The sequence below is a fragment of the Argiope bruennichi genome, chromosome 7 (genome assembly GCF_947563725.1).
Source record: "Argiope bruennichi chromosome 7, qqArgBrue1.1, whole genome shotgun sequence".
Classification (NCBI taxonomy): domain Eukaryota; kingdom Metazoa; phylum Arthropoda; class Arachnida; order Araneae; family Araneidae; genus Argiope; species Argiope bruennichi.
The window spans coordinates 34,875,650-35,886,901 of record NC_079157.1 but is presented as its reverse complement, the minus strand read 5'-3'; the positions used below and the strand labels follow the sequence as shown (position 1 = coordinate 35,886,901).

The window sequence follows — 1,011,252 nt, the reverse complement described above, 5'->3', positions numbered from 1 at the left end:
AACTAAATCAATAAAAACATTAAATTACAAGTTAACAGCACTTTTTAAGAAGCAAAATGAATTGACCTACATATTCACATTCAGAAAAAAATGAAATATTTTGCAATTATATAAACAATTGAAAAAATTTAATATCTGTTTCATAATTTGAATAAACTATCCTATCATTAAATAAGTAAGATTTTGGAATTTGTTTTGAGTCAACTTGTTATAGAAAATGAACTCAATCTTTGAATACATTTCAAAGAAATGTATTATTTTTTTTTTCTGTTCTTAAAATATATATTATAACATCATTTGGTTTATAATCTTCTCTTTTCTGCTTCATATAATAGCAATATTTTTATTCACTAATAACAATTTGTCTACATCAAATTAATTAGAATCTCTTCTTTTTTTTTTCTCATCATATTCCAACGTAAAGGGAATTATCAATTCTAAGATTGTCTTTGAAAAAGTCTCAATATTTATAGAAATTCTGCATAAAATACAGAATTTTACACCGAAGAAGTTGTTATGCACAAAAGAGTAATTTTTTCATTTGGAAATATATATTCCATTAACATTACAGCAAAATATTACCAATGAAAAAATTCATACATCTCACAGGTAAAAAAAAATGTAAATATTGTATCTAATGTGTTAATTTTTTTGTCTCAACTTTCATATTTTTTTTCCTCATAAATATGGAAATAAAGAGTGGTAATTTTTCACAAAATATCACATTATAATAGTAAAAAAAGAATTCTAATCACATAAGACTGTAATTAAAAAGTACATAATAGAACATTTAACAAACAATCCTCAAATGAATAAGAAAAGGAGGGCAGGGAATATATTTCATAGTAACAAAAAGAAAAAAAAGAAAAGAAAAGAAAATGGTATAAATCCAATTTCTCTTATCCATATTGATAAGCCAAATAGATAAAGCACATATACTTTTTGAGCAATAATTACAATTATTATTATGAATAATATCTCTTACAATATATTATTCAGTAATAAAAGAGATGACAAAGAATAAATACTACATTTTACTTAACGGCCATTTAGAAAGGTATATAATAATAAAAGAATAAAAGTTTTTCATGTAAAAGGATTATAACCTCACTAAAAACTGAAAATAACATAATTTTCATAATATTTTACAAATTTCACCCAATAGGTTCTGATTTAGGCCAATCAGATCCAAGGGTTGAAAAAATTTAGTGCAGAAAATCGGACCTTTTAGGGAAAATTTCCAATTTTGCAATAGCCGTTCTCAGGGTTATTTACACCCTGAAACAAGCATTTTTATTTAGTCTTAGTTTTCATCATAGAAAAAAAATGTAAGCACCTAAGATTGGTTCATGTTCCTGTATAAGATTGCAGAGAAGAGATAGGTATCAAAGTTTATTGCAGTTTGAGTTATAAATGTGAAAGTTATAAGTAGGAAAAATATCAGTTGAAATATAAAAACAGATTTAGAATCATTAATGAAAAAGTTTTGATGGAAAATAATTTGATCAATTAGTGTACCTTGGACATAAACTTGCATCCAATCAATATCAGACAATTATTTACAAAAAAAAAAAAAAAAAAAACCTTGAAAATATATAGATTTATCAGTTTTTTTTCTTTACTTAACAGAATTTCTATTTACTATATCTTCTTTTGGAACAATGTTTTTTATAAAGTAAATATATATTAATATAATAAATTCATTAAAAAATTTTGTCAGGATTTTTTAAATTTTATTTTTTAAAGAAAATTGGGTGCATACACATTTAAATAAAATAACGAAAGAATAACAGCTTATAGCAAGAAAAATCAGAAACATTGAATTACTAACAATAAATTTAAGAATTAAAATATAACAAGTCAGAGAAAACTTTGTTTCAAAGTCTACTTATAAGAAGAAAAAATAATACTTGCATTATATTTCCAACCAATTCTTGACACAAAATAACTGAATGGGAATAGAACAACAATGACTGCAACACCAGCTAAAGTTGATACCCCAATATACTGCCACATTACATAGATAATGAGAGCAATTTTAAATGGTACTATCAGCAAGGCCGCAAACTGCATAGTAAACCATTGTATTCTCTTCACATCCACAGTCAATAAACTCATCAAAGTACCACTGTTGTAATCTTTCCTTGCAGAATTTGCCATGGTTAAATTCTGAAAGCAGAAAAGGGAGTGATTAACAAAACGTTTTTCCTTCCCCTTCCTAAAGTGCATCATCTTTAAACTATTAACAGTGAAAAAAGAATTTTTAGAAGAATAAATGCATACACATAATTTTCTTTTTCATTTAATAATCTAGAATAAGAACTAATTTCATTAAAAAAAATCTAACTTATTTTAATTTTGAAACAGTTACAGGAAATTTGAACAGATGAAAATGGAAACATCACAGAAGTAAAATGTTCTAAGATTCATTTGTCTATCTCTATTTTATTTCTAATATTCATTCTTAGTTATATAGCACACAAAATGCATATAATGCAGGTGTGGAGAAAAAAGGTTACTAAAAAAATTTAAAGCATTGTTGTAAAGGATGCCTATAAAAAAAAATATGGAAACAAAATGGCATCATATGAAAGCCACCCCCCTCCCCCTTTTTTTTACAATTATAATTTGGTCATAAAAATATTTTTGTGCAATAATATACAACAAAGTTGTTGACAAAAAAAGTTAAAAATAATGTTTATGATTGAGTGCTTACCAATTATCAGGTAACTATCAGCTATATTCAAATAATTTTAAATCAATAAGGCTGGAAAATTTTGCACAATTTTTAATCATGCGTGTCACAATTTACAAACAGTAGGCCAGCCTATAAAAATTATCATGCTAAAATAACAATAATGTGTAGATAACATTAAAAAGAATTCTAACTTTATCACAAGTCCTGACAAAACCTCTTCAGAAGGTGGCAGAGAATCAGATTTATTGATTCTTTAATGAAGATGTTGCATTCTAATGAAGGACATGAGTTAGTATACAAATACAGCTACAAGAAACAGGCATCTAGACACATTGATAAGATGAAAAATAGGCATTCTGCTTCACATATTAGACAATTATTGCTTTTATACAGACATCTTATAATAGTTTTCTATTTGTTTGTATAGGAAGGAGGAACGGACACATCTAATTTTCAAAATTCAATTCTGCTTATCATGTAACAGTCACTATTTAGTGCCTGTAGTTAACTTTGATTTTTAGATTTTTTAAAATCAAACTTTACATTATCATATGCAGACAGAAATGTTTATTTTTAACTTTCAATAAATAAATCAGTCCAATAGACAAACATGTCAAAAATATGATGCATGTGTTAAAACATAAATTATAAAACAAAGAATTAAAATAAAAACTACTTTCAGCCACCTTATAGTATAAGTGTATCAAAATTTGTAGTTATGAAACATTTAAAAGTAGCAGATACACTAAGGGAAGAAATCACAATTGATTCACATGTTTACCAAAGAAAAAATTGGATGCAGTAAATAATAATCCAAATGAAATGAAAAACCAGAAACTTTATATTAAAAATCTGCATTTGCATTATACAGCATATGCTGAGTTCTTTATCTTAGTATTACTTCAGATATGCAAGTTTTGTACAGTGATTACTACGAAATGTGAAGACGTATAACTCCCATCTTGGGCTTTGGAGAGGCTACTAATAGGGATATATACATATCTTTTGAATCTTGATGGCTGGATGTTGTCAAAATGTTATATGGCCCCTTTGCACATCTGATTTAAAAAGAATTCATTTCTTTTGATAAAATATGCAAAGAGTATAATGCATAGATTGCCTGTTGCCTTGGAAAGATTTCATGGTAAAATTTGATGGAAGAATTACTACTGTACTATAAACTCAAAGAGTGACTATCCATACATACAACTAATGTCTTAATTATGTCAAAGACATATCCAATTTAATAGTGAGAGTCTTAAATATCTCTAATAAAAACTTTAAATGTATCCATCTACTAAATTATATTTAAAAACATTCTTCAATATTTACTATCTTTTGTTATTTTTGCATTTGCTCCATTTTTAACAATTTCTGATGATATATCCAGACACAAGTTTCTAAATGATTACAATTTCTTTTGATTATATTTAAGTCTGCTAAATGTTTGGATTTGGAAATGTTTTAACATTTTTAATGCATTACCCCCCATATTTTATATTTATGAACTTCTGCTTTATATTGACTTAAAATAAATAGCAATTTTGAGCATTTCTAATAAACACAGTCATTTTTGTCCTCTGAAAATTATAAGTAATTATTATATAGCAGAAAATATTTTTTCATTAGAAATCCAGTTTTATTTTATTGGACATTTGTAGGTTTTCTGTGATATTAATGCTGTGAAAATATTTCTTGTGTATTTTGTAAGCTTTCAGGAAGTCACACAAATATAAAAAATAATACAAGAACAAAATCGGAATTTTAATCTGCTTTGTACAGCTTTTAAACTATGTATATCATCTAAAAAGCCATCACCCCATTAATTTGAGCAAATCAGAAATAATTTTATGACATTATATAAACTATAAATATTAGTAAAACCTAATCAGTGCTTAGTCAAAAACTGCTAAGCATACAAAATTTACTCACTTTTCTAAAAATGGCACCCATTAAAGCAGATTGGAACTGAATACCTGAAATAGACATCAAATGGACTGAAGTGTTCGATAATATTTTCCCAACAAAATCAATGAAGAAAATCAAAAAGGCAAAGAAGAATCCTCTCCAAGAATAGAAGTCATCAGTTGCAAAATCAATAATTCGGCTGGAAAGAATAAAATAATTTTTTTTTTCTGCCTAATAATTATTTCTCTATGTACTTAAATTTCTTGAATATTCAAGAAATATTACAAATATACTAATTGGAATAATAATATAAGTCAAGTTATAAAGAAAGCATATTTTAAGTCAGTTGTCTGCATTCACCCCATACCAACCAATGGAACAGTTACATTTCCTTATTTAAAGAAAACATATGCTTTGTCTATACCATAATTAACTATACTTCTTGAGAGATATAATTAAAGATATTTGACTTATTTATTTATTAATTTTTTTACGTTTTTTCTGTGAAAGTCAGTTATTAGTGAAAAGAAAAAAAAAAAAAAAAAAAGATTGAGAGAAATTTAATGCATAACAAAAGATTTAAAAGGTTTATAATATAAAAATGTTTACTCTAAGAGAAGAGGTGGTATAAGTAGCATTATGACAGAGAAAACGTCTATAAGTACTACCCCTACAATCCATGGCCAAAATGCTTTAAACAGGGCCCAAAAAAGACTAATATCTGGATGCTTTTCAGGTAACCTGAAAAATAAAACAGAAAATGAAAATGAAAAAGTCTCTAGAAACATTTTAATACACATTTTAACATTATTTTAAACATAAAAATTAATATGTATATGTATAGATTGTTACAGGAACATGGATATGTATAGAGTGTTACGGAAAACAAAAATTAACACCAAGTTATATGAGAACTTAGCAAGTTATAGCAAGATAACATAGCAAGTTATATGAGAAATAAAAATGGAAATAGCTCCATCTGGAAGACAAGACAATATCATTCGCTTTGTTAGTGGCATCTAATTAAGAAAAGTAGATTTGAAATAATGCTTATTTCTTTTGAAGACTTATTATGAAAATGATAATTACATGATCAAGAGGAATGCTTTTTTATTTCATTTCTATATGTTAAAATGAAGTAATATTATTGTTATATAAAAAATTTCTTGTATTTTCACATTTGAATTTACTTTTTGTTAAACTCTAATGCTTAATTTGCAGAGGAATTTTGATTGGTTGAAATTTCCAATTCTAAAATTTAAATATAAAAATATTCATTTAGCAATATGTTATAGTGACTAATTGTAAGAGAGCTACTCAATATTTACAGAATTTACAACTGGTTGCTGAAAATGAGGTTATTCTGAAAGTGGGAATATTATGCAACTTTACAATTGGGTATTCTTGTATTTATGTAAATTTATATTTGTGTAAGTTTTACTACTATAAAAGAGGTGTAGATTTGTTATGCTTTTGTTTTAATGTGTTTAGACAAGATAAATTGAGTTTATTTTATTTTAAATATTTAAAAAATCATTAGTTATTTTTAATATTTTGAGCATCTTGTTTCTTATCACCATAAATATTGTACTTCATTAAATACAAGCAAACAGAAAATCTAAATAATATTGCCAGCATTAAAACAATTTTAATGTTCCAAATAAAGATTCAATACCTTTTATTCATGCAAACACAATGTGAATCAACAACTTAAAGAAAATAAATAAAATTGTGAGGAAATATGACGAAAGGGAGTGTACACCACATAGTAGAATAAACATTCTCCATGTGGCCAAATATGGGCTATTTCATGATGAGGCATGTATGTGCATGCTATTTCTAAATACTTATATACATAGCCAATTTGCAATTTAATATTATATTTGCTGCTCTGATACTTTTTTCAAAAAAAAAAAAAAAAAAAAAAACTTTTCAATATAGCATTTAATGAATGTATGAAAATTATTTTTTTGTTCATTAAGATTTTCACATTCTGAACAAATTTTTATGTCCTCATTCAAAATTACTTTGGGATCTTGAATTAAAAGAGTCCATGTTCTTATCAAAACAAGAAATAGTAAGTTTTAATAAATAAAATAGTAAATTAAAAGTCATTTAATATACTTTTAGGCAGCATTTTTTCAAATAAAAGACATGCTCTAAATATCAACTGAATTTTTATAATAAAGATAAAAAAAATCAATAAGAATAAATAAAATATTCAAACTATATACTCCAAAGAATATCTGTTTAAAAAAATCAAATTAACTATCAATTTCGAAATTGCAAAATTAAGTAATGAAATATAATGTGATATGTTTCAAGCTTATTATAAGTCAATTATCAATCAACTGATCTATCAGACAATACATTTATATAAAAGGTATTTGTGTATTAACCATAAAACAGTGATTAATTGCCAAAAAAAATCTCCACAGATATCATGTTAATTTATTGATTTTGTTCATCAGTGATGTGCTTAATACATAAATATTGAATAATATTTTTCAACAATTATAAAGGGTCTTATATGAAAATCAGATTAATACTTTTTGCCCAAAAATTCTGATAAAACACCTCACATCTAATTAGCAAAATTCATGAAAAACAAGAGGAAGAAAAAAAAAAGTAATTTCTTTCTCATTCTGTATTTCTGTAGGAAAAAATGTATACTCACATATAATACTTCCAATGTTTTTCAAAGCTTGCATATACTGTTTTAGCTGTTAAATAAGTACTTGAAAAAAAGAAATCTTCAACTACCAGAAGTTTTTTCCTGCCTTTGTGTATAAATCTGAAAGAATAATAAAATTTTAACTTTAAGCATTGAAAAAAAAAAAAACTATTCATGATTTTAATTCACAAAATGGATGAGATATGCATGACAAATCAGTCATATTTATATAAAATAGCCAACAATATAAACTCAAAGAAGAGAAAAATTTCAATTAATATGATAACTTCCTCAAATTTAACATTCATTTAAGTATTTTTTGCTTAAGAGAACATAACTATACTTAGTACTTAAAGCATCTCCTGTCCCCTTATTTAAAAAAGAGTTTTTTTTTTACAATGAAGGGTGGGTTTTTTTTTTTTTCATTTGTTTATCTACTCATAAAAAAATGGATTTCAATATTTAAAAAATGCATTTTTGGAATTAAATATATACATGTGCACATCTTTTTTCCCCTTACTTAAAAAGGGTTTCACAGTTCAATTTTTTTAATGAATTATTTATGACAAAATACTCATAAAAAATTATAATTTTCAAAAAATTCATTTTGGGGGTTAAATTTGCATATATGTGTGTCCACATACTTACAAATATGAGTAAAAACTCTATGGATTAGACAGAAGAAATCCATCAATGTTTGTTTATATACAGATGAACATATTATTCCAACTGAACTAATTAAATGAATTAAAACTAGTGAATCCTACACCAAAACAATAGGCATACATTAAATTGTGTACCAAATCATTAAATAGGAAGTTATTTTGTAAAAAAAAAAAAAAGAAAAAAAAACTAATTTTTTTCTTTATAAAAATTTAATGTAAAAAGGATAACATCTTCAAAAATCATTTTAATTTGTAAAGCACCATTTACAACAAAAGAAAATAATCTATATTTTTCAAATACTATTAAACTTACATTATAAACTAATATATTATAGATTCATTTATTTATCTATGTGTTACAAATAACATTAAGTTAAAAGAAGGATTTTTTAATTATTTCATTTATCTCTACACTCTGATTATATTATTTATTCAGCAATTATAATACTATACAGTGTATAATATTATATATGTACTATAGAATAACATGATAAAAATTTAAAAAATTGTAAAAATTAATAGTAAGGAAATAGTGTAATGAGTCGTCAATAATGGAAAAATAATTAAAAATGTTCTAAAGAAAAATATTAAAATTATGAAATCAAAAAACAACTGCCACAAACTGACATTTTAAAAAGTCATACTGAATACTTTCAAGGAATATTTTTACTATAATAAAACAAGAGCATTTTTGATTGCATAGAGTCAGAATGTTTTTTTAATCATATATTATCATATATATGACATTCTATTGTAAGAAAATCAAAGAAAACAGAATAAAGAATACTTTCAATTATTTTCTAATATTTTAAAAATAATCATAATAATAGATAACAAATGAATTGCACTTATTTGAGCAAATGAAACTCGGATTCATGAAAAACTCTAAAATTTTGGATGCAATTTTCTATTCAATTAAATATTTACCTTTTGAGTAATATTAAATTAAAACAAACATGTAACGAATACATTTAATTATACTTACTTCATAAACCATAAGAATGTAATATATGATAGGAATGATATTTCATCCATAATATTAGCTTCCTAAAGGGGGAAAAAAAAAGAATTTATTTAAAATTGAAAAAATTTTAAGAAATGGTAGAATAATGCTAATATACATAAACATATGTTAAAGCAGTTTATTAAAAAAAAAAAAAAAACCCTACATTTGTCATAACAGAAATGAAAAGTTGGCAGAAATAAGTTTCAATTCAATTTAGTTTAATTTTGTTATATTAATGGTCCATTATGAAGCAACACTAAATTATATTGGAATGGATCTTATAATTTTGAACTGCATTTAGATGATGATGATGATGGCACCATAAGCATAAGGATGACAAAGAAACTAACATTTTCAATCAATATCAAAGCAAGTTGGCATTTTGATACAAATTTTAAAACATATATTTTTTATTTAGACAATTATTACTTCAAAAAAAATTGTAGTAGCAGGATCCTTGATATTATAAAAAGTGCAACTTAGCAAAATCTACTGGCAGTCTCGAAGTGAAAAGGGTAAAGTACTTTAGGATGGTATAGTTAAAAATGGGCATGGATTCTACTTCAACTTATAGCTGTATCTTAAGATGGTATTTTGAATAAAATAATCAAGGTTATAAATTTCAAAAATATTCTAAACAAATCACAAATCTTATAGTAATTTGTAAAATAAATGAAAAAAATGTACAATTACCTGAAGTGCAGAGAAGCTTCTTCTGTCTGAAAAAATTGACAGAATTAATTGAATAAAAATTATAGGATAAAACAGCATATCCAAAATAAAAATGATTCCAGAAGCATCTTCTGTTTTCTGCAACATCAAGGAAAATAAATATGAATATATTAAAAAACAGATACACATTAAAGATTATTACAAGAAAAAATTGCTTTGTACAATAATTTTTCATCATTAAAAAAAGAAAGAAAAATGTTTTTTCTTCAAAAAAAAAAAAAAAAAAATCCACAGTAAACAACAATGCCTAAAAATACTATTATTATTCTTTAATTAATTGGGCTAAAGGAAGACATAATTGATTTTTACATATATTAGAAACATATAATTATAAATAGTTGAGTATCACAGGAAAGTGCTTTTCACAAGTGTAAAATTTTTTCTTTTTACAAAGCTTCTTTTCCAAAGATTAGTTAACATGTATATTCAGAATATTCTTCCATAAATTTGAATAGATGGATAATTGTACTGTGAAAGTTGTAATTACTATAAACAAACAAAGCATTTCATTAGTTTAATAAGGGAAAATGGTTCATTGGTTTAATAAAGAAAATTTTACAATATTTTATTATGGAATTAAAAAGAAATTATAGAGTAAAGCTTTATAATTGTTTTCAAATATAATATTCTATTAAAATAAATTACTTACAAGAATGAAATATGTCAAAAATACTGATCTGTATAAAATTATGCAACATAGTGAAAAGATTAACCAAAATGTAGATAATGTTATTGAAGTGGTAACTCCATCTGATCGATGTTTCAGCATACTCAATGTAATCAGAAACTGAAATAAAATAAATTTTTAATGCAAACTTTAAAAATATATATTTTTAATGCAAACTTAAAAAATATATATTTTTAATGGAAGAGTTTGAATTCAATTATATATATGTATACACTGTGAATGAAAATATTATTATGAAAGAATACTTACAAATATGGCAACTTTAGAACACGATGACATTAATGAAGAATAAGGCACATATTGACTGCAATAAATATCATGAATGACAGTACCACACCAAATGCAGCTCATAATAAGCAAACAAAATGACAGAATCTGAAAGGAAAAAAAAAAAAAAAAGCATCAAAATCATATTTAACAAAAAATACAATATATATATAAATTAAAAATCTGTTCTATACAACTATGCTTACGCAGAATTTAAAATTGTCAGAAAAATTAATACACCTTTTTTTTTTTCAAATATAAAGGATTTATGTTTAATTTAATAAATATTATTTCTAATTTAACACAAATTCACAAAAAATAATAGTTACAACAACAGAAATAAAAACCTTTATTGTCCTTTTAACAAGCTTTTATTTTTTTTTTTTCTTATAACCCAATCAAACAAATCTGAAAAATTTGAAATGATTTTGATTACAATTGGATTTTATTTCCTAAATATTCTTAGCAACCACAATAGCTTTGAAAGAACCATAAAATTCCAGAAATTAATTCTTCAGGAAGTAAAGAAAATAGCCATTTGTTTTATCTTTATAATCAAATCTAAGATGCAGAAAAAGATGTGTTGTGTACATGAGCTATGCATCAAATCTGTCTTTACTCATATGCTTACTATCAGACTGCCATAAAAGATTAAAAGATAGGAATAATGAAATTGGAAATAAAAGAATAATGTATAATTTCCTTTAAATCCACAGTAAGTACTGCTATTTCAAACAATATCTGGATCATAACTTATTAGGAATATCACCAATGAGCAGGTTTATTTATGAAGATATATTGAAGAAGAAATGTGCTATTAGTAATTAAAAAAGTTGTACTTCATTAAAGGAACTAATAGTTAAGAGAGGTGCAAAAGATATTTGATTTAGTTATATTGGTTTACATGTCAACTTCTATTCAAATTTTATTTCAGGAAATAGCATGACATAATTCGGAACATAAAATAGAAAGAACTTGGATTTCAATTATTTTTATTACTTATTTATTACATGGCAGTATTATGCCTTATGCAATGAATAATTTTTAATATGACAATACAATACAAAAGATTTAAAATTCCTATTTTAAATAAGCAATTCATTTTATATATATCTCAAAGTTAGTTAATAATTTGTATCAGCAACAAAATACTCAATGTTCTTAATATTTTATATTATTTTCATAAATCAACCAGTCAACAAATATTTCAAAATACAGTTCTTCCTATCAACACTAAGTTATGAAATGCAACAGTACATCAAGCAAAGTTAGGATTTTTTTTTTTTTTTCTTGGCTTAGTTATTTTTTATATTACCCAAGTGAAGGCAAAAGAAAAGATATTTCCAAAGAGAAAGAAATACTTTAATATCAGACAGTACTTTACTGACATGATATTTAATAATAAAAATTATTATTAAATAAAATTAATAAAATAAAATAAAATTATTATTAATAATGTTTCCTTGAGTTATGGATCAGTTTTCTTGACAGAATTACTTTAAAGGAATGAATTCGTGAAACGATATTTTTCATCATATAATTATTTTTTGTTGGATTTCATATAAATAGATGAAACTAGTGAGGAATAAATATAATTTATTATCATTTAGTATATGCTTAATGAATTTTTAGTTTCAGAATGATTCTTGATACTTTAATTAATTAATTAGATTCAAAAATAAAATTGTATAACATTCATTTATTTATTCTTAATATTCATAATGTAATTTATCAATATAATGAATCACAAATTATTAATTTTATATAAATCAAAATAATAAGCCTAAATCTATAAAATAAAGTTCTGCAATATCTTACTATTTTTGATATATTTAACCAAGTCCATGGCAGTGGATTTGGAATGACAAGCCTTGGAAATACCAATAAATTAATAAAAAGAATTAAACTATACAATAAACAAGGTAATGAGACAAGAACAAGATCTTCAAAACATGTTGAAAATTCTGGAACCTGATTATACCAAGACTGGTTCAAATCCTACAAATAGAAAGAAAAAAAAATTAATAAATTTCAATAAAATGAAATTAAACTATACAAGACTGTAAAGATGTCATTAAAATCCTTTCCAAACAAAATTAGTTTCTTTTTCCTTTCATAGAAAATTATTCTTACATAATACTTTTCACATTGGCAGAAAATAGTATTAAGAATTCTAATACTTCATCATTTAAATCTGTAAGAACTTAAAAGGGCCCAACTTCTATTGAAAATTCAAGTTGCTGCATTATCTACAGTCCTAAACTAGTGAACATTTTTGCATACTTATTTAAAAAATTTTATTATTATAATATTTTTAAAGTTAACATCCTTATTTTTAAACTAAATAATCATCATATTTTTCACTTTTATTTGATTTTAAAATAAACAAAATAAATAAGCTTACAGTGTTAGTTTATTTAGAAGGCATAAAAAATACTATTAAAGAGAGAAAAATCTAAGATTTGATAATAAAAAAAATCTTAAAAAGGTTAAAGATGCAAAATCTAATTTAACAATTCTAAGCTATATTAATTTATCTTTCAAGGCATACAGTACATTTTCTTCACAATGAAATTTTATTCATTTTATTATAGTCTTTTCAAGAATTTTTTTTTTTAATATCGAATATTTATTTATATAAATTCTCTGGTGTAATCTTTAACTTATATTAAAATTTAGAGTATATGATGGATAAATCAATTAGTACAAAATTCGGAAATTTGCCAATGATCTGTCGTACTTCACTTTTGCCCAATCAGAGAAATTTAAGAATTTTTTTAAATCCTATTTAAGGAAAACACTTTTGATTTGATTTGAAATTATCAGTCAAATACTGATATTTCACAATATAACATTCATGCACATTTATATAGAGCAAAGACATTCCAGCAAATAAAAGAAAACCTTTTTTTTTATATTCACATTGTAATAAAATTCCAAGCCACTTAGATGTTTTTAAAAATATTTTTATTTATAAAATGCATCCTTCTAAATTAACTTAATTCTACGCACATGGAAGCGCAAGATCATGCATGAAAAATTTATAATTCAAATGATAGAAAATATAAAACAACATACCAAAAACTTATCTCTACAAAAATTTCGGTCCATTAAATTCCCCAAGAAGAATTTTTTATTAATGCTTTATTTCCGGGTGCATAAGAATCGCCTTGGTTCAAAAGCCGGTTCACTCGGACTAACAAAAACAAAACATCATAACATCGGCATGGATAAAATAAAAACCTCTTCCACGCGCCACGCATGCGCTGAGGTTTAATGCAACGAGAGTCAAGATGACGTACTCGGAAATTTGCCAATGAATGTTCGCACTTCATCTTTGCACAATTTGAGCAAAATTTTTGAAACAATAGATCTGATTCAGCATGAGACACTTGAGAATACAGATAACCACGTGTGAACATTCGCGTTTTTAAAAAGAAGTTTGGGATCAGAATACGTTGGGATAAGTTCAACAACTATAAAGGGGAAAAAACAAACAAACAAAAAAGAAGAAGCGTGGTCGAAACGTTGCGCAATAACCTTGTTCATTGAACTCCCACGAATTTGATTTATAGAATTTTAAAATCGATTTGTGTGAAACAATAACTATATGAACAATTCTTTTTATGATTTCATTGTCATTTTTATAATGAAGGACTAAGAAAGGAAATGAGTAATTAAATAAAAAAATATTAAGCTTTCTTTATATTAATTTTTCTTAGAAACTGAGCATTTACTAATGGAATAGAATTTTTGAAGATTCGTTCGGTGACTTTGTGTTATAAATGCTACAGAATTTTTCGGTAAGTTTTTTTTTTTTTTTTGTAAAATCGTAAATAACATCTATCTTATGGCTCGTTTAAAGTTATAAGCGAAATCTAATTGAATTGCAAACGCGGGATCGAACACAAGAAAAATGCGAGGGAGTCCAAAGCCCTGATCACTGCTCCGTCGCTGATATGCTTTTGTGTCTATAGCCACATATCAATATTCAGTTATAATTTTGTGTGCGTGTAAAATCGCTTTTTTTCAGAAAAGACATTTATATAGATAAACTTAAAAAGCAAAACCTTACCTGAATATAAAATTTGATCCAAATCGAGCCATTTCTGAGATACACGAAATAAATTTATATATATATATATATATATATATATATATATATATATATATATATATATATATATATATATATATATATATATATATATATATATACATACAAGAATTGCTCATTTAAAGTTAAAAGATTATTAAAAAAACCAATTAAATAAAGCAATTAATAAAAGTTCTGTTCATTCAGTGGCGGATGTCCAACTAGGAAGCTGGATTGAGGAGTGTCATAGAATAATTGGTTATTAAATGTTATTATGCCAATTATTCGGAAAAGACGATTAAAAAAGTTAATTCAAATTCCATGAATTATGAAATAATTCTCACCTTTGGCGGACAGCAGATTTATCTTGTTAATCGATTATTTTAATTTCAATAAATTCTTTGTATATATATGTACATTTATGTGTGGGCGCGCGAGAGAGAGAGTGAGAAAGAGAGTAATGATATTTTAAAAATCAAATTTAATTCTTTATTAATTTTCAAATTTTTATCTTAAATTAGCCCATGCCAACTTCATTCCAAAATGGTTCCATATTTCTCGATTCAATTGCCACTTTTTATTTAATTATTTTTAACACGTGTTCTGGAAAACTGACGATTTCAGCATCTTCACACGCTCTGAGTGAAGAGATAAAAATCTTAACCACTTAACTGTTTTGCCCGAGTGCCATACGTGCATCGATTTATCGAATTTTGACATTTGTAAGCAAAAATATAAACTATTAATAACGATTATAATTCAATATTAAAATGACTTCGGATGCATAGATAAGTCATGTATTCAATGGATTTCCATTTGAATCAAAATAAGAAAATATTTCCAAAATAGAAGGTGCCATCTTATTAGATAGTAAAGAAAATAAAACAGTTACGTGGTTAATGCTTCCAACATTGTTTTAAGGATAACTGATTCCCTTTCTTAAGACTCTCTCTATCTCTCTCTCTATATATATATAGCTTTCGGAGTGGAGTCGACATCTACTCCCAAGACGACCTATATCATGCAAAAATTTAACGTCTGATGAGTGTTCTATTCTAAATTGTATACTATCCTATAAAGTAGTGTAATTCCATTTCCGATTTCCTAATGTAAATTGTACAATTGATAATTCAAAAAATCTTTTATCATTAGCTTTCAACAATGGAAGAAAATCCTAGCTGTTAAATATATATATATATTTCCGAATTTTGTTTGTTTGTAACTCCATTAATTCCACACTCATTAAGAAATTCAAACAAAATTTAGCATATGTATGTTCCTGAGCACCGGATGGATTAAATGCGGTTTTAAAATGATTCTACTCTTATTTAAAAAAAATAAAATTAGAATTAAAAAATTTAATATTTTTTTTTCATTTTAGTGATGAAATCACCGCACAAGATAGTCTACAGTCCCCCCATATAAAAATTAAAAAAAAAATTATAAGGACACCAATTTTATTACTGTACTACTTTTCTCTGATTTGTAATCAATTTTTCAAAGTTAATTGAAGCATAATTTTTAATAATTCCATTTTTTGTCGAAATACTAAATTTATTTATTATTTAATCATGTATATTATTCTTGTATTTTTGCCTATGTTAAAAATCAGTTTTACTTGAAAAAAAAAAAAGAATTCTTAACAGAATCGCAATTCTACCAGAATTTGCCTTTTCTTTTTAAATAATCGTTTGCATTCTGATAGGAAAAAAATCAAATACTTTCTTGTTGAGAACTGAAATGTAAAAAAGAAAAAGGATTCGCTTAAGCGACAAAAGAATTAAATATTTTTTTTACAGTATGAAACAGTAATATTAAATTGTTCCATACAGATTTATTAGTACTTCCCCACAGAGTAGATATAATTGATAAGTTATGATTAAAAATATAACCGCACATGGAAATTGCTATGCTCTTGTCATGGCAATTCATTCATTTCTAATATAATTACGATTTCCGGTTAAGCAATAAAAGCGTCAGGATTGCTAAAATTCTTTTTGTATTTTCCTTTTAATTATTCAATGAGGGAAAGTGGAGCGATAATACTTGTAATTAAAATTTATTTTTCTTACGCGTTGACACACACTCAATTAGATGAAAGATGAATGAGGCAATTAAAAAAAAGAAGAATGTTATGTCTTCGACTTTCTTTAATACTTACAAATCAGAATATAATTTATGACATGTGGGAAGAAATATTTTTTTTTCTAGCTGATGTGCAAATAAATATTATCATTACGGTGTTCATAACAATATGCCAAACGATTTTATCTACTCATCTAATGTCGTTGAAGTATTTACATTAGACAACTTTAATGTTTCCTGAATGCTATTTTGGAAACAATAAATAATAAAAAACGATTTCCACGTCATTCATTGAAAAAATATTATTAATTTTTCCCTTCAAAGAGATATATTACGGAGATTCTCATTCGGAGCTTATCCCTGGTACGTATAGAACGTGCGAAGAGAGAATTTTGGTCTTATGTACATGCTAGTTTCTAGACACCTTTGACGATCAGATGGATTGCCGGAAACATTGGCTGTATGTAATTTCAATTAAATGTCTTAGACATAACTTCCTGTTCATGCCAGCTTCAATAAAGTATCTTTAGCACCAAACTATTAGACATAAAAGCGGCGTTATTTTAATAATATTACATATGTTCTGTTCATTGTGTATTCTCCAAACTTTCAAAACGGATGCCAGTCCTCTGACATCATAGTGATATTAAAACTTAACTTAAAAATTTAATTGTCCGTTTCATCTATTATTTCTTCTAACTACCGCAGTGTTATAAGTTACATGTTTTTTCTCGTAACCCCCCCCCCACACACATACACATACACCTTTTTTTTTTAGCTTTTAACGATGGAAGAAAATTACACATTAAATATTTGATTAAAAAGTGAAGAAAACGGTTTGAATTTCTTAGTAGCAACATATTATTGCTGAAAATTTGGCCAAGAAAAAAAATTATCAAAATTCTAAAAAAATTTGTATGATTATTTAATTGATGCCGTTACATAGGATTAAAACTTAAAATCATCAAAATTCTAGAAAAACTTATATGACTATTTAATTGATGCCGCTACAAAGGATTAAAAACTTCTTTTTTTTTTTTTTGAAACTTTGTAAATATTATTTTTGAGCAATAACATTTTCAAAAATTATCTCAAAATCTCAGAAAATCAAATAAAAAAATCAGCCTAATATTTAATTGATTTAAATGCTAATTGCAATTAAAAAATATTGTTCATTGGTGTACATTCTCACCTTCCAAAATATATATGTGCCAAATTTGGTAGCGGTAGTTGAAAACGATATGTCTGTACACACACACACACACGGTCGCACAAGCATATTCACTTTATTATTAATAGAGATATATACAATCGTTTGGTTTAATACAGTTTTTTAACAGTAATTATTTTCTTAGACATTAAATTATCGTCTGATACTATCAAATTTTCTTTAACTACAAAATCGATTTGTAAAGAAACAATGAATAGCTTGTTGTGTTTTGAGGTTTTCGAAGATAAAGATGCTAGCTATTGTTTATGAAAGTATGCACTAGATAATATCTTGGAAAATAAAGATACTAATTATTTGTCATTAAAGTAGTTTTAAGAATTATATCATTTTGTACTTATTATTAAAAATCACATCTAATTTGTAAAATATTATTAATTATAAGGAAAAATACATAAAAATACAATATGTAGAAAAAGAGAACGTTAATGTCTATGGCACAGAAATCGTTCTTATTATTAATTGTTGATAGGCAATAGTCAAATGTAAACAAATTTCATAAATCTATATTATCTGTTGCATAAACCAATAAAAATGCTCTTCAACTTCTTATTTGCATTGATTTCAAAACTTCGCTTAGCTAATTAATGGAGTTACAAAATATTAGAAATGTGCATGTATCCAAACTCTAGAGTGGGAACTCAAATTTTTGTATGCATATATCAAACCTTAAAACTAAAAATATTTTTTATCCGGATACTTTAGAGTAGTAATCAGTTAGAAGATTAAGGTTTAATCCTTTTTTTTTTTGCACTGAATATTTTTTTTAAAAAAAAGCACTATACGGCATAGAAGTACATGTGCTTTACTTTTTTTTTTATGTATAGAACAAATAGATTCAGATGAATTCATGGATCTATATGGCTGGTAATTTAATAAAGATATTTAGTAAAATATTTTTATATTTGTGACAGGTTTCGCATATGATGGGAATTGGAAATAGACGACAATTTATGACATATATAGGATCTTAAACTTTCATATAAAATAAAAAAAATTACGAAATACGACTAGTAGTAGCAGGAACAGGAAGAATGTTTTTTTATATATATAATTAATTAATTGTTTTAAATTTACTGATAACTTTAAAAATATTAAAGTTGGTAAATCTTTTTCCATTTTTAGTTGTAAATTAAATTTATGTCATATAATCCTAATTCAGACAAGACAGGGAATAGTAATCAATATCTCTCCGGAACTGTCCCAGCGAATCCGTGGCATCTGGTCTCATTTTTGTTTATGGTACAATATCATCTTTCTCTTCCTTAACACGTGATTAGTTGATGCATGTGAAGAAACCAGTCTGTGTAGGCTGTCTTTTTTTATTATTTATTTTAGCAATGCAAGTGTTATGGGCCTCTTAAATCTTTTTCTGATGGACTAGGAGGGAAAAGAAGACCAAAGTCGTTCCTCTCTCGCATAGCTCCCGAGGTCAAAGAAATAATAACTAAATACTCTAATTTTTTCTTTTTTTCTTTTTCCAAAAAGTTTTTTTTTTTAATTTATAGACTCTTAAGCAGCGAATTCAGCATTTCGAGGCTATTCGGGAAAAAATAATAAAATCAGAGCGCCCTGTTCATTTGAAGTTTGCAACATGCTGAAAATGATACTGCCTATGTTTTATGCAACCAAGCATGCTTTTTTAAGAATCTATACAATCAGTAGGAATAGTCTTCCAAAAACTTTCTCGCATATTCTCTAATAAAGGTGAATTTGTGTTTTTGATGCATTTTTCGAAATTGATTGAAACCTAAATTTGACACAGAACCACAATTGTAATTACAAAATCACATATCGAATTTGATATCCTTAAATCATTGAATTTTTGAGCTATCGCTTTTATATACTTGTGAAAGAGCGGATCGACAAACGTTGACTATGCTGAAAAGTCGATTTTTCCCCCCGAAATTATGGATTTTTTTTTTATTTAATATTCTTAATGTTTGAATTAGGTGTTTTAAAAAACGTTAGAATTTTATTTCTAAATCTATTTTTTTGCGAAGTTGTACTGATTTTTATTTTTTCATTTACATACTTTTTAATGCTATTTTACATCTAAAAACGCTATTTTCTCGAATTCTAAACTTTGGTAGAATTCTCTTACGAAAACTTTCAGAAATTAAAATCTAATGCGTAATTTTGATCCAAATTTGGTTTTACAATTTCTCAATATATTTCTGTAATTCCTGAACGAGAGAATAAGTAATCTATTCGTTTAAAAATATTTTGTTGTTGTATTAGTTATTGTGCTAGTTGCTTTAGTGCTGCACAAAGTTAAAAAAAAAAAAAATGAAAATTTCGGCTTATTTATCTGTCGAACCCCAGTATTCAAAAACTGGACAGAAATACAACTTATTTTTTAGTTGAGGAACTAGATAACATATTTCTTAAGCTACCAGAAAATTGTTAAGCAAATAAATTGATAAACTTTTAAACTAGAAGATTTTTGCTTTATACCTCTTCTTAGCCAAATAAATAAATAAATAAAAATAAAAAATAAAATAAAAAGTGCTTTTTTTTCTATTAATTTTTTTTGTCTCTTAATTGATACATTTTGGTTTCATAAATGTTTTTCAAATTATTTAAATGCAAATATTGAAAAATATAACAACTTTCGAATGTTTTTCCACAAATACATCCCGAACACACTCACAAACCTTAATTCCTTGTTGGCTTTAGCTCAACATTTGATAGGTGTCAACACAATATAGATGTTAAATTTGCAGACCCAATTTTATCTATCTCGTTCTCTTTATTTTGTAATTATCGTGCTAACTTATATTCGAACAGTCGGGGAGATAAATTTTCTCTGAATCGATTTAGCTCAAAGTTTAATAGAAATCTACAAATTTGATGTAAAGACCATATATCAATTCATATGTCTAGTTCAAAGTGCTTTTGATTTATCTTCGTCACACTCAGACATTTTTTCAAAATTGTGTTTTCCTAATTCAAAGAGATCTAAAACATGGAGATTCGTCAAAATCTCGAGTTCCAGTTTTTAAGAAGCTGTTACAATACTTACTTTTCTCATGCTTTATATACGAAGAAGTAAAAGTTTAAGAAGATTCGAACATGTATAACCTGAATTCTTGTAATGTGATAATAATCGTATTAAAACAATAATATCAAATGATAAATTTTTTAAAAACTTTTTTTTGTGTTCTTATAACAAGCGATCGAAAATGACGATGTTTATGTATTTTGCAATGAATCATGTTTTTAAAGAATGAATGGAAGTGTTAAGAAAGATTGGAACATTCATAACCTGAGCATGATAATAATCGTATTAAAACAATAATATCCAATTATAAAGTTTTCAAATTTTTTTTTTGTTCTTTTATAACATGCAATCGAAAATGACAATGTTTATGTGTTTTGCAATGAAGCATTTTTTGTAAGAACGAATAGGAGAGTTAAGACAGATTGGAACATGTATAACCTGAATCCTTGTAGTGTGATAATAATCGTATTGAAACAATAATATGAAATCATAAATTTTTTTTAAAAAATTTTTTTGTGCTCTTATAACATGCGATCGAAAATGACGATGTTTATGTGTTTTGCAATGAAGCATTTTTTGTAGGAATGAATAGGAAAGTTAAGAAAGATTAGAACATACCTAACTTGAATCCTTGTAGTGTAATAATAATCGTATTAAAGCAATATTAAATCGTAGAATTTTTTAAAACTTTTTTGTGCTCTTATAACATGCGATCGAAAATGACGATGTTTATACGTTTTGCAATGAAGCATTTTTTTTTTTTTTTTTTTGTAAGAATGAATAGGATAACCAAGAAAGATTGGAACATGTATAAGTTGAATCCGTAACGTGATAACAATTGTAGTAATAAAATAATAATAAAGCCAAAGCATTCTTTTAATTTTCTTGTATACTAGAGTATGCGGTGGAAATCGACAACACCTATGTGCCCTGCATTCGTACATTCCTTATTAGAATTAAAAGAAAAATTAAAGAAGGTTTGAAGTCATAGTAGCCTGATAAAAATTGCAGAAAAACAACAATAACAAAAATATATTGATTTTTAATCTTTCATTTATGCTTACAGCTTCAATTAAAATGACAATGCCTGTGTGTTATGCAATGATGCAGTTTTTTTATAAGAATGAATTGAAGAAAATTCATATAAACTGAATCCTCGTAAAGTTATAAAAAAAAAGTAAAAATAATGAAATTCGAACGTACTTTTAAATCTCTTATGGTCAAAATGATAGTGGCTATGTATTAAGTAATCATGTATTCTTTATTAAAATCAATAGAAAAATTAAAGAAGATTTGAACATATATTACCTGAATCTTCATATTGTGATAACATTCGTAGAGGGGAAAAAATCAGAATATTCTTTTAATATGTGACATGCAATAGTAAATGGCAGTGCCAATGTGTTATGTAATCAAGTATTCTTTATTAAAATCAATAGAAAAAGTAAGGAAGATTCGAACTCGTATAACTGAAAAATCACGATAACAATTTAGGTTTAGTGTTAATTGGTTTCATATTATTTTTAATTATAGCAACAATAGCATACATATGATAGCATCGTAACAGTTATATGTATAAAGGCAGCAGATGAAGCGATGAAAAATATTACTGTAAAATATTAAAAAATGTAGTAAAATGTATTAAAATTAAAGGAAAAAATTATATAGACATAGAATTGGTATAACTGAAATGATAATTGTTTGAATTTCAAAAGGGTGACAAAAGTGGATTTTGTTCAGAAATGTGCTCCAAAATTATTTAAGAAAAAAAACCCGTTAAAATTTCGATTCATTTTTAATTTAAAATTTCAGAAGACTCATGATTAATAAGCACCATTACCAAGAACACTTTTGGCATTATATCTATCTGTCAGTCAGTCTGCCTGTCTGTCTGTGAACAGATAACTTGAGAACGCTTTGAGTTGGGTGGCTGAAGTTTGATATATGGAATTACTATCAAATTTTGAACAAAATCCTTTCAAAGGAAGTGTGCGTCTGTTTGTTCGAGTACATATGAACTTGATAACTATAAAATGCAATAAGATAGTTAAATAAAATTCGATACTTTTCCGTTAGCAGGGCGCAAACGAAAAATCGCCAAATAATGTAGAATTCCGCCAAATTTCCTAAGGCCAAATAATGTTTTGTCATTCGCTTCGCTTGGTGACTTGGCTCGCGTTTGGTTCACAATTAGCGACATTTGAGCCTGGCTAACGGAAAAGTACCAATATACAGGCTAGAGAAAATTTGGTGGAGAATACAACAGATGGTTGAATTATTATTTTTGCATGTATGTATGAAAGCACTGATCAACATATGTCTAATACGATATGTACGCATGTATATGAAAGCACTGATCAACATATGTCTAATACGATATGTACGCATGTATATGAAAGCACTGATCAACATATGTCTAATACGATATGTACGCATGTATATGAAAGCACTGATCAACATATGTCTAATACGATATGTACGCATGTATATGAAAGCACTGATCAACATATGTCTAATACGATATGTACGCATGTATATGAAAGCACTGATCAACATATGTCTAATACGATATGTACGCATGTATATGAAAGCACTGATCTGTGATGGATTTGGGTAACAAATTGTATAAGGATCTACGTGATATAAATTAAATCTGTACATCATTTTGTATTTATCTATCGTTTAAATTTTTGTAATTATTGTGTTCAATTGTTCTCAAACAGACTGCCTTCCTCTAAATGGATTTTACCCAAAATTTGACAGAAATCCACAAATTTGGTGCAAAGAACAAGCCCAAAATTCATCCCCCAATGCGCATGTGAATTATATTGTTTACAGACAGGCAAAATTCAGAAAAAAAAAGCTTTTTGGGACTTGGGGGATGTCTGAAAGGTGGAGATTCGTCAAAATACTGTTCGTTCGAATATTTTGAAGATAACAGTACTGTCATATTCGTGAAAGTAATAAAATGTTGAATTTATTTCAATAATGTTTTGAAATTGATTATACATAAAAAAAAATGCTGAACGGCTTTTTGAATATTTTGTAAATCTTCAAAAAACTACTTTAAAAACAATTCTTTTAGCATAAACAAAGATTAAAGCAATAGAATAGATTCTATTAGAATGTTTAATTTTTAGACTTAATTAAAAAACAAGCTTGTTAGGTAAATTTTGCTATTTAATTCTGATTACCGAACCATACAATTAATGAAACTTTAAGAAACGAAGAAGTAAAAAAGATCAAAATTTTATTCGGCTTAATAAGCAGTTTCTGTCTTTTTTACAAACCACGAAAAATAAGTCGAAATAATATGAAATTTCAAAACGACAATTAGAAGGATTTTCAGTTTTAAATCTTTCTTATATTTTATTTTCATGATCAGGGGATTTAGTTCTTTAATTAAGATTGTTTCAATAAAGAACCAAAAAATCTATCAATTTATTATTTCTTACGAAAAATATTATTCTAAACAGAAGTTTTCTGATGCTTTTCATTCTTTAAAAAAAATATGGTTCTTTTTTTTTCCTATTCTTCTATTCTTCTACGACGACGAATTCATTAGCGTTGTGGTTTGAAATGAATATTTTTAGTGAATTTCTCTCTAAATTGAAAAAATTCTTCAACAAATAATGATAGATTGCTTGTTATCTCCCATGTAAGCAAAAAGAAAGAAGGATTTTCATTTAAAGTTGAAATTTTTTTTCCAACATAATTAAATATTTTTTTACTTTAGAAGAAATTTATTTGAAAGATAAATGTCAATTGAACTTTATTGCATTATAAAATCATAACCTGATATTAACAAAATATAAGAAATAAGATTTACATTTCCCATGACGGAACAAGCAATTTATAAATACCACCAATAACGTAGTTTATAGTGTAGTTTATCTTTGCTGCGTAGTTCGTTTTTTTTAGAAAGAAAGAGGTAGACAAGGTAGTGAACCCACCCTATTCAATGCCATAAAACAGGCAGCAGGGCGGTTTTAGATGAACAATGGAAGGAAAATGTATATTTTTATGATAAAAAGTATCTGGAATACTGCCACAAAGCAAAACGTATTAAGTTAGTAATTAATATTTATTAAATCTAATTCTAATTAGTCTTTTCGGCCTTTTTTCAACATTTTTCGAATTCTCAATTTTTGTTTTAAATTATTTTTTATTAAACTCCTTTTTTGAAATGCATCAATAAATTGAAAACAGTTATCAACAAAGAGGCAGTTTCAATCATGGAAGAAAGAAATAGTCACCCTGGGCCGCATCTAGGGATTGCAATACCGGACCAAAATTTCAATACCGGTATTCGGTATTTTTCAGATCTTAATACCGGGATACCGGTTTTTATACCGGTATTAGAAATTTTAGAGAAATAAAGAAAACACAGGTGTTTCTTTGTTTTATTTGACATTTTTATTAGAGAGTGTGAATGTTACAAAACATAATTTGTAACATAAATTATAACAGTATATAAAGAGTCGCAAAAAACTAAAGGAACATCTTATTTATTTAAATCATAAAAAAAGTGTAAATATCACTATTCAGTCTGTGGTACTATTAAAATTTTTTGAAATTCGATAATAAAAAACATAATGCATCAATTGTACTATCATTAAGCCTGAAAAGTAATTTTGTGCAAAAATGACCAGCTGTCAAAAACGCTCTTTCGGCATCTACTCTAGTTGGTGGTACTGTTAGGAATGAGCGATATACTTATCCAAGTATTTACGTATATATCCCTCATCTTCAACTAAATCGATTTCTCGTCGGATGGTTTTTGATATAGCTGATTTCTGTATTGTAGTTTGGTTCTTTGAAATTTTTTTTTTATCTATCGCTAATTCTAATTTTTGTTCAAGAGACAATTCATTTTCACTATCGACATTAGTGTCATCATAATCTTCGATAAGTGAACCGTATTCTTCTGAATGTATATAGGTTTGTGGGTAAAAACATTTAAGAAAATTTACTATAAACTTAATCAGATTTGAATTGATTATTTTCTTTTCTTCTTTTTCATTTGCATTTTTAAAATCATTATAATTAAGTAAATACCATAAGACATTTCCTACTTCGGTATGCCTTTCTTCTGTGTGATTTTTCAATGTAATATATAATTCTCAGATAGTGATGTGTGCTGTTCTTTCAGTGACTGCAACGTGAAATTTATTGTTGCCTTAGCTGTTAATAAATTAGAATCTCTCTGACATAATGCCTCAACAGTCAGTTTTATTGGAAGTAGAGCTGATGCAGTTCTGGATATTAAGTCGAATTCACTATCTGAAAAATTAATTTACGAGTTGAAATCGATTATTGCTTTTTTAATTGGATTTCTCAGTTTCAAAAATCGTCCCATCATTACGAGTAAACTGTTTCAACGTCTTTTAGAGTCTAATATTAACAGATATTCTGTTTTATTTTCAGTTAGTATATATCTTAGTAATATGTCATTTTTTATAGGGAAACGTTTAAATATCTTAACAATTTTTCGAACTTTATAAACTATAGGAAGCAATTCGTAATTGGTTAATATTTCATCCTCATTAGAAATATCTTCTTCAGCAATTAGATTGTCATTATTTTCATTGTCAATATCACTCACTCTCACTCTTACTCTCTTCAAAGTAGGAATCCGAAGTTTCTATATCCACAGTAATTGGATTCTTCTGTTCTTTATTTTTTGATATCTATTACTCCTAATTGAATTCCATCAGCATAACACAATTGCTGATTTGCATCAATCAACTTTCTAACTTTTTTCGTAACTGTTGCTCCATCAGTCGTTATGGATACAATTTCTTTCAGGGATAATCCATGTTTCGCTAATTTAGATTTAAGCAATTAATTAAGCCATTAATTTCGTCCGTTAGGGAGATATAAAAGCAAAAACGTATACTATTTTTCTATGTTGGCGATCCCTGAACATTTAGTGGAGACAATTTAAAGAATTTCTAGTAAATACTGAAAAACCGGTATTTAAACTTGTGAATACCGGTATTACAATTGCGTTTATTAGAGAGTATGCGAGAAAGTTTTGAGTAGACCGTTTCCCCAGGTTTCACTCAGTAACTGATGTATAAATCTTTCATTTTGAGTGATGGCTTATTCGGAGAATATTTGCAGATGTGGAATGTACCGGGTGGTTATAATTAAACTTCCCCTATAAACAGCATTCTACAACTCAAACGGATGAATGGATTACAGCAGCGGTTCTCAACCTTTCAGTATTTGTGGCCCAGTTTTCAATCATAATTTTCATCTCGCCCCCAGTTTACAATAAAATGTTTACAACAATAATGTATATTGAGTATTTTGGATTCTGTTTTTAAATTATTTTTAACTAACTGCCAAAACAAAAGTAAAAAGGGAGCCAACATTGGCGAGAAACAATATCTTGCATTTTGGACAAGCGGGCGGTGAACAGATGAAGCGAATGAAAGCGGTGAAAATTTAAATATTATATTTGAAATGAAAGCTAAACAGGGAGATAACTTAAAAGAATATGAAAGTAGGAAAATTCGTAAATGAAAGTTAACCTAGACGGGGTGAGCTAAATTTAGAAATTGGGGATACATTTTTTCGAATAATAAAAGAAATAAAACAGAAGCATGACAAAACAAAAGTGAAAAAAATAAGCAATATTTGTGGAAGGGAATCCACACGCCCGATGCCGTCTCGAGCATACGCGGAGTAAATGTTTTCTCATAGGAAGAAGGAAAATGTTCGATAACGCAAGTTTCAATTCCAGCCAGTCTCATTCGAGTCGACCCTTTTATCGCTATCGAATCTATCGTGAATGTGTATGTTATATATGTCTTCGTGTTAATTACAATTCACCATATTAAATATTCACGGCAGCAGATTTATACAGACTGATGAATAAATTTTTAAGCGGAAGTAAGCAAGCATTAGACGATAGTCAAGCATTAACAAGTACACATACGAGCGTGGTTCCGAAAACAAAATCAAGGAAATATTCTCAAGAATACTTAAATTTTGGGTTTACCAGTACTGAAGTAAATAAAGAAGAAAGGCCCCTGTGTATCTTTTGCTCAAAAATGTTAGCCGCAAATAGCATGAAACCTAATAAACGTAAACAACATTTGGAAACGCTTCATAGTGAGTACGTCAACAAACCCAGAGAATTCTTCGAATTAAAATTAAAATCATATAAAAAGCAAAAATCATTTTTTAAAGAAACTTTGTCTGTGAATAAAAAAGCTTTAATTGCATCTTACAAAGTTCATATAAAATAGTCAGATGTAAAAAACCTCACACCATTTGTGAAGAGCTTATTTTGCCGGCAGCAATTGAGATTGTAGAAACTATGGAGATTATTTTTCAAAACAATTGCAGTCCATACCTCTTTCAAATGATACTGTTGCTCATCGAATTGGTGATATAGCTGAAGATATACAGTGTCAGCTTTTCTCGAAGTTGCGTCACAAATTGTTTTCAATACAGCTTGACGAAGCAACATATAGTAATAAAGATGATCATTTAATTCCTATGTTCGAATTTGTGATAATATGTCAGTAGTAGAAGAACTACTTTTCGGCAATCCAATAGAACTCAAAACATCAGCACTCGCATTATTTGCTATTTTAAATGATTTTATGAACGAGGCAAACATAGAATGGAAAAAATTGCGTCGGAATATGCACCGATGGTGCTCGTTCATTGTAGGGAAGATTCCAAGGCATAGAAGCACTTGTAAAACAAAAATCGCCTCAGTGCACACATTGCATGATCCACAGAGAATCATTGGCTTCGAAAGAAATGAGTCCCGGTCTGAATATTGTATTAACTACGGTTGTAACCGTAGTAAATTATATAAATATGAGACCACTGAGATCAAGAATCTTTTCCGCCCTTTGTAAAGACATGGGTTCAGTACAGTCAACGTTTCTATTTTATTGCGAAGCAAGATGGTCATCACGTGGGAAATTTTTGCAACGTGTTTATGAATTTATTAAAAGACGAAATTGCCTTTTTCCTAGAAGAAGAAAACAGACAGGAGGCCGAGAAATTTCGCGAGAGTTTATTTGTGATGAAATTGAGGTACTTGGTTGACATATTTGAGAAATTAAATAACATGAATCTTCAACTTTAAGGAGCAAATACACATATGTTGGATACGAGTGATAAAGTTAATGCTTTTTGTAGAAAATTGGAATTGTGGAGCAGAAATTTAAAGCAAAAAACCTAGCAATGTTTGCAAATGTGGATGATTGTACTAAAACTTATAAGGCTGAAGAAGAACATGTAAAAGTTGTTTTGTAACCATTGAAAATCATTTAGCCTTGCTGGCAAAGAATTTTAAGAAGCATTTTCATGCTGACGACAAACTAATAGCAAGTTACGAGTGGATTAGGGATTCATTTCATAAGACTTCGGAAGGACTCTCAATTGATGAGGAAGAAAAATTCATAGACTTCACGACAAGTGGCGAAACTAGAAGACAATTTAGTAATAAATCAATATTTGAATTTTGGGCAGGAGTAGAGGATGGTTATAATTGTACTAAAAACAAGGGTATTTCGCATTCTATTACCATTTTCACCATCCTACCTTTGAGAAACTGGATTTTCTGCTGTGTCTTCTTTGAAGACAAAATATAGAAACAGAACTGAGAGTGGCTATTTCTAATATTAAGCCTTCCTTCGAAAAACTTTGTTCTGAAAGACAGGCCCAAGGAAGTCACTAATAATTATTAAATTTGTTTTTAATTTAGTATGTTTTGATTAAGTTATGATTTAGTAAGTTGTTTTACTTTAATAATTTATTAAATATGTCGAAATGTATTTGGTTTTCTATGTGTATGTGTGCTTTCCTTTTAGTCAGATAATCAATTTTTTTAAATAATATTTTCTCTTGGATATTCTCGTGCCCCCTTTCTAGTGTGCTCGCGCCCCCAAGGGGGGCGCGCCCCACAGGTTGAGAATCACTGGATTACAGCGAAATTCGGTATACAGACTATACACGAGATGCGCTGACGGAATTTCAAAAAAAAAAAAAAAAAGTTTGAAAATGCCCACCAGAGGGCGCCTTTTCCAGAAAAACATTACATTTAACACAAAGAACCCCAAAACGGAACACAGAAACACTATTAACAATGCAGAACAAGAATTATGAGTAATAAAATGTAAAACGGGGGAAAGCTCTCAATTCTAGGAAAAAAAATGTCGAGATTTGCATGCTTGCGAAGAAGAGGAAGCTTTATACAAAACATGTTAGGAAAAGAAATGTTTGCAATCATTGTCATGTTTTGTGTCGATGTTTCGGACTGTAATGATGACGGTATCTTGTTCTGACGGTGTTGCAAAATTGAGTGACTTAAAGAACTCCATAACGCTTCATGTGCGAAGCATCACAACTGATCAGTTACGATCTGCTGTTGAACGCACTGTCAATCGATTTGAAATTTAGCAAAGTGAACGAGGCTGATCACATGGTGCACCTTTCCCTACATCACCTTGGACATGATTAACAATTGATTCTCTTGTGCAATTTCGTCCTAATCTGTTCTTGCAAATTGAACATTTTTTTCTCAAACAGCGTACTGTTATTTTTTCCTTACCTTTATTTATTTTGGTTCGATGACAAAGTGATCAGAAACTAGTCAATAAATATGAATATTGTTTCTGAATTCCGTTTTGGTCGTTAAAACTAATGTTTTTCCAGAAAAGACGCTCCCTGGTGGACATTGGAACTAAAATTTTTTTTCGAAATTCCATGAGCGCATCTCGTGTATAGCCTATGTACCAAATTTTGCTGCAATCTGTTCAACAGTTTACGTTGTAGGATGCTATTTATAGGGGAAGTTTAATTATAACCACCCTGTATATATGAGAAATAAAAACACAAGACACTTCAGCTACATTCACTTTATTTTATACAAGTACATTGATATTCTGTATTGATAATTTTTGAACAATTTTTTTCCACATCTGTCGGACAAATTTTGATGCAGCATTTGTCACCACTTTGGAATGTCAACTCGCTCACATTACTGATAAACACAAGCTACTTCAGATTGAAAGTATGAATATGCACTTATTTTCCGAACTGCATATCTTGCAGGGATGACCGACAGTAAAATGTATAAAGTAATTTCGTCTTTAAAAGAAATGATGTAAAAGAAAGAATAAAGGATTTTCTCTGAAACTGAAAGCATCTTCATTTGAAAACAACTTCTGTAAAAGTTAGTAAAGTAACTGATGTGGTTTTTTTTAATGAAAATCCTATAGCAAAAATTTATTGGCATTCGGTTTAATTTTTAATGTATTTCCGATACATTTTTTTCACAATTTTAAAAAAGTAAGATTTTTTTATGACAGTGGTGTGTTTAAAAAAAGCTCCGGTTAAAAAATTAAAAAAAAAAGCTACAATTCTTTGGTTTCAAGAACAAAATTGCTTCTGAAATCTTGGCTGCATTCTAATGTAAATAAATCACCGGCAGACGATTTTTTTATGATAAGTTATATTAAACAAGAAATTTGTTCAAATTGTATCCAGCTAATAATTCTGTTTATTTTTATTTTATTTACTTACCTATAGCAAAAATTTATTGGCATTCGGTTTAATTTTTAATGTATTTCCGATACATTTTTTTCAAAATTTTAAAGAAGTGTGATTTTTTTCTGACAGTGGTGCGTTTAAAAAAAGCTCCGGTTAAAAAATTTGAAAAAAAAAAGCTACAATTCTTTGGTTTCAAGAACCAAATTGCTTCTGAAATCTTTGCTGCATTCGAATGTAGATAAATCACCGGCAGACGATTTTTTATGATAAGTTATATTAAACAAGAAATTTTTTCAAATTGTATCCAGCTAATAATTCTGTTTATTTTTATTTTTATTTACTTCAGGGAGTAAAATTATTATTTTTTAAAAATAACTTATTCCGTTTATAACATAAAAAATGAATATTTGTTAAAACAAATCATTATCTTTTTCATTTAATGGATTAAATATGTAATTTTATCGTATGTCGTGTCAAATTTATGTTCTATAAAATTTGAACATATGCAATAGATTCCATTTTAATAATAAGCCAAAGTAAATTTCAAAATTAAAGAGCATTATGAGTGCTTGTTCAATTGAAAGTTATAGGACATAAATTTTCTGTTAATTCCTATTATTTTGAAAGTATTTACATTTCTCAGTAATATTTTATATTGAATTATATATTTATTAAATAAAAAGAATAGTGTCCTAATTTTAAATTAAATAAATATGCAATAAAACATTCGGAAAAAGAACAATGAACAATCTTAATACCAGATTAAGAATTCTAAATATGGTATTCGGAACTAAAATAAAACAATAATATAAGGAACATTTAACTTATTAAATGATTATAAAAATATGATGACATTGATTTTTCTTGAAAGATTATTACCACGTAATCATTATTTTACTAACTGATACAGAAGTTTTACATATTTTTGTCTGTTGTGTTTTCTGAAGCTACGAGTCACATAGTCTTACATAGCCTACAGTATAAAATACAAGCTCGGATATAGGTTTGATATTCATATATACATAAGCGAATTTTGTTCACTTTAAGATGCAAAAAGCACTTCAAAGTTAAGAATACCATTCTTTCGTCTTTAAAAACAATCGAGACTTTACTTTGAAGCATCGTAAATACTGGGACTAAAAGTTACATGATTTCTATATAGAAATGATTGCACGTATTTGTTAAAATATTATGAAAATTCTATTCTATGTTAACTGTTTAGGTCACTGTAGATTCATTCGCGTTTAATGATCAGTCAAAATTTTGTGCTGAAAATAAATAACCATTTGAACTGAGAAATTAATTAAAAGAAGTTGTTTACGATAAATTCAAATTATAAAAATATTAGAAGAATATTCGACATAAAATACAAGAAAAACAAGTGATAAGAGGAATTTATAAATAGGAAATAGATATTAAATACTGAAAATACTGATTTTTTTAATTTAAAAAAGTATATGAAATAAAGTCAGACCAATCAGTTTCTTTCCATATCTCAGAATTTTTTTTTTTATTTAAAAAAATATATACGAAACGTGAATGGAGTTAATTGTTTTTGAATGGTAGAAATTTTTAGAAAAATAATTAACAGAACAGATTCTAATTTTTTACTTTTTTCAATATCTTAATATTCTAAACTTACGAAAAATATTCTGATGTATATTTTAATAAATAGATAACTTTTTCGTGATTTATACAACCTTCTTTAAGTATGTGATAATTTTGTAGAATACATTTATGCGAAACATAACTATTTGACTTTTCTCCTTTGATATTATCGTATAAAGCAACGAAATTTTCATTGTTCTGTTTATCCAATAATTACAATAAAACTCACTCACATTATATAAAAATCACAGTATGGAGAAAATAATAAAATTTAGAATGCACCAAAAGAAAGGAAAGAAGGATTTTTATCCCTAAAATTCCAAAGCAAGGCAATCGTGACGATTTTGATTCAAATTTTTGATAATCGCTGAAATTCTTTTATTCTTAATCATACTTTACTATTTCATTGAACTGTGTATTTCCTAAAAATTTTGAGTCCCGACGATGAAAAGAAAAGTAAATCATAAGAAATCAGTAAATCCAGTAAAAAATTTTCTACTTAATTTGCAATGTTAGAGAATTTGATAATATTCCTCAAGAATCTAAAAAATTTGGTCTCTGTCTTTCTATTTATCTTCACCTCATTCTTGTTATTGAATAAAAAGAAAGAAAAATTTAAAATTCAAGGTAGTTCCTGATGTTACAGGAAAAGGAAATCGGTATAGTAAGACTTTCATATTACCAAATAGGTTATATATTTGCTTATCATTTCCGTTAAAAAAATTCTTAAAAATCCTGCAAATCCTTGTACAATTTTTTGTTATGAATTATAACAGGAATGTATGGATAGCTATTATCTAAAAACTCTATCTTCTAAAATCTACATAATACAGCGTCGAAAATCCAGACTGGTATTTGAACCTTTTCGCGAATCTTGTGGTATTTCGAAATTCGCAGAAGTTTTGATATTTACCACCCAAGAATTTTGACAAAAAACAAAACAAAAAATAAACAGATACGAATTTACTTCAAGTAATTTACAACTGAAAACATTGTTAGCTTATAATTCTTTCATAATAGCAATTTCAATAAAAGAATTAATCTGTGCATCTAGCAAAAAAAAAAAAAAAAAAAAAGCATTAATGAAAATCTAACAATATGCGCTACCATTTAATTTCGATAAAAAGATTTCATCACATTAAAACTAATGTAAGGGGAAAATACTAAGCTTTTAATTGAAAAATGGTTTTATATGAATTGACGATGCTAGGGTTTCAATAAATAGGATTAAGAATTAGATAAGAAAAAAAAAGTGTTCTATCAACAATTATTCTTTTTTAGAATATTGAAAATTCGTTTTACTGAAAATGGAATTATAAATTTAACTGGATGTATTCCAATGAGTCAAAAGTTTTATTCGTTCTTATTTACTCAAGAACTGAAATGTTGGACAGTTATAAAAGAAAACTTTGATAAATAATAATAAAAAAAGCACATAATTGTTCTCTATAAGTTTTGAACATAAAGGTTTTATATAAATAATAAAACAATGAAACGCAGTGTAACGGAAATAAAAAGGATAAAACCAAATTTTTACATTGAAACCTATTCAGAGAATATATACTTTTACTTTAATTCACTTTTTTATTATTCAAGTTGCGTATGAGGGTAAAAAAATGAGTAATTCTGGATCAAATTCTCAGTTTTGGAGTATCATTTTCTGAAAGAAGGTAATTTATTTATTCTCTCTTTCCTCCGTGATCTTTATATCAGAAGTATTACAGTTTGGGATACGCCAAAATAAGGCTGATATTTTTCAAAAAGCACCATTTTTCTGATTATTGCAGACGACCATTTAATTCATTTTACGTGTCCTTGTCATATTTCGGGGTGCTCATTTGCTTTAGTGTTTCCTCGAAAAGATATCAAGAAAACTGTATATTTATATAAAATGTTGCCAAGTTTTAACTATCATTACCATTTGTAAGGATGACAAAATCATAAAATTTTAAATATGCAAGGTTAACACATTTGAAATATTGCTTCTGAACCATGGGACCTTAATATTGACTAAGGAAAAATTTTTTTCTTGGAGTTCCATACATCATTCATTTCTGTAAGTTCATTTTTAAGTGAAATTTTGTATAATTCATTTTTTTCGTCTGGAAATCCTAATTACTGAGCATTTTGTGACAGTGTTTGGAAAAATTTCGCCGAAACATCTTTGGTTCCAAAACAGGCTCAATTTTTAAGATCGTATGCAAGACCTTGCGTCTGACATGCAATTAGGCATTTGCGATCAAATATTTGCAATTTCTTTTACCTCGTGGTTATGGTATCTGGATTTTCGATGCTGATCTATACTAGTATTCAAGTTCAGAACTAACACTAACGCTCTAGTATACAAAGATAACATATATGAAATAGCTTCCCAGTATTTATTCCAGTCCATAGCAAGATTTCGTCCTGACACTTCAGAATGGCGAACGGAAGATTAGGTGTAATAAAATAGAGATTAGCTGAAGGGGAAGGGGTGAGATGATATGACAGATAATAGTTCCAAGCAGATGAACATTGAGAGATGGCAAGCACGCGAGAGAACCATAATTTATTTTTGTCTTGGATTAGACAGCGTTTCGGTTATTTCACGAATAAACCAAATTCGACACAACGTGCACAGTGTCGACGTAGAGCACAAGTTATCGCACATATAGCACAATAGTTATTTCGCAAAGAAAGTTCATTCTGATCGCCCGCGCTACACGGTTACGGTTACAGAAAAAAAAAAAAAATTCTCGTGCCATCGCGTTCGAGCTTCAGAAGTGAGTTGGACTCGAGATGCATGTTTACCACCTGGCTTGAAAAGCAGCTGGTCTCGCTCTTCGAAATTATTTCTTTTATGAATTAATTATCTCCAGAATACACTTTTTGTTGAAAAACAATAGCAGTGAAATTATTTAGAATAATACTCCTATTGTTGATTTATGTTTCATACAACGATTTAATGGCAGTAAAAAGTGGAATATTTATTTGTGCATCCAAAATTAATTTCAAATCTGTCAAAAGTAAATCGAATTCGGCGACACAAGATATTCATAAATCATATTCACAAAGGTACAGTTACAGTTAACAAATGTCGCGTGTTATGAAAACTTCTCTGAATTTATGAACTGAGCGACATTTTTTCGAAATCAAAATCCGTATTTAACATACATGTTCCAATTTATTTTCTTCTAAAATGAAAACTAACTTCACTGTCTATTTATTTTATTTTAATAAATAGATTTTTAATAATTTACTAGCACAATGGATAGCAGAGAACTGACAAATGAATGCTGCGTATTCGGTTTGACTAAAGAATAATGAATTTTCTCCTTGCATTTTCCCATTTAATTTTGTATAATTGAATGAAAGCTTTTACTCAAGAAAGAATTTAAAACGGAACAAAGAACAATCAAATTTATGCCATGAGATATGTTTTGACAAAATTATTATATTTCTTTCTTGATGAATTTTACAGCCTTTCTCTCTTATCCAACGAAACACTTATAGAGCGGCTTACCGAACTTTCTGATGAATTATTCTAAATTATTATTTTATATATTTAAACTTATAATGTGGAAATAAAGTATTTACTTTCCTTATTGAATCACACTTTTTCTATACCTCAACTCATGATAGAGAATTAAATAATTTATTTTTCTAACTGAATTTTCTGATTGAATAATTCTTTTTATATACTTCAACTCATAATGGCGAAATAAATTATTCATTTTACAAATTGAATTTCCCTACTCGATTTTTTTTTCTGTCATGAAACTGAATTTCAATTCTGTGAACAGCCAGCATTACACCATAGATTATATTTAAATGAAAGAGTTATTATTTTTTCGGATTCTAAATTAATTATATTTTTGTGATGCATTAGACATTCTTTTTTAAATAGAGGAATGCAAATTGAGTCCAACTTGAGTGATCTGCGAATAATATCATCTCGCTTGCTTACAGTGGTACATTTCCCAGCAAGTCGAATCAAGCGAAATACATTTATATAAATACGAACATATGCAGATACAAAAACTTCACTTCTCACAAGACAAATATATATATGTATGCTATATATGTATGTATGTATATATGTATTTATGTATATATATAAATATATAATTTCCAACAGCAGCCAGTTGCTCATACATATAATGAATAGCAGCCTGAAGAGTTTGTTCTGTCTCGTCAAGGACAGAGTCTGTTTGAACATATATATATATATTATTTTGCTGCTGTTTGTGGAATCATCATCAAACAAAAGAACAGATCAAGGAACAGTAAAGTCATCTGTGTTCCGAACAAAGAAGCTGGATTCTTCTAGCGTAAGAAATGAAATAAAATTCCAGGGAGGTTCTTTGGTACAAGGAGATAAGAGTTGACCCATTTGCCTGTTGAAATAAAATTCAAGAAAGTTATTTGATGAGATTTATAGACTATTAGATAGCAGAATACTTTAGAAATTTACTGTGATACTTGAAGAGTACATATGAATATGCGTTTGACAAATTGAAGAGACAAATTGACTTATGGAGGACAAGCCATTAACTACCAGATAGTGGGCAAAAATACTGATATGGATTTAGAGTAAAATTTCATTTGTTAAAACGACAGATATTGTTTTTTCATTTGTTTTTTCAAAACAAATGTTTAAATATAAGAGATTAAGATATTATGTGTATCATTGAGGAATGAAATTGACCAGCCTTTTAATATATTTTCATATAATTAGATTTAATATATATTGATTTATAATTAAGATTTTTTTTCAGCTTTGGCTTAGTATCACAAGATAAGGGTGAAGCCCATTTTAAGAATATAATATTAAATTATATATATAAAAAAAGAAATATTGTATCCTGCCAGTTTTTGACATTAGTTGAATTCAGTAAGTGACAGAAATAGAATGGACATTTTAAACTAAAAACACATCATGCATCATCTGCAATGAAGCCAAATTTCAACTTAATTTTCTACTTTAATCGGTTCTTTGAGTTTTGTTTTCAATATCATAACCAAGCGTAGTAGTTCTTCTAGAAACCCTATGCATAATAATATTGAGCATGTCAGCGATTTTGATTTTTAATTTAGGTGAATTGTAATTGCCGATATGCAAGGGCACATTAAAGTAGATTTCAATTAAAATTTTAACTGAGTTCAAGAAAAAAAAATTCTGGAACAACAATATTAAAATGTATTTTTCATTTACAGCTGCGTCAGAAAAATTTGATGATTTTTATTAGTTTTGAGTTATTAAGTTTCGTTTAAAGGTATCCAAAAGAATACTTTAAATAGAAAGAATCACATATGAATAATTATAAAAGCCTTTCACCTTCAGCATGTGATTATTTCAAATTTTCCTTTTTCAATTTCTCTATGAGAATTGCAATCGCACAATGATAATAGATACCTGGGGGGGGGGGTTGGATAGTATATATATCTATAATTATTTCCATAATTATAAACAATGACCATATATACCATTTCCTTCTTTTTCAGATTTCTTTTCCATATATACCATTTCTTCTTTTTCAGATCGCGTTGTGAACTATTTTTTTCGTAGATTCTTCATTAAAATGATTGATCAATAATGAAAAATTCGTTATTTAGATTATTTATTAGTTAAACGAGAGGATTTAGTAACACTTAATATAACGCAAATGACAAATTATTGAATATCATTTGGGCAACTGCGGCAACCAACGATGCAGCTAATAATTTGCAAAAGGCTTTTTGGTCATTCGAAAGCCAGCAATACAACTGACATTAAATCTCATTAACCGGAAAAAGACCAATTACCATTTGGGCAACTGAGAGCCAACAATGGTCAAATCTCATTCATTTGCAAAAGACATTTAGGGCGATTGAAAGCCAGCAATACAACTGACATTAAATCTCATTAACCGGCAAAAAAAAAAAAAATTATCATTTGGCAACCAAGAACCAACAATGATCAAATCTCATTGATTTGCAAAAAAACAAACAAACACACACACACACACACACAAAACCTTTTCGGAAAGCCATCAATACAACTGACATTAAATCTCATTAACCGGAAAAAGACCAATTACCATTTGGGCAACTGAGAGCCAACAATGTTCAAATCTCATTCATTTGCAAAAGACATTTAGGGCGATTGAAAGCCAGCAATACAACTGACATTAAATCTCATTAACCGGCAAAAAAAAAAAAAACCAATTATCATTTGGGCAATCGAGAGCCAACAATGATCAAATCTCATTGATTTGCAAAAAACAAACAAACACACACACACAAAAAAAACCCCTTTCGGAAAGCCATCAATACAACTGACATTAAATCTCATTAACCGGAAAAAGACCAATTACCATTAGGGCAACTGAGAGCCAACAATGGTCAAATCTCATTCATTTGCAAAAGACATTTAGGGCGATTGAAAGTCAGCAATACAACTCACATTTAATATCATTCACTGGAAAAACACTAAATATTATTTTGACAACTGAGGGCCAACAGTGTAGCCGATTTCAGAGATGCTTTTTTACTATTTTTTATGCAAACTTTCAAAAGTATAATTATCTTCGAACGTTTTTCAAAATTTTCATTTCGAACGTCGTCACATATTTTAAAATCATCACCAAATCTTTGCTATTAATTCTTCCGGTTGGAAGAAGAACTCTGCTAACTTGATATCGATATAAATCATTAATTTTTAGGGGGGATTGCACTGATCAATTTCTATGAATGATTTCGAATGAAAGTTGAGTTGTATAAAAATTGTGTCCATTCTTATCTTCCCGTACGAAAGAACAGGGTTGGAGGGGCAGAAGAAAGGTTATTCGTCCTTGTCCTCCCTCAGCAGGTAGGTGGTCCAGTAGAGGAGGTTGAAGAAGGCGAAGGCGAGGGGGAAGCAGATCCTGGAGACGACATCGATCCTCTTGGAGCGAGTGGGGAACCTGCTGAACCACCATTTGCCGCACAGGTAATATCCACGATGCTTCTCTTCCTCCGGCATGTGGACCTCGCAGTCTCGGAATTTGGTGGTCATCGAGTTCAGATCGCCGGGCACCAAGGGCTTCTGCAAAACACAAAGTCACAATGAGCATTAGAAATGTCATTGCTTAATAGAGAACAGATGCATGACTATCAATTGACGGAAGACAGTGGTGTAGCAATGAAGGATGAGAGATGGGCATAATTGTCCCACTCTCGTGAATTTCTAAGTAGGTGCCATGAAAATAGCAGTGCATTTATGCCATTTTTTTTGGTGGTTATCAAGTTCAAATCTCCAGTCACCACAGGCTTCTACAAGAAACATAGGCATGTCAAACAATGAGCATTAGAAATGTTATTGCAAAATAGAAAACAGATGCACGTCTGTCAACTAACTGAGGGCAGTGATGTAGCAACTAAGGATTGCAGGGCATAATTGCCCCTAGTGAATGTCACAGAGGGTGCCATGAAAATAACAGTGAATATATGCTATTTTTTAAAAGTCACGTTATTGTTAAATAGAAAACAGATGCATGACTATCAACTGATTGAGGGCAATTTTGTAGCAACGAAGGATAGGAGAAGGACATATTTGCCCCCCCCCCTGTATGTCTTAGAGGGCACCATGAAAATAACAGTGGATTTTTGTCATCTTTTAAAAGTCAAACATGTGCAAAGACATTGATGAAATTGGAAGGGTGGGGTATAAAAATTGAGTTAACATCTAATTACCTTCTCAACGCCACTGAGTGAGGGTTGCGTATATATATATATATATATATATATATATTGATAGTAAAGATAAAAATTATAATAATAAAGGCAACCAAAATCAGTTAATTTGATGCATACGTATTTTTATTATAATAATCAGCATACATTTCATTGTCTGTTAAAATTAAATTATTTCTGAATCCTTTGATTTATATCCTAAAATAAATCTTGCATTAGCAGAAGGCTTCAATTACGCACAATTTCTTTCAGAATGTCAGTGATGAAATACAGTTTTAATGAATATCAAATTATGCTTTAAATTGATTTCATATTATGTTGCATAAAAATTTATTCATTTGGTTCAAAAACAGCATGATTTTAAATTATAACCTTTCAATTTATAAAAGATATTTTAAGAAAACAAGTTCTTTAATATTTTATCGTATGTTTAAAAAGAATTGAAATAAAGGTCATTTTAAGGGATTGAAATGACATTGTGATTGAAATTTTTCAATAACTTTTCTTATCTAAGTATATATCCTTAAGTATATATACTTATGGAGAGTTGAATTATAGGGTTAAAATATTCTTACGATCTTGTAAATCACTTACTTTTCTCCCTTAAGTATCACAAAATCTCTGTTGGGTTTTAGTATTCTTCCCATTTTAATTCATTGTTAGTTGGATTTTGCTAAACTAGATGGCGACCTGAAATTCTGCATTTACCGCTCAATGTCTTTTCTCCTGTTCCACACTAGATGGCAGCAATGGCTGTTCTTATTCTGATTTTACTACAAAGCTTCGAATGCTGTATCCATGCGATTGCTTATTGTCGTTAGCAAATATTAATTTGAATTTCTGAGATATTTTTCAAACATAGACAAATAGAGATATTATATGTTTAGATAATCCCAATTGTGTTTAATTTCAAAATTAAAAACTGGATGTTAAGATTTCAATATATCAATAATACGTAAAATGGACAATTTAAAAAAAGAAAAAAAAAAGATTTTATAGGCGGTTTGTAAAAATGTGAATTGATATGCAGATTTATAATAATTTAATTTTGACAAATATATCTCGAGATACAGTTTAATAACGTTATGTGCATAAAATGTACATTGTATGTTTCCGTAAATGACAGTTTTGCCAGAAATGAGAATGGATAAATTATGACATTTTTATTTTGATATAAAATAAGCATTACATTTGCATTTAAACATGAAACAAAAAATAACAGATATATTGCTTTTTTTCAATTATGAATTAAACCATAAAGAAAACCGTGGGGGTGGTCTCTCATAACGTTCTCGTATATTTTCTAATAAAGATGTTGTGGCGGTTTGAATTGAGTGAGGATAGAATTTGGGACCTTGTGGTTCGCAGCCCAGTAACATGACCACAATATAAAAGCAACAGCTCGTGTAGCGTAGCTGTTAACTAGCTTATAAGCTTTCGCTACAATGTTATATCTGAATGCTTTGTGTGGCATTAGCGTTCAGTAATTACAAAATAATAATCTTTGGCATGAATTTAACATTTCTGCTGAATCTTTCGCGTGATCTTTGGCGTGTATTTTGGCGATTAAACCCTAGCCCACCGTTAATATTATCAGAAAATCAAATTTGGATTTCAGATGAGTTTTTCCTTACCGTTTCAAACAACAATTTCTCCAAAAATGTGTTTTTTGAGTTCAGAGAGATCTCAAACCTAGAGATTCGTCAAAAATATCGAGTTCAAATTTTTTGACATTTGCTATACTTTCATTATATTTCGTATACAAGAAAGTGAAAGATTATAATAATGCAAGACATGTAATGAAGAACCTGCTTACCTCATTATCAATTTCTGGTGGGCTGGGGAATGATCCTGGCCTGTATTGATATCTGGATTTGTAGAGTGCTTTCACATGGGTTGCAGCGGGAGTTGGCTATAAAAATATGAATAATAATCAGGAGCAAGCAATATTCTTGACATTTTTTTACGACAAATTGTTTTTATAAAATATAATTAGGGTACGGGTATTCATTTGCGAAAAAAATCCAAAATACATAGTTTCTAATTTAAGATTAAATCTTTTGCATCTGCCCATCATCTAATCGGTAATAAAAAAATAACAAGTTTTAAATATGCAAATGATAGTCAAATTTTTTCTGCTTTTTTGTCTAACAAGAATAGTAAATAATACCACTTTTTAAAGACTGATGATGACTATGATTTTTTTAAATCGGGTCCATCATTTTTGCTCAGCCTGTATTATAAGAACAATTTCGATTTAATTTTTAAGCAAATATCATAACAGTTTAATAATTTTCGGCATAAGATAGTGCAGAAATTGTTATTGAAAGTATCCCTTTCCATAATTAAACTAATCTCCATTATTCTTTAATGAATCGAGTGAGAAAGTAGAATTATTATTTATTATGAAACTGCATAAAAAATAAAGTAATTAATGGAAGACACTCTGCTTTAAATCGAATTTTTTTTATCATTAATTTATAAACCATGAGACAACCTAGATATAGAAATATGATCCTTTCTCAATTCATTTTTCTTTGATAGCTTTTTTAAAAGTGTTTTTTTTTCTTTTCTTTCTTTTTTTTAGGTAGAAAGTTGACAGGATCATTTATTACATTTTTTTTGTAGTGAAGCATTGAATAAACTGCTGAAATAAGATTATTTACAATAGCTAATATGGTCAGGACAGATTATTTTATACTTAAAATATAATTAAGAATTATGTGGAAATGCTATAATGCATTGTTTAGACCGTGACTTAAAAAAATTGTCTGATTAATGGTTATTATACTATTTAATTAATCAATTTTTATGTACATTGCTTTATAGAAGAATAGATATCTTCATAGTTTCTTATCTTGAACAGATATGAGAATACTCTATGTAGCATCCAAGAAGTGTCAAGAAAATTGCCCAAGAAAACACAAAATGTTTCTTGCTGGACAGTTTAACAAATTAATTGAATTTTAGACATCTGCTTTTGCCAGTATTGTCACCAAAATTCATTAGCGGTTAAACAAAAGAACATGCTTTGTGCTTATAACATAATGTAGTAAAAATTCCAGAGTAGAATTAAGAGGAGGAAAACACACTACAAAAATAATCAAATTCATATTTTTCTCCATTATATCTATTTTTGAAACAACTAATTGATTCTAATTTTGTTTAATTTAAAGAAAAATAAGTTATTGCTGTTTTAATTTTGCATTGACTAATATTTTGTACTTGTTAAGATTCTATTTGCAAACAATCTAACTCTTCTGTTGCCTTGATTGTGATAAATTGATTGTTTTAAATTCGGTAAAGAAGATTTTATTTGCTTTAAATCATTTATTGGGTTTAATTGTACACAAATTGTTGCTTATTGTACAAAATTGTTGTTTGCTTTCTTTGTTTTTTATTCTTCTAAAACAAGTAACATTTTACATTCATCTTTTTTTAATTCTGAACGCTCTGGGATGTTTTTTAGCAAATTGCCGTATTTAACTGCTATATGTTATATTGTCACGGATGTTAATATATCATGAAGTCCTTATCTCCATTTGAGTCCTTATTAATTTAGCAATTTCCAGATTTTAAGAGAATAACTAGGAAATATTATCTTATTTCATAAAATATATTTTATAATGAGTTAAATATGAAAATTTAAATATATTTATCTTTATTTTATATTATTCTTCAGTTTCATTTTTAAACCTTAAATTTTGAAATTAGCATGCAGCTATCATATTGTTCACGACATTTAAACTCTAACAGTTGTGGTTATAGTGACAAAATCTGAAAATTTTCAAATGGCACAACCAACTTTTCTATTGAAAACAAGATTGTGTTTTCAATAGACACACACAATAAATATTGTTGGTATACGATATCTGTTGTACGAAAATTACCAGCGCTAAAAAGATTAATAAGAAAAGAGAGAAAAAAATTGTGATATGTCTAATAGTGATGTGAAGTTCAGCAGATTCCTTTAAGCATGTCACCTGCTTTGGTTCTAGGTATCATCTGCCTATATGCAAAATGTCATCGTGGTTGAAGTAGATCAAGCAGAAAATTTGTGAAGCACTATAAAATGGTTTTCTTTTCTATAGTTTCGCTGCTATTATTGGTTGTTTTCTCTTTCCTTCTTATTTTATCTAGCTTTGGTAATTTTCGTTTTATAGGTACCGTTCCAATACTGTTTATTGCTTTTTACTATGCAAAACACATTCTTATAAAAGAAAGTTGGTTTTTGACATTTGAAAATTTTATCACCATAACTGTAACTGTTAGAGCTTAACTACTGTTTTGCGTATGATTCTGGAGCTCATACCTCAAAATATTTTGAACCAAAATTTTATTCCATTCCTGCAAACGGTATTACAGTTACGCTCTCAAGTATGTCGGAGCAATTTTTTTATAATCGCCTTTATATAGTTCAAGAAAACATTGCACATTCTAATAACATTTCTGAAGCAAAACGGCAAACTAGGTTATATCAACGTAATAATTTGTATCAGATTCATGTAGTATTACGGGTTCGTAAATGAATGAAATAGATGAGATTATAAATCGATACTAAGTCCCAGATACTCTTAGTCTGTATCAGTTTTCTGTATCTGATACTTTCAAGTATCAAATACAAAATGTCTGTCTGATGTAGTATCCTTGATGATGTATCCTATGATATATGACTGATATAGTATCCTATAATGTTGTATAGTATAAACTTAAGTACTATCTGCTACTGTGCTGCTTTAAAAGGATTGTTCAATCTTACTATTCCGAAAGCGGTCTGGGCATCCTCGATTCTTTCTGTCTCGACTGCTGCCGCCTTCTCGAGATCCCACTTGGCTTGGGTCTGCTTGGCCTGCTTCTTGTGATCTTCGTTCCTCGAGGCGTAGTTCACCAGAGCGAACTCCAGCAATGCCCCGAAGACGAAGGTCAGGCATACCCCAGTCCATATATCTATGGCCTGAAAAGAAGAAGAGCAACTTTCAGTTTCGTGGTCACCTTTGAATTCATCAGAGCGCAACGGAGAGAATGCGAAAGGATGTCTCACTTTAGTGTAAGAGACTGGTGGCAGAGAAGCATTGATTCCAGAAATCTGGGTGGCCATGGTCAGAAGAGTGGTGACTCCAAGTGACACTCGAGCTGGGATAGCATTCGGGTCCAACCAAAAAGAAACCCAACTCACGATAACCAGCATGCAGCAGGGGATGTAGATTTGGATCAGGTAGTAGCTGAATTCTCGCTTGAACTGAAGGTCCACCTTCAAGCAGCTATATTCACCTAAATTAAGGAAGAAAAATGCATTTACAGGATGTTTCAAAAATTATGTTCACTATGTTACTACATGATAGAATCCATCTAGACAAGTACATATCAATGCATAATGTATGATAGAAACTTAAATTGTGATGCCTAGAGGGTTCTTTCCAGCAATTTATTCCATGTTATCTTATGAACATGATGACCAGATAAATTTTTGATTTTATTTACTATGGTGTGTACAATGAGTGACTGGGAATTGCTGTTTTCTAAGGGACTGAATGCTTTCTGCGAGTGTATGATTCTTCTATATGAGTGAAAGATATGCTGAAAGGAAGTAGGTCCATTTATTGTTTGACTATTAAGAATATTAGATAAGAAATGAGCCACTTCCTTTCTCATGTACTTGCACTTATGCTTGGCATTTAAGCTCATATGCAAGCAAGGGTCATATTTGTATACTTTTTAAGTCTGACGTCGAGAATGAAATGCCTTATTGCTGATGCAGATATTAGTTTAGAAAAAAAAACCGTACCTATTTTGATGCTGTCGGCAACACTTATATTGGTCTTAAAATATGTTTAATCATACTCAAAACTGTGATGTGAATGAAAACAATTTCACTGCGCAAGATATTTATAATATCATGAGAAACATTTAAAGAATAAGTTAAGCAAATAGAAGCAAACCATTTGAAGAATGGGACATGGTATTTCAAAAGCAAATTTAGTTTTTCATCTGTGAATTAAGGAAAGGAAAGGATATACCAAATAGGACGTATAAGTTTAATGGAAAACCGGAGTCCCGTGATTGAGGGGTCATAATGTGATTAACTCCAACTAAACCAAGATTTATAACAAAGATGTGGATGAAAACCTAGTACAGGAAATCGGTATGCTACAGGATTTGATTTAGAATAAAAGGGATGTAAATAACACACAAGATATACTGCAATGCATGTTAAATAATAATTGTAATGTGTAATTTCTTAACGTATTAACTGTTTTAAAATGTTTCTTTACGTTGTCAGTTACTACAAAGAACGCTGAGCTCTCTTTCAGGCAAATTAAAAATTAACAAAGAATTGTCTTCGGGCAAGAAAAAAATTGTAAAATAAATTGTAATTATTCTGAAGTAATTAACAACAAAAAACAAAATCACACATTAAATAAATATGCAATATTATTATATGTTCGTGCTCGTAATTTTTTTTTTTTTTTTTTACTTTACAAAAAACTTTAGGTCTCCATTTGTTTTGTTTTTTTGCATCCATGCCTCTTTAAAGAGAAGGCTCACTCTTCCGACCACGGAAGACCCTTGCCTTATGATGTACGTCCCGTCTTAGATAGGAAGTATCGGACTTTCAACGTTTTCTGAACTCACTAGGGCGAGGAGAACCAACCACCATTCGGGAAGTTTCTCAACCTCATTCCCCCAATGGGGGATATAACTTTCTAGTTTATAAGCTTCAAAGAATACACTCTAAAGTAAATTTTGTAGTGATTCTAAGATTAAAAGCTTGTTATCGTCAGATTTTTGTAAAAAAATAACTAAGGATTTAAGAACTAATCAAGAACTGATTAATTTATTTTGAATTCATTTTAATGGTATACACATTTTTCATTTACAAGTAACATCTCCTGGAAAGAGTGAAATTCGCGAATTAGAATTTAGTTGTATTGAAGGAATAGATATCTGTCCGCTGGTCTATGTTTTGGAGCTGATAAATATTTCATCCTTATCGCAGGCTGTAAGGAAATAGTTAGGATCTGCGCGAGTCATTAGCACCCATCTAATGGTTAAGATCAGTATCATAATAAGCACGGTAGACGACTTAATCTTTTGGCTAAAGAGAGATTGAGTGAGATAAAGAGTTCTTCCTCTAATATAACTAGGCAGTCACTATGGGGAACATTAAATGTAGCGAAAGTGTCTTTGCTTTGTATAGTAAACCGAACGAAGGAGCTTTACTTTGTATAGTAAACCACTGTATCAAGGTATAGAGTGTTTTTCAGACGATTAATATATCGTTTTGTAAACAATTGTAAACACGAGTTTGTTATTCTTCCTCATATACGAAGAATACAAAGAAAAAGTAATGGAATTGTTGAAAAAAATATTATTCGAGATTTCACTCCATATTTCAGACCACCCTGTGATCGAATATTTCGAATTATACCCGTCTGCTTTGAGATAAATGAATGGAATTTGGTATGTAGCCTTTACATCAATTTTTCAGATATTTTTACTTTTTGAAAGAAAATCAGTCAGAAAAAATTGGACTGCCTGTCCTAGCTCCAGTGAACTCAATAATTTTAAAATACAAAGAGCTATACCAGTTAAATTTGGCACACAGTTTTGGCATTTAATGTATGGATGAGTACCGGATTTTGGACAAAACATTATAAAGGTTGAACCGCCTCGGCTTTCTTCTCTACACTGCGAACAAAAACGTTCATAAACGATTCGGATTTTTTTTTTTGCTTCTTCTTATTCATTTCAGTTCCTCTATATCTATTGACAAACGATGCAAATAGAAGTTCAATATATGACTCGATTTAATTAGAAAAAGTTTTTCAAACAATTATTGCATTTTGGAGGATTATATCAAAAACCAGCTGAAATATTCATTCCAAAACTTTTTTGTATACTTTCTAATAAAGATATTATCCCCCCCCCGTCATAAATTGTGCACCTTGATCAGAGCCGGGATTTCCATGAATGCTCAAATTCTTATTTTCATACATGAGTTTTGTGTGCTTCGTTCGAAATACAGGGAAAAAAAAAACGATGCCAACGGCGAGTAATTGTTTCAAGCCTAAGATCGATCTTAAATCTCGTTTAATACTCAAATAGTAGAAAATCGAATATGTATTTCGGACACATTTTTTCTCCGTCCGACTAAAACAAAAATTTGCTGTAAAACTACGATTTTAAACATATCATATACCATGATCGGGGGGAATGAACCCAGAGACCATGATTGGTGAAGAATTGAAGAAATTTTCTCGAAGTCTTGTCATGAGAACCATTGTAATAGGTAATCTTCCAAAAGGAATCTACTTAAAAAATATACTTATCAAAATTTAAGACTTAAAAAGTTTTGAAACAAATTGAAGCCTATAGTACAGGGTGGTTATAATTAAAGTTCCACTTTGAAATGGTCATAAAAGGAGAACTACAGAACCAAATATTATCAAATTTTGTAACAGTTTAAAGGAGTCGTAAGAATTTCTTTTCCGCCAAAGAAGTTCAAAAACTCACCACCAGGGGTGAAAATGGTGTTGTATGCAATATTGTTAAGCAAAATAGGACATGAAGACATCGGTTTAAAATGTGTTTAATCGTTTCTGAAACGTGTTGCAAAGCATGTTTAATGTGTGTTATCTCAAAAGCACTGTTTCTGGTGATAATCTAAGCAACTTGGCGGAACTGAAAGAAGCGATACACCGACATGTGCGTAACTTTCCTCCTGATTTGCTAAGAGTTACTGTTAAGAATGCAGTAATGCAATTTAACTTTCTTTCAGAAAATGGTGGATGTCACATTGAACATTGGAAAGAATGAGGGCGCAGAAAATTCTATATATAAGACAAACATTTTCAGCTTTTTGATATTTAAAACAAACAAATATTTACCCGTGTTTGTTCTGCTAGTGCAATAGTCCGTGAGAAAAGCTTCTAAAGTAAATCGAGGAAGATACAGTTTCTTGACAAGTTGAACAGGTTCTTCTTTTTTCCAAAGAAACACAAGATCCTCAGTTGTATACCCATCTGCAATTAAAAAAATAATTAAATGCCAAAATTCTATAATTAAACTTAAGAAATATGTGAAAATAAAAATTATCGATACTTTCATAAAATGTAGATTTACAGCAATTTTTGAAGTTTATTAAAATGTTCAAAATATCTGTAATAGTAATGTTTTCACTATTTAATTCATTTATTTTACCATGTGCATATACAGAATAAATATGTTAATGCTAAAAGTATGGAATTTTTTATTATTAACCGTTTGAAAAATGTATAAATAAATGATTTTATAAAATATTTGCTGGAAATTGATAATATCGAAAAGTTAATAAGCAAATAAATTCTTCAAATTAAAAAATATGATTCAAACTTGTTCTAAAATAATTTAAATAATGAAGAAAAAATTTATATAAATAAAAAATATAATGTATATATAAATTTATATAAAATTACATAGATGGTTAGAATTAAAGAAATCTGTTTCAAATTGTTCTGAAAGAATTTGAAAAGATTTAAAAAATGTATTTGGTAATTAGAGTAAAAAAAAAAAATCTGATTTGCACTTGTTCAGAAATAGTTTAATAAAGTTTCAAAATTACGAAAAACTTAGAAAATTAAAAAATATATATATTTAAAAAGTAAGAGTGAAAATTCTTTTAAATTAATTTCCAAAAAAACTTATTTTTTCATTATAATGCTAATATAAATAAAATCACACGAATGAAAGAATTTATAAAAGAATAAAGTTGACTTGGCTTTCATTAGAATAATAAACTGTTTTTTATTATTAATAGTTACTAAAATACATTTTGAAAAATCTTAAAATTAAAGAAAAAATTATTCATAAATAAAATGAGCATAACTTTAAAACTAATATTTCGAGATTTTAAAGCATTGTAAAAAATTTTTTTAAGCAAGGTTGTACTCTGAAGCTTTTGAAGAAAAAAGGTAAAATTTCGATTCATTTTAATGAATGAAAAAAATCTTATAAAATTTTTAAAACTACTATTCTAGTGTTTACTTAATATAGAAGAAGTGTGCCTGTGACGCATTTTGAACAATCTCTGCATTATGTATCATGCAATTTATTGGAAATATGTTGACCAAAAAATGTATCACGTTGAATAAATAAATAAATAAAAAGAAATACGAGGGAAAAATACTTTTTTTAGTTTTAGAATTCTTTACATTTTTTATTTTATATGTATGAGTAAAATTGACAGTTAGGCGTTTTATGATAATTATTCCCATTATTTAGCTTTTCTATATCATTTATAATAAGTCCAGCAACTAAAAAAACTGTTAACGATTTCTTGTTTTTTCCCCCCACATATTTTTATAAGCCAAAAAAGAAAAAAAGAAAAAATCCATTATGTCTAATGCTTGTTTTGTAAAAAAAATATTATTTTTGTATACATAAGTTTTGGTGCGTAGAAATGCATTTTAACTTAAAAACTGTATCATTCTGAAGGTATAAAAGCGGGGAAAAAATAATTACTAAAATACACCTTTTTTAAATCTTAGAACTTTTTACATTTCTTATCTTATATGCATATATTAAATTGTCATTTAAGTGTTTTATGATAATTATTCACATTATTTATATCATTTACAAAAAGAAAAACGCAAACGATTTTTTGTGGTTATTTTTCTAAATGCAATCGATTCCTTGGTTATTTTTTTATTGATTTTCAGAAGTTAAAAAAAGGAGAAAAGAATATTTAAAATTCCCATCATGTTTAATTTTCTTTTTGTAAAGGAATTTTTTTTCATTCATATTTTTTTTTAATAAAATTTATAATTCTTGAAATTGCTTAAAATTTTACTTTTCGCCGAAATAAAATTTTTATTACATCAATTGAGATATTAAGAGTTTTTACTCCATTTATTTCATTATTTAAAATCAATAATAAGTTTTATTTGGGGTTATGATTTGGCGAGCAATTAGATAATTTCAGCATCAAAAATCTCGAATTTATTAAAATTTCTCAGAAAATTCTTTAAAACATCCTGGATTTACAATACATATTAGGCTAAAGAATGTCTGATTACATTTTAAAAATTCTTATTTGTTTTTTTTCAATACATCTTGAGAGAAAATAAAAATATTTTGCTTTCTTCATCAAAAAATAATATATGATGAACAATATTGCTAGTTTGCGAGAATTTCTATGTATGATTTTGAAGCTATAATCAAATTTCATGAAATATTCTAGCTTTAATTGTTTATACAGTGTCTCACAAAAGTGATGGGACACGTGTGCTTTACAAAAGGAAACTAATAAAATAAATTAAAAAAACATGTACAAATTTTTTGTGGGTGTGTTTTATACTTAAATTTAGTAACAATTATTACATAACATACATTTTGTCAAAATATTAAAATATTAATTTAATAAAAATACAATTGTTTAGAACGGAGCAAAAAATAGCTCACATAAGTGATGGGACACCATTAGATATGCAACAAAAATCATCTGAAATAAGCAATAAAAATATTTTTGGTGGTTATATTTTTACTCAAAAGCAATTGGCAATAATTTATAAAATCGTCTGCAGTATTTCTCTCCAGTTTGTTTTGGAATTTTTGTGTTTTTTAGCTCTGTGCAGCCATGAATGCTAAACGAAAAGAAACTTCACCTGAAATTCGAAAATTAGTTATTAATTTGCATATTGAACGTGGAAAATCTATTAGAAAAACTGCTGAAACAGTTAACTTGAGTCATTCAACAGTTTTCAATATCATTAAACGATATAAAAAGAATCGTATTATTCAGGATAAAAGAAGACCTGGCCGACCATCAAAGCTATCCAATGGAATAAAGAGAATTATCGTTCGAAATATTAAAAAAAAAATCCAAGAAAGAGTGCTCCTAAAGTTGCTGCTGATTTACAAGCATTATATGGAATAATTGTTAATCCTGAGACTATTATAAGGGCAATTCAATCTGCTGGATATCACGGTAGAGTAGCCAGGAAAAAATTCTTCGTAACTGAAAAGAATAGAAAACTCAGACTGGCTTTCGCAAAATCCATCATAAATAAGAATTCTGATTACTGGAATAAAGTTATATTTGCTGATGAGAGTAAATTTAATATATTTGGTTCTGACGTTAGAATCTTGGTGTGGAGAAAACCCAGGGAAGAATTTCGCAAACAGAACTTGGTGCCAACAGTAAAACATGGTGGAGGAGGAGTTATGGTATGGGGGTGTATGTCGTCTACTGGAGTTGGTAATCTTGTTTTTATTGAGAGTATAATGGATCAGTACAAGTATAATGACATTTTAAAGCAAAATTTGAAATCTTCAACACGAAAATTGAACCTTCATAACGATTTTAAATTCTACAAGGACAATGACCCCAAGCACACTGCTTTGAACGTTAGACTCTGGCTGCTGTATAACTGTCATGAAATAATAAAAACACCACCACAATCTCCAGACTTAAATCCCATAGTGAATATTTGGCAAGAGTTGGAATCAAGAATTCGCAAACACACCATTTCTTCAAAACAACAATTAAAATCGGTGCTTCAAGAAGAATGGGGTAAAATCACTCCAGAAATCACAAAAAAAAAAAAAAAATAGTCGAATCTATCCCAAGAAGATTAAATCATGTTTTAAAAGTAAAAGGAAATCCAACAAAATATTAAAACCTTTTAAAAAGTAAAATTTTTGGATAAATATTTGATGGAAAAGTAAGTGTCCCATCATTTATGTGAGCCATTTTTTGCTCCGTTCTAAGCAATTGTATTTTTATTAAATTAATATTTTAATATTTTGACAAAATGTATGTTATGTAATAATAGTTACTAACTTTAAGTATAAAACACAACCAAAATTTTTTTGTACATGTTTATTTATTTATTTTATTACAGTTTCCTTTTGTAAAGCACAAGTGTCCCATCACTTTTGTGAGACACTGTATAGTAATCCAAAACAATTCCAAAAAGAGAAAATTGATTGCATTTTCATAATATGTGAAACTTTTGTAAACAAAGCTTACTAAAGAAAATCAAAGTTGATACCTCCGGTAAAGGCTCGACTACCATCACAAAACATTAAACAATGGCTTATGAAACACTGTATTAAATGAGCATCAACCTGTTGGAGAATGCTTCAAATATTTTTGTTCCCAAAGCTGTTGAAGGGCAAATTAAAAGAGAGAATATAGGATCTGACATTCGATATGTTTTATTTGTTGTAAGTAAAGCTGTAAGTAAAGATTTAAATTCCTTTTTTTGAATTCCAATACGGAGTATTTTACTCAAAACATAGAAGCCTTTTATAAGGAACTGAGAAACAGATTCCACCAAAATGTAAAAGTATTGGAAAGGCACTGCCAAACAGCATTGGATGTTACCATGACTGCAGACTACTGCCGAATCTTTTAACAGGATATTATTGATGTTGATATTGAAACATGGAAACGCACTTAAAGTAATATGAAAAGAAAGAGAAAGAGAGAGAGATTTCACATCTTAGGCTGACCAGTTAAAATTATGTTTTAATGTGTATTAATTTTTGTATTTTCTAATTGTTCAGAAGAATAAAATGGCTTCTTTTTTCGTCTACATTATTTTATTTATTTAACATTGAAGTTTGTCAATGACGGAGGATTTAAAGTATAAAAAAATGTATAGATGTCTATAAAAAGTGCATACAGCAGAGAAAAACCTTTTTTGACAGACCTAAGTAATTAATTTACATCACGATGAGGGCAGATGACTGAAATGTATTTCAAGCTAGAGACTGTTCTTTCATGTTTTCCTTTAAGAATTTTTTCACATCGCTAATCGTTTTACTTTCTAAAATTCTAAAATGATGCTTCTTTGCTCAATTCTTTCTTTTTGCAATGCAATTCTTTCTGAATGTAATTCTATCAATTATTGGCTTCTGTCTACATAGTAGAATAGTCATTCGGTATTAAATTTAATACCAAATGGCTATACATATATAAAAAATACTTTCAGAAAAATTTAGGTTTAGAAAATTTTTTCTAAAGTTTCGAATTCTGTCAATTTTTATACATTTGTAATTAATTTGATTAGTTTCATGTTTGTAAAAAAAAAAAAAAAAACTGAAATTGAATTTTCATTAATTTTTGAGATGCTGAAGTTATTAGATTCACGCGAACAATACAAAACACCGCAATAATTTTCAGAAATTAATTATTATATAGTTCATAGATAAATTTTATGAAATTTTAAATCCATGCAACTGGCGCCATCTAGAAGAAGAGATTTTAAGTAAAAGTTTAAAAATTAAACTGTTTGTTGTAAAATTTTCAAATATTTCCAAGAATAAATAATAAATAATATTTAAATCATAAATAGTATTTTTGAAGTTTCTTATAAGTAGAGTTAAAATTTTTTTTGCATACTATTAGGAATGCTTAAGAAAAGAATTTTAGAAATGCAGTAATCAATCTTTGAGAAAAATTTTATCTAAAACAGAAAGGAAACTAGGATCTACTTTATTAGATTGGAATACGATTAAATATAACGACGAAAGATTTATCTGCCGTCACCAGGAAAAAAAAACAAAACAAAAAAAAACAGATAAAAAATGAAATAGTTGAGACTTACAGCTGACCATCGTAATAGAGCACGTTTGCTTGTCCAGGGGATAATACTTTAAATCCATAGGGCATGACAAAACAAGAGAAATCCTGCAAGAAAAAGGAATCGTATAAATAACATACAAAAATCCTGACGCTTTTATTTTCTTTCAGAGCGATAAAACTTATTTATGGCTTATGATGCAACAAAGCCTTTCTAAAATCTTCGGTATACTCCAGAAATACAACGGCTTTTTGTTTTGACTTATGGGTAAGTGCGAGATTTATATAAGACTATAATTTTATCAATCGGCAATTGTATAAAAAATAAAAAGAATCCACTCGGCAAGCTGAAATGCAAAGGTAGGTTCCTTTACATCTAAGAAAATATCTGGCAACATAAATCGTTGATATTAGAAACATTCAAAATGAGGGCCCCAACTTCTAAGATAGTGCAGTTATCGAAAAATTTTAATTACAAAAGTTGTTATTCCTAATGAAGTGCTAATTTGGCTAATTGGATTTATTTTCCTATCTTCAATATTAAGGAAGTTATAGGAAAATGAAAATTTCAACTCTTTACCATTTAAGCCCCCTTTTGAGCTAGATGGACCATTTAAGAATTTATCCGAGATTTTTACATTTCTAGCAACATATTCCAAGCCAGTTAAAATCCAAACAAAATTATTCTAATTGTCCTGTTTACAAAATAACATGGACAAAGCGTTATACTCATATTATGTATTTGAACTTATGAACCAAGAGTAGATTTAGGTTTTAGGGACCATGATCGACGAAGAATTGAAAATTTTTTTCCACAGTCTTGTCATGAGAACCATTGCAATAGGTCGTCTTTCTATAAGAATCTACCCTAAAAGTGAAACATGGTTTGCAGTATTAATTGTATATACTTAACAGTGGTATCCTAGACACTAATTTATTCAAAGTAGCATGAAATTAATATAAAATATAACCATTATAACCATAATATTTGCAGTTTGAATGGAATATTATGAAATATCCTATGGAATAAATTCACATTGCTACACAGAAACATGACATAAGGAACTTAGAAGGTTAACTAACTTCTAAATAGGATGGCTTATACTGTATTGTGACGGAAACCGTTTTTAATTTTTAGTACATCTTTCGCTTATTACAATATTTCTAGAATATTGAAATATTGTAATAAGCGAAATATTAAAATTCAGGTTTGAACAATCTAGAAATTTAACAACTCACTGAATTTTAAGAATACATTTTTTGGGTTTTTTTCCACTGTCTCTTTGTGTTCCTGATATCTGAAAAACGTTTTAAAATATATGGATGAAATTTTGTATGTGGTATTTGCCCCCAATTGTAGATTTCTATCAAATTTGGTATAAAATCCCTTAAATTTGAGTCTATTCCTCTAGCTGTTCGAATACAGGTGAACTATATGATAACGATAAAGCATAGAAATCTAAATAGATAAAAGTTGGTGCACAGATTTAATATCAACGATTTAGTTAAAATTTGAAACAGAATTAGTATTTGAACTTTATCCGTCATGTGGTTGATCGTCTGTCGGTCTGCGCAACTTCACGAATGTAAGCGTGATGTTTCAAAAATGCAACGTGTTAAACAAATGAAATTTGGTTTGTTGTTACTAAATTTTACAATACAATTTTCTGACAAATTTTGATTTTAATCTGTTGAAAAAAGTCATTCAAAATGCATATTCGGTTTTATTGATCGTTATAATACCAAGTACAAAATTCTCATATGTGGGAATTAGGAAATAAAAATCTGAGGACTTTCGACTTTCTGAAAAATCTGAGGACTTTCATAGCTCTGCCCAAGGTCTTGAATTAAATGGTGTCCAAGGTCAAACACTAAAACTGCCCAAGGTCAATTTTTTACGGTAATTTTACTTTTTCTTTGTATAAGAAAATGATATGATTTACTTAAAAGTCACCCTAAAATGTCGATTAAAATTTATGAAAAATACATGATGTTTGTTTTACAACTAAAGAATATAAACAATAATTTGAACACGGATGTTTTGCCGTGCCGCTCACTTGAAATGTTCATGCTGTCAGTAGTTATTGACCGATAAGTGCAAGAAGATGACAGCTTATTCCCAGAGTTTTGAAACTCCCGGCTAGTCCACGTAAAACATTCTAAGAATAAAGCACTTAAGTGTCATAAAACATGATTAATTACTTTTTAGTGAAAATGTTTTGAAACTGCAATTCTTGAAGAAAGTGAAGCACTTATTTGCATATTTGGGTATTAAATAAGGTGCCGAGTATTAAACATCAAAGTTGTTTCTGGGGGAATTAGTGAGTGAAAAGCACTTTTTTCTTCTTCCAAGGGGGATTAAACGAAACTTTTACTTAAAGAAGAGTTTCCACTTTAAAGCAAGAAACAAAACTTTTTCCAAAAAGGCTGAAATGTTGTATTTTAAAATACCTTTTTTTTTTTACAGATGCAGAGAAAGATTACTTAGCTGAGGTTTGCTAGTTTCATTACTTTTAAAAGGCAATCAGTAAGAAAAAAAAATGTTAATTGGATCGAATGTTCTGTATTAAATGGAAGAAAAACTCAAAATTTAAAATTAAAAAAATCTTTTACAAGAATATATTGAAATATTAAAAGTTATGGTTTGAAAAGAATAATAAGTAATATGTTAGTTTATATCGTAAAATTCCTTGTTGTTGCATTAATAATTTTGTGTAATAAAAATTTTTTGTTTATGGATATAAACAGAAAAATACAGATATAAATAGAATATAGATTATTTAGAATTTATATAATAATGATTAATTAGAATTTATATTATTTATATATTATTATTATTAGAATATATAACTAAAAATTATTACCTATTCAAACTAAAACCAAAAAAGGAAAAGGAAAAAAACTTCATAGTATTTAGAGAGCGCAACTGCAGCTACTTCTAAAACACAGATTAATTGATAAAAAAGTATTAAAATCAAGTTAATAGGAAAATCAAAAAACCCAAATAAAAATTAAACCAAATATATATATAAAAAAGAATTCGGCCTGAAGACTTTTTCAAGGGTCACCCTCAGGCAGGGATTCAAAGAAAGGGATTTTTTTTGTGAAGGAAATGCAGACATTAGTCTAATAATGATTCCTCGTGACCCAAAAATCCCCTGAAATTATCCCCAAGAGATATACCATTTTAACAGAAAGGAAAATACAAAACAACAAATTAGAAGAAAATAACCACTACTAAGTAAAAATACAATAACAAAAATAACAATAAAAACAAAAATAGCACTAAAGGAAAAACGAAAAGGCAAGTAAATACCATCAGCTGTCAAGGAAATTTTAAGCTCTCGAATGTGATTCTCGCTTTTTAAAAACACTAACGGTAAAAAAGCTAACGGTAAATTAGGTAAAAAATTGTAGGCTCCCAGCGCCATCTATTGAGTGATCTAATATGCAAGGAAAGTTCTATTTTTATTTAAGCCAAAGGATTAATCCCAAACCATACCTTGTTTAATTAAAAAATTGACATTACAGTAATTTCTAGGAAATTCATTTTTAATTAAATTTTTAATGAGGTTGTTTGATGCTTCAATATAGGAATTTTTATTATTTCAAACCCTTTTAATCCCGTTAACTTGTGAGAAAATTAGATTTTTGAAAATTTTAAAGTTTAGATTGGAATGGTAGTTACATAGTTTTGTTATTTTAAAGCTGAATTCATCCCTTTTATCGTATATACCAACTATTGTTTTATCATTAGTAATTTCGATTTTTAAATCCAGAAAGGTAGCCTCAAGTTGATTTTTATTTGTTTCTGTTAGAATTAAATCTTTTGGATAGCAATTAGTCACAATATTAGTATTGTCGAAATTAATCAAAAGTAGGTCATCAATATATCTCCACCCGTTTATTAAATTAGATTTAATTATTTTTTTCTCATAGTAATGTAGGAAAATATTAGCTAAAGCACTTGAGAAAGCTGTTCCCATTGGAATGCCCTTGACTTGTTTATAAAAATTAATACCATTAAAAATGTAATTTTCAGTAATATTAAAATTACATAACTCAAGCCAGTTATTTTTAATAATGATATTTTCATTTAAATATTCGTCATATATAAAATTGCAGACCTTTATTAATTTTTCATGAGGTAGATTAGTGTATAAATTTTCGAAATCAAAAGTATTAAGCTTATTAATGTTGTTATCTTTAAGAAAATCCAGTACTTCTTGGTTACTAGAAATAATAAAGCTGTCTTCATTTTTTATTTTGTCCAGGATAATTTTTAAGTATTTAAAGAAATGTTTACCCGTATAGTAATTATAACTGCCAGTGCTACAGGTCACAAATCTGAATTTTAATGGATTTTTATGAAATTTAACTGTTGGGAATAAATTGGAATTGCGAGAGCAAGTCTTAGTTTTGGTTTTTTTTTTGCGAAAGCAAGCATTCTTTTATCTAATTCCTTTTTCCCGGTGTTCTTTAACATATAAGTTCGATGGTTCGAACCCGGTGTTCTTCGATAAGCCCGGTGTTCTTTAACATAAAAGTTGCATTAGAGTTATATTCATTAATTAAAAGTTCTTTATAATAATATTTACAAATTAAACAGAAATTATTTGCTGATTTATATATTACTGTAATAACAAATTTTTCTTTTAAATTTTTTATTTCGTTTTTCAATGTTTTACTAAAATAAATCCCACGTTCTTTAGATCTGTCAAAATACGGATTATAAAATGAAATCTCCTGAAAGCGTTTGTATGTTTGAAAGAGAAAAACTCGAGAAATACTTAACTGATATTAAAGATATTTGTACCATTTTGTAGGGCATTAATTGGGGAAGGTTTTAGTATATTAGTTGTAGTAGGCAAATAAAAAAAGGATTTTTATAATTGCAATTTTGATTATTTTCCTATTACGATTCACGCATGCGTAAAACAGCAGTATCTGTTCTTTGTACTTAGCCGCGCATGTGCGAAAACCTCAAACTGTGTCTGCGCGAACAGCAAGAGCTGTGGTAGGCATATGAGAAACACTTCTTTGTTTACATCTGATTTTAAACAGCGATTTAAATTAACTGATATTAGCAATATTTGTAACATTTTGTAGGGCATTTATTGGAGAATGTTTTAGTATATTGATGTAATATCAAAAAAAAAAAAAAAAAAAAACTCTAATATTTCTAAATGTGAGCTATAAAAATTGTTTTGTAGTTATTTTTGATAATTTCTGAATATATTTTTATGTTCGTTTGATGTTGCGTGTGATGCCCATGTCATATCGGGCGGAAGCTAGACTTAAGTTTAAAGCTAATTTTCCCTCTTGTATGTTATGTCACTTGCAAAGCTGTGCCGATATTGCTAGTATTATAGAAGGTGTATCATCAACAATTGGGTTTATTTACTTACGAGTTTCCAACCACGACGAATTAAAATATTAAAAACATTTATCGTGTTTACTTCTGTTGCAGAAACTTTTGAAAAGCATTTTCATTAGCAGGTAGCTTGCAGTTTCTGCTGCGATCCGGACAATAAAGTCATTTGACGGAACAGAAACTTTAGAAATGAAAAGTTTTTAATTGAATTTACTTCCCGTTTCGGCACAAAAGGCATTATTTTACCGTCATTTTAAAATAATGATATTTCATTCGATGGTAAAACACGTGTCTCTTTGTATGCTGTAAAGTGCACACAAATATGTTTACTCGCTTTAAAATCCAATGCATAAACAATTAAAAATAGGGAGTGAAGTTTTGTAACTGAAATTAATTTTACTAAAGTCGCATTTTGTTCAACAAACTCAAATGTTTAAATTGTTTGTTGACATTGTTCAAAGAAACCTTTGAAATTGATTGATGAAAACTGCGCAAAGCATGTCATTTGGAATTTGCCCGCATTCTCTTTTAATAGATACTTCTTTCATTAATCGAAAGCATTTGATTCTATCAGCTTTATTATTTATTAAATACAAATATACAGTCACACGTGTAGCATTTAATGTAATAAAACATATAAGAACATTTTGTATTAACCTTTCAAAATTATTTAATTGATATAAAGTGCATCTGAATTTATAGCTTAGAAGAGTAATTCAAGTAAACAACTTTTATAAATTACGGAAATATAAAACATGAATTAATATAACGGCGCATTTTACAATGATCTATTTGATCGATATGAAGGTATTTATCTAAATATTTTATGTACTTATTTCAGACAAATTCATTAATAATTTGGTTGATCAATATTTTCTGAAACATCATATTCTATCTATAAAATATTTGAATCGTCCTAGATTTTCCTAATAAACATTATTGATTCTTCATATTTTTAATGAAATCCCGGCTGCTGTGTTGTTAGAATAGCTAATCATAATTTTTCTTTGAATATATTTGAAATTTTAATGAGATAAATTTTATTCAGTATTAAAATCTGTCCGGGTAATTTTTTTGAAGTAATGCTGCTTTGTGGAACAGAATCGGACCTGATTTATAGCCCAACTAACCGTTAGATAAAAAGTCCTTGCTTTTAAACATTTCCATGATTTCTCGATTCTCCTAAAGATGGCGCCATAAAAAACCCCACATAAGCAGAATAACAAAAACATGCGATGTTGTTACTTATAGCACTTGCCATAGACAAGCCCGCTGACACACGATTTAACCCTTTATTTACTGACGGTACTTAAAAGTACCATTTAAATCTGGTTTATATCTTCGTAATATGACAATTTTTGATGATGGTATTCTAAAGAATACGGAGAATGTAACCGAAATAGCAAGAAGTTAATATAATCTAAAAGTGGGAATTAAAAATATTTAATTAATAATTAAATTAATTAAGATATTTCTATTTATTAAAATATTTTTCTTGGGTTCCCTGGGTTTATTCTGCAAGAAAACTTAACTGCTGGTGCAAAAATGAAGTTGAAAAATTGATGGCAACATAATTCAGTAAATAAAGGCTTAAGCCGGGTTTGTGCAGTAGCTTCTGAGGGTAAAGGCCCCTGAGCACCCGAGGGCAGAAGTCCGACTTTAAACTCATATGAAGATGACACTCACACACTTGCTTGCACAACCCCTTTCTACAGGGGGCTGTTTCACACACCTCACAGAAGGGAAGCAGAGTAAAGAACAACCATGCCCGACCCAGGACTTGAACCAGGGACACCCCTGGTTCACTACCCCTAGGCCAGGACGCCGGCACGCAAAAAAAGTTTAAATCAAAATGCATTTTCCGTCGGCGAGAAAAAAATTATTGGATAATTCATTTGTTATTTATCTTTTAAGAGCTGTGAACTATTATCTTTTGCTGGCATCCTTACATAGGGGTAGCGCATCTTCCCTGTGATCTGGGCGTCCTGGGTTCGAATGCCGGTTCGGGCATGGTTTTTCTTCAACTGTGCTCTATCTGTGAGGTGTGTGAAAGCCCCCCCCCCTGTAAAAAAAAGGGCTCTGCAAGCAATTGTGTGAGTTTCATCTTCATATGAGCTAGAAGTCAGACTTCTGCCCCCGGGTGCTCAGGGGCCTTTATTCTCAGAAGCTACTGCACCCCCTTTCCGTGGTAACGCAGACAAGACATCATCACCATCAACTATTATCTTTTTTTGGAAAATACGCGACTATCAATTTTTTTTTTATAAATCTTTTCAAACATTTCTTTTGTATCAGCAGACAAAACTAAGTAATCTTTCGTAGGGGTGGGGGGACTCAGTGCTTGTAAAAAATATTTTTAGAGTATATTTAGAACAGAATATTTACTGTTTTCTAAATTTACAAAACAGTATATTTAGAGTGAACATCTAAATATGCTGTTGATCTGAATAAAGCAATAAAATAAAATCATATCTTATTCAACGGCTGTAAGTAAATTTCAAAATTAAATTAAAATTGCTATGACAAACCTCAACATTTTTATGAATATTTTCGCTTTTGTTCGAAATAAAAGAGGAACACATCTATAAAAGAACCCAATTTCTATAGATAACTCCTGGGAATTCAGAGATCAATTTTCAAATGGCACGTAAAAACAGTCTGCAATCTATAACAATAGGGTTTGAAGTGTTTTACACTGATTCTCTATGAAAAAGCAATGCATCGCGATGTTTCAACATGTAACTTTTCTTTTTATTTTGCTTTTACAATCTTATATTTTACTCCTCATACAGATATATATTGCCGCTATTGTAGAGAAGAAAATTCTGTAAAGCTACAAAATACCTCGTAGAAAAGGGTAAAAAAAAGGAATGTGATAAAAAAAGATCCTTTATGACTTTCAAAAGTTGTTTTGCTTGGTTTAGAATTCATTTGAGAAATAGGAGTACAGGATTTATATCTCTTCTATTTTTATTGGTTTCTCCTCAAAAGGAGATTTGAAATTGAAAAAAAGTATTCTTTTCAATAGTTTTTATTCTGTGTTTGTACAGAGTTGGCGAAAACTCTCTTTTCTTGTTTAAATGATCACAAAAAGCATTGTATACGAAATAATAAGTTGAAACTCAGAGAATAAGTGTTACCCAACATGCCCTTAAGCGAAGAAATTAATTATAGTTCTCAGTGTTTTCGTACAAACAAGCGGGGTCTCAGATTAGTGGTAGAAGCATTGTCTTGAACATTTAAAAAATGTGAACACTCTGAATTAAAGGTATCTTATTTTCAAAATTTTTTCATGATTTTTCATTCTGAGAAAAGACATTACACATTTTTGACTGCTCCATTTTCTTAAGAATACTGGAAACTTTTGGCTGAAATAACTGTAGCTTGAATTGTTTTCAAAATTTCTATAGAAATAATAAGTTGAAACTCAGTGTATAAACGGTATTCAATATAGACTTAAGCAAAGAGAATAAATTACTATTTTCATTGTTTCTATTCAAATAAGCGATATTTCAGATACTAAGTAGAGGCATTTCTCTAAAATTTTGAATACTTGAGCATTTTAAGTGAATTATTGTATCCTGAATTATTTTCAAAATTTTTTCATGATTTTTCATTTGACAAGAGATATTTCAGATTTTTGACTGCGGTTCAGTTTTTTTCATACTTCATGATAATTTCAGATTTTTGAATACTTGAACATTATCATTGAAATAATTGTTAACTTGAATTGTTTTCAAAATTTGCATAGAAATAATATGTTGAAACTCGGAGTATAATATTACTCAAAATGACCTTAAGTGAAGAGAATAAATTATGATTCTTATTGTTTTCACACAAACAAGAGGTGTCTCAGATTCAAGTTAGAAGCATTGTCTCTAAAATTAAAAAAATTTGAACACTTTGAATTAAAAGGATCTTGAATTATTTCCGAAATTTTTTCATTCTGACATTCCATTTTCTTAAGAATACTTGAACATTCCCGCTGAAATAACTGTAACTTGAATAGTTTTCAAAATTTGTATAGAACTAATATGTTGAAACTCAGAATATAAACGTTATTTAACGTGGCCTTAAACGAAGAGAATAAATCACGAATCTAATTGTTTTCGTACAAACAAGCTGTATCTAAGATTCAAGGTAGAAGCATTGTCTCTAAAATTTTGAAAATTTGAACTCAATGAATTAAAGTATTTTGAATTATTTTCATGATTTTTCATTTTGACAAGAGTTATTTCAGATATTTGACTGCTCCATTTTCCTGAGAATACTTGAATATTCTCATTGAAATAATTTTTAACTTGAATTGTTTTCGAAATTTGTATAGAAATAATATGTTGAAATTCTTAGTATAAATATTATTCAATTTTTCCTTATGCGATGAGATTGAGAATTATTGTTTTCATTGTTTCCATACAAATAAGCGATATTTCAGATATTGGGTAGAGGCATTTTCTTTAAAATTTAGAATATTTGAACATTTTAGGTGAATTATTGTATCTTGAGTTATTTTCAAAAATTTTTCATTTTGACAAGCGATATTTCAGATGTTTGACTGCTCCATTTTCCTGAGAATACTTGAACATTCTCATTGAAATAATTGTTAACTTGAATTGTTTTCGAAATTTGTATAGAAATAATATGTTGAAATTCGTAGTATAAATATTATTCAATATGAGATTGAGAATTATTGTTTTCATTGTTTCGATACAAATAAGCAATATTTCAGATATTGGGTAGAGACATTTTCTTTAAAATTTTGAATATTTGAATATTTTAGGTGAATTATTGTATCCCGAATTATTTTCAAAAATTTTTCATTCTGACAAGAGATATTTCAGATTTCTGACGGAGCCTTTTTCCTGAATACTTGAACATTGAACTCAGAGTATAAATTTATAAAATTAAATTTCCTGAATTAAATTTTCCTAAAATTAAATTTTCCGGAATATTTGAATACTTGAACTCAGTGTATAAATATTATTCAATATGACCTCAAGCGATGAGAATATTTACTATTTTCATTGTTACCATAGAAACAAGCGATGTTTCAAATACTGGGTAGAGGCATTTTCTCTAAAATTTTGAAAGCTTGAACACTCTAGGTGAATTACTTTCAAAATTTTGTCACTCTTTTCTTACAAATAAGTTGTATCTCAGATCTAGACTACACCAATTTCCTGAAAAGCGTGAAGGCTTGAACTATTCTGGTGAATTAATTGTACCGGAAATTAGATTCAAAATTTTCTTACTTTTTCCTAACGAATAAGTAATATGAATATAATAGGTAACGAATAAGTCTTAGATACTTCTGATTGTACTATTTTCTGAGAATTTTGATAGCTTAGACAGTCTAAGTGAATTAAATATATCTGGAACTACTTAAAAATATTCTCAAGGTTTTCATTGTAACTTGAGGTACCTCAGCTGCTTGAGTGCGCGAATTTCCTGAAGAAAGTTTTAATAGTTGAACATTCTAGACGAAATAACTGTAATGCATCTTTCATGCATTAATTTAAGAGAAATCATATTGTATAAAGATGTTGCCATCATATGTTGTAGCCGAAGTGAGTATTAATTTTGGCTCATATTCTGAACTTTATAATCTTAGCAATATTCGAGAATTTTCGAAATCATTTCTTTCAAGCTCTGCTTTAAGAGAATTGGCCTTTATAAAGATGTTGCCATCATATGTAATTGCCGAAGTGAGTATTACTTTTGGCTCATATTCTAAAACATATAATCTTAGAAATACTCGAGAATTTTTGAGATCATTTTTTATATTTTGCTTTAGCCGTTTTGATACGACATTTGTACGATTAAATTTTAAATATCACGTAAAAATAGTTCTTTCTACGATAATCCTGGTAAAAGTATGAATTGTTTACCAAATTAGGGAATGGAATCTATTCTTCAGGACGTTATATTCTGTGGGGGTAACTTCATAAGCCAGATAACAACCTTCGGAAAGGAGTGTACACTTTTGTTTAGTGGTCTTGTTACTCGGCTATGAACCCCAACATTGTGAATTCGAACTTCAACATGCACGTTTGTGACCATGGTTTTGAACAAACGCATTCTTTGTTAAGCTGACACGGCGCCATCTACACGCAACAGCAACCACTCACACAAGCTCGCCATAACGCTTGGCGCAATAATAACGCTCGTCTCCCGCCATAAAGCTTGGCGCGATAATCACGTTCGTCACTCGCCATAACTGGAGCGATGAACTCCACCGATTGATTGATGGGGGAGTATTGTGGTGGTAACATCATAAGCCAGATAACAGCCTCCGGAAAGGAGTGTACAGTTTTGTCTAGTAGTCTTGTTACTCGGCAATGCACCCTAACATTGCGAGTTCGAACTTCAAACTTGCACAATTCCATTAGACAGAAGGAGTTAAGAGAAATGGGTCTGTATAAACATCTAAGCATCATATGTAGTTGTCGAAGTGCGAATTACTTTTGACTCATATTCTTAACCTTACAATCTTAGTAGTATTCGGGAATTTTAGAGAACATTTCTTTCAAGCTTTTTTTTAAAAAGGATATATCACCATGTATAAAGATGTTTGTTAGGTAAATAGACATTTAGCAGACGATTCCTTTTCAGACTTTTTATAACTGCTACTATTTTTATTTCAGTTAAAATGTTATTAAATTGTAAAAGCAAACGATTTTTCTTTGATAAACATACTTTATTAATATTGTTTCGTTTATATTTTGTATAATAGATGATGATCAATTGTAAACCATTTGGAATCTGGTAATGGTTTGCAATATATGCTGTTAAGTTGAAAGAATAAAGAAGCCGATGGAATTCAAAAATGCTTGGTGTATTATTTTAGTTTTTAAGAATATAAGATGCTCTGCAAACTATAGTTTGAACCTTAAGAAAACGGGTAGTTTTCTAGAAAGCATGCAAAAATGTTAGAAGAACATATATTACTTTTGGTTTCTATTCATAACCTTGCAATTTTAATGGTTTCAAGAATTTTTACATTCTTGTATGTGTAATATAGAAAAAGTATAGCAATCGTCAAAAACTCCGAACTCGAGATATTTACATATCTTCATGTTTTAGACTTACGTGAATTCATAAGACACGTTTTTAGAAAATGTTCGTCTGTCTGTCTGTCTAGTAATCGTTAAAAACTCCGAACTCGAGATATTAACATATCTTCATGTTTTAGACCTACATGAATTCATAAGACACATTTTTAGAAAATGTTAGTCTGTCTGTCCGTCCGTCTGTTAGAATATAAGTTAAAACGATAACTACAAAACCAAGAGAGCAAGACAGACGAAACTCAGTGCACAAATCAAACATCAATATTGCAGAGATTTTTCAAATTTTTAACCAAATCGAACAAAAAAATATCTTTCGAAATCTACTTTCTCTCTACTTTCAAAACTATATAAACACGATAATTCAAAAACATAATGGTTCAAATATACCAAATTCGGTACGAAATTTTGTTACTACAAGTGCAGTTTCGTGTCAAAGCTTTATCTCAGTCGGTTGAGAAAAGCGTATCTAAAATACGAATTCTATATTGTTGTTGTTTCTTATGGTACTTGCCATGGGCAAGCCTGCTGATACGAAGACAGCGATTTAAGCCGATGGGGGAGCGTCTCTTGTTCTTTTAGTAGCGCCAACTGGGGCCAAGAGTACGACTTTACTACTCACGCATCACTCATTCGCTTGCTCAACCCCTTTTTATAGGAGAGCACATTCCCACATAGAGCAACGGAAGAACAACCATGGCCAAACCGGGACTGGAACCCAGGACGCCCAGACCCCGGGAAAGACGCGCTACCGCTATGCCAGGACGCCGGCAATCGACATTGTAATACTATCTATGCTTACAAGAGATTAATCGCCAAAACACTCGCCAAGGATGACAAGATAAATTCAGCAAAAATTCTAAATGGATGCCAAAAGTTAATATTTCGCAACTATTGTATCCCAATGCAATGTAAAGCGGTCTCTGGCATGATAAGTTTTTTAAAGAGTATGCGAGAAAGTTTTGGGAGACCACTCCCGCTGATTTAGATCATATTTTCCACGTCTTCCTTTACGAATAATTGTAGCGTATATAGATGTTGGCGCCCTTTGACGTCGTGTAATATTCATTTAGTCGCATACGTCCTGAAATAGAAGTAGAAGATGGAAGTGTTTTCTCACCTGATGCTGTAGAGGACATCCCCGTTCGGGTGGATTCTGAGGAGAACATTGGGCATAATGATGTTGTGAAAATGACCTTCCTTTTCGTTCGAGAAAAACAGATCTGGCTTCCATATCTTGTCCGGATCCGTTAATGTCAGGTAACGGACCTGGCCATTTTGGTCGTCGTACTGCATTCGCTCGTCACGCCACTGCTCGCGGAGGGTCATCTGCACACTGTACTCCTGCGAAGACACACAGACACCAATGAATTAAAATGAGCACTCTTTTTCACGTCCGTGTCACCAATGAAGCGGTAAGGGACGCGCTAGGATAGAATCTGGAACCTTCGTGTTAGCAGTCCAGTAACGATACAATTTTGCCAAAACAGCTGTTCGGACAGAAGCGCTGTTACTGGCTTATATGCAATTCACCACATACATAGTATAAGATATAATAATTGTCAAAGAATTCCAACTCAAGATTTTGACGGATCTTTACGTTTTTAAACCTCCCTGCGTTTGAAAAACAATTTTCTGGAAAATGTCCGTCAGTCTGTGGAGAAGATAACTCAAAAACTCTTTGAGGTAGACGGTTGAAATATAGTAGACAGGTCTTTACATCAAATTTGTAGATTTTTATTAAATCTTGTGTACAATCTGTTCAGAGTAAGTACGTCTGTCCTGTCGCTTAACACTAAAATTTTAACTTAAAAATCCAGTTTTTTCATAGTAGGTCATTAATATATGTTTAAACTTATTTCAGTGAGAAAAACCATATTTCACTAATTATTAATTAATTAATTAATTAATATTTAATGAGCTAATCAGCCTATTTTTTGAAACATGATATCTTAAGTTCTAATTTGTACAGACACACAATTCTACTTGGAAATGATGCCTAATATTAGTCTTCATGTTGTCTGCCTCAATCAAGTTATAAAAATTTATAGTTTTTTTTAAACATTTTTTTCATCAACGATGAACAGAAAAAGCGAGATTTTTTCTGTCATTTTAACTTTTAAATAGCTATTAAAAATTTATTTCTATAAATATAACTTTTATTGAGGCACAAAACATCCACTACATCATGCAGATTATGTTGATATATAAATAATTGTATTTGGTTCATTTCTTGTTGAGTTATGATTGTTTGAATGAAGCAACATAGTGGAAAAATATCATTCTTCATAAAATGAGTTTTAAAAGTCCGCAACAAGAGTTTTTAATGAAAGCACCTTATGAAAAATAATTATAACTCGAGAAATATTTCGAATATTGACAACATCTTGGTTTCGTTTGGAAGCTAAAGGATCAGAGAACATTATTAAGCAATAAAAAAATATTTGATATTTTGAACGATTTTCGAAGTTTCAAGTGTTTACATACATCTTAACACGATGATTACAAACGAATATAGTTTGATGGATAAAATGCGGTACACAGAATTAACATCTATAGAATATTTACATTAATGTTCACCACCTATCCCATTTCGAGCGAAATCCAACTATGGGTTGACTGTCTGTCGATCTGTACTTTCAAAAACAAGTAAACGCGATCATTCGAAAACGAAATGATTTGAATATATCAAATTTAATATGGGATGTTGTGACTACAAGCACAGTTTTGTGTACATTTTTTTTTATTTCAGTCGGTTGAGAAAAACGTGTCTAAAAAACAAATTCAGTTTTTGGATGCTATTAACGCATGCCAGGAATTAACCGCCAAATGACTCGCCAAGGTTGGCATGACAGATTCAGTAAAAATGCATTTTTGCCATAACATAATATTTCGAAACAATTGTGTATCAGTGGTTTGTAAGGTGTTGTTGTTTCTTATAGCACTTGCCATGGACAAGCTCGCTGCTACGAAAACGGCGATTTTAAGCCGGTGGGGGAAGCATCTCTTTTATTTGTATTTTTTTTTTTTTTTTAGTAGCGCCGACTAGGTCCAAGAGCATGACTTTGCTACTCACGCATCACTCATTCCCTTGCACAACCCCTTTTTACAGGAGGGCACATTCACACATCTCACACATGGAACAACGGAAGCACAACCATGCCCAAACCAAGATTCGAACCCAAGATGCCCAGATCACGGGGAAGACGCACTACCCCTATGCCAGGACGCCGGCTTGTAAGGTGTTTTCTGGCATGACAAGATTATTAGAACGTATTGAGAAAATTTATAGGGGACCATTCCAGCTGGTTTTAAGGAAAATTTTAAACATGCAAGCAGAATGTAGAAAACATGACATATTGAGAAGGGCAGAATTGGTTGTTAAAAAGAAATCGGATTTCCATTCTTGATTTTTCTGATCATACATTAGAATTAATTGGCTATTGTTTCTTTCGTTATATGGCTTAGTTACATATGTCTTTACATTCTATTTTTTTATATCTTTGACGTAATTTATTGTATTTTAATAAAAAATAGTTACATTTTCAAAAAAAAAAAAATCTTCAGTTTCTTCTATTTCAATAAAATGAAGTAACTCCTAAAGAGAGAGGTTAGACAATAATGGTGAATGCTGCTGCTTGGTCCCTTATGTCAGCAATCTCAGTTCGTCACCTCCTCCGGTAGCAATGGCTATTAATACCCTGGATGCTTAGGAATGGTGGGGTGACAACCCTAAATTTTAGATCCAACTGATGAAAGGGATGTGGTCTAACAGGTATATTCATTTTTCTTCTCTATGATACGAAACCGAACACAATTTTTTTAGAGTATAAGAAAACAACGGAGAGATTCCTTCTTTTATTTTGTATTTTTTTTTTTTTGTTAAAAAAGAGCTAAAATTTTATCTATAAATTATGAATGAATACAGAAGAATGTTAATACTTCTTTCCTCTAAATAACAAATTTTGAAACATCAGATATATTGGCAAAAATTAATTAAAAAATTAGATTCATTGATGAAATAGTTGATTTTAAATATTCATTCAATATGCATGCAAGCGATCCACTTAGAAACGAGAGTTACTAAGTCGTCAATGTTTGAGTTACTAAGTCGTCAATGTTTGAGTTACTAAGTCGTCAATGTTTGAGTTACTAAGTCGCTAAAATCTCTTCCTGTGTTGCATTATTCAATTTCCGAGTGCCTAAACTATCAGAGATCACTTTAATCGCAAATATGTGAGCTTGCATATTAGTTTAACAATAATGTGATGCTTGAAATAATTGATTTCATATTCGAAGGGCACTTTAAACGATGAATGAAGGACAACATGACAGATATCTTAATGCATTTCCCTAGCTTGCATTAGAAATTTGTATAGATAATAGCTAACTTTGTAAAACAAACAACAGCCAGCATATTCTACAGTTTATTTGGACTTTGTACTGAAATTGCTCAATAAAGATTATTCATAAATTTAAAAAAAGAATACTGAAACCTGTCCACAAAAGTTTGATGCCCTTTCTCAAAATACCTTCTCTATATTTTTTGGAATCCATTTATTCCATCTTTATATCAATTTTCAAAAACACATTGGACGCCATTTTGTAATAGATCCTTCAGGATCTTCTCCATATTTTTCACCACTGCCTCTGATGATGGAAAACATTTAGTCCGGAGCTGTTTTTTTCAAGTTTGTGAAAAAATTATCGCATGGGGCTAAATCAGGGCTATAAGGAGGATGGGAAATATACATGACTTTGTGTTTTGAAAGATAATTATGAGTAATATCTGTACCCACCGGCCATAAACACGTCATTCTGTGAGAAATGTGTGGTATTTTCAGTCTTTGTGATAGGTCTTTTAATGCGATTTGACCATTTTCCTCACATTCACAGCGGCTGTGCTAATGTTTACTTTTCTTAAAGCAGTTTGTAGAGCGCTGGGCCTACCTCTTTTTTAAAATCGATTACATCTTCTCTTGAATCATTTTAAGCATATTCTAATTGTGTTATAGGAAAGGACAGCGCCCACACAAACTTCCTATAAAATCATATAAGTGTCAGCTGAAGACTGTTAAAGGTGAGAATAAAATTCTAATGTATTTGTTACGTGTTCACATCCATTTTTCTCATAGATGAAAGTGAAATAACACATACTTGGTCACCTGCTAAGATATAAGTACCTCGATAGCACGAGTGTATTGCATTATATTAAACAATATTTGCCTTTTTAAATAATGTTATTGAATAATGAATAATATAATATAATATCATAAATAGTGTACAATATTGTGCAATATACTGTACTACTTGCATATTGAAATCATAGTCACAAAGTATGAGCCATCTATTCTGTATTACCAAGATCGCAGTCACACAGCACACATATACAAGGTAAGCAAAATTAAAACACCCCTACTCTGAGTTCTCTATATAGCGAATTACTTACTGTAAAGGTTCCACAATTGTTGAACATACTATTCAAGACATGAAAATAACAGATTATCCGAAAAAAAATTAGTTCTAGAAACACCGATAGATGGCGCTTCAGCATACATATACAAGGTGATCAAAATTAAAACACCCCTACTCTGAGTTCTCTATATAGCGAATTATTTGCTGTAAAGGCTCCAAAATTGTTGAACATACTATTTAAGACATGGAAATAACAGATTATCCGAAAAAAAATTAGTTATAGAAACGTCGATAGATGGCGCTCAGCATACATATACAAGGTGATCAAAATTAAAATACCCCTACTCTCAGTTCTCTATATAGTGAATTATTTACTGTAAAGGCTCCAAAATTGTTGAACATATTATTCAAGACATGGAAAAATAGATTATCCGAAAAGAAAATTAGTTCTAGAAACACCGATAGATGGCGCTCAGCATACATATGCAAGGTGATCAAAATTAAAACACACCTATTCTGAGTTCTCTATATAGCGAATTACTTATTGTAAAGGCTCCAAAATTGTTGAACATACTATTCAAGACATGGAAAAATAGATTATCCGAAAAGAAAATTAGTTCTAGAAACACCGATAGATGGCGCTCAGCATACATATGCAAGGTGATCAAAATTAAAACACACCTATTCTGAGTTCTCTATATAGCGAATTACTTATTGTAAATGCTCCAAAATTGTTGAACATACTATTCAAGACATGGAAAAATAGATTATCCGAAAAGAAAATTAGTTCTAGAAACACCGATAGATGGCGCTCAGCATACATATGCAAGGTGATCAAAATTAAAACACACCTATTCTGAGTTCTCTATATAGCGAATTACTTATTGTAAAGGCTCAAAATTGTTTAACATACTATTCAAGACATGGAAATATAGATTATCCGAAAAAAAATAGTTCTAGAAACACCGATAGATGGCGCTCAGCACACATATGCAAGGTGATCAAAATTAAAACACCCCTACTCTGAGTTCTCTATATAGCGAATTACTTACTGTAAAGGCTCAAAAATGTTGAACATACTATTCAAGACATGAAAATAACAGATTATCCGAAAAAATATTAGTTCTAGAAACACCGATAGATGGCGCTCAGCATACATATACAAGGTGATCAAAATTAAAACACCCCTACTCTGAGTTCTCTATATAGCGAATTACTTACTGTAAAGGCTCAAAATTGTTTAACATACTATTCAAGACATGGAAAAATAGATTATCCGAAAAAAAATAGTTCTAGAAACACCGATAGATGGCGCTCAGCACACATATACAAGGTGATCAAAATTAAAACGCCCCTACTTTGAGTTCTCTATATAGCGAATTACTTACTGTAAAGGCTCAAAATTGTTGAACATACTATTCAAGACACGAAAATAACAGATTATCCGAAAAGAAAGTTAGTTCTAGAAACACCGATAGATGGCGCTCAGCACACATATACAAGGTGATCAAAATTAAAACACCCCTACTCTGAGTTCTCTATATAGCGAATAATTTGCTGTAAAGCCTCCAAAATTGTTGAACATACTATTTAAGACATGGAAATAACAGAATATCAGAAAAAAATTAGTTCTAGAAACGTCGATAGATGGCGCTCAGAACACATATACAAGGTGATCAAAATTAAAACACCCCTACTCTGAGTTCTCTATATAGCGAATTACTTACTGGAAAGGCTCCAAAATTGTTGAACATACTATTCAAGACATGGAAAAATAGATTATCCGAAAAAAAAGTTCTAGAAGCACCGATAGATGGCGCTGTACGACAAAAATATGCTAAAAAGATATAAATAATAAAAAAAAATGCACACTCATGCAATATGGAACTTTTCCTTTTTAATTTTTATTGGTGATATGAGAAAAAGAAGATAAAAAGTGAAGAAACTGAAATTGTCATTATAGCTGCAAGTTCGCACTGTAAGCACAAAACTCTGCATAAATTCTTGGTTTGCTATTACTGTTTTAAGCATAAAAAGGGATAAAGCTGGGAAAATGCAATTCTTATCAGCGATAGTCTCGTGCTTTGCTTGTGAAGTTGTTTTATGAAAACAAAGAAAATGCTGCAGCTGTACTTTGAGAGTTTTATTGACTTGAGAATTTAGCAGGTACCAAAACATGCTCGAAAATTTTGTGGTATCCCAAATGCAGCAGCGCCAATGTCTTGATACAATTATTTTTATGCAATATGAAGCGCCTCCACACATTTGTACAGCAGTTTCTTCGACAACATTTCACTAATGATAGTTGTGCGTTTCCGGCAACCTAACCATCTTGTACTACTCATCTTAATCCTTGTGATTTTTGGCGTTGGGGATACTTAAAAAATCCTGTTTATCGAGGACTTCTGGCAACCTTGGCAGATTTGAAAGACCGTATCACTCTGTATGTGAGAAGCATCTCAATCAAAAAATTACGATCCACGATTGAGCAATCTGTCCACAGAATGCAGATTTTACATTTGGAAGAAGGGAACCATATTGATTATTTTTCCCCGCACCGATAAGATGTTTGTGACTGAATGCTTGATATGTTCGAATAAAATGTGTTACAAATCAGTATTTTGAGTCTTTTTAGCATATTTTCGGTTGTATAGCGCCATCTATCGGCGTTTTTGGAACTAATTTTTTTTCGCGTTATCTGTCTCCCCATGTCTTGAATACTATGTTCAAGAAGTGTGGAGCCTTTACACTGAGTAACTCGCTGTATAGAGAGCTCAGAGTGCGGGTGTTTTAATTTTAATCACCTTGTTCTTTTTATACTATGAAACAAAGCATAATAAGTGCCATTATTCGGAATTATATGAGTAGTCCTAGGGGTGGTAAGAACCCTATAGAAGATTTAAGATTTGATACAGAATTTTAAAAAAATGCATGCTTTTTTATACTATGAAACAATTTATAACGTATGCTATCATGTGGGAATATATGGATAAGTCGAGGGAAGAGAAGAACTCTTTAAAAGATACAAGATTTGATACCAAAATTTTTAAGAAATCCAAAATACAAACTTCTCTATATTATGAAGCAAAATGTAATACGAGCCATTATGTGGAAGTATATATGGAAGCCGAGGGCAGAAAAACTCTGTTCTCTCTCCAAAGAATCTATTTTGATAAAGTTGGAAGACATCATGTGATGTAAATATTTGATCAAAGATCTTGAATGCATATTTATCATTTATCTATACTCATAAAGCCACGTTGTTGTAATTTTTTTTAATAGAGCAATATGCATACAAGCGACTTGTGTCTAATGACAAGAAATGAAGAAATAAAATTAATGTTTCCTCAATGTGCTGGTGACATATATTAAGAGCTAGATTTTTGTATGCTATACATTTAATATATTGCTTGGGAATCTAATCTGCAGCTTCGTTTAAATTTATGTTTTATTCAGTACCTTAAACCTCTCTCACCTAATCAGGAACTAATTTTCGCTACGAGAGTGTAATTCATTTTCTAAATGACTAACTTAGGGCCGGCATAGCCTGGTTGGTAGGGCGTTGGATTGCGAGTTCGAATCCCGCCGGCTGAAGATTCTCCGTGTGTGTGGTGATTGGCACATGTGTAAATTTGCCATGGTCACAAAGTCCTCCATGTTGAAAGTAATACCACTGGGGGTACTGGTTCAGGGGTGATCGTTCTCTGATTCATGTGTATTTTATGCATAATACATAAATAATATTAGGAGTTTTGTTTCTTTGCAAAGGTACTTTCTCTTTTTATAATGTTTCCGAACTCACAAATCAGAATTAATCATTAAAAATCAAATTGATATAAATAGTGATTCATTAGTAGAAAAAAAAAATGCAGAGCCAAATAAATACGTTAAAAATGCTGAAAGAAATATTATAAATAATTTACAATTTAGCCCATGAATAGATTATATAATGAATCAGCATTAAAATAAAATAGTAAAAATTTCGAATCTAGATCTTTGCTGTTTATTTATGCTTATCTTTATTCTCACAGTGATAAAAAAGTCTATTTAATAAATCTATAGAACAGTCTATTATTAAGTGATTAAATAGTCTATTTAAGCAGTCTATAAAACAGTCTATTACTAAGTGATAAAATAGTCTATTTAGGCAGTCTTTAAAACAGTCAGTGATAAACACTAAGTGATAAAACAGTCTATTTAAGTAGTCTATAAAACAGCCTATTATTAAGTGATAAAACAGTCTATTTAAACAGTCTATAATTAAGTGATAAAACAGTTTATTATAAGTGATAAAACAGTCTATTTAAACAGTCTATAATTAAGTGATAAAACAGTTTATTATTAAGTGATAAAACAGTTTATTATTAAGTGATAAAACAGTTTATTATTAAGTGATAAAACAGTCTGTTTAAGCAATCTATAAAACAGTCTATTATTAAATGATAAAACAGTGTATTTTATCAAGTAATAACTCTATCTCTGTTGCTAGGCGCCAAAAACTATATTGGTTTTTAACTTTTGATAATGCCGTAGACTGAAAACGTGGATATAATTTTAATTCCGTCCAGCGTTACAGACGGCGGTAGATAATTATAAATACTAATTTAATAAAAGTTATTTTTCAAAGAATTTCCTTTTGATATCATAAAACTTCTTCCGAAAAGAAATGTGTAAATTTTGTCTCTAAAAGATAAATTGCAACGTTTAAAATTTGCTAGCCCCTAATACAATCAAGTTAGTTGAATCCAAAAATTTAGATTCAGACAATTATCAAAACAATATTACATGAAAACTAGAAAAATTTGTCTTGTTATGAAATAAGAATATTGATGCAGTTAAAATAAAACCAAACCACGTCCTGAGAAAAACATAAACGGAAAAATGATGTCAAAAAAATGTATGATAATAAATATTTTACACTCCTAAATATTGAATTTCATTACATAAAACAGCAAAAAATGCTTTCAAAAAGACAAATAAAATTATTCATAAATTTTCATCAAGGGATCATTTGTTTTTTATCATTTTGTTTAAATTAAAGAAAAAAATGTAATGGAAATTTTTACCTATTACCTGTTTAATAAATATTTTTGCATAAAAAAAATTCTAAAAGACTATATACATAAGAAATAAATAAGAAAATAAGCCTTCAGCGATGGCTTATAGATAAAATAACAGGAGAAAAAGTAATTAAAAAAAGATGGAAAAATACTAAAAATAAACTCTTTTTCCAAATATTTTTTTGCGTAATGTAAAACATAAAACTATAAAGAATGATGGCATCAAAAGAGCAATTTTCTTGAATATTTTATTTTTCTGTTTTCATTATTTCACTTACAAAGTTTTGCTGTAACCTGAAGCTACGAGTTTTTAAGCATTATTAAAAATTTCCATTTTTTTCTTGTCGTCATATTTTTGAAGTTTTAGACTATTTTTTTATGCTTTTTAAAACATTGCAGTTATTAATTTTTTTCTTACGCAATGCCGTTAATTATATTTAAAAGTATAGTATTGACTATTCTAGAAATATTATATCTAAACATATCTTTTTATTATTATGCTAATTTTTGATGCTTTTATTTAGTGTATTGTATTTTTCTAATACATTGATTTTTTTTTTAAATCTGTGTTAAAAATTCTTTTTTCCTGAAGTTATTTACAGATGAACAATTTTTATGTGCAGAAAGTATTTGTATGATGTGATTAGTAAGAAAAGTATTACTTTTTTTTAAAAAAATATTTTTTTGGTTTAAATTTTACAATAATATGCAAATAATAAATTTAAAAAAAATTAAATTTTAGTTATGCAATTTAATAAAATATTTTTCTACAGAGGATATTTAAAAAATAATATGAATATATTAATATGCTTTTTATTTTGCAATTAGCAAGATTTCATACCTTTCTTCCTTGTTTGAATGTCTTAAAATTGCACAATTATTGGATGATAGTCTTTAAGCTCAAACATTACAACTTCTTTTAGGTATAAGGTTTTTAAATTCAAATAATTTAACTGAAATCCTAAATATTGAATTTTTTATGTTGAAATGTCATTAATCAAGTGCCAAAGAGCTATTAAGAACTGTGTTAAAAGCAATGCGATCATTAATTATTTTTATTTATTATAGACAAACAACTATTTTCCTTAAAGGCAATTTACAGCAAATTATTAATCAGTATTTTAATATATAAATAAATAAAATCTTTCCCTAAGCAAGTTAGAAGAAAAAAAAGCATTTAGATTCCCTAACATTCAATATTTTTGAATTCTTTTGAATTCTTAGACAAAAACAATGAAACATTGCATATTGAAGTGACCGTAAGCAAGGATTCCATTGATGTCACAAAATTTAGCATTTATTGAAAGTCAGCCATCTCGCTAACTCTCCGACCCGCCACGAAGGCACACGGATTTAAACCATAAAAAACTGAATGACCGAACCACCGCAACAGCAACATTGGCGGGAACTGTTTTTGAGTCCTAAGGGCCATCACCGGCCACGGTACAACCCTCCCCGAAGGAAGTACGTCCCGTCATCGATGGGAGGAGTCAGATCCCCCACCTATTAGTGTACCCTCCAGGGTGGGGAGATCCAACTACCATGCCGGAAGCATCTCATCCTCATTCCGAGGTGCCCCCCGGGGGGTAGCATTTATTGAAAAATAAATATTCAACATGATCTGTATTGAAATATTTAAATAAATAAATAATTACAATGAAACACAACTAATACAATTAAAGTGCGTGCAGTTTCTGAAATTTTCTAAAACGGACTATTTTTACATAATGCTACCAATAACTGTGCTGACAATATTTATCTTCAGTTAATTAGCTTTTTTATCTCCTCGTATACGTCTCCTCCTGAAAAAGCATAGTATTCATCAAAAAATTCGAAATCTTCTTGATGAATCACCATCCTTAAGTTCAAAAAACACATTTTTGGAAAATGTTCGACTGTCTGTGACAAAGATAACCCAAAAAAGATTTGAGTTTGATGGTTGAAATTTGTTATACGGCCTTCACAAAAATTTACAGAATTCTGTAAAATTTTGTGCAAAATCTATTCAGAGGAAGTATATATGCCTGACTGTTCGAATATAATTTAATACCAAAACTACCAAATGAAGAGAGCTAGATAGATAAAATTCGGTAGCCAGATTTAACATCTATAGTGTAGAGACTTGTCAAATTTTGAGCCAAATCCTACAACGGGTTGACTGTTTGTCTGTCTGTATTTTCAGAAACATGCAAACGCGATAATTCAAAAATGCAATGACTTAAATATATCAAATCTTGCATGGGATTTTGTGTCTAAAAGTGCAGTTTTGTGTCAAATTTTTTTCCCAATCTATTGAAAAGAAAGCGATTAAAGCACAAATCCGATTTTTGGCTACTATTAACGCATGCCAAGTATTTATCGCCAAAACACTGGCCAAGGATACCACGCTAAATTCAGCAAAAATACTAAATTGATGCTAATTTGCTAAAAATACTAAATTTGATATACGGTCTTATTTGCAAATTTCTAACAAATTTTGAGTAACATCTGTTCAGAGGAAGTCTGTCTATCTGACTGTTCGAATATAACTACAAAACCGAGAGAACTAAATGAAAGAAATTCAGCATATAAACTACATATCAATATTGCAGAGATCTGTCAAATTTTGAGTCAATCCAACAAAGAGTTGATCATCGGTTGATCTTAACTTCCAAAAATATGATAATTCTTTAACATAAATATACCAAATTTGGTGCGAAATTTGGTTACTATAAGTTTAGTTTCGTGTCAAAGCTTTGTTTCAGTCGGTTAAGAAACACAAATTCGATATGTGAATACTATCAACGCATATCAGTGATTAATCGCCAAAATATTCGCCAAGAATGACACGACAGATACAAAAAAAAGATTAAATTCTCGCCTAAAGTTAGTATTTCATAACTTCTGTACACTAATACCATGCAAGTAGGGATTGCAATACCGGTATACCGGGATACCGAATACCGGTATTTTGAGCCATTTGTACAATTTTGTAATACCGGTATTCAGAAGTTTAAATACCGGTTTTTCGGTATTTACTAGACATTTTTAAAATTGTCTCCACTATGTGTTCAGGGATCGCCAACATAGCAAAATAGTATACGTTTTTGTTTTTATGTCTCCCTAACGGGCGAAATGAATTAGCTAATTAATGGCTTAATTAATTGTTTAAATCCAAATTAGCGAAACATGGATTATCCATGAAAGAAAATATTGTATCCTTAACGAGTGATGGAGCAACAATTATGAAAATAGTTGGAAAGTTTATTGGTGCAAATCAGCAGTTGTGCTATGCACATGGAATTCAATTAGGAATAATAGATGTATTATACCAAAAAAATAAAGAACAGAAGAATCCAAATACTGTGGATATAGAAACTTCGGATTCCAACTTTGAAAACAGTAAGAGTGAGAGTGATATTGACAATGAAGATAATGACAATGTAATTGTTGAAGAGGATATTGCTAATGAGGATGAAATATTAACCTATCAAGAATTGCTTCCTATAATGTATAAAGTTCGAAAAATTGTTAAGATATTTAAACGTTCCCCTATAAAAAGGATATATTACTAAAATATATACTAACTGAAAATAGAAGAAAATATATGTTAATATTAGATTCTAAAACACGTTGGAACAGTCCTAATGATGGAACGATTTTTGAAACAGAGAAATCCAATCCAAAAAGCAATAATTGACTTATACCTGTAAATTAATTTTTCAGATAGTGAATTCGGCTTAATATCCAGAACTATATCAGCTCTACTTCCAATAAAACTGACTATTGAGGCATTATCTCGGAGAGATTCTAATTTATTAACAGCTAATGCAACAATAAATTTCATGTTGCAGTCACTGAAAGAACAGCACACATCACTATCTAAAGAATTATATATTACATTGAAAAATCACACAGAAGAAAGGCATACCGAAATAGAAAATATCTTATGGTATTTACATAATTATAATGATTTTAAAAATGAAAATGAAAAAGAAGAAAAGAAAATAACCAATTCAAATCTGATTAAGTTTAGAGTAAATTTTCTTAAAAAGTTTTATCCACAAACCTATCCACATTCAGAAGAATTCGGTTCAATTATCGAAGATTATGATGTCACTACTGCCGATAGTGAAAAGGAATTGTCTCTTGAACAAAATTTAGAATTAGCGATAAATAAAAAAATTTCAACGAACCAAAATACAATACAGAAATCAAAAATATCCAAAACCATCCGACGAGAAATCGATTTATTTGAAGATGAGGGATTTAGAGGTAAATACTTGGAAAACACATTGCTATATGTACCACCAACTAGCGTAGATGCTGAAAGAGCGTTTCCGACAGCTGGTACTTTTTACACAAAATTACTTTTCAGGCTTAATGACAGTACAATTGATGCATTATGTTTTTTAAGATCACATTTCAAAAATTTGTAATAGTACCGCAGACTGAATAGTGATATTTACACTTTTTTTTGTGATTTAAATAAATAAGATGTTTCTTTACTTTTTTGTGATTATATACTGTTATAATTTATAAGTTACAAATTATTTTTGGGGATATTTACACTCTCTACCAAAACTGGCAAATAAAACAAAGAAACGCCTGTGTTTTCATTCTTTTTCTAAAATTTCTAATACCGGTATTAAAACCGGTATCCCGGTATTAAGATTTAAAAAATACCGAATATCGGTATTGAAATTTTGGTCCGGTATTGCAATCCCTACATGCAAGGTATTTTCTGGCATGATAAGTGTATTAGAGTGTATGCGAGAAAGTTGTAGTGAGTTTACTCAGCTGGTTCAAGTTACCGAACTTACTGTTTAGTAACTTCCATACTGTTCAAATTAATTTCATACTGATCAGAGTCCAGTATGTTCTAACTGTTCAAAACGTTGATCATCTGTCGGTTTGTATTTTCTCATGAATTTAAACGTAATAACACAAAAGCAGAATGACCTAAATAAATAAAATTTGGTATGTTTTCTTTCGACCCAACTTAGTTCTATATGAAATTTCAGTTTAATCGGAAGAAAGAAATCCTTCCAAAATACATATCCAATTTTGACGAGAATCAAGCGAAATATCGAGATTAGTAACGATTTTTCGCCAAAGTTATGCATTTAATAAACAAGAATAGATTCTTTTTCACAATATTACAATACATATAAATCTTGCGTCTGAAAATTTTATTTATCTTTGTGTTCACAGACCTGGCCAAGGACCATCATTTTATTTGCATTGTGGGTGGGGTGGGGTGATAACAAATTTATAAGAAAGTTTGCAAGAAAGATTAAGGGAGATCACTTCCTTTGGTTTCTTTCCGGTATACAAAGTGAACAGAGACAAATTATTGTAATCTCTGTATTAATTTTGATATTTTGATTGAGATAAATATTTTAAATTCCCCTAAGTCCAAAAAGCACATTTTTGTTATTATATCTGTCTGCCTATGAGCACGATACCGCATAAATACTTTGTTCCAGAATGATGAAATCTGACATGTTCTCCTTACATCAAAATTTTAATATTCAGTCATTTTTTTTGACACACTGAGGAGATGTTTTCCTGTTTGTCTGTCCGTGTTCATGTAAACATGATAACTACAAAAATGTGAAGAACAATATAGATAAATGTGAATGAACAAATTTATCATTTTGTGTGTAGGTTCGTATCAAATTACGAACCAAATCCGTCAAACTTCGTATACAAGAAAGTAAAGGGGCTGTTCAAATGAAAAGGTACGAAACGACACTGTGGGTATAAATGAAGACTTTATTCAAAGTATACACCATAGACCTGAGCACAACGATCCCATTGATTAACGAGCCGAAGTATTCCTTGTTCCCAGAATTCCTGTGACCGTGACGAGACCCAGTCCTTCACAGCGTCCTTGAGTACGCTGACCGAATTGAAGCGCTACCCTTTCAGATGTTTTTTCAGGGGGCCACACTCATGAAAATCGCAGGGTGACATATCCGAGCTGTAGGGCGGATGGTGGAGCTGCTCCCACTTGAAATTTGTCAGTTTTGCCCGTGGGACCCTAGAGATGTGTGGGCTCGTGTTATTATGGAGCAGAACTACACCCTCCGTGAGTAGAATGGTCTTTTGTTTTTGATGGACCTGCGTAGTCTTCGGAGTGTCTCACAGTACAAATCGGAGTTAATAGTTCTGAAAAAATATCTGAAAGGGAAGCGCTTTAACTGTGAGACACTCTGAAGACTACGCGGGTCCGTCAAGGACAAAAGACCGGGGCTACTCATAGAGGGTGTAGTTCTGCTCCATAATAACACGCGTTCACACGTCTCCAAGGTCTCACACGTGAAACTGGCAAAGTTCAAGTGGGAACAGCTCGACCATCCGCCCTACAACCCGGACATGTTGCCTTGCGATTTTCATGTGTGTGGCCGCCTGAAAAAACATCTGAAAGGGAAGCGCTTCAACTCGGACGGCGAACTCAAGGACGTTGTGAAGGACTGTGTCTCGTCACGGCAACAGGAATTCTGGGAACAAGGAATCCTTCGGCTCGTTAATCAATGGGATCGTTGTGCTCAGACCTATGGTGTATACTTTGAATAAAGTCTTCATTTATACCCACAGTGTCGTTTCGTACCTTTTGACTTGAATACCCCTTGTAAAAAGTGACGAGTATGTTAACATCTACTTGTATACAAAATATAATGAATTAATGAAATTAACTTTTTGGTTTATTGCAATTATTATAGATGTTAATACTACAAAATTGTGATAATTGATGTGGGATGTAATAATTATTTCCATGATTTTTTTTCTTCCTTCATTACACATATGATGTCATTATTACAACAAACGTTATAATGAATGAGAAAAAATGTGAATGAAAAAAAAATCATTATCAGCCATATAGTTGAGAAATAAGATGCTCATTATAAATGTGTAGTTACTTCAAACATTTTTGTCATTTATTTCCTTATATCAGTTTTAACACATCTTAAAGTACTCGTAAGTTTTAGTACATTTTATTATCTATTAGAATACAAGAATTTAAGTTATGGATAGGTATAGACTTATGTATTCGAATTTAATCAAGATAAGTTGAAATTTGACGGAAAAAAAAAGATGGGACTAAGTAGATATAATGTAAGGAAAACCAGCTAGTGTGGTCTTCCCAAAACATTCTCGCATACTTTCTAATAAACTTGTCATTCCGGAGAACGCCTTATATGGCAATGGCGTTCAGTAGTTTCGAAATGTTGACTTTCGGCATGAATTTAGCATTTTCAAGCCAAAAACGAAATATTAAGTTTAGCAAACTGAATCTAATGTGTCATTCGTGGCGAGTTATTTGGCGATTAATCTTTGGCATGCGGTCGAATTTTTGCTTTACGTGTTTTTCATAACCGAATGAAAAAAAAAAAAAAATTGACACAAAACTGCAATATAATCTCAAAATCCCAAACCAAATGTGATATATTTAAGTCATTGTGTTTTTGAATTATCACCTTTACTCGTTTCTGAAAGTACAATGAACCCGTTGTTGTATTTGGCTCAAAATTTAGCAGGTGTCTAAACTATAGATATGGAATCTGTGAACCGGACTTTATCTATCTAATTCTTGCCGTTTTGTAATTATTTTGCTAAAATATTCGAACACCCGGACAGACTTCCACTGAACAAATTTGATGGAAATCTGCAAATTTGATCTAAGAAATAATAGATACCAAATTTCATCCGTCTAGCTCAAAACGTTTTTGAGTTATCCTTGTCATAAAGAGACAGACATATATTTTTCAAAAATGTGTTTTTCGAACTTATAAAGGTGTAAAACGTGGAGAATCGTTAAAATCATGAATTCGAATTTTCTGAGGATTAATATATTTTTTATAAACTACAAAATACGAAAGAATAAAAAAAACAAATAAAAGTAACACTTATAAAGAACAAATGAAAATTTTTAATTAATATTTGTTACAAATTTTGAAATCATAGTTTTTTGCAAGCCTACAATTTTCTTGAAGAAATTTTTCTCAATTAAATGATCTTTTATTCATATATCACGATATAAATTTACGAGTTATATAAACGAGAAGATTAGGTAATTATAAGTATGGCATGTGAAAACTAATCAGAGTGAGGATGCTATGAGTTCACACAAGTAAGAAAAACAAGATATGATTCCACGACCAAAAAATTAACCCCTTAAACATCATGTCCGAAAGTCATATAGGAGTTGAATAATTGGCTTTTAGTTTTATAAGCTGATATCCAATCATTTAAAGATGCTATAATTCGATGCAAAAATAGCACACAATCCATAAAAACCTCAAGTATTTTATGGTTTCTTAAATATATTAGTTAAACTGAATTTTATCATAGAATAAGATGCCATTTAATTAGATTATGAAAAGAAAAAAAAAACAGTTAAGAGGTTGAAGAATATAAGGATTTCGAAATATTATGAAAATGAAGAGAATTACAATTTTTAAGATAAGAAAAGATAAAATTTTAAGAAGATAAAAGGAAACCAACTAATGACAAACAAATTGTTGAAAACACATTCGCAAAATGAAAAAAATAAAAGTTATAATATTGATTTATCGTTTTAAATAATTTGAGATTTCCCAATTTGTATTTTATGGTTTCAACAAAAAAATTCTAGAAAGTTTTGAATGGAACTTTCTGGTTTCCTATTTTATGAAAATTTAATTTAATACTAAATTTTGCGAAATATAACCTAATAAAGAAATCCGTTTTCCGTTGTGAAATGTCAGACTTCAGGAAAATTCTTAAACAACTAGGACTTCAATGTTTCAAAAAATTAGTTTAATTGCCGATGTAATTAAAAACTATTTAGTACTAATTAAAACATGCATTAATTAAGAAAAAGATAAACTATACGAAATGAAAAAAAAAAATCTTCCAGCATTATTTTAATGAGTATTTCGCAAGGAGAAATATTTTATTTTAAGATAAATATTTTAAGAATTAAATAAATACTTAATCAAAAGAATTCAGCGTATTAAATTGGAGTAATTAAATAGTTTTTAAGAATAAATCTATTTAAAGTAGCAAGAAAAACCAAAGCTATAATGAAAATTGAAATATTGAGAACTTAGAAATTTTACGACTCAAAATACTTATATATATATATTTAATAATATAAATGATAATCCTTTCAAAAATGTTTACGTAGATTTATTTCGAAATGCTACATTCAGAATTCAACAAAATTCATCTTTATTTAATTAGAAATCTTAGTTAGCATTTAATTTAATTATTAGGAGCAAAGAAAAGGATGAACTGAATTTTTTAACAGATATTCTTTGATTCTATGAAAACAAATGTACTATGAAATGGCACAAAAATAACTGAAATTATATTATACAATTCTTTGTTTACTAATTAGGTACTACAGGAATATTTCTATGTGATTAAGTTATGATAAATTTAATTAACTGAGAAATTAGCGAAGGTTTTTAATTAATTAATTAATTTTATTATTAGCGAGAGTTAAACCAAAAAGTTTCTCTCATACGCTGTATTAAACGTGTTAACCTTCTTCCACCGCATAAAATTGTAGGCAATGAGCTAGGCGTGAATGCCACAGGTGCACAAATTTTTATTTTCAGCTCGACATATGAAAATTGGCTATTTCTTAATATGGTAAATAAAACTGTTATTTGTGCATTAATTTCATAGCACTGGCGGATAATAGTTATGAAATATCGAACTTAAGGTGAAATCTATTTGTTTTAATGAATCTGTCTAGCGCTCTTTGACGATAAATGGCAGGCATACAGTTAGTTTACAAGAAGCATAAAATCGGATACATAATTTGGATAACTTTATTTCCTATAGATTTAAACCAAATTGGGAAAAGGACACCAATAGTATTCACAAGATGCCAAATTTCATTCATTCTTTTGCAGTAATAAGTTGTGATATTTACATTCATGCGAAACTATTGATAGGCGGATGGTCAATTCTTTGATAGATTTGTTTCAAAATTTGATGTTTAAACAACAAACCAATGTTCTTATACCTGTTACTTTATTACTCTCTCATATATGTAGTTATATAATTTCTCGTATAATAGTCAAGCAATTCGTACAATAGTCAAGAAAATCGGACTCGAGATTTTGACGAATCACCACGTTTTAGACCTCATTGAGACTAAAAATTACATTTTTTGGAAAATATCCATTGCTCTGTCTGTGGCAAAGATAACTCAAAAACACTTTGAGATAGACAGATGAATTTGGTACACGATCTTCAAACCGAAACTTCAATTGGTAATGGCCGATTTCTATTAAATTTTGTGCCAAATGCGGTGAGAGGAAATCTGTCTGTCCGGCTGTTCAACTACAAGTTAACACTATAAGTACAAAATGAAGAGAGCTAGATAGATAAAATTTGGTACAGCTTTAACATCTACAGTACTTATACTACATAGCCCATGACATCAATGCTCCAACCCAACCTAAAACCAACCATTCCTGCTCTAACCCAGCCAAGTCAGCTCCTCACCAGTCTAACCGAATTCAGCTCACCTACTCCAATGCAACCCACTGCAGCTTAAAAATCTTTAACCCAGCCAACTACAACTCTGCCAACATCAGTATCACATCATCAGCCCAATCACCATTACCTCCACATCATTAGCTTAGCCATCTGCAACTCTCACTCTCCATGTCCACCCAACTGTTTAAATAATCGTTAAGATTATAGTCGCAGGGGCATGGAGAGGTGTTAAGTGTTAAGTACTTATACTACAGATACTTATGAAAGTTTGAGCTAAATCCAACATGAGGATAACCATCTATTGGTCCGTACTTTTAGAAGCGTACAAATGGATAAATTTAAAACGCTTTGTCATAAATATTTGAATTTCAGCTTGTGAATTTAGGCCTACAAATGTAATTTTCTGTCAGATTTTTTGTTTCAGTGGGTTGGGAAAAAATTACTTATAAAGCACAAATTCGATTTTCAGTTACTGTTAACCACTTGCCAAGAATTAATCACCAAAAAATACGCCAAGGAATGGCACGATTCAGTAAAAATGCTAAATTCAGCCAAAGGTAGATAATTCATAACTATTACGCCAATGCCATGTAGGGAATTCTCTGGGTTAACACCTTTATTAGAGAATTGGGGAGAAAATTTTGGGGATACCATTTCTGCTGGTTAAATAATTGCGCTTGCATGGATACAAAAGTACAGACAGTCAGATACTGAACACGTTTTGGGATTTGGTTCCAAATTCGATATCTGTCTGCATTTTAGATGCAAAAGCAGCGCACTAAATTTTTTCTATCTAGCTCTTTATTGTTTGTAATTATTATTATCACTTGTATTCGACAGTCAGACAGACTGATTTCCACTGAAGAGATCTGAAAAGTGGAGATTGGACAAAATCTGGAATTGGTATTTTTTGATAATTAGAATATTTTTTCATTGCGTACTTCTTATAAAAAAAAGTGATAAGGTTGTTGGAAATAAATTATAAATTAAAACAATATGCTTAAATTTCTTCACCAGTAGAATGATATAAATTATCACAGACATTGCTGGAATTTTGAAATGAATTTTTATATTTTAATTTTTTAATTGAAATCTTTTTAGTTTAGAAGAGTTTTATGTGAGTCTTTGATGATGAGTTTAAGATGACTCTTTTATGTGATTTTCTCAGGTTTTTGGTATATCTGTAATGTTAATTAGTTCGATATTACGCAAAATAAATACCATCTTAACTCTATCGCTGGAATATGATATTGCTCTTCGTGAGAAATATTCATATTTCTACCACAATATCTTCCTTTTGTGTCCTTGTATTTGTATTTAGGTATTTTGTGAGTTTGTATTTATGTATATATGCAAGGTGATTTGATCCTGAGACAAAAATTGAGAGAGGGTAAAGCTTATTTAAACATACATTTATAATTGGGAGTGACGCTTTCAGATTAGAACACAGAACCAACGTCTGGGGGGGAGGGGTCCCCTTAAAATTTTCTAATTCATTTTTAATAAAGATGTTATGCTCCTATCTTACACAAAATTGCAGAATTCGGGTGCAACAAGTGCTCAGAATTTTATTTTTATTGTGTCGCTCAAACATATCCTCAAACAAAGGTTGCTGCAAATTAATGCAAAAAGCGATTATTTTCTCACGAAATGCAGGTACCTTTCATGGTGGATCTTCACAGTTGAACACACCCTCCTTTCCCTTCCGTTGAAACAGTACACTATCAGAACAACGAAATTTGATAACAATGTACATCATAACTGTGTTACTTGGTGCCGTATTATCAAACTCCTCTTGGAAGTGTTCTAACACCTTTTTCAAACTCAGCCTACCTTCACGATTGCTTCCGTATGAGCAGAAACAATGATCAACTATAAATATTTTTTTTTCTCTGTCGAGAGACCCATTTCCAACAACTGCACAACACAAAATTCTTTGCATTACTGCAAACACGTGCAGCTGGAGCCATGCCTCGTCGATTAACGCAGCCACGTGTTCGAGATGCGCGAGTTTCAGTATTATATATTTTGACGCATACTGTAAATCGTTTTTGGAATAATCATCTTTAAAAAATAAAGGAATTTTGGATTTCATGTATTGGGAAGGGGTAAATGAAAATAATGATATCATGAAGCATTTAATATGTGAAGACAGATAATGAAAGTGTTGAAATTAATATCAAAATTGCTTTTTTTTGCTGAAAAGAATTCTTACCATTTTCACGTCATCTATTTTGCTAATGCTTCTGATAAACATATTGACTCGCACCACTGCTGGACCATCTAAAAAAGAAGAGAAAAAATATTAATGCAGGCACCTTTATTTACCATAAGGTGTTTTATTACCTTATTCACCAATAAAATGTTGCTGTTACATTAATTATGAAATACAGGAATATAAATTATTTTATTTATAATACTCAATTAAACAGTAAAATTTGCAGAAAAATTTTTTGAAACATTAAAATTTTTTTAAGTATGCTTTTATGTTTCTGCCGCAATTTTCAATTTTCAAAACAAACATGTTTTAAGGAAGTGAACAAGAATCTTTCTAATGACTAATTTAAGTTTTAAACATAAAGTTATAAAATGATTCGAAGCGAATTGTTAAGAAGTATTTTAGAGGATATATATATATATATATATATATATATATATATATATATATATATATATATATATATATATATATATATATATATATATATATATATAATAAATTAATATATTATATATATTTATATACATATATATATTAATTTTCACACCATGTTTATTAGTTTATTAGACTAATAAATATGGTGTGAAAATTAATTATTGTTGAAATGTAAAATTAAAATTATTGTACCAATTACATACTGTGCCTTTAGAATCGGGAAGGGTTCTAACGTCTCCAACTGAAGGGTTGCGAAGTGGCTCTACTGGATGATGATGGCACATGCAACGGATGACCACATTGATTGCATGGAGACAGTGCAGTTGATTGGTGGCAGAGTGGTTTACTGACTATTCTGTTCTATTAGCTAGCTAACTTACTGTGCCCTTAAAATCGAGCAGGGTTCTGACGTCTCCAAAAGACTGCTCTATTAGCTTTAGGTTTCAGTTTCTTGTTTTTACTGTCTTGCATACGAAATTTGCAAAGTGGAAATATTGTTGTAGTTGTTGTTTCTGATGGTACTTACCACGAACAAGCCCGCTGAATTTTTAAGTCAGCGATTGAAGCCGAAAGAGTACGTCTATTGTTTTTAGTAGCGCCAACTAGGGTCAAGAGTACGATTTTGCTACTCACGCATCGCATTCGCTTGCACAGCCCCTTTTTACAGGGGAGCACATTCATATATCTCACATATAGAACGGATGAAAAATAACCATTCCCAAACCGGGACTCAAACCTAGGACGCCCAGATCACGTGGAAGACGCGCTACCCCTATGCCAGGACGCCGGCTGGAAATATTGTAATCTTTATATTACTCGAAATCGAAATTTTGATGAATCTATGTTTCAGAACTTCTCTGAATCTGGAAAATACATTTTTGGAATTGTGCCTTGTCCCCCTGTGAATATAAAAAAAAAATCCTTTTTGGACTAAGCCAATGAAATTTGATTAATGACTTTGCACCAAAATTCACAGATTTATATGAAATTTTGAGAAATATCTTCTCAAAGAAATTCTGCTTCTTCGATTGTACGAATATAAAGGAACATGAAAAGTATAAAACGTAAAGAGTTTGGGTATTATTTGAAACATATGTTTGGGCCGCTGTGACTTGGTAGCAATGTCTCGGCTTCGCGTTCGAGACCTGATTCCATCAAAGAGCCGTCGTGTAAGTGGACCTGGTGCGCGTAAAATCCATCGGGGCCAAGCGTCTTTACACTGGTGTGGTGTGGAAGTTTGGAGAGGGGGAGTCAGCTGAGGCGTCTTTCTCGTCATCTGAGCGCGGTTCAAAATTACGAATTCTTTTCTAAAATAGCTCTAATGCTGCTTTAAAACGAGACGTTAATAAAACTTGAAACACATATCTAGAATTTAAAATTTTGATTCTTACCAAATGTTGTTCTAATCCATTATAAGAGTTGCCCGTTTGTCGGTTTGTACTTCCGAATCCATCTAAATGCGATAATTCAAAAACGCAGCGATTTTAATACATAATATTTAAGCATATCATTTATTTCATATATTCTGCCTTGTGCAATTAAATAGAATTTCATATCAATGAATTATTACAAAATTCTAACTTTCTTTTAACACTTATTGCGACTGCCAACGAATTGCCGGATAATTTAAAAAGAAAATGGTAGAGATCATTTCATGCTTGATAATTAATGGAATAATATATACTCTTGAAAAATATCGAATGAGGGGTTATTAAAATAAAATCCCACTTGAAACATAAAAGGATAAGCCATTATACACTTCTTACGTGCAAATTAAAACTATCCAAATATTACGAAAATTTGAAAATAGCTCTAATCCCTCCCCCTTCAAAAGTGAAATAATAATGTTAAAATTACTCATTTTTCTAAAAGATGAAATTCACTTCAAACTAAAATTAAAGGAAAAGGGAAAAAATATTCATAAAATAATCTAAATTCGACAGTGTGAAAAAGTGCCTGCAATCTATTTTGAGCAGCAGTTGAAATTTACACGTCGCTATACTGGGGGAGAGATAGGCTCTTCTTCTTCAATGAATCTTCTCTCTCAATCCGTTGCCATAGAAACCGTGAGACCTGTTGCTTAGCAACGTGTCTCGAATCACGGGAAGAAACTTGAACCACTCGAACGCATGAGTGAACTAGATGAGAGCGGGGGGACATGATAGCAGACTAGAAAGGGGTGCTCCTGGAGGGAGAGTGTGGGAGAGGGGGGGTATTCGCAAGGGTCGAAGCAAACGATAATTAAGGCAAGACTAAAGAATTAAAACACCTCCACGTCGGCAGTGTAATTACATTTGTACGTTTGTTTTCTCAAATCAAGTCGGTTTTGGATGGTACTGTTTACTTTGTTTTCTTAAAGACCTTCATCTGAAAGGAATAATTTAGTTCTGTTTGGATAACTTTTCTGCCTGGTAATGATCGAACCGGAAGTAAAAAAAATAATAAAAAAAAACACTATTTAACCACGAACAAAACACAGTATTGTTAACCTGAGAAAGATAAGAAGAAAAAAAAAACACACAGAGAAAACGAACCAGAGTTTCTATATTTAACGTATACTTTTTATAGAAAGAATTGAATTATGTTTGACAGAATAAAATCGGAAATTGACAAGTCCGTTGTTTTGCTAATTGAGAATATTATGAGTTGCATCTACTGACGAAGTGTATTATTTTATTGTAATAAATTAACAATTCCAAATGTAAAGTTATGCAATTAATCATTTTAGAGAGAAATGATACTGTTTTAGCGTCATTAAACGCATTTTTGTAAATTTCTATTTTGAAATTTACATTTATACTTATATACATATATATATAAATAAATTCATATATATATATAAAAAGATGAACGTTGATTTGTATATCCTTTATATTACTCCATAATTCTTATCCGATCTTAAATAAATTTAGCACATTTTCTCTTTAAGACAAAAGAAAGGTCACGTTCAAATTTTTAAAGTTCCAGAGTCGGTTAAAATTTAAATTAAATAAAAATTAAACAGATTGTGAGGTTTTCAGTTATATTTTTCCAAATTATCCCAATAAAAACACTTCTTAAAGTACCTTAACACTGAAAAAACATCTTTTAATAATGCCAATTTCAATTCCTAATAGTTGTTTTTCTTTAAATATATTCATAAAATTTCATCTCATACAAATCTATGATAATGTTTTAGGCAGATTCTTATAGGAAGCTTATATATATATATATATATATATATATATATATATATATATATATATATATATATATATATATATATATATATATATATATATCATATATATATATTCATATATATATATATATATATATATATCATATATATATATATATATATATATATATATATATATATATATATATATATATATATATATATATACACAAAAGTATTAAAATCAAGTTAATAGGAAAATAAAAAAAAAACCAAATAAAAATTAAATTAAAAAAAAAATATAAAAAAGAATCCGGCCTGAAGACTTTTTCAAGGGTCACCCTCAGGCAGGGTTTCAAAAAAAAAAAGTCTTCAGGCCGGATTCATTTTTATATATTTTTTGGTTTAATTGTTATTTGGTTTTTTTTTTTTTTGATTTTCCTATTAACTTGATTTTAATACTTTTGTATCAATTCATCTGTGTTTTAGAAGTAGCTGCAGTTGCGCTCTCTAAATACTATGAAGTTCTTTTTTTGGTTTTAGTTTGAATAGGTAATAATTTTTAGTTGCGATTTCGAAACTGTTTTGTTTTGTTTTCAAACTATTTCTTACTTTAGATTGGTTACTTATATATATATATATATATATATATATATATATATATATATATATATTATAATTATATTATATATATTAATACTTACATATATATATATATATATATTTCGAAATTATATTTCTAAAATGTTCCCTTATTTCCTGATCCAATTCAATCTTTTTTTATTTAATTAATACTATAGAAGCTCTATAAAAATGCTTAAATCAGCTGTTCCGAAGCTCCGAGTGAAGAGATAAAAAATTGTTCAGCTAAGCGTATTCTTTTTAAAAGATACCTTGATTTCCCTATCCTAAATCGACACGTGTACAGAAATCCCTATCATAGTATATAATCATAGGGATAAATTTGTCTATTCCAATTATATTGATACAGGTTAACTAGAGAAATTTTGTTTGGATTTTAACTGGTTTTAAATATTGTTATTGTTAGAAATGTAAAAATCTTGAACGAGTTTATAAATAGCCCGTCTAGCTTAAAGGAGGAGGAAATGGTGTGGTGTGGGGGTTAAAATTTTCATTTCGCTTTAACGTTTTTAACATTGAAGACAGAAAAATAAATCCATTTATTCAAATTAGCCCCTCATTAAGACGAACAAGATTTGTGCTTTAAGTTTTTAGATAGCTGCAATATCTTAGAAGTTAGGAGTTGGTAAAGGATTTTCAAGCCCTAATATTGACTGTTTTTAACATCAACAATTTATTTTGCCAGATAGTAACTTAGATCTAAAGGAAATCTATCTTTACCTTCTAGCTTGCCGAGAGGATTTTTTTTATTATTGTTATGATGATAATCCAGCTAATTTCATTGTTTCATTAAACCAACTTTAAAATTTACATGAGAAATTTCTTCCTTTAAATATTAGCTTAGAAACAACATTTTCATTTCTGTTTTTATACCACAGTGCATATATCTTTTTATTTGCGCGCAGTTATTTGAAGCAGATTGGTTATCTTAAATTCATACATTTCTGTCCAATCAAATAAGAAAGTGAAATTTAAATAAATTTTTCATATATTAATATTTGAACAGTCAGGAAAAACAGGAAACTGAGAGAATAAATAGGTCTGTAAAGATTGTATAGCAATGACAAAAATTAATGCTTTGTTACAAGAATTACTCTAATTGTAATAATATTATATATATGAATTTAGAAGAGAGGTTTATCAGAAGATTATATAAACATGCTATTCCGAGAATTATTAAGAAAAATTTATAGAAGATTCGTAGTTCCAATCTTGAATATAGTAAAATGATAATATTTTATGATTCAATCATCCTTGCTCATTATATTTTTTTTTAAAAAAAAATTACTCTTAGTTAAAGAAGCAATAACATATATGCAAAAATATACAAATAATAATGTTGCATTGACGGTGTGTATAAACACAATTGACGGCGTCCTGGCATAGGGGTAGCGCGTCTTCCCCGTGATCTGGGCGTCCCGGGTTCGAGTCCCGGTTTGGACATGGTTGTTCTTTTGTTGTTCTATCTGTGAGATGTGGGAATGTGCCCCCCTGTGAAAAGGGGTTGTGCAAGCGAATGAGTGATGCGTGAGTGGCAAAGTCGTACTCTTGGCCCTAGTTGGCGCTGCTATAAAAAATAAGAGACGTTCCCCTCAGGCTTAAATCGCTGTCTTCGTAACAGCGGGCTTGTCAGTGGCAAGTGCCATAAGAAACAAACAACAACAACAACATAAACACAATTAATAAAACAATAAAAAGTATTATCGTAAAATGAAATATACAAAAATTTTAAAACTTAGTGGAAATTAAGTTTGGAATAATTAGAATTGAAATCTTTGAAAAGTTTATTTTTCTGATTTTTAAAGTGATTAAAAAGGCATTTAACACTTGGCTACATTATATATACATTTAAATATATTTTCAATCAAAAATTAAATAAAAACTTTGAGAACCCAACGATCAATTGCTATTAAGAAGTCACAATACAACCAATTCAAAAGCTAAAAGTCAGATGGTTTGTCAAAAAGAGCGCCAACACCACATATTCGTCTTTATCTTAATATATATAAATTACGTGTCACGTTGTTTGTCCGCGATGGACTCCTAAACTACTTAACCGATTTTAATCAAATTTGCACTCAGTGTGCGGTTTGATCTAACTTAAAAGATAGGATAGCCCTTTTTTTGAATTTTTAATTAGAATTTTAATTATTAATTAAAAACTAACTTTCCCGCCAAAAAAATCTTCATTTTCCCCACCGCCAAATGAGTACGGCTTCATTTTTTTTCCCAACAGTCATGAGGCTAGGCTTAAGATTTTTTGGCTGATTATTTGAAACGATTCTATTTATTTTTTTAATGTTTGATGCATTTAAAATGAAACATTGTTAATGAATCGATCTTTCAGATTCATTCTTAAATACTTTTGAATTTAAATAAAACAGAATAAAGGAAATTAAAAATTTGTAATCTGCATAGCGTTATCCCAACTGGCGTAGAAAAACTCACGCATTTGCGTCAACGTAATTGGCGTTGAAAATTCACGCATGCGCAGTGTGTTCTGATTTTTGACATGACAACCATTATCAACGGATGATTTAAATTATTTTTAGGTTAGTTGCATGTTTTTGTAATTAAATTGTATTTATATTAGTTAGATATTTTTTGTATACGCTTATAGTTTTAAGAACATCGTTTTTATAGTTTTTTTTAACCTGTTTTCGACCGATTATTTTAAACGATTCGTTTTATTTTCTTAGAGTTTGATGCATTTAAAATTAAACATTGTTAATGAATCTTTCTGGTCATAATGAATCTGAGAATATTTTGTTGGCAAATTCTTGAAATATTACATAAATTAGGAAAGATATTCTTTAGTGCCCATAAAGTTTAAACGCTCAGTGACTGTTTTCAGTAATCATATTACAAAAAAATACTTTGTTTCAGTAAAAAATATTATTATATTAATTGCAGATTCATCCTTTCCACTTTAATTTATAGTATTAATTCTACGGGAACTAACAGAAAATTAGAGAGATACATAATACGTTATGACTGAAGGCGTTTATAATATTATGAGAGAATCATGTGACTATCAAAATTTGAAGTCTTAAAATATTTTAATGAAGAAGCTATTAAAGTAGGAATTGCATAAAATATTTAATTATTAAAATTTTAACGAACATTAAGATTGGCGAACCGGCTGGTCGCCAAAGGCGGCTAGTATATATATATATATATAGCAATATCCAACAAGGGGTTGACTGTTTGTTGGTCTGTATTTTAAGAAATATGTAAATTCTATAACTAAAAAACGCAATGATTTAAATATATCAAATTTAATTTGGGAATTTAGGACTACAAGACCAGATATGTGTCAAATTTTTGTTAAAATCGATTTGTAAAAACACGTCTGAAAAACAAATCCATTTTCAGAAAGTATTAACCGCATGTCAGGGATTAATCGCCAAGAAAATTGCTAAATTTGGCACGATAGATTCAATAAAAATATTAAATTCCCGCCAAAGGTTAATATTTTGTAACTATTATACGCCACTGTCACACAAGGCGTTCTCTGGAAAAACGCCATTATTTAAAAGTATGCGAGAAAATAAATTCTTCCTAGTTGTTTTTGATGTTCGCTTTGAATCATGAACATTGTAACTGAAGCCTCTTCTCAACTGCATATTTTCGTTAAATAAAGAAATTTTTAGAACAATTTGAAATTCTGAATTATATGAAATTGAAGAATTAGACAACAATGAAATTCTGAATCAAATCTATATATCAGCAATGCGATATATAGATGTCTTAACATGAATATAAAACTTCACCAAAATGTGACTTATTTTGAAGATATTTGAAATAAATTGTTGTTTTTAATGTTCTATGAAAAAACTATACGCACCTTTAATTTTTAGTTGATTTATGAGTCAAAAGAATGTTTATCTATTTGTTGGTAAAATATTAAATATTTTTTATTATGAGGGTAACATATTGTGGCAATGATTAAATATGATTGTTAAAAGACTGAATTTAAAAGAAACAACAGCAAGTAGAGATGATATGCCGGCGTCCTGGCATAGGGGTAGCGCCTCTTCCCCGTGATCTGGGCGTCCCGGTTTCGAGTCCCGGTTTGGGCATGGTTGTTCTTCTGTTGTTCTATCTGTGAGATGTGTGAATGTGCTCTCCTGTAAAAAGGGGTTGTGCAAGCGAATGAGTGATGCGTGAGTGGCAAAGTCGTACTCTTGGCCCTAGTTGGCGCTGCTATAAAAAATAAGAGACGTCCCCCTCAGGCTTAAATCGCTGTCTTCGTAACAGTGGGCTTGTCAGTGGCAAGTGCCATAAGAAAACAAACAACAACAAACAACAGAGATGATATCGTACAAAAACAGTATAATATTAAAGTAAATAATGGTAGTGACATATATAAAATAATATAAAAGTTAGTAATAAAATGTTAAATATCTTAATAATATGTAATTTTCTGTGGCAATGATTAAACGTGATTTTGAAAAGATTGAAATTAATAGAAATAGTAGCAATTAGAGCTGATATCTTTCAAAAATAGTAAATTATTAAAAGCAAATAATGGTAGTAACATATATAAAATAATGTAAATATTAATAGTAAAATGTTTAATATCTTTATAATATGCGGATAATTTATTGTGGCAATGATTAAACATGTTTTTGAAAAGATTGAAATTAAAAGAAACAACAACAAGTAGAGCTGATAGCATTCAAAAATGTTTTTTTTTAATTTTAAATGAGGAAACAAAAAAAAAAAAAAAAGGCCAGAAACAAAGAAATAAAATATGAGTAAGAGCCAAAAATTTCCTTTCCATTCCATTAAAAAAAATTATATTCATTCAATCGAACAAGCACAATAAGTTTGACCAGATGTTGTATATAACATTATTATGTGAAAGGTTATTTGGTTGTCAATGTGTTAAAGGCTTATGTAATAAAGAAATGCAATCATTTCCTTGTTACATAAGACCATGTTATAAAAGAATATTTGAAAATTTAGAATATTTCCCACAGTGCTAGCTACCGTAGCATGCATTACTTAATAATATTCTTGGTGCTGACAATAGGTAATATGACATTCTTCTGGTACATTTCTTCCTACAATCTTTTTCCAAAATTATTATCAGTACATTTCTTGCAACACTCGAACTTCCGAAATGTCACAAATCTTCACAAAAAGTATAGTTCTGCAAAGGCAGGCAACAAGACAAAATTGAGAAAAAATTTGATATTGTTGAAAACTATATTCTAGAACTTCCTATATCTGACCTTTTGAAAAATGTTGTAAGAAAAAGTTCGATTTTGTCTTCAAAACCCAAAAATCAAATAAGTGGCAACAGATAGAACAGACGATATCTCATGTTATCTTCTGCTTATTTTCTGTTGAGATATATCAGATATCTGTTACTGTCACATGATATTAATGTACATTTTTTATATATATTATCATTTTCATAAATAATCCCTAAAATTATTAGCGGGAATCTTCAATTTCTTTAATTGAAAAATTATATACAATTCCTTTACTACTTTAACACACCGAATTATTGATCTTGTGATCAAAATATCTCCAAAATATAGAACAAATGAATAGTTAATGTACAATAAAAAAATTAATTCAAAAGAAAAAATTATTTTCGTTTGAAAATGTCATTTTTATTAGAAAAAAATGTTGTATATTGTTTGCGCAGATTGTTTTTAATATTGACGATATATTTTTTTCAAGCAATTTTTTCTATTTCTGAGATGTCATAATAAAACAGCAAAATTACATTGGATGTTGTAATTATTTTTACTCGTTCGCTTAATACAACATTGTCCCGAATCTATAATATTTTTTGGCAATATTTTTACTTATGCTGAAAAGGGAGATTACCTATATTTTTAGTGAATACTGCATGGTTGCAAAGTCAATGCAAGATTTTAGGTCAATAAGTTCCAATATTAGCGACAAACGTGGCACCCATTTGGCGGTTTTTGCAACAAAAATGAGGATTCTAGAAACTACAAGAATTATATACAGGGTGTTTTAGATATCCATGCAAAACTTAGAAGGAAGGTAAAAAAACTTAATAGGAATCGAGTCACATAAGAAAGGAGAATACCAAATGAGTAGATGCAACTGTAAGGAAGTTTTTTAAGTCAGAGCAAGTGGTAAACCATTGTGGCTGACGATTAAGTAGGTGTTCACGTATTGTTTCACTAAAACCGAATTAACTGATATTCACTTCTTCAAAATTTTCGCCATTACATGAAGCATAGGTATTAATCGTGCATGAATGGACGGAATTTCGAACACATCCTGTGACGTTTCTATTGCCCTATTTTTTGGGTAATAAGCGCTTAATGCTGCTAATATAATTATGTTTTATTACTTTGTCTTGCAAAAAGTATACAAACAGAAAGTATCGTAATCCTCCAAAAATTCAATGGGGATGTTTGGAAACTCGGATAATAGGATGAAAACTCAATATTTCGATGAATATGAATTTCAAATTTTTCTGTGTTCGAAATTACATTATTCTAATTAGGTCCGTCTGTAAGCAATAACTCAACAACGTTTTGAGATTCACGAATGAATGTTGATATGTGATTGCCAAATTTTGAAAAATGCGTAGATTTCTATCGCATTTGATATAAAATCCATTTACAAGAAGTTATCCACTCAAATACAAGTGTACACGATAGTTACAAAACGTTCAGAGCTAGAAAAATAAAATTCGATACACGGGTTTAACATCTAATTTGAAGAAAGGTACTAAAAATTCATTAAGATATTAACTGTCTGCCTATTTTTAATTTTGCGTGAATGTAAACGCGATAAATCAAATACATTATAACTTAAATAAATTAATTGTGGTATGCAATCTTTTCGCAGAAATTGTAATTTTATGTAAAGCGTTGGTTTCAATAGGTCGGTAAAAAGTTGTTCTAAATACATATTCTTATTGAAAATGTTTTTGTGTTAACCACATCACAGAGATTGTTCGGAAAAAATATCTTAAAAACATTGCACAATAGATCGGCAAAAATGCCAAAAAATTTTTTGTGTTAATCACATGACAGAGATTGTTCGTAAAAGAAATCGCAAAACATTGCGCGACAGATCGGCAAAAATGATTCAGCTTAAAGATCAATATTTAATAAATATATTCCTCTAGTACCATATAAGGAATTCACTGCTGTGTCCATGCTCTGAAATTTTACATGGGAGAGAATGCCAACTTTATTAAAAAATATACAACAAAATTTGGGGGCTATTCCCCCCCCCCCCCCCCGGTTTCTTCCCTAGGGAAGTCCAATTTTGCTGAGTATCATAATTTCGCACTTTGTTTACTCTGTGTTCGAGAAAATAACAACAGTTTTTTTTTTCATTTTTTCTGAAAAAAACCATTTCTTTTAACAGTTCATTTTTCTTCTTTTGTCCATTATTAAAAATGTTATGCATCCATCGAAACAGCATCAGGTTATGGCCAAATAAACTGAATTGTTATACGTAGGTAAGAGTTTAGAATTCTTCGTACAAAGTATTGTTTTTAATATATTAATGAAATTTATATTGAAATAAACGAGAAAGCTTTAAAATGTCTTACAAGATTAAATATTTGCCTTTAAATTTCATCAGAATATTTAAAACTGAATTCTAAAGAAGATTCTGCAACTGAAGCGCTGTTCTTAAAGAATCCCATAGGATAATTTTGTTTAAAATTCGATTTACCACGAAAGTTTAGAGCCGAACGACGAGGAGAACAATGACATGCACGGGGTTCTAGCAAATTACTGAACGGCCTGCTCTATTTATGAGTCTTGGGAACGGTTGTTGAGTTTAATTAAATGTTCAAACATTCCCCCCAAAGAATGCTACAGAGCATTTCGTTCCATCAGTTGTTGTATATGCCGTCGGTGGCTTTATGAGTTCGGCTCTCGGCATACGTTTAAGAAGACATTAAAGTAACAATAAGTTCTCTTTTCCAGACAGAAGCCTGAAAGAGCCTTTTCGACTTCTAAAATCTCACTGGTGAGGTCATCGACTGATTAATATGTTGTGGCGGGATGTATGTCGTCTAAATCAGTTCATTTTCGGTAAAATGGATAATAAGGCCAGAAATTACTACGATTTTAGCTTGAAGCAGTTTCTACAGTTATGAATTATTCAGTTTACTAACGATTTTAATATGCTGGGTAGTTTAGAAGAAAAGGAAAAAAATAAAAATAGCTAATGTCTCCAAGAATGAAGAAAGGAGGAAGCCATTTTGTTTGACCCGGAAGAAGATTATGCTCGATTAAAGGTCGAAACATTCTAAATGGTGAATTCGCCGATTGTTAATAAGTTGGGATAAATATCGGCTCATTTTCTACAAAATGGATAATAAGTGAAATGAATCATGATAAATTTGGAATGAAGGAATTTCTTATTAGTAACAAATTATTCAATTTGCTTGTGTTATATTTTAATGCTGTTAACATACTGGACGATTGAGGATAAAAATTTAAAAAAATCATTAATGATTTAAGCAACGAAGATAGAAAGATGCCGTAAATTCTGAAAGAACTGAGGAAAAAAGATTTTCTTTTTGCCACTGAAGCAAAATTTATTTATCATATAATTTATTTATGCATAATATACAAACTATATGGAATAATGTTAACGATTTGCTGGGAAGCATTTTCAGACTTTCACTGAATGGTAGCAGAGAATGAAAGTTTAAGTTTCTGCTCCTATTCGGATAGCAAATTTCTCTTATTACTAATTTTCAGTCATAAAGTTTGATTCATGTCTTCTTCAATTCTTGTCATATATCTTCACCTAACTTTCTTTGAATCTTTTCATCCATTTTTATCAAGTCAAAATCTTCCAAAAAATCTTCATCAAATCGTCTTCAAACTTTATCAAAAAACTTCATCAAGTCAAGGCCTTTCAAATATCGTCATAAAGTTTTCTTCAAGCCTTATCAGACATTTCATCAAGACAAAATCCTCCAAAAAGGACATCAAATCTTATGAAATAAGGCACATTTTGTTGAAATTAGAAATATTTACTAGATCTAAATGACCTAATGGTATAGTCTCCGTTCCGTAGTTGGAGAGCTCCAGGCTCTATGTCCGATTCTATTAAAGACTACTAAAATATAATGTGGGTCTGGTAAAAGTTAATTCTGATTGCGCTGAACGAACTCCCTTTCGCTGGTATGACCAGGATATTTAAAGAAGGGGTGGGAGCAGCTTAAGTATCATATTCACCATCTAACCGTTGTAAATGACAGGAAACAGTTCATAGCTATTTTTGTTCAAAAAATATCACAATAAGTGTTGCAAGAATCACAGAAGGTATTCAAAGATTTTCTCATTGAGAGTGATGCAATCATATCTATGTCACCAAAGCTTCCATGTAGCTTCCCAGGTATCAAACATTTACCGATAGTAGCATCACTGATGGAGATTTTATCTGAATCTACAAGTATTTCACAATCAATGACCTTCAAGATATTGTAAGTAAGAATTCAAGTGGAAAAAAAATCAGTTGCTTTACAAGAGGGTGTGATCCAAAAAGTTTTGTACCGGGATTACTTAATAAGGCAAAGCTGCATCGATATTGTGCAGAATATTTATTCAGCACTGTGAAAGCATGCTCATGGACTCTGGTGTATATCAGTGATCATTTTGAGACTTGGTGGAAATATTTCTAAATACAATCTCACAACGAAGCGTCCATTTTGGTTTGACCATGCACGAATCTAGGCATTCGTTAGACGATTCATATTGTTACGGAATTCCTCCAGTAAATTCCTGTAAAAAAGAACCTGTAAATAAAGAGTTTGCTTGTAGTGGGTGTATAGAAACTCACAGTCAACAGGCCTCAGTAACAAACGACAAGAAGTCACTGATATGAAGACAAATTCACAGCCGAGACACACACAATCAGTACATAGCAAAAAGCAGTACGCAACAGCACAACATAACACAACAATGATAAATTGCTCGAAACATTAAAAGAGAGAGTTAATCAGAGTTGAAAGCTAAACACTTCTCCAGCGTGGTTGCACGGTCTTTTATAGTTCCTGAGACACGGCAGCGAATGTTCTAGAACTCTATCGCCAAAATTCTAGAAGATTCCAGTATTATCTGGTTTGTCGCCAAGTCCTGGGATTACTGATTCGGCATCCGACCAGTATCCAACACAGCCTATCGTAAAATGGTCTTTCCAATGGTTGAAGCAACTATGCTGGGAAGCAGCATCACCGATTTGTAACAATATCCACTTCGCTCATTGGACATAGAACCTGAACAACAAATAGAACAACGTTCTCAACAAATAGAACCTGAACGTGATGACCTTGGAAAGACGAATAAATGGACAAACCTGTCCATTTATGACTATGCTTTCCTATGTGTTTATGCTAGTTATGGAGGTTCTCTACCTACCTCTGTAGCTTTCATAAATGCTCACTGTTCTACAGAACGTATTACAAAATGGAATTTTATGGCAGAAAGTTTTGGGCAAGACACATTAGCTGGATATAATGAAATTCCTTTTAATAACATTGTCCCCATGATAATCTCTTTAAAAGAAATGTATGATTTTTCAATAAATATATAAACTATGATACATTTAAAAGTATTTCGTTTCCAATTTAATTATTTTATATATTTTGTCAAAAAACTGTAATTAAATTTTTTGTCGGTTTGATATGATATTTTTACGATACATATTACATTTTAGTAAGACTAGATGCATAATAGTTTTAACCCGTAGCTGGAGGCATGAATTTCCTCACGCGGCCAGAGACATGAAGTCAAAATGACTTCTTTGTTACGTTTCTTTTTTATCTTTTGAAAGCAGAATTTAATTTATTTTGGAAACAAAATATATTCTGTGAATCATGTAGTTACAAAAATATTTAAAAAAATATTAACATTAAAAATGTTAAATGTTATAATATTAAATGTTGTAAATATGTTATAAGAAAAATATAAACAATCTTTTAATGAATATTTACTTCGTTTAGATATTATGGAGCCACACTAATATTAATAATTAATGGAATTTAGCAAAAAAATGATTTATACAATATTTTATAATATTATTTTAAGGATATTTCTTTATTCTTTTTGCATTATTCAAATTAAAAGCAGTTTCAGAGACATGGAACCAACGACTCCATAAATAAGAACAAAAAAACTTTGGAAAAGAATAACTCTGTAATATGCAAGTGTTCATACTTAGACTTTTGCCAACAAACTGCTAAAAGAACAATTTAAAGGTACCGAAGAGATTATTGTATTCAAGGACAAAATACCACGTGATAATCAGAGCCAATGAATAACGCGGAGTCATTTTGACTCGCCGTCTCCGGTTACGAGCTAAGCCTATTTTCAAAACCAAAAAAGAGTCATATTAATTCATTTCAATACCTTATTCCTATCTAAAATAGCTCTAATCTTGATATTTAATTAAAGTCAAAAGCTTTTATTGATTTGTGAAAATTAAAATACAGATTTCCCAATTTAACGAAATAAAACATAATTATTTTTCTACATGCTTTTATAAATTGCAAATATTAGTAAGTTTTTAAGGAATTAGAAATCAGTTTTTAATTATAAAATGTTTTTGATATTGAAAATTCAATTAGATATCACAAAAGAAGTGAGAAAATAAGGTACAGCAAAAGAGTCTTTGGAAAAATACATGCTTACATCTGAGTTTGTAAAAAATATGAAAAATAGAGCATAAGAGAATATAATTATAACTAATCTTTAGAAAATTTAATGTATTTTTTTGATTCGCAAAGAGTTTTTTGAAAAATATTTGGTTTTGTTATTTAGGGAGTAGGAATGCTAAAAGAAGCATTCATATTTGGAGATGAAATGTTTTTCTTTGGAAATAATTTTATTCATATTAAATTTTGCTAATTTTAAATTTTACAGAACCGAATATGCAAAAATCTGTTTTCGGTTATTATTTTGTTATTGGTTTCGAAAATGCTTTAGTTTCTTATTAGTTTCTGTCTTCTTTCTAGTTCTTGTTCTTATCATAGCACTCTGTAATAATTTTATTAAATTTATTTCGTTGACAATACGTAATTTTTTGGTTGTTTAACAGAAATGCATATTATTTATTAATCTTATTTATTTGTATAAAAATATTAATAACTCATTTGTTTTAGAAGATAAAAAAGTATAAATCATTTCATCATTACTTATGGTCAACTGTGAATTAAGAATATATTTGATATTAATATATAGAACAAAGAATGAAAATGAAAATAAAATATTCGATCATACAAAATGCCTCCTTAATTTAAGCTTATTTTTAGTTTGTTTTTAAATAACTACTTTTAAATTTTCGGAAATATCTTTATAATCCTACTTTTTTTCATTTTTTTTCTAATAATGTTCTGAATTAATAAGAGGATTTAATTAGAACTTATGAGCCGAATCAGGTTTTATATATGAAAATAAATTAATGAATAGACTAAAATTATATTTAAGATGTTTATCGAACTTTTTTGTTCATTTCAATTCTTTATTATCTATTCGTATAAAAACATTAAGTCACAGAATTTTTTTAATTATTTCTAATGTATTTGCTTACTGTATACACAATTAATTATTGAGTGTAATCTGATTAATCATTAATTTCTAAAAGGCGAATATTTAATCAGTTAATTTAGCGTTAAAATAATATAAGAATCAAAAAGAAAATTTTTGCCAGGCTTAATTACCGAATTCATTGAAAATAAAGATGCTTTTTATTCGCGCACTCAAGTTACTACTTAGATTTAATCCAAATTAATTTAATTAAAATTTATTTATTAAGAAATATATATCGTTAAGACCAGACAATGGTAATATATCTCAATAAATCAATTTAATTAAAATTAATGCATCCAAAATATATTTGTCTTAAATTAAATTAGATTAATATGACTAAAAAAAGTGAATTTCTTTAAAAATGAATTATTTAGAAATATGAATAACGAACATTAAATAATGGTTAAAATAGTTAAATATGAGAATTTAATTAAAATTAAATTATTTAAAAATATTCTTCGCTAAAACAGAATATGAGTGATGTTATTGAATATGTGAATTTCATGTAAAATAATTTATTAACAAAATTTAAGTAATGGTAATATGGCTGAATACTTGAATTTAATTAAAATTCTCTAAGAGATGTATCACTAAATAGATATATAGCCAAACACCTTGTATTTTCTCGAACCTTCAACTTTGTCGCCAAATCTTTCGCCATGTCACCAAATGATAACGGTATTTATCGCCGAGACCAGTTGGCATTGAGATAGCTTCTATTCAGTGTCCATTAAGAAATCCGTAAATCTCTCTGCCTTACAGCGAGACTAACAGCGCAGAGAAACAATATTACAGATTTGTAACCATAACGTCACTTAACAAGCAGCTCCACTTATCTGAATTTGTAGTGGAATATAGTTTCTCGCTACTGATATGGGATATGGCGATTTTTTTTTTCTTCATATCTGATATGAACATGAAACCTTACATTATGCACCTATGTAAAAAAATTTCACCATCTTTGTCAGTAGTTGCGAGAAAGTAAATTTTTTCTTCTACTTGCAAAATTTGAGATAGATGATGTTTCTTGTTAAGAAAAAGACATGATGAAATTTTCCTTATTCAAGAAAATGGAAATTATAATTATTTCTTTTTTTCTTCTTCTTGGCGTAATATATTTTTTGAAATATTTGAAAAATTAGTGTCACACTTTCCACATTATGAGTATTATAAAAGATAAGATGCAAATGGACTGTGGTAGGAGATGACGTTGAAAAATCGGAAAACTATGGAATAATTTTCAACTACAGAGTAATAGGGAATTATGGATTAATTTTTAAAGTTAAATATTCTTAATTTTGAATGCTTTCTCTTATAAAAACATCTTAATTTTTGGGGACATTACATATCTTAAGGTCAATCGATGAGTGATAAGAATTATCATTAAATGATATTTAAAAAATTAAATTTTGATAAGTTTTTATACGTAAAAAATGACAGTTTAAAATCTGATGCATAATTTTTAATTATTTGCAATATTATGATGTCTCATTTTTTCCAGTTTTTAAATTTCGGAATAAGCAATTAAAAATGTTTCTATATTTGTTTAAATGCTTCAGAATGTTGAAAATTTTTAATATTTATTGTGATTATCAGTGAAAATAATAACACTAAAGGAATGGATAAAAAAATATCTGATTTATTTCTTTAAGAATGATGTCTTATCTCCGAAGTTTTAAACAAATCATTTCATAAAATTTCAAACTAGGAAGTTGTTTGCTTTTTTCCACTTCTTATCTTTTTCCTTTTAAAACAAATTCAAATTTTCAAAACACTTTTGGTTTATAAATAAATTAATTTTGCTCTGTACGATTTTTCTATTTTTTATACAAATATAGGTATATAATCAAAAATATAGGTATTTTATAATATTTTTTTTTTAAAAATTCGTCTCGAACGTGTTCACATACTTTAAACAGAGTTATTTGAAACTTGTATTCAAAGTATTCCATAAGGTAGTAAAAAATGAAGAGGGCATTTTTTTGCTCGTTTTTTGTTGCATTTTTTTCACTTTCTTATTAGAAAATAACATCAAAAACTGTTTGATATTTGGATTAGTTTAGTTTAGTTATATTAACATTCCACTTTAAAGCAACCTAGGGCTATTTTGGGATGGACCTCATAATTTTGAATCACAATCAGATGACGAGGAAGACACCTGAGCTGGCAACTCTTCCAAACTTCCACATCGCATCAGCGGGAGGAAGTTTGCCTCGACGGATTTAGCGTGCACCAGACCCGCTTACCCGACGGTTCTTCAATGGAACTCCTATATCCCCCCCTCCGGTTCCGAAGCCAAGACCGACCTTACCACCAGACCTTTGATATTTTGAAATCCATGGAATTAGTCTCCGTTAGACCTTTTGATAACAGAATCAATAATCAGGAATTGTCATTGAAATCTTTACCTAAATACACGAAATAGAATGATTAATATATTAATTTAACATAAATCAAAATTTTGTGTACATTACTACAGAAAGGTGACACCCAACTGAAAAATGTATCATTTCAAATTCCTAGTAATATTCTGTATATTATTACAAAAAGGTGATACCCAAATGAAAAATTTATAATTTCAAATTCCTAGTAATAAATTTGGCTCATTCTTTGAAGAATGCTTAAATCGTATTTGAATCCTCCTGAAATATCAAACAATGTGGGTTGCAGTGAAAAGTTCATCAAACTCAGTGCTGGATAACGATGAATACGCAAAACATAGACGAATTGTACATAAAAAAGACTTGCAACAATCTATAATAATGGATCGTTATTAAACAGTCGCAAAAGCATAAAGCACTCAAAGAAAATTCTTTGGTGAACAACTCTCTAAAAAGAAAATTCACTCTACTAGTGCATCTCTCGATTCGACTGCCTCGACTACGCATCTTATAGCTTCCATGACAGATCATCGAATGTTCTAGAACAAAATTTAGAACTCGAATCCTAATTGAGCTATCACTAAAATACTTAAATATTCATAGTCATTTATTTTTATCACAAAAGTCGCCTAATAGTTAAATGATCGCTTTTGTCGCCAATGAAGGGAGTTATTGAACTACCATCCATTCAGAACTGTCCGAAAATAAGGCATCTCTTCAATTTTTAGAATTATTATATAAATTTCTGTGAACTATATCTACCAAATAGCTATTCTTTTGAACAAATCAAAAGTAACAAAGTTGTTTTTAATTCATTTAATAATTTCGAAACATTGCAATTTTCTGTAAGGCTTTAAACAGGCTTTAAGGAGACTTTAAACATTCTCTATGAATATCTGGTTACCATAGCTTTTTGCATCTGCTGATTTTCTACACGACTTTATAATCATCGAATTGTTTCATACAAATAAGACATTTTGCTTCAAAATATCTTTTAGTAGTATCTACTCATTAAATTCCTAGTAATAAATTTGTTTAATACCATAATACCATAATAATTCTATTGCTTAGAAAAATGGAAAAATCACATACCAATTACTTCATTTAATTTTGTAACATTATTACAGCTTAGCATATAAATAGCAATTTATTTTATCATTATTATTGATGCTTCAACTATAAACAGCTTTTGCTGGATTCATTTGCAAGCGCTGCATATAAATATCGATTAAAAGTGAGCTGTAATTTCATAAAGTAAAAATATAAAATTGTAAAGTCTCGGCGAGTTTAATATCTGAAATAAAATATAGCATATGTTCGCCATTAAAGTCAGTCACTATAAATTTTATTTTGTTCGAAGAATTTATAAACACAGATTATGAAGGGAAATTTAATACCTATTTAGAATGAAACTTATTCGATGTTACAAATAAAATAATAAATTACAAAATTGAAAGTATTCTATTAGAATAAGTTGAAGCATTAATAAAAAAAATATGGAAATGCAAACGATTTGTATATATATTCTTGAAAATAAACATATAAATTTAGAAATATAGCACATTCTTCATAACTTGTTTTGATATTAGCATATTATAAAAGTTGAAAGATTTTTTATATTAAAGATGAATGTATGAGTTTTTTTAATTATTTCCAAATACAGTTTTATTTTTATGAAATAAGTGCTTGTAAGATTTCTAAATTTTACGAAATTATCTTGATTTTATCCTATGAGGGAATTAAAAAAATCAGCAGAAAATCGAAAATAAAATAAAATATGACTACAAGCTAGCTTTTTTAAAAGCATTTAAATGCATAACATTCTCAAAATACAGACATATACCAAAATATAAAAGCATAAGTAAATGACCACATCTTACAAACACAAGACTGACTGAATTATCTACAGTTTGTTTATTCCCCAAAAGATGGCGCTGTTCTGCCTCAGTATGCATACTTATTGAAAGAACATTTTTGTTTCAAAACTAGTTGACTTATCATGCGTTGATTGAAATGAAGCTATTATCAGGTTCTTTTACAAATGAAACTTTAATTACTTGCACAGAGTTTTTATTAAAACCTTGTTAATACTTTTAGCGTTATCTGTTTATAGTTTTAGAAAAATTTGAAGTAATAATTACATCACAGATATTAATACAGAAAGTTAAAAGTTTTACAAATCCAACCAACTGTTGAAAGCTTCATAGTGTAACGGCTTATATTAGTCAGTAAAGATATATTTAATAATAGTACTAGGAGGAAGACCAGTGGGCTCACAAACTAATGCTTTATATATATATATATAATAAATATAAAATATCGCAGTACACAAAAATTTTCAACATCGTTCAATCATATGCTTCCAATAACGAAAAGACTTATTATATTAAAATGAAAGAATATTTTTAACACAAAATTTTACTAATCCCCAAATTACAGAATTTTAAAAACCACTGGAAACTAATTTTTCAATAAGTCATAAATAAATTTTAAAGAATTATTTGAATTTATTTAAAATTATTAGCGGCAACGTAATATACATGTAATAGAAAGAAAATCGTTTGCAATTATGAATTGTAATTTGATTAGAACATTAAAATCAAGATCTGAATCAATTTTAAGTAACAGAAAGCATCAAAACGATTTTCCAAGAAAATATTTTGTGTAAATTAACTGAATTTGGTCTAAAGCAACCAAATTTGATACATATAGAACTTTAGAAGTGAAAATAAATATATCGATGTGATGTTTAAATAATCAAAATTAAAATGTTCATTTATTAAAATTATGCGATATTTTGGCGTTTTCCTGCGATAACTTCTGAAATTATTATTATATAAAATAATTTTGACCGCATTTTAATATATAAAAATACCTTCTTATAAATTAGTTTATATGTTGTGTTTTTTTGCGATATTTGAAAGTATTTTTTACGTAATTTTAACAATATAATTTTTATTGTAATGAAATTAAATCGTTTTCCTTATTTCATCAAACATTTAATAGCATGATTATACCATCAAATATTTAATTGCGTTTTCTTCTTTTTGCTGGAAGCTCAAGAAATATCTCTTCCATTATTTGCTCATTTTATTAGTGGAATAAGAAAATGAACATACAACACTGCAGAAAATGACGTGATACTACGAAATATATTACCTGAGCATTTATTTTCCCCCTCTGGTGTTATGATATCAGGGGTTTGAATCCGTAAGGAGGGTTCATTTACTCAATAAATAGAATAAGTGTAAGGTTATTAAAATGATTCCGATATAATGGTTATCACAAATATGGTTATCACATTATTAATGTCTTTTCAATGGAATCATGGATATCAATGTTATATCTAAGAGATTTTACAGAATTAAACACAAGCAATATTCACCTAGAAATAATTGGGTAACAAAGACGGCTCTTGAATTTTTTTTCTATTGTATAAAAGTAAATAAAAGATGAATTTAATATCTGTTAAGTTCATATAAGAAATGAGAAGGTGAAGTCGCAATATTAGGAAAGAAAGTGCAATTAAAAGACAGATTATGCAAACATTTGTGTATTGTTGCTTACCCCCCGTTGATTGAATTCCAGTTCAAACCAAGTAAGAGATCCGGAAAGAGGGGTGCAGTCGCTTCTGAGGAGAAGGACTACAGAACACCCGAGGACAGAAGTCTAACTTTAGCTCATATAAAGATGACACACACACTCGCTTGCACAACCTCTTTTTACAAGGGAGCTCTTTCACACACCTCACGGATAGAACACAGGGTAGAGAACAACCATTCCCAAATCAGGACTGAAACCCGGGACACCCAGATCACGGGGAAGACACGCTACCCCTAGGTTAGAAGGCCGGTACGTTTGCGTTTGTAATGATATTATGGCACGACGGGAATTATTGGCATGGTTCGTGCATACATTATATAAAATAGGTGCAAAACTACAAAAATAACTGCTTTGATGTTTAAAAATACTTTCCTGTGTGAATGACGGGAATTAATGCATGTAAAACAGAATTAATTGTAATTTAATGCAGCCAATATGTATAACTAACCACCTGGTCGCCAAAGACGGCTTGTGATCTGTAAAAATGATACCAATAATCTTTAAAAAGGACACTAAAGTCTCTGTTATCCAAACAAAGACTACAAAGCAGAACGATGAAAAGCAAAATGGAGACAGTTAGAATATTTTCGCTTTAAATTAAATCAGCAAACACAAATACTCACTTTGTTCTAAAATCTAACAGAACTGCTTTTCAATGTCTATTTATTATACATTTGATATTCTCCAGGTTTAAAAGATCAAAACAACCCATTTCTCTTTCAAATTCCAAAAGGATTAAAACTAAAACTATTCATTCTTTTCAAAGAATCGGGACGAAAGCTTTCAGAGGAAACAAATAACTTAGGTCCCCCCCCTCCATCCCATCCTCTAAAAATAGGAGAGCCCTATCCTCTAATTTCAACCCATCGTATTTTCTTTACGATTCTTTAATTGAAAGAGATGGGCAATTAATCGTTAATACGGAGCGCAATTAAAAAGGTAATTAAGGAAAGGGTTTCACTTTCTAGAAACACGATCTAACAGTTTATGTGGCGTTTCGAGACCGAAATTTCGCAGCGGTTAATAAAACCTAAGAAAAACTTGCCGCTGCTGTTGCATATGGGATTCCGATCGAGTTTAATGAGATTTAGTAGTATATTCGGATAACCAGGGTTTAAGGAAGAACTTTCATGAAAATAGGAAACAATGGGAAGTAGAGTTTTCGGTAAAGAGGCTTTTAGTGTACAAAAGGAAATTAGTTTCCGGTTGAAATAGTTTCGCTTTCAATGAATACTCAATTTGATTACCGGATTTGAAAAGTCTGGGATTAATATCACGGTTTCGATCATAACATGTATTTTTTTGGGGGGGAGATCATTTCATTAGAGTTAGTTTAATATCAAATAGGTTAAATAAAAATTGGAATTAAAAATGATGATTAGAGCGAAATTGGTGTTTATTATTTAAAAATTCATTATTTTTGTGGTATTTGAACTTTTTGCATCTCTGGCACTCCCTTTAAAATTTAAGATATCATATCTTATTTTGTTGTTGTTTCTTATGGCACTTGCCATGAACAAGCCCGCTGTTACGAAGACAGCGATTTAAGCCGGTGGGGGAGCGTCTCTTGTTTTTTTTTTCAGTAGTGCCAACTAGGGCCAAGAGTACGACTTTGCTACTCACGCATCATTCATTCGCTTGCACAACCCCTTTTTATAGGGGGGCACATTCACACATCTCACAGATAGAACAACGGAAAAACAAGCAAGCCCAAACCGGGACTGGAAGCCAGGACGCCCAGATCACGCTACCCCTATGCCAGGACGCCGGCATATCTTTTTTTTACATACTGCTATTGAATTTTAGTTTCGAATCAGTACGAGAGGCGTCATTTGTTGGTTAATACGGTGAAAATCAATTACTAGATGATTAGAATTTTAATACCTCAAAAAATAAATCACAATATATTGTAAAAACTAGAATGTGTAAAATAGTAATAATAATAAAGTTTTTTTTAAACATTCATTTGACTAGAATTAGTTTAATATGTAAAATGGCAAATCAAAAATGCAATTAAAATGAAGATTAGAACGAAATAAGGTATTTATTATTAAAGAATGTGATATTTGTGTTTTAATAAAACTTTTTTTTAAATTTAAGACATTTTATTTTATTTTACAAGATTCTAATAAGATTCATACATGAATGAAAAATAAAATTTTCGCAATGCAATTTAATGATTTTTTGAAAATGATTCAAAATTTTGTACTGCCGTGTGTAATAAAATATTTAATATTTGTTATTAGTTATAAATTAATCTCTTAATTCGTTTTGGTTTTAATTTTATATCCTCGTAGCTTACAGACGATATTATATGATGTCAAACAATTTCCTCAATTATGTATTATACTGTTGAACATTGAACAATGTAATATTATACACTATTGTGCAAAGGTTGGGCAGCTTAAGTTCAAGAGGCGTCATGTGAGGGTAAACATGAGAAAATTTAATTACATGATTATCGATTTTTAAATAATAAATTACAAAATATTATAAAGATTAAAAATTTCAAAATAATAAAAGTAAAAATAGTTTTTAAAAGTTCTCTTTTTTTTTTCTGTACTAAAATGTATCGACATCAGTTAGGGAAGCCTGGTGTTGTTATTATGTTTGCAGTTACTAAAAAGAAAATTAAAAATTAAAAAAAAAAAAACTTCATTATGGTAAGTAAATATTTTGTCCCTACAATTTTGATTTTTTTTACTTTTATTACTGTTGTATTTAATGGAAGGAAAATTAAATTACGAAATATTAAGAATTATGAATTATTATAAAGATTAAAAAGTTCTAAGCAATAAAGTAGAAAAAAAAGTTTTTGAAATGTCTCTTTTTATTTCTGTATTAAAATATATCGACAGCAATTCGAGAAGCCTAGTGTTGATATTACGTGTTTTACAGTTGCTAAAAAGAAATAAAAAAATAAAAAAATAAACTTCTTTATGGTAAGTAAATATTTTGTCACCAGTATCTTGATTTTGTGCATTTATTACTGTTGTATGTAATCTAGCGATGCTGTTTATAAACTATCAATCTTTATCTACATCTAAGAAATATTTTAAAATTCATTTTTTAATATTATTCTGCAGTATTTTATTTACTGATTTTATCCACACATAGACATTGCGATGATATTCAACACTTTTCAACAATCCATAAATAGTATAAAATGAAGTCTCCTGAAAGCGTCTATATGTTTGAAAGAGAAAAACTCGAGTAATACTTAACTGATACTGGAGATATTTGTACCATTTTGTAAAGCATTTATTGGGGGAAGGTTTTAGTATATTGAAATTATATCAAAATAAGTTTTATAACTGCGATTTTAACTATTTTCCTATTTACGATTCGCGCATGCTTAAAACAGCAGTATCTGTGATTTAAATACTGCGAAAATAGCAAGAGCTGTGGTATGCATATGCGATACATTTCTTTGCTTATGCCTGATTTTAAAGCGAGTTCGCAAATTGTACAGACTAAGTCTATGGCAAAGGATACCGACGGGCTATGATTGGTTTAAGCCTTGGCATCTTTTTGGCAATGTTTTGCCAAAAAGATGCTATACCGAAATATATTTTTATAAAAATAAATAAAATTTGTGAATTTATCCCCCCCCCCTATTTTTTACGGTTTACATGTAATATTAATCAGGAACACATAAACAGCAGAAAAGATCAAATCCTGAAACCTAAATTCAGGAAATATAAAAATTACAATTTATTAAAAATATTTTTTGCATGTGTTTCTTCTTAATATTATTTTGATATAACTAAAAAAATTAGCTACGAAATCACATATTCCGTTAAAGCTTACATATTTATACGTTTTGTGCATTAAGTAATCATCTCCCCATATGTAGTTGATGGGAAAGTAACAAACGTTCAGCAATAAATTTCAATGACTGCAGAAATTATCTAATAAAGGCACGAAAATCATAGAAAAATAAGAATTATTTAATTGTTGCATCATATGTTGAGTAATTACTTTCATTTAGTTTTTATACTTCTGTGCATAAACAACATTAGTTACTTGTATTATTGGTATTATTAGTAATATTTATTATTATTAATAATAATTAGTATTAGTAGTATTACTAGTAATATTTAGAGAAAACAATTATATTAATAAAAATTAGATCGTGTTGACATTCACTCGTATCTTCCATAAAACTACTGAAAGGTACAAGGTTTGAGCCAAATAGGCGAAAACTACACTATTATGAGTGCAAAACATTGTCAAAAAGATGCCAAGGCTTAAACCAATCAGAGCACGTCGGTATCCTTTGCCATAGACTTAGTCTGTACAATTTGCGAACTCGCCATATTAAACAGCAATGAAAATTCATTATGCCCAAAAATATTAACGTTTCTCACTGCTGGAATTGATTTAAGCGAAGAATGTTTTTCTCTTGGGCAACTTTATGTGGCACTTTATAGAGTTACATCCAAACAGAATCTTTTTGTCTTGGCACCAGCAGGAAAAACATCTAATATAGTTTACAAAGAAATATTATGAAGCAGCTGAATTTTATTTTAATATCAGATTATACAGAATTGATAAACAGGCGTGGAACAATGGACACAATGACTTATTTGTATATTTTTAAATTTTAAAATAGATTTTTTATTGTATATTTTTAGTGAATTGTTTTGTTTGTGAACATATCACATTTTTACCCTTTTAACAGTCTAAATATTTCTATAAAAATTGTTTTGTAGTTATTTCTGATGATTTCTAAATATATTTTTATGCTTATTTGATGTTGTGTGACATGCCCATGTCATATCGGGTGGAGGCTAGACTTAACTTTAAAGCTAATTTTCCCTCTTTGATGTTATGCCACGGGCAATGCTGTGCGGGTACTTCTAGTTTGAAATAAAATAAAGATAAATGAATCAAAATCTACCGTCTAATCAATGATATCTTGGGCTAGAAGTTCGAATTTCCAAATAATTTTTTACTTCATAAATCAAGGTGAAATTTCCAAATTTTTACGCATTTAATTATAAAAAACATATTTGTAAACCAAAATCTGAAACCTATCACTTACTCAGACATTGAGCCATTTTGGGAAACCTGTCAAAATAAAGAGTGCATATTCATTAAAATTAATTTATTTGCCGACGATGCAAAATAAAAGAATCCTTTTTTTTTTTCTTCTTTTTCCTGAAAACGACCCAAAGACAGTTTTGACGAAAAAGAATTTATCTTATTTGAAGTTACTACTTCCGGTTTAATTAGCCCGGAAGTGATATTTAAATAGGATTACCTTCATTTCTAATTATTGAAGAGTAAAATCGGGGAAAGTTTCAAATACTTGAGAAACTATCATTTCATGTAAAGAGATTAAAATTGCACGAATATTCTGAAAATAACTCAGAGAGAGACTGTTAAATGTCAAACTTTAAAAATGAATCAAGTATAAAAATTTTACCACAACGTCATGTTTATTTTTCTTTATGGGATAAGTTTATTTCGTTGTCAATGCTGCTACAGATTTTGAAGCGAAGTCTTCAAAAATTTGGGAAAAAGAATTGATTTTCTAAATCTTAAAGATAAAGAATGAAGGAATATATTGCATTTCAAAAATTTGAAATTAGAATTTAAAGTGTGGTTAATTATAGAAAAATCGCTATTAACTATAAAAAAGAGGTTGCATTTAATTATAATGTCTTTAAATAAAATTTTAAAGCAAATTCTTGTTTCACAGTTTCGTAATCTTTCTTCTAAATAAACAGATTTTTATTTGTGTTTTTTTTATAAATGAAAGAAAATTTTATTTTTTATTTATTATGGAGTGGTATGAAGTGAATTAATTTTCAAAGTAAATATTTCATCATCAATAGTATTTAGCTTGATTTGTTCGAAAATTAAAATGAATTTGAACTTTCTGAATTGGAATTTTAATTCTTAGAATTTCTCATTTACTTGATAAAATATCTAGATTGGAGCAATATCTGCAAATTGCCGTGTGTGAATATCGTTCATTGAAAAAACAAAACAAAACAAAAACAAAAGAAAGAAACTAAACTATTGAAATGAATCTATAGAAAGACGACCTTTCTCTCTCTCTCTCTCACACACACACACACATGAACTAATAACAACCTAATGAAGCTAGCGTCAAGGATTTCGAATATTTTATATCCTCCATGTTTGTCACCAAATTCGTTAAAGTCATTGCCAAATCGCTAAATAATCGTTTGTCGCCAAGGTCGGAGATAAATACACACTCACATACACACACTGAACAACTGATGTATTCAAATAAAATTGAAACAAGATAGACAAATCAAGTTTAATGTTACAATTTTTTGAATGAGAATTTCAAAGCTGTTTTTCGATTTATAAATTATTATCCAAGTTATTAGGTAAGAATGTTCATTGCTATCTCAAAAAAAAAAAAAAAAAAAAAAAAAAAATTGAAAACATTTTTCCTAAGACTTTTTTTTTAATGATTTTTGTAATATATCTTTTTATCTTGACACCAGAAGGTAAGATTAAAAATGCTGTAAAAAGCATTAATTTCTTATCTGTTTGTATAGTTTTGTGAAAGTTTGAGGTACGAATTCGCAACGTTAAGGTTCATAGCCGAGTAACAAAACCACTAGACAAAAGTGTACATTCCTTTCCGACGGTTGTTATCTGGCTTATGAAGTTACCACCACAGTTTCAAAGCAAGATGAGTTAACATCACGTTCACAAGTATTAGTAAGAAAGTAATAATTTTGATCCCCACTCTGATAACAGCACTGGCATTGCAGTTTTAACATTGCGATATAAACCTAACTTCGAATATAATGATTTTTGGAATCGAACTATTATGTCTGAATAAACAAAAAAAAATAATACAAAACTAATTCAAATATTATTTATATTAAAATGGCAAGAGAACATGTGATCTCTGTCAAAAACAATTTAATATCTTAAGTGAATTTTTAGGGAAATTTGAATATGTATTAGGCAACTTCTTATCTCATATTTAAGTATTTCTAATAAATCACAGACAGCAAACAGCTACTTATCTTGCAAATGTCATCTTCTCGCCAACTCGTAATATATGTAAAGCCAAAGAATCCTTCTCGATATTGGTCCATTTTTATTTTTATTTTGTTTTATTTTTCCTGTGACAAAAACTCATGACTTCTAGATATTTTGGAGGAAAATTTATAAACTCTTCCCACTTGGTGTATGGTGAAATAGTCCAGCTTGGCTCAGTAACAAATAACGAATATTTGTTTTATATGAAAACACGAATACGCAATAGCAAAACACAATCAAATCGTATATAATAATAGCAGTCGTAATAAACAGCCGAAACACAAGAAGGAAATCACTATTCAACAATCGCTTACAGAACAAAGTATTCAGAAAGAACTCAATTACTCTCTATAGTTCTGACTACTCATTGAGTTCAACTCATCTAATCTCGACCTGACAACTCACTAAGCTCAGCTTAACTACTTTTTTGAGTCTCTACTATTCTTCGAGCTGACCCTTCTTTGTGAGCTTATGTGACAGGACATGAATTATTCTTGAACAAACAGTGGAACTCGACACCTAATAATACAATCATCAATATTTTCAAATATTTTATATCATTCATGTGGATCTTACATACAAGTGTAAAATGCAATAACTAAATATAAGTCCAAAAAAGTTTGGAAAAATTCAGAAACTATCTGAACACAGGAAATAAAAATTGGCAATGATATTTTTAATTTATTGTTTAATTAAATATAGTTTTTTTTATACTAAATATTGCTTTCTATATTTTTTTACCATTATTACGGAAAAAAATTAATTTATTAACTTCTACTATTATTGCGAGACAAAAACCGTATAAACTCGCACCATAGTTTATAAAATTGTGCAACAGACTGAGCGACTTGAGAAAATGAATAGTGTAATGAATTTCACACTTATATAGCTTTTGGATAATAGTATTAACATAAAACATGATTTCTTAAACGGATTTTCTCGAAAAATTTCTCTTATAATAGATTTGTGGTGACGCTTTATAAGCCAGATAACAGCTACGAGATATGAGTAATTACTTTTGTCTTGTGACCATGTTACGCGGCTACGAACCATAAGGTTACGAGTTCGATCCTCGTTATCGCCAATCGCTACATTAGTGACCCGATGACAAAAAATACGCAACCTTCATAAAACTGTTGTGGTGCCCTCTACCAGAAATAAATAAAAATAAAAAAAGCTAATAAAAATCAGCCAATAAATAAATGAAGTTGATAAATAATCAGCCAATAAATAAATGAAGTTGATAAATAATCAGCCAATAAATAAATGAAGTTGATAAATAATTAGCCAATAAAAGAATGGATAAGGCGCAACAGCCAATAGCACTACTAATAACAACAACAACAAAAACATGGCAAAATATTGTTCGTCTCACCTCCGATTCACTGAAGGGGGAGTAATGTGATGACACTTTATAACCCAGATTACAGCTACGAGACATGAGTAATTGCTTTTGTCTTTTGGTCATGTTACGCGGCTACGAACCATAAGGTTACGAGTTCGATCCTCGCTGTCTCCAATAGCAACAGATCTTATATATAGATCTCCAATTATAGAGCTGTGAATGTAGAACGAATCTCATCTGGCAGTTTTTTTGTTTTCTGGATTATCATATTTGTATGCGCAAGGACAGACAGACATTTTACACCCATGTTCTTTCTCAAATATTTAGATTACATAAACACCTTATTTTCCATTATCTTTCTGTTCACCTCTGCATCCCCAGAACGCAAAATGAGGTTAGGGTAGTGAAGAGAAGGAGGGAGCATATTTTTGGCAATTTGTAAAAGTGAGTGCCACGCGCCGATTGCTTTCCTGCTACATAATAGGATAAAGGCAACTGAGGAATACATTTTGAAGCCTTCTTTCCCACCAGGTAGATCGAAAATTGAAGCAGATTTACAACTTTGGTTTGTTGTTGTTTCTTATGGCACTTGCCATGAACAAGCCCGTTGTTACGAAAACAGCGATTTAAGCTGGTGGGGGAGCGTCACTTGTTTTTATAGTAGCGCCAATTAGGGGCAAGAGGACGACTTTGCTACTCACGCATCATTCATTCGCTTACACAACCCCTTTTTACAGGAGGGCACATTCACACATCTCACAGATAGAAGAACAACCAAGCCCAAATCGGGACTCGAACCCAGGACGCCCAGATTACGGGGAAGACGCGCTACCCTTATGCCGGTACAATTTTGGTTTAAAAGATAGTAAACCAAATTTCTTTAATCCTTCCCTGTATATTTATGAAATCTGATACATAATTTATTTTTCATGAATATATATATTTTCTAGAATTGAAGACAATTTTTTTTTGAAATTTTAAAACAAAAATTTTAAATAGATTTTAGAGTACACAGACAGGTTATTTAAATAGAAGATGTTCTGACTTGGAAATTTTTCAAAAAATTCTACTTATTATTAATTATTGCTATTAATTAATCTACTTATTATTATTAAATTAAGCAGTTATACAAAAAAATCAAAGTATAATTTTTTCAAAAATTCTACTTTGATTTTTTTTATATATATTTTTCAGTTGCGCTTTCCATGCCGAAAATACTTTTCATTTAAAAAAATTATGCATTAAAGAGTTAATCTAAGTTGTTACTCATTTGAGTTAATTCTTTTATATTCATACAAATATTCAGACAAGAAAATTATTCCCTCTTCGACAAATTTAATCCAAAATATAAGTCTAATTTTTCATAGTAACTCTTTATACTAAATTTCACTTTTACAGCTCTTGTCTTTGTAGTTTTAGCATATTTCATACATTTGGGCAGATAGACATATTTCATTCCACAGATTTGGTGCAATATTTCGAGAGGAATTTGCATACTTGGTGTTAAAACTTCAGACCAAATTTCATCGTTCTAGATCTATGCACTTTTTAAAATTATCAAGTACATAGGGACACGTACAATTTGTAAAATGTGTTTTTTGGACTCTGAGAGGAATATGAAGACTTGCCAATATTTTCAGGCAGTATTTTTTGATCACTACACTGTTCCCTTATTGCATTCGTTATATAAGAGAAAGTAAGAAATATATTTTCGGATACAAAAATACTTGAACCTCAAAATAAAAAATCGCCAAAATTTTGAGAACAATTTTTTGGGTTATTGCAATATTCTTGCCACTGACCACTCTGCAAAACAGAAAGTAAAAATGGAATCCAGCGCAAGAAATCTTTCCTTTCAAAGCTCACTCTGAAATCAAGGAAAAAAAATCCCACCAAAATTTTGAGAAAGTAAAAATGGAATGCAGCGCGAGAAATCTTCCCTTTCAAAGATCACTCTCAAATCAAGGGGAAAAAAATCCTAAAAAATCCCACCAAAATTTTGAGAACAGATTTTTTTGTCTATTACAATATGTTTGCCACTGACCACTATGTAAAAGAAAAAAGCAAAAATGGAATCCTGAACAAGAAATCTTCCTTTTCAGAGCTTACTCTTAAATGAAAGAAAAAAAATCTCAAAAAATCCCACCAAAATTTTGAGAACAGATTTTTTTGGCTACTACAATATGTTTGCCACTGACCACTATGTAAAAGAAAAAAAGCGAAAATGGAATCCTGAACAAGAAAGCTTCTTTTTCAAAGCTTACTCTCAAATCAAAGAAAAAAAATCTCAAAAAATCCTACCAAAATTTTGAGAATAGATTTTTTTGGCTACTACAATATGTTTGCCACTGACCACTATGTAAAAGAAAAAAGCAAAAATGGAATCCTGAACAAGAAATCTTCCTTTTCAAAGCTTACTCTTAAATCAAAGAAAAAAAATCTCAAAAAATCCCTCCAAAATTTTGAGAACAGATTTTTTTGGCTACTACAATATGTTTGCCACTGGCCACTTTGCAAAAGACAAAGTAAAAATGGAATGCAGCGCTAGAAATCTTCCTCGTTCAAAGCTCACTCTCAAATCAAGAACAGTTTTAATAAAAGCCCTTCGTTTACTCTCTCATTTTCGTGATTGAATTTTTAATATCATCTTTGCCATTAAAAATTAATGTCTAGAGAGAAAAAAAAAGACCCGAAATTGCTTTCAGTTTTAGTGAAAGAAAGCGACAGCATCTTACTAGACATGCTGCATTTCATGAATGCGAAGTCTGCCCACTGAAGTAATTAACGCTAAGTATCTCTGGGGCAGCTTTTTCTTTTTTTTTATTTCAACTAATGATAAAAAAAATGCCCGTGTCTTGAGCATGAATCTGGGGATTAATATAATTATTTCAGGGAAGTACTTAGCTGTCATTCCGGACTTCCTTTTCCCAAGATTTTTATCATGAAAGTACTTTTTTTTATAGAAGATAAACACTTCAAGACGTCATAGAGATATTCATAAAATATGAAGGAGATATCTTATTAAAATTTAATTTCTCATCCAAAACGCTGCAACTAGAATTATTTTGTTGACATTCCTTCTTTGCGATGTGTTTGCCTAGTTTTCGGAAGGAGTAGGAGGGGGGGGGGGATTTGTCACGGAGATGACTGTGCTGCCATACGAAAAGAGGGTTATTTTGGTGAATTTTTTTTAATAAAGCAAATGGTACTGAGCTTACCAAGAATTTAGGAAGCAGCTTTCAAGATATTTATTTTAGGGATACATTTTTTTTTCGCTTTTTACCATTTACTTTCAATTGGAGTAGCTCTTCTTTGAACTTGATATATGTTCTACGCTTTATCTATATCCATACAGGATAAAATTTTCAAGCAATATGAGATCTGATTTTTAAGAGATATTAACTTAATAATATTAATTGTGTGATGCACTTTAAATGAATTGGAACACTTTTTGGCTCAAAACACTAAACATAGTAAATCGCCGAATCTACATTTAAAACATTAGGCATGGAATTGCTACTTGTGTTATTTGTGTTGCCAAGAAAGAAGTTTTAAAAATGTTGATCAGATAAATTAATTAAAAATGAATTCACGTTTAAGCATATTTCATCAATAATTGAAGATGGAGATGAAGATAAATTCGATGATGAAAAAGTAGAAGAACAGAAAAAAAAATTAAGAATTCGACAATACTATCTTTTAGAGACAAAAATTAGAAAGGTTGCATTCAGTAAATTTAAATTGATACATCTATAAATAGATAAATATACAGGGTGTTTATAAAGTCCTGGACCCATTTTGATGTTTAATAACTCGTAAAATAATAAAGATATAAACACACTTATGACATTTATTGATGGAATAACTCATATATTTTCCTTTTCAGGTTTGAATATTTTTACTTCTGTAAATATCGTCTGCACGTGTGGTTATTTTCAGATAATTTCATTTTCCAGTCTAAATATCTATACTTTTCTAAATATTGTCTGCTTATTAATTGCATTTTTCTCTCTTTTGTTTTTGGCAACTATTGCAATGTTATGTTTACTTTTGATGTGTTTGTTCTATGTAGTACTTTTGTATGTGATGTTTTATTCGAGTGGATATTAAGGAGAATGCGTACACCACAAGAGAAAGCACAGATTTTTATGGTGGTTCATAGAAATGAAATCGACAGTGCAAGCACAGAGAAATTTCAGAAGAATTTACCACAAAGATCCTGCCTCCAGAAACAGCATCTTGCGGTGGAAAAAGAATTTTCTAGAAATTGGAAGTATCGAAGATAAGAAACGTTCCAGACGTCCTTGCACAAGTGATTTTGATGTTGAGCGTGTCAGAGAGACATTTTTACACAATCCTAGAATATCTGTGAGATCAGCGGCAACAGAATTGGATATCCCAATTTCGACGGTGTACAAGGTTATTAAGAAAAAATTAAGACTGCATGCATACAAAGTTCAAATTGTTCAAGTTTTGGAACCGAACGATAGGCCTAGGAGGATGGCCTTTGCAACATATATGCTAAGGAGGATAGAAGATGCTGCTGATTTTCTGAAGAGCATAATGTTCTCCGATGAAGCATCCTTTCATGTTTCTGGCATTGTTAATCGCCATAAAGTGCGCAAATGGCTCTGTGGATGCCGACATGCTTGTCGCTACCTGGCGTGAAATTGACTATCGACTTGATATTCTCCGTGCGACGAAGGGGGCACACGTGGAAGTTCATTGACAAGGGTCATGAAACTTTTTGAGTCTATTTAACCATTTATGTTATTAATTGTAATCTATCTTTATTATTTTATGAGTTATTAAACATCAAAATGGGTCCGGGACTTTATAAACACCCTGTATATCATGCTAATGGCATAATAATTTAATATAAAATAGCTAAAACGCTATAAATGTTAAAATGCAAGAATGTCAGTAAAATGAATGCAAGAATGTCAGTAAAATGAATGCAAAAATTTCAATGAAATAAAATAGATAATTAAGACTATCAGATAGAAAGTTACCAAATTTGTAATTACTTCATGGATAGTTAAGTTTTTACTACTTTTAAGAGAGAATATTTTAAATTTTAACAATATTTCAAATTTAAAAAATGGAATGAAATGTTTAAATTTTTTCTCAATTATATCGAAACAAATTATTGCTCAAAAATGATTTTTCATTGAAAATGTGACTTCGTCGCGCTTTTTTATATGATAATAATAAAAAGAAATAAAAAAAAATGTATATTTCATAATTAATATCACAAATAAAAATCCGAATTATATATTAATAAGTGTTCGAAGCGTTTTGTGTATGTTTAACACTTTCATTTAGCTATCATGTAATGATTTGACAATGCCAGTCCTTTTTTTTTCCAGCTAACTTTTATCCATAAAAGGATAGTAGTTGAAACACTTCTTGGATAACTTTTATTCATAAACGGATAGTAGTTGAAACATTTCTTGGATAACTCTTATCCATAAACGGATAGGAGTTGAAACACTTCTTGGATAACTTTTATCCATAAGCGGATTGTAATTGAAATACAAAATATTTCTTTTGATTATTAAGGTATCCGTACACACTAGAAGATTTTTTAAAAAAAATTTTAACTTTAAAAATCCAGTTTCTTCACAGTAGTTCATTATATATGTTTAAACTCATTTCAGTGAGAAAAAACCATATTACACTAATTATTAATTAATTAAATATATTTAATGAGAGCTAATTAGCATATTTGATATCTTAATGATATGATATGACATGATATCTTAAATTCTAATTTGTACAGACACACAATTCTAGTTGGAAATTATGCTTAATATTAGACTTTATGTTGTCTGCCACAATTGCGAGTTCGAACCTCGCCGCCGAAGACTCCCCGTGTTTGTAGTGGCTGACGCACATATAAATCTGTCGTGGTCACAAAGTCCTCCAAGCTGAGAGTAATACCAATGGGGGTACTGGATTAGGGGGTGATCGTTCTCTGATTCAGGTCTAAATTAGGATCGGTGAATGAGATGTATGAATGAAGTCCGCCCCGTAAAAAGGGTTGTGACGTGTGTGTAGCTAAGTCGTACTCTTGGCCCTCGATGACGCTACTGAAAAACAAGAGACATACCCTTGGCTTAAAAACACTGACTTCTAAAGTCAGGGGCTTATCTTTGACAAGTCCATTAGAAAATACAACATAGCCTTCCAATACAATATATTTTAAAAGTATTTGCTCTGTGCTACATCGATATATTTTTGATCATATATTTTGTGATTGTCCTTTGTTGTATGTATTAAACTTCTAATAAATGCTTTCTATTATATGAACTAGTCGCTTCATTAATCATTATATTTAAAAGCGACCGTGCTATCATCATAGAAAAAGAAGATGAGCAGTTTCCTGTATAATTGATTCTTGTCATACAGATGAATAAAGAAACGATGTTGGGTTGGTTCTTTCCTATGAATAACAGAACGTGCCTCCATACTGGAAAGGTTGTTCTCTGGCTAATGATAGCCCTAAGAGCTCAATCATAGCTTCCGTCTTTGCTGTCGCAGCGTTCGAATCATTTAAATCTTTCGGAATCCTTAAGGCGGAGAGGAGTAACACCTTTGGTTTTGGTTATGCCCCCCCCATGAGATGCTACAACCCTCTTTTTTGTGACTTTCTCTCTTGTGACTTTCGTGGTGCTTTTCTCGTAAAAAAAAGTGAAAAAAAAGAAAGATTTCTTAAAATGTATCGTAATTTCAGAAAATTTTGTTTATGCCATGTTAACCGCTTAGGAATTATGATTAAACCATTTCAGCTTTTGACCATCGCAAGATTAAAATTCTTATACTTTCCTAACTTTATCTTCAGTACAAGGAAACTGAAATCTATGAACATTTCCATAAATATTTTCTGATTTTTTTTTTCCAAACGGTCAACTATCGATCAAGAAATCAATATAAAAAAAATGAGCCTCATCACCTAGTTGAAAGAAGAAACGTTCTTTAAATTTAAAAAAAAAATTTCACTTGATTACCCAAGATGGCTTAATTTTTTAAAGATTACTCTCAGTTTCATAGAAAACCTCTCTTTCTATTTCGCATAAGCTTATCTGAAATCAACTAGAAACAACCAAAATGTCTGGCCAAATCTTTCCGAAATCGCGCATACCTAGAACATACTCAATTCACAAAGGCAATCTAAATCGAAATCACATCCATAATCCTTTTCGAGAACTGCTTATAAAACATCCCCAAAAATACTTAATTAAGTCGAGTTTTAGCCGCCTCGACATATTTCCGAATATTTTGGAGGGGGGTCCACCATGATGACGACCCTGGGGCGTTACGAAAACGGAGCTCCGGCCGCACTTAATTACATCTCTTGAGCCGTAACTACGTTCAATTACAAAACCCAAGGAGCAGCCCCAGGAGGTTTTGCATAGGCGGTGATAGGAAAATGTATTACAGGAAGACTTGATGAACGAGTAGGGGAAGGGGTGCAATTTTAAGTTTTTAAAACGTCAAGTGGTTTTGATGAGTTTATGTTGCTTAGGTTTTGTTATTTCGTTCGGTAAGGGTAGTATTTTTATTTTGTTTCTTCTGGACGTAGATTGCGGAATGTTTTGGAAGTCATCGATTTTGGGTTCGGCTTTTGAACCGAGTCACTTGTTAATTATTTCTTTGCTTCGGCGGTTTACAGTTAGAGATGGTTAGTGATTGCTGTGCCCCAAAGGCTCATTCTAGTGGTCGGCAGCGAAATTAATTTCCGAGAGCAAGCGATTTATTCACTAGCTGTGGACGCAATTTAATGCCTCGGCTTATGCACGCAGGTGAGGTTGTTTCAACCGAATCCGAATAGTTGAATATTAGAGGATGGTTATTGGTGGCAATAACCAAAGGTAAATTCACTGATTTTCTGGCCTTTCTTAGGCAAGATTTCTTTTTTTAAGACATTCTTTGCATCAGAAATAGACATTATAATGGGCGCATAATTCATACTAAAACTGTATTCCATTTCATTATAAATTCCAGTAATCCATCAAATATACGACCAGAGGAATGGCCGGATTAAAGAAATTTTAACATCAGTAGTTGTTTATTTACACACACGCACTCTCCCTTTCACACAAACACATTTTTACGACAAAACATATGTTTACTATACAAATTGCTAAGCCTGGCATAGAAATAGCGCGTCTTCCCTGTGATCTGGGCGTCCCGGGTTCGAGTCTCGGTTCGGGCCTGGTTGTTTCTCTTCTATGTTCTGTCTGTGAGGTGTGTGAATGTGCCTCCCTGTAAAAAAGGAGTTGTGCAAGCGTATGTGATGCATGAAGTAGCTAAGTCGTACCTTTGGCCCTAGTCGGCGCTACCGAAGTAAACAAGAGACGCTCATTCGGCTTAAGTGTCAGCGGGCTTGTAAAGTGCCATAAGGATTTGGCGAATTCTTTCAAAAATTCGGATCAGGAAACAGTCGCCTATTAATGTCATATTAAGGTCCACAAAATTTCATATGAAATAAAAACTGGTAAAATCGTTAAGATGATTATGGCTGCTAGTTTTGCCAACTATTTTAAATAAATAGACAATAAATTTTTCAAAATTTTATTATTTACATTGCGGTAACAATCCACATGCAGTGATTTGACTTAAAGATTTTCAATCTTCTGTTTGAAAATGTTGAACTGTAAGAGGAACTGGACTGGTAGTTCCAGATTATTTGGAATCTGCTATGTGATACTTATTTTAAAAAATTGCAATAGTTGAATATTTTTCCTAATATATTTATAAATTTGGGCTGAATATTATGAATTTTTTTCGAGTATATATGCATCTAATTTACCAAACTGAAAGTATAGACCAATCTCTTCATTTGTGAAGCTCTTATGATCAGTCAGTAAGATGTTAAATAAACACTTTTATAATTGCATTGAAGGCCGGGATAGCTAAGTTAATAGGGAGTGGAATTCGCATTCCTTGGATTACGAGCTGAAACCCCGTCGGCCGAAGACTCTAAATGTGTGTGGTAGCTGGCGCACGTATAAATCTGTCGTGGTCACAATGTCCTCCATGTCGGGAGTAATATCAATGGGGGTGCTGGTTCAGAGGTGATCGTGCTCTGATTCAGGTCTAAATTACAATTTGTAAATGAGTGAATAAAATGCATGAATGAAGTCCGCCCCGTAAAAAGGTTTGTGACGTGTGAGTAGCTTAGTCGTACTCTTGGCCCTAGAAGGCGCTACTAGAAAAACAAGAGACACTCAGCCGGCTTAAATCGTTGATAGATAACTTTCAGCGGGCTTGTAAAATGCCATAAGTCACAACAACATAATTTCATTTTTTTTTCTTTTGCCTATATCCAAGTTTTAGGTTAAACTGAAAAAGTATAGAATTGTTAACAAGAATGTTTAGTCTAAACTTATTTAAAAACGCATTTGAAGTTTAATGTCCTCAAGATTGATTATCTTCAAATTTTAAATTCATGATGTGCTTTTAAGATGGAATGCATTTAAATTTGAAATCTCTAGCTTACATTTGAGGTAGACAATTGTGTTGAAAGTCTATTTTTTTTTTTTTTCAAAAACGATCAAGTTTTTCTGAATCATTATTCTTAATTTTTTACCAGTCTTATTCATGAAACTTTTAGAATTTTGTTTCCAAGTTCAGTTTTTTTAAAAATTGGGCTGATTTGATATTAAATTATATAGATTTTAACACTATTTGAGATCTCAATTTTTAAAGAATTTTCAGGTGAAAAAAAAGTTAGACACAGAATTTTCTTGTGGAAAATATTATAAATTAAAATCAAATGCATATATATTTTTTTCATGTTTGGTATTTTAGTTTCTCAATAGGCTCTGCAGTTTCTGAACTAGAGAATAAGTAATCTTTTCATTTAGAAATATTCTATAATTGGTTTAATACTTTACAATGTGAGGAAAATTTTATGTTATTCCTCTACAGAATTCAATGTTTAAAGAGTGGATAGAAATACAACTTATTTTTTTAGTTTAGAATTAGATTATTAGGTTAGGTTTAGGAATTGGGATACTAAATTTTATAATCTATATGAAAACAAATTGTTTGGTGAGCTTCTAAACTTGAAGCGTTTGAATTTTACATGTTTTAATTATTCACCTTTCTTATTTTTCAATTTTTAAAAGACTTTTGAATTTAACTGATATATTTTGGTTTCATAAATATTTTCCCATCTTTTTTATGCAAAAATTCGAAAAAAAAAAAAAAAATTACTGTTTTACAGCAATTTTCGGTAAATTCATCAAAACATAAACATATACATAAGTTTTGTTTTTTGAATTTAGATTTCAGAGTTTAAGAACTAAAAGTATATTTTTTTAATTAACAGTATACACTTATTAGATGACACTTTCAAATGATGCATTTCAAATTGTTCTTGTCCTTTTTTAACTTATTCCCTTTATTTTATATGTGTTTAGTGGTCAATTTCGACATGGTCTCTATGTAATTTGAAGTGAGAATTTTCTTTATAATAAATAAAGAAATCAATTGCAAAATTCAGCAAAGTATCAACTGGATTAATAATTCCTTTAAATGCAAACAAAATAGACAAAAATTTGTACACAGGTTCAGCATCTAAAACATAAAGATTTGAAACAGATTTTGGACGAAATCCGTCAAGTGGTTGACCGTCTGTCCGTCTGTGCTCTCACATGCATGTAAACGCAATTACTCATAAACGCGATGACTTAAATCAATGAAATACGGTGCATTCATTGATTACAGGTGTCACATTTAGGTGTTAATCAACCGTCAAATATTGTCAAAGATATTTCTGCTCATGATCGATCAAAGATATTTCTGCTCATGATCGATCAAAGATATTTCTGCTCATGATCGATCAATGATATTTCTGCTCATGATCGATCAAAGATATTTCTGCTCATGATCGATCAATGATATTTCTGCTCAGGATCGATCAAAGATATTTCTGCTCATGATCGATCAATGATATTTCTGCTCATGATCGATCAAAGATATTTCTGCTCATGATCGATCAATGATATTTCTACAGTAAAACTGTCAGATTCACGCCAAAAATCTATATTTCAAAACTAACATTCATCAAAGCCATGCACGATATTTTCGACTTTAAACAAGGTCCCCAGTTTTATATGGAGGAATAGGGATAAGAGCGTTTTTGGAAAGTTGATGAGAAAGTTTAAGAAAGATCACTCTTCCTGGTTTATAAAATACTTAAGTTAGATATACCGAAACCATACAAAATCAACCATAATGCTCCCTGTTTGGGCAAATTATTGTCGGATTGATTCAACTAATTCTCATTAGAAGGATCGAGGTGTTCATGTAGTTGCTTTGGACTTATCACAGATTATCAAGCTTTATTATACTAGGAAAATGAGAAGTCACATCACTGACTCTCTGACACGCCCGAAGGCACATGGATAAATAATACTGAATGACAGTGCCACCGCAACAGTTACACTGGCGGGAACTGTGGTCGAGTCCTAAGGGCCGTCACCGACTACGGCACAGCCCTTCCCTAAGGAAGTACGTCCCATCATCGATGGGAGGAGTCAGACCGCCACCTTTTGGTGTACCCTCCAGGGTGGCAAGATCCAAACACCATGCCGGAAGCATTTCATTCTCATTTCCAGGTCCCCCCCCCCCCCGCGGAGGGATTAGAGAAAAGGAAAGTCAACCATCTAACTCTCCGACCCGCCACGGAGGCACAAGGATTTAAACCATAAAAACTGAATTACCGGACCGTCGCAACAGCAACATTGGCGGGAACTGTGGTTGAGTCCTAAGGGACGTCACCGGTCACGGTATAACCCTCCCCGAAGGAAGTACGTCCCGTCATCGATGAGAGGAGTCAGATCCCCCACCTATTAGTGTACCCTCCAGGGTGGCGAGATCCAATCATCATGCCGGAAGCATCTCATCTTCATTTCGTAGTGCCCCCCCCGGGGGTTCTAGGGAAAGGAAAAAGTCAAAAAGTAAGGGACTTTCGCAACTTTTCATTCCAGGGTTTGGTAGCATTGGTAGTATCCAGTGCTGAATTGGAGCAGTAGGCCACGCACACATCAATGGAACGTGTCTCTCTTATTTCCGCGCTAGTCACAAGAGTGTTGCAGATCGTTAAATATTGCAGCTCTACTATCGATCTGCACCAAGGCGGAAATGAGAGCAGTAATCCGCTTTTCGTTTGCAGAAAATGTTAGACTTGCAAAAATGATTGGTCGAATGCAAGCGCAGAATGGTGACAGCTGTTTATCGCGAAGCAAAATCTACGAATGGATAGAACGCTTCAAACAGGGAAGGACTTCTTTACGACGACGAAAGATCAAGCAGGCTATCGACATCAACCACTGAGGACAATTTAAAAGTCATTGAGGATATGAGGATGGAAAAGAGACGAATCAAAAACTGCGATGAGGTGACAAATTTGGTCTTGGTCTATCCCAAAACGACCCGCCTACTCGAAAGGGTGTAAGACCTTGAGGGGCTCCGGAGAGAAAACCATTATTTATTTATTTAAAGGCTTACAGTCATTGCCAGAATATTTACGGTAAATAAGGGTGCACATTATATATCCATTTGACTAAATAAAATATTTAAATTAAATAGTTAGCAAACGGATTCTGGGTTCTAGAGACTAAGTTTAAAGTTGTCAACCTGCAGCAAGATAAAACAAACAGTAAAGGAGATGGGATTCGAAGTGCTGGAATACCCATACAGTCCAAACATGGCTCCAAGCGATTTTCATATGTTTGGACCACTGAAGAAAGCGCTAAGGGGAAGAAGATTTGCAACCGATGAAGAAGTCATTGATACGGTGCAAAATTGGTTACAGATACAACCGAAAATTTTTTTTCTCCACGGAACCAAAAAAACTTGTGAAATGTTTGGTAAAGAGGCGTTGAAGCCCAGGGTGTATAATAAATAATGATTGTTTCAATTTTCTATTATTAGAATAAGTACACCTTGTCTCAAATGTGTCTTTACATTTTGACTCTTCCTTTTAGAATTCCATATTTCAATAATTCTTAATAAAAAAAGACGTATTAGAGATTGTGCCATTCAAAGCGTTATGAAAGGCCTAGGCTTAAGATTTTTAAGAATTAAGTTAGTTAAAACATATATGAATGGCGTATATTTAATTAATAAATTGAGATATACGAATAATTGGATTAATTTACAATGTAAGACCAAAGGCAAAAGTTGTAAAATAGCAGTATATTCAGCAATTTTAACTTAACACAGATAATATTTGTCACCATCATAATGGTGTCATTTCAGAAAAATAAATACAAATTATTTCTGTTTTAGATGCACCTACAATACCTTTTCTTTACTAAATGCTTCGTATTTTTAACAGATTTAATAACAGCATGCTAATTAGAGAAAATGTCCGCGCTTCCCATAATCCAATCCCATCTGCCACCTCGATAGATAAAATGCTGTCATTTGCAAATGCGAAATGAAAATAACTTTCATCCCTCTGGCAGCGGATAAAAATGGCGCTCAGTCGGCAACAAACTGGCGAAAAGCAGCGACTCAAGAGACTAAGCTCGCCAAAGTTCTCGAAAAAGATTTCCCTCCGTGTCATCTGGCCTGGCTGCCACCTAATGGAATTCAATGAGGCATTCGCTCCTTTGTATCCGCACCTGCTATCGTTCCCAGGGACCGGCCTTCTGTGCCAAATTATCTGCCTCGCTACCCCCTTGACCTGTCCGCATTCTTTTCATATCAAAGGATTAGAGGAGAGCCCCTAATCTTCCAGGGCAGGAACTCTGCCTCTGACTTATTGGCTCGCAGGAATGAATGTTTTTTAATAACTGAGTGGGATGGAAATCTTTTGTGTGTCCATAAGCAGCCAATCTTGGCGATTTTTTAATGTGGATGGCGAAAAAAAATTATTTTCTGTGGTTTTTGAATTAATATTCTTAAATATATTTGAAGGTTTAACAATTTTTTATTAACTTATTTGTAGAACAAGCACTAATCTCTACTAATAACAAAAGAGAAAGCGTGTATTGTTTCTCTACACAGTAGGCAATTAGATCAAAAGCTACCAAAATGTGGAAGTAAAAATATTCACCTCAGAATGATTTTTTTTCAAATTTATTACAAATTAGGCAAATTAATTAAAAGTTGAGGGTTTAATTGACCCCGAAATTATAGCATCATAAAAATGATTTTTATATCGTTATAAAATACCAAAAAAAAAAAACCTTTTTACTTATTGTAACTTAATGAGTCATATAAATTTTTTTTGAATTTTGAAATAAAAGAAATTACTTAATTTTGATCAATAGATATTACTTTTCTATTTTGAAATTCAGTCCGTTTTTATTATTTCGTAGAATTTCGTAGAATATTTAATCGTGTGATTTTCTCCCATTATTAAATGTTGAAATATCTTGAAGAGTTAGTTAGAATAAAGTTCAGTTAGAAAGAAGAGTTAAGTTAGAATAAATTTCTACTTTTTAAAAGTTGCTTTCTATACTTTTAACGGGAATATCCATTTTTTTCACTTATTTTGTTCACGAAAAATCTCATGTATGATTACACATTATACAAGGTGTTCATTAATTATTGTCGGGGTTTCCGCACCTCATAACTTTCGAATAAAAAATATTACGCAAAAACCGATTACGTATTCGTAAATTACAACTCAAAGAATTTTATTAATGATATTAAAGTGTAAAGCTTGCACAATTTTCACTTTGTAGGCATTCAGCTGAAGGCGATTATGTATTCGTAAATTCTCTGAACAAATTTTGACTCGAATTGAGGATGATGAAAATTACCTTCGGAAATGGTTCTTCAGTGACGAATCCACTTTTCATGTGTCAGAAAAAGTGAATAAACATAACTGTAGAATATGGGGCTCGGAGAACCCGCACGATTATCAAAAGTCAAAATTTGTTCATTAGAAAATTTAATTTGAGTGTAAATGAAATGCGTTCTCGTAGACCGCACCTCCCCATTTAAGTCCTAAAATTTCCCCTCCCCAGTTAAGGGTCAATCTTTTAAATAATTCTATTCAAAAATAAAATAATAAAAGAATGGGGGTAACAAAAGATTCATGTCTTTGACGTTATATTGCAGATGCTTAAATAAACGATTTTTTCTCTGATGTCCTGCAACTGACAGCTCTCTGTCACTGCTTCTGAAATTATTTATTCGCTGCTGCAGGAATTTGCGGGAGTAACAAGTGACATTTTTTTTATGTCAGCTGGACTAACAAGTGACAATTTTTTATGTAAGCTTCTACTTTAATTATTTTTTTAAATTCTGGGATTAATAATCTTTTCAATTTAATTTCCTTCAAACTTAATTTCTTTTTTTTCTCTTTCGCTTACCTGAAAGTAAGTCAATATTTGTGAAATACCTTTCTTTCAAAATCGAATGAATTAAAATAAATAGTAATGAAACGTATCAAGAAATAAAACGACGACAATGTGTCATTCTGTGAGCATATATATGTTTGTGTACAATGACAAAACAAACAATAATTACGTGTAATCCAATTAGATAACTGATGGCTTATTAAGACTGACTGTGTTTTCGTCAATAATTTTTCTTTATCTTTTATGATGATTTAAATGAATGTATGACAACTTAATATTTAAATATAATAGGATTATTATGATGTCGATTGAAGTCATACTTTTGTAAAAGAATAATTAAAAAATTTAGGTTATTACATTTCGTTTTAATTTGCTTAAGTAGGCAATTGATATGGAGATGAAAGTTAATTCTTTCAAGTAATAATAACTTTAATCTCACTTTTTTCCATGAAAATTTTAATCATTTGTCCCTTTTATACATTACGCTTTATGTAAAAGTTAGACGTTTTGGTTGTTGATGTGAATTAAGGCACTTTACAAGCCCAATTACAGTTATCTATTAGCGATTTAAGCCGAGTGCGAGTCTCTTGTTTTTTCAGTAGCGCCATCTAGGGTCAAGAGTACGACTTAGCTACTTCATGCGTCCCATTCACTTGCACAACCGCTTTTTACGGTGGGGGGGGGACATTCACACACCTCACAGATAGAATACAGATAAAGAACTACCATGCTTGAACCAGGACGACCGGATCACGGGGAAGATGCGCTAACCCTATGTTAAGACGCGGGCGGACATTATTAGTAATAACTTTCAGTATCTTTTAATTAATATTACATTCAAAAACTAACCGAGAGAACTTTGAGGATTGATTTTGTTATTTTAATAATGGTTTGTGATAATTTTCGAATCGAATTTTCAAATTTTTGATGATAATAGATAATAAGTAATGTTTATATCAAGGGAATAATTAACACCATCAAATAGATTACGTAAATTTTGTTGTAAATGCGTGTGATTTGCTTTATGAAACCAGATCGCGGACATAAGTAATATTCCTCTGTGATCAGAAAAGTATCTGGAATACTTCATTTAAAATACATCATTATCAGATACTGTCTGAAACTATTTATTTAATTATTTTTACAGTTTTAATAAACATCTGGCAACAAACATGAAAATAAATTTATTTCTAGTTAGATAAGAATTTTTATTCTTTGTAATGTTGTAGTGGAGAACAAAATAAACGTTATATTTTGTTTTTGCAATTACATATTTACTCACTTTATATGTAAGTATTTGAAATATACAAAAATTTTTTAGTGACAGTTGTTTATAAAAATAAACAGCAAGCAGTATTTGAATGGTATAAAAAATGTAAAGTCAGTAAAGAATCTGTCTTAGATGATGTGCGACCATCCACTTAGATTAATGCCCAAGAAATCAATAAGCGCAGAAAAATAGTCTTTGAACGTCGTTTGACAAAAAGTGACATCATTAAATAAGTTCCTATACTATCTGATTTCAGTCAAGCAGTTTTAAAAGATCATATAGGATTGTGACGAGTTACCTCTCGATCTGTCCCAAGAACTGTGAATTTTTTTAATATAAATATGCTCGTGACCCTTTCCCAGAACTATATTTTTTCTAAAACGCATTATTACTGGTGATCAAGTTTAGGTATATGCTTTTGATATAGAAATAGCTCAACAAACGAGTAAAGGGTGCTTCAAAAGTGAATTTAGACTGAAGAGTTCACATCAAAATATCTCTAAATATATATATATATATATATATATATATATATATATATATATATATATATATATATATATAGTAACCAATCTAAAGTAAGAAAAAGTTTGAAAACGAAACTAAAATGAATGTTAAAGAACACCGGGAAAAAGGAATTAGATAAAAGAATGCTAGCTTTCGCAAAAAAAACCAAAACTAAGACTTGCTCTCTTAACTATCCTTATTTATTCCCAACAGTTAAATTTCATAAAAATCCATTAAAATTCAGATTCGTAACCTGTAGCACTGGTAGTTATAATTACTATACGGGTAAACATTTCTTTAAATACTTAAAAATTATCCTGGACAAAATAAAAAATGAAGACAACTTTATTATTTCTAGTAACAAAGAAGTATTGGATTTTCTTAAAGATAACAACATTAATAAACTTAATACTTTTGATTTCGAAAATTTATACACTAATCTACCTCATGAAAAATTAATAAAGGTCTGCACTTTTATATATGACGAATATTTAAATGAAAATATCATTCCTAAAAATAACTGGCTTGAGTTATGTAATTTTAATATTGCTGAAAATTACGTGTTTAATGGTATTAATTTTTATAAACAAGTCAAGGGCATTCCAATGGGGACAGCTTTCTCAAGTGCTTTAGCTAATATTTTCCTGCATTACTATGAGAAAAAAATAATTAAATATAATTTAATAAACGGGTGGAGATATATTGATGACCTACTTTTGATTAACTTCGACAATACTAATATTATTACTAATTGCTATCCAAAAGATTTAATTCTAAAAGATACAAATATAAATCAACTTGAGGCTACCTTTCTAGATTTAAAAATCGAAATTGCTAATGATAAAACAATAGTTGGTATATACGATAAAAGGGATGATTTCAACTTTAAAATAACAAAACTATGTAACTACCATTCCAATCTAAACTCTAAAATTTTCAAAAATCTTATTTTCTCACAAGTTAACAGGATCAAAAGGGTTTGCAATAATAAAAATTCTTATATTGAAGCATCAAATATCCTCCTTAAAAATTTAATTAAAAATGATTTTCCTAGAAATTACTGTAATGTCAATTTTTTAATTAAACAAGGTATGGTTTGGGATTAATCTTTTGGCTTAAATAAAAATAGAAATTTACTTGCATATTGGATCGCTCAATAGATGGCGCTGGGTGCCTACCTCTGTTTACATAATTTACCGTTAACTTTCAAAAACAGGAAATCACAATCGATTGTTTAAAGTTTCGTTCACTGTTGGATGGTGTGTCTTGGCCTTTTCGTTTTTAATTTTAATTTTAATTGTAATGCTGTTTTTGTTTTTATTGTTATTGTTTTTATTGTATTTTTACATTATGGTTTTTTTCTAATTTGTTATTTTATATTTCCTTTCTGTTAAAATGGTATATCTCTTGAGCATAATTTCGGGGGATTTTCGGGTCACGAGGAATCATTATTAGACTTAATGTCTGTATGTCCTCACAGTAAAAATCCCTTTATTTGAATCCCTGCCTGAGGGTGACCCTTGAAAAAGTCTTCAGGCCGGATTCTTTTTTAATATTTTTTAATAATTTTTTTGGTTTAATTTTTATTTGGTTTTTGTTTTTCCTATTAACTTGATTCTAATACTTTTGTATATATATATATATATATATATATATATATATATATATATATATATATATATATTCGATTTTTCCATTTGCAGGGTTGCCACGTGGAGACTAATTAGACAACTTTGCGAGACGGCGAGATTGCGACTTGGCGAGATTTTTCGCGATATCTGCGACATTTCATTAGAACTGCGACATTCCATTCCATCGAAAGTTCGAGAATTGAGCTCTAGCACTGATATTTCAGAAGTTGCGGGATTTTTATGGAAATCAGTGGAATAATGCTTACGTCATATCCCGCAAAGGCAAGGTATAAACAGGACATGGCATTGGGGAAGTGGAGAGAGACGAGTTCACTGAGAGCATTTTCGCTTGTGATTTGTTCGTCTGAGACTTTTTGAAATCTGTTATTTTGCTATCAGTTACTGTTGAATTACGCTGTACTCAAGTGCACAATTGTAATATTTGGTTCGTGTAAAGTCCTGCATTTTCTGCAATAAATATTTTATACTTTTAAAGGACTCTTTCTTCATAAACTAACAAATCCAAAACCACCATATATATATATATATATATATATATATATATATATATATATATATATATATATATATATATATATATATATATATATATATATATATATATATATATATATATATATATATATATATATATATATATATATATATATATATATATATATGTTACGAATCTGTGATGCGGCTTCCCAGCATAATTGGTTCCATAGGAGGTCCCAGAGCTTGGCAAAAAACTTGGCGCCCATTTGGAGAATTTGGCGCCAAAATTGATTATACCTGAAACATCGAGAATTTTCCCGATCCGTCCAGTAGGAAACGAGTTACGCCTCGAACGTTCCTGATTGGTTGAGAGGCTTCTAGCCCCGCCTCCTGATGCCTATAAAAGGAAGCAGTCCTGCCGCTGTCGAGTAGTTGTGAACCAGTGGTGAATTGAGTAGCGACAGAGAAGATTGGTCGTGGACCAGTGGAGTCGTCGTAGTCGGGATCGACGATAAAGAACTGGCCTTTCAGAGAAAAGCGGAGCAGCGACGGAGTGAAGCTAATGCTGAACTAAGCTGTGCGCTACTGTCTACAGTAGAGACTTGTTGTATGCTGCACGTCTCGGCTGAAGGTAATCGTCTTTTGTGCTGTATATAGTTGTCGTCTTTGTTCTGTCCTGTGTGTCTTCGTGTAAATAAACGTGGTTGTTTTATTTTCTACTGCCGCCTGCTGATTGAGCGTTCTCCACACCATATAACTCCCACTATCCAAACGAACCCGGAAATTCCGTAATAATATATATATATATATATATATATATATATATATATATATATATATATATATATATATATATGAGATGATGTATGTTAACAAAAAGAGTTGCATGACGTTGTACTCGAAATTCTAATCAATGTTACATATAGCCGAGTTAGGATCCAAACATCCTGTTGTCAAAGACATAGGTTCCTTATCCAGCTAACTGTATATTAACCATGATGCGTATATGTATTACAGTGAAGGGGAGAGTTCTATTAATGATATGAAAATTGGATAGAATTGCATGCTATCGTTGGAATGCCAGATATCCATTTAATATATGGAACTACGTAGATACATTTGTCAATTTAATCGAAAAGCTAAGCTAAAGCTTTCATTAAATTTTTCTTCGAAGTAAAATGTAATTAAGAGGGGTTTTAAATTGCATGTCAGAATTTTATGGTATTGATGCCATGAGCTTTTTAATTTCCTAATTTAGAATATAGTATCTACTTCCTTTTACAAAAGCCAGTGTTTAACTTTCGAAGAATTTTTTATAACTTAAAATACAGATTAAGTTGTTTTAATAAGAATCATATACTTATTCTTCACATTTTAGATTGCTGCTAGCTTAAAAACAATAGGTTGATTAAAATATTTAAATAAATGATTATTAAAAGTTCCTTGATTGAGTCTTTTTATCTATTTGCCGCAGCTCTGGTGTCATTCTAGTCTATTTAAACAATCTAGAATGAAAGTGTTTCACTAAATCCTTAATTCCACTAATCACTAAAACCTTAAATGATTCTTATAATTAAAGTAAACACTTCTTTCAGGACAGGGAGGATGATACAAAATAAAGGATTTATATTGTTTGAATTTCTTTAAGACTAAGAAATAATGGGCTACATTATTCTCTTGTAAATGTATGAGGAATTGTTTTTATGTAGAAAATCCAGCTAAAAGAATTCTTTGTTGAAATAAATCTATTGTTACAAAAAAAAAATTTTATTTTTTCCCCTTTAAAAAAATGAATGAAATTAGTACAAACTAAATCATTATTTATCTATTCATAAAATATTTTTTTCTTAATATGGCATTATTTGAATAAGTGTAGCTTACAAGTTATTGTATAAATATCAATGGTTAAAATTATAGATATACAGAATCTATAGTAAATTTAATATCTCTTTATGATGATTTTTTTAATAGATATATGAAATTAGTATAAATTGTTTGCAAATCTTAATTTCAAGTAATGTGTTAATTCTTTGAAGACAAAAATTGGTATTTTTAAAAATATATTTTGGAGAAAGGATACATAATATTTTGAAATATAAAAAAATATGAGGAGAAAAATTATATTTTAAAACGCATTTAAGCATCAATTATTTTATAAGCAAATTATTCTACCAGTGAATTATTTAAAATTAAATCATCAATTTTATCTACTAAAAATATGATATTCCTGTTAACTAGTTTGAAAAAGGCATCTTCAAACTTTTCCACAAATGACATATGTTTTATTTTCCCGTTCAAATACCATCCTTTACGAGCTAAAAATAAATCTTAGTATTTTCCCTGATATAGAAACAACATAAAATAAGGTTTAAAAATAGTTTAATTGCATGTAATAACAGGAAAAAGTTTCAACTTTTCAGACGAGTTTTCCTAAGTTAAAGCCTGTCATTCCTCTAATCGCAAACGATGCTTTTCCTTAAGAACAGAATTACAGGGCTTCGCTTTTGCTCTCGGGTTTTAACCCGAACGTACCCTGTCTCTGAAAGAACACAAACAGGCAGAGCAAACAAGCGAACTGAAACACTATCGTCACAAACAAATAGAGCTTCCAAAATAAATGTACAGCGAGTACTCGATACTGGACACGAACACCAAGGTTCGGACAATAAAAACAAATAATTCTCACAAATAAAAAAGTAATAACAGCCTCTGAGAAACATCGTCTCCCCCCTTCTTTCTTGGAAAATAGAGGGTGGGGATACTATAAGACAGTCACGTATTTATTTTGCGTTGATTTCAAAAGGATCCCTTTTCGGAAAGAGCACATGTGAAAGGATGATGGAAGGGTGGTGGCGTAAGAAAGTGAATGAAGATTCTGAGGCGCCTGGGGGTGTTTCTTCTGTGTAGACAATCAATGCGAACTCGGTAATGCCCGACGTTGCTCCGGGAACCGATCACAATCCCCCAATTCATCATGATCACCGGGGAATATCGACATATTCCCCAAAGATCTGCAGAGACCCTTACCGGGGAAATTTTTCCCATGGACATTCGATGACCCTTACAGAAGTGCCAAGAGTTCATCAACATTTGGGGGAATGCATCAGGAAATAAAAAGGAACAGATATTCCAAATGATACTTTTCCAAGCAAAAACGTGATAGAAAATCTCTGTATTAATTCATTTCTTACAACGAACAGATAATTAGGACAGGTACACGGAAATAGGAAATTAGCTTTTAATATTAACCCTTATTGCTTTTATCAGAGATAAATGGATCAAGCAGTAACACATTTCGCAGAAGAAATCATTAAAATATCATTTATATTTTCAATTTATAAGCTGATACTGATTTCCAGTAAATGATTATTCCTTTCTTGTATCTCTTGCAAGACTTTGCTTTCAGTATAATGCAGCCTTGCTTTCAGTGTAGTAATCCTTGCTGTCTTTCCTTGCTCTTCCAAGTAATACATTATTTTATATCATATTATAAAATCAAAAAAATATTGCAATATGAAAAATATTAGTTATTTTCACCAATATTTGGCATCAATATTGTACAGTATAATTCAATATTGCACAAAGAATTGTATTCAATATTGAAATAATAATATCAAAATTATAATTCCCAAATAATATTGTACAATATAGTTATACAATATTCACTAATTTCAATATTGTACAAAGTAATTCCCAATGCTGAATGTAAAGCCTCTTTTTTCAGATCTTCTGTAAGTCAGCTCTCAAATATAAATATTGCCAAAATTAATTTTAACAGCCCATCAGAATATGAAAAGTACCTCGACAAATGTTAGAGTTTTTTTTCTTGTCTTACTCATTAAACATAATTTTTTAACTTTATCACTTACTATATGAATAGAATTATATTTCTCGATTAAAGAATGCAGTCTTATCCATAGTAGTAACAAAGTCCTTGAGAAGTGAACCAAGATTACACTAATTGCATGTTTGGTTCTAAAATAGTACAATTCTACAATTAGAACTATCCTTTAAATTAATGATATTTTTCACAATTTCGAGTTAATAATGTACTTTGAGGTCAAAGAGGTAACAATTCCATTTTTAATTAAATTTTACTATTTAAAAAAATCATGGATGCTTTATTCAAAAGATAGAAAATAGACGGTTATGGCGGAGGTTGCAATTGCAACAACTGAAGCCTACTGCAAGTCTTTCAAATGGTAAGCGCCTTCTCTTATTCATAGTAAAATGAATGAAGTGAAGGTCAGTGGTCTGCCTTGCACACGATTTTATGCAAAAGCTTAAATTTTTTTTCTTTACAAAATACGCATCATGAAAAATGTGAAATAGCAAGATCGTTTCGCAGTCTTGATTTTTCCTTGCCTATTCCGGTGAGAAGGCAAAAGGATGAGAACTAACCGCTTCATATTTATGGGCAAACGAGGCTGAGATGGTCCTGTGTACACAAAGATTTGCCACATTTGGGATTGCATCATCAAAAGGTAGAGATAAGCTAGCCGCTACATCTCAATAACATGACATAGTGTGGAATTACGACGAATTTCATTTTTAGTCCCTAATTCAATGAAAAAGTCACAGAGAGTAGATTTTCTGTCTCATTTAGACAATACCAATGATTCATGGAAGACCTTGTTGTCCAGAAATTAAGGCAAATAGATTGTTTGATCACAGCAATGCTTATGCAAGACAGAACAGCTGTTTATAAAGGAAGACATATTGTTGTTGTTTCTTAGGGCACTTGCCACGGACAAGCCCGCTGTTCAAAGGCAGCCGAGTTAAGCCAAAGGGGGAGCGCTTCTTTTTTTTTATCGTAGAGCCATCTTGGGCCAAGAGTACGACTTGACTACTCACGCATCACTCATTCGCTTGCACAACCCCTTTTTATAGGAGGGCACATTCACACATGTCACAGATAGAACAGGAAGAACCATGCCCAAACCGAACGCGGGACTCCCTGACCACGGGGAAGATACGCTACCCCTATGTCAGGACGCCGACAGGGAGACATATAATGAAGGCGATCAGAGTTTACTTCCAAAAGAAAGGCCACTTCACGTATTTTACCACTAACTAGATAGGCAAGGTCATCACATCTGATTTGTAATCTTTGTGATTTCTGGTTCTCAAAGATCCTTTTTATTTACTGTGTAAATAATGTAGCAGAGATGAAAGTCATCATCGGCCATCACGTCTCCCTCATTCCTAGTTATATGTCGCACTCAGCCGTTTATAAACTGGTTGTACACTACTGGCATATTGTAGACCAACAAGATATGCATATATAAAAGTGTATAAATAAATAAAATCTTCTGCTATCCTTTATATTTTGAATTTCTGGTTTATTCTGTTACTGTGCCATCTTGTGATGAAATTTAATACTAAATACGTATTTTTCCAATGCAGTATAATTTTAGTCTCCTAAATCATTTGCCATTTTACTGCACTAAAATTTTATATTAAAATCACTACAAATGTTCTTCTGGATCTTTTCCAAAGACATCTGATTGACCTAAAGGCTTACAAAGTTTTCATTAATAATTTGTGAGAGAAAAATGGAAAACTTTCACCTTCTTTTCTATGGCACATCTAAACTTTACTTTCTTATTAATCTTTTTGACTGACATATTTTCTATTGTCTTATCTCAAAATACATCAATTTATTTTTCTTACTCTTCTAAAGCAGAATTAGGATCCAAAGAGCATATTTATGAGCAGAAATCCATCAGAACACCAAACTTTTCTTTAGAATCGAAATTGAAACTCATGCCTTTGGCGAAATGTCGAATGAATGTTTAAACAATATTTATAACTTTTAAACAGTTTTCTTTTCTTTGAATTTTGTAACAATATTCATTCTTTGGGGGGAGGGAGATACACCAATTTTTATATTTGCTTAGTTTTCGCTTTGCTGCTATTTATTTCTAATTCTATCTAAGTGCATTTCTTTTATTTCCATCCCAATTCTAATTCTATGTAAGTGCATTTTTTATTTCTATCCCAATTCTAATTCTATCTAAGCATCTTCTTCTAATTCTCTATTCTATCTAAGTGCTGTTTTCTAAAATTCTAAATCTTGATAATGTTTTCTTACAAAAAGCTTTCTAAATTGAAATATAACGCATAATTTTTGTTCAAATTTGGTAAAAAGAAATTTTCAAAATGTTGTGTAATTCCTAAAGTGCAAAAATAATTAAATAAAAAATAACATTAAAAAATTAAAATGAAATCTTCGATCGCAAATTTCAATCTATCATGTGAGAACATTTATTATTTTTTAAATCATTATTTGTCTTAATTAATTTGTCATTAACCAGTTTAAACCGGTTTGAAACAATCACGAGACTTCTCTATCGGTCTCTCTCTCCCCCCCTCTCTCTATATATATAATGATAATTTTTTTAACTTTCATTTTCAATTTTTCTAGCTGGCAAACAAAGGTTTGCTGCTCGACCGATTTTGAGATGAAATAACAGTTATGATGTCATAGTTCTACGTCAACCTTTTAAAAACGCATCCGCTGTGAAAGAAACATACGTAATAATAAAGCAATACTGGTAAAAGCAGGTCAACCTTTTAAAAACGCATCTGCTTTCAAAGAAGAATACATAATAATAATGCAATGCTGGTAAAAGCAGGTAAAAAAAATTATATGCGATTAAAAGATGAGGATGAAAATTGCCATTTATGCTTTATTCATTGCCTACGCGATTTCGAGCTCCGAAAACCCTCTAACCAAAACAACATCATGTTCTCACATGATAAAAAAATAAAAATAAATTTAAAAAAATGTGTTTATTAAAAAATATTTTATATTTATTTTAAAGCTTTGTAATGCTGAAGAAGCTAAACATTTCATATTATTTATCAATTGAGTTTCAGTATTTTAATAGTGGATAGAAATTCTGATTATTTCTTTATTCAATTACGAAGTAATAGATATTTTTTCTTGTTAGCGAGATTTTGAATAAATCATTCAATAAACTTCTAATTTAGAAAATATTTTTACTTATACCTCTTGTCTATCGAAGCAAAATATTTTACATATTTTATAAGCATATTTGGATGTTATCTGATGTAGTTTTTTTGTTTCATATCCGTTTTTCAATAGGTTTTATCCAAAAATTCAAAAATGCGGATGCATTTTAATATTTTTTCTAAAACATTTATTTTAATCATAGTCGTATACCTCTATAATATTTAATTTCTTTTATAATAATTTTATTGGAATTTAAATAGGTTTCGAAATACAAGTTTATATTCACAGACAAAGAATAATATCAATAAAATAAAGATTAAGAAAATTTTATTATGTGAGGATATCTATCTGCAGGAATGAAACAAAGAGAATTACATATTGATGAGAATTTCTCTCTCGTAATTTAATATTCTGTTTGAATGTATTTGGTATGAGCCGAAATAAGACATAATTTTCGGAAATTAATCAACTCCTTCGAGTCTTCCATCTGAACAGAAAATTAAGTATGTTTAATCTTGTTAAATCCCGAAGATTTAGTTAAAGCGCCTCAAGGTGTACAAAGTGAATTATGATGAAACGTAATCCAAAATTCATTGAAAAGTCCAAACCAATGAATTAAAGGTCTTACTGATAACTAATGAAATGTGGATTATTTGATTACAGTTTCATCTATTTCGAAATGAATTCATAGGAAAATTCCAAAGTTTGTTGAAGAAATTCAGTCTTTCAAAGATTAAATTAACCACATGTAAAGTAGGTTCTAATAAGTGTTAATGTAATTTAGATTATTGCTTACAAGGCAATGCAAATCTAAAAGAATGATTCATATGGAATTAAGACAAGACATCAAATTAACTCGAGTGTTTAGCCAGAATTTTCCCTCTCACTCTTTGATCTAGGTGTTCTAGCCTTCATGTCCCCCCCTCCCCCAAAAAAAATCTGCTATTGCAAATTTCAAGTTATTATGTGAGAACATTATTTTTTTATGTCACCTGATATCAGTACAACAGAAAATCATCATGTTCTCCTCATATGTCTCATATTATGCAATCATCAATATTTTGCATATCAATGTTATTTGACCACCTCATAATCGCTCGAGTTCTAAAATTTTTTACTCGGGGCTAGAATCACAAGCCTATTAGATTACGTATGCGTCGATATTTAGAAAACGATGCTCTCTTTCCATCTCAAAATCATTCAAGCTCCAAAATATTTTTTTGCCGATCAGAAAAATTTTAAATTAAATAAATAAATAAATAACTTTTGATACCTTCTCTCGGTGTTTCGCGTTCATTTCCATTTTCTTCTCCGTGCTTCTTCGCTCTGTAATTTCTTAACATCCTGCTCTTTATTGGCCAGGCAAGAGAATCGGGTACGTGTCGGACATTCATGCCAAGTTGTAACTTTTTGTTGGCGATAAGTCGCCAAATAGGAACACTTCTTTATCATTCTATATTAACGCTAGAAGCGAAAAATGGATGCCTTAAAAGCGATAAATCGTCAATTTTCTGCCAGTGCCTTTTAAGGCTTCAAAACCTAAACAACATCATGTTCTCACATGATTAAAAAAACACTTTAAAGCTTGGAGAAAACAGAGAATGCGTTCATTCCTCAATTGTTTTACAATTACAATTACAAAATTACAATTTAAGTAACAAAATCTCACACCAAATATCAGTTATATAAGTCATTACGTTTTTGAGTTGTCGCGTTTGTATGTATTTCAAATATACATACCGATAGGCGGACAACCTTTTGACGGATTAAATAGAAAATTTGTTTTACAGACAGACAAATATAATTCCTAAAATATGTTTAAGTGACTGAGGGTAGTCTAAATCTTAAAGATTCGTCAAAATCTCGAGTTCAAAGTTCTGGCAAACACAGTGCTATCGTTTTATATATTTCGCATTCTAGAAAATTCAAAAAAAGTTATCGGAAAGTTTGAAGGAAATAAAATCTGAAAATTATTGGTAAGACTAAATAATGAGTTAGTCGAAAATACATAATATTAATATTATTTTTTAATGATAAGGCGTGTGCTTTTCATACATAATTTAAAGGTCCTTTTAGATATAAACATCCTAGAATCCCTGATAACCGAAAGAACCAGTCTGAGATATGTTCAGAAAATGGGACACTACTTCGTGTGGTAATTGATGCATTTATCAATGCTGAAGATTCCTGGACGCATGATCGCATCGTTAATCAGATCCGTAAGACAACATGTTCTACAAGATCGCCAGCTGCAGCTTTCATCGGTTTAATTAAACATCCATAACTCAAAACGTCTCGTCTCATTCAGTTGTTCAGGTAAAATGAGTACTGCTTGGGTTTCCAATCGATCAAAATATTTTATTCGAATTAAATGAATCAATGTATATTGAAATGGATTTAAAAATTATTTCTTTTACTTATGAAGTATATAAAGAAGAAGTATTGCAACTTCAAAAAGCTTAGGTATTAAAGTTTTGACCAATCTGATTGTATCAGACAATCCAGAGTTTGCTCAGTTTAGTTTCCGATATATTAATGGTAGCCATTTTATTAGGCTTAGTTAGCCATTTAAAAGCAACTCTAGAGCTGTTTTGGAACACAGCTCGAAATTTGAAATCTGATCAGATGACAAGGACGTGATCTGAGTTGGTATTCCTCGGTCCAAGTTTTCGCACTACACCAATGAAAGGGCATTAGACTCACGACATCTGGTGTAATATGCAGCAAGTATGTATGCATGATCTCAAGTCGAATCAGGTTTCGAATCTAGATCGTTAATTGATAATTCCTAAATTTCTCAGAATAAATAGAACTGGTTTTTATATTATAGGTATTTTCCGAGGGGGTCGAGAACAGTTTAGGTATCGTCGTCGTCATCGTCATATGACCACGAGTCAAAATTACTAGGTTTATTCTAAAATGAAAAAAAAAATGGGACTTTAATCTAATTGAATTTAAATTAGTATATCAAGATCAAACTTTAAAAAGTATTTAAGACAAGTTTTAATCGACGCGGTTATGCTAACTATGGTTATTGCTAAATATATATTAAAGAGTAAAAAATGTGGAAAATTTTGACATAGATTTAATAATATTATTTAATAAAGTAAGCATATTCAATTATAAATATACTCAGTGTTGGATCTTTATCGATGGTAAAATACAAATGTCGTATCTTTTTTTTCATCAAAGTGTTATTTATATTAGAATATTTAATAAAATAATACTTAATATAATAATATTTAAATCAGAAATTTTTTTGAGTTAAACTACTGATTCTAATTTTCAATGGCCCAAATCTTTACCAAAATGCTAATAAATCAGTAAACATTACGAGATTCAGTCACATAATCGTCTGACGTCAATCAGATTTTTCTTTTTCTAAGCATTTGATCGTTCAAAGACTTCCTGCAGTATCTGTCTTCGGTGTTCTTTATTTCTCCGTTCATATTTTAATTTCAGATTAGAACCTAAATGTTCGAATTGGCCTCCATTCCATTTCTTCCATCTCCTTATTAAGCTTCTTGATAAATAAAAGAACGATCACTTTTAACTCCACATGAAACTTGATCCAAACATGCTGTGACTCAGATTCTACATACATATTTGGTATAATAAATACCTTTATTAATTCTGAAAACTTTAAGCCTCATCAACACATGCTCACGTCATTTTATATTTCTTCATAGATACAAAATGTTTCCTAAAATTCATTGAATGAAATCAATTCTCTGCGGCAGAGCTGGCATATCTTCCTCTTCTTCTAACATTAAGCCAACATTTTTTCATTTTCATGACGCTAATATCCTCAACATTTGGACCAAATGATTTTCTAAGTTAATATGATATTTTTCAAAAACATCAAGGGAAAAAAAATAAAAGCTCTGTAAAATAATAAAGACGTGGATCGTACAAATTTGATTGTAAAATAAGAGGACAGATTTTTTTTGATAGTTACAATGGATTCTATAAAAAAGAAAAAAGAAAAATTAAAATAAGTTGTTTTCTAAAAAAGTGTGTGCGAGGATTTTTTTTTCCTTATTTTTTTTGATTCCCTGAAGATTTATGCATTTTTTTATATCAATAATCACTTTTTTCATTTACATGGTATTAATATTCTCAACATTTACACAAAATGATTTTCTCTGTCAATATGCTATTTTCAAAAGCATCGAGGGAAAATAATATAAAAGCTTTAAAATAATAATAAAAACGTGACTCGAGCAAATATGATTACAAAATATCAGGGTAGATTTTTTTTTCAAGTTACAATGGACTTTACAACAAAGAAACAGTAGAAATTAAAATAAATTGACGATCAAAAAGTATGTGTAATAATTTTTTAAAAAAATTCTGCATTTCCCTGAAGACTTCTGCATTTCCTGAAGCATTTGCTGACAGTATTTGTCATATCAGTGGATAAGGGTTCTGTTTCCTTCTTCGAAAAACATTGCCGTCGATAAGATGGTACGAGTCTTAATGTTCCATATTATCCCCTCATTTTGCCAGAATTATTTTGGACACCAACCAATTCTTGCATTCAGAGAAAAGGTGAAAATCATTCGGTTGTGATTCGAATTCTCCATGAGGGACGGGGGGGGGGAGAGAAGATAGTGTTCAAGGATTTCAGCTCTGAAGAAACATAGGACGATGGAATTCTGTACAACAAACTAGCCTACAGGGATGCAGATGCCCGAATTTGAAGAGTGATTGTTTAGACATACGTGCATCCATTTTTTTCCATAAAACTGTGAAAGAGTTTCCTGACTAAATTTAAAGGAAGGCTAAAAGTAATTTCGCATCCTAGGTGGTAGCATTCCTCGAAGAGTGAATAGGAAATCTTCTCCATCGATATGACAGATTCCTGAATCTTTATGGATATTAAATTCGAAAAGTAAATGTGCCTGTACACAATTTTTTGTCATCAATTCTTTTTATTTTCTTAAAAGTAATTTCGCATCCTTGGTGGTAGCATTCCTCGAAGAGGGAATAGGAAATCTTCTTCATCGGTATGATAGATGCCTGAATCTTTATGGATATTAAATTCGAAAAGTAAATGTGCCTGTACACAGTTTTTTGTCATCAATTCTTTTTATTTTCTGAATTTATTGTTTTTTATGGTTTATTGGAGCTTGCAAAAGCAATTCGGCTCTCATGTTGTTGTTTCTGATGGCACTTGTCATAGACCAGCCCGCTGACTAAGTTAGTAAATTTAAGCCGAAATTTTTATGTCCCTTGTTTTTTCAGAAGCGCCATCTAGGGTCAAGAGTACGATTTAGCTACTCACGCGTCACAACCCTTTGTACGGGGCGGACTTCATTTATGCAATTCATTCATTCAACCACAGATCGTAATTTAGACCTGAACCAGAGAACGATCACCTCCGATCCAGTGCCAACAGTGGTATTACTCTCGACATGGAAGACTTTGTGACCACGACAGATTTATACGTGCGCCAGCCATCACCACACTAAGAGAGTCTTCGGCTGGCGAGTTCGAACTCACCACCCAAGGAATGCGAATTTAACGCCCTACCAACCAGGTTATCCGGCCAGGCCCTGAAGTATTATTCGTTACTGAAAATTGATTTATAAACAGATGATGACTGCAGAATTCATGATGCAGATTAATAAGCTAATGCAGAAATCAAGATATAGATAAATATTAATTAATTTCTGTCGAAATATAGACTAATTTTAACACCGAATAAACACTGGAAAATCAAAAAGATTGGTCCAACCCCACCACGAAAATAAAATAAATGTTTGCTAATTCATAGGATCTCTGTAAATAATGAAATGATAATTGTTATCTTTCAAAAGTCTCCCGTTACAAGCAGGTCAGGATCAAAGCCCTAATAAGGAGGTGCATTTCGTCATCGACGATGAGTCTGTTAACAAGGCAGATCACTATTGACATAAATTTTAGAGGAAGCGAGAACTTTTTGACTTTCAGATAAATTTTCAAAAACACATTCTAGAAGTTTCCTGTGTGGGAGAAGGTTTTTTTTTCTTTCCGTGCGTTTTGAATAATAATCCTTTCGGTATGGTTTTAATATTTAAGAGAGATTGTTTATCTGTCAATGAATTTTATCTTTCTTCACTTTCACTACAAATAACAAGATTTTAAGAATAAATTCTGCTCATTTTGTTTCAAACTAGAGCTCAATTTAAATGCAAATTATTGACATGCGAGATCATTGATGTTTTAGAATTGGGAATTGGTCAAATATAAAGACCATGTTCACCGACTATAAGAACAGCGGTCATCAAAAATATTAAATATAAAAAAAAACTTTAAATTCCAAGACTCTTGATTTAGATTCTAAATTAAAATATTTTATTTTAATTTCATCAATAAAAATAAGTTTGTCGAAATATTATAGTATAAAGATCAACTACTTTTTCAAAATATTTAGGATAAGGCAATTCAAACGGGCATTTAATGAGACCAACTTTGGTTTAAAAATCCAACCAACCAACATTTTTATTGCAAAATAAAAATGGTAATAAGTCTGACATGATAACTTGAAATTTGTGACAACAGGTGTCATTTTTTTTCTTTTAAATTGATCAATAAAAATTTTTTTTACCTTACATCATTTTTAAAGGCAGTGTTACTAAATTATATCGGAACCATTTAAAACGAATTACACAAATATATCGGTTATTTAAACGTACGCGCTTACAAACTCTTTGCTTTTTAAAAATTATTGAATTGGGGAGAACAGATATGATAAAATTCGTATTAGAACTATTAGAGATATGAGCTATACTATCAAAAAACTGACATGAAATTATTCTTTGAATTTAAATTTATCATTTTTCATTTATATAAATGAGGTTTTGATCGTAAAAGCATTCTTCCATCTTGTCGCTAGAATCGCAAGAATTTATAATCCCAACAATAATATGAGTTATGATAACATATAATGTAAACTCAGTTCATTCTGTAGGGATAAGGCACTGAGGTAAACATGACTTAATGGCAAAATTTACATTAATGTTGGAATTTCACTAACGTTTAGGGAAACCACCATTTTTCGCGATTTATTCTAATTGTAAGGAACGACGCTCGAGCAAATGGGCCCCTCGTGCCGCTGAGGTTGACGTTAGAACATCTTTTATTTTAGATGGATAGATTTCTTAAGAGAATATGAAGAATTCTGCGTTATATATAATGGGATGGTCGACTTACTTGTAGCATTGTTCATGCCCAGTGGCCGGATTCGGCTGTCGTACCGTCCGGGACCAATTATGCTGTCCAAAATTCTCTTTTCCAAGGCTCGGAAGTTTGGCTTCTCCCTAGAGACAAAGATAATAACGAATGTGAGTATTTTTAGTAGTTTACTAATAAGAAAATTTATTTTAATTTCGTATTCGTATATAAGTTATAATAATGTCTTTTCAAGTACTTTTAAATGAAAATCGCACCGTCATCGTGAAATAAATGTTGAATTAATTGCACCAATGTAGTTGTCAAAAATTAAAAGAAATGTTGGATAAAGTATACATGGATATTTTGTAAGCTCCAGTACATATTGCTGACAACCATATCAGTTAACACTTTGTAGGTTTAATTACATTTTGTTGTTACTAATGACACTTTACAAGCCCGCTGACGAACTGTTAGTGATGTAAGCCGAGTGTTCAGTAGCTTGTGAGGATAAAGGCCTTTGGGCATCCGTGGTCAGAAATATGACTTTTAGCTCACATGAAGATGACACACACATTCGCTTGCACGCCCCCTCTTTACAGGGGGGGGGAGGCTCTTTCATACACCTCACTTTTCATCCACAGGGCAGAGAACAACCATGCCCGAACCAGGGCTCAAACCCGGGACGCCCAGATCACAGGGAAAGAAGCGCTGCCCCATTGCCAGGACGTTATTTCTATTTATTTCCTGTAAAAAGGCCTGGAATAAAGGATATTCAGTGCCCTGAGCAGAAATACTTAAATACTAACTATTCTGTTAAGCAGTGTTTCAAAGGATATTCAATTAATTGCTAATTCTATTTTCCTTAGATTCTACTCCAAACATAACACTTAATGATTCATAAACAAACACCATATTTTCAGTTTAACGAAGGTAATTGGCAACTTCAAATTATCAGTACTAATTAATACCACGCCATCAAACACCAATAATTTCGTTGAATGGGCAATTACTTTTTAATGCCGCCGCCGAAATACCCTTCTAGAAGTGCGTGATTATCTAAATCAGCATTCCATCTCCCACTGCAACCATTACCATCAACAACTCGAAATTCATAACGAGCATTCGGGATCGAATTACCGCATCCGCGCGTCTTGGTGATTGACAAGCCCACGTCTCGGAGGCATGCATTATAAATGTTAATCGCCCTCTTATGGGCATAACGATCTGTGGTCTGGAAGTCAATCATTAACCGAGACGGAATACCTGGCCCTTGCGCACTCAGAGGGAAACGAGTGAGGTGGTCATTAAGCCAGCGGCCACGTCAATGCATGACTAGTCTTTTAGAGCTTGGAGTTGACTGGTGGTCAGTCGGATTGAAGACTAGAATGCCCTTGGTGTCAAGGAGAAATGAGTTATAAAGACAGGATGTGAAAAACAGGGGGTATTTCTAGGGAGATTGGATTGTCTTGTTCGATAATGCAAACGGTGGAGGAGTTTGATAGTACCTAACCCATACATCAGGGAATTTTACGTAAAATTTAATGGGACTAAAAATTTACAAAGCATATTGTTATAAATGTTATAGTTTAATAGATTATGGCCCAAACTAATTCTTTCTTGACACAATGATTTTGGGAATGAAGAAACAGACGATTGTTTTACTTCTTTATAGGTAAATGTTAGATAACATCTTTCATTATGTTAAAACTTTAATATAAACACATTCTTGCATTTACTTATAAGAACTAGTGGGGCAGGCGTCCTGGCATAGGGACAGTGCGTTTTCCCCATGATCCGGGCGTCCCGGGTTCGAGTCCCGGTTTGGGCATGGTTGTTCTTCCGTTGTTCATTCTGTGAGATATGTAAATATTTTTCTGTAAAAAGGAGTTGTGCAAGCGAATGACTGATGCGTGAGTAGCAAAGTCGTACTCTTAGCATTACTAAAAAAATCAAGAGACGCCCCCTTCCGGCTTAAAATCGCTGTATTCGTAACAGCACGCTTGCACGTGGAAAATGCCAGAAGAAACAACAACAACAGAACCAGTGTGCATGGTCTCACCAAAACTTTCTCGCATACTCTCTAATAAACATGTCATGCAACTATAATACCTTACATGGCATTGGCAAACAATTGGCATGAAATATGAATTGTTGGCGTGAATTTAGCATTTTTACTGAATATATCATGTGATCCTTTACGAGTTATTTGGCGATTAAACTCTGGCATGTGTTAATAGTATACAAAAATCGAATTTGTGTTTTAGACACATTTTTATCAACCTATTGAAACAAACATTTGACACAAAACTGCACTTGCAGTCCCAAAATCCCATACAAAATTTAGCATTTTTACTGAATCTATGGTGTGATCCTTGGCGAGTTATTTGGCGATTAAACTCTGGCATGAGTTAATAATATACAAAAATCGAATTTGTGTTTTAGACACATTTTTATCAACCTATTGAAACAAAAATTTGACACAGAACTGCACTTGTAGTCCCAAAATCCCATACAAAATTTGAAATATTTAAGTCATTGCGTTTTTGAATTATCTTGTTAACTGTCTGAAAGTATAGAGCGACAATACTTAGCCCTTTGATGGATTTGCCTCAAACTTTGACAGGTATCTACACTATAGATGTTAAATCGGTTTACCGAATTTTTCTATCTAGCTCTCTTTATATTATAATTATCATGTTAACTTATATTCAAACAGCTAGACAGACTGGTGTCCTCTGAAGAGATTTCATTCAAAATTTGATAGAAATATGGAAATTTCGTCTAAAGGACGTATACCGAATTTTAAAGTCAAGCTTGAAGCATTTCTTTGTCACAGACAGGCAAACGAACATTTTCCAAAAATGTGTATTTCGAATCCAGGGAGATTATAAACCTTGGAGATTCGTCAAAATCTCGAGTTCGAATTTTTTGAGGATTACTCAATTTTCTCTTTACTATGCATACGACCTCCGGGGGGCACCTCGGAATGAGAATGAGATGCTTCCGGTAAGGTGGTTGGATCTCGCCACCCTGGAGGGTACACTAATAGGTGGGGATCTGACTCCTCTCATCGATGACGAGACGTACTCCCTTCGGGGTGGGTTGTACCGTGGCCGGTGATGGTCCTTAGGATTCAACCACAGTTCCCGCCAATGTTGCTGTTGCGGCGGTCCGGTCATTCAATTTTTATGGTTTAAATCCGTGTGCCTTCGTGGCGCGTCGGAGTGTTAGATAGCTGACTTACTATGCATACGAATAAATAAAAATTTAAAGTATCTGTTACGAATGTTGCGATTAATTGAGAAAAGCGAGTGATACTATGAAGGGTTGATTAAAGACCAAAAAAGATTAGCTCTATCGGGTTACTGTCTATTTGACCCTATCAGCATAGCTTGTGATGTGGAGAGTTAAATGGTGATTATACAATGGTGTATCATTCCATCATAAAAATAATGATACAAAACAGGAACTAACAAAATATTATTTAAATACTGAACTTATACAAAATATAAAAGAAATCGGCAATAAAAATACAAAACCCCACAACAATCTGAAAAAAAAAGAAGAAAAAGGAAGAAAAAACAAAAACAAATTCCAGAGTTGTAATTACCAGTTCTTGCAACAATATCATACTAATATACAGATATATTAAATTAGAAGAAAAAAAAAACATCTTAAAATAAAATGCGTTAAAACATGTATGACTAAATATAGTTGAAGCTCTATGATGTCTCATGATGCAGTATATCTATCGTCTCATACTCAGAAGTAAATAATGGATAGATGGCCGTTAATATGTCTGTCTATGACATATTAAGTAACATCCGAGATATATATTGCATTAAATACCTCATATATCTGAGCTAATATGAAATTCCACTTAATGAAAAGAAAGTAGATTTTAGGTCACGTGAGAATACGATGAAATACATAATAGATAAGAACGGCAATTGTATTAAAGGGTACCATTATGAAGAGAAAGGTGAACAATATTTAAAAGATATTAGCTTAAATTGATAACTAAAAATATAATTATTCAAGAGATATATCATCCTAATCCTGTGCTTATTTTATCTGAATAGAAAATGACAAGAATATTAAGTTATAAAAAAGCCGGCGTCCTGGCATAGGGGTAGCGCGTCTTCCTCATGATCTGGGCGTCCCGGGTTCGAGTCCCGGTTTGAGCATGGATGTTCTACCGTTGCTCTATCTATGAGATGTGTGAATGTGCCCTCCTGTAAAAAGGAGTTGGGCAAGCGAATGAGTGATGCGTGAGTAGCAAAGCCGTACTCTTGGCCCTAGTTGGCGTTGCTATAAAAACAAGAGACGCTCCCCCTCCGGTTTAAATTGCTGTCTTCGTAACAGCGGGCGTGTCCGTGGCAAGTGTCATAAGAAACAACAACAAGTAGTTGTAAAAGAGTTTTCTCCCCCATTAATAAATTTATATATTTTTGTAAAACTAGTTCGAATTTTGAAAAAGTGGTAATATGTTTAGACTTAAAATATAGTCATATCTTATACTCTTAATTAAGAAAAGACATAAACACAAAACAGTTTTATAGGAAAGGACTCATTTAGTCAATTTCTATCTCATACAAAAGTTTATTGAAATGAATGATGGCATTTTTTCATCATCTCTGTTCTTACAACATCTTTATTAACTTAAAATACCTACCAACATTGTTCTAATATCTTCTCTGTATTGCCTGGTATAAAGAATAAGAAACAATATCTTGGATTGTACTATCTCTTGTGCTAATAGGAAAATAATACCGTACCGCTAACTATACTGTATAACCTTTTTTGTTAAGAGGGAAATGTCAAAAACAATAATTAATACTATATTGTCTATGCTTAAAATTTCTATAGAGTCTCCCAGTTCTAATTCTGATTAATAAGGATATTTAAATATGTTTATTTTATCGTCTACCTCTCTATTTTTGCTGCCATTTTCGAGAGTTTTACCGAAATAAAGCCTTGCCACAGATCTGCTTTCAACAACTAACTTGATTTTATCAATTTTATCTACCGATAAATTTTGCCAGTTTGCTTACCAATCAAAATGGTTTATTTTTCACTGTTCTAGTATATTTAAAAATACTTCCATTACGTGTGTTAACACTTTAAAGGGCCATTTTTTTCTAGTCAAAATATATTAAAATACTTTTAAGCTTGTAATTAGAATAAAAAAATGGATTCATTTAGATTATTAGATAAATTTAATTTGATTCATTAATTAATTTGGTTAATTAATGATTAAGTAACTAATCAAGACACATCATTTTGTGTAAAATAAAGAACTGAAGCATCTAAGTTTCTGACTCAATAAAAAAATTTGTCAGAACTTATGCCATCCTACATAATTTCATACAAAGATTGATAAATTTAGTGGGAAGCATACTTCCCACGGCCCTAAAAAGTGTTAAGACGTAGCTGATAAAAGTTGTTTACAATGCTGAATTAATACCATCAAAATGGAGCGGCAGTAGCTTATCTGTTAATATGGCTAGTTCTTTATTATTTTAGAAAGAAAAATCTTTTTTTGTAAACCAACAACAGCCCCCAAAATTGGGGATCCCTTCAATTTTACCTACTAATAAATTTTTCCACTTTGCCTGCCTAGCTTACCAATCAAAATACTTTAGGGAATCGGGATGCGCGAGGATAGAACCTAAGACCTTATGGTTTCCAGTAATATAACCAGGATACAAAAGCAATTGCTCATGCAGCGTAGTTGTTAACTGGCTTAAATGCTATTCACTACAGACTCTCCCTCCAGTGAATCGGAGGTGAGGCGAACGATATAGCTGTTGAGTTCTGATGTATTAGCTGTTGATTCTAATGCGTCTGTACCCATTTGAGTAGCGCCAAGCGTTATGGCGAGCGTGTTTGGGTTGCTGCGCCAAGTAAGTCTCACGAATTTGGTTGCGGGTAGATGGCGCCACAACAGCTGTACGAAGGTTGAAGGTTCATCGTCCAAGGTCACCAATTTAGGGGATTGGTATGAGCGAGGATAGAACCTGGGACCTTGTGGTTCGCAGTCCAATAACATGACCAGGATACAAAAGCAATTTCTCGTGCAGCGTAGCTGTTAACTGAATTATAAGCTATTCACCACAATGCTTTATTTTCACAATTCTGGTATATTTAAAAGTACTTCCATTAGGTGTATTAAGTTGTAGCTAATAAAAGTTGGTTTACAATGCTAAATTAATACTGTTAATATGCAGGAGAGCAGCTTATCTGTTAAGATGGCTAGTTCTTTATTATTCTAGAAAGAAAAATCTATTTCTGCAAACTACAACCCCAACAATTGGACCGATTTTTTCAGTTTTATACACTAATAAATTTTGTCTGCCTAGCTTAACAATTAGAATGCTTTATTTTCACAGTTCTGATATACGTAAAAATATTTTCATTATTAGTGTTAAGAGACAGCTAATTAAAGTTGGTTTACATTGCTGAATTGATACTATTAATATGGAAAGATAGATATTTCTTTATTATTCTAGAAAGAAAATCTGTTTTTTTCTAAATCAACTAAAATTGCGGCTAAAATCCTTGTACGTCTCAATATTGATCTTTTAGAAAATGTGACTGTTAAAATAGAAATATTTTCTCCCGGAAATTCTCTGCGTAGTCAAAGAAACCGTCGTTTATTTGAAAAGTATTTATGTTAAATATCAAAGAGATGTCAAAGATTTCGAATTTCCTGGAAATTTAGATCGAGGCAATGTGTTCAAAAGTAAATATTCTAGTTTATTTGAATTGGATATTGATATTAGAATTGGAGAATGATATATTGTATCAAACTAGCGTGAATTCTTTTGATGATTAAGTATTTATATTTTTGAGATTAAATTAGAAAATATTTGACTACTTGATGGGAAACTTTATGGAGCTTGATTAATAAATATTATTAATTATCTTTAAAATTCATTTCATTCTTTTCCAGATCTGATTCAATTATAGGCGTCTCCAGATAATTCCATTATAAGAAAATCAAATCTTTGAGGATTGACTTAATATTTTTAATTATTAATTTTAATTAATTTGTAATTTTAAATTAAATGTTTCAAATTCTAAAATAAACAGAGTTTTTTATATGTGAGAATGATTATATAGTTGCAATAATTATGGATATTAATGGAACTTGTTTTTGTAAATGGCAATTGATTTCTCGTGAGAAGAACAGCAGGTTTATAAATTATTATTAACATTAGAAAAAAATTAGATGAACGGATAATTCTTGATATAAAAATTATATAACTAAAGGGTGCCCCCATATTAACGCAAGATTTGAATTTGCCTTTATTCATACAGTAAAGTGTTGGAAGCCCTATTAAAAAACCATTTGACAGCTGATAGTTTTGAGTTAGTAAAAACGGAGCTTTACACGATGGAACAATGTGTTTTCATTGTTGAACAGTATTTCAAAAATAAAGAAAGTCTAATAGCTACAACTCGAAAATTTGGGAACTGGCCGCCTAGATCTTGTGATTTAACACCATTGGATTTCTTTTTAAGGTATCCGACTACGTTAAAAATACTGGTTTTCGACAACATTGACGAGTTCTTCTTTTATTATTATTTCTTGTAGATCAGGCTTTACTCTTTCCAAAATAGTATTTTCTAGGAAAAGTAAGATCTGACCTATCATCCAGGATAATTTTAAACAATTTTTTAGCTAAAATGTTTCTTTAACTTCAATTTTCACAAACTTTAATTTTTATAAAAATTCTCCACCGTTAACATGATATCTCAAAAACTAATAGAAGTATTTACACAAAAATTTCAGCGTGCGTTTTAAATACTGTGGGCAATGAAATGAACCAAAAGTTTTATTGTTGGTGAAATACTTTTTTATTTATAGATGTTTTTAGAAAAAATAAGTTGTAAATTTATGGAAAAAATGTATATATACGTACATTTTTACCCATAATTTCTTTGCATCTCAGTTTGTTTCTTAGATTTTGGTTCATTTCATTCATCATTATATTCTATAACTTGTGTACAAACAAAAATAGGATTGCTGCATTACAATTTTGTGTAGAGTGTTAACCGTTTAGGTTAAATTTCATTAAAATTTACTACAATTTTTCCTATTTCTCAAAATATATTATATTTCCAAATTTTTTTGTATATATAGTGTTTATAATTGACAATACATCTAAAAACCATAAATAGTTATTTAAAAAAATCCAATTTTTCAAAAATATTGCTTCGAACATAGTCGACTACCTTAAAGTACGGTTATTTTTTGGCTCTTTTTTTTATGGTTTGGTTCAAAGGTATATACCAATAAACTCACAATCACTCGTACATTGAAAAAGGAATTTCAACGCTTTAATAACGAAATTCAGCAACACTTATGCAAAATGGTAATTGGAAATTTCGCCAAGAGGGTGTCAACAAAGCCGTAAAGGCAATTTTTCCTATGTGTTATTCCATACATAACCCTATCCTGTGTACTTTACGATTCAATAAGAATATAACAATTTAAAGAAAGAAAAAATTGTGTGTGTTTTATTATTTAATTCAAATCTTGTGTTAACAAGTTGCTCTATCTTGTGACGCTCTATATTTACTAACCTTAAACTATCAGCTGCCCAATGGCTTTTTAAAAAAAAGGGTTGTCATCCTTTTAATGTATGAATGATGGCAAATTTAAATCTTGCGTTAATTTTGGAATAGCCTTTTCATATGACATGATTTATTTAAAAAGAAAACTCTTGAAAAACACTTATATTTTTGAATTTTTGCATAAAACCGATATGAAATAAAAATATATGATTTTAAAATTGACAACTGCTTTGAAAATTGGAAGAGGTGTGAGGTGTTTTTAGTCAAAAAGGGGAATAAAATAAAAATTAGAATTAATAATTTAGAGGCTTATCAAAAGATTGGTTCAAAAACTCTCCGATTCCAAAAAAATTATATTATCTAGTCTCTTGAATAAGAAGCAATGGATATTTTTATACAGTCTTTAACTACTGGTGTTTGACAAATAAAGTGAAATTTTCAGTTTTTTCCGGTTTATAAAACATTAAAAATAAAAAAATATTTTTATAAGAACAGATTGCTTATCGTGTTGTTCAGGAACTACCGAACACATTGAGAAATAAATATACGAAATTTGAACAAAATTATGCATTTTAGTTTTGTTCATGAGATTTTTTTAAAGATATTTCTATCTAAATTTAGAATTCGAGAAAATAGCATTTGCAGATGCAAATATAGCATAAAAATGTACGTTATAAAATATAAATATTTTTGTCATTTCTCAAAGATTTAACGTAGAAAAAAATTCAAACGACTTTATAAAGAAATCCAATGAAAGTTTAAGAGCTTTGAATACAAGAATTTTTGATATCGTTTATCATATTTACCTCACGTATTCATTCATTATCAAAAGTAATCATCAGACTGGATTTGTGTATTTCATAAACCTTATTGATAAAGGAAAAGCTGCTAAAAATACTGAAAGGAAAATTATAGAAAATGACACAATGCGTATAGTGGGGTATGAGCTTTTTAATCTGGAGTTAATTTATTCTTTTCCAGTTAAAATTATTCAGTTTTAATAAAATTAATCAGATATAAAAATTAAAAATATTTCATTTTTAAAATCTTTTGATCCGTTGTAAATTGATAAATCAAAATTTTTCATTCATCATTCATTATCAATCGGGATAAATGATAAACTTTTGAAAGTAAAATAGTTTGTATAGCGGTGTATGAGTCTTTTTTGTTCATAGCTTTCCAATTGAAATTATTAATTATTAGGGAAAGAATCAAATATAAAAATTTATAAGAATATTTCACATTTCAAATCCTTTTATCGATTGCAGATAGATTAATCAACCTGTTTCCTTTCATCATTCATATATATTTAGATCATAATAGCATTTGATAAGTTATCGGAATAAATGATAAACTTTTGAAAGTAATACAATATATATAGCGGAGTATGAGTCTTTTTTTTGGAATTCTATAGCTTTCCAATTGAAATTAATAATTATTTGTGAAAAAATCAAATATAAAAATTTATAAGAATATTTCACATTTCAAATCCTTTTATCGATTACAGATAGATTAATCAACCTGTTTCCTTTCATTATTCTTATATATTTAGATCATAATAGCATTTGATAAGCTATCGGAAAAAATGATAAACTTTTGAAAGTAATACAATATATATAGCGGGGTATGAGTCTTTTTTTTTGGAATTCTATAGCTTTCCAATTGAAATTATTAATTATTAGGGAAAGAATCAAATATAAAAATTTATAAGAGTATTTCACATTTCAAATCCTTTTATCAATTGCAGATAGATTAATCAACCTGTTTCCTTTCATCATTCATATGTATTTAGATCATAATAGCATTTGAAAAGTTATCGGAATAAATGATAAACTTTTGAAAGTAATACAATATATATAGCGGAGTATGAGTCTTTTTTTTTTGGAATTCTATAGCTTTCCAATTGAAATTATTAATTATTTGGGAAAAAATCAAATATAAAAATTTATAAGAATATTTCACATTTCAAATCCTTTTATCAATTGCAGATAGATTAATCAACCTGTTTCCTTTCATCATTCATATGTATTTAGATCATAATAGCATTTGAAAAGTTATCGGAATAAATGATAAACTTTTGAAAGTAATACAATATATATAGCGGAGTATGAGTCTTTTTTTTTTGGAATTCTATAGCTTTCCAATTGAAATTATTAATTATTTGGGAAAAAATCAAATATAAAAATTTATAAGAATATTTCACATTTCAAATCCTTTTATCAATTGCAGATAGATTAATCAACCTGTTTCCTTTCATCATTCATATGTATTTAGATCATAATAGCATTTGAAAAGTTATCGGAATAAATGATAAACTTTTGAAAGTAATACAATATATATAGCGGAGTATGAGTCTTTTTTTTGGAATTCTATAGCTTTCCAATTGAAATTATTAATTATTTGGGAAAAAATCAAATATAAAAATTTAAAAGAATATTTCACATTTCAAATCCTATTATCAATTGCAGATAGATTAATCAACCTGTTTCCTTTCATCATTCATATGTATTAAGATCATAATAGCATTTGAAAAGTTATCGGAATAAATGATAAACTTTTGAATGTAATACAATATATATAGCGGAGTATGAGTCTTTTTTTTTGGAATTCTATAGCTTTCCAATTGAAATTAATAATTATTTGTGAAAAAATCAAATATAAAAATTTATAAGAATATTTCACATTTCAAATCCTTTTATCGATTACAGATAGATTAATCAACCTGTTTCCTTTCATTATTCATATATATTTAGATCATAATAGCATTTGATATGCTATCGGAATAAATGATAAACTTTTGAAAGTAATACAATATATATAGCGGAGTATGAGTTTTTTTTTTTGAATTCTATAGCTTTCCAATTGAAATTATTAATTATTAGGGAAAGAATCAAATATAAAAATTTATAAGAATATTTCACATTTCAAATCCTTTTATCAAGTGCAGATAGATTAATCAACCTGTTTCCTTTCATCATTCATATGTATTTAGATCATAATAGCATTTGAAAAGTTATCGGAATAAATGATAAACTTTTGAAAGTAATACAATATATATAGCGGAGTATGAGTCTTTTTTTTTTGGAATTCTATAGCTTTCCAATTGAAATTATTAATTATTTGGGAAAAAATCAAATATAAAAATTTATAAGAATATTTCACATTTCAAATCCTTTTATCAAGTGCAGATAGATTAATCAACCTGTTTCCTTTCATCATTCATATGTATTTAGATCATAAAAGCATTTAAAAAGTTATCGGAATAAATGATAAACTTTTGAAAGTAATACAATATATATAGCGGAGTATGAGTCTTTTTTTTTGGAATTCTATAGCTTTCCAATTGAAATTATTAATTATTTGGGAAAAAATCAAATATAAAAATTTATAAGAATATTTCACATTTCAAATCCTTTTATCAATTGCAGATAGATTAATCAACCTGTTTCCTTTCATCATTCATATGTATTTAGATCATAATAGCATTTGAAAAGTTATCGGAATAAATGATAAACTTTTGAAAGTAATACAATATATATAGCAGAGTATGAGTCTTTTTTATTTGGAATTCTATAGCTTTCCAATTGAAATTATTAATTATTTGGGAAAAAATCAAATATAAAAATTTATAAGAATATTTGACATTTCAAATCCTTTTATCAATTGCAGATAGATTAATCAACCCGTTTCCTTTCATCATTCATATGTATTTAGATCATAATAGCATTTGAAAAGTTATCGGAATAAATGATAAACTTTTGAAAGTAATACAATATATGTAGCGGAGTATGAGTCTTTTTTTTGGAATTCTATAGCTTTCCAATTGAAATTATTAATTATTTGGGAAAAAATCAAATATAAAAATTTATAAGAATATTTCACATTTCAAATCCTTTTATCAATTGCAGATAGATTAATCAACCTGTTTCCTTTCATCATTCATATGTATTTAGATCATAATAGCATTTGAAAAGTTATCGGAATAAATGATAAACTTTTGAAAGTAATACAATATATATAGCGGAGTATGAGTCTTTTTTTTTTGGAATTCTATAGCTTTCTAATTGAAATTATTAATTATTTGGGAAAAAATCAAATATAAAAATTTATAAGAATATTTCACATTTCAAATCCTTTTATCAATTGCAGATAGATTAATCAACCTGTTTCCTTTCATCATTCATATGTATTTAGATCATAATAGCATTTGAAAAGTTATCGGAATAAATGATAAACTTTTGAAAGTTATACAATATATATAGAGGAGTATGAGTCTTTTTTTTTTTGGAATTCTATAGCTTTCCAATTGAAATTATTAATTATTTGGGAAAAAATCAAATATAAAAATTTATAAGAATATTTCACATTTCAAATCCTTTTATCAATTGCAGATAGATTAATCAACCTGTTTCCTTTCATCATTCACATGTATATAGATCATAATAGCATTTGAAAATTATCGGAATAAATGATAAACTTTTGAAAGTAATACAATATATATAGCGGAGTATGAGTCTTTTTTTTTGGAATTCTATAGCTTTCCAATTGAAATTATTAATTATTTGGGAAAAAATCAAATATAAAAATTTAAAAGAATATTTCACATTTCAAATCCTTTTATCAATTGCAGATAGATTAATCAACCTGTTTCCTTTCATCATTCATATGTATTTAGATCATAATAGCATTTGAAAAGTTATCGGAATAAATGATAAACTTTTGAAAGTAATACAATATATATAGCGGAGTATGAGTCTTTTTTTTGGAATTCTATAGCTTTCTAATTGAAATTATTAATTATTTGGGAAAAAATCAAATATAAAAATTTAAAAGAATATTTCACATTTCAAATCCTTTTATCAATTGCAGATAGATTAATCAACCTGTTTCCTTTCATCATTCATATGTATTTAGATCATAATAGCATTTGAAAAGTTATCGGAATAAATGATAAACTTTTGAAAGTAATACAATATATATAGCGGAGTATGAGTCTTTTTTTTTTTGGATTTCTATAGCTTTCCAATTGAAATTATTAATTTTTTGGGAAAAAATCAAATATAAAAATTTATAAGAATATTTCACATTTCAAATCCTTTTATCAATTGCAGATTGATTAATCAACCTGTTTCCTTTCATCATTCATATGTATTTAGATCATAATAGCATTTGAAAAGTTATCGGAATAAATGATAAACTTTTGAAAGTAATACAATATATATAGCGGAGTATGAGTCTTTTTTTTTTTGGATTTCTATAGCTTTCCAATTAAAATTATTAATTTTTTGGGAAAAAATCAAATATAAAAATTTATAAGAATATTTCACATTTCAAATCCTTTTATCAATTGCAGATAGATTAATCAACCTGTTTCCTTTCATCATTCATATGTATTTAGATCATAATAGCATTTGAAAAGTTATCGGAATAAATGATAAACTTTTGAAAGTAATACAATATATATAGCGGAGTATGAGTCTTTTTTTTTTTGGATTTCTATAGCTTTCCAATTGAAATTATTAATTTTTTGGGAAAAAATCAAATATAAAAATTTAAAAGAATATTTCACATTTCAAATCCTTTTATCAATTGCAGATAGATTAATCAACCTGTTTCCTTTCATCATTCATATGTATTTAGATCATAATAGCATTTGAAAAGTTATCGGAATAAATGATAAACTTTTGAAAGTAATACAATATATATAGCGGAGTATGAGTCTTTTTGTTTTGGAATTCTATAGCTTTCCAATTGAAATTATTAATTATTTGGGAAAAAATCAAATATAAAAATTTATAAGAATATTTCACATTTCAAATCCTTTTATCAATTGCAGATAGATTAATCAACCTGTTTCCTTTCATCATTCATATGTATTTAGATCATAATAGCATTTGAAAAGTTATCGGAATAAATGATAAACTTTTGAAAGTAATACAATATATATAGCGGAGTATAAGTCTATTTTTTTTTTGAAATTCTATAGCTTTCCAATTGAAATTATTAATTATTTGGGAAAAAATCAAATATAAAAATTTAAAAGAATATTTCACATTTCAAATCCTTTTATCAATTGCAGATAGATTAATCAACCTGTTTCCTTTCATCATTCATATGTATTTAGATCATAATAGCATTTGAAAAGTTATCGGAATAAATGATAAACTTTTGAAAGTAATACAATATATATAGCGGAGTATGAGTCTTTTTTTTGGAATTCTATAGCTTTCCAATTGAAATTATTAATTATTTGGGAAAAAATCAAATATAAAAATTTATAAGAATATTTCACATTTCAAATCCTTTTATCAATTGCAGATAGATTAATCAACCTGTTTCCTTTCATCATTCATATGTATTTAGATCATTATAGCATTTGAAAAGTTATCGGAATAAATGATAAACTTTTGAAAGTAATACAATATATATAGCGGATTATGAGTGTTTTTTTTTGGAATTCTATAGCTTTCCAATTGAAATTATTAATTATTTGGGAAAAAATCAAATATAAAAATTTAAAAGAATATTTCCCATTTCAAATCCTTTTATCAATTGCAGATAGATTAATCAACCTGTTTCCTTTCATCATTCATATGTATTTAGATCATAATAGCATTTGAAAAGTTATCGGAATAAATGATAAACTTTTGAAAGTAATACAATATATATAGCGGAGTATGAGTCTTTTTTTTGGAATTCTATAGCTTTCCAATTGAAATTATTAATTATTTGGGAAAAAATCAAATATAAAAATTTAAAAGAATATTTCACATTTCAAATCCTTTTATCAATTGCAGATAGATTAATCAACCTGTTTCCTTTCATCATTCATATGTATTTAGATCATAATAGCATTTGAAAAGTTATCGGAATAAATGATAAACTTTTGAAAGTAATACAATATATATAGCGGAGTATGAGTCTTTTTTTTTTGGAATTCTATAGCTTTCCAATTGAAATTATTAATTATTTGGGAAAAAATCAAATATAAAAATTTATAAGAATATTTCACATTTCAAATCCTTTTATCAATTGCAGATAGATTAATCAACCTGTTTCCTTTCATCATTCATATGTATTTAGATCATAATAGCATTTGAAAAGTTATCGGAATAAATGATAAACCTTTGAAAGTAATACAATATATAGCGGAGTATGAATCTTTTTTTTTTTTTGGAATTCTATAGCTTTCCAATTGAAATTATTAATTATTTGGGAAAAAATCAAATATAAAAATTTATAAGAATATTTCACATTTCAAATCCTTTTATCAATTGCAGATAGATTAATCAACCTGTTTCCTTTCATCATTCATATGTATTTAGATCATAATAGCATTTGAAAAGTTATCGGAATAAATGATAAACTTTTGAAAGTAATACAATATATATAGCAGAGTATGAGTCTTTTTTTTTTTGGAATTCTATAGCTTTCCAATTGAAATTATTAATTATTTGGGAAAAAATCAAATATAAAAATTTATAAGAATATTTCACATTTCAAATCCTTTTATCAATTGCAGATAGATTAATCAACCTGTTTCCTTTCATCATTCATATGTATTTAGATCATAATAGCATTTGAAAAGTTATCGGAACAAATGATAAACTTTTGAAAGTAATACAATATATATAGCGGAGTATGAGTCTTTTTTTTTTGGAATTCTATAGCTTTCCAATTGAAATTATTAATTATTTGGGAAAAAATCAAATATAAAAATTTATAAGAATATTTCACATTTCAAATCCTTTTATCAATTGCAGATAGATTAATCAACCTGTTTCCTTTCATCATTCATATGTATTTAGATCATAATAGCATTTGAAAAGTTATCGGAATAAATGATAAACTTTTGAAAGTAATACAATATATATAGCAGAGTATGAGTCTTTTTTTTTGGAATTCTATAGCTTTCCAATTGAAATTATTAATTATTTGGGAAAAAATCAAATATAAAAATTTATAAGAATATTTCACATTTCAAATCCTTTTATCAATTGCAGATAGATTAATCAACCTGTTTCCTTTCATCATTCATATGTATTTAGATCATAATAGCATTTGAAAAGTTATCGGAACAAATGATAAACTTTTGAAAGTAATACAATATATATAGCAGAGTATGAGTCTTTTTTTTTTGGAATTCTATAGCTTTCCAATTGAAATTATTAATTATTTGGGAAAAAATCAAATATAAAAATTTATAAGAATATTTGACATTTCAAATCCTTTTATCAATTGCAGATAGATTAATCAACCTGTTTCCTTTCATCATTCATATGTATTTAGATCATAATAGCATTTGAAAAGTTATCGGAATAAATGATAAACTTTTGAAAGTAATACAATATATATAGCAGAGTATGAGTCTTTTTTTTTGGAATTCTATAGCTTTCCAATTGAAATTATTAATTATTTGGGAAAAAATCAAATATAAAAATTTATAAGAATATTTCACATTTCAAATCCTTTTATCAATTGCAGATAGATTAATCAACCTGTTTCCTTTCATCATTCATATGTATTTAGATCATAATAGCATTTGAAAAGTTATCGGAATAAATGATAAACTTTTGAAAGTAATACAATATATATAGCGGAGTATGAGTCTTTTTTTTTTGGAATTCTATAGCTTTCCAATTGAAATTATTAATTATTTGGGAAAAAATCAAATATAAAAATTTATAAGAATATTTCACATTTCAAATCCTTTTATCAATTGCAGATAGATTAATCAACCTGTTTCCTTTCATCATTCATATGTATTTAGATCATAATAGCATTTGAAAAGTTATCGGAATAAATGATAAACTTTTGAAAGTAATACAATATATATAGCGGAGTATGAGTCTTTTTTTTTGGAATTCTATAGCTTTCCAATTGAAATTATTAATTATTTGGGAAAAAATCAAATATAAAAATTTATAAGAATATTTCACATTTCAAATCCTTTTATCAATTGCAGATAGATTAATCAACCTGTTTCCTTTCATCATTCATATGTATTTAGATCATAATAGCATTTGAAAAGTTATCGGAATAAATGATAAACTTTTGAAAGTAATACAATATATATAGCGGAGTATGAGTCTTTTTTTTGGAATTCTATAGCTTTCCAATTGAAATTATTAATTATTTGGGAAAAAATCAAATATAAAAATTTATAAGAATATTTCACATTTCAAATCCTTTTATCAATTGCAGATAGATTAATCAACCTGTTTCCTTTCATCATTCATATGTATTTAGATCATAATAGCATTTGAAAAGTTATCGGAATAAATGATAAACTTTTGAAAGTAATACAATATATATATAGCGGAGTATGAGTCTTTTTTTTTGGAATTCTATAGCTTTCCAATTGAAATTATTAATTATTTGGGAAAAAATCAAATATAAAAATTTAAAAGAATATTTCACATTTCAAATCCTATTATCAATTGCAGATAGATTAATCAACCTGTTTCCTTTCATCATTCATATGTATTAAGATCATAATAGCATTTGAAAAGTTATCGGAATAAATGATAAACTTTTGAAAGTAATACAATATATATAGCGGAGTATGAGTCTTTTTTTTTGGAATTCTATAGCTTTCCAATTGAAATTAATAATTATTTGTGAAAAAATCAAATATAAAAATTTATAAGAATATTTCACATTTCAAATCCTTTTATCGATTACAGATAGATTAATCAACCTGTTTCCTTTCATTATTCATATATATTTAGATCATAATAGCATTTGATATGCTATCGGAATAAATGATAAACTTTTGAAAGTAATACAATATATATAGCGGAGTATGAGTCTTTTTTTTTGAATTCTATAGCTTTCCAATTGAAATTATTAATTATTAGGGAAAGAATCAAATATAAAAATTTATAAGAATATTTCACATTTCAAATCCTTTTATCAAGTGCAGATAGATTAATCAACCTGTTTCCTTTCATCATTCATATGTATTTAGATCATAATAGCATTTGAAAAGTTATCGGAATAAATGATAAACTTTTGAAAGTAATACAATATATATAGCGGAGTATGAGTCTTTTTTTTTGGAATTCTATAGCTTTCCAATTGAAATTATTAATTATTTGGGAAAAAATCAAATATAAAAATTTATAAGAATATTTCACATTTCAAATCCTTTTATCAAGTGCAGATAGATTAATCAACCTGTTTCCTTTCATCATTCATATGTATTTAGATCATAATAGCATTTGAAAAGTTATCGGAATAAATGATAAACTTTTGAAAGTAATACAATATATATAGCGGAGTATGAGTCTTTTTTTTTGGAATTCTATAGCTTTCCAATTGAAATTATTAATTATTTGGGAAAAAATCAAATATAAAAATTTATAAGAATATTTCACATTTCAAATCCTTTTATCAATTGCAGATAGATTAATCAACCTGTTTCCTTTCATCATTCATATGTATTTAGATCATAATAGCATTTGAAAAGTTATCGGAATAAATGATAAACTTTTGAAAGTAATACAATATATATAGCAGAGTATGAGTCTTTTTTATTTGGAATTCTATAGCTTTCCAATTGAAATTATTAATTATTTGGGAAAAAATCAAATATAAAAATTTATAAGAATATTTGACATTTCAAATCCTTTTATCAATTGCAGATAGATTAATCAACCTGTTTCCTTTCATCATTCATATGTATTTAGATCATAATAGCATTTGAAAAGTTATCGGAATAAATGATAAACTTTTGAAAGTAATACAATATATATAGCGGAGTATGAGCCTTTTTTTTTGGAATTCTATAGCTTTCCAATTGAAATTATTAATTATTTGGGAAAAAATCAAATATAAAAATTTAAAAGAATATTTCACATTTCAAATCCTTTTATCAATTGCAGATAGATTAATCAACCTGTTTCCTTTCATCATTCATATGTATTTAGATCATAATAGCATTTGAAAAGTTATCGGAATAAATGATAAACTTTTGAAAGTAATACAATATATGTAGCGGAGTATGAGTCTTTTTTTTTGGAATTCTATAGCTTTCCAATTGAAATTATTAATTATTTGGGAAAAAATCAAATATAAAAATTTATAAGAATATTTCACATTTCAAATCCTTTTATCAATTGCAGATAGATTAATCAACCTGTTTCCTTTCATCATTCATATGTATTTAGATCATAATAGCATTTGAAAAGTTATCGGAATAAATGATAAACTTTTGAAAGTAATACAATATATATAGCGGAGTATGAGTCTTTTTTTTTTGGAATTCTATAGCTTTCTAATTGAAATTATTAATTATTTGGGAAAAAATCAAATATAAAAATTTATAAGAATATTTCACATTTCAAATCCTTTTATCAATTGCAGATAGATTAATCAACCTGTTTCCTTTCATCATTCATATGTATTTAGATCATAATAGCATTTGAAAAGTTATCGGAATAAATGATAAACTTTTGAAAGTTATACAATATATATAGCGGAGTATGAGTCTTTTTTTTTGGAATTCTATAGCTTTCCAATTGAAATTATTAATTATTTGGGAAAAAATCAAATATAAAAATTTATAAGAATATTTCACATTTCAAATCCTTTTATCAATTGCAGATAGATTAATCAACCTGTTTCCTTTCATCATTCACATGTATATAGATCATAATAGCATTTGAAAATTATCGGAATAAATGATAAACTTTTGAAAGTAATACAATATATATAGCGGAGTATGAGTCTTTTTTTTTGGAATTCTATAGCTTTCCAATTGAAATTATTAATTATTTGGGAAAAAATCAAATATAAAAATTTAAAAGAATATTTCACATTTCAAATCCTTTTATCAATTGCAGATAGATTAATCAACCTGTTTCCTTTCATCATTCATATGTATTTAGATCATAATAGCATTTGAAAAGTTATCGGAATAAATGATAAACTTTTGAAAGTAATACAATATATATAGCGGAGTATGAGTCTTTTTTTTTGGAATTCTATAGCTTTCTAATTGAAATTATTAATTATTTGGGAAAAAATCAAATATAAAAATTTAAAAGAATATTTCACATTTCAAATCCTTTTATCAATTGCAGATAGATTAATCAACCTGTTTCCTTTCATCATTCATATGTATTTAGATCATAATAGCATTTGAAAAGTTATCGGAATAAATGATAAACTTTTGAAAGTAATACAATATATATAGCGGAGTATGAGTCTTTTTTTTTTTTTGGATTTCTATAGCTTTCCAATTGAAATTATTAATTTTTTGGGAAAAAATCAAATATAAAAATTTATAAGAATATTTCACATTTCAAATCCTTTTATCAATTGCAGATTGATTAATCAACCTGTTTCCTTTCATCATTCATATGTATTTAGATCATAATAGCATTTGAAAAGTTATCGGAATAAATGATAAACTTTTGAAAGTAATACAATATATATAGCGGGGTATGAGTCTTTTTTTTTTTGGATTTCTATAGCTTTCCAATTAAAATTATTAATTTTTTGGGAAAAAATCAAATATAAAAATTTATAAGAATATTTCACATTTCAAATCCTTTTATCAATTGCAGATAGATTAATCAACCTGTTTAATTTCATCATTCATATGTATTTAGATCATAATAGCATTTGAAAAGTTATCGGAATAAATGATAAACTTTTGAAAGTAATACAATATATATAGCGGAGTATGAGTCTTTTTTTTTTTGGATTTCTATAGCTTTCCAATTGAAATTATTAATTTTTTGGGAAAAAATCAAATATAAAAATTTAAAAGAATATTTCACATTTCAAATCCTTTTATCAATTGCAGATAGATTAATCAACCTGTTTCCTTTCATCATTCATATGTATTTAGATCATAATAGCATTTGAAAAGTTATCGGAATAAATGATAAACTTTTGAAAGTAATACAATATATATAGCGGAGTATGAGTCTTTTTGTTTTGGAATTCTATAGCTTTCCAATTGAAATTATTAATTATTTGGGAAAAAATCAAATATAAAAATTTATAAGAATATTTCACATTTCAAATCCTTTTATCAATTGCAGATAGATTAATCAACCTGTTTCCTTTCATCATTCATATGTATTTAGATCATAATAGCATTTGAAAAGTTATCGGAATAAATGATAAACTTTTGAAAGTAATACAATATATATAGCGGAGTATAAGTCTATTTTTTTTTTGAAATTCTATAGCTTTCCAATTGAAATTATTAATTATTTGGGAAAAAATCAAATATAAAAATTTAAAAGAATATTTCACATTTCAAATCCTTTTATCAATTGCAGATAGATTAATCAACCTGTTTCCTTTCATCATTCATATGTATTTAGATCATAATAGCATTTGAAAAGTTATCGGAATAAATGATAAACTTTTGAAAGTAATACAATATATATAGCGGAGTATGAGTCTTTTTTTTGGAATTCTATAGCTTTCCAATTGAAATTATTAATTATTTGGGAAAAAATCAAATATAAAAATTTATAAGAATATTTCACATTTCAAATCCTTTTATCAATTGCAGATAGATTAATCAACCTGTTTCCTTTCATCATTCATATGTATTTAGATCATTATAGCATTTGAAAAGTTATCGGAATAAATGATAAACTTTTGAAAGTAATACAATATATATAGCGGATTATGAGTGTTTTTTTTTGGAATTCTATAGCTTTCCAATTGAAATTATTAATTATTTGGGAAAAAATCAAATATAAAAATTTAAAAGAATATTTCCCATTTCAAATCCTTTTATCAATTGCAGATAGATTAATCAACCTGTTTCCTTTCATCATTCATATGTATTTAGATCATAATAGCATTTGAAAAGTTATCGGAATAAATGATAAACTTTTGAAAGTAATACAATATATATAGCGGAGTATGAGTCTTTTTTTTGGAATTCTATAGCTTTCCAATTGAAATTATTAATTATTTGGGAAAAAATCAAATATAAAAATTTAAAAGAATATTTCACATTTCAAATCCTTTTATCAATTGCAGATAGATTAATCAACCTGTTTCCTTTCATCATTCATATGTATTTAGATCATAATAGCATTTGAAAAGTTATCGGAATAAATGATAAACTTTTGAAAGTAATACAATATATATAGCGGAGTATGAGTCTTTTTTTTTTTGGAATTCTATAGCTTTCCAATTGAAATTATTAATTATTTGGGAAAAAATCAAATATAAAAATTTATAAGAATATTTCACATTTCAAATCCTTTTATCATTTGCAGATAGATTAATCAACCTGTTTCCTTTCATCATTCATATGTATTTAGATCATAATAGCATTTGAAAAGTTATCGGAATAAATGATAAACCTTTGAAAGTAATACAATATATAGCGGAGTATGAATCTTTTTTTTTTTTTGGAATTCTATAGCTTTCCAATTGAAATTATTAATTATTTGGGAAAAAATCAAATATAAAAATTTATAAGAATATTTCACATTTCAAATCCTTTTATCAATTGCAGATAGATTAATCAACCTGTTTCCTTTCATCATTCATATGTATTTAGATCATAATAGCATTTGAAAAGTTATCGGAATAAATGATAAACTTTTGAAAGTAATACAATATATATAGCAGAGTATGAGTCTTTTTTTTTTGGAATTCTATAGCTTTCCAATTGAAATTATTAATTATTTGGGAAAAAATCAAATATAAAAATTTATAAGAATATTTCACATTTCAAATCCTTTTATCAATTGCAGATAGATTAATCAACCTGTTTCCTTTCATCATTCATATGTATTTAGATCATAATAGCATTTGAAAAGTTATCGGAACAAATGATAAACTTTTGAAAGTAATACAATATATATAGCGGAGTATGAGTCTTTTTTTTTTGGAATTCTATAGCTTTCCAATTGAAATTATTAATTATTTGGGAAAAAATCAAATATAAAAATTTATAAGAATATTTCACATTTCAAATCCTTTTATCAATTGCAGATAGATTAATCAACCTGTTTCCTTTCATCATTCATATGTATTTAGATCATAATAGCATTTGAAAAGTTATCGGAATAAATGATAAACTTTTGAAAGTAATACAATATATATAGCAGAGTATGAGTCTTTTTTTTTGGAATTCTATAGCTTTCCAATTGAAATTATTAATTATTTGGGAAAAAATCAAATATAAAAATTTATAAGAATATTTCACATTTCAAATCCTTTTATCAATTGCAGATAGATTAATCAACCTGTTTCCTTTCATCATTCATATGTATTTAGATCATAATAGCATTTGAAAAGTTATCGGAACAAATGATAAACTTTTGAAAGTAATACAATATATATAGCAGAGTATGAGTCTTTTTTTTTTGGAATTCTATAGCTTTCCAATTGAAATTATTAATTATTTGGGAAAAAATCAAATATAAAAATTTATAAGAATATTTCACATTTCAAATCCTTTTATCAATTGCAGATAGATTAATCAACCTGTTTCCTTTCATCATTCATATGTATTTAGATCATAATAGCATTTGAAAAGTTATCGGAATAAATGATAAACTTTTGAAAGTAATACAATATATATAGCAGAGTATGAGTCTTTTTTTTTGGAATTCTATAGCTTTCCAATTGAAATTATTAATTATTTGGGAAAAAATCAAATATAAAAATTTATAAGAATATTTCACATTTCAAATCCTTTTATCAATTGCAGATAGATTAATCAACCTGTTTCCTTTCATCATTCATATGTATTTAGATCATAATAGCATTTGAAAAGTTATCGGAACAAATGATAAACTTTTGAAAGTAATACAATATATATAGCGGAGTATGAGTCTTTTTTTTTTGGAATTCTATAGCTTTCCAATTGAAATTATTAATTATTTGGGAAAAAATCAAATATAAAAATTTATAAGAATATTTCACATTTAAAATCCTTTTATCAATTGCAGATAGATTAATCAACCTGTTTCCTTTCATCATTCATATGTATTTAGATCATAATAGCATTTGAAAAGTTATCGGAATAAATGATAAACTTTTGAAAGTAATACAATATATATAGCAGAGTATGAGTCTTTTTTTTTGGAATTCTATAGCTTTCCAATTGAAATTATTAATTATTTGGGAAAAAATCAAATATAAAAATTTATAAGAATATTTCACATTTCAAATCCTTTTATCAATTGCAGATAGATTAATCAACCTGTTTCCTTTCATCATTCATATGTATTTAGATCATAATAGCATTTGAAAAGTTATCGGAACAAATGATAAACTTTTGAAAGTAATACAATATATATAGCGGAGTATGAGTCTTTTTTTTTGGAATTCTATAGCTTTCCAATTGAAATTATTAATTATTTGGGAAAAAATCAAATATAAAAATTTATTAGAATATTTCACATTTAAAATCCTTTTATCAGTTGCAGGCAGATTAATCAAATTTTTTTCATTCAACATTATTTTGTATTCAGATCATAATGATATTTGACATATTGTCAGATAATTGATAAAGTCTGCAGATAATGGAAAATAAATTTCTTGAATCGTATCAAATGACATCCTAGCGTCGTAAAGCATTAAAAAATATTCAAAATTTCTAGATTCATGGCAGATTCCGGAAGAGATTATTATTTTGGAATTCCACATTTGTGAAATTTAAGTTATATAAAAAAGCGAGGACATTTAGGATGCCTTTAATTCTATCGATTATAGACAGAATTTCGTAGACAAAATACAAGTTATCTGAGCTGTTGTGCTTTTAAATTATCGTTTTTACTTATACACGATTATACAGGCCAAGACATGATTATCCCTTTCACAGAGTCCAACATTTATTATATAACCAAGTTTTAATAATACAAATTCGTTCCGGATTTCATCCAGTTATTACTTTTTTGAGTTATCATGTGCTCGGACAGATGAACTTCGAAATTTAATAATAAAACGATATATAAATAAATTTCTTCAAAAATACAATTTTCTGACTGCAGGAGATCTAAAACGTAGAAATTTGTAAAAATTGCACAGTCGATTGTTTTGACAGGATTTTTACTTTTTTATACAGAGAAAGTATAATAATTATCAAAAAATTCGAACTCGAGACTTTGATGAGTCTCCATCTTTTAGATCTTCCTGAGTTCGAAGAACATGTTTTTGGAAAATGGGCATCTGTCTACATATGACAAAAATAACTCAAAACTTTGTTATACGGTTTTCACACCCAATTTGCAGATTTCTATAAAATTTTGAGAAAAATCTGTTCAGAGGATGTCTATATATCCGGCTGTTCGAATAAGTTTTTATAATAATTACAAAACGAAAAGAGCTATACAGATAAAAATAATTTCACATATTTACCGCCTATAATACAAACGCCTATCAAGGTTTGAGCCAAATCCAACTACAATTGATTGTCTGTCTGTACTTTCAGAAACGTGTAAATGCGATAAATAAAATTTAAAAAAAACGCCATGACTTAAATATATAAAATTTATTAATGAATTTGTTTCTATAAGTGTAGTTTTTTGTCAAATTTTTATTTCAATGGTTGAGAAAAACCGCCTAAAACAGAAATTCGATTTTTTTGGATTTATTAAGGCATATAAGGGATTAATCGCCAAAACACTCCCCAAGGATGACACGATAGATTCACTAAAAATGCTAATTTCAAGCCAAAAGTTAATACTTCACAACTACTATACGTCAGTGTTATATAAGGCGTACTCTGACATGACAAATAGAGAGTATGCGTGACAGTTTTGAAGAGACCACTCCCTCTGTCTGTCAGTACATTTCTTTCTTTATTTTATACTAGCCGCTTTTGGCGACCAGCCGGTTCGCCAATCTTAATTTCCGTTAAAACTTTAATAATTAAACATTTTATGCAGTTCCCACTTTAATAACTTCTTCATCAAAATATTTTAAAACTTCAAATTTTGATAGTCATATAATTCACTCATAATATCATTAAGGCATTCATTCATAACGTAATATGTATATCTCTAATTTTCTGTTAGCTCCGGTAGAATTTATGCTTTAAATTAAAGTGGGAAGGATTAATCTGCAATTAATATAGTAATATTTTTTACTGACACAAAGCATTTTTTTTATAATATGATTACTGATAAAAGAGTCACTGAGCGTTTAAACGTTATGATCACTAAAGAATACCTTTCTTAATTTACGTAATATCTCAAGAATTTGACAACAAAATTTTCTCAGATTCATCATGAGCAGATTGATTAATTAACAATGCTTAATTTTAAATGCATCAAACACTAAGAAAATAAACAGAATCGTTTAAAATAATCGGCCGAAAAATGTTAAGCCTAGCCTCATTAGTGAGGGGGAATAAAACTGAAGCCTTACTGATTTGGCGGTGGAGAAAATGAAAAGAATTTTTGGCGGGAAAGCTAGTTTTTAAATAATAATTAAAATTCTAATTAAAAATTCAAAAAAGGGACCCCAGGTGCGCATTCCCGACCTCGAAGGTATACATGTACCAAATTTGGTAGCTGTAGGTGAAATGGTCTTGCCTGTAGAGCGCCAACACACACACACACATTGAGCTTTATATAAGTATAGATTTCATACCACATGAAAAAAAAATCTGATATTTACTTTAACTAAGAACAGAACCTAACTTTCCATAAGGCATGAAAAATTCTATATCTTACAAAGTAAGAATAAGAGATCTGCCCTCAACAAAACACACCTTGCACCGAGAAATCGAAAACTTTCAAAATAACTGCCACCCCCCTCTGAGGAAGATTGACAGGACGCTTTATAACATTATGTTCCCAATATGCCCGATATAAGGAATTCCGATGCATAAAGAGGACGGAATTTAACAAAAATCGAAAGATGTAACAGACGGCGACCGATGGATGAAAAAAAGAATCGCAAAGAAAGGAATAAAAAGGGCTATAAAAACGATATCTTTGAGGCTCTTCTCAAAGGCCTTCCTCAACTATGCATTACGATAGAAATATCGAATAAGGAACTACTCGAGAAAACAGCAGTTTATCATACACCGCACTCACAAAAGAAAGAAGAGAAAGATGAGAAATTCATGCAAAATTGCTCCCTCTTAGCGAATCTATAACTCGTCTGCGGGGTGGTTCTGCGGGGGGTGCTTGCTAGGTCTTCCTCTTTCTAATATTTCTCGGCAGATGAGAAGGAAATAATCAATAGCAGTCTTCGTAAGCATATGAGTAGCCATTTCAGCATAATTGAAGGCCATAGCTTTTAGATCGCAGATAATTCATAATTCATCAAGCAAAACACTCATTTTTCATAAAGATGCTTTTAACGAAGCTTTTGTCGAGGTCTTTAGGATATGAAACTATGTAAATAAATAAGTTGGATGAGTTATTATTTACTTCCATTTTATGTTTTTAAGTGATTGAGAGTTGTTGTTTTGGTTGCAGTTAATGGCGGGAATTTTCCAGTAGGCAAAGATTAAATTGAAATGTTTGGAAATGAGTTTCCTTTTTATTTCATTTTATTTTAGTTTATTGAATACGAAATACGCAAAGATAAATTAATAAATCGTCGAAACATTACACTCAAGACTTTGATTAATCTTCATATTCTAGATCTTCTTAATCTGAAAAACACATATTTTAAACTAGGCTTGTCTGTCTGTAAAAATAATAACTCGAAAACGTTTTGAACTAGATGTATGAAATTTGGTATATTGTCTCTTCTACAAATGTGTAGATATCTATCAAATGATATTTAGATATTTTCAAAAATTTCAAATGGTACTCAAATTTCTATGTATTAGTTTATTTAAGAAATTCTTTCACAATCTTTGCTATGAAAATAAAGACGACGTTTAAATGTGTATGAAAAGAATTGCTGGATCGGTCTATTTTCTTCAAAGAAGAAGATTCTGTTTTCGATATAAGAATAGTGCCTTAAAACCACTGCAAATAGTTTAAAAATTTAATTTCAATTAAGTTCTTTAAAATTATAATAAAGCTTCTCTATAACACTTACAGTGGCTCAAAAAATTGAGAGTACACCTTACTTTTACTTGATAAATCTGACTTTTAATATAAATAACACATTACCGGGAAGTGCAAACCTGTTTTTATTTTTACACACAACAAATGATTTAATTTAGAGTAAAAATAAAGAAAAATCAACGAAAAATTTCTAAATTGAAAATTTTCAGAAGAATTTTAAATAAACAAACGCAGAATTTTGCCTCAAAAAATTGAGAATACACCTGTGAAATTATTGCAATATCACGCATAGAAACAAAGTGTCACTATTAAATTGCATGTCTTTTGGCTCTTAAAATGGCCTCTAAACGTCATGGTACCGATTCGACCCATTTTTGGCGGTATTTGAATATATTTTACCCATTCTTCTTGCACCACTGGTTTTAAATGGGTTTTGTTTCTAATTTTGTATTTTTGAACCACTTTTCCGAGTATGGCCCACGAATATTCAATGACATTGATGTCGGGGTACTATGGTGGTATGTGTAACTGCTATTTAAAAGGAAAAAGGCACCATATTTTGAAGTTACGTGTATTCTGTTTGTAGTCGTTGTCCTACTAGAAAATGAAATTTCTGTCTAAACCCAAATTTTTAGCACTTTTCTTTAGATTGCTGCGAAGTATATCCAAGTAAACCATATTTATAATGCCATCTATAAAAATTATATTTCCTACCACGGATGAAGCAATGTAACCTCAAATCATGACGGAGTCACCAAATTTTTTGGATCCAAAGTAGTATTAGGCTTTCTCCATAGAGTAAGATGGTTGTCACTGCCAAAAATGTTGAGTTTTCTTTCATTACTAAATATAGATTTCTTCCAAAGGCTATTGGTCTTCAACTGATGAGTTTTTGTAAACTTTAAATGCTTTTTCTGCATTTGCAAGCTGATGAACGGTTTCTCTCTAACAATTCGACTTTTATATCCAGCTTGTCTAATGGCATTTCGCACAGTTTCAGTACTTACATTTCTGCCTATGATTTGAAAATATTCTGCAACAAGTTGGATGAACCATATGGTCGCAGCAATCTAAAGGAAATTGTTAAAATTTTAGGTTTAGATTCCATTTTCCAGCTGGACAACGACCCCAAACAGAATGCTCGTAACGTCAAAATATGTTGTCTTTTTCATTTGAAATAGCAGTTACACACACCACCACAGTACCCCGACATTAATGTCATTGAATATTCGTGGGCCATACTCGAAAAAGTGGTTCAAAAATATAAAATTAGAAACAAAACCCATTTAAAATAAGTGGTGCAAGAAGAATGGGTAAAATATATTAAGATGCCGCCAAAAATTGGTCGAATCGGTACCATGACGTTTAGAGGCCATTATAAGAGCCAAAAGACATGCAATTTAATAGTTGCACTTTGTTCCTATGCGTGATATTACAAAAATTTCATTAGTGTATTCTCAATTTTTTTGAGGCAAAATTCTGTGTATATTTATTTAAAATGCTTCTGAAGCTTTTCAATTTAGAAATTTTTCGTTGATTTTTCTTTATTTTTACTCTAAATTAAACTATTTGTTATGTGTAAAAATAAAAACCTGTTTGAACTTCCCCGTAATGTGTTATTTACATTGAAAGTCGCATTTATCAAGTAAAAGTAAGGTGTACTCTCAATTTTTTGAGCCACTGTATGTGCATTATTCGATAATAAAACATATTCAACAGTTTTCGTTATGTATTATATAGATCTTTACACGACTTATCGTTTAATTTACAAAATCTTCACTCATCCTATCTTACATGAATTTTTAAAGTGTTCCTAATGTAAATTGATCAATTCATCTAGGTTTTAAAGTTGTTGCCAAACTAAATTTTAGAATAAAGAGATGGCTATTTTAGAAAGAACATTTCCGTAACTCTTCTCATTATCCAGACAGGTAAATAAAAGTACAGAATTATATGTCTTATTATGTAGTATAGAACGTCAGAAATATCTGCATGCATAAAAAATAATCCTAAAAAATAAGTAAATGAAATCCTCATAAAAAAATATTTCATTGAATTAAGGCGCTTAATCTCGCTTTTCCTCGACAAACTAAGCAATCTCTGAAATTCAAGGAATATATTCTTAAAATTGAAGCATTCACTGTTTAAACTCTATGAAGCGAAACGAGATAAATAATTAAATTTGACTTATTTGCTTAAAATATATGACTATAATTATGAGTATGAAATCTTCCTGAAGAAAAATTAGCTTTGTTTCACATATTACACCTATATTATTCGAAAATGCCGTATAGCATATATCTAATATTTATTTATGCAATCTCGTTTAATTAGCAGAAACCTCGTTCGAATTATTCATGCAAAATAATATTTGATATGCTGAATATTAAATGATTTTAAGACCATTTATGCCAATGTAAATAGCTTTGGATATGACAATCAGATTATAAAATTTCTGAATATATCCCGTATGAGTGAAATAATAGTTCCACAGAGAGGAATTGTTAGATGGTTAGTAATCTATATCTATACTTATAATAAAGCTCAATGTGTGTGTGTGTGTGTGTGTGTGTTGGCGCTCTACAGGCCAGGTCATTTGACATACAGCTACCAAATTTGGTACATGTATACCTTAGAGGTCGGGAATGTGCACCTGGGGTCCCTTTTTTTGAAATTTTAATTAGAATTTTAATTATTAATTAAAAACTAACTTTCCCGCCAAAAAAATCTTCCATTTTCCCCACCGCCAACTTTTCCGCCAAAATAATCTTCCATTTTCCCCAACGCCAAATGATTTAGGCTTTAGTTCTTTTTTTCTCCCAACAGTAATGAGGCTAGGGTTAAGATTTTTCGGCGGATTATTTCAAACGATTCTGTTTATTTTCTTAATGTTTTATGCATTTAAAATTAAACATTGTTAATTAATCCATGTTTCAGATTCATTCTGAAGTACTTTTGAATTAAAATAACACAGAATAAAGGAAATTAAAAATGTCTAATCTGCATAGCGTTACCCCAACTGGCGTAGAAAAATTCACGCATTTGCGTTACCGTAAAAGGCGAAGGAAATTCACGCATGCGCACTGTGTTCTGATTGTTGGCATGGCAACCATTAACAACGGACGATTTAAATTACTTTTAGGTTAGTTGTATGCTTTTGTAAGTAAATTGTATTTATGTTAGTTATAAATTTTTTTGTATATGCTTATAGTTTTAAGTACATCGTTTTTTAAGTAGTTTTTTTTAACCTGTTTTCAATGATTTAAATTATTTTTAGGCTAATTGCATGCTTTTGTAATTAAATTGTATTTATGTTAGTTATATATTTTTTGATATATGCTTATAGTTTTAAGTACATCGTTTTTTAAGTAGTTTTTTTAAACCTGTTTTCGACCGATTATTTTAAACGATTCATTTTATTTTCTTAGTGTTTGATGCATTTAAAATGAAACATTGTTAATGAATCGATCCGTTCATGATGAATCTGAGAAAATTTTGTTGACAAATTCTTGAGATATTATATAAATTAAAAAAGATATTCTTTAGTGCCCATAAAGTTTAAACGCTCAGTGACTCTATTATCAGTAATCATATTATTAAAAAAAATGCTTTTTTTCAGTAAAAAATATTATTATATTAATTGCAGATTAATCCTTTACACTTTAATTTAAAGCATAAATTCTACGAGGGGTAACAGAAAATTAGACAGATACATATCACGTTATGACTGAAGGCCTTTGTAATATTATGAGTGAATTATATGACTATCAAAATTTGAAGTTTTAAAATATTTTGCTGAAGAATCTATTAAAGTTGGAATTGCATAAAATATTTAATTATTAAAATTTTAACGAACATTAAGATTGGCGAACCGGCTGGTCACCAAAGGCGGCTAGTCTATACTTATAATAAAGCTCAATGTGTGTGTGTGTGTGTGTGTGTTGGCGCTCTACAGGCCAGGTCATTTGACATACAGCTATCAAATTTGGTACATGTATACCTTAGAGGTCGGGAATGTGCACCTGGGGTCCCTTTTTTTGAAATTTTAATTAGAATTTTAATTATTAATTAAAAACTAACTTTCCCGCCAAAAAAATCTTCCATTTTCCCCACCGCCAACTTTTCCGCCAAAAAAATCTTCCATTATCCCCAGCGCCAAACGAGAAAGGCTTCAGTTATTTTTTCTCCCAACAGTAATGAGGCTAGGGTTAGTATTTTTCGGCGGATTATTTCAAACGATTCTGTTTATTTTCTTAATGTTTGATGCATTTAAAATTAAACATTGTTAATTAATCGATCCTTCAGATTCATTCTGAAGAACTTTTGAATAAAAATAAAACAGAATAAAGGAAATTAAAAATTTCTAATCCGCATACCGTTACCCCAACTGGCGTAGAAAAAAAATCACGTATTTGCGTTACGTAACTGGCGTTAAAAATTCACGCATGCGCTTTGTGTTCTGAATTCCGCATTGTGTTGACGAATTATTATCAACCGATGCGGACTGGATTTAAATTTTTTTTAGGTTCGTTGCATGTTTTTGTAATTAAAATGTATTTATGTTAGTTATATATTTTTTGTATATGCTTATAGTTTTAAGTGCATCGTTTTTTAAGTAGTTTTTAAAACCTGTTTTAAACCGTCTATTTTAAACGATTCGTTTCAGTGTTTGATGCATTTAAAAGTAAACATTGTTAATGAATCGATCTGCTCATGATGAATCTAAGAAAATTTTGTTGACAAATTCTTGAGATAATACGTAAATTGAAAAGGATATTCTTTAGTGCCCATAAAGTTTAAACGCTGAGTGACTCTATTTTCATTAATCAGATTATAAAAAAATTCTTTGTTTCAATAAAAAATATTATTATATTAATTGCAGATTAATTCTTTCCACTTAAATTTAAAACATAAATTCTACGGGTGTTAACAGAAAATTAGAGAGATACATATTACGTTATGACTGAAGGCCTTTATAATATTATGAGTGAATTATATGACTATCAAAATTTGAAGTTTTAAAAATTTTTGATGAAGAAGCTATTAAAGTAGGAATTGCATAAAATATTTAAATATAAAAATTTTAATGAGCATTAAGATTTTGCGAACCGGTTGGTCGACAAATTCTTGAGATATTACATAAATTAAGAAAGATATTTTTTAGTTCCCATAAGGTTTAAATGCTCAGTGACTCTGTTTTCGTTAATCATGTTATTAAAAAAATTAACATTTATTGACGAACACGAACACACTGATATTCACCGTTACTCTGATTAGATATTATAAAATCTGAATAGATAAACATAAACGTGTAAACAGCTGTGCGCCGGTTTCTATGGCAACACAGCTGGAAAGGGAAAAGAAGTTTCCGAAGAAAATTCACGCATGCGCATTGTTCTGATTGTTGTCATGACAACCACTTTCAACAGACGATTTAAATTATTTTTAGGTGAGTTACATGCTTTTGTACGTAAATTGTATTTATGTTAGTTATATATTTTTTGTATGTGCTTATAGTTTTAAGTACATCGTTTTTTAAGTAGTTTTTTTTAAACCTGTTTTCAATGATTTAAATTATTTTTAGGTTAGTTGCATGCTTTTGTAATTAAATTGTATTTATGTTAGTTATATATTTTTTTGTATATGCTTATAGTTTTAAGTACATCGTTTTTTAAGTAGTTTTTTTAAACCTGTTTTAGACCGATTATTTTAAACGATTCATTTTATTTTCTTAGTGTTTGATGCATTTAAAAGTAAACATTGTTCATTAATCGATCTGTTCATGATGAATCTGCGAAAATTTTGTTGACAAATTCTTGAGATATTACATAAATTAAGAAAGATATTCTTTAGTGCCCATAAAGTTTAAACGCTCAGTGACTCTATTATCAGTAATCATATTATTAAAAAAAATGCTTTGTTTCAGTAAAAAATATTATTATATTAATTGCAGATGAATCATTTAAACTTTAATTTAAAGCATAAATTCTACAGAGGGGTAACAGAAAATTAGAGAGATACATATCAAGTTATGACTGAAGGCCTTTATAATATTATGAGTGAATTATATGACTATCAAAATTTGAAGTTTTAAAATATTTTGCTGAAGAATCTATTAAAGTTGGAATTGCATAAAATATTTAATTATTAAAATTTTAACGAACATTAAGATTGGCGAACCGGCTGGTCGCCAAAGGCGGCTATTTATTAAATAATAATGCATTGAATAAATCTTTACGAATGAAAATATTTTTTTGAGATAATTGATTCTAAGAATAAAATAAATTTAAGTAATGAAATGGTATTTTTTTTATCTTTGTATATTGTATTTTTAGTACACTATAAAATATTATTTTATACTAAACTAATTTAATAAGTATCTGAGGATATAAATAAATCCTCGGAATCCACGAAAGAATTTGATTTTTAATGTTCATAATAAGAATAACAATTTACTCATAGGTAAAATAAGAAAAAATTATGAAACTGAAATAAAAAATATATTTTACTGAATAATACAGAGTTCCAAACGATTTTTTTCAATGCGTTGAAATTGATTTATTTTTGACTGAAACGTTGCCAGTTAGAAAATACAAACTCTCATTCAGATTATAAATAAGAAATAAAAATAAAGTGCGACAATAAATAAATGATTGTGTTTCTTAGGTTACAATTAGTTAATAATTAATAACTAAAAACGTTTAAGTATATTCGTAATATTTTTTTTTAAAAAATAGGAAAGTGGAGTAATATAATATATTTTAATAAAAAATACAGAGTTACAAACGATTTTTTGATATGCATTGAAATTGATTTATTTTTGACTGAAACGTTGCCAGCTAAAAAATAGAAACTCTCCTTGGGATTATAAATAAGAAAAAAAAATAATAATAAAGTGCGACAATAAATAAATGTTTGATTTTCTTAGGTTACAATTAGTTAATAATTAACAACTAAAAACATTTCAGGATATTTATAACTTTTTTTTATTGAAAATTATTTATTGCATGACTTATAATGAATAGAATAAGACAGGCAAGCATCACTGCATATATCATTCTATCATTTATCTGATTCACAATTATTTGAACTCTATTATGAAGTATTTTTCTTTTGCTAAACTGCAATGAATTTAAAAATGAAAATAATATGATGCACTTTTATGAGTATCATGTGTTTCTGAACTGACCGTACTTACACTTTAACACACTCAAACATGAACTTTTATTTTTTTATCTTTGTCATTTTGCCTTGAACGATATTAATTTAAATTCAATTACATTTATTCAGTTAACTTATTACATTTATTTTGTTATTTATTACTATGATTTTAATTAGAGCATAGATAAAAATTCGAACACTATAGGTGGAGTAATAAGTTTTAATAGACTGAATATGGCATAAGTTGCATCTAAGCCTTTTAGTCAAAACTTCATTCGACAATCTTATGGTAGTAATCTGAATTATGAATAAAGATAATGGTATGATTAATTAAAATGGAAAAAATTTTTTTTCATTAAATCATGCCAAATGTTCATGATATTTTATTCTTTATTTGAAAAACATGAATAAATAAAAAAAAATATTAAAAAAAATTAATAATCCAGCCACATGATTTCGTTTTCAGAATTTCCTTTATTATATTTTGATGAATGTATAATGATTTTTAATTCTTTTTTTTAAAGCCACAAATGAATAGAATAGATAATTTTTTATATATTTCTATCAACTAATTAATGATTTTTCGTTCATCATTTCAAATACTTGTTTTATGAAAGGAAGAATACAGTGGATTTTTTTAAACAAATGTATGTCATATGATTAATGATTTTTCCTCCTTTATTTTGGAATCATATATAATTTTTCATATATAATATATCAGCTATTCCATTTCTCATAATTTCTGGTAATACTTATTCCGAATAAAATATTTTACCATTTTCTCGTAAATAAAAGTTTCATAAAAATACCCAAAATGAACACATCAATCATTACTTTAAGAACAATAATATCAACAAGTGAACAAAATATTTTAATCTCATATTCTTAATTTAAAATTGGAGATTAATTTATATAAAATATAATTAATTTCTACAAATATGACATTTCTATAATTAGTGACTAAATGTTTCAAAAAATTACATTAAATTTGTAAATGAAAATACCGATATTTGCAAAGTCGATGATTGTCGCTTCTATTCTTTAAATATTTAAAGTAAAGATTTCAAACTAAATTAAGGAATCTAACAATGTAAAATAGTTTACACTAGTATCAGATAAGTACCAAATATCAATATTTGTTTGAAACCGATACAAAATGCTCGCCTTTTAATCAATTCCATTTAAAATGAAAAAAAAAGATCTTTCTTTAAATAAACTCTTTGTGATTAAGTAAAGATTGAATCGCTGGCTGAACATCTATCTGCAAACGATCGAAATTGCTTGCATTTTGAGTAATTCTGTTTCTTTACTTAAAACTCTGAATTTTCTGAATGGTACAATTTTTTCTCAGAAGTTTTAACAATGAAATGCAGCTGAAATCGGTATTAAAATCGGAATTTGTGCAACTTATGTATTTTATTATGTATTATCTTTTGATGAATTTTACTGAATTGGACAAATTAGATTAGACAAGATTAGGGCAAACTTATAAAAATTGGTACACTTAGATATAAGACAATGGGTTCAAGAAATTCACTGATATTAGAAGAAAACCTATCTTTTTGTATTTCCAGATCTACTTTTGATGTTAAGATTATATAGCCATATTTCTTCCTCTTAAATTATTGTGCTTCTTATTTATTGTGTTCACAGAAAAATATAATTCTATAAATTTAATTTTTCGGACCTAATAATTTGTGGTAAGTCGAGATTTTTAACAATTTTGGGATGTATTTTTTGATGATGATAGTCTTTTTTTATTTCTGTACTTTATATACGAAAAATAAAAACAGGCCCCAAACTGAACACTTTTATATCTTTAACTTTAATATCTTTTAAAATGCTTTAATTTGAATAATTTTTTGCAAATTATTTAATTTCTTAGTTCTGCTTATATATCTTATTTTAAGGATAATGAAAATTGCTTTGAAAAAATCTAAAATCTGTTTCCCTTTTGGGATTATTCCAATTTTTTTTCAATATTGATAAACCTTGTAAGAATTATTACATTACATTTAATAATAAAAGAATAAGGAAATGAATAAGTAAATAAATTAATAAGGAAATTTTACATAAACAGAAAGTGTCCCTTAAAAATATATATATACAAAAGTATTGCATCTTGTTATAACACAAAATATTTACTTGCAACTATAGATATGATAATAATATTAATATAAACACTTTACACAGGAAATTTGAAGTAAAATATTAAATTTTAAATGCGCGACTTACCATATTCCCTTTATAAACTTAGTATTCTTTTGTACAATGTTAAGCTAGTTTTGATAAGCGTTGGACGGTTTCTTAATAACGTCTTTTGTTATTGAAACTAATATGCTAGTTTTGGATTTTCCATTATACACATCCTCATACTGTCTTTTCTAAAATATATGAAGAAGAATTTCTTTCTGCTCCAACTGACAAAAACAACCCACGAGAGAAAAGTAATTTCATCAACAAACTGGTTGCAAAATCATTGTCATTCCGAATACATTTAGAAAAGAGTAAACATTTATCTTAAATTCTAGTCTGCCTACTGCGCTTTTCAAAGGAATTTTTCTCCTCTAAATATATGTGCATTATAAATGCTTACGAAGTAAATTTGTAAATTTTATTTCAGAAATTCTAAAAACTTATTTTCATATTAATAATTCTCTTCAAAATGTAATTTTGAAGAAAATAAGAAACAACACCATGAAATATAATTTTTTTCATTGAAGAATTAGTTTTAAATTCGCGGCAATAGATTAATTGCTTTACAAATTCAGGGAAATAGCTGAAAAAGTATAATAAAACCTATTGAAATCAGTAAAATTTTAATACTATTAGTACAGTGGACATAAATAATTTGCTTTAGAATATAGTTATTGGAGTTGATGTCTTTTAAAATCATTGCACAAAATAACGGAAACAAATCTATGAAGTATCAAAACTCTGGAAATAAAAGCTGCTAGCGAAATTTCGAGGCAGTAATTTCTTTGATATGAGTACCGATATCTTCTTACCGAACAGCTATGATGGTGAACCACTAAGTACCAGAAATGGCCAAGAGTGAAATTGGTGAAGAAAGATAATTGGATATGAGCTCTTATGTTTACATCTGTGGTCTGTAGATTGTGGAAGGCATATCTAAGAACAGAATTAGTTTCAAGAATGCACAAATGTGGAAGCTTTACAAGTTCAAGTGCCAGTGGCCATTGTTTGCAGATAACTGCAAGTAATGATAAAATCCTTACAACAACCAACCCAAACTCTTCTCTTGTGGTAGTATTCGAAAAAGTTAGCAACGTCAATTGCCCGTAGAAGGCTTCATGAAGCTGGGGTGTCGCTTGGTGTCCAGAAGGTGTCCAACAGCAACTATATATATTTTTTCTAATGAATTTAAACTTTGATTGCAAGGTGGTGCAAGAAAACTGTTGGTTTAATGGAAGCAGGGATCTCTCTGTTATCACTATAATATCCATGAAAAAGAATTATTGGTATGTCCGGTGCAAATGGGGGGAGGAATCTTTGAGGATGACTGCACAGACATTTACGGCGTCTCAAGAGGTGCATGTGCATTCTTGATCTAATTGTCCGTTCATGCATAAGTGCCATGAGTGATTCCTTATATACATGAGGTGACTATTGTAGAAATGAATAAACATTCAAGTTCTACGGAATAAACAAGTTGATGATACTCTTCAAAAGTATTGCTTTTCTATAAACCCAAGGTGAAGTGCAGCAATATCTTTCAGCAGTTCAGAATGTTTGAATTCCTTTGCAAAATTTCGGGTTTTGCAATAAATTAATTAAGGAATCCTTTTGAGCTTAGAACATCTCTGCCATGCCTTCAAGTAACAACTAGCTATATTAAATTTGACCACACATTTAATTAAGGCATGATGTTCCTTTGAGAGCATTCATTTGGAATGCATTTAAGATAGAAAATAAAGATTAATGTTTCACCGAAATTTATATCATTTGACCAAATAAGAACGCAAAAGGGAGGAAAAAGATGTTATGTTTGTTAGTATGTATTTATTTTGAATATATTTAAGACAGAAAATAAAATAAAAGTCAATGATTCCGTGAAGTTAAAAGTAATTTTATTTAATTACATAACAATACCGAAGAAAAGTAAAAATGAAATATAAGTAAATATGTATAATAAGTAAGAGCTTAGATTCAGTTGTTTATTTTGCTTAATTAATCTTTAATTTTTCTTATTTTAACTTACATTTAACTAGTTTTAGTTAATTAGTAGTATTTCAAATAATGCTGTATTTTTTTTCTATGCCCTCTATTTTCATACATATTCGTGAATGCATTTTGTTTATGTAAATTTTTTGACATGTATGCTGTAGTTTTTGTATGATTCATATTTTTATTGCATTACATATGATATGTATGTTGCATGTTTTATAACTTGTTATAGAATAAGCATGTTGTGCATTTATATGCTTTTTGATGTTTTATGATATATATATATATATATATATATATATATATATATATATATATATATATATATTTGTTATGTGTTTTTTGACATGCATATTGAATATTTTAAGACGTATATGTAACTTTTTTATATATTTTCTGACATGTATATTTATATCTTGTATGTTTCATGGCAAGGATATTTATATTTAATAATTTAATATATCTTGTAAATCTATATTCGCTTTTATGCAATATATGTTCTTTCGGATAAGTAGATGGAATAGACAGAAATCAAAAATTATAAATACGTCATTTAAGAATATCTATAACAAATATTTATTCGGACTTTTGCAGTTCGTGATAAAAAAAAATCGCCCTAAATAACAAAATATTTTTAATGGATCATTTCATTTCGAAGGATTCTTGTAGTTTGAAAGTAAATTTCTATTCGTTTGAAAGTCTATAGATACAGATAAAATGATTTTTGAACTTATTTCTAAGGGATATGTTCGCATGACACATTTTTTCGAATACATATTTTTGATACTGATATATTTATTTCAAAACTTTCACCAAATTATGTATTACCTATTGTAAATGAAATAGTGAATTTTTAATTCATAATACCTCTCATAATTGTACCTTTTAAAATTATATCACTTTTACAAAAATCAAACTCTCAATTACAAAAATCAAATCAGTTTTTTTTAAGAAAATCTTGACATGTCCATCAAACAAATGAATCCCACAAATGAAGGCTTTATTTTTCTTTACATGAATCTTTGTTTAAATAATGATTGGTTTATACCCACTAAAGAATCGGAAAACGTATTTGATCTGCAAACGACTGCGAAAGAACAAACAGAAACGTTAAAAATGATAAGTGCTGCACACAATACCATTTATTTCAGTGTCAAAATAATTTGAAATTGTAGTTATTTTGCAAATGTTATAACGTTTCGAATAGTGTATTGGAACTATTGATTAAATAAACTCAGGCCATATGTGAAGCTAAATAAACAATTTTCTTTCTTTCTTTTGTACTTCGATGCTCAACCGTGACAGAGAACAAATATTCATAAACAGTGGTAGTGAAAACATAGCACTTTGATGTTTATCTTCCGTGGCGAAGCTGACGATTGAGAATATTAAATATCTTCTACAAATTTATTGTAATTAAGAATATTATTTATTAAGCTGTATTAAGCTATTATTTATTAAGTTCATTAATTTATCAATATATATATATATACATAACCACGAGCTTGCTTTAATTAAGAGAAGAGTTTATGTTTAAATGCCTCTCAAACACTTCTAAAAATTTGAAACATTCGAATACCTATTAGAATGTTTTATATTCGAATACCTTTTCGAAATTTTCATGATATATTTCATTATATTTAGAACTTATTAACATCATTTTTAACGAAATTTATGATTTAGGTTTCCCTCATGACGTTTGAGGTTAAAAAGTAAAATAATATAGTATGATTGACAATAATGAATTATTTTAATTAGCATATTATTTATAATATGTTGTCTGAAAAAAATTCCACTCAAATATGTGAAATTCCGAACTATATTTATATTCATAAATAACGAGAATTAATAAGATATAATTTATTTTTGTGAGTTCTTTGTGTATTAATAGAAAAAAATGGAAGAAGATGAAAAAAGTATTAGGAAAAAGAAGATGGTAGTAGTTTAGAATAAAATGCTTCTTCATGATTCGCTGATAAAATTTCTTTTTCTAATCTTTAATTGACAATTTCGCTTTTAAAACAAATAAGGTTACGTGTTTACTAAAAATTAATATTAATACTTCTGATTATCTAGTAAATATTAAATTTACTTTTTAAAGTTGAAATAAATTTATACGGATTTCTTACAGTTAAATTTGGTATCTCTGATTAGATTTGCAATAAAATAGAGGAATTATTTTTTTTGTGCAATTTTCGTAATTCAGAGAATTTGTGAAATCTAAAAAAAATTATTCCATCGAATATTATCGTCTGAAACTTTTGCTCTTGAACTGTTTAACATTTTATGTATTAAAAATTTTTAATTCTGATCTTTATGCCGTTCCAAAAATTAATTATAGCACTCCTAATTATAAAATAAATAATGAATTCAGATTCTAAAGTTGAAATAAACTTAAATAGATTTCTAAGAAGCAAAATCCTGATTAGATTCGCTATTCAAAATAGAAATTATTTTTTGTTCAATTTTCGTAATTCAGAGGAATTTTGAATATTAAAAAAATTTATACCATGGAAAATTATCGTCTGCAATTTTTGTTCGTGAGCTATTTATAAGTATTAAAATTTTTAATTCGACTATTTAAATTATATTTTATAGACAATTTTGCTTTTAAAACAAATAAGATCATACCTTTCTAAAAATTAATATTAATACTCCAGATTACCTAATAAATATCAAATTCAGTTTTTAAAGTCAAAATAAATTTAAGGCAGATTTCTTTGCAGAAAAATATGGTATTCCTGATTAGATTTTCAACTAAAAAAATAATTTCTTTTTTGTACAATTTTTTTAATTTAGAGAAATTGTGAATATTTAATATTTTATTATATGGAAAATTATTATCTGAAATTTTTGCTAGTGCAGAGTTAATATCTTTTAGAAAACAGAATCACTTACCCGAGTTTAAAATATGGTGAAAGAAAAAAAGCAATATGCATAGAAAGCAAACATATCACATCATTAATGTATAGTATTCTTACAAAAATAAGTGCATTGTTTATTTTCATCGATATTTTCAGCTCATAATTATCAAAAACTTGTAATATTTTTTTATACAATTTCTCATAAAATAAAAGGAGAAAAAAAAACATTGCTAAAAAGGAAAAATAAAGTGAAAGGGAAACCATAGGCAGTATAATTTATGCAAAAAGACTTTGCATATTTATCTATTAAATTTAAGATTGCCATTAAAGTGTGTAAATATAATCTTTTGCGAAATATATAAATTTCATGAATTATTTATAAACAGTTATCTCAGAAATTATTTTATGTACTCTTTAATTTTAAAAGATAAATATTAAACGTTCTTTAGAATAAAAGTTAAGCATTTAAGAAATTTTTATTCAGATGATGAAAAAATTACATGTTATGTTCTTTATTATATTATCAATTTTATATAAAAAAATGAATTACAGATGAATTTTAAAATGTTTGAAAAACCTACATCCATGAAAAAGCATGAATTATTAAGTGATGAAAGATTTATAAACTGCATTTTTTTTTATTTCTTGAAAGAAATGTAATTTGTGAAATATTGCTTTGCATTTAAAATAAAGTTTCAATTTTTTTAATGATAATCAGTACTTTGAATTAAAAAAAATTCTTTAAAAACGTGTGCTTCTTAATTGAAATTTATATGGAGAAGTAAAGAAATTATTGCAATGCCTGGTATATTAAAAATATATAAAAACTATGATCTCTTTCTCACAGAATAAATTAATATTTGATGCGAATAAAAAATAGCCCAATTTTTGTGAAATGTTTAAACATCAAGTTTAAATTTCTATCCTTAAGAGGTTAATATATAAATGAAGACGATGCTTAGCAGGCGGAGTTAACACACGTGCTTTAAGTATTCAATTAAGCACGCTTAATAGCTGTTAGTAGCGTTGTGAAATATTGTGGGGATTTTCTGATGTTTCGGATGTTCGTTGGTATTTGATAAATGAGGCGTTTTGGGTGTTTCATTAATGAAAGAGTAAAGCCTTACCGATTTCTCTTTGGATCATGAATACTGTTTGATAAGAACTGCAGTAAATTATTTGTTATAACTGAATCAGTTTAAGCAATGAAATTAATTCTATTTAGAAAGTTTCTTTTCTTTTGAAGCGGAAATTGATTGAAAATTTATTGAAAACTGCAAAAATACCGGAATTTTTGAATAGTTACTACAAAACAAATTTTTAGTAGCTATATAATCAAACATCCCAAATTTAGATAACTTACTGCAATTTAAATGATGCATTGGATATGCAGATATGAAAACACTATTTCTAATTCAAACTATTTTCTCTAACATTTTTGGAAATAAATTTTTGTTATATATAGTAAATTATTGCTGTTTATGTAAAGAATATGTCTAATATTTATAATAAAACATTTCATAAATGAACTTTACATTGTTGGACTTATAATTCATTAGTTACAAAATTAAAATTAAAATAATTAAAAAAATTAACGGAAGTCTTTATTATTAAACATTTTTGTTCGCTCATATTCATTATTATAAGCAAGATTCTCTAATAATTAAAAATAATTTTAAGTATCAACGGAATTTTTTTTAAAATCTTCAAAATTTCCTATCGCAATTGATTTTTTGTTTTTTTTTCGTATAGAGTACTAATCAGTCAGTTTGGATGTTATCATTTCCCTTGAATTTATTATTTCTCACTTTATAAACCACTATGAAATAATAAATTTTGCATTTTTACTAACACGCAGTACTGAAATATTTATTTGCTAAAACAATTCCGATAACCTATTTTTCTGAGAAATAGATGCAAATTCTTTACTTAATACTAAAGTTATTGAAAGTCCTTCTTTCTATAAACATTCTCTTGATTTTATTGCGAAAAGTCTTCCAAAATTCAATTTACTTTCATTCCTTTCTTCTATCCATACATTACTTATATAGACTTAGACATTTATTCCTAATAAAAATGGCGAACTTATATTAACAATAATCGAACAATATCTTCACGTTAAGTGTTCCTTCCTCGAAGAAAATTCAATTTAAATATTTACTTATATTAAATTTTAATTTAAAAAAATAACTTTGGAAATGTTATTTTCATGTGTCATATCAAAATAGGAGAGCAGAAATATTTATTTAAAATAATTTGGCATAAATTCCTTGAGATAACAGGAAAAGGAATCTTGAAAATTCTTCATAAATATTTGAACAATATCAAAAAGAATGTAAATAATGATTTCCATTATTCGCGAACGAAACACAAAAGTAAAATAAAATTCTTGATGAAATTCTTGAATGAGACTGAATTCGAAATTACAATGGAATGTAGTTTTAATTCTTAAGATGACACATTCAGTTAAATTTTTTTTCGGTAAAAAATTATGGCAAAACTGTTCGTTGACAAACTTTTACGAATTTTAAATAGTTGAGATTGATATCATATTATTATTATAAAATATTGCAAATTCTTGAGATTCCGTTTTTGTACTTATCTGTAGATGTATAATTTTAAATTCATACGGAAAAATTCGCATGATGGATTAGCATTGAAAAATCCATCTGGCTTAATAACGGATAAAGATTGTTATTTTACATGAAAACAAGAGATAAAGGAAACAAAACACAACAGAAGTGTACATGAAACAGCAATTGTAGTAAACGGTAATACACAAACTGCATATCGCTCTTAAGTAACCATAATAGTACAAAAAAGAGAAAACTCTCTTATCAACACTCAAGAGAGAGATTTTGCTAAGGCATTTTTTTCCCACTTGGTTATTGATTGACTTTTGTCCGCCTCTGCTTTCATATTTTACATAACAGGGTAACGAATGTTCTAGAAGGATATTGTACTTTCGTTTATTGTCGACATATCGCCAAAATTTCAGTTTTTCCAGGAAGTTTCATTTTTCCCATCGCAAATCACTAAGAATGGATAGACATGGCCCTGGCATCAATTAGTGCCATTTGTAACATCTTTTTCTTTACCATGAAATAACTGCTCTGGGCAACAATATTACATAGCTTAAAAATATATAGGATAATCTTAAAAATAGAGTTCTCAGTTCTTAGTTTAGAGATCATTTGCAGTAATGGGAAGAATAGGAACACCATATCGTATACAAAATATTTAAACTATGAGAATTCGATTTACAAAGAAGACAATTTTGTATTTTTGGCATCTGATTCAAAAGTGGTACTGTAGGTAGATTTCATAAAGCAAAATAAACAAAAAGTAATATTTTTTTTGAAAAATAATTAGCTAAAATGTAATAAGCATTTAAACATAAATCTTGTTTGGTTGTTTCTTTATATTTTTAAAATTTAAATGAAATTTTTACAGTTTTGCATTGCATTTGTTGATTAACTTTCACGTTCGAAACCTCTACAATTTCATGTCTTTCATTCAAAGTTTAATTTATACAATTAACTGAATTATTTATAAAGACTTAGCACTTCAGAAATTTATATAATTTAATCAATTTATTTAATCATATAATACTGTTTACAAGAAAGACTGGCAGACCCCGGTAACACAGCCTGTAGCACAATATTGTATAATATTGTGCGATTTTATATGATATTAAACAATATTCCACAATATTAAACAATAATGTGATTATTGATTAATATCATACAATATTTTACAATATTTGTGTGCTACTAGGGGACTGGTGATGCATTAAGTATAAGCATAGCATAATTAAGGATAACATATTGAAAATATTTCATCTAATTTTATACATTAAAAGAGCAAAACTGTAAATGGAGATTTCTGAATTGTATAACAGCAAGTGAAATACAGTAAGTTTCCGAATGACCATCATGGGGCCGCAGTTTCTTAGTGTTTAGGTCTTAGGTTTGAGACCAAAAGAACCAGAGTGTAAGTGGGCCAAGTGTATGCTAAATCCGTCGGGGCCAAACGTCTTCCCACTGTTGTGGCGTGGAATTATGGAGAGGGGGTGCCAGCTCAGCTGTCATCCTCGTTATCTGACTGCGGCTTAAAATTGCGTGGTCCGTCCCAAAATAGTTCTAATCCTGTTTTAAAACCGGACTTTAATACAACTAATCCAAATGACCAAAAATGAAATAGATGTTTAAACTTGCAAAAGTGATTTTCTCAAAACTTTCTCACATATTCGTTAATAAAGGTGCTACCTCCCCTACTCCTATATGAAACTGTGAATTTAGGACTGAACTGATTTTTATTTTTAGAGTTCGCAGATGAAAGTTGTATGCTTCCTAATACAGAGAAAAAGACCGAATTTTCGTTTTAAACATTTTTTTAAAAAATCGATTATGAGTAAAATTTGACAGAGAAATATAATTTTAGTAACAATATATTAGGACCCAATTTCTTTGATCCAAAACATTCCAGTTTTATGGTAATTCATTTGTAACCATGCGGAAGTACAAATTGACTGATGGTCAACTAGTTCAGAATTTGATAAATGCTAATAAAATTTGCATTTATCAAATTTTGATAAATTTCATATTATATTTTAAATGCTAAATTTTCGTACAAAATTTCATTTATCTAGCTTTTAATGATTTACACTTATCATGTTCATTTGCACTCGAACAAGTAGCTAGACAGACTTTGAATAAATTTGGTTGAAAAACTGAAATTTGGCGAAAAGACCACTTATTAAATTTAATCTAATTGGTTTAAAGCAATTTTGAATTACTCTGCTCATAGACAAACAGAAATATAGACTTAATTCTGAAAATTTGTTTTTCTGATTCAAGAAAGTCTGAAATTTGAAAATTCGATAAATTTTCGAGTTTTAATGATTATAAAACTTTCTCTAGGTATGTGTCAAATACAAGTAATTAAAATTCTATGCTGCAATGTTCATTAAAATTTCATCAATAAAGTAAAATATCCAGTTATTCTTTTGCTTATTAATTTTTAAAGTAATCTATAAATATACTATTGCTCTTACTGGCAAAAATAAAAAGTATTTTTTAAAGACGAATTTCCAATGGAATAAATAGAATTACACTAATTGTTGTGGCATTTGTTCGATATATTCTTGACAGTTAAACTTTAAAAATACATTCCCCAGTTTCCATTCAATGTTAGATATTCATTTTAAGTAATTATCGGAATTAAGTGATTAAAGATGATTAAGTTGGAAATCGAATTATTATTTTATTTAGCTACATTCATCCAAGAAAGAGGAATTAATTGCAACACTGTTAATTTATTGAAAACATGTATGAAAAAATAAATAAGCTTCAGAAACATAGTTGGTCTGAGTAAATCTTTAAATAAAGAAAAAAAAACTGTTCTTTAAATGTATCTAAAATTCGAAAAAAAAAGTAGCGGGAAAAATCGAGTGTAGTCAGGAAGTAATTATGTTCGATTGTTACTTATCAAAGGCTTTGAAAATGCTTAATATGTTTATTTCCTCATTTTAGAGCGTTGCCAAAACGCTCTGATAATACTTTCTGCCATAATTACTTTACTATTAAGCTCTTCCTGGAATTCAGGGACTTAATCTATAAACTACATTATTTTCAATTTGAATCTGCTAATTGAATTATGCTATAGGCAAATGGCGAATATTATTTTTTAAAAAGATGCTTACATAATAATCGCATTGAATGATATTCTGAAATCCTATAATGGATTTTGATTAAATTAGCAGATAATGGAACTTATGAAAATAGAGGGCCATTTCATTGTCTCAATTCATTACGAAATTGTGTGACTTGTATTTTCCCTAAAAGCATTTTAGAAACTGTACTAAATCATTTTATTCTTTTTTTGAGTACTTTGGAACATTCATTTAGCCAGCAAATTGTTAGGTTTCCTTAAAATGAAAATTTCCTTTTATGAACTCTAATTCAATAGATCACTTAATTTATTTATTCTATTCTACAGTCAGATTAATTTATTAATTTAAATAAATAATTAATTTTTAATGGACTGCGATATAGAAAGGTTTGAAGTTTATTTTAATATGAGTTCTTTTCAATTTATTTATCTTTAAAAATTTATAATTGACATTTAAAGAAACGAATTTTAAAGCAGTAAAAAAATAGCATGGTGAAATTGTGTCAATCGTATAATTTAAGATATTAGCTTTCTAATTCGTACCTTCAATATTTAAAAGCAATTAAAACAAACGATTTTCTAAAATTTTAAATTCACATCAGCATAATGTGTGAACCCAAATTTGACTTTTATGCACTTGAATTTTTTTTCTGTTATCTTCTTGTACAAGGTGTCTCCGCACCGTAGAACTAAAAAGAAAGAATCTAGTATGATTTCAGTATGATGTATGATAATCTGTATGATTTCTAAGCACCTAGAAAGATCTAGATGTCAAGAAATCATACAGAAATGTATCAGGAATGTTTGCCATGCATGGTAGATGGCGCTGCACGTGCCTGGGATTCTTGAGAGTTTCCTAAGAAAATTTTCATATCAGCGTTTCATGATAAGAATCAGTTATCAAAATCAATGACCTCAAAACTGTCCACTATGAGTAGAGCGCGATCATAGACCTATGTCAGTAAACCTTTTCTAAACTTTAGCGATTCAAGTTTCTTGGGCTTTATTGCTCTCCGTAGTTCTAGTGAATTAAATATAACTTTCCAACACCTCTGCAATGTACACCCACAAAAATATTTTCTTTACGATATGCATTTTGATGAGGTCACTAATGATTTTATATTAATTTTTCTCTAATTAATAGTTTTACACACTAAGTGCTCAAATATATTCAAAGTATTAACATCGAATTTCTTAGGCAAACATGAACGAAATTTATTGTTTTGAAATGACTGAAAAATACAGTTCTGAACTAAAATTTCAGATCATGCCAAATTTTTCACTTTGACCGCAAAGTGTTTTGAGTTGTCTTTGTCACAAACATACAGCAGAACATTTTCCAGAAATGTGGTTTTCGAGCTCAGAGAGATCTAAACCTGGAGATTCGTCAAAATCTTGAGTTCGAATTTTTTGCTGATTATTATTATACTTTCTTTATATTACGTGCACGAAAAAGTAACAACTCTTCATTATGTTTAAAGCCTTTCTCCTTTTCTCCAGTTGGACATGCAGACTGCCGTATTATCCATATTAGACAAAAGTTCTCATTCAGTGTAGAATTTGATGCTAGTAGAATACGCTTGTATTTAATTTGTACTTACAAGCTGTTCACCGTTTAACAAGTTGTTCACCGTATGAATCGCCTGTGATTCACTCCTCCTATCTAATTAAATATTCTTTTTTCCATTGCCATTAATAGACAGCAAAGAAATGAGCATTTTATTAGTTCAGATCATAGATATAGATTATGGCAACAGATGTGTTAAAGATATTTAAAAATTGGCCATGATAAGAGATAATATTTAATATGCTTAAATAGTAATAATAGAAGATATATAAAATTGTTCTACATTGATTCCATTGGAAAATTTAATCCAATTGTCACTCTAAATTTCGATATAATTTTCTTCAAACTTTAAAGCGTTGCTAATTGTCCTAACAAACTTTTACAGTGTGAATTCTAAACAGTTAAACTTCATATAATTATGTTCATTCACTTAAATAAGAGGACAATAAAATCAAGAAATATCTCCAAACCTTTCAGAAACCCTATTAACCTTTTCATCATTCCAGGCAAGGCAGTAGTTAGCGAAAACTGGAGAATTCTGTCAATAACCTCCCAGACTAAATGGAGTTTTAATAATTCCATTAAATTTGCCAGCGGAAATCACTACCAGGAAATTCGATTAAGAGCAGTTGTTAGCGGAATATCCTTTTGAAACCTTAAATTTACTGAATAGGCGGCTGGGCTTTAATTTTGCCCTCTGAATGCTATTAAGTACGAATTCCTGAATGAATACTTCAAGTGGATATTCTCTTATCCCCGGAATTTATTAAGATTCGTAATATATATACGAAGAAAATGCACTGAGGCTTCAAGAAAACAACAACTTCAGAGTTTCGTTAACTTTTTAAACCGATTAGTAATAGTTCATATAAAATAATTCTTAAATTGACTTATCTTTGTATTCCAAAATGTTGTCACAATATTAACATTAATGCATTCAAGTTCAATTTTATTATTTTATAATATTACTAAAGAGACGCATTTATGAAGATAAAAGAATAACATAAACGAATGATTTATAGTGATTAATATATTGTTACGAATCTGTGATGCGGCTTCCCAGCATAGTTGGTTCCATAGGAGGTCCCGGAGCTTGGCGACAAACTTAGCGACCATTTGGCGACCTTGGCGCCAAAATAGATTATACGCGAAACATTGAGGATTTTCCCGATCCGTCCAGTAGGAACCGAGTTATGCCTCGAACGTTCCTGATTGGTTAAGAGGTTTCTAGCCCCGCCCCCCGTGAGACCTATAAAAGGAGGCGGCCAGGCTGCCAGGGTCGTCACAGTCGGAATCGACGGTAAAGAACTGGCCTTCCAGAGATTAGCAGAGCAGCGACGGAGTCAAGCTAGTTCTGAACTAAGCTGTGCGCTACTGTCTGCAGTAGAGTGTCTTGCTGTATGCTGTTGTATGCTGCACGTCTCGGCTGAAGATAATCGTCTCTTGTGCTGTATATGGTTGTCGTCTTTGTGCTGTCCTGTGTGTCTTCGTGTAAATAAACGTCGTCGTTTTATTTTCTACTGCCGCCTGCTGATTCAGCGTTCTTCACACCATATAACTTCCACTATCCAAACGAACCCCGGAAATTTCGTAACAATATTGTTTTTGCATTAAACGAAGCCTGGAATCTACTGAAATCATAAGTAAGAATCATTGGCATATGATAATGTATCATATTTATACGCCATTATCATATATCTGATTTTCATACATTCAAAACATATTGAAAATAACACGTTTGGTTTTTCCTGGTCCGATCCTGTAAAATTTCCGATGGAATTGATTCTTTTTGTTCAAGTTTTTTGAATCTATTTTATAATGTTTCTCTCCGCTACTTGTTTGTGACATTAAATTCCTGGCATTTTTTCTGAAAATTGCTGCAACTATCATACTTATCCTTGGAATTTCTTAAGATTCGTAATACATATACGAAGAAAATGCCCTGATGCTTCAGAAAAACAGCGAATACTACCGAGTTCCATTAACTTTTTTAACCAATTAGTGATAGTTTATATAGAATAATTCTTAATCTTTGTATCTCAAAATGTTGCCACAGTTTTAACATTAATTTATTTAAGTTTAATTTCTTCAATTTACTATATAACAATACAGACCCATTTAAAAAATAATATAACCGATTGATTTATAATAATAAATATGATATCTTGCTTTTTATACCTTCATAGCATATCGAAAAAACAGATTTGATTTTGATAGGTCTGTTACAGTTAAATCCTGTATAGGATTGATTCTTGAAATTTTGATCTGACATTTTATTATTCCTTTACATGATTTTAAATTCCTTTATAAAGTTTTAAACTTCTTTACATGGATTTGCAAATCTATTTTGCAACTGTTTCATCCACTACATGTTTGTGACTAAAAGTTCTAGCATTTCTCCCCCCCCCCTGAAAAATACCTGAACTTTTATACCAGCTTCCATCTGAAGAGTATTACGTAAAAATCTAAGTTCTTCATGTTTAACCCTTTCGCCGTCCTATCCTGTCCACGAAAATTTCTGTTTTTCCTTTGTTTTTCGCTGCATTTGAGCAAACAAAAATAAAAACTCAAAAAAGTAAACATTTACAAAACGTTTAAAAGTTTTAAAATGTAGGAGAACGCTTGATGCGCGTTATGAATGACGAAGAGCTTAAAGTACATTTCTTTCGAATGAAAATCTGAAGAAAAGAAAGATTCTACCTTCTCTGAAATTTACACCATTTCTTTTATAAGGCTTGTATATATAGAAATGGAAGATGTTGGAACAGAACACAAACGGAGAAGGCTTTCTAACAGGATATCACAAGCGTTGGTGAAAGATCAGTCGACGCTAGATATGGAACTAATTTTTGAGTTAAAATACTTTGAGTTGTAAAGATATTCGTTATGAAATAGCGATGATTTACTTAACTTGAACTAAACTTCAATCTTCTACAATAAAAGAATTATTGATAAACTACCTTTCCAGTTTTCAAACCAATCCTATAACCCTTTAACTACCTGTTTTAAGCTAGATGCACCTACGTACTTCTACAACACTATATCTCTGGTTCAATTAATTGTTGAAAATATTGCGCTTATAAGATAATACTTAATCGGCTTAAAATTGCTGACTTCGTCAGCGGGCTTGTCTATGACTTGTGCCATAAGCAATAACAACAGCAACAAGCTAATACGAGTAGAATGCTATATATACATTATATGCACAACTATATATTTGCACGCTTGCTTTTCTTGGAATTTTGCTTATAGAGCATATAATTTAACCCTTTCATTATAAAGCCAGTCTAACTGATCTGTGCAAGTTCTACATTAGTGTATTGGTTTTGGATTGGTCTATAATGCAAACGAGTTCCAGACCTTCACAAAAGATATCCTTGTGGGAGAAAGATATTGTTACGAATCTGTGATGCGGCTTCCCAGCATAGTTGGTTACATAGGAGGTCCCAGAGCTTGGTCACAAACTTGGCGACCATTTGGCGACTTGGCGACGAATTTGGCGATTTTGGCGCCAAAATGGATTATACCCGAAACATCGATAATTTTCCCGATCCGTCCAGTAGGAACCGAGTTACGCCTCGAACATTCCTGATTGGTTGAGAGGTTTCTAGCCCCGCCTCCTGAGACCTATAAAAGGAAGAAGCCGCAGCTGTCTGGGAGTGGTGGTGTATTGAGTAGTCGAAGAGTAGTCGGAAGCGACAGAGAAGATTGGTCGTGGACCAGTGGAGTCGAAGAGTAGTCGGGATCGACGGTAAAGAACTGGTCTTCCAGAGCTAAGCGGAGCAGCGGCGGAGTGAAGCTAGTGCTGAACTAAGCTGTGCGCTACTGTCTGCAGTAGAGACTGTTGTATGCTGCTGTTTATGCTGTTTTGTATGCTGTTGTCTGCACGTCTCGGCTGAAGATAATTGTGTGCTGTATATAGTTGTCGTCTTTGTGCTGTCCTGTGTGTCTTCGTGTAAATAAACGTCGTTGTTTCATTTTCTACTGCTGACTGAGTGTTCTCCACACCATATAACTCCCACTATCAAAACGAACCAGGAAATTTCGTAACAATATTCATGATTCCTTATAACTTCATACTGGATTCCTCATAGCGTCATATACGATGCTTCAGCTTTTCATGCTGAAAGTGATGAATTACCGAATTACCATGAATTACCATGCTGAAAATAGACGAGTCCATTTCACCGAATCATTAGTTTACAGATTTCTGTATTTACTGAGCTCAGGTTTCAGAATCAGTTCTGTTCTTCAGGAATCAGAAGGTTAATAAGTAAAAACTGGATTTCATGCTTTTTTTTATAGAGATCGAAAATTAATCATTTGCTAAACGTTAAGAACTTAAACATTGTGATTTATTACATTCAAAAAGCTTCTAAAAATTAATCTAACGAAATTAGTTTAATTTATATCTAAAAAATAATAGTCACCCTCTCAGTAAAATATATCATTCTGAATAAATCATAGCTAATTTAAAATGGCACCGTGCTCAAAAATGGCTCCCAGACGAACGGTAATCTATAGTTAACTGTTACAAATTTTCAGACGTATGTAATGATTAGTCTTAGAGCTATGTTTATGATCGCTTCACTTCTGTAACGTCTTGCATTTATAAAAGCAGAGCTCCAATATTTCTGCAAGAAAGGAATTGATGGTGTGTGAAATGAATTTTTCATGTTCTTGAAGAACCGGTTTATCTGCTTACGTAAATGTATTGAAAACAAGACACAGAATCATCTGCTATCGCTCGTTTTAATCATTTCTGAAGGATGGGAAAATACTCGACTATTTCATCTAAGATTTCGTCATCTTAGAAGGGATGAAAGATATCAAATTTTCTGTTTGCCTGCATGTTCTCAACTAACTTTTGTTCTTTCAATTATTACTCCTTCGAATAGGGATTTCTTGCCCCCCTTTCCCAAGTGTCATATGTCAAAATCAGAGTCCCAATGGTAAATGACATTCGCCATTTTTGCCCTGAATATTTAATTTGAAATGACAGATTCTGTTCAAATCTCTTAAGAAGAAACATCAGGACTTTGAGAAGTCAAATCTTCATGGGGTGTGTTAGAGAGCATAAGGGATTTTTTTTAATGAAGATACAGTTTTAAGATTATTGTTGTTACTTATAGCCCTTTACAAGCCCGCTGACGAACTAGCAGCGATTTAAACCGAGTGTGCACTAGCTTCTGAGAGTAAAGACTCCCGAGCACCCGAGGGCAGAAGTCTGACTTCTAGCTCATATGAAGATGATATACACATTCGCTTGCACAACCCCTTTATACAACGGGGGGGGGCTCTTTCACACACATCACAGATATAACAACCATGCCCGAATCAGGACTTGAACTGGAGACTCCCAGATCACTGGGAAGACGCGCTACCCCTACGCCGGGTCGCCGGTAGATTAAAATTCGTTACTTGAAATTCCTCTCTTTATTTAGTTTTTGATGTTGATTTTAAAATAATTTGCTTGCTTAAAGCTCAGCACATAATCTACGATTAATTTTATCTGAAAAAAATTAATCGTAGATAATGTGCTGATCTACGATTAATTTTATCTTTTCTGCTTCAAATAAAACTAACCAAATGAAAAATATTTGCAAATATATATATAAAAAAATACAGTGTTCAGAAATGGCCAACAGAAGCTATTTGTCATCTGATGCTAACTTTTATGGTATTTTCATAAACATATGAGGATTCACCTTAAAGTCATGTTCATGATCTATCTCTTCAATTTGTCAACATTTTCATAAAAGCAGGGTTTTAATATTTTGCAATAGAGGAATTGATGATGTGTGGTATGCATTTTCATGTTCTTGATAAGCTTTTTTATTTGTTCCAGTAAGGACATTGGCAACAATAAGCAGAATCGCATGATATAATGAGTTTTCAGTAATTTTGAAAGATGAGAGAGTGTTCGACTGTTTTTCCTCAGGATTTCTTCATTTTCGAAAGGATGAAAGATATTCGTTTCAATGCCTACTTGTGATCAACTGTTTTTTTTTTTTTTTTGTTTTTTTTTCATTGATTATTTTATTGGAGAAGACCCTTTACTTTCTTTTCTATCATGTATCAAAATCTGAACTGATAGGTCAAATGTCATTCGCCATTTTTGTCGAGGATATCTTATTTGAACCGACTGCTCCTGTTTAGAGATTAGAAGAAAAAAGAAACTGGATACTTTAGAAAATAAAATGTAAAAAGCATACGATTTAAAATTATGAGAAAATGATATATTTTCGAATTTGAATAGGATTAAGATGAAATTTCATTCTGAATCATTTTTGTTGCAATTATTTACTGGTTTAATGTTCCGAACATATAATCTATGATAAATGATATGTGAAAAGACCTCAATAACCATTTGGCATCGAATAATATTAATCAGTTTCTCAGTATAAGGAAATATTTGCAATAATAATAATAATACTTTATTCACAAATGGACACCAGAAAGCAATTAGTTACATACTGCAAATTTTTTATCAAATTTTCAGAAGAATAAAATCTTAATAGTACACATATATTGAGCAATATTGTATGATATCAAACTATATTCACAATATGGTATAATATTGTTAAATATTGAATAATCTATAATATCGCACCTGAGAATAATCATATTTATGATCTCTTCAATTCGGTAACATGTTGCGAATAATCATATTTATGATCTCTTCAATTCGGTAACATATTGCGAATAATCATATTTATGATCTCTTCAATTCGGTAACATATTGCGAATAACCATATTTAATAATCATATTTATGATCTCTTCAATTCGGTAACATATTGCGAATAATCATATTTATGATCTCTTCAATTCGGTAACATATTGCGAATAATCATATTTATGATCTCTTCAATTCGGTAACATATTGCGAATAATCATATTTAATAATCATATTTATGATCTCTTCAGTTCGGTAACATATTGCGAATAATCATATTTATGATCTCTTCAATTCGGTAACATATTGCGAATAATCATATTTATGATCTCTTCAATTCGGTAACATATTGTCAATAATTATATTTAATAATCATATTTATGGTATCTTCAATTCGGTAACATATTGCGAATAATCATATTTATGATCTCTTCAATTCGGTAACATATTGCGAATAATCATATTTAATAATCATGTTCATGATCTCTTCAATTCAGGAACATATTGCGTTCATAAAAGCTGGGTTCTAACATTTTTCGAGAAAGCAATTGATGAAGGAATCAGTGAAATTATATTTTCATATTCTAAAAGAGCAATTTTATTGCTCAAGTAAGTACGCTTTTTTTGTTACTTATGACACTTGTCATAGACAAGCCCGCTGATGAATTCAGCTATTTAAGCCGGGTTTGTGCAGTAACTTCTGAGGGTAAAGACCCCTGAGCACCCGAGGGCAGAAGTCTGACTTCTAGCTCATATAAAGACGACCTTCACACAATCGCTTGCACAATCCCTTTTTACAGGGGGCTCTTTTACTCACTTCACAAATAAAACGCGGGGGAGGAACAACGAACCGGGACTCGAATCCCGGAAGTCCAGATCACGAGGAAGGCGCGTTATCCCCAGCCCAGGACGCCTGTTCGAGTAAGTATATTTAAAATTAAAACATGTTGAATCTAATATCGCGAGTTTTCATCAATTATAGAAAATGAGAAAACGTTCGAATGTTTCTTTCAGAACATCTACATCTTTGAAGAGTAGAAGGATTTTCATTTCAATGTCTACTTGTGATAAAAATTTACTTTCTTCTTGATTATTTTCTACAAATTAAAGAGTGTCTTGATCCCTTCCCCGCCGGTTACATTTCAAAATCTGGGCAACATTGTCAAATCCCATTCATATTTGTGTCGAAAAATTCATATTTCAACTAATTTGTCCATGTTTCGATCCCAATGAGAAAAGTTTATTCGGTTTTTGAATATAAAATTCTGATGGCATCAGTTTAGAATATGGGAAAAAGGGTGGATAAACAGCAGGGTGAACAATTCCTACGTAAATACAATGCAATAAGTGTAATAAAATATCTCAATCATCGTCTTGAATTGAAAGTGGCGAAAGGGTGCATTAGATACTAAAGAGTATTGTCACCCCCCCTCCCCCAGTGATTCAATGGATTAAAGCATGGCACGTTTGCTAGAGAGGATTCGAAACTTTTTATCATACTGATGGATCTTTTCTTTTTTAACTGTTTAATTTGCGTTTAGATAGAAAGATCCTTCCTTTTTTAATCTTAGGTTTAAGTTTAATTAGATAGATTTTTTTTTAACTTTTAGAATTGGGTTCAGTTATACGGATGCTTCCCTCTTTGACACTTAGATTTAGATTTTGTTAAATCAGATAGGAGCTAAGCAATCATTTAAACTTTTACAAGTATTCAAATGTAAATTTGACTCCCGCATTTAATTTAAAACATTTTAAAATAAATAGTCTTTACTCTTAGATAACGATTTTTTTTTTCTTTTGGGGATATTTTCAAATGTCTGAAAACACATACCACATATATTTGATATTCTTATGACAGCTCTCTTTGGAACACAGTAAAGCTTCCTCCAAAAAAGAGATACTATGATTCTAGTCAAACTATATTAGAATGCCATTATCTTTACTTACAAAAATTTTTTTAAATTAAATAGAGTTCTGGTATCTAGTCGTAATAACAGACTCATATTAAAAGTAATTATTCTTTTACAAGAAGATAGCAAAAAAATTAAAAGATTGCATCAACATTAATCATTAAGAATCCTTATCTGTGAATAATCTACTAATAATAAGAAATGAAGAAATAATTAGTTAGAAATGAATTAATTAGAATTCATTTTAAACCTGATTAGTTAGAAATAAATTAATTAGAAATTAATTCATTTTTAGGAATGATTAATTAGAAGTGAATTAATTAGAAATTAATTCATTTTAAGGAATGATTAATAAGAAATGAATTAATTAGAAATTAATTCATTTTAAGGAATGATTAATTAGAAATTAATTAATTAGAAATTAATTCATTTTAAAGAATAATTAGTTAGAAATGAATTAATTAGAAATTTATTCATTTTAAGGAATAATTAGATATGAATTAATTAGAAATGAATTCATTTTAAGGAATAATGAATTAGTATGTTAATTAATGAATAATTAGAAATGTTAATTCTTTATATCTGAATGACGAGTGGTTAATTATTTATATTATTAAAAGATCAAGAGTTTGAATGTCTTTGGAATTTCATATGATTGAATTTTCTCGATCGGATAAACAACCAGAAGGAAGTGTCTCCCTGAAATTTTATTGTAGTCTTCTTAATAAAAAATTAATGAAGAGTAGTACATAAAAATTGTAGACTTAAATGCTCACGAATGCCAGGAATTTTCCTATTTTTATTTTTAAAGTCCCATGCAATAGCGGTCCGTGCTTCATAGTATAATAAAAACAAACCAGTATTCATTTTTGATATTTCTTTTTTGACTTATTAGTGCCAAAATTTAGCACATAACTACAATTTTAATTATAAATCAGATACCAAATTACATTTATCTATGTCATTGCGTTTTCGTGTTATGTCATTTATATATAAGTGAATGTACAAACTACCAGATAATCAACCCGTTAAGGATTTTGTTCAAAATTTTATTGACTCTTTGCTTTAGGTGTTAAAATTGCATGCATAGGTATGTTTTAGATGTTAAAATTGTAAAATTTCATCGATAAAGCTCTAAAAGCTTTGTCATCGTGTTTACATGTACTCTGGCAGAAGGTTTTTAGTTTAAGTAAAGTTTTAAGTTTACAATTTGTGATTGAATTTACTTAAAAATTTGACAGAAATAAGTAACTTTGTTGTAAATACCATATACCAGATTTTTTCCGTTTAGCTAAAGGCATTTTTTTATCGTGTTCACATGAATGTAGACGGACACACACAATTCCGAAAATATATTTTAAATTCAGAGTGATTTGAAATATATAGAATTATAGACATCTCTCAAAATCATAAGTTTGGAACTTTTGAAGATTATAATACTTCTTCTTTACATGCTTCCATATAAGAATATAGAAACAGAATTTGTCTGACTCACAACATTATTTGTAGATATGAATATATTTTTATATTTTTTATGATAATCGAGAGAAAAAAAATGAAATTAAAATATTCAATGGCATTTTTTATAAAGAATTTCTTCATTTAACTGAAGGATGAAATCTCAGAATGTGAAGAAAACCCAGAATTCGGATTTACGAGTAAACTATTCATTTCTTTCTTTTACGTAATAGAAACAATAATAAACAGACTCTTTTAACCAGAATAATAATAGGAGAAGTTTTTTCATAGAAAAGGGAGAAAAGAAACTAATGTTCTGTTCCTGGAATGACAGAAATAAACTATCAAAACAAAAGTATCTGAGAAATTTAAAAATTAGAGCGGAAAAATATATTTTTAGAAAATTGTGACTGTACAAAATATTAATTGAAATACACGTATTTTCACTTATAATGAAAAATAGCATTCAATTTCAAAAATACAATATGGAAATCGATTTTTTCGAACATTTTATTTTTAATAAAATTGCGAGCGTTAAACCAGTTGACGATTTTCAAGGTAAACAATTTTGTTGCAGAAACTGGAATTGATGAAAAAAATTTATTATTGAAACAATTTAATATTCGTCTTAACAGTGCAATCAAAAGCAATATTTATGCTTTTAATACAAAATATAACAATCATAAATTTTAAAATGTCAGAGATATACTATAGCGACAATTTCCTTTATGACTGTCTCACTTCTTAATTTTATCTGGCCTATTTCAAAGGTAAATTTAAAATTTTTGTTTTAGATTTGAAGGAATTAAATATTAAAGAAAAATGTTCATTAAAAACTTTAGCTGTAAGCAAAAAAATGAAAATAAAAATAATAAAATGCCATAATTCAAACAAAAAATGTAAAATTTATTTTTAACTAAAACGATCGTAAAGTTCTCATCAAAAAGTTATTTAATATAATCTCTATGAGTATGAGTGTAGTTCAAGTAATTAAATTAACTAAGAATATATTTAATGATTATTTAAAGCTGATTAAAATTAAGGAAAGACTTATACAGAAATAAGGTTTTCATCAATGGAAGTTGAAATCCCTGTGCTTACAAATTGAGTAAGACTAGTTTATATTTTACTGTGCTCGCAGAATTTATTGAGTAAAGACCTTTATACTTCGATTTATTTAAACGTTTGCATTTAGCGCTTTTTTTAAAATTTCGAATAAAAAATATAGCTAAATTCTTAAAAAAGCTTTAGTCAACATGTATTATCCAAGTAATAAAAGCGTGATAAATTAATAATAAATTAATTTAATTAGGTATTTTTAATTAAAAATGAATTTTGCATACATGATAAAGAGTGAAAAGGTTATCCTCTTAAGAGATTCCCAAAATGTTTTAACCATTTTCAACTTAAAGCTCTGTTATATTAAATATTTCGATTACAGAATCAATTTTATTTATTTTGAAAATGTCTTAAAATATTTTCCGAAAGTATAATTTGTAAAATTAAAAGAGCAGATATTTTTAAAATTTAATAAAACTTATTTAATGCGAACAAGAGAATCATTCTTCTTAATAAATTCTGAAAATACGAAAAATTTAAACTGCTTAATTTTCAATTAAGGTATATTAAAATTATTTTCGTAGGTATATTGTGTTACACTATAAACTTCGAATATTCGAAAAAAATTCAATTTCTTTTGAAAATATCCTCCAAAAGTATCTCCGAAAAGATAATCTATAAAATTAAAGATGCAGACACCATGGGAATTTAATTAGGTATTTTTAATTAAAAATGAATTTTGCATACATGATAAAGAGTGAAAAGGTTACCCTCTTTTTTTTTATAAAACTACTTTGAAAAAAAAGTTTTATTCAATTAATTAGAAGATTAGTTCTGTATATTTGCACTTTTCAATAACAATGAAATTCTTTTCTTTAGAAATTTATATATATTTTTTGCAAAATTTTACGTAATTTATGAAATTAATAAACATATCTTCTAAAATATATTTGATATATTTTAATGGAATTCATTCTTTATTAAAAGTAATGAATATTTTTTAAAGAATAGCAAAAAAAACCCATTAAAATCGGTCTATTAGTCTACAGATTTCGATTTAATTAAAAACATTGTATTTTGAAAAAAAAAATATATATAGTAATATTCATTTACTTGATAGCTGAGAATTTATGTTAAGAAATGTGAACTGAAAAGCAAAGGATATAACAAGCTTAAAATAAACTAAATAATATAATAATAAGCAATAAGTAAGCTAAAGAATATAATAATAAGAATAAATAATTTAAAGAATATAATAATAAGCAACAAATAAGTTATGGAATACAATAATAAGATGTAAATAAGCAAAATATAATAATAAGCTATTAATAAGCTTAAGAATGTTATAATAAGCCATAAATAAGCTATGGAATATAATAATAAGATATAAATAAGCTAAATGTAATAATAATCTATAAATAAGCTAAATGTAATAATAATCTATAAATAAGCTAAATGTAATAGTAAATTATAAATAAGCTAAGGAATATAATAATAAGCCATAAATATGCTAAAGAATGTAATAATAAGCTGTAAATAATGTAAAAAATACGATAATAAGCCGTAAATAGGCAAATGATTATAATAATAAGCTATAAATAAACTAAGAAATATAATAATAAGCTATAAGTATATAATATAATAATAATAAGTAAAGTATATAATAATAAGGCAAAAGCCTAAGAATGATATAAAAATAATATAAAAACAAATTTTGTTCTTGATGAAAGAAAAAAAAAAAAACTGAAACAAACGTAATTTGACGATAAATTATGAACAATTTTAATAAACATTAGGGTGTCCCATAAGTTTCTTTCTTATTTGTAATATGAAATGAATACACAATATTTACTGCTTAAGACATTATTTATTTTGTTGTATAAAAACACCTTTGGCTCTATTACTTTCTTCCATCTCTCAGGAAGCCTCATTATGCCTTCTTTCCGAAATTGTTGCATTTTGGACAAGAAATAAACCTCTAGATGCGCTTTTATTTTGCTGATGGATTTAAAGCGCTTATCGCGAAGAGAATTTTTTAAGGACAGAAAGAAGTAATAATCAGATGGAGCGAGATCTGGAGAGTATGCAAGATATGGTAAAACATCCTAATCAAACTGTAAGATCTCTTAAGACTAATGCAATATGTGGTCTCGCGTTGTTATGATGAAAAACAACGCCTCATCAGCTCATTAATTCTGGACTTTTTTTTTTTGTTGTTGCTATGGCGGCTTTTTTTATCCAGTTGATGACAGTATTTCGTAGAATTTATTGTTTCACCTTGAGGAAGGAGCTCGTAGAAAATTATGCCTTTCCAATCACACCAAATAGATAAAAGAACTGTTTTGTGGCGTAGTCCCGGCTTTGTGAGAGTTTAGAACTTTGGTACGACTGAAACCGATGCATAGACGGCTAATAGATAAGCCTGCATGTTTGCACAAGCAGAGCCAGATAAAGCCATTCATAGCGCTATGAGAAAAAAAGTTTTGGACACCCTAATATAATATGTAATGTGAACATATAAAAGGCAAAATAGCAATAAAGGGACAGACATAAAATTTGCATGCCAAGATTATATATCAAAATTCATTTATTTAGTTTATTGTTTTCCTGAATTTATTGAATTCACATATTGAATTCAATAACTGAATTGCAGCACTCTAGTAATAATAATATGAGAGACAAAAATGATATCGCACCTACTTATCATCTGCTATAAAGAGACTTGATTGTTATTGAATTATAGAATTTCAAAACAAAAATATTATTAAACGTTTTATAGGTATTTATTTAAACAAGGTTACAGATACACTTCTTCACTCTGAACATACTTTTAGATATAAGACGGTTTTATTTCTAAAAAAAGAAATTTTAAATTAAGACGATGAATGTGAAGAATTTAAGTTATTAAAATAATGAAATAAAATTATAAATATTTGTGCGCATGTTGTGATTTTATTTTAGTAACAAAACTGCGCATAGAATAGGCTCTGTAATACACTATTAATTTTTAAAAAAATAATTATTAAGATTATGCTTCAAGATTTTTCGTTTGTTTTTCATTCACTGATTCACAGAAATATAAAATTTTATTGTGCAAAATCTTGAAATTTTTTCATGATATGCAGTTTCAAATAAGTTAATTAGCATTTTGCGAAAGTCATTGATTATTCTGCGAATTTTATATTATGTCATTGGAAGGATAGAAACGTAAGATAGTTATTACCCCATGTGTATTCATAAGTCCTTATACTCCTCGTTAACTTGAGAACGGCGACAACAATTGCCACAAACTTGGTGTCTAGTAAAGAAAAGTAGCCATCCACCATTTGATGCGATTGATTACATTGTTACTAAATTAGCATCCTATCACCAAAATGGCAAAAACACACACACACACACACACACACACACACACACACACACACACACACACACACACACACACACACACACACACACACACACACACACACACACACACACACACACACTCTGTGTACACTAATATTAAGAACAGAATGCTTGAAATGATGTTTGTCTGTTCGCATTTTCCGAATTGGTGATATTACAAGATACAAGTTAAATATAATGATTACAAGTTAGATATACAGTTACAAGTAAGATATAAAGAATTTTATATTTGCCTCCCAGTTTAACAAGATTTTTTTTTTTTTTGTCTTTTTGACATGACTTGTGACATCATAATTTTGAAAATTGCAGCTAAACAAATGTGGGTTTTACATATTTTGTTATAAATATTATTGCACTCGAGATATATATTCTACTAATTCAAGAGGGAGATTATTTCCTAGTGGTAATTTATCGGCTTGGAAGTCGGATTCTTTAGAGTTCTTTTTCATTATATTAAATGGCATATCGAAATATTTTATTTTTATTTGTAATAATCACATATAAATAATATTTTTCTTTAATTTTTTTTTGAACATTGAATTGAAATATATTTTTACTTTTTACACTTCCATAAAAAAATTGTTATTAAAATAAGTCTAAGTTATGCTTATGAGAATTTTCTTCAGAAAGATAATTAATTTAAATGAAACAAGCATTCCTTTGAATAGTTTAGTCAATCATGATTAATAGGTAATAAAATTAATCTGTTTTGCCCCATATTTAATAATTTTCGCACAAGCATAATAATTATAGAAATTCTAAATATTAATTTTAACTATATAAAAAATATTACCAATAAATAACAGACACATATGGTAATAAAAAGCAGTAAAAGTATTGTATGAAATTATAAAATTTAAAAAATGACAACAGAGTATCCTTTTAAAGAAATAAATGCAAAAAAATGCATGCAAAAAAATCTGAGAAAGTATAACAAATTGACTTTCAAAAGTGGTAGCCATCGAGAAAGCAAAAAAATATGCCAAACATTCTCTTATTAAAATTAGATTATGTTACTCCAGTATCAAATTACCAGATGTGGAAATAATGCCGAACTTAGAAACAGTTCATATTTAAATTAAATTAGTTTCCACTCAATTTTGAAGAGCTTTTTTTTTGCACGTAAACGTAATTAGATTCTTTTCTCATATGAGGAATCTACGAAAGCGGAAGGAAATGCTATTTTCCGTTTGTTATGGCTAATTTAGTTAAATTACTCGAGACATCATATATTTCCTTTGTTTCTTTCGCACTGTATGATCTGCGAATTCTCAAAGACGGAAAGTGACATGGGAACGCTGTGGAATGTTTATCATAATTTCATAATTCTGGTTTTTGACAGCGAATATTCGCCTTTCGGTGATATTTGGAACAAAAAAGTGAAAAATTCCACGAATGTGTGAGTATTTTTTATAACATTTTTACTAGATAATTTTTTTTTCATTTATTTTAGAAATGGAATTAACGAAGTGAAAAGTATCAAATCTTAATCTGGGACACTTAAAACATTTTTTTTTTTTGTAATATACAGTGATAATAGGCTTGGAACAATATTTTTGAGACACACTTATTGTTAATTTTAGAAATACTGTTATGGAAATGATGGATACCATGTTCTTATTTCGGACTTAATAATTTTTTTATGGGCTGCGACAGAAAATGAGCTAAAAGAAAATGCTAAAAGAATCATTTATCTTCAAATTAATACAATTATCTTTTGAAGAATTACACTTTCAAACATTGAAAAAAAATATATCATGTTCGTAAATGTTATCAATCCTACTGAAGAAATTAATTTCCCCAAATTTGAAAATCCATTTAATAATTACAATTAAAGTATAATTATTTTTTCGTTCTAACCCTTTTATTCCTAAGGCAATGTGCCGGCGTCCTGACCTAGGGATAGCGCGCCTTCCCTGGGATTTGGGCGTCCCGGGTTCTTGTCCTGGATCTGGGATGGTTGTTCTTTACCCTGTATTCTACCTGTGAGGTGTGTGAAAGCCCCCGCTCCCCCCCTGTAAAAAGGGTTTGAGCAAGCAAGTATCATCTTCATGTGAGCTAGAAGTCAGACTTCTGCTCTCGGATGCTCAGAGGCCTTTATCCTCAGAAGCTACTGTAGAAACTCGGCTTAAATCGCTGACTTAAATCACCAATGTGCTGGTCTTTGACACGTGCCATAAGTAACAACAGATAAGATTCCCCGTACTTTATAATTCTGGAACCACCAGAGCTTTTCTTTAAAAGTTGAGGGGGATTCTCTATCCCCCACACAAAAAACCGCAATTACGACTTTTTGAGAATTCTTTCAACTTTCGCTTTTGAAAATTAAGAGTCGCCTTTTGAGAATTCACAGAAATACTCATCTTCTAAAGAGAATTCACAGAAAACTTCATCATCACCCCCCCCTCTCCCCCTAACTCATCTTTCCTCCAATTAAGCTCATATTGTCTAATATGCATCTCGACTTCCCAATCAATCACATTTAACGAAGGGAGAAGAAATTTCGAGCCGTCTTATCTATCCACCGTAATTTTGTTGAAGGGGCAATTAGAGCTCTTCAGTTTTCGTAGAATTAACCTTTTGCACTCGTATGGACGGCGCGTGACGTGGACGACCAATCAAGACAGCGTATCATATTGACGATTTATTTATTCATTTTTCAATTTTGGTTGTTAAAAATTTCTATATAATGGTAAAAAAACATAGATTGACTTTTCGGAGAAATTCAACTTAAAATAATTATATGCATATATTTATTCTTTGGAGCAATAAACAAGCTCTTTTAACCCTCTGCCTGCGTAATTCTTTAAAATTACTATTTAGATGCAATGTTTGCAAATAAGTGCAAATAATTTTCAAAGAAAGTGAACTGATACTATATGTTACACGATATGATATAATAAAAATCTGTAATCATCTGCAAAAACCGTGGGGTGGAACTGAAAATGGCGTGATTGCCAGCCTTCAGAAATCGCGGGATAAGCAGCTGGAGGGTTAACAAGTGAATAAATATGCATCGATATATTTTACTAGAATGCAAAGGATTAAATACATTTAATTGCACAATGAAATCATGCATTATATTTTATATTTTGTATCACTTCGTCTCATTTTTTTTTCTTCGTATATGATAAAAAATATGTAGCCTTGGTTTCCAGATTTTTTTGAACTAACATTTCGAACAAGATTAATTAATCTCACTTTATTATATTTTTTTGTTTTCGATTATGATAGGTTGTTATTGTGGTTGACTAGATATTAGACTATAATAAGTTATTAGCTATTTATTCTCTTTGCAAGTTTCCTATTCAGAATGAGGTAATTGACGAAAAATATATTAATTGAAATATGAAAGCAAAATTTATAATTGACACATTCTATTTTCTTATTTAGAGAGGTAATTGACGAAAGATGTATTAATCGAAATATGAAAGCAAAATTTATAATTGACACATTCTATTTTCTTATTAGAGAGAGGTAATTCACGAAAAATGTATTAATCGAAATATCAGAGCAAAATTTATAATTGACACGTTCTATTTTCTTATTAGAAAGAGGTAATTCACAAAAAATGTATTAATCGAAATATCAAAGCAAAATTTATAATTGACACATTATATTTTCTTATTATAGAGAGGTAATTCACGAAAAATGTATTAATCGAAATATCAAAGCAAAATTTATAATTGACACATTCTATTTTCTTATTAGAGAGAGGTAATTCACGAAAAATGTATTAATCGAAATATCAAAGCATAATTTATAATTGACACATTCTATTTTCTTATTAGAGAGAGGTATTTCACGAAAAATGTATTAATCGAAATATCAGAGCAAAATTTATAATTGACACGTTCTATTTTCTTATTAGAAAGAGGTAATTCACAAAAAATGTATTAATCGAAATATCAGAGCAAAATTTATAATTGACACGTTCTATTTTCTTATTAGAGAGGGGTAATTCACGAAAAATGTATTAATTGAAATATCAAAGTAAAATTTATAATTGACTCATTCTATTTTATTATTAGAGAGAGGTAATTCCTGACAAATATGTGCATCGAAAAGTGAAAGGAAAATTTATAAATGATATATTTTATTTTCTTGTTAGAGAGATATCATTCATGACAAATATGTGCATCGATATGTTAAAACAAAATTTAGAATTGACACATTCTACTTTCTTGTTATAGAGGGGCAATTCCAGGCAAATATGTGCATCGAAATGTGAAAGAAAAATTTATAATTGACACATTTTTTGTTGTTAGAAAAAGGTAATTAACGACAAATATGTGCATTGAAGTGTCAAATCAAAGTTTATAATTGATATATTATTCTATTTTATTGTTAAAGAGAAGTACTTCACGACAAATAGGCGCATCGAAGTGTCAAATCAGTGTTTGTATCCTATTTTCTTTTTAGAGAGAGGTAATTCACGACAAATATGTGCATCAAAATGCCAAAGCAAAATTTATGAGTGACATATTCTGTTTTCTTGTTTGAGAGAGGTAATTCACAACAAATATATGCATTGAAGTGTCAAATCAAAATGTATAATTGACACATTCTTCTTTTTTTTATTTTGAAAGAGGTAATTCACAACAAATAGGTGCATCTAAATATCAAATCAAAATGTATAATTGATACATTCTGTTTTCTTGTTAGAGAGAGGTAATTCACGACAAATATGTGCATTGAATACAAATAAAACTTTATAATTGATACATTCTTCTTTTTTTTATTTTGAAAGAGGTAATTCATGATAAATATGCGCCTCAAGATATCGAAGCCAAATTTATAATTGATTTAATATAGTATATGAATACTTTGCATACGAGGAAATATAAAGTGCTAAATATGCAGAATAAAGGTTTTCCACTCAGAGTGAAGAATTAGCCATGCTGTAGAATTACTCTGAAGAATGATTCAAGATGATATCACTGAAGTCTTTTGAAACACACAAAGATGCATTTCTATTAAGGAGATTGAAGCGTCTTACAGTTTTAAAACAATTGAATAAACATACTTTAATAGTTTCATCATTCGAGGCTCGAGGCCAAGTAATTCAACCGTGATAATTAATTCAAAATAATTAATCTCTTCTGACAACGTTAAATAATTAAATTAAGATATCATTCATTCTCATCGGAATCAATTACCGGTGCAAGTGAATCCACTTCTACAGTTCGGAAATTTAAATAGGCAATACTTCGAATTCCACTGGACAATAAATTATTCTATTTAACCATCTAGTTGATAAATGCATATCTTTAAGGAGATATTAATATACTTCTCATGACCGAAAATATTTGAATGCTTGAAAGTTTAATATGCTGTAAAAGTGCTTAAAGATATAACTATTTATAACCCGTGACAGCTAATTAAATTTTCATGCACATTTTGAAAATGTTTATTGAAATTTAAATTGCACCAGACTCATTTGAGCGCAAAAATGCAACGGAATATTGAGTGAGTGAGACCGTTTTACTCTTGGTTTATAGCATTGATTTATTATTTAACTTTGACTAACAACTTCTTAATTTTTTAAATTTTTTGAATTTTTAATAAAGAAATACCATCTCCGTGGTATATAAGATTAAGGTGTATGAAACTTCGAAAATCGTTCAAAATATCGAATTTTTTTTTATTGCTTAATAATGTTCTCTGACCCTTTAGCTTTCAAATGATACCAAGATGATGTCAATATTAGAAATATTTCTCGAGTTATAATTATTTTTCTTGAGGTGCTTTCATTAAAAACTCTTGTTACGGTGTTTTTAAAACTCATTTTATGAAGAATGATATTTTTCCACTATGTTGCTTCATTCAAACAATCATAACTCAATAAGAAATGAACCAAATACAATTATTTATATATCAAAATAATCTGTTGAAATAGCGGATGTTTTGTGCCTCAATCAAAGTTATATTTCTAGAAATAAATTTTGATAGCTATTTAGAAATTAAAATGACAGAAAAAATCTCTCTTTTTCTATTCATCGTTGATGAAAAAATTGTTTAAAAAAACTATATTTTTATAACTTGTTTGAGGCAGAAAACATGAAGACTAATATTAGGCATCATTTCCAACTAGAATTGTGTGTCTGTACAAATTAGAATTTAAGATATCATGTTTCAAAAAATAGGCTAATTAGCTCATTAGATATTAATTAATTAATAATTAGTGTAATATGGTTTTTTCTCACTGAAATGAGTTTAAACGTATATTAATGACCTACTGTAAAAAAATTAGATTTTTAAAATTAAAAAAAAATCTTCTACTGTGTACGTACACTTTAATGGAGCAGCCCCGTATTATATCTAAATATACTTGCATAGTTTTATGAATTATGTTTTCTTTTGTGGTTATTTTATTTGAAGACACTATGTGGGGTACTTTGTAATTTTTTTCATAATTTTTTTTAATGTTCACGAATTTAGGGTGACAGACGAAACTTAGTTCTATAAATCAATTAATATTCGATAATCGATTTTTAGTTTTTATATTAATGATAATCGATTTGTAATTGCTATTTCAATAAGATTTTTGATCCACTCGTGTGTTACTAATTAATTTTAACTTCTAACATTATCTGATTTTATTTGTACAGTCAGAGAATAATTAGCATGATAAATAAATCATTGAGAAATGATGATATTTTTCTCCTGCAAGAAGTTTCTAAATGGAAAAGAAACACAATATTTTTTAATCATAACATTTTTGTAGAAATAAAATAGTAAACCTGCGAAAATGGCCTCTTTAAAACTTTCAGACTTACTCTCTAATACACTTTTCATGCCAGATAACGACTTACATGGAACTGATGTGAAATAGTACACTGATGTACAATTTGATTGTGGGCGTGTCTTCAATGGCAACAAATTACTTTCAATGAGTAACACAAGGAATAGTGATTTCACCATTTTTCTTTTCATTTACACACTCTTCAAAGCCATTTAACATCCTTAGATATCCTTAATCCCTTCCGACACCCCCCTCCCCCTTTTCGGAGAATGTTGCCACCATTGATTTGAAATGGACCTTAATGATCTTTTGAAACTCCTCATTACTCTGGAAATTCTTCGAATTTTTCTTCTATTGGAAGAAGATGAAGTAAAAACAAATATAAAATATTTCACGCACGTGTCATACCGGAAATACAGGCACGTGTCGTACCCGTGGAACACATTTCCGACCTCCCCCTTCCTTTTCGGAGAAGGTTACCACCAATGATTTGAATTGGACCTTAATGATCCTTTGAAACTCCTCGTTACTCTGGAAATTCTTCGAATTTTTCTTCTGTGTGAAGGATATGAAGTAGAAATATCTAAACATTCACCTTACAGAGTCGCATCTTGACATACATGTTGCTTGCCTGGTATTCCAGAAACCACTGTTTCGTACCTGAAATACAGGCACGTGTCGTACCCGTGGACCACATTTCCGACCCCCCCCCTTTTCGGAGAATGTTATCACCATTGATTTGAAAGGGACCTTAATTATTCTTTGAAGCTCCTCGTTACTCTGGAAATTCTTCGAATTTTTCTTCTATGGGAAGGATATGAAGTGGAAATATTCTATACATTCACCTTACAGAATTGCATCTTGACATGTATGCTGCTTGCATTTTACCTGGTATTCCAGAAGCCACTATTTCGTTTCTTTTAAACAATTTATTAAGTTTCTGATTTACTCATTATGTTGCGATAATCTTGTACCCGTGTTCACCTTTACGGAGAATCCAGCTTCGAGTTAAATGATTTCATTTCATTCTTAATTGCAAAAAATATCTAAAATTTACATTATATCTAAGCGCAGATACTCCAAAAATGTTCCAAATTTAATATAATTTTGCAATGAATTTGATTGTCGTCGTGTCTTTAATGGCAACAAATTATTTTTAATGAATAACAGTAATATAAGGAATAGTGATTTCATCACTTTTCTTTTCATTTGCATAAACTTCAAAGCTAATTTACATCCTTTAATACCATTTTCTCAAATACTTTTCTTTGACAGAATTTTCTTACGAAGAATCTTATAAATTATAATTTAGCTCGCAGTTTTTGTTCAAATTTTGCATAATGATTTTTTAATATGTTTTGCAATTTCTGAAGAAGAGAATAAATAATTTATTCATTTAGAAATATTTTATAAATTGTTTCATTGTTTCTCAATGTGAAAAAATTGAAAATTTCTTGTTATTTATCAGTCCCCAATTTTATCCCAATTTTTATCCCAATTTTATTCCCAATTTTTATCCCAATTTTATCCCAATTTTTATTATTCCCAATTTTTAAAGAATGGATGAAAATGCAGCTGATTTTTTAATTTCAAAAACTAGATAATATTCTTAAGCCACCTGCAAATTTTTAATGAAATCATTTGATAAATGTCTAATCGAAGACCTCTTTTTAGCTAAAAAGAAAAAAAAAAGACTCTTAAAAGCTTTAAACCTCTTTTTAGCCAAAAAATGCACTTATTCTACCTTTTTTTATAAAATCTTTTGCTACTTAATTGGCATAATTTGGTTTCATAAATGTTTTGATGATGATGTCGTGTCTGCGCTAACAAGGGAAAGGGGGTGCAGTAGTTTCTGAGGGTAAAGACCCCTCAGCACCCGAGGGCGGAAGTCTGACTTCTAGCTCATATAAAGATGATAAACACACATTCGCTTGCACAACCCCTTTTGACAGGGAGGCACATTCACACACCTCACAGATAGAACACAGATGAAGAACAACCATGCCCATACCGGGATTCGAACCCATGACGCCCACATCAGGGGAAAGATTCGCTACCCCTATGCCAGGACGCCGGGCATAAATGTTTTTAATCCTTTTTATGCAAATATTCAAAAATATAACTATTTTCCAACATTTTTCGAAAAAACGGAGTCATATAACTGGATTTCATTTCAAACTTGATAAAAATTTACAATCTTTGTGTTTACATACCAAATTTCATCCGCGTTGCACATAGCATTTTTGAGAAATTGTAATCACAGACAGATAAACTTGATTCCGAAAATGTATTTCTCGTTTTCAGGGTGGCCTGGAATATCGAGATTTGTCATAATCTCATTTGGAATTTTTGACGACTACAATACTCTTTTTATATATCTCGCGATAAAGTCAAAATATGAATAATCATGGGTATTAAAGTCTTGCCATGTTTCCAAAAATTTAATATAATAAAAGGAAGGAAGTGAAGGATGGATAGCACCTTCAACTGAGAATATTCCAGAAAGTTTTTTGAAGATAACTCACTCTAGTTACTTTGCTGTTTCATGTTATTAAGAGCTTTTCTTCTTAACCCTAGATATGAAATTACCTTTTTTTTTTCTGATGATTTCGAGTCTACAAGATTGTTGGAAAGATAATGAAAAAATAAAATGCTTAGGATGACGCAGAAAACAGACAGAGTGGTGTTATCTTTAATTATGCATTAATAAATACCGTGGCAAAATGGAACAAGTCAGTGATTTATTAGTGGCAATACGTTTACTCTAAAGTGTTAGAAATAAAATAGAACAATAAGATGCCAGCAGATACTTTTTATTTTTGGAGTCCGAAATTCTCTAATCTATTGGATCGTAGTTTATTTTTCGAAAAATGATCCTACTCACATGTTACATCATAGGCTTTGAAAATCTTTTGTGGCTACCTATATATCATGTATTTTGAATCAAGTAATGTAACATTAAAGAAATTACGATGATTAAGGTGTATATACACACTCTTTGAAAATCGTTCAAAATATCGAATATTTTTTTATTGCTTAATAATGTTCTCTGGCCTTTTAGCTTTCAAACGATACCAAGATGATGTCAATATTCGAAATATTTCTCTAGTTATAATTATTTTTCTTGAGGTGCTTTCATTAAAAACTCTAGTTACGGTGTTTTTAAAACTCATTTTATGAAGAATGATATTTTTGTTGCTTCATTCAAACAATCATAACTCAAAAAGAAATTAACCAAATACAATTATTTATATATCAAAATAATCTGTATCAAATAGCGGATGTTTTGTGCCTTAATAAAAATTATAGTTATAGAAATAAATTTTTAATCGCAATTTAAATGTTAAAATTACAGGAAAAATCTCTCTTTTTCTATTCATTGTTGATAAAAAAAATTGTCAAAAAAACTATATGTTTTTATAACTTGATTGAGGCAGACAACATGAAGACTAATATTAGGCATCATTTCCAACTAAAATTGTGTGTCTGTACGAATTAGAATTTAAGATATCATGTTTCGAAAAATAGGCTAATTAGCTCATTAAATAATATTTAATTAATTAATAATTATGGTTTTTTATGCTTATGGTAGTATGGGTTTTTCTGACTGAAATGAGTTTAAACATATATTAATGACCTACTGAGAAAAAACTGGATTTTTAAAGTCTAAATTTAAAAAAAAAAAATCTTCTAGTGTGTACGTACACCTTAATTTTTTTTATATAATTTTTACTTTTTAATCATTTTTAGTAAAATAATCTTGAACTCTAACAATTAAATAAATTTTCTATTTTCTGCAAACAAAACTAACCAATATATGAATCGTTGAATTTCGTTGCTAAACCTAACAATCAGCGAGCATCTTTGATTGATAGGTATTTTTTAAGAAGATTTTGAAATAGTCTAAAATCGTATAAAATGATGTTATTCTAAGTTTCGCCAGTCGATTAATTTTAATCAGATGACATTTATATGTATTATTTAAAATGTTAGTGCGCGAAGAATATTTTAATCGATATTACTAATAGTGACAAAGGATTGTTAAAAATATAGACATCGTTATTTTTTCAGAAGTACATTTATCTACAGAAACAAATCGAAATATAATTATTCACCTTATCGAACGTATTTTTTCGGATGGAAATATAACTTCACCTGTAATGGTTCATAAATTAGCTACACGATCCTGATTATATTGGACAATCTGAATAAACAACAGGGCACAATATAGATTGGCTATTTTTAACCGACATTATTAGTCCTTTATTTTACTCATCTCAATAACAAAGACTGCAGCATATAAATGAAGCTTATTTCTTCGACACAAACAAAAGAATGTCATAAATTAAAATTTCCCTTATTATCTATCATTATTAAACTCATTTTTTAAAAAAAATATATCAGGTTACTCTTGCTCTAATAATTGATTACGGATAAAAAAGTAATTACCTCTTCCCCAATTAATTGAAAAAAAAATCCGCTCAATCACAGCGAATCGAGATTGGTTTAATGAGTGGTTAAATATGGCGGCATCCGAAAAGACTCCCCATTTTACACCAAGATGACTTTTCAACAGCTTCCAAAATTTAAGTCAAGAGAAAGAGTCGTTTTCCTTCAGGCTATTTCCTGGACAAATTTACTAAAGAGTGCTCCTGGCATCTTAATGCTTGACGTTATGTTTATCTAAATACTTATCGATCCGTCCGCGTTTCTTATTTTATTTGAATTAAAGAATTGCGCAATCCCTGAAAATCAAACATGGCGATATAGGCAAGAAAAAATCTGGAAAGAATCGTTTGGTAAATAGTTTGTGATCTGGAAATGTAAAATCTTTTTTCAATTAAATATTTCACGAAGCATCAGAAACCCAATTTGTTTTAATCGAAATACATAACATTGTGTAATGTTTTTTCTTCACTTTAATAAAATTTTCAGTTATCTTTTATTTTTTTATTAAAAAATAGTTTTAAAAAATCATTTTTTTTTATCACTGATTTCTGTCTGAAAATATCTTGTACTATTTCTCTGATTATTTGGTAAAATGAAATGTCTTTACAATTTTTTTAATTATATTTTTCTTTACCTTTATTTTTTTTTAATCTTAGAAGAAGAATTAAAATTGTTTTTTTTATGTAAACACGTTGAATATTATCATCTTTAGATAACATTAATTGTTTCCGATAATTAAATACTTTAACGACAGTATTAACTACATATAAATTCAAAAGTATAGAATAGAAATTCTTTTAAAAATAATATTTGGTCGGAGAGACACAAATTCTAATTCCTATTTTTTGTCTATGTCTTTGATCGTATTTCTTTGATACTGGGAGACTTTTAAATGCCCTTTTTGTTGATTATTATTGTTATAGTCTATTTTATGGCTTTTTTTAATATTCGATAAACAAAATTCAGAATTAAATCTTCCCAATTTAGTTAGCTAAAATAAAAAAAGAAAATATAACGCACAAAAATATTTAATGATTCACATAGAGTTTTATTTCAAAGTTTTATTAAGGAACTTGCAGTTATAAAGAGCGTGCTTTTAAATTCTATTTTAAAATAATTATGAATATTACGCATTTGACACTGAAAAATTAAAATTAGTATTATCATATGTTGATAGTAATAAAATTAATTTTTACGTAGGATATCAAGAAAACATACTACACAATGGCCATGTATTTACTTTGACACTTTTTTGTATGAATCATGCACAATTCTAAGAAGTATAATTTTCATAATTGGAAAATTTAAGATATAGTGCACTTTATATTCAAATATTCTATGTTACCAAATACAATGAAAAAATGTAAAATCATAGCTGATATATGTCGAATTTGCCGTTCCATTATAATTTTGCAGAACCAGCTGGAACGTTCTGCTTAAAATTTTCTCATATAAGCTCTCATATTTGCTATAGTTAAGAGTTAATTAAGTTTTAAGTTGGTGCTTTGATGAAGAATCAAAAGTTGGAGTTCATATTTTATCACTGATATACAAGGAAGCTCAGTATATGTATCTTCTCTGAAATAACCCATTAAACAATTTTTTAAGTTTTGGCATATATTTATCCTGACAAGTTTTCAGTTCGACTTCCAAACAATGTAATTTCATGAATCATAACCCTAGAATTACTAATGAGGATACTAATTATCTTTCCCATGTTTCTATTGATTATGTTTCTAATAAAGTTTCTTTATTTGGAACAAAAATTTGAATTGCAGAATCTGCAGACTGATGGCGATATGAGTGCTTCTGAGGACTTTCTGGAGAACAGCCTCAAGAAAACTCGAATAGAATGAGGGATGAAATAAGACAATGAATCATGCACAATTCTAAGAAGTATAGTTTCCATAATTGGAAAATGTAAGATATAGTGCACCTTATATTTAAATATTCTATGTTACCAAATACAATGAAAAAATATAAAATCATAACTGATATATGTCAAATTTGCCGTTCCAATATAATTTTGCAGAACCAGCTGGAACGTTCTGCTTAAAATTTTCTCATATAAGCTCTCATATTTGCTATAGTTAAGAGTTAATTAAGTTTTAAGTTGGTGCTTTGATGAAGAATCAAAAGTTGGAGTTCATATTTTATCACTGATATAAAAGGACGCTCAGTATATGTATCTTCTCTGAAATAACCCATTAAACAATTTTTTAAGTTTTGGCATATATTTATCCTGACAAGTTTTCAGTTCGACATCCAAACAATGTAATTTCATGAGTCATAACCCTAGAATTACTAATGAGGATACTAATTATCTTTCCCATGTTTCTATTGATTATGTTTCTAATAAATTTTCTTTATTTGGAACAAAAATTTGAATTGCAGAATCTGCAGACTGATGGCGATATGAGTGCTTCTGAGGACTTTCTGGAGAACAGCCTCAAGAAAACTCGAATAGAATGAGGGATGAAATAAGACAATGAATCATGCACAATTCTAAGAAGTTTAGTTTCCTTAATTGGAAAATGTAAGATATAGTGCACCTTATATTTAAATATTCTATGTTACCAAATACAATGAAAAAATATAAAATCATAACTGATATATGTCAAATTTGCCGTTCCAATATAATTTTGCAGAACCAGCTGGAACGTTCTGCTTAAAATTTTCTCATATAAGCTCTCATATTTGCTATAGTTAAGAGTTAATTAAGTTTTAAGTTGGTGCTTTGGTGAAGAATCAAAACTTGGAGTTCATATTTTATCACTGATATACAAGGACGCTCAGTATATGTATCTTCTCTGAAATAACCCATTAAACAATTTTTTAAGTTTTGGCATATATTTATCCTGACAAGTTTTCAGTTCGACTTCCAAACAATGTAATTTCATGAATCATAACCCTAGAATTACTAATGAGGATACTAATTATCTTTCCCATGTTTCTATTGATTATGTTTCTAATAAAGTTTCTTTATTTGGAACTAAAATTTGAATTGCAGAATCTGCAGACTGATGGCGATATGAGTGCTTCTGAGGACTTTCTGGAGAACAGCCTCAAGAAACCTCGAATAGAATGAGGGATGAAATAAGACAATTAGAAGATTGGAATCAGATAATGATTGAGAAACTCGAATAAAAAACTCTGAATTAGAATTTTCAAATGTTTGTCCACTACCTTTATATTCTACTGAACTTCAAAGAAAAACATACATTGTGTCTAGAAAATGCCAAAGCTTTTAAAGCTATTATTTTTTCCTACATGAAAGCTATTATTTTTTCCGGTTTCTTATCTTTTTCATACGAAAAATTAATAATCACTGTTCATTCAAACTGACTGGAGTATGAATTAATATTTAGCATTTTATGTTTTTATTACTTTTTAGTATACGTAATATAGAGAGACTATAGTAATTGTTAAAAAATTCGAACTCGAGATTTTGACGAATCTACACGTTTTAGACATATCTGAATTCGAAATAAATATTTTTGGAAAATGTCTGGCTATCTGTGTGTGATAAAGATAACTTAAAAAATCACTGAGCTAGATGACTGAAATTTGGCATATGGTTTTTACACCAAATGTGCACGTCTTTATCAAATGTTGAATAAAATCTGTTTAGAGGAAGTTTGCCGAAACAGAAGAAAGGTAAACTCAGAGAGGTATATGGATAAGAGTTGTTACAGATTTAACATCTATAATGTACACACTTGTCAAATGTTGAACCAAATCCAATAAAAGGTTTATTGTCTGTCGGTCTAGAATGTAAATGCAATAATTCAAAATTGCAGTCACTTAAATATATCAAATTTGGTATGGAATTTTGGTGACTACAATTGTAGTTTTGTGCCAAAGGCTTTTTTTTCCCAATCAGTTGAGAAAAAATGCATCTGAAACACTAATTCGATTGGATACTAATAACCATATACCAAAGTTTAATCGATAAACGAATTGTTGAAGATGTCACGATAGATCCGGTAAAAAATGTAAAATCCAAGCCAAATATGAATATTTCGTTGCTATCGTACACAAATTAAATGGAAGGTGTTTCCTTAGATTATAACTTTATTATAGAATACACGAGAAAGTTTTCGGGAGAATTCTCCAGATGGTTCATACTCATTTGGTGGTTCATACTAGATTTTTTTCCCGATTTTTGAAATTGATATCCTTCAATTGTGCGTTGTGCACCCGTTCTTATATAGATTTTATAACTTATATCAACCTTTATATTGTAAGCTGGCTTATTATTAACAAGCGATTAATTTATTGAATTAAAGCAGTTTCTGTCATGTTGATTTCAATTTTCATTTTCTCGAATTCGAAGTATGCAAAGAAAAATTACAATACATTCCCGATTGTCCGACTTCCGTACTATCCAGCCTAGATTTCGACCAACGCCAAATGAATGTACTGATATACTCTCAAGTTAGGTTCACAGATCCGTGTCTAATATAGCAGCTGAAATATTGAACGATATTTGGCAAGAATCAGAATGTTGCCTAGACATCCAGGAGCTACCAAGGATTACGATGAAATTTACTAGAGTAACTGGTTTGATTGAAAATTTTATAAACGTTTTTAAAATATATCAAAACAACCATGAATCAAATTGTAATAGTTTTTTTTACAATAACCTTTTTAATCAGGAAAGGATTTTGCGATCATCCCGTTTATTAATATCAATTACCCAGTAAAAGATTATGCTTGTTCATTCCGAGAAAGAATGTCGAATATGCGAAAGAATTGACACTTTATAATTCAATAAACATAGAGATAGAATTCATCGGGACTTTCATAATTCTTAATTGATTCGAAAAATTAAAAAAAAATAAAAGTGCCCTTCAGAACTCTAAAGCAACACCACTGAATTTAAAAACTGTCAATTTATTCCAAAACATTGAAACGCGGACCTGACTTCAAACGGTTTTTCACGGGACATGAGTGGGAAAACAGCAGCTGCAAAATTTCTTTTTCTGAAAATACAGCTGCAGCCAGACACAAGATTTTTAATTATTTTGAAAATCACTATTATTTCCGAATTTTTTTTTTAAATTTTCGCTATTCACAATGTTTTTGCAGGAAAATTTTCTTCAGATTTTTTATAGCAGACAGTTTTCGGGGAAAAAATTAACTAAAGGATTGGGAAACTAACTTGTTAATAAAAAAGCATTAAATATTAAGTTATGAATTCAGTTAATTTAGATTATATTCCAAAGAAACTATAAAGATTCAGTTTAGATTATATTCTTAAGAAATAATTAAAATTCACTTTAGATTATATTCCTAAGAAAGAATAAAAATTCACTTTAGATTATATTCCTAAGAAAGAATAAAAAATCACTTTAATTTGAATTGTATTCCTAAGAAAGAATAAAGATTAATTTTAATTTAGTCTATATTCATAAAAAAGAAAAAAAGATTCACTTTAATTTAGATTATATTCCAAAATTAGAATAAAGATTCACTTTAATTGAGATTATATTCCTAAGAAAGAATAAAGGGTCACTTTAATTTAAATTATAAACTTAAAAAAGAATACAAATTCACTTTAATTTACATTATATTCCTAAGAAAGAATACCAATTCACTTTAATTTAGAATATATTCCTAGCAAAGAATAAAGATTCACTTTAATTAAGATTATATTCCTAAAAAGAATAAAAATTCACTCTAATATATATTACATTCCAAAAAAGAATAAAAATTCACTCTAATATATATTATATTCCAAAAAAGAATAAAAATTCATTTTTAATTAAATTATATTACAAAAAAAAAGAATTAGAGCAATTTAAATTATATTCCTAAGAAAGAATAAAGTGTCACTTTAATTTAAATTATAAACTTAAGAAAGAATACAAATTCACTTTAATTTACATTATATTCCTAAGAAAGAATACCAATTCACTTTAATTTGGAATATATTCCTAGCAAAGAATAAAGATTCACTTTAATTAAGATTATATTCCTAAAAAGAATAAAAATTCACTCTAATATATATTACATTCCAAAAAAGAATAAAAATTCACTCTAATATATATTATATTCCAAAAAAGAATAAAAATTCATTTTTAATTAAATTATATTACAAAAGAAAAAAGAATTAGAGCAATTTAAATTATATTCCTAAGAAAGAATAAAGTGTCACTTTAATTTTAATTATAAACTTAAGAAAGAATACAAATTCACTTTAATTTACATTATATTCCTAAGAAAGAATACCAATTCACTTTAATTTAGAATATATTCCTAGCAAAGAATAAAGATTCACTTTAATTAAGATTATATTCCTAAAAAGAATAAAAATTCACTCTAATATATATTACATTCCAAAAAAGAATAAAAATTCACTCTAATATATATTATATTCCAAAAAAGAATAAAAATTCATTTTTAATTAAATTATATTACAAAAGAAAAAAGAATTAGAGCAATTTAAATTATATTCCTAAGAAAGAATAAAGTGTCACTTTAATTTTAATTATAAACTTAAGAAAGAATACAAATTCACTTTAATTTACATTATATTCCTAAGAAAGAATACCAATTCACTTTAATTTAGAATATATTCCTAGCAAAGAATAAAGATTCACTTTAATTAAGATTATATTCCTAAAAAGAATAAAAATTCACTCTAATATATATTACATTCCAAAAAAGAATAAAAATTCACTCTAATATATATTATATTCCAAAAAAGAATAAAAATTCATTTTTAATTAAATTATATTACAAAAGAAAAAAGAATTAGAGCAATTTAAATTATATTCCTAAGAAAAAATAAAGATTCACTTTAATTTTTCTCACAATCTTTTTAAACCTTTAAAATATTTAACATGAAACGCAATTTAGCCAGTTGCACTGAAACGAAAGTTTAGTATTCTTGTATTTTAATATTAGTATTTAGTATTCTTTTCTTTACAATAATCTTTCTCTGAGCATTCTACTTTTTACAAGTGCTCTTCTAAGTTACACGAGAACAACTGTCGTCTAGAAAGCCACAATAAACAGAATTCCTAACAGAATTCCATTTGAACTTAGTAACTTGATTCCTTCAGGCTCCTGAATTAGGCTAGAGAAAACTTTAAAGAGAGAATCATATATGGTAATGCTACTTTAAGCCTATTCCGGTGTTCTCAAAAGACCATCATGCCATTAAAGGAAGAGAAATGTCGAAATCCTTTTCCTTTGAAGAGTAAACAGAGAAAGTACCACAAGATGGAGTTTAAAAGTAAAACGAGCTCCAGATGCACTTTCTGGTTCATGCGGACTTCAATGTCATTAAAAGTTGCTAGCAGAAGAGAGTTTCTGCGCGGATTTCTCAACGGAATTCTGGAAGTGTTTGAAGTGTTACTCTGTTGAGTAAAGTACACAGAGTTTATTGGAGAAGAAATTGTCATTTTTAAAAAGGCAGCATTATGCCTGAGAAAGCTTCTGTTTCGTTATCTGTTTCGATAATTTATTACCCATTACGAGAACTAATAAAATGAAATTAAAAGAAAAATAGCACCTGCTTTGTTACATTGTGCATTCCTTTCCGTTTAATATCCATTCCATAAACTGATCACACTAAATTAGAAATATAGTAACTTTTTGTTAAAGATTTGTAAGGATTAGGAGAAAAGTAGGAAGTTAGAATTATGTCTCGTATAAGTTATTTCATATTTTCATATTACTATGATAATTAATTTTATAAGAATTATAGCCGATATATATATATATATATATATATATAAATTAAGGTTTGAAAATTACTTTACAACCCCTAATTTCTGAGATATTGCATATATTTAAATTACAAAAGTCGTTCGTCTTGATGAGACGCTAATTTTGCTAGGAGGATTTATTTCTCTATCTTCAATGTTAAGAAGGTTATAGCGAAATGAAAATTTCCATACCTACCATTTCCACTCCCTTTAAACTACATAAGTCAATACGAACTTTTCCGAATTTTTTACATTTCTAACAACATATTTCACGCCAGTTAAATTCCGAGCAAAATTACACTAGTTACCCTGTATCACGAGTTGCCCATTTATCACAAGAGAGAATGGGCAAAATTTATATAGGAAATTTTCTTCTCTTTTCATGAGAATCAATGCAATAGGTAGTCTTCGTATAGATAATCTACCTAACTAATCTAACTAAAATTCTTAATTAATCCACTTAAAAGTTACCTCTTTTATTGTATTAACATCTTCGTTCCTATTACTTTTTGCCTTGAGGTGAAAGTCTGTAGCTATTTGTAAATGAAAAATATTTTGAAATACATTGAAATATAGCTATTTGCCCTCAGTTCGATTTTTTTGAATTGGTATTGCAGATGTTTTGAAAGCATTCTACACTTTTATTTTATGTTTATTTGGCGTTGTTACATTTAAAACTACACCTCACCTCTTGTTGATTTCAAAGTAAGTCTATATCATTATCGCACATGATAATATCATTATGATCTAACGAATACTAATCGAATTTTGGCCTAAAAATTGTCATCTTTATTCAGATAATATACATACGAATACCACCTTTAGAAATGGAGGAAAGATAATGAATGGGCCAAGAAATAACACATCATAATGCTATCTTTCTACAACAGATGAAATACCCTTCTGAAGATAAATCTACAAATTGGACTATAATCTATAATCTGCTTAGAGATCGATCCAGCCTTGAGAGGATTTTCGAGCAATATCCAAACAAACATTAATCTCCAATTACGAGAGTACACACAGATATGTCAAATATTCGACATAGAATGGTTATTATTAGAAATGATAGGCGAGAATTCCATTTATATTAAGATGAATAAACACACATTAATGACGCTTTTAGGGCATCTATATTGACTTAATTGGAAATATTTTTTTAAAATATAATATTGAATTTATGTTTACTTACCAATTGTTTTAATATGCTATATAATTTTTACTTTCTTCATTAATTTACTTTTAGTGTGGACCTTTAATTATGAAAACTTCAGTAATCTATATTCGTGGTCCTTGATTAATAAAGAGCTCCCAATTATCACAAATGTCTTGTATAATTGGGAGCTTTTTATTAATCAAGGACCACGAATATAGATTACTGAAGTTTTCAGTGCATCCATATGTATATGGCTAGTTGTATTATTAAATATAATATTGATTTTATGCTTAAGTACTAATAGTTTTAAAATTGTATATATTTTTAACTGTTTTCATTCATTTACTTTTAATGTGGGATTTTAACTGCGTTCCCAATTATCATAAGTTTCTTGCAATAATTGGAAAAGTTTTATTAATCAAGAGCAATAAATATAAATAACTGAAGTTTTATGTGCATCCTTGCTTAAAAAGTTGGAAATGCTTTTAAATAAAATATTGATTTTATGTAAAACGTTAATCGTTTTAAAATGGTATATATATATATAATTGTCTTGATGAACTTACTTGCACTGTGAGCCTTTAATTACGTTCCCAATTATCCCAAGATATTTGTGATAATTGGGAACTTAATATTAATAAAGAGCAATGAATATATATACTGAAGTTTTCAGGGCATCCATATTGACATGGTGAGACGTATTTTTAAATATAATACTGATTTTATGTTTAAGTGTAAATCCTTTAAAAATAGTATACATATTTAACTGTCTTAATTTGTTTACTTGTACTGTGGGCTTTTAATAACGTTCCCAATTATCATAAGACACTTGTGATAATTGGGAACTTGCTATTAATCAAGAGTAATAAGTAATAATACTAGTTGAGATACTGATGACAGTTTCTGGAGCATTAGTAGTCTTAAGTTATACAATTTTTGAATAAAAGTTTAATTCATATAGGAATATAGTCATTTGAGAAATTGGCATCTAATGGAGTAACTTCTCCTTTTCTCAAGTATTAAAAAAATAATTCTAGAATGAATACATATATTTCATAGCAGAAAAATAAAAATATTTCACAATAAAATATGGCTTCAAATATGCAAACGACTTTTTAAAAATGCGATTTTTCTGCAGTTACTTTCAGAGGAACAGTTGCAAACACATTAATGTTTTTCATATCTTCATGTAAAAAAGTTATTAACTTTATACATTCATTATATTTATTTTTTTCAACAAAATATACTGCGATTTCACATAATGTCTGAATTTTTCTCATCAGTCTATCGATTTTCCACATAACATTTTCTAGAGATTTATCAGCTTATTGTGCAATTTTGATTTAAAATAATACTTTCAATTGATGCAAAAAGATGGATCTAGTAAAAGTTATTTGTCATTGTTAAATTAATGTTAATAAAATAATTTAGGAAAAGGTGGTCGCCGTTGTAGGCTATTTTTGAAAACTTCTATTAGTTTCTTTGCCATAAAAGTATATTATTACCATTGTTTGTTGTTCAGTAACAATCCCTCCCCCCCCAAAAAAAAATATCCCACCGCCTTGTGGGAGTGATCTTCTTAAAATTTTCTTACATATTTTCCAATTAATATATAAACCCAGAGAACGCCTTGCATGGTATTGGTGTACAATAATTGCGAAATATTAATGCCCCAATTTAGCATTCTTACTGAATATATCATGTCATTCGTGGCGAGTTCTTTGGCGATTAAGTCCTGGCAAGTGGTTAATAGCATACAAAAAACGAATTTCTGTTTTAGATGCGTTTTTCCCGATCGTTTGAAACAAAAATTTATTACAAGGTTATTTAGCAGTTTTACTGAATATAAATTACGATTCCTGGCGAGTGTTTTCGCGATAATCCCTGGCATGTTGTTAGTAGTTTATTTAAATTATTAAACTACTAACTACGGAAATTTAGTTTGTGTCTTAGACACATTTTTCCCAACAGATTGAAGTAAAAATTTGACACAATTATAGACACAAAATTTCGCACCGAAGTTAATATATCTATATCATTGTGTTTTTGAATTATAGCGTTTATATGTTCCTGAAAGTATAGACAAACAAGATAGTCAACCGCTTATTGGATTTCGCTCAAAATTTGACATTTGCCTACATTATAGATGTCAAATCTGCCTATTGAAATTTATTTGTTTCCCTCTTTTACTTTTAATTATCCTGTTAAATTATATCTGAACAGCTGGATAGACAACTTTTCTAAGGGTTTTGCTGATATTTGATAGAAATCTACAAATTTGTTATAAAGATAGTATAACAAATTCCACCGCTCTTGAGTTGCCTTGGTCATAGATAAACATCCCCCCCCCCCCAAAAAAAAAAATTATTATAACTCCGGAAGATTTGAAAGGTGAAGATATGTCGAAATCTTCAGTTCGAATTTTGTAACGATTGTATTACTTGCACTATATATTGTATGAAGGAAAGTAAAAAATCACTTCTTTCCGAGCGGTTGTCCTATCTTTATGGTTGCCGAAAAGAAAATCCGTACAGAGAAACTATTTTTATAAAATCGGATAAATGCCTCTTTAGTATTCTTATATTGAATGAATACTTGAAATCAGAGAAGTAACTCCATGTTTTGAATGAAAAATACTAATCACAATTTAACAATGCATGTGTCATTAAAATGCAATACTATTTACTAATAGCACTTGTGATAGCAATTATAAAGCTTCTTAAATAGAAAATTCATGGCTTCCCAAACAATTATGCCATTTTTATGATTGCTGCAAAAAACTTTATATAGAGAAACTCTTTTCATAAAATGCGATAAATGCGTCTTCAATATTTTTATAATGAATGGGTATTTGAAATTAAACAATCACTCCATATTTTGAAGTCAAACACTATTCAAAATTTTAATTACAGAAGTGTCATTAAAACACAATACTATGTATTAACAACGCTTATAATAAAAAATTATAAAAAAATTTTTGCTTAAAAAATCACGACTTCTCAAATAGTTATGCCATTTTTATAATTGCTGCAAAAAAAAAAAAAAAACAGAAAGAAACTCTTTTTATAGAATGCGATAAATGCGTCTTCAATATTCTTATATTGAATGGGTATTTGAAATTAAACAATCACTCCATATTTTGAAGTCAAACACTACTCAAAATTTTAATTACAGAAGTGTCATTAAAATACAATACTATGTATTAACAACGCTTATAATAAAAATTATAAAAAATTTTTTGCTTAAAAAATCACGACTTCTCAAATAGTTATGCCATTTTTATAATTGCTGCAAAAAAAAAAAAAAAAAAAAACAGAAAGAAACTTTTTTTATAGAATGCGATAAATGCGTCTTCAATATTCTTATATTGAATGGGTATTTGAAATTAAACAATCACTCCATATTTTGATGTCAAACACTATTCAAAATTTTAATTACAGAAGTGTCTTTAAAATATGATACTATTAATTAACAACACTTATAATAAATGTTATAACATTTTTTTTTCCTAAAAATATTCACGGCTTTCCAAAACGTTACGCCATTTTTATAGTTGATGCAAAATAACTCTTTATATAGAAACTCATTTCATAGAATTCATAGAATGTGATAAGTCAGTATTCTTATATTAAAAGGGTATTTTAAACCAGACGTCTAAGAATTTCATATTTTAAATAAAAATAGTGTTCCAAAATTTTAACAGTTATCATACCATTAAAACACAACATCCACCTTTCTTACTGTTTAATTCCTAATTTTGCATTAAAAAATTCACGGCCTTCCAAATGGTTGTCCTATTTTTATGAGTTTTGCAAAGAAACTCTATATAAGAGAACTCGTTTTCAAAGCATCTGATAAACGTCTCTTCAATATTCCCACATTGAATATATATTTGAAACCAGACAAGTGTGAGCATTTCATATTTTGAATGACAAATACCATTCAAGAAATTGATTTTCACCGTTTCGCATTTTACCTAAATCGATACACTATCTTTCTGCTTTGCAAATTTATATAGAGACACCCAGTATTGGATTCTTCATGATATCAGCTAAGGAACATCCTCACCACAGAGGCGGCAGCACGAAAATGGAGTTTAATGGAAAAAAAAAAATGACCCGGTAAAATTCGCCGTCGGAGTTTGAGTGAAGCCAAAATAGCGGAAATTCTTTGAAAAGCAACATGTCTGGCTTCCTTTTTTAGTGCAGGAGAGGGAACTTATCAAAAGGAACGTGGCCCTTTTCAAAGCGCGGCTCAGCGCTGTTGCTGATCCTGGTCACAGCTGGTTGAATGGATCAGGGGGCGTATACAAATTGAAATCGTGTCAATCGTAATGGAATAAGCGTTTTAGAGTGTTACCCTCATGAAATAGTTTCTATAAATCAGAATGGTTCACAAATAAGTGCCCAATTCAAAGTTTTTTTTAATCTTTTTTTTATATAAATTGGAAATAATTGGCGTAAAATTTATCAGAGATTTGTCTAATTCTCGAGGAGTACATCTTGTAAGACTGGGTATGTTTATGCATGCTATATGTTTCTATGCTATACATTTATGTATGCTATGTGTTTGTATGCTATATGTTTCTATGCTATACATTTATGTATGCTATGTGTTTGTATGCTATATGTTTCTATGCTATACATTTATGTATGCTATGTGTTTGTATGCTATACATTTATGTATGCTGTGTGTTTGTTTGCTATATGTTTCAATGCTATATATTTATGTATGCTATATGTTTCTATGCTATACATTTATGTATGCTATGTGTTTGTATGCTATTCATTTATGTATGCTGTGTGTTTGTATGCTATATGTTTCTATGCTATACATTTATGTACGCTATGTGTTTGTATGCTATATGTTTCTATGCTATACATTTATGTATGCTATATGTTTGTTATGTATATTTACATCAAATTTGTAAACTTAAAATCAAATTTTAAGTGAAATATATTCAAAAGGAGTTTAGGTATATAAACGCAATAACTGCCAAACGGTAAAAGTAAGATAAATAATATTTGGTAATTAAGTTTTAGCATCTAAAGTATAGATCAGCATAAATGTTGAACAAAATCCGTCAAAGCATTGATAGTCTGTCAATCGTTATATTCGAATGCATATAAACACTGCAACGCAAAAATACAAGTATTTGATAAACGAAAGTTGATATGTGATTTTATTACTTAAAGTAACAAAATCACGTATTATATTTAACGGAAGATTATTGTAGTTTTGCATTACGTGTTATTTTAAAGCGTAGAAAACATAACTTTCAAATTCTTTATACAACTTTTAACTCTATGTGCTGCAATTAACAAAATGTTTATGTGTAGCATTCTGAAAATGAAAATATGAAGATTATCGGCATTCTCGGTTTTATTCAGAGTTCAAAATTTCATGGAAGGCGGTAGGGGTTAACACTTTTATTCAAGGGTATGCGAAAAAGCTTCGGAGAGATTACTTCCGTTGGTTAGAAATGTTGGAACCATTTATAATTTCTCGTGTTTACAATAGATTATTCAACAATAATAATAATCTTAAACCATTGTTTAAGATTATTATTATTTTTGAATACCTATGTATTTATAATCTCACAAACTAACTAAGCGGCTCAAAGTTAAGAGGTCCGTCCCAAAATAATTCAAATATTGCTTTAAAATGGTATGTTAATGTTAATGTGAGTGAACCAAACTCTACTTGATCGCCTTGAAGATACAGGCACGTGTCATTCCGGTGAGACGCATTTCCGACCCCCTCCTTTTCGGAGAAGGTTACCACCATTGATTTGAAATGGACCTTAATGGTCCTATGAAGTTTCTCATTAGTCTGGAAATTCTTCGAATTTTTCTTCTGTGGGAAGAAAATGAAGTAGAAAAAAATATAAAATATTTCAGGCGCGTGTCGTACCGGAAATACAGACAAGTGTCATACCGGTAATACAGGCACGTGTCAAACCAGTAGAACACAATTCCCCCCCCCCCCCCTTCTTTTCGGAGAATGTTACTGCCATTGATTTGAAATGGATCTTAATGATCCTTTGAAGCTACTCATTAGGCTGGAAATTCTTCGAATTTTTCTTCTGTGGGAAGAAAATGAAGTAGAAAAAAATATAAAATATTTCAGGCGCGTGTCGTACCGGAAATACAGACAAGTGTCATACCGGTAATACAGGCACGTGTCAAACCAGTAGAACACAATTCCCCCCCCCCCCTTCTTTTCGGAGAATGTTACTGCCATTGATTTGAAATGGATCTTAATGATCCTTTGAAGCTACTCATTAGGCTGGAAATTCTTCGAATTTTTCTTCTGTTGGAAGTATATGAAGTAGAAACAGCTGTAAAATATTTCAGGCACGTGTCTTACCGGAAATACAGGCATGTGTCGTACCCGTGGAGCACATTTCCGGTCTCCCTCTTTTCGGAGAATGTTATCACCATTGATTTGAAATGGACTTTAATGATCTTTGAAACTCCTCATTAGTCTGGAAATTCTTCGAATTTTTCTTCTGTTGGAAGAAGATGAAGTAAAAACAACTATAAAACATTTCGGACACGTGTCATTCCAGTTATACAGGCACGTGTCATACACGTGGAACACATTTCCGACCCCCTTCCCTTTTCGGAGAATGCTACGACCATTGATTTGAAATGGGCCTTAATGATCCTTTGAAGCTAATTGTTACTCTAGAAATTCTTCAAATTTTTCTTCTGTTGGAAGAATATGAAGTAGAAACAAATATAAAATATTTAAGGCACGTGTCATACCGGAAATACAGGCACGTGTCGTACCCGTGGAGCACAGTTCCGACCCTCCCCCCCTTTCGGAGAATCTTATCACTATTGATTTGAAATGGACCTAAATGATCCTTTAAAGCTACTCATTAGTCTGGTAATTCTTCTAATTTTACTTCTGTGGGTAGGATATGAAGTAGAAAATCGCATCTTGACATGCCTTGTTGCTTGCATATTATCTAGTATTCCAGAAATCACTATTGCGTTTCTTTTGAACGATTTATTAAGTTTCTGATTTCCCTATTCTGTTACGATAATCTTGTAACCGTGTCCCCCTTTACGGAGAATCCGGCTTCGAATCAAATGATTTCATTTTATTCTTAATTACAAAAAATATCTAAAATTTACATTATTTCTAAGTGCAGAAAATTGAAAACTGTTCCATATTTGATATAATTTTTCAATGAATTTGATTGTCGTTATATCTTTAATGGCAACAAACTATTTTCAATGAATAACAGTAATATAAGGAATTATGATTTCACGTCATCACACTATCCGTGTAAATTAAATGCACTTAGAAATACAGACATAATTTTTGAAACAAAAGAATATTTTCCCTATTAGCCTCTGTTCCACCCTTAATAATGCGTATTTTGTTCATTGCACTAAAAGCTTTACTTTTCTCTTCACAAATTTGCTGAATCAAATGGCTTTAATGCACTTTTCTATTAATGTCGCTGCATTCAATACAGAAAGCCATTAGTCTCCATTAGATTAGAGATGCTACTTAAACTGTCACTTTCCCAAAACCACACCTTAATACGATTTCTTTCTTTTGCATTTCAGGAAGAAGAAATCAGAAGAGTTTACAATTATGATATCTCAATCAGTTTTTATATTTAAAAAGTAGTTTTATTTATTAAAATGATACATTTTTACGATACATTTTTCAACTTTTAAAATTGGGTTGGCAAGCTAATTTAAGTTTTTGACAAAATCATTTATTTTTTTTCAATCGTTAGCACCAAAATGTTGTTTGACATTGACCAATTAAAAAAAGAGGCTTATAAAGTGTTTTTTAAAAATTTATTAATGGTTTTATATTTACGATTTTTGCTACCGTGAATCAAAAACTTTAAGAGATGCAGTTTATAAATTATAATAATGAAAGAGTAAAAGCCTTTTCTGGATCCATGACCCATAAGAAAATCAAATATGAAGGAAAAAGGTGATTTATTACCAAGAATTACGTAAAAATATGGTAATATTTTTTGTAATAAACATGAAGGTTAAGGCATTTATAATATCGGTGGACCAGATTTCTAACCCCCTTTCGAAGAGTGTTGTCATCACTGATGCGAGATGGGTCAAATATGGAAAATGCCTGAATCTTTGCAGAGATTAAATCGAATAACACTTGTATTTCATTTATGATTCTTTTATATAGCACATAAAAAAATATTTCTTATGCATTATTATTCTTAACGAATCTAAACAGTATTTGTCTATTTTTAAACTTTTACATTCTTCAGTTTATTGTTTTCTTCGTTTTTTTTTTCTTTTATCAACTAGGTAATTCAAAACTTCGTTGAGATTTGAAAATGTAATAATTTACGGAATAATATAGGCAGAGAGGTAAAAATTGACATATATGTTTGAAATGATATGGAGTTTTATTGTAAAAAAATGTGAAAAACTGGCAGAAGCGTAAGATTGTTTATCTAACGTGTTGTGGACCAACGAAGCCCATTAAACACTCTGAAGGTCTGTCAATATCCACAACCGAAGAATCTGGGCTACCAAAAATCCTAGAACTATCGTGGGAACTTCATTTCATGACGTTGATTGTGAGATTACCTAATTCGAATTTCTACCGCGGATGTCCGACCTCATCAAGGAAGCTAAAAGACACTATACGACGACAATTTCTCACCACACCTACATATTTTCTGCGCAGTGCTGCTCACGAAATTGTTCCTCGACTACAGATATTATTGGAGAAAGACGGTCGATATGTTGAGCATTTAGACCTGTCGATATGTTGAGCACATAGCCTTTGATAAAATCATTTGTTATGCTGATTATTGCTTTTGTTATCATATGAAGAGCTATTTATTGGCCTTTTTTTATGCTTTTTCAATTTTTTGTTTCAATAAAAATCTAAGTTATTTCAATCATATGTGTTATTTCTTACCTTTCTACCTACATTACTCCTTAAATTATTGAATTTTCAAATGTTAATGGACTTTTGGATCACAAGGTATTTAGTAGATGTGTCTGATTGTAAGCAACACAGATATAATCCTAATCCATCCTCTTTCCTACTTTAAGGTAAAATTTAATGAAGTAAGAAACTTGAATTTTATAAACAATTGTTTGCCATGTTTGGAAACATTCTAAAATCGCCATGTCACGCTTTTTCTAAGTACTTATTCTTGAATTAGTTATTTAAAGTATTATTCTTTTTTCTATTCCTATTCTTTTTTCACTCATGGAAGGATATAAAAGATTATTGATATTCCTGTCATATCAATAACAGGAATTTTCACATTGTATAAGTTTTGAATGTTATTACTGTCAGGAAAATGTCCTTTTAAGTATGAACATTTTTTAAGAGAAAAATCGCCAAAATTGCGGTTTACATTATTATATATATATATATATATATATAAAGTACGAGTTGTTATTTGAGTTTCACAAAGTTTGGCTTTATTGTTATGAAAAATCATCAGTTGGGAGTGTGGTAAATTTAATACAACGCGCTGGGTAATAGAAGAACGGAACTTTATTCCACGAGAAACACAGATCAAATACACGAAAGTATCAAAAACATAGTGAAGCACAAGAACGGGTTAAAATGTAACCAAAAGGCATTAGATATTTAAACAGCACCAATTGCAAAATGTAACAAAACAGGCAGAGAACAAATACCTAATTCCAAACTACACAGCTCACAGCTAGAGCACACAATTCCAGAGATAGATTCAATTTGAATGACGCGCATCTGCTTCTCGGTTTTAAACAGTTTACTGACAAGGCACTTACTTTTCAGAAAAAATTTAGATCTCAGTTCTTAAAAGAAATAGTCACAGCAATTCTTGTATATTCTAAAACCTTTAATTTTTACTTTATTTTTTCGACCATGGATGATTGACCTGGCGTCCATTTAGATGTTAAAGTATCTGTAAATCTCTTTTCCTTACTATAAGACTGATTTTGTAGAGAACAGATACAGTATAATATTACAGATACGTAACAATATCAGTAACGAAAAAGCATCAGTCGGCGTGATGAAGAAGAATTAGTGCTATTCTTAAATTCTTGTTTTAGTACATTGTTTTGCTTTTACGCAAGATGCTTCAAAGAACATTGGAAAATCAATTGCTCTTCATCCTAAACAATTTATTTGGTTTATAGTAACATATATTTGGTTAGGCAATGTCAATGCGGGTAAAAAAAATAAACCACTTAGAGTTGTTCATTTCCTAAAGCAAATAAATTTCCCTATGATATATTGAAACTAAGAATGTTGACCACATTTTAAGTCACTGGATGAATTACCGGTCGCTGTTCTTCCAAAAAAGAAAAAAAAAAAAAAAAAAAATGAAATCTACTATCGCAAATTTCAAGCTATCATGTGAGAACATGATTGTTTTTTTTAATTAATTTAAATCATTATTTGTCTTAATTAATTTAAGTCATTAACCAGTTTAAACCGGTTTGAAACAATCACGATTCTTCTCTAACGGTCTGATAACTTTTTTAAACTTTCATTTTCAATTATTCTAGCTGGCAAACAAAGTTTTCAAAACTCGACCGATTTTGGGATGAAATAACAGCTATGACGTCATAGTTCTACGTCAACCTTTTAAAAATGCATCTGCTGTCAAAAAAGCATGCGTAATGATAAAGCAATACTGGTAAAAGCAGTGCAACCTTTTAAAAACGCATGTGCTTTTAAAGAAGCATACATAATAATAATTATGCAATACTAGTAAAAGCAGGTAAAAAAAAATAGATGCGATTAAAAGATGATGATGAAAATTGTCATTTATGCTTTATTCATTGCCTACGTGATTTCGAGCTTCAATATTCATTGCCTACGCAATTTCGAGCTTCAAAATCCCCTAACAAAAACAACGTAATTTTCTCACATGATAAAAAAAACTCACGAACAATTTATCTGAAGTTTAGAGATGTCATATTACTTTATTAACTCTTACTTCTTTGCTTCAAAGTTCAAATCATACTGGAACTTGGAATCATTATGTCAAGTCTCTAGCTCAAATTTCTTCTAAGCTTTTACATGGAATCAACATTATATATATATATTGTCATTCATCGCTCTTCTTCAAATTGAACATAAACACATAATCTGAAATTTCTAAGTTTAATAGTTTTCAAGTTCTTATATTTCATTACTAAATTTAGTTCTACCCCCTCAATCAAGACTATTATATGACTACTGCTAATAATTTGGAACGAAGGATTGTAATATAATCTGTCAAGTTTGTATCTCAAACGGGTTTGGAATTGCTCTATCGACGCCCGGCTTAACCTCTTTTGTGGGGGTGTAATCCTTCAGATCTATATTTAATCCGTCTGAGTATTCAGGAATACCAGCGCCAAATTTGGGTTCGGAATTTTCAGGTTTACGGTGCCTGAAAATATGTGAAATAATTTAAGCTGATAAAAATAGAGTTAAAAGTAGCTAAATTTGGTAATAAATGCTTATAAATCAGCTGTAAAGAACATTAAAAGCTTCCGACAATAGAGATATAAAAATAAGTAAAATATACTTCAAATTTATTGCATCTGATGAAACAAAATCTTTAAAAAATCGCTTTCTGCTAGATATTTGATAAATTTAAATATATTTCAGTTTGAAGAAAAAATCAAGGAATCAAATTAATTCTAATGCATATTTGTTTCTTCAATAGATCAAATATCATATTTTTCTCTCATCTGTATATAATTCACTGCGTTTGAGAATTTCATGTTTGCTAAGGATTTTTGATCTAATAAATTACTTATGATTAAATTTTTAACATATCACATGGTTTAAAACATATAATCACACAAGTCTTATAATTAACCTTTCATGCTTTGCTCATGCTCAGTTATTGAAACATCAATATCAGTTGGCTTATGTTTCGAGCAATACAATTTGGATTCAATAATTTATTGAAATTTGGATTGAATAACAATGTTTGAATGTAAATTTTTCTTTTAAAATAAGCTATTCAAAATTTCAACTCCACTGCTGACTGCTTTAATAATAATAATTTTTAAAAATGGAAAAATGGACTTGAATAAGTTTTTGCTGATAATTGGTTTATTCAGTCGTTAATTTGAATGCATTACATAAAAACACTTATGATTATTTATTTAAAACTAGCTGCTTTCAGGACAATAAAGTAGTTTATTGTTGCAAATAAGGCAAGGGAAAAAAATATATATATATTTAAAAAAAATTCCCAAAATTCAGAAAAAAATTTGCTTGATTGCTAAATTGTTATCAATAGAAAGAAAACGTTTTACATTTTTAAAGGGTCTAAAAATTTTTTTGTAATAACTTTTTGTAGTTCCGGATTATTGCTTAAAAATGTAAAAATACAATTTTTTGATTAATTAAAAATCTGGTTAAAATTTCAAAAAAGAATTGCTGAGCGTTGCACATTTCCATGCTAACACACAGACACACGCACACGCACACATGGACTCAAACACACGTACGCGCACATGTACATACACACGCACGCACGCACACACACACACGAATGTAGATTTTGTTAGTATCTTTAGGTCAATTGTTTTAACCTGTAGAAACCCAACGTGCAGATGTAAGTAGACATATTCATTATAGGGAAAATTAATTATTAATAGAGAAAAATTATTGTTATTAATAGAGAAATTATTAATAGAGAATTATTAACAAAAAAATTATTAATAGAGAAATATATTATTAATATTATTAATTATAGTATTATTATTAATAGAGATTATTTATTATTAATAGAGAAAATTATTCTTAATAGAAACATTATTAATAGAGAATTATTTTATTAATAGAGAAAATTATTATTAATAGAAACATTATTAATAGAGAATTATTTTATTAATAGAGAAAATTATTATTAATAGAAACATTATTAATAGAGAATTATTTTATTAATAGAGAAATTATTATTAATAGAAACATTATTAATAGAGAATTATTTTATTAATAGAGAAAATTATTATTAATAGAAACATTATTAATAGAGAAATATTTTATTAATAGAAACATTATTAATAGAGAAATATTTTATTAATAGAGAAATTATTATTAATAGATTATTAATAGAGAAAATATTTATTATTATTATTAATAGAGAAAAATATTTGAAATTGATCTTTTAAATGCTTAATTAACATATTGAAAGTTGAAATGCAATTTTTAAAATACTTCAGAGCGTTTTCACTTAAATATATAATCACACATAAAAAAAAAAAAGAAAGTATTTAGAATTATCATAAGTGTATGAAATGTTATTGCAATACTCTCTCCTTCCCCTTTAAAAAAATCTTTGCTTCACGCCCGCTTCGGAATGCAACGAGTGGTTAAGAGAAGCACTACAATAAAAGATAATATATCATTATTCTTCTGGTATCTAACGGCTGGAATAACAGTCTCTTTCTTTTTACTGAGGACTTCCCCCTTCCAGCCCCCATCAAAGCGACACAATGGATTGGAAGCCTGGAGGTGAAAGATGGATCGCCTTAAAAGTATTGAGCTTCCAAAATAGAAACGACATAAAAGAAACCCCTCAGGTATTTTCCAGATAATCGAAAATTTTATAACACATGCGAAAGGCAACCTTTTGTGAAAGATATTGCAGTCCACTTTGCCGAACGATACATAAATTCGTAATAGGCCCTATTTCTGAAGACGCCGCCTACAATGCTTTTCTTTATGATGGAAGTAACTCGCTAAACGGGATGTCGATGCATCTTGCAGTTTATAACAAATAAACAAAATGTCTTTTGTTTCAAACATTTCTTCTCCACCCCCCACCCTCCACTTTTTTTTTAAGAGGCACATCCGAATGGGAAAAACGGCATCAGACAGGATAGTCATGTTCTGAAAGAGTGAAAGAGAAAAGAGGGGTGGGGGGTTAGAAACAATAGAGTGGGAGTATTTATTCGAACTGACTGGTTTCCACGGTAACGGCACGTGCACGTTTCGAACAATGGATAACGCGTCTAGAGCGGGCAGTCTTTCTTTTCTCCTGGATTTCATTTTTCATCGAGAATATTCGAGGTGCCGCCACAAGCCAGGTTTGGGTACGACAGATGAATTCATAATCATTTTCAAAAGTAAGTTTATTTTCGGTGTTTCCTGCAAGGGTTAGGGGTCGCTAAGGATATAAATCAGTCTTCTTCAAGCAGCGTTGGCTAGTAAATTGTAAACTGTTTTGAATATATTGACATCGCGTATTCTCTAAATCATTCTTGAAACTACAGGGCTGATTCCTGATGAATTCTCGTCATAATAACTTTGGCGAAATGAAAGTTGATTGATTTGTTGGCACGATATCCCTCCTAATAATTACTCGAGGGATATTGGGCATATGATGGCAACAAAAGGCAATGGGCATGATTTTTCCTGGGAATAATTAGTATCTATCAGCTTTTCTTTAACAATTTTGAATAAGTCCAGATTGATTGATTTGTTATTTCAATATTCTTTTTAAAAATTTCTCAAGAATTGCTGGGTATATTCTGAGTCATAATCAAGATGTAACTAAAGATAAATTTTGTCTTCCTCTTTCCTGGAACTAATTAGTTACTTTAAACTCTCTTTTTTTTTTACAGCTTTACTTAAGTCCAATTTTGTTGATTTGTTTTCACATATCCTTCTTAATAACAATTTTCCCTATAACTGATTAGAGTCTTTCAACTTTGCTTTAGCAATTTTGAGTATGTCCAGATTGATTAATTTGTTATTTCATATTCTTTTTAAGAATTTTTCGATGACGTTTCGGCATATTTTGAGTCATTTTCAAAAATTAACAAACTTTGTCTTAATCTTTCCTGGAATTAATCAGTTGCTTTGACTTGTTTTGACACCTTTATTTAAGTCCAATTTGGTTGATTTGTTGTCACCATATCCAACTTAATAATTATTTGAGGATTGTTGAATATATTTTATACCATGGTTAAATAGCAACAAAAAGCAAAGGGCACAATTTATTCTGGATATAATGAGTATTTTTCAACTTTGGTTCAACAACTTTGAATAAGTCCAGATTGATTGATTTGTTATTTCCATATTCTTTTTCAAAATTTCCCGAATACTGTTGGGTACATTTTGAGTCATAATTTGGAAGTAACAAAGGACACACTTCGTCTTAATCTTTCTTGGAATTAATCATTTCCCTTGAACTTTGTTTTACCACTTTTACTTAACTCCAATTTGGTTGATTTGTTTTGATCATATCCTTCTTAATAATAATTTTCCCTCTAACTGATTAATGTCTTTCAACTTTGCTTTAACAACTTTGAATAAGTCCAGATTGATTGATTTGTTATTTCAATATTTTTTTCAAAATTTCACGAGGACTGTCGAGTATATTTTGAATCATAATCAGAAAGAAACAAAACATAAACTTTCTCTTAATTTTTACTGAACTAATCAGTTGATTTGAACTTTGTTTTGATACCTTTACTTAACTCCAATTTGGTTGATATTATGTCACCATATTCTTCTTAATAATTACTCGATGGCTGTTGGGTACATTTTACACCATGGACGCAAAAGGCACAATTTTTCGTAGAACTAATTAGTGCCTTTCAGTTTTGCTTTAACAACTTTGAATAAGTCCATATTGATTGATTTGTTATTTCAATATTCTTTTTAAGATTTTCTCGAGGACTTTTGGGCATATTTTGTGTTATAATCAGGAAGGAAGCAAAAACATTTTCCTAAGAACTAATTTGACACTTTGCAAGTGGAATCATGCCGCAACAAAATAAATTTCAGATTGATTTAATTGTTAGCTGAATGTTTTACATTAAATTTATTGATGGACTGTTAGATATTTTTTGAGCCATAGTTTGGTAGCAAGAAAGGTGAAATGTTGATCCAGAATTTTCTGATTCCATTGGAATTCCGCTACAATTCCGTTTGAATATAAATACGTTATGCATGATCGAAAAAATCATGCTTTGTAATCTTTCTTATTTGTATATAGGTTTGGATACAGCAAAGGAGCATCTGACTGCACAACATCTCAACATTCGGTATAGTTACAGGTAAAATAGGTCTTTCACAGTTATAAATAATAATATTCTCCACTTGTTAGCTATATGATAAAGGATCTCGTTTCCCATTGGCACAAAATATCCAATAATATATTCGAGATATCTTCACGATATGTATACTGTACGGTATTCAAAATATGAACATTATGGGTATCAAATATTTTGTTCTATTGCAGTGCGAATATTTCCTTAGTACCCCAGCAGTAGTATGGGGTCAGTGGTCAGTTTATATAAAGACCAATTGATCAAAGACAAAGATAGGGCGCTTCCGTAATAGATAAGCGAGTAGGAAAGAGAATCATTATGTCATTGAAAGGTTTCATTCTTTAGAAATTAAAACTGTGAACCGAATTTCTTTTATTTATTCTTTTATTTTTCGAATTTATTCTTTTATTTTCCATTTAGATTATTGCATTTATATTTATAAAAAGTACCGGTCGTCAGACGAACCATCTCTCTGATAAATTTGGTTCAAAATTCCATGTGGATCTAAGCTAAATCCGTGCACCAAATTTTATCTATAGTTCTTTGATTTATATAGTTGTCATATTCACTTGTACTTGTAAGACAGACAGATTTTCTGTCAATGGAATTTGCCCAAAATTTAATAGAAGCCTTCATATTTAGTGGAAAGACCATAAACTGTATTTTATCCATCGAAATGAAAGAGTTTTTGATTTATCATGTTCATAGACAAAACAGACAGAAACCTACTTCCAAAAATGTATTTTTTGGATTCAATGGGGCATGAAATGTGGAGATACGTGAAAATCTGGACTTCACATTTTTGACGAATATAATAGCTTCTCTTGTTTTATATACTTCGTTATACAAAACAATTTATTTTACAATTTATTTATTTAACAATTTATTTATTTCTGTATACTTCGTTACACAAAACAGTAAAAATTAATATTAATATTAATTTGATTTGAACTAAAAATATTCCAACAAATAATAAATTTTAAAAATGACAATACATTTACGTTATTTTAAAATGTTAATAATTTTTTCAAAAAAAATAACATTGCTTTAAATCTCAAAAGACTTAGTTATACTGCAGCTTATTATAGACTTAACTATACTATATATCCAGCATATAACTACACTGCAGATAAATTATATTTTCAAATGATTTTGCTATTTATTTATCTTTAAAACATAAAGTAATGGATGACATTTCTCAAGGTTAATTATGTTTCTTAGTTATTAAAAAGAATTTTTTCAGATAATGAAAAGGCTTAAGCAATACATATTTGAAACAAAAGCTATGTTTTTCTCCTCATTAAATAATCGTTCTTTTGGGAGCTAATTAGAATAATTAGAAATTGTGGAATAAACAAATATTTAGTTTACAAAGGATTAACTAATGGAAAATAAAATCTTCAAATGTTTCAAAAGAAAAAGAATGAAATAACTCTTCAGAGAATCAGATTAAAACAATTAATTAGAATTTCTAAACTTATTTTTAAGCTCCCTAGAGATATTCCAGAGATTTTCAACTGCATTAAAAAGAAATACGGTAAAAGAAGTTTTCTTTTTAAATTTTAAAATAATTTTAACTGTTATTTTTATGTTAAAGAATAAAAATCTTTTAAAAATTCCTCGCAAATGAATCTTTGAGCATTTTATCTGCAAAGAAAATTCAGGCAATTAAATATGAAAAAGGATTTATTTTTATTTTTACAGAATCTTGTAAACATTCAAATATGCATCTTCTTCTTTGTTTCAAGTTTTATTATCTTAAATAGGGTCGTTGTTTATTAATTTTAAACTATATTGTAATTCTAATTAATTGCAAATTAGATACATATTTATATTTTATTTTCTTAAACAAACATAATTAGACAATTTAAACTAAAATTTTTAGGGTTAAAAAAAGTTTTTTTTAACTGGAACGATAACAAGGATTTTGTTTACAAAATTGAGTATAAATTGACACAACGAATACAGGAAAATTTTAATTTTATGCGTTGTATGCAAAATTTTAATTTTATGCATTTGGAAGCAGATAAATTTCAGGTAAATAAAAAAGAATATATAATATAAATTCTACCTATTTATTTTAAGGGGGTCCGGGGCACATTTTGAAAAAATTTTTATTAATTAATTTAAAATTTTGAAATTTTTTGTACTGATCAACCATCTTATTAATAAGCAAAATCACAACACAAAAGTTTTCAAAATTCTTTTTTAAACTTAAAATTTAAATTTTTTTTAAAAAAAGTGACGTTGTTTTAAATCGATATAACTCAAAATATTTTTGATCAATTTTCAAAATTTTTTCATTAAATCAAACACAAATATATATTCTTTCATTTTGATTCAGCAATTTAAAAAATATTAATTTAAAAAAAAAAATTTAAAAAATTTGAATGAAAATTTTGAAAAAATCTTGTGTCCTTTTTTTTAAAAATTCATATCTTGAAAAGTAAAAAACTTTTTTTAATTTGCTGAATCAAAATTAAGGCAAACAGTTTGAAAAGTATGTGTTTCAAATTTCAGACCTCTATCTTTATATGATCTGGACTTATATCAATTTGATCACAACAAATAATGAAAAAACGCAACATGGTTAAAAATGCGTTTAAAGTTTAAAAATAAAATTTATAGGAATTAAAACTATTTAAATACATTTAAAAGCTTCCAGATGCATAAGATACGCCTCCCTTCCTCACAAGTGTTTATTTTAATTTAATTTTGCATTTATAATTAAGAAAACCAACTTTAGAGCAGAAAATTAAAAAGCACGTTGTCTCATGAAATGTAAACACAGAGGTTCTAATAAACACCGAATCTCTTCGTTTCACTTCATTATTGAAGGAGTTGAGTTGCATACAAACTAAATCTAGGATTTAAAATAAATTCTTTAAAAATTTATTTAAAAAAAATCAAAAATTAAGCTAAAACAGTGCCGGGAAATGTATGTTTACATTTAAAGAGATGAAGTTGCCATGGCAACGCCTTTTTGACAGTTGGAATTTCAAAGCAGTGGTCAACAAAAATTATGATATCTCTCGTTCTAATTAAGACAGAAACGTGATTTAAATGTTATTTTAAGCAGAAAAGCATGCAGAATTTTTTCAGCTAAAAAAAAATTCGAAAATTTGACGATTTTTGTGTCCCAGACCCCCTTAAAATTCTTTATGGAAAGAAATGGATGAAGGGGGGATATCTTGGATCATTTTAATCGTATGCTGATGCAGGTTAATTATCAATTGAAAAAATCAACAATAAACACACTTTTGCACATTCACTGCTCATTATACTCTCTTTATCTCAAAAATTTTTGAAATTTTAATTGGATTAGAAGTTTACGTAAGAACAGAAAATCAATTTATTAATGTGAATTTATTTCAAATTTTTATTATCAGTTACTGCACAATGCACTGGAGGGATAAAGATTTAATTTCCTGATTCTTCCATATTCTAACTTTCAAACACTGTAATTGTAATTTTTTTTTTTTTGAGTCCTCGTATAAATTGCTCTAATATTAAACCAAACACTTCCGCATAAGTTTCTATAAACGGACAAAAATGACTTGATTAAGTATTTAATGAAACAATGAAAACGATTTAAATTTTTGGGACAAAAATGTTGTTGTCTACTATTTTTAAAAATAAGTCAAAAGAATATTGCTGATCAGTTTTCAACATTAAGGCAATTTTCTCAACAAGGAAGTTGATATCTTTAAAAAGACCATTTCTTATTCTTTCAAATGCTTTAAAATCAGTTTTTTTCAATAGATTTAAGGAAAATGTCAAATTTTCGATTAATTATTAATTAATTAAATTTCTAATTACAATTTCAAACATTTCCTAGGTGCACATTTCCAAGAACTCAGTGTTTCTGCGTTAAATTCGTTACTTCTGGATCCAACAGTCTGGCGCACGCACGCACGCACGCACACACACACACACACACACACACACGCACGCACATTTGTCTTTATTATTAAAAGGTATTATTTCTGAGTCAGTGACATGATATACTTATTTCGAATTCATGAAATAAAACATGTACTACAAATTAATTAAATGCCTGATTTTTATCTTCATAAAATTTCAGAAAAGTTCTGTCGATTTCTAATAATTTTAGATGTATTATAATAGTCCTTATAACATTTTTATTTCTGGCAGGCTGAGATAAATATGAAATATATGACACTTACCCTGGTCTCTGTGCCCCAAGGACAGCGATCACAGAGACAAGGACGAATAGCCTGGCAATCAATCGGTGAGTCATGATTCAGTGTTGGATAGATCATTCAAAATCTGCAAAGAAAGCGCATAACATTAATCGCAATTTATAATTTAAAAAAAACTATAATTGTCATATATATAAAAATATATATCTGATGTTCTATTTAATATGTTTAATTTACTTTATCACAGAAGTATTTTTAAGTGTCAAAAAGGGATGATTTGTTTGAAATTACATATGACTTTGCATTGAATTTCATGTTTTTGTTTCTCAGACATCTTTGTAACTGCCGACAATTTTGAATCTGTATACGAATTGAACAAATTTTCCGTTTAGTTTGTTCCTGTTGGCGATAGCGAGGACCGAACTAGCAATCTTTGGGTTCGTAGCCGAGTAACAGGATCATTAGACAAAACTAAAAATTCATGTCTTGTAGCTGCTATCTGGCTTATAAAGCTTCACCACATTGTCTCTTGCATTTTGTAGTTAATTGATTGTCAATAAGAAATTAATATAGAAGTATCCGAAATGCAAATTTGTATTTTGGATGTTTTTGTTCGATTGATTGAAACAAAAATTTGACATAAAACTACAATGTAACAGTAATTTTGTAGTTAATAAATTCCTAACATGAAGTTAATGCAGAAATATCCACAAAACAAATTTGCATTTTGGATGCTTTTTTTGCCCGACTGATTGAAGCCAACACTTAACTAAAATATAGTATTTGCATTTTGTAGCTAATTAATTCCTAACATGAAATTAAACAGAAGTATCCGAAAAGCCAATTTGCATTTTGGATGTTTTTTGCCCGACTGATTGAAACCAAAATTTGATTTATATCTACAATTGTAATCACATAATCATATACCAAATTTCATTTTTGAAACACTCGTTGCTTTATTGAGCTCTTAAGTTTACATGTATGCGAAAATAGTCACCGATTGATATTGAACCTTTTGGCGTAATTTCTTCAAAATTTGATGAAAATCTACATTTTAGAAATTAAACCTTGTGAATTAATTTTTATCAAATGAATTCTTAATGTTTTGTACATTTCATGTTCACCTGTATTCGAGTAATCGAATTAACATCCCATGAATGAAATTCTTTTAAAATTCAATATAAATCTAGCTATATGGTTAAAATTGATTAGCCAAATTTCATTCGTCCAGCACATGCATACATGCACACTGTTATATTCATATACAAACATAATACTAGAAAGTGTTTTAAGAACTCCTTTAAGTTTGAAATGTAAAAAATCATCCAAATCTCAAATTCGATTTTTTTTTTTCAATTACAAAATTTTTCTTTGTGCACATCACATGCGAAAAAGTAATATTCATTGCAATATGCTGACACTTTTTTTATACTAATTTTTTTCTTAAATGTGGTTAACAAACATGCATATACGATAAAGCTGCGATGTTTTGAAAAAAATATAAAATTGAAAATGAAATTTAATTAATTTATTTATTGATTGAGAAAGAACGAGACGGATGAAAAATAAGATTATCTTTAATAAATAAATTGAAAACAGACGAAAAATATTTAACTTATAGAAATATTAAAACATAAATATTTTGTCTTATTTTACGAAAATAAAATAGAAGATTCTAGAAAGAAATGTATTTTTTTAAATTTTATTTAATTACATTGATTTTTCCTTTTAAGATAAAAAAAATCTAAAATTATATATAAAAAATTAATTAGAATATTTATTATTATATTATTTAAATAAAAACTAATTTTATTATTCGACAAAAAATAAAAATTTTTTAGACACGTCTTTTTATACAATAATTGCATTTTAATTTAGAACGAAGAAGAATTTATCCTAAGTGTTGTTTATTTGGGGTGCTGCATTCAGCTGTTATGCTTTTCAAATATTTCAATATTTGCATTTCATTAATAACATATGATAAACAGTCCTGTTATTCAAACATTTATAAATATTGAACATTCAAAAACAAATTTAAATTTGTGATAACTTTTATTATTTTTACAAAAGTTTGTTTTTTTATTTCTTCCTTAATTTTCATTACTTTATCATTTATGAAACATAAAAAAAAAAAAGGAAGCAAATTTGTCAGAAAATACGAGGTCGAGATTTTGATGAATTTTCATGTTTCAGATTACGGTTTTCACACAGGTCTCATTTAACTCTTTAAAGGGCCCTTTTTTTCTAGTCATATTATGTTAAAATATTTTTAGGCTTGAAATTAGAATAAGAAAAGGGGTTCATTTAGCTTATTAGATAAATTTAATTTGATTCATTAATTAATTTGGTTAATTAATAATTAAGTATCAAATCAAGACACATCATTTTGTGTGAGATAAAGAACTAAATCAGCTAAGTTTCTGTTTTTCGAAAAAAAATTTGTCAGAACTTATGCCAACCTACATAAATTCCTACAAAGATTGATAAATTTGGTGGGAAGCATACTTCCCACGGCCTTAGAAAAGGTTAATTTAAGAGTTTTAATAATTCTTATATTTTACTCACATTTATTTCTTTAATTTACACTGCATTATTAAGATAATTAATATAATGCATAGAATATGAGCTAGTTTTTGATTAAAAAAAACTAAATAAGTATAATTTTATTATTCAGCTTTCAACTCGGTTAATTAAGGTTAAATTTTCAATCTGAAGCTAAAGGAAGATTGGTCCATTTAATATTGCATTATTGGGAATCAATGCATTTCTTTAAAGCCTATAAGAAATTTCTTGCAACGGCATTAAGAATTTCTCTCTATGTGAGTATAGTAAATGCGCTGTATAACTCTTGTGACAACCAAGTGTACTCACAAGTTAGATAGCATAATTGGTAACATTTATAATTCGGAGGACTATGTACAATTTTTGCTTTAACTAAATTATTTTACTTTTTCTCTGGCTTTTGATTATATAAATGTTTTACAGAAGAAAAGGAAATTGCAGAATTGTATTTATTTTGATTTTATAAAAAGCATTTTCCGGAGAGAATATGATTAAAATGTATATTTATAATTAATAATTAAAATATAATTAAATTGATATAATAGTTAATAAAAATTTGTAATTTAATCGATTAGTTAAACTTCAGAATGATTACAACTCTCTCAGGTTGGATTTGAAAAGCAAATCTTAGAATATTTTTCCTTAGATTGTAGGCAAAAATAATTTTGTTAAGATGATTAGTAAAACGTTGGCACTTAATCATTCATTAATCCATTAACAGTTTCTAATCAACTTTTTCAACATTTTAAGAATTTTTTGACGATGATTTCAGATATTGCGAATTTGTAATTCTGATTCAATTTGTAGTAAATCTTTTGGTCAGAAAGATAGTTTTGCAAATATAGAATGTTTGTTGAATGGATGTCGTATACGTTATCCCCCGGTATTGGCAAGAAACACTTGATGACGAATTTGGCAGCTTCAGAAACAGAAAAACGAAGAATTCAGAATATTCTAGAATCTTAGTTATAGCTTTATTAAGACTCGGCTTCCAGTATTTGTTTTAGAACATTTGATATCCTTATATCAAATGGATATCCTTATATCCATTTGATATCCACACACACACACACACACACACACACACACACACACACACACACACACACACACACACACACACACACACACACACACACACACACACACACACACTTCATTTTACAAGTATAAATTCAGGAATTTTACTTGCACATGATGTTCATTAAGATTTCATATCCTTCCCTTATTTCTGTATAAAAGATTTGTTTCAAGATTTTGGTCTTCAGAATTAGATTTAGGGTTAAAAATACATTTTCCCTTTTTAGAATTAAATTTGGCGCCTTTTCTTAAGCCTTTTTTACACGCTTATTATTTCAAAATTTTTGTTTTCAATATACTTACCAAAGCAATTTTAGCATGATATTATGAAGAACGTTAAAATAGAAATTTCGTACGATTTCGTTTGAAAACAATGAAAAAAAAATTAATCTGAACAAAAAAGCCTTTCAAGCTATTCGATAATATATTGTTTGAGTTCCACACCCATTTTGATACATTCTTCCCTTTTTAATGATAGTATTAAAAGTTTTCTCTAAAAAAATTAGAAATTACTTTCTTGCTTTTAGTTTTCATTTTATTCTTTACATATTTTCAGAATGATATTATAAAAAAATATTTAGAAAAAAATCTTAGTTGTAAGAATGATCAACAGTTTAAATGTAGAACCGATTTTTTAAACAATGATGATATCACAAAATATTTGTCAGAATTATGTTGTTTGATCTGTCTTATGATATATTTTACCTTTTTAATGCAAATATTAAAGATTGTTCTATAAAAACAAAATTTTTGTAATTACTCTCTAGCTTTTAGTTTTTAATGTATTCATTACACGACTTTAACATGGTGCTATAAAAAAATTCCGATGTAAAAATTTAATCCTCTATGACAATAACGATTAGCAGTTTAAATATTGAGCAAATATTTTGGAATAAAGAAAAAGAAATTGAAGCAATTCAAAATTTATTGATTGATCAACAAATGCTTCTTCGCACAAAATTTTAACCTATGAAAAAAGGGAATTTTAATCATAGTAAAAATTGGAATCTGTTGAGTTCTCCGAATAATTAAATTTATTTACTTTGACTATTTACTATTTATTTGTTCATATATATTAACAAAATACATTTTGAAATAAATAAATTTGCAGAAAAATGTTTTCAAATATATATATTTTCATCAGTTTTACAATAACGCTTTTCTTGTGAAACTTAAACACTCTTATTGTTTCTCATTTTTATCGAAATAAAAAAAGGAAAACTAGGAATATAAATTGATGAAAAATCTGATAATCTTTATTCTATTTGTGTTCATAAATTATTAATTTATGAAAATTAAATTATCGTTTGCATTTAAGTAAAATTAAATCTGTAGAGCAAAAAAAGACTGACTGCGTGTTGAATTTTCCTCGCACTTTTTCTTTTTCTCTTCTCCAGTACTTCAGGATTTCAAGGTAAAATTGATTTTGAGAATTAGAAAGAACTTATGCTTTTACAATGAGAAATAAAATAAGAGTAAGTGAAACACAAAACTGTTACGATTATTACCAAGAATTGATAGCTTGAAAATTGTTCGACTTTTGCTTTTTAATTTAAATGTAATCATGATACAATATTTGTGAATTTTTATCGAATATTTGATGAATTTCATAAAATTGAAAACTGTTTATCGATACCCACTTGAACATGACTACACCAAACAGAAAGAGCGATCTAAGATATATAAACTAATTAAAAAATACAGGACTATCTAAAAACAATTGCTCCAATTACAGTTACCTATAATTTGCCTATAAATAAGTACAGGAAAATTCAGCGGTATTTTATCTCCGAAATTTTCTGCAATATTCTTTTATAATTGTACAAGGGAGTTTCACCTCCTGTTCGTTTTCGCTCACCACCCTCAATGTTGTCTGACACTACACGCGATATTCGTCATATGAACATGTGACTAACAGGTGTTACAGAAAGCAATTAATTATTATGTATACAAATTTAAGTATCATTTTATACTCCTGTCAATTTTTTCTCAATCTTAAATATGGTTCATGCAATAATAACTTTTTATAATCCTTTCGGGATGGGAGGCCTCTATCCTAGAAGCAGGCACAGGACGGAGCGCACGTGAAAGGAATCATCCCACAGGACGGGGGTTTGGCATAGCCAAGCCTAACTTTGAAAAAAAAAATCACAAAATATAAAATTTAAGTCCCAATGCCGCCATTTTTTCTACCTTTTTAGATTATTCGTTAATTCATAATATGAGCACATTTTTCGTCTGACAAATTACGTTTTTTTTACCATAATAAACCGAAACCAGGGCTTTCCGTAATGAAAAGAAAAATGCGCGAAATGTATCTAAAAGCTACGCAAAATATAATAGAACTGACGGTAAAACCTGAAATGACTACAATAACACAGTAATAGCAAAAAAAAAAAAAAGCGAATGATTTATCAAGTGTTAAATACCCAACTCTGTTTATTTATATTACTCTTAATCGTCTGAACTTATAAAAAAATTACCAATTGCAGAAATAGGAGAAAAAAAACTAGTTTCTCCAAAATATTAAAATAATTTTTTTAAAAAATTTTTTTTGCAATGTTACAGTATTTAGTAGTTGCACGCCCATTCCTAAGAAAAAGGCTTTAGGCGAAAGATTCCAAAACAGATATTTTAACAAAGACTTTTGTACAACTTCTGGCAACAGAAATAGAAACCTGGGCTTTTGTTTCGCCTCATCTTTTCTCCAGTATTTCCTCCTTTATATAACTAAGAAGAATTTACAACTGGTTGATCCTGACTCCAGTTTCGCTTCGCCTCTTCCACTGAATCACAACATTGTCACCTCTTGCACAAGAGCCAAGAACAACATAAAAAAGGGTCCGAAAACCTCCGACTTTGATCGTCACCATTATTTATTCACGAGAAGCCAGAACAGCAGTAAAAAGCTTTGATAGACCTCGTAAAAAAGGAGAAAAAAGAAGCAACTTCAAAGCGATTTTGGTCTGAATCAATTGCCCGCTGTCTCTAAAGCTGTTTTTCTATTTCGAATTCTTTTTTTATTTTATTCTTTTAGTCGTTTTCCTACACGCTTTCTCTTTTTCCCATGCTTGATGTATTTTCTTTTTATTCCGTTTTTTTTTACTTATTTTGTTGGAGTGGCAAAAATTCTATGGCCTATAAATATTGTTCCCTGAAATTCCTTTGCTGCTAGTGTTACTTTAAAAGTATCTAACGCTAAGTGTATTTCGGTACTGGATTTTTATAAAAGGAGAGTTTTGTATTTGGATAATAAAAACACTTTACTTGCTGTAAAGATAAATCTATTGGAATTTTTTGAAATATATGTGGGACAATATATCCAAAATCCAAATTAGAAATCTTGTGCCGTTCCTGCAAGTCAACGAAAAATTCATCTCCCCAGATTCAAGCCCTGAATAAATTTTTGTCTCGTATCTCAGTCAAGCCCATTACCAAGAAATATTACCTTAGTAAACTTAATTTTTTTTCTTCTTAATGAATATTTCCACGTATATTCTTTCAATGGGCAAGGAATCCCAGAGATTCTGAGTTCGGGGATGTGGTGGATAGCTTATAAGCCAGTTAACAACTAGGCTGCACGAGCAATTGCTTTAGTATCGTGGTCATGTTACTTGAATTGCGAACCACAAGGTCCCAGGCTCTGTCCTCGCTCATTCCAATTCGCCCCATTGGTGACCTCGGACGATGAACCTTCAACCTTCGTACAGCTGTTGTGGCGCCATCTCCCGAAAGCAAACCAAAGTCGCATGATTCACTTGACGAAGCAACACAAAAGTCGTCAGACTCACTTGACGCAGCAACAGCATTAGCAACCACTCACCCACACACGCTCGCCATAACGCTTGGCGCTACTCAAATGGGTACAGGCGCATTAGAATCAACAGCTAATACATCACCACTCAACAGCCATATCGTTCGACTCACTGGAGGGAGAGTCTGTGATGAATAGCTGATAAGCCAGTTAACAACTACGCTGCACGAGCAATTGCTTTTGTATCGTGGTCCTGTTACTGGACTGCGAACCACAAGGTCCTTCCTCGCTCATACCAATTCGCTACAGGGATATACTGTGGCGAAAGAAAGAAACATATGTGGCAAGTTCTTTCCACCAGCCTATATGTTAACTTGTCATAATCAGTGCCGCAGGTATAAATTGCAAGCTGGACAAATCTTTAACTCTACAAATATTCACATGTGTAAATTGTTTGTATTTCTTGTGATACATTAATATCTATTCCATTCTAGTACAGTGTCCTTTTAAGTATCTGTTCATTGCCAGTACCCGATGTTTTAGTGTGCCTGCCTTTTATCACTGTACTGGAAAGGAGTTGTGGCGAATTGTGATGTGCGAGGATAGAACCTGGGACCTTGTGGTTCGCAGCCCAGTAACATGACTACGATACAAAAGCAATTGCTCGGGTAGCGTAACTGTTAACTGGCTTATAAGCTATTCACTACAACAAAATAACTAATTTCTAACGATATGTATGTAGTTCACAAAAGTATGAAAGCAAGTATTCTGCATCGTTAAAAGATAATGCTATAAAGACGCAGGTTGGGTAGACAACGAATAGGGCTATAATATCTCGTAACCTCCTGATCGTTTACATTAACTTCGTTGTAGTGCTCAAAGAGGTCAGTTTTCATTTCTTCTTCCTCCGATGGCGAGGTAACGCAATATTTGCGCAGTGTAGACAGTGGATTAGACTATCCTGTGCAGAAACTGAAACTTCCTAATCGCTTCTATTAATGTTGTAGGACACATAAAAATCATTTTTCCTTTCTTCTTCCTCCGACGGTGAAGTAATACAATACTTGCACTGGATAGACAGTAGATGAATCTATCATGCGCGGAAATTGCAACCTCCTGATCGCTTGCATTAGCACTGTAGGATATGAAGAGGCATGTTTTCATTTCTTCTTTCGCTGATGATGAGGTAATGCAATACTTGCACTGGATAGACAGTAGATGAATCTATCATGCGCGGAAATTGCAACCTCCTGATCGCTTGCATTAGCGCTGCAGGATATGAAGAGGCAAGGTTTCATTTCTTCTTTCGCTGATGGTGAGGTAATGCAATACTTGCACTGGATAGACAGTGAATGAGACTATCATGTGCGGAAATTGCAACCTCCTGATCGCTGGCATTAATGCTGTAAGATATGAAGAGGCAAGTTTTTATTTCTTCTTTCGCTTCTTTCGCTAATACAATAGTTGCGCAGCCATTTTCCTGAACCTTGAATATTGCTAAGCAATGCAAGAGAAGTTACGATAAACCATTCAGAACAGGATGGATGAGATATTCAATGGTAATGTGGTGCTCGTCTACATTAACGCTCACCCCTAATATAACATTGGAAATTCTACAAAAACATTCAGAACATTCTCTGCCGGCGTCCTGGCATGGGGGTAGCTCGTCTTCCCCGTGATCTGGGCGTTTGGGCATGTTTGTTCTATGTGTGAATGAGCCCTACTGTAAAACGGGTTGTACAAGCGAATGGGTGATGCGTCGGTGGCAAAGTCGTACTCTTGGCCCTAGTTGGCGCTACTATAAAGAAAAGAAATGCTCCCCCACAGGCTTAAAATCACTGCCTTCGTAACAGCGGGCTTGTCCATGGCAAGTGCCATAAGAAACAACAACAACAGAACATTCTCTGGTAGCTTACTTGACCATCTACCTTATAGACCATTTTGTTCCTGGCGAATTCTATCTTACATTTGCAGAAATTTTTGTCTTCTGATCGCTTTCCTACAGAAGAAGGTCTGTAGACGACTGTGACAAGCGTTTTTCGTTTCCAGGACGCAGGATACTAAACTACAAAAATACACCACACTATATGATAGTTTTACAATTTCGGTAGTTATAATGTTGAGGGTAGCTGAAATATTGCTGTATCTTGTACAATAAATCTTTCTGGGTAATTATGTTTTGTTTATTGCTGCAGGCCGTGGGAAATTTAACTTCTGGGTGATTCTTGGGAAAAAAAGATATCTTCATTTCTCATGCACGGTAATGGTAAATGGATGATTTCATCGATATGATTCATACAGTATCACCATTTCTTAAGAGAATGGAAACACTCTTTGTATTATTTCCCAAGAAAAATTCCTCTCATCTTGCAAATCATAGTATTCATTCAGTTATAAAAATAAAACTATATTCTTGTTTCTTGTAACTCATCTACATATGTTATAAGGAATATTTAAACTTGATAAGAAATGAAACTTTACTTGTTTAAGAATCTAATAGTAAATAAGAGATTTTGCATCAAAACATATCGAAAGCAATAAACTATATCTCAGACCAAACTAATTTATCATCCAACGGACTGTAGATATGAAAAATAAAAAAATAAAAAAGAATATTTAGAAAGTTTATTCCAAAAAAAGTGCATACAACATTTCTTTTTTAGAAACTTGAGCAAAACAAAAGCAATTTCGAATCTTACTTTCTCGTATTCAACGAAATGCTGTTTTACATTGCTCTCAGTTTGTGCAAACAAAACTCATCCTGCGGCAGGGAATTATTGAAATATTTCTTTTCATCGTCTATTCAAGTAATATGAATTATTCATGTGCATTTGGAACATATGATGGTGAAGAATCTGGTTGTATCGGGAAACTAGAAAATTTAGAACGTTTTATTGAGCTCTGGTAAATCAGGATGCATATTTAAAGACAATTGGGGGGATTCCATGGCATTTCATTTCTTGACGTCTCACTCGGAATTTTTTTATATTTTTTTCTGCTTGGAATTGCGTCCTTTTAATGCCAAAAGATTTTTTTTATATTGAGAACACACAGAAATGAATTATGAATGCGTCAACAAAAGAAAAATGGTTTTATTGGCTTTGTTCGTCAATATTCCAAGCCTGAAAGTAATATATGCAAATAAAGTTATTCGGGATACATAAAATCCATGAAATTTGAGTTTAAATTAACTAAAAAAAATATTATTTTAAAATAAATTGTTTGAAATAGGATTTATACAAATACTTCATCTAAATATTACATCGGATTTACAGATAAAGAATAATTTTATAGTTTGATTCAATTGAAAAGCTTAGGAAAGTTACTTTTTGACTTTTACGATTATCTAGTTATTAAAACTGAATTACTAATTACTCATACTATTTATTCCCTATAAATATTATTAGAAGCCGTTTTGAACAAAAGAAATAAAATATCATTAAAATGTATTTATTTTTGTCTATGCTCTTCAAATATTTATTTTATCGAAAAATACGTTTTATAATGCCATTTTAGTTGAATATAAAATTATATTTTGGTGATAAAATAACAAGAAGAAATTTTCATATTTTTTTTGTCTATTTTTATGTAGTTCAAAATCCACTGTCTCTTAAAGGAATTTCTTTTGTATTGATATCATAATAGATATATAATCTAGTTATGGATTGAAGATGAAAGAGCAAAGAGTTTGGTTGTCATGACTGATACTAATTGACTTTTATTTACACCAAAGTTTGACGATTGAAGAGCAAAGAGTTTGTTGTCATGAGTGATATTAAATGACTTGCATTTACATCAAAGTTTGACGATTGAAGAGCAAAGAGTTTGGTTGTCATGACTGATACTAATTGACTTGTATTTACACCAAAGTTTGACGATTGAAGAGCAAAGAGTTTGTTGTCATGAGTGATATTAAATGACTGGTATTTACATTGAAGTTTGACGATTGAAGAGCAAAGAGTTTGTTGTCATGACTGATATTAAATGACTTGCATTTACATCAAAGTTTGACGATTGAAGAGCAAAGAGTTTGGTTGTCATGACTGATACTAATTGACTTGTATTTACACCAAAGTTTGACGATTGAAGAGCAAAGAGTTTGTTGTCATGAGTGATATTAAATGACTGGTATTTACATTGAAGTTTGACGATTGAAGAGCAAAGAGTTTGTTGTCATGAGTGATATTAAATGACTGGTATTTACATTGAAGTTTGACGATTGAAGAGCAAAGAGTTTGTTGTCATGAGTGATATTAAATGACTTGTATTTACATTGAAGTTTGACGATTGAAGAGCAAAGAGTTTATTTGTCATGACTGATACTAATTGTCTTGCATCTACACCAAATTTAGGCATGTCGCCAGATAAACCGAAATTGTCAATTGGATGAAGGTTCTCTTGAACAATACAAATTAATTTTCTTTTATATAAATAAATATACTAAGACACTAAACATCCATGAAAATAATCTTCAATGGAACAAAAATGAATATAAATGATTATGAGTTTAATTTGTCAAATAAAATTGTTGCTTTTAAGAAATATTTAAAAATTCTAATATTGAATTAAAGATCCACTTTCTGAAGAGAATATAAATATTTCTTACTTACTAAATAAATCGACACCAACAAAATGAAATGAAATAAATTTACAACACTGCACATCTTTAATTAAGATGAAAATACATTTTTTTTTAAATTTTCGAGACTTAAAACGATTTATATTATACTCTGAAATTTTTATTTTTCAAAAGAATCCTACCATTATCTCATTGTTTTAACCAGGAAGAAGCATTGCGAATCAGTGAAATCCGAATTGCTCGAGATAAAGAAAAAATAGAACAAAACATTTTAATTGCTCAGGAAATCTGGAAACTGGTTTTTATTTCCTGATCAATTCAATAATTTATTTTATGCATTTAATTTATTTAAATGAATGAAGTCGTTTTAATTTAAAATTTGGAAAATGAATTACTGAATGTTTATTTTCACTTAAGAAATTAAATCTTTTGTAGTTGAACATTAAATTTCTGAGTGAAATATTTATTAACGGATTGCCAGATTGTCCCATTGAAAACTTTTCTTAATTTTGCAAACCTTATTGAAGAAAATTATTTATAAATTTCAAAATATAAGAAGCATGTGTAACTTTCAACTCTGCCACAAAAAATTGCAGTTTTTTTTTGAAATTTCATAAGGGAATAAGTAAAGATTTTTCAGATATTTCATATCTTAATGTAGCCATTCAATTATTTACAACATAACAAAAGCGATTAACATAAATAGGGAATGTACAAAATAAATAAAAAAAATCTTTTAAGAATATAGCTTTATATTTTATATCTTTAATATTGGTCTATTTTTGGAAAATAATAATAAAAAAAATTCGAGTCCAAGAAATAGACTCAATATTCCAAGATATTACAATGTGAAAAGATTTGGGAATTGATTCCCTGCCTTTATAATTTCTTTGAAAATTTATCCTTGTATACAGCAAAGTTATAGACTTCTAGCCGCCGTTGGAGACCAGTTTGTTCGCCCATATTATTTACATTTTAGGCTGTTATATATCGAAATAATTTTTTTTTTAAATTCAACTAGTCATTTAATAAAACTGAGAAACATGAATTCAATTTAATTAGTTTGATGCTATTTAAATAAAGCCTTTTAAATTGAGTACATATTACGAAATAAAAACGAATGGTTAAAATCCTACTAAGAGATAATGATTGGCAAAAGCACGCGATTGAATGCTTTGATGAATGAGTTTGAATTCTATTATAATATTTAAAAAACATCGTTAAACATCATGTATCAAATCGAATTAAAATATATTACTAAAATTTCGGAGGAAATTTGTAGAAATTAAATTGATATCATTAGAAAGATAATTTTTGAATCTTAAGACAGTAAAAGGAACAATTTTTGGAAGATAATTGTTTTTGGAAGAAAATAATTTCAAACGGAACATCAATTTCTGTAAGCAAAATCAAAGTGATTACCTATCTGTTTATTTTTTGCACCTTTCTTTTATATTGTTACGAATTTGTGATGCGCCTTTCCAGTATAGTTGGTTCCATGGGAGGTCCCAGAGCTTGGCGACAAACTTGGCAACCGTTTGGTGACTTGGCGACGAATTTGGCTGCTTTGGCTCCAAAATAGATTATACCCGAAACATCGAGAATTTTCCCGATCTGTCCAGTAGGAACGGAGATATGCCTGATTGGTTGAGAGGCTTCTAGCCCCACCTCCTGAGACCTATAAAAGGAGCAGCCTGTAGCTGCCGGAGTCGAGTGGTGACCCAGTAATGGTAGAGTAGTCGGGATCGACGGGGAAGAACGAGTCTTCCAGAGAGAGAGTAGTGGTGAATTCAGTGGTGAACGGACGTTGAATTGAGTCGTGTACCAGTGGAGTCGGAAGCGACGGTGAAGAACTCGCCTTCCAGGGACTAGCGGAGCAGCGACGGAGTAGAGCTGCTGTGTATACTGTTGTATGTTGCACGTCTCGGCTGAAGATAATCGCCTTCTGTGCTGTATATAGTTGTTGTCTTTGTGCTGTCCTGTGTGTCTTCGTGTAAATAAACATCGTTGTTTCATTTTCTACTGCCGCCTGCTGATTGGGTGTTCTCCACACCATATAACTCCCACTATCCAAACGAACACCGGGAAATTCCGTAACAATATCTTCTTTCCTCTGATTGAATAGAATTTTTGGTGATACGGCGAACTTCTCCAGAACATTTCTAATAATATTTTTAAGCTCCGTTCAAAGTATCAAATTCAATGCAGCTTTATAATATTTAATGAAGCAATCTGAAATTTGTATGATAGTTTGTTTAAATTTGAGAATTATAATTCAATAATGAGTAATAAGAGCAATTTCTGTGCTGCGCGTGTTAGCGTTTAATATAAACAGATATTTAATATCGATAGATATATCATGCATGTATAAAAATAGTAAATAAATAAATAAAAAGCGCTGTTTTAAAATATATTCAAAAATTTGTCTGAGAATGCACTAAGTAATTAGTTAGTAAAAGATTAGAAAAACATTATAAAAAGCTAAATTAACGATGATGAAGAGATTTAATTTTAATTTTAACGTGCTTTTGTACGATAATAAGGATTTGAAGTTATTAAAAATAAATATAATGATTGAGTTTTTAAAATTAAATATTTAATAATCTTTGCTCAGTGAATAAATACAACCCAAAGTAATTTCATGCAATATGGGACAGCTTCAGGTTCAACACTATTTCTATATGTCATTTTAAAAGAAATTTTGCAATATTTACTCAATTTAGTAATGATGTCCTCTCTATGAACATTATTATACGAAAATTTTCAGAAAAAAGACAATTTTTAAATTTTAATTACCAAATTTTTTTCATAGATTATTTATTTCCAGATACGTAGACGCTTATGTTTTCAAAAAATAATTGCTAATGCCTTAAGCAAGTATTTAAAATAATTATAGAGTTGTATTTAATTCACCAAAGTAATCATAAAAAGCTATTTGCTTAAGAAATAATGTGTGAATTTTTAATAATTTATGTTTCTTTAAGTCTCAAAAATCTTTGAAAAACATGTTACCTAAAAGAATCAACACAAAATTGGGAGAGTTATAACTAGGATATAAAATACGACGATTGAGAAAAATATTTAGCTCGCTGATTGATCTTGCCATCTTCTGATTTTTACCAATTATGAACTATATATAAAATAAACCTTTTATTTTCTTTTTTTGAAATCGGCAAAACTCCAACCATGGCTCCGACAAAAAAAAAAAATCAATACTTTTCCAAAACAAATTAAACCAATTTTCCAACCAAAATAATACAAAAATGAGTTATTTTCGGAAAAGATACTTGTTAAAATAATTCCATTACACCATTTCTTTTTGTTTGCGTCCTTTCCAAAATTAGAAATTCCAGCCAACCCAAAATGTGTCATCCTTTGCAGAAATCTAAACATGTCACAATTCTTCCCACGCCACCTTGGGCGGTCGAATTGGAATTCATGGAAAACGGTAGTGGCCCGTTAAATGAAGACGCTACATCGCATATCTTGTTGGAGAATCCTGTTATAGTTTCCACTTGAAGAGCAGGCAATCTCATAAACAAGCTCTAAAAATTGGTCCAACCCCGCTGGACATCCGAGATGGACTTTACCGCGTAGGTTTCAATAAATCATATCTGCAGAATCTGCGCTTCACTGATTCCAGTAATAGAGACTGGAGGAGTTTCGATGTTGCCACTAGATTCGGAGAAAAACGAAGCAAATAAACAAAAAATGAAACTCGATTGGTGGCAGTTTTATAAATCAGGAGTTTCCTCTTCAATTTTCCTTCCGGGTATGTTTAAACCAAATGCATCCGAGGAGAAGTTATTTGGACTCTAAATTATAATCACGGAATGTTTGCAATTGAAGTATAAAAATGGCACGCAAATCCTCGGGCATTCGTTTTCCATCCATAACCAAAATGAATGTTTTACATGAAAAGAAACATTCATTCTTCTAACATTATGTTTACTTTCACAAAAAGTAAGAATAAAAGTTTGAAATGTTGTTTGTTTAAGTTATGTTGCATAAATATTTAGAATTTGTTTTGCATGTATGAAATGGATGCTATATTTACAATAAGGAATATCTTATTTGTAGTTATTATTTTTATTTGATAGATTTTTATTACAATTGGTTTATTATAAAATCGTCTGCTTTTGCTTTACTTTCAATGTTGCGTGAAACAATTTATTTATTAGTAATTTTTATATTCAGCGTTACTTGGGATGAAATTGTTTATGCATTCTTATTAATAATATATAATTATTGAATTAATTTATTCAAAAATTTGACTGCGATCTTGTTGAATTTTAAGCAAAATTTGAAGTACTTACAATATTATTCATCGTGAAATTTAAATTTATATAATGCGAATAAGCTAAACGGAAGGAAGTAAAAAAGTATTTTACATTTAGACCCACTAGAGCCATAATCAGAAAATTCTTTTTTTTCAAATGTATAAAATAGTTTGAAAGTAAAGGATTACTTTATATAAAATATTACAATATAAAATATTCACATGATTCTCTTATCGTCTGCAACTTTATCCTTTACTTAAAATATTTTTTATATAAACTATTGCATTATACAAAAAAAAATATCCTCTTTAACTATCTTTTTATTTAAAAAGGGGAAAATGTATTGCTTCTTTTGCATATTCTTGAAAAGCCAGAAACTGCTTCAAACGATTTTTTCCAAATTATCAGATATTTTTTTTTTGTTATCAATAATAATTAAAGAATGATCCAAAATAGAGTAAAGAGAACATTATAAAAAGGAACTTAAATATATGCCTACAAATTGGAACATGAATTCTTCTATTTTTAAAAGTAAATTTTATAATCAATCAATATTTAAAAGCGAATAGTAAATCTTTAAATTAATTTTTAAATGACATAAATCTTAATTCAATTAATCGTCTTCAATTAGCAAGTTGAAGAAACATTGTTTTGGACCGTTAAGCCAAAATTAATCATATTTAAGTATCTGTCGTTTCCATATTTTGGCTATTTTAAATTCAAATTATTAATCTTGAGTTCCACCATATTGTATGTTTTTGCTGTATTTTAGGAATAGAAAGAAGATAATTTTTGATTAATGAAAAGTAGTTATTTTATTAATTATCATGAAATTCTTACTAAATCTTTCTTTATGTTTCACAGTACTTAAGATTAAAATCTGAAGGAAAATCTATATTAGAATTTAGTGTAGATGTATAATGAAATGAATAATAAACATTTCCGTTTTCTGCATATTTGCTTATAATAGAGATGTACTTTGTGTGTGTGCCTATTGGAGCTTTTCAAGCAACCTGGACCTACCAAACTTCCTTCATATGTACTTTAGAGGATGGAAGTGTGGGTGTCGGAGAAATGTTTCCAAAATTTTTAATTAATTAAAAAGATGAAATTTCATTGTTTTTTCACGATAACATTTGAAACTATAAGAGCAGAAAAATTATTTTTATAGCTTCTCAAAATTTAAACCATTATATTTTTCCCCATGCCATTTTTTTGCAACATATTTTTTTATTATATTTAGTATATTTTAAAAATATATGCATTAAGCATATATTACATTGTTAAAATGAAATTGAAATCATTTTCAATGTAATAATTATTTATCTTGGCCTTTTTTCCGTTATTAATGATCAGTATATGAAGATGCGTACTATTTTTTCTTGTTTAATAGTTTTCAATATAAAATATAATTTTAAAATATTTTTTTTTTTGAAATTCTACTGCATTTTGCAATAAAGGTTTGATTTCAGAATCAAAAAATGAGGAAACAATTTTTTAGAAGGCTTCCATTTTTAAATAATGCCTCTCTTTCCAGTAATATAATTGAATGTATACAGATACTGACAAAAAAAATTAGAAAACGTTTAACTGAAACCAAACATTTAAAAAAATATGAGTAGAGTACAGAAAATAGTATCTATAAGCATTGATGTCATATGTACACTTGAATATATGTTTTAAAAATCTTTACAATATATCAAAAAATTATTCACTTAACATTTCTCTGATTCGTCGTAAAATTCAATTTTTTGTTGCACTTTCAAAAGGATTGAAATGAGATAAATAATAATATTTTATTTTGTTTGAATCAATAAATATATTATTGAAAAATGTATATAGTTCTAAGTTTTATACAGCTCTTTGGTCATAAAAAATGAAATATTCTTACTACAACAACTTTTAAATAAAAAAAGTTTCTAATTCATTCGATCATACACTGACAGAGTTATGAAGCTTTAACTATCACTATTTAAAGAGATGATGAACAATTTCATAATGTTAAACTATTTGATCTGGGGAAACTCCAGGCTTCTTTGAGATGGTTTAGATGGTGGTTTGGTGGTGAAATGGTTTAAAAGTAGTGCAATTTTATAACACAGTAATATTGAAATTTTCATAATTCACTCAGTTTTATTTGCAATAAAGGGGACCTTTTTTATTTAAAATGTTAATACCTCAAGAATATTTCACAAAATATGACTCATAGGAGCATGGATCTGTATATCAAATCATTATTTATCAGAACATTTATTAACTTAAATTCCTAAATCTTAATTATTTATTTAATTTAGATGTAAGATTATTTATTTAAGATCACATTTTTTATTAAAAGTGTATGCCGATTACTCACGATTCATAAATTGAGCCTTGATTAATTTTAAAATATTTTGTATATTAAATCATGATCACTTTAGAAAAACACAGAATTATTGAATCATCAATTGACGATATTTTAAAAGTCACAGAAACCTCTTTGTTACATTTATTTTTGAAGAAAATATCGAGTTTCATATTTAGTTTATTTCGTGCAAGGACACATTTCTCTAAATTTATTTTGTAGGAATAATTAACTTAATCCTTTAATTTCAGTTTTTGTGAGCGTGGTGGCAACATGTTGATAATAGCATTTTTTTATACAAATATAACGTGCTCGTGCAGATTAAATTTTATCATTATTTTTTGGAAAATATACTTTAAATATTTTTTTTTGAATTGCAAGTAGAAACTTATTTATATATTATAAAAGCTGTATCAAAAAAAAAGAAAGTTTTGAATATTAAAAATTTATTTTTTTACGTAAAAAAAAACAACATTTTTGTATTGGAATACTAAATACAGAAGTAATAGGTAATATGTATTTCGGAAGTATGATATGCATCAAATTTGAAATCGAATTAAACAAGGAGTTGATCATTTGTGAGTTTCAATTTCCACAAAATTTTTATAGTTGTTCCTGATGGCACATGCCAGGACTACAATTGCGGTTCTAGATCGAAACCTGTTGTTAATTGATCTAATATAATGTGTCCATAATTCAAATTTTATTTTATTGCCCTTACATATTAAACCATCTCAGCAATTAATCGTCATATTTGGAACTCTAATAGGCTTTTCGTAACCATTGCTTCTCAATGAAGTGAGGTTACTATTACACAAGTGCGAGAACATTTTGGTGAGACAATAACTCCCTCTGGTTTAATTTACTCTATTCTTTTGATGCAATTATAAATAAACATAATATTTGATGGAAATAGGTTTAATTTAAGGTATCATTAATTTATAATTTGTTTATAGTTTTATTTTAAGACCCTATTTATTTAGTTTTCCAAATCTGTGTTTATTTTAATTCTACGATAAATAGAAACCGACATATGTGATTTTTTTTATAAACCACTGTAGTGAAAATAAAACCGGAAGTTGAAAGTTTTCCAACATTTTATCAAATATACGCCTGTCTGAGTTATACTTTGTTTTGTAATATGTTCTATCAGTAAACCACGCGTATTAGAATGCGTTTTGAGTTATTTTTTTTCGCTGAAATGATTGGCAATTACATCTGCTTTTGAATAATATTTATGTTTACAAAGCATTTTTAGTACGAGATGCCTTTGTAGCTAAAAATCCCTAAATCCCCCTCATTCAAACAAACAAACAAATAGTATGAGACAAATGAAAACTATAAGTTAATTTTTCGAAAAACTTGGATTTTGTGAAAATTTTCATACGGAAAACATGATATCTTATAACCTTCTTAATATAATACCTTGAAATTTTGCATATATGTTACCTTAAGTGTTCCAAAGGCAATAAACTAGAGATATAATTTTGAACTGAGAAGTTTTTGATTTAGAGCTGCCTAATATCATTTTCAACAACGAATTTTGGGAAATTTTCAATACAGAAATATTCAATTACCTATAACAGTTTTGAAAATGCGTTAGATTTTTTTAGATTCTAATTCATTCCCTTCTCCATAGCTGTAAGTATATTATGTATAAAAATAATCGGAATATGCGCAATAGAATTTTTTTGTACAGTGTTTTGTATTTGTTGACATTTTCCCTATTTTTTACGCAAATTGACACATTTAACAGAATCTCAATTGGTACAGAATTTCCTGATCAATATTTTTCGTTATTTGCAATCAGACTGATCCAGGAAATGAATTGAAATAACTATTTAGAGGGATTTTTCAAAAGTTTGTCTCCGCAGGTAGACAGATACCTTAAAGTACGTTGAAATGAATGAAAACAATAGTATATAACATGAAATTATTGGGGCCGCGGTGGCCTGGAGTTAAGGTCTCGGCGTCGGAATCGGAGGGTTTCAGGTTGGAGACACGATTTCACCAAAGGACCGTCGCTTAAGCGGGTCTGGTGCACGTTAAACGTCCTCCCGCTGGTGTGGCCTGGTGTGGAGAGGGGGGTAACAGCTCAGGTGTCGTCCTCATCATCTGACCGTGGTTCAAAATGACGAGGTCCGTCCCAAAATAGCCCTAGTGTTGCTTTGAAACGGGACGTTAATATAACTAAACTTAACTAATGAAATTATTATTTCAATCATGCTTTGTAGGAAATTTACACATACATCAGTGTTTATCTTTGTCAATCTCATAGTGAACTTCTCGATTGGCAGAGATGGGGCTGGATATTTTAGATCAAACAGAACCAATTATTATTTTTTTTCTATTTGAGCTTCATTCCGAATCATAAATTTTCATAGAAAATGCAAGTAAATGAAATTGGGTTCGTCGCAAAATTCTTTCAATTTGACATGAGGGATAGCACAGTGGTTTGCTTGAAGTGAAATAAAAATGAGATTTTTAGAATTGGCGCCCTCCTCACGTTTCCCGCCGCAATCTTCAAATAAAAAGCATTCCATCCCTTAGCTTTTTCTTTTGATTCATCTGGTGCATAAAGTTGGGTGGTAAAAAATGAAACACCCATACATCTTGGGCGCGTAGGAAAACATACGAAATATGTGTTTGCGCACAGCTGCTGCCAAAGAGGAGTGTCTTAAAATTCTGCATACAATTTGACGAGGAAAGATGAAGAAGAAAGGAAAAAGTGGAAACAAAAATTTTAAAATTTTCTTAAACATGACATTTCAGATATCATGATATTTTTTATTATATTTTGGTGCTTAATATGTTGTGCAATTGAAACTTCAAGAGTAGTAGGAACAAAACTGATAGCTGATGACGACCAATATTTGTACCATTTCAGTTATAAAACATTCGCTTTTTTGTAAGTAACACCTAAAACAATCAATGATATATAACATATTTTTCTTAAATATTATGCTCTCACGATCTTTGCGTTTGTGAGTATAACGGTGATCCAGATCTTACTTTTTTTTTTTTTTTATTACCCCTTTAAAGGGCCATTTTTTTCTAATCATATTATATTAAAATATTTTTAGGCTTGAAATTAGAATAAGATAAGGGATTTATTTAGCTTATTAGATAAAGTTAATTTGATTCATTAATTAATTTGGTTAATTAATAATTAAGTAACTAATCAAGACACATCATTTTATCTGAGATAAAGAACTGAAGCATTTAAGTTTCTGACTTACTAAAAAAGTTTGTCAGAACTTATGTCATCCTACATTATTTCATACAAAGATTGATAAATTTGGTGAGAAGCATACACTTTCCACGGCCCTAGAAAGGGTTAAACCAGTGAAGTGGTCACCCTTAAACTTTCTCGCATACTCCCTAATAAACCTGTCATGCCAGAGAACACTTTACAAGACATTTGCGAGATATTTTGGCATGAATTTAGCATTTTTATGGTCATCATTGGCGAGGAGTTTGGTTATTAATCCCCACATGCATTTAAGAATATACGAAAATTGAATTTGCGTTATAAGCGTGGTTTTTCACAATCAAACAAAAAATTGACACGAAACAACCTTTGTAGTCACAATATCCTATACTACATTTGACATATTTAAGTCACTGAGTTTTTAAATTATAGTGTGTCTAGTTTCTGAAAATACAGACCGAAAGAGGGGCAGAACCGTAGTTGGTATTGGCTCGACATTTAACAGTTGTCTTCATTATAGATGTTAAATCTTTTATCGAATTTTATATGCTTAGATTTCTTCGTTTTGTCATTATCGTGTTAAATTATATTCGAACAACCGGACAGACAGACTTCCTGCAAATAGATTTTACTCACAATTTGATAGAAATCTGCACATTTGATATAAAGACCGTTTACCAAATTTCATACGCCTAGCTCAAAGCGTTTGTGAGTTATCTTTGTCACAGAGAAAACCTCGAGTTCGAATTTTTTGATGCTTACTATACTTTCTCTATACTATTTATACGAGAAAATAAATTTTTTTTCGCAAATCCAGCATAAAAACTTATCCATCTGATGCGAAAATATTGCTTGATATAAATTATCCATGGTACGAAAAATAAAGATTATGAGAATTCTCTATTAACGGAGACGTGATATTATTGCTGGCTAAAAATGAATTCAAATACATTCATCTGCAAAACTTTCATTTTGGACATTTCCAGTGAATACCTAAGTGCTTCTTCCTTATGTTTATTTTCTCCATATATAAGAAATTTACCCACCTGGAGCCGAAATAGTGGTCGAATTGAATGATCATTTTTAAGAATAATTAAAAATATGGGACTTTTTGAAAAATGAGGATATGGTACAGTAGACTCCCGATTATCCACGCCTGGCGCACTAAGTTTACTTTATTTATTTATTTTTGCTTCCAAACAAAGAGAAAATGCTTCCAAAGCAAGAAGCAAACACAAATGACTGATTTCTTCAAAAAGGTGTAGTTTTACAGTTATGCTTTTGTAATTACATAATACATTATAGTATTAAAACAGTACATATGTATTAATCTTTCTGTGTATCCTTGACGCCTCTCGTAAGTACAAATCACTTTTCTGTTTTCATTAACAAAATGCATTTTAGGTTAGTTTTGAGTGATATACTAAAATATTAAGCGTTAGTTAAACATTTCCTGCTGTTTATTTTACGTTTTATTGTACATAAAACGATTTTTCAGAATTGGAATGACTGTTTTCTCTTTTGCTATACCCGTTTTTAGCTTTTTTCGGATTATCCGCGATTTTTGTTATCCGCGGCGGCCGCGGCCACCCAATTCCGCGGATAATCGGGAGTGTACCGTATCATCAGTAGCTAAAAATGACTATAAATGTCTTCATTAACCTCTGAAACATATATTATAGACATTTTCAATCCACTTTCTTAGATAAATTCTGCTTTCTTTACTTTTCCTAATCTTGTTGCCCTCTTTTTTTTATCGTTCTTTTTTGCCAAGATTTGCGTAAGAAATTTATCCACTTGATGCCAAGTTATTACTCAAAATAAATGATTCGTAGCAGTAACAATAAAGATTATAAAACTTCTACAAGAATGAAGAAATGACATTTTAATTTGAATTCTAGTGATATAACTTATTATATATTTATCAACAATGAAGCAGTCTCCTAAAATGTGTCATATTTCGAAGTAGATAATTTAATAAAAAACTAATGTTAATGCAATAAAATTTAATGATAGATACACACAGAAAAGTCAAAAAGGCAAAAAAGGGAATAGGTCTATAAAACAGCAGTATTCATAATTTAAATGGAGGTAAAATATGGTATTATTTTTCATATAGTTAACATCATTATTAAAAAGCAAAAATTATTATTAAACATGCTTATTAAGAACAAATTATGCTTTCTTTTATTAACAAACTACTGATAATATTGCTTTACTATGAACACAGCATGCTTTCTTGGCTTCAAGTTATTGTTAATTTTGCTCATAAATGACACACTGCGAATATTTAATCTAACTAATAAAAATTAACAACTACATAATTTGCATTACAAAAAGGGATAGCTAATTAGATTTCTGATAATCATTAACAAATTACGACAGACAAGTGTTTTTATCGCCATTATAATTTTTTGCTGGTATTTAATTTAGCCAGAACTGATTGGTAACGTATAATTTTTCTAAGTGTTAATTTTTATATTTTTTTATAACATTTTGCGGGAAAGGGAATAAATATTTAATTTTATCACCGAATCGCAGAAACTATTTTTTTTTTTTTTTTTTTTTTTTTTGCAAATGCCCCAGAGATCATTTTATTACCTTTTTCCAGATCGTTAATTGGCTTAGTACTAAATTCCTTCCACCAATAAAATCTCTTTGTCGTTCGTGAGTTTTTAGATGATGTTTGGAGAACGATCAATAGAACAAACCGAAAGGAAAATAAAAAGCTTCAATGATTACACGCATAGCAGCCAAGAACTCCTCAACTCTATTTGATACGATGTGGATTGTTATGTCTCCCGTCTGTTGCGTCTTTCTGTAGATTTGCACAGCTGTGAAATCTCAAAAGCTCTGTAAAAATAATTAATCATTGCAAGCGCAACTGCCGAAATTGCTTTATTTGATTATCTGAGAAGGAAATCAGTCTTTTAATTTCTTCAGGATCGAAAATTCTTGAATACAGTCTTAGAAAGCGGTAATGTATTTTTTATGAATTGGGATTGGAAACGAAGTTAATTCGATAAATAGGGAATAAAAAGCTCAAACTGAAATTAGACAGCGCGTATATTTCAAGACAGGTAATTTCGGCGATTTTTATTTTGTATGAGACAACTGTTGAAGCAGTTTTTTAGTCTGCCCTGGGATTAAACTTTTTAATTATATACTTAAAGCAATGCCGATAATCTAGAAAAATGCAATTACTATTTATATCAGTTAGTTAATTGGAAAGTGAATTGAAAGATTAAAAATTTGCGCAATACTCTGTCCCAAGAAAAGAATATGTTGGTACGAACTGAAATGTTTTTAACGCATTTTTTCCTGGTGAATACAGGCATGTATTAGATGTCCGATCTAATGGAGGTACAACAACCAATATAAAGTATCTGTCTACGTTTAAAAAGCAGTTTTTGACTAAAAATCACATTTTTTTGTAGTTTTATTTTAAAAATCATTTGCTTGGGTTTTCAAATTTGTTTTTGTTTTAATTCTACGATAAATAGAAACCGTGATATGTGATGTTCTATAAACTACTGCAGCTGGAAACGAAATCCGAAGTAGTAGTATGTTTTTCAACATTTTATCAATTGCATGCTTCCATGAATTATAATTGATTTTATAATATTTCTATCAGCAAACCACGCGTGTTAGAATGCGTTTTGTTTTTATATCGAAAGGATTGGCAATTACATCCGCTTTTGAATATAGTTTATGTTTACAAAGCATTATTAGTTCAAGACAAATGAAAATTTTATATCATTTTTTGAAAAACTTGGATTTTGTAAAACGTTTCACTAGGAATATAAGTTTGAACTGAGTAGTTTTCTTTCAGAGCTGCCTAATGTAATTTTAAACAATGAATTTTGTGAAATTTTCAATACAAAAATACACGATTAGCTATAATATTTTTTGAAAATGCATACATTTTTTAGATTCTTTTCATTACCTTCACCGTAGCTGTAAGTATGTTGTGTATAAAAATAATTATAATATGTTCAAAGGAATTCTTTTGCAAATTGTTTTACTTTTTGTTGAAATTTTTTTAAGCAAATTGACCTATTTTACAGAAACTCAACGGACACAGAATTTCCTGATCATCATTTTTCATTATTTGTAATCACACTGATCCAGAATATGAACTAAAATAGATCATTAGACGGATTTTTCAAAAATTTCTCTCCGAAGGTAGACAGATACCTCAAAAATTGTTAAAAATAAGCATATATTTCCATTTAGAAAATATGGTTAAATCACGCACAGAATACCATGCTATACTGTTTGAATCATTAAATGCATATCTGGAAATAAGTATTGCAAAGTTAAAAATTTTATAATGCCACTCAGCTTATTAATCATCTTGAAACATTTTTGTTGCAATCAAATTAAAAAAAAGAAAAAGAAAGAAAAAACACGCTTTTAACAAAAAAAAAGTGACAAAATTTTGATGGGTTCAATTTAATTATTTTAGGCGTTTTAGAGCATTTCAAAGAAAGATTTTAGTTTAGGATACATTGTATTAAAAAAATTCCGTCAAAAATTGGAATTTTCGTGATTTTATTGAGAATTAATTTCAGTGCTTACACATGAATTGCTTACGTTACCAAGTTGATTTTGAAATCAGATTGCAGGAAATTTATAATAATTAATTGCTTAAATTTGTGACTTAAAATATTTATGTAAAATCAACCTTTTAATAAACACTAAATATAATATTTTTAAAAAGAAAACCAGAAAAAAAAACTGATAATATTACAAAAAAAAATATTCATCTCGGCAAGATGGAAGGCAAATGTAGATAGATTTCTTCATATCTAAGTTACTATCTGGCAACATAAATCATTGATGTTAGAAATAGTCAAAATAATGGCTCATTGGATTTATTTTTCTATCTTCAATATTAAGAAAGTTATAGTGAAAAGAAAACTCCCCCATCCCCCCCCCATTGAGCTAGATATCCCATGTTCGAGATTTTTACATTTCTAACAACATATTCCAAGCCAGTTAAAAATCCAAACAAAAGTACTCGAGTTATCCTGTGACCAAAGACAGTGAAAACACTTTGAATTTTTAACTTCATTTTATTACATCCCGGGTAGCATGATTTGTTTAGATCAGCTATTTTTATCTCTTCATTCGGAGCGTGGGAACCTCTGACTAAAGCATTTTCACACAGCTTTTGTTGCATTAATGAAATAGAAAAAGTGGAATGAGATCAGGAAATAAGAGAATTTATGTATATATATATATATATATATATATATATATATATATATATATATATATATATATATATATATATATGTAAGAATATAATTCTTAAAAGCAAAAGGCAGGTTCGAACACATTGAAGAGACTTTCGATTTCTTGACGTCGTTTTATTTTATCCAGGAGAAGCACGTATTATGTACAAGCAGGAGAGACGAACACACAACACAGAACAACGACATAGAGCGAAAAGAGAAAAATGAAGGCCAACTGAACATTTTATCCTTGATCTTATATAACATGAGATTTCCGCCACGTATCGATTCAATACACGTGTTAACCTTGACAAGGGCAACGAAGAGATCATTTTCACTTGGCACATGGAACTGATGACGCATCATTTTTACAAAGCTTCAGTTGAATTAATTAAAAAGAAAAAGTGGAATGGGATCAGGAAACAAGACAACACTTTAATATGATTCCGAGATGGGCCGAATTAGGCAAAAATTTAGGAAATTCATTTGGATTAAATTGGATATTAAAATATCATTACATATATTTATGTATATATTGATTTTGAATATATTGAATTTTCTCGAAGTCTTGTCGTGAGAAACATTGCAATAAGTAGTTTTTCTATAAAAATATGTTAAAAAATGGATAAACTCTCTTGAAAGTCGAGAATGTGGAATCTTGAGGGCAGGACAAACCTCAACAATTTATAAAAGAATTAAAAAAGCCCATCTTTTGAATATTAAAATACACCATTTTACAATACAAATTATAATTTTATAAAAATCGCATTATAATTTAAAACAATAGAGAGTCCATATTTAATCAGATTAACCCACTAAGATAATAGTTAAAAATTTAAAACTTGTAATTTATTTTTCTGAAATGTGACGCTATAATGAACGAAGAAAAATAAAATTTTACATATACGTAATTAAATAAACATCAGCAACAGTTGATGGTGAATGCTTTGTCCAACCACTTTAAATAAACGAATTTTGACATAAACTATTCGCTTTAGGCGTCTTTTGAAGAATCTTGATTAACTTAATTTAAACACTGTCTCGAAGAGATTTTAATTTCGATGTTCAAACCTCCATTGAATAAATAAATTCGTTAGGGAAACGTTCGTCAAACAAAAGTGACAAATTTTTCTCGAGAGTACTTGAAGCATTTTCATTGACAAAGTGGGTATTCGCCATTTTTCCCAAGAATGGACAATTAAAATCTAAGAACCGCAAAGAACATTTCAATTAATTCACACATATTCGATTAAGGATTGTTTCTTGTTGTAAATTCAGACTGATTTCAAAAAGCTAGAATAATGTAAGATAAAATAATGAAAATGAATCTATTAATTTGATTTGGTAAAAAAAAAAAATAATAATAATAGCTACAATTTGGTTTAACCGAAAGGCATTTGACATTATCAATTGAAATTATATATTAGGATATACTAATAAATGATATTTATTGCATAGGTTTCAAAATAGTATCATCTGTATGGTAAGGTGAACAGATCTATTTTTTTCTAATAAATATCTTCTTAAATTAAAATGATATTTTTTAATCATAAGATTTAGTTAATACATAATGTAATGAATTTGTAATATTACTTCCCATCGCAATAAGTTTCCTAGCCAATAGGGAAGCACTTTTACAGATAGCTATTATGGATGCTGAACGGATGCCGGATCAATGACCATAGAACCGTGGCGATTATTTGACGAATGGCGATTAAATAGAAGATTCCCGAATCTGCAGTAATTTTGGCAAAATGCTCAATAAGATTCGTGTAATGTCAATCTTTCTAGAGCCTTCTTTGCTTTGTTATGAAAACTTTACAAGCCGGAAGACAGAGATTATTTGCTAGTTGTGCTCTGTTGTTTATTTAAGTATTTGCTTTTCTACTTTTCTTCGACTACGTTTTGTTGGCTGTTTGTTCGGGTATCAGCGTAAAATAAATGCATTTATTTGCAATTAAATTTACTGGAATATTTGATCTTATACAAACTAAACCGGACCCATTAGTTTGTGGATTTCTGGATTTTTGGACTAGTAATTTTTCGAAAAAAAAAATACATATTAATAAATTAAGTTCGAATATATTATTAAGGATCCACCTACGTTAAAAATCTATTTTAGATTTGAAATAACATTTTTTAATGTTTTATCTGAAATCCTTTCCTTTTAACGTTTCTATAGTATACCTGCAATAATAAAAATGGAACTAAAAACAGTTTAATAGAAAATAACAGTTTGAAATGAAATTTAAAACAATATTATAAATAGTTTTTTTTTTTCATTATTTTTACTTTAGATTTCAAATATTATTGTCATTTTTTTACTTTTATTTCTTTTATTATATACTAGATACTATTTTGGAATATCTTCAGTACGATTTATTTTGGTTTTCGATGAATTTCTTGGAAATTTAAATAATTCGAAAACCCTAAATGACATTGATTTTCCAGCGATGCTGTAATTTCGGACAATAAAAGCATGGAAAGCATCAAAATTGTACTTAACACATATATTATTTAATAAAAGTATCTCCAAGTTAGTTAGCATGCATTTTTAAGTTGAAAACTAAAAAAAAATATTAAAATCTGCTGACAACAGCTTGTTATTGCAGATCACAATATGTAATAATCATTCTACATTATACACTTACGCTCCTTAGAATAGAGATGAAGACAAAGCAAAATATTTTTTAAATTCTGTATCTACTTATCTATATATTGCGTTCTAGAAATGATTGAATAATCTACCAAACTGAAGAAAAATTTTCTAAAATTCAGTATCTACTTATCTATAAATTGCGTTCTAAAAATGATTGAATAATCTACCAAACTGAAGAAAATTTTTCTAAAATTCAGTATCTACTTATCTATATATTGCGTTCTACAAAATGATTGAATAATCTACCAAACTGAAGAAAAATTTTCTAAAATTCAGTATCTACTTATCTATATATTGCGTTCTACAAAATGATTGAATAATCTACCAAACTGAAGAAAAATTTTCTAAAATTCAGTATCTACTTATCTATAAATTGCGTTCTAAAAAATGATTGAATAATCTACCAAACTGAAGAAAAATTTTCTAAAATTCAGTATCTACTTATCTATATATTGCGTTCTACAAAATGATTGAATAATCTACCAAACTGAAGAAAAATTTTCTAAAATTCAGTATCTACTTATCTATATATTGCGTTCTACAAAATGATTGAATAATCTACCAAACTGAAGAAAAATTTTCTAAAATTCAGTATCTACTTATCTATAAATTGCGTTTTAAAAAATGATTGAATAATATACCAAACTGAAGAAAAATTTTCTTTCATCTCATTGAAACATAAATATAAAAATTTTGAACCTATTTTTCTCGGTGGTTTTTCCAAAAATACTCATTTTTCATACTCGCTCAATAAATACTATTTATGATATCTGTCTGAAATTTAACATTAAATTAATTTATAATACTGCGTAGAGAAGGAACTGAAATATAAGTGAAATTATGAAATATTATCAATTAAATTTTGAGAGAAGATGGAACAAAAAATACTTTTATACAATTTTGCACTAAAATTATTGTAGTTTGTAAGAATTCTATGTTATTTCTAATTTTACAGCAGTCCCAAGCCAATACATTAAGATTTATCATTCCGGTTATTTGGGTTTTAATTGAAATAATTTGAAAAAAAAAATTGTTTAAATGTGGAAGAAAAAAAAAAAAAAAAAAACGAAAATGTTTTCTCAAGCATTTAGAGAAAATATTAAACCTAATTACCTCTTATTTTTTTCAGTCTTTGCATAAATGTCATATGAAGATTAAAAATTATTGCTTTAAATATCATTTTTTATATAAAATGGGGGTTTTCCGAATATTGCCGAATGCCTCAAATGCAGTTTGTTGATTTAGTACCTAGAAAAAATTTAATACACAAAGCACCATTTAAACAACATAGAAAATATTGAATTATGAACAGAACAGTAGCTATTGTGCTTATTTGATATGTAAGTCAAAAATTTAACTTTTTATTCTTTATGTATAAAAAATAAACGTAATATTTTGAAATCGAATATTTTTTTTCTTAAAAATAACGCTCAGTGTTCAACATTAATAAATAACTGATGAGTCAAGATTACTAAATAAAGTATTCCTCTACCTGTTGATGAATCCTAATTGCTCAATAAGTAGCCAAACATTTAACTAAGTGTATAACGAAGGGTTAAGTCATTGTCAATTATCTCCAGAGTAATTTTTGCTCTAATAGAGCCACAGCTTTAAACCTTTTACTAAAACTGTTCTTTCTGAACACGAGTGATCTCATCCTAGGAATGTTTTCGTTTTTTAACTCAAAGAAATGAGTTAATTCTCGTTTAAAAGAAGAATCACAAATGTTGAAGCTATTCGAGCATATTAAAATCGGACAATGTCTTTAACAATGTCTTTAAAACTGCAATAATAAAAGTAGATATAAAATCTTAATATCTTATCAATATTGTATCTTAAAAATTGACTTATTCTCACGCCTAAACGTCATTTGGCTTCTGCTTAACATGTTGCAGATGAAAGTTAGCTTTATTAAAAATATCCTACAATCATATAAATAAAAAATATTTTTTTTTTCGATTTTAGTCAAAAGTATAAAGGTTTAGGAAAAGGCTATTTTTATTTGAATAAGAGATCAGGAGATTCTTCTCGAAAACTCCATATTTTATCAAGAGAATATAAAATAAAATGTAAGATTATATAAAACAATAGCACTACGCATTTGAAATATAAAAATAGAATGAAACATGAATGTATGTTATGGACAATATTATCCAGTATACGAATTACAGAAATATAGGAAAAATACTACATTATTTTTGAAATCCAAAAATATGCAAAAATAAACCATCGCATTATAGTAGTATGAATGAATCTGCATTTCTCTGTCAAATTAATGTCATGTTTAGAAAAAGAGATTTAAACAGATTCTCAGTGGAAGTCATATCAATCACATTTGACCTTGACAATAAACTTGGCTAAGATTTTTTCGATTCTGGTGAGAAAAATAAGGTTTCCGTAAAATGCTATCTTTATTTAAATAAGAAATCAGGAGATTCTTCAGGAAAATTCCTTATCCTGTCGGAAGAATATAAAATATATCGTCGATCGCACAAGAATTTATTCTCTCTTTAAATGCTTTATCTGCGTATTCTAGAAGCTACTGCGATTTGCTGCTGATGAAGATGTGTTCGTGTTACCACGGAAAGGAGGTGCAGTAACTTTTAAGGGTAACACCATGAGCACCCGAGGGCAGAAGTCTGACTTCTAGCTCATAACACTCACACACTCGCTTGCACAACCCCATTTTATAGGAAGGGGGGAGGCTCTTTCACAGATCTCATGTATAGAATACAGGGTAAAGAACAACCGTGCCCAAACCAGGACGTTCGGATCACAGAGAAGGCACTGTACCCCTAGGCCAGGAAGCTGGTATTGCAATTCTCTCCCTGTTATATTGCGAGTGCTGTTTTCTGCATACGCCCACCTTCTTGTCTCCTTTCGTGCTTCTTGTGTTCTAGAATTTCCGTGGAATAAAGCGGTACTTTTCACTATTTAGCATATCCAACGATTTTCATCAGGCATTCACCTGACCATTTTCGTAAAAGTACATTATTGTCCAGTGAGAATCCAACCTTTCCAGATTCTGACTTACAGAGACCACATGATAAATTAAAAAGGAGTAAAAATATTCATACGATCATTTGTTTCTTTTACAAACAGATCAAATATATATTGATTTCTGTGATATTTCTAATGAATTTAAATTAATTTACAATCGAAATGAAAATATGCTTTATTCAATTTGATATAAGATCATTATTGAATTTTATATATTCATTAGCTGCTAAATTATGGGTTTAATATATACATTTAAAACATCAGCAATATTAGTTAAAAGTATTGTTCTAACTTCATGTTAATCTGTTTCTTTGTAATACGATGTAAAGATGAAGAAAACGAAAATTTGAATCTATATTATTTAATATTGCAGTTTGCTAATGTTCTAAATTTAATTTATCTCTTTTGTCATCAATTGGTTTGCTTCCAGCAATCGTTGAATTTTGTTCAAAATGTTTTTATATTATTTAATTTAAAACATATTTGATTTGAAAAATATATTAAAATAAGAAAAAAAAAATTGGTGTCATTATTAAGTAATATTTTTTTCGCTTTTGGAATTTAAAATTTCTGTTAAAATGTGTTTCATGCTATAATACATTTCTTGAAGTAATTCAGGAAAGAGCTATTAAAATATCCTTTATTGTAGTGTATCAAAATTTAAATAAAACTTTTAAAAGTCTTACGCATTTAAAGCTTTCTACTAGAAGTTACTCAGCGCGAAACTTTGTGTCCAATTGGAAAATTTCTGTTAGCAACGAAATTTTCCCACCTATAATTTAAAGAAGTATTTTAAAATATTGCACCTAATTGATAGACATTAGTAAAAACAAAATAAAATAATTGCTCAATATATAAATTAAAAAGGAAAAGAAAGATTAAAGACATTGAACCAACTTAAACAAACATACATTTATGCAAAGACAAGATCAAAATCAAACACAAATTAGGAAATGTGCTGTAGTCACCTAATTGCTGATGCAGCAATCCAATACTAAATTAAGTGCACAAAACAGCAATCAGACACAGACACTCAACACTTAATCATGGCCTAACCAACGCGTCCTGGTGCAATAACTAATCTTCGCCAATCATTCACCCTCAGTTGCAGGCTGGCCGACTTTTCGCAGGGAAGTACCACTTTGCCTGATTCATCCCTTACGCAATCTGATGGCGAAGGCACTTACTTAAGTCCATCGGGAATTAATTAGGTGTAATCGTAAAAGATCATTTATTAGGTTGGTGGTTGACATTATTTATTGCGCCAGGGATAAAATGTTTGTAAACTCTCAATTGCAATTTAAAACCTCAACGGAATTTTGCGAGCCCCGCTGCAGGCAGTTAGGCTTCTCAATATTAGGCAATGAATGTCGCTCATTAATAAGAAATATCTCCGATGGAGGTCGCGACTTGTAATAATTGTTGAGACTGTATTTAATAAATGCGTGCTTGTGGCAAAGGTCTAATTTGTTTGTTCCTTTGTGAGATTTCAGATTCGAAACTGCGCGTGAATTTATTCGCTTGGTTTATCGTAATAAGGAGGTATGGGCCATTAAAATTAATGATCACTCGGTGTTTGATATTACACCGGGAAACCATTTTCAAAGCTTTGAAGCGATTAATAATGTTGTTGTGAAAAATATTCCGTGCGTTTGATGATTCGGAGAAGGGATAATTTTATGTAATGTAAGAGACCAATTAAAATTAAAAGGCGGTAAAATGATCGAAATTAACGTTTCTAAACTGCATTTCAAACATTATTGATTATATTTCACACATTTATTGCGACAAGTACTTGAGATGGTATTTAAAATAAATTTAAATGTATGGTAAACAGGACATGGTTAAATTTAATAATAAATGATTACCAATCTATGTTATCTTTCAATAAATTATATGAATGGGGATTTTTAATTTTCTTAACTATATCATTATAAGATTAAACTTATAAACAGTTTTTAAAATATTATTAAAAACATTTAACTTTGAAGAAGACACATTTCACTATTTCTTCCATAACAATTTAAAATCAGCGGTTGTTGTCTTCACAAAACTTTCTCGCATATTCTCTAATAAACCTGTCATGCCATAGAACGTCTTACATGGCACTTACCTACAATATTATAAAACATTAATTTTTGCCTTGAATTTAGCATTTTTATTGAATCCGCTGCGTCACCCTTGGCGAATTATTTAGCGATTAATCCCTGATATGCCGGTATGCCGGTATCTGGCGTGCCGGTAGTAGTATCGGAAAATCGAATTTGTGTTTTAGCCATGCTTTTCTCAACTGACTGAAACAAAATTTTGACACAGAACTGCAGCTGCCGTCACAAAAGTCTATGCTAAATTTAGTATATGTAAAAACTGGTATCCACAGAGTAGTCTGCTTCATTACATTGGGAAAAGAATTGTTTATCTGCTATATTAGGTACAAAAATATCAAGTACAGTTGAGTATCATTATCAATCTGTACCTGATACAGTGAAAGATATCGACTTAAGCCTAGTTAGAAATAATGCTTTTAGATTTTAAATTGTGTAAAAATGATTTTCTTGATTTCTTAAGATTAAATTTTATATAGAATCTTTTTAAGTCAGAGAAGTAAAAGCCCACTTCCTCCAGAGGACCCAAGGAGAAAATTTTTCATCTAGGAACTAATTTATTTAAATTCTACATAAAAAATTATTTTGACTGTCTTTGTTTTAAATTAGGATGAACTACTGTAATTATTAGCAACAAAAAATATAGGAAAGATTTTTAAAAAATTGAATAATAATAAAAAATAATCAATAAACCAAAAAAAAATGTTGGAGCCAGGCCTATCTGTTCAAGTTCTTATAAATGCAAGGTTATTCAATGCTGCGTTTATTTTTTTTACAATAATGAGAAACGATGTACAGGCAAATACTATAAAAAAAAACCATAGAGAACGCATACATAAAATACCAAGCAAAAATTTATCTACATTTAACTTTAAATTTCGAGTTTAGAGATGTTTTGAATTATTTTATGATTCTTTGTCAACTTTCATGGCGCTAATCGTTTGGTCGATTCAAAAATCCAAAACATTATTTTCTTTTAAAACTTTAGAATAAATGATGAAATTACTTATGAGTTGCTAAACACATTTCACAAATCATAAAAATAATTAAATCCTATTTTAATTATTTAAAAATAAACCAATAAATTAATTCAACTAAACTTCGTACTCTTAAATAGAATATATGAATGTATTTAGTTTTTAAAAAACTATCCAAACGATTCATATTATAATTGATATTTTACACCAGGAAATTCAAATTCAATGTCAGAATTTGTAAATTTTCATAATTTTTTACATCTTTTTTGATGCATTTCACTTTTAAATATTCCCAAGGACAGAACGAAAATCATTCGAATGAAGTTCGAATTATATTGCTGAACATGAAAAAAAAATCCATTATCCCTCTTAGAAATTAAGAAAGAATACTTGGCGAACTTTACAGTTGACGATGCACTTTTACGCATAAAGAGTTTTTCATTTTTTGAATTCTCTCCGTTCAGCAAAATTTCACATTTGTTTTCTACAGTCATTTCCTTTTCCGCTCAAATTATTCCCTCAATTCATTTCTGGAATCTTTTTTTTCCCTCAACAAAGTAAATTCGTTGTCATTTTTTTCGCTTGGAACTTTTGGATGACATTGTTTACAAAGCAATTTTTCGCCGAAGCGCTTTGGCAACAAGTCGTTTGCGTGCGCGCTAGTATTCTGTAAAACTCGATTTTGTAAGAATTTTGGTTCCGTTATTCATTTTATTATTTTTTTATTTGAATCTTTCGAACATAGTATAGGCAAAGCGCATCCTCTATTTTTCTGAAACTTACGAAAGATGAAGATATTTTAAGTAGAAAATTTAACGAATTTCGCTTGGAATATGGGAAAAGATGGGAAACAAATTTTAGATCGAAGATGTGTTTGAAGATACGAGGCGTACAGGATTCTTTTTAGAATTCATGTGTAATATAAGCAACGTTGCGAAATTTTCTTATTATTTATTGTTTTTTATGCATTACTGAACGAATGCAAAGGAAATAAATTTCGACTGAAAATATTCAAAAGAACATGCAAAAGACAAAACTTAATATCGATTTTGTTTTTTGTTTTTCAAATTACCAACAAAAAATTATTTGTAATGAACTTAGAATTCAAGCAACATTGATTTAGCCTTTCTGCTTTAATTTTCATACCACTAATTACTGAAACTAATTTGTAAGGATATTTTAAAAAGTAAAATAAAATGCTCATAAGCGGTCCAGATAACAAATTTTACGAATCACGTTTTATAATATTTTGTAATTAAAATTATATTTGTATCCTACTTATAATTTATATTTATTATTTATTGTTTTTTTATTAATCTGTGAAGATTTTACTTTTAAAAGAAAGAAATTTGCAATAATTTTTCAAATGTGGATCTTGTGCTAAACGTCTATTTATTATAATGAATTTTGTAAATTTGCCGTAGGGAAGTATCTATTTTGTTAATTGTTATGGTTACTTTTTAATTAAAATATTATAAAAATAAATAATTATTACGAATCTGTAATGTTGCTTCCGCTTACGGTTAGTTCCATTTTAGGAAAGAGCATTTTACGAAAAGCTCTATTGGATGCTGATCTCGGATGCCGGTTCAATGATTCCCGGATTTGGTGACAAACTTGGCAATCGTTTGGCGACTTAGCAATGAATTTGATGACTTTGGCTACAGAATAGATGATACTAGAATACTCAAAATTTTTGGCGATAGAGTAAGTAGGAGCTGAGATATACATGATTGTAACAGACCCGTCTCTACACTGCTCCAAAAACTATAAAAGGCTACAGTCCAAGCTGAAGACAGTTGTCGTGAGATTTAGAGTCATATAGCGAATCGACTGCGAATTAATTGGATGAGTTAACAGAAGCGCAAGTGGAGCGCTTGAGTGGAGCTCAAGCGATTGGTGATTTGAGTTATGTGCCGAAACTTTTAATTTATTATAGAAGCAGCATTGAGTCGTGTGTGGAGTACCTGTCGTGTAGTAATGACTGGATACAACGAAATTGGATACAGCTAAAGCGAGGAGACAGTAGAGAATTGCAGGCGTTTAGAGAGACCATAGAGGTATCTACGTAGATTCCCTCCTCCTGCTGAGTACTGTCTGGTCGCTTTGTGTGCTGTGGTTGTTGTTAGCTACCGATTATTACTTGTGGGCTGATATTTGTTTTAAGTGTGCTGCTGTGTATTGCCTGTGCTCGCCTCGGCTTTATATATATGTATTGTCTGTGTATTCGTGTCTTCATCTTAATAAAGTAATCGTTTGTTAATTAAGCTTCTTGATGGTGTTATACCATGCACTCACTACTAGTGAATCCGTTGACTTTACGAACTTAGTGGAAGAAATTCCATAATAGTATCATTGCATATGAACATATTTGGATCAAAATAAAAAAATAAATGTGAATCTGAAGAGTATAGCAGTTTTGTTGCGAAGACATTTCAGATCATTTCGAAATTTAACTGATTTATTTCTTTTTCAATCATTTTATTTACTCTGAAGCCCATAAAATTAAAAATAAAAATTCTTTATTTTATACTTGAGGATTAAAAGTAACAAGCGTTGTTAAGTTGAACTCTAAAATGTTTCGAAATCACAGACAACTGTTTCTGCATATAATAAAGTCATTAATAGAAATTTCTTGTAGTGTCTAATTTGTCTAAAAATTGCTTAACACATAATTACACTTCTACTATTAATAGCATATTTTTGAGAAAACATTATCATTTTCTTTTGCCTAAAATAATAATGCAATTTTAAAATTTAGTTTTTAAGTTTAAGGAGATGAAATTTTGTACATTTTCTATTCGAAACGGGATCAAAATGCATAATTTAAATATGTCACATGTACGAACGTAAACAAAATTTACAGAACAAGAAATTCCTTCCCTTTAAAATATTTTTTTTTTTTTCAAAATGAACACTTAGCTTCAGAACCTTTTGATATAAGTTATTGTAAAATGAATAATTAAAATCTATAATGGAAAGATTATGATTTAGCAACATATACATGCTTATTATTATTGTCAATATTCTTTGAAGTATTTTCAATATTCTTTGAAATTTTTCATCACTTATTGTTGAAACGATAATAGATAAAACAATTCTTCCAGAAAATTATAATCATAGTTGTAATTGAAATAGAAAGCCTTATACTTATTCCACAGATTGTAATGAAAGCATATCGTAACAATTTCTCAGAATCGCAAGTTCAGTGCTTAGGCTTTTTCGGGAAAGTATAGCTCAACTTGTATCTTTTAATTAAAATATTGTAGTTATAAAGCATCATTACATATTAAGATATTTGTATCAAAAAAAAAAATGAATGCAGATCTGTAGAATTAGCAGTCTTGTTTCAAAGTCATTTTCAATGATTTTGAAATTCGCCTGCTTTGTTTCTTTTCCCATCATTTTATTCACTGAGAAATCATTAAAATTAATGAGCCTAAAAATTAATGGTGCTTTTACTTTCAAGTAAACGAATGTATTCAAAGATAGAAGAGAGATCATCAATTCTTTTTTTTTTTTCTGGAATATATTTCAAACTTTAATTAAAATATTTTTAAAAAAGCATAATTAAAAATTGAAATATTTGGAATGGAGATAAAGGAAATGAATTCGACATGAAAGATGTAATCTTTTGTTTAGAAATTTAGGTTTCCAATATATACAGTTGAAAATAGCAAATTCCTAGCAGCATTTATCTTAAAAATAGAAATTTAATAATTAAGTAATAATCAATAATTAATGTGTAATAAAAACTCATTATTAAAACTTGGAAATGTCTCTAGATTGTAAACAGCATGGTTGAAATCTACTTAAATGAACTTCTTCATGACGCCAAATATGCCAATAATGATAAATCGCCAAAATAGCAAAAGTTCAATTTAATCACTCAAGATATTGGCAAACAAATTAACAATAAGGTTACTAGAAATATTTCTTCTCTTTTTGCTTTGAAAAATATTGATGACAAAACTGAAGGACAGATTAAGCTAGATTACAATAGCAGCATTACAAGAGTGAAAATTATATTACACAAAGTATAATCTTTGTATTGTTAACTTTAACTATCACTGACGATAAAAAAAATTCAATTAAATTAATTTACCAGCAACATGCATAGATTAATTTATAATTCTATTTATCCGCATGGTACTACACATAAGAAGATATATAATACACACAAAGAAAATGTGAACGTATCGATAATAAAATAAGAAAAAAAGTGAGCATATCTATAATAAAATTCATCCTATCACAATAAAAGAGAACATCTTTGTTTTTATTTGAATGAATAAAAGGAAGAAAAAAAATGTAATCTATCGAAACCAATAGATTCAAAGAAATGAATAAAACAGTTTTTCATTGAAACGATGAATAAATCAAAAACGCAATCTCAGTTTGTATGATTCATTTCGAATCAAGGTCTCAACCATTTATTTTACTTGTGACAAATTTATTCAAACTGAATGTCTCGCTGTATCTTTGCTTTCGGCACTCCTGAATGACAAATGTGCACTTTTGATTGTATGTGTGAGACGCTTCATCTAATGAAACGTCTCTATAGCAACGAAAAGTAATAATAAAGAAGGAAAAAAAAAATGACGGAATTTTTTTGTTGATGTATCCGACAGACCAGCTAATGAGTTATGAAACTAAAGAAATAACTTTTTTTTTTATCCATTTGTTTCCAATACGGTGTCATATCAAAGTGGATTTTTGATGATTAGAATTCACTTTACCTTTCATAACGCTTGTTGCGTCAGTAAATTTATTATTTCACTTTAAACAAATCCTGTCAAAATTGAGATAAATGCAAATAATGATTCGTTTTGTTGTTGTATTTGAAAGCAAAGATTATGAGTTTAAACTCTGAGATAGATGTGTAGGATCTCATTAAATAATGACCGATTAATTCTAATTATATTTTCGAAATTTATAATGTTTGATTAAAATGTTGCTGATGCCATATGGAATAGTTTCAACAGATGAAATTTAAATGTTACAGATGTCATACGGAACTGAATTAAGATAACCTTAGTGTGTAAAGAGATGAATTGTGAAATATCAGAATCAATTAGAATCTAATGAAATTTTTTTTGAACTATGCAAATGATGAAATGTTTGTTGCCACAGTAAAATTATCGTTTAAATGTAATACAATCGCGACAAAATTTGAGATATAATTTAATAATTGTCCTGAACATTAAAACATTTTTTTGTTGAATTTAAAGATCATGGGTTAAAGTATGAGAGAATTATTAAGTTTCTCATTAAATGCCTGCCAATTAAATAATATTATAAATAATTCTTTTGAAATCAACAATGAATTAATAAAATTTGTTTGAATCAAATACTATGAAATTTCATTTAGAAGAGTTCCATAACTTTAAAATTTCTCTTAGAAGATTTTTTTTTATATTCCAATAATAATAATAATAAAATCTTGTATCGTAAGTTTCAAGTTATCATGTGAGAATATTATTTTTTAAGTCACATGATATCAGTCCGACAGAAACACAGCGTGTTCTCATATGATACATATTTCACAATCACCAACATTTAGAAAAGCGATGGTTTTTGACTATCACAAAATCAATCGAGTTCTAAATATTTTAATCTCAAGGCCAGAATTTTTTTCATGAAAAACCAATTTTTGGAACAATTCTCAGATTACGCATCGTCAATATATAGAAAACGATGTTTTTTTTTAAATCTCAAAATCGTTTCAACTCCAAAACATTTTTTGTCAGATAAAAAAAGAAATGAAAATTAAACATATGTGTCTAACTTTCGATAGCTCGCTTTTTCGTGATGACTTCTTTAAATCCTGCCATTTATTGGCCGAGCAGAAGAATCGGGTACATTGCGAACATTCTCGCCAAGTTGTAACTATTTTGGCGATAAATCGTGAAATCTGACAACCTTCTTTATCATTTTCGAATAACTCTGAAAGCAAAAAATCAATGCCTGAAAAGCGATAAATCTCCAATTTTCCGCCCGTGCATTTCGGCGCTTCAAAAATCCCAAATCAAAACACAATTTTTTTCTCATATGATAACAAGAATTGAAGTTAAGATTTATTTAAAATCATTAGAGAATCAAGAGTTGAATTTTGAAATATCGGAACCAGTGCTTTACAGAAATGATTCATAACATTTGAGATTTATCCTCTTATTCTGCAAAAAAAAAAAAAAAAAAAAAAAAAGCAATGTGAAACCAAATATTTCATATTCGTGTCAAATCAGATTTATTTCCTTAATACTAAAATTAGCTTTAAAATAACTTACTATGTATAATGTTAATTGCATCTTTAATCTTTTCTTTTTCTGATAAGTTTATAAAACATACAAAAATAAATCAGTAATGGCTATTTTCTTGATCAACATACTTCTTGGGAATTAATCATTCCAGACAGTCCTTTTCTAAATGACACATGCAATTCTTCAGATATTTTTCCTCCAAACCACAACTTCCGGAAATTTGTTTTAATTGCTTCTTTCAGGATGAATAAAAAAAGGCATTTGCCCATGCCTGATGATAGCAGCCATAAAACTACTCCTCCATTGCTTGTTTTTCTGCTACTAACAATAACAAGACGTTATTAAGAGGAATCCATTGGGAATCCTATTTGCTCGACGTCGACATCATAAATGTCGCCATTTCTTGTTCTTATTATAGGTAAGCCAACTATTATTAGAGTTGATCGTTCTTTTATTCTTCCTGAGGGCAGACTACAAATAGATAGCCGAAATAAAGTAACAACAAAACTCATTCTAAATCCTTCCAGTAAAAATTATAAATGTTTCGAATTTTAATTTAAAATTTAAGTATAAACTTCATACTTTCATTTCAAAGTGTATCATAATTTTTTTGTAGATTACAGTTATTTTTATTAAATGCTATATGCCTTAAAAGTGCTATATGTTTGATAATTATTAATATATTTTCTTAGACAGCAGACGCGCCCATCCAAATGTGTTATTATCCTGCCTATAATATTACAGATCCGATTAGCACAAATGAACTAAGGAAAGTTATAATAGAAATTATCATTCATATTAACAGAGTGCTTAAGAAATAAAAAAAGGGTATTTTCAGTACTTTATATATAAGTATATAGAGACATAAATATATAATTTTATTTCCATGGCATCTTCTATATCCATAAATCCCCCCCCCCCGGGGGGACACCTCAAAATGAGAATGAGATGCTTTCGGCATGGTGGTTGGATCTCGCCTCCCTAGAGGGTACAGGTGGAGGGTCTGGCTCCTCCCATCGTACTTCCCTACTGAAGGGTTGTACCGTGGCTGGTGATGGCCCTCAGTTACCGCCAGCGTTGCTGTTGCGGCGGTCCGGTTATTCAGTATTTATTATCCGTGTGCCTTCGGGAGGGTCGGAGATTTAGTGATATGACTTCAATATCTATAATGTTCTTGAGAACTCAAATAAAAAAAAAATCATTAAAACCGGAATGGAGCAGATAATGATCCACAAACAGAAACAAATAGAAGACCGAATGCGGAATAAGAAAAGTGCCGAAAGAAAATGTTGGCAGTAATCTCCTATTTGGTCCGTGATGAGTGACAATAAATAATCCTAATAAATAACCAAAAATTGTAATTTATTCATGTGTAGATTCATTTAAACATCGATAATTTAGTCAAAAGGTTAAAAAAAATTCATCCTCAGTTGCTAGACGCCAGAGCAGAAATTAATATTTGGCATCCGATAAATATGAAGCCAAAACAGAGCAAGAATAATTAATTATGAAGCCAAAACAGAGCAAGAATAATTTTCACTTCGATCAGAGTTAAAGATAAAAGTGGGCAATTATATATATTGATTTATCTATTTTACTTAAGGGAAAAAAATCGTTTTCTGATGCGCGGTACATGGGACTATATATGTTTCTTAAGGGTCTCATAGTAAATTCTATTGATGATTTTTAGAAGATTCTAATTGAAGTTTTTTCAAATTTTTTCTTTTTTCCAGTCAAAAATAACCTATCTCAGATGCTAGAACATTAGTTAGGATTTTGAATCCGATAATAACAAAAGTTATTAGGGCAGAGATATTTTTTAACCCTTTAAAGGGCCATTTTTTCTACTCATATTATGTTAAAATATTTTGAGGCTTGAAATCAGAATAAGAAAAGGGATTCATTTAGCTTATTAAATAAATTTAATTTGATTAATTAATTACTTTGGTTAATTAATAATTAAGTAACAAATCAAGACAAATCATTTTGTGTGAGATAAAGAACTGAAGCATCTAAATTTCTGTCTGTCTAAAAACATTTGTCAGCACTTATGCCAACCTACATAATTTCATACAAAGATTGATAAATTTGGTGGGAAGCATAATTCCTACGGCCTTAGAAAGGGTTAACTCCAATCAAAATTAAAGATGAAGTGGACAGATATATATACTGATTTATTTATTAAGAAAAATCATTTTATGATGATCCTCACATGCGACTATATATCTTTCTTAAGGGTCTCATAGTAAATCCTATTGAAGATTTTTAAAAAGATTCTGAAAATGTTTCTTTTTTCATTTGAACACAGATGAAAATTACGCATCTTATAAGAGTCCACCGTTAATTATCATATATATATATACATAACTTCGAATGCTTCCCAAGATGATCATGATATTAAAGTAAATCTTTAAAAGTTCATAAAACCAACACAATAAAAATGCTAGTCTTAATGCAGTAGCCTTTTGTATAAATATGTAAACGAAATATTCGAAATGCACGAAAGATACATAAAGATTCGATTCATAAAGATAAAGAAAAAATGTATACTTTTCCACCGATAGATAAAAAGTGTTGGTACGTGTTGAATTCCTGCAAAAAATTCGTATAAAAATTATTTGAGACGTATGAATATAGGCGGGATACATTTTTGAAAATAATTATATTTTTGAATAAAATAGTTTGAAACAAAAAACAATGACCAGTTAAATGCTAAAAATTTTAAAAATCAAAAACAATTGATCGTTAGAAAGCAAAACCTTCTAATTTAAGATTCTTTATTAAATGATTTATTCAATAATTTGTGCATCTTTATCTTATGTGAATTATCCAGTATCAGAGCGATATATTATCTAGTTTCTGAACTAAGAAAATAAGATTAATTTGAATCAGTATTAAAATACTGAAATTCGATTAATAATTTTTTTTTCAAATTAAATTTAAATAAAAAAAATTGCATTGTGTAGCATTAAAATGTGTATGAATTATTCCTAAATCAGTACATCTAATTCAGGCACTGCTGAGTTTATTAACTACAGAGCTAGCTGATTGTAAAACGGAATTTCCAGTGATTCAACTAATCATATTGGAAAGCAGCACTACATATTTGTAACAATATCGCAAATTTTCAATTAAATTATCTAAAAATAGTGCATATTCTAAATAATGTGTAAATTTTTAAGATTAATTGGACCAATGTTTCGATAACATTCTAATTCTATCTAGATGTCTACAAAACAAACTAATAGAAATGAAATAATATTTTTCAAACGATTAAGTGTGACAGTTTAGATAAATCCAAATCTCAATTAAAGTTGAATATTTATTTATTCTAGAAATAAAACATTTCTACGACATTTGAATTTCTCGACATGTCATTAAAAATCTCCGTTTATCCGAGAAAGAATGCATTAAAGAAAAGAAAAAAATAATAATGAAATTTATAAAGACTGTAGAATGATTATCTTTAAAAATTCTCAGCGCGTTTCAGGAAATGGGACAAAGAAAACACAACCGTGAAGCTGACAGATAAATAACAATTTTCTGCTTCGAATTAAACGAAAAATAGAAATGTGAATTCCTAAAGGTTCATTGACACCGCATCAAATGAAAAAGCTGCTCTTAAATTTTCAGAAGATTTTTCTGCAATTATATAAATAACAAAAAATACTCTTTCATTAATGAAACTATTTAAAGTTGGTATGTAATTAATTGCAATTTGAGATTTAATCAAAATCTGGTGTTTTTATTATTTTAAAGGAATACACGATCGTTTTTGTTTAAATTTCGTCATTAATTTATTGCTTTATCTTTTTGGACTTTGTGGCATTTGTAATAAAGGTAAAGCATGTAATTAAATATTGCTTTACAGCTCATTTATATGCCGTTGCTGTTTATTTGTCAATATAAAAAAATGAAAAGATAGTTATCTAAGAAATGTTTATTGAATTTTAAGCGTGATATTTGAATAGCAACGTACTTCAAAATGCTTTTTATACTTTTAAATAAAATATATTTTAATTCACTTGATAGCTCTTCAGTGGAGTGCTTAATATATTTTTGTTCAGAAAAGTGTTGCTTTTCGTTCTTTAGGATTTTAAAGAACTTTCAATCTACGAGATTCTGTAGATTTATTAAGAAAAAATTAAATAATGACGTATAGTTTTAAAAAATTGCGCAAACAATAATTGAATTTTGCTTTTAACGTGGATTATTTTGTAATAATTTATGCAAACACAAACTGTAGAATTTTGTAGGTGATATGTAGAAAGAAATGAAACCACCACTAGTGTTTTCACCTAACATTTCTTGCATATTTACTCAAAATGATATTTTTTCTGCTCATCAACAATGGGTACTTAAACGATTCGAGTATCATTTTTGAGTCCTTCACTTTAAACATTTTATAGTTGAAAAAAAATTGAATATGCCTTTTAGATTTTTTTTTGTTTGACGGACATAAAGCTGAAAGAATTATGTATGCATTTCAGATTTCTTTTTTTTAAACTGTCTTACAATTGAAAACAAAATCGAGTATGCATTTTTTCATCTCCTAGTTTTGGTTGACTAACAGTTGAATAAATCGAATATACATTTTATATCTAATACATTTGATCTATATAAAGTTGAAAAAGTCGAGTATGCAGTTTAGACCTCACACTCTTGATCGACGTATGGTTGAAAAATCGAATACGCATTTCATACCTAATACGTTTGATCGAAATAAAGCTAAAAGGATGTGAAAGATATGAAATGTATGCATTATAGGCCCTTTCTTTTTGACCGACATAAAGCTAAAAGAATTATGTATGCATTTTAGATTTCATATTTTTAAAGTGCCTTACAATTGAAAAAAATCGGGTATATATTTTTAGACTTCCTACTTTTGATTGATATACAGTTAAAAAATCGAATATACATTTTATATTTAATACATTTGATAGATATAAAGTTGAAAAAGTATAGTATTCATTTTAGATGTCTTTTTTTCTGGACGAACATAAAGTTCAAAAATTCGAGTATGCATTTTAGATTTCCTACTTTTGATCGACGTATAGTCGATGCGCATTTTAGACTTAATTTCTTTGATCTAAATAAAGCTGAAAGAATTAAATATGTATTTTAGATTTTTTTACCTTTAAACTGTCATAAAACTGAAAAAAATCGAGTATGAATTTTAGACTTCTTCTTTTGGACCAATGTGTAACTGAAAAAAAAAGAATCTAATATACATTTTAAACACTTCCTTTTCACCTAAGTAAATTTAAAAGATTTAGGTATGCTTTAAACATCCTACTTTTGATCGATGTATATTCGAAAAGCATCGAATAACAATTGAAAAAATCGAGTATGCATTTTCAAGAGACGTAAAGTTGAAAGAATCGAGTATGCATTTTTAATAGACTAAAGTTGAAAGAATCGAGTATGCATTTTAGACCTCTTCCATTGAAATGACGTATTGTTGAAAAAAACCGAAAATACATTTTAGACTTAATACTTTTGATCGATGAAAAGATAAAAGAGTCGTGTTTGCCTTTTTAGACCTCTTCCTTTGGACCGACGTAAAGTTGAAAGATTCGAGTAATCAGTTTAGACCTCCTATTTTTGATCAACGTATAGTTGAAAAAAAAAATCGAATATACATTTTAGACATAATATTTTCGATTGATTTAAAGCTGAAAGAATTAAGTATGTGATTTAGTTTTTTTTCCCTCTAAACTCTCATATAACTGGAAATTGAATATGAATATGAATTTTAGATTTATTAATATGAATTTATTAGAATGAATTTATTTAGATTTATTATTATTAATAGAATTAATTGAATATGAATTTTAGACTTATTCTTTTGGATCGATATATTTGAAAAAAAAAATCTAATATATATTTTAGATCTATTCTTTTTGCGCGACGTTCAATTGAAAGATTCGAGTATGCATTTTAGATCTCTTGCTTTTTATCGATGAATAGTTGAAAAAATCTAATATGCATTTTATGATTCTTATTTTTAATCGTCATAAACCTCAGACCTCTTCCCTTGAAATGACGAATAGCGGAAAAAATCGAGTATTATTTTAGATTTCTCCTAATTATTCGAAAATTTGACTCAATTTTACTATTTATTGTGAGGGTCACTTATCGAATTCAATTTATCTAATTCATTTCAATTTTGGTAATACATACATCGAAGCACAGATAGACAGACTATGCTTGATCGTATTTGGTCCCATTTCCCATTCAGTTCTAAAAATTTGGTATAATAATTAATGCTGAAATTCATTCTTCCAAAATATGGAATTTTAGGACTAAAATATTACATGAATACGAAAAAAAATAAATAGAAAAATAGGCAGTTAATATTCTTGGCATATTTAATACAAAATTTCAGATAAATGTATGATTTTTATGTAAAATTCTTGCACAGAAATTCTTTGATGTAGTTAATTATTTTTTTAAATTATAGACAGAGAAATATAATCATTTCTTTGATGGATATTTGATGCAAAATTTCACTTAGATGTATACCTAGATTTTACAGCTAGATTTACTAGAGATACACGAAATTTCACCTAGATTTGAGTGTAAAGTTGACAGAAATTTATTCCTTTAACTTATAACTTTTTGAATTACCATTTTCGTATCTGCTAAGATACTCATATATGAGCTAGTCAACTCCTTGAAGAATTTCTTAAAAATTTTAAAACATGTCTACAATTTTAATAGAAAAGCAATACCTCAAAATCCATCTTCATACATCACGTTTTTGATCCGTTATCAAGATGTTCGCTTCCTATCTCATCTAAAATTGAAATGACGAACAACATACCTAGCCCGAGTATTCGATCAACAACACTTAAGAAAAGGAGTAATATCCAGGCGTTTCGGGAGGCCGCTGTAGTTTCATCGAACAAGCGTTTGGGTCTTTCAGTATTGAAAGAATGAATGAACATGATGTAAAAGAATATAAAATGCATATATTTTTAATAAAGATACAATCTGAAATTATGCGTTATTTTGAAGCAAACTGTCTCAGACACATACGCGGACACATAAGCATTTTTTTCATGATTAATTTTAAATTGAATTAATTTTATAATTAATTTCAAGTCTGCAACTTTAATTTATTGATTTGGAATCTATTTTGGGAATCAAAAATTGGAGAAAATCGCTTGTTGCGTATATGTCGTACATTGGATAGAAGATAAACATCCTCATGTTAAAACTTCACTCAAGAGAAAGTCCAAATGAGATATTTTTTATCAAAATTCCACACAGTCGGTGTTGCCAGCCAAAACGAGCTGAAATGCTATACAACTATCATATAATCTTTTACATGAAAATATGGAAACAACTTTTAGTAGTAAAAACAAGTAGAAATAAATAATCTAGATATATTTATTACAAGTTATACATCGGCAGCTGTAAAACGGTAATTATAGTCAGTACTCCGACCTGCCCCATAGCGAGTAGAAGTATTTAAATGACCGGACGTCTCAACAGCATTGATGGAACTAAGTCTTAAGCGCCATCCCTGGCCGCGTTACAACTCTTCCCTTAGTAGGCAAGTCTCGTCATCTGTAGGGGGTAGCTAACTCAACATCATTTCTGTAAGAACCAAAGGAAAGGAAACCAACCATCATTCTGGTACCTTCTTATCCCCATGTCCAGGGGAATGTAGTAAAGCGGTAAATGTTTCTTCGATTCGAAGGTTTCGCAAGTTTTTTTTTTCAGTTCTTAGAAGTAATACAACGAGTAAATAAGTTCAAAATAGCATTAAAAAACATTAAAAAAACTAAATAAAAATTTTCTACATTAATTTCAAAATTCGAGTTTCGAGGTGCTTCGAGCCATAGACTGTTAAGAATTCAGTTAACCACGTGATCTTCCTGGGCGGAGCTAGTTGCCAGTCATGTATCACGTGGTCTCCCTGTTGTTGTTTAGTATATTTTTTTTTCCAGTAGAAGCGAACTTGATTCCTGTACGAGGGGGAGTGTGGATTCGGCTCTCTTTCTCCCGAGAAATTTTATGTGTAGTTCTCTAGGCCAACTACACTATGGCGTATTCATGTGCCTTTTGTTGTTGATGTTACCAATAAGCCATATATAAGACAAAATGTGTCTTCAAGTCATTTCATCCAGGACACCATCTTCACTATTGAATAAATTAGTGTGAAATCAAGAAACGCTACAATAATTTATTTACAATGACTATGGTTGTTTATCTGGAAATCACAAACCATCATACCCCCACACAAATACTTTTGACAAATAGATGTTTGAAATTTCTTTTTGGAGTCGTAAAATACTGAAAGTCGTAATATAGATAGTATGTTGGAGAGACGATAAACATTCCCCCTCCTATAATTTGCTCAAGGGAAAGTAAAAATGACACTTTATTTAAACATCACAACATTAAACATTCACTGCTGTCAACCAAGAAGAAAACACAGATAATCTTTTACTCAAAGTGTGGAAATAAGTTTTAGCTGTAAAAAATCAGACAAAAATAAATTGTGTACATAATATCTAATTACAAGCAACATACCAGCCGTAAAACAAAAATGAGCACCACGCAAATTGAACTCCGCATTCTTCCACTGATGTTGAACGAAGCATTCGAGAAGATAAACAAACTTAATTAATTCACCTGAGTTTGCTGCATGCACCACGAGTTTTCAAGAAACACTCACAAATTGTTTCGATTTTCTTCACTCCGGTGAAGGGGGAATAAGAAATCTTTTGATTATTGCAGTTGTCTCTGATTTTAATCGAAGAATCTCTGACGCTTCGGTTGGGTTTTGGAGAAGCATGTGGTTGAGTGAAATTTGATGAAATTATTTATTTACTGAGCTGAATGATTTTGCTAAACATTTGTTTTTCAAATTGTTGCTATGAATGAGAATGAATGCTTTATTCAAAATAAAGTCCATATCGGTCATGCGTAAAGCAATTTGTATGCCCCTGAAAGTTTTTAAGCTTTAAGTCATTGTACCCGTTGTTCCACACTTGTTTATCAACTCTGTATAATCTGATATGAAAAAAAAAATCAGCTTGTTTCATAATATTTTTTTATAATCTAAACCGGCTGACTTTTTTTTTATCATAAGGAGTTTTGAATCGCTGTTTAAAAACAGACGTAAACAAAGAAATGTATCGCATATGCATACAGCTGCTCTTTCTACTTGCGCATGCGCAGTTTGATGTTTTCGCACATGTGCGGATAAGTGTTGAGCACATATACTGCTGTTTCACGCATGCGTGAATCGTAGTGGGAAAATAATTAAAATCGCAATTATAAAACTCCCTTTTTTTTATTTTGATGCGACTTCAATATAAAACCGTTCCCAATAAGTGCCCTACAAAATGGTACAGATATCAGTTAAGTAATTGAAGTTTTTCTCTGTCAAACATACAGACGCTTTCAGGAGACTTCATTTTATACTTTATAGATGTTTGGTTTAATATTTAGATTTCAAATGCAAAGAGTATGAATGCTGGTTTAAAAGCGTTTTAATGGGAATTTTCTGTGTTTCTATTAGATGAAAGATCAAAAAAATTATTTATTAATGAGCTGAATTTTAAGTCTAAATATTTTTGAATGTGAGCTATGAAAAATGTTTTGTAGTTATTTTTGATGATTTCTAAATAAATTTTTGTTTGTTTGATACTGCGTGACATGCCCATGTCATATAGGGTGGAGGCTAGACTTACGTTTAAAGCTAATTTTTCCTTTTGGATGTTACGCCACGGGCAGTGCTGTGCGCGTACTGCTAGTTTTATACAATTAAACTTTCACAAATAATAAATTTGACAAAAAATTACGTTTCAAAGTTGCACAGTATACAAATATACTCGGCTAATTGTTATGAATCTGTAATATCGTTGTTATGAATCTGTAATATCGTTGTTATGAATCTGTAATATCGTTGTTATGAATCTGTACATTGTTATGAATCTGTACATTGTTATGAATCTGTAATATCGTTGTTATAAATCTGTACATTGTTATGAATCTGTAATATCGTTTCATATAAGTAGTCTCCTACTGGGAAAACATATTTGCAGAGATTCTCAATATTTGTTTAAATGATTCTTCAAGCTTTATCACACTTCGATCTTGGCGATAAATCTTGAAAATTTGGCGGCAAATTTCTCATTTTTGATGAGAAGAACGAAGATTCTGGAAAATGTAAGAAATGTTCCTGCCTCTATTTAAGACCGAGATCTGGAAACTTTTCTAGAAAATTCAATGTGATGTCATTTCCTTTAGGGAACTTATATAAAATCCAGAGGACAAAGCAATTCCTTAGATACTCTCTTTTAGATAATTGCTCATATTGCAAGATGATGTATTATATGTATTGATGTAGCCTTGTTGTGGTATGTATGTGGTTTACATAGCGTAATATGTTATTTGCATGTATTAAGTTCTACAAATACTGTTTTTTGCATACATCAGAAGCGTGTTTTATTACATGTGATTGGTATTTACATAGGGAACAAATTAAGACTATTGCACATGCACACATTCATGTATAGATAGATATTACATTAAATACAAAGAAAATCACTGAAAGCAATTTAACGTATTTTCGCTTAACTTTGTTGATGGCAATGTAGACAGCCGATATGCATAACTCATGAATAAAATCCTTTTCATCACTCCTTATACAGAGAATGGAAATTTAATGATAAGAATCTCTAGAATTTACAACAAAGAATGCTTATTTCAGCGATAAATCTGTATTGGAATATTTGTTATTCCTTACTTTAATTTAACAGTAGTCAAAATCTTATTTTAAAGCCTAGCAAAAAGCTTTGGAAATTTATTCAGGTGAAAGCTATAAATTATTAGTCATCATGAACTAAATAACCTTTGAATTAAATTTCGTTCCAATACTAAAACCTTAGTAGATCATAATAAATAAAGTATATATCGCATCCAGTATGAATCATCTATTTTCAAACTTATATTTTGCGCGAGCTTTTTCTTTGCTCTCAGGTTATTGTCTTGAGACTGAAAGCGTTGCAAGTTAAATAAGTTGGAACGTGATGCTTTTACCAAAGATGAATAAAACAGTTTTTCATTCGAAAGAAGTTAAACGGTTATGCCAGATGAAATCTTATTGTTCATGGGACTGATCACATGGGAGAAAATAAGGAAAAGAAAATTATGCGCGGCAAAAAAAAAAAAAAAAAAAAATGAATGCACCATAAAAAAAAAAAAAAAAACTTTTTAAACTTAAGGATTATAGACTGAAGAGGAAAATATTGTTACTGAAAACTTAAATTATGATCGTGGAATACACAGGTAATTCATAAAGAAGTATATAATTTCCAGATGCTGTAAAACAGTAACAGTCGAAGACACGAACTATATTAGTGAATCGTAAGGTAGATGTACAGCATGCACCAAAATATACAGTACTTAAATGAAAAGATGAACAAAATTACATTATTGCCATCTGTTTATTTTTCCTCAAAAGAAATTTACATACATACTTACACACTATTAGCATGTTGATTTACCACGGTATGCGTATTGTAAGTGTTCAAAAATTACCTCGTTGTAGACAGCGTTCATATTGTTCACTCAGATTCTCAATCATATCCTGAAAGAAAGGTTACTGCAGACTCCTGAAAAAAGAGATGATTTTCTCACGTAATGCAGGCACAGTTCTTGATGGATCTTCACAGTTGAACACACTGTCTTTTAACATTCCCCTTCCATTGACACAGTACACTACCAGAACGGCGAAATTTCATAACAATGGACGGCATAACTGTGTTACTTGGTGCCATCTTATTACACTTCTCTTGGAATTGTTCTGCCACCTTTTTCAAACTCAGTCCACCTTCACAAACCGCTTCCGTATAAGCGGAAATAATGCTTAACTATAAATACATTTTTCCTCCGTCGAGGGGCCCATTTCCAACAATAAATGCACAACACAATTTTCTTTTCACAACTGCTAACACGTGCAGCTGGAGCTATGTCTCGTCGTCAAACATAACTACGTGTTCGAGATGCGCGAGTTTCAGTACTGTATATTTTGACGCATACTGTGCTTTTAAAGTATGCGTCCCTTGACATAACGTCGCATAGGTAGTAGTAGCAAGTGTGCCATCTGTCTAGTGAGTCTAGTAGCGGCGTCTGCAGTGGAGAAGGCTTTTTGCGTTTCTTCAATTTAGAAAAACCGAATTCGCAACTGTTCTGCAATGGCATTTTCAACCACAATTTGGAAATGTTCCAGTTAGAAAACCTGTCTATCAGTGACATGATAAATTTAAAAATAGTGGCTGTTCGTGCAAAGGTATAAGTCCTAGACGACTGACTGCATCGCAAAAAGTCGTCATTGAACAAATTCTGGAAAAATCAACTCAGAGGGTGAGTCGTGATGCGCAGATTTCTCATCCCACCAACAGGAGTATTTTGCGAAAGAAACTGAAAACGATTCAATACGAAGTGCAGGTGTTGCCAAATCTCAATGATTTTGGCAATCGCTTTGAATATTTTGCCGATGTGCAGCTTCGTTTTGAAAATGTTGATTTTGCCGATCACTTAGTTTTCATTGATGAAGCAACATTACATGTCAGTGGTAAGGTTCATAAGCACGATGCTCCCTTTTGGGGAAGAGAGAATCACAAATTCACAGTGCAACACATGCAAGATTCCCCTCTGGTAAATTTGTTCTATGCAGTGTCCAGAAAGAAAATGTAAGACTCCTTCTAAGGGGTCCCACATAGAAGAATATCTGCGACTGTATCTATCAAAACTTAAAATAACCCCATACGATTCTATTACAGGTGACGTATGTTATCTTACAACACTCTTGATTTATAATGCATTGTAACTGTATACTTCTTAATGAATCACAGATTTTATAATGTCTTAAAATCATTATTCAGAAATCATCGCATAGTTTTCATTATAAGAAATTAAAGATTTTCGTGGTGATGAAAATGCAGAAGAAATTAATAATTACATTAATTTCAACTTTTCGTAAAATTTTTCTTTCAAATGATAATTAAAACTTTATTTTCAAGTGATTCAAAGTTGTAATTTTATTTAATTTGCCACAAAATATTTCTTTTTAAAAAAATCAACCATTTATCATGTTAAGGTTATTATAATTTTCACTTAATGAAAACTTCATGGAGCCATACACCATCACATTGTGATCAGGTACAATCTTATATTATGCAAAGGAATAATTTTTAACTAATTAAAAATTTAATTAAATATAATAAACTTAACTTAAAGCTACCTTATTCAAAAGCAGACTTCTGATAAATGTAAGGAATTTCTTAAAGTAGATAAGTTTACATCAAACACAATGGAAATAAGTCAGAATCAATATTAGCATAAGACAAAGAAAAAGGTAAGCTTAACAAATGAAAAGAGCCAATAAGTATTCCATGTAAAGTAGAGAAAACAGGAAAAATGAAACAATTGGCAATTCGCCAAACATTCACTGCACATGGAATCTACTCTTTTCTTCCTTTAACTATGTACCATTTAGCAACTCGTGGGTTGCTTGCTGTGCAGCTATAACCTATTTATTTTCTGCTAATTGATCTTTTTTTTGTCCTTTTTCTTTCTTGTATTTTTTTTTTCATTTTTGTTATTCACTAACCTCACCGTGGAATATACCTAAATAAAATAAAAAAGGAAAGAAAAAATATGCTTTAAAACAATGGATGGGAATGCATTAGCTCTGAAACTTAATGGAAGAGCTGACTTCTATTTCTGGACTTTCTTAATTATGGCATATTGCTTGATTTTATTTCAGAGATTTTGCCATGCTTCTTTACATGAATATGTAACAACTAAAAAGTTTTCCTTAAGACATTGTGAAACTTACAGCAGGAAGATTTCAGAAAACGTGCTTTCAACTGTTTTAAAAATCATTGATACACTTAAAATCATTCAAAAATGTCAAATTTCAGTTAACATTAGAAATATTAACATTTGTAATATTAAATGATATTTGCAACTTAAAAACAATTACCTATAATCGGGGAATTACTCATAATATCAAATGGCATCGGAATAAGATCCTCTTCTAGAATGTCCATATTGCCACTAATGAGCATCACATAATGACTCGTTCAACTTCAATGAATTAACTCGTTTAATTTTTATATTTTAATTCAACTTCGTTTGAATTACAATATAAAATATGCTATCTAAATAAAGGAATACATGATAAAACCAGTGGGTGTTGTCTCCCCAAAACCGTCTCGCATACTCTCAAATGAACTTTTCATGGCAGACCTTTCATGTCACTTGCATACAACAGTTACGAAATATATTTCATTCAACTTCGTTTGAATTACAATATAAAATATGCTGCCTAAATAAAGGAATACATGATAAAACCAATGGGTGTTGTCTCCCCAAAACTGTCTCGTATACTCTCAAATGAACTTTTCATGGCAGACCTTTCATGTCACTTGCATACAACAGTTACGAAATATTAACTTTTGACCTTAATTTAGCAGTCCCTTTTACTGAAACTTTTGGCTATAAAGCGCCAAACTGTCACTGGCATGCAACAGTTACGAAATAATAACTTGTGACCTTAATTTAGCAGTCATTTTTACTGAAACTTTTGGCTATAAAGCTCCAAACTGTCACTGGCATGCAACAGTTACGAAATAATAACTTGTGACCTTAATTTAGCAGTCATTTTTACTGAAACTTTTGGCTATAAAGCTCCAAACTGTCACTGGCATGCAACAGTTACGAAATAATAACTTGTGACCTTAATTTAGCAGTCATTTTTACTAAAACTTTAGGCGAGTTATTTGGCTATTAATTCCTGGCATGAAACTAAAAATATTTGAAAATCGAATTTGTGTGTTAGGAACGTTTTTGTCAACCGATTGAAACATAAATTTGTCACAAGATTACATTTGTAGTCACAAAATCCCACATCAAATTTGATATGTTTATGTGATTGCATTATCGCGTTTATATGTTTACGAAAGTACAGATTGACAGACAATCAACTCTTTGTTGGATTGGTCTCAAAATTTCGTAGGTGTCTATATTATGTTGTTGTTTCTTATGGCACTTGCCACTCTGTAGAAGACAAAGGTTTAAGCTTGAATGGGTGTGCTTCTTGCTTTTATCGTAGAGACAACTAGGGCTAAGACAACGACTTGACTACACACACGTTACAACCCTTCTTACGGGACTTCATTCAAGCCTTTCATTCACTCATCCACAGATCGTAACTTAGACCTGAATCAAAGAACGATCACCCCTGATCCAGTACCCCCAGTGGTATTACTCTCGACATGGAGGATTTTGTGACTACGACAGGTTTATACGCGCGTCAGCCACCAAGCACGAGAGGAATCTTCGGGCGGCGGGGTTTGAATTCGCAACCCAAGGGACGCGAATCCAGCGCTCTACCAATCAGGCTATTCCGACCTCGGTGTTTATTATAGATGTCAAATATGTTTACCGAATTTTATTTAATAATTTTAGGGAATCTAGTACTCTTCATTTTATAATTATCGTGTTGACATATTATATTCGAACAGGACAAATGGAGTCCTTATGAACAAATTTTACTCCAAAATTGTAGAAATCTGCACATTTGGAGTAAAGAATATACATCAAGTTTCAACCCTCCATTCCAAAGTGTTTTTGAGTTATATTTGACAGACGGTTATATTTCACAGAGAGACAGACTAACGTTTTCCAAAAATGTACTTTTAGAACTCAAGGGGGTCTAAAACGTATAGATTCGTCAAACTCTTGACTTCGAATTTATTGATTATTACTATACTTCGTCTGTACTAGGTATACTAGAAAGTCAAAAATAGAGAATGATTAAATAAAATTTAAAACTCTTAACATGAAACAGTATCTATTTCCATCAAAGTTTCAAATTAATGCCAACTAATCGACAGTTACTAAAGATAGCTCAGCTTTCTCCCAATGAAAAGCAATTTTACTTAACAGATGACGGCCTTCCCAATTTCTAATAATAATAATAATAAAAGTCACTTTTAAAACTGATTTATTTCTGTCAAAAACTCCATTAACGGACCTCAAAGCCAATCGAACCCAGGTGCCATTCAGAGCAAATCACAACGGATTCCTGATTGCAAGTGAATGGAAACTAGTTGTCTTGGAAAAGTTTTGGCAGGGAAATTTCCCCGATTATAGATTTGGGATTGGGGGGGGGGTGAAGATGCTGCCCAAGTATCGACGAACTTGCGGGGAAGAAGGCTCATGTTATAATTACCCGTGGTTCACCATCTACAGAAAATCTGCTTATTGCCGACCGAAGGCTGCCAACGAGCATTGTTCGAAATTGATTTCAGCAACAATGAAGAGATTTTAGAAAGTCGCGTCAGTCTATTGCTGTATCGATCTTTCTCTTTTCTCCCGCCTTTTATCGAGTTGCTGCAGGTTTGCCAGTCCTGATGTCACGTCCTTTGGGGGAAATGAGGTTCGTCCGCTGAAAAGTATGAGTGAGTTGTTTGCCACCTGCTGCTCAGGAACCTCGCGCCAAAAGCTCTTCGCAAACACAAAGGGGTGGGGGCGGGAAGTAGCTTACGCTTCGACTTCGTTCGAACAAAGACGCTTTTCTGGATGGCCCTGCGTGGAATCTTCGGCAGGAAATCTTTTTGCGAAACACAACAATAATCTATGCCTAGAACATAAAATTTATGCCGAAAGGTTTGCAGATTTTGAGGAAATCGGCTGGTTGAAGAATCCATGGGGAATTCAGTGGAGTTGTTTTAAAAATTGAATCGTTATTCGAAGGGTTTCTTGCTTTTATGCAGTTCTAAACAGAAATGCATAAAAGAAACTTGTTCAACTATACATTTAAATTTTAATGCATTTCAGTAGTACTTTTTAAATATACATCAATCAACTTTAGATTAAAAATAAATGTTTAAATGATTAGATCGTAAAAAAATCCAAGTATAAAAGTCGTAAATATAATAAAATAAAATTCTAAATATTTCTTTTTTTTTTTAAATATTCGATTCTATTTCTGTAAATTTTTCTTCCAATTTGAATGATTTTTCTGAAATTATTACAATGTTTTTTACCCTTATGTTGAAATTTAAAGTAGTGTTTTCATTTCATCAAACCATTCAACAGCGTTGTATTGCCTAATGTTCAAACTGAGATAAAGAAACTGCTTTATGTGAACATTAGCACCGAATTAGTTAAAAGTTTCACTTCCTTTTTTTTTATTTTGTAGTACACGCACTTCCTTATTTGCATATCTAACAATTTGCTGAACGCTTATCCTATTAAATTTCTATTTTCAATCTTTATCAAATAATAAGCTTAAATTTTAAATAAATGCATGTCATATTAATATTTTTACAATTAGGAAAGATAATATTTCAGGCAAACATGCTGGTCGACAAAGGCAGCTAATTTTCATTATATGCAGAACAAATTGATCATTAATTTTGTGTTATGAGGGTCTATTAATTGAACTGATCCGTTTATATGAGCCTAAGTCATATTAAAATCTTTGAGAATTCACCAGATAACTCGCTAGTGTGGGGCGGAAGTTTGGAAAGGACAGACGGAGAAATTATTTGTCTTCTCATCGATTGCAATATAAGTCCTAAAATTTTCCATATGTAGCATTAAAACGGGTTGTTAATCTACTCAAAAGAATCACTCTTCTTAATCTAAAAGACACAACAACCAATAGGAGTGAAGGACTGTAATCACGTTTTTTTGCCATTTAAATGTAACAGACATTTATTGATATACCTGCAGCAGTTTTCTTTATAATGTATACAAAATGTTTATTGTAATCTCACTGTAATAAATAATCGCTTACCATAGATATTTCATTTACTTTAGGAAGAAAAAAAAGTTTTCAGAAGGCAAAAATTATTATCATGTGAGAACATGGTGTTATTTTGGTTTGAGGCTTTTGAAAACATAAAATGAAAGGGGGGAAAAAGTGGCGATTTATCACTTTTGAGGCACATTTGGTGACTTATCGCCAACAAAAAGTTACAACATAACTTTTTAAAACTTTCATTTCCAATTTTTTTAGCTGACAAAAAAAAAAAAAAAATAGTTTTAGAGCTCGAATGGCTTAGAGAATGGGGAGGGGGGGGGACATTACTTTTCTAAAAGTTGACGATTGCATAATGCAATACTCACGTAATCATTCCAAACCAGTTTATACCGGATTTTTGCGGAAAAAAAAATATCTGGCCTCAAGATAAAGTTTTGGAGCTTGAACAATTTTCAGATAGGGGAGAAAAAAAAAAAAAAAAAAAACTCATCGTTTTCTAAATAGCGACGCATGCGTAATCAGAAGTCACGTGATTGTTTACAAACCGATTTAATCTGGGAAAAATATTCTGGCCTAGAGAAAAAAAATAATTTAGAACTCAATTGATTTTGAGATGGTCAAAAACTATCCTTTTTTCAATGTGGGTGATTGCGAAATGAGTCACGTGGACACATGACGTTTTTCTTTCGGATTGGAACCACATGACTTAAAAAAATAATGTAAAATGGAAACTTGAAATTTGATAGCAGATTTCGATTTTCTAATTTTTTAAAAATATTTTGCGAATAACTAAATGTGCTACTGAAAAATTACAATATTTCTATTTTTATTTAGTCCCTGGGCCTGCTAATTAATTTTAATAAAATATTTTTGACACATTAACATTTTAAATAAAAACCATAACATTACTCGGCAGCTGAAACTAACATTGTTACAACGTTTTGAATTGCATTAGCTTAAGTCCATCAGCGTCTCCTCCCCGTGCAAACATGGTTAGTAGTCCTCTGGATTGACCTTGAGACAGTCATTGTAATGCTCTGAGAAATTATATTCAAAGCTTTATAACTCGATTTGCTTTGGTCGCAAAAGTTTGAAAAACTGTGTGTTTAAAATGTTAGTGTCTAAAGAATATTTTATTATGATTAGTAGACTTGTATAAAAATTTTGATCTGGCATTTTTTTAGAAATATATGTCTGCCCATAAGGGTTTAGAATTAACCCTTTATGGCTCTCTGGTATAAAATCTTACCATTCTTATATTTTATGAGAGCCCATAAAAGTAGTGCAAAATGATAAATAGGATAATCAGATTCTTATAATTCGATTAAGCTCCCTTTGCTAATCAGAAATATATTAAATCTATAGTTAAACATCATTTATATTTAAATTTGGTAAATATGCTTATCAATGTCCATTCACGATGTAAGGGTTTTCGTAAAAACATTAAATTCCAACATTTGTCATTAAATTTTAACTCTTGAAAACCGTTTCAGGAATGCAACAGAACTGTGTTCCGTTCCTTATAGCTAAAATATTCTAATATTTAATTATCATTATTTTTTATTGAATTTATTTAATTTAAATTCAATGTTCAATTTTAAGAATGAACAAAAACTGTTTAGGCAGTTCAATTTTTTTTTTTAAATTTCAACCGAAATCGTTAATGATTTTAAGCATATTTCGACTTTTGATGTATTGATTATTTGAATATGGTAATTTACGACATATTAGTTTATTTCTTAACGCAATACGGGGCTAAAATGTTATTAATAAAATTGCGTCATTTTATGCAATGTAGCAATCCACCCAGCCATCCTAACAAATCCAAAATGAGCTTCAAACTTTAATGTAAGACTATACTGAATTTGAATTCCACACAATTCCCTGATTTTTAGATAAATAACTGTATAACGTTGTTTTAAATTTCCAAAAATTAAGTGTTAATTGTATGAACGAAAATTTGATGATATTTTTTTCTCTTAACTCACCGTGATAAGCATGGTTACCACTTTATATTTCCCCTGAACGATCTCTGGTAAGTATTTTTACCACAATTATTTCATAAATTAAATGACAAATCAACCAACTTTTGATGTGTTAATATTTACATCAACAATTTATCATGATATAACCCTAAAAACTTTCACTGACAACGCCCCAAATTATGCCCAATAAAGGGTTAAGGTACTGGAATATTATTACATTCTGTATAGAGCTAAGCACATAGAAACGTGAATTTAATAACATATCAGCAAAGATCATGCCAAATTCTTCTGTAATAATGAAAAAGATAGTGTATATGTTTGTTCTACTAAACCACTGCCTAGGAATGGAATTACTAAATTTGGCAAACATGTACCGTACTTTAGAATGAATGTTTGGATGTTTACTAAAACATATATTTATAACTTTAAATAAATACAAATTAAATTATTTTTCCAAAATGATTTCTGAAAATACAATGCAAAAACGATTTTACATCATCTTACAATTAAAAAATATTTATCTTTTTAATGATACTATTTTATTGATTATAAAATGTTTTTCTTAATTTTGATTTTTTTTTTTTGCTAATTTTTAGCAATAACTTAAACGTTTCCTGAAATCCAAATCGTTATCATAACTGTTCCATTAAATATTTCAAGGTGTTATTTTCTTTTGTTGTTGAAAATTACGGAAAAGTAATTTTGCTTAATATCTTTGTAGATTCATTGACGAATTAAAAAGAGAAACTGCAATACCATAAAATTAAAAGAAATCCAGATGAATCGGACATAACGGTTTTATTATTTTAGAAAACTTCATACACACTATAAACAGATCAGGGGGCAATATATTAAATTAACACGGATACAATTTCTGTCACAATTTTATATTTAAACAATATTTTCATGATATAACATGAATATTCAGTTAATTATTAAAGAGTCAGTTTTAAATGTACAGAACTGATAATTATGGTTAATTAGTTGGTTCGTAAAGGCAGCTGGTATTCAATAAATACTATTAAATGACCTTGACGTTAAATTTATGTAAAACATTTTAGAGTGCAATCTTGCCAAGAATTTTTTAAGAAGTTCAAATATCTAATGTTAAAGAAAGAGAAATAAGTTATCGTTCCATGTTGTTATACTAAAGGATAAATTGTTCATTCTTAGATTAAATATTAAAGTTGCCTAACAGGTGGGTGAAAATGGCACGCTTTGAAAATATCATGTTAGGTACGCTACTGTTAAAACAGAAAGAGCAGGCCAGATATTGGAGGTATGGAGCAACCAGCTTGTAGCTTAAGCTTTTTTTAAAAAAAAACATTGAATTGTACATAGAATTAAATAAAATCGTTAATGATGACCAATGTTTACATGTAGCTTTCTTTAAAATGCAAAACTTCAACATAAAAATAGCACACTCACCAAATTTTATAATTTGGATTCATTATTACAATCAATTTAGATCTGCTATGAAGAAATATTTAAAAATATTCTGGAAATTTTTGAATCAAATCTAGGGTTTTCTGGTAAATAAAGGTTAAAAACTCAAGAACTGAGTATTCTTAAGTATAAAATATTCAAGAAATTTAAAAAATCAATTTTTTAAAAAAATACACCGGCGTCCTGGCGTAGGGGTAGCTCATCTTCCCCGTGATCTGGGCGTCCCGGGTTGGAATCTCGGTTCGGGCATGGTTGTTCTTCATCTGTGTTCTATCTGTGAGGTGTGTGAATGTACCCCCCTGTAATAAGGAGTTGTGCTAGCGAAAGTGTGTGTGTCACCTTCATATGAGCTAGAAGTCAGACTTCTGCCCTCGGGTGCTCAGGAGTTTTCACTCTCAGAAGCTATTGCACCCCCTTTCCGTAGTAACGCGGACACGACATCATCATGATTAAAAAATACACGTAAACAGGCTCGACACCAATATTGGCGGGAACTAAAGTTGAGTCGTAAGGGCCATCAACGGGCACGGTATAACCCTTCCCGTGGGAAGCACATCCCATTTCCATTAAGAGGTAGTCGACTCTCCACCATTTCTATACTTAGTCAGGTAGCGAGAACCAACAACCATGCCGGAAACTTCTCATCCCCGATTAAGAGGTGCCCTCTGCTGGACCAAGTCAGCAGTAAAAGTGGAAGTAAAATGTAAAACAGAATGTTAAAGGAGACGATTGACTTATTAATTGCACGTCAGGTTTTGGAATTATTGTGGCCCGTAAAATGGTTTATAATATTTTCTCTTGCATACTATTTTAAATATATATATATATATATATATATATATATATATATTAAATTATAAAGTATACTTACTTCATCAAAATTTGAAGGACATATTTCAGTTTAAACTGGTTTTCAATAGTGCTGTTATATCAATTGCTTTTAAGGTCTAGTTATATATCGCCCAAGTTCTATAAACAGTTTCTCCACAATACCAAGTAGATATCTGCGGATTCTGTTTACGAGTTCAAGTTGGATAATCCACTTTAATCGATGCCTCCGCTTTAATGCAAAGCGATTCCCTGCACTGAAATGTGGAACGACCTTTGAAGTTACGAGTAAATGTATTTCAGGATCCATTTTCCATAGCGTCGCATTGTGTTTCCAATAGCTGTGGCCCAAGATTATGTCATAAATAATTAATGAATATGCGTTGAGAGGTTGCGGTTTGTATTTACTCTTCTAGTGGCCTATCCATTATTTGCAAACTCAATAAATTTTAGACGTAGAGAAACACGAAATTTTATTGAAATGGAGGCAGGGTATATTTAAATCCTGCAATAGTAAAATTCATATTGATGGATAATATAATTTATGTACATAAAATCGTTCAATTGAATTGAAATATATTAATATTTTGAATTCATGGAATAAAATGGTTTGAATTTAATAAGTTTATTGAATATCATTTGAGTATGCGTAAATATGTATCATTTAATGTCAATAAAAGCAAATGAATGAACACTTGATATTGATGCTTGAATAAATAACCAATGAATTAATTAACCAAAATTTCTGCTCATGGAGCAATAAACTGTTATAAAATATAAATGTGCAGTTTTATCTTATAATTTTTAGATATGGAAGGCTGGTAAGTCTGGGCTTCGTTGGTGGTGGGTGTATACAAGACAGGCGCATACAAGACAAGACACTCTCGTGTATACAAGACAGGCGCATATTAAATTTGTGTCATAGGCCACAAGCTCCTTCGCCAGTATGGTGTGAAAGTTTGGAGAGGGAATGGCAGCGTATCTCCCTTATTTAGCTAGGGCCTAGCAACAGCGTTGCTTCTAAATGGAAAATTAATATGACTGACCTCTTCTGTCTTTCTTTTTTCCATTGCAATAATTATAAATATTGTTACAAAATTTTTCTACTACAAATACCGCCAATCAATCGTAATGACGCAGCGCATTTAATCGCTATAGTTCAGCAGCGTGCTTGCTGTCTAATCCTCCAGTTTCTTTACTTTTGACGATACACCCGACTTCTTCACTGCAGCTTCAGAGTGCCCGTCTTTTATAGTTCCGGGAGTCGGGGCTAGAATACCAATCAGGGCGTATCTGAGTGTATCTTGGTTCCTACTGGATGGATCGTGAAACTACTCGAATTTTCCAGTATGATCCATTTAGTGGCCAAACTTGCCAAATTAGTCGCCAACTCGCCAAATGGTCGCCAAGCTCAGCACGCACAGGACAGATCTTACAAAGATTTTAATGGTTTTTCCTAGGTTGACACTATTCGTACCGAGTAGCAAAATTACAGATTTGTAACAATATAGTCTTTGGCACATAGAGTAAACATAAATTGGGAATTTATCATTTACATGCTACTTTTAATAAATTCAATATCGGTTTTAACAAAGTAAAATGTATTTCTTTAATTTCCCACAATGATAGTGTAAATACATAATGTTCCCAAAAAGTGGGACACCCCTATTCCCCCCATATTATTCTATCTTTACTCATATTTCTAATTACAATGATTCCTTAAATAAAGTGGGAAGATGTATGAAAATGCTTTGATCCATTTGGAGGCTGATGTTTAAAAATTTAATATTTATATGCCCCCCGTAGTTTAAAAGTGTCAATTAACAAAATGTTTCTTTTTCAATTTTCTATACACACACGCTTCAATCCACATAATTGTATGTATGTTTCTCAATTTAGTGTGGATTGTCACATATGAGGAAACATTTGTTTTAGAAATGCACATTTATTCAGTATTTGGATTGTCATAAGCTTATATTTGTTTATTAGTACATCATTCAATCATTATGGTTTGAAACTGATTTACTATTTATGTTTATCTTTGCTAACTTTGACTGAGTGACGTTTGTAACTTTGACTTAGTAAAGCAGGAAATTGTGGGGAATTGACCATGAGTGAAGTAGTACGATTCGGAACAAGAAAAACATTGTTATTTTGCTTGTAAACATGTGCAAGATAGTAAACTTTCTTTAAACATTTCGTTATTTAATAAGAAGTGACATTTTGAGATTTTGATTATCTACGTCATTTGTTATCACAGTTCAGATGTAAGTGCATGTAAGTATTTTTAGAAGAATTTTGTTTAAGTAACGGAACTGATTCAAAATTTTAAAGGTATCAGTTTGAAGAAATTTTATTAGAAATTCAGTTTATGCACTGTTTTATCAAATTTTAAAATGTTGATGAAAGGTAATACATGTTTATTATTTTTCTGATTTAGTTTATTTAATAGTTTTTCTGTATGTATGGCTTCCCTGAATAGTAGAACGAAAGAATACTTTGAATACCTACCATAGGCATGAAAAAGTTATCTGTGTCAATAAATTTGCTTTTTAATATCAAAAAATTTTGTAGATAGATGTATAAATATCGTATGCTGACATATTAATGTAAGAAAAATATTTTATTGCCACTATGGGAGTTGTATAAAAATTTAAAATTCTATAACTTTTTAATATCAATTTCCATAGAATTTAAAACATTGTTACAAACTTGCAATTTTGTTTCCCTGCGCAATTAGGTTCATGGTAAGAAAGAAATTTTAACTGATAAATGTAACAGATATTAAATAAATGTTGAATTAAACCTTGAGATTCGGCGATAAACTTGGCAAATACTCGGTGACAAAAATGAAGGATCCAGAAAATTCTAGAATCTTGAAATAAAGGAAGCTATAAAAAAGTAGAGATGCACCGATAAATGAAACTAACAAAAAAACTTGGGAACATTCGGTGACAAAAATGGAATATCCCAAAAATTTGAGAATCCTGAAGTTAAGGCAGCTATAAGAACAAATGTGTACAGATATATGAGAATCATTAGAGAACAAGCGATTTGAGAGGGGGCAGTTGAAGGAATTCTCTCTTTGGAATGTTGATCTCCTGAGAGCTATCTTTAAGTGCTTTGTGCTGTTGTGGATGTTTCATAGCGATTTATTGCTCGTGTATTAGGGATTTCTGCTAATGCTTCTTTGTGTATTTTTCGTCTATATTTTGGAAGAATACTTGTAAGTGAAATATAGAAGGAAATAAATGACAGTTTCCCTTTTCCGGAACATCCTCTATTCTAAAATTAGCATAGAGAATGCAAGAAAAATAAATTTAAAACTATTGTTTTAGTCAAACATATTTACTAAAATGTATCAATAAATTCATTAAAATTCTTTTACTTAAATAATTGGGTTTCCTTCAAGTAAGTAATGTAGTTACTTAAGATTAATATTTCAGCAAAATCCAAAGCTAAGAGCTTTAATCATATTTTTCAACTGAGTTTTTGAAAATTATTTTTTGAGAGAAATTTTTCTGCGTATTTAGAGAGAGAGATAAAAATCTCGCAGAATTTAAATTAAAGCAGTAACTACCAGCGATAGAAAAACAGGAATTGGTAACTAAATGTTATTATTTTATTGCTGTTAAAGACTAAATTTTGAGAAGCGTTTCCATGTATAAACAAATACATTCTGTCTTAAAATAATAAGTTATTTAAAATTTGATTATACAATTTATATAATTTTAGACTCATTAAGGAAAAAATATCATTAAGAAACGTTCAAGAATTTTATATAATTGCAGATACTCTACTATAATTTTAAATATTGATCGAAAGAACTTCTAATTATTTATCTATGTATATATATTTTATTAGCTTCGTCGGCGAATAGAAGCTTTTGAAATTTTAAAACTTCTATTTATTTCACCATGGGAGGCATTATTTAAGTACAAAGAATAAATGGTAGGAAATACGTCAGTCTACATTGGGACACAAGAGCAGAAGAGCTTAAAATATTTCTCTTCAGTGATTTCACTATGCATTTCAAGTCTTTTACATAATAAGATAATAACTATCATGGTAACTATAAAATGTATAATACCAAACTGATCTTGTGTCTCGCAGAAATTAGTAACTAGATTTATTTCTTATATTTAAGTCTAATTATATTCATGTGAGACATATTGAAGCATTTAAAAGCTCGCAAGAAATTATTTTTTTTGCTTATTTCTACGACCTCCTGATTTACGCGATGAATTTCAAATTGCGCCAAGATCAGCAATCTCCTTTGTACATAAGGTACTAACATTTCACCAAAATGATTGTAATCTCAGATTTACTTAGCGGTTTTCGGATTACTCTAAAACCGCCTAGGTTTATTTGTTTGTTTTGTGTCTGTGGTTTATTGGCGCAAATGCCATTTTTGGTCATGCTGTCCCAGAAAAGATAAGGACGATTTTCAGATCACACCAAGATTGCACTTAAGATTCCAAGATTTTGCCAAGATAGTTGCATTTTATAGTTGAAATGGTAGTTTTCAGATTACGTCAAAATTTGGTGAATATTTATGAATTTCACATCTAATTAAGACTTTATATCGAATTCTATTCATCTAGCTGAAATCTCGTTTGAATTACCGTTTTTCAGATAGACATCATTCCAGATATAAGAAACATGGACTCAGAGATATATGAAACATGGAAACTAGAGATTACTAGGTTTTGGTTAAAATAAATTCACTATATATGCGTGAATGTAAAAAAAGATTAACTGACTTATTGGTTGAACGTTATGTGGTATGCAGCTATGATTATAAAGCTGTCCTGCTCTCGTCCTGGCATAAGGGTAGCACGTGTTCCCCGTGATCTGGGCGTCCTGGATTCGAGTCCCGGTTTGGGCATGGTTGTTGTTCTATCTGCGAGATGTGTGAATGTGCCCTCCTGTAAAAAGGGGTTGTGCAAGCGAAAGAGTGATGCGTGAGTAGCAAAGTCGTACTCTTGGTCCTAGCTGGCGCTACTATAAAAACAAGAGACGCTCCCCCACCGGCTTAAAATAACTGTCTTCGTAAGAGCGGGCTTGTCCATGGCAAGTGCCATAAGAAACAACAATGATCGATATTTGAGAGCTACATGTGTATTTTCTTTAAATTCCTGCATATATTCAGGGCATACATTCTATGGTAATTCTTCATTACATTTAGATCTGAAATTGTAAAAGTTCATTAAATTAAGTCCTGTTGATGACTTTTAATAAGGGAAATAAACATATGGAGTGAAACATGACACTTTCATGGCAAGTGCCATAAGAGACAACAACATGAAGCTAATGTAAAGAGCAAAAAAAAAAAAAAAAAAAAACACATATATTTTCTTCAGTGATTACCTTGATGATAACAGCAAAATTTTTGATTTCATTATAGATTGCAAATAATGATTGCTGAGAGAAAATAATTTGTTTTGATTTTAAGAATCTAATTTAAATATGAATCAGCTAGTTTTGTGAGTATTTTCTATCATTAATATGTCGGAGTATTAAAGTGAAAAATGTTTTGAATTTTTTCTTTTCAATTCCTTCCTATAATAGAGTTTATGAATATGAGAAAGCAGAAACTACTGAAAGATTAGTTAATTTAGTGAGAAACTTATCTTTTAGCTTAACGTGCGAATCCAGGTTCTCATATGGTTTCCCCAAAAATAACAGACTTAATAGATTCAACAATTCGAAAGTAGGCTAAATGCTGTGAAGCCTTTCATCGCTAACGATAAATTCCAGCCTAAATCGCTAGCGTGAAATTATTACCACAAAGTCACGTATTTTCTTTTCCTTGATAGATCGTGATATCTAATAACTAGTATCTTTAGGATTCTGCCTATGTATGAATATTGCTACTACAGCATATTTTAATTTAACCCTTTAAAGAGCCATTTTTTTCTAGTCATATTATGTTTAAAAATTTTTAGGCTTGAAATTAGAATAAGAAAAGGAATTCATTTAGCTTATTAGATAAATTAAATTTGATTAATTAATTAATAATTAAGTAACATATCAAGACGCATCATTTTGTGTGAGATAAAGAACTGAAGCATCTAAGTTTCTGTCTTTCTAAAAAAATTTGTCAGAACTGATGCCAACCTACATAATTTCATACAAAGATTGATAAATTTGGTGGGAAGCATACTTCCCACGGCGTTAGAAAGGGTTAATATCGCATTGGCACATAAAGAATTGAAAAGAAGGAAATAGACAAACTACGTTTAAAAAGTTTATTTTGTGTTTTTCATTTGTTAATAATAGAATGGAAACCGCATTTAGAATACTTCCTTCATTAAAATGATATAAAAAATTTAAAAAAATTATTTTAGTCGGATCATAAAATGTTAATTATTTTTGAAAAATGCCTTTTTTATAACAGCTGTATTAAAAAATGTTTTTTTTTATATCTTTATTCTTGTTATAATGTCCAATTTATAAGTATTTTCAAAGTAATTTAATCATCTCTATAAAATAACCATATGCTGTCATCGCCGCATTAGAGAAATGATCTGATCATCAAAATTATCGAAATTATGTGCAGGAATCTCTCAAAAACTATCTTATTCTGAAGTATGGCTATATATCTGAAAACTGTTAAAAACAAGCGTCCCCCACTAGAACTTTCTCGCATATTTTATACTAAATTTGTCATGCCAGAGAATGCCTTACATGGCACTGATGTACAATAGTTATAAAATATTAACTTTTGGCATGAAATTAGCATTTTTATTGAATCTATCCTGCCATCCTTGGCGAGGGATTTGGCGATTAATCCCTGGAGTGCTAATAATAAAAACCGAAAATCGACATTCTTTTTTAGACTCGTTTTTCAGAACCGACTGAAACAAAAATCTGACACAAAACTGAACTTTTAGCCACAAAATCTCACATTAAATTTGATATATTTAAGTCACTGTGTTTTTGAATTATCACATTTAAATATTTCTGAGAGTACAGACCGGCAGACAGTCAAACCACAGCTGGATTTGGCACAAAATGTAACAAGTCTTTATAAATATATATGATAAATATCTGTACCGAATTATATATATCTATTTCTATTCATTTTGTAATTATTGTGTTAAGGTATCCGACTACGTTAAAAACACTGGTTTTCGACCACATTGGCGAATTCTTCTTTTATTGTTATTTCTTGTAGTTCGGGCTTTCCTCTTTCCAAAATAGTATTTTCCGGGAAAAGGAAGGTCTGGTTTGTCATCCAGGATAATTTTAAACAATTTTTTAGCTAAAATATTTCTTTAACTTCAATTTTCTTAAACTTTAATTTTTATAAATATTATCCACCGTTAGCATGATATCTCAAAAACTAATAGAGGTATTTACATAAAAATTTCATCGTGTGTTTTAAATACTGTGGGCAATGAAATGAACCAAAAGTTTTATTGTTGCTGAAATACTTTTTCATTCATAGGTGTTTTTAGAAAAATTAAGTTGTAAATTTATGGAAAAAATGTATATATACGTACATTTTTACCCATAATTTCTTTGCATCTCAAAATGTTTCTTAGATTTTGGTTCATTTCATTCATCATTATATTCTATAACTTGTGTACAAAGAAAAATAGGATTGCTGCATTACAATTTTATGTAGAGTGTTAACCGTTTAGGTTAAATTTCATTAAAATTTATTACAAATTTTCCTATTTCTCAAAATATATTATATTTCCAAATAATTTTTTTGTATATATAGTGTTTATAATTGACAATACATCTAAAAACCATAAATAGTTTTTAAAAAATCCAATTTTTCAAAAATATTGCTTCGAACGTAGTCGGCTACCTTAATAGCCGGGCAGGCGGACTTCGCTTGAACAGATTTTGGAATTTTGTAACTACAAGTTCGTAATAAATTTATATTTGAATCCATTGGGAAAAACGCGTCTAAACCACAAATTCGATTTTCGGTTGTTATTAGATTAATCACCAAATAACTGGCCAAGGATGACACTTCAGACTCAGGCCAAAAATTAATATTTCGTAATTATTGTACGCCAGTGCCATGTAAGGTGTTCTCTGGTATAACACATTTGTTAGAGAGTAGGTGTGAAAGTTTTGGGAAGACCTCCCTCACTGGTTTAAATGTAAATTCTTGCATATAACTTTGTGTGCATATTAATTTGTGAACAAGACAATTCGAATTGTTTTGTTCGTATTTGAATAGCTGAAACATATATTCTAAGGTGGGTGAAAAATCTGTAAATTTGTGGATAAACAATCCAACTCATAGGGGTTAGTGAAATGTCAGAGAGGTTAAAATCTGTGTTTATTTCATAATTGTTTCGCATTTTATAGAAAGAAGGATAATTAAAATTTAGAAAATTGCCGTCTCCTTACACCAACATTTTTATACTAAAAGTTCTTTGACAATTAAATAATTTTCAGGTAAAAAGCTATGAAGTTATCTAACCCTCAGCAGGAGAAGTGCAGTTAGTTTATTAAACTAATATCTGTCCTGTTCATTTTGTATATGAATTATTTTCGTAGATTTAACTTTTGTAACAAATTGTAGCTCAATTTTTTAATTCATCTATTCTTTAATTATATAATTACTTTCTTATTCATCATGTAAAATAAACAGATGTCACACAGAATCATTCTATCCTAACTTTATAAAGTGGAAGCAAATCACATGATTAATTATTTAACGAAACAATGAAAACGATTAGAATTTTCATGCAGCAATATAAACAATAATTTAAAATTATGCCAATTTTTTTTTAATTCAAAATTGAGAAAAATTTTCCATTACTATTAAATTAATATCATTGAAAAGATAACTTTTGGAGTAAGAGGGCATGAAATTTTTTTTTTATGTCTAAGATTTATTGCAGGAAACTGCCGAAATTTTGTTTAATTTTTGATTAATTAAAGTCTAACTAAAATAATTAAAAAATTCACACATGTCAACGATCCATGGTATATCTGTACCGAATTTGGTATCTTTATATCAAACTATCTTTCTTGCGAAGCATCAACCCTCACACACACTCATCTTTATTATTAGTTGAGATAGAGCTCTTTTTCAAGTGTTTCTTGTATTTCCTCAAGTTGAAATTCAACTGATGGCTTGTTTAAAGATTTTGATCGGACGTTACATACACATAACATATTTCACTTGCTGATCATCTTAAAGCCAAGTAATGAGGGAATATTTCAATCCTTTGTGTTAATTAAAAGCGATAAAAATTAATTGACTTAATCAATCAATTTTTAATTGATGGCTTGTTTAAAGATTTCGATCGGACGTCACATACCTATAACACATTTTCCGAACTGATTATCTTAAAGCAAAATGATGACTCAAATCTTTCAATCTCCCGTGTTAATTACATACGAGGAAAATTAACGAGACAATTTAATTACAAAAAAAATGTAATTTCCGTCTCAATATTTGGTTTTCTAATGCATGAGGCTATTTTCATTTATTACATTCCTCAATTACACTCGAATCTGTTTTTTGGCTCCATGGAACAACGAGCACCTTTGTAAGTGCCCGAAAGATTGATAGCGTTTCCAACTAGCGCAATTTAGAAGCCTACCAGAAGAAAAAAGAGAGTGAAGCGAAAAAAAAAAAAAAAAGAAAAGAAAAAAGACATGGATATTAAACTGCCACCACGGAATACTCCTTACTACGAACAATTCCCATCCCCCCATACCATCGATTTATCCTCCCCTTCCTCGACTTTGATTGGTTCTCCGGAACTCCCGTTTTGCAATGAATGCCCCGAGTTTTGTAAATGAGACTGGAGCCCCCTTGCTTTAATGTATTTCGGCTTCCAAATCGGACCGGTTTTCGGGAGCTCTCATTACTATTCTCTCCCGGATTCACGCCGGTGGACTTGTCTTGCAGAACGGATCCCGGTTTGCTGCTTAAGTCAACAGGTCTCCTGCAGAGATCATTCCGCTCGTATCTCTTTTGGAAAGGAGGGGCCTTCCGCATATCTACTTCGTGAAAAATCAAAATTTGCATTATCCTTAAACATGGATATTTAAGGGATTTGTAAGTTGATATAACTGGTTCTGAAAAGTATGTGAGATTAGTTGGAAGACTGTAGTTTATCTTAAAAGCGGATTTACATTACTATTTATACTAATAATAAAGATGATGTGCATGTGTGTGTATCTGTGAGTTTGTGATGGTACTTTATATGTGTAATAGACCATTTTTTTTAATTCGCAATGTATAACTTCTTGTGTGCCAACAAGTATACCGCAAGGCGTACAAACATAAGTCAGTACACAATTGATAGTAGAAGTAATTTCAAATATAAAGGACGCATGCAGAAATGCAAAGAAAAATCTCTATTATCAGATCTGGAACTGCAAAATTTAACACTGATATAGCTTGAAGGTGGGAATGTGCGTCTGAATAAATTTTTAATTCATAGTTTTGATGCTTAATTGTTTTTCCGCGATGATTTCCGAAAATATTATTACACGAAAATGAATATTACATCTTTCTAACATTTGAAATAGTTAATAACTCTTTTTAATACGTTATTCATGGCTCGGATATCAACAAGAATAATTGTAATCAAACATTGTAACATTAAACGAAGGATAATATTTTTTCATTGCCTGATATTCTTATTTCTTCACCAGCACTTTGTAGTAGTAGTCATTAGTTGATGAAAGCAAGGATTTTTTTTGTATATGCAATTAATCTGGTATCTTTATTTCTACCTACTTTAAATAATCGCCGTTTAATTTTTAAATTTAAATCCTGAATTCTTAAGTAAAGCAATTTTATGTCTGCCATTCATGTTTCGCTATCAGTATTGAGAATGGAAAGATCCTGTCACTTTAGAAGTAAAAGTCTGAATTTGAGAAAGAAAAGATTTTATGAATGCAAAACAAATATTTTTTTTTCTTCACGTACTGTTGTTGGATTTTCTAACAAAAACCGAGATTTCTTACGTAAAGGAAGTGCAGTTAACATCTTTAAAACTTCACTCAGGAGTAAATTTTCAGCTAGAATATTTATAATCATGTATTTTAATATTAAAGGAAGAAGAATATTTTTTTTTCTTTGTATGTCATTCATATTTCGAAATCATTACTGTGAACGGAATCTCTTGCCACTTTACTAATATGAGTTAGAATTTGAAATCTTATATATCTTATGGATACAAAAATTTTAATGTTTTATTTATGTTGATAACGATATTATGATATGATATGTTATATACATATTATGTTGATTCTGATATTCTATAGAAAAACGCAATAAAATGTTAACAAAACAGAAGCGAAGAGTGCACAATACAGTATACTTTGAAATCAGAAACTCACAAGAAAGAAATCTTTATTAAAAACCGGAAAAATACAGAGCTTTCCCAGTTGATTCATTGGCAATCAACACTCTAAAGACTACTCAGTCATTTGACAATTATTTCCCTAGATTCATCTATTGACTCCTCTTCAAGTCTGTATCGCTGTGATTTTTTTTATAAATTCCGTGACAGAACAAGAAAGACTCTAGAAGGATATTGTGTCATCGGTCCTACTCCTAATATATCGAAAACCCCTTTCGCTTCTGGAACCTTTGTTTTTATCGCCAAAATCACTAAATTCTCCGTCAATGTCTTCAGGCCAGAGTGAGGGGGAGGGTGTTGAGTTAATATTCATTCAACAGCCATTAAAATCTGTATAAAGTTATTTTTTACCATAAAACAAATTAAGTAGAGAAGTAATTCTACAAATTCGTAATGCTATTAAAACGAGTCTTTAGATATATTTACTAGTGAAAGTAATGTATATAACAGTTTTTATTAGTTTTTTCCCTTAAAAGGAAAAACTCATGTGTTGTAAATTCAAAGGAGTCGACACTTCATTGAAGATGACGAAAGAAACTTAGTAAAACGACACATTAGCAAAAGCAATGTATTAGGGAACAGTTAATGAACTCATTCATTGCATTTCATACAACTTTTATTCAGTTTCCAAATTATCATGATAAACAAAATGAAAAACAAATAACATACTAGATATTTATTCTTAAACGTATATAAAGCATAACTTACCCCGATAAACAAAAGATTACTGAATATCTAAGAATTAACAAAAAATTACGAGCAACCTTCCACGGAGTTGTAGCTGAACATTGAAACGTTTTATTCAACAACTAGGCACATTTGAAGCATACCATTTTCCATTATTTTATGCCTTGTTTTATCTCATAACGCTTGAAACAATCCTATTTAATATATTTATCAGCACCTTTCCCATGGGAAACTCTAACATAGCAGACTCTCCTTTGTTATTATCAAAAGTTTCGTAAAAAGTTTCCCAAACGTTGGAGTTAACTCTATTAATAAAGAAGGAGATTAATGTTGAGGTAATTGAAATCCCGAAGGGACGTCATCATTATGAAGAGGAGTAAAGTTTATCGTTAAAGAGCCAACCCAGAGGAAAGATAAATAAATAATAAACATCATACATATTCCATTAAATATTAAAACAAAATGCTCATAATTTTATTTATTAGGATAAACACTGATTGCTGTAAATATGGAAGTAATCCTTATTTAAGAATGAAAAGCCTGAAGTAGAGTTTCATAAGCATTAGATAATATTTTATTTCTTATGCTATCAAGCGTTTATTTTCTGTTAGTCTGCATTTGCATTAGAAAAATATTTTTGAAAATAATCAAGCACATTTCAGAAAAATTCTAATATGCTGGGAGTTTGACATTTTTCCATTTTGTATTATTCAATGTTTTAATTTTGCCCAGAAACGTAGGGTTAGCTGTTATTTTAAAGATGCTTAGTTATAGAAAACTTTGCTATGGGTTTGAGAAACTATGACTAAAGATAAGAAAGCATGGCTCCAAATGAAATAAAAATTGATGAACTTGGTTCTTTAAAAAATCAGCGTTTCAGCGTGGTTCTTTAAAAAATATGTATAAGACCAATTGCTTTTAAAGCTCACGGTTTCTTTTGATGGAATAAAGGATATTTTTTTCTATAATTTATTTAAGGAATAAATGATATTTTTACCATTGATATTCTAAAAATGATATTACCCTCATATCAGTGTTGATGTGAGGGAAATTTTAATACAGTCATTTGACCCGATTATATTATCTGTATTAACAGAGCATATAAGCTATTTTAAAAGCCAACCACCATAAAAAAATTACAAGGATAAAAATTAAAAGAAAAACGTTTTTCCATAAATCAAATTCATATGACTTTTGGTGCAAAAGGCACAATAGTAGTAAAAAAAAGTAGGAATTAAAAAAATTGTAAAAATAACCATCAAATATTAGTCAATTATATAAACGGTCCATATTTTAAAATTTGTATGGCGCTTTTTCTGTTAACGGCCCGTGCGAGATTAGTACAAGATATTATGCGATATTTAATAATGTCTTTCAATATTCTGAATCTTGCACAATATTATGAATATATCATAACAATTTTGTTGGGTATTTTTTAAGTATGGCGTTCTGTCACACTTACGTCTGTGACGAATATAGGAACTATTTTCTTCCCTTAATAAATCGATTCCTTGGGGTCTTAATAGTTACACAAGTTATGCTTTGCCAAGAATTTTCTTTGAAATTCAAATCTATATATACTCTTATTATAATCAGTCTTTATATGGGACATTTTTAGTATATTTTTCTATTAAAGTTCAAAACTTTTGAACAATGGGTAATATTTCATAATAAATTTGTTTTTAAATCAATATCATAGATACGAAAACAAGAACTATATCCAATTATAAAAGCAAACAGTTTGCTTCAAAGAAATGAAAAGCTATACTAAATTTTATCCGAAATTTTTTAGCGTCTTATCATATGAAAGATAATACGAGAGGACAATATAAAGAGTTTTTAAGTATCAGGTCTCTTTTTTCATTTTCTTCATTGACATAATGGACTATCTGTTTCAATGGAAGAAGAAAAAAAAATCGATATCTTCATCCAACGATAAAACGTTTAAAAGATTTTTACATCGCATTAATTTATTTTGAAAGACTTTTATTGATATTCTTGCTTGAAAACCAAAGCCAATATATTAAAAGGTTTCTCCCTTATGTTCTGGTTATCGGATATATGTAATGAATAATGAGACGCTTGAGGTTAAAGAAAGAATAAGTAAAAAATTATTGATTTACGTTTGATGATGTAGTAACTATAAGTTTTAGAAGAACTCAAAATTATTTTACTAAGAAAATAACTTTCACTTTCATCTTCAAAGGAAAAGTTAATTTAAAAGATTTAAAGAAAGAGCTTTAATATTTCGACTGGACCACCAAGTATAATGTTACAAATCTGTAATTTTGCTTTCCGGCTCGAATAGTGTCATCCTGGAAAAACCGTTAAAACCTTTGTAAGATCTGTACTGTGCGCGCTGAGCTTGGCGACCATTTGGCGACTTGGCGATGAATTTGGCGAGTTTGGAGATTAAATGGATAATACCGGAAAGTTCGAGAAGTTTCACGATCCATCCAGTAATAACCGAGATACACCCAGGTACGCCCTGATTGGTCTGAAGATTCTATCCCCGCCTCCCGAAACTATAAAAGACGAGCACTCTGAAGCTGGGAAGAAGTCGTGTGTATCGTCAGAAGTTGTGTGTGAGAGGAGTCGGAGTGGCCGACAAGTAAAGAGATTTTGGAGAGGATTAGACAGCAAGCAAGCAAGCTGCTGAAGTAGCGATTGATTAGCGGTATTTGTAGAAGAAGAAAATTTTGTAACAATAATATCAGTACAATATTGTGCAATATTATAATATATGTAGGTTAATCCAGGAAATAAGTTCCATTTAGCAACTCAAACTACAGGAACGGTCTCCTCAAAGCTTTCTCGCATATCTTCTAAGAAAGGTGTTATCCTGGAAAACATATTGTATGGAATTGGCGTACAATAATTACGAAATATTAACCTTTGACGTGAATTTCGGATCTTTACTGAATCAATCCTGTCACCCTTGGCGAATTATTTGGCGGTTAATCACTGGCATGTGGCTAATAGTATACAAAAATCGAATTTGTATTTTACCTAACTGACCGAAATACAATCTGAATCAAAACTACACTTCCAGTTACAAATTCATGCACCAAATTTGATATATTTAAGACGTTACAACGTTGAATTATCGCATTTATGTCTCTCTACAAGTACAGACCAATGAACGATAAATTTCTTGTTGGAATTGGCAGATAATTTGACAGGTGTCTGGACTACAAATGGTAATTTTGTTCATCGAATTTTGTATATTTATCTCTATTCCTTTTGTAGTTATCATGTTAGATTATATTCAAACAGCAGCATAGACAGAATTCCTCTAAGCGGAATTTCCTCAGAATTTGACAGAAATCTACAAATTTGATGGAACGTTTTTATACCAAATTTCATCTGTCTCAAAACTACACTTCCAGTTACAAACTCATGCACCAAATTTGATATATTTAAGACGTTACAACGTTGAATTATCGCATTTATGTCTCTCTAAAAGTACAGACCAATGAACGATCAATTTCTTGTTGGAATTGGCAGAAAATTTGACAGGTGTCTGGACTACAAATGGTAATTTTGTTCATCGAATTTTGTATATTTATCTCTATTCCTTTTGTAGTTATCATGTTAGATTATATTCAAACAGCAGCATAGACAGAATTCCTCTAAGCGGAATTTCCTCAGAATTTGACAGAAATCTACAAATTTGATGGAACGTTTTTATACCAAATTTCATCTGTCTCAAAACTACACTTCCAGTTACAAACTCATGCACCAAATTTGATATATTTAAGACATTACAACTTTGAATTATGGCATTTATGTCTCTCTAAAAGTACAGACCAATGAACGGTCAATCTCTTGTTAGAATTGGCTGAAAATTTGACAGGTGTCTGGACTATAAATGCTAATTTTGTTCATCGAATTTTGCATATTTATCTCTATTCCTTTTGTAGTTATCATGTTAGATTATATTCAAACTGTAGGACAGACAGACTTCGTCTAAGCGGATTTTCCTCAGAATTTGACAGCAATTTACAAATTTGATGGAATGTTTTTTTACCAAATTTCATCTGTCTATATATATAAGCATTTTTGAGTTATCTTTGTCGCAAACAGATAGACAGACATACATTTTTAAATGTGCTTTTTGAACTCTGAGAAGCGGAGATTTGTCAAAATCTCGAGTTCGAATTTCTTGATGATTACTAAACTTTTTCTATGCTACGTATATCATGATGTAAGAAAGGAAACACTAATTTGGAATAACCTTTACTAAATAAAGAACTACAAAGATCAGACTATTTTTCGACATAGTTGCCACCATTGTTTAGGCATTTATTGTAGCGCGCCACGCGTGTCTGGATGTCTTCGTCAAAGCACAATGCCGCCCACGTTTGATACTATGTTAACAATGGATCTGACTTCGCCGTGTCCCCTCAATTGATTGCCAACAAGAATGGACTTTAGGTACTTGAATGAGGTAATACTGTTTAGCCCTCTCGCTGTGTAATTCTTTTATCAAAATAGGTTTAAAAATTACGAAACGTTTCCTGCCAGACATCTTTGACGTTTGAAAAGAGTATGCAAACATGCTGGAACCACGGACAACTAACGCCATGTATTAACCCAAATGTGAATGAAACCAGAAAAGCCGAAATGAAACCATGAACGTGAAAAGAGCGGATTGCATAGCTAAATAGACGAAAAAATGCATCCCCATAGAATATATTGAAACATATTGAAATGCTCAATTGTTATATTGCCTCATATTGAGTTGCTCAAATATTGAAACTTCTATGTTGCCCGTGGAAATTGGGCAACGTAGGATTGCCCAATTGCGTAGGAACGTATTGGACAGCGAGAGGATTAATTAAAGCCAGTACGAATGAGCAAAAATTTCGCCTCAGAGCATGTCACGACGCTTATTTTGTATTCCGCGATGCAGTTTTCGAAGCCTCTCGCAATAAAGCTGTTTATCCGTGCATCTTAAAATCAACGAAATGATCCAAACCAGCCGATTTGCCGAATTAAAGATGGTGTCATGGAGTTGTTGAGCTCAAGGACATAGCAGGTGAATAGTAGGTAAGGGCACGGCAGTGAGATTACTTTATAAGTGGTTATGCTTAGACAACAAAGAATTTACTTAATAGATAACATAGTACTAATAACTCAGAAGAAAATGAAGTGAAGAGAAAATAAATTTAAATGCACGAATTTCGAGAAATTCGGTTAAGTTGGTGTGGTAAAGCTATGACGACGTATTACATTTCCCATCCTTCACTGAAGTGCCGTACTCTTCTGGCTTTGGGAACTATCATTGCATGAAGTCCGTAAATTTGCACGTGAATTTCAAAAACATTCGTGTTTCTCGCATCACCGACCTATTTGGCATGCACCTAGATACTCGAATTTCTTAACATTTAAAATTCTCAACAAAATAACCGCCGAATAAGTCAGCGATCTGAAAATGCCTCGCCTTACTTGCAAATAATTCAACAGAATAAAAAAATGCGTATGTTTCAATTAACGAACTCAGCTATTCCGCGTTGAAAATGGAAAACACAACTTACTTTTGGAATTACCTACATTCAATGTATTCAATATTCATCGTTAATATACATAATTATGAATATTGTTTAATATAATATACAGTATTGTACAATATACATGTGGTTGTATTTGTTTACATACATGTTTTGATACATATTTTTCTAGTCTGTTTCTGTTTCATCATATCGTAGAAGTTTAAACTAATTATCCCAGATTCTCTCAAGAGCTTTCCTAATTTTATCGTTTATACAAGTTTATGAGAATTTTTCAATATTAAAAAAAAGTATTGAAAGAAAAATCCCAAAATAAATTTTTGTGCGATTGTTTTTCTTATTTAAAGTTTATTGATGCCGATAACATTTTTTCTTGAAAAATTCTTAAAAGTTATATTTGAAATTATTCACCACGAAATTTCTAACTAATTAAATTTGTCAAAATTATCACACTACGCCTGCTTTGAAATATTCTTTCCAAGACAAAATTAATATGTATCAAAACATGTATGTATACAAATATAACCACATGTATATTGTACAATACTGTATATTATATTAAACAATATTCACAACAATAGAAGTTGCATTACTATTCTATCTTCTCTTTTGGATAATCGATGGCGATTCCCGATTAGGTACGCATCCCATAGTGCATTGAGATTGCAATTATAATGAAAGATGCTTTCCGATGCGATGCGCGTTAATGTCTTGTCTTTTCATGTTTGTGTTTGTTTTGTGTAAAATGGGACCATTAAAAGAAATTTTCCCTAAAACATACGTCCTCTTGCTTCCACTGCACGGATCATAATTCATTCCACCACAATATATCAAATAATTTGCTTGTTTTTACAAACTTTAGTTGTAGTAAATTGCAGGTGAGGTATGGGACAGTATTTATTTAGTATTATTTTACGGTATTTGGGAAGATGGTATCGATTTTCCATCTCACTTAAGTATTAAAATTTTTGGTAGCCTTATTCTGTTCCAGCACGTCAGAGAAGTTTTCTGAACTCAAACTAATCAACAAATTCACTATAAATTTAAGCATCACTCTCTAGCTTAGCAATTGTGTCAATTAAAGTAATTTCTCTAAAAGTATCGAATTTTTTAACATTATTTCAAAAATTATAGACCAAATCTGCCACTCACAAGTTTCATGTTAAAATTTCGAAGTGTCGGAAGAGACAAGTGAGCGAAATGTAATTAATTGGATTTTCATCAAACTTTATTATAATAATAAAAAGTCTGTCTATTTTTATTATAATTTATTATAATAATAATAAAAGTCTATTAAATATAATCACTATAAAGAAATATTTCTTACATTTTATACTAAAGTGGGGGCTCTCTTATTAATAACATGATATGTTAATTGTTTTTTCCCTTCATAAATAGTAGTTTATAAAATCATTAACATCATACCTTCCTTACTTAAAAAAACTGAATAAATAAAAATTTTCTCAAAAAATTTTATTTTATATTTTGGTGCACATAAGGTTAAGAGATTAGAACTCTGCCTCGAGTGCCAGCAAACCTATCTGTGCCACTGGATACAATCACCCTTCAATTTAACATAAAAATCTTGCTTTCTAACTCTGTTCTGTTTCTTCTTTACCACTTGGATGTTAAAATGTCCTGCTTTAATCACAAATTTAATTGGATGTCCTTAGGATGAACTTTACATGTTATTTTTTCACGCGATTCATCCGTTGAATTTCTTCAGTGAAATTTATCTACCGGAAGCTACAACTTTTCCCCCTACCTCCACGCAGAAAATCTCAATTTGTTAGTGTGTTTTACCCCTCGAGTATACGGCCTAATGTGGCTGAAGAACAGGCCGGATAACAAAAGTGCCGGACAAGCCGGAGTTCTATGAATTCATTTCTTTGCCTACCAATACCAGAAGACAAAGTTTCTATACCAAAACTCACTATTACAATACATATTTTCTCACTTTTTATTGAATACTAAACCCTCCATTCATCTCAAACTACGTAAAATATAAACGTGGTCGCGGCCCAGTTAAACATAGAAGCAGTTAAAATAGAATGTTCTGTACTAGTAGTTTTTATACTGCACTGCAAGAATTTATTAGAGAAAAAGTAAGCTAAAGGATATAAACTCTTCACATTTTAACAAATTCTGTACATTTCACTGTAGTATCCTTACAAAAACATTTAACATATCTCAAGAACAAATTTCGAATCTTGTACGTATTGTGCAGTTAAAAGCAGGAACAGCGGGAACAATTAAGACACGTTACACACTGACGAAACAATGAACAACGATCAGAACGCAGCTCTTTTCTTCTCACAACTTGTATTTTGACCGACACGTAGGAAGATCTTTAATGCCTTGGCAATGTTGGCAATGCAATGTTTTGCCTTCTTCAATTAATTACGCTAAAGAAAACTTTGACGGATAGTACGGAAGGTGGATAGTGGCGAACTGGATAATCGGGCGTGTACAATATTATTATTATTAGAAAAAGAACGAAATGATTATATTATCTTTTGCTATTCTTGCCTTCTTCAATTAATTACGATAACGAAAACTATGACGGATAGTACGGAAGCCGGATAGTCGCGAACTGGATACTCGGGAGTGTACAATATTATTATTATTAGAAAAAGAACGAAGTGATTATATTATCTTTTGCTATTCTTGCCTTCTTCAATTAATTACGATAACGAAAACTATGACGGATAGTACGGAAGCCGGATAGTCGCGAACTGGATACTCGGGAGTGTACAATATTATTATTATTAGAAAAAGAACGAAGTGATTATATTATCTTTTGCTATTCTTGCCTTCTTCAATTAATTACGATAACGAAAACTATGACGGATAGTACGGAAGCCGGATAGTCGCGAACTGGATACTCGGGAGTGTACAATATTATTATTATTAGAAAAAGAACGAAGTGATTATATTATCTTTTGCTATTCTTGCCTTCTTCAATTAATTACGATAACGAAAATTATGACGGATAGTACGGAAGCCGGAGAGTAGCGAACTGGATACTCGGGAGTGTACAATATTATTATTATTAGAAAAAGAACGAAATGATTATATTATCTTTTGCTATTCTTGCCTTCTTCAATTAATTACGATAACGAAAACTATGACGGATAGTACGGAAGCCGGATAGTCGCAAACTGGATACTCGGGAGTGTACAATATTATTATTATTAGAAAAAGAACGAAGTGATTATATTATCTTTTGCTATTCTTGCCTTCTTCAATTAATTACGATAACGAAAACTATGACGGATAGTACGGAAGCCGGATAGTCGCGAACTGGATACTCGGGAGTGTACAATATTATTATTATTAGAAAAAGAACGAAGTGATTATATTATCTTTTGCTATTCTTGCCTTCTTCAATTAATTACGATAACGAAAACTATGACGGATAGTACGGAAGCCGGATAGTCGCGAACTGGATACTCGGGCGTGTACAATATTATTATTATTAGAAAAAGAACGAAATGATTATATTATCTTTTGCTATTCTTGCCTTCTTCAATTAATTACGATAACGAAAACTATGACGGATAGTACGGAAGCCGGATAGTCGCGAACTGGATACTCGGGAGTGTACAATATTATTATTATTAGAAAAAGAACGAAATGATTATATTATCTTTTGCTATTCTTGCCTTCTTCAATTAATTACGATAACGAAAACTATGACGGATAGTACGGAAGCCGGATAGTCGCGAACTGGATACTCGGGAATGTACAATATTATTATTATTATTAGAAAAAGAACGAAGTGATTATATTATCTTTTGCTATTCTTGCCTTCTTCAATTAATTACGATAACGAAAACTATGACGAATTGTACGGAAGCCGGATAGTCGCGAACTGGATACTCGGGCGTGTACAATATTATTATTATTAGAAAAAGAACGAAATGATTATATTATCTTTTGCTATTCTTGCCTTCTTCAATTAATTACGATAACGAAAACTATGACGGATAGTACGGAAGCCGGATAGTCGCGAACTGGATACTCGGGAGTGTACAATATTATTATTATTAGAAAAAGAACGAAATGATTATATTATCTTTTGCTATTCTTGCCTTCTTCAATTAATTACGATAACGAAAACTATGACGGATAGTACGGAAGCCGGATAGTCGCGAACTGGATACTCGGGAGTGTACAATATTATTATTATTAGAAAAAGAACGAAATGATTATATTATCTTTTGCTATTCTTGCCTTCTTCAATTAATTACGATAACGAAAACTATGACGGATAGTACGGAAGCCGGATAGTGGCGAACTGGATACACGGGAGTGTACAATATTATTATTATTAGAAAAAGGACGAAATGATTATATTATCTTTTGCTATTCTTGCCTTCTTCAATTAATTACGATAGCGAAAACTATGACGGATAGTACGGAAGCCGGATAGTCGCGAACTGGATACTCGGGAATGTACAATATTATTATTATTATTAGAAAAAGAACGAAGTGATTATATTATCTTTTGCTATTCTTGCCTTCTTCAATTAATTACGATAGCGAAAACTATGACGGAAAGTACGGAAGCCGGATAGTCGCGAACTGGATACTCTGGAGTGTACATTATTATTATTATTATTAGAAAAAGAACGAAGTGGTTATATTATCTTTTGTTATTCTTGCCTTCTTCAATTAATTACGATAACGAAAACTATGACGAATTGTACGGAAGCCGGATAGTCGCGAACTGGATACTCTGGAGTGTACAATATTATTATTATTAGAAAAAGAACGAAGTGATTATATTATCTTTTGCTATTCTTGCCTTCTTCAATTAATTACGATAACGAAAACTATGACGAATTGTACGGAAGGCGGATAGTCGCGAACTGGATACTCTGGAGTGTACAATATTATTATTATTAGAAAAAGAACGAAGTGATTATATTATCTTTTGCTATTCTTGCCTTCTTCAATTAATTACGATAGCGAAAACTATGACGGATAGTACGGAAGCCGGATAGTCGTGAACTGGATACTCGGGAGTGTACAATATTATTATTATTAGAAAAAGAACGAAGTGATTATATTATCTTTTGCTATTCTTGCCTTCTTCAATTAATTACGATAGCGAAAACTATGACGGATAGTACGGAAGCCGGATAGTCGCGAACTGGATACTCGGGAGTGTACAATATTATTATTATTAGAAAAAGAACGAAGTGATTATATTATCTTTTGCTATTCTTGCCTTCTTCAATTAATTACGATAGCGAAAACTACGACGGATAGTACGGAAGCCGGATAGTCGCGAACTGGATACTCGGGAGTGTACAATATTATTATTATTAGAAAAAGAACGAGGTTATATTATCTTTTGCTATATGGGACAATTGTAATGTTAATATTTTATTTGGATCTAACTGTCTGACAAAAAAAAAAAAAAAGGATGCAAATTTCTACTTTTTGTCTGTTTCTCTGTGTTAAGAAGATACGATTAATCTGGCTTGGAACTAAACGTTTATTCTCTGTTCTGAGTTAGTCATACAAACTTTTTGTTTGAAGGAGATAAGATTCTAGTACTGTTATCAATTCTCTAAATTCACAGTTTTAATAAAATAAGTGCATGACATTTATTATCTATTTTTCAATTTTTTTACGTTTAAATTTATCTGCACATGTTTTAAGTTCGTGAAACAATTTATGAAGAATACTCTTTATGAATTCTAGCTAAAAATATTTACAAGATACTTCATTCATAATATGCTTGAGTTTTCCCATTTTGTACACTTACGTTTTCTTAGTGATAACACCCTACAGATATTTTTAGATATTAATACTAAATGAATCGATTTATATATCTCATAAATGTGGCGGTATCTGAGACTAAAAATAACATTTAAAGTATTCATTATAATGAATTGAAAATTAAAAACTAAAATGCAAGAAATGTAACAATAAAAAAAGCGAAACTGAATATTAGAGATTTTGCTAGTGATTTCTTTCTAAAAAATCACTTTTATCAAAGTTATTTTGCTTATGCCTCAAATAAAGAAAATATACAAAAAAAAAAATAATTGAGAAATGAAAAATTTAAAAGCATGAAAAGAAAAATAAATATCACACATTTAAAAATGCATTAAAATTCGTGCAAAAAATGATTTGCCTTTAGCAAAAGAATAAAAACAACGTAGAAAATTGAAAATAGTTCTAAACAGTTTAGTACTTTTAACTTATCAGCAGAAAAACAATGTTGAAAATTAATAAATCATTTTAGAAGAGTCAGAAATGTTTTTTATGTATATCTATGTAGAACCATTAAAAAATAATGACTCCTGAAGATATCAGTAAGTTTTCATCTTATAGAAAAATCTCTTAAATTGAGAATAAACTAAAATGTTGAATTATAAAAAAATTAAATTAATCTTACCAGTTTTCCATTGGCAAGATGACTAGTTTTTCATGATCGATGGAGACGATAAAATATCTAAAAAGAAAAACAAAGCAATTCATTATTTATATGCAAACGACAAATATTTAAAACATTCTATTGAAAAAAGTTAAAAATAATTTATTTTCAAATTATTTATTGCCAAAACTGAAATACAGGCATAATACTTTATTTATTGCCAAGCTGAAAGCGGCTTTCAAACTTACAGAAAATAAAGATTATTTTAAAAAAGTATGTTTTGATATTAATCACTTGCAATTAATTAATTTTCAGGGGTCCTAATAGCTAACTAATTTAGTTTAGTTTGCTCTGCAAATAACTAGATCCCTTTTTATATATTAAATATTTTTTTCTTATTACTTGATGCGAAATATAATATATAAATAAATTATGCAATTATTTATAGAATAGTTCAACAAGAAGTCCGATAGGAAGAATGGATTTATTTGTAATTATTTAATTCACTTAATAACTTTCTATACGTTTTTATTATAAAGAAAAAAAGATATGGATTAAATTGGGAACTGATGAGCATCAAGTTATTAAGTACGAGACATTAAAACGGTATCAAAAATTACATAAAAGAATAAAAACAAATCTGTTTAAACTTTTGAATTTAAAGTATTTAATAATAATTTGCTGTGATGTATTATTTGATACAATATAGAATACTAAAATAAGTAAAGAACTTGTTTTGGGGAAAATTCAACAATAAGGCACACTGAAATATGGATTGATTTGAAATTCTTTAATTAATTTTCTCACATTTATAGATGTCTTTATAAAGAAAAAGACGCATTAAATTAAGGACTTGACGAGCATCAAGTAACACGATACATTAAAAAGAGTATCATAAAGAACAGGAATGGATAAAAAAAATTATTTAGACATTTGAAATTAAGCAATTTAAAAATCGTTTGCTGTGATTTATTATTTGATACAATGTAAAATATTAAAATAAGTAAAGAATTTATATGCGGGAAATTCCAACAATAAGGCACAATAAACATGGATTGATTTAAAATTCTTTAATTCATTTTCTCACTTTCAGCAGATTATTATTATAAAGAGAAAACTAAGAAGAAAATCAAGAATTAATGAGTATTAAGCAGTATGATGTATCATGAAGAACACGAAATCATTAAAGAAAAAGCTGTTTAAACATTCAAAATGGCACAATTTAAAAATCGTTTGCTACTATTTATTACTTAATACGAAATTGAATACCGAAAAGTAAAGAAAATCTTTGTGAGAAAATCCATCAACAAGACAGATTGGAGCTGGGATTGATTTGTAATACTTTAATTTATTGTTTCTTTCTACAAATGCTTTTATAAAGAAAAATATTAGAAGAAGAGGCTTGATGAGAATCAAGCAATAAGAAGCATTAAAGGCGTATCATGGAGAACGTGGAAGGATTAAAAAAGAAAACCCTGTGTAAACAGTGGAAATTGTTTCAAAAGAACCCATCACGTAAGGTGAAAAAGACAGACATTTGCTTTCTTACAAGAATAACAGACCCCCCACTCTTACAGCAGACAAAGTTTGCGGAAAAGTTAATCAAACATAATTGCAGAGTTGTGAGAATTTTTTTTTCTTCTTTGAAACGAAATTATTTTCTGGTCAGGAATCTCTTTTTCAGAGGAAAGAAATACGAAAGAGAAACTTCTGATTTACTTCTACAAAACTTGAACGAAGCAATTATGTGAAATGAATCAAATCGTTCAAGCAAACGGATGCCACCATTTTTGAAAGAAAGTATCATTTTTATTTATTTCCATGGCGGCATCACATTATTTGCACTTCGGTTTGTCAGGTTTAGTATTTACTCTCAAAATTAAAATGCTCTCTTGAATTTAAAAATAAAGTATATCTAAAACTTTAAAAGTAAAGGAAAATAAAGTGTTTTTTAATATGCCAAGTGGAGTTATTTTACAGAAAAGAGTTACAGGCAAATGCGTGGTTGTAAACTTATCTATCTTCGCTTAAAATGCGAGTACGTGGTTTCTTTTTGAAGAGTATATTAAAATTTCCAATTCTTATGAATTTACGAAAAAATATCGGTTTTCATGGAAGTATTTTTATTTCATGAAATATTATATTCCAAATTTCAAATGCGCGCCTGAGTTTGAGAGGACTTGAAATTGAAGTCGACTTTTGCAGCTATTTTCAAAGAAATGTTAGATATAAAGCATGCTTTTAACTTTTCTGTTAAAAAAAAAAATCTTCCCGAACGCGTGCCAAAATGTTTTATAAAGATTTTTCTTTCTTTCTATAGCAATATTCAAAATGGGAAGTTCTCTCTGTATTATGTATTGCTGATATTAAGATTTTATTACTGGCGTGGCTAATATTTTTTCTGCTTTGATATTCCTTTTGAAAAGAAAGGATAGAAATATTGCCATGTTGGCGGTAAACTCATTGAGCACATTAAAGTAGATTTCAGTCGAGATTCTTTCGCAGGATTTTAGGTTAGCAATACAGATAAAAATCAATGAACTAATTGCATGGAATTTGGCATATGCTTTTATCACTTGAATACTAAAACTGTATTAAATTTTGAACCAAATTCGCTGGTGATCTGAGTTTGTCAACACATTAATTTATATAAGAAAACTTGAAATCGCCTTAAAAATATGCTGTTTTCAAAGCTGATTTTTTATTCAGCGATTTCTTACCAAGGTAGAAATTAGGCCAATCATGTGATTATACAAGTTGCAAGTTTTTAGATGGTTGGCAGGATTATAGAATGCATAGTTAGAAATCGCACACCATTCTTAAGTCTTGGTGTAAATATGAGAATTCGAAAATTCAAAAAGGATTGATGCATTTTAAATATGATCTTTAAGCCAAAAATTGAAAATCTGTGTCTGGACTAATTTTATATTAACCAATGTAAGGTAAAATTACTATGTGTGCGTGTATTTGTGAATATGATTATTGCAAGACCTAACAAGCTAAATGAAAGAAAGATTAAAAATCTACTTAATGTTTTAAGTCACATCATTAAGAATGACAATAACCTCAAACTGTCAAAAAGGAACATTTGAAATGTATAACAAGAATAGGGTTACTAGAAAACTTTTCTCTTGCTTTTTTGTTTAAAATATTGGCGACATTTAATATATGCTTTTGCCACCAAAAATCTAGATTTTCACCAAACATGAAATCAAATCAGGGAATCAGAATATGTCTTAAACTCATGTTCGATGAATCAAAAGATGTCTTAAACTCATATTCGATTAATAAGAAGATGACTTAAACTCACATTCAATGAATCAGAGGATGTCTTAAATTCTCATTCGAGGAATCAAAAGATGTCTTAAACTCATATTCGATTAATTAGAAGATGACTTAAACTCACATTCAATGAATCAAAGGATGTCTTAAATTCTCATTCGATGAATCAAAAGATGTCTCAAAATCATATTCAATGAATCAGAAGATGTCTTAAACTCAGATTCAGTGAATCAGAGGATGTCTTAAAAACATATTCAATGAATCAAAAGAGGTCTTAAGCTCATGTTCTATGAACCAGACGATATCTTAAACTCATATCCGATGACTCAGAAGATGTCTTAAGTTTATATTCGATTTTCACAATGACATTAAGAAGAAAAATGCAAAGTATACTACACACATTAATCTATATATCATTGTGAATAATCTCTTCATCTTGATACATTAAAAATTCCATTTTCATTATTTGAATCATTTGAATTGTCTAGATAATTTATCCTTTTTCCCTTTCTGTTTCCCAAAATTTGTAAATAGAGTTGAAAAAAAATTATTTTCATTAATTTATCTGTAATTTTCTTTTCATAAATTTCTTTAAGTAAATACGTTACTATAAGCAATTTGAAAACTATTTTAGGTAAAAATTCACAATTTTCAGCAGCAGTCAAAATTAAGATATTATCACCTTATTAGATATTTCACTTTATAAGCTTCCATTCCACTGTGTGCTTTGAAATTAAGTCTCGTTTAGTTTCTAAACAAAATAGTCTAAAAATAAAATATTGGAGCTTTATTTATTTACTTCAGTCATTTATATCAGCCTCAATAAATTTCTTTCCAAATGTGTGAGGTAACATCAATGAATTCCTGTGACTCGAAATACGTCACAACAACTAAATTTGAATTCTTAACTTATTTGATCAAACATAAAAGAATGACGTTAAAGAACGATTTTTGGAATAAATTCACTAAGGCGACACACAGAAAAAGTACTACTATGCTGTTTATTATTGTTGGCACGGTTCACAGATGCTCACAAGAGTAGTATGCTCTGCCAACGGATGTGGAAGATAAGTTCAGTAGTGACAGATGCGACAGATGTTAATTGACTTTCTATCTCATTTCCGCTCTCTTTAAATTACATTGCATACTAATGACTACACATGTTAGAATGTTAGAGAAAAACATTTAACTTTGAATATTTGCCAAAAGCTAAGACTCGATTACACAAGCCAATTGCTAAAAACATATGTAGAGCATGTCAATCTGAATGTCAGTTATGATCAGAAGTGGAAATTCACGCAATATGATAGATTAAACACTATAATATAATCTTTTCGATCAAGAAAATTCTCTCTGATACTTTGACCTATGTTTTATATAAATAAGTTATTATAAATACGTTCGGGGTAAAAATTTTTTAAAACGTTTGAAAACAGTTTACTTTGACTTATTCTTAAATATTTGCAAAAGAAAAAAAATCTATGAAATTAAAATATTCGATTTAAGTGGAAAACGATTTATAAAATTGGAAAAAATTGATTTTTTTGGCTAAAAAGAGGTATCGAGCCAAAATCTAGTTTATTGGTTTATCAAATGGTTTGCTTAAAATTTCCCAGTTAGCTTAAGAAACCTTATTACCTTGTTCCAGAATTTTTAAAAAAAAGCTATATTTCTATTCATTTTTTAAATATTGGGGTGACTATATTTCTATCCATCATTTAACTCTTATCTGGGGAGGTGAAAATTTAGGACTTAAATAGGAGGTGCTGTCTACGATACCACATTTTCTTTAGATTTAAATTACATTTTCTAATGAAAGTATTGATATGAAAATCAGCCAATGATTTCTGCAGATATTTTTCTTGATATATAAATATATTTAAGAAATTTTTCAAAATATATTATTACTGAAAAATTGCGTTTGAGCATACATTTTATTCTCAAATTACATGTTACAACAAATAACATTCTTGAAAAAAAATTATTTTTTACTTTTTAAATCATATTTATTTTTCCAGTGTACAAAGATATATAGAAAATAATATAATGGAAAACTAAAAAATTATTCGAAAAAAAAAATGACAATGGGTAAAATTGACCCCCTCCCCCTTTTTTTTGTCGGCGTCACTTCTACGCAAAAACTTGTAAAAATACATAGTACGGTTTGCGAGGGCATTTTGAACATACATGTTAAATACTAGTATAAAAATCAGCTGGTAAATCCTACACATATTTCTCTTGGTATATTAATATATTTTATAAATTTTTCAAAATACATTACCACTAGAAAATTCATTATATTTGAACATTCGAATCAGAATCAGTCGAATACGAACTCCATAAAAAAAATCTTCTGTTTAATTAACTCCGACACTAAAATCACTTTATGCTGTATTTAAAAGTCTTTGGAGCTCTATTTCATAACGAGGATCAGTAGATTGGATGATATTTTGAGGAGCAAGATTTAGAGCCATCTGCTAAGCCGTGTATAAAACAGGAACACAAAGGGAGGTGAGGTCTCACAGATGCCACGCAAAGAAATTTCAGAAATATTTTTAAAAACTCCGCTGGCGAAAGAAATTGCAGAAATATTTTAAAGAGTTCACGTATTGTGAAGGTCACGCAATAAGAAGCTACGTAGACAATCCATTCGATTGAGCTAAAAATTGAATAGGGTTGACCGAAAGGCTATCTTTAGCGGTCCGAGAACCCCCACCTCCTCAGTAATGGGTTAAGTAACGCGAAATTTTTGATTTTTTTCGAATTGTGAAGCATTAAAGCAGCTATAAAATATTTATAAATGAATTGATCGCTTTTTGTCCAGTTCTGGAACTTCGGAGCATTCTGAGATATTATTATACCAAATTTGAACAAAAAAATATGCATTTTAATTTATGAGTGTTTTTGCTAAAAAAATTCTATTATATTCTATATTTGAGAAAATAGCAACTAAACATGTAAAGCTAAATAGTCTTAAAACATATGTAAGTGCAAATATGAAAATCAGTATACCATCTTAATAAAAAAAATAGATTTAGAAGCAAAATTCTAACGGTTTTATAAAGAAAATTGTTCAAAAATTTATAATAAATAAAAATATAAATAATTAGGCAAAAAAATCGACTTTTCAAGTAGTCACCTACCTTAACCAAAGCCTGATGAAATAGAAATTTATGTTTTTTTATATTCTGCCAAATTTGCGCCAATCACTTTAATCAAACATTGGGCATACTATGCCAACTTATTCGTCAAAATGATTCATATAATGCATGGTAATAACTACATCAAAGCTTATAAGTTTTCGATTTTCACATGGTCACATGCCTTTATGGAGAAATCTATAATTCCATCAATTGTTGAGACAAGGGAGCTCCATCAGTTATTAGCATCCGGATTCAATGAAGACTTAACGAGCGACTGGTCCTTAACGAGGTCACTTGGGGTAGCTTTGAAAAGCGAGGCGAGGTAACATGGGGGAGCTACCTTCTCAAGAGAAGGGAATCAACAAGGGTAATCACCATAGTTCGCCACAAAAAGAAAAAAAAATCCAGTCCTGAGTCTGTTTCAGCATTGCTAAAATTGACTGTTTGAACTTCTAAAGAAGATCAGTTGCTTGAATTGTCTAAAGTACTAAATATTATGCACAATCGTACAAGCTGTCAGACAATACATATTCAATCTCGCTGTCTTCCATGATGTCTCGAATTACAGGTTTGAGTTCGTTTTTGGTATGGTGATGCGCTATCAGTTCCAGTAAACCAGGTTGGAAAGCAAATACCCATAATACAGTGTGTTACGGTGTCATAATCTAAACAACATCGGAATGATTTTCTCTTGTCAAAGAATATGCATTGAAAACTCAATCCACAAAGTGGCATCAGTCTTTTTATTCTTTCGTGACTTCTAAGAAAATTTTCATCCTCCCAAAAAAGCCTCTGGTGCGAAAGAGTTTATAGCTATTCAGTGTCAAGAAAAATAATCATAAGCATGATAAAATTCATAGTAGGTCTCCAACAAAAGCAATCATACCAACTTTCTTTGAGTTCGATTCCTACGGTATTTCAATATCTCCCACATTTTTCATACAACGTTGTTAATTCATCTTTAGTATCTCATTTATTTTAATGTTAATAATACAGCAAAAAGGAATTATACTATGTTGTTCCATGCTTTCATTCATATTGCAAGTCACCACTTTTCATTCATAAAGCATCCATGTACTCGAGATATTGCTCATTTTTTTTTCTTTTCATCATTGTTATCAATTTTATATATAATCATTTTTTTTGTCATTTGTATGCATTTTTGCTACTGATTGTAATGTAATAATTTTTTTTTGGTCAGGCTTGTTTTAGATCTATTAGATCTATACCAAACTAAGTGGGAACTATATTCTAAGAGTTCTAGAAACAGAGGTAGAGTGTGGTATTAACCACAGGTCATCGGTTAATCAACAAAAAAAATAACACCAAATATAGCACGCTTATAAGTTTGTTCGTAATTAAGATATAGCTGTGCATTAGTAGCTTATGGTTAATACCGATTTTCTCCAATAGTATGGGGTTAATACACAAGTTTATAGGTGATAGATTAATACGTATAAACCACATTTTTTCATATTAATAGGGTGTTCATTAATTTGTTTCTGGAGATATAAGACAACAGATGACAGAAAATTATGAGTCAATTTTTTTTTAGAAATGAGGTGACGAGAATTAAAGTCGAATGAAATACAATTATAAATTAAAAATGAAGCGATGAGAATTAAAATCGAATCAAAAACAATTATAAATGGTCTTTGAGTATGCTTATAAATTCGATCGTAATTAAAATAAGGTTGTGTGCATCAAAGCTTGTGGTTAATAAAAAAGTTCTCCAATAGTGTGGGGTTAATACACAAGTTTGTAGTTGATAGATTAATACGTATAATCCACATTTTTTCATATTAATAGGGTGTTCATTAATTTGTTTCTGGAGATATAAGCCAACAGATGACAGAAAATTATGAGTCAATTTTTTTTTAGAAATGAGGCAATGAGAATTATAGTCGAATGAAATACAATTATAAATTAAAAATGAAGCGATGAGAATTAAAATCGAATCAGAAACAATTATAAATGCTCTTTGAGTATGCTTATAAATTCGTTCGTAATTAAAATAAGATTGTGTGCATCAAAATTTGTGGTTAATATCAAAGTCATCCAATAGTGTGGGGTTAATACACAAATTTATAGTTGATAAATTAATACGTATAAACAACACATTTTCATATAAATAAAGTGTTCATTAATTTGTTTCTGGAGATATAAGCCAACAAATGACAAAATATTATGAGTTAACTTTTTTTAGAAATGAGGCGATGAGAATTAAAGTCGAATGAAATACAATTATAAATTAAAAATGAAGTGATGAGAATTAAAATCGAATCAAAAACAATTATAAATGCTCTTTGAGTATGCTTATAAATTCGATCGTAATTAAAATAAGGTTGTGTGCATGAAAGCTTGTGGTTAATAAAAAAGTTCTCCAATAGTGTGGGGTTAATACATAAATTTGTAGTTGATAGATTAATACGTATAAACCACATTTTTTCATATAAATAGGGTGTTCATTAATTTGTTTCTGGAGATATAAGCCAAAAGATGACAGAAAATTATGAGTCAATTTTTTTTTAGAAATGAGGCGATGAGAATTAAAGTCGAATGAAATACATTTATAAATTAAAAATGAAGCGATGAGAATTAAAATCGAATCAGAAACAATTATAAATGCTCTTTGAGTATGCTTATAAATTCGTTCGTAATTAAAATAAGATTGTGTGCATCAAAATTTGTGGTTAATATCAAAGTCATCCAATAGTGTGGGGTTAATACACAAATTTATAGTTGATAAATTAATACGTATAAACAACACATTTTCATATAAATAAAGTGTTCATTAATTTGTTTCTAGAGAAAAAGCCAACAGATGACAAAACATTATGAATCAATTTTTATTTAGAAATGAAGCGATGAGAATTAAAACAAATCAAATGCAATTATAAATGCTCTGAGTTTGTATATTTTTATTTTAAAATATATTTTTACCATCTAATCCGCATACTTTTCTGCCATCTATTTGAATTAGAGAATTTTAAAAAATCAGCCTTCGTTTAAAGTGAAATTTCTTTATGGCTCATATTTGTTTCAGGATTATATAACAGAAAATAATTATTTTCCGAAACTTGAATACAAAGCAAAATAACTGAACCAGAAGCATTTTCATTTATGTTTCTTAGAAGCAAAATTAAGAAAACATGAATACTGCATCATAAGAATTTCATATTACATTTCTCATTATTTCTTGAAAAAGTAATCTTAAGTTTCTTAATAACTGCAATGACGTAAAAAGCGAAATGCATTCTTCTCACATATTTTTTTCTTCTCAAAATAGTATAAAATTATAATTTTTAGAGCTGGTTGCATATTTTAATCATTATATTCATATTTTTATGCATCAATTTATATTCAAAGTTCTGTATATTATGCAGTTATTTAATAAAAATTTTGAATCTTTTGAATAAAGGAGTATTACAAAAAGAAATTTAAAATATCAAGATAAATATTAAATTAACTTAAAAATACAGACAGAAGATACTTTTTAGAAAAAGAAAGTTTTTTTATTTCTATATTATTTTAATTTTCAGTTGACTGTATCTTAAATTTAGAATTGCATATCAAAAAGCCAATTTACACAATGAGAGATTGAAGAATTTTTTTTTTCTCATTTGTACTGAAATTGATAAACTTTTTCGAAAAATTTAATTTACCCCCTATTACGAAATCTTCTTTATATTATGATATTTTCTATACTATCCAGATTTTTCAAGTTAAATTTGTTAGTCTTCTGCAAAATGATTCCCTCCTATAAAAATTTGAGATCTTTTAATAATAGAGCGCCAGAGTGTTTAAAAATTCTACACAAAAATATTATCTTTTTTGTCTGCGTGTGTCAAGAAAGGTTTCAAGTAAACACCCACGCAGTGGACAATAGCTGTCTGATCGTTCCTGTGGTATTTTTGTATGCACTATATTGCGTAAAATTATAATTAACACTAGAAAGTCCTTCGGTATCCATTGGACACCGGAGGCTGTTTAGTTTGTTCTTTCCGCATTTTTGCAGGGAATTTGAACATTTTTCGTGACTTTTAATCGTTTTCTAAGGTGATTACACAGGAAATGTTTTGTGGTTCTATGTAAATTAGGAGAAATTTTACATCTAAATATACCTACAACGTCCGCTGATGTCATTTCAACACAAAGGCAATTTATCATTATAAATAGCTTTTGTTCAACAAACGATATTCGCTAAGTAAAACAAATTTCCCAAAGTATTATCGCATATTTGTTTGACCTTGAATGCAGTGTTAAGGGGTTCACAGCTAAAATGAATCAATTATACTAAAACTGTTGTGTCTAAGTATTTCGTTGCACAGCATTTGCTTATCTGCTCATACAAAAAAATTGCATTCGATTTTCGAACTTTGTGCAGAGCAGACACCCAGATGTTCAAGTTGGAAATCCCGGATGTTCAAGTATTAAATGGAATGAACATAACAAAATTGATAAAATATAAAATACATGTACAACTTAAAGGAAGCATAACGAAATATTCACAAATAATAGAAAGAACATATTAAGTATAAAACTTCAAGAAAGATCTAGAAGCAAAAGTACAGCATGACCTGCGTCCGAAGGCCTAGAGCTATATTTATGATTTCTCCGACAGTTCAATTTACATCATTCATGGTCTCAAATTATATATATCATAACTTTTGAATTTAATTTTAAAGCTTTCGTGACAAATTAATCGAAATATTTTAGAACACACGTTATTTGAGCAGTTAAAAATTTAATTTTTTTATTTATCTGATACTTTGTATGATTGTACTTTGTAGACTTTGTAACAGCTAATTTGTATTTATAGATGTTTTAGTGTTGTGACTTAAGTTTTCTGCCCTTTTATAATACAGCTAATACAACATCAGCATTAATTTGAAGCATTTAGATTTCTTCGACCTTATCAACAGCAGTTATGTGCAGTTTAAATCCAACAATTGGAAAGTCGCAAACATAATCTATTCTTTTGATGGCTCAGATGAAATGGTCTTCTGCTTTAACCATCTTTGGAATCGTTCGCTATTAATTTTATTTTGATTCTCTGTGGTTGGAACTTTCTCTTTCTGGATTGAAGCTTAATTTTGATTTGATGCGAAAGAAAAGAAACCACACACACAAAGTATTCACAGCCAAAATGTACGATAAATTCGTAAAGCGTTTAGCAGCTACGTATAAACTTTCAAATGAATTTTGAAGCAATATCAGCTTTGTTAGTGATTCAAATGAAATGGCTTTCTGATTTAAAATTCTCTGGAGCATTTCGATGGCAACCCTGAAACAAATTTGTTTTTTGTTCTCCAAGACTATCATTTGAACTTTGTGTATTTAATCCTTTGTGATTAAGATTTAATTCCAAACAATAGGAAATCATTCCACTGTATTCACTACTGAACTACTGTAGGAAATTATTAAAGTGATAAGCTGCTGATTTCGAACCATCAGCTGAACTCTCATAATAACAGAAACAGTCTCAATTTTATTAATGTTTCAGATGACATGGCTTTGGACTTTAAGAATCTCTAGAGGATTTCTATTGCTGCCCAAGAATACAAGATATTCTTTAAATGATAAAATACAATGTCTGAACCATCAACTTCATGCTATCTAGAGCAGCATCGCTCATATTAATCTTTCTGATGAAATAGTCTTCTGCGTTAAGAATATTTGATATAGTCTAATATCTATCCTCGAGTGATCTTTTTTAATTTTCCGTGAATGAGATTTGCTGTTTCTTGATTTTTGTCCCTATGATTACGATTTGATTCCATTTAACGATTATAGTATAGTTCCAATCATTTTACGACATGTGCTACCAAAATGTACAAGAAACTTTATAATGACATTCTGCTCTCTCCTAATCATCAATTGAATTGATAATGATTCAGATACTTTACAATTTTCATCCCCCTCAAGTCCTGGAGGTCAAAAAGTGTGGTCTTGGCCGGCGAAGGGGTATACCTGGGCGGAATGGGCGAAGTACGTTGGGAGAGTAATCACCTGGTAGGGTCACTGAAAGCGAGGAGGCCGTTCCATTATGCTCATTTAAGGTCTGCAGGCAAAGGAGCAAAGACAAACTTCTATCCTTGGACATTGTCCAAGATGTTCCAGTCTTTTCGACCAACAGAAGCTACTAACTTTCTCTTTTCTGAGTTGAACTGGACTTTCTAAAGGAGGCTTAACATTCGATCCCCTTATTATTATTGATGTCTTGGGGGGGCAACAGCCTACTGGAGCTTTTGTCGGACATATGCCAGATCTTTTGAGGATAAGCAACAACATCAAAATGATTTTCTCGATATTTGAAACACATTTTGCAAGACGATGATAATTACATCGAAGATTCATAAATTTTCAATCTGATATCTGTATTGTATAGACTGTAATTGTATGAATATACCAATATTAAATTTCTAAATCTTGTGTTTCATAACTTCTTATATTTAGTATTGGGCAGCTAAAACTTATTTTGACTCAATTTTGAACCAAAAAAAGAAACGTACTAAAATCATGATTTGACTAACTCTGATTCTCCTAGCTTTATACAATTTCACCAAGAATTTTAAATAAGAATTAACATTTGGAATTACTGAGTACATAATGGAAATAAAACCGTGCAAGAGTATTCGTTGTATTCGATAAAATTACAATATGTTGAAAAATCATTTGGATGATAGAAAAAACCTTTCGATCTACTGAATAAACAAATGCAAAGTTTAAATCTGAATAACGTGACATGGGATTCCTGAGGCCCTTTTAAAATCTCAAACGGAAGGAAAAAGTACTCGCTGAAAAGAGCTCCTACGTTTCATGTAAATTTGAAAGATGATCAAAGTGAGTAGATTTGAAAAACAATGCCACTATAAAGAGTTAAAATAAAACATGTGATATAAAACTTTGATTCTCTTCAGATTATTTGATTTACTTTAAACTTGATATTATATTCAAGTTTGAATCTTTTTCGAGAAACTCAAAACAGTTTATGCATAATTAATATGGAATTAAATGTGCTTAAAACACTGAAAAATAACCGATTTAATTTGTTAATTTGCATATGCAGAATATTCACTGTGACCTAGACCGTAGAGTTAATATCTCAATGGTTCACATTAGAAATATTCATCGAACTGAAAAATATCTTCGAATGAAGTTAAGAATCATGTTTTGTATTTCTTAAAATAATTCAATATTTGTTAATAAAATTCACTACATTTAAATTTTCTACAGATTTTCTATCTGATTAATCATATTAATTAAATTAGTTTAAAAATTTTAAAAAAAATTCTTTCCTCTATAATCGAATATTGAGTTTAATTTTTAAAAAAATTTAATATTCTAATTTTTAAATTTATATTTAAATATTAATTTTTTATATCTTTTATATTTTAAATAATTTTTGTTTACATTTGTCAACAAAAAACCAACTACAATCCATATTCGGTTTCCTTTATTAGAGTATGAAGCACTAAAGGCTCATTTATGGTATTCTGAAAATGAATACCTAAGTGCTCGAAGATTTTAGACTTTGCTTTATGTCCACAAATATAATGTTGGATTAGAAGGATAACATCTTTATCAAGGAATATACGTGGAAATTGTCCGAATTATAAATATCCCTTCTGACCCCCCCCCCATCCTCTTACAACATAACTCTTTGACAAGTTTACTAAAAATCAAATCTTTCCTTCAATTTTTAACTTGTCCCGAATTCGAATTTAAGAAACCTTCCACCGATAAAACCTCTTGCCCTACAGAATCCATCCGTCGAAGCAATATTCTGATGTGGGGCTTTAAGTTCCGCCGATACAACAAGGTGGTTCCTAAGTCCCGCTTCAACAGATAGGCCGGGAGGAGAGAGGAAGGATTGTGGCCTAACAGGTGGCCCATTTATCAGTGGAGCTTGGACTTTTGCCAGAAGTCGATCCGATGGATCCACTTGTTGCTCTCGCATCCCGCTAATGGGGAACGAATGGAGAAAGGGAAGAAATATGAGTAGAAATGAAATTCTTTTAAAAAATGCTACCGTGCTCGAAAAGAAGAGTGTTGTATTAATGGAAGGAATAAAATTAATTGTTCGCAGGTTATGTTAATTAAGTATTTTCTAACTAATTATTAAATCGTTTAACGAAAGAGAATCAACGTGCTTTAAGAAGGAAAAGTATTAAACATATAGTAAAGAAAACAGATTTTAATTGAATGAATTATTATCTAAACGAATTTGCATCAGTGAAAGATTGTAACAGTTTTGAAAATGTATATTTAATTTGAAACTCTTTAAACAGAAATTCAAAATATATGTTTATTTAAGACTATATCTTGTAGAGAGTTTAGGTTCGTCAGAAATTGTACAAATGTGTACCACCAATATCTATAATTATATAAGTTTATTAATTAGTCTTCATCTAAATAATGAAAACGCTGACTAAATTTTATTTTCGTTTTTGTCATGAAATGTGACATCATTAGTAATATTCACGCAAACGTAGTGTAAGGCTGTTAAAATAGTAATGTAATTCAAAATTGTAATGCAATAATTGTTTTTAATTAAAAATTATTCTATTTCCACTCTAATGAATTATTTATCATTAGAGTGGAAATTATCACAAATGAGTGCTTAAAAATGCTATGTGGACATCAAGCAGTGTATAGAGTGAGTCATAAATCCCCAGGCAAGTTGTTAAAATGAGAACTAGTTTCTTTTTTATTTTCAAGAAAAGAAACCAATCGAAAAGAAATACTATTAATAAAAGAAGAATCTATAAAGATTGTTTTGTTGGCTGATAGTTGTACTAATCGTTATATAGAGAATGCCTTTAATGCAGTAGAGATAAATAATATTAAAACTGATAAACAAATCCAAACAACTTTAGATTTCAGACACAATACTTTCAGTATTTTGAAAATTTTTGCCACGGTGTCGTGAGTTATTTGAATTATGTACCACTCCCAAGCAGCAGAGAAATTTTAATAGATTCTTTCTCCATTAATAGAAGTAATCTATTTGTCATCTATTTTCAAATTGTACATTGTTTTTAGCAGCAATGCAATTTCATGTCTGGCGCCTCCTGTTAATTTCTGAGATTGCTTATGATGAAATTTCTTGTCTGACGCCTTATGTAAATTTCTGATATCACTTATGATGCAATTTCCTCTCTGACCCATCCTGTAAATTTCTGAAATAGTTTATGATGCAATTCCATGTCCAAAGCCTCCTGTAAATTACCAAGATCGCTTTTGATGAAATTTCATGTCTGCAGCCTTATGTAAATTTCTGATATCACTTATGATGCATTTTCATATCTGACCCTTTCTATAAATTTCTAACATCCCTCATGATGCAATTCCATGTCCGATGCCTCCTGTAAATTACTGAGATCGCTTATCATGCAATTTGATGCTTGACGCCTCCTGTAAATTTCTGAGATAATAATCCTGAATATTTTTTTTCGGGTTTTAGTAATCAAAGAAAATACTGCATATAAGCTTTTCAGGAAGCAATGAAAATAATTTGAATTTCATTGCAATAAGGAAAACTGCACTTGAAAATTATGCAAAAGTATATTTTTAAAATATACAAATATTATGGCAACAAATTCTATGGAAACTGAAACTGTGCATTGGATTTTTCTTAATTTTTAGTGATTCAAATTAAATAGAACCTACTTTCTGAAATAGAAAAAAATGTCCAGGAAGAACCGGATAAATGGTCACTAAATAGAAATATCCAAGGGTGCTTATAACAGGCATGCAAATCCGGATCATGTATTTGAAATATTTTAAAATATTCATTTTTACATAATTCAAATGAACTTCGAAATTTTCATATAAATTGAGAAGACAATTATTAAGGTAAAACTTTTCTGGATATTTTTTCTTATGGATACCAAACTTTTCGACCATTTACCATTAAGATATGTGTAAACATTTATAATAATAATTATAGGAAAAAGAGGGCTAACAACAATTTTATTTATAAAATAAATTTTATACTTTTATAAATACCGTAATTTAAATTTTTATCTTATTTAAAATATATTGTAAATACAAATTTTATTAACAGAAAAGGTTAAGAAAATAAAGGCAAGGAAATATGACACATTATAGACAGTATAGCACCTTAAATATAAAAGAAAGATAAATAAATAAGTAAATATTAAGCAGTATAAACACTATGTATAAACTATAAATCAAATGTATCCAACGAGCTTCAGAGCATAAATATTGCAAATTTTACATTTAAAATATTGCAATAAGAAGATACATTCAAAGAAAAAAAATCTGATTAGTCCTAAATGCAATGCAATAATTAATTTTGCTTTTATTTTGAATTCTAGAGTTTTTCTTTGCAAATATGTACAAATACAATTACAATAATTGGAATTTGAGCGGGAGAATGAAAAAATCCAAATATTTCATTTCTTGTTTATTAATAAAGCCATCATTTTTTTTTTTTTCATTTTAAATAATCCATAATATTTTTTTTGCGATTTTGAAATTTTTGTTTTAATTATAATGTTATATTTATTTCTAGTTTTTCAGATAAGAAAATTTGAAAAGTAAATTCTTATAAGTGCACAGTAAAACGTTTAACTTATTTTAATTATTATTTTTAATCTTGTTGTTAAATTTGGGCTAAAACTTTTACTATTAATTAAATATATGAAAGCTCCTTAGATAAAAATAGTTTATTTGCACCAAAAACATTTTGTTACTTAATTTTCCTATTTTAATGAAAATGTGAAATTATAAAAAAATGTTTATGACAGTTGAAACTGAAAATAATTTTAAAGTCTCATTGGTAATCTTTTATTAATTAAAGATTTTTATTTGCTTTATTTAACAGTTATTTCTTTTAGGTAATTAATTTGTAATAATAAATTAATAATCTAATAATTAATCAGTTGAATTTTACATCTTTTAAAAATCAAATACTTAAAATAATTTTTAGCACGTAAGTCAAAGTTAAATAATTTAAGATTTTGAATCGAAAAATCTTAATTAAAATGCTAAAGCGTTTTTAAAATTGTTTCTTTATATCTCTCACAAAAACATTTATTACTTTTATAAAATTTTAATCGGAAATAAAATTGAGAATTTTGTACTTAATTATAATCATATATATGAATTCTTTATAATTGGCATTTTTACAATGAATATATTTTAAATATTAAGAGATGTATTAAAATTTTGTTAAAAATGCAACTGTCATCGGAAGAAATCTTTATAAATTAAAATATTTCAAGGCATTTTGAAGATTGAAGTAAAATTGTATTATAAATTTATAATAGAGAATTCTTTTATTAATATAAAGATTTTCTCAGAAAATATGAAATGATTTTTTTTTATTTCCATATAAAATATCTCCTGCTGTTTTCTGGGATTTTTCCAATTAAAATGCAAAGTATAAAAAAAATCAATATCTATTTTTCGAAGCTGATGTCAAAATCTCCAAATGTAATAGCATTTGTAATTTCCAGTAGATTTCAGAAGCAGTGTGCTGTATTTTTCAAGAAGCTTTTAAAAGTTTTATATTATTATTTTTAATTAAACTATAGAGAATGTATGCCATCCATTAAATTGCTCTTTGATGTTCTAAAGTAGATAAAATATTCTGATAAGTGTCATTTAATTAAGGAAATTGTTAAAATTTGTACCTTTAAAAATTCTCTTCTTTAAAGAAATTCTTCTCTAATAAGATAGACTATATTTCACTGATTAAAAATAAATAATATCTATACTTTTTTAAAATGATCTGAAAAGGCTAAAACTCATAAATTTATTCTAAAAATTTATTTCGAAGGAGTCAACATGTTAAAAAAAAGTTTTTTTCTGCCTTTTTTTAAAATATATTTTTTTGCCCCCCCCCCTTTTTTAAAAATATACTTTTTAAAATTTCGTTATCCAAAGAAAAGTATCTTTCTTTCTATATATTTTTCTTCTCTTTCTGAAATTCATTCAAAATGAAATTTTTCGTTACAATAACATTATGCATCTGTTAAACTAATTTTAATTTATATTTGAGCAGTAGCACAATTTTAAGATTTTATTTATTATGAAAGATAGATTAGTTTTAGATTATTACTAGTTTTTAAAAATTGTTGTTACAAAAATATTAAAATGAAAATTAATTCGCAATAATTATTTAACCAGTATTCTGATAAAGATGTCTGCATTATACTAATTATAGGAAATGCATATTATCTTAATTATATAAGATTTTATGCAGAATTTTTCTTACTGAGCACAAAGATTTGTGATGTGGCTGTTAAATTGAAAATTATCGCCTCCTAATGCATATTAGATTGATTATTAGAAAAACAACACATTAAGAATATTTTTCTTCTCTATTATGATGTAAAAAGTCCGTGTTCCTTTAAGACTGGTTATTTAAAAAACCCAATATATTAAAAAGCGTATAATTTTCTTCTATTTTATGATGTAAAAAACCCGCTTTTCTGCAGCATTAACTTTTACATCAGATATAAAATTTGTCTGTCGAAAAATCGTTTTCATTTACAACGGAAATGTAGACAATATTTGCTGTTCGAGAAAATATCAGTTTCCTCACGAAATTGTTTGAAATAAAAATTGATATAGGAAAATACTATTTTAGAAATCATTCAGTTTTAGGTTTAGCTTATTATTTTTATAATGCCATAAAGAGAAAGAATAGATTGATCATACGTTGAAAGAATATATTCTCTTTTACATAGAGCTGTTTGAGTTCAATGTTGCAAAATTTTGTTTGATTATTCTATTCCAAATAAAATAATAAATGCTGAAAGTATTTACAGACTGATTTACTAACACAAATAATTAAATCTAGCATTTAATTATTTATGTGATTTGGTCTAATTGGTATGCCTCAAAAAGTATTCTTAAAATTCAAATTCTTAAATTCAATTTTCTTTATATGGAAGAGTAGCAGTGTTTTAAATATTATTTTAAATATTCAGTGTTTTAAATATTCTTCTAAATATTCAGTGTTTTAAATATTCTTTTATATATTCAGTGTTTTAAATATTCTTTTTAATATTTAGTGTTTTAAATATTCTTTTTAATATTCAGTGTTTTAAATATTCTTTTTAATATTTAGTGTTTTAAATATTTTAAATATTCAGTCTTTAAAATATGCTCATTATTTCTTGGTTTCGATTTGAACTTTAATTATAAGTACAACAAAATTTAAATTCTTTAAAAGGATATGTCTCACTGGAACTTTCTGGAAATGGAATTAAAAGGCCAAATTTTGATCATCAATCACATAAAAAGCACAGGAGAGAAATATTAGTATTAATAATAAAAATAATTTGAGTTTTACTACAAAAAGGAAATATATTTTTTATAATATATGCTTACAATAAAAGAAAGAAAAAAAAAATACGACAAAAAATCCGAAATACTTGAAAAGATAATTTTTGGAATTTTTACATAATTTAAAAATAATATTTGAGCTATATTATTTTCAGAAGTTTCGGTAAACACAATTTCGCTCAATTTTTAATTAATAAAAATTTCAAAAAAATCCACCATTTCCACCCTTTCAAATATATGTTTGCTAAATTTGAGGATTCGATTTCACACACACACACACACACACACACACACACACACACACACACACACACACACACACACACACACACACACACACACACACACACACACACACACACACACACACACACACTAACACACACACACTAACTAATGCAAAATGACTTATTGCATTCTCAGTTTTAAAATTTTTTTTGAATATTCTAAGAATATAATAGTGATGAACTATTCAAAGTTTTTTCAGGCATATTTTGAAATATTTAGTCACTTTTTTATAAATAGTATTTGGTCTGCTGTAAAAAATATTATTTTCACCAAAAATTCTAAAGATGGATAACAAGTTCAGATAACCTTACCTGCTGCGTCGATTTTTTTACCAGTTAGAGACTTTCAAATAAACAAAACTTTCCCTTGGTGTCTTTTATTTTAAATAACCCCAAAGGATTTTTCTTTATTATGAATACTTTCTGAAAGATGATTTCAATTAAAATAGTCAATTGAAATTAGAGTTAAAGAGAAACAAATTATCTAAAACATTAAAAATAAAAAATTTGCCTGTTGGCGATGTCATATGAGACAAAGTAATCGTCTTCAACTCTTCAGATCCATCTGATAACGCAATTTTAAAAATAGAATCATTGTCAAAAAAACTTCAACCGCGACTTTGCATCTACGTCACTGTTCTTCGCAGTTTCATTCGCAGAGCCAGTTGGCTGCAAACCAAGGATGTAAAGACTATGAATGTAAAATACGATTGTTGACACATATTTGAAATTGCGAGCGGTAACGTGTGTCGGTGGGTAAAAGAATTCGCTTTTATAGTGTAACTAGAAATAGAAGTTACGCCTTTCGTTTTTTGACTATGTGCTTTTCACTTTTAAGTATGATAAATGTTGAGTTAATGAGTCTACTTAAGAAAAGAAAAGAGAGAGAGAAAAAAAACAGGCGTTAATAGAACTAAGCATATACAAAAATTGGACATATTTTTTTTCTGGAATGATATATTTTGTAGATGTTTATTGGATAAATTTCGCCGATTATTTTCGAAGTAACAGTTGGGTTGTTTTCAAAATATGCCTTTGACTCTTTAGTGATGAATAATCAGAAGATTTTTTTACAACGTTTTTAAGATTATTCTAACTGCGAAAGTTTTTACCGACAAATTTAAAATATATTTTGCATTGTCGTTCAAAATACATTCTGAATGCATAAATTCAGCAAAAATTATTTTCACTGTGTTTTATAAGTGTACAGTATATAGTACAACAATAAAGTCTATCACTGACTCCGGAGGCACACGGATAATAAATACTGAATGACCGGACAGTCGCAACAACAACATCGGCGAGATCTGTGGTTGAGTCCTAAGGGCCGGCAACGGAACAACACTTCCCGAAGGAAGTACGTCCCGCCATCGATGGGAAGAGCCAGAACCCTAACCTATTTAAGCACCTTCCAGCGTGGCGAGATACAACCACCATGCCGAAGCATCCCATCCTCATTTCGAGGTGCCCTCGGGGGGGGGGGCATAAAAGAATAAAGGAAATATAAAAACACAGCTAATCTCCTCTATAAAAAGGGTTTCGCGAATTTAAAACCAGTTGCGCATTATAATACATAATCTTATCTTAACTATACATAACTTTAAATAAATGTATGAAAATCCCCCGGTTATAATAGTGATGAACGAGTCGATGTCAACTTCAGACATATTTTCAAGAGTTAGTCAATTCTTATAAATAGAATTCGGTTTTCTGTATATAAAATTATTCTTACCAAAAATTCTTTTGAGGATAAAAAGTTTAGATAACTTTACCTTCTGCGTAAAATTTTTACTAGTTAGCAATTCCCCAAAAACGGCTTCTCCTAGGTAACTTCTATGCTAAATAATCCCAAACGATTTTTCTCTCTTACCAACACTTTATGTAATATAATCTCAAATGAAATAAACTTGTAAAATAACAAATAAAGAAGAACGAATAATCTAAAGCATTAAAAATAAAATAGGCATTTTTAGAGAAATAGAAATTTAATAAATTATATTCTTTTGAAATGACATTTGATCTTTAAAATGAGAATAATAACATAAATGATTATTTGAAAAATGCTGTCTCTATGGTACTTGTAGTAAATTTTTATAGCAAATGAACAATAAGATTATAAAATCTCAGAAGCATTAGTTAGAAATTTGATTAATTTTGCAATGGTTTATAACAAGGACAAACTATATATTGTAATAAAGATGATTGGAATTATCATTTTTATATTAAAACAAAAGACTTCTTTTTTAAATTAAAAAAAAATCCAATGTATGTATAGCTTTCTATCAAATGTATCATAAAAACCTTCTGACGAATAATTTTGCATATTGCGATATAACGGATAGGAAAATTTTTACATTTCTCTACAATATGTATTAATACAAAATTTTCCTTGTAGGTGTATTCGGAGGCAATCCCATAAGCAGGATCTTACAAAAATAAAGCTCTTTATTTTAACGAAGTCTACTATGAAAACCCTAAAGTAGCACAAAGCAACAGCACTTGCATCAGTCAACAAGAAATATCGCCAGTTAGTCGCAATAATAGAACACATTCGATCAAAAGCTTTGCAGCTTGCTTGCTGTCCAATACTCCACCCACACTTTGGTGACTATGAGTTTGGTTGACGGGGCGCCTAGTCCCCGGTAAGAACAGTCTACGAGAACTTGGCATTCAGTATGTTTCCGTGACCGTAAATCCACTCACACCTTGAGTGCTTGCTTTTTATAGTCTCTCCACAAGAAGTTATGTCACTGACAGGAAGTGATGTAATCTTTGGAAAGTTCCAGAACTTTCTCCAAGCTTCAGAGAAAAACTTGTCTCTGTTGATACAATGTTCAGACAATCTGGATTCTTCTAAAAGATTCCTTTTGTCGCCAAAGTCACATAATTCCTCGCCAAGACGGCAACTTTCGTCGCCAAGATTGGCATGTCAGGGATACTTTTTACCGCTTTATAATAGTATTTTATTTAAAATTATTTTTATGCTAAGGATCAACACAGAAAATTAAATATCCTATCTTGATCGTGAGTGTAGAATTTAAAATTTGCTTTTATGTTTAACAGAAAATTTCAAGTTAAAAATAATTCATTGTAATGGAAACTACACTATCCCAGTTTGATTTACAGAATTTCTCTTCTGATATTTTGGAATTTAAAAAAGAATCGTCTGACGAATAATTTCGAATATTGCGATATAACGGATAATTTAAGTTTCACATATCTCTACAACATGTGTTTTATTTAAAATTATTTTTTTACTAAGAAACAACACGATACATTAAACAGCCTAGATTGATCTTGAATATGCATTTAAAAATTTATTATTATTTTTATTTTTAACAGAAAATTATAAGAAAAAAATCATTGCAATGGAAACTATATTATCTTGGTTTGATTTAGAGAATTTCTCTTCAAATATTTTCGAATTAAAAAAAAAGAATTTTGGAAATAAAAATTAGAATATTTCTTTTATATTTCAACCAGGCATTTTATTTTAACATTAAAGAATCTTAACACTTTTGCTTAAGGCTGAATAAAACTACCCAAGAAATTATTTTCCTTACTCTGATAACTAGCAATCACGAATGTTCAACCAACCAGCTTTTTCATATTATTAACTTAGTTCTAGTGCGCGTGGCAACTACTGGAGGTTAAAATCTCAGACGATATTTATCTTTTTCGCTTAATTGCACATCAGACGATGAAAAATTGAAGAGAAAAAAAATGTACAATCTCTTCTAAGAGAATTTTCTGAAAGTAATTCGAATTTATTTCAAACCAGTGAACATCAATCGTTAGATCGTGAAAAATATCTTCGGGTAAAAATGGCCGCTCAGAAACAGTCCTTCAGCATTAGACAGTTACGGATGGAAGAATAAATAGATGGAAGATTAAAAAAAGTATTTGGCAACATGCGTGCTGCCGCTAATTGCTTCCAGGATTTACATAAATGGTGGTGGGGGGAAGAGATGAAGACGGGATCTGGAAAATAAATTTGTGGTTTTGATGAATAAGACTTAATCCAAGATTCGTGGAATGGAATTTCGATGATATATTTTTGTCTTCGGAAAACTTTTAACGTGCTAACAAGTTTTAGGCTCTTCCATTAAAAAAAAGTTCAATAATTATTTTGTTCTTTTTGCTTTTAGGTAACATTTATAAGCAATTATAGTTTCATTTCCTGAGAAATTTTGTTTTGATTTCTGTGCGTTAAAAAAAAAACCAATTGTAAAGTCATAATGGAATATCACATGGAAATATAGAATAAATGAATAAAGATTCAGAAATGTGTTTTTATATGGAACATCTTTTTTGGTTTCAAAATTCTAATTTTAAAAATGAAAATAAATAATATAAAAAAAACAAGAAAAAATAAGTAAAGCTTTAAGAATATATTTTAAAAACTTGAATTATCAGGTCTATGTAATTATGCATACGGCTAGTAATCTAATAGTTTCCAACATGAGATGCTTCGGAAAATGTGGGAAGGGGTATTTTTTTCTTCAACCTGAATATGTTCAAAATTTCATCGAAAGGAAAATATTTTCTTACTTTTACTTATGGAAGTTTGGCTATTTAATTACCATGAAACTTTCATCAATGTCATTCTTTTATTTAAATTTGGTATAAGAACAGCATGCCAACTACCCTAATAATCGCTTTGAATTTCTATTTTAAGAAACAGAAAGACTGATATAATTCTAAAAACTTGATTACCAGATTTTGGATGACCTGAAACGTGCAGATATCTTAAAAGCTGGAGACCGAATTTATTGAAGAACTTAAAATTTTTTTCTATATATACTTTTTATACAGGAATATTTATATAAGACATTCCTTGAAAAATAAGTCTTAGTTCGTCTTTTGGTGCAAAACTTCGATAAATACCATTGTTTTATTTTCAGAATAACAGATATTTAAATATTGCTAGTAACCCTGAAAAATATTTATATTTATTAAGAATTTCGTTGCAAAATCTTGACAGTGAAGTTATTGAATAAAAGTAAATATCTGTGAAAAGTAGAATAGGAATATTTTTATTAAAGAGAATCAATGTTAATGAATCATGTTTATTCCAATTCTAAAACATATCCCCAATGGCAATAAAAGTTTGAAATATTTTCAATGAAAGTAAATATTTGAAATTCAATCTTAATCATATGCATGTGGAAAAAATATTATTTTATTGAAGCGAATTCGATCGAATGTCCCATCTTTATTTATTTCGATAATATAAATTCCATGATCAACTAACCTTAACACTCCAGATCTTAAGTTGAATAAAATATCAATGAAGAACCTAGAGACTACAGTTCTAGTGATTTTGAAGAAGAGATTAATATTAATATCTTAAAATTGGATTTTAAAAGAGTTGAAAGTATTTAAAGAAATCCTGTGAGTGTGCAATGTCTATTTAGTTTCACACCTAAAGATTTATTATAAAATGACAAACTGAATGAGCCCTACCATACTTGATTTGAAGTCGAATTGGCTCTTAAAACCAATTTTCCAATCAGATTTGCTAATCAGTAATTTGCAATGATCCCAATTCTTAATCCATAACTGGAGACATGCATTTCCTCATGCGGCCTGATATATGGAGTCCAAAAGACTCCATTTCTATTATTTTTTTCTTGTCTTTTTGTAAACAGCATTAGAATTAATTTTGGAAACACAATCCATTCCATAGTTATAACAACAACACAAACCATAGTTACCAAATATATTAAAAAGGTAAATATTTGCATGCTTTCTAGAAAACTACCCGTTTTCTTAAGCCTAAAACTATAGCTTGCAGTGCATCTTAAATTCTTAAAACTAAAATAATACTCCAAGCATTTTAGAATTCCATCGGCTTGTTTAATCTTTCAACTTAACAGCGTATATTACAAACATTGCCAGATTCCGGAAGGTTTACAATTGATTATCATCTATTATACAAAAAAATAAACGAAATAATATTAACAAAATATGTTTATCAAATAAAAAATCGTTTGCTTTTACTTTTTAATGATATTTTAACAGAAATAAAAATAGCAGCAGTTATAAAATGTCTGAAGAGGAATCGTCTGCTAAATGTCTATTAACAGATTTAGATTATGATATTTACCAAAAAATAATATTAAATGTTGATAAGATGTTACAAGAAAAACATAAATAATATTTTAATGAGTATTTACTTCTGTTAGATATTACGTAATGACACTAAGGTTAATAACTGCTAAAATTTAACAAACAAAAATAAAGAATACAATATTTTGAAATATTATCTTAAGAATATTTCTTTGTTCTGTTTGCATTTTTCAAATTAAAAGCGGTTTCAGGGACAATAACAACGAAAACTTTGAAAATGAATAACTCGGTAATAAGCACGTGTTCATACTTAGACTTTTGCCAAAATACTACTGAAAGAATTACTTGAAGATACCGAGGAGAATATTGCATTCAATGACAAAATACCACATGATAAACAGAGCTGATGAACAATAAGGATTCATTTTGACTTACGTCTCCAGTTACGGATTAAGGTTATTCATAAAGGAAAGATTAAATAGAGTAGAAAATATTGAAATTTTGAATAGAAAATTCAGCTCAAATAGTAGGACAATAACATGATTATTTGAACTGCACACATTATAAGCATTGTTGTTGTTTCTAATGGCTCTTATCTAGACAAGCTCACTGACTTTAAGAAGTCTAATGTGGTTTAAGCCAAGGTTACGTCTCTTGTTTTTTTTTCTTTTTTTACAGTATTGCCATCTAGGGCCAAGAGAACGACTTAGCTACACACACGTCACAACCCTTTTTAAGGGGTGGACTTCATTCATACATTTCATTCACTCATCCACAGATCGTAAATTAGACCTGAATCAGAGAGCAATCACCCTGTTCCAGTACCTCCAGTGGTATTACTCTCGACATGCAGGATTTTGTGACAGATTTTACGAGCGTCAGCCACCACACACGCGGGGAATTTAGGCCGGCGGGGTTCAAACTCGCAACCCAAGGGACCCGAATCCAGTGCCCTACCAACCAGGCTATCCCAGCCTCTCAGAAGCATTAGAAAACCTAAATGATCTTACTAACCCGTGCACCTGAAATTTTAAGCGAAATAAATACTCTGTTCAATGAGGAAATATAGATATATGGCAGAAAAGAAATTGGTTATCGTAGCTCAATATTATTGAACAAGCAATCATTTAATTGAATGAATTATCTGAAGCATTAGAAAGTGCTTAATGATCTTACACTCCAGTATACCTGAAAATTTGAGCGAAATAAATAGTCTGTTAAATGTAATATAGATGTATGCCAGAAAAGTAATTCATCACTGTAACTCAATTTTTTGTGAAAAAAGTTGTTTCAAAATCTTAATGCGCGGTATGATTTCATGCACTTGCATGACTTACAGCTCAGACATATGTTTCTACTATTTGTTGATTCATTATTTTTTTTTTACCTTAAATTTAAGTTATTGCATTTGTATCCATTTTCGCGTCGTCAGATTGAAAAAACAAGCAAATAACATTAAACTATCAAAGAGGAAATGTAAGGAAATCAGGTAAAAAAAAAAACTTTTAAATATAATTTTTGTCGGTTGTGCAACAACACTTCAACTCTAATAGACGATCCACCACTATTCTCTGAATGTAAGTTAAATTCTTAAATAATACGATATGAACACTCTGATATTTGAGGAAATATCGATAAGTGCTAGTAAAAATTAAGATTTTATAATATTTTTCATCATAAAATATCCATCGTCATCTTTTAAATCGTCCTAATCACCTTTATAATCCTAATCATCATTTTTTAAAGTAGAACGTATTTTATATTTCGTTATCAAATTCTTTAAAAATGTTCCGAAAGATTATTCTTTCATAATTGGATATGAAAATAAGTTTGGATGACTATTTTTTGTTTTTGTTTTGAAAAACATATTAAACTAGCTTTATATTTTTTTAAATTTTTGCATGAAAAAGATTTAAAAAACATACGAAACCAGCGTATAATATTGTTTGCCAACAGATTCTAAAACCCTCCCGCTTTTGCGCATGCGTTAGGATGAATTTTATTCAGCAAAATAGGGGTGACAGGAAAGAGGAAAGGAGGAGATGTTTACATTTAGCAATAAAGTAAATTCTAGAAAAGGCGCACATTCTTCCGTGTGTCACCCTTTAGTGAGATAGAACTGCCGAAAAGTGGTCGGCTCAGAATACTGAAACGAACAATAGTTAAATAATAAACGATTTTTTAAATTGGAAATAATATGTTTTCTTTGAGTCAAAAGAAATATAAAACAAAAGTCGTTTTAGTTTAGATTTATCAAATGATTTGCTTAAAATTTTGCAGACAGCTTAAAAAATATATTACCAAGTTCCTGAATTATAAAGTAAGCGGTTTTTTATATCCATACTTTAAATATTTGGGTTCGAATGATTTTGAAACTTTCCATTGTGAGGAATTAAAACAATTGCAAAATATTTCTAATTGAATAGATTACATATTCTATAGTTCAACAACTATAGAATACATTGAGATGTGAAAGCAATAGCATTAAAACTATGTAAATGCAAATTAAAAAAAAATCAATACAACCTGCAAAAAACTAAACTTAAAAATGAAATTCAAATGAAAAAAAGAATAAAGAAACCAATAAAAAATATAAAGAAACCTAATAAAACATTAAGAATAATAGTTTTATAAAATCATCATTTCTCCAAAAAATAACTTTTTAATGCAGTAACCTACGTTAAAAAGTTAAATTTACACTTCTGAAATAAAATTAGAGAATATATAATTTATTTCAATTTAGATAAAATAAGGTAATTTTCCTTAACTATAACGATAGATTTTCTAATTTTAAATCAAGGATAAAATAATGTGCATATATTAAACATAAACTACATCATAAAACTTTTGAATTCATAATCACTAATGAAACAATTCCTTTTAAAATTTGAAAAGATCCCCCCCCCCCTAGTTATCACAGAATTCTTTGGAATAAGAAATGTTGGCAATTTAACTTTCAAAACTTTTCTCACCGGAAGTAACCCAAATGCTTGATCTCATTTAAAGAACAGCAATATGTTTGTATCCGAAACAAGAAGAAAACATTCAAAAATTTAAATTTAGATGACTGTATAAGTGGTTGATAAATCTTCGAATGATTTATCATATTATAGAGCTGAAAAATCTCGAGACAATCCATTTTACATAAGAATCATGTAAATGAAGTATTTAGAAGATGGATCGTTTTCTGTGGTTTTAAACATCTGCCCAGAAAATGTTTATTTTAAAAGATACTTCTGAAACATTCTTGGGGAAAATTAGTTTGGATTTGAATTGTAAATGAAGCTGGAATTCGTAATAAATCAGAACTAGAATTTTCTCTCATTTCTTCTGTTTTTTTATATCAATTCAAACTATACATACACCATTGGGAAATGAATTCATCAGATGAATTTTTCTTAAGCAGAATTTGAGATATATTTGGTTAATGTAACAGGGTTTTATTGAACAAATCCTCATATTTAAACATTAATGTTTTATACCATTTTGAATAAGTTATATTTTAAAGTTCTATTGTATAGTTTTTTTTATATATTTTTCACTTGGATGTTCTACGAATATTAAAATTCTTTTTGATTATGGAAACTATTGGAGATTTCATTTAAAAATTTAAAGAATATATTAATGGATAAAAGAGGACAGATTCCTGCAGTATATATGAATGTGATTAATTTAATTAACGATAAATGTAACGATTTAAATATTTCTACTTTAATTTTTGAGTCAAACAGACTTTTGTTTTCCGTACGATTCTCAAAATATATTTGCCATAATTTAAATTGTGTAACATCGAATAACAGATTACATCATTTACATTGATTTTTTTTTCTTCCAAACGATGAATTTCCTTTAATTTTACATAAATTCTGTGACAGCATTTTTTACAATTTTCGCTTTGTCTTTGAGCGTTAGGCATGGAATAAGTTATTTTAAGAAATATTCATGGATCAAAATTCATTTCCTAACAAAAAATAAAAAACAAAAATTCAGTATAACTTTTACAAGAACATTAACAAAACATCTACTTAAAATGGAAAACTATATTCCTTCATTACAGGATTTTACAGATAACACCAGTCTGGGAAAAAAAGCATTTTGAAAATTGTTTCAATTTTGATAACTGAGTTTGATACAATTATCAGCATTGATAGCATATATGAAATATTGTTGGTTTATTTTTTTTATTCCGTTAAGTTTTTTTTCAGAAAAAAAAATTCATATCGTTTGGAGATAACTACCCAAAATAAAATATTTTGTGATTTATATTTTCATTTCATCGCCTCATAAATACATACATTCAATTTTTGTCCTAACTTTCAAAATATTTAAAGAATGAATGACTTTGTTTAAATCGCATGCCTTTGGCGAGTTTTAGTATTAATCGTTTGCCACTAGGAACTTTAGTTATGAAAGAACCTTTTAGCTGCGATCTTTGATAATTAATTTTGGCGATCAATCGCTTACGTTTGGCTAAGATAATACTAAAATGAATTTATGAAAAAGATTGAAATTACTCGCAATAGTGATACATCTTTTCCTAAAACATCGTTTTCGTTTTATTTTATAGAACTTATCCGGGATCATCGTTTTTCATTATCAGTACTTAGTTTTCGACTATCAAATTGATATTACACATTTCTTGATAATTCCATTCTATTTCCCAATCATTTTCCAAAGTCTCTCACATCAGATTTATATTTCACTTTTCTTAATGTTGCCATTCTTTTTTCCAGGCTTCTAGTAAAATCTTTCACATTACATTAACATTCCTCTTTCATGATATTGTCTTGCATTTCCATCTAGTTAAGTCTTTCGTTTTGATTTTCCAGATATTATCATTCCATTTTACATATATCTTGTCAAATATTTCCCCTTCCTCCATTTATGATTGCACCTAAATTTTCAGAATAATATTCCAGTTGCAATTGTAGAAATAGAAATTTTAATATCAAGATATGACATTCAAATATATATATGAAATTCAATAATGTACAATCCGTATATAGTGGGCATCCTTGAATTCTAAGAAATTTGGTTGTTACTTATTTGAAAGATTTCAAGGCATTTCATTTGATTTTTTTTTTGTATCGTGTTATTATTCACTTAGGGTAATGCTTCGTTGTATAACAAATAAACTTTATACACTAATTACGGAACCATCATTCGATTTATAAGTGGTTTTAATTTTCGATTTATAGCGGTTTATATTTACTTAACTATATCAATTCTCAATTAGAAAAGTTCAATAAGTTTTATAAATTGACTTCTGAAAGAATTTACAGAGTGGTACATATCCGCAGTTTCATCAGGTGAGTTTATTAATTGATTTCCATGTTAAATAATCTTTAAAATGACAGATGTTTAGTTATCATGAATAACCTAATATTTCTTATCTTAGTATTTCTTTCAGGTGTCGTCCTCGTCATCTGACTGCGGTTCAAAATTAGGAGGTCCGTCCCAAAATAGCCCTAGTGTTGCTTTACAAAGAGACGTTAATATAACTAAACTAAACTAAACTTAATATTTCTTTTAAAAATTCAAAAATTATATTTGAACTCTCAAACAATACTTTTTGATTTACGTTTTCCAAAACTTTCGAGTCTAAAATTTCCATTAACTTTATCACAGGTGATTCTATATTCTCTGATGAATTAGAATTAAGATTAGAATAGAAAAACGAATATCCAATGATATTCAAACTTTAAAAATAAGTTTTAAAACAATTAGTTTGATATCAAGAAATTGGAGAAAAAAAAATTCTTCTCTTGTTTTGTGCAACTTTTACATTTTAATACTATTCATTTCAGTAGAATTTATTTTATTCATGAATTCAAACTAGAATACCACTGAATGAAAATTAAAGAGCTAAAATAACAGATAGGAGGACATTTGCAATAAAAAAGGCACCATTTCCAATTTAAAGCACCTCGTCTGATTTCTAAGCATATCAAGCATTCGTAATCTGATTATACAATCTTTTGTAAACCGTTTTGTTCCTCTTAGACGTAGACAATAAAGAAAAAGGAAGCACTTTTCTTCTAATGAAATAAAATAAAGGGAAAAATAACGATAAAAAATATCAAAAGCGAATAAAAAAATGAAGTCAGACGAATTTGCTAAACCTGAGAAGAAACCATGTTTCAATTTCACCTTCAACTCGCTCGAGTAAATTTCCAATTGTAAAATTGAAACAGGACGTGCAATTGAAAAACTGCATATCAAAGAAAATTACCTTTGATTTTTAAAACTTCTCTCAAACAAACAATGATCGAATTTTTCTTGTTTATCTGCAAGTCTTCAAATCATTTGAATAACAAATGCGATCCTCTGGAGGAAATTCTGGCGATGAGGCGAACAAATTCACTCGCCAACAGTCGAGTAATCCACTTATGGCAAATCTTTTGACAGAAAGCGTAGTGCGTTGTATTCTTTAGGGACATAAGTTGTGCATAGAGTATGAGTGTCAGGCGACGCATGGTTGAAAGTAATCTCAGAAAAACAATAAAGCTAATAAAAGGGATGAAGAAAGTTCTCTCATTTTTATGCTGTCAATTTTTTTCTGTATTTTCGTTAGAATAATGGAATTCATATTTGATAAAACTCTCCGAATAAAAAATAAGATACTTTAAGATATTTTTGAGTTTTGTTTATCGATTTTGGAAACAGCAAAGATATTGCAAAGACACGGTTTTTTCTTCTTTTCAGTGTTGATTTAGATTATATAAACATCAAAAATGGTTTGAAAGTTTTGCCTATATTATCATTAATTACTTATTTAATATTTTTTGCATGTTATTCTATATTATTTATTAATTATTTTATATTATTTATTTATTATTTCATTAATTATGCTACGAAAAACTTTTTTTTTGTATTTTCGTTTAAAAAATAGAATTCATGATGATAAAATTCAAAATAAAAAAATTAAGGATTTTTAAGGGATTTTTTTCTACAGAACTTTAGAATGAGAAAAATATTATAAAGCCAGATTTTTCGTATCCTAGATAATTTAAATGATAAACTACATTTATTTATTGAGAAAAATAATGTCAAAAAGGGCTTGAAGAGAGTTTTATTTAAGTTTTTGATTAGTAACTTATTTATTATTCTGTTCTGTTTGTTATTTTATTGATATATTATTCTATTCTATTTAATATTTTATTTATTTTTTATTCTACTCTATTTACTATTTTATGTATTTGGTATTCTATTTATTTAATACGTTGCTTATTTATTATTCTATTACTTATTATTTTCTTTCTTATTTCATTAAACATGCAATAAAGATTTTTCTATGCTTTATTGGATTAAAGGAATTAATATCTGATAAAACTCAGAATAAAAAATTAGACTAAATCAGAAACATTTTTAACTATCAAATTTTAGAATAGAAGAAACGTTATAACGCTTTGTCTTTTCTTTATGTTATATATTGAATAGATGATGAAATCGCAATTCCTGATTCAGAAAAAAAAATAACATCAATAAATAAATAAATATTTTATTATAAACGATAAGTTCTGCTTATGTTTTTGATTATTTATTTATTATTTATGAATTAATATCTGAGCAATCGTGATATTCACGGGATTATGGAAGATCTTCTATTTTTATAAGGAGAGAAAGGAAGATATGATGTTTATTAGATAGGGTACGAAGAAAATGGGCAAGATCGATATCGCTGGTTTATATTTAATACCTAATGCAGTGAATATTGAAAATCTTTCAAGTGTGACTTTTTGTCATAATTAATAGTTCTTTTGTGCCCTTTTAACTGTTTTGTTATATATTCCAATGCTATTGGTTAAAAAACTCTAAACTCTAAACTGATTAATTGTTTCAGTTCCATTCAATTTCGAAAGCGTTTAATAGCGATTTTAAATATTTTATAATTATCGTACAGAGTTTTCCGAACACTTATTACGATTCTAATATTTCTCAACTACTAGATGGAGGGGGGGGGGTATTCGAAAAATGGTGGCTCGAATAAGAAGATGAGAATAAATAATAAAGATAAGCAGATTCTCAGTTTTCTTTGGAATAATAATAGTAATTGATCATTGGGGAAATGAAGTTAATTTATATCTTCATATCAACATCAATTTACTGATAAATGATAAATTCTTTAGATTGAATTTATATAAGATATTTTGTTAAGTGAAAGTTAAGATTAATTAGAACAATTATTTCTGGAAGCTGTTCTTTTTTCACATGAAGTATCATTTCTGTGTAAGTATCTTCTTGAGAAAGGTACTTCATTTTCCGCATTTTTACTCGCAGTCGAGAAGCAAAGCCTGTGCTCAAATTCAAGAAGCTTAAAACTGTTAAGAATTTAAAAGCTCGCGCTATTGGTTTTTCATTCTTTCAACACTTTCTCTACCATGATCATGCCCGTGATTCCGGTCATATTGATTATGTAATAAGATGCTTCCTTATTTGCTATCTTTTAACAGTAATAGAGGAGGAAATGTCTAATTAAATAGTGTATATAAATCACAGGCGATTCACATGCTGAGAAACAGGTTAAAACAAGGATATATAATAAAAAATAGTCTTGTTCTATTCGCCTCAGATTCTACATTGACTGATAACTTTTACTGTCATGTGAATGTAAGTGATACGGCAGTCAATGTGCTTAAAATATGTTTCAAACTAAATTTGGAAATAAATTAACATGAAGAGTCTTTTGTTTGTCGCATCACCTTGGGTCCTGTTAGTCTTACATTCCAGATCATTTTTGAACCGGCTCATTCTCAAGATTATTTTTAATTCGGGTATCTCAAATTACTGAACATATGAGTTTCTCTTTCAAAGATAAGGGAAAGAAACAGCTATCATAAAAATCGCAATTAATACCCGGATTCTTAAGGGGTTAACTAACATAGAAGTAGCCTCTTAGTTGATAGTTACTAAGCAAATGTATGCTATGTTATTCTTTGATTGTTTGCAAAAGTCCTGTTTTATCATCTATCAGGGCGAGCATCCCTACAAAACAAAGCACGCACCATGAGTATTCAATCAATTCCACTTATCGACGGGGGGGGGGGATTTGGCTGCGATGCCTAGGCATCACAGGTGGCCTCAATATCCTTTTTGAATGCGTGTTCATGGCCGTTTCTTACTGATAAAATGAAATCCATTTTAAATTTAAAAATGAATAAATAAAAGGGAAAACCTACGATGATGGTTTACTGGTAAACAGGGAGTCTAAAAATTATTATTTCCAAATAAGCCCTGCTACACCTAGGATATTTGCTAACATTATGGAAACTTCTGCCCCTTTATTTAAAACTTTTACATATTCAATATTTATATCTGTTTAAATCAAAACTTGTTATAAATACACCCCTAATTGAACTTATTGAATACTGTTCTAAAGTTCGAACAGCCATTGAATTTTAATTTTCCTTTTACATATAAAGAAAATGTCTGAATACAACTAAGGTACCTTTCTTGAATCAGACGACATAAGAGGTTTCGCTTTGGTGTAAACTTTGAGAAACTAACAATAAAAAAAAATGTTTTAACCATTTAATTACGAAGATCATAACAGCTAACTGGATCAATACAAGAGAGAGTTATGAAAAGCATATTCATTTTAGACTCTCAATTGCTTCTGATTCTCTTTGCCATAAGAGCGTTTTTCTCTTCAACATTTTAAATAAAAGGGAAGGATCTTCAATAGTTTTCATTCACCTTAATAAGTTACGATTAATCGATTTTTCTTAGCGGTAAAACGATATATTTTCTATGGAGTTTTCAAATATTTTGAAGTTAAAATTCTTGTCTTAATGGTATGAAATTCTAATGCATCTATTAAGAAAATTTTGAAACCAATCTTCTATCAAAGCATCTTTATAAAAATAAGTTTGAATGCTTTTAAAGTTTTAGTGAATTTAAATGCTTTTATCTTTATTGAAGGATATCCGAAAAGATGTATATCTTTATAATAAATCTTTAATAGATTTTGTTTCTAATTTCACTCTTTTTAATTGAATATTATTTATATTTCAGCTGAAAAATTCTTATTCATGTTCTAATTAATAAGGAAAGTGTAGTTTCCTGTCTGGTAAGGACACATAATTTTAAGAAATTTTATTGGATATTTAGAAATTATAAAGATAAATTGATTTTTTAAATAAATTGAGATTTTATTGGAAAAAGCGATTTTATTTACTGTAAGGCCTGTTGAATTTTAACTCAAATAAACATCGTGAAGCAGATAAAATACAGATGAATAGTGTATTTGGAATTACAAAGAATAAATATGAAACTGTGCCGATAAATATTATATTTTGAATTAAAATATTTCATATGATAAAGACAAAGTTATTAAATTTTAAGAAATCTAAAATTGATAATTTTAATTATAGAAAAGGCATCGGAAATTAATGATAACCAAATACCATCACAATTTAGCAACTATATACCATACATTCACTGACTAACTATTACACCCACTTTGGTTCCACTTGACTCTTTAGGAACATTGGTTATGTTTTGTTTTAATTACATCTTAAGCATAGTTTTCTTTCATAATTTTAGCCTCAGTTATACATAATAACATAATCAAATATTTCATGTGGATATAATTACGATTAAGATATTTTTTTTAAAGTATAAAGGAAGATATAATCATTGTTCACAAAAGAAAACCTTCTGTTGTCAAATTTGGAAATTGTTCTATTTATTTTAACGACTTTGAATCCTAATTTTGAATTCAATACATTCACTGTAATTTTAATAAAACAAAGTAGACTTACAGATTCAATTTTTGCTATTGACAGAGGAAATTTCATATAGTAAATATATTTTATCTGTTTGAATTGTTATACAACTGCCAAGAAAATGAATACAAATCTTAAGGTGTAGGAAACAGTGAATGTTTTGTGCCTCAATGAAAGTAATATTTATGGAATTAATTAATTTTTAATAGCTATTTAAAAGTTAAAATGACAGAAAAAATCTCGCTTTTTCTATTCATCGTTGATGAAAATATTGTTTTAAAAAAAACTGCATATTTTTATAACTTGATTGAAGCAGACAACATGCAGACTATATTAGGCACGATTTCCAACTTGAATTGTGTGTCTGTACAAATTAGAATTTAAGATATCATGTTTCAAAAAAATATGCTAATTAGCTCATTAAATATTATTTAATTAATTAATAATTAGTGTAATATGATTTTTCTCACTGAAATGATTTTAAATATATATTAATGATTTACTGTGAAAAAAATGGATTTTTAAAGTTAAAATTAAAAAAAAAAAATTCGAGTGTGTACGTACACCTTAATTGATATAAGAAATATTAATTTTTGTATGGTTGCAGAAGTTAATTTAATTATAAGTATTGTGTTAGAAAACCATGCCATCTTCCAAAGCAAGCAATTCATTCACATATACGAACTATACACAAATTATTATAATGGTCAAAATATCTAAAATCGAGATTTTCATAAATTTCCACCTTATAGATTTCCATCAGTCTGAAAAATATATTTTTGGAATTATGTCTGTCTGTTTGTGAATACAATAACACAAAACTGCTTTGAACTAGACTTCTGTAATTTGGTATATGATACTATGACCAAGATAAAACGTAGCTTTCTCATACATTTTCAAAGAACTCTGTCTATCTGTCTGGCTGTTCTAATACAAGTGGACATGATAACAACAAAACTTAGAGAGGTTGACGGTCAAAATTTGGTTCACAAATTTAGAATTTAAAGTGCAGACACTTGTCAAGGGTTGAACCGTATTCGCTAAACGTTCATCTTTCATCGGTCTGTACTTTCGTATGCATGTAAAATGCATATAAATGCAATAATTTACAAACACAGTATAATTTAATGAAATATGATATGTTATCGTGTGATTACAATTATAGTTTTTTTGTCAAATTTCGATGTCAGTCGGAATACAGTAAGGCGCCGAAAAATGCAAATTACCATAATTAATTCGATAGAAATGCTAGATTCCTATTAAATAGCTATGTTTTGTTATTATCGTTCTGCAATGCCATGCCATAAATTTGCGGCCTTAATAAAAGTCCAGACTTTTCACGAATGAAACGGTATAATACTCTTATTGGATAAAATGAATTAAAGTTTCGGTGAAATCCCTCTCCCTGATTTCTTTCTATTAAAAAGAAAGTGCAAAAAAATATTCCGTAATGAATTTATTTAGTTATATTATATTAAAATCCCACTTTAAGGTGTATATACACACTTGAAACTTCGAAAATCGTTCAAAACACTGAATATATTTTTTTTTATTGCATAATAATGTTCTCTGATCCTTTAGCTTTCAAACGATACCAAGATGTTGTCAATATTCGAAATATTTCTCGAGTTATAATTATTTTTCTTGAGGTGCTTTTATTAAAAACTCTAGTTACGGATTTTTAAAAACACATTTTATGAAGAATGATATTTTTACACTATGTTGCTTCATTCAAACAATCATAACTCAACAAGAAAGTAACCAAATACAATTATTTATATATCAAAATAATCTGTATGAAATAGCGAATGTTTTGTGCCTCAATCAAAGTTATATTTACAGAAATAAATTTTTTATAGCTATTTAAAAGTTAAAATGACAGAAAAAATCTCGCTTTTTCTATTCATCGTTGATGAAAAAATTGTTAAAAAAAAGTATATATTTTTAAAATTTGATTGAGGCAGACAACATGAAGACTTTTATTAGGCATCATTTCCAACTAGAATTGTGTGTCTATACAAATTAGAATTTATGATATCATGTTTCAAAAAATATGCTAATTAGCTCATTAAATATTATTTAATTAATTAATAATTAGTGTAATATGGTTTTTCCTCATTGAAATGAGTATAAACATATATTAATGACCTACTGTGAAAAGACTGGATTTTTAAAGTTAAAATTTAAAAAAAAAATCTTCTAGTGTGTACGTACACCTTAAATCAACACTAGTGCTATTTTGGGAAGAACCTCATAATTTTGAACTGCGGACAGATGACGAGGACTAGATCTGAGCTCGCTTTCCCTTCTCCGAACTTCCACACCATACCACACCAGTGGAAGGACGTTTGGTCCCGACGGATTTAACGTGAACCTGACACGCTTGAACGACGGTTTTCAGGTGGAATTGGGTCTCGAACCTAAAGACCTCCGATTCTGAAGCTGAGACCTTGCCACCAGGACATCTCTCTATCTTACAAGAAAGTCGCGGCCTTACCCAAACTCCATTTTTTTTTTTTTTTTTTTTTTGCGAATGAAGTGGTATAAAACTTTTTTTTGGAAAGTATGTGATATTTTTTTAATTATTAAATAAAAATTCTGGACTTTGAGCAAAGCCGAAGACATTCTGTGCAATGACTTTAAATATCGGAGTCCGCAAGTCAGCATTTTAGGCTTCATATTATATTTAAAAAATAAAGCAATAAATTAATAAACGTATTTTTACTTACCAAGCAAAATTTGACAAAGATTTACAATTTCAGTCCTAAAATCGCGTACTAGATTTTATTTATTTTATGCATTGTGTTTTTCAATTTGTGTGCTACATTAAGACGAATATACAAATAGGTAAAAAAGCAAGCACTTTTTAGTCTGTTATAGAATTACATACGTATAAATATTTGGATGCCAAATCTGTGATCTAAATTTTGTTTACCTACATTTTTAACATTTTCTTTATATGCATCAACATCTGGATGCCAAATCTGTGCATTGCATTTTATTTATCTAACTTTTTAACATTTCATTAACTTTATCATTCATTTATCACTTTATCATTTCATTAACTTTATCATTCATTTATCTCTTTATCATTTCATTTTATTTATCTAACTTTTTAACATTTCATTAACTTTATCATTCATTTATCACTTTATCATTTCATTAACTTTATCATTCATTTATCTCTTTATCATTTCATTTTTATCATTTGGATGCCAAATCTATGCATTAATTTTTATTAATATAACTTTTTATCATTTTAAATACCCATCAACATTTGGATGCGAAATCCGTGCACCAAATTTTATTCATTTAACATTTTATCACTTCATTAACTTTATCATTCATTTATCACTTTATCATTTCATTAACTTTATCATTCATTTATCTCTTTATCATTTCATTTTATTTATCTAACTTTTTAACATTTCATTAACTTTATCATTCATTTATCACTTTATCATTTCATTAACTTTATCATTCATTTATCTCTTTATCATTTCATTTTTATCATTTGGATGCCAAATCTATGCATTAATTTTTATTAATATAACTTTTTATCATTTTAAATACCCATCAACATTTGGATGCGAAATCCGTGCACCAAATTTTATTCATTTAACATTTTATCACTTCATTAACTTTATCATTCATTTATCACTTTATCATTTCATTAACTTTATCATTCATTTATCACTTTATCATTTCATTTTTATCATATTTTTATCATTTAGACGCCAAATCTATGCACTAAATTTTATTAACCCTTTCTAGGGACGTGGGTAGTATGTTTCTCACCAAATTTATCAATCTTTGTATGAATTTATGTAGGTTGGCATAAGTTCTGACAGTTTTTTTAGAAAGACAGAAACTTAGATGCTTCAGTTCTTTATCTCACACAAGATGATGTGTCTTGATTTGTTACTTAATTATTAATTAACCAAATTAATGATTTAATCAAATTAAATTTATCTAATAAGCTAAATGAATTCTTTTCTTATTCTAATTTCAAGCCTAAAAATATTTCAACATAATATGACTAGAAAAAAATGGCCCTTTAAACGGTTAATATAACTTTTTATCATTTTAAATACCCATCAACATTTGGATGCGAAATCTGTGCACCAAATTTTATTCAACTGATTTTTTAATATTTTACATACGCATCAACATTTGGATGCTAAATGTGTGCACCAAATTTTATTCATCTAGTTTTCTAACATTTTATTTATTTGTTTATTTCAACATAATATTTGCCTTTAAATGCACAGTCAAAATTATTGTGAATTTAGTTTTTGATAAAAATCTGCAAAATTGGCTTAAAAGTCACATTCTAAATTTCATCTGTCAAGCTTAAATAGTTAGGGGTTTATCACATTCATATAAAGACGAACTGACAGATGTAAGTTTAAAAATGTATTGTCCGGAATTCAAAGGTTTCTGAAATAAAGGGCTCCTAGAAAAAGTCCGAAATTTTCCGATGATTGCAATACTGTCTCTTTGTATATTTCCTTTATAAGAAAGTAAATATTTGTATGAAAAATTATGCATGATTTTTTTCATGGTGAAAATATGTTTTTGGTAAAAATTGAAATTTTTGATTCTAATGCTTCCGACTTAGATAATATATTTAAAAAAAATATTTTTGCTTCTCTGTAATTGGATGTGTCTCTGGCATGTCTGAAATTTTAATCGAAGAATGTGTTTGAAAGAAATAAGAGAACAAACATTAAATCGCAGTGTGAAAGGATACGATGGCAGTTTTTTTCATTAAAACGAAGTAAAATATCTTACCCAAACATAAAATAAAATTAATTAAATTTTTTAATGTTTTCTGTAAGAAGATTTCCATTTTGAATAATGAAAATAATTTAAAAAATCTTTTTTATATTACAACATCCATTTTCTTTTTTAAAGAAAACTATATATTTTTTAAGAATAAGATTGAAAAGAAATAAAAAAGTTATTTAATAAAATGTTTTATGGAAACAGCTTGTAAAAGTAATTGAAATTGAAGAAAAATTTCATAATACTTATTCACCGAATATTAAAAAAAAAAATATTTCTATCAATTTTGATCACAAATAAAATATGATTTTTTTACAAGATACGAAAAATATTTCGATAAATTGATGAGAAAAAATTATTTAATACGGTAAGAAAATTATCTAATATAACCATAAAATATGTTTTTATTACATACGTTTTAAATACGATCATAAAATATGTTTTAAATACAAAGGCATGTTTCACAATATAGAAATTCCAATCATTTATTCGGAAGTTTTTTACAATATAAAAATTCAATCACATTATAGTAATTTCAATAATTTATTCTGGATTTTTTTATAATATAAAAATTGTATTCATAATAAGGAAATTTCATTAATTCATTCTGGATTATTTTTCGTTATATAGAATTTTCATTCATTCTGGATTTTTTTATAATATAAAAATTGTATTCATAATAAGGAAATTTCATTAATTCATTCTGGATTATTTTTCGTTATATAGAATTTTCCCTCATTCTGGATTTTTTTATAATATAAAAATTTCATTCACATTATAAAAATTTAAATCATTCATTCTGTTTTTATTTACAATATAGAAATTTCAACCACAATATAAAAATTTAATTCATTCATTCTGGATTATTTTTCAGAATTTTCATTCATTCTAGATTATTTTTCAGAATTTTCATTCATTCTGGATTATTTTTCAGAATTTTCATTCATTCTGGATTTTTTTTAACGAAGAGTTTGCATAAGCTCTATAATCAGTTTCATATTTTTCTGTATTCGAATATTATTAAAAAAAATATATTATCTAACTAGACGTCTTTGGAGACCATCTAGCTCTTTAGGAATATTGCTTACACTAATTTAATTAAAAAATGTTATGCATAATTTAATGTTCATGTACTCCCTCCCCCAAAAATGTTTTAAATATGAAATTTTGACAGAGAGCGCAGCCATGTTATTTTCAATTATCGTAATGTCATGAAAAACCAATGTGCTAATATTGTCAATAGCGTCATTAACCCTTTTTATTTTGCATCTTAACTATACAAATAAGGAGAGAAATCATTTTATCAAATACCAGTCGCCTTAAGCGACCAGTTGGTTTGCCTATAATATTGGTTATATTTGTTTTCAGGTAAATCTTTTGGATACAAATCCATGTCCATGATTCTATCAAACTCTCCGACTTTAAATCTCTGTTATTTTAATTGTATTAGTTAATGTACATATGCAGATGATCCTATAACATCATAGTACTATTAAAAATATAATTGTGCAGTTAATTTCTCTTCTAAATTTCGCAGTAATGTAATTTTACGTCTTTTATTTGTTCTTATAAACTACATATTCTTCATATATCTCAAAATTCCCTAAAATATCTCTTTTTGTATATCTGATAAACTACGTTACATCTTTTTCTCTACCTTTCAACACTGGAAGAGAATCATACGATGAAATATATGTTGAGACAATAAAAACGATTTGAATTTTAGAAAAACAATTAATTGATAGAAATTACGCAAAAAAAAAGGCTTGTAAAGAAATGAATAACAATTTTAAAATATCAAAATTCAGCAAAACTTTTCACAGTTATTGAATCTATGCATTTAAGAGCAAGTTTTTTTTTTTATATTTTAAAATGATGTAACATTCACTTGTGTGCAGTAATATTTTCGGAAGTTCCAGTTGAAGAACCGCAAAATTCAACTTAATAATAATTAATTAAAATTCTTATTAATTTTTAATCAATTAATATTCTTATTAAAATTTCAAAAATTGTTTTGAAGTGCACATCAAGATGTATATGTTCCAAATTTAGTAGCTGTAGATCAATTGGTCTAGACTACAGGGCACCAATTCCCGCAACTTGGGGTATATAACCGCATTCAATGTATTGGTTATTTTTTGTTAATATAATTAATTAACTAATTAAAATTTTATTTCTGAATTATTGTCTAAAATTTTGGATGTTATCAACTTTTGGAATTTTGGGAAAATTGTTTAAGTAAGCATCTAGTAGAACTCTACTATATTTTTATTTTTTCTTTCTATTCGTGATTTTATTATATTTTAAAATTACATATTTAGAATTTGTATTTTTGAATTTAATTAGAGTTATTATAGCTTACAGAAAAAATTATATTTATTATAAACAGAAAACGTATTTCCTTTTTTACAGTAAAATCGAAATCTTGAAACTTTTAAAAGGGATTAAATATTATTTTCTAAAATGTTCTATATCTTGATATGAAATTTTTTCAAAGATACAATTTTTTTCATTAAGTAACTAAAACTATTTTAAACTATGTATTGAAATAAAGATAAGGAACTATCTTCTATAATTGTTCTTACATACTCTATAATAAGCTTGACATGCCGAGAACGCCTTTCATGGCATTGGCGTTTAATAGTTACGAAATATCAGCCATTGGAATGAATTTAGTATATTTACAAAATCTACCGTGCCATTCTTCCTTGGCGAGTTATTTGGCGATTAATTTCTGGCATGCGTTTGGTACCCAAAAAAACCAAAGTTGTATTTTAGACACTTTTTTCTCAACCGACTGAAACAAAATTTGACAAAAAATCCACAATTGATACATTTAAATCATTGTATTAATTCAAATTAACGCTTTCACGTGTTTCAAACAGACAAACAGACAGTCAAGCCATAGTTGTATCTAGCTCAAAATATGACAAGTGTCTAAGCTATAGATTTGAAATGTGTGCAAACATTTTTTCCATATTCCCCTCTCTGTTTTATAATTATCTCATAAAATTATATTTGAACAGCCTGGTAAATGGAATTTCTCTGAACAGGTGTCACTAAAAATTCGATAAAAATTCTTCAAATTTGTTATAAAGACATTGTACCAAATTTCAACCATCTAGCTCAATGGGGTTTTCAGTTTTCTTTGTTACAGACAGACGACCATTTTTCAAACTCAGGGTGGTCTGAAACCTGGAAATTCGTCAAAATCTCGAAATCGAATTTTTTGACGATTATTTTACTTTCTCTATACTACGTACACAAATTTTTTTTAAAAAGTGTCTCTATATTGACAATAAATCCCTCCCCAACCGAATTTAACAACAACGACAAAAAAAAATAAACATGATTTTCAAAACACTCTAGAGATATTTCTCTCAATTTATGATCTACTTAAGAAACTGCTTTCCCTTTTCTTTAATGGACTTGAGCTGGAGAATAAATATCACTTTCTTGGAAAAATTCGAAAAGGCAAACAGAGCTCGGATTCCATGTTCTTTTTCTTAATTGATATCAATATTTAAGAAGCTCCACTGCGGCATCTTTATATTTAAAAAGAAATATGACTAAAATTCTGCTGGCACATTTCATTCCGTATGCATTTATTCGTAAGAAAGGAACAATCAAATTAAATGCGATTTCATTCGAGAAAAGAGTTTCGGATTTATTTTTTAAAGGCGGGGGGGGGGGGGTGTTCTGATTCCATTAGACATTTTTGAGAATTATTAACTTAGGGTCATTATTTTTTTTATGTATATGCCTTAAGAATAAATACTTAAATACTTTTTTTTAATTTCTCTAAAACAAAATAAGTTATTTTTTAAAAAATAAAGTATATAATTTATAAACATTTCAAAATATTCCAAGCAATTTTAATTTACTCGTATTATTTTTTCCTAATATAAGAAATTTCCTTAAAAAATACAATCTGTGTTAATGAGTATCAGCACACATGCGTTTCTTTCTGCTCAGAATGAGTGTTCTATGAAATTTCCTTAAGAAATACAATCTGTTTCATTGAATATAAGCACAGATGCGTTTCTTTCTGCTCAGAATGAGTGTTCTTTGACATTTCCTTAAGAAATAAACCTGTCTCATTGAGTATAAGCACAGATGCGTTTCTTTCTGCTCAGAACGAGTGTTCTTTGAAATTTCCTTAAGAAATATAATCTGTCTCATTGAATATAAGCACAGATGCGTTTCTTTCTGCTCAGAATGAGTGTTCTTTGACATTTCCTTAAGAAATACAATCCGTCTTATTGAGTATAAGCACAGAAGTGTTTCTTTCTGCTCAGAATGAATGAAATTTCCTTAAGAAATACAATCTATTTCTTTGAGTATAAGTACACCTGCGTTTCTTTCTACCCAGAATGAGTGTTCTTTGAAATAAACAAATGACCTTTGTTACCAATTGTGTAAAATGTGGCTGAAGACAGAATTTTGAATTATAATGATATTTTTATATAAGGTTTAACTATAAGTTGCTGATAATAAATGCGTATGGCTTAAAAAATCAAGCAAGTACAATGCTGAGCAACTAATAATTTTAAATGAAATATTCAGAGCGTAACAAAATTTGATTTGACAAGAAATCCTTATGCATATAATATGAGAATATTGTTAGCGAATTGTATAAATAAGACTATCGTTGTTGTCGTTTCCATGGAAATGCAGAAAGTGTGGAAAGAATGTCTCAGATATTGCCAAAAGTCCGGAGGACCACTGCCGCCAGCTTTGGTGCTTCAAGACTGTAAAGGATCTCCTGAAGTGGATTAACCAGCCATGATTTAAGATATCTGCGGTAATAGATTGGCATTAGAAGATGGTGCCAGCTCAGTTTCTGGATAATTTTTGCAATAATGCCCCATCAGGAACGATCTTCATTCCCTTATAGAGATTTGTTCTTAATCTAGCCAGTGTAGTTTTTACATTTCTAGGGAAATTAAAGTCATTGATTAAAGGCTTCCTATAGGGCTGATTTAAAAGTCTACGTCTGGTCACAGCGATCGCATCTGCAAGTGTGATGATACAACTATGTTGGACAAGATTTTGTGCCTTTTTGGCCAAAGTATTAGCACACTCATTATCTTCGATGTTTGCATGTGAGGATATCCACTGCAGAACACAAGATATATAAATAAAGTAATTTCTGTTTATATAGCGAAGAAGGGTTAATTAAGAAAAAAAAAATGAATTTGACTGAACATATTCAAATTAATTTTCTTTTATTTATACTGCCTGCCATAAAAAGACATTTTTTTGGAAATATTACATGAATAAAATGTCGAAATATATGATACTAACTTCTTTAATGGAATTTGAAATTGAGCAAAAGAAAAACAAAACGAAGAGACAAAAAAAAATCAAAGATGTCTTCAAAATTTGAAATTCAATATTCAATCTTATTAAGAAGATAAGAATTATTTCCCGATTTTGAAGTTAAGAATAATTAAACTAAGCTGATTATTTTTTGAATTAATGGAATATATCAAGAAGCAGACTTAACAGATAAATTACATGTCTGATTAATGCCAAGTTCTTATAATATTTATGAATAAAATTGATTAAAATTCAAAAAGCATTTAATTGAAAATATTAAAGATGCAAGAATTATGGAAGAAAAAAATGCAAAAATACAAGCATAGAATGAAATTAAGAAATTTAAAGTTAACCTTAATTTTGTAATGCAGATACTAAGGCAACTTAATTGACAAGATGGGGAATTTAATATTGATATAATTTTGAAAAGATTTCAGAATAAAAGTAAGCAAAAATTCATAGAAATTGTATAATTCCATGAAAATTCATGGTTACAGCGACCCTCTCCCTTCAGCTTAAAAAAATCAAGGAACCTCTGATAAAGCCGAAAATGCCCCGATTGTTCAAATTTTAATTTTCAGTGTCAAACGCATGAGAGTTTTGAGCTTCAAAGCGTACCATAGAAAAGGAAGAATAGATTTTAGATGAAAAGTAGAATAAGTGTTTTATCAATTGATTCAAATCAAAATTTGGCACAATTGCAATTTTAACATGAAATCGCAACATTTCATTTCCTGTAGTAATTTAATTTATTTAATATGCATTTTGGATGCATTTTTGCCAATCTGAAAAAAAACATTTGACAAAAAATACCATTTTAGCAAAAATATAACATGATAAATTTTATTTATATGTTTATCCCTTTTAGAGTTGTCTCTGTAAATATAATTGAAATTATAGATTGATAGACTGTCAAGTTTCTAACTCCTTTTTTTTAAAAGAAATTTTAATAAAGATCTGCTAATTTATATAGTTTTTTTTTTATCTAAGTCGAAGCAATTTTAATCACCGCTTTTACATATATAACAAAATAAATCCCGAAAGACATTTCATATATCCTTTTCACAGATTTCTTTCGAAATTGGATGCAGATATACGATTTTGATACTAAATTTGTATATCTAATATCATCAATTTTGTAACTTTCATGTTTACATGCATTTGAGCTACCATACTTTCTGTGAATATTTTAATTCAAAGTTTGATAAAAATCTGCAATTCAATGTAAGAAACACATACATACAATTTCATGCTTGAGTTATCGTGTTCACAGACAGACGGATGGACGGACAGATATAATGCCGAAGATGTGTTCTTCGAACTCAGAGAACATTGAAAAGTGAAGGTTTGTCAAGATCTAGAGTTCGAAGTTTTTAAAGATTTTAATAGATAGTCTTTCTATACTTCATGTACATGAAATCAATAAAAACATGAAATGTGTATTAAAAAATAAAAGCATTGTCATTAAGATTTAACAACTTCCGTTAAATTCCCATTAATTTGTTTGATTCATATCTGTTCCAAGCATAGCGTTGAAGTGTCAGTTTTTAAAATAAATTGACTTTGCATTAGACAGCTTCGTTTAAACTAACCTAAATTAGAATTTTATCTCAAATTTCACCCGCACTTGTTTATTTTCATTATTTCTTAGCACGCCATTTCCGTCAGCTGCTCACAATAGCTAATAACGAATTTTAAATAAGAGCAGGGAAGGAATTTCAGTAAAAAAATAAGGCGCGAAATAGAAGTAATGAGATTTATGGAAGAGAAACTGCCATCCTGCTGGGCTCAATGCCAACTGTATTTGAATCTCAAATGAAACTGAAACTTCAATTAGTCGACGTCACGCAGCTAGCTCTAAGGCGAGTTGCTGTTGGCAACTGCTCGTTTCACGAGCATGGTAGAGGTAAGCATCACTTTTTGATGTAAAGTTTTCTTTCTAAGCCTGCACGCTGTAATTTAGGGCAATAACATTTCAGAATGGGTTCCATCTCTTTAGAAGCAAGTATAGTTTTAAGGTGCACGTACACACTAGAAGTTTGTAAAAAAAATTTTAACTTTAAAAATCCAGTTTTTTTTACAGTAGGTCAGTAATATATGTTTATACTCATTTCAGTGAGAAAAAAACCATATTACACTAATTATTAATTAATTAATTAATATTTAATGAGCTACTTAGCATATTTTTGGAAACATGATATCTTAAATTCAAATTTGTACAGACACACAATTCTAGTTGGAAATGATGCCTGATATTAGTCTTCATGTTGTCTGCCTCAATCAAGTTACAAAAATATATAGTTTTTTTTAACAATTTTTTTCATCAACGATGAATAGAAAAAGTGAGATTTTTTTCTGTAATTTGAACTTTTAAATAGCTATTAAAAATTTATTTCTATAAATATAGCTTTGATTTACCCACAAGACATCCGCTATTTCATACAGATTATTTTGATATATAAATAATTGTATTTGGTTCATTTCTTATTGAGTTATGATTGTTTGAATGAAGCAACATAGTGGAAAAATAACATTCTTCATAAAATGAGTTTAAAAAAAAAAACGTAACTAGAGTTTATAATGAAAGCACCTGAAAAAAATAATTATAACTCGAGAAATATTTCGAATATTGACAACATCTTGGTATCGTTTGAAAGCTAAAGGATCAGAGGACATTATTAAGAAATTTAAAAAAAAAATCGATATTTTGAACGATTTTCGATGTTTCAAGTGTGTACATACAATTAAAAAGTCATTTCTTATTATTATAATTTAAATATTTTATTAATATATATGGTATTTATAATACAACATTTTACTATCGTATATTTTTTTCCATTCTATGTTGAAATTTCATGATCATCAAAAAAAGAAGTTTGGTACTATTTCTAAATAATAAAAATCTAACAAATTATAGATTATTATAATTCATTTAGAATTTTTTATTTATTCACTTAGGAACCACAACAGAATATACATATTGTTGTATATTGTGATTCAATATTCTACAATATTATTGAATGTTGTACAGCCATTTTTGATATTGCATGACAGTATTCAATATCATGCAATATTACATGATTTCAAACTGTTTTGAAATATTATAGGGTATTATGCTATATTTTGCGATATTGGATGGTAATATATGATATTGTTACGAATCTGTGATGTGGCTTCCCAGCATAGTTGGTTCCATAGGTGGTCCCAGAGCTTGGCGACGAATTTGGCGACTTTGGTGCCAAAATAGATTATAACCGAAACATCGAGAATTTTCCCAATCATTCCAGTAGGAACGGAGATACACCTCGAGCGTTCCTGATTGGTTGAGAGGCTTCTAGCCCCTCCCCCTGAGACCTATAAAAAGAGGCAGCCACAGCTGCCGGGCAGTCGCGAACCGGTGGTGAATTGAGTAGTCGGAAGCGGCAGAGAAGAGTCGTCGTGAACCATATCGTAGAGTCGTGAATTGAAGAGTCGTAGTCGTGGACCAGTGGAGTCGAAGAGTAGTCGGAAACGACGGTAAAGAACTGGCCTTCCATAGGTAAGCGGAGCAGCGACGGAGTGAAGCTAGTGCTAAACTAAGCTGTGTGCTTCTGTCTGCAGTAGAGTCTGTTGTATGCTGCTGTTTATGCTGTTTTGTATGCTGCTGTGTATGCTGTTGTATGCTGCACGTCTCGGCTGAAGATAATCGTCTTCTGTGCTGTATATAGTTGTCGTCTTTGTGCTGTCCTGTGTGTCTTCGTGTAAATAAACGTCGTTGTTTTATTTTCTACTGCCGCCTGGTGATTGAGCGTTCTTCACACCATATAACCCCCACTATCCAAACGAACCCCGGAATATTTCGTAACAATATTATACAATTTTCTACAAAAATTACTAATATTATCATTATTGCACTGTACGAGCTTAATTCTTCTCACTTTATACTATTTTTAAACATTTTTATCCAATTTGTTTCTTGTTTTTGAGTACAATGGATTATAATCGATTTTTTAAAATCTTTTCTTTACGTTGTATAGTTATATTTTTCGCACTGGTGTATCCCCGATGAAGATATTTTATTATTTTCAAAAAATGATTATAATTATTAGTTAATCAATAAATTTAATACAGTTTTGTTTCTAGATTAACGATGTTACTTGGGTTACGAATTTGATCAAAATTCGTTTTCAGTGCATTAATATAAATGCATTTTAATTTTTATTATTACTATTATCATTATGAAATTCGGGATCTAATTACTGGAAATAAATCCATTTGAAATCGATTCTCAGTTTCCTTCATTATACCATAGAACAAAAGTTGCTGATTAATGTATTAAAACTCGAAAAAAATCATGGAAAGAATATTCCCACCAATCTCTTAAAAACATGCTTCGTTTTTATCACATTTTTCACATCATATTTCTTGCTGCATTTTCAGTTCTGTTAAATCCATTATATTTATCCATTAAACTAAATAAAGAATATTCGATATTATTTCAAAATGTAAACGCACCAGTTCCGTTTAAATGGATAAGAATGCCTTAAGTCATTGTCCTTTTATAAAAATCATTACTTTTATATTCATTATTTTTCATAAAAAATAAACTGCAGTCTTTATTTAAATATCACTGTAAAACACCGTGTTCCAATTTTATAAATACTTTTTCATAAAAATATTAATGCTTTCGAATACAACTTATTTTATAAAAAAGCTTTTTCTATCATTCAATTAAATAAATGATATTTTTCTATTAAATAAAAAAATGGTATAAGCTTAGATTATATTTAAATATAAATATGTAGAAACAATCCCCATTTGAATATAGTTTTGAAAATGCATTTAACTGCCGTTGCCTTTTAAACGGCAGCAAATTATTTTCAATTGATAACAAGAATAGGAAGAATAGTAATCTCACTGCATCACTTTGTCCGTATGAATTAAATGCATTTACAAATAAAGACATCATTCTTCAAATAGAAGAATATATTTTCCAGTAACTTTCTGTGCCACCTAATAATAATGCATGCATTATTCATTGAACTAAAAGCTTTGCTTTTCTCTTAATAAGTTTGCCGAATCAAAAGGCTTTAATGCACTTTTCTATTATTGTCGCTGCATTCAATACAGAAAGCCATTAGTCTGCATTAGGCCAGAGATGCTACTTAAACTGTCATTTTCCCCAAACCATATCTTAATACGATTTCTTTCTTTCGCCTTTCATGTCAAGGAGTCAGAGGAGCTAATAATTTTGATAGAAAAGTCAATTTTTATAATTAAAATATAGAAGGATTTAATAAAATGATACATTTTTAAAATGCATTTTGAGATTTTTAACTTTTTAAAATGGGGCGACAGGATTAATTGAGTTTGTTTTGGAATCAATTTTAGTTGGTCGCTGGCTATCACCAGACACACATAAAATGTTTTATTTTTACTTAGTGATGTTTTTATTTTTTAGGATTGTGTGATCGAGAATTATAAAAAGACGCCATTTAAGATGTGATAGTTATATAAAGAGTATCCTAAAATTACTGCAATATTTGAATTTTTCACCTTTTGTGCAGTAAATCAAAAGCAACCCTATTAAAAAAATTGGCAGTGGACAGTTTAGGGTTGGTAAAAATGAAGCATTACAAGATAGAAAGATGTGTTTATGCAAAGTATGATTACCAAGTCTTTGGTTGATCAATGATCACCAAGTCTTTGGTGTGACCTTCGCACTCTTTTATTGAAGTTTTCCATGACCATTTTGTAAAAATATGGCCAAAATTTGTTGATGCAAAGTTGAATTACTTTCATCATTGCACGTGTGCTATGGGCTTGTTGGCATAGACATTTGACTTCAAATAACCCTATAAGAAGAAATCCAATGGTGTTAAATCCCACGATCTAGGAGGCCAATACTCAAATTTTAAAACTGTGGTCGCCAAAAGTTAATTATTTTTGAAATATTGTTTAACAATGAAAACACGTTATTCTATCGTGAACGATCCGTTTTTACTAGCCCTAAACTATCAAATGTTTTTTAATAGGTTTGCCAACATTTTACTTCAAGAATGGTGGCAAATTCAAATCTTGCGTTAATTTTGGGCACCCTATACTGATAAACTTTCTATTAGTTATTTAACTAATATTTACTAATGTTTTTTTAAAGGTATATGAAGACTATCAAGGGCAATCGTTGCGGACTTGGATAATGATTGAATGACGTTGACGATACTGAGAATACAGCATTATCTTTAAACTCAAGCATCACATAGAAGTGACAACAAAACTAATCAACTCTATCGATCTAGAAGAAGATATTGTACGATATTTCCATGATGCTGTTCGATGTTCTGAATGCCATACAATATCGCGAAGATATCGATCGTAACAAGATTTTAGTGTTTTGCCATCGAAAATCGATAACTATTAAAATATATACTATTTAAGATGTGAAAGTTATATACCAGATTTTATTAATTATTTAAATAATATTTACTAATTTTATTTCAGAAAGGTATATGAAGATTAACAAGGACAATCGTTGCGAACTTGGATAATGATTAAATGATGTTAATTACGATAAATTACGATACTGAAATTACAGCATTATCTTTAAACTCAAGCATCACATAGAAGTGACAACAAAACTAATCAACTCTATCAATCTACAAGAAGATATTGTACGATATTTCCATGATGCTGTTCGATGTTCTGAATGCCATACAATATCGTAAAGATATCGATCGTAACAAGATTTTAGGGTTTTGCCATCGAGTATCGATAACTATTAAAATATATTCTATTTAAGATGTGAAAATTATATACCAGATTTTATTAATCATTTAAATAATATTTACTAATTTTATTTCAGAAATCTATATGAAAACTAACAAGGACAATCGTTGCGAACTTGAACAATGATTAAGTGTTGATGACGATATTGAGATTCCAGCATTCTATCTTTAAACTCAAGCATCATATCCCTGTCTATCTGGCAGAAGATACTGCATGATGTTTCTATGATTTTTTACGATATTCTAAATGCCATACAACATCGTGAAGATATCGTAACAAAATTTTAGGATTTTGCCATCGAGAATCTATATCTCTTAAAGGATATACTATTTAATATGCAATTTTTATATACTAGTTTCTATTAATTGTTTAACTAATATTTACTATTTTTATTTTCAGAAGCTATATGAAGACTATAAAGGATAATTATTGCGAACTCGAACAATCATTATGATGATGCGATATTGCGATTAATGTTTCATCTTTAAATCCAAGCATCGCATAGAACTGATAATATAGCTAATTTGCCAAATCGATCAAGCACAAGACATTGTATGATATTTACATGATGCTTTTCGATATTCTAAATGCATACAATATCGTGAAGATATCATAACAAGATTTTTTTTTGGCAAATAGGATAGGCTCATGTACCAAAAAAATATTCGTAGCTTTACAATTGGCCCTTTTGCTGACCACTTTTCTTTCATCTTATGCTTAAATTTAGATCACTCATTCCTCTTTAGCATTTTGTTGTATCATTCCTATTATGATGTGTCATTCCCAGTGACTAAGCTTGCTAACCATAGAACTATCTATGGTTACTATCCCTCCCTCAAGCGTGTCACTTTGCACTCTAAACGCAATACAATATTGTGAAGATATCGTAACAAGATTTTTGGAATTTTTTCTTTGGCAAATAGGATAGGCTCATGTACCAAAAAAATATTCGTAGCTTAGCAATTGGCTCTTTTGCTGACAACTTTTCTTTCATCTTATGCTTAAATTTAGATCACTCATTCATCTTTAGCATTTTGTTGTATCATTCCCATTATGACGTGTCCTTCCCAGTGACTAAGCTTGCTAACCATAGAACAAGGAACTATCCCTCCCCCAATCGTGTCACTTTGCCCTCTAAACCAACATCAAGCATAATTTTGTCAGCATTTCAGCATTCAGTAATTTCAGCCTTTTGCATTAATTTTGTCATTATTTTATAGAAAAGATAGGTTAGTATGATAGAAAGAAATTCAATCAAATCATTCAATCGCAAGAGAAATTATATAAATTTACTGAATTAGATAATAATAGATCGACAACTTTTGAGCATGGAAAAACTTGAAAATATGATAGCCTTTTCTTCTATATCGACCAAAAGAACCAATCGAAAATTTATTTTTTAAAATATAAAAACAAAATTTTGAATGTTGTTTCCGAAGAAAATGTAAGATCCTATTTAAACAAATTATATTTTTTGTGACAAGAAAATTTTGAAGCCTTCAATCATTGAACTTTTTCCTTTAGATATTCCATGATTATTTATGCTGATATGATACAGATTTATAAAGAAATTGTTAAGAAAAAAAGTCAAGAAACTGATTTTTTTTGTATCAGGCAAAATCTTGTGTTCGGAATAAATGATAGAATAGCTCTGATTATAATCAGATTAATTAGATCGACAAATTTTGAGCATGGGGAAACTTTAAGACACCTACGTTACGTCCAAAAGAACCAAATGAGAATTTATTTTTCAAAATATATATAAAAAAATTTAATGTTGCTAGCAAAGAAAGTGAAAGATCCCATTAAAACAAACTAGCTACCTATTTTTTTTTTTTTTTTTTGACAAGAAACTTTTGAAGTTTTCAACCGTAGAACTTTTCTTTTTAGAAATATTATGATTATTTCGGCTGATTTGATACAGAGTTATAAAAAAAAATTGCCAAGAAAAAAAACTGATTTATTTTGTATCAGTCAAAATCTGAAGTTCGGAATAATAGATAAAATAGCTCTGATTATATTCAGATTAATTAGATCAACAACTTTTGAGCATGGGAAAAGATGGAAGATTCTAACTAATTCTAAAGAAAGATTCTTACTGAAGTTCTATTAAAAATTTAAATGCTTGTGTTAAAAAGAAATGGATTTCATTTAAACGAATTTTTTTAGAAATAATTAACGAATTCAATGATTGCTCTGAAAGTAATCTAACTTTTTTTTAAATTAGAAGGTAGCTGATAAAATAACGTTATGATAAACGAAAAAATTTCGAATATCTCATAATTAATAAAGAAATTGTAGCAAAATTTTAACTAATAAGAAAATTCTATGAAAATTCTCCTAAAGTACACGTAGCCATGTACAATTATCTAAAATCTTCTACTTAAAATAATATTATTACTTTTTTTTAAATTTAAAAACTTATTGCATCATTATTTGACGATAAAAACAAATTTATAAAAAGTAATTTAATAAAAATATTCTATCAATTTTCAATCTCTAAAAATGTATTTATTAGGAATCGTCATTTTAAATTTAACTCTTTCGTTCAAAATGAAAAACTAAATGGATAATAAAAGATTTGTAAATACGATTAAAGAACTATTTTTCTGAGCAATTATTTTTTATATAAATAAAATATAACATCGAAAAGCTGTTAAAAAAAGTTGGAATCATAATGAAGCCCTGGAGGATTTAATAACTGTCTTTGGAACGAAGGAGTTAATCTATTCCCAAAAGAAAGAAATATTTTTATTATATTATTATAACAAACCAAGAAAATTCAATGTTTTCTTGGGGAAAATATTTTTGCTGGAACAGAAAAGTGCAAGATTATATTTACTTTGGGAGCTCGCTCAATGAAGAGAATTGAAAAATCAAAAAAAGATGGCTCTATACGATTCTTTGTTTTTGTCTAGAATAACATTTTTCCTTTCTTTCTTGGTGAGATGGCATATTGGTAGAAGGAAAAAAAAAAAAAAAACGGATTTCAAAAATTAATTTTCTCAATGAAATCATGTCTTTCGGTTACTTTGTTAAAAAAGTAATAAAACACATAATCTTAAAAAGGGTCATTATTTTTTTCATAATTCAATTGAAGTAATTTCCTATAAATGCAAATTTAGCAATTATAATAATAGTTTAATAATTTACTAAACGATTATAAGCTATTATTTTTAAACTATTCTTGCCGGCGTCCTGGCCAAGGCGTAGCAAGTCTTCCTCTTTGTTCTTTATCCTGTGTTCTATCTGAAAGAGTGTGAAAGAGCCTCCTTGCAAAAATGGGTTATGTAAGCGAGTGTGTGAGTGCCATCTTCGTATGAGCTAGAAGTCAAATTTCTGCCCTCGGATGGTCAGGGGCCTTTACCCTTAGAAGCTACCGCACCCCTTTCTGTTGTAACGCGGACGCGATATCATCATTAAACTATTCTTTCGGTTTTCGACAAAATTTTTTTTGGTACAATGGTTTGGTTTTGGACAATGTACGCGCATAGTGACAATTAATTTATTAATTGTTTTTACAGTATTTAAGTGCAGTAATTGTGAAAATAACAGTTTATTTATAAAAGAAAAGACAATCAATGAATCACAATATTGCTACCACCATGAGAAAGAAACTGTTCCACAATCTTTGATATTTGGTCATGAGCTTCATATTCCATAATAGCACAAAATGCTCTATAACAGGAGGTTCCTAACGATGGATCACAGCAAACTCAAAATTCATACATATTTTTAAAAATGGGTTTCTGTTTTTAAATTTTCATTAAGCCGCATGTAAAAATAACAACAAAAAATTAGCGCAATACGCAAAAAAAGAGACTCGTTTGAATAACAAGAAATGACGAAACAAAGTAGGTGCCAGTTCTATGCACCATTTGTGGTTGCGTTTAAACCGGGTGATATATCTGTCATTTCACTTGTTGTTCCGGTCTACAACAGGCTTTCAAGTTACGTTTCGTTATCATGTCTCAGAAGTCACTTTTTGCTGTAATCGCACTTGAATTTGCCGTTCTCATTATTTTGAAAAGAGTTTGACATCATTTGGATAAACAGATCTTATATTTGAAATTAAATATTTTTTTTCTTCATGGCACTTCCTTTATGTACATAAAACTTCATCATGTTTATCACCTTTTCCTTTTGTCTGGAAAAAAATTCAGTGCATCACTGAAGAAATGGAAAGCTATAGATTCTGTTTCTCTGAAATAGATCGCACTATCTTCAAGTCTGGCATTCCTCACACTTCAATATTTTAACACTGAAGGGCATGATGTTAAAGATTGCCAGTTGTTTACCAACTGTTTGAAAGTTTTAAATTGTTTGTATTTCTATTATTGTGGAACGAGAATTTCGAGGAGATATTCTTAAAGTGATGGCTTGCTCATTGTTTAACCGGAAGATGAGGAGGAAAGTCAGTTAGCCTGGGGCCAACTGCCTCGAAGAGATTGTCAGTTTTCTGTATTGGCTAATGGATGCAGTATGCTAAAGACAATAGTTGGCCACAACAAATCCTGTCGATCCTGCTTCTATCAGTGGTGGCGGAGTGGTGCGCTGTTCACAGAAACAACATTTTAATGATATCTTCTCGATGCTATGCAACACTTTGAATATCGAAAAACATCGTGGAGAAACCCCACAATATCCTGGACATATCTACATTCCTTTCCTGGGATACTAGAACAAAAAGCTTTTTTAATATGATAAAGCAAGAGCGTCTTGGCACGCTCTTTCTGTAGCTGTTAAAAGGACCTTTGAGCATGTCAAGAAATTGTCTCTTACTCTGAGAAAGACAACAAGCGGTGCTTCGTCACGATCGTTGCATCTGATAGAAAAAAAGGGAAGCGTGTCGACACGTTCTTCATCTACGAGAAGATGAGTAAACAGTGGCTTATCACACTTGTTGCATCTGTTCGTAGAAAGCGAAGCACGTCGAGAAGTTCTACCTCTCTCTGAGAAAGGAAAAAAAGGAGCATCTCGATACATTCATCGTATCTGGTAGAACAAAAGGAAAGCATGCTCAGACACTATTCATTTCTTAGGAATGCAGCATGGAGCGACTGGGCATGCTCGTCGCCACACATGTGCTCACTACTTTCATATGGATAGTACAGACATTATAATTCAAGTATGATCTTTCATTAATAAATTAAATTGGCTCATCAATTATTTAAACTGAAAATACCAGAGATAAATCAGTTTCAATTAATCATAAAATACTCACATCGTATTTGTTTTCCAAAATTATTCAAATATATAAATCAATTTTAACTTTTTAAAATTTAAATTCGGACGCTAAAAAAATACAACAGAAAACATGAAACGATGAAAAACATGTCATCACATCTTTAGAATAAATTGTATTGTAATGTAACTGAGACCCTCTGAGACGAACAGTATTTTGAATATGCTGGAATTTAAAATAACAATGCCATTTATTTCAGTATATTTTTTAATCTCACATGAGACTATAAAAATATGTTGGCGATATTATAGATTTTTTTTCGCATGGTAAAAGATTTCTTCCTTTTTTTTCTGACGAAAAAACATATTTTATAAATAAAATATAAATAACCTGAATGAAATTATTTTTATAATACTAAAAGTTATATTCTAAAGTCTGTTGTTATTGTTGTTGTCGTGTCTATGCATACAGTGCTAGTGCAAAAGATTGGAGTCCTCCAAAAGCCTTGGTGACAAGATCTGCAAGTTCTGGAGCCCGATGGCTATGGAGGATTTCGATTGGGGGTGCTCCAAGTTGAAAGAGGGAACCGATAATGGCCTGGCAGTCAAAAAAATGATCTGGAGTTAGTTGCGAATGGGAGCAGTACTTGCAGATGGGATAGGATTTTATTCTAAAGTCTTATTCTACAATATAAATCTACGTATTATTTAAAAAATATCCAGCAATATATATATATATATATATAAATATATATATATATATATATATATATATATATATATATATATATATATATATATATATATATATATATATATATATATATATATATATATATATATATATATATATATGTGTGTGTGTGTGTGTGTGTGTGTGTGTGTGTGTAGCAAAATATGATCATTATAAAAGACGGTAATGGGGACTTCTTTATTATTTACGCCAATCTTAATTACTTTCGTTCCCTCATTCGAGGGCCCATACACTTGAGCTTGACTCTTACTGCCTATGGCATAGTTAAGGACCGGAATATTTATTTTAAATTAAAACCTTAGAGAAGAACAAAATGTTTAAAAGTAACAAACTCATATGCCAATTCATTGAAACGCTATTCACTTTAGAAAATCACTTAGGAATGATTTAAGTGTACTTTTAAGATTGTATCCATTATAAATTTTTACTCTGCTTCTTGATACAAAAAGTCATTAATATTTATTTCTATGTATTTCACATATTTTATTTAAGAAAACTAAGCATTATTAAATAAATTACATATTTGTATTTAAAAAATACAGTTTTTTTTTGTTTTTATTTCAAATTGTTTCAACTGACATAAAAACATTTCTTGAAATAATTAACTTTTATTTAGATTTATGAATCTCAAATCAAATTTTTTTCTTTTTTAATCAAAAAACGCAACGAACAAAGAGAAACAATTTTTCTTTCCGTTTCAGAATACTGGAATCTTGAATTCTAAAATAGGTGTATTATTCGTTTTATGTTTTCAACCTGACATTATATTATCTAAATAATGTACTAACTCCAAACATTTTATTTATGTTCTTTGAAGCATACGAAGTACTAACTGCGAATTTCATGGAAGCATGGAGGTCAAATTGGGCTTGAACGATTTTTATGTTCGAACAATGGGGCCAAAATTAAGAATGAAATAAAAAAACACAAAGAAATGAAACAAAATCTGTATTTCAGACGAAGTTTCTAAATATATACTTTTTTTTGTCCTTAATCTTAAAACTTAAGAAGCATCAGTATCAGAAACATATGTCTGAGACAACCAATTATTTCGCTGAAATGTTGGACTATCTTGATAGAAAGGAAGTTTTTAAAGCCCTCTACTTTCACCCATCTCTTCAACTATACAAATCTGTCCCTAGAAATCCCCTATTATATATTTTCTTTTTTCTTTTTTCTTTTCTTTCTTCTAAATCTTAAGCATAGAGAAAAGAAAATGATTTTTTTTTCTCCTCTCTTTTTCAACTTCGCATTTTCTCTCCCAGTTCTAAGCTTTTCTAACTTGCTTTCTTCTAAAAATATTTTTTAAGGGGGGGGGGAGTTCTTCTTTTAGCTTTCAGTTAAAATATCGAAGTATGTTAAAAAAAAAAGTCTTTGGGACAAAAAAATAAGGGATTAAAATAGAAAATAAAAATCGATTTGCTGTGAAATATGAATAGAAAAAATAGAACGATATACAATGGGAAAAAAAGAGGGTGTTTTATTACAATATTTATTCGCTTCTAACACGTGTTTTTAAAGTAAGTGAAAACTTTCATTTTTTTTTCTCTATCCGTTAGGTATATGAAAAAAAATCATAATGTTACATTTTTGAAGTAAATGAAAATTCGAGATTTTTTTCCCTTCATTCTATTCTGATATTCAGATATGCAAAAGAACTTAGGCTGCCTTCCTTTTTTTTTTTCCTAATGTTTATGAAAAAAAAAATTATTATAAGTGAACGTTTTTGCTCATTAAGAAAATGAAGTTTGTGATATACTTTTTTCGCCGACTTTGAATATTTCTGAAGTTTAATCATTTATTTGAGCAAAATTAGTCGGTTTTGAATAGAAATAAGAAGTGGAAGTTCTAGAATTTTAATAGTTGACCCTGAAGGCCTGGGTTGGAAAAAAAATCGAAAAAAAAAACATAAATAAGTAAGGGGGGAAAAAAAAGAAGAAACTTTCTTTAAAACTCTTTTGCGAAATCTCAATGCATTGCCGGCTGCTATCAGAAGACCAATTAGGGAATTTTTAAAGTGGAAAACTCTTAAATAATCTTTATGTTCGATTTGAATATTTGAGAGGCATTTTAAGTTTAAAACAGACAGAGCTTGTTTTTATTTTCTTATGTACGAAGTACAAATAAAGTATTTCAAACATCAAAGAAGAGAGTTTAATAAATATTTTTGGATCTCTTTGACTTAAAAAACATATTTTTAGTATTATTCCTGTCTGTCTGTCCGTGACAGAGCAGACTCAAAAGACACTTTTATTTGATAAAGTTTGCTTTGCTTTTTTTTTATGCTAATATAGTGAATTTTTGTCAAATTTTGAGCACAACGCAAACCAGCATAATTTTTTTCATCTAGTAATAGAATATAAGTATACACGATAATTATAAAACGAAGACAGCTAGATATATTAAATTTGGTACACACATTAAAAAAGATTTAACATCCAGATATTAGATATCTATCAAATTTAGAATCGAATCTTTCCAGCAGTTGACTTTCTATCTCTTTGTACTTTCGCAAACATGTAAACGTGAAAACTAAACCATCGGAGATGGTCTTCTCAAAACTTTCTCGCATATTCTCTAGCAAATTTGTCATGCAAGAGAGCACTTTATATCTCATTGTTAGTTAACGATATATTTACTTTTGGCGTGATTTTCGAATTTTTACTGAATCTATCGTGTCATCATTGGCGAGGTTTTTGGCGATTAATTCCTGGATGCGATTAATAACGTTAATGCGTTAACGTTGTGTTTCAAATACGTTTACTCGATTGATTGAAAAAATATTCACACAAAACTGTACTTGCAGTCACAAAATCCCACACCAAATTTGACATATTAAGTCACACCATATTTGAACTATACAGCTTAAGTATTTATGAAAGAACAGACCAACAGACAGTAAATACGTAGTGAAATTTGGCTCAAAATTTGATAGATGTCTACATTGTAGATGTTAAATTTGTGTACTGAATATTATATATCTAACTCTCTCCGCTTTGCATATATCATGTTAACTTATATTCGAACAGTCAGATAGTAGCACTTCCTCTGAACACACAAAATGTGGAAGAAATATTACACAAAATGTGGAAGTATTACACAAAATATGGAAGAAATTTGTAAATTTGATGTGAAGACCGAATACCAAATTTCATCTGTCTAGCTCAAAGCGTTTTTGAATTATCTTTGGCACAGTCAGAAAGACGGACATTTTCAAAAAATGTGTTTTTCGACCTCAATGGAGTTTAAAACTCGACATTCGTCAAAATCTGGAGTTCGAATTTTTTGACGATTATTACGCTTTCGCTATACTACGTATAGGTCAAAGCAAAATATTAATAAAGTATGTGGATTTTGTGAATCCACCTATGTGGAATTGCGTGTATCTACATATACGGAATTTGTGGATTCAGTCGGGTACAAACAATTTGATTTTCTGTTCCCTATTGCAGCTTGTTTATATATATATATATAATGCTTATTTTGATTGAAGCAGAATGCAGGTTTGAAGCAGTAAGACATTTAGATACATTTTACATTTTAAAATTAATTTTAATATCCATTCCGAGAAAGCAATTTATTTACAAGTAGACGCGGACAAGGCACGTCCACAACAGCTCGAAACCAAAGCAGAAGTCAGAAAAGGGACGAGACAAATGATCAACAGTTTTATAATACATGGGATTTCCGGCCACGTGGTGATTAAATACACGTGTTGACCTTTGACAAAGGCAACGGATGGATCATTTTCACTTCATACGTAGAACTGATTGCGCAGTAATTTTTACACAGCTTCATACGTGGAAGGGTAACAGGAAACAAGAGAACACTTTAGGCATATATATATATATATATATATATATATATATATATATAACAAAAGTATTAGAATCAAGTTAATAGGAAAAACAAAAATCAAATAAAAGGTATGGTTTGGGATTAATCCTTTGGCTTAAATAAAAATAGAACTTTACTTGCATATTGGATCACTCAATAGATGGCGCTGGGTGCCTACCTCTGTTTACATAATTTACCGTTAACAATTTTAAAAACAGGAAATCACAATCGATTGTTTAAAGTTTCCTTGACTGTTGAATGGTATGTTCTGGCTTTTCGTTTTTAATTTTAATTTTAATGCTGTTTTTGTTTTTATTGTTATTGTTTTTATTGTATTTTTACTTTGTGGTTATTTTTTTTCTAATTTGTTATTTTGTATTTCCTTTCTGTTAAAATGGTATATCTCTTCAGCATAATTTCAGGGGATTTTCGGGTCACGAGGAATCATTATTAGACTTATGTCTGTATGTCCTCACAGAAAAAATACCTTTATTTGAATCCCTGCCTGAGGGTGACCCTTGAAAAAGTCTTCAGGCCGGATTCTTTTTTTAATAATTTTTTTGGTTTACTTTTTATTTGATTTTTGTTTTTCCTATTAACTTGATTCTAATACTTTTGTTTCAATTCATCTGTGTTTTAGAAGTAGCTGCAATTGCGCTCTCTAAATACTATGAAGTTCCTTTTTGGTTTTAGTTTAAATAGGTAATAAATTTTAGTTGCGATTTCGAAACTGTTTTGTTTCGTTTTCATTTTAGTTTCGTTTTCAAACTTTTTCTTACTTTAGATTGGTTACTTATATATATATATATATATATATATATATATATATATATATATATATATATATATATATATATATATATATATATATATATATATATATATATATATATTATAAAATCAACGATATTTGATATCAACATAATATATAAACAATGTTTTTACAAAAAAAAAAAAATCAAAATTTGTAAATAATATTAAAAAACCCACCAAAAGTTTAAAAAATATAAAAGAAATAAAATAATAAATTTTTAGCACAAATTTGTTCTAAATTCAATGAACAACAGAAACAGCAGTAACGGCATATGATATGTAGAAACAGTTTGTCTTAATCAACCTATTAAAAGTCAGTAATCACTTTTCAAAAGTTTAGTTTGGCAACACATTCATTAAGAAAGATCAAGGAAAAGCTACCGAAAATTCTCGTAGCTAATTCAACTCTTGTCTCATTTTATATCCGCTCTCCAAACAGCGAAACTTGAACCGTAACTTTTAAAAGGTCAACTTAACGTCGTATCTTACTCGCTTACAAGTTGCTTCTCAAGTTAAATTAGTGCTAACAAAGGCCTTCCTCGATAAATTAAGCTTGTTACGACGCCCGATTTCTGGAAATTTTTCTGTTCCGTGTAAATTTTCCAAACTGTTCCTTTAAGGCGGCTATTATGGGCCACTTCTTACAACATTAGGCAATAAAGATAAATGAGCGTTGCTTATTAGTTTTCAGATAAGAAAGAGCAGAAAGACGGCAGTCGAAAAAAAAGTATCGTATTCCCAAGAGAATGAGTAAGTGGCAAAAATAATGGAGTTAATTGATAGCAGCAATAATTATCGCCAAAGTTATCACCAAAAATCCCCGAAACGGGATAGATATTAATGGTCTTTTATGTTGGAGAGATAAGAATTTAACGATCCGGGAGGAACACATGAAAAGGGGTACTGCGATGCCTCAAGCTTTGCGCCATTTGCATTGTGGGAATTTTCTTTGTTTCAAGTAAAGAGAAAGAAGAGGAGGCTCCGTTATGAAAGGGGTGCGTAATGAATGCCTTTGAATTCTGAGAATTTTTGACTAATATCAGGAATTGCATAAAATGAGCCGTAAATGAGAGCAATTTAAACTTAAAGGAGTAAATCTAATGAGATTTTTCCCCGAAATAGCTGTCATCTGATCAGCTTATTTTGAAACATTTTTTGATTTGAAAGGTAAAATGCTTATATATTTGATGTGATTTGTTTCTTGCATAATTAGGTAGCAAATTTTAAATATTTTTAAGGTATTAAATATACTCAAATAAACATTAACCTTACTTTTCATTTAAAAAAAAATTATAACCAGAATTTTTCTACATTTAAATTATTCTTGAAGCAACCGTTAAATATTGTAAATGAACAAAATCTTAGATCTCCTTATGATTGATTCATTCCTGTTAACGCGTATACTGCGAATGAAAGAAATTCGGGACTTCCCTATTATTTCTTATGTTGTTAACTTGTAAATTGAACTTGTAACTGAATGAACGAATCCAATATGTCTTTATAATTCATTAACACCTAATTATTCTTCACAATCTCATTATAATTCCTTAATTCCAAATTATTCTTCACAATCCCATTATAATTCATTAATTCCGAATTATTCTTCACAATCCCATTATAATTAATTAATTCCTAATTATTCTTCACAATCTCATTGTAATTCCTAATTATTTTTCACAATCCTATTATAATTCATTAATTCCTAATTATTCTTCACAATCTCATTGTAAGTCCTAATTATTTTTCACAATCCCATTATAACTCATTAATTCCTCATTATTCTTCACAATCCCATTATAATGCATTAATTCCTAATTATTCTTCACAAACCCATTATAATTAATTAATTCCTAATTATTTTTCACAATCCCATTATAATGCATTAATTCCTAATTATTCTTCACAATCCCATTACAATTAATTAATTCCTAATTATTCTTCACAATCCTATTATAATTCATTAATTTCTCAGTTTTATTTAAAATGCTATTCTTGAGAATGAATGAAATTCAAGATCCCATCTTTCGTTTATACCTTATTAATCTTTATAAAATTGTTAACGTAAATACTGCGAGCGAATCAAACCCAAGATTCCTTCCAGATTGAGGTACTGAAAGGGCTAAATAAAAAATAATTCCCTTTCTTTTTAAGTCTTTGAAAAATAAAATCTGAGATCTATTTTGATCATTTTGTGTATGATTTATTCCTGACTTTGGTCGTTAGCCGTATATCCATCTACTGTAACGTGTTCTATTAAGAAGAAAAGTAAATCTGACTGCAGCATGGATAAAAGACAGAGGGATAAACTGATGCTATAGCCGAAAAGAACATTTCCGATTAAGGGCCGATGAATAGCCTAGACGTATGTTAAAAATTCATACTTGGCATAGTTCTTGCGTTATGTAAAATTAGCCAAAGAAAAGTATGTTACAGATAGGGAAATGGGGCCATTTGTAAATGAAGAGGAAAACTGCCGGGGGTGATCACCCCATAACCTTTTAGCACACTCTCTAATAAACTTGTCAATACAGAGAACACCTTACATGGTATTGGCATATTATACTTTCGAAATATTAAATTTAGTGTAAATTCAGCATTTTTACTGAATCTGTCGTATGATCGTTGGCGAGTTTCTTGGCGATTATTCCCAGATAGACGGTTAATAGTATAAAAAAAAATCGAATTTCTGTTTTCGATGCGTTTTCTTACAGTAGATTAAAACTAAAATTTAGCACAGAGTTACTAATCTAGTCTGAAAATCACTCACAAATTTATAAATATTTAAATTATTCCATTTTTTATTTATCAAGTTTTAATATTTATGAAATTATAGACCGACAAACAGTGAACCATTGTTAGATTTGGGTCAAAATTTGACAGGTTTCTACACTATAGATGTTAAATCTGCGTACCAAATCCTATCTATTTAGCTTTTATTTCATTTAATAGTTATAGGGTTAATATATATATGAACAGGCAGAAAAATTCCTCCGAATAGATTTGACACAAAATTGGTCAGAAACCTGAAAATTTAGTAAAAAGTCCATATACAAAACTTTGACAGTCTAGCTCAAAGCGTTATTGAGTTATCTTTGTCACGGACAGATAGACAGACATTTTCCAAAAATGTGTTTGTCTAACTCAGGGTGGACTAAAACATAGAGTTTCGTCAAAATACCTAAGTTTTTGTTGTTACTTATGGCATTTTACAAGCCCACTGACGAACTGTCAGCGATTTAAGCCAAGTGTGTAGTAGCTTCTGAAGGCAAAGGTCCCTGAGTACCGGAGGGTAGAAGTCAGACTTCTATCTCATATGAAAATTACACACACATTCTCTTGCACACCCCCTTTTCACAGATGGGTTCTTTCTCTTTCACACACCTCACATATAGGACACAGGGTAGAAAACAATCATGCCTGAACCAGGCCTCGAACCATGGACGCTCAGGTTCATGGGGAAGACACGCTATCCCTAGGCCAGGTCACCCGCTCTCTAAGCTTTAAACTTCTTAGTGGAGTTTAAATTTTTTTGCGATTACTATACTTCCACCATACTACTTGCAAGAAAGTTGTTGCTTTTCTAATGGTAACTTGTCATAAATACGCCCTCTGACAAAGTCTGCGATTTTAATCCGAGATAGCGTCTCTTGTTTCTAGCAACGCCAACTAGGTTCAAGAGTACGTCTTAGCTACTCATGCGTCACATTTGTCTACACAACCCCTTTTTACGGGGGGGGCACATTCACACTCCTCACAGACAGAACGGACGAAGAACAACCATACCCAGACCGGGAGTCGAACAGGGGAGGGCCAGATCACGAGTACGACGCGCTACCCCTATGCCAAGACGCCGCCAAGTATACAAGAAAGTAAAAAAGTAGGACTGCAATTGAAGCAAAGACAAATGATCAATAGACTGAGATTTTTGAGATAATATTTTCCATCTGTGTAATGGAGGAATCGCCAACTACATTAAGAAAGAGGTGATTGTTGAGTTAATATCGTTCATCGATAGATTGCGAGAAACGCCAAATAAGAAACACAAGAGGGAACTTTTGGTTTTATGATGAAAGAAGCACCAACTGCAGAAAACAAGAGGGGATTGATGAGTTAATGGCATTCATTGATATGTTCAAACAAACACCATGTATGAAGCACAAGAGTAAACTTGGGAGTTTATGATGAATAAAGTACCAACTACATAAAACAAAAGGAGATTGATGATTTAATGTCTTCCATCGATATCATGAGAGAAACAACAAATATGAAATACAAGAGAAATCTTTTGATTTTATGATGAATAAAGCACAAACTACAGTAAACATGAGACGCAGGATGATCTAATGTCATTCATTGATATGATAAGAGAAACACCAAACATAATAAAAGAGGAAACTTTTGAATTTATGATGAAAGAAGCACTAACTACCGAAAACGGGAGAAGATTGATGGGTTAATGTCTTCCATCGATATGATAAGAGAAATTTTAAATATGAAAACAAGAGGGTGTACTTAATATATTTCATCTAGATGTTAGAACAACTACCAACTAGGCAAAGTGAAAGAAACTTTTAGGCTAATATCGTCATTTTTTATGCTGCAAGAAGAGCAAATATGAAAAAAGAGAAGATTGTTAATGCCTTTTATTGATATGGTAAGAAAAGGGTCAAATACGAAAAGTTTAATGGTTTGTTTCTGTCATAAAAAATGTCTCAAAGGAACATGATTTATGACACCATGATTTTATATACTTAGCATAACATGTTAAGAATCAGGCAGATGATTCACTGGGATCACTATCCACTTTATTAAAGACCTATCACTTGCTGACTATTTATCTCGCTTTAGTATGAATAGAACAGAAAGAAAGAACGCAAAATTTAGAACATCGAACATAAAACATTTTTTTTTTTTTTAAATCGGAAAGGTTTTTTTTTTTTTTTTTTTTTTTTATCTTCGTGCGTTTATTAAAAGTTTGCAAATGGATTAAATAAGGTTTAAGGAATTATCATTTTTTTTGAATAAAAACTTTATGTTTTAAAATTATCATATTTGATTGATTTTATGCAATGACAAAAAATTGTTCATGTATACGGAATACTACATATTATGACCCCAGAAATTTTAAAATAAAAAAATTGCAATGCAAGGATATCCTGACAGACGGAATTTTACCGAAAATAATTTTAATGAGATGAAACAATTCTAAGAATATTTTTTAGGAAATAAAACTATTCCAAATATTGCTCTATTGCACTGGAAGTATTCTAAAAATCGTATAATGTTAAAGGATGAAATTATTCGAACCAGTTTCGTCAATAACATGTTTACGCCCATTTAAGTCCTGAAATACATTCCATGGTAAAAGCCAGGATGCATACCGAAAATAGCATAATTTTAAGTATTTAATTAATGTAAATTAATCCGCGTCCTACGAGCTATCACATAATGACTTTATACCAGCTGACCAGTTAAGCATTCATAAAGATGAATGGTAATGTAGAAGTTTATAAATACCGGCACTCCATATTAATTCAAATTATCCTAACCCACGCAGACACTCATTATTTGGTGGAACGTTTCGGCAATTCAAATTATCCTTTCAAATTAAGCTAGATATGAATGGTTTAAATTCATATATTTAATAATTTCTAAAATTTAAAAGGGCTTTAAAATGTTGATAGATTTTCATTATTCAAAATATATTTCGAATATAAAAAATTATCTAAATATTTTACTTTGTAAATCCTTGTAAGAATTCAATAATTATCTATGGAGTTTTAATTTGCCTTTTAATATTTTAAAATATAAATAGCCCGGAAAGCATATAGATTCTTACTATTTTATTGTTTTTATTCCATTAATAACTTTTTGTGTGGGATATGCTAATTAGTAATTGTACTTAATCATTAAATTTTAACAATATGTATATGTAACATATTTTGGTTTAAGTAGAATGCAGGTTCGAAGCAGTGAAGAGACTTTGTACTTTTAATTTCGTTTTATTCTCTCTCTATCACCATCTAGGAAAGCATAATTATTTACAAGAAGACGCAGTGCGGCACAAAAGCAGAAGAAAGAAAGAAGGGAAAAGGGCCGAAACAAATGATCACTAGTCTTATATAACATAGGATTTCCGGCCACTCGCCAATGGAATACACATGGTGACCTTTGATATCTTGGCAAGGGCACTGAAGGGATCACTTTCATTTGATACGTAGTACTGATGGTGCATTAGTTTTACAGAGGAATTAATGAAACCGAAAATGGAATTGGATCACGAAATAAGAGAAAATTTTAAGAATGAAATTACTATGGGCTAAATTAAGATAAAATCTTGGAAATTAATTAAATTGAAATTAGAATTAAAATATCATTACATATATAAAGTATATTCTGGGTTTTTTTTAAAAAAAGTTTTAGACCGTACGTTCATAAATGTGTGCATATAAAGTATATTGTTAACAACTTTATACTTTACTTTATACAACTAGTTTTATAATTGTCGTAAAAATCCTGCATTAAATCTATTTATAAATAAGGGAAATAATCGTTGATATTTTTATTTCCATCTTTAACAGTTTTCATTCGTTATATTTTTCTTTTTATATTAATATTAGTTGAATTTCCGGCCACTCGCCAATTCAATACACTTGGTGACCTTTGATACCTTGGCAAGGGCACCGAAGGGATCACTTTCATTTGATACGTAGTACTGATGGAGCATTAGTTTTACAGAGGAATTAATTAAACCGAAAGTGGAATTGGATCACGAAATAAGAGAATATTTTTAGAATGAAATTACTATGGGCTAAATTAAGATAAAATCTTGGAAATTAATTAAATTGAAATTAGAATTAAAATATCATTACATATATAAAGTATATTCTGTTTTTTTTTTTTTTTTTTTTTTTTTTTTTAATTTTAGACCGTAAGTTCACTAAATGTGTGCATATAAAGTATATTGTTAACAACTTTATACTTTACTTTATACAACTAGTTTTATAATTGTCGTATAAATCCTGCATTAAATCTATTTATAAATAAGGAAAATAATTGTTGATATTTTTATTACCGTCTTTAACAGTTTTCATTCGTTATATTTTTCTTTTTATATTAATATTAGTTGAATTTTAATTTAGAAATTCAATATTTTAAATATTATAAATTTTAAAATATAAAAGAAAACATAATTTTTTTTCTGTCTTTATTTTTTTCTGTCTTAGGAATGGAGTAGAAATGTTGGATATTAAGGAGGGAAAAGAATATTCAACTTCTCGAAATTTTAGTCATTATTTTATTTTTAAAGATTCTACGTGATCAATAACAATTGTTTTCAAATCAAAAATAAGCAAATCAAATATTTAGGGAGAAATATGGCCAATTTAGATATCCGTAAAGATTAATATTTGTCCTTCAACAACAGTCATTGATATAGAAAGGACGAGGGTTAATCTCTGCCACAAAACATGGCATAGGGCTTCATTTTTCAAATGCCAGCGAAAAGATTTCCAAGGACATTTGCCCCTAAGAAACACTCAAGAATCCGATAGGGGAAATAGCAGGCATCATCATCTATTTTCCTCAAACAGAAGGTGTGCTGACACCAGTTGCATTTTTAGGGAAATTGAGGATCCTCCATCTTCGATGAAAGGTGTACTTGAGGGACGCTGACAAATGGTGTGCAGGCATACAATGGGACAAAAAAATTGGTGGTGCTACAAAAGAATGGAACGTTATTTTCTTAATGAATGATAGACTATAATGGTTACCATAGCAACAAAATAAATATATTGATATTTGTTCGCAGAGATGTTGGCTCTGTTGTCATTTTTTTTTCATTAATAAAATAAAAATGCAAAAAATGGAGTAGAAATCTTCAATAAAACATCAAATTTATGGATCTGTATATTCTAATTTCTAATGGCTGAAATGGCTTCTTCTGTCTGTCCGGCTGTTTGAATACAATTGTCATCTGACTTTCTGTCTGTCTGTATTTTCAGAAATATGAAAGCGTGATAATTCAAAGAAGCAATGACAAGAATATCAAATTTGATGCATGATTTTGTAACTACCAGTGCAGTTATGTGTTAAATTTTTATTTCAATCCGTTAGGAAAAATACATCTAAGACACAAATTCGATTTTCGGATACCGCGAAAAAGGATTAATCGCCAAATAACTCGCCAAGGATGACACAGTAGATTCAGTAAAAATGCTATATTCATGCTAAAAGTTAATATTTCTTGCAGGGCATTAACGTACAATTCAAGGAGGTTCCCTGGATAACACCTTTTTTAGGGAGTTTTTTTTTTTAGGGGGGGGGGGATCACTACCTTTTATTTAAGCTCAAAATCTTGTTTTTTTTTTAATATAATCAAATACATATAATATATTCTCATTCCAAATTATTGTTGTATTCGTTTCCATTAACCTGAGACATTAGTTTCATTTAAATTGTTTAGATAAAAATTTCTATCACTGATTTCTTCAAGTTGTTAAATATTAAAGCAGTGCTATTTTAATTATATTTTACATTTTTCTGGTCTTTGTGTGCATAGGCTTTCCCAGTGGAGACAAATCCCATGAAGTCATAAATGCAAGATTAATCTATCTTTTAAGTATTACTGTATTATAACTTCAATTTCTATATTCGTCTTGCACACTACACAGATTTCAAAAGAAAATGTCTTCTCTAGCTTGTCAGTTGCCATTTTTTCGATGATAACAGTATAGTCTCTTACAGGTTTATTTTTTTTTATCTTTAGTAAAATTTATAAAGACATCTTTAAGTGTATCTTACAACAATACATTATAAACTAGTTTCAAAACAGCACTTTTCATTAATGATTTACGATATTTCATCTTCAATTTGTTGATGAGGGTGCTGTTAAAGATATCCACGACAGTGAAACCAGACCAATCTAATAAAGATATGCTCATGAAAGACAATATATGAGACATACACGATCCAAATCTCACCCAAGAGGAAGGCAGATCGTAAATTTTGAGCTATTATGGAGTAATCCATCCGGGGAGAAAGAACAGAAGAAAATGACAGTTTACCAAAGGAAAGATAGGAGGACATCAAGTTTGCTTTTTATTTTAATTATATTAACGTCCCGTTTTAAAGTAACACTAAGGCTATTTTGGGACGGATCTCGTGATTTTCAACTACAGTCAGACGAAGAGGACGACACATGAGCTGGCACACACTCCTCTCCAAACTTCCACAACACATCAGCGGGGAGATTTTTGGTTCCGACGGATTTAACGTGTATCAGCCCCGCTGTTACAACGGTTCTTCGCGGTTATGGGTTCTCTAACCTAGTACCTTCCAATCCCCAAGCTGAAACTGTCCACTAGGTCATTAGGTGTTTATGGGATACTAAATTTATCTCTGTAAATATTTTCACAAATTTCAATAAAATATAGAAAAAATACTTTAAGAACTAGTTTGAAATTCATCATGGCTTTAAACACAGTGTTTATGGAGAAGCACATAATAACGATATTCAGGGTAATATTTGAGTTACGTTTTTAGAATGATTAAGAGTAAATTTTTATTATTATGAATAAAATGTAATCTTATAAAAAATGTCATTTGGAAGACATTTTAGTCTCTTAGAAACATTTTTATCATGTAAGGCAATGACGTTGTTTTGGTTTGAGCTTTCTGAAGCCACAAAATGTACGAGAAGAAAATTGTTGATTTATCCATTTTGATTCATCAAAGGGTTCTTAGAAGATGATAAATGGCTATTACATTTGGCGACTTATCGCCAACAAAAAGTTGTATCTTGGCGTAAATGTCTGCAATATACCCGATTCTTCTGCCTTGCCTATAAAGGACAGGGTCGTAAGAACTTATATATTTAATATATTTAAATATTTAACTATATAATTATATGAATATATTTATATATTTAAATGAAACGAGTTTGATATGAGAAAAAAAAAACATGGTTTTTCTACAAGTTGACAACTGCGCAATACAATAATCACATGATCACTCCAAACCGGACTTTTGAAAGAAAATGAAATAAAATAAAAAAATAAACTGAAAACAACTAGCGTCGAGATAAAGTCTTGGAAATCAATCAATTTTGAAATGCATAAAAAAAACACACATTGTTTTCCGAATATTGACACATGCATAATCTGATGGCCACCTGATTATTTAAAATCGTTAGGTTTAAGTTTTTCACGAAAAAAAAGTTCTGTCATCGAGATATTACGTTATTTAAAAAAGTTATGTTCTCACATGACAACTTTAAATTTGCGATAGCAGATTTCAATTTTTTACTTAATTACTTTTCTTTTCACCCTTTTTTTTCATGAATTTGGTCTACTTAAGAAGCACTCAATAATATTAAAACTCGATTTATTGCATATCGATTAATGACCACGTGATCATTAATCGATTCACTCACGAAGCAGATTCAATATTAATGGAAAATCAAATAATTTTTTTATCATCCCAGTCGAAATGTAAATGAATAATTTAGCACCTCTAGTAAAATTGGTGGTAATTCAATGAAATTTCTCACTCATGATAATGAAGACTTTTTACTAATTTACATATTTTCCAAATTAATGAATATGACTACTAAGGAAGGAATTTCTTGCAGAATCTATTCATGTTCTTACACTTTTGAATTTTTTTTTGCATAAGGTAGATTAAAGAAACATTTTTGAAATAAAAATATAGCAGTTTAAAGACAAATACTTTTTTAAATTAGAAAAAAAAAAGTGTGTTTATTTTGCTTAATAAGGAAATAAAGTCTTTTAGTTCAGAAGCTTTTATAATAATTTTTTCGCAATCTTGCAGATAACATAATAAATAAGTTTTATTTATTTTCAGTTTAATTATTAAAATTTGGTAGCTAAATAATATAAAATTTCGATTTTATCATTAAAATATTTGTAAAATCTTTCTAAATGAATATATGCCTTCTTTTTCAATTCCTACTATTAGTTCACACTCTCCCTATATATATATATATATATATATATATCTTGTTCAAATTTTCAATCATTAATAAAGTAATTTTTACTTTTTATTCATCCACTCAAGTTCAAATACATTTTTTTAAACTTGCAGTGGATGACACTTGATGTTAATACAGTTTTATTTCAAAAATTAATTAATTAATTAAATTTGTCCAGGAAATTATATTTGGTCGCCGAAGTCGCCAAATACGTCACCAAGCTCTGAGATTACTGACGCGATAACCGAACATAAATAATATAAGATATATATAAATAATATAAGAAAATAAGTAGGAATTCAATTTAAAAAATGTTGCCACTTAATATTGTGATTCTGTCATATGTATATACATATTTATATTAATTGAAATTATTTAATAAAAAGTAACTAAAAAAAATGTTGACTTAAGTAGGAATTGACTTAATTTGTTATATATATTACTTGTTTATAGTTTAGATACTACAAAACACAGTAAGAAATCATCATACCAAAAATCGTAAAATATAAATAGAATTTTAATTCATGAGTTATTTTTTTAAAGAAAGTTTTAATGAAATTTAGAAATTCAGAAGATGGCATTTAGAAATACATAGTAGCATTGTATCTTAAAGAAAAAGTACATAAAATGAATGCAATTTATGAAATTATGAATGCAATATGATTTTTCAAACGATTTTATAAAAAATCTGCTCAGAAATTAAAAATATCTTATAAAAAAATATTTGATATTTTCTACAAAAATCGATCTTTAGCTTAGTGATTTACATAAAATTTTCACACCTTGTTATGAAAAATGTAATCTATTTAAATTCATTTAATAAAGTTTTTCAAACTACTGTCTTTTCATAGAAATGTTATTAGATTGTTATATTTTTATATTTAAGGTTTATGCTTTTTGATTTTTGATGCTTATGATTTTTAATTTAATGTTATTAGATTTTCTTCTCAAACATTTTCAAATACCAAATTGTTTTTATATGCTTCAAAACCTTTCCGAAAATAGTTTGAAAGTACTATATCTAGACATAAAAAATGAATAATCTTTAAATTTTTATTTTCCCTGAATAGAAATCGACTTTCATTAAGGTGATTTGAGAATAGAAAAAGATTTTCCTACGACATTTTCAGGAAATTAAACACTTTTATTTCACTCATTTTAAAAATTCGACGCGTTAAAAAAATTGAAACAAAGTAATTAATTCACAGTTCAACGTGACACCGCTTTTTCAACGGAGATATCAACTTAAATTGAAAGACCAATACTTTTTTCATTCACTCTGAGTTATTTTCTGTCGAATATTTTAAAACTTGGCTTTGAATGCTTGCAAGAAAAAGTCAGAAAGAATTAAAACAGCAATTATAAAACATGTTTATAACTGTTTTTTAACTGATCTGCTCTTTCTTTTTTTATATTTTAAAGACCATAAAAAGAGCAGATTAAAATGGATAAACAGTACTCAACTTGCTCTGGTCATGTGAAAAGTTTCTTAATTGGTCTGTATCTACCTTTAACTACCGCTCACTTTTTTAGAAAGACCGACATTCTAAAAACAAAAATAGTAAAACAAAGTTCTAAAAAACTCCCACTCGTTAATCTTTAAACAAAAAAATAGTATTTTCAGTTCGAGCTTAAATTGGAACATTTTTCTTCTGTGTCTCCACCAAATCTGTTAGATGAGGGCGACAAGGACCCTTTTTTTATTTTATGTTTGATTTTTTTTAAAATTCGGCTTTTTATTTTAGTTTGTATTGAAAGGATTTCTCATTCGTTCGCGTGATCACATATCTAACAGAAACGAAAGTTTTAACTTGGATAAAAACAGAAACCATTCTTACATTTTTTTTTTCTTTTCGAAAAAAAAATCGTTTCTTCCTCTTCTCACATTTCCTATATGTATGCAAATTTTAAGAAAGGATTTCCGTTTTTGATTTCATACCAGATGTAAAAACAGACCCTTTGCATTATTTTTTGTCTGCATGAAGAAAAAGAAATATTCAAGAACAAGATGGCTAAGAAAAGTTTCTTATTTTCACTTTTGAAAAAAATATTTTAAGTAAATCTCTAGTGGATAAAGAACATATTTCTTTATGTCATTCTTGAATCTTAGTACGTTTTATTGGTACAATCCTCATTTTTTTTAAAGATAATTTTAAAGAACTTTGTTTAAAGGCTTTTTGCAAATTCTATAGACTGCAATAAGACAAATACGATATCTGGTAAAAAATTATTGGTTCTGAAAACTTTGAAACACTTTAAAGGAAAAAAATCTTATCATCAAACTTTAGTGAAGACATTAGTTAAGAAATAAATACCTTTTCTCTCACATAAAAATGTAAGAATCTATTTATGCTCTTTTACTCAAAAAATAACTTCAGGCTTTCAATTAGTAGTGTTAAAATATATAAAACTCAAAGATACATTTTCTGAGTAATTTTTCTAACTAATTACAGTTAAATCTTCTAGAAGACGCTTCTTTCTTTCTTTTTTAAAATTTGAGATAAAGTTAAGAACTTGTGTTATTGACCTATGCCTACACTTTTTCTAAAGTAAAATTGTTTTACAATTCTCTTTAGTAAAATAACATAAGAAACTTGAGATCTCTCTTTAAAGAAGTATAAGTGGAATTTCCATGAAATTAATATTCAGAGGAAATGCAAACGATCTCATATTTTGAATGGACTCGCTTTAAAAATAATTTCTTTGAACTGAATAGCTTAAAAAAATAATTTCTTTGAGAATATTATTTGACAAATCATTTAGACAAGAAAACTTTTCAAAAATAAATATTCGAATTCTAACATTCTTACTATTCAGAAATGAAAATTTAATAATTCGAAAGTTTTTATATAAAAATAAGTATTTAAGAAAGTTGAACGTTCTTTCATTCCTTCCAATTAAAATTATAGATATTAATATATTGGAAAATTTAGCATGACATGAAAATGATTTGAAAAATAAAGTTCGATTAATCGCATATAAAGAATTCATATCCTTTCAAAATCAATTATTCTCAATCAGTCTCAATAAATGAAAATTGTTAAATTACAAAAATGAAGAAATTTTAATTTGTTATAAATATGATTGAAATTCCAATTTTCTTAGAACATTTCTAATTAATGTTTCATTTTATAAAGATTTTGTTTAAATTCTCAATATATATATATATTGAGAATTATTGAATATATATATATAATATATATATTGAATTATTGAATATATATTAAGAATTATACATATATATTGAGAATTATACATATATATTGAGAATTATACATATATATTGAGAATATTAAGGATATATATATATATATATATATCCCTCGGAAAATAGTAATATTTGCAAGTTATCAGTATTTCACAATAAGAAACCCAATTCTTATCATGGACTGGTCTAATTTCTGCTATTTTATTTTATTAGATAACCTATCATTACCTAATTTCTAAACCGGTAGAGATAGATTCATAGTTCCAGTTGGGTAAAAATTAGATTTTAATTTAATTTAGACATTAAATGTATATCAGAAGAAAAATAAGAATTCTAATTTTTTAATTTAGTCTCTTGGTCCTATCACTGATATTTTGAAATAAATATCGACATTTCGTTACCTAATTTCTAAACCTGTAGAGATAAACACATAGTTCCAGTTGGGTAATAATTAGATTTTAATTTAATTTAGACATTAAATGTAATTAAAAAAAAATGAGAATTCTAATTTTTAAAATTTAGTTTCTTGGTCCTATCTCTAATATTTTGAAATAAAATGTCGGCATTCTAAAACATGCAGTAAAAACTACCATCGTTTTATGACTAAAATTCACCATGTTAAAACTGTTTAACCAAAATAAAGATCGCATACATGTATAATTTAAGCAAACGATTTCTCGAAGTTGCAATTTTATATGATAAATTCATCTGAAATAGTGACTTTCAATATTTCTTAGTTTTAGTCGATGAAAAATTCACTTTTTACTTTCTCGTATATGTAGCATAGAGAAAGTATAGAAATCGCCCCCCCCCCAAAAAAAAATCAAACTTCAGATTTTGACAAACGTTTTAGAACTCCCTGAAATCCCAAAACACATTTTTGAAAAATGTCCGTCTGTCTGCCTGAGCCAAAGACAATTAAAAAACGTTTTAATCTAAAGGGATGAAATTTGGAACAGTCTGTACATAAAATTTGTATATTTCTATACATTTTGAGAAAAATCCGCTTAAAGGAAATCTGTCTATCTGGCTGTTCGAACATAATTTGACACAATAATTAAAAAACGAAGAGAAAATTCAATGGACAAAATTAACATCTAAAATTTTAATACTTTTCAAATTGTGAGCCAAATCCAACAAGGAATTGGCTCAAAATTCTTCTCTTTTTCTGTGCATTCAAAAGCCTGTAATAACTTAAAGTCGCTATGGTTTAATTATATCAAATTCTGTGTGGGGTTTTGTGATTACAATTATAGTTTTTGTGTGTATGTATGTCAAACGTTTGTTTCAGTCAAAAACTTGCTTGAAACGCCATTTTCAGATATTATTTACCGCATACCAGAGATTCGTCGCCAAATAATTCGCCAATAATTACACGATAGATTCAGTGAAAATGATATATTAATGCCAAACTTTAGTATTTCGCAACGGTTGTTTGCCAATTTCCTGTAAGACTTTCTCTAGAATAGCATCTTTATTAGCGAGTATGCAAGAAAGCTTGGGAGAGACCACTACTGCATATTTGTTTGAAATGTTATAGTTACAGGAATATTTTATTACACAGGATTGATAAGAATGGGAGTTTATATAAAACGTTAGATTTAGTTACTTCTTCAGAAGTATATTTATTGACTAAAGCATCATAGTCATTTCAAATCACTGACTCTCCGTCCGGCCAGAAAGCACACAGATAATAAATACTGGATGAACATCGCAACAGGTGTACTGGCGGGAGCTGTAGTTTAGTCCTACAGCCATCACCGGCCACGGTACAATCCTTCCCCAAGGAAGTACGTCCCATCATCGATGGGAGGAGCCATATCCCCCACCTTTTCATGTACTCTCCAAGATGGTGAGATCCAGCCACGATGCCGGAAAAATCTCATCCTCATTTCGAGGTGCCTCCCGGGGGAATAAAAAGGCGGCATAGAATATAATTCTTCTTGTCATTTAAAGCATTTTTTAAAAATTAATTAGAACTATGTGTATGCCAACTTGTATATCAACAATGAACATCTTGTATTGCATCAAAACAACACAATGAAAAGGCGGGAGAGACCTTGAGTTGGCCAACATGTATACTCTCATACCAAGTTCATGTTTTATTGCCATAAAGCATACATTTGAAACGCAATTCTTTCAAACTATTTTATAGCCGTCATTCCTCTGTCTGCAATTGCGCATACTTTCCGATTGAAATAGAATATACGATTGAGTAACCAAATCAATGTAACTGTCAAAATACACGTTTTCTATCAAGCCGTGGGAAGATTACAGCCACCATTTTCATAAATCAGGACTCGATTGACGCGACAGGGTGTGGCCTTGTGAAAGGGTGTGGACCGCTTAGCCCTGGGACCTGAGAGAGGAATAGAATTTATTTATGAATGAATGCTTACCTCTTTGGCAACATTCTGAAAGTATGAGAAGAATGTCACGGACATGGAAAGTCCCTGAGTGGAAATTATTGTGGCTTTTAATATTTGATGAGTATATATGAGGATATGATGAAATGGCTTCAAAAATAGTTGATCAGATATATTTTTAGGGGAGAGGGTGCCCTGAACTTTGTTGTAATGAGATATATCTATTGTTCCTTATTTCTGTATAAAATGTTCAAAGGAAAACTATCACAAGCGTGTAAATTAATTTTTAAATTTTACGCAATTTTAATTCAAACATTTAAAGGTAAACTATATTTTCAATTGAACAAATTAAATTAAAATATATTTCCATACTTATATTTCTGTAAATTGAGAAAAGAAATTTAGAACTTGGAACTGCCAGTTCAAATATTCATCAAATATTTATTTTTCAGTTCATGATGATGTTATTTGCTATTATTTTATTTTGGCAATTTTTGTACGATGTTGAAGCCGTAATGAAATCCTGGATCGCTCAAGATTTTAGTATATCTACTAGAGCATATTTCTTGAAATATATTTTTGTAGATTTAAAATAGAAATTTTGAATATCCACTTCAATCAATGCATTAAATAATTTTATAGCTCACAATGACGTTAATTTGTCATTTTTGTCACATTTTATTTTCGTAATTTTTATGCGATGAGGACTGCATAGATCGCAAAAATTTTTAGCATATTTATTTTTACCCAAATGTATTTCTTCAGATATATTTTTGTATATTTAAAATAGAAACTTCGAATATCGAATTCTACCAATGCATTAATTTTTTTTATTAGTTAGCGATTATGTTAATTTTCCATTTCTTTAAAATTTGTTAATTTTTATGCGATGACGAGGCAGTCACGACAGGAAAGATCGAGCAAGATTTTGGAATTCTTATTTATACCGGAATGTATTTCTTGAAATATAGTTTTGTGGATTTAAGATCAAACCTTAGAATATCGAATTAAATCAATGCATTAAATATTTTTTAATGATGTTATTAATTTGATTTTTTTTAAAAAAATTGGTAATTTTTATGCGATGATAAGACTGTAACGACAGCAAAGATCGCGTAAATTTTTAGTATACTTTTATCTACTAGAATGTATTTCTTAAAATATAGTTTTGTAGATTTAAATACAATGTTAGTTACAAAGTTTCGTTATTTCAAAATTGAATTCATCCCTTTTATCGTAGATACCAACTATTGCTTTATCATTAGCTATTTCGATTTTTAAATCCAGAAATGTAGCCTCAAGTTGATTTTTATTTGTTTCTGTTAAAATTAAATCTTTTGGGTAGCTATAAGTCACATTATTGGTATTATCTAAGTTTATCAAAAGTAAGTTATCAATATACCACCACCCGTTTATTATATTATATTTAATTAATTTCCCCCCATAGTAATGTAGGAAAATATTAACTAAAGCACTTGAGAAAGCTGTACCCATTAGAATGCCCTTTACTTGTTTATAAAAATTAATTCCATTAAAAACGTAATTTTCGGTAATCTATACTTATATAAAACTCAATGTGTGTGTGTGTGTGTGTGTGTGTTGGCGCCCTACAGGCCAGACCGTTTGACCTACAGCTACCGAATTTGGTACATATATACCTTGGAAGTCGGGAATGTGCACCTGGGGTTCCTGTTTTTGAATTTTTAATTGGAATTTTAATTATTAATTAAAAACTGACTTTCCCGCCAAAAAAATCTTTTCATTTTCCCACCGCCAAATGAGTAAGGCTTCAGTTTTTTTTCCCACTCCAATGAGGTTAGGTTGAAAACTTTTCGGCAGATTATTTCAAACGATTCTGTTTATTTTCTTAATGTTTGATGCATTTAAAATTAAACATTGCTAGTATTACATAATTCTAGCCAGTTATTTTTAGGAATAACACTTTCATTTAAATATTCGTCATATTTAAAAGTATAGACATTTATTAATTTTTCATGAAATAGATTGGTGTATAGGTATATTTTTTTTTCGAAATCCAAAGTATTAAGTTTATTAATGTTGTTATCTTTAAGAACATCCAAGACAGATAAACCACCATTTGGAGGATTTGGTTTCGAATTTAATATGTATCTATAATTCAGTTGCTAAATTTATATACCAAATTTTATTCATCTAATTCTTTTCGTATTGTAGCTTGTGTGCAAAGCTATATGCGTACAGCCACACATATAGCTTTCCTTGAAAGGATTTTATTTAAAACTTGACAGTAATCTACAAATGTGGAGTCGCCACTGTATTCATATGTTATGCATTTAACTCAAAATGTTTTAATCGTATTCGCATAAAGACATAATTCTGAAAATATGTTGTTCGGATTCAAAGTTGTCTGATGATGGAGATTTCGATTACTTTCTGTTTTCATGCTTGGTATACGGGGAAGTAAACACTCCAATCTTTAATCTTGAAATTTAGGGTGCAATTTGAGATGCTGTTGACTCTACTCATGTGCCAAATTTTAAATCTATAAAAATGCCCGGTTTTTCTGGACATCGTTTACAGACAAGTACGCAAGTAAACGTTTCCTTTTTAAAAGCACAAACTTTATGCATACCCTTTTGGGCAATAATAAAGAACAGATTGCTTTGGGATATTTATTTAAAATGAAATAAATATGAATTTTACATAAGAGTCCAATTTTTCATTTGCAGTATATTTCGTACTGGTCTAGTTGTTTCAAAAAGTCATGAGAAAATCATCACATGTTAACATCTTGAAAGATGATGGAATGACCACGGCAGATTGCCAACAAAATAAATAGAAAAATTATAAAATAAATAAATACGAATAGTTTGGTTTTCTCATAAATTTCACATTGCGAATTGGGGAGGTAAAATTTGATTTTTTTTAAATAATATTTTTTTTAAATCCAATATACTTCCAGAAATAAGTAAAATAGAAAAAAAGTAAAAAGAAATGAGTTACGAATTGCTGTTGGAAATGTTCAAAATCCTTTCTAAATATTTTATCTATTCACCTAATTGTAGTAGTAATAAAAAAGGTAGGTAAAAAATAAGGGTAATAAATGGTAATAATAAAAAATAAAATGGCAGACTTTCAAAAAAGATTAAAAAATATATTTCCTCAATATTAGATTTTTATAGATTGAAAATGTTGAAACATAGACTGGTATCTTGAAAATGGTCAGCATTATCTGCTTTCTTTTCTGCGTTTGTTTATCTTTCAATCCCTTTAAATGTTATACTATTAATATCTCTATTAATAATAAAGATGAATGTATGTGTGTATCTGACTGCTTGAGCGTGTGTTGATATACTACAATCCAAGCCATTTGGCCCATCATTACTAAATTTGGCACATTATACTTTGAACGGAGTGATATATAACTCAGAGACAATTTTTAGACATTGTCTGACAACATTTAATTAGACTTTTAGCTGATTCAAATGATTCGAATTTATGGTGAATACTCTTTATAACTTTGGAAAATATCACAGCTCAAAACAAAATTAAACGTCTTTGTAAATTTTTTTTTTAAAAAAATGTGTTTTTAATTATATCAGTTTAATAATAACTCAATTTTTTAATACAAGTTTGTATTTAAAACATTTTATTTAAATTCCAACAATAGATTAATTTTTGCCTTGAAATTCAAATCGTTTTCATTGTTTATTCAGACATTCAATCGATTGATTTTTTTTATATTGTTAAAATTTAAGAAAGAAGAATTCTATTTTAATTTCTATGCAATTTACACCAGAATATGACGCTAGTACAGAAGACGAAAGTTAGAAGGTAAAAGAACCTTATATTCATGTTCTAATAATAACCATATATTCATGTTCATAAGAACCATATATTCATGTTCATAAGAACCATATATTCATGTTCTGGTCTCCACTGCATATATTTATTTCCGCAATGAACAGAACATAGAAAATGCACTTAAAATAACATATATTGCAATTTGAGAAAGGTCATATCACTAACTCTCCGACCCTCCCGAAGGCACACGGATAATAAATACTGAATAAAATACGGATAATAATACTGGACCGCCACAACAGCAACAGGTTGAACTAAGGTTGAGTTCTAAAGGCCCTCACCGGCCACGGCATAACCCTTCTCTGGGAAGTACGTTCCGTCTTCTATGGGAGGAGCCAAACCCCACCTTTTCGTGTACCATCCTAGGTAGCGAGATACAACTACTATGCCGGAATATCTCATCCTCATTTCGAGGTGCTCCTCGAGGGTGCAATTTGAGGGAATCAGAAACGAAACGTTTTAACTGATATAGTGGGAGACCGCTTTTCAACAAAGGCAATTAATGAATGGAAGAACAACAAAGGCAATTAATGACCAATATGCCGGCGTCCTGGTATAAGGATAACGCGTCTTCCCCATGATCTGGGCGTCCCGGGTTCGAGTACCGATTTGGGCATGATTGTTCTTCCGTTGTTCTATCTGTGAGATGTGTGAATGTGCCCTCCTGTAAAAAGGGGTTGTGAAAGCGAATGAGTGGTGCGTGAGTAGCAAAGTCGTACTCTTGGCCCTAGTTGGCGCTATTAAAAAAACACTAGACACTGCCCCACCGGCTTAAATCGCTGTCTTCATAACAGCGGGCTTGTCCATGGCAAGTGCCATAAGAAACAACAATGATCGATATTTGAGAGCTACATGTGCATTTTCTTTTAAATCCTGCATATATACAGGGCATACATTCTATGGTAATTCTTCATTACATTTAGATCTGAAATTGTATAAGTTCATTAAATTAAGTCCTGTTGATGACTTTTAATAAGGGAAATAAGCATATAGAGTGAAACATGACATTTTATACATTACTCTTGGATTATGAATATGTCAGACTGAATGTCATTTAGTAATTATGACTCTGTCTGGAAATAAGGGATAACAGCTTTAGTAGGCATTAATCTCTAATCTCTTTGTTTCAATTTCAAATACATAATATAACAATTATCTTCTACGATGAGTTCTCCACAAAACAGATGGATGATAGGATGATATATTCTGTTTTATGTAAATAATTATGCATTACAAATCATGTATCAACCAGTAGTGGAACTGTTTCATTTAGTGCAATAATATACAAATTATCTGCAATGTGTTACATTGTTACGAAGTTAGTAATTTGTTAACTGGTTGGACATTCCATTGAATTATCATGGCAGGTTGAACACAATTAAAATGTTTGTAATTAAAGCACTTGACTTTGAAACTTCACATTTTAATTACAAAATACGCTAGTGCATTTCTCTATTTAATTAAAGTCCTATCTAGATTTTATCTACTAGCCTTTAATAAAGGAATTCTTGTAAATATATTTTTGAAGGAATCGTTTGCTCCAGTTTCGCATGATTCCTTTTCCCCGGAATATATCAAATCAAGAACTATTCCAAAATGTTGGCCGTTACTTTTCTAAATATGCTGATTTAATCTAAATCTAAAGTAAAAATTAATATTAACTTAAATAGCGAAGAATTTTCTTTCGGTTTTAAAATTAATCTTAGAATACCTTGTTAGAAGAACATAGTAAAATTTAGATATGAAATATAGAATGTTTGAAAAGTGAAACTACAAATCTATTCTTTGGTAATTTTTGTAACATTTGCAATGTTTTTTTTTTTTTTTTTTTTTTTTTTTTTTTTAATAATTCCATTTTGTAGTTTATTTACTTTGGAAATAAAAATAAAAGAAATAACTCCAATAACACACGTATATTGTAAAATTATTATAATACAGACTGTTGCACAGTACAGCGTGTATTGTTTTCTGTTATCCGAAATAACAAAAAAATTATATGCGTGTGTTAGCATTTTGGAGCTACACATAGCAGGCCGTTGAATCTTCAACTTTGAATAACCTGAGTTGATAATGCGTATCTCTTACATTTGTTTTAAATTAAGGGAAAATTAATAAAAACGCAAGTGGAAATAGAATATTTTGACAATAACTTACTATTATAATCGCGCGAAACTACAGATAATACCATTTGAATTTTAAAAATTATCCATTCTCTGTCGTACCAATTTATTATTTATGATGCGTCAAGAATTAAACGAGGTATTTTTTTAAAGAAAAATAATTTTTAAATATACCTTAAAAACTAGCCGCCTTTGGCGACCAGCCGGTTCGCCAATCTTAATGTTCGTTTAAATTTTAATAATTAAATAGGTTTAACCGGAGTTTAACCCCCTTCTTCGCCAAGTTGCGATAACGCACCAAAGCTGGCAATCTTTATTATGCACTATAATTGAACATCTGCTTCTTTGCTTTTGAACATTTCGCAAGGCCGTTGTTTGCGATTTTTAAAAATTTCGCCAAGCAGGGGATAAAACTTCGGTCGTACCATTAAACATTTTACGCAATTCCAACTTTAATAGATTCTTCAGCAAAATATTTTAAAACTTCAAATTTTGATAGTCATATAATTCACTCATAATATTATAAAGGCCTTCAGTTATTGCGTGATATATATCTCTCTAATTTTCTGTTACCCTTCGTAGAAATTATGCTTTAAATTACAGTGTAAATGATTAATCTGCAATTAATATAATATTTTTTACTGAAACAAAGCATTTTTTTTAATAATATGATTACTGATAATAGAGTCACTGCGCGTTTAAACTTTATGGTCACTAAAGAATATCTTTCTTAATTTATGTAATATCTCAAGAATTTGTCAACAAAAATTTCTCAGATTCATCATGAACAGATCGATTCATTAACAATGTTTAATTTTAAATGCATCAAACACTAAGAAAATAAAATGAATCGTTTAAAATAATCGGTCGAAAACAGGTTTAAAAAAATCTACTTAAAAAACGATGTACTTAAAACTATAAGCATATACAAAAAATATATAACTAACATAAATACATTTTACTTACAAAAGCATGCAACTAACCTAAAAATAATTTAAATCGTCCGTTGGTTGTCATGCCAACAATCAGAACAATGCGCATGCGTGGATTTTCTTCGCCAGTTACGTCAACGCAAATGCGTAAATTTTTCTACGCCAGTTGGGGTAACGCTATGCAGATTAGACATTTTTAATTTCCTTTATTCTGTGTTATTTTAATTCAAAAGTACTTCAGAATGAATGTGAAACATGGATTAATTAACAATGTTTAATTTTAAATGCATAAAACATTAAGAAAATAAACAGAATCGTTTGAAATAATCCGTCGAAAAATGTTAACCCTAGCCTAATTACTGTTGGGAGAAAAAAACAACTGATGCCTTACTTATTTGGCGATGGGGAAAATGGAAGATTTTTTTGGCGGAAAAGTTGGCGTTGGGAAAAATGAAAGATTTTTTTGGCGGGAAAGTTAGTTTTTAATTAATAATGGACTACCCCTAACATTTAGGGGGATGAAAAATAGATGTTGGCCGATTCTCATAGATACCGGATAAGCACAAAAAATTTCATCAAAATCGGTCAAGCCGTTACGGAGGAGTATGGCAACGAAAACTGTGACACGAGAATTTTATATATTAGATTATCCCCTTTTATTGTGAAATTTAATTTTTCTTATAAAAAGTAAAGGCTGGTGTTTCTTTCAATTCTTAAAACAAGAAGGCGCATTAGGAAAGAAAATTTCCATCGTAATAGATGCATTATAATTTTAAAATAATCCTCGAATTTTAAAATGATTTATCTTCGAAAGTGTTTATTGCACCGATCAAATAAGAATTAGATATAAGCCTTTTATTCTCACGCTTTTACTTTTTCTTCACAGTCATGAAATATTTTAAGGGAAAAAAACATTATGTATTATAATTTTAAAATAATCATCGAATTTTAAAACGATTTATTTTCAAAAGTATTTATTGCTCCTATCAATGAAGAATTAAATGTAAGCTGTTTTTCTCACGCTTTTACCTTTTCTTCTCAGTCACAAAATACTTAAGAAAATTATGCATTATTATTTTTAAATAATCATCGAATTTTGAAATGATATATTATAATCCTTCAAAGAAGAATCAAACATAAGCTTTATGTATCTATAATTTAATTTTTTCATGAGTTACCGTATTCTTATTCTACTGGAAATAGAGAGGTGAAGAGATATTTGATTTATCATATATCCATATTGTCTCCAGATCATCTTTCTAGATTTGTTTTTAAAATCCTCTAACGGCTTGGGATCTCCCATTTTGAGAATACATTGATACATTTTTACTACTTTATTCCAGCTACCGGGTGTCCCAAAAATGATTTATGAATTTTGAAAATCAATTAGAAAAGGATAGAATGCAACAGAAATGTATTATTTGCGGTCTAAAATTGGAAAAAATCAATCAGTACATTTTATCACGCTAAATTGTAAATTTAGCTAACATTACCACCGAGAAGTGGCGCTGCAAAATAGGAAAAATGAAAACCGGTATATAAATGTTGCAAGGACTGTATTTCCAATGTAAACTTCTCTTACAAAAACAACGTGGCTCTGTCTGAGGCAAAAATTTCCAGATCTTAAATTCTTCATTTTAATTGCGTCAATTCAAAATCACATGCAGCACCATCTATCAACGGGAAAGTTAACTAAATTTGCAATTGGTTGGAATAAAATTTCCTGATATCCCAAGGGTAAGACAGCAAATGATTCACTTCTATCGCATTCCATCTATTTTTCTATTGATTTACAAAATTCATCAATCATTTTTGGGACACCCGTGATGTTGAACGACTTCCTAAGTCGAAATACCAGCGGTGTTAACAAACACAGAGCTCCATTTGTTGAGTGGAAAATTTGGCTAACGTAAGTATAACGAAAATATACCCAATATTTGTAGCTATATCCCCCCTCCCCCACTAAAAAAAAGTCACAAAATTTTCCGGTTTTTTTTTTTTTTTTTTTTTTTTTTTTTTTTTTTTTTACTTTTACGTATATGTAGAATAGAGAAATCATAAAAGCATAGTAAGTGTCAAAAAATTCGAACTCGAGATAGCGACTAATTTCCGTGTTTTATACCTCTGAGTTCGAAAAACACGTTTTTTGAAAATTGTCGTCACAGGTTGCCTATCTGTCAACCTGTGACGAATATAACTCAAACACACTTTAAAACTAGACAGATGAAATTTGGTATATTTACTTAATACCAAATTTATAGATTTCTATCAATGTTGAGGAAGTCTGTCTATCTGGCTTTTAGAATATACGAAATACGAATGTTTTTATTTAAAAATTTATTTGTTTATTTTTAAAAAAATATTTCTAAACTCAATGCAGATTCATTAATTTATTTTTACGAAAATTATAATAATGTGCATTTCACATTTTTAAGGTATGCGGCATTCATTATTTTTTATTGTAAAGTAAAAAAATATTTAAATAAATTCACTTTACTTGTTTAATTAATTCTCTTATAAAGTACTTATTTTGATTTTATATAGAATTATTTTTTTTTGGCATTAAAAAGGTCTCTGTTTCTCAAATTATAAATGTCTTCAAACATAAATCAAGATTCACAAATATATCATTATATTATACATCTAAAATTACGGCATTAAAACTATTATAAAACGAGGGCATTTTCTTCAATCCTATGATGAAAACAGTTACTTCCGTAGATTTTAGATTTTAAATCACTTATAAAATAAAATATATTTGCAAAAAATTCCCCTTTATTTACAATTCAAATTATTTTCATTGTCGATAAGGTCACAATTCCCTTTATAAAATTTCATTCTTGTTGTTCAAGCAATTTCACAATATATATATATATATATATATATATATATATATATATATATATATATATATATATATATATATATATATATATATATATATATATATATATATATATATATATATATATATATATATATATATATATTAGTTTTCTCTTTCAAATTTCTTGGTGACAATCCTGTCGATTATACAACTTTATAAAAATCAGATTAGAATTCCTTTACGATATAATTTACCCATTTCAATAAAGTACGCAATTTTAAATTATGGATTAATTATCGCCAAGCTGAAAATCAGCCCACAAGCAATCTAGTGATACAGGCATCACTCGTACGATGCAAGCATCGTTCAATCTATTACGGCGACAAAACCATCTCTTTGGCGCTGCGATTGATATGGAAATGATGTCTGAATTTAGATCAGGACCGGAAATTGATTGAACAGCAGGTACAGTGGAACTCAGCGAGTAATTTTATATATAAAATTTAAGAATTATTGCCGTAGGAAGGATTTATGATAATTATTATTCCTTTGAATGCAATCTGAATTCTTGCATAGATTTCGAGATTTGGGGGAATTAACAGATTTAACTAAATTTGGATGATCATTGACTCTTCACTACGTTACATTTAATGAGAGAGAAAGATATTTAATATGCTGGGATATGTGTGTTCACAGAGGTTATTTTAAACACTCTACTTGGTATGCTGCTACAAGATATGCACATTTGCAAGATTAAGCATGCTATTGTGATAATTAATACCAGCAGGAGTGTTTTCCTAAAACTTTATCGCAAACTCTCTAATAAACCTAACGTGCTAGAGAATGCCTTACGTGGCATTGGTGTACAACAGATACGAAATATTAACTTTTGGCGCGAATTATCATTTCAATTGTATCTATTCTTGGCGAATTATTTGGCGATGAAACCCTGGCATACGTTAATAGAAATAAACAATCAAATTTGTGTACAATTGCGTACAATAATCAAGTTTTGATAGAAATCTGCTGTTATACCATATTTCCTGGTCTGCTGTTGTCTGGCACAAAGTGTTTTTGAATCCTCTTTGTCACAGACAGACAGACAAACAGACCTACATTTTCCAAACATATCTTTTTCGAATTCAGGGTATTATTCGCCAAGGGGTTTCGCCAAAATCTCGAGTTCGAATTTTTTCGATGATAACTATACTTTCATTACACTACATATAGGAGAAAGTAAAAAAACAAAACAACAGAGAATGGTCCCACTGATATTTTTTGCGGGGTTCTTAATAAAACTGTTAAAACTGTTACCTTATATATATATATATATATATATATATATATATATATATATATATATATATATATATATATATATATATATATATATATATATATAAGCATTATTTTATGTGAAGCAGAATGCAGTTCGAAGACAGTGAAAAAACTTTTACATTTTAAAATTAATTTTAATCCACAAGCAGAGACGCGGACAAAGCACGTCCACAAGAAGAGAGAAATAAATTATCCCTCGTCTTATATAACCTGAGATTTTGATAGGGAAAATATTTATTCACAATGCTAATATATTAAAAAGATTCTGATGGGGATTTCTGACGTATGTCAATCACAATTAAAGAAAACACAGGGATCTTTTAAAAAGAATGTGCTTAGACACTATGGGACATTTGTCTATCCCTTCGGCGGAGCGTGGGAATGTGAGGTTTCTAGTTGATTCAGCAATTTTACAAAGCTACTCTTGAATTAATTAAGTAGAGAAAGTGGAATTGGATCACGAAATATTTTTAGAATGAAGTTACTATGGGCTAAATTAAGATAAAATTTTGGAAATTAATTAAATTGAAATTAAAGTTTAAAATATCATTACACACACACACACACACACACACACACACACACACACACACACACACACACACACACACACACACACACACACACACACACACACACACACACACACACACACACACCCATATATATATATATAGATAGATATATAAACAGTCCTGAGTCATATTGCAATACACTGTAATTCTATAAGAAATCCATCAAAATTCCAAAGAATGTTAAATTTAAGAATAAAATTGATTGATAGAATGAAAACAAAGGCAAGCCACTATAGAAGCATCCGGAAACAAACTTCCTGTTTAATACTTCAAACATCAAAAGTTTTCACGTAATATTTTCTTAACATGCTAACTGTCAAACATTTAATGTTCCTGTGATAATATCAAACAAGCACCAGGATGTATCTCTTACTTTGCTTTGTGATTGAAGCTTTATCGGACGGACACTTTGCTGTTATTAGAAAATGGCTTGTACACCGGAAGTAGTTAAGAAATAAGGAGCAAAGAACGCAGCAAAGGCGCTTGAAAACCTTCCCCCTACTTTAAAAGATCTTCTTAAGAGGCAAGAAAATCAATTTAATTAAGTTTAATTACATATCAAAGCTGCTTCTGTAATTGGCTTGTTGCTACCGAAAATGAACTCTTGCACTCGTTAAAGAGATGAAATTAAACATTTACGTCGTCGCTAAGCCTCCATGATTGAAATATGCTCTTAGAATTAATTTGTATTTTAAGCCTTCATTTCAATAAACTCCTTGAAAATCCATCCACAGGCATAATTACCCTACTAAAATACAAATTACCTAGATGACTTTTGTGTTTTCAACGACTTTTTGCAATATTTTTTTCTGGAAATATAAATAGTATTCGTAGTTTAAGTTTGGCTCGCAAAACTTATCAAAATATATGAGCGTAGAAGATTATCTTGAAAAGGGTGTCTGAATGCTTTTTTTAAATTTTAAGAATGTTTGTTATTAAATAAATCCTTGAGAATGCGGCATTCACGCAGTTTCACAAGATTTATATTTACTTTATTTTAGATACTTTAATGCTGAGAAGATACGATTAAGTTTTACACATTTTTTTTTCAAATATATGTGCTGTAGCAAAATTTAATTTATATCGCTTATCAAAATCACGGTGGATTGTTGATACCTTTTTAATTTGATTAATATGTTTGCAATTTGGAGAGAGAAAATCGTGAATTCAGAAGGATTTAGATTAATTTGATGATATCGTTGTTTTAGCTTTTTCTTTCTGTCTCTCTCTTTTATTTTGGATAATTACATCAATATACCCAAAAACGAATTTGATTTCTAAATAAAAATGAGTAATTGCACTCTTTTCTCTCTAATTCTCTTTAATTTTGATATAGTTAATTGAAATCAATGCGCAAGATTTAAATTGTGTAACGACAGTTGAATATATTTATCATAAATTTGCTATCGTATATGTTTATATATATATATATATATATATATATATATATATTCGACAAATTCGAGGAAGGTAAGCAATTTAGGTAAAATGAACGGAAAAAAATACCAACAATTGTTACATTTTTTATTATTATTATCTTTTTAATGATACTAATTGTTATCTTTAATTATAATAAAGATGAATGTATGTGCTTCTTTGTGCTTTAGAGTTAGCATTCTACATTCAGACCGTTTGACTTAGTTTTAACGAACTTAAAACATATACAGTGGATAGAAATGTGCAACTCAGAGCCATATTTTTCTCGTTTCATTAGAGTTTTAATTAATTTAAATCAATTTGTATTTTAACATACTCCCGCAATAACTTCCAGAATATTAAATCACGAAAGCAAAAGAATTTTTTTTTGTTAAATACAAAAAATTAATTTTTATTCAAAATTTTCTTGAATTTTGGCACTGTTATAAAAAATATTTCCTTGCGTAATTTCAAATAAAAGAATATATAGTTGTCCGGAAAATCAAACAGTTTTTATTATTTCATGAAAAAAAAAATATTCATCATGATTAATTGACGGATTTTTCGCCCATTTTTGGAAACTAAGGAAGAAAAATTCTGCTTAATATCTCTTTCGAATTCAAACCGAATAAAAAATGAATTTGCAGTATCACAAATCTTAGGTGTTTTTAAAAGCACTATGACGTCAGGGAACTGGTTTCCATTAAGAAGGTTCATCAACAGAATGAACAGAAAATATGTATGTCTATTGAAACAACATGGTGTGATGTCTAGCAATTTCACTGAATATTGGGCAAGAAATTCTGTCTAGGAGATTTACCCGATCTTAAATATAAACATTATCTCCTACGAATCAGCTGCTTGCTAATGATGGCTTGTTTATTAATATTTACAGATGATTCTAACAAAAATGCGCCAGTGTTCAATATAGTCTACTGCAATTCAATTTGACTCATCTACAGAGCAGGGAAAAAATTCAAAATTTTACGCCATAAATCAGTTTAGATTGTTCACGAAGTTCCGCCGTTTCATATCGGTCAATATGTCTTCGTACATTGCAGCAATGCTTTTCAGCACACTTGGAAGATTTTTTTTCTTTTTTTTTTTTTTTTGCCAGAAAAGTAGAAATGTTGCGATTTTTTTTGTCGTCAAATATATGCCAACTCTAATATAAATCATCAAATATCTTTCCAAGAAGCCAAAATATATTCGCTTTGTTATATTCTTTTCAGTACCTCGGATTGTTACGAGTTAGTTTTGATTTAAATTTTTGATAAAATAAATTATTTTCTATTTTATAGTACGTAATTATTTTGTTTTAAAAATATTTGAAATTATTTATTTTCTTGATTTAAATATGTTTCACAATTCATTATTAGCACTATCTAATCATTTAATCTTTTTGATTTATTTCAAATTCGCAATCAAAGTAGCATCTCTCAAACTAAAATAAACTATAAAATCTGTAACAAAATTCCGAAAATATTGAAATATAATATTGCTTTAAGATATACATAGTAGAAAATTTTCAGAATTCTGATTCAACAAGAAAAGAGTGAAAAATGGATCCCAAAATATTTCCTTGGAACAAATGAAGTTACTTTAAAATTGTATAAAAGTCTGTTTCTAGTAAAAATAGAAATATTTTACCAGTACCTAGTTTCTTTTTTTGCATAAAAATAGCATTTGATGTTTTGTTAACTGAAATTTGTCAAGCTGACTAGATTATTTTTATTCTTTTAAATGCTTTCAAACACGTTTGTATACTTGTCGTTACTTATGGCTGCGGAATAATTTGTCACTCGTCAAATATATGGCTTCGCATCAACTCATTTACTACATTTTTCGCACCGTCACTCTTTGAACATCTTACGAGTCAGCTGGCTTAAATTTAGCGTCTAAGGAAGTAGGAGATGTCAAGTTTCCAGAGCTAAAAATAAATTGCGTGTAGGATAGACAATTTCATTATTATTCTATTAACGCAATTATAAATTATATTATTTATACGAGGCATAATGCTTAGTGTCCTTCTAGATAAAATTTTCATATTTATTTACTAACAGAAATATTATTTTATAAGCCGTCTTCGTCGACCAGCATATTCGTCCAGGTTATTGACTTTTTAGGCTGTTAAATATTTCATATCAGATTCATAAATTATATGTAATGTGAGCTGTTGTTGTTTCTTATGGCACTTGCCATAGACAACCCCGCTGCTCGAAGACAGCGATTTTAAAACTGAGGGGGAGCGTCTCTTGTTTTTATAGTAACGCCAAATAGGGCCAAGAGCATGACTTTGCTACTCACGCATCACTCATTCGCTTGCACAGCCCCTTTTCACAGGAGGGAACATTCACACATCTCACAGATAGAACAACGGAAGAACAACCATGCCCAAACGGGGACTCGAACCTAGAACGCTCAGATCAAAGGGAAGACGCGTTACCCCTATGCCAGGGCGCCGGCTGTAATGTAAGTTTATTTTAGCAGGTACTTGGTCAAATAGAATTATTTATTTTGCGACTGGAGGCATAATTTAAGTACAAAGAATAAATAGTAAGAAATATGTCAGTCTACATTGTGACACAAAAGAAGATACCAACATTTTTTCCTTCAGTGAATTTGCTATGAGATTTTGACAGGGATTTCTTTGACTCTTGTCCATTTAGGAAATTTGTGAGGTGCGAAAGATTTTGAATTTGTAAGATGCCTAGACTACGGATGTTAATTTTGTGTGCCGAATTGTATCTATCTAGCTCTCTTCGTTTTACAATTATCGTGTTAACTTATATTCGAACTACGGGACAAACATACTTCCTTTTAACAAATTTTACTCCAAATTCGATAGAAATCTCCAAATTTGATGTTAATTCTGTATACCAAATTTCAATCGTCTATCCCATAGTGTTTTTGAGTTATATTTGTCACAGACAGACAAACGGACATTTTCCAAAAATGTGTTTTTTGAACTCAGGAAAAGTCGTCAAATCTCGAGTATGAGGTTTTTGACGATTATTATACTTTCTCTATATTAAGTATACAAGAAAGTAAAAAGATTAAAGTTCCTAAAAAGAAAATTAGTTTTTTAAGGAGATTGAAAATTATCTGAATTCAACAACCAGGAAAATTTTAAATTTGTAAATCGATTCAATATTTTTTTTAATTATTTTCTAATCTTAAAATGGTGTTTAATTTCAAATTCGGAATTTTGGTACAATCTTCTTATGGAAATACTTCATAAATAAAACTGCAAAGCACATTTTTTGTTCAAATTTGGTATAGTAATTTTTAATGTAATTTATAGTTCCTGAATTATAGAATAAGCAATCTGTTCAGATAAAAAAAATTACAGCTGTTTTAATATTTCAGAAAGTGAAAAAATTTGAAAGTTTTGTCTTAGAGATTGGATTAAAGTAAAGTTTAATTTTTAATTTAAAAATTAGATATTATGTTTCTTAAATTATCTGTAGGATTTGCAGCAAATCCTTTGATAAATATATCAATCAAAAGGGGATTTCTTTGTACCTTTTATCATCTGAAAACCCACACATTTGTTTCAATTTTAAAAACACTTTCTGGATTTTTATTTGCAGTTTTTAGATTCTTAGGAGTTTTTACCACTTATCTTATATAAAAATTATAAAAATACATATCTGCAGTTTATAGTTATTTTGCAAAAAATTCCTCTTGAACATTGTCACATATCTTAAAAAGAATTTGTATACCAGTGTCCTGGCCTAGGGGTAGCGCCTCTTCCCCGTGATCTGGGCGTTCCAGATTCGAGTACAGGTTCGAGCATGGTTGTTCTTTATCATGTGTTCTATCTATGAGGTGTGTGAGCCCACATGAGTGAGTACGAGTCGTGCACGCGAGTGTGTGAATGTCATCTTCATATGAGCTAGGGGCAGAAGTCAGACTTCTGGCCTCTGGTGCTCAGGGGCCTTTACCCTCCAAACTACTGCCTGAACTTATCTTAAATAGCTGACTTTGTCAGTGGGCACAATAGAATTTGTGTTAAATCAATTGTATATCAATTTAATTAAGAACTATTGTTGAAATTGCGAGAAGAATTTGCGAACATGAAATTGATATCATTTTAAAGGGAATTTTTTTTAGTCTTTTTATAATACAAAGATTTATTTAAAAATATTGGTTTGGGGGATATGAACATAACAATTAACATACAACTTTTTCTCATCTGACGATGGCGAAGCCTATTTCTGCATCGTTAAAACTTCTATTTGAAGCCCATTTCTTCATTTCTTTTATATCTTCTTTCCTTTGATTAAATGCATTTTCTCGTGATATGGCAAACACTCTTCAAAAGATTTCTAATGATATTTTGCACGTCCGTTAATTAATTAGTTAACCGAAGCGTTGAGTTTCGGCGATGATGATAAAAGCGCTCAATGAAGCAGTCTGAAATTCGAAGGATGGTTTGTTTACCTCTGACTGTTGCCATTCAATAACAAGAACGATTCTTGTGCCACCTACGCTTGTGTTTTATTTGCATAGATAATTAATTATCACAAAATCTTCATTAAAGTCTTGTTTATATTTCTGGATTTGTGATAAAATTTCGATAAAATACTTTGAGAAAAAGATTTCCTTTCAAAATTTAAAGAAACTCTTTGAGATGCCATTGATTTGGAAATGATTATTCGGACTTAGAAAGTAATTCAGGAATGGAAATTTTTCAGGAATTTCAGTACAATATTGTTTTTCATTTGGCGGCTTAAAGAAATAAATCTCTAGAATCATAATTAAAAAAGGTTTTGCATTTTCAGAAATCTTTCTAATGGCAAGCTTGTTGGTTCATTAATATTTTAATAAATTTAAAGATATAAAAAACTAAAAGGTAGGAGCAATATATATATTCTCCCTCAGTTCCAAATAATTGGTGTACATAAGCCGTACAGCAAACTGAATAATAAGCCGTACAATACGCCGTACAACAAGCTGAATAATAAGCCGTACAATACGCCGTACAACAAGCTGAATAATAAGCCGTACAATACGCCGTACAACAGGCTGAATAATAAGCCGTACAATACGCCGTACAACAAGCTGAATAATAAGCCGTACAATACGCCGTACAACAAGCTGAATAATAAGCCGTACAATACGCCGTACAACAAACTGAATAATAAGCCGTACAATACGCCGTACAACAAGCTGAATAATAAGCCGTACAATACGCCGTACAACAAGCTGAATAATAAGCCGTACAACAAGCCGAATATGTAAAAATCTATGCAAATTCTCTGGAACAGAAGCTACTAAAAGAAATTGTATATCCCTAAATTGTTTGGAATATTCCAATTAATTTATATCTATAGGTTAATATAGATTAATATTTTCGTACTGAATTCAATCTCTCTGTAATTATAATAAAAAATAGCTATACGATATATTTTCAGTACCAGGACCATGGGTTAATAATTCATTATATTATCATATTATTTCAATTAATTTAGCTTATGAATGTAACGCATGCTATAAGTAGAAACAATGACTTTTCTCTTTTCGAAACATTTGGCAGATAGATATTGACAGGACTGGTTATATAAAACATATAAAAATTATCTGTAGTATGACTTTTGACCGAAATGACTTCTTTATAGATTGATTTCTGTTGGTATTGTATCTGTAGAATGATATTTTTGTATTGGAATAAATCTCCCAGCAATCATAATAATAAACAAGTGGGAGGAGTTCCCTCTCCATTAAACTTGTAATGTCAGAGACGCCTCACATGGCATTAGCGTACAATACTTATAAAATACTTACTTTGGTGCGAATTTAGCATTTTTATTGAATCTCCTGTGTCATCCTTTGGCGAGTAATCCTTGGCATAAGATTAATAGTATCCGAAAATCGAACTTGAGTTTTAGAAATGTCTTCCTAAGCCGATTCAAGCAAAAATGTGACTCAGAACAGCATTTGTAGTCATAAACATCAGATACTAAATTTGATATATTTAAGTCACTGCATTTTTGAATTATCTCATTTACATTATTCTGAAAGACCGACAGATGGTCAATCCCTTGATGGATTTGGCTCAAAATTTGACAGACGTCTACATTATAGATTTTAAAGTTGTGCACCAAATTTTATATATCTACCTCTTTTCGTTTAGTAATCGTAGTGCTAATTTATATTCGAACAGTCGGACAGATGGACTTCCTTTGCATAGAATTTGTTGAAAATATGATGAATCACTGCACCGAATTTCAGACGTCTAGCTCAACGCACTTTTGAGTTATCTATGCCACAGACAGACAGATGGACATTTCCCAAAAATGTGCTTTTCGAACACAGGAAAGTCTGAAACGTGGGAATTCTCTAAAATATTGAGTTCAAATTTTTTACGATTACTATTCTTTCTGTTATATTTTCTATAATTTCTCTTTATATTGTTATGTATACAAGAATTAAAAAACAAAGTTATTTGATAAATAAAAAAAGTATTAGGCAAATATTTTTATTATTCATCAATTTTTTAATACATCAATTGATTTAAGCTGCGGATGTAGTAGATTTAAATATAGAAATTTCAAGTCTTCGATCTTCAATTATGTAATATTGATAGGTATTATTATGAATTAAGTCTATAAACTCTATAAAACCTTCTATGGAAGGGGCTGCTCCTCGAAAAAATTTCGTCTTATATTAGCATGACAAGTTTCTTTTGGTATTGTATCTGCAGATTTTTATATATTGATATTTTCATTTTGGAGTAAATCTCCAACAAAAACAAGGAAATGTGCCAAAATAAACAAAAAAATGTGCCAATTTGTTTAATAATGATTGATTTACGTTGCGGATGCAGCAAATTTAAATGTTGAAACATCAAATCTTCTTCCAAATTTCTAATTATTTAATATTGTCAGTCATTATTATAGACGGAATGTATAAAATCTCTAGGATCTGCTCTTCAAAATAATTTCTTCTCATTTCTTGATATGGCAAGTTTCTTTTAGTATTGTATGGATAGAATTTTATAAATTGATACTTTTTTGTTGGAGTAAATCTCTTCACAATTACAGAAAAACTTTCAGAGCTAATTTTATTAATAACGAATTACCAGATAAGCTGGCTCGTTTAACTGAGAAAAGGAATTCACCTTAATACTTTGACTAAGTTTCCTAAATATATAGGTTATGCATGCGGTAACCTTTAATCTAATTTTACTAACGCCTCGTTTTACAATAATATTAGGGCTGTTTTGGGATAGCAATTTTGAACCACGCTCAGAAGAAAAGACGACACCTGAACTGGCACCCCCTTTTCCACACCACACCAGCGGGAGGAGGCTTGGCTCAGACGAAATTAATGTGCTGCAAACCCACTTACACGACGGTTTTTCTGTAGAATCGGGTCTCGAAAATGCAACCCTTCGGCTCCGAAGCTGAGACCTTACCACCAGGCCTCTGCGGCTCAAGTGGTAGCCTTAGAAATAGAAACAAGGGAAAACAGGAGAAACAAGTATTATTTACCCATTTCAAGCAAAATTTGAAACTCTCTACGGCAGAAACTACTCATCGAAATAACTTCTTAGCAGATTTGTATTGCATATCTGAAATAATGTTCTCATTTTTTTTGTTGTTGGGGTTGGGGGAGGAATATGAAAATAGAAAGAAAACCTTTCCGAGGTACTTTCGATTCCAGACCTGAAAACTATCCTTTTTTTCTGCATTCCATTCCTTTCTAAATAGTATTTTCATACTTTCATTTATTGGCATGGTATGGAATTCCTTTCTAGTACGTCTTTCTCCATTTCACCCGACCTTACTTCGAAATGAAAAAGAATGCACTTGCAAAAATGTGAATAGAAAGCTTGTTATTATATATGGAGAAAGGAGAAAAAAATATATATGGCCCAGGTCTGAAAAATGGAAAGCGCTATTTCGCAATCTAAGAAAGAAACGGTTTAGTGAATAGAGTGGACTAGAAAACGGAATGTGAAATATATGAAACCGAAATGTGAGCCGTGCGTTTAAAATGTAAGGAGAAAGTGTGCACATTGTGTAAACTTGTTTCACATGCAAAATCCCATGCGAGAGTTATTTAACAAGAGCCCATACAAAACATCTTTGCATGCAAATATGACGCATTATTTTCACGGCACAACTATGGCACATTTTTCTGAGAATTCTTTTTTTTCCATTTGGCGAAGATACATTTGAGAATTCGCCAAATGTTGTATGGCCATTTGTTTAGTTCGAGTGCGAATCGGAATTCCTGGAAAAATGATTTCTTTTTCGGAGAAATGTCTTGACGTATTGTATACTACATTTTGCCTATATACTTTTTAATTATTTACTTTACATTAAGGTGTATGTATATTAAGGTGTATAGCACACACGAAATTCGTTCAAAATATCGAATATTTTTTATTGCTTGATAATGTTCTCTGATCCTTTAGCTTTCAAACGATACCAAGATGTTGCCAATATTCGAAATATTTCTGGAGTTATAGTTATTTTTCTTGAGGTGCTTTTTTTAAAAACTCTAGTTACGGTTTTTTTAAAACTCATTTTATGAAGAATGACATTTTCCCACTGTGTTGATTCATTCAAACCATCATAACTCAACAAGAAATGAACCAGATACAATTATTTATATATCAAAATAATCTGTATGAAATAGATGATGTTTTGTGCCTCAATCAAAGTTATATTAATAGAAATAAATTTTTAATAGCTATTTAAAAGTTAAAATGACAGAAAAAATTTCGCTTTTTCCATTCATTGTTGATGAAAAAATTGCTAAAAAAAACTAAATATTTTTATAACTTGATTGAGGCAGACAACATGAAGACTAATATCAGGCATCATTTCCAACTAGAATTGTGTGTCTGTACCAATTAGAATTTAAGATATTGTCTTTTAAGAAATATGCTAATTAGCTCATTAAATATTATTTAATTAATTATTAATTAGTGAAATATGGTTTTTTCTCCCTGAAATGAGTTTAAACATATATTAATGACCTACTGAGAAAAAAACTGGATTTTTAAAGTTAAAATTAAAAAAAAAAAAATCTTCTAGTGTGTACGTACACCTTAATGTACCTTGTTTAGAAATTTTTGTACTAAAATGGCAAGCCTCCGAAGTCTGCCTTTTTTTTCATTTCAAAGAGATACTTTCTTTAAATTATTATTTTCCGATAAAAATACATTAAATAATTGAATAAGTGAAGGTAAATACAGAATTTTAATTTTTTTTGTCTTAATCGTTCATCATATGATTCAAAATACTGTCTTATCTGACATGTTGTTAATCATTTGAAAATTATGATTTGATTGATCCTATTTTTTCGTATACGTAGTATAGAAAAAAAGTATAGTAATCGTGAAAAAAATTCAAACTCGATATTCTTAGACCTCCCTATGTTCGAAAAACACATTTTTGGAAAATGTCCGTCTGTCTGTGACAAAGATAATTGAAATACATTTTGAAGTAGACGAATCAAATTTGATATATGGTCTTCGCACCCAATTTGCGAATTTCTATCAAATTTTCAGCAAAATCTGTTGAGAGGAAATCTGTCAACCCAGCTGTTCAAATACAAGTTAGCATACTAATTATAAAATGAAGAAAGTTAGATATATGAAATTTGGTACTCAGTTTTAACATCTATAGAGTAGACTCCAGTCAAATTTTGAACATTTGGGTTGACTGTCTGTCGGACTTTTCTTTGAGAAACAAGGAAATGAGATATTTCAAAAAATCCGCGGCTTAAGTTTTTCAAATTTTGGTATGAAATTTTGTGACTGCATGTGAAGTTTCGTGTTGCATTTTTGTTTCGATCATTTTATAAAAAGGTTTCTAAAATTTGATTTTCAGATTCGATTATTAACGCATCTCAGAGATTAATCGCCAATAAGTAGCCAAGAACAACACGATAGATTCAACAAAGATGTTTAAGTCACGCCAAAAGTTAATGTTTCGTAACTACTGTACGCCAAGGCATTCTCAGGTATGACAAGTTTATTAAAGGATATGCGAGAATACGATTATTAACGCATCCCAGAGATTAATCGCCAAGCACGATACGATAGAGTCAACAAAAATGTTAAAGTCACGCCAAAAGTTAATGTTTCGTAACTACTGTACGCCAAGGCATTCTCAGGTATGACAAGTGTATTAGAGGGTATGGGAGAATATTATGGAGAGTCACCCTTTGGTTCTTATTTAATTTCACTATTGAGCAAAAAAATGTTTCTTTAACCTTATAAGGATATTTTAGCATCTTTTTATTGCGATCATCACTCATTTAACGGAATTAATACTAGTTTTATCAAATTTTATTTAACTATTTTAAATCAAATTTCAAGAATATCTCATTCCATATGAAATATGTTTGATTGATAAAGAATCTTTATTTGCAGGATATCTTACAGAGTCAGTTACCAGGTTATAATGAATGTAGAATTTATTTCAATAAATTCGCCATATTATCCTTACATTCCATCTTGAACTTTCCAAAATCCAACAGGATAGAATTGAATGTAAATTCTTTATTAATTTTCAGTAGTGCTTATATATTTGGCAATCCCTGGTAAGAATTGAAAAATGCCAGAACACAATTTTGAAATGTCATTCAAATACAAATACATCTTCTCCCACTGGGAGTCACCTCAAAATTGAAGATTAGAAATTCTGTTATGATGGTTGGTTCTCGCCACCCTGATGGGTACATAAAAAGGTGGGGATAGGCTGTCTCCCATAGTTGATGAGACGTACTTCCTAAGGGAATTGTTGTACCGTGGCCGGTGATTGCCTTTAGGTCTCAACCATATTTTCCGCCAGTGTTGTTTTTGCAGTGGTCCGGTTATTTATATTTTTCCGCCATCCTTCGGGCCCGTCGGAGTAATCGGTTATAGATTACCAGTCATTTTAAATTTTTCATTACAGGAAAATACTTTAGAAAATATATAAAAATAATTATACTATGGTAATTAGCAAATATTTCAGAAAAATTGCTACTAAAATACATCTACTTAGTAACCTTTTTCTAAACATCACTTTCTCTTCTTTTTTTTTTCTTTTTGAAATTAAATACCTCTTTTTCTCTCTGATTTTTTTCTGTCAGGTTGCCAGACTGCATTGCTCAGAATTAAGAACAGCTTTGATAGTTGTTTCCGAATAGTTTTGTAGCTTAACATAAAAGAGTCGTTTGCGAAATGTAGTTTTCATGGACGGATTGGATAAAACCTATGACAAAAAAGCAGAAAGATTTGTTGCCAATCACAGCACTTGTATTCACGATGTAATTTATCCTGCAAAATGATTAACAGTCGACATGGAATTGTCATATACCATTCTCGGATCTATTTCTAGATCAAGTGTGCTATTTTCATTTTTCAATTATATCAAAAGCAACGAAAATAATTCTTTTTGTCAATATGTAATGGACCATAAAAAGGTATAAATGTAGAGAATAGAATGAATTTATTACTAAAAGTTAGATGCAAGCATGGTTATTTTTCTCCATATTCGACGTAAAATTCTGACAGTTGTCATACTAGGGGGACCAGGTTTTCGGTTCTCTCTTTGAGGAATGTTGTGAAAAGGAATGTGAGGTGGGCCTTAATATTTCTATGTCGATGTCTTGTTTGCGTTGCCACGAAATGGGGGGGGGCATAGCGTCTGAGGGTAAAGGCCTCTGATCACCCGAGGGTAGAAGTTTGACTTCTAGCTCATATGAAGATGATACTCACACACTAGCTTGCACAACCCCTTTTTACAAGGAGGTTCTTTCATACACCTCACAGGGTGAAGAACAACCATGTCTGAACCAGGACTCTAACTCAGGACGTCCAGATCACGGGGAAGAAGCGCTGCCCCCAGGGCAGGACGCCGGCTTAGTATTCCTCTGAAGTTTTTTATTAGTCTCAAATTATTATTTTAGTATCTGACATTTTTTTTTTTCAATTTAGGTAAAAGAGGAAAGTCTCTTTATATTGAGTTACAATTTATATGAAGGATAATAAGATGGTTCCAATAGAAAATCTCTTACAATGATTTTATCAACTCGTTCGAAAGAAATGGAGGATAGCTATTTAGTTGTTTGGAGAATCTTAAACTACTAAACAGCTGACAAGCATGGATAATTGTGACTTAAGAATGTAAATGTTTAATCATACTTCATTCTTATTCTTTCTTTAATAGAAATTTCAAAGAATTTCGAGATTAATGAGGAGCTTCAAAACAGTGGTAAATGTCATCTCACATTAATGGTGGAGCATTTTTTCGAAGCTCTTGCAGGAAACATGAACCATCGATATGTCAAATTCCTGAATTTTCATAGCGATTGAGTTGAAAATGATTATGATTTTAAATACATTTTAGTAATAAATTCATTTTTCTCTCCGCATTTGTTTTCTTATGGCCTATCAGAGTTTTGGAAAAAAAGGGCTCAAGTATTTAAATCAAAAATTATTCTACAGGCTCAAGATATTGTACTACATTCTGAATGTCATACAATATCGTTTAGAGATATTTATAATATTGTTGATTATCTTGTGCTAATAAGCAAGCCTATTTTTGGCGTGCTTTCTCAATTTTGCACGAATTAGCAATAAAATAATTATTGTGTGATAACTATTCATATCCATTTTAAACACAGAAACAATTATCTTTTTAAAGACACAGGTTGAATTACCCCACACGTTTTCTTTTTATAATTACACGTATCTTTATACCACACGTTTTCTTTTATCTTTACACGTATTTTACCAATGTTCTCTATTTTTTGTATTTAAATGTTAATTTATTCTATTATTTCATCAAGTCTTTCAGTTATTTTTTCATTTCAACATTGGTAAAGTTATAACTAAGAAATATTTTTTCTTTCGACATTATTAGCAAAACCTAATATTTACTTCGTAACACCTTTAAATATGCAAACAAATCTAATGTAAGAGAATATTTTTAGATAATATTGACATTTCGATAAATTTCCAAGAATATTTGAATGAAATTTTTAGGCATTCAATATTATTAAAAGATAAAGAAGAAATCCCATACAAGACCTTTCTGGACATGAAAAGGAATCCCAGAACGAAGAGAATGGAGCATAGAGGCATGACAGTAAAAACATGGTATGAAAGAATTTATGCTGTCGTTATAGCAACAATTGGAAAATAATCTCAAATGTTGTTAAGCTCATGACAATCGCTTCAAAGTACAGATACCAAAGCTTTAGAGGGATTCAGGAGCAGGTAAATGAAAATCTACGAAAGAAACATCTAAACACTGCTTTGTTTACTTTCATTCGTTGAAAGTACTTATATTCAATGCTACGCAATAATTGTATAAAATTATATGGTGGAAAGATAAAATGAGAGAAAGAATGTATTATACAGATAATTTTTCTGTATAAAGTCATCATTTCAATGTTCTTGTAAGATCGTATAACAATGAGATGTATGTTCTGAGTACTGAAATGAGTACTGCTTAACTTTCCGTGAAACAGAATAGATTCCAATTGAAATTTTTGACCAAGAAAGTATCAAATGAATTTAGAACTGTATAAAAGAACTTTAATCGATTATTTTACATCCATGGCGTCTAATCCTCTTCTTTTGCCAATAGGCATAAACTGATTCTGTCACAAAAAGGCAGAATCATGTATTTAGTAACAAATCACAATAATAAATTCCAGTAGGAAAACTAATGTCCAACAATAATGTAATCATACTTTTAAGAAATTCAATGACATACAGAGTATCGAATAATCTCTTAAAGAATTCATATCATATACTGTGCTAATATTGAAAGTTTTCAGATTGACTAAAGGAAATTTAACTAAATACTTATAACTTACGGTGCAGAATTGAACACCTAAACTGTATTAAACAATAATTAAATTAATAAGTAAAAGCATTAAAGTTAGAATGCTGAGATATGAGAAATGTGTGCAATCTTTGTACAAAAGTAACTTTATTTCCAATAATCATTGTCCATATCAGATTGATATTTAGTATTCACTTAATCTTCCGAGATATCTTTCTATCTGGCTCTTTTCTTCTTAATTTCTGTAAAGAAATGTTCTTGTACTTTAGAAATCCTTCATGATAAGCCTTCATTTTTCCATGCAAACATTTGCAAAAGTTTGCAAAAATAGAATTATTTCAAAATCAATTATAATAGACATTTCAGCATAAAAAGCTTCAAAATCATGTACATTTTTAGGATTTCACTTAGCATTTCGAGAACTTTCGAAATTCCTTTCAATCTGGCTTTCAAACACAGCTTGTATGATTCTTTGAAGAAATATGGAAACTGTTGGAAAAAGATGGAAAATCTTGGAAAGTCAGTTTTGGATTCTGCACCAAAAGCCATCTGCAGAATGTGCAGCATTTCATGTGCAAAACCAATGACCATAGAGAGAAACATTCGCAATTTATTCCTTACAAAGCTTTATTTCCAAACTCATTACTGTAAAAATGGGTGTCCAATTTTTCATTTTAAGGATTCACTCAACATTTCGAAAATTGTAGGTCAGTCTAATTCAGAAATAAAGAATACTCGTACCAAAATGTCATCGCAGATTTCATGCTCCTTAAACGCAGTCCTTCATCAAAAGCCCTCCCAGTGTCCATAGAGAGTAGCCCACTCGAATTCGAATGAGTGACTCCTCCTTAATTGTTCTATTAAGGTCTACAAAGGGCGAGGGGTGCCGTCATTTATACATTTATGCTACAAATTAGGCTCCATCACTAGAACCTGGTACTAAATTGACGTCACGATGGTTTAACGAGTATTTAAATAGAAAATGCCCGGGTAATGGCCTCGACGCTGAAAGGACAGTATATTCATTTAAATTTGGTGAAGATTTCAAAGGACCATTCGGTGTATTCCTTTGATTAACACTTTGAAATATTTACAGATTGAGTTGCTATATTGTGTGCGCTGTTATGGAGTGGGGTATGAAAGCGCAGCATGTAATGATAAATGAGTTGTGCATGGTTTAGGATATGGTTTAAGTAGTTTATGCAAAGCGCAGTGTTTACCTTTACGTAGAGTGAGAAGTATTATTTCATAAGAGAATACGACGTAGTAATATTTGAAAGCATTCATCTATTTGAAATAAACTGGATTACTTGTGTTATGAAGTTATTCTATATATTTTGTGCATTTCTTTAAGCAATGGGGTAAACATAATCCACGATTTTTTGAATAACTAATAATTTTGCTACTGTTATTTTTAAATATTTGCTCCAAATATCTGTTATTTCAATCATATTATTAATTTAAAATTATTATTTAATATTAAATATAAAATTTATTAATTATAATTAATACTTAATTTACTAATTTAAGTAACGTGTGATTGAATTAATTTATCTGTTTCAGATTACTTCTTAAATTTGATTTTTTTCAAAACTATTTATTTAATTTCTGTATTGGAGTAAACCATTTTCTGAAAAATTTGAATTAAATATAAATGTCATTTCTTGAAATTGTTTACTTTAGTTCTATATTCTACCAATAGATGGCGCCAGCAATAAATTTAATATATGCAAAGTCAAATCACAAGCAATTAAGAACGATGTGTATAGAACAGTGCATCAACACATACGAATACCAGTAAGACAGGTTACTCTCATGAAGCGGAGCGGCGACTTCACACTTTCCAGTGAAGTCACCGCTCTGATAAATTTCAGTGATATGCAATTCAGTGATACGATGATTCCAATAACCGGTCCGTTCACTTTTCAATCCGTTCACAGATTTCTCCTTTTCTGTTATGTTCGAGAGCTTCCATTGGACATATCGTATCGATTGTTACTTTCCAGTGAAGTCACCGCTCCGGAAAATTTCAGTGATATCGTATCGATTGTTAGTTTCTATCCTGATCCAAAACCTGTAATCGAAATATCACCAGTAAGATCGTATCAAGGATTTGAATCACACCCCTCTTTGAAAAGTATTGATTGTATTTGTGACTTTTTGATATTGGTTACGTAATAACCGCTCGCAAAATATTCGTCATTCCTAGGGTAAACATAATGATATTCATGGTCATATATATATATATATATATGTGTGTGTGTGTGTGTGTGTGTGTGTGTGTGTGTGTGTGACAGTATCTCCTAATTTAAATTCTACTTAATTTCTTAATTGTTATTTTAAATTAGTCTATGCTCATTTCATTCTAAAATGTTATCTTATTTCAGATACGATTCCGACATTTCTATTTAATTATTCATAGCACGCGCTCTAGAAAACTGATGATTATTCCTATTCTCCGGCTCTGGGCGAAAATCCCTAACACTTGAATACACCTTTCAAAGTAATGTAAGATTCCCTTACCTAAATCGTTACGAGCAAAGAAATCTCTATCAGAATCATATTAAAATCACTGAAGGGAAAAAGTTCCGTCCCTTTGCTCTTATATTGCGATGTGGAACGACACATCTCTTATCGCTTTTCCTTTGCACATAATATGCCTCTCTAGATGAAATAAATAAATATAACTTAATTTTCATGTATAATATTAATTAAAAAATAAATATAAGACAAAATAAGCTTGACACTCGCAGAAAATAAAATAATCTGACAATGAAATAAGTCCCTTCTTTAGATTAATCCTTGTCATTAATAAATTATAGCATTTGTAATAACACTTTATTACTCACTATTAAATCAATATAAAGCATATTTATATTTTATTATAATTGAGAACACTTGTATGAATATAATAGAAACTTTTTTTAGTTTTTTTTAGAAACTTCATAGAAATTTTTTTAATCATTTTTTTTATTATCTATTTGTGAATAATCCACCCAAAAGTTGGTTATGTTTGAGAAAATCTTTGTGAAAAGTATTTTAGATTGATTAAATTTTAAATTACTTAAAAAAATATATATTGAAAAACATCTATGCAAAAAATTATCAACTGAAAGATTAAAACATTTTGAAAATTGAAAGAAATATAATAATTTTGACTGAAAAACCATCCACATGTTTGAATATAAAGCAAATTCTAGGCATAAGGCAAAAAGAATTTAGTATAAATGTTTGTCAAAAGATTTTTTAAAAAATCGACAAATAGAAATAATTATTTATCCTTCAAAAATCCATGAATTAACTAAATTATATACATTAATTAAATATCAAGATTGAAATAAAAAACTGCCCTTCTGAATAAAGAGCAGTAAAACAACTGTAAAATCTTTTCTAAATGAGTCGATTGCTTTTTCTATATTTTACGACCTTCATAACTTCTTAAGAAATTATTACACTAGATTTTTAAAAAAAAATATTCAATGAATTTTAATAAATTATTATTTTTGTGAGAAGATCATACCAAAATTAGAAATCTGAAGGAAAAAAACATTAATTATAAAAAAATACTATTAAAATGTATATGCAAATAAAAAAATATTGTAGTTTCTCAAAGAATGAGGGTGGAATTAAAATTGAATATAATTTATAAAGAAAATTGTTCAGAGATTAAGATTACGGAATAAAATTTTATCGATATTTCCGTTGAAAATCTAAATTAAATATATATATATATATATTTACGTAGGACTGTTCAGAATTTTAATAAGAAAAAATATTCACAATGATGATGTAATTCTTTTAAGCCGTCCTGTCCGAAATTTTAAAGATTGAGGGTCTTTGATGTAACCTTATTACCGAAAAACATTCGAACTCGAGATTTTAAAGAACCTTCACGTTTCGGAGCTTTCTGATTCCAATAACAAGTTTATGAAATTATGTCTGTCTGTGACCACAACTGAAAAAGTTTTGAGGCAGACGGGTAAAATTCAATATATCTCATCTATAACAAAATTGTAGATTTTTATCAAATCTTGAAGGAAATCCATTTAGAAGGCCATCTTTTTGCCTTTTCTATTATAAGTTAGCAGGGCAATTACAAAATCCTCTTTACCCTGTTAAGGTTATAAATTAATACCAGCAGCTCAGAGCGGTCAGCATAAGGTCAAAGATGTAACATTTCTTGTGTATTCCTATCTTATTATTCCTGTCTTTCTATATATTTTCCTCTTTGACACCATTTGATTCAGAACAATACATCATACAGTGCTAATATATGATTCAATATCCTTTGATGGACCATATGGTCAGTGTCTCAAGGTTCATATTCTTCTTCATATAAGATATAATGATTAACTAACTCTAAATATTACAATGAGAGGAGCATGAGGTTTTTTTTATGCATGTTAATGGTTAGCTTATCTGAGTAGTTACTTTTATCATGTTATTATAGAAACGGCCTTCAACAAACAAAATTCGTTTTATATGTAATCCAACTTTCAACTTAATGAAATCACATACCAATCAATATTTAATTGCGCCATCACTCTCGCGCGTCAGTTCACCGCAGCCTTAATGACGCTGCTGGAAATAGGTCCCCGCGACAGAGACACCATTTGATTCGGAACAATACGTCATACTTTGTTAATGTCTGCTTCGACATCCCTTGGCGGGCCTGGCGGAGCAGAAAATGAAACAAGGAGAACACGAGCGGGAAAAAGATAAATTGAAACCCATTTTTCGAAATAATGTCAGCTGTCACGACCACTCAGATTCGAAGAATCCCGCCTACCCGAGTTCCAACTGCGCCAGACGGTTTCCTTTCTCCCACAAAATAATCCGATCTATTGGTTCGCTGCCATTTTTTTTTTTTTCATTCTTAACTTGACAGGACTAACCACGAAGATTTGAGCATGCGAATTTTAAAATGCTTTGAAAGCATTTGATATACCGCTGAAATGGAATGAGATAGTTATATATTAATGAGGCCGCCATGCGAATTCACATCTGGGAGCAGAATTTGGGAAAAGGAATTATCTGATTCTTTTCTGTAAACCCTCAATCTACATTCTGAGGTTTAAAATTCAAGACATTTTACAATTTGTATCAAAGATATATGCTATTCTGAATGAAATGGAGAAATTAAAAAAAAATACTTTTCTCTGCATTCGATTCATAGAAGGTTATTCCGTGGATCATTTTATTCCATTTTATTTGTCTTGTTTGGCAGAATGGTGGTTGCTTGGTAATGACGTCTCACTTTCGAAATCGGAAAAATAATAATTCGAAACTCGATTTTATTATAAATCGACATCATGCAGAAGGCTTGATGTACACGTCATATATTCCTATGTTGCTTTCTTCAGATTAAAATTTCTGGTTTTTTAAAATCATATTGGAAGTATATAGAATCTCAGTATTTTGTTCCGAATGTTCTAAATTTAAACCCTTTTAGCACAAAATATTGCGATATCTCCACTACAATATCGTTAGCATATCTTAACAATGGTATTAGGTATTTTGTACTAATGGGGGAAATATTTTGTTCTGTACTCAATTCATTGATAGTTAAATGCGTAATTCCTTTCAACCTCCATCCTTTGAAACAAACTTTCTTGCCATTCTTCGTTACAATATTGGCAATCCAAAGGTATGGTGATTACCTTGTAGTAATGCGGCTCCGCATCCGACATAGAAGCAATCGAGATCCGAAACTTTTTTCATTTTAGGCTCAAAGCGCGGACATTTAAGGTTTGGTGCAATTCTATCGATGCTTGTGACTTCATTCGATAACATTAGCAATAAAATACCATAGAAAGGATAAAGGACTTTGAAGAGGTATGACGTGATGCTCGAGGATAGAACCTGAGACCTTGTGGTTATCAGTCCAGTAATTTAACAATTATACCAAAACAGCTGTTCGGGTAGAAGCGCTGTTACTGGCTTATATGCTATTCTCCACGGTACTCTCCCTTCAATGAGTCGAACGATATGACTGTTGAGTGGTGATATATTTAGTAGCTGTTGTCTTAATAGGCCGGTACCCAGTTGATTAGCACCAACTGTTATGGCGAGCGTGTGTGGGTGCTGATGCGCCAAGTGTGTCTGACGACTTTTGGGTTGCTGCCTCACGTGAGTCTGACGACTTTTGGGTTGCTGCCTCACGTGAGTCTGACGACTTTGGTTTTGCTGCGTCAAGTGAGTCTGACGACTTTGGTTGCAGGTAGATGGCGCCACAATAGCTGTACGAAGGTTATAGGTTCATCGTCCGAGGTCAAAAATGACTAGGTATGACGTGATACTCGAGAATAGAACCTGGGACCTTGTGGTTAGCAGTCCAGTAACTTAACAATTATACCAAAACAGCTGTTCGGGTAGAAGCGCTGTTATTGGCTTATATGCTATTCACCACAGCTTAAATTGATATTGCAAATAAACATTCATAGTCTTATCATGCCATACATGTAATCATCGTCCACGCTAAGGCTAGATGCACTGGGACACGTTACGATTTGATGCAATTCAATCGATGTGTGTAATTTCAGCCGATGTCATTAGTAACTAAATGCCGAAAAAGTTCAAGTTTGTTGATATTCCAAACAAACATTCAACTCTTACCATGTCACATATGTAATCAGCGACCACATTAAAGCTTGATGCACTGAGGCGCCTTAAAGTTTGATGGAATTCAATCGATGTGTGTGATTTCATTCGATGGCATTGGCAATTAAATGCCATAGCAGGGATTAGTAGTTTAAAGTTCATTGATACTGCATGCAAACATTCAGTATGCTACAATGTCATCAACGACCACTTTCCTAAGTATATTCCTCTGAAATTTGGGAGAGAACCGCAAATTAATATTTTCGGCAAAGCAATGTCACCAGAGGTGTGTGTCTGCCTGTTATCAAAGCGTTTCAAATTACAAAACACTTCTGTTGCTCCTATTGAGTAATAAAGTAATGAAAAATTATTCCTATTTTTTTTTTTTAAGTCTGTCAAAACTGATCCAAACGCCTGTTCAACGAAACTAAGTCAAATGCCCAATTCGATCTCCCGAGTCGGGCACTTGCCTTGCACATCTCGATTTCTCTCACTTTCTTTATGCATGTTTGATTGACAACCCGTGATGCGTGTTTTGTTCGTTAGAGACATTCCCCTATATGGATTCGGGGGGAAAGAAATTTTTCTAAAAATACTCAGAGGATGCCCGAGTGTACATTTGCTTAATAATTATCAGCTAAGCTGAAATCTCTTTGAAAAAACCAGGCTTTCCCTGTGGTTTTACAGGTCATAAAGGAACTTCCCTTCTCTTTGAAAGAAATCTTGAACTCGAATTGTCTTAGGAATGAGAGGGTTAAAGAACTCTATGGATATCACTGAAAAATCGCGACCTTATTTTATCTATCAAGACATTACTCAAAATACAATCAATAAATTTAAATCGCATTGAGATTTACAATCACTGTATCAGACGTAAATTAAATTATTAAACGAAAAAATAAGACGTAAGAAAACGTTATTAATTTTTTTTTTTAATTCTGTGAAACAACAAACTAAAAAAATCTAATTATTTAAAATAATAACATCTTTTGCTCTTAGAAATGCAACAATACACTAATGACTTTTCTCATTAAAAATGTATTTTCATTAGTAGTATTAAATTTGTAACAATGAAACCTGTCATTTAAAATCTTGTGTATACTTGGTTTCATTTAGAAGTCGTTCTACGTTATCCTTTTAAACGATGTGGAACACTTACTTTGGTGTGTATAAACAAACAAAGATACTTCAACAATATCTTAATTTTCCGAACATTGCTTTGAGTTCACAGTTTTTAATTACGAATTCTATATATGCATATATCGAAAGTTTACATTCATCTGCTCTTATTCTAAATTTCTAGTTGTTCGTGCTAGCAAAATTCAACAAGTGGGATTGTCTCCATAAAACTGTATCGTATACTATGTAAAAATTATTTTATCCTCCTCCTTTCTTTATGTAAAATTTAAGGACCTTGAGGCTATGAACGCGAGGAGTATTCACATTATTTTATGTAAGTCTTCAACCATGAACGTCTTGTGATTTCGTAGAATAGAGAAGAAAATTTAATATATATTTTGGAAGCACATTGTGGAACTTATTGAAACCAAAATGCTATACAGAACTATAATATTAACAACATATGAAATTATATTTAGTAAAAATAATACTTTACATTATTGCAAAAACAGAGACACACAGATAATCAATGTTTTTACAAATATGGATCAAAATGTAAGAAACATCTACAATTTAGAAACTAAAATGGATGCCAAACAACATTTATGTAAGCCTTTACATATTTCAATTGCCTTTTTTATGTGCATATAATAGCACAATTTTAGTTTAGTTTAATTATATTAACGTCCAGTTGTAAAGCAATACTAGGGCTATTTTGGGACGGACCTCGTAATTTTGAACCGCGATCAGATGACGAGGACGACACCTGAGCTGGCACCCCCCTCTCCACGTCCCACCACACCACACTAGCGGAAGACGTTCGGCATGACGGATTTAACGTGCAACAACCCCCTTACACGACGGTTCTTCGTTGAAATCGGATCTCGAACTTGAAACCTTACGGCTTACAAGCCGAGACCTTACCACCAGGCCACTGCGGCCCATATAATAGCACAAACCGACAGGCGGTCATTCCTTAGTTTTGATTTCCCTATTAAATGCAGATCTACACTTCAGACGCTAAATCTGTATATTAAATTTGAATCTAATTAGTTCTTTGAGTTTTAAACATGAGTTCACTTTTATTAAGATAACCTAAATAGGTTTTGTTTAGTTTAGTTATATTAAAGTCCCGTTTTAAAGCTACATTACGACTATTTTGGGACGGACCTCATAATTTTGAACAACGGTCAGATGACGAGGACGACACCTGATCTGGCACTCCCCTCTCCCCACCAGCAAGAGGAGGATTGGCCCGGACGGATTTAACGTGCATCTGACCCGCTTACACGACGGTTCTCCTGAACTTCCAGGGAACGAGTCCTATAAATCGACAAATCTGATACAAAGTCTACATTCAAAATTTCATCTGTGTATGTAAAAAAGTTTTCGAATTATCGTATTCACGGAAAGACAGACAGACAGATACAGAAGTAGACTGCCATAATGCCAAAAAAGAGTTTTTCAGAATCAGGGAGACCTGTAATGTAGAGATAGAGACCTGTAAATTCTAGTTTAAACTGTCCGTAATTACGATACGGTCTTTTTATACTTTACATTTTAGAAAATAATAAATGAATCATACAACGTCATCCTTCGTTTTTTAAAATGAAGATTGAAAAAAAAAATCTTAGGAAATTATATACTATTTAGATTTATTTTAAGCAAGTACCAGCAATAAATGGTCGAACATTTGCAAGTTAAGGTGGTGGAATCTACTTTATTATTTATTTAAGAAAAGGCAAAGTCTCTAGAAGTCATTACACTTTGGGGAACTCCCATCTTGTTTAGAAATATGAAATGACAGCTCTGCGGTGACTAGCGCTTAAACTGACAATAATAATTACTCGAAAGTAAAAATAGAGGTTGTTCGGAATTTATATTGTTTTGACATTCATTTTGGGTCAAAGAGATTTTAGTTTTCGAACCCATTGAGGCATAAAATGATGAATGAGTGTACTTTCTAATGCTAATAAATATTTGTTTAAGTTTCGGTGATATTTTTCTTTCTTGGATTTGAGTTAAAAAATTGAGAAAAAGTATACAATAAACATTATTTTCTAGTCGTGAAACCATTTTCGTCTTAAGGATTGTCATATTTTCTTATAGTTTATTTCGAATTTTTATGAATTTCTGTTTTATTAGCTGATATAATTGGCATTCAGGATTAAATATATAATTTTATAACAAAAACACTTTAAATTAAAAAATGTATATTCCATACATGCTTTGAATTTACTGTTACCAATGTTGTCTGACTCTTCTACCAGCATCTAATCCCTTTCTTCTTCTTTTTTTTTGTTTATTTCCTTAATTTATTTCATCTGACACGGGACCAAAGTACTTGTCGTGACTTTTATTGCAATGGTTTGAAGTACCATCGTATTCCTTTTGGTGTTCTTTCGAATGACGAAAACATTTCTTGGTTTCTTGTTTTCTCTCCAACTCTTTTGCTTCGGTAAAATAGAGTTCCGTGACCTTTAATTCTACCAACACTGAAAGTCCTCAGAAGCCCATTAACTAAGGTGGACACCCGGAACTCCTGCATATCATTGCGGATTCTTCCTGCGTTTGTTAAATATGATTCTTGAATATCTAATGCGCTTGCTTTGCTCAGTATTATCTTCAAAAGGGTATGGAGTACGTGATGATTTTATGAGAATTCTATTAAAATGTCCGAGACATTTGCTTAACAGCCTTAATTTGTGTGGGATCGTCTTTTATATATCTATTTCTTAAGAACATTTAGTGTCATTGTAGATTATTTTTTTAAATATTTGTAAAAGACATTTGGCCATTTTAATATTCTGAGATACCTGAACTCGAATGGTCCTAGAAATGAGAAGAAACACTCTGATTAAAATAAAAAAATAAAAATTGAAAGTTAAACAAAATACCTAATAATTACTAAATCAACATCCAATGTAGAACAGGATATTTATAAAGCAATTAGTAAAACATAAAACCTTTATTTTACTTTCCTTTGTAAAAGCAATTATATCTCAAAATGTTGTACAGTAATTAGTTCCTTACTGCTAAGCAATATTCAGTTCGCATTTTTATTCTGCCTATAATTCTTAAAATTTTTCTGAAGTGTTGAAATGGATATTTTTATGTCATAAATCACCTTCTTCATGAAATACAATATGGCGCTCTAAAACCTTATTTTACCTTTAAATTTAGAAGTTCCATTCACATAATGTGCCTTATTAAATATAATTTTGTGTCTAAAATTAAATTCACAACAATCCATTGTATAATAAGTCATTTAAAAAGTAATTATTATTAGTTTTTTTAAATTATTGTTTGAAAATTTTATTCTATATTGTTTTGCAAAAGCCAGTAATATTTTAAATGTTGTATTGTTTTGATTCCTTACTGCAAATCTACAGTGACTGATTAGCCATCCTTTTTCTTCAAATTTCGAAATGTAATTATTAATTTATAATTACAGGAAATATAGACTGAAACGAATATATATTAGTTGAAAAGCAATTATTAATTAAAAAAAATTATTACATGAAAATTTTATTCTACATTGTTTTGCAAAAGCCAGTAATAGCTTAAAAGTTGCATTGCATTCGATTCCTTACTGTATAACTACAATAATGCATCCTTTTTGTTTCCCTTGTAAGTCTTCAAATTTTGAAATGTCTATTCTTTTGTGGCATATGCCACTTTATTCGAGGTACTCGATATGGTGTTCTAAAGTTTTGCCTTTTCCATTATAACTTAAAGTATTCGTAAAATCCCATCCACATAATGGACTAACCTCTCTGATCTGAGTCATCAGAGACAGTGGAGCAACCTAATGGATATGAAAGCTTAAGTGAGTAGAGACAGGAAAAGCTCTGTACCCTGATTGGACCATCAAACTTAGGCCTAGTTTCAGCTCTCCATAGGGAATGCTCCAGAGGAAAGCGAGCAAAGAAATTCATTATCATTCGTTTCCCGTTTTCTTTCTTCACTTGTTTATCTTCCCCCCCCCTCCGTTTTAGGAAATTTTGTATGGAAATTGCTCTTTTTATTTTTATTTACCTCAAGGGTCTGTGTAATTGGAGTCAGCCAACGAAATGAACTCTGATGTGCCTGCATATGATTAAGCAAACTAGATTATGTTAAAAAAGTGCATCTGGGAGTAACAGAGAAAAAAAATATTACTGATTATACCAGCTTTCTTTTTCTACTCCGATCTTGAAATAGATTTTTTGAGGAAATATATGTTTTTTTTTTATTTGATTTAAATTGTTACTCGAAAAAGAACAAATTAAGGTGTTTGAAGGATTAAATCAGAACGTAAAAATGGAACAAAATAGTCAATGACATTTAGTTGAAAGGTTATTCTCCTAAATTCTCTGACAAAGAAGAGTTGCGAATAAATATTTTTTTCTAAAAGTTAGTTTGGCAGATTTTTTGTTTCATTTATTAATTTTAGATTTTTTTTTATTATCATCGCATTTTTTTTTCTTCTAATTGTTGCTTCCTATCTAGCGAATTGACTGTATACAGGCAATGTTATTTCAGATAATCTTTAAAGGGGTTTTTGTTATCTAACCTATGAGTTCTTTGAAGAATAAAGCGTAAGTTTCTAATGGTTGCTTTCTTTCGACTTGCTCTGTTTACAGGCATTGTTATTTCAGTGAATCTTAAAAGAGGTTTTTCTTATCTAACCTATGAGTTCTTTGAAAAATAAAGCACCAGTTTTCGATTATTGCTTTCTATCTAGTGACTTGCACTGTTTACAAGCATTGTTATTTCAGTGAATCTTTAAAGGGGCTTTTATTATTTAACCTATGAGGAATCAAGTGTTAGTTTCTAATTGTTGCTTTCTATCTAACGACTTGCATCAGTGAATCTGTTGTTACATCATTGAATTACATCAGTGAATCTTTAAAGGGGCTTTTATTATCTAACCTATGAATTCTTTGAAGAATAAAGTGTCAGTTTCTAATTGTTGCTTTCTATCTAACGACTTGCATCAGTGAATCTGTTGTTACATCATTGAATTACATCAGTGAATCTTTAAAGGGGCTTTTATTATCTAACCTATGAATTCTTTGAAGAATAAAGTGTCAGTTTCTAATTGTTGCTTTCTATCTAACGACTTGCATCAGTCAATCTGTTGTTACATCATTGAATTACATCAGCGAATCTTTAAAGGTGTTTTTGTTATCTAACCTATGAGTTCTTTGAAGAATAAAGCGTCAGTTTGTAATTGTTGCTTTCTTTCGACTTTCTCTGTTTACAGGCATTGTTATTTCAGTGAATCTTAAAAGAGATTTTTGTTATCTAACCTATGAGTTTTTTGAAGAATAAGGTGTCAGTTTCTAATTGTTACTTTCTATCTAGCAACTTGCACTGTTTACAGGCATTGTTATTTCAGTGAATCTTTAAAGGGGTATCTGGTATCTAACCAATGAATTCTTTTTAGAATAAAATGTCATTTCTATTTCTAGCTTCGAACAATTTCGCACTTCTTTCACTTTGCTGTGTATATGACTGTGTATATTGGATAATTTCTGTAATACTATGATAAGAATTCCATCTTCACATCCTTCTAGTTATGCTGTGTTACTTTTGCTTAGTACTGTTTTTTATGCAAGAAGGAATGATTAAATATAATGTTGGAATATTTAATCTATAAAAATAATTATAATTAAAATAATAATTGGAAGACCATGTCTCGTGGAGTTTTTAAGTAAAATGCATACTTTTTCTCACATTCATTACTTACGTTTGTCAAAATTAATCAATTTCGATTTCTATTAATATAATTTCCTTGCTGTTTTTCTGTTACAATATCATTACTATAAAAATAAATTCTATATTTTTGAACTTCTATCAAAGGCAGAACAATTCCGGATTTATCACGCAAACTTGCTTTGTATCATTAAAATAAAGGTAAACCTAACACATTTCGAATGGAAATGTGTTTGATTTAATACTCAGGTAGACTGATACTTTTTTCTGCATTATATGAACTCTATTAAAAATTAAGACAACATGTCATATACACAGTATATATATTGTTTCAAAAATTTTTCTGCTACAAATACCTCCAATAAATCGTAATGACGCAGCACATTTAATTGCTAGTTCAGCAGCTTTCTTGCTGTCTAATCCTCCAGTTTCTCTATGTGTCGGCGACTCCGACTACTCTCACACACCACTTCTGGCGATACACATCACTTCACTGCAGCTTCAGAGTGCCCGTATTTTATAGTTCCGGGAGGCGGGGCTAGAATCTTCAGACCAATCAGGGCGTATCTCAGTGTATCTTGGTTCCTACTGGATGGATCGTGAAACTTCTCGAACTTTCCAGTATGATCCATTTAGTCGCCAAACTGGCCAAATTCGTCGCCAAGTCGCCAAATGATCGCCAAGTTCTCAGGTCATTGACGCGGCAGCCACTCAGCAAAGATCTTACAACGGTCTTTCTTACAGTGACACTAGTCGTGGCGGGTAGCAAAATTACAGATTTGTAACAATATTTTCTTGTATACGTAATATAGAGAAAGTATAATAATCATCAAAAATTAGAGCACAAGATTTTGACTAATCTCCGCATTTCAGATCTCTCTGAATTAAAAAAAAAAAAAAAAAAAAAAAAAAACATTTTATGACAAATGTCCATACACCGTTTGTCTGTAACAAAAGTAACTCAAAAACGTTTTGAGCTAGAAGGCTGAAATTTGGTATCCGGTTTTTATACATCATTTGTAGATATCTATCAAATTTTGAAAAAAATCCTTTCAGGAGAAACCTGTCTATCGGCTGTTCGAATATACTAAGTAGATGAAATTCGATGTATATAATTAACATCTATATTCTAGACACCTGTGAAAGGTTTTGCCAAATCCAAAGAAGGATTTACCATCTAATGCTCTGTATTTTCAGCAACATTTAAAGGTACTTTTCCGTTAGCCATGCGCAAGCGAAAAATCGCCAAATGATGTAGATTTCCACCAAATTTCTTACGCCAAATTCGCGTTTGATTCACAATCCGCTATCCGGGCGCAAGCGAAAAATCGCCAAATAATGTAGAATTCCACCAGATTTCTTACGCCAAATTCGCGTTTGATTCACAATCCGTTAGCCGGACGCAAGCGAAAAATCACCAAATAATGTAGAATTCCGCCGAATTTGCGTTTGGTTCACAATTGGCGATATTTGCGCCCTGGTAACGGAAGAATACCCATTTAAACATGAAAACTCAAAATCGCAATGACTTAAATATATCAAATTTGATATATGATTTTGTGATAACAAGTGTTGTTTCATGTCAAATTTTTGTTTCAGTCAGTTGAGGAAAACGCATCTAAAAATTCGATTTTCGTATTCGGAAATTTAATTTTCGGATTCTATTACATGCAATCTATGAATTTATCACTAAGACTCTCGCCAAGGATTAAATGATAGATTCTGAAAAAATGCTTAATTCACGACAAAATTTAATATTTCATAACTATTGTACGCCAGTGCTTTGCAAGGCATTCTCTAGGACAACACCTTTATAAGAGAATTTTCGAGATCACTATCGGTGGTTCATATTTTATCCTTCAGTTTTGATGTTGGAGTGTATAATCTTTTCATAAAATTGTACGTATTTACTAATTTCAGCCTAATAATAAAACTTTCGGGTAGGTGCATTTTTAATCAGGTTGAGTTACAGAAAATTAAAAATACATTTTGTTTCGTGCATTCAATCAATGTTCATTTAATTAATTTTCATTCTATTTCTTCGTAAAATCAACCTTTATCTTTTAAACAAAGAAAAAACAGAATTTCTTGTCTTTAATCACGTAAAATCTTGCTTTGCGCTTTGTTAAAATTCTGTAACTTTTAATTTCAACATCTTCTGAGTAACAGTCTTAGACAGAGCAGTGTTGTTTTCTTTATGAAGACAGTTTAATTATGTGTTCTGGAGGGACCCAAATAAAAGGCATTTTCTCTCAAGTATCTTTCAAAATCTATTTTGTTTCTCAGTAATTTTAAGAAATTCATAAACTCATGATAGAAACTTTTTTCTTTCTTCTTTCTAATTAAAGACAACTCCATTGAATTTTATTGAACGACGCAGAAGATTTTAAATAATGAAATGGATTACGAAGGATTCTTCTTCTTGCTGCTTTTTAATTATAGGAAACTTTCAACGTTCTTCTGTTTGTTCCATGATGCATGATCTAATCTATATATATATATAGTCATCTATTTTAAGTTTTAATTACGTTCAATAAAGTATATTCTATTCTTTAAATAATAACGTTAAGAAAAATGCATTATATCTCATATATTTCCTTTACGATAATTAAAGTGTTCCAAAAAAACCGCAGAGGCATTTTTTTATGTCTCCAACATTAATTTAAAAACTTACCTTTCACAGAAAAGATATTATAGTGACATGAAAGATATTTAAAAAAAATACCTATTAAGAAGATACTATTTTTAGATACTTAAAACTAAAAATGAAACAAGACAAACAAAAATTAGATAAAAAAGAAGTATTTTTATATCATATTAATGTATTTAAATCCTTATATTATAAAGAATAGTGAATACAGGACAATAATTTAGAATTGAGTTATTGAATGCAGAAATTTGGTAGTTAGACATATGCAAAGAAAAATTATTCCTACACGAAAACGGACTGCACAGTCAATTAAACATGGTTATATGGAGTTTTTAATTTTCGGTTCACATTCAGAGTTCGATGACCAATTGAAATCCCACCAACTGCTCTCTTTAAGGATAGAGTTACTTAGAAGTGAAATCAGTGTTGAAGCTGAAGGGTTCCAGAATATGTATCTTTATGGAAATATAGCAATTTTGAAGCAGTCTCAGTTTCGAGTCCGGCACGCCCTTTCATACGAGCTATAACATCATAAGTTTATTCACTTCCTAACAACTATTATGAAACTAAATGACATAGTAATATGTTATATCATGCTCATGAAGTATTCTAGGGCACTAAATTCTCGTAACAGTCACAATTTTGAGCATGAGCATCCAGTATTCAAAGTTACATCGGAATTATCAATTCACTTCTGAGCAAGTCTTCTCATCTGCATTGACATAGTACTAAGTGATACTATACTCATAGAACATTCCAGAATAACCACATAGCATCTCTCACATAGTAAGTTCAAATATACGAGTTATACACCAGATGGCGATTCACTTCCTATTTTGATATGCAGCTGCATGGTACTGCATGTTATATCATGCTCATGGAACACTCTAGTAACACCATAACCCCGTAGTAGTCTCAATTTCGATCTAGTGGATCCAATGGGCTATACTATATAGGATTTGCCATAGCAAATATTTTGATTAAAAATGACATTGTTTTAAGTTATGCCATACTTATGAAGTAATACATGGTAACTTTGCAGCAGTCTCAACTTTCAAGTAGTGAGTCCAATATTACGAATCAGTTGTTGATTCATATACACGTAATCATTTTGCTAGTCCAATATTACGAATCAGTTGTTGATTCATATACTCGTAATCATTTTGCTAGTCCAATATTACTAATCAATTGTTGATTCATATAATCGTAATCATTTTGCTAGTCCAATATTACTAATCAATTGTTGATTCATTACTCGTAATCATTTTGCTAGTCCAATATTACGAATCAGTTGTTGATTCATATACTCGTAATCATTTTGCTAGTCCAACATTACGAATCAGTTGTTGATTCATACATTCGTAATCATTTTGCTAGTCCAATATTAAGAATCAGTTGTTGATTCATATACTCGTAATCATTTTGCTAGTCCAATATTACTAATCAATTGTTGATTCATATACTCGTAATTATTTTGCTAGTCCAATATTACGAATCAGTTGTTGATTCATATACTCCAAACTATTTTGCTAAACAATGGCATGGTGACAATTAATCATGGTAGAAGCAGTGTAATCTCGTTTTAGTCTCAAATTTAAGTCTGGAAGGGAAGTAGTTCGAGTAATACCATTAGTATAAGTTAACTAACTTCCTGGTCATTATTTTGATAACAACGTGATGTAAAGTTATATTATATACATATAGTACTCTAGAGATATGGAAATCTCATAAAAAGTTTCAGATTCGGTATCTTAAGGAAATGAGGCCCAGACATTTGAGTTTTAGGACATTGTGACGATACATTTTCTAGAAAATATTTTGGTATATCTGGCTCTAAGTTATATCACAACAATGGATTCATGGTTACCTGAAAATATGGACAACTGCCAGTGAATCCAAAGTTCCGGGTTCAGTTATAGTTAGTACATGAAGAAAATAGTAGTATATACATGAGAGATGTGAAATTTTCCCATTCGTAGTGGTTATGTCTCCCTTAATCTGAATTTCTATAAAGTATATTGATATCCCCACAACTGGCTAAAAAAAGATTCGTATTATTTATATTATTATAATCAGATTTCAGTTTCGAGAAACATATGGAGCTCTAATAGAGTTACCGTTAGACGGAAAGGGTGATACATTATGTGCGTCTTGAAGCTACTGAAGAAAATAGAAGGTCACTGACATTCTTGTTTAGCACTCAGTTCTCTCTGTGATCAGTGTCTCATGTAAGGTGTTACAGAGTAAAAATATAGATGTGTCAAGTTCCATAAAAATATTGATAAAACAAATTAAATAATAGTATAAAGGAGACCAGGTAAAGGGTTTTAATAAGATATGGTTGAAATTATGACATTTTAAAGGAGGAAATGAACGTCCTCAACAATTAAAAGCTCAAAATATAGGAAAAAAGAAGCAATTTGGCAGTCAATCTTAAGACGAGCTTTCTATAAATAAAAAGAAATCAAAGAAGACTAATTTTTTTCATTTTTTAGAAGTCACAATCAACTCCTTTCAATATTGTTTTTAATAATTAAATGCCATAAATGAAAAATATGTATTTTTTATCTTAATATCAGTGAAACCAATCCATTTGAATTCTTAGGCATGCATTAAACAATTTTTTTTTGGCGAGAATTTTGAAAATAGCTAACTTTTTCATAAGACTTATAGTCTGTAAATATTGTAAGTGATTTTAAAATTATTTGTAAATTGCTAATGGTTTTAGATTGCGTTGAGTTTTTTAAATTTTTTAAAAAGTTATTTTATAATTTATTTTCTTAATTACTAATGCACTAAAAGTACTGTTTGAAAGCTGTAATTTGACCAATTGTGATACGTTTAATTTTAGTAATTTATCATTTTTGTTTGAAGTTTTATAGTTTATTTTAATAAATGTACGTTTTTCATCTTTTTTTTTATTGCTTTACTTAATATTTACTTAATTAATATTTACTTTACTTTATATTAACTTTACTTACTTAATATTTACTTTACTTCATATTTAGTTTGCTTAATATTAACTTTATTTACTTAATATTAACATTATTTTATTTAATATTAACAGTCGAAGTAACAAATACACTAAAAGTACCGTTTGAAAGCGGCAATTTGACTGATTGTGATGCGTTTAATTTTAATAATTTTTCATTTTTGTTTGAAGTGTTAAAGTTTTTTTAAAAATAAATATACGCCTTTCTTCTTCTTTTTTTTATTGTGATAATATTCGATGCTTTGCTTAATATTAGACGCTAAACTAAATATTGTTTTACTTAATATTAACAACCACTTACTTAGGTTACTTTACTTAGTATTTTCTTACTTAATATTTATTTTACTTAATATTAACTTTACTTTACTTAATATTAAAAGCCTAAGTACAAATATATTAAATGTAATGTTAGAAAGCGGCAATTTGACCGATTGTGATACGTTTAATTTTAATAATTTATCATATTTGTTTGAAGTTTTATAATATTTTTTAAATGAATATGCGCTTTTTTTTTCTTTGTTCATTACTTTACTTAATATTATATGCAATTTTTGGAAAAGAATAAAATATAACTATTACATAAAGAGCTTTCCTAAAATGCGATTTTAATGTTTCATGTAAGTGGTAGATAGGTTATCTTGTTGTATGTTGAAATACAAATTGCATACATATAGCAATACTTATCTTGCGTAATCAGTGCAGTAAAAAAATAGCGTTCTTCATTCAGTTTGTTACTAAACTAAGCCTCTCTAAACGAAAAAGTATTTAGAAAAGCAGAGTCAAATTATCCATCCATTTCCCCCAAAAGTCATTACTTTCGCTGTTCAACTTCCCTTAGCAACAAACTCCACGGTTTGGAGACCATTCTGTTTGAAGCGATGAGCATCAAATGAAGTGAAGAGAGAGAAAGAAATACTACACGCAGAGATCATTACTTAGAATTTTTCTTTTGGCAACAGCAGACGCGGTTGGAAAACTTCTTTCTTCGCTGGCAACACTTGGGAAAGGAATCTTTTGGAAGAAAATCTCTCTCCTGGATAACAGCCAAGTCATGAATCAAACAGCAACAAGTTCTTAGCAGTAAATAATCCTTACTTTTAGTTTGGCTTCTCTTTTTCTTATTTTTGCCCTTTTGCCGCCATTCCAACATTTTCCCATGCTCGTAGTGCCATTTTCATGCAGCTTGGATTCAGCTGCTGGAATTCCAAAAGACTTATCGCATCTCATGTTTAAGGAGATTTATTGCCATATAAACGAGAGGATATATTTTTGAAAAAGGATTTAAAGTTATCACAGGTTTTTCGAAGGTTTCTGGCGATCTATCCAAAATGCGTGAAGATTCACAACGACATCAATTTTGAAAACGTCCATGTCAGATTTTTGATGCAGAAATATCTAAGATAAATGGGGGGAGGGATGTCTGGAATTTCCTTCTCGATACCTTGATATATTTTTTATTTCACTACGGATGTAAAGTTTATGTAGTTCTATTTGATTTCTAGAAGGTGATATTTCTTTATCATAATTAAACTAAATTTAATTCGATTTTTTAAAAAGTTATTTGAGAGATCGGCTCTTTGACACATCTCAAAGATAGAACACATAATAAACAACAGCCATGCCCGAACCAGGATTCGAACCCGGGACGTTTAGATCACCGGGAAGACGCACTAACCTAGGCCAGGACGCCAGCTGATAAAAAAAAATCATTTTAGATGCTAAACTTGTCGTTAAATTTTGCTCTTCTAGCTTTTTACATTTTATTTTATCATGTATATTTTTACTTGAATAGCAAGCCAGTCAACTTTTTTCTTCTTTTTTCTTATTGGAGTTCGTTCAAAATTTGATAGAAACCTACGACTCGTAGGCACACAGACGAATGGACAGACAATCGTAATGCCAAAAATATGTTTTTTCGAACTTAAGGAGTCTGAAACGTAGATATTCGTCAAAAGTTTGAGTTCGTATTTTTTTTATGTTTATACTACTTTTTCTGCTCTTCGTAAATGAAAAAGTAAAAATGAAGCTGAAGCGTTTTCAAAGAATATCAATCGACTAATTAATCAATTAAAACCTATCTACTCAAAGCTTGAACGTTTTATTTCTTGGTTTAAGAATCAAATATAGTTATACTTATTTACATTTATTTTTACAGTTTTTTTGCTGGCAGTAAATTTTATAAACGACGTCGTTCTACTTCTGAAAAACTGCTATTTTATCCAGCAATTTATACAATATAGAGTTTTTAAAACAATTTAAACGTTATATTTATACAATATAGAGTGTTTTGCACGAACGAATGATATAAAACATATGAGTATAATGGAAGGATATAATAACACATATGTACATAAAGGAATATAATAATTGCTGCAATAAATAATGTAGCTCGTAAAATATTTTGTAACATATCATAATATTTAGTCATCTATCAATTTGCGGTAAAATGTAAATTTATTTGTGTGTATATGCAATGTAAGGTAATAATTCGCATCATAAAAATCAGGCAATAACACAAAGCCATATTTTCAAATTATTAACAAAGTAAAATACACCAATTCTGGTTATTATACATATTAGAAATTTTGTAGACTAACTGTTTTGGGGAATATTGTTTGTATTTAACATGAATTAACTTTAATCTCGTTGGCATAGTTTAATATTCTTAGTTCCATTTCTGATAGACATTAAATTATTTATTTAATAGCGTTTTACCTTTTATGCTTTTTTGTATATATGAACTTTTAAAATGCAGTCGAGTCTCTTTACATCATAATGGCCTTAAAATATATATTTGTTATTTATTTTCTAATTGCACTTTGTGTCTATCGCGAAACTGGAACTACATTTTGTTATTTCCCTTGTATATTATCCAAGAGTCGATCCTTTTTTATCTTTCAACAAGAAAAGAAAAATAAGTTATTAAATGTTGGATGAAACAATGGTGAGCTTTGAATTTAATTGCCATAATGTAAGATATTGCTGGAAATTATGTAAAAAAAATACTTTTTAAAAACAGTTTTCAAAATTTAAAAAAACAAACAAACGAAACATTACAATACAATTGAACTGGAATCAATTAGTATAATTAAGGAAAACATCTATGTTTTAAAAACAATTCTTAACACGATGCAAAAAACAAAATCCTTTTATTTTTTCCGATTGCATTTTGTACTTTTTTTCATTGAAAAACTCTAAAATCTCGTTTAATTTTCAATTAATTAAAATTCTAGTTCTTCTGTGTTTACAATCAAAATACGTTTAAGTGAATTTTGTAATTCCAGACCAAACAGCCCAGACGATATATATATATATATATATATATATATATATAAAGAAATCTACGATAGCAAATTTCAAGTTATCATGTGAGAACATTATTATTTGCAAGTCATTATTTGTCTTGATTAATTTAAGTCATTAACCAGTTTAAACCGGTTTTAAACAATCACGAGACTTCTCTATCGGTCTTAATTCTCCCCCTCTCTCTGTATATATATATAATTTTTTTAAACTTTCATTAAAAATTTTTCTAGCTGGCAAACAAAGTTTTGGAGCTCGACCGATTTTGAGATGAAATAACAGTTAAGATGTCATAGTACAACATCAGCCATTCAAGAACGCATCTGTTGTCAAAGAAGCATACGTAATAATGAAGCAATACTGGTAAAAGCAGGTCAACCTTTTAAAAACGCATTTGCTTTCAAAGAAGCATGGATTATAACAATGCAATACTGATAAAAGCAGGTAAAATATATGCGATTAAAAAAAAAGGTGATGATGAAAATTTCCATTTATGCTTTATTCATTGCCTACGCAGTTTCGAGCTTCAAAACCCCCTAACCAAAACAACATCATATTCTCACATGATAATACACATGAAAAAACACACACAAACCAAATTCTTCATTATATATTTGCATAGAGATTTTCTTTTTCTAACATCTTATAAAAATCGATTCAATTAATATCTTCTTTTTAAAAGAATCGTTTATAAGTAAATGTAGAACTGATATAGTATAATAAAGCAGGGCAAATAATTAAAATTTTAGATCATTTTACCTTATCCAGAAATTCTAGAAGTCCTTATAAATCGAAAAAAAAAAGCGATTTGAAAGCAAAATTCGTCAATAAATTATTCAAAAGAATCCTAAAATTAATGCCATGCATTTCATTTTATTGACTTATAACGTAATATAATAAGATCCTGTTGAAATAAAAAAGGATACGTGAAATGAAACAAGAATCATGAAACAGAATTTTGAATGGCAACTTCCACATGTTGATATTTTGTCGTCACAACTGACTCACTCAAGCAAAAACATCGAGAAGAAAGAGAGTTATTAACCTTTTCCCTGTTCTTTTGGAATGAAGCCAAATTACTGGGTGGAAGCAACAAGTCCAGAGATCAATTACGGTTTCTTTTATTGATGGGACGAAAGGACTCCACGAATTGCTGCTCTTTGCTTCTTTTTTTCTTCCACCAAAATGTCATAAAGATTGTTTCTTAGTCCTCGCTGCCGCAATCATGAAATTTATTTCTCTTGTCACACAAAGGGAAAAAAATATGCTGAGCTGATGGTGTTGTAATGGCGTCGTCAGGTAATGGAAAGATAGTATTGATTCGGCTTCGACAATAATATGCTTAAAACGAATCATTTAAAATGACTCACGATGCTGTTTCTGCTTCCTCGTAAAAGACATATAAACACACACACACACAAAAAAAAACAATGTAATCTTTTAAAAAATGGCATCGAAGTCGTGATGAATAATCGACATTATTGACAACATCGAATTCGGAAAAAACACTTTTAGAAGAACACAATGTCAATGAATGATTTGACAATTGCAAATGTGCATGTGCGGCAAACATATGTCAATTATGCGTCTATCACTTTGCATTGTTTTCGCGTTCTTTCAGTATCGGAAAAATCATTAAGATGAGTTGTTATTCAGAATTTCGTTTGTTATGTTTCAATAAAGTGAGCGATTCACGCCGCAATTCCACGCAACATTTCTAGCTTATGAAAGGCTTGGAAATTCGAAGCTATTATTTCTAGAAAATAATCTATGTACCATTTTTTTAATGCTGAATGACTTCAATAGAACACTAGTGTATATGTTATGGTAAATTTAATAAATTGTTGAATATGTATAATTGAGTATGCATATTCATAATCACTAATAAGTTTTGTAGTGATTATGAATATGCATTGGTAATTATACATAATCACTAATACGTTTAGTGGTGATTCTAAATATACATTGGTAATTATAATAATCTATACTTATAATAAAGCTCAATGTGTGTGTGTGTGTTGGCGCTCTACAGGCCAGGTCATTTGACATAAAACTACCAAATTTGGTACATGTATACCTTAGAGGTCGGGAATGTGCACCTGGGGTCCTTTTTTTTGAAATTTTAATTAGAATTTTAATTATTAATTAAAAACTAACTTTCCCGCCAAAAGAATCTTCCATTTTTCCCACCGCCAACTTTTTCGCCAAAATAATCTTCCATTTTCTCCAACGCCAAATGATTTAGGCTTTAGCTCTTTTTTTCTCCCAACAGTAATGAGGCTAGGGTTAAGATTTTTCGGCGGATTATTTCAAACGATTCTGTTTATTTTCTTAATGTTTTATGCATTTAAAATTAAACGTTGTTAATTAATCCATGTTTCAGATTCATTCTGAAGTACTTTTGAATTAAAATAACACAGAATAAAGGAAATTAAAAATGCATTATCTGCATAGCGTTACCCTAACTGGCGTAGAAAAATTCACGCATTTGCGTTACCGGAGCTGGCGAAGAAAATTCACGCATGCGCATTGTTCTAATTGTTGTCATGACAACCACTTTCAACGGATGATTTAAATTATTTTTAGGTTAGTTGCATGCTTTTGAAAGTAAATTGTATTTATGTTAGTTACATATTTTTTGTATATGCTTATAGTTTTAAGTACATCGTTTTTTAAGTAGTTTTTTTTAACCTGTTTACAATGATTTAAATTATTTTTAGGTTAGTTGCATGCTTTTGTAATTAAGTTGTATTTATGTTAGTTATATATATATTTTATATATGCTTATAGTTTTAAGTACGTTTTTTAAGTAGTTTTTTTAACCTGTTTTCAATGATTTAAATTATTTTTAGGTTAGTTGCATGCTTTTGTAATTAAATTGTATTTATGTTAGTTATATATATTTTTTATATATGCTTATAGTTTTAAGTACATCGTTTTTAAGTAGTTTTTTTAGACCTGTTTTCGACCGATTATTTTAAACGATTCATTTTATTTTCTTAGTGTTTGATGCATTTAAAATGAAACATTGTTAATGAATCGATCCATTCATGATGAATCTGAGAAAATTTTGTTGACAAATTCTTGAGATATTACATAAATTAAGAAAGATATTCTTTAGTGCCCATAAAGTTTAAACGCTCAGTGACTCTATTATCAGTAATCATATTATTAAAAAATGCTTTGTTTCAGTAAAAAAATATTATTATATTAATTGCAGAATAATCCTTTACACTTTAATTTAAAGCATAAATTCTACGAGGGGTAACAGAAAATGAGAGAGATACATATCACGTTATGACTGAAGGCCTTTATAATATTATGAGTGAATTATATGACTATCAAAATGTGAAGTTTTAAAATATTTTGCTGAAGAATCTATTAAAGTTGGAATTGTATAAAATATTTAATTATTAAAATTTTAACGAACATTAAGATTGGCGAACCGGCTGGGCGCCAAAGGCGGCTAGTAATCAATAAGTGTAGCAGTGATTATAAATAAGCATCAGTAATTATATTTAATCACTAATATGTCTAGTGGTGATTATGAATAATCACTGTTAATTATTAGTAATATACTTACTAAACGTATTAGTGATCATTCATAATCACTAATTAGTTATAATTATGAATATGCATCGGTAATTATAAATAATCACTAATAAGATTAGTGGCGATTCGAAATATACTTTGGTAATTATATATAATAACTAATAAGTTTAGTGGTGATTATAAATATACATCAGTGATTATGTATAATCATTAATAGGCCAAGTGGTGATTATGAATATACATCGGCAATTATACATAATCACTAATAAATTTAGCGGTAATTATACATTGGTAAAATGCTACATAATCAATGGATTGATCGCATTTACCGTAATATTTATATAATTAGCTTAATATATTAGAAACTCAAAACCAATCAATTTAATTCGATTTCGATAATTATTCCTCAAATAACGCTAGAAAAAATAGAAGATATTTATATCAATAGATACTACTATATTATAAACATCATACTACTATATTATAAATATTATAAGACATCAACTATATTATAAACATATGAAAACAATGAAATTGATTTTAAACATCAATATATATAGAAAAGAATTAGATCATGAAATAAAAAAACATGATAAATAAATTATAATTCCACACAGACAGAGAAATATCCTTTTGACTCTGTAGCTATTCTTTCACCTGCAATTGCAACAGTTGCAAGAGGAATAAGAGCACTAATTTAAATTTCAGGGGATCACATTGTGTTGAATATGTAGGCATGAAATTCATCCTATCATATCTGCTGTTGTTGGGAAAAGAATAAGATATGATAACAGAATGACGCCAGTAAAGATGTGTTTACAAATGCGAGTTAAGAAAGCTTAAATGAAAAAAGTCTATCCAATAAAGGATGTTACAAAGATTCGCCAAATGTAGCAAAATAATCTATTATGGAACAAAAGGATATCTGTAAACTTACAAGTCCTTTTTAAACACTCTTCGAAAATTATGAAAATTTTATTTCCTTTCACATTTTTTCAAATCATTAAAAATATACTTGTATATGTGTTGAGATGTTTAAATTCACCATATTTTTTTGCGGAATTAATGAATAAAAATGTTCACATGAGGAATACGAGCTGCTGCTTCAGGAGATTATAAACTGCAATATCTACTTCAATACATGCTAATTTGACTTTGACACGGAATTTTCTAATTTGACTCAGAATTTTCATTAATGCTCGAGACTTTGAACTCAAGATTGAAACCGAAATCCGTTTCATGATTACAAGTTTAGTAAAAAGATCATATTCTAGATTTCTTTGTCTCAGTCTTTGGATGCGCTTTTATCAATTATCGCTTTTACATGCATGCAAAAGGGCAGGCTTATAGTTGGTACCCAGTTTCATTTTGTACGAATTTTCTCAAAATTCGTACAAAATGCATACCCTATATCTTTGCTCTTTTAATTTCTATTTCTTTGTATCAAATTTTATGAGTCAAACTCTTTGTTTTCTGCAGTTATCACGTTCATTTGTGCTCGGGAAGCTCGTAAATCAGATTTTTTTTTATGAACGAATTGCTCAAAGTCAATAAAGTGTAAAAAAAAAAAAAAATATTCTAAATCTCACCTTGGTTTTGTGTGCCCCACGACGACCCGTCTACCCGAAAGGGTGTAAGACCTTGAAGGTCGCCGGGGAGAGAATCATTATTTATTCATTGAAAGACTTACAGTCATCGCCAGAATACGGGTACACATTAAAGTTCATTTGACTAAAATAATATAGTTAGCAAATCGATTCTGGATTCAAGAAACTAAGTTGAAAAGTACATAGAGAAAGCAGTAACGCAAATAAACATAAAAATAATATCACAATGTCCAAAGAATGGAAGACATAGTATACTGTGCAGCAATATCAAACAATGTACCAATATCTAAAATCATCTATCTATCCCATAATATAAACTGAAAAATAAGTGAATAACACAAATATAAGGTGAAAATACAAAGCAGATGCAAAATGGCAAACACATAAAAAAGCACCACTAGAAGATAATATGCGAGCAGAAACGTATAACATTTTTAATAATATAATCCTACATAAAAAAAAACTAGGAACTGCACCAGAATAATTGCATAAATAAAGAATCAATTAAAACAAGACTACAAACAACCCAAGACAAAGATCCATCATCTTAGCCTACCTCTGAATTTCCTCTCAAATATCTCTCGAGACTGCACAAATCTTCCCCATCATCCTAAGCGAAGACTCGTTCCTGAGTTCACTACGAAACCAGTGAGGTTTGGATTCGCTAGAGGGGCGGATGAAATGATACTAATCTCATCTCATCTAAACCTCATCTGTGTTTATCTATTCTCATATAGACAAAGTACTCAAACATTAATCGGATAGCATCTAAAGTTCTTATAACGCTTAGTTCTCAGCCGCCTTCCACTTAGATCATTATTCCTGTTTTTTACTTGATAAGAATTAAGTTAGCCAAGTAAATGGATTCATTGTTGATGTCAGCATTATCAATCGTTCCAGGAGAATTTCTCTGCGATCATCAGTATTCTTTAATTTAAAAGATAAATAATTTGAACTCTTTAATTTAAAGATCGTAATTATCAAACAACATAACTATTTTTCAATACCACTTAAGTATCATTACGTATTTCAAATTTCATTTAAATTTTCAATTGACCTATGCTTCTTCAGTCAAAAGAATAAACAATTTTCATTTCAAAAATGTCGCTATAAATCGGATTATCTCTTGAAGCTTTTATTTTAGCCTTCCGAATTTATACGATACGTATCGATGGATCGAAAACGGCAAACAGCTTCCACAGTAGGGAATTTTTCCCCTTTTTCTGCGGCCTTATGGGGACTTTCTTTTAAGTGGGGCTCAAGAGAGGAACTCTAAGTAGATTTCGGAGACATCTAAGGGGATTTGGAAGACTTGTTACCCAGCGGCTTGAAGGGGTCTTTCAAAACAAGAGACTTCTCTTCAAAGAATTCCATTTTTAATCGCTGTTGCATTGTATTCCAGACATAACAAGGTTTTATTTTCTAACTATGAATATTTCTCTTTGATACTAATATGTTATTAAGATGTCTGTAACTTAATATTGATTTAATAATGTTTGTAGGGTTGAACATTATCTGTTAATTGAAAGAGGTCATACTATGTGTCACATCGTGATGCAAAAACCGTTTAAAATGTTTAATATGGCAGACTTTTGCACCTATATCTACCAAGTTTGATAAATAGTATATGATTCACTAATTATCAAATTGTTAATCAATAATAGATTGTTGTTTTTAGTTTTTAATAATAATATATGCTAATCGAGAATGGAATTTCTAAATTTAAAAAGAAATCTGATATATGTACTTACATTACTTATTCTTTTATCAAACGTTTATTACTATATTATTACTTATCCGAAATATTAAACTTTTTTATTGATACCGGAGCATATTATTGCATAAAAATAATTTATTACAAAATATTTAAGTTGAAAGAATTGATTTTTCAATTTCCTGTTTGATTTTGATACAATATTTCAACTAATTTTATTAAATTTTTCAATCTATTTTAACCCTTAATTGGGGAGGTTAGGTCTACGAGACCGCATTTCATTTAGACTCAAATTAAATTTTCTAAAGAATGTATTAGTATGAAAAACTGCCAATATATTTTTCAGACATTTTTCTAGCTATATAGATATGTTTTAGAAATTTTTCAAAATAAGTTATCATTGAAAAAAGTAAATGCGTTGGATAATACATTTTTCTCACTAATTTAATATAAAAGATTGCAAAAGCTTTTCAATTAGTATTTTTTTTAATATTAAGGTATTTAAATTTTTATATTATGTGTTTTAAGGTTATTATTTACATTATTTTTATTTTACGTTTTAGACGGATTTTTAATTTTGGGATGAATTAATTTCATTTGAATATTACTTACAGCTAAATTTTATTCAAAATGCCTTATATATCTTGAGAAAAGTAGTATTTTCTAACATAAGATTTGCAAGGACATTAGTGAAATTAACCAATTTATTTCTGCACTTACATATCCAATAAAGAGTTCAGGCATTATAAAATTCAATTTCTAAGAATACATCACACAATAATTTACACACAAAAAAAATGAAATAAAATATTGATGTAACAGAAATTACCATTTTTATATTGGAAGACTACACATTTAAACATCACCTCATATGAATTATTAATCTTTACATTTTATTGTTCAAGACTTCTTATTCATCTAGAAGCATTAGTATAATTATTCGAACAAAATAATAAAAATTAGAGAATCATTTGAATCATTATTATGACATTTTAAGTTTCGAATTATTCGCATCGAAGCATTTTACGATGGAAAATTTAGAATGCAAATAACATCTAATCATAAAGATTAATTTCAAAATCCTTCCAGCTATAAAATGTGGTTAATTAGTATTATTCATAAAATCGAAAAAAATTCTTGGTTTGCAAGAATCTATTCGATGGAATGAGCATGCTAATGATTTATTTATATTAAAGCAATCTCAGATATTTAGATTTCGGATATCAAGAAGGTAAATAAAATATTTTTCAAGATTGTTATGAATTATTAATCACCTCATTAAGGGCTTCGATTCTCAATTATTTTGTCCTAAACAATCCAGCTTTCTATTTTTAAATAAATATGCAAAAATATTTTGTGAAAATGTTTTTCAGTCAATACAATGACATTAATGAGGTAATATCTATAAGATTAAAATAATTAAGAAACAAAAATAATACAATTAGGTTTAATTTATTAGTTATTATTTAGTTATATTAACGTCCGGATTGTAGAGGAAAAGTTCCAGTTTTATGCCCATTATTAGTGCGAATGATGTTTTTATATGTCTTGTGTCAACGATATTGAATGCCTAATTGGCCTAAAGATGGGTAGCTTCAATTACAAATAAACCAAGCATATTAAAAACCTTCTTTTGCCTTTCGAAACAAGCTTATTTCTTCTTCTATTTTGGTAAAATTTCTAAAATTATATACCGCGTGATCAAGAAATAACAGAAGGTGTTCGGAGCCCTGCAGCGTGTTATGTACTGGATGAAATATAACAAAATTTGGCCACCATACACATTAAAACATGCGGTTTCGATTCATCAAGGAAAAAAAAATAGCACCAAAACTCGCGGATAGGGAAAATTCTGTCGTTGCGATCGGAAGCTACATTATGTAATTTGCATGTACAGGTACTTTGTGACACGATATCGAGGATAAAAAGAAGGGTTGCTGGAATTTAAGTCATTGTGCAAGAATTAGATGACGTTGTCGGTACGTGAATGTGCCTTATTTGTCAAGCCGTTTTATCAGCGGGATGAAAATGCCAGTGCTGCTCTTCGTGAATACCGGTGGTTGAAACAATTACTTAGAGGATCAATGACCATAACTAACTTACGAAGAATGGTAGAAAGATTTGAAACAACAGGAATTCTTGGTGTACAACCAGACCGAGAACAAAAATGTTTCTTCAGGTCGAGGACAATTTCTAGTTGTGGGGTTGTGTATCAAGGACATGTTCCTGACATTCTTACTTTAAAAGAACAGATAACGTTACATGTCAGACGAATAAATGCCGATATGCTGCGAGCCACCGTCGAAAAACTAGTGTACAACATGCAATTAATTACTAGAACATCAGGCTGGTAGTCACTTTGAGAAAAATTTGTAAATTGCTTTAATAAATATTTTTCATTGGTATTTGGTGTGCTGTTATTTAATGTTTCCATTGGCAGTTATGTATTCTTTTTCCTCACATTATGCGCTTGCAGCGCTAGGATTTTCTCTATTGGCGTTGTGGCGAATTGAGATGTGCCAGGATAGAACCTGGGACATTGTGGTTTGCAGTCCAGTAACATGACCACGATACAAAAGCAATTGCTAGGGTAGCATCGCTGTTAACTGGCTTATAAGCTTTCACCACAGCGTTTTTTTGGTACACAATTTTTATTCTTGATAAATCGATACCGCATGCTTTAATGTGTATAATGATCAAATTTTGTTATAATTCTGCTAGTACATAACATGCTATAGGACTCCGAACACCTCGTGATATTTCTTAATTACTCTGTACTATACATTCGGATTTATTAAAGATTGGTTTTACAAATGGATAATCAAATGAATAAGCAGAAAAGAAATGTATTGGGTTTTATATGAACAGAAAGATATCATCCTAAGTAGCCAATTTCTTGAAAGAGACGAAAATTTCAATTTACATGAAGACTATACAAATAATTTATAGCTAGTAGATTTTTGTGTAATCCAGAAATTTAGAAAGCACTAAAGGAAGAACGTCCTTAGATCGATTTTTCGAAATACGTAATGAAGGATACAAAAATATTTTTTTCTGTATATGATAAAAACACATTGGAATTTGAATAGCTGTTATGGCTGAAAGAATAATTGGCTTGTTTTAAAAACAGAAAAAGTTATTTTTTTTAAAATATATATTAGACCGTAGGTCTGATATAAAAAGGGATTTGTGAGTCTTCTTGCGTTTATTTCTTGAAATTCGAAAGAATAATGATATATAATTTCTGGTCATTTTTGTCAGTCATAATTTTTTGGTTTTAAACCTACTGATTGAAAAAGCTTAATACCATCTGGAGTGGTCCTCCGCATACTCTTTAATAAAGGTGTTATCCCAGATAATGGCTTACAAGGCATTGACCTATAACAGTTACGAAATATTAACTTTTGTGTGTATTTAACATATTTACTGAATCTATCGTGTCATACTTGGCGAGTTATTTGGCGATTATTCCATGGCATGCTTTAACAGAATCCTAAAATCGAATGTTTGTTTTAGACAAGATCTATCAACCATCTAAAAACAAAATTTGACACAATATATCACTTTTAGACACAAAATAAACAAATTTGATTTATTGCATTTTTGAATTATCGCGTTTACATGTTTTTGGAAGTACAGACATACTGACAGTCACCCTTTAGACATAGATCATAATTTGGCGCATGTCTGCACTACAGATGCGAAATCTGTGTACTGAATTTTATTTATCTATCTCTCTACGTTTTGTAGCTATCTTGTTAATTTATATTCGAACAGACGAACTGCCTCTGAACATATTTTACTCAAAATTTGATAGAAATATTCAAATTTGGTGTGAAAAATGTTTACCAAATTTCTCATTAATTTAGTTTTCATTGTTTTGGGATTATCGTGTTGACTTATACATGAACAGTTACTTCTTTTACATACGGACTTCTTTTCAGCAGATTTTACTCAAAACTTGATTGAAATCTGCAAATGTGTTCGAAAAACCGTATACCAAATTTCAACTGTCTTGTACATAGCGTTTTTGAGTATCTTGCCACAAACATACATTTTCTAAAAAATATAATGTTTAAATTCAGGGAGGTTTAAAATATGACGATTCTTCAAAATCTCGACTTTTTTTTCGATTTGGGGTATATGAAACCTCCGGGAGACACCTCGAAATGAGAATGAGATGCTTCCGGTATGTTGGTTGGATCTCGCCACTCTAGTGGGTACATAAATAGGTGGGGGAATCTGGCTCCTCTCATCGATGACGGAACATACTTCCTTCGGGAAGGATTGTACCGTGACCGGTGACCCTTAGGACTCAACCACAGATCCAGCCGATATTGTTGTTGCGACGGTCTGGTTGGGGAGTCGGTGATATGACTTTATTGTTGTACCAATATACAGTACACTTATGAAGCTATTTGCAGTGAAAATAATTTTAGCTGTATTTATGCATTCAGAATGTATTTTGAACGACAATACAAAATATATTTTAAAATTGTCGGTAAAAACTTTAGCAGTGAGAATAATCTTAAAAACTTTGTAAAAAAAATCTTTTGATTATTCATTACTAAAGAGTGAAAGGCATATTTTAAAAACAACCCTACTGTTACTTCGAAAATAATCGGCGAAATTTGTCCAGTAAACATCTACCAATCACATTCTACACCAACCTTAACCACGGTTCCCGCCAATGTTGCTGTTGCGGCTGTCCGGTCATTCAATATTATCCGTGTGCCTTGGGGGGGGGGGTCGGAGAGTCAATGATATGCTACGTTTATGAGAAAGTATGAAATGCTTTTGCAGTAGAATACAAACAATAAAATTCTATAGCATTAATATTGAAATGAAATTCATAGCTTATGAGGTTAAATATTCATTGAGTTGGCCTTATTTTTTTGAGAAAGGGCGATATGAAAGAAGAATCAATATTAAAGAATAAATATAACTTCAAATTAATCAAACACCAGCAATAAATTCAAACCAATTATATATAACAACATCAAATATTTGCCGCGAAATTTAACGAAATATTTTCACATAATAATCAGAAACGACATTTAAGACACTTCCAAATCCATGTACAAACATAAGCCTACATTATTAGATTCAACATATACAACCGAGGCATATGATATAATCCCATTTTTCTTCTCACCAACTCACTCCTTTTAATTTCCAAATAAAACATTAAGAGCTGGATTGCAATCCACTTAAAATTAAAGGAGATATCCCACATCTTCTTCTCTGAGGTTTACGGTCTATAAAATTCAAAAGAGGAGATAAAAGAGGAGAAGAATTTGCAGCCATTATGGGCCCGCTGAGATTACGACGGCTTTCAGGAAATCCCTGGAGTCTCTTTAACTTTACTTTGGTGCATAACAAGTCATTCTTTATATGTGTGCATGCGTTTTGTTTCGCACTGAGGTCGTTTGTGGCGTACGTGAGATGCGTGTGTTGTGGAATTAAGTTTCAACTCGGAAAAAGATGAGCAATTTCGCTATAAAGTTGGCGCAGGTTTCTTTTACTAGTCTAGAGATGATATAAATAAGATGGATCATTTGGGCATGAGGAACTCAATAGCATTTAAGTCAAATATATATTGAGGTATAGTAACTCATTTATTGAGCTATTCTTAGCCAGTTATGTGCGTTCGACGTGTAAACACGTCAATCCCAATCTTCGTTTTGAACGGTCGAAGTGAAATTTTTTATCCAATAAAAATTCTTATTAGATTTACTAGGCTTTTTACTTTTTCGTATACGTACTATTAAGAAAGTATAGTAATCGGCCGGGTAGCACGTCTTCCCCGTCATCTGGGCGTCCCGGGTTCGAGTCCCGGTTTGGGCATGGTTGTTCCTCCGTGTTCTATCTGTAGGATGTGTGAATGTGCCCTCCGGTAAAGAGGGGTTGTGCAAGCGAATGAGTGATGCGTGAGTAATCAAGTCGCACGTACTCTCGGCCCTTGTTGGCTCTACGATAAAAACAAGAGACGCTCCCCCTTAGGCTTAAATCGGCTGTCTTTGAACAGCGAACTTGTCCGTGGCAAATGCCATAAGTAACAACAATAACAATAGTGATCGTCAAAAAATGTCTGTTTGCAACAAAAATAACAAAAAAAAAAAAAAAAACCCGCATTGGACTAGACAATCGAAATTTCAAATACACTCTTTACAGAAAAATTATAGATATCTTCCAAGTTTTGAGTAGCTTATGTTCAGAGGAAGTCCGTCTGTCCATCTGTACGAACAGAAGTTAACAAGAGAACTACAAAAAGAAGGGATCTAAATAGTAAAGATTCTGTACGCACATTTAACTTCTATAGTGTAGGGACTTTTCAAAGTTTGAGACAACCAACAAAGGATTGACTGTCAGACCGTACTTTCAGAAAAATATAAACGCGATAATACAAAAGCGTAATGATTTAAATATATAAATTTTTGTAATGAGATTTTGTGACTAAGAGTGCAGTTTTTTGTTTTGAATAATTTTTTTGCTATGAAATTCGGTATACGGTCTTTACACCAAGTTTATAGATTTCTATCAAATTTTGAACAAAATCCATTTATAGGTTGTATATTTGTCAGGCTGTTCGAGTGCAATTTAACACGATAAGTACGAAATGAACAGAGCAAGATCAATAAAAATGTTTGCACAGAATTAACATCTGTAATCTAGATATCTATCAAAGTTTGAATTAAATCCAACAAGAGATTGACCGTCTGTCTGTCTGTACTTTTAAAAACTTATAAACGCTATAGTTCAAAATCGCAGTTACTTAAGTATATGAAATTAAGTATGGGATTTATGACTCCAAGTGCAGTTTTGTGTCAAATCTTTGTTCCAATCGACGCAGAAAAGCATGTAGAAAGCAAACATTCGATTTTTGGATGCTATTAACCACATGTCAGGGATTAATCGCCGAAAAGTCTTCAGGATACAATAGATTCAATAAAAATGCCAAATTCAAGCCAAAAAACATTTTGTAACTACTGTACGCCACTGTCTTGCAAGGTATTCACCGATTTGACAAGTTTATTAGAAAGTATGCGAACAAGTTTGGGGACAATACTTCCACAGAGTTTCAATATTTGCTATGCAGACATTTTGTATTGCTTTCGTCGTTTATACCGTCATCGCTTGACTTTAAAAAAATAAATTCCGCAGTTAACTGATTAAACTCAAGGATATTTAAAGTTTTAGATTAAATACATTTCTAACATTTGTATTAAATAGATATATGTCTCATATATGTACTTTCACCGTATGTATATATTTATGCTTATTATTTAAAAATACGCATTCGTTTATTTTAAATTAATCGTCTTTGGGGAGTAGTTCGCTTGCTGAGTTTATTGATTCTATTTGTTTTTAATCTATTAATACGGGAAGCGTTTTTAAAAATTCACCTCGTTATTTGATAAAACTTGGAAAGAAGAACTCAATTGAATATATCTACTACAAATTATTGCATTAACGAATTAAAAAAATGCATACACTATTAAATTGAATCAGAGATGAAAATTCTACTTACATTCAGTTAATCTCCAAAGAAAGAAATTCCTTTCGATTTTAATTTTAACATAGACAAAAGCATGCGATTGAATGCTTTGAAACTTTAATATAGATCGTACATCAAGTTAAATTTTAAATATTCATTGAAAATGGAGAAAGAATGCGTATGGAAATTAAATTGATATTATTAAAAAGGCAATTTTTGAATTCTGAGATAATGTAAAAATCCTTTTTGTGAGATCGTAGTTTCTGAAGATATGAACATCAATTTACATAAGCAAGTGATAGTGATAACTCATTTGGCAACGGCAAACATGTTTACTGACACGACTTATGCCCGTTATTCGAACCATTTACATAATTGGATTATGCAGTTGGTTTCTTTGCTATATTTTTACCAAAATAGACAAATAATCTAATTCGACTGATGGATTGATACAATTAGATACAGTGCGAGTTACGTGACAGTCAATGTGTTAAGCCTATTTTCACGCTCGATCAAAATTCCTGTTATGAGCCTATTTCTTTAATCTTGATTCCATTTACATCTTTTTTCTTCTGACTGAATGGAGATTTTGGAGAGTTCATTTTGAAGCCTTTCTTATAATGTTTTGAAACTCCACTGATTAGTTAAATGAAGCGTTGACATAAGCGCAACTAGGAAAAGATTCGATGAAAATTTTCACATACATTTGGACAGAGACTTTTAACAAACGAAACCGACATCTTCGAAGAGAAACATTCGAGGATTTCACTATTTGTAGCTATTAAACAAATATATGTTCAGACATCCTTTGTGTGTTTCTAAAAAGCTATCTGTGCCCTGAAATTATCTGAGCGAGCGTCTCTAACGTACAAAACACACTCCTAGGGGATTTAATCAATCACGTTTAATGATAGATTTCTCAGTGAAATCTAGCATCTCGGGCGCCTACCTTAGTTTTGTTGAACGGGCGGGGTCATTCAGTATTGTGAGATTTAAGAGTACAAACCTTGAGGATAAAACATGGCGTTCATGGCTATCGTCCATGCTATGTCATAACTTATTAAACTTCAGTGGATAACTGGCAATCCATCAATTGCCGAGTTTGATTACTCAGCAGTTGATGAACCGCCGGTTACTAACTGGATACCTTAAAAATATAAGGTGTAAAAAGAATGAAGGTAAATATGATAAAACTGAAAAACATTTAAACATTTAATCCGTAACATAGTAATATTTTAAGTAAGACTCGGCTTTCTTTATATTACATTTAAAATTTACTCTTAAGTTTGGCAAAGTGGTGTAATTTTTGAAACTTAAGGTTGTTTTCATCTGCTTTGACATTAAGTACGGAACAACATAATTGAAGCCTTTTCCCACTAATAACTTAAACCGCCTTGCTACTAATGGATACATAAATATTCAAAGAAGACCATTTTTACTCAGTAAGTAATTGAGAAATATTCCTTTGAAGCAAGTGAATATGAAAGATTTCTTTGCTTGACAAAATTGTTTCGTCGAAAATCTACTCTAAATTAATGGGATCCTGCTTAGGTTTTACAAAATGGAACATTTTATTTCAAATCTTGGCCAAATAATGTAGATATTTTCCCTGATTTCAATCTCTCTAAAAGACTTACATGTTGGTATGAATGGCATTTGAATGATTTTTCTTTGAGGATTTAATAGTAACACCTTTCATACAAAAAATTGTATTTCATATCTTTGTAATATTCCTCAGAATTTAACCATTGACTAAAGATATGAAGATTTGCATAAGAAAATATATTTAAGAATATTCGGAAAAATATAAAAATGAAAAAAAAATGAAAACAACGCTGAAATCACTGATGTGCAATTCCATTTTTTATTTTTGAAGATGTGTAAGATGGTATTTTCTTATAATAAAGTGCTCAAAAATCATAAGTGAAAAGCGCAAGCTGTTTGATTAATTTGCAATTAAAAATTCCGTTCATTTTTTTAAAAAATTCGCCTATCTTTATCCAAGTGGTAATTATCAGCCAAATTCGGTAACCAAAAATTTGGATTCTCCGACCGACCGCTAATGTGTACGGATTTAATGTGACTGATCGGACCGCCGTGACAACATTGGAGGGATCTAAAGTAGAGTTCAGGGCTATCATCAGCCACAGTACAACCCTTCCCATGCAAAGCACGTCCCGTCATCGGTAAGAGGTAGCCCACCCCTCCCAACCGGGGGGGGGGGGTGGATTGAGAGCCAACCACCTTGCTGAGAGCATGCCATTCTCATATCTGAGGTGAACCCTGTTAGAGGAACCGAATTGAAAAAAAAGAGTCTCTAATATCTTGTTCTATGCATTGTTGTGACCTTTTTTGAACCATGCATACATAATACATAATGCATCTTATATGACACAGTTTATAGATAACATGTCAGCCTATGCGCATTATCATGTTAACAATGGTGAAGGAGGAAAATTCGAGTATCACCTTCCAATTATACAACAACTTTTGAAAGAACTCATAAATTGTAAAATCACATGTTCTACGACAAAAAATTGTTATTCCTAAATAGAAAGGACCTCATAGATAAAATCGCAGTTAGAACTAGCATTTAGAAATGCCTAATAATCAGAAAGCTATTAATCCTAAATAGAAAGGAGCTTATAGATAAAAACATTTAGACCTAACAGTTAGAAATACCTAATAATTAGAAAGCTATTAGTCCTAAATAGAAAGGACACTTGTAGATAGTTTTGAATGATTTTTCACCATACACATCGCCTAATGCCTGTTGCATGACAAAGTATACAGATAGTTTGGCAGCGTATATACATTATCATGCTAACAGTGCAAGAATATGGGAACATCCAATGACTCTTGAAAGAGAAAACTCACAATTACAAGTTCTCTGGAAGAAAACTGTTAGTCCAAATTCTGAAAGGTTTCATAGATAGAAAGCAGTTAGTCCTAAATAGAAAAGATTTCATAGATAGAAAGCAATTAGTCCTAGACAGAAAAGACTTCATAGAGAGAATTGTTAATCCAAAATAGAAAGCAACATGGGTAGAAAATAGCTAGTCCTACGTAGAAATACACTCATAGTAAGAGAATGGATAGTCTAAATTTGAAAAGCCTCATGAGTAGAAAAGAGCTAGTTCTACATAGAAATAGACTCATAGTTTTAGAATGGTTATTCTAAATTTGAAAAGCATCATGGGTAGAAAATAGCTAACCCTACATAGATATTGTCTCATTAATAGAAAAATTTTAGTCCTAATTAAAAATGGCCCATTAATAATAAATTAGTCCTAAAAATGTACAGATTTCAATCACACAATTATAAATGATAATATTAAAGTATATGGTCTAAAAAAAGATTTCATAGAAATTAGAAATAACAAACAAAATGGTAAATTATTCTTTTCATTGCATACTTTATTGCGGTTTAGTTCATATATCTGTCAGCAATGCAATAAAAACTTATGATACATACAAGGAAGAAAAATCTGAAAAAATAACCACATTCCGAGGAAATCTATTCTAACTAATGCTTATTTCTGCACCATTCTCTTACAATTTGCAGAAACTGGAGATAAGTTTCATAAGAAAAGATGCTACCATGGATCAGACCTAGAAAAACAACCATTGAAACAAACAGTATTACTAACTGAAGCAATGCAATAAAATCTTATGCTACATACAAGGAAGAAAAATCTGAAAAAATAACCACATTCCGAGGAAATCTATTCTAACTAATGCTTATTTCTGCACCATTCTCTTACAATTTTCAGAAACTGGAGATAAGTTTCATAAGAAAAGATGCTACCATGGATCAGACCTAGAAAAACAACCATTGAAACAAACAGTATTACTAACTGGAGCAATGTAATAAAATCTTATACTACATACAAGGAAGAAAAATCTGAAAAAATAACCACATTCCGAGGAAATCTATTCTAACTAATGCTTATTTCTGCACCATTCTCTTACAATTTGCAGAAACTGGAGATAAGTTTCATAAGAAAAGATGCTACCATGGATCAGACCTAGAAAAACAACCATTGAAACAAACAGTATTACTAACTGGAGCAATGCAATAAAATCTTATGCTACATACAAGGAAGAAAAATCTGAAAAAATAACCACATTCCGAGGAAATCTATTCTAACTAATGCTTATTTCTGCACCATTCTCTTACAATTTGCAGAAACTGGAGATAAGTTTCATAAGAAAAGATGCTACCATGGATCAGACCTAGAAAAACAACCATTGAAACAAACAGTATTACTAACTGAAGCAATGCAATAAAATCTTATGCTACATACAAGGAAGAAAAATCTGAAAAAATAACCACATTCCGAGGAAATCTATTCTAACTAATGCTTATTTCTGCACCATTCTCTTACAATTTGCAGAAACTGGAGATAAGTTTCATAAGAAAAGATGCTACCATGGATCAGACCTAGAAAAACAACCATTGAAACAAACAGTATTACTAACTGGAGCAATGTAATAAAAACTTATGCTACATACAAAGAAGAAAAATCTGAAAAAATAACCACATTCCGAGGAAATCTATTCTAACTAATGCTTATTTCTACACCATTCTCTTACAATTTGCAGAAACTGGAGATAAGTTTCATAAGAAAAGATGCTACCATGGATCAGACCTAGAAAAAAACCCACTGAAACAAACAGTATTACTAGCTGAAAGCACACACCTTTAGATTCCTTTGAAACAAATATCTCAAATAGAAATATTTCCTTCGAAAAGGGGAAAACTCGAATAAAAATAAAAGAATCGAAGCTTCAAACACTTTAGTGATCATTTTCCAAAATACAAAAACTGTCAGAATCCATCAAAAATATTTTGCTTCTGATATTTGCACATTCCTTTTCGAAAAACAAGTTGAGTCTGAAAAACGTTCTAAAAATGTCAAGCCGCATTGTAGAGATGAAGGGAACCTATAATGTTCTATTTCTACCGCGAAATGTTCTATTTATCCGGAATTTTTTCATCGCTTGATCGTATTTCTATAGTTGCGCGTTGGCCTTTTTTGAAAAATTCCAACAATGTGATCATAAAATATCTCTTCGTATTTGGAAAATAGAATTTATTTCATAATTGTGTGGTTAAATTTTAGAGGAAAGAGGATTGGTTTAATTTAATTTAGGTTAGTTATATTCCTATAAAGTTCGAAAGTACCCCGAAAGCTACTATCGAGCTACCATTGTAATTTTAACTCTTAACTGGGGAGGTGAAAATTTAGGACTTAACTTGGGAGGTGCGGTCTACGAGACCGCATTTTCTTTACACTCAAATTAAATTTTCTAATGATAGTGTTAGTATGAAATTAAGCCAATATATTCTGCAGATATTTTTCTTGATATATAAATACGTTTTAGTAATTTTTCAAAATATATTATCATTGGAAAAAGTAATTGCGTTTGAATATACATTTTCTCCTCAAATTACATGTTACAACAAATAATATTCTTGAAAAAACATATTAATTTTTAAGTCATATTTATTTTTCCAGTATACAAAGGTATATAGAAAACGATATAATGGAAAATTCAACATTTTTATGAAAACAAAAATGGCAATAGGTAAGATTGACCCTTTTTCATTGGCATCATTTCTATGTTGAAACTTGTGAACATTCGTGGCACTGTTTTCGAGAGCATTTTAAGCACACACGTTAAGTACTAGAACAAAAATCCGCCTTTAAATTTTGTAGATATTTCTCTTGGTATATTAAAATATTTTAGAAATTTTTCAAAATGCATTATCAGAAGAAAAATTAATTATATTTGAACATATATATCAGAATCAGTCGAATGCCAACTTTCATCGAAAAATTATTCAGTATAATTATCCTCATCACTAAAATTATTTTCTGCTTCATTCAAAAATGTCTCTGAAGTTCTGCTTCATAACGTGGAGTAGTAGATTGGATGGTACTTCGAGGACCAAGTCTTAGAATCAATTGCTAAACCTTGTATATTCATGGGACACTAAAAGAGTGGTACGGTCTCACAGACGTCCGCAAATAAATAGCTGAAAGAATTTTAAAAGAGCATCGCCTGAAACAGGTAGAAAAAGTGCCCAGGTAGTTAAGGTCCAAAAACAAGACTCTACAGGGTCAATCCATTTTATTGAACTAAAAATGGAATAGAAAGTTCCTCCTTAGCTGTCTGAGATATCTCAACTCCCCATTTAAGAGTAAAACTATCGATCTCTTCAAGGAACCTTACAGATCAGCAAGAAAACCGTTTGTCATACGAAGTCAGAATTAAAATGCATCAAACAGGCATAAACGAAGAATCATAAGTGGATTTCGAAACTGTCCCCCCCCCCTCCTCTCTCCACCAATTTCCTGACTTTATCAATATGCGGTAGTGGATCAGTTGTATGCTTCAAAATTTGCAATAGAACTAAGAGAAATCAACTTATTTATTACGAATATATATATTTTCTTGAGGCATTTGCATTTCTTTCATGAAGAAATAACTTGAAATATAGCACTTAGTCTACTAGTATATCTGAAACATGGAAGCCACGATTACTAAAAGAGATGTTAAGATAAGTTTGAAATTGACCATCGCAAAACCATGCTCCGTCATTTTATATAAGAAGCAAATCGATTATGACATACTACTTTTGAAAAAATAAAGAAAGCGCTAAACCACTTCCGCTCGGCGAATTTTCACACATGTATTTGTAATGCCTACTTGAGAGACTTTCTTGAGTGAAAATTAACCATCTGCTGTTTTGTTCGGTTTAGTAAATTTATTATAGGTTTCATCCATTTTTTTACATGCTGTGATTTGTAAAGCATGCTGTAAACTGCATTTATGGAATAATTAAAGAATTAAAGGATTTAAAGACTTTTTTATAGACAATTTAAAATGTCTCTGAGGAGTATATGCCTCATTTTTTAAACATTTATATCATGCCAATTTTAGAAAAAAAAATCATTTATATTTTACTTCCTAAGCAATATATACAAAGAGAAAGTATTGTAACCGTAAAAAAAAGAAATTGAACTTAAGATTTCTACAAAATTACACATTTCAGAATTTTCAGTTTCCTAATCTCCCATTTTTTGAGTTATGTTTGTATCTCTGAACCTTATAATTCGAAAACCTTTTGAAATATACTGAAGAAATATAATATGTTGTCTTTAGAAAAAAATCGTCTATTTAAAAAATAATTTGACCAAAATCAATTTGCAGGCTCTTATCTGTCAATCCCAAATCAAGGAAACGAGATAAATGTAAGATACAAAGACCTAAAAAAATAAAATTTAGCTCACAGATTAAAGATTTGTATCAGGTTTTGAAACAAATGAGTCAATGAGTTGATCGCCTGTCAGTCTGTACTTCAACACGCAAATAAATGCGATAACACAAAATCGCACTTAATTATGAAATCTTATGTAAGATAGGGCTACTGAAATTTGTCCATTTTGTTTTGTTTTTATTCGGCCAAATAACAGTTGTTCAAAATACATTTTCGGATTTGTGTACTATCATACGATACCCAAAACCCTCATCCGCGAGACTGTAATTTGCTCTTTTTACATTAACGACACTGTCCGGCGCAGACATTCTCTCTTTCAGAAGATCTCAGGGTCAAAAATTGAATCACTTATGAATTATATTTATATAAGGAGCTCAGCTTGATTTATTTTCTGTCCCCGACAAAAATTCTTCTCTTTTCTTATATTTTATACGCAATTAAAAATAATATAAAATATTGTTACAAATATTGTTTCAGATAGTGACACAATATTGTTTCAATATTTGAAAACAATAATTGAATTAAATAATTTGTAGGCAATTAAAATTATATATATTTTAAAAATATTTATAAAAATTATATATATATTTAAAAATTTAGCTTCAGATTGTGATACAATATCGTTTTAATATTTCAAAACAATACTGAAAAACAAGGTTTTTAAAATTTTGCAATATACAAAATGATATACAAGTTGTACAACATTTTATACTGTTTAGAAAAGAATGAAATCTTAGTGAATACTGCATTAAAATAAGTATTATTGTCAGAATATATTTTATGGAAAATTAATTAATTTTTAAAGGGAATATTAAATATTTAACAAATATCATGACATGTCTCATTTGCTTTGTAAAATTTTACGAAGACATTCTGAAAATCATGGTTAAAAGTCTCTCTATTTATTTTCGCAACAATCTATATGCCTTTCGCCAAATGTGCAACTCTAAAAAATTAGCATTTTTGAGAAGTATTTGAAATTTTGAAATGATATTCTTTTTACATTAATTTTGAAAGAATATGCGTTCTACCATAAATAGCATCGATCAATGACCAGACATCAGCTTTCTAAACACTGCGTGTCTAATTATATTCATGAATATTGATCTTGGTACAATCATGTAAATATGAATCCATTGATCAAAGAATTTTCAACAGAAAAGGAATTAATCAAACAAATGAAAATAAAAATGTTTCGAAACAAATATTAAAATACATATTTTTCAAACTTCTGGCACCATTGTGTAAACAATAAAGAATCTTGCAAATATTTTCGAAAGAGAACAATAGTGAATAAATAATTGAAAATGAATTCCACGGTCCATTTAATGCAAAACAAATATTTTACAAATTTCTAGCATCACAGGACAGACTAACAGTGGAACACAAAAGAAAAATAAAACAAATTCAAGCAAGAAAGTGAGAATGAAGTTAGCCAAAAATAAATAACTGATTTAAATAAATGTGGAAACAAATATTTTATTATCTTCTGCTAAGTACATTATTGCTAAGATATTATTTCAAGAATTTGACTATACAAAAGTTTGTTGTGAAAGAATTTAAGGCACGATTGCAATAATCCTGCTACATGAACCGTGAGTTATATGCAATTGTTAAATTAAATCCTATGATAACGTCATTCTTTAGAGAATAAAAAAAAGTATGTTGAATTACTGAAACAAAAACATTCTATGATTAAATTAACGCAAATCACGGTAGATATTTCACAGAATTCTATCAACTGATGAGTTAAGTTTATAGTGACTTTTTTAAGTAAATAAAATGTTTTTTTTTTTTTCTTTTTTCTTTTTTTTTTTTTTTGCAAACGATTTTTTTTTTCTGCTCAGAAAAAAAATCGATTGATAAAAAAATTCACAAAAAAAAAGAAAGAAAGAAAAGAATGTTCCATCTAAAAAACACATTGTTTAGTACATTCTTCTGTCTTAAAAGAACTTGTTAAATTAGACAAAAAATATCAGTAAATGTTTATCGATTGTCTTAAAGCATTTCGTGGCCTAAATTCTTTGCATTTGTGTGAAGGTGAAATCATCTGATGTGAAGGTGAAATGTGATGGGGAAATCATCTGATATTTATGACATGATCAGGCATCCATTTATATTTTATGTTTTAATTGTATTTGTTTTTTAAAATAAATAAATAAATAATAATAATAACGGCTATATATAGAATTATATATAGTATTACTCTAATTTATCACTTAGAAGCTATTTTTAATGGAATATAATATAATTAATACTATATATAGAATTATATACAGTATTACTCTCATGTATCACTTAGAAACTATTTTTAGTGACGAAAATTTGATATTAAATTATATGACTGTTATTTTAATATTATTATGAACATATAAAATATATTAATGCGTACTTTGGAGACAGTGTTAAAATTTATTAAATACACAACAGAACAAAACAATTGCCCAATGAGACGAGGAATGGGCTTTTAAATCGTCATTAAATTACTACAACAAATATATTGAATTTAGGGTGGATTTGTTTGAATTTAAAAAAAGAAAATAATAATTTAATGATTCTTTTTCATTCTACTTTCTCATTTATAATATATTTTATTTAATACACATCAGAACCCATTAAAAGTAATCCAAAAAATAAACTCAATAATTACATTATTCTTTGATGGGATTAATGATTACTTTAATTCAAATTGCATATTTTTTTTTCTTTTATTGATCGGAAATAAAATATCTTTTAAGTCTTATTCTGCTCTAAAAATCATCTCAAACTATTCTAATCAGTTATAACAATACTATTTCAAATAAAGAAGAGTTATTGTTACATTCCTAACAAATATTTGCCATAGAAAATGGAATCAAATTACAAATAAACTTATTTTCCAACTATTTCTAATTTGCAAAATGAATTAATTAGGTCTATACTCTTTACAGAAGTTGGAGAATAACAATGCAATTTGAATGAAAAATAATACATTATAAAGGTAATTTAAATATCTTTTCCACTACTTAACCAAATAAATATTATTTAATTCATTCAACCAAAATGAATTTCGAAGACATATCTTATGGTATAATGTTACCTACTGAAACAAAATCAATTTCCATAATACTTGTACATACAACAGAATGTCTTTTAGCGATAGTATTAACATTCTATTTAATCAATATTAAAGCAGCGATTTCACTTCAAGTTCTTAATAAATATTCTTATCGTTGAGTTGAAGTAATTTCCAAATCTTTTCTCAATATTGTTCTAAGAGAACGAACGTGATTAATAACAGCAATGGAGCACAAGTTAAAAGAGACATTGTAAGCATAAGAGCGCTATCTAGTTTGAAAATTTACGTGTTAGAGATACAATACGATTTCGATAATAGTTAGCAGCGTTAAATTATTCAAGCTAGAAATTAACGTGATAACTATCATTATATCCATTCGTTCATTTCATAGAAACAGGAACTTAGAATTTAAAATTCCAAATAAATCGTTTGCTATCAAGAAGGAATCATTTAATTTAAATAAGTATTGTTGTGTTGCCACATTATTTCGAATTTGTTTCGAAACTCATCAATTAATTGTTAATGTGAATCACACTTAACCATATATTGAAAGAAGTTTTATTGGCGGATGTGGAAGTTTTCCGATGTGAAATTTATCCGACTGTAAACAAAAACAGTTAAGTTTCGAAGTGAAAGGAGGAATATATTCGTATTGAATTGTTATTTAACACTGAAATTACTTCATAAAGAAAACAGTTCTAATATAGTAAACTGTAGAATTCAGCAATTAATTCATTTGTTGTGTAATTCAAAAATTACAATTAAGAGGACAGTGGAATTTGAAATAAGCAAAAATCGACATAAACATGAAATTTTATTTTTATCGTTTACCCACTGAAATATGTTTATATTCAACTAAAATAATATTATAAGATGCATTGTTCAATAAAATGATTATTTCAAGAGCCAAAATTTAAAAAAAAAACCATGTTTTAATTACTTTCCTCAAAATGATATTGTAATTAGATTTAATATCTTTGAAACGTTCTGTCTTAATTTTTGAAGAAATTAAATAAAATTAATAATTAAGAGTTCTATTAAACATTAAAAGAAAATAAGGTATGCGCTTTATATTTCGAGGTTTTTAGATAGTAAAAAGCAAAAAAATTAGGAAAATTCAGTAAGTTTGGATAAAAATATTTGTAAAAAATTAGCATTTAATTGGAATTACAAAATTATCACAGTTTTACACTAAATAAATTTACATTGAATAATATGGAAAAAATAGAAAAAAAAAATTAAATTGTTTAGAATATTTTGAAATTACAAAATAAATATTCAACTTTTATTTTTTTTAAAAATAATATTTCGTTTCAATTTTTTTAAAAATAAATTTGACTTATTTATATTTTGATACATATACTTAAAAGATAATTCATCACTTTAAGTGAAACATTCGCAAAAATGCTTAATAGAAGCCACTGACCCCTTAAATTATTATTCATACCATCGTAGTGAACAATATTATTTGAAGAATTACATATTTGCAAACATATTCTTCACAGAGAGAGAAAAAGAGAGAGAGAGTAGAAAAATCGTGAATTATCTAAAATTCAAGAAAAAAAAATGGATAATTTGCTCATACATTAGTATAGGACGTGACCATTTAAAAAAAATGGCTTGAAGAATAGAAAACAAAGCAGATTTTCGTTATGATGCTTACAATTAGTGCTTAGTCCACTTCAGAACTTAGCTGCAAGCTTAATAATTTGATAAAAATCTTGTATAAAAATAATATCTCTTAATAATTTAATTATTTCAAAACAAAACTAACGACAAGACAATTCAGCGTGGAAAAAATATATAAATATTACCAACAACTATCTAAATACTAATTAAGAAACTGAATACTAACTAAATTAAGAAACTAACACAAATTAAATACTAATTAAATTAAGAAACTTTTTTGCTATTATAGCACTTTTCTTTCTACATTTCGTATACGAGTAAGTAAAAGTAAAAGCAAAAAAGGATATTATATGTAAAATTTTAAGATGTACTGGTGTAAAAATGATTTTCAGAAAGAAGGTATTTAAGTGTTTTCAAAATGAAAGTTTTATGTAAAATAAATAAGTTAAAATTGAAAGATGATTTTATATTTTACAACACAATATCGTTTTTTATATTTAATTCCATTTTATACTTGTTTTCTTCTATAAATACAGAAAAAAATCTCTTACAATTTTTTTTAACAATTAAATTACATATACATGGAAGAAAAGTTTTTGATTACTGAAATTGTCTTTTTTTTTTATCTACACCAATATTTTTAAATTAATAAATACTTAAGAGTTAGTGCAGAAAATAATAATCATCACATTACAAAATTTTCTGAATTGTGATTTTAATTTTTCTGATTCTGTTTTAAACTAGATTGTTAGTGCAAGTATAAATGATTTTTTTATATTTTTTAACATAATATATATATATATATATATATATATATATATATATATATATATACTTGAACGGAAAGTTTATTTTGACTATTGAAACTTTTGAAGAAAACTGTTGATTATTAAAATTATCTTTTTCTATGAGCACCATTATTTTTAATTTTATAAACCATTAAGAGATAATCTAGAAAATAACAATCATCGCATTATACGATCTCCTGAATTCTGATTTTAATTTTCGGATTCTTTTGAAACTAAATTGTTAGTGTAAATATAAATGATTATTTCATATTTTTCAACATATTTCACATACTCGAAAGAAAAGTTTTGATTATTTAAATGATATTTTTCTATGTGCACCCTTCTTTTTAATTTTATAAACCATTAAGATATATTTCAGAAAATAATAATCATCTCATTACATGATTTCCTAAATACTGAATTTAATTTTTCTGATCCTATTTTAAACTAGATTGAATATAAAACTAGTGTGAATATAAAAGATTCTTTCATATTTGTCAACATATTTTATATATTCAAAAGGAAAGCTCTGATTATTGAAATTATTTTTTTTGTACACCTTCTTTTTAGTTCGATAAACCATTAAGATGTAGTGCAGAAAATAATAACCATCACATTATACAATCTTCCGGAATACTGATTTTATTTTTTCTGATTTTTTTTAAAACTAGAGTGTTAAGGAAAATATAAAAGAATCTTTTATATTTTTCAACATAATATATATACTTAATTTTCGATTATTGAAATTATATTTTTTCTATGTGCTTCAATATTTTTAATTTTATAAACAATTAAGAGATAATGTAGAATATAATAATCATCACATTACACGATTTTATAAATACCGATATTATTTTTTCTTATTTTTATTTGCAATTAGATTGTTAGTGCAAGAATAAAATGTTCTTACAAATTTTTCAGCATAATACACATACATGATATGAACGTTTTCGAATTCGGAATTTATCATTTTCTACATGAAACATTATTTTTAATTTAATAAGCCATTAAGAGATTATTCAGAATATAAATGTGATCCCATAACTCAGTTTCCTGAAAACTGAAGTATAAAATGACGCATATTTATGACATAATAATTATGAATGTAAAATTCATGAGGATAAGAAAATCTGTGAAATGTTATTCGCAATTTTAGGGGGGAAAATTTTAATAAGTCCCAGACTATTGTAGAAGAGATATTAGTTACCAATTCTCAAAGAATTTTTCATATATTCACCACACTTTGTTCTAGATAAAACTACAGATTTAATTAAAAGGTCAAACATTTTATTTTTTTGCATTTGTGATTCAAGCAAGATCTGAAGGCTGTCCTATTTTGAATGCCAGTCAGAGCATCTCCTAGCAACGATGGCCAAAACATCCCTGGGGGAAAAAGAGAATTATTTTCCGGAAGATCTGCTTAGCGTTTGACCATGCTTGATTTCTTTGCCTGTACAATATTAATATGTTCCTTTAAAGGATGTAAAATTTAAGTATTTATTTCCTACCCAATATGTTATTATTGGTGAAAAATGAAAGATTCTTTTTAAGAAAATTTTCACAATTAGTGCCAATTGTTTAAAAATAGTTATATATATATATATATATATATATATATATATATATATATATATATATATATATATATATATATATATATATATATATATATATATATATATATATATATATATATGTATGTATGTATGTATGTATGTGTGTGTGCGTGGGGAAGGTAAGAGTAAAAACAATGTCACCAAATTCATGATTAAAGCTGCATATATTCTACAGCTATGAAAAGAAAACATCTGGTAGCAAATTTAAAAAAAGATGGACTTGTGGAAAATATTAGAAATAATTTTTTAAGAAATGCAAAATTTGGTTTAATTATTTAAAATAATTTTTTTTTATATTCTCTTCACGACTGCTCATGTACCCATAATAATACAAACAAAATATTCCTTTTTATTTCAAACAAATTTGCGCAATCGCATTTTGTTATTTATTATCATTCGTTATTTATTGCAGTTATTTACTATAAATAATACATCAAAAAATATTCCTCTGCATTTCGAACAAATTTGCAAAATGCTTTTCGTTATTTACTGTCACTAGTTATTTGTTATTTTCTATTTTTGAAGATATATATATATATATATATATATATATATATATATATATATATATATATATATATATATATATATATATATATATATATATATATATATATATATATATATATATTTCTTTGTATTTCGAACGAGCTCGTCCAATTGCCTTTCATTATTTACTATCAATAAATGACAACTGTCATTTTTATCAATATGAACTGGTCATTAAAATACATAATTATTTCTTTAGATGAGCGTATAAAATCTACTAATATCTCTTAAATGAAATATTTAGAGAATCAGAAAATAAAATATGATACATTTCAAGATTTTTATGCGAGAAATATTTGATTTAGGAATTGATTTAAAAACAACGCAAAAGGCCTTAACATTAAATAGTTTAATATAATTACATTTTGATTTAATCATGGACACGTGAGATCGAAAATAATAAATAGCATTCTTAATAAAATCTATTCAAAGTGAAATAAAACGAAAAGATTTTTAATAGAATAAGTATTTAGAGAATGAATATGGAAAGAGAAAATTTAAATTAAAAAAAAATGGAAAAATAAAAATAAAGAAACTTTTCAGAGAGCTTACCTTAAAAGACGTTTTCGGACATGTGATAAATTTTCAGACCTTGTTACGCTCTGTAATTAATTGTTTCTACCCTTCTAGCTGAAGAATTCTGTCAATAATTTATTTCTTAAGATCTGTGTTACTTGCGCTGCGGTGCCAGCGTCTTAGATGGTTTCAGAGCTCCGCGAAATGTACCGCTGAAAATTCAAAAAAGGAATTAATTAGGCTTTGTAGGAGAAAGGAGAAATACACTTTTCATTCTTTTTTTTTTCAGATGAGCGAAAAAACTAAAGACTTTAAACAAGATTAATTTGAACAGTTTACAGGGATGGTATTTGATATTCCAGGTGAAATAATGATTCGGATTATTTATTAAAGAGTCATTAATTGTTCATGTAAATTGCTTGTGAATTATACATTAATCAATTATATATGAAATTAATAACAGGATTTTTTTAAATAGCAAATAGATAAATATATAGTGATTGGGAACAAATTTCATTTAATATTCAAAACTGTTTGTCAAGGCGAAAAAAAATTACAGAATTATTGTTATTTTATGTAAATTAAGAGCTAAGACTTTCTAAATGTCAAACTTCAACGTTCATGGCATATATGTTAAATTACTAATTATTTGAAGCAAGTGGTATGATATATAAAACTAGAGAAAAGGTGGTGAAATAAAAAGAATCTTACTAAAATTATTATTTTCTTATTAAAATGTAAAATTATGGTTATAATAAAATAGATGTTGGTTGTTTGGTTGATTTGGATGATAAATATATGTTGATTTACTAATTATTTCAAGCGAGAGGTAAGATATATAAGATTAGAGTAAAGGTGGAGAGATAAAGAAAAAAATTTTACAAAATATATGATGATAGTTATAATAATAAAATAGATATAGATTTCATAGATATTGGTTTTCTTGGTTGTTTTGGAGGGAAAATATATGTTGGTTTACTAATTATTTGAAGCGGGAAGTACGATATATAAGATTAGAGTAAAGGTGGAGAGATAAAGAACAAAATTTTACAAAACATAAGATGATAGTTATAATAATAAAATAGGTGTGGGTTTAATAGTTGTTGGTTTTTTTTTGGTTGTTTTGCATGAAAAATATATGTTGGTTGCTAGTTATTGGAAGCGAGAGGTAAGATTTATAAGATTAGAGTAAAAGTGGAAAGATAATGAACGAAATTTTACAAAATATAAGATGATAGTTATAATAATAAAATAGATGTGGGTTTAATAGATGTTGGTTTTTTTTTGTTGTTTTGCATGAAAAATATATGTTGCTTTACTAATTATTTGAAGCGAGAGGTAATATTTATAAGATTAGAGTAAAAGTGGAAAGATAATGAACGAAATTTTACAAAATATAAGATGATAGTTATAATAATAAAATAGATGTGGCTAATAGATGTTGGGTTTTTTTATTATTTTGGATGAAAAATATATGTTGGTTTGCTAATTATTTGTAGCGAGGGGTAAGATATATAAGATTAGAGTAGATGTGGAGAGATAAAGAATGAAATTTTACAAAATATAAGATTATAATTATAATAATAAAATAAATGTTGGTTTAATAAATGTTGATTGGTTGGTTAATTTGGATGATAATTTTTAGATTTGATTTGCAGAAATATAAAATAAAATTTTACAAAATATAATGAGCATCATAAAACTTGAGCATCAAAAAAAGGAAGGAATTGTAAGTATTTTTATTACTTTTTCTTCAGATTAATAATGGTCGAATATATAAAAATTAAGAATCTCTTATGTATTATCCTCAAAATAAAATAATTTTTAGGATAATGCATAAGAGATTTCACTTTATATATTGTAAAATTTGAGTTCTGCCCTCAGGAGAATAAGTTGATCTATTCATTAAAGCAGTTGCGTCCTAGCGAAATAAGGGATTTTATCCCATGCAATGCATCCCATAAATTTAAATGCATTTAATTGAAAACTGTCTTTGGAAATACTCTTTAATATTCTATGCGTTTCACATTTCATTTTAATTATTTTCTTTTTTTGAATATTGAGAGATCTTATTTCTCAAATTCAAATTCCATTCATAAGGAATCGAAATTCAGTTTAATTTATGATAAACTGATTATAAATTCTAAATATATTGGTTGCATTGTTACTGAAAATGTGTCTGGTAAACTTATGGTGAAAATTCCTCTAAGTACGATAACTTCTAAGTGTTGCTTTATTTTTCAAGAAAACAGGAAAAGTCAAGCAGCAAAACAACGCTACATACTAAGAAACATCATTTAGAGAAATCAACAACACACAATCAAGAAATGGTTATAAAGAGCCATAATAGCTAGAAGCCTTTAATGAGCATTCTTAAAAGAAAATACACGCAACTATTATATCTCATCTTTGCGTTTTCATTTTTGTAGTTCTCACTTAGGGCATCAATTGTTCGATAATAACTATATATCTCCTAATAGATATTTTGCCAAGATTCCAGCATATTCGAGAATGTTCATATTGTCGCCAAAGTAGCCAATGTCAGGCGTTTTTCACCCACATCCATTCGCATCCTTTAGAGCAATCTGTAAAACTCTCTTCCTTACTATGACTATAACTGCGCAAAGAAGTAATATTACGGTTTCGTAATAGCATTATAATTGAAAATACAAAATATACGAAATTTTAAAACTCTATCGATCTAGGAATGATTGAAAAAAAAAAAAAGAACGATCAATATATTCTAAGTTCATTAAACAAGTCGTGTTTAGGTAAAATAGTTAAAGAAAATCACTTTCTTCGGAAATTTGGATACATTTCCATTTAAATATATAACAAATAATTTTGACTTGTCTTTAACCATTATAGTAAACAAAAACACAGATTTAATAATGGTGAAATTTGAAATTTAAAAAAAAATATTTGGAATAACCTTGAAGAAAATTTTTACCATCTATAATAATAAAATTTTAATAGATAAATATTAAAAAAAAACAATTCTGAATTAGTAAATTATAGAGGCGATTCTATCATATTTTGAGTATGAAATATTAGTCTCAGAAATCAGAAACTTATCATTCCCAACGTTTTATTAGTTTTTTTTTTCACAGAATTAAGTATTTCTGTTCATTCATTACTATTTATTTCAAAAAATTTTCATGAAATTAATTTTATATTTCTCAAAAAGTGGAAGATACAAAATAATAGATGTTTTATGGAAACAGTTATTATTACGCATTAATAACAACTGTTATGCAACAGTTGTTATTATTGTAATTATGCAGGAGAATGTAAATATAGAACTTTTCGGTGTTTGGACTAAGCATTTCAGCATATTTCCTAGCCTAGGGGTAGCGCGTCTTCCCGGTGTCCTGGGTTCTAGTCCTGGTTCGGGCACGATTGTTTTCTTCTTTGTGTTCTCTCTGCGAGGTGTTTGAATAAGCCCCCCCCCCCTGTAAAAAGGGGTTGTGCGAAACTTGTGTGAATGTGCTATCTTGATTTATGCTAGAAGTCAGACTCCTGCCCTCGGGTGCTCAGGGGTCTTTACTTACAGAAGCTACTGTGCAAAAAATAGGCTTAAAGATAGTCACAAGACAAAAAAAATCGAGGTCCTAACTTTTATATTTACTATATGTGTGTACATGGCTTGTTATTTGCGGTAACGGATTTTTAATCTCTGAAACTATTTTTGAATGAATTCACTTTAAAATACAGAAAAATTACCTTTTTAGCAAAAACTGCTTACAATTTTAAATTTTAATACTAATATTACCTTAGAAAATACCTACATAATTAAATAATCATGATTATTAGATGTTATAATATATCCTTGTGAAAGGCAAAAGAAAAGGTAACGACATATCAATATATTTTTCTTATAATCTAATGCAATCATTGATATTTGACTGTATCAAACCGGATCATTTGAGATACTCAGATAATTCTTTAGAACAGCAAGATTTCAAAAATTTTAAACAGCAAAAAATACTTATAAAACCATCTTAAGATTATAACACAAAATATTTTATAGTTTCTATTAAATGCAGGTAGATCAAATCTACATAATGTAGTCTAATCTAATCAGGTGAAAACTGAAGTATTATTATTTTAGAAGAAATAACAAATTATATCTGTTCTCAAGAAACTTGAATACAGCTTTTATTTATATATATATATATATATATATATATATATATATATATATATATATATATATATATATATATATATATATATATATATATATATATATATATATATATATATATATATATATATATATATATGGAAATTAGGTTATTAAAAAGATTTAAAGGGGTTATAAAAAATAAAAATAGTTAAAGATAAATGTTTAAATTATTCTTTTTTGCATATTTTTTGTAAGAAACAGAATGAGGAATAATCAGACGATTCTTTGTCGTGCTTACCTCCTTTGAGATTAGAATTAAATATAAAATATAACAAAAACTCATTTTGCTCTGAAATTAGTCTTTTATCCCAGTAATCTTGTAATATTCTTTTGTAATAAATTCTAGTGCAAAACTGCATAAAATAATATGAGACCTAGTATTTTTAAGCGCTACTTTATAATTATTTTTCTAAAACAGAAACAAACAAAACTCTATCTAGAGGATTTTAGTTTTCATTCTTTAGTATTTTAATTCAACTATTCGGGATATGCTTTGTAATATTTCCATGGAATGAGACACATAAAACATTTTTAAGACTTTAGAAGATGCATTTCGGAACAAACATTTCGAAATTTAGTAAGGAGAATGAAAAACATTTCGAAATTTTCTAAAAAAACATTTGGAAATTTAGTAAGGAGAATATGTATTAAATATTTCATTTCTAAGTTAAAACTACATGGGAAATAAATAAAAATTAATTAAGATATATTTTTCGTTTTACTGCTTCTATTATGTTAGAAATATAATTCTAATAACATTCAAATATCTTCATTGTTGTGTCCTTAGATATAACCTTGATAAATAACGCATCAAATCTTAATCTTTTTACAAAAGGTGTTCAAATGAAAAGGTACGAAATGCCGCAACAACATAACCGTTAACATATTTGCCTATACTACTATGAGAAAACGTAGCGAGACATCTAGGGATGCGATTGGAGTCTTCGGCATAGATCAGAGCTTTTGCACGGGCGCCCGCATGCGCAGGAGAGACCAGAGGCTCTTATAAAGAATGTCATCCAATTGCGCGACTTGATGAATTCCTCAAGCCCAGAAGAACCATTATCTCGATGTGTACCGTGAGATACTCCGAAAATTACATAGGCCCATCAAGAACAAAACACCGGGACTACTCACGGAGGGTGTAGTTCTGCTCCATGATAACGCGCGTCCACACGTCTCCAGGGTTACACACGCAGAACTGGCAAAGTTCAAGTGAGAGCAGCTTGACTATCCACTCTATGGCCCAAACATGTCACCCTGCGATTTTTATGTGTTTGGCCCTTTGAAAAAACGCCTGAAAGGGAAGCGCTTCAACTCTGACTGCGGACTCAAGGACGCTGTGAAAGACTGGGTCTCATCACGTGCGCAGGAATTCTGGGAACAAGGAATCCTTCGGCTCGTTAATCAATGGGACAGGTGTGCTCAGGCGTATGGTTTATACTTTTAACAGAGTCTTTATTTATACCCACAGTGTCGATTCGTACCTTTTCATTTAAACACCTCTTGTAAATCCAAAACTCATAATTTATGTCCGATTTTTCATTCATTTAAATAACAGCAATAATTAATTAATTAAAGTACAAAATATCATATGCTATTTATATTTATCTATTAAAATTCATAATATGATTTTTTATATAGTTTCCGATTTTCCAAGAATTCTGTTTGTCCATTGTTTTAAATTTCTGAACATCAGTAAACGATATAGAGGCTCATCACTGACAAATAATAAATGGTTGAGGCTAATGCAAAGGTAAAGGTAAGTTAAGTAAATTACCACAAGGGCAAGGGTAAGTTAGCCTTTGTGATTTATCCACGTTACCATTATCTATATTGAATATTATGCTGCTCTTTTATTTGCTACCTAATCTTCAGCCAGATCAAATCCATATGTTTATTCAGCCAGATCAAATCCATATGTTTATTCAGCCAGATCAAATCCATATGTTTATTCAGCCAGATCAAATCCATATGTTTATTCAGCCATGTAAAGCTGATAACAAGCAAAAGGTGGAAAATAATTCTCTCATGGCCAATCTCATTCATATAACAAGCTCTTGTAGAGACACCTGATCGATCTGACACTTTGGCCAAATTGGATACACCTTTCTGGTCCTATTAAAAGTGAGGCTTTCCAGGCGATTATTTCCCAAATCTTCAATGAATTATAGACAAAGATTTCGTCGGTTCTGACAGAGGACTTTTGTCCCACCTATGTGATATTTTCATAGTCTTCTTGATAGAATGCAGCTAAAGGTAACGAACACCCTATATACTTTTTTTTTAATTCGGTATTTTATTCTTGCATATATTTAGATTAGTTCAGTTATATTAAAGTCTTATTTTAAAGCAACATTTTGGCGATTTTAGGACTGAGCTCATCATTTTGAACCGCTGTTAGATGACGAGGACGACACCTGAGCTGACACCACCCCCTTCAAACTTCCACACCACACCAGCTCTAGGATTTTTGGCCTTTACTGATTTAATGTGCATTATATCCGCTTACACGACGGTTCTGAGGATCAACCGGGTCTTGAATCTCAAACCCTCAGGCTTCGCAGCCGCGATCTTATCACCAGGCCACGATGACCCAGTTTGTGCAAATTTGGAGTTTTAATTTTAATACCTATTTTTGTTTTTAAAATAAAGTTTAATGTTCTGTTTTGTTAGCAAGCGTTGTGTCTTTTTATTGAATCGACAGCCGTAAAGTGGTCCTAATCAGTCCTAAATCAGTTCCTACATCATCTCAAATATAATAAAATCCTAAATCAGTTCAAATATTTAAATCCATATAACAAATTAATTTACTAATGCTTTTATAAAGAGGTTCTCGAGATTAATAATAATAAAATGAAAAATCTTTCCTGGCAATAAATGAATTAAAAAAAATAATATTAATTTTGTAATGAAGTTCACGAATAATTGAATTTTCACTCTTTCCATAACCGAATTTTTATTAAAAGTAATCCTGTTATATTTCAAATGTATGCTCTAATATTTATTTAAAAAGTTCTATTTTTTCAAGAAAAATATTAACTAAATTAATTATTAAAATGGAACATACATGGAAGCGTGAATATACCAATTATATATATATATATATATATATATATATATATATATATATATATATATATATATATACATTATAATTAAGGAGAAATTATCGATAATTTTTGAAATCCAGTAATCTATAGAATGTCTGATAATTTTTAATGAAAATACCAATTGACTAATATTTCGCAAATCCCCTAAGCATTCTTTACAATACTAGATGACAAATAGGTAAAATATGAGAAAAATGTAATTTAAAATAAAATTATTTCTTTTCTGAATTTAATTATTTAAATTTGTTTCCGTTAACAAGAAAGACATAAAATTTGTTGAAATAATTTCTGTTTTCTTTTATGTATTTTGTTTATTTTTATCGCACTTTTCTTGTTATTTTTTTCTAATAATATTCGCATTTTTTGTAGAGTACATCCTTTTAAATAATAACAAATAAAAACCTTCTCTTCATACGATGCTAGAGTAACATTGTCTACTACTATTTTTTTTACATACAATGCCTCAGGAAAACCTATAACATGTTTCACATACAATACCGTTTTTATATGAATGTTTCTTTTCATAGTTTGTTGGTGAAGTATTTGTCTCTGCGTATAATTTATATACAATGCCTCAGGAAAACCTATAACATATTTTGAATACAATGCCTTTTTTACATGAATGCTTCTTTTCATAATTTGTTGGAGAAGTATTTGTCTCTGCCTATATTTTATATACAATGCCTCAGGAAAACCTATAACAAATTTTGCTTAGAATGCCTTTTTTACATGAATGCTTCTTTTCATAATTTGTTGGAGAAGTATTTGTCTGTGCGTATATTTTATATACAATGCCTCAGGAAAACCTATAATATATTTTGCATACAATGCCTTTTTCACATGAATGCTTCTTTTCATATTTTACTGGAATAGCATTTATCTATATTTATGTTTATATTTTACATACAATGCCTCATAATACCATATATCATGTTTTACACAAAATGCCTCTTTTACATGAATTTTTTTTCATACTTTGCTGAGATAGCATTTGTCTTTCCTATATTTTACATACAATGCCCCAGGAGAACCTGTAACATATTTCACGTACAATGCCTTTTTTACATGAATGCTTCTTTTCATACTTCGCAGAAGTAGCATTTGTCTATGTTTATCTTTATATCTTACATACAATTCCTCAGGAAAACTTAAAACATATTTTACATACAATGCCTCAGAAAAAAACTAAAAACATATTTTGCATACAATGCCTCAGGGAAACCTATAACCTATTTTATATACAATTCCTCAGGGAAACCTATAACCTATTTTACATATAATGCCCCAGAAAAACTTATAACATATTTTACATAGAATGCCTCAGGGAAACCTATAATCTATTTTACATACAATGCCTCAGAAAAAAACTAAAAACATATTTTGCATACAATGCCTCAGGGAAACCTATAACCTATTTTATATACAATTCCTCAGGGAAACCTATAACCTATTTTACATATAATGCCCCAGAAAAACTTATAACATATTTTACATAGAATGCCTCAGGGAAACCTATAACCTATTTTACATATAATGCCTCAGAAAAACTTATAACATATTTTACATAGAATGCCTCAGGGAAACCTATAATCTATTTTACATACAATGCCTTTTTCGCGTGAATACTTCCTTTCATACTTAACGGGAATAACCTTTGTCTATGCCTATATTTTATATATAATGTGTCAGGAAAACATATAACACATTTAAATAAGTCTCCTATTCTACACTTTGCCTAGAAATGTCCATTCATTTTGTAGAATGTTGACCTTTCCCACATTGTTAGTAACGTATGCACGTTTTCTTCAATATTCTTTGTTTTCTGAAATATTCTCTCGCACTCAATATCTATCTCAGCTTTTCCAATCCGTATTTATATACATTAACTCTATTCTATATTAGCATTTATAAACTCGCAAAGCTTCAACGAGTTTTAATTACTTTAAAAATTCATTCTAATGAATCATGACCTTAAACTATTCCCGAGACCGAGCGGACTCGTTCGAACAAATAGTCGAAAGACCATCGAAGCATGGAGTGCGAATCCCAAAGGCGTTGGAACGAAAGCAGAGTCAAACGAAAATGCGATCCTTTGCAACATTATGCATTAATGCACTCTTTTAGCGCCATCGATCAAAAGTCTATATTTTCCTATCGTATCTATCGATTGGAGAAATAAAACTTCCCTCTGGCCGTTCTGTTACTGCACAGTTTTTCCAGACAAAACTTTGTAAATGATGTAGGGGGTGGCTCGATTACTTCTCGGCCTCATTAATGTAATGGGGAGGGGCTCAGATTTCACAACCCTCATGAATGATGCATTTTTCTCTAGGGAGGGGAGCTGAGTTGAGATGATTGGCTTCTGTCTGAATTTGAACATATATTTTCCGGAAGTAAAAATTTTGCTTTGCAAGAGGAGGAAGATGACATAGTAACTTAGTTGGTCGTATTTGCATATAAAGTATTTTAAGTTGTTGCAAGAACAATGTACCACATATCGGTTGTATCAAGATTTTCTGTACGAGAGAACAGGCTTGTGTGTCTGAAAAGTTGATGCAGTGTGGAAAATGTTCCGATTTTAAACTCCATCTAGTGAAAAGTGATGTTTTTTTCACAATAATTCCGAAAAATGCTAACATTTGTCGACTAAAAACGAATAACGGTTAAGCGTGTACGCATAAAATATTTTACGAATCATCCACGATTTTATTCGATATCCAGAATGTGTGATTATAAAGTGAATATATCATTACATTGTTGTTGGATCTCTACAAATAATAAAGATAAAAGTGTGTGTGTTTTGACGTTCTACAGACCAGATAGTTTGACTTAGAATTACTATATTTGGTACTATACACTTTGGAGGTTAGGGGTATGTACTTAGGAACGATTATTTTTGAAGTTTATAATTGTAATAAATTAAAAATTAAAAGAAATTTTGGGTTTTTTTTAGATAATTTCCGAATATATTTTTGCATAAAAATAACTTTTACTCCATTTCAGTATTTAAAAAATGTTTTTTTGATGAGCCAATTTTATAATCTTGCAAATTCCACTTGGAATTTTTGGAGTTTTTATCAAAAATTAATTTCAATCAATAAATATTATTGATAACTTGATATTCATGTTTGTTTGGTTGATTCACTAAATATTTTGATTATTTAATTTTTTTTCCATCATTGAAAACTAAAGAAAAAGGATTATATTTAATAGTTACATTATCGAAAAATTTAGAAAATACATGAATCTGACATTTAAGTTTTTACAACGTTATGATGTTATGTGATTGCATCCCTTAGAAAAGTCCATTTACACAATATATAGAACTAAAGTAACACAATTAAAGTACCAAGGCTTTAATGCCAGATAGAATGGTGGAATCATGGACATGAAATTATACCGAAGCAATTTATTTGAAATCTAATGTAATCCATATTCTTGGTGTACCAGCTGATGGTAGGGAAAATAATTTTAACCCTCTATAGCGGTTCAAATCGGCTTAATAGATTATGTATTGCTGTGCCCGTTTTAGGCAATTCTGTAGTGCAAACGAGGACCTCAGGTTGTAAAATGCGTTGTCACCATCAAGGTCGAATTAGGGGTAGAAATATCTACTTTTCATTCTTGATAGAGATGAATTACTTTTGTTTACTGAATAGCTTCAAGTGATAACGGTATGAAATGCGAATTTAATTTTCCTTGATGTATTTTGAAGTGACTTTATAATTCAAAATGGGCGAAACATTTCACCAAACCATCCATTCACAACCGTCAAAAGTTTAATTATTAATAGTTGAATAAAATGAATCGGTATTGTTTTATATATATCAATATGGATATTTCTATCATCAAGTATCAGTATAGATATTTCTATCAAGTATCAGTATGTATATTTCTATTAAGTATCAGTATGTATATTTCTCTCAAGTATCAGTATGGATATTTCTATCGAGTAATATATTCTATCAAATATCAGTATGGATATTTCTATCAAGTAATATATTCTATCAAGTATCAGTATGGATATTTCTATCAAGTAATATATTCTATCAAGTATCAGTATGGATATTTCTATCAAGTAATATATTCTATCAAGTATTAGTATGGATATTTCTATCAAGTAATATATTCTATCAAGTATCAGTATGGATATTTCTATCAAGTAATATATTCTATCAAGCATCAGTATGGATATTTCAAATATCCATACTGATATATACAAAGTTTCGAAGTATTTTAGCTAAGTAAGACCAACGGCTAGCGGAAGGTAATAGTTGTGTTTGTTTTTAGTTTCATTTAAATATCTTATGTACAAATTATGTTATTTGTTTTTCAGATATAGTATTTTTAATCTCGAAAGTGTTATAAACATTAAAAATTTTATATTAGTAAATTTATACGCATTCAGTTTATTTACGTCTGGATTTCCAGAATGAAATGAATTATCCAAATAAATCATATACATCAAAGCGAAACCAACCGCTTCAGTTACGTTTTAATTGGATGCTGCAACTCCTTTATTTCTTATATGGATGTAATAACTCCTTAATTTCTTATATGGATGTAGTAATTTCTTAATTCAAACATAAATTCACCAATTAATTTATCACCTTACTCATCAGCATACATTATGTTAACAATTTTTAATAATCAATTAAATAATTCGGTATAAATGTCATTTAATGCAAATGATATTTTACGTAAGCGCTTCAATTATCTATATCAGCGTTAAAAATAAATAATTAAATGTTTAGTCAAACCAAACAAATTGAGAACAAGATTCCATGAATTTAATTTTATATTGTTGATGAATTTGAAAAGAAAAAAAGATAGACCTTGTTATTGAAATAGCATCCTATATATTTTCAACAAAATAATAGAGAACTCTAAAATCAATCTAAATCTACAGTAAATTTGTGAAGAGCATTTATTTCCGTTTTATAAAGTTGCATTTATTTGAGGAAAAAGTTAACTAGATTAAATATTTTTCTTGCCAATGAAAATATGATTTCTGTGATTTTGAACATGTTAAATTATTTGAATAGGGAATTGTTATCATATACTTATGTTGCCAATATTCCAAAAAATTAATATATTTCACTCTATTTGCTTTAAATTAAATAATCAAGCATTAATTACAAATTAGAAATAAAGTATCAAAGATTTGTAATCGAGGGAGTAATAGAACATACATAAGAAAAAGAAATCTATGAGGAATTTCAAAACCGTACATGCATGGAAAAGATATATTTGCTTTAATATTCCCTTTTTTTCCAGAAAAAATTTGTAAAAGAGGAATTATAATATTAGGAAACATAGCGTCGTAATGATAACATTTTACTGGTCTCTAGGATTCAAATTTATTAAAAGGACTGATTAGAATTTGTTCCTAGATATCAAAATTTTCTCTTTTGAAATGTGGCTAACCCGTTGTTAACTTTAACCCAATTTTTACATGAAGTAGAAAAATACAATCGCTTTTTCTTTCAGAATAACTAGATAAAATGCTTTGTGACACAAACTCCAAAGCGGTAACTTTTCTAGTTGGAAAGTCATGCTTTGCATTATTTATCGGAACTACATGTTTGCATTTGTTTTTGTTTTTTAAATCAGTTGTTGGTGTATTTTTAAATTCTATTCAGTTCATTTTATTAATTTTCTAAGCTTTATACAGCGAATAAATATAATTTATTTTCTGAATAGATAATTTTGCAAATGTTTTTATTATTTTTGTGTTATATTTATTTGGGGTTATTTTTAGTTTTTAAAAACTTTTAACAAATCACCAGTGAAAGTTTTTTGCTTTTATTGTTTACTTTACTCATCAACATAATTTAAACAAATAATAATAAAAAATTTAGAAAAAGAAAACATTATATTAATACCCACAAACGTTCAGATCCAGATATCTAGAGCGAACAATTGCGCTTCGTATAAACATTTTATAAGAACTAAAACTAAATGAGCAATAAATATCCTTTTAATAGAAACAATGACAAAGCATTTTTCAGATAAACCCGAAAGTAATTAATTTTGTCTGAAAATTTCTAAACTTTTCCATTGCTCCTAAAGAGATAAGAAAAGTTTTTTACTAAAAAATCGCTTGGCTAATTACTCTGTATTTAGAAGGCAACAAATATTTTGCAGCCCCGCATTGTATTAACTGCTTATCATACATTTCAAATTTCTAAAGACTAGTTAATTTATTATGTATATATGTTTGAAATGTACTTATTAAAAATGTTCGGGTACAGGATTAAGTCATTATAGTTAAACACTAGGTTATGGGATATCAACGTAAAATACTAAAGTATCAAATCAAAGTATTGTCGAATTAGATTTCTAAAATGAAAAATTGCTTTTTTCTTTAATAGCAAGCTCTAGGGATGTATCCAAAAATATTCCAAAATATCGTTAATCATAATAAACATGAATGTGTGTGCTCCCGTTTTATAGAATAGTCCGTTTAACACAGAACCACTATATATCTTGAAGGAACGCACATCGGAAAAAACTTTCAATAACTTGTAACTTTCAATTTACTAGATATTAAACAAAAGTTTGGCATTTTCCCGTAATAACCTTCAGAATTATTGAATAAATACTAAGAAATATTATAAAATGGATTAAATTTTCAACTTTCTTAGAGTATATTTTGCGGTTCTTTACTTTTGTTTAAATTTTTTTTGATAAGTAAAGTAAACAAATAAAAGCAAAAACGTTTCACTGGTGATTTGAAAACTTTTTTTTAAAAACTAAAAATAGCGACAAATAAATATAACACAAAAATAATAACAACATTTACAAAATTATCTCTTCAGAAAATAAATTATATTTCTTCGTTGTATAAAGCTTCGCAAATTAATAAAATGAACTGAATAGAATTTAAAAATACACCAACAACTGATTTAAAAAACTAAAACAAATGCAAACGTAAATTATATATATATATATATATAATTTTATTTTTCTGTATCTTTGTACTTTCCGATGTGCGTTCCTTCAAGGTATATATATATATATATATATATATATATATATATATATATATATATATATATATATATATATATCTTGAAGGAACGCACATCGGAAAAACGGTTTATAACTTTCAATTTACTAGATATTAAACAAAAGTTTGCATTTTTTCGTAATAACCTTCAGAATTATTGAATAAATACTAAGGAATATTATAATATGGAATAAATTTTCAACTTTCTTAGAGTATATTTTCTGGCTCTTTACTTTTTTGTTATTTTATATTTATATTTGCATCTCTATTAATAATATAGATGAATATGTGTATATCTCTATGTATTTGTGTGTTTACACTCTAAAGGTTGAAATCTTCATTAATAAACTTGGTGTTCATATACTATGAGGGCGGAAAAAAGACTTTGATTTTTTTTTTCGAAGTTTTAATTTGTTAAAATATAAATGAAATTTGGAGAGAATTCTCGCGATATCATTCCGAAAAAAACACGGAAAAAAACTTACATGATCTCAATTTCAACAAACTACTTGTCAATGATACAAAATTCTTTCCATAAATTTTCATCTTTTCTAATTACTTTTTAAAAAATTTAAAATGCATTTTACTGCATTATATTTCATTGGTAATATAAATTCATATATTTGCCATTGCTGATATTAACAATTTCTGCTGATTATTTTGTTATTGAAGATCCAGATATAAAGATTTGGCTTATTTTTCGATATTGATTAAATGTCAGTATATAGCATAATCTTAATACAATTTTTTAAATTATATTTTACTTACAAGTAAGATCTCGTATTAGAATAAAACAATGATGAACATTTTTTAAAGTTCTCTTATTTTTAAATGCTGTTTCTGTGATATAATAGGAAGTACAAAGATACAGAAAAATAAAATTAGGTAAATAAACGGACAAACGACAACAAGAGAGCAACATTGATATAAAATTTGAAATTTAAGAACATTTTGGTGTAGAAGTCGTTAATATTAAATTATTCAAAATATTTAGTTGAAAATATGTAGCAAAGTTTAATCTCGGTGAATCATTGATCAGTGCAGGCGGCGAATATGAAATAAATGTTGTGCTCTAGTTTCTAACTCACTAATAAAAGGATCTTTTGAAACTCTTAATTTTGTGAATTTTGATGCTTTAAAAATGTTTGTACAATAAAAATTTATTTGTATTTCATACGAAAATGTGTTCTAATGTTTGGAAAATATCGTGTTGTTTTTCTGGTTGATTACAAAAATAAAACTTATTCAAATAAAATTCTTTTTTTATTTCTGCAATTATATTTTGATAGCTGGAGAAAAGATAATTAACGTTTTAGAATTCTAGGACTACAGTTTTAAACTCTGATATTTTGTAAACAATCTTTTAGGTGTGTTTCAGTTAACAAACCTTCTGTCTTAAAAATTTTAATCTTATACAATATGAATGTTTATGAATATTTGATGGAAACAGGAGGTTCTTTGCAAACAAGGAACCTTGGTATAAGGTTTCATTAGTTAAAATGAGTGTTAGATAGTGATACTTTTATCGTCACATTGCTACTCTTCCACTATGTATTAATAAAAATATAAAAGAATTTATCTCAAACAATTGGCTTAGGAACAAACATGTTTATTAGAGAAATTTCCTATGTAATTCCAATCGCAATGTTTATGGCAATTTTTCTGAGTATTAACGTAAACAACTTAACAAAATTAAGCAGTTATTTAAACCCACAGGAACGTCCACCCCCGTACTATCTCATAAAGAAAATATCCGCTCTTCCTCCATATGAAATTGTGAACCTCCTTAAAGAAATATACAGCCATAACCATCGGTGGGAACATGGCGCATCGTCATTGTTAAGAATATGAAGCAAAAAGAGGAATGAAAAAGTGGTTCGCGCGTTTCCATGGTTCAGAAAAGAGGATTTTTCTCTTTTGGAGTTCAGTTGAATTGGGTTTTTAAGGCGAAAAAGCCATCTTTGGCTAAGTTGCGCCATATTCACGAGATTAAAATATTTATCAATTTATAATAAAGCCAATACATTGAATGATTATAAAATCCAAATGTTTTAAAGCATAAAATTTAAAATTGTGAGTCATGAAAACGAAAAACAATGACGTAAGGAATGGGACCGTACTAAAAAACGCAGATAATGTTTATATGCGATTAAAAAAAAAACCAAAATTTTTAAAAAAAACTAAAAATATTAACATGCGGTGTTTTGGAAAGCAACTCTAACAAATTCTTTTTTTGGAAGGATGGTGAAAATGAAACTAAATCATTTCTAGGGCAGTAGTTTCAGAAATTAAAGTTGCAGTTATTACAATCCAATAAGCGTGAGAAAACTCGTACAAATGAGAAGTTAAAGTTTTTTTCAGTTGAACTTCATAGATAGCAAATAATTTTATGAATATTTATACATATTAGAAGAAATACTCTATAGATCTCAATATATAAATGTATAGAAATACATCAACTAAATATTTCAAAATTTCAAACCACATTGTAGGTGTAAAAGTGGACATTACTTGCAGTTGCCGTTTGCGAAGAACATTTTGTTATAAGAAATTGAGGTGTCTTTTCTGTTTAGAATACACAGACAGCAGCGTTTAAGTGATTTTCAAAAAAAAGCTAACTTTCACGTTTAAGAAGGGTAGTAAAAAGTGAAAAGGGGATCCATCGTATGCCCTACGTCTGTTCCAGACAGAAATTTCAAAAACCGGAACATCGTAGGAAAAAAAAACAAGAAGTTAAATCCTTCAGATGGAAAAAAAAAGATTCCAGATGTTTAAAAAGTACGATGCCATCTTTCGCCACACAGCTTCAAATTTTTTTTCTGTTGTCAAGGCACGCGAGTTAGAATTACTAAAAGTCTAACAAATTCTTTTTTGAAAAAAAAATTATATTATTGAAATGGTCTCAAATTCTTTTTTATATTGTGTTTCTACTGTTATAAAAATATGCAGTGAACCATGAGATGAAATTCTGACATATTTCAGTTGACAAAATATTTAATTTAAAATGCGCATATAGTTGCCAATGCTATTAAAAAAAATTAATGTCTTTTATTTTTATAACAGCGTGCGTAACTGCAGTGAATAAGCTAAAAACTGGAGACGTTCAATTATGAAAGATAAAACATACTTCGATTAATGTGGTCTGAATATTTGAAGGTCTCTGAATCAAATCGTTCGTTTTCGCAATTTAAACCAAGATTCGTAGGAATAAATTCCATTTCCACAATATATATATATATATATATATATATATATATATATATACATATATGGGGTTTCACATCTAATAAAATGATCTTCAGCTATTTATAAAGACACATCCTTCATGGAAACTAAATTTGTTACTTGAAGTCAAATGAATTCATTGGCTTGTGAAAGAATTCATGATGTGAAAGGTGTGAAAGAGTATAGAAGTAAGTGGTGAAATGGTGTGAAATGAGTGAAATGGTGTGAATGAGTGTATGGTGTGGAAGAGTGTAGAAGGCAATGCAGGAAAATTAACTCCAACTTTGAATTAATTTACCACTATCTTTTCAATTTCTATTTTATTTTAATACATATCATTATCACGGTTCCATTTGTTTAACATGGGAAAAAGAAGTGAAATACCTTGGATTAAAAGTAGACCGCGAACTTACGGTCAGATCACCTGCTAAATACAATAATGGACAAATTTTGAGATAAAGAATACCTTATGATATCACTTATTGGCAGAAATTTGCCACTTTCAACCAATAACAAAGCATATTTTTCGACGAATCGTTACTTTAGCAGAACATATTCAGAGTCCATAAGCTAAAACACATCATAAAAGGTTCAAAATCTACAAAATAAAATAGTTAAAATAATGACGAATGTCTTTTGATTTATCGTGAATTAGATCATTCACAAAGATTTAAAAGCGGACTCAATTGCAGAACATGTCAAATATTTCCTAAGAAAATTCAAATATTCACCCATGAGATACCCTCTAATCTGCAGCTATATTGAGTTTATACAAAATAGTGGCAAATACCCATACTCATATTCCACTACTAAATGGTCACTTTTGGCCAAGCTGCCTTCATCTGTGGTAGTTTGATCACCACTTTTCTTTTTGAAAAACCTTGAAACATTATTCTGAAGACTCCGACTCAATTCAACATCAAAACTTTCAAATAAATTGTTGATGTTCCTTCACAAGATTTTTTGGATACTCATTCGGAATAAAAGAACATTGTTTTGCTGATACTCTATCCCATGGTCTCACTGTGTGAAAGTAATGTTTTTACAATGCCTTAAAACATGCATAAGTCTATTGCAAAACTGTGGCAAAAAAGAAACTAAAGTGCTTTGAGACCAAATAAAACGATTTTCAAAGAGAGCAGCAACATTGATCTATGAATTAGCCAATATTTTCCCTGTTGTCCACAAAAACATCAAAGGAAAATATTCCAAAAGAAATTACATCATCTTAGAATTAAAATCTATATCTTTTCAACGATACCTATTACATTTTTGTACAATTTTTATTTCATTTATTATTAATTCCTTTCAAAAATTAACAAACCTTATTTTTAAATACCAAAATGTATAGATTCTCCTTTGTTTAAAGGTATTAAAACTTTAAATTCTTTATACTAAAGGTAAAACTTTCCTTTCATTTCAATGCATAAGTTGAAAAGTATTTTTGGTATTGTAATATTTAATATTGTATACAAATACTTTTTACGTTAAAAATACATCATCTTAAAAATAAAATTTATACCTTTTTAACGATATCCATTACGTTTTTGTACAAATTTATTTCATTCATTCTTAATTCCTTTCAAAAATTAACATAAATTATTTCAAAATATCGAAATATATAGGTTCTCTTTTGTTGAAAAGCATTAAAACTTTAAATTCTTTTTACTATATTTAAAACTTTTCTTTTATTTCAATACATAAGTTGAAAAGTATTTTAGGTATTGTAATATCCTATAAAAATACTTTTTACGTTAAAAATACATCATCTTAAAATTAAAATCTATAGCTTTTTAATGATATCCATTACGTTTTTGTACAAATTTATTTTATTCATTCTTAATTCCTTTCAAAAATTAACATAAATTATTTTAAAATATCGAAAAATAAAGGTTCTTTTTTGTTGAAAAGCATTAAAACTTTAAACGCTTTATACTATTTTTAAAACCTCCCTTTTATTTCAATGCATAAGTCTTGAAAAGTATTTTACGTATTGTAATATACAATACAAAAACCCTTCTACGATAAAACACTGTATATATACTTTCTATGCAATAAAATATTATGTAGATTCTATTTTTTCCTTATTATATTTATTATGTAGATAAAATTTTATGTAGATACTAAATAAAAATATTATGTTTTATGCTTTCTAAGTTATAAAAATATTATGTATGAAAGGATTTTAATACTGAGAAACGCCAGGTATCTCAATTAGTTTAGAAACAAAATGAAATATGAAAGTTTTCGACAAAATCCCGGCCTATTTCTCTTTTGGCACATTAACATCATGTTTAATTCCCCAACCTTATGAAAAACTTCTACTCTAATTGTGAAGATTCTGTGTGTGGTAACGCCGCCAATTTCATTAAGTGCATCTTCTTTTCATGTTCTTATCTTGTTGAGATACTTAAAGTTTCCCGAGGAAAGATGTCGTGCTCTGAGAGGATTCGTTTAACTTGAGGGGACTCTTCTTCTTTCTGATCCTGGGGAGGATCAGGAGCTCGAGGGTTCTTGGGGGATTAATCCCTAACGACGCCGTCAGCTTAGATGGTTGGATACCTCTGATATGTTGCAAACAAGTAAAATTTAGTTCCTTAGAAGTAAGCGTTCTAAGAGAAGAGAAGATTTTGCCCATATCAGCAAAGGATATCTTTCTTTTACTTTTTTCGTACTTGGAAAGTAACACCAGAAAGTTATGTGACAATTAAAATGCTGATGAAAGTCACGGCTTCAAGTTGTTTACCCGCCTAACTTTAATTTGTTTGAATTGGAGGCGTTTTTTGTGCGTGTATTTGTGTACGCAAATACAACTGGTGGGCCAACCCAGCCAAGCAAAAATATGATCAATTCAATAAAATATAGAATATAATCCTTAGAACGATATGTTATGAAATCTTTATTATTAAAATGCCTGTTGCTTAATGCGATCAATTTTGGATTTAAGAATTTGGATGATATTAATAGATTAATAGCAAAGACGAAATTTTATAAATTCAGTTAAACTTTTATCACAAGAAGAAAAAGAATAAAAAGAAAACTCTCATCTCAGGGACATGCGTAATTTATTTTTAAACTAATTCAAAAATTCATTATTTCTTGCTAATTGATAATTTTTCATTAACATTTTATTTATATTATGTTCACACTTATTTACTTTTTTAGAAGTTGTTTAAGGGGTGTACCGTCCTCCGCTCAATTGAAATTAAGTCGCTCTGGAGCGACCTCTTCAGCCTTACTGGAACTTCAACTGAAGTGAGCTGGGCTTCGATGATATAAAAAGAAAGGATGAGACGAGAGAAGAGAGACTTTCTTTTTGCACTGTGTGATGGCCGAATCCTGAACTCTTAATATTTAGCGATTTTAAATTAGTTTGGTTTTGAAAACCCCAGAGATTTTAAAATGTTAAACATGTTTTTTATTATGTTTAATTTTATTTGTGCCTATGTCTGTGAATAAATGTCTTGTGTGTTTCTAAAACTATGTTTTCCTTCTCAAGACATTACAGGGGGTTGTTGTCTGATAGGAAACTCAGCTTTGCTGTGAATACCGAAATGAGTGAACGCTATTCATTTTGCTTTCATTATTCAGAAGCTTTCAAAAAATGGTTTGTGGCTGTTCAATAGATTTCAAGACAAACTCGACAGAGAAACCTTTCGTTTAAGCTAATACAGATCATATTAGTTCACATGAAATAATGTGAATACAAATACAACTAGTGGGAACTAAAAAAATATTGTATAATGTAGCATGCTTAGTTTAGTTATATTAAACAACTTTCCGTTAAACAACAACCGTCTTTGAAAACAACACTTAGGTTACTTTGGAACGGACCACGTAATTTTGAGCCGCGGTCAGATGACGAGGACGACGGGTTGATTTGAATTTACCATAGATACCAAAATTTTCTTTTTTGAAATGTGGCAAACCAGCTGTTAACTTTAACCCGCCTTTTACATGGAGTAGAAAAATCAATCGCTTTTTTTTAGAATAATTAGATAAAATGCTTTGTGAAGCAAATTGAGTGAACACCTAGTAACAATAATTTTAGGGATATATGTTTGGATTGCAAAGCCACTTAAAATAGTGAAACATGTACGTCACAATATATTATCAAAGAAACTATAACCATTTGCATGGAAATAATAATTTTTGAAAGATTTAATTAAAATGACAAACTTTATAAGATTATAAACATGATAAAAAATAGCACCCATTTGTAAAAAGTTGTCTAGTAAGTCACGCTGTATGGATCTATCATGAGAGAAAATCATTTTTTTTTTTTTTTTACTTTCAAACACGAAAATAAAGCTTACAACTATGATGTCTATGGCTTACCGCTATCCAATAGAAGCGACCAAGCACATTACTAAAAGGGACTGTCTCGCATCTTCTTTTCAAGTGTGATGGATTGGGAACTTCAAGTGTGTGCTTTGTTAGAACTTTATTTCGAGTTATTTAGGTGATCTTGGTTTCACTGGCCCTGGCCTTAATTATTATAAATTTACGAAGAATAAAATTTGTTACAATGTCCTTAGAATGTGCGGGTCAAGAAATTTGATCTCTTATTCCTCAAGCTAATACGCGAGTTAATGAAACGATTCCAGTTAAAACAAAACTGCATTTTGCTTTTTTATTACTTTTTCGCCTACTAATCCTTTAAAAAAGTATTGTAATTGCAAAATATTGTTACTGCCATCCTGTTAGTGGAAGGTAAAAAGAGTTCAACAGACTCAATCACGAATAAAGATGCCTTTATGCTAAAAAAATCATGAATTCACAATATCAAAACAAAATCGAAATCTACAAAAAAAAGTAGTTGTTGTAAATATCAACACATAAATAGCAAAGCAATCATAAACAACGACACATCACAAGTAATTCAAAGAGAAGACGTTCAACTACTCGCTTGAACTCATCTCAATTGACTCGATAACTTACTCTCTGCTTCGTCTCCCGCTTTTTATGGTTTCCATGACTGGGCAAATGAGATATTAGAAAATGATCACAATTTCATTCCTTATCGATACAACACCAACATTTCAGCTGTTTCAAAAACTTTCATTTTGCCGCCAAAGACGCCCAAATTCGTTGCCAAGTCATTAAATAGTTATCAAGTTTGTCGTCAAACTCTGAGGGTCTTGGACACGACACCCATAGCAATTATTACTACTTATGTAAAGCTATCTTTCTTACCAAGTTATTTTTTGCACTTGGAAGCGAGATTGCAAATTCCCAATAATATTGCATGTTGCAAATATTGTATTGCTTTAGTGTGAACTTAGCATTTTGTCGAATCTCAACGCTTCAGATTTTTGTCAATCCGAAAAATATAATTTTGGAATATCGTCTGTGAACACGATAATTCAAAAATATTTTGAGATGGATGAATTAAATTTGTTAAGTCTCATTCAAATTTTACACGAAATACATTTTCAAGAATGTCTATTTATTCATGTGCAAGTGAATAGTATAATTACAAAACGGAAGAAGTTAAATGGATAAAATTTGGTACAATGTTTTATATTCTAAAGTTCGATCGGTGTCATACGGTTTTGAACTATATTAGTTGAAACGATTGGATGCCAATTGATCTGCATATTCACATGTAAGCGAACATATAACTCGAAATTGAAAAGATTAATACAAATCAGTTTTTGAACTTGATATTAAAATTATAGATATTCATCAAATTCTGAACCAAATCTGTCAAAGTTTTAATTGGCTGTTTTATATAATATCATACGAGTTACAAACATTCGAATCGACATAACTCAAAAATGCAACGCCATTGATAAATGAAACTTTGTATATTATCTGGATGCAAAGATTATAGTTTTCCCAATAAACTTTTGGCTTCTGTCGTCAAAAAAGACATCATAAATGAATATCCATCATTCTTCATCATAATATGTGCCATAAAATAGTTATGGTTGTTGTTTGTGAGTTTTAGTGGCTCAAAAGCCAACCTTGGCTAAACTGCGCCAAACGTATGGTTAGAATATTGACGATTGTGGAATAGAAACAACGTTAAAATAATTGTATCAAAAGATTTTTAAAAGAGTTACTTTAAAAGTTAGAATTCCACACGGTAAAAATAGTTATGGATTCTTGAATAAAATATCTGAACACTCGTGGAATTCACAATCTTGCCCAATTTCCACAATTTTATTTGGTGGTAGAAAGGGATAATAAGTATTATATAAAATTTTGATGTTGTTACTACCACTGGTATCTTTGGGAATGTTCCCTTGGATTTGTCAAGTCACTGCGCTCCTCTTTCAAATGATATAAACTGAACTTAATTCTGATGGAGAATACTACAGATGGCCAATCAAGATCATGGTATACTGAATCAAGTAAAAAGATCCGCCTTTGGGGACCAGCTTCTTCGTCTAGATTATTGACATTTTAAAGGATTGTTAAGAGTTATTTTAAGTCATCCTACTCATCTGCCTACGGTTAAGCCTGTTGTAATGCTTGCTTAATTATATGTTTGATTTCTAATGTTTACCTTTTGTCTATTATGAAACATTTCTGATAATACAATAATTAGCGAAACATTGAATGAAGAGCAGCTGAAATGTGTTGCCATTTATTTCCTTGTTGCATTTCAGTAATAAATAATAAAAGCGGTTTCTGCGTGAATTACATTAGCGTTTTACATACGGATGATTATAAAAAACTATCCCAATAAATGAAACCCTAACTGCCATACCATTCAAAAGAAAGGAGTAAAATTTTGGTTGAAGGTATTTTGAACTATGCTCTCAAGAATCATATTAAAAATAACAGTTAAACTCTAACAATTAGAGTTATAATGACAGAATTTCAAAATTTTCAACTGGCAACACCAACTTTTTTTTATCAGAATATGTTCGCTATTGAAAAAAAAATAGCGTTGGAACGGTACCTATTGTACAAAAAGGACAAGAGCTAGACAGACTAAGAAGAAAAGAGAAAACAACCAATAATAGCAGAGAAGTAAAATATTTTATTGCATTTCACAAATTTTCTGCTTGGATCTATTTCAACCACGATGACACTTTACATGCTGCAAATGGTGCTTAGAACCGAAGCCCGTACCATGCCGAAAGGAATCTGTCGAACTTCAGATCTCTGGTAGGCACACGGCAGTCGCTTTCTCTTTTCTTCTTAGTTTGTCAAGCGCTGGTGATTTCCGTGCTACAGGTACCGTTTCAACGCTATTTATTATTTTTTGAAGAACACTTTCCAATTAAAAAAAATTGGTGTTGCCATTTGAAAATTTTGAAATTGTTTCACTGAAACCAAATGTCATAGAGATTAACTGTTATTTTTCATATGGTTTTTGAAAGCGTACTTCAAAATACCCTGAATACTTTATAATCACCCAGCATATAGATAATTAAATTTCATTTATCCCATTTATGTTATGTACAAACATAATTCAACAAGCTTTACACTCATAATACATAACATAAACAATTATTGAAGCTATTTATAAGATTCACATTTAATTTAAAATCCATATAATGGGATGGTAACAAAACAGTTAGTCTTATTCTTACCAATAAAGCGAAATATGATGTCACCATTCTGTAGGGAAACATTTAAAGCTGGAAATATTTTCGGTCTGGAATAAGATTATTCTAATCTCAAAAGTTCTTGAAATTTATTTCGTTCGTCTGGGTAAATAAGATATAATTCACTTAGTTAAACTGCATTTCTCCGATATAAGAATTAGAATCTTAACACAAACATAATTTCACAATGATGTCTGCGTAACCATTGTGCTTCAGGTTAAAAATGGATTTAAGAAGTTATCATTTATAATAGTAATCCTATTTGATTCTCAATTTATGGGTATCATATTGTAGTTAAAATATATATTAAAATTATAATTGCGATTTTTAACGTTGCTTTCCATATTAGAATTTATTCACTTCTGTGACATTTAAATTTAGGACACATGCAAGTAATTAAGTTTTTAAATAAATAATGCCAACATATTATCAACGTTGCCTGTAAATATTTATCAATATGTGTAGAAAGCAGGTATTTTATTAATATATATGTAACATATTTTGGTTTAAGTAGAATGCAGATTCGAAGCAGTGAAGATACTTGGTATTTTTAATTTCGTTTCATTCTATTCCGAGTGGCATTCATGATTTTTACAAGAAGGCGCAGCATGGCACAAAAGCAGAAGTAAGAAAGAAAGCAAAAAGGGAAGAACAAATGATCACTAGTCTAATATAAGATAGGATTTCTGGCCAAGCGCCAATAGAATACATGTTTTGACCTCTGATAAGGGCAAATAAAGTATCACTTTCATTTGATACGTAGTACGTATGGAGCATTAGTTTTACAGAGGAATTAATTAAACCGAAAGAGGAATTGGATCACGAAATAAGAGAATATTTTTAGAATGAAGTTACTGTGGGCTAAATTAAGATAAATCTTGGAAATTAATTAAATTGAAATTAGATTTAAAATATCATCGCACATATATATATAATCATTAAAATAACACCATGTTTTATTTTATTAATTAATTATAACTTTATCTATTAGTTTTCTTACAACCTCTAGCTTTACAAATTATTAATAAGGCTAATTGTGAACTAATATGAGCTTAAAAAAATGAATAGTTTTAGATTAAATGTTTGAAATTCGTTAACATTAAAGAAATCGAACTGAAATAGATCGAACCAGTCTTAAAAATAACAATATCATAGAATACTTTTATAGTTATTCGTTATGCCTTATAGAATACTTTAATAACTATTCGTTAGGCATTATAGAATACTTTAACGACAAATATTTTTTGAAAAAAATGAGAAACATTTACCTTTAATAAGTTATTATGAAAAACAAAGAAATTAATCTCCTCTTTTTTTTCTTCTGACATACTGTCTAATAAATGTGTTAACCCTAGCATAAAAGTTTGAACCTTGTGAAACATCATGGATGATATTACTGTTCTATTTTTTATTTGACTAATGCCCGTTAGAGTTTTTGTGTTTAGTATTATAGCGAAGACTAATTAATGAAATAATTCAATAAAACTTCAATGTAAATTGAAATCAAATTATGACATAGTATTACAATTTTTGTAGGAAGATTATTCAATATTTCATTGAATTAAGTCATTATGTTTTTGAATTTCCCTGTTTATACTCATGCGAAAATAAAGATCAGACCGAAAATCGTCTGAGAAATTTGGTTAAAATGATTAAAAAAGTTATGGTGGCTTTATGCACGGTTTTTTTTTATCTAAGTTATTGCTTTTTTAAGTTATTGAATTTAAATGTATGCGAAATTACAGATCAAATGGCGACCAACCCTTATAGTATTTGGATCAAACAATACATAAAAAGATCCATAAATTTCTTCACTTTATGCATTAAAAATAAGTGCTGAATTTCATTACACAATTTGTTACAGTTTTGAGTTAGGGCGTTACCCGCAAGCGAAATTACAGACCGACAGATAGACAACTAATTGTCGGATTTGTTTCAAAATTTCATTCGGATTTATAATTGAAACATTAAATCTGTATGTTAAATGTTTTTCTATCCAGTAGTTTTGAGTTCGTAGTTACACATTCAAACCTACTGTTCCTTGCTTGTACAGCCAAACATAATCATAACCTTTTCATGAATAAATTTCGTTAAAAGTTTTAAGAAATCCAGAAATAATGAAAAAAGTTACAGGAAATTTGAGGAAAAATATAATTGTTCCCTTTGTTTAGTTAAGAAAGATATTTGTCTTGTTAATCAGTACAAATCCTACGAATTTAATTTAAATTTTAAGTTAAATTCATCCTATACAATTTTTTTCTCCTAAAATGAAGAACAAAATTTAAATTACTGATGCGTTAGAGAATTTCCAATGATTTTCAGAAAAAGAGGTACTATATTAACTTTGTTGCTGCGTTGTAAAATAAAGAAAAATATCTTCCAAAAGTATTTCGGAGCTATTGCCAATATATTTCTTAATCTGAAATTATCACATTTAATCCAATGATATTACCTCAGTTCCAGCGTAGAAAACAATGTTTTTCCCCATTTAAGATTTCAAAAAAATGTCTAGCCATTCTGTCTATATTCTTATTATTTTAATTTACCTATCGATATAATTATTTTTTTTCAAACGATTTTAAAAATAAAAGAAACTAATTAAATGTCAATTTATTTCTAAAAAAAGAATCAGAATATGTTTGCTTTGAAAAAGGAATAAAAGCATAATATTTCTGATCAATAATTAAACAATATTGATTTTTTTTATTTTAAGTGAAAATTCAGAGATATTTATTTACAAATTAATTATATGAAATGAATATGATACCAAAAAATAGTTGTGATAATAAAATAAAATTCTAATACGGAAATATTTGGGATTTCATTCTGTTGCCAGTATGATTTGCAAAACTCACACAAATTAGATGGTAACTGAATGCAATGCATAAATGGAATTTAAAAGAATATTTTTATACTAGAACAAGAAAAAAATATAATCAAAAAGGTTCATAAATTTATTCATTATATTTACATTTTAAAAAATGCCATTTGAGAAAAAATTTTAATTTCTCTTTAGTTTTACAATTATAAGTGGTAATATCTGTGTGGTATTCATTTCCTGTTTTAAAATTGTCTTTTCAATAATTTGAGAATTTTAAAATGCTATTATAAACTGTTGCATTTTTGATACATAAAAACAAATTTTAATCGAAAAATTAATTTTATCACACCGTTCTCTTTTTATTTAATTGGTACAAATAAAATTTTTGTCTTAAGGCAAATTCTTAAAATTGATTTCATTATGCTTTTTGCATTTATTTTTACATTGATGAAATTATTGTTAATAAATATCAATTAAATTTGCAGGATCTTCTTTATAGTTATATTTCTTTGTCAGTGTATGACATCATTGAACTTCACGTATAGCAAGTTTACATTAAAGAAAAAAAAATATCATAATGTTTTCTACTGTAAAAAAAATGTCAACTATACGCTGGAAATCAACTATTTCACAACTATCCGCTGGAAATATCCATTTTTTGCGAATAGATACTTAAGATATGCGACTTCATTCGGGATGATTTCTTTTTTGGAAAACTTTCCGAAATAGTGTTATTTTTTGAATATCTGCATAAAAAAATATTGAAAAACACAGGTAGGAAAACAAAATATATCAGCTAAGTATCAAATGTCTTATTTAAAATTACAAAGTAGCGTATTTTTGAGCTCCTTTCAGAAAGTTATAAAGCAAAAATCTTCTAGTTTTCCGTTTATAAAAAGATTTTCTTAAAGTTTTATCGATAGCTTAAGAAATATATTATCTAGTTCCTAAACTAAAAATCTAAATATCTCTATTCATTATTTAAATATTGGAGTTCGGCTGATAAATAACATGAAATTTGTTTCACATTCTGAAGCACTAAAATAACTATAATATACAGTGGTGGCCAAAATTGTAGACACTTTTGAAAATCTTTATGTTTTTTAAATTTGTATGCTTATAGAAAATGTTACATTTCACAAAATGCGAACTCTTACACATCAGTTGAAAGATAATTTAATGCTGATTTCAATTCAAAAAGTAAAATTCAAATATTCGCAATACAAAAAAAGTTATTCTTGCTTTAATCTGAATAACAAACACAGTGATGAAATAGATTAATTTCTAACTTTATCTGTGTCGAAATACAGGAATGAAAAAAGGAAAACAAGGTTCTTCGTGGTGTGGATGACATATTAAAGGATTTTATAATAAAAAAAAACATTTGTTGCATCTTTTTAAAGTTGTAATCAACAACTTTCCTTAAGACTGTATTTTCATCTAGTAGTTCATATCATGTCCAACTAATCATAAATTACTTCCAATTGTGTGGGGATTAATTAAAAAAGGGGTTCATTATCGTTATTGTAAACATTTGTTATGCTTAATAATTATTCCTTTTTCATCAAAGAATTTCGTTTTGGTCCATACAAACTTTTTGTAGGAACAAAGGATGATTGTCCCGAATATAAATCAATTCGCCAAGGATGAAAATATTCAGTACAAATTCGGATTTTGAAATACTGCGTCGCAATGTATTGCAAATCCTTGCACTATACGATAAATAATTCCATGTTTATATCTCCACGATTTACGAAAATATTTTTTTAGGTAAGAAATGTATAAAAATATCACGAATTATAAAATCATATAGGTTAACATTATTCTTAGAAATTACCTAACTATCTTACATTAGGAAATGAAGATACAAGAGAAAATATCTTAATTATCAATACAATTCAATGTAAACACGTCCGAGTCAAGCAAGTGTTTTCTTAAAATATAAATGTAGTCATTGTGTTAAGAAATATAAGAAAAAATATACTCGTATAATTAAAGATTCAGGCATATAATTAATTCTTTCTCTGTATCTATAATAATCATCATAATAATTTTTCATTATTTTTTTCAGAAAAACTAAATCATTTTAAAAATTAGTATTATTTCAAATATGCTTTAAACTGAATTAATTTTGGATACGTAGCCCTGAGAATGTAAAATATTTAAGAAATTTAAGTTCAAAATTATATATAACCACAGCGAACTCGAAGCCCAAATGAACGGCATTCATCATTTAAAATAACCGATATCTCCATATGGTTTTGGCATAAACTCGATATTTTTCTCACGTTTGGCATAAAGATTGATAATAGCAATACTTAACAACATAAATTTGTCAAAAATAATGGCGAAATCATTTAGCAGGTCTCCAAGTTGAAAATGATTATAAGGTTTTCCTTAAACAATTTGTTAAAATGAAGTCGAGAGGAAAGTGATAAATTTTTGAGAGAAATAAAAGTGTAAGTTTAATTCTGCTTCTATAAACATATACATAAATTATCTTGAATTAAGTAATTATAAAGTGTTTGTTTAATGTAAGGAGCTTTTTCAATTTCATGCTACAAAATATATCTGATATTTAATGGTTAAATTTGAGCAATATGTTTTCATTTCAAGAGAAAAACGTCGTATTAATTTAACACCTTAACCATCATGCCCATGAGTCATAAGTACATGAAATTATCTTAATTTAAATTTATAAGATGCTAAATTAATATCAGTCAGATATTCAATGATTTAATGCACAAATTATACATAATACGCAAATACATCAAACATTCTATGGATATTTTTTTGTTTAAGTATTGGACAAAAGATATCACATAGGAAATACTTATTAAAATATACTTAGATAAAAATCAGAAAAAGATTCTTTTTTATAATGTATAATAAATGCATCAGATGAAACAGATGCTTTTAAAACAGATGTTTCAGATATAAGCTCAAATTTCAAGAGAAGAGCAGGTGTTCGAATGGTGACAAATTCTTGGATGATAAACATCATTTGCATTTCAGTTGGTGTTAGTATTGCATCACAATTGCCTTTCAGTTTGCGTTAGAATTGTAGAGCATTTGTATTTCGGTTTAGGACGTCAGGACAGGGAAATAATTATGAATTGTTCATCGAATTTTAGTATTTGCTTTGTTCATAAATTAAAATTTTGCAAAATTAATCTGTTATTTTTCCTCGGTCTAATGAATGGCCCTCCTGGGATGAATTTGCTCTTAAAGCTCATTAATTGAAATAAAACTGCCTTTTAATCTATTTTTTTAAAAAATTTTCTAAATGCAGCATATTTAGACTCACTTTCATAGTACAGACCATAAAAATCGACAATATTTACTCGTCTTCTATTTTTAACACTAAGTGACCATTTATATCGCGTGAAATACCAACATTAACTCGAGCGTAGTCTTCAGAGTTCTTCGTCAGCTGTTTTATATCCTTGTCGAAGATTGCATGCATCCATTACACATTACCTTTTCAGCATCTTTCTATCAAGTGGCCTACTTTCCGATCTACGATGTCAGCTTTTATTTTTTGATTAATTTTTTTTTGTATTTGCATGGAAATGGAGAACTCTATAAATATTTAAGTTCTTAGTATGATATGTGTTTTAAGTAAAACCCTCTCCTTCTTAAATGTTTTATTTAATTTTGAATTTATGTGCATAATGCATAAGTTTGCAAATTTGTAGAGGATAGATTCCATGATTTTTTTGTAACCAGATTCAGTACTCATATTCTTAGTATCATAATAATATATTTTTGATTTGTTTGATTTAACTAAGAATGTATTATATAAAATTTTAATAGCATTTGTAATTAATTAAAAATCTATTATATTTAAAAAATATTTTCTTCAACAAAATTCTATTTTAACTAAATTATATATATATATATATATATATATATATATATATATATATATATGGGAACTGTTAACAGATCCCATATCCTATATGGCGCCATGTTGGCCATCTTGCGTCATTAATCATGTGAGGCTTTCCCGCCATTATTGGTAGACGAGAGTTGGGTAGTAGGACTTTAAGACGTACAGCTCACGCTATTATGTTCGATGTATCACGTATCTTTTTATGTTCGATGTTAGTATAGTAATGTTTTGTCCTTTAATCTTAATAAATATATTTCTCATATCAATGCTGGTCGTTGCCTTTTCCCACATATATATATATATTCATAAAAAATAATTACAAAAATTATTAATACCAAATTTATAACTATACAAACGTTTCTTTAATTTTAATCAATTTTCAAAAAAATTCATTTCAATCATAACTTTCAATAATATTTAATGCTGTTGTAATGAAATTCAAGCAACGTTAGTTTGTCACCAAATATATGACATACTTGCTTTTGCTAATAATTAAGGCTTAATTTGCAAAAATTCAAGACTTTTGAGTTTTTTAAAGCAGATTTCTCACCTTCTTTGTTGATTTATGGCTCTGAAAATCATTATGTAAAAACTGCTACACATAGGGTATATAGAAATCTAGATTATGACAAGCCAGACGAATCAGACTTAAATTATTACAACGTAACAATGTTTTAGACAAAAAGTTTTAAATTCAGAAATTATATTTTGCTAGTGTATATTGCTCATATCCATAATTTTTAATAAATAGGCTTTCTTTCAACGAAGTAATTATAAAATCTGCTATAAACGTCTTCATTTTTAGTTTTCTTTCTCAAATTCAGATGAATTTGCTAATAATGTGGAAAATATGAGCAGATTTCCAAATATATTACTGCATACAAGATTGAAGCAATGGCTAAGAATAGCGTGCAATTATTTGATTCTTATCAGACTCTTTTAATTTTAGTAATATAGAAGATGCACATAAGGAAAATACCCGTTATTCCAAGAATGTCTTCTCTGCATTCCAAGAATATCTGCTAAACTTCGAAAAAGAAATTCTGGCAAATTCAATGAGATAAAAAATTACCCGTAACTGAATCCGAATATATTTTTTTATATATTTGGTGCGACCTACATTTTAATAGAAACAAGACAAAACGGTGGGTGAATTATCGACATTTATGTTAATTCAAATTTTGAACAAACTATAATTATGTGGTTATCACGTTTAACCCTCTGAACGGCCGTACCGAAATTTTTATTTTTCAAGTTATTTTATAAATCAAATGAATCATATGCATTTATGTATTTCTTCTCATATATTGTTCTTATATTTAAAACAAAATATAATATCTACATGTTAACTTATCCACTATGTAACTTAGCCTGACGTAGAACCTTGCGACTTCTCTCAGATTTTAAAACATAAAATAAATATTGAAATGCATTATTTTGAAGATATTAAGATCATAAATGTATCTATGATACGTGATAAAGTTCAATTACTATAATTGAACTAGAGAAGGCTTTAAAATATTTATTAGATCAATATAATACTTATAAAAGTTTTAATGTTTAGTACTAAAATAAGTTTTAGAAATGAACTGACGGATGCAGATATTGTTTTGGATAAAAACAAATAACAATTACTTGTATTAAATTCATTTTATGTACCTAGAAAAATTTTTCTGCTATAATGAGATTTTATAATGAATAAAATAATATTATCAATTATAAAGTAAATGCGATTAAAATAGAAACAGGCATTTTTATTACACTAATGAAATGTGTAATTAAATTTTTTTGTTCAGTTTATTTTCAAAACTTTTTTCCAATTTTATTTCAATATACTTTTAAAACTGTTCTAAATAATTACTGAAAATCAATGCTCACTGTATATTAGAATATTAATATTTTAGCTTCTTAGATCATTACTATTTTTGCTTTTAAATTTCCCACATTTCAGTAATTCTTTTAACAATATTTGTTATCAATTAATTCCTTGCTATTTACATATAAGTAATTCATGAAGAACACTTTCTTTTACACACATACACACACACACACACACACAAAAACCCCTTAAGACTTCTTATCATTTTCTATAATTATTCAATTTTATTTAAAATACTGATGACTTTAATTTTTATCTTTTTTAAAAAACAAGCATTGAATTGAAATGAAAAGATAAAATAAATATATTCGTAAAAGAATCCGTTGAAATTCTTTTTACATTCATCTTGGAAAAATAAAATCGTTCTTGAAAATATTCGCATTTATAAAATATTTTTTTGGAAGAAATAGAAAGTTATCGTTAATGAAAAATAAAGTTTTTTTTAATAATTAAATAATAATTAAAAGCGAAATTTTATTGCTCAGTGTTAAAAAGTTAAAATTTTTTTTTATCCAGTTTCTTTTCACTTTTTATTGGCTTCTAATTAAACACGAAAAACATTCACCCATTTCTTTAATTATGTTCTTAATGAATGTATTTCGAATACTTTTAATCTTCTTTAACCTCAAATTATTGTTTATTTGTAAAAAAGTAACCTCAAAAATTATTCAGTAAAAAAATTTTTTAAAATTATTCATTATATCTATCAATATAATGTTTTATCTGTTATTCATTTGTATTCTGCTCGTGCTTCCATATAAGTACAATATATATGCAAATGTTGGCAACAGTAGATAACTAAATGCAAATTATTCCTATCTGGTGACGATTCAAATATTAGAGATATGCATGCGTTGGTATAAAAAAAACAGCGAGAAAGTTATTAATTTTGATAGTATATCTTGAGAATACGTATGATATAATCGTAAAAAAGGTATTCAACAAGAATTACTCGAATGTTTTTATGAAAATATAAATAAATAAATCCCATTAGATAGAAAATAATATTTAATTTAGTTATAAAGTATATTAATTAATTATTTTCGCTATATCAATATATATAAAATTGATAAAACTATTGGCTCTTATATTAGTAAAGGATTCCTAAAAGAATTTTTAAAAAACATTCTAACTTTTATCTTCCCGGGTCGTTATTATATTATATTATTGATGAAAAACCACATGAGATAAGATATATTTCCAAAATATATGTTCAAATATATTCTTATTTCTTCATGTATGAAATAAACAAAAAGAAAGTACTGTAATTGTCAAACAATTCAAACATAGTGTTTCGAAAATGAAAAAAGAATACACATTTGATACGTTTAGGAAATTCGTATGTCAAAGATTCGGACGTTTAACAAAAACAATATACGTATTTGAAACTCCTTTATTTTCAACCAATTGAAATCAATGTTTAACATAAGAACACAATTTTATGTACAAATTCGCTTGCAAAATTTCACTTTTTAAAAAAAAATTAGGTGCATTTTTGAGTTATCGAATTTACATGTAAGAAAATTTACAGACCGACAGATGGCTACCCCTTGACGGATTAGTTCAAAATTTAATAAACATCTATATTTTAGCTTTCAAATCTATGCATCAATTTTTTTCTAAGGCTTAAAGTCTTTTTGGAATCTTTTACTTGTATTTCGACAAACAGAAAGACTTTCTTAGAATGGTTTCGTTTAACAAATGAAATAAATTGTCAAATTTAGTTTATAAAACATATATCATTGATTTAATTCAATACACTTTGGTGTTATCGTATATGGAGACCGAAAGACAAAGTTCCAAAAATGTATCTTTTGGAGTCAAGAAAGCCTGACACTTGAAATTTGGAAAAAAAATTGAGCTGAAATGTTTTGATAATTACAATATCTTTTCTTTGTATACTTCGTAAACAAACAAAAAAAAATAACAATCAAAATTAGTTTTATAGATATGAAGAAAATTGTGAATAAATCCTTTTCTTTTTCATTCTGCGAAATTTTTTTTTATCTCAACGCTTTTTTGAAGATTTCAAACAAATGATTTATACCTCTGACTATTTTGAGAACATTCGAATAATTGGTAAGATTTCATTACCGATGTAGACATTCAATATCTTTAAAACTTCAATAGGCCTGGCATTTATATTCATTTTAATTTAACGATTATTTCTTGTAAAACTGTATTAGAACTTTGCATTTTGTTATCGTTTTAGCAAATAAATAAATGAAATATAAAGGCAAATTGCTGCTTAAATTTGCAAACATATTTTCCTTGATACTATAGCAACATGTATTAAAATCGTCTGCAGCTGTCACAATCTCTTTCATAAATGATTGATCCTTATATTTTCTATGAAATAATATTTTGCACTTGATTCCAATTTATTTAAATCACTGAGGAATCAATGATATTTTCAGAGACATAATTTCCTTTATAAATAATTTATATATAATTTAAACATATATATATAATTTATATAACTTTTATAATAATAACTTTTACAATTTTAAATATATAACTTTTATATATAATTTAAACAAATATATATAATTTATATAACTTTTATAATAATAACTTTTACAATTTTAAATATATAACTTTTATATATAATTTAAACAAATAAATTTCTGAAAAGAATTTACCGTACTAAATTTAATTCTCATTTTCTTTATATAAAATTATTTGCTCTCAGAATAATGAAGAATTTTGGAATTTAGGATTTCATATAAAGGCTAAGCAATCTTAACTAAGTGGTATTTTCTATTGGCTAACTGCTCAAAGACCAGAATTATGAGTTCTATTAGTTATTTCAAAATTTCCCACGATTCTAAGAAGATTAATGTTTTATTTATTTAATCAACGGAATGCTGACCGATTTTTGAAGTGGAAAAGGAATTTCGTTGAGAATGAGAAGAAGGAAGAGAAGTGAAGAGATGTATAATATTAGATCTACAGAACTGAAGATTGAAAAGAAATTGCTTTACTTCCTTCAACTTAAAGAAATAAAAAGGTGCTTATTAAAATAGATTTTAAACTGAATATATTCAAGAATTTCCTTGTGATTAAACGATTTTAAGAAAAATATGAATGGTTTCGATTAGAAATTCTTCGAAATCCTTTATCTAAACGATTGTGAAACCATATATGTTTTATTTTTCAACAAAACACATATGGAAATTTGCGGATTAAAAGCAAGAATTTCCCAAAGTTTTAAATTTGCTTTAAGTCTATATCTTTTTAGGTAAGTATGCAGGGATATTTCATTCTTAGATTAAAAAATCAGACTGTATATTTATTTTATTTTAATGAAGGAATAATAATGTACTCTACTTATTTTCATTCCTTTAATATAAGTTTTTATGTTTATGCAAAAGCTTCAGGTTTCACCCATTAACAAAATTAATTATTTACAATTATAATCGAATTGAAAATCGCAATTATTGAATTCAAAGTATGTATACTGGTATTTAAATATTTCATAATCTTTCCCTCTATAAATAGGTCAAACCATTTAAATATCTTGCTAAAAAGCTTAAAAAAATATCAAAAAATTAAAGTGTCAAATATTTAACTTCAATTTATAAAAACATGATAGTTATATAAAATATTTAAAATACTAAACTTTTAAAGTCTACATCAGAAAATGACAAATAATGTTCTCCAACATAAAATATTGATTTAGAAATTGTTCATAAGTAATTTTCTTATTTAATAGCGAAACAATTAAATATTGAATATTTATTTTAGAATTGTTTAAAGTTTTTAAAATTTAAAAACTGTCTAAAAGAATATTTTCTTTACTGTTATTCTATGGAAACGAATCACATATTTTATTTTTTTAATTTGAATTCAAAATCATTTTAGTTAAAAAATAAATAATTAATTAAAAGAATAAAACATAATTTTAAAACAGAAAAAGGAATACATTATAGTACAACCATTTATAGAATTAAATAGCAAAAGGAATTCTAGCTGAAATTTTGTATTTTAAGGTAATGATTTCAAAACAGAAAAATGCAGTTATAATTTATGTTAGAATTTCTAAAAATGTAAAGGAAATATTCCTAGTTTTTATTTATATATATATATATATATATATATATATATATATATATATATATATATATATATATATATATATATATATATATATATATATATATATATATATATATATATATATATAATGGTTAATGAAATAGCATTGCTTGCATAATGAAGTAAAGAAACGAAATAAATAATTTAATAGTTCATAATATAAATTTAATTAGATCCAAATGTAATGATAATAAACCATATAATCTAAATCTAAAAAATCTAAGGCTAAAATCATTAGAATCCCTAAGTATATAAATTAATTAATTTTGGTATATAAGTAAAACGAGCAAAATTTTATTTCAATTAATTAATTACAGTTATAATGGGATAAAACGTTATTTAAACTATTTACCAACCAACAAATAATCATTAAAGCTGTCGCAAGTCTGTCATAAAAGTAACTATAAAACTTAAATAAATACGTTATTGGGAATGTTGAAATCTAAAATATTAATTCCTTTTTATATAAAGATTGCATTTAAATAATAATTTATTTTATACCTGATTCTTAACGGTGTGTTTAAAGCTATTAGAAGATGAAAAAAGTATGTTTTCTAGGATTGAAATTCTATTTTTATGAAGCGTGCTTCTAATATCCTCTGTATATTTCCATTCTAACACATGATTTCAGTCGGAAGAAAATTAATATTTGACATAATATGAAATCCAGACGATAATTTTTATCATACGATTTTAAAAAAATCTTCTCAAGTTCAAGCAAATGATTTAAATTAGCAGACGATTTTTATTCAAATTATTTTGTAATAAAATCAGTCATATCTATGCTTCTTCTTTCATTACACATTTCGGTAATACATAAATTATCATCGTTTTCCTTTTTTCTGATTTTTTTTCTAATGTAGAATACACTTTTGATATTTTTCTTAAATTATTAAGGAACTTAGGGCTTCAAAAATCTTAAAATGACTTTTCAGAATTCTTCAAAACAACAAATCACTTTTTTCTTATTACTGGAAAAAACAAAATAATGTTTTGATTTCTAACAATAATTTATTTGAGCAATCGTGAAATGCCTTATCACTAAATTTATCGAAAAGTTATATATATATATATATATATATATATATATATATATATATATATATATATAAATTAGAATCAAAACAAGAGACTTGAAGACATTGCCAGACTAATACTACAAAAAAAATCCTCTAATGTCAGACGATATTGCTTTACAACAATATATGTGAAATGAAGGAAAATAGAATGATTCTCAGAAAGCTAAATTGGAATGTATTGCATCATAAAAGATATAACTAAACAACTTTTCGAAATCTTCCGATCAACATATCTTTTTTTTTTTTTTTTTTGTATTCTGATTTTGCAATAGTTTTCTAGTAAATGAGTTTTTCAAGAATAAAAAAGAAAAAGAAAAAAACCTTTTTCGGATATTTCATGCATAAAATAAGCTATATATAATATAAATAAAATCAGAAAGACATAATTTTCATTTTAATATTTCACACATAATTTAATTGTTAACATCGTAAAATATTTACTTTTTTAGAATCAGATATGAAATCACGATGCACTTGTCTCTAAAATAATGTATCTATTTCATGAAATGAAATCTACATATCTTATGTATTTATTTTATGAATTAGTATTAAGTTTCTTAATGGAAATGAGATTTCATCTTATGCTAAGAATCATAACATTTTAAATTCTAAATAATTACTGAACACTATTAAGCAGAAAGTGAAACTTAGCTACATTCTTTATTTTCTTCAGCACGAACAAGTAAATAATAGTAAATACCCATATCAATTCTTGTTTTATGAAAATCTTTGTTCAGTTTCAAATATAAATACTCTCTTTTCTATTCAAGAAAATAATTAATAATAAATTATTAAGATACTATACATCCTAATATATCGAGTGGTAGATTAATGCAAGCTGAAAATAAAATTGTTTTAAATAATTCTGCTTTCATCAATTTATATTTTAAAAAAAAGCCGAAAATTAAAACCACAGAAAAAAAATAGAATTGGTATTTTTTTTGTCGGAAACACTAAACACATTTGCTTATACATTACTACTATATTCTTGGAATTAAAATATCTTGCAATACGCCATCAAGCCAATCAAATCTTTATAAAGTCCAAGCTCAAAGGAAAATCAAAATAATAATTTACTTTATGATTCTTAAAACTATTCACTCATTTAAAATACCTTCAATAAAATTACTTTTGTCTTCATTCCTTTTCAATGGCTTCAAATATTGTACTGATAATTACTTACTATACAATATATGGAAAAATAAAAAATAGAATTATTAATAAAGGATGATTTTTTTTCTAATTCCTATGTATTTTGACAGCAAGATTGTACTGATTATATAATTGATAAATACTGAAAATATAATTACTTTCAGAAAATTCTATTTGATTTGTTAGGTTTCTGATTCTCACTGGTTCTGCAACTCACTGGTTTTGCTTTCTCTTAAATGTAATATAGAGAAAGTATAGAAATCGTCAAAAAATTCGAACTCGAGTTTCTGATGAATCTCCGCTTTTTAGATCTCCCCGAGTTAAAAAAAAACACTTTTTTGGAAAATGCCTATCTGTATGTCCATGACAAAGATAACTCAAAACAGCTTTGAGCTAGACAAATGAAATTTAATACAAGGTCTTTACATAAAATTGGCAGATTTCTTCCCAATTTTGAGTAAAATATATTCAGAAAAAGTCTGTATGTTGGGCTGTTCGAATATAAATTTACAGCACCTATCAAATTTTCAGACAAATCCAAAAAGGGGTTAACTCTCTGTTGGTGAGCATTTTCAGAAACATGCAAGAGCAATAACTAAAAAAAGCAATGACTTAAAGAACTTAAATTTTAGATGGGATTTTATGGTTTCAAGTGTAGTTTTATGCTATTTTTTTACAATCGGTTTTGAAAAATGTGTCTAAAACACAAATTCGATTTTCAGATACTATTAAAAGCATGCCAGGAATGAATCGTCAAAATACTTGCCAGGGATCACACAATAGATCAGTAAAAATGCTAATTTCACGCCAGAACTTAATATTTTTTTAAAGATCTTACGCCAATGCCATGCCTGGCATAACACATTTATCAGCGAATATGCCAGAAAGTTTTCTTGAGACCGATCCCCCTGGTTTTAAAGTTCACTTTTTTCCTCTATAATTCACGTTCTCTTCCTATAGGGTATTTACGGTATTCTTAATTCACACAAAAGATGGGTTTCTTTTAAAATTGAATTTTGAACCTGGAATCGTCTGCTACTTGTGCGGATTTTATTTCATCTAGAGATTTTACTACTTTCTATGGTAGAAAACTGTAACTGCCAAAAATTACTACACAGTTTGTTACATTTAGCTTGAAAATTTCCTTTGCAGCAGCGTTGATTATAATTCAATTAATTTCATTGTATGGCATAACATTAAAGATCGCAAATCATTGTTTACATTCATTTCATCAGTTGTTTTATTTGCAGAATTACTCTAAATAGTCTCTATAAATTCCCTTTATAGCAGCGTTCATTATAATTCGATTAATTTCATTGCATAACTTTATAGTAAAGATCACAATCATTGTTTTCACAAATTTCATCCAAATTTTTCCTTGAGGAAACTACTTTAAATAGTCTTTTTAACGCAATTTGTATGCAAAAAAACTGATAAGGATTTTAATTTCATTATTTTAGTTGGTGTATTCTTAATCTAATTCAACCGTAAGAGAATGACGCTAGTTGGTTGGAATACGTTATCTGGGCTTCTCCGTCTTCATTATGCAGTAGCAGAAAAACTAGTTTTACAGTATAAGATAAAGGAAATGTAGAGCTTCTAACACTTATGCAGTGAATCGTTGTATTCTGTTCATCATAATTAAAGAGAAATTGCACAATTTTTTCTCCCAGTGGTAGGATTTACATGACCAAGAAGAAAAATAAGCATAATTATAGATACTAATCTTAAGGAAATAAAATATAAAAACTATCTGACTTCTTAAACGGAAAAATACTTAAAATAGGGGGGGGGGGTCCATTGTTCCTATCTTGAGTTCGTCATAATATTTTTCTTTTCTTCTTATTGAAAAAAGAAAACATTAAAAAGGAACACATTACATTGAGTGGTTAATTTAATAGGCCTCTGAAAATTATCATTTGATAAACAGTATAAAAATAAAATATTTGTCATTTCTACATGTCATGTTTTGGCAGTTTATTTATCTGTAAAGTTTTAATTAAGAAATAAGACAAAGTTGTCAAATTTGGATCACAGGGATGTTGGGATAATGTAGGAATGCTTTATAAAAAATAAACATATTTTTGCAATTTATTTATTTTTAAAAAAATGTAATTATTTTTTTGGAAATATATTTTAAAGTAAGAAAGAATAGAATAAAAATTATGAAACTTTTAATGAAGCTGGTCTTTAAATTGAATCACATTTTTTATTGAATTATTTTTTTATGAATTTATGTATGGCTATATCACATATTTATATTTCTTTATCTCCTACTAATATTACAAATAGTCACAGCAATGTATTGTATTTTATTCCATCGCTTGTTTCAGTTCCAATTTTTAAAGACGATTAGTTTTTATAATTTGTTTCTGGACCCTTATCTATAGTTCAAGATAAACAGAATTCGCCAGTTAAATTCAAGCATCTTCTTACAAGCCAGTACGAGGAAATCTTGGTGCATACAGCAAAAAAAAAAAAAAACATATATATATATATATATATATATATATATATTTCAATATTGTTTAGTATAAAAATCAGTGTAAATTGCAGCTGCAGAAGTTTGGCATGGCAATTTATAATGAATCTTAGATATTGCTTCCTAGAAAGGTTAGTTCTATAGTACAAAAGAAAGTGTTACATTTCTTCTTAATGGATGATTGATGGACATTGATTGATCTCCGATTCCCTTACATTTCGGCAACAAATTTGGTGGCTTTATCGACAACTGTTCTTGGCTTTGGATCTATAATATCCAGGACTTACGCTCCCTTTCTCAGTTTAGAACCAAGATCTAGAGATTCTTCTGGATAATTCCATACTGTTCTATGCGATACTGTCTCACGATGATTCTACTTTGGAATATTAATCACAGAAGTACCTCTCTATTGTTCTCTCTCAATGCTATTTGTTTCTTATTTAATGATATATGTTCTGCTTGCGTTGTTAATGTTTACATGTATTATAATTTGTGTACATATGGGCTGCGTTTTTGATACCTAAATTTGATGCTTTTAAAATTTTTGTTCAATAAAGAGTTATAGAATTTGTAGAATGTACTTTATCCAACATATTGGTATTTTCTTAATATATACCCATCGGAAGATATTCATACTAAGGACAATACTCATTCGTGTTCCTAAAATACTAACTTATCTCAAAACCCCAAATGTAATAGAAACACCAACGCTAAAATCACATCTGTTATAGAAGAATTCTTAGTTTGAAACAAAAGAGAGAATTGTAAATATTAATATGAGTTTAAGTGAAAAATATTTGTGAATATTTGAGTGACCAGCAAATGTTGTATTAAATTGAGCCATTAGAGAGGCAGAAAATGATCATCCATTTGAACAAAATTTCAAATGCGTTCTTAGATTCACTGCAATTGTCGTATCACTTTCAAATGCACTTAAAAACGATGATTTATCGAGAAATTATAAAATAACAAAATCAAAGTTGTTTTATGTTGAATGGTTTTAAGATAATCAATACAGTTCAAAACAATCGTCTGATTTATCAGTGTCTGTATTTCTCTTCTAAATAAATATAAAAATAAAGTCAATGTGAGTGGTCTTACGGAAACTATTTCGTACGCTCTCTTCCGAACATGTTATTTCCCTCTCCCGTTAAAATTTTACGCCTTGTCGAAAACACTGAACCCCAAGTGTGCACAGAAACACTTATTTTCTCCTACGCATGAAAGATTTGTGCTGCATAGAATAGTAAATAAAACCGAATGTGCATTTTGGAAGTATTCTTTTTCAACAGATTGGAACAAAAAATTGACACAGTCCTACAGTTCTTGTAGAATGATTCCTTATCATTTTTATCTTAATCATTATGTTCTTAACTATGAAACAAAGTTCACTTAAATGTAAAAAACCAAAACTCTATGATGAATTTCTTTCAAATTAAGGTGTACGTACACACTAGAAGATTTTTTTTAAATTTTAACTTTAAAACTCCAGTTTTTTCACAGTAGGTCATTAATATATGTTTAAACTCATTTCAGTGAGAAAAAACTATATTACACTCATTATTAATTAATTAAATAATATTTAATGAGATAATTAGCATTTTTTTGAAACATGATATCTTAAATTCTAATTTGTACAGACACACAATTCTAGTTAGAAATGATGCCTAATATTAATCTTTATGTTGTCTGCCTCAATCAAGTTATAAAAATATATAGTTTTTTTTAACAATTTTTTCATCAACGATAAATAGAAAAAGCGAGATTTTTTCTGTAATTTTAACATTTTAATAGCTATTAAAAATTTTCTTCTATAAATATAACTTTGATTGAGGCACAACACATCCGCTATTTCATACAGATTATTTTGATATATAAATAATTGTATTTGGTTCATTTCTTGTTCAGTTATGATTGTTTGAATGAAGCAACATAGTGGGAAAATGCCATTCTTTATAAAATGAGTTTAAAAAAATCGTAACTAGAGTTTCTAATGAAAGCACCTCAAGAAAAATAATTATAACTCGAGAAATATTTCGAATATTGACATCATCTTGGTATCGTTTGAAAGCTAAAGGATCAGAGAACATTATTAAGCAATAAAAAAATATTCGATATTTTGAACGATTTTCAAAGAGTGTGTATATACACCTTAATCATCGTAATTTCTTTAATGTTACATTACTTGATTCAAAATACATGATATATAGGTAGCCACAAAAGATTTTCAAAGCCTATGATGTAACAATATCCAACAACGTGAGTAGGATCATTTTTCGAAAATTAAACTACGATCCAATAGATTAGAGAATTTCGGACTCCAAAAATAAAAAGTATCTGCTGGCATCTTATTGTTCTATTTTATTTCTAACACTTTAGAGTAAACGCATTGCCACTAATAAATCACTGACTTGTTCCATTTTGCCACGGTGTAATGCATAATTAAAGATAACACACCTCTGTTTGTTTTCTGCGTCATCCTAAGCATTTTATTTTTTCATTATCTTTCCAACGATCTTGTAGACTCGAAATCATCAGAAAAAAAGGTGCTTTCATAACTAGTGTTATGAAGAAAAGCTCTTAATAACATGAAACAGCAAAGTACTAGAGTAAGTTATCTTGAAAAGCCTTTCTTGAATATTCTCTGTTGAATGTGCTATCCATCCTTCACTTCCTTCCCTTTATTATATGAAATTTTGGAAACTAAGCAAGACTTTAATACCCATGATTATTCATATTTTGATTTTATCAAGAGATATATAAAAAGAGAAAGTATTGTAGTCATCAAAAATTCCAAATGAGATTATGACAAATCTCTATATTCCATGCCACCATGAAACCGAGAAATACATTTTCGGAATCAAGTCTATCTGTCTGTGATTACAATTTCTCAAAAATGCTATGAGCGACGCGGATGAAATTTGGTATGTAAACACAAAGATTGTAAATTTTTATTAAGTTTGAAATGAAATCCAGTTATATGACTCCGTTTTTCCGAAAAAAGTTCGAAAATAGTTATATTTTTGAATATTTGCATAAAAGGGATTAAAAAAATTTATGAAACAAAATTAGGCCAATTAAGTAGCAAAATATTTTATAAAAAAAAGGGCATTTTTTGGCTAAAAAGAGGTTTAAAGCTTTTAAGAGTTTTTTTTAGCTAAAAAGAGTTTTTAGGTTAGAGATTTATCAAATGATTTCCTTAAAATTTTGCAGATGGCTTAAGAATATTATCTAGTTCTTGGAACTAAAAAATAAGCTGCATTTTCATCCATTCTTTAAAAATTGGGGATAATAAAAATTGAGATAAAAATTGGGGATAAAATTGGGGATAATAAAAATTGAGATAAAAATTGGGGATAATAAAAATTGGGATAAAATTTAAGGATAAAATTGGGAATAATAAAAATTGAGATAAAAATTTGGGATAAAATTGGGGATAATAAAAATTGGGATAAAAAGTATGGATAAAATTGGGGATAATAAAAATAGGGATAAAAATTGGAGATAAAATTGGGGATAGTGAAAATTGGGATGAAATTGGGATAAAAATTGGGGACTGATAAATAACAAGACATTTTCAAATTTTTTCACATTGAGAAGCACTAAAACACCTATAAAATATTTCTAAATGAATAGATTATTTATTCTCTTCTTCAGAAATTACAAAACATAATAAAAAACCTTTATTCAAAATTTGAACAAAAAATGCGAGCTAGATTATAATTTATAAGATTCTTCGTAAGAAAATTCTGTCAAAGAAAAGTATTTGAGAAAATGGTATTAAAGGATGTAAAATAGCTTTGAAGTTTATGCAAATGAAAAGAAAAGTGGTGAAATCACTATTCCTTACATTACTGTTATTCATTGAAAATAATTTGTTTCCATTAAAGACACGACGACAATCCAATTCATTGCAAAATTATATTAAATTTGGAACATTTTTGGAGTATCTGCGCTTAGATATAATGTAAATTTTAGATATTTTTTGCAATTAAGAATGAAATGAAATCATTTAACTCGAAGCTGGATTCTCCGTAAAGGTGAACACGGGTACAAGATTATCGCAACATAATGGGTAAATCAGAAACTTAATAAATTGCTCAAAAGAAACGAAATAGTGGCTTCTGGAATACCAGGTAAAATTCAAGCAGCATGCATGTCAAGATGCGATTCTGTAAGGTGAATGTATAGAATATTTCCACTTCATATCCTTCCCATAGAAGAAAAATTCGAAGAATTTCCAGAGTAACGAGGAGCTTCAAAGAATAATTAAGGTCCCTTTCAAATCAATGGTGATAACATTCTCCGAAAAGGGGGGGGGGGTCGGAAATGTGGTCCACGGGTACGACACGTGCCTGTATTTCAAGTACGAAACAGTGGTTTCTGGAATACCAGGCAAGCAACATGCATGTCAAGATGCGACTCTGTAAGGTGAATGTTTAGATATTTCTACTTCATATCCTTCACACAGAAGAAAAATTCGAAGAATTTCCAGAGTAACGAGGAGTTTCAAAGGATCATTAAGGTCCAATTCAAATCATTGGTGGTAACCTTCTCCGAAAAGGAGGGGGGAGGTCGGAAATGTGTCCCACGGGTACGACATGTGCCTGTATTTCCGGTATGACACGTGCCTGAAATATTTTATATTTGTTTTTACTTCATCTTCTTTCAATAGAAGAAAAATTCGAAGAATTTCCAGAGTAATGAGGAGTTTCAAAAGATCATTAAGGCCCATTTCAAATCAATGGTGGCAACATTCTCCGAAAAGGGGGGGGGGTCGGAAGGGATTAAGGATATCTAAGGATGTTAAATAGCTTTGAAGTGTGTGTTAATGAAAAGAAAAATTGTGAAATCACTATTCCTTGTATTACTCATTGAAAGTAATTTGTTGCCATTCAAGACACGACGACAATCAAATTGTACATCAGTGTACTATTGCACATCAGTTCCATGTAAGTCGTTATCTGGCATGAAAAGTGTATTAGAGAGTAAGCCTGAAAGTTTTAAAGAGGCCATTTTCGCAGGTTTACTATTTTATTTCTACGAAAATGTTATAATTTAAAATGCATATTTGTTTGTTTTTAAATTTAGAAACTTCTTGCAGGAGAAAAAAATCATCATTTCTCAATGATTTATTTATCATGCTAATTATTTTCTGACTGTACAAATAAAATCAGATAATGTTAGAAGTTAAAATTAATTAGTAACACACGAGTGGATCAAAAATCTTATTGAAATACCAATTACAAATCGATTATCATTAATATAAAAACTAAAAATCGATTATCGAATATTAATTGATTTATAGAACTAAGTTTCGTCTGTCACCCTAAGTTAGTGAACATTAAAAAAAATATGAAAAAATTACAAAGTACCCCACATAGTGTCTTCAAATAAAATAACCACAAAAAAAACATAATTCATAAAACTATGCAAGTATATTTAGATATAATACGGGGCTGCTCCATTAAAGTGTAAGTACACAGTAGAAGATTTTTTTTTTAATTTTAACTTTAAAAATCCAATTTTTTTACAGTAGGTCATTAATATATGTTTAAACTCATTTCAGTGAGAAAAAACCATATTACACTAATTATTAATTCATTAATATTTAATGAGCTAATTAGCCTATTTTTTGAAACATGATATCTTAAATTCTAATTTGTACAGACACACAATTCTAGTTAGAAATGATGCCTAATATTAATCTTTATGTTGTCTGCCTCAATCAAGTTATAAAAATATATAGTTTTTTTTTAACAATTTTTTCATCAACGATAAATAGAAAAAGCGAGATTTTTTCTGTAATTTTAACATTTTAATAGCTATTAAAAATTTTCTTCTATAAATATAATTTTGATTGAGGCACAAAACATCCGCTATTTCATACAGATTATTTTGATATATAAATAATTGTATTTGGTTCATTTCTTATTGAGTTATGATTGTTTGAATGAAGTAACATAGTGGACAAATATTATTCTTCATAAAATGAGTTTTAAAAAAACCGTAACTAGAATTTTTAATGAAAGCACCTCAAAAAAAATAATTATAACTCGAGAAATATTTCGAATAATGACAACCTCTTGGTATCGTTTGAAAGCTAAAGAATTAGAAAATATTATTAAGCAATAAAAAAATATTCGATATTTTGAACGATTTTCGAAGTTTCAAGTGTGTGCATACTCCTTAAAGTCTGCGCTTTAGATGCTGAAATTGTGCACAAAATCTAATTTTTCCAAGTTGTTGCGTTTTTGAATGACATGTTTACATGCAAGGAAAGACTGAGAACAATTGATGGCCATTTCCAAGATTGATTTCATTCAAAATGCGGTACATAATCTTCGGTTTAGATGCAGTACTCTGCATAAAGTTTAAAACCTTTAAGTTTTCGAATTATAGCGCTCATTTTTGCTCAAACAGACATATTTTGAGATAAAAGATTCTGTTTATGAATGAGGGTAATGGACAATAGATGACCATTCCTCAGATGGACTTAATTGAATATGTATTACACATATACTTTCAGGTTGTAAATTCTGTACCAAGTTTTATGTATCTAGCTCGTTTTGTTTTCTAGTTACTGTACTCACTTTTGCTAAAACAGACAGAATTTCTGTGAATAGAGTTTGCTCATGAATGAAGTTAATGAAGGAATGTAGGGAAGGAAGTGATTGTCTTTCTTTAAATGGATTTAATTCAAAAGATAGTACACATCGATGGTTAAGATACTAAATTCTGTACAATGTCCTTTGTGCCCAGCTGCTTAAGTTTTCGAATTGTAGCGCTCATTTTTTCTCAGATATACATATTTTGAGATAAAAGATTTTGTTAATGAATAAAAGTAATGAGCAATAAATAGTCATTCTTTAAATAGATTTAATTTAATAAATGGTATACATATACGGTTTAGATGCTAAACTCTGTATCAAATCTTCTGTGCCTAGCCCATTTTTTTACATATCACGCTCATATTTGGTCATATAGACAGATTTTCTGGGAAAAGATTTTGTTCATGAATGAAGGAAGTGATGGTCATTCTTTAGATGAATTTAATTCAAAATGTAGTACACATCTACGGTTAAGATACTAAACTCAATACCAAGTTTTAAGTATCAAGGCCTCTACGTTTTTTAATTATCACTCTCACTTTTGATCAGACAGACAGAATTTTTGGGAATAGATTGTGTTCATAAATGAAGGTAATGAACAATAGATGGTCATTCCTTACATGGATTTCATTCAATAAATGGTACACATATACGTTAAGATACTAAACTCTGCACCAAGTCTTATGTATCTAGCTCGTTTTGTTTTCTAGTTATAGCGCTCACTTTTGCTCAGATAGACATACTTTTTGGGAATAGACTTTGCTCATGAATGAAGGCAATGAACAATAGATGGCCACTCCTTAGATGGATGTAATTCAATTAGTGGTAAACATATACGTTAAGATACTAAACTCTGTACTAAATTTTATGTATCTAGCATTTTTTTGTTTTCTAATTATCGCGCTCACTTTTGCTCAGATAGACAGACTTTATGGGCATAGAATTTGTTCATCAATGAAAGCAATGAACAATAGATGGTCGTTTCTTAGATGGATTTCATTCGCTTAGTGGTACACATATACGTTAAGATACTAAACTCTGTACCAAAGTTTATATATCTTGCCCTCTAAGTTTTCTAGTATTCAAGCTCATTTTTGCTCAGACAGACAGAATTTCTGTGAACAGACTTTGTTCATGAATGAAGGTAATGAACATAAGATGATCATTCCTCGGATGGATTTAATTCAATATGCGGTACATTTAAACGAATTAGATCCTATACTCTGTACCAAATCTTATCTAGCCCTTTACGTTTTTTTAATTACTCAATTTTCTCAGACAGACATAATTTCTGGGAATAGATTGTGTTCATAATTTGATGGAAATCTACGGATTGGGTTCAAAGTTCACATACAAAATATTCATCCATTGGGCTCGAAGCAATTTTAAGCACCTTGTTCATAGATAAAATAATCAGAATTGCGTTTTTTGTGTTCAAAGTTATTTTAAACATGGAGATTCTAGAAAATCTCAACACCAAATATTTTGACTATTGCAGTACTTTTCCTTTCTTAAGTTCGCGAAGAAGAAATTGAAAATTTGAGCGTTATGCAGGTGGAAGTGAAAGGTTTTTAAAGAAAGTTAAAATAACTGTTTTATAATTGCCTATACAATTTCATTTGCACTTCGTGGGAACTGATAACAGAAAATGAAATAAAATATTAATGAAAATAAATAAGTGACTATATTAATAATATATTTTGAAAATTTCTTTTTTCAAACACAAGAATGTGAGAGTTTTGTTCAATTTGAAACGACAAATCAACAACAGTGTAATACAGATAATTAAAAAGCCATCTATAGAACATAGAATAATATATTTGAACAAACAATTTTTTTCCAAACACAAGAATGTGTTCAATTGGAAAGGGCAAATAAACAACAGTGGATTCAAGATAATTAATAAGGAATCTATAGAAGGTAGAATAATATATTTTGAACAAAACAAGTTTTTTCCAAACACAAGAATGTGTTCAATTGGAAAGGGAGAATAAACAACAGTGGACTCAAGATAATTAAAAAGGAATCTACAGAAGGTAAAATAATAGATTTTGAACAAAGCAATTTTTTTCCAAACACAAGAATGTGTTCAACTGGAAAGGGCAAATAAACAACAGTGGACTCAAGATAATTAACAAGGAATCTATAGAAGGTAGAATAATATATTTTGAACAAAACAAGTTTTTTGCAAACACAAGAATGTGTTCAATTGGAAAGGGAAAATAAACAACAGTGGACTCAAGATAATTAAAAAGGAATCTACAGAAGGTAAAATAATATATTTTGAACAAAACATTTTTTTTTTCCAAACACAAGAATGTGTTCAACTGGAAAGGGCAAATAAACAACAGTGGACTCAAGATAATTAAAAAGGAATCTACAGAAGGTAAAATAATATATTTTGAACAAAACAATTTTTTTCCAAACACAAGAATGTGTTCAACTGGAAAGGGCAAATAAACAACAGTGGACTCAAGATAATTAAAAAGGAATCTACAGAAGGTAGAATAATATATTTTGAACGAAACAAGTTTTTTTCAAACACAAGAATATAAGGTTTCTATTCAATTGGAAAGGGCAAATCAACAACAGCATATTCAAGATAATTAAAAATGAATCTACAGAAGGTAGAATAATTTTTTAAGAACAAGTGAACCAGTAAAGAATGATTGAAGAAATAAAATAAAATAAAGGATTCTATTCATTTAAAATTTAACAAGGAAAATAATTTTTACAATCATACGAAATGGATATACTATTTCTCTCTTTAATTCGACAAAACAAATTAATTACTGCGTAATATAGATGATAAGAAAAACAAGGAAGAATGAAGTATTAAAATGAAACGAAACAGAAAATTATTATTTGAATTATTGTACATAGTTACGTATTGGAAAAACAAGTACATATATTTTAAACGTGAGCGCTTTAATGATATCACTTTACGCCGTCTGTAAAGTGTTCTAAGAGGACAAAAAATATCCATTATGAAATTAATATTTTGATCTGAATGTAAAATTATTTGGTCAATTTTTTTTTTGTGTGTGTGTAATTATTATTATTCATCAATACGCTGGATAAAAATTTAAAACTAGAGAAAGAATTCTTCAGAGACTATTATTTAAAAACCATCCAACTTTAATGTAACATAATTAGTTGGGTCATTTAGACAAACTATATTATAAATTTATTTGTACTTCAGTTTTTCTTATAATGCTAAAGCTAATCCATATTTTCAACAATACAGAAAATGAAGCTTTATTTTTCAAGAATCAGCTTAAATAGTGATTTCGAATTCTTTCGTTTTATACATAATTCTGCATGTATAAAATGTAATTATATATTTTTAATATACAATTATCCTCTAAGTTATTGTCAGAAATATTTTGATTAATTTGCAGCTCATATTATTACTTCACAGATTTAAAGGGAATACACAATTTTAAGCTAAAATATATAAAATAAAAAAGAATAAGTGATTTCTAAAGGGTATAAATTTCAAAGTTGTTAAAAAATTTAAATTCATAAAGAAAAATATAACATTTGATTTAATCTGTAATAAATAATCTTGGATAAAATTTCTGTGGCAAAAAGAATTTGTATATATATTCTATTCTATTTTTTTTATGAAATGCTGTCATTAAATTTATTTTATTTGCCTTATATTTTAGGTGATCTTATTCAATAATTTTATTAGGTATCAAAATAAAATAAGTAGATAAAAGTTTAAAAAAAATATTTTTATCGGCTTTTATTCAAACATTTAATACCTTCATAAAATCTTATTTTAATCAGTTAAGTTTCATTATTTTTATATAAAATTGAAGATCACTTTGTAAAGCAAACTAGACATATATAAATTATATTTTCATTACGGATTATTAAAGTTATCGAGACATCTAGCAATAATTATGCACGCCTTTCTAACTTTTAATTTTAGTGTCTGGAAAAACGCCCCCACACAAAAGCTAATATTTTCAATTCGGCTCGAGCATAATAAATAGTTAACTTAATAGAGCATAACAAAAGTTTTAGCAAATATTTAATCAATCCTTCTTATACTTTCAATTCCTATGCTCATTTCTAATTATCGTTTTTTTTTGCAAAAGAGCAATAAAGAGTTTGCACAAATTTCCAATCAACAAATAAAACTGAGTACCGGCTTGTATAGAAATGGTAGTTACAATATGAGAAAAGTTTAAAATAAAGTAGAAATTAAACAATTAAAAACATTTTAATGAAATTTCGCAAAGAAAAGTTGTTCAACTAATGGATAATTCATTTATTTTAGCTATTCGACGCAGACAACATTTTTGCTAATATTCGAAATTAAAGCATCTGATTTTCATATGAGTTACAAACTAATTCTTTAATAATAGAACTGCTTGCTTTTTTTTATAAAATAATGCTCATTCGATAGTTCAAAACCACTCTAAACGATATTATAAGAATAAATTAACAGAAAATCGAATTAATTTTAATTAGAAGTAAAGAAATGATATTTTGAACGTATATATAAAACAAATATTGATTTAATAGAAAATTACAATATAAGTAAAACAATCATTACATATTAAAATTTATACATTTATTAAATTTATCAAACTTATTTAATAATTATCCAAAATTTTCTTATAATTTTCATTATTAATTTTTTGTCATAAAAGTTAAATATAAAGAAACATTCTCGTTTGGAACTTAAAGGGCATATTTGGCAGTTTGCAAAATTATTTTCAAAAACCTTTTACAACAAATGTTGAAATTAATTTGAAATAAAGGCGTATATTCACTGTCACATGTAATACATACTAGAAGATTGCAATTAAAAACAAAGTTAGAAACTTAAAACGCCCAGAATAAAATTATTAAATGTCAATAAATTAGCTATCTGTACAAAAACCTCTTATATATTTATATTTTCGTTTCTTGTGTATTTTCCGCACGAATTTAAGCATAAAAATTACCTCTACTTATTAAAATAAAATACGCCACTGTCTAATAGTTCATGCAGAAAAAAAACTCTTAGAAACACACGGATAATTTGCCATACGGTAAAATCATCTTGCATAACTTATTTTTTTAGTATATTTTATTATTAAGTAAAATTTTCATTACTATATGGAATTTTGAGTGCTGCTTTTTGCATATAAAATTAACAATTAATATTACATTTTCAGATGAAGTAACCATGAAAACAGTGAAAAAGTTAGAAAAATAAATACATTCTTCCTTTTATTTAAACTTTTACTGCATTCATTGTCTAAGAGATCAAGAAAATAAAAATCGGTGTCATTTATCGTTGGTACAAATGGAAACTTATATAAACTATTAAATTCATTCCATATTTAAAAATTAAAATACTATAACTATCTGATATTATTTATCTCTTTTTAGCTGCCTTGATGAAACTTTTCATATTGGATTTCCCATATAAAACCAGAAATTAAAATTAAAGCGAAAAAAAAAAAAACACGACTATATCGTCAGGGGGAGAGGGGGGCAAAAACAGTGACAGTCGAAAACGCATGGAAAGACGAATGACATTCAACTTACCGCCATAACTCTTCACTACATCCATTCCAATCATGTGGCATTCAGAAGATTTTCACAAGACTCGAAAAGTGGTTTCAGCTGCCAGCATTTAAAAATACGACTCGAATGTCACATATGGCGACATTTCGCCGCTCAACGCTTTTACAAACTTCAACGCTGACTGTGAAACGCTGGATAAATTCGCTCTCTGCCGGCTAGATTTACGGTTCACTCTTATCACGCGCCGTGGAATGTTGGAATCTGTTCTCCTAAACCAGAAAGCACGCTAGCTCCCCCCTTTACAGCCGGGTTCTTTCCCTAGTCCACCAATCAGGAGGCTCCGAGATTCTCTCAGTGGAAATTCTTTCCCGCCGCGCGCACTCACACCATCCATCTCTTACTCGGTCTGTTGCGTCTATCGATGAAGCCGTGAATCGAATAATCGATTAGACGAAGAAGGCGATATGATAGCGCGCACTTTCAACGTTTTGTTTTGGAAAACAAAAAACTCGAATCGCCTGTGAAAATGCTGACTAAAAAAACAAACAAACAATCGGGAGCAATGAACTTTGCCAGCTGATTTTCGAAAAGAAGGGGAAAAAATGCAATTTATTAATTATTTAGGAGATAATTGCCTAGATTTGACTAATAACATAATTTTTTTGTAACCTTAGACCATAAAATGGACAACCTTGCATTATGTAAATGTGCTTTAAGGAATTGTATTTCTTAGAGAAATTGCTAAGTGATTAGTGTTAGAGACTAATTAGTTGCTTGCTTATAACATAAATTACATATTAAAAAAATTAATAGACATTCTACCTTTAATGCAAATAGAAAAATAGAATATAATCTCAAATATACTTTATAATCAATAATTTCATTCTCCCTTTCGCTGTATGTATGTAAACTTATATTAGCAGATGCTTGTCCAAGAAAAGAAACTCTTAAATTTTGAACTTCGATTTATTTCATCAAGGGAGGCATAAATTGTATAAGAAACAAACGATGATAAAAGTTGTGTCAGTCTACATCGAGACATAAGAACAAAAGAGAAAGAAACTTTTCCCTTCAGTGATTTTACTATGAGATTCTGAAAGGGATTTCTTTGTCAAGTGTTGTCTTATAAAGGGAATCTCGGCTATCTTTAAAAGAATGTTGTAAGCATTAGGAACTTTTATTCATTCCCTCAGAGAGTAATAGCAATGCTGAACCATGACTGAATTCCTCAAATTTTGTCTTAATATCTTTATAGAAAAAAAATAAAACATACTTTGTCTTTTGCTTTTTTTAATTCCTAAAAAAAATAATACCGATAATTGAGAAAATTATACTAATAAACATATCTCAACAATAGCGAAAATAAAATTGTTGTATCTTCATGGATATATTGTTACAAATCTGTAATGTTGCTTCTCAGTACGGGTAATTAAATCACTGGAAAAACCGTTTTACGGTGAGCTCTGCTAGATGCTGATCGGACGCCAAATCAGTGATCACAGAGCTTAGCGGTAAACTTGATGAACATTTGGCGACTTGGTGACAAATGTGATGGTTTTGGGCGATAAAATAGATAATACTGGAATCTTCCAGAATTTTGGTGATAGAGCCAATAGGAACCGAGGTATCCCTGATTGTTCCAGAGCATTCTCTGTCTGGCTATCCAAGCTGATTACAATCGTGGAAAGAGTCAACGGCGAATAGTTGGATCAGACCAAGCGATTGCTGAAGTTTATTGTAGAAGCAACATCGAGTTGTATGAAGACTAGCCAGGCTTGTAGTAGTAGGTCGGCAGTTGTACACAGTTGAAGCAAGAAGACAGTGGAGAATTGCAGGCGTTTGGTGAGACCATAGAGAATAGCTACGAAGAAGGAGTACGAGGGGTGTTTGGAGACGTAATTTTGAAAATTTTCAGATGTCATGAAAATGTTAGATGTCATGTCCAACCAGCACTCTCCATGTTTCCAAGCCACACCAATACATACACATTTTTTTAATGAGGGAATTGTACTTTTCAAAGAATATGTATCCATGTTAAAAATCCCAGATGAAGCTCAAATTACTAACCAATATATTAAGTGCCTAAATGCTACAACAGGAAATAAACCCATGCTATTACAATATGACTACAAAATATATACATTTTGGATTACTTTCTTTTGATAGATTCGATCAAAGTTCTATACTTTTCAATAAATTTCATCAACATATACCTCATTTCATGCATATAAAATTTGATAAAAGAGCAGTTAAAAAGATGCAATTAAAACTAAAGTTACTTCAAAGCGTCTAGAACAAAAGATTTGAATAGGATTTTTATTTTGTAAATTTATAAATTTTAGTACGAATTGTCTACGAACCACGCAATGGCCTGATGGTAAGATCTCGGCTTCGGATTCTGCCGAAACCCCAACGTGTAAATAGGCCTCATGCACTTTAAATCCGACTAGGTCAGATGTCCTACTGCTGGTATGGTGTGGTAGTTAAGGGAGGAGGGTGCTAGCTCAGGAGTCGTCCTTGCCATTTGAACGAAGTTCAAAATTGCATCCCAAAATAACCCTAATGTTGCTTTTAAACAGAATGTTGCTGCTTGTAGTAAAACAAAGGAAATATGATATGAGCTTTAAATGACATTTTGAACCCAAAATTTGGAGAAAAAAACTAAATTATTACATACTCATATTGTAATATCTCCCAATATACTCATAATGAAAATCACATATTGAATATCATATATTTAATTAGTTGCACTTTTGAGATCGCGAGTTTACATTCGTGAGAAAGTACAGGCTGACCATTGGTCAACCGTGATGGATTTGGGTAAAAATGCAATACCAATCCACAATTTAATTGCTTAATTTGTGAACACATTTTTTTTACCTGGCTTTTTAAGTTTTCCAGTTACCACATTCAATGATACTGTTACAAACCTTTAATGTTGCTTCCCAGCTCTGTTAGTTCAACCCACAGAAAGACCATTTTACAAACTCAGCGACTTTTTGGAGGCAAAATAAATATTATTGGTAACTTCCAGAATTTTAGCAATTGAGCTAATACGAACCAAGATTCGCTTGACTGGTCAAGAACCTTCTCTGCCCGGTTCCCGGGAACTATAAAAAACCTGCAGTCAGACAAAATCATGAAACGAATCGTGTATAGAGTCGTCGAGAGGATAGCGAAGTGCAAGCAAGCGTTATGTGGAGTTTAAGCCAGTCGTGTGTCGGCAGTTGGATGCAGCTAAAGCAAGGATACAGTGGAGAATCGCAGACGTTTGGAGAGACCATAGGATGAAGCTACGTAGATTCCCTCCTTCTGGTGAATTCTGTCTGGCCGCTTCGTGTGCTGTGGTTATTATTACTACCGATTACTACTTGCGGGCTACTGTTTGTTGTAGTGTGCTGCTATGTATTACGTGTGTTCATCTCGGATGTATATTTGCTGTCCTCGTCTTCATATTTTCGTGTTTAATAAAATACGTCTTTGTTTACTGCTAAAGGAGTATTTACTTCATTAACCAACAAATCAGGAAAAAGAATCCGTAAGTAATCCCTAACAACACACTAGCAGCCAGACAGACATTATTCCTTGATCAAAATTTCATAGATTCTACAAATGTGGTGAAAAGACTGATTATCAAATTTCATGTATGTATCTGAATGCACTTTTGTGCTATAGCATTAAGATAGGGGAAGTTTTTGACTACATTAAAAGGTTATTAATTTTTTTGTATTCTTAATAAAATATTAATGTTTTGAATTCTTTTTAAAATTCTTAATTTCTGAACAAGGTTCTTCACATCGTTTGAATTTTGTTTCTAAGTTTAGTCTTTGGGAAGGCACATTGTTTTTTTATGTTCGCATAATAACTGTTTTAATGTTATTTTAAATTTCAAAATGTTTTTTTTACAAATTATAATGTGATAGAATTTTTTTACGAGAAATATTGCGAAATGGAATCTAATGTATATTATTTATTATAATAATATCTCAATATATCCAATTTCTGAGTTGGAGAATAAGCAGACAATTCATTTAAAATATTCTATATTTGTTTTTAAATGTTTCATGATGCGATAAAAAAACTGAAAATTCCATGTCATTTATCAGTCCAATATTTAAAGATTGAATAAAAACAGAACCTTAATTCTGGAACTACGGAAATATTTACTAAGCCCGATTTTAAGCATATCATTTTGCTTTCCACCTTTTTTCAAGCCAAAATTCTACATTTGCTCATTTTTTTAAAACAGTTTTGGCTTTTAATTGATATATTTTAGATACATTTATGCTTTTATTTCAAAATATTTTATGCGAACATTCAAATATATTTTAATTTTACAACGGTTTTGAAAAAAATCAATCAAGCATAGTATAATATCTTCAAATACAGAAAGAGATGATTCCAAACATGTGCTTTTTTGTCTCAGAAATGTCTGAAATCTATAAATTTGTCAAAATATGGAGTTAGATTTTTTTGATAATTTTTTTTATTTCTAAATGAGAATGCAAAAACATAAAAGTTATTTTATGCAAACATTCAAATATAATACAATTTTACAACGTTTTACAATTTTTTTCTTTAATTCGAGATTTTTGATATTTTTTTCTTTATAATGGAAATGCAAAAACATAAAAGTTATGCAAACATTCAAATATGCTACAATTTTACAACACTATTCTAAATATTACTACCACAATTTTTTTTCCCGAGTTCGAGTTTTTTGAGAATTTTTTTCTTCATAAATGGGAATCCAAAAACATAAAAGTTACTTAATACATCTTTGCTAAAAATCGTGTATGAAACTTAAACACCATTTTCTTCTTAATAGATCTTTGCAACTGATACATATCAATGGCTATTAATACATCCATAAACAACCCTTTAAAGTCGGAATCATAATTCGGAACGAATGTATCACAAGCTTTTAAAGAAGCCATTTTGGCAGTATCAGCCCTTCAATACTTTTAAGACGACATGTAACATCATTCGCGAGTTTCAGTATTTAAACGGTGGTCTAGGAAACATATAACTATCTATAAAAGATCTTTCTGTCTATAAACGGAAACACAAGTGCCTATAAAAGGTTTCACGGTCTATTTATTTTGAGAAACGAGAATTCTTACGATATTTAAATATCGAGTGCTACCGTTGAACGGCGATTTATGTTCAAACATTGTTTTATGGATTTTAAAAGTTTGTCTTTTAATGTAACGATAGATAGAGATATGTGCTTTTGTGATTTTCGTCGGAACTGTAATAAAGTTTAAATAATAGTGGAACATATTATTGAAAAAGCACTTTGGCTCATTTATTAGATTAAAATATCCTTGAAGTATTTATGGATTTTTATAATTGGACATGCTGGCGTTTTAAATATATCCTATTGTCTATTCATTTTAATAAAACCACGCTGATACCAAATTGCTTGTATGTTTTGTGTTAAGTCTATTTTGAATTGTACGAATAATAGAGGAGATATATATTGAAATTGTACAGAACTAAATGTACCTAGCACAGATGCATATCGAAAGGTATTAATGTGCATTTAGGTGAGAAGTTTTGATTTTTTTTTTAAATAATTGCAATGAATTTAAAAATACGTGTGATTTCGACATTTTTTGAGATAAATGCAGAAACTATGACTTCACAAACGGGAGTATCAGACTGACCATGTTTAAAAATTTGTTTACATTACATTCTCATTACTTTAGTGTTTTAAATAATATTTCTATGCAATTGAAAATTCAATTGACTTTCCCATGTTTTGTCCTCTTAACATTACTCGGCTTAGCTTAGTTATATTACCGCCCCGTTTCTAAAACAACAGTAAGGTTATTTTAGGAATGACCTTATAATTTTGAAACAGGCTCAGATGACAAGAACAACACCTGAGCTGGCAACCTATATTTAAACTATAAACCACACCAAGCCAACGGGAAGACTTTTGGCCAGCCGGAACTAGCATTTACCAGACCTTCTTATACGACAGTCATTGGTGGAATGGGGTATCGAACCTGAAACCCTCCGGATCCGGAGCTCAGACATTACCAGTGCAACCCGGCAGCCCGAATATTGCTGATAATTTACCCTATAATTTATAAGGTGAATCGTAAATCATATCGTATTTTCATTTCTGGATCGGTCCTAGTAGATTGCCTCAAATGAAGATTTTTTATCAGAAGAATTTATTTTAACATGATGGTCATCATTGACGTTATACTGTGAAAGTAATTTGTTTTTCATCATCTTTGAATGCATTGAATAGTTTTTCACTTTCTTCTGTACGTAGTAAAAAGAAATTATAGTGATTGTCAAAAAATTCAAATTCGAAATTTTGACTATTCTCCATATTTTGGACTTACCTGAGTTCAAAACCCACATTTTTGGAAAATGTCTGTCCGTCTGTTTGTCTGTGACAATTGAAATTTGGCAAACGTTGAAAACCCCAAATGTGAATATTTTTATCATATGTTGTGTGAAATCAGTTCAGAGGCAGTTCTTCTGCCCGAATATACTTTTACACGGTAGCTACAAAATGAAGAGAGCTAGATAGATGAAATTCGGTAAAGAGATTTAACATCTATAGTGTTGATGTCTGTACAGATTTCGAGTAAACTCCAACAATGGATTGATTGTCTGTCGGTTTATTTTTCCCCACGCATGTAAACGCAATGAATTAAAAACGTAATGACATATATATACAAAATTGGGTAAGCGATTTTGTGACTATAACTATAACTCTGCGTTAAATTTTTTGATTTAAATCTGTTGGAAAATACGCATCTAAAATAAAAATTCGATTTCCGGATACTATTAATAACATGTCATGGAAAAATCGCCAAAACACTCGCCAAGGATGAAATAATATATTCAGTAAAAATGCTAAATGCAAGCCAAATGTTAATATTTCATAACTATTGCACGCCAATGACATGCTAGGATTCTCTGGCATGACAAGTTTATTAGAGAGTGTGCAAGAAAAGTTTTTACTTTTAAAACTTGAACTGTAATATCTTGTGAGTAGGGATTGCAATACCGGACCAAAATTTCAATACCGGTATTCGGTATTTTTTAAATCTTAATACAGGGATACCGGTTTTAATACCGGTATTAGAAATTTTAGAAAAGAAAGAAAACACAGGTGTTTCTTTGTTTTATTTGCCAGTTTTATTAGAAAATGTAAATATCACAAAAAATAATTTGTAACTTATAAATTATAACAGTATATAATCACAAAAAAAGTAAAAAAAAAATCTTATTTATTTAAATCACAAAAAAGTGTAAATATCACTATTCAGTCTGGGGTACTATTACAACTTTTTGAAATGTGATCTTAAAAAACAGTATGTATCAATTGTACTGTCATTAGGCCTGAAAATTAATTTTGTGTAAAAATGACCAGCTGTAGAAAACGCTCTTTCGGCATCTACGCTAGTTGGTGGTACTGTTAGCAATGCGCGATATACTTTTTCCCAGTATTTACCTCTAAATCCTTCATCTTCAAACAAATCGATTTCTCGTCGGATGGTTTTGGATATAGCTGATATCTGTATTGTATTTTGGTTCGTTGAAATTTTTTTATTTAAGTCGATTATTGCTTTTTGGATTGGATTTCTCAGTTTCAAAAATCGTTCCATCATTATGAGTAAACTGTTCCCAACGTGTTTTAGAATCTCATATTAACATATATTCTGTTTTATTTTCAGTTAGTATATATTTTAGTAATATATCCTTTTTATAGGGGACTGTTTAAATATCTTAACAATTTTTCGAACTTCATAAATTATAGGAAGCAATTCTTGATAGATTAATATTTCATCCTCATTAGCAATATCTTCTTCAAGAATTACATTCTCATTATCTTCATTGTCAATATCACTCTCACTCTTACTCTCTTCAAAGTTGGAATCCAAAATTTCTATATCCACAGTATTTGGTTTCTTAGGTTCTTTATTTTTTTGGTATAATACATCTATTACTCCTAATTGAATTCCATGTGCATAGCACAACTTTCCAACTTTTTTCATAATTGTTGCCCCATCAGTCGTTATGGTTACAATATTTTCTTTCAGAGATAATCCATGTTTCGCTAATTTAGATTTAAGCCATTAATTGGCTAATTAATTTCGCCCGTTAGGGAGACATATAAACGAAAACGTATACTATTTTACTATATTCGCGATACCTGAATATATAGTGGAAACCATTTTAAAAATTTCTAGTAAATACCGAAAAACCGGTATTTAAACTTGTGAATACCGGTATTACGAAATTGTACAAATGGCTCAAAATACTGGTATTCGGTATCCCGGTATACCGGTATTGCAATCCCTACTTGTGAGAATAACATGCTTCAGGAAATACTGTTTTAGCTATCATTCAGGAAATGCCCCTTTTTTCTAATACATACACCTCCAAGCTTTTTTTCACAATCTCCATTTCGGTCATGCCACCAGTAGAGAAATGACACTACTTAGATTCAAGTTCCTGATCCGACTAGACCTGTAGAATGAATGCAAATAAGATGTTTGCCTCCCAATGAAGAAAAGAAAAAAGTGCTTCTTTCAAAAGCATGAAACTATTCAATCATTCTTCGTATTCTTTGGTATTTTCTCAAGAGTGACAAAATTGTTCAATAAGGTGTGTAAACCTGATTCAGTAGAATTTTTGTAATTTTAAAATAGTTTGAAAAGCTAATATTTTATTTGAAGTAACGATGATTAAAAGAATATTTTGCTATTAGTTCATAATGGAACTTAAAGGCGAAGAAAAACTATTCAAAGGCTGAAGAAACTTTAATAATCAATAACTCGCAAAATATATCAAAGTAGAAAGATTCCATTTCTGAGGTAAAAATATAAAAGAAACAAGACTAGGAAAATTTTCTCAAAATCGAATCGAATCATTTGCGGCATTATTTACAATTTAAAGATTTTAAAGTTGGTCGGTTTTCTTTGAAATCACCAAATGGCAACTTTTATGTTTATTTTAATAGACATATGTTTAATCTATACTTATAATAAAGCTAAATAGGTATGTGTGTGTGTGTTGGCGCTCTACAAGACGGGTCGTTTATTAGGACTATCAAATTTGGCATATGCATACCTTGGAAGCCAGGAATGTGAAAACTTCGGAGCGAATTTTTTTTCTGAATTTTTAATAAGAATTTTAATTAATTAAAAATTAAGAGAAATGTTAGCATTTTTCCGCTATAACTTCCGAATTTATTACAGCACAAAAATGGATTTTTACATCATATTGAATTTCAAAAAATAATCTTTCAAATGATACTAATATTTTAGCAAACTCATTAAATTTCTGTTTTTAATGAATTTTTAAAAATAATTTAATGATACTTTTCAACACTTTATTTTTCGAAAAATAAAAATGAAATTTAAGCTGCACGAGAACGTTGTATGTTAATGGGAAAAAAATTAACTTCTATCAATGCGTTGCCATCATATTGACAAAAGCTCAAATAAAAAAAAAATAAGTTAACTGTTATTCCAAATTAAATATACAAAAATGTAATTTTCCGCACGTGTCTGTATGAAATGAAATAAATATGAAACATGATATTTTTTGAAAAGTAAATGCAAGGAAAAATGTTTTTTTTTTCATAATACTTATATAACTAATTCAATTATACAGTTTTATTTAGGGCAAATATGGTTTAATATGTACTCTAATTGGAGCCTAACAGCTCATTTCTAAACCTTTAGTAACAGACATACATCTGTTAACAAATGGTCTAAATGAAATGAATAATTATATTTTATATCATTTAAATCAATAAATACTGATAAATTACGAAATTTAATTTTTTTAAGTATATCCTCTGCTCTGCGAATCATAGTTAAAAAAATATTCATAGGACACTAATATTTTAAATAAAAGGAGTTGTACTCCAATCAACTAAATCAATCACTAAAGCTGACCGACTTATGAAAATTTTAACATCACTCTTCTATAAAAACGGGTGATTTTAGATCACTTCATCGATCGCCTTAAAGAAACCAATCATCTTCCAGAGTTTCTCAAAAGAAATGAAAATTTTGATTGTTCTAATATTGTAATATTCAAAATTTAATAAATCGTTCAGATTTGAACACAGAAAATAGAAACTTTTATTTAGTTATTTAAAAGTTGAAGGGCCAAAAATATTTTCCAGAATATGATTCCTTATGAACAAAGGACTGTCTAAAATTTAAGTTTCATGATTTTTTAAAAATATATTTATAAACTGAAAAAAATAAAATAACATTGTTAACAGCATTTATATCCTTTTAAAAATAAAAATAAAAACTGAATTTTTTATTAAATCCGTGGAATTTTTATTGAATAACCCTTTGAAATAATATAAATTATGAAAATTATTCTGTAGTGCACATACGACTTCATTGCCAAACGACTCTGCTTTCAGTTCGCATATATTTTTTGAAAAACATGCTAGGATTCATTAAAATTCGTCTTTATTAAAACCCTATTATTATAAAAAGCTACATAAAATATTAATTGAACATTTTAGCGAGCATTAATACTGGCGAACCGGCTGGTCGCTATAGGTGGCTAGTAGGTAATAAATTCAACAAATATCAATTTCCCATTTTTTTCTAATTAAGGATTTGTAACACCAATTAATTTCGTTTTAGACTTTAAATTTATAATCAAATTTACAATGTTAACTAAATGTTTTACATTATTTCTGCAATTATATGTATAATTAAGATATGCCTGCAATTTCCGGAACTTAATTCCATATGTAAAATGTTAAGAAATAGCGACTTCTTTATGTCCTCTTTCATTGAGGAAGCAAATTATAAAATGAGGAACCACTTTTCCCAGCATCGAAAACATTTCTTTCTAGTAAGTCAGATAATTCGCTTTCATGGAGTGAATTGTATGTTTTCCTGCAAAACTTAAAACACCAAAGATTTCTGCAACTAATGAAGAAATGAGTTCTATTCAGTACTTGAGGAATGGGTCAGATTTACAAAGATGTCGTTTAAAATAGAAGAGCACAACTATCATTCTAGGGGCGATTTTTCAAAACACAGAAAACTGTTTCTTATGAAATGCCAGATGAACAGTAGATATGTGTGATTTGCATGTACGAGAAAGAGTCAAAAAGTAAAAGAACATTTGAGAAAAGGTGCATTTATTCTTATGATCAGTTTTCACTGACCCATATATTTTTTTTATATATAACCACTCTGGACTTCAATGCACTTTCCCAACCTTTCACAACTTTTTTTTTTATTCCTTCGGAAAAAAAAAAATAATTTCAGTTGGACCTGTAACCAATTTTGCACCGCATCATTGACATCTCCATAGACTGCAAATCTTATTCCCTTTAGCATCTTCTTTAATGGCACAAACATAGGAAAATCGCTCGGGGGCAGTACTGGACTGTACGTGGGTATTTCAGCACTACGAATCCCAACTCCTTTATTGTTTTGACCACCACTGGGCCGAAAGCGTTAGAGAGATAACTTGCTGCAGGATGGCACCTTTTCGTAGTTTTTTACGGTGCATTGATTCACCTCTTTTTCATTACCATTCCTTAAACGACTTTCAAATAGTCGTCAGCGGTTGATGTTGATGGCCTGCCTGATCTTTCGTCTTCACATAAAGAGGTTCATTTCTGTTTGAAGCGCCCTATCCATTTATAGATCTTATTTAGCGATAAACAGTTGTTACTATACTGCTCTAGTATTCGACGAATAATTTCCGCAGATTTAATGCCTTCCGCAAACAAAAATAGAATCATTGCCTTCATTTCTTCCTAGGTGTAGACCGACAATGGAGCTGCCATATCTGCTACACGACAACTACTAACGCTGGACTGAGAGTGACACGTTGCACACAAGTATTGCCGACTACACTAATCCAGCACTGGATACTAGTAATGTTACCAAGTCTTGAAGAGAAATTGCAAACGTTCCTTTACTTTTTGACTTTCCTTCCGGAGGCCACTCGAAATGAGGATGAGATGTTTCCGGGATGGTGGTTGGACGAAAAGATGGGGGTCTGGCTCTTCCCATCGATGACGGGACGTACTTCCTTAGAGAAGGGTTGTGCCGTGGTTGGTGATGACCCTCAGGACTCAACCACAGTTCCCGCCAATGTTACTGTTGCGGCGGGCCAGGCATTCGGTATTTTTTTATCCGTGTGCCTGCGGAAGGGTCAGAGAGTCAGTGATATGACATACCATTTGACTTTCCGAAGTATATATGAATGATTTTTGAATATCATGAATTATAGATATGAAAACGTATTCACAAAAGGAAAGAATTAATCGCACTCTTGAATGGAATTCTGATTTTTATATCCATAATTCGATATTTGAATTCGTAACATATTATCTTCAGAATCCAAAATGCAAGAGTATTGTTAGCTATTCGCAGGAAGTTGGTAATATGCTTCATTAGATTTTTCGTATAGAGCTATGGCACTAATGAATTACATTTCTATGTCTAACGAGTTAAATTTTGTAGTTAACATCTGTGTTCAGATACAGTGAGCCTCCTAAATATCTGCAAATATATTGAATCATTTTATTTTATATATATTAAAAAAAAATTTTGAATCTTTTTTTATAGATGTTAAAAAAAAATATTGAATCTTTTTACTTTATATATATTAAAAATAAAATGACAAAACTTTACTAATAAGAAATGAAAATGTGCTGGCTTGACCATTCTTTTGAAACAGATCGTTTGATTTTGATACACTTTGTTGAGTAAGAATGCGGCTATAAATGATTTTTTAAAATAATAATTAACATTTCAATTAAGTAAAAATGTAATGAAATTGTGACGTTTCTCCACTAAAGCACCCAAAAAGTATTATTGGGAAAGAAGAAGATTTTTATACACTTTTCAAAGGCTTGCAATTTTTTTAAATATTAGCTATTTTTAAATAATATATTTTGGTTGACTTTCAGCATTAGATTTAATTGCTGCACCGAAATCAAATCGTTTTCATTATTCTGTCAAATATTTAATCGTATGATTTTTGTTCATTGTTGATATTTTCGGAGGAAAAATTGTACTTACAAAAAGAATAAGAAAATAAAATTTGCCTAACTGAAGATAGTTCATTCCTATAACTACGTTTTAAATAGTATTTCATTCCTTTTTTTGTATTCTAAAGTTTGCCTGCCTATAATCTGTTTTATTCTCTCTGAAACACAGCGCGAAATGAAGTTCCGTCGAGTGTTTGTGGAACGCCATCTATCGTAGAAGAGAAGAGCTTCTGATTTTCCATTAGTTCGCATTTTTTCCCCTTTTTGGTTTTGAAATTCTCTTGATAAAGGATGTCCACTCTGTTAATGGTGAGATAGTTAATTTCTAAATCATCAAACAAGGATATACACTCACAAGTTGAGAAATCATCTAAATACGACAAAAAAATTATGTTTGATTCAATAAATGTAATCGTGAAAAAATCAAACTTTCTGTCCATTTCTTTACTCTTAGAAATTAAAAGAATTTTGATGTAATAATGTTTTAAACAAATAAAATACTTCAATCACTAGTAATTTATTGAGTTATAATCCATTGTAAGCATTCATAATTTATTGCCAAGGAAAGGGCTATGACTCGTTTTACTAATAACAGCAAAAAAAGTAAAACATTATTATTTTTATTTTTAAAAATAAAACACACAATTAAATATTATTCAACTAGACTGTTTAGTGTTTAGCTATTCAATTAATATTATTTGAGTTTAATTTTCATTAAATATCTTATTCTTAATTTGACAGTCATGATTATTTTAACAAAAGAAGAGTTGCATAATGAAGTCGAAATCCATGCTATCAATGCACCATTAAAAATTAAACTTGTATATATTTATACTTTATTTCAAATTGCATATTGACAACTAGGACAATGTAATTCCACTTTCCTTTTCCTCATGTAAGGGTAATTTCTTAGGTAATTAAGCATTATCCTTCTTTAATTAGCAGATTTCAATTCTTAACAGAATTTTTCTTTCTTGAAAAATATTTAAATATATATGACGAAACAATAAAAACAGTTTGAATTTCTTTGAAATAATAAATCAACTGTGAAAATACATGCAAAAAAAACATAATCAAAATTTATTTTAAAAAAACTGCTAAAAATTGAATGGTATGTTTAAAACGTCAGTTTTTGATTCTATATTGGTCTAACAATCAAATATATGCTATCATCATTTTGCGTTTTGGAGGAAATACATCAAAATTCCGCAGAATTTTTAATTAATTAAAGTTTAAAATAATCAATTCAAGGTGAAATTTCTTATCATCCAAAGAATATTTGCATCAAATAAGATTTGGTAGATTTAGATGTTCTTCATTTTATAGATCGCCGACTCATAGAAAAATATTTTAGCTTATATATATACATAATACAAGAGCTAAAAGGTCATAAAATATTTTTTATTACATTTTTCTTATTATACAATTTTTGGAAGGATAGGTTTACCCAGAAAACATGTGAAGTTGGCAACCTGTGAATTATTAGTAAATTTTATGTCTTTTCCATATTATTAATTAAAAAATTATCATACCAATTTAAGGGTTAATACATATTTGAACACCTTGGTATATTAAAATCGTAGTGAAATGGAAAATAATAACTGATATAGTTTTTTTTAATTCAGAATCAATTTTTTTCTCTTGTAAAATCGATATTCTTTTATTTATCAATGCTTCACAACATTGGTATGTTTACCATTACCATCTATTGGCGACCAGCTGGATTGCTGGGAATATATTGTGTGCTTAATTTTAATTAAATCTTTAATTCATAATTTAATTATCATGATTTCCTCAAGAAAATAATTTTCAGCTTCAAATCATTACTGACATAAAAGATGCGTTATGTTAATAGGCTTACTCCTGTTCAATTAAAGGCCGTGGTGGCATGGTGGTAAGGTCTCGACAACGGAGCGGGAAGTTTTCAGGTTCGAGACATGATTCCACCGAAGAAATGTCGTGTCTGGTGCACTCTAAATCCGTCGGCGCCAAACATTGTCTCGTTGATGTGGTGTGGAATTTTTGAGTGGAGGTGCCAGCTCAGAGTCATCCTCGTTATCTTACAGCTTTCCATCCAAAATTACCCCTAGTGTTGATTTAAAACGGGACGTTAATATAACTAAACTAAACTAAATCTGTCTTGTTCAATTAATTTATGTTTATGAACCATCCTAAAAGAATCACATGTCGTCGTAGTGCCATTATAAACTTAACCCGTCAAATAATTTATCTTTGAATATTCTCAGAACTGTAATTTCAATATTTTATTCCTTAAAAAACATTTCCTGTAAGCTAACAAAAAGAATTTAGCATATTTCCACATTGTTTACTTTCAGTCGCAGGAGAAAACGAAACTGTGAACATATAAATTCATATGAGGAATAAAATCATATTCCTCATAGGATGATTCAGCGTAACTATCAGGCCTATTAATATTCTTTATGCAAATTCTAATTTTTATTCCTCAGATAAAGTCGCATGAGGAATAAGATTATTCCTCATATGAAGATTTGCCATAACTATTCGGATAACTTACCTACTAACATTCTATCTGTAAAGTCGATGCTTTATTCCTCATATAAATTCACATGATGAATAAAATCTCATTCCACATATAACGATTCGCATTAATTATCCGGATAATTTATCTATCAACATTTATTCTATAAATTCGCCTTTTTATTCCTCATATAAATTCACATATGGAATATTACCATATTCCTCATATGAGGATTCATCGTAACTATCCTGGTAATATATCTATTGATATTCATTCTGTAAATTCATTTTATCATTCTCATATAAATTCACATGAGGAACAAAATCATATTCCTCATATAAGGATTTATCGTAACTATCTGTATTTATCTATCAATATTCCTTCTGATCATTCATTTCTCATTCCTTATATAAACTATACATATGTTATAGAACCCTTTCTTAGTGAGGGGAGGGATGTTCAGACAAAGATTTTTTTAAACAGTGTAGTAATCTATAATTATGGAGTCAAGACATCATAATAATTTTAATCCATCTAACCCATTTCATCTTAGAGTCGTCATATGAAAACACTGATTTCCAAACACTGATTTCGTTAAAATTTAGTATAAATATATAAAGCTATCTAAGCAATCTATTGGTACTACTTACTAGCTAGTAGCTAAAGGTCTACAAAGCTAGTTAGTTCAAAGAAATACACGGTAAATTTTAGAGTCAACAAACTGAACTTAAAACTCAAAGCATAAAAAAAATAAAATGTATAACTCAAAAAAAAAAATTAACTAGTCTTAAAAATCTTGAATTTTTCAGCAATTATAATAAATTTTCATTTATTAAAAAATAAATATTGTTAAAATAAAGTATAATTAAATGAATTCTCAAACAACTGCGAAATAATTATTCCTAGATTTTGGAATGTGTTATTTTAAAACGTTTTTTTTTTTTTTTTTAAATATTAAATCCATAACAAGTTTCTCCATCTAATTGTTGTAGAAAATATTTAAAGAACTAGATCTCAAAAAAACAATTTTTTTGTAGACTATATACAAGAAAATAATTATTTTCTGGAGCATGTCCACAATTGAGAATCTCCCTACCACAAGCAATTTTATTCATGTTTTTCATTCAAGCAAAATTAAAAAAATTCCTAAGGCAGAACCACAAGAAATTTAAATTAGATACCTCATTATTTTTGGAAGAAAAGATCTCAAGTTTTATAATAACGTCAAGGATGTAAAAGAAAATATATATTCTTCTCGTATCTTTTTTTTTCTTCTGAAAATGAGAAGAATTAATGATTTTTAGAGTTGGTTGCATATTTTAATTAATCCATTCATATTCTTATATATATACACTGTTTAATGCCCATTAATTTAACATAAACTTATATTTAATGGGTTATTATAACAAAAAAAATTCGAAATATTAGGATGAATATTAAATTTAATATTCAATTTACTTAAGAAGAATGTGTGAAATTAATTTTTATGAACCAGAAAATACAGTATCCCTGCTTGAAATTTCTGTTTGGCATTAACTATTGACATTTAAATAGAAAAATATATTATAATTTCCTTCTTATAAATCATTTCTCTTATTCATTTGTATTTAAAGGCAATTAAGCTTGTATAATTTTGAGGAAAATGTCAATAGTTTAATAATTACCCGAGCGCCACCTAACTGTAACTTCTAAGTTGAGCTCGCTATTATTTTTGTAGAATGATCCAATGATTAAACTGCAAATCAGCAAATTCCTTTATATATATATATAGCGTGTTCATTAATTATTGTCGGGTTTCCATACCTCATAACTTTCGAATAAAAAATATTACACAAAAACCGATTACGTATTCGTAAATTACAACTCAAAGAATTTTATTAATGATATTAAACTGTAAAGCTTGCACAATTTGCACTTTGTAGGCATTCAGCTGAAGGCGATAATGTATTCAAAAATTACAACTCAAAGAATTATGAATACGTAAATTACAACTCAAAGAATTACGTATTCGTAAATTACAACTCAAAGAATTATGAATACGTAAATTACAACTCAAAGAATTATGTATTCGTAAAGTACAACTCTAAGAATCACCTTCAGCTGAATGCCTACAAAGTGCAAAGTGTGCAAGCTTTACACTTTAATATCATTAATAAAATTCTTTGAGTTGTAATTTACGAATACGTAATCGGTTTTTGCGTAATATTTTTTATTCGAAAATTATGTGGTACGGAAACCCCGACAATAATTAATGAACACCCTGTATATATACAATCCGAAGCGAAGAGCACAGCACAGAACGACAGAACAAAAAATAAGGAGAAGCTCCTGAAAATTTTATTCCTGTGAATATATACTGTGAGATTTTAATAGAGATTTCTGCCTCGTGTCAATCGCATGTAAGGGAAAAACAGGGATCTTTTAGTGGAATTCGTTTATATCTGCAATATTCTATTTCTTCACTCGGAGTGTGGGAACGTGTCGGCTTTAAGTCAATTCAGCAATTTTAGAACTCATGTTGAATTATTTAAATAGAAAAAGCCAGTTATTTATTTCAATGTATAATATGATTATCTATACTAATAAACTAATAATAAAATGGATATGTATGTGTGATTGCGTTTCTTTGTTGAAACTCTATAAATCAGACATTTTTCCTACAGTCATCAAATTTTTCACATTTATAGCTTGGAGGATTGAAATAAGCATCTTGGTTCTATTTTCTTGAAATTTTAATGAATTAAAAAGGAAGTTGAAGTTTTCATTCATTAAATCCCAAAAATATCATTGCTCAAATATGATTCTTACACGGTTTCAAAATATAAAAATTGTATTTTCAACAATATAAATGTTTAGTCGCGCAATCCTTTCTTGAATTTCGGCAATTTTAAAGAAATATGATTCGATCTCATTTCCAACAACATATTACACTTTGCCATGATATGTTTCAAATGTTTTATTATTTCATCAAATATTTAATCGCTGATTTTCTTCCGCTGTTAAGAACCAAAGATGAAAGATTCTGTTCAATATCTGTATAATTTACAAGACGAATAATAATTTATTCACAATACCACAAAAGATAAAATGTGAATGAATCGGACATTAACGTTTTTAATAGCATGGGCTGGTACCATTAGAAAAAATCATACAAAGAATGTACGTAACTTGTACAAAATAATTAACCTCATTTAAAAATAATTAACCTCATTAAAAACTCATTTCACAGGGGTGGTAATGGAACGTTCAAAATTTTGAGGCAAATTCCCACGATGAAAAATGTTGTCATGCCCATTGCAGTAGTAGTTTGTGTATGACGAAATATTTCGTCATACTCAGTTAACAGGTTAAAGTAACAGGCTTTAATACCCGACAATTTGATGGAATCGTGGACATAAATTTATTCCTAAACAATTCAGCTCAAATTAAATATAACCGGTATCTTTGTCGAATCATCTGGCCGTAAAAGGCGACTAGTATTTTATAATAATATTGAGTTTTCATTTAGAAATGTGATAGAATAATGCATGTATTTAAAAAAATGATGAAATAAAGCGCAAATATTTATGCATACGAAAATTCGTAATTTCTCTCTGTATATGCATCTTCACTTGTCACCTTTCTAACGCCATCTATTTTGAAAAAAAATTTCAAAAACTTCAAAGGTTTTTACTTCAAAATTTTTTATTTAAAATTCATTATTTTTTAAAAAATTTTATATGGAAGTATTTGATTCTTTGAAATGTCGTCTTTTTCACTTTCATTCTACCATTCTGAATTATTGAGATATATTGCAAAAATAACTTTACCAGAGCATTGACAATTTGATAGATTTAATTTTTTTTTCAATAAATTAAAAGGATTTCTAACCAATCAGAATGCTTTATATATCATATAATCTTTTATTGTGATAAATTTTAACACATAAAAATAAGCAAACATGATTAGATTAATATTATTTTTATAGTTTTCGAAAAGTTGGTAGCAGAATGCAGCCACTATAAATTCAAAATATTTCAGTTATTTCACCAGAAACATGCATTTATTTTATTCAGTAAATGATTTTATAATGGTACATATGTTTTGAGAAACGTGTGCAATTTCAAAAATTTGAGATGAATCTAATAACTAAATCAATAACTTATTTATTAAAATAGTTGAACTGGTTTCATATAAGTAATGAACTATTCATAGCAGCGTTTGAAACGTTATGAAGTATCAATTATAAGCAAAAAAAATATATATATATTTATTTTATAGTGATTTTTAATTAAATATAAAATCACTTCAAGCGATTTTTTACTAAAAGATACCATATATTTCACTTCTGTTTAATTCTATAGATTCATTTTTATTAGATGCAAGTAGAAACAATGCAATTAATAATGATTAATGAAATATTCTTTGGCCGATCTTAAATACATCCAACAAAGAATATTTATTTAATAGTGATTTTTAATTAAATATAAAATCAATTAAAGTGATTTTTCACTAAAAGACGCCATATTCTATACTTCTGGGGCTGCGGTATCCTGGTGGTGTCTCGGCTTCGGAACCGGAGGCTTTCAGGTTCGAGACCCGATTCCAGAGTAGAACCGTCGTGTAAGCGGCTCTGGTGCAAGATAAACGTCCTGGTCAGACGTCCTCGCTCTGGTGTGGTGTGGTGTGGAGAGGGGGTGCCAGCTCAGGTGTCGTCCTTGTCATCTGACCGCGGTTCAAAATTACGGGGTCCGTCCCAAAATAGCCCTTATGTTGCTTTAAAACGGGACGTTAATATAACTAAACTAAACTATACTTCTGTTTAATTTCATTGTTTCATTTTGATTAAAGGCACGGAAAACCAAGCAATTAATAATGTTTAATGAAATATTTTTTTACCGATCTTCAATATATCCAACAAAGAATATTCAATTTATAGTGATTTTTAATTAAATATAAAATAACTTAAAGTTATTTTTTTACTAAAAGACGCCATATTCTTTACTTCTGTTTAATTCTATCGATTTATTTTGATTAGAAACACGTAAAAACATGCAATTAATAACGTTTAATGCAATATTTTTTACTGATCAATATATCCGACAAAGACTATTTATTTTATAATGATTTTTAATTAAATTTAAAATCACTTATGGTGATTTTTAGCTAATAGACGCTATATTTTATATTTCTGTTTACTTCTATCGATTTATTTTGATTAGAGGTAAGTAAAAACCATGCAATTAATAAAGTTTAATGAAATAATTTTTCCCGATCTTCAATATATCCAATAAAGAATCACAAATAAATAATGGGAGAATCATCTGAATTTCTAAATAAATATTTGTTATATGCTCTGTCTAACACAATTTATTAGATTAATCACTTTAACTTAGCAATGCTCTTTGATTTTTCTTCCTTGATTAATCTAATAAAAATGGAGAAAGACCAATTTAAACTATCCATGATAACAAAAAAATGTCTAAATTACAGCAAAAAACATTATTTTTTGCTAGAAGTAGTAAAATTTAGTTATTTGTAAAATGTACTAGATGTAAAGATATCAAATTTATATAACTGTATTGTCAAGTATTGCTATTCAATACTGCATAATGACGTTTGTTTGTCTTGTGCTGCTCCGAATTAATTAAAAATAAAAATAATCAATAAATATATTCTGCAAATCGTATATTTCGTGTTAAATCGGATAGAAGATGCTATTTTCTTTGCTATTTGAAGATAATTAAGGTCTATAGGGTACATGAGAATCGCTAAACCGTATTCCTAGTGTTGTTCTAGACTCTAGGCTGATTTGCATAGTTAAGACATGGGAATCATAATTTATCGTTGGTTAATATTTTTCTACCAACTTTTTGCATTTCATCAGTCAGTGCATATTTTCATATCTTCATCCATTGCTTCTGTTTTATTTCAAGCAATTAAAAAGAAACATACGTTAAATATATGTTAGACAAGATTTTTTCCCCCTATTTGTTGAATAATGCATGTATTATCAAATACAATAGGATGAAAAAGAGGTTTTTTTTGGAAAAACAAAATTTAGTTTTAAAATATTATTCTTATCTCTTTTGTTTGCAGTTAACTAAAAAAACACATTTTATTTCTTCAAACGTTTTAAAGTACTGTAAAATTACATCTACACCCATACGACTACAAAATAATCTATTGTTAAGGAAATTTCCCGTGGTTCGTTTGGATAGTGGATGTTATATGGTGTGAAGAACGCTCAATCACCAGGCGGCAGTAGAAAATGAAACAACGACGTTTATTTACACGAAGACACACAGGACAGCACAAAGACGACAGCTATATACAGCACAGAAGACGATTATCTTCAGCCGAGACGTGCAGCATACAACAGTATACACAGCAGCTCTACTCCGTCGCTGCTCCGCTAGTCCCTGGAAGACGAGTTCTTCACCGTCACTTCCGACTGCTCTTCGACTCCACTGGTCCACGACTCAATTCACCGTCGGTCCACACCACTACTCGGCAGCGGCAGGACTGCTTCCTTTTATAGGTCTTAGGAGGCGGGGCTAGAAGCCTCTCAACAAATCGGGAACGTTCGAGGCGTATCTCCGTTCCTACTGGAAGGATCGGGAAAATTCTCGATGTTTCGGGTATAATCTATTTTGGCGCCAAATTCGTCGCCAAGTCGCCAAATGATCGCCAAGTTTGTCGCCAAGCTCTGGGACCTCCTATGAACCAGCTATGCTGGGAAGCCGCATCACAGGTTCGTAACACTATTTTTCAATGTATAGCAGCAAGGCAGTTCTTAAGAGATTAGTGACAAAATATCTTTCAATTACTGAAATTCTATAAAGTGATTTCAAACTTTGCCCCCTTTCCAACAATATTTACATTTTCAGTGTTTGCAAATAAGTCGTCAAAAGTATGTTGTCAGATTTCTGGTCCTGGTATTCAGGTCCTGATGCATAAGACAAGAACGATAAAGAACCAAAAAAAGTTTGAAATTTGAATGACATTCTTCTGAAAACTGGAAAAAGAAACATTATATTATAAGCTTTAAAAAAGTACATTTTAGAGGTAAAAATCTGTCAATCCATTGCAATAACACCCCAAATCTTTACGCCAACACTAAATTTTTTACCATGTATATCTTTATTGGAGCAACGCATTGTATCACCAACAGTTTAGTTTGGCTTCTTTTTGAAAATTGTTATTTCTATTTGCTTGCACGCACTAATATCAAATATAATAATACCATAAAAGAAAGGAGAAATTGGATCCAGTACTTCCGATTTAGGTGGCCAGGAATCTGATTGATGCATAGCTCCGCTTCAGATTGCAAGTGCATGAGACGAAAGTCAATTCATTACCGGATATTGAGTTTGTAAGAGTCAGGAAAATATAAGATAGAATCAATCTCTTCACTCTAGCAATTCAAAAATACAATAATAAAAAAGAAGAAAAAAAAAAAGAAAGAAAAAGAAAAGGACCTGCTAGGTGGGTCTCTCAAATCCGGTGCAACTTTAATACTGTTATATAAATAAATTTTATTTTCATGACGTTCTTTCCCTTGTTCAAATGTACTTTTGATATTTTTCTGGGTACATGTCTTACATCCATCTAAACAAGTAAAATGAAATATTAAAATATAATTGTATATCAACTATAAATTATAATTCATTAATTGAAAAGTATTATATATTCATTAGTTAAATTATGCTTCAAATATTTATAGCCTTTCAAGTGGTTTATTAATTACAAACAATTATATCTGTTGTACAAAACTGCTCAAGATCAATAAATTTAAAATATTAGAATAATTTGTTTTCGATTAAGTCTGAAAAAATTAATTTTCTACTCAGACATACAGAGTCATTAATCTTAGCAAGGAAATGTTTCGCTTACTTGATTTATCTTTTTAAATATAGGCGATCAACGTTACTTTCTAACATGATCACTTTATTGGTAGGATGATGAATGGATTATTTCAATTACGATATAATAAATAAAAAAGTCGCTAAATAAAAGATTTTATTTGAATAAAAATTAATATTTTTTCGTTTTATTTCAACACACACACACACACACACACACACACACACACACACACACACACACACACACACACACACACACACACACACACATATATATATATATGAAAAATATTGTTACGAATATTGTCACAATTTTATATGTTGTTGTTACGAGTATATTGTTAAGAGTTTGTAACATTGCTTCCTCGCCATCTGCATAATATCGTTGGAAAGAAAGATCAACAGGTATTCTGAATAGATCCAAAATGGATGATTCAATGTCTTTTCAATCAATGACTGTTTGATGACTTTTGGAACAAGAATGAAGATTCTGAAAAGTTCAAGAAATGATATCTCATACATAATCTTATTAAAGATTGAGATTTAGAAACATTTCTTCAGAATCCTCTTATGTAACACTCAGTCGAGAGATAATAAAAATCGACGCGCTCAAGAACAATGGATTCTCTAGTTGGAAAAGCGTATGCAGAAAGAGAGTGTAGCTGTGGTTTCCTGTCACGATTCTTGTTATTTAATTAACGATTTACTTTAGATTTATATTGCCAGCGTCATTTGTGTTTCCGCCCATATTTTTTTGTTTTCGGAAATAACTATAATAATACCGTTTACGAATACGAGGCTGTCAGATTTCATTCTATGTAAATTGTTAATTGACATTTTTGTCCGATGAATGGCCAGTGTTCTTCTTTTAAATATTATAAAAATTTAGGAAATTTTATGAAAAATATTATTATAACTAATAATTAAATGGGGCTCGAATATCATTATGAAAAGTGTTCCTATTCATTAGAACTGGCAATATTAAAGCATATTTTGGGGGACACACTTCTATATTTTTTGTCTTAATTTTTTTAACCTTTCAAGCAAATATTCAATTTTAAAAAGGAAAGTCCTTTCCTTTGAAACAAATTCGCGAATGTAATATTTGAAAGAATAACTTTTGAAAATAATTCTATTTTTTGAGAAAAGAAACCATTTGAAATTGATCTACTTAGAATCATATTAAATATTTATTTTTCCCATACTTATTTTTAAGAATTTGCAATGTTGATCCTTAACGGAACGGTACGTCTGAAAAGGGAGAGAAATTTATATATAACTGTGACGTGGATGTCGGATAAGTAACTGGCTGCTGGTAACTTTGGATACAATACTGATAGCTCCAGTAGGGTCGATTTATACAGATCTTTTGGACCTGATAGCTCCTTTGGATCTGATAGCTCTATTAGGATCTGATAGCTCCATTAGGATCTGATAGCTCCATTAGGCTTTGATCTTTGGATCTGATAGCTCCATTAGGATCTGATAACTCCATTAGGCTCTGATCTTTGGATATGATAGCTCCATTAGGCTTTGATATTTGGATCTGATAACTCCATTAGGCTCTGATCTTTGGATCTGATAGCTCCATTAGGATCTGATAACTCCATTAGGCTCTGATCTTTGGATATGATAGCTCCATTAGGCTCTGATCTTTGGATCTGATAGCTCCATTAGGATCTGATAGCTCTATTAGGATCTGATAGCTCCATTAGGATCTGATAGCTCCATTAGGCTTTGATCTTTGGATCTGATAGCCCCATTAGGATCTGATAACTCCATTAGGCTCTGATCTTAGGATATGATAGCTCCATTAGGCTTTGATCTTTGGATCTGATAGCTCCATTAGGCTTTGATCTTTGGATCTGATAGCTCCATTAGGATCTGATAGCTCTATTAGGATCTGATAGCTCCATTAGGATCTGATAGCTCCATTAGGCTTTGATCTTTGGATCTGATAGCTCCATTAGGATCTGATAACTCCATTAGGCATTGATCTTTGGATCTGATAGCTCCATTAGGATCTGATAACTCCATTAGGCTCTGATCTTTGGATATGATAGCTCCATTAGGACCTGATAGCTCTATTAGGATCTGATAGCTCCATTAGGATCTGATAGCTCCATTAGGCTTTGATCTTTGGATATGATAGCTCCATTAGGATCTAATAACTCCATTAGGCTCTGATCTTTGGATATGATAGCACCATTAGGCTTTGATATTTGGATCTGATAGCTCCATTAGGATCTGATAACTCCATTAGGCTCTGATCTTTGGATCTGATAGCTCCATTAGGATCTGATAACTCCATTAGGCTCTGATCTTTGGATATGATAGCTCCATTAGGCTCTGATATTTGGATCTGATAGCTCCATTAGGCTCTGATTTTTGGATCTGATAACTCCATTAGGCTCTGATCTTTGGATCTGATAGCTCCATTAGGATCTGATAGCTGTATTAGGATCTGATAGCTCCATTAGGATCTGATAGCTCCATTAGGATCTGATAGCTCCATTAGGCTTTGATCTTTGGATCTGATAGCTGTATTAGGATCTGATAGCTCCATTAGGATCTGATAGCTCCATTAGGCTTTGATCTTTGGATCTGATAGCTCCATTAGGATCTGATAACTCCATTAGGCTCTGATCTTTGGATATGATAGCTCCATTAGGCTTTGATATTTGGATCTGATAACTCCATTAGGCTCTGATCTTTGGATCTGATAGCTCCATTAGGATCTGATAACTCCATTAGGCTCTGATCTTTGGATATGATAGCTCCATTAGGCTCTGATCTTTGGATCTGATAGCTCCATTAGGATCTGATAGCTCTATTAGGATCTGATAGCTCCATTAGGATCTGATAGCTCCATTAGGCTTTGATCTTTGGATCTGATAGCCCCATTAGGATCTGATAACTCCATTAGGCTCTGATCTTAGGATATGATAGCTCCATTAGGCTTTGATCTTTGGATCTGATAGCTCCATTAGGATCTGATAGCTCCATTAGGCTTTGATCTTTGGATCTGATAGCTCCATTAGGATCTGATAGCTCTATTAGGATCTGATAGCTCCATTAGGATCTGATAGCTCCATTAGGCTTTGATCTTTGGATCTGATAGCTCCATTAGGATCTGATAACTCCATTAGGCATTGATCTTTGGATCTGATAGCTCCATTAGGATCTGATAACTCCATTAGGCTCTGATCTTTGGATATGATAGCTCCATTAGGACCTGATAGCTCTATTAGGATCTGATAGCTCCATTAGGATCTGATAGCTCCATTAGGCTTTGATCTTTGGATATGATAGCTCCATTAGGATCTAATAACTCCATTAGGCTCTGATCTTTGGATATGATAGCACCATTAGGCTTTGATATTTGGATCTGATAGCTCCATTAGGATCTGATAACTCCATTAGGCTCTGATCTTTGGATCTGATAGCTCCATTAGGATCTGATAACTCCATTAGGCTCTGATCTTTGGATATGATAGCTCCATTAGGCTCTGATATTTGGATCTGATAGCTCCATTAGGCTCTGATTTTTGGATCTGATAACTCCATTAGGCTCTGATCTTTGGATCTGATAGCTCCATTAGGATCTGATAGCTGTATTAGGATCTGATAGCTCCATTAGGATCTGATAGCTCCATTAGGCTTTGATCTTTGGATCTGATAGCTGTATTAGGATCTGATAGCTCCATTAGGATCTGATAGCTCCATTAGGCTTTGATCTTTGGATCTGATAGCTCCATTAGGATCTGATAACTCCATTAGGCTCTGATCTTTGGATATGATAGCTCCATTAGGCTTTGATCTTTGGATCTGATAGCTCCATTAGGATCTGATAACTCCATTAGGCTCTGATCTTTGGATATGATAGCTCCATTAGGCTTTGATCTTTGGATCTGATAGCTCCATTAGGATCTGATAACTCCATTAGGCTCTGATCTTTGGATATGATAGCTCCATTAGGCTTTGATCTTTGGATCTGATAGCTCCATTAGGATCTGATAGCTCCATTAGGCTTTGATCTTTGGATCTGATAGCTCCATTAGGATCTGACAACTCCATTAGGCTCTGATCTTTGGATATGATAGCTCCATTAGGCTCTGATATTTGGATCTGATAGCTCCATTAGGCTCTGATTTTTGGATCTGATAACTCCATTAGGCTCTGATCTTTGGATCTGATAGCTCCATTAGGATCTCATAGCTTTATTAGGATCTGATAGCTCCATTAGGATCTGATAGCTCCATTAGGATCTGATAGCTCCATTAGGCTTTGATCTTTGGATCTGATAGCTCCATTAGGATCTCATAGCTTTATTAGGATCTGATAGCTCCATTAGGATCTGATAGCTCCATTAGGATCTGATAGCTCCATTAGGCTTTGATCTTTGGATCTGATAGCTCCATTAGGATCTGATAACTCCATTAGGCTCTGATCTTTGGATATGATAGCTCCATTAGGTTTGATCTTTGGATCTGATAGCTCCATTAGGATCAGATAACTCCATTAGGCTCTGATCTTTGGATATGATAGCTCCATTAGGCTTTGATCTTTGGATCTGATAGCTCCATTAGGTTCTGATAACTCCATTAGGCTCTGATCTTTGGATATGATAGCTCCATTAGGCTTTGATCTTTGGATCTGATAGCTCCATTAGGATCTGATAACTCCATTAGGCTCTGATCTTTGGATATGATAGCTCCATTAGGCTCTGATATTTGGATCTGATAGCTCCATTAGGCTCTGATTTTTGGATCTGATAACTCCATTAGGCTCTGATCTTTGGATCTGATAGCTCCATTAGGATCTGATAGCTCTATTAGGATCTGATAGCTCCATTAGGATCTGATAACTCCATTAGGCTCTGATCTTAGGATATGATAGCTCCATTAGGCTTTGATCTTTGGATCTGATAGCTTCATTAGGATCTGATAGCTCCATTAGGCTCTGATCTTTGGATATGATAGCTCCATTAGGATCTGATAGCTCTATTAGAATCTGATAGCTCCATTAGGATCTGATAGCTCCATTAGGCTTTGATCTTTGGATATGATAGCTCCATTAGGATCTGATAACTCCATTAGGCTCTGATCTTTGGATATGATAGCACCATTAGGCTTTGATATTTGGATCTGATAGCTCCATTAGGATCTGATAACTCCATTAGGCTCTGATCTTTGGATCTGATAGCTCCATTAGGATCTGATAACTCCATTAGGCTCTGATCTTTGGATATGATAGCTCCATTAGGCTCTGATATTTGGATCTGATAGCTCCATTAGGCTCTGATTTTTGGATCTGATAACTCCATTAGGCTCTGATCTTTGGATCTGATAGCTCCATTTGGATCTGATAGCTGTATTAGGATCTGATAGCTCCATTAGGATCTGATAGCTCCATTAGGCTTTGATCTTTGGATCTGATAGCTGTATTAGGATCTGATAGCTCCATTAGGATCTGATAGCTCCATTAGGCTTTGATCTTTGGATCTGATAGCTCCATTAGGATCTGATAACTCCATTAGGCTCTGATCTTTGGATATGATAGCTCCATTAGGCTTTGATCTTTGGATCTGATAGCTCCATTAGGATCTGATAACTCCATTAGGCTCTGATCTTTGGATATGATAGCTCCATTAGGCTTTGATCTTTGGATCTGATAGCTCCATTAGGATCTGATAACTCCATTAGGCTCTGATCTTTGGATATGATAGCTCCATTAGGCTTTGATCTTTGGATCTGATAGCTCCATTAGGATCTGATAGCTCCATTAGGCTTTGATCTTTGGATCTGATAGCTCCATTAGGATCTGACAACTCCATTAGGCTCTGATCTTTGGATATGATAGCTCCATTAGGCTCTGATATTTGGATCTGATAGCTCCATTAGGCTCTGATTTTTGGATCTGATAACTCCATTAGGCTCTGATCTTTGGATCTGATAGCTCCATTAGGATCTCATAGCTTTATTAGGATCTGATAGCTCCATTAGGATCTGATAGCTCCATTAGGATCTAATAGCTCCATTAGGCTTTGATCTTTGGATCTGATAGCTCCATTAGGATCTCATAGCTTTATTAGGATCTGATAGCTCCATTAGGATCTGATAGCTCCATTAGGCTTTGATCTTTGGATCTGATAGCTCCATTAGGATCTGATAACTCCATTAGGCTCTGATCTTTGGATATGATAGCTCCATTAGGTTTGATCTTTGGATCTGATAGCTCCATTAGGATCAGATAACTCCATTAGGCTCTGATCTTTGGATATGATAGCTCCATTAGGCTTTGATCTTTGGATCTGATAGCTCCATTAGGTTCTGATAGCTCCATTAGGCTTTGATCTTTGGATATGATAGCTCCATTAGGATCTGATAACTCCATTAGGCTCTGATCTTTGGATATGATAGCTCCATTAGGCTCTGATATTTGGATCTGATAGCTCCATTAGGCTCTGATTTTTGGATCTGATAACTCCATTAGGCTCTGATCTTTGGATCTGATAGCTCCATTAGGATCTGATAGCTCTATTAGGATCTGATAGCTCCATTAGGATCTGATAGCTCAATTAGGCTTTGATCTTTGGATCTGATAGCTCCATTAGGATCTGATAACTCCATTAGGCTCTGATCTTTGGATATGATAGCTCCATTAGGATCTGATAGCTCTATTAGGATCTGATAGCTCCATTAGGGTCTGATAGCTCCATTAGGCTTTGATCTTTGGATCTGATAGCTCCATTAGGATCTGATAACTCCATTAGGCTCTGATCTTTGGATCTGATAGCTCCATTAGGATCTGATAGCTCTATTAGGATCTGATAGCTCCATTAGGATCTGATAGCTCCATTAGGCTTTGATCTTTGGATCTGATATCACCATTAGGATCTGATAACTCCATTAGGCTCTGATCTTTGGATATGATAGCTCCATTAGGATCTGATAGCTCTATTAGGATCTGATAGCTCCATTAGGATCTGATAACTCCATTAGGCTCTGATCTTTGGATCTGATAGCTCCATTAGGAGCTGATAGCTCTATTAGGATCTGATAGCTCCATTAGGATCTGATAGCTCCATTAGGCTTTGATCTTTGGATCTGATAGCTCCATTAGGATCTGATAACTCCATTAGGCTCTGATCTTTGGATATGATAGCTCCATTAGGCTTTGATATTTGGATCTTATAGCTCCATTAGGCTCTGATTTTTGGATCTGATAACTCCATTAGGCTCTGATCTTTGGATATGATAGCTCCATTAGGATCTGATAACTCCATTAGGCTCTGATCTTTGGATATGATAGCTCCATTAGGCTCTGATCTTTGGATCTGATAGCTCCATTATGCTCTGATCTTTGGATATGATAGCTCCATTAGGATCTGATAGCTCCATTAGGCTTTGATCTTTGGATCTGATAGCTCCATTAGGATCTGATAACTCCATTAGACTCTGATCTTTGGATATGATAGCTCCATTAGGATCTGATAGCTCTATTAGGATCTGATAGCTCCATCAGGATCTGATAGCTCCATTAGGCTTTTATCTTTGGATCTGATAGCTCCATTAGGATCTGATAACTCCATTAGGATCTGATAACTCCATTAGGCTCTGATCTTTGGATATGATAGCTCCATTAGGATCTGATAGCTCTATTAGGATCTGATAGCTCCATCAGGGTCTGATAGCTCCATTAGGCTTTTATCTTTGGATCTGATAGCTCCATTAGGATCTGATAACTCCATTAGGATCTGATAACTCCATTAGGCTCTGATCTTTGGATATGATAGCTCCATTAGGATCTGATAACTCCATTAGGCTCTGATCTTTGTATATGATAGCTCCATTAGGCTTTGATCTTTGGATCTGATAGCTCCATTAGGATCTGATAGCTCCATTAGGCTTTGATCTTTGTATCTGATAGCTCCATTAGGATCTGATAACTCCATTAGGCTTTGATCTTTGGATATGATAGCTCCATTAGGCTCTGATATTTGGATATGATAGCTCCATTAGGCTCTGATTTTTGGATCTGATAACTCCATTAGGCTCTGATCTTTGGATCTGATAGCTCCATTAGGATCTGATAGCTCTATTAGGATCTGATAGCTCCATTAGGATCTGATAGCTCCATTAGGCTTTGATCTTTGGATCTGATAGATCCATTAGGATCTGATAACTCCATTAGGCTCTGATCTTTGGATATGATAGCTCCATTAGGATCTGATAGATCTATTAGGATCTGATAGCTCCATTAGGATCTGATAGCTCCATTAGGCATTGATCTTTGGATCTGATAGCTCCATTAGGATCTGATAACTCCATTAGGCTCTGATAGCTCCATTAGGCTTTGATCTTTGGATCTGATAGCTCCATTAGGATCTGATAACTCAATTAGGCTCTGATCTTTGGATATGATAGCTCCATTAGGATCTGATAGCTCTATTAGGATCTGATAGCTCCACTAGGATCTGATAGCTCCATTAGGCTTTGATCTTTGGATCTGATAGCTCCATTAGGATCTGATAACTCCATTAGGCTCTGATCTTTGGATCTGATAGCTCCATTAGGAGTTGATAGCTCTATTAGGATCTGATAGCTCCATTAGGATCTGATAGCTCCATTAGGCTTTGATCTTTGGATCTGATAGCTCCATTAGGATCTGATAACTCCATTAGGCTCTGATCTTTGGATATGATAGCTGCATTAGGCTTTGATATTTGGATCTGATAGCTCCATTAGGCTCTGATTTTTGGATCTGATAACTCCATTAGGCTCTGATCTTTGGATATGATAGCTCCATTAAGGATCTGATAACTCCATTAGGCTCTGATCTTTGGATATGATAGCTCCATTAGGCTCTGATAGCTCCATTACGCTCTGATCTTTGGATCTGATAGCTCCATTATGCTCTGATTTTTGGATATGATAGCTCCATTAGGATCTGATAGCTCTATTAGGATCTTATAGCTCCATTAGGCTTTGATCTTTGGATCTGATAGCTCCATTAGGATCTGATAACTCCATTAGGCTCTGATCTTTGGATATGATAGCTCCATTAGGATCTGATAGCTCTATTAGGATCTGATAGCTCCATCAGGATCTGATAGCTCCATTAGGCTTTTATCTTTGGATCTGATAGCTCCATTAGGATCTGATAACTCAATTAGGCTCTGATCTTTGGATATGATAGCTCCATTAGGATCTGATAGCTCCATTAGGCTTTGATCTTTGGATCTGATAGCTCCATTAGGATCTAATAACTCCATTAGGCTCTGATCTTTGGATATGATAGCTCCGTTAGGCTTTGATCTTTGGATCAGATAGCTCCATTAGGATCTGATAGCTCCATTAGGCTTTGATCTTTGGATCTGATAGCTCCATTAGGATCTGATAACTCCATTTGGCTCTGATCTTTGGATATGATAGCTCCATTAGGCTCTGATATTTGGACTGATAGCTCCATTAGGCTCTGATTTTAGATCTGATAACTCCATTAGGCTCTGATCTTTGGATCTGATAGCTCCATTAGGATCTGATAACTCCATTAGGCTTTGATCTTTGGATATGATAGCTCCATTAGGCTCTGATCTTTGGATCTGATAGCTCCATTAGGCTCTGATCTTTGGATCTGATAACTCCATTAGGCTCTGATCTTTGGATCTGATATCTCCATTAGGCTCTGATCTTTGGATCTGATAGCTCCATTAGGCTCTGATCTTTGGATCTGATAGCTCCATTAGGCTCTGATCTTTGGATCTAATAAATCCATTAGGCTCTGATCTTTGGATCTGATAGCTCCATTAGGCTCTGATCTTTGGATATGATAGCTCTATTAGGCTCTGATCTTTGGATCTGATAGCTCCATTAGGCTCTGATCTTTGGATCTGATAACTCCATTAGGCTCTGATCTTTGGATCTGATAGCTCCATTAGGCTCTGAATATCATTGAAATTTATAAATTAAAAAAAATATTTTGTTTGATGAGTTGATATTATAAACGTTTCTTTAGATTAATTTCTTAACAGAAGTATCAGAATTTTTTGATTTTTATTCATTTGAATGTTAAATTTTAAAAGAAAATACACTGATGCATAAATATAGTGTCCAAAGAAGAGTATAAAAGACAAATAAAATAATAACTAAGTCCAATCTTAAAAGGTCTAAATAAACTAATAAAGAAGTTCAATCTGAATAAATATAAATAAATTAATTAATAAGTTCAATCTTAATAAATATAAATAAACTAATAAATAAGTTCGATCTTAATAATAAATATACTAAATTTATATAAATTAATTAATAAGTTCAATCTTAATAAATATAAATAAACTAATTAATAAGTTCAATCTTAATAAATATAAATAAACTAATAAATAAGTTCGATCTTAATAATAAATATACTAAATTTATATAAATTAATTAATAAGTTCAATCTTAATAAATATAAATAAACTAATAAATAAGTTCGATCTTAATAATAAATATACTAAATTTATATAAATTAATTAATACGTTCAATCTTAATAAATATAAATAAACTAATAAATAAGTTCGATCTTAATAATAAATCTACTAAATTTATATAAACTAATAAATAATTTCAATCGTAATAAATTTAAATATAATAATAATTAAGCTTAATCTTCAATAAATAATTTCAATTACAAACTGTCAGTCCTTGCTCTCAAGTTTGAAATTATAAAATTTAACTAGATGCGACATTGACAAAATTGTTAGGAAACGAAAGACTGACGAACGAACTTCAAGTGTCTTAAATACATCATTGTTTTGCCATAGTATCCTATTAAGATATAACATGATTTCTTTAAACTATATTTGAATAATTTCAAATGGAAACTACAGGAATTTAATATTCTTCAGTAACATTCAGGAAAAATTATTTAATTGCATAAGAATTTTATTACAGTAATTTTAAGTAATTATTACAGTAACCCCTTTTCAACAAACGCAAAATATATTTTGAAATGAATCTTACCATTCAACCTAAGTTAAGGGATGCCTTTTTTCCCAGTTTCTTTTATAAGTGAAGACCTCTGGCAAGCAATTTTTTTTCTTCCTTTAAATAATCCATTCAGTTTTTTTTATCCGTCATATTTTTTTTCTTCGGTTAGGTACAACTAACTTCACAAAATTCAGCTTTTCTGCATCTTTGCTTTGCCATCATTTTTCGAAAGAAATAATAAGAAATGATAGTGAATCCTTCTGAAAAACAAAGCATGTTTATCCCATAAAATAAACAAACAGGATAATATAAATCGTTGATTTAAAATCATTCAGATTATTGCGATAATGTATAGTTATTTTTCTTGAACCGATAACACGAGAAGATAGGTATTCAATAATTTCTTCCTTTTTGTCAATTTATAATATTAAAAAAATCCCCTTTATTGTTATTCAAATTTCTTAAAACAACTGTAGAATTTACCATTTTATGAATATTTGTTACATGCTGTGAAGTAAGGTGATTGTTTTCTGAAATACTTAATAGAAAATATTTGATAAAACTGAGAATCTTTTGAAAGTTGGAAAAAATATTGTGTTTTGCCTGAAAAAAATAAAAAGCAAACACTTTCTAATTCAGAGATCGATTAAATGATTTATTCAAAGTTTTTCGAATTAGAATTGCATTATCTAATTCTGGACCGATAAAATAAGATGTATATCTTTTCAATCCATAAATGCTGAAATTTAATTGATAAATAACGGAAAATTTACCAATTGTTTTCACAATACGTTGCATTAAATCAAATGTCTAATTATTTTAATTGAACTATTGATTTTTCAGCACTTGAATAACTGCAGCGTTTATACCTTTTTTATAAAAACAATGCCCTATCTACTGCAGGAAGAAACATTTTTATTATGAATTACAAATAATGATTTCCGCCAGTCAAAACTAAACGATAATTTATTTCATATTTTATATATTTGGACAGGAAATAGATGAAACATTAATTTCGTCAGATGTTACTTAAAAACTCCTTTGTATTCTACGGATCATCAGGTTTTAAACTTTGCCATTAAAATATAAATTGTTTTTTTTTCAAAATTAAAACATATTTTTTATTAAAATCTTTTTGTGTTGCATTCCTCTTTCTAATTTAGTAAATCTAGAATGTAATTTACATCCTTATTACAAGTATTTCCTTCAATTTTTGAGCTTAATGATTCGCTCCTTTTTCAGCTATATTCGAATTCTTTAAACATATTTTTTTAAGGCTTGTATCATTGTTGCTCTCATTTTGCATCCAATACCAATTTTTCCCTTTGCTTTTTCTGCATTAAATTTGCATTCCATCGATTGATTTTTAACAAGGAGAGGAATTTTTCTGCAACTATATGTTCAGAGGAAGAGGGAAAAGAAAATCGCATTTTCCTTATTCAAACAATACCTCGCTGGCATGGGCTGTTGCACCCTTTTGCTCGTCCTACTTTGGTTTTTGCCCGAAAACCTTTACCCAAATAATTATACGTAAACAAAAATTTCCTTTTTAAAATCTCACAGCCCACGCCTTCTCCCTTTTTAACTGTACTGACTTTTAGATTCGCAGCGGATGACGTCACGACGGTTGTTTCCTTTTGTTTTAAAAATCTAACAATCGGGTCAAAACACAAAGTTCAGCGTCCAATCTTTCCTGCTTTCACTTCTTGTTTATTTATTCAATTTTTAAATCTTTGATGGAAAAAAGAGGCATCAATATAATTGAAAGAAAGAACAAAATGGATTTTTCGGCGGGTGAAAATTGTATTTCATCTGCCTCTTGAATAAAAAGTCGTGAAAACGCAGCTGTTCTTGGGCAAATGTTTACTTGAATTGCATTTGTTGCTCTTATTTATCTTTTGACTTGTTTATTTGGAAATATTCTTTTTTTTAATCTTTTCAACTGACGAATAAATTAAAATCTTAGAAAATATGTTTGGAGATGTTATTAATGTTTTTGTTGTAGAAAATTACATCTAGAATGTAAAATGTTATTTGTACGTACTGTGCTTGATTTATAAATAAAACGCTAAGCCTTATGTATTTTGCCAGTAAATATTATTTTTATATTTACTCTATAGTGAAAACTTTCAGCTTTTATAATAAGCTGTTTTATGCAGCTTTAATCAAACATTTTCAGAGATTTAGGATTTTCCCTTTATCTTTTATATTATAGAATTGATACTCATAACATTATAATTCTAGCTGGCACACTATATATATATATATTTCACCATGAAAGGTTAAATATAATGCTAAATTCTGTACAATTCTTCTTTTTCAGTGCGCAGTCACTTAAAAAGAACATTCCAAAATTTTTATGAACATTTTAATTGAAAACTCATCGCAATTTTAACATTTTCCTCTATAATATATATAATTTCGAAGTTTATTTTTACAAAAATTACATAAATAAATAAATAAAATAAATATTTATTATCACCAAAATATTTTTTTTATTTTCAATTTTAGTAATGTATATATTTCTAATACAATTATTATTCTAATTAACATATTCTCTCAGATATATTTATGATTAAATCTTGAAATAATATATTATTATTTCATATTATAATAATATTTTATTTATATAATTATTATATTTTTGTAATTTTTTTATTAATATAATTATTTTTCTTTTCTTCAATTAATATAAGAACGAAAAAATGTCTCCTTTTAAGAGTAAAGAAAAAAATATTTTTGTCCCCAATACACAATTAAAAATAAATTATTAAAATAAGAAAGAACAGCCAAATTGTATGTTCTTTCCGTATGACGCAAGACATTCAAGTCCCCCTTTTTTTTATTTGCATGTCCACATCCAAATTAATATCGAATTAGGATATTTCAAAAATATTTATTACATTCAAATAATAAATTTATTACATTTAGTGGTATCGGTAATATTGCAAATAAAGAAAATTTTAGGGGAATCATATTCTATGTAGGGTAAAATGATCTTCTTGGTTCAGTGTTTTAGAAAGTTTTTTTTCTCAATAACGTGGATAAAAATTGATACTAAATATTGTACTAATCATTTGAGATATATGCCAAATTTTTTTAAATGTATATTGTATTGTAATAGATGTTAACTAAAAAGTGGAATGTTGATTTACTTCACAAACTTTCATACGTCATTTGGTTTAATATCTTGCAATACTTTGGGGTCTGAAATGGAAATTAAAAATATGTTAAAAAAGCATATATATTTTAAAGCATATATATGCATTAAAAAGCATATATATTTTAAAGCATATATACGCATTAAAAAGCATATATATTTTATAATTTTTTTACATATAAATAAAATAATTATAATCATTTGCAGTTTCAATATTTTTGGCAACATAAAAAGTATAATATTACTAATCTCTCTCTATTTCTTGCAATAATTTTCTTATCGCCAAAAAGAGAGAATTATATGAAATCTCATTGGATATTGGATGGATGGCAGATCAACGCGTCCGATCTTAGCTACTTTGGAAATATAAAAAAGTTCTGAAAAGGGCAAGAATTATGATTCTAACATTTTTAGAAGCTGAACTCTTTAAATTCTCTGGAAAACTTCAACTGACATCCGACACTTTTGAAAGATTATAAAAGGCAAGGATTTCAAATCAGGATTCATTTCATTTCTTGTGATGTTACTCGCAAAGCTCTCTAGTTGTTTTATGCAGTTTTTACTATTTTTACTTTTGTGAATTGGCGAAGTAGTAGTAGAATTTTCATTTAATACTACTTGTGAAGTTATTTTTAAAAATGTTGGTCTTTAAACCTTGGATGTGTTTTCGCCACTGGCTTTGGATTATTCGTGGAATAAAGCGCCATTTTTTCTTATCCACTATGATGGATTTTTCCATCATATATTAAACTGATGATTTTGCTGTAAAATTGCATATTTTGATCTTTTAATTTAAACTGCAATTAAAATCCGAAAATATATTAAGAAAAATCAAACTAATGGTTTCAAAACAAAGTACGACATGCAATACACATCCTTTTCTAGTCTGAGACATTGTGAAATAAAACATGCTATTTTACCAAAAAGTACAACCTATCGCCTTCAAGAATAAAAGCATACAGCAATATTAGATAGAAACTGCACAGAGAAAATAGCCCTACCTTTAAATAAAGTATACTTGAAAATAATAATTCTTAATTTTAAATTAAATATAAGTATCAGCAAGAAAATTATAAGAATCAAGATAATGGCAGAGAAATCACTTATCATAAAGTTATTTTTAAAAAAATAACAACACCAAACTTTGTAATAATAAAAAAATGTTCCTTGAGCTATTCTTTGGCGGTTAGACTATCAACTACAGTATCTTAATTTGACTATCACGTATTAAATTAAAAGAAATTTTAATTCTGCAAACCCATTTACTCATACCGTTTCTTAGTCCTCATGTGGTCCTCGATTTAATCATCGATCGAAATATTTAATGAATATTCTCTGAACTTTTAAATCAATTTACTAAAATGTTTCTAAAATCCAAGTTAATTAGTTTATTAATGGTAATGTGTTTTTCAAAAGTATTTGTTTTAGTAAACTAACAAAACTATCATGTATATACAATGTATTTCTTGAATAAAATGTTTGTTCTTTGTTAGTTTTTATTTCAGATTTCATTATTGTAAGTACTGCGATACATTTCAACTGTGTTTTTCGCAAATTCAGTTTTAGATATTGCCACACAGTCGTAGATTTTATGTACTGAATTTGTTTAAAAATTGAAATTTCGTGAATACAACTATTTTACTATCTTGAAGCTAAAGCTGAAATTCTTTAAAATGACTTAAAATAATTTACATTTTCATACCTCAGTTTATTTTAGACACAGAATCTGAATATGATTTGTATAAAAAATTTAATGTATTGAAATTTCAGTATGATTATTGACTTGAGCAATATAAAGAAATTACAATTTCTTTTAAATAATTTTTTCCTTTTGAAATATGAGTGTTGTTAGTAAAATCGAAATTCCATCAAACTCCGAAGACTGGTTCCCTTTTTGAGGTGGGTATATGGTGTAACACAGTCAACAGCCTCAATAACAAATAAGACATTTACTAACACAAATACACAGACGAAAAAACACAGTCGAGACGTATATAAACAACACGCAGCAGCACACTTAAAACATACAGCAGACGACAAATAGTAATCGGTAGTAAACAAAAATCACAACGCACAAAACGGGCAGACAGGACTTAGCAGAAAGAGGAAATCTATGTAGCTATTCTCTCTCCAATGCTATTATCCACTGTCTCCTCGCTTAAGCTGTACCCAACTACCGATTCACTACTATACGAATGTCTACTCCACACACGACTCGATGCTGCTTCAATACGTGTCTCCAAAACTCGGCGTACAGTATCAATCTTTAATCCACTAATTGAGATTCTCAGTCCACTAATAACCCACTAATTCGTCATTGACTCACGATACGACTCTATGATTGACTTCTGCTTGGTCTGCAGGGCATTTATAGCTTCCGGAGGAGGACAGGGAAGGTTCCCGCACAATCAACCCTAACTCGCGTCCTATTGGTCCGATCGCCAAAGGTCCACAAGATTCTAGTGTCATCCATTTTGTCACCAAGTTTGTCGTGAAGCCCGGGGTAACTGATGCGGCATCCAGTCAGCACCCAATAGAGCTAACCGTAAAACTGTCTTTCCTACAATGGAACTTACTTTTCTGGGAAGCAATATCACATATTCGTAACAGTATACTGAAATGATAAAGAAATTACCTCACATTACAATGGTTCACATCTTCTCTATGAATATATTCGTCTTTCTATTTCGAAAGTATTAAATTATAGACAAAAATCGACTTTGTTTATTATAAAAATATTCATTCGTGCTTATTTCGATATGCTGATCTCTTTCTTTGAACATGTATTAGTATGTATTATATGCATTATATAATGTATGCTATATATTTATTATATATATTATATAATGCATTATATACATTGATATGCTCATTTTCTTCAATTTATGAATTGAATTATTGAATCTGAATTAGATTTATTATGTGACATAAATATGTTCATGCAAAAGTTTCCTTAAAGAAACGATATTGGAGTTTTTATAACGATTTTTAATCGTGAAAATTTTAAAGAATTAGTTCAGTTATTTTATAGAATCATTTTCAAAGCCGTGACAAAACAAAACCGCCTGGGAAGGCAGAAAGCAGGAAAAAATGAGAACGATAAAGAATTTTGATCTTATATCGTTTCATAAAAAATTTGCAGACACTCCATTTTGGTTAGAATGGAAAATAAAGACCCCGCATCTTAAAAATTAATGTGAAATTAGTTATTTTGGAATAAATTTTAGATGTAGATAAATAGAAATGAATGATATAAATACGAATTAATTATGCAAAAATGGTAATCACTTTTTCCTAAATATGTTAAATTATTGAATTTGAAATTGGGTTCATATATAAAGTATGCTCAAATTCAAATTATTAATTTCATTTACCTAGATACAATTAATATTCTTTGTAGAAAATTTTCCTAATATTATGTTTAAGCAAGTTATTGACTGTAAAATTTGCAAATTAGTAAAAATATATTAAATATTAGAGTTGCTATTTTGGTATTTTCCCTACTCTCACACAAAAATTTATGATTGTACGTGACTAAAATAGCTTTACTATATTTGATATAATATAAAAAGAATATTTATTGGATTCAATAGTTTTAGACAGAAATTATGCATAAAAGATCCTTTGATTAAAATGCATATATTTTTTTCAGAATTCTATGTGTTTTTTTTTTAAATTGCTACATGGATTTTAATAATTGATCAAATACCATAAAACAATTTTACTAAATTCATTTATACCCTTCAAGTCTATAAAATTCTTTTAGATTTCAGTTTCATTTATATTACTTACAATTTTAAGTTAGAAAATTTAGAAATTTTAGTGCCGGCGTCCTGACATAGGGGTAGCGCGTCTTCCCCGTGATCTGGGCATCCTGGGTTCGAGTCCCGGTTTGGGCATGGTTATTCTTCTGTTGTTCTATCTGTGAGATGTGTGAATGTGCCCTCCTGTAAAAAGGGGTTGTGCAAGCGAATGAGTGATGCGTGAGTAGCAAAGTCGTACTCTTGGCCCTAATTGGCGCTACTATAAAAACAAGAGACGTTCCCCCTCCGGCTTAAATCGCTGTCTTCGTAACAGTGGGCTTGTCAGTGGCAAGTGCCATAACAAACAAACAAACAGTTTCATTTATATTACTTACAATTTTAAGTTAGAAAATTTAGTAATTTTAGTGAAAAGTAAAAATCCATGCATAAAATATTTTTATTCCAATTTAAATATCTGTAAGATTTCGAAATTGTAAATAAAAAAAAAAATTACAACATCTTTTTCTGTATTCTACAATCATCCAAAATCTATAAAACATTAAAAAAACAAATATTCGAACCAAGAAAACTGTTATTAGTACGACGAATGCTAACATTCAAGAATTTTAAGACATGAAGAATGTGACTTAACGATGCAGACAGCAAAGATTTGAAATCTTCCTCTTTTTAAAAATAGCTACGAAACGTATTTTCTTAAGACAAGTAAAGAGATAGGGCGATTATTTGATACATCAATTCCTTTCACAGTTGATCATCCATTTTCACCTAATGAACTCTTCTCTAATGATGCTTTCACTTAAAGAAGCAACGCTAATTTATTTTTCCGGGGAACTAAAATTAGACATGTAAGAAGGAAAGTTCAGGCTTTAAATCAGCCAGGATTTCAACAGCATCAATAAAAACTGAAATAGTGCATCTTGGAGTATCCTTTGGAAGGATTCCCACAAAAATGTAAGGGAGCATTTGAGTTACTTTTTACGTTGTATAGAGAAAGTGTATAGTACGTTGTATAATCGTCAAAGCATTCGAATTCGATATCGCCACGTGTTTGACCTCCCGAGTTCGAAAAACACATTTTTGGAAAATGTCCGTCTGTCTTTCTGTGACAAAGATAATTCAAAAACACTTTGAGTTAGCCGGTTGAAATTTGATAAATGGTATTTTCACCAAATTTGAAAATTTATATTAAAATTTGAAAATATCTGATCAGACGAAGTTCAGTTGTTTGAATGTAAGTTAATGCGATATCTACAAAACGGAGAAAACTAGATAGATAAAATCGGTTAGACAGATTTAAAATCTATAGTGTCAAATATGAGCCAAATCCAATTATGGGTTGACTGTCATTATGTCTATACTTTCAGAAATAAGTAATCATATCGCAATAACTCAAATATATCAAATTAGGTATAGGAGTCTGTGAATAAAAGTGCAGTTTTGTGCCGAATTTTTGTTTCAATTGGTTGACAAAAACCTGGGAGAAACGCAAATTCGATTTCTGGATACTATTAACAAATTTGAGGAATTTATCGCCAAAAACTCGCCAAGGATTGACACTATAGATTCAATAAAATTGCTAAATTCAGCCAAAAATTAATATTTCCTAACTATCGTACGCCTGTGAAGGTGCTCTCTGACATGAGAAATTTCTTAGAATGTATGCGAGAAAAGTTTGAGGAGATCACTCTTTTTTTGTTCTCTCTGCTTGACGCAATTTTAAGTTGAAAAATAATTTATAAGGAACAAAATGATAGATAAGTAATCTGCAAAAATATTTTTAATGTTTCAATATTGTACAAGTGAAAATAACTTTCAGAATACTCCTCCCGCTGGTGTGGTGTGGTGTGAAGTGGGGGGGTGCCAGCTCAGGTGTCGTCCACGTCATCTGACCGCGGTTCAAAATGACTAGGTCCGTCCCAGAATATCCCTAGTGTTGCTTCAAACGCGACGTTAATATAACCAAACTAAACCAAACTTTCAGAATACATAGTAAATTTACCAGAAGCAGTTGATATCTCAGATTATTTGGATATATTTTATCTTCTTTCTTGAAATTAGTTGGCATATAATTAACACAATATCTGAAAGCAAATTTGAAGTTTTTAAATCATTGCGCTTACATATTTATGAAAGTACAGACCGACAGACGGTCAAGCCTTGTTGGTTTTGGATAGAATTTTGACAAGTGTCTACCCTATAGATTGTGATGAGCGAGGATAGAATCTGGGACTTTGTGGTTCGCAGCCCAGTAACATGACCATGATACAAAAGTAATTGCTCGGGTAGCGTTGCTGTTAACTGGCTTATAAGCTTTCACCACAAGATTATGGACCTGCCGACGGAATCTTTTCCGGTTTAGCTCTTGTGGCGATCCTGCTTCCATCAAAATGACTGTATTCGAAAAACTATTTTCCTAACTGCGCACCGGAAGTACGAAGCAGTTATCTACGATCAAGCGCGCAAGCTGTGCGAATTAAAAAGATCAATTTCCGGTCTTTCAAAAAAATCTGTTGCCTGTCGATGTGTTAGCGTTAAAAATTAAAAGATGTTTATTTTTATATAAAAAAAGTCGTCGCTCATTCTTTATGTGTGGATGTAACTTAACTATCCCAATTTGCAACCTTCTCCACTAAAACATCCCACATTTGGTGACTCGAAAAGTGAAAGGATAACTTTCCCAGTTTTCTTTATGCATTAAATGGCGCCATAGCGCATTTCTTCCTAATGGCTGTAAGCGTATCGTTGAATATTGTTTCTATTTTCACAGCCTAAATAATTTCCATCGGAACTTCTGCTATATAATTTGGATTAGCATTTTCATATTATTTACTCTGATTATCAGTATATTATTTGTATTTTCGTATTTCAAAGCAGTTTTGTGAAATTATATTTATAACGTGCCTTTGATTTCTTGAATAAAACATGCCAGGAGATACTCCAAATTCCGCCAACAACGACGCAACAGTTTCTCGTGTTGGCGTCAAACTTCCGCCTTTCTGGAAAGCTAACCCTGCATTATGGTTTGTTCAACTTGAGGCGCAATTCGCCTTGGCGGGAATTACTGCTGACGATACAAAATTTAATCATGTCATTTCTGCAGTTGATTCTGATATTTTGAATTGTGTAAGCGATATAATATTGAAACCTCCTGATACTGATAAATATCCAACATTAAAAAAACGTTTAATTGAGTTGCATTCTGAAAGTGAAGCTTCGAAAATACGTACGCTGCTACAAGGCCTAGAACTTGGCGACCAACGACCATCTCAGTTATTAGCTCGTATGAAAACATTGGCGGGCGATACTGTTGGCGAGCCACTCTTAAAATCTCTTTGGCTCGGAAGACTGCCAAACAGCACACAAACTATTTTAACTGCTTTGAATGAAGATTTAGCTGGTTTAGCATCAGTTGCAGATAAAATAAATGATTTGGCTGGCCATTCAAACATTAATTCCGTTACTCCTCAATCTTCGAATAATCAAATAGCCCAACTTGAAAAACAAGTCGCCCATTTGACGACTTTAGTTGGCGAGCTTACTACAACAATGCGCCAATCACGCTCTCAAAGCAGAAATAGAAATCGACCTTTTAAAAACAGTCGTAGTTGCTCTCGTGATCGCTTAAAAAAATATAAAGAACCTGCTGATGGCATTTGCTTTTATCATACAAATTTTGGCACAAAAGCAAAAAAATGTAGTTTGCCTTGCTCTTTCAAGAATTCGGGAAACTAAATCGGCGGTCGTCCACTGGCCTTGGCCACGATCGCAAAATTAATAGAATTATGCTGGCCGATAAAGTTAGTAAATGGAAATTTTTAGTGGATACAGGCGCAGACGTATCTGTTTTACCAAACAATTATGCTCCTAAAGCTGATTCCCCTAATGAATTACTCCTCTTAGCTGCTAATGGCACAAAAATAGCTACTTTTGGTAAAAAACGCCTTACGCTAGACTTAAATTTACGGCGAAATTTTACTTGGTCTTTCATAATTGCAAATGTGGACCAACCAATTATAGGTGTTGATTTTTTAAAACACTATAATCTTTTGGTTGATGTTAAAAGTGGTTGTTTGATTGATGGCATAACTAAATTAACCACTCAAGGCAAATATACAAACACAGATTCATTAACTTCTGGTATATCCATTTTGCTTGGTGATTCAGAATTCTATGACATTTTATCGCAATTCCAAGACCTCACTAATCCATCTCAACCAACAAAAAGCAAAGTATCAATTAAAATACATCACTTTATTGAAACAACTGGTCAACCAGTATTTTCGAGACCTCGTCGCTTATCTCCCGAGTTGCTAAAAATTGCACGTCAGGAATTTGAATTTTTAATGTCTCAAGGTATTATCCGTCCTTCTAGTAGCCCATGGGCAAGTCCTCTACACATGGTGAAAAAGTCTAATGGAGAATGGAGACCGTGTGGCGACTACCGTCGTTTAAATTCAATTACCGTTCCTGATAGATACCCAGTTCCTCATATTCAAGATTGCACTCAAATGTTTTTCAATAAAACCATTTTCTCCACCCTGGATTTGATCCGAGCTTATCATCAAATTCCTATTAACCCAGCGGACATTCCAAAAACAGCAATCACAACCCCATTTGGTCTTTTTGAATATGTTTATATGCCCTTTGGTTTAAGAAACGCGGGACAAACCTTTCAACGTTATATACATCAAGTTTTGTCAAATTTAGATTTCTGCATTCCTTATTTTGATGACATACTGATTGCATCAAATAATGTAGAACAGCACAAACAACATTTAAAAACAGTATTTGAACGATTATCTCAGCACGGATTGAAACTAAACCCTTCAAAATGCGTTCTTGGGAAGCAATCGGTAAAGTTTCTAGGTTGTCTAATTACATCTGAAGGCGTGAAACCTTTACCGGAAAAAGTTCAAGCCATTTCTGATTTTCCCAAACCTCAAAATATATCTGAGCTAAAGCGTTTCTTGGCCATGCTCAATTTTTACCGTCGATTTTTGCCTCATGCCGCTCAGACTCAAGTTAGCCTACACGAACTTTTAAAAAACTCTAAAAAGAATGATAAGCGACTTGTTCCTTGGACTGACCTCACTACAGAAGCTTTCGAAAAATGCAAATCTGATATTGCAAATGCAGCTACTTTGAACTTCCATTCACCTAACCAGCAATTATCTATCATGGTTGATGCTTCAGACTCAGCCATCGGATCTGTCCTCCATACAACTACGTCTAATGGTCAACAACCTCTAGCATTTTATTCCCGAAAACTTACGCCCTCAGAACGTAAATACAGTACGTATGATAGGGAACTTTTGGCGATATATGCAACTATCAAACATTTTCGACACTTGTTGGAAGGTCAAAATTTCATAATATTTACAGATCATCGACCTCTTACTTTTGCTTTCACCAAAAAATCTGACTCTTCTTCTCCAAGACAACTAAGATACTTTGATTTCATTGCACAATTCAGCACCGACATCAGGCACGTATCGGGCTCAAAAAACGTTGTAGCTGATACCTTATCTCGTATTAAAGAAATACAGTTACCAAAAATAGACTTTTCTGCCATGGCGGAAGCACAAGCATCTGATGAAGAACTTCAGACTATTTTGGCAAAGAATGAACTGTCACTTTGTTTAAAACCTCTCTCAACCGACCCCAATTCATCTAAACTTTACTGTGATGTCAAGCAAAACAAAATTAGACCTTACGTCCCAGAAATTTTCCGAAAGAAAGTTTTTCTATCTTTGCACAATATTTCCCACCCAGGTATCCGTGCCACTAAACATTTGATTTCAGAGAGATTCTTTTGGCCGTCCATGCAAAAGTACATTTCAAATTTCACCCGTTCATGTCTAGATTGCCAAAAATCTAAAATAGCTAGACACACCAATAGTCCTCTTAAATCTTTTCAATTACCTGCATCCAGATTCGATCATGTTCATCTAGATCTCGTAGGACCTCTTCCACCTTCAAACAATTGCGGATACCTACTTACCTGCATAGATCGTTTCACACGATGGCCTGAGGCAATTCCCATTCCTGATATTTCTGCTGAAACTGTTGCGCGTGCATTCATAACTCATTGGATCTCACGCTTCGGTTTGCCTTCAATAATCACGACAGATCAAGGACGACAATTCCAAAGCAACTTGTTTTCTTTGCTCAGCAAACTCTTGGGTGTCCAAAAGATCCGAACGACCCCATACCACCCAAAAAGCAATGGAATAGTCGAGCGATTCCATCGATCTCTTAAACAAAGCCTCCGATGTCATGCATCTACGAAATGGACCGAATCAATTCCTTTGGTTTTGCTCGGACTCCGAACCGCATTAAAAGAAGATCTACAGTGCACATCGGCCGAACTAGTTTATGGCTCAACCCTTAAACTACCATCAGAATTTTTTGAATCCCCTTCAATTAACGTCGAGCCTCATGAGTTCCTAATAAATTTACGGACCTTGATGGATCAACTTAAACCTGTTGCTACTGCACCTCATGACACCAAGAAAGTATTCGTTCATCCAGCTCTGGACACTTGCTCACATGTGTTCGTGCGCCACGATGCTGTTAAAAAACCTTTACAAGCGCCATACGATGGACCATACCTCGTACTCAAACGAACTGATAAAATGTTCACAATTGAAAAGAACGGCAAACAGTCCACAATCAACATTGATCGCTTAAAGCCTGCGTTCTTCGAGAACTCTCACCAGTCCTCTGCACCAGCAATATCACCACCAGTTGCAGTTCCGACTTCACCAAAACCAGTACCTGAACTGTCTCCATCGAGTCCTGTGTCACCTACAAATTCTACTCCAGTACCTTATGTGACCAGATCTGGCCGACGAGTTCGCTTCAACACTCGTTACCTCTAACTTCAGTGCCTGCTGCACTACTAGAGGGGGGAGTACTGTGGCGATCCTGCTTCCATCAAAATGACTGTATTCGAAAAACTATTTTCCTAACTGCGCACCGGAAGTACGAAGCAGTTATCTACGATCAAGCGCGCAAGCTGTGCGAATTAAAAAGATCAATTTCCGGTCTTTCAAAAAAATCTGTTGCCTGTCGATGTGTTAGCGTTAAAAATTAAAAGATGTTTATTTTTATATAAAAAAAGTCGTCGCTCATTCTTTATGTGTGGATGTAACTTAACTATCCCAATTTGCAACCTTCTCCACTAAAACATCCCACACTCTCTTCATTTTGTAGTTATCATGTTAACATATATTCGAACAGTTGAACGGATAGACTTCCTCTCAAAGGAATTTGTTAAAAACTTGATAGAAATCTTTAAATTTTGTGTAAACATAGTGAACCAAATTTCATCTGACTAGATCAGAGGGTAGTCTTTCTTTTCACAGATAGACAGACGATACTTTCCAAAAAAGTGTGTTGTGGATTCAGGAAGGTCTAAACCATGCAGATTCACCAAAATCTAGAGTTCATATTTGTTTGACGATTACAATATTTTATACATCGTACATGAGAAAATTACTGGATTCTATTTATCAGTAGTGTAATATAATATTAAAATATTGTTTCTGATGTTGAAAGATAATGTAACGTCTGAAGATTTATTATTCCGTCAGTTACGCTTTTGATACCAATATAATATCATGAGATTAAACTCCAATAGAATATTCATATAAATAGTAAGTAAAGAGTTGCGAAGAGTTTAATAGAGCACAAATTTAAAGTCTTTCAAAATGTGATGATTTAAAATCCTTAAATGAAAAATTTTATGAACAATATGTTATATATTCTATTGAATAGCTTATAAGCCAGTTAACAGCTACGCTACTCGAGCAATTGTTTTTGTATCATGGTCATGTTACTGGGCTGCGAACCAATAGGTCCCAGGTTCTATCCTCGCGCATCACAATTTGCCTCAATATAAACGATTTAAATTCAATTGAAGTAAACGAGTAATCTTGACAAATCAACTTCTGCTGCTAAATAGACACTAAAAGTAAAATTTCAATTTAAAATGTTTTGTTAAATAAACGTTTAGTCAATATATCATACAATAAATATTTTATATTTTATTTAATATTAAAATAAACTTTTAATTTTCGATAAACAAATGCACGGTGGCATTGATTTATGAAATATATCTCCAAATTCTTTCACTTTTCCATCTTTTGAAAGCAGGCATTTCATTATAACATGTCCCCCTTTTTCTTCCCCTTATGGTAAAAATATGGGAAAAAATAAAACACAATTATCAATATATTTCGAACAACGTCACATTTGATGTTTAGCATTGAAATTTGCTGCTTTTTTTTCAGGATATTTTTATATATAATCTTATAAATAATTTGTTAAACTTATTCAAGGCCTTTCAAGAAAAAAAAACTCGCACTACTTAAAAAAAAAATAAAGTATAGTAGACATAATTCATTTAAAGCAGTAAAATTTTATTTCAATGTCATTTTTAAAAGATTTTGCAACAGTTAAACATCCTTTAAAATTCGTTGCTATTTTCCTTGATATGTTTGTTTCTTATGGCACTTGCCACTGACAAGCCCGCTGTTACGAAGACAGCGATTTAAGCCTGAGGGGGAACGTCTCTTATTTTTTATAGCAGCGCCAACTAGGGCCAAGAGTACGACTTTGCCACTCACGCATCATTCATTCGCTTGCACAACCCCTTTTTACAGGAGGGCACATTCACACATCTCACAGATAGAACAACAGAAGAACAACCATGCCCAAACCGGGACTCGAACCCGGGGAAGACGCGCTACCCCTATGCCAGGACGCCGGTTTTCCTTGATATACAGACTATATATTGCACTGATTTTATTTTTGTACTGATAGAGAAGAGTTTTTAGAACTGGTGGTAATATCAAAAATTCTTGAAATAGATCAACATTTTTTTTTTTTTTTTTTTTGCCTCAAAAATTTTGAAATTTATTTTTAGCTCTTAAAGAGCATACAACATTTTGAAATACATTGCTTTTGACTGAGAGAATTCAGAATTTTTTTCTTACATTTCTTTGACTTCAAACGATATTTTTTGAAAAAGGAAAAACCTTTTTAATATCGTAGGAACTGCTGTTACTGGGGATTGCAAGTTATTTGTTATTATCATTTAAGAAAATATGAATGCTTAAATTAAAGTTAGAAAAAATGTTGTATAATTCTTTATATAAACGTACTTACATAAATTTTGATATTAAAAATTGTATGAAGAAATCCAGTTTGTTTATATTATTGCCAGTTTGAGCATTACTAAAAAAAATATGTTTTAAAACACAAAATTTGCAAAGAATTTTTGATAAAGATGTCCTAGGATAAAAGATTTTGTACAATACTCGGTACGTTCATAAATGAGGTTATTTTCAAGGAGAATTGCTTAATTTTAATTAAATCTTTCATGCTTCTAATAATGTTTACAATTTCATTCACATGTATTTTACACAAAAATTTCTAACAAATTTCTAAGGTCGTGTTATTTTAATAACAGAACGCCGTCTATTTTTATTATGTAAATGAATTTTATAAACAATCGAGGCTTTTGGCATTATAGTGTTGTTAAAATGTTCAGTGACGATAATCCGTCTGAAATTGCATATTATCTTTTGAATTAATATAATTTCATTATATGATTATTCTTGCAAACTGAGCAAATAATTAGCAACACATTTTATGAGTAGCTCACAACAAAAGGAAAAATGTTATTGATTTAAATTTTAATGAAACGATAAAGGTGGTTTGAATATCAGAGCAGAAATGAATTTTATTATTTTGAAAAATGTTAAAATTGAAAAAAACATTTATATGTAACATAAATGGATGGATTTATTTTATTAGTAATTAACTAATTTACTTATTGTCTCTTTGCAATACCACTTTTCTCACTTTTTCAAACGAAATATTATATTCTTCACAATCAATAACACATATATACACACATGCATACACATAGACACACATGCATACATACACATACACATATACACACATACATACACATACACACATGCATACATACTCATATACACACATGCATACATACTCATATACACACATGCATACACATACACACATGCATACACATACACATACACACATGCATACACACACACACACACATACATACATACACATATACACACATGCATACATACACATATACACACATGCATACATACACAAATACACACATGCATACACATATACACACATGCATGCACATACACACATGCATAGACATACACACACACACACACACACATACACATATACACACATGCATATATATACACACACACACACACATACATATATATACACAGATACACAAATACATACACATATAAACACATGCATACATATACACACACACACATACATACATATATATACACAGATACACAAATACATACACATACAAGCACACACACATGGACGCACACACACATCCACACCCACACACACGCGAGGTCCACCATGGGCTGGTATGATAAAAATAAGAGGAACCGACAGGACTGGGCTGCCCAGAGTCCAGACTTTAATTCTATAGAAAAAATCTGGGACGAGTTGGATCGCTGAATTAAGGGATGCAGCAAAAGTCCGAAATCGGAGAAAGAATTCACATGCCTTCTCCAAGTTGAGTGGAAGAAAATACCAATGCCCAGCCTCCAAATACTGGTGGAAAACATATCCCGGAGGGTGTAAGCTCTTCGAACTATTGAATGTGGATATATTGTGTTAAAAAATTGTTAATTGAGTGTATATGTCAGAGGTATCCAATTACTTATTGGTATAGTGTGTAAGTACACACACACACACACATATATATATACATACTTTGCACTTGCTATCTTTCACACAGGATAAACAAAAAAACCTGTTATGAACTTTAATCGACTTGGAACAAGTTATTAGAAAAATAAAAACCTGCTTTGAATTCGTAAGTATCCCATCTATCTCAAAGGGTGTGGAAATGGTGGGATAGTGGTGGTGGGGGGATTGAAATTATTTTTCGTTAGCAATCACTTTCTTAATATTCTCTTATCTTATATTGAATATAGAAAAATAAATCTACTAGACAAATTAGCGTAACATTTAGATAAACAACTTTTTTTAGATAGCTGCAATATCTTAGAAGATAGGGGATGAAATGTGATTTTTTGAGACCTAATTTTGACTGTTTCTGATATCGACCGTTTATGTTTCCTGCTTTGAAGAAAAAAATGAAATTAAACTTTTACTTTTTTCATTTCCATAGTTTCAAATTATTTAAATGCAATTAAACTAAGTATTAAAAGCTTGAATAAAACTAATTAAATAAAAATAAAGAACAGTAATATTTAATAGCAGCATTATGTGAAGTCGAATCAAATTAAAATTTTCCAAAGCTGTCTTTTTGTAATTTGTGACATATCTTAAAGAACTTAACTTTTAAGATGATTTAAGCAATGTTACTGATAATATTTGTTTTTCATTTCAGCAAATAAATATACTATTGAAAAAATTAGAAACTCTAAATTTTATATATTGTTTATTATAAATCTTCTTCAGCAAATTATTCCTGGCTCTTTTACTTTTAAATGCATAGCGTTTCACTCTTCTCTGTCGAAATCTGATTTGAAATTGATGAAACTTTGGATACCATTATTTAAAAAAAAATAATTTTATTTTTGTAGTCTAGTCAGGCTTAGGAAATCTCTAGGCACTGATTAGAATAACTTTATCTAGGTGGTGAATGGGACACTTTAAAATCGCGAGTTTCATAATCATGATATGCAAATTTTCAAAATGTAATCAATTTAAATTACAAAATAGTGGACTTTTCATTTATATATATATATATATATATATATATATATATATATATATATATATATATATATATATATATATATATATATATATATATATATATATATATATATATATATATATATATATATATATATATATATATAAACCATGGTTTAAATACTACAGAATTACTGAATTGAACATTTTAAAAGATCGCAGGAAATATTATGTTACACATTTATTTTATTTCATACGGACAGGTAGGGAATAAAATGGAAATTTCTTGTATTTATTTTGAAAGGAAATATTACGTTACATATTTATTTCATTCCATATGGACAGAAAATTACACTTTTCTAGATTTAGTTTGCACTAAGAATAAACTTAATCTTTTAATTTGAACATTCGTTAATGTGATAATAACACGTTGATAAAAGCTCAGTTATACTATATGCGCATAAAGTACTGTTGTAACTTAGAATTCATTTCTATTTTGTGTGAAATAAAATATTGAAAATTGTGCTTAAAATACTTTTTTTTTAATTCATGAAAAATAAAATCTCAATTTATTTATTAAAAAATTGTAAAAATTTAAAAGTTAATTTTTTTTAATCCTACGATTATGTAAATATTATTTTAGTGTTGTAATATTTTTGGATATTATCATGGATAAAGCGCAAACATTTTTGTGCAAATTTAATTAATTAAAATTCTAATTAAATCTTTTAAAAATCACTCTAGGGTGCACATTCCCAAGCTTCAAGCTATATATGTGCCATGTTTGGTACCATCACGTCAAATGGTCTAGTTTGTAAATCACTAAAACATAATACACAGATTCTACTTCCTTACAAGTAGATATGCATTCATTATAATATAAGTCGATTCTGAGTTTTTATATTTCAAAATTATTCCTTAAATAGTGGATTTAATTTAATTTGTTCTTTTTGAAATTAAATAAGTTGGTTCAACATTTTATGATCTTAAAGTTTTTAATAATGCACCAACACTTCCATAATCTAAATTTTTAAAATAGCGTTTTATTTTTTATTAATTACAGTCATATTTTATAGTCATTTCAGAAACATCTGTGAATTATTAATCTTTATAATAGCAAACAATAATATGTCATTTTGAAAGTGAAAAATTTTAAGCGAATAATTAAAATGTAGAGTGTAAAGTAAAGAAATAACAACTTCATAAATAAAATGCATTCTACTTCCTTTTAAGATAATAAGCACTATCTAATAAATGGATTAAATTTCGAATTAAAATTAATTTGCCTCTTCTATTGAAAATAATAATGTTTTTAAATGTATATGAATCCACTTTCTTCAATTAATTTATTAGTAAATTCTCTATGAATTTTTATTTATTTGAGTATGAAAAAAACAAACAAAAAAAAACACCAAAGAACAAGTCCTTGTTGTATTTCCTTGCAATTTTTTATGCTTAGTAAAATGCTGCTGTATATTAAGATGCTGAGAATAATATTCAGAAATTTAAAAGATGTACATTCCGAGAATGTAAGCTTCAAATCTTTGTTATGTTTTATTAACTTGAATACAACGAAATGAGAGAGGCACACAAAATAGTTCTCATATGTTAATGAATTTATTAAAGAGTGCATGTGGGCTTATTGGCATAGACGTTTGACCTCAAATAATGCCATAAAAAGAAATCCAATGATGTTAAATCATCGATCTAGTGTGTCAGTTCTCAAAATTTCGAACTGTGTGTGCCAGACTTTCATTACTTTTGATATATTGTTGAGCAATGAAAACACGTTGTCTATCATGTAACACTCCATATTTACTGCCGGGGTAGCGCGTCTTTCTCGTGAAGTGGGCGTCCAGGGTTCGAATCCCGGTTCGAGCATTGCTGTTCTGTGTTCTATTTGTGAGGTGTGTGAATGTTTCCCCCTGTAAAAAGGGGTTGTACAAGCGAATGTGTGTGAGTTTCATCTTCATATGAACTAGAAGTCAGACTTCTGCCCTTGCGTGCTCACGGGTCTTTACCCTCAGAAGCTACTGCTACCCATTTTCTTGGTAACCCGGACACGACATCATCATCACTCCATTTTTACTGATCCTAAACTATCAGGTGTCACATGTTTTTTAATAGTTTTGCCAATACTTTATTGTACGAATGATGGAACATTCAAATCTTGCGTTAATTTTGAGACACCCTTTTATGAGCATTTATTCTAATACTTTTTCTTCTCTTAATTCTATAGCTAAAAATATTCTAATCTCACTTTTATAAAGAGTATTCTTCATAACAAAATGAATTACAAAAAATATATCCAAGTTAGAGCAATATTATATGTATACATAAGATATTTATATAGATAAAACGCAAATTATTCAAAGAATTTTGAAAATAAGTACGTAAATTCAAATCTGAAACAAATTTTATTTTACCAAAAAAAAAAAAAAAAAAAAAAAAAAAACCCTAAGCAATTTAGAAATTACGACTTTTATGTGTAGGAAATATTTTATTTATTTATTACTATTTATCGAGTTGAGTAAGCCCAGATTAACCGAAACGCGGATAAAATCAAAGTAAAGTAATGGATTTCCAGATTCGAAAAAAATAAGAAATACTGGAATCATTTTCAAAACAAAAACGTTAGCTTAGATTGTCTGCAAACTTTTCCGTGTCCAAAACAATATACTAATAAGATATAAAAATTCTACTGATCCGTTGAATACACAAAAAACAAATGGGCCTGGTTATCGACTCATTTTTTTCGTTCTTGCTGGTCTTGGAAGCAAATAATAATCTTATCTGTCGCGACAATTTCTTTCACAATAATCCTTCTAAAGAAGGAGAGAAGCGCCTCCGTGTTCTTTTTACTCTTTCGAATCTGTAAGCTGGCGCTGATGTGAAAAGAAGTGACGTGAAGAGCAATGGACTCTTAAGCATACGCGTTTGAAGCGGCTTATATTTACGTTCTTTATTTTTCTTTTATTTGACATCCTCCATTGAAAAGATTCATCATGCTGATGGAAGCATTCAATGACCACCTTTTGGGAAATTTCTCAACTGAATGGGAGTTAAAATGGGGTTTTGTCGATGGATCCGAGAGTCTTTCGGGGGTCAGTCCCTAGCCGAAAAGTGTTTCGTCAGTGCGTAAAAGAAATATACCGTTTCGAAGATCTCGGATATGTTGACAGAACTCACCATACATTGTAGAAAATTCGGAATTGTAATACATAGTGCAAAATACGATGGGGATTCTTAATATATAAAAAGACAGTCAGTAAGGTTTGGTAATGCTTTATCAACCTGATACTTTGTATGAGGTACACAAAAGCATCTGGTTCGAAAAACTGTTTTAGGCTAAGAGTATTAGGAATATGATATCAATTTCTGGGCTCGATACTGAATGGTAATATTCTCGAAATCTTTCTTTTTCCAATCGGGTGATTCTACATCATTCTAATGCAAAATATCGGGCCTAAAATGTTTTGTCATTGAGTAACGGAAATATATCTATTCGAAGATTTCGAATATAATGATAGATATCGCCATACATTGCATACATAGTGTGAAATATGAGAGAGATTCTAAATATATGAAAAGAAAGTGAGTAAGGTTGGCGATGCTTTATCACCCTCATATTTTGCATCAGGTAGCAAAAGCATCTGGTTCGCAAAACTGTTTTAGGCTAAAAGTATTGGGCCCATGATATCATTTTCTTGGCTCGATACTGAATGGTAATATTCTCGAAATCTTTCTTTTTCAATCGGGTGATTCTACATCATTCTGATGCAAAATATCGGGCCTAAAATGTTTTGTCATTGAGTAACGGAAATATATCTATTCGAAGATTTCGAATATAATGATAGATATCGCCATACATTGCATACATAGTGTGAAATATGAGAGAGATTCTAAATATATGAAAAGAAAGTGAGTAAGGTTGGCGATGCTTTATCACCCTCATATTTTGCATCAGGTAGCAAAAGCATCTGGTTCGCAAAACTGTTTTAGGCTAAAAGTATTGGGCCCATGATATCATTTTCTTGGCTCGATACTGAATGGTAATATTCTCGAAATCTTTCTTTTTCAATCGGGTGATTCTACATCATTCTGATGCAAAATATCGGGCCTAAAATGTTTTGTCATTGAGTAACGGAAATATATCTATTCGAAGATTTCGAATATAATGATAGATATCGCCATACATTGCATACATAGTGTGAAATATGAGAGAGATTCTAAATATATGAAAAGAAAGTGAGTAAGGTTGGCGATGCTTTATCACCCTCATATTTTGCATCAGGTAGCAAAAGCATCTGGTTCGCAAAACTGTTTTAGGCTAAAAGTATTGGGCCCATGATATCATTTTCTTGGCTCGACACTGAATGGTAATATTCTCGAAATCTTTCTTTTTCAATCGGGTGATTCTACATCATTCTGATGCAAAATATCGGGCCTAAAATGTTTTGTCATTGAGTAACGGAAATATATCTATTCGAAGATTTCGAATATAATGATAGATATCGCCATACATTGCATACATAGTGTGAAATATGAGAGAGATTCTAAATATATGAAAAGAAAGTGAGTAAGGTTGGCGATGCTTTATCACCCTCATATTTTGCATCAGGTAGCAAAAGCATCTGGTTCGCAAAACTGTTTTAGGCTAAAAGTATTGGGCCCATGATATCATTTTCTTGGCTCGATACTGAATGGTAATATTCTCGAAATCTTTCTTTTTCAATCGGGTGATTCTACATCATTCTGATGCAAAATATCGGGCCTAAAATGTTTTGTCATTGAGTAACGGAAATATATCTATTCGAAGATTTCGAATATAATGATAGATATCGCCATACATTGCATACATAGTGTGATATATGAGAGAGATTCTAAATATATGAAAAGAAAGTGAGTAAGGTTTGGCGATGCTTTATCAACCTCATATTTTGCATCAGGTAGCAAAAGCATCTGGTTCGCAAAACTGTTTTAGGCTAAAAGTATTGGGCCCATGATATCATTTTCTTGGCTCGATACTGAATGGTAATATTCTCGAAATCTTTCTTTTTCAATCGGGTGATTCTACATCATTCTAATGCAAAATATCAGGCCTAAAATGTTTTGTCATTGAGTAACGGAAATATATCTATTCGAAGATTTCGAATATAATGATAGATATCGCCATACATTGCATACATAGTGTGATATATGAGAGAGATTCTAAATATATGAAAAGAAAGTGAGTAAGGTTTGGCGATGCTTTATCAACCTCATATTTTGCATCAGGTAGCAAAAGCATCTGGTTCGCAAAACTGTTTTAGGCTAAAAGTATTGGGCCCATGATATCATTTTCTTGGCTCGATACTGAATGGTAATATTCTCGAAATCTTTCTTTTTCAATCGGGTGATTCTACATCATTCTAATGCAAAATATCAGGCCTAAAATGTTTTGTCATTGAGTAACGGAAATATATCTATTCGAAGATTTCGAATATAATGATAGATATCGCCATACATTGCATACATAGTGTGATATATGAGAGAGATTCTAAATATATGAAAAGAAAGTGAGTAAGGTTTGGCGATGCTTTATCAACCTCATATTTTGCATCAGGTAGCAAAAGCATCTGGTTCGCAAAACTGTTTTAGGCTAAAAGTATTGGGCCCATGATATCATTTTCTTGGCTCGACACTGAATGGTAATATTCTCGAAATCTTTCTTTTTCAATCGGGTGATTCTACATCATTCTGATGCAAAATATCGGGCCTAAAATGTTTTGTCATTGAGTAACGGAAATATATCTATTCGAAGATTTCGAATATAATGATAGATATCGCCATACATTGCATACATAGTGTGAAATATGAGAGAGATTCTAAATATATGAAAAGAAAGTGAGTAAGGTTGGCGATGCTTTATCACCCTCATATTTTGCATCAGGTAGCAAAAGCATCTGGTTCGCAAAACTGTTTTAGGCTAAAAGTATTGGGCCCATGATATCATTTTCTTGGCTCGATACTGAATGGTAATATTCTCGAAATCTTTCTTTTTCAATCGGGTGATTCTACATCATTCTGATGCAAAATATCGGGCCTAAAATGTTTTGTCATTGAGTAACGGAAATATATCTATTCGAAGATTTCGAATATAATGATAGATATCGCCATACATTGCATACATAGTGTGATATATGAGAGAGATTCTAAATATATGAAAAGAAAGTGAGTAAGGTTTGGCGATGCTTTATCAACCTCATATTTTGCATCAGGTAGCAAAAGCATCTGGTTCGCAAAACTGTTTTAGGCTAAAAGTATTGGGCCCATGATATCATTTTCTTGGCTCGACACTGAATGGTAATATTCTCGAAATCTTTCTTTTTCAATCGGGTGATTCTACATCATTCTGATGCAAAATATCGGGCCTAAAATGTTTTGTCATTGAGTAACGGAAATATATCTATTCGAAGATTTCGAATATAATGATAGATATCGCCATACATTGCATACATAGTGTGAAATATGAGAGAGATTCTAAATATATGAAAAGAAAGTGAGTAAGGTTGGCGATGCTTTATCACCCTCATATTTTGCATCAGGTAGCAAAAGCATCTGGTTCGCAAAACTGTTTTAGGCTAAAAGTATTGGGCCCATGATATCATTTTCTTGGCTCGATACTGAATGGTAATATTCTCGAAATCTTTCTTTTTCAATCGGGTGATTCTACATCATTCTGATGCAAAATATCGGGCCTAAAATGTTTTGTCATTGAGTAACGGAAATATATCTATTCGAAGATTTCGAATATAATGATAGATATCGCCATACATTGCATACATAGTGTGATATATGAGAGAGATTCTAAATATATGAAAAGAAAGTGAGTAAGGTTTGGCGATGCTTTATCAACCTCATATTTTGCATCAGGTAGCAAAAGCATCTGGTTCGCAAAACTGTTTTAGGCTAAAAGTATTGGGCCCATGATATCATTTTCTTGGCTCGACACTGAATGGTAATATTCTCGAAATCTTTCTTTTTCAATCGGGTGATTCTACATCATTCTGATGCAAAATATCGGGCCTAAAATGTTTTGTCATTGAGTAACGGAAATATATCTATTCGAAGATTTCGAATATAATGATAGATATCGCCATACATTGCATACATAGTGTGATATATGAGAGAGATTCTAAATATATGAAAAGAAAGTGAGTAAGGTTTGGCGATGCTTTATCAACCTCATATTTTGCATCAGGTAGCAAAAGCATCTGGTTCGCAAAACTGTTTTAGGCTAAAAGTATTGGGCCCATGATATCATTTTCTTGGCTCGACACTGAATGGTAATATTCTCGAAATCTTTCTTTTTCAATCGGGTGATTCTACATCATTCTGATGCAAAATATCGGGCCTAAAATGTTTTGTCATTGAGTAACGGAAATATATCTATTCGAAGATTTCGAATATAATGATAGATATCGCCATACATTGCATACATAGTGTGAAATATGAGAGAGATTCTAAATATATGAAAAGAAAGTGAGTAAGGTTGGCGATGCTTTATCACCCTCATATTTTGCATCAGGTAGCAAAAGCATCTGGTTCGCAAAACTGTTTTAGGCTAAAAGTATTGGGCCCATGATATCATTTTCTTGGCTCGATACTGAATGGTAATATTCTCGAAATCTTTCTTTTTCAATCGGGTGATTCTACATCATTCTGATGCAAAATATCGGGCCTAAAATGTTTTGTCATTGAGTAACGGAAATATATCTATTCGAAGATTTCGAATATAATGATAGATATCGCCATACATTGCATACATAGTGTGATATATGAGAGAGATTCTAAATATATGAAAAGAAAGTGAGTAAGGTTTGGCGATGCTTTATCAACCTCATATTTTGCATCAGGTAGCAAAAGCATCTGGTTCGCAAAACTGTTTTAGGCTAAAAGTATTGGGCCCATGATATCATTTTCTTGGCTCGACACTGAATGGTAATATTCTCGAAATCTTTCTTTTTCAATCGGGTGATTCTACATCATTCTGATGCAAAATATCGGGCCTAAAATGTTTTGTCATTGAGTAACGGAAATATATCTATTCGAAGATTTCGAATATAATGATAGATATCGCCATACATTGCATACATAGTGTGAAATATGAGAGAGATTCTAAATATATGAAAAGAAAGTGAGTAAGGTTGGCGATGCTTTATCACCCTCATATTTTGCATCAGGTAGCAAAAGCATCTGGTTCGCAAAACTGTTTTAGGCTAAAAGTATTGGGCCCATGATATCATTTTCTTGGCTCGATACTGAATGGTAATATTCTCGAAATCTTTCTTTTTCAATCGGGTGATTCTACATCATTCTGATGCAAAATATCGGGCCTAAAATGTTTTGTCATTGAGTAACGGAAATATATCTATTCGAAGATTTCGAATATAATGATAGATATCGCCATACATTGCATACATAGTGTGATATATGAGAGAGATTCTAAATATATGAAAAGAAAGTGAGTAAGGTTTGGCGATGCTTTATCAACCTCATATTTTGCATCAGGTAGCAAAAGCATCTGGTTCGCAAAACTGTTTTAGGCTAAAAGTATTGGGCCCATGATATCATTTTCTTGGCTCGACACTGAATGGTAATATTCTCGAAATCTTTCTTTTTCAATCGGGTGATTCTACATCATTCTGATGCAAAATATCGGGCCTAAAATGTTTTGTCATTGAGTAACGGAAATATATCTATTCGAAGATTTCGAATATAATGATAGATATCGCCATACATTGCATACATAGTGTGAAATATGAGAGAGATTCTAAATATATGAAAAGAAAGTGAGTAAGGTTGGCGATGCTTTATCACCCTCATATTTTGCATCAGGTAGCAAAAGCATCTGGTTCGCAAAACTGTTTTAGGCTAAAAGTATTGGGCCCATGATATCATTTTCTTGGCTCGATACTGAATGGTAATATTCTCGAAATCTTTCTTTTTCAATCGGGTGATTCTACATCATTCTGATGCAAAATATCGGGCCTAAAATGTTTTGTCATTGAGTAACGGAAATATATCTATTCGAAGATTTCGAATATAATGATAGATATCGCCATACATTGCATACATAGTGTGATATATGAGAGAGATTCTAAATATATGAAAAGAAAGTGAGTAAGGTTTGGCGATGCTTTATCAACCTCATATTTTGCATCAGGTAGCAAAAGCATCTGGTTCGCAAAACTGTTTTAGGCTAAAAGTATTGGGCCCATGATATCATTTTCTTGGCTCGATACTGAATGGTAATATTCTCGAAATCTTTCTTTTTCAATCGGGTGATTCTACATCATTCTGATGCAAAATATCGGGCCTAAAATGTTTTGTCATTGAGTAACGGAAATATATCTATTCGAAGATTTCGAATATAATGATAGATATCGCCATACATTGCATACATAGTGTGATATATGAGAGAGATTCTAAATATATGAAAAGAAAGTGAGTAAGGTTTGGCGATGCTTTATCAACCTCATATTTTGCATCAGGTAGCAAAAGCATCTGGTTCGCAAAACTGTTTTAGGCTAAAAGTATTGGGCCCATGATATCATTTTCTTGGCTCGATACTGAATGGTAATATTCTCGAAATCTTTCTTTTTCAATCGGGTGATTCTACATCATTCTGATGCAAAATATCGGGCCTAAAATGTTTTGTCATTGAGTAACGGAAATATATCTATTCGAAGATTTCGAATATAATGATAGATATCGCCATACATTGCATACATAGTGTGATATATGAGAGAGATTCTAAATATATGAAAAGAAAGTGAGTAAGGTTTGGCGATGCTTTATCAACCTCATATTTTGCATCAGGTAGCAAAAGCATCTGGTTCGCAAAACTGTTTTAGGCTAAAAGTATTGGGCCCATGATATCATTTTCTTGGCTCGACACTGAATGGTAATATTCTCGAAATCTTTCTTTTTCAATCGGGTGATTCTACATCATTCTGATGCAAAATATCGGGCCTAAAATGTTTTGTCATTGAGTAACGGAAATATATCTATTCGAAGATTTCGAATATAATGATAGATATCGCCATACATTGCATACATAGTGTGAAATATGAGAGAGATTCTAAATATATGAAAAGAAAGTGAGTAAGGTTGGCGATGCTTTATCACCCTCATATTTTGCATCAGGTAGCAAAAGCATCTGGTTCGCAAAACTGTTTTAGGCTAAAAGTATTGGGCCCATGATATCATTTTCTTGGCTCGATACTGAATGGTAATATTCTCGAAATCTTTCTTTTTCAATCGGGTGATTCTACATCATTCTGATGCAAAATATCGGGCCTAAAATGTTTTGTCATTGAGTAACGGAAATATATCTATTCGAAGATTTCGAATATAATGATAGATATCGCCATACATTGCATACATAGTGTGATATATGAGAGAGATTCTAAATATATGAAAAGAAAGTGAGTAAGGTTTGGCGATGCTTTATCAACCTCATATTTTGCATCAGGTAGCAAAAGCATCTGGTTCGCAAAACTGTTTTAGGCTAAAAGTATTGGGCCCATGATATCATTTTCTTGGCTCGACACTGAATGGTAATATTCTCGAAATCTTTCTTTTTCAATCGGGTGATTCTACATCATTCTGATGCAAAATATCGGGCCTAAAATGTTTTGTCATTGAGTAACGGAAATATATCTATTCGAAGATTTCGAATATAATGATAGATATCGCCATACATTGCATACATAGTGTGAAATATGAGAGAGATTCTAAATATATGAAAAGAAAGTGAGTAAGGTTGGCGATGCTTTATCACCCTCATATTTTGCATCAGGTAGCAAAAGCATCTGGTTCGCAAAACTGTTTTAGGCTAAAAGTATTGGGCCCATGATATCATTTTCTTGGCTCGATACTGAATGGTAATATTCTCGAAATCTTTCTTTTTCAATCGGGTGATTCTACATCATTCTGATGCAAAATATCGGGCCTAAAATGTTTTGTCATTGAGTAACGGAAATATATCTATTCGAAGATTTCGAATATAATGATAGATATCGCCATACATTGCATACATAGTGTGATATATGAGAGAGATTCTAAATATATGAAAAGAAAGTGAGTAAGGTTTGGCGATGCTTTATCAACCTCATATTTTGCATCAGGTAGCAAAAGCATCTGGTTCGCAAAACTGTTTTAGGCTAAAAGTATTGGGCCCATGATATCATTTTCTTGGCTCGATACTGAATGGTAATATTCTCGAAATCTTTCTTTTTCAATCGGGTGATTCTACATCATTCTAATGCAAAATATCAGGCCTAAAATGTTTTGTCATTGAGTAACGGAAATATATCTATTCGAAGATTTCGAATATAATGATAGATATCGCCATACATTGCATACATAGTGTGATATATGAGAGAGATTCTAAATATATGAAAAGAAAGTGAGTAAGGTTTGGCGATGCTTTATCAACCTCATATTTTGCATCAGGTAGCAAAAGCATCTGGTTCGCAAAACTGTTTTAGGCTAAAAGTATTGGGCCCATGATATCATTTTCTTGGCTCGATACTGAATGGTAATATTCTCGAAATCTTTCTTTTTCAATCGGGTGATTCTACATCATTCTAATGCAAAATATCAGGCCTAAAATGTTTTGTCATTGAGTAACGGAAATATATCTATTCGAAGATTTCGAATATAATGATAGATATCGTCATACATTGCATACATAGTGTGATATATGAGAGAGATTCTAAATATATGAAAAGAAAGTGAGTAAGGTTTGGCGATGCTTTATCAACCTCATATTTTGCATCAGGTAGCAAAAGCATCTGGTTCGCAAAACTGTTTTAGGCTAAAAGTATTGGGCCCATGATATCATTTTCTTGGCTCGATACTGAATGGTAATATTCTCGAAATCTTTCTTTTTCAATCGGGTGATTCTACATCATTCTGATGCAAAATATTAGGCTTAAAAATGTTTCGCCATCTTGTAATAGAAATATATCGATTCGAAGATATCGGATATAATGACCGATATTGGCATACATTTCTGAAAAATCGGAATTGTAATACATGGTGTAAAATATGAGAGAGATTAATCATAGATATAAAAAAGCGAGCGAGTTTTATGAGGCTTTATCTATCTGCTATCAAGTAGGAAAAGTGTCAGGTACACAAAATTGTTTAGGCTAAGAGTGTTAGGCAAATGATATCTGTATCTGAGCTCGGTATTAAATGATAATATTCTCGATTTCATTTATTTTCAGTAGGAGGATTCTGCATCATTCTCATGCAAAGAATTAGATAGATATGGCTTAGCTCATCTTTATCCTTGGAGATGATATAAACATGTGTGTTTCTTTTTTAAGTATATATATATTTCTTTCCCATTCATTACAGCCCTTTTGTCAATGTAACATTGCACCTATCACTGAATCTCCTTTATTAATTTTATCAACAAAGCCTATATTTTCCTCTTCTCACCCAACCATCAATCACGGTCAAAACCAAGGTCACGGCTACATCTTAATTAAATCTTTTTAGTAGAAGCAAAATACAAATGCGGAATGATGCTCGTATCAACATCAACTATCAGTCTCGGTGCAAGTGTAACTCCGCAAATACCCGGTTTTATTACGACAAAAAAAAATAAAGGATCAGTTACTAGTTGTATCAAGTAAAAGTACAATCAAGTATCATTATCAACCTGTATTTCACGCAGAAAATAGTGTATCAACCCAACTCTTAAAACAGAATATTCAGCCCTTTACTCAGAAACATTGTGCTTGATAATGTTTTAATTTGTATTCTATCTTCAAGTAATTTCTTTTAGATCAGACCTTGAAATCTAGGTGTAAAGGTTTACATTATCATTTAGATAACATTATTATTTTAGATGACATGTAATAGAAATAAAAATTGTGTCAATATAAATAATTTCATAGTTACATTTAAATTCACTTTATGAGATCCAAACACCAATTGCGTACCATCGCATAGATTTTAACATTTAGACTTAAAAAATGTGTTATTAACGTTTTATTAATAGAAAGATAATGATGCTTCGCTGTTTAAGCAAGAGTAACTTAAAAGAACTGTGTTAAAATGTTAATTTTGGTTAAAAATTACGCGTATTTTTTTATTAAATGTTATTTATTTTTTATTAAATTTACATTTATATCCAATTTTATATAATTAAATGCCATTTTCTACAACATCTTCTCTCAAAACAAAAAAAATCTAATACATATAAAGTTTATGAAATTTTGTATAACAATTTTTCAATATGCTCTACAGTTCTGTAGATATTGAATAAAGGAACTGGTGCAATTAAAGTTGTTTCACTATAGCTTAAATACTTGAAAATTATATAAAAAATAAGATTGTTAGAAATACAGCATAGTTTAGGATCAAGGAAATAATTTTTTTAAATCCTAAAATTTGAAATATACCATTTTATAAACGTCTAGAACAGAAACTTTTCACCCAAAAAAACCAAGCTTCACTATGAGGATTTTTTTGAGGAAATATTTATATATGAATCACATACTGACTGCATATGGATATTTTTCAATCTTACCTATATATGAACTGGTCATTTAAATAACAAAATAATGAATGCACTTAGTTGAACATTTTATTCGCATTGGTTAACACAATAATTACATTGTTGCTATAAAATAATTACATTATCCTTATTCGTATACGGATAATGTAATTATAATGCCTTCTCAAAAACAATTGAAGTACCAGTAGGTTATCATCTTACAGAAACAATGCAAGTACCACAAAAATTTACAAGATGACGCTATATAACATGGTCCGCATGAAAGCAGATGGAAAAAGGCTCTAATAATTAGTTATCGAAAAATATTTTTGTGTATAAAATCTCGTTTATTCTGGAAATGCATATATATAGATAAACTTAAAAAAAACGTATCTAAATATTAAATTTGATTGAAATATTTAAAGCCGTTTCCGAGATACTTGAAATAAATTTATATATATATATATATATATATATATATATATATATATATATATATATATATATATATATATATATATATATATATATATATATATATATATATATATATATATATATATATATATATATATATATATATATATATATATATATATATATATATACACTTATGTCAAAAATTAAGGTCATAAAAATGTTTTTCAAAGTAATTCTAAATGGCTACCAGTAGAATTTAAACAAATTGTATTTTATATATTGTGAAGGACCGCTAACACGATATTAACCGTTTTTGTGAGAAAAAATGTTGTTTAGCATTAGTTTTTAGGGAACTACTGAAATTAGACCGTTTAGGCATTTGGGATTTTTGCCTGCAATTTTGTGAATATTGCATTAAAACAAAAATTTTAACCTGTTTCCAGTGAGAATGAGTTCTCATAATCGTTTAGACGATGTCTTGAGATGGATAACTGTTGGTAGGCTTGAAGCTGGGCAGTCTCAAGTGGAGGTGGCGCGATGGTTACAAGTGGCACCGAATGTGGTATCCAGGTTGTGGAATCAATTCTAAACAAGTGGTACTGTAACCAGGAAGGCTGGCCAAGGCCGTCTCAGAGCAAAGACGCCTGTACAGGATCGCTATCTGGCCTTAAGCGCACGACGGCATAGGCTGACAACGGCTACTCAACTTGCTCATGCTCCTGCTGCTGCGTCTGGAATAAGAATTTCCAGACAAAACGTATACAGACGTCTAGCTGAAAGGGCTCTTTATGCCCGGCGACGAGTTGAGTTCGTCCCTTTGACTGCATCCAACAGAAAAACCCAGCTGTTGTGGTGCCTAACACAAAAGTCTTGGGCACAGCAAAATAGGGGCGTGTTCTTTTCAGTGATGAGTCGCAATTTACCACACAGAGTGACACTCGTCGAATCTTCATCTGGATAGAGCGAGGAGCTCGCTATCATCCCTCCTACGTGAAAGAAATCGACAGATTTGGTGGCAAAGAAATCCTCATCTGGGGTGGCATAATGTTGGGCAGACGTACACCACTGCACGTCTTCGATGCGGATACTGTCAATGCACATCGCTATAGGGATGAGATCCTTGTAGCCTATGTGAGGTTGTTCCGGGGTGCTTTTGGCCCAGACTTCATGTTTATGAACGATAACGCGTGTCCACACAGAGCCCAGATTGTTGATGATTTTCTTGAGGAAAAGGATATTCGACGTATGGGTTGGCCCTCGAGGACTCCGGATGACAATCCTATTGAACATGTTTGGGATGGTGTCGGAAGAGCCATTGTACAGCGTAACCCCCCTCCTAATACCCTCCAAGAGTTAAAAGCCGCGCTTTTGGAAGAGTGGGCTTTGTTGCTCCAAGCATTTAGTGACATCCTCATAAACAGAATGAAAGCTCGTTGTGAAAGTATAGCAGTGCATGGTGGTCACATTCCATATTAGACAGGAATTTTCCAGAGATAAATGCTTTATCTCTGATTCATAATGTAAAATTTTTTGATATATGCTGTTTCTTAATTCCCAATTAAAATCTTTTAAAATCTTTTCCACGTTGTTATATGTCTATGTTCTTTCTTCCATAGTAGTGTACCTCTGTGCCAAATTTCGTGGCAACACAGTGAATATTTTTTTATTTTTTCGCAGATTTTATGTTTGTGACCTTAATTTTAGACATGAATGTATATATATATATATATATATAAGTATTAGAATCAAGTTAATAGGAAAAACAAAAATCAAATAAAAATTAAACCAAAAAAATTATTAAAAAATATTAAAAAAGAATCCGGCCTGAAGACTTTTTCAAGGGTCACCCTCAGGCAGGGATTCAAATAAAGGGATTTTTTCTGTGAGGACATACAGACATTAAGTCTAATAATGATTCCTCGTGACCCGAAAATCCCCCGAAATTATGCTCAAGAGATATACCATTTTAACAGAAAGAAATATAAAATAACAAATTAGAAAAAAACCACAAAGTAAAAATACAATAAAAACAATAACAATAAAAACAAAAACAGCATTAAAATCAAAATTAAAATTAAAATTAAAAACGAAAAGGCCAGAACATACCATCCAATAGTGAAGGAAACTTTAAACAATCGATTGTGATTTCCTGTTTTTGAAAGTTAACGGTAAATTATGTAAACAGAGGTAGGCACCCAGCGCCATCTATTGAGTGATCCAATATGCAAGTAAATTTCTATTTTTATTTAAGCCAAAAGATTAATCCCAAACCATACCTTGTTTAATTAAAAAATTGACATTACAGTAATTTCTAGGAAAATCATTTTTAATTAAATTTTTAAGGAGGATATTTGATGCTTCAATATAGGAATTTTTATTATTGCAAACCCTTTTGATCCTGTTAACTTGTGAGAAAATTAGATTTTTGAAAATTTTAGAGTTTAGATTGGAATGGTAGTTACATAGTTTTGTTATTTTAAAGTTGAAATCATCCCTTTTATCGTATATACCAACTATTGTTTTATCATTAGCGATTTCGATTTTTAAATTCAGAAAGGTAGCCTCAAGTTGATTTATATTTGTATCTTTTAGAATTAAATCTTTTGGATAGCAATTAGTAATAATATTAGTATTGTCGAAGTTAATCAAAAGTAGGTCATCAATATATCTCCACCCGTTTATTAAATTATATTTAATTATTTTTTTCTCATAGTAATGCAGGAAAATATTAGCTAAAGCACTTGAGAAAGCTGTCCCCATTGGAATGCCCTTGACTTGTTTATAAAAATTAATACCATTGAACACGTAATTTTCAGTAATATTAAAATTACATAACTCAAGCCAGTTATTTTTAGGAATGATATTTTCATTTAAATATTCGTCATATATAAAAGTGCAGACCTTTATTAATTTTTCATGAGGTAGATTAGTGTATAAATTTTCGAAATCAAAAGTATTAAGTTTATTAATGTTGTTATCTTTAAGAAAATCCAATACTTCTTTGTTACTAGAAATAATAAAGTTGTCTTCATTTTTTATTTTGTCCAGGATAATTTTTAAGTATTTAAAGAAATGTTTACCCGTATAGTAATTATAAGGCCGGATTCTTTTTTAATATTTTTTAATAATTTTTTTGGTTTAATTTTTATTTGATTTTTGTTTTTCCTATTAACTTGATTCTAATACTTTTGTATCAATTCATCTGTGTTTTAGAAGTAGCTGCAATTGCGCTCTCTAAATACTATGAAGTTCCTTTTTGGTTTTAGTTTAAATAGGTAATAAATTTTAGTTGCGATTTCGAAACTGTTTTGTTTCGTTTTCATTTTAGTTTCGTTTTCAAACTTTTTCTTACTTTAGATTGGTTACTCGTTCTTGCATTTGGTTGGAATTTAGCTGCAGGTGCACTGTTCCACGAACTGCAAAAAAAAAAAAAAAAAAATTTAAATAAAATATTTTTAATAGTTTTTTTTTGGTGGTGGTGGGGGGTTCAATAGGTTTTTTGGTGTATTGCCTAAAAAATGTAAGAATTTTCAGATCATTTTTCCTGATTTTACTTTTTCGAGAATTCCTTGTTTTTGGCGTTTAGGAGATATATTTTCATTTTAATAAATAAATTAAACTATGCAAAAAGTTAATAACGAATTTATCATAGCGCATGGCCCGTCGCGCGCTCTACCAAGGGGCACTGTGGATAGCTTTGTGTCAGGAGCATTCACGGAGAAAAAATTACTGACACAATTGTTTTGTTTAAAAAATCTTAAAAATACAAAAAAATATAAAATTTGTGGAAACGGAAAGTGTAGGACATGTCCTTTGGCAGATAAGGAACAGATCAAAAATGAAAACTCAAAATTGCAAACATTCTGTAAAAACAAAAATTTGATTTATCTCCTTAATTGTTCAGAATATAATTTAAAATATATTGGCCAAACTAGCACCGAGCTTAATTTAAGAATTAACAATCACAGATCCGATATAAAAAACTTCATAAAAAATAGGACCACTGACTTCGAACTGGAGCATTTTCAAAACCATAACTTTAACAATATTAATATCTACATTCTAGAAGACAATATTAACGAATTAAACAAAAGATTAGATCTGGAAAACATTTATATTTGCAACCTGAAAACTTTATTTCCTTATGGTCTCAATAGTAAATTAAATGGGGAAGGTTATGCAGATTTAAACAATAATTGCATTTATAACAAATTTAACATTTTTAAAAATTTTCTAAATAAAGATAACTTTTCTAAAAGATTTAAAAGAGGTAAAGGGAAAGGAGGCAATTTTCAAATTATATTTGAGGAATTTCAAAATTACTGTAATCTGGAACACAATAGTGAAAACATTCACAGAATTAGGAAATACATTTTTGGTCTTAGAAATAATAAAATGAAATGGTTTTTAAATAATAAATTCGGGGAATTAGAGTTTAAAAATTCGTACACTAAATGTATTATTCTAGATCTTATTAAATGTAAACTTAACATTGGAAAAAACGATTTACTTTTTAATAATAAAAATAATGTTTACAAAGAATACTGTGTGATTAAATTCTTGGATATTTACTTCGAATATCTAAAATTACCCAAAATTATACATAATAATAATATATTTTTTCCTCTTGCAGATAAAACTAATGTATCAATAGCGTTTAGTTACACTTCAACTTTAAAGAAAAAAATTTGTAATTATAATTACTATAGCAAAAATTTAGATAAAATAAATAAAACAGATTGTTACTGTAACAAGGAAAAATATAAAGATTTTATAGTTATTGATAAAGGTCATATTATTACAGGTAATTTAAAAATTATTGAATCCAACTCTTTAAGAGATTTGATGGGAAGAGGAACAAAATTTAGATTAAGAGAAAAAATAAACCATAACAAAATTTTGATTTCTATTGGTAATGATTTGGATGTTTTTATTGCCAAATTATCTAGAAAATACCACTGGCCTGCGGAAGGTTTCGGGGAATGGAAAGTGAGAATTTTAAAGGAAATTAAAATAAAATTGAATACTGATTTTGACAGATCTAAAGAACGTGGGATTTATTTTAGTAAAACATTAAAAAATGAAATAAAAAATTTAAAAGAAAAATTTGTTATTACAGTAATAGATAAATCAGCAAATAATTTCTGTTTAATTTGTAAATATTATTATAAAGAACTTTTAATTAATGAATATAACTCTAATGCAACTTATATGTTAAAGAACACCGGGAAAAAGGAATTAGATAAAAGAATGCTAGCTTTCGCAAAAAAAAACCAAAACTAAGACTTGCTCTCTTAACTATCCTTATTTATTCCCAACAGTTAAATTTCATAAAAATCCATTAAAATTCAGATTCGTAACCTGTAGCACTGGTAGTTATAATTACTATACGGGTAAACATTTCTTTAAATACTTAAAAATTATCCTGGACAAAATAAAAAATGAAGACAACTTTATTATTTCTAGTAACAAAGAAGTATTGGATTTTCTTAAAGATAACAACATTAATAAACTTAATACTTTTGATTTCGAAAATTTATACACTAATCTACCTCATGAAAAATTAATAAAGGTCTGCACTTTTATATATGACGAATATTTAAATGAAAATATCATTCCTAAAAATAACTGGCTTGAGTTATGTAATTTTAATATTACTGAAAATTACGTGTTTAATGGTATTAATTTTTATAAACAAGTCAAGGGCATTCCAATGGGGACAGCTTTCTCAAGTGCTTTAGCTAATATTTTCCTGCATTACTATGAGAAAAAAATAATTAAATATAATTTAATAAACGGGTGGAGATATATTGATGACCTACTTTTGATTAACTTCGACAATACTAATATTATTACTAATTGCTATCCAAAAGATTTAATTCTAAAAGATACAAATATAAATCAACTTGAGGCTACCTTTCTGGATTTAAAAATCGAAATCGCTAATGATAAAACAATAGTTGGTATATACGATAAAAGGGATGATTTCAACTTTAAAATAACAAAACTATGTAACTACCATTCCAATCTAAACTCTAAAATTTTCAAAAATCTAATTTTCTCACAAGTTAACAGGATCAAAAGGGTTTGCAATAATAAAAATTCCTATATTGAAGCATCAAATATCCTCCTTAAAAATTTAATTAAAAATGATTTTCCTAGAAATTACTGTAATGTCAATTTTTTAATTAAACAAGGTATGGTTTGGGATTAATCTTTTGGCTTAAATAAAAATAGAAATTTACTTGCATATTGGATCACTCAATAGATGGCGCTGGGTGCCTACCTCTGTTTACATAATTTACCGTTAACTTTCAAAAACAGGAAATCACAATCGATTGTTTAAAGTTTCCTTCACTATTGGATGGTATGTTCTGGCCTTTTCGTTTTTAATTTTAATTTTAATGCTGTTTTTGTTTTTATTGCATTTTTACTTTGTGGTTTTTTTCTAATTTGTTATTTTGTATTTCTTTCTGTTAAAATGGTATATCTCTTGAGCATAATTTCGGGGGATTTTCGGGTCACGAGGAATCATTATTAGACTTAATGTCTGTATGTCCTCACAGAAAAAATCCCTTTATTTGAATCCCTGCCTGAGGGTGACCCTTGAAAAAGTCTTCAGGCCGGATTCTTTTTTAATATTTTTTAATAATTTTTTTGGTTTAATTTTTATTTGATTTTTGTTTTTCCTATTAACTTGATTCTAATACTTTTGTATCAATTCATCTGTGTTTTAGAAGTAGCTGCAATTGCGCTCTCTAAATACTATGAAGTTCCTTTTTGGTTTTAGTTTAAATAGGTAATAAATTTTAGTTGCGATTTCGAAACTGTTTTGTTTCGTTTTCATTTTAGTTTCGTTTTCAAACTTTTTCTTACTTTAGATTGGTTATATATATATAGAAGAAATGCTCGTTTAAAGTCATACAATTTTTAATTCCACGAAAATATTTTTTTCCCTATTTTCAAAAAGAGTTGTATTTTAACTAGGATATTTTTGATTTAATATAAGTGTTTAATGAAAAAAAACAAAAATAAATTTATTAAATACGCTTGTCAAAAAGTTTTTCAGAAATTAGTCACTTATCTTAATATATACAGCTGAAAAACTAAAAGGTCGTGTTCCTTCAATTCAACCAACTATTTTTCAGTATTGAAAAAAAATGCATTTTGACTAGCAGTTAGTTCTCAATTTTGCAAAACATCCGAAATGGCCACCACTTTTCCACATCTATCACTCTAAATAATTCCTTACTGACTCTAAGCACCCCATGACTTGATGAATGATCATGATGAAAACGATTCGAGGTTATCATGTTTGAGGCGCCTTTCAAAGACGTCTAATCGTTATTTTATGGATGAAGACAGTGGAGAAAGACGTCGAAGTCATTAAAGATGAAACCCAAATTTCAAGCCTCTGCAGTTTTCCCTCAGGTGTTCATTAAGTTCATCAATTACATAAAGTAAATATCAACAGGAAAAAGAAAGTTTTAACTCAAAAATATTTTAAACAAAGGGGGGGGGGCTCATATTCAAATTTTTCCAAATGTTCTTTTAAGGAAACAGCGAACTTTGAAATGAGAAAAAAACAAATGCGTGCAATTTTATTTTTATAATTTCATCACCAAAATGTATGTTTATATTCAACTAAAACAGTGTTTAAAAATGTATTGTTAAAAAAAATAAACATTTGAAAGGTTAAGAAGCAAAAAAGTACATCTTAATGACTTTCTCAAAATAATATTGTAATTATATTTGAATATCTTTAAAATGTTCCAGGTGCCTTACTTTTTCAAGAAATTAAAAAGGCTTCTATAATTAGGATTTCAGTTAAACATTAAATTAAACACGGTGTGCATTTTATATGTTGAGATCTTTCAGTTAGTTAAAAGTCAGTATTTGTTCAGAAAAAAACGTAATATTCGTATAAAAATTCAGTAAGTGTGCACAAAAATATTTCTAAAAATTTAGCTTTTAATTGAAATTAAAAAATTATGTACAGTTTTGTTCCAAAAAAATTTACATCGGTAAAAAAATAATTTTAAAAAATTAAAAATTGTCGCCTGGAATATTTTGAAATTTTAAAAAATTATATATCTTTTAAATTTTTGAAAAATAACATATTTTGTTTTTAAATGTTTTTGAAAAAAAAATGACTTATTTATATTCTAATATATATGCATAAAAAATTTCATAACCCTTAGTGAGCAATTTGAAAAAAGTGTCTAATGGAGTCCGCCATCCCATTAAAATGATGCAATCACTCCCTTGCCCTGCACGAAATGAAAGCCACGAGTGGTGAGATTTTTATTTTCAGAGTCCCGCATAAAATGTTAAAAATGTGTACAAAAATTCAGTTATCTAATTTATTCTAATTTTGAGTTATCGTATTTGCATACATGCAAATCTACAGACCAATAGAAGGTTAATCCTTTATTGAATTTGATTTGAAATTTTAATGAAACAACAGTTTAGATGTTCGATCTGATTAAATTGCATCCATCTCGCCCTTTAATCCTTTAAGTTACTTTTTTTGCTGCACTCAGAGAACCGAAAAAACAAACAGACAGATTCCCTTTAAATAAAATCTATTCACAGTTCGACAGAAATCTATACCAAAAATATGAAAAAGTGGCAAACCATATTCCATCTGTCTAACACACACCATTTTTGAATAATCTTCATCATAGACAGAGAAGCGAACCGAGCGATAAACAGACATAATACCAAAAATGTATTTTTAGGACTGAAGGAGGGGGTCTATAACGTGCAGATTCCACGAAATCTGAAGTTCGAATTTTTTGACGTTTACACTACATCATATACGAGAAAGTTAAAGCTAATCATCTAGATTTCTAGGTAAAAGAAATAATGCATATATCAAAATTAGCATGAAAATGATTAAAAATAATGAAAATTTATGATAGAATATTTCATATTTGGTTCATTAATTATATATTAGCGGTAGAATATTTCATCTTTGTATTCTTTCTCATTGCGTTGACTTGATATTCCATTTTAAATCGCCGCTGTAGCCTGGTGGTACGGCCTCGGCTTCGAAACCAGAAGGTTTCAAGCTCGTGTACCGATTCCACCGAAGAACCGTCTTTTAAGCGGGTCTGGTGCACGTTAAATCCGTCCGGGCTAAACGTTCTTCCACTGGCGTGGTGTGGCGTGGAAAGGGGAGAGTAAGCTAAGGTGTCGTCCTCGTCGTCTGACCGTGGTTCAAAATTATGAGGTCTGTTCCAATATAGCCCCTGTGTTGCTTTAAAATTGGACGTGTTGTTGGCTATCCCCAAGATCAGCAGGGCTAGATCAGGTCCATGATATTTTGCACTATAAAAATGTCCAAAAGCATCAGTGGACTGTTTGTCATATCCCGTCTGGTAAGCCCCAGGCAGGCAAGGATGTGTTCAGGTAAAGCCTGCACTTTAAAGAAAATGGTGCAAGCCTCAAAGCACTTGGAGCCAAGAAACTTCAAACTATTTTATACCCATTAATTTATAGTATTTGTTCTATCTGTTACCACACATTAAATATTTTTTTAAAAAAAATGCATTCTTTCTTTTTGAATAATAATAATTGATTTGAAGGATTTAATATGTTTAAAATAAACACAGACAAATTAATAGAAAGTAAATTTAACTTTTACTGAATATTTATTATCTAGATACAATATTTGTATAATTCTAATTGATCTTTCAGGTATCATCCTTTCCTTGAAGCATAAATATATCAATTAAATGCATTTTTAAAATCAATTATTAAATTACTCAAAATGAATTGAAAGCAAAAAAAAAATGTTAGTATTCCATATTCATTACTTCATCTTTATAAATCATATCGATTTGATCATTTTAGTTGCATATATGTGTCAAGTTAAAATTATTTATAGAAAAGTTGGTTCAGACATTATTTTTGAATTAAATTTTTCTAATTAGAAATATTATATATATATAATTCTGGTTCTTAAATATTTTCTTCTTTAAGCTCCTTGTGTAGAAAATACAAAACTATTTTTAGTCCTTTATTGAATCATTTTTAATTAGTTTTTAAAAAGCAAAAAAATATCAGCATTCATTTTATTTGTTTTTGCTTAAAAGTTACATAACAAAAATAAAATTACTCTATATGAAATTTATGGAATTTTATTGGTCATAATGAAAATTTAAATCATTTGAATAAAAATATCTGTAAGACCAAGCGGGGCATTTTTTTTTTTTTTTTGTAAAATCATATTTTTTTGTAGAAAATATTTAGATACGAATCGCATGCTGATTACACATGAAAATTTTCCCATCTTAACTACATATGAACTGGCTATTTAAGTAAAAAAAATCATGAATGCAATTAGTTTAACCCTTTCTAAGGCCGTGGGAAGTGTGCTTCCCACCAAATTTATCAATCTTTGTATGAAATTATGTAGGTTGGCATCAGTTCTGACAATTTATTTTTAGAAAGGCAGAAACGTAGATGTTTTAGTTCTTTATCTCACACAAAAATATGTATCTTGGTTTGTCACTTAATTATTAATTTACCAAATTAATTAAATTTATCTAATAAGCTAAAGGAATCCCTTCTCTTATTCTAATTCCAAGCCTAAAATTATTTTAACATAATATGACTAGAAAAAAAAATGTCCCTTTAAAGGGTTAACATGTTGTTCGAAACAATACTACAGTATTAATTTACAGTACTAAATAAACTAATATAAACTAATTTTGCAGTTCATGTATTATATTTAAGTATTATTATTATGTATTATTAGTATGTATTAGTATTATGTATTATTAGTATGTATTATAATTATGTATTATAATCACTTATATTTTTGAACTTACACGCAGTTTTATCATGTGGAAATCGAGTCCGAGATGGCATTATATGACATTGATAGTCTGAGAGCAGAAGAAAAAAGGTTCTAATACTTTTTAAAAATGTTTGCTTAAAATAGCGTTTTTCAGGAAAGATACTTACATAAATAAATATAAAATGCAAAACATTATCTAAATTTAAAAGCATAAGCAATATATATATATATATACCGAAAAGCACGATTCGAACCGAGGACTCGAAATAATATCACCTCTTGTTGTTCGGATCACTGTATTGCACTGCCCGCAAATCGAAGCGGACGTTGAGTAGACTTATTCTAATAGTTATTTAAAAAAATATGCGTATAAAATTATTTTTTTCAAGAAAAAATACTATATAGATAAGGCACCTATATAGATAAATTTAAAAGGCAGAGCCTTATTTAAATATAAAATTTGATCCAAATTGTTAGAGGCATTTCCGAGACACACGAAATAGATAAATTTATATACATATAAGAATTGCTCGTTTAAAGTTATAAAATACATAAAAAATAGGAAACTGTTTTTAATCATTTACCAAATAATTTTGAATGATTTTTAAAAAGCAAAACATGTTAGCATTCCACTGTAAACGTTTTGAAACACAAATAAAATCACTTTAGATAACATTTTCGGAATTTTTATTCTTCATAATGAAAATTCTAATCAATTTAATGAAATAAAAAAAGATATTTTACTCAAAATAAACGAAAGCAGTCATCTCATTGTGAATTACACTAAAACAAATCAGGCTTAGGTATCAGTAAATTTGTGGTAAAAATAAGCAAATATTAAATAATAAAAATTCTAACAATTTTTAATGAACTTAAAGATACATAATCTAATATATATATATATATATATATATATATATATATATATATATATATATATATATATATTAAATTGATCTAATCATATATTATTAAAAGCACTTTTAGAATCAAACAGTGAAAAGCGCGCAATAGAACAAAACACAGCATTAAAGATTCATCATTAACATTCATTCTATCGCAGCAAGGTGAAAAATTACTTCATAAATATTCTCGATTATGAGCAATAACTCGATTAAACCGTCGAACAGTGCAGCTGTCTTCGCAGCTGCTATCAATAACAAGCTGGATTTGGAAATTCGATCTGAAGATAATGAATGACCTCGTCTTTGGTCTCGGTATGGCGTAATCAACGAGGACAAATGATAATTCCATTTAGATGAAGATGGAATTTCGGCTAATTGATAAGGTGGATCGACTTGATTGTTAATTTTAGCTGTCGAATTAATGAGAGGCGGTTCTGTTTTCGCTTTCCGCGGAACGGGGACATGTTCGAATTCTCCGCAAGCGCCAGTGGATCGGGGTGTTTATTTAGATTACTTCGAGGGAATCAACCAATGAGGTTTGGCTCTCTGTTGATGTAAATGCAAACGATAATTGTGGCAGAGCATGAAGTTTCAGATATTAATTCGAGAAATGCGGCGTATTCTCGCAATTTTAGAAACAACTTTGATTATTTAGTTTATAAAAATTATTTTAAAGCTTTAACTAAAGTAAAGCAATTTTAGAAATATTTTTTATTAGTTAAAATTTTCCTAGTATATAGGAAATCCGTTACAGATAAAACGCAGATGCAATATTACAGAAAAGGCGCCGTTTAATTCAATAATAAAATTTATAATATTCCTATTTAAAAAGTTTTAAATTTGAAATAAGGTTGTATTTATAAAATATTGCCCAATAAATTCATTCAGGTTTTGTAGTTTCAATCGGTTTACATGAAATTAAAAATTTTAGATACATTTCTTACGATAAAAAAAATGACACCAGCTGGAGTGAACTCCTTGGAACTTCTTCATATCCTTTCTAACAATTGTTCTTTTATATTATTAACAACATCGCATTGGAGAATAATAGTTCCTTATCCCCTTATTAAAGTCAATATTTGGCAATTAACATATGAGATTTAATTAATACACAAATAGCAGAATACTAAATATGTGTTTTGAAAGTTTCTTAGGAACTAATTGAGAGCAAAATTTGTAGATTTGAAATATGTTTAATTGTAATCATAAGACTGTATACAAATCTTAAATATTTAAGTTACTTCGTATTTGAGCTATTCTTTTGATATGCTTGCAAAACTACAAACCAAGAAACGAGTAACCTCCTGACCGACGGAATTTAGACGCTGATTTGTACAATAAATGCTTAATCTATATAAAAAAATATGATAAATCTAGAAATTTTTACTTGATATTATTGTATTATGTATTATTCGGTCCTAGAGAATTTCTTCTAATGGATCTTTTTAAAAATTTATAGGTAATTTATAATGTAGTTCTAAAAAAAGATACTGCATTTGCTACGTTTTAAAATTCAAATCACAATATTTACAATTGAGACTAATCAATTAAAAGTTTGTTTATTAAACTTTTAGCTGTTGTATTTCTTTTTAAATCGAAGATTTTCCTAGAAATTTCCATAAAAGTTTGCTTTATTTTCGGATGGACAGTTGAAATGCCTTTTTCTATACGTTGCAAAATTTTACATATTTTCCCTTTATTATTGGCAATCATGTTATTTATTTCTAAAAAATGCGCAACTTTTCATGTAGTTTCAAGAAACATATTCCCTTCTGAATGAATAGAAATATTGTTCTGTATTTATTGTTTATCAAAAATATTTGATTAAAGAATAAACTTTTTTCATCAGACGATCCTTTAAAATCTAATCATACAATTTTGTAAAAATAAAAATATCTAAAGCAGACGATTGCTTATATATTCCATTCAAACTTTAATTAGATAAAGAAAAAATACAGAATAAATAAAAAATTTCATTTTAGAACTATTAAAAATATTGATGCCATTTATTTTTAATTTAATATATAATATTTATTTTAATACAATTTGAGATATAACTATTTTTATCAAAATACATGCATACATGTTATTCTTAATGCTCTATGTGATACGTGAATTTTAAAGACAAAATTTAAATAAAGGAACAAAGAAATGATAATAAAGGATTTCAAATCTTAAAAATACAGATACAGATTCGTATTTGGGTCATTCTTTTCTATTTTTCGGAAACAGATACTCCTTAAACAAAAGAAGCAGCATGAATGCATTAACATATATGCTCTCGTTCATATAAAAGATCTTAGAAAAATTTATTTCAAAAACTTTTTTTAGTGTATTCTTTCATTTTTCTTCAAATTTAAAAGTTTTGAAAGAATATTTCCCAATTTTCAGCTGATAATAATTCCTCACAACAAAAGAAATACATCTATTTATGCCGGATAAAACTGGATAAATATAAAAACTGCATTTCGAAATAACTTGCATAACACATGAACTTGAGAATTCTTTTCTTTAAAATCAGACACCTATTTTTCCATTTTCCTCTCCAGTTTTCCACAGAAATGTAATTTCAAAAATTTACTTTGGGTTTTCATCTGAATAAGACTTATCTCTCTTTCTATTCCATTAAATATTTTCGAGCATTACATATTACTCCAGAGAAAGGAAATTTCTTTTGGATGGTAAACTATAGGTTACAAAACTTTCATTTCTTATTTCAGATAATACTCAAAAGAAAAATAATAGTTTTATTCAGATATTTATCACGTCTTGGTAGAAATCCGTGGCAAATTTTAATGATTTTTTAACAGAAAATTTCAAACCTCTCAGAATGGCATACGGTTAAAAGTGGACAAAATACATTTAAATTTGTAATGATTTTTCCAATTTAAGTCGATGGATTATTTTTAAAAATAAAAATTGTTATAAAAATTCTGAAATGTAGAAACTATATTGAAAATACATCTTTATTTATTATCCCTAACTTCCTATTAATTTCCCCCAATTTTCCCTAAAAAGTAGACAAAGAGAAACAACTGAAATCGATTAGATTTTAATAAATCTCAAAGTTTTTAGGCTTCCTGAAGTCTGAAAAATCACTTCTTTCAATTATGTTTCTACCTACGAGCATGAAAACTCAGAGACGCTTTCGGATATATTTATGAAATATGTTAGGTAGTCAAATTTGAAGGCTTTTATAAAATTTCGAGTAACATTTATTAAGTGGAATTCTATCTGACTATCGAAGTGAAAGCGAATACAATAATTACAAAACTTAATAGCTTGAGAAGTAAAATTTAGTAAACAGTCTTTGTAATCAGCAATCTGACTCCTAAAGCAATTAAAACCCAAGTGTTTCCAGCTGAATATGGTCAGCATAATAGCGTGAAGGTTAAAGTATAAAGTGTATTAGTCGTTGATGACCTTTCAGCCAATGAGTGCAATGGCGGCAACTCAAACAAACAATCATTTAGATAAATGCCATTCTTTATACAGTACTGTCGGTCTGTACTCACACTTTTATGTAAATTCTATGAATTGTAAATGCAGCGACTAAATTAAATGGAGTTTGTATGCGAACTTGCAAACAGAATCAAAGCTGCGTTTCACATTCTGGTTTCAACTGGTCAAAAAGCATACAAGGTAGAAACTTTGTTTCTTACATAATATTACGAAGCATAAATTTCTCACATAAGAGAATCTGAAAATAAATATTTAAGCTTGATTGCATTTACAGCCTTACGCAAGACCCATAAAGCTGTAGCGGGGGAAGGGCGGTAGAGCAATTATTAGAATATATACAATAAAGTTTTATGAAAATCATCAACGCTGTGCTTCAAATTTATTTACTTAACTCCATTTTTCCATATCTGTTGCTGTTTTTGTGACTTATGGCACTTTAAAAGCCCACTTGATTGTTATCTGTCAGCAATTTAAGCCGAGTGAGCGTCACTTGTTTTTTCAGTAGCGCCCACTATTGTCCAAGAGTACGACTTAGCTATTTCATGCGTCACATTCGCTTGCACAATCCTTTTTTACAAGAGGGTACATTCACGCACTTCACAGATAGAACACAGAAGAAGAAGAACCATGCCCGGACCGAGACTAGAAGCCGGAACCCCCCAGATCACGGAGAAGACGCGCTACCCCTATGCCAGAACGCCGGCTTTTCATATTTGTAAAGACGGAATTTTTAAATTTATTTTTCTCTCAGTGACAGATGTACTAAAGGATTGAAATAATGCACATTATTCTTTTCTAGGCACCTTAACATATAATTTTGTGTCCCCTCAATATTATTGTGTAGCCTTGGCAATTGCCTGATGGATTTATAAAATATATTTTGAATTAAATTGGCGAATTGAATATTAAGGAAATCACATACGATCGTGATGAGGAATTTCGCCAAAAATGGGAGATTCTCTAATTCTTTCAAATCATTCAAGATTTTCATTCCAATCACATAATTCATTAAAAAGCCTGATTTTGTATATTGCATTCTCCAGAAAGCAATAAACATCCCCTCATATTAACGATATTGCAATAAAAATGAGGATATGACATCTTTATAAAAAAGTTTTGTATTTAAATTATCAAACAATATAAAGATATCGTTTCATGTATTTTGCTTATAAGGAATTTCAACTATCTCCATGGTAACCAGTGAAAAACTAAACTGTGAAATGCTTATTTCTTAGTAGAATTACAAATATTGTAGAATATTAATATCCGTTTCGATATAAAAAAAATATTCTGTTATTATAGAAGCAGATGCAGACAGACACTAGCGTTTCTACTTATATGAAAAATACATTTTTTGTCGTTGTTTTGCCATTCCCGAACAAAGTTGAAAAAACTTTCAACATAAATGTTGCCAATTATTGAGAAGATTTATCTGTTTATAGAAAATCCAAAGCCGTATTTCATAGAATATAATACTATACCTCTTTAACCCTGCAGTCCCGGTCGTTATCATTTGATGCAAAATGTTTCTCAATTCCTTTAAAAACTCACAATATAGAAAATTTATTAGACTTTCCGTGACTTCATTATTGAGGGTATATTATATTGGCCTTACTTACAAAGTCTTTAGTTATTTTTTTTCGAATTTTTACTATTTATATACCAGCTGCCTTTGGCAACCGACTTGTCAGGCCAAACTTATTACTTCTGTTAATTCCAAATAAATCTCTTATTACGTTAATGTTTCAAGAAAAAATAATTAAAGCATTAAAATATGGCATACATAAAAATATTGTTATTATAGCAGCATTATATTTCCACCGTTTATTACGTATATGAACCACTATAGTGGATATTAGTCCCATAAAATCATAGTGATATTAACCCTTAACTGGAAGATGCGGCCTGCCAGGCAGCTAATGATGGACTTTTGGTCACCCCTATTCTATTTTTAGCTCAATCGAATGGATTGACCCTGTAGCTTCCTGTTTCGTGACCTTCATTACACATGCACTTTTTCAACCGGTTTCGGCTGATGCTTTTTTAAATATTTCATATATTTCTTTGTGCGACGTCTGTCAGACCGCATCTCCCTTTTAGTGTTTCAGTATTGTGCAAGACAAGGTATTGCTTAACAGGTAGCTCTTAAACTTAGTACACAAAATATCATCCAATCTGCTTATCACCTTATGAAGCAGAGCTCCAAAGATTTTTAAATGAAGCAAAAAGTGGTTTTAGTGATGTTGGTAATTGTACAGACGATTTTTTCGGTGAAAGTTCGCATTCAACTGATTCTGATATGTATGTTCAAATATAATTAATTTTTCTAGTGATAATTTATTTTGAAAAATTTATAAAATATATTAATATATCAAGAGAAATATCTGCAGAATTTATAGGCCGATTTTTATATCAGTACTTAACCTGCATGTCTAAAATGTCCTTGAAAATCGTGTTACGAAAATCACATAAGCCGATAAAAAAAGGGGTCATTTGTTTTATTTTTCATATAATTGTTAAATTTTCCATTATATTGTTTTCTATATACTTTATATATTGAAAAAATAAATATGATTTGGGAGTAAAACGACCGGGATAGCCTGGTTGGTAGGGCTTTGGATTCGCATCTCGTGGATTGTCAGTTCGAACCCCGCCGGTCGAAGACTCTCCGTGTGTGTGGTGGCTGGCGCTCGTATAAATTTGTTGTGATTGCAAAGTCTTCCATGTCGAGAGTAATGCCACTGAGGGTACTGGCTCAGAGGTGGTCGTTTTATTCCAAGTTTGATTGAAATCTGTAAATTTGGCGTAAAGACAGTATTCCAACTTTCAATAGTCTAGCTCAGAGTGCTTTTGAGTTATCTTTGTCACAGTGAGGCGAACATTTTCTAAAAATGTGTTTTTCGAACTCATGGATTTCTAAAACGTGGAGATTCATCAAAATCTCGTGTTCGAATTTTTTAATGATTAATATATTTTCTCTATACTATGTATACGGGATAGTAATAAAATAAATCATTTATTTCCGTTCAGAAAATTTTTATTATATGCTGATTATTACTGAAACAAATATTCTTATAATTGCCTTGCACAAACATATATATATATATATATATATATATATATATATATATATTGAAAATAGTCTATTTTAAAATTTATTAAGATGGGACATTAATGTTAGTTTATAAGAAAAATTATTAATTTTTTAACTATAATGTGATTTTTTTACCTTGTTGTTTATTATTTGAGTCATCCAGACGTTACTCGTAAGTAGTAAACATTACCAGTGCAGCGAGATTTAAATATAGCTACGAATGTATAAGCACTCATTTTATTTTTCTTCCAACTTGTGATAACATTATCCATTAAATTACCGGCCGAATCGAAAGCTTGTGAGCTTTTGATTGGAGAGAGGTAACAATGAAAGCACTCATTTGCTTATCTTAAATGCCGAATTCAGCAAGAGATTTGCATATAAATCGTGCAAACCGTACTCTGTCATCAATCATTCAGAAAGAACTTGCAGAAATCGCTGCATTCGCGCGGATTTGAAACAATGTCGCAATCAACGACATTAAATCAATGTTTAGTCGTGAGGTTTAGTCAGGATTTCTTTCATATTTTATGGGACATTACAATGTTGCAATCAACGACATTAAATCAATGTTAGCCCTGAAGATTTCTTTCATATTTTATGGAACAATATCGGTTGTAACTAAGAAATAGGAAATAGAAGATTACAGATAAAAAAGCATAAAGAGAGAATACAAAATGTTTAATATTTCCTAGCCAAAAAATAATGTTGAATTTCATCTATCATATTTCAAATGAAAGAAAATTATTATGTTTAAAATGCAAGGTGGTTGTAATTAAAGTTTCACCTTGAAATGGTCATAAAAAGAAAACTACTGGATCAAATGTTATCAAACTTGGTAATAGTTTAAACGAGGTCATGGAAATTTCTTTTATGCCAAAAAAAGTTCAAAGACTCACCACCAGAGGGGAAATGGCGCTATATGAAATGTTGTTAAGCAGAATACGACAGGAAGGCAATGATTTCAAATGTGTTTATCGTTTCTGAAACAATTTACAAAGCGTGTTCAATGTATGTTAGCCAAAAGCACTGCTTATATTGATAATATACACAATTTGGAGGATCTGAAAGATGCGATACACCAACATGTGCGTAACATTCCTCCTGATATGCTAAGAGCTACTATTGAGAATGCAGTAAAGCGATTTAACTTGCTTTGAGAAAATGGTGGACGTCACATTGAACATGCTTTGCAACACGTTTCAGAAACAGTTAAAAACATTTGAAACCGACGTCTTTATGTTCTATTTTGCTTAACAATATTACATATCGTGCCATTTCTCCCTTAGTGTTGAGTTTTTGAACTTTTTAGTGCAGAAAAGAAATTTTCATGACCTTCTATAAAGTATTACCAAGTTCGATAACATTTGGTGCAGTAGATTTAATTTTATGACCATTTCAAAGGGGAACTTTATTTATCACCCCCTCTGTACTTTTTTTAAAAAATAGAAAGAGCACTGTATACATATTGTACATGGATAACCAAGCGAAGGTAGAAAAATTTATAGATGAATACAAATAATATTATTATTATAGCAAATATTATTAATAATATTATTAAAGCAATCTTTAAGGATCAGTTGGTTCGTCTGGATTAATGGTGTTAAAAATTTCAATTAAATATTATGTGTAAACTATTCCTAATGGTTCAATAAAATATTTTGAAATGTTAATATTTTATAGACATATAGATCATAATCTTTTAGAAGAATTTATTGAGTTGTTCATTGCCGTAATTTTTGATTCTTTGTAACTTCAATTACATCACAGGAAGTAGCAAACATTTTCAACATAAGTATACCTTAAATTTTTTACAAGTTAGCTGACGGCGTCCAGGCCTAAGGGTAGCGCGTATTCCCTGCGATTTAAGTGTCCCGGGTTCGAGACCTGGTTCAGGCATGGTTGTTTTTCACCCTGCGTTCTATCTGTGAGGTAAGTGAAAGAGTCCCCCCCCCCTTCTTGTAAAAAATGGGTTTTGGAAGCGAATGTTTGAGTGCCATCTCCCCATGCGCCAGAAGTCTGACTTCTGCTCTCGTTCACAACTCGGCTTAAATCACTGACTTCGTGAGCTTGTTTGTTTATGGCAAGTGTCATAAATAACAACAACAAAATATTTGCTTGATTCCGAAATTATAAGTGTGCAACAAACAGGCGGAGAGACAGTCAACCCCTTAATTAATTTGATTCCAAATTTGATATACATCTCTACTTTAGATATCATAAATATTTACCTGTTTTTTTTTAATTCTAGCTCTCTTCTTTTTGTGATCCCGTTCTTACTTATATATATATATACCAAACTTTATCCATCTACCTCAAAATTTGTTTTATAATTTACCGTGTTCGCAGGCAAACAAAAGAACAGGTAGAAAACATCATACCAATGACGTGTTTTTCGATCTCAAGGATGTCTGAACCGTGGAGATTTGTTAAAAAAATCAATTTTTAACTTTATATAATTATAATATTTTCTCTTTATGCCCTTCTTAAAGAAGAAATTTAATAGAAGATAATTGTATCTATTTAGAAATTTCATGATTTTATTACTATATTCCACATTAGGGAAGAAGGCATGCAACGTAAAAATTCATCAAAATCTCTCGTTCGATTATTTTTTGGCATATACAATAATTTCTCCACACTTCATAAACGAAAAACGGAAGATTCGTAAAAGGGGAATATTATAAAAAATATGGTTAAGATTATTCAAAAATTACTAAGCATTCGTTTATTTCCAATACATTTATGAAAATAGCATATGTATATATTTACCAAAAGAAAATATTAAGCATTAACAAACACATATTTCGCAGCTCTGACGCAGACAATGTCCTTTTGACGCAGCAGCCCAAACTGACCACTTCCGCCACCTCCCAATTAAACTCTCGTAGTCCAAGCACTTCACGGCACAATCAACTGTCTGACCATCGAAGTCGAGGAAGCGTCCGTCTACTCGAATTTCCGTTGCGTGTTTATCCTTATCGTTTTGCACGCATATTCTCCTCTATTACTGGGGTGGATGGTTTCAGTGATTGCGTCACTGGTATCCTGGTAATTACCAGGAATCTGGCAGCGATTCTGATACTAAGCGTGTAGTCTGGTGATGTGTGGGAGCGGGAAGTAAGCGAAAATAGGGTCTTTGTGAGGAAGCGGTATCAGATAAAAGATTCTCGCTGCAGGTAAAATGGCAAAAAAAAAAAAAAAAAGTGTTTTTTGAATTCAGAAAATATGAAGATCCGTCAACATGTCGAGTTCGAATATTTTGATGATTGAAATACCTCTTCTGTACCTTTTGTAGGAGAAAGTAAAAATGAATTCTCAATTGGTATCAACAAGAAGAGAAATTTTTACATTTTGAAATGGTGTGAAGTTTATTTTTGTGCAATAATATCTTAGAAAGTTATTGTTAAAAATGACAAAAATTCTGGTTAAATCACAATTAAATAAATTTCTAGCTAAAAATTTCAAGAAAATGCATCTTCAATACGAAGTGCCAAACGTCGCTGCTGTAGATCTAACAGTCTGGCGTAGAGTTTCAAAAAACCCACATACAGACAGACAATCTCACTTTCCTCATTATTATTAATAGAGATTATATGCTGACAATTATTTTCTCTATACACACTTCATAAACAAGAAAGTAAACAGAGGGGAATAGTTGCCATTTGGAAATTTTGTAATTTTGTCACTGTAGACATGACTATGAGTTTCGTTTTTATATCTTTCTAGAAAATATGCAGTATAATATCTGTATTGAAAATTTTACTTTGTTCTGTTGAAAAGTGTCTTTACTAATGGATTTCTGTATCAGGAATTGGAAAAAAATATACAAGTGGCGAATTAAGCATGTGTAATTTATTTTACATTTTTTTCATTAGTATGGTCAGTTTGCATTCGATAAGATGTACAATTTACTTTCACATTGCAGAACTGTTTTAACATTTGAATAAATCATTTTTAATTATCAAATTTTAACTTAAATAATTTCGAGTATTTGAATTTTTTAATTCATTTATTATCACTACTTAATGCATGATATTCACAATTATGTAAAACATTATCGAAGCAAGTATTTGGCTTTATACATATTTTAATATTTAAGTAAACGCAATGAAACATATAAAAACCTGAACGATTTCCACTTGATAATTTGTTAATACTATCCTAATACTTTATCATTCACAGAATTTTTATTTTATTTTATTTTTTTATTTATTTTTACAAATAATTATGATTTATTAAGCTACTAGGAAACTTCTTTTAAACGATATGCTTGAGGCTCTTTCTCCATCTAGGGGTCGTAGGCAGGGTCATTTTTTTGGCCCAACTGAAAATGTGCCTCTTGTAGAAACTTTCAAATTTTTTGCTGACCAATTCAAACTATGAATTTACATCACCATCAGCATCATATTTGGCTAGACAGCCCAAGGTGGTCCAGTGCCTTCCTCTGAATTCTGTTCCACCGCATTCTATTTTTTATACATGTGCGTCAGTTTCTTTCCTGGATAGTCAGGAAGTCGATCTCCACTGACTCCATCCATTTTATTTTGTTTCTACCCCTTTTACTGATTGTTAGATGTTTATGTAAAAGAATATTTTTAATATGAAATCATCGTTTATTCTAAATATATGAGCCGCCGAGTTCATCAGATTTATTTTGTATAATAATTAATTTATATTATAAAATACTATTTTTAAACAATTATTTGATAACCGAAGGATGTCAAATGAAAATATCAAAATGCCTGCTTCATTTGGCAAAAATAGTAATTTTTCTTTAGAATCTGACTTGTTTTTTTAAATGTTTGTTTAATCTTTTATTTTATTCTCTTTTCTTGAAGAATGAATGACGAAACATATTGGATAACATGAAATCTCAAAATAGGAATTTAGTTATTATGCAAATATATCCACTTCTGTATAAAACAACAACATTTCTCATCCAATGTACCTTCCAAAATATCATGTGGTCGCAGACGCATGTCATGTGATAGTTTATAAGCGGATTGCCATTTATAAAATATAAAGTTTCCCGGAAAAGCTTTCAGGGACATTTAATCTTATCTTCTATTTAAAAAAGAACCTGTTTATATTTTTCGACTTCTCTATGAATTCTTCAAAGATCTTTTCATAGAAATATTTCGTATTTACATTTTTAATCCTAACTATAATTCATAAAAATTAAAGAAAAGAATGAGTTAGATTACTTTATTATGACTCATTATCCATTTAAAATAACTCCTTCATATTTTTAGGTTTTTATTTCAATAGTTAAACTATCTTAAACTTAGTATTATTTACTCATTAACTTAACTTATTATTATTAAATAATTATTACTTATATTTACTTATTTAAACATATTAAACTTATATTTATACCATCTTCCAATAAGTAAGTGGCCACCTGTTATGAAACAGATAAACATAATTTATTCGTGTTGAATATTTGGTAGAGCCTCCGCCTTAACCCTTCGGAGCATGTTTTCCACTACTGTTTGGATGACGAACAGTTGTGTATTCTTCCACTCAGCTTGGAGAAGAGATACAAGTTCTTTCACTCATTTTGGATGGTTGATGCGCCCCTTAATTCAGCGATCCAATTCGTCTCAGAGGTTTTCTAGAGAATTCGAGTCTAGTGTCTGGGCAGGCCAGTTCAGTCAGCTCACCCAATTGTCAGCATACCAACACAAAGTGAACATCGATACATGACAAGTGGCGTAGTCATCCTGGAAATAACAAGGATCGGACCCGTAAAATTGCCACAACGTAGGAAGCAAATTGTTGTCTTGAATAGTGGAATTGGAGATGGCGCTCAACTTACCATGAATTGGAATCAAGGGTCCCTGTCCATACCACGAGAAACATCCCTAGACTATAATTTCAGCTTCGTCAATCTTTACTGTACGCACAAAGCTTTCTGGCAAAATGCGTTTTCCATGCATGCGTAAAATCCATATTCTGCCATTCATCACTCCAGAGAACTTGTTTCCACACATCGACGGTTTAATTCTGATGTCCCTTGCGTCACTTCAACCGAGTAGCACCCCTGCAGTTTGAAATTAAAGGCTTATGGGCGGCAGCATGACCATGGGAACCAAGCAAATGGGCTTCCTTGTGGTTGGTATTTATAGGAAAAACTGTCTGAGTTGCTTAGTGGAACTTGTGGAGTATGTGGGTCATCGGTTTGCTGAGGGTTTTTAGGAATTTTTTTGGATAGCACTCGTCTGTCTCTATCTCTTAGTTTCGTAGATCTGTCAGGTCGAAACACATTCCGATAATTATCATTCAACTTCCACTTCTTAATCACAAAAGCCATTGTCGATTTTGGAATGTTTCATTCATTAGATATGTCCCTTAAGGATTTGTCATTTTCATGATATACAACGATTTCACCTTTCTGAAAGTCAGACAATTGTGAATTTAGTGGCATCTTGCATGTGACTAATGCCAGTGCTGTTTCCTACACGATATCTAAGCACAGAAGGCATGATGTAAATTAGGACAGCAGATATCCTTATTTTCAAGGGTGTTCAAATACTTATTGGAAGATAGTATATATATATATATATATATGCTGGTTTATCAAGAAATAAGTTACCCACTTTAAAGGGCTCTAAAATGCGTTCTATTGATCCAAATGAGATAAAACTTGAACTACAGATTATTGAGATCATGCGCTTTACATTTATTAAATTAAAAATTAGTACAAAACCGTTATTTGGCATTGTAATACAAATAAAACCATTTAATATGGTTTATAATTGCTAAATAAAGTAAAATTAAAATTGTTAAATATGTCCTCCTTCATTTTCAACAAAATTGCTCTAATAGGAGAACCATGTTTTCTATAGATGACCGGAGTGAGTCTGCCGGAATATTAAGAATACAGAGCCGAATGTTGTCCATCAGATCTGGTAGAGATGATGGACTTTGACGTTAGATATTGTCCTTCAAATAATCCCACAACCAAAAGTCCTAAGGGGTAATGTCCGGCGAGCGAGGAGGCCATGCTTTCGGGAAATGACGGCTGATAACTCGTGCTTCTGTGAAATGCTGCATTAACAATCGCTTTACACGACGATCAATATGAGTTGGTACAACATCCTGCATAAAAATGATGTCTTGAAGGCGTCCACGCTGTAGATGAGTTGAGATTACAAAATCTCTTAGCATATCAGGGTACAGTTATGCTGTGACGGAACAAGTTTGGAATCCATTTGAAGTTATTTCTTCAAAGAATTCGCACAATAGTAAAGGTAGCTGTAAAACCACACCATACAGTCACTTTTTAAGGATGTAAGGGTTGTTCCTGGATAACGAGAGGGTTTTCTTTTGCTCAAATTCGACAGTTGTGGGTGTTAACTTGCCCATTGGAGCCAAAAGTGGACCTCATCACTCCACAGAAAGTTCCATGGTCAAGTTATGTCAACTACCATTTGAGCAAGGAACTGAAGTGCAAAGGGTTTACAGACATCTAAGTCCCCGTCCTGCAACAGGTTCACAGACTTTATTTTGTACGTATAAAAGTGCAAAATTTGCTGTACGACTTTTCGTACAGTTGAATACGACATATTCGGAACACGGGAAACAACTGGCAAACTCACACTATTATGCAGCGACTGATTGCTGGCTTCAACGAAAGCAACAATTTCGAAGCTGGAAGACGGGATTTTTTCCCGTCCTCTCCTTGAAAGAATGCCAAGTTGCCCAGTTTTTTCCAAATTTCTTCATCATATTGTGTAGGGTACCTGGTGACATTGGACCTCTTCGTATTTGCTTAATACAACGATATTCCTTTACAGCTTCAATGGAGTTTTGTTAGTTCTGGTAGAACAATTTCACCAGTATCGCTTTTTCTTGAAGCGTAGGCATTACGAACAGAGAAGAAACTTATGCTCGTGCAGAATCCGCCTTCTTTTTATCAAAAGAAAAATGGTAATAGACATGCGCAGTAACGCAAATTATGTTTCACATTTTCTATATATGCAAATAAAGGCCATTTATGTTACAGTGCCATCTATTGGAGAATTTTTGTACTAAATTTGTTTAGTTAAAAAATGTAAGGCGCATCATCTGAGTAATCTGTAATTCAAATTTTTTTCTTATTTGGACCAATAGAACACATTTTAGAGCCCTCTGAAGTGGGTAACTTATTTCTTTCTAACCTTGTATGAATATATATATATATATATATATATATATATATATATATATATATATATATATATATATATATATATATATATATATATATATATATATATATATATATATATATATATATATGTACTCCTTGGGCATGTTAACCTCTAGTTTTATTCATGAAATCATAAGATCAATTCATTTCAGTTATATTAACGTCCCCTTTTTTTAAAGCAATCCTAGGGCTATTTGGGGAGTGACCTCGTAATTTTGCAATTAGATGACCTCGATATCTAATTCCAAACATGCAACTAAATGACCTCGTAAACATGCAGTTACATGATGAAGACGATATCTGAGTTGATACCTCTCCACTCCAAATAAAAACTCTTGGAGTTCCGTTCTACTCTTTCTCTAAGCTCATTATTTATGCTGAGAATATACCTTTACTTTTATTGTATTTATGCGAGACTGTTTTCTGGAGACAACTCCCGCTTGATTCAAGCATAATTCAAAATCCATCTGGATGAACAGCAAACACAATTTTAGGTTACTCCGTAACATTACGAATCTTCCTTTGATGATTAGAGTGATATCGAAGTGGAACAAGATATGCAAATTTCTGCAAAGCACTAAAATACTTCAGTCACAACACATTTAAAACATTCTTGTTCCGGATGCACTTTGAATGTGTTATCTTTGAAATCTTGCAGAAATATGAATCGATCATTCGGAACAATAAAAGAAATGCAAGTGTCAAATTTGAAATAAAGAGAAAATTCTAATCTTACTCACAATGTATGCATGAAATAAGCATATATATATATATTGTGAGTAAGCTTGATTATTAATGTGAGTAATACATTGCCTTGCCGCACCAGACGCCCCAGGTGCGATTTCTGTATAAGACTTAGGTGTTAATTATGCGATATAATTCCTATTCCGTCCTTAAAGAATTTCATTACTCAGACTAGCGGCATTCCTTTTGTTCAAGTATTTGTGTTAACAATTCTAACTTTTTTATGATTGTCTCTCATCGAGTCTCGCAAGGATATCTGTAACAAACCAACTGCTGCAATTATTATTTGGATTATAAATATGTATGATTTCTTTTCTTTTATACAACTTTAAGAGAGTGTGATGATAAATAGTATTCGAATAATTGCGATTAAAACAATTCAGTTGGATTGGTAGAACTTGCCAAAATATTGGCAAAGAAAACATAACAAACTAGTTAATATTCTGCTTATGTTTTGTATCATAACATTAAAAACTTCTGTTTTTAATAATAATGGAATTTTTAGTTAAAAATTATGCATTCCCTATTCTTGTCATAAAGGATCATGAAATTCAAATATTTGGAATATACAAAATGCATACTAAAATTTCAAAATTCCTCCAATTTTATTATAATTTTAACTGCGTCATTCAAAAATGTTGTAATTATCGAACGTATAACATCATGTATTAATCAGTAATGTTTTCAAGAATAAAATTTAAATATCAGTTCTATCCAGAATAGTTTATGCCTAGAACGGTCGAAAATTTCTTTAAAATTGAATGAATAATAATTCATTATACATAAATATTAATGAAAATTGAAATGTACTTTATAATAAAAAATAATTTGACAATAATATAGATGTTTTTAAAAAGAAGTTAAAATATAGAATTAAACAACTATTTCTATCATATAATAAAAGAAGATATAAAAGAGAATGGCGACAACTATTGCTACAAAATTGGTGTCTAGGAAGAGTAACTTTACTTTATACTGGTGACTCCGACCCACCCGTAGGCACACGGAAAAATCTGAATGATCGGGCCACCGCAGCATAAACATTGGCGGAACTGTGGTCGAGTTCTAAAAGCCATCACCGGCCGCGATACAAACCTTTCCTAAGGAAGTACGTCCCATCATCGATGGGGGGAGCCAGACACACACCTATTTCGGTTCCTACCAGGATGGCGAGAACCAACCACCATACCGGAACTGTGGTTGAGTTCTAAAAGTCATTACCGGCCACGATACAAACCTTTCCTAAGGAAGTACGTCCCATCATCGATGGGAGGAACCAGGCAAATACCTATTACTGCCCCTACCAGAATGGCGAGAACCAACCACCATACCGGAGGTCCTCACCCTCAATTACGGGTTGCCCTAAGGGCAGCCTAGGAATAGTAAATTGACCATGTGTTAAGGTGACATGATGACAGTTCCACTTGGAGGAAAACAAAAGATTAATGTTCCTACATTAAATCCGGTGCAAGATATGGGGAAAGATTTCACTATATAATTTTAGAAGGCTTCTCAATGTAAACACATCTTAAGTACAATAAGTCTAAGAATACTACGTGTAAAACTTTCATTTGCTTGTTCGTGATTTTCGAAATCAATATCTCACGATTAGTTGAAAAGTTAATTCGTAAAAGGAAAATGACTAATTGCAAAAAATTGACTGATTTCAACAAACAGAAATCACCATCAATGATTAATAAAAATGGCATAGTTCTTCTATTAAGATGTAGTCCAATTTAATAAAAAATTCACGATTAATCAGATATTGTTTAGAGTTAAAAGAAATGAAGTAACATTTACTTATTCTAGTCATTGCGGAATTCAGTAAATACCAAAATTAGTTCAAATAGAATAACCATAATTCACTAAAACTCTTAGTTTAAATAGAGTTATCATAATTCACTAAAAATCTAAGTTCAAATAGAGTTATCATAATTCACTAAAACTCTTAGTTCAAATAGAGTTATCATAATTCACTAAAACTCTTAGTTCAAATAGAGTTATCATAATTCACTAAAACTCTTAGTTCAAATAGAGTTATCATAATTCACTAAGTCAACACGGCAATTTTTACAAGAAGGAAATTACATAAATGTCCAAAAGCTGGAAAATTGTTCGTGGCAAAATTATTTGCTGACAATTTAACGGATTTTATTTAAACTCTATAAAAATTAGATATCCTTGCCATGAAAAAACAATATAATTATTTCCAGACAATCATATTGCCCAGTAAATTTCATATTTTTTGTTCTGCATATAATATCAATAAAAATGTTCTATAGAAAGCGATACTTTGAACTTAAAACTGTCAAATCAATACATCCAATAATTCTTTTAATAGTCATCGGTTTCTGTGGAGTTTTTAGAAAGACAATAAGCATAATTAAACGACATATTTAAAATTTTCTCTAATCTGAATAGAAATTTTTTCTTCCGAAATTCTGATATTCTTAGAAATATTTTTACAACGAACAATAAAAATAAAGAAGAGATACGAAAGAAATCTTCGCATTTCAAAGAACATTCATTTCAACATTAATAATGAAATAAAAAAATGATTTGTTACTCTTACTAAAAAAATTGATCCCAAACTTTATTTATAAATTGTTTTAAAAGTGAAAAATTCTATATTTTCATTTCTAAAATGCATTTATTCTGTGTGTGTATATATATATATATATATATATATATATATATATATATATATATATATATATATATATATATATATATATATATATATATATATATATATATATATATATATGTCGCATTACATGTTTTCCAAATATATTCTGAATGAATTGAAATTTTCTTTAGAAAATAAAGAAAACCATTTCTCTATATTGAAAAAAAGAAACATAATGATTCCAAGAACGTAGAAATGTCTTTATAATTATTTTACCTAATTTCCTATTGACAAAATGAAAAAAAAAAAAATCTTTAATGTACCTTGTTTTTGCAATTTCGAAGTTTTCACTTAAGATTTGACGATGAAATATTTGAATTCTTCTTTTTTAATAAATATTGTGGGTGCGTTTTCAACGAAAAAAGAAATATGAAAATTCCATGAATTCTAAATCTTTTCTATGCTTTGAATAAAATATAACAAAAATTTTCTTTATCTAATTTTGGATAGTTTTATCGTCAAAAAAATATTTGTTTTTCTAGAAAGTACTGCTTAAATTACTCATTCTTTTCTAAATTCAATATGTATTTCCAGGCGGCACTTTATCGTTTAAAGAAATAATTTTATTTTGTTTGTGCATCTCTGAGTTTGCTTTTGCATCTTATCAAATTTTTTACTTAAAATGGTATTTAAATTAGAATTAAGTCTGCTTTAAATGTTATGAGAGAAAGATGTCATGTGGAATTACCTAAGTAATATTTTATAATACATATTTCTAATGTAATTCGAAATTAAGCTGAACTTTACCATTTAAGAAAATGACTTTAATTTCTTGTACATTTCTAAGTTTGGTTTTGTCTTAGCATTTCTTTTATTAAAAATGAAATTTAAATTGGAATTAATATGCTTTTAACTTTTAGGAGCAGATGATGTCACATGGCATTATTAAAGAAATATTTTATAAATAAAAAATGGCATCACTTGCATTTATTTTAGCACTTTCAAAGTCTAAGACTGTAACATGATCAAGATACGAATGGAAAATAATAATTTATTAATAAATATGAACAAAATTAAATGATTTATTTATTTGAATGAAATGATAGTCTCTAAAACATAAAATAATTTTAAACCATTTTTTAAAAATTTAATATTTTTTATAAGAAATAATAATTTAACCCATAACTGGGGTGGTGAAAATTTAGGACTTAATTAGGGAGGTGCGGTCTACGATACCGCGTTTTCTTTACCCTTAAATTAATTTTCTTAATGAAATGATTAGCATGAAAATCAGCCAATATATTCCGCAGATATTTTTCTTGATATATAAATATGTTTTAGAATTTTTTCGAAATATATTATTATTGAAAACAGTAATTGCATTTGAACATGCATTTTCTCTCTCGAATTACATGATACAATAAATAATATTTTTGAAAAACATATTACTTTTTCAATCATATTTATTTTTACAGTATATAAAAGTATAGAGAAAACAATATAATGGGAAATTAAATAATTATATGGAAAATAAAAAGAAATGACAATGGGTAAAATTGACCATTTTTTTTATCGGCGTCTTTTCTACGCTGAAACTTATGAGCATTCGTAGCACAGTTTTCGTAAAACATACGTGTTAAGTATTAATATACATTTTAGCATTTTAAATATACATGTTAAGTATTAATATACATTTTAGCATTTTAAATATACATGTTAAGTATTAATATACATTTTAGCATTTTAAATATACATGTTAAGTATTAATACAAAATTAACCTGTAAATTCTGTAGATTCTTCTCTTGGCATATTAATATATTTTAGAAATTTTTCAAACACATTATCACTAGAAAAATTATTTATATTTGAACCTACACATCAGAAACTGTCGAATGTGAAATTTCATCGAAAAATGCGTGGATACAATCATCATTTTCACTAAAATCAATTTTTGCTCCATTTATGTCTCATTCATTATATTTTCATTATGCTTCATTTTTGTCTCATTATGTCTCATTCATTATATCTTCATTATGCTTCATTTATGTCTCATTATGTCTCATTCATTATATCTTCATTATGCTTCATAATGAGGGTCAGTAGATTGGATGATATTTCGAGCACCAAGTTTTTGAGCCGTCTGCTAAGCCTTGTATAATAGCGGAACACTAAAAGGAAGGTGCGGTCTCACAGATGAGCTAAGAAATAGTGGAATTATTTCAAATTGCATCCGCTGAAACCGGTTAAAAAAGTGCACTTTTTGTGAAGGTCATGGATCAAGAAGCTATAAGGTCAAACCATTCGATTGAGCTATAAATAGAATAGGGGTGACTGAAAATTGATTATTAGCGGTCTGAGATACCGCACCTCTGCAGTAAATTGTTAATCTGGAGAGGGATAAGTGATTTATTTGGTATAATTGAAGCATCCAGTTGAATAGATTATAAAAAGCAGCAATGGAAATTTTAGAAATTATAAGCGCAATTAAAAGAAAAATTAGTTTAAACAAATAAACTAAAAAATGACTTATTTTTGCCGTTAATTACGATAAACAGTATTGCGAAAATGCTAATTCCTTCTTTGTCACAGAAATGCACCATGTATTAAATCTTCACATGGTTCCCATGTTTTTCGAAATTATGCAACGACATTTTAGGAAACAGCATTCCAAAAGAAAGGAAGATTATCTAATCGAGTTATATGGAAATCCTGGAAATAAAATACTCTAGTGCATATGGGTCATTTTATTTAAAAATCATATTATCATATGACAAGTTTAAAGAGACAGAATATAGATGAGGCAATAGACATCGAGTTGCAAGTCAATTTGGTGATTTAATTATTCTGTCAATAAATTCGTGTAAAACATTCTTACAGTAATGAATTCGTAAAATTATTAATCAATTTAATTTTAAAATTCCACACATAGAATTCAAAATTGCTTTCAGAGGAAAGGGAACTAAAGCAAAATTCAGATTTTGTTTGCAAAAAACAAAAAACAAAACGTATCCAAGTATTAAAAATGCTGAATAAAAAATATTCTATAATTTAGACAAAACTCATCCATGTGGCGTAGCCATCAACATTATAATCGACATAATATATAAGATTAAGCGAAAGTTTTTCAGTCCTGTTAATTGAGATAATGCTAAAATAAACATGGAAAAGCTGTTATGATATTAAATTTCGGATAATTCATCCATTTTTATATGTTAGTTTAGGTAACACTAGATGATATTGATAAATAGTAAATTATAAATAAACAAAGAATTAAACGATGCAATGGTTTTTTGATTGAATAAATCTCAATAAAGCAGTACCCAGATATCCATCCATTTTATTCCATTTTTATATCGTTACGAATCTGTAATGGTTTTTCGCTGCGCAGTTAGTCTGAGCATTAGCAGAGAGGTATTCACAAGGATTCAAGGTATCCTGAATGGATTGTAAGTCAGTGATCTCCGACCTTGATGAAAGATATTGACTATTTCGCAGCTAAAATGGTACCGAAATTAATATCCGAGATATCAAGATTCTTCTAGAAAGTTCCATATCCTGTTGTAAAACTATAATAAGCGAAACACTTAAACTTTAAACAATTATCTCTTTGGAATGTCTTAGCTTTGCAAACTGGTACGTCTCTATTGCTCTTTGCGAATCCGAATTGAGTTTTGCTATGTATTCCTGGTGTGAATTTCTACTGTAAAGAAAGCTTTACGTTTAATTTAATTGTATTTTTATATTAATACTTAGAATCCTTTTTATTTTTTACCGTATATTCTCCTAGTGATTACAGTAACAATTCATATTTAATTCATATTTTTTTAACTTCTAAAATGGATAAATTGCTATAAAACGGCAAGATAAAATACAGGGTGTTTATAAAGTCCCGGACCCATTTTGATGTTTAATAACTCATAAAATAATAAAGATAGATTTAAATTAATAACATAAATGGTTAAATAGACTCAAAAAGTTTCATGACCCTTGTCAATGAACTTCCACGTGTGCCCCCTTCGTCGCACGGAGAATATCAAGTCGATAGTCAATTTCACGCCAGGTAGCGACAAGCATGTCGGCATCCACAGAGCCATTTGCGCACTTTATGGCGATTAACAATGCCAGAAACATGAAAGGATGCTTCATCGGAGAACATTATGCTCTTCAGAAAATCAGCAGCATCTTCTATCCTCCTTAGCATATCTGTTGCAAAGGCCATCCTCCTAGGTCTATCGTTCGGTTCCAAAACTTGAACAATTTGAACTTTGTATGCATGCAGTCTTAATTTTTTCTTAATAACCTTGTACACCGTCGAAATTGGCATATCCAATTCTGTTGCCGCTGATCTCACAGATATTCTAGGATTGTGTAAAAATGTCTCTCTGACACGCTCAACATCAAAATCACTTGTGCAAGGACGTCTGGAACGTTTCTTATCTTCGAGACTTCCAATTTCTAGAAAATTCTTTTTCCACCGCAAGGTGCTGTTTTTGGATGGAGGATCTTTTTGGTAAATTCTTCTGAAATTTCTCTGTGCTTGCACTATCGATTTCATTTCTATGAACCACCATAAAATCTGTGCTTTCTCTTGTGGTGTATGCATTCTCCTTAATATCCGCTCGAATAAAACATCACATACAAAAGTACTACATAGAACAAACACATCAAAAGTAAACATAACATTGCAATAGTTGACAAAAACAAAAGAGAGGAAAATGCAATTAATAAGCAGACAATATTTAGAAAAGTACAGATATTTAGACTGGAAAATGAAATTATCTGAAATTAACCACACGCGCAGACGATATTTACAAAAGTAAAAATATTCAAACCTGAAAAGGAAAATATATGAGTTATTCCATCAATAAATGTCATAAGTGTGTTTATATCTTTATTATTTTATGAGTTATTAAACATCCAAATGGTTCCGGGACTTTATAAACACCCTGTATTTAAAATCGATCTTATTTATTTCACATCTTAATTTTTCTACATGTACGATTAAAGGCAAATATATGAAAACAGAATATTTTTGAAAATTAAAACATTTTGAAAATCCCATTTATTATTCATATTTTATTCCTTTCAAGTCCCATTTCTTTTAAATGCTGAAATTTTAATCTTCTTGTAGGATTTTTTTTTTCAATATGATAGCTCTCAATGAAAATTAAAAGTTCTGACATAAAATTTTTAACCATATGCAAATAGAAAAATATATTTTTAATTCTAATGCACTTTAAAATGTAATCGAGAAAAAATATTTTTTATGTATTTCCACAAATACTCCTTAAAGTAAATAGACCGCACAAAATGTATGCTTCTATCATTAAAAAAAATCAACACAGTCGGAGCTCTTTGAATTAGGAATATTTCACAATTTCTTCAATGTGAAAGCTCTTTAGAATTTAAATTAAAATAAATTATAAAATGCTATCTTTTGTCATATTTCATACAATTCAACAGAAAAATCAACTATTTGAATTTGCACGTTGCTTAACTTAATAAAAAATAATACTCTCTCTATATATATTTAATTTATTTTAGACTTAATTTTCATTCTAATTTACATCCTATTAATATTTAACGAAGAAATCTAAATAAGTGAGGCATATTTGTAAGCTTAGAAATATGTTCTTTTGTAATTTTCAGATGTTTATAAGTTGTTTTCCTTTTTTTCTTTTTAAAGTAAGAAACTAAATAAAATATTTGGAACTTATTATAATCGCATTTTCCCATGCTTAGGAATTTTTTACAGGGTTATAAGAATCTAAAGCCAAATGAATTTTAATATGATATGCGATCTATTATCGTATTGTTATCTTTAATTTATTTTCAGATTGAAAATATTTTTGAAAATGCTAATTTTGTTCTTTTTGATAATTAGGTTTTATTGACTGCAATCAAAATGCATTTTCATTATTATTGAATTCAGTATGAAAAAATTAACATCTTAAAGAAACAGAACAATGTAAGGATGTTAAAGTAACATATTAAATTTATCACAAACTAAAAACAATATTCCAGTTATTCTGTAAGTGTTATATGTATTCGGCTTGCATATAATTTGACAAAGAAATTCCTTTATTAGAAGAACAGTGATATTAGTCAAATAATTCTAATTTGTTAATATATAAAATGCTAAAATATTTATGAAAGAAAACAGGTTATTTGATGATATAAAAAATGAAATATTGACGATATCATGGCAAAATTTAGGATTGAAAACATATTATTTAATAACACGTAAAAGCATAGCAAAATTTACGAAAAAAAGCAGATTACTTAATGGCATATATAAGGATAGGAAGATTTCTGAACGAAATGGCAATATAATTTCTTTTGAAAGAATATAGATTACTCGATGACTTGAATAAGTTCTGTAATTTCTTATTTGTTATTACATTAATGCAAGAATACGGCAATAATAACTTCATTTAATCTATTTGGCTGCATTTGTAATATAGTTATTGAATGAAAAAATAAAAAGAGCGTTTGATTCTTTTTCAAATGTTTCTTAAAGAATGTTTATCTGTTGATTGACATTCTTATTTATTCAAAAATAATTAAATTCTAACACCCCCCACACACACACACACGCACGCAGCATGCACACACACACAAACACACGCAAACACATCCATTCCTATCGGGGCTTAACGGTTCATTTTGACCGATAGTAAAAGGCATATATATCTATTAGTGTAAGTCGTGTAAATGAAGTAAAGAATAAAACAATGAAACACTTTTAAAAAACTATTATTTTAAATAAAAACTTCTTTATTTTATAATTTAAATTAACTGAACCACGGAAATTTGAATGCCACTGTTATGAAACGCGCATGCACACACACACACACACACACACACACACACACACACACACACACACATACACACACACACACACACACACACACACACACACACACACACACACACACACACACATATATATAGGTTAAAACATTGATGATTAAATATGGCTAAGGCAAATGATATGCCTCAGGTAGGGATTGCAATACCGGACCAAAATTCCAATACTGGCATTCGGTATTTTTTAAATCTTAATACCGGGATACCGGTTTTAATACCGGTATTAGAAATTTTAGAAAAAGAAAGAAAACACAGGTGTTTCTTTGTTTTATTTGCCAGTTTTGTTAGAGAATGTAAATATCACAAAAAATAATTTGTAACTTATAAATTATAACAGTATATAATCACAAAAAAGTAAAGGAACATCTTATTTATTTAAATCACAAAAAAGTGTAAATATCACTATTCAGTCTGTGGTACTATTACAAATTTTTGAAATGTGATCTTAAAAAAATATAATGCATCAATTGTACAGTCATTAAGCCTGAAAAGTAATTTTGTGTAAAAATTACCAGCTGTCGAAAACGCTCTTTCGGCATCTATGCTAGCTGGTGGAACTGTTAGCAATGCGCGATATATTTTTTTCAAATATTGACCTCTAAATCCCTCATCTTCAAATAAATCGATTTCTCGTCGGATGGTTTTGGATATAGCTGATTTCTGTATTGTATTTTGGTGCGTTGAAAATTTTTGTTATTTATCGCTAGTTCTAATTTTTTTCAAGAGAAAATTCCTTTTCACTATCGACAGTAGTGACATTATAATCTTCGATAATTGAACCGAATTCTTCTGAATGTTTATAGGTTTGTGGATAAAAAATTTTAAGAAAATTTGCTCTAAACTTAATCAGATTTGAATTGGTTATTTTCTTTTCTTCTTTTTCATTTTCATTGTTAAAATCATTATAATTATGTAAATACCGTAAAACATTTTCTGTTTCGGTATGCCTTTCTTATGTGCGATTTTTCAATGTAATATATAATTCTTCAGATAGTGATGTGTGCTGTTCTTTCAGTGACTGCAACATGCAATTTATCGTTGCATTATCTGTTAATAAATTAGAATTTCTCAGACATAATGCCTCAATAGTCAGTTTTACTAGAATTAGAGCTGATATAGTTCTGGATATTAAGCCGAATTCACAATCTGAAAAAATAATTTACAAGTTTAAGTCGATTATTGCTTTTTGGATTGGATTTCTCAGTTTCAAAAATCGTTCCATCATTAGGAGTAAACGGTTCCAACGTGTTTTAGAATGTAATATTAACATATATTCTGTTTTATTTTCAGTTAGTATATATTTTAGTAATATATCCTTTTTTATAGGGGAACGTTTAAATATCTTAACAATTTTTCGAACTTTATAAATTATAGGAAGCAATTCTTGATAGGTTAATATTTCATCCTCATTAGCCATATCTTCTTCAACAATTACATTGTTATTACCTTCATTGTCAATATCACTCTCACTTTTACTCTCTTCAAAGTTTGAATCCGAAGTTTCTATATCCACAGTATTTGGATTCTTCTGTTCTTTATTTTTTTGGTATAATACATCTATTACTCTTAATTGAATTCCATGTGCATAGCACAACTACTGATTTGCACCAATCAACTTTCCAACTTTTTTCATAATTGTTGCTCCATCAGTCGTTATGGATACAATATTTTCTTTCAGGGATAATCCATGTTTCGCTAATTTAGATTTAAGCAATTAATTAAGCCATTAATTAGCTAATTAATTTCGCCCTTAGGAAGACATAAAAACAAAAACGTATACTATTTTGCTATGTTCGCGATATCTGAACATATAGTGGAGACAATTTTAAAAATTTTTAATAAATACCGAAAAACCGGTATTTAAACTTGTGAATACCGGTATTACAAAATTGTACAAATGGCTCAAAATCCCGGTATTCAGTATCCCGGTATACCGGTATTGCAATCCCTATCCTCAGGCCATAGTTCCTCATGAACACCAGACTTATCAAATGCAAAAAAGCCGTGATAGTAACATAAGAAATGTGGCCGATTTCCTACTTTATAATAGATGTTATTGTGTTCTCTAGCAACAGATTGTTTGAGGACATAATAAGGCCTAAATCTGTAATCTTCTTCTATATACTTATAATAAAGCTCAATGTGTGTGTGTGTGTGTGTGTGTGTGTGTGCCTGTGTTGGCGCTCTATAGGCGAGACCGTTTGGGCTAGAGCCACCACATTTGGCATATGTATACCTTGGAGGTCGGTAATGTACACCTTGGAGGAATTTTTTTTGATTTTTTAATCAGAATTTTAATTAATTAAAAAGAAAATGACATTTTTTTTCTGCTATAACTTTTATAAATATAACAGCACAAAATTAATTTGTACTTCATATTGAAGTTCAAAAAATAATCTTTTCAACGATACTAATGTTTTGACCTATAAATTAAATTACTATATTTGATGTATTTTTAAAAATATAATTTAAACATATTTTTCAACAATTTATTTTGCACAAAATAAAAATAGAATTTAATCTGCACGTGAATGGCAAATATTTAGTTTTTATTAATGTGTTGCCATTACATTTACAAAAGCTCAGATTAAAAAATAAGTTAATTACTACTGCAATTAAACATATAAAAGCATAATTTTCAGCACTTGACTGTATGAAATGAAATAAATAGAAATGTGATATTTTCTAAAAAATAAGTAAATGCAAAACAAACACTTTTTATGATCGTTTGCAATATCTATATTAATTTAATAGACTAGCTTTATTTAAAACATGAAACAGTAAGTAAACATGGTTTAATATATTCAAGATATCCATTTAAATTCAGAGCCAATGTTAAATTTGTAAATCTTTAGATATGCATACATACTGTTTAGTACTGTTAAAATGGTCTAAATAAAGTAAATAATTATATTTATACTTTATGGAAATTGAATCAATAAATGCACTGATGAATTATGATTTTTAATTTTTTTCATACTCTGCTCTAAGAGTATTATTTAAGGAAATATTCTTAATACACTAATATTTTAAATAAAAGAATTACACCAATCAATAAAATTGATGGTTTTATGAAAATATGAACATTACTTTTCTGTAACAACCTTCGCTTTCAGATCTTTCCATCCACAATCTTAAAGAAAAGATCAATTCTGGGTCAATCAGTGTTCGAAATTTCTCCAAGGCTGATAATCAGATGTATGAATGTTTGCGAGTATGTGGGTGTTTGTGTGTCTGTATGTGTTGGAGCTCCACACACTAGACCATGTGATATAGAGCTACTACACATGGTATATAATTCTAGAGGATCAAAACATGCACCTTTGAGAGATTTTTTAAACTTTTAATTAATTAAAAATTCAGCTGAATTTCGACATTTTCCCGCGATAACTTCGCGGGATCGCTAATATTTTCGGAATATTGCAGCACAAAACTGTTTGTTTAAAATTCATATTAAAGTTAAAAAAATATTTATTTTTTCTTTGATACCAATATTTTAACCTATAAATTAAGTTTCTATATTTAATGATTTTTTTAAAAAATATAACAGTCATATTTTAAAGCATTTTATTTCTTACAAAATGAAAGTAAAATTTAAGTTGCAAGCACATTAAGAGCGTATCAGTGCGTTGCCGTCATGCTGATAAAATCTCAAACTGAGTTCTTAAATTAGCTCGTATTGCAAACTAAATCGAGAAAAGTGTGATGTTCAGCATTTATTTAAATGGAAGCATAATTTTATGGAATAAACATAAAATGGGTTATTTCCCACATGATTCCTAGATAGCTGACGGCAAATGAGATATATATATAGCAAAATGAACAAATTATCGTAAAACTTCTATGATAATAAGAGTTACATGAATATCGAAATTAGAAGTTTAAATATATTTTGCTGTAGACGTCATTAAGGGAGCAAGGTACATAAATATATAATTGAAAATTTTAGAAAGCATTACTCCTGGAGAACCAGCTAGTCGCCAAAGGCGGATAGTATTAAATAGTCCTAAGTTTTTTTATTTGCTTTTAACTTTTCTAGATGTTGGGATTTTTAATTTTGCTTTGTTGTTAAGAAGTTTAAGGCACTTAAATAATAAATGTAATAGAAGATTTCGAAACAAAATATTATAATTAACATTTTTAAAATGTTGGTACATTTGATATCAATATATCTGTTTTTAAAGGGATTCTAATGAGGTCTTTGAGCAGAAATATTGTAGCAAATGATTAAATTTAAGAATGAAAATATAATATTTATTAACGTGAGTAAACAGTTTTCACCTCCAATCGCGTAAAATATCATGAAAAGTGAAGATCACAAACATAAAACACAATTCAAAGTTAATAAGAAATCTGTGAGCATTTTTTAAACACATATTAATGTTAACAAAGAATTAGAATTAAATTCTTTAAACTGAATGTCCATTTTCAACCTTTGCATTTTATTTTCTTAATACATGAACCTTAAAAAAATGAAACAAGCTATCAAAATGTCATCTAACTGATGAAATGTCATTAATCCTTTCACCGTCCTTTCCTGTCCGTGAAAATTTATGTTTCCCCTCTGCTTTTGGCCACATTATAACAATCAGAAATAAAAACTCAAACAAATAAACACTTACAAAGCGATTTAAATGTTTAAAAGTTTTAAAATATAAAGAATGGTTGAAGCGCGTTACTGCCGCACTGCAGCAGTTTCAGTTCAACGCGCTAGTTACGGACGACGAAGAGGTTAATTTGTCCTCGTCCAACCACGTTTAAATAGATTAGTTTCAGCCTCAAACTTCGCATTGCCAACCAGATAAGTAATTAATGTTGAATTTGTTTAAAATAAGCAGATTTCAAGTAATTTGGTTATTATCCGAAATTTTTAGCTGGAGTGACTTCTTTAAGATATGCTGCCTTAAACGCTATAAGAATCAAGAAATATACATTATGCTTGTATTTTATATAACCTGAATATGTGCACAATGATAATGCAAAATTATTTATAAATTTTTAATCAGATTTGTTCATTTTTTCTTTTGAACATATTCTTCATTTTTATTTTATCATATTCGAAGTATTAAAAAAAAGAAACTTCCAAAATCACCAAAAAAAAATAAATTAAAATCGATATTCAGACGAATCTACACTTCTCAGATTTTTTTTTTTTTTTTTCTTTTACGTCCGAATAACACATTTGTAGCTTCGCGACACTTTGTCTATTTGTCTCTGGGTTTATCTGAGCATACAATAACACAAACTGGCTTTGAATTAGGCGAAATGGTCTTTGAGCCAAACTATCAAATTACAAAGGGGGGCCGCGGTGGCCTGGTGGCAAGGTCTCGATTCGTGGGCCATAGGGTTTCGGGTTCGTGACGCGATTCCACCGAAGAACCGTTGTGTAAGGGGGTCTATTGCACGTTAAATTCGTCAAGGCCAAACGTCCTCCCACTGGTGTGGCGTGGTGTGGAGAGGGGGTGCCAGCTCAGACGTCGTCCTCGTCATCTGACCGCGGTTCAAAATGACGAGGTCCGTCCCAAAATAGCCGCAGTGTTGCTTAACAACGGGACGTTAATATAACCAAAACTAAATCAAATTACAAAAATAAATAAACTGAAAGGTAATTTGTCGGTTTGTACAAATGCAAGTGAGGAAGATATATATAACTAACTCAAAATTAAAGGTGAACTATATTTAAGCCTAACTGCAAAAATATATGAACTATATTCTAAGAAAACTTTTATAATCTGCTATGTGTTTGTTTCGATATATTGTAAAGAGAGTTAAAACGTTTTTAATAAAACTGCTTCAGACAAGAAAATTTTATCGTAAATACCTTTATTAATTTGAAGAATGCAAAGGCAGTATTGAAATTCTCCAAGTATTGTAAGAAATTTTGGCAGTTACACTAGACATGGCGCCTGTAATCGTAACGTTTAGCGTAACTATATTTCCAACAGTTGTTGCAAATGAGCTGTTCTTTACATATTATAAAAAAATTATATTGAATTGGCAGATTTAGATTCGAAGAAACATATAGAACTTTTCCTTTGTTTGACACAATTTTGATAGCAATCGAATATGCAATCACTAATTCTGTATGAATTGCTCTATCTGTAAGACAAAAAAGAATTAAGAACACGACTGTTCCATAAAGATTTTACAGTATTATTTAATCTTTGTGTCATAATATTTTTTGGAACCAGAAAAATAATTAATGGCAACCTCATTTACGAAGTGAAGATAATGTATTACAGCCTAGAGGATTTACGACATATATTGTATCACATTAAAAATAGAATTTATCTTAAGATCCAAAGCACTTGTCAATTTTGCTTCGGATCTGTATCAGAAAGATTGTTCTAATTGTGAGGCTAAAAGAATTAAGAAAATAACTATTCCATAAAGATTTTACAGTATTGTATGCGGCTGTGCTGTTATAATATTTTTTTTTTGAAACAAAGAAATACTTCGAAGAAATACGGATCGAAGATAATATATTATAGTCTAGAGGATTTACGACACTTATTGTATTGTATTAAAAATAGAATTTATCTTAAGAACTACCGCTCTTATCAACTTCACTTCGGAACAGTGTAAGAAAGATTGTTCTAATTGTGAAGCTAAAAATTTAAGAACATGACTATTCCATAAAGATTTTATAGTATTGTATTCGGCTGTTGCGTCATAACAATTGTTTTTAGAACCAGAGAAATACTTTATGAAGGTCATATTTACGATTCAAATGTATATTTAGTCTAGAGGATTTGCGACATTTATTGTATCGTATTAAAAATAGAATTTCTCTTGACAACCATCGCTGTCATCAGTTTTACTTGAGAGCAGTACCAGAAAGAATATATGATAGCTGTTAACAAAAAATAAACAGAAAACATATCATGTTAAATCGAATAACAAAAAATATCCAAATGTGTATTATATTTTTTGTTTAATATAAATATTAATAAGAAGAGCTATTTGAAACAAATCGTTTGTTTTGCTCTTTAGTATCCATATTAACATAATATAGGAACATAGTAATTTATTATTGCGTCTATATGACCAAACTTTTGTTATTAAATTACAGTAAAATTATATACGAAAAGCTTAAGAAAACATTTTACAGGCCCACAAAATAAAATTAAAAGCCCTGAAACCCTTTCAACAGTGACCGTGTGAATTTGAGCAAATAATATATTTTCGTGTTAACCCTTAACTGGGAAAGTGGGGTATCTCAGACAGCTAAGGATGGACTTTCGGTCACTACCAATCTACGTTTAGCTCAATCGAATGGATTGACCCTGTAGTTTTTTGTTTCGGGCTCTTCACTACATTTAAACTTTTCCAAACGGTTTCAGCGGATAATTTCAAAAATATTTCAGCTATTTTTTTGCGCGACATCTGTGAGACCGCATCTCCCTTTTATTGTTCCAGTATTATAAAAGGCTTAGCAGATAGCTCTCAAACTTGGTTTTCGAAATATCATCCAACTTACTCATCTTCTTTATGAAGCAGAGCTCCAAAGACTTTTAAATGAAGTAGAAAGTGATTTTAGTGATGAGGATAATTGTACAGAAGATTTCTTGGATGGAATTTCACATTCGGCAAATTCTCTTATGCATGTTCTAATAAAATGTATTTGTCTAGTTATAATGTATTTTGAAAATAGATTATAAAATATATTAATATACCAAGAGAAATAACAACAGAATTTACAGGCTGATTTTTATAGTACTAGTCCTTAGCCTGTATGTTCAAACTGTTTTCGAAAACCGTACTACGAATGTTCACAAGTTCCTGCTTAGAAATGGCGCCGATAAAAAAATGGTCAATTTTACCCATTGTCATTTATTTATTTTCCATATAATTATTCAAATTCCCATAATATTGTCATCTCTATACTTTTATATACTGGAAAAATAAATATGATTTAAAAAGTTACATGTTTTCAAGAATATTATTTATTGCATCATGTAATTTGAGAAGAAAATGTATGTTCAAACGCAATTACTGTTTTCAATGATAATATATTTCTAAAAATTTCTAAAACATATTTATATATCAAGACAAATATCTGCAGAATATATTATCCGATTTTCATGTTAATCTTTTCATTAGGAAAATTAATTTGAGTGTAAAATAAATGTGGTCTTGTAGATCTCACCTTCCCAGTTAAGTGCGAGATTTTCATTTCTCCATTTAAGGCTTAATCGCAATTGAAATAAAAGAAATAAGAAAGAATTAATGTTATGGATTCTTATTCAATAAATTTGCCTTTCACGAATATTAATTATAAGATGAAATATTTGCTGGAAAACATGAATCATTTTTCATCTAATGCAGTGTTTATACTTATGATGAATACAAAATGAAATTACAAATAAAATGTGTTTACGTTATTAACATCTTAAATTTTTCGGACTTTGAAACTAGAGATAGTTCATAAAAATAAATAAAATCAAAACAATCCCTTTTCTTCCTTAAAATATTTTCTTTAAATTATTTTTTAATAAATATTTATATCATTGAAAGTCTAAAAGGAAACTGTTTTACAGTCAATGATCTTATATATAGCTTTCATAAACATCCTGGGTTCAATCAAATTTAATTTCCTATTCATTCTTATAAAATTCTTTTCGGAAATTTTACTTGTGAAAAAAGTAGTTATATATATATTTTTAAAACCCAGTCTCCAAATTCGAACTGACAAACAAGATCTAGTTATTATCAAATATTTTTTTTTACATTATCAAAAGAAATTAAAATTTTTATATCCTTCTCAAGTATACATTGGGTTATTAAATTACACAAATTATGATTTTTTTCTCTCAAAAGATTGTATATTGACATTTAAAACTAGAAACATAAAAAGATATTGTGTGGCTAAGTAATCAGACTTTGTAAAAAAATTCATAAACGTTATGGAAAATTGTATAATTTTTTTCATTTCTAATTGTTTAAAAATATCGGAGAGGATAAATTATTAACCAATTTATTTCTTCATAAAAAATAATTTTAAAAATTGTACTAATCTAATTTAAAAATCATATTTTAAATTGCTTTTATTTCACAAATACTAGATTGTTTTCTGTTAATTAAAAAGAAAATGCTGTATTTGCCAAGAAAAAAATGACAATAATAAATATTATTCCAATGAATGGAATGTTTTCTGGACTTTCTGTTTTTGTTATATTTTTTTATTAATAAGGTAGTCTGCGTTGTAAATATCTTTTCGAAATGTTTTTCTGTTAACATGGAAATAATAAAAAAAACTATTTTATATTGCTTCTTACATTGAAAATACAGGATATTAATCTCTTGACACAACTTCAAACGATGTTCTAAGTTGTAAACTATTTATTCTATTTCAGATAACAACTTGAGTATTGAAACATTCTTATTGAGTCAATTTCTGAAATTTATGAAGTGGAATTTTTCCTTTGTATTGACACTCTGACCTAGATGTTTCTTAACCAGCTAATCAGATGGCAAAGTGAATGTTTTAGAAATACATTGCTATTTATATATTCAACATACTTTTGGCTTCAATATACTTTCAATACTTACAAGATAAAATTAAAACTATCCGCCTTTGGCGACCAGTTTGTTTTCTCCCAGACTATTGATTGTTTAGCCTATTAAACAACAAGCACAGGATGTTTTTTTCTTAAATATCCATATTTTATTAATAAGATTAAAAAACACGAATTTAAATGAATCAGTTTATTACAAACTATTGCTTTTATTAATTAAAAATTAAAATGCAGTAAAAAAAAAGATGTGAAAAAATCTACTTCGGAGATAATGTCCAAAGAAATCATTTTTTTTAAAACTCAGATTTAACATTAACAAAATCCTGCAATTGATTGTTTTTATGGAGTTTGAATTCCCTCGTAATATTAAAAGCATTGTTACGGTTATTGTGTGAAATACAAATAAAAAAAAATATATAGGGAGAAAGTAAAATAATATCATTAAAAAGGAATTTATTTAAGACAACGCAAAAAAGAATCGATTTTCAGAGAATTTTTTAGAAGATTGGGAATTTATTTTTATTTTCTCGTACAAGAGGTACGATCAATTATCAAAAAATTCGAACTCGAAATTTTGACGAATCTTCGCATTTTCTGAGTTTGAAAAACACATCACGATATCAATCCCCAAAAAATTCGAAATCGAAATTTTGACGAATCTTCGCATTTTCTGAGTTTGAAAAACACATCACGATATCAATCCCCAAAAAATTCGAACTCGAAATTTTGACGAATATTCCCATTTTCTGAGTTTGAAAAACACATCACGATATCAATCCCCAAAAAATTCGAACTCAAAATTTTGACGAATCTTCGCATTTTCTGAGTTTGAAAAACACATCACGATATCAATCCCCAAAAAATTCGAACTCGAAATTTTGACGAATCTTCGCATTTTCTGAGTTTGAAAAACACATCACGATATCAATCTCCAAAAAATTCGAACTCGAAATTTTGACGAATCTTCGCATTTTCTGAGTTTGAAAAACACATCACGATATCAATCCCCAAAAAATTCGAACTCGAAATTTTGACGAATCTTCGCATTTTCTGAGTTTGAAAAACACATCACGATATCAATCTCCAAAAAATTCGAACTCGAAATTTTGACGAATCTTTGCATTTTCTGAGTTTGAAAAACACATCACGATATCAATCCCCAAAAAATTCGAACTCGAAATTTTGACGAATATTCACATTTTCTGACTTTGAAAAACACATCACGATATCAATCCCAGAAAAATTCGAACTCGAAATTTTGACGAATATTCACATTTTCTGAGTTTGACAAAAACATTTTTTTTTGCCATTCCATCTGCAGCGAGAAGCTTTCATCTGATACCTGCTTCCTCACAAAGACCCTATTTTCGCTTACTTCCCGCTCCCACACATCACCAGACTACACGCTTAGTATCAGAATCGCTGCCAGATTCCTGGTAATTACCAGGATACCAGTGACGCAATCACTGAAACCATCCACCCCAGTAATAGAGGAGAATATGCGTGCAAAACGATAAGGATAAACACGCAACGGAAATTCGAGTAGAGGAACGCTTCCTCGACTTCGATGGTCAGACAGTTGATTGTGCCGTGAAGTGCTTGGACTACGAGCGTTTAATTGGGAGGTGGCGGAAGTGGTCAGTTTGAACTGCTGCGTCAAAAGGACATTTTCTGCGTCAGAGCTGCAAAATCTGTGTTTGTTAATGCTTAATATTTTCTTTTAGGAAAATATATACATATGTTATTTTCTTAAATATATTAGAAATAAATGAATGCTTAGTAATTTTTGAATAATCTTAACCATATATATTTTTTTATAATATTCCTTTTTTATGAATCTTTACTTTTTCGTTTATAAAGTGTGGAGAAATTATTAAAAATGTCAAAAAAAAAAAAATTCAAACTTGAAAATGTCAAACTCGAGATACTGATGAATTTTTACATTACAAATCTCTCTGAGTTAATAAAACAAACAAACACAGTTTTGGGATCATGTCTGTTGCCAATCAGTTAATTGCTATTGTATAAATTTTGTGAATACGATAATCCAAAAAACGCCTTGAGCTGGACGGATGAAATTTTGTATATTGTCCAACAACCAAACTTGTAGTTTTCTATCGAATTTCGGACTATATCAATTAACAGGGTGTCTGTTCGACTGTTTCTGAACTCGATAACTCCAAAAAGAAGATAAATAGATAGATAAAATTTAATACACTAGTTTAGTAACTAGATAAATTCTAATCAAGTTCTTAAACTATTCTATGAAACTGTTCACCGTCTGTCTGTACTGTCGCATGCATGTAAACTTAATCATTCTTTAACATATTAACGGAAATCAATGAATTTTTATACATTATGTTGTGCTTGCAACTGTAATTTTGTGCCAATGTTGATTTTTTTTAGGTCGGAACTACAGTTTCAAAGGCGAAAAATATATGCTAAAGCAATTTATTCAGTAAAAAATGCTAGGTTAATGCCAAAAACGTGTATTTCAAAACTCTTGTTTTTAGAACAAATTTTTTATAGTATTCAAATTTTATGAGAATTTTTTTTTTTCATTATATGAAAAAAATATATTTTTATACCAAAGATGAAAAAAAAAAAAAAGAAAATTACTAGACAAAGGTTTAATTTTATACTAACAAATATAATCAAATAGTATTTGTGTAATACTAGCTATAAGCGTATCATTTAATTTGTAAGAATGTTTTTCTGCAATTTTTAAACATTATTTCCATTGCTAATCTCACTTTACCGTTATCAATTCTTTCATAATTGGATTTGTAATATGACTTTTGAGGAATTTTGTAAGTAAATGTTCAGAATAAATATTCTTTCAGGGAAAATTAACCATACATATAAAATCATAAAGCATATGTCTAGTAATTTTTTTCTCGTTATTTGCACCAATCACAAAAATGAAAATATGTATGCATATGTGAGACTGTCTGAGAATAAGATAATTCAAAAAACTTTTAGCTAGACCCATGAAATTTGGTTTATGAAATCATGATCAAATTTCTCATTTCAATCAAATTTTGAACGAAATACAATCGCAGGAAGTTTGTATATCTGGTTAATACATGAAAAATGAATTTGACAATTACAAAATACAAAAACCTTGGTAGACAGAATTTAATACGCAGATGTAGCATCTAAAAGATTGTAATTATTAAATTTGGAACCACATACATTAGATGGTTGATTGTCTGTCCGTCTGTATTTACGAATCGATGTAAATGCAATAACTATTAAACGTGACTCAACTGTAGTTTTGTGTCAAATTTTGGTATTAATTGGCCACAAAAATGCATCCAAAATACATATTTTCTGAATGGATTCCATACGAGTGCTAGATTCAAGCCAAAGATATATATTTCGTTACAAATGATCACCAATACCATTTACGGAATTTGTGGCATTATCCAATGCCTAAAATTTTATGCGCAAGAAAAGTAATCAGACCTTTATTAAACAGTATATGTTTCGGAGAACCCCCTTCATGTAATTTAACAAATTTTGTTCTTATTATAACTTCCATGATCTGCTTATGAAATCTGTTTTCATTCCGCTCATTAGTTTTATCTGCAGATGCTGGGAAAATTAATTAATTTAATGGTCATTCCGCTCATTTCTTAGAAGAAATATAAATAATTTCCTTTAAAAGCGTTCTGGTTGAAATGCATATATTGGTTGTATAGTTAAAACCATAAAGGAATTTCTTGTAAAGGCTTTAAAATAAATAACAAGAAATGAAATAGAAAAGCTAAAAAACACATTTCTTTGACAAAACTATGGATTATCCTCGATTTACAAATAGTTTAAAGTCCATTTGTTTAACTTTTAGAACATAAACTTGTTCAAAGATTTTCAAAAGTCAATGAATAAATTTCAGTGGGTTTGAAAATATGAAATTAAAATCATGTAAAAAAATAACGACAAAATACAAGATATTTTTTTTTCTTTAACTTCTTTTTTTTTAAATACAATTCAACTCCTTATATCAAAATGACTTTTACCAATTCCATCTAAATTCCCAACCATACTTCAAAGAAATTGGAAACAAAAATTTTATCTGAAGTTAATTCTCCGATTTAGGTACTTAAGATTCTATTCAGAAAAATGTTATGTTTTTAAAGGTCGTAGAAGCAGTTTCAAGAAATTTTTTCCTCTGTAGGAAGTTTTAAGAAATGGACTTGGTGAATCTGTTTATTGCAAATAGTTCCACATATTTTCATTTTATTGGTACAAAAAAAGGTCTTTTAAGTTGTAACATTTTTTAAAAAAATATTGCAGCCGTCTAGAATCTCTTGAATGTCATTTATTTAAAACAGTTCTGAAGTTTAAATATTGGAAATAAATAATAAAAATAAAGAAGTTTATTTCGAAATAAAATCATTTGAAATCGTTTGAACATTTTTTCTATGTTTTTGTGAAGTTTTTAAAGTTTTGAGTTGAGATATCGAATATTTGTAAGAAAACGAATAAAGGAATTACATTTTCGAATGGCTAAGAGAAAATGGAACAGAAAGTACAGATGAAAATTTCCAATACTTAGTCAATATTATACATTATTCTGAAAATGTATTAAAGTGATTAACTGGAAGCTAGCTTTATTTTCAATAGCAAAACCTGCATTCTTCTTCAAATAATTTTAAATAAATCAGTGCATTCTGTTTAAAATTATTTTAAGAAGAATTGCAAACTGCTAATTTATTAGTCTAAATAAAAAAATGTCGACCAATGATGAACTAAATCGTCTGAAAATGAAAAACATGAGAGTTTAATTATTTTTCACTAGCCGCCTTTGGCGACCAGCCGGTTAGCCAATCTTAATGTTCATTAAAATTTTAATAATTAAATATTTTATGCAATTTCTACTTTAATAGCTTCTTCATCAAAATATTTTAAAACTTCACATTTTGATTATCATATAATTCATTCATAATATTATAAAGGCATTCAGTCATAACGTAATATGTATCTCTCTCATTTTCTGTTAGCTCCCGTAGAATTTATGCTTTAAATTAAAGTGGAAAGAATTAATCTTCAATTAATATAATAATATTTTTTACTGAAACAAAGCATTTTTTTATAATCTGATTACTGAAAATAGAGTCACTCAGTGTTTAAACTTTATGGGCACTAAAGAATATCTTTTTTAATTTATGTAATATCTCAAGAGTTGGTCAACAAAATTTTCTTAGATTCATTATGAGCAGATCGATTAATTAACAATGTTAAAATTTAAATGCATCAAACACTAAGAAAATAAAACGAATCATTTAAAATAAACGGTTGAAAACAGGTTTTAAAAAAAACTACTTAAAAACGATGTACTTAAAACTATAAGCATATACAAAAAATATATAACTAACATAAATACAATTTACTTACAAAAGCATGCAACTAACCCAAAAATAATTTAAATCATCCATTGATAACGGTTGTCATGGCAACACTCAGAACAGAATGCGCATGCGTGAATTTTCTTCGCCGGTTACGTAACGCAAATACGTGATTTTTTTCTACGCCAGTTGGGGTAACGCTATGCGGATTAGAAATTTTTAATTTCCTTTATTCTGTTTTATTTTAATTCAAAAGTACTTCAGAATGAATCTGAAAGATCGATTCATTAATAATGTTTAATTTTAAATGCATCAAACATTAAGAAAATAAACAGAATCGATTGAAATAATCGAAAAATTTTAACCCTAGCCTCATTACTGTTGGGAGTAAAAAAAACTGAAGCCTTTCTCGTTTGGCGGTGGGGAAAATGGAAGATTTTTTTGGCGGAAAAGTTGGCGGTGAGGAAAATGGAAGATTCTTTTGGCGGGAAAGTTAGTTTTTAATTTATAATTAAAATTCTAATTAAAATTCGAAAAAAGGAACCCCAGGTGCACATTCCCAACCTCCAAGGTATACATGTACCAAATTTGGTAGATGTATGTCAAACGGTCTGGCCTGTAGAGCGCCAACACACATACACACACACATTGAGCTTTATTATAAGTATAGATAAAGCAATAAATTAAAAGCTATATAATAATTTTAAAAAATAACATTTACTTGGATTAGTAATTTTCTCATTAAATATTAGAGACGATTTTGCAGTGTTTTTCGACATGGTAGATAAAATAATTGCTTTTTAATCTTAACAACTCAACATGATTCCTTTAAAATTAGAATAAAGATTTGAAAATAAATTAAAAGCAACAAATTTAAAGGTTTTTAAATATAAATTTTTGATTTTTAAATTAATTTCTTTCTTTATGATGTTTCTTTTTTCGTTTTATCTTATATTAACATAATAAAACAGAAAAAAAGTAATATTCTTTCGGGTATAAGCAATTTTAGAATTAATTTAAAATGTGTTGTTCTTAGTTTGAATGTAATATGGAAGAAGATATACTTTTTTATAATAAAAAGAAATAGATTTACTTCAAAAAGATACATTATTTCTTTAGGGAATTTGATACTAGAATATATTTTTATTTTACGGTTGACGCTTTGAAAACATTTTTTTAATTATATGTTGGTTTGTATTTCGATTATTTTCAATTAGAATGTAGTTGAAACAACTTTTTTTTGTTTTGTTAGGAAATCATCCTTGCATAAAAGAAAATCAGCTCTGCATAAAATGGAAGGAATTGAGATATGAAACACCAGTGATAGTGAAAAAACAAGAAATTTTTCTTGAAAAACAACCTAAAATCTTCATCAGGAATTCATCAAATTTGAAGAAAGCAAAAGAAATTAAGCTTTTGAAGCATTGAGGTTTTTTTTTATTACAGATTTTTTTGTTGCAAAAGATATTCTTAATTTACTAATATATATTTGAAATTTCCAAAAACAGTGTTTGCTTTTTTACTTATATTTTACGGACCGTAAAATTGAGAATTGTTAATAGAAGCATATGGCCGCAATAATTAAACATCCTCTATCACATAAAGAATAATTAGCATATTTGAATTTCAAAAACAAAAAGCTTCTTCTATTGCTTTCGCTTTTCTTACATAAACAGAAGCGGAAACCGCTTGCGGGAATCAAAAAACTCATTTAATTTTTTTCCGTGTTTTCATAAAACTGACGAACAACTGTATAAAATGAAACTTCTCAACTGTTTTTGAGTTGCTTTTTATGCACGTTTCTATTAATAAATTTTATTTGAATGTTTTTTATTTAGCATCAGTAAATATTATATTATTTATTGATACAATTATTTTCAAGATCTTTGAAGTTGAGTGTTAGAAATTTTTTTTCTGAATGAAGAACCTTTTTTCAATAAAATTTCTCTAGCTTTCTGCTACTCCATCTTCAAGTTTAATATCCCATATATAAAGAAGATAATCTTCCAATATTACGATGTATTTTTGATTACTCGGGATTTTTAGAAATATGAAGGGTGAAATTATCTCCATTCCAATGACAGGATGTTACTCCTTTGGGAAAGATTGTACCTTGGCTAATGATGTTCTTTATGATGCATGTGTGGTCGAGTTACTCCCGCTACCAAAACTGGGCTTAATTCCCATTGAATAGTTTGTTCCTTGGTTGATGATGGACATTAGGACTACAAAAATGTTGAGTTACCTCCAATCCAATGACGGTGTGTAACTCCTACTGAATAGATCACATGTAATGTAATGGTTTTTAGGAATGTACATGTGGTGCCCAGTCACTACCACTCTAAGGACAACTACGTTTCTCATACAGAAGAGCTCATATCTTGTATAGTAATGTCTATCTGGAATCAAGTATGGCAAGTTACCTCCTCCCGCTTTCCCAAGATAGACCGCTTCTCATAAGGAGAATCTAAATTCTTAGAATATAACGTCATACTGCTGACGATGCACATTATAACTCAGATTGGGCCAAATTACCCTCACTCCAATGACTGGTTGCAATTCCTAAGGAAGATATTGCACTTTGGTTGATGATAATCATTTGGATTCAAGAAAAGTTGTTACATCAATTTGAATGAAGGGTTATAACTCCTAAGGAAGGCATTGTACCTTTAACTAATGATGGCCATTTGAACTCAACCTTTGTTCTCTCTCGCTTGCTTCGGGATGTCTGTCATTTAGTTCACTCAATATGCCTAGGCAGGGCGGTGGCTACTTCGATAATTCATTTTCTTTTAAGCTACAGATTTCTCTCAGATCACTTAGAATGTCTCTGTTAATCTCTTTACAAATGAAACAACAACAATATTTAACTATTTTCATTAACTACGTGAAGTTGTGATTACAAAACTTTCAGTTTCAGTTCTCCATTGGTAAAGCATGGAAAATAAAATACACAATCTCAATTTTCCTTTATCTTTTTCATATTTATTTACATATTTAAAGTTGCGAATTATTTTAATTCTTCAATACTAAAGGGATTTAAAGAAAATGAAGAAATTATAATTAATTTTGAAGTAATTAATAAGTTTAAAATAATGTTGCAAAATCATGTCAGTTAATACTAGTACTTCTTTTCCTGTTTTTCCATTGAGACCTATGGGCCGCGATGGCCTGGTGGTAAGGTCTCGGCTTCGGAACCGGAGGGTTTCAGGTTCGTGACCCGATTCCACCGAAGAACCGTCGTGTAAGGGGGTCTATTGCACGTTAAATCCGTCATGACCAAACGTCCTCCCGCTGGTGTGGCGTGGTGTGGAGAGAGGGGTGCCAGCTCAGGTGTCGTCCTCGTCATCTGACTAGGTCCGTCCCAAAATAGCCCTAGTGTTGCTTCAAACGGGACGTTAATATAAACAAAACCAAACCAAACCATTGAGACCTATGCTTTTCCAATTGATCTAAAAATTCAGGAATTGAACGATTTGATAAAAAAAAAAAAACTAATACAATATTTAAAAAATAATCTATACAAAAATGAAAAAAAATTATAAATATGGAAGTAAAAATTTTAAATTTGATGTCGTTATAGGAATTATCCTGTGGGAGTACTTTTGAAAATTTCCAACAATCTGGATAACAGAATGCGAAATTTTAATACACGAGTATTATTAACTTACTAATCACTTTGTATCACTTACTAACCACATTTGTATTTTGTAATTATCGACATTTACACTTGAAAAGCCGGAAAGACCTAATTCCTCATAATATATTTTGTTCAATATTTGATAAAAATCTTCAAACTTGGTATTATGTCCATATTACAACTTTCATCCATATAGCTCAAAATATTTTAGAGTTATCATGATTACATACGGATAGACAGACATACGTAATGCTAAAATAATTTCGAACTTGAAAAGAACTGAAATAAAGAGATTTGTCAAAATCTGGAGTTCGAATTCTTTGAGATTACAATAATGCTTTACGCATATTACTATATCCCGTATACGAGTAAGTAGGAAATTGTATATAAAATTTAAAAAATAAATAATTAAAATGATAAAAAAAATTCAGAATTTTATAAATCTATTAAATCTGTGCCTTCTTCAATCTTAAAAATTTTAGTTCAATCGAATTTTATTGTATTAATCTGCAAGTGTTCTTTCATTAATCATATTCAAAATATAATTTTCAATTTTCTACGCGTACTACATATAAGTAGGGATTGCAATACCGGTATACCGGGGTACCGAATACCGGTATTTGAGCCATGTGTACAATTATGTAATACCGGTATTCACAAGTCTAATTACCGGTTTTTCGGTATTTACTAGAATTTTTTAAAATTTCTCCACTATATGTTCGCGAACATAGCAAAGTAGTATGCGTTTTTTTTTTTTATGTCTCCATAACGGGCGAAATTAATTAGCTAATTAACGGCTTAATTAGTTGCTTAAATCTAAATGAGCGAAACATGGATTATCCCTGAAAGAAAATATTGTATCCTTAACGACTGATGGAGCAACAATTATGAAAAAAGTTGGAAAGTTGATTGGTGCAAATCAGCAGTTGTGCTATGCACATGGAATTCAATTAGGAGTAATAGATGTATTATACCAAAAAGTAAAGAACAGGAGAATCCAAATACTGTGGATATAGAAGTTTCGGATTCCAACTTTGAAAAGAGTAAGAGTGAGAGTGATCTTGACAATGAAGATAATGACACAGTAATTGTTGAAGAAGATATTGCTAATGAGGATAAAATATTAACCCATCAAGAATTGCTTCCTATAATTTATAAAGTTCGAAAAATTGTTACGATATTTAAACGTTCACCTATAAAAAAATGACATATTACTAAAATATATACTAACTGAAAATAAAACAGAATATATGTTAATATTAGATTCTAAAACACATTGGAACAGTTTACTCCTAATGATGGAACGATTTTTGAAACTGAGAAATTCAATCCAAAAAACAATAATCGACTTAAACCTGTAAATTAATTTTTCAGATAGTGAATTCGACTTAATATCCTGAACTATATCAGCTGTACTTCCAATAACACTGACTATTGAGGCATTATGTCGGAGAGATTCTAATTTATTAACAGCTAATGCAACAATAAATTTCATGTTGCAGTCACTGAAAGAACAGCACACATCACTATCTGAAGAATTATATATTACAATGAAAATTATATATTACAATTTGTAATATTACAGCAGACTGAATAGTGATATTTACACTTTTTTGTGATTTAAATAAATAAGATGTTCCTTTACTTTTTTGTGATTCCTTATATACTGTTATAATTTATAAGTTACAAATTATTTTTTGTGATATTTACGCTCTTTAATAAAACTGGCAAATAAAACAAAGAAACTCCTGTGTTTTCTTTCTTTTCCTAAAATTTCTAATACCGGTATTAAAACCGGTATCCCGGTATTAAGATATAAAAAATACCGAATACCGGTATTGGAATTTTGGTCCGATATTGCAATCCCTACATATAAGTGTAGTACAAGTCCATCCGTCTCAAGTTTTGTACCAAATTTTTATTTGGTGTCTTTATTGTGCACATATAAATATGATAACTAAAAACTGTAAAGACTTGAATAAATAAAATTTATTAGCTTGTTTTTTTTTAAAAATTAAAATTGCTTTTTTGTATCAAATTTTGGTTTTGGTCACTGAAAGAAAAATCCGCTCAAAACGTATATGGAGCTGATTCATATTTACTTTAATAGAGACTTTTGAATTCTTTGACATAAATCTGTTATCATCTTACAATTGTTTTAAAAAATTAAAAATGTATCAATATCTTAAAATTTATTAACATATTAAAGATTATAAATGAGATGTAATTTCATTTCCTAGGAGAATCATGTTGTTTCCAGCATAACCTGAAAATACTGCTTTAAAATTCTATATATTTAAGATTCATAAATTAAAAACTAGAAATTTCATTAAAAATTGAATAATTGAATAGTTTAAGAAGAAATAATTTAATTAGATTATAAAATTTTAAACTATCATATTTTTTTTATCAATATAGTTTTGATTTTTTAAATCAGTATGATATTTTATATTTTTTGTATCAGTATAATATTTCATTTTTTCGTTTCAGTATAGTATTTTATATTTTTTTGTATCAGCAAAGTATTTTATATTTTTTGTATAAGTATATTATTGAATATATTTTCAAAAAGTAAAAGTTTTCAGGATTAAATATATTTCTGGGAAAAAAATAAATATTTTATTTCAAATTGAGTAGTAAGCATTGGAAACCTACTTCCACCTATATAGAGATTACAAAATATAACATTGCAATAATAAAACTCTTATTCTAAAGATTTTTAACGAATTTTCCTACTTCTGACTTCTCGGAATTTAAAAACACGTATTTGTATAGAATTATATCAGCCTATCGATCTGTTTGTCGCTTTCAGAATATGGTAACTCAAAAATACTTTTAGCTAAATAGAAAAAAAAATCTTTTGACTTTAGATAAAATATTTCGCTGTCCTTCAGATTTCAGAAGGAATTAATTCAGAAGAAAATTGTTTATGTGTCTCTCTACAGAAGTAAAAATAAACATGTCAACTACAAAATATAAAATACAATAAAAATAAAATTTAGTGCACATATTTAGTATCTAAGCGTTGAAAATCTTTCCAAATTTTGAAAAATTGATCATCAATTTATTTACACGTCATCTGTTGGTGATACTGCAGGACTTTTGAATGAGATAACTAAACAATTCAACCATTTAGATAAATACAATTTAATCTTTTTAAATAAATTTTATTTTTAACTAAAATTGTATTTTTGTATCAAATTTTTTTCTCAATCGTAGAGGGAAAAAAATGCGCTCAGAACTGAATATTCCATTTTTTCTTCATTTTACGAAATAAAAAATTCCAATAGAAGAAACTGCATTTATAGATATCTAAGAACTCGTGGCGTTCAAGGCCTTCCATAAGATCTGTATTCTTTTTATACAAAAGGAAGAGAGATTACGATTTCATTATAGAAAAAAGGAAAAAGCATAAGTGACACCTCTCCCATTATATTTTTTTCTCATACTTATTTCTCTTTCTTACTTTTTCATATACAATAAAATGAGAAAAGGTTACAGTCACCATCAAAAAAAAAAAAAAAAAAAAAGATCCTAAGAATGTGACGAATATCTATGTTTCTGACCTCCTTAACATTAAACAATAAAGTTTTGAAATTATTTATACCCTTATGTCTGCGAAAACGTTTATACAAATTCGCTTTGAGCTAGACGGATGAAATATGGTAAATAAATTAGATCCAATTTGCAGATTTTTATCAAATTTTGAAGGAAATCCATTGGGATGAAGTCTTTTTAACTGTTCTTTCGTGTAGAATTGAATTCCATAATTAAAAAAAAAAACATTAAAATATATAAGCACAAAATTATGTATACAGATTTAGTGTATGAAATGTAGCTTATTTATCGAATTTTGTACCAAATCTATCACATGATTTACCTTTTAATCTGTATTTTCACTTGAGTATAAACGGAACAAATCTTTGAATTAATCACATTAATAAATGAATCAATCGGTTGTAAAAAAAGATGTTTAGTTAGAGTATTAGATTCGCACCAAGTATCTATATTTCACAACTATGGTAAATCAATGTCATGTAAGGATTTCATGGCCATACCCAAGATATACAATTTTATGTGTGGCGGGGGGATACAATATTTATTGTAGAACATACGAGAAAGTTTGGGTAAGACCACTTCTTCTGGTTATTATGTTAATTTCATTTCAAATATTAAAACAGTAAATAAAACAGAACAGATTATTTGAAACATTTCAAATGATTTCTCATTTATTTTTTAAAACAGTGAAATTTTTTTAAATCTTATTTATATTTATTTATTTCATTTTATGATGCTAAATGCGTAATTTCATTACTTAAATAGAGTTTCTTCATTGCAAAAGAACCTTAACAGATAAAGTATAATTTAAATTTAAATGTTTTTTTAAATCTTTTTGAGAGACAATATTTCTATTAATATTGCATATTTTTAGAATATGCATAAATTTGCATATTCTAAATTTTGAACTTGCATATTATTAATGGACATTTGTATATCTTTAATGGTTTTTTAAATTTCCTATGATTATATCGTGCTTGAAATTGTAGCGGTACAACAAATTCTTTGCGAAGTACGTTTCGTCATTGATGTGAGGTAGACTATCTCCACTTTTTTCTATTATCACCATTCTGGCGAGAATCAACCACTATACCGGAAACTTCTCATCCTCAATGACGACGTGCCCCCCGGGGGGGAGCCTAGGAATATTAAACTGACCATGCGTAATAGGTGAGATCGAAAACAGTTCCATTTGGCTGTAAACACAGGATTAGCGTTCCTACCTCAAAACCGATGCAAGATATGGTAAAAGAGTTCACTATATAATTTTAGAAAGCTTTTCAACATAAAGACATCTTGAGCACAATAAGGACACAATCTTGATCACCCCACCCCCCCAGTGAGAGACATCCAGATCTATATCTCCATCTATACTTCCTAAATTTTTGCATTCAGTAGCTATTGGAATTTTACATAATTTACTATAATATCCTATTTGATAAATACTCAATTCAGTTCCAAGGCAACCATAATTCTTTACCTACATCTACTTCCTCATAAGATCTTGAATATCACTTCTTTCCTGCTCCTCTATATTACGAAACGACTCACTTTAATATCAAGAATCGGTTGCTCCATTTCTACTAATTACGAATCACTACCCATTGAGACGCAGTCACTTGTATCATGTCCTTCCTACAACACTTATTCGAATAGATTGATGCAGTTATATGATAATAAAAGTACAGCACAGAAAGTGAAGCAATTGACGCATCCTCGACAGGGCTACTGTACGGCCAGACAAGTGATAATACCAGTGTGTTCATGTAACTTTAATTGCATAGCGGTCTGGAGTGTGAGTGTGTCAAAGCGGTGCTGTCTGGCTTAGTACTTTGAAGGAGTATTTATTGTTCGAGAGTTGTGGTCATTTATTAGAAATTTCTTTATATCTAATATATCATTGGAACTGTAATTTCACTAATACATCAGAATGCAGAGTTCGTTTTCAGACAATGCATTATTTTATACAAATCATAATTAAGCTGTTTTTCCATATGGTATAATGTTTATAATACTGAAATGTTTTAGCAATATCGGTTAACTAACTAACTACGCTGAAATGTCGATTTCAGGCAGAAATATCGAATATTATTTTACCCAATATTCACAATTTCTTAATAGTTTACTTCTTAAAAATTTTAAATTTTATTTCTACTTGCATTGTTTTGGAATTTATGACCATTTTTATATATGTATATTATACTTTTTAAAGCAATTTTACGATTAAAATGCTATTTCCTAATTCTGAATTTCAGTAGAATACAGATTCTAAACTAAGTGCTCACAGATTGAAATATAATGCATGTTATTTAATTAAACTTGACATAATTTCTCAATATGTTCTGCAGATTTTAAACTGTAAAATAAACATACTTTTCACTTCAAAAGAATTTACATCTGTTTTACTGCATCATCATAATAAGTGAAGATCGCGAAAGTTAATTATCATACGAATCCTATAACCTAAGTCTAAAAAAATACAATGCATTTTTTTCTTCAGAATTTTGATAACATATTTCTTACATAGACGATTATGAATGTATCATTTGAAAAAATTTTAAACTCAGATGTTTTTATTTTTTACCTTCCTTTGGCACACCACCCTCTAAAATATATTTTTCATCTTTTCAAAATAATTCTGGATTTTTATTGATATTATTTTTTAAATTTATAAGCAGTTTTCTATCAATTCTATGCTTATATTCAAAACTCTAAATATTTGAAGACATTTTCCGAAATACTCATCCAAGTGTAATCATACATAATTTAAGAGAATCTTCATCAACTATTTGATTTAGCAAGAACTGTTATTAATTTATCGATAATATAAATGTGTTGTTGTTATTACTTATGGCACTTGTCATAGTCGAGCCCGCTGATGAAGTCAGCGATTTGAAGCCGAGTTTGTACTATAGTTTCTGAGGGTAACGGCCCCTTTGCGCCTGAGGGAAGAAATTTGACTTCTAGTTCATGCGAAGATGATACTCACACAACCGCCTGCACCTTTCACACACATCACAGATGGAGCGCAGGGTGGCCGGATGATCTTCACAGATGTGGTCATAAAACTGTCACCCTTCCTTCGTGGTTCCACCCCCGCCTGTGGCAGCGGACCCACGACCAGAGAAATCTTCAGACGGCACGCGTTCCCCTTTCGACCGCTCAAAACCCTCAGTTTCTTTGACTCCCTTCCCCCCCATAGCCCAAACAAATTTTCCGGTTCTTTGATGTTTATCCATCTACCGACATTTTGCGGGAAGCTACAGGCGTACCACGGGTGACGGGGGAGTGTGGTCCCCCAGTGGGTTGGATGTCAGATTTATTACCAAATCCGTGAGGTGGCAGGTCGTTGGACCGCCGCTTAAGGAACAACAATACCGGAACTTGGACTCGAACCAAGGACGCCCAGATCAAGGGGAAGATGAGATGCCTCTAGGACAGAACGGCGGCGGATTGCAGCTGTTATTTATAATGCTACATATTAGCATGAATGCATGGAAGTGGAATTTGTACACATTTTTTCTAAAATAATTCTAAATTATGCTGATTCATTGATATATTTTCCTAAATTTATAACTGTAACTACTACATATATTCATCAAAGGAGTTTGAAATGGATAGACGTGGTAAAAGTTTCTTAGTAATGTTATGAATATGTTTATTTTATAACTAACTAGGCACCTTTTGTGATCTGTTAGTTTTCCGAGATTGTAAATAGTAATAAATTTCAGTTGAATGCATCATACGTGACTTAGAAGTAAATATTTATATAAAAAATATTTTTTTAATATTAAATATTGATGCACATGTGTAAATTTGACGGCTTCCACAATCGCATTCATTCTGTAAGATGCCTTCCAAATGTATTCTCTTTTAAAGTAAAATTTGAACTCTAATGTTAAACGGGATAACTAACTAGGCACCTTTTACGATCTGTTAGTTTTCCGAGATTGTAAATAGTAATAAATTTCAGTCGAATGCATCATACGTGACTTAGAAGTAAATATTTATATAAAATATATTTTTTTAATTTTAAATATTGATGCACATGTGTACATTTGACGGCTTCCACAATCGCATTCATTCTGTAAGATGCCTTCCAAATGTATTCTCTTTTAAAGTAAAATTTGAACTCTAATGTTAAACGGGATTTTTTTAAGGTTCAATGAATCCCATGAAACTCATTTTGGATCGACCCTCATAAGATAAAATAATATATATATATATATATATATATATATATATATATATATATATATATATATATATATATATATATATATATATATATATATATATATATATATATATATATATATATATACAGAATGTAAAATAATTCAGCAATAAATTAAAATTAAATGACTTTTTATTAGTTTACTAAGATTGTTTTATATTTTTATTTTTAAATTGTGGCTCGTTTAAAAGACAAATTTTTATATTTTAATTTGCGGTATGATCCCTTTTGTTCTGTAACATTATGGGATGTTATATCAGAAATATAAATTTTCTTTTAATTTTTTTCATCTTTACAGCATTTTAAAAATGATTTCAATTTATTAGAGTCCAGAGCATTGGTTAAATGACATGCATAAACCTTTTTCAAAAATGAATTAAAGTTAAACGACAAGATTTTTTTTAGATTTCTAAGATTGTTTTATATTTTTATTTTTAAATCGTGGCTCATTGAAAAGACAAATTTTTACATTTTAATTGCTGTAAAATCTAATGTTGTTCTGTAATATTATGGGTGTTATAGCAGAAATATAATTTTTTTTAAATATTTTTTTATACTTTAATTTTAAACTAAGTCTCAAGAGTTAATGTTTAGCTCCTTTATAACTACAGCATTTGGTCACAACAAATTTTGCCGATACTGCTTCTTTCAGTGGTGGCAGGGTACAAATATAGATGGCGCTCTTTTATAACTCATGTAGTTGATGTACAACTCACAACAAAACTATTCACCATAGGACTGCTAAAAGAATTACTAAGCGTGCTTGTTTGGGTTACAATATTAGTGACTAAATCAAAGATCACATAGAATAGTTTAAATAGTTTTTTTTTTCCTTGGAGAATGTAATAAAATAATTATTCTTTGCATAATGGCCTTCCCCATGACGATATTATTTTAAATAGAATTTAGTAACCTACTATAACCGTTCTAAATATTTTACACTGATATGTTTAAGGTGTATATACACACTTGAAACTTCGAAAATCGTTCAAAATATCGAATATTTTTTATTGTTTAATAATGCTATCGGATCATCTAGCTTTCAAACGATACCAAGATGTTGTTAATATTCGAAATATTTCTCGAGTTATAACTATTTTTCTTGAGGTGCTTTCATTAAAAACTCTAGTCATGGCGTTTTTAAAACTCATTTTATGAAGAATGATATTTTTACACTATGTTGTTTCATTCAAACAATCATAACTCAACAAGAAATGAACCAAATACAGTTATTTATATATCAAAATAATGTGTATGAAATAGCGGATGTTTTGTACCTCAATCACAGTTATATTTATAATAAATTTTTAATAGCTATTTAAAAGTTAAAATGACAGAAAAAAGCTCGCTTTTTCTATTCATCGTTGATGAAAAAATTGTTAAAAAAAAACTATATACTTTTATAAATTGGTTGAGGCAGACAACATGAAGACTAATATTTGGCATCATTTTCAACTAGAATTGTGTGTCTGTACAAATTAGAATTTAAGATATCATGTTTCAAAAAATAGGCTAATTAGCTCATTAAATATTATTTAATTAATTAATAATTAGTGTCATATGGTTTTTCTCACTGAAATGAGTTTAAATATATATTAATGACCTACTGTGAAAAAATTGGAATTTTAAAGTTAAAATTTTTTAAAAAAATCTTCGAGTGTGTACGTACACCTTAAATATAAAATGTTTGCTTAGACAGATAAATAAAAAATCATTGCTTCAAACACCGAATCTCAAACTAATTTAATTTAAAAAAAGGATTGTGAGTAAAACATAAGTGTTTGCCAATCACAAAAACTGACAAGCAGTGATTATATATAAACTATGTGAAGACAAACACAAAATGATAATAATTTAAAAAGTTTGCAATTCCTATAAATAATATTAACGTTTTAAATAAATAAAAAAATATTACTACACTAATCTAAGATATCTGAATATTTGCCACGGGCATTAGAAGCCAAATTTTACATCTTCTGTGGTTGCAGATGGCTGCCATACCACCACAAGAGTCGAAATAGACGGATTCAAATATGTATTATCTGGAACATTTATAAATAGTCGAGCAGTATACAAAATAGATGCTGCATCTATTGTCAATAAAGTGTAATAAATTTTAATTCACTAAATGATCGTTATTTTTAAATGTGTGTGACAAAATAAAATTTTGCTTGTAAAGCTCCATTTTATAATGCTGAAAATGATTTATAATTGTATAAATTGTATACAAAGTAAACTCATTTTCATGCAACTTTATTTAAATGATTTACATTTAAAACGTCTATTTAATTCCTCATAATACTTGTAAACATTTAAATTAAGGGAAGATGGAGAAGTTTAAATGGAAAGGCTTTGGAATTAACTTCAGCTTCTACAAAACATCCTAGAGAGGCATATGGGTAACGCTTCTTCCCCGTGATCTGTGCATCCCTGGATCACGCCCCGGTTCGGGCGTGGTTGTTCCTCATTTGTGTTCTGTCTATGAGGTGTGTTAGTGCGCCCCCCCCCCCCCTATAAAAAGAGGCTGTGCAATCAAATGTGATGCATGAATAGCTAAGACGTACTCGTGGCCCTAGATGGCGCTACTAAAACAACAGACACTCTCTCGTCTTAAAATCGCGAACTCCGTTACCGCGCTTGGCTATGACAAGTGCCATAAGAAACATACTAAATCGTGTACAATAAGTGTAATAAGTAAATCGTGTACAATAAGTGTAATAAGTAAATCGTGTACAATCGTGTAATAAAAGTGTACATAACATACTAAATCGTTCTTATTTCAAAGCAAATTGCTGTAACCTTCACATCATTCACAACGATTTGCACCTGCATTCGTATCATGCCACTCCGGTGAACAATTTTAAAATGTAACTGCATTATTTTAATTTACGTCATCAAATATATTTAAATGAATTACAAATGATCTAACATTGGGAATTTTCTATCATGCCACTCCGGTGAACAATTTTAAAATGTAACTGCATTATTTTCATTACGTCAACAAATATATTTAAATGAATTACAAATGATCTAACATTGGGAATTTCGTATCATGCCACTCCGGTGAACAATTTTAAAATGTAACTGCATTATTTTAATTTACGTCATCAAATATATTTAAATGAAATACAAATGATCTAACATTGGGAATTTTGTATCATGCCACTCCGGTGAACATTTTTAAAATGTAACTGCATTATTTTCATTACGTCAACAAATATATTTAAATGAATTACAAATGATCTAACATTGGGAATTTCGTATCATGCCACTCCGGTGAACAATTTTAAAATGTAACTGCATTATTTTAATTTACGTCATCAAATATATTTAAATGAAATACAAATGATCTAACATTGGGAATTTTGTATCATGCCACTCCGGTGAACAATTTTAAAATGTAACTGCATTATTTTCATTACGTCAACAAATATATTTAAATGAATTACAAATGATCTAACATTGGGAATTTCGTATCATGCCACTCCGGTGAACAATTTTAAAATTTAACTGCATTATTTTCATTACGTCAACAAATATATTTAAATGAATTACAAATGATCTAACATTGGGAATTTCGTATCATGCCACTCCGGGGAACAATTTTAAAATTTAACTGCATTATTTTCATTACGTCAACAAATATATTTAAATGAATTACAAATGATCTAACATTGGGAATTTTGTATCATGCCACTCCGGTGAACATTTTTAAAATGTAACTGCATTATTTTAATTACGTCAACAAATATATTTAAATGAATTACAAATGATCTAACATTGGGAATTTCGTATCATGCCACTTCGGTGAACAATTTTAAAATTTAACTGCATTATTTTAATTACGTCAACAAATATATTTAAATGAATTACAAATGATCTAACATTGAGAATTTTGTATCATGCCACTCCGGTGAACATTTTTAAAATGTAACTGCATTATTTTAATTACGTCAACAAATATATTTAAATGAATTACAAATGATCTAACATTGGGAATTTCGTATCATGCCACTCCGGTGAACAATTTTAAAATGTAACTGCATTATTTTAATTTACGTCATCAAATATATTTAAATGAATTACAAATGATCTAACATTGGGAATTTCGTATCATGCCACTTCGGTGAACAATTTTAAAATGTAACTGCATTATTTTCATTACGTCAACAAATATATTTAAATGAATTACAAATGATCTAACATTGGGAATTTCTGTGAACACCTTTCCCGTAATTCAACAAAGTGCTACTATTGATCTTGAAACATCCATTACCACTCCCAACAAAAGCTGAAATCCCAGCAGTACTTTCAAGAAGTTAGTCATCAGAAACGTGTCTCGAAGTAAAACCCCGATTAAATCGATTTTAAAGAACTCTATTGAAGAAACTTTCTCATTTTTAGAAGCACAAAATCCTTCAGTTAAAAAAAAAGTTAGAAAAAGTAGGCGGATAGTACCTGTCTCTCAGCAACGAGGATTTTAAAGAAACGAAGCAAAAAAGTCTCAACATTGCAAATAGTTTCCCATCAGTGCAATTTGCCAGTCTAAAATAAATCCACTTTAAGTGTGAAGGCAGCTTAAACAGCATCTTTTTTTTTCTAGATTGTACAAGGATTTCAGCTGAATTCAGTACATGCTTCTAAAATAGATGAATTAAAAAAAAACTTTAAGGGAAAACGAATATAAACATTAGAGAAAAATATTAAAAGTAAAATTTGTTCGATTGGAAAAGTTTTGAGAGATTGATTTAACAAAAAATCTGGAAGTCTAAATGAGAATTCGTATTTAAGAAAAGAATGAGAATTCGTATTTAAGAAAAGAATGAGAATTAGTATTTAAGAAAAGAATGAGAATTCATATTTAAGAAAAGAATGAGAATTCGTATTTAAGAAAAAGAATGAGAATTCGTATTTAAGAAAAGAATGAGAATTCGTAACTTATGTGCAGTCTATTTTCATCAACTTCGCCGAATATTTGCAAACGAGTTCAGGTATTAAGGAATCCTTTTAAAATTTTACAGTGAAAGGAAGGTCTGAATAAAGTCTTAATTAAAAACTTTATTCAGATACTTCATTGATATAAATTTATTTTCTCATCCTCAAAACAATGTATTTTTTCATATCAATGTTCATTAATGTTCAGAAGATAGTTCGGTGAGTGTACAATGAACGATTTGAAACCGTTGAACAAAGAAAAACGCATTTATTCAACAGGAAATCATGAAGCACAAGTAACGAAAATACGGTCATGGCGTACGCAAAAAACAGTATTTGCAGAACTCAAAATACAGTCAAACGGTAAATCTCTAATTCGAACACAATAATATCGTTTACAGCATGCATCCAAAGCTCACTTCGAGAACACAATTCAAAAAAAAAAAAAAAAAAACTTATCGTCACGTGAGCTCATCACTTTTTTTGTCTCCGAAGAGGAGAGGAATTTTCCATACGAATCTCTAGATCTCGGATCATAATAGACCGAAAATCTTGCATTTTCCGGAACTATCATTTTCGCCGCCAAATACTTACCAATTTAGGGTGCTACGGGCTTGGTATCACCCAATGTCCATTAAGAATAGCTATAAATATCTCTTTCCATCTATGGTATTAAATTAGTATGAAAGCTAGCTTACATATGAGTAACAACATTCTTTTAATCAATAAAACTCGTATCACACAAATAATCTCTTTGATTCGAACACAATAATACTGTTATTGTTCCTTATGACTCTTAGACAGGCCCGGTGTTACGAAGACAGTGATCTAAGCACATAGGGGGTGCTTATGTTTGTAGGTTTGTTTATGGCATTTTCCATAGACAAACCCGCTGACGAAGTCAGTGATTTAAGCCAAGTTGTGCTCTAGATCTCGTCTCATTCTGAGGGTAAGCGCCCCTGAGCGCAAGAGAGCAGAAGTCTGACTTCTGACAACATGTTTTTGTCTACAGAAAGGTTAGGTATATTCCATATGAATCTCTAGATCTCGGATCATAATAGACAAAAAAAATATTGCATTTTCCGGAACTATCATTTTCGCCGCCAAATACTTACCAATTTAGGGTGCTACGGGCTTGGTATCACCCAGTGCCCATTAAGAATAGCTATAAATATCTCTTTCCATCTATGGTATTAAATTAGTATGAAAGCTAGCTTACATATGAGTAACAATATTCTTTTAATCAATAAAACTCGTATCACACAAATAATTTCTTTGATTCGAACACAATAATACTGTTGTTGTTCCTTATGGCTCTTAGACAGGCCCGGTGTTACGAAGACAGTGATCTAAGCACATAGGGGCTGCTTATGTTTGTAGGTTTGTTTATGGCATTTTCCATAGACAAATCCGCTGACGAAATCAGTGATTTAAGCCGAGTTGTGCTCTAGATCTCGTCTCATTCTGAGGGTAAGCGCCCCTGAGCACACGAGAGCAGAAGTCTGACTTCTGACAATATGTTTTTGTCTACAACATGTTTTAGTCTGACAACATGTTTTTGTCTACAACATGTTTTAGTCTGACAATATGTTTTTGTCTACAACATGTTTTAGTCTGACAACATGTTTTTGTCTACAACATGTTTTAGTCTGACAATATGTTTTTGTCTACAACATGTTTTAGTCTGACAACATTTTTTTGTCTACAACATGTTTTAGTCTGACAACATGTTTTTGTCTACAACATGTTTTAGTCTGACAACATGTTTTTGTCCACAACATGTTTTAGTCTGACAACATGTTTTTGTCTACAACATGTTTTAGTCTGACAACATGTTTTTATCCACAACATGTTTTAGTCTGACAACATGTTTTAGTCTGACAACATGTTTTTGTCTACAACATGTTTTAGTCTGACAACATGTTTTTGTCTACAACATGTTTTAGTCTGACAACATGTTTTTGTCTACAACATGTTTTAGTCTGACAATATGTTTTTGTCTACAACATGTTTTAGTCTGACAACATTTTTTTGTCTACAACATGTTTTAGTCTGACAACATGTTTTTGTCTACAACATGTTTTAGTCTGACAACATGTTTTTGTCCACAACATGTTTTAGTCTGACAACATGTTTTTGTCTACAACATGTTTTAGTCTGACAACATGTTTTAGTCTGACAACATGTTTTAGTCTGACAACATGTTTTTGTCCACAACATGTTTTAGTCTGACAACATGTTTTAGTCTGACAACATGTTTTTGTCTACAACATGTTTTAGTCTGACAACATGTTTTTGTCTACAACATGTTTTAGTCTGACAACATGTTTTTGTCTACAACATGTTTTTGTCTACAACATGTTTTAGTCTGACAACATGTTTTTGTCTACAACATGTTTTAGTCTACAGAAAGGTTAGGAATATTCCATATGAATCTCTAGATCTCGGATCATAATAGACCAAAAATATTGCATTTTCCGGAAACATAATTTTTGGCACCAAATATTTGCTTACTTAGGGTGTCACTTACATGGCAACACTCATTGTGAATTAAGAATTGCTGTAAATATCTCTTTTCAACTGTGTTGCTAATTTAATACAGAAATAAATTTACATATATGTGACAATATTTTTTCAATTAATAAATACAGTATCACACCAATAATCTCTTTAATTCGGAAACAATAATACCATTTTGTTTAGGAAACTAAATCTCACGCAGTAAAGACAATTCCAAAAAGAGAATCAAATCCACTATGTGAAAGCATAACTTTTTAATTCAAGAGGGGGTAGGAATTTTCCATACGAATCTATAGATCTCGGATCATAATAGACCAAAAATCATGCATTTTTCAGAATCAACCATCATTGTCGTCAAATCTTGTGAAACATAGGGTGTCACTGACTTAGCATCACTCGGTGCAAATGAAGAATTGTTCCATATTTATCTTTCCATCCATTACTTTATTTTTGCAGGAAAGCTATATTTCTTCCAAATAGTAAAACATACCACACCAAAAGTGTCTTTAATCAAATATTTCGCTTTAAATATTCCTAAAGCGGGGTTGTCAAAATTTTATGCAAATACGAATATGCAAAAACATGGATTCATTCATAGTAATTGTTTTATAGTAATTTATATTAACCCTAAATTGAGGAGGTCAAAATTAGAGATTAACTGGGGAGGTGCGGTCTACGAGACCGCATTTTCTTTACACTCAAATAAATTTTTCTAAAGAAAATATTAGTATGAAAATCAGCCAATATATTCTGCATATATATATTTTTTTGATATGTAAATATGTTTTAGAAATTTTTCAAAATATGTTATCATTGAAAAATTAATTATGTTTGAACATGCATTTTTCCTCAAATTACATATTGCAACAAATAATATTTTAAAAAAAAAACATTTCACCTTATAAATCATATTTATTTTTTTAGTATACAAAAGTATAGAGAAAACGATATAATGGAAAATTCAACAATTATATGGAAAAAAAAATGATAAATGGATAAAAATGATCCTCTTTTTATGTGCATCATTTCTAAGCAGAAACTTTTTAGCATTCATAACACGGGTTTCTTGGAAATATTTACATTGGTAAATTAATATATTTTAGAAATTTTTCAAAGTGCATTTTCACTAGAAAAATTAATTGTATGTTAACATACACATCGGAATCTGCCGAATGTTAACTTTCATCGAAAAATATTCTGCACAATTATCCTCTGCTTCAAACCGAAGATCAGTAGGTTGAATGATATCTCAAGCATCAAGTCTTAGAACCATCTGTTAAGCCTTGCATAAAAGTGGAGCACTAAAAGGGAGGTGCGGTCTCACAGACGTCGCCCAAAGAAATACTTGAAATATTAAAAAAAAAAAGCATTCGCTGAAACCTGTTGAAAAAATTCACCCGTAGTGAAGGTTACGAGACAGGAAGCTATAGGGTCAATTCATTTGATTGATATAAAAATAGAATAGGGGCCGGCATCCTGGCATAGGGGTAGCGCGTCTTCCCCGTGATCTGGGCGTCCCGGGTTCGAGTCCCGGTTTGGGCATGGTTGTTCTTCTGTTGTTCTATCTGTGAGATGTGTGAATGTGCCCTCCTGTGAAAAGGGGTTGTGCAAGCGAATGAATGATGCGTGAGTGGCAAAGTCGTACTCTTGGCCCTAGTTGGCGCTGCTATAAAAAATAAGAGACGTTCCCCTCAGGCTTAAATCGCTGTCTTCGTAACAGCGGGCTTGTCAGTGGCAAGTGCCATAAGAAACAAACAAACAAACAAACAATAGAATAGGGGGAATCGAAATTTCATCCATAGTGATATGAGATACGGCACCTCTCCAGTTAAGGTTAAAAGTCATATCATTAGTAGCAAAAAGAAATTCTGGGCTAAATTGCACCTCATTATTTCATGCAGTGGCAAATGTGTCCCCCTTTCAATAAGGAATAAAATGCTATTATACAAACAAGTTTTGAGTTGAGCAGTATCTTCACTTATACTGCTCAAATTTGGGGACTTGCTGCAAAAACTATCCGAAACAAAATTCATGTTTATACTTCATTAAAATACCTCATTATAAATTCAAGTCTGGGATACCGCGCATCCCCTGTTAAAGGTTAATCATTGGCGATTTTATTGTAATGGCTTGGTGTAACTAGATACTAATTTATTCATAGTCCTAATCATCATGTACTTTATTGCAATATGAATATAACGTAAAATAGAAGTAACTCTTGATATTCAGTTTACATAGCTGGCTTTTATTTGGTCCAAAGGAATTTGGAAGTAAAGCTCCACCTAAGCGAGTCAACTCACGACTTCGGTTTTATAACATTAATTAGCTCTCCTTGAGAGCGAATGGAATCAAAATTCACATACAGACTACGAAAGATTGATCTTGAAAAAATATTTCGAAGTTATCAGTGCAATGTTATATATGCAAAGTAGTCTAAATGCAATAAAACAAACAGCAATACGGTTAAATATCACAGTGGAGATTTTACAATATTTTTGCTCTTTTACTACATTTGAAAAACCCCTTTCTGTAGCATTTCTCTGATATTTTTAATTCATATCCTTTTAATTTACTTCTTACTGAGACCAAATGCTAAATTCAGTCATCAAATAGCTCGGATCGTTCATCTAATTGCGCTTTACCATGAAGAGCTCCTACATCATTCCCTTTCCGTTCTGACATAACACCAAACAGCCCACTTTAATATCAAGAATTGTTGCTGGAGTCCTACTAATTACATGACTACTGGTGACGCAATCACTCGATTCAGTCACACCCACCCCACTCTCACCCTAATGGAAGAGCCTATGCGTGTAATACGATATTAATAAACACGCGTCGGAAATTCGAGGGAATCGACATCCTCCCCGATTCGATGTTCAACGATCAGTCGGTTCATTGTTGCCGGGATAGCTCAGACCACAAGGGTTTAATTCGGAGGTGCTGAGTTTGGGCAGATGCGTCAAAGCGATATCGTGAAGCGTAATATCTCGAAATGCTGGGCTCAATATTGTCCAGGAAATAATTTGGTTTACAGAATTCTCGATGATTTTAAGATATTATGAAAGAATTAAAAGTGAATGAATATATAATCTTTTTTTTTCTATAAGGTTTGTATATATTGGGGGATTATAATTAAAGTTCCACTTTGAAATGGTTTTAAAAGGAAAACTACTGGACCAAATGTTATCAAATTGGTAATAGTTTAAATTAAGTCATGGGAATTTCTTTTCCGCCCCCCCCCAAAAAAACGAATCAAAAACTTGAAGCGGTATGGGACGCGTGAGGATAGAACCTTGAACCTTTAGGTTAGCAGTCCAGTAACATTCCGATTTTGCCAAAACAGCTGTTTGGGCAGAAGCGCTGTTACTGGCTTATATGCGATTCAACACAGTACTCTCCCTCCAGTGAGGCGAAGGGGAGACGAACGATATGGCGTTGAGTGGTGATATATTGAGCAGTAGCTGTTGTCTTAATGGGCCGTACCCTTATTTGAGTAGCGCCAAGCGTTATGGTGTGAGTTTGTGGGTGCTGAGCGACAAGTGTGTCTAGCGACTTAGGGTTGCTGCGTCACGTGAGTCTGACGACTTTGCTGCGCCAAGTAAGTCGCTAGTTGCCGGTAGATGGCGCCACAACAGCTGTACGAAGGTTGAAGGTTCAGCGTCCGAGGTCACCAATGAAGCGGTATAGGACGCGTGAGGATAGAACCTGGGACCTTTAGGTTAGCAGTCCAGTAACATTCCGATTTTGCCAAAACAGCTGTTTGGGCAGAAGCGCTGTTACTGGCTTATATGCGATTCAACACAAACTCAACGCAAGTGGAAAAAATGGTACTGTATGCAATATTGTTAAGCAAAATAAGACATGAAGAGACATCGGTCTAAAATGTATTGACTCATTTTTGAAACGTATTACAAAGCATGTTCAATGTGGCGTCCACCATCATCTGAAAGCAAGTTAAATCGCATTACTGCATTCTCAACAGTAGCTCTTAGCATATCAGGTGGAAAGTTACGAACCTGTCGCTGTATTGCTGCTTTCAGTTCCTCCAAATTGTTTAGATTATCACCATAAATAGTGCTTTTGAGATAACACACATTGAACATACTTTGTAATACGTTTCAGAAATGATTAAATACATTTTAAACCATTGTCTTGAAGTGCTATTTTGCTTACGAATATTGCATACAGTTCCATTTCACACCTAGTGGTGAATTTGTGAACTATTTTTTCGCAGAAAAGAAGTTTCCAATACCTCCTTGAAATTGTTACCAAATTTGATTACATTTTATCCAGTAGTTTTACTTTTATGACAAGTTCGAAGTGGAAATTTAATTATAACCACTCAAGATAATAGCTTGAATTTTAAACAAGAAATGTTAAATCAACCAATTCTAAAAGACTATTCACTTAAAATAACAGCAACAGGAAAATCAAAGATCTAGTTCCCTAATTCCAACATCAAGACCAGTTATCAGAAATTTTATTTTATATGAAAGGTATGACATTTAATTAAGCCATCAAAGATCATTTAGTCTTCATACAATCCATTTTATTTAGAAAAAATTCATCCGTGAAGATCTCCTCCCGTCCCCACCTCCCTTACCTAGTGTACTGATTCGGCAATTAAAATTAATTCTAATTAAAAGTGTTCGAATTACCAGTGAACTGATTCAGGCACTTTTAATTCCACATGACTCCCAGGAATGTCAATAATTAATTATCACCGGTGCTCTTTTGAATTTTTCTTACGATATGTATTACAAAATAAAATTTGACAAAGACAACAATTGAATTAATATTACCAATATCTGTCAATTAATGTCACCACATAATAACCATTACATAGTAATTACCTTTCTCTACGTTTGTTGTGCAACTATAATTTAAAATAATGCTTTCTTTATTGCGATAAGATGCAGTTCTTAATAAATTGCTAACACAATTAACTTATTATTTTTAGTATGGTAGGTCACAGCTCTGAAACCGCAAGTGATTTTTTTAATTTTAAATCTTAAACAGATAATTTTCTAAAAATTATAAGTTTATTATTTTGAATTTCTCTTCAAATATTGACGATATAAAGTAATTTCAAAACTATAACCAACTTACAAAAAATCAAACCACATCCATTCTATATGTGAAATGGATGTGGTTTCATTAAATTCACAAAAATAGCCTGTTTATTAGAACTAAACTATAAAATAATTTCATATTATGAATTTCAGAATAAAAAGACAGTAAAAGTTTATTGATTTATTAGTTATGGTATTACTCAGTTTGCAGAATTTTAGTTGTAAGATTATGATTTTTCTCGCCCCAAATTCCGGGCGGCGGTGGCCTGTTGGTAAGGTCTCGGCTTCGGAACCGGAGGGTTTCAGGTTCGTGACCCGATTCCACCGAAGAACCGTCGTGTAAGGGGGTCAGTTGCACGTTAAATCCGTCATGACCAAACGTCCTCCCTCTGGTTTAGTGTGGTGTGGAGAGGGGGTTGCCAGCTCAGGTGTCGTCCTCGTCATTTGACAGTGGTTCAAAATTACGAGGTCCGTCCCAAAATAGCCCTAGTGTTGCTTCAAACGGGACGTTAATAAAACAAAACCAAACCGCCCCAAATTCAACGTCCAGTTTGGAGATGAGGTGAGATGGAGGGTGTCTTCTCAACACTTTCTCGTATACATTTTAATGACAATGTCAGGGAATTGAGGATTTTGGAATATGCCACAAATGCTAAGATTCTCATTTTTAGAGCCTTGAGCATAAGATAAGTATAATTCGTAGTATAGTAAAGAAAGCTGGTACTTGTGTATTGATTGTAGGCCAAAGGCAAACAATAGTTATAAAAGAATCTATTATTATGCGATTTTGAATTTTATCTTAGGGTTTAATCAATGGCATGTTGGTAATGCAATATAACCAGGAAAAATATATTAAGTATTTTGGATGACCTTTTCTTCGATTGATTGAAACGAATATTTTACACATAACTACACTTCTAATCATATAATCACATTACCAGTAGTCGATTTTTAAGTCACTACTTTAAGACCTTTTCTTCGATTGATTGAAACGGATATTTTACACATAACTACACTTCTAATCATATAATCACATTACCAGTAGTCGATTTTTAAGTCACTACTTTAAGACCTTTTCTTCGATTGATTGAAACGAATATTTTACACATAACTATACTTCTAATCATATAATCACATTACCAGTAGTCGATTTTTACGTCACTACTTTAAGACCTTTTCTTCGATTGATTGAAACGAATATTTTACACATAGCTACACTTCTAATCATATAATCACATTATCAGTAGTCGATTTTTAAGTCACTACTTTAAGACCTTTTCTTCGATTGATTGAAACGAATATTTTACACATAACTACACTTCTAATCATATAATCACATTACCGGTAGTCGATTTTTAAGTCACTACTTTAAGACCTTTTCTTCGATTGATTGAAACGAATATTTTACACATAACTATACTTCTAATCATATAATCACATTACCAGTAGTCGATTTTTAAGTCACTACTTTAAGACCTTTTCTTCGATTGATTGAAACGAATATTTTACACATAACTATACTTCTAATCATATAATCACATTACCAGTAGTCGATTTTTAAGTCACTACTTTAAGACCTTTTCTTCGATTGATTGAAACGAATATTTTACACATAACTATACTTCTAATCATATAATCACATTACCAGTAGTCGATTTTTAAGTCACTACTTTAAGACCGTTTCTTCGATTGATTGAAACGAATATTTTACACATAACTACACTTCTAATCATATAATCACATTACCGGTAGTCGATTTTTAAGTCACTACATTTTTTACTTGACACATTCACACACATACCAAAATATAGACCAAATAGATGATTAACACCTCGATGGATTTAATCATTTGGTCTCAGATGGCTGATTTCAGGAATCATTCAAAATGGTGCAACATTTTGAAGGGTTTTTTTTAAAATATTTTTTATTTTATTTGTTAAAAATACTGATTAACACCTTGCTAGATTTAATCTTTTGCATTCAATGCCTGATCCACTCAAGTAGGTGCATCATTTTGATGATTTATTTGTTTGATTTCTTTTAATTTTGATTGTTAAAAATACTGATTAACCCCTTGCTAGATTTAATCTTTTGCATTCAATGCCTGATCCACTCAAGGTGGTGCATCCTTTTGATGATTTATTTGTTTGATTTCTTTTAATTTTGATTGTTAAAAAATAGTGATTAACCCCTCGATAGATTTAATCTTTTGCATTCGTATGGCTGTTCTCAATCCTTTGCACTCGATGTTTTATCCACTCAAGTTGGTGCAACATTTTGACATATTATTTCTCAATTTTGATTGTTAAAAATAATGATTAAATCTCAATAGATTCAATCAATTGCATTTGGATGGCTTTTTTCAATACTTTGCGCTCTGTGCCTTGATCCATTCAAGATGGCGCAACATTTTGATGTTTTATTTCTTAATTTTGATTGTTAAAAATACTGATTTACCCCTTGATAGATTTAATCTTTTGCATTCGTATGGCTGTTCTCAATCCTTTTCACTCGATGTTTTATCCACTCAAGTTGGTGCAACATTTTGATGTTTTATTTCTTAATTTTGATTGTTAAAAATACTGATTAACCCCTCGATAGTTTCAATATTTTGAATTGGGATGACTATTCTCAATCCTTTTCACTCGATGTTTTATCCACTCAAGTTGGTGCAACATTTTGATGTTTTATTTCTTAATTTTGATTGTTAAAAAATAGTGATTAACCCCTCGATAGATTTAATCTTTTGCATTCGTATGGCTGTTCTCAATCCTTTGCACTCGATGTTTTATCCACTCAAGTTGGTGCAACATTTTGATGTTTTATTTCTTAATTTGGTTGTTAAAAATACTGATTAACCCCTCGATAGTTTCAATATTTTGGTTTGGGATGACTTTTCTCAATACTTTGCACTCGATGTTTGATCCATTCTAGTTGGAGCAACATTTTGATGTTTTATTTCTTAATTTTGATTGTTAAAAATATTGATTAACCCCTCGATAGATTTAATCTTTTGCATTCGTATGGCTGTTCTCAATCCTTTGCACTCTGTGCCTTGATCCATTCAAGTTGGCGCAACATTTCGATGTTTTATTTTTTAAATTTTGATTTCTAAAAAATACCTACTAAGTTATGAGAAAATATAGATTAAATTTTTGAAGAAATCCAAAGTAAAATAATTAAGTATATTTATTTATTGCAGTAATAAAAAAGTCCTTGTATTAAGTGAATAATTATGCATCGAATTACTTTTCAGGGTGCATAGGGTTAGTTGAAAATCTAACACACATGTAGAATTTAGATATCAAATCTTTGCGTCACATTTTACGTATCCCTTTACTCTTAGAAAATAGTCTCTTCACTTCTACTCGGGTTTCACTTAATAATAATAATTCCACTTAATATTTCATATGAATCTTCTTATTGTATGGAAAACACAAAAACGAAATTTCATAATCTATCCAGTTTTTTTAATTATCATTTATTAGCAAGAAAATATAATTTAAAATTATTTAGAGCTCGGATTCCAATTTTTTACCAATTCCAATACTTTCTGTTTGCTTACTTCATATATATATGTATATACGAGAAAATAAAATTATTTAACGAACCGAATTCTACAACATTTCACTATGACTAAACATATATCCTAAACATTTCAGGCACAATGTTGTGGTAACCGTTTTAAATCTCATTAGAACTCTTTTCCTTAAAATAAAATTATAGATTTTTTTTTACTAAAAAGAAGTAACAGTTTAGTATATAAAATAGGAAAAACATTGATGAGTTTTAATAGAATACTTCTTACATTATTGAATACGTCCGAGTAGTTTTCGGAAACGTCAGTCATCAAAATAAGTATTTTGAGTTTTAAAAAAAATCGATTGAATCGATTTTAAAAACCCTATTAAAGGGGCTTCCTTTTTTTTTAAAGCTCCAAATATCTCCTGTAAGGAAAAAAGGGAGGAAATGGTTTGGAAAGAAATCTTCTGCCTCAATTTCAAGAAATGTTTAAAAAGGAGTTACAGCACCTCATTATTAGAGGCAAATCTCTATCTTAGTATTTTACAATTCAAAATAAATTCACTTTAAACGCGAATAAAAACTTAAATATATTATTTCTTATTTAGTCTCCGAAACACGAATTCCTACTGAATTCATGGCAAGTCTCTGAAAAAAAGGGAGTTAAAAAGACTTTAAAAGCCATAAAGTTTAAACATTGGATGAAAATATTAAAATAAAAAATAAATTGTATTGGAAAAGTCTAGAAGAAACTGTTTGAGAGAGAGAAACATCGGTTTGAATTCTTTTTATAGTTTTGTTTAAGAAAAATGTATTTTTCTTCGAATTTTGACGTATGAAATATTTGCAGAAGTTTGAAATCAATATTTTTATTCTCGAAAGATGAACTCAACGTGGGAAAAAAATAATAGTTGAAAACTTTCAGCAAGAGTTTCGTATTATTATGATTGTTTGAAGTTTAATAGATTCCATCAAATAGTTGAAACCTATGTAGTATTGTTATTAGTCTGAAAAGCTTATAATCTATCGATGTGATCGCCAGAAATGTATGTCGGTTTACAGAGAGTTGGAAACAGCTTCCTGGAACAGTACCACTTCATTTAACAAGATTTTCGTATTATTATGATTGTCTGAGGTTTAATAGATTCCATCAAATAATTAAAACCTATGTAGTATTGTTATTAGTCTGAAAAGCTTATAATCTATCGATGTGATCGCCAGAAATGTATGTCGGTTTACAGAGAGTTGGAAACAGCTTCCTGGAACAGTACCACTTCATTTAACAAGATTTTCGTATTATTATGATTGTTTGAAGTTTAATAGATTCCATCAAATAATTAAAACCTATGTAGTATTGTTATTAGTTTGAAAAGCTTATAATTTATCGATGTGATCGCCAGAAATGTATGTCGGTTTACAGAGAGTTGGAAACAGCTTCCTGGAACAGTACCACTTCATTTAACAAGATTTTCGTATTATTATGATTGTTTGAAGTTTAATAGATTCCATCAAATAATTAAAACCTATGTAGTATTGTTATTAGTTTGAAATGCTTATAATCTATCGATGTGATCGCCAGAAATGTATGTCGGTTTACAGAGAGTTGGAAACAGCTTCCTGGAACAGTACCGCTTCATTTAACAATATAGATGAACTGCTGTGTAATTTTTTTAAAAAAATCTTTTACTTTTTGGAAGAGTACGTGGTGGTAACATCATAAGCTAGATAACAACCTTCGGGCAAGAATGATCACTTTTGTCTAGTAATTATGTTACTCGGCTACGAACCCTAGCGTTGAGAGTTTTAACCTCAAACTAGCACCTTGTCACGTCCGGGTTACCATATTGTGGTGGTAACATCATAAGGCAGATAACAACCTCAGGACAAGAGCGATCACTTTTGTCTAGTGGTTATGTTACTTGGCTATGAAGCCTAACGTAGCGAGTTCGAGCTAGCACAAGTATATTGTAAATTGGTTCCTTTTTTCTTTCAATTAAATCCTAATAATACAGAACAAACATAGCGCAGTAATCCTTATTCTCAGTGTGATATTAAAGTTTGTCATGGATTGTTACCAATATATTGTCCAATTACAATTAGTAATATTACCAATATATTAGAACCTTGAAGTCATTAGCATCTGTGTCCAAATTAGAACTAAATATGGTAAATAAAGTAACTTATGTCATGAAATACTCTCTTCTTTGGAATCAACGAATAATAAAATGGGTATCAATCCACTCTTATTACAGTTCAGTTTCCTATTTTAAGCATATAATTAAAAATTGTCATGAATTGCTCCTGAATTTTTTCTGAGATCTTTAAATCCAATAGTCTTTGCATTCAAAACATTAACCGATCTCCTAAATAAGATAGCCGATGTCATAAAGTGCCTCGCATTTTTTTAACATAAAATTCCCTTAAGACAGGCTTCAGTTTGGTAGCTCAACCCATATTTCCAGCGTATAATTCCAACTCATATTTCCACGAACATGGATTGTTTCTTCAATCAACTACTTTTAGTTATCATTGAAAGTTCATTTATTTTAGTACATTTATAAAATTTCTTTTAAATGGATTTAAAAAAAACTGTCATTATTAGCATTTTAATATATATATATATATATATATACACACACAGAGAGAGAGAGAGAGATTTGGGAGAAAAATATTACAAATATTTCTTCAAAAATATAGGCGTCATTAATGAAAAGATCCTATCCATGAATATATTTTAAATATAACTGCTTTAATAAATGTGTCGCGTTTTTTTTATTCCTAGTGACCAAATAAATAGCTTTAATTGTCAGTTTATGGTTTCATTTTTCTTTCAAAAATCATCTCTCGTTCTCCGAAGCATGTTCCATTATGTATAGCATGTTTGAGTTATTAATACATTGAGGGAAAGGCTCTAGATCTATTCTTTAGGGGATAATTAAAAACTGAATAGCTGCTTTCAGTGATGGGTTTAGTGCTAATTTATAGCTAGTGTTAATTTACAGAATTTAGTGTTAATTATTGCAATTAAGTATGCAATATCTTAGTCTGAACAAAATATCTGAAACATTTCAAATGACATTGAGTGTTTGCTTCTTTCATTCTATAAAACCAAGTCAGAATTTAAAATTTTGCATACATTATTATTCAACCTTAGTGGTAAGCTTTGTTTTGAATCTTTCAGAGAGTTTTGCATTCATCTATAACAAAAAAATGTAACTGATTAATTAAATACTATAAAAAGAGTACCTGATTTTAAATTTGATTATGTCTTTCTAACACGGTCAAAACAAATCTTTCAACAACAGGCTTAGAAAATATGCACTCCATGCATTTAAGAAAAGGAATGCAGTAACTAATTTTATATTTACAATGCAAATGAGAAGTACTAAACAATGACACCATTCGCGGATTTTTTTAAGTTCTTTGAGAGGCAGTGAGGCATATTTCGACCCACTCTTTAAGAGGTAACTAAAGAAATAAAATTTAGAAAAATTATTTAAAGTTTAGAATATTATATTTACAGAGACAGAACTTCAGCCTTAAATATTTTAAATGTGAAAATAATTTTATATATTACTCCTAAAAATATAAAGAATTCCTACATATCTTTCTTTTTTATTAGAACACAAACATAACAAGAAAAGTGTTCCAGATATATCACAATGCCATTTCCAACATAAAAATAGGATATTTATTTTCCATTACCTAAAAGGATCACTCAAGGTGGCACTTTATATTTTTCTTTTAAGAAACAGCTTCAATTCAATTCAATGTCCTATAATATTTTGAATAGTTGAAACATTATGTAAAAAAGGCATTTCTATGTATTCAAAACAAAGCCCAATGAAATAGAGATACCCATTTGTCTGTTTTTCTTTATTAGATAGATATCATATAATAAAGCATTTATTCGGGTTTAAATAACTTAATTTTTTTTTCCTGAAAAAAATCATCCCGATTTAAGTTGTACCTCACATTAAACTCATCTATTGAGTGAACTAAATTTCTATCAACAACTTCAAAAAAATTAATAAAAGAGTATAAAGGTATATTTTAATAAAAGAGTATAAACTATGTAAAATATTGTTACGAATCTGTAATGCTGCTTCCCAGTATAGTTGGTTCCACTCTCGGAAAGAATGTTTTACAGTCATCTGTACTGGACGGAGTCCGGGGTCGCGTCGGAGGTTCCAGAGCTTGGCGACAAACTTAGAGACCATTTGGAGACTTGGCAAGGAATTTGGCGACTTTGGCGCCAAAATAGATTATACCCGAAACATCGAGAATTTTTCAGATCCGTCCAATAGGAACCGAGATACGCCTCGAACGTTCCCGATTGGTTGAGAGACGTCTAGCCCCGCCTCCTGAGACCTATAAAAGGAAGCGCCCGCAGCTGCTAGGGTAGAGTAGTCGGAATCGACGCTAAAGAACTGGCCTTCGAGAGATAAGCGGAGCAGCGACGGAGTGAAGCTAGTGGTGAACTAAGCTGTGTGCTACTGTCTGTAGTAGAGTCTGTTGTATGCTGCGCGTCTCGGCTGAAGATAATCGTCCTTTGTGCTGTATATAGTTGTCGTCCTTGTGCTGTCCTGTGTGCCTTCGTGTAAATAAACGTCGTTGGTTTATTTTCTACTGCCGCCTGGTGATTGAGCGTTCTTCACACCATACAACTTCCACTATCCAAACGAACCCCGGAAATTTCGTAGCAATATTTAAGAGACACAGAGTACTGAATCGTGAAAAAAAAATTCGACGCATCTTAAATTTGGAGAAAATTAATTATTGAAGATATTTGCCAATTGCCAAACTTCTTATAAGGAAATTTGATACAAAATTACTTCAAACTTCCATTATTTTTAAAGAAATATTTGCCTGAATGGAAGATAACTTAATTTGGCATTTTTCAATTCTTTTATATAAATTAACAACGAAATACAAATATATTATATTTTCTTATAATAATAACAAAAAAAGAAGAAAAACGCTTCTTTAAACTTAAAGAATAAAAACTTCGATCCCAAAAGCATCAAATGCTGTCAGTTATTTCTTAAGACTCAACAGAACCATAACTGACTACTATTGAAGAAATATGCTCTCTACATTTGTATGAAATATTTTATATATATTTAGATTAAGATATATTTAGATTTTCATAGATTCAGTATTTTGAAATAGTAATACTTGATTTTGAATACATATTGTTACGAAATTTCCGGGGTTCGTTTGGATAGTGGGAGTTATATGGTGTGGAGAACACTCAATCAGCAGGCAGCAGTAGAAAATGAAACAACGACGTTTATTTACACAAAGACACACAGGACAGCACAAAGATGACAACTATATACAGCATACAATTATCTTCAGCCGAGACGTGCAGCATACAACAGTATACACAGCAGCATACAACAGTATACACAGCAGCATACAACAGTATACACAGCAGCTCTACTCAGTTGCTGCTCCGCTAGTCCTTGGAAGACGAGTTCTTCGCCGTCACTTACGACTCCACTGGTCCACGACCACTCTTCTCTGTCGCTTCCGACTACCACTATATTCACCACTCGACTCCCCGACTCCCCCTCTACTCCCCGGCAGCTGCAGCTCCTTTTATAGGTCTTAGGAGGCGTGGTTAGAAGCCTCTCAACCAATCAGGAACGTTTGAGGCGTATATCCGTTCCTACTGGATGGATCGGGAAAATTCTCGATATTTCTGGTATAATCAATTTTGTCGCCAAATTCGTCGCCAAGTCTCCAAATGCTCGCCAAGTTTGTCGCCAAGCTCTGGGACCACCTATGGAACCAGCTATGCTGGGAAGCCGCATCACAGGTTCGTAACAATATATATATTCTTGCAATTAAAATATTTCGAATATGTATATAATATTTTTTTTTAATTTAATAAAAGTTTAAAGCATTATAAACAATAAATTTTAATTTCCTAATGTTAAATGACAATTTAAGCTTCATCGATATATTTATAGTGTTATAGGTTCATTGACAAAAAAAAATCTCATTTTACATTAAAATATTCAGTAAAAAAGACACAAATTCTTATTTTAAAAACATGAAAGAATATTTTACACTTTTTTATTAATTTTTAAATTAATGGGTAAAAAATATTTCAATAGAAACTGACAAAAATGTTATGCTAATAAAAAGGAGAAAATCTTAAAACATCGTTGTTCCAAATTTTACAGAATATTTTCGTCAGACAGATTTTAAAATATGCAGCAATAAACGAAAGCTTTCAGAAAAGCGTGACTTTCAATGTCTTTTTTTCTTGAATTAATTGTAAATGGTAAATATGAATTATATAAAATCATATTTATAACATATTTTGCTTCTTTAATATTTCACGCAAAACATTGCTGGAGACTGATCTAAAACCTATAATAGTTCTTGAAATGACTTGTCAAATAATTATTAATAAATTAATAATTAATAAAATAATAATACTAACGCTACTAATAATAATAAAATTAAATAATTAATAATAAAAATAATTATAATTAATAATTAATAATAATAGCACAGAAACATAGTTCTGCACAAAGTATAAATTTATATAATTGTTTACATAAATTCAAATATTGCTGGAAACAAATGCAAAAACGATTATAATTCTAAAAGTGACCTGTGCAAACTTTTATTAATAATAAAAGCACAGAAGCAAAATTCTTCACAATGTATGAATTTATATAATGACAAATATTGAATGAATAAATTATTACTTATAATACAAAAACATGTGTATTTTTAACGCAGTTTTTTTATATTATGATAAAATATCTTGAATATAAGACACCATTTAAAAAATATTTCGGTATATTATTATTTTTTATTTATTTAACATGCATTCTAGACTCATAAAGTTGAAAAAAATGCTTAAAAAAAACTTAAAATATCGTATGGTAAAAATTTTAATATACAAATCAACACCATTATGGTAATTATATTTCAATTATGATTAAATGTTTCAGAGAATACGAGATTATTTATTTTATTTTTCAGCTGCTCAAAATTATTTTTAATTTAATTTAATTTTATTAATATTCATTGCTATATTTAATGAAAAAAATTAGTTTTGCTGAATGATTTGTTTCTAGATTATTTTTTAGATATTCATTGTTTATTTATTTCTAATCTAATATTCAAATAAAAGTATGTTACGATTTTTTTTATTTAGTTGTTATTTTAATGTCCTTAAGTGGAAAAAAAAATAAATAAGCATTAATTGTTTAGTAAATTTACCTAATTATATTTGAACGAAACAAATTATGAACAGAATAATTTATTAGCTACATTTGTTTACATTGAAACAATTCCTAAATCATTTTTTCTTGAAAATATCCAGTTTTTTTTTTTTTTTTTTTTTTTTAACTGATTTGTTTAGAACTTTAAGCATAGGGATCTTTCATCATACAGAAACATTTCAAAGAAGTAAAATTAGTAGTTTCAAAAAGCAAATTTAACGATTTTTGAAATATAATTTTGTAAATAGCCTCTTAATATATTTTGAATATTTTTAAAGAGGTAACTCGACACAGAATGGCATGATTTTAATGAATTCAACCATTTAAAGATAACAATTATAAAATAGAAGAACGTTCAGGCATCTTTCTAGCTGACTGCTCGAGGAAAACGATTGTACTGAAAAATATAGGATGCATACTTCCGGCATTATTGCCATTATAGTAGCTCCCTGAAAAGAATTGTGAGATTTAAACAAGCAGGATTACCCACTTCAAAATTTTCCGCATACTCTTTGATAAATTTTGCATGCCAGAGAATGCTTTACATGACATTGGCATAAAATAACTATGAAATCATAACTTCTGGCTTAGATTTAATATTCTTACTGAATCAATCGTTTTATTTTTGGCGAGTTACTTGGCGATTTATCTCTGGTATACTGTTAACATATTTTATTCCGACACATTTTTCAACATTTTTGGAGGCATTTTCTCTCTCGACTGAAACAAAAATTTAACACTAAATTACACATGTAGTTAGTTACAAGATATCATACTTAATTTGATACATTTAAGTCATTGCTTTTTTTGAATTCCCGTGTTAACATTTTCTGAAACTACAGACCTATAGACGGTCAACGCGTTGTTTTCTTTGTCTTTATTTTTGATAGGTGTCTACATTATGAATGTTAAATCTGTGCACCGAATCTTTTCCATCTAGCTCTCTTCGTTTTATAGTTATCATGTTAACTGATATTCGACTACTTAGATAGATTTCAGAAGTCTGAATAGATTTTCGATCGATGTAGACTTCTTCTGAATAGATTTTCAACCTAATTTGACAGAAATCTACAAATTTGGTGTAAAGACAGTACACCAAATTTCAATCGTCTAGCTTAAAGCGTTTTCGAATTATGTTTCTCACATATCGTCTGATGGATATTTCATAATACTGTGTTATTGAACTCACGGAAGTCTAAAAAAATGGAGATTCGTTAAAATATCGAGTGCGAATTTTTTGACGAATATTATACTTTCTCTATATTTCATATACGATAAAGTTTTCTAATTTTATATTCATTTATAGAAAACACTTCATATTCAATTTTCTGTGTATGGAATTATTATACAATTTCAATTTATCGGTTTTATTTATTCATATATTGAGGTATTTGTTTGAGATAGATTTCAGCAAAAAAGAAAAAAAAAATGTTATTACAGAGTTTATTATTCTTTCATAAAAGCAACGTCCAAGTGCAAATAATTATGTTTCGAAACAGAAACTTAAATGAAATGAAAAATGTATGAAATATGTAAATGTTTAGTTTCTTTTAGGCACAATACAAGACTTTCTATCACCTCTAAGAGAGATAGTTCCACCTGTCTATAATGGTTATGCCCATTCTTATTTTAAAGGAACTCCTGGTTAAAAATTTCCCTTAATTTTGTTAAATACGAAAAAAAGTTCATTATATATATATTTATATATATTCATGCTATATGTATTCATGTAGAGGAAGGGAAAATGGGTTAAATTTCAATTGTAGAGTAACGGAAACATTTGAGAATATTCAGAGTAGTAGATTTTTAATTCACAATAGTTTTATAATTTAAAGTATTCTTTCAATGATCTACATCATATAAATCAATTGGGAGATGCTTAAAATATTTTATGATTTGGCAAGGAGTCAAATAAGGAAATTAAAATTCATGAAAATCAATCGTATTTAATATAAATATATTATAGATATGCAGTCATTTGCAGGTAACTTTATATGATTTCATTGTATCTCGCTCTATGCTTCATCATATGCCTTTTCTCTTATTTGTTTCGATTCTTATCGTATCTAGTTTACAAATTAAAAACAGTACGATGAAAATAATAAATTTGTAATTTCGTTAACATTTATTTACATTATTTATTTCATGATATAGTTTTTACGATATCTCCTAGATTTATGACACCACATACATCATGTAAATTCTATTATTTAAATATAAACTACTATTTATATTTATATAATTTTATTTGAGACATAATAAGGAAGAGAACTAATTGAATTGTCGCGAGTAATTCTTCGAATACAGAATTTATGCGCCCGCTTTTCTTTTCTTTTTTACTTGTGCTTATCCTTCGAATTTTTTAAAAAAACAACTGATTTATTTCAAATTAAGGATCCCTTATAAATGTCAATTTAAAATTAACCCATTTAAGACCTTGATCATGTATATATGATCAAGCAATTCTTCTTATTTCGCCGCCCATGTTATCGTATATGAGACGAGCTTTTCCCATTCCAGAACCTCACGAACACATATACAAGATTTCAATTTGGAACGTTTTATTTAAATTTTTAAATGGCACTAGATGGCGCTTGAGGTCTATTATAATTTTGAAGTATACCTCATAGAGTGTTCACCTTCAATATACGCTTTCGGTTCTGAGCATTTTCATTTATTTTTTCTTGATCCAGGGCAAACATGTAAGCAATTGCACGTGTTCGTCTCTTTCAAGAGGACTGGACATTTAAAGGGTCATTATTTATTTTGCTTTCGGTTTTTGTTTATATTTTGACTGACTGGGGAAAGGATTTAAAGCTTATTGGTTTATGTAGCAGCAATAGATTTGCCGTTTGCAGCTTCGGGACCGCTGCATAATATATTATATGTTTTTGATTAGCTCTATTTTGTCTTCACATTACGAAAGAGTGAAACACTTAACATTCTAATTGTATGGATTTGAACTTCATATGCGGAAAGGCATTGGTTTCCGTTCTACGTTTCTAGATTTGATAGATTTATTGGCATACACGAACGATATATTGGTAAAAAAAAGTGCACGTGCAATTTAATGGGACTCTTGTTGATTGCTTTGGTTTTTTTCGTTAGGAGAATATGGGAAAGCACGTTCAGATGACTGTTGCTGGGGGTGAGAATGAAATATTATAGATTTTTATATTTATAATTTCGTTTTCATGTGTATAATATTTGTTTTCCTGAGTATAATTAAAAGCTGAGTGTTTCGTTTCTTTCATTCATTTTTATTAAAGTTATAGTCTTTATATTAATACATATTAAATAGTAACATACTACAGTTGCTAGTAAAATTGAAGTCATTACATTAAAATAATGATTTTATATGATTTTGTTTTTCTAAAATTAGGCTTAACTGCGAAAATTGTGCGTTCCCCGCTCTTCTTTGGATCGTGCGGTCCTGTGAGAGAGCTTCTTTCTCCCCGTGCTGGTCCTGAAGGGGTTAAGGACTTGGATATCATTTCCCATTCCATACGCATCTTCTATCAAGCAACATGCTTTAATATCAGGAATCCATATTCCGAGCGACTACTGGTGATGCAATTATTCGGATCGTCCACTCAATTCGACCGTTTCTAATGGAAGAGCCTACACATTGCACGATGTTGATAAACACGTGACGAAAATTCAAGGGGAGTGACACATTCTTGACAAGCTTCTCTATGGTCAGACAGATAATTGTGTTAAACCATGAGGGTTTAAATTGGAAGTGATCAGTTTGAGTCCTAACTCAAATCCATGCCGCGTGCTGTAACGTTCGCAAATATGGGGTTCCCAGCAATTGCACATTTAATAAGTGGAAATATGAATAATTTAATTGATATAAATGAATGTGCAATATGAAGAATGAAGGTTTAAGTAACATTTCATATTGGTACTTTTTAGTTCATTATATCTGGAACACTAACTGAAGTTCCCTTGCAGCAATGATTTATTATAGGTAACATTTTTCTTTAATCTAATTTTACACCCGCATAGTCGATTTCCAAGGTTAAAAAGCGCAACATTCAAGTAACAGAATTTATAACAATTTGTGCCATAAAATTTAAAGAATGAGTGCTTTACGTATGCACTAAGCACCTTGTTCCTCTAATGCACATATACTGGAATTGGAAAGTCCGTACCTTCAATCGCCAGTTGACAATTCACTATGACTCATGTTCAGTCCAATGTTCATAAGCTCAATATTTTTAACTTTTTTCTATGATGATGATGATGTCGTGTCCGCATCACAACGGAAAGATGATGCAGTAGCTTCTGAGAGTAAAGACTCCTGAGCGCCTGAGTGCAGAAGTCTGACTTTAGCTCATATGAAGATGACACTCACACACTCGCATGCACAACCCCTTTTTACAGGGTTCTTTCACACACTTCACAGATAGAACACAGAGGGAAGAACAACTATGCCCGAACCAGGATCCGAAACCGGGACTCCCAGTTCACTGGGAAGATGCGCTAACCCTATACCGGGACTCCGGCATTTATCATCTGTTGAGTTAATTATCAATAAAAGAATTGGCCCACTCCATATAAGTCAGTTGAATACGCAGTAGACATACAAATTAGCAAAAATTTCTCAAAGTTTATCTTTATTCTTGATTTTTCAGCGGCATATACAAAATTATAATCCCAATAAATTAAATATTTTGGAATAATATGATTCTCGAATATTAAATATTTTTGGTTGAATCTACCAGCATGGCCTGGTGGTAAGATCTCGGCTCGTGAAGGTCTTTAGATTCGAAACCCGATTCCACCGAAGAACCGTCATATAAAAGGGCCTGGTGCAAGCTAAATCCGTCAGGACCAAACGTCATCCCGCTGGTGCGGTGTGGTATGGAGAGGGGGATGCCAGCTGAGGTATCGTCCTCGCCATCTGACTGTGGTTCAAAATTACGATGTCCACGCCAAAATAGCCCTAGTGTTGTTTTACAAGGGGGTATTAATATTACTAAACTAAAACTAAACTAAGACAATATATAAAAGGAATGTTGCTACATTTCCTGAACACTTGGAAGAGGTAGGCTATATATTCCTTTGAATTCATTTTAACTTTTTTTTGTCAATTATATCAATACGTGCTCGTAAAAGGATGTCAACTTTTATAAGGATCATTACGCTTATTCAGAATGCAAACTAGTTTGCACGTGACAAGTATGCAATTCATCTCTAGATTTAAATGTTCTGTTAAAATTCTAAAAATTCTTTTTTTTTTATTATTGTATTTCTTATATTAACAATTTATTACAGATATAAATATTTTATAAAGTAAGCTGTTGAATTCATAACAGATGGTATATGTGATATCTGCTTATTATTATTCTAAAACAGGTTTCAAGCTTTGCATTTTCGTTTAAAATATGGGAAAAATTGTTATCTATGTAAGATAACAATATGAATATGTATTTATAACTATCTTTTAGTCAGGTTTCAATTCCTGAAAAATCCTACAATGGAATCCTACAAAATGTAAGCAATATAGAAATCGTTTAATTGGACAAACTCTGGTATAAAATTATACGAATATAATTATGAGTTGGACATTGATTCGAGCTCTGATTGCTGTTATCATAACAAGTGCAGTATCATACATGAAGTAATCAATTAATCTAAAAATATCTATTTATTTCTATTCTTAATTACAAATAACAAAAGAGGTGCTTTATCAGCCAATTAAAAAAATAGATAAAGATATTTATTTTACTTTCAGAAATCATCGAAGAATTCAAACTCAATATTATAACGAACCTCAACATCTCAATTTACTCTGAGATGAAAAACACATTTTTGAAAATTTATTTGTTGGTACGTCTGAAAATTTAAATTTAATTGTTTTGAACTTCAACTGATGCCATTTTGTATGATTTGTTTTACACCATAACGGAAGATTTCTACCAAAATTTGAACGAAATTCAATTAAAATGTATTTGTTTGCCTGCCTATCTAAAAAGAAGTGAACGCAATAACTTCAAAATGCATGGGTCTAGATATTTAAAATTTGGTGCCCTGTTTTAGCATGTCAAATTGTGTAGCATATTTAAATTTGAACAGTCCTTTTTTTAGGATTGACCACTTCCGTCAAAACGTTCATATGCATCTAAATACCGTGACTGAAAAATGGCTCGTCATAGATAAGTCATATCACTGACTCTCCGACCCGGCCGAAGGCACACGGATAAATAATACTGAATGACCGGACCACGGCAACAGCAACACTGGCGAGAACTGTGGTTGAATCCTAAGGCCATCACCGGCTACGGTACAACTCTTACCTAAGGAAGTACGTCTCGTCATCAATGGAAGGAGCCAGATCTCCCACCTTTTCGCGTACCTTCCAGGGTGGCGAGATCCAACCACCATATCAGAAGCATCTCACCCTCATTTCGAGGTACCCCCCGGAGGTTCTCGCCGTAGATAAATAATATTTGTTATTGAAATTTGTTTCTTCTTTAATTTGGAGTCGAAGTTTCATTTTAATCGGCTGATAACAGGCTTCTAAAATGGGCAAAATGTTCCTTTCACTATACAACGAAATATAAAATGTTCATTTGAAAGACTCTGAAAATAAAAATCTGAGTACTAATGGCATTTGTAGACTTGCCAGCAATACTCAATTTTTATGTTGGGTGGAGGGTGATAACACATTCAAAACAAAATACGAGAAAAAAACAAAACATCATGTTTAACAATTCGTAACCGATAGCCCACTTACTTTAAATAATTTTTTTTTTCTAAATTCATTTATAAGTTGATAAATGTGTTTTTTCTTGTCATTTTGAGTTATATCTAGGGTTACCCCATCACTTATTCCTAGGACAATTAGGATCTGTATCTTCCAAATCGTATATGTTAGATATCTAGAATTACAGGACACAAATTCTAATATTTTTAGAAGTATATTTTAATGCATGCATTAAGTAGCAAATTAGAACCTCTTTCGTGATATGTTGTTCTAAGAATAGTAATGAATTTACTGTACTAAATTATGTGAAAAAACGAATAGTTTCGCCTAATCTAAAATGTTAGGTATCCAGATTTCAGGACATAATCTCTAATATTTGTAAAAGAAAATTTCTATGCATGCATTAGGCTGGAAATTAGAAACTCAGTCATGGTATGTTTTTCTAAGAATAGTAAAGAATTTACTGTACTAAATTAAGAACAGAAAATAGTTTCTTCCAAATAGAATATGTTAGATATCTAGATATGCAGGACATAAATTCTAATCATTTTAGAAGTCGATTTTAATGTATGCATTGCGCAACAAATTAGAACATCGGTCGTGGTATGTTTTCTAAGAATAGTAATGAATTTACTGTAATTCATTACTAGCCTTAGGATAAATTATGTGAAAAATAATAGTTTCGTCTAATCTAAAATGTTAGGTATCCAGATTTGAGGACATAATTTCTAATATTTTTAAAAGAAAATTTCTATACATGCATTAAGCTGGAAATTAGAAACTCAGTCATGGTATGTTTTTCTAAGAATAGTAAAGAATTTACTGTACTAAATTAAGAACAAAAAATAGTTTCTTCCAAATAGAATATGTTAGATATCTAGATATGCAGGACATAAATTCTAATCTTTTTAGAAGTCGATTTTAATGTATGCATTAGGCAGGGAATTGGAAACTCGGTCGTGGAATGTTGTTCTAAGAGTAGTAACAAATTTACTGTACTAAATTATGTACAAAAAATAGTAAGATATTAAAATTTCCTTTTAGTAATAATAAGATACAGACGTTATATTTTCAAGTTATAATTTCTCTACAATTAACACAGTTGATAGTAAACCTTATAGAAGATCGTTTAGCAAATGCTATCATCATTTTAATCATATCCTAGGATCAATAATGACTTCTGTATTCACAATAGCGATTAATTATTTCCTATTATTGAAATAAATTAAAATTCTTAATCACAAGTTGTGCATCTTGTACTAGAAAAATCATTTAACATGAAACAATCCTATTTAAAAATATAGATGCCTTCATAATTTAATTATAAAAAATTAAGTTACAAAGATTTTTTTTCTGTATTTGAACATCTGGGTGGACGTACCTGGATGCAAACTGGATGGATATATCGAAATACATTAATAAATGATACCAATTACCAGCAAAAAATGTGAATGACTGAAAAATGTTAATGGCATGGATCAAAATGCGGAATAAAATAGTAGTGTAGATTTTTATTCGGAAATAATCTGCTCATTATCTTTTAAATAAAAACTTGCAAGTGTTAAACACAAAATTTTATTGTTTGTTTGTTTCTTATGGCACTTGCCACTGACAAGCCCACTGTTACGAAGACAGCGATTTAAGCCTGAGGGGGAACGTCTCTTATTTTTTATAGCAGCGCCAACTAGGGCCAAGAGTACGACTTTGCCACTCACGCATCACTCGTTCGCTTGCACAACCCCTTTTTACAGGTGGGCACATTCACACAGATAGAACAACAGAAGAACAACCATGCCCAAACCGGGACTCGAACCCGGGACGCCCAGATCACGGGGAAGACGCGCTACCCCTATGCCAGGACGCCGGAACAAAATTTTATATTTTATTACATAAAATAAAGACGAAGAAAGAATGTTATTAAGGTTTCATATAAATACGAATAAGTTATTAAATTTTTATTTATAATATTCTTTAAATCGTACTTTGAAAAAGATCCAAGGAATTACAAAACACAATTTATTAAAAAAACAAAAAATTGAATAAAATGGATACACAATCAGACAAAAATCTTCTAGAAAGAAACTGGATCTTCAAGATTGTATGTAAAACTGTTCCTGACTTATTTGCTACAATTTTAAAAGAAAATATAAAATCCAAGAAATTAAATCAGAGAATATTTTAGATTTATAAGTCGTATCATTGGATTAAAATGTCATGAAAAATTGAAAAATACCAATCAGAGAATATTTTAGAATTATAAGTCGTATCATTTGATTGAAATGCCATGATTGAGACTCGCACCTCTAACAGTCCGAGTAAAAACTTTGTGCGTCCTCACATTGTTACAATTACAAGCAGTAAACTTCTTCGTTCCACAATATTTTATAACAAATATTGGATTTATTTTTATTTATTTATATACTCAATATTTTATGTTATATTATTGAATGTTCATTAGAATGTGTTAAGGCACCTAAAGAAAATAACTTTATATTTTATAAATCGAAAGCTTTATATGATAACTGTTTTCAGTTTCTCTGCGTAAGATAGACAAATAAAACTAATTAAACTTTCTTTAAAAAATATATGAAGTTTTCTTATCTATTAGATTTTGTGTTAAAATCATCAGTGATTGAATTAATTTCATTATTTTTTTTAGAAAATAACACATTACCAAGAATGAAAGGAATATAAAAATATATCTCTTTAATAAAACTCTGTTTTCTCCGTAAATTAAAAACAACTTTGTAATGTTTTCGTGTTTCATATTTGCTAGTCGTTCAAGGAAACACTTCAAAAGCTACTCGAAATCTATTAAAATCTCCATCATTTGAGTTAAAAAAACCTGAAAACAGAAGCCAATTTTGATAAACATCAAAGACTTTTATCAAATATTTCTAAAAATATTTATACAATTTTAGTTGTTAAGTTCACTTTTTCCGTTAAAAATATCTTAATAACATTTTGAAGATGTTATTCAATAGAAAATTGAATTAATCTACATCTCTTATCCCCGATTAAGATGAATTAAAGAAAAATATTGAAGGAACTGCTATGTTATTACTAATATAAGTTAATATTATTTTTTAAGGAGTTACAAAAATAACTGGAATCTTCTTTTCTTACCACAGAAACTTCTGAGAAGTGGAATATCAAAATGTCAACCTCGTAAATATTTTTTCCTTCTGTATTTTCTGCCAAACCAAGATAATTCTACTATAAATATGAGCGGTGCTTAAAAAGTTATCAATCCATAATGTTCAAAACAACAGTTTCTGTTTACTGCGAAGTTTTCTATAAAAGATGGATAACATATTAGAAGTTGGAAATTTAAACATTTTTGCTGAAAAAATGAAAAATTAAAATGCGTTTCGCTAGGAAAGTCTAAGAATCTTCTAAATTTAGATAAACTTTAAGATTTTCATGCATGTATCTCACTGAAAGAAAATATATTTTCAGCCTAGTTTTGTTTACGTATAATGTAAAAGCTACTTTCATTTTTGATAGTTTATCAATATTTTTTAATTGCAACGAATGCATATTGTTTATTAAAGGAATTACAATATTTTTCGAATTATTTTCTTTTATTTAAATTTAAATTTCTAGTGTGAGCATAAATAACTTAATATATTTGAATTTAATAGAGTTTTAGAATTCTCTGTTTAATATTTACAGCCAAAAGAGTAATAAGTATGTAAAAGAGTATGTAGCAAATATTTGTCGAATAATTTGATGGCTTCTTGACACCAATTTTCGAAGTTTGCAGCTACAAAATAATGATTTACTATTATGTGAGTTTTTCATTATGTTATTTTATGTGTAGTTTTTATTTATTTTTATTTTTGAAAGAAGAAATTCAGAATTTTTTTTTAATTACTAGAGCAAAAAGAAAAACAAAGTTAATGAATAAACCATCGCCAACTGTGCCAATATCGCCAATTGTGAAATAATAGAAAAACAATACAAAACCATTTTATAAAAACAATTTTTAGTAATTAGGCAAAAATTAGAAATATTACTTTAAGATATTCTTGAAAATTGATATAAAATATAATGACACATTTATACTCATAAATTTCATAAACCTGTAAACTTTAAGAAATTGAAATATATTTCTAAAATTTTGTAAAAATAGTTTCATTGCATTAAATATGCTAACGGTGTCTGATGACATTCTCGGGAAACCCGTCTGTTTCTCTTATCCTTTTATGTTCTTTCTAAAAACAAAAAATAAAGTGGGAAATAAATTAATAGTTCTAAAAAATATCAATGGAAAACTCACAGAATACGATTTTTTTGTTTAATGTGAAAATAAAAAACCCCATCCGAGAGATGAAACTCTTTAATAAAGTTCAGAAAAGTCGTCAATTGAAAGCGCGAATGACAATTTTTTCTCATATATGCTGATAAAAGAAAAAAATGTTAAAATGTATTTCTACACAACATGCATTCATCCTATGAAATATTAAACAGTGTTTCATCATTGCCCCCGAAACATCACTCCTTTCTAGTATAATTTTAATACTTTTTTATTCAGAAAAAAAATATAATCAAACCATAAGTTAACAGCCCTAGAAAATTTTGAAAAATGAACTGATAGAAAATGATATTTTTCTCTTCTTCTTCATTTCCAGTTTTGAGGAAAAAGAAAAACAGCACCACAGAACTCAAACTATCTGATAACATTCAGAAAAGAACCCGATTTATAATTGGTGCCGAATCATATGAAGCTGTCATTTTTTCTCAAGACATATTAATTTTAAAAAACGATGAATTATTACTCCTAGCATTCATCATTGTTTTTATATCAGGATCATTGAAGAATTTACGCTAATGTGCTGAAGAGACCTTTTGCAAATGTCACTTTTCTTTTTATCATGTGACAACATGATGTTGTTTTGGTTGGGATTTTTGAGATTTTTCAAAATGCACGGGCAGAAAATAGGCGAATTATCGCTTTTGAGGTATACATTTTTTGTTTTCAGGATTATTAGAAAAAGATAAGGCGACGTATCGCCAACAAAAAGTTACAATTTGACGCTAATGTACACCATGTACCCGATTATCCTGAGAAGAAAATGAGAATGAACTCAAAACAGAAAGGGTAATATCAAAAGATATATATATATATATATATATATATATATATATATATATATATATATATATATATATATATATAAATTTGTCCTTTTTCTGGCTGGGAAAATGTTTTGGAGGTCGAAAGTTTAAAAAATGGAGAGGGGGGGGGACCATCGCTTACCTAAAAGGTAGATTGCGCAATACGGTAGTCACGTGATCATTCCAAACCAGTTTTAACAAGATTTTCAAAAAAAAAAAAAAAATGATGTCGTGATAAAATTTTTGAGCTTTAAAGATTTTGAGATGGAAAAAAACAACAACATAATTTTCTAAGTATCGATGCATACATAATCAGATATCCTCGTGATTATTTAAACTGGTTCTTCAAGAAAAAAAAAATATTTTAGAAATCGATTGACTTTTAAATGGCCAAAACAATCGCTTTTGTAAATGTTGGTGATTGCGAAGTATGAGTCATGTGAGAACATGTTGTTTTTCTGTCGGATTGATACCACTTACTTTATTAAGTTCTCGCATGATAACTTGAAATTTGCAAAAGCAGATTTCAGTTTTATCTTTCTTTTCATTTCGTTATATTGTCTCATTTTTAGACAAAATTTCAAACTATTTCATCTCAAAACCTTTATTTAAAATGGATGCGTTCAGATAGCGGGTCTGTATTTTATTTATTTATTTATTTAGTTTGGTGAGAATGAATATTCTTAAATTGTTCTCCAAAACTTGCATTAGACGAATTATTTGCGGAAAGAAATAGTCCAATTATTTTCGCCAAATGTATTTAATCTTCTTTAATGCATTTGTTGTAATTGATTAAATAAAAATTTCATTCTAAACCAGCAGAAGTGATTTTTCCGGAACTTTCTCGCATACTCTGCAGTAAAGGTAATATTTCCTCACAATGGACAATGTTTCAATTGCTCAGAATTTTACTTCCAGTGCCACACATGAGAATTTCGCGCTTCTTTATACAATAAAGAAAACAAATTCTATTCATATTTTTACTTTTTTTTTATCTGTAAATAACTTTACATTCTTTTCCGCTTTCTTCTCATCATTTAATATAAAATAACTTTCCCTAATTTATTATTAATATTAACTTTAACCGGCTATTTCCAAGTGCCTCCCTCACTTGGAAAAATCTGAATGACCTGACCGCCGCTACAGCTATACTGGTAAGAACTATGCTTGACACCTAAGTGCCATCACTGGCCATGATACAACACTTCCCATAGAAAAATACGTTCCGTCATTGATAGGAGGTAATTGACCTCCACCATTTCTGTACACATCTAAGTGTCGAAAACCACCCACTACAGAGGAATTTTCTCATTTTCATGTTTGAAGTGCCACCGACTAGTGAGAGTGATTTATTATTATTAAAAATAATGAAAAATTAAATAAATGTAGGTTTACCATTATGAAGTTCACAATTAGCCGACCTAATGTAAAAAGCCAATTAAGATTGCAATTTATGTTTTTTATTTGGTAATATCTGTATTCGTTTATAGTAAGTACATAATACATTCGATTTTAAGTTAACTTCAAGTAAATAATTTATTACGCAATTTCTTTTAAAATCTGAATAAAATTTTTATTCCTCGACTTCCAACTCTGTTTTTAACCATGTACGTAAAATGATAAAGAAAAGAAATGAACCAGTTTCCCGGTCCCTGGCACTGGTTCGATTTCGCCAATATCTGTTTCATATAAAAGCTAATGATTTCCAAATATGCCTTCAGTGATCAACAGTTTTCTATCGTTGAAAGAAACCAAAGAGATTCATTCATTATACGTTCTTTATGGGAAAATTTTTCAACAGAGTTCGCTAGCCCTCTAAATGTTGATTTCATATAAAAAATCATGAATCATGGTAACTGTCTGTAAGGGTAGTTAGTTCTCTACCACCTTCATTTTTTTTGTAGAGATTGGAAAATATATAACATCATTTTAAATTATCTGTGAGATGCCTAGATATCCATTACCAAATTCACAAATAAATTTTTTTTTGTCTTATAAAAGCGATTGAATCTTAAACACATTAAAGTTTACACAATCCCCATCTATGATTTCCTGTTGCCCCCACCCCCCTCAAAAGCACATACCCTAGGTGACATTCTCAATTTTCTAAAGAAATTGAAAATACACTACTTCTCTGTGTATTCTCTAGGCACAAAGAAATTCGACGAAATTTCCAACCACAACCGTTGTACCAACTTCGGAAATATCTGTTTCGTATGAATGTTTATGAACACGAAATACGAAAAATAATGATAAATCAATAATCAAATCAATAATGGCCATCTATTTTTTGACAACGGATTCTAATAAATAAATAATGATCATCTATTGTTTGACAACGGATTCTAAAACCCTCCACGCTTTTGCGCATGCTTTAGGATAGGTTTAATTCCTCGAAATAAAGGTGAGGGAAAAGATGAAAGGAGGGGATGTTTACATTTAACAATAAAATAAACTCGGATTATTCGCAGGCTGAATGAAAATAATACAGTCAGAAACGACACAATATTCACATACATGTGACAGAAAATTGAACAAACAATATATAATAGGTCGAAAATCAAGGTCAAAGAATGACGAAAAATTCCGGAAATGCGCTCATCCTTCCGATTCTCTCCCCTTAATGAGATAGAATCGTCGAAAAGTGGTCATCTCAGAATACTGAGACAAAGAGTACCTCTCTCCCTTCCGTTTTGTGAGATAATTCGAAACGAAATTTTAATTTAGGATTCGGCTTCATCAATTGGAACGATTACGCCAACTTTTCGCCGACAACTTGACAATCCGTCGACATTGGGAAGTATAACTAACCGATTAGAATTGCCTGTTGTTATTGTGCAACTTTCACTTATTTGTTGTTCTTTATAATGGCACTTGCCATGTACAAACTCGTTGACGAAGTCAGCGATTTAAGCCAAGGGAACATCTCTTATTTTAGCAGAGCCAACTGGGGCCAAGAGTACGTCTTAGCTACTCACGCACCACATTCGCTTGCACAACCCCTTTTTACAGGGGGGCACATTCACACATCTCACAGATAGAACATATGAAGAACAACCATGCCCGAACCGGGACTCGAACCCACGGCGCCCAGATCACGGGAAAGACGCGCTATCCTTATGCCAGGAAGCCGGCTTTTACTTGCTTTAACTATATTTTTGTTGTGATATGATTTAGATCATCAAAGTTGACTGATACGACTAAATTAATATTATATCGACATTATAAATTATAAAATTATATCGACAATTGCATAAATGGCATTAAAATACCTATGAAGACAAAATTTAATGAAATATATCTTTTAGAAAAGTATTAATTTAAATCATGACTGCATATTAATGATAACATTCTGATTCGATAAATTTGATTTCAAATTAATTGGGACGAAAATTGGTAAAATCAGTCCATTAAATGAAGTTGGGAATCCATTAAATGAAGTTGGCGGAAAGTCTTTGATGATTCCTTTAAGAGTTGCGAGACTTCATGCTATTAACCAGAGGGAGTGTTCTGACCAAAACTTTAGCTCATACTCTCTAATAAAAGTGTTGTCCCAGAAAACACCTTTCATGGCACAGACATTCAATATTAAGACATGTAAAGCATTGGTGTTAATTTACCATTTTATTTGATGTATTATGGCTTCCTTTGGCGAATTTTCTTTCGATTAATCCCTGGCATGAGTTAGATAGCACCGAAAAAAGAATTTGTGTTTTATACGCATTTTTCCCTATCTAGTAAAACAAAAATTCGGCACAACACTACAATTACAGACAGAGAATGACATACCAAATTTGAAATATTTAATTGATTGCGCTCTTGATTTATTTAGTTTACGTCTTTCTTAAGGTACCGACTGACAGACAGTCAACTCTTTCTTTAGTTCGCCTCGAAATTTGATTATTGTGTACACTATAGATGTTAAATCTGGGTATCAAATTATATCTCTCCAGCTCTCTTCAATTTTTATTTGTCATATTAATGTATATTCGAAAAGCGAGATAGACGGACTTTCTCAGAACAGATTTTCCACAAAATCTGATAGAAATCTGCACATTTGGTTTAAGGTGTACGTACACACTTGAAGATTTTTTTTGAAATTTTAACTTTAAAATTCTAGTTTTTTCACAGTAGGTTATTAATATATGTTTAAACTCATTTCAGTGAGAAAAAACCATATTACCCTAATTATTAATTAATTAAATAATATTTAATGAGCTAATTAGCCTATTTTTTGAAACATGATATCTTAAATTCTAATCTGTACAGACACACAATTCTAGTTGGAAATTATGCCTAATATTAGTCTTCATGTTGTCTGCCTCAAACAAGTTATAAAAATGTATAGCTTTTTTTAAACAATTTTTTCATCAACGATAAATAGAAAAAGCGAGATTTTTTCTGTAATTTTAAATTTTAGACAGCTATTAAAAATTTATTTCTATACATATAACTTTTATTGAGGCACAAAACATCCGCTATTTCATACAGATTATTTTGATATATAAATAACTGTATTTGGTTAATTTCTTGTTGAGTTATGATTGTTTGAATGAAGCAACATAGTGGAAAAATATCATTCTTCATAAAATGAGTTTTAAAAACCCCGTAACTAGAGTTTTAATGAAAGCACCTCAAGAAAAATAATTATAACTCGAGAAATATTTCGAATATTGACAACATCTTGGTATCGTTTGAAAGCTAAAGGATCAGAGAACATTATTAAACAATAAAAAATATTCGATATTTTGAACGATTTTTGAAGTTTCAAGTGTGTACATACACCTTAAAGATTGTATGTCAAATTTAACTAGCTCAAAGCGATTTCGAGTTATCTTTGTCATAAATAGACAGAAAGACAGACGAACATTTTCTAAAAATGCTTTTTTCCAATTATACTTCTTCTATATTAGGAAATGGGTAAAATCAATACGTTAGATAGAATTTTTATCTCATAGTTGCAACTGGCGAAATCTATTAAAGAATTTCTTCTTAGGGAATGTACATTGAAATATTTTTTTCTAATTTCTCTGTTAATTAGATGAAATATGTGAGAACAATATCAATGATTTGACATAAGAGGCATATAAAATTAATATGGAAATTAGTGACATTAATTTCATATGATACAAAATTCTGCGAAATCCACACACCGATCGTAACTCGGAGAATGGTTCTTTTGCCAATAAATTTAAATGATAGATTATGGATGATTTTTGTTTTAAATAAAATGGCAAAAATAAATAATCTGGTCTGTGAATACCGCCAAACTTTTAAAACGTAAACTTCAGTACGCAACAAGATACCATAAAATACTTCGCTCTAATTAAAGACCTACTTTGATATAAAATGGGCGTTTGTAAACTATAAATGATTAACTTAAATTATAGCACATTTTTTTATAGATAATTTTAAATGTTATGCAAAAATCAATATTACGATAAATGAGAGAAAAAATGAAATTAAAAAAAAAAACTTTTCATCTGTGTTTTTATAGTTTTTGTATTATTTTTAAAAATTATTTCGGTAAAATATTTCAAAAATAATTCTAAAAATAAGACGCCACAAAATAGTTCAGAGTAAGTTAATTCATTTCATTTCATTTAAAAATTAATTACTTACCACTTAATGATGTGGTAAATAATTAATTAAAGAAATCTTTAAAAAACAAACATATTTTTTTTTTCAATATGACCCACCATTTCGCTTTAATATCACAAACAATTCCGACGCCACTGGATTATACACATCACTAAAGAAAATTTGAATCCCAGCGAAGTCGCATTAATTTAAGGGTTGAACTTTAATTTGAATTTCTTATTATTCATTCGTTAACGTTCTAGAAGCTTCTAGAACTTTCTATAATCTTCTTTGCAATTCTAGATTATTCTATAAAGGTATAAATTCTGAGTTTTACAAGAAATGGAATGAGTTCTTCACCTGCATGTTACGAGTTGCTTAAAGCTAATAAACTTGATATAATGTTACTTTGTGACCTGTTATTCTTTGAATCTACGTGACAATATTAATTATATTATACATTTGTTGAAAATTCTTAGATTCCAAAGTTTGCAAAGCTAAACTATTTATTTATTTTCCTTTACTTGATCCAATGCCTGGAAGCCAAAATATATTTATACTTCCTCAATGTCCTTCTTAATTCCTCTTCAATATCCCTAAAAATGTCAGCACCTGTATTTTTCAGATTTATTTAATATATGTAAAGACATGTAGATATAAAAAACATTTAGGTAAAATGTGTGTCTACTCATAAAAAAATAGAATTGTAGTAAGCAATTCGTTTCTTGTATCGTTGATCGTTTGAAAAAGAGATCATAGATTCCGGGTTTTATAAAGTGTCAGAATATTTCTAAGATAAATATATATGGTTTGAAAAAAAAGAATTTGAATTAATTTTTCATAAAATAATCATACCAAATTGAAGTCTATCTCACATTAGAAACATCAGTAAGGTCGATTATTGTTATTATTTATCTTCTTCATGCCAAACTATCAAGGGTCGGTTTAAGCAACAAAATATTGGATCATATGGTTTATTGAGTTTTTAAGGAAATTCAAAAGTGAGATCCTGAGACTGTTGCCGTGTGAACATCTTACATGTGTAGAAATGACTAGAAATTCTACTGGAAATATATAAAGGAGTATCAGCTAGACTGAAGGAAAAAATGAATGCAAGTAATTTATCAGTTATCAAGTTTTTAATGAGTACGACTGATAAAATATTTTATATATTCCAACACTCTTTCAAAAAATTAATTTTTTTATATGTTAGCTATATTCATCTAATAGTTTTTGATTCAAATTCATAAGACAGATGAAATTCATGGTTATTATCTGCAAGAACGCCAGAAATATTATATATTAAGAAGAAATGTTGCTTTTATAGGAGATAGGTACTTAATAAAGGAACTCCGAACACTGGCCGAATCCACTCCTAGGCCATAACATATATATATATATATATATATATATATATATATATATATATATATATATATATATATATATATATATATATATATATATATATATATATATATATATATATATAACCTTGAACAAGTAGTCATAAAGTATGCAAAAAATATCTAGTACAGTGAACATACATACATATCAACAGATTAAAAAGCAAATAAAAAAATTAAAAATTAATATAGAAAAATAAAATTTATACATACCAAAAGAGTAAAAAATAAATAATTGAAATAAAAAATAAATATAGGAAATTCACAGATATATACACAACAGAGTAAAAAGTAAATACAAAAATAAAAAATAAAAATATAGAAAAATTACATAAATACATACCAACAGGGTAAAAAATAAATAACTAAAATAAAAAAAATATAAAAAAAATCTCACACCAACATAACAGCAGAGTAAAAAGTAAATTACAAAAATAGAAAATAAATATAGAAAAATCACATACATAAATACCAACAGAACATAAAATAAATGACAAAAGTAAAAATTAAATATACAAAATTTACAACATATAGACATAAGTATGTGGTATAGGCAACATAAACAAAAAATAAAATCACGTAAATACATATCAACAAAGTATGAAATAAATTACAAAAGTTAAAAGAAAATACAAATAATAAATAAAAAAATTTAACACATAAACAAACTAAGAATTGGCAATATATATGTAGCAGACGATAACAATTTTCAAAAATACTAAAACAAATGGAAGAAAATAATTTTAAGAGAAGTTATATAATAAATTTAGATAAACAATTTAAAAATATGTAAATTAAGCAAATAAATAAATACAAGTAAACAATGCAAATAAATAAGTGGGAGGATGAATCAGTGAAGTTGATCTGTTTAGTTGAGTTTAATTGTCATTGGTTAGAAGAAAAATTTCTGTAGTGTGTTTATGAAAGAACGTAATGAGCCTAAAATATCAGATATCTAAATTTTTTCAGGCTTCTGGTCACAAGGATCTCTTATTTTTGCAGATGGGACATTCTAAAAAATATTTTCTATTGAATCTTCTATGTATCTGCTGGTAAATTTTGCTAATAAAATAAAAATTTGTATGTAATTTTTCCTAAAAATTTCTTAGATGATTTAGATATAATTGATATAAAAACTCACCTTGCAATCCAGTTTTAATTTTATCAAAAAATGTTTTCGTCCAGCAGCTATATGCTGTAATATTCCATCTTGTTTATTTACCATCATGAAATTATTGTTTTATTGTTATTATTAGTAAAAAAAAATTTATGAGCAAAATGATAATCACTTCTTTCTTCTGTCGAGGTTATTTTGTTGAGTCAATTGTCTCTTTCTTTATATCCAAAGTGTGCTTTAATTCATAAAAAAGTGATTTTATTATTGTGGCAGATGATCTGACTTCTTAATTCATTAATGAATATACTCTTACGCAGATGTTATTGCGTTTAGAAAGATATTGAATCAGTTATTATATTGTCATCTGGAGAACTCACTTCAGTGATATAATGAACTGCTTCTGTCATTGCAACGTTTTAGCCATGAAACCCGTGGAACTAATCTCTTGGAGGGGATTGAAGTTTTGCTTTTGTTGGAGTAATGACCGAAACGTGTGATCAATTACTCCAATAATTTCAGAAAAATCCATGGAGAGTAGATTTCATGCCAATCGATGCCCATCCTCATAAAAATACCAGCCTATAATCTGGTTGCCTTAGAGTTTCAGTTTAGTTTTATTAACGTCTCGTTTTTAAAGCAACTCTTGGGCTATTTTGGGAAGGATCTCGTTTTTTGAACCGCGATCAGATGATGAGAACGGCACCTAAGATGACACTCCCACTCCAAACTTCCACCCCCACCCCCCATCGGAAGGACTTTTTCCCGACGTATTTAACGTGCACCAGACTCGCTTACACGACGGGATTTTTTTTTTTTTGATGGATTCGGGTATCAAATCTGAAACCCTTCAGTTCCAAAACTCATCACCACGGCCTTCTTTGGTTGCCCAGGAGTTTTAAATTTGCTTTGTATTCAAAATTTTATTTATTTTCTTTTTCTTCATTTCTTTTCTGTTATTCTCAGATGTTGCTTAGACATAATATATTCAGCCCTTACCTAGATACCTAAAGAAAAGGAGCCCCAAAGATACCGTAATGCTTCATTTGAAACAATTGATTAAGTTTTACTGATCACTTATAAAGAAAATCCTTATATCTAAAATAATTGTGTTTTTTTTTTAATATTCACGTTACCCTTGAACCATATTTTGAAGTTGTGCATTATTATTTATTTTTGTAACTTTTAAACGATTATTAATATTGTCCGCAACATACATACTACACTTAAGATATCAGACGGAAGAGGAATTTTATCTTCGAAAATAATTAAAGATGATTTATATTTAAAATCAGCTTTTCAACCAATTCTACAAGTAACCAGGATACTTTATTTAACTTGATTTGATTCCACTTGGAAAAAAATATCGTATACCATTTCTTAACATCAGAATGAGCACTTTGTTTCCGGAAATCGTTTCTCCAATTGTGGTGACTACCAGTGACACAATCACTCGGACCATCCAGTCCATTCTAATGGAGGAGCTTATATGACCGAAATTCTAGAATTAATATGCATACTCTGCACGCTTCTCTATGGTCAGACGGTTGGTTATTGACCAATGGGGAGCGTGAGAGAGATGATCAGTTTCGGTTATGTGTCAAAATCATAACATGATGTCCCTGAATATTGGATTCATGGCAATTACACATTTAATATGGGAAAATGATAAAGGCTAATATAATATATATCATGAAAGGAGAACATAATGCTGTTTAACATGAAAATTAGTTTTGAATTTCTGCTTAAATGATCAAAATTTACTCGTGTGTACTTTTTAGTCAATTATGACTGTAACAGTATCTGGAAAAATATCATCATTTTTTTTCAATAATTTAAAATGTAATTAATTTTTTATACAATTTTATTCCATTCATGTTTAAGCACTATATACTTTATATAATTGAAAAAAAGTCAAGACTTTGCGGATTGAATTTATAAAATAATATGTCGTGAACCTGGCAACAACGCTTTGAACATGCGGCATGAACTTTTGCATCTATGTTATACACCGTTGGATAATATAAATCATACGTCTTCGGCAGACATTTACCAATGTATTACAACAGCCTATCTCAACCTTTCAGTATTCGTGGCCCAGTTTTCAATCTTAATTTTCATTTCGCCCCCCCTCCTGCTTACAATAAAAAGTATACAATAATAATGTATATTGAGTATTTTGTATTCTGTTTTGAAATTATTTTTAAGTAACTACCAAAACAAGAGTAAAAGCGAGCGAACGTTGGCGAGACACCACATCTTGAATTTTGGTTAAGCCGCCGATAAATAGATGCAGCGAATGAAAGCGGAGAAAATTTATTTAAATATTATATTTGAAATGAAAGCCAAACAGAGAGATAACGTTAAAATAATATAAAAGTAGAAAAATTCATTAATGAAAGTTAACTTAGACGGGGTGAGCTAAATTTAGAAACTGGGAATACATTTTTTCTAATAATAAAAGAAATAAAACAGAGCATGACTAAACAAAACAGAAAAAAAATAAGTAATGTTTGTCGAAGAAAATCCAGACGACCGATGCCGTCTCGAGCATGCGCAGATGTTTTCTCATAGGAAGAAGGAAAATGTTTAATAACGCAAGTCTCAATTCCAGCCAATCTCATTCGAGTCGATCCTTCTATCGCTATCGAATATATCGTGAATCTGTATATTATATATGTTTTCGTGTTAATCACAATTCACCATATTAAATATTTACGGCAGCAGATTTATGCAGACTCATGGATTATTTTTTAAGCGGAAGTTAGCGAGCATTAGACGACAGTCAAGCATCAACAAGTACACAGACGAGCGTGGTTCCGAAAATAAAATCAAGAAAATATTCTCAAGAATGCTTAAATTTTGGGTTTACCTGTACTGAAGTAGATGAAGAAGAAAGATCCCTGTGTATCATTTGTTCAAAAATGTTGACCGCTGGCAGCATGAAGCCTAATAAACTTAAACGACATTTGGAAACGCTTCATAGTGAGTACGTCAACAAACCCAGAGAATTCTTCGAATTAAAATTAAAATCATATAAAAAGCAAAAATCATTTTTTAAAGAAATAATTTTGTCTGTGAATAAAAAAGCTTTAATTGCATCTCACAAAGTTTAATATAAAACAGCCAGATGTAAAAAACCTCACACCATTGGTGAAGAGCTTATTTTGCCAGCAGCAATTGAGATTGTAGAAACTATGTTTGGAGATGATTTTTCAAAACAATTGCAGTCCGTACCTGTTTCAAATGATACTGTTGCTCGTGTTATTGGTGATATAGTTGAAGATGTAGTGTCAGCTTTTCTCTAAGTTGCGTGACAAATTGTTTTCAATACAGCTTGACGAAGCAACAGATAGTAATAAAGATGCTCATTTAATTGCCTATGTTCGATTTTGTGATAATATGTCAGTAGTGAAAGAACTATTCTGCAAACCAATAGAACTCAAAACAACGGTCCTCACATTATTTGCTTTTTTAAATAATTTTATGAACGAGGCAAACATAGAATGGAAAAACTGAGTCGGAATATGCACCGATGGTGCTCGTTCAATGTCCGGAAGATTCCAAGATATGAAAGCACTTGTAAAACAAAAATCGCCTCAGTGTGTCTGGACACATTGCATGATCCACAGAGAAGCTTTGTCTTCAAAAGAAATGAGTCCTGGTCTGAATATTGTGTTAACTACGGTTGTAACCCTAGTAAATTATATAAAAATGAGATCCCCTGAAATTGAGAGTCTTTTCCGAACTTTGTAAAGACATGGGTTCAGTACATTCAGCTTTACTATTTTATTGCGAGACAAGATGGTTATCACGTGGGAAATTTTTGCAACGTCTTTATGAATTAAGAGAAGAAATCGCCATTTTCCTAGAAGAAGAAAACAGCTTGGAGGCCGAAAATTTTTGTGATGGTTTATTTGTGATGAAATTGAGCTACTTGGTCGACATATTCGAGAAATTAAATAACTTGAATCTGCAACTCCAAGGAGCAAATTCACATATTTTGGATACGAGTGATAAAGTTAGTGCTTTTTGTCAAAAATTGGAATTGTAGAACAGAAATTTAAAGCAAAGATATCTAACAATGTTTGCAAATGTGGATGATTGTACTAAAACTTACAAGGTTGAAGAAGAACATGTAAAAGTTGTTTTTGTAACCACTAAAAATCATTTAGCCATGCTAGCAAAGAATTTTAAAAAGTATTTTCTTGCTGACGACAAACTGATAGCAAGTTACGCGTGAGTTAGGGATCCATTTCATAAGATTCCTGAAGGACTCTCAATTGATGAGGAAGAAAAATTCATAGACTCACGACAAGTGGCAAAACTAGAAAACAATTTAGTAATAAATCACTATTTGAATTTTGGGCAGGAGTAGAGGATGATTTTTCTGCTCTAAAAACAATGACATTTCGAATTCTATTACCATTTTCTTAATCCTACCTTTGTGAAACTGGATTTTCTGCAGTGGCTTTTTTGAAGACAAAATATAGATCTCGGCAGAACTGAGAGTGGCTATTTCTAATATTTAGTCTTCCTTCGAAAAACTATGCACTGTAAGACAGGCCTCAGGAAGTCACTAATAATTATTAAATATGTTTTAATTTAGTATGTTTTGATTAAGTAAATTTTAATTTAGTATGTTTTGATTAAGTAAGTTTTAATTTAGTATGTTTTGATTAAGTAAGTTTTAATTTAGTAAGTTGTTTTACTTTAATAAGTTATTAAATATGTCGAAATGTATTTTGTTTTCTATGTGTATGTGTGCTTTCCTTTCAGTCAGTTAAACATTTTTTAAAATAATATTTTCTCTTGGATATTCTCGCCCCCCCCCTCTAGTGTGCTCGTGCCCCCTAGAGGGGCACGCCCCACAGGTTGAGAATCGCTGTATTAGAATTTCTGTTTTATGTCCTTTGAATAAACTCTATTTTTTTTTTGTTTATTTGAGTTACTTTTTGTTTATTATAATAATTTACCCAAAATAAATTGATTTAGTTATTCGAAGTCCGTTAAATGCAACGTAAACACGAATTGTTTAGTAGTGTTTATAAGATTTGCATCAGATATATCGCATTCTATGGCATGTCAAGAAATATAACCCTACAAACTGATTGTATTTTCATTCATCTGTAAATGTTTGAAACTATATATTTTCATTCATCTGTAAATGTTTGAAACTATATATTTTCATTCATCTGTAAATGTTTGAAACTATATATTTTCCTACTGTTTCTGCTATGCTGTCATATTTCTTTGACCCTTAGATGGGGCACGAATTAAGTATTTTTTTTATTTCCTTTTAATTTCATTTATCAATTATATCCGTAAGTAATTTGTGAAGTTGTTAACATTTATAAAGACCTTTAGTAGAAAATAAAACAGCAGTAATATTTGCCCATGTAACATTTACATATATAGCATTTGCATAATCAGTCCTCTGAATGTAAATGATTTCTTTGTAAATTAAGCTCTCGAGTTCACTGTACAAAACATAAGAGGTATTACACAGTATATTATAAAAACTGTAGACCATGTGAAAAGATATATTACATAATGTTATCCAAAAAAGAATAATATGATTAAATGACTGCGAATATTTTTATCAGCCATTTTTTCCTCATAAATAAAATAATTTTACATCGAATAATTAAAGAAAAAACATTGTTAAATAAATATGATAGACAAATGAAATTATGAACATTAATTACAATTTCTAATAATTGGTGTCCTACAGAGTGCAGAGTGATACAGTAAACGTTTGATAATTTTTAGGGTTTGTCGATTTTTCAAAACCGGTTTTTTAAAAAAAATTTGCCCCATTTAAAAACAGGTTTTTAAATTAAGAAAACCGGTTTCCCGGAATGCCTGGATATTCCTCGTCTTTAAAAAAAAATATTGTCTTGCAGCTGAATGCTTTGGGTGATGAGATGCCAATTTATTAACAAGTGAAGGTATATTTGAATTTATGTTAATTAAATTTAAAAACATAAACTCTGAAATAAGTTTGAAATTATTATATGTTTTAGAAGAACGAATTCAAGAAAGAAGACAAGTAGAATTACCAACTCTTTTGCTGTATTTGTAAAATCGGCAAAACATTTCTAATTCAGCGAATGAATCTTCCTAGTCTAATAAATCTTTCTTTAGCTTCAAAAACCGAAATTATTAAGTTATCTGGAAAGATATTGTCTTGAATATTTCCAAATCCTTACTTAGAAACCGATTCTGATAAAGAGCAAACCGAAGAAATTACATCAGAGTAATGCTTTTGTAAAAGAAGCCATAGGAAAATCAATTCATAAGTTTCTTGAAGACCCTGAAGGAAAACTTACAAATCGAAAGACAGTGAAAGCTGGATTTTCATTATTTTCCGCAACGAATAAAAGATCAAAATAGCTTAGATTTGTTATTTGATGCCCTAAAAACTATAAAACCAAGCCCAATAGCTAGCGAACGAGTATTTTATATTTCAGGCCGAATTATGTCCAAAATAAGAACAAGACTTACCCACCGTTCAGTGAGTATTTTATGCTTTTTAAAATTATATTTTCTTAGCAGAAATTAAAATTAGTAAAAATAATATAAATATTATCCGAAATTTTTGTGTGAGTTTTCTTTATTTTGTATAAGTAATATGTATATGTAATCTTTATTTTTTTTTTATATTTTCACTAAAAACTGACTTATAAATTTATTTCGTTTTTTGTTATTTTATATAAATTAAATAAAATATTTTCCCCTATTCTATTTTTTTTTCGACAAAAATTCGAAAACCGGGTAAAACCGGTTTTTTGGAAATATTGAATTCGAAAACCGGTTTTTCAAAAAGTCGGTTTTTGTATAAACCCTAATAATTAGTGGTGATTAATCTCAAAATATTTATAAAAAAATTTTAGTCGAAAATTAGAAAGTGATTTTTTACAACAAATAAAAAATCAATTACCTCTTTTTAACTCCCTTCCATACCAAAGGAAATTTTAATTGTTCGAAAAATTCTACTCTAGATATTAAAGAACGAATGATATTTGAGACATCATCGGATACGAAAGACTAATTTTTAAAAAAAAATTATGTGTATTGAAATGTGATAATTTATAATAATTTAAAGGCGCTTTGAGCTAAAAGGCTGAAGTTTGGTGTTATAAAACGAAATTTCTATTTCAGTCATATTCTGACCTAAATGCATCCTAAGAATGTATTGTTACGGAATTTCCGGGTTCGTTTGGATAGTGGGAGTTATATGGTGTGGAGAACGCTCAATCAGCAGGCGGCAGTAGAAAATAAAACAACGACGTTTATTTACACGAAGACACACAGGACAGCAAAAAGACGACAACTATATACAGCACAAAAGACGATTATCTTCAGCCGAGACGCGCAGCATACAACAGACACTACTGCAGACAGTAGCACACAGCTTAGTTCAGCACTAGCTTCACTCCGTCGCTGCTCCGCTTATCTCTGGAAGGCCAGTTCTTTACCGACGGTTCCGACTACGACAACGACTCCACTAGTCCAAGACCACTCTTCTCTGGAAGACTCGTTCTTCCCCGTCGATCCAGACGACTCTCGACAACTACTCAATTCACGACTACTCTTCGACTCCAATGGTTCGCGACTCAATTCACCGTCGACTCCCCGGCAGCTGCAGCTCCTTTTATAGGTCTCAGGAGGCATGGATTTAATATCTAAAGTATAGATTCTAATAAAATTTTGAATCGAATCCGTTAGCAGATAGACATTCTATACTTTCGCATGTATGTAAAAGCTAAGAAATTTTTAATGCGTTTTATTTTAAGCTTATAATATTGCGTGAAATTTTGGATTCATTAGGTCGTAAAAAAATAACTCGTACATTCGATTTTATGTTCAAAAAGACGAATTCATATACGAGAAAATAAAGAAATGAGGACTTTTAGCACGGTCTTGATAGGGTGTACAATTCTACACTGAGAAAAAGAACATAGCCTCATTTTTAGACAATAAATGGGAAAGATTTAAAAACCAGTCCACTGATATTGTCATACGAATTCATGTTATTTGAGAGTCCATATTATCTTATAAATCATCAGACTCCAAAAGATAGACAAAATTGAATACTGTTGCATATGAATGTTTATTTGCATACAGGGTGGTGAAGTGGACTCGTCCATTTCTTACCCTCTCAAATTTTTAAGCTTGTCATCCCCTCCCCTGTGATGGCATCCTTCGTGATACTTCTACCCTTCATTTGTTCTACAGACCGGTCAAAAACGACACACCAGTACATAACTTCTATTGCCTGGGTTGGATTGGAATTCGTAGTGAGATGGTTAAATATAACAGAAATTTTACGTTGTATACAGACATAAAATCATTATACTATCATTCAGATATGCAGCGGAGGAGACATATTTCCGATGAAAATATTATTTGAGTCATTCCTTTTTTATTTAGCTTCACAAATAATTCCACTTGATAACAAATCTGATATCATTTGCACTTCCACAAAAAAGGTATTTTAATGCCAGGAATCGTTAATTACACGTTTACCGGTAATGCAGACACTCGAAGGACAGTCCACTCCAATTAACAGTATTGAAATGAACAAGCATATACGTGTATGACGATATTGATAAACACGAACTTGAATTCGATGGGAGAAACGTATTCTCCACTATGGTGAGACAGTTATTTTGCCGGACGTGAGTATAGAGGGAAGTGGTCAGTTAGGGTTGAATGACAAAGCATAGCCAAACCCGGAATGCTGCAATGTCAAGGAATTCATGGTAATTCTACATTTAATATATATAAATGGAATGTTTTAACGCATATCTAATAGATATGGTGATTGCGTAATTAGAATGATTGTGATATTAGAATGATTTAGTAACAATTTAATATTTGAATAATCTCCATACAATTCAGATACAGTGCGCAAGCTTCACTTTCCCAAATTTAAAATTAACAATATTCAATTTAAATTAAATTTGAAATAGTATTTTATCACTTGTGCATATTTTATTACGTCATAAAATTATATATATATATATATATATATATATATATATATATATGCATAAATTTTGAAGTAGTGTTGTGGCCGAAGGCAGAGAAGAAGACTTTGAATTTTTTAAGTTCGCTTCATTGCATCCCGGGAGGCACTAATTATGAACAAGGACAACACAGAACGAAATGATGAAATGCTGATGAAAATTTTATCCCTTTGAATATATACTGTGAGATTTTAATAGGGAGTTCGTACGCGTGTCAATCACAATAAGAGAATCATAGGGATCTTTTAAAATAACATGCTTAGCTGGACAGTATTTTATCCCTTCATTCGAAGCGTGGGAACCGCTGACTAAAGCATTTTCGCAGATCTTTTGTTGCAGTAATTAAATAGAAAAAAATAGAATGGGATCAGGAAATAAGTGAATATTTTAGAATGGAGCTAATTTAAGACAAAACTTTGGAAATTAATTAAGTTTAAATTAAATTTTAAAATATCATTACACACACACACACACACACACACATATATATATATATATATATTGGAGGAATTGCGAAACACAGTTTAACGAAAAAAAGAAGAGTTTAGAAATTTTTGCATTTAATAAATATTTTAGAAATATTATTTTTTAAATTAATTTGCGTTAAAAAAATTTATAATTTAAAAGTTTCTCAGAATTAGTTGTTAAATCCCGTTATTTCATTAAATTGCCATAACCAGAATTTGCAATCCAAATAATTATGACAACAGATTCACTCATTTTATATTACTATTCCAAATTGCAGAACAATTTTTTTATAATTTTATTTTATTCAACATTCATTTGTTATTCAGTATTGAATCATTTTGGATATTTACTTTCTCTGTGCATTTGCAATCAATATAAATTTATTTCTGGCTGGATAGTTTGTGGGGACTGCTGTATCGCTACTCACTAGGTAATCTGGTCGGCAAGAAATTAATATTTCCCTCCCAGCCTGAAAGAGTTCTACTTCTTCTCTTATTTTTTTTGTTCTTTTTTTATATAAAATAAATTTGCTTTTGTTCTTGTTAAAGTGACTTAGCGTGTCTTGAAGCTCTGTACATTTAAGTGGAGGAATCAATCCATACCCCAACAGGGCCGCAATGGCTTGGTGGGGTATGGAACCGGACCCTCGGCTTCGGAACCGGAGGGTTTCAGGTTCGTGAGCCGATTCCACCGAAGAACCGTCGTGTAAGGGGGTCTGTTGTACGTTAAATCCGTCTTGCCCAAACGTCCTCCCGCTGGTGTGGTGTGGTGTGGAGAGGATGTGCCAGCTCAGGTGTCGTCCTCGTCATCTGACCGCGGTTCAAAATTACGAGGTATATCCCAACAAGTGGTGACCTTGGCATGAATACTGTTCAGCTTCTTATTACTGACTCCACATCAGAAGGCTGCGGGTTCAAATCATTTCCGGGTCACCACTTGTGAGGGTTATAAATTAATTCCTCCACTTATATGTTCAGAGCTTCAAGAAACGCTACGTCACTTTAACAAGAACAAGAAAAGATTTATTTTATACAAAATAATAATAATAATAATAAAGAGAACAAAACGAGAAAAATAACAAAACAAGCAGAAGTAGCTCTTTCAAGTTGAGAAAGAAATATTAAATTCTTTTCTGCCAGATTATATAGTAGGTAATGACACAGCGGTCCCCACTCGTTTCAGACTTACCCAGGAAATGCATTTTATATCTTGTAAAACTAAAACTTCTTAATAAATATTTTCAATTTGCTTTTTTTAGAAACACAAATAAAATCGAGTAATTATTTCTTAAATGCAAGTATTTCTTATTTTAATATCTACAAGATTTATACACTTCAAACTTTAGGATTCAGTTTTTTTGTTATCGCCATAAAGGACAAAAACGCTGCCAAAAATGAAAGAAATTTAAAAAAAAATACATCTCTTTAAACATGGTTATCAAGTTAACTTGCAATACCTTGCTTAATGCATTTGTAAGAATATCAAAAATTAACACTTCCAAAACAGTTTTAGATGCATTACAATCATGTTTGTTTTAATTGAAAACGAAAAAAAAAAAATAGTTAATCAGCTAAAGATTTCAGAGTGTATTTCTAACATCATAGAATTCAATTCAAATTTTGAGTTCGAAACCGCCTTTACCAGCGGCTACGGTGGCCTGGTGGGAAAATCTTGTCTTCTGAGTCGGAGGGTTTGAAGTTCAAGAGCCGATTCCACGGAAGAACCTACATGTAATTGCACGTTAAATCCGTCGAGATCAAACGTCCGGCCGCTGGTGTAGTTTGGAAACTCGGAGAGAGGATATGCTAACTCGGCTTTCATCCTCGTCGTCTAACCAAGGCTCGAAATTACGAGGTCCGTCCATAAATAACCCTAATGTTGCCTTAAAAGGGGCGTTAATGTAACTAAACTATATTCTACAGCTTTTACGAACTTCAACCAATGGAAACATCCTAGTAATACTATGATTCTACGGAAGAGGTAAACATAATATATACATAGAACTAAATTCTGGATTAGAACGTATATAATAAGGCTATTGAAAAAAAACTTCTCTATTTTTCAAGCAGAAATTTCTTTTGGAAGAAAAAATTAAGGCAAAAATAATTGGAATTTTCTAACTTTCCCCTTCAGGAAGTTCGATAAAGCAGAACCGTAACATCTTAACATCGCACATAGTTCCTTAATAGAACACTTTTCCGATCCATTTTAAATTCACTTTAACGTCAACAGAGCTTCGAATTTCTCCATTTAGATATTTCGAATTATAATTTCTTTTTTTCCGAGAAAGTTTCTAAAAGAACTTCAAAACCCAAGAATTTTAAAACTTGGATTGAAAAACTGAAAATGTAAAGTACATTTTGTTAGGAAAGCAACTGATTTAGATAAAAAAAAATATTTAAAATTTCCTTGTAAATCTTTTTTGGAAGTATAGTTTATTTTCTGCCTTGTTTCGGTCAGTATATGTAAAACTAATTAACAGTTTTGAAGAGATGCCAGTATCTAAATACTGTTTATTTAAGGAAGTTACAGTTTTTTCTAACGAATGTTTGCTTCAAATGCAAAATTAGGTTAAGAAAATATTGTTAATTTTAGTTAATTCCTTGAATATAATAAGCGCTTTATAATCTTTTGTGCAAAAATTCTTTCAAAAATACATGATGTTAAAGTATATATACGCTGTTGAATTTTGAATAGTAAAAAGCATAATTGTATGCTCTTATTTTAGAATTCTGGAAATTTAAAAGAATGGCCATTTATCATGGTATGTAATGTTAAGAGTTTTTTTCATTCGGAGTTAGATTGTTGAAAATGAATTCTGAATTTGTTGAACACGTGATAATAAAAGAATATAAGTTGGGGAAAAAAACCAGTTAAGTAAATAAGATTAAGACAGAAGGGTATTTGTCAGATTAACACAAAAATCTACTTAATGAATCTGATTGAAAATTATCTAAAATGTAATGACACATAATCAGTTTAATTTTGACAATTCTTTTTGTAACTATACAAGGAGAAAAATATTATTTTAGTACATTCATCCGACAGAATATAAAAAAAAAAAAAAATGAAAAATTATGTCCTAAACTCTAACAAAAAATAAAATAAAGTTTGAAATTTTTGACTGAATTGCTAAAATTCCAGTAACATATATTTTTCTTTTTAATTACGGAAATGAAGCTTTTCCTCTACAGATTTATATAAAAGAAAAACAGATAAAATATGCGGTACATAAATTCAATGAAAATCGAATAAAATACAACTTTTTTTTAAAAAAATTAATAACTGCTTTGGTATAAAAGATAACGGAGCTCATAGAACCGTGAATTTCTCTCATGAATTTTTGAAACTGTTGATTTAATTAATTCCAGATTTTTAACTTGGTTGAAATTTCTCCTACGGATTCGATTTTCGTTTCAAAGGAACCGCTGAAATTTAACGAGACAGGAGAAGATTGTGTTATGCAACAAACGTGAAGAACATCACAAATCCAGCTGACTAAGAATGACATTCTCTTAATTACAAGAATAATAAAAAGAGTATTTTCTGAGGATTAAATACTGAATGTTTTTCATTTTTGCATGCAACAAACGTGAAGAACATCACAAATCCAGCTGACTAAGAATGTTATTCTCTTAATTACAAGAATAATAAAAAGAGTATTTTCTTGGAATTATATACTGAATGTTTTTCATTTTTACATGCAACAAACATGAAGAACATCAGAAATCAAGCTGACTAAGAATGTCATTCTCTTAATAAAAAGAATAATAAAAAGTGTATTTTCTTGGTATTATATACTGAATGTTTTTCATTTTTACATGCAACAAACGTGAAGAACATCACAAATCCAGTTGACTAAGAATGTCATTCCCTTAATTACAAGAATAATAAAAAGAGTATTTTCTGAGAATTAAATACTGAATGTTTTTCATTTTTGCATGCAACAAACGTGAAGAACATCAGAAATCCAGCTAACTAAGAATGCCATTCTCTTAATTACAGGAATAATAAAAAGAGTATTTTCTGAGAATTAAATACTGAATGTTTTTCATTTTTGCATGCAACAAATGTGAAAAACATCAGAAATACAGCTGACTAAGAATGAAATTCTCTTAATTACAAGAATAATAAAAAGGGTATTTTCTGAGAATTATATACTGAATGTTTAGAATATTAGAATTCAAGATGGCTAAAAATGGCCTTCTTAATTTTAAGAATAATAAAAAGAATATTCTCTGAGAGTTTCATACTGAATGTCTCTCCTTTATGTTTGCAACAAATGTGAAGAACATCAAAAATCAAATTGACCAAGAAAGCCATTCTTAATAATGAGAACAATAAAAATTGAATTTTCTGGGAGTTTTATACTGAATGTCTTTCGTTTTCGCATTGCATTTTATAACACTGAGATAATTTTATTTCGTACTATTTATTTGCAATTTTTGATATCCAAAGTTAAATGAAATTTTACACAATGCATTTTCCAGGCGCTCATTGCAAATTTTCATCAAGTTTTGCTTAGATAGGATGAAAATCTCTTCTATCTGTTCTTATCTATTCTGTTCTATTTCTAAATATTTTTACGGTATTCATCTCTTCGGGCCATTCGTATTTCCCATAAGAAATTTCGTTTTCTTTACACCAGTTTTATCCGCTCATACATTTAGGTAAAGTTATTTTATGGCAGTCCTATATTTTGAAAAATCATATTCTGTATAAGTTCTATTTTAGAAATTTTAGTATCGCATTTTCTAATCGAAATTCAGAGGAAAATATTTATCAACTTTCTATAAGTTCGCCAAGAAAAATAATAAAAATATCCCTTTAGAAATTCTTGTGGATTAGTAAAGATATTCTGAAATTCAATGTGTACAAAAACAGAAATAATTTTGATCCAAAGCCATTTTTTTTACAAAATAAATAATCAGATTTATTTTTATTTCATAATAAACTATTGAAATAAATTTTAAGTATTATTTATTTGAAAAATTAGATATTATATGTGTTGCATGGGGTTAATAGATTTCTATTTTTTATTATTAAATAAAACATACTTAATTGTGAGGAAATCTCCCTTAACTTCCTTGTTATGCATCAGTATCTATAAGCAAATTGTGAAGTAATTATAGCATATAAACACATATAAAAATAACAAGGAAATTACGATCTTTAAATACGCCACAGTCACAAATGACATTGCCATTTTGTGTCATTAATTATATCCGATTCAGTTTTAAATTAATAAAAAGTATTTGACTGCTTATTTCTTAATTTTGATGAACAAATGATTTATGGGTTTTATTATTTATGAAAATAATTTGGAAAATATTCAATAACTTGTCTGCGGAAAAATATATTTAAAAACTTCTGTTTAAAAAATATATGCCTCCTATCGCAGTCTCAATTTTCATCATATATTTATTTTTCTATTCTTTATTTATAAAGAACAGGAAATGAGATTGGATTGTGGGTGAAATCTTCTGTATAAACTTAGCTTATTTTTTCACTGGAGACAGACCATTCCGACATACTTACACAGATTCCATCTGGCCAACTATGATTGCCATAGCTGTGGGGAAATAAGATCCTCAATTCCCTATGCCACCGAATGCTTACTGACTCTATCTGATGACACATGAGAAAGCTAGAAACAAGTCTCGAGGAAGAATAGTACAGGTGAGTTGCATCAAATGCCGTTTCACGCGGCAAGATCCACTCAATAGTAAATCATATTTCTAAATACCAAGAACTCTTCAGGATCATACAATAACTGAGACCAAAATGCCACTTGTCAAAATATATTAAACTATTCACTCAAAAGTGCTCAAAAGTACAGTTCTGACGAAGGAAATCAAAACCACAGGATTCAGATGGACACTACAGAGTTTTGACTCTACAATGTTTGTTTATATGATTATACATGTCATACAGATGATCACAATGTAATTTACCATTTTTTCCCCTTTTCAATTAGTAATATCATTTCCCTGCAAGTTCAACCCATAGTCACCATTTCTTTAATTCTTAGTCGTTGTTTAATTAGTCACCATAGTCACATTCCATAATTCTTGTCCCCTATATTTTGTTATTACTTCAATAAAAATTGAATACAGTCGTGTAGGATTTGACACCGATGGGATTCTATCTGGAGATCCCTGGATGGTTTGTCGCCTCTTTCTTTCTTTTAACATTTTTTTATCTTGTTTTTTATCCCTTCCTTCCATCTTGTGCTCATCCAATTGGTTCGATAACTTAGTGTTATAGGCCCAGTACACAGTATGGCGTTATGTTATGTTACGTATAAACTTAGCTGAAAAATTGAAAAGATTTCTGACTCTACAATGTTAGTTTATATACTTATGCATATTATATAGATGTTCACAATGTAATTTATCATTTTTTTTCTTTTCAGTTAGTAATCTCGTTTCCCTGTAAATTCAACCCATAGTGACCATTTGTTTAAGTATTCTTGCCCCCTCCGTTTACTTATTACTTCACCAAAAGAGAAATACAGTCGTGTAGGATTTGACACCTATGGGATTCTATCTGGAGATCCCTGGATGGTTTGTCGCCTCTTTCTTTCTTTTAACATTTTTTTATCTTGTTTTTTATCCCTTCCTTCCATCTTGTGCTCATCCAATTGGTTCGATAACTTAGTGTTATAGGCCCAGTACACAGTATGGCGTTATGTTATGTTACGTATAAACTTAGCTGAAAAATTGAAAAGATTTCTGACTCTACAATGTTAGTTTATATACTTATGCATATTATATAGATGTTCACAATGTAATTTATCATTTTTTTTTCTTTTCAGTTAGTAATCTCGTTTCCCTGTAAATTCAACCCATAGTGACCATTTGTTTAAGTATTCTTGCCCCCTCCGTTTACTTATTACTTCACCAAAAGAGAAATACAGTCGTGTAGGATTTGACACCTATGGGATTCTATCTGGAGATCCCTGGATGGTTTGTCGCCTCTTTCTTTCTTTTAACATTTTTTTATCTTGTTTTTTATCCCTTCCTTCCATCTTGTGCTCATCCAATTGGTTCGATAACTTAGTGTTATAGGCCCAGTACACAGTATGGCGTTATGTTATGTTACGTATAAACTTAGCTGAAAAATTGAAAAGATTTCTGACTCTACAATGTTAGTTTATATACTTATGCATATTATATAGATGTTCACAATGTAATTTATCATTTTTTTTTCTTTTCAGTTAGTAATCTCGTTTCCCTGTAAATTCAACCCATAGTGACCATTTGTTTAAGTATTCTTGCCCCCTCCGTTTACTTATTACTTCACCAAAAGAGAAATACAGTCGTGTAGGATTTGACACCTATGGGATTCTATCTGGAGATCCCTGGATGGTTTGTCGCCTCTTTCTTTCTTTTAACATTTTTTTATCTTGTGTTTTATCCCTTCCTTCCATCTTGTGCTCATCCAATTGGTTCGATAACTTAGTGTTATAGGCCCAGTACACAGTATGGCGTTATGTTATGTTACGTATAAACTTAGCTGAAAAATTGAAAAGATTTCTGACTCTACAATGTTAGTTTATATACTTATGCATATTATATAGATGTTCACAATGTAATTTATCATTTTTTTTCTTTTCAGTTAGTAATCTCGTTTCCCTGTAAATTCAACCCATAGTGACCATTTGTTTAAGTATTCTTGCCCCCTCCGTTTACTTATTACTTCACCAAAAGAGAAATACAGTCGTGTAGGATTTGACACCTATGGGATTCTATCTGGAGATCCCTGGATGGTTTGTCGCCTCTTTCTTTCTTTTAACATTTTTTTATCTTGTTTTTTATCCCTTCCTTCCATCTTGTGCTCATCCAATTGGTTCGATAACTTAGTGTTATAGGCCCAGTACACAGTATTTCGTTATGTTATGTTACGTATAAACTTAGCTGAAAAATTGAAAAGATTTCTGACTCTACAATGTTAGTTTATATACTTATGCATATTATATAGATGTTCACAATGTAATTTATCATTTTTTTATCTTTTCAGTTAGTAATCTCGTTTCCCTGTAAATTCAACCCATAGTGACCATTTGTTTAAGTATTCTTGCCCCCTCCGTTTACTTATTACTTCACCAAAAGAGAAATACAGTCGTGTAGGATTTGACACCTATGGGATTCTATCTGGAGATCCCTGGATGGTTTGTCGCCTCTTTCTTTCTTTTAACATTTTTTTATCTTGTTTTTTATCCCTTCCTTCCATCTTGTGCTCATCCAATTGGTTCGATAACTTAGTGTTATAGGCCCAGTACACAGTATGGCGTTATGTTATGTTACGTATAAACTTAGCTGAAAAATTGAAAAGATTTCTGACTCTACAATGTTAGTTTATATACTTATGCATATTATATAGATGTTCACAATGTAATTTATCATTTTTTTTTCTTTTCAGTTAGTAATCTCGTTTCCCTGTAAATTCAACCCATAGTGACCATTTGTTTAAGTATTCTTGCCCCCTCCGTTTACTTATTACTTCACCAAAAGAGAAATACAGTCGTGTAGGATTTGACACCTATGGGATTCTATCTGGAGATCCCTGGATGGTTTGTCGCCTCTTTCTTTCTTTTAACATTTTTTTTTCTTGTTTTTTATCCCTTCCTTCCATCTTGTGCTCATCCAATTGGTTCGATAACTTAGTGTTATAGGCCCAGTACACAGTATGGCGTTATGTTATGTTACGTATAAACTTAGCTGAAAAATTGAAAAGATTTCTGACTCTACAATGTTAGTTTATATACTTATGCATATTATATAGATGTTCACAATGTAATTTATCATTTTTTTTTCTTTTCAGTTAGTAATCTCGTTTCCCTGTAAATTCAACCCATAGTGACCATTTGTTTAAGTATTCTTGCCCCCTCCGTTTACTTATTACTTCACCAAAAGAGAAATACAGTCGTGTAGGATTTGACACCTATGGGATTCTATCTGGAGATCCCTGGATGGTTTGTCGCCTCTTTCTTTCTTTTAACATTTTTTTATCTTGTTTTTTATCCCTTCCTTCCATCTTGTGCTCATCCAATTGGTTCGATAACTTAGTGTTATAGGCCCAGTACACAGTATGGCGTTATGTTATGTTACGTATAAACTTAGCTGAAAAATTGAAAAGATTTCTGACTCTACAATGTTAGTTTATATACTTATGCATATTATATAGATGTTCACAATGTAATTTATCATTTTTTTTTCTTTTCAGTTAGTAATCTCGTTTCCCTGTAAATTCAACCCATAGTGACCATTTGTTTAAGTATTCTTGCCCCCTCCGTTTACTTATTACTTCACCAAAAGAGAAATACAGTCGTGTAGGATTTGACACCTATGGGATTCTATCTGGAGATCCCTGGATGGTTTGTCGCCTCTTTCTTTCTTTTAACATTTTTTTTTCTTGTGTTTTATCCCTTCCTTCCATCTTGTGCTCATCCAATTGGTTCGATAACTTAGTGTTATAGGCCCAGTACACAGTATGGCGTTATGTTATGTTACGTATAAACTTAGCTGAAAAATTGAAAAGATTTCTGACTCTACAATGTTAGTTTATATACTTATGCATATTATATAGATGTTCACAATGTAATTTATCATTTTTTTTTCTTTTCAGTTAGTAATCTCGTTTCCCTGTAAATTCAACCCATAGTGACCATTTGTTTAAGTATTCTTGCCCCCTCCGTTTACTTATTACTTCACCAAAAGAGAAATACAGTCGTGTAGGATTTGACACCTATGGGATTCTATCTGGAGATCCCTGGATGGTTTGTCGCCTCTTTCTTTCTTTTAACATTTTTTTATCTTGTTTTTTATCCCTTCCTTCCATCTTGTGCTCATCCAATTGGTTCGATAACTTAGTGTTATAGGCCCAGTACACAGTATGGCGTTATGTTATGTTACGTATAAACTTAGCTGAAAAATTGAAAAGATTTCTGACTCTACAATGTTAGTTTATATACTTATGCATATTATATAGATGTTCACAATGTAATTTATCATTTTTTTTTCTTTTCAGTTAGTAATCTCGTTTCCCTGTAAATTCAACCCATAGTGACCATTTGTTTAAGTATTCTTGCCCCCTCCGTTTACTTATTACTTCACCAAAAGAGAAATACAGTCGTGTAGGATTTGACACCTATGGGATTCTCTCTGGAGATCCCTGGATGGTTTGTCGTATGTTTCTGTTTTTAAATTTTTTTTTCTTCCTTCCATCATGTGCTCCGAGCATAGGATGATGTTATGTTATGTATAAACGTAGCGGTATAATTGTATATTTCTACCAAAATTTGTAGGAAATCTTTTTATTTGGCTATGCGAGTACAAAATAGCTAGCAATGGATAACTTCAAAACTTATAAAGTGGCATAAATAATACTTGATTCAAAATTTAGCGTCTAAATATATAATTTCTTGTAAATTTTAAACCAAATCTGCCAAACAGTTCTGTCTGTCTGTTCTTTCGCACGCATGTAAACGAAATAATTTAAATCAATGAAATTCTTTAAATATCTTCTGACTACCACTATACCCTTGTCAAATGTTTGTTTTCATCGTTCGATAAAAATGTGTCTAAAATATATATTATCTCTAAAGATACAATAAAAATTTTAGATTCGCGTCAAAGATCTACATTCCGTAATTTTCGTTCATCAAATGTCATGCAAGGGTGCGAAGCTTTACACAAGCTTTATACAATTTCATGCTGAGGAAAGGATAAAAAAGATTTTCGAGAATATGCTACAAATGTTTAAGGTAACTTCACACGTTAATTATATGTAAATTTTACAATATTTGCAATTCCGTATAGTTTATATCTTGTTATGTTCTCGTATGTGAAGTAACAAAGAGAGGGTATTATAATCGACAAAGAATTTTGAAATCGAGATTTTGCCAAATATCCACGTGTCAGGTCTTCCTGAAAACGAGGAATACATTTTTAGAAATTTTCTTTCCGTCTGTGAATTTGATTAACTCAGAAACGTCTTGGTCTAGATTATTTAAATTTGGTATATGGACTAGAGATGCATAATCCACGATTTTTTGAATAACAAATAATATTGCTATTGTTATTTTTAAATATGCGTTCCAAATATCTGTTATTTCAATCATACTATTAATTAAAAATTATTACTTAATATTAAATATAACATTTATTAATTGTAATTAATACTTAATTTACTAATTTAATTAATGTGTGAATGAATTAATTTATCTGTTTCAGCTTACTTCTTAAATTTTATTTTTTTCTCAAAACTATTTATTTAATTTATTTATTAGAGTGAACCATTTTCTGGAAAAGATGAGTTAAAAATATATGTCATTTCTTTAAAATGTTTACTTTAGTCCTATATTCTACCAATAGATGGCGCAAGCAGTAAACAGAGTACATGTATTCAAAGTCAATCATGTCACGAGCAATAAAAAATGATCTGTATGGAATAGTGCATCATCAAATACGAATATCGGTGACTTCGTACTTTCCAGTGAAATCACCGCTGCGATAAATTTCAGTGATATGCAATTCAATGATACGATACGTTAATTCCAATAACCGGACCGTTCACTTTTCAATCCAATCACATATTTCTTTCGAGAACTTCCATTGGACAGATCGTATCGTCACCACTCCGGCAAATTTCAATGATATCGTATCGATTGTTAGTTTCTATCGTGATCCAAAACTTGTAATCGAAATATCATCAGTAAGATCGTATGAAGGATTTGAATCACACCCCTCTTTGAAAAGTATTGATCACTGGTATTTGTGACTTTTTGATATTGGTTACGTAATAACCGCTCTGAAAATATTCGTCATCCCTAATATGGACTGGTGATTCGAAGTGAGCAGTGGACTGTACTTTTGCTTAAACTTCTTTATTTACACTATATACACTCCTTTTGCGGTGAGTAGTTCATATAATACATGGCTGATTGCGGTATTGCATTGCGGTTGGCTTTGTTAAGCCTTACAAACTGAAGTTGTTTACAGCTTCTGCGTGGGCTGGGGAGCCGATGAGGGTCACGTTCTAAAAGAACCCCTGAAAGACTCGACCGGAAGGGCGGGTAAAGGGGTTGCCGCAATTTTAAGATTGCCAGGTTTGGCGTTAAGCTGCATTCGCTTGAACATGGACTTTATATCAAATTTGCAAATTTATGTCAAATTTTTAATGACAAAGGTAGATAGTCTGTCCAATTGTTGAAGTAAAGGTGAAATCGATATCTACAAAAACCGATAGTTAGGTAAGTTAATCTGGTGCACAGTTTTGCCCTCTGAAATGCACATTCTTTTCAAATTTTGAATCGATTTCATCATACTGATGATCCTCCTCGATCTATTCTTTTGTACGTACCTAAAATTAAAAATACAAAAATAGAATGAGCTAAATAAATAAAATTTGATACGTTATCTTGTAATTATTGTTCAATGTCAAATTTTCGGCTGAACAGGCAGGATGAAAGGTATCTAAAACGCATAATCGATTGCTCGGTTTTTGTGTATTAACCCATTCCAGAAATAGTCCCCCGCCCCGAAAAAGACCCAACAAGGTAGGTGAACTACATTTCTGTTAGAGTATATACAAGAAATTTTCGTAGAAACTATTCCCGTTACTGTACATAAGCCTTTTGCAGAAGACGTAAAAAGTCTAGGTCTCTTAATTCATAGTGGCTCTCTTTTCTCACAGACCTAATTAAGGAGATACTTTATTCTCTTTATAGTTTTGCTATCATTTCTTGCAAAAATGTTGCTTATTTATAATGGCCTAAGAGGTTACTGAAGACTGCATCTGTTTGATTATCTGTTTGAAGAGTTGACTTAAAATATTTGATACATTGTAATCTAGAGAATAAGCAATCAGGTTCTAAGACCGAGTTGAAAATATATTGAAATATAATGGATTATTCAATCAAAAAGAGTATCGAAACTTTGTTTATCATCTCCAAAAAATTAATCAATAATTAAAATACATTAAGGATCGTTCGCCATATTTTGGGGAAGGCAATCCATCTGTAGTTTCTAGTAAAAAAGTTTTCTTCCAAATCGGAAGGAATCATTTAACCCTTAACAGGGGATGTGGGGTATATGAGACTGCTAAGGATCGACTTTCGAATGGAATAGGAGGACTTTCAGTCACCCCTATTGTATTTTTAGTTCTCAATTGAATAGATTGACCCTGTAGCTTCTGGTTTAGTGATCTTCACTACATGTGCCCTTTTTCAAATGGTTTCAGGGAATAATGTTGATTTATATTAAATATGACCTATTTCTGGAAATTAACCATTAACTGGGGAGTGCGGTGTCTCAGACCCCTAAGGATGGACTTTCAGTCAACCCTATTATATTTTTAGCTATCGAATGGATTGACCCTACAGCATCTTGTTTCGTGACCTTCACTACACGTGCTCGTTTTCAACCAGTTTAAGTCGATGGATTTAAAAAAATATATTTCAGCTATTTCTTTGCGCGACGTCTGTAAGACCGCACATGTCTTTTAGTGTTCCAATATTATATAAAGCAGATGATTCTAAAACGTGGTCCTCGAAATATCATCCAACCTACTGATCCCCTTTATGAAACGGACTTTAAAAGAAGAAGAAAGTAATTTTAGTAATAAGGATAATTAAACAAAAGATTTCTTCGATGAATGATCGCATTCGACTGATTCTGATATGTATGTTCAAGTATAATGAATTTTTCTACTGATAATGTATTTTGAAAAATTACTAAAATATATTAATATACCAAGAAAAATATCTACAGAGTTTGCAGGCTGATTTTTATACTAGTGCTTAACCTGTATATTTAAAATGCCTTCAGAAATCGTCTACGGATGCTCACATGTTTCTTCCACAGAAATGATGCCGATAAAGAAGAAGTGTCTATATTTTACCTTTGTCATTTTTTTCCAGATAATTTTTGAATTTTCCATTACATTGTTTCCTGTATAGCTTTGTATAACTAGAACAATAAATCGGATTTAAAAGTTAAAAAGTAATAAGTTTTTTTCAAGATTATTATTTGCTGTAACATGCAATTTGAGAAGAAAATGTATGTTTAAACGCAATTATTTTTTTTCAATTATATGTTTTTTAAAATTTTTTAAACTTTATTTATGCATCAAGAAAAATATCTGCAGAATATATTGGCTGATTTTCACACTAATACTTTAATTAGAAAATTTAATTTGAATGTAAAGATGATGCAGTCTCGCAGACCGCACCTCCCTGGTCAAGCCCTAAAATTTCCTCTTCCCTGTTAAGGGTTAAGATGCTACACTCTCAGAAAAAAAGAATCCGCATAAAATGACACTCATGGCAAGCTACCTTTTACATATCGGTATACTCTTTTCATTGATGTGGATATAAAAACACTAAGATGACGGCCAAGAACTATATCCCTTCACTTTTCAAATGCAACCTGTCTTGAGAGAAAATGACAGTTTCCCGTGATTCTCCCACTTTCAATCGACGTCTCTTCAGCAGTTATCAAACAGTTTCTTTTATGTACTGCTGTTGTATTTTTTCCCCCTCCAAGTCCGACAAGAAAAGAAGAAAAAGGCTGCATTTTATTATTTATATAAGAAATTTTGGGAAATCTTATATTTTTTTATCGAAAAAAAAATATCTTAAACGACAAAGGGTCATTAGAGCATTGTAAAAAATGAATACATTCCTATGAAGGTTTAGAAAAAAAAAATAATGTTTTCACAAATTTTAAATTCTCTTAATTTATCTACCCATAAATCTACTCTATTTTATCCATTACCCATTTTATGCCCATAAATCCACTTTATCTCTACAAATTTCACTCTATAGTAAATTTAGTTCAACGAATTTATTAAAATAATTATTTTCTTACATCATTAAAAATCATTGTCCAGGTGGAATTAAAAATTCCTGGTTTTATACTCCAAATATTTTTCAATATTATTAAAAAATACTAGTTAATCTTCAAATTTCATTTGTTTTACTCAAAATTTCACAGTAGAATTTCATTCTTATGCTATTTTTTTTAATTAATTCTGTATATTTTAATTCAAATATATATTTCTTTATGTCTTGATGTTACAACAAGACTGAGAATTTTGTACTTCTCTTAATTCCTCAACTGTATAAAATGGAAGCCTAGTGGTCAATTACTTTTTTTTAATTTCAAGGGTGTATTAGCTAGTTAATTACATTTTATCAAGTGAATATTATATGCTGCAAATTATATTGTCATCTAAATGAAAGAGTTCTTCAAGGTAAAATCACAAGTCTCACTTATTATCTTTCTGAAACTTTATGTTCAAAAACAAACATAATTGATAAATTTATAATCTGCATCAATAAAAAAATAGCAAATGCTTTCATAGAAATGTCAACAGTATTCAAACGACCTTTATAGAAAGTTTGTCATTTAAGTTCTCGATGTACGTATCCAAAATTTAGCTGTAAACAAATTAATTTCCAGTAAGATCGTTCAAATTATCTTTCAATCCGTTGTAAAGGAACATAGATTATTTTTTATACAAATCAATTACACTAGATTTTCTGAACATAAAGCATCATTATCACTCAGTTTTTCAGCCCGATATTTAAATTTCGGCATTTGTAAGTTCTTCTCCGTCTTTTGAAGAAACCATCCGATTCCTGGAATTCTAAATTCGAACTCATTCTTGTTCGAAGAATATAAATATAGAATTTTACATTCATGTTTAAAATGGATATGTTTTAAACAGGTAAAAAGCATTGATGAAAAACTATATCCCATATTAAGACATTGGAACTCCTTTCCTCGGAATATTCTGGAACAAAAGGAAGAAGGTATCAACCTTTTTTCCTTATTTTTTTTTCCAAAATAGAGTATCATAGAAAATGAAGGTTCCTTCAATAGTCTTCTTAAAATCGACTTAATCATGTTTATAACTCGATGCATATATTCTGCTAGCAGATTTCGCTGAATCGCTAATGTGATATTTGTTTTTGTTGACGGTGGTAAAAGTTGATTTGAACTCAGTAGCTGAATTGAATTCAATAAAGTTAAAAATTTGCGTTGAATGTCTTTGATGTTTAACTATGTTTCTTTGTAACTTTTCAATTTAAATGAGAAGGATTTAAAAAAAAAATTAAACTGTAGTCGAAGTGGTGTCTTTTTAAGGCGTTGCAGTGCACTAAAGAATGCATTGAAAACTCATTTGCAAGTGATAAAGGAGGCTAAGTGCTGCTAAGAATGTTTATTTGTAAACTTATTTCATTTTTTATTATATATACATATTTTCTTTTTAAAAACCTACGACAAAAATCAGCTGCTTTTGAAGTACAAATGATTACTTCTGAGAGAATCAACTTAGATTTATTTGGATGGCAATGAGACAATGAAAGGAAAACTGCAATCTTTTGTTTGTAACCGCTTGGATTTCTAAGATCAATTGGTTTTCGAGTGTATTTCAGAAACGGTCTTTAAAGTCAATAACTTTAACTGTATGAACATACTTAAAAACCATAGAAGTTCTAGAATCTCTTTAGTCAGGTACAAAATATTGCCGAATAAATAAATCCATATTAGATTCTATGGTGTCTTGATGCAACTTTAGACTGTTATCTTGATTAGAATGACACCAATGTGTTAATTACAAGATTAACCTTAGTATTCTAAAATTTTCTTCATATTTCGGTTATTATTAGTTGTTTTTTAACATTTTTAGATTTTCTTTTAAAATTAATCATAAATTAAAAAAATAAATTTAGCAGATTTACAAGTTGTATGCAATTTTCTGTTTTATTATTTGCCAACTGTTTTAATGAAGAATCTTTCTTTTATAAAATTCTTATTTAAAAATCTTTTAATTTTAGATTCAGAATTTATATAATTCATATTTCAAGACTAATTAGTCTTTATATCAAATGTTATCAGTATTTTTTTACTAGCTTTTGATTCGCTTAATAGAATAAAAACTTTCGTTTTGATGTTTATAATTTTTGAACACAACAATAACCAATTCAAATATTTCTGAATATATATTTTTCTAGTTTTAAATATTTCAAGCTCATTTCTAAATTTTTTCCCATTTACTGATGCTTATAACAAATATTATATTCTAATTGCATTTACCAAGTATGTATTTCGTAAAGCCTTATTTCATAAAAAAATAATATAATAAAGCATTTTTTATGCAAATTTTTGCAGTTTTAATTTTTTTTAGTTGATGTTATTAACTTTATAAAAATATATTTAACAAACGTGTCATATATTTTTCATTTGTTTTCAATCCAATAGCTTTCATCAAATGTTGTAAACTTATTTCATTTTTATTGCAAATACCCAAATAAATATTTCAGAGTAAATTTACTAAAAACTAATACAATACTGAAATGAAAGATAGTAAAGTAATTACAATTACATATTAGAAATTACCGAGAATTTTGAAGATGATAGAATATTTTTTTAAAGAATTTTGATGTAAAAGTCAAAGACCATAATGTCTTTAGAAATATTTGCTCAGTAAATGATATATGAATTTTTTCATGTGTCAAGAGAGGATCACTATGCAATGAATTGCTCTTTGGAAGATAGTTTGGAGAGAAAAGTGCCAGATCAGGTGTCGTAATCGTCATCTGACCGTGGCTCAAAATTAGTGGTGCGTCCAAAAATACCCTAAGTATTACTTTAAAACAGGACGTTAATATAAATAAACTAAACTAAACTATTCGGAAGAGAAGAATTGAATAATTTCATAATTGAATTTCAACTAAATCACTCCTGCAATTTATTTTTCATATTAACAAATTATCCTCTCTTTTTCAGTTTTATAACTATAATTAATAATTTGCAATACTGAAGAACTTCACAATTCTGAATAATTGGCTTAAATTGTGGTTTGCACAGTTATGCAAATACCTGATGGGCAAAAAGTCCTTAAAAACTTTAAATTTTATAAAACCCGCAAAATAAAGCAAAATAAAAAACGGTTTGCAGATTTAGCATCGATAAGTCATATAATTTTTTTTAGATGCGAAAAAAAATTAATTTAAAAAACAGTCGATAGGTGGTGTTTCGTACATAAGTGAAAGAATAGACACGCAAATAACAAAAGTAATGTTATCAAATCATTTATTATTGCAATATGTGTTCAACATACGTGTTTATTGCAGGCTTGTCACAAATCCAGTAACGGCAGAGTGCAGCATGTCCGACTGTATGCATGACAGCTCTATGGTGAAAAGAATCTTTTAATTCCGACAGATTGGATGCGCGGGATCGATACATCCGGGATTTTAAAATTCCCCATAGCCAAAAGTCTTCTGGTATCATATCTGGTGACCGAGAAGGCCATGGAAACTTGCAACTTCCACTAATGATTTTCTCTTCCCCGAACGCCTGTATCAGGAATTCCTTGACTGGAATAGCAGTGTGTCTTGTTGCTCCATCTTGCATAAACGTAACAGCAAAAAACACATCTTTTTCACGCAAACATGGAACACACTTTTCGAGCAGAAGCGTTAAATAACGCTGTGGAATTACTGTCACCGTTTTCCACCCACATATCGGACCCTGTGTTTCAAAGAAGCATCCTATAATGAAGGAATTTGTGAACCCACAGCACACTGTGACTTTGGGAGAATTAAGTGGTTTCTCGTGGATTTGACGTCGCCCAGATGCGACAGTTATGTTTACTAACGTCGCCATGGAATGAAAAATAAGCTTCATCTGTGCACAAGATGCTAAAGACTAGGAGAGATCTTGTTCAATTTTGGAGAGAGCTCACCTCTTAAATTCTTCTCTCTCTACAGCATCAGATGGTAAAAGTTCATGGCAATACTGTAATTTGTATGGATACTGATTTAGAATCTATGAAGAATGTTGCGTATCGAAGATGTTGGTAATCCCAAGCGTATGCCAACTTCTCGGGTACTGCTAGTCCCTTCCGCGGTTCCTTCCATTTCGGTGCAATGAGCTCCGAACGTGTCTGCATTAGACTTAATCGACCGGACCTTACACGATCTTCCAATGATCCAGTTTCCTCAAATGACTGAACAAGTTTTATAAGGCCAGCCAATGTTAAATGTTTTTTCCCATTCTTCATATTTTTCTGAAATAACAATTTACGCAGTGCAACAGTCGCTGATTCCTGGATCACGTAAAACAACTTCACCAACAAGGCTTTTTCTTTACCACATAGTATTCTTGTTTACTTACATAGCATACGACGGAGAACTGATTCTGAATCAAGAGCGTATGTATTTATAATCATCGCCTGTCTCATTTGCATATTTTCAACTAAGTCAGTACTCAGTTCATAAGTTCAACTCAGTCAGTCATATATATATATATATATATATATATATATATATATATATATATATATATATATATATATATATATATATATATATATATATATATATATATATATATATATATATATATATATATATATATATACTACATTTTCCTGAGTGGACATTTGATGAAACATTTCTTCGACGGTGCTCTTCTTATGTAGATTAAATTTGATTGAATTATGCTCTACATCCTGCAGAATAGAATAGATTCTATGCAATTCTTCTACCTATAATGTTATTCGTTAACAATGTATTCTATGTAAAATGAGGGAATAATTGTGATTGATGTAAATCTAAAGAGAATGTTTCTTGATTCAAGATGATTTTGTGTTCTACATTTGAATACATGATAATATATTCAAGATGATTTTGTATCCTACATCTACTTGAGCGGTGTTCTATTCAAAATGATTTTGTGTTCTACATTTGCATGCATGGTGATATATTTAAGATGATTTTGTGTCCTACATCTACTTGCACGGTGTTCTATTCAAGACGATTTTGTGCCCTACATCTACTTACACGGTGTTCTATTCAAGATGATTTTGTGTCCTACATCTGCATACACGATATTCTATTCAAGAGGATTTTGTGTCCTGCATCTGCATGCACGGTGTTCTATTAATGTTCAAGATAGCGTGTGCATGCACCATGATTTTCGATTTTAACTGCCATTAGTATGCAAGATATTATTCTGTTGGACGTCAGCATTACAATGACGCGTTTAAACTTTTGAAGTACATTATTATAAATACATCCATATCATTCATCTCATTTCTAAAAGAATGCTATATAGAAGGCTGATATTTGTTTTTATATTAATACTTTTCTATAATTTACTCATGTTTTTGGAACTTTCTATATATATACATGCCGGCGTCCTGGCATAGGAAAGCCGTGTCTTCACCGTGATCTGGGAGTCCCGGGTTCGAGTCCCGGTTCTGGCATGGTTGTTCTTCTTCTGTGTTCTCACTGTAAAGTGTGTGAATGTGCCCCCTTGCAAAAAGGGGTTGTGGACACGAATGTGACGCATGAAGCAGCTAAGTCGTAATCTTGGCTCTAGTTGGCGTTACTGACAAAACAAAAGACGCTCACTCGGCTTAAATCGCTGACATATCTGTCAGCGAGCTTATAATGTGCCCTAAGTAACAACAACAACATGCATTTATATGTTTAATTTTCTTTTATATATGTTTAATTTTAAACTTTCAAAACAGTGTTTTATTGCATACCTATTTTATTATGAACTGTCCAGAATAATGCAAAATTCAAAATACCGAGGTAAATGAAGAAAAAAGTTAACCATATTAAAAGAATATATTATACGATATTCCCACGATGTTGTTTAATATTGTGATTGTCGGTCAATATCGGAAAGATATCGTAACAATGTTGCTTTGCATTTTGTGCTAATAAGGAAATATGGTGTTTGTGAAAGGATTCATGATTTAATAAAACTTAAAACATGAGAAGATGTGATAAATGAACCGATAATAAACAAATTACTTTGTTATTCTCAGATTTGAACTATTTCTTTTACAAATCAACTCATCGAAAGTTTCTAACACAATATGAGTTTTTCTCTTAAGGTTTTCATTTAATATTTTAAATGTTGACTTTAAAAGCATTTGCTTTTTCCTTATTTTTCAAAGTTTCCATTGAATTCAGTTGAAATTCCTGTTCGTAGAGTAAAATAGGAACCCCTTTTAAGCTCTTTTTACACTAAAAGTATATTTATTTAGAATTGACAAAGTGAAGTGATGGGGAATTATTTGCGACGTTGATATGCTGACACTTCCTCTCTTAGATTCTCTTGTGACAGCGAAAGACGATTCTTTTCCTCTACTTTTGTGTGTGTTTTTTTTTCTCCTTCCAAGTGAAATTACCTTGCCAAAAAATAAGGAAATGTCTTCAATAGAGTTAACAGAATAGACTTAATCAGTGTTTTTAATATAATTTCTTAGTGTATTGACTTATTTTTTCTAACTAATACATGGATTCTAGGTTCCGTTCGAAGATATAATTTGTGTTTATAAACAACTTAATCAGGGCCATAAGAATTGCTATAAAAAAAAAGATATATTTTTTTAATTTTGTATAAATTTACTGTTTTTAATTTAGAAGAATAGGACCTGAGTGTTTTCTAAAATAGTTAAATAGCGGACTTCGTTGAAAAGTCGATTTTTTGCAAAATGATGATATTTTTACTTTTTCGTATACTTAGTATGAAGAAAGTATAGAAATCGTCAACAATTTCGAGATTTTGATGAATATCCAAGTTTTAGACAATTTCAAAAACACATTCTTGGAAAATGTCCCTCTGTCTGTCTATCTGTGACAAAGAAAACTAAAACTACTTTGAGCTAGATTAGTGAAATTTAGTACACTGTATTTTCCCCAATGTAAATATCTATCAAGTTTTGTTCAACTACAAAACGAAAAATGCTAGATAGATAAAATTTTGTACACAGATTTAACGTCTATAGTTTAGACATCCTTCAAACTTTGAACCAAATACGACGAAGAATTAACTGTCTGCCGGTATGAAATTTCAAAAACATGTAAATGCGATAACGAAAAGACGCAATTATTTAATTTTATCAAATTAAGTATGGGATTTTGTGACTACAATTGTAGTTTACCGTCAAAGTTTGGTTCTCATCGCTTAGGAAAAATGCGTCTAAATCTCCAATTCAAGTTTTGGATAATATTAATTGCACGCCAGAGATTAATCGCCAAAATAATTCTGCCAAGGATCACATGATAGATTCAGAAAAAATGCCAAATTCAAGCCAAAAGCTAATATTTCGTAACTATTGTAAGTCAATGCCATGTAAGGCGTGCTCTGGCATGACAAGTGTATTAGAAAGTATGCGAGAAAGTTCTGGGGAGACCATTCCCGCTGGTGTTTAATTTTATATTTTTAATTCTTAACAGGGTTTTTTGTAACGGCACTAATACTTCTTTTTACAAGTTATGAAGAGAAAAATGCTATCAAAAATTTTCTCGCAATTTCCCACTATTCCCCACTTGTACTATTAACTATTGTTCTGTTCAATTCTGTGTTTGAACTGAGTCTCGAATATTTTTGAGTACCTACCTAGCGAATGATGCTACCTGCCTACGTTGATAGGTAAATCCAAGCCAAAATTTTTGTTCTTTATTATGAAAACCAGAAAATTTTTCGTGAGCCCCCACTTACAACGTGTGAACCCCTGTTTTCTTTTCACGTCTACGTGGACCCTCGTGTGGTCTCCTATGGACCCCTGGGGGTCCACCTGGACCACTTTGGGAACCTATGCTCTAAATCATATGATGTTGATTTATATTAAATATGAACTATTTCTGGAAATTAACCAGTAACTGGGGAGTGTGGTGTCTCAGACAGCTAAGGATGGACTTTCAGTAAACCCTATTCTATTTTTAGCTTAATCGAATGGATTGACACCACTCCTTCTTATTTCGTGACCTTCACTGCACGTGCACGTTTTCAAGCGGTTTCAGGGGATGGGTTTAAAAAAAAATGTTTCAGCTATATCTTTGCACTACGTCTGTGAGGTCGTTCTTCCCTTTTAGTGTTCCAGTATTATACAAGGCTTAACAGATGACTCTAAAACTTGGCCCTCTAAATATCATTCAAAAAACTGATCATCTTATGAAGCAGAGTTCCAGGGACTTTTAAATGAAGCAGAAAGTGATTTTAGTAATGAGAACATTTACACAGAAGATTTTTTCGATGGAAGTTCTCCTTCGAATTATTTTGATATATATGTTCAAATATAAAGAATTTTTCTGTTGATGCTTATTTTGAAATGTTTTTAAATATATTAATATACGAAGATAAATATCTACGGAATTTACAGGCTGACTTTTACACTAGTACTTAACCATTATGTTAAAAATGCCTTCGAAAAGCATCTACGATTGTTCACAAGTTTCTGCATAGAAATGATCTTGGGAAAAAAAAAAAGAGTCAATTTTACGGATTGCCATATTTTTACTTTTCATATGATTGTTGAACTTCCCATTATATTGCTTTCTATGTACCGAAGAATACTGTAAAAATAAATATATTTTAACAAGGAAAAATTAATATGTTTATTTCATGAGTTTTATTTGTTGTAAAATGTATTTTGAGAAGAAAGTGTATGTTGAAACACAATTATTGTTTTCAATGATAACATATTTAGGAAAATTACTAAAACATATTTATATATCAAGAAAACTATCTGCAGAATATTTTGGCTAATTTTCATACTAATACTTTAAGTAGTAAGTTTCACTTTGATGTAAAGAAAATGCAGTTAGTTAAGTCCTAATTTCTTTCCTCCCCAGTTAAGGGTTAAAATGATTCTTGGAATTCCCGGTATAACTTGTAAACATTTATAATTCATTGGAATGAAAAATAAAATTGAATTGAAATTAGAAAGGTAATTCCCCTTTGAAATACTTTTCTAAGAATTCTCCATTAGTTGTCCTAATGAGGCAAAATATCAGGTGAGATAAAACTCGTTCCTCAAGTGTTCACCATCTACTCATCTCAAAATATCATTAACTCATTTACGCTAGACGCACTATTTATTAGGGAGTTACATTTCTCCTCCTTGACTAAACCAAACGCATTCCAGTGATTTTTATTTTTTTATTTTTATATGAATCCAATAAATATCACATATTTCCCAGAATAATTTCAAACCGGAACATAACATTCATTATCGAGAATTTGAAATGAAAGTGTCTTTATTTTGATTTTTTTCCCTTGTTTGGTTCACTGCATTTTACTGATAAAGCAGGAATTTCGAAATATTTTTTTATGCTTCGATTATTATTTGTAGATGTTTTCTAAGAAAAAGACGCTGAGTAAGAAACTTGTTTTCGGAATTTAATTTAAGTTTATGTTTTTCTTTATCTTGAAGTTTTAATTACAATTTAAAAAAATATGTCGAATATTGTGGACATTTCCCTAACTAAGTATTTTTATACTGTTCGTGAGCACATACCTTGTGCTCCTGTTTGCAAAAAATAGAAGATTCTAAGCAAGAAAAATCAGAAAACAGTTTTCTTGACTAGTCACCCATTTATTCACATCGAGTTACTCCTTATTTTTATGCAATTTCCGATAAGCAATTCCATATCACGGTTACGAATATTTCTTAAAGGCAATATAATTATTTTCTTCATAAACTGCTAATTTCCCAAGAAACTCGCTGGGTATCCTCATGATCGTTAAAATAAATGTGCTCTGCATTTCCTTTCGAGCTATTCATCACTCACACTCACGTGAATGTCTCCTTTTCTTGACTGCCAAGCAAAGAAGAAATCTGCATATCTTTCAAGACAATTGGAACGCGCTGCCATCTGGGATTAGGAAGGAGAACTAATCCAGACATGTAATTCAATTTAATTTTATGTTTTTCTTTATCTAGGGGTTTTATTTACAGTTTTAAAAAAAATTATTAGAATGCATACTTAAGTGCAAGCTTAATTTCATCATATTCACTAATTTGTATTATTATATTTTATGCTGATTTCAGTGCGATTTTATTTGTATATTTTTCCCTGAGCCTCTAATTTCTGGGCATGAGCATGAAGATTATAATACAGCATCAAATTTTCAAAGTATTTCAATACATTTCTTAAAGAAGTTAACTCATTTTTTTAAATAAAAATTCTAAATATCACCATCAGATATAAAATGTCTTATCATGATTTTTTTTTTTTTACTTAGATCTCAGATTTTGGCGCATTTTTTATTAGCGAAATCGAAATTCTCTTAATTTCATAACATTAACTATACAATATCAGATGTCTGTTACTTCATTTTCTACAAAGCAAATCATGATTTTCGTGTAATATTAAAAGCTTCTACACTAACTCATTGCTGGAAATAACAGTCATTGTATAATATATATATACCCAAGGAATATTCTAGCAAGGAATTTACTTAGCATCTGAAGCTAATAAAATATATATTTAATAAATAACTATGATTTAAAGAAAATATATAAAACTCTGCTGTATAGTGAAACAGTCGTACAAATTCAATGTGAACTGAATGCTATAAAGTCAATCGGGCGTACAGAGAACTGAATCGAATAATTTTGATTTAGATACTAAATTATTATACATTTAACCTGCGCCAAGATGCATAAAGTTACATTTTTCATAATATTTATTGAGAATGCCATTAAAAAATTAGTTTAACAGCCTAATAAACAAAACAGGATCGAAATTTTACTATGATTTTATTTGTACATTAAAGCTCTATTATCCTAAATCTCAAATTCATACCTGCGACACCAATTGCAACCGTTATTTAAAGATTTATCTAGGCATGGCAGAAGCTTTTCAATGCCCAATGCAAAGAAATTTGACTCGATGTCATTCAATTTATCAGCGATCGCAAGAATTTGCCGCCGTTGAGCGCAGTTCCCCCGCTCTCAGAGACAGTGAATCCACGTCCATTCCCATTCATGTTGTCCCACTTCGAGATAGCTTAACGAAGCACGGCATGTCCACCAAATCCTTCATGTAGCAGCGATTACGACAATTTATCGCAGCTTCAGTTAACGCAGGTTTATTCTCACACATGTTGTCCCACTTCGTGATAGCTTGGCACAACATGGCATTAAAACCACGCCCTTCATACAGCAGCGATCATCACAATTTGTCGCAGTTGAGCGCATTTCCCTAGCGCTCAGCGTCAGTATGCGTACGACCATTCAGGTTTTTTCTCACACATGTTGTCCCACTTCGTGATAGCTTGGCACAACATGGCATTAAAACCACACCCTTCATACAACAGCGATCATCACAATTTGTCGCAGTTGAGCGCATTTCCCTAGCGCTCAGCGTCAGTATACGTACGACCATTCAGGTTTTTTCACACACATGTTGTCCCACTTCGTGATAGCTTGACACAACATGGCATTAAAACCACACCCTTCATACAACAGCGATCGTCACAATTTGTCACAGTTGAGCGCATTTCCCTAGCGCTCAGCGTCAGTATGGGTACGACCATTCAGGTTTTTTCTCACACATGTTGTCCCACTTCGTGATAGCTTGACACAACATGGCATTAAAACCACACCCTTCATACAACAGCTATCGTCACATTTTGTCGCAGTTGAGCGCATTTCCCTAGCGCTCAGCGTCAGTATGCGTACGACCATTCAGGTTTTTTCTCATACATGTTGTCCCACTTCGTGATAGCTTGACACAACATGGCATTAAAACCACACCCTTCATACAACAGCGATCGTCACAATTTGTCGCAGTTGAGCGCATTTCACTAGCGCTCAGAGTCAGTATGCGTACGACCATTCCGGTTTTTTCTCACACATGTTGTCCCACTTCGTGATAGCTTGGCACAACATGGCATTAAAACCACACCCTTCATACAACAGCGATCGTCACAATTTGTCGCAGTTGAGCGCATTTCCCTAGCGTCAGTATACGTACGACCATTCTTATACATATTGTCCCACGTCGAGATATTTCGACGTAATATGGCATTTCCACCATACTTTCATGTACTTCAACAAATTCCAGTGCAATTTCGGTTTCTCTCACACAAAGAACGAACTGCTGTATACACAATTTTGCAGCCTGCCTATGCTATACTGCCAACCAAGTACCTGTATTTTTGATTGATTATCAGGACACTAAAATTGCCCCATGAAAACAGTTATTCACAAAATACAGATAATGTCTAATGTGTTGCCAGAAGAATTCTTCTAGATATTTATATAAGTTTGAAGAAAGAAAGAGACGTATCTCAGTCTTTTGTATTTGAACATTTTCATCACATGTATAATACATTCGATTTAAAAAAGGTAATTCTCAGTTTTTGAGAGGAAGTATTTCAAAACATGCTTTTTCCATAACAGTTTCCCTCTCTTCTTAATGGCGTAAATATAATTTAAAATGAAATAAAAGGATTCAAAATTTTAACTTTTTTATTTAACAAAACAATTGGAAATGGAATAAAAGTTTGATGTTTAATTTTTTCTTCTATTATTATATAAATTTGTATTTTTCATGCTTGTTACATTTTTTTTCCGTCATGCATTGCTAATATCGAAAAAAATTACATTATATTTTTATTTACCAATTATGCATATTCAAAAAAAAAAATTCTGAAGTTAATAATTTTAATAAATAGTTAAAATTTTTAGAATTTATTTATTTGCAAATCTATGTATTGCATAAAAATGCAGAGCTATAATTTATTTCTCAATTTTTTTCTGCCCTGTTATCAAATGCCTTAATTTTATTTAAATTTCATGATAATTTCTTAATATCAATAAATAGATTTTTCAGAACATGGCCATAATAAAATAATTATTAATATTATAATTATTATTATAATTATTCTTAATTAATATATGTTTTCAAAAGATAAATTCAGTGAACCTTGCGAAAGGAATTATTAGAGATATCACAATAAAAGACCAAGAAATTTTTTCTATGTATTCTGATATAAAATAAAAATAAAAACCAGAGCTTTTAGAAACACCTTCTCACGAAAGGTCCCAGCAGGTTCTTCCTTTGAGTGACAGGAGAACATTCTAAACTGGATTTACTTTTGTAAAAGAAGAAATGAATTCATCTATAAATGAAATATATTTTAGTTGGTGCTACAATGTATTTTTATATCAACAAACTAATCCATCTTCCAATGACTTATAACTGATATAAAATATTCTACACGGAAGAAATACAAAATGTCTGACATCATCCATAACTTTAATTCACTGAAATACTTCTGTGCATGAGTATTTTTTCCCAAGATATTTCCTAAAAAAGAATTCTTAACTCGATAACATTTGCTTGATACATTCAATAATTTCAAAGTGTATATTTTGTAAATGATACACTTCCTATTCTTCCATGGATGGCATTTGTATGAGCTGTCATCATTACAAATGTAAATGACATTTATATGCACGATTTCATATTCCAAGTAAAATGATATGTTACATAAAAAGGTCTCATTCTGTTTCAGGTGATAGTGTATTCCATGATTCTATTCTTTTTCAGATGCCATTTACATGTGAGATATTCATTTGTAAATGGCATTTGTATCCATAATGTTCGTTCATTTTAGAGGATGCTAACATGCAATTTGTTTCTCTATTCTTTTTCTTTTTGTCTTTTGTAAACAGCATTCGAATTTATTTTGGAAATACAATACATTCTGGAAATTATGTAATTACCAAAATTATTGAAAATTTTAATATTAAAAATGTTAAATATTATAATATTAAATGTTGGAAAGATGTTTTAAGGAAAACCTAAACAATCATTTAATTAGTATTTACTTCGCTTAGAATATATTAGAAATATTCGCTTCTGAATACACTAATGCTAATAACTGTTAGAATTCATTAAACAAAATCGACGAATGCAATATTTTAATGTATTATTTTAAGAATATTTATTTATTCTTTTTGCATTATTAAAATTTAAAAGCAGCAATGTACAACAGCAAGCTCATAAAGCAGCGTAATTCCCCTGAATCCAAATCACTCAAATCTCGCTTCTCTTTATCTCTATATTTTTGCCTAATTGTAGTAAATTTATGATTTGTACATTTTAAAATCATAAGCAGCATGTCGTTTGAGAAAATGTAGGACCAGGCTTCATTTTCAATAAGATACAGCCGTTGAAACTTAACCCGAATTCTGAGCAGCTTCCAAACAATATTGTGCTGTGACGTCTGGGAATATGAACTCACTAATGCTTTCTTTAGCCACTTTAATCAATTTTTAAACTATTCTTCTGAATATTAATCCCATTTTCTACCATTTTTTCTTTATGACCGCTTATAATTGTGTCTGCGTCGCTACTATCAGAATCATCTTCCGACGTTTCCCATTCTTCAAGCCATTATATTAGTTTTATCAAAATCTGGATAACATGGTCGATTTTTTTTCCTGGAAAGTCTTGGTTGATTATTATTCATTATCTCTGTTTAAACAACAATTTGTTATTTTAGAAAAAGGAAGCGAAAAGCAATGCGAAATGTGTAGAAATTAACTGGTGCGTTATACATTTCAGTTTCAGAGACGTGGATTCAGTGACTGCATAAATAACAACAAAAACTTTAAAAAAGAATAACCCGGTAATATGCACGTGTTCGTATTTAGACTTTTTCCAACATGCTGCTAAAAGAACAATTTGAAGGCACTGAGAAGATGATTACATTTAAGATCAGAGCTGATGAACAACATGGAGTCATTTTAATTCCTGTCTCTAGTTGCGGGTTAATTTAGAAAAATATTTACGAACAAGTCCAAGTATTTTTAAAAATCAATACATCGAAGTCTTTGCAATACATTCAATATTTTTTTTTTTTTACTAAGAATGATACTTTTTGGATTTTGCAGTAAACCCTTTTTTCGAGCTTTCTTTAAAATCAGCATTGAATTCAACTTAAATCCATGTGCAAAGAGCAATTTTTTTTCTTTCCACACTTAAAGTGTATTTATTTCGGACTTACAAAAGGTTCAAATGGAAACTATTTTGAATGTTGATATGCTGACACTTCCTTTCTTCGAATTTTATGTGGAAGAAGAAAATGTTATTTTTCTTCAATGAGACAATTTTTCAAATAAAAATAAAGAAGTTTCTAATATGGGGTTTATAATAAAAGGATCGCCATAATATATGAATGAGCTCAAAATAAATAATCCGTGACTAATTTCTAAGTTCTGTTGAATATTTTTTTTTACATTAATAGTTCTTGTTTTTAGAGCAGCAATCCATATATACTTCTCTCACAACACGCAAAGATTGTACAATATTAAACAATATTCGCAATATTGTTTATATTTTTGAATATTGATTAGTATAATATTTAACAATTTTGTACAATATTGTGTAACGGGTTGCATCTTTGGGTGAATGCAGCCATAAGAATAGGACAAAAATCACTGGTCTAATCTATTTAAACATTATCTGTGAATTTACTGATTTAAATTTAAAATGTTTGAGATGTTTGCTGACTTATTTTTACATTAACTGATCAAATACGTCACCCAATAAAAGTCCATTTACTAGTCTTAAAAAATCAAAATATTGTTCAGGACCTTTATACTTTGAACTCTTTCATTTCCGTTGATATAATTTCTAAAAGTCACAGCTGAAAACTATTATTCCTCGACTGATTTCTAAGTTCTGCTGGAATTTGAGTGTTTTTTTTAAATATTAATTGTTGCTTTTAGAGAAGCAATTCATATATACTCCTCTCGTAGCACGGATACAATAATAAACAGTATTCGTAATATTGTTTAATATTGTAGAATATTGTTTAATATAGCATTTCTCAATATTGCATAATATGTATAATATTGTGTAACGGGCTTTGATTTTGAAACAGCACAGCCAGAAGAATTAGACCAAGATCACTGTTATTTAAACATTATATGTACTGTTATAAATTTAAAATGTTTGAGACGTTTACTGACTTATTTTTGCATTAGCTAATCAGATACGTCACGTAATAAAAGTATATTTACTAGTCTTAAAAAATTAAAATATTGCTCAGGACATTTATACTTTGAACTCTTTCATTTCCCTTGATAAATTTTCTGAAAAACATAGCGATAATCAATTCTGGCTATTGAAATTGATTTTAATTAAAATACATTCCTGCATTCCATTCTTATCTGATGTAAAATAAATAATCAATCTCCAGAAATACTCTCTAAATAAAGATTTATTTAATAACAGAGACCTACAAAAAATACATGTCATTTAAAAAAAAATTGGTGATAGTTTTTGATTTTATTTTCAGTGTTGATTTTGAAAATTAAGTCCATTTATTTCTTTCACATAAATGGCTTTACAAAGTGAATGCATATTTGGAAGATAACAATTGAAACCACAAAATTTTGATATTTCATTTAAATTTCATTAATTTATAATTCCATTAAACTGAATATATATCCGATTCTAAAGAACTGTTAAGCAAGCACAGAACGTTATAAATCCTTATAGTAACTTTTTTTTTCTTTACATCAATATTTCCTAATATTGCTACTATATATCTTGTAAATTTTGCAAGGAGTGTCTCTTAATAGCATCTTGGAGTCCTCAGCTATTTTGCTGACAATTAATTTCCTTTATATCGCCAATACCGTTTACTTTATATCTTGATGAAATCTTTCACTTTAATTTCTATTTAATTGCCCCAAATTTACTTAAATTTTTTTAGGTGCAAATTAAGAAAATTAGCTTTTAAATTCATACTACAGCGAAAAAACTTGACTCTTTTTTCTTATTTTGTAATTTGGATCCTTTAAATTTCCAAGAAAGCTATTAATAATTTGCTTTAAGTATTTCGAGGTGTTTTTTTTCGTTTGTTTCTATTTACAGTTTGTTTACATTATTTATATTTCCCATCATTGTTTACATTTTTCCATCATTGTTTACATCATTTGTTTACATTTTTCTTCAGTTTTACTTCAGATAAACCCAGAAACTGGTCTCGACAATATTTGAAGCATTGCCTTTTTATATGTAAAGCGTTGACGAATTTATTTCCTAAAACCTAATTTCATGAAAAATGACGGAGGTAGCACTTTTTTTTGGTGCAACAAGATAAAAAGAATACTTTAAAATCATTCAGACTGGCATTGTTTTAAAAAGTACTTTAAAAACTAAAGAATAATATAATATCAATGGGCCACATTTAAGTCGATGAAAATAGTCTCTTTTGGTTGGACGCATCAGAGCAATTGATTCCTTCCTTTAATACTTTTATAAATTTCAAAATTCCTATTTCATTTTTTGTCGCAAAACTGATTACAAAAATAGTACATTTGTTTTTTAAAGTATCTGTCTACGTTTAAAAGGTAGCTTTTGGTGAAAATTCACAATTTTTTATAGTTTTATTTTTAAACCCATTTATTTTTGCTTCCAAAACTTTTTTTTTTTTTAATTTTACGATAAATAGAAACTTAGATATGTGATGTTTTATGAACGATTCTAGCTAAAACCGAAACGTGATAAAGTTGAAATGGTTGAATGTTTCCAACATTTTATCAAATGCATGCTTCCCTGAATTATAACTTATTTTATAATAAAGTTCTATCAGCAGCCACGCGTATTAGAATACGTTTTGAGTAGTTTGTATGCCCAAAAGATTGGCAATTACATTTTCTTTTGAACATTGTTTATGTTTACAAAGCATTTTTTGTACAAGACAAATGTAATCTTTAAATGAATTTTTTGAAACCCTTGGATTTCGTAAAAGGTTTCATACATAAAACATAATGTCTTAAAATTTATTAATATTTTATCTTGAAATTTTGCATATATGTTACCTTTAGTGCGTCAAAGGCAATGAATGAACAAGGGATATAATTTTGAACTCTGTAGGTTTTGTTTCAGAGCTCTCTAATGTAATTTTCAACAATGAATTTTGAGAAATTTTCAATACGGATATACTCGATTACCTATAATTTTTTTGAAAATGCACATTTTTCTTAGAATCTAATTCATTCCCTTCGTCATAGCTGTAAGTATGCTGTATATAAAAATAATTGGAATATGTGTAATTGCTTTCTGTTGGAATTTTCACTATTTTTTACTCAAATCGAAACATTTTACAGAATCTCAATTGCCACAGAATTCACTGATTAATATTTTTCATTATCTGTAATCACACTGATCCAGAAAAGGATTTAAAATAGCTCATTAGAGGGATTTTTCAAAATATTTTCTCTGTCGGTAGACATATACCTTAAAGCATCCAGTAATTGGATTTCTATTGAACATAGAATAATAACGTAAAAATGTTTTATGATAAAATATCTACTCAGACAGTAATAAAGCATTTAGTTAGAAGTAATTGAAACTATTTGGAAGCTTCCTCAAGTTTAAAGCAAGTGAAACATAGAAAAAATAATTTCAAAATCTTCGTTCTCTTCAGAAAAAAAAGGAGAAAAACGGGAACGCATTTAATGATTCTTCTGAATGATCGTATTTTGCATATTGGTATCTTTTCGTCAATGAAGTGGATATAAAGGCACTCAGATGACGGCCAAGTACTATATTCCTCCGCTCTTTAAACGCAACCTGTCTGGAGAGAAAATGACAGTTTCACGTGATTCGACGCCAGCTTTCAATCGACGTCTCTTCTGAAGATTATCAAACAGTTTCCGCTCTGTGATGCTGTTTTTATTTCCTTTTTTTTCCAAGTCAGATGAGATGCGAAGAAAAATGGCGTATTTTGTTAGTTTCCCTTTTTAAATTTCCTGGTAATCTTAAGTTTCTTTTTTATCCATTTCTTTGTAAAGAAAAAAATTTAAATAATACGAGACAGTGTCAATGTTTTAAGTCATAACCTCAGGCTTCTTTACCTTATTTAAAGGAATTGAAATCATTTTTAATAAAATTTTAAAATTATATTTTAATTTCTTATGGATTTTAAGTACTTAGAATTGATGAGGAAAATTTGTCATTCGTTATCATATGCACTTCGATTAGTACTTTAAAATGCCTTTTTGTTTCGTTCCATTCGTTGACATCCAAATAGGTATTCGAAAATTTTTTTGAAAAATTCATTTTATATCAAAGTATGATTTTTATTTTCTCGTACTTGAAGTCTAGAGGAAGTGTAGCAGTCGATTAAAAATTTTAACTCGAGATTTTATCGAATCTCTACGTTTCAGACCTCAATGACAGCAAATAACACATTTTTGGCAGTATGTCTGTCTGCCTTTAAAAGTAACGATTCAAAAAATATTCCTAGAATGCGAAATTTAATATATATATATATAAATGCGACCAAATTTGCTAATCGCTATCTAATTTGAAATAATTTCGATTCTCAAGATGTGTGTCTGCCTGGCTACTCTAACACAAGTGAACTCAATAATTACAAAACGTAAAGAGCAAGGTATATAAAATTTGGTACATAGTTTTAGCAATTAAAATTAGATTCTTATCAAATTTTAAATCAAATTCATTGAAAAGTTGACCATCTGTAACTTTAAAGGCATTTATATACAATAACTCATAAACTCAAGAACTTAAATTGTTGAAATTCCGTATGCTACCTTGTGAATGAAACAACAGCTTCATATCAAATTTTGGCGTCAAATGGTCGGCAAAAACACGTCTAAAATATACACTATTGCAGTATATTCAATAAAAATGATAAATTCAAGCCAAATATTTATATTTCCTAACTATAGTTCACGGACTCCAGGCAAGGTTTCGCATCCTTTCCCAAGGTCCACAGTTTTCTGCAGGAGAAGAAGAACAAGATCTTGTAGCAGATTTGCGATGAGCGAGGATAGAACCTGGGACCTTGTGGATCGCAGCTCAGTAACATGACCACGATACAAAAGCAATTGCTTGGGTAACGCAGCTGTTAAGTGGCTTAAACCACCTTCACCACAATCTTTTTGCTAGAATATGCCAGAAAAATTCGGAAATAATACTCTCCTGGTATTTCTTTTCTTCTTATGGTAATTTTTTTATTGATTCATTAACAAATATATAAAAAAAACAGACTTAGCATTACATCACGTAACACTATAGGGTTTTAATATTTCCTTCAGATAGATTTGAATAATGAATCGAACACATCAATTACTACTTCCATAAATGTCCTCTGCATATAACTTTTTTTTGTGACTATACTTTAAAAAATGGAATCTTACACAAAAGATTCTTCGGCGTCTATTAAATTCAAAAGTACAAACTATTATTTTTACTAGACATATAAATTTGAATATTTAAAAAAAAATTAATTGAAAAAATGCAGTTTAATTTAATAAATAGTAAGTGTGTAAATGTTTGAATATAAAAATTGTTTTATATTCATATAATCTAAATAATATTTGGATAAAAGTAAAAAGAAAAGAAATAATCGCTTCTAGGATGTATGTTTTTTCAATAAATATTTAGAAAAAAATCTTAATTATCTTACGTTCTACTATGTTTCTCAAAAGAATTAATTCTTTCAAAACTTCTTCTAATATGATTTCCTTTTACAAGCACAATAAATTTTACTTTGCCCACTGCAGCAATACTCTACTATCATATGTGTATCCCATGATTACATCCTTTTATTCTCCCATGATTACATCCTTTTATTCTCCCATGATTACATCTCTTTATTCTCTCATTCTGATATTATTACTGAAATGGATATTCGCTAAAAGCAGTTCTAGCATATACGAAAATACTGCAGCAATACTCTACTATCATATGTGCATCCCATGATTACATCCTTTTATTCTCCCATGATTACATCTCTTTATTCTCTCATTCTAATATTATTACTGAAATGGATATTCGCTAAAAGCAGTCTAGCATATACGGAAATACTGCAGCAATACTCTACTATCATATGTGTATCCCATTGTTACATCCTTTTATTCTCTCACTCTGATATTATTACTAAAATTGATATTCGCTAAAAGCAGACTAGCATATTGGAAAATACGAAGGTTATTCTTTATTTCATGGGTTTCGAAAAAAATTGAAGCTCAGCTTTAAAAAACAAAGAAAAAAAACAGTTGGAGTGGTTTTCTCAAAACTTTATCCCACACTCTCTAATAAAATTGTCATACCAGAGAAATTCGTACAAAGCATTGGTCCACAATAGTTACCAATATTAACTTTTGGAGTGAATTTAGCATTTTCACCGGATCTATCGCGTCATCCTTGGCGAGGTTTTAGGCGATTATTTCCTGGCAGGAGCATAATAATATCCAAAAATCGAGATCTTGATTTAGACACGTTTTCATCAACCGAGTCAAACAAAAATTTGAAGAAAAAAAAACTGTTCTTGTATGGTTTATCCTTGGCGAGTTTTTTGGCGATTATTCCCTGGCATGAATATAATAACATCCAAAAATCGAATTCTTGATTTAGACACATTTTCCTGAACCGATTGAAACAAAACTGTTCTTGTAGAGTTCATCCTTGGCTAGTTTTTTGGCGATTATTCCCTGGTATGAGTATAATATCATCTAGATATTGAATTCTTGATTTAGACATGTTTTCCTCAACCGATTCAAGCAAAAATTTGAAACAAAACTGTTCTTGTAGTCACAGCATCCCATATTAAATTTTATATTTTTGAAAATGTTGCGTTTTTGAACTATCGCATTTACATATTTCTGAAATCACATACCGACAGGTAGTTGCATTCGGCTCATAATTTCACAAGTGTCTGCACTACAGATTTTGAAACTGTGCACCAGATTTTATTCCTCTAGCTCTCTTCATTTAATACTTGGGGTTTTAACTTCTTTTCGAACAGCCGGAGAGACGGATTTCCTCTGAAGAGATGTTACACAAAATTTGACAGAAATCTTCAAATTTGCTGTAAAGACCATATACCGATTTTCTACAGTCTAGCTCAAAGCATTGTCACATTATCTTGCACACAAAAACAGATGGACAGACATTTTCTAAAAATATGTTTTTCGAACTCAGTTAGGTCTAAAACGTGGAGATTTGACATTTTTTTGACGGTTACTATATATTCTCTAAATTGCGTAATTAAAGGTTTAAAAAAATAAAAAATAATATCATTTGTAGGCCCTGAAAGCGCGAGCAAATAAGAAAGCAAAACGAGCAAGAAGAACGAAAAGCGAGCAAATAAGAATCCCTACAGAAAATTCAATAATTGCGCTCAGCAGAAAGTATTATAGAGATTATCCTTCAATCAATATTTCATTGAGAGTATTTGTTCTTCATGTGACAGGCCTGGTTGTCTTATTTAGTCTCTGTACAAATGAGACTGTCACAGAAATTCTCAGAAGAATAATTACATTCTGATATCCTTGCTCAGGTAGGGCCTTAAAGCTTGCATTTTTTAAAAACTTCACTTTGTTATCGAATTCAGGTCACCTGATGGTTGCCACAACAAATCAGGGGATTCAATATTAATGATGATGAAAATTCTCCAATAATTTACAGATTTGATTCATGAATATTTTTCTCATTATGTCAAGCTTTATATGATGTGGTTAGAGAATTATACTTCCATTAACCATGTTTGCCTCATAAAATTCACTAAACACATTTATTGTTTCCCTTCAAAGCATTTTACTTTTTTATAAAGATCTGCTATAACAAGAATATTGTTAAAATATCTTCACGATATTGCACAACATTCGGAATATCTAACAACATCGTGAAATGTCGAACAATATTTTGTGTTAAAAGTGTTGATGCTTATCATAATGAACACATTTATTGTTTCCCTTCAAAGCATTTTACTTTTTTATAAAGATCTGCTATAACAAGAATATTGTTAAAATATCTTCACAATATTGCACAACATTCGGAATATCTAACAACATCGTGAAATGTCGAACAATATTTTGTGTTAAAAGTATTGATGCTTATCATAATGAAGGCATTTATTGTTTCACTTCAAAGCATTTTACTTTTTTATAAAGATCTGCTATAACAAGAATATTGTTAAAATATCTTCATGATATTGCACAACATTCGGAATATCTAATAACATTGTGAAATGTCGAACAATATTTTGTGTTAAAAGTATTGATGCTTATCATAATGAAGGCATTTATTGTTTCCCTTCAAAGCATTTTACTTTTTTATAAAGATCTGCTATAACAAGAATATTGTTAAAATATCTTCACGATATTGCACAACATTCGGAATATCTAACAACATCGTGAAATGTCGAACAATATTTTGTGTTAAAAGTATTGATGCTTATCATAATGAAGGCATTTATTGTTTCACTTCAAAGCATTTTACTTTTTTATAAAGATCTGCTATAACAAGAATATTGTTAAAATATCTTCATGATATTGCACAACATTCGGAATATCTAATAACATTGTGAAATGTCGAACAATATTTTGTGTTAAAAGTGTTGATGCTTATCATAATGAAAACATTTATTGTTTCACTTCAAAGCATTTTACTTTTTTATAAAGATCTGCTATAACAAGAATATTATTAAAATATCTTCATGATATTGCACAACATTCGGAATATCTAATAACATTGTGAAATGTCGAACAATATTTTGTGTTAAAAGTGTTGATGCTTATCATAATGAACACATTTATTGTTTCACTTCAAAGCATTTTACTTTTTTATAAAGATCTGCTATAACAAGAATATTATTAAAATATCTTCATGATATTGCAGAACATTCGGAATATCTAACAATATCGTGAAATGTCGAACAATATTATGTGTTAAAAGTGTTGATGCTCATCATAATGAAGCAACTGGAAAATCGTTTTGATGCTTTATATTATTCTATAAATTTTAGAGAAGCGCACACACTCGCTTGCACAACCGATTTTTACAGGGGATCTCTTTCACACACCTCACGGATTACGAGATATACACCGACGGATCCAAGTTGAACGGTGAAACTGGATTCGCGGTGTGTATCTTTAAAAACAATATAAACATAGAAAACATCAAGATCAAATTAGAAAAATACAACTCAGTTTTTCAGGCGGAACTGGCCGCCATCGATCTTGCGGCCAACTGGGCTGTCAGGCAGAACATTAAAGTTAACATCTTCTCTGACAGCCTATCATCTATTTCCGCCTTGAGGAGTGGCAATACCAGATCAAAATTGGTAAACAAAATTAAACATAACATAATTGAGGCAAAGGGGTTGATCGGCCTCTCGTGGGTTAAGGCCCACGAGGGAAATATAGGAAATGAGTTGGCCGATCAACACGCTAAAGATGCCACAACCAACGGGATTCCCCAAAATATCCCGGCCCCCTACTCATATTTGAAAAGGAAAATTAAAAATGTAATTTTAAATGAGTGGAGACTCTACTGGAATAATTACGAGTCTCCATCAGGGGTCAGGGTAAGAAACTTTTTGGACGTAGTGGATGAAAAATTTTTAATAAACAACAAATTTTTAATCTATTTTATAAGTGGGCATGGTCCTTTCCCGGCCTATCTCCATAGATTTAAATACTTAGGCTCTCCATTGTGCACCTGTGGTCACCTTGGTGACCCAGACCATTATTTATTCCATTGTAGATTTACCTCGGAACACCACATAACTGAACCGGCACCAGAGCACAGGAGGGCCTGGTTTAAAAACATTTCTAGGAATAGGCTGGCTGTCGCAAAGATTATCGAAGCTTTGAAAATCAGTAGAAATATTTGCGATTCACTGACCCGAGCAGGGGGGCTAGATTGAGAGTGTGATGGATTATTCTTAATTATTTTAACTTTTATCATCCTTAGTATTCTATTTTTAACACTTGGACAAATGCCCTCTTTATATAAAACAAATTTGCTGAACTGGGAAGCAAGATTTTAATTTATATTGGTCTTTTGACCGCTATTAAGATACTCCTACATGGGACATTGGCGGAAAGTCAGGGGTTTTTTAGACTTTTCCGATCTCTTAGGAGTTTTTAATTAATTTTTAATATAGAAGGAGATCTATGCGATTTTATTTCTATAGATTTTACTCTCTAAACCAATCACACCTCTTCCCCTAGGCACCATCAATTAAAAAATCTTTTATCATGGCCTTTTAATTAACTCTTAAGTATGGTACCTTTACATTATTGATTGTATCTACCCATCTATCATCATTCCACTCAAATCATCTCTGTATATTTCATACTTCATATTCCATATTTCACACTTTAAAAGATTCTTACTCGCATTGACATCGAACTGCTTTTATAATTTTTAGACTCCTTTTATATTTGGACATTTATTTGTAAATATATCCAAGACCTTTTAGCAACATTTTTACATCATGAACAGCCTATGGTGCCAAGCACATAGGCCCTTAAATTTACAAAGGTTTATTGCTCTCCACCAAACGATGTTTTAAAAATCAATAAGTCCATTTGTCGGTACCACAATATTCACCATCTCACTAAGAAATGAATATATACTCCTGCTATTAACGAGGCCCCTCTGGTATATGATCCTATTGTCATCTCTACCTCGCATACACATTTGGGTTCTACGACGGGACCATTAAATCACATCCTTCGGCCGGAATGGAGTTTTTATCTACTTTTTTATCTATTTAATTTTTCAATTTTATATTTGGGATTTTAAAACACTAAACTTTTTAAATTTTAAACCATTTTAAACTTGTAGAAGTACTTCTGGATTTTATGCTTTTATGGATTTTTAATTGTTTTAGTTTTTTCAATTAGGTAATGGTATATAACATTGGGAGTTAAATCTGGACAGAGATTTTAAGTGATGTTCCTCCCCGCTGAGCTGGAATTTTGACTTATACTATTTAAGTTTTGATCCTGGCTTTTTAATAATTTTAATACCTCTTTAATTGAGTTTTCTTTTTTTTTTTTTTTTTTTTTTTCCTTAGAAGTTATACAATTTGGATACTTAGATACTTAATACATGTATATTATATTTTGTGTATAAAACTTAGATTTAATTCCTATATCTGTATATGTACTCTTCTTTGCTTGGAGTGATTTGTGTGTGCTTTTGGTTTTGGTGTGCTGTGCTGTCTCTTTCTGTTGTGGGGCCACGCTGGAGGGGTGATGTGCCCTCCCCGCGTACTGATTCCACCTCGTCCCACTCAACAACATTCTTCTAAGTCCATCGGAACACAGGATAGTAAAAACTTTAAAAAAAAAATAAGCCCCCCGGCTTGGCTACCACTGCCAGCCGGGGGGCGGGTTGGATTATTTAAGATTATATTAATAAATTAATACATTATAAAATAAATAAAACCATATACCATTACTCCGGGGGCCCCATGCTCCTAGTAGACTCGGTCCCCTGCTATACCTGCAACAAAAAGAAACAAAAGATAAAAGAGAGCCAATAAATATTCTTTACCTGGGGTTCCGATGGTGAGATGAAAATGTAATGAGATGAGGTTAAGGGGCGGGTGGATATAATTAAGAACTTAGATGCTAATATAAAATAACAGGTTTCCTACCGTAAACACTTGAAATTGAATGAAACCCTGAAAAGGAATTAAAATGTAGACAATAAATAATAAACATAAAAATAACATATAGCCTAAACTAACGAAACAAAATAGCTTAACTACATCCACATTCATCACATTCATTCACATCCATATTAGTTAATTAGCCCGAAGGGCCTTCCTCCTCCTCCACGGCCCACCTTTTTCTTATAGCTTTATGTTTTAATTAATGAAATACCAATGTGCTCTTGACCAGATGTGGGGCTTTTAAATACTCCCCACAGTTGTGGGTAGAGAACTTGTAATCCTGCTTTTTAATATTATGATGCCAAAATTTTATGTACTTTAAGCACTGCCCCTGTTCTGGGCAATGACTGTACAATTCTTTATGGTTTTTAATAAATCTGATCCGAGGGCTGGGCTGGCCCGTTGTTTCTTGGCGTGCTGGGCTGGATATCATCCCCGTTCCTCCCACTAAAGGTTTAACACCCAACTCGGGTAAACCGGGAGGTACGTGGGCATCAACAACACCTCACGGATAGAGCAAAAGGTTAGGAACAACCAAGCCCTAACCAGGATTCGAACCCGGAATGCCCAGATCACGGGTAGGTTTCGCTATCCTTAGGCCAGGAAGCCGGTAATAAAATATATAAAAATTAAAATTAGCAACACATCAGTAACTGAATGCCCTACTGCATTGTCGAGTTTAAGCATATTTTAAATTCGTTATAAGTAATATCAGTTTTGTAATCAGGAGCTCCAAGATGCCCTAAAACTATTAAAACCCTCTTAATAAATTCTTTTTGTTGTTTTTGAAAAAGTGTAATTTTAACAATATTTTTCTTATATTTATAATACTGGGTGGTCATAATTAAAGTTCCACTTTGAAATGGTCATAAAAAGAGAACTACTGGCTCAAATGTTATCAAATTTAGTAATAAATTAAAGGAGGTCATGAGAATTTCTTTTCCATCAAAAAAATTTTCAACAACTTTTTATATGCTTCTTAAGTAATTTTTTTCACCTTTAGTTTCGTTTCTTTTATTGAATTGTATTTTTATAAATATATCAATATTTTCTCTTTTAAATGAGTCTCTAAACGAAAAATAACAAATACATTTACGTTTTCTCTATCCCCATAGCTGCAATGCTAATTTCTATACTCTAAGATCATGATAAGCTATATTCTCAAAAAACCAATATATTTTTTTAAAAAAAAATTCTCTATTTTTTTTATCTAGAAACATTTTAAGGTGTTTTTTTTGGCATCATACAATAAATTAGATGTTCAATTAAAAAAAATCAACCTTGAAAATTTAGAAATTCCCTGTTGAAATTTCATATTAAACAGGCAGAAGAATATAAGGTCAATGAAGGAATTTGGAAGCAAATTATACAGACATCATCATTTTTTTCTATTCGGAGTAATCTTTTCGCATAGATAATAAGCTTATAATTTATGCAAGTTCATAATTTTGTTTTTGGAGGTTCTCTAAATGATGCTTTCTTTACCAAATAAATTTATTAAATAACCACTCTTAGTTACAGCGATATTTTTTGAAACTATGCCGATAAATTTAAATTATTTTAGACGGCACTCAATTGGGAGCAACATATTTTGGTTTTTGATCATAGTAACGAATACATTCTAAGATAAGTATAATTGAGATGATAAAACACTATTCCGTATTTCCACGATATATAGATTAGATCCAAACTACCACAAAGTGCGAAGGTAGTTGTAAGAGAGCATTTAACCCTTTCTAGGGCTGTGGGAAGTATGCTTCCCACCAAATTTATCAATCTTTGTATGAATTTATGTAGGTTGGCATCAGTTCTGACAAATTTTTTTAGAAAGACCGAAACTTAGAGGCTTCCGTTCTTTATCTTACACAAAATGATGTGTCTTGATTTGTTACTTAATCATTAATTAACGAAATTAATTAATTAATCAAATTCAATTTACCTAATAAGCTAAATAAAGCTCTTTTCTTATTCTAATTTCAAGCTTAAAAATATATTAACATAGCATGACTAGAAAAAAATGGCCCTTTAAAGGGTTAATTGAAAAAGTTCTTTCACAGTTTTAAAAATTATTTAAATTATATTTATATTATTCAAATTGTATTAATGTATTTACTATTCAAATTATTTGTATAGTTTTACTGAAATATATTATTATATCATTTTTTTTGTTTAAGAGCATATCTAAAAAGAATTTTGTATGATTTTTTTTATTATTATATATTTTGAAAAATATGCATACTTAGTAAAATTTCATTTTAGATCATATCTTTATAAAAAACGAAATAAATCACTGAAATATTGCTACATGCATGGTTTCATGATACATTTAATGACAAATATATAGATATATCTGAAAACTTTATTTTAAATAGAAAAAAAAAATTCTCCAATAATTATTTTACATAATAATTATAATAATTATTTACATATTTCTCCAATAATTTATCTCCAATAATTATTTTGGTGGGAAGCATACTTCCCACGGCCCAAGAAAGGGTTAAGTTAATTCCTGTAGTTAATTTTAATACAAAAATTTTAAATAAAGTTTTAAAAAATCGTCTTTTATTCTATCCTTCATTAGACGTAGAGACATCTAGTAGAGATTAGATAAATTATCTCATTTCAAAATCAAAGGATAACCAAAATTGACATTGTAATTCAAACTCATTTGTATAATATAAATGCTAAAATACTTACAAAGTAAGTATGCATATATACTTGCAAATCAATATTTCAACTAAAAAATATCATTACTTCAAATCAAATTGCTCCTTGAAAGTTACTTTTTCCTGTTGCCATCTTTAGTTTTTGTGCCTAGTAATTATACATCTATAAAAACTGAATATTTTTAAGAAAAAAAAATTAAATTATTTTAATTGCATAATGATTATTTTTTCGGAATAGTTTAGTTACATTATACATTCGAAATAAAACCTCATATTGCAAACGATATCGTATTGACTCAAGGAACAAAATTGACAACTTGTCAATTAAACTGACTTTTCTTGTGCAATCAACTGTCTCACCACAAAAGCACGTGCCTTAATGCTTTACGCCCTCCGACTTTCAACTGTGTGATTATTAATCCCATATTACACTAATGCGTCTCAGCATTAGATTGACAGTCGAAAAGGTAGGTTTCTCCGAATATTTGCATTACCAGCAGACACGTAATTAGCAGGGTTTCACCAATGATTTCTGGTATAAAACCCCCTCGCTGTCCACAAAAATATTATTTTTGGAGCAAAAAAAAAATTATTTACTTAATTCTTATTTTTACAGAATCTTTCATTTACATTATACATTCGAAATAAGACCTTATATTTCAAAAGACATCGTATTGACTCAAGGAGCAAAACTGACCACTTGCCAATTAAACTCACGTAGCTGGTGCAATCAATTGTCTGACCGTAGAAGCACGTGCCTGAAATGATTCGTTTCCCACGAATTTATACTGTGTGTTCATTAATCTCATATTACACTGAACCGACTCCACGTTAGAATGACAGTTGGGAGAGTAAGTTGATTCGAATTGTTCGTTGCATTAATAGCCACGTAATAAGTAGGATTCGAAAGATGGTTCTTGGTATTAGACCAACCAGCTGTCCATAAAAAACATTTTTTTTGCAATAATTATTTTATTTAAATTATGTCTGTTTTTCCAGAATCGTTCATTTACATTATACATTCGAAATAAGACCTCATTTTGCAGAATACATTGTATCGACTCAAGGAACAAATTTGAGCACGTGCCAATTAAACACACGTGGATGGTGCAATTAACTATCTGACCGTAGAAACACGTGCCTAGAATGTTTTACTTTCCGCGAATTTCTACTGCGAGTTTATTGATCTCAAATTTCACTGAACCGACTCACGCTAGAATGACAGTCGGAAGGGTGGGTGGATTTCAGTTATTGCATCACCAGTAAACACGTGAATAACAGGATTTGAGCGACCTTTCCTGGTATTAAACCACCCTACTGGATAGTGGGCTGGAACGGAAAGGAATGTATGTTGGAAATTATTTTATGAAATAGAATCAGCTAGACTATTCTTACTAATGTTCAGCGAGTTTGGGCGTGTTAATAAATAAAGGAATGAAATAAATGTATATAGATAGATTAGACACAAAACAGGCAACTAATTGGGGGTGGGGGGTGAAACTTCAATACTCATTGGGATTTAAAAGTAAACAACAAATACCAATTATGTTTCAAGCTCCGATGTGCCGTAACAGTCAGATAAAAGAAAGAAAAAACGAAATTTCTGTTTGAACTTAAGTACTAACATTGGGAAAAGAGGAAGCAGTATCAAATAATTCGATCACTAGCTCGCTGTTACTAAAATATAGAGTCGTATAATTAAAGTTCCACTTTGAAATGGTCATGAAAGGAAAAGTACTGAATCAAATCTTATCAAACTTGGTAATAAATTAAAGGAGGTCATGGGAATTTCTTTTCTGCCAAAAAACAGTTCAAAAACTCACCACCAATTGGAAATGGCGCGTTACAAAGCATGTTCAATGTGTGCTATCTCAAAAGCACTGTTTATGGTGATAATCTAAGCAACTTGGTATGACTGAAAACGATGTGATACACCGACATGTGTGCAACATTCCTCCTGATATGCTAAGAGCTACTGTTGAGAATGCAGTAATGCGATTTAACTTGCTTTCTGAAAATGGTGGACGCCACATTGAATAGGCTTTGTAACACATTTCAGAATCGATTAGACACATTTTAAACCGAGGTCTTCATGTCCTAGTTTGCTTAACAATATTGCATAAAGTAAAGGTGTTATTTGTTGTAACATGTAATTTGAGAAGAAAATGTATGTTCAAGCGAATTACTTTCTTCTATGATAATATAATTTGAAAAAATGCTAAAGCATATTTATATATCAAGGAACATATCTGCAGAACATAGCTGATTTTTTTACTAATACTTTCATTAGAGAATTTAATTTGAGTGAAAAGAAAATGCTGTGCACTTCCACAGTTAAGTCCTAAATTTTCATTTCCCCAGTTAAGAGTAAAATGTGCACTCGAGATACAATAAAGGTATGATTTTCTTTTTACTTTTTGATACACTGTTAGTTAGAAATTTAATTATTGTTTAGAATATTATGTTAAATATCTTAGCAATACCTCAAAAAATAATTTTGATTTTAAATTAACTTATAATAAAGCATTATATTTTTAATAATGGAATAATATATTGATATTCAGATTAAACATTTTTCTTATTTATCCTTCAGTCAGAACGTTCTATAAATGGTGTTGTATATTTTAAATACATAAAAATATTGAAATGTATTCTCAATTTTCTACAAAATTCTTGTGATCAAAGTTAGCAGGAAAATAAATAGAATATTCTTCACCAAATAATTAAATAAAATTCAGACACCTTTTCTCAATTTAATTCTATTGATGTTATCCTGTAAAATACGTTTTACTTTAATTAATAAAAAATTCTAATGTTCAAACACCATGTTTCCTAAAATATATTTCAGTCAAATTTTCCTAGAAGTCAGCTTCAAATTCAGCTAAAATCCATGTTTGAAAGGTAAAGGGTGTAAGTGTTTAAGCTCTATTGACGCTCAAAGCGGATTTATTTTGGGTCGGAAAAATGCTCTGATATATTCTGGATTTGGAACTGTTTGCAGCGACGGATCGCTGAAACTACATTTCTTAGAAATTCAGGGGTCGAGGGAAAAGAACTTTTCCAAACGATTTTCAAATTTTTCAATTACAGGAGAAATGTTAACCCTTAAAAATAAAAAAAATAAAACTCCCTTCAAATTTTATAGAACGACACGCATTTTTTGGGGTTTATTTAAGAGAATTAATGGCTCTTTATAGATGAAAGGATTAAAGAATCTCGATTATTAAGAAAGGTGCGTGAGTGTCTGTCTGTCTATCTGTGCAGGCAAAATAATTCATAGGATAATTAAATGTATCAGTGAAAATAGAGATCTTTTCTTGCCTTCCAAGTTTTCAACATCAAGCGTCATACTCACAAGAACTAAGGGAAAAAGAGTGTCACAGTTTCTTCACGTAAGTTTGTATTCATAAATGTCTTTCAAACAGAGATTTTCTTTGTTACCATTAACCAAATTATTTTTTATTAGATTTTGATAACTGCATTCTCATCTACTATGCCATGATAACAAGTGAAAACAGAATTCATGTGTGTTATTTTTTACATAATACATATTTTATACATAATGTCTTTCTGTATATTATTTTTCCAAATAATTTTTCTATAATATTTCAAAGCATAAAATCTTTGTAAATGGTTCCATTTTATTATCATTTCTTATATGTTTGTAAATTCTGTACATAGTTTCTCTACTCTAAATATTTTGGTATTTAATGAAATTCCGTAACACTCCGAACAATAATTACGGATACGAGAGCATGAGACGATGTTCTATTCTGTGTGTGAATGCGCGTATGCTCTTATGAGTGTGTGTGTGGATATCCGTATGTATGTATGTGTGCATATGTGTATATTTGTGTGAGTGCTTTTGTGTGTATGTATGTATGTGTGTGAATATGTGTATACTTGTGTGAGTGCTTTTGTGTGTGTGTATGTGTGTGCATATATGTACATGTGCATAAGTGTATGTATGTTTGTGAGTGTGCATAAATGTATGTATGTTTGTGCGCGTGCGTCTGCGTGTAGATATGTATGTGTGAATGCGTCTGCGTGTATGTATGTGTTTGCTCGTGCGTCTGTGTGTATGTATGCATGTGTATGCCTGCGTGCCTGTATATGTGTGCGAGCTTTGGCGTTCTGAAGGCCAGACTATTTAACCTAGAGTTATAGATACTTCGGCAGACATATGCATTTTGGAGATAAAAAATATGTACCAAGGAAGGATTGTTTTAAAAGAAAAGTTATTAACATTTTTTTTATCTTAAAAATGAAGGGAAAACAAGTAAAAGAAAGTTATATAATCAAAATTGTTGTCCATTCTTTAATCTTCGATTTTTAAGCTTAATTCGTCCCCAAATTTGTTGCTAAGATCGGAGATCGAAGATCTGGTATTCGCTCAGAATCCTCAGAGCTATCTGTAAAACGGTCTTTCTTACAAGGAGACTCTTCGCTCTGGAAATCAATATTTCGAATTCCAAATGATGTATATATAAAACAAAGATGATTTATTGTTTTTGCTGGGTTATTCCGACCAGATTGTTTGATCAACACTTGCAGAATTTGACACATGGAACATTGATTGTTTGACACAAAAGAAAAATTCCACACATAAAGACAAAAAAAAGTATAATGTATTTAAATTATCCATTAATGAGAATTAGATCAAATTTAACAACTGAGAGCTATCATCACTTCCTTTACCTATCCTTTAATCACCCTTTATATTAATAATAGTAAATTTGAAGGATCTTGTGGGGGATTGAGACTATTTATTGCATTTTCTGGTATAATCTAATTTTATGCTTTTGGATAAGTGTCATGTAGTCGAACTTAACTCAAGGTTATTTTTCACATTTTCTGATTCCTATATGTATCATTGCGGTTTTACTTCTTAGCATTTGCTCAATATTTTAAAAGTCACAGTTCTGGAAAAATATGCATTAAAAAAAACTAAGAACGGTTCTTACGTTTAAATTTGTTTTTAATATATATATATATTACTTAGAACTGCTTTTTTAGAAATTTCATATCTGTTCCTGGGGAGGTTTAGTTTAACTTAGTTATACTACTATCCCATTTTTTTAAAGCAACAGTAGGGCTAATTAGGAACGGATCTCGTAATTTTGAACTGCTATCAGATGACGTGGATGACACCTGAGCTGGTCACTCGAATGATGTGTACCCTCACATTTCTTCAGCGATATCACGCACACGGCCAACAATTCATTGACCGCATCGTTACTGGGGACGAAACATGACTGCATCATTTCACCCCCACATCCAAAACGGCCACATTGGAGTGGAAGCACGTTGGATCATTGACGAGGAAGAAATGGGGACATCTTCAGCTGGCAATGTTATGGCAACCGTTTTCTGGGATACGATTCGCGTTTTGCTAATCGAGTATCTACATTGTGGCCCTACCATTAATGCTATCCGTTAATATGGTACCTTAACAAAATTGCGTGAAGCCATCCAATGCAAGCGGCCTGGATTGCTGGCGAAAGATTTCATTCTAATGCATGAGAATGCCCGACCCCATACAGCTCAACAGACTCAGAGATGACTAGAAACGTTTAGGTGGGAGCTCTGGAGCCATCCTTTTACACAACCCCTATTTGGCTTCCAGTGTCTATTTCCTTTTCCCGGCATTGAAGAAACAAGGTCCATATTAGACGGTGATGTTAAAAAAGGTGCCGAAAACTGGCTCAATAGCTAGGTTAGACTACAAACGTGGGTTAGATGAAAATTTTATTTTCCTGCAGGTCAACGATCCCTAACACATTGCACATAATATCAAATTGCGGTGTCTTTTTCATTGTAAACAGTAGTTACGCACACCACCACAATACCTCGACATCGATGTCATTAAAAATCTGTGGGACACACTCGAAATAGTGGTTCAAAAACAGAAAATTAGAAACGAAACCCATTTAAAACAAGCACGACAAGAAGAATGGGTAAATAAATGGGGTCAGATACGACTAAACTGAATTGGTCGAATCAGTGCCACAATGTTTAAAGTCATTATAAAAGCCAAAAGACATGTAACCAAATGCAAACACTTTCTTTCTATGCGAGATATTACAAAAATTTCAGTGCTCAATTATCAATTTTTTGAGGCAAAAATCAACGTATATATATATATATATATATATATATATATATATATATATATATATATATATATATATATATATATATATATATATATATATATATATATATATATATATATATATATATATATATATATATATATATATATATATATATATATATATATATATATATATATATATATATATATATATATATATATATATATATATTACCATACTCTAAATGGCTATTGTTGTTCCTTATTTATAGATTAACATGAAAAACCATTTCAAAAACTTTTAGCAGATTGTTTTGTGGTATCGGCGCTTTATTAGCATATTAAAAAGGGACTTCATCTTCAAATCTGTTACAAGGACCGTTATGTGATTCAACTTGTAGAAATGTAGATATATATAAAATATTTAGTATTTCAGACAATTTAATCAACTTTTATCCTATGGGCACACACAATGTTAGCAATGTAAAAACGGATGTAGTATCGGAGGAGACGGGAGTGTAATTATGGCGGTGTATAGCGATTGACAGAGGTTGGAATTCTAAGTTAACTTTAACATGTCCTCCAGATGCACATTTAACATGTCTTTAGAAATCTGCTACTAGGTAAAACTTTATAGAACTGGAATGCCAAATCCGGTTGGGCACTTAACTTTTGGGAATTCTAATATCTATGGACAAGTTATATGTTAACAAAACAGTGTAAAAGAGTAATATAAACGTTAGAGTGTAAAATTTCCACTTTAAAAATCATGAGAATTTATTTGTATATATTTTTATTCTAAACGGCTGTAGTTTATAAATGGCAGCTTCCAGAATACTTTTCTGGAGACAGTAAGGAAAGTCCAGAACACTTGTCTGGTAAACAAAAGAATTGTCCAGAATCTTCTGGAACACGAAATAAAGGGAAACATAAAATCAAGAATTTAAATATTTACACAAACTGTAAATCGCATTGCCTCTAGCGGGATTCGAACTCACAATCTCTTAAACATGAGACCAGTGCTATGACCATTCGGCCATGGAGAGCCGACTGCCTATTTTCAATGCGGCAATATTGAATTTCTACTTCATTACAATCCCAGGTAGCTCATCCTGTTTCACAATATTGTATATTATTGTTTAATATTATATGATTTTATTTAATATAATACAATGTTATCTAATATTTCAAACATTGTTTAATGTCATACAATATTGTAAAATATATGTGTGTTACTATGTGTAATCTCTCCATTATCATTTCCTACCCACTCCCACGCATCGTTACACGGAGGGCCTTAATATTAGGAATCTTTGCCTCAGTCTTGCTAATTACGAGGCTACAGGTGATGCCCACATTCAAGCCACACCCTCATGCCCGTCGAGGCCACTCTACTGGAAAGGTGCATCAGTGTAATAAGTTAATAATAAACACGGGGCAGAAATTCAAGAGTAAAAGACGCGTCTTCCACCGGCTACTTCATGGTCAGACAAATAGGTAATTGTTTTGGGAAGTACTCAGACTACGTGGATTTAATTGAGAAATTGTCAGTTTGTGTTCTTGCATCTAAACCATCAAATATTTACTGAGATATGTTTCATGGTTTAGATTCAAGAACCCGCGAAGTATTAGATTATTTTCATGCAACAATTAATGTGGGGGAAAATGAAATTTTTTTCATATCTCTACCGCTATTAAATAATGAAAGAGAATGTGTGTGATCCTCTGTGAGTGTTGGAAATCTAAAAGAATATCGTTTAACTTAGATTTTTCATATTTAGTGAATCTAAATGTGTATTGTGGATCATTTCCTCTAAAATTTTAATTAATTAAAAATTTAAAATAGATTTTGACATTTTTTTACACAATAACTGTAATAATTTTCCTGCCCCTTTATAAAATTTGAAAGTTAAACTTTTTACAACGTTTAAAAGGTAATATCATTATCTTTAAATGGATACTAATTTAATTGCTATTAATTAGTTTAGTTTAAATTTAATTAATTTTTTTTATAAATTTCGTAACAATATTATTTCTTGTTTTGAGTTAAACCGAAATCGCTTTCATTGTTACTTCAAATATTCGATCGTACTTTTTTTTCCTTAGCTTTTTTTTTATTATTACTGAAATATTCCAAACACCAATTCATGAAACTACTGCAAGACGCCCGAATATTTGCGCGTAATTCTTCCCTTTTTGTTAAATATAATTTATTGAATGTCTAAAACCTGCTTTGTTCATTAGAGTTATTTGCTCAGATGGACGTGTGGACAAAAAGTTTTGTGACAACTCTCAAAAGGTGTCTGACCTTACATTTGCTAAGTAGCTTTCAACCTATGGGGTAGTTTTGTTAATAGCGAAGGCCGGATAAGGTATCATTTTCTCAACGAGAGGGTTCAAGTTTGATACCCGATTCCCCCAAAGAACCGTCGTGCAAGCGGTTCTGGTGCGCGTTAAAATCGTCGAGGGCAAGCATCCTCTCGCCGTGTGAAGTGGAAGTTTGGAGCGAGGGGGTGCTAAATTCAGATGTCGTCCTCGCTAGCTGGCCGGGGTTCAAAATGACGAGGTCCGTCCAAAAATAGCCATAATGTTGCTTTAAAAAAGGACATTAATACGACTAAATTAAACTAAACTTTGTTCATAGCAGCCATTAAAAACACGGTTGTAATTACGGTTTTTGAACAGGACTGGAAATTTTTCTTATATTTTAAGCAGAAACTGGGACACTCCAATATTTTGAGGTAACTCAATTCAAATTATCTTACGGATGAAGGGATAGACTTCAGAAGTAAGCAAAAATGAATTATCTCTCTAAAAATTCGGAAATTAATTATTTTTTTAAAGTTCAATATTGCAAAATTATTAAAACGCAGGCTTTTAAATGACTCTTACAGTCGTCTACAAAAAATACGCCTTCACGTTTCAAAGTTTCTCTAAGGCTTACTATCCTATGAAAATGCTATTTGTTCTAAAAGCGTAATATTCAAAACTTCATTATTCGGTCAGATTTAAGTGCGGAAGATAGAAACGTTTCTACTTTTATTTAAAATTTGGACTGTCAAAATTAGTTCGTTGGACCAAACGACAATATAAAGTACATCTTTGGTTTCAGCAAAAAAAAAAAAAAAAAAACGTTTTTGCATTTATTGAAGTTTGATCACTTCAGCTTCAATTTAAAATTTAAATTTTATGAAGAAAAAAACAGAAAATTAGAAAAACACATAGTACTACGAACAGAATATCAACATGAGTTATATGACTATCAAAACGTTAACCCTTAACAAGGGAGGTGAAAATTTAGGATTTAATTGGAGAAGTACGGTCTGAGAGACCGCATTTTCTTTACACTCAAATTAATTTTTTTAATGAAAATATTAGTGTGAAAATCTGCTAATATATTCTGCAAGTATTTTTCTTGATACATAAATATGTTTTAGAAATTTTTCTAAATATATTATCATTGAAAAAAAATAATTATGTTTCAATATACATTTTCTTCTCAAATCACATGTTACAACAAATAACATTCTTGAAATAAACATATTATTTTTTACATCATATTTATTTTTCTATTATGCTCAGGTATATTGAAAAAATATAATGGAAAGTTCAAACAGTATAATGGAAAATGACCAATGAAAAATTGATATTGACCCATTTTTTTTATCAGCATCATTTCTACGTAGAAACTTGTGAACATTCGTAGCACAATTTTCGAAGGCATTTTAAACATACATGTTAAGTACTAGTATAAAAATCAACCTGTAAATTTTATAGATATGTCTTTTAATATATTAATATATTATAGAAGTTTTTCAAAATACATTAGCACTAGAAAAATAATGATATTTCAACATACATATCAGAATCACTCAAATGTGAACTTTCATAAAAAATATCTTCTGCACAATTATCCTCATAACTAAGATCATTTTCTGCTTCATTTAAAAGTCTCTGGAGATCTGCTTCTTAACGAGTATCAGTAGGTTACTTGATATTTCGAGGACAAAATTTAAGAGCCGTCTTCTAATTCTAGTATTATACTGGACAACTAAAACGGAGTGCGGTCTCACAGACGTCGCGCAAAGAAATAGCTGAAATATTTAAAAAAACATCCGCTGAAACCGGTTAAAAAAGTGCACGTGTAGTGCAGGTCAGAAGACTGGAAGCTACGTGGTAAATCCATTCAATTGACTTAAAAATAGAATGGGGGGAGGGGGAAGGCGACATTTCAATCGCAGCTGTCTTAGATACCGTATCTACCCAGTTAAAGGTTAACCAATCGTGATTTCATAGTAAAGACTTGATGTAGCTAAATACTGTAAGCTGTAATATTTAAATAAGCATCTGCTGAAACCAATTGAAAAAGTACAAGGGTTAGCGGTAGTCAGAAAACAAGAAGCTACTCAGTTAGCCCATTCGATTGAGCTAAAAATAGAATATGGATGGTCGAAAGTCCATCCTTCGAGATCTGAGATTCCGTATCTCCCCAGTTAAATTTAATCTTAGAAATATTTTGCTGAAGAAATTATTAAGATAAAAGTTATATAAAATAAATATTTAATTGAACATTTAGCCAACGGAATCATCTGGCCATCAAAAGAGTCTACTTTACTATAACGATTTTTTTTTCTGAAAACTGATGAAAATGAATGCTCTATTTTATTGAAATTTCTCCAACATTTCTGAGTGAAAATTTCCAAATGCCATAGGAGTAGATATTCCTTCCTAGGAGAATTTTTGGAGTCTTTTTATATATATTTATTGACTGGAAAAAAATATCATTATTTACGTTATTTAAATCCTTTTGAAAGCAAAACTGAAATCTGAAGTTTATGATGAATCAGCAAATTAGTATTGAACAATTCGTTGATATATGGCATAAATTATGAAAATCATTCTATTGTGCACATAATGTCAGAAATTATGTTTTTTGACTCATATTTTTCAGAAATAAAAGCCCTGCTTGTTTTCAGCAAAACATGCTTTTGTATTAAGTGAAATTTAAACACCTTCACTTTAATTTAAAGTTCAAATTTTACGGGAGCTGTCAAAAAATTAGAAAGATATACAGTATAATGAGGGCTTAGGACTGCTATAATGATATGAATTATATGATTATCAAAACTTGAGGCTTAAAAAAATTTCTCTGAAGAAGCTATTAAGAGACTAAGTTAAATAGAATTTTAGCTAGCATCAATCCCGTCTAACCAACTGGTTGCTAAAGGCTGCTTGTATTTTTTAAACAAAGAAATGTTTTCTATGTTTAAATGACTTTAATTCATATTACATATTTAAACTTAAATAAATTCTAACATGTTTGTTAACCATTTAGTAAAAATGTTAAAGAATCGAAAAAAGAAGATGGATGTTTTAATTTTACTCTAAAGTTATTGCTAATTTATTGTTTTCAGTCATTCATTTGTATAAAAAGTCATATTTACTCGCAAGATGGTGCCATAGAAACATTCCAAATATTTCGAAATACTGCACCAGACGACATTGTTTTAACGCCAGAGCAAAAACTGACCATTCCCCAATTAAATTCACGCACTCTCGGTCAATCTCCGGGGCAGTCAGCTGTCTGACCATGAAGGAGCGTGTCGAAAGCTGGAAGGTACTCTCGAATTTCAGTCGCGTGATTATTAATATCATATTACACTGATGCACTCACCCATTAGAGTGACCGCTGAGAGAGATGAGGGAATGGAACTAGTGGGTGCATCACCAGTGGTCAGATAATTAGTATGACCGGAGCAACAACGTCTGATATTAAACTGCCATGTTTGGCTGTGGGGTGGTCTGAGAAGGAAATGATGGTGAGCCGTTTGTGATGAAATAAAATTTTCAATTATCAGGGTGGACCGGAAAATAATGTAATTTTCCGACCTTAAATTCAAACAGATAAATTTTTATCAAGATTTTATTTTTAATAAATTATATAATTATACTCATTATTAACAATCTTTTGATCTGTAAAATGATTTGATCAATAAAAATAATTTAATCTTTGAGCAAAATATCTGGAGGTGTTATTTTGAGTATCATCCGCATTTTCAATTTTTTTTTATCAGTTAGAAGATGTTGTATCGATTGGAATAAATGAACATTCGATGATGCAATATCGGACGAATAGAGTGGATAAGGCAATTCCTCCAATCCCATTTCATTATTTTTTTCTAAGGTTCGTCTTGCGCAGTGCGGGCTTGCATCATCGTGTTGCAGAATAACACCCTATCACCCTCTGGGCACTTTTCCATTAGAGATTGATTTGCACGATCTAAGTGCTCATAGTAAAGGTCTGCAAGCCGGCGTCCTGGCATAGGGGTAGCGCGCTTCTCCGTGATTTGGGCGTCCTGGGTTCCGGTTCGGGCATGGTTGTTCTTCATCTGTTCTATCTTTGAGATGAGTGAATGTGCTCCACTATAAAAAGGGGCCGTGCAAGCGAATGTGATGCGTGAGTAGCTATGACGTTTTCTTGGCCCTAATTGGCGACGCATCCTCGTCTTAAAATCGCTGATTTTATCAGCGAGCTTGTCTATGGCAAGTGCCATTAGAAACAACAACAGCAACAAAGGTCTGCATTCGCAGTTTGTCTAGGTTTTAGAACTTCAAAATGAACAACCCCTTGACTACTTCACCAAACACACAAAAACGCCTTAATGGTATAGAGCCTTTGCATTTTGAATTACACGTTTTTTTATCTCCAAAGATGAAACGATCAGAAAACACTTCTGAATTGTGTAAACAATAAGCTGCACGTGGTGAATTGGTTAACTTTATATTCTTCGGACAGAATTTTCGGGTGCCAAACACCTGTTCTGCTTAATTTACCAATCTGCAGCAAATGCTCTCGGATGGTTGACTAAGGTTGGTTAAGAGTGTATGACGTTCCTTGAAGGTCTGGCACGGATTTGCTTCCGCTCCTGTCCTTAGCATATCATTGTTTAAAGTTGTTAGTTTTCCTGATCGGCACGAATCGGAAAGATAAAAATTATCGGATTTGAACTTAGAAAACCATTCTTGGCATTTCCAAACGTCTAACGAATTTGGATTAACATCGCGAATGTTTTTGGTAACAATGGTTGCGTTACTACTCTTGTGAAATTCAAAGAGCATACAATGCCGGATATATACCTCTTCTTATATTTGGCTGGACATTTCACCACAAATTGCAAAAAAAAGTATGATTTAATTATTTAATATTAAATAAATCACTTTAACCTTAAAATATCTTTGGCACGACTTTGAAGTACGCAATAAGCTAACGAATATCGATAAACGCAGAAACGACATTACTTTCCAGCCCCTCTCCCCAGTTATAATGAATAAAAACATTCTGTTTTGTAATAAGCCAATCATAGATCATAGTTGTTTCGAAATATAAACTAGCGAAGCTAACAATTTTCATAGAAGAATCATAAAAGATTTCTCTTTATATGATTAGATTTTAGGTTTCAATTTAAAAGTCATATGGACTTTAAATTTAAAGTCTTCATTTACTAAGCAAATAGAAGAATCATAAAAGATTGCTCTTTATATTCTTTAAATTTTAGGTTGGAGTCTGTACTGATTTTTTTTTACTGTTTGATCTCTCCTTTAGTACATTTATTGAACCGCTAAATATTTTGGATTTTATCCTATAAATGGAAATAATCTGATTCATCACTATTATTCAATATGTTGTTGTCGTGTTGTGACTGATGGTACTTTATAAGCCAACTTACAGTTATCTGTCACCGATTTAAGCCGAATGAGCGTCTCTTGTTTTTTGCAGTAGCGCCATCTAGGGCTAAGAGTACAACTTAGCTATTTCAAGCATCACATTCACTTGCACAACCCCTTTCACAGGGCATATTCACACAACTCACAGATAAAACACGCCCAGGACGCTCAGATCACGGGGAAGAATTCAATATGTGTAATTAACGAGTAGCATTGCCCTAAAATTCTATGACACAGCTATACTCATGAGGAATAAAATTATTGAATTATTGCTAATGAGGAATGAAAACTATAAAGAAACATTTCTAATCATTACATGGTTAGCATTACTTTTATAACATTTGGAATCACTTTATAAAAAAATGAATAATGTAATTAAATAATAATGAATAATTAAGTGATTAATGCCATAATGAATAACATTATTAAATTATGGCTAATGAGGAACAAAAATTATAAAAATCATACCTAATCATTAGTCTTGATACCTATGGTATCACTTTATGCATAACGAGTAACGTTTTTTAATAATAATGAATAAAAGTATTAAAGTATTGTTAATGAGGAATGAAAACTATAAAAAAAAAATACATACCTAATCAATGCATGTATAGCATTATTCTTATAACCTATGGCATCACCTTATAAATAATGAATAATGTTATTAAATAATAATGAATAATTAAGTGATTAATGCCATGACGAATAAAATTATTAAATTATAGCTACAGAGGAATAAAAATTATAAAAATCATACTTATCTTTACTCTTGAAACCTATGGTATCACTTTATGCATAACGAGTAACCTTTTTTAATAATAATGAATAAAAGTATTAAAGTATTGTTAATTAGGAATAAAAACTATAAAAAAAATACATACCTAATCAATGCATGTATAGCATTATTCTTATAACCTATGGCATCACTTTATAAATAATGAATAATGTTATTAAATAATAATGAATAATTAAGTGATTAATGCCATGACGAATAAAATTATTAAATTATAGCTACAGAGGAATAAAAATTATAAAAAATCATACTTATCTTTACTCTTGAAACCTATGGTATCACTTTATGCATAATGAGTAACGTTTTTTAATAATAATGAATAAAAGTATTAAATTATTGTTAATGAGGAATGAAAACTATAAAAAAAAACATACCTAATCAATGCATGTATAGCATTATTCTTATAACCTATGGCATCACTTTATAAATAAAGAATAATGTTATTAAATAATAATGAATAATTAAGTGATTAATGCCATGATGAATAAAATTATTAAATTATAGCTACAGAGGAATAAAAATAATACAAATCATGCTCATCTTTACTCTTGAAACCTATGGTATCACTTTATGCATAATGAGTAACGTTTTTTAATAATAATGAATAAAAGTATTAAATTATTGTTAATGAGGAATGAAAACTATAAAATCATACCTAATCAATGCATGTATAGCATTATTCTTATAACTTATAGCATTATTTTTATAACCTATGGCATCATTTTATAAATAATGAATAATGTTATTAAATAAAAATGAATAATTAAATAAATAATGTCATAATGAATAAAATTATTAAATTATTGCTAATGTAGAATAAAACACTTAATCACTACAAGAAAATAAAACCTATGGTTTCACTCTATACACAATAAATAGTGTGTTGAATCATAATAAATAATCAAATGAATAAAATTATTATTAATGAGGAATGAAAACTGTAAAAAAACACTCCTAATCATTAAATGTATATTATTACTCTTTTAGCCAATTTTATCCTTCATACATAATGAATAATGTTATTGTTAATTATAATAATATTTATAATAATTACCAAATCATTCAACATTGCATTGCTGCAATAATCTATTGTAGCAATGCTACCATAGGATGTAGTATTGCTGCAATATCCTATGGTATCATATTATGCGTAAAGACTAATGTTATTATCAGTGATGGGTGATTGCTATAGATAATACACCTGATGATTATATAGCTAATCAATAGGGACAGAAATTACAATAAGTACTGCGTATTACCACTGCGTCAAAGACACATCGGTAAAGGTACTGATGGATGGTATTGTCGGAAATACAATTCTAATATTCTATACCATTGCATTTCTTATGGACTCAACAGAATCTTAGAACAGAAAGAATGAATTATATATCCTTCTGTTTCAAATGATTGCAAGTGATAATGACACGATTGCAATTTACATTTCGTGGTACATTGGTAAAAGGATTGCACGTATTTTAATAATTTATATTAAGTCATGATATATAAATATACTTATATTTATAAAATGTGCATATTCAAAATATACATTAAAGTGCTTAAAACTCGAATATTTTGAGATAATTTCAAATTGCTCTGAAGAGCACATACAGCAAAAAGATTATAAATCAGTAAGTACATGCTATTATTATTATAAAGTAATTATATTATTCAGATATAATATAGTTATGACAGTTGACATTGATTTTTATACAATATTGAGTAGCATATTTTTCAAAAAATACTTTAGCGCAGTTTAACCAAGAAAGAATTTTGCTCCAATAGAACACAACCCTAAAAAAAAAAAAAAAACCGATGCAAAGTATTTTCAAAACTAATAAGGGAACGGTATTCACTTAGAGTTGAGAAGTTTTTATGCATATTTATTAAAAAATTTAAATACGGAATATATATATAAATATTTTTAAATTTTAAAATATTCTAGGCAACTTCATTGTTTAATCGTTTCATTGTTTTTCCTTACTACCCAATATAAAATTATTTGAAAAAAAAAATGTGGATGATTTTGTTGTTCCAATTGAATGCTGTTTTTTTAGAAATAATTTTATCCATACACATTGCATTTTAAAGAATTTAATGTTTATCTGAACAGAAATTGATTTTTAATTATCTAAGAAATTCGAAATACAAAATGCATACTCTATCTTCTTTTAATATTTAACAGAAATCTTTATTTTTAATTTCTACAAAAATTAAAATGCATGAAACATTTCTAAGATAGTTAAGTCATATCACTGACTCTCCGACCCGTCCGAAGGCATACAGATAAATAATACTGAATGATTGGACCGCCGCAACAGCAACTCTTGTGGGAACTGTGGTTGAGTTCTAATGCCCATCACCGGCCACAGTACAACCCTTCACTAAAGAAATACGTCCTATCATCGATGGGAGGAGCCACACCACCACCTTTTCGTGTAACCTCCAGAGTAGGGAAATCCAAACACCATTTCAGAAGCATCCCATCCTCATTTTGAGGTGCCCCCTTGGGGGGGGGATATAAGATAGTTAAGCTTAACTACAAAATCATTTTGAGAAAAGTAATTTAAATGAACTTTTTATTCTTTAGATCTTTCAAATATTCCTTTTATTTAACACGCATTTTATAAACCTACTTTAATTGAATGTAAACATATTGGGGTGATGAAAGGATAAAAATAAAATTACGCATTTGGGTCCATTTCTCCTTATTTCAATGTCCACTGTCTCCTCAAAACGTAACTGTTTCATTTTGCATTATTTTGATGCTAAATTATTTTTAACTTAACATCACTGAATTTCTTTAGGCTTAATTGAATTATTTTACTGGGAAATTTACAGAAGTTTTTTTCAAGTCTTGGGTTTGGTTTGGTTACATTAACGTCCCGTTTGAAGCAACACAAGGGCTATTTTGGGACGGATCTCGTAATTTTGAACCGCGGTCAGATGACGAGGCACCCCCTCTCCACACCACACCAGCGGGAGGACGTTTGGTCATGACGGGTTTAACATGTAACAGACCCCCTTACACGACGGTTCTTCGGTGGAATCGGGTCACGAACCTGAAACCTTCCGGTTCCGAAGCCGAGACCTTACCACCAGGCCACCACGGCCTTTCAAGTCTTGGGAGCTAACTCCATAGTTTTAACCTTCAATACCCTCACAAATTCTAAAATAACTCCATAAAATTTCTTGTACTCTTTATTATAGCATATCTTACATTTTTACTTGCTCGCATGCATAGAATAAAGTACAGTAGTCATAAAAAAACTCGAACGAGAAATTTTGACGTATCTATATATATATATGAGCCAAAAAACGAGTATTTAGAAAATGTCCGTCTGTCTGTGACAAAGATAACACTAAACCGCTTTGAGGTTGATGATTGAAATTCGGTATACGGTCTTTACACTAAATTTGCAGATTTCCAACAAATTTTCTATAAAATCTGTTAGAAGAAGTCTGTCTGTCCAGCTGTTAGAATACAAGTTACCACGATAATTAAAAAACGAAGGGAGCTAGATACATAAAATTCGGTACACATATTTCCCATCTATAATATAGACAACTGTCAAACTTTGAAATAAATAGCACAAGGGATAGATGATCTGTCTGTCTCGTTGATTCAGAAATAAATAAAGGCGATGGTTCAAAACCGTAGAGACTTAAATGTATCAAATATTATATGAGAATTTGTGACTACAATTTTTGTTTCCAGCAAGTGAGAAAAACATGCCTAAAACACAAATTCGATTTTTGAATTATATTAAGTGATGCCGTGGAATATTGTTTACAATTTTAAAATATATAATTTCAAATAAAATTTAATTTTGATTAAATTAAATTATAATTTAAATTACAAAAGTGCAGCTCACGGTGTACAACATTCACTTTTTTTAAAGTACATTCTAACCAAGGCTTGTAATAAAATTTTTGTTTGTTTAAAAAAAAAAAAAAGAGATTTACAAAGCATCAACCACAAATAGTGCCAAGAAGATTATTATCGGAAATACGTATCGCGTAAATAATTTGCTTTATTACTTTTGGATGTTTGATAGAATTTCCTCGAAAGAATTTGAATATTTTCCTCGAAAATATTAAAACTAAGCATTCTACTCATTAAGGTATCTGTCTACTTATGGAGAAAATTTTTGAAAAATCCCTCTAATGAGCTATTTTAGCCCACTTTCTGGAATTGCAAATAATGAAAAATATTGATCAGAAAATTCTGTGCCAGCTGAGATTTTGTAAAATGTGTCAATTTGGCTAAAAACATTGTGGAAATTGCAACAAAACGCAAAACACTGTACAAAAAATCCTATTGCACATATTCTAATTATTTTTATACGCAACATGCAAGTATGGTGAAGGCAATGAATTAGAATCTAAGAAATATGTGCAATTTCAAAAAAAGTTGTAGCTAATTGAGTATTTCTGTACTGAAAATTTCACAAAATTCGTTGCTGAAAATTGCATTAGGCAGCTTTAAAACAAAAACTACTCAGTTCAAAGTTATATCTTGTTCATTGTCTTTGGAACACTAAAGGTAACATATATACAAAATTTCAAGGTAATATATTAATAAGCTTTTAAGATATCAAGTTTTACGTATGAAACTTTTTACAAAATCCTAGTCTTTCAAAAAATTCATTTAAAGTTTACATTTGTCTTGTAATAAAAATGCTTCGTAAAAATAAACATTGTTGAAAAGCAGATGCAAATGGCAATCCTTTCGGCTTAAAAACTACACAAAACATTTTGTAATAAGCTTAGAATGCTAATAAAACATATTATAAAATACATTATAATTCAGCGAGGCGTGTATTTGATAAAATATTGGAAAATATTCAACTACTTCCGGTTTCGTTTTCAGCTACAATGGTTTATAAAACATCACATATCTTTGTTTTCATTTATCGCAGAATTAAAACAAAGACAGAATTGGAAATCCAAATAAATGGGATTTAAAATAGAAACAGAAAATAAAATTTATGAATTTTCACCAAAACGTTGCATCAAATGTCTTAAATATCCCCAAAGAGCAAGCATATTGATATTCTCTGAAAACATTGTACCCTCTTCACATAAAAATTTACATTTTCTTCTCTTCTTTGGAAACAAAAAAAAATCATAGAATACTTTAGGACCTCATGCATGAAAAGATATATATATATATATACAAACCTTTTTTTCTTATCTTCCTGTCTACATAAAAAAAGGAAAGAAAAAGAAAAAGAAAGCAACATCGCAAGGCGGAAATAGTTTGATTATTTGTTGAAACGCCGTCAATTGAAAATGGAAGCCGAATCACGTGAAACTGTCATTTTCTCCCGAGACAGGTTGCGTTTTAAAGGCGGAGGAGTACAGTTCCCCGTCGTTATCTCAGTTATTTTTTATTTTTTTTGTGTGTGTTTATATCATTGGTGTATGGACGTCGCTGTGTAGAATATGTCTTGTCAAAAGTGTCGTTAAATGGGAAGTTTTTTAGTGATGCGAGTGAAGATTTTGAAATTGATGCTCCGAAACTTTGGTTTACTTAAGTAAGATCTCTTGTGTTGTTTTCTTCAAAATGAATGGATTCATTTCGTATTATTTATTATAATCTTTTCCGAGAACATATGAAAAAAAATTGATATATATTTGTTTGATTTCTTCTCAATTTTGTCCTATACTTAGAAATTAAATCTTGATGACTGGAACCTTGAAATTTAACCTTGCTTAAGAATCTGTCTGATTCGTAAGATAAGAATCTGTTCATAAGAGTACGTTATAAATATCTGTCATAATTCATTCTCTTGTAATAATCTGTCATAATTCATTCTATTGTAATAATCTGTCGTAATTCATCTGTTCATAAGAATGTGTCATAATAATCTGTCATAATTCTTTCTGTTGTAATAATCTGTCGTAATTCATCTGTTCATAAGAATGTGTCATAATAATCTGTCATAATTCATTCTGTTGTAATAATCTGTCATAATTCATCTGTTCATAAGAATGTGTCATAATAATCTGTCATAATTCTTTCTGTTGTAATAATCTGTCGTAATTCATCTGTTCATAAGAATGTGTCATAATAATCTGTCATAATTCATTCTGTTGTAATAATCTGTCGTAATTCATTCTGTTGTAATAATATATAATAATTCATTCTGTTGTAATAATATATAATAATTCATTCTGCTGTAATAATCTGTCATAATTCATCTGTTCATAAGAATTCATAAGAATCTTTCATAAATCATAGAAGCATTGAGTGAAAGAATTTAAAACAAAAATAACAAAATCGCAAAAGAAGTCTATAGTTAAAGTTTCTATAATTTCCATCTCTAATAGCATGGAAAGTATTGGAATATGCATATGCACATTATTTTCAGAAGAAAACAAAAGACTTAAGTGGATTTTATAATCTTCTTTTGTAATTTGTTTTATCTGTATGAGATAATGATAAAAAGTATTTGAATATGCAATGTAAAATTAAAAGAGGTTTTTTTTAGGTAAATAAAAGAATTAAATTGTTTACTTAAAGAAGAAACATATCACTTTTAATTAATGCAAAAAAAATATATAAAAGTAAACATAATTTAAATCACCAAACTCAGTTACCGATGTTATAAAAAAGAAACCATTATTTTCGAAACCAATATGATTAGTTTACAAAGAATGATTATCTCAAAACTAGAAAAGAAAAATACTTTTTTAGAAAAGTATGCCTACCGCACCCAATGCAGGGAAGCAAAAAGTCGCACGACAGTTTTTGAGTATGCCATGATGTGCGGTATGGAGCCAAAAAATGGTATTTTTGCTCTAAGATTCACCACAAGTCACATGATTCATGTTGGGTACGCTAATTTCAAGAAGAAACAATCGACTAACCCCTTCCATTTTTATATTAGCAGCAACATAGCGGACATTCTAGACAAATTGCAACTTTTTGTTGACAATAAGTTGCTAAATGTGACAACCTTCTTCATAATTTTCTCATAACCCTTAATCCGAAAGACTGGTTCCTCAAAAGTGATAAATCGCCAATTTTCTGCCCGTGCATTTTGAGGCTTCAAAAACCTCAAACTAAAGCAACATCATGTTCTCACATGATAAATAAAGATTTTTACCATATAGATGATATATAAATGGTGGGAGCTAGACATACGTTTCTTATCGAAACAAGTGTACGCAACATGAGTCACATGACTTAGGGAGAATCTCAGAGTAAGAATACCTTTTTTTGGCGACATATCGCAAATCTTGACATACTCAAAATCTGTCGCGCAATCTTTTGCTTCTCGGCAATGGGTCCGGTGGATTTTCATTTCCTAAAAAGTTTATTTATTCATTTTTTTTTATTTTCTTGTTTTTGAGATTATCCTTCTACTAAGCAAAAACTAAGCAAATGGGTTTCGAAAATATTTTTTTTTCATAACCTTATAGCTGTGTTTGTTGATTTAAATCATGTTTTGTTTTTTACTTTGTTTTTTTGCATTAATTAAAAGTGAGTATTTTTCTTCTTTAAGTAAACATTTTATTTCTTTTATTTACTTAAAAACATCTTTTAATTTTACATTACATGTTCAAATACTTCTATCATTATCTCAAATAGATAAAAAAAAAAAAAAACTTTTTATAAAAGCAGATTATAAAAGTGATCTAAGTCATTTTTTTTTCTGAATATTTAAAGCAAAATATATTCGTGTTTTTAATTATTTTTCTTTCTAAAAATCAATTTATAATCCAAGAATTAAGAGAATAAATATTTATTTTTGTATAAAAAATGAAAAATACATTAGTTAAAAATTAAATTATTTTGAAATAATTTAGAAAGAAAAGAGAACACTAGACCAGAATCGAACCCAGGGCTGCTGAATGCTATGCCAGCGCCCTCATCACTATACTATTCGAGCGCTTGTTTCCGGTGACACATTATTAGTATATAAGCTAATTTGAAAATTTCAAGGTTGGTTACTGAGTTTCAATAATTTCATGAAAAAACATTTTAAATGTGTACTACCATTATACAAATTCTCATCCCGAACTCAATTTTAAACCTCGTGTCTTCCCCTTGTTAATATCAGTTTTAAATATTTCGCTTCTGGTTTTTAGTTTTGTTGGTAACTTTGTTTCTAACTACCGAAGAATTAAAATTTAATCCTTTTTGGAATATTAAATATGTTTTGACTTTAATGCAAAATAATAAAGAAATTCGAAATTTTTACGAAAACTGGGATTTTATGCAGAGGCGGTGGTAGAGTCTTCCCGACGGGAGGGCAAGACATATCCGACAGGGGAGCAATCACAATTTCCCTAATTTGGTTAGAAAATAGCTCATAATAATTAATTTTTACATTTAATTAAAGGAAATTAAGTATTTTTAGCTTCTTTTTTATTGAGATACTGACCTTTCTTTCATTGATAAAAATTTACAAAGATATTTGCAAAAAAAAAAAAAAAAAAAAAAAAATGTTCTTAGTTGTTTTATTTACTGACCTTTCAAAAATTGTCAATATTTGAATTTATATTTTTATGAGATTCTTGAGATTTACTTGCACTAAGATCTAATTTTGGAAAAAATACAATTATATTTATTCTAGATTGTAGTATATAAATAAAAACACAGGCTGAGGTAGAATACGGTGTCATTTCAAATTAAACAAATACATGTTCTCATCATAGAAGCTATTTAAAATGAATGTAGAAATTATATTCAAAAAGTTTTATAAAAGAAATTTTTTAGAAATCCAGCTTGATAAATAAAAAGGAATATTCAGTGTTTTCGCCAAAAACCGATCCCCCCCCCCTTCTTTTGTATAGTCTCCTACCTAAAATAATTTTTATAAGAATTGCAACAACTAGAGGGAATTCAGATATATTTCGAAACCGAGGCGAATAAGCGAGCTCGTACAACAAAAATTTAATATAATTCGGACACGAACGTTATAGAATGCTGAAAAGATACAATGATGTTTCTTAAGAAAGTTGGGGAAGACATTTTGTAAAGATATGTACAAACTTAACTATTATATGGAAGATTGAAAACTGAACGTGTGAAAAATGAGCGGCTTAAGTATTAGGTTTCCCATGTATTATGTATATGCTAAAAAGCTATCAGACTCAAAAAAACAAAGCGTTTTATTAAAAAACATTTAGATCTAGAATATGAACTCCTCTATCTTCATTTTTAAGAACGTGTTCTTGTGGTTAAGTACTTGTTTCCCTCGAAGCTATTGCAAGCTAATATTCCTCAAAAAAATTATTTTTATCCCCTCAGTTGCATGCATTGGTTTTTTTTAACCACTTCGTATACAATGACGAGTCTGGATAGCGCATCGAATTACTAAATTTTTAATCTACAATTAAGTGGAAGTATTGAGTAATTTAAAATGCAAAAATCATTTGAAAACTCATCAGTGCCTCAAATGACTTTATATTATTTTAGGAATTAAAATAATAATAATTGTCCTTAATAAGATATACCAGTTAAGTAAATTCGTATGTCAAGGTATTAATATGTCATATATGAGTATTCTATGAATAAATATTTTAATCAAGACATTATCATTTTATCAAGATATCTTTATCATAGATTTTACTGTAAAGAGTATTTATAAAAAAAATGAGAAAGAAGTTTTTTAAAAATACTTTTTCCGATTACATAGTTATAATACTGAATGCAGAATCTTAAGAATTTATGTAGTAATTTATTTAAAAAATTTAGTACATTCTTGGATAAGCTCTTAGCGTAGCTAAAAAGCTACCATAACATATATTTATTTTTTGTCGTCATTTTCAGTTGATAATATTTCTTTAATAATTTTAGCCAGTAAATTAGATTGCATAAAAAAGATATTTTACTGTTAAATAATTTACTATAATACAATTTACTTATTCCAGTAATTTATAATGAATTCACATAACCTGGCTACAGCAACCTAACTCTTTTTAGCAAAGCAACAAATACAAGAGCATCGAGAGAAAAGAGTGTTTATTAAATTTAGTTTAACCATAAACTAGATTTTAATCAGAGAATTCTCAGTGAAGTAAAATAAAATAAATTTATCAATTCATCACCGAAGAAATAACAATTAAATAAAAAAAATTATTCATTTTATAATCTAAAATCTCATAAACTGATTCATTGAATTCCGAATTAGAGAAAACTATCGCCCTATTCATGTTTACAATGGCACTTGCCATGGACAAGCTCGCTGATGAAGTCAGCGATTTTAAGCCAAGGGAGCGTCTCTTGTTTTAGTAGCGCCAAAAGTATGTCTTAGCTACTCACGCATCACATTCGCTTGTACAACCCCTTTTTATTGGGGGGCACATTCACACATCTCACAGGTAAAACAGATGAAGAACAACCCTGCCTGATCCGGGACTCGAAACCAGGATGCCGAGGTCACGGGGAAGACGCGCTACCCCCATGCCAGGACGCCGGCCCTACATCTTGTGAAATATAAAAGTATTTTTCCCTAATAATTCCACTTGCGAATAATCGAAGTACTCGATAAAATTTTTTTTCTCATAACTTATGATGACATCTTAGCCGAAAGACAAATATAAATCGGCAAAAATGTGACTTCTTACTCACTTGACACGTTGTCGGTTATTCTGCCAAAAGTAATGCAAATTATTAGCCGAATGAAAATTTACATAAGATGTCTGAAAATTAGCGAACTTCCATCGTATTCAGTTCATAGTCGGCCGAATGAGATAACTTATTCACCCTGTCAAATATACTGCCAAAAGTAATGCTAATTAGAAGGTTGATGAACGACATTTCAATCAAAAGCCTGTAAATGTGTGAATTTAACTTCTACATCTATCAAATTGCGTTCATAGTCAGGCGATCAAAAATCGTCCGCAAAATGCGGCATCTTATTGACCTGCCACCCTATTGATTATTTTACCAAACATAATCAAACCTCTTTAACAGCTACTTAATTGTTTACAACATATTAATTTTAAGATGGTTTTTAAATTTTCATATTCGAGAATGTGTGCTTTTCCACAACCATTTTGAAGTAGTGAAAAATTTTGCCGACGAAACTCTCAATCTCTCGCCGACGGGGGGGGGGGGCAAGCGGTTGCCGACAGGGGGGAAATTGCCCTCTTGCCCCCCTGCTAACGCCGCCTCTCTGGAAAGAATTCTCTGGAAATTCTGCTTCGTTATTTGATCAGTCTAGATCAGGACATTACACTATTTATTTTCATTTTGAAATGATAAAATAATTTACCTATGTAAAAATCAAGGATTGTTATGGGTTTTTACTTTCTGGTATAATTGTAATTATTAAAAAAATTCGAACTTGAAATGTTAATGATTCTCCAAGTGTCAGATCTCCGTTACAAATCGGAAGAAAAATCTTTTTTAAAAAAATATTTCTCTCTCTCTCTCTGACTGCCCATTTGTATATATTTTCTATTTATCTGTTAATATTGTATTACAAAAATGTTTTTGACTAGATGGATTAAATTTAGTATATAACCTTGTAACATAGTAGATAATAAGATTTTATTAAATTTAAATGCAGTGGACGTATGTCTGTCTGACTGTCCGAGTGTATGTGAACTCGATAATTGTAAAATGAAAGGAGCTAAATTGATTCATTTTGATATACTTACTTAGCTCCTAAAATGCAGATTCTTATGAAAGGTTGAACTAAATTTCAAAGATCTGTTCGTCTGTCGGTCTGTATTTTCCCAAGCATATTGATTAAGAAAAAGAATGGAAAGTACACTAATCATATATATTCAAAATTCTTCCTCAAAAATGAATATTTTTATGATGTTCTTTTTTTAATATTGCATATTGTCTAAAAAATTTAGATCTGCACCTCAATTATATATTTTTTACCGTTTAATATAATGTTATATTACTTTTTTAGAAGAAAACTTTTTCCATCATTTCGCTTTTATAAATTTCTTTTTATTTCAAAATTTCCTAAAAATTCTGACAATTAAAAAAAATTGCAAAAATCTTTGATTTCTTCTTTTTTTCATTCCTATCACTTATTAAGGAATTTGTAGAAATCCTCGTAAATGTTCAGAATAAGGTACATGTTCCACTTTTATATAGCAGAGAGCCCTTCAAGCTACTTTCTATACAATATAGTGTGTGCTATTACATTCGAGAAAAAGTTTTTTAGTTTGTTTTGTTTACTGGTCGAAAAGAAAATTCAAACAAAAAATATGAATTAGAATAAACAGATCACAGGAAAAAAAGGCATTTTCTAATTTTAGATATTTTAAAAATAGCTACAAAAAATACCTCCAAAATTGTACTTCATTTTGTGTTCGAGAATCAGCAGTACTGTAAATCAAAGCATATAAATAAAAATAAACCAAATAAAAACTATAAATAAACTAAGCATTTCAATAATTGATATAACATAGTAAGCAATCAATGAAAAACGGTATTTTTTGATAAAACAAAAGAAGCATGCAAGATAAAGAAATAGGATCAATCCATAAGAGATACTAAAAATCAAGATTGACCAAGAGATATAGATGATATATCTGCCCATCCGTTAATGAATAATCTGGATACCAAGCAAAGCTAACAAAAAAATTTTGTATACAAATTACCCAACGCAATACCGAAGATAACTGTAGCAATAGGATAGTACAGAATTATAAAGGGCTACTCCTACCAATAGCGGAAGAGCTGACGAAACAAGTAAATATTAAAAACAGAAACTAGCCGAAATTGGGAAAAGCATATCTTTTATATTCATTTGCGAAGTCTAAAATAAGATTACATCGTTGGCATACATAATTCAAATTTTATTACATTTGATAAACATTTTATTGCAGAAATAATCAGTATTAATAAGTATATATTAGTCAGAAATAAATCTATTTATTTCAGTATCAATGATAAATCTGATTCTAATTTGAGTTTTTCTTATCTATTTATTTTATAAGTACTTATTATTATTGATATTATACTAGAGATGCATTTATTTATATTTTCTAAAGTTATTTTTATTTTCTTATCAATATATAAAGCTGTTTATAAAGAAAATTGGTTATCAAACTGCTCTTTATAACTAACTCACTTTCATATGACTAATATATATATATATATATATATATATATATATATATAAAGAGCATACACATGCATACTGTTACAGAAATAGTTCAATTGATGTTCATGATACACTGGATAGGGAAAAATGATGCTTTGTTCTAGAAGTTTTCAGAAATCAAGAATTATAGATTGAAAAAGCACCGTTAAGATCCATACTATGATTAGAATCATTAAGATGCATATAAGCCAAAGCAAACAACAAAAGCAATCACAAAATCACTAAACAGGAAACAGTAATAATACTTAGAACACATAATTAGAGTACTTTCTCAGCAAATGGAGATACTTTTTGGCTAAATCTCTTCAACCTTTAGGGTTGATAACATTTTTGGACAGGATGGGATTCTTCCAGAAGAGCCTCTAGATATTCGTTCTTAATATAGCTAAAGACTAAATTCTTGAACTTTCCAGGGCCTTCACCTTTGCCATCAAAGTTGAAAAGTTCAAAGGTCAATGATCAATCAACCATTCAGAATCCATCCTATTTCATGTATGCGTTATCTAAAATATTTGGTAGTAATACAGAAATTGCTAGAACTAACACCAATATTTTATTTTGGTGCTCCATTGTAACCATTACTAACGCAATTCCTGCGTCGGTACTGGTTTACTAAGCTTTCAGAATACTTGGCTACAGTTTATACTATATTGCTGCATTTTTGAGAATATCTGCCAATAATCGACTCTTTATAATAATTTTTCAAAGTTTGACTGCCTTACTAAAGTTACTACTATCTAAATTGTATATGCATTAGCAATTTTACTTTCAGAACAAATTCAGTCAGCATATAAAGTGTGAATGGATTCTTTACCGGAGAGAGAAACCAAGAACAACTATTGCACATACATAAGAAACACAAATCTTATTTTTAAATCCCATAAAAGCTTTCCTCTGTCTTCATCAAAATCTCCGTATTTGATTTTTTTTTAAAAATTTTATTAGTTTTTAATTTGAAAAATAAAATTCCTTCCTAATTAGAAAGTACGTAAAATCTCTTCCTTTGCATCTGCAAAGTAAGAAATTTGGCGTAAAAAATTCCTTTCTTTGCAAAAGTCTGTTTAAAAATAAATGGATTTCTTTTTTAAAAATAAAGGAATAAAGAAATCTTTGAAATTAACTTCTAATTAAATCATACGAAATCCATACCGTATCTTATGAATAATATCGTATGAAATACACGAATTGTAGCTATAAAATATTGTCTGAAAATTGTTTTAAAATGTCATGTAAATTCCACATTTACATGAAATACTGACTTATTAAATACTAGCCGCCTTTGGCGATCAGCCGGTTCGCCAATCTTAATGTTCGCTAAAATTTTAATAATTAAATATTTTATGCAATTCCTATTTTAATAGATTCTTCATCAAAATATTTTAAAAATTCAAATTTTCATAGTCACATAATTCACTCATAATATTATAAAGGCCTTCAGTCATAACGTAATATGCATCTCTCTAATTTTCTAATTTTTTTAGTAGAATTTTTGCTTCAAATTAAAGTGGAAATGCTTAATCTGCAATTAATGAAATAATATTTCTTTACTGAAACAAAACTATTTTTATAATATGATTACTGAAAGCAGAGTCGCTGAGCGTTTAAACCTTATGGGCACTAAAGAATGTCTTTCTTAATTTATGTAATATATCAGGAATTTGTCAACAAAATTTTCTAAGATTCATCATGAGCAGATCGATTTATTAACAATGTTTAATTTTAGATGCATCAAACACTAAGAAAATAAACATAATAGTTTAAACTAATCGGTCGAAAACAGGTTAAAAAAATCTACTTAAAAAGCGATTTACTTAAAACTATAAGTATATAAAAATATATAACTAAAATAAATACAATTTAATTACAAAAGCATACAACTAACCTAAAATTAATTTAAATCCAGTCCGCATCCATTGATAATAGTTGTCAACAATCAGAACACAATGCGCATGCATGAATTTTCACGGCAGTTAGTAACGCAAATGCGTGAATTTTTGTACGCCAGTTGGGGTAAAGATACGCAGATTAGAAATTTTTAATTTCTTTTATTCTGTTTTATTTTAATTCAAAAGTACTTCAGAATGAATCTGACAGATCGATGAATTAGCAATGTTTAATTTTAAATGCATCAAACATTAAGAAAATAAACAGAATCATTTGAAATAATCGGCCGAAAAATTTTAAGCCTAGCCTCGTTAGCGTGGGAGAAAAACTGAAGCTTTACTCATTTGACGGTAGGGAAAATGACGGGAAAGTTTTTTTGGCGAGAAAGCTAGCTTTTAATTAATAATTAAAATTCTAATTAAAAATTCAAAAAAGGGACCCCAGGTGCACATTCCCGACCTCCAAGGTATATATGTACCAAATTTGGTTACTGTAGGTAAAATGGTTTGGCCTGTAGAGCGCCAATACACACACCCACCCACACACGCACACACATTGAGCTTTATATAAGTATAGATAAATGGCAAGAATTTGTTTGGACTATATAGATAGAAAGTTATTTTTTATGTAAATGTATGCAAAATTCTTTCCTTGAAATTCTTATGTTTACTTAACTGACCACAATTATATGGCGTATAAAAAAACGGATTTGTATCCTGTCTGTTTAAGAATATTTTTAACATCAAACTGCTTTCATGAAAGCTTATTTCATTATCAGACATTCACTATCAAACTATGGATCATTGCCAGCCGCGGTGAAACATCTGCCATAGAAAATATGTCACATAATGGATTTTGAAGTAGCTAATTTGCACTACTATTTTTCCCTCCAGGGAAGCGAGAACTAACTCCCATATTGGGTAAATTCTCCAGGTAAGATTGTTCGTTGAATATAGGACGGAAAAAGCTTTTGGTTTAAGGAAGAACGACCATTTTATTTCTGGAATATTTTAAAAAACCACTGAGAATAAATAACAAAAACAAAGCCAAGGAAAGCACAACAAACCTAACAACACAAGAAAAAACATGAAATCTCTATCTAAATAAAAACCCAAAAAATAGTGCTTGAAATCACTAGCTCACAATTTGATACGCGCTCCTCAGAAAAAAGTAGCTAAATTATTTCTGTCTCTAAAGGTTTTCGGACATGGCGTAGCATTAACTTTTCTAGAAGAATCTCCTGATTCCAATTCCTTCAAAAAGGTAAAGCCAAAATTCTTGTATTTTCCAAAACTTTCACTTTCTCTGTAAAGTCGGTAAATTTATCCAAAGCCATTTGCTAAGATATGATGTTTCTGATTTGATATCCACTAAGGATTACTATAAATCTCTCTTTCCAACCACGATTCTAATTTGAAAGGAAAATAATGTTATATATTTGTAACAACATTTATCCCAAAATATTTCAAGAATTCTGCTTTAGATCTCATTGAGAAATGTCCAAAAGTATATTTTAAATTTAACCTGTAACTTGAGAAGAGAGTCAAAATGATTCTGAGTTGTTCATTAGCTCTGCTTATCAAGTGACATTTCTTTCTTGAATACAATCGTCTCCTCAGTGTCTTCAAGTTGTATATTGGCAAAAGTCTAAGTTTTAACACGGAAGTATAACCGGGTTATTATTTTTCAAAGTTTTTGTTGTTATTTATGCAGTCGTTGACTCCAGATGTCTGAAAATGTTTTTAATTTGTATAATGCAAAAAGAATAAAGGAATATTCTTAAAATAATATTTTAAAATATTGTATTTTTCATTTTTTTTTGTCTGTTAAATTTTAAAAATTATTAGCATTAGTTTCATTTCGTTATATCTTAACGAAATAAAGGCTCATTAAGAGATTGTTTAGGTTTCCCTTACGCATCATTCCAACGTTTAATATTATGACATTTAACATTTTTAATATTAATATTTTTAATATTTTTGGTAACTACGTGATTTCCAGAATGTATTGTATTTTCAAAATAAATTCCAATGCTGTTTACAAAGGACAAAAAAGAAAAATAATGACAGGATCATTATGACTCCCTGTCTCTGGCCGTGTGAGGAATTTCATGTTTCCAGTAACGGGTTAAAATAACTATTTTCAACATATTTCTTTAATAAATCAATTATAAAATTCAATGCAAGCTCAAGGCATTTTTTCCCTAAATATATTTGAAATGTGCTATATAAAGACTCTTCTTGAAGCATGGCCTTTTTCTCAGATAACAAGAACTCACTCTGATCCTCTTCTATCGCCTACTGAAGCAGAAATTCAAGGATTTTCCTCCTAACACGGCTGGTTAAACACCAGTTTAAAAACGGATAAACACTAGATTTGGCTTTACTTCCTGTTGTTTCTTTTCTTCTCCATCTAAAACTTACTTGACTTTATTCAGAAAAGGATTACCACCCTGTTAAAGTCTACCTACAAATCTGCCGTAAAAATTTCGAGAACAATACAGTAGCTTCATCAGCATGTAGCACACAGTTCGAAATACCCTTCTTCCTATGTACATCGTTTGGTAATCCCTCCTGAGAGCGGTTCCAGCAGAAAGTGGAAAGATTTTGCATTTTCTTCGAATTTCTGAAAGTCTTGATTTATCTATTTTCGGAGATTTAAACTTTTGGGAAATCTCTTGTATGGATTCAGTCCTTACCTGAAAAGAATAGTTGAATTTAAACGCGTCTGTAGATGTCTGTATTATGTCAAGAGCTGAGGCAATACAAGAATTCTGTAGACTAGAAAAGCTGTGAAATCCGGGAAGAATTACCCTGCTCAGCGAAAAGTATTCAGGATTCTAGAAAAAAACCTTTGGCGTAAGTGCTCGCCAAATAACCTAGTTTGCCACGTAGTAGCTGCAATCTCATTGAGAAATAAATTAAATATAAAAACGATATTAATTTTTGGTTAGAATTGTAGAACGTTCTTTTTTTTATTCAAGTTATATATTAAGCTGGGAAGATAATTATTCTGCTTTTATTTAATAAAAGGTTTAAAATCACCAATTTAATAGCTAAGTTGATTCTGATCAAAACAAACAATTATAGATTACATTTATATGTGGGTAGAACTAGCGAATTTACATTTTAAATCTATGCTATATGAAATGTATTTATTATTATACCTGGAGTTACTTAAAATTAAAATTGTTCGATGTTTAATATATTTAACTTAATCTAATCTTATATAAAATGCTATAATCTATGAAATTATTTTGCTATCTGAAACTCATTTTAATTAAAATAAAAGCCTCAACTAACCAAACGATTTTTTAAAAACTGACTATAGATACTTTTCTTCATAAAATATTAATATTAGTACTGAAAATTTTAGTCAGAAATTCTTAAGAATATGAAAGTATTTGAATAATACTTTGAGTTAACTAATTAAATTGCTATTTTATATTTTATTAATAAAAATTGAAAATATTTATACATGACTGTTAATTGCTTGCTTTTAAAGTTCATTTTTAGAATTTTATTATTGTATTCTGGCTGCAGCTTTCCCAATGTATTCCTATTCATAAACAATTAGAAAGTAAATCATTTACTTTGTATTCTGGCAGCAGCTTTCGCAGTGTATTCTTATTCATGAACAATTAGAGTGTAAATAATTTACTTTGTATTCTGACAGCAGCTTTCCCAATGTATACTTATTCATGAACAATTAGAAAGTAAATCATTTACTTTGTATTTTGACAGCAGCTTTCCCAATGTATTCTTATTCATGAACAATTAGAGTGTAAATTATTTACTTTGTATTCTGGCAGCAGCTTTCCCAATATATTCTTATTCATGAACAATTAGAGTGTAAATCATTTACTCTGAAAAGCTTTATTTTCTTTGCCTTCCTTTGAATTAGGGTGACGTTCTTGCTTTTAGAGGTCATTTAAAACCAATAAATATGTTGTCAATATATATGTATTAAAATAAAAGATACTTTAAAAAAATATAATTATAGAGTATGTCAAAGATTTAATGTTTAGTAAGAAACTTCCTATAATTTTCCCAATTTCAAAATCTTCTGTGTTAAAGTTTTTTTTTTTTTTTTCATTTAATAAACAAATGAAAGAAACACTGCGCGGACAAATGCAGTTAGTATCCTCTAAAAGGTGAGATGTTGAGCTTCAAGATTTGTTGTGTTTGTCAAGTTATTGTGGAAACAAAGATAGATTTTCATTAAAATCTAAAAATAGGAAGAAAGTGCTTTTAAACATTTTTAAATTTTTCTTTAAAACCTTAAGGCACACGGTTAAAAGGCATGTATTAAACAAAATTTCTATTCAAAATTAATATTAGAACAATTCAAAGTAGGGAAAAGACGAGATGTTGAATAATTTCTAATTAATTGAATATTGAACTAATCTTTAAGCTTTGAAATTCAGAAGTATATTTCCTCTTGTATTAAATAATAAATACAAAAAATTTGGTTTAGTTCGGAAAAGTTTTGCAGGTGAAGATATGTATTTATAAATAACTCAAATGATTTTTATTTATGAATTTATATATAATTGTCTATCTTCGATTATAACACAGAGCGAAAACGCGAAAAGATATTACCCTTCGTCTTTCGTCCGCGTCAATAGCGGAAAAGCAAACCCATACATTTATTGAGCCATTAGGAGAATTAGGATTTTTAATGCTAAGTGGATTGATGCATTTATATGCGAATAATAGCATGAATAAAAATTAGTAAAGAAAATAATCTATTCTATTTAAATTTATTGAAAATATTTTAGCAAAAGTAAAGGAGCTGTGGTCTGCAATTTTATGTTGGTTCATTATATTCTTATTTCAAAGACAGTTAGTAGTTATTGACGATATTTTCTTTCAACACATTGTTTTTTCATATTTGCTTTCGCATCATTTTTATTAGGGAATATATGTTTGTTTCATTTTGAATTTTGCGATTAGTTCTGCTTTGAGTATTCATGAACTTTATGCATAAATAAAACATCACTACATTGAAAGAGAGGTTAGTTAGAGAAATGGAAGTCAAAGTTTGTAAATAGGATTACACGACACATTTTTCAGTATTAAGATAAAGCTAGAATATGAATCACAGTAGTAAAATATTTAATTTTTATATAAATATTGATTCATGTTATAGTGGATTGGTAAAATTTGAGGAAAATGTTTTAAAAATTCCTATTCTTTACTGGAAAGATTCAAATCAGCCAAAACAATATGAATCTGCGGAAAATGAACCAGGAAAAAAAATTCTGAGCACATATTAGGATTGTGAAATCTTTCTTTCAATGATTTCACTACATTGACGAATGGCAAATTTACATTTACATAGTACTGCAACTTAATAAAACTGCATGTCAGAAATATCGAAGCTTTTTATTAATTGTGGCTGATAAATTTTTCTTCCAGTATTTTCACAACATTTACATAAGGCGAATTTGCATTTGCGCGTTACTATAACTTAAAAATTGATTACAAAGATACTGTAACCAATACTGTACATGGATAGATGGTACTGTACATGGTGCCAATGATGTCGAAGCTGTTTATGAATTTCGGTAGAAAATTCTTTCTTCGAATATTTTTACAGCATTTGCATAAGGCGAATTTGCATTTACATAGTACTATGATTAAAAAATGATTTCAAACACACTGTAACTTAAAACATGGTGTCAAAAATGTTGAAGCTATTTATGAATTACGGCTGTAAATCTTTCTTTGAATATTTCCACAGCATTTACATAAGGCGAATTTGCATTTTCGCGTTACTATAACTTAAAAATTGATTTCAAAGACACTGTAACTTAAAACATGGTGTCAAAAATGTTGAAGCTATTTATGAATTACAGCAGCAAAATCTTTTTTTGAATATTTTCACAGCATTTACATAAGGCGAATTTGCATTTACATACGGCGAATTTGCATTTACATAGTACTGTGACTTAAAAATGATTTCATAGACACTGTAACTTAAAACATGGTGTTAAAAACGTTGAAGCTATTTATGAATTACAGCAGCAAAATCTTTTTTTGAATATTTTCACAGCATTTACATAAGGCGAATTTGCATTTACATAGTACTGAGACTTAAAAAGGATTTCAAAGACACAGTAACTTAAAATATGGTGTCTCAGACGTCAAAGCTATTTATGCATTACGGCTGCAAAATTTTACTTCCAATGTTTTCACAGCATTTACATAAGGCATAGTACTGTGACTTAAGAACATGATTACAAAGGCTTCGAAACTATTCGTAACATTTAAAGAGAATCAGACAATAAAACAGGATAGACAACACAAAACTGCACATATCTATATGCAAAGATATAAACGTTATAAAACAACACAGGTCTAAAAGCATATATAAAAGAGGAAATACCATAATATACTGGTATCAATGATATACATAAAAAATTAATCTTTTGACTTAATATGGGTTATTCAGACAAAAAAAAAATTATTATTCTGGAATTTGAAAAAAAGAAGGATTAAAGTATAAAATATTTTCTAATGGGTAAAATTAAATAGTTTCGTTAGAAAAAATTAATTAGTCTTTAGAATATTGTCTTGAATATTTAAAGCGAACTTCCTGATGTTAAAGCTGTCAATTACCCCTTTCTTATCCAATTTTTACATTTAATATATGAACTTAAAACTTTGATTAATCTTGTACAACTTTTTTTATTCTATTTAACTTTGAATTACTAAACAACAAGTAAACAGTGATTATTTTTTTTTTCATTCTTGGAATTGTTACAAAGAGAAACAGTGTGAAAGTATTAATCTATCGTTGTTAAGCAATTTCATAGAAGTTTCAATCTTTAATTATTAAATTAAATTAATTTAATAAATAGATCAATGAAGTTGAATATAGAATTCACATTAAAAAATGTGAATAAAAATACATGAATGTTTTTGTTAATTTACGTTATTATGTTGGTCATTGCATGACTTTTTTTTTTTTTATAAAAACATATACGCATTTTGAATAGCTGCATGTAATTAATGAAAGTTATAATGAAAAGTTTTTAAGTATTTCTTCGTGAAGTTTAAAAATATTAAAATGTGCCAAATGGTAACATTATGAATTGAGCAATATCACAGTGGCAGAAATTACATTATAACAATGATGCTATAAAAAATAGTTCCTTTTTACCAATATATTGTTTACAAAGAAAAAAATGTGATTGTATTATTAATTGAAAAACTATTTATATAATAGTCAGTATTTTCAGTATCAGTAGTCGTTTTTCGTGTTTCCATTTTGAATATAATTCTAGGTTTAGTTTAGTTTAGATACATTAACGTCCCGTTTGAAGCAACACTAGGGCTATTTTGGGACGGACCTCGTCATTTTGAACCACGGTCAGATGACGAGGACGACACCTGAGCTGGCACCCCCCTCTCCACACCACACCACACCAGCGGGAGGACGTTTGGTCAGGACGGATTTAACGTGCAACAGACCCCTTACACGACGGTTCTTCGGTGGAATCGGGTCTCGAACCTGAAATCCTCCGGTTTCAAAGCCGAGACCTTACCACTGGGCCATCGCGGCCCATATAATTCTAGGACTGCTACTACTGTCTATCAGTCTTTGCAATAAACCTTTATCAAAACACATTGAAAAAAGATTTTCAAACACTTGGAATATTTTGGAAATATCATATGAAGTTTACAAATTGAAATAAAAACATGTATACATTTGGCTACACATGTTATAGGATTATATTTGCACCTGCATATGCTAAAGATAAAGATGGATTATGGGTGTAAGTTGAGGCTTGGTTTTCCGCGTTTAAATAAATATCCATTCGAATGAAAAAAAAAATTCAGGCATTATAAAATAAGCCGTAGTAAATGATGTTAGTTTAATTATATCAGAAATAAATTTAGAAAGAAAATCTGAAAAAATACTTTCTTTTTTTATTTGAACAAAGATTTTGAAATTTTACAAAAATGTGAGTCATACAAAATTAAATGACTGAAAAAAATTTTTTGATTTTTATATGTCTTATGTTTTCAAAACTTCAAACAGTATAGAGTCAGTATGCTCTAAAATTAAAAACTATCTATTTAAACTGAAACACATGTAAAAAACAACCATCCCACATTTATATTATCGCGACTTAAATTTGAAAGAAAATTAATTTCTATGCAGCTCATAATGTATATAATGTAATCAATGTAATGACTTCTATGTAACAGATATAAATATATCTCTTATTTTGATGAGATCTAATATATTTTAAATAAATTCCTTTTCTCAATAAAAATTGTTTTATAAAAAGAACATATTAATTTTTGAAATTAATTAATAGAGACTTTATATTTTTAGACTAAAATAAAGTCAGATTTTAGAAATCGCCCTGATAAAATCTGTTCGAACGAAATTTTCAACAACTATTAAATAAATAAGAAAAAAAATAAATAAAGAGAAACACGCAAAGAAATATGAAATTATACATGACTTACCAATCTGAATTTAAATACTTTTCGATGAGTAGAGTCATTAATTATGTACAGTTTGCAAATAATTATAAAGTATTCTGAATCACAAACACAGAATCTTTCCAGAAGTTGTCAAGCCCTCACTACTCATCTCCTAATTCTTAGACCTTTACCCTAGACGCAACTTCCTTCAAATGAAAACTCCCTCCTGCTTTTATAATTCTAACCATCTTAAAATAACCTGCGATGACTCACAACAGCCCACGTGACCATCAGCCTTATTTTCTAAGACAAAAATACAGTATTGGATTAAATTCTGAGAAAACTGTTGTAAAGTGATACCATATTATTATCTGTAAAAGAAAAAAAAAATATGAAAGAAATATGAAGAAATCGGGAAATGAAGTGTATTAAACGACGTATTATTTGAACTTTAATAATTTAATGAACGGTAATTAAGGAAGGAATTATTGATTGCAGAAAAACAATATAATTATAATAATTAATTATTAGAATTAAAATTTTGAATGTCTCTCATCTGAAATATCATATGAGTTTCAAAATAGTTTGAAGCTATAATATTTTGTTAATTTTTAATTTGGAAACGGTGTTTCAAACAAAGAGGAACATACTTTAAATGTTGAAATTAAACATAAACTTCAAATTACAAAGTTTTCTTAAATAATGTAAATAATCTTGATAAAAATATTTGACTCAGATAAAATTGATATTGATGATTATATTATAATTAAATTGATTAAATGATAAAAATGAAATTAAATTGATTAAATGATAAAAATTAAATTAAATTGATTAAATGATAAAAATTAAATTAAATTGATTAAATGATAAAAATTAAATTAAATTGATTAAATGATAAAAATTAAATTAAATTGATTAATGGATAATAAAATTTATAATTAAATTGATTAATTGATAATAAAATGTGGCAAGATTCACACGATACCAATAATGAAAAAGAACCAAAGTAAAATATTTCTTTCACCCTCTTTTATAAGCAAACAAAATTTATTGCTTATATTAACAGAATTTATTAAAATAATAAAATTAAAAATCAAATTTGTTGAATTAGTCCAAACTTTTGTATCTCAAAATTGAGTTTGAATGATTATTTCATTATTTATTTCGAGGTATTACATCTATGGCAATAGGTTATTAAAACGATGATATTACAAAACAATAATGCATATATTTATTATCTATAATTTAAAAATAATCATATAATAATTATAGTGTTTATAAAATTTGATAAAACCATCAAGTTTGAAAAACTATATAAAGTTACATTGTTTTAACAAAATTTGAGTACACATGAACGAATTCATTACTTATGACATGCCTTTAGCTTCTTGAATTTAACTGGTTTACAAAACTTATTCAAATGATTATCTTTGACAACTGAACAAAGTTGTAACTGTTAAACAATACTTGCATAACCTGAATTTTTCTATACCTAGATAATGACTCTCTCTTGAATTCGTCAATAAAGTTCTGCTACGTCTCCAAAAATCTTTTATGAGTAGAAGAACAATGTCAATAAGTGTGAGATCATACAATTTAAGAGAAAAGACAGCAGGTCTTCATAAGCCAATTCACCTATCAGGAAATTCCGCATTCAGCCTTCGTCTTACAGCTGACATGTGTCAAGGAAGAGGACCATCATATTGCATCCATATGGATGGTAGTACTGCTACAGGCAATTCATTCATTAGCTCTCCCCCATTTAACCTTCGTCTTACTGGCTTAACTTGTATCAAGGAGGAACACCATCATATTGTATCCACATGGAAAATAGTACTATCAGAGGCAATTAATTTATTAGTTCCACATTCAACCTTCGTCTTACTGTTTTCCTGTGACGAGGAGGAGCACAATCGTATTAGATTTCAATGAGTGTTACTACTACCGAAGGAAATTCATTCATTAATTCCACATTTAACCTTCGTCTTACTGTTTTCCTGTGACGAGGAGGAGCACAATCGTATTACATTTCAATGAGTGTTACTACTACCGAAGGAAATTCATTCATTAATTCCACATTCAACCTTCGTCTTACTGTTTTCCTGTGACGAGGAGGAGCACAATCGTATTACATTTCAATGAGTGTTACTACTACCGAAGGAAATTCATTCATTAATTCCACATTCAACCTTCGTCTTACTGTTTTCCTGTGACGAGGAGGAGCACAATCGTATTACATTTCAATGAGTGTTACTACTACCGAAGGAAATTCATTCATTAATTCCACATTCAACCTTCGTCTTACTACTTACTTGTGACGAGGAGGAGCCCAATCGTATTACATTTCAATGAGTGTTACTACTACCGAAGGAAATTCATTCATTAATTCCACATTCAACCTTCGTCTTACTACTTACCTGTGACGAGGAGGAGCACAATCGTATTACATTTCAATGAGTGTTACTACTACCGAAGGAAATTCATTCATTAATTCCACATTCAACCTTCGTCTTACTGTTTTCCTGTGACGAGGAGGAGCACAATCGTATTACATTTCAATGAGTGTTACTACTACCGGAGGAAATTCATTCATTAATTCCACATTCAACCTTCGTCTTACTGTTTTCCTGTGACGAGGAGGAGCACAATCGTATTACATTTCAATGAGTGTTACTAGTACCGAAGGAAATTCATTCATTAATTCCACATTCAACCTTCGTCTTACTGTTTTCCTGTGACGAGGAGGAGCACAATCGTATTACATTTCAATGAGTGTTACTACTACCTGAGGAAATTCATTCATTAATTCCACATTCAACCTTCGTCTTACTACTTACTTGTGACGAGGAGGAGCCCAATCGTATTACATTTCAAGGAGTGTTACTACTACCGGAGGAAATTCATTCATTAATTCCACATTCAACCTTCGTCTTACTACTTACCTGTGACGAGGAGGAGCACAATCGTATTACATTTCAATGAGTGTTACTACTACCGGAGGAAATTCATTCATTAATTCCACATTCAACCTTCGTCTTACTACTTACTTGTGACGAGGAGGAGCCCAATCGTATTACATTTCAAGGAGTGTTACTACTACCGGAGGAAATTCATTCATTAATTCCACATTCAACCTTCGTCTTACTACTTACCTGTGACGAGGAGGAGCACAATCGTATTACATTTCAATGAGTGTTACTACTACCGAAGGAAATTCATTCATTAATTCCACATTCAACCTTCGTCTTACTACTTACTTGTGACGAGGAGGAGCCCAATCGTATTACATTTCAAGGAGTGTTACTACTACCGGAGGAAATTCATTCATTAATTCCACATTCAACCTTCGTCTTACTACTTACTTGTGACGAGGAGGAGCCCAATCGTATTACATTTCAATGAGTGTTACTACTACCGAAGGAAATTCATTCATTAATTCCACATTCAACCTTCGTCTTACTGTTTTCCTGTGACGAGGAGAAGCACAATCGTATTACATTTCAATGAGTGTTACTACTACCGGAGGAAATTCATTCATTAATTCCACATTCAACCTTCGTCTTACTGTTTTCCTGTGACGAGGAGGAGCACAATCGTATTACATTTCAATGAGTGTTACTACTACCGAAGGAAATTCATTCATTAATTCCACATTCAACCTTCGTCTTACTGTTTTCCTGTGACGAGGAGGAGCACAATCGTATTACATTTCAATGAGTGTTACTACTACCTGAGGAAATTCATTCATTAATTCCACATTCAACCTTCGTCTTACTACTTACTTGTGACGAGGAGGAGCCCAATCGTATTACATTTCAAGGAGTGTTACTACTACCGGAGGAAATTCATTCATTAATTCCACATTCAACCTTCGTCTTACTACTTACCTGTGACGAGGAGGAGCACAATCGTATTACATTTCAATGAGTGTTACTACTACCGGAGGAAATTCATTCATTAATTCCACATTCAACCTTCGTCTTACTACTTACTTGTGACGAGGAGGAGCCCAATCGTATTACATTTCAAGGAGTGTTACTACTACCGGAGGAAATTCATTCATTAATTCCACATTCAACCTTCGTCTTACAACTTACCTGTGACGAGGAGGAGCACAATCGTATTACATTTCAATGAGTGTTACTACTACCGGAGGAAATTCATTCATTAATTCCACATTCAACCTTCGTCTTACTACTTACCTGTGACGAGGAGGAGCACAATCGTATTACATTTCAATGAGTGTTACTACTACCGGAGGAAATTCATTCATTAATTCCACATTCAACCTTCGTCTTACTACTTACCTGTGACGAGGAGGAGCACAATCGTATTACATTTCAATGAGTGTTACTACTACCGGAGGAAATTCATTCATTAATTCCACATTCAACCTTCGTCTTACTACTTACCTGTGACGAGGAGGAGCACAATCGTATTACATTTCAATGAGTGTTACTACTACCGGAGGAAATTCATTCATTAATTCCACATTCAACCTTCGTCTTACTACTTACCTGTGACGAGGAGGAGCACAATCGTATTACATTTCAATGAGTGTTACTACTACCGGAGGAAATTCATTCATTCATTCCACATTCAACCTTCGTCTTACTACTTACCTGTGACGAGGAGGAGCACAATCGTATTACATTTCAATGAGTGTTACTACTACCGGAGGAAATTCATTCATTAATTCCACATTCAACCTTCGTATTATTACTTACCTGTGACGAGGAGGAGCACAATCGTATTACATTTCAATGAGTGTTACTACTACCGAAGGAAATTCATTCATTAATTCCACATTCAACCTTCGTCTTACTGTTTTCCTGTGACGAGGAGGAGCACAATCGTATTACATTTCAATGAGTGTTACTACTACCGGAGGAAATTCATTCATTAATTCCACATTCAACCTTCGTCTTACTACTTACTTGTGACGAGGAGGAGCCCAATCGTATTACATTTCAATGAGTGTTACTACTACCGGAGGAAATTCATTCATTAATTCCACATTCAACCTTCGTCTTACTACTTACCTGTGACGAGGAGGAGCCCAATCGTATTACATTTCAATGAGTGTTACTACTACCGGAGGAAATTCATTCATTAATTCCACATTCAACCTTCGTCTTACTACTTACCTGTGACGAGGAGGAGCACAATCGTATTACATTTCAATGAGTGTTACTACTACCGAAGGAAATTCATTCATTAATTCCACATTCAACCTTCGTCTTACTGTTTTCCTGTGACGAGGAGGAGCACAATCGTATTACATTTCAATGAGTGTTACTACTACCGGAGGAAATTCATTCATTAATTCCACATTCAACCTTCGTCTTACTACTTACTTGTGACGAGGAGGAGCCCAATCGTATTACATTTCAATGAGTGTTACTACTACCGGAGGAAATTCATTCATTAATTCCACATTCAACCTTCGTCTTACTACTTACCTGTGACGAGGAGGAGCCCAATCGTATTACATTTCAATGAGTGTTACTACTACCGGAGGAAATTCATTCATTAATTCCACATTCAACCTTCGTCTTACTACTTACTTGTGACGAGGAGGAGCCCAATCGTATTACATTTCAATGAGTGTTACTACTACCGAAGGAAATTCATTCATTAATTCCACATTCAACCTTCGTCTTACTGTTTTCCTGTGACGAGGAGAAGCACAATCGTATTACATTTCAATGAGTGTTACTACTACCGGAGGAAATTCATTCATTAATTCCACATTCAACCTTCGTCTTACTGTTTTCCTGTGACGAGGAGGAGCACAATCGTATTACATTTCAATGAGTGTTACTACTACCGAAGGAAATTCATTCATTAATTCCACATTCAACCTTCGTCTTACTGTTTTCCTGTGACGAGGAGGAGCACAATCGTATTATATTTCAATGAGTGTTACTACTACCTGAGGAAATTCATTCATTAATTCCACATTCAACCTTCGTCTTACTACTTACTTGTGACGAGGAGGAGCCCAATCGTATTACATTTCAAGGAGTGTTACTACTACCGGAGGAAATTCATTCATTAATTCCACATTCAACCTTCGTCTTACTACTTACCTGTGACGAGGAGGAGCACAATCGTATTACATTTCAATGAGTGTTACTACTACCGGAGGAAATTCATTCATTAATTCCACATTCAACCTTCGTCTTACTACTTACTTGTGACGAGGAGGAGCCCAATCGTATTACATTTCAAGGAGTGTTACTACTACCGGAGGAAATTCATTCATTAATTCCACATTCAACCTTCGTCTTACTACTTACCTGTGACGAGGAGGAGCACAATCGTATTACATTTCAATGAGTGTTACTACTACCGGAGGAAATTCATTCATTAATTCCACATTCAACCTTCTTCTTACTACTTACCTGTGACGAGGAGGAGCACAATCGTATTACATTTCAATGAGTGTTACTACTACCGGAGGAAATTCATTCATTAATTCCACATTCAACCTTCGTCTTACTACTTACCTGTGACGAGGAGGAGCACAATCGTATTACATTTCAATGAGTGTTACTACTACCGGAGGAAATTCATTCATTAATTCCACATTCAACCTTCGTCTTACTACTTACCTGTGACGAGGAGGAGCACAATCGTATTACATTTCAATGAGTGTTACTACTACCGGAGGAAATTCATTCATTAATTCCACATTCAACCTTCGTCTTACTACTTACCTGTGACGAGGAGGAGCACAATCGTATTACATTTCAATGAGTGTTACTACTACCGGAGGAAATTCATTCATTCATTCCACATTCAACCTTCGTCTTACTACTTACCTGTGACGAGGAGGAGCACAATCGTATTACATTTCAATGAGTGTTACTACTACCGAAGGAAATTCATTCATTAATTCCACATTCAACCTTCGTCTTACTGTTTTCCTGTGACGAGGAGGAGCACAATCGTATTACATTTCAATGAGTGTTACTACTACCGGAGGAAATTCATTCATTAATTCCACATTCAACCTTCGTCTTACTACTTACCTGTGACGAGGAGGAGCCCAATCGTATTACATTTCAATGAGTGTTACTACTACCGGAGGAAATTCATTCATTAATTCCACATTCAACCTTCGTCTTACTACTTACCTGTGACGAGGAGGAGCACAATCGTATTACATTTCAATGAGTGTTACTACTACCTGAGGAAATTCATTCATTAATTCCACATTCAACCTTCGTCTTACTACTTACCTGTGACGAGGAGGAGCACAATCGTTTTACATTTCAATGAGTGTTACTACTACCGGAGGAAATTCATTCATTAATTCCACATTCAACCTTCGTCTTACTACTTACCTGTGACGAGGAGGAGCCCAATCGTATTACATTTCAATGAGTGTTACTACTACCGGAGGAAATTCATTCATTAATTCCACATTCAACCTTCGTCTTACTACTTACCTGTGACGAGGAGGAGCACAATCGTATTACATTTCAATGAGTGTTACTACTACCGGAGGAAATTCATTCATTAATTCCACATTCAACCTTCGTCTTACTACTTACCTGTGACGAGGAGGAGCACAATCGTATTACATTTCAATGAGTGTTACTACTACCTGAGGAAATTCATTCAATAATTCCACATTCAACCTTCGTCTTACTACTTACCTGTGACGAGGAGGAGCACAATCGTTTTACATTTCAATGAGTGTTACTACTACCGGAGGAAATTCATTCATTAATTCCACATTCAACCTTCGTCTTACTACTTACCTGTGACGAGGAGGAGCCCAATCGTATTACATTAAAATGAGTGTTACTACTACCGGAGGAAATTCATTCATTAATTCCACATTCAACCTTCGTCTTACTACTTACCTGTGACGAGGAGGAGCACAATCGTATTACATTTCAATGAGTGTTACTACTACCGGAGGAAATTCATTCATTAATTCCACATTCAACCTTCGTCTTACTACTTACCTGTGACGAGGAGGAGCACAATCGTATTACATTTCAATGAGTGTTACTACTACCTGAGGAAATTCATTCATTAATTCCACATTCAACCTTCGTCTTACTACTTACCTGTGACGAGGAGGAGCACAATCGTTTTACATTTCAATGAGTGTTACTACTACCGGAGGAAATTCATTCATTAATTCCACATTCAACCTTCGTCTTACTACTTACCTGTGACGAGGAGGAGCACAATCGTATTACATTTCAATGAGTGTTACTACTACCTGAGGAAATTCATTCATTAATTCCACATTCAACCTTCGTCTTACTACTTACCTGTGACGAGGAGGAGCACAATCGTATTACATTTCAAGGAGTGTTACTACTACCGGAGGAAATTCATTCATTAATTCCACATTCAACCTTCGTCTTACTACTTACCTGTGACGAGGAGGAGCACAATCGTATTACATTTCAAGGAGTGTTACTACTACCTGAGGAAATTCATTCATTAATTCCACATTCAACCTTCGTCTTACTACTTACCTGTGACGAGGAGGAGCACAATCGTATTACATTTCAATGAGTGTTACTACTACCGGAGGAAATTCATTCATTAATTCCACATTCAACCTTCGTCTTTCTACTTACCTGTGACGAGGAGGAGCACAATCGTATTACATTTCAATGAGTGTTACTACTACCTGAGGAAATTCATTCATTAATTCCACATTCAACCTTCGTCTTACTACTTACCTGTGACGAGGAGGAGCACAATCGTATTACATTTCAATGAGTGTTACTACTACCGGAGGAAATTCATTCATTAATTCCACATTCAACCTTCGTCTTACTACTTACCTGTGACGAGGAGGAGCACAATCGTATTACATTTCAATGAGTGTTACTACTACCTGAGGAAATTCATTCATTAATTCCCCATTCTACCTTTGTCTTAGTACTTACCTGTGTCGAGGAGAAGCATTATCCTATTTCAATCAATGAGTGGTAGTACTACCAGAGGCAATTCATTCTTAGTTCCGCGTTTAACCTTCTTCTTACTACTCACCTATGCTGAGGAGCAGCACAATCCTATTGCATTCAATGAGTGTTAGTACTATCAGTGGCAATGCATTCATTAATTCCCCATTCTACCTTTGTCTTACTACTTACCTGTGTCGAGGAGAAGCATTATCCTATTTCAATCAATGAGTGGTAGTACTACCAGAGGCAATTCATTCTTAGTTCCGCGTTTAACCTTCTTCTTACTACTCACCTATGCTGAGGAGCAGCACAATCCTATTGCATTCAATGAGTGTTAGTACTATCAGTGGCAATGCATTCATTAGTTCCTCATTCAACCTTCGTCTGACTACTTACCTGTGTCGAGGAGAAGCACCATCCTATTGCATTCAATGAGTTTTAGTACTATCAAAGGCAATGTATTCATTAGTTCCTCATTCAACCTTCATCTTGCTACTTACCTGTTCCGAGGAGGAGCACCATCTCATTACATCCAATAAGTGTTGGTACTGTCAGAGGCAATGCATTCATTTGTTATCCATTCAAATTGCGTCTTACCTGTGCCGAGGAGGAGCACCATCCTATTACATTCAATGAGTGTTAGTAATACCGGAGGCAATTTATTCATTAGTTCCACATTCAGCCTTCATCTTACAGCTTTCCTCTGTCGAGGAGGAGAACTATCGTATTGTATTAAGAAGGTGGTAGTACTACCGAAGGCAATTCATTTATTAGTTCCATATTCAGCCTTCGTCTTACAGCTGACCAATGACAAATAGGATAGCCATCGTATTACATCAACATGAATGGTAGTACTTCCCAAGGCAATTCATTCATTAATTCTACATTCAGCCTTCCTCTGAAGCTGACTGCGTCGAGGATGAGTACAATCATATTACATCCAAATGAATGGTAATACTACCAAAGGCAATTCATTCATTAGTTCCACGTTCGACCTTAGTCTTAAACTGACCTGCATCGAAGATGCTCACCATCATACCGCAGCCAGATGAGTGGTAGTACAAACTTAGGCAACTACTCATTTATTAATTCCTTATTCAATCTTTGTCTTAATATGACCTGTGTCAATGAGGAGCACCATGGTATTATATCCACATGAATGGTAGTACTACCAGAAACAATTCCTTCATAAGTTAAGCATACAATTTTCGTCTTAATTTGACCTACATCGAGGATGAACACTATCATACTGCATCCACATGAGTGGTAGTACACACATAGGCAATTGTTTCCTTAGTTAGCAATATATTCAATTCTGAATTAATTGAATATTTTGTCCATTATTTATGTTCTTCTATACAAAATTGAGCCAATAATAAGTTTCTAAAAATAACTTACCATTGATTTATTGAAAATTCTCACTGAGGCTGAACATCTCTTAAGAAAAATTTATTTCTATTTTTCCAAAAAGGCGTGAAGGCCAATTTTCCTTCAAGTCATGATGGATAAATGGTGTACTACAATACAAATATTAGAAATGACTGCTTTTTCTGGATTGAATAAATTCATATTTCTAAAATAAATGCTTTTTTATTAGTTAAAGTCAATTTCTATATCTAGAAATAAACATATATTTGCAAATTTATGGATAGAGGCTTGAAGGTCTGTGTGTGTGTAGATGAATGTAAGAAAAACAATACATTAATTGGCTTTTTTTATGATGTGAACCATATAAACTGTTATGTGTTTGAGTTTTTATCTATTATTCTCTACAGAAGAGAAGTCATTCAGTTGCCAATTTCATTTAATGGAACTTTGAAATTGGAAGAATACAACTTTGTACTGGAAAAATAAATGTTACAGAATTTCAATTCTACTAAGTCAGTAAAGTCACCGGGTTCGCTTTTAGTGGGTGTATTGTGGGAAAATAATCAGCAGGCCTCAATAACGAACCACGACTTTCATTAAACATGAAAGCAAGAATACGCAGACAACAAATAAACAGCCGTGACGAACACAGGCAGCATACAGCAACATACTTATAACAAACAGTAGCCCACAGGTAGTAATCGGTAGAAATAACAACCACAGCATACAAAGCAGCCAGACAGAATTCAATAGGAAGAGGGAATCTTCGTAGCTTCATTCTAAGGTCTCTCCAAACGTCTGCAAATCTGCAGTGTCTTCTCGCGTTAGCTGTATCGAACTGCTGACTCATTACTACATGATTAGTTACACCTCGTACGACTCGATGCTGCTTCTACAATAAACACCAAGACTCGGCACAAAGCTCAATTCAGCAATCGCTTGAGCTCTACACAACAATTGCTCTTCATTGGACTGATCCAACTATTCGCCATTGACTCTATCCAGGACTCAATACCGACTGTCTTCGGCTTGGGACTGACAGCCTTTTATAGTTCCCGGAGGTGGGCAGAGAAGGTTCTGGAACAATCAGGCATATCTCGGCTCTTATTGGCTTAATCGCTAAATTTCTGGTAGTTTCCAGTATTATCCACCTCTCTGATTTTCAGTGTTACTAGTCGCTGGAAATTCTCTCCGCGTGATTGGTTTGCTGTCATAGTATCTCAACATGACAAACCAATCAAGCCCTCGGAAATTTCTTCAACTGATGACGTTGAAGATTCATGTCATTATTTTTTATTTTTAGTGGTATTGTTCGGACCCCAACCTTTTTATCTGACGTGGGAAGATGACCATGCTTTTCTCTTTGCATTTGCAACCACATAGAAATTTCTTATAGTATTTATAAATCTGCTTAAAATGCAAATGCTCTTTGTTTAATTTATGATAAAATACACACTGGAGTACAGCAGTTGATTGACTATTTACAAACTATAACACAGGAAACAATTTTCCCCGAGATGTCACCATTTTTGTAAACAAATATAAGAGTACTTTAAATAAAACTTTGGATTAAGAAAATTCTGTTTCCAACGATTCATCGTATGCATCTTTATATATTGCCACTGATCAGAAAGGAACACTGTAAATCTGATGCTTCATTTTTAAATAAGCCAATATTTGGTTAACCGTAAGTAAAACGTCATCATCCTATCAGAGAAGTGCTTGCTGAAAACGTGAAAAAAATCGCTATCTATTGACCGTATTTGTCTTTATAAGTCGCTTTTATTGTTGGAGTTGAATGTCTAAAAACTAAAAGGCTTTACAATAAAATAATACATATGTTCAGAATTTGACAGCAAAATAATTTTATTTCAGCCAAAGACATAACATTAACTTAGAATAATAAAAGGGACTGTTACTTTATTAAAAAACAAAGTAAAACTTTTTGCCATACTAAATAATAGGAATGAAAGTCTAGGTATAGAACAGAAAAAGAAGAATCAAATATAAATTAAGGCATAATTTCTGAGGCGATGGGTCATGTGCATTCGAGATAGGTTACCTCGAGCTTCGTTACAGCAAGATTCAGTACTCGATACCGAATTCTATCAAACGCTCTAACTAACTTTTTTGCGACTGGCGTGTCATATATGGTCTTCTCCCACAGCCTGACGCTCCACCTACTATGCATTTCTGGAAATCGAACTCATGAGACGGAGATGCATTCTAAACTAGGACTATTCTATTCTATTAGATGGCTCTTTGTGTCCATTGCTTTTGAAATAAATATAGTTTAGTATCATGACCTTCAATTTGCTCATATTCAGCCTTTGGTATTTCACTCATCAGTTATTGTGGGGGAGGGGGGGTAAGAATAATGTAAAAAATAGCTGCGTTGTGTAACGTTCCACTTGATAGAATAATTTGCGTTTCTGTTCTAACTCCGAATTGTTTTCTACTTCATTTTTTTTGTTATTACTGTGTAACCGTGGCTAATCGTTTTACGTTTTACCGTCAGTTCTGTTTATTTTGCGTAGCTTTCGGTTACATTTTGCCCAGTTCTCTTTTTATTACGGAAAGCCTTGGTTTCAGTTTATTATGGAAAGAAAACGCGATTTGTGCTGAAGAATATGCTCAAATTATGAATAAACTACTAATCAAAAAAGGTGCAAAAAATGTCGACGTTAGGACTGGAACTTTATTTTTTGTGATTTTTTTCTCAAAGTTAGGCTTAGCGACTCAAAACACCTGTCCTGTGGGATGATTCCTTTCTCGTATACTCCATCCCGAGCTATTGTCTAGGCTAAAGGCCTGCTCTCCCGAAAGAGCTAATATATAGCAAATGGTAAAACTGAAGTCCAGAGACAAATGGCTTCGTATTGGACAGTAGAAGAAAGAGCTGTTGGCTGAAATGTTAATCTTCCTTATCTCTAAAATTACCATATTTGTACTAAAATAGCCTTGGTATTATTTAAACATTATGTGTCTCATCTTAAATAACATAAGGGAAGAAAGGTAATCATCATTTATTACTTACATACATTTGGGTACATCTGAAAATAAATAATGTTGCTTTTGCAATTTATGATGATGATGATGATGTGTCCGCGTTACCACTGAAAGGGGTTGCAGTAACTTCTGAAGGTAAAGACCTCTGAGGATCCGAGGGCAGAAGTCTGTCTTTTAGCTCAAGAAACTCACACACATTCGCTTGCACAACCCCTTTTTACTGAGGGGGCACATTCACACACCTCACAGATAGAACACAGATGAGAAACAACCATGCCCGAACCGGGATTCGAACCCGGGAAGCCCAGATCACAGGGAAGACACGCTACCCCTATGCCAGGACGCCGGCTTTGCAATTTATAATGTGCCCAAGAGAAAAGTTGAAATTACTGAAAGGTTGACTTAAACTGAGGATATGAAGCACATAGTTTCGCACTTGAATTTAGAAATAATAATTGCTGACTTGAATGTTAATTTTCGTCATCTCTTCGGGATTTAAAGTAGCCATGTCTTTCTCAAAAAGAATCTTGAGTTGCTTAAACATTTTGTGAATAAACATAAATAATACAAAAAGGAAGAAAAAATGCAATAATTATTTTTATTTGCATATCTTTGGCGACACCTAAAAATAATTAATAATTCGCTTTTAATTCTTACATAATTGAGTTTAGTTTAGTTATATTAATATCCCGTTGCAAAAGCAACACTAGGGCTATTTTGGGACGGACCTCGTAATTTTTAACCACGGTCAGATGACGAGGACCACCCCCCTCTCTACACTTACACGACGGTTCTTCGGTGGAATCGGGTCTCAAACCCGAAACCCTACGCCTCACGAGCCGAGACCTTACCACCAGGCCATCGCGGCCCTTTTAATATAACTGAAATATGCCCAAAAGAAAGTTGAAAATTCTGAAAGGTTGACAAAAATTAGTTTCGCTTTGGAATTTAAGAGGCAAATGTCTGGCTTAAATTTGAATCTTAATCTTTATCTTAAATTCTAATCTTAATCTCGGGTTCTAAAGTTGCCATGGCAGTCCTATAATAGTTCTGGAGTTACTCAAACTTTATGTGACTAAACATAAATGGTAAATAAGAGAAGAAAGAGTGTCATAGTGATTTTTTATCTGCATATCTTTGGCCACATCTGGAGATAATTAATGAGGAATATCTGGAGATGCATGTATAATTTATAAATAGTTGAAATCCCCCGCCCTCCCAAGAAAAAATCCGAAATCAGAAACATTCTGCATGCTTAATATTTCTTCTCAACAATCCAAAAACTTTAGTGCATACAGAACAGATCTGCCTTTATTGCGTTTTAGGGCCGTTAATGCCATGCTATTCCTTATCGAATCCCTCTAGTCCAATCTGCCAACAAGGGTTTTCCAGCGAACGAAACCACAAAGCCCTCCATCCTTCTTCAATAACCACCAGAAATGCCCCGTCCTTTATTCACAAGCAGCCCATGTACTATTGGCTGACACTTCTCCAAAAGAATACACACCGCTGGGTTAAGAACCAAGAGTAAAAAGACAAGAAGAGAAGCGGATATATCACATTTCTAATCCTTACAGATACCAATGAAATCCAGCAGGGAAAAAAATGAAGGGGAACCAAAAAAAATATAAATGAAAACGATAAAAGAAAATACGTACTTCCTCCTAGGAGGCTCCAAAACAAAAGAAATTGTGGAAGGGTATTGATTAGAGGGGTGCAGGGAAGGGCGTTCGAAGGGGGTATAGTGGGGTAGGGCACGGGAAATAAGGCTCCGAAGGAAACTCTTCAGCTGCGTTTGCGTAGCTGCTTGTGCCAGAGAGAGGTGGGCAAACATCTTTCACATACCCGGGTATAGCTAGGATACTAAGATTCCAGTAAAATACGTCGGGTAAAAAAATGAGAGTGGGGTGAAAAAACGGATCGAAGGGATCAGAATGCGTCACATAGTGGAAGGAGGGTTCTTTTTTCGGACAGACAGAATCCTAAATAGTTATAGATTTCGTACTTTTACCGAAGGAGTTCTGGAGGACAGATAAAAAGATATATGCTAAAGGCACTAAGCAGAAAGTATTGTTTCATTAATATGAATTTATCCTCATTCCTTTGTCTAAGGATTTTAAGAATTTCTAGGTTGTTTTAGATAGATAGATAACAATGTCATGATGTATATATTCACTCTTTAGCAACAAGCAATTTTTTTGTAGAAGAATAAGCATATGGATACCCAAATTGTCTAAATCGACAATATAGAGTTAATGGTGATTATTTATGCACTAATTACAGCGATTTTGTCTTTCAGTGTATGTTCTTTCAATCATAATAATATATTCCTAAGAAGCTATTTAATTTTCTGTATATTCTTAATCATATATTTTTTTAATATATTCTTTAATATTATCTAAATAATGTATTCTTGATAATAAATTTTTCATTGAAGATTATTTTCATTTGAGATTCCGATTGAAACCAAATTAACAAAAAATAATATTATTATTATTATTTTTACTTCATCATGTATGAAATATAAAAAGATAATGTAATAATTGCCAAAAAAAAAATTGAATTAGAGATTTTCAAGCAACTTCCCATTTCCAAACTCCCTGCATGCGAAAAACACATTTGTGTAATTTCGGTACTTTTCTGCGACTGTTTGTGACAATGCGATGACAGAAACATGCTTTGCGCTACATAGAAATAATTTATTGTATACAAGGGGTGTCCAAATGAAAAAGCACGAAGAGTCGTAACAACGCAACCGTTAACATATTTTGTCTATACCGCTATGGTAGAATGTAGCGATACATCTATTGATGCGATAGAAGTCTCCGGCGTAGATCGGAGCATCCGCGGGAGCCCGCATGCTAATAATATGCTAATAATAATCCAATTGACTAATAATATTAAATTCCTCGATCACAGAAGAACTATTAACTCCGATGTGTACTGTGAGACACTCCGAAGACTACGCAGATCCAATAAGAAAAAAAGACCAGGGCTACTCACGGAGGGTGTGGTTCTACTCCATGATAACACGCATCTACACGTCTTTAGGATCACACAAGCGGAACTGGCCAAGTTCAAGTGGGAGCAGCTCCACCATCCGCCCTACAGCCCGGGCATGTCTCCCTGCAATTTTCCTGTGTTTGGTCATCTGAAAAACATTTGAAAGGGAAGCGCTTCAACTCGGGTGGCGAACTCAAGGACGTTGGGAAGGACTCGGTCTCGTCACGGCCACAGAAATTCTGGGAACTTGGAATCCTTCTGCCCGTTAATCAATGGGATCGTTGTGCTCAGGCCTATGGTGTATACTTTGAATAAAGTCTTCATTTTTTTTTCATTCAGATTTTGAACCAAATCAGTCAAAGACGTGTCTGTCTCTATAGTACTTCCTTTGGTATGAAAACGCAACAATTCATAAAAGCATTGACTTAAATGAATGAAATTGAATTACCTTGAGTTATTTTTTTACTTCATCTATAGTTCAATATCAAATTCTTGTTTTTGTTATATTTACGTCCGTAATTCAAAATTTTAAGTGAATGGTAAAGCAGTTACAATTTTTTTTCTTTTTTTTTTTTGTTTTTGTTTAACGAGAGTAGCAACGCAGTTATAATTTTTCCATTCTCATTATTTTTTTACCAAGACTCATGACTTTCCCGTTTCTCCCAGCTACAACAGAAGTCCTACAAAATTGATTGCCGTGATCTCGCAGATAATGTCATATTGCAGATGGTACAGAATTTTAAATTTTCTACATGTTAATGAAAACATTGTACTTACTGAATACATTATAGATCAGGACACTTTGCATAGACCGTTCACTTTCAAATGCTGTGGTGAATTGGAATGAGCGAGGATAGAACCTGGGATCTCGTGGTTGTCAGTCCAGTGACATGACCACGATACAAAAGCAATTGCACGGGTAGTGTAGCTGTTAACAGGCTTATAAGCTATTCACCACAGACTCTCCCTCCAGTGAGTCGGAGGTGAGACGAACGATATGGCTGTTGAGTGGTGATGTATTAGTTGTTGATTCTAATGGACCCATTTGAGTAGCGCCAAGCGTTATAGCGAACGTGTGTGGAAGAGTGGTTGCTGATGCTGCGTCAAGTGAGTCTGACGATTTGAGTTGCTTCGTCAAGTGAGGCTGATGACTTTGGTTTGCTGTGGGTAGATGGCGCCACAACAGCCGTACAAAGGTTGAAGGATCACGCCTGGGTCACCAATGTGGTGAATTGGAATGAGCGAGGATAGAACCTGGGACCTTGTGGTTCGCAGCACAGTAACATGACCACGATACAAAAGCAATCGCTCGGGTAGCGCAGCTGTTAAGCGTATAAGCTTTCACCACAATGCTATAAAAAATACAATTAAGATGATGTATTGAAAGATATAGTTGATAATGAAGAGGTTATAAAAATCTTTCTCAAGAAGAAATGAATAGATCACTTGATAAAATAAGAAGTAGACTAGAATTTCAATAACACATTTTAGAAAATATATTCCAAGGCTCTCAACAAGCGGGAATGGGGTCCCAGAAACTTACTCATATTCTCTAATAAGTGCGACTGCGTATTATTAATTGCATGCCATTGACGAAAAACGATTATGAAACTTCTATTAGCTTTCAGTCTTTGGCTATTTTTGATCCCAAATCCGATTATATACTTTTGGCACATTTCGTAAATAGATTAAAGTCAAAATGTCACACAAAATTACGATTGTAATCACAAACTCGTGTACTAAATGTCATGTAATTAAGTCACTGCGTTTTGATGTTTCTGAAAGTAAGAACTCACATACGATCAGCCATTGGACAAATTTTGATCGCAGTTTGATATGTATTTAGATTTTCGATGTTAAATCTGTGTCTTCCAAGCTTTTCCTACTTAGCCTTCTCAATTTCATAAGTTATCCCCCTCAGTTATGTAAAGTATATTTGGATAGCCAAGAAAATTCGAATTCGAAAGCCAATTAATTTCGAATGAAATTTGGTATAAAGGAGATATAACAAATTACATTCGTCTAGCTCAAAACCATTTTACGCAATGTTTTCACAGAAAATTTTACCACAATAAACCCCTGAACTCTTAATGGTTGAGAATCCTTGTCAGACAGACAAAATTTGTTTATGGAATTCACGGTGGAGATTAGTCACTATATTGAATTCCATTTTTTTGTTTTAATAATTACAGTACCTTACCCATACTTTGTGTACGAGAAATTAAAGATTCAAAATGTTTCCAACTGTGTATTCTTTATATTAATCATTTACAAATTACGATAAGAGGTTTATTCACACTTTAGGATGCATGTTGTTAGTAAATCGGGAAAACAATTTGAGTTTTTTTTTCTCCTTTTATAGCATTTTTGAAAGTTTATATGCAAAAAAATTTTTTATAACTACGTTTATATTGAATTGAATGGTGTCTCATTATATAATGACTAGATTTCTAAAGAAGTTAAATAACTTTAATGTCATGATTTCAAATTCATAATCTTCACGTGATTTGCTTTGACCGGATGACGGAATCTATTTACTAATTCGGAATATTAAATATACAAAATTTCATGGGATTTGCTTTTTGTCATGGGATTTAATGAAATCTTATATCATTTCTAATTTGGATATTTAATTTTAAATCTTGATTTTTGACTATTAATTTCGAAATAATAATACTTACAGAAATATCACCAAATTTTTGTAAGTACTTATTTCAACTCAATTGACCATAGTAAAGTTCCTTGATTCTTCATAGATGAAACAAAAATAATGTATTACTTCTTTTAAAAATCAACTCGTAGAGTCATATTCACAATTTTTATTTCAGAAGTCGTTTATTTTATTTTCAGTGTTTCTTAATTGATAATTTTAATACTTTTTTTTTCAATTTTCAAAACTTTTAAGTTTCAGATTTCAGTATTTCATGAATTGAAAATTTAGCAAAGGATTTTAGTTTTTAAATATACATCAAAGTTTTCCAATGTCAAATTCTTTTTACGAATTAAAGACTCTAATGGTTTATGAAACAGAAAGTATATTTTTAGAAATTTATGTAAATTTACAATTCTGATAAGTAAATGGATAAAATATTTCATAAAAATATTTGTTTTCTTGAAAGAAGAAGAGAACTCATTAATTTTAATTATTAATGTAAATGCAAACGATTTTGAAAGTTTTATAATGAGATTCAGTTTTTCGGTAAACAGTTCCAAGAATTTTCTATGAATAGAATATTTAAAGGTTTTTTAATTAATAATTCTCTGTAAGTCATTAAGATGGAAACAATTTTTAGAAATGAATAAAATCATCAAATATTTGAGCGAAAAAAAGTGAAATTATTTGTGCGAAAAATATTACTATGTCAATTGCTGTAATGTGTGTATTTTTAATGAGATTTTAATTCCTTTCACCAATTAATTCTCAATTCATGCCCTACAAACTCATTTTATTTATATAATATGAATATAATTCAGTGACGTATCTCAAAAATTTCCTAAGCAACATATTACAATACCGAATAACGATACAGAGTATAAAGAAAAATGTAATTATTTAGGTTTCGTTAAACATATTAAGTAAATGTAATAGATGTTTTAATTTTTAGATTACTGACTTTTTCAAACAAACTAATTAAAATATTTGACTTCACCATATATTTTATTCTTTTTGCCCTTTGTGAATCAATATTATTTGAGCGATGGAATAAAACCATAGAGTTTGAAGGTGTGGAAACAGCATCTGGAAAGATGTAATTAATTGCAAATTGAGAGCAAATTATTTAATAAATAAACTGTATATGTGCAAGAAATGAACCAAAAGAAAAAGCGTGCACATTTTTATTTTGTTCTTTCAATTTATATCATTCAATTCACTTCTGGTGGCCGCTGATGACATTTTTCTATCATGGAGACATAGTCTTTTGATCCATCTGTCATGAACATATGTGTTGTTCTTTTTTCAGCCATATTCAGCTTTGTATTTTATTGAATTTGTCTCCTGCTATAGTAAACCAAAATTTCGGACGTCATATGTAATTACTGAAACACCCACATGTTTTTCAAATTCAGCATTGAAAAGACCACATTCATGTAACAAAATAATCTTAGTTCTTTTTCTAAGTGTCCAATCTATTCTTTTATTTGATGGCATTGCTAAATATTAGAAATATTTACAACAATTCCTACTAAATATTAAAAAGTTTAACAAAATTTCTTACTTGAGATTTGCTTACATAAAAATAGTTTTTTTTCTATAAAAAAAAGCCCAATAATGACCTGTTCCAACTTTAAATATGATGTCATCTTCTTCTGGCAGTTATTAACATTTTATTGGTCCCCAAAATAAAGACTGTGATTGGTCAGGAAAGTTAAAGATTACAATCCACTTCATCACTGTGTTTTTTATTCAGATTAAAGTAAGAATAACTTTTTTTGTATTGATAATATTTGAATTTTACTTTTTGTATTGAAATCAGCATTAAATTATCTTTAAAATGACATGTAAGAGTTTCCATTCTGTGAAATGTAATATTTTTTATAAGCATACAAAGTTAGAAAACAAAACGATTTTAAAAAGTGTCCACAATTTTTGCCACCACTGTATATATATATATATATATATATATATATATATATATATATATATATATATATATATATATATATATATTATATAGGGGGGAAATGCCATTTTAATTTATTAAATTGTAATTAAAAATGAAATATTTTTTCTCGGTTATAATCATAAAATATAATTACCCTGTACATAATTTATGCGAATCATTAAATGGCTGTTAAGATGAAATAAATGTAAAATGCTGGATATCAAAAATAGAATTTTATTATTTGAATAATCCAGAAAACACTGTGCACAGGTAATAAAAACACAACAAAAGTATGCACAAATAACAGCACTAATAGACACTAATAAAAGCAAAAAGAAGCAAATCTCTAAATAGAAAACATTAATAAAAGCAAAAGTAACTTGTGAACTCGCTCTGCGATTAAAATTTCAGAGAATAGATTCTTAATATAACCACCTTGAAGAATTAAGCCTTCGGTTATGATGAGACATTTTTTATTTTCATTTTTCAGATGTGGTTTCTAAATAGATAACGCCACAATGCTTGCATTTTTCCTAGACCTTCATTTTTGTCATTATTGTTGCCAAATAGTCAGATTTTCGTCATTTTTGTTGATCAGATCGGGGTCATAGAATCATCCATTGAAATTATCTGTAAATTTCCATTGAACATCCATTGAGTGTATTTGTAAATATCCACTAAACATCTATTCAGATTATCTGAAAATATCCATTAAACATCCATTGAGAATATTTGTAAATCTAAATTGAACATCCATTCAGATTATATATAAATATTCATTGAAAATCCATTCAGATTATATATAAATATCCATTAAACATCCATTTAGAATATTTGTAAATCTCCATTGAACATCCATTCAGATTATATATAAATATTCATTGAAAATCCATTCAGATTATATATAAATATCCATTGAACATCCGTTCAGAATATCTGTAAATCTCCATTGAACATCCATTGAGAATATCTGTAAATCTCCATTGAACATCCATTCAGATTATATATAAATCTCCATTAAACATCCATTGAGAATATCTGTAAATCTCCATCGAACATTATTCAGATTATATATAAATATCCATTGAACATCCGTTGAGAATATCTGTAAATCTGCATTGAACATCCATTGAGAATATCTGTAAATCTCCACTGAACATCCATTGAGATTATCTGCAAATCTCCATTGAACATCCATTGAGAATATCTGTAAATCTCCATTGAACATCCATTCAGATTATATATAAATATTCATTGAAAATCCATTCTGATTATATATAAATCTGCATTGAACATCCGTTCAGAATATCTGTAAATCTGCATTGAACATCCATTGAGAATATCTGTAAATCTCCACTGAACATCCATTGAGATTATCTGCAAATCTCCATTGAACATCCATTGAGAATATCTGTAAATCTCCATTGAACATCCATTTAGATTATTCCATCCATTGAACATCCGTTGAGAATATTTGCAAATGTCCATTGAACATCCATTGAGATTATCTGCAAATCTCCACTTGACATCCATTGAGATTATCTGCAAATCGCCATTGAATATCTATTGAGATCTTCTCTAAACCTTTTATTAATATAATCCTAACAATGACGGAAAACGGCCTTACATGTTCAAAACCATATCCTTCATTCACCCTTCTTGATTTATTGAAATTATTATGAAACCATGAGCCATTTACTAAACCTTCGTATACCCAAATATATGGTAAGGATTATACTTTCAAAACGGATATAGATTTTTTGCGAACACTTTCATATTTATTATTCGTAGTTTTGTATTTAAATTAACAAATTCTATAGCATGTCATTATGTAATTAGATGAGGGGAAAATCTCATTTAAAAGGAAAAAAAAAAGAAATTCAATCAAGTCGAAATGCGTAGCTGTCATAACCAATACTTGATAATATGTAAAAACATATTTCAACACCTAAATATATGTAGGTAAATATAAAAGCTCATTCACAGTTTTTATGCAGGAAAATCAACTGATAGTAAATTTTGTGGTATAAAGTGGTAATTTAAAATAAAAATATTAGCCCATATTTATTTATTTATTTTACTTTGTAGAAAATATAAGGCAAGCTTTAACCTAAATAAGGCAACATATAAAAAATAGCCCAAAAAAACCATCAAGACAAGTAATTATTCTCTAAGACACAGGGGAAGATAAAGGTATTAAAAGTTGGAAGCTCCCCGCTTAAGGAAGGAAATTAAAATTGTTTTGTGTTTAGGTTTTTTACATTAAGAACTACCTTGGTCTCTTAAACTCCTTGTAGATAGAAAACAATTTTAACACAAAAGCTTAAAGTGGATTAAATTTTGGTTACTTTCACAAAATCAAGGTATTCAGTGCACTATATTTCTTTGCTATGTAAAAAAAACTTTAGTATCTTTAATAAGAGAACACGGGAGTTTTAAAATTCCAACTTGGTCCATGTAATATAGAGTTTTATTAACTGCTCCGAAAATGGTGAAGAAAGAGATTTTTATTATTTGAAATGGAATTTCGAATAATTTCTAAACGTTTTTTTCTTGTATGGAGGAGTCGTAGGTCACGATACATCATTAAAAAGGACCACTATTAATTTTAACCCGTTAACTGCGGAATTTATTTTTTAATGTTATTCAGGCCCTCGTTTTTTAAAGTGAGATGACGATGCATAAACAAGTCAAACGTAATACAAGTTGATTTATATTTTATTTTGTTATATAATAAAATTTGCCTTGTAAGAGAATCTAAAGATAATTAAGGTATACTCAATTATGGATGAGTTAGGTAAACACTTTAAATTAAAACATCTTGTATGCCTATAAAACTCTCTCTCTTCGCATTTTTAAAGCTATTTTCTCATATTAAAAATATTGCAAAATTCAATATTCATTCGAGTATTCAAGTGTTAATAAAGTTACTTTAGAATATAAAGTAGTCATTAAGTCTTATTCCTTTAAAAAAATTATTGTAAAAAACACACTATTATAGTTATTTTGATATATTGTAAACAAGTTTGTAAAAATTTTAATAAAAACCACTCATATTTGTAAATTTCAACTTAGGTAACTCGAAGAATGACAAGATCTTACTCCAAGTTTTGCTGAATATTTTCCAACGTTTCGGCTATCAAAATGACACTGCATTTCTGTTCTTTAAGCTGTTTCTTCAACTAGTATTGCAATTATTTTTTTCTTTATGTAACTCAAAATTAACACTGCCTCCAAATTAAATACATTAACTGCATTGAAAGTTTTCCTTTATTGAAGCCATTTTGATAAGAATCAAATCTAGATTCACCATTTCTGCATTGGTTGAGTGATTTGTTGAAATGAAAAAAAAAATTAAGAAGAATTCTACAGTATTTTATATAAAGATACTTTTGAAATAGGAGAAACACTTAATGAAAACTTGTATAGAGAATAAAATAAAAAAGAATAAAGCTTAGGAACATAAAGTTAATGAATTATCATGAAACATAATGTAAATATTGAAAAATATTAATTTATTCAACTCATTAATTTTAAGAAATCATCAAAATTAATGAGAATTAATTGAATATAATAATTATAATTAATTTAAACAGAATGGCAATATTTAAAAATTGATTTAAAAATGTATTTATTCAACTCATTAAATGCAATAGTCTTTTAATTGTTTATCATATTTAAGAAACATATATTTGAATTCTTCGATTTATCGTTTGCAGAAACGATTAACGAATAATTTAAATTTGTTCAGATAATTTCACAAACGATTCTTAATGGTAGAAAGATTTTATTGCAGCAATTATTAAAAGTAAATATATAACGAAATCGAGATAAATCAAGCTTTTTATATTACATATTTAATAAAACGTATATCTCATCAAATGCAATTATTAAATATTTTTGATGAAACTGTATTTATAAAAAAAAATAGCTTTTGGATTAACTTCTTTATATTGCTCCAAAATTCCCTTAAAGCTCTAAAATTTTCCTTTAGCTATAAAAAATCTCTGAAGCAACTTAACCCATTTTTAGAATCTGAGAATAATATTTGCTTTAATTAATATTCTAGCAGTGATCCTTATTTATTTCCTACCATTCAATATTGAAACAAGGCCTAAAGATGTTTGAAGATGTGGTAAATATTTACAAACCAAAGCACTTTAATCCTGACTTTCGTATTTTTTAACCCTACTGAAGATACAATGACAGTCAACAAAATTACAACTGAAGATTGAACAATGTTTAAGGAATTGGTGAAGGGAATTCTAATTCCAAAATATTGACTTCGAATTCCTTAAGCCTTTCTAAGAGCATAAATACTATTTGAGAAATTTACGTAAACATCTTCTATAATTTATAGTAATATGATAACAAAGATTCAGTCGAGCATAACTTTTAGGATTCTCTTTTAAAGAGATTGTTTCAATTTTTTTGCTAAAATTATTTCTTGGAATTATAGAATCGCATTTAAAAAAGTAGCAAATAAAACACAATGCCAATTACATGACAAATAAAACACAATGCAAATTGGAAAGTAAAAAAATAATTTCCTTGTGGATTCTGTTTGCACCAAGGTAAGTAATATCGCAGACACTCCATACCGCCGGAAGGCACATTAATAAATAATACTGAATGACCGGATCGCCCCAACAGCAACATTGGCTAGAACTTTGGTTGAGTCCCAAGGGCCATCACCGGCCAAGGTATAACCCATCCCGTAGTAAGTACATCCAGTTATTCATGGCAGGATCCAGATCCCCACCTTTTTGTGTACCCTCTCGGGGGGCGAGATCCAACAATCATGCCAGAAGCATCTCATCCTCATTTCGAAGTGCTCCCCTGGGGGGATTTTGCACCAATGTAAGAAAAACTTTTAACAATTTATACATTTACACACAAAAGAAATAGATCCTTTCGTTCTTGAATAGTTAATTTCTTGGTAAAGAAGACAACTTTGCAGTTAGTTCTGATGGATATCTGATCAACACATACAGGATTTGGAAATTTTAAGACGAACTTAAACACTACTTCAAACAATGAAGGACCTGGAAAATTCGGGAAACTTGGTAATAGCTCCATTAGAGTTTGAAGAAGTTTTTAAGTTCTATATATAAAGCTTAGAGCTAAGAAGAGTCAGAAGAGTAAGTAATCAGATGAGTTAAGTTGAAGTGAGTGGATAAAAACATTTTCTTTTTTGAGGTGTTCGTCTTCATGGAGTTCTATCTGAGAGCCTCGTATTGTTGAGGTTATTAGTAAAGATTTGTTACTTGTGTGTTATTAATTTCTGTAAATGTTGTTTTGTGTGTTCTTCGTTTGTGCTTTGAAGGAAGTATTTGTTTTTATTTTGTGTTTTCTTGTTGAATAGTGTACTTTTGTATAACACAGGTCTTGTTAGATTTAACAGATGTAACAATATTATTACTTAATTTCTTTTATATAGTAGTATAATTTTTCGTTTAAATTTACGAAAGAAAATCAAAGCAAAATTGGAAGTAAGGTCAGCTCTATATAATTTTTATAACTCCTTATTTTACTTCTTGTTATTCATAAGTTTTTGTATTTGCACCTTTAGAAAAAATTTATGTTGTGTAATTTTTATAAACAAGACACCTTTGGGGACCATTTTTTCCTTAGGAAATAATAACGGTAAAAGCATTTAATTAAATATTTTATGCTTTGTCTGCTTGGGTTTCTCGGGAAAATAATTTTAAATTTCAAATTTTGATTTACAATAGTTAATATTATTTTAAAGGCTTTGCACCATTCTTTTCATTACGTTACATGTTTCATTAATTTTCTGTTCATACCTTTACACATTCAATTGCATCACTGGAAAGAACAGCGTTGTTTAAAAATGACGCACTTTAACACTCGAAAATGCACGTTGCTTCCACTTATTCCTGGATAGGGGCAAAGCAGATGCTGTTGTTATTTTTCCCCACAATACATTTATACGAAACAATTTACATTTATAGTAAAAAGAACATTATCTGCATAAAAACACAATATATAAAATAGTTCATAGAAAACACGACATTTGAAATTTTAATTTTCAAAATACTTTAAACAGGAAATTTTATAATAATTTTAAGGATTATTCCTCTTCAAGTATTGAAAAATAAGACATATCCGAGATTTAAATTAAAAAAATTATTTATATATGAAGAAAAATTCCATTGCTGTTTTCGATATTAAATTTAGTTGCGACCTTTTTTTTAAGGTGTACATACACACTTGAAGATTTTTTTAAAAATTTTAACTTTAAAAATCCAGTTTTTTCACAGTAGGTCATTAATGTATGTTTAAACTCATTTCAATGAGAAAAAACCATATTACACTAATTATTAATTAATTAATTAATTAATATTTAATGAGCTAATTAGCCTATTTTTTGAAACATGATATCTTAAATTCTAATTTGTACAGACACATAATTCTAGTTGGAAATGATGCTTAATATTAGTCTTCATGTTGTCTGCCTCAAATAAGTTATAAAAATGTATAGTTTTTTTAAACAATTTTTTCATCAACGATGACTAGAAAAAGCGAGATTTTTTTCTCTAATTTTAACTTTTAAACAGCTATTAAAAATTTATTTCTATAAATATAACTTTCATTGAGACACAAAACTTCTGCTATTTCATACAGACTATGTTGATGTATAAATAACTGTATTTGGTTCATTTCTTGTTGAGTTATGATTGTTTGAATGAAGCAACATTGTGGAAAAATACCATTCTTCATAAAATGAGTTTTATAAACACCGTAACTAGAGTTTTTAATGAAAGCACCTCAAGAAAAATAATTATTAACTCGAGAAATATTTCGAATATTGACAACATCTTGGTATCGTTTGAAAGCTAAAGGATCAGAGAACATTATTAAGCAATAAAAAAATATTCGATATTTTGAATGATTTTCGAAGTTTCAAGTGTGTACATACACCTTAAGTCATCTGATACTGAATTGCTAGTGCGCAGTGCGCATTAGGTTGCATTGACCCGGATGCCCTTCTCTAGAATATGAATAGGGCTAAATTACCGAAACGACTGTGATTAACTTCCAAATATCCTTGATTGCAGTTATTGCGAAAGTAAAGTTGTTTACTGGAAAACCGATTTTCTGTGTGTGTTTTTTAAACGCTCCAGCTTCTTTGAATGTTCGAGGCAGTCTTTTCAGATTAAAAGTTTTTTTTCTCTTTTTTTTTTCTTCCCCGAAATGTCTGTGATTAACTTCTAAATGTCCTTGATTGCAGTTATTGCGAAAATAAAGTTGTTTCCTGGAAAACCGATTTTCTGTGATGTTTTTTTTAAACGCTCCAGCTTTGAAGGCACGAGGCAAGTCCTTTCAAATTCAAAGGTGCTTTTTTTTACTGTTTATTTATTCAGAAGTTACAACTTAATTGAAAGTAAAGCAAAATCAAAAACATTTTATTGAATGTGATACTTTATACTGAATTGTACTTTATATTGATACTTTATACTGAATTGCTCTTTATATTGATACTTTATATTGAATTGTACTTTATATTGATACTTTATACTGAATTTCACTTTATATTAATACATTATAGTGAATTGTGTTTTATATTGGTTGAGATATTTTATACAGAAACTAGCGTGAGTGGTTCACCACAAAACTTTCTCGCACACTCTCTAATAAATTATCATGCCAGAGAACGCCTTGCATGGCAATGGCGTACAATAGTTACGAAATATTAACCTTTGACGTGAATATAACATTTTTACTAATTATATCCCTTAACTGGGGATGTGCGGTCTGTGAGACCGCTAGCGAGAGATTTTCTACCACCAGTATTCTATTTTTAGCTCAATTGAATAGATTGATCCTGTAGCTTTCTGTTTTGTGACCTTCAATACACGTGCACTTTTACAACCGATTTCAGCAGATGCTTTTTTAAATAATTCAGCTGTTTCTTCGAGCGCGGTCTCTAAGACTGCATCTCCCTGTTAGTATTCCAGTGATAAACAAGGCTTAGCAGATGGTGCTAAAATTTGGACTAAGAAATATCATCCAGTTTACTGCTCCTTTTATGAAGCAGTGCTCCAGACACTTTTAAATGAAGCAGAAAGTGATTTTAGTGATAAGGATAATTGTACAGAAGAATTTTTCGATGAAAGTTCGCATTCAACTGATTTTGATATGTATGTTCAAATATAATTAATATTTTTAATGATAACGTATTTGAAAAATTTATAAAATATATTAATATACCATGATATATATATATATATATATATATATATATATATATACAGAATTTATATATATATATATATATATATATATATATATATATATATATATATATATATATATATATATATATATATATATATATATATATATATATATATATACAGAATTTATATATATATATATATATACAGAATTTATAGGTTGATTTTTATACTAGTCCTTAACCTATATGTTTAAAATGCCATAGAAAACCGTGCTATGAAAGTCACTCAAGCCGATAAAAAAAGGGCCAATTTTACCCATTGTCATTTTTTTTTTCATATAATTGTTGAATTTTACATTATATTGTCTTCTATATATTTTCATATACTGTAAAAATAAATATGATTTAAAAAGTAAAAAGTAATATGCTTTTTCAAGAATATTATTTATTGTAACATGTCATTTGAGAAGAAAATGTATGTTCCAACGCATTTACTTATTTCAATGATAATATATTTTGAAAATTTTCTAAAATTTATCTATATATCAAGAAAAATATCTGCAAAATATATTGGCAGTTTTTCATACTAATGCATTCATTAGAAAATTTAATTTGAGTGCAAATGAAATGCGGTCTCGTACACCGCACCTCCCCAGTTAAGTCCTAAAATTCCACCTCCCCAGTTAAGGGATATCGTGTGATAATTGGAGAATAATTTGGCGATTAATTCCTAGCACAAATTAATTATATTTAAGAATCAAATTTGGGTTTTTAGATGCATTTTTCTCAACTGATTGAAGCAACAATTTGATACTAAACTGCGCTTGTAATCAAAAAATCGAAGTTCTTTTTAGTTATATTAAGTCCCGTTTTTAAAACAACGTAAGGGCTATTTTGGGACGGACCTCGTAATTTTGAGCAGCAGTCAGATGACGATGACGACACCTGAACTAGCACCCGTCCTCTCCAAACTTCCACATGACACTAACGGTAGGACGTTTAGCCCCGAAGGATTTAAGGTGCATTCTGAAAATCACAGACCAAACTTCATATATTTTTACAGCGTTTTTGAATAATCAACTTAAAATGTTTCTGAAAGTGCAAACCTCCAGACTGTCAACCCTTGATTAGATTCGTTTCAACATTTGACAGCTGTCTACACTATAGATGTTGAATCGCTGTTCCGAATTTTATCTATCTAGATTTTTTGTTTTGCAGTTATCGTGTTAACTTACATTCGTACAACCGGACAGACAGGTTTCCTCTGAAAGATACAATATTTGAGGAATGAAGTTCCTTGCTTATTTTAACGAATGAAGGTATTTTGACTCTCGATATGATGTTCATTTGCAGAGAAGTAAATACTTCAGAATGCAACGAAAAAAAATATCGTAACTTATTCATAAAGTAATATCCATTTTTTTAATTCAAAAAAACCTATAGTTGTTACACAAAGCAGTCTTTTTTTTATTCACACTAGAAAGCCAATATTTAAAGAGAGAGTTGGTTTCAAGGATCATAAGGCGAATAAACAAACTTTGAAGAAAATACTTTTCTTAGGAAAGTTTAAATGAAAAACCAATAATACATTTCTTTGAAACTTAGTTAAAAGTTTCGTTGGAGAGCAAATGAAGAATGTATTATTTCAGTTCAAAATATTGATACATTTTTTTCTTTTCAAATTATTTTAGAGGCCTAAAAGATTTAGTTCTATAAGATGCAAATTGATATTTTTTTCCTAATAGTCCATGGCTTAAATAATCCGACATACAGGTGGTTATCAAAATAATGGAAACACGACAGATTTATAAAGAATCCTTTATAAATTGGAGGGCCGCCTTTGGCATGTAATATAGCTAGGAGTAGCCTAAGAATTGATTCATACAAATGATGAATAGGGCTCAGAGGAATACTGTACCATTCTTCCTTGGAGAACATGGATTCCGTATCGAACGCTCTAAAATATACCATAAAGGTGCAATTATATTGAAGTCGAGTGACTGTACGGGCCAAGGCAGATGTTTAACTTCCTCCTCGTGTTCATCAAATCATGATTGGACAATATCGCTGCATGGGTAGATGCATTATCATCCTGGAACATTCCATCTCTTGCAGGAAACAATATTTGCATCATAGGATGGCCCTGGTCAGCTGAAGTATATCCATACTTCTCCCCAGTCATCCTTCCTTAGGGTTATGATTGGTCCAGCAAAAAACACGAAATGGCTGCCCATATCATGACAGATCCACCACCATGCTTGACTGTTGGAAGGAGACAATCACGATCACACGCTTGTGCAGGTGTTCTCCAAACGTGAACCAGACCTGTTGAAGGGAAAAGTGTGAAACACAATTAGTCAGACCATATTACTTTCTTCTACTTATAAATTGACCAGGTTTTGTGAGTGTGACACCAGTGTGGACGACGTTTACCATTAACATTTGAGATAAGTGGTTTGCTAATTTTAGCTCTGCCATAAATGTTCTGCTTATGAAAGTGCCTTCTAACTGTAATTACTGACACTGGAGAATCCAGATGGGTATTGAGCTCTGCGGTCACTTTTGCTGCAGTTGTTCGGTTTTTAGACATTACAATCCGCTTCAGTACTCGTCGGTCTCTTTCGTTGAGCTTATGTTTGAGAGCCTATTTTGCTTTGCCGAGCTTGTGTTGCCGCGCTGTGTGTAAGCTGTCATGACTTTAGATACCATACCTCTAGAAACGCCTAAAAGATGGGATGTTTCTGTCACACTTGCTCCAGCTAGACAGGTTCCTACAATTTGATCTCTTCAAAAATCTGAGTCGTCCGACATTTTAGACTTTTGAAAAAGTTCAAGAATTACAGAACTTCAATAAAGTTAACACATACAACCTAAATATATACATGCTATTTATAAAAAAACCTGTTGGCTATTATTATATTTTTATTCTTACGAAGCGCATTCAAAAATGTCACTTTTAATCACAGGTGTTTCTATTATTTTGATAATCATTGTATAATATTATTATTAACACCGTATTTTGTTGCGCGCTAAGATGAAATGACTGCTATTACAATTATTATTAAGTAGAAAAAATTTGTTTTCAGCAAAATTTTCAAAAATATTAGTATTATTTAAGGATTTTCTTGTATCAAAAATAACCAAAGTGTTTCAAGAATCTTATAATAGCAATTAAGAAAATGCCGAACTTTGTAACGTAATGGCAGTAAAATTAGCCTTTTGTTTTGATCGTTGCAGATACTACTATATCTGCATATGCTATATTTCCAGAGATAATAAATTGGTATTAATTATCTCTCTTTAGAATTTTAATTCAACTCAGAAAATTTCATTTAATTCTATTTTTAGTGAGTAATAAACATACTTATTTTAATTACGGAAATATGAGAAATCCTATTGCTGGTTAATTTACTGCTGTGATAATTAAAATTTCCTTAAAACTTCATTTAAAGTACATCTATAGCAGATATTGATGTGAACTTTTATCAAGCAGTTTTACGATTTTTCAAAACATTTGACTTTCGTTATCATTTTTTTTCTTTTATTTTATCGTCTGATAATAAATTTATTTTTTTTATTCAATGTATCGTTTGAAAATAAATTTGTTTTTCATGAGATTAAAATTTTCTCTCAGTTGATTTTTTTAAGTGTTATTTTACAAGGATTATGCATTAAATTTTTTGTGAAAGGAATTTCTATTACAGAAGTATTTCTAATGTTTCAAATACTGTTAAAGAAGATTATTTATTAGAAATATCAGTATTTGATTCATATAAGATGTTCAAAGATGGTAAGTGATTTCTCGTAGAATTCTACGATATGGTAGACTATACACTCCTATTAAATGATCGAGATGACAATAAATTTTGGTAACTTTTTTTTCTTAGTCATCATTTTGCACTTAGAGGTGATATTAAGCGCATATTTAAGTCATATGGTTCTTGTCAAGCAATTTTAAAAGTTTTTGAATGCAATGCGTTGTTTCTAGAGTTTATTAAAAAATATGAAAGTTATTAAAAGGCCCAAGAATTACTTTCTCAAAACGATTTTTTTTTCTAAAAGGCAATAATATTAAAGATGAAAATTGGATATATGCTTTTTATAAGGAAAAAGCTAAAAAAATAAATAAATGGCCCCTAAAAAGTGAAGCAAAATCGAATAAATACCACGATAAAGTCGCTAAAAATCAAGGTTATGTTAACTGTTTTTTGTTGTTTTTGCTTGCTGTATTGTCGTGCTTCATTAATTCCAAATGATTCGTCAGACAGTCAGTAAAGATTGTTATTTAACAATTTAACCTGATGTACATCTTGCAATTAATCAGAAATGGCCTGGAACATGACAGAAACAACTCACAGGTTTCACGTCATAAAAATGAATCTTCACACAGTGTGATTATTATTTGCTAATTTTTAATCGAAAAATTACACAAATACGACAATACAAGCTCTGTATTCACCTGATATGCCACCTTGTGATTTTTTTTTACTTCTAAGGTTGAAACTGATATTTTGCGTTCATCACTTTGAGTACATTAACTCAATAAAATGAAATTCGCATCATAGAAATCAACTTAAAGTCATTTTTTGGTGATTGAGCTTTCATAATTGCATTGCAATTGAAGAAAATTACAAAGAGATGCATTCCTGTCGAATAGATTGATACCTTTTATTTTATGTCATCTTTCTCGACACTTTTTGATCATAATAGTGGTCTACAAATGATATAATTTTGTGTGTTCTACAAGCAAACATAAGAGTAGCCTTCTCATAAAGTATTTCAGAATTCTAATTTGAGAGAACAGTGGTCACTATTTTCACCGCTTAGTGATAAAACAAAAAATATATCGAATTATACATTTAGAAATATATTGAAAATAAATATACAATTACCAAGAACTAAGTATATGGATTCACAGAAATAATATTTGAAATAATTAAAATATTTTTTATTTCAACTCTGAAAGGTTGCGCTAATGGGAATTCATAAATTGTTGTAAAGAATTTTCATACTTGCCGGAATCATTTTGGGCAAAAGTAATTGGTGTTGTTTCTAAAATGATGCTTCAACTACAAATAGCGATTTTATTTTGGAGATAATACCTCTTGAAGTGTTCTCAAAATGGATGCTTGAAAAAGAGTAATGAAATACGCATTTGTATTCTTAACTTATATACTTTTACATTGAAATTTGTATAAAAATATACATAAAATAAAGTCTTATAGAAATTATTTTCAGCATTAAATGGAATTAAACCTCTGTATTTCAAAAAACCGATTTCTTCAATAGTAATAAATAATGAATTAAGACGTTCATGAACGACTAATTCAGAAGTTTTATTATTGGGAATTAATTTAGATAATTTTGCCCAAACATTTTGTCGTTTTGAAACCGATTTTTTACCAAAATCTCACATATATATACAATTTTTTTTTCTTAATTTTGGTTCTTTGATTCTATTTTATGGGTTTTTTTTTTTATGTTTAGATAACTACGTCATACATATGGTTATAAACAAGCATATGATTAGACATCAAATGCTTAAAAGTCAACAGAAGTTCCTAAAATATGTATTAAGTTTAGTTATATTAACGGCCCGTTTTAAAGCATCACTAGGGCTATTTTGGGACGGAACTCGTAATTTTGAACCGCGATAAGATGGCGGGGACGACACCTGAGCTGGCCTCTCCTCTCAACACCAGCGGGTGGACGTTTGGCCCGGGTTACGTGTCCCAGATCCCCTTACACGACGGCTCTTCAGTGGAATCAGGTCACTTACCTGAAACCTTCCAGTTCCGATGCCGAGACCTTACCACCAGGCCACCGAATAAGTATTAAAATGAAGAAAATTAACGTAAAGGATTAAACAGCGGGAGATATCTCGTATACTCTAATACAGGTATTATCACAGAGAACTTTTTGCATGGCTCTCGAGTGTAATAATTATTAAATATTAACATTTAGCTTGAATTTAACATTTTTAATGAATCTATCGTGTCATCCTTGGAGAGTATTTTGTCAAATAATTCCTGGTATGCTGTAAATAATATCAGAAAATCTAATTCATGTTTTATATAGGTTTTTCTCAAAAGATTGCACGTGTATCGAAGAAAATAATATATCAAATTTAATATATTTAAGTCATTTGGTTTTTGAATGATCGCATTTGCGTGTTTCTGAAACTACATATAGGGAGATGGTCAACTGTTTGAGAGATTTTACTCACCATTCAATAAGTGTCTACATTATAGGAATTCAAACTGTATACCAAAATTATCCATCCAACTTTCTTCCTTTTGTGCTTTTCATGTTAACGTATATTCGAAAAGTTCGACAGACAGAATTCCTCTTAAAAGAAGGGCCGTGGTGGACTGGTGGTAAGGTCTCGGCTTGTGAGCCGTAGGGTTTCAGGTTCGAGACTCCATTCCACAGAAGTGTAAGGGGGTTTGTTGCATGATAAATCCGTCAGGAACAAACGTCCTCCCGTTGGTGTAGTGTGGAGAGGGGTGCCAGATCAGGTGTCATCCTCGTCGTCTGGCCGAGGTTCAAAATTACGAGGCCCGTCACAAAATAGCCCTAATGTAGCTTTAAAAAAAGGGGACGCTAATATAGCTAGCTAATCAACACCTGAGTGGGTTGTGCTCAAAATATGATAGAGATCCAAACATTTTGTGTAAAGACCATACATCAAATTTCATCCGTTTGTCTCAAAGCATTTTTGGCTTATCATTGCCATAGACAAATACATGAACATACAGACATTTTCAAAAAAAGACGTTTTTCGTACGCAGAAAAGTCTAAAACATAAATATTCGTAATAATGTTGTGCTCGAATTTTTATACGATTTCAATACTTTCTCTGTACTTCATATACGAGAAAATAAAATAAGAAGGTACTTATTTCGCAGTGTAGTCAGCCATATTATTTGTATACATTATCACTTAACTCCGAACAAAAAATAATATTTAACTCCTTATAAGAAAGAAACCATGAAACAGTCAGTATTTTCAAGTCAACATATTCAATTACAGTGGTGGGATAGCGTTTCCACGTCACTTATTTTACAAATATATATAATAAAATTACGCTAACAAACGGATGCATTGGTATTAGTCAAAAAAAAGTATGGTTAAATAAGTTGAATTTGATAGTTGAATTGATACTGTTTAAGGAAAGAGGTTAGGAAATCTCGCAGTGGCAGCTAGGCGTCAACCGTAATTTCTTTGGACGAACATTTGGAGCATTCAAGTATTAATATATTTAAGAGCTTAACGAGTTACTAAATTCAAAATGGAAACACGTATTTATAAAATTCATGTTTATCTTACGATCAGTTTTTAAGTACTAATTCATTTCAAACAATTACTAAGTTGCTCTACAGAATTCATCTAAAAAGTCAAGATCAGTTCTGTGACAATAAGAAAAGCATAAAATACCTATGCAGAAAAATACACAATATTTATATGCCCAAAATGAGAATTTTTTTAAAAAGCAGTTCTGAGGATAGATAAAAAAATATCCGTTATGTCATTATGTGATAATGCATTTACCATCTTTTCATATGAAATCTCCAAAGAATTTTGACACTAGGCAATTCTAAAACTCATAGATCATAGTTATAAACTTTGAAAAAGAAATGAATTATTCACAATGCTGTTCTCAAAAAGTAATGTGAGCTCCCTTTTAAGAAAGAAGTAAAATATAAAATATTCAAAATATTTTTTTTTTCTAACCGATTCTAAATATTTTTTTTTTTTTTTTCAAATTTTGACGTTGCACAGATTTTGTGTCTACAGAAAGAATATTTGTTTAGATTAGTGGTTACCAAAATGTGGTCCACGCGACGTTCCGGCATTACATAGAAAAAAGTATATAATACATAAATGCCCTGTACTAGTGTTTCAAAATTCACTTTTTAGCATCCCATTTTTCAAAAATTTTTAGGAGGGATCTTTGACCCTCCCTACCTCCTTTTCTTTAGGGTATTCCATACATCTAGGAACTCTTACTTTTTACGTCGCAAATAGAGATAATCTGCGCATGATTCAATTTTTAGTTAAGGATTTGCAGACTTCTGCTGGTTGGGGAACCACTGGTATACACGAATGATGTAATTTTTTTAAAAAAATAATTACAATATGTGTTAATGCACTCTAATCTTTTCATATGAAATAATGGAAGAATTTCGACACAAAGCAAAGAAAGATACATCAAATATATTATATATGGTATTTTCAAACTAAATATCTACTGGAGTTCCAATCGAGTTATTATCTATAGAGGAACATTTCGATTTCTTAAATATGTTAGATTATAGAAGATTAGCTACATTAAATTAAATTAAATTAAATTAAAATTTGATTTATTATTTTCGTTTGTTGATTTAAATTTAAATTTGATTGATCATTTTCACTTAATTGGTTTAAATTAAAATACAATTGAATATTTTCTATTGATTGATTTAAATTAAAATTTGATGTATCACTTTCGATAATTTGATTTAAATTATAATTTGCTGATCATTTTAAGTTGATTGATTTAAATTAAAATTCGATTGAATATTTTCGATTGATTGATTTAAATTAAAATCCGATTGATTAATTTCTATTGATTGATTTAAATTAAAAATTGATTGATTAATTTCCATTGATTGATTTAAATTAAAATTTGATTAATCTCTTTCAATTGATTCATTTAAATTAAAATTCGATTGATTATTTTCGATTGATTGATTTAAATTAAAATTTGATTAATCTCTTTCAATTGATTCATTTAAATTAAAATTCGATTGATTATTTTCGATTGATTGATTTAAATTAAAATTCGATTCTAATTCCTGAACAAATGCCAATATATGATTTGCTTTTCCGAAAACAGATTACTTCAGTATGTTTATAAATCCTTGATTCAGACACTACCTCAAAGGCATGCAAAATTTCTATATAATAATTTTGAGTTTTTAAAATAATCAGCATTCTTTCAATTTGTTTGTTTATGAGTAAGCGTTTTTCGTAATCCGTTAACACATTTAAAAATTTAGCTACTTATTTTGAATTCTATTGTTGATTAATCGCCATTTTAACAGAAGCATTGCCATAAGAAACACTTATAAATTTCCTTGTTGCAATCTATTTTAACAATTTGAAAATTTAGTTCCTTATTTTGAATTCTATTATTCATTAATTGTCATTTTAATAGAAATATTGCCATAAGAAACATTTATAAATTCTCTCGCTGCAATCAATTTTAACAATTTAAAAATTTAGTTATATAATTCGAATTCTATTATTGATTAGTCACCATTTTAACGGAAACATTGCCATAAGAGACATTTATAAATTCTCTTGTTGCAGTCTATTTTAAAAATTTAACAATTTATTTACATATTTTGAATTCTATTATTGATTAGTCGCCATTTTAACGGAAATATTTCCATAGGAGTAATTTATAAATTATGTTGCTGCAATCTATTTTAACAATTTAAAAATTTAGTTATATAATTTGAATTCTATTATTGATTAGTCACCATTTTAACGGAAACATTGCCATAAGAGACATTTATAAATTCTCTTGTTGCAGTCTATTTTAAAAATTTAACAATTTATTTACATATTTTGAATTCTATTATTGATTAGTCGCCATTTTAACGGAAATATTTCCATAGGAGTAATTTATAAATTATGTTGCTGCAATCTATTTTAACAATTTAAAAATTTAGTTATATAATTTGAATTCTATTATTGATTAGTCACCATTTTAACGGAAACATTGCCATAAGAGACATTTATAAATTCTCTTGTTGCAGTCTATTTTAAAAATTTAACAATTTATTTACAGATTTTGAATTCTATTATTGATTAGTCGCCATTTTAACGGAAATATTTCCATAAGAGTAATTTATAAATATTGCTGCAATCTATTTTAACTATGTACGAAATTTCAATATTAAAATAGAAATATTTTTTAGAGTATATGCGAGACAGTTTCGGTGATACAATTCTCACTGGATACTTTGAAATAAAAAAAAAGATAAAGTATTTTAATCGTTATAAAAAAAAAGAATGAATCAGACGAATTTAATGAACCTTTCCATTTTCAATAAATATGTCTGCTCGTCTGCGAATACAAAAGCTCAAATAAGCAAAAAGGAAAACCAATAACCTTTCGTATTCAGTCATTATACTATTATTGTAAATTTGATTTTTCAAATTTTTCTTAGAATCTAATTACTGGAATTTGGTCCATTTATTGGCTCTAGTGATTGTGAACTTGGGTTATTGAAAAACACCATAGGGTAAACAGATGAAATTAATTATGTTACGTTCAATGTGTGCAACCGGTTATTATTAATACTAACTGTAATTATTAATAATAACCGCTTCTTTTGGTCAAAGTCAGAACTGTTGCTAATTATTGACTTAACCGGTTATTATTAATAATTCCCAATGAAGTTTGGTCAATGTTTTTAAACAGTTTATGTAGGATTGGGGCATGGGTGCGCCTCTTTGTATATGTTTTTTAAACTTGCTATGAAGATTTTTTATGATATTTTCTCTAACTTATTTCTCTTTATTTAATAATTATTTAGTCTCGTCTTTTTTCGGAGATGGAAGGGGATAAGTCATTGAACAATCCCTATAACTATCTGTTAAAGGGAATGTTAAATGGTTATTAAAATGTGTTTTCATGGCTTCTAAATCATCATCCATTATGTCGTAGTCAAATTCGTTAAAAAAAATTATCTCAATTTTCGAAAAACAATAATATAAGCAACAAAAACTGACAACTAAAGAATCTGGAGCCTAACTTGTAAAATAAACAATCAACTGATATTGTCTAGCTTTTGAAAACACATAAAAAAACACGAAAAACTGGCATTGACCAAATTTCATTGACTATTATTGATATTAACTTATTAATGTGATAAATAATCATAAATAATCATAAATTATTCACTTTAAACGGCTTATTTTGTTATTATTAATAATGATAGTTTAGTATTAATAATAACCGACTATACACTCTAAGAGTAACAACTACATTAATTGCCGATCAGATCCGTAAAACAATTAATCGTCAATTATTCTCTTTATATAAACAAAGATTTTCAATGTGCTAAATAGAAAAAAATTTAGTATATAATATTGAAATCTTAACTGCAGATGAATGTATAACTTTGGATCATTAGATCATCTCGTTTGTTTTGCTCATTTAATTCTTGGACAAGAGAATATAACAATTCAAAAATAATGTAGAAAATATAAATGGAATTTGGTATTTAATTTTGACATGAAAATTATAGATTCACAAAAGAAACAATCCGGGGGAAAAAATCCAAAACGAATACTTAACACTACAAAACTAAGAAGCACGAAGTACAACATGCATGATTTGTCCGTATGTCTATGAATACAATAATTCAGAAATGCTTTAAGCAAGTAGAATGAAATTTGACATGTGGCATTTACGTCAAATTTTGTTGTATTATATCAAAATTTGGGTAGAATCCGTCAAAGGAAAAGCCTAGTTATCTATCACAACACAAAAAGATATATGGATGAAATTTGTATCTGTATGATATACAAATTTATCAACTGAAAACCAGATGTTTATCAAATTTTATACTATATATTATAGGTTACCTTCATATGGGGTAAAAAGGTTGTCCATTTGTTGATTTGTACTTTCGAATGCAATGACTCGAAAGTGCAAAGATCTAAATAAATGAAATTTGGTGCGTATTCTGATCGCCAAAATTATATTTTATGCCAGATTTGGATTTCAATTGGTTAAAAAAATAATCTAAAACACATACTCGGATTTCCACGCTATACTATGGATCACGAAACTTTCACAAAAATATTAGCACTCATGGCATTAAAGATCTTTCTGAATGTCAACAGTTTTACAAGAATGAGGGGTCAAGATAAATCCTTAATTACAAAACGGTTTCAGAATGATTGCTCCCATTTGGTTTTGTCAGTTCCCTTTCAAATATGGGCCAGCGCTTCATTAGTATTGCTTTACTTGTCATTTTTGGTTACCAGTTAGTTAGTCGACAATATTAGTAATACTTAATTCCAATTACATCGTTTAAAAATATCTTCATGTCAAAGATTCTACCAAATTGATATTTTAGTTGTCTTACACATGCTCTCGCCACTGTGTACATGAACCTTTCTAATGAAGACTGATCCCGCGACATCCTAGTATTATCAGAAACATAAGTATGCAGTCCGTCTGTCTTCTTAATTTCACAATATTGTAACTCCATTTTTTTATTAGTCTTATAAATTATTTATATATTAAACAGAATCATTCTTTTTTAAATTTTCTATAATTGAAGAAAATCAAAAAAATAAATATTTGATTAAACAATAAAACGGTTTTTAGAGATATAAAATGAAACTTTGTATCTTTATAAATAACAGGAAGAAAAACATTTTACTCAACGGCACTTTTTTGCAGTGGAAATCATTAGAAAATTCCTTTTTGTCATGTTTTTACCTCAATTTATAGACACCAAAGTTTTTTCATAGATTTGGAGACTTTATTATTGCATGTCATCTTAAATGTCATAAAGTCTGTGCTCGTTGAGTGCTTCGTCCATTGAACGGAGGAACATAAAGGGAAGCGTTTTGAAAGCACGTTTGGATTTCTGCAATGTTACCAAAAGGAATTAAATGAGTTTTTGGTCAGAATTCTAACCGGAGATGAGACATAGATTCACTACTTCTCACCTAGAACGAAATGCAGTTCCCTCGAGAGTAAACATCCACTTTCCCAATTTGAAAAATGTGCCAAAAGGTTTCATGTAGGGAAAAAGCGATGGTGACGCTGTTTTTCAACATAGAATGTTTAGCGCATACAGGACTCATACTGAAGAGTGCTCACAATTAATACATCTTCTTATTGTGAAATACTGAAATCAAAATCGCATAAAAATTGACAACCAGATAAATTAGCTTCTGCAAGATCAAAACGAACTTTCCGATTTCTGAAAATATTTAGCAGGAAATTAGGGGATTACTTTCCTTATAGCCCAGACCTTTCCCCTTGTGACTTCCATGTCTCTGTTAATATGAAAGAAGAACTTTCAAAGCGCCGATACCACTCGGATGGCGAGGTGAAAGCTGCAATATAAGAAAGATTTTCGGGCTGTCTTTTTTGCATATGGCAATGGTCTTTGCAGAAGGCATCGAAAAACTTGTACCACGGATCGACAAATGCTTAAATAATGAAAATTAAAATTTTGAATGAAATATTCAGAGGCAAATAAAGCTATCATAAAATTCTTATCATGTTTTGTTTTCTTAAGCAATGCAACTAACGTTTTAACTGACCCTCGTATATATGCATATTCAACATTTTCTCCTGAATAACTAGGCTGCATTCAACTAAAATTTACAAATTTGCTATTAAGTAAGTGAAAGAAAAAGTGTCTACATTTCAAAGTGCAAGCGTTAGTTAATTATTTAATAACTAAAAAAATTATTTATATTTTGCAATTATTCCAAATCAATAACGAAATAAACTATCCCATAATAAATATTTTTATATTATCTTAATACTCAAAATGTTATCTTTATAATGATTCCCACTTCTTCCCTATAATATTCAGTCGTTCTTTTTTAAGTCTATCAAATTTAATAGATAAGTGAATTGGCGATTTTGAAATTCATGGTTGATGATGGGACTTTGACCTTTATTTTATTTATTTTCTATTTATCTGTTTATTTTTTAAATATTGCTAGAGCTTCTTTCGTTGGTTTCATTATAAAATTTATGAAATATTTGTAATAATTTCATTTTATTTTTGAAAAACGAAATGCACTTGAAAAATCACTTTGAAAATAAATTAGAAGAATTGTGAATTTAAAAGAAAATAAAACATTAAAAGCAGACGATTAACAATTTATACAGAAAACAACTATTGAATTAGTTTACTTTTATTGAAAAAAATTAGCAACCGGTGGCTTTTAAAAATCATTTGGTTGAATTAGCATTCTTATTTTGTATTAAAAAAAACCGTTTCAAATAATAAAGGTATTTTGTTTTATATTTCTAATAAAGATTAATTTTGAAAGTTTTATTTTTTATTTTAACTTTAAGCAAAGTACCCAGTTAGCAATAAAATGATTTAAATATAAATAATTCGCTCTAAAAATTTAAAATATTTTCAGAAGAAATTTCCATTTGTGTAAAATCGACTAAGCTACTGCGTCTTTTTCTAGCCAAAAATATCTGCTTTCAACAGTACCTACCTCACCGAATACCAGTAGATTGATTAGCCGTCTGAACATGAATAGGGAAATCTGTATCATTTGTCATAAGGCAACAACATTTTTACCGCTTGACAACCATCACAGCCAGGCGAAAGACATTAAAACCACATCAAGGCAAGATTTCGACGCGTGTAATCGAATCAAAAAGCGCCGTGTTCGAGCTGTGGCTGATGGGGTATGTTGTAATCGAGGACATCGGAAATGGAACGATTTCTTGCTCCCAAAACATTTGCCATCAGACTAATGGGGGATTTGCAGGTGGCCTATTAAGGGAGAACTTTCCCTATTTGGGTATGAAAGAATATTAGGGAAGGCGATTTTCCAAACGTGCATTTCTTTTGCTACTTTGACTTCAAAGGAAAATTCCCATTTTCACTTCATAGTATTACAAGTTAAAGTAGTTTTCAAAAATCATAAATTTATGCTAACCGCAGTACGAAGTCATATTAGACAGCGAAGGAATGTGTATTATAAACTCCTGTTGATAGTAAAGAAAATGCTAATCTCAAAAAGGAAGATACCATCGCTGAAAAACAGAGTCATATAATTCTGCACTCCCTGGAAAAATGGAAAAAAAAAAAAAAAAAAAAAAAAACTGGCCCGCCCACCATGCTACATTTATGTTAATATTTCTCCCAATTTATGACCTCCTCTGAAACTTGTCACCCTTCGTTTTATTAAGTAAATTACCAAATTTTGATTGTCATTTTGAAAGTTAGTTTTAAAAAAATGGTATATTTTTGAAAAATAATAACGAACTATATTGATAAAAGTACTGTAAATAAAAATTTGGAAGCCGGCGTACTGGCATAGGGGTAGCACGTCTTTCCCATGATCTGGTCGTCCTGGGTTCTAGTCACTGGTTATTCTTCATCTGTTCTATCTGTGAAACGTGTGAATGTACCCTCTATCAGAAGGGGCTATGCAAGCTAATATGATGTGTGAGTAACTTAGACGTACTATTGGCCCTAGTTGGAGCTACAAAAAAGCAATAGACGCTTAAAATCATTGTTTTCGTCAGCGAGCTTTCCCAGGGCAAGTTCCATTCGAAACAGCAACAAATTAAATTATCGCAGAAATGTTACAAATTGTGTGCATTTTCTAAAAAAACTTTAAATTTTTTTTCATCGTGTGATTATTTTAAGCCAAATTTTGCGCAGTAGCTTCTGAGAACAAATACCTCAGTAAATAACCTCAATAAATTAATACGATAATTACAAAACGAAGTGAGAGAGATAAATAAAATTCTGTACACAGATTTAACATCTACACTGTAGAAGCCAGTCAAATTTTGAGTCAAATTCAACAAAAAGTTGGTTGTCTACCTAACTATATTACAAAAAGATGTAAACGCAATGATTTAAATGTATCAAATTTGGTATGCGATTTTCTGACTACAAGTGCACACATCTTTGTTCTAATCAGTTGAGAAAAGCATGTCTAAAGTACTAATTTGATTTTCGGATACAATTAATGGTATGCCAAGAATGACACGATAAATTAAGTAAAAATGTTAAATTCAAGATAAAAGTCAAGGTAATCTGTAACTATTGTAAGCCAATGCCATGTAGGCATTCTCTGGCATGACAGCGTTATTAGACAGTATGCGAGAAAGTTTAGGGGAGACCTTTTCTGCTGCTTTATTTACATTACAGTTCATCTCAATCCACTACATAAATGGTCATTTTCGTTCACCCTTCCTTTGACCTCGCATTGGTTGGGGTATAAATCAGGCCATTCTCTTGGCACAGTTTTGCTAAGAATCAATAATTATATATCAATTATCAAAATTCTATAAGCGGAAATAAAATAATATTTCTTGCAACTACTAAGAATATGGTTGATATTTCTCCGCATATGAAACATCGCATGTTCAAGCCAGACTTTAAAAAATACAACATTTTTCGTTTTTGGTGAAGAAAAATTTAATTTTTTTCCCCATTCATTTATAAAAACTAGAAAATTGAGATAGAGAATCATTCACTATGCGGTTAGAATCAGTTGTTTGAAAAATGGGAAAAATGATGAAATTCAAGTCTTAATAATGCCTTTGAAAAATTTCTTTTAAATGTCTGTTAATATAACACTAGCTGATATACCTGGAATTTGTAAGGGAGTACATTTCTTCCTAATGTTCTATTGTAAAAAATACTTTTATATAAAATATTATTATGCATAAAATCATTTTATCACTTTGATTTTTTTAAGATGAAATATCATTTGAACCAAGTAATTTTTAAATTTAACTATTAGTATGTGTTCTGCATAAATTATTAATAATTATTATAAAAGTACTTCAAATTTTCTTCACACGTACTTAAATATAAGAAAATTTTAACTAATTTTTTTGAGACAATTCATTTAGTAGCTAATTTTTCAGTCGTAAAAATGCTAAAAAAAATAAAGCAGATCTGTTCTTGATATAAATTTGTTAATCGTCTGCTTCTAAATTTACATTTAATGCTCTTCTAGGATTTTGTTAATTTATTCTGGCAACTCTTCCTCTAATCTATTTTTGTTTTTCAACAATAAAAATTATTGTGATATATTATGTATAATAAAGTTAGATATGGGAAATCTATCCTTAAACCCTGAGAGAGAAATACTATACAGAAATTAATTAATGTCGATAAAAAACGTATTCTTTACTATAATATGATATAAAAAATATTTGTTAGAAATATTTATTTAAAGAAGATATTTCAGGGAAAACTCCAAAACCTTCTTACTTTTCAATTAGCTTTCATTTAACGGTAGTAATATTTAATCTAATTAAATAAATTCTAGAATTTTTTTCAAAATCAAACAAAGAAAAAAGAAAAGAAAAGAAAAATTAAAAGAATCGTTTTCAAAAATATTTTTAAAAAAAAGCATAATTATAAATATTAAAAGTAGAGAAGCTTAAAGGTCTCATCGTTGCCTAGCAACGGAGTAATTTTTCCATTTGGCATAACAATCAATCGGTCTGCAATTATTTGAAAGAATTTTTGTTTAAAATTAATTTTTAAGTATATATTAAAGTAAAGAAAGAACTGTATCTTCATGCAGTTAAAATCATTAATAAGTTACATATTTGTCTTGAAGATGGTTTAAAAATAATTTTTTACTATAAATATTTCAGATAAATTGAATTGAAGAGTGAAATTTACATAAATTGTCATTATTACTCAAATATCTTAAGAATGAATGAATTTTGAAAGCTGAAGATAATGCAGTTGACCAAGCAATACAGTGAACAAATTTTAATTTTCTAATATCTACCATTTATGACAAGTTCTTTTAAGGACAGGCAGACAAACTTTTCCTCAAAAATGGTAAACGTATTTTTATCAAATTTAATAATAAAAAAATATTATTTTTTGGCATTGATTCCAATGCAGAATTTGTCTTTCATCTTTTATAACAATTATACTCACCGTTTATTAAACATTTGAAGTAGCATTAGGAAGTTACTAATGCAATGTTTCTAGCTTAATTTTCGTGTTTTTTCAACTTATTCTAATTAATGTGAAAGGATATTTAAAGTTTTGCATTCTTAGCGAAAAACAAAAACTGTGATGGTGAGAAATTGTTTTCATGCGAAATTCCTAATCAAATACTGATTTATTAAACTTCAGAAATTTAATTTATAAATGGCTAAAAGTCATAAAATTCGTTTAATCTTGCATACCAGGTTACTATTCTTTGAACTCATTCATGGAACATATAGGTTCAAAAGAAAAAAAATCCACTATCGCAAATTTCAAATTATCTTGTGAGAAAATTTTTTTATTTAACATTATAAATGCTGATTCCTGAGAGTTGAATTTTAAAACCATAATTGCCAAATAAAATACCTTGATGAGGCTAACCGTATTTTGAAGAATATTTGCCATCTATTTGACATAATCTATCTGCTAAGGTATTTTCAATGATGCAATTAGATTTAAAAGTAGGTAAGTCAACCATTTGACGCTCCAACCCGCCACGAAGGCACACGGATTTAAACCGTGAAACTGAATGACCGGACCGCCGCAACAGCAACACTGGCGGAAACTGTGGTTGAGTCCTGAGGGCCTCCATGTCTTAGACCTTTCCGATTTCGAAAAATTACGTTTTTGAAAAACATCTCTCTGTCTATCTCTTTGTGACAAATATGACTTAAAAATGATTTCTGTTCATGTCATGTCCGGGTCACCAATGTGCAAGTTTCAGGTTCGAACTCGCAACGTTAGGGTTCATAGTCGAGTAACAAAGCCACTAGACAAAAGAGTACTCTCTTCTCCGGAGGTTGTGATCTGGCTTATGAAGTTACCACCACCACACGTTACATAAAATTTACAGATTTCAAACAAATTTTGTGTAAAATCTCTTCAGAGGAATTCTAACCGGCTGTTGCAATAAAAGTTAACACTATAACTATAAAACGAAGGAAGCCAGATAGGTAAGATTTGGTCCATAGATTTAACATCTATAATGTAGACATCTGTTAACTTTTGAGCCAAATCCTAGAGGTTGTTTGCCTGTAGGTCTGTACTCTCAGAAACATGTAAACCCATTAATTCAGATACGCAATGCCTTAAATATATCAAATTTGGTATGGAATTTCGTTACTACAAGATGCTGTTTCGTGTCAAATCTTTGTTTCAATTGGTCAAGAAAAACATGTCTAAAGTACAAATTGGAATTTCGGGTACTAGTGACGACATACAAGGGATTGATTGTCAAGAAACTCGCGAATGATGGCACGATCGATTCCTTAAAAATACTTCCATGCCAAAAGTTAATATTTTGTAGCTATTGTAATCCTTTATTTGAAAGTATACGAGAAAGTTTAGGGAGACCACTTCCCCCAGGTGTATTATGTTATATGCATTTGTATTTTGAAATTTGTTTATTTCTTTCCAACTGATTGAGGTGTAACTTTTTTCTTTCTTTTTCTGTTTGTTTCTTAATAAAGTCACCTGCATCTACAAGGTGATCAAAATTAAAACACCTCTACTCTGAGCTCTCTATACAGCGAACTACTTGGTGTAAAGGCTCCAAAATTCTTTTACATACTATTCAAGACATGAGGAAAATGATGAGTCCAAAAACAAGTGTCAGAAACACCGATAGATGACATTGTAAAACAAAAAGTGTGCTGAAAAGACTCAAAATACACATTTGTGACACATTTTATTCTAACGTATCAAACATTCAATCACAAGGACTTTATCGATGCAAGGAAAATTGCTCGATATGATTCCCTTCTTCCAAATATAATGTCTGCATTCTGTGTACAGCTTGTTCAATCGGGGATTGTAATGGGTGAATTGAGATGCTTCTCACATACAGAGTGATACTGTCTTTCAAATCTGCCAAGATTACCAGACGTCCACGATAAGTAAGATTTTTTTAAGTACCCCAAAGCCAAAAATCACAGGGATTAAGATGTGTAGAACGAGATGGTTGTTACGTAAGCATGTTGCCCCGCCTCTCACTTGTAACGCCCTCTAGCGGTATATGTAAAAAACCATCAGTCTTTGTAACATCATCGACGTAGCAGCACGCCGAAAGGCAAAGCTCAAACCAACTCCCGAAAGCGGGGAAACAATAAAATTCTTTAAAATACATAAAAGATCCGTCATCATTATCGAACCTCTCCAATGGTTAGGTTGCCAGTAACGCGCGACTAATTACTTTATCATTAGTAAAATGTTGCCGAAGAAACTGTTGCCCCAGAATTATTTTGTGGAGACGTTTTGCATAAAGGTAAATAAATCAAGACACACCGGCGTCCTGGCATAGGGGTAGCGCGTCTTCCTCGTAATCTGGGCATCCTGGGTTCGAGTATCGGTTTGGGCGTGGTTGTTCTTCCATTGTTCTATCTGTGAGAGAGAACAACGGAATGATCCCTCCTGTAAAAAGGGGTTGTGCAAGCGAATGAGTGATGCGTGAGTAGCAAAGTCGTACTCTTGGCCTTAGTTGGCGCTACTAAAAAAAAAAGAGACGTCCCCCCCCACACACCAGCTTAAATCGCTGTCTTCGTAAGAGTGGGCTTGTCCGTGGCAAGTGCCATAAGAAACAACAACAAATCAAGACATCGACTCTGTTACATTACTGGTACAAAAAAATTTTCGAGCATGTTTTGATACCACCTGGTCACTTGCATAAATTATAAAGTCGACGAAACCCTCAAAATGCAGCTGCAGCATTTTCTTTGTTTTCGTAAAACAACTCCACAAGCAAAGTGCAAAGCCATAGCTGATAAGAATGACATTTTACGAGCTTTATCCCTTTTTTGAACAAAAACAGCAAACCAAGGGTTTATACAAATTTTTGCGCTTGCAGTGAGAAGTTGTAATTAGAATGACAGTTTCAGTTTCTTCGCCTTTTAAACTTTTTTTTTATACAAACATAGAAATTAGAAAGAAAAAATTCCATACAGCATGTTTTTTTTTGTGATTACTTTTGCCTTTTTAGCATATTTTCAATTGTACATGGCCATCTATCGGTGTTTCTGGACCTATTTTTTTTCGCATAATCAGTTTCCCCATGTCTTGAATAGTATGTTCAAGAATTTTGGTGTTTTTACATTGGGTAGTTAGCTGTATAGAGAGTTTAGTTCTGAGAGCTTTAATTCTGATAAGCTTGTATACCATATCACGAAGGGGAGACATGAGTTCTAGAAGTAGGTGTATAGTGTGTTATTAAGTAATCTTAGATGAAGCTTAGAAATTGCTGAAAAAATAGAAAACGAATTTTTAATTTAATTTAAAGAAAGGGTTCTACGTTAACACTATGGACCATCTGTACATTTTACTTTGCCAACATTTAAAAATTGTGATGTTATAAAGACAAAAATATCGAATATTGAATGAACTAAATTTTAACATTCAATTTTTTTATTGAATGAGCATTGAAGGATTTTATTTATATATTGAATGAACATTGAATGAATAAGAATATTACGGAAAATAAGGAAATATGGATTAATGAATGGAATATAAGGAAAAATGGATTAATGGATGGAATGCAAAGGATTAATGTAATTATGTACTTCAGAGGATTAACTTTACAGAAAAAAAAATCTGAATATGCGAAAGTTTAAATGGTTAGATAATGCCGAGAAATTGTATAAAAAATGAACTAGACATATAATAATTTCAATTTTTTATTAATGGAATTAAGTTTGACAAACAAAGAAATTGTAAATATTGTAAGAATCAAATAAAAGAACGAAATTATAAATTAGATCAGTTGATGTTATCTTTCCGAAATTTTCTCACAAACCTTTTAATAAAGGGGGTACCTGAACTCAGATTATCAGAAGGTTATATATAATTTTAAACAAACTCCTTATTAAGTATTTATCGGTTTTTATAAACTGATAATTATTTATTCTTTTGTATAATTACTATGCGTTACATAGATTTCTTGTTCCTAAATATATAGGTACAAAAAATAAAACCAATTTTTCGGAAATTCAATTTAGCATTGTATCTGAATTCGGAGAAAATCCTATTGTTCATATGGCATGTAATGTTTGAAAAAGGAAGCATGCATTATTTTCGTAACGTAGTAAACATATTGAGGTAAAAGAAGAAAGAAATTTTAGTTAAAGGCAATTTTAATTTCTTCAACTTTCATGTTTAGAAATTAATCAATTAATTAATTTGAAATTAATTTCTGCTACTTTATTTTATTTTATAATTTAAGTACTATGAATTGCAAACTTAAGATTTTCTTCTATTACCTTTTAATATAGGGTGTTCCACAAGATATGCAGCGTTTAATATTTACAGATTTGGATAGAACATATCAATATGAGTATTTTGATATAACATATTGGTCCTCGAATATAGTGTCATAGTTTAAATACACGAAGAACATTAAATACGAATTCGACAGTTTGTATTCCGAATTACGATGCATACGCTGATTTCACAACATGAAAACTTCCCAGAATTACTTTGCTGATTTGTGGCAATCTTTGAGAGGAAAAGACGTGACGTGTTGCATGATGGTGTCATTCCATTCTTGTATAGCATAAGCAAGATAAGCAATTATTGGAGTGCGGTGTCACCGCACTCATCAAAACTTTATTCTTTTAGTTGAATATTTTAACGATAATTTGATCAAATTGAATTCCATTACGAAAACAATCAATGGTATAGAGTGTCCACCTTACTTCCCTGTTCTCAATCCGTGCGATTTTTTTTTTTTTTTTGAAGATGTCTGAAAGACACGGTGTATCTCACACAACTCTCAGAATTGGACGACTTGAGAGCAGCAGTTGGAACATATTTTGTAAAAAACAATTGCGAACATCAATTAAAAACTGCGGCATATCATTTGCTCGAACGGCCGACACTTCGTGAATCTGTAGTATTGGATGTTCTCAATAAACATTGATTTTCACTTGTTTTTTCTTGTTTGTTTGTTTGTTTTTTATTTTTATTTAAAAAAATTATAACCCAAATTTCACACGTTAATCAGGCTACAATGCAATATTCGAGGACCTCACATGTTAGATACCAAAATACTCATCTTAAGTATTCTACCCGAATCTCTAAATATTAGACGCTGCATATCTATATTGTAGGACACCCTGTTCCTGCCAAAGCATGAAAAACCGTTTTAAATTATTGGAATGAAAAAGTTTTAAACAATGTAATTATGTTAAAACTCTTCTTTTTAAACATTTTTTTTACATTATTTAATTTGAGAAAAAAAAATTATTTCATTTAAATTAATGTTCTATTAAATTAAATTTGTAATTATTTTTAAATAAGTTTTTAATTTTTAATTTTAACTCATAGATTATTTAGATTGTGCGATTCCAAATAATTCATACTTTTAATTAAAAACGGTTTAGAAATTAATAATCAGAATTTAATTATTAGAAAAGTAATTATCAGGAGAAATATTGTGCTAAAAACTTTTTTTTATTTAAAGAAAATTGGTTTTAATAATATAATTTTTATTGAGAAGCATTAATCTTCAATATATATATATATATATATATATATATATATATATATATATATATATATACAATATTAAAGAGTAATAGTAATAATTATAAACAATACATTGATGAAAAATATACATTTCATTTTTAAGAATTATTTAACCTTTTATTCCGATTCATTTTACTTTATATAATGACGATTAAATTAACATTTATTTAATTTAGTTAAAGTAAAAGCATATCATTCGATTGAAAGATTTTCTTAATTAATATTTATTTTTCTTGGTCAGGCAATTATGTTATTTTGAAAGATAAATAATAATGAGAAAATATGTTGCCATTCTCAGTGCGGTGTATTTCATTTGAGGATATATAATGGATTCTTTATATTTTTATTATACGTTGTCCTACTATTTTTTAACACTTTCTCTTGACCCATATAATAAATAGTTAATTATCACAAAAAATTATTTATTATCATTTAACTAACTATTAAAACTTCAATACCTGTATTTACATAAAAGTTCAAAATATTTTTAAGGCAAATGAGGAACATTTTACTTGCCTCTTATCAGAAATTTTTTGATCCTGCCTATGATAGACAAAAACAATTACGAAAAGGTTTTATCTCGAGTTCAACTTAATTACAATAATCCATCTTTGAATAGATCATATATGCGAAAATGAATAGTTAAAAAGTTTATTATACACATATTTACATATGAGTTAAATTCAAAAATTATATATATATATATATATATATATGAGACCGTGACAATCATACCATTCACAGGAAAGGAATAAAATTTTGATTCGAGGTATTTTGAGATATGCATCCAAGAATCATATGAAAAAATAGCTACTATAACAATAAAAAAATTTCAAAATTTTCATATGCCAACATCAACTATCATTTAAATGTGTTCTCCATGGTAAAAAAAAAGCTTTGGAACAGTACTTGTAGCAAGAAAAGAACCAGCGGTAGACAGATTAAGAAAAGTAAAAGAAGGAGAGAAAAGAAATAACAGTATCAGAGAAGCAACAGAAAACAAAACATTTTATTATGTTTCACAAATTTTCTTCTTTACCTACTTCAACCATGAGGACACTTTGCATGCGGTAAGTGGTACTTAGAGCCAAAGCACGTGCATTGCCGAAAGGAATCTGTTGAACTTCACGTTCTTGATAGGCACACCACACATACCTCCTCTTTTCTTCTTAGTATGTTCAGTATTTATGATTTTCGTGCTGCAGGTACTATTCCAAAGATATTTATTGTTTTTGCTATGGAGTACTCATTCTGAAAAGAAAAAAAACTAGTGTTACCATTTGAAAAGTAGAAATTTTGTCACTGTAACCCTATGTGATATTTTCCTTATAATTGTAGAGTGCATATCTCAAAATAACTTCACCTAAAATTTTGTAAATGCTATGATGAATTAAATTTTCTTTTGAATGCTAAGATCGTTACTGTCATTTATATCTAGATATACAGGGTGGTCAAAACAAATCTTCCCCTATATATGAAACCCCAGCGGCCTATCCGCTCAACCAATCGAACCAAAATTTCAGACATGGTTGTTTGAAGGTATGCGCTGGAGATTGTGATGATTCTAAACAACGCTGAACTCATGGTTACGGTTACAGTGAGAGAATTTCGAAATTTTGAATGACAACACAAACTTTTTAATTGCGCAAATTGATCCGCGTAATAAAAAACCCCAAATGACGTTGGAACGATTAGCGTGTGACGAAAATTGCCGTCGTAAAGCATTTGCAAAGAAGAGCATTATGAAGGACTAATGACAACACAGAGAGGAAAGAGAAAAAAAGTTTGGAATGGATAGTTATAATTACAGGTTTTCAACGTGTTCATCTTCGCAGGAGATAACGCATTGCATTCGGGAGATTGTGGACAACAATGCCGAAAGTAACATGAAAGGAGGAATCTGCATAACTTCACGTGTTATCGCATCTTGCAATTCTGACACAGTTGCAGAATTCCGTTATTCCTGAATTGTAGCAACAAAATGTCATTAGGGACAATGTATGGATGCAAGATGACGTCTCCTAATATGCCACACGTCTCCTAATATGTTCGACCAGTGCAGCAACAACACTTTGGTGATAGAGTCATCTCTAGTAACTTTGCAGTTTTGTGGCCACCGCGATCCCCCGGCTCACTCCTAGGGATTTCTGGTTCTGGGGTTATCTGAAATCTAAAGTGTACAAGCCTGGTCCACGAGATGTGTCAGAATTGCAAGATGCCATAACACGTGAAGTTATGCAGATTCCTCCTTTCATGTTGTCATTGTTGTCCACAATCTCCCGAATGCAATGCGATGTTGCCTGCGAAGGTGAGTACGTTGAAAACCTGTAATTATAACTATCCATTTCAATAAAAAAGTTTTTTCTCTTTCTTCTCTGTGTTGTCATTGGTCCTTTATAATGTTCTTCTTTGCAAATGCTTTACGGCGGCAATTTTCGTCACACGCTAATCGTTCAAACGTCACTTGTGGTTTTTCAATACGCGGATCAATTTGCGCAATTAAAAAGTGGGTGTTGTCATTCGAAAATTTCAAAATTCTCTCCTTGTAACCGTAACCGTGAGCTCTGCGTTGTTTAGAATCATCACAATCTCCAGCGCACACCTTCAAACAACCCTGTCTGAAATTTTGGTTCGATTGGTTGAGCGGATAGGCCGCTAGGGTTTCATATATAGAGGAAGTCTTTTTTTTTTTTTGATCATCTGTATTTGTTTTAATAATTACCCGGTGTTTCATCCATTAGAAGGACCAATTTATTCAATAAAGTGAAACGAACATGGGCAATAAGTAATCTACAAATAAACATAATTCCTTTTTATACCAAATTATAAAATTCTAATTCAAAGTTTAAGAAAACAGCATCCATTTATTTAAACATAATGAGGAACCAACGAGTAAAAGCGAAAACCAAAGATCATAGTGTCTTCTTTATTTTGCATACATTTCTCATTCGATTCGGAATGAATCTAATAAATATCATCGTCAAAACAATATGAAAGTAATTACTTCTTGCAAAAGCTCTTTAAAAAATACGATCCATTCTTAATGGTTAAGGCGAATGAAAGAAGAAATCGGCAATACTTTCTCCTGAACAACAATTTATTTTCTAAATGGAAGAGATAGAAAACAATCTTTACGTCAAATGTTATGTTCGAAACTTTAATGCCATCTGTCACTAAGGAAATGGCAGTTTTACGTGATTTGCCACCGACTTTAATGCACCTGCCTTTCTTATTTTTTTTTTCCACTTCCTTTGTCTGAAAGTATATATGCATTTTATAACAAAAATATTTTTCCCTTTTTCTGTCACGACATTTTCGTTATTCTGTTCTATTTTTTTGAATCAAGAAAATACTTTTTCTTCCCGTTCGTGAGAAGTAAAAGATTTCACGAATTATTATTTTTTGTTCGTGTCTAAGCCAATTTTTTTTTTCTTTACGGTCACGAATTTCATTCTCAGATGTGACACGGAAGTGTGATAACGTGATCGTTTGAGAACATATCAATTTTTGGAAGTTTTCAAGCAACGATTATCTCTTAGATAAAATATTTCCAAATTCTGAAAAGAAAACAGAACAGATAATTGAGTATATGAAATTAGAATTTCTTTATTTAATTTAAAATTTGTTAACTCGTTGGTTATAATTGTTTATGTTTAGGGTTATAATTATCTTTGTTATAATTAATCTTATATCAAAAGACGGGAAAAACGAATATATCAATCATTCGAAAACACAAATGAAGATAAAAAAAGATACCGCATTGATTTTTTTTTGGTTACAAATTCCAGAATCCAAGACCAAAATTAAATATCAATAATTCGGAAAAGCGAATGAAGATATAAAAAAGTGTTACTAGTACAAAAATCATTGAAAGTTTTTTTTTTTTTTTTTTGGTAAAGAAATTCCAGAATCCCAGGGCAACATTAAATATCAAACATTCCAAAAAGCGAATAAAAATTAAAAAAAGTGCCGCTGGTACAAGAATCATTAAAAGTTTTTTTTTGTTAAAAAATTCCAGAATTTCAATTCCTATACTATTAGTTCCCACTCTCCCTCGTTATATTTATATATCTTGTTCAAATTTTCAATCGTTAATAAAATACTTTTTATACATCCACTCAAGTTAAAATACATTTTTTTAAACTTGTAGTGGATGACACTTGATGTTAATACGTTTTATCCAATATTAATTCATTAATTATTAAATTAAATTAATTTTAATACTTTAAATAGAGCTTTAGCAGTTTGTAATGAAAATTGAAATCCGCAGGCAGTACTCAATCAGTAAAAGCAAGGATTTGAGTATTCCTTTATGCGAAGATGAAGAATGCGAGTTCAATTCTTAAGAAAGTAGGAATTGACATAATTTTTTTTTATAGTTACGAAATTCCAGAATCCCAAACCAATAATAAATATCAATAAATCGAAAAAGTGAATGAAGATAAAAAGAAAAGTGCCACTCGTGCAAGAAGTATTAAAAACTTCTTTGGCTTTGAAATTCCAGAATCCCAGACTAGCATTAAATATCAAAAATTCGAAAAAGCGAGTAAAGATTAAAAAAAAAGCTGCCACTTGTACAAGAAACATTGAAATTTTCTTTGGTTATGAAATTCCAGAATCCGAGACCAACATTAAATAGCAATAATTCGAAAAAGCGAATGAAGATTAAAAAAAGTGCCACTGGTACAAGAAACATTGACATTTTCTTTAGTTATGAAATTCCAGAATCCAAGACCAACATTAAATAGCAATAATTCGAAAAAGCGAATGAAGATTAAAAAAAGTGCCACTGGTACAAGAAACATTGACATTTTCTTTAGTTATGAAATTCCAGAATCCAAGACCAACATTAAATAGCAATAATTCGAAAAAGCGAATGAAGATTAAAAAAAGTGCCACTGGTACAAGAAACATTGACATTTTCTTTAGTTATGAAATTCCAGAATCCAAGACCAACATTGAATAGCAATAATTCGAAAAAGCGAATGAAGATTAAAAAAAGTGCCACTGGTACAAGAAACATTGACATTTTCTTTAGTTATGAAATTCCAGAATCCAAGACCAACATTAAATAGCAATAATTCGAAAAAGCGAATGAAGATTAAAAAAAGTGCCACTGGTACAAGAAACATTGACATTTTCTTTAGTTATGAAATTCCAGAATCCAAGACCAACATTAAATAGCAATAATTCGAAAAAGCGAATGAAGATTAAAAAAAGTGCCACTGGTACAAGAAACATTGACATTTTCTTTAGTTATGAAATTCCAGAATCCAAGACCAACATTAAATAGCAATAATTCGAAAAAGCGAACGAAGATTAAAAAAAGTGCCACTGGTACAAGAAACATTGACATTTTCTTTGGTTATGAAATTCCAGAATCCCAGACTAGCATTAAATATCAAAAATTCAAAAAAGCAAGTAAAGATAAAAAAAAAAAGCTGCCATTTGTACAAGAAACATTGACATTTTCTTTGGTTATGAAATTCCAGAATCCCAGACTAGCATTAAATATCAAAAATTCAAAAAAGCAAGTAAAGATAAAAAAAAAAAAAAAGCTGCCATTTGTACAAGAAACATTGACATTTTCTTCGGTTATGAAATTCCAGAATCCAAGACCAACATTAAATAGCAATAATTCGAAAAAGCGAATGAAGATTAAAAAAAGTGCCACTGGTACAAGAAACATTGACATTTTCTTTAGTTATGAAATTCCAGAATCCAAGACCAACATTAAATAACAATAATTCGAAAAAGCGAATGAAGATTAAAAAAAGTGCCACTGGTACAAGAAACATTGACATTTTCTTTAGTTATGAAATTCCAGAATCCAAGACCAACATTAAATAGCAATAATTCGAAAAAGCGAACGAAGATTAAAAAAAGTGCCACTGGTACAAGAAACATTGACATTTTCTTTGGTTATGAAATTCCAGAATCCCAGACTAGCATTAAATATCAAAAATTCAAAAAAGCAAGTAAAGATAAAAAAAAAAAAAGCTGCCATTTGTACAAGAAACATTGACATTTTCTTTGGTTATGAAATTCCAGAATCCCAGACTAGCATTAAATATCAAAAATTCAAAAAAGCAAGTAAAGATAAAAAAAAAAAAAAGCTGCCATTTGTACAAGAAACATTGACATTTTCTTCGGTTATGAAATTCCAGAATCCAAGACCAACATTAAATAGCAATAATTCGAAAAAGCGAATGAAGATTAAAAAAAGTGCCACTGGTACAAGAAACATTGAAATCTTTGATTTTGTAATTGCAGAATCCCAGATCAATAACTCGAAAAAGAGAATGAAGATAAAAAAAGATGCCACTTGAACACACAATCTCATGATTTACAATTCAAATCCTGAGATTATTTTTTTACTTATCAATACGATATAGTACATTGGGTAATAGTGTAAACGGAATATTTTAATGCTTCGACTTTGTTATACTTCGGAAACTCAGCTGTCATAAGAAAGTTTTTCAAAGAAACTTACCAGATAAAAGTGTTACATAAGATAGGAAAGTAGTAGTTTAAAGCATCTTTCTCTGTACTAAAAATTAGTTGTCAAATAAAGAAGACATTTTTTTTCGAAATATATTTCGTAGTGAATAGTGATGTGATGTAGGATAAGAACTTCATTAGAATAATTCGATGTCCTCAGTTCCAAAGCACAACTGTCAAACGAGACTTTATCTCATGCATTTATGCATCATGCAACAGGTTTATGCTACGCAATCGCTTGCATACCTTTAGAAATGCTACGTAATGTTGAAAAAACTGTAATGTTTCTTCGAGTTAATGAGTTGAGGACAACTCAATTATTGCATTAACAGCTTCTAAATTAAAAAAAAAGGAAATAATCGTCCCTTTGCAGAGGCTGTTTGCAATTTAAGCTGTATTTGTGAAAGATAGAAAAGTGATCTATAACCCTAATTAAACCCAATATCTTGTGTTTAAATATCCTTTTTCTTCATTTCTGTAGCAGTTTAAGCTGCATTTGTGACAGGCAGACAAAATGACCTTTTACCCTAATTGAACCTAAAATCTTATATTTAAATAACTTTTTTTCTTCATTTCTGTAGGCAGTCTAAGCTGTGCTAGTGACAGATAGGACTAATCACCGATAACCCTAATTAAATTTTATATTCAATATTTAAATATTATTTTTCTACATTTCTATTAGTAACTTAAGCTGCATTTTTGGCAGATAGATGAAATGGTCTTTAACCCTAATTAAACCCAAAATCTTATTTTCAAATATTATTTTTCTTCGCTGTTATCCGTAATTAATGTTTGTGCCAGATAAAACAAGCGGCCTTTAATCCCAATTAAACCTTATATTATGTATTTAAATATCATTATTTTTTATTTTTATAAAACTAAATGGAGAGGATTTAAGGGTTGCTTAGAATTTTCCGCATGTAGTTAAAGTTTTCGAAAGCTAGTTTAAAAGTTTTCCTTAAATTCCTTTATTTTCCGCTTTAGGAAAAAAAGTATTGTTACAAAGCTATAATATTACTTCCCAGCTAGTTCAATCACCGAAAAGACCGTTTTGCGATCGGCTCTGGTGGATGCTGATTGGGTACCGAGTCAGTAATCCCAGAGCGTGACAACGAATTTGGCGATTTTGGCGACAAAATAGATAATACTGGAAACTTCCAGAATTTTAGCTATTGAGCCAATAGGAACAGAGATATGCCTGTTGATCTAGTACCTTTTCTGCCCGCTTCCGTGAACTATTATAGACCAGCAGACCCAAGCCGAAGTCAGTTGTGTATAGAGTCGTCGAGAGGATAGCGAAGCAACAGCGAAATAGTTGCATCAATCCAGCAAAGTACAAGCGTTTGGTGAATTGAGCTGTGTGCCGAATCCTTGTGTTTATTGTAAATGCAGCATCGAATTGTGTGTGGAGTAGACAGTCGTGTAGTAGTGCGCCGGCAATTGGTTACAGCTAAAGCAATGGAGAATTTCAGGTATTTGGTGAAACCATAGAGTATGGCTACGTGGATTCCCTCCTCCTGCTGAATTCTGTCTGGTAGCTTTGTGTGCTGTAGTTGTTATTACTATCGATTACTATTTGTGAACTACTATTTGTTGTAGTTGCTGCTGTGTGTTGCCTGTGTTCGTATCGACTGTACATTTGTTGTTTTCGTATTCTTGCCTTCGTGTTCAATAAGTCGTCGTTCGTTATTGTGGTCTGCTGATTGTTTTCACACCATACACTTACTATAAGCGAACCCGGTGATTTTACAGACTTAGTGGAATTAAAGTTAAGTAACAGTATTCTTTTATGAATTGACGTTGCCATTGACCTTTTTAGAAAACCCGACCACATAAAACAGATCGCCTGCAGTGTTACCTTTTGTTAGAATAATGAACGAAATTAAAACGGATTTGAAACCTGTCAAAATTTAATGCTTAAAAACATTTTCTTTGATGCATCATGAATATTAAATTCTGCATAGAATATCTAATTGAAAGTAAGCGCAACTATTTATCATGGCGAACGAACTGGTCGCCTTTGGTAGCAACAGGTGACGCTGCAGGGTATCTGTGACAGGCGTAGATAAAAGAAATTACTTGAGTTCTGGAAATTTTTTTCTCAGACTGCACCACGTTGTTGTTGGAAACGGGGTTACATTGTAAACATGCGATGTTTAATTTTCTTGAACATTTTCAAACAGATTTCAATTTTCTCAATTTATTGCTCCGCCTGTCGGGGGAAATGTCAACTAAATTTCCATTTGATTGAATAAAATTCTCAGGTTTTTCAAGAGTATGGGCTTCATTTCTATGGCATTCCATCATTTTCTAACAGGTTTTTGAAATCCATCATTCATTTTGGGAACCCCCCGGTATCTGTTCTATTCATTTTCTGCACACACCTCTTCACAGAATTAAACTCATTGACATTAGGTATCATATTAGATTGAAAATATGAATTTGAATGAAAATTCGCAATCTTATTTTTTTGCAATTTCAAAAAAATAAAAATAAAAAGTACGCTTTTATTTCCAGTTATATTTTTATTTTGTTTTTATGTCAATTCGAAGCCAAGTTATAGCAAAGTATTGGCATATAAATGGTCACTATGGATACGTATTTCTAAACTTTAAATGCATTTTCTGAAGAACAAGTTTTTTTTCTATTGAATGACTATTCTCATATTTCAAAAAGTATTCAAGATATTTTAATGAAACTTATAATTATTGCTCTCTATGGTAAGCAGAATTTAATGTGCCATGTATTTGATGTTGATGCTCTGAAAGTCGATTTATAACTGTTTAATGCAAATATTTTTGAAAAAAAAATTCTAAAATTTCACAGGTAATTTCATATATCACAGACAAAAAACTTCTTTTTGTATTTAATTTTTAGATTATAGTTAGTTGCATTCTAAGATATGTTACAATTGCAATGTTTCAAAGAAAAATAAAGTACTGTAACAATTCTGTTTCTCTAGAAGAATCCTACTTTTGTAAATAAGAGCATTTACTTTAAAATTTACTTTTTCTTCACAAACTACATATATATTCAAATAATTTCAATGTTATTTACCAATTTATCCTTATATTAACAAAAACCATCAAATAAACATTAAAATATTTATTTTTTTAAATCCCCTCAGAACCACTCTGATAACTTCAAAACCTAATAGTCCAGATAAACGATAGCCCAACTTTCACTGTAATGTAACCACGTTCGAATTCTTCATGGTAGCTATACAGAATACTTCCATATTAACTTTCAGCAATGGAATAAAATTTTAAAACTATATACTGAATAGTAAAATGAATATAAATTGAACTGATAATTGAAAATAATATTACTGAAATGTGCACAAAAAACATTTTTTTAAATTAATAAAATTGTGAAAAACATGTGAGCGTTTATTTTGTTTTATATCATTGAAAAGTTATTGTTTTAAATTTTAAGAACTTGCTTTTTTTTTGCTAATATTTGCGCCATAATATTTCCGAAAGTTATAGAAGCAATATGCCAACATTTTGCTTAATTTTTAAATACCTAAAATTATTAATTACTATTTCAATATAATCGCCTCTCCATATCCACTTTCCCATCTTTTAAGGTGTATGTACACACTTGAAAATTCGAAAATCGTTCAAAATATCGAATATTTTTATTGCTTATTAATATTCTCTGATCCTTTAGCTTTTAAACGATACCAAGATGTTGTCAATATTCGAAATATTTCTCGAGTTATAATTATTTTTCTTGAGGTGCTTTCATTAAAAACTCTAGTTACGATGTTTTTAAAACTCATTTTATCAAGAATGATATTTTCCCACTATGTTGCTTCATTCAAACAATCATAACTCAACAAGAAATGAACCAAATACAGTTATTTATATATCAAAATAATCTGTATGAAACAGTAGATGTTTTGTGCCTCAATCAAGGTTATATTTATAGAAATAAATTTTTAAAAGCTGTTTAAAAGTTAAAATGACAGAAAAAATCTCGCTTTTTCTATTCATCGTTGATGAAAAAAACTGTTTAAAAAAACTATACATTTTTATAACTTGTTAGAGGCAGACAACATGAAGACTAATAGTAGGCATCATTTCCAACTAGAATTGTGTGTCTGTAAAAATTAGAATTTAAGATATCATGTTTAAAAAAAAAGGCTAATTAGCTCATTAAATATTAATTAATAAATTAATAATTAGTGTAATATGGTTTTTTCTCACTGAAATGAATTTAAACATATATTAATAACCTACTGTAAAAAAACTGGATTTTTAAAGTTAAAATTTAAAAAAAAAATCTTCAAGTGTGTACGTACACCTTAAAGTATATCCAGACCAAATTTAGAGGTTTTTGGTTTAACGTTCTGCCCTGTTCTGAGCAAAAACAAACAGATGCACATTGATTCACTGATAATATAAAGATGAATGCCTATGTGGTTATATGTGTTGGTTTTCTAAGAAGGGGAGGGTACGAGGTTGAAAGTTCGGGATGAGATTTATTATAATGGCAGTATATATTTCGAATGTTAATTCACGAAATTATTAAAGCGTAATGGCCGGTAATTTCAAGAAAATGGTCCTCAAACTTTCTGCATAGCTTATATACTAATAATGAGTCACCTCTGCCGAGGCGGGATACCATAGCGATTTAATGGCGTAGTAGTCTGGAGATCCGTGTTCGATCATGAGCTAGAATTTTTTGCTTTTAATTTTTTTTCTAATTTATTTCAAATTAATTTAACAATTTACAAACTTTTTTAATTTATCTTTTTTCATTTTTTATACAAAAAAAATATTTATTCTATTAATTCTTGGATTCTAATTGAATTTTTAGAAGAAAATTAATTATAAGTAAGAATGCATTTTTTTAAATATTCAAAATTATTTAAATTAAATTAACATTTCAAAAATAATTACAATTATTGTGATATTAGTTTTTATATTGAAAAATAAATGTATTTTCTCTTAATATCTGAATTATAATTTTTTTAAAATAAAATTAATATGAAAACGAGCTTTTCTTTTGAAAAATTAAATAAAATTACAGACAGTTTTAATTAGTATGTAACACTTCAATAATCAAAAATGAATGTTTTAAAAAATAAATATTCGTTCACATAATACTTGAATTATAATCTTATTTTTAAGCAGGAAAAATGATTTCATTTGTAACTTAAATGATGATTAATGTTAATTAAATTACCGACATCATAAAAATATTTAATTAGTTTTTTATTGCATAGAAGAAACAGAATGGTAATTAAAAACATTTCAATCAAGATCGATATATTTTAACAGCTTGCAAAATTCATAAATAATGATTATCCACAAGATATATCTTAAAAGAATGAATTAAAAAAATTATTTACTCTCAAAAAATATTTGTTTTTCTTCAGAAAATCAGGCAGCCCACAAAACATATCGTATGTTATTAAAAATTTTGAACCATCTTCTTATGCATTCCATAACTTAACGCCTGCTTTCTATAATTTCTTTTCGATTATAAACATTTTCAATGTTTATAGATATAATTTTATTTATTTCAGCTGCTCTCTTTAATTCAAGATACAAATACAGCTTCATTGAGTTATTATAAATAATTTATCTTTATTCAAATCCAAAATTTAAAACTTTTAGTGGTTTTAAGATAAAAATAGTTATTTTGAAATATTTTCATAATTAAAATTATATTTATAATTATTTTAACACTTAAAAATTAAATTAAAGTTATAATTCATGAGCAGTATATATGAACGTAATTATTTTTCTTTTAAAAAATAAATTATGCATTAAGAAATAATACATTTATATTTTCCATATAAAAATGAGCATCATATTAAATTAAACCATTTTTAAAATTTTAATTTAATTTAAATAATTCTGAATATTTAAAAAAATGCATTCGTACTTATAATTATTTTTCTTCTAAAAATTAAATTATATTCCAAGAATTAGGAGAATAAATATTTATTTTTGTATAAAAAAATGTTGTTGTTGTTTATAATGGCACTTGCCATGGACAAGCTCGCTGACGAAGTCAGTGATTTTAAGCCAAGGGAGCGTCTCTTATTTTAGTAGCGCCAACTAGGGCCAAGAGTACGTCTTAGCTACTCACGCACCACATTCGCTTGCACAACACCTTTTTACAGGGGGGCACATTCACACATCTCACAGATAGAACAGGAAGAACAACCATGCCCGAACCGGGACTTGAACCCAGGAGGCCCAGGTCACGGGGAAGGCGCGCTACCTCTATGCCAGGACGCCGGAATAAAAGAAAGAAAACGGATTAATTAAAACTATTTGTATATTGTTAAATTAATTTGAAATAAATTAGAAAAAAAGCAAAAAATGCTGTCTCAAGAACGAACATAGGTCTCCAGATTACAACGCCAGCGTCTTAACCACTATACTATTGGCTCCTCAGCAGCAAAGACTCATTATTAGTATATAAGCTATGTAGAATGTTTGAGGGCCTTTTTCTCGAAATTGACTAGCCATCACATTTTAATATTTTCAGGAAGGAATATTCTATATGTATACTACCATTATATTAAATCTCATCCCGAACTGAATTTTCAACCTCGTGCCCTCCCCTTATATAGTTCAGATCGTTTGTACTATGGAGATGAAATTTGGTTCGTACATATTTTAAGTAGTACGAATATCCACCTAGGTGTGATCGCTTGAAAATTTTATTCAGAATCTTAATAACTTAAAATTAAGAAAAATTTTAACGTTTAGTAGCTTATTAAGCAAAATTTTTACTTTTTGTAGCTTATTTAGCAAAGTTTTAACGTTTACTAACTTATTTAGCAAAATTTTAACGTTTTAGTAGCTTATTTAACAAAATTTTCACGTGACTATACTTTCTGAAAATATTATGTATAAAATGGATTTTTTTTTTATTTATATTAGTAATATTTCACCAATGTTCTTTTTCTCCTTTGTTGACAAAAAAGTTAATATATTCGGCATATTTCCTAATTGAGTAAGAATCAAAATAATACCTTTTTCGAAGAAAATTTTTCAATTTTTTTTTGTGTGCTAATAATTAAGATTTAACATTAAAAAAAATAATGGTAGCTAAAGTACGCACATGTTTAAACGCTGCTGATTTTTTTTTTTTTTTTTTTGCGAAAAAATTAAAATCATAAAAGCGTAGAAAAAAATTTATGGTTGTACATAATGCAATGAACGGTACGATGCAAGACAAAAAACTGTATAATATGTCTAGCAAAATTTCAAGTTAAAAAAAATATTTCATTGATGAAACAATTTTCCAAAGTTACAAAAGACCATGATACACAAAATATTTATTTAAAATTTAAATTATGCTACTCAGTTACACTACAATTACCATTAATTTACATTACTCAACTGGCCACATAAGTACCTTTATGGTAAGTAGACATTATTTGGCAAGAAATTAAAATAAGCAAAATATGAGAATATATTAAAATAGTAATGAAGCATTTAAATATAATATGATAAGATTATTTTTTGCTTGATTCTTTTCAAGAGATTTATTCTTTTTTTTGCAATAAATATCAGTAGAAATTCTATATTACATCCAATTCTGTTTTTATTTAGGCTCAGGAAATTAAAAAAAAAATATTTTAGAAACTAGGAAAAGAATAATAAAGTAATTTAAAGACAATCTTGAAAAAGTATTACTTATCTTCCATTTACATCTACCTGTTATTTTTATCAACCGTGTTGCATTATATCTATTTAATTATGTTAAAGTTTTTTTTTCATATTAATTTAAAATATTTTCTTTTTCCAAATTTTGACAACGTTCTTTTGTTCTTTCTCTCTCTCTCTCTCTCTCTCTCTCTCTCTCTATATATATATATATATATATATATATATATATATATATATATATATATATGCAAAAAATATGCAAAACTTAAGTTACAAAAATATTTTTACATTATTACTCATTTACATTTTTTTATTGAATTATATTAAACACGTTACGCGCATTTCTATCTTAAAAATTTTAAGGAAAATTTTCAATTAAGGGAATGGCATCACAAGCGAAACTGTAAATTTCAATCCCATGTTGCATCATTATAAATACTTAATTAAAATAACATTTCAGAGATTTTATTTCAAAAGAGAAAAGATATATAATTATTTAATTTTGTAAAAAAATGTTCAGCTTTAATTTTTAAAATAAGACATTTGATATTCAATTTAAAAAAAATAAAGCCTGAAAGTATTTTCAAAATTTTAGGGAAAAAATCTTTAGAATTTTAAATCTTATCTTTTACTGTAAGAAATCGAATTGAGATCCTTAAGCAAATTACTTTTTTTTCATTTCAAGATCTGTTTTTAATTATTTTTATTTATTAATATTTTTCCTTGTACAGATTAGCATAAAAATATTTCTTTAGTTATAAAGTTAACGATTAAGAATCAGTCCCAATGGTAAACAATTTTTTCTCTCTAGCTTATGAAGTTGCCATTTTAACGCATTACACCAACAATTCTCTAGGTGTATAATTAAAATGAGATTCTGTGCCTTCAATTCAGATTAAAGGCCAAATGCGAACACTGAGGATCAATATAATTGAAAAATAACATTAAAAAAGGGATTTTTAAGTACATACTGATTCAACCTTTTTAATTAGTATGATTGGATGTAAGAATTCGAACTTAACTTTTAGAATTTCCTGCTGTTTTTTTTTCAATTAATTTGGGTTTTCTAAATCAAGAAGCTAATTAAATATTAAGGGTCCCAGAAGAATTTTAAGCTTTTCTTTAATAATCATTTTTTTAAAGTGAAGATGAAATTATTTCGTCGTCGTTTTCTTCAAAGAACAATTCTAGAATTTAATGATGGCGCCTTTCGAAAAGGAACCGAAGGAAAAACGAACGGATAATTCTAATTTGTATTGTGATATTTGTTGGTGCGGAATCTTCACAATGGTGGTAACGGTACAAATTACAAATAAATTCCCTTCTTTTCAATTCGCTTCAATTATTTCATTTTAAAAGTATGTTTTGAAAATAAGAATGCTGGAAAGAGATTTATTTTAATTAGTGAAATTCTATTGTATTTTAATTGACTTTTGCTACAAATTTATTCATTATTTCCTGGACTTACTGAAAAAAAATACAGATTATTGCAAAGGACGAGTTCAAATTTTTAGTGATCATATTATGTTGTTTTTTTAATATATTGTATGCAAAAAAGAAATAAAAAAAATTCAGCCTGTTTACAAGTTTTTGTACCTATATTCATTTTTACTTTCTCTTGTATGTAGTATTGAGAGAATATAGAAATTAACAGTAATTACGAACTCGAGATTTTGTCGAATCTCCATTTTCTAGATCTCCTTGTCTTCAATAAATACAATTTTGGAAAATGTCCGTCAGTCTGTTTGCGACAAGGATAACTTAAAAACGCTTTGAATTTGAGGGATGATATTTTGCATGAGTAGTGTATACCAAATGTGTAGATAACTGTCAAAATGTGAGTAAAATCCGTTCAGAGGAAGTCTGTCTGTCTGATTGTTCAAATATAACTTAATATGATAATTACAAAATGCAAAGATCTAGATAAATGTAATTCGGTGCACAGATTTTAAGTCCTACTTCGTAATTACGCATCAAAGTTTCAACCGTGTCCGACAATTGGATTGATCATCTGTCGGTCTGTATTTTCCAAAACATGTATACTCTGTAACTCAAAAACGGAATGCCTTAAATATATTGAATTTGGTACGGCATTTCATGACTACAAGTGTAGTTTTGTTTTAATCGGTTAGAATAAGCAAGTTCATATAATATTAATCGCATGCCAGTGATTAATCGCCAAGAAACTCGCCAAGGATGATGCGATAGATTCAGCAAAAATGCTAAATTCACGCCAAAGGTGAATATTTCGTAGCTATTGTATGCCAATGCCATGTAAGGCGTTCTTTGGCATGACAAGTTTATTAGAGAATATGCGAGAAAAGTTTTGGAGACCACTCCCGATATATGTTTGATATGTCAAGTTGGAAAATTGCGTGTCACATATATACAATTTCTAATCAGAGCTGTATTTTTAACTGTCAAAAAAATTCGATGACTGTTTGATGAATTTTTAAGTTTTTGACGTCACTGAATCCGAAAAATTCATTTTAAAAGTGCATCTACCTGCCAGTGAAGAGGTTAATCTAAAAACTAATTGAGCAAGAGATATGAAATCTCCCAAGTAGTCCTAATGGCAAGTTTATAGACTTCTATAAAATTTTTAGTGACATTCGCAGGATTTTTATCTGTCTGTAGGCCCAAATGAAAGAGAAAACAATAACTACAAAAAGCAAACGCCATATAGATAAGATTCTATACATAATTATAATTTTAGAACTGAATCAATCTATGGGTTACTTCCTATCTATCTGAACTATCTATCTGTATCCAAATATGCTTAGTAATTAATGCAACGATTTAGATAAATGAAATTTGGTGAGAGATTTTGTTGCAAAAGCAGCAGATATATTCATTCTATCAAAGAAAGAAACATGCATTCTGAGCATTTTTCCCATAATAGGAAGCCCTAAACGCTCTTGTTTGAGACTTGGAAAATAAAAATCATAGCTTATTCAAGATTTCATGAGTTTTCTTTTAAAGGATGGGAAGATATAAAATTTAGTAAGGAATATGTAACACTAAGTTTCGGAAATATCACTCTAAAAGTGTTAGATTTATAAATAATGGGTTAGTTCATTCATTACGCATGCAAATACAGGATGTTTCTAAAATCAAGGTTAAAAAATTAGAACCAAATATACAGAAACAAATCATTTTGACAACAGAGCATGGAATTCTATATGCAAAAGTGAAGGGGGGGGGTGACTGGCAAGATTATTATAAATCCTAATATATAAGGTGATTGCAAGCGATTTCCTGATTACTAAAACTTATTACGAAAGAAACTTTACAGTAAAATTTTTATTATGAAATAATTACCTTCTTAATTTTTTTCAGTTGAACAAACGGTACAATAAATGTAGAAATAATGAGTTCACATTCAATTGTTATCAAAATAGTATAAAAAAAGTCCTGGGAAAGTCATGCACTAATTTCTCCGACCCGCCCGACGCACACGGATAAAAACTGAATGACTGGACACCCGCTACAGCAACACTGACGGAAACTGTGGCTGAGTACTATCACTGGTCACGATACAACGCTTCCGTAAAGAAGTACGTCCCACCATCGATGGGAGGAGCCAGACTAACACCTTTTCGTGTACCCACAGGGGTAGCAAGAACCAACCACCATGCCAGAAGCTTCTAATCCTCAATTACAAGGTGCTACTCGAGAGATTAAGTCATGGGGGAAATGAAATATACCAATAACATTTAAGTTCTCTCGATTTAACTCCATTAAATTTTTTTCATTGATTGCACAGAGGGTATAAGGCTTGGAAGCTAGTCAAAAATACTGATAAGTTCAAACTTAGAATAACAAATAATGAGTTTAGTTTGACAGTCGAAATGATGGTTGATATTTCAGTTATCAGGGTTAGGCTGTGTTATTATTTTCTAGTTATAAGGGTTTCTTGCATTAAATATTAATAACAGATGTTATTTTACTAAAAACTTTGTAAACGTTTCCTCAAAATAACGAAATAATTTATCTGAAATTTATATTTTTTAGAATAATTTTTTATAATCAAGGATAGGTTTTTTGGTACCCAGTAAATAAAAGCTATTGTGGCTATATGTGTGTCTGTGTGTTTGTGTGTGTGTGTGTGTACGTTGCACTTCTTCACCTAAATGGTTGGGATGAATCTTTAAAAAAATATGTCCGCCTATGTCAAAGATAACTCAAACCCTATTAGGGCTAATATTTGGTACAAAGTCTTTACACTAAATTTGCAGATTTCTAAAAATATTGACTAAAATCTGTTCGGAGGAAGTCCAACTATCCGGCTTTTCGATTACAAGTTAACACGGTAATACAAAACGAGGAGTTCTAGATCAAAGAATTCGATACACAGATTTAAAACCTTGTTATAAACACCTTTCAAATTTTGAACCAAATCCGACAAAAGGTTGACAGTCTGTCGGTCTGTACTTTCAGGAACATGTAAACGCGATAATTCAAAAACATAATGACTTAAATATATGAAATATGTTATGAGAATTTGTAAAAACAAGTCTGATTTTGTGGTATATTTTTGTTTCAATCGGTTGAGAAAAACTTGTCTAAATCACGAATTCGCTTTCCAGATGTCATTATCCACATGGCATGATTACTCGCCAAATAACTCGCCAAATTTGATACGGAAATTCAATAAAAATGCTAAATTCACCCCAAAACACCCACTTTTTTCTTTGAGCAATTAGTAATCATATTAGTATTTCTTTTGCATTCGACTAGTTTTATAACGCATAGATAAATTAAAATCTCGAGACGGAATATTTTATTAGTTTTAGTCTGTTCTATTCAAATATGAGAAAAGAAAAATAAGTGGTAATGAAACTGCTAATGTCTTCTTCAGTGAAACACTTAATTGTTCCTGCTTTTAAAAATAAAGAAAGAAATTAAAAATAAGACCAAAACAGTTTTGGCATTCTTTTCTTTTAAATTTACACAATACGAGTTATTCATTCATCATGTTTCTATCTTAATTTGCAATGCAAATGATTAAAACCTTGAAAAAAACACCGAGAAAACAACACAAAGCCCATCGAGTCTTTAATTTATTATCACGTCTCTCAGTTTTTAGCCCCCAGCTCTCAGAAAGGTTGTTTACGGGATCATGGATCTGAGCGAAGAATACTTCCAAATCTCCCAATAACTTTTGCTGCTCTGTTGCAGAAGTTTTCCTCTCAATGACGTCACAATCTCTCCGGTTGCCTAGGAGACCACTGACATTTTCTGAAGCGAAAAGATGGAGAGTGTTTGGTTTTAGCTTCGAATCTTTCAGAAAAGAAGCTTAATTATTGAGGTTGCATAATCTGGGCTGCAAAACACACTAAATTCTGGGAGAGGTCCAATGTATATAGATATATGCGATTTACCCAAGATTGTTTCAGTACTGGGCAAAGAGTATTTTCACGCAGCATTCTTTCTCGAATTTATTTCGGCAGGAATTGTTCCGGACTTGAACAATGAGGTTTCGAATTTTTATCTTGGCTGGATTAGGCCGGTTTTGGAAGCTATGCTGAAAAGATCCATTTATTACCAAATAGAAATCTACCGATGAAATCTGTTCCATTACTTTAGGAGCAAATATTAGTAAAGTAAATAAAAGACCGTGGCATTTTTTTTTTTGCTTATAAATCATTGAAATTTAAATGTTGATTTCTTACGCTTCAGTTACTATTAATTATATGTAATTTATTTCTTGCAGTATTATTTTTGTTATAAATGATTCTTGTTTATATACAGAAAAGGAAAAAGATTTTTTTTTTTCTGAATAGAAGACCTGATTATTATGATTGCATTATTTTTGTCGAAAAACTATTAAATACTTTGAAATTCCAATATATATAGATATATATAATTGCATATAATTTTTTTACCACTGAGAAAAAACGTTCTTCTTTCCCTGGGGCTCTTTTTTTTATTTATTTCGCCAGAAATTACCCATGGTTGGCACACTGCAATTTCAATATTTTTTCTTGGGGGGATTTGGCTAGTTTTAGACTTTTATACAAGTTTAGCAAAAAAAGATCCATTTCTTAGAAAAATTTAAGCTTTTATAGTTTTCTGCTAAATCTTCTTGATTACTTTAAGAGCAAATAAATAATGGTCTAGGCGAGTTTTATTTGCTTTAAATAAATCAAATTTGAGTTTAGTGCAAATATTAATTTTTTCTTCTTCTAGTTATATAAAAATTGAAGTAATTGTTTTGTATACATATTGTTTCTTACTAGCAATCTTAAGGTGAATGAATTTGCTTTCCATTATCCGTAATCAATTGTTTGTCTTTTATACATTATAGTTTCAAATATTTTCAAAACCTGAGAATGCATATTTAAAATTTAAGAAACTAAATATCAATTCCTTAAAATATTCAGAAGAGTATTTTGTGCATATAAAAAATGTCAAATTTCGACAATGTCAACAGAATCTACGGATGCAATTTCTTAAATGAGTAACCTGTCCAACCAAGGGACATTCCAAATAAAGGAATGGGCAATTTCTGGCGTGGTGGTAGGTTTTTACTTCCCTAGTGGGTAATATAAAGTGCGAGAGTGTTTACACCAATGAAAATCTGATTTGATTATATATTTTTAGCTTGTTTCTAAATATTCTAGAGATATTTTATGTTATTGGTGTATCTAATCGTAGAGTAATTCTAATTACGTTGTTTTTAAAGAAATGAGCAGTGTTCTTTTTGAGAAACATTTTAATATTACAATAGCCACGTTTGTGGAAATCTGGCTAGTTTTATATAGTTAAGTTTAGTTCATTCTTTTGGAAGGCATTTCAAATCCACAATTCTGTTAAGCTATTAGTTATTAATATATATAATCTTTTTGCTAATTGTGTACGTTAACTTCCTTACTGGAAATGTGTCCCATGATATCACAGAACTATTAAAATTTGATTGACCGGCTAATTTCTACTTCATTGAACTTCCGTGGAATTGCGCAGATATTAAATAGAACCATCCATTCTCAGCTTTCAATATTAAATATTTAATGAAACAATGAAAATGAAATGAGTTCCCTATCAAAATTATAATATATTATTGGAAATTAGACAACAAAATATTTTTTTTAAATAGAAGTCAAAAATCATTATCGACTTTTATTTAAAAAATTATTATCATTAAAAGATCAGATGTAGAAACCGTTTTTTTATAGTACTATTTTCAAATGCAATTGACGAAAAAACCTCAGATTAAGTTTGCATTTTAATTATTTAAAATTTAAAATTCTAAATAAAATTTAAAAAAAAGTTTTCCGAGGTGCGTTTTCCCAATCTCCCTTGTACTATATCGCCTGTTAAGTTGGTTTTATATTCTGCCAGTTATAAGACGGCCACTACGCAGTGCATGCGTTGAAAGGCTGAAAAATGTTGTTCGCTCCATGGCAAGTACTTGACAACAACATGCCGCGATATTGTATTATTTTATTTCCTTACTGAACATGCGTTTGTAGAAATTGGCGACATTTTTTTTTTCTCCCTCTCTTTCACTCTTTCTTGAAAAATTGATCACTTATCATAGATTAATTCCAACATTTTTTGCTCTTTGTCCTTTATGGTGCGAGTTTTTTTTTTTTTTTTCATTTTATTTGCTATTTTTTGTATAGTTTTCCAAATTTAGGTATGTTTACCTTTTTCTTTCATTTTAACATGTTTCTTTATTTAAATATCCATCTATTTAATACGATACGCAGTGAAAAAAAAATTCTGGGACGCCAAAACGCCAGTTTATAGCCAAGCATAGAATGCCTGAATCTGTCTTATAAAATTGTGGCAAACATAAATCAGTTCTTTTTTACGCATGCGTTGTCTTACTAGCCGTCTTATAACTGGCCGGGTATAAACCCACCTTTAGTCAAACGATCTGGCCAGTAGAGCACGAGTGCGCACACGTATTCACATTCAAATATTCATCTGTATTATTAGTAGAAATATAGGGAGTTTATATTGCATGAACCTGCAAATGGAGTTTATATATTTTGTCAAATAATGATTCTTAACATGGTTATAGAATGAAAGGTCTCTTGAATTTTCAAATATAAATTGCTGCATGCAGAATAAAGTGCATGTTGTCAAACATATCATTGTTTTGCGGCCTGTTATTTCTATACTTGAGATTGATATAAAGCACACTCCTCTCTTTATAGGACATATTCGTTTTACCAGCAAACATCTTATACTTGGCGAAACTATTTATGTATGTAACGAGTGTCAGCTTAATTCTACCATACTTCGTATTTTAATTAAATATCCTTCTTTGAATTACGAATATTTTATTTTATTTATTTATTTATTTTATTTATTTATTTATTTATTTTATTTATTTATTTTATTTATTTATTTATTTATTTTATTTATTTATTTATTTTTTATTTTCATTATTATTTTTTGTGTCATCTTCCTTAGCTTTAAAAGACCTGGCGAGTAAAAAATAATACAAAAATATTTTTTTAAATTTTTAATATACACTGGCTTTTATACTTGTATTTATAACTTTTCAAATTTTTGTTTGTGTATAACGTTTTACATTGATTCACTATCACGCCTTTTTCAGCATTAGTATTTCACTTGAAAACGTTTTCATTTTACATTATCACTTATCTATTATTTACATAATTCGGGGAATTTATAGAATTTTCTAGATAACAGCAAAATCAGCGCAATGGTGTACCTTCTGAGAAGGTATTTCGGTAAAAGTGTAGCTTAGTGTGCCCTTTTCTGCGCCAAGGATGCCAAGTCGCCAATAAAGATGGCGGACAAAATAAACAAACATTTCTGAGAATCAGTTATAGTTACCACTTTCTGCATTAAAATTATGATATTCACTAATAAATATTGTAATTTTTATTTTAATCTGAGATTTATTTAATTTGTATTTGAGATTTTCATTAATTTTTTTTAACCTTTGGGATCCCTATCGCTGCTTATCTTAACAATTTTGAAATAAAGAAGTTTTTCAAAACACGGCTGCGCTGGTCTTTTATGTAAAGTGCAAAATATAGAGCTTGCAATGCCTTTTGGCATCTGAAAAAGGCACCGGACAGAATTTTTTAACTTAAAAAAAAAAAAAAAACATCCTACGGTTTTGCTTGCAGCAGGAGCGGAGATCTTGTATATATAAATATATATATTCCACTCACCCTTCATCCATTCTTGCACAATTACCGATATAAAAATTTATCAAAGGAACCATCAAAGCACAAAAAGAATTACGAGAACTGCAAGGAATTCCACTGCAGAATGCTTTTAAAGTAAGAATTCAGACGATTTCTTAACGTAAGAATTCATACGATTTTTTAAAGCGCATACCGGCAGTTAAAATTACAAGGGAAAAATATTTTCTGTTCGTATTAACATTACAAATAAAATTGCAGTGTTTTATTAGTAGTAAAAACACTTTTAATTTTAATACAGAACTAATTAAAATCTTTAATAAATATTTTTTTATTATTTTTAATTTAACATTTTCCATAAAATAGTTGTAGTTCATGTGCAACTCAACCATTTCAAAAAGTAGTAAGCAAAGCAGCATTAAGGTTGCTAGAAGATCGTTTCGTTGGGTTGCCATATTGGCGACAAACTCGAGGAAACACTAAACTGCACTTTAATCGACATATCTTTTCTTATATACAAAAAATTAACTAAAAATACATCCACATTTGAAAATATGTTCTTGTTATACAAAAGATCAATCAAAGGATTCTGATTCTGATAAAGAAGATTCTTTGGTACAGTCGGAAGTAACGGGGACTAAAGAGCACGAAAAAAATCTCCACTTTGGCGACAATCGTCAAACTATATAGCGTGTGGTTTGCATGTTCAAAATGTTTTCTAATAAATAAAAATGCATTTGAGTATTTTTTTATTATTTAGCGAAATTTTTTCTTGGCGTTTTTTGGTAACTGTTAAAACCGAACTATACTGATTCTTTCAATAACATCAATGAATGGCAAAAATAAGCGTTATGCTTTTGTATAGTTAAGATACTATTTGTAAATATATATATATATATATATATATATATATATATATATAATGGCTTTTTGACAATCAGTTCATATAGTATTCTGTAAGATCAAGGTAATGAGAAATCCGATTTTAATTTGAAAGAAGGTATTTTTGGCGTCCAGTTTGTTCACCAAGATTGATATTTTAGGCTGATAACTACTAATATGAAATACATATTAGTAATCATCTTTTTAAAAAATCATCTTATTTTTATATATGTCAGAAAAATATGAATTTAAATGAAAAAAATCAAACAGCTTATGTTACTTTTTGGTTAATCGGACACAAGCGGAAAGTCGCCAAATAAGCCAGACCTGCGCCAACTTACATACAAACTTAAGGCACGAAACAAATGATAGCTAGTCTTGTATAACATGGAATTTTCGGCCACGTGGCGATTGAATACACGTGTTGACTTTCACAAGGGCAACGGAGGGGTCAATTTCATTTAATACGTAGAACTGATTGCGCAGTCATTTTTACACAGCTCCATACGTGGAATTATTTTTTAATTTGAAATTTTTCTAGTTCGAAAAACTTTTGAAGCTTGAATGATTTTGAGATGAAAAACAACCGTCGATTTTCTAAAAAGTTGACGATTGAGCAATAAATACATTAGTCAAATGATCTTTCCAAATCCATTTAAACCGGAATTTCGAAAGGAAAAACAACTGTCCCAAACATCCTTTTCTAAGTATCGACGTATGCTCTTCATTGAATTGGCATTCGATCCTCTTTCAACTGAATGAATAGGGACTTGATGAGCTCTTATTTCGAAATATATTTTGCAGCTTCATCCTTAGAGATCGCCATTCATTCACCGCTTCTTTAGAGAAGCGGTAAATGCAGGGCAGATGTAAAAACGTTTAATGAAGCGCTTAATCTCAAGCGTTCGTTTAATGATTTGTTTATATTTTGACATTTGCCATTGGACAATATGTGATTAGAGTGATTTCTGTTGCACATAATTGAGTATATTATATAGAGAGATTATGCTAAAATATTAAATATTTTTTTTCAAATATGAAGAATGATGGAAGTATAAAAAGCAATATGAATAAAAGAAATATTAAATTTCTGATGTAAAATATATAAGAATTTTTATTCCAATGACTGACTGAAACTTTAGGTTATTATGTTTTTGCAGTCGTCTTACATATTTTTGTAAAAAATTACTGATAAAATATTCTTAAAAATATTAAATATCCTAAATTTATGAGCTTAACCAAGACAATTATGCAAAATTAGTATTTTGATAGGAATTTCACTTTTGCAATTTTTACTTTCTCTTATACGTAGTATAAGGAAAGTATATTAATTCGAACTCGAGACTTCAACGACTCTTCATGTTTTAGACCTCCCTGCGTTTGAAAAACACATTTTTGGAAAATATATCTATTTGTGACAAAACGCACAAAAGCTTTGAACCAGAAAGAAGAAATTCGGCAACAGATTTTTATACCAAATTTGCATATTTCTAACGAATTTTGAAAAAATTTGTATGAACGGAAGTGAGTCTGTCTGACCGGCTGTTTGAATATAAGTTAAAGCGAAGACTTAAAAACAAAAAGAGAGATAAACAATACGAAACACATAGATTTAACATCTATACTGTAGACAACCTTCAAATTTTGAACCAAATCCAACGAAGGGTTTATTGTTTGTCGTTTGTACATTCAGAAACATTTAAACACAATAATTCGAAAGCATAATAACTTAAATATATGAAATTTGGTATATAATTTTATGACTACAAGTCCAGTTTTGGGTAAAATGTTGGTTTCAAATGGTTGAAAAAATGTGTATAAAGCACTAATTCGATTTTCGGATACTTTTAACGGCACGCCTGGGATGAATCACCAATAATCTCGCCAAGGATAATATAATAGATTAAGTAAAAAGATTAAATTCAAGCCTAAAGTTAATATTTCATAATTATCGTTTGATAGTGCTATACAAGGCATTTTCTGTCATGACAAGTTTATTAGAGAAAGGTTTAGGCAGACTATTTTCCCTTGTTTAATATAAAAGCATCTTAAAGTGGGACTATTCTCATTCTAAATGCTCTCAAAATTCGCTAATTACAAACATAATCACAATATAATTTTCAATACTTTGTAAATTTATGTCTAATTTTGAAGCTCTAAATATACAATTATATCTACAGGGTGTTGCTGAATTCGACCGACAAATTCAGAGGGGTGATTGCACACATCAAGAGGTATGTTATATGGAATGAGTCACCATACAACATAGGGTCCAAAATGACGTTTATTAGGCGAAAATCGCTTGTAAATGGTAATAATAATTAATTCCACCTTATAAAAAATTATTCATTCAACTAATATTTTAATAAATTGTTTATGCAACTTTCTTTACGATAAGTTACCAGCAAGAAAAGAAAATAAGTATTCCATGAATCATATGTTTATATGTCCAGAAAAACGAATCATGACCAAAAAAACTTGTAAACCAAATAAAAAAGTAAGAAAATCATTGAGAATGATTCCCCCCAAACTTTTTCGCATACTCTCTAATAATTTGTCATGCCAAAGAATGCCTTGCATGTCACTGGCTTACAATAGTTACGAAATATTGAATTTTGGCGTGAATTTAACAGTTTCACTGAGTCTATCGTGCCAACCTTGGCGAGTTATTTGTCAATTTATCCCTAGCAAGCGGTTAGTAGTATCCGAAAACCGAATTTGCGTTTTAGAAACGTTTCAATCCATTGATTAAAACGAAAATTTGATTAAAAACTGCATTTGTAGCCACAAAATTACATACCAGATTTGATACATTTAAGTCATTGCATTGTTTAATTATAGCCCTTACATATTCGGTATGTAACATCGACAGTCAACCTGTTGTTGAATTTGGATCAACTTTTAGCGGGTGTCTCTGCTATAGATTTTAAATCTGTGTGAACCTAATTTTATTCACCTGTTTTTCTCCGTTCTATTGTTATTGTTTCAATTTATATTTGAACAACCGGATTGACAGACTTCCTCTGAAAGAATATTGTCCAAAATTTGATAGAAATCTGCAGATTTGATGTAATTACCACATGCCAAATTTCATCCATGTGACTGAAATCTTTTTTGAATTATTTTTGTCCCAGACAAACAGTTATAAAGCTAAAAATGTTTTAGCTAAAAATGTAAGCTAAAAGGTTAGCTAATGTAAAGCTAAAAATGTTCTTCTAACACAGGGAGGTCTAAATCTTGTAGATACTTCAAAATATCGAGTTCAAATTTTTTTACAATTTCAGTATTTTCGCTATAATTTGTATACTGGCCAATACAAAAATGAAAATGCAGCTTTTAAAATTAAAAGTTTTATTTTATGGACCACCCCTAGATGTGCCAATCGGAGCAAATTCTAAATAATATTTTGGATGTGACAAAATTGTATTCCTATAATTTTGACTAATTATTTTAATCATAAGGCAAAACTATCCATCTTTTCTTTTAACTGATGACAAATTTAGTAATTAATGCTTTTTTCAATTCAATTTCTTGCATCTTTTTAATAAGAAAATTACAAAATTTCATAACTTTTAGATGAGTACTTACGGATATATACAGTTTTAAATAGTTTAATTGTGCATGTATTGTAAACAAAAATTAAATTATTTAGATAAAAAAATAGAGAAAAATGTGTGATAAATTTTATATGGTCAATATTTAATTTTTGATTAAAAAATGATAAACTTAAAAAGTGATTAGAAAATAAGTCTTAATTTAAATTAATAAATAAAAAATATTATACATATAAAACTAAATGTGAAATATTAGTTTCAAATTTATCAATTCAAATTATTTAATTATTATTTAGAGAATGAGTTAATAAAACTAGATATTTTACTGTGCCCAATACTTGTTAGTTTAAGACTGTATGCATGGCAAGAATTAAAGGAAAAATTGCCTTTTATTACAAGAACGATTATTCCACAAAATGGTGCAAGACATTTAAAAGTAATAATAATGTACCACAATTTGTTTTCCTGAGGATAGAAAACGAATTCATTATCGTCTGCCACACGAAAAAAAAAATGTGTGATATGCGAACTTTTATAGCTGATGATAATGTTTTTCTTACTGTTTTTTCACATGTCTTATAAATTGAACAGTAAATTCTAAGGTACATCAATTTAAGAACGTATCTTAAACAAGATAATAAAAAAAAGTTCTGATCTTTTTTTGCAATAATAAAAACATTTAATAATCCATTGAATCACAAAAGGCGGAAAATGAGTAATTAGTTACCATGGTAACGACGTAAAGCTTCTGGCCGGAAATCAAATTATATCTGACAAATTTCTTCCAAAATATCGATTTTGTGACTTTTATTTCGTTGGAAATCCTAGCCTTTTCTAATTCTGGATCTTTTAAATTTTTTGTAAGATATTTATAGCAGATCATCAAGTTTAATATTCATTCCATCTCTTAATTATATTTATCTTAGCATGAATTTTAACAATATGAACACTTAAATTCTTCTACTGATTTTATCTAGATAATTTAAATTTTTTATTATTGTTTCCATTGTGTTGATTTAGAACATATGTTTATATATAGACATTACTATTTTTTGTTGTATTTTTATATCAATAAAATTTAGCAATTTATCATCATAACTAGTAGAGGCATGATTCATTGCATAATTTTTATTAAAATTAGAAATTAAAAATTCCATACATTTCCAATGCAAAGAAAAAATTTTAGTTCTAGTATTTTAGAAAATTTTACTTGAACGCCTTGGAAAAAAGTTTGGAATTAATTTTTCATGTTCACTTCCCGTGCATTTTTTAATTTCCTTCCTGCATGTAAAGAATGAATCTTCATTTTTTTTTTAAATTTTTAATCTGTGTCTTATGTGCTAGAAAACTGAAATTCTGTATACCTTCAGTGCACTTGCGAAGGCAGCATACTAGTTTAATAATTTCAAAATGTATTTATTAGAAAACAATTAAAAAGTGAATTCAAATTTGATTGCTGATGTGTGGTGTAATCGAATATTGAGTTTGAAAATCGATTGATTCCAATGCAAATTTAGATTTTTTTTTATAGTTACTATTTAGCACAAAACTTAAGTCTTGTTAAAAAAATTAATTTTGAATTTTTACTTTATCGTATGCAGAGTATACAAAGACTTATTGTAGTTGAAGATTTAAACCTCTCTAAATTAGAAAGACTCATTGTTCAAAATTTGCTTATTTGCCTCTTAATAAGACAATTAACAAAAAAAAAACGGTTTCAAATTAATGGACCAAATTTAATATTACACATTTGGTCTTCAAATTTATAGAAATCCATTGTCAAAAAGTTCGTCCACATGTCTTTCTGTTTGAGAGCAACTTAACATGGAATACAGAAAAATTAGTTTTATAAAAATTGGCACAAAATTTCTGAAGTCTAAATATGTACCAAAATTTAAACCAAATCCGTGAAAATATTGACTTTTATCGGCCTGTAAATTTGTATGCTTGTTAACTTACTAAATTGAAATCGTAATAATGTAGATAAATGGTACGTAATAATGTAGAAACTTAATAATGTGGATAAATACTGTCTTGATACTAAAATTGTTGTTCTTTCTCAGATTTTGATTTAAATTGACCAATGAATTCAAGACCAAAAATACATGTTCCATTTTAATTAGTTTATTATGTAGCACGAACCGTTCATATGTTAGAGAAAACAAGACGAATATCACTTTTCTTGAAAGTGCTTAAGAAAGTAAGGGGCAGACATATCTGATTGATTTCAAAATCAGGTTTGAAGGTATTAACATTTTTTTAATAAATTTTAAAAAGATGTAGCAGTTTACAATATAGCGATAATGATATGTGTTACCGGTAAAGTATGAAATTCGGCATTCTATAGAATACCTAGATATGTTGTTGTTTCTTATGGCGCCTTGGACAAGCCTGCTGTTACGAAGATAGCGATTAAGCCGGAGGGGGGAGCGTCTCTTGTGTTTCTAGTAGCGCCATCTAGTGACAAGAATACGACTTTGCTACTTACGCTTCATTCGTCCGATTGCACAACCCCATGAACAGGAAGATACATTCACACATAGAACAACGGAAGAAAAACCATGCCCAAACCGGGACTCGAACGCGGGAAGCCCAGATTACGGGGAAGACGCGCTACCCCTATACCAGGACGCCGGCTTATATCTAGATATTGTATATAAAGTCTAAAACTAGACGGCAATGTATGACACGAATCATCTTTCATACATTTCCTGAAGTATAAAATATATCTCAGATTCGTTTTGAATACAACGCACACTTCATATATACATGTTGTATATGTTAAAAGGAAACGAGTGAGTCTCAAAAAATTCGTACCTTCTATGACCATGCCAACAAAGATGATGAAATGGGTATTTTGCGCACCCTTTGCTTCAAAACTGAAAATGCTGAGGAAGGCAAAATAAATTATATAATCAATTTGTAATACAAGCGAAAAATAAATGAAAATGAAATCGGAAAAAAACATTCCCACTGATTCTTTGGGAACTACCAAGCGATTTCAAATTCCTGATGTCGACAAGGGGCGGCGTAATGCGCGCCATATATTTGCGGTTGTAATGAGTGTGACAGAGAATGGTTTCTGACGACTTGGAACTTCTGAAGTAATTTTAAAACAAGTATATGCGAGATCACAATTCAATTTATGCTCTAAGAACTTGCTTAGAATTGAATATATTCCTTAACACAAAATACCCATCCGGTCAATCGCAATTACTCAGTCCAGTGGAAGCAGCAAAGGATTCTCTAAATATATGTGTAAAACAAAGTGCCAAAATATGAAATGTCTTTGCCTGAAAAACGTGATGAAATATATTTCAAAATGACATTCAAGCCTACCATGTTACAACAAGTAGGTTAATTTCTTATTTTTTATATGAAAATTTTGTTTCACTTAATAAAAAAGAAATACAAATTGTTTTCTACAACTTCCTCCTTTTCTTTGCGTATTTTGAATATTTTTAATGGTATTCTCATTATTCTTTCAGAATAACATTCGTATTCTTGAGAAGTGCACGTCACTTATATAAGATCACTATATATTATCAGGACCTTTTTCATATTTTGACTAAAAATCATTTGTAATTCTATCTAATGCCTAGTTATTATATATATATATATATATATATATATATATATATATATATATATATATATGTAGGATCGTGTCCTCAATCGAAAGAAGACTGCACGTTTGTCTTTTCCATATTTTAATAAACGAACACAGGACTACACGAACATTAAGCAAAAGAACAAAAGTATAGGTTTGGTTGCAGTTCAGGCGAACATAGCATGGCAGTTATCCTTCAACTTCGAATCACTTATACTTCTAGTTGGAACACTACTGCCATCTGCCGGCGAGGTAGAGGGAGTAGCATAGGGGCTCATACTACAGGCCGTCCTGACACTTCCAGCTGCCCACAGCGGAGAGGGAATTTGAAGAAAAACCTGAAAGGAACAAAAAAACCAAAACAGACAAAGTACGTAGACAATAACATGGAGAAAAAAACACAAATGCTTCTTGTTTAGTGCAGTAAGTCGGTGTTTCAAGTGTCTCTGCACCAAATTTTCATGTTGTCGGCTGCAGTGGAGGTAGAGTTTGGTCCGTCGTGCTGACCAACTTTTTTAACATCATAGCGGTCATTAGGCTTGACTTGTAGCACTTCATACGGGCCAAAAAACTTTGGTCGCAGTTTTAAGCCAGTACCAAACTGGGTCCTTCGTATTGCCACCAAATCACCTTTTTTATACTGATGAGCAGTTTTTCGGTTCTTATTGTAAGTACGTCGATTCTCCTCTTGAATTTTTAGGATGTTCTTTTTGGCTTCATCTCGGATATTCTCACGATCAGTTATAAAAGCGTTGATGTTCTCCTGTTCGAGAAGCTCAAGGATTTGTAAATCTTGTTTGGTTCTGAGCTTTACTCCTGTTAAAAGCTCAAAAGGTGTTCTTTGTGTACTCCTTGAAACTGTGGAGTTAAGTGTCTTTTGGACTGCGGGGACGAATTTGAACCATTTGGTGGGGTCATCAATAGAAAGTTTGGCTAAAACTGGAATAATTGTACCATGAATTTTTTCAGTGTCACAATATTCTTGAAACTCTTTAGATCTGAATGCCCTGCCTTTATCTGTTTTGATCCGATTTGGGTTTCCGAATGTTATTTCTTGTTGTTTGAGTTTCTCTATGGCGTTTTGTGAAGATGTAGATTTAACAGGATAGATCCAAGTAAATTTTGTGAATGCATCGACTACTGTAAGAATGTGGTTGTATTTTTTATTAGTCGAAGGCAGGGGTCCTAAAAAGTCAACGTGGTATGTACTGAAAGGTACATCGTCTTTTGGAATGGGGTTTAATAATCCTTCACTTTTACCTCGCTTTTTGTTCACGAGAATACATTCAATGCAATTCGATATGACATCTCCTACGCATTTACGCATGTTTGGGAAATAAAAACTTTGTTTTAGACTATTTTCTGTTTTATTTATACCGAAATGTCCTTTAGAGTGGAAATTTTTAACGACTTCAGCTTGCATTTGTTGAAGGACCACTAGGAGATCAGAATCGTTTACAATTTTATACAGTATGTTATTCTTCAGAATAAAGTCGTTAATTTGTTTGTTTGCCAGAAGTAGTTTAATGGAATTGATATATTCGTCAGCTTTTTGACAGTGAACGATTTTGAAGTCAAGTCATCATGCATTATCATCATAATAGGATATCGGCTTAAACAATCTACATGCTTCATTTGCTTCCCTGGGCGATGTATAATTTCATAATGAAAATCTTCAAAAAACAATGCCCATCTAGCAATTTTGGGTGTGAGCTGTGCTTTGCTCATAGGTTTTTGAAAAGCTGAACAGTCTGTTACAATTTTAAATTTAGTGCCTATCAAATAGTTGCGGAATTTTTTTAAAGCTTCAATAATCGCCAAAACTTCAAGTTCGTAACTTGAGTTAGTTTCTTCTTGGGGGGATGTTTTTTTGCTCATATAATGAATTGGGTGAAACTTATTATCGTCAGATCGCTGCAAGAGAATTGCGCCGTAGCCAAATTTACTTGCGTCAGTATGCAATTCTAATTCTGCACCCTGTCTGTAAATATGCAATACAGGATTTTCAGAAAGCTTTTTCTTTAAAGTTATGAATGCTGATTGTTGTTCGGGACCAAAATAGAATACTGTGTTGGCGCGAAGTAAGTCGCTTAATGGCTTGGCTATTAGTGCGTAATCTTTGATAAATTTTCGGAAGTAGCCAGTGAGTCCGAGAAAACTTTGAATTTGTTTGACGTTTTTGGGCTGTGGAAAATTTTGAACAGCGGCGGTTTTATCCAAAGAAGGAGTGATTTTGCCGTTTTCTATTATATAGCCAAGGAAGTCAATTTTTGATTTTAAGAATTTACATTTCTTCAAATTTAGTTCCAATCCATATTCAGATGCAGTTTTTAATACCATGGCTAAGCGCTGTATACCTTCCAACTCATTGGAACTGGGTATAATGATGTCATCCATAAAGATAATAACAATGCCTTCCTTAAGGAGATCACGGAACACATTGTTAATGTATCTTTGAAAAATACTTGGGCTGTTGTAAAGGCCAAATGGTACTTTGTTAAATTCGTACTGACCATCATGTGTGACAAATGAGGTATATTTCTTACTGTCTTCCTCCATTTCCACATGGAAGAATCCATTTTTTAGATCAATGGTGGAGAAGAATTTTCCGGCATGTAATTGATCAAGAACTTCCTCAATCAACGGTAACGGATACCTATCTTTAATTGTTTTAGCATTCAATTTACGATAATCTATGCACAATCTTAAGTTGCCATCCTTTTTTTTACATAACACTAGTGGAGAACAGTAATCGGAACAACTGTTCCTAATAATTCCTTTATCTAACCATTCGGTGATTTGTTCGTTTACCTTTTGTTTTTCAGGGAAAGAGAGTCGCCTAGCCCTTTGAGAAACGGGAATGTCATCTTGCAAAACAATTTTCTTTTTCAATTTAGTGTCCTTAATTTTGTTAGGTTTGTGACTATTTATCAAGTTTTGAACTTCATCACGAATTTTGTTATTAATAATGTGGGAAAGATCAACAACAGATGTTGAATCCTCATAGACATTAGCGATAGCAATTAACGTGTCATCCGTACTCTCGTTACATAGACGTATGCCCTGTTTACCAAATGTAAACTCGGTTTGTTGCAAAAAGTCCATGACAATAATGGCATCAAGGTGAATTGAAGTATCGCTAACAACATAAATTTTGGCAGGGAGTGTTGTGTCTTCAATTGTAATAAAATCTTGAAAAAATCCAATGCTGTGTATTTTGTCTCGACCAATTCCTGAGAATGTTATGCATGAAGGATGCAATGGTGGGGATCCAATGCTTCGATATGTTTTGTCGTTAATTATAGTGGCTTGTGAACCGGTGTCACAAAGAGCAGTAAATTGAATTTTGGCAAGAGTTATGGGAATATGCATCGGATTTGCGGAAATTTGTCCAGACGATTCAGAAATTGGGTGAACAGTTCTATCCGAAGGGGTGGAGGTGTTGCGATTAGCTGTTGATATAGAATTGGTAGAATTTTTGGGGCAATTAGCATGTATATGGCCGAAGTTTTTGCATCCATAACATTTCTTACCACGTTCTTTATTTGTGCACGAGGTACTTTTGTGACCTTTAAGTCCACGTGAGTAACAAGTGGGTTGTGGTTGCGTGATACGTTTGTGGTCAAGCCTTGCATCATGTGTGTGATCATCATTTTTCCTATCTACATGTTGTTTAAAAGTTTTTGAAGCATAAAAGAGTTTTTCATAATTTTTCAATTTTTCTTTAAATTCAGAAATGGATTTACAGCCATATAAAATAATTTTGTTGTTTGAAGAATCAGGAATGCCATTTATAACATAATCTATTAAGGACGATTCATCAAGAGAGCCTTTATGTGCTAAATCTCTCATGGCCAAAAAGTATTCCTGCAAAGTTTCGGTAGGTTTCAACCGTCTAGGTTGCATCAAATTATGTAATTGAAGACCATTAATTTTTTGAGAAAATTCTTCTATCAAGTGTTTTTTCATTTGTTCCCAATTATTAATTCCGCGAATAGACCTTATTAGAGTTAAAGCTGGGCCAGTTAAGCATTTCTTTACAAAAATAACTTGATGAATTGGATTTTTTATTTGGTATAAATCAAAAATATCCTCCACATCAGAAATGAAAGTTTCCACACTATAGTTATCACGAGACGAAAAAGGTTTTATTAATTCGACAATATCCTTCAAGCTAAAAGCAGAAAAAGTGTTGTTAGTTTTTTCGGAATAACTCTCAGAAGTATTCAAGGAAAGGGGAAAGTTCTGAGTCAGCGCATCTAAATCAATCGGCGATTTCCGGTGTTCAAAGTGAAGTTCTTTCGATGCATCAGGAATTTCGTTATGGCTAGGATTTTGTTGTGGCTCCGTTTCAAGGTCATTGTCAGTGCTCAAACCGGAAACTTCCGTTTCCAGCAATGATAGATCACATAAATTAGTAAGGATAACATCACAACATTTTTCCAAATCAGTAAAGAATTCTAAATGGAGTATATTACAAATCGCGATTAAATCTTTAAGGGAGAAATCTTGGAGTATTTTTTGTTTTGTTTCCTCTAGATTGAAAGGAGTTGGAAATCCCGAAAATTTTCTTAATCTTGATCGATTTTGTCTATCGCCATCTTCACCAAAAACGAGACGATGCAGAAGTTTTATGTTATTCGTACTACTAGTTTTTAAAGACTTTGCAATTTGTGGATAATCGTTAAGAGTAGCCATTATTCTACGTTTTTAGACAATTTTCACAGAATTATTCAAAAATTTATGTGATTACTATACACTCAAAATGAAGACACCAAATATTCAATCAGAATATGCTATCAACAAATGTTAAGAAAATATACAAGATAAATTCAGAAATGAAAAAATAATATTTTGATGCAATGTATTAATTCGAAATTTCGTTCAAAGAATATTCATTCCAGTAATCTTAAGAAATGAATTCAAATAAGCATCAACTTCATTATAAGCAGCAATATTATTTTAAATATTCTAGAAAACTTTTTAATTAATCATCACATAGTAATTCTAAATTTGTTACGAAATCTTCCAATTATACATTCACAATTTTCTTATAAACAAATATTTTAATACAACATCAAATAGTAATTCAAAATTTGTTAGGAAATCTTCAAATTAGTAATTCAAAATTATCTTCAAAAATGAAATAACCGTGGAAGAAAACAGAAGAATTAAATTCAGCATCAAAGGAACATCAAATAGGCGATTAATATCAACAAATTTCTTCAAAGAACATTTGTTTCTTCAACATCAAATAACTTCATGAATTATTCCTCAATTTTCCTACACTAGTAATTTTCATCAAATTTAAAAGTTTGTATTACATCAAAATTCTTGATTAAGCATCAAATATTTTTTTTCGAATAAAATCATCAATTAAAGAGTTTTACTCACAGTTTGCCGTTGTGGAAGATACTACTTTTGTATGATCATCATCCTTGTCTAGGGTATTGAGTGGCCAAAATCCAACCGGCCAGAGCTCCCATGTAGGATCGTGTCCTCAATCGAAAGAAGACTGCACGTTTGTCTTTTCCATATTTTAATAAACGAACACAGGACTACACGAACATTAAGCAAAAGAACAAAAGTATAGGGTTGGTTGCAGTTCAGGCGAACATAGCATGGCAGTTATCCTTCAACTTCGAAGCTCACACACTCTCGCACCCCGTGTCTCTCTTCTGCCGTTTTCCTCACTTATACTTCTAGTTGGAACACTACTGCCATCTGCCGGCGAGGTAGAGGGAGTAGCATAGGGGCTCATACTACACACACACATATATATATATATATATATATATATATATATATATATATATATATATATATATATATATATATATATATATATATAGGGTGTTCATTAATTATTGTCGGGGTTTCCGTACCTCATAAATTTCGAATAAAAAATATTACGCAAAAACCGATTACGTATTCGTAAATTACAACTCAAAGAATTTTATTAATGATATTAAAGTGTAAAGCTTGCACAATTTGCACTTTGTAGGCATTCAGTTGAAGGCGATTATGTATTCGTAAATTACAACTCAAAGAATTATGAATTCGTAAATTACAACTCAAAGAATTATGTATTCGTAAAGTACAACTCAAAGAATCGCCTTCAGCTGAATACCTACAAAGTGCAAATTGTGCAAGCTTTACACTTTAATATCATTAATAAAATTCTTTGAGTTGTAATTTACGAATACGTAATCGGTTTTTGCGTAATATATATATATATATATATATATATATATAATACCTATTAGAATTATGTAATAATGCTCATATTCCATAGTTTGCCAAAAAACGTCCGGCATTATATACAATGCCTAAGCATTCCATAGAATATCGGCTTTTCATACTTTGCCGAAAACAAATGCATTTCATTTATTTACGTCTGAAGTTCGTCTTCTTAATATCTTTCAACCTATTGAAACTATTACTAGATTCCTAAAGGAGCATTCGGCGGAAACGAATTGAGTGTAACTATTTGATTCAGAACTCTGCAGGGAAATCAGAACTAAACCATCTGAACGAGAGCACACTAAATCCGCTCTCTCCAATGAAAGTGGGCTCTGAAATGAAATGAAACGAAATGAAATTAGATTTGATCTTCAATCATTCTTCTTGGTAAATGTCGCTCTACTGAAATATCAGTATTTAATGGCGGGAAAACAGATAGTTCGAATATTATAAAAATTTTATAAATACTTTTAAATATATAAATAAAGTAAATCAATAAACGATAACTTTAATGTCTTTTAATCGTGGATAATGTCACTAAATTCTATAATATTGCAGCTAAAATAAAATGGATTTTGATTTATAAATTAATGATATCAAATAATAATATAATTTTAAAAGGGAAGTTAAAGTTAATGATGTAATATTTAATTAAGTAATCCGAAATAAATTGTTGACTTTGTATCTCTTGGTATTATCTCTTTATTAAAGGCAATAAAATTTACCACAGTAAATTTTGTCTAAAGTTAGAAGAGACATAATATTTAAAATCTTATTTATTTAATGATACGTAATGAAATTTTTTCCTTTCGTTAATGTCTATTTCATGTTAAAAAAAAAATTCGTTAAACTCTAAAAAATGTTATAGGATTATTATAAAATATATACTACATTTACAAAATATAACAATCATGCAAATACAGAATACCTCATAAGAAAGAGAGCAAAAAGTATTTTTAAAAATGAAATCTGCTATCGCAAATTTAAAGTTATCACGTGAACGTTATTTTTTATGTCACGTGGTATCAATACGACAAAAAAATGAAGAAAATCATACTTCGCAATCACCAACCTTTAGAAAAGCGATGGCCTTTGACTATCTCAAAATCAATCGAATTCTAAATTTTTTTTTCCGGAGGTAAATTTTTTTCGTGAAAAATCAATTTAAATCAGTGTAAAACAATGACGAGACAGTCAGATTAGGCATGCGTCGATATTTAGGAAACAATTATGTCAAAATCGTTCGGACTCCAAAACTTTATCTCGAAACCAAACACAAAAAATTCGATATATATTGGCATGCAATACAACTTCGATACGCCTAGGAATAGATTCATACAAGTGTTGAATAGCATTCAGAAGAATATTGTGCCATTCTTACTGGATATATTGTGGAAGTTCTGGGAGAGATTGCAGATGTTTAACTTCATCCTCGTGTTCATCAAACCATGAATGGACAAGTCTCGCTGCCTGGATAGGTGAATTATCATCCTTGAAAATTCCACCACTTGCAGGAAGCAAAGTTTCCATCATAGGATGGACCTGGTCAGCTAAAATTTCTCTATACTTCTCCTCAGTCATGCTTCCTTTCAGGATTACGTTTGGTCCAGCAGTAAACCACGACATGGCTACCCAAATCATGACAGATCTACCCCCATGCATGACAGTTGGAAGGAGACAATCACAATCATACGCTTGCGCAGGTGTCCTCCAAATGTGCTCCCGTCCTGTTATAGGGAAAAAGTGTGTGACACGATTCCTCAGACAACATTATTTTCTTCCACTTATCAATTGACCAGGTGTTGTGAATGTGACACCACTGTACACGACGTTTGCCATCAACATCTGTGACAAGTGGCTTGAAAATTGCTGCTCTACCATAAATGTTCCTTTTATGAAGGTGTCTTCTAACTGTAATCACTGACTCTGGATAATCCAGATGGGTATTGATCTTTGCGGTCACTTTTGCTGCAGTTGTTCGATTTTTAAACATCACAATCCGCTCCAATATCCGTCGGTCTCTTCAACTGAGCTTCTCTTTCCACCCACTATTTTGCTTTGACGAGCTCGTCTTGCTGCACTGTGTGTATGCTGTCATGACTTTAGACAGAGTAAGTATGGAAACGCCTAAAAGTTGGGATTGTTCACACTTGTTCCAGCTAGATGGGCACCTACAATTTAACCCCTTTGAAAATCTAAGAGGTCCGACATTTTACGCTTTTGAAAAAAATCCAAGAATTACAGAACTTTAATAAAGCTAACACAAAGTATCAGAATATTTACATTGTTAATGATATAAGTAACTGGTTGCCATTATTATATTTTAATACTTACGAAATGCATTTAACAATGCCACTTTTATTCACAGTGTTTTCATTATTTTGATAACCATCTGTATGCATATATATATATATATATATATATATATATATATATATATATACATATCAGTATGCATATATATATATATATATATATATGCATACTGAAGACTTTCTCAAAGGTCATCCTCAGGCAGGGATTCAAAATAAGGGATTTTTTTTGTGAGGAATTTGACTTTAGTCCAACAGTATTGACCCCTCGTGACCCGAAATTCCCCTGAAATTAAGACCCAAGAGATATACCATTTTTACAGAAATGAAACAAAACAATAAATTATAAAAGATTACGACCAGCAATTAAGCAAAAAATACAATAACATAAAATAATTTATATAAGAACTCTCATAACCAATTATTAAAACAAAAAGGAAAGAACATAAAAGCAGCTGGTAAAATTTTTTTTACAAAAAGTGTCCCATCTTGTTCCCCGCGTCTTATTCTGTTTCTGTTTAAGCCATTCAAAGTAATAAATAATTGGGTGTCAGCACCATCTTTGAGTTAATTTATATGCAACGGAAAGTCTATTTTTATTTTAAGCAAAGGATTAAGACCTAATCATCTTTTTTTTTTATTTAAATATAAATATTGTAGTAGTTTCTGGAAAATTCATTATTAGTTAAATTTTTAATGAGATTTTTTTTGTTGCTTCAATATAGGGAATTTTGTTATTACAAACTCTTTTAATCCTGTTGAATTCTGAGGAAATTAAATTTTTGAAAATTTTAGAGTTTAGATTAGAATGGTAATTACAAAGTTTCATTATTTTTAAGTTGAATTCTTCCCTTTAATCGTAGATGCCAACTATTGTTTTATCATTAGCAATATCGATTTTTAAATCCAGAAAGGTGGCTTCAAGTTGATTTTTATTTGTTTCTGTTAGAATTAAATTTTTTGGATAGCAATTAGTCACAATATTGGTATTATGTAAATTTATCAAAAGTAAGTCATCAATATACCTCCAACCATTTATTAAATTATATTTAATAATTTTTTCCATAGTAATGTTAGAAAGTATTGGCAAAGCACTTGAGAAAGCTGTCCCCATTGGAATGCACTTTACTTGTTGATAAAAATTAATTCCATTAAAAACGTAACTTTTGGTAATATTAAAATTACATAATTCTTGCCAGTTATTTTTTAATAATAACACCTTCATTTGAATAATCGTCATATATAAAAGAACAGACATTTATTAATTTTTCATAAGGAAGCTTGGTATAGAAATTTTCGAAATCATAAGTATTAAGTTTATTAATGTTTCTATCTTTAAGAAAATCCAAAACTTCTTTGTTACTATTAATTATAAAGTTATCTTCTTCTTTGATTTTGTCCAGGATAATTTAAAAATATCAAATATTATTAAATATAATTTCCTATATATATATATATATATATAAAGTTCGGGTCATACCGGAAATTCACACCAAGTGGCAAAATTTTTTTGGCGATAAGCAGCGAAATGTGACAAGCATTTTTATCATTTTCTAGATTTTCTAGTAACCCTAAATATGAAAAATTAGTGCTGCAAAACCGATATAAAACAGCTTTCTGCTCATGTAATTTGAAGCTTCAAAAGCCGAAAACCAAAACAACATCATGTTCTCAAATGATAATAAAATGACCTCTCTTGCATGAAACATATTTTGATCTCTAAAATATTTTCCTTTTCAAACATTTTTACGAAAAGTGTCAAAAATATAACTGTCATGGAGCATTTTCAAAAACATTAATACGAATATAACCACGTTCCTTAATGAAAGATAAATCCTTGAATTTATGCTATCTATTTGAATTCTTATTTTAAGCTGATATTTATTTTCATGTAATATTTTGTTTGAATGTTCCATAATAATCAAAATTCTTATTTCTAGTTCTGATCCTTCATTTTGGTATCACTGCATGTTTGAAAACATAGTATCCATGATTATAAATTAAAGTTCACATCCTCCTATCAAATTAAATTTTCCACGTACTGCGGACATACTGTTTATTATTCGCCAAAATTAGAGAGGCGCCAACTGGAAGTAATGCAGTCACCCTTCTATTTATTAATCAGAGCGTTCCAAAAGGCAGACACTTTCTATCCTAACTCCGGAATAAATGTATTATGAGAGAATGTCAAATAATTATACTGCTCAAAATGACTTCCGCCGTTTTCTCCGAACTCAAACTAAATAAGCAAATTGTCAACACGACTGTCAGAACCCCCCCGGATGAACAATAGCCGCGGAACGTTGCGCTCAGAAAATGCAGCGTGCAATAAATCTAGAAAATAATTGTTCATTGGGTCCGGGAACTTAACACGAAGAGATGAAAATAGGGCACTCAGTAATAAATCATTTTGTTGACCAGCGCGGATCCGTTCGCAGGCTCCAGGGGATATTTTCAACACTTCATTCATCAACATCGAGAAGACGTGTGGAGGTGTCTGGAGCGGGTAAATAATTTCACCTGCTAGCGTCGACCACGTGATGATGTAAATAACAGCTGCCAGCAGGATTTTGGTAATGAAGTTGTTAAGCTGAAATTTCTTATGTAAACAGTTATTTAATTGTTAAAGTGAAGGTTTTGTTTTCGATAGGATTAGTTTATTCCTATAAGGTAGGCAGGTGATATTCCAAACAAGAACAATTTTTAGTGTATCGCTGTAACAATGTAAGAGAAGTAACTCATTCTCTGTTCCGGTAAAAATTAAGAATATTTAAGTTTTTCTTAAATAAACTGTGTGCAAATTGATCGGCAAAGTCCCTTTTGAATTCGAAATAGGATATAGTATAGTCAAAGAAATAACATTTACCTATAGTACAATGGCCATGATGAATTTATTCAGTCATATATTTATGAATGTATTCATAAATATATGATATAAAGTTCCAATAAAATCTTCAATGTTTCTTCATGCTGTCAAATAAAATAAATTTTGGTTTTTCGTGAGTGTCCAGATCTCTTCCTAAACAACTGGTCCGAATTCAAAGAAAAAGAATTGCGCGTTATTTATGTAAGAAAAATGAAAGAATATAGTTAATTTTTAAGAGAATTGAAAATAATTAAATATTCAGTTATTAAGAAATTAACTGGCATTTTACTGTTTTATTGTAATAATTTTAGATATAATTATGCCACAAGAAATAATTGCATACGGTTTTACAGTTTACAATTTAACCTTTTCAATGATATCAATTTCTTTTCTATATATTTTTATTTTTCCTTTTATTATTTTTTTCAAAATGTACTAAATAATTGAATATATGCATATAATATTGAAATAAGGGGATTTATAGTTATTCCGTTGCTAGGCAACGATAAGAGTTTGAGATTCTTGACTCTATTTGTTATCCATATTAATGACTTTCAAAAGGATCCTTTGAAATTTATATATTTAATTAAGTAACTAGTTCATTTAATAAAATTAAAAATATAGTTACTTAAATCTCTTTTTCATCCTCATCTTTATATTCAATTAATAACTGAATTTGGAATTTTCAGTACTAAAAAAATTGAAGTGACTTCTAAAATAAAGCATACTTTCATTATTCAAATTCAAATAACTACAAAGAAAGACAAATTATTTGCGAGCGAATAAAACAGACGTTCGATTTTAGAAGCGCTTCAGGCTATGTCAAGACTTCGCAAATGGATAAATATGAAGTTTTTAAATTATTTAATTAATTAACTCAAAGCATCCATCGAAACATATATCTCAGCATGTATGAACAAAATTTTGAGATCTTACATATTAGACATTTTAAAGATTTATGAAGAAATTTAGCTATCAGCTATTATTAAAAAATCGTCTGGCTCAATCGATGTCCTCATTTTAATTAAAAACCATTTAAAATGACGAAATATTTCAGTATATTATAAAATTTTGTGAAAACTATATCTGTTTTAAAAAGTATTAAATATGATATTATTTTATTCCCAAGAAATTCCAGGTTTTTATATTTTTTTTTAATAATTACAGCAGAATTGCTTATTCCTTTGATGCTTGATTAGGATCTTGAATTCTGGTTCTATTAAATTTAAATCAAGGATGGATACTGTAACTTTTACTTCATCTTCAAAACTAAAAAAATAATTACCAAAAAAATTCAAAATTAGAAAAAAATGTTCTCTAATCTTAAACAGTTTTAAATATCCTTGAATTTGTTAGTGGGACAATAAGAAGAGAAACTTTAAAGAGTTATGAAATAAATTATGCAAATTTCACGAATTGTTCTTTAAACAAGCCGTTTACATTTTTTTGATAATTCTCATATTTATCTTTAATATTAACTCTTGTTAAAAATGACAGCCTAGAGACAGCGTTGAAATCTGGCAACTACCTATTTTATCACACTTTCATAAGGTGAGGTGTTCATCTTCAAGAAAAAATTAAATTTTATCACCCTTAGAATAAATTAAGGGGGAAATACTTAAATGAAGAGCCATTACTTTCGCCATTTGGAATTTAATTAATTTGCCCAAACATTAATTTCAAGCACTGCCGCCTTGGCGTAATCGTTTTTATTCAAAGAATATCCAGTATTAATGAAAAGACCACTTAAGCAAATTAGTCCAATTACACTGTTCATTTACTCCTCTTGAAAGAGCAGGCGATCGTTTTTGGCGACGAAGATATTCAATCAAAAGTCATATTAATTTTGAAAACAGATTTTAATCGAAATGCCAAAAATGAAGCTCGTGCGGGGAAAGAAATTCATTAACTTAAATTAATGCGATTCTTAATTTAACGACCTTTATCTGGAAGTCAATGAAAGTTGATTCACAGAGGACCATTACAATAATAAATTTTGATGAATAGTAATTAAAGGGATAGTGACAACTTGGTCTTGTATTTGTTAAGGTTTCCTTTGATAAAAATATTTTCTTTGTTAATGAACAAATAACCTGTAACTATAGATTTTGATAAAGAAGTACTTAGAAAGACAATCTGAAATATTATTGAAATTTAAACGGATATTAATTGTGATTTTATTGGATGTAGGTAAATATTTCAATGAGACAAATTTGAAGATATTAAAAATAAAAAAGTCAATAGAGAGTTATGGTTTATTAATTAAGCATTCTGTAAAACTAAACAATAATTGTTTTCTCCTTTCATGTCTCACAGGATATCCATTACAGGGCTACTTTCGTTTTTAATTTAAATAACTCAGCATTGAAGGATATGGAGTCTTTAGGAAGGTTATAATTAAAGTTCCACTTTGAAATGATCATAAAAGAAAAACTACTTGACTAAATGTTATTAAACTTGGTAATAATTTAAAGGGGGTCATGGGAATTTCATTTCTGCCAAAAGAATTGTTCAAAAACTCACCGACAGGGGGGAAATAGCGCTGTATCAATATTGATAAGCAAAATAGGACATGAAGACACCGGTTTAAAATGTGTTTAATCGTTTCTGAAACGTGTTACAAAGCATGTTCATCGTGTGTTATCTCAAAAGCACTGTTTATGGTGATAATCTAAAAACCTTGGTTGAATTGAAAGATGCGATACAATGACATGTGCGTAATATTCCTCCTGATACGCTAAGAGCTACTGTTGAGAATGCAGTAATGGGATTTAATTTTGCTTTTATAAAATGGTGGACACCACATTGAAATTAATTTGTAACACGTTTCAGAAATGATTAAACACATATTAAACAAGGGTCTTCATGTCATATTTTGCTTAACAACGTTACATACCATTTCCCCCCTGGTGGTAAGTTTTGATTTTTTTTTGGCGGGAAAGAAATTCCCATGATCTCTTTTAAACTATTACCAAGTGTGATAACATTCGGTCCAGTAGTTTTCATTACCACTCTATATATTTTTTAAGCCGCAATTCTTTTTTCTTTTTTTTTAGAAAATTTTAAAATTTAGTTACAAATATTGACGAGAGATAGAGTTGTAATCATTGATGGATCCATTAAAAAGGCCTATGAAGAATTCAAAGAAATCAGACGTTTATCGAACGAATTCTCAATTAGGGAAGCAGAGAAAAGGGACAGATATGAAAAAAAGAGAAAAAAAATTATCAATTCAATGCTCGAATAAAATCCATCTGCTGATTTAAAACTCTCCTAGAGAGGTGAAAAACCAAGGCAACGAAAGCGAATTTTATATTTGGATTAGAACGTTCAGAACAATAGAAAATCCACAACTCTCTGCGAAAATCATCAAATATTCCATCTAAGATCCCTCCCCTCCATCGTCACATCTATTGAACTTTTATCTGTCACGTAACTTTTTTACATAATTTTGGTAAATCGACATTTTACAATATAGTTAACAGGTCATCGAAGATAGCAGTTAGAAACCGTACGAAATCAAGTATTGTTTGCGAATGAATTCTACAATACACTGCTATTTTGTCATGCCTTAGAGTGGGCTTAATTTGCCAAAATAGGGATGAGAGGAAAGATGAAAGGGCTGAGATGTTTACATTTAACACTAAAGTAAAGTTAGATTACTCGTGGATTTATGAAGCATAAACATCGCAGATAATTTGCAATATTGTCAGAAAAAAGATTCTGATTCACAATAAAACATTTCAGAGCAATTGTTAATTATTGTAAGGGGTATAAAAATTAAATTACAATGATTAAATGAAAGATTTATATCCTTAAAATTTCTTTAAAATATCCTAAAAATTCACTTCTTTACAAAATAATAATGGTGTTTTTATGTTAAAAGGCTTCTTCTTTTATATATATTATTGGATTTTTGATAATATTTTCAGATTAAAACAAGGATGGATAATCGAGAGTTTACTCTATTTAAAACATTTTATTTCCATTTAAGGAGTTACTTTAAAAATGGACTGTATTAGTAATATTATAAATATTATTTTTAAGATGTATTTTGTTTTTAAATACATAATTTAATATCTATAAAAAATGTCATTAAAATGTTTCTTTTACTTAAAAATATTATTATTTTAATGATATACCATGAAATAATTAAGAAAATTTGAACCGGTACTCAAACTAACCATATAAGCAATCAATACAGAATTTTGAATTAAAATAAAAAAAAAAAAATGCGGTCAAAACCGACACTCACATACTCGTGGGAAAAAGTGAGCCAAATGGTGTCTAAAAGATCGGACATGAAGATCAAAGAATAATGAAGTATTCTGGAAATGCTTCCATCCTTCCGCGTCTCACCTCTTAGTGAGACAGAATCGTCGAAAAGTGGTAGGATATAGAAACGTACACTGCTCCATTAATAATATCACAATCCCTCGTAACAATTTACCATTGGATATATTTTTTTTAATGTCAAAGAAGTTTTGTTTATAACAGACGTGGTTTATATAAGATGGGAACTAACCACACCATAACCAAATGGTTTTGCATTTTTGGAGAAATTCTTCGAGAAAAGTGAAATTGCTTTAAACTATTCTCTAATAATTACTTGAACAGATTACCGGGTATCACTAAAACGAAAAATGGATTTTTGTAAATCTATAAAAATCGGGAAGAGAAAGATATGTATCGTTTGCTATCTCGCTTGGGAAATCAGGAATTTTTTTTCCTACTAAATTGAAAATTTAATTAACGTTGACTTCAACATTTGGAGCTTATAGTCAGTTGTGATGACGTTTCATTTCACTGAAAACACTAATTAGAAAAAAAAAACTTGTTGAAGGAAAAGTCAGTATCCCACAGTTATAGGGTATAACTACTATATTTAGATATAGCTGTTTAGATACTTTTCAAGTTATCATGGTTTGTTGTATGATACCTTATTAATTGTACTTGGACCTTATTAATTTATTTATAATGGACGTTCCGAAAAGGACAAATAGATTTCGAAAACCATTAAAGAGGAATGAGATAAAAAATGTATCTTCAAGTGTCTTAAGTCGAGGCAATCAGGAAATTTAATCCTTCCAAATTTTAATTTATTTAACAATGCCACCAACAGATGACGCTGCAGGCGTTCAGCAACAGGTGCAATTAAAGCGAAGTATGTGAGATCGCAATTCTGTACCTCATGTATACGAGAGATCGACGTCAAATTGACTCGCCTCCGTATAGGACACACGCGTTTCACTCATAAGAACCTCGTTTTTGGAGACAGCGCGCCCGTATGTCCCACTTGTAATACTAATTTTACTGTCAAACATATTTTGATCGAATGTCCTTCTTTTAATTCCCATCGTCAGAACTTTTTTAATTGCTCATCTGTTACCTTGCGTGACTTGATGGATGAAATACACCATCCAAATCTTTTTAATTTCTTGAAAGCTATTTATTTTTTTACAGTATATTTGAAAATTCTGTTTTTTGCTTGCATTGCACATTTATAAACAATTCTGCCAATAATACCATGTTTTTAGAGCACATTTTAGAAACTACTGTTGCTCTTTTGGCATTTGATGTCTTTGATTTTTATTTTTGACCATATACATGGCGCAATTTAGCCAATTATGGCTCTTGCGCCAAAAAATCCCCAAAATACCATCAGGAGTCATTGATCTGACATTTGTGCAGCCTTCATCAGAGTTATCCGTAAAATTGTCTTCTTTACGATGTAGCTAACTCCCCTTACAAATTCGCAAAAATAATGAAAAACCTGATAATTTCATAGTTCAGCATTTAAATATAAACGCAAAATTATTTTAATACAAGTCGTAAGAAAAGTACTAAGATGTAAAAACTGCGACAAATTATTTAAAAATGTGAATTAAATTCAGTTACGCAAGTATTCACAAATTGCGTAACATTTTTTTTTAATTCTTTCTTTGTACATTTACCTGTAAATTAGACCCGTTCATTAAGTTAGGAAATTCATCTTCCTATAAAAGTCCGTTGCCGAGTTATAAAGAAATATTCTCGAGTCTTATTAGATAAACTTCATTCTCTGATAATTGGTAAATCAAACTGACTGGCGAACTCTTCGCTTTCCTTTGAAGTTGATGAATTAGATAAACACGTTTGGATAGCTCGCTTTACAAAGAATTCATTATATTGGGATTTAACTAGCTAAACGTGATAACAGAAAGAAGCCTGTTAGATAATGTTTAGATAAAATTTATGTCGGTAGTATAAAACAAACATGTGCTTGCATTTTAACATTGGCTGAATATAAGAACATTACAATACAAATGAAATTCATTGTGGTAATGTATGTACGAATGATTGTATAAATGTTTCATATTTGCCGTTAAATTATCGAACTGAATACACCAAGAATATGCACAGTTATTATATAAGATAAAAAAAATATTGTTTGCTTTTCCAAATGAAAATGCTAATTAAATATTCAATTAATCAGAAATTAACCAACATTTTCAGTTAATCTAAAAGACATCGAAGAAATTATTTCTCAACAAATATTTTAAAATAATCTGAAAATTCGGAATTTTCTTATTTAATTTATATTCTACTTATTTTTTCTAATTATTTTTCTTATTGAAAAATTCTTTCTAAATTATACTTATTTAATTGCTGTGATATTTCTTTCTTTCCTTTTTTTTTTTTTTGCTAATAACTCAAAATTTCAAAATAATTGAATAAATGCTGACAGATATGAAATAAAAAAATTTAGATTCTCCATTGATAGACAATGTTTTGAATTTTAACTCTTCTCTCTATTCTTGACATTTCTATTTTGTTTGTTTTTTAAATATCATTTGCAACTTTTTTCATTAGATTTAAAATAATTATTATGTTTATTTATATTTAAAAAATTGCAGACGATAAAAAAAATTTTATACTACAATATTTTATATAAAATAAATTATTTAAAAATGGTTTGTTAATGATTAAATCGAAAAATTTTCGAATGCGAGTATTAAACATTATTAACTTACTATATTTAACTAAGCAATAAATTTACTTGATTGATTTACTTACTTGATAAATGTATTGGAATTTTAACAATGGTTGAATACAATAATCTTACAATATAAATGAAATTCATTATGGTTATATATATATAGTTACAAACCTGTAATGCTTCTTCCTAGAACGGTTAGTTCCATCACCGAAAAAACCGAATTACAATCATCTGTATTGGATGCTGCTAGGTTGCCGAGCCAGTAATCTCAAAGCTTGCGACAAATTTGGCGACTCTGGTGTCAAAATAGATAATGCTGGAAACTTCGAGAATTTTAACGGTCCATCCAATAGGAACTGAAATGCCTCTGATTGGCCGATAAGGTTCCCGGCCTGCATCCCTGGAACTATAAAACGACGTCAGTCTCAAGTTGCAAGGAATCGCAGTTGGAGTCGTAGTCAAGAATCGGGTCTTCGAAAGGATAGCGAAGTAACTGCGGCGTGTTAGCGTTGTGTGGAGCCCGAGCTATTTCTGAACTGAACCGAATCCGGTTGTTTACTGTGGAAGCAGCATCAAGTTGTGTGTGGAGTAGCCAGTCGTGTTGTAGTGTGTCGGCAGTTGAATACCGCTGAAGCGAGGAGAAAGCAGAGAATTTCAGCCGTTTGGAGAGACTGTACTGCGAAGCTCCGAAGATTCCATCTCCGGCTGGATTGTGTCAGCCCGCTTTGAGTGCTGTGGTCGATTACTACTTGTGGGCTACTGTGTGTTCTAGTGTGCTGCTGTGTGCTGTCCTGTGTCTGTCTCGGCTGTATATAACTGCCGTCTTTCTGTTAGTGTCTTCGTGCTAAATAAACGTCGTCGTACTGAGACCTGCTGATTATTTTCACACCATACACCCACTACCAGCGAATCCGGTGAATTTGCTGACTTGGGAGTAGTGGAATATATATATATATATATATATATATATATATATATATATATATCTTTGTTAGGATGTTTCATACTTGCTCCTACGTAATCGATCAACATGCACATATCATATGCACAATCATTATTTAAGACAAAAAAATATTGTGAGTTATAATACTGTGAAAAATGTAGTAAATTATTCAATAAATTAGGAATTAAATAGCATTTGAGTGTTTCTACGATAACTTCTAGGCGATTATTTCTCATAAATATTTTTAAATTATTTGAAAATTCAAAATTTTTCTTTTAAAATTATGTTTATTTCTTTCCTGAGCAATTTATCTTATATGTTTTGTATTAATTTCTCAGAATTCTTAAAAATAATTGAATAAATGGTAACAATTATGGAATAAAGAAATCTATTGCTTGTAAATGTTCTGAATTTTAAATATTTTATCTGTAATTCTTGATATTTCTATTTTGTTTTTAAATATCGTTTGCAATGTTTTTTCTTTAGATTTAAATAATTATTACGATTATTTATATTTAAAAAATTGCAGACGATAGAAAATTTTTTGTACTGAAATATTTTATATGAAATAAATTATTTTAAAACAGTTTGTTTACGATCACATCGAATGAAAAAAATTAAACGTTATTATTTTATTAAATTTCATTAAGGTATAAATTGACATCAATAAAAAGATATGAAGATGTCATCTATGCTGAGTGTTTCAGTTATCATATAATAAATCCAATATGAAAAATTAAAGTGTGATTACAGTAAATTTTATGCATTCTAAGATTTATTTAAGGTTTAAATATCTATTCAAGTCTAATTTCAAAGGTAGTTTGTCTCATTTGCTGTGCTTCTTCGTTAGAAGCAATCATTTCAAAGAAGTAATGGTCCATGTGTCTTCCGGAGCTAAATTTCGAAATTTCCAGGGAAATAAAATTCTCTGGACGAACGGAACTTTTATTTGAGGATCTCTTACAAAGATGCTAGTTCCAAAGAAGTAAATGACTTCGTTCAACTTCGAATACTTTAGTAATGAAGTAGTTCAGAATGCGAGAAATAGTTCTATTCATTTCGAGATCTCTTCTTCTCAGAATTTCGAATTCCTGTTGAATTCAGTCCCTGTCGACACGTTTCCAGTCAAGGATATCGAATTAAATCCTTTTGATGTATTGCCGTCGGCAATTTATTTTCATACCTTTACCCACCCATTCGTTATGCATTTTATACGTCTACAAAAATTTGTAAATAACTGTTCGTATCAAAAGTTGAGTTGTTTAAATGTCAGTATTACTTTATTTTTGTACCTAAAAAACTGATTTTAATGAATCGTTGTTGTCAATATTATTTTATTTTTGTACTTAAAAAACTGTTTTAATTAATCGTTGTCGTCAGTATTATTTTTTGTACCTAAAAAACTGATTTTAATGAATCGTTGTTGTCAATATTATTTTATTTTTGTACCTAAAAAACTGTTTTAATGAATCGTTGTCGTCAGTATTATTTTTTTTTGTATCTAAAATGCTGATTTTAATGAATCGTTGTTGTCTATATTATTTTATTTTTGTACTTAAAAAACTGATTTTAATGAATCGTTGTTGTCAATATTATTTTATTTTTGTACCTAAAAAACTGTTTTAATTAATCTTTGTCGTCAGTATTATTTTTTTGTACCTAAAAAACTGATTTTAATGAATCGTTGTTGTCGATATTATTTTATTTTTGTACTTAAAAAACTGATTTTAATGAATCGTTGTTGTCAATATTATTTTATTTTTGTACCTAAAAAACTGTTTTAATGAATCGTTGTCGTCAGTATTATTTTTTTTTGTATCTAAAATGCTGATTTAAATGAATCGTTGTTGTCTATATTATTTTATTTTTGTACTTAAAAAACTGATTTCAATGAATCGTTGTTGTCAATATTATTTTATTTTTGTACCTAAAAAACTGTTTTAATTAATCTTTGTCGTCAGTATTATTTTTTTGTACCTAAAAAACTGATTTTAATGAATCGTTGTTGTCGATATTATTTTATTTTTGTACTTAAAAAACTGATTTTAATGAATCGTTGTTGTCAGTATTATTTTATTTTTGTACCCCAAAAAATGATTTTTATTAATCGTAGTTTATTTTTACTTACCCTGAAGTACAAAAAGGTACTATCATTAAAAAACAATTAATTCGAAGACATATAAATATAAATGCCACATTTTTAAAAGATATTTCCTGGAATGTCACATAATATAACGCTAGTTTTATTTTTTTCATATAGCCGTGCTTAATACCTATAGCTCTTTACTTTCTCGCATATGGGATATAGAGAAGGTATTGCAATCTCCGAAACAGTCGAACTCTAAGTTTTAACGACTTACCATCTATCACTAATTACTAAATCCTTTTTTTTGACATAATGCATGTATGTCCGTCTATCTATCTGTCAGTGATTATTGTATTTTAAAGCATAGACGAATGAAATTTGGTATTTGAATTTACACGACCAAATATGTAGATTTATATCGAATTTGGAGCGAAATCTATTCATAGGAAATCTGTTCAGGTGTTGTATCGCAATTGACTTCGAAAGCTAAAAACGTGAAAAACTAGGTCAATGAAATTTGTTGCACAAGTTTAGCTACTAAAATGTAGATATTTATCAAATTTTGAACGAAAACAATCAACTAGGGGATCGTTTTTTTTTTTTTAATTCCTCCACTAGCAAAACTATTGGAGCACTACCCTTCAAATAATGAAAGCAAAATATAACTAAAGCAGCATAAAACAAAAGTACTAAAATGAACAAAAAATTACAATTTTGGTAGTGAGCTTCTACCTTTCTTTATTTGCACCTGTATACTTGTGCATCTGTATACCTGTTGATATACAGATGAAAAAATTTCAAAACAAATAACTGAAATCGAGGAAGCGCTAAAGAAAAGAGTTAGAGACAATTAAATTAAGAAATGTCTAAAAATTAGGCTCCTAGAATTCAAATTTTTAAAAAAATAATAATTTTCATGATTTTAGACTTCCTAATTCAATTCCTTGAGTCGAATCGGTTGATCAGGGACAAGATTATTGTCATATTGCCAAATCTGTGAAGAAGTAAAACTTTCGGTATATGATCGGTGGAAATATATCAGATCATCGGGAAACATTGAATTAAAAATCTATGAATATAGTTATTTTGACAGTTCTTAATTTAATTTAGAGAAAAAAATTGAAGAACCACTTTTAAAAATCTGAAAGTGGTTTTGAAAAATTAGAAAATAAAAACTTATTTTATAATGCCATATTGCTTAAAACTTTTCGAAAAGAATGGCTAATATCTAAAAGCGTTTCGAAATTCTATGAAAGCTGATTACGAGAAATACGACATTTTTTAGGACGACAATTTTTTGCTTTGTTTGACAGCTCAGCGATATTTATTTAACTTTCATTAGAAATGATACTATTGGCTAATCGAGAATTAATCCAAATTAACACAAAACATTAAATAAAAATTTTCGACATAAAATTTTAAACTCGGTCTTCGATACATATTGAGTTATATTTACAACTATATATGTTCAAAAGGCTAGATGGGGGGAGGTTGATTTTTCCTCACACCAAGGATATACATGGTCACACACACATACATATGCCCGCACATAGATGTATGCATACATATACATACACTTGCTCTCACGCAGATGTACGCATACATACAAGCATATATAGTTTATTCAATTAAAATATTTCTTGTCCTAGCAAGTAGATTATTCCGGTCTTGCCCTAAGGCATACAGATAAATCAGAAAGATCAGTTGCCGCGACAGCATAGGTGGGGACGATGGTTGGATCCTAATGACTTTCACCGATCTCGGCATAACCCATCCCATAGGAGGCATATCCTTTTATCGGTAGAAGGTATCCATGGCACACTTTTTTTGTATCCACTATTGCTGCGGGTACCAACCAAATACCTAAAGCTTCTCTAAATTTATTTCCATAAAAAAAAATGGCGAAAATCTATAATTTTGGAGCATCCATCAATCTTAAAACGTTAATGTCTTCAGAGAAAGAGAAACTTAAGGCATCGGTGAACTTACATTGAAAATCGATTTTCAGTGAAAAACATATTTTCTTTTTATCAGTTTGTCTGATAGACCGTACTTTTAAGTTCTCAAAACAATTTTTATTTTGTTTCTAAGATACTCAGGAGGAAGACTAGGGCCGTTTAAGTGAAACGTGAGAGCTAAAATCAAAACCGGAAGTTTCTTTAAATTAATCGGAAGTAGGAAAGGAGGAAATAGAATTAGGAAAGTAAAAAGAAAATATCTGCTAGAGGCAAAGACAAGTTGACCGATAAATTCATCGATAAACTGCAAAATTATTACGGAATTGTTGGTCGTAGTAATGGGAGCAGTTTAACAAATATGAAGCATACTGTCATAGCTACTTTTTATCATTACTACTCCAGTTATCGATATCTAATGCAGAAATAGTGTCCACAAAATAAAGATAATTGGTGCAAATATTAAAAACATTTAACCACGTCATCAATAAAAAAAAATGCATATAAAGTTCACTGGGTTTCTTTAACCCTTAATTGGGAAGTAAAAATTTAGGACTTAAATAATCCCATCTTCTTTACACTCCAATAAAATTTTCTAATTAAAGTATTTGTATGAAAATCAACCAATATATTTTGCAGATATTTTTCTTGATGTAGAAATATATTTTAGGAAGTTTTCAAATATATTATTATTGAAAAAAAAAATAATTGCGTTTTAACATACATTTTTCTTCTCAAATTACATATTGCAACAAATAATATTCTTGGATCTTAATCATATTTATTTTTCCAGTATACAAAAATATATAGAAAACAATATAATGGAAAATTCAACAATTATATGAAAAATAAAATAAAATTGACAATATGTAAAATTGACACTTTTCTTTTATTGGCATTATTTCTACGTAGAAACTTGTGAGCATTCATATCATGGTTTTCGAGGGCATTTTAAACATACATATTAAGTGCTGGTATAAAAATCTGTAAATAAGTAGATGTTTCTTTTGACATTAATATATTTTAGAAATTTTTCAAAATGCATTATCATTAGAAAAATTAATTATATTTGAACATACATATCAGAATCAGTTGAATGCCAACTTTCATCGAAACAATCGATACAATTATCCTCACCCCTATGATCACCTTCTGCTACATTTGAAATTCTCTGGAACTTTGCTTCATAACGAGGACCAAGTTTTAGAGTCATCTGCTAAGCCTTATATAATACTGGAACACTAAAAGGGAAGTGCGGTCTTACAGACGTCGCGCAAAGAAATAAATGAAATATTAAATAAAGCATCTGCTGAAACCGGTTGAAAAAAAAGTGCACGTGTAGTGAAGGCCACGAAACAAGAAACTACATGGTCAATCCATTCGATTGAGCTAAAAATAGAATAGGGTTGACTAAAAGTTCATTCTTAGCTGTCTTAGATTCCTGACTTCTCCAGTTATTGATGTCATAAACAGAGTAGAATGGTCCCCCCAAAACTTTCTCGCATATACTTTAATGAAGTTGTTATCCCACAGAATGCATTTCCTACAGTAGTTACAACATATTAACCTTTGGCATGAATTCAGCATTTTTACTACATCTGTTGTATTGTCCTTGGCGGTTTATTTGACTTTTGATCCCTGCCATGCCGCTAATACTATCCAAAAATCGAATTTGTGTTGTAGATGCGTTTTCCCACCAGAATAAAACTGCACTTATAAACACAAAATCACATACCAAATTTGATATGTTTAAGTCACTGCATCTTTAAGTTATTGCGTTTACGTGTTTCTAAAAGTTCAAATCAACAGACGTTCAATCCCTTGTTGGATTTGGTTCAAAATTTGATACGTCTGTACATTACAGATGTTAAATCTATGTTATCAACCTAATTCTCGTTTCGTTTGTTTTAATTGTCATGCTAGTTTATATTGGAATAGACGGACAAACGGACTTCTTCTGAACGCAAATTTTACAGAAATCTGCAAATTTGGTGTAAAGATCAAATTTGAACCTTCTAATTCAAAGTGTTTTTTAGTTATTTTTTCCACAGACAAGAGGGACAGACATTTTTCAAAAATATGTTTCTCGAACTCAGGAAGGTCTAATATGTGGCGATTCATCAAAATATCGATTGTTTTGACGATTATTATATTTTCTATTCACTACGTATACGAGAAAATAGAAAATACGAGCTATCAGAAAACAAAAATTGAGTTATGCTGGAAAAAAAGAAAACATAGCTCATAAAACTGTAGAATTTTGAAGTAAAATATGTATATATTCCTGGTGTAAATAGCAATAAAATCTGTATTTGATTTTTTCTCAAAATGTCACTTTTTAATAAAGTCTCGATTTTTAAAAAGTAATAATTAATACATATGAAGTATATCTGCATAAAATTTGGTACAATTGTTGTAACATTATCTAAGTTCGGGAGCAAAATATAAATTAAATTATGACCGAATGCTGAATTATATAGTTTTTATAGGTACCACCTAACAGGTAAAAATTTAAAATAAATTTAAATTTCAAGATATTATTAAATTTATGCTACAGGGCCTAGCAAACACAAATTTGATTATATAAACTAAAGATTGTATCATTCAAAATATTTCATTTTGATAGATAGTTTTTGTTTGAAAAAAGGCAAATATAGTGAAAAAAATTATCCAACTGAAAAAAATGATGAATACTGCGTGAATTATTAAGTTTTAGCATGAATTATTTTTAAAATTGAAATATATATATATATATATGATTCAAATACCATCTTTTGAAAAAAGTGTTTCCAAACGTATTCGGATACGTTAATTCGAATAATATTTTTCAGATTAAAAAAGTTATGAAACAGAAATTTGTCGAAATCTTGAGTTCGAATTTTTTGACGATTATAAAATTTTATATTTGTCTAACTTTTACAAGAAAATAAAAACAAAACCAAAAAATGACAAATTTTCTGAAAAATAATTGAGGGTTTTTTTTTTTTTTATTTGATGGATTTCTTAAAAACTTTTTATGCGTCTTTACAGTTCGAATTGCTAATTTCATGTACTTAATGTTGCACCCAACTTTAAACACAGATGAAATTCATATTATTAGATACATCTTTTGCTTCATATTTTATTAAACCGTTTTGTCAGATGCCTGTTATAAAAAAATTTTGATTTACATTCAAATTCTTAATTCTTACATTTAAATTCTTTTTGTAATTTTGAAAAAGAAATTAAATTCTTCTGAATGATCCTTTGTATGATTCCAAAATTTAGGTTTATTTTGTCAATAATTTCCTGAACTAATATTCGTCTGTTACAAAATATTTGCGATTAAGAATTTTTTCAATATTTTTTACAAACGCATTTATTTTCACTGTCTCAAATGTTCATATTTTTTTTAAATTCATTTTTAAACATCTCGAGCATATTTACAAGATTAGATTTCATTGTTCCATTACCATGTTGAGGATTCAATTCATGTCTAATTGAAATAACATTGTCATTTTTGTTAAAATTTTAAAGATTATATGTTACCCGATTAGAGTAAGTATACAGAGTTCAAAGAATATAATAAATATTCAAGAAATAAAACAACGCCAACTGTTTAAATTTTAAACGATATATCTTGACTCCTAAAATCGCATTAACTATAATCGTCTGACGGTATAGAATATACATTCCGATTGCATACAATTCCGATAATAAAAGAAAAACAAACAGAAAAGCTAATTTTAATGGATAAGAAATGCGTCTTTTAACAATTTTCATCCAAAAAACAGAATTAATCGTATTATCGCAGGAAATAGCAGTTTATGATATTTCGCAGGATTTTGAAAATATTGCAATATTTCATGATAAGATCATAAAATCAGAGGTTTAAGTGCTTCATCGTCCTCCTAAAATTCCTATTTCTCTACCTTTTTACAAACGATTTGTATTTTCTAAAAACAGGATAAGCTTGAAATCAATAAAGAAAGTCTTTATTGGATTTTCCAAGTAGAATTCTGAAAAGTATTTGCTCATTCAAACTTTGCTTTTACGATTTGTTTATTTTTATATTGGTTCTTGTTTCTTGTATTTATTTTTACCTTGTTTTCCACCAATAAATCTTATTTTTTGTGCTTTTAGTCCTGCAAAAATAAACCTGCAATCCAATTTATGAAGAAAAAGTTAAGGTCTTATTTTTCATATTTATAGAATAATTGAAGTCGCACATAAAAAGAATGCTTTCATAATTTATGGAATTCCAAAAATCTGTGAGATTTACTTTAAAAATAATTTTGAATGTCTTCCAAGTAACATAATATATTCCAATTTTTCTTTATATTGACATTAAAAAGATACAGATTTCAATACATTTTGGATATTATTGTTTAATAAGCCATGGAATGAAAGGGAGAACTTTGCCAATCTTTGGGGAAAAAATGATGATTGGTTCAGTTCTTGAAGCAGAAAGTATAGACGCAAATAATTTCATTGCACAGTAAAGACACTTCAAATAGTTTTATTAGATTTTTGAACGCCTCTATCTTTTGTTTACATATTTTAAACAATTCTTTTTAAGGCCGGGATAGCCTGGTTGGTAGAGCGTCGGATTCGCGTCACTTAGGTTGCGAGTTCGAACCCCGCCGGTCGTAGATTCCATGCGTGCTTGGTGGCTGACGCGCGTTAAATCTGTCGTGGTCACAAAGTCCTCCATCTCGAGAGTAATACCACTGGGGGTACTGGATCAAGGGTGATCGTTCTCTGATTCAGGTCTAAATTACGATCTGTGGTCGAATGAATGAAATGCATGAATGAAGTCCGCCTCGTAAGAAGGGTTGTGACGTGTGTGTAGCTAAGTCGTTCTCTTTGCCCTAGATGGCGCTACTATTGAAACAAGAGGTGCTCCCCCCCAGGCTTAAATCCGCTGTCTTCGAACAGCGGGCTTGCCTATGGCAAGTGCCATAAGAAACAACAACAAACAAATCTTTTGTTTATAACTTATAAAACAAGTGTTTTTGGTAATCAAATTAAGTCCTCGAAATGCCTATTTATCCAAATGTAAGTAAAATACGATTTATTTTGCTTAATTCAACATGTAACTATATTTCAAAGTTAATTTTAATCTGTTGTATATGAAGTATAGAAAAAATATTATTTGTCTGCTTGTCTCTGACAAAGATAAATAATAAATGTTTTCAGTTCGAATGATGAAATTTTGTATATGGTTTTTACACCCCATTTTTAGATTTAAACAAAATTTTGAGGAAAATCTATTCAGAGTAGATCTGTCTGTTAGGTTGTCTAAATGTTTGTTAACACGAAAAAAAAAAACTAGATGAATAACATTTAGCTCACATAATATATGAAATGTTTATATTTATCAAATTTGGAAGCAAATATGTGTAGTTGTTGACTTACTGTCAGTCTGTACTTTCAAAAGTGTATAAACGCGACAACTCAAAAACATAAGGACCTAAATATATGAAATTTGGCATGTGAATTTGTAACTACAAATGTAATGTTGATCTAAATCTTGGTTTCAATCGGTTGGAAATAACGCGTTCATACAAGATCAATATTTTGTATTTATTGTCTCCAATACCATGCTACTTAGGTCCCCAATATTAGGCCAAGGAAGTAAAACAGCACCTTTATTGGAATTTATTCAAAAAAAATTTGGGGAGATTTGAATTTAAATTGTTTTGTTACATTTCTTTTTAATAACATAACTTGGTAAAATTGAATCAGATACTTAAATAGAAATTGGACAACCTGGTCAATCTAAAATTTTGTCTTCTCCTCAAATTCCTGTATACTTTTTTTCTTAAATGGGCAGCATTTTGTGCTTAATTTATAAGCATTTCAGATGCATAGATGCATTATGACGAAATTGGATAGCAGCAGGTATCGAGATTATGATAATATTTCGTAGAATATTCATATTCTCGATTATGGCTAATAAGGGAATAACGAGTTGAGCCAACTAAAAACAACCAAATAGCCTTTGGGACATCGTCAAGTATTTTTTTAATACAAGTTCATATCTTGTAAACTAGGACATATACACTCTTTCAGCAAAAACCTTTGAAAGAAAATGATAGTGTTACGAATACGTAATGCTGCTTCCCAGCATAGTTGGTTCCACCATCGGAAATAATGTTTTACAGTCATGGGTATTGGACGGAGTCCGGTGTCGCGTCGGAGGGTCCCGGAGCCTGGCAACAAACTTGGCGACCATTTGGCTACTTGGCGACGAATTTGGCAACTTTGGTGCCAAAATAGATTATACCCGAAGCATCGATAATTTTCCCGAGCCGTCCAGTAGGAACGGAGATACGCCTCGAGCGTTCCTGATTGGTTGAGAAGCTTCTAGCCCCGCCTCCTGATGTCTATAAAAGGAAGCAGTCCTGCCGCTGCCGGGTAGTCGTGGACCAGTGGAGTCGAAGAGTAGTCGGAATCGACAGAAAGAACTGGCCTTCCAGAGATTAGCAGATCATCGACGGAGTCAAGTGCTTAATTAAGTTGTGCGCTAGGGTCTGCATTAGAGTCTCGGTTGAAGATAATTGTGTGCTGTGTATAGTTGTCGTCTTTGTGTTGTCCTGTGTGTCTTCGTGTAAATAAACGTCGTTGTTTCACATTCTACTGCCGCCTGCTGATTGAGTGTTCTCCACACCATATAACTCCCACTATCCAAACGAACCCCGGAAGTTTCGTAACAATAGCATACCATTCACTTGGAGGTTTGTCCCATAATTCGTGATCGAATGAAATTTAATAAAAAATGCCATTTTCTTCCTATAAATTCTTTGTATAAACAGATGCCTTGTTTTCTTCTCTCGAGTTAGAAGAGCTATGGTGTCAGTGCTACATTTGGCGCGTTTTGTCTCTTTCACCGATAAGTAACGAAGTAGAAAAGCACTGGAAACGTATAATATCTCTCGAAGAATGACTGATAATAAAGTATTTGAAAGAAGAAGATACTAGATTTTATTAAGGAATGATGAGAACATGTATGAGTACTTTCAAATGTTCCACAATCACTGCCTGATCTTCTTTCTTTGGTGAAAATAACTGAATTTTCACAAATTTTAAACATGAACCTTCAACTTTCAAAGACCATTATTTAGTCTTACGTCTCCGGCAAGAATTCAAACTGAAAAACTTTTACAATACGTACTCGGAAAAAGTTTGTTTAAAAAAGAACTTTTGGTTAATTTTACTTTATTGGCGAGAATCAGTGGCACAAAATAAACAAATCCTAAAGAAACGATGCCTGAGTGTTTTAAAGAATGTCTGCCTTTACTAGTGCGAATTTAAAAAAAGAATCAAAAATAGTTTGGTTAAATTAGTCGAATTCTGCCGTTGCTGCCAAACAAAATAAAAATTACTTCACCAGCATGAAGTAGAGTCTGTCTCGTGACAGCCAGATGCGAAAATATATCTGATTATAGTCTTTTTGAGGGACTTTCCATCCAAAAGAGGGCTCTTCCTTGTTGCACAGAACGCCACTAGTTTCCTAAAAGAGATACCGAATAAATGTTTATTTTCTCATATACATAGTATAGATAAATTATAGTCATAATCAAAAAATTCTAAGTCGGGAATTCGACGAATCTCTACTTTTTAGACCTCCCTGCGTTCGAAAAACACATTTTTGGAATATGTCCATCTGTCTGTCTGTTTGTGATAAATGTAATACAAAAAGGATATGAGCTAGGCGTTAGAAATTTGGTATAGGTCTTTTCACTAAATTTGCCGGTTTCTAAAAATTTTTTAGTAAATTTCGTTCAGAGAAAGTCCGTTTGTCCGGTTTCCCGAATATAAGTTAACACGATAATTACAAAACAAAGAGAGCTGGATAGATAAAATTCGGTAAGATTTGAAATTTATAGAGTAAATACTTGTCAAAGTTTGAGCCAAATTAATGGTTTGCTGTTTGTTTTCTGTACTTTCCAAAATACGTAAAGGCGTAAAGACTTAAATAAATCGAATTTGGTATTGGCCTTTATGACTACAAGTGCAGTTTTGTGTCATGTTTTTGCTTCCCTCGGTTGCGTAAAACATATCTGAAACACGAATTCGATTTTCGGATACTATTAACCGCATATTTTAGATGAATCGCCAAAATTATCGCCAAGTACGGCACGATAGATTCAGTATGAATGCTAATTTCATGTCAGAAGTAATATTTTGGAACTTTTGCACACCAATGTCTTGTAAGGCGTTCTCTAACGTGACAAACTAATTTGAGAGTATACTAGAAAATTTTGGAGTGATCACTCTCGCTGATTTAAATGTAATTCCAAATTTATTTTCGTCCTTCTTATAAAGCAAAGATTTCATCCAAATGGTTTTGATTTGCGGCGCATAGTGAAATATTTTTGGATTCCTTGAGGATAACGATTTGATAATTTTACAATGGACAGGAAATGACCAGTGTCTTTTACAGCACGTTAAATTGGAGCTAAAAGGCTCATACATAGAAGAACAATCATTGGGATGATTATAACAGCCATAACGAATGCAATTGCGCAATTTTTTTTTATATAGGACATCTGTTCAGTATGATTAAATATTGAATTCCTACATGACTTAAGAGTTAGTTGATATGGTTCTTCAGAAATGAAGCTTGAAATGTCTGTTATGGAAGATATTTTAATGCCATTGAGGGTCAAGCATTTGAATGATAAACTTATGGATTGTTGTCCACATATTCAATTCATCAATGACATAAAAAATAGCGTTTTGATTTTAAGAAAAATAGAGAAAAAAGATTTTGCTAGTTAAAGTCATATATAGAGAAAATATATCTAAACCTCATGATCACAGAAAAAATACAGTTGGTTCGCTCATGTCATGATTAATCCGCTTGCACGAGCACGCAGTTTTAAACGCGACGTCATCTTGATGAAAGCAGGATTGCCACAAACTATAACAATTATTTTGAAAAAAAATGTGAGGTATTATATCTTGGCATGATTGATAGAAAGAAAATTTTTTCTTCCCAAACGTGCATGGTGAAGTTTTACTAAGTATAAAAAAATGTCATACCCGTAAATTGTCTCTTCTTAAAATGAAAACCGTGGGAAATTTATAAATTTTTTTAAAGAAATTGGTATATTCAGAAACCTCAAAATTAATATATATATATATATATATATATATATATATATATATATATATATATATATATATATATATATATATATATTTATATTAATTTTTATTAAATATTCCAATTTTTATATTTTAAATATTTTTGCCTTTATTTCTTTAACTAACAAATATATATTAATATGTAAATTGTTTTCACATTAAAAAAAAACTTCTTTACTTTAAAAAAAATATCTACTGTTTAAACAGAGTTGTCAAAGTTATATATATATATATATATATATATATAGTATTTTTGCACATTTTTTGTTTAAAAAGTTTTTGAAGGAAAATGGGGCATAGAAAGGTATCTCAATTTAGGTGCATATTATTTTTATTTGAGGAAAATATATTTTAAATTTTAAAGCAAAAAATTAATTTCATTTTCCTTTTATAGAATTTTTAAAATTGAGAGAAGTAATTTTGCTGGCTAAATGATCTCATGTTTTCAATCAATGTTACATCAAATATTAATTAAAATATAAAAGATTATTTCGTATTAAATTTGTTGATATAAAAATGAAATATTTATCATTTTTATGAATCTCAAAAAAATTTGTTTTAATTTTCGATTGATAAAGTAATTTAAAACGATTTTTTGATTTTTGATCATTTTAAAGCAACACGAACAAAAATACAAAAAAAGAAATATTTTAATTTCTTTTATAAATTTCTAGTTTTATAAATCGCTAAACTTGAAAAAAAGATAGTAGTTCATTTATGTGTAAAAATTAACCAATGTTACATACATATAAACAGAGAAGTCCAGAAATGTGGGATAATAATTTATTTCTCTAAATATTTTTTTCGAAATACAAAATTTCTTTTAAAAACGGTTGATAAGTGTATAAAAAGGCTTTTGTTTCTGTAAATAAAGATTATGAAAATTTAATGAAAATTAATTTTTCTATGATCCCCTCAATTAGAAAATATTATCTTGCATTCAAACTCACACACGTGTCCATAATTTTATTAGAAAAAAGTTTCAAGAATATGCTTTTTCTAAATTTGGAGACTTTTATACTTTTATCACAAATTGAGAAGAAAAAATTTATTCCAGAAATTCAATTTTATACAAAAAGAAAAAAAATATCATCAGCACATATTTATCTAATTTTCTAGTAAAACATCAAGACTTGAAAGAAAATTTTCTATTCAAGCATACGTGTTGACCATTTTAATCGGTCAATAATTCTAATTAAAAAAAATAACAGAAAATTGAGATACGTAACATTTTAGATAGAGATGTAGTGCAAATGCGAACAGAGAAAAATTCTTAATTCTTGATTATTTTCATGATATAACATTTTCATAAATGAATTTATTTGAGTGACGTGGAATTTTTTTGAATATTTGCTGATTTAATTAACGTATAATCAAAATATAACTTTCTATATACATAAAACTCTAACTATGAGCCACAGAAATAGCTCTTATTACTTATTACCAAATGGCAACAATCCAGCATAACCAAATCTATTCAAACTAGGACTGCTTCATTGAGACTTTTGCAGCTGTGGTTAATTTAAATACTTCGCTAATGCATGGAGCTCGGAAAGGTTATTAGAAATGTTTCGAAGAGGGTCAGCCAAGCTGAACAAAATTTGAAGCTGAACAAAATCCGTTCAATCAGATCAAACAAGATGTAAAAAAATCAAGAAAGTTTAATCAAGAACTAAAACTCATTAAATTTCAGCCTGACGTGTTATTGTTATTACTTAACAATAATGTTGATGACCATATCTTTCAAATCTCTTATAATTAAATTTTCTAAATTTCATTAATAAAATTTATAACTGGAAAAAATTTCAGCTTTTCTGCATTTCTCTAAAAAAACTGTTGAAAACAGAACAGAAGCTACAAGAGTTTAAATACTGGTGTAATATATTTTTAATTTTTACTAAAAAATAAAATTAGAGTTGATAAAAATATTTTGTAATAATTTCTATGAAAGTACCTTTTATATTTAAAAAGTGGCAACTTTTATTATGCAACAAATATTTATTATAATTACTTCAAATTGTGTTCATAAATTCTACAAATAAAATTCTGAAGATTAAAAATTTTATATAGATTTGGAAAAATTAAGCCTCTTAATTTTAGTTGTAAAAAAAAAGAAAACGATTTCAACTTTTGCAATTCTGGATATTAATAATAAATAAGATATTATTAGAAATCATATGTTACAGTCAGTAGTAATTCGGTTCAGCAAATAAAATAATTTATAAATTGAAACATAACGTATGAATAAATTCGAATCTGCTTCTAAATTAATTATTGGACTTTTCAATTTAATTGTAATGGCTATTTCAAAATTAACTTGCTGTGAATTTCGAGAAATTTTACATAAAACTTGCTATAATAAATCAAATATTCCACATAAGTTTAAATTAAAATAGAATTCAAGATTTTAATATTATCTTACCAAAATTTTGACCTTACTCCAGAATATTAAATTCTACTCTAGTACATCTGCCAGAATCTCATTACACATTACCACATAGCATATGTTTCAAAAGCCAGATCGAAAATTACGCGACTGTCACCCAATGTAATCCTGTCATTCCAGTTTCTCGGATAAAGTAATTGGTATTATTAAGCTTATTATTTGAATCTCATGAGTCTAAAATCTCATAATATAATGGTTGTTTTCCCAGAACCTGAGCTGTAAATCCGGGAAATTATCACCTTATTTGATTATTACGTGATTATGACAACGGTATTCTATTAGATGAAATATCCTTTCACGGACAATGAATTAATGTTGTCCTAATCCATATATATATATATATATTCCTGAGTTAATAAAACAATTATGTTTAAATACTCATCAAAAATATTTTTTATTGATACGGGTATCTACTAGTCATAGGAAATTGCGAGAATTCTGATACAGACAATAATTCTACTAATAACTAATTCTTTGGAAGCACAAGCCTCTTGCATCCGCTTCAGTAGTTTGTGCTCAAGATAGAGAATAAAACATGAATTCTTAGAGTTGCAGTTGCAGATATAAAATTTCAAAAATTTCAGTCGAAATTCCCAATTGTATGCACTTCTAGAGATAAACTATACACACAGATAAGTCAGCCATCTGACTCTCCGACCTGCCACGAAGGCACACGTATTTAAACCATAAAACTGAGTTACCAGACCGCCGCAACAACAACACTGGTGGGAACTGTGGTTGAGTCCTAAGGGCCATCACCGGCCACGGGACAACCCTCCCCGAAGGAAGTACGTCCCATCGTCGATGGGAGGAGTCAGATCCCCCACCTATTTGTGTACCGTCCAGGGTGACGAGATCCAACCACCATGCTAAAAGCATCTCATCCTCATTTCGAGGTGCCCCCCGGGGGTTATATACAGAGATAAACTATAAATGGAATATGCTCTATATTTCTAATATAGAAAAAAAGGAAAAGTCAGTAATAGCAGAAAAGATGGCACAAAGGAAAAGCAATTTAATTATTTTCAGAAATATTCCATGCACCTACCATACTACCTGTTGACAGTTTTCGATGTTCAGACTGGTGGATGGAGCTGAAGCAAGAAGCGTGACAAGAAAATAATTTGTTGAGACATAAATATGATGGCACATGTTCAAGAACCTATAATTTTGGAATTTGCTGTTTGAACATACAATTATGTGAAATAAATGTGTGATATGAGGAAGAGGAAGGAGTTAAAATCTTCATCTAGAGAACAGAATATCAGAAGTCAATAAAAAGATAGAAATGGAACAAAGGAAAGGTAATTTAATTAGTTTCACATATATTCTAAATATGTAATTTTTGCCAAGTTTGATATTCCATAAAAATTTAATTACGAGATTATGCTAATTTTTTTCAAAATTTTTCATGGATAAATACTAAGGAAATGTGATTGATTTATTTGTTTGGCATGTCAGGAATGCCATCCATAGTTGCAAATTTTATACTAAAACTCTATATATAGAATGTATTCAATTTTAAAAATGACACAGTACCCCCTAAAACATTTAAACAGCAGACTGTCATAAGAAACGCGTCTCTTCATTCTCTAGCGAACGAAGATAAAATTCCTAACCGAATTCATCTTTTGACACAAACTTACCTGAAATTGAAGCTTTTATTCAGTATTCTTGGATTCTGATTCCATAAACATTTCAACAAAGAATCTGCAGAAACATTTATTCAGGACTTCATAACAAAGCATTCTTTGGGCTTGAAATAGCAACGGCTTTAAATGTGTGTATTTTCAGAGAACCTTTGAATGAATCTATGATTCAATGAATGACGGAATGAATACTGGATGCATGCATACACCTACGCTGGTAGGATATTTGATTTCGCTAGATTTAGTGCTCTCCATAATGGAAAAGGTTTTTATTGACTTTTTTGACGAGGCGGAATACTCAATTCGTCTGGAGCAAAAAATAGCACAAAAGTTTTCTTTGAGCAGTCTGAGTTGAAATGCTTTGCATATTTTAGCGAACTGCAGCCAAAAGTTTAAAAATAAATATTGTTCCATAAGGTAAATGATTTTCTTAGACACAAATTCTTTTAAATTATCGATATTTAATTAAATTTAAATTATTTTAGATATAACTTCAAATCAATGTGCAATTTAATTCACTAATGTTTGCGAATGGGCGACTGTTTGAAATTCACATCCAGGATTGGCGAATTTTTGAAAAGTTGGCACGATTTTATTATGTTTGATGAGATACTGGACAGTAATTTTAAGTGTTACAGTACTTAAGATTTAATATTATGTTATATTGCACACACACACACACAGATACGCATAGACACGCACACACACACACACACACACACACACACACACACACATACACACACACACACACACACACACACACACACACACACACACACACACACACACACATATATATATATATATATATATATATATGCACATTTTATATGAGACGTAAGAAAGTGAAATGTCAACGCTACATACGACAATGTGAAGACAGATGTAAAGAGTTTTATGTATACAATATACAGGTTTAAAATTACTAAATTTAGATAGCTTAATTATTATGTTCATAGAGAGTTGATATCAAATTTTGTGTAGAAAATTTATTTGAAATTTAACATATCTAATTTTCTGATTTTACCAACTGATTGCCAAAGGCAGCTACTTATTGAATAAAATATTTATTTTTAAATACATACAACGAACTTTTAAGCTTTAGTGTTAACTCTTTCTATGACCTGGGAAGTATTCTCTTCACCAAATTCATCAATCTTTGTATGCTTTTATGTAATTACATAAGTTTTGACAATTTTTTCACAAATCACGAAACTTAGATGCTTCGGTTCCTTATCTCATACAGAATGATAAGTCTTGATTTTTTGCTTAATTATTAATTAACCAGATTAATTAATGAATCAAATTAAATTTATCTAAAAATTTAAATGAATATCTCTTCTTAAGGAAACTGAATCCTAAAAATACTTTAATATGCCATGAGTAGAGAAAAATGGCCTTTTAAAGAGACAATTTATTAAAGTATGATTGACTCTGATAAAAAAAAATATATGAATGGGAATTTAAGCTAGGTGAAATGTATTTACAAGAGTATTGTCAGATTCATTTTGATAAACAAATGCAAAATAGTATGCCAGATCTACCACTGAAAATCCATATAAAAATGTGGAGCTTTAGACCATATACAGAATTTTGAACATCAAAATGCCTAATAATATTATGCAAAAAAATTTACCTCTATTTCATGTACATTGTCTGAGATTGAAGCGCATCCCTTTCAGATGTTTTTTCAAGGGACCCAAAACATGAAAACCGCAGGGCGACATGCCCGGTCTGTAGGGCGGATGGTCGAGCTGCCCCCACTTAGAAATTGTCCAGTTCCGCATGTGTGATCCTAGAGACGTATGGACGCGCGTTATCATGGAGCAGAACCACACCCTCCGTGAGTAGCCTCGGTGTTTTGTTCTTGATGGACTTGCGTAGACTTCGGAGTGTCTTACAGTACACATCGCAGTTAATGGTTCTTCTGTGCTAGAGGAATTCAACAAGTAGTGTCAACTGGACGGCGCTCATTATAAGAGCCTTTACTCTTTCCTGCTCATGTGGGGGGCCGCGCATGCTCCGATCTACACCGGAGATTCCAATCGCAGCCCTAGATGTCACGCTACGTTCTCCCATAGCGGCATAGGAAAATATGTTAACGTTACGATGTTTCGACGTTCTGTACCTTTTCATTTGAACACCCCTTGTACATCTTAACTAATAAAAAATGCTTAACTTAATAAGGGAAGCGATTCGACTATCTACCCTTTCAGATGTTTTTTTCAGAATCATTAACTCCGATGTGTACTATGAGATACTCCGAAGTCTACGCAGGTAAATCAAGAATAAAACACTGGGGCTATTCACAGAGGGTGAGGTTCTTCTTCATGATACCATGCGTCCAAACGTCTCCAGGGTCACACACGCGAAACTGGCCAATTTCAAGTTGGAGCAGCTCGACCATCCGCCCTACAGCCCGGACATTTCGCCCTGCGATTTTCATGTGTGGGAACCCCTGAAACAACATCTGAAAGGGAAGCGCTTCAATTCGGACGGCAAACTCAAGGACTCTGTGAAGGACTGGGTCCCGTCGGGGCCACAGGAATTCTGGGAACAAGAAATCCTTCGGCTCAATAATCACTGGGATCGTTGTCCTCAGGCCTATGGTTATACTTTGAATAAAGTGTACATTTACACCCACAGTGTCGTTTCGCACCTTTTCATTTGAACACCCCTTGTATATACAAAATATATTTATTTTAGAAGTACGCTGTGTAAGGTGAATGAAATGACAGAATTATGCTGAGTCTTAAAAATTACACACACTTAAGTACTTGGGGCGTTCATATGTATGAAATTTTATAAATGAATTTCTGTTGCTAATACGAATGAAAGTATGTGCATATTTTGGAATTTTGATTACCAGACTGTTTGAACTACTGCTTCCAAAGTTCGCACATATATAACTTGGCAGGTGGAAATGTGCAGAGTGTTTTGAAATTTTGATAATTATTTTACATAATTAAAAACTAAGTTAAATTTCTGAGTTTTCCTAAAATAAATTCTCAAAATTTAATCATTCAAAAATAAATTTCACATTTTTTTATAATTTTTGAGATTTCATATAATGGTCAATCAATCTGTCTGTCCGGCTATTCGAATATAAGTTGACACGATAACTACAAAAACGAAGAGAGCTAGATCTAGATAGATAAAACTAGGTGCACTGATTTATCATTTATATTGTAGAGACTTATTAAATTTTAAGCAAAAAACAACGAAGATATGAACGTATATCGATATTCGCCTTCAGAAGCATGTAAAAGGGGTAATTCAAACGCATAGTGACTTAAATATTTCAAATTTTGTATGTGGTTTTATGACTGCAAGTGCAGTTTTGTGTCACATTTAAGTTTCAACTGTTTGTCGAAAACGAATCTAAAACACAAATTCGATTTGCGGATACTGTTAGCCCTTAACTGGGGAGGTGAAATTTTAGGTTTTTAGTTTAGTTATATTAACGTCCCGTTTGAAGCAACACTAGGGCTATTTTGGGACGGACCTCGTAATTTTGTACCGCGGTCAGGTGACGTGGACGACATCTGAGCTGGCACCCCCCTCTCTACTCCACACCACGCCAGCGGGAGACGTTTGGTCAGGACGGATTTAACTGCAACAGACCCCCTTACACGACGGTTCTTCGGTGGAATCGGGACTCCAATCTGCAACCCTTCGGTTCCGAAGCCGAGACCTTACTAATAGGCCACCGCGGCCATGTGAAATTTTAGGACTTAACTGGGGAGGTGCGGTCTACGAGACCGCCTTTTATTTACACTCAAATTAAATTTTCTAATGAATGTATTAATATGAAAAACTGCTAGTATATTTTGCAGATATTTTTCTTGATATATAGATATGTTTTAGAAATTTTTCAAAATATATTGTCATTGAAAAAGTAAATGCGTTGGAGCATACATTTTCTTCTCAAATTCCATGTTACAATAAATAGTATTCTTGAAAAAAACATATTAGTTTCTTACTTTTTAAATGATATTTATTTTTACAGTATATGAAGGTATATAGAAGACAATATAATGCAAAATCCAACAATTATATGAAAAATAAAAAAATTGACAATGTGTAAAATTGGCCCTTTTTTTTTATCGGCTTGTGTGACTTTCATAGCAAGTTTTTCTAAGGCACTTTAAACATACAGGTTAAGAACTAATATAAAAATCAACCTATAAATTCTGTATATATATCTCTTGGTATATAAATATATTTTATAAATTTTTCAAAATACATAACCATTAGAAAAATTAATTATGTTTAAACATACATATCAGAATCAGTTGAATGCGAACTTTCATCGAAAAAACTCTTCTGGACTATTATCCTTATCACTAAAATCACTTACTGCTTCATTTAAAAGTGTCTGGAGTACTGCTTCATAATAGGATCTGTAAACTGGATGATATTTCAGGGTCCAAGTTTTAGCGCCATCTGCAAAGCCTTGTTTATTACTGGGACACTAACAGGGAGGTGCGGTCTTAGAGACCGCGCTCGAAGAAATAACTAAATTATTTTTAAAAGCATTCGCTTAAATCGGTTGAAAAAGTGCACGTGTATTGAAGGTCACGAAACAGGAAGCTATAGAGTAAATCCATTCAATTGAGTTAAAAATAGAATAGGGGTGACGAAAGGCCATCGCTAGCGGTCTCACAGACCGCACGCCCCCAGTTAAGGGTAAACTGTATGCCAAGGATTGAGCTCCAATAAATGATTAAGCCAAGGATTAAGCGCTTAATGATCACGCGATAGATTCAGTAAAAATGCTAAATTCACGCCAAAGTTTAATATTTCGTAACTATTGCACGCCAATGCCATTCAAAGCTATCTCTGGCATGCACCTTTATTAGAATATGCCACTAGGGCTGGTTTTTCATTATACTACGGGACGCAAAATTACCATATGGTGGTTTCTGAAAATGAAAATCTGGGACCCTGTGTTGTTGATGGCCTTGTTTATAATTCATTATTTTTTTGCTGGAGACGGATATAAAGCTTTTATTACTAAGTTTGTAAGAAAGTTTAAAGGCCAAGACGTTGGTTTAAAACCTTGGTTTAACTCTCAGAACTAATACCAAAAATAATAAGCCTCTAACCTCCAAAGGGGATCCAGGAAATCTTTTCGAGGCATCTAGTCTAATCCGTCTAGACAGTATTACGTAAAATAAAATATTACAAGTCGGCTTAATTGACAACAATAGAAATACCATATCACTTCGGGAAGTTTAATCTGTCTGTCGCCTTGTAATGTTGAAGAGAGATGACCATATTCTATTTCAAGATCCAAAGGTATTAAAGGCCATTGCAACCTCAATTTCTATTTTTAGATCTTTCAGTCTCCTAAGAAATATTCATTTCTGTGGGATTGGAGGATTTATGAACAGAAACATGGGTTTTAGTGATTCTCAAACGGATTATTGTGGGGAATCACAAAAGATAAGATATAAGAAGCTTCAGCTTTCAAAGTAAAGAAAATTCTATGACATTTTATATATTTGTAGTAATGTATATGTTCGCCAAATATTTTCAATTATTCCCAAATAAAAATATTTTTTATGCATTTTTTTAAAGTCATTTTTGGTTACTAAATTAATTCGGATATAGTTAATACTTTCCTAAAAATAACTAAGACTGACTTATCCAGATTCTTAATGCTTATTTGCTTTAAATTATTAACAATAATGCTATTAAAAATGGTTTTATTGTTACAGTTATCTATGTAGGGTTAAAGTTTTAATCCGTAATTATGTTTTAAATCATGCGATTTTTTGAGGTCTGTCTGCACTAAATTATTTTTTTAATGTTTATTCAAAAATAACAGTATCAATATATTTGAAAGTCATTTTGAGATTTAATATATTTTATGTATATATAATTTAATATATTTTATATAGATTTTATATTTATATAGATTTAATATATTTTATGTCTTATAAGAATTTTACATATTGTATATATCTTAGTAATTTTATATCTTTTAAGAATTTTATATATTTTCAATTTATATATTGTTACGAATTTGTTAAAATACTTCTCTCTGTAATTAGTTTAATTGTAAAGAATAGTTTTTACATACATTTTACTGACTCCTAAGTAAATGTTAGATTAATAACCTTGGCAATGAATGGTAATGGCCTAAAATTGATGACTTTGTGGAGAAAAATAAAAGATCCAATATATTCTCGAATCTTGGAGATAGATTCATTTGGATTTAAGTTCCAGAGTTTATTCTGGAACATTCGTTGCCCTTTTATGTGATCAATAAAAACTATGGTTCACACGCTGATGAGTAATTATGTCGAGGAAATAAATAGTTAAGTGAATCTTCACTTTTGATTGTGAACATCCAACAAATACTCTACGAGTCATTTATGGTTTTACAAATGTATAATAGCTGGGGTAGCCTGGTTGGTAGGGCGTTGGATTCGCATCCCTTCGATTGTGACTTCGAACCCACCAGCCGAAGACTCTCCGTGTGTGGTGACTGATGGCACACGTATAAATCTGTAACTGTCACAAAGTCCTCCATGTGGAAAGTAATACCACTGGGTGTTCTGGATCAGAGGTGATAGTTCTCAGGTTCAGCTCTAAATTACGATCTGTGGTTCAATGAATGAAATGCATGAATGAAGCCCGCCCCGTAAAAAGGGTGGTTATGCGTGTGTAACTAAATCGTACTCTTGCCCTAGATAGAGCCGGTGAAAGCAACAAACGTAAAAATGTTTGGCTTAAGTTCGCGAACTTAGTTGACAAGTGCCATCAGAAACAACACAATTGTGTAATTGCAATTCGCTATTTATATGCTGTTTTTTTTTCTTGCGTATTGCTTTCGTGCACGCTTCTGATATCTTTTGTTATTGTGTATTAGTGTTTATATCTTGTGTTATAAATATGTAATATTTTTTAGTTTCCGGGTAAGGTTTTACACTTATTTAGCAACGCTAAATGGATGTCAGGTCAATGATCAACGGCTTTTACAGCAAATATAGCCACATTAACCAACCGCACCTCATATTAGTACCCACCAGGGCGACGAGAACCAACCATCACAGGTAACGCTTCTTAGCCCCATTTTTGAGGAGCTCCTCCCCGGGGGTGGGGAGAGTATGATAGTAAAATGATAAAAATGCATTCTTCAAACTAAAAAGGAAAAGTTTTCTGAAATGAAATATTACCGTGCTTAATACTATGCTAAAAGATTAAAATAATTCCAGATTCCTTCAAACATAAAAAAGATTATATTATGCTTATGCTTTTAATTCATTGATACTGTCATAGTTAAGAAATGCGTTTCAAAAAGAGTGCAAACAACATTCTTCTGAGTGCATTGCATCATTATAAACTGCTTAGCAGCAGACCAGAAAAAGTGTTGAAAACGATGTTTTGCTTCTATACCATCAGAAGAGTTGCGGAAACTTTAGATCGTCTTCTGAATGCATATAATGTTAAAGAAAAGCAAATTGTTGATTTACGATAATATTTTATATTCAGCCATCTTTGGCGACAAATTTTTTCAGACAGATTAAAGCTAAACTTTCAATTAAATTTGCGAAACCTGGTCTTAAAGGTTTCTTCAGCAAAATGTTTTAAAGCTGCAAATGTTGATTTTTTTCAAATGTGTGTTCTTCTTCTTCAAACTTCAAATGTTTTTATAGGAGAAACAGTTGAACTATTAATGTTCAGCTTTCTGCAGTATTATCATTTGCTACTCTAGCATTTACTTCAAGCACTCAAGAAGCATACCGTTATGAATATCGTAAGGTCTATCCGGTCTTAATTGAACTTTCAGTGTACCCTATCCCCTCTTTCGCTCAAAATTATAAGGATTCAGTTGGGGAGTTTTGAAGCACCCATCATACAGCTCCTGATTTAACATTGTCAAATTTTCATCTATTTGAACCAATGGAAATGCTCCTTGGAGATCAGGAGTTTGACTTTGATGAATACCTCATACCGTAATAGCACACAAATATTGTATGATATTGGTCAATATTCGCAATTTTGTATAATTTTGTGGATTATTGATTCATATTATGTAATATCACACAATATTGTACAATCCTGTTGCACAATATTGTACAATCCTGTTGCACAATATTGTACAATATTGTGCAACAAGCTATGCTACCTGGATACGAGCTAACGACATTCTATGAGACTTGGATTATTAAAGTGATCCAGGGCTGGAACATATACATGGATGGCAGCAATGCAGAGATGTAATAAAATAATAATATTTCCACTCTTGTTTCGTACTGTCAATTTTATTATTGTGTTTAAAATCATATGTGATGTCTTATGTTATGTTTAAAATTAGAAATAAAAATTATTATTTACGTCGCTGATATCTGCTCAGAAAATCTCCATTCCGAAATTTTCCAAACCTGTTTCTCACAATATCATGACCAGAAGCACGGTCCAAGTAAATGGCCAAAACACTTTTATCTTTCAAGTGGAAACAATGCAACCAATTAAATCATCGACCTATGATGTGCACGCTAGCGCCATCTATGAAAAACAGGTGCAAACTTTTAAAACTCCTTCACTACTTCTCCAAACCAATAAGGACATGCAAGTTTTATGCCAATAGGTCGTCTTCAGATTGATTTCTTTTACAAACGAGGAATTCAGAATGTAAAGCGAGGACATCCTTAGCCATAACTTGATTTACATCCTGAACTCTTCGTTTAGAAAAAGGCAGGCTTATTAGTATAGAACTTGCACGGCAGGTTGGGCTGGAGGAGTAGTGAAAGGGTTTTAAAAGTTCGCAGCTGCTTTTCACAGATGCCGCTAGAGAATACTTAGTAGAATCCAGAGTTAGTAGCAAAAGGATTAAAGACGATTATAATACAGTAATAAATGTGCCCATTACAGATTCTATTCATCAGGCAAATATAATGTAAATAATAAATAAATGAAATGAAATCTACGATCAAATTTCAGGTTGTCATGTGAATATATTATTATTTTTAAGCCATTATTTGTCTAAATTAATTTAAGTCATCAACCAGTTTAAACCGGTTTAAGAGAGCTCCAAAACGTTTTTGCCAGCTAAGAAAAAATGGAAATGAAAATTGCCATTTATGTTTTATTCATTGCCTACGCGATTTCGAGCTTCAAAACCCCCTAACCAAGCAACATCGTGTTCCCACATAAAGGAATGACACGTTTGGAAGCTGAATACCGAGCGTTTCCTTCGCAATGCAATTTCCAAATGATAAATTATTTACCAATAAATTTTTAAACATATTAATTTATGTAGAATTTTTAAGGAAACTATTTTTGTAAACACAAATTGCCATTTTCTAATTTCTGATATCATAAAACAGTTTCATAATGAATTAATCTTAGAACAGGAGTCAAATCCTTCAAAGTTTCCCGGTTAAGAATAAATGAAGTGATATTTCTCCATTGGAGGAAAGAGAAAATACTTTTATCAAAACTACTATTAAACACGAGTGAAGTTTCTTTGAACATATTATAAAAATTAAATTATTTAATTTCTTCCGAAAAAAATTACATTCCATGAAAATAACAGCTATGATGTCATAATTCTACGTCAATCTTTTAAAAACGTATCTGCTGTCAAAGAAGCATACATAATAATAATGCAATACTGGTAAAAGCAGGTAAAAACATATTTGCGATTAAAAGATGAGGATGAAAATTGCCATTTATGCTTTATTCATTGCCTAGCGATTTCGAGCGTCAATATTCATTACCTACGCGATTTCAAGCTTCAGAAACTCCTAACCAAAACAACATCATGTATCACATGATAATACACCGAACCTCCGCCAACCTTGGAGGTCTTTAAACTATTCATTATTGATGATTTTACCGGGGGTCAACTGATATGTTACAAAAGGCGCAGAAAGAAATCTCTCAAAAAAATCTAGGTGTGCATTTCAACTGATGATGAGCTTTCAAAACAACCACACTTAACGTATCTCCAGATGAATGATTGTTTTATTTTATTTCAATTTTTTTTAGCCTAAGAGTGTTGAAAATAATGACAAAGCATACGCGCATTTTACAAATTTTATTCTTAGCATTATTACGCTCAAAGTGTCCTTCCGAGCAAAAAGAAAAAGCTTTATAATTTTATATATGGTTTTTTTTCTTATTTTATATACCGGCTTCGTGATAGGAGCTTTAACATCTGCTTGACACCAGGTGGCGCTGCAACTTTTTTTTTGCTTGTAGCTTTAAATACTTAGATACCAAATTTGTGGCAATAGGTGTTGCCGTTTTCTAGTTCATGCCTGATGGAAGGACTTTGTTGGGCTGCCAATATAATTCAGTCTACCATTGAAATTATCCTAAACCGTGTCATATCAAATTTTAGGACGAGATATCTCTGTCAATTTTTATCTTATTTTTGTGTTATTTTCATTACTAGCCGCTTTTTGCGACCATCCGGTTCACAAATCTTAGTGATCCTTAAAATTTTCAATTATATATTTTATTTAATGGCTTCTTCAACAAAATATTTTTAAGATTCAAACTTTGATAGTTATGTAATTCACTCACTCTATTACGAAGACTTTAAGCCATAATGTACTACATGTCTCTCTCTAACTTTTTATCAGCTCCTGTAAAATTTCAACTTTAAATTAAAGTGGAAATGATTAAGCTGCAATTAATAAAAAAAACATTCTTTACTGAAATCAAACGCTTTTTCTAAATATGAGTATTGAAAACAGAATCGTTCAACATTGAAGTCTTATGCGCGCTGCAGAATAATTTTCATAATGTATATAATATCTCAAGAATTTAAGTTACATAAAATATAACTATTTACTTCATTTTAACACGTGTATTTCTATAATTAAAGGTTTACAAATTAGCCAATGGGCCGCGAATCGCAAAGATATATATTAAAATACGCCTGTTTTGAATAAAACTGATTTATTGAATTAATGACGTAGCTATTGTAAAAAATCATAGAAAACTTTGTCTTGCATTTATTTATTTTTAATACAATATTATATTTCTTACTAGCCGCCTTTGGCGACCAGCCAGTTCAGCCAGTAATGTTCGTTAAAATTCTAATAATTAAATATTTTATGCAATTCCTACTTTAATAGCTTCTTCATCAAAATATTTTCAAACTTCAAATTTTGATAGTCATATAATTCACTCATAATATTATAAAGGCCTTCAGTCATAACGTGATATGTATCTCTCTAATTTTCTGTTATCTCCCGTAGAATTTATACTTTAAATTAAAGTGGAAAGTACTAATCTGCAATTAATATAATAATATTTTTTACTGAAACAAACTATTTTTTTGTAATATGATTACTGAAAACAGAGTCACTGAGCGTTTAAACTTTATGTTCACTAAAGAATATATTTATTAATTTATGTAATATTTCAAGAATTTGTCAACAAAATTTTCTCAGATTCCTCATGACCAGATCGATTAATTAACAATGATTAATATTAAATGCATCAAACACTAAGAAAATAAAACGAATCGTTTAAAATAATCGGTTGAAAACAGATTTAAAAAAACACTACTTAAAAAGCGATGTACTTAAAACTATATGCATATACAAAAAATTAATAACTAACATAAATATAATTTAATTACATTGCAAGCAACTAACCTAAAAATAATTTAAATAAACTCCGCCTCCGTTGATAACAGTTGTCAACAATCAGAACACAATGCGCATGCGTGAAATTTCAACACCAATTGCGGTAACGCAAATGCGTGAATTTTTCTACTCCAGTTGGGGTAATGCTATGCAGATTTGAAATTTTTAATTTCCTAAATTATGTTTTATTTTAATTCAAAAGTACTTCAGAATGAATCTGAAAGATCGATTCATTAACAATGTTTAATTTTAAATGCATCAAATATTAAGAAAATAAACAGAATCGTTTGAATTAATCGGCCGAAAAATCTTAAGCCTAGCCTCTTTAGCGTGGGAAAAAAATTGAAGCCTTACTCATTTGGCGGTGGGGAAAATGAAAAGATTTTTTTGGGGGAAAGTTAGTTTTTAATTAATTATTAAAATCCTAATTAAAAATTCAAAAAAGGACCCCAGGTGCACATTCCCGACCTCCAAGGTATACATGTACCAAATTTGATAGCTGTAGGTGAAACGGTTTGGCCTGTAGAGCGCCAACACACACACACATTGAGCTTTATATAAGTATAGATTTATTTTATTTCATACAGAGATGTGCTTAAAATTACATTTTTCTAGGTTTGCAGTGATATTTAACTTATTTTTTAATTTGAACTTCGTAAATGTAGTGGCAACACGTTGATAAAAGCTCATGTTTTCCCTTTAACATGTAACGGGCTTGTGCAGGCTAAATTTCATATTTACTTTGGGCGAAATAAACTGTTCAAAAATATGTTTAAAATATTTGTTTAATTGATTAAAAATGGAAACTTAATTTATGTGTTATAACATTGATATTATTAAAAAGACAGTTTTCTGAACCTTAAATTGATGTAAAAATTATGTTTAGAGATTATATTTTTTGAATTTATCGCGAAAAAACGTCGACATTTTGCTTACTTTTAAATGAATTAAAATTATAATTAAAAGTAGAAAAAATTGATTCAAAGTGTACATTTTTGACCTCCAAGGTACACATCTGCGAAATTTGGTTCTGTAAGTCAAACGATATGGCTTATAGAGGGCCAATGCACACACATTTAGCTTTATTATGCGTATAGATGGCACGTGCAAACAGGACATCGTATGAAAAGCAAAATTTTCTAATTTTATAAAACTGATGTTCTTATTTTCAGAAATAAAATACCTCTTCATGAATGCTTACCTTATCTGAAACGATTTTGTTATTGAAACTTTATATCTACGCCCTACGATTGCGAATATAAAGGTTGGAGAAAGATAATACATTTCACTCAGTAAATTGTACTAGGAAAATATATATCTAAAGAGGTAATACGATGATATAGCTTTGTATATATTTTTAGTTTAAATTTCAAGGAACTTTATTAATTAAGGTAATTAGAAATCAAACTGAAAATCTCAAGAAAGACGTAGGTGTTGGTTAACTAAAAACACGAAATGAAACCTCTGAGTAAGCTCTTCAAAAGAGGTCTGGTTACAAAAACATTTCAAAACATTAAAAAGAACCAATGCATTATTAGCGGTGTTACTTGATATTTAAGATACTAATTACGAGTTGCAAGAAGCTGATTTTGATAAACATGCCTGCTTTTAAGCTTGGCAAGCCCACAAAAGTCCTTCATTTACCTTTACCATTAAAATGTCAAAGTTCGTTTGTCATCCTTCCATGAAAACTTGATTACGAAATTTTTTTTTATCAGCATTATCTACTAATTGGTGTGCAGAAAATTTAATGAAAATAAAATATTTATTTTAAACCGTTATCTAAACTACTATTATAAATGTGAAAGTTTGGATGGATGGATAGATGTTTGTTAGTCAATCACGTCAGAACGGCTGAACGGAATTGGATGAAATTGAGCACAGAAGTAGATTATAGTCTGTAATAGGACATATATTACTATTTATTCTGGTTAATTGAATGGTTAATTTTTATTAATTAAAAACTATCTTTCACGCCTAAAATGTGAGGCCAAAATCCCGCCAAAAATGAATAAGGTTTCAGATTTTTTCCCACGCTAGCGAGATTAGGCTTAACATGTTTTCGACCGAATATTTACAACAATTTTATTTATTTTCTTGGTGTTAGATGCATTTAAAATTAAACATTCTTAATGAATCGATCTTTCAGATTCATTCTGAAGTACATTTAAATTAGAATAAAACATTAATATGGGAAATTGAAAATTTCTAATCTGCATTCCGTTACACCAACTAATGTAGAAAATTCACGTATTTGAGTTACCTTGAAAATTCACGCATGCGCAGTGTGTTCTGATTATTGACAACTGTGTTCTCATTTTAATAGAAAATTTAAAAATTATGTGTGTTATACTGTTGTAGCTATCTCAATCTTTATAGATAAATAAAATAGACTTGACTTGATTTTAAAGAAACACGGACTTGATTTGCTGTTTTGTTTTATTTCGGTATAATATGTAAATAAATTGATTTTAGGTTAGTTGTGTGCTTTTGTAATTAAATTGTATTTATGTTAGTTATATATTTTTCGTGTTTGCTTATAGTTAAGTGCATCGTTTTTTTCGTTAGGCTTTTTATTTATTTATTTATTTATTATTTGATAGTTTTTCGGAATGCCCAGAAAACGCAAATCTAATCTTTCGAAGCGGAGTAATAAAGCTCGGGTTATGAAAGTAGCTAGAAGACCTGTTTGCAATTTTAGTGTGCACTTGTGAACAGTCAAACCCCCTCCAGCAATGGAATAAATACAAGGACACTTTATCAGAAGATATCGTGCATAGGCTGAATGGCACTCAAATGACCTAATCACTAACGAAGCTTTGGTATTGATTGAGGATAAAATAATTTCCATATCTGGAAAAGTCTCGCTGATTTCTGCCTACCCCCACCGCAGCGAAGATGGGAATTATCAGGCTGAGTTGTGAAGGAGCTCTGGCTGTAGCTTCCTTGGGCATTGCTGCAGCTTTGCTTAACGGTGGCCGGACTGCACATTTCGTTTTCAAATTGCCACTTAATATTGCAAGCGATGATACCCCAACATGCAAAAACAGCGACTGGGGAGTCCTTTTGCATCAGTGCAAGTTAATAGTATGGGACGAGTGCACAATTGCGCACAAGCATACATTGGAGGCGTTCAACAGCAGACTGCAGGATATCCGCGGCAACTAGGCGGTGACAGGCGACGTTGTCGTTTTGCTCGCAGGTGATTTTAGACAGACACTGCCGACTGCTGATCGGAACGTCAATTTTCATATATACACATCAAAATTTGCACGGAACGAAGTCGTGGGTAATTGCTAGTGATAAATAATTCAGTTATATAGTAATAATGATTGTACGCCTCAATTGCATTGCCTTGACCCATGAAAACAAATAATAATAACATGCCTACAGGGAAATAAAATTAATTTTTATTTGAAATTGTTTTGATATTTACATATACTGCAATGCTAAAAAAAATTCAAAAAACAATTACTAGATTGCAGGTTCAAATTTTAATACAAGTCCCGGGTTTTAAAATTTTATTTTATAATAACAAATATATATATATAATTATACAGTCAGTTTTATTGAATGTTGATCGGATGTTAGATCAATGACCCTCGGGCATGGCGATGAACTTAGAGATAATTTTCGCGATGAAGTTGGAGATTTTGGCGATAAAACAATAACAGGTGAATTATGTTGAATGTTCAAGAACATTATGTGCCCTGCACTGGAAGATATAAAAACCTGGCTGTCCAAGCCGGAGCCATAGTTAAAGTGGAATTGGCGACAAATTAATAGGATCAGTCCAGAGAAGTGAAAGTGTTAATTAGAGCTCAAGTGATTAGTGGTAGAGCCGTGCGCCTTGTCTTGAGAAAGTATTGTAGCAGCATCGAGTTCACGTGTACAGTAGCCAGTCAAAGTGTAGTCGGCAATTCAGTACAGCTAAAGTGAGGAGACAGTAGAGAATAGCAGGCGTTTGGAGGAATCTTAATATCTTAATGAATAGCTATGTAGATACCCTCCTTCTTCTGATTTCTTTCTGGACACTCTGTTTATTATTATTATTTTTTTTTACCGATCACGCTGTTGTTTGTTATGAGTGCTGCTGTGTGTTGCTTATGAACGTCTGGGACATGATTATTTTTAAAAATTAATAATGAAGAGACATTAATCAGGATAAGTGGACAAAATTTTACATAATCTAAGAAGAAAGACAGAGTTAAAGATGTTTTCTAATTTGTTAATAGATTCATTTACATTACAGCAATCATAAAGATTTTCTGCAATGAAAGGTTTATTACAGGATTTATTTTAATTAAATTTAAATTTCTTACAACTATTTTTGGTGACGTATCTTTTAGGCAAAGGTCTAAATGAGTTGGCGAATTTTCCTTGTACCCGTCTAACTAAAAGTTACCTGTTTGAATATGTTAAATACCATACTGAAATATATACGGTATTATTCCAGAATATCAAGCTGATTTTTAACTATTCAACCTAGGCAGCTGCTAAAAGCCTCTAGGATGAGAGGCTGGAGTGGCAACGGTTCATTTAAAGAATTTTATTTCCTTATTTTACAAATAAATACGTTTGTAGAAGAATAAAAAATATAATGAATTATAAAATATTAAGATAATTTTAATACTTTGTCATATATAATTGGTCATGCTCTTTTATACTTCATTATGATCACTTTGTTATGAAAATACTTATAAACGCTGAAAACATCTCCACTAATGTTTTGTTAAAGGCTTCATAATATTTAAATAATAATTAACACATTTTCATAAAGTTAATAAATTAAAAGCATTTAACCTAATATAAAATATAATTGATAGAATAGCCTCGTAATATATACTACTAGGGCCATAAATTAACATAAATTTCCCACCGAATGCTTGTGCAGTCATATTCATGAGAAACTAGCCGAATTTCAGACAAACTAGTTCATATGAAATATAAGTTATGTTGCATTACAATTAAATCTCATATACCTAACTTGAATAATTTATACATACATCTTTTGAACATAACAAGAACAGTGCTATATTATTATCACTGTACATGATTCGTTTCATGAGATTGTGGTAGAAATTAAAACAGTTCTATATTAATATTAAAGTTCGATATAATGTAGGCCTAAATAGGCCTAGACAAACAAATTTCTACTTTCTCCTATGTGTACTATAGACAAAATATAATAATCGTCAACAAATTCGAACTCGAGATTTTGACAAATCTCCACATTTCTCTGATTTTGAAAAATATATTTTTAAAATATATCCGTCTGTTTGTCTGTCTACGACACAGATAACTCAAAGGAGCTTTGATCTAGCAGTTCGTATTTTGGTATGCGGTATTTATACCAAATTTGGCAGATTTCTATTAGATTTTGAGTAAAATCAGTTCAGAGGAAGATAACGGTACAGATACAAAATGAAGAGAATTAGACACATAAAATTCGGGGCATGGATTTAATATCTATAGTGAAGACACGTGTCAAATTTTCAGATAAAACCAACTACGGGTTGACAGTCTGTCGGTTTTATTTTCAGATTCATGCAATCGCAATAATTCAAAAACGCACCGACTTAAATACATGAAATTTGGTTTGGGAATTTGTGACTACAAGTGCAGTTTTGTGCCAAATTTTTGTTTCAATCGATTGAGAAAAACGTGTCTAAAACACAAATTTGATTTTTGGATACTATCTACGAATGCCAGAGATTGATCGCCAAATGACTCGCCAAAGATGATGCGATAGATTCCATAAAAATGCTAAATTCATGACAGAAGTTAGCATTTCATAACTATTGTATGGTAAGTCTTTTTCTGGCATGACAAGCTCATGAAAAAGTATACAAGAAAATTTTGGGGTGTACTCTGCGAAAAATTCAAAATATTTCTGTTGGTCTATGCTTACACAGGCACGTAAACATGATAACTCGAAAACTCTAGAAATTAAATATATGAAATTTGGTTTGGGAATTTGTGACTACAAGTGCAGTTTTGTGCCAAATTTTTGTTTCAATCGATTGAGAAAAACGTGTCTAAAACACAAATTTGATTTTTGGATACTATCTACGAATGCCAGAGATTGATCGCCAAATAACTCGCCAAAGATGATGCGATAGATTCCATAAAAATGCTAAATTCATGACAGAAGTTAGCATTTCATAACTATTGTATGGTAAGTCTTTTTCTGGCATGACAAGCTCATGAAAAAGTATACAAGAAAATTTTGGGGTGTACGCTGCAAAAAATTCAAAATATTTCTGTTGGTCTATGCTTACACAGGCACGTAAACATGATAACTCGAAAACTGTAGAAATTAAACATATGAAATTTGGTATGTGATCCTGCGACTATAAATGCATTTCTGTTTGAAATTTTTAATTCTATCGGATTGAAGCCATATTTCTAAAACTCGAAATATATTTGAAATATATTTTCGAGTGTCTATTTCTAAATGACAGAAATTAATCACCCAAAATTTCACTAAGATTTCAATTTAGTTTAATTTAATTATATTAATGTCCCGTTTAAAGGAATACTGGAGCTATTTTTGAACGGACCTCGCAATTTTGAACCGCAGTCAGATGACGAGGACGACATCTGATTCCCCTCCCCCCCTCTCCACATCACACCAACGGGAGGACTTTTGGCCCTGATGGATTTATTGTGCAACAGACCCCCTTACACTGCGGTTCTTTGGTGGAATGGGACCTCGAACCTGAAACCCTACGGTTCACAAGCCGAAACCTTACCACCAGGCCACCACGGCCCCAAAACGTCACTAAGAATCACACAATGTATCCTCTAAGAATGATACATTTTCACCAAACGTTAGTATTTAGACAAAATTTCTTCAATGGTCTACAAGGCCTTTTCGTCCTTACCCAAGATTCCCATTTTTCTCCTTTCAGAGTGATTTTTTTAATAAAAATTTAAACGTAGATATTAAAATTGATATCGGCAGGCTTTGTAATAGAATGCAAATATTTGTATATTCTGTTATAGAGATACATAATTTATTGCAAAAATTTCTATGCAGATATTGGAACAGATCTTAGCAGGCTTCTTAATAGAATGCGATTTAAATAACTAGTTGAGATTCCAAAGTGCGATGATGAAACTACATTTGTACATTCTGATATGATTAATAATACCAGTAATTTTTTTCTTTTCAAAATGGTATCCAAAGTGGTCCCCGGTCACAATAGTATCACACAAAAATAAATAGTAATACTATTATAATTATTCATTTAAAAATGTATATAGTAGATATCGGTTGCAAACTTTTAATACAATTTTTAAAACTTCTGCAAGCATCTGGCAATTGTCAGAAAGTCATTTCCTTTAATGACCTGAAAATAATTTTGTATCAAATGGCATACGAATTTTAATCTTATGGATTTTTCAAAATGAGATTACAATTATGTAAAGACTATAAATTTAATTTTTTGCCCTAAGTTCCCACAATAAAAATATCTGCAATGTAGTGAAAAGCTATAAAGACAACTGCTTGTCGAAAGGGAATTTGAATGTCAGGAAATATTTAAAAAAGGAGAAAATCCATCATAGATGAATCAAACTTTGGAAGGCCATCCACTTCCTCTTATCATAATCATCTTGATCGAATCATTCAACTGGCACCTGTTGACCATTTTTAAACAACTGGAGATATTGAAACAGTTTCCATATGGAAAATGAACAAATCAATAAAAAAACACAAAAAAAACTGGAGAAAACATTCATGTTTTTATAAAACAATAATGCGTCTCTTCCAGCACCTTTATTATTCACGAATTTGTTTACAAAATATAATCAAATATAGCTTCACAAGCTCTATATTCACCTGAAATGGCACCATGGTTGAAATTATCACCTCATGGTCTCCTTCTAAATCCATTGAAAAGATAAAAAAATTCGTTAGGAGCTTTCAAGGGATTTTGCAAAAACGATTTTAAGACATATTTTAATAAGTAGTGAAAAAGTAGGCAGAAGTGAATTGCAGTAGGAGGGAATTAGGTTAAAGGAGAGGCAATAAATTTCGATCAATAAATTTATACGTTTCTATGTCATCATATATGTACTTTTTAAACATAATAGTATTTTCAACTAAGTTATATTTACATTATTTTTATATACTGCTGCAATAAATAATGGTTTCTATACGGAAAATGCCCAAAACAATAACAAAAATGTGTACAAAACATTCATGTTCTTTATAAAACGATAACGCGTCTCTTCTAGTGCTATTATTTTTCTCGAATTTTTAACAAAAAATAATAAAATTTAGCTTTACAAGCTCTATATTCACCTGTTATGGCACCATGTGATTTTTCTTTTCATATGGCTGAAATTATCACCTCGTGGTCTCCTTTTAAGTCCATTAAAAAGATAAAAAATTCCTTAGGAGTTTTCAAGTGGTTTTACAAAATGATTTTAAGACATATTTTAATGAGTTAATGAGTTATACATACATACATACATACATACATACATACATACATATATATATATATTATTTAAAAAGTAGGCAGAAGTGTAGTAGGAGGGAATTAGATTGAAGGAGACACAATAAACTTTGACCAACAAATTAATACTTTATAATAGTATTTTCTCCAAATTATATTTACTTATGAATATATTCAAGTTTTAAATATATAAACCAAAATAGCTTTGAGTGATAAGATCATTTAATCAAGCATTAAATGATGACACTATTTTCTCAAGAATTCAATATAACCAAATGAAATTTTCATCCGATATTTGCATTACTTTCAACCCTTAACTGGGGAGATGCGGTATCTCAGATCGCTGAGAATGGACTTCCGATCATCTTTATTCTAATTGTAGCTCGATCGAATGGATTGACACTTTATCGTAGCTTCTGGTTTCGTGACCTTCACTACTTAACCTTTATGTTTAAAACGCCCTCGAAAGCTCTGCTGCGAATGTTGACAAGTTTCTGCGCAGAAATGATGGCGATAAAAAAAGGGTCAATTTAAAAAAAAAAATCATATAATTGGTTAATTTTCTATTATATTGATTTCAATACACCTTTGTATAGTGGAAAAATAAATATGATTCAAAAAGTAAAAATTAATAGGTTTTTACAAGAATATTATTTGTTGTAACAAGTAATTTGAGACGAAAATGTATATTCAAACGCAATTACTTTTTACAATAATAATATATTTTGAAAAATTTATAAAACATACTTATATATCAAGAAAATTATCTGCAGAATATATTGGCTGATTTTAGTTCTAATACTTTCATTAGAAAATTTAATTTGAGTATAAAGTAAATGTGGTCTCTAAGACCGCACCTCCCTAGTAAAGTCCTAAATTTTCACCTCCCCAGTTAAGGGTTAAATATAACCATGTAATAAATATAATAATATAAAAATTTTAACGAAAGTAGTTCTGAGTAAGTTTCTTAGTAAGAGATAAAATCATATATTAAATAGTTACCTTTATTTTTCATAAATTTAATATAGAAAGACATGATAAATAAAAAATACATATGAAGTGTTGCAAGTATTTTTTCGAAACAAATATATCTCAAATCATATGTAATTATCTATATTTTATAAGTTTCTAGTTTTCTACAATTATAAAAACAAATGCGGTACAATGAAAAACAAATATTAAAGTAACGCATGTTTTTAAAATAAATTGTGAACAGTGTATCTTAGACGAGTTAATTCATGCATCTTAAATTCGATGTTGAAAAATGAAATTATTTTCGCAACATTCATTGAGCATCTCGAATAAACATTCTCAATACTTTAATAGGGTCTTCTCAATACATGAGTCTCAATTTGTATGCATTCATTATGTATGAAAGTTTCCGGTCTTCGATAGACTAATTCCATTATAAAAGAAAAAAAAAACTCGAATATTTTATACCATGTGAGTTTATAAATAGGATTAAAACAATGTTTTTGTGTATTTTTTTTTTCGGTTTGAATATGCAGCATTCCCCGACGGCTGTTTTATTTCGGAAGTAACTTTTGTGGTAATTTCATTAGAGTTTTGAAAATTTGGAATATTTTAACTCACTGTGCGTAGAAAAAGGAATGCATTTATTTGATCACTTTACAAATACTTTTTTCAATGCTGCGGCAATTCATGTTAAATCTTAGAAAATGGCTGAAGAAATAATTTTCATCTATTGAGATATTTGTGATTAATATTATAGAATTAAGTCTAGACGAGATTTTAATATTAGTTTTAGAAACCTTTCAACTGCCACAAATTATTCACTCTTTTGCGTAGAGTTTTCAAGAATGTTCATTAAGGGCATCCATTGATAAACTTTCCAAAAGTTTCCTTTGTAATCTGTCGATTGTTATGAATGTACAGCAATTGTAATTTTAATTCAGTTTAAAGGAAGATGTCTATTTCTTGTTCAGTAAAATTTATTCACAGCTAAATGTTCTTTGGAATGGAAAATAATATTTCTTATCAAATAAAACAGAAATATGTGCACATGCTATTTAGAATTAAATTAAAATAGTTCCCCTCAAAGCGCCCTTACTCCTTCCAATCAATTAATTCCATATTAGAAGCCGACAGACGTCGGCGACCTGGCCTAGTAGTCGCGCGTCTACCCCATGATTTGGGTGTCCCGGGTTCGAGTCCTGCTTCATGCTTGAGTTTTCTTTAACTTGTGCTCTATCTGTGAAGTGTTTGAAAGAGCCCCCTTGTAAAAAGGGGTCGGGTAAGCGAAAGTGTGGATGTCATCTTCATATGAGCTGTTCGAAAATTTCGGCATTAAGGTTCTAAATACGAAATTCTTTTGTCTCCCGTACTTTATTGAAAAATGATGCAATGCATTTTGAACCTGCTATTGTGCGTCCTTAGTTTGCGTAAATCACTTCACTTGACATTAAACATATAACTATTTAATCGATATCGTATCTGACATTTATTTAACCGTAGCTAATATGCAAATATAAGATTTAAGACATGATATAAATACGTGTCATTATGTTTGTAATGTGGTTTGGTGCTGGTCTGTCTGTCTGTCTGTCTGTCTCCCTCCCTCCTCTTAATAAATTATGTTCAAATTAAACCTTTCCTTTTGTAGGACCCAATCTTTGGAGACATTTTATTTGTCATCATTTCCATTGCAGTACTCTAATATCAAACTACTGAATCCTCAGCCGTTTAATAAGATATCACTTTAACATGGGCTATAAGTTAGACTTCTGCTCAGGGGCCTTTAACCTCAGAAGCTACACCACAAACTCTCTTTAAAATCTCTGACTTCGTCAACAGGCTTGTCGGTGGGTAGTGCCATAAGTAACAACAAGAACAAGCATTTGGACAGTACAGAACCAAATTCGATAAGGGATAGGGCATCTTTTTTGCAAACACATAGAAGCGATATTTCAAAATCTGGATGGGTCATATATGCAAGTGGAATTTGGTATGAGGGTTTGTGACTACAGCTATATTTCTGTAATAAATTTTGGTGTTAAATGACCAGAAGTTGAAAAATTGGAGGGGTGAGGGTTTATTACTTTTGTACTAAACACATCCCAACTTTAAATCGCCAAAGATCGCACTCTAATAGGCTCTTATGTAATTATTAATTGCCAATGAAATACAGTTAGTTCTCCATTAGACTCTTTTGCAACTATTGCCTGCCAATGAAATACAGTTATTAATACATGAAAACATTTATTAGAATGGAAGTTGGCATCTATTGGAAAGGGAAAACCTTCTATTCAATCTCCTATGCAGGTAGTTAGGTAAAACTCCAATATGATGTTGATATGTTACAGACGTTTTAAATCTATTTTCCATTGGTTTATTGAACGAGAATATCCTTCTTTTCAATGTTCCATGCAGGTAGTTGAAGCTCCAAGACAATGGTAGAGATGATAAACTATATATTTTGATATGTTACAGATGTTTTGAATCTATTTGACATTAGTCCATTGGACGAGAATATCATTCTCTTCAATCTCCCATGCATATAGTAATATGAGGCTCCAAGAATATGATGACAGAATTGATGAACTATATGCGCTGATATGGTATAAATACTTTGAATTTATTGACATTAGTCTATAAGATGAGATTATGCTTCATCTCAATCTCCCTTGATGGCAATTAGGTGAAGCTCCATCAAGATTTTGAGAGGGATGACAAACTATATAATCGTTGTTATCTTACAGATGCTCTGAATTTATTTGTCATTTGTCTATTGAACGAGAGTATCCCTCTTTTCAATCTCCCATGAAGGTATTTAGGTGGAGCTCCAATGAGATGTTGGTAGAGTTGTTTAACTGTGTGCGCTATTATTCTGCAAATATTTTGAATCTCTTTTTTGACATCAGTCTATAAGATGAAAATATTCTTCTTTTCAATCTCTCATGTATAAAGTTAGGTGAAAACGTTCCAACAAGATGTTGGCTGCGATGTATGTATGCACTGATATGGTACAGATATGTATGCACTGATATGGTACAGATATGTATGCACTGATATGGTACAATTGTATGCACTGATATGGTACAGATGTTTTTAACCTCCTTTGGCATGAGTAATCACTATTTTCTTAAGAAGTTCAATATTGTTACAATCTCCACTCAAGACTAATTTCTATCACATTGGTCAAAAACATGTATTTCCAGGAAGTATTTACAAACGATTATAATTGCAAAGTATCAAATTAATATTTAATTGTGGACCAATAGTTCAATCCACATAAATCTTCTACTAAGGCATATATTTCTAAGTAATTAAAGGTTTTACATGATGCAAAAAAATTATATTTTAGTCTCGAATTTTTCCATATTGTTTATTAAGATATGAATATTCAGCATATTTCGGTATATTTTTTTTCATATTGAGATGAATTAGGTATAAGGTATACTTGTAATAAAATGTTTAGTATTTTATTGTACTTACAATTAAAGTTTAATAAAATGCTTTGAATAAATGACAACATTAATCAACATTTAGATTCATGAAACGTTTTCTGCAATAACCTTAGATTAAACAATATTGAAAATAAATTTTGTAATTTCAAAACATTCGAAATCGTATGAACTGTATAATACTCCAGATATTCCCAGAACATTTAATTGGACAGATTCCGTTATAGTCAAACAGAATCAAGGAATCGTCCATTATCTTCACAAAATTTTAAAAGATAAAATAAAGTCACAACATAAAAACATCAATCTCCCCTAGACAGCTAAACTCCTAACATTCCGAAGTATAAGGTTATTCATCGATGCTTAACTGGATTTATTCTAGGAAACGATTACAGTAGTCGTCTAACGCAGACACTCAGGAGTTTAGAATGATCAACAAAGGATCTGTAGCGGATTTGTTATGAGCGAGGATAGAATCTGGGACCTTATGGTTCGCAGACGAATAACAAGACCACAAGACAAAAGTAATTACACGTGTTTCGTAGATGTTATCTTGTTTATAAGCTTTTCACCACAGTACTCTCCCTCCAGTGAGTCAGAGGTGAGACGAACGACATGGCTGTTGAGTGGTGATGTATTAACTGTTTAGTCTAATGCGCTTGTACCCATTGAAGTAGCGCCAAGCGTTATGGCGAGCGTGTGTGGGTGAGTGGTTGCGGTTGCGTCAAGTGAGTCTGACGACTTTGTGTTGCTGTGGGTAGATGGCGCCACAAAAGCTGTAAGAATGTTGAAGGTTCATCACCTGAGGTCACCAATGTTGCGGATTTGTTATGAGCGAGGATAGATCCTGGGACCTTGTGGTTCGCAGTCGAGTAACAAGACCACAAGACAGAAGTAACTACTCGTGTTTCGTAGTTTCACCACATATCTGTTCTAGGAAACGATTACAGTTGTCGTCTAATGCAGACACTCAGGAATTTAGAATGATCAATACATTTAGCATTTAATTGGTAATGAAACTTTTCTGAAATAAACTTTGAATTAGATAACCTCAAAAATAAAATTTGTCATTCCTGTACAGGCGAAATAGTAGCAACGTCATTCCACTTCAAGCATTCCTAAAGTATTTTATTAGTTACCGCCTTTCTTTCTATACAAACAAAATTAGAAATAGTTTTAAAAGATAGATTAAATTCAGTCGTAGAAGTATATGAAGGCTCTCTAGACAGCGAAACTGAGTAAATACAAATCTTATTTATTGCATACATTCCTAAGTTCAGAACGATGCACAAAATGAGCATTTTTTAGTAAAGAGCTCTTGTTGAAATAAATTTGAACTAGGCAACCTCGGAAATAAAATTCGACATTTGAAGATAAATAATAGCAGAATGTATAGTAGATTCTTTGAGCTTCAATCATTTCAAAAGCATCTAATTTGTTCTCGTCTGAAGTTCTAAGCAAAGACAATCAATAATAATTTTAAAAGATTGATTAAAGACAGCCGCAGAAACACACCAATGCCTCCTAGACAGTCAAACTGCTTACGTTCCAAATTATTTCAAAGTCCGGCATTGTGAAACAATACTGAATTAAGAAAACGATTATAGAAGTTGTCAGTTACAAGTACTCGAATGTCTAAAACATGTTTGGATGTGCCTGTCCAGAAACACAGACACTCCCAAGTTCATATGATCAGCAAATAAAATTCACCATTTTAGGCCATCTGAAATATTAGCAACATCAATAAACATCAAGCACTCCAAAAGCATTTAATTGGTTTTTGTCAAAAGTTCTAAACAAACACAATCAATAATAATTTTAAACGATTTTTAAAGACAGCCACAGAAAGATATGAATGCCTTCTAGATAACTAAAATGTCTACACTCCAAATCATTCCAATGTTCATCGTTGTTAAACAAAATTGAATTTTGCAAACTAATACAGCAATTTTTTTATCACGGGCATTCCAAAGTTCATATGATAAAATAAATAAATAAAACTATAAATAAACTATAAAACTATAAATAAAATTCATCTTCTAAAGACACCTAAAATATTAACAACTTCAGTATACTTCAAGCATTTCGAAAACATTTAATTAGTTCTCATATAAAGTTCTAAACAGAGGAGAAACAATTACATTTTACAAGATTTATTAAAGAGAGCCTCAGAAGGATATCAATGCCACCTAGAGAGTCAAAATGTCTAAACTCCAAATTTCTCCAAAGTCAATAATTGGTAAACAACACTGAATTTATAAAACGATTAGAATTGTTGTCAGTCACAAACACTCGAATGTCTAAAAGGATCCACACAATGAACATCTAATTGATAATTAAACTTTTATTAAATAAGCTTCGATTAGATAGCGTGTAAAAGAAGCCTGTTTAATCTCAGCTTATTTTATTCTCTAAATAAAAAGAAAAGGAATCTAGGGAAAAAACTAGCCAATTTATAGCCAAGAAAAGAAAGTGTACGTGTTTCGCCTGCATATGATCATTTTTAATTACTTTTAAAGTAAATTGATCCTTTACGAAGAAGATGCATTTATTTTTTTAATGTAAAAATTCCTTGAATTTAATTACTTCATTTTGGATAAAACCTAAAATGCCTCATATTTCAAGGCTTTTGCAAGGCTGTAGATTATATCAATCTTTTGTGGGATTTTAACATATTGTGTTAAAGTTTTTATTCTATGTTCGTAAGAAATTAGCAATGTTTTAGGAGGTTAAACTGCAAATATATAAATAAATAAAAATAATAGAAGAATTATTTTTCTGAATTATTTCAATAGAATTATTTTTAGTGGCAAAAGGAATTTAAAATGTCATGATTGGCGATAGTTTCAATTTTATCTTCTTTCTACAAAAGAGCAATAAAGATTAAGAAAAAAATATATCCATAGATAAAATGTTGCATACAACTAGCTGAAATGTACAGTGTTGAAATTTTCATCTACTTTCTTAAATTTTAAATGACTATGAACTTACGTTTTAAATGATTATCATACATATCTTATTTATACTTCAACAGTCAAGTGAAAATTTTATAAGTGTGTCGTATGCGAAAAAGTAAAAATTGATCTGGTGTTATACGAGCAATTGGTTCACTGGGATTTATGCTGTCGAAAATTTACCAGTTCAATATTTTGTGTAACTTCTTCTCTTTTTAAATTTTCCAGCAAAATATTTTTAACCTTAAATTTATAAAAAATAATTGAAAAAGATATAAAAAATAAAAATTTGGTTAAAAATACTTTTAAGCAAACATATTTGAGCTAGAAATTTTGAGCTTCAGATTGAAGCGTAAGTCATTAAATTTCAATTAATGCAAAAACTTTTTTTTGTTGAAACCATAACTGTTTTTGAAAGTACGAGCATATTAAAATGTATCGTTCAGCATTTAAGTCTTAAGTTGTCTACAAAAAGTTTTTCAATAATTTATGCAGTATCTCAAAGAATTGTTTTAAAAATGAATTGATGATTCATCACAAACCAGTTTTAATTTCACTTTCAAAGGGATTCAAATAATGCAAATATTTTATTTTGCTTCAGTTAATAAATGTTCTAAAAAATGATGATTTTCAAATTTTATGTAGTTTTTAAAGTTCTAAGGCGTCATATTCAATAAAATAGTCTTGATTTCCCAATTTTTAAATAAAAAAAATGTTTATATTTTCTTCGACAAAATCTAACGTGTTATGAAGTTTTAAATATCACTACTTTAGAATTAACAGCAATTTCATAATTTTAGGCAAATAAGCATTAGGGTATGTTTGATCACTGAATGGGATATCTTCTTTCATAATATTAATAAAGTTGTTTAAAATCTGATTATTTACAAGATAACAATATTAAGTTTTTCATAAATCAATTTATTTTAATATCAAAATATTAAGCATTTTTTTATTTACAATATTAGTGTCTTAACGTGATGGCAGCGCATTAGTAAAAACCGAATTTTCCTAAGCCAGATAATGTGCTCGTCAAATTTGATTTTTATTTTTTATAAAATCTTTATTACAAATTTATTTTAATATTCGACCGTATTTCATAGTATCAAGGAAAGAATACTTCTTAAATAAATAATTTATTTTTTAAATATTAGAGTACACAAAATCTTTTTGTTGCTTATAATTATATTTTTAAATGAACTTTAGAATCTCTTTAAAGCCATTAAAAACTCATCCAATTTTGTTTGCAACTGAAAATGAATCCAATTACAAAAATAAATGCAAGAAAAAATAATGTTGCTATAAAGCGTTTGTAAAGTAAGGCAAAAATTATTATTGTAAAAGAATAATACAATAAAATTAAATTAAATTAAAAATAAATAAAATATTCCACACTATTTCATTGCTTAGCAACGGAATGCCTACATATTTATTTCGAAATCGTCTGCATCTATTGAATTATTTATCAAAATAAAAAATATATATAAATTGATGAAAAATTGCTTTGAAATAAATGCGAAATTATTTAAAAAGTAAAAAAAAAAATACAATTTTGACCTGACATGAAATATTTCTTAAAGATTTATTTGTTCTGAAGTTGTAGTTCTTTTATATATTATCTTTAAAGAATTGGCAGTATTATTTCTCTTGTCTTAAAAGAATAACAATTCAAATTCTGATTGAATTTGGTCCAGGAATTTATGATGAAATTTTGGTTATCTATTTACTGAGAGATGAAACCTACACAAGTGCAAAGAGATTTTTTTATATATTAAGTTTATTAGTATACAGAAAAAACATTTTAAGTTTTGTTTTAACGAAATTTATTATAATAAAAATAGAAAACTACAAAGCATTGGAGAACAAGATATAATTTATCATAAGCGATGATGACTCTTTATTGGTTGCCAATTTTTCCATATTTTTTGTGTATTTAGGCTGAGTTTTTCTTTTATATATACAGTTTTTAATGTTATATATATATAAGATGAGTGTCTTTTCTGATTCATATGCAATGCCTTCGTATTTAATTATTTTATTACTAAAAAAACTTACATAGACCCATCTTACTCGATAGAGTGTCTAGCTTGTAGTGTCCTAGGGGGAAAATTAAATGAAAAACATGTATTATATATATGTCTCACCCAAATATCGCTGCAATGATTAATTATCAGAAATTTCAACAATTATTATGAACAATTAACGATGAAAATATAAATGCTCTTAATAATTTCTAACAGCAAATACATAAAAGTATTAAGTGACCATTAATAAAATGCAAATTTCATTACTGTAATAGGAAAAACATAATGGACAAAATGAATTTTTTTAAACAAATATTTACAAAAGTTATATCAGAAGTGCAACAAAAGTAGTTTTAGACATAATATCAAACCTTTAAACAATTAAACACACAGATAAAAGTACCAATATTACTTAAAAAGATATTTAAAATTATTTAACAACATTTAATGCATTATCAACAATTATTAAATATCCATCATCCGATATTTTAGACAATAATTAATTCTCATAAAATTGGTAACAATTCATATTTAGATACTCTAGGTAAAACTGTTTCTTTAATAATTGTTCACAATCCATCATTCGATACTTCAGGCAATAACTGTTACTCTGAAAAGTGTTAATTATAGATTATTTGATATCCCCGGTTATAATTGTTTCTCTGACAACAGTTAGCAATTCATCATTCGATATTCCAGGTAATAACTGTTACTTTGAAAATTGTTAATAATATTTTATTTGATATTCCAGGTTATAATTGTTTCTCTGACAACAGTTATCAATTCGTCATTCGATATTCCAGGTAATAACTGTTTCTCTAACTATTGTTTACAATCCATAATTCAAAAACTGCAGGCAATAATTGTTTCTCTGACAATTTTAACAATCCATCATCCGATATTCCAGCCAATAATCGTTTCTCCGACATTTCTTTCCTTTTAATGTCCTGGAAAGTGTTCGAGTATTGATAGTAAGGTTTTTTTTCCTATGTTCAAATTCAAACTTTAAACATTTACAGCTAGACAGTTTGTACACGATTAGAATCATTAGATATTTCTTAATAATGATAGTGGCATTAGAAAATTAAAATATTTCATCATGATAAACGGGGGTTAGCCAGTTTTGGGTGTATAGAGTGAAACAATCAGCATACTTCGATAGCAAACAAAGACGACTTTTATTAAACATGAAAACACGAATATTCAGGCAACAAATACACAACCGAGAAGTACACGCTCAATACACAGCAGCACACTTACAACAAACAATAACCCACAAATAATAGTCCGTAGTAACAACAACCACAGCACACAAAGTGGCCAGATAGAATTCAACATAACATAACGCCATCCTGAGCCCCGGTGCCTTTAACACTAAGTTATCTAACCAGTTGGATGAGCACAAGATGGAAGAGGAAAAAAACAAAGAAAGAAAATTTTTAGTAGAAAGAGACGACAGACCATCCAGGGTTCTCCAGAGAGAATCCCATCGGTGTCATATCCAATACGGCTGTATTGAATGTTTGATGAAGTAATGAGTGGATGGATGGGACAAGAATACTTAAACAGATCGTGACTTTGAGTTGAACTTACAAGGAAATGAGATTACAAACTGAAAAAATTGATAAATTACATTGAGAACATCTGTATGACATGTATAAACATATAAATAATCACTGAAGAGTCAGAAATCTGTAACGTCCGTCTGAATCCTGTGGTTTTGATTTCCTTCGTGAGAACTGCACTTTTGAGGGACTTTTGAAGTTATAATTTCGCCTGATTTTGACAAATGGCATTTTGGTCTCAACTATTGTGTAGCCTTGAAGAGGTCTTGGTATTTATGAATATGGTTTACTATGGAGTGGATCTTGGCGCGTGAAAGGGTATTCGATGCAACTCTCCTGTACCATTCTTCCTCGAGACTTGTTTCTGGCTTCCTCATGTGCCATGAGAGAGTCAGTAGGCATTGAATTGGGGCTCCTATCTCCCCACAGCTACAGTAAGGAGAGTTGGCCAGATGGAATCTGTGTAGGTATGTCGGGAATGGGCCGTGTCCAGTGAAGAATCGGACATCCGCTCTGTTCCAGTTGGCCACGCAGAGAGAAACTTTCGGTATTATGTTGAATGTGGAGCGGCCTGTTTCGCCTTCTTCCCATTCCTTTTGCCATCTTTTCATCATATCGGTTTGGAGGATGTTCTTCAGGTGACATCTTGGAAGCTTCATTACATTCCGATCTTGATTAGCATTAGTCGCTGTTCTGGCTAGTTTGTCCGTCACTTCATTCCCTTAATAGCCTACATGTGCCTTGATCCATGAGATTTTAATGTGAGGATTTGCAAGAAGAAGGGTAAATGTATCTCTTGCTAATTGGCTATTGGATTTTGGAGAACTTGAGGCTTGTATACTTGCTTTATTGTCGACGTAAATAGTAACTGGATTTGATGTAGGAAGAGAGGTTGCGTATTTGACTGTTCTATTAAGTGCTAGTAATTCAGCTTGGAAGACCGTGTTTTCTTTCAATAGGCTGGCTGACCACTGGTGTATAGTCACTGCATCCTGCATGACACAAAATGCGGCCCCAACTCCAGCTGAGGATTTTGATCCATCTGCATAGATCCTGAGTACTACATTCTGAGACCCACCATCTCCCAACGAAATTTGATGTGCTTCGAGATGTTTGGAAGTGATGGGTGCTTGGAGACTTTTGGAGGATGTGATGGAGAAATTTGATGTGCTTCGAGATGTTTGGAAGTGATGGGTGCTTGGAGACTTTTGGAGGATGTGATGGAGAAATTTAATGTGCTTGGAGATGTTTGGAGGATGTGACGTCCAGCCCCTAGCTCTGTGTTCATACTCGTGTGGGTTGATATGTGGCATATCATGTACGATTTCACGAAGTCTGTACAGTTCAGTCATTCTTGCCATCATCTGAAGCTGCAGATGTAGTGGTGGCAAGTGCTGCAGTAGGCGTGATTTTGTATCCTCCCGTAATTGCTAACAGAAAGCCTCTTTGGATGGAAGAGAGGTTTCTTGCTTATCTAACTGCACCAAACTTCTGCTCCGTGTGCAATCATCCTTTCAATGACTGTCTTGTAAAAAAAAATTTCTGTGTCGAAGTGTTATTCTCCAGGATTTACCAGCTTTTTTAAGAAAATTGAAGTGTTGTTGTTGCGCTTTCAATGCTAAATGCTTGAGGTGGGTATTCCAATTCAATTTATCATCAATATGGACACCTAGGTATTTAATGGCGTGTGTCTGCTTAATTCTTTCTCCCTGCCAATAGATTCTGGGTCCTGTTACCCATTTACTAAACAGAATAAAGTTGGATTTCTCCGTGGACACTTCTAGATTGTTTATGCCAACCCAGGATATGAATTTTGCTGTAGATTCTTGGATATTTTGTCTTAGAATTTCTTTTGTTTTGGCTTTGATGACTAGAACAAAGTCATCGGCGAATGCTTGGATAGTTGTATGGGCAGGCCAGATTTTACTAAGCAGATCGTTCGCCACCAAGTTCCACAGAGTTGGACCACTGCACGATCCTTGGGGACAGCCTTGCTTCTCTTCTCTTATGGCCCAGCATTCTTGTGTGTTGAGGATTATTTTTCTGGCATGTAGCAAGTTTTCAAAGATGTTTCTTAAATTTTGGGGACATTGGAGTTTATCTAGATATTTAACTATTGAATGGTGTTGGATATTATCAAATGCCCCTTTGATGTCCACTGAAAGAAACAGAATATTGTCTTTTTTTCCTTTTTCCATCATAATTTTTTTTCTACAAGATTTTTAAGAGCAGCATATATGGATTTTCCTTCACGGAATCCACACTGGTTATTATTGATGAGTTTATTTGATTCTAGAAAATAAATAAGACGCTGTGTGAGTAATTTTCCTATAGTAGGCAAGAGAGCAATTGGTCTGTACGGCGTGGCTAATTTATTGTTTCTTCCAGTTTTTTTTTTTTTTTTTTGAAATAGGATGATATTGCTTATTTTAAATCGATCCGGGAATTTTTGTAGTGATAGACATTTATTAAAATATTCTTTGAAAAGGGTCGGGAAATTTTTGTTTATTGTTTTTAGAATTAGATTATCAATACCATCATATCCTGGTGCTTTTCCATGAGGGATATTATCAATGACCTTTTCCATTTTTTTTCTGTGAAAGGGCAATCATTAGGAGTGGTGGTAATGATAGAATTCAACAGGAGGAGGGAATCGACGTACGACTCTCTACGGTCTCTCCAAATGTCTGTTCTCCACTGTCTCCCAGCTTTGACTTCATCCAACTTCCGACTCACTACTACACGACTGGCTACTCCACGCACGACTCAGTGCTGCTTCTATAAATTCAGATTCGGTGAACAACTCAATTTATCAATCGCTTGAGCTCCACTCAGCGCTCGCGCTTAGCTGGACTGATCCAACTATTACACCGTTGACTCACTATGCACCTTTAAACTTCTCGACTTGACTGTCTTAGACTTGAGACTGGCGGCCTTTTATAGTTTCCGGAGCAGGGCTGTGGACCAGGGAAATTCTGGAATGGCCATGCATATCAAGTTTTTTATTGACTTTATGGCTAAAATTCTGGAAGATTCCAGTATTATCTATTTTGTCTCTAAAGTCACGAAATTCGTCGCCAAGTCGCCAAACGGTCGCAAAGTTCGTCGCCAAGTGCTGCGATCACTGATCCGGCATCCGATCTGCATTCGACAGAGCTGATCGTTAAACAGTCTTTCCAGGGATTAAAGTAACCGTGCTGGGAAGCATCATTACGGATTTGAAAAAATATTCAGTAAAGATCATAAAAATCCCTTCTACCATATAAAATAGTATTTCATCAGATTGGCTAAAAGTAATTTCTTAACTTTGATCCTGGCTTGAATTTAGCGTTTCTACAAAATCTATCACTAGAATATATGTTTTGGATCCCCTTTTACTAACCAAAATTTTTTTACACAGAATTGCAGTTGTAGTCACGAGGTCATATACATAATTACGTTAACTTCAGTCAATGTGAGTAATTCTTTTACAGACCGACAGTACGGACTGACAGACAATCAATCCTCTGACATATTTGGCGCAGCTTTATATACGAGAAAGTAACCAAGACATATAATATTTTATATATCATTTCAAATATATAAATAACGATGTAAATATACCATATACAACCTATGACACCCAAATACTAATAAAATGGAATTTTTAGCATTTGAAATTTGAACTTTCTTTAAATTAATAGAATAATATATATATTTTTAAATTCTTAACACATATCACATAATAATTTTGCTTCATTAGGGTCTAAATCATATCAACAACCAATGTGTTTTCCAGTACAGAAAAAAAAAAGAGTTCTTCTCTTTTCAATAAACAAAGGAATTAAGGGTACTCAGTACCTTCACAACTTTTTTTTTAATTTTAAGCATTAAACAAAAAGGTTTCATAGTAATGAATGTTAACATTAAAAAAAACTCACCTAAAAAGAAAAAAAAATACTTTTTTCTAACAACTTAAATAAAATTTCAATTTATTTTTAAAAATTTCATTTTTTTAAAATTTGCGTTACAAAGCAAAAAGAGTTCTTCTCTTTTCAATAAACAAAGGAATTAAGGGTACTCAGTACATTCACAACTTTTTTTTTTTAATTTTAAGCATTAAACAAAAAGGTTTCATAGTAATGAATGTTAACATTAAAAAAAAACTCACCTAAAAAGAAAAAAAAATACTTTTTTCTAACTGCTTAAATAAAATTTCAATTTATTTTTAAAAATTTCATTTTTTAAAAATTTGCTACTACTTTTTTTAAATATGAGTATATTTGCTTCAAACTGTTTTGATAGATTCTCTAAAATATATTACATAAAACTGTCCATGGATTACAAGATATATTCAGTACTTATTTTAATATTAAAATTTTATTATTATACATGGTGAAAAACAGAGCAATTTAGCAGCACATCATTTTAACTCTGGTATTTTTTTAAAAAAAATTATCAAGTGAATAGCATTCACGCTTTTATTAAATACATAATGATGAACTTGAAGACAAATTTTAAAGCTCTATCTTATTTAGGAAAAAAGCCATGGCATTTTAAGAATAAGAAGATGAAGAAAAACAGAACATGGAGAAAAAGACATTTAAAGACTTGATTTTTGAATAAAAATCTGCTTGTTCTCCTCTCAAGCAAATATTTTGCCCAGTCATAAAAACTATATAATTTAAAATATATATACAAAATTTAAAATGTGCATCTTCAATACAAAATATTTTATAAAAATTTAAATATTCATTATTGAAGCAAAAAGAAACCTAATCGAGGAAAGCAGCTGAATTAAACCGACAAAATATCTAGATTTTTTTAAATAAATTAACATGCCTTGTGGTTAAAATTTATTTAACACATGATTCAAAAGCATCCAAGTTTGTATGGTAGTCCTTTTTTTTTTAAATTATAGTATTCTATGCGTTCCCAAGCACGTTTATTTTTTTTTTTCCTGAACTGACACATATACAGCAGATTTCTTATGTTTTCTCTGATACACACAATTATAATCCCTCCACATGCTAAATGATTAAATTGTTTGTTCAGAGGAATGTTATTTTCAACTTGAACACTTTCTAATGACTTAGATATCCCTGCACTGAACTCAGAAACTGCATTTACTATTGCAATTCGAACGACTCGACACAGTGAAGTAGATATTTCGTTTCAGATCTTACTCTATATTAAACTAAGAAAATTCTGTGTTAAATACCTTGTGAAAGGTTGAAGAAGTTCATCTGATACTAATCGTTGATAAATTGGCATAACTGTGTGGACACATTTCTCATTTATTAGTGTTTTTATATGTGTTTTATGTGAACTTGGCGTTTTACCATTAGCCAAATCTTTTTGATAAAATCACCATTGATATTTACCAGAAGGACACAATTCCCTGCTGAAAAGAGTGAAATAATTCAATATTTCTTTGGGTTGTGACACGAGTTCAAAAATTCCGAGTATTTAAAAACTATTTTTGAAGGTCCAGGTCCTTTTAAATCCGTATCATTGCAAATAAAACCTTAAAAACTTTTTAAATAATACAAATGCAGCTTTAATATTTAAGTGTGATCTGAAGAAGGGTATGGGCAAACAAATTACCCAATAAATAAAAATTCCAACATTTTGATAATTTTTTAGGTACAGTGTCCTTTTAATTTCAATATATCTTAAAATGTATATTAAATTGAAATCTTGACAATATTTTAATAAAATTTTTCTTTTAAATCTTCCTACGATAAACTTCCTACGATAAAAAAGCAACGATGATAAATTTGCTAATTTCGAATATGCAAACATGTCAAAAGTTTACATGTCAAAAATAAATTTGCTTTATTTAGTGATAATTTTATCTGAGTCCCCAAAACATTTGTTTATAAAGGGGAGTTTTATTTTTTATTATTTTCTCGTAATAAAAACAAAAATCATGCTTGCTATGTACGTATGTTTATTTTATATCTTCTCCTAAATAGGAGGTCCAAATTCAACCAAACGATACATCATAATATTTAAGACCAGTGAGAATGTCCCCTCCAAAAATTTTTCGCTTACACTCTAATAAAGATGTTTACCCAGGGAACGCTTTGCACGGAACTGGCGTAGAATAGTTATGAAATATTAACCACTGGTGTGCATTCAGCATTTTTCTGAATTTATCATGTAATACTTGGCGAGAGTTTTTGGAATTAATCCCTGGTATGGGCTTAATAGTATCCAAAAATAGAATTTATGTTTTAGACACATTTTTCCAAATCGATTGATGCAAAAATTTACCACATAAGTACAATTGTAATCACAAAATCACACACAAAATTTGATATATTAAATTCATTTGAGTTTTGAATTATAGTGTTTACATGTTTCTGTAAACCCTTGTTAGATTTGGTTCAAAATTGGAGTGTCTGCACTATAGATATTAAGCCTGTGCACCAAATTTCATCTATCTAGATCTCCTTGTTTTGTAGTTATTGTGTTAACATATATTAGATCAGCCAAATCGAAGTCTTTTTCTGAACGGATTTTGCTCAACATTTGATAGAATTCTATGAATGTTGTGTAAATGCCTTTCACTATATTTCATCCATCTAGCTTAAAGTGGCTTTGAGATATCTTTGTCAGACGGCCATTCTCCCAAAAATATGTTTTCTGATATCAGGGAGATCTAAAATATGAAGATTCATCAGTTTCGAATTCGAATTTTTCGACGATTACTGTAATTTTCTATACTAAGTATAAGAACAAAAAACAAGACGTAAATAATTAGACATAATGATTGTCAACTTTTCCAAATTTAGTCATTAATTGAATTTTTAATTAATCATACATGAAAAATAATTATCATTTTCTGCAATAAATTTAGTGGGGAATTATCCGACAAAAAATAATTTCATACCAACTTAGAAATCAAGAAAATTACCTATCCAATAAAATCAGATTTCTATGTAATTTCTGTTATTAAATTTTATAAAATTTAATAGATAAATGTATAGATGCAGCCGATTTAAAATAGGGAAATTTATAATGCTGTTAAGTCATGGTGAGACTTTCTACATGTATTTAATTTTAGGTATTAATTATCATGTGAGAGAATGATGTTGTTGTTATGATGCTCGAAATCATGTAGGCAATGAATATTGAAGCTCGAAATCGCGTAGGCAATGAATAAAGTATAAATGGCAATTTTTATCATCATCTTTTAATCGCATATATTTTTTACCTGCTTTTACCAGTATTGCATTATTATTATGCATGCTTCTTTGAAAGCAGATGCGTTTTTAAAAGGTTGACGTAGAATTATGACATCATAGCCGTTATTTCATCTCAAAATCGGTCGAGCTCCAAAACTTTGTTTGCCAGCTATATATACGCGTGTGTGTGGTTGTGTGTGTGTGTGTGTGTGTGTGTGTGTGTGTGTGTGTGTGTGTGTGTGTGTGTGTGTGTGTGTGTGTGTGTGTGTGTGTGTGTGTGTGTGTGTGTGTGTGTGTGGGTGTGTGTGTGTGTGTAGAGAGAGAAAGAGGGGGGAGATAGAGACCGATAGAGAAGTCTCATGATTGTTTCAAACCGGTTTAAACTGGTTAATGACTTATTTAAGACAAATAATGACTTAAAAATAATAATGTTCTCATTTGATAACTTGAAATTTGCGATCGTAGATTTCCTTTTTTTCTATTAGTTTCTTTAAAAAAATCTAAAAACTACTTATTTAAATTGAAATTAAAGATGATGAAAGGATTTTATACTTTATAACATTTTATATAAAATAAGCTTTTGGAAGGAAAAAAAAACTTATTTTATAAAGAATTCTTTACAGAGGAATCAGAATTTCATCAATATTCAATAAGAAATAAATTTAATTTTAGCGTTGTAAAATTAAAAATTTGTTCAATTATATTAAATCATAAGTAAAATTGTAATGAAGTTTTTGAAACTATTAATTGAACCATAAAATTCTTATTAGTAAAAATAAGACAGGAAAATATCGTTTTGAGAAATGTTGGTATTTCAGAAATTGTATTTATAAAAAGGAATATCTTTTTTCCGTTTTTTATAAAACTCTTCAGATTTTTTCCTGCATTCATGAGATGTTTCCACATGTGTTCTTCAAAACAAGAAATAAAATTCTGTCAAATTTTCGAAGTCTCTAGTTTAAAATCTAATTAATTAAATAGTCTGTAAGCGCTTGGAATTGGTTTGCTATATCTTCCTTATTTTTTATCTCAAAGAAAACGATTTTAGTTTTTTTTTAAATTAAAAAATGGGGTTTTTTAGTGAGACCAATTTAATTTTTCTTCTACTTTTAATGTTATAAAATAATTTTTATGATTTACATAAAAAAGTTGATTGTTATACTAAGAATCAAATAATTTTCGCAGTTTTATAAAGAAATATATGTTTGTAATTTCATTCTCTATGCTACGAAACTTCGAAGGGCAGAGTTTAGGTTTCATATAATTGCTGTGGCACAACAAAATATATCTTGCTTTTGTAATTTAATTTATTGTTCTTGTATTAATTTATTTCTTATTTTAATGTTTTATTTTGTAAATATTTTTGGAAGTCTTAGTGTAGTTTCTAAAGATTTTAATTTTATGCATTTAATAAGTGCTAAGAATTATGACCGTATGTACGTTATTGATATTGAAGATATATTGACATTGAAGACGCTATTCATAAGATGTCCGCCATCTCAGATGTCTATGGAAAATCATAACAAACGTTCTTGAGGTTGCCATAAAAAAAGAAACAAAATTACTTTTGGCGAAAAATCGGCCCAAAGTTATACTTAATCCAGTCTTTTAATTATGTGATAATAGGCATTTTGTTTTTAATTTGTACACAATTACTGTTTTATCTTTCTTATATTTCTGCAATTATTATAATTTTTTTTTCTAATTTATACAAGGGGTGTTAAAATGAAAAGGTACGGAACGACACTGTAGGTATAAATGAAGACGTTATTCAAAGTATACCGAGCAATGATCCCATTGATTAACGAGCCCAAGGATTCCTGGTTCCCAGAATTTCTGTGGACGCGTCCCCGTCCTTCACAGCGTCTTTGAGTTCGCCGTCCGAGTTGAAGCGCTTCCCTTTCAGAATTTTTCAGGGGACCATACAAATGAAAATCGCAAGGAGACATGTCCGGGCAGTAGGGCGGATGATCGGGCCTCTCCCACTTGAACTTCGTCAGTTCCTCGTGTGTGACCCTGGAGACGTGCGGACGCACGTTATCATGGAGCAGAAACCCACCCTTCGCGAGTAGCCGGGTCTTTTGTTCTTGATAAGCCTGTGTAGTCTTCGGAGGGTTTCACAATACACATCGGAATTGATGACTCTTCTGTGCTCGAGTAATTCAACAAGTAATGTTAATTGGGCTGCACTCTTTATAAGACCGTTTGCTCTTTCCTGCGTATCTCAGCAGGAGACTCCAATCGTATTCCTATGTGTCTCGCTACGTTCTCTCATAGCGGCGTAGGCAAATATATTAACGGTACCAAATATGTAGCTTTTCATTTGAACACCCCTTGTACATCTTAACTAATAAAAATGAAAATTACTTTTATTTCCTGCTAATATCGATTGCTTAGAAAATTCTGTCAAAAATTTCTTCCAAATGATATCTTTAACGCTTCCTAAAGGTGGTTTTCGAATTTAAGTGGAATTATGCAAAATTTGGAATTTAATAATCATATTATTTGTTCATTTATGGTGGATAGAAAACCTATTGTTATCTTTCTCAGATTTTGTTATTATTGTTGATGAACTCAAATTTTGTTATTAAATTTGATAATCGGATAATATTTGTCTCAAAATATTTAATATTAACATTCTTTATTTGAAATATTATCTTAAATTACTGGGCCGCGGTGGCCTGGTGGTACGGTCTCGGCTTCGGAACCGGTGGGTTCCAGGTTCGTGACCCGATTCCACCGAAGAACCGTCGTGTAAGGGGGTCTGTTGCACTTTAAATCCGTTATGACCAAACGTCCTCCCGCTGGAGTGGTGTGGTGTGGAGAGGGGGGTGCCAGCTCAGGTGTCGTCCTAGTCATCTGACGGCGGTTCCAAATTACGAGGTTCGTCCCAAAATAGCCCTAGTGTTGCCTCAAACGGGACGTTAATAAAACGAAACGAATCTTAAATTACTCTGTTTGCGTTAATTCTAATTTCTATTAATTCCTTTTAAAATGATAATGGTGAAACTGTGATTATTAATGTATTCCGTATTATTAGATTTACAACTATTAAAGCCGTTATTCTGTTGAAAGAAGTTAGTCGCCAAAGGAGTATAGTTAAAGTATAAATGTCAGCTGCAATTTTAAAAAAAAAATGATAGCTATAGAATGTTTAGCATGTATTTTACATTTTGAAATGCATATTTTCAGAAATATATCCTTACTTACAAGTCTTACGTCTGCTAGATAAAACTGCTGATGAATAAAGTAAAAATACTTTAAAAAATGTAATTTTTCTCCAATATAAAGCCACAGATAACTTCATCCTATTCTATATCAAAATTTCCACTTTTAAACATATATTTGCATCAGAAAAGTTATTTTCGAATGCCCCGTGTTTTCGAGAAGTTCGAAGATGGATATTACAGTCAGCCTGTCTGTTTTCAAAACAAAATTTGTCGAGACGTCTGCGATTTTTTAAAGTCCACTTTTCGAAAGTTTATCGCTACCAATAATAAGGATGAATGTATGCGTATGTGCGTGTGTGTTCACGATCCGCAGGCCAGACTATCTGATCTCTATCTATCAAGTTTTGCACGCAAACACGTAGACAAACTTGCATACATATATACCAAGGAGGGTGGATATTTTGTACTTCAGAGAGATCTTTTTAATTTTGAATTTTTATAGTTGAAAAATCAAGGGAATGTTTGGGGATTTCCCGCGATATCTTTGGAAAATAATAGAGCACAAAAATGAATTTCACATCATTCCTAAATTTAAAAACTGCCTTTTAATTATGCAAATTTCTTAATAGCGCGAATTTTTCCTCAATTTTGGGAAATTTTAAAAAGTATATTTTCCGGCGTAATTTCCAACAATCTATTACACTGTTGTTCTGCATTTTAATATTTATGAATTCATAGCTCTATTTTCTCATCATGTGATTTTCTTCCATGGCTGACAGTTAAAGCAGGTGGATTCCGTTTAGTGTATCTGTAGTTTTCATGATGGATAAGAAATAAGTTTATAGTTTCGAAAAATTTAGAAGATGGATTATCCACATATACATATTTTAACATCACTATGAATACATGGGATTGGTCAACATGTACGCGAGAAATAGGACAACAAAATAATATAGTTTTAGTATCTGACAATTTGAAGGAATTTCGGACATGGAATTATATCTAAATGATTTAGCTCAAATTAAGTCATATTGTTACGAAATTTCTGGGGTTCGTTTGGATAGTGGGGGTTATATGGTGTGAAGAACGCTCAATCACCAGGCGGCAGTAGAAAATAAAACAACGACGTTTATTTACACGAAGACACACAGGACAGCACAAAGACGACAACTATATACAGCACAGAAGATGATTATCTTCAGCCTAGACGTGGAGCATACAACAGCATACACAGCAGCATACAACAGATTCTACTGCAGACAGTAGCACACAGCTTAGTTCAGCACTAGCTTCTGGAAGGCCAGTTCTTTACCGTCTGTTCCGACTATGGTGACCCTGGCAGCCGCGGCCGCCTCCTTTTATAGGTCTCAGAGGACGGGGCTAGAAGCCTCTCAACCAATCAGGAACGTTCGAGGCGTATCTCGTTTCCTACTGGATGAATCGGGAAAATTCTGGATGTTTCGGGTATAATCTATTTTGGCGCCAAAGTCGCCAAATTCGTCGCCAAGTTGCCAAATGGTCGCCAAGTTTGTCGCAAGCTCCGGGACCTCCGACGCGACACACGGACTCCGTCCAGTATAGATGACTTTAAAACATTCTTTCCGATGGTGTAACAACTATGCTGGGAAGCAGCATTACAGATTCGTAACAATATCATTGACTCCTCGACCCGCCTGAAGGCACACGGATAAAAATTATTGAATGACCGGACCGCCGCACCAAGAACACTGGCGATAACTGTGGTTGAGTCACTGGCCACGGCACAATCCTTCCCTAAGGAAATACGTCATCAGTGGGAGGAGCCAGAACCCCACCTCTTCATGCACTTTCCACGGTGGAGAGAACCAACCACCATGCCAGAAGCTTCTCATCCTCTTTCCGAAATAGAATCAGTACCTGCTCGAACCGGTTTAATGAAACGATAATTGCATTTTGTTTAATATAACTATTCAATCATAGTTGATGATTTTTGTTGTTTATGATTTTTCTAGATCTCTAAAAATAGAACTTGCAAATTTCATCTCGTTAATGACAAACTTTATTTTCTAAATTTGAATTAAAATAAATCATTTTTAGGGAATTAATATCTAAAAGATTTATTTTATAAAATTTTCCGCTAATATGGCAATGGAGACCAAATTATTCAAATATTAATTGCTTGTCATCATTGACAAGCACTTCATTCGCTAAAGACATTCATTATATTTATTATTTATTTCTGCCGGCTCTCTGGCATAGGGGTGGCTCGTCTATCTCGTGATCTGGACGTCCTGAGTTCGAGTCCCGGTTCGGACATGGTTGGTTCTGTGTTCTATCTGTCAGGTGTGTGAATGTGTCCCCTTTTAAAACGGGGTTGTGCAAGCGAATGTGTGTGAATTTCATCTTCATATGAGCTAGAAGACAGGCTTCTGCCCTTGGGTGCTCAGGGGTCTTTACCCTCATAAGCTACTGCAACCCCTTTCTGTGGTAACACGGACATGACATCATCATCATTATTGATTTCTCTCCTTCTGCTGGACACGGCAGAAACGATTTAAGGTTTCTGGCATGGTGGTTGGTTTTCGACACTCTGGTGGCTATCGAAATGTTAGGGGACTACTACCATCGGAAAGTATTTCTCACCAGAAGGGTTGTATCATGGCCGGTGAACGCTTTTAGAATTCAATCGCAGTGTTGCTGTAGATGAGGTCTAGATTTTTTTAGACGTTTCCGTGTGCCTTCGGATAGGTTGGAGAAGCTGGTAAAGGTTATTTTTGATTTCAATTAAATCACTTCGATATAACTGCATACCTATGAATCCGTCTAAATGTTAAGCAATAATGTCATATTCTCTTAATTGCTTTACATACGTTCTATAGGTGTCTGGTTCATCAGTCTTTCAACATTCGCGCCATCGAAACTTCATTTTTACTTTAACTCATACTAAGTGTAGAAAATCCTCAAGAAATTCGAAATCCAGTTTTTGACAAATCTCCATGTTTTAAATCTTCTTGAATATGAAAAACTAGTTTTTGAAAATGGTTGTCTCTTGTCTGTATAAAGAATTCAAAAACGCTTCGAGCTAGACTAATGAACTCTTTACACGAATTTGTTGATTTCTTTCAAACTTTGAGTATAATCCTTTCTGAGGAAATCTCTCTGTTGGACTGTTCGAATATAATTTAACACGATTGTTACAAATTGTATCTAGATAGCTAAAGTTCGGTACACTAATTTAGCATATATATAGTTACGGAAATTCCAGGGTTTGTTCCGATTGGTTGGTCAACCATCAACAGGCCTCAGTAGAAAACAGTGACACGTTTATTAAATATGAAGACAACAAATGCATTATAGAGATGAACACGGGAAACACATAGCAGCAGACTATAACAAACAGTAGCTCACAAGTAGTAATGGGTAGTGAAAACAATCACAGCACACAAAGCGGGCAGACAAAATTCAGCAAGAGGGGGGAATCTGCAATGCTTCATTCTATTGTCTTTCCAAACAATTCTCCACTGTCTCCTCTCTTTAGCTATATCCAACTGCCGAATCACTACTAGACGACAGGCTACTCCTCACACGACTCGTTACTGCTTAAAAAAATGAACACCAAGACGCGACAAACACAACGCTTGCTCTTTGCTGGACTGATCCAACTATTCCCAGTTGAGTCTTTTCATGATTACTACTCGTTTCACGACTCAATTCACGACTAACTTCAGCTTGAGACTGCCGGCCTTCTTCAGTTCCCGCAGGAAGGCAGAGAAGCTGCTGTAACAATCATACCTCAGGCATACCTCAGTTCCTATTGGTTCAATCACTAAAATTCTGTAAGTTTCCAGTAATATCTGTTTTGTCGCCAAAGTCTTCGCCAAGTCGCCAATGAGTCGTCAAGTTTTTCGCCGAGCTCTGAGAGAACCGATTCTGTATCTGATCAACATCTAACAGAGCTGATCGTAAAGCGCTCTTTCCATTGATTGAAAAATCAATGTTGGGAAGCAACATTACGGATTTGTAACAATAAAGTGTAGACAACACACAACATTTGAGCCTTATCAAACAAAAGGTTGATCATATGTTGACATGTACTATGACAAACATAACTCAAATCTGATTTTGTGACTACAAGTGAAGTTCTTTGTCACAAATTGGTTCTCACAAGTTTGAGGTTGCGAAAGTTTTACTTATCATGGTTCTATAGTTACTGATGACAATAGCATAGCCAAGGAGATTCAAGGTCGTCTAATGAATGCAAATAAAGTCTTTTACGGATCGAAACGATTTTTTTAATTCCTCACTATTATCAAGAAATACAAAATTTTTCTTACAAAATCTTAATTAGACGAATACTTACCTATGGCTCAAAGACCTGGACCCTGAACAAAGCTGGAGAAAATAAAAGCCTGCGAGCCATTCTTGGTGGAATAGAAATCAACAATATTTGGAGAAGATATAACTTTGAGCTATATATGATCTATAAAGAGCCAGATATTATAAAGTTCATAAAAATAAATCAGATGAACTGGGTGGCTCATATATTTAGAATGGATGATGATTCCATATTAAAAAAAAAAAAAAATCCTTTTACATAAACCTCTAACAAGTAGGAAAAGGGGTAGACCTAAAATGAGATCAGTGGAGACAGTCTTCCTGGCTATCCAGGAAAGAAACTGGGCCACAAGTGTCAAAAATAGAATGCGGTGAAACAGAATTCAGAGGAAAACACTGGCCCACCCTGGGTTGTCTTGCCAAAAATGATGATGATGATACTGCGCAATGCCATATAAGGCCCTCTCTGCATAGAATTTTCATTACAGAGTTTGACAGAGAACACTTTCGCATGTTTTTATTGGTTTAGAAATCTACATAAACAAAATCATTCTTCTTTAGCATTTATAAATAGAAGAAAATCATGCAGTTAAACAACGTTCGCACTGTGAAAGTGGTTTGTATTTCAGGACCATATAAATGTGATCTGTTGTTAGAAATTAGGCAAAAAAAGTATTTCTAAAATACTGTCAAAAATTTAGGAAAGCATTACACTAATATTAATATCAATGAAAATATTGGTATCATTGAAAAAATAATTTTTCTTTTGAATTTTGAAACTATGTGACATTTAATTTTATGCAATAATATTCTCGAAAGTTAGCGAAATGCTTTCCCATAATTTATTTTGCTAATTATGATCTTTGTTAAAGACTGAAGCTTAATTTCCTTATTTAACACATGTTTTTGTATTAATATTGACACTTGACAGTAATTTGGATTGTAAAATTAAAGCTCTGGGAATTTTACAGCGACGTTAATCATTAACTGTGATCTGCTAGAATCCTTTTTTTTTCTTTGCTCATCGTAAGTTTAAAATTCTTTCTAAATGATTGTTTATTATTGTATTCTTGTTAGTAAACATGCATAAAATATTTTTTAATTATAAAATAGAGAATAAATATGTGGCAAAAAAATTGGTATCATTAAGAACATAAATTTTTAAATTTCAAGATAGCGTGAAAGTCTTTTTTTTTTTTTTTTGTATTATAACATAATTGGAAATGACATTTTACTGTTGTTCGACGATTTCGTTTAATCTGTGCATTGGAATTTTTTTCATTGTTCTAATAAATCTCTCCGAGGGGCACATTTCCACTATCCAAAGTATATAAGTGCAATTCAAGTTTAGTAGGTGTAGGCCAAAGCATGTAAAGTGCCTACACACAAAAACACACCTTCATTATACGAAAAGACTTAGTCGAGGTAGAGAAATTAATGAAAGTCTGCCTTTTATCTCAAATTATATTAACGTACCGTTTTTTAAAGCAACACCTTTTAATTTGAACCGCGGTAAGGTTATGAGGACGACATCTGAGCAGGTAACTCCCTCTTTACACCACACCAGAGGGAGGACGCTTCGCTCGGACGGATTTAACGTGCACCAGAGCCGCTTACACGACGGTTCTTCGGTGGAATCGGGTCCTGAACCTGAAATCTGGTTTTCAAACTGAGATCTTACCACCAGGCCACCGTGGGCCTCAGCGTTCTCCAAAATTATTCTAAAGGTAAATGGCATTTAATTAGTTTATATAAATATTCTTCAGAAATTTTGAGTAAACTGAACAATCAAGTTAATTTGTTTACTTTAGTTATATTAACGTTTTATTAAAGCAACACTAAGGTTATTTTGGGACGGACATAGTAATTTTGAACTGCGGTCAGATGACAACTACGACACTTGAGTTGGCACCCACTCTCCAAACTTCCACGCCACACCAACGTGAGGACATTTGGACCCTAAGGATTTCACGTGCACCAGAGCGTATCTTCAGTGGAATCGGGTATCGAACCTGGTGCCCTCCAGTTTCGAAACCGAGACCTTGCCACCAGGACACCGCGACCATTTTTCATTTCGTTAAAGTTTATGAGAGTTTACTATGAATATAATGAAGGAAAATGACAACTATAAGTCTTAAATTGCAGAAGTACTTTATAAACCCTAAATCATGTATTCAGTAACATCTATTTAACAATAAAAAAAACTTTCTGTGTGCAATCAAACGAACCGTTGGTTACAAATCAATTAATATAACTTAGAAAGCTTCCTTGATGCTTTTTAGTTTGTATACAGAAAAACGTAAACTTCTGTTCAAATTCCCATGGAAACTTCAAGTGGTGTGGTCTTCCGGAAATTTACATCTATATCTATACTTATAATAAAGCTCAATGTGTGTGTGTGTGTGTGTGTGTGTGTGTTGGCGCTCTACAGGCCAGACCGTTTGACCTACAGCTACCAAATTTGGTACATGTATACCTTGGAGGTTGGGAATGTGCACCTGGGGTTCCTTTTTTCGAATTTTTAATTAGAATTTTAATTATTAATCAAAAACTAACTTTCCCGGCAAAAAAAATCTTCCATTTTCCCCACCGCCAACTTTTCCGCCAAAAAAATCTTCCATTTTCTCCACCGCCAAATGAGAAAGGCTTTAATTTTTTTTTCTCCCAACAGTAATGAGGCTAGGGTTAAAATTTTTCGGCGGATTATTTCAATCGATTCTGTTTATTTTCTTAATGTTTGATGCATTTAAATTTAAACATTGTTAATGAATCGATCTGCTCATAATGAATAAAATTTCGTTGGCAAACTCTTGAGATATTACATAAATTAAAAAAGATATTCTTTAGTGCCCATAAAGTTTAAACGCTGAGTGACTCTATTTTCAGTAATCAGATTATAAAAAAAATGCTTTGTTTCAGTAAAAAATATTATTATATTAATTTCAGATTAATTCTTTCCACTTTAATTTAAAGCATAAATTCTACGGGTGCTAACAGAAAATGAGAGATACATATTAAGTTATGACTGAAGGCCTTTGTAATATTATGAATGAATTATATGACAATCAAAATTTGAAGTTTTAAAATATTTTGACGAAGAAGCTATTAAAGTAGAAATTGTATAAAATATTTAATTATTAAAATTTTAACGAACATTAAGATTGGCGAACCGGCTGGTCGCCAAAGGCGGCTAGTTAATAATAAATCGTGGAATTTGGGCAAGTCTGGGAAACTATGCGTTTTAATATCATTATTTTCAGTGTCCAGTACGTGAGAGTTTTGCGCTTCGTACTCTACAGAAAACCAATTAAGCCATCTGGACGCTTTTTTGAAACGAATGAAATCACAATTTGACGCAGAACTATAATTTTAATAGTAAGATTACATAGCAAATTAGCTTCCATTTAGTTGTTGTGTTTTTGATTTATTGCTTCTAAAATCATGTCAATCTCATAGGTTAAAAGAACATCTATCCTTTAAGAGATTTGATACATCATTTATAAATATCTATAATTTTAGATGAGAAAATAATTTTCAAATTTCATTTATCCAAATCATTATACTTTTGCTTTCTCTTATACAAAATATAAAAAAAAATTATTACAATCGACCAAAAATTAGAACTGAAGAATTTCACCAATTTTCATGCTTTAGATCTCAATGAGTTAAAAAAAAAAAAAAAAAAACATTTTTTTTGAAAATGTGTGTATGTGTGTCCATCTGTCTGTGACAAAGATAACTCAAAAATTATCTGGATGATGCTAGCCAGATGAAATTTGTTGTCTTTAAAATAAGTTTGTAGATTTCTATAAATTTTTGATGAATTTCTATCATATGGCAACAAGAAATTTATCGTCTGACGATCTGTACTTTCGTCATGAACTGATATTTGACCCTGTCAACCTTGCCAGCTTACTCAATTAGCCAAAAGAATTACAAATATCTCAACATCCACAATAAATCTTATTTTGGAATATCTTCCTGAGGTTCACAAAAGGATTTATAAACATACGCTTGCTTACTAAGCATCAGTTAAGCGTGGGTCTTTTTCCTATATTAAACCCTTAAAAAACCGGGATGTCAATGCAGTTTTTGAGGCGTAGGTATTATTTTATTTCGAAAGAGATACTCGAGGGCTCAAATATTCTGAAGTACCTGAAGTCAAAGCATCTTAGAAATCAGAGGGTTAAAACGCATCGAGTTATTAAATTTGAGTTAGTTATTTAAGATAACTTAGCTACCACTCTGTAGCGCAGAGATTTTACTTCTAACTGCCTTTGAAATGCTTAAAATAGTGACATCCTTTAACTTTTAACATTTATCGCAAATTATGAAAATGTTTTGTCTATATCTTTAACTTTAGCATATCAATAACAATTTACAATACATGACTAAGAACACAAATAAATGATATAAAGTTTAAATTTTGATTAATTAGATATTTAAAATTGAAGCGTACTTAAATTTCGGAATTTTTCAGCGACACATTTATTGAATAAAATAAAATAAAGTGTAAATCTTTGAGAAAAAATTAACAGAAAATATGAAGCATCATCCAGTTTCTAATAGATTAGAGAATCACTGCTAGATCACAATTAGAATGTTCAATAAAGTATATATTGTTATTTTAGTAACACAGTAATATAATGTGGTATTGAAACTAGCAACATTTTATAATATAATAATGTTATTTGAGGTTTCGTACTGTACAAATTGATGCCATATAATAAATTGATGCCATAGAATTTTTGAGCCATAGAATTTAAATTTTTTGAAAGGACAGACCAATAGAATGGTCATGTCTTGCTGGATTTGGCTCAAAATTTGACAGGTGCCTACGTTATAGGTATTAATTCTGTGCCTCTAATTTTATCTGTCTAGCTCTCTTCAGTTTGTAGTTATCATGCTAAATTATATTCGGACAGCTGGACAGACAGACTTCCTCAGAGCGAACTTTGCTGAAAATTTAATGGAAATCTACAAATTTGGTGTAAAGAGCCATATGCCAAATTTCACCCGTCTAGATTAAAGACATTTTGAGTTATGTTTCTCACAGATAGGCAGACGGTCATTTTATAAAAATATGTATTTTTTTTAACTCAGAGATGTCTAAAACGTGGAGATTGGTCAAAATCTGGAGTTCTAAATTTTTGACGGCTTTCTTTATACTACGTATAAGAAAAAGAAAAAAAAAGAAAAAAAGAAAATTAAGTATTATAAAAATATGAAAACATGGAGAAGTTCTTAGCTCGTTGTGACATTCGATAGTAATTTAGATGAAATGTGAAATGGATGAATTATGAAAACATCTTTGGATGGGTAGAAAATTATCTTTTCAGCAAGTTCCGAATAGAGTCCTTAAGAAATTATAATGATTTTCTCTGAAAAGATTTCAGATGAGAGAGAGAGAAATACGAGTGGAAAAAGTAAATGAATGGTAACAAAAACAAATATATTTCAGAGAATTTTATATTCATTTTTCATGAACTAAAATATACAAGAGATTTTCTATATTCAATACCTTCTCTGCAATGCGATATTTAATTCTAATAATGGCTTCCTGGAAGTAGCTTTTGAAAGTACATTGTGTAATTAAATCGCAACATGATCAATTTTCTAATTAAAAGGATTAACATAGCTTGTATTTTCTTGATTAAATTATTCGAAATGGGAATATTTCGTAAAAATACTCAAATATTTCTTAATGTATTTAGAAGAAATTTTCCTATAAATTTAGCAAAAAAAAAAAAATAATATTTTAAATGTTTTATTGAAAGATTAATAAAATTCATTACAGTCAAGATTTTGGATCAGTTTTTTTGGGATAAAATCGTCTGCACAAAATTGATGAACAAAACTAAAATTCTAAATAAATAAATAAGAAATTAATGAATGAAACAAAAATGTATATCAAATAAAAATGTTAGCAAAAAAATAACTTAAAGGCACTCATATTTGGAATATTCTGCACAAATGCTCAAAAAATTTTAAATATATTTAGAAGAAATGTTCCAAAAAATTTAGGAAAAAAATGCATATTATTTTAAACTTTTTATTAAAACATTAATAAAACTCATTACAGTCAAGATTTTATTTAAGATTTTAAGGGACAAAATCGTCTGCACAAATGTACAAAATAGCAAAAATAAAATCCTAAATAAATTAAAAATAAACAAAAAAATATCTACAACGAAAGCAAGAAATAACTTAAAAGAACTCACTTTGTTGTATTTTCTCAATTAAATTATTCGGATTTGGAATATTCTAGAAAAATGCTCAAATATTTTAAATATATTTAAAAGAAACGTTCCGACATTTTTTTAAAAAAATGTTGTATATTATTTTAAACATTTTATTACAGAATTAATAAAACTCATTACAGTCAAGATTTGGTATCAGATTTTCAGGAATAAAATCGTCTGCACAAAAATAATTAACAAAAACAAAAGCCAAATAAATAAATAAAAAAATAATTAATGAAATAAAAATATCTCTAATGTTAGCAAAAAATAACTTAAAGGAAATTTGGAATATTCTGCGCAAATGCTGAAATATTTTTTTTTTAATTTAGATCAATTGCTCCAACAAATTTAGAAGAAAAAAATTATTTTAAACGCTTTGTTAATGGATTAATAAAACTTATTACAGTCAAGATTTTGTTTCAGATTTTAAGGGACAAAATCGACAGCGAAGAAATAATGTATAAAAAAAGAAGTTTAAATAAATAACAAAAGCTAATTAATCAAATAAAAATATCTACAAGTTTAGCAAGAAATAAATTACAGAACTCATTTTGCTTTGTTTTCTTAATTAAATCATTCGAATCGGGAATATTTTTAACAAATGTTTCTCAAATATTTCCAAATATATTAAAAACTATTCCTATTAATTTTGGGAAAATGATTATTATTTTTAACGTTTTATAGAAGGATTAGTAATAACTGATTACAATCAAGATTTCATTACAGATTTTAAGGTTCAAAATCGCGTGCACAAAAAATTAGGAATAGAAATAATAGCTTAAGTAAATAACAAAAAATAATTAATGAAATTAAAATATTTACTGGTTTAGCAAAAACTAACTTTCCCGCTAAAGAAGGCTCTAAAAGGTGTTGTATTTTCCAAATGAGTTATAATTTGAACTACAAATAAATAAATTATAGGCTTGATATTTAATAAATAAAAAATAGTAATAGTTATTAATAATTAATAAATAGTCTAAGGATTAAACAATATAAAAAAGTTTTATTATAACTATTTTAGATATTCCTCGCCATATTTAACAATATGGTCTAATCGCAGAACCATACTTTTTGTATGTAAATTTGTTGGAGTATAGAACTTGGCGCAGAATGCTATTCTTCTGATCTACGACAGTTGCTATCTTATGACTGTAGATATTATCTAACATAAAAAGAAGATATATTGAAGCTTCTGATCCTCGCTGAAAAGAAGGTGACCGTCAGTGATGAGGGATGGAATTTAACATTGCCTTAAAGCTATTCATAAGTTTGGAAATTTGTTAAATTTATTTTTAAGAAAAGAATTTGTATGAAGTATATCTAAATATTCACCTTCCAAAGTCTCAATTTTGGCATTCTGGTTGTCCAACTTATTGCGTTGGATTCCAGCATCCGCCATTTCCTTCGAATGGTTCTGTCAGTCATAGAACAACTTCTGCTGATACTGCCTTGCACCTTTATCCTTCTTGAAAGAGACTGTGGCTTACAGACGACTGATTTCATCTCTTCCCTGAATTGAAGAATTAACTAGGATACCAAAATATTGATTCCTGAGTAATGAGAAGCTTCAAAGTCACTTTGAGGTCCCTCTAGCATCATTGGTGGCAAGAGTATTTAGAGAGGGTACATATAAACTAATACTAGATCGTCCATCGGAGTCGATTGGACACCGGAGCCTGTTTAGTTTCTTCTCCTTTCCGCATTTTTGCAGGGAATTTTTTCGTGACTTTTAATCATTTTCTAAGGTGATTATACAGAGAAAGTCTTGTGGTTCTAGGTTCATTAGGAGAGATTTTACAACTAAATATACCTAGAAAGTCCTTTGGTGTCGTTTCGACACAAATGCACTTATCATTATACATAAATAGCTGCTGTTTAACTAACGACAAGTAAAACAAACTTCCCAAAATACTAACACACATTTGTTTGACCTTGAATGCAGTATTATTGGATTCAAACCGGAAATGAATGACTTATACTAAAATTGTTATGTCTAAGTGTTTCATTACATAGTATTTGCTTATTTGCTCATAAAAAAATTTCCTTCGATTTTCGAACCTTGTATAGAACAAACACCCAGAAACGATGGTCTAACGAAAGATCTAAGCCTTGATGAAATTGCTAATTTGTTGTGAGAGCTTTCTGAAGATGAATCGGATGGTGGTGAGATGTTTTGTTCTAATTTAGATTCCGATGCAGACATAAGGCTGCTTGAAAGTGACTACGAAGGATCTGAAGAAATTGATAATATTCCAGTAATACTGAATTTAAAGGAATTACAAATTTGCTAAAATGCGAAAAGTACGAAATTAAAGAGTGGAGAGTTACATGGAAATGCAACCAAAAAAATGTGTCTCTTGCATGAGAATGATGTGTGGAAATTGTGCATGACAAAATTGAATATCACTAAATCCATTGCAAATGTGGCATATACAAAACATTATGCATAAAACGATAAATAATTATTAAAAAACTTCATTCTCACAAAAATTATTATTTGGCTTTTTACATTAATATTTATGAATATTATTGTTTTATTTCATTTTACAAGATTAAATTATTTGTTTTGTTACAGTTTTTAATTAAATGAAGAGTCATAATATATGAAAATTACATGAAATAATGGTTAAAAAGTCTTAAAACTAAACCCTACTGAACAGTAGTCCTGCAATTATTTAGATATTACAATTATTTTATATATTTTATATCGCGGTGATGAAATGACTCTGGAGGGATTTAAAGGTAATCGAAATCCCGGAAATTCTATCACTAAATCACCGAAATGGAAAATTCCTGAATCATCAGGCTGGTGTTTGGAAATGTAACTTTAATTGTACATATCTTTTGGTGATTTTATTTACAACGTCTTTTTCCATGGTCAATTGAATTTGGAAAAAATATAGACCTCTTATGTTATCTAATAATTAAGGAGTAATATTAAGAATAAATCAGTGTAAAAGAATTCTTGTCGAAAAGTAGAAGGTAAAGTTAAATTCTATTTTTCCTGAAATTCAGTTTAAAAAACTGGATCCTTGGGCATTTTTTTTTCTTTTATTGATAAATCATATCACTGACTCTTCAACCCGCCCGAAGGCACACGGATAAAAATTGCTGAATGACTGGACCGCAGCAACAGCAACAACTGTGAACTGTGGAAGCGTGAACTGTGGTTGAGTCCTAAGGGCTATTACTGGTCACGATAAAACGCTTCTCTAAAGAAGTACGTCCCGTCATCGATGGGAGGAGCCAGATCCCCCACCATTTCGTGTTCCCACAGGGGTAGCAAGAACCACCCACCATGTCAGAAGCTTCTCATCCTCATTTCGAGTTGTCCCTCTAGGTGTCTCCTTTTCTTGATAAGAATTAAATCTATGAGGAATTTAGAGATTTCTTTAGTTTTAGTTATATTTATTTTGACGGAAAATTGTGGGTATTTAGAGATCGCGCAATTTTGAAAGTAGATCAGATGACAACGACATTCTAATCCAAACTTACGTATCAGCATTACGTATCAAACTTATGAAGTGCTTTTTCCCAACTTCAGATTTAATATCCTACATCCAAGATCGGGGAAAAATGCAGATACCCAAGATTCAGTAGAATCGGGTTTCACACCTGTAACATTCAATCCGATCCCAGAATGGTCAATAAGATCTTCAAAAAAAAAGGAACCTCATATATTAAATAATAATAAATGATTAATATTACAAAGTAATCAACAAAATATATTATCACCAAAAATGGAATAAAATTCCACTTTTCTTGAAATTTAGTTGAAAAAAATGAATCCCTTTCTTTTTTTCTTATGTTGATAAAAAATGAATTAATGAGGAAAAAGAGAGTTAATTTTAATTTTAGTTAGATTTGTTTTGACAAAAAATTTAAGGCAAATTTAGTTTCTTTACATTAACTTCCCGCTTTAAATGAACACAAGGGCTATGTCGGAAGGGAACTCGTAATTTTGAGCCGCGGGATGGTGACGAGGGCGTCACAAATATAAAAATACACGAGGTGTCACAAGTATAAAATTAAAGAGGATTTATAAAAATAAAGATGATGAACTTCGCAAAAATTCAAGCAAAAATGTTAACATTTTATTACAATTATGTAAAGTTAGATACACAAATCAATAAAATCTTTAATTTTCTGTACAAAAATGAAAATTTGAATAATAATCTGAAAGTTATTTTAAACCTAAAGATATACATATAAATTGATGAAACTATTTATTTGTAAGTCTGAAAATCAACAAAAACGAGTTTATTATTTCAATAATATATAAAATAGAGAAGAAAAAACATTGTAAACATGATTTCAAGACGAATCAATTATATTGCATTAAAAATTTTTTAATAAAATCATGTCCTGGCCTAGGGGTGGCGTGCCTTCTTCGTGATCTGGGCGTTCCAGGTTCGGGCATAGTTGCTTTCTACCTGTGTAAAAGAAAGGCGGTTGTGCGAGTGAGCGAGTGCGCCGCGGATAACAAAAATCGCGGATAATCCGAAAAAAAGCTAAAAACGGGTATAGCAAAAGATAAAACAGTTATTCCAACTTTGAAAAATCGTTTTATGTACAATAAAACGTAAAATAAACAACAGTAAATTTTCTACTGTATTTTAAAATTAATTTCCAAAAAGATTATTTCGCACAAAATAAAAATAAAATTGAATCTGTCCGAGCACTTTATAAGAGCATTTCAGAAAGTATCATGTTGCCGTTATGTTGACAAAAGGCTAAAATTAAAAGACTGAGTGAATTATGCAAACGAAACATAGGAAAGTGTATTTTCAGCATGTGTCTGTATGAAATGAAGTATGTATGATGAATTTTATACATACATTTTTTATATATATACATATATATATATATCCTTTGTGAATTGTTTGATAACTAACATCTGGCATATAGTTAATACTATCCGAAAATCGAATTTATATTTTAAAATCTTTCTTACCCCACACCACAACTCAATTTTTCGGTCTGAACTTCTTGCTATTAACAGAGCTTTAAACCCCGCCTTTTAGGCTGATAATTCCTAAACTTGGATCCTCACAGACAGCAAGAGTGCAATACAATACTTAAAGGACTGGCCATACATTCTGGTCAAGTTGGACCAAAACTTTACCATAAAATTAACTACATTCGAAGGACTGGGTCAGGGAACATACAGTGAATCCCTTTTCATTTGGGCAACTACAGAAATAAAATTGCAGATTCTCTGACCAAGGAAGGAAGCCAAAGTCCCCCCCCCGTACCTCTGCTGGACTGCAGGCTGCAGAGATCCACGCCTTGTTTAAATTAAGAATTAAAACGAAATGGGGGATTCCTCCATAGCATAACTGTAGGTGCCCACGCTTGTCTCTAGCATGCGCCAGTCCAAGGATTGTTCAAGCACTCTTATCTAGGTTAAGATCTGGCCATATAAAAAGTCTTTTCTTCATCAGAGGCCAAAAGATGTACACCCCTTGCCACTGCTCGCCCAACGCTTCTCCCCCTCATATCATTGATTGTATTGGCGTATCTGTGAGGCAGCTGGGAGTCAGTTTACAATCTTATCATGCGATTCGATCTCTTGGACTTGGTTTGTATTGGTGTTCATTTTAAGGATGAAAAGCAACAACGACAACAGACCTTTCTTCAACCGTTCAAAAAATCCTTTTACTCAGAACTACATTTGTTATCGCAAAACACCATACTAAATTCCATTAGTTAAAAACCGCCGTATTTAAGATGGGTTGTGAGTTGTTATGCTCTTGTATTTCTAAAAGCACAGATTGAAGAAAGGTCAATTCCTTGTTGGATTAGGCTCAACATTTTATAGGTGTCCACACTACAGATGTTAAATTTGAGTTTGCTCTCTTCGTTTATGTTTTTATCGTGTAAACGTATATTCGCATGTATTAGAAATGTTTTTGGAGCTAATTTGATTGAATTTCCTGCATATATCAAACGGCATTTACCTTCAAAGATTCAGAAATATTGAAATATTAATATAGATAATTTAAAAGTTCAAAGGTTACATTTTGTTGCATTTTTATTTTTAATATCATGTTTGATATATTTTTTCATTCATACAGATATATGCTGAAAATAATAATTTTGTATGTTTAGTTTGTAATGCGAATAAATGTAATCTTGAAATTTGATGTGATGCCATCAATTTGATAAAAGTAAAGTTTTTTCACGCATGTGCAGTCTGCTTTTGCAGGTTTAAATTAATTTTAAATTTATATTTTATTAATTATTTGAAAATATGCTAAATGTATTTTTTTAATTAATTAAAAATAAAATAAAAATTAATATGGTTATATAACATTTTTCATTGAAAAGATTATTTATTGAATTTTAAGATGATACTAAATTAATGTTTCTGCTGTAATATTTCTAAAAGTCATCGCAAAAAAAAAAAAAAAAAAAAAAAAAAAAAAAACATCTCACTTAGAATTTAATTAATTGAAATGTTAATTAAAGTGCAAAAAAGCCACATCAATTTGCGCTATTCCATCTCCAAAGTAAACACGTGCTACGGTTAGTAATTCTAGGTCAAACGGCCAGTCTGTAGAACATTTAAACACAAATCTCATAAACACAAATAATTCGCATATTATTCTTTAATAAAAGAGATACAAAATAAAGAAAATTTAACATGATTCCAATATTTGTATATATTTTTATCGACTCATGTCATTGTTTTAGATTTAATTTGTTTATCTTTATTGTTTAATTTTAATTTTGATTACATTAATTATAAACTACATTCAGATATACACAATAACTAGCAAATAAATAATGAATACTACCTCTATGTCACAAAGAATAACTTTTCAGTGATGCCAATTTTTCTTTAATAATTTTAAGGAATTTTTTTAAATATATTAATTATATTTTAAAAGAACGGTAAACACTTCATTTTTTTGTTTGTTGATCATTGTTATTGCATCGCTCTCAAAAAAGTTTTAAAACAACAAATTGATAATCAAATTAGGTCTTAAAATTTTATCAAGCTACGATGTATCAGGCTAGAGATTAATTTATCTTAAAACTATTTTCCATGCGATTTACTAACTTTATATGCTGTATTACCGAACTTATTTTAGGAAAGGCTTATTGCCAACTAAGTTCTAATCTTGTTGATCATTTAGGAATTCGAAACAGCTGAGATTGACAACTGCAGTGATCGGGTCCGAGATTAAACCGTGTCCTACAGCGATGGGCGTTGGAGGGTATGTTGGCACACTTTGGCTGTCGAGGAGGCGTTGATGCCTTTCTGCAGCTGACATTAATCTGTCTTTTAAAAATATTACTTCTCCTGTTTGTAGAGAGGTGAAGGAGGGAACCAATTAAATATTTCGAGAATGTCCGGAATGTAATGAAGTTTCTATTAGTCCGTATGCCTTGAATGTTCTGTTTCAGAAATTTGTAACTGAAATCCAGTGGCTCATTACTTCTGTCTGTAGAAGTATAGTTAGTATAAATATTTATTCTGGTTAGTATGATGAAACTAAATATTTGATCCTAGAGGAGAAGTTTTTGAATTTTCAGTAGATAAATGTTTTCAAAACTGATCAATTAGTGACTTACAGATCATGCTGATACAAAGCCATAATTCTCTTCCTCTAGGTTATAAGTGTATTTATTTTAATATAAATAAAAGACATTTCATTAGAAATTCATGCATATTTTACTTTCTCAAAATTTCTGGATAGTATTCAACCAAATATTTCACTTTTGTTATTAAAGATAAGATAATTAATTTCTGCTTTACAAAGTGTAAAATCAAATAAGCATTTAAATAAAAATTAACCAAAATTTTTCCGTTTCCTTGAAATAACTCAAATAATTCCATAGTGTTCTTTCTTTAGATTATACGCTTAACGCAATCTATTCAAATTATTAAAAAAAATATGTCGTCAAAATTTCAAATTGAAAAATATGTCTTTTTTTCATACCAATTTTAATTCAGTGAAATTTAGCTTTCAATTTTTCAAATTAAATAAGTAAGTGAATAAGTGCAGACGATTTTGAAGTACGGAAATTTATATATATTCCGTTGCTAGGCAACGGTGTAAAATCTTTAACTAGTCTTCTTTATTTTACATTCTTTATATTACTTTTAATCGGTACATTTAATTTTTAATTTATATTATTATAATATTTTTATTTTTTCATTAATATATCTTGAAAAACTATTTTTATACTTAAAAGTAAATTCAAAGTTTATTTATTAATTATCATTATTTATTAAATATCGCAAACGATAATATTTTGTACGTGATGATATTTTATACAAAATAACCTTTTTAATTAAAATTTAGTTATTTTAGAATTTATTATTAGGTATTTTAGTTATATTTCCTTATGAATGCTTTGAGAAATAAAATGTTACTTAATGTTAATTTCTTCACATATGATGTATAAAATTTTTGTCACAATTGTTGAAGTAAGATTTTAATGAAATTTCTATGACAATTAATACATATACTTTCATCGTTAAATAAGCATGAAACTTTCCGCTCAAACAACACAAGATTTTTCAAATAATTCTAAATATAAAAAAATTAAATCAAATGCAGAAGTATTTTCCAATAGAATATTATTTTCGAGGAGCGTTTCAGCATATTCAGGAATTATGAATTATTTTCGACGCTAAAAAACACTAAAAAAGTTGTTTCTTAGAGCTTTTATATTTTATAAAACATCGAACTTTTGCAGTTATACGATAATCTTCAAACTCAAACCATGATTCATTTGTTGAAAAAAAAAGAATTTTTAATAAAATCACACCAAAGTTATTTCGATAAATGAGTATAGATTTCATAATTTCAATGACACTATATTAATATGCTTAAAATAACATTATTAGAAACATTGTCCAATTTCCTACAATTTTAATACCTGGAGAATTTATGACATTTATTATTCTATTTGGTCTATTAAAGTATATTATTGGGCTTATATAAAAAAATATTCTTATATGATGTTAAACTATAAAAGAAAATTTTATTCAATGTAATTATCCATAAGTTTGACAAATCGTAACTTGAGAAAAATTATTTAAAAAAAATGATAAACATGAATTTTCTACAACAGATGCAATTTTTAATCTTAGGAATACTGAATATATGTAAGAAAGTATTTTTTTAAGTCGAAGAATTAGTTGAATAATTTCTGATGAAAAATTAAATTAGATTGTAGAAATTAAAAAATGAATCTTTAAAAAAATTCTAGAGTTAGGGGAAAACACGAAACATTATATTGTTATGATTAAAAACATATTTTTTTAACATTCAAAATATTGAAAAAATTAATCTTGCGTTTTTGCTAATTATGGCAGAAAACAGGGAAATGTTTTTTCAGTTAAGATTTCAGTTTTTAAGATTTGAAAATAATTGCAAAAAATTCTATAAATTTTAATCACTTGTTTTATGATTACATTTTATATGCTTTATGAAACCAGTAATATAACCACGAACAGGCGCATTTATATAAATCTATTTTTTTAGAGAAGGTATCTGTAAATATTAAGTTATTCTCGATATTTTAATAGTGAGAATGGGTAATAATGTGTTATACGCATTTCTTCTATTTGGAAATAGATTAGAAATATTTTGTTCAAAGAATTGGGCAACACTTGAAATATCGTCATTGAGTCTCTTTGAATAAAAGTGTTTTGTTTATTTCCCATGAAATGTGGTCTTCTTGTTAATTATTTAACATTTTTAATTGGCCATTTCCAAGTCAAAGTTTCTTATATCTCTGCAAATGATCGAACGTGTATTTTTATTATCTGCATGAGCCATGAATATATTGTTAAATTTCTGTAAAATATTTCGAATGTAATTAGTAGCAGTTCCCCCCCCCCCAAATCTTTCTCGCATATACTCCAATAATGGAGTATTTTCGTTTTGCATTCGCTTTTAAACACGAAATTCGGCACAAAACTACATTTATAATCACACTATGGGATAAATATAGACCTGCCGATGATCCCCCTTCCATTACATTCGTTCAAACTTTGTCAGTTATCTATGCCGTGATTGCTTAATCAGTGTTCCGAATTTCATCAATCTAGCTTGATACGTTTTGTAGTTACTGTTATTACTTATATCCAAGCAACCTTATTGACAGACCGTGTAGTCAAAGTAATAGAAATCTAATAAATTGGTCTACAAACCGTATACCAAATTTCATTCATTTATCTAAAAGCTTTTTTTGCGTTATCTTTAACACTAACAGACAGACGGGCAGACATCATGCTGAAAATGCGCTTACCGAACTTACAGAGATTTGAAATGCGGAGATTTGTCGAAATATTGAGTTTGGATTTTTTTTTATTATTACAATACTTACTTTATATTTCATACAGGAGAAAGTAAAAATAATCATTTAGTCAGTAATAATGTTGAAAATTAAATAAAATATACATATTTTAAGAAGCATATTCATGATAGAAAAATAATTTCAAGAATGAAAAATATAATTTTTGAGGTCCACTGACAGTTACGCACACTATTATGCCGTATTTAGGTCCCGATTTTTAATATTTTCATTCTTTCACCAAAAAGTAGTTTGGTTCTTTAATATTTCCAGAATTTTCAGCTTTATTGCACATAATGAGTGTCCCCAAAATTGCAGATAATTTTTAAAAATCAAAAAAAAAAAAAAAAAAAAAAAAAAAAAAGAAAACACAAAGCGCGGAAGATATGTATCGTTTGCAGCCTTGTGATTGGGAAATTAGGGAATTTTATTCCTCAAAATTTTCATAGACAAGTGGCGCTGCACTGTGTATGAAAAAACTCCAACTGATATATTTGCATAGATTCCAGTTGGCATATTGTCCTAAACGGCTCCAAGTTGTTGCTGAAAATGAAAGTTATATTGAAAATGTCGCTGTTTAATTATTTATAACAGTCCTTGCAACATTTTCATACCGTGTTTTATTCCAGTTTTTGTAGCGCCATCTATCGAATAAAAAGTTAACTAAATTTACACTTTGGGATAAAATTCTCGGATTTCCCAAGCATAATACCGCAAAAGATATATTTCTATTACATTCAGTCTTTCATAATTCGTTATTCATTTTTGAGGCTCGCGGTAATTTGCTTGGGTCCCAACAACAAATAATTTCTTCAAGTTTTGAGCTACATAATTATGCATAACTATTAAAAGAATAAATGGATTTATTTA

At 30.0% G+C, this 1,011,252-nt stretch overlaps 3 protein-coding genes across 3 annotated transcripts in view; 1 reads left to right on the top strand and 2 right to left on the bottom strand.

The window, feature by feature from the left end:
• LOC129974949 (multidrug resistance-associated protein 1-like) overlaps positions 1-13,844 on the bottom strand; it is a 57,849-nt gene extending 44,005 nt beyond the window's left edge. The window contains exons 1-10 of the mRNA XM_056087767.1: positions 13,717-13,844; positions 12,457-12,636; positions 10,621-10,746; positions 10,333-10,470; positions 9,645-9,761; positions 8,931-8,992; positions 7,284-7,400; positions 5,216-5,347; positions 4,631-4,805; positions 1,915-2,169 (exon numbers count right to left, since the gene is read on the bottom strand). Of these exons, the coding sequence (XP_055943742.1) occupies positions 1,915-2,169; positions 4,631-4,805; positions 5,216-5,347; positions 7,284-7,400; positions 8,931-8,992; positions 9,645-9,761; positions 10,333-10,470; positions 10,621-10,746; positions 12,457-12,636; positions 13,717-13,749 (1,335 nt within the window). The 5' untranslated portion in view covers positions 13,750-13,844. The remainder of the gene's footprint in view (positions 1-1,914; positions 2,170-4,630; positions 4,806-5,215; positions 5,348-7,283; positions 7,401-8,930; positions 8,993-9,644; positions 9,762-10,332; positions 10,471-10,620; positions 10,747-12,456; positions 12,637-13,716) is intronic.
• A 23,403-nt stretch (positions 13,845-37,247) lies between these two features.
• Positions 37,248-563,218, bottom strand: LOC129975711 (glutamate-gated chloride channel-like). Its single transcript, XM_056088870.1, has 14 exons — positions 563,020-563,218; positions 508,382-508,557; positions 348,468-348,524; positions 260,410-260,512; positions 155,642-155,748; positions 91,055-91,122; positions 69,003-69,226; positions 55,467-55,549; positions 49,764-49,898; positions 45,917-46,146; positions 45,635-45,829; positions 42,692-42,787; positions 39,954-40,228; positions 37,248-37,559 (listed from the first exon to the last, which is right to left on the bottom strand). Exons 4-13 carry the CDS (start codon positions 260,481-260,483, stop codon positions 39,986-39,988), a joined length of 1,455 nt encoding a protein of 484 aa, XP_055944845.1. The 5' UTR covers positions 260,484-260,512; positions 348,468-348,524; positions 508,382-508,557; positions 563,020-563,218; the 3' UTR covers positions 37,248-37,559; positions 39,954-39,985.
• LOC129975339 (homeobox protein 12-like) lies at positions 446,771-447,608 on the top strand. The gene is made up of 2 exons (XM_056088401.1): positions 446,771-446,797; positions 447,249-447,608. Exons 1-2 carry the CDS (start codon positions 446,771-446,773, stop codon positions 447,606-447,608), a joined length of 387 nt encoding a protein of 128 aa, XP_055944376.1.
• Positions 563,219-1,011,252: the final 448,034 nt, after the last annotated feature.

Excerpts from the sequence above, each read along its gene's own strand:
- LOC129975711 (XM_056088870.1), bottom strand. The coding sequence starts at position 260,483 with ATGACTCACCGATTGATTGCCAGGCTATTCGTCCTTGTCTCTGTGATC. Across the intron at positions 42,788-45,634 it reads CCCAGACCGCTTTCGGAATA|CCAACTCCCGCTGCAACCCA; the intron begins GTAAGATTGAAC and ends ATATTTTTATAG. Across the intron at positions 40,229-42,691 it reads CACCAGAAATTGATAATGAG|AAGCCCTTGGTGCCCGGCGA; the intron begins GTAAGCAGGTTC and ends TGTGTTTTGCAG.
- LOC129975339 (XM_056088401.1), top strand. The coding sequence starts at position 446,771 with ATGAAGCAGTCTGAAATTCGAAGGATG. Across the intron at positions 446,798-447,248 it reads AGTCTGAAATTCGAAGGATG|TTCCAAATAATTGGTGTACA; the intron begins GTTTGTTTACCT and ends ATTCTCCCTCAG.